Genomic DNA, 878,993 nt, shown 5'->3' with positions numbered 1-878,993 from the left:
TACTGGCATTTTAAGGGAATGGATACATCAGTTTGGAAAATCTCTTCTAATTATGACTTGAGAATGATAAATGTTTTACCCTGAGTGGTAATTTCAGACCCTGTCTAGCCAGCTAATTCCAGCCAAACTGCTGAGGAAAGTTGGCTAGATGAAAACATAAATGAGAAATGGTTTAAATTCTGTACGTAATAGAAGTGATTTTTAAAATATTGGTTTCCTTTGTGGAGTTGAATTGTTAAAAATAAGACCTCCCAACTAGGCAGACATTTTAGTGAGCAAAATTGAGTGCTACCTAAGTAAATTGACTTGGGTGATACATTGGGGGCCGGCAGCGTGTTCGTATACCTGTACAATGCAGTATAGCTGTGCCCATTTCCATATTATGTATGGCTGCTGTTTGCACTACAGTAGAGTTGAATAGAACTTAACTGGGAGAGCCTAAAACATTGGCCAGTTACAGAAAAAGTTCACAGGCCCCTGATTCTAAGAATGTGTTCAGATTGTTAAACAGCACTATGCTTATTTCATGTAAATATTCCACATCAATACCTTTTTTTTTTTTTCACATCAATCCCCTTTTAAAAAAGGTTAAAACTGATTAAAACTAGGTTTTAAAAAGTGAGGTTTGCCTACATTGGCTAACACAAAACTGATTGATTCTGATTCTTTGGTGGAATGTTTTAAAGTGTCACTCGGCCCCATGATTTGGTAGATGTAATTAGAAAACACTAAAGCAGTACTCAGGTTTAATTCTTTGCTCCCAATAATTTAATGTTTTAAGTTTTTTTCATTCCCACTTCTGAGTTTTTGTAAAAGTAGCACAGAGTTCAGGAAAAGCAGCTTGCTTTTTATACTATTTGTTTCCATATATTGTGAGTCACATTGAAGTGCTGTTCTCTGATTCAATTTCAGGCATTATGTCTTGATCTAGAAGAGTATGGTTTTTTTTTTTGTTTTGAGTATGTTTTCGTACCAGGCACTATTTAGTCTCAAACTTACAGAATTGAAAGTTTCTCATTTTATGCTGATAAATTTAGTAGCTTCATTTTTTCCTTCTATATTCTAACCTGAACAGATAGCCCTTTAGAAGTTGTTGAATAACCGTTGAGTTAGGGCATTGCCATCGTTCTGTGGTTCTGTTTGCCTGTCAGGTTAGATCCTCCACCTGCGGAATTTCGGAGCTCATTTTTGTGCAGCGCATCTTTCTGTTCCTGAGATCTTCCTGTCTAAAAAGGTCTGTTCTGTCCTCTTAAGTGGATCACTAGTTTTGCTAGAGAATTCTAGGTTTAGTGAAGAAATTGGATGGCACTTTGGTTCTTGATTGTTCATACGAAGTATTTTTACTCTAAAATTGCTCCAGGTTTTATCTCTATCTGCCAGGTGTTCTCAAATTTTATGACGAGATTATTTCATCCATTGTGTTGGGCACTCAGTGGGTCTTGTTATTATGTAAACTTGCTCTTCAGTTTTGGGGAATGCTACCGAAATGGTTCTTTGCTCATCTCATTCACCACCACCCCAATCTTATGTTCTCTGGAATTTAAGTTTGAGCCCTGGACATCTATTTTCCATTGCAGTGTGTTCTGAGTGAGTTTTACAACTTAAAATCTTAAAGCTTTTTTTTGTTGTTGTTTTAATTTTAAGAACCTCCCCCCTTTTCAACCTATGTTACAAATAGTAACGTGTTCTTACATGGATGCATTATTATCATTTCCTAATTTCTGAGGTTAGTAGTAACTTCAAAGGTTTGTTTCCAAGATGCTTTACTTTCCTGTTGGTTGAGCTTCTGTCTTTCATACTGCAAATTTCCCTCAAATGTTGGGTGATCCTTGGCTCATATTTAGGAGTGGACAATATAAAGGTGAATGTTGTGAATTGGCTAGGGCTTGTTAACTTTGGGGTTCACTATTGAGTGATCAGAATGGAACCCCTTGATAATCTCCCCCCTCCCCTTTCCTAAGCTGGTGAGATTCACCAGAAGTCTTTCTCTACTCTCCTGCCTAAAGGGTAAAAAAATCTAGCTGCCAGTGTTTTAGGATTCCAGTGAGGGAAGGCAGCTGAGGGTTCTGAATAAGTACTTTATTCACTCTATGCCTATTGAGTACAAAGACCACCTTTTCTTAACTTCAGGTAATCTCCAATTATCTGCCAGGAATATGGGATTCTTTGTCAGTACAGAGAAACGGTGATGGTAGGTTTAACTGCTTGTCAAACAGACTTTGAATCAATCATCTTTGTCCTTTTACCTCTGTTTTTAAAGGTATCTGAGCTGTCAATTGCTGAGCCTTTGGGGGGTTCTGTGGTACAGTCTGAGATACTCTTATTGCTAATAGCATATTCAGTTTTCTTGTGTGGAGTCCACTACCATTTGTTGATAAGCTTCGCAGTTTCCAAAATTCTGTTGTTGTTGTCTCCCCTCCCATTCTTTGTCGTCCCAGTTTTTAAATGTTGTTCCCCTCCCCTCTTTAAAGAATTGGGTTTTAATAGGATTTCAGAAGGGACTAGGAATGATATGGTCTATTTTTAGCAGGTGTGTGTGTGTGGTTTTTTGTTGTTTTTGCGTGGGGGTGGTTGGTGATAAAGGGGGCAGGTAAATTAAAATGCAGATAGTATTCTAGAACAGTATTTTCCAGAATTTGGCCAACAAAGTAAATTTCAAAAGTAGCTAGTTTATTATAGAACCAATTTCTACTAATGGACAGTGTGAGTTGCTTTGATTTCAGTTCCAGTTCTGCAGACTTTTACCAGAGCTATCAATCCCACTTCTTTTCAAGTACTGTGTGTACTTTCTTGGTCTACTGTCCTAGTTGAAGTTTTGATACCTTTTGGTTTACTAGATGTGTGCTACCAGGTGAGTTAAAATCTATTTGGGGTTTTGGGGTTTGTCTTTTATTCCTTAACTTTTGGTGAGTTAAAAGTCTTAAGTTTTGGTGCTACATTACTATTTCCACACTGGGATGGCAGTTGCTTCATTGTTGTGAACAGGTTATAATACATTATATGGAACATCTGTCCAGGTGCCATTCATGCTGAGATAAATTTTGAAAGGTGGCTTCATTAATAACATTAGGATGATGCAAGTTATTAGGCCTGTGCATTCCATACTTTATGTGCTCTTTTGACTGCTTGGAAAAGTTCTTTGAAATTGTTATCTTGTACTTTAAGAAGTACTTTATGTTTAGGGTCTTGAGGTATTGGGAATTTTGAAAACCAGAACTGAAACCACTATCTACCATAGCCTTTGTTTTGGTTCTGGAATGCATAATTTTATTTGGGGTCAGATTAACCTGAAATGTCAAAATCTGGGTCCATATAGTAAACTGACACATCTCAGTAAATTTTGGGGGGAGCATTTTACTTAAGGTAACTTTATTAGCATTCTAACATTTAAGTATGACCCCAAACTATTCATAAAAACTGATATTTACTATCGACTAGCTCAGAGTGCATTCTTTATCCCTTCTTCACTGCTAGCCGTTTTTAAGAGTCTAGCCTGAAATTTCCACCGCTAAAACGATTCTGGCAACATGAATATCCAGTTGTGCAAATTGAGTCAGCCTGGCTGGTTAATTGCTGTTAGTTGCCTATAATCTGATAAATTGGGCATGGGTTGATTCTAATTCTCGTCATTTCAAAGAGGCCTGCAGTCCATTTCTATCAGAATTGTTTGGGGCTGTTCTCTGGGAGCATATATTTTACACACCCCCAAGTGATTTTAGCTACCCTAAAGTTCTACATGTTTTTGCTTTAAGATAGTTATGCTATCTCTTAAGGATTTTTTGTTTTTACTTTTATGTCATGTAAAGACAAAGGAGCATGTTCCATTAAACAATACTCAAGTATTTTAATCATGAACTCCCAAGTCTAGCTTGAAAAAACAATTGGAAAGACTTTGCTTCCTAATGAGTGTACAAGATGACAATGAGCAGTAGTTGACCCAGTGGAAAAAGGATGTAGAGACATGGCAAGTTGGCTTTACGATTTTTAAATTCTCTGTATGTAATGATACACATATTGCTTGCATTTTTGCCTCTTTGGTTTGTCACTGATGTCACTCATCCATTCCATTATGAATTGGTAATTAGCAACTCTGAAATTGACTTTTGCTATTATCTTGTGGTGGTCTGGTTACATATTGCTCCACTGTCTTTGGCATCTTTAAGATTCTCAAGTATTTCGGCAGTCTCCTATCTTGAATGGCTGTAGTATAGTAGTCTTAGCTAATGACTGGTATCCAAGGACTATGCAATTTAGGAAGACTGAGCTGTGGGTAACTGCTAAGTGTTAATTTGCCCCAGTAAGCCCTGTAAATTGCGGGGGACAGGAGTGCTTTAAGGGCATGAAAAAAGAACCTTACAAAATTATTTTGCTATTAAAAAGTATTGCTTCATAGGAATTAGATCCTAAGTAAGAGCAAGGTGTTCTTTGTTAATAGCAATCCAAATCAGTTACGTTAGTAGTCATGAGAAGAATTCCTTAAAGTCTTCAGAGAAAGTACAGATAAGCTTTAGAGGAGGACAGTGATAGAAGCTATTGGATTTTTAATTCTGTTTTGATAAGTCACTTGATAGTTTACTGCACAGTTAATTAGTATGCATTTTATTTTGTAATGGGATAGGCTATATTGTATTTGCACTTTAGAATTTGCAAGGTTACATTTCTCGATCTTTTATTTCTCAAATAAAATATTGGAAGAAACTTAAGAGGTCTGTTAATGTCAGTACCCAAAAGCGACATTTAACATGTCATGGAAGTTATGTTTTGAGTAAGTACTCCAGAAAGGGAATGATATGATTGCACTTTTTTTGGTTGTATAGATGGCGTTGGGTTACACAGGGATTAATCACATTTTTAGAAGACACTTGCTAATCTCATTGATGAAATGGAACCCTTTAAAAATAAAAATTGGAAGATGGCTCTTTGATTATTACAGTGTAGTTAAGAAATTGGCTAAGGCAATAAAACTGAAATGCTCAGTAATTTGTTGTACACTGCTTCTACAATCATTGATATATAAAGCATGCTACTACTAGTCAATTAGTTTTATGTGTTAAGACCTATCAGCATGTCTTTTTTTTTTTCTTTAGTACCTGGTTGACTTGATTTTAAACTAACATGATATTCTCTGTATCACTTAACACTTTCAAGACATATTCTCCCTCAGCAAATTGTTAGAACCAAGTGTTTCCATTTCTAGAAGCCTTTTTAGAGTTTTCATACTAAGTTTATAGTGGGCTTTAGTGGGGTTTTAATTTGCACTAAGTTTTCTTTCTGGAAGATTTACTTATGTTCAAATTATAATGTAGTGCTTTTGTCTTACAATTAAACTCTTACAGCACTCATGCATTTTTTGCACTGTCTTTTTCTTTTTTTTTTAAATTTAAGCTTTCCACTATTGGATGAATACTATCAAATAACAGGTCTTATTTTCTTAGTTTAAAAGGTAAGACAACTATGATGTTTAAAATGTCATAAGTGTTAAATGATGGGATTCTTTTGAAAATTAGATTGCGCATAATGGTCAAATAATGTTCTAAGTTTGAGGAGTCACTGAATTTAATGGAAGAAAAAAGGGTAATTTCTGGTTTTCTCCAGAATGCTAGGAAGAATAGAGAAGGAGGATTCTATATGGCGATGTTCATTCTCTGGCCTCTACTGGGTTTGCTGTCAAATGTGGTAAGACCATTAAAAGTGTTGGTAGTCATCTACTATTTATGCAGACTTGTGTATATTTTTCAGAGGATGGCAAATTGGATTAGATGTGTACAGTAGCACTAATGTTAGCCAAGGTACTCATTATCAGTGTAAATTCAGAGGAAGCCTAATATAACATCATTTCACTATTCCATTTCCTATGTTTGTGTCCCTTGAGAACTCTAAGAAATATGATTCAGTCCTATTGCTGGCCTGCCAAGAGAGGGGTTGCCATTCTGGCAGGTCATGGTTTGGTGAGCAGTTCTGCTTTGCCCCATATGACCTCTGTCTATAACCAGCTTGTGATTTGCCTTTTTTTTTTTTTTTTCTAAAAATCCGGTCAAATTAAATGATGGGTTTTGTTATTTTAGGTTCAGTGATTCTATAATGAGAATATGAAATTTGAAACCAGTTTAAAATCCTTTTTCAGATTTTTAAAAATGTGTGGGGCATTCTATATACCAGGCTTAAAAACAATTTCTCGTTAATACGTTCCAGTGGCATAGATTATTTCAAATGAATGAGATCCAGCTCTTTGTCATTTACCCTGTGATGTTGGGCAAGTAAAATTTAACTTCCCTAAGCATCAGTTTTCGAACAGAATTCTGTGTTCCTCATGGATGTTAGATAGGCATGTGAAAGTGCTTTGGGATTAGTGGTTCTCAACTTGATTGTGAGGTTAAACACACTTCGAGGCCCCATCCCAGCTTTAAGTAGAATCTTCAGGAGGTAGAGCCCAGGCATCTGTATTGTTTTCGTAAATCTGATGATTGATGGTTGAAGGCTAAAGCTTCGTGTTTTATAACTGTTTAAGAGCTATGGAAATCATGCATATGAAAAGTGTTAATGCCTATATGTGCTGGGCAGTCGGAATATGAAGAATATAATATGGCCAGGCTCATGTGGAGTAGACATACATAACTGCCCATGATAGGATGAGTGCCCTTTTTAAAGTTTGCCTGGGTACCTGCCAGGACTCCCCTCTTTGCTTTTGTAAACTCTTCTGGGCTTCCCTGGTAATGAACCTTCAGGAGATTTGTTATAGAAGTCCCTTGAATTTGGTAAGTAATCTGAGATGAGCAAAGTGGTCTAAAGCAGTCTGGATTACAAAATAGCGTGATCCCTTTAGAAGTAAATAAGGTCAAGTAAGCATTATTGTGGGGAAAGGAGGAAGGATATGTAGTTTGGGGATTTAAAGTTTAAAGTGTTTGCATGATATCTAAGTGGGTGTATCCAGTAGAGAGTTGGAAAATGGTTAGGAATTCAGAAGAGGTTACTTGCTAGAGAAGACAGTGTCAAAGGAATGAATTAAAGCACCCCTAGAGTGTGTGGGAAATGAAGAGAACTACAGGCTGAGCTCTGCTGCAGGCCATTTGAGGACTGAGTGTACAATTGGACTCCCAAGGCCTAGTCCACCTTCTGTACCCCCACAGGAAGTGGTGTCTTCATTTGTTGATCTTTTCCTCTTACTGGCCCAGTGGAATCAGGCAAGTGACACTGCTTATCCTTCAGTTTTCTCATCTCTAAAATAGAAATAGTCCCTACCTCAGGGTTGTATTAAATAATCTACTGGCACATAGTAACTTCAATCACATAACTTACTGTTGACTGCCTTTACTTATGGAGATAAATTCAATTTCTAGTAAGATCCAATTACTATCACACTTAAAACCCATGAAATAATCTTCAGTGACTGGAGCTGGTGTTGATCATTATCTTGAATTTATTCTCTGCCAGGCAATGTACACTTAAGTAGATGTTGCAAATGTGTTTATGATTTTTCTAAGTCTTGCCTCCTCGACTGGAATGTAAACTTTCATTGGGATTAGGTCCATTTCTTATACTTCTAAATATAGCCACTAATTTCTCAAACAGTTGTCTCTATCAATGTGTAACAAAATAAATCGTAATGTTAGGACTGTTTGAGTGCACAGTAGGAGCTGAATAATATTTGAATGCAGAAATGAATGAAAAGTCTAAGGTTGCCTTAATATTTTTTTCTTTCTACTTAGGTATTATCTGACAAATGTAGTACAAATAGGTAAACACTCCTTATTAAACAAGTGCTTTTTTCTTCTTAACCCTTAAGCTCTAAGACTGCCTAGGAACATAGGCATTATATGAGACTTACTGCCTGGAACCAGGGTGATAGCCTGTGCTTTACTTAAGTACTGCAAGTGGAGAGGGGCTTGCACAAGTTTTTCATTTTTAGTTTCCTGGGTGTTGGCACCCTATTATATAAAATTGGGGAGAGGGAAGATTAGGTGATCTTTAAAGTTCATGACTTCTAGCAATATTTATACTAGTACTTAGGACAATCAAGAAACACATATTTTGAAGACTTTATTTTTTCAAGAGAGTACACACAAGCAGAGTGAGAGAAAGAAGCAGGCTCCTCATTGAGCAGAGAGCCCAACTTGGGGCTTGATCCCAGGATCCCGAGATCATGACCTGGGCCGAAGGCAGATGGCTTAAATGACTGAGCCACCCAGCTGCCCCGCATCTATTTTATACATAATTATAAATTACAGATATGTTAGGAGATACAGTATATAGGCCTCAAAAATTAATAGAAAAATCCATGACAATTCCTTTTCTCCCAATACTCCCTCTTCAAATTCCTGTCTCTCCCCACCCTCTCCAGAACAATCTACTAACCTACAAAAAGCAAAAATATTCATGTGTCTTATCTGGCCTGCAATTAACTTAGACGGGATCAGGTGATATACTTTGAGTTAAGAATACAGGTTTCTGGGGATCCCTGGGTGGCGCAGCGGTTGGCGCCTGCCTTTGGCCCAGGGTGCGATCCTGGAGACCCGGGATCGAATCCCACATCAGGCTCCTGGTGCATGGAGCCTGCTTCTCCCTCTGCCTGTGTCTCTGCCTCTCTCTCTCTCTGTGACTATCATAAAAAAAAAAAAAAGAATACAGGTTTCTTTTTTTATTTTTATTTTAAAGATTTTATTTATTTATTCATAGAGACAGACACAGGCAGAGACACAGGCAGAGGGAGAAGCAGGCATCATATAGAGAGCCTGACGTGGGACTCGGTCCAGGGTCTCCAGGATCACGCCCTGGGCTGCAGGCGGCGCTAAACCGCTGCGCCACCAGGGGTGCCCGGGATACAGGTTTCATATATACTACAGCCAATATTTGAATTAGTGAATCTGTTTCCTAGCTGTGTGACCCTGAACATGTCATTTAACGTGGTATTTTCTCGTCTACAAAATAAAGATAATATGAACAAACATTTACGTAGGACTAATGTGCTAGCCATTGTTCTATGTGCTTTAACATTATACTTAATAGTTTTTACCTCTTTATGTCATTGTAAGATTAATGAGACACTCCTCACCCAAAGCAGTTAGTACCTTATATCAGAGTATATATTCAATACATCACCTATTTTTTTCTGGATATAAATTACAGAAACTCCAAAGTTTCTAACACTTAAAATCTTTAAAAAAGTATTTGGTAAATTGAAAGGTGATATTGTGCTGGAGAAACAAGAAGCTTGGTGCCTAATTAAAATGTTGATACTTAAAAAAAAAATGTTGATACTTGATCATTATCAGAATTAAAATGTGTTCTCTCGCAGACAGGAACCCCTGTTCTTTTATTCTTCCCCATGGATCACTAAATGACCACTAAATTATTTTAATTTTAATTTTTTAAAAAAGATTTGATTTGAGAGAAGAGTGTGAGGGTTGTGGAGGGGGAGAAGCCCACTCCCTGCTTGAGCAGGGAGCCCAGAGGGGCTGGATCCTAGGACCCCAAGATCATCACCTGAGCCAACGGCAGGTTGGCTTAATTGATGCCACCCAGGCACCCTGCTAAATGACTTTTAAAATTGACTTTAGACCTCAAGTTCCCACTTAGGAAACAGAACTTGGGAAACCTTGTTACCAACTGCAAAGTGAAGGTGGATACTTAGTTATTAGAATTCTTAGCGATTTGAGGTTATTGGATTAAATATCATGTGAAAAAAAAAACAGGCAAAAGAGGACCTGTGATTTATTAGAGAAATAATATAGCTTCCTAATTTAAAAATTTTTACCCAAAGAAATGGCTAGTATAAAACAATGGCTTGAATTGTCATTTCAAATTAAAGAATATGTAGAAGAGGTAAATGTCTATTTCTGGATTGTGTACTTATGTTAAGACTCCTAAGGGAATTATAAGATCACAGTCAAGATCACAGTCATTTTTCTTCTGAGTAAGGAGTAAGATAATAGAGATTTAATTAATGCCACAAATGCAATTGTTTTTTCCCTATTAAATAAGAGTTAACACTTAAATAACATTTACTATATAGTAGATATAATTCTATGTGGTATTATTATTAGCTCCATTTTACACATGAGGAACGGGCGCAGGTTAAATTACTTGTCCAAAGTCACCTAGATGGTATGTGGCTGAGTGGAGAGTTAAACTTCAGTGGTCTCATTCCCCCGTTTGTGTTCTTAATCTTAAGAAAGGGAAAGGAGGCTGGGGGAGTAGCTAGTGCAGTGGGGAAAAAAAAACAAACGGAATTACAGAAATGGAAGAGGTACAAGGGCAAGAGTCAATAAGGCACACTGAAGGGACAAGGAAAAACTTGCAACCCTCTTCTGTTCCAGGCTTCCACCAGAGAATGCCTTCATAATTGTTGGTTGTGGAACTCTACGTTTACATATAACCATTTATTGGTAACTGCTGGGCATGGTGAGAGAAAGGGTCAGGTTGGTATTACATTTGTACTTAAAAGAATGATGATGATTGAAAGGAGAATTACCACAGTGATGATTATGATCTTCTTGAAGTGTTTCCACCATATCCTCCTAAGAATCTTTCTTGGTTTTTGAGATTCTTTGGCCTGAAATAAATATACACACAAATTTAATGTTTTCTTTCTGTACCTGGATTAATGAGCACACTCCCAATACTTCTTGGAACTGTCTAAAAGAACAGATTTAGCTTGGTTTTGACCAAATAAGTCTGAACAGCTTTTATAATATGCACCAAGATTCCAGGTGCCTTATTATATTCAACTGTACTTTTATTAGCTTTATTAACTCCATGTTAATTGAAGAGTAACTTGACCAAGTTACTCTTTGAGCTGCAGTTTCCTTGTCTTCAATTTATGATTTTATTTAAATGCCACTATCCCTTACAACCCTATTTAAAATAGCTATCGCTTGCCCACCCCCCCCCCCCCACCCCCCACCATGGGGAGCCTGGGTAGCTCAGTTGGTTAATTGGCCAACTCTTGATTTCAGCTCAAGTCATGATCTCAGGGTCATGAGATGGAGCCCCATGTTGGGCTCTGTACTCAGGTCAAAGTCTTCTTGATATTTTTCCTCTGCTCCTTGCTCACACTCTCATAAATAAATAAATAATAATAATAAATAAATAAATAAATAAACAAATGATAATAAATAAACAAACATAAATAAATAATAAAAACTAACTCCCCTCCAGGATGCCTGGGTGGCTCAGTGGTTGAGTGTCTGCCTTTGGCTCAGGTCATGATCCTGGGGTCCTTGGGATCAAGTCTCACATCAGGCTCCCTGCATGGAGCCTGCTTCTCCCTCTGCCTATGTCTCTGCCTCTCCCTCTTGTCTCTCATGAATAAATAAACCTTAAAAGAAAATGCTACCCCTCATCTCCATCCTAGAAAATATTCCCCTTCAATATGTTATCTTTCTCTAAAGTACTTATCTAGCATTATGTAATTTAAAAAAAAATTATTTTTTTTAAGAAAGGGAAAGAGAATTTTAAATGGGCTTTGCTCTCAGCAATGGAACCTGACACAGGGCTTGATCATGGCCTGAACTGAAATCAAGAAATGGATGCCTGACTGAGTCACCCAGGTGCCCCACGTTATGTAAATTTTACTTAATGATTGTCGAGAATGGAGGCTCCATGAAGGCAGGGATTTTGGTATGTTTCACTCACTGCTGTATTGGCAACAGTGCATAACATAGAACATTCTATTTTTCTTTAGCACCTGTATATTGATAGTGAGAAATGTGGTATTCTAACTGCGAAATCTTTTTTTTCCTCTCTGAAAACATTTTTTTAAAAGCTTTTATTTATTCATGAGAGAGTGAGACAGAGAGAGAGAGAGACAGATATAGAGACAGAGACATAGGCAGAGGGAGAAGCAGGCTCCATGCAGAAAGCCCAATGACTCCATCCTGGGACTCCGGGATCATGCCCTGAGGCAAAGGCAGAGGCTCAATCGCTAAGCCACCCAGGCTACCCGCTGAAAACATTTAAAATCTTTCTTCCTTTTTGATGTTCTTTAATTTCAGGATTACGTCTCCTGCTATGGTTCTTGTTTTGTTCATTCAATGTGGGAACTCATGCTACTTAGTTCTAGGAATTTTTCTTGTATTACTCTGATTTTCTCTCTTTTGATTGCTTTTTTTTTTTTTTTTCTGAAACTCCCATTATTCATATGTTGGATCTCTTAGACTGATTCACTGTCTTTCTTATCTTTCCTCTCTTTTTGCTCTCCTTTCTGAGAGAATATCTCTACTTTATATTACAATAATTCTACTGAATTTTAAATTTTTACTGTTTTAATTTCCAAAAGATTTCTTTTGTTCTATGAATAAGCTTGCATATAGCTTTTTATTATTGTTTCAGGATGTATTACCTTCTGAAGACAGAGGTTGGGGGAGTGGTCACCATATCAAAATGTAATATTCAGGGTAAGATTTTTCACTTAAAAAAAGATTTTTCACTTAATCCATCTAATTTTAATATTGTTGATCACTCTGGCCTTAATTGCACATGGTGTCTGAGTTTAGAGCCTCTTTGGTCTATTGTTTTTAGATAATAACATCTTTTGTCAGGGTTAAGGAGAGGAAGCAATGTGGCTGTAAAAAGTAGGAAAAGGGCTCTAAAGGTAACTTGTTCCTTTGAAAGACTTTGTACCCAGGCTCTTGTTTCTAGACTTATATTGCATGTCTACTTTTACAAGTACCATGTATCTCCAATTTCTGGTCCTTTCCAAGGTTCTATGGCCTGGATCACATTGCATCTTAGTATCTTTTGCTTAGTATCTTCTGCAAATGTGTTTTGAGTTTTTTGCTCTACTAAGGCTAACAAGTACTCATAATCCATTTTCTAGCTTCCAAAATTGTTGACATTTCTTACCTGTTGTCTTTTGTGTGTGTGTGTGTTTTAGATGTATTCATTTTATTTTAGAGAGAGGGAGAGTGTTAATGGGGTCAGGGGCAAAGGGAGGGAGAGACAGGGGAAAAGAATCCCAAGTAGACTTCCTATAGAGTGTGGAGCCTCAATCCCACTGCGCTGACACCATGACCTGAGTCAAAATCAAGAGTCAGAATCTTCAACAACTGAGCCACCCAGGTGCCTCTCTCTTGTTTTTTTGTCCTAGTGATTTATACATTAAAATCCCTAATTGCTTAACTTATCATTTTATTCGAGTTATGAGAGTATACCAGGATAAATGTACCTGTTTAATCTGCCAGATTAAAATCCATGACCCCTATTTACCTGTAGGCTGACTGAAAAGCTTGTTGATTTAGTTTTTGATAAGCTAAAGTTTTTGATAAGCCAAACCGACTTCCTAAAAACATTCAGTAGAGTCTCTTACATAGAGACCAAGGGAAAGGAGAGAAAACTAATTTCACTAGGCAAAATATGGAGGTTTAATGAGAATGATTATGTACTATCTGTGTGAAAATGTGAGAAAAACTGTAAAATACTTCAGTCAAATGTATTTTATGGAGTTGCTTCTCTTCAACTGTCTTCAAAGAGGAAATAATTTTTCTTCATGTAATCATATATGCATAAAAGAGATTTGTTTGGAACGTAAGGCAGTAAAGTGAAATAAAACTTCAAATTTTTTTGCCATATTTTTGTAGGATTTTTTATTTTTATTTTTTTTTAAGATTTTTTTTTTTAAAGATTTTATTTATTCATGAGACACAGAGAAGCAGAGATATAGGCAGAGAGAGAAGCAGGCTCCCTATGGGGAGCCTGATGCAGGACTCGATCCCAGGACCCTGGGATCACGACCTGAGCCAAAGACAGATGCTCAACCACTGAGCCACCCAGGTGACCCATTTTTGTGGGATTTAGATGTTGCCACTTTTGCCATAAGAAAGACATATAATCTAATGAAAAGTTAATAAATCTAGCAATTTGGTGGATTAAGTAACCCCATTACCCTCCTGCCACTATTACTACTCAGAAGTGCTAGAGAAAATATATAAGCAAACTTACATTCATAGCTGAATTTGGAAGAAAGTAAGAGTAAGGCCCGGTGCAGGAACCTAGGAAAGCTGTGAAAAACTGCAGTGCAGCTTCTCTGGATTTGGGAGGGTGAGGATGTTGGCTTCTGTCATCTAAGGGCTTGGGGTTTCTTTCACTGCTCATAGGCATAGCAGGCTAAGCTTTGGGCTTACATGAGGAGATGAATGGTACTATATTGAATTTTCATCCTTCCTGCTAACTAAGCTTAAAACTGGAGTCTTCCTTAACTATCTCTTACCATACATTCAGTCTGTCAGCAACTCCAATTTGCTCCACCTTCAGAGTATATCTAGAATCCAACCACTTCTCACCACTTGTATTCATTTAATGTTTTCTACAACTTTCTCTGCTCTTTAAATTTTTGCTGAAACTTGGACTTTCCCTGTGAGATAAATTTCCAACTACCTAAAATAATTCCTTTAGAATTTCCTTTAGTGCAGATGTGATAAAGACAGCCAACCATCCACTGAAGACTTGAGTTCCCTTCCATAATGTAGAATTGTTGCTGGCAAGAGACTCTTCAATCACAGACCCATTTTTCAGGCTCCTCACCCCACCCTATGCTGTGTCCCTCTCTGCCTCTTGCACTTATGCAAAGCTGTAAGACTAATTCTTACCCCAATAGGTTGTGAGTAGAAGTGATGGGTGTCACTTTGGGGCTAAAGTGGCTATATGCAAATGTGCTTCCTCCGCTCCCTGTTTAACCAACTGCCACCTGAAACTGAAAGACTCTGAGGCCCAAGGCAATGGGAGAGTCACAAAATGGAAAAAGCTTGGGTTCCTGGATTACCACGTGAAAGTACGCCCACTGAAAACCTGTCTTAGATTCTACTTATACAACCAGAAATAAACCTCTATTTAATTAAAAAATACTGAAAACTTGAGGTATGTTGGTACAGCTAGTGTTTATCTAATTTTGCAATTGATAGTAGGATGAGATGTTTTCACAAGAATCTAAAATGTGGCATTGGCTTAACTGTCAGGGTAGGTAAGTGAACAAACTGCTATTAGAGCCTGGAAAGAAAAAGAACTGTGCTCTCCAGAGTAAAATATTTGATAGTTTTATTATCACCTGTGACAACTTGGAAGGTATACAAATTGTCTATTGCATCTCCCTTTGGAAGAAAATGTTGGAAAACAGAATGGTAGTGGTATGAGTTCTTGTTGCTGGCTGTATTTATCAAGGTACCAAATGGCTGGTTTGCAAAAAGAAATGAAAAAGAAATAAAGAGGGTGCAGAAATGTGAAACACTGAAAGACTGGGTAAGCTGATGTTTTTTTGGTCCAAATAATAGGAAATAAGATTGAAAAGCTCTAATAGGGATGCCTGGGTGGCTCAGGTAGTGATTATGGGATCCGGGATCGAGTCCCACACTGGGCTCCTGTGAAGGGCCTGCTTCTCCCTCTGCCTGTGTCTCTGTCTCTCTGTGTCTCTCATGATTAAATAAATAAATATTTTTTTTATAAAAGAAAAGCTCTTTAATAACTAATTTCCATTCAGATTCTGCCCTTCCTCAATAACAAAAAACCCCCAAACCTATTAAAAAATGGGCAAAGGACTTGAATAGACTTTCTCCAAAAAAAGATCTACAAATGGCCCATAAGCATGTGATAAGATGTTCAACATCATTAATCACTGAGGAAATGCAAATTAAAATGAGATGCTAATTAAAAAAGAAAATGAAATGCTGGCTTATACCCATTAGGATGAGTATAATTTTAAAAAGATAGGAAAATAACAAGTGTTGGAGAAGATGGGGAAAAATCGGAACCCTCTTACACTACTCGTGGGTATTTGTGGCTACCCTCTTATGTTACTGGGTTCAGTCACTACAGAAAATAGTTTGGAAGCTACATCAAAAAGTTAAACACAGAATTACCATGTGACAGTAATTCCATTCCTATGTATACACACAAAGGAATTGAAAACAAATATTCAAACAAAAGTTTGTATTTTGTTTGAATGTTCAGGGCAGCATTACTCACAATAGCCAAAAGATAGAAACCCAAACATCCACCAACTGATGATGAATGATAAAGAAATAGAGGTATATCCATATAATGGGGTATTATTCAGCCACAAAAAAGAATGAATTACTGATGCATGTTATAACATGGATGAACTTTGAAAACATCATGCTAAGTAAAAGAAGCCAGACATAAAAGATAATAGATTGTGTGATTCCATTTATATGAGATAGCCAGAATAAGTAAATCCATGAAACAAAGCAAATTAGTGGTTCCTAGGGGCTGCAGAATAATTGATTATGGGAATGAGGCTTTCATTTTGGGGGACAAGAATGTTTTGGAACTAATAAGATGTTGGGTATACAATATTTGAATGTACTAAACACCACTGAATTGTATACTTTAAAATGTCAGTTTTACCTCAATGAGGAAAAAAAGATTCTGCCCTGCAATAGAGATCAGATTAAGGGTATAATAAGCTTCCTATTCAAGCCTAATGGCCTCTAGGTAGTTGTCCTTAAATTGAGAGGGAGGCATGAGGGCAAGGAAGGAAAGAAATAGCCAGGCTTCAGAATTTTGTCCAGAAAAGAACTTTACATGTGGCTACAGTCACTTGGAAAGGACTCAGAGCAAAAAAGATTAGAAATCAACTAAGTTTTGAACAGAATTATAAGTAAACCAAAATCTGGTCCTTTGAAAAGACTAAAAAAAAAAAAAAAACCTTGGGATCCCTGGGTGGCGCAGCGGTTTGGCGCCTGCCTTTGGCCCAGGGCGCGATCCTGGAGACCCGGGATCGAATCCCACATCGGGCTCCCGGTGCATGGAGCCTGCTTCTCCCTCTACCTGTGTCTCTGCCTCTCTCTCTCTCTCTCTCTGTGACTATCATAAATAAAAAAAAAAAAAAAAAAAAAAAAACCTTGATTAAAAAATTAAGAGTTTAAGAATGAGAAAATGAAACCAACTATAGGCATAAGATAGACTATAAAAATTATATAAGAATACAACCTCACATGGCATAGAGCATATATATTTTTTAAGATTTTTATTTATTTATTCATGACAGACAGAGAGAGGCAGAGACACAGGCAGAGGGAGAAGCAGGCTCCATGCAGGGAGCCCGACGTGGGACTCCATTCCGGGTCTCCAGGATCAGGCCCTGGGCTGAAGGTGGCGCTAAACCAGAGCCACCAGGGCTGTCCGACTATACTTTTTCTTTTAAGATTTTTTTTTTAAGTTTATGTATTCATAGAGAGATAGAGACAGAGACACAAGCAGAGAGAGAAGCAGGCTCCACGCAGGGGGCCCGACGCGGGACTCGATCCCGGGTCTCCAGGACCACACCCCCCAGGCTGCAGGCGGCGCTAAACCGCTGCGCCGCCGGGGCCGCCCCGGAGTATACATTTTTTTATACGTTGCTAGAGTCAGTCTTTTGAGGCAGCAAAGGTAAAATTATAACACTGAATTCTACAACATATACAAACATTTAATGGGCAATTTATCATAGTAACAGGTTTAAGAGGAAAAATCACTATCTCAATGTGAAAATAGCATTTGATACAAATCAACCTCCTTTCATGAAAAAATGTCTTAGCAAATGAGGAATAGAGGAGGTTTTATTACTTGTTAAAAAGTATCAAAATCTGAATGTAAATTTAATACTTAATTGGGAAGCATTAGAAATATTAATTTTTAAGTGGGGAACAAAACAAGTATTTCAGATATTACCATTTCTATTCAACATTATCCTGGCATTGCTAGCTAACATAGTAAGACAAGTAAAACAAGCAAACAAAAGGACACCTGACTGGCTCAGTAAAGCATGTGACTCTTGATCTTGGGGTTGTGTGTTCCAGTCCCATGTTGGGTGTAAAGATTACTTTAAAATCTTTTTTTTTTTAAAGATTGTATTTATTTATTTGATGGAGAGAGAGGGAGAAAACACAAGGAAGGGGAGCAGCAGGCAGAGACCAAAAATAAAATCTTAAAAATATATATATATGTGTTGGAAAGGATGAAAAAATTCAGTCATTATTTATATATGATAAAATGTCTATGTAGAAAATGCAAAGAAATCCATAGATAAATATTACCATGAGAGTTCACTGAGATTTAAGATACAAAATTAATATGCAAAAATTGTGCTCCTATTAATTAAAAAAGATTAAAAAAAAAAGATTTTATTTATTTGAGAGAGAGAGAAAGAAGTGAAAGAGCCTGAGTGGGGTGAGGAGCAGAAGGAGAAGCAGACTCTCCGCTGAGCAGGGAGCCCCATATGGTGCTCCATCCCAGCACTTAGGGATCATGACCTGAGTTGAAGGCAGGTGCTTAACTGACTGAGGCACCTAGGCACCCCCAAAAAGATTTTGAAAGAGACCTAGAAAAATGAAAAGAGACATAGCATGTTCAGAGGTGGGAAAATAATATTTTAAAGATGTCAATTCTCCCCATATAAATGTAATTCCAAGTAATATCCCAACAATTTTTTGTGCGTGTGTATAACCTGAGATTCTAAACTTCACTGAAAGAGAAAGCAGACTTGCCAAAACAATTTTCAAAAAGTAGAAAGTATCTTGCAGTGTAAGATATTAAGATTTATAAAACCAAAGTAAGTATAGTACTGGTCTAAGGGTAAATAGACCTGTAGAATAAAATACATTATATAAATTAAAAGAATGAAAATATAGGGCAGGATTTCATTACAAACCAAATGGGGAAGCCTGAGCTATCCAATAAATGGTGTTTGGGAAAACTGGTGTTTTGAACAGAAAATAATAAAATTTTGATTCCTACTTCATACTATATGCAAAAATAAAATTCCAGATGTTTTAAAGATCTATGTTTAAGCAGCAAAATTTAAAACTTTTGGGAAACAGTATAAATATCTTCATAGCCTGGGGAAAGGAAGGAAGGAGTTCCTTTTTTTTTAAACATATTTTTATTCTCTTATTCATTACCTATTCAAATATTTGGCAACTGTTTTTTTAAGAGAGAGTGCTTGCACGCAGAGTTGGGTGGAGGGGCAAAGGGAGAGGGAGAAAGAGAATCTTAAACAGGCTCCAAGCCCACTGTGGAGCCTGCCATGAGGTACGATTTTACAATCCTGAGATCATGACCTCAGCTGAAATCAAGAGTTGGATGCTTAACTGACAGAGCCACCCAGGCAACCTATATTATTTAAACTAAAAGGTAGACATATGGCTTAAAAATTCTACCAACAAAGGGTACCCGGCTGGCTCAGCCAGAAGAGCATGCAACTCTCTTTTTTTTTTTAAAGGATTTTTTTTAAAGTTTTTTTTTTTTAATTTTTATTTATTTATGATAGTCACAGAGAGAAAGACATAGGCAGAGGGAGAAGCAGGCTCCATGCACCGGGAGCCCGATGTGGGATTCAATCCCGGGTCTCCAGGATTGCACCCTGGGCCAAAGGCAGGCGCTAAACCGCGGCGCCACCCAGGGATCCCCCGAGCATGCAACTCTTGATCTCAGGGTCATGAGTTTGAGGCCCATGTTGAGTGTAGAGATTACTTAAATAGATAAATAAACTTAAGCAAAATTATACCAATAAGGCAAACATATACAACAAAAGCATGGCAAAGAGGACATATTTTTGCTTCTAGTTGAGTACTCCACCTGCCATATTTATAGATAAATAGTGATTGTAACCAGATCTGACTTTTAATCAGAATTACTATCATTAAAATACATTATTATTAATTTTTTTTCTTTTCTATTTTTTAAAAAAGATTTTATTTACTTATTCATGAGAGACGCACACACAGAGAGGCAGAGACATAGGCAGAGGGAGAAGCAGGTTCCCTATGGGAAGCCTGATATGGGTCTCAGTCCTAGGACCCTGGGATCATGACCTGAGCCACAGGCAGATGCTCAACCACTGAGCCACCCAGCCCCTTAATATTTTCCTTAATCAGAGAGAAACAGGGACACCTGGGTGGTTCAGCAGTTGAGCATCTGCCTTTGACTCAGGGCGTGATCCTGGGGTTCTGGGATTGAGTCCCACGTCGGGCTTTCTGCGAGAAGCCTGCTTCTCCCTGTCTCTGTACCTCTCATGAATAAATAAATGAAATCTTAAAAAAAAATCAGAGAAACAGGTTTAATCTTCTTATAAAAGCAAATTATTTAATATTTTATTTTGTCTGCATCTCATTCTTTTAATTTCTATTTTTCATGTGCTTTATAATATATAATGTTATTGAAGAATATATAATTTAGATATACATATTTAAATTCATTCTCAAGAATGTTTTACAAATAAGTATGCAAGATCAAAAAACTCTATAGATCATTGTCTTAGAAATAGTTTTTCAGGGGCACCTGGGTGGCTCAGACAGTTGGGTGTCTGACTTTCTCCGGCTCGGTCATGATCTCAGCGTCCTGAAATCAGGCCAGGATCAGGCCCTGTGATCAGCTTGTCCCTCTCTCTGTCTCTCCCCCTGCTCATTCATGCATGTGCTTGCACTGTCAAATAAAAAAATAAATCTAAAAATAAATAAATAAATAAATAAATAAATAATCAATCAATCTAAAAAAAACAGTTTTGCAAAAGTGTACCAAGAGACATGAATAAGGGTGTTTAAGGCAATATTGTTCATAATAGTTGAAATCTACATTAATGTTTGTTAAAGGAGAAAAGTACATTGTGTTTATTTAGATAGTAATGATATACTGTCAGAAGTTAAATTGGTAAATTAGATCTAAATGTGCTCCAATTAATACAGTTCATAAACTAAATGTTGAACTAAAAACTCAGGTTTTAGTTCATTATATGTACATTATAATGTCACAGATATAAAGCTAAATATGCAAACCAAGAATGTAGATACATATGTACCTATAGATACATATCAGAGGAATCAAAGCATGCATACAGATGCTTCATATCGAATTCATGATAGTGGTTCTGGTGTGGGAGTAGAATGGGCTTAGGAAAGGTACACAGAAATTTTAATTATATGTTTAATTTATTTCTTTTAAAAACAAAGGCCCTGATAAAATATGGCAAAATATTAGGTTAGATAAAGTAGGCTGATGATTACAGGGGCATTAGGTATATTATTCTGAAAGTTTTTTCATGTGCTTGAAGTGAATTTTTTTAAAAGCTTTTTATTTATTTATTCATGAGAGACACACACACAGAGAGAGAGAGAGAGAGAGAGAGAGAGAGAGAGAGAGAGAGGCAGAGACACAGGCAGAGGGAGAAGCAGACTTCATGCAGGGAGCCTGACGTGGGACTTGATCCCGGGTCTCCTGGATCAGGCCCTGGACTGAAGGCGGCGCTAAACTGCTGAGCTACCCAGGCTGCCCCGAAATGAATGTTTATTTATAATAAAATAGTTTTGATTCCCAACTATGGCCTCTGATCATGTAGCAAATGCTTCCTTTTAAAAAATTTTTTATTTAAAAAAATTTGTTTAAGTAATCTCTACACCCAGTGTGGGGCTCAAACTCATGACCTGGAGATCAAGAGCCATGTGCTCTTCTGACTGAGCCAGCCAGGTGCCCCATACATGCTTCCTAATATAACCGAATGAGGTAATACTGATGGCAGAATTTTATGACTGCCATTTCAAAGTGCTTTGTAAGAATGTAATGCTGTCAGTTCTCCATTGTTTGACTGTTATCCTTTATCCACCTATTGTGACACTTAGCCCACACTTAATACTGCAGTTAATTTATACAAATCTGTCTTCTGCAGTAGATTAAACTGTGGCAAACATCTCATTTTATTCTTTTATTTCTAAAGATGACCAACATAGTATTTTGTACATTATAATGGCCCCTGAAAAACATTTACTAATGAATTTTGAATGAATCTAAATGGCTTGGACAATATTATCTGAGTTCTTGAGTTATAACTTTCATAAAATACGAATACAATCTTAGATAATGATTTACTTTATTAATTCTCCTTTATAGGTTATATAAACGAATGTGACCTTATCTTTTTCCTGCTATAAAAATGATGTAGAGGGTGCTTTGCTCAAATAAATAGTATTAACTAACACTGAGGGCTTATTTGCTAGGGTTGTAAATAACTACTCATCATTATAATCTTTTTTTAAAAAAATTTTATTTATCTATTTGACAGGGAGAGAGAGAGAGAGAGAGAGAGAGAGAGAAAGTGCATAAGCAGAGGGAGCAGCAGGCAGTGGGAGAGGGAGAAGCAGGCTCTAGGTTGCGCAGGGAGCCCGACATTGGGCTCGATCCCAGGACCATGGGATCATGATCTGAGCTAAAGGCAGTGGCTCAACCAACTGAGCCACTGAGGCACCCCTCATCATTATATTCTTAATTCTTCAGGGGTGCCTTGGTGCATCAGTTGGTCAAATGTCTGCCTTCAGCTCAGGTCATGATCCTGGGGTTCTGAGATGGAGCCCCACATTGGGCTCCTTGGGGAGTCTGCTTCTCCCTCTCCCCTGTATGTGTGGTTTCTCTGTCAAATAAATAAAATCTTTAAAAATATTCTTAATTCTTCATATAGAGCCTGGCAGACAGCAGATCCTCAAAATATATTTTTTGAATAAATCAATCAATAAAAGTTGCAGGGATGGCAGAGATAAGAGAGTGATAAACTCAATCTGGGCAATGAGGAGATGACCCTTGATTTGGGTTTTGATGAGTGAGTAGAAGTTTTTAGGGCAAGGAAAGAGACGGAACAGCATGTATTAAGGTGTAAAATAATGCAACACGTATTTTGGAGACCTACAAATAGTTTGTTATTTTTTGAAATTTATAAATTGCTAGATTGGTCTCTTGGTGATATGACCAGAAATATAGTCAGAAGAAGCTCCTTATGTTAGGGGGGTTGGACTCTACCCTGTGTGGTCAAAGGCGCATGATGGGAGGGTTTAAGAAGACTATAGATAGGGGTGGCCGGGTGGCTCCATCAGTTAAGTATCTAACTCTTGATTTTTGGCACAGGTCGTTTTCCCAAGGCTGTGAGCTTGTGCCCCAAGTCGGGCTCTGTGCTCAGCTGAGAGTCTGCTTGAGACTTCTCTCCCTCTGCCCTTTCCCCTGCTCTCTTGAATGCACTCTCTTCTCTCTAAAAATAAATAAATAAATATTAAAAAATAATGAAGGCTATATATAATACATTTTACTTTATCTTATTAATTTTTTTTTAATTTTTATTTACTTATGATAGTCACAGAGAGAGAGAGAGAGAGAGGCAGAGACACAGGCAGAGGGAGAAGCAGGCTCCATGCACCGGGAGCCCGATGTGGGATTCGATCCCGGGTCTCCAGGATCGCGCCCTGGGCCAAAGGCAGGTGCCAAACCGCTGCGCCACCCAGGGATCCCATCTTATTAATTTTTTATTATTGAAGGATAGTTGACATGCAGTGTTCTATTAGTTTCAGGTGTACAGCATGGTGATATTACAATTGTGTACATTATTTAATACTCACCATAAGTGTAGCCACCACCAATAACCATGAAACATCATTACAATATTATTGACTGTATTCCCTATGCTATACTTTTCATCTCTGTGATTTTTTTCTTTAGAAGGAGGGAGGTGAGAGGGATAGGGTGGGAGAAAATCTTTTTGTTTTTTTTAAAGATTTTATTTATTTATTAATGAGAGACACACAGAGAGAGAGAGAGGCAGAGACACAGGCAGAGGGAGAAGCAGGCTCCATGCAGGAAGCCTGAAGTGGGACTCAATCCCAGGTCTCCAGGATCATGCCCTGGGCTGAAGGCACTAAACCTGCCCAGGGAGAAAGAATCTTTTTTTTTTTTTTTTTAATAGATTTGACATAGTCAAATCTTTTTTTTTTATTTTTTATTTTATTATTATTATTTTTTTTAGGATAGTCACACACAGAGAGAGAGAGAGGCAGAGACACAGGCAAAGGGAGAAGCAGGCTCCATGCACCGGGAGCCCGACGTGGGACTCGATCCCGGGTCTCCAGGATCGTGTCCTGGGCCAAAGGCAGGCGCCAAACCGCTGCGCCACCCAGGGATCCCCGGAAGAAAGAATCTTAAACAGATTCTATGCCCAGCATGGACCTGAGTCGGGGCTCCATCTCACAACTCTGATATCATGACCTGAGCCAAAATCAAGAGTCAGATGCTTAACTGCCTGAGCTACCTAGGTACCCCTCTGTGATTCGTTTTATAAGTGAAAGTTTGTACTCTTATTCCCTCACCTATTTTTAAAATAATCTTATTAATTAATCAATCAATTAATTAATTAATTTGAGAGAGAGAGAGAGAGCAGGAGTGGAACAGAAGGGGAGGGATAGGGAGAGGGAAAGAATCTCAAGCAGACTCCACACTGAGTGTGAGCCCTATATGGGGCTTGATCTTATGACCCTGAGATCATGATCTGAGCAAAAGCCAAGGTTATAGAATAGCTCTGTCATTTTTTTAAAGATTTTTTATTTATTTAACAGAAAGAGAGAGCAGAAGCAGGGAGAACAACAGAAGGAGAGGGAGAAGCAGGCTCCCCCAAGGAGCAAGGAACCTGATGTGGGGCTCAATTCCAGGACCCTGGGATCATGACCTGAGCTGAAGGCAGACGCTTAACCAAATGAGCCACCCAGGCACCCCTCCCTTTCATCTATTTTGCTCATTCTTCCCAAACCCTCCTCTCTGGCAACAACCAGTCTGTTCTTTGTATTTATGAGTCTGTTTCTGTTTTGTTTGTTCATTTGTTTTATTTTTTAGATTCCACATATAAGTTATACTATTCAAAAAGTATGGTATTCGCACAAAAACAGACACATGGATCAATAGAACAGAATAGAGAACCCAGAAATAAACCCACAGTTATATGGTCAATTAATCTACGACAATGGAGGCATGAATATATAATGGAGAAAGGACCATTTCCAACAAACTTAGGAAAGTTTATTGCCAAAAGTAGAAAAGGCAACAGCATAGGGACAGAAAACAGTTCAGTGGTGGGCTGGGGCCGGGAATGAGGGAAGAGTTAACTGCAAAGGGCATGAGAAAAATTTTAAGATCAAAGAGCTAGGGGTGCCTGGGTGGCTCAGTTGGTTAAGCGTCTGCCTTCAGCTCAGGTCATGATCTCAGGGTCCTGGGATTGAGCCCCACATCAGGTTCCTTGCTCAGTGGGGGAGCCTGCTTCTCCCTCTCCTTCTATTGTTCTCCCTGCTTGTGCTCTCTCTTTCTGTTAAATAAATAAAAAATATTAAAAAAAATGACAGAGCTATTCTATAACCTGATTGTGGTTACACAATTATACACAAGTACCACAATTTATCAAAGTCTACAAAGTGGGCGAATATTATTTTATGTAAGTAATATCTTAATAAATTGTTTCTAAAAGTGAAAAAATTAGCAATCTCTATCAAAATACCATCAACTTTTTTCACAGAGCTGAAACAAATAATCCTAATTTTTTAAAAAAGATTTTATTTATTCATGAAAGACACAAAGAGAGGCAGAGACACAGGCAGAAGGAGAAGCAGGCTCCCTATGGGGAGCCTGATGTCGGACTCGATCCCAGAGCCCTGAGATCACTACCTGAACGAAAGGCAGCCGCTCAACCGCTGAGTCACCCAGACACCCCAAATAATCCTAAAATTTGTATGGAACCAGAAAAGACCCTGAATAGCCAAAGGAATGTTGAAAAAACCAAAACTGGATGGACTTCAAGCTCTATTACAAAGCTGTAATCATCAAGACAGTATGGTACTGGCACAAAAATAGACACATAGATCAATGCAACAGAAAAGGGAACCCAGAAATGGACCCCCAACTCTATGGTCAACTTATCTTTGACAAAACAGGAAAGAATATCCAATGGGGAAAAAAAACCAGTTTCTTCAACAAATAGTGTTGGCAAAATTGGATAGCCACATGAAGAAGAATGAAACTAGATCATTTCCTACATCATACACAAAAATACACTAAAAAAATAATGAAAGATCTAAATGTGAGACAGGAATCCATCAAAATCCTAGAGGAGACCACAGGCAGCAACCTCTGTGACCTCGGCTGCATCAACTTCTTGCTAGGTATGTCTACAAAGGCAAGGGAAACAAAAGGCAGAAATAAATTATTGGGACTTCATCAAGATAAAAAGCTTTTGCACAGCAAAGGAAACAGTCGACAAAACCAAAAGACAACCAACAAAATGGGAGAAGATATTTGCAAATGACAGATCAGATAAAGGGCTAGTATCCAAGATCTATAAAGAATTTATAAAACTCAACATGGAAAGAAAAAATAATCCAATCAAGAAATGGGCAGAAGACATGAACAGCCATTTCTCCAAAGAAGACATACAAATGTCCAATAGACACACACATTTTTTTTAATGCTCAACATCACTCAGGGAAATATAAACCAAAACTACACTGAGATACCACCTCACACCAGTCAGAATGGCAAAAGTGAGCAAGTCAGTAAACGACAGATGTTGGTGAGGGTGTGGAGAAGGGGGAAGTCTCCTATACTGTTGGTGGGAATGCAAGCTGGTGCCACCACTGTGGAAAACAGTATTGAGGTTCCTGAAAAAGTTGAAAATAGAGCTACCCTATGACCCAACAATTGCACTACTGGGTATTTAACCCAAAGATACAAATGTAGTGATCCAAAGGGGCACCTGCACCCCAATGTTTATAGCAGCAATATTCATAATACCCAAACTATGGAGAGAGCCCAGATGTTTGTTGATAGATGAATGGATAAAGATGATACACACACACACACACACACACACACACACACACACACAAACACACACAGTGGAATACTACGCAGCCATCAAAAACTGGAAATCTTGCCATTGGCAGTGATGTGGATGGAACTAGAAGGTATTCTAGAAAAAAATCTGTAAAAAATAAAATTTAAAATGCCCTAAGGTAATTAACTATTACTGATTGAGAGAATTTTGAATATATACAGAAGTTGACAGAATGGGATAATGAACCCCTTATATATTCAACATCCATTTTTTAAAAAAAAGATTTTATTTATTTATTCATGAGAGACACAGAGAGGCAGAGACACAGGCAGAGAAAGAAGCAGGCTCCCTGCTGGGAGCCTGATTTGGGACCTGGTCCCAGGACCCTGGGATCATGACCTGAGCCAAAGGCAGATGCTCAACCACCTAGCACCTGGGTGGCCAAATATCTGGGTTTTTATTATTTATTATTTTTTATTTTTTTAAGATTTTATTTATTCATGAGACACACACACACACACACACACACACACACACAGAGGAACAGACACAGGCAGAGGGAGGAGCAGGCTCCATGCAGAGAGCCTGATGTGGGACTCAATCCCGGGTCTCCAGGATCACGCCATGGGCTGAAGGCGGCGCTAAACCGCTGAGACACCTGGGCTGCCCAATATCTGGGTGTTTGAATATTTTATTTATTTGTTTGAGAGAGAGAGAGTGCATGAGCTGGGTGGGGGGACAGAGGGAGAAGGAGGAGCAGATTCCCTGTTTAGTAGACAGCCTGACACAGGGCTCAATCCCAGGACTCCTGGATCATGACCTGAGCTGAAGGCAGACGCTCAACCAACTGAGCCACCCAGGCACCTTCAACATCCAGTTTTAACAGTTATCAATTTATGGCCAATTTTGTTTCATTTATACCCCATTCTATTCCTGAATTATTCTGAAGCTAATCTCAGACATCATATAAATTGACTCAAAATATTTTAATATGTATCTCTTTTTTTTTTTAATTTTTTAATTTTTATTTATTTATGATAGTCACAGAGAGATAGAGAGAGGCAGAGACACAGGCAGAGGGAGAAGCAGGCTCCATGCACCGGGAGCCTGACGTGGGATTCGATCCCGGGTCTCCAGGATCGCGCCCTGGGCCAAAGGCAGGCGCCAAACCGCTGCGCCACCCAGGGATCCCTTAATATGTATCTCTAATAAGTAATGACTCTTTTTAAAGCATAACCGCAATACCATTATCACAGTTAAAAACTAGTAATATTCCTTAATGTCATCTAATATCCAGTCAGAGTTCAAACATCTAATTATCTCATGAAGTTATAAATTTTCATTTTTATAATTTGTTTGAATTAAATTCCAAATAAGGCCCGCACATTGCAGTTGGTAACTTTCTCAACCCATTTTTTGGTTAGTTCTCCCTCTTTTTTTTGGTCCTTGAAATTTATTTGTTGATTAACCTGTGTATTTATTAATGTAAGAAATATATGTTATGCAAATAGCCACCTACTACTTTAATGGGTTTTAAAATTTTCATTGTTTTATAATTAAAAAAATACTTTAGTTGCATTCTAATAATTTTTTTGATAAAGCCACAGTTTGGCGACATAGGATTATCTCACAGTATCCCTGGAATGCATTTGCTTTTAGCCATTTGTCTCAAGGCTTAGAACACTATTTATTTATTTATTTATTATTTATTTTTTTTTAGAACACTATTTAGATACCAAGACAAGAGAGCATCACTTACAGTTGTTTGGAGATAACCGGTTCTATCAGTGTAGATATTCAATCTTTTTTCGCTTTCCAAAATTTCATCAATGTTTTGGGACATAATATTTTTTACGTCAGTTACTTGACTCTTCAATGTAGATATTGAGCTACCATCTTGATTTTTATTGTATTTCATCTATATAGAAATGAAATATAATATAAATAATATTTTCTATAATTAAAATCTATAATATGTTGTACAAATTGAACAAAAGTATCAAAGGTACATTTCCCTTGTTTTTCAGCATAAGGAATCAACTAAGCTTCAGATTGTCCCACCTTAATCTTGCTAAGAAAAGGGAAGAGGTGGACGGGAGAGCAATATTTCAATGTATTCAGTCAGTGGTGGAACTCTTTTTTTTTTTAAATTTGTTTATTTATATACATAGATTTTTTTTTTATATACATAGATTTTTAAAGAGAAATTTTAGGATCACAATAAAATTGAGTGTAAAGTATAGAGTTCTCACATACCCTTATCCCCTCCACCTCCTTCACCCTAGATTTCTATCAACATCCCATGCCAGAGTGGTACATTTGCTCCAATGGATGATCCTACATGGACACATCATTACCCAAAGCCCATAGTTTACATTAGAGTTTGGTCAATGTATGACATGTATCCACCAGGATAGTATCATACAGAACAGTTTTACTGGCGTTAAAATCCTTTGTGCTCCATTGATTCATGCACCTAAGCCCTGGCAGCAATCGCTCTTTTTACTGTCACCATAGCTTTGTTTTTTCCAGAATGTCATATAGTTGGAATCAAGTAGCCTTTTCGTATTGGCTTCTTTCACTTAGTGATATGCACTTAAGATTCTCCCATATCTTTTCAGGGCTTGATTACTCATTTCTTTTTAGTGTTGAATCATAGTCAGTTGTTTGGATGTACCACAAGTTTATCCATTTACCTATGGAAAGACATTTTGGTTGCTTCCATGTTTTGGCAATTATTAATAAAGCTGCTTTAATACTTGAATACAGATTTTTGTGTGGACTAATTTTTCAACTTATGTAAACACCAAGGGTGTGATTGCTGGATTGTATGGTAAGAATATGTTTAGTTTTGTAAGAGACTGCCAAACTGTCTTCCAAAGCGACTGTACCATTATGCATTCCCATCAGCAGTGAGTATGAGTAACTATTTTGCCACCTCCTTGTCAGTATTAGGTGTTGCCAGTGTTTTGAATTTTGGCCCTTCTAATAGGTGTGTAGGAGTATTTTATTGTTGGTTTAATTTGCAATTCCCTAATGATGTATGATGTTGAGCATCTTTTCATGTTTGTTTGCCACTTGTAGATCTTTGGTGAGGCATCTACTCAGGTCACTGGCTCATTTTTTAAAGAGACTATTTTTTTTAAAGTAATCTCTACATCCAATATGGGGCTCAAAACCACAACCCTAAGATCAAGAGTCACATGACCCACCTACTGAGCCAGCCAGGTGCTCCTTTGGCCCAATTTTTAATCAGGTTATCATCTTATTGTTGAGTTTTCCGAGTTCTTTGTGTATTCTGGGTAACAGATGTCTCTTTTAAAAAAGATTTTATTTATTGGAGAGAGAATGAGCAAGTGAGAGAGAAAGAGTGAGTGAGCATGAACAGGGGGAGAGGGAGAAGCAGACTCATTGCTGAGCTGGGAGCTCAACACAGGGCTTGATCCCAGGACCCTGGGATCATTACTGGAGCCGAAGGCAGATGTTTAACCAACTGAGCTATCCTGGAGTCCCGATAATGTGTCTTTTGTAAATATTTTTTCCCCAGTCTGTGACTTGTCTTCTCATTCTCTTGACAGTTTTTTGATCCAACCTGACAATCTCTGTCTCTTGACTTAGATCACTAACTTTTTAAAGTAATTATTGATATAGTTGATCTAATATCTACCATATTTGTTACTGTTTTCCATTTATTGTTCTTGTCCTTTGTTCCTATTTTTGTCTTCTATTTTATCTGTATTAACAAAAACGATCTCTACAATAGAGTGTTATGTTAAAAAAGTAAGCCGCAGTTGCAGAACCATATTAAATAATAACTTATTGAACACTTAGCATGTGCCAGGTACTGTTTTAAGCATTTCACACATATTAACTCATTTAATTCCCAAACCACTATATAAAGTACTTTTTAAAAAAGATATGATTTAGGGATCCCTGGGTGGTGCAGCGGTTTGGTGCCTGCCTTTGGCCCAGGGCGCGATCCTGGAGACCCGGGATCGAATCCCACGTCGGGCTCCTGGTGCATGGAGCCTGCTTCTCTCTCTGCCTCTCTCTCTATCTCTCTGTGACTATCATAAATAAATAAAAATAAAAAAAAGATATGATTTATTTATTTGAAAGGGAGAGATAGAGAGTAGGAGCAGAGGGGAGACGGGGCTCCCCGCTGAGCAGGGAGCCCGATGTGGGGCTTGATCCCAGAATCCTGGGATCATGACCTGAGCCAAAGGCAGATGTTCAATTGACTGAGCCACCCAGTCTGTTCTGGGTGTTCTTTAGTTCTGTTCTAAACAGAACTCTGATCTTGCTGGTTATGGGCCCATACAACTTACAATTGTTCTGCGAGGAGCTCACTGGGTAAATGTAGAAAGAGAAGTTTGCTAGGTGAATTGTGTTCCCCTCAGAAAGATATGTTCAATTCCTAACATCAGATACCCGTGAATGTGACCTTATCTGGAAATAAGGTCTTTGCAGATATAATCAGGTTAAGATGAATGGTTTTTTCTTTTTGTTCCTTTTTTTCTCTTTCTGTCCTTTTAAAAAATGCTTAGTCTTTTTTAACCTAAAGGAATCATTTAAGTTTTGCTAAGAAAATGTATTCATAGTTCATTGACATTCAGCTTCTATACACACACACACACACACACACACATATATTTAAATCTCTCAAAAGTATTTTTATTTTGTTAACTATTGTGTAAGAAATTCAACAACTTTTATAAAATTTTCTACATATTTAATGCTTACCAGATTAGTTTATAAATGTTAAACAGAAATTTCTTTGATGTCAGATGTGTTAACTGCTTAAAATGTGCATATTTTCTCATGGTAACTAGTTTTCAAGGAGCTATACCACTAATATATTTTGGCTATACTGAATATGCAGAATTCATAAGAAAATGTATGAATTTAATATAAAAGCATCTATCCTTAATTATTTTTCAGGCATTGTGGTGTCCTATGGTGACTGCCCAATGCGTCACATCCTTGTCACCCCCCCACCCCCCACCCAACCAAGTATGACTTGCTTCCAACTAATTGCAAAGGTGATGGGATGTCACTCCTGTGATCATGTCACATTATATAATACTTAGTAAACTGGAGTAGGGAGATGCCTTCTGCCTTGAGAAGCAAGTGACCATACTGAGAGTGGCAAAATGGCAAGGCACTGTTATCAGTTTCTAGGACCCTGGCCAACAGCCAGCAAAAAGCTGCAACCCTGGCACAGCTCTAGGGAAATGAATTCTGCAACGGGCTCTGAATGAGCCTGGAAGCAGAATCTTCCCCAGATCTTCTGGATGAGAACACAGCCTCGCTGAGGACACTCGCTGTAGTTTTCTGAGACTCTGAGAAGAGAACCTGTTAAGTGGAGCCTAGATTCCTGCCCCATATGAACTATGTGATAAGTGTGTGCTGTTTTAGGCTGCTGATTTGTAGAATTTGTTAGATCTAGAGATAGAAAACTAAAACAGGTATACTTAGAATATTTTATTATGGAAAAGTTCAAACATATACAAATGTAGAATGAACAGTATAATCAATCTCTATGTATCCATCACCTAGTATCAACACATGGTCAATCTTGTTTCAATTGTACTACTGATTACCCCTTCCCCAAATATATTATTTCAAAGCAAATCCCAGACATTACAGCATTTTAATCTGTAAATGCTTCAGTTTGTATCTCTAAAAGATATGACCTCAATTTTCTTAAAAATAAGACAACATTATCACATCTACATAGATTCCTTAATATCATCAAACATTCAGTTTGTGTACAAATTTATTAAAAAAATCAGTTTTTTTAAAAAAAATATTTGTTTTGTTGATCAGAATCCAAAGTCCACATTTAGTTGATATGTGTAAATCTCTTTTAATCTATGACTTCTCTTTAACTTTCTCCCTGTTGCAATTTATTTGCTGAAGAAATTGGTTTATCTCCCTTGTAGATTTTCTTATATTCTGGATTTTGCTGATTGTGTTGCTGTGGGATCATTTAATGTGGTCACTGATCTATTTCCTATAAACTGGTAGATATAAAGGCTTGCTCATATTCAAGTTTGATGTTTTGGGCAAGCATACTTCAGATGTGTGCTGTATACCACTGATTGTGTAATATTAAGAAACATAATTAATGATCAATCACCCCTTATTGTGATTATACCACTGATTGTGTAATATTAAGAAACATAATTAATGATCAATCACCCCTTATTGTGAATTTAGGAATAAATGGGTTTAGGTGTTTTGAGCCCATTTAATCTGTTATGAAGTTCCTCATCAGCTTTTCACCTAATTTTTAAAAAATATTATTTATTTACTTATTCATGAGAGACACAGACTGAGAGAGAGAAGCAGAGACATAGGCAGAGGGAGAAGCAGGATTCTCATGGGGAGCCTGATGCGGGACTCGATCCTGGATCTCGGGATCATGACATGAGCCAAAGGCAGGCACACAACCACTTAGCCACCCAGGCATCCCACACCTAATTTTTTTCAGTCATCAATGATGACTGCCTAGATCCATTATTTCATCAGGGATTATAAAATAGTGAAATTTATCACCTCTTCTTTGTTTATGAAAGCTAGAATACTTCTATAAAGACCAAAAAAACCCCACCTTTTCCCTAGTCAATTACTTGTTTTCTTTGAGGTATAGTTCATATAGGAAAGTCAGAAAAAATGGTTGAGTCTTTTATTTATTGGTTTTCGGAATGATGAAGTGGATCTTCAGTATCTTCCAGAGTTGACTGATGAGGGATTATTTTGTCTTTGATAGTATCTTGAAACTCAAGGAATTTAACACATTTGATGTGCTACAATCCACTGCAGTTATTACTCTTTTTGATGCTCAAGTTATTCTATTACTGACTAGTGTTAGCCTCTTCAAATTAGCTCCTAAGTCTTTTGACATCAGCACAGTGAACTTTGAAGCTTCGTTGCTTCTGGTATGACAAAATGCTTCTGGTTTATACATTTCCTGCCTGATTCCTGCAATCAGGCCTGGTTCCTTTTAGTGTAAAATGGTATTTAGAGACAATAATCTAGATGCTAAAGGGGCACATTGCTTCTGGGTTGGTCATTATTTCTAATGGTTTTCAATAGGCTAGAAAATAGATTTTTTTAAAAGAGAAAATACATCATGTGATATATTTTCAATGAAAAAATTTTGGGGGCACCTGGCTGGCTCAGTGATGGAGCATGCAACTCTTGATATTGGGGCCATGAGTTTGAGACCCATGTCGAGTGTAGAGATTACTTAAAAATAAAATCTTTTTATTTAAAAAGAAAAAACTTTCGATATTCCATTTTCAATTAAAAAATTTCAAAATTTGGTTTTCTTTTAAAAATACTAATTTTTGGGCAGCCCCGGTGGCCCAGAGGTTTAGCGCTGCCTTCAGCCTGGGGTGTGATCCTGGAGACCTGGGATCAAGTCCCACATCAGGCTCCCTGCATGGAGCCTGTTTTTCCCTCTGCCTGTGTCTCTGCCTCTCTCTCTCTCTCTCTGTTTGTCTACCATGAATAAATAAATAAAATCTTAAAAAAATACTAATTTTCAATTAAAATTTGGGATAAGGTTTTACTTAATTCTTTGACTTTATATTTGCAACTCTTGCTGAATATCTTGATTCCTAATGACATTAACTTTATTACTGAAAGTAACATATCTATATAAACCAATTTTAGAATAGCAATACCAATGTGACACTTGAAAAGAAATACTTTAAGATTTATTTTTAGTTCTTTTGTTATTAAGGTATAATCTCACTAGGAATATACAATTAAATTATTGTGTTTTAAAGTTGCTTGAAATAAATTTTTCTGTTTTTAAGCCATCAACTTGATACACAATAAGGTTCTTTTTTTTGAGTTTTAGGCATTACTTTTTAAAATTAAAAAAATTATTATGGTAAAATATATATAGCAAAATTTATAATTGTAATTGTATAGATTTTTAATTGTATAGTTCAGTGGCATTAAATATATTCACATTGTTGTGCAATTATCACCACCACCATCTCCAGAACTTTTTCCATGTTCCCAGACTGAAACTCTGTACCCATTAAATACTAATTCCTCTTCATCCCTTTCCCCCAGGGTCCGGCAACAATCATTCTACTTTTTGTCTCTATAAATCTCACTACGTTAGGTATTTCATATAAGTAGAATCACATAGTATTTGTCCTCTTATGATTGTCTTATTTCACTCTAGGGACTATTTTTAAATATTTAATGTAATAAGGGATCCCTGAGTGGCTCAGTGGTTTGGCGCCTGCCTTTGGCCCAGGGCGTGATCTTGGGAGTCCCGGGATTGAGTCCCGCGTCAGGCTCCCTGCGTGGAGCCTGCTTCTCCCTCTGCCTGTGTCTCTGCCTCTCTATCTCTGTGTCTCTCATGAATAAATAAATAAAATCTTTAAAAAATATACTTAATGTAATAGTATTTTATGATTATATAAAATACTTACATGGTTCCAAAGTCAAATCTGCAAAACAAGTTTCATTCAGGGAGGCCTAGTTTCTATTCCTGTCCCCCATCCTTACATAGGCAATGATTAAAATGTTTTTGGTTAATCCTTTTTTTTTGACCCCCCCCCTCTCTTTTTTTTTTACTGTAACAAACAAATACAGATATTTGTATTTATTCCCTCTTTCTTAAATGGTTGCAAATAAGAATGGTAAACAAATAATAGTATGCCATACATACTTTCTCTATCTTGTTTTATTCACTGATCAATATATTGAGGATATCATTCCTTACCATTATATAAAGGTAGAAGTTTTCAGTTCTCACTCATCTTTATAGCTCTTATCTCCTAACTCCAAACTATTTTCTCAGCTATAATATAATGCTGAGGAGTACAGTTGGAGGTTACATACCATATACTTTCCTAATACTTGTTGAAAATCTGCAGCAACGGCATTTGAAGGAGAAAAATGTTCTTGCGACATCAAAGGATTTCTCAGAAAAGTATCACTAACCTGGGGACATTAATAGAAATATTTAACCTACATAGATAATTTCAACTGGAGAATTACAGAGCAAATGCTTATTTGAAGCAAAGTCTGGCAGAAATGTGAAATAAAAGAATATTCCATTTCCACACTATTTCTAGCTTTTTGGTGGCAGGGTGTCCTTTCTAATCAAAGGTGCAGTATTTATGAAAACTGTGCCTTCCCAGTCTTCTCCACTGCTGTAGTACAGATCACAACCTCATACAGAGAGTCCACAGATACCACTTTGAGTCTTTTGTATGCCTGAGGGCTTGAGGGGAAGAGCAGATGCTCACCTCTGGCAGACAAAGAAAGATGGGATTCCATGATATTTTCTAAAATAAGTGTTTCTCATTTTGCCCTCCTGCTCCTCCCCTCAAAATCCATTCAGTGATAATGAAACAATCCCAACTAAATGTCATGATACTATCTTTCAAAGGCTTATGGTTGTTATAGGACGTTTCAAAGTCTCAAGAAGGAATTCTTGCAGTTGTTTGTATTCAATATTGTATTCCCCAGAAACAGTGGTAAAATTTATGTGGTTGGCAGTTTGGTATCATCTGGTTTTGGAAAGATGGTAAAGTTGGGATGTTTTCTCATAATAGCAGAGGGAGAAAAAAATTAGAGGATAGTCACTTAAATTGCTAACAGTGTTTACCATCTAGACTCTAGCAATTATCAAGGTGTATCTGAAGAGTGAATTACAATATTAGTCCTTATAATCCTTGATTCTATATCTGGTTACAGTTTGAGTTTTGTTAAAGTAAGACAGTTCACTAACAAGATATATGCATGATTCATGAATATGACTGGAGAATAACTGTTAGTAACTATATAGCATTGCTGACTAATTTTTCCATTAGTGATTTTAATTTATTTATTTGTTATTTATTCTAAAAAATATTTATTTAGAGAGGGAGAGAGAGCGAGAGCGAGAGCGAGCATGCACAAATGGGAAAGAGGCAGAGAGAGAATCCCAAGCAGACTCCCTGCTGGGTGGGGAGCTTGATATAGGGATCCCATGATCCTGCGATCATGACCTGCCAAAATCGAGAGTTGGATGCTTAACCAACTGAGCCACCCAGGCGCCCCATTTGTAAATTAAATATACATGCTATTGAAAAGGTATATTAAGTATTAGCAAAGTTTAATTTCTCTTATTTTTAAAGAATAAAATAAATACAAAGAGAGAGTCTAATAGATTTGTGAGGTAGTCTTTTGCAGACGTTGCTTTAGGGTAGGGAGAAGTGTGGAAACGGCAGATGAAGAATAGGTGTAAGAAATCTCTGAAGGTCAAAAAAAAAAAGGAGAAATCTCTGAAGGTCATTAATAGCTCTCTTTTATAGACAAATAAGTGATCTGCTTTTGGTTAGTGACACTATTACTAACATACTATAAAACAAAGACCTCATACTTTCAATAATTGAAAAAGTTCTTAAAGTAGTATAAGAAATTACTTACATTTGTAAGAAATGCAGATGGTGTTATGGTATCCAAGGCATTGTCTGTAGCACATAGGTAAGTGATTCCATCAATAAAGAGAGTATGATAGACAAAGCTTGAAAAGAATACATTCATTTACATGATAACATTGGAGAAATTTAAATACCCTCGCAGAGAATCTAATTTTATTTTCAAGCTCTCAGTAGTAGTGTACAAGCTATGTAACTTTTTATAATGAGAATTAGAAAATCTTTCATACATGTGAGAAATTATGTTAAATAAAAACTATAAAATTAGAATATGTATTTAAAATTTCATCAATAAAAATGAAATACAATGGAGAGAAAAGTCTATCCATCTATTTATCTATCTATATTTAAAATGGCTTTGGTAGATATCACTCATTATAAGACTGAATCAAGATTCTCATCAAATAAGAATGCCTTGAGTGGCTCAGTGGTTGAACATCTGCCTTTGACTCGGGGCATGATCCTGGGGTCCCAGGATCGAGTCCCACATTGAGCTCCTGCAGAGAGCCTGCTTCTCCCTCTGCCTATGTCTCTGCCTCTCTCTCTCATGAATAAACAAATAAAATCTTAAAAAAAAAGATTCTCATCAAATAGAAAATACTATATTTGTTGATTTTTACTATCCCTGTATTTTTAGGTAGACATATTTAATTTTGGTACTTCTTGGCTTTCTATTATGATAGATTAGAATTTAAAAGTTATGAACTGCCAATACTAAATATTCTGAGGAACAGGATTAATTGGGGAGGGGGAAATTAAAGTCCTCTACAGTATGTGAAAGTGTATCTTATCTGACCTTTTATGCCTTCTCAGGGTCACATATTAGGAAGCTAGAAAACTCTTGGAAAGTGCCTCTATCTTTACTGCCCAACAATCCAGAAAATTTAAAAATCTGGCAACAAAAATAGTTGCTTGGTGCCTAGACTTTTAATCTAGTCATTCTGAACACTATATATCCAAATGGTTAGTGGGTGACAGACTTGGTCAAACGCTAAACTGGATATACACAACATGACAAAGCTCAGAAACAGGGAGAAAAGATAATCCCAGAGGCAGAAAATTTAAAGTATGTGCCTGCCCTTTCAGTGTAAATCCTTCATATCATATCATGAATACAATATGCTACAAATATTTATATTTTTTAAGATTTTGTTTATTATTACCACTGAGCCACCCAGGTGTCCCTACAAATATTTATTTTTTTTTTCCTACAAATATTTTTAATGATGATATTGATTCATACACATACTCTCTACTTGGAAAATATTTTTATTTCTTTTTTTTAAGATTTTTATTTATTTATTCATGAGAGACAGACAGAGAGAGAGGCAGAGACACAGGCAGAGGGAGAAACAGGCTCCATGCAGGGAGCCCAACGTGGGACTCGATCCCAGGTCTCCAGGATCGGGTCCCGGGCTGAAGGCAGTGCTAGACCGCTGAGCCACCAGGGCTGCCCAATATTTTTATTTCTAAATTGGGAGGAATGTTTGTTGAAAACGAGTTGCTAATTCTATCATCTCTCTAAAAGTTATATATGTGATTTGAAGTAAATTGATATTGGGTGTGAGGGAAGAGATATTTTACATTTACGCTTAGTATGTTATTAGTGAGTTACATTCAGAAACAACCTTTAAAAATGAAAAAAAAAACAAAACCCAAAAACAAACCATGAATACCTGATGTCCAGGATACACCATAACTAACAAAAGCAAGAGGATGAAAAGTGTGTATGATGTATTACCATTTGTCTATCATTCTCATATACTCCCTGAAGGGAAATGCACATATATGCATGTGTCTTTTATAGAAAATAAAAGAAAAAGAAAATGACAAACTGAAAACTTTGTTAAAATGGTTATCTGTCTAGGATAACCTGTCTAGGGGGAAGAGAGAACAGTGTGGAGAGGAAAGGAATGAAAATTAGACTTCTTAAAGAAAACCTGTTTTCTTAATTTGACTTTGGAGCCACATGCATGTTTTGCATAATTATAAAATGCTATTAAGTCAAATTTTAAGAGAGAAATCCTTAAAAAAAAAAAACCCACAATTACAAAAATGAACCTAACTTTGTATGGAGTAACCCAGACAGGAGATGATGATGGTGTGGTTCCTATAGTAGTACTAGAGGCAGGGAAGGGCAACACGATTTGTTGATGGATTGGGTTTAGATGTCAAGGAGACAAAAGTCAAGGATCATAAAGGTTTCAGGAAAAAAAAATATAAAGGTTTCAGGCCTGAGGAACTGGAAAAGTGGTATGTAGAAGACTGTAGGAGAAGGCTTGGTTTTGGACATGAGTTTGAGATGTCCATCAGACATCCAAAAGAGATGCAGAATAGGCAGTTGGATATATGAAGCAGGAGTTCAGGAAGAGGTCTTCAAATGATTCAATTAGAATGCACAATATAGGCAAGGAAATGGTAGATGAGAAAGCATCTCTTTTTGAAATCATGCTGGCTAATAAGAGGGAACAAACTAGAATATCACCATTTTGCACTCCCCAATAAATGAATGGCTCTATGGTGTGCAGGCAAGGAATACCACTGGCTCTTAGCATGTCAAAAGGAGATATAAGCAGACACATGTACCATCTGATGGAAAAAAACACCCAGAGTCTTGCCGAAGGGATCCAGCCTGTGGATCCAGCTGCTTAAAACATTGTGAAATGCATTCTGAATATGCAAATCAGTGAAACCAGAATGTGGGAAACTCTACACTCTACAGGATCTTCAATGATGAACTGTAAGGAAAGGAAAAGGATGCAGGGAGGAAATATAGATTAAAGAGATTGGAAAAAAACTGGGTAGGATTAGGCTCTTGTGTCTGAGGTTGCATATTCAGGTGGTGAGGCAGTGAAGACCCAGGGTAAGTCACTACTATAGGGGTTGGAATGGTGGTTGATTTGGGGGAAAGGAAGGAAGCTGTGGATGGGACAGGATGCAAGGTGGGGAGTTTTGGGGATGGCTGGCAGTATTCCATATTTTTGCCGTAGGTGGTAGCTGCAGTTGGTGGGGACGTTCCCTTGTAAAGCTTAATAAGGCTGTATTTTCTCTTGATGTAGTTTTTATATTTTGTTTTATTCTACAATATAAAGCTTAAAACAAACTTACTCTTAAAAAAAACAATGATGAGTCTAAAAGTAATAGATGCTCTTATTTCCCACCTCTTCTTTTACTAGCAAAATGTTGTCAAGACTGGGTTAGGCCATACTATGTAATGTCCAAAGTATAGCTTAGAATGGTCTTATTAAAGATTTTTCAAATGGAAGTTTTCTTTTTTATTAGTGAAATATTTTGGGCATACTAAAAAAGAGTGGAGAAGAAGATAACAAGAATACCTTAGACCCACCATCTGGTTAAAATCTTACAGATACAATTAATGTTGTATGTATACTCTTCCCCAACTTCATTTTTCTCCCTTCCCATTGCAGAGGTAACCACTATGCTGAATTTGGTATTAATCACTCTCATTTGATCTTACACTTTTATATGCAGAAGTTTTCTGTTCTGAGGGTTCAATTGAGACCACGTGTAACTAATGTTGCACGTCATTATTATTGTTAAAAAGCAGACTTTTATAAGAATATATCTTACCAGGACACCTGGGTGGCTCAGTGGTTAAGTGTCTGCCTTTGGCTCAGGGTGCAATGCCAGAGTCCCAGGATCAAGTCCCACATCAGGCTTCTTGCATGGAGCCTGCTTCTCCCTCTGCCAAGGTCTCTTTCTTTCTCTCTGTGTGTCTTTCATAAATAAATAAAATCTTAAAAAAAATAAGAATATACCTTACCTTCCCATGTGAATTATGGTCTTTGATTCAGCTCTAAGAAGCACTAGTCTGAGCACTGTTGCTGCTGCTTCCTAAAAATAAATTATCAGCATTTATTTTGTGTAACATTGTAATGTCTTTAATTTTTCCTCTCCCTAAATTTACTAATGGTCTGATTGGTTTATTAAAGAACAAGTGTTCACTAGAACTAATGGGTAGTCAGAATGTGTGGTAAGAGGCAAGTTATGAAATATTCATTTGAATCTGAAGGAAAATATTAAAATTATACAGATATACATATACTTCTGTGTATACTTATAGTACGCAAATACAGATTGCACTAATCAATCTTAGAGTCACACCTTACACATGGCTTTAAGGCTAGGAAGCACTATTAATCAAATATCTTTTCAGTGACTAGAAACATCCTAAAAATGTTAATGGATTAAAAGTATTTAAAAAAAAGGTATTCAGCCCTTGGGGCACCTGAGCGGCTCATGGTTAAGTGTCTAACTCTTGATTTTGGCTCAGATCATGATCTCAGGGTCATGAGATTGAAGCTTGTGTTGGAGGATGGGAAGGTGGGGTGGTCCATGCTTAGCAGGGAGTCTGCTTGAGATTCTCTCCTTCTCTTTTTGTCCCCAACTGTACTTTCTCTCCCTCTCTAAAATCAATCAATCAATCTTAAAAAAAGTATTTAACTCTTATTCTCTGAATATCCCAAGCATTTATCTTTCTTTCTTTCTTCCTTCCTTCCTTTCTTTTCTTTTCCTTTTTTTCTTGCTTCCTTCCTTTCCTTTTTTTCTTTCTTTCTCTTTCCTTTTCTTTTTTCTTTCTTCCTCTCTTCCTTCCTCCTTTTCTTCCCTTCCCCCCCTTTTTTTTCTCTCTCTCTTTTCCTTTCTTTGCATTCTTCTTTCTTTAGTTTGATTAAGATACAAATTTTTATTCAGTATTATTCACTGATTTCTTTCTATGAAACAGAATTGTCAAGATCTCTTTTATCTGTATCTTGTCAGGCTCATTCTCTGGGGGAAAATGAGCGAGATGTCAACGATTATCGAGAATATCTTAAATATAGTTAATTGTATGGAGTCCTATTAATTTACTTTAGAAGTATGAAAGGAACCTGAAAGTTACCTAGGAAGACTTGAATAGTCACATTCATTTTTTCTTCTTCTTCTTCTTCTTTTTTTTTTTTAAAGATTTATTTATTTGACAGTGAGAGAGAGAGAGAGAGAGAGTGAGAGAAAGAGAGACAGAGAGAGAGTGAGCACACATGTACGGGCAGGCATGGGGTGGGTGGAGAGGCAGAGGGAGAGAATCTCAAGCAGATGCCCTGCTGAGCTCAGAGCATGGGGGTGGGGGTGTGGGGGTGTGGGGGGGTTGATCTCACAACTTATGAGATGATGTCCCTCTCCCTCCTTCATTTGGGAAAGAGAGAAAGCACACAAGTGGAGAGGGGCAGAGGGAGAAGGAGAAAGAATCAAAAGCAAACTGTATTGGGTGTGGAACCTGACACCGGGATTGATCTCATAACTGAGAGCTCATGACCTGGGCTAAAACCAAGAGTCAGATGCTTAATCAACTGAGTCACACAAGCACCCTAAATAGGCACATTCCTAATTTACTTTTCCATTTCCACAAAATAACACTTGAAATAAAAGCTTTTGAGTAAAACTTATTAATAGGAGAAAGTAAAACTTGAAATTCTTGGTATTGCCTGAAAAATCCAGGGAAAGATTTCCTAAGAAACACAAAAATAAAGGGAATACATAAACTTTCAATTACTGTATTATCACCACTGAAACATATTCCCCTAGCTTTCACCAAGTGTCCTTTTAGATTATATACACAATGAAATCATAGCAAAATTTGAAACAAAGTGAATGGCAACATGAAGCAGTGAAACCAGTGGCAAATTAGGCTCTAGTTCTATTTCTGGAATTAATGTGCTGCACATCTTAAGAAAGTGACTTGCCGGGATCCCTGGGTGGCTCAGCGGTTTAGTGCTTGCCTTCGGCCCAGGGTGTGATCCTGGAGACCGGGGATCAAGTCCTACATCGGCTCCCTGCATGGAGCCTGCTTCTCCCTTTGCCTGTGTCTCTGCCTCTCTCTCTCTCTGTGTCTCTCATGAATAAGTAAAATCTAAAAAAAAAAAAAAAAGAAAAAAAAAAGTAACTTGTCTGGGTGTGTTTTGTATGAAGAATGTAAGGATTGGGCAAGATGCTCTCTAGGGTCCTGTCCAGCTCTAGGACCCTATAATAGCAGTGGATTTGATCTCATGAATAAGCTTTGGTAGATACTAATATTTTTCTAATGAATATAAAATATCTGTGACATTAATACTTAGCCCAGAGGAAAGACATGATAGTCTGGGTGGCTCAGTCAGTTAAGTGTCTGCCTTTGGCTCACTTCATGATCTTGGGGTCCTGGGATGGAGCCTGCATTGGGCTCCCTGCTCAGCACGGAGTCTGCTTCTCCCTCTCCTTCTGCTTCTCTGCCTGCTTGTGCTTTCTCTCTCTGTCTCAAATAAAAAAATAAAAATCTAAGAAAAACCCCAAACTGTTCCTTAAAGCTCCTTGTCAGTCTTTTACTTCTCACTGCTCAGCTTCTGCACAGCAGTTTTACCAAACCTTTAGTCCTTTCCTCCAACTGCATACTGCTCCAGGTCCTTCTACTTTCTTACTTCCCTGCATGCTTCAGAAAGAAAGGCCACTGGGCTTGTGAGCTGCTTCAGCTTTCTGTTTTTCTCCCTTCTTAACCGTTTGTTGACAATCTACTATACACTAGGCATTGTACACTGCAAAGACAGAGATGACAGTTCCTGCCCTGAAGGAGTCTGATGGCAGCGAGGGATCAGAAAAAGATTCCAATTCAGCCCCGTAAGTACTTTGGTAAAGGGATGTAAATTAGCCTGGGCATAGAGAACGCTTCAGGGAGGCTTTGAGAAAAGTTACAAAACACAAAAGAGGTTATATTGCTAAAATTTAGAAAAGTGGGTTCCGTGGAGAGGGAATGGGAGGTGTAAAGACCTTGGTGAGACGAGTGTGAAGTTCAGGGTAGCTGGAGGAGCACCAGGATGTGTGGGAATAGAAGGAGACAATCGTGGAAAAGCCCTACCAGGAGGGTCTCGAATGCCAGGCTAATGAGTATGGATTTTATTCTGAATGTAATGAGGCACCACTAAATGTTTTTTTTTTTTTTTTTTTTTTTAATTTTTTATTTATGATAGTCACAGAGAGAGAGAGAGAGAGGCAGAGACACAGGCAGAGGGAGAAGCAGGCTCCATGCACCGGGAGCCCGATGTGGGATTCGATCCCGGGTCTCCAGGATCGCGCCCTGGGCCAAAGGCAGGCGCCAAACCGCTGCGCCACCCAGGGATCCCCACTAAATGTTTTTAAGCAGGAGAGTGACATCATACTTCCTTTTAGGCCGGTTCTGAGAGGGACAAGGCTGAAGTTCGGGAGATCATGTCTAGGAGGCATTTTCAAGAACTCTGGCGGGAAGTAATCAGGGCCTAGAAGGTTCAGAAGCAAGAAGATGTGTTCAACACCTATGCAGGAGACAGAACTGATAGAACTGGATGGCAAATGAACAAATATGAAGGTGTAGAAGATGAGAAAGTGGAAGATGCCTCCTCATTTCCAGCTTGAACAGCTCAGTAGAACCACTCAGCAAGATGAGAAACAGATGAGGAGGAAGCTGTTGGGAAATTTAATTAGTTCCAGACATGATATGTTTGAACTTCTTCTGTTAGGCGATGTAACTGTGGAGAGAGATTACTTTGGAAGTGGATCAAGGTAAAGGTGTCCATGGATGTGAATGAATGTGACAAGTTAAAGGAGTAGTGAAGACAGAAGCCTGAAGAACATAGCACTTAGGGACTGGCAAAGAGGAGAACCCAGAAGGAGACCAAGTTCTATATCTCTATGTCCACACTCTTCTATTCCCTGAGATAAAGAGGATATTCCAAGACTCACATTTTCACTGCTACCCTGGATTCCTTTTTTTTCCCTTAATTTCAAGATTTTATTTATTTATTTGAGAGAGAGAGAGAGAGCTAGAGAGAGAGAGAGAGAGAGTGAGCATGAGCCGAGGGAGAGGGAGAAGATGCAGGCACCCCACTGAGCAGGGAGCCTGATGCCAGGCTCAATCCCAGGACCCCAGGATCATGACCTGAGCTGAAGGCAGATGCTTAACCAACTAAGCAACTCAGGAGCCCTGCTACACTGGATTCTACTCCTTCTGTTCCTTCAGGTCTTGCCGTACCAATAACCTCATCTCTTTTATCGTAAACCTTTTCTCCTTTCCATTAGCCAACATACATTGAAAGTCTTTCCTGTTTTAAAAAGTGAGGCCCCTTCCTGGACCATACTTCTTCAGCTTTTAGTCTATCTCACTTCCCTTCTAAAATCTTGTGAGAATGTCTAACTCCACTCTTCCTATTCCCTCATCTTCCATTCAGTTGGCCTCAAGCAATGGGGCTTTTGCCTCTACTGCTTTTTCCAAACTGCTAATCCTAAAATCATCAATCATCTTCTAATTGGGGATCCAACGAGCACTTTTTAAGTCTTGTTCAACTTCTTTGGGGGCATAAACCATTCCTTTAACTTTCTTCTCTGGCTTTTCGGACCCACAGCTCTCATTTGGTGTCCCATTTCTCTATCCTGCCCCTGAAGTGTTCTGCCTTTTGGTCCTCTTCTCTTCTCACTTTCATACTTTTCTACCTTCTTCTACTAGCTTCAACTGTTAGCCATGACTCTCTGAGTGCTACCTGTTGGACATTTTTTGACTTCAATCTTTTGGGAATAAGGTGGAGGAAGAAATACCCAACTAGATTGGCCACTTCCAACAGGCAACAAAATTCAACCTGTTTCAAACTATACTCTCCTCCCCTGCATTCCCTCTGACTTCCTCCTCCAAAATCCTGCTCCTCCTTCTGTAATTTCAATCTTGTTTAATGGCACCTGAAAAAAATTTTTTGATAAATCATCATGTAGTACATCTTAAACTTATACACCATCATATGTGAATTAGGTCTCAATAATTCTGGGGGAAAAAATTAAAAAAAGAAAAAAACTGAAAATCATTCTAGGCATGGCCCAGTTCCCTTAGTTTTACAGTCTCTCTAGGATCTGCGCCCTCCTTCCCATCTGCACCGTCACGGCCCTTCGCTCAGGCTCTTTAAGCTCCTTCAGAAACGACAATGCCATGCTAACTGGTTTTCTCCCCTCCACTCCACCTTCCCTATTGTAACCAAACCAAGTTTTCCAAAGATGAATCAGATCCTGCTATTCCTCTATTTAATTGCTCCCCAGGTTCCCTACAATAAAAAGAACCACAATATAGGACCGACCCTTCGTGAACTACCCCCTGTCCGCTTTCTTGACCTCATCTTTAGCCCCTCGGCACCGCGACCCTGTGCTCTCGCCACGCTTAGGTTTTGAGGTTCCCCAAACGAGCACCCCGTGCCGGTCCACCTGAGCCGAGTTCCCGTTTCCCTTTCCTGTCTCAGGCTAACTCTCACAAGATTTCTAGGCTAAGCACCCTAGTCACCTGTGCTGAGGTCCGCAAGCAGCCACCATCCTGAAGCTGCAGGAGCAGTCTCGACCTATCTCCACCGGACGACTTTCACACTGTTGGGCAAATTCTATAGCCCTGGTCTTAACGAGACAAGGAGCCCGTCAAGGTCGCGTCTTCTCTTCACTGCTGCATCCCCTGCACCTTTACCCCGGGACTATGCAACTAACACATGTTCGATAAATTGGGCTGAACTGCAAGTCATTTTCCCGCGGGGGAGAGAAAATCTTCAAGGGTCTCTGGAATCGCAGCTGCACGCGGCTGCTCGTGCCCGCCAAGTGGGGCGCGCGCACCACCACCCCACACCCCTAGGCGGCGCACTGCGCCCCGCGATCCCGAAGCGCGGGGGCTCTCGCCCGAGACCCGCCGCCGGGCGGGCGCCGCGGCTCCCAGACGCCGGCCTCGGCCCCGACCGCCGGGCGGCGCAGCGTCCTGAGGGGCGGGCCCGGCAGGCACCACCCTCGAAGAGGCGGAACCTGCCAGGGCGGAGGTCCGGACCCAGGGTACCTGATAGGAGCCGCCGGTCAGGGCCAGCTCCGCTAGGACCGCTCGGCCATTAGCGACACAGCTGTAGGTGATCGTCATGGCGGGCGGGCCCGCGGAGGAGAGGTTCCGGCCGGCCTGAACCGCCCGCCACAGCCTCGGGGCGGTGACTGGGGCGGGGCTCGCGCAGGCGCGAGGAGCGATTGCTTGGCGGGGCTCGGGCGGGGGCGGGGGCGGGACGGGGGCGGGGGCGGGGCGGGGGCGGGGCGGGGCTCGGGGCGGGGCTCGCGCAGGCGCGAGGAGCGATTGCTTGGCGGGGCAGGAGGCGGGGCCATCCCTGGCCTGGGCGGAGCCTCTGCCGAGACGGGGGCGGGGTTTCGTAAACAAAACAAAACAAAACTGGCCTTGGGTGAGTGAAACCTTCCTCCTTCGTGCTTATCCTTAAAGTCACTTGTTGAGAGCCAGCTTGCTTCACAGTACTACCTGCCTACGATTCAGTCCACAACAGGAAAAGTAAAATAAAATTCATCCATTAACTCAGCCAGCGGCTATTGAACCCCCGCAGTTGGGAGGATGCTAAGATGCAGGCCCCGAGGTGTGGCTCTGAGGGGTGCTTTCTGGAAGTGGCTACAGAGGCAAGTGAAGACAGACGCCGATTCCAATGAGTGACATGCGGAAAGATAAACTAAGAGGTAGAAGCTGCGGCGGAGGCAGCCCATTCTCCTGGGGAGAGGGAGCAAAGCCTTCTCAGTCGCTGCCCCCCCCCCCCCGCCCCTGCCCCGACTTCGGAGGGGTTGAAATTTCTCTAAGGGAGGAGGAAGGCGAGGGCAGCCTAAGCAGAGGGAACAGCTTCTGTAAAGGCTTGAGAGCAGGCAGGTGGGTTTAGGGAATGGGTGTGAGTAGTGTGGCAGAGGAAAGGTGTGCGGCAGAGTGGGTAGGATAGGAGAGGGGTAGGAGTGATAGAATGATTTGTCATCCTAGGTCTTGAGTTCCTGGACAAGAACATTAAAAATATATATATAAGCTTCAGATAAGTTTATGTATTTTCATCAGCAGGGTGTTGTGGTAGAGTGAAAAGAAATCCGACGAACTTGGATTGAATATAGGCACTGCCATGTATTCTGCACTTTCATTGTAACTTAACCTTTCTGAGACTCAGTTTCCTAATCTATAAAATGGGTGTAGTCTTCAAGTTTAAATTAAGTAATTATGCAAAGTACTTAGCATACTATAGATAAGCAGTTGCACCCTGAGTGTGATAAATACATTAAATGAGAATTACTTTCTTGCTCTCAGTAGTATAACTCTAAAGGAAAACCAATCGATGTCCTTCTGGGTGATTGGCAGAGGTGGAGACAGGTAGTCAGTGGAGTTCATTTTAACCCAGTGCAATCAAATTGGATTTGACAAGCAGGTCGCAGAACTTGTCTGGACAGTAACTCCTGTGAAAAATGCTTTGTTGAATCATGTATCCTCCTATCTAAAGGAAATCTTGAATCAGTGTGCCTTATCAGCTTAGAGAGAATGTCTTTTGTTACAGGAGTCATTGAATTAAAAACACTACTCACACTGTTTATATGTGGGAAAGTGAAATATGTTAATTCTGAGGTAATGCATTGGAATATTTCTTGCTAGTGATAAAAATAAAGCTGAATAAACTTGGCCACATGGCAGTAACCCTTGTGTTTAGTAACTAGTGGAACTGCAAGAGATTGGGCAAAGAAATCATGAGCTGTAGTAATGGTAACAAGCATCTGATGCTTGGAATGATGTATCTAGGGCCTCCCCCATCTTGGTCTCACCTTGCCACGTTAAAGCAATCCTGTAAAGCAGGTATGATGGGTTCATTTTGCACAGCCCACATAGTCAGACCTCTAGAAATGTAAAACATAAGTGATAACACCACTCTATCTTTTTTTTATACCACTCTATCTTTGAGCCCCATTTTACCTGATATCTGAGGCTTAATCTAGTCAACGCTAGGTTTCCTCAGTTAACTCAGGATTTACCCCTTCCTCATTCTATGTGGGGTAGGAGTGGGATCTGTGTGTGTAAGGGACATGGTGGTGATGGAGATCTGATTCGTGATTGCCATCCCTCCAAGGTGGCACCTGCTACTCCTGTTTCTGTCTTTGGTCATCAGTTCACATACTCCACTTGGAAACTCAAGAACCCTTTAGGCACTCTGGTTCTGTCTCAGCCACTCTTATAGCCCTTTTGGGGGAAGGAAAACTTTCCCTTGCTCCCTCATGCCATTTTGAGGTGTGTGTGTGTGGGGCTCCAGGGGCTGTCTCAGGTCTCTGGCCAACACACCGTGGTGCCACCCCTTCTGTCATGCTGTCATTCTGTTGTCATGTGGGGAGCAGCTCTTAGACCTTATCTCACCTGGGCAGCAACTCTTTGGGTCCCCAATTAACTGAGAGTCTTCTCATTACCACACTCTATCACCCCTCACCTTCCAGTGAGGACTGTGACTAATTGGATTGCTTCCGTTGGACCCTGTCCTCCTCAAGCCTGTGGACACGCCAGTGCCTCTAGGTAGGGAGCCTAATACTACCCCAGGCATTCTTCCCAATTTATGGCGTTAATGTTGGCTTCTGCTGTCCCAAACCTTTTCTTTTCATATACTTCAGGGACTTTCCAGAACCTATTTTGAAACTTTAAGAGCAGAGAATCTTTTCCTTCTTTGCCTGCTCTTCCACCTCTGTCCCTCTTCGTCCTCCATTTTCTTTGTTCTCTATTTTTGTGCAGAGAATCACAATGAAAACCTGCAGCAGGTAGTATAAAATATCACAGGCGTTTTTATCTTTCCCTTGATAGTTTGACAAAACCTTGAGGGCGAAGCAGGATGAGTGGTGAGAAGCTGGATCTGTGGGAAGGAGAAATGGGTCGTTCACTATTGTCCATTTCTTTTAACACAAGGTTTTGGCTTTATGACTACTTTCACTGACTAGCGAATCTACTGCTAGATTTTTTTCAGGTTAGCTCCCCAGACCAGAAAGTCACTTAAATAGTAATTTGAATAGTCACTTAAATAGTAATTTGAATAGTAATAATAGTAATAATAGTCATTTAAATAGTAATTTGAATCATCCAGTTTCTTAGGTCACTGAAGACTTTGTAAATATTCCACAAGCTGGAGAGCATCAGGTACTCATTGATTCAGGATGCTACTTATTCAGTATTGAAGTTCTCTTCTGAAGGACTTCTGTTTTACTTACTGTTGTTCTTCAAAATGAGAATATGCGTATATTTTTTTCTTACAGCATGTAATCACTGTAATAATTCAAACAATACAGCAGTAAAAGCCTCTCTATTTTTACCAACCTATAAAAAACTCACTAAGAATAGCAATAGTAGTAGTTTAACTTATATTTGACTGTCTTGATACATTTTTATATTAACAGACACATGCATACTATTTTTTCCGAAATCTGTTTTTTGTCTTGTTTTAAAATTAATATACTGGGGCACCTAGGTGGCTCAGTGGTGGAGCGTCTGCCTTCGGCTCAGGTCATGATCCCAGGGCCCTGGATCTAGTCCCACATCAGGCTCCCCAGAGGGAGCCTTCTTCTTCCTTAACCTATGTTTCTGCCTCTCTGTGTCTTTCAGGAATAAATAAATAAAAATGTAAAAAACAAAACAAAACAAAAAAAATAAATTAATATACTGTTTTCTTTGACTATCACATATATTTCAAATATTTTCCTCTGAAGTTTATCATTTTCTTTTTCCTTCTGGTGCCTATTCTTTTGCAGATGTTTTTGTTTCTGACTTAGTTAACCATGTCCCTGCTTTTTATTATGATGATGGAACTTAGTGGCATGTTAGGCAAGGCTTCCTTTCCTATTCCCATATGAAAATATTTCTTTTATTTTCTTGTTACTTTTGTTTGTTTTAATGTTTAAATATTTAATCCAGCTGTAATTTTTTTCTGTGTTTCTTGTGAGGTCACAAGAGAAATATATGTTTTCCCAAATGTACTGCCAATTGTTTCAAACCACTTATTTGAAGTCCACTTTTGCCATAAACTAAATTCTTCTATAACATTGTTAATTGGATCTTAGACTTGATTAACATGTCCTCTTCTGCACTGGTTATCACAGTGATTCAATGACAGTAGCTTGAATTGCTTCAAATTTAACAAATTGGAAAGAGTTAATATATTTGCAATATTTCGTCTCATCCAGGAACACAGGTTGATTTTCTATTTATTCTTTATTATATCTTCCTATAAAAGTTCTGTAGGTTTCTTCATGAAGGCTTGACAATTTTTTAGAAATGTTTATTCTAGAGTATTTTGGCTGTTCTTGTTTATGGACTTTGTTTCCCATTTTGTCTTCCAATTGCCTGTTTCTGGCATGTATTATCCCCCCCCCCCCCCTTTTTTTAGGTAGGCTCCACACCCAGAGTGGAACTTGAACTCACAACCCTGAGATTAAAAGTGGTGTCCTTTACTGACTGAGCCAGCCAAGTGCCCCTATTTCTGGCATGTACAAAATCTGTTGACTGAAATGAGGGGTTGTTGAGTGTAATGGCCAAGAAAAAATTCTTGAGATGTTGTCTGATGCAACTTAGTAAGTTTATTTAAGTAGCGTGGGGACCGGACCCATGGGCAGAAAGGGCTGCACTTTTGCTGTATGGAGCTGGTGGTTATATGCTTAGTGCTCAAGGGGGTAGGGACATCCAGGGAGTATTAGATCATAAATGTCTTCTTTGAATTTCTACTGGTAAAACTGCTTTCGCAAGACTTCTCTGGTGCTTATCGTTCAGTTCAATATTATCTATCAGTGAGATACCCAGGAGTCATGAGATCCTTTCAGGGTGTAGCAACGGGCACATATTTGATCTTTATCAGAATGGTGCAGATAAGCCTTCTGGGCTAAAGTTGAATATTTTTCTGCTTCTATCCCTCATCAGTTATATTTGGTTTCTTTTACATATAGCCCCTGCTCCATAATATTGTAAACTCCTAAAGGCCATGGGCTTTTACACATCCAGCACATTGTGCTATGCTCAATGTGAACAGGATGTAGGATACTATTGTTGACTCTCATACTAGTTTTTTTCATTATATTCAGCAGCCAAGTGGAGGGGAACCTCAGGTAGCAATGATATTTGTGAAAACTGGAAAATGATTGAAGATAGTGTAGTGGAAAGAGATTGGAGGGACTTAGGAGTCAAGCAGACCTGGATGTAATGCTGACTTTGCCACTTTCTAGTTGTGTAATTTTGGCATTTCTGAACGTGTTTATTTCTTAGTCTCATTTTTGAACTTAATTCAGAAAATGAGCTTGGAGTGCCTGGGTGGCTCAGTCGATTGAGTGTTTGACTCTTGGTTTCAGCTTAGGTCATTATCTCAGGCTCGTGAAATCAAGCTCCATGTCCGGCTCTGTGGTCAGTGTGGAGTCGTCTTGTCCCTCTCCCTCTGCTTCTCCCCCCTCACTCTCTCTCTTTCTTAAATAAATAAATAAATAAATAAATAAATAAATAAATAAAAGGAAAAGAAAATGAGCTGACATACACAAAGCATATAACTGGTCCTCAGTAGGTGTACCAGTGTGGATGGCTGTTATGATCATTATGAATCCATATTATCATGTAACTAGATCTATCCATTAAGATGCACATTTAAGAAAGCACAGCCTGGCCTACATGAGTTGCTTGTGTGTAGATTCAGTGAACATATTTGAATCATCATTCAAGGCAAATGATACAGAAATTTTCTTTTGTTTTAGATTTTATTTATTTATTCATGAGAGAGACACACAGAGAGAGGGGCCGAGACACAGGCAGAGGGAGAAGCAGGCTCCATGCAGGGAGCCTGACGTGGGACTCCATCCCATTACTCTGGGATCACGCCCTGAGCCAAAGGCAGATGCTCAACCACTGAGCCACCAGGTGCCTCGATACAGAAGTTTTCTAAAATTCTTCCTTTTGAGAAATATGTTATCTGTTGGTCTCCACTCTGTAATAAGTTTTCTGAGAACAGAGGTCAAGTATTACCAATCTTTTTATCTCTAGCACCTGGTGCAGTGATGGACACAATTTAGGTGGCTGCATTTCATAGTATGAAGTATTTATTTAACCAGTTGCCTACCTTTATTTGTTGTTGTTATTGTTGCTAATACAAAAGATGTTGGCTTCTTATCTTTGCTAGGAAGTGTAGCGTTTAAGAGAGGATGTGTAGGGGATCCCTGGGTGGTGCAGTGGTTTGGCGCCTGCCTTTGGCCCGGGGCACGATCCTGGAGACCCGGGATCGAGTCCCACGTCGGGCTCCCGGTGTATGGAGCCTGCTTCTCCCTCTGCCTGTGTCTCTGCCTCTCTTTCTCTCTCTGTGTGACTATCATAAATTAAAAAAAAAAAAAAAAAGAGGATGTGTAGATGGCAAACATCTCTGCAGGCCACCCATACGCAACTTGTTTTATTATAGTTGGTTTTAAATCCCATTGCTGTGTCAGGGCCAGCAGAGGGAGCACAGAGCACAGCTTTGAAGGAGCAAGCTGCTGCAGCTGTACTGGGAAAGCAGGAAAAAGGCCACTGAGGAGTTTTACAGAGGAAGTAAGAGCTAGGAAGAAAGTCATTCCCCATTTGGTTCTCTTTGCCCTGTTCTCTTTTGTAACTCATTCAGGCCCTGGAAGGCCTCTTCTCACCTTTTTTTTTTTCTCCCCTTGCTCAGCAGCTTCTCCTAACTTTCCCCTTTCCTTAGGTTAGTTACACAGTAAGACGCACAAGACCCATGTTCTCCAGGCTAGTTTCTCTTTTAGTCAGCTCAGTTACTTAGCTCAGATTCAGGGTTTGGACATTGATGAGGGTCCCAGAAAAACACTGAAGAAACCGGGTGCCTTGATTCACAGTTCCCACTGTCAGAGCCATTTTGGAGGGGGGTAGGGACTGAAAGGGCTGGGGTTAGATTTCTCTCTGCATGAGGAATCAGAGAGGCAAATGAAGACTGGACAGAAGGTTGTAGGGTTTCTAGAGAGTGGGGGAAAATGCCACTTGCTGCTTCATTGTCTTGCAAAAGCAGATCTGTGGCACTCCGTATTTGAGAATCTCTTGAATTGTGAGCCACTACTGTCACTGGCAGTGATTGCATCTCTCAGGTGTATTGGAGGAAGAGATAAAATGGTTGTGAACTGTTGTCTTACAACTCAAGTATGAAATTCTCTGCCTGTTGCTTAAGGTCTGCTATTGTCTTTCCCAACCCCAGCATCTCTCTAAATTTAACCTTCTTCTCTGCACATTAATCATCACCATAGCCAATTTAGTCTGCTCACGGATCTGAGATCATATTATGCTGATTCCGGGCTGGAAGCTTTTGTTCTTGTATTTTTTCCCCACATTTTCCTAATTCTTCTTCCATCCTTCATAACCCAGGTGAGGACCTTTAGAGGTCACCAACTGTACTACTTATTTTTTCACAGTATAGGTTTCAGCCATTAATAGCATACATTCTTTGTTAACAGGTCTGTTGGGTATAAAAAGCTTATAAGTTGATTGTTTGGAATGTAGAGCACGTTTCTCTGCAGAAATATGGTAACTGAGTCAAGGTGTATTTGAAATAGAAATAGTTGAAAACAATCTTTCGTAATTAAAATAGCAACTCCAGTGATTAAACAAAACAGGGAATCAATAAGATTGAACTAGCTCACTCTCATTCATCTTGGTGCTAGTGTTTAAGGAAGAGCAGGTTTAATTAAAGGAGGATAGAGAGGTGTTGGAAATTAGTGGATGTTCTGAATGGGCCTTATGGAGCAATTTCATAGAAGACACTGGCTTTTTGTTATGTCTTTATTACTTTACAACTCCTGACTCTGCATTTCCATAATGCTGGTGTCTGGCTGCTAGTGCTTTAGTACTTAGCCGTGGTTTGGATTATTTTTGGCTTAAAAAAGGTTATGGGAGAATGTCAGAAAAAATGGCAAAATAAAGGACTGCCAAAAATATTCCCCTTCAGAAGAGCAATAAAAAAAAGGCGATTTTTTGGGAGAATTTATTTTGTAACATACACAATTATTTAATCATTGTGTTGTATAGCTGAAACTAATATATATCATCTATACTTTAAAAAGTTTCAGAATTAAATTTTCAGAACTCTAGAAGTTAACTAAAGGCCTGCTGACCCAAGGATCATTTATTCAAGAAAAGTGACTGAATCTTAGTAAGAATAGTGACCTCTATGGCATTTTAACTTACCCTAATCCCACCTCCCACTTTGCAGTAGTCTTAATAATAGTCTATATTCCTGGGCAGTTTGGCAGCCACTAGAGAGGGCAGAATGAATTTGGAACTCTTTCAAAGCCCCATTCTCATAGAATTGTCATTATGTGATCTGTCTAGTGGTTCTCCAGAAGAGTTCACTTACAAGGCTGACTCAGAGCTCATTCAGTGCTAAAAACCTTCTCCTCCCACAGGGAGCATTGTCAAAACAATTATAGGCAAGGATTTCAACTTGCAAATGCTTTAGGTAATGGATAACTGTTGGGGAAACAGTATACCAAAAGCTCAAAAGGAATAGTTGATGAATGTACTGTCTGTAAGGGCTTTGAAAAGCTCTGAAATAGTTGTGGTAATCTAGAAGTCCATGTTATATAGAAGAGCTCTGAGCATGCTGGGGAAAGATGTGAGAAGGCCCTAAGCTCTCATGTCTGATTGAGCTTGAGATTTTATGCAAGTAGGAAGTGAAGGCTGAGGTGGAGTTATAAACCACTCTTTTTAAAAAATATTTATTTATTATAGAAAGAGAAAGAGCACAAGTGGGAGGGGCAGAGAAAGGGAGAGAGAATCTCAAGCAGACTGCACTGAGCGCAGAGCCTGATGCAGGGCTCCATCCCATGAACTTGAGATCCTGACCTGAGCCGAAACCAAGAGTTGGAAACTTAACCAACTGTACCACCCAGGTGTCCCATGAACTGAGTTTTATTTTATTTTATGTCATTATTATTATTTGTAAAGATTTTATTTACTTATTCATGAGAGACACAGAGAGAGGCAGAGAGAGAGGCAGAGACAGGAGAAGCAGGCTCCATGCAAGGAGCCCGATATGGGACTTGATCCTGTGACTCCGGGATCATGCCCTGAGCCAAAGGCAGATGCTCAACTGATGCACTACCCAGGCATCCCTGAACAGAGTTTTAAAGGCATGCTCCAACACCTACACAGAGCTGCTCACAACAAAGCCAGGGATATTTAGTTATTCCAGCTATTTAAGGATATTTCTGTCCAGTCATTAGTTGACCAATAAGCTAACTAAATAGAGACACTAACATGACAAAGAATATAGACTTTATAAAATTAGTTCAGAAAAGTCACTAAACAAGTAATTACTATAATAAGTGGCAACAACAATAAACTCTGTAGGTGAGGTTGGTGGATCTGATCGTTAGAGTTGTCACATTATATTGTTTTAAATGTCTGGTTCTTAAAAAATCATGAGACATACACAGAAACAAGAAAATATATTCCATAAAAGGACAAAAATTGATCAATAGAAATTATTCCTAAGGAACTCCAGGTGTTGGATTTATAAGACAAAGGCTTTATTGTATTTATTTATTTATTTTAAGATTTATTTATTCAAGAGAGAGCATGAGAGAGAGAGAGAGAGAGAGAGAGAAAATGGACAAACAGGGGGAGGGGCAGAAAGAGAGGGAGAGAATCTCAAGCAGGCTCCCCACGGAGCATGGAGCCTGACATGGGGCTTGATCTCATGACCCCGAGATCATAACCTGAGCTGAAACCAAGAGTCAGACACTCAACTGACTGAGCCACCCAGGCACCCCCCCAAGACAAAGAGCTTAAATCAGTTTAAATATTCCAAAGAATTAAAGCAAATCCTATCTAAAGAATTAATGTGTAATAGTCACATTTCACTAAATAGAGAATATCAATAAAGAGAAACTAAGAAAAGGAAACAAATATAAACCTAAATGAAAAAAAATCACTAGAGGAGCTCAACAGCAGTTGAACACGCAGAAAAAAGAATCAGGGAACTTGAAGATAGATATGTTGATATTATTCAGTCTAGGGAACAAAACAAAAAAAGTAAACAAAGTAAAACAAAGCCTCACAAATCAATGGGACACCAGTAAGTGTTTAATAATATAAGCGTAATGGAAGTCTCAGAGGAGAGGAGTGCAGGAAAAGGGAAAAAAAGTGCATGAAGAAATAATGGCTGCAAACTTGACAAATTTGATGAAAAATATTCATCTATACATCCAAGAAGTTAAAACAGATCCACATAACATAAACTCACAGAGATCCACCCCTAGATATATTGTAATGAAACTTGAAAGCTGGAGAATCTTGAAAATAGCAGGAGAGGGACACCTGGGTGGCTTAGTGGTTGACTGTCTGCCTTCGGCTCAGGGCACGATCCTGGGGTCCTGGAATCAAGTCCTGCATCAGGCTCCCTGCAGGGAGCTTGCTCCTCCCTCTCCCTCTGCCTTCGTTTTTTTTTTTTTTTTTAAGATTTTATTTATTTATTCATGAGAGAGAGAGAGAGAGAGAGGCGGAAACACAGGCAGAGGGAGAAGCAGGCTCCATGCAGGAAGCCCCATGTGGGGCTCGATCCCAGGACTCCAGGATCACATCCTAGGCTGAAGGCAGGCGCTAAACCACTGAGCCACCCAGGGATCTCCCTCCCTCTGCCTTTGTCTCTGCCTCTCTTTCCGTATCTCTTCTGAATAAATGAATAAAATCTTTTAAAAAAAGAAAATAGCAAGAGAGAAGGGCCTCGTTATATATATATAGGAACCTCAATAACATTAATAGCTGATTTCTTATCAAAAGCCATAGAAGCCAGAAGCCAGTTGAATGACATATTCAAAACGCTGAAGGAAAGAAAGAAGAAAGAAAAAAAAGGAAGAAAATACATCACTGTCAACCATGAATTCAGCATCTGGCAAGGAAAAATTAAAACACTGACAGATAACAGGAACTGAGAGAGTTCATCATTTGCAGATCTGCCCTGTAAGAAAAATTAAGTAAAAGAACACTCTACAGTAACTCAAATCCACATAAGAAATAAAGAACATCAGTAAGCACATAGTTAAGTTTAAATGATAATATAAATGTAGCTTTTGTTTGTTACTTCTTCCTCCCATATCTGATTTTAAAGACAAGTGCAGATGGATGCCTGGGTGGCTTAGCGGTTTAGTGCCTGCCTTCAGCCCAGGGCATGATCCTGGAGTCCTGGGATCGAGTCCCACATCAGGCTCCCCGCATGGAACCTACTTCTCCCTCTGCCTGTGTCTCTGTCTCTCTCTGTCCCTCATGAATAAATAAATAAATAGAGTCTTAAAAAAAAAAAGGACAAGTGCATAAAGCTATGACTATAAATGTATGTTAATAAGCACACAATGTATACAGATATAGTTTGTGATAATAACAGTGTAGTGGAGTGGTGGGGAAGAGAGCTGTTTAGAGCAGTTTTTATTTTTTTTTATTTTTTAAAAGATTTTATTTATTCATGAGAGACAGAAGAAAGAGAGGCAGAGACATAGGCAAAGGGAGAAACAGGGTCCCCACAGGGAGCCTGATGCAGGACTCGATTCCAGGACCCTGCGATCACGACTTGAGTCAAAGGGAGACACTCAACCAGTGAGTCACTCAGGTGCCCCTAGAGCAATCTTTAAAATATACTACTGAAATTAAGTGAGTATTAATCAGGATCAGGTTGTTATAAATTAGATATTACTGATAATCACCAAGGCAACCAGTAAGAAACGAACTAAAAAATGCATAAGAAAAGAATGGACAAGGGAGTTAAAATGGTACAGCAGAAAATACCTATTTAACATAAAAGTTAGTTATGGAATCAAGGAACTAAAAAAATCAGATATGTAGAAAACAAATAGCAAAATGGGAGATGTAAATCTTATCAGTAATTAAATATAAATGGATTATATACTCCAATTAAAAGGCAGAGATTGGTAGGATGAATTAAAAAACATGATCCAACTGTATGCTGTCTGCAGCAGACTCATTTTAGATTAAAAGACACAAATAGTTTGAAAGTAAAAGGATGGAAAAAGATATACATGTGAAGACTCTAAGACCAAAAACATTATTAGAAACAAAGGAAGTTTTATAATGAATAAAGGGATGATTCATTAGGAAGACATACTTTTTTTTTTTAAAGATTTTATTTATTTATTCATGAGAGACACAGAGAGAGAGAGAGGCAGAGACATAGGTAGAGAGAGAAGCAGGCTCCATGCAGGGAGCCTGATGTTGGACTCCATCCCGGGACTCCAGGACCATGCCCTCAGCCAAAGGCAGATGCTTAACCGCTGAGCCATCCAGGGCTAAGACATGCTTATAAACATCTGCACATAACAACAGAGTGTCCCATTCTATGAATTTAAAGCTCCTAGAATTGAAGGAAAGAAATAGCAAATTAAAATATAATAGTTGAGACCCTAATGCTCCACTTTCAGTAATAGATGGAATAGCTAAGCAGATAATTAACAAGGACATAGAAGAATTGTGTAACACTATAAACCAACTAGACTAATAAACAACTGTAGGACACTCCATCCCCAAGGAGAACACACGTTCTTCTCAAGTGCACATGGAACATTCTACGGGATAGACCATATATTGGGCCATAAAAAAAGCCTCAATAAGTTTGAAAGGATTGAAATCATTACTAAATATGTCCTATAGCTACAAATCAATAAAATTAGAAACCAATAACAAAAGTAATTTTGCAAAATTCAAAATATATGAAAATTAAATAGCACATTTCTAAAATAACCAGTGGGTCAAAGTAGAAATCACAGGAGTAATCCATACTTTTAGATAAATAATCCATACTTTCAGATAAAGGATATAGCTAAAAAAGTCCTTAGAGGGAAATTATTTATAGAGGTAAGAATCCCAAATACAAATTCTATAAATTGATAGATAAATATGGAAGACTATTCAAGGCATGTATCCTGTGATAGCAGAGAAGAAGGAATAAATAAACTCAGTCAAGCAAGCTCTTTCTAAGCCTCTGCTTGTTACCTCTGTTAATATCCTGTTGGCCAAAATAAATTACATGACAGAGTCAAGGGGAGGGACATGACACATTCCTCACAGTGGGAGGGCCTTGGTGCTCTCCCTATTGTATGTCCCTATAATATTGCTTGTTTCTGTTTCCTTATTTTTCAAATAGGTATAAAAGCCCAAGACAAAGCAGTGAAAATCATGTTACTTCATTGTTTAAGATCTGTGGTAGTGAATTAATACTGAGCATGAGTTCACATGTTAGAAAATTGCTTTAACTGTGTATTCTAATCATTGGTATCATAGAGGAAATATTTACCTGTTGTTATACATTCTCTAATCAGCAGTGTCAGTCCTATTCAGATGCCGTTGTTTAAAAGGTACTGGAAGATGGTTCTTTGATTAGGCTTATCTTTTGAGGGTGGCCATTTTGAATAGAGAGTCTTGCTGGGGCTCTATTAATTAGTCCAGAATTAATAATCAATCCTTCACCAACCTGTGAAGTTGGAGGGTAGAATTGAAAAAAGCCTGAATATTGTATCACATAGACTAGTTTTTGTATTGTCCACTTGGTGGTAGAGTTGTTTTTAGGAAAGTGTAAACGGTAATGAATTAAGTAAAAGAGAAACAGAATCTCATGAATTCCTTTCCATGAGAAAAATGCAGCATGCATTTTTAGTAGGTATTTGTCTAGGCAGTAGCATTACTTTTATTAAAGTGAAGAGATAATGTAATCCAGGGCAGGTATGTTCATATGATAGATTTTTTTTTTTCCTGAAGAGGTGTGATAATTCTATTTGCAATATATCAGATGAAGCTACTTGATTACTGGTTAGAGTTCAGTGCTCAAAAATATAGATTTTAGAAATTGTCTTAATTTGGATAATCCTAAACTCCATCTTTTTTTTTTTTTTTTTTTGTAATTTAGGAAAATCTTTGTGTAAAGTAATACTCCTTATACAATGTTGTCTAAGTCTCTCCTACTGAAACTGTGGTTTGCTGATCAGCAACACTGGTATCACTTGGACTTGGGAGCTTATTAAAAATGCAGAATCTTGGCTCTTACCCCAGACCTACTGAATCAGACCGCAATTTAACAAGATCCCTAAGTTTTCTGCATGCATTGTAAGATGCACTGTTTTCCACTGGTAAAATGCAAGTAGTGGATGTGAGGTCAAAGGAAAGAGAGATAGGACAGATATCAGGACTGGAATCATTTAACAGACATTCACAGATTTATTCTGAATTTTTAATTGCTTATTTGAAGCCATCCTGAAATACTCATGCTCTAGTGCTGGAGATTATAAACATGAAGCTACCTGAGTTCTTTTAGATTCTAAAAGAAAGAAAGCAGAGCTATGTCAGTCATTCACACACTCATCAATCAATCATTAAAATATGGGAGATTCTGGAGATTGGTGTTCTAATCCACCCAGCTAATAACTAATGGTGTCATATTTGGCAAGACGTTAATCTCTTAGTTTTTAGCTTCTTTATCTGAAAAATGAGGTAGTTGGACAGGTTTATCCTTTTCAATTTTTCTAAAAATGCTTTGGGTTTAGGTATAGTTAGGGCTGATGTTCAGCTGGTAAACCCAGGTAACCCCATACCTGTCTTTGAATGGGCATCAGTTCTGAGTGGCTAGTGCTGGCGTCCCACTGGTTGTTACATAGTTTGACTGCTCCTGTTAACTGATGATTGAAGGGGAACTAAGTACCAGGGATTTTTAGGAACTAAGTATTATCACTATTAAATAAGTATTATCCTTGCAGGTCATGGATTCAGATAAATGTAAGTATAGGCCTGCTATATAAGAAAGCTGAACTCAGTAGTGCAGGGAGTGGAAAGTACATGGGCTTTGGTGTCAGTCTTGGTTTGTATCCTAGTTTGGCTGTATGAATTTAAGTACATGACCTACACTCACTTGGTATCAGCTTTGTTTCATAGCCAAAAAATAGTATTAATATAATAATATATCCCGTATAGTTTAATTATGAGGAATTAATAAGATGATTGATGTAGACAACCTGGCAAATAATAGGTGCTCAATGAATGTTAGTTTGCTTTTTACTTATGTATCCATATAAAGAATGACTTGTATATACACTTTGTCTTCTGGAAACCTCTATGTGATATACTGAATGAACAGAAACACTATGAACCTTAATAATAATAAAAGAGGATGGGGTGCCTGGGTGACTCAGTCATTTAAGTGACCGACTCTTGATTTCAGCTCAGGGTCATGAGATCAAGCCTGCATCAAGCTCTGTACTGGCTTTAGAGCCTGCTTGAGATTCTTTCTCTTCCTCTGCTCCTCCCCCGATCCCTCTCCTCCATGCTCATGTGCTCTTTCTCTCTCTCTTAAAAATAAATGAATCTTTAAAACAAATAAAAGAAGATAGCTAACTTTTAGAGCAATTCTAATAGTTTCAGTTGGGGAGGGGGAGTTTATATCTTTACCTAAGTCTCTTGCTTAAAATCAAAGATGACTTTCTTCTTTAGGCCAGTGGACTTTCAACTTTTTTTACTTGCATGTCCTCTCTAAAAATTATGAAACCAACCAACAAACAAACCAACAAACCTGGCCATGTTTTCCACATACATTCTTTTTTTTTTTTTTAATTTTTTTATTTATTTATGATAGTCACAGAGAGAGAGAGAGAGAGAGAGAGGGGCAGAGACATAGGCAGAGGAAGAAGCAGGCTCCATGCACTGGGAGCGCGACGTGGGATTCGATCCCGGGTCTCCAGGATCACGCTCTGGGCCAAAGGCAGGCGCTAAACCGCTGCGCCACCCAGGGATCCCTCCACATACATTCTTAAGTTTACATCTAAAATTTTTCATCATAAATTTATTTTTTTAAATATTTTATTTATTTATTCATGAGAGACAGAGAGACAGAGAGACAGAGAGAGAGAGAGGCAGAGACACAGGCAGAGGGAGAAGTAGGCTCCATGTAGGGAGCCCGATGCGGGACTCAATCCAGGTCTCCAGGATCATGCCCTGAAGGAGGTGCTAAACCGCTGAGCCACCCGGGCTGCCCTCATCATAAGTTTAAATAGCTGCAAAAGATGCAATTTCCGGTGTACTATAAATATTACCATTTAAAAGTAAAACTACTGTTTATCTCTCTTAGATTTCAAATATTTAAAGTTCATAAAGAAGCATGCTGGGAAATTCTAGCTTGCAAGGAGGTCCATTCTGTATTTTTACAATTCTTAGGAGTGAGCAACAGCTTGGTAAGGACTTGCTTTCCCCAGTGCCTCAATCTTTGCCTTGGGTGCTTGCTTATTTAATTTCATTTCAAGAAGAGAAGATGAAAAATTACATATTATTTCTGACAGTTCAACACTGCATGTTTGAATAAAAGGGAGGTTGGCAGAGTTTTTTTTAAAGGGCCAGGTAGTAAATTTTTAAGACTTTGAGGATCACATAGTCTGTGTCACAACTACTCAATTCTTCCTTATAGTGCAAAAGCTGCCACAGATAGTAGCCGATTGGACAGGGCTGTGTTCCAGTGAAGTTGTTTAGTCTATTTTTTTAAAAGATTTTATTTATTTACTTGAGAGGGAGTGAGAATGAGAGAGTCTGGAGAGAGAGGGAGAAGTAGACTCCCCACTGAGCTTAGACCCATCTCAGGACCTTGAGATCAGGACCCAGCCAAGGCAGATGCTTAACTGACTGAGCCACTCAGGTGCCCTGAAGTTATTTATCCTATTAACAGTCACTTCCTACACCCCCACACCAGCCCTAGTAATAAATGAGGCATTTACCTTCTATCTCTATAGATTTGCCCAGACTGGACTTTAGGAAGCTTACTCACTTGTTTTGACAATTCTGTAAGAGCCTAATTCTTTGTATTAAATTCATTTCTGCTTAACATGTCTTGAAGGGCTAATGTTTCTTTAAAAAAATATATGTATATATATATATATATATTCATTTATTTATAAAGTAATCTCTACACCCAATGTAGAGCTCAAACTCACAACCCCAAGATCAAGAATCGTATTCTCCACTGACTGAGCCAGCCAGGTGCTCCTAGGGGCTTCTGTTTCTTTTCTTCTCTTTTCTTTTTAAAATATGTTATTTATTTATTTGAGATAGAGAGAGAGAGAGCATGAGCATTGGGGAGGGGCAGAGAGAAGCAGACTCCCCGTTAGGTAAGGTGGGGTTCTGTTTCTTGCTCTGAACCCCAATAGATTCAGGCAGAGTTAAAGGATAAAGATGAAGGATGTAGCATTTTTATTTTTTTAAATTTTTTATTTATTTATGATAGTCACAGAGAGAGAGAGAGAGAGAGAGAGGCGCAGAGACACAGGCAGAGGGAGAAGCAGGCTCCATGCACCGGGAGCCTGATGTGGGATTCGATCCCGGGTCTCCAGGATCGCACCCTGGGCCAAAGGCAGGCGCCAAACCGCTGCGCCACCCAGGGATCCCGGATGTAGCATTTTTAAATTTTAAAAAGGAGCTTTTTTATTAGTGTGTGATATATAAGTATGAAATCACTATGATTTTTAGATTCAATTGTATACATTTTAAAATATCAATATTTACAGCATGCCAAAAATTATATCCTTTGAAATTATTTATAATTATGGTGAAAAAATTAGATATTTCATTTAAAACTGTGCAAGATACATTGTTAACAAAGTTGTTAAAGGTGAAGTGCAAGCAAAGGAGTCTGAAGTTTTGTATTAGGCTGGGCATCGTTATCCCTAGACTAATGTTCTTTGAAACTAAGGCTTTTGACTATACTTTTTGGCTTCAGTCTTTTTTTTTTTTTTTTTTAAAGATTTTATTTATTTATTCATGTTGGCTTCAGTCTTTTAAAAAGTTTACCAGCTTTTGCAAATCATTGTTTCCTAAGATGACAAAGCAACATGTATTTATTATTTAAAACTTTAAAAAATATTTTATTTAAATTAAATTTGCCAACATACAGTATTTAAAATTTTTGAACAAAACAGAAGTGATGGTCCTACTTCTAACCACACTTTCTAGAGGTTAATCATAATTAACAGATTTTTATCCTTTGAGATCTTTCTCTGACACGGAGCTGTAGAGAAACTTAGTGGGTACATTAGGTGATTTCTTGAGGTGCTTCCTAGCATCTAGGATTTAAATACAAATTCAGTGCTTTTCATTGAGCTCTCTTTGAATTCCTAACACAGTGCCTTACTTCTGATGCTTAATGAATCTTTGTTGATACTGACCTCTAATTTAAATGATTCAAAGCCTTACCAAGAAAAAACAAAAAACAAAAAACAAAAAACAAAGCCTTACCAAGGAGCTGAAAAGCAGATCATTTAAATGTGAGTCTGAAGTGTGCGTCTTTATTGGGGCAAAGATCCTTGGCAGAACCAGTGTTTTGTTTTTGTTTGTAATTGAAGATTTCATTTACTCTTTTTTTTTCATTCACTCTTTTTTTTTTTTTTTTTATGATAGTCACACAGAGAGAGAGAGAGAGAGAGAGAGAGGCAGAGACACAGGCAGAGGGAGAAGCAGGCTCCATGCACCGGGAGCCCGACGTGGGATTCGATCCCTGGTCTCCACGATCGCGCCCTGGGCCAAAGGCAGGCGCTAAACCGCTGCGCCACCCAGGGATCCCTCATTCACTCTTTTTAAAAAAAATTTATTTATTTATGATAGACACAGAGAGAGACAGAGGCGGAGGCAGAGACACAGGCAGAGGGAGAAGCAGGCTCCATGCAGGGAGCCCGATGTGGGACTCTATCCCGGGACTCCAGGATTGCGCCCTGGGCCAAAGGCAGGCGCCAAACCGCTGAGCCACCCAGGGATCCCTCATTTACTCTTTAAACAAGTGGATACCTATTATATAAAAATAACAAATGTCTTTTTTCTCAAGTAAGATGTTCTAGATCTGAACAAAACGAAGTGATTCCTCATGATATATCATTTCAGTAAAGATTAATACTAATAATACCTGACATTTATAATTGCTTTGTATTTTAAAAATTACTTTGTGGGATGCCTGGGTGGCTCAGTGGTTGAGTGTCTGCCTTTGGCTCAGGGTGTGATCCTGGGATTCCAGGATCGAGTCCCACATCGGGTTCCCTACAGGGAACCTACTTCTCCTTCTGCCTATATCTTTGCCTCTCTCTGTGTCTCTCATGAATAAATAAATAAAATATTTTGAAAAAAATAAAAATTGCTTTGCATTTTACAAAGTACTTTCAGATATATTTTATTGGACCCTAGTGAGGCAGATTGAGTAAGGGTTATAACCATCCTTGAGATGAATAAATGGAGACTAAGAGAGGTTCATCCACTTACTCAAGGTCATACAGTTAGTGGTGGAACTTTTGACTAAAACATTTTTATTTTAGTGTTCTTTTACCTACACAAAACATTGCCCAGCAATTGCTTTTATTAAATTAGAATTTGACTTTAGATGACTTTGAGGAGTAATTATGGGATGGCTGGCATATACTTCTATAATTTTCACTTACTGTTGCACAATTTTCTTGTCTTGGAAGCTAAGTGACAGTTTAGCACTATTAATATAACTTAGTAAGTTAGTTGTGGCCTGAGGAGGGTGCTCTTATTCAATGCAAGGTTTGAGAGTTGATGTTAAATTTAGCTTATAACGTCACATACTGATTAAATAAATGACTATGAACTCGAGCATATTTATCTTGGACCAGATATGTATGTACATACACACACACATACACAAACACAAATGTATGTATATTTATTTATATATTTATATATACTTGTATTACCTATTCAAAGAACTGGAATCTTGTCTTTTTCCCTTACTCTGAATATACCATAGAGTTAAAAGAATAAAGAACCTTCCAAAAATGAGGTTGATTTAACTTTGATTCTGGAGGAAGGGTGTGAGGGGAGAAATGAGACTGGATCAAGCCAGCACTGAGAAGATGGTCAGCAGCTGGTGAAACTCCTTTAAGGAGCCCTTCTGACTCTTCCTCTAAGCCAGTCCTGACAGGACAGACATTACATAAATTGGATTCCCTTGTGTGGGCAGTCAATTTTTGGATTAACCTGTCTAAACATTTAGCTAACACCAAAAATGACGAAGTTTACATTTGTTTTTCTTGATTTACTGGTGGAAAAAATTAACCTTTTTTTAAAAGCCAAGCTGGACTTTATGGACTGACTTGGGTAATATCTTTTCCTGGCTGGGCCAAGTTCCATTCCCTGCACTTGCCACTGTCACCCACGTACACACATATTCAGGTCTCTCTTGAGCAAGTGTTGCCATCCACCCAAGCGTGGGAGGCCCTAGACAGATTAGGAGCATCAATCTTATGGTCTGTCGACCCAATGATCACTCTCACTGTCAGGCCTCTAGACAAGACATTAGTTTATTAAAACCCATTATACTGTGGTACATTTAATTCCTTAAATTAAATAGTGTCAGACGGCAGTGACCCTGCCACTTCCTAGTCTAGAAACTCTGAGCAAGTTACCTAACCTTTGGGTTTCAGTTTTCTCATTTGCAGAATGGGGCTAATAATGGTACCTACCTTAAAGTATGGTTGTGGGGATTTAAAGATGCTGTAGGAAACTGCTAGCATATGGCCTGATGAATACTTAGCATTATTAACTATCCTTGGGTATATGCCCCAAGCTTAGGGGGTAGGGTTTTTTTGTGGGGAGGGAGTACAGGACTAGTAATAATAATTTTAGGAATAATAAGTTGAAATAGGGACCAAAGAAAAATTCCTGTAAAATCATAAGCAGGAACTTAATAAATAATAGGAACTTAAGAGGGAAAGATTCAAGGTTCACAAAGAAAATTAGTGGTCATTTTGGGAGATAGTGTCCTGGGTCTGAGTGTTGGTAAAGGGGGATCATGTTAGACTTGGAGATCTAGCAACCCCTTCCCTAGCCATCTATTAGGAGGGATGCCTCAGTGTTAAACATTTCCAGAGTGGTGGCTGGAGCAGCTCAAGTAAAGGAAGATCAGTACTTGCATTATACCCAGGAAAACAGGGGTAGGAAAAATGTGTAAGTTGGCACCTGAAATGATGAAATTCAACAGTGTTTCATTGCGTGTCTATTCCTTTTATCCCTGCAGTGTTCAGCTCTTTCAGAGTTTATTTTTATATAATTGAAATAATGTATGTGCTAATGATGTTTTTAGTCAAGCAAAATCTCTTGTTTGGAGATCTCAAATATTTTTGGTTTGGCAAACTTTTTATAGCAATGGATTATTCTTAACATAGCATTTGAAGTGATGTATTAGTGTGTTATGATTTTTATTGCTAAAAAATAGAGGATTCTCCCAATATATATATACAACATTCAGGTAATATTCTCTTACTTATCATCATCTAAATTTGTTTTAAACTTGCCCTCATCTTCCTTCTGTTTTCAACTTCCTAAATGCTGCAGAGAGAGGATGAAACAGAATTTATGTGAACTAGACTTCCCTGAGAATTTATGTGAACTAGACTTCCCTGTCATCTATTAGAGCTAATAGGATGCCTGGTGGACTCAAGAAAAGATACCAAAGAGTAGTATGAATTTCTGTGTATGTGTGGGAGATAGGCTGAGGATGGTTATGTAATAGGAAAGGTGTGGTCAGCTTAGAAGAATTAAACTTTAGTTATCTATTTTAAATGACATTCTTGATTCCAGAATCTTAATAAGTAGACTGTAGATAAACCTGAAAAATCTCAGGAGCTTAACACAGCAAAGGTTTATTTCTCTTTTATATCATACCTAGAAGAAATGGAAAAATTCCTAGAAACATATAATTTCACAAAACAGAAGCAAGAAGAAGTAGAAAATTTGAACAGATGATTACCAGAAATGAAATTGCATTAAAATAAAAAAAAAGTCCCAACAAACAAAAGTCTAGGACTAGATGGCTTCACAGGTAAATTCTAACAAACATTTAAGGAAGAGTTAATACCTGTTCTTCTCAATCTATTCTAAAAAATAGAAAAAAGAAAGCTTCCAAATTCATTCTTTGAAACCTGATACCAAAGCCAGAAAAAGACAGTACAAAAAAAAGAGAACTGTAGGCCAAAATCTCTGATGAACATAGACATAAAAATCCTCAACAAAATACTAGCAAGCTGAATCCAACAATACATTAAAAAAAACATTCACCACAATCAAGTGAGATTTATACTTGAGATGCAAGTGTGGCTCAATATTTGCAAATCAATCAGTGTAATACATCACATCAATGAGAAAGGATAAAAAGAATATGATCATCTATTGAGAAAAAGCATTTGACAAAATATGACATCCGTTCATGATAAAAACCCCTAACAAAGAAAGGTTAGAGATAGTATATCTCAACATAACAAAGGCCAATTATAAAAAATTCACAAGTAACATCATATTCAGTGGTGAAAAACAGAACTTTACTTCTAAGACAAGGATTAAGACAAGATGTCTACTCTCACCACTTTTATTCAACATAGTACTTACTGGAAGTCCTAATCACAGCAAAAAGAGAAGAAAAAGGAACAAAAGGCATCCAAATTGGTAAAGAACAAGTAAAACTTTCACTATTTTCAGATGACATGATATTATATGTCGAGAACCCTAAAAGATCCACCATAAAATGACTAGAACTGATAAATGAATTCAGTAAAGTTGCAGGATACAAAATCAATAAACAAAAATCTGTTGCATTTCTATACACTAATAAGTATATAAGAAGTATATACTGCTAAGAAGAAGCAGGAAGTATATGAAGTATATACTACTAAGAAGTAGCAGGAAGAGAAATTAAGACAACAATTCCATTAACAATTGCACCAAAAATGATAAAATAACCATGAAAAAACTTAACCAAGGTGATGAAAGACCTATACTCTGAAAACTATAAAATGTTGGTGAAAGCAATTAAAGATGATACAAATGGAAAGATACTCTATGGATTGGAAGAACTAATATTGTTAAAGTGTCCATACTACCCAAACCCATCTATAAATGGAATGTAATCCCTATCAAAATACCGAGAGCATTTTTCACAGAATTAGAACAAATAATCTTAAAATTTGTATGGAACCACAAAGACCCTGAATAGCTAAAGCAATCTTGAAAAACAAGAAAAAATGAAAGTATCACTATCCCATATTTCAATATATAGTTCAAAGTTGTAGTAATCAAAACAGTATGGTACTGACACAAAAACAGACATGTAGATCAGTGGAACAGAACAGAGAATCCAGAAATAAACCTATGATTTTATGATTAATTAGTCTTCAATAAAGGAGGCAAGAATATGCTATAGGAAAAGACTGTCTCTTCAACAAATGGTGCTGGGAAAACTGGACAACCATGCAAAATAATAAAACTGAACCACTTTATCACACCATACACAAAAATAAACTCAAAATGGATTAAAGACTTAAATGTGAGACCTGAAACCATAAAAATCCTAGAAGAGAGCTCAGGCAGTAATTTCTCTGACATAGGCTGCAGCAACATTTTTCTAGATATGACTCCACAGGCAAGGGAAACAAAAGCAAAAATAAACTACTAGGACTACCTCAAAATAAAAAGCTTCGGCACAGCAAAGGAAACCATCAACAAAACTAAAAGACAACCTGTTGAGTAGGAGAAGATATTTGCAAATGACATATCTGATAAAGGGTCAGTGTCCAAAATATATAAAGAACTTATAGAACTCAACATCAAAAAAGCTGAATTCTCCAATTAAAAATGGGCCAAAGACATAACCAGACATTTCTCCAAAGAAGATGACCAGATGGCCAGCAGACACATGGAAAGGTGCTCAACATCACTCATCATCGGGGAAATGCAAATCAAGACCACTATGAGATCACCTCACACCTGTCAGAAACAAGTGTTGGTAAGGATCTAGAGAAAAATGAACCCCTGTGCACTGTTGGTGGGAATGAAAGTTGGTGCAGAGTGTGGAAAACATAATGGAGGGTCCTCAAAAAATTGAAAATAGAACTACTGTATGATCTAGTAATTCTACTAGGTATTTATTTACCTAAAGAATATAAAAACACCAATTTGAAAAGATGCATGCGCCCCTATGTTTATTGAAGCATTATTTACAATACCCAAATTATAGAAGCAATCCCTGTATTCATCAATAGATGAATGGATAAAGAAGGTGTTATATCTACATATATCTATATGTATGTATATATCTATCTATATGTATGTGTATATATACACACACATATATATATAGGAATGTTAGTCATAAAAAGGAATGAAATCTTGCCATTTGCAACATGGATGGAAGTAGAGAGTATAATGCTAAGTGAAATAAGTCAGAGAAAGACAAGTACCATATGATCTTAATTGTATGTGGAATTTAAGAAAAAAGAGACAAACCAAAGAACAGACTCTTAACTATAGAGAACAAACTGATGGTTGCCATAGGGGAGGTGATGAGGGATTGGGTGAAATAGGTGAATAGGAGTAAGAGTAAACTTATCATGAGTACTGAGTAATGCATGGAATTGTTGAAACTAATATAACACTGTATGTTAACTGCTAAATGGAATTTAAAAAAGAGTAACAACCTGACACAGTTCAGTAGTTTGTTGTTGTTGTTGTTATTGTTGTTGTTTTTAGGGATTTTACTTATTTATTTGAGAGAGACAGAGAGATCACGGGTTGGGGGAGGGGCAGAGGGAGAAGGAGAAGCAGACTCCCTCCTCAGCAAGGAGCCCCATTTAGGGCTTGATCCCAGGACTCTGAGACCATGACCTGAGCCGAAATCAGACACTTAATTGATTGAGCCATCCAGGTGCCCTGGAACTAAAAGATAGTTTTAAATAAAGCAGTGGCAGCTACAAATTTTCCCATTAAAAAAAAGTTAGTGACATGATCCACTTGGATTCATGGGGGCTGGGAAATAGAGAGAAGCACATGGATATTTGGTGAAGCATCAACAATTTTTGCTACAGACACACTCCCTCATTTTGTTATTCTGTGTCCTTTATCTTTTTGTGATAAATAGCTCATGGAATTAGCATCCATGAGATATTTATGGAAAAAGTTTTCTTATTCTAAAGAGTGGTGTACCTTTCTCTCTCTCTTTGTAGTTGGGAACTTTAAATTTAATGCTGACATTTACCTGATCTCAGATTTTTGGTGGTATCATCAATTCTGTTCTTCTGCTGGGTTTCTAAAATCATTTTATGACCTATTTTTTTATGACCTATTTTTAACTGACCTATTGTATTTGTTGTTATTTTTAGTTGCCACCACCCTTTTTAGTTATGGCTGTTATATTGATAAGGATGTTTTTGCTGCAAAAGAAAAGCCAACTAATAGTTCAAGCGATAAAGTCTTTATTATCTGACATGACCAAGCCTGGCAGTTCAAGGCTTGATTAAATTAGATGATACAACAATATCCTAGAGGACCATGTATACTTTATCTTACTGCTCTACAAACCTCTGTGTTTGGCAATGTCCCCTCCTTATCATGAATAGTTTAGTACGTCTAGATGTTACATGCCATAGTAGACCTTGGTCAGGCCTGGGTCTTGGGATGCAGGAGACAGATGATGCTCACAGATTGCTTATCATGATATGGTTGTAATATAGTGCCATTAGGCATGCATCATGCCTAGTTATTATATAATGCTGTGTTCTATAACCTGTGTAAAATTTTGCAAATGATGCTGGTGGCAGCATAAGAAATTGTATCCAGAGTTGGATGTTAGATCCAGGAAAATGGCTTGTTGAAAAAAGTTTTTGCAATCATATAAAGAAATCATGTTGGTATATCAGGTGTCATGTTTGGCAGGGGGTGGTAGTAATAGAAATGGTGAGAAGCAGCTGGATTCTGAATATAGTTAGAAGGACTTGCTGATTAACTGGATATGAGGAGTGAGAAAGGCAGAGATGTTGAGAACGGCTCCAAGTTTTTGGGCTGAACAGTGGAGTCACCATTTATTGAGATAGGGAATACTGGAAGAGTTTGGTAGTGTTTCATAAAATAAAATGTTAGATTGCTAGCACCTAACTGGTGGTAGGACACTGTAAGGAGTCTGGACTCAGGCTGAGATAGAGAGCTGGAATCGGAGCTGTTTCCCAGGTCCTAGGTGCTAGACAGGTAGAGGAGATGCGTGGGATGGACTAGGACTCCTGTGCGCTGGAGCCCCTTCTTCATGGTCCAGGCCATGTTCACCTCCAGGTGTCATTGAATATAAGTGTTGAGTTTATAAAGAGCTCTGCTATCCATTATTCCAGTCAGCCCTCTGGAGAGCCCTGTAAAGTGGTAATGTGCTCTTATGCCCGTGGCCAAAGACTTGGAAGCAATCTCAGAAAAGTTATTTATGCATTTATATAACAAACATTTTTTACGTGCTGGCTGTATGTATGTCAGGAAATAGACACCAGCTCCCCTGATTCAAGGCCAGTATTCTTTCCACATATCTACTTCAGTATTTTGTGATTCTAGCTTCATTCCCCTCTGAAATCTGCCTCCCAAATATTGCCCTTCTGTGGTGGTTTTGAAATGTCTACAAATTTATTAATACTTCTACTTCCCTTCTTCATGAATTTGGGCTGGTTGACTTCTAATGAATTAGAATGAAGCAGAAGCTATGGTGTATAAATACAGAGACCATGTTGTGAAAGAGATGGCAACTTCCCTGTGAGAAGGACGACAGAGGGAAGAACTGAAGCCCCTGGCTAAGAGACATGTCAGTGACCTCGTAGTCAGATCCCTAGTCCCAGCCAAGCCTTCAGGTGAGTCTGTAGCCCCGGTCTACATCTTGCCTGCATCTTCACTGCTAGAAGCACCATAATAAGCTGTGCTTGGATTTCTGAATCTTGGAAATTGTGTGAGAGAATAAATATTTGCTTTTTAAAAATCAGATTTAAAAAATACTGAAAAACAAAGAAGAGAAAAAAGATAATCCATAATTTCATAGAAAGAATAATATCTATTCCCAGAAAAATTACAATAGTATAAAAAGGAAAAATTAAAATGATAATCTCCTCTCTCTTTTTTTCCTAGTTTTATTTTGATGTAGCTGACATACTACACTATATTAGTCCACGGTGTACAATATAATGATTTGATGTATGTATAGATTTGAAATGTTTGCCACAATAAGTTTAGTTTACATCCATAACCCCTAATCTCTAGTTCTTCATCCCAAGGTGACCATGTTATTCTAGAAAATATTTATGCATATGCAATATAATGTGTAAATCCTTTTAAGATGTTCACAAAAAGATCACATTACACTCTTTTGAAAAACAATATATTTTGAAGATGTCTTCATATCAGTACTTACACATCTATCTTATTTTTCTCAGTGGGTTTTCCAGAATTTGAATACCCTATTTCTTTTAATCAACTCTGTATATGAATTCAGGATATTTCCAGTTTTTAAAAAAAGATTTTATTTGTTTGAGAGAGAGAGAGCAAGCGAGAGAGAGAGAGAGAACACAAAGAGGGAGGAAGGGTAGAGGGAGAAGCAGAAGCAGACCCCTGCTGAGCAGGGAGCCCGATGTGGGACCTGATCCCAGGACCCTGAGATCATGATCTGAGCTGAAGGCAGACACTTAGCCAACTGAGTCACCCAGGGGGCCCTCAATTTTTTGTTTGTTATAAAAATGTTGTGATGAGTATTTTCATGCTTTTGTTGAGTACTCTCAGGTAAATTCCTAGTGTTCTAATTTAGACATCAAAGGGTGTGTGCATTTATTTTATTTTGTTTTATTTTATTTATTTTTGAAGGGTATGTGCATTTAAAGTTGATAATGTCTACCAGCTCCACATACTTTGCCCCCTGTTTATACTAACAAAGTATGGGAATGCTATTTTCCTACACATCTGTGCATATCTTTGCTAGTAAACATCTTTTACTATTTTTTCCACTTATTTTTCTTTTGAGAATTGCTAGTGCCTAGCAGTGTTAATCATATAATATGTAACATAATAATAGCAATATCTAGCAGTTTCTGAGCCTTCTTATACTTTATGTATATTTTTATACTTACAAAGACCCTGTGAAGTAGGTACTGTTATTAGGATGCTTATGACTGGTGAGAAAACTAAGTCAGGGGTTAAATAAAGTACTAAAGCCCAGGAGTGCCTGGCTCACCCACTCAGTAAAGCAAGGGGCTCTTGATTTCAGGGTCGTGAATTCAATCCCTCTGTTTACTTTAAAAAGAAAAAAAAACTGCTAAAGGTCACACAACTAGAAAGGATAGAGCCAGGATGCAAATGAAACTGAATCTAAAAAAATAGTATTTGTTGAATGATGAATGAATGACCCGTTTGCTTCCTTTGCTCATTTTTCTTTTTCTTTTTTTTTTTTAATTAATTTTTATTGGTGTTCAATTTACCAACATACAGAAAAACACCCAGTGCTCATCCCGTCAAGTGTCCACCTCAGTGCCCGTCACCCCTTCCCCTCCAACACCCGCCCTCCTCCCCTTCCACCACCCCTAGTTCGTTTCCCCGAGTTAGGAGTCTTTATGTTCTGTCTCCCTTCCTGATATTTCCCAACATTTCTTCTCCCTTCCTTTATATTCCCTTTCACCATTATTCATATTCCTATTAAGTTGTTTTTCTTTTTTATTGGTAGGAGCTCTTTATATATTGTGAATATTAATTCCTTTTCTAGTCTATGTATTACAAATATTCTCTCCAGTCTCTTACTTATCTGTAACCTATTTATTTGCCACATTTTGGTATTCATTTCTTGTTCACATTAGAAAACCCCAAAGTTGAAAGTATTACCCCAGCTATTATTAAAATTTGTACTGGCCATTTGAGAAAAGTAGTAATAATTTAGGTATACAGAGAAACTATGATGTTGGTAATATAAGGTCTCACTAAGTTAATCTAAATATGAAAAATAACCTCATGGGAATTAGTTGCTTTGTTCACATTGAGGTACTTTAAAATTACAATTCCCCTTTAGGCATATTTATAATTGAAAAAGAAGGACTTGGGGGGTGTTCATGTATATTAGATTGACATTCGGGGAAATGAATTTTTACTTCATCTGCAACAAATGAATCCTAATCAGTTAAGTGGCTCTGGGCTTAAGGAACTATAGTGACTTCCTTCTCTCATTTTGTTTCCACTTTTTTGTTTGTTTGTTTGTTTCCACTTTTTGAAGTGCCTTTTATGGTCCTGTTAAACTCTCCCCATGCTGCTGGCTGAGTCATAGGTCATTTCCCTTGTAGCCTCTAAACTTTTCTGGTCTCCTGAAGCATTTGACTCAGAGACTCTGTGTCAGACACCCTTTTGCTGTCAGAGCCCCACATTTGTTTAGGTATCCTCAGGGATGTGATCATGCTCTAACTTCAGAGGTCGAATCAGAACTGGTCAAAGCCTAAGTGTCCTCAGACTTTAGCATATGTCTCTTTCACCTGGAGGGCTAAACATTGCTGAGATCTATTCTAGAATATATGATTCAGTGGGTGTGGGGTGGGGCATTCATAACAAGCTTCAAAGTAATGCTGATGGTTCAAGGACCACATGCAGACTATCACACCTGGAAAGTGTCACAAAAGTAATTTTGCAGATGATAGCTCTCAATATGTATTGTGTAAAATATTATCACCTTTTTATATGACTTCTGTGCTTTTTTCCCCTAAAGATTATGCCCATGACATAGACCCAAGTGTGTAAATATACAGGATGCATAAACATGTGTTTGCAGCTCTGGATTCAGGCTCACTGAGTTTGTAGAGAGGTCTGGTACATTGGCTTGGTTATCAGAGTAGCTTGTGTTTGAATTATGCTTTTCCTGTGTTGTGCTACTTCGAACTGGACAAATGATTTAATTTTTTGGTCTTTGACTTTCTATCTGTAAAATGGGGATAGTCATTCTGGTCTTATGGAGTTGTGAATATTAATAATAATAATGTTTGCAATGTGCCTGTCATATTGTGGACACTCAAGAAGAGGTGGTAAGTATTATTATTGTTATTTGGCCATTTTCCAGGGTTTCTAGGTTAGTAGCAACTTGGTTCTTTGGTATTAAGGCCCTATCACTGGACTTGTAGTAGTCACATTCTTAGTTAAGACTATGTGCTTACTGGATTACTCTGGTCCCATCTGTCATTCCCATGGTACCTACCTATATTGTGGCCCAGCACTGTGACTGGGAATAGAGCGGATATAGCTTTGTCCCTAACTTTCAGGGCTTCTGTGTCTCGGTGAAAATTGCTACTTCTAAATGGTAAAAATATAACTAAGTGCCAGATAATTCCTGATTCCTTTTTAGCTGATCAAAAGAAGGATATTCACTGATTTACTTATTGAAGCCTAACCATTCAATATTATTCCTAGTCACCTGTGAAATTTATTCAGGAATATAGGGAGATATTGTCAAAGGGCAGCCTTTGTAAATTTATCTTTTTCATTCTTAATACAGACTTCAGTGAGGACTGCTGAGAGTAACCTAGAAGCCAAAGGCTATAAAACTTATTATTATTCCTTAAGCCACTTTGACTTTAACTAAATATTAAGAAAATTGAAAATTCAAAATAAGCCATGATGAAGTCACCATTTTTCCTAATGTACTTCTACATTTAGTACATTTAGTCAAGAATCTTTGCTAATATTCATGTGACTACTTCATGCGTTATTACTAGCTATTCATTTAAATCTGATTTATCTGTAGGGCAAGGGTTTACTCTGTGTATTTTGTGAAAACTCTGACTCCACTAGCCATTAGAACTTCTCAAATGCAGATTTTCACTGCACTTGTAACTACTTCAAGTTTGACTTCCATACCTGTGCTAGTGGTACTACGGAAACATTTTAGAGTGTGCATGGGTCACGTAATTATAAATTATACCTCTTGCTCATTTCGATGCTTTTAATATTCTTTAACAAAACTTGAAAGGCCAGGGAAAATGCTTCACAGGGGAAAAGGAATACAGTAATTTTATTTTCTCTTTATTGGATCAATGCAATTTATTTTTATCTTTTAAAGTGTTAGTTGCTCAAATTGCCAACCCCCCAAAAAATCAGTCTTGAAATAATAGAGAATTCCAAAACTGGTCTTTGTTCTAGGTTTTCTAAAGATAATCAGATAGTAAGTATAGTTTCTAATCAATTTTCACATTATTAGAAACCATGCATATTAAACCAGTTTGGATTTTCTGTGATTATCACTCAAACTTATTTACTATTTTTCTAAATTGCAAGATAAATTTCCACTCAGTCTTTCCCCCTCCAGCAGTCCCATAAGAAATCATTTTGCTATTAGCCTGGAAATGTTCCCAAAGCAGAACAGTGTGCTGGCAGTCTGCAGCGTGGCCTCAAGGGGCACATCAGATCTTGGTTCAAATGTGACTTTCGTGATCTTGATCCCACATCTGAAAGTCAAGATGCAGTGTGTCTCTGTAAAGGTGGTGTTGAAAAGAAGTGTTCCATCTCTGTCAGCCCATCAGCCTCTGGGGAAGTGCAATCTAAGAGTCATCAGTGGACTCCTGGGCATTTCTTTTAATCTTGGTCTTTCTTGGGGTCTTGAAATATGGCAAGAGCAACCAGTTTAAAGCAAGCAAATGCTAATCATGCAGCAGCCAGCTGAAGGAGCAGCTCTCATCTGGGGATAAAAACACTTTGCAAAACATAAGTCATCAATCTTCACAGTGGCCCTCTGGAGTCATAAACATCCATCACCACCCATCTTTGCCTGTAGGAAATCTGAGATTTCACAGGCACAGCATAGGGCTGCACCCGGGGTCCCAGGTGGGACAATACAAACTGATCTGATCATCAAGCGCTGGCATTGATCTCATGAGAAGGCACAGTGGGCCTGTGGGGAGATGTGGCTGATGTGATGGGGCTGTTTTTGGGTCTGTGGAAGTGCTGGCTTCATCTGGACCTCAACCAAGTGAGGCTCGTTATCTGAGGAATTGTTAATGGCAAAAGACTGGGCTGCTATGTCTGGCTTTAGTCCTTTACTTTCACTGATCACTTATCTCCCTGCATGTCCCTCTCCTTCTCCTCCTCCTCCTTCTCCTCCTCTCCTCCTCCTCCACTTATTCTTCTTTTTAGAGAAGAAGGTTGATGGGGGAGAGGGAGAGCAAGAGAGAGCATCCCAGGCAGGTTCACACTCAGCATGAAGCCCAATGCGGGGCTTGATCTCACGACCCTGAAATCGTGACCTGAGCCTAAATCAAGAAGTCAGTCACGGATCCCTGGGTGGCGCAGCGGTTTGGCGCCTGCCTTTGGCCCAGGGCGTGATCCTGGAGACCCGGGATCGAATCCCACGTTGGGCTCCCGGTGCATGGAGCCTGCTTCTCCCTCTGCCTGTGTCTCTGCCTCTCTCTCTCTCTCTGTGACTATCATAAATTAAAAAAAAAAAAAAAAAAAAAAAGAAGTCAGTCACTTAACTGCCGCCCAAGTGCCCCAGTCCCTCTTTCTTATATTCACTCTATTAGATTTCTCATGTCCAAAGTCATAGATTCACAGAGTTTTAGAACACAAACATCAGGAATAAACCACTTTAAATCTTTCCGTAAAAATTTGAAAATCAGGGCAGGGGTATAAAGTTATTGACAGTGAAAGCATAGACATTGGGGAAGAACTCTTTCCCCCTGAAAATTTCTGGCCCATAGCAGTTGCTTCATAAATGTTTTTTGAATGCATATATAGATGAATAAGACCACTTTGGAGGTAATGGTCGGAAGGAAAGGAATTGTGGCAGTGGTAGTTGTTCAGATATAACTCAGGTGAAGCTCAGAGGTTTACTATGTCACCTTTTCTGGTTACTATACTGATAGCTGGGAACCTTTGATCTATTTAAGTCCCTAATTTATAGAACAAAATATTAAGGATCAACGAGAGTTTAAGTGATATACCTAAACTTTCATAACTCTTAAAAAACATAGTTACATAATAAAATATGAGAAATCACTGGATTCTTTCCTACTTGTGTGGGACCTAAAAGCAATTGGTGTAATGTCTTGATAAGTGAGTTAAAGTCCTGATTTGTCACTTCTTCTCTGTGACTAGCCAAAGTCACTTAATTCTAATGACTAGTTGTTTCTTCATCTGTAAAATGCTATAATGATACTGACTTTACAGGGTCATTGTGAGGATAAGTAAGATAATGAATATGAGAATACTTAGTAGATGGTGGAACATTATATATTAAGAAGTAGGTATTTTATAATTATATTATATTTTATTTTAAAGATTTTTTTTTAAGATTTTATTTATTCATTCATGAGAGACACAGAGAGAGAGGCAGAGACACAGGCAGAGGGAGAAGCAGGCATCATACAGAGAGCCTGATGTGGGACTCGATCCAGGGTCTCCAGGATCACGCCCTGGGCTGCAGGCGGCGCCAAACCGCTGCGCCACCGGGGCTGCCCTATTTTAAAGATTTTATTTATTTATTCATGATAGACATAGAGAGAGAGAGGTAGAGACACAGGCAGAGGGAGAAGCAGGCTCCATGCCGGGAGCCCGACGTGGGACTCCATCCCAGGACTCCAGGATCGCGCCCTGGGCCAAAGGCAGGCGCCAAACCGCTGAGCCACCCAGGGATCCCCTATAATTATATTTTAATATAAGGTTCTTATTGGAGTTTTTTTCTGAATTACCAAATTATATATAGCAACTTATTCATAGTGACTCATTAGACTTCCAGACACATCTGATTGTTGTTATGCAGAAGGATATATCATCTAGAAAGGAAATGTTGTAGACATGTCTGCTAATGTCAACCATTCCAAACAAAGAACATTAGATATTGCATCACTGACAGTGTTGAAATGGAAATATTAGAAAATAGGTTGCAGGACGTTTTTTGGAAACTTCTTGTGTGTGAGAGAGGGGAGTGGGCAAGGAAAGGGTGAGAGAATGTGTATGAGAGTTGTGAGCCATATGTTGTGATATATAGTTAGATAGAAACATTGAAGACAACATTTGGGCCTTATAGCTTTTAAAAAGGGATTTGTCTTTATATAGATATATAAACATGCATCCACCCCTCTACTCACCACCAGCCCCACTCCATAATCCTGTATCTAAAGCAGTCACTTGGTTGTTGACTCAATACATATTTTCTACTACCTCCTCCCTTCTAGGAAAGCCCACCCCTCCCTCTTGAATGAAGCTAAAAATGCCAGATGCCCATTTTCTCAGTGTATTTGCAGCTAATGGTATCCACATTACCCAGTTCTGGTCAATGAAACATAAGAGATATCTGCAGGGCTGGGAAAGATTTTTCTCCCCATGAGAGAGATTTATATAGGGAGACCATTTCCTCCTCTCTTTCAGCATTTGGCACTCTGGTGTGAGGAGGTGATAGTTGTAGTTGCTGCAGCCATCACACCACCATGAGACAACCAACCAGAAGATGAAAATCCAGTGTGTTGAGGATATCAGAGCAAAAAGATGGGAAGACCCTGGGCCCTGGATGACATCACTGAGCTGCTGAACTGATTCTTGAATAATATGCCTTCAGACTTATTACTTGAAATGATGATGTGCCTTTATTGCTTAAAGCACTCTAAGGTGGGCATTCTGTTCATTGCAGTCATGAATATGCAGATGTATTCTTAATTCTCCTTTCTCTTCTTTGTATCAGGAAAAACTGAAGGCAGCCACAATATAGTATGAGTAAAGAAATTTGAAATAGGTGAAAAATAAAAAATAAAAAAAGAATGGAAAAGAAAGATGGAATGAAGACAAAAGGTATGCCATGAAATTCTGGAGTGCTAACATTTTATTTTATGGTAAATGAAACACTGTTAGGGCACAATATTAAGTGGTTTCTCCTAAAAGATTGTTGAATGAGTAAATAAAGTACAATCTCACCTTGAGAAGGAGCTTCCTCCTGGTCTCCCCCACTCTTCTGAGTATGAAGATTTTAGCATAGAAAATCAGGGAAATCAATGAACAGGCATTAAGACTGAAGCACTAAGTTGCCCCTATCAGTGGTTTTCTGACCCTGCTGGCCACTCTTCCAGAAAGAGAGAAGGAATTTTTCACAGAACTGTATAAGGCTGAGAGGATTAGAAATGCATCCTTGGATTCCAATTCTGTGACACCATTACAAAATCCCAAAACTATCAGTATATAATTTGTAATGGCAATAACTAGAAATAACTTAAATGCCAACTTATAAGGATGGAGGAATAGTATGGTCAATTGTGGCTTATCTCTTTAGTGGAATGTTATATGGCTAGTTTTTATCTATGCACTTCTACCCATATTTGAATTTTCAAACAGCAACATACTCCTGCCTCAGGTGATACAATTGTTTCTCAGTCCAGAGGAAACACATTCTCTCCTTAGGAAAGAGAGATCTAGCATCCCATTAGTCTATGTAACCATTTCTGGGGGATGCTTTTTCTCCTCTTTGCCCTCTTTATTGGACTGAGCTTACAGAACTGTGTTAATAATTGTCTTTGGTTCTGAATGATGATTAGGCCTCTTTTAATAAAGTCAGAATTGCAACTTGAGATCCTATAGCCTAAAAAGCATGGTATAAAGTTTATCACATCAGGGCACCTGAATGGCTCAGTTGGTTAAGTGTTAGCTTTTGGTTCAGGTCATGATCTCAGGGTCCTGGGATCGAGTTCTGCATTGGGCTTCCTGCTCAGTGGGGAGTCTGCTTCTTCCTCTGCCCACCCTCCACTGCTCGTGCTCTGTTTCTCTCTCAAATAAATAAATAAAAATCTAAAAAAAGTTTATCATAGCAACATACCTTGTATAAAATAGGGAAAAGGTAGAAAAGTGTAGAGATAAAATAAGGAAAAAGATATATGGTTACTATAATTCTCATTTATGTATCTAACCATAAGATTAAAGTTGTTATTTATAATTTCTTTTTCTACTACCCATTCTGCATTCCCTTTGCTCTCAGCCAGCGCCTCAATGGGTTATGGTTTTTTTTTTACCTGATGGGTGACCCAAGCATTCACTCCTATTAAGTGTGAGCCTTTGTACTGAGTATATTGGGTAGCTAAATCTTTGATTAATTTTTACAAATGGACAGAGCAGTACTAGGAGCCATCATCTTCCAGATTCTAGACTTTCTCACCCTAGCCCCATGCTGTAGCCAGGATTGGCTGCTTCTGATTTCAAAGCCTAGGAGGTCTACAGTCTTTAGCCCTTGCTTATCACTAGATTTTTTATTTCTGAGTCACAATTTGTCTATTTTACTTACGAGGGTAACTACACCTTTTTTTTTTAAATTTTTTTAATTTTATTTAATTATGATAGTCACAGAGAGAGAGAGAGAGAGAGGCAGAGACACAGGCAGAGGGAGAAGCAGGCTCCATGCACCGGGAGCCCGATGTGGGATTCGATCCTGGGTCTCCAGGATCGCGCCCTGAGCCAAAGGCCGGAGCCAAACCGCTGCGCCACCCAGGGATCCCGGTAACTACACCTTTAATAAAATATTAAAAATTGGTGATTAATGTGCTTTTGAAAAGGAGGTAGGGGTAGGGCTTAACTCTGCTCTACCACACTGATGTAGTGTGGTGCCCACCCTGATACCCTTTTTGGGGCTGTGGCACACCCATCCATCCCCCCACTGCTGGGACTATGGGCTGCCAATGGTTAACAGCTGTGTCCTACACTGTGCTGGCGCCTGTGCTGCAGGAAACTGCCTTGCCCAGGATTGTGCCTCGTCTTGACTGATGTGGGTGTGGGTGTATGAAGGCCTATCTCCTTGCCTGAGTTTGGAGGAACTCTGAAGGGCTGTCCCAGCTCCAGAGCTCCCTGCAGGATTGGCTGAGAGCTCAGTTGCAAGTCCATTGTTGTCAGCTCCTCCTTCTGCCCAGCTCAGCCTTCTTCACATCCTTACAGGTAAAGTGTCTCCCATGAGCACTGCCTAAAATCCTCCTGCACACAGCTTCCCACCTCAGATTTTACTTGGGAACCCAATCTAAGACAGATTGGAAATTCACCAGAGAAACTGTTCACAGGCCTGCTAAATAAAAACATTTGTGCTTTAGCTGGTAGGTTGATGTCTATTATATTTTTTCTTGGCAAGCCTTTGCTTTTCTGGAATTGTTTTCCTTTGTCTTAGAAACTGTCCTTCCCTGCAAATCCAATCACACTATTTGTTACAGGAGCTGCCATATTCTTATGTGACCCTACTTTTTATAATTACTCTTCTGGCTTTAATGTACAGCAAACTGTAATTTCTGCTTCTTGCAACCAAGTTCACTAGGTTAAAACATTATTTTATACACCAACAAATTAATAGGCATGTTTATTAGATTGACCTATTGCAGCCCAGCAGGGAGTAGGTTTTAGATAGGATACTTGAATTAAAATATAAATTATGTGTGATTTTTTCCTTAACATGAAAAGTAATACATGACCATTGTGGAAAACTTTGAAAGTAGATCATAATCCTTGTATAAAATAGTAGATCATAATCCATAAAGATCATAATCCTACTGTCTAGAAATAATTTCTGCTTATTATTAATTTTTGTATGTTTTTCTAGTCCATATGTTTTCCTTTAGAACAATGGGATCATACTGTTGGCATGCTGTTTTAAAATAGTTTTAATACATTGTAAATATGATTTGTGTCATTAAGTATGTTTCTACCACATACTTTTATTTATTTATTTTAAAATATTTTATGTATTTATTCATGAGAGAAAGAGGGAGAGGCAGAGACATAGGCAGAGGGGGAAGCAGGCTCCATCTACTCAGGGAGCCCAATGCGGGACTCGATCCAGGGACTCCAGGATCACACCTTGGGCCAAAGGCAGGTGGTAAACCGCTGAGCCACCAAGGTGTCCCCCTACCACATATCTTTTAAATAGCTACATAGAATTTCAACATATAGTTGAATCGTAATTTATTGACTCAAATCCAAATTTAGGTTGTTTCCAAATTATTTTTGTCACCAATGATATAGTGAATGAGGTCTTAAGGTAGATCTTTCAACATAATTCCCAGATATGTAATTGCTGAATTAAAAAACATTTGCAAATATCTTCTCCCATTCTGTAGGTTGTCTTTTAGTTTTGTTGACTGTATCCTTTGCTGTGCAAAAGCTTCTTATCTTGATGAAGTCCCAATAGTTCATTTTTGCTTTTGTTTCTTTTGCCTTCATGGATGTATCTTGCAAGAAGTTACTGTGGCCGAGTTCAAAAAGGGTGTTGCCTGTGTTCTCCTCTAGGATTTTGATGGAATCTTGTCTCACATTTAGATCTCTCATCCATTTTGAGTTTATCTTTGTGTATGGTGAAAGAGAGTGGTCTAGTTTCATTCTTCTGCATGTGGATGTCCAATTTTCCCAGCACCATTTATTGAAGAGACTGTCTTTCTTCCAATGGATAGTCTTTCCTCCTTTTCGAATATTAGTTGACCATAAAGTTCAGGGTCCACTTCTGGATTCTCTATTCTGTTCCATTGATCTATGTGTCTGTTTTTGTGCCAGTACCACACTGTCTTGATGACCACAGCTTTGTAGTACAACCTGAAATCTGGCATTGTGATGCCCCCAGATATGGTTTTCTTTTTTAAAATTCCCCTGGCTATTCGGGGTCTTTTCTGATTCCACACAAATCTTAAAATAATTTGTTCTAACTCTATGAAGAAAGTCCACATATTTTGATAGGGATTGCATTAAACCTGTAAATTGCCCTGGGTAACATTGACATTTTCACAATATTAATTCTGCCAATCCATGAGCATGGAATATTTTTCCATCTCTTTGTGTCTTCCTCAATTTCTTTCAGAAGTGTTCTATAGTTTTTAGGGTATAGATCCTTTACCTCTTTGGTTAGGTTTATTCCTAGGTATCTTATGCTTTTGGGTGCAATTGTAAATGGGATTGACTCCTTAATTTCTCTTTCTTCGGTCTCATTGTTAGTGTATAGAAATGCCACTGACTTCTGGGCATTGATTTATAAAGAACTTATTAAACTCAACACCAAAGAAACAAACAATCCAATCATGAAATGGGCAAAAGACATGAAGAGAAATCTCACAGAGGAAGACATAGACACGGACAACACGCACATGAGAAAATGCTCTGCATCACTTGCTATCAGGGAAATACAAATCAAAACCACAATGAGATACCACCTCACACCAGTGAGAATGGGGAAAATTAACAAGGCAGGAAACCACAAATGTTGGAGAGGATGCGGAGAAAAGGGAACCCTCTTGCACTCTTGATGGGAATGTGAACTGGTGCAGCCACTCTGGAAAACTGTGTGGAGGTTCCTCAAAGAGTTAAAAATAGACCTGCCCTATGACCCAGCAATTGCACTGTTGGGGATTTACCCCAAAGATACAGATGCAATGAAACGCCAGGACACCTGCACCCCGGTGTTTCTAGCAGCAATGTCCACAATAGCCCAACTGTGGAAGGAGCCTCGGTGTCCATCGAAAGACGAATGGATAAAGAAGATGTGGTCTATGTATACAATGGGATATTACTCAGCCATTAGAAATGACAAATACCCACCATTTGCTTCAACGTGGATGGAACTGGAGGGTATTATGCTGAGTGCAGTAAGTCAATCGGAGAAGGACAAACATTATATGTTCTCATTCATTTGGGGAATATAAATAATAGTGAAAGGGAATAGAAGGGAAGGGAGAAGAAATGTGTGGGAAATATCAGAAAGGGAGACAGAACATAGAGACTCCTAACTCTGGGAAACGAATTAGGGGTGGTGGAAGGGGAGGAGGGCGTGGGGTGGGGGTGAATGGGTGATGGGCACTGGGGGGGGCACTTGACGGGATGAGCACTGGGTGTTATTCTGTATGTTGGCAAATTGAACACCAATAAAAAATAAATTTATTATTAAAAAAAAGAAGATTCACCACAAAAAAAACATTTGCAGATTTTAAGGCCTTTCATAAGAATTACTAAATTGATATCTTTTTCAAAAAGTTTTATTTATTAAAGTAGTCTCTATGCCCAATGTGGGGTTCAGAATCATGACCCAAGATCGAAAGTCATATATTCTGACTGAGCCAGTCAGGTTTCCCTAACATTGATTTCTAAAATGATTCTATTGGGGATCCCTGGGTGGCTCAGTGGTTTAGCGCCTGCCTTTGGCCCAGGGCGCGATCCTGGAGTCCCAGGATCGAGTCCCACGTCGGGCTCCCAGCATGGAGCCTGCTTCTCCCTCTGCCAATTTCTCTCTCTCTCTCTCTCTCTCTCTCTCTATGTCTATCATGAATAAATAAATAAAATCTTAAAAAAAGAAAATAAAATGATTCTAACACTGTATACAGTTGCCAGCAGGGTATAAGAGTGCATTTTTCTTTTCTTTTTTCCCTTCTTTGCTTTTTTTTTTTTTTGAGAGAGAGAGAGAGAGAGAGAGATAGGTGGGGGGAGGGGCAGAGGGAGCGGGAGAGAGAGAGTCTCAAGCAGACTCCATGCTCAGCATGAAGTCCCATGCAGGGCTTGATCTCACAACCCTGAAATCATGACCTGAGCTGAAGTCAGGAGCTGGATGCTCAACCAAGAGCTACCCAGGCTTCCCCGGGGGTGCATTTTTCTAATATTGGGTTGTTTTCTTGAAAGAATTTTGTCGACTTGATAGACAAAATGATGCTTGCTTTCTTTAATTTGTGCTTCTTTAATTAGCAATGATTAAAACTATTTTCATATGTTTATTATCTCTTTTTATGTGTGTACATACATATACATATACATCTACTGTGCTGTGTGTGTAAATGTGTAAACTGCTTATGTCCTTTGCCCAAATTTTTTTTGGCATGTTAAAATTTTTCTATATAATATAATGAAAATACATTTTCTCATTTGTCATTTGCCTTTTAATTTTGTTCATGGAGTCTTTTGATATGTTCAGTCAAATTTAATAATTGTTTCTTTTGTGATTTCTGTTATGCTTGGGGAGGCCTTATCTGACACTAGGGAAGAGGAACTTTCATGGGAGATGAGGGTCAATTGTGGGGGAGCAAAAGGGAGTAGACAGAAAGGTTGATTAAGCCTGAGGCTAACTCCAGCATCCTAACAAAGGCCTGGAATTGTATCTTCTACTTCCTTCATTTTACAGATGAAGGAGCAGAAGTCCAGGAAGAATAAGAAATAAGATTGAAGCAGTAGATTACAAAGTCTCCTAAAAACAGCATTATCCATAAAGGGATATATTACATTTTTATAAAAAATTATTTAGTGTTGATAAAAAGAAAAAAAACCCTTTTGTGTTCATATATGTTTATGTTGCTCACAACATTGAAATAAAGAATTTAAAATGCCCCCAAAACTGATTACATCTTTACATATGGAATTGATGGTTCTAATTTCTTTTTATTGATTGTGTAGCATTTTATAAAAGCTGTTGGATGTCATCGTGCTTACCCAGAGCAAACTCACTGCAGCAGTCATCATCTGTCTGTAATTGTTAACAGTGTCTACAAATTAAACTGGAGCTGCTGGAAACCAAAGAGGAAGAATAGCCTGTATAGTGCACAATATCTGGTAGTTTGTTTTGTTGGCTCAAGGACTAGAAACAAACAGCAAATACAGAATATCCCAGAAGCAGACCTTGAATCTATAAGGTGGAATGGAGGGCTGCCAGATTTTTAAAAAAGATTTAATTTATTTATTCATGAAAGACAGGCAGAGACACAGGCAGAGGGAGAAGCAGGTTCCCTACCTGCTTCTAGGATCACGCCCTGAGCTGAAGGCAGATGCGCAACCACTGAGCCATCTGGGCATCCCAGGGCTACCAGATTTAACAAATAAAAATATAGGACACCCAGTTAAATTTTAGTTTCAGATAAACAATGAATGATTTTATAGTAAGTATGTCGCAAGTAAAGCATAGGACATAACTAAAAAATTATTCATCATTTATCTGAAATTGAAATTTAATGAGGCATCCTACATTTTATCTGGCAACCCTAGGAAGCAGGACTTTTTATTATCCATATTAAAATACTAAACCCATCGCATGCATGGATGAGCCTGGTTCTGTATCACTGCATTTATAGTGGCTGAATGAAGAACATACTTTCAAGGAAAAGTTCACCAGGAATCTTGCATTGGTGTGAATATTAGCAATAAGAAGCAGAGATACTGTATTAGAGTCTCACAGCTGGCATAACAAAATACCACAAACTGGTAACTCAACAGAAACTTACTATGTCAGAATTCTGGAGGCTGAAAGTCTAAAATCAAGGTGTGGCAGGGCCATGCTCCCTGTGAAATCTGCAGGAGAATCCTTACTTGCATCTTCCTAGCTTCTGGTAGTTTGCCAATAATTCCTGGTGTTCCTTGGTTTGCAGCTACATTACTTCTGACAGTCTCTGCTTCTGTCATCATGTGGCATTTTCCTGTGGCATTTCTTAGTTGTCACATGCTGTTTTCCTTTCATAAGGACACCAGTCATCTTGGGTTAGGAACTCACCTTAATGACCTCATCTTAATTTGATAACATCTCTAAACCCCTATTTCCAAATAAGGTCATATTCACAGGCACTGGGAGGTTAGGACTTGAACATATCTTTTTGGAGGGACACAACTTAACCTGTAACAGGTATGGTTGCCTAATATCTTTAATTATTTATAAGAAATAAAAACTAACTGTAGTCATTTTATTATTTGTTAATTCTAAGTACAGATACTGCCTGGGCAATTAGCTCCTATTCAGTTGTTCTCTATAGGAAAGGTTTTCATTTTTTAAAGAACAAATAGAAGTTTTTATGTGAGGTCCTAGAATTTAGGCTTATACTTTTGGCCTGCAGCCCAAACTTGATGTTAGAAGGAGGAAGCTCTGGGGATCACAGAAGTTCATGTTTCTCTGAAAATAAGATGAAATGTGCTTTTAAACAAAAGTAATAGTCATTGCTCTGGACTCTCAGCTGTGCTGAGGTAGAGATTCCCTCTGCAGTCCCAGAGGGACCCCTCATAGTCAGTCACTTCAGTGACTTCTAGTACAATTATTCCAATAGAGGAGGAGATATTATAAAACTTCCAGAAACTTTTGCTTTCAAAACATGGAAAGCTTTTTTATTTTAAAGTGCTTTGGAAGGGTCTTTAGACAACACAATCAGAGCAACTCCTTAGTGGCAGACAAATTGTAAAGGAGAACCTGAGTGAACATCAGAGGTGGCCAAACAATACCTGGATTTAAGTTATATCACCAACATGGTATAGTCAATTCACAGCTAGACCAAGTTCAATTTTCTAATTCAGAATAAGTCAAGGAAAGGAGGTTATTTGTTTTGTTTTGTTTTTTATTTTAAAGATTTTATTTATTCATGAGAGACAGAGAGAGAGAGAGAGAGAGAGAGAGGCAGAGACAGGCAAAGGGAGAAGCAGGTTCCATGCAGGGAGCCCGACACAGGATTCAATCCTGGGTCTCCAGGATCCAGGATCATGCCCTGGGCCGAAGGCAGCACTAAACCGCTGAGCAACCCGGGCTGCCCTGAATATGTTTGTTCTTAGAAAGATGCAATGAGAGCATTGAAAAACATTTTTTAAAAATTAAAATTACCCTAATCTCAGAAATCTTATACAAATATGTTCATTTCTGCAACTTCCCACTCCTTTTGTATTACAGTGGCATAGAGTTTTAATGTTGGTGTTTCCCTATGGTAAAGCAAAGCATATTTTTTAACTTAAAAAAAATATATCCTTTGAAAATGAAGGCCATCCAACTTTAAAAGACATCTTCTACTTGAGCCTGTTATGTAGAAAGAAAGATTACAATAAAAATGTTAGGAAATTGTTTGACATGGTAAATAAGGTTGGTCAAGACAGGGGACTTTTTTTTTTTTTTTAAGATTTTACTTATTTGTTCATGAGAGACAGAGAGAGGGGTGGTGGCAGAGACACAGGCAGAGGGAGAAGCAGGCTCCATGCAGGGAGCCCGATGCGGGACTCGATCCCGGGACTGTAGGATCATGCCCTGGGCCAAAGGCAGGTGCTAAACCGCTGAGCCACCCAGGGATGCCCAAGACAGGGGACTTTGGTTGTTGTTAGGGAGGGTTGCAGACTGAGTGTCTTACCTGTAAACTTGTGATTCAGGTTTACAAATGTTTCACCTCACAAACTTAAGTCTAGATATAAGAGATTATTTCCCATGTTTTTTTCATGTTCATTTGGAATGGGAGGAACTATGTTTTTAAAGATTTATTTACTTATTTTAGAGAGAGAGTGAGCAAGAGAGCACATGAGTCTTCAAGCAGGCTCCTTAGTGAGCCCAGGGTCGGATGTGGGGCTCCATTGCAGGACCCTGAGATCATGACCTAAGCTGAGATCAAGAGTTAGACACCCAACCAACTGAGCCACCCAGGAACCTGAGGAAGAATATTTTTTGTAATAGATTCATCTCTGATATTAATATTTTTCACTGTGTGTTCTTAGGCAATATCTGTTAGTTACTAACAGAGTTATTTTCACTCTGTAGCCAGAGTGATGTATTTTCTTGGCAAATCCTGACCCAGTAGATCTGTAGATGCAGGGATATTTCCAAGATGGGAAGGGCCTTGATTGGGTGTAGGTGGACTTACACAGTGATGGGGGAGCTTCATCTGCATTTGGCCTTGGTCACATTTTATTTTTTTTCCTTTTTTTTTTAATTTTTATTTATTTATGATAGTCACACACACAGAGAGAGAGGCAGAGACACAGGCAGAGGGAGAAGCAGGCTCCATGCGCCGGGAGCCTGATGTGGGATTCGATCCCAGGTCTCCAGGATCGCGCCCCGGGCCAAAGGCAGGCGCCAAACCGCTGCACCACCCAGGGATCCCTTGGTCACATTTTAAAGATGACATGATGCTATATACAGAAAATCCTAAAGACTCCACCAGGAGACTACTAGAACTTATAAATTAATTCAGTGAAGTTATAGGATACAAAATTAATAGATAGAAATCTGTGGCATATCTATACATTTCTATACATTAATAATGAAGTAGCAAGAAGAGAAATGAAGACAACAATACCACTTACAATTGCACCAAAAAAATGATAAAATACCTAGGAATAAACTTAACCAAGGAGGTGAAATGTCTGTACTCTAAAAACTATAAAATATTGATGAAAGAAATTGAAGATGATACAACAAAATGAAAAGATATTCCATGTTCATGGATTGGAAGAACCAATATTGTTAAAATGCCCGTACTACCCAAAGCAATCTACAAATTGAATGCAAGTGCTATCAAATACCAACAACATTTAAAAAATATTTTATTTATTTATTTGAGAGAGAGGGAGAGAGAAAGAGAAAGAACAACCATGTATGAACAGGAGGAGAGGCTGAGGGAGAAGCAGACTCACCACTGAGCAGGGAGCCAGACATGGGGTTGGGTCCCAGGACCCTTGGAGCATGACCTGAGGCAAGGCAGATGCTTAACTGATTGAGCCACAAATAATCCTAAAATTTGTATGGAATCACTTAAGACCCAAAATAGCCAAAGCAATCTTGGGAAAGAAGATCAAAGCTGAAGGTATTAAAATCCCAGATTTTGAAGCTGTAGTCATCAAGACAGTATGGTACTGTCACAAAAATAGAACCCTCTTGCACTGTTGGTGGGAGTGCAAACTGGTGCAGCCTCTATGGAAAACAATACGGAGGTTCCTCAAAAAGTTAAAAATAGGGCAGTTCTGGTGGCTCAGTGGTTTAGCGCTGCCTTCAGCCCAGGGCCTGATCCTGGGATCCCAGGATCGAGTCCCGCATAAGGCTCCCTGCGTGGAGCCTGCTTCTCCCTCTGCCTGTGTCTCTACCTCTCTCTCTCTCTGTCTCTCATAAATAAATAAATAAATAAAATCTTAAAAAAAAAAAGTTAAAAATAGAACTTTCCTATGACCCAGCAATTGCACTACTGGGTAATTTACTCAAAGGATACAAAAATACTGATTCAAAGCACCTCGATGTTTATAGCAGCATTATTAACAACAGCCAAAGTATGGAAAGAGTCCAAATGTTCATCAACTGATGAATGGATAAAGAAATGTGGTACATATATACAATGGAATATTAGTCACCAAAAAGAATGAAATCTTGCCCTTTGCAACAACATGGATAGAGCTAGAGTGTATTAGAAGGTCCTTAGAAGCATTATGTTAAGCAAAATAAGCCAGAGAAAGACACTATAAGATTTCAATTATATGTGTAATTTAAGAAACAAAACAGATGAACATAAGGGGAGGGGAAAGAAGAGATGGAAGCAAATCATAAGAGATTCTTTACAAAGATCAAACCGAGGGTTAATGGAGGGGAGGTGGGCAGGGGATGGGCTAAATGGGTGTTGGGTGAGGAGGGCACTTATTGTATTGAGCACTGGATGTTATATGTAAGTGATGAATCACTAAGTTCTACTCCTAAAACCAATATTACACTATATGTTAACTGGATCACTGTATGTTAATTATACTTCAATTAAAAAAGTTAAAAAAAGAAAGTTGAACAATTGGTTGCTTCCACCCCCTCCCATCATTCACTTCCTCTCCTTCATCTTTTCTTATGCCTGAAAGCTGGTAACACTGAAGCCTCCTATATATCCATCTCACCTTGGTCCTCCTTGAAGCAGGACCTGTGTGGTATCAGGTCCCTCACTCTGCACTTAGCACTAGTCATTTTCCTACACTTGAGATTGGGTATACATGGAGGCTCTTGCCTCACTCCTTGGCTCTCCTGTGTTGTCAGCCTGGGTTTCATGCTCCAGTGACTCCTGGGCTCACTCTGCCTGGGGTACATTCTCTCCATCCTGTGTGTGCCAGCAACCTGTTCTGGCTGTCAGCTCTGGTGCCTGTTAACTTGTTTTGTTCTTGTTAAGCCTTTTCCTAGAGAAGCTACAACCCTGCTTTTGCTTCCAGGTTGGGTAATGTAGGCTCTGCTTTGCCTTTGACAAATGTTATCATGTTACTCTGGAATTTTCTTGACCCTGGATTTACAGCTGCTATTTTTCTACCCACTGCTGAGTAGCTTCCCCCAGTCTTCTCTTGAACTTTCTTTGTGGATCTTTGTTTCAACCACTGATGTTCTTTCCATTGTTCCAAGCCCATATTCTTTTGCTGGCTAGATCTTTTCAGGCAACTGTCTAAACCTGGTTCTGACACACCTCTCTGGTATCCTAATTTGCTTCCTCTCTACCTTTTCTATGCTTCTGGCAAACCACATCTGTCTGATACTGAGTTCTGAGACATAACAAGATGGGCCCACTGTTTCTGAACCATTTATGGATTTTTGTCTTGAGAGTGTTTATACATCCTAATATTGAGTCTTGGGATCCCTGGGTGGCGCAGAGGTTTGGCGCCTGCCTTTGGCCCAGGGCGCGATCCTGGAGACCCGGGATCGAATCCCACGTCGGGCTCCCTGCATGGAGCCTGCTTCTCCCTCTGCCTGTGTCTCTGCCTCTCTCTCTCTCTCTCACTCTGTGACTATCATAAATAAAAAATTAAAAAAAAATAAACTAATATTGAGTCTTCCTAGGTTCCTTCCATTTCTGCATTATCTATTCAGAACTGTGGTAAAGACGACTTACAGCATATGCTCAAAAACCATTTATTGATTAATGAGTTCATGAGTGAATGATTGAATAAAAAAAAAAAAAAACCAAAGCTCAGGAAGGATATCTGATTCCTCACAGTAAATTGTAGTAGAGCTGGAATTCAGAACTAGTTCTGCTGGACTTCGGTGCCCATAGGAAAACAGCCAAAGTGACAGCTAATTGATGTAGTGGAAGAAACACTCATAATTCTCTCCCTAGCCAGGGAGAGTTAAAGAGGAAACATTGATAGGTTTTAACCTTTTTACTTGGCTTCTAGTTTTACAGATTGTGTGTTGGAATGTTGACTGTGAACTGTTGTACTGCTATAGTGTCTGCAGTTATGTTGGAAAAATGGTAGCTGTTTTGTGTGTGACCCAAGTAACATATAATGCTCCTCAATAGCAGTGAAAGTGAAGGGTTCTTTTGAGAGATCCCTGGGAGGAGAAGAGCACCAAAAGGGGATTTGAGACTTGATCGTCATGTAGTTATGTTGTAACAGCAGGCAAACATGTCCAAACAATGGGTTTGATGTTTTGTGGTCATATATCTGGGAAGACTTGGAATAAGGGTTTTTTTTTTCTTTTTTTAATCCTGGGATGATTTCAGGGAGGTATTTGAAGGCTCCTACATATGCTTCAATGCTTGAGATATTATGTGCAGACATTCTTAATGTATTGTGTGTTTTTTCTTCTTTTTTATTTTTTTTCCTTTTTTTGGTGCCATAGATCCTCTTGGTAGTCAGAAGAAAGTTTTTGAATGCATAAAATGAAATATGTAGGATTACAGAGAAAACAAGTTTTATTGAAATCCAGTTATCACAATATAAAGGTCTAATAACTGCTTTTGAAATGGTGATGTGTATAGATGACATGGCAAAGACTCAGCAGTTAGGAAAATATCTGTGATTTCTGTTGGTGACAAATTCATAGGTACTGCTAGTACTACAGTGGTTGGTGCCCTATATTATGATGGAAAGAAGCATAAGTTAGAGGTTTGTGGGGGGGGAGGAGAAAGAATTTTTTTTTCAAATCCAAGTTTATAATGCCCCCAGGTGAAGAACACTTTCTCTTTTTTTATTTTTTAAAAAGATTTTATTTATTTATTCATGAGCGACACACAGAGAGAGGCAGAGACATAGGCAGAGGGAGAAACAGGCTCCATGCGGGTACCCCAGTGTGGGACTCTATCCTGGGATTCCAGGATCATACCCTGAGTTAAAGGCAGTCTTTCAACCGCTGAGCCACCCAGGCGTCCCAAGAACACTTTCTCTTTAGGTAGGAGGACAAACTGGCTGGAAACAGCCACAACAGAGCCAGTCAGCCAGGCCTTCTCATCGGCGGCAGAGGGATCTATAAGGCAATTACGGTGTGACAATTGAACCCAGATTCATCACTCCATGTCTTTATGTATCACTATCTTCTGTGTCGTTGAATGAGATATTCTGGCTCCATCTTTGTCCAAAGGTTAAATGTAGTGACCTATGTTAAATGAAATATGTCACATGCCTTCAGGTCCTTAGATGCAAAGTCAATATTTAGTAGGTGTAATTTCATCCAGACAGATGTAGGAAAATTAAATAGGAGAGATCAGTTTTCATTATTCATGATTCTTTCTTTACCCAGTTTTTTTTCTTTTTGATGCCCTTCCTAATAAATATTGCCTCTTGATGATAATTTCCAGGACCAAAATGAGAAAAACCTGGATTAGTCCCATTTTCTCCTTCATTAAAATGGTTTGTTACCAATATTATTATTAATAAGTTAATAACATTTCTTTTTTTTTTTTTTTTTTTTAGTTAATAACATTTCTTTGTTAGTTGGAAGATACTGAAAAAAAACCCAAAAAAGCCAAAAAAAAAAAAAAAAAAAAAGAAAAGAAAAGAAAAAAGAAAAAAGAAAAAATCACCCTCAAGTCTTTAGCTATTTTTGGGAGCTGCATAAAGTAAGACATGGAAGTCATCCTGTTCTCTGCACCCCTCCCCCACAAGAAAAAGACAGTTAATAGTGTGCGTTTAAATTTTTTTTTTCAACTTTTTCCAGCCTAGTATCTCTGGATGTGTGTGTGTGTGTGTGTGTGTGTGTGCATGCTTGTGTTTTTGTATTTGTGTGTGTTTGTATTTGTGTTTGTGTATGTGTGCATGGTGTATATGTGTGTGTTTGTTTTATGGATCATTGGGTTCAGCTGTGGTAATTCTACTGCTTTCTATCTGGGGTGCTTTTCCGTACAATTTCTTTGGCAAGATCGGTGTTTTCAGACGTGGTCCTTGGTCCCTTCTATTCCAGTGGTCACAGAACACTGCTCTCCCCTGACACAGGGATGAAAATTGTTACCCTAGCCTGGTGAGCTATAGGTATTGATTAGTTAGGAACAGGGATTTGTAGGATATTCTTGAGGCTGGTTCACTAGACAGTCTTTCAGCATCTGCTTCCTTTGCTCTCCTTTGCCATGCAGTGAGGAATGCTAAATTTTCCTAGATTACTTTGCAGTGGGCTTGGGCATGTGTCACTGTTCTGCCAGTAAGAAATAAACAAGGCTGTTGAGAGTTTTGAGGGGAGCCTTTGCTTTGAGACAGACTGCTGCTGCTTTCTTCTCACGCTGTCCGCAGGGGTCCGTTAGCTGGAGCAGGAGATGCTGCCTTTGGACCACAGGGAAGACTGACAGAACAAACACCAGTGCCTGTGACTTGAGGCCAGCAGGTGTCTGCTTTGAGGACTTATTGTGGTGTGGGGGAGAAACCTCAAACTCTTAGGTGTTGAAACTAATATTAGTTGGGTTCTCTGTCACTTGCCTCTAAATGCAAACCGTAATTAATTCAGCGTATGTCTCAAGCTGGAACCATCAATTCCTTCTTAGACTTTTTGTGGGAGGAAGGCAGCTTCTCACCTCCAGCATTGCTCAGTTGGCAGGATGGGCGTCTGGGTGTTCAGGGGCCTCTTCAGCTACCTGGAAAAAGGGTTTATCTGAAGAATGAAAGGAGTGACACATCAGGAGAGGACAGGAGAGCCTGATGACATTCTTTGAGTTTCTAACTAAATCCAGTCATGTCTAAAGCTTGGAGTTCTGGGTTTAGAATAATGTTTCACCCTGTATGTTTCTATTCATTTTTAGTTATGTTTCTCTCACTTGTGACCAAGAATCTCCAAGGGACTCATTCTCCGACACTCCCATGTATGCCTCTATTCCACAGAGACATCCATGGTTAGTATTTTGATATAAATCCTCCAAGATACTTACCACACACACAATGCTTATATACATACAGGTAGTTTTTATTTAAACATAAATGGCATTATGTTTTATGTATTTTCATGTATCTTTTCTAAACACATTTTGAATATCTTTCCATGTTAGCATGTATAGATCTACTTCATTGTTTTTAACAGATGCATAATATTTCATGGAATGGTTTTATCAAAAAAACTTAAAAAAAATTTTTTTTTATTTATTTATGATAGTTACACAGAGAGAGAGAGAGGCAGAGACACAGGCAGAGGGAGAAGCAGGCTCCATGCACCGGGAGCCCGACGTGGGATTCGATCCCGGGTCTCCAGGATCGCGCCCTGGGCCAAAGGTAGGCGCCAAACCGCTGCGCCACCCAGGGATCCCTCAAAAAAACTTTTAATTGTATTTATCTTGACGGATATTTAGATTATTTTTATATTTCTCTGATTATAAACAGCACTGTACTGAACTTTCTTGCAAGAAATCCTTGTGTAGTCATACAAGTATTTTCTAGGATGGATTTCTTCAGTAAGTGAAATTAAGGGTGTTAAAGGATTTGTATGTTTTTAAATTTTAATAGATAGCGGTCAATTTATTTGCACAAAAATTATATTAATTTAAACTCCTTTGGGACACCTGATTCAGTTGATTAAGCATCTGACTCTTGATTTCAGCTCAGGTCATGATCTCAGGATTGTGAGATCAAGCTCTGTGCTGGGCATAAAACCTGCTTAGGATTCTCTCTCCCTTTGCCAAATCAAAACCAAACTCCTACTTATCCCCAGAACAATAAATTAATTTAAAGATTTTTGTCAAGCTTGGGTTGTCTGAATGGCTCAGTTGGTTAAGTGTCCAACTCTTGGTTTTGGCTCACATCATGATCTCAGGGCTGTGAGATTGAGTCCCACCTTGACTCCATGTGGAGCAACACAGGGATTTTCTCTCCCTCTCCCAGTGTCCCTACAGTCCACCCCTCAGTTCTTGTAAACTGGTAGTTAAAAAATCATCACAGTTTTAAATTACCATTTTCCTGACTATTAAAGTTGAGCTTATTTAAAAGATTTTATTTATTCATTCTATTTGACAGAGAGGGAAGACGGGAGAGAGAGAAGGGGGACGGACAGAGAGAGGAAGGGAATCTTCAAAAGACTCCTTGCTTGGGGGTGGGGGTAAGACCTGCCTTGGGGTGCAATCTAATGACTCTAAGATCATGACCAGAGCGAAAACCAAGACTTGGACACTTAACTGACTGAGCCACTCAGATGCCCTAACTTGAGCTTATTTTAAGATATTAGTGACCATTTACAGTTATTTTGTGAATTGCTTTTTCATATTCTTTACACTTTTTCTCTCTGAGTTTGTCTTTTGTTTTTTTCATTAATTTGTATGACCTCTTGTGCATTGAGGGATATGTTAATGTTTTAATGGCTATGAGCATTGCAAATAATTTCTTCTAGGTATTTTTTTGTGGGTTATCTTTTATTTTCATTTCAGACATTGGAAAAATTAGGCTTAAAATGTGTTTTCATAGTTTGATAGTAATTTTGAGCAATTTATTAGACCACCAATGCAGATGCTCCACTTGTGTATTTTGTATCTATAAATATTAGTTGATTATTTACTGTGCTGAAAAGTAGTTTTTAATTGGCATTACAGTTTAAAATTGTTATTTAAGGAGATCCCTGGGTGACTCAGCGGTTTGGCATCTGCCTTCCGCCTGGGGTGTGATCCTGGAGTCCCAGGATCGAGTCCCACATCGGGCTCCCTGCGTGGAGCCTACTTCTCCCTCTGCCTGTGTCTCTGCCTCTCTCTTTTTCTGTGTCTCTCATGAATAAATAAATAAAATCTTAAAAAAGTTATTTAAATAATATACATAAACATAAAACTTACCATTTTAACAATTTTTAGGTATACAATTCAGTGGCATTAAAGTACATTTACTGTTGTGCAAATATCACCACCATCCATCTCTAGAGCTCTTTCATTATCCCAAAGTAAAACTCTCTGCCCAAACAATAGCTCCCCATGCCCCTTTCCAACCCCATTTTACTTTCTGTCTCTATGATTTTGACTACGTTAGATACCCTATATACGTGGACTTATGTGATATTTGTCCTTCTGTGGCTGGCTTATTTCATTTAGCTTAGTGTCTTTAAATTTCATTTGTGTTTTAGCATATATCATGATTTCCTTCCTTTTCAATGCTGGATAACATTTCATTTTCTCACGACAAAAAGGAAAAGGTAACCATGTGAGGTCATGTATGTGCTAATTGAGTGCGTTAAATCACTTCACAATGTATGTGTATATTAAGTCATCATGTTGTATACTTTAAATATATGCAATTTTGCTTGTCAATTATGTGTCAATAAATCCAGAAAAAAGAAAGCACTGTTTAAAGATACGTGCATAAAAATATTTCATTGTATGGAAGTCCTGTATTTTGTTTATCCCTTCATCTATTGACAGACACTTGAATTGCTTCCAACTTTTGGCCTCTATAAATAATGCTGGTATGGACATTGGTACACACATATCTGTTTGAGTCTCTACCTTCACTTTTTGGGTTTATACTTAGAAGTGGCATTTCTGGATCATATGGTAATTCTATGTCTAATTTTTTGAGGAATTGCCATACTATCTTCTTCCTCCCCCTCCTCCTCCTCCTCCTCTTCTTCTTCTTCTTCTTCTTCTTCTTTTTTCTTTCTTCTTCCTCTTTTTTTTTTTTTTACCATACTATCTTCTACAGTGGCTGCACCTTTTTCCATTCTCACCAGTAATGCACAAGAGTCCCAATTTCCCCATATCCTTACCAACATTTGCTGTTTTCTGGTTGTTTTTTTAAAAAAAATTTTATAATAGCCATCCTCATGGGTGTGAAGTGATATCTCATAGTGCTTTTAAATCAGTATTTCCACATATAAGGTAGGGTGATCATTTGTGACATAAATTATAAGTGATTTTTAAAAAAATTCAAAACTACTAATGTTCATGAATTATTTTCTTTAAAAAAACTAGAGTAGTTTTTTTTAATATCCTATTTTTAAAACATTTTTATTTATTTATGATAGTCACACACAGAGAGAGAGAGAGAGAGAGAGAGAGAGAGAGGCAGAGACACAGGCAGAGGGAGAAGCAGGCTCCATGCACCGGGAGCCCGACATGGGATTTGATCCCGGGTCTCCAGGATTGCGCCCTGGGCCAAAGGCAGGCACCAAACCGCTGTACCACCCAGGGATCCCTAGAGTAGGTTTTTTAAAAAAGATTTTATTTATTTATTTATTTATTTATTTATTTATTTATTTAAGAGAGAGCAAGCAAGAGAGCAGGAGCAGGGAGGAAGGACTGAGGAAGTGGGAGAAGCAGACTCCTTGCTGAGAAGGGAGCCCAATGCAGGGCTTTATCCTAGGACCCTGGGATCATGATCTGAGCCAAAGGCAGACGCTTAACCGACTGAGCCACCCAGGTGCCCCAAAACTAGAGTGAATTTAACATAATTTCTTTAATAACATCTGCTTCATTTATTTGCATTCTAGTATGCTTCCCTGAGTGGGAGAGTAAAGGCTAGAAGTATGTTTTGTGCATCAAGAATTAAGTATAACCTGTACAATGAGTAATTTGAGCATGTCCATCTCACATGTATGAGACTATGCCAGATGTTAGTGAAGTAAATGAATAAAACAAGATCTCTCATAGTCTGTTATAGGTTTACAGATGGGAAAATTATTTTGTTATTAATTATATTAATGGAATTTGATGCAATAAAATGGCCAACTATTTTCAAGATATAGCAAGACTTTTATATTGGACATAAGTCTTTATACTTCTCTCATAGTCCTTGAATCACCTCTTTCTCCTGGAGGAGCCACCTTTCTCCTGACACTGCCACCTTTGCTGGTTCCTTGGCATCCTGGAGTCTGAGGGTAGGCCTTGGATCTCTGGAACACATCCCAAATGCTGAGCCCCACCTGCATGAAATTAGCCTTCTTCCTCTGTGCTTGGATACTCAAACCATTGGATTTGGCCTCCTGAGTGGGTACTGGGGGGCTGGATGGAGGGCCCGGAGGGAACTTGATCGAAAGGGCACTGGAGATTGTGGGGACCTGGGCAAATAACTCCTCCTCCTTTCTTTCTTCCTTGGACTGTTCCGGGGTCACTACTGCTTGCAGTCAATTACAGAGAAGCCACGTGTGCCAAGTGAACAGTCTGGCTGCCTGACCCATGGTCTCTGAGATTGATGTAAGGCCATCAGTGGTCAGGAGGTGGCACTGTGTCGCGTTGCTTTGCTGCTTTCCTCATCTCTCCCCTTTCCTCTTACCTAAACTGTCTTGGACTTGAACTTCCAAATCGAGTATTAGCTTTAATTCCCACCATAAGTTCTGCTTCCTGGAGGAATTGGGCTGAGGCATCACTCGAATGGATATTTTGTGCTGAACTGTCCTGAACTCACAGACCTTATAATCCTGGATGGTTCTAAAACTCAGCGAATTCTGATATTTTCTTTTTTTTTTTAAACTTTTATTTTTTTAATTTATGATAGTCAGAGAGAGAGAGAGGTAGAGACATAGGCAGAGGGAGAAGCAGGCTCCATGCACCGGGAGCCCGACGTGGGATTTGATCCCGGGTCTCCAGGATCGCGCCCTGGGCCAAAGGCAGGCGCTAAACCGCTGCGCCACCCAGGGATCCCGAATTCTGATATTTTCAAAAATGCTTTCTCTCAAAGCAGTTCAAACTACGGTTCTATTTCTCCTTGGCTTTAAGCCATGGATATTGAAGTTTAGGGAAAAATTATTATTAGAAATATAAGAGGAGTTCCATTACCATATATGATTATCTTTTACTGATCATACATATAATACATGTTCATTGCATATATATCAGAAGATAAAGGGAAAAGATAGTAATCATAACACAGAGGCTATAGTTGGTTGATATCTTCCCTGCCTGTTTTCTACGTATATGTATGTATATGTATGTGTGTATGCATCTATATAACTTTTTGCAGAAACGAGACAGTTTGAACAGTCCATTCCATTTTTTTTAAAGATTTTATTTATTTATTCATGAGAGACGGAGAGAGAGAGAGAGAGAGAGGCAGAGACACAGGCAGAGGGAGAAACAGGCTCCCCGCAAAGGAGCCCGACATGGGACTCGATCCCGGGTCTCCAGGATCAGGCCCTAGGCTGAAGGCGGCGCTAAACCGCTGAGCCACCTGGGCTGCCGAGTCCATCCTATTTTGTAACCAGCATTGTGTATTCAATCTGTTATGAACATATTTCTGTGCTATTAGTTCTACAACATTGTTCTCTTTTGCCTGGCTGCATGACAGTCCATTAGTGCTATAGTATGCTTTAATATTAAGTAGATTCTTGTGAGAATCACATATAAAAGAATCTTTTTAAAACTTTTTAGTGAACTCTAAACCACAATACTGATGTAAATTGTAATAATTATTATTTGCTGAACTAGAAAGTGGAAGAACTTCCTTGTTTGTGGTTATGTTTCTCTGACTAATCTCTCACTTTAGCTTTTGTCTTTTCTGAGCCATCTGTTCTGGAGATGTTAAAATAATAGTAACTGAAGTCAGTGAGACTTTCTGTGCTTCAGGGCAAGGGATTTGAATTCTTTTGCCCTGAAGAAAACTCATGAAAGATATTCTGTGAGTTTTTAAGACATTCTTTGTCTTTGGAGGGCTGGTAAAGCAGATTAAACAATGAGCTTACTTTGTATGACTTCTTTATGCATGCTCAACTTTTTACATTCCTAATAAGAAAAGCATGACCTCTACATACTATTAATGGGCAGGTGTGCAGTGTAATCTCAGCCATGTCAACCCTTTTTTGACACCGCCTAATGACTTCTTCTGTGTAAAGAATAATGGCACCTGGAGGGGTTGTAATAGTGAGCAATTTCTTTATCAATAATACATAGAACTAGTCAGTGCCAAGGTCCAAATTGTTAGGTAAATTGGGCACAAGTCTCTGGTGGTCACTGGTGTTTCTCCATGATTATCAGAGAGTAGTTTCACTGACTAGATGAATGGAAAGCTGTACAGGTAATTTATGAGTGTCTCCTAAGGGATATCCGCTGCTTGGAGTGGATGTCATCCTTTGCCTGATAGTGGTGTCTGGGTTTGGATTGGAATTGGTAGTTGTTGGGCCTTGCATGTTGAAATAATCTGTAGTTAAGAAGTTGTTGAACATTTACATCTTTTCATTACTCAGAGAGAAGCTAAGGCACATACACAGGCCAAATAATACAAGACACTTCCCTTTGTCAGCTGAAGACAAGGTTCATTTTATTCAAATCTTTGGCTGTGGTGTTTGTGATATTCAGGGCATTTTCCAAACTTGAAGATCCTTTGGGGTTTTTATCTGAGTCAGAAAAATTTCAGTAAAAGGAAAAAGCATTTTCTTCAAGTGTAAAAACTTCTGAATTGGGCCCAGAAAAATGTGGGTTGGTCTCTAGCAGGGTATTCTTTTTTCCAGGCAGGTTTAATAATGATTAATATTTTATTTATAATGTTTGCCAGAGAAATAAATCCAAGGCTGTTGCTTCAGAAATCTGTCTAAGGAATCAAAGAAAAGGGGATCCTTCCTGCTTTTGGGAAAGGCACTATTCATTGCTTTGGCTGAGGAGACTTAGGAACACCTTTGGGGTGCTTTGGGCCTACTTTACTTTCTAGGCTGCTCACGAAATGGTCTTATCCCTGCTCATCTTTATTTCCCTCCTCACTTTATTAGATTGGAGAAATATATGTTTAACTGCAATTAAATGTCTAGAAGTTTACGGTATGAAAAAACATTTATAATAGTCCTCTAAGCGGGCACCTGGGTAGCTTAGTGGTTGAGCATCTGTCTTTGGCCCAGGGCATGATCCCAGAGTCCCTGGATTGAGTCCCACGTCTGGCTTCCTGCATGGAGCCTGCTTCTCTCTCTGCCTATGTCTCTGCTTCTCTGTGTGTGTGTGTTTCTCATCAATCAATAAATAAAATCTTAAAAAAAATAGTCCTCTAAGCAACTTATAATGTGGTGATAAAGCATGGGAATTGTGAAACTGACACAAATTAAGTATTTTTAATATTACTGTTTAGAGTTTTGGATTCTTATTGTTTGTCAAAATACAAATCCACCTCCTGTGGTGCTTATCATAATGTTTGTTTTTCTTATTTAACAATTAAACACTTTTGCATTTGCCTTATTGGAAGTTTTTTTTTTTTTTTGAAGAAATGTAGAAGTTCTTTATTGTTGGTTAAGATGTTGAACTCGTCTCTAGATCTACTTCCCAGAAAATAGATTCTACCTATGATTTGTATTTATTCTTCTGTGACATTTGGCATAGTTCTCATTAGCAAAGCTGACCTTTGTTTGATTCCAGTGGCTCTTTCTAAACGATTTCTTTATACTCCTTTTCTTTTTTTTTTCTTTTAAGATTTTATTTATTTATTCAGGACAGACACAGAGAGAGAGAGAGGCAGAGACACAGGCAGAGGGAGAAGCAGGCTCCACGCAGGGAGCCCGATGCGGGACTCGATCCTGGGTCTCCAGGATCACACCCTGGGCCAAAGGCAGGCAGTAAACCACTGAACCACCCAGGGATCCCCTTTTTTGGGTTTTGATGAATGTCATGTCCTTGCTGTGTGATGTCACTCAGCCATTAGCATGTGACACGGGGAAGACATTCCTAGGAAGGAATTTATTTTTATTTTTTAAAATTTATTTTATTTTTTATTTAAATTCAATTTGCCAACATATAGTATAATATCCAGTGCTCATCCCATCAAGTTCTAGGAGGGGATTTAAAGGGAAGAAGGTCCATACAGACACAGTATCAACTCTGCCGTCATTGCCCCTCATGTTTCATCCAACAAACCTCTCCTATTATTTCCAGAGACCTCACTATCCTTCTGTCACCACCTTGGCTTTCACATATTTGTTTCCTGATTACCCTTTTGTGCTCTGATGATGGACAGGTAAGTAATCCCATTAAGAATCTAGTGTTTGTAGAAGACCAAAGGAAAGGCATTATTTCTTTCTTGCTCTTCAGCAGTGTGAATATTTTGCCCCTATTTTGTTATTGATTAAGGAGATGTGATGGCCCAGGATGTCCTGTTCTTCAGAGCTGCTCTCTTTAGCGACCTAACTGTGTTCAATTGTGGTTATTACCATACCAGGCACATAGTAGTTGCTCAAAAAGATTTCTTAAATTGTTAAAAATGACATTCCATGTTTGTGGAGTACTTACTTTAAGGTGGGAACTATTTTGAGTGCTTTCTATGAATTAATGCATATTTAACAAATATGAAATATGATGACATGAAAGAACATTCTTTTATTTGTTATCTTTAGAACATTCTAATAGAAGAAAATGCTTTTGAACTTGATAGACATTAATCTGGTCATGTTTTTTGTCTTTGAACTCCTTAAGGTTTATTTGAAATGTATTTAGGGGACACCTGGGTGGCTCAGCAGTTGAGCATCTGCCTTCAGCTCAGGGCTTGATCCTGGAGTCCTGGGATCCAGTCCCACATCGGGCTCCCTATGGGGAGCCTGCTTCTCCCTCTGCCTGTGTCTCTGCCTCTCTCTCTGTCTCTCATGAATAAATAAATAAAATCTTAAAAAAAAAAAAGAAAAAAAAAGAAATGGTATTTAGAAAATTACCTGTGATAGTTATTAAAAAAATTTAATACTACAATTATTTAACCAAATATCTCTGAAATACTATTATTTTAACATTTAATCAACATAAGATTATTAATGATATGTTTCACATTTTTATGTGAAATTTTTTAATCTGGTAGATATTTAATTGAAATTTCTGGACATGTTCAAACTCACTTTGGAGGTTACTAAGAAATATTTACTGAAGGCAGCTACTCAGTTCTGTAAACTTTTCACTCTTTATTTCTCTGCTTTTGAAGTAGGTGTTTAAATAATCTCAGGGATCTGAGGAAACAGTAAAGAAATTTCTATCTCTCTTTTCTCATATTTGTTTGTTTGTTTTTAGGGAGGGGAGGAGCAGAGGGAGAGGCAGAGAGAGAATCTTAAGTGCTGGGTGCAGAGCCCGAAATGGGGCTTGATGTCATGAACTTGAGATCATGCATGACCTGAGCCGAAATCAAGAGTCACACCCTTAACTGACTGAGCCACCCAGGCACCCCTCTCTTTTCTATTTTTTTTCTTACCCCTCTCTTTCTCATATTTAATAGAATGGTTGGATATTTGGAAGTTTGGAAGTCATTATGGTAAACCAAAATTATTAAATCTTAATAGTATTTTCTTATATGTATTTGAAAAATTGATATTATAGTTTTATGCCACAGAAACTTGTGTAATAATAAACTCTTAATGGATTTTTTTGTGATGCATTATGCTCTTTTCCCTGAGAACTCTTTTGCAGGGAGAAAATGTCTATCCTGAATGTTATAAAAATAAGTCAGGTGTATTAATAAACAGCATGGCAGTGCCATTTATATCTTTGTCATAGTATAAGACCTTTAACTTAGGATCTCAATAAGTGTTTGTTGAATAAAGATAATTTGGAAAACAGGCAAAAAATCATCCTGTATTCTCACCAGTGGGTAAACATATCCACTATTAGCATTTATGGGTATTTCATTCCAGAGTTTTTTTCCTCCAAGGATAATGAGCATGCCGATGTTGTTACTATGATCTTTGTAACCATCAGTTTAAGTATGTTTTTTCAAAATGGAAATATCTTCATATCCTTTTTCTCATTATGATATGAAAGAAATAACAAATTCAAACCTTAAGAAATGCATTAAGTGCAAAATAAAAATTCTTTATAGTTTTACTTCCCATAGATAACATGTTTAATAGTTTTGTTTGTCACCTGAAGCACCTACTCATTATTCCATTTAGTGGGTATAATTTACTTAGGTTTTTAGTTTTCTTAGGTTTTTCATTATTAGATATTTAAGGGTTTTCTTCCAATTTTAGCTATTATAAATAATACTCCAGTGAATATCTTCACACACAAGCTTTTCCCATATTTATTTCTTTGAGATAAGTTTTTCAAAATGAAGTTATTGTGAATGAACTTAAGGCCTATAAAAATATTTTCAAATTGCTTTCAAAATGGTTGTGCCAATTTACATTTTCAACAAGGTTGAAATCTGGTATATAAAATATAAAAATACTAGGTTCACAACACTAGCACCAGAGTAGAATGTTATCATTTGACAAAGTACTTGTTAATATCATGAAAAAAATAGCACTTCCCTGTGGTTTTATTTTGCATTTCTTAAATTTCTATTGGGATGTTTCCCCATGTTTGTTTACTAGTTGTATTTTCTTTTGTGGTTTATCTATTTATATTATTAGGTATCAGAATTGTGAGTTTTTCCTTATTGTATATATAAACCGTATAAATTTTAATGGGAAGGATCATTTATGTACTATATAACCTAATTTTTCTCAATGTATGCCTTTTAATTTTGATTTTTTTTATTAACTTGGAGAAATTTCCCAAGTTTTGAATAATAAAGGTATCAATCTTTTTTTCTTCTATTGCTTTTGAGCTTAGGAATTCTTTCTCCCTCCAGATGTTTTATAGTGTTTCTCCACTATAAGTTTTAACTACTTAACTTTTTTTAAAAAAAATTATTTATTCATGAGAGACACACAGAGAGAGAGAGAGAGAGAGAGAGAGGCAGAGACATAGGCAGAGGGAGAAGCAGGCTCCAGCAGGGAGCCCGACGTGGGACTCCATCCTGGGTCCTGGATCCTGGGATCACACCCTGAGCCAAAGGCCAGCCAAACTGCTCAACCGCTGAGCCATCCAGGCGCCCCTGTAGTAAGTCTTTAAATCAGGTAAGTGTGGATGCTTTATTCTTCTTTTTCAAAATCTTTTTGGCTATTCTGAATTCTTTACATTTCTATATACATTTTAGAGCCAGCCTGTCAGTTTATATGGTGAAGTCTGCTGAGATTTTCAGTGACATTATGAAGAACCTACAGACCAATTTAGTGAGAATTGACATCTTATCAATATTGAGTCTTCTGACCATGAATGGAGATGATATGTTTCCATTTATTTAGGTATTTATTTCGTCTCAGCAATGTTTTTTTTAAAGATTTTATTTATTCATTCATTAATGAAAGACACAGAGAGAGAGGCAGAGACACAGGTAGAGGGAGAAGCAGGCTCCATGAAGGGAGCCCGATATGGGACCTGATCCCGAGTCTCCAGGATCAAGCCCTGGGCAGAAGGCGGCGCTAAACCGCTGAGCCATGCGGGATCCCCAGTGATATTGCTTTTTTTTTTTTTTTTTTTTTTGTGATATTGCTTTTTAACTCTAATTTCTAATTGCCTATTTCTAGAATATAAAAATAGAATTGATTTTTCAGTATTGCCATTGTATCTTGCTACCTAACTAAATTCACTTATTATTTCTAATAGCTTTTATCTAAATTCCTCAGGTTTTTCTAGGCATATGAGCATATTATGTCTACTAATAGTAGCAGTTTTATTTCTTTTTTTTTCCAATCTGCATGCTTTTTTTTTTTAACTTATTGCTTTGGCTAGAACTTTTAGCAAAATGTTTAATAAGTGGTGAGAAAAGGAATGTTTTTTTCTTTTTAAATATTTTACTTATTTATTTGTTTGAGAGAGAGAGTGAGTGGGAGGGAGAGGGAGAGAGAGCCTGAAGCAGACTCTGTGTTCAGTGCAGAGTCTGATATAGGGCTCAGTGCCATGACCCTGAGATCATGACCTGAGCTGAAACCAGGAGTTGAATGCTTAACTGACTGAGCCACCCAGGTACCCCAGGAACTCTTGCTTCTGATTTTAGAGGGAAAGTATTCAGTCTTTAACCAGTAAGTGTGTTAACTGTAGGTTTTCTTGTATCAGCTGAAGAAGTTCCATTCTATTCCTAGCTTGCTGAGTGTTTGACATAAATGGATTTTGACTTTTGTTGAAAAATGAGATGGTCATATTGTATTCACTTATTTTTTTTTGCTAATATAGTGAATTACATTGATTGGTTTTCTTTTCTTTTCTTCTTTTCATTGATTGGTTTTCTAATGTTGAATCTTTCATTTCTGGGACAAGCAAAAAAAAATTTCTGGGATGCTATTTGATCATGGTGTTTTACTCTTTTTACCTGTTGTTGGATTTAATTCTGCTGAAATACCACTTATTTCATAAAAATGGTTGCAGATCACATAGGATTTCATGTAGCATTAGTTCTGTTAAAAGAGGTAGTGAGATGCTATGTTGTAGAGCAAATGTTTCTCTAAAATAAGACTGTAGCCACCAGATACAGTAGGTGATGTGTTTTATTGCCATAGTGTTAATTGGCACTAAACCAAACTTTTCTGTAAAACAGAAAAGTCTTAGAAATATAGAAAAATTCATGTTGAATAAAGTTTTATAAGAATTTTTCTTCCTTATATTTTTGTTGAAGTTATCAGTTTATGCTCCTGCTAGTGAGCTATAGAAAGCTTTTTAAATTGACTTCTGTTATCCTATGTGCTTTGAAAGCTGACATATATAATAGCATAGACATTTTACATGGGCTCTGCAGTCCAATATCAAGCCCTTTGTTCCCAATAGAATTTAAGTAACATAAACAAACAAAGGGCATGAAGGAATGAAGATATGCAGAGCAAAGTCCTTAGGAGTAAATCAGTTTTGAGTGATGGTCCAAGGGTTATGCTTGTGATGCCATTGAGGATAATTCTTCATTGTATTATCTGAGGCTCTAACTGCAAAGTGATCTTTAAGATTGTCATCAGATTTGTCACAAAGGAATCTCTTTCTCTGGTAAAAGATAAAGTTCTTACCAGAGCATCCAGGGCAAATATATTGGGAGTACTTACAAATATATAAGAAAACATCCCTTAGATTCACTCTGAGGTGCTCACACCCTTCTTTTGAGAGGACTAGAGTCCTTTCCCAAGGACCTCCATATTCTTCTGTGCCCACTTACAGAAAGAGAGAACCATTTCCAGTATTAATCCAGAAGGCAATCTTGCAGTAAAAAATCAGCATGAGGGACACCTGGGTGGCTCAGCGGTTGAGCGTCTGCCTTTGACTCAGGGCAAGATCACTTGGTCCTGGGATTGAGTCCCGCATCGGGCTTCCGCAAGGAGCCTGCTTCTCCTTTTGCCTATGTCTCTGCCTCTCTCTCTCTCTCTCTCTCCTCTCATGAATAAATAAATAGAATCTTAAAAAAAAAAAAAAAGAGAGAGACATGTATAATACTTAAAAAAATCAGCATGAATACCAGTTCCTTTATGTGTGAGAATCAGGAGTTCTGTTCTAGTTTGAGGACTTCTTAAAAAGAAGATCTGCACCCCGCTCTGTGTCTAGTACATTGTATGGACTCAGGAAATGTTTGTTTAAAGAAAATGTGGACATTTCAATGAAAGAATGTGCTTTCTAATATGACTAAGAGTTAATGTTAGAACTATCTGTATTCCACAACTACAAAATCCAGTTCCTGGGCTATAGACTTTTAATATTAGAGGTATATTAACTTTTTATTGATAGAATATTAGGTAAATGATGACAAGAGGGGTTTGATGCCAGAGGTTTGACCTTATAAAGAAATCACCATTGGTGTGGACCAGCAAAATCGGCATTTCTTAAAAACTGAGAAATGCATATTCTCAGCCTCCATCCTGGATCCCACTGAATCAGAAACTCTGGAAATGGGTGCAGTCATGGTGTTTTAATAAGCCCTCAAGTGTTAGGTTTTGAGAACATTGGTGTAAGGGCATGGGTTCTCAACCATGGCTGTAAAGGATAGACTCATCTGAGGAGCTTCTAAAATATACTGAAGGCTTGGACCTACCCTTGATCAATTAAATCACAATTTCTGAGAATTGAAGTCTGGCATCCATGTTAAATACTCTCAAACTGAATTTATTATTCAATCAGGAATGAGAACCACTGATACAGGATACTGGCTTTATTTTGTTGTTTGGTGTTGGTTTTTACTTTTTTATTGAAGAAAAACTTAAGTACAAAAGAGCAGGTAAGTCATCTGTGCATCTTGTTAAATTATCACGAGGTGAACATACCTGTGTAATCAACACCTAGGCCAAGACATAGACCATTACCTATACCTCTTAGGTTCCCTTGAGCTCCCCCTAATCATTACTCTCTCCCGTGTCCTCTCATGTAACCACTATTCCAACTCCTTACCCTATTGATGAGTTTTGTAGGATGTTATTTATTACTAAACATGATCTGCATCACTGACATTGGAATCATCTGACACTGTTGTTAAAATACAGATCCCCACCTTCCCCCCCACCAGAACTTCTACGTCAGTATCTTTAGGGATGGAAATATAAATTTTTTTTTAGGGGAAGAGGAGAGAGAGAATGAGAATCCCAAGGCAGACTCCATGCTATGGAGTCTTACACGGGGCTCCATCTCACAACCCTGAGATCAGGACCTGAGCCAAAAGCAAGAGTTGGATGCTTAACCAACTGAGACATCCAGGTGCCCTGGAGGATGGATTTTTAACAAATTCTATGTTTGTTCTTTGCACTAAAATTTGAGAAATGTTAAAACAATTATTGCTATCACTTACTGTGAATCTTCTAATTCTATTCTAAGTATTCATCATATATTCATCTCATTTAATTCTTCCATCAACACTCTGAGATAGATCCTATTATCATTCTAATTTTTTCAGATAATTAAACTAAGGCTCATTGAGTTAAATGACTTGCCCAAGGTTACACAGCTGGTGTGAACCAGACTCAGCCTCTGGAATCTGTGCTACCATTAGCTTATTTTGTTTCTGGTAGGGAAACGAGGTGAAAAATGCAGATACATCAGAATAATATTGTCCTATCTCTAATCTTTTTTATAAATTATTTTTAATTTCTTTAAAAAGTTTTTTTTGAGTAGGTTCCATGCCCAGCTTGGAGCCCAGTGTGGGGCTTGAATGTACGGCTCTGAGATCAAGACCTGAGCTGAGATCAAGAATTGGATGCTTAACTGACTGAACCATCAAGGCATTCCTTTAATCTTTTTTTTTAAATAATTGATCTGGAATTAGGGCACATTCCAAATTTCTTTGAGGACCACTCTTGTTTATTCTCATTTCTTTGGGTATTCTTTCATACATCATTCAAAATTCCTGCATGAAGAAAAAGTCATTTGAAAACATAAATTATTGTTAAAGTTTTAGTGGCTTAATGTACTATCCCTCTAAGTTGTTTCGGAAGCAAGCAATCTATTTAGTGCAAAAAATGGAGTTTGAATAGAGGGATTTTAGACAATAGATGGGTTGTTTTCAGTGGAAATGGGTATGTTTGGGGACTTGGGGCCACATTAGGATTCACAGACTATTTCTTTTGTAGGTGAGTGATTGTACAGTACACCTCCTGGTATGTTTGGTGAAGATGTCTATTAGGTAGGAATTGCATTCTCATTCATATGGAAATTTACAAAGCAATACAACAGCTGAAACTCTTAGTTTCATCTTTTAAGAACAAGAGTTGACAAATTATAGACTCTGTGGCCAGATCTAGTCCTTGAGCTATGAATGATTTTAACATTTTTAAATGTAAAATTTGAAAAAAAAACTATTAACCTTTCTACTAGAACAGTTGCCTAAGAAATGAAGACATTGTTTCTTGGCTCATAAGCCTAAAAATGTTTCCTATCTGGACCTTTATTGAAAGTTTAGAAGGTCTGGGATCCGCTGCTTAGTTGGGTTTGAGTATAACCCAATACGGCAGCCTCCGGGCTCTGATGATATCCTGCTTATTGAAATCAGTAAGCATTTGTTAACTATTCTTACTAAGTGCAGCCAAAGATTTAATTATAATCTCTCAGGTAAGTCTATAATTTGTTGGGAAAAATGAACTCCTAAACCTGCTTTCCTAAACTCCCTACATTACTGATTACCTTCTCAATATCAGACATTGGTTTCTAAGTGCTTTACATTATTTTGTTTAATCCTCCCAGCTTCTCTGTGAGGAATTATTAGTTTCCTTTTACAGATGAAGAAATGTGAGATAGAGACTTTTCTTAGGGCTCTGGCTTTGATTCTTTAAAGTGAGATACAGGGACAAGGGACCAGAACAGGTATAAACAGAAACACAGAGGAGATCTCCATACTGAATAATAAGCCAAGAAAGCATTATTATCCAAATGTTGAATTCATGTATAAATAGGAAATATCTTTTTTCCCCCCAAATGGGCAAGCAAATTAAAAAACATCCTTTATACACAGCAGGATTTCAGAACAGATGCCCACATTGCTGCTTGCTGCTCAGTTTTCAATTTGTTCTGCAGGCCATGGTGACAGGCCAGTGCTATATGTAGGTTGGAATAGAAAACTGCTCAAGTGTCTGAATTCTCTATAGCAACAACGTGGGATTCAGGAATTTGAGGCAAGAGGCTTCCTTCCATTTTCTACTCCTTTTTGGCAACTCACTGATGCTTAAAATGCATTTAACAAAGGACGAAGGCTTTGAGTCATTAATTTAAGAAATACTTCCTAGCAGCCACTCCTGAGGGCTCTCATACCGTTCTGTCTTAATCACACTGTATAGATAGGGACTGTGAGTTACAATTCTATATGTAGCATCCAGTACAGTGTCAGGCCTAAAACAATTTGATTATTGAATATCTATTGAGTGAATAAGTTACACTTATACTTAGGTATAAATGACTAATATATGAACCTTTCTTGGTAGCTGGTTTTGACAGGGTCTGGGGGAGGAGGAGACTCCAGGAGAGGAGGAAAGAACCAGAGGGAGGAGGCTGAAAATACTAAAACCTCATCCCCTTCAAAATTTTCCATGCAGCCAACCCTAACTTGGCTGGCTGAGGATGGAGCTACGAGAGACCTGGGCAAAAACCCTGTATGTACACTTGCTCTTCTGTAAAATGAAAACCAGTGGGTATAGTCACTGTGAGCATTTCCTTTAGTGCCCAAAATGCATAGTGAGTGACCTAAAACTATAACCTTGTGACAAAAGTGAAGACATTGAGTCTTAGCATAGTACTCGGGTTTTGTTGGTGGCAGAGACTTTTTTCCCTCTGTGACATGGTTTCACTAAGGTAATCTGTAGTTTCAGGAAGTGTGTCAGGGGATACTGCCATCCCATACCTAGCAGGCTGGGTTAGTGACATGTCCAAAGTTGGCCAGATGTCCTGGACTAGAAATGCCTAGTAACTCACTGTTCCAGGGAGCAGTCTTCAGCCAAAGGCTGGTGGGCTTGCTTCTCTAGTAGGATGACTGGGAATGTGTATTTTATACTGTTTCCCAGTTTTCTCATGGGTGTAAGCTCCAGTCATCCCCAGTGGTGGCTAGCTTGCCATAATACCTTCCCTGGCTTCTTTCCTTTCCCTCTCTCATTTCCTTCTCACCTATTAGAGGTAGTGCTTTCTGCGCTTCCCACGGAAACTTCTTGTCCTCCTGTGGTTGCCATAGGGTCTATTTCTGGATAGCCCACACAAAGGGATTGGGTTTTTCTCATTCCAAAGTACACTGTAGTATCTTGTGGTCATCACTTAAAAACTGCTGGGTTTGTTTTATGTTGTGTGTTTTTAGTTTTTTTTTTTTCCATGAGCCTTGGGAGAAGTGTGAGGTGTAGGTACAAGGATGAAGGGATGAGGGTGTATGACCTTCCATTGACACTTGATTTCCCTGGCTCACTGTGGACTGTTAACTCATCAGTGTTGAGAGGATGAGAATCCTTCTGATCTACTAGTAATTGCATCATTTGGGAAAATTTCCTCTGCTCAAATAGAGGGTTTGTTTGTTTGTTTATGACAAGTCTCTTCATCAGTTTTTGCAAATGTGATGTTGATGGCCTTGCTCAGGAGCAGTTCCTCAGAAAAGCCTAGATGAGAAAAGCCATTGAGCTTCCATTTCAATCAGGTACCAGCACCCATTTGCTCTTACTCTCATCCACTTCATTTTCCTCACCCGGGCAGCATTGAACACATACTGGCATGTGGCAGAGCATTTAGGTGAGATGTAAGGAGTGAGGCTGCTCTGCTCGATGCGGTGTGTCACCCTGAGCTGCAAGCTTCGGCAGCACGGGACACGGTGAGACAGCAGTGTTGGGAGTATCATGAACATGTCAGGATGATGAATTTACTTTAACGGTGTCACCACTGGCAGCACATGGAATGCACTGTATCTCAATCTGTCATTTTCCATGGTCACATGCATTGTGTGGAATCAAGCTAGTTTTTTTCTTTTGGTATTGAGTGATGCTTGTAATGGTGGTGATGAGGAAAGCAGAAGTAGATAATGATTTTGGATAGCCTTGTTTGAGTTAACTGTTATTGCCAGGAGACAAGCAGCTGTGGAGAGTGTGTGTGTGTGTGTGTGTGTGTGTGTGTGTGTGTGTGTATCTCTGTGTGTGTGAGAGAGAGACAGAGACAGAGAGAGAGATAGAGAAAGAAGTGTGGGATTAGAAAGTGGGAGAGGGTGAAAGGGAGTGGAAGCAAGATTATTATTAAAGCATTTAAGTCCTGGGGTAAAGTCTTTGTTAGGCCATCCAGGAAAACATGTGCAACATAAGAATTTACCTGTACTCCCTTCTCAGGGTCAGTTTGCTCAAGGACAGGCTGGGAAATTGGCAGCTTTTATTTGTGGCCCCTACTGGGCTCAGAGTATCAATTTGGAAAACTATTTAGCATCTCAGGCTTTTCTCCATTGCTTTCAGCTCCACCATGAACCCCTGCTCACCCAGTGGCTGCTGATTACTTCCTGGGACTCTGGCAAATGTCATTGATAGACTGCTGCTTCTCTGCATAAGGACAAGCAGATAGTTTGATAGAGATGAGGCATCCTTCACATCCTTCACACATCCTTCACACAATCCCTTCTCTTCTCTCTTGCCTGCACCTCACAGAGGGCTGTATTAGTGTACTTGACTTTCTTTGCTAGGAAGTTGGGGGACAATTAAAGGAAATGAAAAGGTAGGAGATGCAATTTAAGTCTGTGGGGTAAATATTACCTTTTAGAAGATCTAAGAGGAAGAAATGCAAGAAATGAAATCCTTCACAGGAGAGTGCCTGTAGTAAGCTGAAAAACAGTCACACAAATATATTGGATCCTAATCCCTGGAACTATGAATGTTACCTTATAAAGAAAATAAAATCTTTGCAGATGTGATTAGATTAGGGGTCTGGACAAAAGGAGATTATCTTGGATTATTCAGGTGGGCCTCAAATCCAGTCACCAAAGTCTTTCTAAGAGAGAGTCCAAGGGAATTGTGCACATACTGGAGAAGGGGGTGTGAAGGTCAAGGCAGAGATTGGAGGTATGTGGCTCTAAGTGAAGAGATGTTGACAGCCACCCAAAGCTGGAAGAGGCAAGGAAACTGATGGAATTCTTTTTTTTTAAGGTTTTATTTATTTATTCATGAGAGACAGAGAGAGAGAGAGAGAGAGAGGCAGAGACACAGGCAGAGGGACAAGCAGGCTCCATGCCTGATGTGGGACTTGATCCCAGGACTCCAGGATCATGTCCTGGACCAAAGGCAGGTGCTAAACTGCCAAGCCACCCAGGGATCCCCATGATGGAGTTCTTTTATAGGCATGCTCCTGTCCTCAGAATTATTCCTGTTTCATATAGTTCCTTCTAAAATCCCTCCCCATGGATATCTCCTGGTCTTTTTCTGGAAGCCCCATACCTTTCTGTTCCTCTTCCCTCCTTCCTCTGGGTCTGTTTCCCCAAGTCTGAGTGGTGGGTTCTAAAGTGATGGCACCCTATCATGGGAGATGTGATTATAGATCTGAACACAATGGAATTGCCTAGATGGAGGTCAGATGTGGCTCGGGACTATGGTACTCTGAGTCTTACACTTTGGTCCAGACAGGACAAGGGTCTCCCTTTTGTGTCCTCTTAAGATCTCACCACCAGAGTTGAGTTGCTTCTATTTCTTCTCCCAAATTTACTCTCTCTCTCTCTCTCTCTCTCTCACACACACACACACACACACACACTCCTCTTGTGGGCAAAAATGAATTCAAGAGACCATGCAGTCTAGACCCACAAGAAGGAAAAATATCCCCAGCTGCCTCATAATGTGTAAAGTGTGGTGCTACCTATCAAGTCAGTCCACTGCACTTATGCCAAGTAGTGCTGGTTCTTTTTCTTCATTCTCCCTTTTAAATTGTTCCCATTAGGATTTGCTGAGAACAAGTAGAGGGTCTAGTGCTGGACCATTTGGCTTTTGGTGGCTGTTTCCTTAATTACAAAGGTATGTATTAATATAATTGCCTTGATAAGTTCTCAAAGTTTTATTCTATTTTCTGTTTGGCAGAAGGGAGGTGAATAATGTGACCTTGCATATCAACTATTCTTCAAAAAAGAAAAAGAAAGAAAAAATAAGGGGGGCGAGTGATTTATGTTTCCATTCATTCAGTTGACTGGAACTGTGGGAGTCAGTTCAGAGGGGCTGGGAGAGAAGAATTAGTCTCACTAAAGGAACAGAAAGAGGAAGGTCTGGTTCACTTAGGGGTTGTGTTGACAGTTGATCATTGGTGAGATTTAAGCGAGGGCTAGAATCTTTCTTACCTTCTCCCCAGCATGCAATTGTACTAGCTTCCCTTTCTCTTTGATTTGAAATATTTACCACTAACAAGAACCTATTATAGTACAGAAGGGAGGTGTTGTCTCCAGAAATCTGGTTTTCTGGAAACCAGAATGGAGTCCTAGTTGGGCTGTCTTCTGGAGTTCTCACCCAGAACACGTTAGCTATACATGAGAGTTTCTTTCTCTTGACATGTCTGCCAGTATAGTTAGACATTTTAAGCTTTTGCCAGGCTTTCAAATATGAGATAGTATCTTACTCTGGTTTTAATTTGCTTGTCCTTGGTTATTAGTGAGCTTAAAGATCTCATATGCTTACCAGCCATTTCATTTTTTTTCTTCTACAAATTGCTTGCTTAATAGCCTTTGTCTTTTTTCTATTTGTTCAGTTTAGATTTCTCATGTTGAGTTATATGATTCAAGATACAAATTGATTTTGAAGTATCTTAAGATTGATATGATTATGAGGATGTATGAGCTTCTGTTCACGTGGATGTTTCTGGCTGTAGCCTCCCTCACAAGAAGACCAAGTAGCAGCCATCCTTAGATGAGACACAACTTTGAAAATCCTAGAATCTGGGAGTGAGCCTGAAACACTCCCCTGGGCAAGAGAGACTGAGACCGGCTGCTTTAGATGTGTCAGAGGAGCACATCCTTGTGCTCCTCTGACTTGACTGCATTGACTTGACTGCATTGTCCCTGCCCCAGGCCAGCACAGCACCACACCAAGAGGGTTCCCCAGGGCCTGTGGTTTCTCCTGGGGGAAAAAGAGAACCCAAGGTGGACATTCAGTTCCCCAGCATTACAAGATGTTTATTGGGAGGCTCATTGGGCTTACCTTGTCTTACCTCACAGGAATCACAGGGATCAACTCAGAGTCCAGCCAGTGGTACAGCCTGAGGCTCTCCCAACAAGAGATTGTGAGGCATGCCCACAGTCCTGCCCAACCAGAGGCCTGCACTATTAGAGAACACAGCTTGTGACCCTGCAAGCCTAAAGGTGATTGCAAAATCAGCTAGTGTCCCGTGCCCCCCTCCCCGCCAAGCTCCTCTGACCAGAGAATGCAGCCAGTAGAACTGCTCCACCAGGGAGCCCACCCAGCAGCTCCACTTGAATCATGTATGGAGCCACAAAAGACCCTTAATATCCAAAGCAATCTTGAGAAAGAGCAAAGCTGGAGGCATATGCTTCCTGATTTCAAACCATTCTACAAAGCTATCAATGAAACAGCATGGTATTGGCATTAAAACAGACACATGGAATTAATGGACCAGAATAGAATCCAGAAATAAACCCACACATATATGGTCAACTATTTGACAGAGGAGCCAAGAATACTTAATGGGTTAAAGATGGTCTCTTTAATAAATGATGTTGGGAAAACTGGATATTCACATTCAAAGGAATTAAACTTTGTTTATTCCTTATCTTTTACCGCTCATAAAACTTTACTCAAAATGGACTAAAGACTTAAATGTAAGACCTTAAATCATGAAACTCATAGGAGGTAAGTTCCTTGACATTTGTCTTGGTATTGATTTTTTAAATTTAAGATTATTTATTTATTAGAGAGAGTAAGTGAGCATGGGTAGGGTAAGGGGCAGAGGAAGAAGCAGACTCCCTACTGAGCAGGGACTTGTGTATCTTCCTTGGAAAGGAGCCCATGCTGGGCTCAATCCCGGGCTCCAGGATCATGACCTGAGCCAAAGGCAGATGATTAACTGACTGAGCCACTGAGGCACACTAGCATTGGTTTTTTTTAGGTATGACACCAAAACCACAAGCAATAAAAGCAAAAATGAACAAGTGGGATTGCATCGAAGTAAGAAGCTTCTGCTCTTACAGCCAAAAGAAATGATCAACATGAAAGGGCATCCTGTGGAATGAGAGAAAATTTTGCATATCCTATATCTGAAAAGGGGTTAATATCCAAAATATATAAGGGTACTGCTCAGCATAGCAAAAGCCCAAAATAATCCAACTAAAACCATTTTTATGAATAAAGGCATAAATACAAGGACAAAGGACATAAATAGACATTTTCCCAAGGAAGATACACAAGTGGCTAAGAGATACATGAAAAGGTCCTCAGTATCACTAATTATCACAGACATGCAAATCAAAACCACAGTGAGTTATCTACTGACACATGTTAGAATGATTATCATAAAAAAGACAAGAAATAACAAGTGTTGGTGAGAATGTGGAGAAAAGGGAAGTTGTGTTGGTGGGGAATGTTGGTAAAGCTGCTATGGAAAATGGTATGGAAGTTCTTCAAAAAAATTAAAACTAGAATGACGATAAGATCCAGCAAACCCACTTCTGGATATATGTCTGAGGGAAATGAAATCACTATCTCAGAGTTATCTGCATTCTCATGTTCATTGAGACATTATTATATATAATAGCCAAGACATGGAAACAACCTAACTGTCCATTAACAACTGAATGAATAAGGAAAATGTGTGTGTGTGTGTGTGTGTGTGTGTGTGTGTGTATGTGTATTGGAATTTTATTTAGCCATAAAAAGAAAGAAGTCTTGCTATTTGTGACAGTATGATGAATCTTGAGGGCATTATGCTGAGTGACATAAGGCAGAGAAAGCCAAACACTATATAATATTACTTATATGTGAAATGTAAAAAATACACAACTCTTAGTAGAGATTGGCAGCTGCCAGGGGGCAGGGGTGGGGGAAATGGGTGAAGAGGGTCAAAGAATACAAACATTCAGTTATAATATGAATAAGTTCTGGGGATCTAATGTACAACATGGTGGCTATAGTTAACAGTAAGTACTATACTGGGGTCTTGAAATTTGCTAATAGAGTAGATTTTAAAAGTTCTCAGCACACACAAAAATGGAAATGATATGAAGTGTTAATTAACTGATAATCATTTTTCTTTTTTAAAAAAGACTTATCTAAAATTTTTTTTAAAAAAGATTATATTTATTTATTCATGAGATACACACACACACAGAGAGGCAGAGACACAGGCAAAGGGAGAAGCAGGCTCCGTGCAGGGAGCCCGACATGGAACTCGATCCCGGGTCTCCAGGATCATGCCCTGGGCTGAAGGCAGCGCTAAACCGTTGAGCCACTGGGCCTGTCCTAAAAATTTTTTTTTAAAGATTTTATTTATTTGAGAGAGAGAGTGCGAACAAGAGAGAGAGAGTGTGCAAGCATGACCAGATAGAGGGGCAGAGGGAGAAGCCGACTGAGCAGGGATCCCAAAGTGGGGTTCAATCCCAGGACCCTGGGATCATGACCTGAGCTGAAGGCAGACACTTAACCACTAAGCCACCCAGGTGCCCCATAAAAAGATTTCTTTATTTATTTTTGGAAAGAGAGAGCACAAGCACATATTGGGGGGTCAGAGGGAGAGAATCTCTCATGCAGCTTTCCCACAGAACACGGAGCCTGAGGTGGGACTCCACTCCACAACCGCTGACATCATGACCCAAGCCAAAACCAAGAGTTGGATGCTCAACCGACTGAGGCACCCAGGCACCCCAATCATTTTTCAGTATATGTGTATCAAATCATCATGTTGTACATCTTAAACTTATACAATGTTATATGTCAGTTATATCTCGATAAATTGGGGGGAAGAAAGAAATATCTTCTCTCAGTGGCTTATTTTTTCACTTTATTTGTATATTTATTTATTTTTGCCATATGGAGTTTTAACTATTAATACAATTGAATTTATCAGTCTTTTTCTTTATGGTTTGGCTTTTTCCATCTTATTGAAAAAATACTTTCATACTCTCAGATCATAATGATGTTCTACTATATCCCTCTGCAGAAGTTTTAGATTTTTTTCATGTTTACATCTTTTAATCAATGTGAAATTTAGGTTTTGCATACAATACAAAGTAGGGATCTTTTTTTTTTTAAAGACTTATTTATTTATTCAGAGAGAGAGAGGGGGACAGAGACACAGACAGAGGGAGAAGCAGGCTCCATGCAGGAAGTCCAACATGGGACTCGATCCCCGGTCTCCAGGATCATGCCCAAGGCTGCAGGCAGCGCTAAACCGCTGCGCCACCGGGGCTGCCCCAAAGTAGGGTTCTAAATTATATATATATTTACATTCAGGGTCCATTATTTTAGCATTATTAGTTTAATTACAATACTACTTTTGTTTACAGGCATATCTTGAGGATGTTATAGGTTAAGTCCCAACCATTGCATTAAAGCTAATATTGCAACAATAAAGTGAGTTGAATGAATTTTTTTTATTTCCCAGTGCCTATAAAAGTTATATACTATACTATATACTATACAGCATATTACACCATACTGTAGTCTATTAAGCATTATGTCTCAAAAAACAATGTATATATCTTAATTAAAAAACACTTTACTGCTAAAAAAATGCTAACTATCATCAGAACTTTCAGTGAGTTGTAATCTTTTTGCCAGTGGAAGGTTTTGCCTTAATGCTGAAGGCTGCTTACCGATCAGAGTGACTGATCAAACTTGCTGAAGGTTGAGGTTGCTGTGGCAATTTCTTAAAATAAGACAACAATGAAGTTTGTTGCACCGATTGACTCTTCTTTTCATGAACCATTTCTCTAGAGCATGTGATGCTGTTTGATAGCAACTTACCCACAGTAGAACTTGTTCAAAACTGGAGTTGATCCTCTCAAATCTTGCTGCTTTATCAAATAAGCTTATATAATGGTCTAAATCCTTTGTTGTCATTTCAACAATCTTCACAGCATCTTCGCCAGGAGTAGATTCCCATCTCAAGAAACCACTTTCTTTACTCATCCTTAAGAAGCAACTCCTTGTCTGCTACAAGTTTTATCATGAAATTGTAGCAATTCAGACACATTTTCAGGTTCCACTCTGAGTCAGTTTGTCCTTTGAAACTTTGAAGTCAGGGAGTGACTTTTCCTCTCTTGCTGTGAACATCCTAGATGGCATCTTATTCCAATATAAGGCTCTTTTGTCTACATTGAAAATCTGTTGTTTGGGGTGCCTGGGTGCCTCAGATGGTTAAGCATCTGACTTTAGCTCAGGTAATGATCTCAGGGTCCTGGAATAGAGCCCAGCATCAGGTTTCCTGCTCAGCAGGGAGTCTGCTTCTCCCTCTGCCTCTCCCCTCCACTCATGCTCTCTCTCTCAAATGAATAAATAAAATATTAAAAAAAATCTGTCACCTTCATTAATTATTGTAGCTAGATCTTCAGGATGACTTGCTATAGCATCTTGCTGCTTCACCTTGCACTTGAATGTTACAGAGGTAGCTTCTTTCCTCAAACCTTATGAGCCAAACTCTGCTGGCTTTAAACTTTTCTTCAGCAGCTTCCTCACCTCTCTCAGCCATCAGAGAAATAAAGAGAAATAGGACTTTGCTCTTTATTTATTTTTTTAAAGATTATTTATTTATTTATTTAGTTAGTTATTTATTTATTCATGAGAGACACAGAAGGGGAGAGAGAGGCAGAGACACAGGCAGAGGGAGAAGCAGGCTCCATGCAGGCTGTGGGACTCCATCCCGGGTCTCCAGGATCACGCCCCAGGCCAAATGCGGCGCTAAACCACTGAGCCACCCAGACTGCCCAACCTTGCTCTTTAGATTATGCTCTTGGCTTAAGAGAATATTGTAGTTGATTTGATCATCTATCCAGGCCACTAAAATATTTTCCATATCAGCAGTAAGGCTGTTTGCTCTCTGTTATTCACATGTTCACTGAAGTAGCACTTGTAATTTCCTTCATTAACTACTCCTTTGCATTCACAACTTGGGTAACTGGCTCAAGAGGTCTAGCTTATGACCTGTCTTGGCTTTTGACATGCCTTCTTCACTAATCTTAATCATTTTTAGCCTTTGATTTAAAGTTGAGAGACTTATGACTCTTCCTTTCACCTGAACACTTAGAGGCCATTGTAGGGTTATTATTTGGCTTAATGTCAATATTGTGTGTCTCAAGGAAGGCCTGAGGGAAGGTGGGGAAGGGCAGTAGGTGGAACAGTAACTGGTGCCCCCAGTTACAGTAGTAACATCCAAGATCACTGATCACAGATTCCAAATATCACTAAGCCTTGGTGTCTAGAGGAGTAAAATTCTCCTCTTGTGCCTTCTTCAAAATTGGCCTGGCTATCTTTGATTCTTTACCATATTTTTGTATGATTTAGCATAATTGAGAACATATGTGTATAATTTCCTAACCTACCACTTTTCATGTATCTTTGATAATAGAAGATTTAAAAAGTTTTGCCAAATTTTATTTAAGAGAGTTCATACTGTTCCCCTGTATGATGCATCTTATTTTATTTAGCCATTCCTGTATTGCTGGACATCTAGTTTACTTCCATGTTTTATTATAAATGATAACACCATCATGAACATTTTTATTCATAAAGGTTTTTCCATCTTCAGGGTGATTACATTAGAGTATATCCTCATAAATGGAATACAATTGGGAGTGCCAGTGTGGTGCAGTTGATTGAGCATTGGACTTTGGTTTTGGCTCAGGTCGTGATCTTGGGGTCATGGGATTGAACTCCATGTTGGGCTCCAGGCTCAGCACAGAATCTTCTTAGGACTTTCTCTCCCTCTCCGTCTGCGCCTCCCCTTTGCTCTCTCTCTCTAATAAAAACATCTTTAAGACACTTATGCAATATTCCTAAATATTGAAGAATACTTACCATTTACATTGACATGGATGGAACTGGAAGGTATTAGGTTGAGAAAGACAATTATATGGCTTCACTCATATGTAGAATATAAGAAACAGTGCAGAGGATCCTAGGGGAAGAGAGGGAAATCTGAACAGAAGTAATCAGAGAAGGAGACAAACAGGGCAGCCCGGTGGCTCGTGGTTTAGTGCTGCCTTTGGCCCAGGGTGTGATCCTGGAGACCTGGGATCAAGTCCCATGTCAGGCTCCCTGCATGGAGCCTGCTTCTCCCTCTGCCTGTGTCTCTGTCTGTCTCTCTCTTCTCTGTGTATTCTCATGAATAAATAAATAAAATCTTAAAAAAAAAAGAGAGAGAAGGAGACAAACCATGAGAGGAACTACAGGAAACAAACTGAGGATTGCTGGAGGGGAGGTGGGTATGGAGACAGGATAAAGGGGTGATGGACATTAAGGAGGGCCTGTGATGTGATGAGCACTGGGTGTTACATGCAACTGATAAATTATTGAACTCTACACCTGAAACTAAGGATGTACTTACTATATGTTGGCTAATTGAATTTAAATTAAAAAAAAAGAAAATAAAAGTGTATTTCCCTAAAAAAAAAAAAAAAGAAATGGACTTGCAATAATTGCATGGGTATAGCATTGAAAGAGGGAGAAAAGAGGGACTTAAATTAATCTCAGAGTGGCTGTTTTGATTTGGTGTCAGGAATGAGGATATTTCTGTTGGCTTCACTAACTGTTCCCTCATTTCTTCCTCATGTCCCCTGATTCCATATACAGATTTTAGAATATAGTGGCTTTTTTTTTAAGATTTATTTATGATAGACATAGAGAGAGAGAGAGAGGCAGAGACACAGGAGGAGGGAGAAGTAGGCTCCATGCTGGGAGCCCGACGTGGGACTTGATCCCGGGACTCCAGGATCGCGCCCTGGGCCAAAGGCAGGCGCTAAACCGCTGAGCCACCCAGGGATTCCCAGAATATAGTGGCTTTTTGACAGATTATTTAAATCCCAGTGAGGTGGAACAATATTCAGATTGTGTATAATGACTATCATCAGTGGCAAATTATTCAGCCTGTCTCAGTTCATTCTCTTTGATAGTTTCATGTTTATTTCACACCATAGAGGTGGAAAAAGAAAAGGCATATAAAGGAGAACTTGTTTTATTGTTTTTAATTATATGAATACTAACACAATCAAGAATGTGTTTAGGATCCTGTCCCAGCCACAATAGGAAACTGGACCTCTACATCCTCACCAACACTTGTCATCTCTTGTCTTTTTGATAAAGCCATTCTAACAGGCGTGAGGTGTTGTCTCATTGAACAGCATGGTAACTGCAGTTATCATACTGTATTGTATACTTGTAGTTTGTTAAGAAGGTAGATTTTTAAGTGTTCTCACTATTTTAGTTCTCACTAAAAAAAGGAAAGAAAGAAAGAAAGAGGTAACTGTGATGGATAAGTTAAGAATATGTTAATTAACTTGATTGTGGTGATCATTTCATGATGTATACAATGTATATCAATGATATCATGTATACAATGTTTTGATATCAAGACATCAAGTTGTACACCTTAAATGTATACAATTCCTATGTGTCAATTATACCTTGATAAAGGTGAAAAAATTTAAAACTCAAAGTAAGATAAGGTTAAGAATGATTTTTATTTGTACCCATGTATTTGCCTCTTGTTGATCTACTTGGGTACTTCCCTTTCTAGGAGTTATTCCAAAAGATGTTTAGTTTCAGATTTATTTCACCCCTTTATGTGGTGTCTCTGATTAATGCAAGGTAATGCTGGTATTTGTATAAATAGAACATAATAAGAAAGAGAAATCTGTTAATAGAAAGCATGTACAATTTTCTTCCAAAAATCTGGTTCCACCAAGAGAAGGTGAATATCTACCTGGAGCTGGATATTTACCAACACAGAAAACGACCTTTTACCAAGCCCATGTGCGTGAGAGGAATCATAGTGCAGAGATGCCTGAATCAAAGACTGTCTGGGTTTGTCACTTGGCACTACTAACATACCAGGTGTATGATTTTAATCAAATTTCCTAATCTTTCTGTGCCTAAGTTTTCTCATCTGTAAAATGAAGTTCTAAACATGAAATGAGTTAATAATATGTGTCAATTATTTGCACATGTAAATACTTAGCAAATGTTGGCTATTATTATTAGTTTGTGTTGGGAGCCCTGAGCAAAGTCCAAAGGCATCTGAATATATGGGGTCTCAGGGAGACTTCTTGGTCCTCCTTCTATTCCAAACATTCTAGAATTTCTAGTGACACCGATTGAGCTTCCTAGAAGCAGCCTCTGAGATGGAGATTAGCGTGTTAATTAGGGACTCTCTGTGAGATCATCATCTGTGGAAGGGAACAAAGTGGAGCTTGAAAGAGGTGGTTTTTATTTTCCCAGTTAGATCTTGACTGATATGTATGCCTTCTCCCTCCTCCAGTTAGCAAGAAAACTCCATGAAGTCAGGGGCTGGGTTTGGTTTTGCTCATGGAGGTATTACTTGGAACTGGCACAGAGACTGGAAGGGATTTCAACAGCACTGCAGACCTTCTCGGTCCTAGGCTCACTGGGAGTCCCTGTCACCCTTCAGACTTTTCTGTGAAATCTCAGATGCCAACACAACACTTTCTTTTTAAAAGATTTTTTAAATTAATTAATTTATTTGAGGCAGAGACATAGGCAGAGGGAGAAGCAGGTCCCCCACAGGGAGCCCAAGTGAGACTCAATTCCAGGACCCCAGGATCACAACCTGAGCCAAAGGCAGACGCTCAACCACTGAGCCACCCAGATGTCCCAGTTTCCAACTTTATAACTCACTCCTTTACTTTCACTGCAGTTCAAAAGCAGTATAAGAAATGTAGAAGCAGAATGTATAGGCCTGTTTTTTATCATAACCTTTAATTGGAAATAATATAATACTGCGGATTTCTTTTTTTTAAGATTTTATTTACTTATTCGTGAGAGACATAGAGAGTGAGAGGCAGAGACACAGGCAGAGGGAGAAGCAGGCTCCCTGTAGGGAGCCCGACATGGGACTCGATCCCGCGTTTCCGGGATCACACCCTGGGCTGAAGGCGGTGCTAAACCGCTGAGCCACTGGGGCTGCCCAGTACTGTGGATTTCTTCTCCCTTCCCTCTCTTGCTCCCTCCTTCTTTCCTTGCATCTCCCTCTCCCTCCTCCTTTTCCCCCCAACCCCCTTTATTTTGCCATGGTGGCCTGGAAGCCTGGAGCCAAATCTTTCACCTGAATATGGTGCCTGTGTCAATCATCCATTTGTCTTATTAAATACATATTCATTTATGTGGCTACTAGCGATGCCCAGGTGGGTAAGATGTGGCTACTGCCCTCCATGAGTGCTAATAGAAGAAACAGACATGTGAGTACACATGCTATAATAAAACCAAGTGTAGGAGTTTGGAAGGCAGTAGAAGAACTGACTAATTCTGTGGGGGTATAGGTAAGCTATCACAGAGGGTTTGCATCTTGAAGGATGGATAAAATTTTTTCAGGCAGACAGGAGAGGAAAGGCATTCCCAAAGCAGAGGAAACAACAAGAGCAGAAGCTTTGGAGACTAGGGGAGAGTTTCTGGGCCTTTAGATAGGCTGCAAAGCTTGAGGCTGCAGTGCCATGCAGAGCAGGGCTGATCTCAGTGGAGAAGATCGGCAAACCTGATCATAAGGGCCCTAAGAATTTTGCCAAGTTCAGCCATCACGCTGGGGTGATGACAAAACGTCTGAAGTAGGTGAACACCATGATATAATTTGATTCTGTACAGATAGTATAAGTGGATCTGAGAAGTTTAAGATCAGAGGCTCTCATAATTATTTAGGTAAGAAATGATATCTGGCTTAAGGGATGGTTATGGGCTTGGGGATAAGGATATAGATTAACAGATTTAAGAAGGTAAAACTGATAGGAGTTGTGGGTAAGAGTGAAGATTCTGGAGCCAGGCTGCCTGGGTTTGAATCTTGGTCCCGCCCCTTAGTAGCTGTGTGACCTTAAGTTATTATTTAAGCTTAGTTTTTTAGTTTTCTCCTCATACCCGACAGTGAAAATTAAATTACTTAATATGTTAAAAACACCCCACAACTTAGGTATTGGCACATAGGAAATTACAATGGAATCAGAATGACACAAGATTTTGGCTTGGGTGACAAGATAAACAGTAGTCCTATTAATTTAGGAAAAACAGAAAAAATAGCATGCTGGAACCAGGGTAGCTTGAGTTTAGTTATGGACTTCAACTGTAAATTGTGAGCTGACCTAAGGCACTTGGGTTTTGCATAACAGGTTCTTTTTGGTTGATAATAGTAAGGACCCCCAAACCTAAGATGGATGAGGGCCAGCTATTCTTTTTTTTAAAAAATTTTTTAGTTTAAATTCAATTTGCCAGCATATAACACCCAGTGCTCATCCCATCAAGTGCCCTCCTTAGTGCCCGTCACCCAGTTACCCCATTCTCCCACCGACCTCCCCTTCCACAACTCTTTGTTTATTTCCCAGAGTTAGGAGTCTCTCATGGTTTGTCTTCCTCTCTGATTTTTCCCCATTCAATTTTCCTCCTTTCCCTTATAATACCTTTCACTATTTTTTATATTCCTCTTATGAGTGAAACCATATGAAAATTGTCTTTTTCTGATTAACTTATTCCATTAAGCATAATACCTTCCAGTTCCATCCACGTCAAAGCAAATGGTGGGTATTTGTCCTTTCTGATGGCTGAGTAATATTCCATTGTATATATAGACACATCTTCCTTCATCTTTCGATGGACACCGAGGCTCCTTCCACAGTTTGGCTATTGTGGATGTTGCTGCTATGATCATTGGGGTGCAAGTGTCCTGGCATTTCACTGCATCTGTATCTTTGGGGTAAATCCCCAACAGTGCAATTTCTGGGTCGTAGGGCAGGTCTGTTTTTTTTTAACTCTTTGAGGAACCTCCACACAGTTTTCCAGAGTGGCTGCACCAGTTCACATTCCCACCAACAGTGCAAGAGGTTCCCCTATCTCCACATCCTCTCCAACATTTGTTGTTTCCTGTCTTGTTCATTTTTACCATTCTCACTGGGGTGAGGTGGTATCTCATTGTGGTTTTGATTTGTATGTCCCTGATGTGATGTGAAGGATTTTCTCATGTGCATGTTGGCCACGTCTATGTCTTCCTCTGTGAGATTTCTGTTCATGTCTTCTGCCCATTTCATGATTGGATTGTTTGTTTCATGGGTGTTGAGTTTGATAAGTTCTTTATAGATCTTGGATACTAGCCCTTTATCTGATATGTCATTTGCAAATATCTTCTCCCATTCTGTAGGTTGTCTTTTAGTTTTGTTGATTGTTTCCTTCGCTGTGGAGAAGTGTTTTATCTGGATTAAGTCCCAATAATTCATTTTTGCTTTTTTTTCCCTTGCCTTCATAGATATATCTTGCAAGAAGTTGCTGTGGCCAAGTTCAAAAAGGGTGTTGCCTGTGTTCTCCTCTAGGATATTGATAGATTCCTGAAAGTTAGGCATTGTGATGCCCCTAGCATTGGTTTTCTTTTTCAATATTCCTTTGGCTATTTGGGGTCTTCTGTGGTTCCATACAAATCTTAAGATTATTTGTTCCAACTCTGTGAAGAAAGTCCATGGTATTTTGATAGGGATTGCATTGAACGTGTAAATTGCCCTGGGTAAGGGGAATATTGAAAAAGAAAACCAGAGCTGGGGGCATCACAATGCTGGATTTCAAGTTGTACTACAAAGCTGTGATCATCGAGCCACTGTGGTACTGGCACAAAAACAGACACAGAGATCAATGGAACAGAATAGAGAACCCAGAAATGTACCCTCAACTCTATGGTCAACTCATCTTTGAGAAAGCAGGAAACACTATCCACTGGAAAAAGGACAGTCTCTTCAATAAATGATGCTGGGAAAATTGGACAGCCACATGCAGAAGAATGAAACTAGACCATTCTCTCACACCACACACAAAGATAAACTCAAAATGGTTGAAAGATCTAAATGTGAGACAGGAATCTATCAATATTTATATTTATATTTATTTATATTTATAAATATATTTTTATTTAAGGTGAGCATTTATTAGCAAGCAGGCCCAAAATGATTAACATACACCATTTTGTAAGGTTGATAGAGTCATGACAATGACTCTGTCCTGTCCTCTTAGCTGTCACAATGACATTTTCATAAAAGGTTCAGCTCTGGGCAGCCCTGGTGGTTCAGTGGTTTAGTGCTGCCTGCAACCCAGGGTCTGATCCTGGAGATCCGGGATCGAGTCCCACATCAGGTTCCCTGCATGGAGCCTGCTTCTCCCTCTGCCTGTGTCTCTGCCTCTCTCTCTCTCTCTCTGTCTCATAAATAAATAAAATCTTAAAAAAAAAATTTCAGCTCCGGCAGATGCATAAAGCAGATGCATAAAGCAGTGTCACAGACCTCAGTTCAGTGGCTGGAGAGAGGGGAGTGTTTAGGTATAAAATCTCAAGGACTGTCGATAAGATTCAGACGTTAGGTTCTGGTATCTCAAACGCTATCAATATCCTAGAGGAGAACACAGGCAACAAAATAAAATGTATTTTATTCAATAAATATCAATGAAATACCACTAATTTCTTCATCCAGAGCTTATTTCTAACATCCTCTGGGCTATTCACTTTGCCAGTGATACTCATTTTTTAAACATTTATTATGCTAATTAGTAAACCGCTGGTGTTGATCAAAGATAATAGAAGCACATGTTAATAGTTGCAGCTGGAGCTAGGCTTCATGATTAGAGGACGAGCTGACCACCCCTGGGATATGGATTCCTGATGAGGGTAACTGATAATACTGAAGGTGCAACTGCAATTTATTAATGCAAATATATAGGTAGCACTGTCTATGCTCAGGCACTTTAAAGGACAAGTATCATAGTTCAAATCCAATAGGCAAAAATATATATTAAGTCTGGGGTTCAGGGTAAAATTCTGACTTGGAAACCTATTTTTGGCACTTATGGTTGACATATTTATTCCCCCTCCCTTATATTTTTCTAACACTGCTTTCCTCTCTTCATTCCTATTTCGTGAACTATTTCTTATGTCTCTTTATTCTTCCTTGTAAGTCACTTTACATCCTTTTTTGGACATTGGAGTGTATAAATAACAATAAATAAGACTTCCCCCTCTATATCACTTGTTTTAAATTTCTACTAAGAACTATTTCTTCAGCAACTAACTTTTAAAACTATGTGCAGGATATTTTCATCCCTCTTATTTTTGTCACTTTCTTTACTTCAAATTTTGGGTCAATTTCAGATTTGGATATATCCCACACACCTTTTTTTGTTGTTGTTTCAAATGGTGTTTATTTTGCTGCTTCTACTGGAAATACCTCACAATAGTGAATCTGATGCATTTTGCCATTCAATTGAGAAAAGCAAGGTTTTACTGTTCGTATTTTTGGGCAAACACATAAACCTAAATTTTTTGTTATTGCTTCCTTCACATAAATGACCCTCTCCCCAGTTGCTAGTCCTCATTTTAAATGTTACCATGAGTTCCACGGTGATGATATTTTTATATTATATATTGGAAGGAAAAAAATATTTTGATTTAGTGATATTTTAGGGATATTTTCTTTTCTAGGCTTGAAAAAATTTTAAAAATCATTTTATATAACAAATAGGAAAATGATCAAATCATAAGTATTTGGCCCCCCAAATGATCACAAAGTAAACACCCACATATTCCCTACCCAGATAAAAAAAAAAAAGAACATCACCAATACCTCCAAAGCCCCTCTTATATCTCCTCCATATCAATCACTCCCCTTCCTTCTAGAAACATTGTGTACAAGTGTTGGTATGAACATATGCTTTCATATCTCTTTATTAAATACCTAGGAGTAGAATGGCTAGGTTATATTTTAGGTGTATGTTTAGGAAAGTGACAAACTGTTTTCCAAAGTGGTTGTACCATGAGTACGTGGTTTGCATTCCCATCAACAGTATATGAGAATTCTTGTTGCTCTACATTTTCTCCAAGACTTGTATTTTGGGTTCCTGCACCCAATTTCAATATGGGATGCGGAGTTTCCACTAAGCATTTCTTGCATTCCAGTTGGGTGTTAATTCTGACACTGTTTACCTGAAGATAGTGTTAGATTCCACAGGTTCAGTCCTCCAAGACTGCCTCTCCCTACTTCAGATGCCAATTACAAGCCTGGGTTGTTACCTGTGCTTCTAACCCACTGGCTATGGATTAGGAGTTTCAACAACTTCCTTCCTAGGTTTGAATAATTTCCTCTAGTGGCTCCCAGAATTCAGAGAAACATTTTACTTATTAGATTACTGGCTTATTATAAAAGGATGTAACTCAGGAAAAGCCCAATGGGAGAGATGCACAGGGCAAGGTATAGGGAAAGGGGCACAGAGTGTCCATGCCCTCTCCAGGTGTGCTGCTCTCCCTGCATCTTCACATGTTGACCAACCCCGAAGCTCTCTTAACCCTGTCCTTTAAGGTTCTCACGGAAGCTTCATTGCATAGGTATGATTGATGAAATAATTGTTTATTGGTGGTTGATTCGGCTTCCAGACTCCCAGCTCACTACCTTCCATCACAGGGGTGGGACTGAAAGTTCCAATCCTTTAATCACATGGTTGGTTCTCCTGACAACCATCCCCCATCCTTAGATCCAAAAGTCACCTCATTAACATAACAGAAGACACTTTTATAACTTTCATCACTTAGAATTTAAAGAAATTTTTAAAAAAGATTTTATTTATTTATTTATTTATTTATTTATTTGTTTGTTTATTTATTTATTTATTTATGAGAGACACAGACAGAGGGAGAAGAGAAGCAGGCTCCTCGCAGGGAGCCTGATGTGGGACTCAGTCCTGGAATTCCAGGATCACACCCTGAGCTGAAAGCAGATGCTCAACCGCTGAGCCACCCAGGCGTTCCTCATCATTTGGAAGTTCTAAGTGCTTTAGAAGCTCTGTGCTAGAACAGGGAACAAAGACCAAATATATATTCCCTATTATAAATCACAATGTCACAACTTAGTATGGGCAGTCTTAAGTTTTTGACATTCTAGTGTATATGCAGTGGTATCTAAATGTGGTTTTAATCTCATCCTGATATCTTGTCAGAGCTGTCAGCTAAGGAGCTAGCTTGGGAATAAGAGCCTGTAGAGTTTGGGTACTGTCCTCAAGGGTATTATATATACACAAAATCAACAGCCGATACAGCACAATGACCCTAAATGATGGATTGGTCTTTTTGCCATCAGTTCCTGTGACTAGTTTCTGGGATTTGTGCATCTTCTCCCCACAGCCTAAAGGCTCTGCCACATTAGGGGTATTATTCCAAGGTCTCACTCAGAATTGGGAACACTTTTGCCAGAGACACAGGATGGGTTTTACTAAATTTTGCAGAAACATGATACAGGGCCCTCTTGCCAGTAGAATAAGAGCTATATTGTGGGGAATGCCTATTGGAAGCTTTTGAGACTCTTCTCTCCCCCCTGGTTAAGATAGTAGATTAAAAACAGTTTCACATCTTGGGCATGAGGGAAGAAATTAATGCCACTGTTAAAAACCTAAAGGATAAAAGGGTGATAGCTCTCATCCTATTTCTATTTAATTTACTAGTTTGTTCTCTACTAAAGCCAGTTGGATCCTTATGGATGGCAATAGGCAAACCACAAATTAACCAAGTTGTATCTCTAGTTGCAGCTGCTGTGCTAGATATGACAGCTTTTCAAGAGCAGGTTAACAAAGCTTTAGATAATTGATATTTGATGGCCAGTGATATGGCAAATATTATTTTAGTTTTTCTCAGAATTAGTAGTAGTTTGTATGCACATGGGATAGACATCAGAATGTTCTTGACCTAGGAATATGTTAATTCTCTTGTATTTAGTCATAATATAATCCAAAGAGATCTGGTCCATCTGGGTACTATGTAGAGAACATTATATTGACCCACTGTATCAGTGACATCAATTAATTTTGCTGATGAGCAGTAAGTGGCAAGAATGTTGGAAGCCTTAGTAAGACGCATGCACTCCAGAGAATAAGGGGTAATGGTCAGACATCTGCCATATCATTAAAGTTTTTAAAAAGTCTATGGTCTTGGCCATGCCAGGGAATTCTCTCCAAAGTAAAGGGCACATTATTACAACCTCTACTTAAGCAGCAGCAGCTCAGGTCTTCTCTATGTTGTAGAAGCAGAATATTCTTCACCTAGGAATACTGCTTTGAGCCATTAGTTGGGTGATACAGAAAGCTTCCAGCTTTGAGTGTGGCCCAGGGCAGGAAAGAGCTCTTCAGAAGGTCCTTGATATGGTGCAAGAGCCTGACACTTGATGGATTATTGATGAGTCTACCCAACTTATGACTTGGTGGATCTGAGAGAATCCATGCCCAGAATGGGCAACTTAGGCTCACATGATGTAGCATTTGACTGGTGTATCCTATGACTGACTATGAGGTATGAACTGAGTGAGAGGTACCAGTACATCACTGGTAGATGGCATGGATGTTTGGGCCACTTACTTATTTGTGCTGTCTGGCCCTGTTCATGGCTGATTCCAGATGTACTACTTTCATCTTATGATGGATTATAGTTGGTCCTGACTGACCTAGTTTGTACCTCGGGTGGGGGTGGGGGGGAGGGTTCATTATGACCAGCTGATGAAGAAGGAAAGAGGCTGAATTTGGTCCGTAGATGGTTTAGTTCAGTATATGAGTGTATACCAAAAGTGGACTGCAGTTAAACCACAGACCCACTTGAGGTAGCCTAGAAAGAAAGATGGCAGTGGGAAGAAATCATCCTAATTGGCAGAGCTTTGGTCAGTATGTCTGATTATTCAATTTATGCAGAAAGAAAAGGGGCCTGAGGTAAGTTTGTAGACTCACAAATGGAGAATGGCTTGGATGATTGGTCAGGGGCCTATGGAAGAAATAATATAAGAGAAGACAGAAGCCTTTCTGGAAAAGAAGAATATAAATAGATCTATAGGATTGGGTCTAAAGTGCTGCATATGTTCATGCCTGTCAGAAAGCATCCTCAGTGATGCGATGCTCAACAGCCACATAGAATCAATTTACATCTGCTGATTTCTGCCATTAACTATCCCAGTGCTGATAAACTGGGATCATGAACAGAGTAGCCACTGTAGCAGGGATGGAGGCATATGGGCCCAACTGCAAGGACTCCCACTTAACAAGGGAGACTTAGCTACTGCCACTGATGAGTGTCCACTTTTCCAGTAGCAGAGATAACACTGAGTCCCCAGTCCAGCACCATCCCATAAGGAGGGCAACCAGCTAGTTGGTGAAGAATTGACTACATTGGGCATCTTCCATCTTACCAAAATTGACGTATTTCAGGCATTGATTTGTCTGTCATACATTTCATACATTCAGATCTTTAGCCAGCACCACTATCTGAGGGCTAAGGAACTTAAGGGATAGATACTTGAATTTTCTATATACAAGCTATATAAGTTAGAATCTTCCATGAAATATTGAACAGAATTGATAAAATTTGGCATTTCTTATCACTCCAATCTCAAGAGAAAATCTTTTAGAATTTTACTATTAAGTTTGATGTTTGCCAAAAGTTTTACTCTATATACATTTATAAAGTTAAGGAAAATTTTTTATGATTCTAGTTTTCTAAGAGTTAAAAAATTTAATAATGAATTACTGTTGAATTTTATTAGTGCTTTTTCTGATTAGGAAGATAATATGATTTTTCTCTTTTATTCTGTTAATATAGTGAATTATATTACTGCTTTTAAAATTTAAGCTTACTCTGAATTCTTGAGGTAACCTCAATTTGGTTATGATATACACTATATGCGTCAGAGAATTTGAATAGTTAATATTTTGTTTAGGACTTTTCATCTATATCCACAAGTGAGATTGGCTGGTTATTTTCTTTTTTTGTAATGTCTTTGTCAGGTGTTAGTGGTTTTGGTATCAAGTTAGGTTGACTTCATTAAACAGGTTGGAAAGTGGTTCTTTCTTTACTGTTTTGGGTGAGATTTTTATATGATTTCTAAAAAATACAACAAATGAAAAATTTATGTATGATTGGTACAGTTCTGTATCAATCTATTACTTAAATTATTTAAATGTTGGATGGAATTCACTGGTGGAGTCAAATGGGCTGGGAATATTTTTGAGGGATTGTTTTAAATTATGGATAATGTTTAATAGTTGTAGGATTATTCAGCTCTTCTATTTTATATTGTGGCCATTCTAATATATTATGATTTTCTAGTAATTTGTACATTTCAACTAAAGAATTTTAATTTATTGGCATAAGTTATATTATATCCTCTCATTTTAAAAAAATGGCTGCAGTATCTGTGGTGATATTCTTTGTTATTCCTGAAATTGAGTATGAGTGCCTTCTATTTTTCGTGGTTAGTCTTGCCAGAGTTTATCAATTTTAAAGTGTTTGGGGGGCATCTGGGTAGCTCAGTCATTTAAGTGTCTGGCTCTTGATTTCAGCTCAGGTTATGATCTCAAGGTTATGGGATTGAGACCTGTGTGTCAGGCTCCATGCTTATTGGGGAGTCTATTGGAGATTATCTTTCACTCTCCCTCCCCTTCATCCCACCACTTTCTCTCTCCCTGAAATAAAAAAAAGTATTTTCAAAGAACCAACATTTGACTTTGTTATTCCTCTTGCTGCATGTTTTTTATACTTTATAATTTTCTGTTCTTATCTTCATTATTTTCTTCCTTCTACTTTCTTTGTGCTTAATTTACTGTTGTTTTTCTAACTTGTTGAGGTGAATGCTTAGATTTCAGCTACTTTTCTTTCTAAAGCATACATTTAAGACCTTAAATTTTCCCTTTAAGCATGACTTTTCATATACCTTGCAAATAGTATTTTATTGACATTTATTTTAAAATATTTTCCAATTTCCATTTTGATTTCTTTTTTGACTCATGGGTTATTTAGAACTTTAATTTTTAAAATACATGAGGACTTCTTATTTTGTTGGTGCTGGTTTCTAGCTTAACTCAGTATAGTCAGAAAAATGTACTCTTATGATCTAAGTCTTGAAATTTGTTAAAACCTGATTTATGACTCAAAACATGTCAACTTAGGCAAATGTGTCGATGAATTTGGAAAATAATTTGTTTTCTGCAGTTGTTAGGTATAGTGTTCTATATATGTCACTTAGTTCAAGCGTCAGTCATGTTCAAATCTCCTTCTGTATTTTTTTTTTTTTGGTCTGTTCTATCAGGTACCAAAAAGGCATGTTAAAATCTCCCACTATGTTTGTAGGTTAGCCTATTATTGTTTAGTTGTGTCAAATTTTGTTTCTATACATTAAGGCCATATATTTAGGAACATACATTTAGAATTGCTATGATTTCCTGGGCAATTGTAACTTTTATCATTATGATTTTGTGTTCTTTTTTTTCTTTGTTTTTTGTCTTAAAGTCTACTATATCTGATGTTAAGATGGCTACATGGATTTCTTTAGTGTGTGCATATTATATCTTTTCCCATTTCTTACTTACATATTTTTGTATCTCTATTTTTAAGAGTGTTTCTCTTTCAAACATCATTTAATATGGTTTTTGACTTTTTGAAACTCTGTCTTCATAATCTGCCTTTTGATTGGAACAGTGTTTTTATATTTAATGTAATGACATATAAATCTACCATTTTCCTATTTGTTTCTCTTTCTGGCCCTCTTTTGAATTAAATATTTTTATTATTTGTTTTTCTCTATTAACAGGTTAAGATATTTTACTATGCTTTTAATGGCTTACAGTCTGTATCCCTGATTTACCAAAGTTTAATATAAACTAGTACTTTCATCTTATCCAAGAAAATTAAAAAATATTACAATACTTTAACTCTCTTTGTAGTAATCCTGACTAATTATTGCTGTTTATTTAATTTTCTCTGTATTTTAAGCCCTGAAAAGTATTAGTGTTATTGCTTTATTCAATCAATTTGTTTACTTCCCACTTTTTTCTCTCTTCATTTATTTCTTACATCTTTAATATTTTACCTGGGATTACTTTTCTTTTGCCTGAAGAACATCTTTCAATATACTTTTATATAAGTCTAGAAGTAGTCCTCTTGTTTTGTTTTTGTTTTTGCATGCAAATGTAAAGACATTATTATTACATTCTTAAAACATTATTTTACATTCTTAAAAGGATATTTTTGTTGGGTATAGTTTGGCAGTTTTTTTTTCCCTTTGATGAACTTTGAAAAAATTATACATTGTTTTTTGATTTCCATTGTTTCTGTTGAAAAGTGATATTTTCTTTTTTGAAGGCAATATTTCTTTTTGTGGCAGGGAGTTGCTTTCAAGATTTTTCTTTGTCTTTCTCTGTCAGCAGTTTTACTACGGTTTGCACAAGTGTGTTTTACTTTGCATTCATCTCCTTGGGGCTATGGGTATTTTGTGGCTGTGATGTAGAGTCTTTCAACAGTTTGGGAAAAATTCGTAGTCGTTATTTACCCATTCCTTCTGTCCTCTTCCGTTTAGATTATAATTACTCTTTCACTGTATCCTCTGTATGTCCTTTTTATCCTCTCAACCCTCTTGTTCCTTTCTCTCTCTCTCTCTCTTTTTCTTTCTTTCTTTCTTTTCTCCTCACTTCCTCCCTTCCTTCCCTTCCTCTCTCCTTCCTCCTTTCCTTTCTTTTCCTTTCCTTTCCTTCTTTCCTTTCCTTTCCTTTCCTTTCCTTTCCTTTCCTTTCCCCTTTCCTCTTCCTTCCTTCCTTCTCTCTTTCTTCTTTCTTTCTTTCTTTTCTTTCTTTCTTTCTTTCTTTCTTTCTTAGTTGGCCACAATGTTACATTAGTATCAGGTGTACAGTGTACAATATATTGATTCAGCAACTGTTATGCAGTATTCGTCACAAGTGTAGCTACCATCTGTCACCATACAGCACTATTAAAATACTATCGACTATATTCCCTGTGCTGAATCTTTCATCTTCATGACTTATTCATTCCATAACTGGAAGCCTGTGTCTCCCACTCCCCTTCACCCATTTTGCCCATCATCCCATCCTCCTTCCTTCTGCCAGCCACCAATCAATAGGTCTGACTCTGCTTTTTGTGTGTTTGTTATTAATTTCTTTTGTTTTTTAGATTCTACATATAAGTAAAATCATATGGTTATTTGTCTTTCTCTGTTTAACTTATTTCACTTAGTTTAATACATTCTAGGTCAATCCATATTGTTGCAAAGGGCAAAATCTCATCATTTCTTATGGCTAAGTAATATTCTATTGTATATTACACCTTCTTTATCCATTCAACTATCAATGGACATTTGGGGTGCTTCCTTATCTTGGCTATTATAAATAATGGTGCAATAAACATAGGGATGCCTATATCCTTTTGAATTAGTGTTCTTATTATTTTTTTTTTAATTTTTTTTTTATTTATTTATGATAGTCACAGAGAGAGAGAGAGAGAGAGGCAGAGACACAGGCAGAGGAAGAAGCAGGCTCCATGCACCGGGAGCCTGACGTGGGATTCAATCCTGGGTCTCCAGGATCGCGCCCTGGGCCAAAGGCAGGCGCCAAACCGCTGCGCCACCCAGGGATCCCAGTGTTCTTATTTTCTTTGGGTAAGTACCCAGTAGTGGAATTATTGGATCGTATGGCATTTCTATTTTTTTTAAAGATTTATTTATTTATTTATTCATGATAGACACAGAAATTGAGAGAGAGGCAGAGAAACAGGAGGAGGGAGAAGCAGGCTCCATGCTGGGAGCCCAACGTGGGACTCGATCCCGGGTCTCCAGGATCGGGCCCTGGGCCAAAGGCAGGCGCCAAACTGCTGAGCCACCCAGGGATCCCCGGCATTTCTATTTTTAATATTTTGAGAAGCCTCCATATTGTTTTCCACAGTGGCTGCACCAATTTGCATTTCCACCAACAGTGCATGAGGGTTCTATTTTCTCCACATCCTTGCCAACACTTATTTCTTGTCTTTTTGATTCTGGCCATTCTGACAGGTCTAAGGTGATATCTCATTGTGGTTTTAATTTGTATTTCCCTAAGGACAAGTGTGATGTTGAGCATTTTTTCATGTGTCTGTTGGCCACCTGTATTTCTTCTTTGGAGAAATGTCTATTCAGGTCTCTGCCCATTTTTAAATCAGATTATTTGTTTTTTGGGTGTTGAATTATAAAAATTCTTCACATATTTTGGATATTAACTCCTTATTGGATATATCATTTGCAAATATCTTCTATCATTCAGTAGGTTGCTTTTTTGTTATGTTGATGATTTTGTTAGCTGTGCAGAAGCTTCTTATTTTGATATATATCCAATAGTTTATTTATTTTTTTGTTTCCCTTGCCTTAGGAGACATATGTAGGAAAATGTTTCTATGGCTGATACCGAAGAAATTACAGGACTCACGTTTAGGTCTTTAATCTATTTTGAGTTCATTTTTGTATATGGTGTAAGAAAGTGGCCCATTTCATTCTTTTACATGTAACTGTCCAGTTTCCTCAGCACTGTTTACTGAAGAGACTGTCTTTTCCCCGTTGTATATTCTTGCCTCTTTTGTCATAGATTAATTGACCATGTAAGTGTGGATTTATTGTTTGAAAAATGTTTGACTTATCTTCCAATTTGTTAATTCTCTTTTTGACTGTGTCTTGGATGGTGTTTAATACATATAATCTTTTTTGTTAAGTTTACTTTTTGGGCCAAAACAGTTGTAATAAAGAATCTGCTAATAAGGCCCCTGTGGTCCTGCATTAATCATCCTCTGGTGTACCAGGTGTGTGACTGTCAAAGATTTTGTAATCATGAGGGGAATAACTAATAAAGATATTTTAAGGAATGCTCTCATTCAGCTTCTATAATAGTGCTATTTTTCCTATACTTAAAATAATTCATCAAATTAATAGCTCCCACTTGAAGTTTTTTTGCTCATTGGCAGTCACTTCAAATATTCTTCAGACCCATCCCTCCCTCCCTCTCTCTTTCATTCTTTCTTTTTCTTGGTTACAGAGTTTATAGCCCAAAATATCTTCATAAGGCTGTAGAATATCATGAAACAAAGTTTTCATAAGATTGCTTCTGAAAAAAGTTTATCTTTATATATTTATTCATTTAATTTTGGTAGAATTAATGTACAGTGCTATATACAGTGTTTTAGGTATACAATATAGTGAATCAACAATTTATACATCACTCAGTGCTTATCACTATAAATATACTCTTGTAAAAAATATTTTATTTATTAATTCACAAGAGAGATAGAGAGAGGCAGAGACAAAGGCAGAGGGAGGAGAAGCAGGCTCCATGCAGGGAGCCAGATGTGAGCCTCTATCCTGGTACTCTGGAACTCTGGGATCACACCCTGAGCCGAACGCAGATGCTCAATCAGTGAGCCATTTAGGCATCCCTCACAATAAGTATACTCTTAATTCCCTTTACCTATTTCACCCATTTCCCCTGCCCCCAAACTCATTTCTGGTAACTACCAGTTTGTTCTCTATATTTAAGAGTCTGTTTTTCCATTTGTCTCTTTTTAAAATTTATTCATTTGCTTTGTTACTTAAATTCCACATATAACACATAAAATCTTTAATTTTAATTATTTTATTTAAACATTTTTAAATTCTCCTTTGGTTCTCGCTTATAATTTCTGGTTCTCTTCCCAAATTAAAAAACTTGTCTGTGTTAGCCTTGAATATATTAAGTATAGTTATATTAAAGTTTGTGTCAGTTAACTCTATGGAGAGTCTGGAAACCCTTTCTAGTAACTCTGTATTTGATTGCTATTTACTTTTGTTCTTAGTCATATTGTCTTGTCATCTCATGTCCCTTAGCTATTTTGATTAAGTGCTGAAGATTATGAAAACTACAGATAATTTGTAGCTCTGGATATTACCTTCCTCTCAGGGAGAATTTATATTTGCATTTATGTAGGCTAGGTACACTGGAAATCCCAGATATTCTTAATCCAATCACCATTTGAGATGAAAGGAAGTTGAGCTTCATCCTCTGTGGGGGTGGTGGTCTGTTTTCAGTTTATTGTTACTCCAGAATGGGTAGGAACTCAAGGATCTCAACTATGTGCCTGGAGGTGTGGGGGAGAGGTTTTATCAACCACCACTCACTTCCCAGTTGGCTCCGAATTCCAATTTTTGTTGTCCAAGACCTGTGAGTCTATTAAAACCTTTGATGAGTTTCTCAGCCTCTCAGATGCTTCTAGTGGAACATCAGCACACTTCCTAGTAGAAAAGTGGCTTCAAATTCTAGGCTTTCTTCTTGGGTTTCCTTATTCTTCTGGACCATGGCTATGTAATTTTTTACTGCCTTATTATCTGTGCCTTCAAACATTTAAAAAAATATTTGTTCATCTTTTCAAGTCATTCTTAGTAATAAGTTTGGTCTAAATCATCCAGTCTGCATTAATGAAAGTAAAACCCCTTTTTAAATATGCCTTTAATTCTCAAGAGACTGTATTCTTGGTACTCAAGAATTTCTGTAGGAAGCACAAGTGAATGCTTTAAGATGAGATTATTACTTTATTTATTTTTAAAGATTTTTACTTATTTATTCATGAGAGACACAGGTAGAGGGAGAAGCAGGCTCCCCCAGGGAGCCCAGTGTGGGACTCGATCCCAGGACCTGGGGTCACACCCTGGGCCGAAGGCAAATGCTCAACCGCTGAGTCACCCAGGGGCCCCAGAGATTATTACTTTAAATTTGCTTGAGTTTGATTAAAAAGATATGTCTGCCTACAAAATAATGAATTTTCATGGTTGAACTATATATCACCTTTTTATATCCCCAGCTCCCTTTCAAATTTGTGCCAATCATAGACAAAGTAACCCAAAATTCTTTTCCTTAGTCTCTCTCTTTTTTTTTTAAAACACATCTGAGATAAGATGTTAAATGAAACAGGGCTTATGAACTGAATAAGCTGTGATCAGGACACCATATGTTGTAAATTTAAAACTTGTATTTTTTCATCTCATTTTGGAAATTAGCTCAAACTTCTTTGATCTGGGGATGAATGAAATAAATTTTAGTTATATATATATTCGAGTCAGAATATTAAAAGAGGAAAGAGCATTGCTCTCAAAGTTGGAGTGTTGACAACAAGGTAGAATTGGAGTAAGAGACTTTTTCAGCCAGAAATAAATGGGATGGAAGAGGAGATAAACAGGCTACCTGCACATTTACCACTCCTCACTCAGAAATGTTCCTTCCAGAGCTCATTGTAAAGGTTGGTCATTTTCATGCAATTTCTCTCATTTAATAGACAGAGCTCACTGTGGATCATAAGATCACTACTTATCCTACCCATGCATTGTACCATGGTGTACTACCAACCCAAGGGAAATTGAGGTGCTTTTATTATTCCTGATTTGCTGTACCTAGCACACTTGGGGCTTGTTTTTTTTGTTTTGTTTTGTTTTTTTCTTTTTGATTTGTTTTTTGACTGGGGAAACAGAGTAAAATTTATGTGTAGGCAGCATCAATTCTCTGGAGATACATGAGCAACCCAGAAGTCAATTTTTTTTTTTCACATACATAACTAGACAAATGACTGGGTAAATGGCAGGGAAGTAAAATGAAGTTTTCAAAGTGGACTCCAACAGAAGAATTTTAATGTCACAGCTTATCACAATATGGATATATCAACTATGATATTTGGACAAATATGGTTAGAAAGAAAAACAACATGATTTCTTATTTTATGGGGCAGAAAATGCACTCAGTGGTTTTTTTTTTCATTTAGTAATATCTGTGGTTTCTTTTCTAAGAAGTGTTTTTGTATTAATGATGTGTGTATATGCATGCAGACTTACACATTACTTCTGATTACACTGGTTATTTATGACTTTTCATATGTGGGTTATTATCATTTTGTAGTTTATATATGCACATTATATTGAATATTTCTTTAGCGTCGATGAGAAAATAAATCATTGGGATGAGAAAACACGAGCATTACAAGGTATTCATCTGGAATTATTCAACCTTTCACAAGCAAATGAGAAAGATTATAAGATTAGACCAAATCCAGGATTTCTTTTCCTCTCTGCCCATCTGTATTCATTATAGTTGAAAGATAGGCAAATGAAACTATTGGTAGCTCAGCCTTTAAAGCTTTATTACAATTTAAAAGCATTAAAAAAGAGAGAAAATGGAAAATCTTATCAAAGGCTGGAAATGATCATCATAATGAATAGTTGAATTTTCCAGCTTAATAACAATGAAGAATGAAGATAGGTGTTGTAACGATATGACTTCATTATTGGTATCACTCAGTATTCTCAATTCCAAAGAATTGAGCATACAGCTTTAAAAAGCCTCTGTCAGCATATAGAACTGACAGTTGGGCACAGTACTGGAAGAAATGGGATGGGTCCGTGATTTTCAATTCTATATAAACTACAAGTCCACAGCCTTGGCTGAAACACCAGAATCCAAGACTTCTCTGGACTGTTGCTGTGGCTATTGTTATGCTTCTTGGACCCCAGGAATTTTGATCAAGAAAAAAGAAAGACAAGGGAGCCCAGAGCTGCCATAAGAATGCAGAGGATATTGTCAATTTTCTCCCAGTATCTATTTTTCTCCCCTTTGCCCAAAATAACTTCCTTTTAATCCAGCCAATGCTGTTCATGGACTCCAGAGGGCAGCTGAACCCATTTCCAGTTCCAGGGGTTCCCTTTTGGTGTAAGGGTAATTCTGTCCCTACCACTGTTAATGATTGATTCTGGAATAGACATGTGTCACAATAACGAATGCTTGCTGGGGACCTTGGGTAGAATATTTTCTTTGGCTTTAGGAGGATACCAGACATCTTTTCCTCTGGACACGTTCATGATGTTAGTCTTAGAATTACTGCAGTCAACTTGAAGCAGAGACATGGAAAGAGAATAAAAATAATCAAGGAGAAATGGACAAGGACCTATCTAGTCATCTGATCTCTGCATGGAGAGCTGTGAGGTAAAAATTTCCTTAATTGTTCATTAAATTTAAATGTGCTGTTTCTTGCAGCCAAGATTGTTCCTACTGATAGAAAAAGGTCTACTTCAAGCTCTGGTGGTTCCTAATCCAGAGGACCACCCACAGGGACTGTTTCAGGGATCTTTTGGCCAATTTGATCTAATAGGAGGAGACCTATTTTAAAATTTCATGTTTTGTGGTAATGCTCTCTGGATTCTCTGGTTTGTAAGCCTAGAGGCCTCCTAAAAAGGCCACCCCTGCTGGAATGGATCTTCTGGATGAGGCCTGGTCCAGAGCCCTCATCTTGGGCCCAAAAGTGCCTGCAATGGTCACTCTAGGCTGTGGAGAACATTTTTCTTCTCTGTGATTGTCCTTCATCTCCAACAAAAAAGTTTAATGAAAAGATTTGTCTATGGAAGATGCATTCTCATGCTTGGCTTCTCTAATTTCCAGTGCAACTTTAGTTTTTAAGCTAATTTTAGTCCAGGCATATGAGCAGTTTGGGAAGGCCTGTTGAACCCTTATGAACTAAAAGTAGAAGCTATGTGTGATAGAGGCAATTTGGCAATGGAAAGGCTTGGTCAGGTGTGAAAATAAAGCTGGCACCCTAAATGATCTCTAAACCCAGTAAGAATAGCTGGCTTGCATTCCAAGGGTAAAATATCTATTGTGGGAGCCACTATATAATACAGACAAACTTTTACAGTAAGACATCTGTGATGTGCATGGTGTATAGTATTGTGGGCCTGCAATCAGATAAGTTTTGCACTTCTGTTTAAATGGAACTGTCAAATCAAGACCAGGAAAAAGTGAGCAGGAGCTGGTGACCCCCCTATCAGGAATGATGGGGCAGGGATCATTGTCCTGAGTAAGAGATTTTACCTATTGAGGTAGCTTCTAATTTTAGAAGCCTGTGATTCTGTAAAATTGTCTTTCTTTCTATATATACATATTTAATGTATGTATCATAGGTCATTACACATATAGGGCCAGTGTGTCACACAGTAAGCTTAGGGTGACTACACAGAATGACATTTTATTCTTTGGAGGCTCTAAGTGAAAGTGACATGAATCCCCACCACGTTCATATCTGTACTCATGAAATTTTGTTGAGAATTCCTCTGAGAGAGAACGTCTCAGTATCAAGTCAGTTTTGTGGCCTTGAGCTAGGACAGTTGACAAGACATCTTATAATAAGAATAAGAGGGCAAGATGCCCTAAGGGCTTCACATACATTTATATCAAAATGCTGTGAAGGAAAATCAGTGTTTTGCTTCTAGCTGTGAAAATCCAAACTTCACCAAATTACTAGGGATGAACACTTTATTTTCAAACACCAGATAGGGGAAACCTCCCCGTACCCCAAGGCTGAACTATGACTCTGGATGTAACATGGTGTGGTAGGTGTGGCAGTAACCTTGGTTTAGGACTAGTGATTTCATTCCTCCTTCCATCCAAGCCTTTTTTCAAAATGACCTCAGCAAAGCCTTTTCCAATCACCCCATCTGATATTTCACTCTACTCGGCATTTCATCGCCTCTTTCCCTGCATCATGTTTCCTTAACACTTGTCTTGCCCAGAAGCAGGATCTCAGAGAAGGATATGTGTGCACGTGGTTGATATGGGAGTGATGAAGGCCAGTGGGGTTTGGGAGAGTGAAATAGGGCACAGCAGGAAGCCAGTCAGGGCTCAGTAGTCAGCAGGTTATTGCTGTGGGTGGCTGGGACTCAGTCCTGCTGGGGCCTCTGGGAGACTGTGTGGACATGCCTTGGAGGGGGTCTGAGACATCCGGAAGTTGGCATGTTTATCCACTAGTTCTCATCAGTGGGTGGTTGAGAGCTGCTGTGGGAGTGGTGGTGGTGGTTGGGACTTTAACTTCCCAGCAGTTCCTGTCTCTGTGCTTGGGCCAGTGTCCTCCAGCTGCCAGAGAAAGCCCTCTGCTTTGCAGAGGCTCCAAGTAGGAGCCCTGGGGTCAGGACAGGTGGGAATGGAGTCCGAGGGAATCTGAGAAGGGTGCCGGTAACATCTGCTGAGAACTTGTTACTCTCTACTGGACTGTATATTTTACTTCCTTATCTTTTTTGTCTGTCTTCCACTGTAACATAAACTTCATGAAGACAGGGACTTTTCTCTGTCTTGCTCACTGAATGGCCCTGGATACATGGTTTCTGAGTTATTTATTCCACGTTTAACAACACCAATTAGGGCCTACCGGAAACCTGTACTGCTCTCACACGCTGACACTGTGACCTCCAAGGGGCTATGGAGACCCCCATGGTATTTATTTCTTAAGAATTACAAGCGGATGATAATTAGACAAACACTGTTGTTGTAATGCATATTTTTGGTAACTGAGTAACTGTGACAGCATGAACTGCTAGATCAGAGAAGGATCAACAGGGAGTAGAAGAGAAAATGCGAACAACAGATTAGAGTCACCCCAGTTTCCACAGAGAGCCTCCTTGCTAACTGGGTCTGGACATGTGGAACCCCAAATCCAAAGCCTGTCTCTGGCTGACAGTAGCATTCAGGTCTCATAATCCAGAAAGATGCTTTTGCTTTGGACTCCATGAGTCAGTCAATGCAGACTGCCAAATGGCTCAGATGACTCATTGAGTATGTAATCAGCAACTATTCTAGAGCATTTTCAAAACATGTACAACTGTTAAATTACATCAAACCTGCCCTGAACTTTTTTCCTGCCACTCTAAACCTAAGTCTAGAATATTTATCTTGAAACATTTGGCTCATCTTTGTAGCCCATCATTAGGCTCTCCCTGAATCCCAGTTTCATCCTCTTCAGCTTCCTGGTATTTCTCAATTAACAATGTTTAGCTATCATTTATTTATGCTTCTCCTTTAGATGCTGACTCCCACCCACCTTGCCCTTTCAAACACACGACACATGTGATTATTATTCTTGAGTCCTAGTGTATCTTAGATTTTCAGTCAATAGGAAATATAAATTAATTTTGATTGGACATTCTTCATATATAGCCACATATTTTTCCCTTATATTAGTGCTGTTCCTCAAGGAATGAAGATTACAAACCCTTTCAAGTTCCATTTCCCCAATTTCTTTTTTTTTATAATAAATTTATTTTTTATTGGTGTTCAATTTATCAACATACAGAATAACACCCAGTGCTCATCCCATCCATTTCCCCAATTTCTAACTTTGGATTTTTCCTCTGCAGTCAGCAGGTGGCAAAGGTCTAGAACACACAGCCCATAGTGCCAATTATTGTTGTTAACACTTTGTAGTGTCATTTCTAGTTGGAGACTTTTCTGTACCCAACACAGGAATATGTACTTTTATTTTATTTTTTATTATTTTTAAAGATTTTATTTATTTATTCATGAGAGACCTAGAGAGAGAGAGAGAGAGAGTGAGAGAGGCAGAGACACAGGCAGAGGGAGAAGCAGGCTTCATGAGGGAGCCGGACGTGGGACTCAATCCCAAGTCTCCAGGATCAGGCCCTGGGCTGAAGGCAGCGGTAAACTGCTGAGCCACCAAGGCTGCCCCAATATGTACTGTTTTAAATCATTCACGGAAGCTCTAGAATATATCCCCAATGTTGGAGAAGAAATTTATTCTAAATGCAAATCCAAACATTTTCTAAGTGCAACCGGAGGGAGAAAAATTCAGAGACGTTTGTCTTATGTAGGCACATCTGACTTGGAAGTAAAAACTCAAGAAGTGGTAGCTTTTGGTATATTAGGTCATCATCAAAATTACATTTCTGAATATTATTTATCATGTGTTATTTTTTTTAAAGATTTCATTTATTCATTTATGAGAGATACACACACACACACACACACACAGAGAGAGAGAGAGAGAGAGAGAGAGAGAGAGGCAGAGGCAGAGGCAGAGGCAGAGGGAGAAGCAGGCTCCATGTGGGGAGCCTGATGTGGGACTCAATCCTGGGACTCCAGGACCAAGCCCTGTGCTGAAGGCAGACGCTCACCCGCTGAGCCACCCAGGCGTCCCTATCGTGTTATTAAGCAAGGCACTGCACAAAGCAAAGTGGTCATATCCAAATGCCCATAGCAGAATTAAAACATGTTTGGGAGGTCCTGTACCCCAACTCATCAAGGTTTTCTAAAGGGGCCTGTGAGTAGAGGAATGAGTACTCCTGGGACCCTTCTGTCTCAAAGATGGTATGTGGACTGAGAAAATCTGCCATGTTATAAGGTCACATGTGGGTCTACCAAAGCCACGTTGGTGTTGCCTAAGAATTTGGCTTTGGAATCCCCGGAAATAACAAGAGTGGCTCAGACAAGCCAATGGACAAACCATATGGTTGTGCAAACACTAAAAAATAAAGTAGACTGAGATAAAAGCCTTTACATGATGTTAAAAAATTAGGGACAACAAACCATACATTTTTATCTCCGAGCTCCCCTGGTATTTCATAAAGGTTTTCTCTCAAGTGAAACAATGAGCTTGCTGGTGTGATGAATTAGCAGACACCTCCTTTGGTGTGAAGTATTCCTGTGTTGCAAATCACTGATTTTATTAGATGGCACCCTCTAGCAGCAGTCTAATGCTGCCTCATGAAAAATCCATAACAATTCAATCTAATTTTAATGATTCTGGAAAATAATAGTATATATTTGAGAACAGCCCACTTGCTCATATTCCCACCTTCCTGTCATTTCTGTTAAAGTGAGTGTGATTCATGGACTTTTGTGGCTATTTTTTTTTCACAATGTATAAATGCAACTCAGTTTATTTTTATCTTCACACATCCTTGCTCCCCCTCAGCATATTTCTCACATCTTGCATATGTTTACAGCTTGTTTATTTATTCATTTGGTTTATAAGCTCATTGGAGGAAGATCAAAACTAATTCAGTGAACATTTAAACCCATTATGACCCTGGTTCACAGAAAAAATGCATATATAATGGCTTACTTTTTTGTTTTAGAGAAACACTGAAAATAACTGTATCTAAGATTCTCTTCAGACATATAGCTAGAGAGCAAAAGGAGTTTCTAAGATAAGCAGAAAACTGATGAAAGCCAATCTAGGAGTAAACTATACCTCTGTCCTACTTGCCTTTTAATTTCATTTGCTTACTTATGTGTAAATATTTATTCATGTGACACCTTCATTGTGTAAAAGTCATGCTGTTTTCCTGTTGGGACAAATCCTCTGGGAATACACAAGAGCTTGATATGTAGTCTCAAATAGGTCACTTTTTAAAAAGTTTTTTTTAAATATGGTTACAATAATTTATCTTCGTTTTTTTAAAATATAGTTATAATAATTTATCTTCCAGAGGCACAATATTAGAAAAGAACAAGACACTACTGTATTTTTGTATGTTCTAATTCTTATGTGTTAGCACTACTGTCTATCTATTAGCTAGATTGTATGCAACCTTCAGATATCTTAAGGGAAGAGAATATGTTATTTCTTGACTTCCATGGTTGTTTAAATTCCTTTTCTAGATATATATAGTTATCAGATTATGTTCTTCACATTATTTTTCCTGTCAGGATCATCATTTACCAACAGCAAATATTTAGTTTGCTAATAAAATAGTAGTTTGTACCTATGTTTCTATTCCCTATTTTCTGGCACATATGCTTTTATTATGATTAGTATTTTTACTGGTGTACAATTTCAGCAATATGAGTACTATTGATATTATTCCTTTGTTTTATTACCTTTTAATGATTTTTTATTTTTTTATTTTTATTTTTTTAACCTTTTAATGATTTTAACCACCGTTTGTTGTCTCCTGCTATGAAGAAATCTATCCTTTAATAGATATACAATACTTTGAAAATCAGTGGTAACAAGAATTTTCTAAAAGAAAATCAGAGTACTGAAATAATGCTAGACATCTGTTTGGTTGCCCCAGTTTTCCTAGGTAGACTTAGAATAGACTAGTCTGGAGAGATACAGATTGAAATAAGTGCAAGGTTTATTTGTCGACTTTGCTATGTGCCTGTGCATGCCTGTATAGGAGTATTTGTCTAACTCACCATTCATGGAGGTTAGTGAGGTCACATTCACATTCTGTTATCTGACATATTACATGAATAGTCTTTATGAGAACATGAGTGATCATCCCAACAGATGCTTATCATTTCATGAGTTAGATTCCATCTAGATTTCTAGTCCTACATTCCTGAACTTTAAGGCCAAGCATACTTGGCTTCTCTATTGTCCCTCAGGTTAGTAAAAGATTTATTGACATACAATAAAGTAAGCAAGCCTAGCCAAGACAGGCTCTTTATCTAGAAATTTACTGATTTTCTGATCATACCATATAAAATCTACTTTCAAAAACGAGAAAGGAATAATATAAATTTTGGCTGATTTTTCTTATGGCAAATGGAAATGTCAATGAACTGTCCATAAATTTTTCAGCAGAATTACAGAATGTTTTTTTTAAAAGAATGTTTGTTTTTAAGTGGATTTTGTTAAATATGAAAATATCTTACTGGAGTCCTTCCCCCTGCCCCCAGAAATACCTGCTAGTGGGTAGGCTGTGGAATAGTTTGTCCTTTATCTTTTTCAGACTATGTCAGTACGGGTACTCTGTAACATGCAACATATGGGTTTGGTTTCTCTAATTCCTAAGACAATCCTTGATTGATCTTGTATTAGGTGAGCTTTATTATGATAGACTCATGAACTGGTAGGTATAGAATTACTGGTGCAGTGGTAGATTCTGTATCCAGGATGCTTGGAATAATGTGTGGGTTGTCAGGCAGAGTTGTACTTTGGGTGTATACATGCTTTAATGCAGGCACAGTGCCTTATCAAGATGGTTATCTTTTACATCATGGCTAATACCAGCATATTGAATTTCCCTCTTCTTGACCACTTTTCCAAATGTTCTCCTTTGGCCTTCCAACCCTACTTCCAAGACACTTAAGTCACCAGAACATAAAAATAAGATAGAAGAAATCCAATTGTCTAGAAAGTAGTAAAGAACTTCTCTAGAGCATGTGGGGACATTTCTCTGGTTTGGCCTAACTCGAATCCATTCCCTCTGGATTCTTGCAATCTTCCTTACAATTCTGATGGCTCCCACACAACGAGGAGTCTGCTTGGAGAGAGCGTTTGGACAATGCACTCACCGTCTCTTTTTTTCTTAAGTTTTCCTCAGCTTCCGAAGTTCTCCACAGTATCAGAGTAGTGGATCTATGATGCTGTAGGTGGTTGCTGCTGCAGCATGGGGAAAATGCTTAATGTTGTTCCAAGGAATATGTGAAATCACAAGATAAATTTGGTACAGTTTCCCAAAGGTCGAGCTATTATTTCTTAAATCTGTGCAATTTAGGTTGGGCTCACTGGGGTGGTTCTGTTGCTCCACATGTGACTGCAGGAGCTGTTTGTTTGTTTGTTTATTTGAGAGGGCACAAAAGTGAGCAGGGGAGAGGCAGAGGGAGAGAGAGAATCCCAAGCAGATTCCCCGGTGAGCATGGAGGGAATGTTCCGATCCTGAGATCATGACCTGAGCCAAAACCAAGAGTTGGATGTTTAACTGACTGAGCCACCCAGGTGCCCTGGAGCTGGGATATTTAAGATGATTTCTTTACTCCCACGTCTGGTGCCTCATTTGCAAGGGCTGCAAGAGCTGGGATGGGCTAGCCAGGCAACCCTCTTTCTTTCCACAAGGTCTCTCCATTTGAGTGGCGAGACCTTTCTACATGATGGCTCAGGGCACCAAGAAGACAAAGCCCACTGTGAAATCACTTATCAAATTTTTACTTGCATCATAGTTGCTAATGTTCCATTGGCCAAAGTGTCACATGACCCAGTGTCATGGAGCAAAGGCCTTGAAGCCTAAAGGCATGATTCACTGGGGGTTGCCAATGTAACAGTCTATTACATGGAGTCATAATGACAAATTTATATGAATTTTAACAATGGAACAGGTGATTTCAAGATAACTTGTCTTTATGATAGACCAGGACTCATGCACTCTGGATAATGCATTTACTTTTTTCTGTTGCTGAGAACTGACCCAGTCCAGTTTGGTGTGCACCACTATTAGGTTCTTTTTGGTATATCCCGGGCTATATTAATGGTTAGAGGTAAAGAGGATTAGTTACTTATAACCTCATATCAGGTTGTTAGGAAAGCAAGTCTCAGAGCAAATTCTGGCCACTCACATAGACATTTCTATAGGCAGGCACAACATCATCTTAAACTACTTCCGCAAATATCGTTTAGAGATCTCACCCGGGGTTCTACTCCTAAGGACAAAGTTTCCAGGGCTCTCTAGAATGTTACCTCCTTTTCCTTTTTCTTTTTTGCAGTCACAGAGAGTGTCTATAAAATATTGTGGCCTATTCATATTTCTCCACTGCCACTTCCCAAATGAAAGCCTCATTTTTATCAATTAACAAGCCACTAATTCCACCCATGAAAACCCATTCCTAACATTATGCTGATTAGGAAAGCTCTGGCAATGAAGGGAGAAAAAAATGACTGAAGACCTTTTAGTCATCACCTCTAGTGCATGACTTTTCTAATAAAATTTAATTCATCATCTCCAGACTGGATTTCTGATTAGGGCAGCATCCTGCCCCAAGAGTGAAACTGTAACTGACACACACTCTATCCTAGAGAATATTAAAGTATAGATACCATAGCATGTGCCTTATAGGGTGCTTTGGTGGAAAAACATGGGAAGCCTTCAGCAGAGTGCAGGAAATTAGGACCTTGAGGATTATGCTTTGTCAGTTCATTGCTTCTGGGAATAGCAACACTGTACTCAGTTTAACTGTTTCTAAAACTAATCTAAGGGGGCGCTTGGGTGGCTCAGTTGTTTGAGGATGTAAAATCTTGATTTCTGTTCAGGTCATGATCTCAGGGTCACAAGATCAAGCCCTGTGTCTGGCTCTGTGTATTTTTATTATCTATTTTCAAACATACACAAAAGTAGAAGCTCGACCCATCATCTGGCTTCAGTGATTATTAATATTATGACCAAACTGCTTAATTTTCACTTTTCTCCTCTACTTTCCACCCTGCTGCCTAATTTTAAAGTAAGTCTCAGATATCATGCCATTTCATCTGTAAATACTTCAGTGTATATTTCTAACAACAGATACGATTTTCCTGTTAGCATAAGCATAATACTATTAATACATCTAAAAAGTGAACAGTTCCTCAATATTCAATCAGTGTTCAGATTTCTCGGAATCATAAATGTCTGTCATTGGTTTGTTTGATTCAGGATTCAAACAAGGCCTACAGATTACATTTGGTTGGTATGCACCTTGGGTCCTGTATTTCTTGTGGTAGATCCAGAGCGAGGTTTCCTAGTATCAACACTATTGACAATTTGGACTGGATAGTTATTTGCAATAGGGGACTGTCCTAGGCATTGTAGGCTATCTTAGCAGCATCCTCCACCTCTAACTGCTAGATGCCAATAGCACCAGGCCCGCTGAGTGACAACCTGAAATGTCTCCAAACATTGCCTAATGTTCTCTTCATGTAAAATTGCCCCAGTTAGGAGCCACTGATCTAGCATTCATGTTTAACTTTCTGGCAAAAATATTTCACAGTCGAAATAGTATATTCGTTATTGCATCACATGACAAATGTTCATGACAAAACATACAATAATTGGTTATCTCTCTTTTTGATTAGTGGGTCTATGTGTTGTTCACCTGATTTATCCATGCTAAAGTTTCTCATTTATTTTTCACCCAAGAATTTTCATGGCCATTGATGATCATTACCTATATCCATTGTTTTATTGGGGATTGAAAAATGGGGATTTTACAGTTTTATCATTCTCTTTACATTTATTAGCTGAAGAAGAATGTTTCCTTCAATGATTGGATTACACTGTACGTAAAGAAACACTATCCCTCTACTGACAACACTTCTGAAACCAAATGTGTGGGTTTTCCACCAAGCAATTCTCCACCTATAGGTTAAGGGTGCAGTCTCACAAGACTGCCCCCTACTTCCAATGCCAGTCACAAGTCCCATGTTGTCACCTGTACTTCTGACCAACCAGCTATAAATTGGGGGTTCCCGTGGCCCCCCTCCTTGGGTTCAGTAACTTGCTAGAGCAGTGCACAGAACTCAGGAAACACTTTACATACTAAATTACCAGTTTATTATAAAAGGTACACCCAGGAACAGCCAAATGAAGAGATACATAGGGCAGGGTATTGGGAAGAGAAGAGCTTCCATACTCTCCAGGCATGCCACTGTCCCAGCATGTCAATGTGTTCACCTGCCTGAGAGCTTTCAAACCCTGTTGTTTAGGGTTTTTAATGGAGGTTCCTTTACATTGATTAAATGATTGGTCATTTGTGATTGGGCTCAACCTTAGCCCCTCTCCCCTTGCAGGTGTGTAGCTAGGCTGAAAGTTCAAATCCTCTAATTACATGGTTGATTCCTTTGCCAACCTCCAAGAGTCACCATTACCATAAAATCAGGTGTGGTTAAAAGGGGCTCATTGTGAATAACAGAAGATGTTCCTTTTTCTGTTTATCACTGAGAAAATTATAAGAGATTTAGATGCTCTGTGCCAGGAACTGAGGATGAAGATCAATTATGTATTTCTCATTTTACAACATTATGCTCTACCTCCTGGTCTTTGGACACATAACCCTTACAGTAAAATGCTCATAAAAGTCAAAATGCTCATTACTAGAATCCATTTAATCATTAATAATTATCCAGTCCATCATCATATTGTATGAAAATGTCTCTGAGGGAGAAGCCACTTAGGTTTGCAGGCTTTCATTCAGTCATGTCAGGTTCCAAAAGTGGGAGTGGTCTCAGCAATATGTTCTTCATTTGCTTTTTTTCACTTAACAATGTATCTTGAGGAATACTCCAAATTAGTATTTGATTTGGAGTATCAATAGCAGCATTATGGATCAGATAATTCTTTGTTTCTTTTGGGGGGCAGTTCTTTTTTTTAAGATTTTATTTATTTATTTATGAGACAGAGAGAGAGAGAGAGAGAGAGAGAGAGAGAGAGAGAAGCAGAGACACAGGCAGAGGGAGAAGCAGGCTCCCCACAAGGAGCCGGATGAGGGACTTGATCCCGGGATCAGGACCTGAGCTGAAGGCAGATGCTCAACTGCTGAGCCATCCAGGCGTCCCTTGGGGGGCAGTTCTACGTATTCTATGTGTTATACGTATTATAGGCTGTTTAGTATCCCTGGCCTCTACTCACCTGATGCCAGTAGCAACTCTGCCATTAGATAATTGAAAATGTTTTTAGACGTTGTCAGATATCCCCTGGAGGGGCAAAATCATCCCTAGCTGAGAACCAGTGCTTTTTAATGATATTGAGAGCTTTCTAATTTCTTTTTATGACAGCACCATACTCCATTTTGTGAATGTACCAGAGTGTGTTCAAGCAGTATCCTATGGTTGAGCATTTATGTTGTTTCTAGTCTTTCACTATTATGAAATGTGCTACAGTGAATAGTGATATGCCTACATCATATCATGTTTTTGCTAGTGTATTTTTGATAGGATTCCTAGAAGTGGGATTGTTAAGTCAATGGGTTAAATGTGTGCATGTAATCTATCTAGATACTGCTCAAATTCCCCTCCTTAGGAATTCTACTATTTTTCATTTCCTACAGCAAGGTATGGTAGTGCATATTTTTCCATAGCCTCACCATAGAGGATGTTACATATTTGGGATTTTGTTCAGATGTTTAAGAGAAATTTGCTTTTTTTTTCTCTAAATGTTATCATTTGCTCATTTTTATATGGATATTTCCATCCGCTAGGATCATTCAGACCTCTGTATATATTTGAAGTAGTAACACTTTCTGAGTATTATAAGTTGCAAATATGTCTCCTCCCTCAATTTGTGTTTGTCCTTTGATTTTGCTTATGTTATTTTTTTCATGCAAAATTTTTTATTTTCATGCGGTCAAATTTATCCTTTTTTATTTATTGCTTCTAGATTTTAAGCTGAAGAAAAGTTTTCTCCATTTTCAGATTATAAAAGAATGACCTATATTTTCTCCGAATATGTCTGTGTCCAACATTTAGATCCATCTGGAATTTATTCTGGTGTACGATATGAGGAATAGTTTCAGTTTTATATTTTTCTATATTGCTGATCAGCTACCTACTAGATAGTCCATTTCTTCCATACTGATTTGAAATTGTGCCTTTATCACATCCTAAACTTCCATATTTAGTTTGGTGTATTTTTCAATTTTTCATTTCTTTTTCTATTGGCCTATCAATTCATGTGCATACACTGAAGGCTTTATAATGTGTTTTAATACCTGGTAGGGCTATCCTTCCCGCCCTACTGTTTTATTGTTGTTGTTGTTGTTCTGTTAAATTCACAAAATCACTTAGGGAGAACTGACATTTTTATGGTGTTGAGTTTATTTTTCCAAAACCATGGCATGTCTTTCCATTTGTTCAAGCCTATTTCTGTGTCTTTCAGGATTGTTTTATAGTCTATAAACAGTTTGGCCACCATACAGTGTAAAGAGTAAGGCTGTTCTTCTCCCATTCCAGGGCACATGCATGTTTTGAGACTGATCCTTTCATTTTTGTTGCCACAATCATTTAAACCTGATTTTACCTTTCTGAAAATTTGGGAGGTAGGGAGAAGAATTGCACATAGAATATGGGCTTTGGAGTTAGACTGCCTTTGGTTTGAATTTGGCTCTATCATTCCTCAGCTCTGTGATTGTGAACAAGTCTTTACTGGCAAAATAGAGACTTTTACCTTTTACAGTGATAAAGATTGAAAGAGATAACATATATAAAGTGGCTAGCAGCATATCTGGCATGAGTAAGAGCTCAATTTCAGTGGTCGCTGATACTTGGCGGGGGGCACTTAATTTTCCCAGTAATTATCCTGGTCATAAACAATTTTCCAGTATGGAATTGAAAACTGTATCACTGGCCTTCTATGTGTTTGAAAAATAGGTGTCTCCTCCATTACATATACATTAAACAAAAAATCCATCCATCTTCTGTCTGTTAATTTCATTGGTGCTTGGCAATAACATGCTGTTTGGAGCTTTTCCTCTTTTCCCATGAGTTGGCATTTTTTTAGACTTTATATTTTGTCTCATTTTTACAAAATGCTGGAATAACCTGCAAGTCGTAGTAGAAGTTTCGCTCATCTGAACAGTGATGGATCATCTTTTCTAGGAAGCCATCAATCAACAGTGGTTAACTAGAATATGGAGTGGGGCGGGGGTGGGGAGGGGGCCTGAAGGTCACTTTACTTGGTTCACTGACTACTTGCTGTGAACCCTTTTGATTGATGTTGTAGAAATTTCTGCTGATCGCATCACTATTTCAGGACAGCGTTGACTTGCTTTCCTTGAGCAGATTTCTGATTTTAGTTGAGAATCAGCATTCTAAACTTCTGAAATTTCATGCAGATGGCAACATTAATTGAGCACCCGCTGTCTACTGAGCATTACACAACAGAGTTAAAAATCAGTAGAGGGCTCAGTGGTAGCCTATCCCAGACTGGGTATCTGTGTTAGGCCCGGCCACGTTCTTAGGACATGTGCCTGACTGGTCCACTTAGAGATTCAGGGAAGGTGGGCTGGTGAATGCTCATATAATATCATATTAATAGTTATAGCACCTATATTTATTTAGTGCTTTTAATGCTTCAGAGTGTTTTCTCCTGTTTTACCACACAAGTATAAATGCTGCCCTTTTCCTGTGAAGAGAATGCTAATGGCTTCCCATTAACTCTTGTCCCTGGCATTGTTTTCCCAGAAGTGTTTATGGACTTGGGTTGATTAGACCACAGTTTTTGGTCTTCTGGTAAGCCACAGGAGTTAGAAGTGTCAGAGGGAAACTATGTACTGTTTATATACACACTTCCGTGAGATATGCACACACACACTCATTTACTTCTTCAACTAAAAAATCGTATTGTGCACCCATTTGGTAGCGGTCCCTGCTTTGGTGCCATAGATATACAAATATCTCTATGTAAAAGATGTATCTATATGTTTATTATGCCATAATATCCCCTCTTATCCAGAGGTCAGACTGACGGTAGCCTCAGCCATTCAGAACATAGGTTGGAAAAAGGCAACAAGAAAGGCTTGAAGCTGCAAACTGGTGAATACTTTATTCTGTATGAAAGACAGAATTGCCCTCAGGCAGTCGCTCAGAACTGTGTGTGTAAGGCAGCAGATGATAGCAGCAGGACTCACTGACCTCATGAGAAACAATAGCTGACAGCAGAGGGAGGAAACAGAAGAACTCTAGAAAGCAGAATAATTTCTTTTGAATTCTCCCTAGTTCTTTGGCACAATGGTCTGAGGCTGTTTAGTTTGGGAGGAAGCAACCACAGGGTCACATAACTTTTGAGGACAGTGCTGCATTAAATAGCACCATAAATGATGTTCATAATGCTACTAGTTCATATTTGCATAGCTTTTTTTAAAAAAAAGTTTTTACTTATTAGAGAGAGAGAGCACGAGCAGGGGGAGGGGCAGAAGGAAAGGGAGAGGGGGAAGCAGACTCCCTGCTGAGCATGGTGCCCTTCTTGGGGCTCCATCCCAGGACCCTGAGCTCATGACCTGAGCCAAAGGCAGACGCTTAACTGATTGAGCCACCCAGGTACCCCTAATCTGTCTCTTTTTATTAGAAATTTAATAGATTCTAGTTTTTGTTTTTGATGTTAATTGCCAATGGCAATATGAATACCCTGGTACGTGCATCCTACAACAAGCAATATTTTTGGATATCCTTGCTAGAAGTGGATTTTTTAGTACTTAAAATGATGTATTTTTTGAAGATTTTTAAAGCACGTATTTATAAATTAACTTCCAGAAAGATTAGGGCACTTTTAATCTCCTACCAGCTGTGAATGGGAGTTCCCAATTCCCTGAGCCCTTGCCAACAATGGTTCTTACATATTTAAAAAAGCTTTGCTAACTTGATAGTTAAAATGGTATTTAATAGTCTTAATATGATTTCCTGTGATTACTAGAGAGGTTGAACATTTGTTCATGTGTTATCATCTATTTACATGTATTCCTCTAGTGAAATCATACCTTTAGCCTATTTTTTCTATTGGGTTGTTAGACTTCTTTAAAAATTGATTTGTAGTAGCCCTTTACATATTCAGGATAAAATTACTTCTCTTTTATATATGTCAGAAATATTTGTATCAAATTGCTGTTTGCCTTTTATATTTCATCTTTTATTTCCTAAAGAGTTTAAAATTTTTATTTCATCGAAATTTCAATCTTTTTAAAAATGGGTGTTTGCTCTTGAGGGCATGGTTAGAAAAGTCTCTCATCTGATATTATATAAATATTTAATTATATTTTCCTTGCTTTTCAAGTTTCTTTTTTTTTTTTAATTTTTTTTCTATTTATTTATTTATCATAGTCACAGAGAGAGAGAGAGAGAGAGTCAGAGACACAGGCAGAGGGAGAAGCAGGCTCCATGCACCGGGAGCCCGATGTGGGACTCGATCCCAGGTCTCCAGGATTGCGCCCTGGGCCAAAGGCAGGCGCCAAACCGCTGCACCACCCAGGGATTCCAGCTTTTCAAGTTTCATTCCAAATATTTACACTTTAATCCCATTAGGAATTTCTTTCATTATTGTGGAGAGATGAAACCTGGAGTGATGTTCAAAATATTTAACAACCATTATGCTGTGGATGTGGACCAATCAAAATGAATGCCAATTATAAAAACTGGGTATGGCCAGATTGATAGTTCTTGATGAATATCTCTTTTTTTTTTTGGATCTTGCTGAATATCTCAATGAAACAGATTTTTTCCCCTATACAGTCAGCTATTACACTCCTCAAGTCAGCTTGACACACTCCTCATTGGTTTAAAATGACTTCTTTATTCAGTATTAATTATTTTTTATGGGGCGCCTGGGTGGTTCAGTGGTTGAGCGTCTGCCTTTGGCTCAGGGGGTGATCCCATGTCCTGGGATGGAGTCCTGCATCAGGCTCCCCGCAGGGAGCCTGTTTCTCCCTCTGCCTATGTCTCTGCCTCTCTCTGTGTCTCTCATGAATAAATAAATAAAATTTTAAAATCTTAAAATCTTAAAATAAATAAATAAATAAATAAATAAATAAATAAATAAATAAATATTTTACATATTTGGACTCTTTCTGAAAGAGACTCTCAATGATATGACACCCTAACTCTCCCTATTCCTAGTAAGGCAGTAAATTCAACACTGTTTTGATTACTGTAGCTTCAGAAAACATTTGGCTATCTCGCAGAACTATTCTTTAACTTCCTTTTCAGATCACTGTGACTGGCAGGCAAGGAAAAGGTGTCACTACAGTGACACTTGATCATCAGGAGATAACAGGGCTGCTGTAACTCAGTGGAGGCAGGAAAGAATGTTTCTCTCTCAAGTGTTCCGTTGGGACATCTTTTGATGCTCCCATCCTCAATTTCAAAAAAAAATTATGAAAAAGAAAAAAATGTATGGGGAAATCTAAAATATACGTTGTAGTAAAAACAGATCAGATTTACCTAGTTTCAAACCAGAGTGCTATACTGATCTCTTTGAAACAGAGCCTATGAAGGAATAATACAGAAATGACTGAAAAATTAAAATTATTTCAGAAAAGAGCATTAGTAGTCAATAATTCCATACGACTTCCAGTTTTGAGTTGTAGTGCTTATGTAATTTTCCTTAGGAGATTGTTTCTAATATGTCAACCATTCTTAATATATGGAACATTTTGTTGGTTTTCCGTTTTCCTCTTTTAGGTTACTGATATTTTTCTTGATCTAATTCCCTTTTAATTATATTAAATAATTTCTCTCATTTCCTTTTAAAAGTTATTTTGTTTTCTCCATTTCTTAGATACTACCTATTTCCTGAGTGTATGTGTGCCTTCATGCCTATATGTTCTTACATGTGCTGCATTAGTAAAATGGTGGTGCTGCTTGCTATTATCTTGAAATGTCTCTTTACTTTTCTTGGTCAGTAAAGTTTAATGCATATGTGAGATTGTTGAAGTAATAATTATTTATAAGACTTAATGTGATTGTTATTTATGTCATAAATGTAAATAATGTATCTCAATTTGGATGTAATCTTATGTAACTTTTGTTTGATAAAATATAATCTGTGTAAGTAATAAATTATTGTTCACATTCTTCATTGGTGGGCATTTATAATTTTTCAAAATAGTTTTGACAGTTTTACATTTTTGTTTTATTGGATAACCTGTATAATGAGCTTGTTTATTTGAAGAAGGCAACATTATTTTACAGTTTTAAGGAAAATAGTATTATGAGACTTAGCAGCAATACAAATATGTTAACAAGTATTACTGAAGTTGTTACTTCTGGGTTGTGGGAAGTTTTGTTTTTCTCTGTTTGCTTACCTATATTTAAACATTTATTTTTAAATAACCATCTATCACCTTGTTTAAAAAAATTAACAATTTAAACATTGTGTGTTTTTCCACAGAGTTCTGAGGAGACCCATAATAAAACAGACAAAGAAGGAAGTGTGGGGTAGAGGACTGTGGTTTGCAATTTGCAATTCTGTTCCTCCACTGGTTCTTAAGGGAGTTGGGCAAAAATAATCTATATGTTCTTCACATCTTTGAGGAATGCATTATTTAACCAGGTGAGTAATATTTAATTTTTTAATATTTATGGCCTTTTATATGAAAAAGAAATGAGAGTGCTGGAGACTTTCTACTTGCAAATAGTCTTTTCAGTTCTCCCTGACCATTAGTATTTGCAGTCTGAAATGAATATACTATGCATCCATACAAGTTTGCTAGGGCTGCCATAATGAATACACAGACTGGGTGGTTCAAACAATAGATTTATTTTCTCACACTTCTGGAGGTTATAAGTCTCCAACCAAGGTGTCAGGAGAGTGGGCTCCTTCTGAGGACCATCTTCTCCTTGTGTCTTCACATGTTCTTCCCTTTGCTCAAATTTCCTCTTCTTATAAGGACACTGGTCATATTAGATCAGGGCTCACCCTAATGACTTCATTTTATCTTAATTACCTTTGTAAAGATCCTCTTGATATGGAGTCACATTCTCAGATACAGGGGAATTCTTTAACACGTGACTTTTTTGTGGGGGGACACAGTTCAGTTCATAAGGGCAAAAGTATGCCTATTTTATTCAGATACTCTTTGGTTCTATAACCACACAGTAGCTCATGTAAGTGGTATTTAACTTCTGAGTTAAAGACTCCTTTGAGGATGAAAAGTAGGGGCCCTCTACCCAGAGAAATGCATATATACACTCAATTCCACATTAACTACCTCCTCATCCTAGGGAACCCCTAGGCTCTAGAATCCTTGGTCCAGATTCTATTAAAACTACAATGTTAGGGAATTCAGTGATCAAATCCATCAGACTAGTTGTTTGAAACTCACAAAACTTAGGAAGGTTTGCCAGTACTAATTACAATTTTAGATCTTTCACCTAAATGTTTATAATCCATTGGCTATAAACTTGGCAGTGCAAGAAACTGAAAGAAGCTCTGTAAAATTTTCACTATAGCAACGTCAACTCCCAAGTGCATGCTGGGAACTCTCCTGAAAAACAGGGGCAGTTCTCTTAATTTCCAAAGAGGTCTCTGATACCAGATTTTAAGCACAGATCCATAGAAAGAGAGGTCTGGTATACAGAGCTTTCTGTAGAATGCATGGACTTGAATGAATGTTTAGACCTGGTGCAGAGAATAGTTTGATGATGCTGTTTTGTTCTGGTACATTATCTAAATAAATAAATTAATTAATTAACAAATAAATCTGAGGTCAGTTGCTAGTTTTTGTGTTGTTAGCATGGCACTTTGTCAGGGTTTGTTTCAGGAAGAAAACTGGTATCTAAGTTCATTCTATTTCTGAAATTTTAAATAGTTCTTTCTAGCTTTTGCTTTATAGTTCATTTTAACTCCATTATCAAAACAAAATTCCAAATGCTTATTCAAGAAAATAGAGAAACTAGGAACCACATAAAATTCCACATTATATAACCACACTACAACTCTGTACACAAGCCAAAAATATAGTGAAGGAAAAAAGTGTACTTATGTATCAAAAATTCTCTAATTAAATTATAAAATTTTACTGTTTCTGTAGTTTCTCATAAGTGCATTTTTTTCTTTGTCCTTTTATTCATTTGAAAAATTTTGCAGTTTTGAATCTATATTGTTACAAGTATGTTTTTACTGGAAATTAACTGGCATGCTAAAAATTATTAACAAAATCTAATTTTGCTTAAAACATTGATTCCATAGTATGAAATAAGCTGTTACTATATTAAACAGGCTTATTTATTATTATTTTTAAAACAAACTTGTTAAAGAAGGAAATTTAGAGATCCTATACTTTGATAAATTAAAGATCAATATTAATATTTTTATTTCCTTTCCCAAATATGAAAGCTCTTTTGATGTACCATTTTGTTTTATGTTACTCACTTGACTTCCAGTTGTCTGTGCTACTTAGGTAGGGAAAATCATGAATATACAAAACTAATGTTTGTTTTTTTCAAAAAGGCTCTCGAGGAAAGATTTATGGATTAGATAGCTATTGTATGAAATAAATCTCATAGCAGATACTAAAAAATGGTTTAAATTACTTGTAAACAATGATCAACTTTTGACTTCAGTAATGGTGACAGAATTTACAGTTTTGGCCACAGATGGCAAGAATTCCTTAGAAATGATTTTTTTTAAAACCCAACTCAGATTTTATTCAGATCTCATCAGGTTTTCCACAAATTTTTTTCTGTTCTAGAATATCAAACTGTGTTTAGAATAAGTTTTATTTTATCAAGTGATTTCTGTTCTTCCCATATTCTTTTTTTCAAAAGATTTTATTTATTTATTCATAAAAGACACACAGAGAGAGAGAGAGAGAGAGAGGCAGAGACACAGGCAGAGGGAGAAGCAGGCTCCATGCAGAAAGCCCGATGTGGGACTCGATCCTGGGTCTCCAGGATCGGGCCCTGGGCTGAAGGCAATGCTGAACCTCTGAGCCACCCAGGCTGCCCTGTTCTTCCCATATTCTATAATAATTTCTGAACAGTAGAAATTCTGACCATTCTCTGTGTGTGTGTTTATATATGTTTTTTGTCCTCTATAGCAGAATAGCAAAAGCAATCTTATGTGATTTGGTATCAAATTGACCTGAGTTTTAATCCTAATTTTGCTACTGAATTTTGGGGCATTGGTGGCATCAGCTAAACTGTCTAAACTTCATCCATAAAATAGAAATAATAATAACAATAATACCTATCTCACTGAGCCGGTAAGACTAAATGTGAATATACAACGAACCATAGTACTGATTGTTGGTATTTTTATTACTTACCGTCTAACAAAGATACTGAAGAAAGAATTATCTGGAGAGCAGATGGCCAAAGATGATTTTTACAAATGCGAGGAGGGGGGAGTGGCACAGAAAATCACAACTTGACAAATCAACTCTGAAATAATCAAGAATCAATTGTTCAGTAAAATTAAGAAGCTTTTCTATTTCTTGCCAGCATATTTATATCAAAATGTGTAACATGGGGCCAGTTTTGTTACTTGGCATGTTCCTGGCCATTTGTAAAGAAAATGTTCAACAGCTGTTGATCTGGGAGGCAGATGGATGGATGACATTTATGAATTGTATTTTTCAGATGGAGAAACTGAGGCACCACGTGGTTAATTGTTTTTCCCCACCTTCCACATGTATGAAACATCAAATTTGAAATTACTGTTTATTAATATCTTCTGCCTTCCAGCTCTGTGCTGCAGAAAGAAATTGCCAGTGGATGAGATGGTAAAAATGGGGGGCTTTCTCTAAGGGAGGCCAGCTGAAGAGTCGTGCTTTTGTGTATGGTACAGATGGCCAACTGGTAGTGCTTACCCGGGCTTCCCTCCCCTGCAGCCACCCACCCTCAAGTGACAGCTTTTTGCATCTTCTTGTCTAATTAAACCACCAACAGAGAATGCCAGTTATCTGCTTGCATGACACCTCTGAATATTAAGTAGCTTTTGTAATTAATTATTTTTTGAAAGGCTTGATTCTCCATAATTAAATAAACCTTTGTGAATTAATAATAGGTTAGCATGGTATATGAACTAAAAACACCATGAGCAACAACTTGGCAGTGAGGGAAGAGGTTTGCATCTAATACAGGGTGTCTGTTGATCAATCCTTGATGATCTGAATGCTCCCGGTACCAACATCATGATGTGTTTCTTCTTTCCTCTATATTCTTGTGCACCCAAGTGGAACCAATTGTTTCTGCACAGAGTAAGATATAAAAATGCAGATTCGCGTAAATAACTTATTGCCCAACAAGGCAGTCTGTGTTGTACACGAAAATATGCCACAAGCAGCTGTCTGCCTCATATCGCCCTCTGGGTTATGACTGTGATGCTGTTTGGTAACTTTTGTGTCTTTTTGTGCTGGAGGCGACACTGAGACCCTGTAATGGATGCTGGCAAGATCTTGAGAGCAAGGGCGTGGAAAGAATGCCTTTAATCAAGGTCAGGTTCTTCCGTGATAAGCTGGTGGGGTGTGACAGAGCTGGCCCACCCCTGAGGACAATCCAGTATGCCCCCATGTCTAGCTGGGGAGTCTGCTCTTTTGCCCTTGAGAAGCCAGGCAGCTGGGGAAGCAGGAGACCCGTTGCTGGGTGATATCCTGCCTCCCGGGGCTGGCATCATGATTTGCTTGTGCCGTGGAGGCTGTTTAATCTAAGTCGGTAGGCTAGGTCTAGGTTGGCTGCCGACACTGGATTGGACAGGTGTTTGGCCAGGCGCAATAGTGGGAAAGGATGATGGGCGGAGTTAGGTGAGCAAAAGTGGCCCTGCTCTTTCCTTCCTCCTCCTTTCCCTGTTCCTGTCTTTCCCTTTGTCTGCTTGTCCTGCTTGCACACTTTTGTTGCCGTGGTTGGCACAGCTATTGCCTTGCTTAGATTTTGGCTATAATGAGTAACAAGATCATGCCTTAACATTATAAAATTTCAGATCTGGAAGGTTGTCTTGGGGGTTCTGGACCTACCAGGGAGAGTGGTGAATCTAAAAGATTCTGGAAGGCGTTCAGGGTTTCTCCTAGGGGGTTGACTTTTTGTTAGATGAACCTAGGAGTGCTGTTTGGCTTAGATGTAAGGGTAGCGGTTCCAATGATAATTATCATCATCATAATTAATATACATTGTATGACGCATGCTCTATATACCTTGACTTTTGATATTTTTAATTTTTAAAAATTTTAAATATTTTTTTTTCCCAAAGATGTAGAGAGAGAGGGAGCGAGCATGAGCAGGAGAGGCCGAGAGAAGGGGAGAAAGAATCCCAAGCAGATTCCACCCTGAGCCAGGAGCCGGAGGGGGTTGGGCGGGGTCGGGCTTGGGCTCCACCTTAGGACCTTGAGATCATGACCCTGAGATCACCACCTGAGCCGAAACCAAGAATCCGCTCCTCAGTCAACTGTGCCACTTAGGCACCCCTTTAGTTTTTAAAAGATGATGTAGCTGCATGGTTCACAATGCAAAAATTAAAAGAGACGGTAGAAATTTCCCCTCTTCCCTCCACTGCATTACCACCTGTCCAAAAAATAAACAACGGCTATCCATTTATTATATATCCTCCCTGAGGTTTTTACACAGAAGAAAATATGCACATATATATTCACCTCTGTCTCCTGGCATAAGCAGGAACACATCATACAGTGTTCTGCACTTCATGCGTTGTCGTCAGTTAATCCTCACACCAGTCCGCCCTGATTTCACAATCAGAATTCAGCTGTGGCTGAGTCCCTAGCTCGGGGCGCCGCAGCAGGGCCGGCGCTGGGTTCCCCCGACCCGACCCGCAGGAGCAGCGCGATCTCTCTCGGTCGGCGGTCGGCGGCTGCCCTGCCTCCCGAGGCCGCTGCCCACGCTTCCTGCGGATTTGCTCAGGCTCCTGGGGCTCTGGCCTTCGGCCCACGGACTCCGCGCAAGTTAGGGTGTGTGGCAAGACTTAGCTCTGCATCCATTGGCGCTTCTTTCCGCTTTTTGTTTTGTCCATGAAGTAATGATTTCTAAAAAATAGTAGTCAAATATATGTAACATAAAATTTACCATCTTAACCATTTCTAAGTGTACAATTCAGTGGCATTAAGTACCTTCCAGAATTTTCATCCTCTTAAGCTGAAACTCTTAAAGCTCTTAAACCTGCTCCCGCAGCTGCAGGGAACCTCTATTCTACCTTCAGTCTCTAAGAGTTTGACTACTCCAGGTACCTACTGTAAGTGGAATGGTACTATATTTGTCTTTTTTTGTGATTGGTTTATTTCACTTAGCATAGTGTCATTAAACATATATCTGAATTTCAGATACTTTTTCAGACTGAATAACATTCCGTTATGTATATAGCATATGGTGTTTATTTATGTGTTTGGTGGTGGGCACCTGGGTTGCTTCTACCTTTTATCTGTTGTGAATAATGCTGCTAGGCATATAAGGGTACTGATATCTGTTTGTGAGTCTGCTTTCAGTTCCTTGGGTGGATACCCAGAAGTGGAATTGCTGGATCTTATGCAGTTCTACTTTTAATTTTTTGAGGAACTGTGCACAAAGTTTCAATTTCTCTCTATCTTTGCCCATTTATTATTGTTTTGTTTTTAAATGTGAGGTAGCATTTGTTTTATGACATGCCATTAAACACATCCCTTAATTCTTGGATGGGGCCCACCTGCCACAGAATTTAGATCTTCTTACCTCAGGTCCCTCTTGTAGGGGTGAGAGGAGCAACCAGCCTGGAGGCCAAGTGAAGCTGGTGGCTCACCTCAGAATACCTGGTTAGACCTCTCTACCCACCTGGGTCCTTGGTGACTTCCCTCTGTGCTTTAGGATGACTGTATCTTCTTGCTGCTTTTGGAGAAGGATTTTCTTGACCTTTGCCAAAAATACAGGATGAGCTTCCAGAATGCAGAGAGAGCTTTCCCATTGCGTAGGTTTCTCATGTATTTCATTCTCTTTGGCTGGCTGTTCGCTTTGTTAAAGTGGGAGATCTTTTAAACCTAGTAACATTTTCATTCAATAAACCAAGTCATTGTAAGACAGGTCTGCCTTTCAGATTTACCTCAGCCTTTGTTTTTATCCTCCTGGAAAAGAAGATGGGAATGTTTCTCCCATAGTGTAATATGCAGGATATATCATATACTATGCAGACTCCCCAGGCTAGTGATTCAGTTTGGCAGCTTAGGTGAGCCATTTTTTCCCCATCTCCCATCTTTTCCCATCTTCAGCCTTGAGCTCTGCTCTGTGCAGGTATTTCTTGGGAATTGGTTAGGCACCTTTAATCACTCAGGACCCAGGCATGGCCTCAGAGCTGCACCAAAGTGAGGTATTTGTGTTCCTGCTGTCACCCCTACCTCTCATGCAAGGCTTAGCTGCCACTAGGAAAGAGATGGAGCACGTGTGCTTGGAGCTGTAATCCACTCTCAGACTGTCTTCTCTACATTACTGAAAATAGCCATTTGAAAAAGTGGTACTCCGGGGCACCTGGGGGGCTCAGTCGGTTTGTTGTGCCCAAGATTGCGAATCCGAGAAACCACCGACGAGCCGACACCGCTGCAAACGCACGAGGGTTTATTTACAAGCTCGAGCCTGGGTCCAAGTGCACCCGACACAACAGAGCAGGGACTTGGACCCCGAGACTAAGAGGCGTAGCAGCTTTATAGGGGCCAGTGGCCCATGGGATACGCAGCAAGTTGCACAGTCGTGTCGGTCCACACGCAGGTGGCCGATTGAATTACACCTTGCCCTATAGTATCCTCTTGAGCTGGCCTCTTGCTTTGGTCAGAATCGGCGCGCAGTTTCGGCGGGCACAGAGCAGGGTTACGTTGTCATGAGCCGATTTCCATTTAGGGTGTGCCCAGCGGCTCGACTAGGGTGGGGCAGCGCCTTAAGCAATAAGCGGGTCATGTGGGGTCATACAGCAGGTGGCGGGTGTAGCACAAAATGGAATCAGTCCTGCTCTGCTTGTCCAGGGGTAGGGGATTTTTGTTAAATTTCCTGGGTCCCACAGGTTAAGCATCTGCCTTTGGCTCAGGTCATGTCCAGCTCCCTGCTCAGCGGGGAGTCTGTTTCTCTCTCTCTCCCTCCACTCCTCCTCCTGCCCTTGCTTGTGCGCGCTCTCTCTCACTCTCTCAAATAAATAAATAAAATCTTAAAAAAATAATAAAATAGAATAAATTAAAAAGTGGTACTCTTTTTAGTGACAAAAGCAAATACATGTTCAAAGCAGAAAACTTGGAAAGTGAAGAAAAACATACCACTATAAACATTGTAGTGCACAGGATTATAATACTGTTTTACACATAGCCCACCTGTTGGCTTAAAAAATTGTATAATTGTCCTACACGAACAAATGTTGTTTCACTGTATATCTTCTAGTAATAATATTCGTGGCATAATATGGGATATACAATACTTCATTTAAAAATGTCTTTATTGTTGAAAATTTAGACAATATCCTTTTTGGCTGTTATAAAGTTTCATGAACATCCCAGTACATATATATGTGAAAATTACACTACTTTAAATGCTATTTTTGGGAAGATGTATAGGAAAGTCTATTTTATTATTGGTGACCCTGACTCCATAGGGAAGTGAGCTGACAATGTAGAGACAAATGTTGATAAAAGGGAGTGGAAAGAGAGTAACCTTCCTTTTGAATTAAGCCTAAGCGTATCTGGGCACTGACAAACCAACTCCAGGGAACTCTGAACAAACTTAGCATCACTATTGCCAATTTCATTTGACAGACTTCTAAAATGTTCAGGATGCTCGTTTCTCTCTCTTCTTGCTATTTGTCACCTTGACTAGTGGAACCCTTGGCAATATCTTCCTAACAAGAAGCCATACACTCAAAACGTAGACCTAATGCCTTTTTAAAATGATTAAATATTTATTTATTTACGTATTTATTGATTTATGTATTTATGTATGTATTTATTTATTTATTTTTAGGGAGAGAAAGAGAGAGTGCTAGTGGAGGGACAGGGGGAGAGAAACTCCAGCAGACTCCCTGCTGAGCATATAGCTGTTGGGGGGCTGCATCTCAGGATCCTGAGATCATGACCTGAGCCGAAATCAAGCCAAAACCTGTATTTTCCTACCAATTAACTTGGAATCAAATAAATCATAAGTATAGTAAATTATATGTCATTACAAAAATAAATATCTTCCTATAAACTTTCTTTTTTTTACTTTAAAGATTTATTTATTTTAGAGAGAGAGTGCAGGAAGGAGAGGCAGGGGGAGAGGGAGAGAGAATCTTAAGCAGCTGCCATGCTGAGCATGGAGTCCCCTGCAGGGCCCACACTTGTTACCCTGAGACCACAGCCTAAGCCAAAACGAAGAGTCGGATGCTTATCTGAATGTGCCATCTAGGCATCCCTCTAAATGTTCTAAATTTTTCTTAGAGTAATCAGAGACATTCAAAGGGTTTCCACAAATTCAAGTCATATGAAGTGAGCATAAAAGCATGGCATGTATCCCACATGTGTGTAGAAATGTATATGTAGAAATTATAAAACAGTTCTACAATGTGATAAATTTAGCTCACATCTAGATCTTCAGGGCTGAAGAAACTTGAGAAAGGCCTATCCCACCTCATTTGATAGGTAAGGAAAATGGGTCCCACGATATTAAGTGACTTGTTGGAGATCACCGTGCTTACATTAATTCAACATGTAATTAATGATAGTTTTGCTTCCTTTTTTAGAACTTAGGTATAGTAAGTGGGTAGTAGGGTGGGCTTCTCAGAACCCCACTTCAGGACTGAAATATTTGTCACCCAAAATACTAGGAATTTTGGTGGCAGGTAGCTCCCGGTTGAGTCCCTCTCTGAGGACTTGCCCTTGATAGCAGAAAGCCTCTTTCTGGAACGTCATACTCTTATCTCAAGGGGCAGCTTGCATGTGAAGCCTGAGGTGTCTGGTTGATGAGGAGTAAGAAAGGCCTGGCACCCTCATTCTCAATGGAGACAACTCTAAACAGCCAGGAAGATCAGCAGAAGCCCAATTTCTCCCTCTGTCCAATGTGGCTTCCTTTCCTTGCCTACAGGTATTGATCCTGAGAACACTTTCTTCTAAATGTCCTGCATACAAATTCCATTTCAGAGTTTGCTTCTCAGGAAATTAAACTGGGACATTAGACTAACCACTGGGGCATAGTTTGGATCACTGAGTCTTTGAAAAATAACATACCATGGAGTTTACACTGATGTCTTATTTTTTTTTAATACTCTTCATAAATTTTCTTAGGGAGTGAACAGAGGTATTCAAAGTGGTTATGTCAGGTCAAGTTTGAACATGTATGTATGTATACAAATGCATACATATTGTATACATTGTATATGATATGCAAGCACACATTTTAAAAAAATATTTCATTTGTTTATTTGAGAGAGAGGGAGCAGGAGTGTGGGGGAGGTTTGGGGTGGAAGGGGTGAGGGTGGGGGAGGGGGAGGGGTAGGCTCCCCACTGAGCAGGGAACCTGGCTCCACCCCAGGGCCCTAGGATCATGACCTGAGCCAAAGGTAGATGCTTAACCAACTGAGCCACCCAGGAGCCATACAAGTACACATATTTCTGGTAATTTTACAGCATTTCCATAAGACTTAAATTTGGAAAAGATGTATCTTATTTATTATTTTTTCCTCCTTCCTTTTACATCCATCAAATTCATAGTCATTATTAAAGAGAGAAGAAAAAACCCAGGTTTTATGTTTGGGAAAAAGGGAGGGATGATTGGTGGGAATAAGAGATGAAAGATATTTATGAGCTAATTTTTTGGAAATTAAATCTGAGGATTTGAAAGAAAAAGGAAAAATACAGAAATAAAATAACAAATGGCCAGGTATGTATTACTGGCTGTTTGTCAATTAGTTATTATATTTGATCTTTTGGTATATAAAAAAAGTGCTACAGACAGAGAGCACTTGGGATATCTCTTTACAGCATGGCAGGCCCCCCAGGCTTCCCTATTCTATGGTACTTGTTTGAACCACCAGTCACACAACAACTGATCTTTGACCTCAGCAACACTGAATGGGTGAACATGGACAGGAACCATGTGGAAGCGTCACTGAGTAGCATGGAATGAGTGCAGTGATGAACTAAGTGTTGAAAGCAGAACACACCTTACCCGTGTGTGGATAGTCCCCCTAATGGAAGGTACAAATTGAATTCCAGGCAGTAAAACTTCAGTGAACCAACACCTTGGGAAAATGGCTTTTCCTCTAATATAGCCAGTAGCATTTAAAAGTCTTCCAAATTTGTGAAGATTGAATGGCTTGTATAGAAGGGTTTGGAATTCATGATGAATTCACAAGTAACTCCTGATATTCCCAAACAAGTTTCTTCCCCCTTCTTCCCTGTTCAGTAAATCTACTGCTGAGTCACACAAGTCAGAAACCTGGAAATCTCCTTGAATTCTCCTTACCTGACACACATAATTGATTTAACCTTTTATGGGATCGTTCAAATCTACTCCTTCCTCTTTATGCTGGCTTCTGTCCAAATTTGGAGTCTCATCAGTTCTGGGTTGGATCATTATAGAAATCTCCTACTTGGTTTTGATACCCTTAATCTTGCTTCCCAGCCACCACTCTACCCCACATCACATGCAGAATTTGCATGGTCATCAGTGCAGTTCTTCCTAAAGTGCAAATCTGGCATATCTTTCCTTATTAAAAACAAAACAAAACAAAACAAAACAAAACAAAACAAAACAAAACAAAACAACAACTCATTGGCAGTTCCCTACTGCTCATCAAATAGGGTTCTGGCTTTCAGCTTCATTGAGCACCTTTCTAGGCTTCATGCTTTATATTTCAGTAACGCCAAACTGATTGTATATCCCCACACCAAATATTTCCCACCACTATGCCTTTGATCATGCCTCTTCCTTGTCTTGAAATATAATCACTACTCCTATTATTTCAGTGGGCTAACTCCTACTCATACTTTGAGACCACATTGCTGTCTTCTCCTTGAGGAAATCTTTCACAATTTCTTCCAGCAGGGGTGTCTGTCTTGTTTGTTTTTAAAATATTTTATTATCTATTCATGAGAGACACAGAGAGAGGCAGAAACATAGGCAGAGGGAGAAGCAGACTGTCTGTGGGGAGCCCGATGCGTAACTCGATCCCAGGACCCTGGGATCACAACCTGAGCCAAAGTAGATGCTCAACCACTGAGCCACCCAGGTGCCCCTGTCTGTCTGTTTTTATGTCTGTCCCTCCTATTCTGGTATGAAATCCAAATCCTATTGAACTCTGCATTTCAGCGTCATACATAGTACCTGCACTTAGTCAGTGATTATAAATTTTGGTTGACTACCAGATAGTTTAGCCAGGAAAAATGTTGACCTACTATTCAGAACACCAGATGGGTGACCAGACCTAAGCAGACAGAACATCAGTGACACTAACTGGGGCATCTCGAACACAGACATTCACCTGCAGTAGTTTTTTCCCCAAGAAAGAGACAGAAGGCTGGGCACCAGGTATGCTTTGAGTCTTTGTTGAGCCTCTATGAGCCTTGTGGGCTCATACAAGCTAGATCACTGGAGTTGGGAAAGAGTGTGTACTTCAAGTCATTGGGCAAGTGGAAGGGCAAAGGGGAGGTGGTAGAGAGGACAAGATGTCACTGAATATTGCAGGAATGCACAAAAGCAATAGCAACTTTTGCATGGAAGGGACTGATCAGTAGACATCTTCATCTTTCCTTTTCTATTCTTCTCTCTCATTCACTTCCCTTTTTATTTCTCATTCCGCTTCTTCCTCTGCCTCTTTCCTTTAGTTTTGGTGGACATAGTACATTTTATGTCCCAAATGACCTTTCAAAAGTAGTGGCATGCAAACAGAAAAATCTAGGTAGAGAAAAATCTGTTGAAGTACAAAATAAATTTGGGTTCAAAAGGAGGGTTGAAATTAAAAAGATGACAAGTAAAGTGGTTCATTCATTAAGTTGGGCATCACCAGCTTTAAAATCAGTTATAAATCAAGTACTTGCATTATGCAAGGCATATGGCCTTGGTGCATAAATCTCATAACATTATTGCTGCTAAAATAAAGTGCAAGCTCAAAGTGCTGGGTTACAAACCAAAATAGGAAAATATATGGTGTTAGGTGATATGACACAACGCTTAGTCTCCCTCAGTGCTGTCAATCACGCATAAGGTATTGCGTATCTTTGGCCATTTGTGGATCAGAATTTGCATACAATGTTTACGACTTCTTATGAATAGTTTGAGGGGCTAGAGACGAATACTATGCTTCAGAGTATTTATATGAAGGTAAAACCACCAGTGCTAGAATAAGACCACAGCAGAATTGCCATGCTACTAGATTTATGGTATTTTTGCTTGAAGGAGTTGTTTCTTATGTTTGGTTTAAAATATGTGTCCAGGTCAGGACATCATTTCAGCCCTTCTACTAGTTGTTTCTCACAATGTGGGCCTTTGACCTGAATCAGAATCACCTGAGGTGCTCATTTTGGTCCAGATTCTTGGGCGCCCCCTCTGGAGGGGGGGCGCCCCCTCTGATCAACAAGATCAGAATGTCACAGAGGTGGGGCCAGGGCTCTGCTGTTCAGTTAAAAGCCATCATGTGCCCATTTTCTGTAGCATGCTATGTTATGGAAGTGATATCAGTCTCTGAGCAGCATGGACTAAAGCAATGACACATCACATAAGCTCCCGATCATGTTGGATGGAAGATGTGGTTAGCTCTCAAATAGTGGAATTTAAGTCAGAAATTGTAGGCCACACCGTTGGTATTACACACATGGTGAAGCTGGTGAGCTTTGAGGGCCTGACCTAATGGCAGTCAAGGGCTCCCAGGTGGTGGAGGAAAACCCTTTCCTGGTGACATGACAAAGCAGTGGTTAGAACAGTGCCCATGACCTTGGAGGGGGCCCTGCCAGAGGGTATTAACCACAATTGTATTTGGCTCCCTGTCTAATGCAGGGGAGGTTTTCTTTCTTTTTTTTTTTTTTATAAATTAATTTTTATTGGTGTTCAATTTACCAATATACAGAAAAACACCCAGTGCTCATCCCGTCAAGTGTCCGCCTCAGTGCCCGTCACCCATTCCCCCCCACCCCCCCGCCCTCCTCCCCTTCCACCACCCCTAGTTCGTTTCCCAGAGTTAGGAGTCTTTATGTTCTGTCTCCCTGATATTTCCAGGGGATGTTTTCTTGAGGGTATAATCCTGACCTTGAGCAAAACCGAATAGGGAAGTGGTCTACTTCCGTAGGCTGTGATTTGCACCCAAGCACAGCCAAATTCATCTGCTGCTCTGTACAGATCCTGAGCCTTCAGCCAGCCAGCCCTTCTGCCACTGGCGAAGCAGGCCTGCAGGAAAGCTTCAGGGCCAGATGCATGGGCAGCAGGTTCATTGTATCTTAGTGCATGAACAGGAAGTCAGATAATGATCCTTCTTAATGACTTTCCTCCCGTTTGATGGGATCCCAGAAATTTAAACATATTTTCCTGCCTTGATCCACTCCCCTCTGATAACCTAGAATATTGTTATATCTATTATATTATTTCTATCTCTAGCAATATAATTCCTAATGAGGAATGTCATTGAAAATGCACCCTCTATTTTATTTAACGGAAGCATTCGTGTCTGCAATATACTCACATGACATCTTAGAAAAGGATATTGGATTTGTTCCAAGACTTTTTCAGCTTACTCTAGCATCTGGAGTATGTGAACATTCACTACTAATTCTAAAAGCTGTAGCTTATCTATTACAACGCCTGGATTCATCATTATCAGACTGAGGGGGTTGTAGCTCACTTGTTTTGGCTCTGAGTATTCCTATCTGGCTGCAAAGTAGAATATTTGCAGTGCCTCTAAGGACATGAAAATGTCACCATTCTGACCTTGCAGAGAGCCCAGCTGCTCTGTCCCTGCATCAGTCTACGTTAGGACCTCCCTACACACCTCAGATTGTCATGCTTGTAACACATTTGTATGGACTCCAACCAGGCTGTCCACACTTCAGCTGAGAGAGGAGAAAGAAAGAGAGCAAAGGTCCTCTAATTCAAAGTTACTGATCGTCTTACGCACTGGTTCCTGGCTTATTTATTTATTTATTTATTTATTTATTTATTTATTTTAGGTTCCGCTTATGGGTGGAATCATACAGTATTTGTCTTTCTCAGTCTGACTTATTTCACTTAGCCTAATACCCTTTGGTTCCATCCATGTTGTTGCAAATGGCATGACCTCATCCTTTTTGATGGCTGCATAATATTCTGTTATGTACACACACACACACACACACACACACACACACACACTACATTTTCCTTATCCATTCATCTGTTGATGGACGACATAGGTTGCTTCCATATATTTTGGCTACACTATTGTAAACAGTGTCACAGTAAGCATAACAATGCATATGTTTTCATAAAATAGTGTTTTCATTTTCTTTGGGTAAATGCTGGGAGGGAAGAGAAAGAAAGAAAGAAAGAAAGAAAGAAAGAAAGAAAGAAAGAAAGAAAGAAAGAAAGAAGAAAGGAAGGAAGGAAGGAAAGGTCTTCAATTGTTTTTCATTAACTTACTTAGGATTGCCATTTCAATAATTCCCATTGTCTGGAACAGATCTATGATTCTTATTCTTTTTTCCATTTTTTAAAAATTAAAGTTCGATTTGCCAGTATATAGCATAACACCCAGTGCTCATCCCATCAGGTGCTCCCCTCAGTGCCCGTCACCCAGTCACCCCATCCCCCTTGCCCACCTCCCCTTCCGCTACCCCTTGTTCATTTCCCAGAGTTAGGAGTCTCTCATTTTCTGTCTCCCTCTGATATTTCCCACTCATTTTCTCTTCTTTCCCTTTTATGCCCTTTCACTACTTTTTATATTCCCCCAATGAATGAGACCATATAATGTTTGTCCTTCTCCCATTGACTTCCTTCACTCCGCAGTTTGGCTATTGTGAACATTGCTGCTATGAACATTGGGGTGCAGGTGTCCTGGCGTTTCACTGCATCTGTATCTTTGGGGTAGGTACCCAGTAGTGCAGTTGCTGGGTCATAGGGTAGCTCTATTTTTAACTTTTTGAGGAATGTCCTCATTGTTTTCCAGAGTGGCTGCACCAGTTAAGCCAAGGTCTTCTAATTCAGACTTTCTGATAATCTTACCCCTTGGTTCCTGGCTTCTTGCTTTTGTCTCTGACCTTCCAGACTCTAGACCTTGCCTGTAGCTATGGCACCTGCCAATGGCTGCCAGCCTTAGCTGACCTATCTGGGACATACCCCTTGTAAGACTGATTCTTGCAACCTTGTCCCCTGCACTTGCCTCTCTCACCAGTAGGAGCTGTCAGATCCCCACCTGGCAAGGCAGGCCTCTAGGTAAAAACTCTTCCTGGCTCTATGGATTCTGTTTCCACAAGAATCTAGAATTTACCTTAGACCTGGACCTAAGCTCTGTGTGGACAGGTACTCTGTTGATCTGCCTACTCATGTGTTTCCTGTGTAGCTGGTACTCAATAAATGCTGACCAAATATTAAATGTTGATAGACTTTGACATTTAATTTTAATTTATTTTTTACAAAGATTCTATTATTTATTTGAGAAAGAGAGAGTGAGCAAGCATGAGCAGGGGGAGGAGCAGAGGGAGAGGGACAAGCAGACTCTGTGCTGGGCATGGAACCCCAGGCAGGGCTTGATCTCAACCTGAAATTAAGAGTTGGTCGCTTAACCAACTGAGCCACCCAAGTGCCCCTAGAGTTTAACATTTTAAGAAGTAAACATACTTCATAAAGTATAAGTATGGGTTTGGGAACCCAGAAGGAAAATTATTTGAATAGAAGAACATAAAAACTGCAATTCTCCTTCTCATGTTCACAGTAATTCCTGTAGTTCTATCTGTTATCAAGAGATCTTTCCTATATTCTTTTCAGCTCTTAGGAATAACAGGTAAGGCTTGCTTTGCCATTCCAAAATACTGACATAATAGGATTTCTCCCCATAATATGAACTGTACACAGTACACAGAATGGCGAAAATCCTCTCCAAATCAGGGACTTAAACTGAACATCTCTGGAGCCTAAAATCTAAGAGAGACCACTGAAATTAATGTTTCTGACCCTGAAACAAATATTTTTCTTTACCCCCTATTAAACTTTTCTGCTAAAAAATATTTTTTAAAAATTGAGGTATAACTGACATATAACATTATATTAGTTTCAAGTGTATAGCATAATGATTCAATATTGGTATACATTGTGATATGGTCACCACAAGAAGTCTAGTTAAAATATATCACCAACATAGTTACACAAGTTTTTTTTCTTAAGAAAAATCACTTATGACCCTACTCCTTTAACTAAATCAACTGCTTACCTCTATGTTTCCTCAAATTGGCATATTAGTGTCTTATCTGGATTAAAGCCTGAGTTGAACCAGCATGATGCTAATTCATCCTTTTATTTGTTTTTTTAAACTGTGACTTGGCTTGCCTTCTTGGCGATCACTGCAGCTTGTCGAATGACCTCCTGAGGTTGATATCACTATGAAAAATTTGCATTGTCCATTCTCTTAGAAAATTGTATTTTTCCTAAGTGAAGGCACTAGAAAAAACAAACAGACCCTTAAGACAAAGCCAAACTCTGGATAAGAACATGTTTTTCCATAGATTTTAAAAGAACCAAATATACCTGAGGATGTAAAGAGCCCAGTGAACACTTAAGTTGGTCCATGGCATGTGTAAGGAGGAAAGATGGACAGAAAGGAGATTCTACTACATGACCTAAGGACAGCTCCAAGGGGTCAACAGCGTGGTAGTGATTAGTACTGGTACAGAACTGTTCGGTTTTCAAGTGAGTGTATCCTCCTCTGAGTCTCTCAGCAATCTTGCAATACAGTTGGGTAGGCAAAATCATTCACTAACCTCTTCTACATAAGAAATGGATGCTCTCTTCAATAAAAATTAAGGAAGAAAAAAAGAAATGAATGTTCAGAATGTTGCTAAACCTCACGCAGCGAGTCAGTGGCGGAGTTGAGAATCATACCTCAGTCTTTTGACCATAAATCTTACTCCTTTCCATCACCTTCTGCAACAGTGACTACTGAATGTTTTTCTGGAGCTAGGAATAGGCCAACTAATCTGTTGCTATGCATTGCCTGAAGGCTGGGGTTGATGTGAGATACTTGTTTTTCATGCAGTTTTATTTTTAGTTTCTTCTCCTAATATTTATTCAGAATGATTTCCCAGTGTACTGTTGCTCATTAGGTCTAAATTCCTGAATAAATATTGGAATTTTATCTACCTGGAGTTCATTCAATTAAATATCTTTGATGTAAACATAAGCCAAAGCTACATTAAAAAGAAATTTAAAGCATGTTCAGGGGGTTTGGTTTTCATTCTTTAGTTGCTTTCAACCTGGGTTTAAATAGTGCTGTAAATTGTACTGTCTCTGACAGAGTGGAATATTCATGTAGAATGCCTCATGACATCGCCAAAATATTTGGTTTTCCTTTTACCTTTCTCATTGGTTGTTAGTTTTGCTTTTCTGTTGGAGGAAGAGACATTAAAGCGGATTTACTCCATAGCTAATTCTTTTTTTTTTTTTCCATAGCTAATTCTTGACTGTACTTGTCCACAGTTCATTACCTGAAATTCTGAATTCCAAAAAGCTTGGAAAGTCCTATTTTTTTTAAGTTATGCAAACTTATTTGGTGAAAATACCCAGATCTGAACTGACAGAAGTTTAGGCTTATTTATCTCACCTAATGTGGATATTTGTGTGTTTGCTTCAGGAATAGTAATATAAGGGGCTCCCCAGATCCCATTTGGTGTATTCTTAATAATGGTTGCATAAAATCTGAAGAATTCTGAAATGCATCTGGCTCCAAGGGTTTCAGATAAGGGACCAACCGTACATCTCTTCTAAAGAAGGGAAGAGAGACATTCTGTGAATAACACAGAATAATGGAGAAACACAAGCAGTGATTACAGTACACTTCATTCACATTAGTGCCCTCCCTCCTGGAAGATTACTTATCTTCACACTGTTGAATCCATGCACACCCATGTGATTGATTTTCTTTGGCAAATAAAATGTGAACAGAAGGAATGAATCATTTCAGGCAAAGCTTTAAGGGGCAATGGGTAGCTCTCCATTCTCTCTCTTTCTTTTGCCATTAGCTCAGCAGTGTTGCAGCTGAAGGCTCAGGTCCATCAGCTTGGGTTCGCGGTGAAGCCTGGGATGGAGCTGTGGCAGGACATGCCATCTGGAGATGTAACGTGAAAGAGAAAGAAACCTTTGTGGCTGATGCCTCTGTGGTATAACCTAGGCTATCTCCACTGCCATGTGCAAAACCAGTGCTCTCTGGGATGGAGCCATCCATTAATGTAACACCTGTGGGCACCAACAGTTAATGACCAACAGTCAGTATCCTGCAGTGGTTCCCAGTTCAGCTATATGGATGAACGGTGAAGACAGAGATACCGAGTCAGGCCTGGCCTGCTACGCTGCTGTGCTTCCCTCCCCTACTCTAGTGTTGGTTTCCATATGTGGACCCAAAGCCAAATATCAGCTGACTTTAAGTATCCAAATACTTGCCCATTAACACACATATTTTCTTATTTTACTGGATATAACACATTTCATCAGTAAGTCATGCTTATTAGAATAAATCAATACAAAAGTATATAAAGAAAAAGTTTATTCTTTTTTTCTCTCCTTCTAATGGGAGTAATGTACTTTATATGGTAGGTAATATATATATATATATATATATATATATATATATATATATATATACATAGGTCAGGTTTTTTTTTTTTTTTTAAAGATTTTATTTATTCATGAGAGACACAGAAAGAGAGGCAGAGACACAGGCAGAGGAAGGAGAAGCAGGCTCCATGCAGGGAGCCCAACGTGGGACTCGATCCTGGGAATCTGAGATCACACCCCAAGCCAAAGGCAGGCGCTCAACTGCTGAGCCACCCAAGTGTCCCCATAGGGTCAGTTTTTAACATTACCCTACCGTGAATGTTACTCTGCCAAGAACAGCCATTCAATTCAGTTATTAGCTCTAACTGGACAAGTAACTCTTTTATTATTAGCTTCTTTTATTGAATGCTTAGTATGTCCAAATCTCTCTTGGAAATACTTTATTAGATCCCTCAACCCTGTGAGGTAGGTGTTGTTAACATTAGCATTTCCCATTTGAAAAACTGGAGGCTTAGGTATATTGAGTAGTTTGTGAGAGTCATACAGATAAAGAAGTGGTAGAATGAGAAACCCAGGCAGTCTGACTCTACACTCTATGCTCCTGAATTCTGTGTGCTCTATCGCTTCTCTTATTGCAGAATAGTCCATGAACGAATGGACAATAAGTTACTCAATCATTTCCTTATTGATGGAGATTGAGGGGATTCCTCTTTGTCCCTCTTCTTATTTTGCTACTGCCAACAATGTTGAAATAAACAACACTGAAATACATATATATATATATATACTGATATAGGGAAAAAGAAATCTTTCTCAGGGCTCTGTATTTCCCTGCATTCATTATATCTTCTGCTTGGAAAGGAATCTAGTGAAATATCTCTGTTTGGCCCATGGATTTTTAATACTTTCCCATTTGAGAAAACCTTAGAATAAAGAAAGAGTTAACACAGGTAAAGTGTATTGGTGGGGACAGATTAAACATCAATCCAAGAAAGCTGTAGGAATAAGACAGAAGAAGTGAATGGTTGATTAGCATTTGTCAAAAAGTGGAAATAACCCAAGAGTTTATCAATGGACTAATGGATAAAGATGTGATATATATATATATATATATATAATTTTATTATTAATAAAATGGTATTATTCCATTGTATATATATGTATATATATATACAATGGAATAATACCCAGCCATAGAAAGAATGAAATCTTGCCATTCAATAACATAGATGGACCTTGAGGGTGTAATGCTAAGTGAAATAAATGAGAGAAAGACTAATACCATATCATTTAACTCAGACATGTAAACTAAAAAATAAAACAAGTAAACAACACAGTACTCATAGATAGATCAGATTGGTGGTTGCTAGAGGCAGGGATTTGGGAGTAGGCAAAATGTGTGAAGGGGGTCAAGAAGTAAAGCCTTACAGTTATAAAATAAGTCATGGAGGTATAATGTATAGCATGGTGACTATAGAAATTGTATTGTGTTGCAAATTTGAAGTTGCTACAAAAGTAAATCTTGAAAATTCTCACCAGGGGGATAAATTTTCTTGACTTTGTATGGTGATAATAACTTGATTTACTGTAGAGAACATTTTACAGTATACACAAATGTTTAATCATTATATTGTACACCTAAACTAATATAATGTATGCCATTTATAGTTCAATAAAAATTTATCAAAGGGGAAAAAAGAAATCTATATACTGATACTCTTTGTTTTGGAAAGAATCCCATGTTAATTTCTTCCTGTGCTAATTTGGGAGAACCCAACCAACTCCGGCAGTCTCAGTCCTGGTGGAATTCTTGCTTCACTAGTTCCGTTCCTCTGATCCCTCCATATATCTTTCTAATACAGAGCAGACTGGAGAGGCCTGTTTAAGACAACGCAACTTAACATTTAGAAACAAGAGGAAGTGAACTGTAAGGGATTATCTTCTCCTAGATGTGTCAGATGCAATCACACGGCATGGATTTATGAAGCAGAGTGAAATATTTGTTTTGATTGCTCACTGATTAAGAATACACTCTAATGCACAATCTTGGCAGACATCTAGGGCAACTACTCTTACTTTAAGAATCTGGGTCAGGTTTGCCCAACTTCTTCTAATTCAGCAGTCTCATTTCATTAAAGGATTATGCAAAGAAACCTCAGTTGGGTCTACACAATTGGCTGCTTCATCTTTGCGATATAATATTGCAGGACCCCAGCAGTCACCAATGTTACTGTCCATTGATTTGTAATGTCTTCTTCCTCATTGTTTAGTATAGAGGTGGAAAAGCGCTTAGCTGGGGAGCTTATGAAAAATGGATATAGTGTAGGAAAATTGGACATATAATTTAATACTAAAATAATGCATTAAGATATTTGAAGTTTCAGACTAACTTCCTCCATATGTTGGAGATGCTTAAAAATGGGGTTTTGCAAAAACCTGAAAATTAAATGGAAATGGTTAAAAATCTCAAGAGGTATGTTTAAAAAATATAATCTAGAAGCACTACAGGGCAGATACTTATCAACAGATGGCTACAATGTGCTAACATATGAAATTGAACAGTGAAATAGATTTGGTTATTTTAAAGTAAACTTATCCAATGGAATGCAGAGAAGAAAATCTTAGCATAAATTGGGGGATCTCGTGTTTGTGACTAGGTAGTGTATTTATGTGTAGGGTAAGGGGTAGGGGTGGATAAGCATGCGGTCTCGTTTAAATTGGTTTTTTAAGGACCATGTAGGCTTTAGGGTAACCAATAATCACCCTATACAGTATATGGTTTTTTTTTTAAAGATTTTATTTATTTATTCACGGGAGATACAGAGAGAGAGGAAGAGACATAGGCAGAGGGAGAAGACGGCAGGGAGCCCGATGTGGGACTTGATCCCCGGACTGGGACCACGTCCTGAGTCAAAGGCAGATGCTCAACCACTGAGCCACCCAAGCATCCCATATATAGTATATGTTTTAAAGAAATCCATTCAAGACCTTAAAAATTGTTTGTGGGGCACCTGGGTGGCTCAGTCGGTTGAGCATCCAACTCTTGGTTTTGATTCAGGTCATGATCTCAGGGTCCTGAGATCGAGCCCTGCCTCTCGCTCTACACTCAGTGAGGAGTCTGCTTAAGATTCTCTCTCTCCCTCATCCTGTCCCCTTCCTCTAAAATGAATAGATCTTTAAAAAAATTGATATTTGCCTAGATAAGAACTTCTGCTTCAGAAATAAGCATCATATCATCTCTGTCCTGAAGTGTTAATTTGTCTTTCTCTCCTTAGCAGCCTTCTCCCTTTATTCTTGTTTTTCTGTGGTTGTACAGCAAGGGAGCATTTAGATAGGAAGCCTCATCCTGCAGTTTGCAGGTCTCAATACATTCTTTTATGCTGTTCACGAAACAGTGGGAAATGTGGCAGATATTTGAACCATCCCACATTATCTTGAATACTACTCTTCACCTACAGCACGGTACTGATTAAGATGATAATTTCACCAGCAGAGCTCTATTTCTGAACTCTGTACTCATTAGCAAAAGCACAGGTGAGGACTGAGATCTGAATACCTGCGTACAAGTGGCAGAGTCCCTGTGGTGTGTGGGCTTTCCCCCCGACACTGGGGGTTCCTGATTAGGACGACTGCCCCTTGAGTAAAGCTTAAGCCAACAAATACATTATTGTGTTCCATTGTCTGCACTGAAGATTTTAAAATAAATCACAGGCATTTAATGGTGAAAGACCTATACAAGCCCTTGAACTCAGCTGCTCTCCATCTTATTTCTATCTCTTTATATTCATTCATATTTTGCCTTTGGCCACATACTTATTTCCATTTCTAGCTCAGCTCCTGCCCTGGGCTTACTCATGATGATAGTTCTGTTTCTATACCTGAGTGTATGGAAAAGGATCATTACTTTTTGAGTGACCATTTAGGTTACTTTACTTAGTATCATCATTGTGCTAGGTGCAATGTTTTGGCCTTAAGGATGTAAAGCTCTGCCAAAAGAGAGAAAAAAAATGGCAAATTTCTTCTTGGTATGGAATGCCTTACACTTTAGTCCTTTAGGGCTCTGCTTCCTTGTACCTGTCAAGTGAGGGATTTGGACCTTCCTTGTGAGCTCTGAAAAGTCGGAGCTGGTCTTCCTTTCCCTTGCAGTTACACCATAGGCAAAGTCTGCAGCAGCCTGTAAGGCAAGCCATGGAACATGGTCTGCATTTTCAAGGGCTTGCTGATTTGGTACAGGTCTTTTCCCTTGTGATGCTCAATCAGAGAACTCTGGGTCTCGCTATTTGATAGCCCAGCCAGCTCTGCTCCTGTAAGGACTAATGGATGTGTGTGGTAATGGTGCCAAGATCCTGCCATAGGTGGGCCATCCTTTAGACCAGGGAGTGCATCAGAGGGAGAATTCATGGGATTCAACTGCTTTCCTTCAATTTTTGTGCAATCATTGACCAAAAACACAAGAAGAGTGTCACAATCTTCTCATGTTTGATTTAAAAATGAATTCTGCCCTCTCTGCAGGTTACATAATTTGTTCAAGGCAGTGGGCTTTGTCTCTGAATATTGAGAGTTGTCTTAGAAGGAATAATGGGCTGGTGTTGATGTCTGTATTTACTCTTAATTTAAATATTGTTTTTTTTCAACGTCCATTTCTTCTTTAATGGTAGTTATTTTTTATTACACAGAAATTCAATACAGTGAAACTTGAAAGAAGAATTGATAGGTATAGATATCTATATGGTACCTGTTGACTGAATTCAATGAATTGCAGATCTCTTGGGTGATATTCTATAAAAATGACTTTGTCATTTATTCATTTGTTATTGTTTTCCACTGGGGGTTTTTCTCTCTGTTCTTTCTTCTTCAGTTTCCATGATTTTGTTCATCTCCAAAAGGGAGCAGTTTAGACCATGTGCTTGGGTATTTCCTGAGCCTCCTATTCCCTAGAACATAGGGGAAGGGGATGCCTGGGTGGCTCAGTGGTTGAGCACCTGCCCCTGGCTCAGGGTGTGATCCTGCAGTCTTGGGATGGAGTCCCATACCAGGCTCCCTGCCTGGAGCCTGCTTCTCCCTCTGCCTACATCTCTGCCTTTCTCTCTCTGTGTCTTTCATGAACAAATAAATAAAATCTTAAAAAAAAAAAGAACATAGGGGAAGAAGGATTGTCTTTTTCAGCCCAATTTCTTTTTCCTGGATAGTTTAGTTCAATTCTTTGCTTTTCCTTTAAGCCATCAAGCCATCAGGCCAAGCAAAGAAAAAAAATCAAGCACACTTATTGTCATATTTGATTATTCTCAATTTATTAGTAAAATAGTAATATTATGTCTTTCTATAGTCTTAAAGTGTGATTTTTATTGTGTTTTTAGCTGAATTTTATCTCTCCCCACCTTCTACCATCATCCCTTGGAATAATATACCTTTCTAAGTCTCTTCTTGTGACTCTGAAGGAATTTCATGAAGCTATGATTCTTTTTTATTTTTATTTATTTATTTATTTATTATTATTATTTTTTAATTTATGATAGTCACAGAGAGAGAGAGAGAGGCGGAGGAAGAAGCAGGCTCCATGCACCGGGAGCCTGATGTGGGATTCGATTCCGGGTCTCCAGGATCGCGCCCTGGGCCAAAGGCAGGCGCCAAACCGCTGCGCCACCCAGGGATCCCTGTGATTCTTTTTTAAATCCATGTTTCCTTTTTTCAGAGCCACTCTTCAGCTTTTTCTTTCTTTTTTTAATTTTTATTTATTTATTTATTCATTTATTTAATTATTTATTTATGATAGTCACAGAGAGAGAGAGAGAGAGAGAGAGAGAGGCAGAGACACAGGCAGAGGGAGAAGCAGGCTCCATGCACCGGAAGCCGGACATGGGATTCGATCCTGGGTCTCCAGGATTGCGCCCTGGGCCAAATGTAGGTGCTAAACCGCTGCACCACCCAGGGATCCCTCTTCAGCTTTTTCTACCTTGTTCTATACCCTGACAGTTGGACAACTTCAGCAGGCTGCCTCATCCTCTGGCTCTAGGTTGGTTTGGCCAGGTGGAAGTGTTGGTGGGGATTAGAGGGAGGGAAGAGGCCGGGGCCTGTGCTTTCATCACCCTTTCCCTCTCTTTGTAGCCTCCAGTGCATTGGCTGCATTTCTGGGATGGAATTATGTTTTGTGTAAAGTGTTCCTCTCCACACTGCTTCTTTGTTTTCAAATTCCAGCAGCCTCCTTTGCCCTTTCTGGCTTATGAGTATTAACAGAGACCACTGATAACCAACTGCATTGTCCCTTGAGGTTTCCTGCCTCCTGGCCACACCATTGTAGACAGGCCCTTTGTTAAACTTTCCTCAAGTTATTATATTGGAACGTACCATCTGTGCCTTGCTGGGGCCCTGATGGATAGGATAATATAATAAATGCCTGTATTACTGGGAGGCAGTATGGTATACTGGTTATCTTCCATTTGGCATGAGACTGATTTGGGTTTGAATACATTCCTGTCATTCACTAACTGGGAGTGGGGATTAGTTAACCACTCTGACTCTCTCAGCTTTCTCAAATTTAAGGTGAGAATAGGGGTGCCTGAGTGGCACTGTCAGCTAAGTGACCGACGCTTGGTTTTGCCTCAGGTCTGATTTCAGGGTTGTGAGATCAAGCCCAGCATAGAGTCTGCTTAGGACTCACTCTCCCTCTCCTTCTACACTCCCCTCTCTCTCCCTCTCTGGAATAAATAAATCTTTTTAAAACCTAAAGTGGGGGATAATATTATCTACTTCACAGAATTATTATGGAATAAGTATGAGTATTCAAAAAAATGTTAATTGTTACATTAGTTTAAATAAATACAAATATATATACATACACACACACACACACAATGTTTTAGTTTCCCCTCAATTTACACTGAATCACTTCGTCACTGGTCAGGTGAGCAGTTACAAAGCAATGGCTTTTAGTTTCTCTATACTTTGTGCTGCTGATCTTCTAGGTTCAAGTTATGTGGACCTCTTCTTCCCTTGTGCCCCACAAGTTCCTGCTTACCTAAACAACACTTTGTTTCCTACAAATGATCCTGGCTGCTCTCTCAAATCTGTGGAATTTTCAGATATCTCTTCTTCAAGTGGTGAGTGCTAGAAACAGGAGGTCTGTGGCGAAGTGAAAATCTGTGGGTGGGTAGGTGGGCCAGCGACTTACCCCTGAGCGTAGGGGGCTGACTGCTCAGGTGCTATGTATCCTTGGGTAATCCAACTGCTTTATAGGGTAGCTGTTTTTTTGTTTCTGTCTGCTTTAAATATATCTCTAAAATGTTATGAGAGCACTGGCTAAGCCTAGAGAGGTGTTGCAAGGATTAGCTAATTGATTATTTTAAATGCTTTGAAGCTGGCAGAGGCTTCAGTAGGAAGGGCAGGCTAAATAATTTTTGCAGGCTCAGTGGGAGTACAAAGGGTACCAAATGGCTCTTCTAATTTGTTTTGGTATCTAGTAGGACTTGCTTATTGTAGAGCATGTCTCATTAAAATGAGTTATATATGTTACTGCATTTAAAACATGACCTGGGCAGCCTGGGTGGCTCAACGGTTTAGCGCCGCCTTCAGCCTGGGGCGTGATCCTGGAGACCTGGGATCGAGTCCCGCATCGGGCTCCCTGCAGGGAGCCTGCTTCTCCCTCTGCCTGTGTCTCTGCCTCTCTCTCTGTGTGTGTCTCTCATGAATAAATAAATAAAATCTTAAAAAAAATAAAACATGACCTGGGGAAATGTTTTAATATAAAAAGCGGTGTTTGGAAATACACAAAGCTTTGGTCAAATGGAGTTGCAGGTACTGAAACCACCTGAGTTTTTCAGGTGGTTCTGACTTGAGAGGAGCTCTATGAAGCATGTTTTAGTAATGCTTATTTCTAAGGACCTGCTTTGTATCAGGGCTAGATGAACGATGGTCACCATGGTTCCCAGCCTCAAAATTCCATAGTTTGGAAGAGGAGACAGACAAACACAGAGGGAGACCTTTAAAGTTTGCGACAGGGGCTAACATGGATGAATCTACAAGGTACATAAGGACAAAACCAAGTGGTAATCAGTTCAATCTGAGGGAAAAATTAGGAAAGATTCATAAAGGAGGAGAGGCTTGAGTTGGTCTTTAAGGATAAGAGAAGTTTGCTACATGGCAAAGGGGTGAAGGACATTGTAGACAGAGGGAATGGCTTCTGGAAAGCCTATCTCTCTGGGTTTTATTCAAACATCTTCAAGAGTTTATACTGCTTCTGTATCTAGTTCTATCTTATTCTTTGCAACTAGTAGATACTCAATTAATACTTGAAAATGGAAAGTAGTGGGTGGTAGGATTATAGGCAGTGATTTCAATTTTATTATTAGAGTCTTCTTTAGTTTAAAAACTTTCTATAATAAACAAGTCTTTCTTTGGTAGGAAGAGTATCCTAACATATTCAGGGGATGGCTATCAGAGTCTGTGGCTACACTGGAGTTGGAAGATTGTTGTAGTCAAAGAATCCATTGAACTTTGGCCTTTGGGGACAGTTAACCTGGTAGGGCAAAGGTTTGAGACTGTAGGAGTTATCACTGGAAATGAAGCTGACATGCCAGGTTGGGGCTCAGAAATTTGGACTTTATGTTGTAGACAATGGGAAATCATTGAATTTATTAGGCAGGGAAATGCCCATATTAAGAATCCTCTGGCAATGCTGTAGAGCATGAGCTGGCTATGGAGAGATTGGAGGGAAAGGGACAACTGTGACACTTGTACAATCCAGGTGGAAACTATTGAAAGTTTTACGTTTGGGTAAGGTTGAGGGGAAGATAATGAATTTGGTTTTAGACAGGATAAGTTTGAATTATCTGTAGGAAGGCCAGTGAGTGCTTGGAACTGGCTGCCAGGAGGAATCAGCACCTAAAATATTACTGATTCCAGAGACCTCAGGGACTTGGAGGAGAGGAGGAACCTTGGAAGCCCCAGGGAGGCAGTGAGTAGCTTGCACAGCATGCTCAGAAAGGCAAGGGAAAAACAGAAAAGAAAATGGTGCAGCAAAAATCATGAGAAAGGGAGAAGAAGGTGGTTCAGAAAGGAGTAAATTATCTAGTCAGGGTATCTTCCTTTCTCCAGACATTCCTCTTCCTCCCTGCCTTCAGGTTTCTGCTCAAAAGACATCTCTTCAGAGATGCCTTCCGGACCACCAGGCATCCTCCATCACTCTATATTACCTTCCCCGAGCCCTGTGTTATAATGCAGGTTTTACTACTATTCACGTGTGATGAGGCCAACAGATCAGATAGATGATTGCCATTGACAAGACAGTTTGTTACTCACAGTTCCCACGAAGAGGGGTCACGCCATGCTCTGCAGGGCCACATGGGGAAGCGCCAGGGTCAGTCAGGGGGCAGAGGTAGAGGGGGAAACATGAGTAGGAGCCTTTACCGTGGTTTCCATGGCAAGGAAGAGGAAAGGCAGGATAAGCAGGTTAGGATTGGCCAGTTTGAAAATTTTTGGTGGGGTCTGGACCTTGGGGCTGTCCCTAGTTGTCTGATACCTGGCTGTGGGGTGATTAAGGCAGGAGGCAGTGACCTAAGTTAGGTGGTTGGGATCTGGGCTTCGATTGGTTGGTTTGCATATGAAAGACTCCCAGGAAGGCAGATTGTTTAGTGTCTCTAGGAATTGGCAAGCTCTGAAAGGAATAGTTTCCTTAGGGTCAGTAAATCCTGGGGGTGGAGGTGGAGGTGTTGGGGGGAGAGGAGGAGGGGGGGGAAGGGGATTGGTTGGCTCAGTTGGTACAGCGTATGACTCTTGAGCTTGCGGTCCTGAGTTTGATCCTCATGTTGGGGGTAGAGCTTACTTAAAAAATAAGCAAAAAGAGTACACTAAAGCTACTACAAGTACCGCGTGGTATCGTATGGCATGTTTGTGGAGCAGTGCCAGGCTGGGACTAGGGTGAGATGAGTAGGGCATTCACCTTGGGCACAAAATGTAAGAGGGGGTGTCCAAAACACTTAGTAATCAAAGTAAATAATATGTTAATATTTTTTAAAAATCAAAATGAATGCAAAAATGTACATGATGAACAAAAGATAAAAATTTTAAATAAAGACATGATCAGTAACAGTGCTGTCCTGAGCCATATTGGAGCCTAAAAAAAAAAAAAGGACAAGTTAGTAATATGGTTCCCTTTATGATTTTTGAAACTATTGCATTAAAATTATTAGGCCTCAAAAAGGAAAGAAATTCTGACACATGCCACAACATGGATGAACCTTGAAGCGAAGTGAAATAAGCCAGTCACAAAAGACAAATATTACATTATTCCATTTACATGAAATATTTAGAGTAAGAATAGTTGAAATCAGAGACAGAAAATAGAATGGTGATTGTCAGGGGCTAGGGAAACACAGGAACCGGAAGTTATTGTTCAATGGGTGTAGAGTGTCAGTTGGGAAGATAAAAAGTTCTAGAGTTGGGTGGTGGTGATGGTTAAACAGCATTATGAATGCATTTAATCCTGCTAACTATACACTTCAAAATGGCGAAGATGGTAGATGTTATATTATGTGTATTCTATCACAGTTTAAAACAAACAAAAAAAAACAACCACTATTGCCTTGAAATATTGCTTATCTTGATCACCGAGTTCTTTGGCAGCCCCTTACATTTTGCACTCACCTCACCCATGTGTCGGCTGTGGGAGGAGCTGGGCATACTGAGGAAGGTAGGGAAGGGAATCAGGAGCTAAAGTTTGGCTATCCTTCAGAGGAGATGCACCTTTTCTACTTACCGGTTTAGAATCATTTAGTTTAAGCGAGAAGAGGAACTATATTAGTTAAGAGTGTTTTTGACTGCAAATAACAGAATACTATGGCTTAAGCACATAATGGTTTATTTTTTCTTACACTTGAAAAAATCCGTAAGTGACCCCTGCTGGGGTTGGTTCAGTGATAGTGTGGTTGGATCTAATATCTCTCTGGTTTTTTGTTTGCTTGTTTGCTTAGGGAATGGAGCAGCACCATATGCATCCGTCCTTTCCATCAAGGAAAAGCAAACCTTTTCAGAAACACACCTTCCAATAACTTCTTAAGACTCCCTGTTTAATCCTGAGTCAAATAGTACCCTGCCCCCAACTTCAAGAAAATAGGGACAAGACTGTCAAGACTGACCAAGACAAATCCTGATCCATTGCCTATGTCTGGGCATAGTGACCTTTGCACAAGATTGGAGTTCTATTAGCAAGGAAGCAAGGTGGAAAATGAACATTGCAAAAAAGGTTGAACACAGGGTGTTCAACTACTGATGTTCTTCCATAGAAACAATATTGGGACATTGGTACATTGGCATATTTATATATTTTTACCTCTTGCAAATATAGTAAACATATTCTTTACTATACTGTGTGGTGTCTGTCTAATCCAATGGTTTTTATGAGCTTGGAGCCCTGAGCTATTAAAGGGTAAGTAAGCCTGTGGTACTGCTGGGGGATCTATCCCTCCGACCTTGAGGAGTGATTAACACAGAAGCATTAAAAACACAACCCCTTTTCTTTTTAAATGACTTAGAATTGGCTGAATGTTTAATCCTTTACTCCTGCTGGGCCTTCTGTCCAGTGTCTTCACCTCATCATTCGAGACAGATGACTTTCCTGGGGTGGTGAGCTAGGGAAACAGATCAGTACATTTTTCCCTTTAACTACACATTGAATAAGCAATCTACTGTTTATTGATTCAGAAAAATTCTTGTCTTGGATTTTAGATCCAGTCGAATGGGATAGAGATGTCTGAGGTTCTTATAAGATCTCATTAAAAAAAAAAAAAAAAAGATTATACAAGTTCCATGGTCTAGTTGTCCCAAGGTTAAACCCATATCCAGCTACTCTCCAAGTATTTAAATATAGGAGAAATAGATTCACTAAAACTGGAAGGAAAAAAAGGAATGGAGAAAACATCCTGAAGAAGTAACATGTAAGTTGAGAGGTTTGTACAGGGAAAGGGGTTCCTGCCTGGATGGTTGTAGAAGGAAGAGTCCATGTTGATGATGGGGAAGTACCTTGGGTCTTCATATCAGTGCTGATTGCTACTTTGCTTCTCCACCTTTTCCCCCCTCTGCTTTCTGGAGTCATAGTAGAGCCTCCATTCCTGGTTCCCATGGTAGCATTCTCTAATAAGTTTGCAGGAGAGGCTCTTCATTATATGTGCATATAGCACAGCTGTAAGGTGTACCATGTTTTACTATAGATCCCTAAAGCTAGATGGGCCCTAAAGAAGTAACTTAGTCTAGAACTTCTTTCTTTCTCCTTTGAAAGATCCCTGCAGAGATGAATGATGCCTTTAGATGAGTAAAGATAATTTGGCAGGGCTGATTCTAACTATATTCATTGCAAACTAAACCTAAAAGCCTGATAAACACATAAATGTGTATGGTAGCTTCTTAGGCAAAGCACAAAGAAAGAGGCTGAGACCTATCTTCTGTACACTTAAAATCTAAGATGAAAAATGAAGTGTGGAATAATTGATAGGAGTGACTGTGCTAGTTCTCATCTATAGTGCACAGACTTTATGTTGCTATTATTATCATTATTGGGAGTGAGAAATGGAACCACCATCTTACCAGTTTGGCCATGACAACCTCAGAAAGCCCTGCCTCTTTTTTTTTTTTCCTTAAGACTTTATTTATTTATTCATGAGAGACACAGAGAAAGCGAGAGCGAGAGGCAGAGACACAGGCAGAGGGAGAACCAGGCTCCATGCAGGGAGCCTGACATGGGACTCGATCCCGGGACTCCCAGGATCAGGCCCTGGGCTGAAGGCAGCATTAAACCGTTGAGCCACCCGGGCTGCCCAAGCCCTGGCTCTTACTCAGGATCTTTCCTTGCTTCCATTGACCCTCTGCTAAGAAATCAGCCAATCCAAAGGTGCACCAAAGAACTTGGAGCCCAACCTATAGGCCATAATAAATGGACACTCACTTTCTCCAGCGAGATATTATTTCAGAATTTGTATGTTCTCTCTTGCTTCAATAATTCAATACAACTCAAAATGAAAGCTTGCTTATACCCTTACAAGGGCTTTTCACATAGGTAAATTTTAAAAATGCATCTTTTGAGGGTCTGGAGGAAGCTTGTAGCTGAGAGTGAAGACTGAGGAGCAAGTCCCCTGAAGTTTATATTCAGTCTGGATCTGCTGCTGACCAGGCAGCTCTCGCAGTCCCAGCCTCCCTCCAACAGGACACCTACTTCTCCGGGTTCTCCCTGGTGTCCCCAAGTGAGCTTCTTCCAGGATCTCTGTCAGAGTTTCACAGTGTCTGGAATAAGTACCTATTGGATGATGAAAGGCCTGGATGTCAAGGTTCTCTGAGCTACGGAGGACCCTTAACATATCTGAGGATCGTCCCTTAGAGATATTCAAGAATCCCCAGATTTGCAAATACCTCTGTAGCATGGAAGTCCCCTACAAAGTGGGTATTTTTTCCACTGGCTGGAGCAGTCCCTGAAATAGTTTCAGAATTCCCCTCTGTTTTCATATAGAGCATATTGTGGACTTTTTTGAGTCCTAGATCCAAGTTCATTGCCAAATTTAACATTCTGCCCTTTAAGGTATCCAAAATTCCCATGGGAATGCAAACCTTTTTCTGATACCTCTGAGGAATCCTCAGGGAATGTCAAATTATGCTTCAAGTATGAGGTTTCTTTCATCCGTCTTGCTGTCTTTACTCTGATGCTACAAGATAGCACCTTTTCCGTCTGGTGGCAACTGCTCTGGCCCACTGTGACAATGTTTGCTGCTTGTCCTGAGAGCGTCTTCTGTGTGGCTGAGGTCCACTGAAGGGCACTGCTGAAGCCAGTACTTCTGTGGCTGATGCTAGCCAATACTGGTGCCAGGGATGCTACTGCTTGGTAGGTCGTGGGACCCTGCTAACTGTACTAGGAATGCTGGTTCCTAGGCCACCGAGCTGCCAGCACCAATGCAGGGATGACTTGTTTCAGAGATTACAATTGTTTTTTTTTTTTCTCTCCCCAAGCACCCTTCCTTTTTAAACCAAGCTGAAGTACAAAAGAGAAGAGTCAGAAACCCTTGGAACATAAAAATGCAGAAGAGGAATGTTAAGAATATTAAGAAGAGGTTAACGCAATGTGAAAGGTCTGATGATCTTTATAATTATTGTATTTATAATATTACCAAACTTGGGGGGGGGTTATTGCTGCTTCAATTTTATTTTATTATTTTTTAAAGATTTAAAAAAAATTTATCTATTCACGAGAGACACACAGAGAAAGAGAGAGAGGCAGAGACATAGGCAAAGGAAGAGGCAGGCTCCATGCAAGGAGCCCGATGTGAGACTCAATCCCAGGACTCTGGGATCATGCCCTGAGCCAAAGGCAAACGCTCAACTGCTGAGCCACCCTAGGCATCCCTGGTACTTTAATTTTTTTTTTAATTTTTTTTTTAATTTTTATTTATTTATGATAGTCACAGAGAGAGAGAGAGGCAGAGACACAGGCAGAGGGAGAAGCAGGCTCCATGCACCGGGAGCCCGACGTGGGATTCGATCCCGGGTCTCCAGGATCGCGCCCTGGGCCAAAGGCAGGCGCCAAACCGCTGCACCACCCAGGGATCCCAGAAATATAGATCTTTAAATACTAAAATCCTATAGAATTCAGTAAGATGCTCATGCTATGAGAGGTTAAAAACCGAAGTGGACTAAGGGGAAAATATGGCTTTTATTATACACATTTTTTAAAAAGTTAAGCTGAGGCACCAGGAGGCCAGGTGACTTGCACAGTTGGAGAGAGGCAGAGCTGGGATTTGAACTCAGGCAGTCTGGTGCTAGTGCTTTTCTTAATCGCTTTGCTTTACACTTTTAACCATGATTGGACAATTTTTTTTTAATTTTTATTTATTTATGATAGTCACAGAGAGAGAGAGAGAGAGAGAGAGAGAGGGGCAGAGACACAGGCAGAGGGAGAAGGCAGGCTCCATGCACCGGGAACCTGATGTGGGATTCGATCCGGGGTCTCCAGGATCCCGCCCTGGGCCAAAGGCCGGCGCCAAACCGCTGCGCCACCCAGGGATCCCATGATTGGACAATTTAAATGATCTTTTCTCTCCCCCTTTTCACTCTGGACAGGGTGGAATTTACCAAATAAATGTTTTTAATGATGTTACGCCATTGTACTTTCTTGTTGTAGCAAAAATTCAAGCTATACTGAAAGGCATAATGTATATAACGAGATGATGTCTGTGTCTTGCCCTTCGATGGACCAAATGTCAACAGTTTGTGCACTTCCCTCCAGGACGGCTTTGTATCCACAGCCCCCTCCCCCGGGTTTCTTTTATGCATGCACTCACACACGTATTTTTTTTTTTTTAACACATACTTTAGTCTAATTTCCTTTCCCTCTTATCAATGCCATAGACATCATTCTATATCAGAATACAGAATTCTACCCCCTCCTTTTAAAGAGCTGCTTTAGTAGGTACCTATTATTCCACTGAATGAATAATCCATAATTTATATTTGTGTATTCCCTTACTGATGGATACTCAGGTTTAGAAAAATTTTTGCCACGTTTTTACCATTATAAATTCTGTGGCAACCATGCTCATTTGTTCTCTTAGTATTTTGTGGATTTATTTTTTAGGTTTAAACCTTTAATCCACATGGAATTTATTTTGTGCAAGAGGTGAGGTGGGGATTATAGTGACTACTTGACTTTCCTCATTCAAATGATTACCCACCTGAAGAGATTCAGATTCCAGGCGCCCAGGTAAACATGCTGCATCTGTTATAGAAATACATTAAAAATTGTAATAAAGGGAATCTCTGTGGTGGGAAATATTTGGCAGCATGTTGAGGAGAGGTAGCAGAAGCAGCAGGCTCTACCAGTATGGACTAGAGCAGGGAGCTCTGCTTTCAGGTTGGAATGTTGCATTTTAATTAGCAATATTACTCCCAAATGTTTAGCCGCAACGGTGGGGGGATTAGAGACCTCTTCTTGCTCATCATAATTCAGAACCTGAACATCAGAGTGTCTAATTAGATCTCTCTCTTGAAAGGTCAGCCAATAAAATTGTCATGTTGTGTCATTCAAGGTCTAGAAGTTACTCTGCTATAAGCTTGATGGATTTTTTTTTAAGTTAAAAATTGCCTATTCACGTCTAGTGTTTTTAGCAGTCTTTGCTGGACTGAGATTGTGGCAGGCCATCATGCAGAAGATCTTGAAAATCTTTCAGTCACTTAGAACAATTCTTGTCCTTTATATTATTTTTCTTTATCACTTTGGACACTATGCTACAGAAGACCTCTGTATCAGAAGCCATTTGGTGTATTTTCTGATTCACAAGGAAAACAATATTCAATTCAGTTTTTGTTTTGGGGTTTGGCTTCTATAATTGAAATTATTTGGACTTCTATAATTTCAATTGGAAGAAACCCCAATAGAGGTCGTCAGCGTCTCTCCTGCTCGCTCCCCTCCCGCCGTTTCCTTAGCGGCCCCAGGTCTCCTCCGCGGGCGAGTGTAGAGTTCGCTCCTCTGGTGGCAGCCGCCCTGGTGGCGGTGGTTTTGTACTCTCTCCCGGCCGGCTCCGGTGGCGGGGACTGGGCTCCTGCCGGGCGGCCGGGGAGGCGTAGGCCCGGCGGAGAGCGCAGGCCGCGGGCCAGCGGAATCTACTTGAGCTCGGGGATTAGGAGAGCTCCGGGCTGGGCGGAGCTGCTGCCGGTCGGTGACAGGCCTCGCCCGGGAGAAGAGCCGCAGCTAGTGAGGAGGCGGAAACAATACAACTCACGGCGAATGTGCCCAGATCGTCCCCATACTTACAACTTTCCTGGTCCGGGAGTGGGGAACGTCCCAGTGAAACAAACAACCCCCCTTCTTCCCCCTGTGACCCCATGAAGGGAGGAAGTAGTTTCAGTTAGTGAGACAAATGTAGATACTCAGACGCGGATCCAGTGGTAATTCTTGCCCTGTGTGAAACTTGTTTGGGCGTTAGAAAGTTAATAAAGACTCGTTTTCTTTTCCTTTAAAAAAAAAAAAAAAAAAAAAGGAAAAAACCCAAATAAGCTGTGTTCTTCTGGAAATATCACACGATAATTAATGGAACTAGATTGTCTCAAGTTAATTACCTGGCTGTAAGTGAAGTAAGTTAAGGTGCTACCTTAATTCTTTTAAGCCACCAGGACCTTAATTAGAATTCTGTATGGGGTGGGACGCCTGGGTGGCTCAGCAGTTGAGCGTCTGCCTTTGGCCTGAGGTGTGATTCTGGGATCTGGGATCCGGGATCGAGCCCCACATTGGGCTCCCTGCATGGAACCTGCCTGTGTCTCTGCCTCTCTCTCTGTGTCTCTCGTGAATAAATAAATAAAATCTTAAAAAAAAAAAAAAGGAATTCTATATGGGGTGACAAATTCAGAGGGGGAAATGTGAATTATAGGCAACCCTCCGATGTAACAGTTGCTGCTGTCTCGCTCCACTTAGCCCCTACCAGAGGGGTCGCCTTTTCTGGGTACAGAGCTGTTGGGCTTTCAGCCTAAGGATCTGAGACTAGGGGGTTGGGTATTCAAAGATGAAAATTATTATTACTCTTATATCAGTTATACTATGTGTTAAGTTAACTTTTGTAGGGGTATCAAGAAAATCTTTAAAAAAAAAAAAAAGAAAATCTTATTGTTACTAATAATGATATTTTCCAAAGTGTGGCTGCATCAGAATCGCCTGGTATTTAATCAAAACGCTGCTTATTGGATTCCATCCCAGAATCAGAATCTCTGGTGGTAGAGCTCAGGGATCTATTTTTAACAAGCCTCCACTGTGATTCCTTCGTGCATTAAAGTTTGAGAACGTTTGATTTGTAGCATTACTTCCCTGGGAAAAATATACTCCTCCGTACAGCCAATCAGCTTCAAAGTGTACCTTTGGAATTTAGTGTGTGGGTACATTGGGGCTTGCCTGCGTGTGAAATCAGTGGTCTGGATGACAATCATTTTTAAAGTGTAGAGTTAACAACTGTGAGTAGATTATGGCTCAGGGTATTCAGATTAATTAAGTTCTACGGTACAGAGCAGGGACCATACAAAGACAGAACTGCCAGAGTTAAAGCACAGGACAGGGGTACTCAGCTAGAAGGTGAAGGAACACGAATAGTTTAAGCATCTGTACCCAGACATCAGCTGGTTACTCTGCTCCTGGAGATTTGGATAAGAGGGCTCAAACCCTGGAGCCACCCCTGGATGGTTACCAACGCCATTCCTAAGCTTCCTGTAAATCCTGAGGTACTTGGCTCCCAGGGTTACTTCTGAGGGATTCTCTTTTTTCTGCTCTGCCTTTTGGAATGGTCCCTTATCTGTCGGTATGGCAGGCCCTTTCTTCTTGATCCCTCTAGCCACAAAGAGTTGTTTCATTGTCCAGAATCTTTATAAAGGATTGTGGAATCAAAGGCAGAAGTCACATTGTCATATCATATGCCACAGAATATAACTTAACAATCATGTGTTAAACATTTCTGTCCTTAGAGGGGTCTTTGGCTGCACGGCACAAGGGTATGTGTTCTTGGTCAAGCCACTTCCTGTAGTATTCCAGCCTCTCTGTCTTGCTTCTGTGTCTCCTTTGTCTCAGCCACTTCTCCACACTTGCTCTTAGCTGCTCCAAATTCTTCTCACTCTCCTATTGGGGAAATGTCAACACTGTAGAGACACCCCCAACCTCCACCTGGCCCAACCTCACACCCCACGACAACCTTTGCATATGCAACACCAACCAAGGTGCTTGGCTGAGCAAAAGAGCCACCCAGCCTTTTCTTTAAAAGAATGCCTCTTCCTTAGAATAAAATTTTGGGATTAACTAGATTTTTCCTGAGATCTATTATATATTTCTTCTATAGAAAAATTAATTCTATCTAGGCTTTCCTGAATGCATAAAAGCTGAGAAAGAGTCTTTTCTTCCTCCATCGTTAAAGAATCTTTTTTGTTGGGAGATGCTCATCCGGAAAACATTAAGCAGAATTTTTATAAGGTTTTAAAAGCCACGTGCACTTCAGTGAGCTCCCATTAGTTAGTCTCATCAGTCTTTATAACACTTTAGCTAACATGTTTAGGAAGAGACCATTTGTATTTGTAGCCAAATAAACGAAAGCACAACCATTTCCCACTTGCCAGCAGAAAGAGTGATATTGACTCCAGGTGAGTGGCATCTGCAAGGCCACTCAGGGCATTCTGTGTTATAAATTGTATTTTGAGAATAAAGCAAGAGTCAAATTGTTTACAGGTCTGTGTGCCTTCTTACTCTCATATCTTTTGTATGTATCTGAGAGCTTTCTGTTTTGCTTGAAATGGAAAGTCATTTCCCAGATGAGAGATCATTTTATTTAGTGCTCTTATTTTCTTGGTAAGTATTCTGAATTTTTTCCTTATTAATTTCTATTTTTATGCACAGTGATTCTCAATTGGAGAGAAAATTATGATCTCATAATCTCTTTTCCTTGTACTTGCTGAATGATTAGCCTCATTTGCTGTGTGAGTTCCACTTCATGGTTGTGAAATGATGACTCTCCCTGACTCTGGCTAAGCATGTCGGCTTGATGGCTTTGACCTTTTCCACGAAAACAAGGGAGATGAAATGATGTGACATGTGTGTAAATTGTCACTCAAATGGGGGTATTTTGGCGAACAGCTCGAAATACATGCTTTGCTAAACTCACAGAAGGTACCAATAGAGTGTTTGGTGTTTTCTAAGGCATCTGAGAGTCTTATAAAGTTTAAAAGTGAGGGAAAAAAGTCCTGATTGGCCATTAAATGAAAACAATAAATTTGTAATCTGAGTCACAAGCTGTGTGGGTGACTGCATTATAGATTCCCAAGAAAAACCCTGTTCTCAAATGGTACAGTTAAATCTGCTTCCTCTGCACTGTTGTAGATATTACTTCCACTGGACTTAATTGGGATAACTGACAAATTTAGATTCAGAGCATTTCAGTAACTCCAAGGGATATATAAATATCTCACCAAATCCATTTAAATGGTATTTTGGATTTGGTCAGGGGTCTCACTGTAGTAATTTGCAGGTGTGACCGATATTAACTTATAAATTTCCCGAGACTGGTCCTTTGTTGATTTCAGGCCTCCCCCCCACCCCCATTTTGTAATGATTGCTCAGCAAGCATATTTTACCTCCTTTCTCTGCAGGCCTTTTATTGCTTTGAGACGTGCCTCTCTGTGTGTGCATGTGTGTGTGTGTTTGTGTGCGTGCATGTTTTTAATAGTAATGTATGAGACAGTATTTCCCACTGGACCATATTCATATAAGCTAGTGGAATCATTTCTTACGAGGCATATTTCTCTCTTCACTTGGTTGTGCTTTTTGTGAAGGGGACTTGGACTCTGACTGGATGAGCAATGGCAAAACAATAGGGACGGTGTAGAAATATACACATGCTCTAACAATCTGTATAGTATTACACTTGGCTGATGATCCTGTGATGGGATTTTTAGTAATCACCATCAGGGTGATTTTGAAGTCTAGCATAATAGTCCTAAGGTATTGCCATAATGGAGTGGATAAATTTACATATGGTTGAAAACGAATGGTTTTAAAATTTCTTTTTCTTTTTCATGACTCGAGATTCTCATTCCCTGACATTAGAACATGATCTTTCTATCAATTTGTTCTTTTTCCCCTGTCACTAAAATGGTACACTACATTGTATAGGGTTGAGTTTCTCACTGATTTTTTTTTATTTTATTTTTTAAAGATTTTATTAATTTACTCATGAGAGACACAGAAAGAGAGGCAGAGACACAGGCAGAGGGAGAAGCAGGCTCCCTGCAGGGAGCCCGATGTGGGACTCCATCCCGGGACTCTAGGATCACACCTTGAGCCCAAAGCAGACGCTTAACCGCTTAACCGCTGAGCCACCCAGGCATCCCCACTGGTTAGTTTTTGACTCAGTTCAGACAATCGAAAGAATGAATTGTGCCTACAAACATGTAAGATTATTTAGGACAGAATTGCTTGACTTCTGTTATTAGTAATTATTATCCTCAGCTAACATATCTCTGTTTATTTTTAAATTTTATTTAATTTTATTATTTTTTATTGGAGTTCAATATGCCAACATATAAACACCCAGTGCTCATCCTGTCAAGTGCCCCCCTCAGTGCCCATCACCCAGTCACCCCAACTCCCTGCCCACCTCCCTTCCACTACCCCTTGTTCGTTTCCCAGAGTTAGGAGTCTCTCATGTTCTGTCTCCCTCTCTGATATTTCCCACTCATTTTCTCTCCTTTCCCCTATAATCTCTTTCACTACATATCTCTGTTTAAATGGAGATCTTTATGGTATTTATTACTACAGTTAGATTTAAACCATTTTTTACATTAATTTAAGTTGTATTTATTTATAACCAACTTTACTTTTACACCTTTATTGAGGTATGATTGACAAATAAAATTTGTATATATTCAGGTTGTACAATGTGATTTTTTAATGGTATGCAACGTGATGATTTAATATACATATACTTTGTGAAATGATTATTGCAATCAAGCTAATTAACACATCCATCACCTCACATAGTTGCTTTCTTTTTTCTTTTTTTGATTTGAACCATTTTAGTGGTGAAATGAATTAGCAGTAGTATGGTCCTCTACATATGAATGTGTCTTTTTTTGTTGATAATGAAGAAGAAAGATGTTTCTAACATTCAGTATTGTTGATGAGCATTAAGATGGGCATAAAACCTATCTTAATGAGGTAAACATTAAAATAAGGTACAACTTCTAATAATAATAATGGCCAGGGGTACCTGGCTGGCATGTGACTCTTGATCTCAGGGTTGTGAATTCGAGCCCCATGTTGGGTGTAGAGATTACTCATAAATAAAATCTTAAAGAGTAATGTCCATTATGTAGCAAATAGTTAATACTAAGAACTTATTATGCAACAAAAACCTAAGTGTTTTTTATATGTATGAACTCATTTAATCTGTATAATAACCCTATGAGGTAGATTTTCATTATCCCAATTTAAAAACGAGAAACCAAAGGACAAGGAGGTTAATTAACTTGTCTGAGATCACACAGCCAGGAAACCATAGAACCAAGGTTTAAACCTAGGTAGAATTGCCAGATTCAGAGGGAAACCGGGAAACACACACACACACTTGCACACACACACAGAGGATACCTACGCCTTACTTGGCTTCTTTTTGCAATAATTGGGACATAATTACACTAAAAAATTAATCATTGTTTATCTGAAATTTGAATAAAAAAAAGCTTTGTGTTTTATCTGGCAAACTTAAACCTAAATTATCTAGCTTAAGGGTCCATGTTCTTAACCTTCATGGTAATTCTGCCTAAAACCCAGGCTTACCTGATGAGCGTTGACTTTGCATATCTTAGGTCAATTCTTCTCTATATCTACTCAAGCTTTCATTGTTCAAGAATGTTCTTTCTAGGTGCCTGGGTGGCTCAGTCGGTTAAGTGTCTGCCTTTGGCTCAGTTCATGATCCCAGGGTCCTGGGATTGAGCCCCAAGTTGGGCTCCCTGCTCAGCAGAGGAGTCTACTTTTCCCTCTCCCTCTGCTTTTTTCTCTTTTTCTCTTTCTCAAATAAATAAAATCTTAAAAAAAAAAGAATGTTCTTCTTTCTGTGTAGGACTTACTATCTATGGTAGTGAGAATATGAACTTTTAATACTCTATTTTCAGCATTAATTTACTCTGTTCAGCATTAATGAAATGTGGTTTTATCCCAGAAGAGCTCACAACCCAGAAGATGAGATGAGTATGTAAAAAAAAAACCCACTATTACTGTATAATAGTAGCTCTGTTGGACCATGAGCTGTTCAATCTCCTAGGAAGTTTGAGGAAAGCATCATAGAGTAGGGAACATTTGAATTAGTCCTTGAAGGATGAACAAGAGTTCATCATGGAAAGAAATTATCCATAGGAAGGAAACAACATAAAAAAAGGCAAAGTTATGTGAAAGTGCATGGTGGAATAATTTTTTTTAAGTAGCTTTCACTCTTGGTGTGGAGGCCAATGTGGAGCTTGAACTTACAACCCTGAGATCAAGACCTGAGCTGAGATCAAGAGTTGGATGCTTAACCAACTGAGCCACCCAGGTGCCCCTAGAATAATGTTTTTTTTTTTAAATTTTTATTTATTTATGATAGTCACAGAGAGAGAGAGAGAGAGAGGCAGAGACACAGGCAGAGGGAGAAGCAGGCTCCATGCACCGGGAGCCCGACGTGGGATTCGATCCGGGGTCTCCAGGATCGCGTCCTGGGCCAAAGGCAGGCGCCAAACCGCTTCACCACCCAGGGATCCCTAGAATAATGTTTTTAATGTAAGATCCATATGCTTTAATAGTGGGTGATAATTGGAGAGCAGGGTATGACCACAAAGACCACAAGGACTTCAATGCTATATTCAGAAGAAATTTTATCTAGGATAGCTGGGAGTCACTGAAGATTTTAAAATGGAGAAGTGACATGATTAGAGATGTGTTTTAAAAATGTAACTCTAGGGACGCCTGGGTGGCTCAGTGGTTGAGTATCTGCCTTCAGCTCAGGTCATGATCCCCGGGTCCTGGGATCTAGTCCCACATTGGGCTCCCTGTGGGGAGCCTGCCTCTTCCTCTGTCTATGTCTCTGCCTCTCTCTCTGTGTCTCTCATGAATAAATGAAATATATATATATATATATTTTAAAAAAGGAATGTAACTCCAGTAGCAGTGAGACAGATGGACTAGAGAGGAAAGGCTGTGAGTTGTGCATTTGGAAAGGACAGCTGTGGTGTGGACATGCAGGTATGTCCTGGGAATGGGTGAGTTTGCTCAGGAGAGTATGCAGACAAGGGGAAAGGAGGGCAACTATCAAGTCCTGAGGAACATTGACATTTAGTTGGGGGCAGGATGAGAGAAGCTAGAAAAAAGAATAAGGAGGGCAGTCAGAGAGTGAGAAGGAGAAGCAAGAAATGGCAACATTATAAACCAAGATATAAGATGGTGTGGGGAGTACAACCAGTTCCTTAATGATGTCAAACAATATGCCAGCAGGGATGATGGCCATTGTACTGGACAACTGGGCCACTTTTAAAAACATTTCAGTTTTAATGGGCCATTTTCTTTTTTTTCTTTTTTTCTTTTTTTTAATGGGCCATTTTCGAAACCCATATTGACTACCTCTTCTCTGTGCTTGCTTGGATGTGGCATTTGCTACAGGCCTTAAATCATACACTCTGAGTTGCCTTCAAGCTGATATTCTGTAAGGGTCTATTTTATTTACTCAATGCTCCAGGTTCTGAAATTCTGAATTATTGTGCATAAAACAAGACAAAATTTACATGGGAAATATTATGGTCTAATACCAATGTAGAATACTTCAAGGTGTAAGGACTGTGGTTATTTCTCAGGGATCTTAGAGTAGACTTGCACCCCAGTGTTAATGGAATTCAGTTGGCTAATTCGCTTTGCTGGATCTCTGCCTGTTTGCTCCTCCGGACCTTCTCTTTGTTCTTCTCTAGACCCAGGAAGCCAGCCTGCAAGTATTGCCTTACAGAGATCTCCTTGTCTTCTGGCTTCTTGGTTGGGTTTGATGAGTTGGGGGAATTGACAGGACATCTGAGAGAGGGAGGAGAGAGGAGTCCTGCTTCCTACCTGTTGAGTCACCATAGGTTGGCTGCTTCCCTCTCTTGAAGGCCACAGCTCCAGAATCAGGCATGGGCCTTCCCAGAGCTATTCTAGCCTTTTCAGGTCCTAGGTGGTAATCTCTTCCCCCTCAAACTCCTCCCCCCATGTTACTAGCTTCAGTGTATGGTTCTATCCCTTACTGGTTTGCCAAACCTTAAGCCTGCCCATATCCTTATAAACAGTCTCCTAATGGCCCAGTATGAGTATGCCATATATTTTGTGCTGCAACCCTGACTGAAACAAGTATGGACCTTCTTTTCAGAACAGGATATAGGACGTGGTGAAAGATACTAACTGTGAGACCTAAAGAAGGAAACTGTACACTTCCTGATAGAGATGGTGCTTGCTTAGGTTATTCATGTTGAATATTGATTTTTTTTTTCTTTTAGGAGAAGACAGTAAGTTGTCATAAATCATCAGAGGACCTCTGCTGGATTTAGATATTATACTGGAGAAATGAATGGCTCTACACTTGTGTGTAATTTCTGGAATGTTCCTAGGATCTGTGGCCATTATACCATGATTAGGACTTTCTGTCTCTAGTCCTACTTTCCAACTTTAATTCTTTTTTTTTATAAAGATTTTATTTATTTATTCATGAGAGACATACACAGAGACACGGGGGGGGGGCGGGGGGCAGAGGGAGAAGCAGGTCCCATGCAGGGAGCCTGCCTGATGTGGGACTCAATCCTGGGACCCCAGGATAGGATCACACCCCGGGCTGAAGGCAGTAGCTAAAGCACTGAGCCACCTAGGGATTCCCCCCCAACTTTAATTCTAAGGAAAAATGAGAGGGCTATTTTTTGATCAGGATGGTTTCCATTTAATCTGATTTGTTGTAAAGACTTTATGACAAGTGACCTTATAATTTTGTGCTTTTGTGAGATGTGCGATATACTACAGAAGAAGATGCTTTAGCTCTCGAAAGGAAATCTGAAATATATTCTAAAACTCACTTTTTGATGATGATAATGATAATTTTTGAATGTTCTGGATGAGAGTATCTGAATGTATTGTGAATAAAATAAGCAACAGAGGTTTGACCTGGGTAGAGAGGGTCAAGGATAAGTGATCCCATGAGCATGTTAAATGCATGTAGGTCTGAAAGGCATATTCACTCCTACACATGTTCAAGTGGAGCTTGGTAACACTTCGTTACACACACACACACACACACATACATACACACACACACACACACACACGTGGTGGAAAAGGAAGTAGAAGCTCTTGGAGTCTGAGTCCCTTAGAGCTAGAATGCACAAAACTGGGGCTAGAATCCAGGCCTACTAATGGTCACTTTTGTGATAGGTGATCCCAGCTTTCACTCTGGAATTCTACAACTCCAATGGGAAAATTTATAAGCATGTTGAAGGAGAAAAAAGCCAAGGAGCCTGGGGTGCTCTGCAGTAAGTCTCTTAAAATTTTGTGACTTGCTGCTGGTGAGATAGAGTTAATTTGGCAACAAAGCCACCATAAGGTTATAATCATCTGAGAACCATGTAATTGGAATCCAACCCAGCGTTATAATTAACAGATACAGCAGGATCCCTATCTGAGGGGCAGGATAGATGTTGAATTCAGAGAATGAAGGCTGATTTGCATCTAGTGTCCTCTCTCTTTAGCTTGTTTTTGAGATAATTTTCACCATTGATTCAGCCATAATTGTGTTTGATAAAATGACTCTTAATAGTCTCAAGTTCTTCAAATGATCCAACCTTTATTTTGACCTTTCTTTGGAAATTGTTTGGAAACAAACAATTCCAAGACCCAAATGAATAACAGTGCTCAATTGTAAAATTTAATGCAGTGAAACTAACAATTATAGCAACACTGCCATCTAACTCAAGTTAATCAATAGCATCCTGGTTGCATTTATACTTGAGAATTATGGCAATGGCAAATATACTGCTGCAAACTTGAACTGTGAAGAATTAATACCATGGCATATTGTCCTATTGATGTGGCTCTGGTTGTCCAGCTGGAGTAGGGAAGGATGCTCTGGTGCACTTTTTATGGCTCATGCAAATTAGCAGATAGTTGGGGAATAAAGTTTTCTCCGTGATCTATGGCAGGAGATAGCTAGTCTGCAAGAGTTCATTTCAGACTGTAATTAGTTTATTCATTAAGGTTGGGGAATTCAATGACACAGCTGCATGAGGTACCATTGAAACCTACCTGAACATATGGCAGAAAGATAATGCAAATTTAGTTCCTGAAAGAAAAAGGCAAAATGGTACAGCTTTGTGCTTTTATTTTACATCCCACAGTGATTCTCTGAAAGGGTGGTGGTGAGTTGATTACACTCCAAATCTCTTTATATATGTTGACTTTAGTTGGGGGGCGGTATTTATATTTCTGGAATGTTACCTATAGCACATATACATGTATATAACACATCCCTACAAATGCCCCTAGACATCTAGATACATACATAGAAGACTGAATGCTGCTCTTTGGTCCCTAGCAAGAAAGACTAACACCTATACCTATTAATAATGTTTCTGTCTCACTTTATGTGTTTAGAGTTAATTATCAATATAACAAAGCTTTAAGTCTGATTAGAGATGCACATACAGAGGTGAAATAAAGCTATTAGTTATGTCAGATTTCTGTAAGACTTCTGTATATCCATACATAGATACCAAATTCACTTTTACCTGTGAAATGCAAGCACTTGGATAGAAGAGATTCTCTTAAGTCTGTTTTTGTTGTTATTGTTGTTGTTTAGACTAATGTGATTTCAGACATACCCAGAGTTATATAAGGTTTAAAACTCATATAACACTTGACTTACAGAAGCCAAGGCCTTATAATTCAAGTAGGTTATGAAAGAATCAAATTTGCATTGTTAGGAAGGAAGCCCAGTAGGTTGAAAAAATTGACTGGAGCAAAGCAAAACTCGATCTGAACCATTACACTAAACAATTCTTATTTATGTCTCTCTTTATGTTCTTCATATGCTACCGATAAGCATTCTAAATGAAAATGTTATTGAAGTCAAAGCATTCATCCAGGGAAACAAACAGGTGTGGAATTGTGACAGATCCCTCATATCTTTGTTCCTGGCAACTGATTTACTCCATAATTAGTGCCAAAAACTATTTATTGACTATATCATGTACTCATAACACTAAGGTCTCTTCTTCTTGTGACTCTCAATCCAAACTGATGGATAACACTGATGAGACAAGGTTCTGCCGAAACTTAGATGTTAATTTAGGAAGGAATGGGCAAGAATGCACAATAAGATGATACTAGCAATTATTTCTTGGGTGCCTGATTATAAGGGAGCTTTATGTCCTATTTTGTAGTGTTCTGTATTGTATGAATTCTGCTAAGGTGTGCGTGTATGTGTGTTTATGTGGTTTGCTTTCATAATAATTCAAAGTCTTTCATTTTCAGGAATGTAGATTCACTTCTGTGGAGAACCTAATGTCTGTGGTTTGTGGTTCTGAATGAGGGGTGGTTGAGAGAGGCAGGTGGTTAGGTAAGCAGGCAGAAAGGGGACAACCACAGCTATAACTGATAGTTTAGGCGGATGTCAGGGACCAGAGTGAGGACAGGATCTGAAACTCATACACCCGTCAGCAGCAAATTCAGCAATGGAATGGATCGAATTAATTGAACATATTAAGAATCAAGTGATGATAAAATTGAGGTGTTGGACTGGTAGCATAATCCAGCATCTAGTCTGATGGTGGTAAATGATAGCTGAAATGAAATGAATCAGGAATAAGATGGTGCAGTGCTGGAATCAGAGATCCTCCTGCATAAGGCAGCCTTCCAACTCATCCTCCAAAACTTTTGTATGTTGAGGTAAAATAATACCCACAACAGAGAAATATCCTCAAATGTATATAAGAAGAGGCAAGCGGAAACACTTGGATGTATTAGAGAGTACAGACCTTGACCCCCCCCCCCCCTTGCATTGATAGTCCTTGGTGTTAATCACATGAGAGGAAAAGCAGCAGAGTTCTGCACCTCCGGGATCACAGTAAGTTAATTGTGTTGTGTTGTAGGTTTAGAGTCTAGATTGTTCTGTCCTTCTCATTGGGGGATGGTGGAAGCTATTCCTCCCTAGAAAATATGTTTGCTAAGGAGTATCTGATTCCTAATTACTCAGTCCTCTATTGATGTTTTGTGTATGAAGAAGTCACAATCTCTGCCTTTGGGTATTTCATAACCCTTTTGAAGAGACAAAGGATATAACTATTCATACGTTTTTACATCCACTCACTCACTATGCTAGATGCCATGTCTACGACAATAAATGAGGTAGATCCATCCTTGCCTTCATGGAGATTATAACTGAATGAATTATTTAAATGATGCAAACTTTCTATTTCACTTGCCTACTCCAAATGCCCTACCTTCTTGCTTAAATCACTCTTTGTTTTGCAAATGCAGAATAGGATAAAATTAAACAGGGCCTGGTAGTATTAAAGCTTTGTTAATTTTCCAAGGTGGTTTCAGCACATTTACTAGTGTCTGCTGAAGAATTGTGATAATTAAAATTCAGCTATGCTAATTAAAACAAGTGAATAAAGTCTGTTTAATGTCCTTTTCTCACAATTTTTAATTTCCTTTTTGCTTACTCCTGACTTTGCAGAATTGTGTAATCCTCACTGGAGTTTTCTTGTCATTGGGGAAATTTATGAAATTATGTAGTTAGGAAACCTGATGGAATTATATAACAGTAATATTTGAATAAATTTAGACTCCTTTGAGTCAATGCCTTTAAATCAATGAATTTAAACGGATATATATTCTGAAAGTCAACCTTTCTGAAGGAATTCTGACCAGTGTTTATTATTTTAATACGCTAATGTTAAAACTGAGTGCCCATATGCTTCCCCAAATCTCCTCAGGAATCAAAAGCCATATTTTTGATATGAAATCAGCTACATAAATACTACACATAAAATAGAAAGAAGGGAATTATACAAAACACTAATAGGGATTGTCTCTTGGTGCTGAGATCATGAGGTTTTTATTTATTTGTTTACATCTTTTCTATATTTCTAAGTTTCAATTTTAGCATGTAGGATATTTTGCGAAGAATAGCGATGGTCAAGCGGTAACTGCTTTCACCAGTTGAGATTTCTGCCATACACAGGACTTTTCTTTCAAAGGCAGGTCTCAACTTCCTTTCAAACAACGTGGAATGGAAGCATCCATTGGCTCACTTTGTTTTATAAATTTTTAAAAATTTCTTTAGAACACTAACTTACCAGGTCCTATAGAGTTAGTTTGATTCAAAAGAGAGCTCAGCTTCATCTTTTTAATTTAGCCCAACTCTGAAAAATATAGTACTGTCTTGTCATTCAGTGCAATATCGATTATAATAATAATAAATAATGTCTTTACAAAGTGTTGAATCATAGGCATGGTGGAGTTTTGAGGGAAATCAGATTTCCTCCTGTCAGTATAATTTCCAGCCCCACTCCCCAATTCCAGAATAGGAGAAACTTGGTAAATTGTTCCAAATGAAATGAGAGAAAGAAGTCAGGCCTGGCTTCATGAGAATGAGATGAAGATTCAGGCTATAAGGTGTGTACCGGAGAAGCATATGGGCTTTAGAATCTAAGAGCTGGTTTTAGTTCCTAGCTCCCTCACTGGATAGCTGTGTGACCTTTGATGAATTAATGAACTCTGAGATTCCTAACCTCAGGGTTGTTTTGCCCCTGGTACTGAGTATAAAATGAGGTAAACATTTTACATGGTGCTTGACACATGCACCATGTGCTTGGAACAGGTGTTTGGAACAGGAGAAAGATGCCTATAGGTGGAAAAGTCCTCTGGTAGCTTAATATGCCTGACTACCTAATTTAAGAAAATCAACCTTTCTCAAGAATAACTTTCAACTCTGAAAGGAAGTTATGAAATTTTGTAATTCAGGAAGTATTACAAAGTACCGTTGGGATTTAGAATTTTGTTCATGATGCCAAATGGCTCCGCAAGGAAGGAATGAGTGCTGTTGCCCATATGTCAATTAACTTCACCCCTCATTAGTAATATGTGCCTGCAGACATTATTTCTTTTGCTCTATCTTATCTCACTAGGACGCCATCCAAGAGAACACTTAAATAAAAATCCAGTTGTCATGTCTTGCTGTTAGCTGAGCAAGTGTAAACACCATTAAGGTTAAATGTATTACACTAACCTCAGTCGAATGAGCGACAAGAAGGCCAAGAAGTTGGGCAGCCTGGGTGGCTCAGTGGTTTAGCGCCGCCTTTGGCCCGGGGCGTGGTCCTGGGGACCCTCTGGATCGAGTCCCGTGTGGGGCTCCCTGCGTGGGGCCTGCTTATCCCTCTGCCTGTGTCTCTGCCTCTCTCTTTCTCTGTGTCTCTCATAAATAAATAAATAAAATCTTAAAAAAAAAAAAAAAAGGAAGGCCAAGAAGTATCCCCTCTAAGGTGAAGAATAGCCAATTGTAAATGATAGAATGGAACCTTCTAAACTTAGATCTGGGCTTAATTAGGGCATTCTTACCTGAAATCACAAGAGGAAAACTGCTTAAAGTTATTGCTTTGTTTGGGCCTGCTTATTACTTGTGATGATTCCTCCTATTCGAGTTGACAACTGAGGATAGTTTATATCCTGTTCTTTCTCCTTCTCCTCTTTTGTTCTCATCAAGAATTATTTGCTGAGCATCTATTATGACCAAAACACTAAGCTGGATTTCAAGAGAGCCAAAAGTATAAGACAGAATTGCTGCCTCCTCATCTGTTCAGGCAGCTTTGTTACAAAGACAGGACCTAACAGCCAGGTAGAAGGTAGTTTTTAATGATGAATGGCAGATGAGTTTCTATATAAAATATTCTGTGTTGACAGGTTAGTAAAAATAGAGATTGGGCTTTCAGTTTCCCCACTTCCAGTCAGTGACAGCACTTTATTTACCTTCAATTTTCCCAGATCACAGCTGCTATACCTCAATCTACCTTTTCTATTGGCAGTAACATTCCAACATGTCATCTGGAAGCTGAGAGCCATGCTCCATTAACACTAATGAGTGACTTATGGTTAAATCCTCATGGATCATGCTGAACATCTCCCTGTAGATATTGGTTCACATTTCATTTCAGTGGCCATTGCATTGGCCTGCACTGAAATTGCTTGCATCATTTAGCCTGTAAGGGTGTCCAACAAACCTATGATTTATGGTTTGGAAAGTATTCAGCCTTAGTCCAGGCTGCTATTGAAAATTTCTTGGTTTCTTGGTTACAGTTTCAAGTTTAGGTCAAATATAATTATAAATGTCCAGACCTGCCTTGTTTCCTGTAGGACCTGGGTCAAGATACTTTAGATGTGGAATAATATGACTTTAAAATGACTGTTCTAACAATGATAGAATTATGTAAATTTACTTCTGAAAGCTTGAGGTTTAAGTTAAACATCCATGACAATTGAGTTGCCTGTATATTTTTGTCACTGGGATGATTTGTAAAATAACCTTCAGATTCACTGGCATGTGGGCCAGCAATTTTTAAAATACTTTCATGAAAAACCCAAGAGAACAACAAAAAAATCAGATTTCTATTTCTTACATAACTCTGAATAGTGTTTATACTAATTGTATCTATCTTGATTGCAAATTTAATGTCAGGAAACATTGTTGAGATGTGTAAGTCAAGGTTAATAATCAGAATAAGCAGGTGTTCTGTTATATGATTTAGTCATGAGCCACAGCTTGAGACCTCACCCTTTCACCACTAATGAGTCTCCTCCAGATTATCCTCTAAAGCTGCAAGATTCTGAACCTTTGAACTTCTGCAGAGGGGGTGGGCAGATTCTTTGTGCTTGTGTGTTTGCCCTTTTGTTTGGGGGAACTGGTCCTCAGCAGCATTTCCTAACAAATGGAGTCCCTGTTGTAGTCTGGCTGTTAGATTGGGAGCTATTAATAATTGGCAATTTGTAGCTGTCATAACGTTGTGGAGGATTTTCCAGATGCCTTTTTCCTTTCTCTTGAGATGGACTGAGACTTCTGTTTATTCTCTTTGATGGGATTTTAATCAAGCAGACGATGGTCTTGGCCCTTGACCCTTCTGGTAGGGACAGGAACTGGTTGTCTAATCTCTGGTCTGGGGACAGGTCTGGGTCTTGTTTTCCCTAGGACAGGTTCAGATGCTTGTCAGAGCTTTGGCTTTCTTCAGGAGGGTAGAAGTAGGGTGTATTAGGATGGAGGTGGTAAGAGTATTGGGGTGTTGTTATTATAAAGTCGAAAAAAAGGAGGAAAGAAATGTCCATTTGATTTTTTAAACTAATGAAACAGTTGTTAAGGGAACAAGAAATAGGAAGATGAAAACATCATGTTTCCTTTGGGCCTATCTCTATGCTCCTTGCAGGCAATGCACTTAATACAAGTTCGAATTAGAAACAGAATGGTAGTTTCTGCTATTAAGTTTTATAGCAAATACTCTTCTCCACTCTAACTTTGGTCTCCTTGCTATCCCACCACACCTCCCACCCAACCTTAAGAAAAAAAGAAAAAAAATGGAATTTGTTGTCAGGTTTTATAGTTGATGTTACCTGAGCAGCATTATGCCTCAGAGTGGGGATTGTGGTAGTTGGGAAGTATCTTTCCTGTGGAACTGATGAATGTTCCAGCATCAGGCTTCCTTCTGCCCCACAGTTCTTGTGCTTGAGCTGACCCTTGACCCTGATCCTGTTCTTTGGGCCTTCACTAAGGTCTCGGCTTAACCAGGACCACCTTGCCTACTTTCCCTGACCTGGCCCATCTGAATGAGACCCTCTCCTACCTGCCCTCTCATAGCCTCTTTCCTCTTTATAATTTCTTCTTCTTCTTGGAACTGGTCACTCCCTGGGTAACTGCTTTTCATCTGCCTCTCCTACCAGAAAGAAATTTCCATGAGGGCAGAGCCTGTCTTCTACTGCCAAACATTTCCTGGTGGAGATTCACCTTAGGCTCTGCATCTAGAACCCGAGCCTCTATAAAATCACAGATGTGCTACGCTTGTGGCATTCTCATACATGCTGAAGTCCCAGATTTATAGCTGTTGGTATTTCTGAAATCAGGATATATACTTAAAATATACATTTAATTAGATCATGGTTACCACCCATCAAAGCCACTACTAAATTAATGTGCATCTTACAATTAAATATGCCTTAGGATCAAGGGCATTGTTGTAGACAGAATGCTCCCCTCCGCACCCCGGAGATGTCCATGTGCGAATCCCCAAAACCTGTGAATATGATTCGTTACATGGCAAAGGGGACTCTGCAGATGTGACTCAGTGAAGGATTTTAAGATAGATTGTCCTGGATTATTAAGGTTGGCCCAATGTAATCACAAGGGTCTTTATGAGAGGGAGGCAGGAAGGTCAAAGTCAGAGAGGAAGATTTCATGATGGAAGCAAAAGTCAAAGTGCTACAGAACTGTGAGTGGGAATGCAGACTCTAAAAGCTGGAAAAGGCAGGGTAATGCATTCTCCCACAGAGCCTTCAGAAGGAAGACAGTACTACCAACACTTTAGATTTCTACCTCCAGAACTATAAGATATAGATTTGTGTTGTTTTAGGCCACTAATTTTGTGTTGACTTGCTCTGGCAGCCATGGGAAACTAATACAGGTGTGTTGTTATAGGCAGTAACGTGTATTACATTCTGGAACTTTGTAACATCCAGCTTTGTCATCCTCTTGGGCGTTGCTATCATATATTATATGTCACTGTCATATGTCTTTGACTCTGTCTTTCTGGTAAGAAAATGTCATTGATATTTTGGGAGCTAGACAGGGTGTAGGTATGGAATCTTTTGATGCCATTTCCCAGTTGTTGTCAGTGCTCCACCCATATCCCTTTGACCTACTCCAGCTGTCACCTGCAGATACTTCTTATATTAGAGTGACCAGTCATCTCAGTTTGCCAGGACTTAGGGGGTTCTCAGGGTGTAAGACTTTCAGTGCTAAAACCAGGACATTCATGGATGAGGTGGGTGGGTTGTTGACTCTACGTGTATGAGGGACATTTACCTGCATGTGATGAGGACATTCTCTGGCCATAGGCTCCTCCTCATCTTCATACTTGGTGGAAGTTAACACTACAGAAACATATAACAAACAATGGGTGGGAATTGATGGGTATGTGTCCAGCTTTCTTGCCTCTCAGTGGAAACATTCTAAGGCATGTTTCCTGCAATCACCAAGACGGTCCCCTCTGGGAATGACCCTGAATTGTCTACTGCATTCATTGGTGACCCTCTTATTAACTTGCCTTGCTACCTTGTCTTCAGCCCTCACCAAGCTTCTTGGATTACTTCCCAAATAAAATTTTTATACCTAGTCCTTGCCTCAGGATCTGTTTTTGGATGAGCTCAAACTGGGACATCACCCTAGGCTCAATAGTCTTATGTGAGAAAGTCCAAAATCCTTCACATGGTCCCAAACATCTGCACCCTGTCTTTGCCTGTAGCTTCATCCCTGCTGCCATCTCTCTTGCTTACTAGGATACAACCATACTAGCCATTATTCAGAATCTAATCTGTTTCAAATTCCTTCCTCATATAGGCCATTTGCACTTGCTCCTCCTGCCTGAATGCTCCTATGTTGTATCCATTCTTTAGGTCCCCAATCAAATGTCACTTTATCATGAAAGTTTCCCTGGTCATCCGGACTATGAATGTTTTCCCAAACTCTCCTGCACGTTTCCCTCATGGTACTTATTACAAATAAAATGGGTTAATTATTTATTTGGAGGATGATTATTTGTTTATATGTGGGTCTTACAAAGACTTGAGCACACTAGTATCATAATGTGGATGTAAGATAAGGTTTATGGTAGGGTCACAGCAGAAGTGTCAGTGTCATATCTGTGTCCCTGTCCCCTGGCCAGCTAGCTGAGATGTGTGCTGGGTGAGGCACAGCTAGACCAATAGTGGTAAGTGCTCTGGGAGAAGGGTCCTGCTGTATACCACTGTACATATTTATAAGGTAACTGGGGGGAGATAGTGGACATCTAGTCAACATGGGATAGTGGAAGCCTCTTGGACAGAGAGATGGCCTAATTTGTACGACAGCTTAGCTAGAACCATCAGCCCAATTTTTAAGTGGGAAGCCCTATTATTAAAAAGAAAAAAAAGTTGAGTCCATACTTTTAATATAAGCATATATATTGATAAATTTATACACATATCACTGTCAAGCTCAATGTCAAATAGTAGAGAAGCTGAATTTTTTTGAGATAAGCATAAACAAAAATAAAAATAAAATAAACTAATATAGAGGTACACATTTAAAAATAGAAGTTGTAAAATTTCTTTGCACACCCTAGAGATCATTTGTGTGGGTTCTGAGGTGCACGTACCTCTCAGCAGAGAGTACTGCTTGCTCTAGAGCAGTGCTTTCCTGAGCAAAGGAGTCCCCAGCTCAGATTCAGTAGGTCTGGGAGGGGCCTGGAACCCTGCATTTCTAACCAGCTCCCAGATGATGTCAATGGAATTGGTTTGTTAACCATACTTTGAGTAATCTGGCACTAAAGCATCTTGTGATCCAAATGCTCACAAGCCACTGAGCTTTATCTTTTATTTTTATTTATTTATCTATTTTTAGAGAGGGAGGGGGAGAGAGAGGATGGGGAAGGTAGAGGGAGAGGGAGAAAGAGAATCTTAAGCAGGTTCCATGCCCAACATGGAGCTTGAACCGGGGCTCGATCTCATGACCCTGAGATCATGACCTGAATCGAAATCAAGAGTTGACACTTAATTGACTCAGCCACTCAGGCACCCTGAGCTTTAGATGCTCAGGTTAAAAGAGGAATACAACATATTCTATTATTTTGGAATGATTTCCTCATCTCATGCTTTGCTATTTCCAGGCAGAATCAGTGAAACGTGTGTGACCTTCACCACATTGTTGAATGATTGCCCATCAAATGATATAAAGAGTAAAGGACTACTGGGCAAGGTAAAAGTTTGCTGACTTCATTTCGCCTGGCCTTTAAAATCTAATTATCTGTTCTTATTCCTGCAAAGAGATGGCAAAAACATATCAAGCCCCATAAACGGGCTCTATGCTGGGTGCTTTTCACGTGCCATTTCATTTCATATCTGCCTCTAATGGCAGAAACCAGTCTGAATACAAAGACATCCACTGTGTGTGCATGTATGCATGTGAGAGACAGAGAAAGAGATGGGGAGAGACAGAGAGAGATGGGGAGAGAGAGAGAGAAAGAGGGGGCGGTGGATAGGTAGTCAGACCCAGCCTTCGGACCCTCCCTGGCGGATCTGTTGTGAGGGTTGGGGCAGACCAGTCAGGCTCCCCGTGCTCAGGGATGCAGTGAGGATTTCCCAGCTTGTGACACAATCTGAGTGATCTGTAGGCATTCGTGTGCTGATTGTCTTGCCTCCTAGGCATGAGCTGTGTTGTATTAGGAGGGCAAGAGGTTTTCAATAGATTTAATATTCCTTGTATGAGCTTCAACCATCTGCCCGCCAGCTTTCAGTGTGAGCATAATATATGTTTCCAGAATCAAACACAAAGCCTGGTCTTCCCCCCCCCCCCCCCCCCCCCCCCCCCCCCCCGTTTCAGAGGTTTTTGGTTTGGATCATTTGTGTTTTCCTTATCTTTTGGAGTAGGTTACGAGGTGGCACCCTCTACAGTTATATTTTCTTTTGTTTTCTGATGCCTCTGTTTTAATAAATGGCTTCCCCTTTCCTGATCGCCATGTACCCTCTACAGACCTGGATCCTTGAAATTAATAAGGACCTATGAACTCTTGTGATGCACCCATGAGGTGGCTGGGGTTAAACTGCAGCCACTCCCAGTGGGTGCTGATTAGACCTTGGACACTTGCAAATTCTTCCCTAGCTAAATCTGAGAGCTTTTTTCCTGAGGGGTGAAACTTGAAACTTCTTCCTCCCTCAAGGGAAATCTTGTGACTGTTGCTGGGCCGGTCCTAGTAGCTGTAGCTCCTTATAGGACTGAAGTTATGTTGGGTGTCTTTGACCGGGAACCCATGTGTCTTTTAAGGTAATTGGCATATGGGAATCTTAAACCCTAAAGTAGATGAAAATAAGTTAAGCCAGTCAAACCGAGCTCTTAACTTAAAATCTTGCTTAAGGTGGAGAAATTTAGTAGATTTGGAAAGCTCTTTAATTTATATGCAAGTTGGGTGGGAACCCACTGGGACTCTCCTAGCATTACTCAGCAAGCAAGTGTTGGGCAGGGTTGACTCACGGAAAGTGAACTTGGAACATTCTCTTGTGCAGGCTTGAGGGCATCGGGGTCGAAATTTTGTGGCTCTGCTCATTTTTTATTTAGTCAGAAAAATTTGCATGTTTTTAGATGAGGCAGTATATATTTAAAAACTGCTTCCTCTTTAAACTCATTTCACATTCAGTTTTCCCTACGGGGGAGTTGAAAGAGCCTAATCCCTTGCTGCTCTTCTAGTCTAATGATGGGATGGATGTAGGGGAAGGTTGGGCTCTGGAGGACTGCCTGGATGCCTGGCTGGGCTCCATCTCTTTCTAGCTATGTGACTTTGGGAAGATAATAAACATCTCTGTGCTGTATTTTCCTTATTTATAAAGTAGGGATTATGATTGTGTTCCTCGGAAGACTTGATAAAATGATCAAATATAAAAATATACTATATGCAAAGAGCGTAGCATAGTGCCTCTCATAGTACATAGTACCACGTTGGCCATTGTTATTGTCATTAGCCCAGACACAAAGGATAGAGAAAAATGGATGGTGGATTCCGCATCATGACTTGTGTTCCTGGCTGTGGAAGATGTCTGGAACACATCTCTGCCCGGTTTAAGTATGTGGCTGCTATAGATCTGGTCTGACTTTAAGTAATTTTTGAATTGGTTGTGGGACTGATGGAGCCTGAGGGGTGACCTTGTCCAGAACTCTTTAATCTTGCTGAGTGTCTAATGCAGAGCAAATCTGGGTCTGTGTGGATAGTTAGAGCTGAAGCAGCCTTTAGTGGGATGGTGTGCTTCTGTACAAGAGCTGACAGCCTATCCATTCCCTTGTCCCAGCTGTCTTTCATCTGGGCCACACAGGTAGGATGGGTAAATGCCAAAATAGCATTTACCTCAAGCCCCTTTGAGGGAATCCTTTGAATCTTTAGCTTTCTGGCTGATCCCATGGAGGATTCCTTCCCATGGAGGATCCAGGCTGTCACATGTTTGGTTCTATCCCTGTAGCTCTGCTTTTTACTGCTGGCTCCTTTTCTCTGCCCATTATTTGTAGCCACTTTTGCTTCCTGGGTGGTGCTATGGTCCTGGCCCTGGTGTTCCTCTGCCTAGTGTAAGCTACAGTCCTACTTACTGCTACCCATTGATGTACTCGGCACCCAGAGCTCCATATTGATACCTGCTTTTTTCTGAGGTGAACTTTGGTTTTCTACCCTTGAGTGGAATGGTTCCTAAGGGTATGGTGTAACCTTAATGCCACTGTGAGTTTTGTCATTGTTATGTATTATCAGTCCTCTCATTGTCATTGGTGTTGACCGAGGCATTCCCACTGTCACTGGCACCATGAGGAGCCAGACCCTTTCCCATAAGCACAGTGACTCTTATATTAAGCCTCAAACTGGGGGGGACGTATAGCTTATTCTCTTAGTTTCTTGTCTCACCTATAATATTGCAACTTTCCCATTTATTGATTCAATTTCTCCAGGCTGTACCTCTCTCGAGAGAGTCGTAATACAAGTTCCCTGCTGGGCTGTGCTGGAAGCTGATTGATATCACACTGAATGACTTAACCCCTTAGACAGACTAACTTCCATTTGTGTTGAGCATCGGCCAATTATATTGACCTAAAGCTTAAATCTTTCCCATGTTAGAATATATCTCCCTCCTATCCCAGACAGCTGGAGCAGGGCTGGGAGGGTCAGAGTATTTCTTAGCCCATTAGAGAGCCTCTGGCCATCAGCTTCAATTATCCTTCAAAGACTCTTTAGAGAGTCCCATTATACAACTTTTCAAGTAAATAAACCTGAGCAGCTAACTGTGTTAGGACCAAAACCCCAAATTCCTGTATCAAGAGAGTAAGCTTGGCTGTGATTGTGGGAATGACACCTCAAGGGAATGATGCTGGGCTTTTTTCCCTCCCTGCCTCCATCACAACATTTGTCTCTCTTCCTTTTTGTCCTCTTTTGTTTTATACCTAGCTCAAAGAATAGGGCTATTTTTCAGGCAAAATCTCATCCCTAGCGTGATTTAGAGAAGATGTGGAATCTCACACATGGGCACTGAGGAAATGATTCCGTGGAACTGTGGGCTCTCAGGACACTTAGAATCTGGACCCTGCTCTACCAATACGCTAGCTTTGTAAACTGGGGAAAAAGCCTTAACTTCTCTGTGCTTCTGATTCTGTAAAGTGGAGTGAGGGGAGGGGGATGTGGTGGATTGGACTAAATTCTTAGAAACACTCTCTCTTAGATGGAAGTGGGCTTCTAGCAACTGGTGATGGACAAGGCCTAGAATGTATCCAGCTTTCCTTCCCCTTCTTCTTGGTAAGCAGAATGGGGGCCCAGACAGAAGCCACATGCTTGCTTGTTGTACCAAGAAAAGTGAGGCAAATATGAAGTTTAAATCAATAGCAGTACTTGAACACCGAGGATGGGACTATTTTCCTCCAAACTGTTTTGATTGCTGCCAGTAGCTGCTATTTGGTATGAAATCCATTCAGATCATCAAAAGCCAAGGAGCATACAGTGCATGAAAAGATGTTGTAATTGGCACCATTGTAACTCTGTACGGTGTGTGGTCTTAGTGGGAGGAGGGAGGATTGTAGGAAAACTTGTAATCTAATTTTCTTTGTTGCAAAATAGAATGTTACCATTGTATTCCTGTGGAATTATAATTATAACATCTCAGACAAATAGAGAGCGCCTTTCTCAGGAGGTGCTTAAAGAGCTCAACAGACATTCATTCAGCCTTGTAAACACAGTGAAACCTGGCTTGCTTGCATTTCTCTCGACTGAAAATTCCTATTAGCCAGCATCTCCCCTCATCCTTCCTACTGGGATAAATGATTTTTATGCTGGTGAGCCTGACACCCTGAGAGACACTGAAGTGCCTTCTGCATCATCAAAGAATTATGAAACCTTCAGTAGAGTTTCAGTGTTAATTACAATTTATGACAGCCTAATTTTTTGAAAAGTGGTAATTCATGTGTTGCATCGATGATAATTAGAATAGTTGATTAAGCAGACTGCTCTATTTTTTGACTATTCCGAAGCACAATGTTTACAGTAACTGCAATACCAGATCTCTCTGAGAACCATGAAGGAAGTGGGGTAAATTTAAGTAGTATTCCTTCTTTTATTGTTGTTATTTTTTATTGAGGTGTAGCTGACATGCAACATTATATTGGTTTCAGATGTAACAACATAATGATTTGATATTTGTCTGTATTGCAAAATGATCCCCACAGTAGGTCTAGTTAACATCTGTCACCACACTAGGTTCAGAATTTTTTTCCTTGTGATGAGAACTTTTAAGATTTACTCTTGGAGCAACTTTCAATTATTCAGTACAGTATTATCAACCATAGTTGCCATACTGTACATTACATTCTCATGACTTATTTGCTTTATAGCTGGAAGTTTGTATATTTTGACTCCCTTCATCATTTTTTAAAAAGATATTTATTTATTTATTCATGAGACACACACACACACACACACACACAGAGGCAGTGACACAGGCAAAGGGAGAAGGAGGCTCCATGCAGGGAGCCCGACGTGGGACTCGATCCCAGGTCTCCAGGATCACACCCCAGGCTGAAGGTGGTGCTAAACCACTGGGCCACCGGGGCTGCCCCCCTTCATCATTTTTTTAAAAAGATTTTATTTATTTATTTGGAGGGGGAGGGGCCATGGGAAAGGGGGAGAATCCCAAACAGACTCCATACCCTGTGTGCAGAGCCTGACACAGGGCTGGATCTCAAAACCCTGAGACCGCAACCTGATCTGAAATCAAGAGTCAGTTGCTCAACTGACTGAGCCACCCAGGCTTCCCACCTTCACCATTTTGCCAATTACTCCCCCCATGGCCAATGTGCTGTGTGTACCTATGAGCTTCAGTTTTACGGTTGGTTTGTTTGTTTTTTTAAGATTCCACATGTATGTGGATCACACAGTATTTGTCTTCCTCTGTCTTATTTCACTTAACATAATGACCTCAAGGCCCATCCATGTTGTCACAAATGGCAAAATTTCATTCTTTTTATGGCTGAATAATATTCTTCTCTGTGTGTGTATGTGTGTGTGTGTGTGTGTGTGTGTGTGTGTATCACATTTTCTTTATCTATTCATTCATCAATGAAAAAAGTAGTATTTTTTATGGGTTGGCAGGCATACATTATTACTTACCCTGGGCAAATGACTATTTCCAGAGCTTTATTCTTCAACTTCTACATTAGTTTTTTTCTTCTTTTAAAAAAAACAAGGTTTTATTTGTTTATTTATTTAGAGCACAAGTGGGGGGAGAGGCAGAAGGAGAGGGAGAGAAAATCCCAAGCAGACTCTGCACTGAGTGTGGGGCCTGGTGCAGGACTCAATCCTACCACCTTGAGATCATGATCTGAGCAGAAATCCAGAGTCCAGTGCTTAATCAACTGAGCCATCCAGGTGCCCCCTCAACTTCGACATTAGTTTCTAAACTAAATGAGAATAGGAAATAGGTAAGCTATAAAAGCTGGTAATATGTGCTGCTTATGACATTGCCATTCTCAGGGTCATGGCTATTAATGATAACCAGAGTGTTAGCTCTTACAATAAAGGTGAGTGTCTTTAAAATTGAATTTTGGATGATATTTAGTAAAGCCTCTTCACAAACAGATTTCTTACGGTGTAGTAGATTTAGCTGTGTTAATCGGTCTATTGCAAATGTTTTATTAAAGGGATAAGATCTTTTTTTCCTTCAAAGATTTTATTTATTTATTCATGAGAGACACAAAGAGAGAGAGGCAGAGGGAGAAACAGGCTCCACGCAGGGCACCCGGTGTGGGACTCCATCCTGGGGCTCCTGAAGACAGATGCCCAACCACTGAGCCACCTAGGTGTCCCTAAAGGGATAAAATCTTAAATCAGTTAAGATTAACTCAACATTTTTTTAAATGTCCAAGTTCTTCATGATGAGATTTTAAAAAGTATTAGAATGGATGTTGTGCTCAGGTTCACTGCAAAGAATAGAAAATTCAGGAATGTATAAAGAAGAAAGAAAATAAAAGTCATCTATTATTCTGTCACCCTGAAAGAACTATTATTGCCTTTTGGTATATCTCTTCTTGTTTTCTTCTGACATATGCATGGAAACATTTTACAAAGTTAGCATATACGACACAAATTGTATGCTGTCCCCCACTAACACTATATAAAGGACATTTTCTAGGTCAGTGAATATTCTTTAAAATATACTTTATGCTGACTGTATTTATGAACCATAGTATATCAAACCAATCTCCCATTGTTAGGTGTTAGAAGATTTAGAAATTTTGGCTTTAGGGATCCCTGGGTGGTGCAGCGGTTTGGCGCCTGCCTTTGGCCCAGGGCGCGGTTCTAGAGACCCGGGATCAAGTCCCACGTCGGGCTCCCGGTGCATGGAGCCTGCTTCTCCCTCTGCCTGTGTCTCTGCCTCTCTCTCTCTCTCTCTCTGACTATCATGAATAAATAATAAAAAAAAATTAAAAAAAAAGAAAGAAATTTTGGCTTTATGATGTTGCAACAAGTATCTTTGCTCATTTATTTGTCCATCCATCTATTCATTCAATCAATTGTTATTGAGTATAGGGTGCCAGGCTATGGGCCAGGATTGAGGATGTATCATTAATTGTGACTCTTCTAATAGTTAACATTTATTACTAACTATTGGCTGGGTACTTTATTAGTATATTAATTATTGTATCTGGAATTTTTGCTGTAAACCTTTTTGCTGTAGACATCTTTGCTGTTAGCATGTTCACGGAAAACATTTTTTGCCATATAACTAATTGGCCAGAAGGCAATTTTGCCGTAAAAGATAAAAAAATAACTGACTGACAGTTTGATTTGATTTCTCCATTGACACAGTACTATAATTTTTATATTATATAAACATTAGCCTTCATAACGGTCTATACGGTGTGTGGGGTTTTGAACCCACATTTACCATAGAATTTTGGAGCATCTGTCAGCAGACATGTGACAGTATGCCAAGAACAAACAAACACTGTGATACAAGGCTCAATTACAATGTGCATCCTAGTATTTAGAAAGTGATATGTCTCTCAATGAAGGAAGAAATTTTAGCAAATAAGGAAAGAATGTGATGCTGAATGAGAAGATGAATTAACAAGCAAAAAAAAAAAATGTGTAATACTATGAATGAAATACTTTGAAGAAAGTGCTTAGGTATAATCCACAAAATAAAATCAGTTATTTGCACAGTGTCTCCATGAATCTATACTATACATTTTGAATGTATTCAAATATTTTGTATTTTGCAATGAAGTCTTTTTAATTTTGTTATTCTTTTTCATGTTTCCTTATTTCTTTTTAGTGAATACCCCCTTTTGTATTTTTAATGATTTTTATCTTTTATGGCAGTATTGCCTTATGGCTACTGGATTATGCAGCAAAAATGCTTGTGGTAAAGATGCTTATGGTGACACTACATAGAACCATTAATTACATGAAGGTATGTTAATATCAGCATTCTAATAAGTTAGTATAATAGTAGTAACTAAATTCTTATGAGGTAGGTGTTATCATCCTTACTTTCCAGATAAGGAAATGGAGGGTTACAGAATCAAAGTGGCTTGCCCATAATCAGAACCTGGTACTTGTCAGAGCCAGAGTTCAACCTCAGGCAGGTCAACTCCAGTCCTGCTCTTTTAGCCATGATAACCTATGTCAGTAAAAAAGACCCTTGCCCCTATAGATATGAAACAATTTTAAATGCAATACTCTTTGAGTGATTCCCTATGTTTTAGGATAAATTCTAGAAATAGAAATACTGAGTCAAAGTGTATGAATAACTTTTAGTGAACAAGGTCCTAAAAGCGGGGGGGGGGGGCAGAGATGATAATAATTTATTTACTTGCTTTTTTTTTTCCCCCCCTGGGTGTCTGCCATTGTGCTACTAGCTAGGTAGCTAGGGAGACAGCAGAAAATAGGTGTGGTAGTGATTCAGGCCTGAGTAGGCCCTGGAGAAAATCTGGACAATGCTCTTGTTATCAAGATGGGGTCAGTGGGACTGCTCTTCAGAAATATTTATTTCCTCTTGAGACTGCAAGATGCAACATGGCAGAGGGGAGGGAGGTGGCATGCAGAGGAAGAGTTCATCAAAGGAATGAATCTAGACCCACAGTGAAATTTATAGCACTTTAAGATGAATATCTTCACAACAAAATGCCTCTGCTCACTAAAAATCATTAGTTCGGGATCCCTGGGTGGCGCAGCGGTTTGGCGCCTGCCTTTGGCCCAGGGCGCGATCCTGGAGACCCGGGATCGAATCCCACATCAGGCTCCCGGTGCATGGAGCCTGCTTCTCCCTCCGCCTGTGTCTCTGCCTCTCTCTCTCTCTCTGTGACTATCATAAAAAAAAAAAAAAAAAAAAAAATCATTAGTTCAGTGAAAGACTTTTAAAATTTAGTATAGCTTCCCTTGCACCTAGACCATAAAGAACTCACGTTCAGCAACTGACTATATCTGTAAATATTCCTTCTGCCACTAATTATTGCCACACTCTTCCTCAAGCCCTCCATCCCCAGATGAATAGTCCCTGTCCTTTGCCAGCTTTCTATGATGTACTATCACGTAATAGCAAAAGCACAGACTTGATTGGCGGCTGTGCTAGGCTTGATTCCTGTCTCTGCTATTAACTGGTCATGTGGTATTGGACAGGCTGTCTTTTTTAATTCAAGTATAGTTGACACACAATGCTACATTAGTTTCTTGTGTACAACACAGTGATTTGACATGTCTATATGTTACGCTGTGCCTACCACAAGTGAGCTGCCATCTGTCACCATGTTACACTATTTTAATACCATTGATTATACTCTCTATGCTGTGCCTTTTATTCCCATGACTTTTTTTTTAAAAAAAGATTTATTTATTTATTCATGAAAGACAGAGAGAGAGAGAGAGAGAAAGAGAGAGAGGTGGAGACATAGGCAGAGGGAGAAGCAGGCTCCCCACAGGAAGCCCGATGTGGGACTCGATCCCGGGTTCTGGGATCATGACCTGGGCGGAAGGCAGGCTCCCAACTGTTAAGCCACCCAGGCGTCCCTATTCCCATGACTTATTCATTCCAAAACTGGAAGCCTTTACCTCCCACTCCCTTTTACTCATTTTGTCATCCTCTTTGTTGTTGACTTATTTGTGCTTTTTGTTAGTTCACTCATTTTTTTTTAAGATTCCACATATAAGTGAAATAATATGATATTTGTCTTTCTCTGTCTGACTCATTTTACTTAGTGTAATACCCTCTAGGGTCCGTCCATGTTGTCCCAAATGGCAAGGTCTTATCCTTTTTTATGGATAATATTTTTATCCTTTTTATGGTAATATTCCACTGTGTGTTTCACATTATCTATTCAGCTATTAATGGACACTTAGATTGCTTCTGTATCTTGGCTATTGTAAATAATCCTGCAATAAATGTAGGGGTGCATATATTTTTTTTTTGAATTGGTGTTTTATTTTCTTTGGATAAATACCCAACACTGGATCATATGGTATTTTTATTTTTTTAAGAAACCTATATACTGTTTTCCATAGAAGCTGCACCAATTTACATTCCCACTAGCAGTGCACAAGGGTTCCTTTTTCTCCACATCTTCACCAACATGGACAAACTTTTTGATTCTCGGTGTAATCCCTTAAAATAATACAGAGTTGTAATGACAATCAAATGTAGAGCTATGGTCAGAATAAAAATAACAGCTAACCTTTATTGAGTTCTTACTGTAAGTATAATGAAATAAAACATTGTTCTAAGGGTTTAAAATGCAAACATTTACTTATTCTTCAAAATAATCTGTGGTAAGTTGAATTCTAGATAGCTTTCATGACCTTCACTTCTGCTGTTACTTCTGTGATCATGTTAGTTGATGCAGCAAAAGGGACTTTGAAGGTGTGATTACATGACTGCTCAGTTGACCTGAAGACAGGAAGATTATATAGGTGGGCCTGGATATTATAATCATATGATCATATGAGCCCCTTTAAAGCAAAAAGTCTTCTCTGGCCATTGGCAAAAGAAGTTAGAGAGATTCAAAGTGTGAGAAGGGCTCAACTCAATTGCTGCTTTAAAGATGGAAGAGGTCACGTGAAAAGCCTGGGTATTCTCCAGGAGCAGGGGACGGGCTGGGCTGACAACCAACCAGGAAGCAAGGACCTCAGACCTACAGCTGCCAGGAACTGGGTTTGGAAGTGGATTCTTCTCAGGGTGTCCAGATAAGAGCCTAGCTGGCTGTGTATGGATTTTAGCCTTATGAGATCCTACACACACAACCCAGTTGAGCCTACCCACAGAACTATGACATAATAACTGGGTATTGGTTTAAGATGCTAAGTTGTGACAGCAATGGAAAACAAATACAAACCACATGCAGTAGCTACCTTTATTATTTGCCTGACTTGCAATGCCCAAACCAAAGCACAGAGAATTCACTTGTTTGAAGATTCACAGCTATTAAATATCATAAATGGGATTTAGTAGTCTATCAGCAGAGCCCATCCTCTAGCCCAGTGACACAGTGCCTAAAACATTTGGAGGTACTCAGTGCATATTAGTTTCCTTTCTCTTTTCTTTTTAGTGTAGTGCATGGGCACTGAGCTGCCACATTCTTGATTTCGCTGATGGGGATTAGTCAGTGCTATGCTAGTGGGTTCTGGATAAAGATAGAGTACTTGAAGTGTTCATTTTACTTATAGGAGTAGGCCTTTTTAGATTGTAACGAAATTGAATATTTCATACGGCAAAATGAAAAAAGATAAAACCAGAGATTTCATAAAAAATTTGTTTTTGATCATCTCTTTATTGTGAAAAATATTTTTTTGAGATTTATTTATTTATGACACAGAGAGAGACAGAGAGAGAGAGAGAGACAGAGAGAGAGAGAGGCAGAGACACAGGAGGAGGGAGAAGCAGGCTCCATGCTGGGAGCCCGAGGTGGGACTCCAGGATCGCGCCCTGGGCCAAAGGCAGGTGCTAAACCGCTGAGCCACCCAGGGATCCCCTATTGTGAAAAATATTTGACTGAAAAAGTTGGAGAAGCACTGAGCTGATAAATTCCAGCTTATTTAGTATAACACCTTTCCTTCTCATTTTATTTCCTGAATTCACGGTGACTCTGCCGTGCCAACTAGAATTCTGGAATGTAAATCAGGAAATCTAGACTGAGCTATGCATCACCATCCATCCGGCTATCCGTCTTCGTCGAGCAAGATTTACAGCGTGCTTCTATAATGCCTGGAGTGTCTCTAATACCATGTCTCTTGTGAGGTAATACAAACTTTTCCAGCTCTGTTTCCTTGCATATAAAATTAGGTGATTTGACAAAGTTTCTTGAGGGTCTCTGTCTCTGGCCTGTCTCATGCTTTTACAGGTCTTGTATGCTCTGACTTCTGGATTTGACAAGGTAGGGCAATGTTTCTCCAAAATGATGCTGGGCTCCACCTGCACCGGGATCTCCTGGGGTGCCTAATAAAAAAAGCGGATCCTGGGCTTGTCCCAAACCGTCTGAATCAGAAACACTGGGAGTTGGGGCCCAGGGCTTCTGATTTTAAACAAGGTCTCCAGGTTATTCTTAGGTACGCCACAGTTTGAGATGTACATAGGTCTTGTGTCCTAAGAGCATCTTCCTTTTTAATAAGACAGGCCTTATAGGGCTGGAAAGAGAAACCGGGCCACCGCTGTGTGTGTCTGTCTCCTGGCCTGAGCATCCTTTCGGGGGGCCGTGGCTGTGGCTGCGGAGCTTACCTGGCCCAGCGCCTGTGCCTACGGAGTGCGCCTTCCCCTTCCGGGCGCACCTGTGCCTGCTCCCTTCCACACCAGGGGAGTGTGAGGAGAGGAGGGGGAGTCCCTCCCCCCAGGCTCCGGAGCTTCTCCTTTCCCGGAGGGAGGCAGGGTGGGCTGGCGGCAGCCGGTGGGGGCCCCGGGGCAGCTCGCGCCTCGCAGCAGCACCTCGCCCGGCCCGCGGCAGCCCGGGTTCCCGTCTCGGTTCGCGCCGGGAGGGGGAAGCGGGGGCACTGGGCGCCCCCGGCCCGCCGCCCCGCGCCTTCGGGCCGGGCGGTGTCGCGGGCGTGGCCGTGGCCGTGGCCGTGGCGGTGGCGGTGGCCGCGCGCGGCTCGGGGCTGCGGGGCCGTTGGCCGTCCCGCGCCCCCTCGCCGGGGCCCTTCCCTCTGCCGCGGTCGTGGTGACAGTCAGCGGGACCCGCGGGCGCGGACGGCCCGGCCCCCCCCGCCCCCGCCCCCGCCCCCGCCCCCGCCCCGGGGCCCCCGCCCCCCCCAGCCCCGGGGCCCCCGCCCCGCCCGCCCGCGGGCTGAGCGCGAGCCGGGCGGCCGCTCGGGCGCTTCGGGAGGGCGCCGCCTCCGCGCTCGTCTATGGCAAAGTTTGTCGCCGAGCTCCTGGGCTGCACGTTGCCGAGCAAGGGCGCCGCTCCCATGTTGGAGGTAGGTGGAGGGCGTGTCCCGCGGCCGCGAGCCCCGAGCCCGAGCCCGAGCCCGAGCCCGAGCCCGAGCCCCGAGCCCCGAGCCCCGAGCCCCGAGCCCCGAGCCCCGAGCCTGAGCCCCGAGCCCCGAGCCCGAGCCCGAGCCCCGAGCCCCGAGCCCGAGCCCCGAGCCCGAGCGCGAGCCCCGAGCCCCGAGCCCGAGCCCGAGCCCCGAGCCCCGAGCCCGAGCCCCGAGCCCCGAGCCCCGAGCCCCGAGCGCGGCCCTGGGCTCCGGCTGTGCCCGAGGGTGCGCGGGCAGGGCGAGGAGGGCGAGGAGCAGACCTGAAGCCGGGACCTCGGCGACTGCGGTCTTGCCTCCCTTAGCTGACAGGTGGACAGGCGAGCACTTTTTTTTTTTTTTTTTTTTTTTTGTCAATCTGGACTGACTTTTGCGAGTTGCTCTTTACCTAAAATGCCAGGAATGTCCGAAGACGAGCAGTATCCTCCCACCCCTGTTTGCTGCTTCATTTCCCACCCCCCCTTTTAATCTGGGTGGGGGGGGGAGCTAACAGTAAAAATCTTTAGGTCAGAAGGTTTCTTCCCTTCCCCCGACCTCCAGCACACTGCGAACTCCGCGAAGTTAACTCCTTTCTTCGGTGGGGGAGATACGCTGGGGAGGGGAAGGGTTAACATGGGCTTTGCCAAGTCAGGTGAACACAGGGCGGCTCTGAAGGCAGGTACATCTAATTGCCCACACCTGCCTGAGGTGGCAGTGGCGCTGCTGTGAGCATCTCTGCAGGGCATCACTTAGGAGAAGGCTGGCGGCGTGTCCTACTGAGGGGAGCCGTGGCGGCAACGGTCTACTGGGAAACCTACACCGGCTGCTCAGCTGGGAGCTCCACACTGTGCACAGGCACCCCCTTCCCTTAGGTCCACAGTGGGAACAGTATATCCTTTGTCTCTATCTACCCAGCAGAGCAGAGGCCACAGCTGTGATGGCAGGTTAACCAGCGCTGTGTTCTCGGGGGTGCTCCTTGCTGAGGCCCAGGGCCTGACGACCCCTCCTGCCAGCCTCAGGGTTACTGGAGGAGCCACCTCAGCCCTCTCTCTGCAGTTTCCTGACTGGTCAGGGAAAGCAGAATTTGGGGTCTTCTCTCATGGGTGTGAGAGCTGGTCCTTCGGCAAGGCAAATCCTCAGGCTGCAAGCTCACATGCTTCCCTGGCTGCAGTGAATCTCTTCTCCCCTTTGGCACTGTAGGTGTTCTTACCTTCTGAGGTCCTGTGGTCACATTGCTTTGATTTTAGAGCTCCAATTGCCCAACGCGCAACGTCTGTTGTGTGACAAATCGGTTTTTAAGCAGGGAGATCTCAATAGTAAGTGATCAAGAGCAGCTGGGAAAACAGGAGCAGACTGGGAGAAACCAGACTGAAATGCTTGGGTGCTTGGTGGCCTGAAATCTAAAAAAATCATGAAAAGTCTGAAAAAGTAAAGTTTTCCAGGTCTGCAGCTAAAATCAGCTGTCTCCTTTGGCATGTTACATCTCTGCCGACCTCCTTCTCTGTGATGTAAATGTTTGGTAGCATTTGGGGGTCATTTCAGAGAGGTGAGATGCTCCTTTAAAATTGCTTTTCTCTCTGACTTTGTCTTCATTGTATTTGGATTTTCATTTTAACTAACTTATTTTTTAAAAAGATTTTATTTTTAAGTAATCCCTACACCCAACATGAGGTTCAAACTCATACCCAGAAGATCAAGAGTTGCATGTTCCACCAACGGAGCCAACCAGCCAGGCTCCCCTGGATTTTTTTTTTTTCAAAGCCAGTTTTTTTTTTTTTTTTTTAAGATTTTAATTTATTTATTCATGAGAGACACAGAAGGAAAGAGGCAGAGACATAGGCGGAGGGAGAAGGGGGCTCCAAGCAGGGAGCCCGACGTGGGACTCCATACCTAGAGTCCAGGATCACACCCTGGGCTGAAGGCAGACTCTTAACCGCTGAGCCACCCAGGCATCCCCTACCCTGGATTTTTGTTTTTAAGTTGTCGACCCACAGCAATTTTGTTGTATGTACTGTCTTTTGGTTGTATATTCTGGTCTGTTTGGTCTTCCAGCCAATGGATGCCCCACCTTGATTTCTAAGAAATTAGAATTTAGAAATTAGAATTTCTAAGAAATTAGAATTATTGGCTCTCAATCATTGCTGATTGGAGGGCAGCTTAAAAAGTAGTCAGAGACATACTTAGACAATTAAGAAAATGAGTAGCTGTTTTGTCTTTGAAGACCTTCTGGGAAAGGCACTTCCCTCAGTCCTCGATAACTCCATATATCTTGCTTTGTGTTCTTTTCTACCCAAATGGGGGCAGGAGCTACTATAATCTCTGCTTTCTCCTTTCTACACATGATTGATTTATTGTTGACTTGAATCACCCCATCAGGTATCGCTTTTAATCAGTGTTGCTGGAAGAGTTAAGAGATCATGCCATCCCTACCTATAGGGGAAAATCTGCCCAAAGAGATGAATAACTGAGTCAGAAATGTGTTTTGAGGTTGCTTTCTTCTCAGGCAACACATTCTTATTCATAAATGAGCTCTCTATATTTGGGAGGGAAAGAAATGTGTAAGAAAGATATTCTTAAACCTTTCTAAATATTCATTTCCTAAAAGTGAAAGTGATAGGACATGAGAAATTTTAGGCAGCCTTTCATTTCCACCAAATGCTCTAATTCTAACTTGGGAGGCTACCTTTAGTTGCAGGGAGATCAAGAGAAGAGATGGATGTTTTCATAATGAATGGCCTTTGGTCTCATTTTGGTTAGGAGGAGGCCAACAATGTGGTTTCTTCCTACACTGGCCAGTTTGGTTTGCAAACAGATTTCTGCCTGAAAGAGTACTGAATCCCGACAGGACCTCTTGTGTGTTTGCTGTTGTGTGACAAGGGAGAACGGGTGACAGGTTGTGGAGAACAAAGGGGCAGAAAGTCACTGGTGTTGGAAAACAGGTCCAGTGTGTACCTTGCTGTGTCATCTTCAGAGGAAAAGGACAGATGGTGTGCATTTGAAACACAGTGTCTTCATGATCATTTTGCTAATCTTCCCTTTACCTTGTCTTAGTATTTAAGTTTATGAACTAAGTCTTTGAGAGACAATTTTAAAATTTCAAGAAAAAATAAAAGGGTAATAAGTTTATCTCAGTCACGGCGGTGCCCGGAGCACTGGGCTAGATTTTTGAAATAATGTTTGTGCCTCACCAAGGCAGAGCTTCTGCGGAAAGAATGGGCTTTCTGTATGTTCTGATGGCTATAGAGGTAGGACATTCTAAGAGTACAGTGGTGGTTTCAGACCTAGCAGGTCCTACTTACATGTGTCCCATGTGCTTAGGTGAATGGATGTCTGGCCCTGATGTCCATTCCTGCCCCTGTCAGCTTTGCCATATTATGAACCTGTCTCCCATCTCAGCCTCAGTGTTGCTTTGTATTGTGCCTTCCTGATAGTCAGTGATGGGGTCTGGTTTCAGAGCAGAAAAAGGCGGAGAATTATACAGTCAGAGGTGACTACTTTTTCTCCTGGGTCCCCTTCCCTCAGTCTGCAAACCTGCATTTTTAATGCTGCCATCCTTTGTTATCTAACCTGGAGGGGCACCTTTCGGGGGCCACATCCATTGAGTGGAACACATCTGGCCTTACAATAACTGTCATGATTGTCTACTCTGGTAGGCATTGTTTTAAGGGCAGAGCATCTACAATCTCAGCTATCTTCCCGATAGGTTCATGATATAGGTATCAACAACCATACTTTACAGATGAGAGAATCGAGGTTTACAGAGGTTAAGTAGTTTGGTTAAGGTCACTCTAGCGACATGTGTTAGAGTGAGGATCTCAAAGTTCGTCTCCCTTCTTCAACTATGGTTACTTGGTATGTGGTGTTTTGTTTTTTGTTTTCTATCTCAGCTTTATTCGTAGCTATACTCTTTCTCTTTGGAAATAGGAAAGGTAAACACCTGCATTCTTTCGTTCTTTCCCCTTCATGGTGTTACCGTTGGGATGGTGTGAGCACCTTACTCCTGGAAATGTTCAATCAAAGGCTGATTGAACTCAGAGGAATTGTGAAGGGAAAGATTCAAGTTCAATCACCATGAACCTTGACGGACAGCTTCCACTTAGGAAGCATTTCCTACGTGTTGTCCTGTTTTATTCCCCAATGACATTATGAGGTTAAGTTGTATTGTCATCTCTGTTTTGGAAGTGAGGGAGCCAGGGCTCAGGGTCATTACCGGAATTGTGCAAGGTTACTCCCTACTATGGATCAGGTCTGAGAGGATTTACTTCCGATTCCACAGTGCTTGGCCAGCCAGCTGTGCTGACTTAGCTGATCTTTTCCTCGCCTCTGATTGCTGCGTCCTCCACTCGATCTTTTGGACCATTGCCCAAGTAATTTTCCTTAATAGCCTAACTCAACTCTGTCCATTTATATACCCCCAATTCTTTGGTGCTTTGCCTTTGCATGCAGATGCAGCAGGGAAAGCAGTTCCCCTTGACAGTGTGCTCACTACCTGAATTTCTTGTCCGGTCTTTCCTTCCTCTGACTATCCTCCTAGTACTCCGGCAACTTTGGTCTACGCCCATTTCTCGATCATGTCCTCTTGCTGCTGAGCTGTTGCTCTGCCTGGAGTGTTCCCCCCCCCCCCCGCCCCCCAATTCATCTATTAAAGTTTCCTCTTTCTGCAAGGTTCAGCTCAGATCCCTCCTCTAGCCCCAGCCCCCTTGGACACAGCCAGGCCTCTACTGCAGGCCTACTGAATACTATCGGTGTGTTTCTATATGAGACTTAGGGTAACTTTCTCTTGTAACTTCTCTGTGCTTCAGTTTTCTGTCTTCAGTGGGGACGATAGCAGTGCGGAATGCAGAGTGGCTAGGGGTAAATGAGTTAATGCCTGGAAAGTGCTTAGAATGGTGCCCAGTGCATGGTCATTGCTGAGGTCCTTGCCTGCATTGTCTCTGACCTCTTCAGGCTCAAGAACTAAGTATTTTTTCTTTCTACACCCCCAGTAGAGTACTGTACACATCATTTTGCATCACATAAGTAACTGATGGATCAAACAGATCTTCCAACTCTGCAGGTTTATGATTTTCTTTGCTCTTAAACTATTTGTTGTTTTTCTGAAGTTTCAATTTAACCAGCACCCTGTGTTTTTATTTGCTAATCTGGCAACCCCATCTTACCTTTCTCCTCCTCCCCTCAGAACCCAGGCCCTAAAGTCCAATCCTACTCAACTGTAGAAGCTTGTCCCTATCTTTCCCTCATAACGGCCTCTATCTGACGGAGACCCTGTCCCAAGCCAAGGAAACTACCTATAGGGAATTGCAGTTGGGCAACCATCTGTCCCCATCGCCTCACTAGTATGGAAATGCTGAAGTGAGCAAGTTTTCTTCTGCAAGTGTCAGATCTGAGAGTGAGAGAGGTGTTATCACTGGCATCCTATTTATTCATTCTTCGTGTGTTTGCCAGTTCACGCAATCATTCATTCAGCTTAACAATAACCCACAACCCTGGGACCAACTGCAATCATTCATTCATTTAACAAATGTTATTAAACCCTGGCTTTGTGTTAGGCACCCCATGGAAGCTTTGCTAAAAGACATTCAAACTATTTTAACTGTGACCCACAGTAAGAAATATATTTTACTTTGCAATCCTGAATGCACACAGCTATTTATACCTATAACATTAAAATTAAGTTTCAAGAATAATACTTTTACTTATGACCGGGGACGTACTTTGATCTTTGCAGTTCTGTTCTTTCCATTCCATTTCTTCCATTCTATTAAGAATTAAACAGGGGAAGACCCACTGAATTGATTTCATGAGTTGTGACTCATGATTTGAAAAGCACTGCTATATAGGATGGTAAGATTCAATTTTTACAGAACAATTTGTACTACCTCATTATCCCAGTACTGTGCTTAAGCATTATGACACTATACATTAGGAAATTTTTGTGGTCTACCATGGGAAGCCAATCACCATGAATAACATTATGTTTTGGGAGAAAATATTTTCAGGATTTCAAACAACTAACTTACCAAATAACCTTTGATAAATATTCTGCCTCTAAATTGGGTAGAAGGTTTGGCATGTTACCTGAGCACATTTTATGATATGCCTTTTATTTAGAACACTACAGTTGGATCTCAATTTCTCTTGCTTTGCATCTACTAACAACAAATGTGCTCCATGGGCTGAATGACTCCCCAGGCTACATTTGTGGATCTTTCCAGTTTTATATTTTAATCGACCCCAACCCTTCTCTCTTGAAAGAATTTACACTTTCAAGCATTTTCCCCCTCTCTATTTGTGTGGTAAAGATCTTGATTTTGTCCATTACAATGAGCCCTTTTATTTAGATGAATCTTACATGCTGTCATCCACTTGGTCATTCTGATGGCCTTAAAGCATCTAAAGAATGAGCCAAGTTGTCAGGCTGTTTTGAAAGCAAATAATTTGGATGGACAAGGCTGTAGCTTCAGTGATTGGATGTAGGTGCCTGATCAGAAGGGAGAAGTTTACTTTGAGAATAATAGTTCCTTTTGCCACAGCTGGGCTTTCTCTGAGGGTCATTTGAATTTTAAGCTAATGGATACTGAGTTTGTCTTGTAAATTCAGAATTCAGTTTGTTTGAGAACCAATTGGATTGCTCTATCACATCTGAGCCGTTGTATATACGCACAGGCAACTCTGCTTACCTTTTGTGTTAGCTGCTTTTAAACTCTGCTTGTGGTCCTAAATGCATGCATTTCATTTATAGGAATATTTGGTCCCATTATGATTACATCTGTCTAATGGCTTCTTGCTGAGAAGTCATTACATGATTTTTTTCCTTTTTTGTATTTTGATAAGTAAAGGCTGGTGTTTCATATCTGTCAAATGGCCAGTGCTGGCTGCATGTCACAAGGAGCAGGAAAAGAGTGTCACTCTTTGATTTATTTCCTTTTGCTTAGTTCTTTTCAATTTGTAATAGTATTCTTGTACATTATGAATTTCTTTTCTTCACAAGTCTTTGATAAATAGGTCTAGTAGAGACATTTATGTTTAAAAAGTTTTACCTACTTGGAGTTACCTATAGGAGTGGCCCATAAATAAAATGACAACTTTTATTTATCTGAATTTCATGATGAGTAAGGACTGTGTTTTCTACCCTCAAAGAATCTTATTTAAAGATTTTTATTTATTTATTCATGAGAGGCCCAGAGAGAGAAAGAGAGAGAGGCAGAGACACAGGCAGAGGGAGAAGCAGGCTCCATGTGAGGAGCCTGATGTGGGGACTCAATCCCGGATCCCGGATCACGCCCTGAGCTGAAGGCAGACACTCAACCGCTGAGCCACCCAGGTGTCCCTCTACCCTCAAAGAATCTTAAATGTATCCTAGGTCTATTCTATTTCCCTTTCAAACACATTTTCAAAATGGCAGACTCATCGTCCTCCTTTCTACCCATCTGGAACCCCCCTTTTCTCCTTTCCAACTCCGTCATCAGCCATCTTTTTAACCTAGAGTAGCACTTTGGTGCCATTTTTGCATTCTTTCTTTTCTTTTTTCTTAACGAACAGTCTGTCAGTGACTCCTGCAGATTCTTTCTTGGACTTATACTTCTCTTTTTTATTGCTACTAGTTTTTGTCCACTGATCTGACAAACATTTACTGAGTATGTACCATGACCAAGGAGCAGGGTCTGTAGGGGATTTGACAATAAGTAATAATTGGTTTGCTTCTTTCAAGTCACCCTCTTCTCCCCTTTCCTGAATATGCTGCTAGTGTACTACAATGCCTTTTCATTGTCACTTTCCCACACAAGAGTCTGTCTACATGACTTTCTGTTTCCAATGGCTCAAGTCTTTAAAAAATGCTTAGGTTATTTTGAAGGTTTTCTCTTATATGTCTTACTCTGTCTTGTTTACTTTACTTCCTGCCATTAATTTTCTTCAGGGATCTTTTACAGGTCAAATGCAAGTGCTTGCCCCTGTGCCTTTGTTTTTTTGCTACTTGCTTATCCTATCTTCATTCTTTCCTTTCTTCCTAACCAACCCTACCTAATTTTCAGGGCCATAGTAAAGATCCAGCCATTCATGAAGGCTTCTCCAATTACAGGAAAGAGGCTAAGAATACACAGGCAGGAGAATCAGATATTTGACTTCCAATCCTGGCTCCTTCAATTCTTTGCTACGTGACCTTAAATAAAATACTTCTTTGTATCCTGCTTTTATTTTCTATAAAATTGGAATAATAATAGTACCTATCTCATTGAGTTGTTATGAAGATTAAATTAGATAATTCAAACAAAATACTAAGCACAGTGCTTGGCATGCAGTAATTGACAAATAATATAATAGCGATGATGATGATGACGATGATGATGATGATAATGATTATATACTTTCACCTTGATCCCAGTACCCTGGGGTGTCCCTCTCCTCCGACTATCTTAGGACATTCCTTTCACTTTTCTGAATTCTCTACAATGCTGAGCACAACATAGGTGCTCAATCAGTGCTCATTAATTTTGAAAACATGCCATATGCTGTTTTAGCAAATTCTGGGAACCAAATTATTTCTGACTATATTTAATTGTATTTTATGGAAATGTGACAGCCACTGTCCTTTAGTGACTTGCCCCTTAATCTGTGGGATGTGTATTGATGCTAACTTGGATTGAAGTTGTACAAATGTTGATAATCTTACATACAACTCTGGCAAATGCAGTACTTGAAAAATGTGCCGATTATAAATGCCATTTAAATGAAATTCAACCATAGATTGCAATATAATTAAACAGAGTATTTTTTATTTTTCAATTGGTTTGCAAACATGTATCCTCAAAATAAGTCAAGTGAAGCAAATTCATGCTATAAGTTAAGATTTTATTCATCAGACTTTTATGTTGCGTACTGCTGGTGTAGAATTCTGGCTGGAAGTCAGGTTAGATTATTCCAAAATTAATTTACTCCAAAGAATACTTACCCAGTGGGCTTTCTTATCCTATTTCTAGTGGGAAAGAGTGCTTCTCTGGGAACTCCGTTGGATGGCCTGAAAGCTTGGAAATTTACTTTCAAGGAGATTATTTGAATTTAGCTGGAAGTCAAGTGAGGGAGCCTAGAGAGGCCCATGGGGCTGAAAGCTAGAGGGTAACAGGATTATGTATTGCAAAGAACCAACACCAGGAGTCTTAAGATCTGGTTTCTGTGATGGGCTCATCACCTCCTGGGCTGAATGCTATTGGGGGTAAATCTCCTTACCTCTCTGAGTGTCCATTTTTATAGCTCTAAAATGAAAGTAGCAATATTCGATTTGCTTTACTCACGGAAATGATGCGAGGCTCCAGAATGGTAATAAATGTGAAAGCCCTTTATAAAATGTCAAGCATTATACAAATGTGAATTGTTATTACTGACACTGTAATGGAGAGCACAGAAACATAAGGTGTATACTTGGCATCCCAGGCATGCAAGGATCTGTTGGTGAATGGACTGTCAAGGATGGTCGGGATGGTTAGGAATAGAAATGCATCCATTTAAATGGTAGAGAAGGATATATGAAGCAGTCATAATTTACAACTAGAGCTTTACCCCCTGGGCAGTAAACTCTGGAATCTTCTTATACCTAGAAATTTACTTAATAAGGTACATAATAAGGATGACGCTTAAATGAGTTTATGAGTGAAATTCTATCAACATTGGTGGGGAAGGTGGGGCAGATATCAGTCGCAGGAGGCAAATTGCAAGGAGGAATTACTAGGCTATGAAGAGGGTCTGAGAGGCTAGGATTGTAGTTTGCAGAAACATATGGTGGCTGTTGTTTGTACTCTCTCCCCTTGCCCTCTCCCCTGAGTCTACTACCCTGGGTCAGAAGAAAGAATGTGACCCCATAGCAGGATCATCATCTATTGTTTCAGAGAGTAGAACTCAGAGAAGGGAACCCCTTCAAAGCAAGGGGAGCACTGTTGACCTGAGCAGAGTAGAGCAATACTGGATAGTCTTCTGCAGGAGCAGTTCAGGTTCATGGGCAATCTGGAGTCAACAAGCTCTATGGTTGTCTGGACTGGTTCCAGAGCTCACATGATGTCATTTCCCCTGGAGGACACCTACCAGTACCAAAGAAGGAGGGATCCTTGGAAGAGAATCTGATGTTCTCAGGGTGGAGGTGGGTTTATGTGGCCGGCAAAATTTGGGTATGTGATGATTTCCTTTGTAATCACATTTAGATACAGAATATTGGGCCATATCCTCCTTCTTAATCAGTGTCCTTCTTTCCTATGCCATTCTTTTTTTTTTTTTTTTAAAGATTTTATTTATTTTTTCATGAGAGACACAGAAAGAGAGGCAAAGACATAGGTGGAGGGAGATGCAGGCTCCCTGTGGGGAGCCTGCTGTGGGACTCGACCCCAGAACTCCGGGATCATGACCTAGGTGTCCCTTTCCTATTCCATTCTTGAATCAGTGTAGGCGTTTTGTGAGATCTAATGTCCCAGGCCTTTTTTTTTTTTTTTTGGTCCAACAATCTATTCTTGATGTTCATTTTAGCCAAATTTCATATATGTTAAAATTTATTGTATGTCTGTTAGGAGAAAGAAGGGTGGTGTGGGAAAGCTCAGAAGCACATCCAGAGCTACACACAGTTCTTTACTTCTGGAATGGCCATGATGATTAAACCACATGATCAATGGTTAGAATGAATCCAGAAATCTCATTGATTTTATTGGCTAACTATGCTCTAAAACCTTGACTGTGCCGTGTATGTATGTGAGACCAAGTGCATGGGACGCTTTCCAGGGGTTCACAAATCAAACTTCCTTTTCTGTTTTTTTAAAAAAGATTTTATTTATTTATTCATGAAAGACACAGAGAGGGAAAGGCAGAGATGTAGGCAGAGGGAGAAGCAGGCTCCAGGCAGGGAGCCTGATGGGACTCAATCCTGAGACCACGGATCATGCCCTGAGCCAGGAGCAGGTGCTCAACCGCTGAGCCACTCAGGCGTCCCCAAACTTCCTTTTCTTTTGAAAAGTTTCTCTTTTGCTTCCTTCCTCTCTTCTAGCTTAGGAAGGTCCTTTCTAAGAATCTGTGACATAGCTGTGTGTGATTTTCATTTTTTCCATCTCACTCTGCAAATAGAAACTGATTTCATTTTTTTCTCATGTATAAAGAAATTGTGCATCTGATTTCACAGGCCAGAAAGAAATGATTGGAAAGCATCCAGCCAGGCCCTGGGGAACCCCCTAAAATTATCCTCTACCTTATGGACTGTCCAGATTGTTTGTATGTGTGGCTAGGGAAGACGGGGGCAGGGAAGTGGGATTTGGGAAATAAAATTTTCTCATGCCCAGATGCTGTGAGTGAGTCAGATGGCTGGGTGAGTACTCTAATGCCTCCTGTGATTTTTTAGGAGTTCATTTGCTTAGTGCCAGGTTTGGATGTCCAAGCAGCTGGGCGGACCCTCTGGGGTTCCTAGTTAATTCGGCTCCCCCTATGCATGTTGTACGGACTTCCCTTATGTGTGAATACTTCCTAGGTGAATAAAGGGGTTTCTTTAGGGTTGCATCTTTGTTTCAGAATTGCTGTGGGTTAGAGTGACTAAGAAATATACTCTCACTTAGCAGAGTTGATGGATAATGGACAATAATAACAGTTCTTTTGAATTTACCAAAACACTTTACATACATAATTTTATTAGAAATGGAAAAACAGTAGGAGATTATTTTACTCTGTTTACAGATGGAGAAACTTGGGAACAGGGAATTAAGCAATACTAGGGAAAACAGCTTGGGTCTAAAATTGTCTAACCAACCTTGCACATAATAAAAATAATTTATCACCTTTCCTATGTATGACTTTCTTCTTCTTCTTCTTTTTTTTTTAAAGATTTTTTATTTATTTTGACAGAGAGAGGGAGAGGCAGAGACACAGGCAGAGGGAGAAGCAGGCTTCATGCACGGAGCCTGACGTGGGACTCGATCCCGGGTCTCCAGGATGAACCACCCTTGCTGCCCCTGACTTTCTTCTTCATAGAATTAAGAAGATAGCACTATAAAAATACCATCAGTTGAGGGGCATCTGAGGGGCTCAGTCAGTTAAGCCTCTGCCTTTGGCTCAGGTCATGATCTCCGGGTTCTGGGATCCAGGTCCACAATGGGTTCCCTGCTCAGTGGGGAGTCTACTTCTCCCCCTCCTTTTGCACCCCCTCCTCATTTTTTCTCTCTCTCTCTCTCTCTTAAATAAATAAATAAATAAATAAATAAGTAAAATCTTAAAAAAAAACCCACTACCAATTAATTAATAATTATTAAATTCTTTGCAAAATCACAAAGTGGTACCAAAAAATGTAAGGTGTCTTACCTCAAATACAGTTTGGAATAATGTAGAGTATGTCTAAATACCATAAAATATTATTTAAGTGAAAATTAGGGGCTTCTGGCCGGCTCAGTTGGTAGAACATGGGACTCTTGATCTGAGGGTCATGTATTCAAGGCCCACATTGGGCATAGAGTTCACTCTAAAAAAGAAAAAGATAAATGAAAGATAAATTCCATTGTTAGTAAAGTTTCTTTCTATTTCTGGCCTTGAAAGTGAATATGATAACAAATGGGAGCAACTTTGATTATGAATTTTCAAAATCATTTTGAAGCCCTTCTTTGTCCTACAAAATTAGCATAAATCCCACCTGCCATTTCTAACTATCCCCATCTCCTCCTTTAAGTTCCTTATATCACTGGATGAAAAGTACCCAAGCCATGAACTATAAAGAATAATTAGATTTGTTTCTCTCAACAAACCATTCCTAAGGTACAGTGTGTTGGGGTGATTGCCCAGATTTTATCCTATGGGATCTCCTATCCTGCTGGCTGAAAGTGTCATCAGTAGAAGAGAATAATCAACAAATTTTGTGGCACAGTGCTTTATAGATTTTGAAGCACTTTGATTGAATCTTCTTAATGGTTCTTAAAGTATTATCATCCCCACATGACAGACTTAGAAGCTGAGGTTCAGAGAGGTAAAGTGGATGCCCCCAGATAACCGTAGCCAGAGAACTTTGGAGCTAGGATTTCAGTTCTAGGTCTTCTGTTCCCAAATTCCCCCACATTTTCTAGGGCAATTTAGCGTTAGCTGTGATGTCCTTACCAATGTAGGGGAGCAACCGAACCTCATATCCATGATTCATCTCAATAATGACTCCAGTGTGACTAAGGCAGAAGTTAGTGCTTCCCATTCCCTATATCTTTAGTGATATTAAAGACTGCCTTAACAAAAATTTTGGGGATCCCTGGGTGGCTCAGTGGTTTAGCACTTGTCTTTGGCCCAGGGCATGATCCTGGAGTCCTGGGATTGAGTCCCACATCGGGCTCCCTGCATGGAGCCTGCTTCTCCCTCTGCCTGTGTCTCTACCTCTCTCTCTGTGTCTCTCATGAATAAATAAAATCTTTAAAAAAATGTTGAGATACATTCAACATTATATTAGTTTCAGGTGTACAATAAAGTGATTTGATATTTGCATATATTGTGAAATGATTACCACAATAAATCTAGTTAACATCTGTCACCATACAGTTACAGAATATATTTTTCCTTGTGAGGAAAATTTGTAAGATTTACTCTTTTAGTAACTTTCAAGTGTGCATTGCAGCTATTAGCTATAATCACCACGCTGTGTATAGTACATCCTAGGATTTATTTATTTTGTAACTGGAAGTTTATACTTTTTGACCACCTTCTTCCATTCTCTCCACCCCCACCTCCCACCTCTGGCATTCACCAATCTGTTCTCTGTATCTATGAATCTATGAGCTGCTTTTTTTTTTTGTCCCCACACATAAGTGGGATGACATGGTATTTGCTTTCTCTATCTTTGACCTGTTTCACTTAGTATAGTGTCTTCAGGGTACATCTGTGTTTTCACAAATAGCACAATTTCATCCTTTTTTATGGCTGAATGTACATCACATTGTCTTTGTCCATTTATCTGACAATGGACACTTGTTTCCATATTTTGGCTATTGTAAATCATGCTGCAGTGAACACAGGAGTGCAAATGTTTTTTGACTTAGTGTTTTTGTTTTCTTTGGATCAATACCCAAAAGTGGAATTGCTGCATCATGTGGTAGTTCTATTTTAAATTTTTTGAGGAACCTCCATACTGTTTTCTATACTGGCTGCCCCTATCTCTTGTCTTTTTTTATAATAGGCTGCCTTTTAATGATTATCTTCTAGAGTGTAAGCTAAATCTTCATTCTGTCATTCGTCGTTTATTATTTGTGTGACCACAGGCAAATTAATTAACTTCTCTAAGCTCAATGTCTTCATCTATAAAGTGAAGACAGTAATTGTTATTAGGGTTAAATGAGAAAATACTTATAAAGTGTTAAGTACTGTGCTTGAAACGTAATTGAATTAGATGTTACCTTTCTTCTTATTTTTCCACTTCAAAACATTTTAATTTCATTCATCATATATTAATTATTTGGAGGTGGGGTCAATTTTGAGTGGATATGTAATGGGTGTGGGGAAGGCTCCACTATAGAAAGCACCTGTAGTATACTTTGTATCTGGCACACGTGAAAAGCAAATTAGATGCCACAGCACTAGTGATGATACAAAGATTGTTTTAATTTCTATTTTTTCTGGGTAAATAAACCAGCGTGTACTTTTCTTTCTGAAGTCTCTTGCCCATAACATACTGTGCTATGCTGATTACTCATTGAATAAGTAATTATTTAATCCCGGTTATGTGTCTTGTATATTTGCTTGGTGCTGTAAGGATTACAAAAGGAACAAGACAGGGATGTCTGGGTGGCTCAGCGGTTGAGCATCTGCCTTTGGCTCAGGGCGTGATCCTGGGGCCCGGGGATTGAGTCTCGCATTGGGCTTCCTGTGAGGAGCCTGCTTCTCCCTCTGCCTGTGTCTCTGCCTCTCTCTCTGTGTCTCTCATGAATAAATAAATAAAATATTTTTAAAAACCCCAAAAACAAAAGGAACAAGACATAGTCTCCCTCTATTTGAGGAAGCTTGATTTCTAAGCACAAAAATGGAGGACTATTCTGAACTGAATGTGTGGTGGAAAACCAGTATGCCTATTCTAGGGAAAGGATTTCACAGACTAACTCTTACCAGCATGCTTCCAAGTGCTGTGACAACCCACTTAAAATATTTGTCAAAAGAAGTAGTCAATTTCAGAAGAAATTCTGCTTTTCCAGATTGATGCTATAAATAGGTAGAATAAGTTATTTTTGTCTTATCACTTTTTAAGACCCAGCAATGATTAAAAATGGTAAAAAGTTGGCATTATGTCTGAGGTCATATCAAAACCTTTTTGAAACTGTGTCTCATTCAATTTTTTTTTTTTGATTTTGTCTTGTAGTGCCTTAGGCAAGTTACTTTCTGCATATGTAAAATGCTCTAAATAAAAATATCTCACTGGGCTGTTATGCAGATTATATGAGATATGATGTAAAAGCACTTAGCACAGCACCTGGCACATGGTAGCAAGTATCCAATTAGCAGTAGTTTTCTTTCTATATTGATGGCTATGCTCCTTGTCTTTTCTAAACTCGCAGTTTAAATGAAGTCCTTCTTTTGAAGCTCCTCCTCCTGTTATCCACTTTTATTCTCCTATCCTCTGGAGCACTTCAATACTGTGTGGAGATCAGCATGGCTTTACATGCATAGCCCATCAAAGAGTTAATAATGCTGTGCTCCAACCTTTCTAGTTTACTGGAGCTACTTAATCAGAGAAATCATTGTGGCTCTTTTCATGCAACTCATTGATGTCCAAAGCAACTAATTAGAGAGAGGGAGTATAGAAAATCAATCTTTACTAACATTGACATTTCTTCCAATTTAGGCAATTGGTTTGCTTACGTTCTTTGTGAAAACCTGTTGAGATCTAAAATTATCCCAGATGACTACATTAGAGAGTTTTAATAGGTTCTTAGTATTAGAATAAAGATTATTTGAACATTAAATACATAGTTAGAATTTGGAAGGGATCCAGCATATTGCATGAACCCACTAGACAAGTAGTTTGTACTCATGACACCATTAAAGAAGTCTCCTGTCAAGTTGGGGGGCAGCATAATTCTTTGAGAATGTAGCCTAATTAGAGGGAAGAGGTTTGTGTTCGGGTATTTCCCTTCCCACCTCTAGTTCTTGATCTGTCTCCACTCTGTACTCTGGGGAGCCAACCTGTATGAAATACATCTGCAGGTTTCTCTTGGCCTCAGCTGCTAATTGAGTTTGTCCAAGGGGGAGCATTGGCCAGAGACTGGAGGGAGTGGAGATTGTGAGGGCAAGGCATTTATTACCTCGACTCCCTGTCTGCAAGGTCACCTTGAGCTGGCTGTGTCCCTCTCCTTAAGATCACAGCTCCTGTAAGGTGGTCCTCTCTAGCCTGTCTCCAGCTTCCCGCAAGTCTCCCTTCTCTTGCTACTTTGTGTGAATGGGGAGTGGGTGGGTAATGGGGCATGTTACTAGCCCCAAGATATGGTACCATGCCTTGTGGTTTTTCTTATACCCTTCTTGTATATTTGTAAATAGTCAAAGTTTTCCTGAACTTTCCTTGAATTATGCAATCTGAATATTTCATCTCTTTCTGACTATAACTTCAAATGATAGAGAACAATAGCAACTTCTTAAAAGATCAAAGTGACCATTTGAATTACTGGTTTGTAAAAAATTCTGCCAATTCATAAAAACTCTGTGTGCCTCGTTATATATTCAGGTAAAAGTGGATGAATTCACAAGAATAGCATATAATGATGTGGCTTGTGTTTTGTGGATAAATGGAACGTGGTTTGGGTCAAATGAGGATAGTATTAGAGGTTCAGTAAACACCAGTGACTTAAAAGAGTACATACAGCCTTTTAGAGATGGAGTGGGATGCTGAATGAATTGCATCTTAACTTCTTAACTTTCATGTGAGGAATATGAATTGCCAAGAAGTTAGAAGAGTTGCCCAAGGTCAGATAATTAGTATGTGGCAAAGCTGGGTCTTGAACCACATCTTGTGACTCTAAGGTTAGTGGTTGTTTAGTGTTCCAAATTGTGGGAAAGAGTTAAATTTAGTTTTCATTATGCAAAATACATGGATTTGACTTTAATTGGTCAGCTTGTGATGAACTAGAAATGTACTACTCCAGTGTGGTGGTGTGGGTTTGATTTGTTTTTAAACAGGAAATTAAGTGCAAGTAAGGAATTCCAGTTTACAGTAACCCATCTGTCACATTGACTTAGCCAAATAGAACAATGTTATGAGGATGTTAACATTGTTTTAGAATTTGTTTATTCATAAGGGAATTTTTTGCTCTATAGTACTTTTAATTTCAGAAAATAGGATTTATGCTATTGCTGAATGTTGAATTATAAAAATACTCAGAAAACAATACTGAACCCTTTTAATACTATTAAGAGTTTTGGGAAAACTGGTTTCTCACTGTTTTATGCTAGAAAAAAATTTTATTTTCTATTGCGTATGTGGTGTATATGCCATGAGAATTGGAGTAGTTGTTACATGGAAGGCGTCAGTGTTTCTGCCCTTTAGGTAATAACAGCCTAATGCAAGGGATAGGGGATAGAGATTATATCCAAATTGGAAAATAAACAGAATGAAATTTCGACTTATATCCACTGTTAGGAGGACCTACAAGATAACCCCTTCAATTAAAGTGTGAATCTCTGAAGCCCAAGATAAACACTTACATTTCTTTCATGGCATCTTCTACCCTTTTACCTGGTAGGTAGGGAAAGTGATGGTTAGTAAATATTTGACAAATAAATAAATGAAATCGCAAAAGGTATTCTTGTAGTATTTAAAGAGTAAGAAGGGAGTTTGGTCTGATCTGCTTTTTTATCCAGTTCATAGTTGCACACATCGGGGAAATTATTTCATTATACACATTGTATGTGAGTGTGGTGACATTTTTTTCTATTTAGGTGTGCTCATAGAAAAATTAGATTGTCAATTCAATATTATCTCTTTAATAAATTAAAAAGTTAAACTGTTTAGGTAAACAAATCAATAGCAAGTTGATTTAAATCAATTTTACTATGAAACATCATCAATTTTCTCATATATGAAACCTTGAAAATTAATAAAGATAAGCAGTTTATTGGCTTTAGTTTGTGCTCTGACACTGATCCATGAAAACAGTGACTAACACTAGACAGATATGTTAGTTTTCCTTGCACTTTTGAAATGCAGTAGCATGATCTTTGCTCTAATTCTGCTTTCCTTGATAAAGCTGCATATTACTGTATTACATGCATATTATAGAATTTTGAACTACCAAATTTGCCTCTGTGTAATACAAATATGTACATTCCCTTTAAAACATAAATGGAAAAAAAATAAAAAAATAAAACATAAATGGGTCCTTGTTTTTTTGATACCAAGATTGGCTCAATTATCTTTTGAAAGGTGAAGCTTTCAGAGAGACAATGCTGTTGAAAAGATAAGGGTCAACTATATGCTTATACTGACATTTCCTCCAAAAAGAAAGTTAAATAGAAAGTTACATGTGGTCTTCTAGAGAGAATATTTATTCAGTGCTCCTTTTTACTCATTCTATCAAATTAGTTTTCTTTTCCATTTGACCCCAGGGTGAAAGAATATAAATCTGACAGGACTCACATTGAGCCATTATCTGTGAGTGGGTGGATTCTTAGTATGCATACGTCTGTCTCTTCCTTCTTCCTTCTAGAATGGTAAGGACCAGGGAAAACTCTCATTGTGAAAACACACAGCTAACTCTCTTTTCTCTATTTCCTTCCAAATTGTGAGAATAGAAAGCTGTTTCTCAGAGGAGGTCCAGGAAGATTTCTTGCTATCTTTAGATTCACTTTGTTCATTCTACAATGCAACAAATAAGGAGTTACTGTCCTAACAAGAAGATCAATATTAGTGAGAAGAACTATGATTATTTCTTCACTGTTGTATCCCCAGAACATAGCAATGTTTCCTGAATAGCAGTCTTATAGAACTAATACACAAATGATTAAATGCATAAAACCACACTATATCTTTTCCACAGACCTTCCTCTTCCCCCCATAATCAGGGAAAGTTAAGAAACATTCAACTCCATGAGTGTCCATACCACAGGATATAAAATACTTCTTTGATGGACTCCTTCTTCCTTTCTTTTTAGCCTTGAAGGCTTGCAGATTTGACTTTCATATTGGTCTGTTTTCATTTGTTTTCAAATATTGAGGGTGGATAGGAAGGATGTTATCATCACCTGATGTGATTTGCCCTTCTTTGGGGGATGCCCTGGACCCTAAAATATTTTAGGATGACATTGGTTGTAAATTCTAAGATCTACTCTGATAGAAACTTTAGCATTGTTTAAATTGATTAAAAATATTGGTATGTGTCTGGCATTTTTAATTTAAACAGTTAAAACTTTGTTCTTTTTAGTTACTAATATTAGTAATATGATATTGAATATATTGTATATTATATATTACATAATATATGTCATATAATATATACATATGTTTATGTAATATCTACAATTATATATATTGTATAATATGTAATATATTAGATATTATATAATATCACATTATATTCAATTGAAGAGCACAGAAGTGTATAATGTAATGTAGTTTTTACTCACTTTTTTGGTAATTGTTTTGTTTGTCCATTTAGAGTTTTTGAATTTTTTTGTAAATCTTCAATCAAAATTTTTTTAAAAGATTTTATTTATTTATTCATGAGAGACACAGAGAGAGACAGAGAGAGGCAGAGACAGAGGCAGAGGGAGAAGCAGGCTCCATGCAGGGAGCCCGATATGGGACTTGATCCTGGGTTTCCAGGATCATGCCCTGGGCTGAAAGCAGCACTAAACTGCTAAGCCACCCAGGATGCCCTTCAATCAAAATTAATTGGAACATTTAGATAATAAATATAGAAGTTTTCTTCACAAGGCAAATTGTTTCTGTTATATTCTATGATGTTAATAATTCTGAAAGGTGGTTACAAAAAATTAAAATGGAAAATGTACTTATCATAAACACTACATCAACCTGAAATATTAAACTATCCATGGACTTTTGCTACAACAATTTTTAAAACATAATTGGTTTTTGTGCTTGAGTCAGTGTCTTTCTCCTAGCTGTTGTGGCTGTCCGTGGTACTGAAAGCATACTGTCTTGTTTTAGACATAGTCTCAAAATGATGGTGATGTTAGAAATTTCTAGACTCATCCCTCCATTTTCAGTGAAAAAATGTAGAGATTTGAACTCACTTGCCTAATTTACTGCAGCTTTTAATGACTTATCAGGACAACTATCCATGTATTTTTTACACTTTGCCAGGCTAGAAAAACAGGTTTCAAACCTAGAGAACCCCGGTAGAGTTAAATGCATAAACCTCTGGGGTTCAGTTTGAAAAGGTAGTTACTGTATTGTGAGTCTTCATAAATCCTTTGGATGCAGGGAAGTATGTAGGTATTTTTTTCCTTGTTGGGTACACTGATGAGATTTCATTAGCTTGTAACAACCCTACCAGTGAGGGCTATACATCCTGTTTGGAAAAACAAAACAAAACAAAACAAAACAAAACTACAAAACATTCTGAATTATTCTTGAGCTTTGAGTCTTTTGAAGGCCTTCTTAAAATTCTGACTGATTTTGGAGTACTTCCCAAATGTGAACAACTACCTTATTATCTTAGCATAATGAGATAATGATAATTCAAGTATTTAAATTCAGTATCCACTCATGGTTTTAAAAAAAAACATTTGGGGGTGCCTGGGTGGCTCAGTCAGTTAAGCTTCTGTCTTTGGCGTAGGTTATGATCTCAGGGTCCTGGAATGGAGCCCCACATTGGGCTCCCTGCTCACTGGGGAGTCTGCTTCTCCCTCTCTCTCTCTGCTCCTTCCCCCACTAGTGCTTTCATGTGCATGCTCTCTCTGTCTCAAATAAATAAAATCTTAAAAAACAAAAACAAAAACAAAAAACTTTTGAGAAAGGTGGCAAGATTTGGAGGAATAAGCCTTGAGACAACTAGGTAAAAATATCTGAGATAAAATATGAGCCACCCTTAAAAATTATTCCTAGAAGAATTTTATGTGGTAAGGCTTTATTTCCCTTCCCAGTAGTTTGAAATGCTACTTAATTTGTTCTTGCACATTGGATTGCTAATTTTATTTTCCCCATAATTTTTGACTTGGTTTGACTGTCTTAAGGAAACATTTGAAGTTTTGATACCTCCTTTGAAAAAATTAATAAAATTACTTTGGGAGTATAGGGAAATTAAAAGAAACGTAGACCTTTGTCTTTCAAATGTATCTATTGGGAAAAGAGCAAAAAACAAAACAAAACCACCCTTTAAATTTATTGTATGTATCAATAGTTTGTTCTGTATTTTTTGAGAGTATTTTATTGTATGGATATGCCAGAACTGATTTATTCATTCACTTGTTCATGGACATTTGGATTGCTTATAGTTTTGGGGTCTCACAACATGGACAAGTAGACAAGTACTTTTATTTCTCTTGGGTAATGCTTAGAAGTGGAATGGCTGGATCATTTGGTAGGTGTATACTTATTGTTGAAGACATTTACAAACTTTTCCAAAGCAGTTGGCTGGTTTTACATTTCTATTAGTGGTGTATGGGTGTTTTAGTTTCTCTATATTCTCACTAGCACTTGGTATGAGTCACCCTTGTAATTTTAGCCATTCTAATAGGTGTGTAGAGATATCTCATGTGGCTTTAATTTGTATACCCCTAATGACTGATGACGTTGAACATCCTATCATGGGCTTATTTGCCATTCATGTATCTTCTTTGACAAAATGTCTGTTCAAATCATTTATCCATTTTGATTCTTATTATTGTTTTGAGAGTTCTTTATTTTGGATACATGTACTTTATCAGATAAATGATTTGCAAGTATTTTCTCCCACTCTGTGGCTTATCTTTTCATCCTTTCAGCAGTTCTTTTGACCAGAAGAAATTTTTAATTTTTATGAAGTTCGATTTACCATTTTCCCTTTTATCAATCATGCATTTGGTATATCACAGAAATACTAAATCCAAGGTCACAAAAACTTCTTTTCTATATTTTCTTGTAGAATTTCTGTTTTACATTTAGGTCATTGATCTATTTTGAATTAATTTTTGCACATAATGTGAGGTGTAGATCAAAGTTTTTTTTTGCAGACAGATATGCAATTATCTCCACCATTTTTTGAAAGATGATCCTTTCCGTCCTCCACCAAATTGCCTTTAACAACAAATTTTTTAAAAAGATTTATTTATTCACTTTTTAGAGAGAATGAGAGAAAAAGAGCATGAACAGGAGGGACAGAGGGAGCGAGAATCTCAAGCAGACTCCACACTGAGTGCAGAGCCTGACACAGGACTTGATCTTATAACCCTGAGATCGTGACCTGAGCCGAAAGCATGAATAGGGTTAATCAACTGCACCACCTAGGTGTCCTGCCCAGATTGCTCTTTTATATTTGTTAAAAAGTTGTCTATGAAAACTTTTGTTCAGACATGTCTGAACTTTTACTAAGTTTTACTGTAAACTTATATCTGGTCTAAAAAATAAACTTTTTTAAAAAAAAAGAAGAGGCAAAAGCAAAAAAAAATCAGTTTATATAATGTAAATCTATTTCTAGAATCTGTTTCATTGATTTGTCTATCTTTGCACTAATACCGTACTATCTTGATTATAGTAGCTTTCTAATAAATCTTGAAATCAGATCCTCTAACTTTGCTACTCTTTTTCAAAGCTATTCTTTGGCTATTCTAGATTTCTCGCATTTATATATGAATTTTAGAAGCAACTTACCAATTTCTACAAAAAAACATGCTGAGAAACAATATTGTTATCTTCTGACCCATAAACACAATGTATCTTTCTAATTCATTTAGGTCTTTTAAATTTTTTCTCAACCTTGTTTTGTAGTTTTCAATGTATGGAATTTATACATCTTTTGTCAGATTTTACTCCTGAGTATTTATTTAATAGTTTAATGTAATTGTGAATGGCACTGTTTTTTGAATTTTAATTTCTTCTTCTTCTTCTTCTTCTTTTTTTTAAGTAGGCTTGATGCCCAGTATGGAGCTCAATATGGTGCTTGAACTCATGATCCTGAGATCAAGGCCTGAGCTGAAATCAAGAGTTGGATGCTCAACCACCAAAGCCACCAGGCGCCCTTTGGATTTTAATTTCTTCTTTATTTTTTATAACTTTATTTTTTAAAAAAGATTTATTTATTTATTTATCATGAGAGACACAGAGAGAGGCAGAGACATAGGCAGATGGAGAAGCAGGCTCCTCAAGAGGAGCCCAATGTGGGACTCAATCCTGGGACTATAGGACCGTGGCCTAAGCCAAAGGCAGATGCTCAATCACTGAACCACCCAGGTGTCCTGAATTTTAATTTCTAATTGCTCATTGGGAGTATATAAGAATACAATTGATTTTTGTATGTTGATCTTTGATCCTGCAATATTTCAAACCACACTTCTTAGTTCTAGTTGCTTTTCTATAGATTCTATTTTATTTTTATGGAAGCAATCATATTAACATATTTTTAAAAATTATTTTAAAAATATTGCTTCATTGTCTTCTCTTGTACCTTATTGCACTTGGGAAATCTGCTATCATCCTTATATTTGTTCTTGTGTATATAATGTGTTCTTTTTTCTGATAGCTGCTTTAAAATTTTCTCTTTTTATCATTGGTTAGAATAATGATTATGGTGTATATTAGTGTCAGTTTCTTATGTTTCTTGTATTTGAGGTTGATGAGTTTTTTAGTTCCATGAGTTAATATTTTCATCAAATATATACTCAAAACTTTTTTTACTCCCTACTTCCTCTTCTTTAGGACTCCAATATATTTATAGAAGACCTCTCGAAGTTGTTCCACAGCTCATTGATTTTTTTCATTTGTTTTTAAAATTCTTTTTTCTCTTCGTGTTTAATTTTGAAAAGTTTCTTTTAGTATATCTTCAATTTAATAATATTTTTTTCTATATACCTAATCTGCCATTAATCCCTTTTAGACATTGCAGCTTTCATTTCTGGAAGTTTGGTTTGAGTTTTTAAATGTTTTTTCTGTTTCTACTAAGTTTTTGAAAATATGAAATATAGTTTTAACTACTATAATGTCCTTCTAACCCTTTTGTCAGTTCTGGGCCAGTTTTAATTGATTGATTCCCCTCCCCCCCATTAAGATTTGTATTTTCGTGCTTTCTTGCATGCTTGATAATCTTTGATTGGATGTCAGACATTGCCTTTTCAAGTGCTAGACATTTTTGTATTTCCATAACTATTTTTGTGCTTTCTTATTAAAAAAAAATTATTAGGGTCACCTAGAGGTGTGTTTAGTCTAAGGCTAATTATTTCTCACTTCCGAGGCAGCACTCTTTCAAGCACCTTACCCAATGATTTATGCATTATGATGTTTCCTCTCCTGCTTTGTGGGAAGAGGCACTATTCCCAGTCCTAGGTGAGTTCTAGGTACTCGTCTTTCTAATCCTTTCAGGTTGTTCTTTCCCCAGTTTCAGCTCATTTTCTCACATTCATGTTTAAATCAGCACCCTGCTGATTTTTTTTTTTTTTTTTTTTTTTTTTTAGAGAGATCCTCTGCAGATCTCTGGAATTCTTTTTCTATGAAAGTTTTTCCTTTTTGGTACTCTGTTGTACAAATTTCAGTTGCCTTGGTCTCCCCAGACTCTCAGCTCTCTCCTTTCATCTCAGGGAGTCAGCTGGATTTTCCCTGGGTTCCCTTTCTCTGGGCTGCAGCCTGGAAAATCTCTCAAGGCAGTATACTTGCACAAATGTAGGCCTCACTTTGTTTCTTACCTCTTAGGGATCATTGTTCTTTGTTGCCTGCTATCCAGTATCTTGAAAACCATTTTTAAATGTATTTTGTTTGTTTGTTTTGGTGGTTTCAGGTAGGAGGGTAAATCTCATCTCTGTTACTTCAGATACTCTTGGGGAAATGTAATGTAATGTAAACTATGTGCTGCATGCAAGAAGCATAGCTGTAGTAATTAAGTAAAAGTAGAAGTAGTTTCCAGAGTGATAGGAGAAAGGTACATGGAAAAAGGGAATGAACTGGTATTCAAAGATTAAGTAGGATTTGGATATATATGGTGGGTGAATTATATCCCTGCAGTCAGGAAGAGTCCTTCTTTTGTCACAAAAGAGCTATGGAAACATGAATGAACAAAATCTCTATTGTTGACTATTTTAAGGTACCAGTCTACATATTTAACTCAAGGAAATGTTTTTGCTTATCCATATCTTTTAGATGGGAACTATTGAAATACAGTAAACTATAAAGCTTGTCATTTGAGAATATTTGTTTGTTAATATAATACCAGGTTTTAATTTTCAATAGCATCTTATTTTACTATATGAGTTTTTATTGTAAGTAATAAACAAATGTTAAATAGGCTTTAAATCAAGCAGATCTGGATTTGAATTCTGGCTCTGTCTTTTATTAACTGTGTCCTTAGACCAGTTACTTCTCTTAGTTTGTTTCTTCATCTTTGAAATGGGAATAATGATGGTTGTTATTGGGATTAAGTGAGATCATTCATATAAAGTAGCTGGAGTGGAGCCTGGCAATCACTGAACCTTCAATAAATGATTGGTGCCATTATTTGTTATATTACGAAGGCAGAATGGCAATCACATGAAGATATTTTTGTGGCATTCAGCCTTCTGACTTAAAACTTTTTTTTTTCTCATCAACTCTTATAGCTGAAAAAAAACAATATTCAAATGTAATATTCTATTCATTTCTTAAGTTTCATATTATTTAGTATTCTCAGTCTTTGCCTACTAGATAACAGATATCTGGGTAAAAATTGAAAAAGCATTAGATTTGGATGACTAGGTTCATCTTCATGGCCATACTGTATTGACCAGGTGACCTTGACTGAATTAATTCTATTTATGTGTGTTTCTCTTTCCAACTTTTTATCTGGATTGTTTCTTTTTTCTTCCCTCTTATCTCTGTCTTGCTCAAGTTGGCATCTTTTCCCAAAAGTTTATCCTTTGTGGGCCTCATTCTGGGATGGGGCTTTGGCTGGTTGATTTTGAGAATTTGTAGGAACCCAGCTCCCTCAGTCCCTTTAGACCTTAATGAGAATCTCTTGTACTACAAATGGGAATGTCCTGAGTTGAGTTTCAACCACTGTCCTCACAATGGTCCACTGTACTTTCCAGTGAATACAAGTTGACAATTTTTGGGTTTTCCTGTTCTCAGATTCATCAGATAGACCCTATGCTTTTTTCTCCTTCCTACTTAATGGCATAATAAATGAATCGCAGGTTCCTGGGGAAATCTTATCATTCAATTGACACTATCTGATGTAAATATTTTGGTATCTTTGTTGCTCTGTTTTTATGGGGGGCATTTGGGGAGATTTAAAAACTGCACTGTGGCTGCCATCATATTCCCAGAATTCCTCCCTGATCAGTCTATTTTTCACATTTATCTTTTCATTTGAGGTATAGCCAACAGTTTTCTGGAAGCTTTGACCCAAAGGTTAATGAAATGGAAACTAGATTGTGATAAAAGAACCTAGCATAGCTGGAGGTGGCTTGCTGGTGGGATTCTTTTAACGTAGGCATTTAATTTTTCTGGATGTGTCTATGGCTTAGGATACATTACTTCCTTATTATTTAATTTTCAAATATGATGACAGTGTATATATCATTTTTATGCATTTCAGATATGCTAGATAGATGTCAATTTCTGTTCTTCTCTATAAACATGAGAATTGCTCAAAAATTTCTGATATAGCACTATTACTTAATATCAGATATTGGTTTTATTCAGTATCACTGGAATTATAAAAGGATTTTACTTTTGCCATGTTAAATACTTTTTCAAAAAGTCTTCTTGGTGAGCAGAGTTTGCTTTCTTTTCTTTCCCTGCTTTCTTATTTTTCTTTGTCTTAAAAATCATTTGGGTTGGAATTGTAGGAGGTGAAAGGGTTTTTTTTTTTTTTTTTTAAGGTTTTTCATTGGCTTCACACATGGAGAGTGTCAATTAAACCAATCCAATTTCTTTTGGAACTTTGTCTTTTTTTTTTTTTTTTTTGAGGAAATTAATCACTGCAGAAATAAACATGTCATCTGGTCATTTGCAACCTTATGGATTTTTGTTCAAGTTGAAAATTGATTAGAAGTAGTGCTGGTAGTGGCCTGGGGTGAGCGAGAGAGGAAGGAAGCAGAATTAATTATCCCCCCAAATCTATCACACTCCAAGGGCATTTTCTGCGGAATCATTATTGTGAGTGTATTGTTAGACCATGAAAGGTGAGTGTATTAGCAATTTTACCTGATTCACAGGAGAGAAAAATAGGAATCTGAGAAATTTTTCAAAGTCCTGGAAAGCAGAATTAATCCCCAAACTTGCTCTTTGTATTCTATGTTTTGCTGTAGAAAAAGCTGAACTTAGAACAGCAGTAATCACTAATGACTTATAATTTGCCTTACAATAACCATTTTCACTTAATTTTCAGAGATTCAGAAAGCTCTCATTTTGGAAACTGTAGAAGTTACTATTGATCCCATACATTTTTGTGTACAAGTATACTTCAATGTAGTTGGATGATTTACAGCAAAAAGATTTTCTCGTCATATGACTTCATCTCTTTGTCTCTAGAACAGACCATCTGCTCCTCTCTTGAGTCTTGCTGAGTGTGGTACCCAGTTTAGAACTGTTTAATCCCCTGTCCCCCACTCTCCCAGGCTACTGTTTTTGGCTGAAAAACCTCTCAACATCAGCAGTGTTAGTAAGAGTTAATCTTTCCTTTTTTTTTTTTTTTTTTAAAGATTTTTATTTATTTATTCATGAGAGAGGGAGAGAGAGGCAGAGACACAGGTAGAGGGAGAAGCAGGCTCCACGCAGGGTCTCCAGGATCAGGCCCTGGGCTGAAGGCGTTGATTAAATTGCTGAGCCACCCGGGCTGCCCTAATCTTTCCTTTCTTATCTTGTTCAATACTCAATTCCTGCAGGAAGTTTTCTCCTATTAAATGCTATTTATTCCCTCTAATGGTGTCATTGGGCAACATCCCCTCAATACATATATTTTATTTGAATGATAATACTTTGCATTGCACTTAATATAGCTTCCAATCCAAACTGAGCGCTTGATAAATGATTATTAACCAACTAACCTATCACCTTTCCTTGTAGGAGAACCAGTAAGTAAACCTCATATATCAAAATTCTGTGTTTATTCAGATTTTGAGTGTTTGAGGGCAAAACAAATGGTTTATGGACTCAAAAGAGGATGTATATAGATGAATTGGATGTTATACTAGAATGTGGTTATTTGCATACCACCTCTTAAATATAGCATGTAGTAATAACTCTATAAATGTATTTTGAACGATAAAAATAGCTACTATTTAGCTATTTTAGCTACTAGCTGTTTTTTTTTTTTTAAATTTTTATTTATTTATGATAGTCACAGAGAGAGAGAGAGAGAGAGAGAGGCAGAGACACAGGCAGAGGGAGAAGCAGGCTCCATGCACTGGGAGCCCGATGTGGGATTCGATCCCGGGTCTCCAGGATCGCGCCCTGGGCCAAAGGCAGGCGCCAAACCGCTGCGCCACCCAGGGATCCCTACTAGCTGTTTTTAATTAAAAATAGCTGCTATGTATTACTGTGTACCAGACACTTTGCTAAGGAAACTGAATTATTTTGTCTAATCTTCCCAGTACTTGGAGGTTTGTACTACTATTATATTTATTTTACAGGTAGTGACCTTGGTGCTTAAAGACGCTAGATAACTTGCCCAGGATCACCCAGGTAATAAGTGGCAGAGATGTGGTTTTATTACAGGCAGTCTGCATCTAAAACTTTTGTTTGTAACTACTCCATTCAACTTTTTTTTTGGTAAGACTTTATTTATTTATTTATTTATTTATTTATTTATTTATTTGTTTATTTATGAGAGACACAGAGAGAAAGAGGCAGATACATAGGCAGAGGGAGAAGCAGGCTCCCCGCAAGGAGCCCAATGTGGGATTTGATCTGAGAACTCTGGGATCACACCCTGAGCCAAAGGCAGATGCTCAACTGCTGAGCCACCCAGGTCAGGTGTCACAGTCCATTCAACTCTTAATACCAAGAATGAGAACACCATGATGAATCATCTTTTTTTCCTTGTCCATTTTATCATACCTGGGCAGATTTAAATGATCCAGAGCAGTGTTTTACAAAAACTTTTTCCAGACAACCTGCATCAGAATCATATCATATAACCAATTCATTGGTGAAGCATGGTACATGGGATGTAACTAAAATCAGCTTTTGTTTTTTTCTCCCACTATCCTGGTTTTATTCCGAGGTCTAATTCATACCAATTCTTGCTTTAGGACTACTTTTTATTTCCTTGTACAGATGAGGCATTCAATGTCATGGAACCAGTTTGAAACATTTCTTTTTTAAATTCTGCACATGGAAGGGGAGACTAAATGAGTATATTTTACACTCAACTTTGATATCTATTATATTCATTTTGCCCTCTAGATTCACTCCCCATTCATATCCATCCTCTTGTGTGGCTCCAGAGGGTGACACATATGGACTTCACCAATGGGCTCCCATGCCTTCTGGCTTCCTCTGAGTTTGGTCCAGGAGGAGTATGGAAAGAAGCCAGGAAGAAGAGAGGAACATGGTTGGGTTAGTAATTCTTTCTTTCTTTCTTTCTTTCTTTCTTTCTTTCTTTCTTTCTTTCTTTCTTTCTTCTTTTCTCTTTCTCTTTCTCTTTTTCTTTCTTTTTTCTTTTCTTTCTTTTCTCTTTTCTTTTTTCTTTTTAGCTGCCTGTATCCCTCCACAAAGGCCATAGCTTTTGTCAAGCAGCTCTCTCCACCTGACTCTTCCTTCTGGTTCTGGTGACAACTCTCTTCCCTCGTCTATCTAAGTCTACTAATGTTGACTGGTGCCTTACTGCTGTGAGACCTGAGGCACGGCATTATTCTTTGCCTTTTCCCTGCACCTTGCCTTCACCTTTTGTAAATACCCCCTTTATGAAACTTCCTTCACATTACCTAGCTTTGGTGTGCTCTCTAGTTCCTGCTGAGATTGTACTTGATATGATGTCCTGGTTGAAACTGAGAGAGAGAGAGATGGTGTTATTTTAACATCCTGTGACATGTATTGAAAATATAGATTCCTTGGACCCTTACTAGACTTACTGAATCATAGTCTCTGGTGGTGGCAGCATTTGGGATTCTGTGTTTTTAACAAGCATCTTTGATGATTCTCATGCTCACTAAAGATTCAGATTTAACAGAAGTCTAACATCAATTTGGGAAGTAGAAATTAAGTTTTGAGTGAGTCCCAACCGTGGAGATTTAACCATTTTGCCAGCCTAGAATGTTTACTGAGTTTGAATCAACAAAGTTCTTTGAGATTCAGTAATTGAGAAATACTGTGTTCCTACTATCCATGGAACATTTGTGGGTTTTTTTGTATTTTCTCTAAAAATTGGCTTCTCTTGAATGAATTGATTGATATTTCTGACTGCCATACATAGCTTTTATGCATGGTTATTTTTAATACTAGACATGGCTTACTAGTATCTGTACAAGTTAATTGTTGGCCTAATACCATTTGTTTTAATACTTCAACAAACAGTGTTTGAAATAACTACTACTGCTGCATGCTTTCTAGGACATTTTTTTAAAGGGAGATCTTTGGAATTACTTTTAATAGGGATGTGGTAAGCATAACAGTGGCCCACCAAAAATGTCCATGTCCTAATTCCTGGAACCTGTGAATGTGTTAGGCTACTTGGCAAAGAGGAATTAAGGTTGTAGATGAATTAAAGTTGCTAATCACAAGACTTAGAGATGCTGAGAGTATCCTGAAATATCCAGGTGATCTTAATGTAATCACAAGGGTCCTTTGGGCACCTGGGTGGCTGAGGTCATGATCTCAGGGTCCTGGGATGGAGTCCAAGTCAGAGACCCTGCTCAACAGGGAGTCTGCTTCTTCCTCTCCCTCTGGCCCTCCCCTTGCTCATTCTCTCTCTTGCTTGCATACTTGTTGCATTCTCTCTCTCTCTCAAATCAATCAACCAATCTATCTATCTTTAGAAAAAAATTACAAGGGTCCTTCACAGTAGGAGGGAAGCAGAAATCAGAGCAATGTGATTTGAGTAGGAGGGAAGCAGAAATCAGAGCAATGTGATTTGAGAAGGACTAGACTTGTCAGCTTTGAAGATGAAAAGGAGCTAGGAGACAAGGATTAAAGACTTCCTCTAGAAGCTGGAAAAGACAAAGAAATGGATGCTCCTCTAAGCTTCTGGGAAGGAGCACAGCCCTTCTGATGCCTGGATTTTAGCTTCAGTGAGACCCATGTTGGACTTGTGACCTCAAAAATGTAGGGTACTACATTTATATTGTTTTAAGCCACTAAATTGGTGGTATTTTATCACCACAACAATAGAAAACTGGTACAAAGCGTTAAGGGAAATGAGGGGAAGGAGGTTTCAAATAGTAAATCAATACTTTAACTGGGGTCATTTACCCTGCAAACCCTTGAAGTATGGAAAGGCTGTAATTGCCACGTCTGAATGTTTGAAAATTTAATTCATTCCTTTGGAGCTTTAGTGGGTGACATCATGACTTTTTGATATTTTAATTATGAGGTTGGCATGGGAGCAAATTGCACACAGACAGTGAGAATTGGGAACCTGTGGTGCGTTATTGGACCCATTCTAAGCCAGGGCTTGACTGTCTAGAATATAGCTGACTTTCAGGGAATGGCAGGCCAGCCCCCAGGGATGATATTTCCATAGAGGCCCTGTTCTTTTGTGTCTCTGGAAACCTGTTAGCCTATCACTGAGCAGGTAAAAGCAGTTGAGCAGGGAGCAGAAGTACTTGTGTCTGATGATCTATCTTATCTTTTCCATTTTCTATTGTATTTTTTATTTTACTTATTATCTCCCAATTCTCATATTGAAATTTTTATATTTTCTATCATTTTTAATTCCCAAGAACTAATTTTTGGTTTCTGAATGATGATAAGGACTCCCTCTTTGACCAAACTTTAGTCAGGCTCTGCTGAAACCTTTTGAGAATGCCTCTCTTTGGCCTGCCAGTCCAGTTTTAGCAGGAATCCTGCTAAACAAATTTAGCAAGAATTCCTCCCACCCCCAACAATTGATAGCCAGTGAAGTTCTTCAGCCTCCTATCTTCCAAACCTAACAAATTTCCTCTTAGTATTCCATCTCAAATTTCCATTTGATGGCTCTCTCAATTCCAGCTGTCCCTATTGTATTCACAGTTGAGCCTAACCTCTCTCCCCTACTTTGAGTAGTCTTGATCTATTGTAGTAATCTTTAATAAAGTCTTCCTTCCCTGAGAAGAAATGTGTGGGAAATATCAGAAAAGGAGACAGAACATAAAGACTCCTAACTCTGTGAAACGAACTAGGGGTGGTGGAAGGGGAGGAGGGCGGGGGGTGGAGGTGAATGGGTGACCGGCACTGAGGGGGGCACTTGATGGGATGAGCACTGGGTGTTATTCTGTATGTTGGTAAATTGAACACCAATAAAAATTAGTTTATTAAAAAAAAAAGGAATCTGATTGCAAAATTCATGTTATAGCTGAGGGATTGATGGACACAGTAAAGTGAAGGTCTTGAAAAAAAAAAAAAAGTCTTCCTTCCCTGTTAATTTGTCCAATGCAGTTTCTCTTGGACAATGCTTCTTTTATATAGACTCTTATTCTTATTTCTTTCAGTTCAGTATCTTTTATCAATCAGAGAACATTCATGTTTTTTTTAAATCTCTTCTCTGCATTTTTTCTATATATTCAGAGAGATTTTTTTGGAAATTTTTTTCCTGTTTTTCACATTGAAGAATTAAACACTACAATTCTGATTGGAAATCCTGTGTGTGATTTGTAAACTGAAGGGCTTTAGTGTAGGACTGATGCCGGAGAACTTGGTTCTTGTCTCACAGAGTCCAAGAATGAATCTCTCGGACAAAGGATAGTGAATAAAGCAATAGAAGTTTATTAAGCAAGGATACTGAGAGAGCTTTCAGGAGTAGGGAGGGGTCCTGACAGTGTTGCCACTGAAGGTTTTTTTGTTTTTTTTAATTTATTTTTTTAAATTTTTATAGAGAACCTGACCAGGAAGCTTGTGGCCTTGAGATTCTTGTGCTGTCTTGGTTTGAGTACAGACTGGTGATAACATCTTTAATGGCTTATTTCTTTGGGGTCTGGTTATTCTTGTTGGTCACAGATGACTCATGAAAAAGATACCCTCCCTACCAACACCTAGGGCAGGGTGTTCTGGCTTGTTCCCTTATCTCTGGTTTTCTTAGCATTTTTGGGATTTCTGTGAGCCTGATCACATAGCCCCCCATCTATCTCTCCTACCTAGCCCTGCCTGGTCCCTTACTCGGTATGACTGGGTCAGGCCATTTCATTGCCTCTGCTCCATTCTGCAGTTCCCCATGGATACCATGACTCCTTTCCCTAAAGCTGGTGTTTGTCCAGAGAGAAATTTCCCAAATTCTTGCCTATTGGGAGAGAATTATAAAGCTAGTTGTATGAGTTCAGGAAGCAAAAGTGAATGAAAAGCTGAGAATATAATCTTTCAATATATGGTTTTTATGTACCCCACCTATTTTTGTGTCATATCTCTTATTCCCCCTGTCCCTGGTGACCCCTGGTTCACAACCTTCCAGACTGAGAGTCTCCTCAGGGTGGTAAGTTATCTAGAGGTCTCGTACAATCTTAGGCAGACTCCTAGCCAATCTTCTTGTTTTAACCCTGCCTAATTTCCCTGTTTTGGAAGTACTTAGTAACTCTAATTATCAAGTCTTTTCAACATTCTGAGGAAGTAATTGGTTGGTTTTTTGGTTTCTTTCACTACCAGTTTAGGGTTAAATTTTCTCAGCTTTCCTAAGTCAGTACCACTTGTCTATCTGCTTTCCATTCTCCAATATTTTGTTTCTGTCTTTCCTAATTTTTTTTGTCTTTCCTAAAAGTGGAGTATGAGAAGCTATTCAGTGCATGATGTTTAACTGGAAGTAAATACATACATTTTGGAAAGGTTTTCAAGATATTAGCTAATTCTCTTCTGGTTTCCTCTCAATCGGCAAGAAATTCAATTCACGTTAACATCCCAGTCCCTCCCAGCAAACTCAGAATTAATAAATGGTGATGGAACTATTGATTTATTATGTAAATAGGTACACTATGTTTGCCTGACACTTTAAAGGATACAAAGCAGCATTGTATTAAATAAATCCAATTGAAGGAAAATAATTCACAATGGAGAATAAATTGCATAAGTGAAACTACCTCACTCACCATATTGCATTAGAACTGAGAATTATCTCAGTAATCACTTAACAATAGGGGTCCATATCGATTTTAACTGCTAATTATGTCAGGGATGTGCCCCCAAGTTAGAATTTTAAATTTAGTTCTGTGTAATCTGAAAGTACTCCCTGAACTCTGAATTGTAATTTAAACAGAAAAAAATTACAGAATGCAACAGAACAACAAATCTGACTAGCTTATCCCACATGCACTGATTAAGAACTTTTTTATCATCTTTTCTCCATGGCAGGGTCTGGCTTTGTATTTTGGAACAAGGAGTCATAAACTGGGATATTTAAGGCCAATCCAGCAGAATAAAGTTCCCACCAAACTCAGAATTAATAAATGACAACCAAACCATTCCATGGAACTAAGCCATGAATTTTGGATATTTCCTGTATTGTCCAGGGCATTTGAGTGAAAAATAAAAACCTGATTAGAATTTAAGGAGATGAAAAAAAAAAAAAAAAAAAAAAAAGAATTTAAGGAGATGTAAACAAAATAAAGAAGAATCAGGAGTAGATATGGAGGAATATAATGAATTCCTATTTGGTAAAATCCAGGACTCCTTTCTCTGGAGTAATGCCTCAAGTCTCTGCCCTCCTTTTGAGGGAGATAGAAGCAAACACTGATGACAGCTTTTTCTCAAAGCCAGGAATGATTCTTGAATCAATCTTGGTCATGTTCTTCATTTACATAAATTACATTCGGTAGTGGCTGAGATTTTTGAGAAATATTTTAGGTCATTGTTGATGAGCTCAGCTACCCAGAGGACTCTGTTTAGAGTAGGGTCCTGAAGTTCATATGAATAGCACATTTTCTTGGACATTTGGATCCAACACGGGGTTTAAAATATCTTGTTAGTAGATAGATATGAATTTTTGGCTGTCAAGGAGATGTAGAAGTTTGGCTGAATTGGCTCCCACTTTACTTCATTCCAAACTCAAGTTATAATGTTCCAGAACCTTCCCAAATTTTAAAAATGCTTCTTATTGAAAACATAGTTCAATAACTTGATGCCAGGTGGTAAGGAGAATCAAATTCTAAAGAATCCTCTGGCACATTTATGTTTTGATGACTAAGATAACCTTTAATATCCTTTCGGTAAGGCTCTTTTATCTCTAAAATGAGATTTATGTTCAGATACTCTTTGAACAAAGCCAAAAAGTTTTCCATACAAGGAAAGATAGGTTTTCATGCTATGTCTTTAGTTTCAATACAATGAAAGAAACAAGTTTTTTTTCTCAATGCCTTTGCCAAATATCCAGCTAGACTATTATATTGTTAATATTTCAGCCTGCAAGTATGTATTAATTAAATGTCTTAACATGTCCTGGGTTACAGAAAACATGTTTTCTTGTTTAATTTTGTGAAAGCACTAACCACAGTGCCTATCACATGGTAGATGCCTAATGAACATTTTCTGGACTTCAATACTCAGTAAATATATTGACTACCCACTTAAAACATCCTCAAAAATAAAATAATAGATAAGACTGAAGCCTTGTAGGCAATTGAAGATGAAGAAGTGTTCAAATCATAAACATTAAGTAAATTACCTATGACTTACCTATCAGCAGAGTTTATATTTAATTAGTATTAGACAAAACTATAAACTATACCAGTTGGTATATTGCCACTGCCCTGAACACCTTCTCCTCTGGGTGCCCTGAGCACCCCAGACCTCCCTAAAATGCAGCAATTAAAGAATCAAAGCTTGGAAGACTGAGGGAGGGTGGGGCTTCGGTGAGTGGGTGGAGGAATGGCTTCAGAGTTCACAGTTGATACTGATTGGTCAATGTCTAGGATGCACTCTTATTAAATATCTTGGCTCTCACCTATCTCCACTCACCAGGTGATTTTTGCTTAGGGAATGCAAAAAAATCTCAATATTAGCTGGAGACAGATTTTATTAGTAAGTAAATCTATTCCTTTTGGGGGGATGGCTTAGAATTCAGCATTTCTCAAGCTCGCTTTCATGGGAATATTTTTCATTCAGTTGCATAATACTGCGTTGAACAAAGATGTGCCTATTTCTTTGGTGTAGGATTTTTCAGAGCCTTTAATATATGGCTTTACATGTTAAATCTCTTGGAAAGGAATATCTCTATTTCCTAAACTTATTTTACTAAGGAACTCTTTTTAGTTCCTTAGTAAGGAACTAACCTCCTCATATATGTTAAAAAATTAGCATTGCTCACTCTTTGAATTATCAATTTTCTGGCAGGGCAGAAGAAAAGTTAGATTTCACTGTTGTTTCAGTAAGGTTAGGTCATACTGTAGGAACACACAGCTCCTGAATCTCAGTGGTTTAACACAGCAGTTGCTCATGCCAAAGCTGGTATGGTTTGGGACACTGTCCTTCCACTAGTGGCCCTGTGTTTGGGCTGCTTTTTCCTTATGTTGGGGAGCATATGGAATGTTTGGTGAGCTCCACTGCCTTTACCAAAACTGTATTGCAAGAGTCAGGATTACGTAGTTTAATATATGAATTGTCCTTCATTTTTATTTTGACAAATAAGAAGCTACATGTTTTTACCTTCCTCCAAAAGTTGATTTCTACCACTCTGCAGATTTGCCATTACAAAGTATCAATAGGCTTTCTTAGCTCATCCTTAGAGTGCATACCATTTTTACCATGACATGTTCAGATATTTAGCTCAAGTTTTAAAATATTCAACCTATGCTGTAAACATATGGAATTGAGAGTTTGGTTATCAGATTTTTCTGCTTTTTGGTAACTTGTTTACATATTGATGTTGTTCATTTTAGTGTTTCTTATTCTTGTGTCTGTTTGGTTAATTTCTGTGTAGATACTCAAACAAGAACTCTACATTTTTTTTCCTGAACATCAAAATTAGTCTTTTACCATGATTATTTCCTAAAAGACACTTGCCAAATGAGAAATCTTCCCTGATTTTGTCACAACTGATATCTTTGTTGAAGAGATACTCTTGTCTTTGTTGAAGTTAAGAGGATAATGCAAAAGATATGAACACCCCAGAACTTCACAAGAGCAGATGAACATAGTCATCCTGTGGTGCCTGGTCTAAGTCAATTGTTATTAATTTTTCAGTTTTGTGAGCAACACATCCACTCACATTTGTTTAGATGTTAATAAAATCTCCCAGTGTTACATTTGCCTCTCAAGACTCTGGGTAATCCTCCTGCATTTGAACACTTTATTAAAGAGAAGAGCTACCATAACCTGGTATGACCAATGCTGAGAGATGTTGTTAGAAGAGAAGAAATGAGCCCTTTATACTCATAACTTAAGTATTTTTCCAAAATGATTTGGAGTTGGTATGGTCTACCAATATAATTTTTTTCCATAATGCTGTAGGGGAGGAAAAGTATCTTTTACTTTTGACGGGGGAACAGAGGACTAGCTGAGGACAAAGCACACTAACAAGTCCTTGAAACAGGGAGAGGGACATTCTTTACTCAAGTGGTGAGGCTGCTGGGAACTCTGTAAGCAAGGTATCAGGCCAACATTTCCATGTGGCTTTATTGCTCCAGGTTTTATAAAGTCAACCTTAGTTCCTTAAAGCTGATCATATCTGAGTCTATGCATGTCTCTCAAATGTGACATTCCAGTCAAAGCCTTGGTAAAATAACCAATATTTCCAATGTTGTCCTACAAGAACAGATTCTTACTGAACTTACGCAAATTACTACGATTGCCATGGAAGAAAGAATACTTACTGAGACCTTTTGAATTTCAGAGGGTTCAAGTAGAGAGAAAAGTTAAATGCTTTATCATCATTATTTCTATTTATCACTGATGTCTCAAGAGAAATTTTCCTTAATTTGGAAGAGCAAATATTAGAGAATCAGCAATGTTTTAACCAAGAGTACAACAACAGCAAATATACATAATTATTTTTCCCAATTTACTTAGTCTCATAATACCATTTTTGTTTAGTCTGAATGCAGCTTAGTTAGTTCTGGAGATTCTTATCTATTTCAGTTTTAGGATTTTAAAGACATTGAATACCTGTATTTGTCCTAAAGACTTTTTATGAATCTCCTTAAAGATGAAAATCATTTTGCAAGAGAATAATAACAATTATAAATGACAAAAACTTAGAAATGGATATGGTTAATGATGCAATTGACAAGGAAACTCAAGTTATTTGTGACATATAACATTTCAGTGATCAAAATAGCAAGTGATGATGTTATATGAAAACATATTAAAACTTTAGGAATTGCATATCATCTCTAGAATAGTTATAGCATTTACCCAAATGTAACGTAAGGCTTATCATTTGCTTAACAGTACTTTCAGAGTAAGGTAACATACCAAATAAAAGACCTAATGAGTCAAGACTCCATTTAGAACTCAAATCTTGGGAAGTTTGTTAAAATCTTATAAAGTTTTAAAGCATATGCCTAAATAGGATTAGGAATGTTAAAGAGCTGATAAAGGCAAAACATAGAAACTGTTTTTTCTGGGCAGGCAAAGAGAAAACAACTGTTTACATTTTTCTTATCAAAAGCAAAACGACGATTCAAGAAAACTTGTCTTTTCCAACAGAGAGAAATCAGACTTATTCTTAAACCTGTGTACTTTTAAAATCCATTCATTTCAACCTTAGTCTGTCCTGACTACATCTAAAATTCCTTTCCAAAGATTTCCTTTCACAGACCTTCTACAACTTTCTTTTGCATGCAGATTTTGTCCCAAGCCATTTCTTTCCAGTCTTATTTAAGACAAGATTACCTTCTTTTACCTTTAACAAAAATAAATTCCCATTCTTCTATCTTTCCCATATATCTCTAATCTTTCTACATACAGAGTTGTTTCCCTTATTCTCCATCAGTCTTAATTACATTTAGCAGAATTTTTCAGTCTTAGAAACCTTAGTCTCCAGTGAAAACTATGTAGTAACCAATTGTGGACTGTTATACCAAAACTCTTTAGATGGCAGATTTACGGATTTATTAAGCACAAAGCATGTTTACCAACAGACGTAAATATGCTTAGTTTCTCTGTAATAAGTCAAAAGCACAAATCTACATCCAGGAATCAACGCTTTAGCACTTTATCCTATTTGGAAAAGACCTAGATGATTGTCCAAGCAAAACTTTATATAGTTTTCAGGTTACCAAAGACTTTGAAAGCTGTCTTAACAATTACTTATGAAAACTTGAGTATGACAGACAATTAACCATCATTTCAAGTTATCTTTTTTCCTAACAAATTGCAACAGAGATAACATGAGATTATTTGACTTTTAGCAAACCTTTATTGTGGAGGCCGAGAAAAATTAAGGCCATCCCACCTGAAGTTTAGCATTAGCACAAGTACAGCCATCTTAGGCCCCTGTGAATAAGAGCTGAACTTTTTTTTTCCCAGTAATTCTTTTGTTTATTTATTTTTTTTAATAATAAATTTATTTTTTATTGGTGTTCATTTTGCCAACATACAGAATAACACCCAGTGCTCATCCCGTCAAGAGCTGAACTTTATGGGAAAAACTGCAGAATGTCCTCAATGTCCTCAGCAGGTAATCCCATATCAGAAAGACAACAGAGCCTACGCCCATGGTAGAAAGTCCCATATTAGAATGAGAACAGAGCTCAATGCCCTTGAAAGCCCCACATCAGAATGTAAACAGAACTTGGAGAAATTCTTCCACCCCTTCTGAAAATCCCCTAGACCAGCCTATAAAAAACCCAGCTGTAACCCACTTCGGGGTCCAAGTCCCTGCTCCGCTGTGTCGGGTATACTTGGACCCAAGCTCGAGCTTGCTAATAAACCCTCGTGTGCTTGCATCGGTGTCGGCTCCTTGGTGGTTTCTCGGATTCGCAGTCTTGGGCACAACATTTATGAAATAAAAGTTTCATATTTAGTGCTAATAACTTTAAAGACAGGTCTACCTTAAACCAACAAAGTTAGTTTAAATACTGAAAATGTTTCACCTGGGCCCACTCTTAAAGGTCACTTTGTTCTCCATTGCCAGTTTTTACCTGAGACACTGGTGGGGAAATCTGGAGTGAGCGGTGCTCTTCTTTGCTCCTTAAGAGAGATGGTAGCCAATGGTGTCAGAGGCAACAAGGATGGTATAGAAGCAACTTGGTGCAGAAACAGGGGGACAGGGAAGACAGACAGAAGAGGCAAAGTGCTGCCAGAAGGCAGAGAAAGGGTTCTCGGTTCTAGAGATCATCAGCTCCAGAGAGGAGCAGAAGCTATATTTTCCTGCCAACAAAGGAGAACAGGCAGTCCGTGTCGGGCCAGACAAGACAGGGAATTTCCTCAAAACAAAGAGAGTTTCAGTAGCTGCTTGGGAATATTCCTTGAAGTCCCCATCCTGAGGTAGACTAACCACAGTTGGCCCCAATTATTGCCATCCATCTGAGTGAATGGAAAATGAGTGAGGGAGAATGGAAATGAGTGAGGGAGAAACCCCCCACATCTGTTAGGAGGAGCAGTGAGAGAGTAAGAGAGTCCCTTTCATCTGGGATGGCCTGTGTTTCCTCCAACATCCTGGGTTTACTTGGAGGAGGCCTATTTAGATCATTATTCTCCAATGTCAGGAGGGAGTTTACTAGCCAACACATTTGGGCCATTTGCCCTTTTTTCCTGCAGAGGAGATCTAATGGATAGATCCCACTGAGGCCATGCAGTGTTAGAGGAGCTCAGTCCTTTCCTAAGTTTTGCAATCTGAACTGTCTCCAGTGGGTTAAAAGGCACCTTTAGGGAGAGTCCTTGGGGATTGAAGAGAAGAGCTCCCATGCTCTGAGAAGAGTAAAGAAGGTCCATTACCAAAGAAAATCCCCCCGACTACTGGGTGGCGTCCCATGTGCAGGATATATCAGAGGTTCCTAGCGTCAAAGCGACCGGAGGCATCACCTGAACAAAATCACAATGATCACCGCAGCCGTTAAAAGCAGGTGTAGGAGGGAGGCCTACCCTCTCCTCACTTCCCCATTGCATCCTAGGCTACGGATGGGTGCTGGCATTTGGACCGAAATACCATGCCTTGAAGGTCGTGCCATGAAGGCCACCCCTTATTTTGCCTTGCCTTGAAGGCAAAACCTGCTGTTTTTAACCCATGGAGAACACCAGAAAAGTTTTACAAGGGAATTACCCAATTTTGTAGCTTATGTATTTAGTAGAGGACATTGATGGAAAAAACAAAGATAGAAATCCATCATGATCTAAGTGAATGGAATGGAATGGATCTAAGTGACATTCCAACACATATAGTCTTTACAGCCAATTTCCCTGGGAGACAGTCCCTGGTTGGGTTTAATTCTATCAGGTACTGGTTTTGGCCAGCTCCCAGTGGAGGTTTGGGGCCAGAAGCAGTTAGACCAGGGATGTGGAGGGGATCACGTTATCAAGTAGGAGGAAACCTCACAGTGGAGTCTTAAGATTGGCAGCCATCCTGGCGACTTAGGTGGTTGTCCCGTGCCCAAGACAGACAATTTTGTATAAGGACAGGAATAAGGAGAGGGCATCAAGTTTCTGGATCTTATTATTACCATCTTGGCCAGGGTACTAACTTCCAGCCAAAAGGCAGGCTTTTTCTCCTCCCTGTAGAGTAGCCACAGGCTAGAGGATTGCAGCCTGAGCAATCGGCATGAAACTGTTCCAATAAGACCTTACTCCTTGAAGGGCCCCTGGAATGAGAGTAAAGAAAGAAGAGGAAAGTACCCACCAACTTTGCACCAAAGCTCAGAGTCCAGATGTAAAGACTCAAAGCCCCACATTGGGTGCCAAATGATGAAGTTTTGGAATATAGGTGAGGCTTGGTGGAGTGAGGTCCAGAGCCAACAACCAAGAAAGAATTCTTGAGATGTCTTTGGTGCAAAATGGTGGTTTTATTAAAGCCCGGGGACAGGACCCATGGGCAGGAAGAGCTGCTGCCCGGGGCCTGTGAGGGGTGGCTGATTATATACCTGGGAGTGGGAGGGGTTTGAGGATAGCATACTCTCTAGGGAATTTTGGAAGCAAGGTTCCCAGGACCTTGAGGGGGCTCACTATTGCTGGGGAAAGGTCACTTATTACTGTCTAATAAAACCTGAGTCATAAGACCCAATATGTTCCCCAACTGACCAATACTGAACCATAGGTAGCGACATCTCTATGCCCCTACTCAGCAGGAAGAAGTTACAGAAGTTGAGACCTTCAACAACCTTAAAGATTTAAGGGTCAGAATTGTTCAGGGGGAAAATGAAGGGGGGGGGGCGGGACACAGGGCTAGCTGAGGACAAAGCACACTGACAAGCCCTTGAAACAGGGAGAGTGACATTCCTCTACAGACTCAACTGCCTCGATGTTCATACTTTGCTAAGGGCAGAAGGCAATCTTAGCCCAACCCCCAGGAGCCTGTAAATATACTTTAATATACACAAATTCCTTTAGTAATTTCTTTTATCTCTAACCCCCTAAGATACATGTTGGCAATCATCCCCCAAGCACATGGGCCACCGATATACATCTGAAGGGTCTCATGACTCAGGTTTTATTAGACGGTAATAAGTGACCTTTCCCCAACAATAGCGAGCCCCCTCAAGGCCCTGGAAACCGTGCTTCCAAAATTCCCTAGAGAGTACTCTATCCTCAAACCCCTCCCACTCCCAGGTATATAATCAGCCACCCCTCACAGGCCCCGGGCAGCAGCTCTTCCTGCCCACGGGTCCTGTCCCCGGGCTTTAATAAAACCACCATTTTGCACCAAAGACATCTCAAGAATTCTTTCTTGGTCATCAGCTCCGGACCTCACCCCACCAAACCTCACCTATATTCCAAAACTTCATCACTTTTACCCTTGTAAGTTTTCTGCTGGGGCTCATATGCCAAGACAGATTAACAAGAAGAAAGCATGCAAGTGCATTTAGTATAACTTTTGCATGACATGATAGCCTTGATAATGAAATGAAGACCCAAAGAAGTGGTTAAACCTGAGTGTTTTTATGCAAGGTTAGACGAAGAGTGAAAAGTTGCAGAAAAATGTGATAGGACAAAAAAGGGCATGACGTAGGTATAGTAAACTGGGAGAAACGAGCCCTGTTTGTTCAGATTCCTCTGACGTCCCTCCATCTTGGAAATAAGGATGTTCTTTTCCTCCCGGGATAGGGAACCTACCATCCACCTGAGGGTTCTATGACCTGCTTCAGGAGAAAGTCCTTTCTGCCCATGACGTTTGTCAAGTTTCTTCAGCCTAAAATATTTTGAGGTGCCCTGTCTTGAACTGCATCAGTGTTGTGAGTAAACAGGCTATAATTTCAGTGGCTCTGAGTATACCTGATACTTTCCTTTCTTGGGTGTGCTTACTTTTTCTTCCCAAGTTTTTCCTAGCAGGTTTGGCCTTTGCCAATTTCAGAAATTCCTGATAAGCAAATACTGGGCAGCAGATATACTAGGCCACTATTGGTAATATTCTCTTCAGGTCTCTGAATCCAGTGCTTTGCGAAAATAATTTTGCCTACAAAAAAGGTGGAGGTGCAGTTTAGTCTTCAGCCTTTCAGATCTTTAAAATAAAAACATTTTAAAAAACAAATTAAAAAGCAGTATGTGTTTGCTGTAATAATATTAGAAATGAAAAAGAAAAAAGAAAAAATCTTCCCTTAACTGCTACCACTCTCCTACATAAAAATCACTACTGTCATCAGATCTGCATGTATTATGGTATTTTATGACCTTTTAAATAAAGGTATAAATAATTTCTCAAGGTTGTAGTAATAGCATAGGCACAATTCCCTGGTATCTTTTGCTTTTATGTTTCATAGACTCTTTACCATGCTTTCTACATAATCTTTATATTTATCATTTTACTGGCTATTGAATAGTTTACTGAGTTGACATACTAGTATTTGAAATTATATTATTGTTAGAAGAAACAGACTGTTATGAGAATTGTTTTCCCTTCTATCTCTTTGGTTTGAGCTGAACTCTGGAACATTACAGGTCATCCTCTTCTCCACTTGGGGCATGTACTCACCCATCCTTAATGTTCCTGTTTTCCCTCTAATGCTCAAAATATTTTTTTTTCATCTAGGCATATGAGTAATATTAGAAATTTATTTAGGAAGAAATAGTAAGAAAAGAAGTATTCTTTGAGGATGATCTTTTTGGATAGGGTTGAAGGCAGGGTTTTTCATTTTATCTGACATTTGATTCCAAATGAAAATTGAAGGAACTGCAGCTGCATTTTAACTGCAGAGTTGTGCATATATATGTCTGAGGAATTTTTTGAAACAGAAAATGATCAACTGATGCCTTGAACCAATTCATTACAGTGTGTGTTCTTACTTAAGCATGTTCTTGGGCCGTTTGCATTCAGACAACCTGATTCGTAATATATGCCATTCTTTTCCATGCTTTGCATATCAGAGATGATGCCTTTTTTTTTTTTTTCCTTTTTCTCTTCCCCTGCTGCTGCTGCTGCTGCCTCTACCTGGGATTATGCAGATTTTGGTTTAAACCTTTTTATTCTTTTCTGCAAGTGCACAGCATGATGGGCTTCATTTCTGCGAGCAAATGATAATGGATTTCAGCTTTCACCAGTGACATTTGGAAACTACATGCCTTACATAATATTTTTTATTGTGTGTGTCACACAATAAAAATGGTCACCCTGTTGCAACGATGTGAACGTATAAATAAAAAGGAGTCGTGTAAATATGTAGAGGCCAAATCTTAAAACAAAGGTATGTGTAGGGGTCTTCATTATTTTAATGATGCCAATTTTATGATTTTTTTCAAGCTGGATATAAAGGACCATCTTATCAATAATGAGTACTTGGGATAATCAAGGGAAAGGCTCTTGGAAAGGGTTTAATTTATTCTGTCAGATATTCAAAGCTATAAAACATTTCAACAAATCAAAGCCATCACTTGAGAAATAACAAAGATTAAAAGCCAGCATTGGGTACCATAAGCTTCTGTCCTTCTTGCCCTTTGAGTTCCAGTTTTATATTCAATAAAGCATACTTATCATTGATAAGCATGTATTTCTGTCTTATTGGGCATACAGTGCTTCCTCATGCTTTAGATGTAAGGGGACCCAATGGCTTGTCTATAAGAACTGAGTATTTATCTTTGTTTACAAAGATGAACACAGTGTGTGAAGGGTGTGGAGAGAAAGTTTTGATAAATTGGTCAGTCCTGGGCTTTATGGCTGCAGTCCATGGATGGAGAGAGGCAGGGCCACAGAAAAGGGTCCAGGGGGCGAGGGCACTAGAAAAGAGCAGAGATGTTTCACTGAAGAGCAATGACCTTGAGGATGAGGTTACTGAGACCCTAAATCCCAGTTTGGGTTCTTGAGACAAAGAAACCTTTGCCTTATTCCTTTATTCTCATCTTCCTTATTCCCACTAAGGGAATTTGCTTATTCCCTACCATTAGAGAACAGGCATCGGTTTCCTGCCTTTATGAAAATGCATTTTATTGGGCGTCTCACTCCCATGCTATTTATTCTGTAAGAGAAAGAGGGGGATTTTCTGCTCCAAATGCCCAGGGAGGACCTTTCCTCATTTCATATTCCTGAATCATCTGGGCCCTTGCACTTGGAGTATTGACCTGTGGCAGTGACACCTACACCTCTGTGTAATATGTCTTTCAAGTGAGAAGCCTCTTCTGGTCAATACTGAATCAATTTGCTCTGGCAGTCTAATTGAATGCCTCCCTCAGACAAATGGGTCACCGGGGGAAAGGGTAAAACCTTGATATGCAGATCGGAATTGAAGCCCCAGAGAAACCGGTTTTAAAAATATATATTCCTCTGGAGAAGTAGCCTATGTAACGAAAGCAGTGCTAGTTATTTGCTCAGCAAAATGAACATAAATCAATCTGTTTGCATCCTTATTTTTTATTGTACTACTTTTTACTTTAACTTGTTTCCTGGAGGGGAGAGAGAGAGTGATAGAGAAAGACCCAAAGTCCAGAATGAGGCTAGGGTGAGAAATTTCTGGCTTTACAATTTTGGTATGGAGATTTCTTTTTTAAAATGGCACACCATTTCCATTTAACAAATTACACTGATGTTTAAATTATTTGATATCCTTAATATTTATGAAAAACAGAAAACTTTAAAAAATAATTTTTAATATTTATATATTATATTTATATTATATATTATAATATATAATATACTGATATTTTAATATTATTTAATATTTATTAAATATTTTTAAATATTTATGAAAAACAGAAAACTTTTTTCTAAGATGAGCTTGTTTTTTCTCCGTGTTCTCCGTTTTCCCGTGTTTAAATGAAGAAATGGGCAGGAAACTCTGCAGTGAGAGTTCAGCATTGTATTAACTTCTTTCGAATAACTTTCTTAGTTCTTTCTCCAGTCCTATGAGAAATAATGATCCCTGATTTACAGAGGAAGAAACTCAAAGTTTGGGTATCTTGCCCCAGGTAATTTAGTTGCTTATCCATGTGAACCAGACTCTGGTGTCTCCAAGGCCAATATTTCATTTCCTATAAGGTTAGATTTTTTTTAAAAAGATTTATTTATTTATTTATTTATTTATTTATTTATTTATGATAGACACAGACAGAGAGAGAGAGGCAGAGACACAGGAGGAGGGAGAGACAGGCTCCATGCCGGGAGTGCGTCTCAGGACTCGATCCCGGGACTCCAGGATCGGTTCCTGGGCCAAAGGCAGGCACCAAACCACTGAGCCACCCAGGGATCCCCTATAAGGTTAGATTTTGATATCATTATTTAAAGTGGCATCTTGAGGGAGTGCCTGGGTTACCCAGTCCATTGGGCGTCTGCCTTCAGCTCAGGTCATGATCTCAGCATCCTTGGATCAAGCCCTGAGTCAGGCTCCCTGCTCAGCAGGTAGTCTGTTTCTCCTTCTTCTGCCTCCACACCCGACTCATGCATGTGTGTGCACTCTCTCAAATAAACAAAATCTTTAAAAAAAATAAAGTAGTATCTTGGGGATAGCTCCTCCTCTTCATCCTTCTACCTGAATGATGCAAAAATGTACACATACTTGTGTGTTAGTTTCCTATTGCTGCTGTAACAAATTGCCATAAACTTAGTGGCTTTAAACAGATTTATTTCAGTTTTGGAGATCAGAAGTCCAAAAATATGTCTCACTGGGCTAAAATCAAGGTGCCAGCTGGCTTGCATTCCTTTCTAGATGCTATAAGAGAGAACATGCTTTCTTGCCTTTTCCGGGTCTAGAAGCTGCCCTTATGCCTTGGTGCAGGGCTCCTTCCCTTATCTTCAAAGTCGGCAATGGCCAGGTTGAGTCTGTTGAATCATTCTGACTTCTGCTTCTTTCATTGCTGTGATTGTACTGGGCCCTACTGGATAAGCCAGGATAATCTTCACATCTTGAGGTCAGCTATTTAGCAATCTTAATTCCATCAGCAACTTTAATTCCCCTTTGCTGTGTAATCTGACATAGTCACACATTCAGGGAAGTAGGACATGGACATCTTTGGGGGACCATTATTCTGACTACTGTATAAAACCTTTAAACACAGTTACATATTTGTGAGAGATCCAGGATTTGAAGTCAGATTGCCTGATTTAAGTCTTTTTTTTTTTTAAGACTTTTATTCATGAGACACACACACACACACACACACACACACACACACACACAGACATAGACAGAAGGAGAAGCAGGCTCCCTGCAAGGAGCCCAATTTGGGACTCAATCCCAGATCCTGGGATCATGCCCTGAGCTGCCCTGAGTGCAAGGCAGATGCTCAACTGTTGAGCCATCCAGACTTGCCTGCCTGGTTTAATTCTTAACCCATTATTTTCTCATTGTATGATTTGGGGAAGCCAATTATATTCTCTATGCCTTGGTATCCTCATTTATAAAACAAGAATTATAATTTGTTGTGAAGATTGAGATAATGTATGCAAAGTGCTCAGTATGTGCCAGCACATTGCATACAACAGACATTCAATAAATGTTGGCTATTATTATTTACAAAATATTACATGCATGCATGGTGCTTTGTGTTGCACAGAAGTTTCACAGATATTATTTTGTTAGATTTAAAACCATGCTGTGGCATGTATTATTAATGTATTTCCAGTTTATTGTGAACTTATTGTTATTTAAAGATGTATTTATTTGATGGGGCACCTGGGTGGCTCAGTTGGTTGGGTGTCTGCCTTCAGCTCAGGTCATGTTACCAGGATCCTGGGATTGAGCCCCATGTCAGGCTCTCCGCTCAGAGAGTCTACTCTCTGCTGCTCTGCCTACTTGTGCTCTCTCTCTGTCAAATAAATAAATAAATCTAAAAAAAAAAAAAAAAGATTTGTTTATTTGAAAGAGAGAGTGGGGGAGGGGCAAAGGAAGAGGGAGAGAGAATCTCAAGCAAAGTATGTGCTGAGCAAGGAGCCTGATGCAGAGCTTGATTTCATGACCCTGAGATCATGACCTGAGCACAAATCAAGAGTTGGACACTTAACTGACTGAGCCACCCAGGTGCCTCTATTGTGAACTTATTTTAAATCAAAGCTATAGTTGTTAAAAATGTGGCTTAACATTAAAGGCAACTTAGGGGGAAATCTACCATATTAACACCTTATAATTATTTAATTCTTAAATACTTCTAAGTTTTTACCTTTACACATTCTATAGTTATTTATAAACTTCTAGAGAGTGGGGACAATGTTTTTGTTTCTTCTGTAGACACTGGCTTGAACATAATTAGCATGTAAGGAGTGCAAGTAAATGCTTGAAGGAATCCAAGGAGGCTCACATAGTGAGAGGTGAGGGCATAGGCTGGGAAATGGTGGGGATTTTGCATTCTCTTACTTCTTTTGCTCCATTGAAAGTCTCCTAGTAGATCCCTTAACCTTGATGCATTTAAATCTTTTCAACTCAGTGAGGACAGCAATTTATTAAGAGCTGACTTGATCAATTCAGTGAATTTGGCTTTAGCCATGTGCAAGTAACAGAAAACTGGTCTCAAATTGGCTAAATTTATTAGCTCATGTAACTGGGAAGGTAGGTAGGCTTCAGGTCAGGCTGGAGCCAGTGGTTCACTGATACCATCATTTTGTATCAGCCGTTCTCTTCTCTGTTTTTGCTAGGACTGCTTTAGCCTAAGGCTGGCCTCCCTTGTCATAAGAGAGCTGCTAACAGTTTCTAGGGCTCCCGGCTTCTTTGCTTATGTCCTGCAGGAGGAGATAGTATAACTCTCAGTAGTAGTCCCAGAAGAGTAAAGAACTATCTTCCTTAAAAGCCTTCAAGAAGCCGTTCTCACATCTCATTGGCTCATATGGAATCTCAGTCTCTTGTATCATCCCTGAACCAATCACAGTGGCCAGGGGAGATGAAGTACTCAAGTTGCATGGTCAGGAGAGGTGGATTCTGAGTAGCCAAACACAGCAAATATGAAAACAGCTCTGTGCATCTGGGGGCATAAAAGAAGAAATCCTTCTAGGTGATGAAATCTGCCTGAGTTTGGAGTCCCAGTCCTTTTTTTTTTTTTTTAATTTTTAAAATGGTTTTCTTAAATTTATTTATTTTTTAAAACATAACATGAGAAAGGTGTTAAAACTGGTGTAATAGCTCAATAGAATAAGTATTCCAGATTTTGGGGAGGGATGAAGAGGGAGATATTCAGAACCCTTCACCAGAATCCCTGCAACTTGATCATAGTGGATTAATGATGTGCTTTGTGGATGTGGTTAGTCAATGACACCAGCTTGATGGATACCTTTACAAGCAGGTCTCTTTAGTCGTCCCTCTTGGTCATCATCTTGTTAATTTATGGAGCATTTCTTAGAGGTTTTGATGCAGAGATTTGCTTTTAAAGTGCTAAATACTTTATTTAATTTCAGGGATTTATCAAACATACTCATGCCAGCTGCCCTTCTAAGCCCTGGGGATTCAGGAGTGGACAAAACACATCCCCAAACTTTAAGGATCTTACCACCAAATAGAGCCTCTTAACTGCCAGGATCCTTAGTTAGTTTCAAGGATTAATTCACTTTAGATTCTCAGTATGTTTATTTTATTTTATTTTATTTTATTTATTTTATTTTATTTTATTTATTATTATTATTTATTCATGAGACACACACAGACACACACACACAGAGAGAGAGAGAGAGAGAGAGAGGCAGAGACACAGGCAGAGGGAGAAGCAGGTTCTATGCAGGGAGCCCGACGTGGGACTCGATCCTGGGTCTCCAGGATCACACCGCGGGCTGCAGGCAGCTCTAAACCACTGCCCACCAGGGCGGCTCACTCAGTATGTTTATTATTGTGTCAAGAAAGTTAAGTCTTTGTATTTGTACACGAGTAGAAAGAACCAACTCACTTATCTCAGAGGGAGCAATTTTGGAAATGACTCAAGTAATTTGGATGAAAGGTGCATAATCAGTAATGGAGATTGACATAATTTAAACTTCCCATATTGAAGCCATAAACCTAGGATGACTGGGAGGTGGAGTAGAGTGATTGGGAGTGGAATGTAGAATTAGGTGGTAGCCTGAAGTACATTCCATGGGGGCCTGGTGTGAACTGAATTGAAAGTGGTTTGAAACCATGCAGTTACATCACAGTTCATGACCTCTACTGGGAGGCCCTAGAGAGGAACCTGGGATCGAATCTGTCAATTAAAATCCTATTTTCTCTGCAAGAAGTAGGTCCTCTGGGTCATCCTGAGAGCTTCCTCTGATGATGAACTTCACATTTTAACTGCTTTCTCTCTAAATAACTACCTCCCTAGGGTGGAAGGTGCAGATCCCTTGGTGCATATAAAACTTACTTAAACCATGAATCCACTTCCTGTAGGTCAGTACAGGAAATCCCACAGGGCAAGGGTCTAGGGTAGGGGCAAGGACTAGCATTAAGCCAAGTAGCTTAAACTATATCCACTCATGTGGCTGCCATTTTCTCTTCGTTTTCTAATGTTTCAGTGCTAGAAGACAGAGGTAACCTAATTATGTGGAAACACATTTGGTTTAAATAAATTTCAAAGAAAAATAAGATGACTGACATTAATGTTCATTTATGTTATTTTTAGTATTATTATACTTATGACAATTAGTCATGATGCTATTTTCTGCCATGTATTCTAATTAGTATTACTTTGACATAGCTGGACCAGTTTTGCTTTTTCCCTTTGCTTTGTTAGTTTTTCAGTATCCTTAAGTAGCAGTCAGTAAGGCTTGTTGGAGTTCTTGAAGGGGGCCTCTTAGATAACACCCTTCATCTTGCCTGAGGGCTAAGGTGAGAAGTAAGACAACAGAATAAAACAGATGAGAGTTCAAAATACTACCTTTATGACTCATAAAGGCTCAGTTGGAGGATATATTTAATCACACTTTCCCACCCACTTATCAGCTGCGCTGGACCAAGGCTGACTCTCTATGAGGGGGTTTGAGATAGAGGTTTTAGGGGATGACTTGGGCCACCCTGGAGAAACAGCAAAAAAAACCCCATGAGATAAAAGGGAAGAGTTGAACCGAACACGTCTAGTTTATTCCTCCATCAGATAGGTCACTCCCACTGAGAGCTCATGGGTGTTGACACTAAATAAGCTCCCTTCATCAAGGGTAGAGAAGCGTTCCCTTTAACTGTGTAAACAGTTTTTCTAGATGTTTTACACAGTTTAATTCTGTTTATATACTGACTCAATTATACTCTCAACCAGAGATAAGGTCGTAGATTCAAAACAACTATAGGACTTCTTTTATCTCATGTCATCCCCTCTTCTGCCTCATCCTTATCCTTGTAGACTGAATCTCGTCCCTGGGCTCAGGCTTCTTGAGGTCCTCCTCTATATTTATTTAAATCATTTAATTATTATTAAATCTTATATTTAATCCTACTCAGTGGGTTTGTAGCTTGTCATGTACCAGTGATTTTATATTCATTATCCCATTTAATCTACAACAAACCTGGGGAAGAAGATATTCTCATTTCTAGATGCAGAAACTTCAGAGAGGGTAATTCATCCAAGGCTGAAAAGAGACTAAGTATTAAAATAGGATTCAAACCTGTGTCTCTGTACTCTAAAGCTGAGGGAAACTGGTAACTCCAAGTCTTAGCAGTAGTGAAGAACAGGGTTGAATTGGGGATGAAATGTATCCACCTTGACTTGTGAAATGAGTAAGTTCACGTAGGTCTTTGATCGAGGCGGATATGGAAAAGAACAGAGTGAGACACTGAACTCCCTGAAAAGGTGGAGAGAAGGTAAGAGAAAACTAATTTACATTAAAAAAAAAAAAAGATTGTAAGTAATCTCTACACCCAACGTGGAGCTTGAACTCACAACCCCGAGATTAAGAGTTGCACGCTCCGCCGACTGAACCAGCCAGGTGCCTCACTTACATTTTGAATATAGGCATTTGTCCTCCTGGTTGGACTCTACACGGAGAGGAGTTAAAGCTGGCTAGGCTGCAAGGTTAATTTTTCTAGCTTTCCTGCACGCATGGACTTGGAAAGGCTTGATTTTCCTTTGGGTGGGAGCCCTGGGGCAGAGAGATGGTTAGGTGTGTATATAGTTGAGCAGTTTGTTGACCTACTGTTCTTAGCTGTTGGCCCTCAAAGGTGTCCTTTCTCCTAAGACACCTCTTCCCTTTCCTGTTTTCTTTCTCCAGTCTAGGAAGCTGGCAGGAGTGGAGTACATGGCAACCTGTACTGCTAAGAACTCTTAATGGCTCCATGGTCAACAAGAGCTTCTCTGTTGTTGATGGAGGAGAAAGAGAAGAAAGTGTGTATTCTATTTTTTTTTTCTTACCTGTTTCTGAGGATCCATGGTTTCTTGACCATCTTTGTCTCTAGAACAGAATGCTTTCCTGCATTTTCTTGCTGGTGGATAATGCCATATACCTTGTCTTATTTTCTTCTCTGGAAGTGGTGTGTGCCCCCACCCCCAAAAAACTAACTTAAAATTAAGACAACTAGTCATTCAAATTCCATCTCACTATAGCAGTGCACTAGAAATAGTCATCATAGACTATTTCAAATACATACAAGTACAAATAGATGCTGTACCATGTACACAGCAACTTGCTTTTTGATTCCAGAGAAACAAGTGTTAAAGCTCAGGGACAGTGTGCTGGTATATTTATAATGACCAGTTTTCTTTTTTCTCACTTATCTGGATACCTGATAAGAATAATGACCATCTAACCCGGAATTATGGGCAAAACCCTAAGCCTGTAGGTGTGTGAATGACCAAATATTTGGCTGAGACTTGTAGGATCTAGCTGTGATTTATTGGCCTATTATGTGGTTTGAGACTGAGTTACATCACAAAATCCTTAGTTCTAAGAGGAGTGGCAAAAAAGATTTTAGGACATTATTAATAATATTTCTGAAATATTTAGGGTTTTGCATAGCAGGGTGTCATATGGCCAGATTCTGGTACAATTGGTAATTCTGATTGGCCTTTGTTGATTTACTCATTTCTCCCACTAACGTTAAAAAGCAAAATAAATGGAAAAGAAAAGCAATAAAAATCCATTCTCTTCGTTTCCTCACTGCTCAAAGAAACTATATGATAAATACTTAGGAAATTTAACGTGATTTTAAATTCTGTTAATACATGTGAAAAAGAAAAAAAAAACCACGTTTGATTGATTTCTCTCACTTTGCATCTGTCTCCTTTACAAACAAACTGGAAACAATGACACAATTCTATTCTATTGATTTCTTTCTTGGTTGGAATGATGAAGGAGTCCATCAGTCATTTCTTTAAATTGTGTCTTTGAGATGTCTGTGTTGCTCATGGAGTACTTAAGAGTTTTGTCCTTGAACTGATTGCCAAACAGGGACTCATTTGCAGACTTCAATAGAAATATGTAACCCACATATCCTTGAGTTTGGCAAGACCATTGAAAAAGTGCTCACATGTTATACACAATTTATTTTCTTATAAGGCACCTTAGTGTCATGTCATAGATTGAAACAGGCAAGGTGATTCTAGCCAAGAACATATACATTATTAAAGCTAACTGGGGATGGAGAAATTTAGTTTATATTTAGCTTGAAAGATTCACCAAAGAGTAGTCTGTCACAATTCTCTTTGTGTAATTATAATTTTTTTTGTGTAATTACAATTTTCTTTGTGTGATAAGCAAAGTGGGGTAAAATCCTTTAGCTTGGCAGAAGTACCCTCAGAAGTACCCACCTTTTCTATTAATAGCTCATATATTTTTTTTTTAATTTTTTTTTATTATTTATTTATGAGAGTCATACAGAGAGAGAGAGAGAGAGGCAGAGACATAGGTAGAGGGAGAAGCAGGCTCCATGCACCGGGAGCCCGACGTGGGACTCGATCCCGGGTCTCCAGGATCGCGCCCTGGGCCAAAGGCAGGCGCCAAACCGCTGCGCCACCCAGGGATCCCAGTAGCTCATATTTTTTGAGAGCTAACTGTAGGCTAGCCCTTGTGCTAAATGCAGTAGTATACTGGTAAATGTTGAACAATCACTCTCAAAAAAAAAAAAAAAAAAAAAAAAAAAAGAAAGAAAGAAAGAAAGAAAAAAGAAAACACAGTTTTTTCATTTTTGGCATCTGCCAATTTTCTGTGGTGCGAATATTTCCACTATAGCCAGTTGTGAGCCATGAATGTGATGTAATTGAAAGGGGAGTTGGAAATAGATGCTACTGATTGGCTTTTGTGAATTAATAGGAGTGAACTTCAGCCTATCACTGGCTAAATGTTTTATTTGTACTGAACTCTCACAGCAACTCTATGAGTTAGGTGTCATAACGGCCTCATTTCAAAGATGAGAACACTGAAGCACCGAGAAGTGAATTTCACCGAGAAGTGAACTTATCCATGTTACATGGCTGGCAAGTAGGATAGCCAGGATGTGCTCATGACAGTCTGGCTCCAGAGTCTTAACCACAAGTCCATGTTACCTGCAGCCCATGTACTGGTTTCATCTCCAGTTCAGATACTTGGTGGAGAGTATTGTTTAGGAATATGAGGTTGTTGAGTGTGAAAATTATAAAGTGGAAAATATTGCATTAATCTATTAAGTTTATGTAAGTTCATCTATATAAATTATTTAAGATTAATGGCTATGAGGGACCATCAGTTGGGGGCTAAAATAATGTGCACATGGGGAAATATCTTTACGAGTAAGTGAAAACCATCTCAAGGCAGAGTGTTTGAGTAGAAAGATGGAAGAGGGGATCCCTGTGTGGCGCAGCAGTTTGGCGCCTGCCTTTGGCCCAGGGCGCGATCCTGGAGACCTGGGATCGAGTCCCATGTCGGGCTCCCGGTGCATGGAGCCTGCTTCTCCCTCTGCCTGTGTCTCTGCCTCTCTCTCTCTCTCTCTGTGTGTGTGTGACTATCATAAATAAATAAAAATTTAAAAAGAAAATTAAAAAAAAAAAAAGAAAGATGGAAGATGGGGAGACCCTGTGGATGGATGTTGACAACGAGGCCAGTCCATCAGCAGGGGCTGATACTGCTGGCTGGGCACAGGATGTTTACTGATTGGGTTAAAATTACAGTGCTGATTGTATCATTATACTGGTTTCACATGTGCATAGGAGAGCGTGTCTTCCTATTTTGAATGTATTTAGTTTCACCAATGGTAACCCGTTTCTAGCATCTTTTATGCCAATTAAAAGACACTAATTTCACCAATGAAAACCAAAACCATTTTCAACATTTGTTAAGCCAATTGTGAAAACCTCTGGTATGTTGATCAGAGACAATGATAGCTGAAGGCTTGTAGTAGTTGCCTCTGATTAAGTAAATGGTGGTTGACAACCCCTGGGGTGTGAATTTCCATTCAGGGCAACTGTAGTTACAGTGTAGTTTAAACTAACGATCTATAATACCATGCTGAAACCAAATAGGAGTTGCAAGGGACATATCCTTCATCCTAAGATATTTAAATATTTTGAATGTTCTTTCTAATCACAGGGCATCATTACTCCTTCCCTCTCAAGAGTGTCTCCAAGATTACAGAGACAAAATCAAAGCTTTCCTTTCTCTATGGTGCAAGATTACAAACAAGGGCAGAATGTACTTTTGTTAAGTAGACATGGGTGGAGACAATCTGGTTTAATAGAAATACACTTGTAGTCATTGTGTATGGTTAAACCATAGAACTTTCTAAAGGGATAGATATCCATTTTTCTGGCATGTAAACTGTGTTTCACTGAAAAATGAACGGAAAGAAATACTAGAAAAAAGTAGAAAATAAATCTCCAGAAACCTCTATGTAGTTCCTTGTTTTTCATTTCTTTAAAATTCAGTGTGGCAAATATTGCTCATGACTTGAAGACCAAATGAAATGCACTTGAAACTCTGCCTACTATTAAGTCTTTTTCTTTTAATTTTGTGTGTCAATTCAGATAAATTGATGGCTTATCTCACTAAGGTGAGAAAGACAAATAAAGAGAATAGACAATTACATTTCCTAACCAACATGCAAAATAGAGTATTTATGGAAACTAGGGTTCTTAATTAGGTAGAGGCCATGGACAAATGAGTTTATGAAGGGCCACTTGAAAATTAAGATTGCATGGGCAGCCCCACTGGCTCAGCGGTTTAGCGCCACCTTCAGCCCAGGGCGAGATCCCGGGATCAAGTTCCATGGTCGGGCTCTGCATGGAGCCTGCCTGTCTCTACTTCTTTCTCTCTGTGTCTCTCATGAATAAATAAATAAATTCTTAAAAAAAAAAAAAAGAAAATTAGGATTGCAAACACATCTGAATTTTTACATTGTTCAGGGTAGATCTTAATTGGGATCTCAAATAACTCAATTATAGAAATTTTTGTCAAGTTCCTTAGGAGGGATTAGATATGAGGTGATGATTTTGTTGATACCTGTGTCCTAGAGAAGAGGGCTCAAAATTTGATGTGTAATATTTTAAAGACAGATTTTAATGAATGGGTTACTGACTTTCATGGTAGACGGCTTATGCCTGGAATAATTCTACACTTTCTGACTGTCATACCTTTGAATATATTTCCCCTGTCTGCATTGTCTTATCCTTGCTCTCTCCCTGACTTTTCTAATCTGAAATATGTTGTCTGTGTTTGTGTGTGTGTGTGTGTGTGTGTGTGTGTGTGCTAAATCTGGGATTTCCTCAGCCATTGGTATGGGAAGTCAGGGAGGAGATTTGGATCTGGATCCATTCGGGTCTTTGTGGTGGGTTTAGAAGGACAGATCCAACTGCAAGTGCTGGGAAGTGGATAAGGATGACAAGTTAAAATGGTATTGGTGAGGGGGGCAATTAAAAGAGAATGGCTCATAAAATGCAGATAAGAAGGATGCAGCCCTTGTACACACCAGGCCTCCTCTTCCATGCCAAGGATAGCCATTGCTAACTGATTGTGACATCCTTTCCTCTAGAAACTGGACCATGGCCTTGGACTTCTTTTCAGCAGAGTGTCCTAGGGGGCCAGTACACTTAAATGAATGATATTTGTCCTCTAATTTGGTGACTCATCAGGAGGATAACAAATCGCAGTTCAGGCAGTATCTGGAACAGCAGTCAAACAGGCCAGAGACATTGTTGGAGTAGGCTGTTAGCTACTAACTGGCCTGGAGCTCCAGTCCTTTGAAGAGTGACAAGCAAAGCATAAAGCACTCAGTTGTGAAGGGACAGCGATGTGGGCAGGTCACCAAAATGGGGAACAGGACAGAATCCTAGAACTATCAAGTGGGACTAGGCCTCAAGAAAAAAGAAAAGTCCTGTTACTGGGACTGGGGGGAACAAGATCAAAGCTGAGTTAACTGCCGGGAGAGCTTCATGTTGTTCCCTGGAATAATGGGACAGAAAGAGGAGACAGAAAAACAATCTTTATGGGGCGCTTGTTGTGTGCCAGGGACTATTTGGTGCTTTACAGACCTGATCTTATTTCAGAAGCAGCTTCTATAATCTCTTCTGCCTAAGAGTAGATTTCTTCCTGGGCTGGACCCAGGCTGAACTACAGAGGCCTACGATCAGGCCAGAGCCATCACTTGACACCTATCTTTGTTACTTGTCTTTTAAAATCCCCAACTAAATTTTAAGCTCTTGATGGAAGACATGGGACCTACTGCTTCTTTGTATTCTTCCCAGGGTCCTCTTGCCTTAAGTACTTAGTAAATATTTATTAATTGATTACCATATCCAGGTACGTGCAGCATCTGCTTTGGAAGAAACATATTTCTGGGTTCTGAGTCTCAAAACAGATCTCTGTGAGACCACATCTTAATTGTCCTTGCACTGTGGTCTTGTGTAGTCACTGAATGAACAGGTAACAACAGTGAGAAATGAAGTCTGGATCTAAATATGTTGTAAGCGAATTGGTCAGAATTCACTCAGTGGGGTCCTCTCCATACTGAATCTCTATGTGAGGAGGAGTCTGGGCTGAAAAGTATGAAAACCAGAAAGGAAATACAGTCCAGAATTCTTTGAACTTCTCTCAGTTGGGAGTTCACAGTCCCAGGATATGTCCTCCAAACCCCCTGTGCACCTCAGCATGCCTTTTGTCCTGAGATTTTTGTAGTACTTACCTATGTCTCTGAGTCAAGCCCAAGAGAGTTTATGTTAAAATACAGCCAGTATCTGGAAGATTTAAATTAAACCACTATCACTCCTCTGTTTTGCAAAATGAAGATTATGACATTCTGGAGTTTGAGTGAGTCAGTTTGTTAAGCATTGGACTCTTGATATTAGCTGAGGTCTTGATCTCAGGGCTGTGAGCTCATGTCCTGTGTTGGGCTCCATGCTGGGTGTTGAATACTACTTAAAAAAAAAAAAGAAAAAGAAAAAAAAAGATTATGACATTCTTTCTGTTAGGGGTGTCAGGTTAAGCTTGATATGGCAAAAATAATTTGAGAAGAAACTTGCGTCTAAGTAAAAAGTAACTAATCCTAAAGACAGGCCCAATCAGCCTTTCTCAATATGGGCCAACTCCCTTTAGATATTTGTGATGGATGCTGAGACATGTAAGTGAAACAGCATGGTCTTTAGAGGTGGTTATATTTTTATTTTGTCACCTATTTGGGGAAGGAATAAACCTCTCTGATTTTTGGTTTCTTCATCTCTAAAATGAGGATAACAATGCCTGCATGCATATTTTTTATGAGGATTTCAGAGAATGCTCACAAACTATGCAGCATATAGTAGGTGCCCAATAAACTGTGGATGTTATTACTAAACTTTTGTTTTATTTTGTTTCTAAAGATTTTATTTATTTATTCATGAGAGACACACAGAGAGAGGCAGAGACATAGGCAGAGAGAGAAACAAGCTCCTCGCAGGGAGCCTGATGCAGGACTCGATCCCTGGACCTGGGATCATGCCCTGAGCCGAAGGCAGATGTTCAACCATTGAGCCACCCAGGCATCCCTATTGCTAAACTTTTGTAAAAAGTAGGCGATGAACCCAGTCTTACTTTTTATTCTTTTATTCTTTTCTGACTTCTCCTCTATCCAATAAACAAGCCAACAAAATATAAAGTCACTGTGGATGTATCTTTTTTTTTTTTTTGTATCTTCATTCATTGGATATAGAAGTATTTGTCATTTATTATTTTGTCACTCAGGTGACACATACCATAATGTATGTGCAAATGTAAAAACATGAAGTACATGCTAAGAGTTAAAGCATTTAATAAAGACCATTAGAAAACTCTCAATAGAGAGATGAGGGCAAGGTGAATCTTTGATGTACAGAAGCTATAGAAAGAAGTAAACATGAATTCTAAAATGCAAGTATTGAGGATATCTTCCTACTGCAACCCCATCACTGTCATGTTCTTCCTTCAAAATTACAGTTTTGGGTATTTGTTCTAGCTTTCAGTTATCTTTCAATTCTAAGTGATATACTTGTTTAGAAGCAGTCTCTTACATCTATTAGGCAACCAAGGCAGATCAGTGAGATGGACTAAGGTAGTTCCAACTCATTACTATCTTGGTACACATTTTTAAATTTTTTTAGAGAGAGTGGAAGTGTGCATGTGTGCACATGTGACTGGTGGGTGGGGAGGGACAGAGGGAGAGAGAATCCTAAGCAGGCTCCACACCCAGCATGAAACCCAATGCAGGGCTCGATCTCATGACCCTGAGACCATGACCTGAGCTGAAATCAAGAGTCCAGCACTTAACTGACTGAGCCATCCAGGTGTCCCCACATTTTAAATTAAAATTAAAATTTTACGTTTTAATTGAAAGAAAAAAGAAACTCATGATAAAAGGGAGCTTGCTGGGCAGCCCCAGTGGCTCAGCGGTTTAGCGCCGCCTTCGGTCCAGGGCATGATCCTGGGGACCCGGGATTGAGTTCCACGTCAAGCTCCCTGAATGGAGCCTGCTTCTCCCTCTGCCTATGTCTCTGCCTCTCTCTCTCTCTCTCTCTCTTTCTCTCTCTCTGTGTGTGTGTGTGTGTGTCTCATGAATAAATAAGTAAAATCTTAAAAAACAAAAGGGAGCTTGCTATGTTATATGTATGTGTGTGGCTCTAGAACTGTTTAATATTTGCAAAAATATTTTTACAAGCTCAGTTCCAGTTACTATAATCACAACAATAATTTTTCACACCCTGGCACCTATTAAATTAGCAACAAGGTTCTTTTCTTGAGCCATTATTCAAATGGATTCTGTCTGCATTCAAATTAATCTCAAGATCATAGAAATTAACAATGGGAAAGGTACATTAAATCACCTAGTCCATTTGTTTGCTAGGGGAGAGGAGAATTGATCTTTACATCATAATCTCTAGTGCTTTGTCCAATCTGTTTTAAATGTCTTGAATAAGTGTTATTCTGATTCTGGGTGGTCATCTCATCAAATGCCAGGGGAAATTCTTTTTCACAGTCTACTGGAATATGTATGGATTTTCTGATGCTTTGCAATTTGCCAGTGCTCAGAGCTGCCAGGAACCAGGCAATGTATTTTCTAGAGGAGTAGGAGTGCACGCGCACGCACGCGCTCGTGTGTGTGTGTGTGTGTGTGTGTGTGTGTGTATGTGCTTTGAAGAGGGTTGGGTAGATCATGTGAGGAAGAGAGAGAGACAAAAAAAGGGCAACTTGAGGGGCGCCTGGGTGGCTCAGTGGTTGAGTGTCTGCCTTTGGCTCAGGTCATGGTCCTGGGGTCCCGGATCCAGTCCCACATTGGGGTCCTGCCAGGAGTCCACCTCTCCCTCTGCCTATGTCTCTGCCTCTCTCTGTGTGTCTCTCGTGAATAAATAAACAAAATCTTAAAAAAAAAAGAGGGCAACTTGAGAAGAATGATACATTTGATTATATTTGAGATCTGGCAGTTATTTGCCTTTACTTAGTAATGCCCTGCGTGACTTGGGGAATTGAAGCTAGAAGTAGGCATAGTTACTAAGCCAAGGGAGGCAATGAAAAATGTGAGTGAGTCTGATGCCAATTTGAGGGGTAATTAATGAAATTTTGTGGTCAGTCATCTGAAAGCCAACAAAAAAATTATTTAACTTAAGGTTATATACTTTATAAATCTTACACGTGGGTAGTTTAACTTACAGGCTCTAAAGTAGAAAGTCAGAGACTGGACATTCCAAAGTTAGCTATTTTTCTTTCTTTACAAATTCACTTGCAGCATTCCAATTAGATAGACAGATAAATAGATGACAGATAAAATAGGCATCTATATTCATCATTCAGCTCAAGAAACAGAACATTAGTACAATGAATCCTTCCTTGATTGTTGTTTTATTTAACTCAAATGGGATAAAAGGCATGAATCACTTTGTTAGGGCACAACAAAACCAAACCAAATTTTATGATCTTATTACAACGTATTTGTTATTCAAATTAAACATGCTTAATAGAAGCTGGAGAAGGAGTGGTGCAGTAGAACGGACATGAAAAGCATGAAGATCCCTTCCTTCAGAATCTCATGGACTGTAAGGATCATAAAGGACTTTAAATTCATTCACCCTCTGTTATGTTGCTCGAATTTCCACTTGAACATCCAGGACAAGTATTTGTTCAACTCCTGCTTGAAAACCTTCTGTGGTGGAAAAAATCATTAGCATGCATGGCTTTGGTAGTAATGGCTTGAATAATAGCTTTATTTCCTTTAGACTCAAACCCTGCGTCCTCAACATGTCCACACATGGGTCCTACACTTTTTATTTATTTATTTATTTATTTATTTATTTATTTATTTATTTATTTATTCATGAGAGACACAGAGAGGCAGAGATATAGGCAGAGGAAGAAGCAGGCTCCCTGGGGGAAGCCCAGTGTGAGACTCGATCCCAGGACTCAGATCACAACTGAGCCACCCAGGTGCCCTTGGATCCTACACTTAGGGCTATATAGAACTAATCTATTATGACAGTTCCTTGCAGATTTAAACACCGTTGTCATTCTCCTTCCTTCAACCCTCTAGTGTTCCCACCCCAGTTTCTTCAGCTAATTCACTACTTCCTAGACATTGTCACCCCCTCTGCTTGGTTTACACATAACTGTCTTAAGTGGTGGCTCCAGGCAAACCCATTCTTTTTTAAAAAAATCTATTTAAATTCAGTTTGCCAACATATAGTATAACACCCAGTGCTCATCCCATCAAGTGCTCTCCTTAGTGCCCGAGTGCCCGTTACCCAGTTACCCCATCCCCTCACCCACCTCCCCTTCCGCAACCCTTTGTTTGTTTCAGGCAAACCCATTCTTCACAATCTTTCTGAAACATATTCCTCAGTGCCTGAGATGTAACAGAGGCTTAATATGTACCTGCTAACGATGAACAGAGCCTAGTCAATCCTACGGCACATTTATCTAGTATTGTAAACTTTAGCCTACAAAACCAAATTTTCCTCAATATCTCCCATATTGTTCTCTTCTTGAATCTCAGTCCTCATTAGAAGAAAAGGTGAAAACACCACCTTTGCCTCCAAATCCTTCAATCTCTCAGGAGCTGATCCATCTTTTTTGATAAGCCAAAAGCACAGCAAGAATTACTTCAAGCCTTCCTCTCTTCCACCTACTCTTCAAAAACGGGAAAGCAGCTTGTATTAAACATGCATAGAATTCTCTCTGCCAGCTAAAATGTATTGACTCTGCCCTATGCACAAACTACAGAGCCCTCCTATAATCTTTAGAGGACATGGCATAGATGCGACAGCAGTGGTGTGGTGGTTCTACTCCTCAGGATACTACTAGCGTGAGAGAAGTCCTTGTGCAAAGTAGGCAAAGGGCCCCCACTGGTTGGTTCACACACAAGCCCTCTCTGTCCCTGTCCTCTGGGTGTCCCTGTTCTCTTTTCCACTGGGCACCTTTGTGGGCTCACAGTCAGATAAGCCAGCAAATCAGCTGATTGATAGTAGAAAATAAAAAACTCTTGGAAACTCTTTCTGGTTAAAGGATGATGTTATGAACAGAAACAAACCAAATGCTAAGAATTATTTTAAGGGGAATGAGCCAAGTGAATTTGTGTAAATACGGTCATGCCTGCCAACCAAATCCACTTTGCTCAGACATGTGCAATTTTACATGGAAAAATATTACCAGAATCCTTACAGGAGGAAGAAGGCTTATAATTTGAAAGTGGACTGGCTGTGGTTCCTGATGCTGTTGAGTCCACCTGTGCAAGAACACTAGCCTTGCCCGTTGTGTGGGGCTGCACAGACAGAAGGTGGAGGAGCCACCTCAGCAGGCTGGCTGGTGCTTGATGGTCCCAGCCTCTTAAACCCAGATATTTGTTTGGAGATGAAAAGCTGAGCTCAGAAGGAAGTGGAGAGTGCTGGAAGAAAGAATTAGCACATCCCTCCTAGGGAGGCCAAATGTTAGATCAATCCTGTCTTCCAGCCGCTGAGCGGACTGCGGGGAATGAGATGTTAATTTATGTGCATTGCCATCAGGAGACTGGGAAGCAAGTTTTGCAATCTGTCTGCCCAACACTCAAGCTGATGCAGCTGCTCTGTAGTATTGGGGCTCCAGTCAGGTGCAAACCCCTCCACTGCAGTGGCCACCTATGGGATCAGCAGACCAAGCCTTATTTCCTAACTTTTCTTTTCCCTGCCATCATTCCCCACTATTTCTTCCTCTCTCTCCTTGTACAAGTCTGAGATGCTCTGGTGGTAGGATAATAAGGAAAACTTTGCATCCATGTAGAGCAATTGGTAACTGACTGAAAATGCTTTTCTCCAACCTGCAGGGAAACAGTGAGTGTGTGAAAAAGAAATAGGTTTATCTCATGTGGTTTTGAAGAGGCCATTAGGAACCATAGAAAAACAATACCCAGCTTGGCAATGCTGGAAAGTTGACTTTGCAGTTTGTTTATGACATTTTTTTTTTCTCAAGAAAAGCCTACAGTCTTTTTTGAGGAGGGGGTTGGAGAAGAGGTTATGGAACCATCAGCAAGAAAACCAGAATTCACCCCCTAGCAATATGAATAATTGGAAATTCTTAAATGGAAATTGGCATGGTTACAGATGACATAACATTTGTTGATGTAAAATGGGATGTCCCCAGAGGCATAGATTGCTTTAATTGTTCCCATCCCAGAGCTTTTTTGAGCCCAGGAATAAGCTGTATTTTGTAGTATCTTTGTGGCAGGTGCCCTGGATAGCAACAAAGATATGTTTACTAAAGTTCTCTTTCCAGACAGAGCCTGAAGGCTCACAGAGCAGTGCTTTGTATTGCATCGCAAGTGTGCTATGCCAAAGTTAATTTCCATTTGCTTTTTGTTTATGTTCTGTCACATGCAGGACACCCTGTAGGATTTAGCCATGTGCTTGACCTTGAGACGTTCTCTTTTTATTTTCTGATTTATTTCCTCAGCTCTGCAAGTGTTTCGTACTCAGAGGTGCTGGGAGGGATGATTACATGGTCAGGCTTTTGAAGGGGAGAATGGGAAGTGTTCTTGGTCTAGTGTGTGGAAAGGTCAGACTGAGGAGATCAAGTGAGGGGACTCATTCTGGTAGAGTCTCTTATACTGAGGGCTCTTGTCAACCTCTAAGAGTTTGGAAAAATGTTATGGCCCTGGGTCATGGAGGAGAGGTTTGTGTCATTTCTGAGGCTCGTTCTTGATGTCAATCTGCCGTGGTTCACTGATTATTCAACAGAATCACAGATGAGAGTCCTGTTTCAAGGGGCTATCTTTGCACTGTATCCAAATTTATATTTGCTAACTTCTAAGCCTTCTACAGACCACATTTCAGTAGAAATCATCTTTGAGTGTACTGTATCCATTTTTAATGGGCACTTGTTTTCTCAGTAAGGTATTTTGCACAGTGCTCTGACCCAGCAGTGAAAACACTCCTGGATTTTGAGAAGGGCAACCTGCTTCCACGGCTCCTCCCTGGGCACAGGCTTCAGCAAGGACTGGTCCCTCTGTGAGGTCTGGATACCATGCCTTTCACTCTTACCCACTCTCTTTGCATTGCTGCAGATATCACCACAGTGACTGTTTTATTTCACTGAGATGACTATGCTCAGGGCTTTCGGCCACTCTGGTCTCCACTGCTTGATCTATCCAGGCTGCGTTTTATGACTTACCCCTTCACTCAACACTCTCCTAAAAACAGGCAAAGAGATCCCTCTCCTTATTGAGCTCATATTCTAGTTGGGAGATAGAGAGTTAAAAAAAATAAGTAAAAAAGAAAACCAAACAACATACATAGATATATGTAATGTATATGGGAGTGCTAGTGTAGCATTAGATCTTGTGATCCTGTGCTACCCCTCTTGCCTTCTGAAGAGCTCTGCCAGGAACTATACCTTCTTTCTGGGTAGCCCTGAAACCTAGGCTTCCTTATCATTCTGGGAATTTCTATGAGAGTCCCCCAGAGAAACTGAGTAAAGGGAGAAATTGTGCTGAAGATGGAGAACTGTTTCAGCAATGGCATAGAAAGAGATTGGTATAGTAATTTGAAAATCCGGGCCTTTGACTTCATCCAAATCCCTGTATTTGATTTGGGTTGATTGGCCTAATTAATTGTAGCACTGAAATGTTGTGCTCATTACTATTCACTTCTGAAAGAAATGGGCATACATATAAAAAAAAATCTATGCTGTACTTTGCTATTTAAGTAAATGTTTACAAACATAATCTCATTTTAGCCTCCTCACAAGGGCCTTGGGTGGCAGACATAGCAGACAAGCAAGCATCTTCCCCGTGACAGTACCATACCCAGAAATTCTAGCCCTACTGTGTTTCCATGAGCAAGTTAACTTAAATTCTCAAAGCCTGTTTCTTCATCTCTAAAAGGGGTCACTACTACTTATCTTGCACAGTTCAGGGGAGGGAGGTCTTTTTTTTTTTAAATTTTATTTATTTATTTATTTATTTATTTATTTATTTATTTTTATTTATGATAGTCACAGAGAGAGAGAGAGAGGCAGAGACACAGGCTGAGGGAGAAGCAGGCTCCACGCACCGGGAGCCCAATGTGGGACTCGATCCCGGGTCTCCAGGATTGCGCCCCGGGCCAAAGGCAGACGCTAAACCGCTGCGCCACCCAGGGATCCCAGGGGAAGGAGGTCTTAATGAAAAAAGTGCTGCATGACAGCTATTATTATAATATTGCTATTTACAGTTGAAAAACTGAGGTTCACAGAGCAGACTGCATAACAAAAATTTGTCAACATGAGTCAAAGACATAGTGTCCTTTCAATAAAAATACACTGTTTCTGAGAAATTGCTTTATGATTTAAAAGGTAAAGAAAAAAAAGGAAAAGGCTGAGCACCATATTCAGGGTCGCTGGCTGGCTCTCCAAGCATTGGCAAGGTTGGTGTCTGGACGTCAGGACCCTCCAGCAGGAGGAGAAGTGTTAGGTAGCAGGAATGGAGGCAGTGGCCCTGAGAGGGGCCTCTTTTTGGTAGGAAATGTGATGAGAGGTATAATGCATCCTCCATTTAAAGCAGATAGACGGGGGTGCCTGGTGGCTCAGTCTGTGAGGTGTCTGCCTTTGGCTCAGGTCATGATCTGAGGGTCCTGGGATTGAGCCCCACTTTGGGCTCCCTGCTCAGTGGGAAGTCTACTTCTCCCTCTCCTTCTTCCCTGCCTGTGCTCATGCATGCACATACTCTCTCTCAAATAAATAAATAAAATAAAATAAAAAATAAATTCATCTTCATAACAAAACTATTACTCCCATTTCATACACAGGACAATGAGGCACAAAGAAATTAAATAACTTACCCAAGGTCATATGGTAAGTGGTAGATAGAGCCAGAATCCAAACCCAGACAGCCCAGCAACAGGGCCCATTTTCTTAATCGCACCACCATTCTAACTCTTGATGAACAGAAAAGCTGATCAGAGATGTGGTCTTTCAAGATAGGAGAGTCACAGCTCCAGTTGGACTCCTAGAGGCTACCTTTCTTTCTTTCTTTATACTCCTAGAGGCTTTCTCTACCAACACAGAGGGATGCTTGGCTTTGTGATAGTATAGGAACTACATTTCGGTTGCATTTAAAGAGGCAAAGGTTCTTCTTAACCTTTTTGACTTTTGTTATTGTGTGTGAAGAGGAGGAATTGGGGTGGGTGTTGGGGACATTGGGGAGCTGGGAGAGAGAGAGAGAGAGAATGGGAATATAAGTAGGGGAAACTCTAGTTCAGTGTTTTGAATATTCAGCCAGACTCTTTGTTCATTCCCAGAAGGGGATCACTGCCAAAGCTTGCTCCTATGTGCCCAAATCTGCTTGTTACCAAGTCTGGACTGTTACTTTTGTTCTACATTGCTTCAGACACAACCAGAATCTCCAAATAATTTTTTTTATCATATTGTGGTAAAAACACTTCACATGAGATCTGCCCTCTTAATAAATCTTTAAGTGTGCAGTGCAGTATTGTTAACTACAGGTACAGTGCCATGCAGCAGATCTCTAGAACTTGTTTATCTTGTGTAACTACAACTTCATGCCCACTGAACAGCATCTCCCTGTTTCTCCCTCCTCTAGCACCTGGCAGTCATGACCCAAATAATTTTAAGGTGTCTGAAATGGTAATGAACAGAGTCTGGTGCTGAGATCATTTGAGGTTTCCATCTCCAAATTACCTAGACAAAACTTTGATGCCAAGTTTTAGCAGATGTAGTTGTAATTATTACCCAAAAGAAAGTGTTGTATATTTCTGGTATTTCTAGAAAGACATTAAAACAATTTCTATGTTTAGATTTTTAAAAAACTGATGGCAATTTCTCTTATAAACTTTTCCACACGGTGGTCTTTTGGTATCCTATGTTTGCCAGTGAATATAATGCCTGTAATGGGGTCGGAAGGAATTCCATGAAAGGTGAGTATTGATAAGATTCATGATATGAGACAGTTGACAGGGCACTGGTAATTCAGATTTGCTAGGCTGGATTGACAGAAATGACCTGGTGAAAACAGCATGTAGCTATTGTTTCCAATAGATTTTGTTTCTAACCAGTATTTAGTGAGTAGTCCCTACAGCCAATTGTATATTGGCTTTTGGACCCAGGAGCTCAAGCTCATTTTTCTCTCCCTAAAAGCACTATCATTTCCAGAGGGCAGTGCATGTTAGAAACCTGTTCCTGGGGCTGCTTTGTCAGGAGAGGGAGATATAGTAAGAGGCTGTCTTGAACAAACAAAGACATCCTTGACAATGACGATTTATCTTGCTACCTGCAACATGCCCTTTGGTTTGATAGCTGCCTGGGCTGGCTGGGATTATTTATCTTGAGCACACACTGATATATGGAAGTGTGCTCCTGGCAGGCTTCCTTCCTTTCTTCCTTTCCTGCCTGGCTGGTCTCCTCCATTCATTCTTCCATATCAGATGGCTGTCAGCCAGCGTGGTCCTGGGAATTAGAGGGGAGGGCAAGTGCCTAGAAGTATCTTAGGAGAAATGATCTTCTTTGCAAGCAGAACTTGATCTAGTTTCTTTCTTTCTTTCTTTCTTTCTTTTTTTTTTTCCTGTCAGTGAAGCCTTGGGAAATAAGATGCCCAGGAGCTCAAAGCTTCTAGCAGGTGCAAGGAATGTGGGAGTGTGCATCTTTCCAGCAGTGATCTTATTCAAGTAGACCCTTTTCTTCTTTTGCCTTCCTTTTTCTTTTTTTAAAATATTCTATTTATTTTATTTATTCATGAGAGGCAGAGAGAGAGAGAGAGAGAGAGAGAGAGGCAGAGATACAGGCAGAGGGAGAAGCAGGCTCCATGCAGGGAGCCCGACTCAGGACTCGATCCCGGGTCTCCAGGATCAGGCCCGGGCCGAAGGCGGCACTAAACCCCTGGGCCACCGGAGCTGCCCTTCTGCCTTCTTAAAGAAAGGTTTCCTTCCTTTCTTTCTGCTTGGGCTTGTTCCAGGTGACACTAACATGTGACAGTTGCAGGAGAACCTTTTGCAGCAGCTCTCCTCCATTTGTGCTTCAGAAAAAGGCTGCTCCCTCTGTTAAGAATCTTGCCTCCCCTTTACCCTTGACTAACTCCTGCTGGTTGTTTATACATTCAGCTCAGGCATGACCTTTTCTCAGCATTGCTTGCCCAATTTCCCATCTTAGACTGTATAGGGGTTTTTTTCAGGGCCCTGGAAAGCTGGAAAAACAGTTATTATTCAGGATTCCTGGGCATTGCCTCGGATATCTTCCCCCACTCCTAACACAAGTCTACAGCACACACACACGCGCGCGCACACACACACACACACACTGTGCCTTCCAAAGAGGATGTGGTCATATCCTTGCTGATTTAGTTCACAAATCAGGCAAGCCTGGTGCCTGCGAGTGGAATCAGACTCACAAGAAATGGGAGTTGTTCTCAAAAGACTTTTACCTGAAAAGAATTTAACGAAGCCATTATTCCCCATAGGGTGGGTGAGTTAAAGAACCAGCATGGTTCTTTAAAATACCGAAGGGGGTAAAATACTGAAGGACTAGTGACAGCAGGAAGGGACGAGGCTCAGGAATGAAGGTAGTGGAGCCTTGAGAGAGATGGTGCTGTACAGTAGGGCTGACCCATGGCAGCTGTGGCTGCAGAGAAATGCAGACTCTGCTGAAAGTCTAGTGAGGGAGGTGGTGGGGTTGGGGAGAAGAAATTCATCTATCGTCCAAGACGGAAGATGGCCCACTTCTGGGGTACAGCACAAGGCAGAGAAGCTGTGGAGAGTACAGGGTCTCTGGGGCAGGGATACAGTGTAGCCAGTGTACAAACATTTCTTTTGTTCTTTGAACCCCTTTGGCAGTCTGAAAAGCTAACAGATCCTTTTTCAAAATAATCTTCCTAAATACAAAAGAATAGACATGGGTTGACAAAGGAAACCAATTATATTGAAGTAAAGCTATCAAAATACTAGAAAAAAAACCTGATACAATAATATATATGCTGATTAACACACGAGACTAAAAACATCTAGTGGCAGATCCAATAGTCGCCAAACTTTCTAAATAATGATAGACGTAGATGATATTTTAAGACAGCCATAAGAGTTGAAATGAGTATGGATAAATCTGTGATTTTTTATTGATGATAAAGTCTTAGGTTCTTCGAACACCACCATACTTTGTTGTCTACATTTATAGTTGAGGGAAATGCTAGATATCAGTTGAGTAGAGTTTAGTGTTACAGATCAATATATACTTTCCCCCATCTAAGTTTACAGACCTATGAATTCTATCCAAGGTTCCTTAAGGGCCTGAAGATCCCGGGTTAAGAACCCTTGCCTTGATTATAAGTGCAGGAATGTTAAATTCTAGTGGAGTGATATAAGCCTGAGTTTGAGAGGACAGCGGTATAGCCAGGATCCAGCTTCTTCACTGTAGTAAGACCTTCCCCAGCAGTGTCCAAATGTCCTAAAACTCCACACTAAGAATGATGCATTTACTCATTTCTCTGGTCAGCATCTACCTCTGTAAGTAGTATATTGTTGGCTGTGCTAGAATGTAAACTTCACGAGGACATGAATTTTTAGTAACTTCTTGTTAAAGTATTGTGTGTGTGTGCTCATCAAGTGTATGGCTTGATGAATTTTCAGAAACTGAACATATTGGCATAAGAAGAACCTGCGTCATTACCAGAATCCCAGAAGCCTCCCTCAGGTACCCTTCTTGACATTTCCCTTAAAGGTAGCTATTATCCTGCTTTCTAACAACATAGTTTGGCCTGTTCTTAGTCTTTTTATAAGCAGAATAATGCACTCTATACTCTTTTGTATCTTAATTCTTTCTTTCCACATTTTACTTGTAAGATTCACCCATATCTTTTTTTGGAGGTGTAGATTACTCATCTTATTGCTGTATAGTATCCCATTGTGTGAATATACCATAATTTATCCATTCTCCTGTTAACAGGGATTTGGATAGTTTTGTGTTTTTGGCTTATGTAAATAATACTTATTATAAACATTCTAGTACATGCCTTTGATGAACATACTAAAATATTTCTGTTGTGTATATAATTAGAAGTGGAATTGCAAGGTCATGGGTCTGAGTATGTTCAGCTTCAGTAGATATTGTCGGTTTTCCAAAGTGATTGTGATGGCTTATACTTCTACCAGTTCTCATTGCTCCAAATCCTCACCAACCCATAGCATTCATTGTCTTTTTCATTTTAGTTATTCGGGTGGTTGTGTAGTGATAGTCCATTGTGATTTTAATCAGCGTTTTCCTGGTGACTAAGGAAAAAGAATACTTTTTCACTCTGGTATTGGCTATTTGGATATCCTCTTAATGAAGTATCTGTGCAAGTTTTTGTCTTTTTTCCTAATTTCTGTCTTTAGATACCTTGAGCAAATTAGTTAATTACTTTCAGTTTCTTCATTTACTAAATTAGGATGCTAATAGAACCAATTTATTGGTGGTGGCATGAGGATTAAGAGTCATAGTCATGTAAAATGTTTAGGCTAGTGCCTACTGTCTGGCCTGTGGTAAGTGCTCAATAATTTGTGATGGTTATTATTAGTTAGTCACTAATGCAGTATGTAGATGGGTAGTCCATCTATGTTTCTTGTGTAACTGAATTTGAAACATATCACTGTAACAACATTGTAATCTGTTAATATTGGCTACCTCTGGGTGGGAAGCTCAGTGGCTTGGGGATGGGATGAAGGAAACTTATTTTTATTCTCTTTTGATCTTTGTATTGTGTGAATGTATTTCTTGTTAAAAACATAAAGTTAACATCCAAAAAGCATAGCTGAAATAGAAATAGAAATAATTTTGACCTATGATGCTATAGGGGTGACCAGGAAGTGTATGGAGAATGGGCATGTTAAGGGGTGGTAAGAGGGGGAAACCTTTTAAAGATACAGATTTGGTTAGGAAAATGTGATGTCAAGGTATTAATGTAAAAGTTATGAATAGGAAGGAGAAGTAAATTATTCACATAGCATTAGTATTTGAGTGTTCCCAGAGTTTAATGAGATGAGATATAAATTTAATGTTGGGAAACAAAAAAATATCAGTAGACAGAAATGAGGTGAATAGAATGCTTTAGTCATGTCCAGTCTAGTCTCTCGAAGTCCCAGAAGTGTGAAAAAAAATATTTTGGTACAGGTTTCCTGAGGATGGAAGTACACATCTGTGAGTCTCTTGGGGTTTTGTTATGTAAAAAAAGGTACTTGTCTCTCTTGGTCAATTTTATGTTGCATTTATCCACGGTAAGTCACCTTCCTCTGTACGTTTTAAAATTATTATTATTGATAACAATACTGATAATGTCTTAATTTGCATAACGTATTATTAAATACATGTTCTTATTTGCTCTCCACCCTAACCCCTGAGGAAGATAGCTCCCTTTTATGGACAAACTAAGTCGCAGAGGAGCTAACGGGAATGTGGGAGCCAGGACTAAAAGTTAGGTTAGTAATGGAAATAACCCAAAGTACAACCCATGTGGTGACTGTTATGCATGCCTGTGACAAGGTGTAAGGGTTGAGATGAGGAGGAGCGCTGATGAGATATTTAAGTGGAGAATAATGACTGGAGAATAATGAGAATAATGATTAGAGATGTTTGAAGTGAAGAATTCAGTGACTGCCACTATCAGGGGGATGGTTGTTGTGTCCTGTCATGTACTGTTCCTCTAGACTGTCAATTCTGAGCTTTGGTGATGTCCCAGAACAGTGACTTTGAACCGATATTCAATTTAGTGACTTTTCACATGGTTCTACTTTCCATTTAGATGGCATAACCCTAGGTATTTGGATTTACTTAAACTTATTTGGATTTACTTAGACTTATTGAATAGACCTGGGAAACAGCTTCAATGTCACCTAGAACAACCTCCTTATAATTTTATAAATGAGGTAACTAAGACCCAGAGAGGCAAAGTGACTTACCCAATACCGCAAAGCTGGCTATTGTAGAGGATTGCATGAAATAAACTGGAGGAGATTAAGAGGGCAGAATTGACTTTCAATAGGGAAGATTTTCTATAGAAGTTGATTAAGTTGAGTTTTAAGGGAGGTGAAAGTTCTGATAGATCTATGGAAAGAGAATTTTACCTATCTAGCTACTGGATAACCATGGCAGATAGTGGCTACAGGATTATTGTAGCTATGGATCCATAAGGTCTTTAGACATAGCACTCACTGATACACCTTCAACTCCGCACCCCATTCCTGAGCCAGTGACGAAAATAGAAGCTCATCCTAAAAGTACATGGCGTATGTAGTAAGCAGAATACTAAGATGGCCCCCAAGATTCCTGTCCCTCCCTTTTACATATTCTTTTTATACACTCTTTATAATCTCCTCCCCCTTTACTATGGACAGGTCTGTGCATGTGATGGAATTCACTCCTGTGATTGGGTTGCATTACATGACAAGTATGAAAGAATTTTGCAGCCGTAATCTCACATTAGCTGATTTTGAATGAGTTTAAAGGAATATTATTCTGGATAGCCCTTTCTTAATCAGTGAGAGTTATTCAGAAGACACAGAGATTCAAAGTAGTAGAGATTGTCCTCCTGGCTTTGAAGTAAGCCTGTGTTTTGAGAAACCTACATGGCTAGATCCTGGGACAGCTCCTCTAGGAGCTGAGAGCGACCTCTGGCTGTAGCCAGGAAGAAAACAGGGACTTCAGTCCTACAATTACAAGGAAATGAATTTTACTCACCACCTGAATGAGCTTGGAAGACCCCACGCTCCTCATTAGACCACATGCCCACCTGACACACTGAGACCTGGTAAGACTCTGAGCAGAGGACCCAGTTAGGCTGTGCCTAGACTTCTAACATAAACTATGAGATAATAAATTGTTGTTAAAAAATAATTCTCCATCTAGGTAGGTACCACTTTCCTGGAAGGTCTCCAAGTCCAGGAGCATAAATTCAGGCAAGAACAGCTCTTTGGGGGATACTTTATTTACTCTTGGGTGTCAAGGCTGATGTGTTTTCATAGTATAACCTATGCAGGCCAGTAGCAACAGATTTTCAGATCCATTGGCTTATAATAATTTTTGTGAATCGTTCTGCAGAGGAATAGTTTTCTAGGCAGTCAAATCAAGCTTTGTTAAGAAGCTTTACTTTAGAGAAGATAATATTCCTGGAAACCTACCAGAGATTCAAAGTAGGTCTTATCCTCCTGGATATTGGATTTCTTATTCTAAAGCAAAATCTTTGCTTGCTTGAAAAAAAAGAGTCTTTCTAATATAGAAGGAAGCATACTGGTGTTTTTCTTCTCTGTTGCTTTATTTTCTAGATTACCTCTTAATTCTTTCCTGTACTAGCAAAACAGGAAATACTGAATAGCATTCACTTCTGTTTGGTGCAAGGCTTCCCAGGAGAAGAGGACTTAGACCTTTGGAAGCCACTGGTCTCTCTCTTCCCATGAGACAATGCCTCTTTGTTGCATGGGTCTCTCTTAATCACCTGCATTTATGGTGGTTCCCTTGCTGCATGGCTTATATTTCACAGTTTTGGGTCCATCTGTTGTGAGGGGAAAGAATAGGATTGGCAAAGTTCTTGCTCAGGAAGAGCCACTTGGTGGAATTTACTTGCTACACTTCTAGTACACAAATTCTTTATTTCAATTCTCAGTCGTGGCTAAATACTTGTAAAGAAAAAATTGTTCTAATAATCTTTAGCTGTATCCTCCAGATAGTCTAGATTTTATGACTATTCAGCACAAATAAAAATGGCTGAAAGGGCACATTGGTAGCTGTCAGTTGCTTAAGCATCTGACCCTTGATTTCAGCTCTGGTCATAATCTCAGGGTCATGAGATCGAGCTTGTGTAGGGCTCCATACTCAGTGTGGAGTCTGCTTGAGGCTCTCTCTCCCTCTTCCTCTGCCCCCTCCCTGCTGTCATGTGTGTGTATGCCCTCTCTTTAAAATACATACATACATACAATCTTTAAAAAATGGCTGACAAACTTCCTACTTTGTATGTAGCACAGAAGGAGACTTTAAGGAATCATGTCTGCTGTCAAGGGAGCCCTAAACTGTGGGGGTGCTGTTTGTTTCTACAGCAGAGAGTGTCTAGGTTTCCCTGAGAGCAGCATGCTATGAGGCGTAGAGGGAGAAGTGAGAACATCGCCTCTGAGGAAACATGCCAGATCAGTTCAAGTGCCTTTGAAATTCGGAAATAAATCTCTGACTGGGGGTCCCTGTAAAGGGACTCAGGAAGGCAGAACAGTACTGGACTGGGATTCCATTCTTTGCTGTTACCAACCGAATATGTAACTTTGGCCAGTTCAGAGAGTTGTTCTAAGCCTCAGTGTCCTCAGGTGTAAGAGTGGGTCTTTCTGTTAGAGTTCTTGGTCGACAAGGAGCAGAACCTAGCTGTCACCACCTTAAGCAGAAACAGATTGTTTGGAAGGTGTTGGGCTGCTCACGGAACCTGCAGAGGCTTGAGACCCAGGCTGGAAAAGGGCAGGAAGCAGAGCAGGTCTGTCTGAAGTCTGTGGAGCAGGAGTCCCTGCTGCAGTAGTGAACGTCCCAGGACCCTGGGATCGTAACCTGAGTTGAAGGCAGATGCTTAATCAACTGAGTAACCCAGGCACCCCTGGATATTTAGTTTAAAAGAAAAAAAGCAATGGGCCTTTCTAGTCTTTCTATTCTGGAACAGTTTCTCTTCTGGAATACATGCTTTCTTCAGTAGAGTTTCAATTTGACTGAAATTAATACACTTGCTACCAACTTCAAGTTTGAAATGTTTAATATAGTTTTAATTTTATCATTTAATAATATAAGTAAGGTTAATACACTTGCTACCAACTTCAAGTTTGAAATGTTTAATACAGTTTTAATTTTATCATTTAATAATATAAGTAAGGTGAAGAAGGCTCTAGGCTTGACATACTTGACATTTGACTCTAACTTTGCAAGACAATTTACTAGGCGAGGAAAGTATTTGCTATGGTTTCTCAGGTCTATCTGGATATGTTTGTTGTTGCAGGGCAGTAATGAGCATCCCTAGGAGGGGCAAAATCCATGTTTGAGGTTGCATTTTTATTTTCTATTTTATTGAAATAGATTCTCTAGGTCAAAGTCCTTTCAACTTATATTTTCACTGTGCTGGCCATATATTTAGCCATAATTATCATAGGAATTATGATTTAGAAAATATTTATATAGAAATACACTGCCACTGAACACATCAGAGCCTTTTTCTTGTGATTTTGAAAGTGAGAAGAAACTTAATTTAGAGAAGTACCAGTTTTAAGGAACCAAATTTTGTGTCACTCATTCAGTTTTGTGCATTTTAATCACTTGAAAGCTTAACCATTTCAGATCTTTCCTTTCCTTTCCTTTCCTTTCCTTTCCTTTCCTTTCCTTTCCTTTCCTTTCCTTTCCTTTCCTTTCCTTTCCTTTCCTTTCCTTTCCTTTCCTTTCTTTCCTTTTCCCTCTCTTCCTTCCTTCCTTCCTTCCTTCCTTCCTTCCTTCCTTCCTTCCTTCCTTCCTTCCTTCCTTCCATTTTTTAGAGAGAGTGAGAGCGAGCGAATGTGCACATGACTGGGGGGGGGGCAGAGGGAGAGAGAGAATCTCAAGCAGACTCCACACTGAGTGCAGAGCCTGACATGCAGCTCTCAGTCTTATGACCTGAGTTGAAATCAAGAGTCAAACACTTAACTGGCTGAACCACCTAGGTGCCCCCAGATCCTTTTCCTAATCTAAAAATGACAGAATAATTGTGTGCTGTTGCAAGGATGTTTTTCATCCACATATTCAGATTTTTTTTATATATTCAGGTATTTTAATTAGCAAATATCAAGTAGACACAAAGGTTTTTTTTTTTTTTTTCATGCTAAGAGATGGGTGAGGATTGCAATAAAAAGCCGCAATCTTGGCTTTACAGTCAAGTTTAGGAGATCATGGATTATCTGTGTTTCTATATATCTAGCACTCTCAAGCAGCACTACCCTTCCAATTATCAGTGACCAGGGTGAGCTGTGGAAATGGGGTTCTATTGTTTTCCTATCAGATTCCCCAGGGAGTGTCTCCCATAGGCACATACTGCCATGTGATGGAGAGCCCACATAATCCCCATGGGAATGATATGTCAGAGGTGGTTAGCTATAGCCCAAAGTTCATGTTCCTCTTTCTATAGTACATACTTGTCTCTGCTAAGTAGCTATCCAGCTGGGGCTAAATTTCCCAGCCCTTCTTGCATATAAGTATGGCCAAGTAACTGTTTCTCACTAATAGAGCATGAATGGATATGATGTGTGTGTCACTTCCTGACCACAGTGTTTTAGAAGCAGGGATGCTTCTTCCATTCCATGCTTCTTCTTTCCTCTTCTGCTGCCTGGATGCAGGTAACTATATTTGAATATGGTGGAGCCAAAGGATAGAACCATTGTGAAGAGTGCTACCTGTCATTTAGGAACATCCACCTTGTATTCTTACCTGAGCAAAAAATAAATTTATATTGTGCTCGAATTTTTGTGCATTTGTAGGTCTATTTGTTACATCAACCGGCGTTATTCTATTATAGGAAATAGATTCCTTTGGGTAATCTCTGATCTTACTATTCTATGTTTATTGTATCTTTGAAACCTTTGTCAGTCTGAACTTACAGTGGAAAGAGACCAGTCTACATTTTCTGTGCCTATCAGATCTACAAGAGGACACAAATATATGATTAAAAATTGACACACTCCAGATTTATAAATCACCTTCCTAAATTCTCCCCAAGATTTCACCCATTGAGAGACAGTATGGCATAGTGGTTAAGTGTGTAGGCTGTGGAGCCAGAACATGTGGGTGTTAATATTGCCTCCGTTGCTCACATTTCTGTGAACCTGGGCAAATTGCTTAACCTTTCTGTGTTTCTGTCTCTGCATCTGAAAAATAGGGATAATAATACTACCTACCTCAGAGGGTTATGAGAATTCAATGAATTACAGTAATCCCCCCCCCATTTTAAAAAAAGATTTCATTTACTTATTCATGAAATACACACAGAGCGAGGCAGAGACATAGGCAGAGGGAGAAGCAGGCTCCCCACGGGGAGCCTGATGAGGAACTTGATCCTGGAACTCTGGGATCGTGACCTGAGCCAAAGGCAGATGCTCAACCACTGAGCCACCCAGGTGTCCCTCCCTTTTATCCATATGATATAAGACCCCCACTAGATGCTTAAAACTGCAGATAGTTTATATACCATCTTTTTTCCTATACACATGATAAAGTTTAACTATAAATTTGGCACAGTAAGAGATTCACAATAATAACCAATAATAAAATAGAACTATTATAACAGTATACTATAATAAAAGTATGTGAATATGGTCCTTTTCCCTTTCTCAAGACAGCTTATTGTACTGTATTCACCCTGCTTCTTCTTGTGATGATGTGAGATGATAAAATAACCAGGTGAGGAGATGAAGTGAGGTAAATGATGTGAGCGTTGTGCTAGTAGCTTTAGGCTACTAGTGACCTGATGATGATGTGTCAGAAAAAGGATCATCTGCTACCAGACCATGGTTGACAGCAGGTATAACTGAAACTGCGAATAAGGGCTGGGTTTGGGGGTGGAGTGAGGACTACTGTGGTACAGCTAAGTGCTTACAGTGTTTTCTGGCTTGTGGTAAGCACACAATAAATGTCATTTTTTATAATTTTTCAAGGACTTATAGTTATGATTTAGCCCAGGACTCCTAAGGACCTTTGCATTTGTGTTTAATTCTTTTATGTTAACGTCAGGAGAATCCAGGAGGCTTTTACATGAATGGATGATGCCATTGTTAATGGGACAGAGGCATTAAATAATGAGCTGCAAACACTAGCAAACTTGTGGATTAGAGGATCTAAAAAGATAATAATGATGATGATGATATTTTATATTTTATAGTGTTTACTATGTGTTAGGCATTGTTTTAACTTCACATATAGTAGCTCATTTAATCATCACAATGACCCTGTGAAGTAGGTATGATCATTTTCCCTATTTTACAGATGGGGAAGTTGAGGCACAGCAAGGTTATATTACCCCAGGTCACACAACTAGTAAGTGGCAGAGTTGTTGCTTCAAATCCTGGTAGTCTGTCTGTAGAAGCCATGTGTGGGAAACTCCTGCTCATCTTTCTCACATAGTCAAGGGGCGCCTCTTTTGTCAAGTCTTTCCTGGTCTGTTCACACTGCTTTCTATGCCAGCCACCACAATATCTCAGACTATTTTGATTGCAGCTGGAGCCATGCTGTGTTGTAGTTATTCGTTCATGTTTCTGTGAGGTCCTTGTGTACACAGAATAGACTAATGCTTCTCAAACTTCAGTGTGCCAATGAATTGCTTGAGGATCCTGTTAAATGCAGATTCCAGTACAGTAGGTGTAATAGTTAACTTTATGTGTCAGCGTGACTGGGCCATGGAGTATCTGGATATGTGATCAGGCACCATTTCTGGGTGTGTCTGTGAGGGTGTGATTAATATTTAAATTGGCACACTTAGTGAAGCAGAATGCCCTCCCTAATGCAGACGGGTGCATTGGTGGTATAGTGGTGAGCATAGCTGCCTTCCTAATGCAGGCGGGCCGCATCCAAGGAGTTGAAGGCCAAAATAGAACAAAAAGGCTAGCCCTTCCCTAAGTAAGAGAGAGAGTTCTTCCTATCTAATTGCCTTCAAACTTGGCTTCTTCCCGCCTTAGACTTGAACTGAAACATCAGCTCTTCTTGGATCTTGAGCCTGCCGCCCTTGGCCTAGAACTAAACCATTGGCTGTCCAATTGGCAACTCATGCTGTAGGTATTGGGACTTGTCAGTGTCCATAACTGTGTTAGCCAGTTCTTTATAGTGTTTCTTTATGTGTGTGTTTCTATATATTTATTTATATCCATATCACTTATGTCTCTTTGTATCTCCTACCAGATCTGTTTTTCTGAAGAACTCTAAGATAGTAGGTCTGTGGTGGTGCCTGAGATTCTGCCTTTCTAAGAAGTTTCCAGATGATGCTGGTGCTCCTAGGCAGTGGACCACATTTTGAGAACCAAAGCCCAGACTGTCACACTCACCTTTCTATCCTCATATTCTTTTTTTTTTTTTTTTTTTATTTATGATAGTCACACACAGAGAGAGAGAGAGAGGCAGAGACACAGGCAGAGGGAGAAGCAGGCTCCATGCACCGGGAGCCTGATGTGGGATTCGATCCCGGGTCTCCAGGATCGCGCCCTGGGCCAAAGGCAGGCGCCAAACCGCTGCGCCACCCAGGGATCCCCTCCTCATATTCTTAATATGGAGTGGGAACCCAGAAAATTTCTTTTGAATATTTTAAATGAAATATTCTTACCAGGTGAAATATTCTCTAAAGGGAAATTCAAGGAAATGGTGATAAGAAGTGTTTTTGAAAACTTCAACTTTAATAAAGTCCAAACTTGACCTAAATTAAGAGAAAAGAGAAAGGAAAATCAGAAAAATGACAAATTGTAAGAGCTAACATCGAGGAAATGGAAAGTAAGATTAATGAGACTGATTGGGACCAATGGAATCAGTGGTTATGCATAGAAAAGATAAAATTAGTTTTAGCACTTGTAGTTTTAATAGCATGGATTTGAATCTATGCACTGCCTGTGTATCTTAATGTTATATAAAATTTAGTTCCACGCATTCATGCATCGAAAGTCATTATAATCATCTCTAAGGACGATAATGTATCCATGAAGTTTGAGCCTGATAACCTTCAGTTAGTTTCATGGATCATTATTTTCTGCTGTGGAGCTGGTGTGGCTCATTGGCTGTGTTTCTTCTTGGAACTTAGTTCCTGAAGTTTGGCTACATTATAATCAGCTCAACAATTCAGAGTTTAATTTTTGTATTGTGAGTGTTGACAACATGTTTCATCATTGAATTTGCTTGTTTTCTCCTAGTAACTAAGGTATATCTACCAGATTTGTAAACCTGTGACTCTTAAGATTAATATTACCTCAGGAGGCACATATAAAATAAAAGTGCTAAAACAATAACAAAGAAAAACAGTAGGAGTAAGACACATACACAGACATACACATATAATCTAGGATGCTGTTGATTATAAGATATATCACTAAGGTATACTCTGGTAAAATTAAAAAAAAAGCACTATAATAATTATATTATTATGTTATAATGTCACATTTTAGAATATAATATGCATCCAAATTTCAGAGGTTTTAACATGCAAAATTTTTGCATTTTAGGATTTCTGAAATACATTGTGTATTTATATATGTGTGTGTCTATATTTATGGATGTATAAATAAATACATATACTTATTTATACATACCAATTAGATGTTGAAGACTAAACCCTGTATGAGAGGCTACAGATATTCTGAAGAGAATCTGCAGAAAATATTTCCTTTGGTTCTCTAGAGCTAGAACATGAGACCACTAGTGATAGTTTTAAATTCATTCACTCACTCATTCATTCATTCATTCATTCAAACTAGGCTTCATGTCCAATGTGGGGCTTGAACTTACAACCCTGAGGTAAGGAGTCCCATGTTGTACTGAATGAGTCAGCCAGGCACCACTTAAGCTTATTTTAAATATTGGGAGTGATTGAAATAGAGTCCCACTCTAATGTTCCTAGGGCTTAGGCTATTTCGGGGTTTAAAAATAATACTTATTTTGACCTGTGACCTCTAGTTAGTAAAGAGGATTGTAATCCAAATAGAAGATATCTGGTTATTCATATGAAATATATGCTAGGATATGTCTTAATGCCATCTTAGTTTTTTTTTTTTTTTTTGCCAGATAGTTTAGTACAGATTTGCTGCTTTTTAAAATCTTATTTGATCTGAGGTCTTGCTCTGACTCACCCTGTTAATCAAACCAAATTGCCATGGTTTTCATTGGTGTGACCTTGGTTCAAATTGCAGGGCAAGTTCAGAATTGCTTCATACATACAGAACTCCCAAAAGTTCAATAATGATCTGTAGGGTATATGGACTTTGTGACAAGTGGCCTGGACCTTATGTGAGAAACAATTAAAATTGCATCAATACTCACTAATGTCTTGCACTGAGGGATCAGAATTGTGAAAAAGCTATGAACCCCAGGAGCGTGATGGATATTGTAGGGCAACCACAGTTGTCATGGAAAAGCTAATGATCGTTATTTTTCATGGATGAAACTTTCACACTGCCAATAAAACCTTTCAAATGGGTGGACATGTGTCCCTTAGGAAACATGTCTAGGCATTGCTAAAATCTGTTCCCTCTCTTCCCTCTCCCCAAAGTCCCTTTAAGAGATTGATTATTTAATGTTGAGGCTTGTTTTATTTCATGTTGATTTCTGTTGATATCTTACATTGGAATTAATAAAGTTAGCTTATTCACTGCTAAAGGAGGATATAGAAGAAGAGCATTAGGAACTACCAAGTTAGCAAGATAATAGGGGTTAATAATAATAAAATCTCATTTTCAGGACCAATGGCATTCTGCAGAATATTATTATGTGATGTGTATTTTTTTTGTCTTAAAAAAAGAACCAACACTATTTCTGTTCTGTAGATTCTGTTACGAGACTGGTTTTACAGATGCAGACACCGAAGCGGAGGTATTTGATGACTTTTCTGAGAATCAGTCAAGGTCCTGGCAAGAAACACATTCCAATTGGGTAACTGGAAGATAGTTTATTAAAAAAGGATTATTTACAAGAGTATTGGCAGGGTTTAGAGAAGCCAACACAGAGTTAGTTACCTCAGAAGTCATTTCCACCCTGGAATTGAGGAGATGGGGGAATGGAATAGTTCCTGGATCCCAAGCTATATGGGGAGGATTGCCTGAAAGGATCTGAAGATTTGGGGAGAGATGTGTTGTCAGGCTCAAAGGCTCCAAAGAAAGGGAGCTGGGGAATAGATACTTAACCTTACTCTCTTTCTGCTTTTGGATATCCTTTTGATGCCTTCTATTGGCTGAATCCCACTGGAAGCCAGAGGGCAAAAAAGTCCACTGGTACAGTCCCTATGGTTCAGCCCTCTGGGGCACAGAGTAGGAAGGATTATGGTCTAATTTGAATACCTATGCTCCTAAATACTGCCTCATACTAGGTGTCCTCAGATTGCCTTCAGAATGAATCTAGGATTTAAAAAAATTCCATAGAAATGTCTTAGGAGGCCCAAACATCATTTGCTCATTCTTTATTATTTACTTAACATTTAATTAAGCTTCCATTTCTAGTATTACAGAGTTCTGGAAGAACATTTTGTCTTTCTTTCCCTGGATTGCATGAAGTTCAGATTTATCTTTGGCTCTCAATGACTATGTGTTTTGTTATTTCACTATCCCTGTGTGGAGTGTTCTTTTATTTTTGGAAGTGATTCTCCAATAATTATTTTAGTTGAGAAGAAGAAGTTCTTATCTTAAAGTGGTCTTTAAACCAGGTAGATTTGGAAGTATTTTGTAGTGTCAAGAAAGTATGTTTCCAAAAGAGACAAGAAATTGCCTTTTAATGTGTATGTCAAAAAGCCAAATTGTTGGAGAAAATAATTCTCTTTGTGAACAGGCAGATAAATGAATAAATGATTATATGTTTTTATACTGAAATGTAGTTATTTCCATAGATCTTGATTCATAAGGATTAATTTATACAGTTGTATTTTTCCAAAGTCTATTTGAATTATGCATAGCAACAGTATAATAAATTTCTAACTTCTTTTTGTAAAAATTTATTTGAGAGAGAGCAAGCGAGCACAAGCAGGTGGGGATGGGGAGAGGGAGAAGCAGACTGTGTTGAGCAGGGAGCCCGACATGGGGCTCAATCTCAGAACCTGAGATCACAACCTGAGCTGAAGGCAGACACTTAACTGAGACACCAGGCACCTCAGCTTCTAACTTCTTATTTAAATATTTCACAGTTTTCTTTCACAAATCATCAATGTGCAGTGCCTTAAATAAAAATGAGTAGATTCAGTTTCCCATTTTTGTATTCACTTGCTACAAGATATATATATATATATATATATATATATACATATATATATATAAAAGATTTAATTATTTATTCATGAGAGACACAGAGAGAAGGCAGAGACATAGGCAGAGGGAGAAGCAGGTTCCTGCAGAGAGCCTGATGTGGGACTCGAACCCAGACTCCAGTGTCATGACTTGAGCCAAAGGCAGATGCTCAACCACTGAGCCACCCAGGTGCCCATATTTTGGAAATGTATTAGACTTTATCAGTTACAATGATTTTTTGTTGTTGTTGTTGAAAAAAGTATAATGAAGAGTTTACAAGTTAAACCTGGTTGGTATTGTGATAATGTTTGACCAAAGCAAGCTATTCTTGGTAAGTTTGTGGGACCAGGTGAGTTGGGGACCTCTATTCTTCTGCCATCTTGCCCTGATCTCGCAGGCTATTCTCTGTAGGGAGTGGAGAGCCCCAGGTTAACCAGGAGTCTACATCTGGTCATGGGGGATGTGGTAGTCACAGAGCTTAACATGGCTACCCTTGGCCCTGGTGGGCAGCCAATTTAAGAAATATCCTGCTTAATAGTAGTAATAACTAATATTTGTATATGGTTTTAAAACTTAGAGGACTTTTAGATTATTATTTATTACGTTATTTATATTATTTGATCAAGTCTTCATTCTTACAAGGAAGTTATTTCTTTATCATCAAAATACAAACAAGGAAACTCAGTATTAGTTTCAAAGTTGTGAATGGTAAAACAAGAATCCAAATAAGTTTTCTGACTTCTATGTTTGGAACTTTTTCTAGTTGTCTAATGCTGGCTTGTAAAGTATTACCAACCCAACCAATTGACAAGACAGAGCTGCATTTATTGCTTACCATGGTGAAGGAGAACACTACCTTGACAGAGCCTTGGCAGTGTCTTGGAGGGGGAAAAGCAAGGTTGGATTTCACTGAAAATTGGAAGTTTGATTTAAAATGAGGGAACTTGGTTAGGATTGAGAAAGGATGGCAATATAACAGTTTAGGATTGGTTAAAACAGCAACATGACAGGGTTCAAGAATGTTGATACTTATTTATTTTTTATATTTTTAATTTTTTTAGAGAGTATGCATATGTGTGCAGTGAAGGAGCAGCAAAGGGAGAAGGACAGAGAGACTCTTAAGCTGGTACCGTGCTGGGCTTGATCTCACGACCCTGAAATCATGACCTGAGCCAAAACCAAGAGTTGGATGCTTAACCAACTGAGCCACCCACGTGTTCTAAGAATGTTGATACTTCACTGAAGAGTTGATGATCTTTTGGGAAATTCTTTTCAATAACAATCAAGTTAATTGCTGCTTAGGCAAGTGTCTCCTGGGACAGTAAAGTAATACTAATGAAAATGATAGAATAGTAGTAGTCATGTTAATGTAGACAGCTGTGTGTGTGTGTGTGTAAGTAATTTCAAGGTAGTACTTTGGTGTCCAAACTGTATATGGAGGTAGAGGATTTAGGTTCCCAGTGTTCCTCTTGAATCAAAATGCAATTATTTCCATAGATACCTGATACCATAGATGTATTCAGCCTGAACTAAAGGATAGATCACTTATGTCTGGGGGTGTGATCAGTCCAGATCTTCCCCAGTGTTTGAGGTGTCATAATTGTATATCAAGTATCTGGGGGGGGGGTGTTTCTACCTCTGTAAATATCAAGTTTACCTACTCTTTTTGCTCAATGACCATTTGTTAGAACATTTGATGGGACAGAATGCACAGCAGCACTTTAAGACTCTGGAGATCACATATCTGAATACCTTGACACAAAATACCAAGAGAAGGATTATGATCAGAGTTTGTAGTCTGCTTCTCAACCGGAAGTCTAGAATGCCCAGATTCAACTGAGAGATTAGCCAAATATGAAGAGCCCACAGAACTCAAGTGCCACTTGTCAGGTTGAGTTTTGCATCACACAGTGAAATTTGTAATATCAAGAGAATTAGATAGGTCTGAAGCAAAATTAAAAAAAAAAAGAAACATGTCATACTTTTAAAATTTGTAAAAGGAGACAGCTTCCAAATACACACCAACTTAATAAACCACAACTACCTTTCCTAGTAGTGAATATTTTCCCAGAAAATAAAATAATTTCCCCCCTGAGAAATCACTCATGCTTTCAATTAATTTGGGACTTTAAAAAATATATCAGGTATGGCATATGTTGCAAAATAATTATCTAAGACCTTTTCCTTTTTTATTGTTCTGGAAATCATTAGTATATCTAGTGAATCCTGTACCTAGTACAAGATCCCTCTGGACCACTTTTGCTGCTTTTCTGGTTTTGTAACATGTTCCTTTCCCCATTCCCTTTGCGTTCTTATGACTACCCAGGTACTTCAGAATCCTGGAGAATACTTGTGTGGGTCCATGCCCCATGAAGCTGTATAGATTTCCATATACATGTTGACAATTATTTGGGAAATGGAATTGATGGGTGAGGAGGGGTTAGAAGGTGAAGGAGGGGTTGTAAAGTATCCTCCAGACTGAGAAGGCACTTAGAGACCAAAAAATGAAGCAGGCCACTCTATAACTGTTTACACAGTTTTGTTCAGGGTAACTTACTGACAGAAGAGATTGGCTGGTGCCAATCCACATGCTATGCATCTATTCTCTTCTCTGCAAAGTTCAGACCTAATCCACAGTTTTTATAGAGTGAGGGTCATTGTGGTGAGGTCAAAGGGTAGTTACCTAAAGTGGCACCATCTGTGTGCCAGAGAGAAGAAACTATGTTATCTCTACCATCTATGTCACATAAAATGGTGCCATCTGTGTTCCAGAGGGATGCTCAGAACAAGCCTTTCTGTGTTAGTGCATACATTAACCTCAAAGGGGCTTGGAACACATAGCCCTGAGGGAGGTTATAACACGGACATGAACAAGATGGAGTCAGTATCATCAGCACTCCTACACTCCACACCTGACATCTCTATGGCTTATACAATCTTTACACACCATTCATCTGCAATGACCCCAGAGCCAGATATCAGGAGGTGACTTGCATCCTTATGCCACAGCAGCAATATAAACAGCAACATGAGATTAACCTACCTACCAGACAAAATATTTAGAACTATGGTTCCTCAGTGACCTGGTAAAGAGATCCTTTCTGCAGACCCAGTAGTCAGAGCGATTGTGAACATCAGTGTAAGCAGTGAGCTATGATAGGAAGATGTTTCCTGATGCAGCGGGATAGAACATCAGCAATGGAGACTAGGGCAATAAGACAAATATGTTATAGGTAATAAATACAACAAATCTTTATTTAGCAACAATACAGTAGCAGTTTGGTTCCCATGAGCCAGTACCACCCCTGGCTTGTCACCATTCCTTATTCTTAAAGGATTAGGGCAATGACTGTTCTAGCTACTTCTTGCTGAAAAGGGACATAGATCAGGATTTGAGGAACGAAATTGTCTTGCATCCAATTGGGTAGTACCAAGTTGAGCCCTCATCCTCTAGAACCGTTGTTTTATTTTATTTTATTTTATTTTATTTTATTTTATTTTATTTTATTTTATTTTATTTTATTTTATTTTAAGGGATTTATTTATTTGAGAGAGTGTGTGCACGGAGAGAGGGAGGGACAGAGAGAGAGAGAGAGAGGGAGAGAGGAAAAATCTCAAGCAAACACCCCAGCGAGTGCAGAGCCTAAAGTGGGGCTTGATCTTACGACCCTGAGATCATGGCCTGAACTGAAATCAAGTCAGATGCATAACCAACTGAGCCACCCAGGCTCCTTTAGATACATTATTTTAGAACCCTCCTATATGGTCATAGACTGCAACTTATTCCACATTTCAGAACGAGGTAAATTAGATCAGTTCAGTTTAACAGTTGTCTCATTTCAGGAGGTGGTCCTTCAGGAGGGCATTCAAAGTCAGGCCTGATAGTGTAGAAACTATCAGGTAGAAAATTAGCCAGATATGCAAGGAAACCAGAAGAAGTCAGGATCCAGCCTGGTTTTATAGGTAAACAATAAACATTTAAGGACAGTTAATCAGAACTAGAATCGAACATAAAGGTGTATCACTGAAACATTTTTTTTCTCTCTAAAGCCACCCTCATTTCTGTCAAAAGTAGCCAAATTAAGACTAAGTTGTTTGTAAAACAAGTCCAATTTTAACAAACTTGGCCTAATTATTTACAAGTATGCAGCAAGAATAGTGATTGGCCATTTAGGTTCTTTTAAATCTGCTTTGTTGGAACTTTTCATAACAAATTTTGGATTAAGCCTTGAATAGCCTTTTAAGGTTAAGAGCCAAGCCAAACATTTGCCATTAGACTCAGATTTGGGTTACTTCCTCTCTTCTTGAAGTCCCCAGAATATGCTAAGGTTCTTGAGCCTGCCAGGAAGTGATCTTCTTTACTCACTTGGTAAGGCTCCCAGGAACCCTATATGCAAGACACCAGGCCATTTTTTTCCCCAAGGGGCTTCACTGACTTCATAAAGTAAATCTTAGCTCATTAAAACTCTCTGGTCATACTTGAGCCTGAGTCTATGTGTATCTCTCTTCAGTATGACATTTCAGTCAAAGTCTTGATAATATAAACAATGTTTTTAATGATGTCTTGTTACAAGAAGAGATTCTTATTGAACTTATGCAAATAACTATAATTGATTTCCCTTTTGACAGATTCTTTTGGTTTCTCTGAAGTCAGCCATTATTGCAGCTACTGTAGCAATGGGTTAATTAATCATAGCTGCAAGGACAGATACTTAAGTTCTGTACCCTGCCCTGGGGGCTTACTATAAGAAAGGGTCTTTAATCCCATGGCACCCTACAGTTGTAACACCCAAGTTACTGTACCTTTTTAGCTCTTTTGCTTCCCTATCCTTTAGATAGGATATCTAACAATTCCTTAGGCATATTAAGGGTATTTTCATACTAACACATTGGTCTGAAATGCTCAAGAAACCTGGCCAAGTCTCCCCACCTGGAGGTAGCTGGCCAGCTGGGGATTTCTTCTGCAGGCAATGGGCTTCACCTCATGGACAGTAGGATTTCCCCCAAGGACAGTGGACTTGCCCCTAACATGGCCCTTTTATTCATGCTTGTTTCATTTCAGTCTCCTGGCTGGCTCTCCAGTTGTCAGAAGGTGGAGGAGGAATAGTAATGTATCTTCCAAACTGAGATGGCACTTTGAGACTAAAAAACAAAGCAAGCCACTCCATACCATTTACACAGCATTTTATTCAGGATACTGACAAGAGGGATCCAACAGATGATGATCCAGGAGCTATATAGCCATTCTCTGCAAAGTCCAGACCTTCATCCATGGCTTTTATTAAGCAAGGGGCATTATGGTGAGGTCAAAGGGCAGTCATCTGAAGTGGTGCCATCCATGTGTTAGAGGGAAGCTCAGAACAAGTCTTCCTACATTCTGGTTAGGGCATTGACTAATCTCCAAGGGTCCTGGAACACATAGCCCTGAAGGAGGTCATTGCATGGACATGAACAAGATGGAGGACCAAAGCTGGAGTCAGTGTTGTCAGCACTCCTACAGGAGGGAAAAGAGAGATCAAATAAAGACCACAAGGAGTTATAAGATGTTTTCATAATGTAGCATTGAATCATAGAAAGGAAACTGAAGCCTTGGGACAGCATCTTTGTCATTTAGAACATAGCCCACGTAAAGCAATCTTTTGAGCCACATCAGAGTATCTTGTTATATTTTGATATGGTCTTCGATGAAAGTATCTTGGCTGAGTTATAGCAAGAGAACCTTGTATATTTAAAAGTTGGTTGAAGAAATATCATGAGGGCATATGAAGATTATGTCTGGCTGCCTGGGTGGCTCAGGGTAAGCATCTGCTTTCAGCTTGGGTCATGACCTCCAGGTCTTGGGATCGAGACCCACATTGGGCTCCCAGCTCAGCAAAGACTCTGCTTCTCGCTCTCTCTCTGCCTCTCCCACTGCTTGTGCTCTCTCTGTCTCTGTCTCTCTCTCAAATGAATAAATAAAAAATCTTAAAAAAATAAATCATATCTTAGCTAACAGTCACCATCACCACCACTACTACCACCATCTTGACAACTACCATTTCTTGTCTGTTTGCTCTGCGCCAGGAAATGTGCTAAATGATTATGGCATTTTCTCATTTAACCCTCATAACAATGCTATGAAATGGCTATTGATAGTGTTTTCCTTTTACAGATGAAGAGGCTAAAAACCTAGAAAACGCCACGTCTCTGAGCTCTTTTTCTGAAGTATATGGGAATGACTCTGACTTAGGAGAAGACCCTCTTGTGAAGAACGTGAGGCTGTTTTTACCAGATACTTTCAGAGTCTACACTTCCTGTGTATTTCTATCATCTTGAGAGAAGGGGAAGCCAAAGTAGTAGGAACACTTCTGGCCATAGCATTTTATGTCATCTGCCATTTTAAGGAAACATTTTTAAATTTGGCACTTATCTTCTATTCTCCAGCTAACTAAATAGGATAATTAGAAGTTCAATATCCACATTCCAAAGAATCCTGTAATTTAAAGAAAAGATTCATGGTATAATTTTGTTACTAGTTACTCCCTGGGCATTAAAGTGCACGTTTATATGGCATTAATTCATTCAAAATGATCAGGGAGAAAGGAACATAAATGTGAAGAGTTAGGAGCCACTATCAATTGGAGATCAGTCAGAAACGTACACATACCTTAAGGCACAGTGTGAGGCAAGAGGAAAACCAGATTGGATTTACAAAAATTCTATTCACAGACATATCTTCTTAAGCATACTTTGGCTGGTTTTGTGTAATGCTGTCGCTGGCCACCTCTCTTCATCTTGATATTTTTTTTTCCTGTGTCTGATTCCACAAACTGTTGTTGTCAGTAATAGGAAGGCAGCTTTCAATGACAGCACTGCAAGGATCCTCTCCTTGGCTAGGAAGTCTACCCCTAAGATAGTCACAGATCTGTTATATGCCTTTATAATTTCAAGTCAGCATTCAGTATTGACAACCTGTGTAGTAGAAAAGTAATGATGCACTACTTATATATAATCTATATGTGTGAAATTTCTGCATAGGGTTCTCTATAGACAAGTTCAGTATTGTATTTGCAACTTAATATTTCTTATATTTTATTGATTTATAACTAATTCAGAGGCTTTATATGACCTTATTTCTTTTTATTACAATCACCCCTCTTTAGGTCATTATAATATATGACCATGGAATGAGGAATGGAACTGGCCCTCACATTTTTGAACTCCCTTTGCTTATTAAGTATCACAAAGGAAGACAAGGACAAGAAAAGAAAGATAAAGGTGGAAATAATTTTTGACTTTTTTAAAAAATAGGTGAAATAACTCAACATTAAAATAGGTAGTCATTGGTTCACCAAATGTTATGTTCCAAAGACAGCCTGCCTATTTGACTTTCCCCCCGAGATAGCTCATAAACATCTCAGTATATATCCTAAATGGAACTCTGTATGTTCTTCTCTGAACCTACCCCCCATTTTGAATTTCCCCCATTTCCACAAGTGGGACCCCTATCTACTCAACTATTCATGCTGGAACTCTATGAGTTGTTCTTGATGTACCTCACACACATTCTACAAGCAAGTCCTGTTGAGACGTACATACCAGCAAATCCTACTGATTTCAGAATGTCTTGAATCCATCTGCTTTATCCATGGATGATGATTGTCACTTTCGTAGTACAAGACATTATTTTTTTCACCTGAACTATAGCATTAGCATACTAACTGTCCTCATGTCTTTGACTTGTGTCTCCTGGCATTATTATCCACCGAGAGATAGGAATGATTTAGGAAAAAAAATTTTATCAGACCATTTCTGTCCACTGGTTATAATTCATCAATAGCTTCCCTTTGTACTTGGAGCAAAATCCAAAATCTGTATAATGGGCTACAAAGTCTTTTTTTTAAATTGAAATTAGATTTGCCAACATATAGTATAACACCCAGTGCTCATCCCATCAAATGCCCCCCTCAGTGCCCATCACCCAGTCATCCCATCCCCCCACCCGCCTCCCCTTTCACTACCCCTTGTTCATTTCCCAGAGTTAGGAGTCTCTCATGTTTTGTTACCCTTTCTAATTTTTCCCACTCATTTTCCCTCCTTTCCCCTATAATCCCTTTCACTATTTCTTATATTCCCTGTATGAGTGAAACTATATAATGATTGTCCTTCCCCAATTGACTTACTTCACTCAGCATAATACCCTCCAGTTCCATCTACGTCTAAATAAATGGTGGGTATTCCTTGCTTTTTAATGGCTGAGTAATATTCCATCGTATATTTAGACCACATCTTCTTTATCTATTCATCTGTTGAAGGACATCGTGGCTCCTTCCACAGTTTGGCTATTGTGAACATTGCTGCCATAAACATTGGGGTGCAGGTGTCCTGGCGTTTCACTGCAAATACCCAGTAGTGCAATTGCTGGGTTGTAGGGTAGCTCTGTTTTTAACTCTTTGAGGAATCTCCACACAGTTTTCTGGAGTGGCTACAAAGTTTTGCATGATATGACTTCTATCTACATGTTCATCTACTTGGTTTCTATTCTTTAGCTAACACTGACCAGTTTGTTGAACACATTGTGTACTCTCTGACTCAGGGCTCTGCTGGATCTCTGCATGCCCAGTATTCACATGGCTCTCTGCTTTCCATCCTGTAGGTCTTGGCTCAGATGGTACCTCTTCATCAGGGCCTTGTCTAATAGGTTTCTCTTGTTATTCTCTTTCTCAGTTTCTTGCTTGTTTCATTTGTAACACATAATACAAATTTGTAATCTTTTAAAATTTGTCTGTTTGCTTATGTATTTCTCTCTTCCCATATGTAAATTCCTTGAGAACAGACAGTTTACTATTTTTTTTTTTAAAGATTTTTAGGTATTTTTCATGAGAGACAGAAAGAGAGGCAGAGACATAGGCAGAAGGAGAAGCAGGCTCCCCAGGGGAGCCTGATTCAAGACTTGATCCCAGGACTCTGGGATCACAACGTGAGCTGAAGGCAGATGCTGAACCACTGAGCCATCCAGGTGTCCCAAGACAGTTACTCTTTTTTTTAAAATAATAAATTTATTTTTTATTGGTGTTCAATTTGCCAACATACAGAATAACACCCAGTGCTCATCCCAAGTGCCCCCATCAGTGCCCGCCACCCAGTCACCCCCAGCCCCTGCCCTCCTCCCCTTCCACCACCCCTAGTTCGTTTCCCAGAGTTAGGAGTCTTCCATGTTCTCCAAGACAATTACTCTTAAACAAGTTCCTTGCTTAGTGCCTTGCACACAGTAGGTAATCAGTAAATACTTGTTAAGTGAATCATCTTAGAAATCAGTGCCTCACAGAAATGTTAGAAATAATAGTTGATTTTCTAGGCATCCACCCCATAAAAGCTTACTTATTTCAAGGATGTAATTTATCCATGACTCTCGGATTAGCAGCTTGAGTTATGGGTTCTGTGGATTCATAGAAGGGGCTCTGAAGTGGGATTCAGGAAAAGAAGGAATAATTTGCTCTCATTTTCTTACATACAGATCTAGCTATAGGCAAAATATGAAACTGAGAATGTTTGTTTTCAGCATCTTTATACTTCCTTTCCTGTAGCCTTTTAAACTTTATTTCAACTGTTGTAAGGGACAGAGATCCATTTAGGAAAGGCCAAGAAAAAGGAAATCAGATAATGGGTAGCCAGGGATAGGGACTAGAGCTCATACAAATAGGAACCGGGAAGCCACTGAGACATACAAGATATCCCCAAATGGCACGATTGATAAAGTAAGAGGAGAATAAGGGGAGATAGGGGCCAGGGGAAGAGATTCAGGAGAACAGAAGTGGTTAGTAGTGTATGGAGTTGCAGAATGGTCAGGTAAAGATGTAGACTGCAATTTGGCATTTATTTATTAGGAATCCCAGGAAGGGATAGTGAAAAATGTGAGGACATGGGTCTGTGTCTGAAAGGTAGAGCTTGAGGGGCAAGACGTGGCTGTATTGGACCAGAGAAATAGGGAGGGTTCTGCTATATTGTTCAAAGAAGTCTGGACTTTCCCCATAAGCAGTGGGGAGCTATTGAAGACAATTTGACATTATGAGTGGGGTATAGAGTAAGGTTGGCAGTGGGGGTTCTGGGATACACAGTAGCAGGCAGTCACCTCCAGATTTTACCTAGAGTGGACCCTGCACAAAGGAGTCTCATTTAAGTCAGCTTGAATACTTTGTTAGCAGCTGTTGGAAAAGGTTTATTGAAGGAGATTGAAACTCTTGGCTTAAATGAGGGTTCTGGATTATTTATGGATTTAATTTATCCCTGTGATCCATGTCCCCAGTTGACACAGGCTATCAAGAGTTAGCTGCATTCTTTTCTCCTTGAAAAAGTAGGAAGAATATTTAATCATAACTGAGTTGCACTAATACAGATTTTAATAAAACTGGGCTGAGCTAGGACTGGGAAGTTGCATAAGTGATTGGAGGTAAATGGTCCTCTGGGTGCACTCTGCACTGGCATAATTCTTAGGACTGAAATATAGTATTTAATCCAAAGAGCTCACAGGGTTTTCATAAATGCAGTTTAATTTAAAGTTCATGGAAGTACTAACAGTACATAAACAAAATTTTCTGGGAATTTTAAGCCTCTCTATGACTTGGATAAAGCTTAGAAGAAAATCTGTGATAAATTTGATAGCATACTCATTTAAATTAGTTTAACTTCCATGGAAGTCAAGGTAAAGACTATTGACTGGATCACTCCCCTACTTTTACTCAGCCTTTCTTTGAGGGTAAGAGGGCCTGAAAAATTATTGCCACTTAGAGCTTAGAGATCATCTTGTATAGCTTCTCCATTTTGCAACAAGGAAACTGAGGATCATAGAGGGGAAATGACTTGTCCAAGGTGCCTGTTTCATGGCAGAGCTAGGAAAAGAACTGAGTTTAGGGTACTTGCTATCAGGCAAAACCTACATTACTACTAATGCTAGCAATAAAAAAGCAGGACCAGTAAAATCCTACCAACCCTCCCTCCTGCTCTAGATGTCTCTAACATCTAGAGCAGTTTTCTTTCCAAAAAGCCATTCCTGCTATGTAAAAGTCTTCAGTGGCTCCCCACTGCCTATGGGGCAAAGTCCAGACTTCTATGAATAACAGCCAGAACTCTCCCTATTTCTCTGGTCTCTTGTAGCCACCTCTTGCCCCTCGAGCTCTACATTTCAGACAGCATCGATGTGCAGTCACAGACTCATGTACTCACACTTTTTCACTATCTCTTCCTGGGATTCCTACCGTCCCAGTGCTTAACAATGCCCACTTATCTTCCAGACTCAGCCTAAGCACCACTACCTCCCACACCTTCTAGGTGGTTGCATTTCTGTTAGAATATGTGCCACGTTGGTGGTCATTTACTTGTATGGATGACCATTCCCCTAGGGGATCCTTGAGTTCAGAGAGAATATCTTACCATGTTTACATCCCGAGTGCACAGTGCCTAGAATGTAAAGGTGCTCAGTAAACCCTTTTGGAATTGAACAACAGCAACCAAAAATTTAGATAGTCATGAGCCCCTAATAGAAAATTTAGGTAAGATTATCCATGAGCCCTTACCAGTTTGAAATTCCCCTACTTTGTCCACCTTTTCATCTGTTCACTATAACTTGATGGAGAATTTGTTTGACTTGCTATTCCCCAGGGATACTGTCTGCAGCATTTGCTCCCACTGTGCCTTGGTCAGTGGCATTGTCCCTGCTTGGCAAGCCCATCCTCCTTGTTTATTTAGAAATTACTGACTGCCTATATATCTGATATTGTACTGGGTTCTTCACCTACCTAAATAGGACTCCACTATTCAGGCTCCCCAAGTCTTACTCACACTTGTGTTTTTTTCTGACCAATGGTTTCAGCCTTTTTTTACTATATTAGCACTTCCTACAAGTACTGCATAATTCATCTATAATAATATATACTACCTTCAATGGTTTTTTCATTCTAGACATATTGCATACCTACCCAACTAAAAGTATAGCATTCTTTTTCTTTTAAATTTATTTATTCATGAGAAACACAGAAACAGAGAGGCAGAGACATAGGCAGAAGGAGAAGCAGTCTGCATGCAGGGAGCCTGATGTAGGACTCGATCCCGGGACTCCAGGATTATGCCCTGAGCCAAAGGCAGACACTTAACTGTTGAGCCACCCAGGTGTCCCAAAGTATAGGATTCTTCAGGGTAGGAACTGTATCTTCAGCACCTAACTTAGGAAGTACCTTAATAAATGTTGGCCAATGATTGAGAGGACTAGGGGAACTATTTTCTAGTGAAACTGTAAATTTTTTCAGTGTAGCTTTTATTATTTTATATTTTAAATATTTTGCTTAAATGTTTCCTTTACTGCATAGATTCTAGCAAGGTTTGGTCCAGTAGCAGTCAGTATTAAGTTTTTCACTGAGTACCCAGAACTGTCTAGGAGCTATTTTTTTTTATTGAAATATAATTGACAAACAACATTATATTAGTTTCAGGTGTATAGTATAATGATTTGATATTTATATATATTGTGAAAATAATCACTACAATAAGTCTAGTTAACATATAGCACCATACATAGTTACAAATTTTTTCTTGTGATAAAAACTTTCAAGATCTACTCTCTTAGCAACTTTCCAATATGCAATAGAGATATTAACGATAGTCATTATGCTGTACATTACATCTCCATGAATTATTTATTTTATAGTTGGAAGTTTGTACTTTTTAACCACCTTCACCTGTTCTCTCCACTGACTCTGGCAACTGTTAATCTGTTCTGTGTATCTCTGAGCTCCGGGTTTTTGTTTTGTTTTATTTCCTTTTGTTTAGATTCCACATATAGTAGTGAGATCATACAGTATTTGTCTTTCTGTGTTTGACTTATTTCACTTAGCATAATACCCTCAAGGTCCATCCATGTTGTTATAAATGACAGGGTTTCCTTCTTTTTTAATTTATTATTATTTTTTAATAATAAATTTATTTTTTATTGGTGTTCAATTTGCCAACATACAGAATAACATCCAGTGCTCATCTCGTCAAGTGCTCCCCTCAGTGCCCATCACCCAGTCACCCCCACCCCACGCCCACCTCCCCTTCCACCACCCCTAGTTTGTTTCCCAGAGTTAAGAGTCTTTATGTTCTGTCTCCTTTTCTGATATTTCCTACCCATTTCATCTCCCTTTCTCTATTCCCTTTCACTATTATTTATATTTCCCAAATGAATGAGAACATATAATGTTTGTCCTTCTCTAATTGACTTATTTCACTCAGCATAATACCCTCCAGTTCCATTTGTTGAAGCAAATGGTGGGTATTTGTCATTTCTAATGGCTGAGTAATATTCCATTGTATACATAAACCACATCTTCTTTATCCATTCATCTTTCTATGGACACCGAGGCTCCTTCCACAGTTTGGCTATTGTGGACATTGCTGCTATAAACATTGGGGTGCAGGTGTCCCGGCGTTTCATTGCATCTGTATCTTTGGGGTAAATCCCCAACAGTGCAATTGCTGGGTCGTATGGCAGGTCTATTTTTTAACTCTTTGAGGAACCTCCACACAGTTTTCCAGAGTGGCTGCACCAGTTCATATTCCCACCAACAGTAAGAGGGTTCCCTTTTCTCCGCATCCTCTCCAACATTTGTGGTTTCCTGCCTTGTTAATTTTCCCCATTCTCACTGGTGTGAGGTGGTATCTCATTGTGGTTGTGATTTGTATTTCCCTGATGGCAAGTGATGCAGAGCATTTTCTCATGTGCATGTTGGCCATGTCCATGTCTTCCTCTGTGAGATTTCTCTTCATGTCTTTTGCCCATTTCATGATTGGATTGTTTGTTTCTTTGGTGTTGAGTTTAATAAGTTCTTAAAAGCATGTTTTTTTTTTAAGATTTTATTCATTTATTTATGAGAGACATAGAGAGAGAGAAAGGCAGAGACACAGGCAGAGGGAGAAGCAGGCTCCATGCACCGGGAGCCCGACGTGGGATTCGATCCCGGGTCTCCAGGATCACGCCCTGGGCCAAAGGCAGGCGCCAAACCGCTGAGCCACCCAGGGATCCCCAATAAGTTCTTTATAGATCTTGGAAATTATCCCTTTATCTGATATGTCATTTGCAAATATCTTCTCCCATTATGTAGGTTGTCTTTTAGTTTTGTTGACTGTATCCTTTGCTGTGCAAAAGCTTCTTATCTTGGTGAAATCCCAATAGTTCATTTTTGCTTTTGTTTCTTTTGCCTTCGTGGATGTATCTTGCAAGAAGTTACTGTGGCTGAGTTCAAAAAGGGTGTTGCCTGTGTTCTCCTCTAGGATTTTGATGGAATCTTGTCTCACATTTAGATCTTTCATCCATTTTGAGTTTATCTTTGTGTATGGTGCAAGAGAGTGGTCTAGTTTCATTCTTCTGCATGTGGATGTCCAATTTTCCCAGCACCATTTATTGAAGAGACTGTCTTTCTTCCAGTGGAGAGTCTTTCCTCCTTTATCAAATATTAGTTGACCATAAAGTTGAGGGTCCACTTCTGGATTCTCTATTCTGTTCCATTGATCTATGTGTCTGTTTTTGTGCCAGTACCACACTGTCTTGATGACCACAGCTTTGTAGTACAACCTGAAATCTGGCATTGTGATGCCCCCAGTTATGGTTTTCTTTTGTAAAATTCCCCTGGCTATTCGGGGTCTTTTCTGATTCCACACAAATCTTAAAATAATTTGTTCTATCTCTCTGAAGAAAGTCCATGGTATTTTGATAGGGATTGCATTAAATGTGTAAATTGCCCTGGGTAACATTGACATTTTCACAATATTAATTCTGCCAATCCATGAGCATGGAATATTTTTCCATCTCTTTGTGTCTTCCTCAATTTCTTTCAGAAGTGTTCTATAGTTTTTAGGGTATAGATCCTTTACCTCTTTGGTTAGGTTTATTCCTAGGTATCTTATGCTTTTGGGTGCAATTGTAAATGGGATTGACTCCTTAATTTCTCTTTATTCAGTCTCATTGTTAGTGTATAGAAATGCCACTGGCTTCTGGGCATTTATTTTGTATCCTGCCACACTGCCAAAGTGCTGTATGAGTTCTAGCAATCTTGGGGTGGAGGCTTTTGGGTTTTCTATGTAGAGTATCATGTCATCGGCGGAGAGGGAGAGTTTGACTTCTTCTTTGCCATTTTAAATGCCTTTAATGTCTTTTTTGTTGTCTGATTGCTGAGGTTAGGACTTCCAGTACTATGTTGAATAGCAGTGGTGAGAGTGGACATCCCTGTCTTGTTCCTGATCTTAGGGGAAAGGCTCCCAGTGCTTCCCCATTGAGAATGATATTTGCTGTGGGCTTTTCGTAGATGGCTTTTAAGATGTTGAGGAATGTTCCCTCTATCCCTACACTCTGAAGAGTTTTGATCAGGAATGGATGCTGTCTTTTGTCAAATGCTTTCTCTGCATCTAATGAGAGGATCATATGGTTCTTGGTTTTTCTCTTGCTGATGTGATGAATCACATTGATTGTTTTACGAGCGTTGAACCAGCCTTGCGTCCCGGGAATAAATCTTACTTGGTCATGGTGAATAATTTTCTTAATATACTGTTGGATCCTATTGTCTAGTATCTTGTTGAGAAGTTTTGCATCCATGTTCATCAGAGATATTGGTCTATAATTCTCCTTTTTGGTGGGGTCTTTGTCTGGTTTTGGAATTAAGGTGATGCTGGCCTCATAGAACGAATTTGGAAGTACTCCATCTCTTTCTATCTTTCCAAACAGCTTTAGTAGAATAGGTATGGTTTCTTCTTTAAACGTTTGATAGAATTCCCCTGGGAAGCCATTTGGCCCTGGGCTTTTGTGTCTTGGGAGGTTTTTGATGACTGCTTCAATTTCCTCCCTGATTATTGGCCTGTTCAGGTTTTCTATTTCTTCTTGTTCCAGTTTTGGTAGTTTGTGGCTTTCCAGAAATACGTCCCTTTCTTCTAGATTGCCTAATTTATTGGTGTATAGCTGTTCATATGTTTTTAAAATCGTTTGTATTTCCTTGGTGTTGGTAGTGATCTCTCCTTTCTCATTCATGATTTTATTAATTTGAGTCTTCTCTCTCTTCTTTTTAATAAGGCTGGCTAATGGTTTATCTATCTTATTAATTCTTTCAAAGAACCAACTCCTGGTTTTGTTGATTTGTTCCACAGTTCTTCTGGTCTCGATTTCGTTGAGTTCTGCTCGAATCTTAATTAACTCTCTTCTTATGCTGGGTGTAGGATCTATTTGCTGTTTTTTTCTCTAGCTTCTTTACATGTAAGGTGAGCTTTTGTATTTGAGTTCTTTCCAGTTTTTGAATGGATGCTTGTATTGCGGTGTATTTCCCCCTCAGGACTGCTTTTGCTGCATCCCAAAGATTTTGAACGGTTGTATCTTCATTCTCATTAGTTTCCATGAATCTTTTTAATTCCTCCTTAATTTCCTGGTTGACCCTTTCATCTTTTAGCAGGATGGTCCTTAACCTCCACGTGTTTGAGGTCCTTCCAAACTTCTTGTTGTGATTTAGTTCTAATTTCAAGGCATTATGGTCTGAGAATATGCAGGGGACGATCCCAATCTTTTGGTATCGGTTCAGACCCGATTTGTGACCAGTATGTGGTCTATTCTGGAGAAAGTTCCATGTGCACTTGAGAAGAATATGTATTCAGTTGAGTTTGGTTGTAAAGATCTGTAGATATCTGTGAAATCTATCTGGTCCAGTGTATCATTTAAAGCTCTCCTTTCTTTGGAGATGTTGTGTTTAGAATACCCATCGAGTGTAGAAAGCGCTAGATTGAAGTCACCAAGTATAAGTGTATTATTATCTAAGTATGTCTTAACTTTGGTTTTAATAACCAAATAATTTAATAATTTGATTGATATATTTGGCAGCTCCCACATCCGGGGCATATATATTGAGGATTGTTAAGTCCTCTTGCGGGATAGATCCTTTAAGAATGATATAGTGTCCCTCTTCATCTCTCACTAGTCTTTGGGGTAAATTTTAGTTTATCTGATATAAGGATGGCTACCCCTGCTTTCTTTTGAGGACCATTTGAATGGTAAATGGCTCTCCAACCTTTTATTTTCAGGCTGTAGGTGTCCTTCTGTCTAAAATGAGTCTCTTGTAGACAGCAAATGGATGGGTCCTGCTTTTTTATCCAGTCTGAAACCCTGCGCCTTTTGATGGGGTCATTAAGCCCATTCACGTTCAGAGTTACTATTGAAAGATAAGAGTTTAGTGTCATCATGATATCTATTCAGTCCTTGTTTTTGTGGATTGTCCCACTGGACTTCTTCTTAAAGGGTCATTTTAAGAGTCCCCCTTAAAATTTCTTGCAGAGCTGGTTTGGAGGTCACATATTCTTTCATTTCCTGCCTGTCTTGGAAGCTCTTTATCTCTCCTTCCATTCTGAATGAGAGCCTTGCTGGATAAAGTATTCTTGGTTGCATGTTTTTCTCATTTAGGACCCTGAATATATCCTGCCAGCCCTTTCTGGCCTGCCAGGTCTCTGTGGAGAGGTCTGCTGTTACCCTAATACTCCTTCCCATAAAAGTCAGGGATTTCTTGTCTCTTGCTGCTTTAAGGATCTTCTCTTTATCTTTGGAATTTGCAAGCTTCACTATTAAATGTCGAGGTGTTGAATGGTTTTTATTGATTTTAGGGGGGGATCTCTCTATTTCCTGGATCTGAATGCCTGTTTCCCTTCCCAGATTAGGAAAGTTTTCAGCTATGATTTGTTCATATACATATTCTGGCCCTCTGTCCCTTTTGGCGCCCTTGGGAACCCCAATTAAATGTAGGTTTTTCTTCCTCTGGCTGTCATTTATTTCCTTTAATCTATTCTCATGGTCTTTTAATTGTCTCTTTTTTCCTCCGTTTCCCTCTTTGCCATCAAGTTGTCTTCTATGTCACTCACTCGTTCTTTCACCTCGTTAACCCTCGTCTTTAGGACTTCTAGTTTGGATTGCATCTCATTCAATTGATTTTAAATTTCTGCCTGATTAGATCTAAATTCTGCAGTCATGAAGTCTCTTGAGTCCTTTATGGTTTTTTTCTAGAGCCACCAGTAGCTTTATAATATAACCAGTAGCTTTCTGACATTGAATTGTAATCCTGATTTTGTAACTCTGTGGGAGAGAGGACTGTTTCTGATTCTTTCTGTTTAGGTGAGTTTTTCCTTCTAGTCATTTTGCTCAGTGCAGAGTGGCCAAAAACAAGTTGTATTGGGAAAAGGGGAAAAAGAGAGGACAGAAAGAAGGAAGGAAAAGAGAAAAAGAAAAAGGAAGAAAAAAAGAAAAAAAAAGAGAAGAAAAGGAGAAAGAAAAAAAGGGGTGGGGGAGCAAACAGAAATAAAAAAGCAACAAACAAACAAACAAACAAAAACAAACAAACAAACAAACAAAAAACCACGGCGGAGTATCCTCTGATTCTGTATACTGTAAGTCCCTTGACTTCCCCTGGAACTTGTCCGTCTCCCTGGTCTTCTGGGGGAGGGGCCTGCTGTGCTGATTTTCAGGTGTTAGCACTTGGGGGAGCTGCTCTCCCCTGCCTGGTGCAGGGCTCAGTGGGGGTTGTTCACCCCGTGAGGCCCCAGGAGGAACAGCCCCAGTGGCGGGGCCAGCTCTGCAGCCCTGGAGTCAGCTCCCGCAGTAGCTCCGGGGCTCTCCGTCTGCAGGGCCTGGAGGCTCCGGGGCGGGGCCGCTGATCTGCTCAGCTCGGGGCAGGAGCGTCCTCGCTGTCCTGGGCCCTCCCGGCCTCTGCCTGTCCCGGGGGAGGCCGGATCCTGGGCTGTGTCCCAGCACCCTGTGCTCCGGGGCCTGCGCTGTTGGATTCGCGCTCCTGCCCCGCAGCCCCCTCCGCGGAGCCGCCGCCCGAGCCCCTCCGAGCTGCTCCGGGTCCCGCCGAGCGCTGCAGCCCTTAGGGAGCTCGGCGCACTCTGCCGGAGCGCAGGTGCCTGTTAGTGTCCCCGGGAGCCCGAGGGCATCCCCGCCCTCCTGGGTCCTGCTCCACCTCCCTGCGAGCCCCTTTCCGCCCGGGAAGGTTGGTGCAGCTCCTGCTCCTCCGGGACGGGGCTCTCCTGTCCTGGGGACACTCGCCCCGGCCTCAGCCCGGCTCCTCGCGGGCCCCTCCCCCTTGGAGGCCTTTTGTTTCTTTATTTCTTTTTCCCCGTCTTCCTACCTTGATAGAAGCGCGAACTCTTCTCATTGTAGAATTCCAGCTGGTCTCTCTTTAAATCTCAGGCCGAATTCGTAGATTTTCAGATGATTTGAAGGTTATCTAGGTAATTTGGTGGGGACAGGTGACTTGGGGACCCTACTCTTCCGCCATCTCGTGTGTCCACTCCTTCTTTTATGACTGGATAATATTACTATATATATATATAGTGTGTGTGTGTGTGTGTGTGTATCTATATCTATCTATATCTATATCTATATCCATCTATCTCTCTATCTCACATTTTCTTTATTCATTTAGACTCTGTGATTTTGCTCCTGGAATCAGCTGAGCGTGTTTGTGATGATGCTGTGTGTAGAGGCAGGTCAGGCTGGCTGTGGTCAGGGATTCTGGGATTAAGAGTGACTTTTGGGAACATAATTGCCTGAGTTCATTAGAAGTAAATATCTCCCAGGTGGGAAGGCTAGATCATGTGAAGATTTTCTCAAATTGCAGTGATTTATAGACTTAATACAATAACAATTAAAGTCTCATTGGGATGGAGAGAAGAGTATATCTGAAAGAATGGAATTTACAAAGGAGATTCTGTAAAAGTATATTTGAGAGGCTATTTCTATTAGATTTTAAAGCACAAAGAGCTATAATAGTTAAAATATTTTAGGACTCATCCACAGATGAGTGGTGGAAATTCTAGTGGTGGAAAAAGCCTTATATGTACCTTTCCCTGTCCCCTTCCCAGGGACACCAGGAAAAGAAACTGAATTATCCTGAAAGAAAGGCATTGGGAGATATTTCACAAAAACATGGCCCTTGCACATAAAAATTTTTTTTAACTCTATGATTCCAGAGATTACATAAAAACAGTGGCAAAGGGCAGATACAAATATTGTTGAAATGACTAGTTAGCAATTTGGAGGAAAAATCAGTCAACCATCTAATAAGGTAAATACCAAACGTAAAGCATGAAGATCAAACCATAGTCCCTCATGAAGAAAACGATTTTAAGATTTATTGTTCTCTAGAGGGGATATACTTTACAATGCTTGCAGTTTAGGCAGGGCTTGATGGTGGCTTCATAGCACATTAAGGCCTATGGTGATTGTAGTGATTTTGTCCGGCACTGTGTCCCTAATAGCACTGGGCACACGGTAGTTTCAGTAACTACTTGTAGAATGTGGAGATGCATATGGATGTTTCAGTGAATGTGTAGACACTCAATGTGATAAGCTGTGAGAGTTCTCTGTGTGCTTGTTCATGCTTTGACTCTCTGAACCTTGGAGATAGGGCTGAAAGACCTCACTGGGCCACCAGGTACCACTTCAGACCCTTGAGGGCTGTGCTATTCTTCATGTTCAATGGGATGAAGGTGCAGATGAGGATGAGATCCTGGAACCATACAGAAAAAAATAAAGCTCTTCAGGGATGTTGGATGGGGAATGGATTGATGGGGACAGGAAGTGATTTCTAAATGCTCTTGAGTAATCTCAATCCTCTTCTTTTGTGGTGGCAAATAAAATGATTGCCTCTCCTGCACCATGTCCCCTTCTCTAGCTACAAAGTAGCTAATAGAGAGTTGCAAACTGAAAAAGGAGTTCCTTCTTCTGGAGATTTGTTAGTTTTATAACTGCTTGATCACTGGGATCAATAGACTGGTTGCATTATAGTAATAGCTTGTTTGCTTGTCTGACTTCCTTCCTGAAGGCTGGCCTTTGTCTGATTCACCTCTGTAAACTCTGCACTAAGCCTATGCCTGTTTTAGAGTAGAAACTTGAAAACGTGTCAAGTGAATGAATAAGTGCCTACTATGTGCTTTCTGAGAGCTCTAAATGAAGACCTATAAAACATAACCTTTGCCTGGCAATTTATCATGTGAAAATATCTGGTCTTTATTAGTGTTTTCGTTGTGGCATTGCATTTTCAGAGAATGTTCAGTATTAGGCTTCTACATGTTAATTAGCTCTGGAGACATACGGATCCAGAATACATTATAGTCATTTGTCTCGGCCTTATTCGTGCACTGAGTTCATCATTGTTTTATTTTGAGCTCAGCTCCTTCTTCCCCTCTCTACTGTGGAGTTATTAATAGTAATCGGAGCTTCTCGGAGTCAGTCAGTGGCATGCCTGAAAGGGATGTTCAAAAGAGATAGGAAGGATTCATCTCCCAAGTAATTTGTATGCCAGGGAGTACCACTCCTTAGAAATCCTGTTCTTTGTAGCTGACATGGTTCACGAGAGGGCTGGTGTGGAGCAGTGAGCCATGGCAAACAGGGTAGACAAGAAGAAACTGGAGTGTAAGAGCTACAGGGCCTCCTCCCTTACCCTGAGGCTGAACAGGTGCTAAGGGGCCAGGTAGAGGAAACATCTGGCTGTGGGTAGAAAGAACAAGGCAGGTAGGCAGACCAGAGCACCCAGGTGGTCACAGGGCAGTCCTAGAAGAGGTTCTAAATGTAGAAAGCAGACAGCAAAGCACATGGGAGATGATTAAATGTAGTGGTTCAGAAGGGCAGCTTTTGAAAGCAACCCAGTGTCTGTTAGTGGATGAATGGATAAGCAAGATGTGGTGTATGCATACTGCAGAATATTACTCAGACTTAAAAATGAAGGTAATCCTAATATATGCCACAGCACAGATGAACCTTGAGGACATTATGGTAGACGGAAATTAGGCAGTCACAAAAGGACAAATACTGTATGACTCCATTTAATGAGGTTCCTAGATTTGTCAAATTCAGAGACAGAGTATAATGGTGGTTGCCAGGGGCTGGGTGAGGTGAGGAATAAATTGTTTGATGGGTACAGAGTTTTAGAATTGCAAGATGAAAAGTTCTGGAGATTGATTGAATAACAACGTGAATGCAGTTAACATTACTGCATTCACTTAAAAATGGGTGATAAGGTAAATTTTATATTATGTGTATTTTGCCACAATTGAAAATTAAACAAATTCAAAGATGATATATAAAAGGAAAAAAAAAGGCACCTTTGAAGACACCCTGTCTGAGTTCAAGTTCTGGCACAGACACTGACCAAAGGGGTGTCTTTGGCCAATTCAGGTAACCCCTTTGAGCTTTGGTGTTCTTTCTAATATGGAAGTGACAATTGTAGTACCTATACTATCAGCTTCTTGTGAGGATTAAATGAAATACTATATGTAAAGCCCATAGCACTTAGAAGAGCACAATAGTGTTAGTTTTTACCACAATTATCAGGAGAATATGTAAAATTTCAAATATGCAAGCAGCTGGTTTGCTTTAGGACGTCTGTGAGCATTCTAAGGGCATAGAGTTCCAGATACCAGGTTCAGACTGAGGGACGGGACTTCAGTTTGTAGTGAGGCCTGTAAAGAGCAAGGTGTAGCCTCTTGCCAGGGTCAACAAGTATTTATGGAGTACATACAAGCAGCCAGGTGCTGCTTGAAGCATAGGAAGACAATAATGTGATCCTGCACACGGTATGGTTATGTTGTTAAGGTGAGAACCGAGTTATTTTAGTTGGGATACAGGATAGGTACTTAGTATTAGGTGTATTTCAGACACCCAGTCAGTTATTAGAATTATGGCACCACAAGATAAAAATTGGATTAACAACTAGAGTAAATCTATTTATTAAGATTTTTCCAATTGCCAGTGACAGAAATGTCAACTCAACCTAGCTTGAGTATAAGATTTAATTTATTGCTTTACAAATGAAAATATGGTAGTATACCTGACTTCAGGCATGGTTGGATGCAGATGTTCTAATGATGTTGGAAATCTGTCTCTGGGCAACCCTTGAGTCTGCTTTCCCCTGTGTTGGTATTATACTTAGGGAGTTCTTCATGACAGTGGTGATATAGCCACTAATGCCTCTTGGTTTATACTCTGTCCACTCGACACTCCTTCTTTCTCTTTCTTTTCCTTTTTTCCTTCTTTTCCTGAACTATTCCACCAAAAAGCCATTAAGTGGAATTTAGCAAGCTGGGGTCTTTGCCGAGGGTAGGGGTGGGAAGCTCTGGTGACACGGAGCAGAGTGTTCGAGTACAACAGGGATGAGAAGAGTGTCTACATGGGAGTGATGAAGCCCATGCAGGGTAAGGAGGGCATTCCAGCAGGAGGGTGATCTTTGCTGGGGATCAGAGTCCAAGTGGGGTAACCAGAGAATCCAGGGAGAAGGGCTGCTAAGTGTATTTGTTAAAAGCCTGTGTGAGGTGAGGAGAGTATTCATCCAGTACAGATTGTTGGAGACCAGGCAGGATGAGGAATGCCCACAATGGAGGGCCTGGCATGGAGCCCAAGTGGAGTGAGGAAGGTGCTCGTGAAAGAATATAGCTCAGAAGGAGGCATTGGAGCCTGAGAAGGGTGAGGAGGCTCTCCTTGTGGGGTGGAGTGGCTTGCGAAGAGGTGTCCGAGCCCAGGTATGGTGTGGAGGGCTTTCACAGGGAAGCCAAGGTCTCAATGTGAGAGAAATGTGTTACAGATAGGAAAGAGAAAAATAAAAGCAACCTTCTCAGAATGGACTGGAGTTTGACGTTTTCTCTCCTCTATAGTAGGTAGGTATAGATAGATAGATGTAGAAATAAATATAAACATAAACGTGTATGTATATGCAGTAGTGGTATGTATGTGTATGTGTGTGTGTATATTTATATATATATATATATACATATATATATATTTATATTTATATCAGTATCCACCTACCTACCTATGTTTCCAGATACCATTCTTTACTAGAAGAAGCCAGGGATCCCTGGAAAAATGGATGCTTGAGGGGCTGGGGCAGGGAAGGCACAAGATGAACCTGGAACATTTTGTGCATGAAAGCCAGGAAGAGCTAAAGAATGAGAGGAATATGTCAGAAGGACTCATGAGCTGTATAAAGGGCTCCCCCTGGCCACAGATGGGACAATTTGAGATTCAAAATAAACAATGATACTAACAGGTTAATGCCTACTGAATAAAATCAGGGAACCATGAGTTCAAAGTGACACAAGCTGATAATTGATGACTATAAAGGATGGATATATACATAGTGTCCCTGTAACATGCTTACTAATTACAGAGAGAAAGGAATGGGAGGTGATGCTTCCTAACAAAAGACTGAAGTGCTAGTGTTGGAGGTGTCTCACAGTCCCTCCAGATCCACTTTCTACATCTAACTGCTCTTCACTGGGAAGCTGATTTCTACAGACCCTCACTCCCTTGTGCTCTGGTTTCCACTTGAATTTGGTCAATGATCAGTGGCAGCAGGTGATGGAGGGTGAAGGGCTAAACAGTCTGTGCTAATGCCCAGCACAGCTCTCTCTGATGTCTGCAGCTCTCACTGATCGTGCAAAATCCTTCCCTTGGCTCCATTGGTCCAGTGGTGATAATCACTTGCTACTGTTGTTAGTTTGGAGTGAGTCCCCATCCCTTACTGGTTTCCCCTAATCCTGTCTACAGCTCCGTACAACATCCCTTCGTTAAGCCCTCTTCAGAGTGCTCCTTCTTGCCTCCCTGAGCCTGATTGAAATGGGGTTATAACACTATTAGCAGAAAGAAGGGCAAACAGTAACAGCAGATGTCCACAGCAACTGATGCTGACCTGCCACTGCTCCCAGATTAGAACATCCGGTTTGGGCAGGATTGGGCCCACAGCTGTCAAATGACCCACTGTGTGGAAAGAGAATAAAATCAGAGCAGCAGCTCAATGTCCACAGAGGAATTTTGTCCCAGTCATTCAGAGATACTCCTCTAAAAAGGAAGGACTCCTTAAATTTATGTTGGAGAGTCAGATACTTTCCCTCACCTTCAGTCAAGGAAGTGGTGGCCCCACTTAATGGAAGAGTCACAGTTCAGAATGTCCTAGGCCCTTTGATTTAAACTGTCTTTGTGATTTCTTCAAAGTATGGTTGAATAAAAACAACCCAAAGGTCAGGGAATTACCTTCTTTCAAGACTGTGCTGTCTTAACTGCACCATTATCACCAGACAAATCATAAGTGGCAGACATTCTTATTTCTGGAACCTTTCCATTTCAGCCACTTCTTGTGTTGTTCTGGAAAGCAAGCACAGACAAGTACATGAAGTAGACTTTCTTAATGTCACATCAGCTCAGAGGTGTCCCTTGCTCCAGCTTCTGAACATAGGGGGACACCTCTGAGTACAGCCTGCTTAAGAGATCAGGCACATATTCCCATGAGTTATTGGGTTGCTAACCACCCCATTTGCAGAATGATCCCATTAAGTTACCCTGCAACTTCAATTAAGGGAACTCAGACCAGAGTCCATATTTAAGAGTGCTCCCTTGTCATTTTTATCCTGGGGTTTAAATTGAATTCTTAATGTTGGTAGAGCAAATGGAGACATTTCCTAATTCTGCTAGAGGTAACACAGGAATTGTATCCTGGAGCCCCCTTTCCAATCTGGGCAGGGAAAATGGGTCGTATTTGCTAGGAAAGGTCACTTAAATTCCCTTTTGGTTTCCATTAAAGTCCTGCATGCAATGTACTCAGTCACAACCACAAACTTAGATGTCAGAGTGCTCATTTTCCTAAGTAGGTCTGGAATATATATAGTCACATTCACCCCTTGCTGTTTTCAACTTTGCAGTAATTTTATAGAACACACTGTTTTAATTAACATTGACTTATCCAAGTTAAGGTCAGAATTCCAGATAGGCTGGTATAATTTGATTATAGAAGAAAATCCTGGATTTCTTTTACAAAGCTTTTTTCTGCTCTTGCACCCTTTTTTGTGTATGGATATGTATGTGAAGGTGAAGGGTTAGCCTTATTAGGAAGGCTCTTTTCATTTAAGTGAACTTCTTGAAGTTTACAATAAAATACCATGCAGGAGGTCCCCAAGTTAGGCACATCTAATTTGTGAATATGTCTTGTATTTTGTGGTGCCAGTTACGTAATAACCCTTCCCCAACTTGCCTCACCACAAAGCTACTCTCCTCTCCTTCCCTTCTTGCCATTTGCTGGCTCAAAAGAACCATCTTGGCAAGGTCCTTGGCCACTGATGCCAGCTCCAGGATGATTTGGGTAAACTTCTGATCTACCACCTCTTTTCAATGACATCCTTTCTTCCTCTTGAAGCAATTATTCATGCAATACAATTTCTGTGTATCTTGTGATTTTCATTGCTCTGGGTGAACTCTGCTAATTCTTCCTTGGGCAATTTTCTCATATAAATGGTACAGTGTTTAAGATCATGACTCATACAGACAGGTTCAAGTCTTAGTTCTACCACCTATCAGAAGTATGACTTTGTTTTCTATGCCTCAATCTTCTGATCTATAAAATTGGAATAATAATACAATTATGCTTATTTCTTAGCCATGTTATGAATATCATGTAAAACAACATAAGTTGGACATTATGGTGGGGACACATTGTAAGTGCTCAAAAATGTGGCTTGTTGCTGTTTGTTATTTTTATTTTAGTTTCTTCTTTATTTTTCTTTCTTGCTGTATTCTTTCTAATTTTTACTCAGGTGTTTGAGAAAAACAAGTCTTTTCCTTCTTTTCATTATCTCCCCCCATTTCTATATTTTTCGAGTTGGGACACAGGCAATAAGCAATAGTCTCTAGCGAAGGCTGGCCTGGGCACACTGTGTCCTGCCACAGGGAGTTGCCTAACACCCTACTTTGTTCTGCACTCTTCACCACCCACTTATTAGTCCTGAGTGACCCTATTCATAGCTGCTGAAGATCAGAGTAATACTGGTGGATGTAGTTAAATTAAGAAAAGCGAAACTATCTGCTTGGGTGGGGAGGGTGAGGGCCATCCAATATATTAGCAGTGAATACAATATCTTAAAATTTCTAACAAGGCCTCTTCAGAATTACAAGATTTCTACCTTAGTCCCCATCCTCTTCAAATTAAATATGCTTTTGTATTCATACAATTTTTCAAGATACTGTTAAAACAAAATGGTCTCTTAGCTGATTTTATTTTTCTTGTGTAATTTTTACTATTGTGATAGTATACTATTTTTTTATTGAAATTGTATAGCATCTTAGTTATATTCAACATTAATTGGCCTTTGTGTTGTAGCCTATAAAATTATTTCTATGGGGAAAATAAGTTCAAAATCCTTAATACCTAACTAATGAAAGAAATTTTAGAATGCTACAAGTTTGTGACTGGAGGACTGAATGTATAGAATAATATGTATGCGGGTGATCTTTTACTAGGCTGACCACAATTCTGTCTAGATAAGACATTTACCAGGGGAGATCCAAGAACTGATTTAATGTCAAATGAAAATGTTATTTCTCTGGAATTGGATGAGCTTTTGTCTTAGAGTTCTCCAGAGAAATAGAACCAATAAGATACACACACACACACACACACACACACACACACACACACACACTCGGAGAGAGAGACAGAGAGAGACAGGGAGAGATAGAGAGAGAGAGAGATTGATTTATTAAAGGAATTGGCTCATTCAGTTTCAGAATCCAACAATCTGCTGTCTGCAAGCTGGAAAGTTGGTGATATAATTCAGTTGGAGTTTGAAGGTTTGAGAATTAGGAGACCACTGGTGTAAGTCGTGGAGTCCAAAGGTCTCAGGACCATGGCTCCAGTGTCTGAGGATAGGAAAAGATGGATATCTCAGCTCAAAGAAAGAGAGATAGTTTGTCCTTCCTTCTCCTTTCTGTTTTATTTGGACATGCAAGGGATTGGAAAATGCACCCCCTCCCCTCCATTTGGTGAGGGTGGATCTCTTTATTCAGTCAACTGAATGAAATGCTACTCTCTTCTAGAAATATTTTACCAACTATCTGGGTAGCTCTTAGCCCTGTCAAATTGACACATAAAATTAACCATCACAACTTTTAATTCCCTTTATAAATGGAAGTCTTTGTCTTTTTTTTTTTTTTTGTCTTTGTCTTTTAATTCAGGTTTACTCTCATGAGTGAGTTGAGTACAAAGGCTATATCCATGGAGATGTATTGCATTGAATATGATATTAAAACCCAATTTATAAACTTCTAAAAATATAAACAAACAGAATTTGTTTGCTCATATTTTTAAATTGGAGAGGTTGGGGAACCTCTTTTGGATTAGTTTGAGTAATTTACCGACATTCAGCCTGTTTCCATTATCCTTGCCCACCCACTGGTTCAATCAAATTAAGAATTTTAACACCAGGCATTTAAAAGGGAAAGGAAAAAGAGATTCATGTATTTGGATTCTTCAAAGAAAAAATGAAAGAGAATTCATGCCAGTTTCTGTATTTTCTTACTTCTCATACCAAGTTACTGCTGTCCTTGGCAGGCAAGTCGTCCTCAAATTATAGCTTGTGTACCATATATTGAATTCCTTGGGGTGCTCATTAACATGCACAATCCTGGGGGCCACCCAGACTTTATGAGTTGGAATTTCTGGAGCTGGGGTTTGGCAAATCGCATGGTTAAAAGCCCCCAAAATGGTCTTTATGAACTCTGAAGTTTGAGAACCACTGATGCAGACATTCTGCCTTAGGATGTATGTGGTTGACAATGAATATGATGTTAATGGTCCCTTTTGATTCAGGATTTGGTTTTTCCCTGTATTTTAGATTCTTGACTTCTTCGAGGTGGATTTGTCAGAGTCTATGTAATATTAGTTTGTTGGGGTTGCCATAATAAAATACCATAGATAGGGTGGTTCAAAGAATAGGAATTCATTTTCTCACAGTTCTGGAGGCTAGGAGTTCAAGATCAAGGTGTTAGCAGGGCTAGTTTCTGGTGAGATCACTGTCCTTGTCTTGCAGATAGTCATCTTTCTTATCTTTACATGGTTTCTCTGTTCGGAGCTTTATCTGTGTTTTAATCTCTTCTTCTTATAAGTAAGTCAGTCATATAGGATTAGGTCCCATTCACTGAACCTCATTTTATCTGATTTACCTCTTTAAAGTCCCATCTCCAAATAGTCAATTCTAAGGCACTGAGAGTTAGGATATCAACATATGAATTTGGGGAGAAGCAATTCAGCCCACAGTAGTCTAGATGAATCTCAAAACACTATGTAAATAAGTGCAAGACGAACACTGCAGATTTATGATCACGTTCCCTCCCCATTCTGGCTTCTGTCCATCAGATGGAAACTTATTCCTGATTGGTCTCTTTGTTTCTCTCTTTTAAGGCAGCAGGAAGAACAATGACAACTTGCTGTGCTCCTCCTTAGCTCCATTTCTTTGAGTGTAGGAGAGTCTAATTATTATTGACTCAACTGCTTTAATGACTAAGAATGGTGGTTTTCAAAGGAAATCTGAGAAGCCAAAAATCTCTTTATAAGTAGTACAAGATGATCTTTCCTTTTTTTTTTTTAACTGGATGATATCTGCACTGATTGTGCAAGAGCAGTGGTGGCTAAAACTGTTGGTGCTTCAGCATGGATTAAGGCAGTGGCATCAAGCTGTACTCATAGTCATTATATAATTTCACCACTGTGCATTTGCAATGAAGGACATAAAATGCCAGTCTCACTTAAAAATGCCCTTGTTGAAGTGCTAAAAATGATTAGGTTTGCTAGATCTCAACCTTTGAGTGTACCTTTTTTTTTAGTGATATAGGTGACAAAATGGGAGGGATGTATAAAAGCACTTCTGCCGCATATAAACTTTCAATGATGATTTTGAGGAGAAGCACTTACAGGATTGAACTGTGAACCAAACTAGCCTTTTTTTTTTTTTCCCCATGAAATACCATTTTAACTTCAAAGAACGAGTGATAGATGAACCATGGTTATTCAGACTCATGTAGCTGGCAGACATGTTCACAAAAATGAATGAAGTGAACCTGTCACTTTGTGAAAAATGACTGACAGTGTTTGTTGCTCGTGATAGAATTTAAGCTTTCAAGTGAAAATTGGAATTTTGGAAAACTTGTATCTGTTACTGTGAGCTTGATAGCTTACCAACATTTGGGGATTTTTCTAGTGAGGTTGGTGATTAACAAATGTTATTTTTTTCCATATTATGTCATGAAAGGTGTCAATATTTGGGAAATATGCATAACTCATGGAACCATTATTTTCCGGATGACCAGTGCATGATGCTGCAAAATCACTTGTGAGTGAAAGATCTATTCAAAGGGCAAGATAGACCAACAAATTTTTATGTAGTAGCTCATTATTTGATTTCAGATTCTCATTGCAACCTTTTAGGAGCTATAATTGTCACGTTTTAGCATATTATCAGAGAAGAATATTCACAATTATCTGAAATGATTATTACAAATGCTCTTTCCTTTTTAGCCACATATCTGAGTAAGGCTGAGTTTTCTTTATTTACTTCAATAAAAAATATACCAGAGTAGATTAAATGCAGAAGCAAATATGAGTATCTAGCTATCTTCTATTTAAACTAAACATTAGAGATTTGCAAAAATATAAAAACATGCCGTTTTCTGACTAATTTTTTGTGTTTAGGGATAAACATAAAATACATAGATGTATTTTATTTATTAAACATGTAATGTGTTTATCATTACTATTTTAAAATGAATTGATAAATACATATTAAAAATTTCTCAGTTCGAATTTCCAATATAGTGAATACCCATGCTGTAGCCCAATAAATAAAGGCTCTTTGGGAGCCCCAGTAATTTTTAAGAGTGTAAAGGGATCCTGAGATGCAATAGTTTGAGGACTACTCAATTAGACATGTTTCTAACTATGTTGTGGTAATTGGTTTAGAGTTAAGTTTGATTCATAGTACACTTAGAGCCAAATATATTCACTATCTGAATGCTAAACATTGACTTTCACTTTTTTCTCATTGGGAGAAAAATCATATTGGTATTCTATGCCAAACTATTCTTATGCATAGAGTAATACCTATTTTACCTTTCTAATTCCAAATAAGGCTAGATAATCATGAACAAACTGGAAACAAAAAGCTTTCTATAAAAACTAATGTTTTTGAGAGCTTTGTTTCAATTGAATGAAGATTTATTTAAATTAGCAGAGGTTAAATTCTGCCCCTTAGAGATGGACTTACAAATCTTGCCATAAATGTACTTTTTCCCTCATTCTGCTCCAGAGCATTTGTTCCCTTCTTCTAGTCTTTCTTTCAGACCACTTATTTTATTCATTTCTCCCCTTTTGTCTTATTACAGCTGGAGGTATTTTCTCCTTTGCTGCAGTTTGTGGTTTCTGCAGTGTTGTCTCGGAAACATGCTGAATCAGTAACTAGGAGCAAGGCATTGATAAAGTGTAGGTGCATCTTTCCATTCTCAGCTCTAGGACTTCAATGGTCTTCTGTTCAGTATGTAAAATTCAACATTGGTGTCTATGCTGCTTCCATTCTTAGATTTCTAGAGGCTGTGAAGGAACGAGATGGGAAAGGGTTTTAACTGAAAACTTATACCTTCTAGAAGAAATGACTTCAAAATAAGTCCTCCTGTTATCCTGTGTCTTTCATAGATTTCTTTCTCATTTTTCCTCTAGTCCAAAAGTCACTCCCGAGTTGGCCTGAAATCAAGCACGAAGCAAAAGGTATGTTTTCTTCCTCTCTGCACTGTTCCTTTAAAATATCATTCTTTTGGCGGATGCTTTTATTTTTTTTTCGATATCATTGTTTTGGCGGATGCTTTGATTTTTTTGCAAAGAAAATGACTTGCTTTTGGAAGGTAGGGATGCTCCCAGAAACAAGGTATTTTGGGACTTCCACTTATTTTGCTTCTACAATAGCAAAACTGAAATGGGAGTAGAAATCCCTGAAATGAAGTAGAATGAGAGATATTCTGGAAACCCAATGACAGAAGCTGAGAATTTCCCATGGCTTATAAGCAATTCTGAAAGCAAGGTCAGAAGATAATGCACAGATTCAGTTCTTTTATTTTTTAAGCCCTTCACAGTGAAGGAATTTGTTTCTATCTCAGTTCCTATGTTCACTAAATTTTATTTTCTCAGGATCTGCTATGGAGAATGACCTTCACCTATGACCTGTGGTGAATTGGCTAAAACATGAGCTCTGAGTTAGAAAGAATTGGTTTCAATTCTTGGTTCTGTTACTTTACTAGCTATGTGACCTTGGACATATTTGTACAAAGAAGATGATTATACCTAGTATGGTAGTATATTTTAAGGATAGAATGAGATGAGGCGGGGATCTCTGGGTGGCTCAGCGGTTTAGCGCCTGCCTTTGGCCCAGGGCGCGATCCTGGAGTCCCGCGATTGGGATCGAGTCCCATGTCTGGCTCCCGGCATGGAGCCTGCTTCTCCCTCCTCCTGTGTCTCTGCCTCTCTCTCTCTCTCTCTCTCTTTGTCTATCATAAATGAATAAAGGAATAAATCTTTAAAAAAAAATAAAATGAGATGAGGTAACACTTGTGACAACACTTATATCCTAATGCCTAGCACAAAATAGGCACTTCATTTTTCAAATCCTAGATTATTTCATTGGTCCTTTAGATATAAAAAACAACAGAAAATTTTGAAATTCCAAAATCTTAATCCCCAGACACAGACACAGACATGCAACAATTTACATATATTTAAATTATGTTAATTCCTGGTGATGCATAGGGCAATGATATAAATAGGTTTATTAGAATTTGGAGAAGCTTATGTTAAAAAATTATTATTCTAATGTTGATGTTTGAACCTGTTGGAGTACTTGCCTAACCTTTTAGGATAATGGGTGTATTAACTCAGAATACCTTTCTTGATGTCAATTGTTAGAGAAAAAAAACACTTCAAGAATGCAAAGCATCTAAGAGGTGCTTAAGGAGATTAAAAGAGGTAACATCTGTGAAAGCTCAAAGCCCAGCTCCTAAGTACATAGGAGCTATTTTCATTAGAGGAACGTCATGTTGCTTAGGAAGAAGCTGAGCAGACATGGGTCCCAGCCTAGCTTCAATACTTACCAGCCACTAACAGCTAACACCAGTAGAGCAAATGTTGCTCCAGGTACAGTTAATACTCTCTAGAATCCTAGGTGTTCCTGTATCCCCAGGGTCTGTTGGGACAATGAAATTACACCTGTAATTTGAACAGAGACAATTTAATACGAAGAACTGTTAACTGGTTAAAAAGCTTACTACTAGGTAATGGAAAGAGACGGAAGTATATGGGTGGGGGTGGCAATTACCAGGAAGCAAGTCTCACCCCCAGGGCTGAGGGATCAAGGGGATGGGATTATGAAAATTTAGATACTTAGGGGAAGGGCCCTACAGACTTGAAATTCAGACCTCTGAGGAGAGAGTGAGGGCCAGCACGCTGTGAGGTGGAGGAGCAAAGTTCCTTCTTGTTCCTCCAGCTCTGTAGCCCTTCTAGTGTTTGCCATTAGCACAGTTAACAAGAAGCCAGCTGACTATGCCGGAATGTGTCTCTCAGAGTCCCAGGCCTAGATCACAAAGCAGGTTCCAGAAAGACAGGTATGGGGATGAGAGATAATAATTTAGCAACTGGTGCAATTATTAGCTCCTTTTTGTAGATGAGGAAACTGAGGCACAGGTGCATTAAGCTCTGTTTGCCCAGTGCTCTGGCCTAAATATTTGTGTCCCCTCAAATTCAAATCCTAACTCTTATAGGTGATGGGATTAGGAGGTGGAACCTTTGGGAGGTGCTTGGGTCATGAGGGCTCTGCCTTTATGAATAAGAGTAATACTCTTATGGAGGAGACCCGACAGGAGCACCTGGGTGTCTCAGTGGTTGAGTGTCTGCCTTCAGCTCAGGTCATGATCCCGGGATCCTGGCATCGAGTCCTGCATCAGGCTCCCTGTGGGGAGTCTGCTTCTCCCTCTACCTGTGTCTCTGCCTCATTCTGTGTCTCTTATGAATAAATAAATAAATAAAATCTTAAAAAAAAAAGAGAGAGACCCCCCAGAGCTTCCTTTAGCCCCTTCCACCACAGAAGGACAGTGAATTGTATGTGGCACTCACCTGACTAGGGTTGGCACCCTGATGTCAGGCTTCTAGCCTCCAGAACGAGGAGAGCCACCCAAATATACAAAGACACCCACCTAGGTGAGGCAGAGTCAGAAATTAAAACTAGTCAATCTGGCTCCAAAGTTTATGCTTTTAAATTCTTGAACAAGTGACCATGGGCAAAAGTACTTCAAGTCTTACTTTTAAAATCTGCAAAATGAGGGGCACCTGAGTAGCTCAGTTGGTTGGGCAGCTGCCTTTGGCTCGGGTCATGATCCTGGGGTCCTGGGATCGAGCCCCATATCTGGCTCCCTGCTCAGCGGAGAGTCTGCTTCTCCCTCTCCCTCCACCTCTCCCCATGCTTGTGCTCTCTCTCTCAAATAAATAAATAAAATCTTTAAAAGGAAAAAAAAATCTGCAAAATGAGAATGATAATTCCCAACTTCTGGGGCTGTTCTAAAGATTAAATAATATAAATGATGTGCTTATTACATTGCCTGGTACATAGGAGGTTTCTACTAAATACTAGGTCTTGCTAAATATGGCATTTCTCTTGTTTTGAATATAGGAACCTCATTTTGCCTCAGTGACTCCGTGTGCAGTTTTGAAAGTATTGCTCTTGCCTTGTATGATTCTCCAGTGGGTTGTTTATTTAATTGATTATCTCTCCAGCTTAGCATATTTAAGTGTTTATATCAGAAAGTGAAAAGTAGAGAGGATTTAATGCTGGAGCTTGATCAATGGAGGCTTTATTGATGATGTCCTTAAAATCAGAATTTATTAGGGGTGCGTCAGAATACTGAATTTGCCTTTCACTTCAGGTTCTAAGAGGTGGGGGAAATCATTGAATTTATTTATTCATTTTTTAACACAACAATTATTCATTGGGTACTTAATTGCACTAGACATTTTTTTTAAATATAGATTTATTTTATTTTTTTAAATTTATTTATGATAGTCACAGAGAGAGAGAGAGAGAGAGAGAGAGAGAGAGAGAGAGGGAGGGGCAAAGACATAGGCAGAGGGAGAAGCAGGCTCCATGCACCGGGAGCCCGACGTGGGATTCGATCCCGGGTCTCCAGGATCGCGCCCTGGGCCAAAGGCAGGCGCCAAACCGCTGCACCACCCAGGGATCCCAGTTGCACTAGACATTATTCAGGAGTGGCATTGAGGAGTGATATAAACAGGCAAACAGACCCTGTCCTATAGCTTTTCTTCCAATTTGGGGGGACATGTGATGCATCAGTCGAGATGCTCATTCTCACTCTTCATTCTCTCTCTCTCTCTCTCTCTCTTTTTTTTTTTAAGATTTTATTTATTTATTCATGAGGGACACAGAGAGAGGCAGAGACACAGGCAGAGGGAGAAACAGGCTCCATGCAGAGAGCCTGATGTGGGACTCAATCCCAGGACCCCGGGATCACGCCCTGGGCCACCTAGGTGCCCCAGGAAGGGCTTTATATATGAGCTTTGGTAGAACTTTAAGGGAAAGCTGACCTGGAGTCTAGCATGGTAGCCATTCATTTGGCAAATAAATACTCTATTACCCCAATGTAGAACTAGAGCGAGCAAGGCTGAAATAAATAGAAGGCTCTTTTGTCTTCTTTTGACAAAACTTACCTTCTACTTCTTGATAATCTTTTCAAAATTAATAATAATATTACTAGTAAAAATAGCATACAATCAATGTTCTGGTTGTTTTGCAAACATTCAGTGGTTGCACTGTTTTCATTCGATTTTAATCAGCAAGAAAATTAAACTGCCAAAGACCACAGGTTAACAGAGTGTTTTAAATATTCTGTCTCCTGCCCAAACATTTCTCTGGTGTTCAGAGATCTTGAGTTTACTACATCATCGTATATCCTTTCTTCTCTTGAAACCATCTTTTCAGATCTGATAAATAAATTCACAGTGATACTCGAATTATATGGCTTAAAGTCTAATCTGTCCTATGAGTATTTGCATTTTAATAGGTGACAGAGCTAAAGAAATGGGGTCGAAGGGGTGGGATTTCTGGCATTAGCCAGCAGGGAACAATTTTGGGTTGGTTGCAAGATCTTATCCTTGCTCCAAAAATTACATCGTTTACCGGTAAGATCGATTCTGGAGGAATGTTAACTGATAAGATGATCTAGAGTCATGAATGTATCTAGTGGGTAGGGAATCAGTGCTCTAACTTGGAACACCAAGGTTGGCATTTGGCAACCCAGCCCATGATCATCTCCTTCCTCCCACTCCATTCCCTGAAAACCTCCTTATTTATGAATATAATGTCACTTTTTTCCCATGCTGTCCTCTAAATAAAAGTTGTGTTTTGTCAATATTTGTACCTTTCTTCTACCCCCTTCTCTGTGGCTCCTAGTATCTGAGTGCTTCCTAACTATTGATAAGTGCATTGAAAAAACACCCCATACCCCATTTTACCTGAGCAAACCATGTTATGGACAATAATGGAGCTCAGTGTTAAGTCTCGGGTCCCTGGAGAAGTAGCTTTTAGTTTTTCCTGCCAAAGACTAAAAAAGGCTCCTGAACATTTCTGGCAGTATTATCTTCATTTTCTAATTCTATCTTTATGCTCCATCAGCAGTGTTCTTTTGCCCTTCTGCACCCTCCATTCAATTCTCGCCCCCCATGAAAGCCTCCCCCACTATCAGCATCCTGCACCAGAGTGGTACATTTGTTACAATCTATGAACCTACGCTGATGCTTCATTATCCTCCGAAGTCCATAGTTTACATTAGTGTTCACTCTTGGTGTCCTACATTCTCTGGGTTTCAAAAAGTGTGTGTGACACATATCTGCCATTGTAGTGTTATACAGAATAGTTTCACTGTCCTAAAAGTCCTCTGTGCTTTCCCTGTACTAGTCTCCACTCCCACTTTGGCAGCCACTGATCTTTGTGGTCTTCACTGTTTTGCCCTTTCCAGAACATCCCAGTGTTGAGATCATACAATATGTAGCCTTTTCAGACTGGCTTATTTCACTTTATAATATGCATTTAATATTCTTCCATGGCTTGATAGCTTATTTCATTTTAGCGCTGATCAGTAGTAGTCCATTGTCTGGATTGTACCACAGTTTGTCTATCCATTCACCTACTGGAGGACATTTGGTTGCTTGCAAGGCTTGGCAATTACGATTAAAGCTGCTACGAACATTCATGGGCAGGTTTTTGCATGAACATATGTCTTGCTTGCATTCATTTGGGTAAATACCAAGGAGTGTGATTGCTGGATCAATTTTTTTTTTCATTTCTTCCCCAAGATGACTCACAGCCTTTACTCGATTGTCTTCAAGTTTCTGCTTCAACTTGTGTGTTTTCTAAAGTGTCCTTCCTGTCTTGGCTGCGTATTTCCTGCATGAAGCTTCCTAAGTCCCTGAGAATGATCTGTGCCTCACTTGGAAGAGTCAGTAAAGAGAAAAGCACTACGTACGTGCAAAGAAGTTTTTAATGAAATAACTAGATTTGGGCAAGTTAAGTAGTAAAAACTGGAAGATGAGCACCCCAGAGTTAAAATTCTGTCTGTTCATGTGTTTCCACTGGCATCAGAGAGAGTCATTTGGGCCTTTTACATAGCTGTGAGGCTCTGAACACTGAATCTAGCTTAAGGGGAAATTAAAAGTCACTGCTTTCTGGTACTGGCAATTCCCCTTGAAGGGCCTGACAGGAGATGGAAAGCAAATCAGACTCCTTGAAGTAGAGTCCATAATATCTTTTATCTGTGTTATCTTTTCATGGCCTATGAAAGATACCCAGTGGCTTTCTGGAAGATGCAGCCCAAATAAAAAATGACAGAGCAAGCAAGATGAATTTAAAAAAGATGGAGATCATCTCTATAGACTCACAACAATGGGGATTCAAGGAGAGCCTATAATTTTTTTTTTTTCCAGAAAAGCAAAAACAAAAATAAAAGACACCTGAATTAGCATTTCTATGTTTTGGCTTTTAAAAATGCTATTTTACTTTTCTAGAAAGAGAGAAGTTTTTCAGATGAATATTGTTCAAAGGATCAATGGCTTTGTGTCAGACACCCTGATAACATTTACAGTTATCTCATTTGTGAATTGTGTCCTTAAAAGACCTGGAAGGGCAAACTGGGCATTTCAACAATGTAGGTCAAATTCTATTGCCATGAGCTCCAGGGGACTGTCTGTTCAGTGCTTTCTCTGCCCCCTCCTCTTGAACTTGTGTTATATTGAATAGTATTTGGAAAATAGGAGCCTTAGTCTGAGGCTCTGAAAGAGTGTCATGGATTTTTAATGTGATGGCATTGATTAAATGGGTACTGGAGTCATTTCACTTTTCATCTTATTCCTTTTTCCCCCCTTGCCTTGGTGGACAGCAGTCAAACCAAAGCTTGTAGGCCCTCCAGGTCCCAGTGCCCTATGGCTTAGGCCAAGGCTCCTTCATTCCTGTCTTCTCTGCCTTAATTTTCCAATATCCTGAGACATTCCAAAGATAGAATACATGCTTAGACTTGCTAAAGTTACAGCCTAGTATCTCTAACTCAAAACAGTTTATGCCAACAGTTTTAAGAATACATTTTATCACAGAGCAAATGTATCTGTATAAATGGTATGGGAGATGAGGCCTGAGCTGGATTGCTCAAAGCATCTTCCATATATTTCTGGAGCAAAATGAGAAATAATAGTGCTCCTCCAAGTACAGCTGTCCTTGTTAAATATTAAATATGGTCACTGCCCAATTCCCCTGTGGTTCTCTGAATTTCAGTAGATCTCTTCAAGCTGGTCCTCTAAAGGGCTCCCTAGCCTGAATTCAACCCAGTGTTTCAGAATGACAATCTCTCTACGAGGGAGGGCCAGTGAGTTTAAACCTGGAAGTAGGAGGAAACTAGGTGAAGTTATACGGGGAAATGTCACAAAGGGTCCATAAAGCAATCCAAATGCAATGCAGTTTTTTCTCTTAATTGAAGGGAATATGAGCTCTGAAAAATTCATGGCACTTCAACTCAGAATTGCTCTTGGATAACCTTGTGTCAAGAATGTTCTGAAGAAAAACTTTGATTTTGTATACACAGGTTTGGTTAACTAAACAAAGAAAATATTTTGATTTGCATAAATCAAAATCTCCCATGGTCCAGAAATACTCTAGATAGTATTTCAGAAGGAGAAAATGAAAATGTGTTTCTTTTTCCTCTTTTCTTATAACAAAGACAATTCTCAGGACACCTGGGTGGCTCAGCAGTTGAGCGTCTGCCTTTGGCTCAACTGTGCCTTTGGCACAGTTCTCAGGAACTGTGATCCCAGTTCAGGGCTTGAGCCCCACATCAGGCTCCCTATGAGGAGCCTGCTTCTCCCTCTGCCTATGTCTCCTGCCTCTCTCTGTGTCGCTCATGAATAAATAAATAAAATCTTTAAAACAAACAAACAAACAAACAAACAAAAACAAAGATAATTCTCTATGCAGAGATTGGGTGTTTACAGCTCAATATGTTTTGTTTCATCTATTTGAGTGATTCTTTTAAAACTTTGAGCATAGTTGACAATGTTACATTTAGTTTCAGGTGTACAACTTAGTGATTTGAGTTTATGATGTATAAACTAGTACATCATACTACACTCACCACAAGTTTAGCTACCACCTAAACATTGCTATTGCAGTATCGCTGACTATATTCCTTGTGTTCTGCTTTTTATTCCTGTGACTTATTCATTCCAAAACTGGAGGCCTGTAGCTTCCTCTCCCCCTCACCTATTTTGCCCAACCCCTACTTCCTTCCCCTCTGGCAACCATCAGTTTTTTCTTTGCATTTTTAGTTCTGATTCTACTTTTTGTTTGTTTATTCATTTTTAAAAGATTCCATTAATGAGTGGAATCATATATTATTTATCTTCCTTAGTTCGACTTATTTCACTTAGCATTATACCCTCTAGGTCCATCCATATTGTTACAAATGGTATAATTTCATCCTTTTTATGGCTGAGTAATATTCCATTGTATGCGTATATGCAGTATGTGTGCATATATATCACATCTTCCTTATCCATTCATCTATTGATGGACACACTTAGGTTGCTTCCATGCCTTGACTATTATAAATAATACTGCAATAAACATAGGGGTGCCTATATCTTCCTGAGTTCGTGTTGTCATTTTCTCTTGTCACCCAAAAGTAACCCAATAGTAGAATTATTGATCATGTGGTATTTCTATTTTTAATGAACCTCCATACTGTTTTCCGCAGGGGCTGCACCAGTTTGCATTCCTACCAACAGTGCACAAGGGTTCCCTTTTCTTCACATTCTTGCCAATACTTTTTGTTTCTTAAGGCTTTGATTTTAGTCATTCTGACAGATGTGAGATGATATCTCATTGAAGTTTTGATTTGCATTTCCTTGATTAGTGATGCTGAGCATCTTTTCATGTGTCTGTTGGCCATCTTTGTGTTTCTTTGGGAAGAGGTCTTTTCACATCCTCCACCCATTTCTTTTCCTCTGCCCATTTTTAAATCAGGTTGTCTTTTTCATATTGGGTTGTATAAATTCTTTTTTATTTTGGAGATTAACCCCTTATTGGATATATCATTTGCAAATATCTTCTCCCATGCAGTAGGTTGCTTTTGTGTTTTGTTGATGGTTTCCTTTGCTGTGCAAATGCTTTTTATTTTAATATAGTTTCAATTAATTTATTTTTGCTTTTGTTTTCCTTGTCTCAGGAGACATATCTAGAAAAATGTGCTATGACTGATGTCAGAGAAATTACTGCCCTTGTTCCTTTCTAATATTTTGTTGAGGATTTTGCATCTATATTCTTCAGAGATATTGGCCTGTAGTTTTCTTTTTTGTGGCATCTGTCTGGTTTTCATATCAGTGTATTCTGATCTCATAGAATGTATTTGGATGCTTACCTTCCTCTTCCATTTTTTTGGAATAGTTTGAGGAGAATAGGTATTAACTCTTCTTTAACTGTCTCGTAGAATTCCTTGTGGATTCATCTGGTCCTGGAATTTTACTTTTTGGTAAATTTTTGATTATCAATTCAATTTTGTTACTTGTTATTAGTCTGTTCAGACTTTCTGTTCATTCCTGGTTAACTTTTGGAAGATTATATGTTTCTAGGAATTTATCTATTTCTTCTAGGTTGTCTAGTTTGTTATTGATTTTCATCATATTATATTAGAGTCCTTTGTATTTTTGTGCTATCAGTTAGTTGTTCCTTCTCTTCTCTCATTTCTGATTTTATGTATTGGATCCTTTCTATTTTTTTCTTGAGTCTGGCTAAGGGTTTGCTAGTATTTTTTTTGTTTTGTTTTTTGTCTTTCAAGTACTAGCTTTTGGTTTTATTTATTGTTTTTTTTTTAAATTAAAACACCTTTTTTTTTTGCCTCTATGTCATTTATTTATGCTCTGATCTTTATTATTTCATTTCTTATACTCACCTTAGGTTTTGTTTGTTCTTCTTTTTCAAGTTCCTGTAGGCATAAGGTTAGATGGTTTAGCTGAGTTTTTTCTTGCTTCTTGAGGTAGGCCTATATTTCTACACATCCCTCTTAGAACTGCTTTTGCTTTGTCTCAGTTGCATTCCTACCAACAGTGCACAAGGGTTCCCTTTTCTTCACATTCTTGCCAATACTTTTTGTTCCTTAAGGTTTTGATTTTAGTCATTCTGACAGATGTGAGGTGATATCTCATTGTAGTTTAGTCTCCATGTGTTTGTGTTTTTCCTAATTTTGTTCCTGTGACTAATTTCTAGTTTAGTACCATTGTGTTCAGAAAAGATGCATGGTATGATTTCAATTTTCTGAAATTTATTGAGGCTTGTTTTATAGCCTAATATGTGATCTCTTCTGGAGAATTTTCCATGTGCACTTGAAAAGAATGTGTATTCTATTGTTTTGGATAGAATATTCTGTATATATCTATTATATCCATCTGGTCTAATGGGTCATTCAAAGACATTTTCCTTATTGACTTTCTGTCTGGGTGATCTATCCATTGATGTAAGTAGAGTGTTACTCTACTTTTACTATTATTGTATTACCATCAATTTCTCTCTTTATGTCTATTAATATTTGCTTTATGTATTTAGTTACTGCAGTGTTCACTGCATAGATATTTACAATTATTATATCCTCTTGTTAGATCGATACCTTTATCATTATGTAATGCTCTATTTTTGTCTCTTGTGAGAGCCTTGGTTTTATTTTTTCTCTTTGTCTTATTTTTAAAGATTTTATTTATTTGACACAGAGAGAATGTGTGCACAAGCAGGGGGAGAAGAAGAGAGAGAAGGAGAAGCAGGCTCCTACTGAGCAGGGAGCCTGATGTGGAGCTCGATCCCAGGATCCTGGAAATCATGACCTGAGCCAAAGGCAGACACTTAACTGACTGAGCCACCCAGGCGCCCCACAGCCTTTGTTTTAAAGTATATTTTCGTCTGATATAAGTTTTTCTACCCTGGCTTTTTTTTTTTTAAATTTCCATTTGCATGGTGAATGCTTTTCTGTCCCTTCATTTTGTGTCTGATTGTGCCTTTAGTTTGAGGTGAGTATTTTGTAGGCAGCATATAGGCGGATCTTATTTTTAATCCATTTTACTGTTGTATGTTTTTTGATTGGGAACGGTCAGGCCATTTGCAATCAAAGTAATTATTGATAGAGATGTACTTATTGCCATTTAAAAAATTTATTTTCGGTTGTTTTTTAGTTCTTTGTTCCTTTCGTCTTCTCTTGTTCTCTCTCTCTCTCTCTCTTTTGTGATTGTTGAGTATCTATAGTGTTTTGTTTGATTTTCTTTCTTTTTATTTTTTGTGGATCTAGTTTTGTGGTTACCATGAGGCACATATATAACATCCTAAGGAAATAGTAGTCCATATTAATTTGATGGTCATTTAAGTTTAAACACATTCTTAAAAAAAAAAAAAAGGAAAGAAACCTTCTTTTTCTTTTTATCATTCTCTTCCTTTTTTACTCCGTTCTCCACATTTTATGTATATATTGTCATATTTTACATCTTTTTATTCATAGTTTTCATATGTTTAAATATGACCATTTCTTTTCCACATAAAGAAATCCCTTTAACATTCTCGTAATGCTGATTTAGTGGTGATAAACTTCTTTATCTTTTGTTTGTGTGGGGAACTTTAACTCTCCTTTGAATCTGAGTGATAACCTTGCTGAGTATCTTTGGTTGTAGATTTTCCCTTTCAGCACTTTGAGTATATCATTCCACTCTCTTCTAGCTTGCAAAGTTTCTTCTGAAAACTCAGCTGATAGCCTTATAGGTTTTCCCTTCTATAACTTTTTGTCTTTTGCTGCTTTTAAGATTTTCTCTATCTTAGTCTTGGACATTTTAATTCTTATGTGCCATGGTGTACTTCCTTGGGTTTATCCTGTTTGGAACTCTTTGTGCTTCTTGGATTTGGATGTCTAGGTTTTTCCTCCTTAGGTTAAGGAAGTTTTTAGTTATTTTTCTTCAAATAAGTTTTCTACACATTTCTCTCTCTCTCTTCTTCCTCTTCTGGGACCCCTATAAAGTGAATGTTTGCTTGATGTTGTCCAGAGGTCTCTTAATCTATCTTCATTTTAAAAAATTCTTTTCTCTTTTTGCTGTTCAGCTTGTGTACCTTCCATTACTGTGTCTTCCAGATCACTGATATGCTCTTCTGCAACCTTGAATCTATTGTTGATTCCCTCTAGTGTTGTTTTTTATCTTAGTTATTGTATTTTTCAACTCTGATTCATTAAAAAAATTTTTTTTCTATCTCTTCATTGAAGCTCTCACTGAGTTCTTTCATTCTTTTCTCCTCCAACCCAGTGAGAATCTCTATGATCATTACTTTATATTATTTTATTTTATTTTTAATTTTAAATTATTTTTTTTTGGAGTTCAATTTGTCAACATATAGCATATCACCCAGTGCCCATCCCATCAAGTGCCCCCCTCAGTGCCCGTCACCCGGTCACCTCAACCCCCTGCCCACCTCCCTTTCCACTACCCATTGTTTGTTTTCCAGAGTTAGGAGTCTCTCATGTTCTGTCACCCTCTCTGATATTTCCCACTCATTTTCTCTCCTTTCCCCTTTATTCCCTTTCCCTATTTGTTATATTCCCCAAATGAATGAGACCATATAATGTTTGTCCTTCTCTGACTGACTTACTTCACTCAGCATAATACCCTCCAGTTCCATCCACGTCGAAGCAAACGGTGGGTATTTGTTGTTTCTTTCTTTTTTTTTTTTTTTTTTTGTATTTGTTGTTTCTAATGGCTGAGTAATCTCCATTGTGTGTGTGTGTGTGTGTGTGTATATCTATCTATCTATATAGATATTTATATCTATATAGATAGATAGATAGATATAGACCACATCTTCTTTATTCATTCATCTTTTGATGGACACCAAGGCTCCTTCCACAGTTTGGCTATTGTGGACATTGCTGCTATGAACATTGAGGTACAGGTGTTCCGGCATGTCACTGCATCTATATCTTTGGGGTAAATCCCCAGCAGTGCAATTGCTGGGTCTAGGGCAGTTCTATTTTTAACTCTTTGAGGAAACTCCACGGAGTTTTCCAGAGTGGCTGTACCAGTTCACATTCCCACCAACAGTGCAAGAGGGTTCCCCTTTCTCCACATCCTCTCCAACATTTGTTGTTTCCTGTCTTGTTAATTTTCCCCATTCTCTCTGGTATGAGGTGGTATGTCATTGTGGTTTTGATTTGTATTTCCCTGATGGCAAGTGACACGGAGCATTTTCTCATGTGCTTATTGGCCATGTGTATGTCTTCCTCTGTGAAATTTCTGTTCATATGGTCATTACCTTAAATTATTTATCCCGCATATAACTTATCTTTGTTTCATTTCATTCTTTTACTGAGGTTTTTGTCTTCTTTCTTTTGGTTCATAGTGTTCTGTCTCCTTATTTTGCTTGATTTTTTGTGTTTCTATACATTATGCAACTGCTACTTCTCAAGTTGAAGGAATGGTCTCATGTATGGTGGCCCCTATGCAGACTGTGGTTGTTTGATGACTTGCTGGCTGAATGGAGCTGTGGCTATATATGTTAGCTACTATTTTAAACTGTGGCTTTTTACAGGGAGAATGAAGAAAAAAGTAATAAAAGTAAAAAGATAATAAAATAAAAGAAGAAAAGAAAGAAGAGAACAAGAAATAAAAAAATAAAACCAAAAAGAAAAAAATAAAAATAAAAAGAATGAAAAGTAAAAATTAAAACACAAAAAAATCCCATGGAACCATGACTTGTTTCTGTGCCCCAGCACCACAGGATGGCTGGTGGACACTGGGCTTGCTGAGGTTACAAACTTTCGATGACAATCTGACCCACCAGGTATAGCCTCAGGACCCTGCAATTATGGCATCTGAATGCACCCCTTATAATGGCCAGACCCTGTCCAGTCTGGGCTTTTGAGGTAGATGGGGAGACAGTGTTCCTGCAGTTCCTTGGCCCTTTTAAACTGTGGCTTTTTTCTGTGACTCAGCACGACTAGGGCTGATGTAGGCTTGTAAATGAAGTTGTAAGCTCACTGAGAGGACTAGACCTGCCTGCTATGGTGTCTGGACCCTGCTCCGGTTTAGGCTTCTTCTTCTTTTTTTTTTTTTTAAGGTTTTATTTATTTATTTATTATCTATCTATCTATCTATCTATCTATCTATCTATCTATCTGAGAGAGAGAGAGCGTGCACGAATGCAAGTACATGACAGCCTATGTGGGGGTGGGGGCACAGAGGGAGAGAGGGAGAGAAGCAGACTCTCTGCTGAGTACACAGTCTGAAGCAGGGCTCTATCCCACAACCCTGAGATCATTACCTGAGGTAAAATAGTCAGATGCTTAACTGACTGAGCCACCCACACACCCGTTCAGTCTAGGCTTTTAAGTCAGAGTAGGAACGTAAACCATGTCATTCTCCCTCGGACCTAGAGAGCTTTCTTGCAGCTCCTCCATTACTTGACAGAGTTTGTGTTGTCTCTTTTATATGCTTGTTGCTGTTTTAAATCATGAGTTTTTTTCCTGTGCCCAAGGACAAAGGGATCTATGCCTGGTCCCTCAATATTATCCCTCCCCACCGCTATTGGTAGCTTTGGAGGTGGGGGGTCCCTTTGTTATTGTGTCTTCATCTTTCTTGCTATTCTTTTGCTGTTTTCCTTGTCTTCAGAAGGAACATAGAGTTTATGGCCCACTTCAGACTTCTGACCTCTGAAATTGTCAGATAATAAATATGTATTGTTTTAAGCCACTAAGTTTGTGATGATTTCTTACAACAGTGAAAGGAAATTAATATAGTGACCAACTCTTGCAAAATTCCAAATTATCTAAGTTCAATCTTGATCAAATTTATATGATAGCTTTCTTCTTGGGAAATTTATTGAATAGTCAAAGTGTACAAAAATATTTTGTGATTATATGCAAAATGGAGCTCGACTGTAGACTGAAATAATTATAAGCCAGGTTTTCACTGTGTTGCCAGGCTTTCTGTTTTCTCACTTCAGTTTCTCTCCTCTCTGCTCTCATCCACTTGCAGTTTTAGTTCACATTTTGTTTAGCTCCCACCTTTTTTTGTTTTTTTTGAGTCTCCTTGCCTTGTGACTTCACCTTCACTTTGCAGAGTAGCCCTTCAAGATGTTTCTACGAACATGGTTCCCTTTTTAAGACTGGCAGCTGTTAAAATTCTTGTTTGAGGAACATGCTTTTCCTTCAACCTGAAGGTCAACCTGTAGTCTCTAGGTTTGACCGATGCTTAAGAATCCTTCAAAATTTGATCCCATCATTTCCAAGCAGCTTCTTTGTCCTCCACTATCATGGGTAGTCCTTCGCTTGGGTTTTCATTGTTCCTTGAACTTATTTATCTTTTATCTATCACCTATTTTAAAATTTTAATATGCAGACACTGTGATAAGCACTTTAGATATATTTTGTCATTTATATCATGTCTCCTATGGGTGGGAAAACAGACTCAGAGTAAAAACTTAAAATTTAAAGATTGAAAAAAAGATTCTTGTTTTTAGCATCCTTTATTTTCACAAAAGTTTAAATTTCAATGGATTTTACTTCAAAGGATTGAAAGTTTACAATTTTTTACTCATTAGTTATCATTTATTGTACTTGTATGTATACAGAGAAGTTTCCAAACTATACCCGAAGCTTTTCAGGATGCTTGTCCTTGGAGTGGGTGAATGGTTTGCTTTATATATACATTTGTGGTATTTGTCCTTTTTACAGCAGTCAGCTAGTGGAGTCAAATGTATTTGACTTTCATGTATAAAATCTAAATTAAAATTTAAAAAAAAGAAGTTTGTATTGGTAGTTTAAAACTTTGCTAGGGCAATTACACATACACACACACGCACACACATTACATTTATTTATTTATTTTCATGTGTAAATACAAATTTAATTCATTCACAAATTAGTTCTGTACTTACTTCTTGAGTGTCACTATGAACCAGGTTCTGTTCTAGGCACTGGGGATAAGGAAGTGAATAAGAAAGACTGTGGAGTTCACATTCTAGTGGAGAGTATATTCAACACTACATCAGGAGGCCACGGTACTAAGAAGAGAAAGAAAGGAGGATAAGGTGATAGAAAGTGGAAGGAAGTTCTCTATTACATAGTCAAAGAAGGCTTCTCTGAGGAGCTGTTTCATGGGCCTGAATGAAATAAGGGAGAAAGCCATGTCAATATCTGGTCCAGAATGTAATTTGCAATTTGTATCCAATAGTTTGGGTTTTATTTTTATTATTTTTTAATTTTTAATTTTAATTTTTATTTATTTTTTAAAGATTTTATTTATTTATTCATGAGATAGAGAGAGAGAGAGAGAGAGAGAGAGAGAGAGAGAGAGAGAGAGGCAGAGACACAGGCCGAAGGAGAAACAGGCTTCATGCAGGGAGCCTGACGTGGGACTTGATCCTGGGTCTCCAGGATCAGGCCCTGGGCTGAAGGCAGCGCTAAACCTCTGAGCCACCCAGGCTGCCTCAGGTTTTATTTTTAAATCAGACTTAATTATATGAAAAGTACGTTTTTAAAAAAAGATTTATGTATCTATTTGAGAAAAAGGGCCATGGAATGGCAGAGGAAGAGGGAGAGAGAGTCCCAAGCAGACTGCACTGAACATGGAGGCTGCCATAGGACTTGATCCCAGGACCCTGAGATCACAACCTCAGCTGAAACCAAGAGTCTGATGCTTAACTGACTATGCCACCCAGGCACTCCAGTACTTCTGTTTTTTATGGTGAAAAGATTTACATTTAGATTTAGCTAACTGGACTCAAGGTAGATGATCCCAATTTTGTTGGCAACATCCAAAGCATCATAGTCAGGAGCCAATTGAGCATATACCTTTTTCTCTCCATTGGGCTTGATCAGGGTATTGACCTTGGCCATGTCCATGTCATAGAGCTTCTTCACAGACTGATCTGGTGCTTGTGGGCCTTGATATCCACAATAAATACAAGTGTGTTATTATCTTCTATTTTCTTCATGGCTGACTAGGTAGTCTGGGGAACTTGATGAAGGTATAGTGGTCAAGCTTGTTTCTCTTGGGGGAGCTCTTCTGAGGATGTTTGGTCAGCCTTTGGAGATGAGATGTCTTGGGCCATTGGAATGTGGGTTATGTGTGGATCTTCTTTTTTTTTTTGACTGTAGATACCTTTCAGCACTCCTTTTTGGCCTTCAAAGTCTTTGCTTTGGCTTTGGGAGGTGTAGGGACTTCCTTCTTCACCTTTGGTGCTTTGTGAAAGGGCTGTATGAAAAGTAGTTATTGAGCATGTGCTAGGTGCTTGGTAGGTGAAGTGGACTGTTGGATAGCAGGGAAATGTGAGGTCTGACCTTGGCTACCTAGTTTACAACCTTGATGGGAATTGAGAACAATATATATAAAAATATCAAATGGAAACAGTTTATAATTATTTGGTGCTAAATTGTATGACACAGATTCTAGGTTGAGGGGACCCTGTGGGGTCTTACACTTCCCTAAATAAGAGTGTAATTTTGCTAGACTTAAACATTTTAAAGGACAAGTCCATAGTCTGAAGCAAGAAGGTGAGAAAAATGTCCTTTAGTGGAACTTTGGTTATCATTCCTTTGGGATTTCCTTCTCTTAGGTGCTATTTATGGAGTCTGTGTAATGTGATTCTAACTGGGGATAGGAAATGATTGGGAGTCAGAAAATTGGTTTGCAGTCTGTGGTATCCTGAATAGTGGTAGCTTTCCAAAGACTCAGACACCTAAGTCACTGAAGTATGATGGGAAGAATAACAAATACATTTTTTTTCCTACTTCTCTTCCCTGTCACTCCTCTGCGCTATGAATAAGAGAAAGTTGTGATCTTGATTTAGACTTATAATCAAATTGATACCGTCCATTCTCTAACACAGAGCTCTTGATAATGTCTCTTAATTGGGACTTTCAATAAATGATCTGTGACTCAAGTAGGAATATACTAATAGTATTTATGTTAGTGGGATTATGACATTTTTGGTATTTTCCAGGTATTCTGCTTTCCACAAATCCCACTCATTCATAGTTGGTTTCTGATTATACTTCAGTTTCTGATTATATTACCTTTGAAATAAAAAAAAAACATGAAAAAATAATTCAAAGAAATCATTAGATTTATTACATTAATGAGTGCTTATTCAGTTTGCAAAAAATAATTTGTTAAATTTAATTTTTTGCTTCAAAGATTTTATGCTTGAATCAACTTTTATTTTGTTTTAATGATAAGTATTATTGCAAGCATTAATTATAATAACTAGTGTACACACTATGATTGTCACCCAATATGTATAAACATATTTTTAAATCTAGTAATCCCTTAAATTTAAGCCTACATAGAGGAGGCATGAAATATTTACAGTTTATAGAAGGGCTTAGAGGCTAGGTGACTAAAACAACAACAACAAACCAGTTACATTTGCAGAGCTGCCTGGTCTTTTCCTAAAGCTGTTCCAAAGGATGTTAGTGAGGTTTTCCGAAATATGTGTAAGTGCTGCTAGAAACCTGAGTTGGAAGGCTTTCCCTGTGGTTTTGATTAATAATTTTATTAACTGGAAAATCAAAGACTGTATTCCCCCTTGTTTTGTTCTCTGGTGTTAGAATTCCAGGCAATGATCTTGATGAGCTGCCTCTCACATGGGGGCCTTTGATTGTTCTGGAAGAGCTTTGTTGTTATGTTGCATGTCAATGTGCTGATCCTGGTCCTGTTATCTGTGTGCCTTCCTTGCTGTCTTTTGCTTTGCTTTCTGTGACAGGGGATTCAAACCTGCCAGGCTGGATTGATTCCCAGGCTCCTTCTTGCCCATTGGTCTTTGGCAAGGGCCAACCAGTGGTGGGCAAGAGGGCTAGAGGGTGGAAGGATCCAGGACCCCAGCCTTTCCAGGAGATCTCAGCTCCTGCCTCCTTTCATGATCCCTCCAGCTTAAGGTTGGTTGTGGCTTTCTGCTGTTTCCAGTCTCTGTGCTGTCTTGCTTTTCTGTTGGGTTTCTCAACCCCTCTTCCATTACCGGTGCTACCAATTTTCTAAAGTCTCTGTACATAAAGTGGTTTCTGTTTTTTTAGTTAGACTTTGAGTTATACAGCTATCAGCTCTCAGGGATGATTGCTAACAGAATGAACCATTGTCTTTGTGAGACTTTTTAGAAAATTAAAGTTTATAAAATTTACCTCATTTTAGACCTTAAGGAGGAGAATAATTATGGGAAAACTGAGATAATAGCTTTATCATTTTGTAGGCAGGTACTTTTGAGCTGATGAATTATTTTATATACTGCTATAAAATGAGACATGTTAATTACAATGACCTGTGAATTTCTTTATTATCCACCTTATATTAGTAACATTTCATAATTAGCAAATGATATAATGTGGTATAAAGTGAAACCACTAAAATATATTGATTGAATTATTTAAAACTTTATACCTAAAAAATACAATATCTTTGTCCTTATTTGAGGCAGACACTCTCCTTAGCAGCATACTGTGAGATAGACTGGGAAATGAAGTTTATATGATTTTTCTAAGATGGAGAAAATGTCTATCCAGCATTAACAAGTAAGGGGCTGGTATGTAGTGGTAAGTAAGGGGCTAGCATTTCTTTAACTGTGTGGAGTCTGCGATGGGAAATCCCCTGGAGCAGGAATCATAAAACACAGATCTTATCTTAGGTGGAGGATCACTATAGAAAAGGATGGGCAGGTGATTCATTGAGCAAGGTCTCTATAAGAAGTGAGGGAGCAGACAAGGCAGGGGAAGAAGATAAGTATAGAGGTGTTTCAGCTCACATCTGGCCTTGATCTGATTGCATGGGGAGTTCTGGAGCATGAATGGCACCACAGAGAAGTCTCACATTGAGAGAGGATGGCTGAATTTTGGTTTGTTCAGTCATTCACTGTGGGGGTCCCTGAGTGGGATGTAAGTACATAAACTCCACAGAGGGAAGTTCTCAGAGGAAGGTGTAGCCACGAGCTCCTAACAGCAACACCTGGGTAAACTGACCTAATAAAGGAGCTATGTATGGATGCCCATAACATCTACTGTAAGTGTCAATACACAGCACCCTGTCTCCATCACTTATAAACCCTTTGGCACCAGATAAGATGTATAATATGTCCAAGCCCCAGGTTCCTTATCTGTTTTATTTTTATTTATTTATTTTTAAATTTTTTTTGTATTTATTTATGATAGTCACAGAGAGAGAGAGAGAGAGGCAGAGACACAGGCAGAGGGAGAAGCAGGCTCCATGCACCGGGAGCCCGACATGGGACCCGATCCCGGGGCTCCAGGATCGCGCCCTGGGCCAAAGGCAGGCGCCAAACCGCTGCGCCACCCAGGGATCCCCCCTTATCTGTTTTAAAAAATAAAAAAGACAAGGGAACCAAAACCACCCTATAACTTTCCCTCATAAGTGTGCTTTAAAGAAATAAAGTGCTCTGGGATATTTTCTTAAGTAGCTAGTCTATCAGGGAGAGGGCAATGCAGGGTTATAAAGCTAGTGAAAAGCCAGTTTAAACATGATCATGGTCTTCACTCAGATTCCTCTGAAAAACCTAGCCTGCTATGAGGACTTGGGTGAAGGTTGTTTATTTTGGAGATGATCCTAGCAGGCAGGAGTGAGGGTGGGGAGAGAGAGAGACAGAGATGGAGGAGAAGCCAATATACAGGTGTGAGGTCCCTGCAGTGGTGTGAGGTAGGCTCAGTCATGTGCACTGGGGCCAAGCTGTTATCAGCAGGCAGCAAGTGAAGGCATGAGTGGCACTGTTCACCCCAGCACCAAAAAACAGTGATCTGTCTGCTGTACCATGCTTGGTGCCGCTTAGATCCACAGATCTTTTTAATTAATTCTATTCTGTCACTGATTCTTCAGAGACTAGGTTGATCCCTGCCTCTAAGAAAAGGTTTATCAGTGCAACCAGCTGTGTAGTCCCTTTAGCTGCAGCTGATTTTGAGGCTGGCAGTTGATATCCATCATCTCTCTCCTCCACTATCCATTCTAGACTTCCCTCATCCTCAGTCACCATTTCTGAGGATACTTGCTCAGTAGGTGACCCAGATCCTCGCCCCTGGGGGCATCCAAACCTGGGTTGACGGACTTCCTGCAATTGCCTGTTGCCTCTGATTGGTGGGCATAGAAACATCAGGAGATACCCTGGGGAATCCCCAGATATCCAGACTTATTCCTCCTTTTACCCATTGTGTCACAGCGACTCTGTCTCTTCAGGATTATCACAACCAGTTTCCTCTGCCAATACAGAAACTCCATTCTTTGCCTGTCGTCCTCTGGCATGACGAGCCTGAGTGATAAGGTGGATTTACAACATTAGGCTCAGTGTCTCATGGAGAAGTATTGGCTTCCAAGAACCAGGACCTCTATTCTAGCAAAGAATAAAGTTACAGAAACAAGAGATTCAAGTTAAGCAGTTGTGTCACTGGGAGTGATGATGAGAGGGGTCAACCAAGGCTTGTACCCGTTGGTACCCAGACCTTTGTTTTCCAGCTTTGGGGTACACGGCACATATAATGGCTATTGTTTCAATGCATATAATGCACCCTAAGGAGTAGCATCCCAACCCTGCAGGTTGTAAATATGAATTGATGCTATATTTGAGCCAATATGAGGCCATTCTAATATTCTCATAGGCAGGGTCCTTCTGGGTGATGCAAAGTACAATAGGACCTGTGGATCCTGGGATTGTGCATCCACTGTTATATCTTCCCTGTAGTGAAGCTCTCAGAGAGAGCTGGTCACCATAAAGTGAATCTAATTCACACAAATGCCTATCCCAGCTATGGCTGAGATCAGACGTAAGCCCAGAAGAAAGTCAGTCAGGGCATCAGATATATTTGCTATAGTTACTATTACAGATCTTTTGCGAGGTTGGGATGTGATGCTGAGCTAGGGACTATTGGCCCAGGAAGTACACAAACACTAGCTCTGTTCTCCTTATCTCCTCTCCTGTTCACCTAGTCACTCAGGAAACAGTAGGTAACTGTTCCAGAACTATGCAAGGTTCTGTGTCAGAGACACAAATAGGAGTAAGTTTCTGCCCTGTGGAAACTCACCATCTAGCACAGGAAATCGATATATAAACAGTGAACTATATTGTGTAATTGATGCTTTTTTAATCTAGTGAATACAAAAAAGAGAGTAATTAATTTTGCCTGGAGAAGTCTGGAAAAACTTCATAGAGGAGGTGATATTTGTGTTGACCATTATAAGATGAATATGAGTTTTCAAAAGACATTGATAGACTTAAGAGATTCTGGGTAGAGAAAAGAACACAAGGAAAGGCATTGAGACATGAAAGAACATGGCACAACCAGGGAATGGCAAGAGCTTTAGGGATTAAAGCAAAGGGTATGTATTGTTGAGGTGGGAAGGAGAGAGTTAGAGAGAGACTGTTAGGAGAAAGTAAAGGTTGAATGAAGTCAGATGGAAAGGCCCTGAATTACATTCTAAGGAATTTGGATCTGACATCTCCAACATAGACATGTGTGTATAGGCTGTGCAGTCAGCGTGGTGGAAATGTTAAATTGGGATACGAATGAGTAGACAAGACAGTGTTGTGGTGAAGCTCTCAGAGCATGTGCCATAGAACTACCAGAAGGCTGGAGCTGGAAGGAGCCTTCCTTGCTATTTTAGAGATGTTTCAAATGAAACCCTACGATGGAAGTCAAGATGGTCTAGTAAAGGCAGAGCTACTCTAAAGCAATGAAGATAGTGGGGTCAAGAAAGTCCGAATGGTAGATGCCATCACCTAATTAAATGTCTCCTTGCTTTTTTTTTTTTTAAAACCAGGTAGAAAAATGGATAGTCATGTGAAATCATGTGTGATTTATCCTAGGTTAGAACACAAATCTTTGAGAATCTGAAACCCTTTCTTCTTATGGTTATATTCTTCAGATATCAACATGTTATGGATAGAATCTCAGATGACGTGTGAAATTTTGTTTCATAAAATTTGATAAGAGTGTTAATGAGTCCCATTAATGTTGGCTATTCTTACTATTTCAATTAATTTCAAACATTAATTAATGTTTGAAAAGCATTCAAACAAGTATGTTTTGGAAGCAGGTAAGGGGAAATGTGAGGGAGAAATGGAATAAGAATGTGCTGAGTCCATGGCTGGATAGGGACCGGGGAAGGGAAATGGGAATCCCTAGGCGTGGGAAATTTGTCAGAAGTTGTCTCTGATATGCCATGCTCCCTTTTTTTTTTCTGAAATTATTCCAGTCTCCACATTAAACCTGGAAAATCAGCAAAGACTGGGAACAGTGGATGGGAGTGGGGTTGAATGCAAATTATACATACTCTATTTTTTTGTTGCTCTGAGCTCTCATCTTTTGCCCTATGGTGACATCTATCTTCTTAATTTGATCCCTAAACAAATCTCCTTTGGGTGAAAGGAGCAAAATGAGGAAGAGAGAGAGGAGGAAACATACCCATGAGTGGGGATAGCAGGAAACAGGGGGCCACTAGAATTACCTATGAGATTTTTTCAAACTACCCATGGCTCTTCTTCCACTAGCAGAAATGTTCATAATGCTCCCCTATGGAAGAAGGGAGATGATTAGTGAGCTTGAATCATAATACAGTATGTCCTATCCTTTAGGCATGCTGGGGAGAAAAGACTTGCGGAAACCCTGATTTCACTCTTGCTTTTGCTTTATCCTTCTGATAAATTCTGGGGAGAATACTTTGTAATTTCATATCCTTCATGACATCAGAAAATTGGTGGCTCCCGATTATTTGTTGACTGCAGCCCTTGGAGTTTATAATTAATCCTAATTAATAACATGGTAAAAACAATAAATATCACTGCAAAGAGTCTTAGGCTTATATGTTAGATAGTTCAGGACAAATGTCACCTTTCTTTCATATTTTAGCAATGGGGAATGGAGTAAGACGGAGAAAGTTTCCTGTGTATTTATTGTGATTCTCTGTCATAAAGACATTCCCAGTGTTCTGAGTCACTTTTATTTATTTATTTATTTTTAAAATTTTTATTTATTTATGATAGTCACACAGAGAGAGAGAGAGGCAGAGACACAGGCAGAGGGAGAAGCAGGCTCCATGCACCCGGAGCCCGACGTGGGACTCGATCCCGGGTCTCCAGGATCGTGCCCTGGGCCAAAGGCAGGCGCTAAACCGCTGCGCCACCCAGGGATCCCTGAGTCACTTTTAAATACCTACAATTAGGAATAGTAATGATGTGAAAGAAAAAAAAAAAAAGGCAGACCACAGAGAGCTTTATATTTTGGTGATTTGTGGACCATAGAGAGAAAATTTAATACTTTAGAACCAAATCTTTTAAATAAAATAAGTTTAGTACAAATACATAGCTTGGTTCCAATAATGGAAAATGCTTTTTATTTCCCCAGTGTATTTTAGAAATATTTAAGTCATGAAAAGAAAGGGCACAGGGTTAACTGTATCGTAATTTTATCCTTTTTTTTTTTTTTTTGCTTTAAAAAAATTTATCACACAAATACATTCATGAGTTTTTAAAAGTCAAATGATGGTGAAAGGCTTATGTATAAAAAAATAGCAGTCATTTGTGCCCTCTCTCAATGCCATTCTCCAGAGGCAGTTAACTGCTTGCAACTCAATCCTGTGTCATGACTTCCTATTTTATGAAGCCAGAATTTTCAGTCTCTTCTCTTCTCACTTCCTATATCCTTTCATGACAGCTATTTCACAAACTTTGATTAGTTTCATGTTTGTGTTTTTTATTATTTTTTTCTAGGTAAATATTATTTTTTACTGAGCTAAATAGGCTATGATTACATTTGCTTTATTTTATAACCCATTTTCTTTTCTTTTCTTTTCTTTTTTTTTAAGTAGACTCCATGCCAGCACAGAGCCCAACGGGGGGCCTGGACTCACAACTCTGAGATCAAGACCTGAGCATCAAGAGTCAGATGCTTAACTGATTGAGTTACCCAGGCGCCCCTTTCTTCCTTTTTTAAAAAACTGAAGTATACTTAATATGCAGTATTTTATTAGCTTCAGGTGTACAATATAATGACTGAACAATTTTCTGCGTTATTCACTGTTCAATGATGTAAGTGTAGTCTCCATCCACTTTATCTATTTACTTTATAAACTTTTATTTTTCCTGATATTAATGATTGCCTCATTCATTGTTTTTATGTTCTTCACTGCCTTCCGATCTTTGGCCCAACTCTTCCTATACCATCCAGCAGCTGTGTAAAATGTCTTTTTTTTTCTTTTCTTTAGATTTTATTTATTTATTCATGAGAGACACAGAAAGAAGGCAGAGACACAGGCAGAGGGAGAAGCAGGCTTCCTGCAGGGAGCCCCATGTGGGACTCAATCCCAGGATCATGCCCTGAGCCGAAGGCAGAGACGCTCAACCGCTGAGCCACCCAGGGGTCTCGTAAAATGCCTTTCTTAAATGTTTTCTCAGAGTCAAACCTACCAAACAATCTGTCATATCCTGCCCTCTTTTTAAAAGGACATCTTGGATAGCCTTGGTCACTCTGTTCCACCCTGGAGTGGTTGCTCCCTGGACCTGCTGCAGAATTGCCACCCTTTGCCTAATTCACTTTGCTTCTCTCTCCTATGATCAGGATTTATGTCATTTCCTTTCTTGGTTTGTTTCTTCATCCTCCTTGGCTTTCTGAAAAGCTATTGGAGGTAAATTTTCTGAGACTTTATAGATTTGAAAATATCTTCTCTACTTTTGACCCTTGATAGTTTGGTTAAATTTAGAATCCTTGGTTGCAAATTGTTTTCTTTTGAAATTTTGAAGTTGTTACTATGTTGACGTCTAGCTTATCATGTTGTTTTTTGAGAAGATGGATGCTTTTCTTGCTTCTGATCCTTTGTGGGTGACCGGTTTTTCCTTGCTGGAAATCTTTAAGATCTCCTTATCTCAGATATTCTCAAATTTTACAATGGTGTCTTCAGTATGAGTTTCTATTTCACTTATTTTGCTATGTCTTTTAAACAAGAAATTTATGTCCTTAAGTTCTAGCAAATTTCCTTAAATTGTTTGAGAATTTCTTCATCAATGATTTCTGTGCTCTTTTTGGAACTCCTCTTGGCTGGATAGAATCTCTACCTTCTGAAGTTTTTTGTCCTGTTTTCCATCTTTTTGTCCTATTTTCTGGGTGAATTCATTGACCTAATCTTGCTGTTCTTTTACTGTTTCTTATTTTTAAAATTTAGCAATATTTTTAACATCCAGAAGAATTTTATTTTTTATGTTTATTTTTATAATATGTTTTCATTGTATGACTGTACTCTCTTCTTCCACCAGTACAGATGCTAATATGCCCCCTTTGAGGAAAGGAAGGGTCTTTTAAACCTCTTTGCCATGAGTATGTCATATCGCTTGGGCACATTGGGAGAAAAGTTTCAGAACCCCTGAGCATATTGAATAGAATGTCTTTGTAGTTTTGTTTTCTTCCCACATTGTATCTGTTTCTTCTGAGGTAAAAAATGTTTTATTATTATTTGTTTGCCTGTTTCACTTAGTATTGCAGACTTTCCTCAAATGCCTGGACTTGTCACCTGTCCATTCATGTTTATGAGTGAATCTTTAGAAAGCTGATTGGAAGTTCTGTGTCTGTTCATTGGACTTTTCATCTGATAGGCTTCATTGTGGGGTCATCATGATGACATGGGTTTTTCATTGGGGGCCTACAAATGACAGAATCTGTAGCATTTTGTCTGAGGGTGGTTCAGTTTTTCTAGAGAAGTTTCCTTCGATCTTCTGGCTGTCTCTGTTCAGTTTGCAAACATTCACTTAATCTCCCTATTTCTTCTTTCTTTCTTTCTTTCTTTCTTTCTTTCTTTCTTTCTTTCTTTCTTCTTTCTTCTTCTTTCTTTCTTTCTTTCTTCTTTCTTTTATTTCTTCTTTCTTTCTTCTTCTTTCTTTTTCTCTTTCTTTCTTTCTTTCTTTCTTTCTTTCTTTCTTTCTTTCTTTCTTTCTTTCAGATCTTATTTATTTATTCATAAGAAACAGAGAGGGGCAGAGACACAGGCAGAGGGAGAAGCAGGCTCCCTGCAGGAAGCCTGATTCAGGACTTGATCCCAGGACCCCACGATCATGTACTAAAGTAAAAGCAGCTGAGCCACCCAGGCACACCTCACCTCTACTTTCCCTTTCACTTCTTGTCTCTGAGTCTGGACCCTCACTTCCTACTGCAGCAGTGGAAGAGGAGTAGTCAGATGCAGCTCTATCCTACCTTCTGAGGAACTTGCATTCTTAGCCTGTCTGGATTCTGCAGGCTAAGCATGAATTTGCTTCTCATCATTATCATTTTTTATAAGCACTTGAAAGCATTCTTCTCTCTGGCAAGTCGTTTACTTTCTATTTCTTTCTGCCATCTTATAATTTAGTTCAGAATTAAATAGTCTTGGAGTCTGCTCAGAGATTCAATTCCTATTTCTGATTTTTACTTCCTTGAGTATTAGGGTGATTTTTAAAATGAGGGAGGTCAGACTACCTTGAAACTGAAACTCCAGCAATAATCACTTCAGTTATAATGGAGAATAATTGGTTGTGGCTAAATAAGTTGCTGAATGTAAAGACTTTCTTTTCTCTTAAATTTTTCTTTTGCTTAAAGCTGAAACACTGATCTTATGAGAACTTCTTTCTCTTAAATTTGTGTAATTGGATGGAGAAACAATGAAAGTGATTGGTTGTGGCTGAAAATCACACTGCAGCATTTTTTGCCATCATTGATAGTGTGTGAATTTTTTCCTTTTCATACAAATTTACATTTTCAGATCACACCAAGATTAGAATACAGTGGGAGGAAATTGTGACTTTTTCAGGTGGTCTGTAGTACTTTGCATTTTTGTATGGAAATCCCAAGTACAATCTTAACCTTAATCTTAAGGATCCTGGTGTCATCACACTGATGTTTAAAGTAACAGAAAGAATAGGAAGAAGAGTTTAGTTAATGGCTGGATCAGTTTGGGAGAAGGACGTGAAATCGTTTCCCACGAGAGTGGTTCTGTGGGAGTGCAGACGAACAGGAACTAGGTTGTGGGTGGTCAGAGAAGACAGTTGATGATAGTTGATACTGAGCACTCATTGCATGGCAGGGCCTATGCTTGGAAATGCTTTCCATTGAATCCTCATACTAACCCTTATAGAAAATACCGTTACTTCTATTTCATAGGTTAGGAAGGAGAGGATGAGATGATTTGCCTCAATTTACACAGACCCAGGGCTCAATTCCTGGCAGTCTGCCCCGGAGCCTCTGCTACTACCATAGTCTGCAGTGGTGAAGAGGTCATAAGACAGGGGATGCAGTAGGTATAGACAAAGGAGGCCTCCAGTACGGGCAGGGGAGGCAGCCTGTATTGACAACATGGAAGGAGACTGTGCCCTAGGGTCTTGTGAGTATTGCTGGGATGAGGGCCTGAGGAAAGGAACTGGGTAAACATTTGCTTCTGTTTGAGCATGTACCTCCCAGTGCCCCTCCACCAATTAGGGGAGCTGTCTTGAAGGATGCTGCCTCAGCTTCTGTAAAGAAGACTCCAGGACACACATTAATGAGAAGAAGGTTGCCGCAGCTGACAGAAAAATAAAGCTCTTAGTGGGAGCCCTGAACCCCCAGTAAGGCCTGGAGCTTGTTGACTGAGTAGTTAGAGACCCCCTCCCCCACTGTTGGGCTCCCCTCACTCGATAGCCTCCCTGCTGCATCTTGAAAGACCACCTTCTCCCACTATGCCTTGCCTTATATGGGACAATTAATGAGCAGCGTGATGACAGGGGACACCTCTCCATATTGTTCAAGCTTGGGTTTATAACCAGACAGTTTGCCATTGCCCTCCTGGTTCCATTAGAGCAGAAGTGCCTTTTCAGCAGTTTGCAGAATTAGGTTGTGAAAGCAAAGGGCACAGAGTTAACTGTGTCACATCTTTCATTTATTTAGCCAACTGCTTTTGGGAGAAGCATGGCTTTAGAAGGGAGGGCTGTTTTGTTCTGAGATGTAATCCCTCTTTCGTCAATATTAAGATACTTGTTAGAATTAATAAGCGGCACAAGAGTGGCTGGATTCTGTTACCCACTAATTTAATACAAAAGGATATCCCTTAGAGTAGAGTTTTTGAAGGCTTTCTTCTATGTAACCTGTTTTGATTCTAAGAGGAAAGTGTTATTATTCCCTTTCCAAAGATCAGGAGATTGAAGCCCATGGATATCTATGCAAGTGCTGTGTCCAAGGCTGTGCAGGGTTGAAACAGATGCAGAACTAAGATTGACTTGTTCATTATCCTAGCTCTTTCCTCAGCACCATGTTGAGTTGCCTGTTGTTTAAAGTTTGATAAAGCCAGTAACTCCTTAAGGCTTTAAAAGGCATCCTGTCATAAGGCCCCAGGAGATTTTCTGGGAAGAGTCAGTTAGTTGCTTGTTAGACATTTATTTTTCGATTATGTAAGTGCTCACTACATTTCTAGGTGCACGGAGACAAAAATCAGGTCTTGTTTTCTGTCTTTAAGGTATTTCCAATCACATTGGAAGATGAGTAAACAAAACACTTAGAGAACAATTAAATTCTTAATTGCTACTAAATGGTAAATGTGGAGCTGCTCACAAAAGGGAAAGAGATGGTGTAGGCTGGAATACTTGGGCAATGAAGAGGGTGTTATGGGAGTAGATGTGGAGGGATGGTAAGGATGGAGAGATGGATGAGGCATAGAAAGACAAAAAAAAAAAGGTTTTTCCTACCAATGGAAACAGAATTAGAATATGCAAGGGAATGTTCTGGGCCAGTGTTAGAGTCTGGGGTAATGGTGTAATGGTGAAGGGAGTGAGGAATGTATGAATGTGCAGATACCCATTTGTTTGATCTCTTTTGCTCTACTTTGTTTTCTTCCTCTCAGAAGACTGCATAATTTAAAATGAGACTAAGAAAGAAAAAAAAAACACTTTTTCTTGCAATTATATTTATTATATTTCTTAATCTATCCATTTTGCCAAATAGTTTTTGAAGGCAGAGGACAAAAGTATTCAGCACCCAAAAAAAAAAAAAAGCTTTCAGGAGAGTCACCGGTAATCACTAAATATATTGTCTAACTTTAAATTCTAACCATCTCTTTCTCCAAAATTGATTTCAGGGATTTTTTTCCCCCTGAAATAGGTCTCTGTGTTTATTACAATATCCACCAGGGAAGAATTTGTATTAATGTAATAAATATAGAAAAGATAAATAAAAATAAGATTACCATGTAAATGTCAGTGCCTACACAAGGGAGAAACTCCATAAATGAGGCAGACAAGCTAGTCATTCCCTCTCAGTATTTCCATAGTGTTGTAAATCATCTCCTTCTTCACTACATTATGAGCCCCTAGAAAGAAGAGACTATGTCACATGCATCTTTACATCCCCAGTCTCTAATATATACCTAGCTAGGAGAGGTTACTTAAGCTCCACATTCATTTAGTTGAATGAATGAATGAATGTATAAAGGGAAGTCTGGCTTTCATCCTCTGTACTTCTTAGGGTAATGCTAGCTGCTTACAATAAGTAGGCCCCTAAACTTCTTTGGTTTTGTACAACAGAACTGTAGTTATTATTCATAATGGTCTAATGTGGTGGTAATGATCGATGAGTGGCTTTCCTCTACTTGGTGATTCAGAAGTCTGGGCTCCTTCTAGCTCATAGCTCTGCTTTCCACTGGGGCTTCAGAGCCCACTGTAGCTGTTGAGAAGACAGGAAAGAGAGCATAGGAAGGCACAAACAACATACCTCACTTGTGTTGATATTCATTTAACTAGAACTAGCCACATGACCTTATGTAGCAACAAGGAGGGCAGGAACATGTCATCCCTGGCTAGGCAGCTCTCTCAAAGAGACTCAACACTCATCATCATGGGTGAGAAAAATATGGATTTTAGTGGATAGTTGGCTATCTCTACCACATCTGACCTTTAGCACTTCCTGTTCTGTGGTCTCAGGCAAGTTTATAGCTTCTCTAGGTCTTAGTTCCTTACTTGAAAATGGGGATAATATGTTTATCCTGTATGATTGTTGTAAATATTAAGTGACACATGTATTTGAAGTAGCTAATAGTAATGCTTAATATATAGGGGCTATTATAATATCATTACTTCAATTCAATTAAGATACTTACTGCATTCAGATTTTTCTTTAACCACTATCATAGGACGTACAGAACTAGGGCAACCCAAAGAGAGCATGTAGTCTCTTATCTTAAGGTAGAAGAAGAAGTGGAGACTTTTAGATGAATAACTCCTAAGGGGGCCATGGTATACACTAAAGCTAGGGTAACCTATAATGCCTGTTTGGTAGTGTGGACTTTAGATAAAAACGGGAATTTCTTTCTTGGAAACCTACTACAGATGTGCTAAGAGAAGTTAGATATTGTCACTGTGAAAGGTGATTAGCAGATTCTCACCCCATCCCAGTGGAGCTAGATGGAATGGGATTATTACAAGCTTATCCCATAGATCCAGGAGAATAAGAGGCAGGACTCTGGGGAAAGGGAAGAAGGGAGTGTAAGGACTTGGACCCATGGGGAGACAAGAGAAAGAAAGTGGAGCTGGGGTGGGCCCCTGGATCTCCCCTCATTTCTTAGCTGCTGATAGTGTATTGGCTGCTGAGGGCTTATAGCTGAGTCCTCTCCCAGAGATTGCCCTTGGTTGTGGGAATGTGCCTAGTCTAAGGTTATAACCCCCGCTACTCAAGGTGGTACTACCAAGACCCACTGAAGAGCCTCTGAAGGGCCATCCCAGTTTTGTACTTCCCAGCAGGGTTGGCTGAGGCCTTGGCTGCAACTGAATTCAACTTCTCTTTCTGCTCTGTCCTACCCAGTTCCCACACCCTTAACAGCTGTGGTTCCCGCTGCCAGGAGGGTTCCTGCACAGCACTCTCCCTCTCAGAATCTGTTTCCTGGGAACTGGATCTAGGAGGGAAGAGAAGATAAGGGAAGGGAAAGGAAGGAGGGCGAAGGAAGGGGAGAGGACCAACAGGAGAGGGAATTTTTGTTTGTGGATTGTCTTAGGCAGTGCTTCCTGAAGGCATTGATATAAAAGGCCTCCTTTCTGTTTACTTCTGGGAAAACTCAGTGTTGTTAAATGATATGACCCCAACTTCAAGTAAAGGACTCTTTTGGACTCCCTTCATATGCTTGCCCAGATATTGATGAGTTTGTTTAATAATGGATTGCTCCATTCACCTTCGTCTGTCACTGGCCTGTACTGGTGTTATATTGTAATTCTGCATGCAGAATGTGCTTTTTACAAAATCTGTGTTCTCCCTCCCTCCCTGCTCCACATCAAACATAGTCTAACTAATCAAGTTCTGCTCTGAATAGAACAAGTGTACCTTCCATACTCATGTGTTCGTAGAAAAGAGGAAAAATTTACTTACAGCTTCTATAGTGAAAGGCTTTCACCAAGAGGGCTTATGCTGCTTTTCACCCCTACTGATAGGCTATGGAAGTGGGTTTTATGGTCTTCTATGCCAAGCACACTGTGGGCCTGCAAAATACATTTCATTTTCATTTTATTTACTTATTTATTATTTATCTATTTTTGAGAGAGAGTACACGAGGTGGGGAAGGACAGAGGGAGAGGCAGAGAGAGAATCTCAAGCAGAGCTCCCCGCCTCCACCAAGCATGAAGCCTGATGTGGGACTTGATCTCACAACCCTGAGATCACGAGTGAGCCTAAATCAAGAGTCAGATGCTTAACCGACTGAACCACCCAGGTACCCTGCAAGGTACATTTTGAAATGAATTGCATGGAGTCTACAATCAGTGTGACCTCACTAGCTGGGGTAAAAAGGATTCTCTGGAAAGCTCACCCACTGAGGCTGCCGTTCACCTTCAGGCATTCTCAGCCTTACCTATTTGCTGCCTTTTCATGGACTTACTCCATAACAGGATACTTCAAGGATACTGTGAATATTCTAAAATTTTCCTCTATTTTAAGGGTTTTCTTTTTTTATGGGTGGGTTTGCCAGCATGAGATTCAATTTCTCCAGCAGAAGTGTGTGCTTTGGCCTCCCATGTGTGATTAATTCAGAGGAAGCATTTATCTGTTGTGATCTAAATGTGTATTTGTTTTACCCTTAGTCAACAAGACAATTATAAATGTTGTCTTTCCTGCAACTAAATGCTTAGAAATGTGGTTGTCACAGAGAAAGCTACAAAGCATATGACACTTGACTGGCTGAATACATGCAGGAGCCAGAAAGTGGAAAATTTTTTACTGGAGATGATGAATGCTTTTCTGCCCCCACAGAATGGGAACGGGCTTTTCTTGGGCTTTAATCTGACCCTGAATTGTCTCTGGAAGCATGAAAGAATGATGCATACACTTCCCTAACTTCCCTATCACACAATATGCCTGTGGGCACTCTGAGAGTATTCATTGTGTGGAAGTGCCTTTTTTCTTCTGCCTTAGGGTCCTTTTTGACTCCTAAAGCTCTGATGGGTCCCAGCATCTGGAAGAAACTGACAACTTGAACAAGTAGCTAATTCTATATTCCAGAACTAGGCTAGAGCTGATGCTCACATGGGGAAAACTCAAGGATGGAGCATCTCCATTGCAATCCCAGAGATGGTAGAACCCACTGGATTATAAATCCATCTCTTGTACTTATTTGCCTAAAACCCGTTAGTCTTCTGCTGTCACAAACTGAACATTCATTCATAATAAATACTTTTCTGCCCATAGTTCTAAAGACAGAGATGATGATGAAAATATGCTGATAACTGTGCCATCTTTGTTACTAAAGCTGAAAAAAATTACGACTTCAGTGGTGCCCTTCCTAGTGACAAGCCTGAGTATCTGATGCTATCTTGTGATGGTTCCTTAGGGAGCAGCTTTATGTCATTGTCTTATAACTGTCATTCTAATGTGCCAAAGGGAAGCTTTATTGTCATTTGCATATTCTGAAAGTTTATTGAATTTTAAGAGATGTGTGCCTGAGAAATAACTTGTCTGGATATATTTAGGAATTTGGATCCACCCCCCCACCCCGCCCCATCCCGGTTGGCACTGCCAAGCCTGGCTGCTATTCTAATCATTTATTTAGTATAGCTTTATGTGGATTTAGTCCAAGTACTTGGGATTTAAAAAGGTATGAGCCATGATTTCTGTACATAGCAAAATGAGGGAATCATACCAGTAAGCACGTAGTTGGAGACATGAACCTTCGGTGGAACCATGTATTGAGCACACTGAAGCTAGTAGAGAGGAAGGAGGAGGGAAGAGCCAGCCCCGTCAAGCTGGGATACATTCAAGGTGGAAATGGCATTTGAACTGGGTTTTAAAGAAGAAGTGGGAGTTTGGAAGACAGGGCAAGGTAGTGAAGATCACCTCAGGCAAAGAGCAAAGCAGGAAGAGGCAAGGAGATACAACACAGTGTGAAATGCTTATGGGTTTGCAAAGGGTCCTGGGACAAAAAGGTATGTAGAGATTTTAAAAAGCTGTGTGTGATAGTCTGAGGCATTTGAAATTTAGGTAGAGCCAGGCAGGAGAATGAGAGTAAGAGTGAGCAGCAGTGAAACACTGCACAGAGGGTAAGATGAGAATTGAGATGAGGCAGAAAACAGATGAGCCATGTGCCCTGCTAACCCTGGAGAGAACAGCTTCGGCTGACTGGTGCTGGTGGGAGCAGGTGGCAAAGAATTCCAGAAGAGGCTGGTAGCCTACTCTGTAGCTCAGCCAGGGATGGTAGCCATAAAGGAAAGGGGAGAGTGTGGGATGGCAGATAGAGGTTAAAGGATGGTGAAGGAAGATGTAGTTTTTAGAATGGAGAAGATGTGTGAGGATAGTTTACCACCTTTAGGAAATATTTGCCATTTGTGTGTTCTTGTGGACTTCTTCGATGTGTTTGACTCCCCTGAAATCCCCAGGTAGAACTGAGTATTGCTCGGACTTCCTTCTTAACTTCTGAAATACTTGGTACAACTTGGCTGCTACATATTTGCTTTTCCTTATTAGACTATAAGTGGTTTGAAGGCAGGGGTTGTGTCTTATTAATATTTGTATCCTTCATACCTGATGCTTAGTAGGTGTTCAACTGGGGCTTGTTGAAGAGGGATCAAATGATGACATAAATGTTATGGGTTGAAGGGAAGGAAACCATGGACATGGAAAAGTTGAAGATCACGGAGAGAAAGGAGGTAAGAGGAGATGAGAGAAATTTTCAGAAAGTAGAAAGGGGTAGATCCTCCAGAACAGAGGCCAGCAAACTTTTCTGTCCAGGGCTGGATGGTAAGTATTTTAGGCTTTGTGAATCAGATAGTGTTTCTCAACTCTGCCATCACAGTATGAGAGCAACCCTACAGTGAGATAAGAGAATGGGTGTGGCTGTGTTCCAGTAAAGGTTTACATAGGAAAACAGGTCTTGGGGCACCTGGGTGGCTCAGTGGTTGAGCATCTGCCTTCGGCTCAGGTAATGATCCTGGGGTCCTGGGATTGAGTTCCACATCGGGCTCCCCGCAGGGAGCCTGCTTCTCCCTCTGCCTGTGTCTCTGCCTTTCTCTGTATCTCACATGAATAAATAAATAAAATCTTTTAAAAAGAAAGAAAACAGGTCTTGACCCATGCTCTAGAAGAGCTAGAAGGAGAGAGAGACTGGCACTAGCTTGTAAGGTAGAGGAAACTGACCCAGAGAAGATAGAGGGGAGGGAAGTTGCAGTAGTTCATATAAGAAAGACTATGTTAAGAGAGGAATGGGGCTGAAGTGGGAACAGAGTTTTAAGATGAATGGAAAGCATCCAAAAAGAGTTCTCTGAAGAATGTTATTGGAAATATACTGGGGAAATTTTAGGGCAGCAGAGGAACAGGTATAGAGTTGATACCATGGTCTTAATAAGCATATGTGAACTTTGGCACTTTAATAGGAATGTTCACTTTACTTTTCCCTCAGCTTAGTGTGTACCTGAGTGAGGGTATAGACATTTTTCCAGCACTGACCCCTATCTCATCTAAAGGCCAGGATTAGTGAATGCTGTGGGCAGGATGATGAGTGCTGACATCGAAGTAGCAGCTTGCTTGGGTTTGTAATTTCTTACATTGGGGTTAGGAATCCACCATTTTATGAGCCCTGAGTGCCCCTTCTTTCCCAGGCAATCTGGGACCTCCAATTTTTTGACCCTGAGACATACAGGTTTTTCTAAATCTCATCCCAGGGAATAGAACATTTCACTTGCCTACCTTATCCAGGGATGCTACTAGGATAATCTTTAAGAGATCCCTATACCTTTTCTTTTCTTTCTTTTTTTTTTTTTTTTTTGACCTATAAATGTCTATTACATTTGCATTACCAGATAGCACTAATTGACTATTTTTCTACTGGTGATTACACTGATTTTCTCTTCAGAGATAGAAAGGTTCTCACCGAAACCAAAACAAAACAAAAAGCCCCATAAAAAACAAAACCCAAAACACAAAAACAAACAGTAATTATAATAGGAACCACAGAAGTATAATCCTTGGCAGGTAGTCTGTGGTGTTTACTGTGGACTGATATTTTGGGCCTCTATTCTAAGCTCCCACCAGTATGCTCTCCAATATAGGAGAGGCCAAAAGGTTAAAACCTTTGGAGATTCTCTTCCAGGTATCATCTGGATTCCTCCTGTGGGACCACAGGTAAATGACTTGATGTTGAAAAGGAGCAAGAGGCAAGGTGTGAGGTCCCACCTTCCTGATCACACTGGCTTTTGCAGCCATTGGGTTCTCCTATGCTGGTGGAGGACGCTTGGTTTCATAGCAGATCTCTGATGGGCTGTGTTTCAGGGTACGCAACAGAATAATTTTAGATCATGACAGATTATGGGAGCTATTCTTGGAAGCTTGACTTCATCTATGTCTCCATTGCTTCTACTTAATTCGCTAAGCATCTAATACCTGGTATATATATATATATTTTTTTTCTTTTTTTTCTCCTTGAAACAGCTATAGTAGTATCTGTTGTCTGTAGTCAGACCTAAACTGATGCAGCAACCCATCAGGCCTGCAGGCTGAGCTAGAAAGTCAAGAAAGAGATGGCTGCATTTAGTCAGGCTTGATGGTGAGGGAATGCAGGGAGCAGGAGCCAGGACCCAAAGGCACATTGAGATGGTGAAGCCAGGTGGCGACTGACTTGGAGGGTGGGGAAGCTTCCCAGCATAGGAGTCTTTATGAAGGTAAGGGCTGCTTTCACCGATGTAAACAAGTGAGGTACATCTTGGCATCAATGAGGAAAACACCATTTGTATGGAGCTCCCAATATACTGTTAATGGAGTGACATTTAAATTTGATCCCAGAACGCAGTAAAATATGACTGAAAAAATAAATGAACTTCTTTCAGAAGCTTAGTAAAGATTTTTTGTGTGATGTTGATGTGTGGATAACAGTAAAACTACAGTGAGATGCATGTGCTAGGCCATCTCTGAGTTCACTCACCAAGTTCATTGTCAATGAGCTGATGGATCTCTGTGTGATATGGCCCTTGAGGGGTTACTTGCAAATAGTGAAACAAATACTTATGTGTTTTATATGTTAGCTGTAGGCTTGTTTCTTAGTCAAACTAACAGATTAGATAGTAAGTAAGCTAGCTAAATCTTTACTCTGCTTTTTTAAAGTACTTCATATGTTGATCAGAACCTTGTGATTATTTAATGAACATCTGATAACTGAATTATCAGTCATTCAAATGTGACTGAGACCTTAAGAGTCCGTGGATAAAAATGAAATCATCATTAATGTCTCTCTTACCTGATATCTCATGTGAGAATCTTAGATTTCCTTCAAAGGTTTCCTCATTTGTAACTGACAAAGACATGGGTTTTTGTCAACTGCAAGTATCTTAATGGAATTTGGTCAGATGGCTAGAAAGTAGATATATTGTTTCTTTTCTTCTAGTTATTTTTCATATTTGAATAATTTATCAGAGATCATAAACTGAAGGCTGATGATGGCTGCAAAAGTGTTTTTTGTTTGCACTGCTTTCATAAAATGTTTGAATTTGTTGCCAACAATAAAAATCAAGAAATCTTACCAGAAAACCCAGGTTTCCCAACAACATAGGTGCTCATCTTGGCTGGAGCAGAGTAGCTGTGCTCCCAGCAGGAGGCAGATGGCAGGTCATCTCTAGGCAATCCCAGCCAGCTTCCCTCATTTACACTGGCTGCCCAATTCCTGTGAGCATTTAAGTTTATGACTGTGTAATAGATTATGATTGAATAAATAAAAGTTGTCACTTAGACCTGGAATGTGGGGCCCACTGAAAAAAATCAATGATGTTAAGAATATTTATCCATCGGTCATAAAAATTCTATTTGTAGTGTACTCTTCCTTGTGAAAAAAAATTACTTGGATTTCTCCCCTGGGCTATGCAGATTATGAAGATTGACCAAGTAATTCCTGTACTACACGATCATTAGCCTCTTTATCTAGCCTCTGTTGAAAACTTCCTTTGCTAAGTTATTATTTATTTTTTAATTTTTAATATATTTTTAAAGATTTTGTTTATTTATTAATGAGAGAGAGAGAAAGAGAGAGAGAGAGAGGCAGAGACACATGCAGAGGGAGAAGCAGGCTCCATGTAGGGAGCCTGATGCAGGACTCGATCCTGGGTCTCCAGGATTGGACCCTGGGCTGACGGTGGCGCTAAACTGCTGAGCCACCCAGGCTACCTGCTAAGTTATTATTTACATTACTTGGAAAAAATATTTTTGCAACCATGGTACTTATTTGTCTGGTCCCTCTTTGTGATCCTTCTAGATTACTCATTTATTCTATTGCTTAGGATTATCTATCTTTGCCATGTTCTTAGGGGAGCTGATTCTGCTCTATTTCCTTTTCTTTCTTCCAGTGCATTGTTCTGTACACTAATATCTGTATAATCTTTTTTTCTCTTTTAGTTTGAAAAATGTATCACTCAATAAAGAAGTGCATGCCTGGAAAATGAACATAGACCTGTATATTTTGATAAAACATATGCAGGAAGCCTGTAGAGCTACTTTAGTATATATCAAGGAGTTAAACGTATTCATTTATTCATTCAGTTTTTCACTCAGCAGATACTTCTTGAGCACCTAATGTGTACCTGATGTTTCTAGATCCCAAGGGTGCTATAGAGCCAACACCTAGCCACATTCCAGGGGGAGACAGGCACTAAACAAATATCTGACAATATCTTGTACCAGTACCATGAAGAACAATGGAGGGGAATGATGGAGTCATGTGGGTGCTATCATAGATGGCGAGACAAGTATGAGCTCTCTGAAGAGGTGATGTTTGAGCAGAGATGGGAATGGAGCCAGGGTACAAGCCCTGTAGAAAAGTTGTTGGAAACTGCTGGCTCTTGGAACAGGTCTTGCAAAGGTCCTGAGGAAGGAATGTTCTTGATTTGCTTTTGGAAGAGCCTGAGGCTGCTGGCATGGGATACCTGAGGGAAAAGGTAGGAAAGGTCCAGGTTCAGGTCAAGTGGACTCCTGAGGCTATGGGAAGAAATTTGGGTTTTATTTTAATCTTGATGGAAAACCATGTAAGGAAGATTTGTTGTTTGTTTTTGAGATGGGAAGCCCTTGAGCATCTATGTATACTCAGATGAGAGGAGCTGGTCTGGAATAACGCCTGAGCAGTAGTGAGTTCATTTCCGGCATCAAGTTGAGGTTACACAGAACCTGAGGTACTATACAGAACTTGGCTGTAACTATGGCCACTCGTTGCTCTTGTCCTACCAGTGTCCCTGGGCTCCTGGGAGAGATCCCTGACCCTCTCCTGGTGGTGCAGGGTACCCTGCAGAGTATAGCACAGTGCAAAAGCAGTGCAAGCAGGCTTGTTATACATTCTGCCTGACAAGGTGTACCCACATCGGTGTTCATTCGAGTCTTCTGGGAGAACCTGGAATCCAGAAACAGTGATCCACATACTTTTTAAATATGTGATCTCATCAATATGAATATCTGTTCACTCGGGGACCCATCTGCACTTACTGGAACTGACGGCAAAAGCCCTGGCTGCACAGCAGCTTTCCGTTCAAAATCCCCCAGGTGCACGTTTGGATGGCTATGCATTTAGTCAGGTGTATCCATTAGAAAGGATAATTTTGATAGACAAACTAATTTGTAATACCCCATTGACCAATGACAAAGCACTCACTTTCCCATACTCCAAAGTACCTCAGTACTTACTTAACTGTTTGGAATTATCATTCTCATGTTAAAGACCTTATTACATTTCCTCTTGTAACCACTGTCAGAAGGACACTGATTTATCTGTTTTTCTAGTAGGGAGAGTGATCCACCATTGAGTTCTAACTAAAGCCCACTGATAATAAGCATTCTTTTTGTCAGTAGTTAATTTTCATCATGTTAGAAAAATTATTATAGTATTGTCTTGTTCCTGTTTTCACTTTGGTGTGAATTTAACTCAAAGTAATAAATACCACACAGCGCAACTCAAAACAGTATGTCATCTACTGCTCTGCCCCTTACTCTCTATACCCCAGGACCCTGGGTCTTTTGTTGCCAGGCTCAGTTTTTGAACTTGCTGCTTTCACCACTCTTCCCCAGCATGCCCACGTAGTTCCATCACTCATCTCCTTAAGGTTTCTGTACAGATGTCAGCTTATTATTGATGCCTTTCCTGACCACCTTGTGTCAGATCACTACCCTACCTTGGCAGCCATTTCTTTTGCTCTGCAAGATTTTTCTCAATAGCATCATCACCCCTGGCATGCTATTTATTTACTTGGTTTCTTGTTTATTGCCTCCCTCAGTAGAGCACAAGCTCTGTGAGAACAAGGCCTTTGAATACCCCTTATGTCCTGAGATCCTGGAACAGCACTGCATACAGAGGAGTCACTCAGGCAATATTTTAGAAAATAGAGTAGTGAGTGATAGCTGATGAAGTCAAGTTGAAGCCTGAGAGGCCCACTAACAACATATTCTCTCCAATGGACCTACTTTCCATAGAGACATTGAAAGCCCAAAGGAAGCAATCCTCCTAGCCAAGGATTTGTACAGGCCAGTTTCCTTTAACATTGCTTGTTTTCTCTTAGGAAAGAGAAGTTTGCAATATGACCAACAGATCATATTGAAATGGGCCTTTGAATCCTTGCTTCTCAAAGTTTGCTCTGCTGAGCATTGTTATCTCCCCCAGCTTGTTAGAAATGCAGGATCTCAAGTCCAACCCAACCTGCTTAATCAGAATTTGCATTTAATGTAGGTAATTCCTATGTAAAATTAAAGTTTGAGAAGTACAGCTCTAAATCACCAGACTTTGACCTAGAAATCAGAAGAGATCTTTTAGAACTTGGTCATGTAACTTAGTTTTGGAAATCAGCATTAGTAAAGGGGCCATTTTAAGTACTTCATATGTATTTTTTCCTTTTAAGTTGAAACAAATAGGGAATTTGAGTTGGTCACTTAATCTCTGTCCTCAAGTGCTTTCTCTCTGGGAGGAGGTAATTGGTCTAAATATATTTGTGTGTATGAATGTGTGTGTGAGAGAGAGAGGAGAGAAAGAGGAAACTGGGGGGTGTACCTTCCAGTCAGAGCAGGTCTGTGGATATCTTCATCTTCTCCCCCTCTGCCCCACTTCTATCCTTTGAGCCATCTGTAGAGCATCGGTTGGAGAAATGGACTTTCTGAGGAAAATGACCACATTCTGTTTGAAGATAGTGGTCCAATGTTCTGGTCCACAGAAAGAATACCAACTGATATGTTAGTTAGAGTGAAACAAATAGTGTTTGAACTCTTAACACTGGGTCAGGCTGTTTGTGCTTTACATCATAAACTCATGTAATCCTGACAAACACGTGGTAAGATGAAAGTGGTGCAACTCCCCCCATTTTAAGTCATGAAAACAAAGGCCCGAAGGGGGTCACTACTTTGTCGAGTTCACAGAGTAGGGGCACTGAGATTCCAACCCAGGCAGTCTGGCCTCAGGGCCTGAGCACTTCACTATTTCTGAGGGATAATCTTGCAAATTTACTAATATCTATTAGAGAGAAATATGGATTAAATGTTAGTTAAAGGCAGTTGTGGGCACTTCAGTGGGACTCGTTTGAAAGGCACAAATAGGGCGTACTGAATTTTGAGCTGAGTGATCAACCTTTATTTATTTATTTCGAGGCTCCTATTAAACCCTTTGTTATGCAAAGCTGCTAATGTGATTCTCCAATGCAAAAACTGTCTGGATGATGAACAAGTTGTATATATTATTCACTGTAACTACTAACAAGTAGAATAACTTGAGATTGTTAAAATTGCTCTCAAGCCACCTTCAGGCAGTCATTAGCATGCAAGGGCAGGCAGCTCAACTGCCTTTCCAAACTTGGTGAGGGGAGGGAAGGACGAAGTGAGAAGGAAACAGATGTGTGTTTAACACCTTTTATGTGTGAGGCCTGCACTGGGTGTCTTACATACATTATCTTATTTAATCTTTACAACGCACCGATGAAATAGTATCATTCCCTTCCATTTTATAAAAGAGGAAAACTCAGGTTTGGGTCCTTTAAATACTTTGCTTGTTCTGCATCTTACAACTAACTGCTAACTGACATGGAAGCAAGATTCAGACCTGGTTTAGTTGATCTCAAAGCTCATCCCCCATTTAGCCCTTTGCAGAATCATGGGGAGCTACAATGGTGATGTGTTTAAAATATTAGAAATATGAATTTCAGGTCAACATATTTATTTAAAAAATAGGTATTTCCTCATCTTTTAAAAATATTTTATTTATTTATTTATTCATGAGAGACACACAGAGAGAGGCAGAGACACAGGCAGAGGGAGAAGCAGGCTCTCTGCGGGGAGCCCGATGTGGAACTTGATCCCAGGACTCTAGGATCATGACCTGAGCCAGAGTTAGATGCTCAACCACTGAACCACCCAGGTGCCCTGATATTTCCCCATCTTATTAAAATGATGTTGTTCTCAGTGATTTGACAACAGTAATATAAGTAAGTTTTTTTTAAAAAAAGATAAATGGTTTCCAAAAGACATCACTGATTAACTAAAAACAAGAGTAGTGGATGGGACGCCTGAATGGCTCAGTGGTTGAGTGTCTGCCAATGGCTCAGGGTGTGATCCTAGAGTCCAAGGATCGAGTCCTGCATCAGGTTACCTGCATGGAGCCTGCTTCTCCCTCTGTATCTCTTGTGAATAAATAAATAAATAAAATCTTAAAAATAAAAATAAAAACAAGAGTAGTGGACGATTGGCTTATATGCAGCCAGACACATTCTCTACTGCATCTCCAGTCCTGGTAAATTATCCATTTGTTCACTTTCTGTGGGAGAGAGATTGGCTTTGCTTTGGAGGTAGTTGAAGTTATAAATACATATGTCTCCAGCCATCTCCTTAACGCTGCACTCTATGGCTGGTGTGCATTGATCTGTGCTGTAAACACTGTTGGCAGGAAATCCACCCAAGTCTTCATTCTAGTGATTTGCTTCACTGGTTGCAGTTGCCCTAATGCTGGTGGATTCTCCAAATTAAAAACCTATGCTGATTTTACCTATCCTTGTTCTTGGCTCCTACTAAGACCTAAGACACTGTGATCCAAACAGGTCAGCATAGCCATCTCTGTGAGGGAGACTTTCTTGGCATATTTCTAGACGTGTTGAGAGCAAAGTCTGCAAAGGAGAGATGACTTTTTTTTTTTTTTTACTGAAAATGCATAATATTTTTCATAGTCTGAAAGGAAGGCAGCTGAACCTCTCAGTTACTATGGAAGCATGTGGCTTTCTGCATTTTGCAGAGTGGTTTTTGTAGCCTTTCATGGGGCATCGGCCCTGGAAATTGCTAGGGAATCAGCATATTTCCCTTATTCCCAGTTTAAGTGGTTTCTCCCTCTTAAAATTAAGGGCTTTCTGGAAGTCCTCAAACCAACACATTGTTAAATTGCACCTTCTGGTGGCCTTTTTTAAATACGAGATCTTAAGTTTAATAAATTGAGGAGTCATTTTTAATGTAGAGTTATCAAAGCTTCCAGGGTGATCATTCTAATTTGAATAGCCTTTGCAGTGTCAGATGCAGAATGAAAAGAGGCCAGTCGTGTCTCCCACACCGTTCCCTCGTGGGCCTTCCTAAAATCCTCCAGTTATTCTCCAGTGACAATATTTTTCAGCTTCCTGAGGCAGCCAACAAAACTCTGATGTAAAAGGATTTGTCATTTTGATTCTAGTTGAAATGAAGCATTTTGTACAGTACATGAAAAAAAAAATAGAAGTCTTTTCAGTGGATGAACAGCCTATTATCCATAGCAAAACTACTGTGTTTTATGTCTGTCTGAGAATTACTGATTACAGCAATAGCCCGGGCAGGAAGCAGCTAAGCTGAATTGTCGCGGCCTGGAAATGGATGGGAGCTCTACTTTTTTTTAAGTACTTTCACTCGGTGCTATAGTCTCCATTTCCTGAAGTACAAATGAGCTCTTTGGTTAGAAATCCTGAGGGGGAAAGGCCACTATGTAAATGGAGGAGACATTGTCTGACTGCCCAGCCGGTTCTGGAGTCGGACAGGAGTGATGGATAACCGACTTATTCCACTAGTGACAAAGCCTGCCTCTTTGACACCTGTTTACTTCTGTGGGGTAATCCATCAGGATTTCCCAGCTGCAACTGTGATGGCCAATTTGAGAGGAAGATCAGTACCTTTTATGACAAATGTGTCTCAGCTTTGGCAAGAACACAAAACAGTCTTGTGGTGCCTTACCATAGTGTCAGTATGCGGGTACCATGACCACCAAGCTTTGAGCTAGCCTTTTCTGCCTTTTGGGTATAAAAACCCTCCAGGAGGGGGAGATAGGAAAACATGTAATCACAGAAAGCGTTGCTTGATGCGTTGAGGAATGTGTAGTCATCCTAATCGTATCATGCACTTTTTGTTCTTGGACTCATTGCACATAGCACGGGAGTGTGGCTCATGTGGCTGGTGCTCACAGAGGATGGGGGCTCAGAAGAGCTTCAGTGTTCTGCTGTTACCTTCTTGAAGTTCTTAATAATTTTTGAACAAGGAGTACTTCATGTTTATTTTGCACTCCACAAATTATACAGCCAGTCCTGCTTGTAGTTTAGTCTTAAAAAGTGGCCAAGTAGGGACTCTAACCAGATATTGCTATCTCTTATTACCAGTTGAGATTGCTTTCCTTTTTGGATTTTTGTTCTGTTTTTTTCTTTTTTTCTCCTTCTGTTTCTTCCACATGAAGAGGAAATTTGTATGCTGTATAGTTAAGAGAGTTGAGGTCATTATTCATTTATGTGCTGTGTGACCTTGGGCAAGTAACTTTATTTCTTTAGGCCTTGGTTTCATTACTTGTAAAATGGAAGTGATAACAGCATCTAACTCGTAGGATGGTTGTGAGGATTACATTAGATAATGCTGATAAAACTTTTAGCATAGCATCTGGCAATGGTAAGCACTCTAAGTAAGAACTGCCAATTTTATCTTTTACTGATTTTCTCCAACATTTTGTTATGGAAATTTTCAAATGTACAGAACAGTTAAAGAATTTTATAGTAAACACCCATACCTACATCTTAGATTCTCCCATTAACATATCATTATATTTGCTTCATCATCTATCCACTGATCTGTTTTATTTTTGTGATGATTTCTAAGAAAGTTGCAGACATGAGTATACTCCTAAACATTTCAGCAAGTAAATCATAAACTAGAATCCAGTATTTGTTTACATTTTTTTCTTTTGAGGTAATATACATAGAGTGAAATGCTAAAATCTTAAGTGTATATTCACCGAGTGCTGGCAAATGCTTGTATTTGTTTAACTCAAATCCCTGTTAAATTACAGAACATTATCATTACCCAAAAAGTACCCTCATGTTCCTTCCTCATCAATCCCTGCTCCTAAACTCTACTCCCAGAGGCAACTTCTGTTTTTTGTTTTAGTTTTTCTTTCTTCTAAACCTTAGATTAGTTTTACCTGTTAGGTAACTTTATATAAATGTAACCACACAGTGTATACTCTTGTATAATGCTTCTTGTACTCACCATAATGTTTTTGAGATTCATGTTAGTCTTCATTTGTTTGTCTTGTTGAGAATTATTCCATGTATGATATGCCCTAGTTTGTTTATCCACTCTTCCTATTAAGGGACATCTGGGCTGTTTATAGGTTATGGCTATAATGAATAAAAGCTGCTATGAACATTCCTGTAGAATTTTTTTTTTTTTGTGGAATTGCTAGGTCAAAGAGGAATTATATATTTAGTTTTATAAGAAACTGCCATAAATTATCCCCAGATAGCTATACCCAGTAGTGCGCTTTATCAACTGGCTCTCCAAAAAAAGAAGAAAAACGAAAGAGGAGGAGGAAAAAGGAGAGGAGGAGGAGAAAGACAAGAGGGAGAAGAGGAAAAAGAAGAAAAGGGAGGGGGGGGGAGGAGGAAGGGGTAGGGCAAGAGGAGGAGGAGAGGACTACCCATAACAACGAACATAAAACTGCCAACTCTGGTGTAAATACTCCCACCATGGCCAATTTTAAGCCTCCAGTGTGAAGTCATTGAAGTCTAAGATTTCCAGAGATGTACAAGATTGGTTCTCATGGGCTAGTGCAAGCTAGCTCCTGCGCACCACTGGATGTACTCTTTAATATTCCCACCAACACTGTAGAAGAGGTTCAGTTGTTCTACACCCTTGTCAACATTTGGTATTTTCAGTCTTTTTAAAGTTTCAGTCATCTTGATGGATATAAAATGGTATCTCACTGAGGTTTTCAATTTGCATTTCTCTAATGAGAATGCAGGTATGTTTACCGGCCTTTTATAAAACTGCTTTAAAGATGGATCTGTTGAAATCTTACCCATTTTTTTATTGGAAAAATTTGTTTAAGAAACACTTATCTACCTCCACGTGTTGAAGATATTTCCTACCTTTTGTTGTGAAAGCTTTATTATTTAACTTTTATGATAAGCATGCAATTCATTTCAAATTAATTTTTGTATTTGGTGTGAAGTAGAGGTTGAAGTTCACTTTCTTTACATATGGATATCCAGTTATTATAGCAACATTTGCCATGACTTTTCTTTCCCAATTAAATTGTTTTCATAAAAAATTAAATGAGTGTTTCTGTTCCTTGTCTCTCTTCTGTTACAATGATTAGTTTGTTGATTATCATACCAGTAAGGTATTGTCTTGATTGCCTTAGCTTAATAATAGTCTTGAAGTCAGATAGTGTAAGTCCTCCAATTTATTCTTTTTAAGATTGCTTTGGATATTCTAGATCCATTGCATGCATCATATTTTCCACAATTTTCATCTGAGAACATAGCGAATCATTTTTTAATAATAACCTATCCACTTTTAGAAGTTAAAAATTCCTTTTAAGCATTTAATGTATTATGAATATTTTATAAATAGTAAGCACCCAATCAGCAATTCTCCAACGCTGCAGTAAAACGTTGTCCTCATTACGTTATTTCAAAAAAAGAGTAACTGGGGCATGGGGTTACTTAATAAATGCCATATGGTTGTTAGGTAAGGTAGGAATCAGGTTTTCTGCCTTTAGAGAGAGTGAATTTCATGAAGTCATGCAACCTGAAGCAAATAGTGTCAGTTCTTAATAAAAGAAGGATGCTATATTTTCTAGTGGTCTGCCATCAGAAGTCTATTTCTGGAGAATAAATATGTGCCAATAATATTGGCTATTTTCAGTGACCTTTTTTGACTTATGTAAGATCAGAAGGAATTCTACTGATTCCAAACAACATCCTCATTCCAAACATGATTCCTAGTCCATGTTGGAATTTCTACTAGGAAATGCTAGAATTTAAGGGAGCCAATTAATCACACTCACCTTCCTTTTAAATTCTGAACCACTTGAGGAAGATATATAGAAGTTAGATAAGAATCAAACATTAATTCTAATGCTTGCAAAGTTGGTTCAGAGTCAAGTGATCAAAGTGGGCTGCCTGTTTCTTATCTCCTGGATTGAGCCCACTGCCCAGATACAGACTATGTAGCTGAATAAGTAGAGTTCTTCCCACCCCATAGAGTCTGCATCTGTCCTGGGAGGTTTCCCAAAAAGAGGAGGCAGGAGTGGGGAGAAGAATGCATACAACCTGTAGATCTGTGTACAGGCAGCTCTGAAAGGGAGAGAGTATAGAGAGAGCCTTGGATAAACATGAGTGTTGAATCTCTCTTTGCATTTGGGGAAGAACATAAAAGGGAAGAGAAGGTAGAGCAGACAATTTCCCCCTAAAAGGAGAGAGATGCATCCAAGGCAAGAGCACTGGAGGAAGAATCTCTGTTTGGCCTTTTCAGCATGGGAAACCCACTTCTCCTTAGGGCAGCTTCCTTATTTTTAAACATCTCTTGTGATAAAGCTGCCTTTTTAAAGTGTTACCTTTTGGTCCTACTTCTGTTCTCCTGACACTCATGGAATAAATCTACATGTTGTTTCAGCAGAGTTGAAGTACCTGAGTTGATCTATCTTTGTTCCTTGGCCCATGTTTAGCAGTTCTTAACTTTCTCAGATTGTGAAATGTATACTGTATGTTTTCACCTGCCCAGCATCCTTTCCTCCATTATCTTTTCTTCTGGTAATAGCTCTCCAGTTTTTCTTTAGCGAACCACCCCCTTCTTGCCTGAGCTATTTAATGAGGTGAGTTTGAACACTGCCTCTCTTCAGTTCCATTGTCTCTAGTTCCTAGAGTGGGTAATTGATCCATCCTATGGCTGGTCAGTGGGTGCATTCACCAAAGTCACCAAAGTCAAGAACTCATAAGAACTTTCATTTCCAAGGGAATAGCTGCATGCCTAGAATATTTATCTTTTGGTATACTCCAACATCCAAGCATTATGGATACTTAGCAAATTTTATTGATGGCAAGTTTAGCATCCTGTCCATTTAGGGAAGAATTGAACACTAGTTAAATATTTCTTTAGCTCCATCGACTTGCTATTGTTGGAGTGACCTCCAGAACAGCTGGAGAATTGTTGGCAAATTATATCTGGATCCTCTCCCCTTTGATTGCTTGCAGATTTCTGTGAATGTGCAGGCAGGGCCCTTTCTATTGGGCACAGTTGCCTCTGTGAAACTGTTCTGGTTTATAAAATAAAATGAAGTTATCTATACTTCCTTTGGATTCCTATAATGTACAATGAATGGTGATGTTTTTAATTTTACCCTTTTTATTTTCCATAATTAAGAATGAAATTTATTTAGTGAACTGTACTGGCTACTTAGTGTTTCTAGATTACCCAAGGTAATTGTTACTCGGAGCCAGTTCTTTATTGCCTGCATTTAAAGGTCTATTTTTCTTTTGTTGTGATTTCTTGGCTTTACTCCTGGAAGGGATGACAAATTAATAGGCATCAGGTACTAAAAGTATTTGCAATTAAAGCAAAGTGGTAATAAAGGTCACCTGTTCCAAGAAAGCTTTTCTTTAAAAAAAAAAACAAAAAACAAAAAACGGCTTAAATCAGTGCACATTGTATATAGACTGTTGTCTTTCCTGCAACCCCTTTTCCACAGTTAGGTTTTAAATATTTTTTTCTGGCAGCCCTGGTGGTGCAGCAGTTTGGCACTGCCTGCAGCCCAGGGTGTGATCCTGGAGACTCAGGATCGAGTCCCACGTCGGGCTCCCTGTGTGGAGCCTGCTTCTCCCTCTGCCTCCCTCTCTCTCTGTCTATGAATAAACAAATAAAATCTTTAAAAAAATAAATTTTTTTTCCTCTAATTTAAAATGGATAATAATTGCAAATGTTAATCTTTAGCTTGATTGTTGTCATTTGTATTTTGAACTACATCTGTTATAAACAAAATGAGACAGAAATAATGACACCTGTTTTAGCTTCATCTGAATAATTTATTTAAGAAATATTAATTGAGTACTTATGTACTTGCAGCTGGGGATGTAAAGACTCAAGGCTACAGACTGTTCCCTTCAAGGGGTCATAGTCCAGTAGAGAAAGATGAAGAGGGGGTAATTGCTAAGCAATGTGATTAATTCAACAACAGAGGAATGTTGGAATACAAGGAAGGCTATGATTAATTCCATCTTTAAAGGTAGGATATATAGTCTTTAGGAAAGAGATGTTTTTTTAAGGGATGAATAAAAGTTCTTTCTGAAAGCATGGGAGAAGTGGGAGAAGACCATGTTAGGTGGAGGTAGGAGCTTGTGCAAAGGAAGGCAGAGTAAAACAATCTTTCTTATTTTGAGAATACAAGCAATTTGATGTTCATGAAATATAAAGTCTGAGGTAGGAGATCTGGAAATCTAGGCTGGGGGATTATGCATGAAAGCACCTGTAGTTGTCCTGTGTTGAATTTTATACTTTGGGGATGAGAGAGTTTTTAAAGCAGGGTAATGGTGTGATTAGCATTATATTTGATAAAATCTCTCTGGAAGGCATCTATGGGTAGATGTTACTTACTAATTTTAATGGAGCATGCAGTCAGCAGTCTACTATTTATGATAATATGAGTCTAGGAAAGCATACATAACTGAAATCTTGGCATAAGCAAAAAATAGATATTATTCCCATTCCACTGTCACTAAGTAACTGTATGACTTTGGGAAAGTCATTTAACTTTTCTTGGTCTTGGTTTCTTTCTGTTTCCTCATCTGATCAGTGAGACAGTTGAATAGACTGTCTGAAGTCTCCTCCACTGCTAATATTTTATGGATGCCACCAAGTGGATTTAGTTTCCTTCCTTACTATGCCATATAAGAGAGCTTAAGTGTCTTGTTCTACCAACAAAGGATAGGGCATGTTATGTTTTCTAGGGATAGTTTATTCTGATTAATGGACAATTGCTGGGCCTCTTTTAGAATGGTTTATTCTTTGATTAATATGAAACTTCATATCCTGGGTTCCTGATAAAAGTTTAAAAATCCAAGAAGATTGAAGGCAGAAATCATGTTTTATTTATCTTTGTATCTCTGCAATCCTGGAGTGGATTTTATTTCTAAAGAATTAACTGGCAGAAATTTTGGGGGGCCCTTTCAGTTGGCTTTTCCCTCTCTCATATTTTCTATGCATCTACTTTTCTATTCTTAGTTTGAGGCATTCTATTTCATTTATTTCAAGGGTTATAGATTCAACAGAAAAGGTAGGAAAAATAACTGTTTTGTGTCACTGGAATGGGTTGAAGAGTATTGGCTTTTCCTCATAATGTTTTTCATTCGAAATCAAAATAATATGGTGTCAAAATAGTTGTTCCTAAGTGAAGGAATTAGTACAAATGACCTCAGAGAACCAAATCAGAAATATTTTATCCTGTGCTTTAGAGTTTGTGATAATTCAGTTATCAACATATGGGTTAGAATATAATCATGGTCTGATTGAGTCTTTTCACCTTTATGATACCATTTCTGATGTAACATACTTGACTTTTGATGTGATACTTCTGCCTTTCAGTATCAGTGCAAAAAAGATGATTAGAGTCCTAGAAGTACTTAAATACCATTTCACAATGACCATAAAGATAAAAGAATTACAACATTTTCTATCACATTTACATTTTTAAAATATGTGGAAAATTCAGTTTTCTGTGAGCTAGATGGAAAAGTACCTAGGAAATCTTACTATTGTGAAATTCACATTCAGTACCCTCACTGTTCACTTCAGAAAGTGTTTATATAAGGCTTAATGAAAGAAAAAAACGACAACTTCCCTGTCTTCATGTAGATTTGTGTGGTTTGCATATTATTTGCATAATTTAATGTTAGAATGAACAGAATCTTCAATCTTTGCAACTTTGTCTTTAAGTCTTTACTTTTTCCTCTAAATTACTTAAACTGTTTCTTGATTACATTTACTTGCTCTTTAGTTTCTTTTTTTTTTTTTTAATGATTTTATTTATTTACTCATAGAGACACACAGAGAGAGAGAGAGAGAGGCAGAGGCACAGGCAGAGGGAGAAGCAGGCTCCATGCAGGGAGCCTGATGTGGGACTGGATCCAGGGTCCCCAGGATCAAACCCCCGGCTGCAGGCGGCGCTAAACCGCTGCGCCACCCGGGCTGCCCACTCTTTAGTTTCTTGGATAAAATACCTGTAGTTGTAGGAAATCCTTACTTTGATAGTATTCTTTTTATCTGTGGAAATTTCAGTGATCAGTTGGCTTTGGAGTGGCTGGTTTTTTCATTATCATATAAATTCGGGTATATGTCTGCTAACTGAAGTATGCTACATAAAGACATAGTGTGATTGGCTTCATTCATGTGGAAGAATAATGGCTTCCATTTAGGGAAGACATGTACTGTATCTTAACAGCATGAGTCAGCAGAAAATGGGAGTTAACAACGTGGTTACTAGATCTCAGCTGCCTGGATGTGAAACTCAGCTCTGCCACTTATTGGTTATATAAGCTAAGGCAATTATTTAATCCTCCTTTGTCTCACGAGCGATAATAAACTATACCTATCTAAATAGATACCTATTTAGATAACAAACGGTATTTATTAATTAGAGTTGGTTGTAAAAACCAAATAAATTAATTCTTTAGAAAACAAATGTTTTCTAAATCTAAACAATTCTTTAGATCAAAATGTTAAAAAATTTAGCTATTATCATTTGAGATCCTGCTCATTCCTTTTCAATTTGATACCAGAAAGTGATATAGGAAGAGGAATCTGAAAAGTCTGTATTTTTTAATGTTGAGAAGGGCTCTATATAGTTAAATGTAACTCTGTAAAGCTGAGCTACTTTTAAGTTAATCATTTTGACACAATTAAAAGTCAGCAAAAACAAAAACAAAAAACCAACCCAACTAAACAAAATCCCCAAAACACTTGTATTGAAAAGTGCCAAAACAATTTAAAATTTTAAGTATCTCAAAAATTCCTTAAAGATGCCCATAGCTTCCTTTATGCAGTGGAAAGCTGAAAATAAATAAGTCTAGTTTATGTGAAGCACAGGGTTCAAGGAGAAGGCAGGCTCATGGGGAAAAGGGATGTTTAATTTAGGCATGCTGAGTTTGTATGTCTGTAAATCATCCAACTGAAGAGATCAAAGAGGTTTTTGTATGAGTTTGGAATAGTAGTAAGTCTATGAATTGAAATATAGATTTGGGAGTTTTGGACAACTGAAAGAACCGAAGTTGTTTGGAGAAATGGAATAATATAAATGGATGGGCAGATGATTGTTGTCATAGAGCATGGTATAACAGTTTAGGATTTTTTTTTAATTTTAGGATTTTAGAAGTAGAGCAGTCCTGATTTATGACAAACTTTAGGATGAGAAAATTGAAATTAAGAGGATGCAAAAGAGTGTAAATTTTCACATTTATAATCACATTTGGAAATGACTTTGCTGTTTGCAGAATCTTTTGAAATAAAATAATAAAGGGCATTATAAGGGAACTGGATTAGAGGTCTGAATATCTTTTTTCTAGCTGCCTTGCCTAATTTCTCATACAACTTAGTCCCTGGTACAAAGTAGCTACTCCTAGGCTCATATAAGCTTTGTTTTTTGGTTTGTTTTGTTTTGTTTTGTTTTTAAACTTCTCTAAAGGAGGGAGCAAGTTTCAATAATTTGACACTTATAAAACTTCTCTACATGCAAAATAAGTTGCCAACAGTGATATAATGACAATATTTGAGATTAGCTGTCAAAAGTAATGTTAAGTGCCCTAGTGTAGGGAAAGTAATTGACTAAGGCAGATGTGAACATGACTTAACTACAGATGAGCCTGAGGTCTTCTGAGGACTTCTAAGTTCTGCTTCTACTCATGGTAAAGTTCAGTTGGGTCATATAGATAACTTGGGTACCTGATTGTCATCCCCTTGAGGATATGAAGAGACTTTATGCTACTGGACTTGTTCATAGACTGTATGTGCTATTGTTTTGTTCTCAGGCCTCCCAAAGGGTCTGGCTTTCACCTCACCCCTACTTCACTCCTCACAGTTTTACATTAATGCCCTATACATTTTATACTGTATTCATCACTCTGAAGTCCTTTGGAGTAGTAATGGTTTAATCCTATTTTTAAAAAAGATTTTATTTATATATTTGAGAGAGAGAGAGAGAGCGTGCAAGAGCACAAGCAGGGGGAGGGGCAGATGAAGAGGGAGAGAAGCAGATTCCCTGATGAACAGGGAGCTCACCTCCTGGCTTCATCCTAGGACCCTGAGATTATGACCTGAGCCGAAGGCAGCCTCTTAACTGACTGAGCCACCCAGGTGCCCCAATCCTATTTTTGAAAGCACTTCTATAAATTTCTATGTTGATTATATCAAGATGATTTTGACCATGATCAACCACCTTAAATCAACCACCTTAACTAGCCATTTTCCAAAAATTAAGGAGCTGTAAAGATACATATGTACATACACAAAAAGATACATATATACATACAGGGCCAGACAAATGCATTCTCCCTGTTACTCTCTGAGGTTTTAGGTCACAAACTATTCTACTGTTTCCAGGTCTTCTGGATGGGAGTATGTATGACACCTTTTCCCAAAGTAGGTGACTGAAAATGTGGTCTACTACTCCCCCAGCCTCTTTCTTGAGTTTTACTCTGTAATATTGCATCCATCTTGGTGGTCAGGGGAAGCAAGGAAAGAAGTGAACATGCCTCTAGCTGGTTTGGCACAGAAAGACTAAGGCAACTTTTATAGAACTCATTTATCTTGGGTTTAATCCTACTTCCAGCTTGCCTTTCTAAGGTAGGGATATGAAGATGATGAAGGAAGATGAGTAAAAGAAGGGGCTGAAGAATGGTACCCTTGCTGTGGAGCATCCAATAGGAAGAAGGCAGGAGGGATAATCCTAAAACAAGTTAGGATTCTAAATTGCCACATCAACCAGAAGGCCTTTAAGCTTTGTCATACCCAAAACTTCACCTTTTATAACCCAATACTATCCTTGTCTCCACCATACCCATCACATGCTCTTCTTGGGAGTGGAAGTAGGAAAATGGAGGAGAGCCTTGGGCTCCTTTTAGAGATCAGCATTTGTTTATTTGTTCATTCAACACATATTAATATTCATTGAGTACTTTTTTGTATAGCCATTGTTCTAGACACTGTGTGAAGATATATGGCGAGTATGAAAGAGAGATTGAAAGAAATCCAAATTTTGATTATCTATGGGTTTATACAGAATAAAAAATCTCAATCACTCTGATATAGTTAATCTTTCTGATGCACAAGTGTTATATACATGTGAGTAGTTTCTATACCAGCAACCAATGAGATTTTAGAGTCATTTACTCCTTTCCTTCTATATATTTTAAAAGAATTTATTAATATATTGTATTTAATTACTAAAGATTGGCAAGTTATCTAGGTCCATTTTCATTCTGTTTTAAGAAGTTGTTTGGGAGGCATAACAATCTATTGTCTTGGCAGATTGCTTAAACTGGCTTTATGGTTTTTTGTCTTCTGAAAGCCAGGGTGAAGAGTGCCAGGTTATTTGGCAAGATTTCTGTCCCACTGTGCAATCAGACAGACATATGCTGAGCTGTGGAATAAACCCAAATCTTTTCTTGGACGAGGGACTTATGGGCCCTCTGAGGATGTTGGTCATGGTCACTATCATATTTGAAGAACTTTATATTGAAGATCTGCTAGTACATTGGTAAGATGGTAAACTTGTGGCTTTCTCTTGGGAGCAGATTTGAGCCATTCTGACTGAATGTGGAGTTTCTGGATTGCTGGTAAATTAGCTAGAGATTACCAACATAGGGATGTCCCCATGCTGGTATTTGGCCAGAGGAGCTTGGCACCAAAGAAGGCCTTCCTGGCCAGCCCCTGTGAACAAACTGGCCTAGAGTCTGACAGTGGGAATTGATAATAAGCCAAGGCTAAGGTGCATCTTTTGGAGAACATGTGAAGTCTTGTTTTTACTTATCTTGTTTTTATTTCTTTTTATAATAATTTGTTTATAGTTATAATTGAATAATAATTTCTTTATAAATTTCTCTATTAATAATTACACTTGAATTCAGCTAATCTGTTCTTCTATTATACTTTCTAAGTGAAATTATCAGTTAATTCTAAAGAAAGAATTGGTATAGTATTCCTTTTGTTTTCAGTTAAATTTAAGAAGTTAAACTGGATCTTTGGGCAATTTAGGAAGTTGCATACACTTCTGATGGTGGGATTTGGAAATCTCTTACTAAGTCCTAGGAGTAAAGAATCTTGTAGGAATAACTGAAGGTGAAAATGTGAAATTAATGACCAAATCTACCATCTGATAGCAAGTTTCTTTCCCCTGTAGTGAACTTCTTTGTAAAGATGGAGAAGTTGAACAGCAACCTGTTGCTCTCTTTACTTAACTAATTAAAAAGTCTTGATTCCTCCTTGGTGAAATGGGGAGATTTCCAACAAGAGAGTAAAGTTTGCAGTGTTGGCATGGGATGTTGGAAGCTGGACAGTTCCATCACCCAGATCAACCTGGTCCAATCTTTTTGCAATGTTTTCCATATTTTAATAGCTTAATGTGTCTCTTGAATGCATATTTATTTAACTCATATTTGGCTTTCTTTTTCTAGGTCTTCATTTTTGTCTTTATTTCAGGTTTTCATGATATTGCATTATATGAAGACATGACTCCCATGTGTCTCATTTAATTTTTTCTCCAGTTATAAATTCTGTTTTCTCTAGCAGAGATCAATGAATTTTGCTCTAAATTTCAAATGAGAATAGCTTTTATTTTTTAGTAACTAGCTATGAGCTCTATGACATAGGGGTATTCTTTTAAATTATGTTGTCATTTGAATAGGTTGTACTGCTGTGTTGAAAGACGATTGGCTCTGAATTAGTATGATTGCCTATTTTCAGACTGCATTCTTGAAAATGTGCATGAAAGATGATCAGTGGACTTCAAAAATTTCAAGATGTCATAGGGGGTGTGGGGAGCTAGTGCTAGAGAGCTGAAATATATCCAAAAGTCCTAATTGCTTCTACTCTTTTAGATACTATCTTCATTGATCTATTTATCTTATTTCATGTTACATTCTTTAATTATTTTCTTTCTCATTGAACGTATAACTGACAAGCCTAAGTCTTATCATTTCCGGGCTAAAGCCGGGATTTGTCACTTTTGATAAAGCTAAAATTTGCTTTTTTTTTTTGAATCCCAAAACATATTTATCTCCATAGATTCTCCTTTTATGAGTTTCATTGAAGTTCAGTAGTTTAATTTATAGAGGTCAGACACATTTCTTGTTATGTTTATTCTTAGAAATGTATCTATTCATGTAATGTCTGGGATATAAGAAATCTATTGACTTTTCTACTCTGCTAAATTAAAAAAAATATATTTATTTATTTTAGAGAGAGAGAGAGAGTGAGAAAGAGCATGAATAGGGTGAGGAACAGAGGGAGAAGCAGACTCCCTGCTGAGCTGGGAGCCCGATGCAGGATGCAGGACTCGATCCCAGGATTCCGGGATCATGACCTGACCTGAAGGCAGATACTTAATCCACTGAGCCACTTAGGCACCCAAATTCTATTAAATTTTTTAATGAGTTCTTAGAACTGTTGATTTTTCTAAGCAGACATGTGATCTGCAAACAGTGACATTTTTGTCTTTGTTTCTAATATTTATTGTTCTCATTTCTTTTCATATTACATTGGCTTTTAGTATAACATTAAATAGTAATTACAGTGGGTATTTTATCTATGTCTTTTGTCTCATGATTTTGATGAGATTTTTATTTCTTGTTGCTAATTTTAGCATATGAATGAGTTTTTGTTGCCTTTTGGTTAAAAATGGGGCAAAAAATAGAAATGAAATACTCAAATAATTGCACATAAAAAATACTATGACAGAGCAAAGATGGTGTCGCTGCTGAAATTGAACTGGTGGTCAGTAAGTGGCTTTGCTGTACAGTAGCCTGAAATGGTCCCTGGGCAGTTTATGTTCAAAAGCCTACTTTGGGATAGAAAACATTTTTTTTGATATATTTATGAAAGTGTGAGTTTTATCAAAGTTTGAAGTTCACTATCTTCATATAATAAATATGGCTGTGATTGTTAAAAATATGATCCAAATTTTTTTAAAAAATTGCTGGGATTAGACCACTAATGATCTGAAATCATAGAGGGTACAACTCCCTTCCTCATTACCTCATAAACAAAAATTTGAATGTGATTTTATGATAGTCTATGGATTTAGACCAAAGTAAGTAGAAGTATAAAATAAAGAGGGTGTTGAATAAGAAGAATATGCTTACCCAGAGAATTAAGCTTCTTTCATGCAGTTAAATTTTGAGGCTCTTTAAATTAGACTCAATTACATAGAAATACAGAGAACCAAGCACCAAAGTACTCTCTATTAAGAAAATAATCTCATGATAACAAAAAAGCAAGATCTAGAAATACTAAAAGATAACTTTGTAGAAATTTATTTGAAGAAGCTTAAAACTTTTTTCTCCCTGAAGTGGCTATATGTTTTGTTTTTCTTCTTGTTTTTTGGTAAACTATAATGCAATAATATATTAAAAGTAACTCTTTGGAAGAGGTTGACTGAGAATTCCTCTGGGATGTCTTTAGGGGATCAGTGGAAAATCAAATACATTTGTAGTAGGTTGGGACCTCATGGCTGGCTAGCTAGTCCAGTGCCCCGAGGGCAGTCACCAGCATTCCTTATGATATCTGCAAAGATATGTGATAATCTCTGGCTTGGTCAAAGCCACTGTTCTTCTCTTAGGGTGTTTGATTTGAAGTATGTGACAGAACAAGAAGATATGTTTCCAGGTAGGTTCCACCCTCTAGCTTTGACCCCATTAATTCCTTTGTGTGTAATATCCAGTGGTCCAGTCAAACTGGATTAGTAGCTGTTCCCCAACACTGCCACCATTCTTTACACCTCTGAGCCTTTGCTCTTGTCTGTTATATCTGTCCAAAATTACTTTTCTAGCTTTTTCATCTATCTTACTCCAACTCAGTGTTGAAAGGATAGCTTTTAAAAATTCTTCACTTGTCTCTTCTCTCTTCCTACTCCTTTGCCACCAACCAAACACAAAACCAACAAAATCAAATTCTTTCTGAGTTTCCTTGTGCTTTTTGCTTCTATGTTACATTCTAATTTGTATAGCAATTATTGTACATTTTGGTATCTCTACCAAACTATAAACTCATCAAGGAAGCAAAAAAGTATCTTACTCATTCATTTTTTTCATTTTGTATTCTCTGCCTTCTCTGTCCTCACTTTTCACTGTACTGTGCATGTAGTAGATATTCAAACTAATATTAAATTATCTTGAAGATAAATTTCACCATTACAATGAAATAAGATCACTGTACATGGCATGCACCATTTAAAACTCTCTGAAAAGGGGGTTAAATAAAAGAAGGTAAAAAGGTCAAGGGACTTTTTCTTTTTTTTTATTAAGTTTTTATTAATTCTGGTATAATTTACATACCGTATTACATTAGTTTCAGGTGTATAATATAGTGATTCAACAATTCTATACATTACTCAATGCTCATCATAGTAAGTATACTCTTTAATCCCCATTGCCATCTCACCCCTCCCCCCACCCATCTTCCCTCTGATAACAACCAATTTGTTCTCTGTAGTTGAGTCTGTTCCTTGATTTGTCTTTCTCTTTTTTCCCCTTTTGCTAATTTGCTAATTTGCAGAATTTGTTTCTTAAATTCCACATGAAAAAAATCATATGGAATTTGTCTTTCTGACTGACTTATTTTGCTTAGCATTATACTCTCTAGCTCCATCCATGTTATTGAAATAGCAAGACTTCATTCTTCTTATGGCTGAATAATATTCCATTCTGTGGAATACACCACTCGTTATTTATCCGTTCATCTGTTGATGTACATTTGAACTGCTTCCATAATTTGGCTATTGTAAATAATGCTACAATAAGTAGGGATGCATATATCTTTTTGAATTAGTGCTTTTGTATTGTTTGGGTAAATACCCTATAGTGGAATTAGTGGATCATATGGTGATTCAGTTTTTAATTTTATGAGGAACCTCCATACTGTTTCCCGCAGTGGCTGCACCAGTTTACAATCCCACCATCAGTACATGAGGGTTCATTTTTCTCCACATCCTCACCAACACTTGTTTCTTAAATTTTTGATTTCAGACATTCTGACAGGTATGAAGTGATATCATTGTAGTTTCAATTTGCATTTCCCTTATGATTAGTGCTATTGAGCATCTTTTCATGTGTCTGTTAGCCATCTGCATGTCTTTTTTGAAAAATGTCTGTTCATGTTTTCTGCCTACTCTAAAGTTGGATTCTTTGATTTTTGGATGTTGAGAAAGCTTTTTTTCCTTGACGTTTTTTAAACCAAAATTATGATGGTAGTATACCTACCATCATAATAAAGTAAAACAGTATTGGCTGTTTAATGTCAGATTCCCTGGAAACACACTCCAATATGGAGAGATTTGTGTACAAGGAATTTACTGGGAAGTGTGGGATAGGACCAACACCTGTGGAAGGAAGGCAGGAAGTAAGCAGGACTGGGCAGTTCTAACATAGACCTTAGCTGGTCCCGTGGAGGGCTCTGGAGTGAGCTCAAAGTTGTTCCATTTTGAGACAAAAGTATCATGTCTTTATATCACCATGTTGAACCTTATTGGAAAGGGGTTGGTGACCTTGGCTAAGATGACATTTTTTGGGGTAAAGGCAACTAGAGACTAGAGAGTGACTTGGCTGAGAACGATTGCTGCCAACATTCCTAGTAGCTGGGGAATGAGTGCCTCAGTTCTGAAGAGGGAATCTGGATGACATACCATGGCACTATTTTCTATACCAACAGGATTGGGATACTGGTTGGTTAATTAAAAAATTCAGTTAAAGAGGAGAATCATAAAAAACAATGCATATAGCCATAAATTATTTCAACTTAAAATATATCAATGTGTATTAATTTGCCAATCTTTTAATTACAGGAATAAGGCCTTTATTTGAGTGCAGACTCTCTGGTTGATGTCTTATATCTTTTACAAGAGACATAAAATCATTGTGTAAAAGATTTAGAGATACTTTGAAGTGTCTTTTATATATAATTTGAAAGCAATATTTTTAGTGATTTGCCTTTATTATGTCTTGGTTTTAAATTTTGATTTTATATCTTGTTATAGTCTAAATGCACATATATTTTAAATTATCACATAGTTCTATAAACTTTGTAGTTAAAAATAGCACCCCTCTCTACCTTTAAGCCTACTCTCCATAGGCAACAACTTCAACTCTCTTTTTCTCATCTGGATTTATCTCTACATGCATCTCTATGTTTATATTATTATTTTTGTTTTGATTTTTCAGTTTGGATAATTTCCATTGATGTCTGTTATAGAAATTGATGATTTAGTTTTCTGTATCCTTACTGTGTCTGACTTCCTGGCCTCATTCTTCAACATACACTTTCCCCCTTGTCTTCCAAGTGTGGCTATGTTCTAAAATTGTGGTTATATTATTGAGCCAATGTTACTATAACTTATAGTTAAACCATGTAGTATGTATGTTTGCATTTACTTTTCTGTGTAACTCTTATTTATTTATTTATTTTTGAAATTGGTAATTACCAAAAGCTCTTTATGTTTCAATCTTTTCAACTGTAAAATGGGGAAAATCACTGTACCACCTCATTGGGTAGTCACAACTATATAATTGTTCAACACTAGTTTTCATTGACTTTGCTTTTTATGCATCAGTCCCTAATTCATCTCATACTTTCTGACAACTGTAAATATCCTTTTAATATACTTCACCATGTATTAATTGCTGAGTGAATAACTGTTGAAAGATATGCATAGCCAATACTTTAATCTGCACTTTATGAACAGCAAAGTAATTTAATTGAAAGAACAATGCATTTGGAATTGGGAGGCCTCTGTTCAAGGCCTGATTCTGCCTCAACCCAGTTGTATGACCTTGGGCTAGCATGTTTGATCATAGCTCTATAATCTGCAAGTGAGAGAATTGGATTAGATAACCCGTAGGGTATCTTCTAGCTCTGTAATTCTATTAATGAAATAAAGGATTGCAGAAAATACCAAACTATATACAATGTAAAACGGTAATGATATTAACTTCCACCACTTCTAGCAGAAGACCTCCAGAAGACATCTTAATAGCCTGTTAGGCAAGATTATGGAGACATCACGCACACTGTGGATAAAGGAGAATTTTGCTTAGTCATTCTGTCCCAGCAATGGTCTTACCCAACTTGGGACACCAGGTTGTAGTTTGAGAGAGCCACCGCTAAATGTCGCTGTAGGTTACATAACAGTGGGCGGGAGAGCTCTAGGTGTCCGTCTATAAGGCACAGAGCTACCAGATAGTCTCCTTACATATTTAGAACTACGTACTTGAAATACTTAAACATAAGGAAACACTAAGATGGAAATTAACTATGATTTTATAAAGCAGATGGTAAAACCTTCTAAAATGCCCTTACTTCTTCCATTTGCCTTTTTCCTCATAAGCTATTTCTGTATATCTAGTTACTTGTGTAAACTGGGTAAATTGGCATTTAAAGGAACTCCCAACTGAGCAATGGCTTGACAGTTTGGCCTATACATTCATGATTTTTTTTTCCCTTTAAGATAAAGACAGTAAACCTCAGAGGGAAATATGGAATTTTCTGTTTCCTGGTTCTTGCTTCTGTTTTATCTCCAAGCTCATCTGGAATCCTAGGCACTTACTGTATTTCATTGATTTTATAAAAATATGTGCATATTTTAACATTAACATTTTCATATTTTAACATTTCTGAAACTATAACGCTTCATATAATGAATGGCAACATATAATTAGAGGCATTTTTTCTTTTATAGTGATGTCTTATAATCAATGATGTCTTATGTGATAAAATACTGTATCTGCTATTATGGTATACCCATCTTAATTTGTTAGAGTTTAGTGCTCTTTCAAAATTTGTTTGATAGATAAACTTTCTTTTCTAGTCCAATTTTTTTTTTTAAAAAGGCTCAGAGTGGAAGAGAGAACAACATTTACTCAATGTCTGCCAGGTGTTTGAGCTAAGTGCATATATAATCATATTTAATCCTCACCATGCTGTGAAGTGGGGTTTTTTGTTTGTTTTCATTACGCAGTCAAGGAAACTTACATTTTATAGTAAAGGAGGCCTAGAAAGTTCAGTAACTTGTACAGAGTCGTACTGCTACAATGGGTCACTATTCAAAACAGTGTATTTATGTATTTTGACTACAAATCTTATACTTTTACTGCAATATTGATCAGACTGATATTTTGCAGTACACTGCTTCTCTTTAACAGCCTGTAGAACTCAGCTCTCTTTGAACAATGTACATTTGTCCTCTGGCAGCCTTTTAAAAATGTTGAGATATCCAATTAAACAATATAGCAATAGTTTTTCTGAACTCCAGCCTCAATCTTTGTGATCAAAAGGATGAAATGAGACTTGATGTCCCTGAAAAGTGAATCATTTCTCTGTTGTGCCCTGGGCTGCCTGGAGTAAACAGTGTCCCTACAGCATGGGGCATAGCACAACTCATTCAGGGTATTTGGGTTTCCTTCATCTTCTGACAGATCACTCTAGGAAATGGTTTTCAAAAATGCCTTGGGGGGGAGGGGGGAAAAGGCCCAGAAAGCTGGTTTATCTGCTTAAAAATATGGTTTCGATCAGATTTCACAAGTGTCCTGGAGATCCATGTCCTTGATCGGAAGGATTTAATTGGTCTTTTTTAACTTCCAAGGGGCAAGACTGAAAAAACATAGCAAATTCCTTTCAAAGGTTTTTGCTGTGACAGTCCCTTGTATGTAAATGACACTCACTGGTAAAGTCACAAAGGACAAGAGAACAAAAGCAGTTACTGGTCATCATTATATTTGCAGTGTCCTGGGGTAGCTAACTTTTCAATTCCCTGCAACTCTCAGAAATTGCTGAAATATGTTCTCTTCTAATTCCCTACTTCATGTCCTGAAGGCCATTTGTTGTCTATAGACTGTACTTTTGTTTTCCATTTTTAATCCTCTTTATTTCAAGTTCTCCTCATTTGTAAATCTAAAAACAAAACATTAGCAATCTGTTGGAGGGACTGTTCCATTCATTTGTCTAGGAATTTGTCATTAAAATACTTCTTTTATATCAGCAACTTGGGGTCTTATGATGATAAATAACTATTTGGCCTATTTTGCAATGATTTCCCAAATAGAGGGCATATGATTATAGCATATACAAGATATAATAACCAAAAAGTCAAGATTGCTAAGAGATGAGTTGATCCCAATTTGCTTAAAATTTCTATGCCTTTAAAGAGATGTACTATTTGCTGAAGCAATTTTGAAATGATGTATTTAACTTTCCATCTCTTAAAGGAGGTAATGACTCTATTATATGTTATCTGGGTGAAAACCATTGGATAAAACCTATTTTCACCTATTCAGAGCCTTCTATCCATCTTTGTAGTGATGGCTCTGGCAAGGAAGGCCAAGTGACAGCCATGAGGCTTTCATTTTATGTCAAGTTCTTGGATCTTCCCTGTGAAACTGTTGAGTTATAGGGGCATATGTGGCAAAACACAAGAATAGAAATCATGCAGTATCTTCCTGAACACTAAAATAAGGGGCATATTTCAATCCTTATGTGATTTCTTGACCCAGTTTCACTCATTTATTTAACCATTCATCTCTTCAATTGTTCAACAAAAAATATTTATTGAGTACTAGCTATGTTTCATGCTCTGTGCCATATACTGGCACTGACATAGTTCCTGCCTTTGAGGAACTAATATTCTATGAGGGATGTAGACAGGTACACATTTAAAGTATACTGTGATAAGCAGTCTCACAGTGATTAGTATGGTATGAGGTGGGGGCACATAGAATGGGAGTCTAGTTCTGATTTGGAAGATCAGGGATCCCTGGGTGGCGCAGCGGTTTGGCGCCTGCCTTTGGCCCAGGGCGCGATCCTGGAGACCCGGGATCGAATCCCACGTCGGACTCCCGGTGTATGGAGCCTGCTTCTCCCTCTGCCTATGTCTCTGCCTCTCTCTCTCTCTCTCTCTCTGTATGACTATCATAAATAAATAATAAAAAAAATTTTTTTTTTAAAAAAAAAAAAGGAAGATCAAGGAGTTTCTTTGAGGAAGTGCTTTCCTACATTTCTTTTAGGAAATGCTATTCTATGACAACACTCTGGCTCTTCTCCTCTGACTGATTTTTCTTAAATTTCTTTAGCTGGTTCTTTTCTCTCTTCATCTTAAGAAATATCACCTTATAATCACATATTCTCCTAGGTGCTCTCAATGATAACTGTGGCTTCAACTCCTCTTATACACAGTTGGTGCCTCACTACAACTAGTCTTAGACTATTAGAAAGCTTTATGACTTGAGAGTTTCCTGTAGTCAAGTCAATAGAATGTGATGGGTAAGGAAGAGAGAAGAGTCAGAAAAGACATTGAGATTTGTGATTGAAAGAGGGAGTATGATGGTCTCATCATTAAGCAATATATGAACAATTGGTGACAGTTTTTCAGGAGGGGAATACCTGTGTTCGGTTTTGGACTAACTCGCAGTTAGAGATGCTCGTGGGACATTCCAGTGAAGATACTTAATGGCAATAGGTATTTAATAAAATAATGATTTTGAAGCTTGGGAGAGGGATCAGGGATGAATATACACATTTAGAATGATCATCATATACTAGTAGTTGAAGCCACAGAAGTAGATGGACTATGCTCATATTCAACAAATAAAAAAATTTTTTGTACCAGCCATTGTGACATTTAGAATAGGAATATGAATATGGCATGGCCTCTGCTTCCAAAGAAGAGGCATGGGGCATAATCAAATAAATGCATTATAGTGGGCTGAAGGTTGTTATAGAAATATGTACAAAGTTCAGAAGTGTTTCAAAGTAAAAAGAAATCACATAGGAAGGAAGGAAGACATGGAAGAGAAGAAAACTAGGGTCAGAACTCAGTAGAACTTCTCCAAAGACTGTGTATGGAAAGCTTCACAGATTTGCTTCTCATCTCTCAAGGCACATCTCACTCATCAAAATCCTCCTAGCAGAATCCAGCCTAATGCCTGCAACATAAGTGCTCAGTAATGTTTGTTGAATAAATGGGTCCAGGGTAGTTGGAAAGAAATGAAAACAAAAATGAAACAAGGGATTTCCCCACGCCCTGGGGAACACTTTAATCATCTCTTATTAGCCTTTAACTTGGAGAGCTTGTGAAGGTAGAACTCCAAATAAACTCTCTGAAGAAATGAAGATGCATCAGTTCAGAACGACAAGGACTGCATCTGGCAGTGTTCTAATTATGAAATGTGCTTTTGGCAAGCTAGATCTTTTATTATTATTTCTGGTGTACAGTAAAATTGTATAGCCATTGATTTTTTTTGTCAAACCATCATTTACAGTGTCTGAGATAATGGTGCATTACCTTTCATTTATTAATGACAGTGTTGGGCTTTTAAACAGGAACCCATCACGTTGGGCCTTGTACCTTCCCTTCTTGTTGTGTGTCTGTTTAAATGATTTGTAATAGTAATTATGAAAATGTCTTTCTTTTCTTGACCTTCCTCCTCCTCACCCTCCAAATTTACACGTTAGTATTTCATCAGCTTGGATTACAAATTAACAAATTACAAAACATTGGTTTTCTTTTCTTTTTCCTTTTTTGAAGATGGATATATTTAGCTATATATTAGCACGTGGAATTACTATGAAAAAGGGAAAGAAAGAAAGACATTGTGTTAAAACCTTATGAAAAAAGATATCCCTTACCTCTCCACTAGTCAGAACCCCTCCAAAAGTTGAACACCTTTAATTTCATTGCCCAAGGCAGGTACCAGCTTAATCCCCATCTTTCCTGAGAAGTTTGAAGGAGGGAATCTTATCAAGCACCTACAACTATACTTCACAGCATAAGTCATTATCCATTTAGTTTAACCAGCAGCATGAAGATTTGCCAGCTAATAATAATCTGAAGATTGTTCAAGGGAGGAAAGGTTGATCCTTCCTCTCTCTCCCAGCCACTTGTTCTGTGGAGGCCAGGCTTCAAGTAATTTTATAGCTTTTCCCTTACTTCCCCATTCACCATTATGGGCTTAGTGGCACAAATATAGCCCTATCAGTGGGTATTTGTGAAGTCTGTAGAGTAGATGTGGCTGGAGACAGAGCTAGAGAAGAATTCCAGAGTTCTCAGAAATAATAATAATAATAGTACTCTTTATTGAGCACACATCCTGTTAAATTCTTGCAAAATACTCTAAGGTAAACAGTCTCACTCCTATTTTACAGATGAGGAATTGTTCAGAGAATTTAAGTGATGTGTCCCAGTCCCCATGACAAGGGGCAGAGCTAGGATTTGGGCCCATTCTCTTTCCATTAAGCTGCCCTGCACCCATGAGGGTCAGCTCTGGCCTCACCATTCTTTTATGTGAGAGTCTTTTAGAAGAAAGTATCACATTGCTAAGAGAGATGTAACAACCATGGCTCTCTTTTCTGTTCTTAGGAAGGCAGGTAGTGAGGTGCTAGGGTGGAGGTGGGAATGGGGAGGAATGCAACAGGGAGGATGAAAGTATAGATATTGGTAGCAACCAGTATATTGTCGGCTGAGGTTGTAGATTCTCTTCTGTTCACTTCAAACATGAGTATGAGAAGTCGGGAACTGAGAAAAAGCTTAGTGACAACACTTCTCTCTACATCCAGGAAATACATAGTCTTAGGGATGAAGGATAACTGGAATAATTAATTTGGAGTAAAAAACCCCTACTTTCTATGACCATGGTGAGTTATGCTAGTAATTTGGAAGGGTATGTTCTTGGCTCCTCAAGGGCATGATTCAGTTCCAGGGAAGTCTGCAGCCCTGTGGACTGTGAGCAAAGTGGTATTTCCTCCTGTGAACTATTTTCTTTGTTCCTTGGTGCTCTCTTTGGCTTTACCTTGTGCCAGACCTGAAAATCTGGAGCTGTCAGCTCAAGACCAGTCCCTGCAGAGCACAGTGGCAATGTTCCAATTCCTTATGGTGGTGAGTGTGAAGATGATTCTGCATGGAGGGTAATATTTATGGCTTTGTCAGCTGTTGGCACTATAGAAATGGGCTCAAGATGGTCAGAGGAGCTTTGGTGGATGATGAATGTTTGTTTAGAGTGATCATCTGGGGAACTGAGTTACAGTACAGCCTTTCAGCAGCAAACTGTCCTAGTCCAGAACATTCCCTAGAAGAAGAAATTCTTGGTTCAGCCATAGCCCAGGATCAAATATGACCAAAAATGATGAACATTTGCCTTGGACTTGCTGTTTACCTCGGAAAGTCCATCTGCTCACAGATTTGTGTGTGGTATGCATCTCCTTGTCCATTTCCCTGATATATCTGAAGATATAATTGAAGGTAATTGAAGGGGCTTATACCTTTGTGTCAACCCTGCCCTGTCTCCATGACTCAGTCAGTTGATCATCACCCTGACCTTAATGTTAATATTTATTTCTGAAGAGTAAGACAGAGTAAATATATCCAAATATCAATGCTATTATGTAAACAAAGTATTTTGAAGTATATGATTTTCATCTCATCCTCCCCATAACCTTCTATGTGGGTAGAGAGAAGTCTATTTTGTTCTTTTAAAAAAATTTTTTTTTTTAATTTTTTAAATTAAAAAAATTACTTTTATTTTTTTTTCAAAAAAAGATTTATTTATTTACTAGAGAGAGAGAGAGCATGCAAGAGTGAGTGGGGGAAAGGGCAGAGGGAGAGAATATCCAAGTAGACTCCTGCTGAGCACAGAGCCTGACACTGGGCTTGATCTCAGACCCATGAGATCAGGACCTGAGCCAAAATCAAGAGTCAGTTGCTTAACCTGTGAGCCATCCAGGTGCCTCCTTATGTTCTCTTGAAGATGGAAACCACTTGGTTATGAAAATAGTAATTAGCGGAATCAGGACTAGAGTCAGGTAGATCTCTACCCAAAGACAAACAAAATATAGTTTGCGGGACAAATCTGGCCCACTGTCTGTTTTTGAATAATCTGCAAGCTAAGAGTGGTTTTCACATTTTTAAATATTTGAAAAAAAAAAGCAAAACATGAAAATTATATGTAATTCAAATTTCAGTGTCTATAAAATAAAGTTGTGTTGGAACACAGCCATACATATTCATTTATGTATTTTCTGTGACTTCCTTCATACTGCAGTGATACAGTTGAGTTGTGACAGAGGCCTTATGGCTCACGGACTCTAACATGTTTACTATCTGCCCCTCTCTAGGAAAGGCTTGTCAATCACTGTTATAATTGATTAGTAGATAGAGATCCTGGTACATACTATGGCATTAGATTGCTAGGGCTACTGCAAAAAGCATAAACTGGGTGGCTTAAAACAATGGAATTTTATTGTGTCACAGTTCTATAGGCTAGAAGTTCAAAATCAAGGGTCAGCAGGGCCGTGTTCTCTCTAAGACTCTGGGTAGAATCCTTCCTTGCCTCTACCTAGCTTTGGGTGGTGACCAACAATCCTTGGTGTTCCTGTTTGCATCTGCATCCATCTGGTCTCTGTCTCCATTTGGCTGTCTTTACCTCATCGTCCCTCTGTGCTTGTTTGTGTCCAAACTCACCCTAATAGCTTCATCTTAACTGGATCATCTGTAAAGGCCCTATTTCCAAATAAGGTCACATTTTTAGGTACGAGGGGTCAGGACATCAGCATCTCTTTTTGGGAGACACAATTCAACTCGTAACACTTTTCTCACTATGATGTATTGTCTCCACATTAGCATTACTCTTCCTTCTCTCCCTGCCTCAATCCCTTTGTTCCTCCTTCCCCACTTTTTCCTTCCTCTTGCCTCCCTCGTCTTATTCACTATACATTCAGCAATCATTTATGAAGTCCCTACTGTGTCCTTATTCTTACGCTCATTACTGTACTTAAAGTATAGGATGCAAAGATGATAAAGAGTGGGCCTCTGGCCTCCATGAGCTTACAGTGCAATGTGGATCAAGTCCTCTCAAGGGATTTGTATAAGGGACAGTAGAGATCAAGATTTGGAGGGATCTTAAGGATCTAAGTTCCCAAATATCGAGTAATAATCTTTCAAAATAACTGATGTACTCCAGGTATTTAAAGTGTCACAGTTACTGACTCAAAAATTATAGATACTAAGAGACATAGAATTTTAGTGTTGAGTTTCCTTACTATTCTTTTAAAGTCAAAATGTACAGAAATATTCTGCTCCTCTTATTTGTTCCTTTTAGCATCTAGTAGGTCAGATTAGGATATTCTGCTCTGGGAAGAACAATGAGATGACCCTGAGTAGGGACTTCTAGCCTTGTTATATTGATAGCTTTAGGGAAGTCTGGTCTGCAGCTTTGTGAGATGAAGCTCAATACCACTCAGTGGATGTTGTTTGTCTCAATATGTTGTATTTTGTTGGTCTTCATTGAGGCTCTTTGTTGCTCTGCTCTCTCCTCCTGGCACTAATTGGCCACATTCAAATACTGTCATGAAGTGCAAGAAATGTGTTCTGACAGCTTCTCCTCCCCTTGCCCCAAAGTGTACCATCTCATAGGATCCTCCTGGCTAGGGTCAGGGGTGTGGGGATGCAGCTAAGGGAGGGAGTCTGTCCTGTTCATGGTGGTTCTGGCTGGGGCTATTTGTGGACAGCAGCCTCGGGTCGTCCCATTGTTTTACTCTGTGCTTGTTGTTGTGCTCTGTGCTATTTGCAAACCATGGAATTCCTTCTGCTCTCTGCACATTCAGAGCTTCCTACTGGTTATCTGCCCCAAAGATGCTAATCTGGTGGAAACATCAAAGATCCATTCCCTGGAAGAAGGAGGAACTGGTACTAAAAAATAATACCTCTTCTCCCAATGGTGTTCTCTTTCTCGAGTTCGTAGCTGCTGCCAATCTTATCTTTGCATTTGGACTTTATATATACATTTCTCAGTTTCTGTTCCACCTAGCCCTTTTAAGAGAGCTTTAAGAAAATTTCTTTTCTATGATTCTCTTTTATGTAATCTCTTTTATTTTTTAAAAAAGATTTTATTTATTTATTCATGAGAGACACAGAGAGAGGGAGAGAGAGAGAGGCGCAGAGACACAGGCAGAGGGAGAAGCAGGCTCCATGCAGGGAGCCTGATGTGGGACTGGATCCCAGGACCCCGGGATCATACCCTGGGCCGAAGGCAGGCACTAAACCGCTGAGCCACCCAAGGATCCCCTAATCTCTTTTATATAATTCACTATTAATGCAAAGGCTCATTAGCTTTTATAAATGATGCTGAGTAAGAAAAAATTGGTGTTTGTCAGTAAAGAAACCTTGACGTTGGTATCATCAGACTAGAGAAACCTCACTTTGTTAGTTTTTAAATGAATTTCTTGAGCTATGATGATCCTAGAGTACAGTTCTCATAGCACAATTCTACCCTAGAAATACTTCCAAGGGCCAGTGACCTGAGTCTTGGTTTGACAACTTACTAGTTAAGAAAACTTGGGCAAGTCACTTAAACTTTTTATTTCTTGGTGTCCTACAATGAGATTAATAACACTACCTTATAGTTTTGTTTGGAAGTTGAAGTGAAACAATGTATGTTAAGAGGCTTTTGAAATTGGAAGTTTCATGTAAATATCAGAAGCAATTAATATCGTCACTAATTGTCACTAATACTTATGGAAATTCAAAGACACTTCTTCCTTTCTTGTGAGATGGTAAAAGGCATAGTTATCACTGTTGTTTACTTCCTTTGGGTATAGCCAACCACTGATTCTTGAGGGATGGTTCCCAGACCTGGATCATCAACCTTAGAATGTGTTAGAAATGCAAATTGTTGGGCCCTCCTCCATATTTCTACATCAGAACCTCCGGGAGGTGGGGCCCAGCAACTAGTTTAACAAGACCTCCAGGTGATTTTCGTGCCACTAATGTTTGAGACCCCCTGGCTTAGACAAAGTTATACCTAACTGGCTATGTGTAAGCTCTGACTTTTAAAAATCCAACTTTCCTTTCAGACATGGAAGGGATTCTGAAAAAACATAAATGTGTGCACTTGATTGAGTTGCCATCATTCGTTGACCCCACAACATACCTATCAGCTAGGTGTCCCATTTTCAGCATTGACATAGATCCTAGGATCTATGGGTTCTGGAAGCATCACTTTTGTTAAACACAAATTTGTCAGATTATGGCAGGGACCCAGTGAGGGTTTTAAGGTGCTTCCTCTCACATGGGATAATAACAGTTGAATGAAATGGATATAAACTATTTAATGAAATTCAATAGAACTGCGCTGAGCTTGATTCCTATTTTTGCTACCCCTGAATATCAGGTGTTGTCTTTCCTCAAACAGTCTTTAGTCTTTCCCACTTGAACACTCACCTATTAATGAGCCTGAACCCCACCCCTGAGGGGGCTCTGCCAGGTGTCAGAAAAAGCCAAGTGCTCTGTTGTACACCCTGTATTTTCCCGTCATGTTCAAGGATTGCAGCTCTGCCATGGCTGTCACGACAGACAGGTGGTCAGTAGTTACGTGGGTAAAATGAAAACCAGAGCTATAAACTTAATTAAGCTGGAGGACAGAAAATGGTGGGGAAAACATTAGGGAAATCATGGTGCTATTGTGTTGATCCACAAGGGCAGAGGCACATGGAAGGTATTTAGTAAGTATTGAATGAATGAAAGAGCAATGAATTTCGTGTTTGGGAGCAAACCTGCCTGTTTAACTTAAGAGCATCTATCTTATCCCAAATGAACAGACATTATGCCTTGATTGAGTGAACTATTAGATATGTTTAGTTTTAAATGCAGACATAAATAGATTTGATCTTTCCATGGTTTGAATTTCCTCCCATCAGCTTTCCCTTAATTATCCACAAGTGTTCCAAACCTTCATTAGCTAAATAGGATGCAGATGATGGTCATTAGTCTGGGATATAAATCCTGCTGGCACATTCAATGGCTTTTCACTTGGTTAATTGAAATTTTCAGTATTCATGGACTACAAGAAAACACTGTAATTTTATCATTTATTCAGGGGTATAATTTTTTTCCTTTAGCTGGTTGTGTTTTATAATCATGCACTTAAAAAATATGAATGCCACATTTTGCCTGGAGGGATGCCACTATTTGCAGTGTGCATGTATCAATACTAGTTTGCTAAACCATGAAGACCAAATGGAAATTTATACTTTGTCTAGAAATCCTAAAATTGGCCGACGGTAATGTCTAAGAAAGCATCCAAGTAGTGTGCACTTTTGGGACCCATCGATTCAATGTGTAAATCACTTCCAAATTGTTAGTAATACGAGTAGGTCTAGTTCTGACATCTACCAATGAGTAAGAAGTCATCCAATGTGTCTGTGCAGTAAAAATGGCAGGAATCAAATGGAGATGCCTTATGCAGGCGTTATTCCTTTAAATGGTACTTAGCTTTCTACTGTATTTAACCATTTATCAAAACTAGCTGGCCTATTTGGTGGTGTTTGGCTGAGCATGAAACACACACACATACACACACGTACACACGTAAAGGAACAACTGATACTTGAAATAAAATTTTGTAACTTTATCATCTATCTCAGAGATTCAGTTTCTGAATTCCTCAGTTTTTATAATCCAGTACTTTAACAATTCCATTTTAATCAAGTGTCATATATTTGCTGTTTTTAAAATATAAATCTTAGTTGTAGACATTACATGGAAGAAACTAGCTCAGAGAGTTAGAGCCTATCTGTTTCTGTTTCTTTTTCTAAACCTAATTTAGTGGGACTGAGACAACACTGTAATAACTCTCAGAGGTAAACTCTCTCTTAAAAAGGAGTATTGAACATATGGAGTCTCTTTTCAGTGCTCAGTTTGCAAACCACTCCAACCAGTGAGAATGGAGTAAGCAGCTGCCCAGCGGAGTCTGTTTCTGTATTTCACACTGGATGAGCCATCAGTCTTGCTGATCCTCCATTTGGGTTACCAGATCAAGGCCTCATTAGTGCCAGTGTTTCATCCCAAGTCATTCTTCCTTCTGGGTTGCTTTTGCCTTTCTGGCCACTTGGAATATTTCTGTTTATGATCATTAATGTTAATTTAAGGAAGATGTGTTTAACTACCCCAGTCTTCTAAATAGACCATTATTTAATATCTCTCAAAATCAGATGTAGAGACATTTTATAAGTTATGCTTTTGTGGATACCTGTAAAATGCTCTCCAAGCTCTGTAGGTAATCGAGAGCTGACCATGTTATTCAGTCAAATGTTCTTTCCTCAGAGGATGGAGGCAAGAAATAGGCAGTATGCTCATTGATTTCTAAATGATGTGCCTGATAAGATCAAGCCTATTTTCTTCAAATTAGCCAGGTTCTCAAGACCTAAAAGGACATGAATATGGGTTTCCTAATTTCCTAATGAGGAATTCAAGACCGTATGGCCATCCATCCATCTGAAGCTCACAAGAGGTCTGTAAAGAAGGGACATTAGAACCAAGCACCTTAGACTCCTGAGCAAGTGGCCCATTTATTTGTCTAGAAATTCTATCATAAAAGATTAACAAACTCAAAGTTCTAATAAGGGATCATGTTCAACTAGAATAAATCAGTCATAACCAGTATCTGCCTTCAACAAATTGTGTCAAAGTAAAGTATATTGTAGTGGACGCAGCAGTGCTCCACACAGATGTCCCTGTTGCTAGGAAAGCAGCTGGCTGACTACTCTCAGCTGACAGCCCTCTCAGGAAATTGCCCCTGGCTGAAAATAGTCATCTTGCCCAGGGTCATGCCTTTCCAGGGCAGCTCTGAGCTCCACCCCAGCAGGGTACAAGTCGATCCTAGTTCAGCGCTTCCCGTTTGGTGGACTGAGACCTTTGTGATTTGTACCAGGGCCCAACTTCTTCCTGTGCTTGGTCCTGGGCCCTTCCCTTTCCTTCCACAAGTGGAGTTACTGAGAGCAGCCCCTAATAAACCTCCTGTATGCTAATCTCCATCTCACAGTCTGCTTTTTAGGGAGCCTCATGTGACCTATGTTTTTAGAGCTTTCCCATTACCATGAGTGTCCAACGTCCTTTTTGTGTAAGTCTTCATTTCTCTCTCATCAAAATCTGTTTTTGAAATTTTCAGAAAACTTAAAAAATCCAAAGCAAAAAATCTGCTTGTAGAAAAAGATCTGATAAACTCATTCCTTCTAAGTTGTAACAGACTAACAGTTACAATACATGACATTTTCAATTGCCCTCTTTACACTGACTCTTATATCCTAGTATTCCTCGAGGGTTTGTCTATGATGATTCAAAGCCTGATGTGAAAAAACAGAGCTCTAGTAAGTGAAATTTCAGGTATCAGTATATAAATGAACAACAGTAGGACCTCACCTTTCTAGATCCATTTGGCAAGGTGCTACACCTTCTATGTATAATACTGTTCACCCCATGCTGGTCACTTTGCCAACAGGATTAGAAATCAGTGCTCTAAAAAGTCATTGTGCACCATTGTGCTTGCACTCCTTTGACAAATGCAGCATCATGCAAACTTTGGTGGAGGAGACTTGTTAGGGGTTTCCTCTTTAGTACAAAAATATTGATGCAATAGTCAAGAAGGTCACAGTGTGGATAAGTCACCATGTTTTGAGCCTTTCATTTCCAGTAATTAAAGTGAACATGTTATTGGAAGGTTTAGAAAGCCCACCCAAAGTCATTTACAATAGCTGTAATTAGGAAACTGGAATGCCAGTTCAAGCCTTTTGAAGGGAACGCAATGAGACCAACAGAGCGTTTAAGTAAAATCCCCTTAGAAAATGGCCAAATTAAAGATACAAACTCTCATTGACCCATCCCATATCTCTTTCATACTCATTCCAGGTACTGAGATTTCACTGTACATTTGTCCTTTAGCTCAAGTGGTTCCTTTCTATAAATGTAACATTTAGAGCTACTTGTATTCATTTTTTTTAGTGAAGCCCATTTATCTCACCTATCTCCTCCAAACATGTTTTTCAGGTCACCTGAGACTATTTTCGAAGGTTGAATAGTATTGTTTAATATAGAAGATCATTTCCCCTGAGGCTAGGGCACTAATATCACGTGTTCCTTAATTTACTTTTCCTGGTGGTGTATCTTAAACTTACTTAAAATGCAATAGTAGATATACCTGGCAACAGCAAAGGATAAGATGACATGGAACTTCTAGACTACATCCATTCCTGTTAACGTGGGCTGCTATTTGTCAGGGTTGAAATTAGGTCAGTGGGTTTGATTATGTTAAGATGAATGGGTCACATGCCCTCATTTTCTTTGAGCAAAGATGGCTGTTTCTTTTGTGAGAACTATTTTTTTTCTTTTTCCTAGTAACTGTTAGGTTTGTTTTTGTGAACTTTTCTTCTTGCCCTTCTTTTTTGACTTTTGCTTTTCCTCTTTTCTTCCACTGCTTAAGATTTCTCCCTTCTTTCCCTTTTCTACTTTTTTAAAAAAGAAATTTTAATTATTCATTTGAGAGAGGGGAGAGAAAGTGCACAAGCTAGGGGTGGGGAGGGGCAGAGGAAGAAGCAGACTCTCCGATGAGCAGGAAGCCTGACTCAGGACTCCGTGCCAGGACTCTGAGATCATGACCTGAGCCAAAGGCAGACACTTAACCATCTGAGCCATCCAGGTGCCCCATCCCTTTTCCATCTTTTAAAAAATATTTATTTATTTATTTACTTGTTTTAGAGAGAGAGAGAGAGAGAGAGAGTACACAAGCATGGGTAGAGGCAGAGGGAGAGGCAGGATCCCAGCTGAGCAGGGAGTCCAATGTGGGGCTTGATCCCAGGACCCCGGGTTCATGACCCGAGCCAAAGGTGGTTGCCCAACCAGCTGAGCCACCCAGACACCCCCCCCCCCTTTTTCCACTTTTAATTAAAACTTTCTAGATAACTTATATCTTCCTTCACAAACAAAATAAAAACACAAAAACTGACAGCAAACCATATTTCAAGATCATACCAATCTAAACCTTGAACTTATTTTTTTCATTAAGTATGCTTTTAAAAATGTATATCCACATCTGTGTTTTCTGTCTTTTAATGCTGCATTACTACTTTGGACCATAATATATGCTGGCTCCAATTTTTAACTATCTCTAGTGCTTATCCTAAAACAAAGCAAAATCCTAGGTGAGGTGATAGATATTTTTATGTTATGCGAGGAGAGAGGGTGAGAATGTTTGTGTATATTACGTCTTTAAGCCATACGAAAGTCTTTGTTTATTTTACATTTCTTTTGTGGCTTTGACCCTATTCAACCAAAATAAAATTATTGCTATAAATATGTATATATGTATGTACACACAATATATATATTATGCATTGCATATATATGCATTGCATATATAATGAATGTTTACTGCAGCATAGTTTGTAATACCAAACAGAAGTAGACAAACAAAAAGCAGTAACAAAAGAACCAAAACCTGGAAGCTACCAAGTGCCCATCAATAAAGGAAAGCATACATGCATGGGATATTGGCATGTATGCATTGTCATGTGGCTATTAGAAGAATGAGCCGATCTATATGAACTGACCTGGAAAGCTGCTGATACTATATTCTTAAGTAGGATGATATAATCTCAAGAAAGAAAGAAATTTCTATATGTGCATATGTAATATAATACAGATAATTAATACATGTCATGTAATTACATATAATGTAATATGTATCTGGGTAAACATTGAGAAAGTTTGGAAAGATGAACACAGATTTTTTGGGAGGGGAGAGTGCGTGCACATGCGTGTGAGAGCAGGGGGTAGGGGCAGAGAGAGGAGAGAGAGAATCTTAAGCAGTCTCCATGCCCAGCGGAGAGCCCAACACCAGGCTCCATCTCATGACCCTGAGATCATGACCTGAGTAGAAATGAAGAGTTGGATGTTTAACTGACTGAGCCACTCAGGCACCCCAGATCAATTATTATTGATTACCTCAAAAGGATAGATCAAAAAGGAGATTGACACATTAAGAATATATATTTTGTAATTAAAGAAAAAGTGGACAGGTTTACTGAAAAAATTTCAACACCATTTATGTGGTTGACCATAGATTCATTTAACTCTTTATAGGATAGTCCAAAAGCAGCAAACTTGTGTATAAATCCCAGCTGACCTTGCATGCTAAAATGCCTTTTTAGTGGTTCATGAGGCTAGGAAAGTACATACGAAAATATGTAAAAAGCAGATCACATGGAGAACAAGTGTGCTAAAGAAAGTAGAGATCAGATGATAAGATCTGGTACTGCTGTTCAGATTCACAAATCTCTTAAATGAGGAGACGCTCCACCTCATCACTCAGGCTCATAATAAATTCCACTTGAGTGACCTGGTATTTGACATTTTGCACATGTCTCTTGAAGAGAAAGAAAGAGTACTGTGTGTGGTTGGAAAGGTGGGTTCTAGTTTCAGACTTCTTGGCTTTGATTCCTCACCTCTTTCCAAGGTATGTGATTTTTGACAATTAACTGAATTGTGCTGCAGATACCTTGTTTGTGAAATAATGATAAATAAGAGTCCTTATCTCACTCTCATTGTTGCCCCATAATGAATGTTCCAATTTGGGTAGGGTGGCAGTGGAAGCAGTGAAGGGCAGGCAGTTTTTAAAATCCAGAGATATCAATGGAGTCATAAGAAATGATGCCCACCATGGATTAGAAATGAACAGTGCAGAGTCAATATCATTACACTTAGATGATTCTAATGTGTTGCTACTTTCCTCTTTTATAGACCACCATTTTCAGCACATTGGCCAGCGAAAAGCCCTTATCTGACTGCAAAAAGGTAAGTCAGTCTCTAGAATTTCTAACTTGCTGTCAGAGTACTAACTGGCTTCAGAGTTGATGACATTCAGTTGAAAAGCTAAAGCTACAGGATCAATGAGAATGTTCTGGTGACATGTAGCTCTCTTTCTTCAGAGATGGAAATTTGAATGGTTCTCTTTAAGGGTGTGGAAAACTCTGTTATCATTTGACAGCATTTTGTTATACAGTAGCTCTGGTTGCATTTATTTCTATCTTACTATTATCTGACATTTTATTCTGCAAGATGAGCATCAAGGCAGTCCAGGACAGGCTGCATTGCAGGCATCTATATCTTTGTTTCCAAATTTAAATGTAATAAACCTAACTTCAACACAATATAAAAATGATTTTGTATTTTGAAACCTGATCATATAGCATAAAAATCTGGTTTGGATTCACCATAGTCAAGTTTGAGAAGCTGTCATGCTGTGCAAAAGGATTAGCCTCGCTAGCATCTGATGGAAGACGTCCCTGTAATGGATCGTGCCTGGAGACTGCCTGCTACAACAGTAGCAGTGTGTCTAATTCCTGGCATTCGCAGTCCAGGGGGCACTTTTATCCGCCTCTTTAATCTCAGGTTTAACCAGATCTTCTCCTTTTTGAGGGGGAAAGAAGTGATTTCACAGTCTGAACAACTCAAATAAATTCTTTGACACTATCTATTGATATAGAAAACCAGGTGCATAAAGAGTTGACCCATGTCTCATATATTAGTAACTTGGCATTTCTTAGGGTTTTATACCATGACATTTTTTTTTTTTTTTGCTGTGCTGCTTCCGTTTCTAAATTTGCTTGACATGGAAATAGGTAGCTGAGATATTCATCTTTAAAGGTGATGTGAAGGCCAACTGTTCTGAATGCCAGCCATTTCATTATTTTGATAGTTTTTTATTGCCTATTAAATCTCCATCTTTTTTTTTTTTTTTTTTAAATCTCCATCTTGATTGAGTTTTGCTGTATTTGTCTTGGTCTGGGCTATCTGAGATTGAGGTCCGTGTTGTATTCTTATCATTGGAGATCCTAGAGAATGAAGGCGCTTCAGGGGTTCTCTAGTTTCACCTTTTTCCAGAGTGGACTGCCCTTGATAGCATGTACAGATGGACTTCTAGCCTCTACCTGGATACTCTATTAACAGGGAATCCAATGACCCTGACTATTTACTAGTGAGACAAATCAAAGCATTAGAAAGTTCTTCATTTTACTGAGCCAGGATCTATTTCCTTTTGATTTCTGTCTGATGTTTAAAGTATGAAGCCAGTCAACATGCTTTCTTCTGATCTTCTCCCAGCTCACTCCTGGGCTAATGATTTTCCTTCTTTATTTCTAGTAGAATATTGTTAAAATTGATTTCTAGAAGTGTGGGCTGCTGGTTGCTGGCTATCTGGTTTCAAAACTTGGCCCTGTCACTTACTACTTATATGATTATGCTTAGTTACATAAGCTATCTGTGCCTCACTTTATCACTGTAGAATGGGGATAATAATTGTCCCTACTTAATATGATGGGTTAATATATATAAAGTGCTTAGAACAGTGCTGAATACATAATGCTATATAAAGTATTATTATTATTTAAATTTTTAAAAAATTTATTCACGAGAGACACACACACAGAGAGAGAGAGAGAGAGAGAGAGAGAGAGATAGGCAGAGACACAGGCAGAGGGAGAAGCAGGCTACATGCAGGGAGCCTGACGTGGGACTCGATCCCGGGTCTCCAGGATCAGGCCCTAGGCTGAAGGCAGCGCTAAACCTCTAAGCCACCTGGGCTGCCCACGGTATTATTATTATTATTATTGCTTTCAAGACTAGGTTATTCTTTTTTTTTTTTGCACACTCTTTGTTACCAATGTCAAAAATTATGTATTATTCTTCAGATGTGGTCAGTTTGGCAAAAGCACTTTGAGACTTTTCACTCTTCATTTAGAAGCTTTGTTTACATACTTGATGTTTGCCAGGTACAACATAAGACAAGGGCTATGATGAAAGAACAAGCTGTAGGCTTTCTTTAGTGCAGCACTAATATTCTACTAATCCAGTGTAAGATAGCATCATTTTCTGTTTATCAGCCATGTCTCTCTGTGGGCCATGTGAGTTTGAAGTCCTTGCACATGCTCTTAAGATATTTTCTGTATGTTGGTAAATTGAACACCAATAAAAATTAATTTTAAAAAAAGATATTTTCATAGCTGTTTTAAAAATAACTTTCTTTTATATTTATATAAATAAGTCTTTGAGTATGAATATAGGCTGTTACATTTATTTTATTAATTTTTATAATTTTATCAATCAAGATAATTTTTGAACCCAGTTTTGTTATCCAACTTATTTACTACCTCTCCCAGTTCTTGTCATGCACAGAGTAGCATAGTTAGTCTCTATGACTCACTTTGATTCATCCAGCACAGTTACCAAGTGCTCACTGAACACCTGCTCTGTGTCATGAGCTGGACTATCACAGTGAACAAGTCACATATGGTCTTTTCCCTCATAGAACATATGGGTAGTCATTGGACAAGTAAAATTGAGATGGATGATATGATTCTTTTTTTAAGTTGTGAGGCTACAAGAGCATACACCAAGAGGTCAGGGAAACTTTCCTGAAGAAGTGGCCCTCACACAGATACCCACAGAATGAATGGGATTTGGAGATATGAAGACAAGGTGGAGGTAGAGAAATACCAAGCATGAAAGCCTGGAGGTGAGAGGTAAAGGTTTATAAAATGTTCAGAATGTCCGAAAATTACAGCTGGAAATACAGAATGATAAACAGTGAGACAACATAACAAAAAAAAAGAAAACAAAACACCAAACCTGATCACAAAGGGGCTTGTAAAACCAGAATTTGGATTTATTGTAAGGATAACAAGAAATTTTTACTTGAGAGGTTAGGTATAGGTGACTTGATATGATTTTTACTTTAAGATCATTTGGCTGCTGTAGGGCAGAAGAAGCAAGATATCAGACATGAAGTCTAGATATAAAGCTATAATCTAGACAAGTAATGGCAGTGGCCAGGACAGAATAATGGCATTGAAGATTGAGGGATATTTGAGTGATAAGATCAACAGGATATGATAATAATCTGGATATATGGTAGAGAAAATAAGTAAGAATAATTCCTTGATTTCTGGCATGGGCAACTGGCAGAATAACAGTGCCATTTTCTTAAATAACAGGGTCAGGGAGGAAGTTGATGAGTTCAGATTGGCACATGTCATATTTGTGGTGTTTGTAAGCTCTCCCAGCAAAGATGACCAGCAGGCATCTGGGCATGTTGATTTATAATTCAGGATAGCATTCTAGGATAGAAATATGAATACAGGGGGAATATGCACATATTCACAGAACAGTTCACAGAGTGGGAATGGACGAGATTGCTCAGGGAATGTGTGGAGTGGAAATGAAGACTGTTTATAAAAATCTAGGACCATTGGTATATAAGGCCTGGGAGAAGACTATTTCTTGTGAAGGAAAGTGAGAAGATAGGGCCATAGATATTGGAAGAAATCAGAAGAAGGTACTTTCACAGAAATCAAATAAATATAAAAGGAAGTCATTAAAAGTGAGATAGTCACTTATATCAAAACTTTTGCTGGGAGGTTAAGTGAAATCAGGACTGAAAAGCATCCACTGAGTTTATTAATATTGTAGGTCATTGTTGGTTTTAGTGAGAGCCAAGTGATGGGTGCAGAAGCTACTTTACAGTGGGTTTAAGATTGAGTGAGGAAGGAAATAGAAATGATAGAATAGTCTTTAAATAAATATATTGCAAAAGGAAGGAAAGAAATGAGTTGTTGGTGGGGAGCTATTGGGTTGAGGGATGGTCTCTTAAGATGGGATAGATTTGAGCCAGGGTGTTTAAATGCTAGAAAGAAGACAATAGAGAGGCAAGGAGATACCAAAGCACAGCATCAACCTTAGATATATGGAGGGACACATCTTGCTAGAAGAAGGAAAAAAGGATAGAACTTGTATGGATGGAGCCAGAATGGGTCCATGTCATTAAACAACTCTTGTCAGTTAACTACTTTTTTTTGTTTGTTTGTTTAACTTTTTGGTGGGCAGGTAGGATTATTATTCAACCAGCTTTGAGTCTATGCAACTATTTCAACAATATTTATTTAACCTACAAATATTCTCCTACAATATTTTGCATAGATAGTACCATGCACATAATCAACAATTTCTGGGCAGTCTTGCCTGTTCAAATGGGGTCTATTTTAAGAAAATTATTCTCAAATCTGTGTCTCAAGTAATGAAATCTCTCCTGAGCCTTAGATCTGTTTTGGTGATAACTAGATGTCTTTTCCACAGATCATGTCTTATTGTAAATATTTTAAACATATTCTCTCCCATCCTGAACTTTCTTCTCTTATATTCACCACTCCAGTCAATGGCTTTACCATTCCAAGCTAGAAACATCAGTGTCATCCTTGATTTCACTTTTTCCTTTACTTCCCACATCCAACTAGCTATCAAATTCTGTAAATTCCATTTTGAGATGCCCCTAGAATCTCTCCATTATCTTTTTCCTTCCCTTCTTATTTCTCCTTTGGAAGATTGCAACAACTCCCTTTCTATTTTCTTATACCAAGTCTTCTCTTCCTCATTCATTTTCCAAAGCACTACCAGATTTACTTTCCAGAAAACAAACAACAAACACAACTGTTCATGTCAAATATTATTTAAAAGCATCTAAGGGATTCAAATTTTATTCAGAATAGACCTCATACTTCTCTGCATAACTCAAAGAGTCATTCCCATTATCTTAAATTTATCCCCTGGTATTCTACTAGGTGCTAGAGTCTCATGGGGGGTTGTGTACTGAGGATGAGCAGCAGAGAATGGTCCTCAAGCATGTTCCATGTCTCCTGCCACCTGTTTTGTTCTCATTGTTATTTATATCTTTGTGTCTTGATAATTTTAAGTCTCTTAGTGCAGGATATTCAGACCCAGATATGTCAACTCAGCTATTTTTGTGTAGAGACATTCTGTCACGGCACTATTCAACTTCCAGTACTTTTTTTTTTTTTTTTTTTTTATGATAGTCGCAGAGAGAGAGAGAAAGAGGCAGAGACATAGGCAGATGGAGAAGGAGGCTCCATGCACCGGGAGCCCGACGTGGGACTCGATCCCGGGTCCCCAGGATTGCGCCCTAGGCCGAAGGCAGGCGCCAAACCGCTGCGCCACCCAGGGATCCCTCCAGTACTTTTTTAAAAGAAAGATTTTATTTATTTATTCATGAGAGATACACAGAGAGAGGCAGAGACACAGGCAGAGAGAGAAACAGGCTCCATGCAGGAAGCCTGACATGGGACTCGATCCTGGGACTCCAGGGTCACACCCTGGGCCGAAGGCAGGCGCTTAACCACTGAGCCACCCAGGCGTCTCTACTTCCAGTACTTTAATCTGAAGTAATAGGCAAAACATATATTCTCGTCTCCTCTCAGGGGTCTTGGCTCTGACCCTGACTCTCACCCCTGGGCTACAGGTCAGAGATAGGTTAGGGGTGATAGGTGAGAGTGATGGGTGGGGCAAGGATAAGGGCTAAAATGAATCCCAGGGATGAGTTAAACATTAGAAATTTCTGTTTCACAATTTACTTGAAAATGAAAAATAGGAGTTTTCCAGTTTGGTATCAAAATGACCTGCTTTGGGGTGCCTGGATGGCTCAATCAATTAAGCATCTGCCTTTAGCTCAGGTCATGCATGATCTAGGAGTCCCGGGATCAAGCCCACATCAGGCTCTCTGCTCAGTGCGGGGGGCAGGGGGGGGGTTCTGCTTCTCCCCTTGCTCCTCATCCTGCTCATGCTCTCTCTTTCTTGCTCTCTCAAATAAATAAATAAATAAAATATTTTTAAGAATGACCTGCTTTATCCAGTTGTAACTTTCATCTGTATATGGTAACCTAGAATCCCAGGCAAAATCCTTTCTGTTATCATAAAAATAAGTTCTGTTATCATAAAAATAAGGTTGGAGAATTTATTTAAAAAATTCAGCTACCATTTTGATTGTTTATTATAACTTTTTTTGGTGGGGGTTGGGGGGTTCCATTTCTCTCTATATATGTCCCTCTGTTCTCTCTCCCTGGATTCCTGATATCTTAACCCATATCAATGAGAGATTTTTTCTTTTTTAAAGATTTATTTATTCGAGAGAGAGAGAGAGAGATACAGAGGGGGAGGGAGAGGAGAGGTAAAGAATCTCAAGGAGATTGAGTGTAGAGCCCCACACAGGGTTTGGTCCCAGGACCCATGGGATCTTGACCTAAGTGGAAACAAAATTCAGATGCTCAACTAACTGAGCCAGCCAGGCACCCGTCAATGGCAACTTTTAAAAATAAGATCTTTAAGAAATGTATCCTTATTGTATAAAAAGTATTGGTTTTAGAATTTATGGAAACCTAGAGGAAGTCTATCTGGTGGTGGCAGTAATTTATGGGATTATGTGTGGCTGTGTTGACTGTATTACCTATTGTACCTACCTTGGCTTTGACTTGAGCCCCTCCACTAATACCAATGATGTGTGAGTGTGCAGAATATGTGCCCACATCATCTCTTAGCCTGTTGTGTGGTATTTTTATTTTTAATAGACATAGATGATGCTTCACTACCTTCACTTTTACTTTAGGAAAAGATGGTTAAGGATATAGAATGTAATGGACTATTGGAAAATTCAAGTTTTTCATCAGTGTCGATAAATAGATCTCTGGGTAAACAAAGCCCAAGATAGTAATATCAGCAGTTAAGATATTTACTCACATTTGGTTCCTCAGCCATTTGAAACTATATTATATCTGGCTTCCTCTTTCAAAGATCAAGACTTAATGTCTACACAGCGTTCACTGACTTCCACAAAGCTGGCTGGGCAGAGTCCCATGACTCTCAGCTTCTTGGCAGAATTTCTGGACTGGTAGGTCATGGTAGCTTCTTCCCATGCCCTGAGAAAGGTCATAAAGAACAGATCAACTCTGTTAGCATTGAGGAAATTCCCCTCTCCTTCCCTCCCCACCCCTTGATAGACAGAATCCCATGTCATAGTGAAGGGTATGATTTCAAATAAATTTGAATGCTGTTTACTTTTTAAATGGTTTTTTTTTTTTTTGGAAGCTAGGAAGGTTCATTTTTGACAGAGTGCTATTTTTGCTGACTTGATGTAGTGCTCTCTGCTGGATAAAGAGTGGTGTATGTATGCTTGCAAATTTCTATCCTTTCTTCATATGTGCCAATACAGGCTACTAATTTATGGGAAGGACAATTGTATCCCTTTGAACACAGGGGAAGCACTTTAGTCCTTTTCTTTCCTTGCCCCCCTGCCTTCCCCTACCTTACTCTCCCAGCTAAGAATAAGAAGGAGCTCTTAGCACTCATTTGCAATATTTGGGATAAGATAGGTGTTTCTGGATTCCATGAGCTCTTCTTCATCTCTATTGTTTGGTTTTGGTTTTTATTCTTGCATTTTCCCAATCCCAGTCTCCTGAGATGCAATATGGTGCAGGGGTTAAGAGTACAGGCACTGGAGACCAATTTCTGTAACTAGAGTCCCAGCTCCACCACTCATCAGCTCTTCAACTTTGTCCAAGTTACTTAGCCTCTCTGTGCCTCACTTGTTTCATGTATAAAATGAGACAAGGTATAGTATCAACCTGTATAACTGTTGTTAAGGATTGAATAGATGGTTCCATGTCAAATTCTTAGAGCAGTGTCTCAGTAAGAGATGTTCATTATTCCATCCCTGTGCTTGTAGAGAATAATTTGAACCTTTGTACTTTGAGTCTCACTTTATCTTTTTGCTCTAAAGGAACAACACCACCAAGGAAAGTACAATAGACTTGGACTACAATGCACATTTGCAAAAATGTAAGCTGTAATTGCATTGGAGAAATACCCTTGTGTGGGTCTCTAATTCTTAGTAATTCTAATTCTTAATGAGAATGCACTCAAGTTCAATATTGTTATGGGTTTCAGCTCTGTAAGAGCAAAGCATTTTTAAATAAATGAAACATAAAACCTTCCTAATAGTACAGTGAATATACTTTTCTGTACCTCTAGCACCTGATACAATTTTGAGCCTATAGCAGACATTTAATAATGTTTGTTAATTCATAAACTTGGCATAGTATCATTCCACCAAAAGCCTCCAGCAGAAGGCTCAAAGTGGAAAAGAAAGGGAGGGGGAGAACTTGTTTTTGTATGTTTTCCTATGCCAGCACCTAGAATCTTTACAGGGAGGTAGATATACCTTATCACTTGCTTGGAGGTACAGAATAAAATATAAAACATTCCTGTCCCTCAAATAAATGTATATACATTGCCTTTTCTAAATGTTAATATATATGTACCTTTTACCCATTAACCTATATTTGCTTGTTTTTTTTACAGCTATAACCTAACACCAAGCATTTTTGCAACCATAATTTCTAGCCTGGGCATCTCAGTAACTTTCAGAAATTTCTTTTTCTTCTTTCTTGATTCTTCTTTTCATTTTCTTCATTTCTCTATTTAGCTTTCTCTATTCTCTCCTTCTTTCCTTCCTTCCTTCCTTCCTTCCTTCCTTCCTTCCTTCCTTCCTTCCTTCTTTCCTTCCTTTTTTCTTTTCTTGACCTAATATATCAGGTAACAAGTTATAAGTTATAAGTTGTGTCCTTTTCCCCATCCTGCTGCCCACGGACACATAAAATTTATTCAAATCTTTAGGCCCAGACTGAGAGGGTGATTTGGATTCACCTAGACCCAATTAATTTACTATTGTAATACATATTGAAAGCCTCCCATGATTACTTAGAGGGTAAAAGACAAAAGAATCCCTCTCATGAATGAATTGATAGTTTAGGGAATGGGCAATACTAGGATAAATCACAACAGGTTAAGTTCTATATGCTTTGGTAGCAGAGAAAATGTTGTGAATAACCTTTCCTGGTTACTGGTCGACTCCCTCTCCTATTCTTCTCTTACCAGGACAACATCTAAATGCACCTCTGGGTTCTATCGGCTTGGTGGCCAGGACTATCTAGGTTTTAAATCAGAGGCTGAAGGATGGTCTTCTCAAAGACTTGCCTGCCCCATGGAAATTAGTGGGATAACTCTCCAATGTTGCTAGCATTTTAAGTATTGTTGCAGGAGATCATGTGCTCTGTCCTGCTTCTGGGTTTGAGCCTAAATTTAATGATCTTTAAAACCACAGACTGTGCAGGCTTGTGGAACTGCCTATATATGTTGAAAAAAAAAATATGATGCGGCTGGTGTGGAATTGCAAGATAAGCAGAGAACCCAGTAAATGACTCAGTGGGAGTTTTCCCCGAGGGAAGGATAAAGAAAAGAGTGTACTGTTTTTTTGGCAAAGGAAACTGGCACTTAACATGATTATTGCAACTCTGGGCACTTGGGTTTTCCCACTGGGGAGATCACACGCGGTAACAGCAGAGCTGTTCTTTCAAAGCTCCTTCATGAGCTCCAATCTCCAACTGAGATGTCAAATGGCCAATATCCCTGGCAAGAAGAGCTTTTTAATTAATTAGTGCCTTGATCTGGCAGCTTGCTGCAAAAGCACCTGAACATGGATGCCTGTGCAAAGAACTGTGGAGGGCCGCTTCCGGTGACTTGCTGCCCTCCCAGAAGCCTGCCTCAAGTGTCAACCTGTCTCCAGGGGAAAGACAGGTGCTGTGTCTTCCTCCTGAGGCCTGTGTTTCCTCTTGGTGTTCTTCATAGAGAGGATTCTGGCAAAGTTTTTCCCCTCATGCAGTCCTAGAGGTGGGACAGAGACAAAAATGAAAGTGTTATTTTCAGTTTCTGTTTGGAGAGCCACAAAGGCCAGCATCTGGAGTAAGCAGAAGGTGTTGAATGGAAGGTTGCACTGTGGCTGAATCAGAGTCTGTTATCTTGCATAATGGAAATCTGGAAATCCCAAGGTTATTCAGGCAGGAAGAGGTTTTGAGGCTGGTCTGGCATCATCAAGGTAAACCAGCATTTTGAGAGACATCCCTCTGTTATCTCTTAAGGGGCTTGAAATCTCAGTTGTTAGAAGCAGTGCTGCCAGGTGTCTCAGAGGAAGCATCCTGCAGGGTTGCAAATGTTTTGTGTGCTCTTGTGCTGCCATTAAGCACCTTCTGCTCAAGTTGCTACAGGGATGCCCTTTGGAAAACTCTCTTCAGTTTACTTATAAAGGACAGAGATATCCTGAGGGACAGAGCTCTCTGCTCACCTTTCCTAGCAGAGATGTGCTGTGGTACAAATCATAGGATCATAATGAGGACCACTGACTGTGGAGCTTCCAGTCCTGCTCCAACTAGAGCATCTGGCTTTCTTCCTTTGGTTTTAGTGTTAACCATAAGAGGGGAAATGCTTTGTGTGACCATTTCTTCAATGCTCTTCCAGGTTCTTAAAAGTTTTTAAAAAATCTTTTGGTCCTCTAGAAGAATGTGATTATGTACTTTTACAAATCAAATGGAGTTATTATTTATCTATTGGTAAACATAGGCTATGTAATGTGTAGAATATTTATAGCATCAGGTAATATAAGTTCTAGTTATATATAAGTAATTAATGACTCTAGAGCCAAACTGCCCAAATAAAATGCTGCCTCCAGCATTCATTAATTCTGTGATGTGCATCAAGTTACTAAGCCTCTCTGTGCCACACTTTGCTCTTTTTTTTTTTTTTTTTTTTGGAGACAACATTTGTACTTTAGTAGTTTAGAAAGGTCTAGTGAGTGAAAGCCAATAACAAGCTTCCACACTGTGATCAAAGACAGCCAGGAAGGCATTTTATGCAGTATATTACTATTATAAGAAAGACTGAAATCCAGAGTTAACCTGAGCTTTGTTTTCAAACTAGAAAATATAAAAACATAAATGCAAATTTAAAATATTTTGTTACTGAGTGCCTCAGCAAAGTATAGTATTACTTTAGATTTATATGTGGGAGTGACCAAATGAGGATATGGCTATTAAAGCCTTGAGAATAAATATAAAGCCTTAGACAGATTGAGAAGCACAAGGTGAGAAACCAGGTGAAAGGAGAAATTTGGGGAACAGTACTTTCTTAGAAGTCAAACAAAACAGCAGACACAAAAGGATTCCGAGAGTTTGAAGATGTTGAGAAAAGAGAAATCAGTTGTTTCAGGAATGTCTTGGAGATGGAAAAGAAAGGGTGCTGGCCACAGGAGTCAGAGCACAAGTGCAGAAATTAACCTTGACTACAAGGAGAAACACCCCGCCTGCACAGAGAACATTTCAGTATGAATGGATTTGGGGGTAGCATTTCTTCATTTTTAAAATGAAGATAATAAAAGTACCTACCTCAGGGAGTTACTGTCCGGTAAGGAAATCAAACTCAAATCTCGTCAGAGTCTACATCATTTCTGAAACTAGTTTCTCTTGATCAAGACACGGATCTGTTCCCCCTCTCCATGACAAATTATTTCCCCATCCACACATACACAACGGACAGTGGTAAGACAGAAGGGCGATAACCACACGGCTTCCTACCACTAGAAAGGGGAAACAGACTCACGGCAGCTGCTGGTTGCGTAATCCTGACATCTGTGTGGCCCCTTACCTGGAGTGGGCTTGCTTCTCTTTCTAGGGAATACTTTCCCAGGCCTCTGGCTCTGCCTCTGAGAGGCTGTTCTCTTACTAATATCCTCTTTGGCCACAAGCGAAGGTGGCATTACGGAAAATGCCCTCATCAACTGTGAGCGTAGACACCAACACTGAATACTCTATCTTGCCTGTTCTTAGCACCCACCTACTGACGTAGACAACTTAATTCTTGGCCACATTGTTCTCACCATGTGTTTTTGGAAGTTCCTAAGAGTTCTTCATATGGATTTCTCAGGTTTCCTAATGGAGGTCTGCTAACTTGTCACCTGAGGGAAGCTTGTCTTTGCTTTGGCTGTCAGCTTTCCCTGAAGACATTGCTTACCCGGCAGCCTGGTGGACAGGCGGGCACTATTGCTGTGTAGCAGTGCTCCATAACCTGCAGGGCGCTGCTTTTCTTCAGTGATAAAACTGGAGAACGTCCCTCTCCCTCTCTACAGGTCTGCAAAGAAGTTGGGCCCTTAAGCCTCAGAGAGGCACTGCTTGTTCTCAGCATTCCACAAAGTCTTTCATGAACACTGTGTCTTCAACTTCGGATCTTACCACAATCCCCACTGAGGCACAGGACCTGTTCCTCAATCCAGGAGGAAAGGTACATGCCATGGCATCCCCTCCACTATGCTCATTCACCCCCTCCTTGCCAATATTTTCCTTTCTCCTGAACACTGTTGCACCAAATTTTCTGCCTTCTTTTTTATCCAAACACAGCTCCCATGTCTTAGTACATTAACATATGTGCTCAAGATGGTCCCAGCTCAGTTTCATAAATAGGAGATCTTAGAATCCTAATCTGGACAGCTAGGGTGCTCTGATAGTCTACTTCTCCAAGCTGGTGAATAGCTCAAAGTCTTTGCTCTCAAGACTCCTAGTTCTAGGAAAGTGTGAAGGTTAATTCACCAAAATGTTGGTCTTTTTGTTCCTCCAGACACCAATTGGTTGCTAGAGGAAATCCATGTTTATGTTTCTAAAGCTCTCTATCTCTGTTATGTGCATTTTAGCAGTGTCTGGATTTAAAGGATTGAGAAAGCCAGAGTGTCTGTAGATTCTTATCTCGTCCTCCATTCATAAACGAAGGAAGCTAGATCACTGACTGAACCACCCATTCAACATCTTTAGAATCAAGCTTGCCACCTCAGCATTTTAAAAGTTAAATCACTATGTTGTATACCTGAAGTGAATGTAACATTTGTGTCTAATATACTCAAAACAACAAATAATAAACAAACAAACAAACAAGTACGTAAATAGATAAAAGTTGGCTCTTGTTCGCAAACTATTTCTAGTGGGATCAGTGAATACCAGGCAAAGTCATGACCTGGTCAGGAAAACCTATCAGTTTGGCTTCATCTTAATGTAATTTTATTGCCATTTGTAACTGTGAAGTAAAAACAAAAACAAAAACAAAAACAAAAACAAACAAAAAAAGATTTTATTTTTTAAGATTTTATTTACTTATTCATGAGAGACACAGAGAAAGAGGCAGAGACATAGAAGGAGAAGCAGGCTCCCTGGGGGGAGCCTGATGTGGGACTCAATCCCAGGACCCCAGGATCATGACTTGAGCCAAAGGCAGATGCTCAACCACTGAGCTACCTGGTGCCCCTATTTTCTTTTGAAGTCACTTCTCTTTTCTTCAGTTCCAGTGTAGTTAATATACAGTGTTATATTAGTTATATTAGTATACAGTGTTAGTTTCAGGTATATAATCTGGTGTCTCAACAATTTTATACATTAGTTAGTGCTCTTCATGACAAGTGTACTCTTAAGCAGACTTCTTACCTATTTACCCATCCCCCATCCATTTCCCCTCTGGTAACCATCAGTTTGTTTTCTATAGTTAAACTCTTAACTATGGAAAACAAGTTTTTTGTTTTGTCTATTTTTTCCTTGTTCATTTGTTTTGTTTCTTAATTCTGCATATGAGTGAAATCATATGGTATTTGTCTTTCTTTGACTGATTTATTTCACTTGGCATTATACCCTCTAGATCTACCCGTGTTGTTGCAAATGGCAAGATTTCTTTCTTTTTTATGGCTGAGTAGTATTCAGTTGCATATACACACACACTCACACACACACACACACATACACACACACACACCACACCTTCTTTATCCATTCATCTATTGATAGAAGCTTGGGCTACTTCCATAATTTAACTACTGTAAATAATGCTGCAATAAACAGGGATACATGTATCTTTTCCAATTAGTGTTTTGTATTTTTTGGGTGAATACCCAGTAATGTGATTCCTGGATCATAGGGTAGTTTCTTTTTTATTTTTTTGAGGAACTTCCATGCTGTTTTCCACAGTGGCCGCACCAGTTTGCATTCTTACCAACAGTGCAAGAAGGTTTTTTCACATCTTCACCAACACTTGTTTCATGTGTTTTTGATTTTAGCCATTCTGACCAGGTGTGAGGTGGTATCTCATTGTGTCGTTTTGATTTACATTTCCCTGATAAGTGATGTCGAACATCTTTTCATGTGTCTATTGGCCATTTGTATGTCTACTTTGGAGAGATGTTTGTTCATGTCTTCTGCCCATTTTAATCAGATTATTTTTTTAAAAAGATTTTATTTATTTGAGAGACAGCAAGCACTCAAGCAGGAGGGAGGGGCAGAGGGAAAGGGAGAGAGACAAGCAGACTTCTTGCTGGGTACAGAGCCCAACATGGGGCTCAATCCCAGGACTCCAAGATCATGACCTGGGCCAAAGTCAGATACTTACTGATTGAACTACACAGGCACCCCAGTTTTGTTTTTGTTTTGTTTTTAGTGTTGAGTTTTATCAGTTCTTTATATATTTTGAATAATAACTCTTTATTGGATATGTCATTTGCAAATATCTTTTCCCATTCTGTAGGTTGTTTCTTAGTTTTGATGATTTCCTTTACTGTGTAGAAATTTTTTATTTTGATGTAGTCCCAACAGTTTATTTTGCTTTTGTTTCCTTTGCCTCAGGAGATATACCTAAAAAAAAAAAAAGTTGCTATGGTCAATGTCAAAGAAGTTATTGCCTATGCTGTCCTAGGATTTTTATGGTTTCTTGTCTCACATTTAGGTCTTTAATCCATTTTGAGTTTATTTTTGTGTATGGTGTAAGAAAGTGGTCCAGTTTCATTCTTTTGCATGTAGCTGACCAGTTTCCTCCCCACCATTTGTTGAAGAGACCTTCTTTTTCCCATAGCATGTTCTTGCCTCCTTTGCAGTAATTGACCATATAATCATGTGTTTATTCCTGGTCTCTCTAGTCTCTTCCATTGATCTATATGTCTATTTTTGTGCCAATACCATACTATCTTGATTACGATAACTTTGTAGTATATTTTGAAATCTGGAATTGTGATGCCTCCAACTTTGTTTTTCTCTTCAACATTGCTTTGCTATTCAGAGTCTTTTATGGTTCCATACAAATTTTAGGATTTTTTGTTTTGTTTTGTTTTAGTTCTGTGAGAAATGCTTTTGGTATTTTGATAGGGACTGCATTAAATCTGCATATTACTTTGGGTAATATAGATACTTTAACAACACTTGTTCTTCCTACCCATGAGCATGGAATATCTTTCTGGTTATGTCATCATCAATTTCTTTCATCAGTATTTTATGGTTTTCACAATACAGATCTTTCACCTTTTGGTTAAGTTTATGCCTAAGTATGTTATTATTTTCAGTACAGTTGTAAATGGGATTGTTGTCATAATTTCTCTTTCTGCTCCTTCATTATTAGTGTATAGAAATGCAACAGATTTCTAAATATTGATTTTGTATCCTGTGGCCTTACTGAATTCATGTATCAGTTCTAGTAGTTGTGTGTGTGTGTGTGTGTGTGTATGTGTGTGTGTGTAGCCTTTAGGGTTTTCTATATGTAGTATCATATCATCTGCAAATAGTGAAAGTTTTACTTGTTCCTTACCAATTTGGATGCTTTTTATTTCTTTTTCTTGTCTTTTTGTTGTGGCTAGGACTTCCAGTACTATGCTGAATAAAAGTAATGAGAATGGGCATCTTTCTCTTGTTCCTGATCTTAGAGGAAAATCTGTTTTTCACCATTGAGAATGCTATAATTGTGCGATTTTACATATGGCCTTTATTATGTTAAGGTATGTTTTCTCTAAACCTACTTTGTTGATGATTTTTATCATGAATGGATGCTGTGCTTTGTCAAATTTTTTTCTGCATCTATTGAAATGATCATGTGGTTTTTATTCTTTTTCTTGTTGATATGATGTATCATGGTGATGGTTTCATGAATTTTGAACCACTCTTGCATCCCAGGAATAAATCGCACTTGATCATGGTGAATAGTTTTTTTAAGTGTATTGTTGGATTTGTTTTTTTTTTTTTAATATTTTGGTGATGATTTTTGCACATGTTCACTAGAGGTATTGACCTGTAGTTCTCTCTTTTTTCTTTATCTGGTCTTGATATCAGGGTGATGCTGGTTTCATAGAATGAATTTGGAAGCTTTCTTTCCTCTTCTACCTTTTGGAATACTTTGAGAAGAATAGGTATTAACTTTTCTTCAAATGTTTGGTAGAATTCACCTGTGAAACTGTCATGTCCTGGACTTTTGTTTGTCAGGACATTTTTTGATTACTGATTTAGTTTCATTTCTTCTAATCAGTCTGTTCAAATTTTCTCTTTTTCCTGATTCAATTTTGAGAGGTCATATGTTTCTAGGAGTTTATCCATTTCTTCTAGAATGTCCAATTTTGTGGCATATAATTTTTCTTAATATTGTCTTATAATCCTTTATATTTCTGTGATTTCTGTGTCAGTTGATATTTTTTTTCTTTCATTTTGATTTTGAGTCCTTCTCTTTTTTATGAATCTGGCTAAAGGTTTATTGATTTTATTGATCTTTTCAAAGAACTAGCTCCTGGCTTCGTTGATCTGTTCTATTGTTTTTGTTTAGTTTAGTTTCTATTTCATTTATTTTTGCACTAATCTTTATCATTTCCTTCCTTTTACTGGTTGGGACTTTGTTGTTTTCCTAGCTTTTTTAGGTAATATAGTTAAGTTATTTATTTGAGATTTTTCTTGCTTCTTGAGGTATCCCAGCTATAAACTTCTGTCTTAGAACAGCTTTTGCTGCATCCCAAAGGTTTCAGATCATTGTATTTTTATTTATTTTGTCTCCATATATTTTTTGTTTTCCTCTTTGATGTCTTGGTTGACCCATTTATTGTTCAAAGCATGTTATTTAACCTCCGTATATTTTTGGTCTTCCCAGATTTTTCCTTGTGGTTGATTTCTATTTTCATAGAGTTGGTCAGAAAAGATGCATGATATGACTTCAGTGTTTTTGAATTTGTTGAGACTTGCTTTGTGGCTTATTATGAGTTCAATTCTGAAGACTGTTCCATGTGCACCTGGAAAGAATGTGTATTCTGCTCTGTTAAGATAGAGTGTTCTGAATATATTTGTTAGGTCCATCTGGTCCAATGTGTCATTCAAAGCCCCTGTTTCCTTGTTGATTTTCCGTTTGGATGATCAGTCTATTGATGTAAGTAGGGTGTGTGGTGTTAAAGTCCCCTACTGTTGTTGAGTTGCTATTGATTACTTCCTTTATGTTCGTTATTAGCTGCTTTATGTATTTGGGTGCTCCTATGTTGGGTGCATAAATATTTACTGTTGTTATATCTTCTTGTGGGATTGTCCTTTTCTATAATTATATAGTGTTCTTCTTTGTCTTTTGTCACAGTCTTTGTTTTAGTCTCTTTTGTCCGGTTCGTATTGCTACTTTGGCTTTCATTTCACATCCATTTGCATAAATGTTTCTCCATTCCTTCACTTTCAATCTGCTTGTGTCTTTAAGTTTGAAATGAATCTTTCATAGGCAGCATATAGTTGGGTCTTGTTTTTTTATCCATTCTGTCTCCCTATGTCTTTTGATTGGAGCATTTAGTCTATTTACATTCAAAGTAATTATTGATAGATATTTTTGCCATTTTGTTACTTGTTTTTGTGATTATTTCTATTGATAGAAATTATTGCCATTTTATTACTTGTTTTTGTGATTATTTCTATAGTTCTTTCTTTCTTCGTTTCTCCCAGAACCTGTTTTCTCTCACAATAAGTTGGCTTTCTTTAGTGATATACTTGGATTCCTCTCTCTCTCTGTCTTTCTTTCTTTCTTTTTTTTTTTTTACATATCTATTACTGGTTTTGGATTTGTCATTACCATTAGGTTTGTATATAACATCTTCTGCATATAGCAATGTGTATTAAGTTGATGGTCATTTAAGTTTGAACCCATTCTTCACTTTTCTCCTCCCCCATGTTTTAGGTATATGGTATCATACATTACATCCTTTCATTTTATGTGTCCCTTGACTGATTTTTATAGATGTAAGTTTACTGTTTTTGTGCTTCCTACTTTTTTTATTCCTACTTATAGTCTTTCCTTTCCACTCAGAGTCTTCTTTAACATTCTTGTAGCATTAGTTTAGGGGTGATGAATTCCCTTAATTTTTTGTCTAGGAAACTCTCTCTCCTTCTGTTCTGAATGATAGCCTTACTGGATAGAGTATTTTTGACTAAAAGTCTTTTTCTTTCAGCAGTTTGTATGTATCATGCTCCACTCATTTCTGGCCTGCAAAGTTTCTGCTGAAAAACCAACCAATAGACTTTTAGGGTTTCCCTTATACGTAACTGTTTTTTTTTTTTTCCTGCTATCTCTGTGGGATTGTTTGTTGTGTTGTCTCTTTAAAGGCAGCACTCAATTTCCTATTGTCCTCCCAGCATTCTAGGAGCTGAACCCACTGATTTTTAAAGCTCAAGGTATGAAGCTCCACTGATTGTAAGAAGTTGTGAACTTTTCAAAGTCCAATGTTGTGGGAATTTGTCATCTCTGTGTGTATCCCTCATTCCTGAGGTGCCTGGTGAGGGGGTCTGTTCCTCTGCCCTCTCTGTGTCTGCCATACCCCTCCCTTCTGTGGACAATCCCTGGAGTCTTTTTAGCTCCCAACATTGTCTCCACCCTTCCTACCTTCTTTGATGTGGCCTCTTCTCTACATTTAGCTATGGAGAATCTGTTCTGCCAGTCTTTGGGTCATTTTCTAGGTTTTTTACACTAATGTGGATGCTATCTAGTTCCATTTATTGTGGGGAGATGAGTTTAGGACCTACTACTCTTCCATCTTCTCAATAAAAAAAGAAAAAAATATATATATATTTTAGAAAGAAATATTTTAAGATGAAAGCCCAAAAATAAAATAAAAATATTTTAAGATGAAAGTCCAGAAATAATATTGATTCTATAAAAATTAGCTATATATGCCCTTGAAAAATAATATTGATTGATTCAAGAGAGATTATTGGGGTTAGCATGACATTGTGAAAAGACCTAGATCTTCAATTTGGTTTCATCATGGATTTATGTGGTTTGGGAGCAGTATCTTAATTTCAGCATCTTTTTTTTTTTTTTTTTAATTTTTTTTATTTATTTATGATAGTCACAGAGAGAGAGAGAGGCAGAGACACAGGCGGAGGGAGAAGCAGGCTCCATGCACCGGGAGCCTGATGTGGGATTCGATCCCGGGTCTCCAGGATCGCGCCCTGGGCCAAAGGCAGGCGCCAAACCGCTGCGCCACCCAGGGATCCCTAATTTCAGCATCTATTTCCTCATTTGATAAATGGTTATATGGCTATAATAGCATTTATGCCCAATATAAAAGTGTTTGTGTGGATAAACAGTGCATCTGTTAGAATGGCATGAATGGGTTTTCTGGCATGAGGGTGGAGAGGAGGAAAAGAAGGAGGGGTGAAGAAAGAAGACCATATTTGCTTTCTGCAAAGTCCATGGGAAGACAGAAGGAGAAGATCTAAAAAGTTGTGCCGTTTTTGTGAAGGGAAGAAGAGAGAGGGAAGGTTCGACTGCGGGAAATTTGTTTTGCAATTTCTTGCTTTACTGATGAGAAGAGCTGGGCATGGTGCCCCTCTTCATGAATCAAATTGTGATGAACACTGTGTACTGTTTGCTCTTCAAAGGCAGGAACCACAATGCTGTTGTTTCTCTTCTTCCTAGCACATCCAGGCTGGACACTGAAACAGAGCTGGTTTTTAATAAATGCCTGTTGAATGATGAATAAAGGAATGAGTGGATCCAAGGTATAATTTTACCACATGAGGATACAAAGCAATCTCCTGATGAATGCTTTTTGCATGAATGAAGTGAGCACATAACTCATACTCGATGATTGTATAATTAGGTTAATTTGAAGACTACAAAGTATAAAAATACATGGGTACTAAACAGTTAAAGTGCAGAACCCCAGTGAGAGAGCAGGTAGACTGTTTTTAACTCTTGCCAATACTGCTGCTACAACTAGGGATGATTAAGAATTTGTTCGTATGATGAAGGAAGTGACGATGTAGATGTAGTTTGGAGACTTCCAGGAAATATAGGAATCTCTTTTGTACTTTCAATATGAAGATTTGTCTTCTAAAATCTAGAGCAATTTTTAAAATCCTTATTGCCACAGGAATACAGACAGTGTTTGCACATTATACATTGGAAAAGAACAGCAGCCCCTATAAAATTGGGTGAATTTGTAGACATGTTCAGAGCTGTGTTAATAAGGTATTTAAAAGCGTGACCTTGAAGCATTTGCCAAAAATTTAGACTTTAAAGAAGTGTAAACCCACTAGGGCCGCCTTTTTTCACTATTGATGCTCTGTTTACATTTGATGAATGAATAAGTGAATGAAGGGAAATTTGGTCAGAACTTCTTGAATCTTCTATTCTTCTATTTCAGCTTGCCAAAACACTAACTCCTAGAGAGATTGGATAAATAGCAGATTGAGTAGGTGGAAGATTGTGATATGTAACAGCTCCACTTACAGATATGTTTAAGACTTGGCATGGAAGAATGTAGTTATCTGTAGACCTGGACAAGTTTTTCCCCACCACCTGAAAGTTCATGTTATGCCATTTTGCTTTTATGAAAGACCTACATTAGTGTCTTTTTTTTTTTTTTTTTTGCTAACCAAAGATAATTAGAAGAGGACTTTCAGTTTTATGAAGTGGCAATTGCTTCTTCTCTTTATACCATTTTGGGCTTAGGAGATATTTTATAGTAACACTCTACTTTTGATAGTGGAGGAACACTATTTTTATTTAAGAACAAAGAAGAATTTTAACTACTATAGGGAACAACCAAAGATAAGCAGGGTATAGACATGACTCAGGAAGTCATTTCACTAAGACTATGCAGTCATGAGATGTGTTTTAGGGGTAAAGAATGAGAATATTTGAATTTTTGGGTCACCTTTGGGGAAGGATATTCTAATGCAAATTGATGAGAGTTTGCCACCATAAGGTAGAGACACGTACCAAAAGCCTTGCTGGCCTTACGGTCTTAGAGTAAGAGAAAAAGAGGAGCAATAGCACTGGTAATGCCAAGCCACTTGAATTGTCTGAGCTCTTTTACACATTTTTGTCCTTAGATATGCTTCTGTTCATTTTACTTTTTCCTTCTACTCTGCCAGGAAAGCTCTTCATTAGGACCCTGATCACTGGTTACTTCTGGGTCAGAAGGGCAGAACTGAGGAGAAAGGGCAGAACTAGAGATTCCTGGGCATATCTTCCCTCCCTGAGATTCTGATTCAGTTGTTTTGGCAGATGGCCTGGGCACTGACAAATTTTGAAGCTCTCTGAAGGATTCTGCTGTGCAGCCAGAGTTGAAAACCACTGAGCTAAGGGTATGTATGATGCGTTTCCATCTCAAAGTTCTTTTTCTTATGAACTGGCCCTGGTTGAGTGGACTGAGTTTGCTACCTAACTCAATCTCCCCCATGTAATTGATACTGCTCCCAGGTCCCCACTGCTAGGGATTTGGAAAACAGTGACACTTCCCTCATGGATCTTTGTTTTACACCACCCATAATGTGGCCTTGTGCTGTCATTGGATCTAGAACTAGAGCTTGAACTAGACTTGAATGTCTTTTAATAAGCCCTAAACTCAAGTTATGAGCTGTCTCTTGAAGACCATCCTCACATTGGTTTCAGAGATTGACAACTAGAAGTCATCTATCTAAATACTTGGAAATTCCTGAATAGGTGCTGCCATTTTCTTTGTGCAGTGCTTAATTATTTATTTTTTGTATGTGTATGTAGTGCTTTTCAACAGAGATACATGTCAGAGCCACCCTGGGGCATTTTGTCTAGATACTCATACCCATCGTGACCAGCTCCCCCAAACAGAATATTGAGTCTATGAAGACCCATGATAGCACTTGTGCATACTTGGCCAGGAAAAACTTCCCAGATTCCCGGATAACCCTAATAGTCCAGACTCTGACTGATTTTCTGCTAAAGGTGATTGAATTGGAACCAGCATGATTTGAACATTACCTATAAGACATCATCATATTTGAACTTTCAATATGAAAAGTATATCCATTTATGATGGAAACTGCCAGGCTAGCTGCCCACCAAATATGTTCATTTCCTCTTCCATGGGGAGAATAGATCCACTCTTAATCCACGAGGACTGATAGACTGCTATTTTGAAGGATTTCATCATGGACCTGCCTTCCTTCCATGGCCACAATGAAGATTCTTATCCTTACCAAGATGGCAGAACACAGCACATAATAATTAGCTGTACTGTGTTCATTAGGGAAATTCCTGCCTTTACAATTGATATAAAATTTGACCCTTTAATTCCACATATATGTTTATGTCATGAATCTAGAAGACACAGTTCAAAATCCTGCTTGTCTGGAACCATCCATCCTCTACTCCTTGTCCTTATACTAAGTCCAATGGAATGGAATGTAGCTCCTTCTGTATACAACTTTACATTCCATGTATCTCAACACTGCTAAATTTATGTATAATTATTTACAAATTCCCTCCATACAAAAAACTCTGCAGCTTCTCCTCCAATTTTGTTTTGCTGCACCTCAATTATTATCACAATTTCAATATCTGGAAGGTACCTAGAAAAGTTGTCAGTTACTTAAGATCTGTCAGACACCCTTTTCTATGTCAAGAAGTAGTTCAGTGCCTAATTCTTACAGACTCTAAGCATCAGAAAACCAAGCTACATGGAAGAAACCTTGTATTCCTGTACAAATTCAGAACCTGTCCCAGACAAAATATGGTGGACTATTCTTTAGAACTATTTAAAATCAATAGAACTAATGGCATTCCATTTTCACTATCCTGTGGCTATGGACCTACCCTGGCTTTCACTGTTCCTTGTCACATTTGCCCCTCAGAAATTCTGCTCCACACCCCCCTCACCCTCACTCTCCAATTCTTGGTGTAGCCCTCAGAATCTAAGATAGAGAAGACGAATATGTGGGAGTAGACTTCACCACCACAGAGACCAAGAGTGCCTTCCAATATCTGATTCCAGGGATTGATATGGGCCTCAGCCCACCACTCATCCCAATAATTCCTTAGTCATGCCAGTGTGTGCAATCCAGCATATCCAGGGTGGTCTCAAGACCTACTGCCTGGGGAAAAGCCATGGGAGAAGGGCATGTGCCAACTTTCACCTAGCCTAATTTTGAAATGGAGCCAACTATCAACAAAAGCTGCAAAGGCTAGTTGATAGTGTTCAGGACTACCACTGGCACCCTCCCCTTTGATTCTGACCACTTGTCCTCACTCTCTCCTCAAAGTCAGCCTCATATCTGATTTCAACAACCACTTGCACACCTTTATAGATTGGTCATGCTTTCTACCTCTCCCATCAGGATTTTGGACTTCTGCTCTCCTCTATGTCTTCTGGTTTAGCTTACCCAACCCACTTGCCTTAGTCCATCCAGGTTGCTATAATGAAAATATCATAGATTGGGTGGCTTAAAAACCAAACATTTATTTTTCACAGTTCTGGAGGCCGGGAAATCTAAGATCAAGGCACTGGCAGATTTGATGTCTAGTGAAGGCTGCTTCCTGGTTCATAAGCATCTTCATGCACTTTTTCCTCAAAATATATCTAAAATAGAAAAATCATTTAAGGGAATACATCTTTCTGCATTATAAGAGTGATAGTTTGGGGGAAGAATTTAATCTACATCTTGAGAAAAAAAAATGGAGTCTCAAAACAGCCAATGTTTGATATATGAAGCTGACTACTTATAAGTTGGCCCTAATATGGAATTGAAGTACAGCATTCAAATGGAGTTTATAATGTGGACATAAAATGAGGAAGCTGATTAATGGAATCAATAATAGTTACATGCTACAACAAATAACAATAGATGTGAAATCTAAGGTGAATGCAGTTTGAAACTGCAGCCACAGCAACAACTGAATTATTTTTTCCCAAAAAGCTGGGGAAAATTGGCAGGTAAAAATTTGAAGATATTAGAATTTCTGTTGGAATGATGAAGAGAAGGGGTAATCAGCTTATAAAATGAAGGTGGACAAGTCAGGTGACACTGTGGAAAATCTGTAAAGCTAGAAAGTTTCGTTGTGGAGCTCTCTCATGGGTAAGAAAAGTGATTAAAAATGGAAAAGTGCAAACAACGCTAAGGCATCAAAAATGAAGAAACAAAACATTTAATGGCAGACATGGTAGCTCAGAGAGTGAATAGCACAGTCATATTTTGAGAAGTGCAAGCGTTCTAGGGCTTACAGATACACTGTTGTGCCATACAAAGCTTTTTGAACACTGTATAAGAGAACCTTTGGCAAACAGGATGAAGGAAGGAAGAAAAAAATATCAAAGACTAAGAGATATTAGAAATTGGAGACCACCACCATTGCTTATAGTATATTATCATAGATTTTCCCTGTAGGACTACCTGCAATGGTCGGCTGGGTCAACAAAGGACATGTCACAGTGTGTTGTGGGGTAGGGAGAACATGAAGGAAAATCCCAGAACATTCCAAAGGAAAAGGTAAATAGAATGTATGTTATGTTTGGATTAATAATAGGCTTTTGTTTGATCTAACAAACTATGATTGTTTTTCTTTAAGACTATGCAAAAATATACAGTGCTAATAAGATGTGTTGAAAGATCTTTAAATTATTCTCAGGCCATGTGGCTAGCATATGTGACTATTTCTAAAATCATTGATTAGAAAGGGTAGGAAATGAAAGCACTAAGGCAATGAAAAATGGTTCCCAATTCACGGCTTTATTCTATGCATTTAGTCTGTTGATCATTTCTGTATTAGTAGGGTTCACCCAAAGAAGCAGAACAAGTAGGACACATATATTAAGAGATGGATTTTAAGGAATTGGTTGCACAATAGTGGAGCTGGCTAGGCAAGTTCAAAATTCCTATGGCAAGCTCTCAGGAAGGGTAGTTAGAACTCCCAGGTAGGGGATGAAGCTGCTGTACTCAGGTAGAATTCCTTCTTCTGGGCCTTTAGTTTTGCTCCTAAGGCCTTTCAACTGATTGATTCAGGCCCACACAGATGATCTAGGATGATCTGCCTTAAAGTCAACTGATTATGGACTTTAATAACATCTATAAAATACTTCCATGGTAATAGCTACACTAATGTTTGATTGAATGTCTGGAATTTTAGGCTGGCCAAGGTGACACATCAAGAGAGTATCAAACTCTCTTAAGAAAATTTGGCAAGAATGAACTGTTATATGAAAAGGGATAAAATTATAGAAGCTCAGTCAGGGCAAATGCTGGTCACTTATTCTGACAACAAAAGAAAGAGAATGCATTTATAGTGTATGCCTGGGATATGAGAAATGCTGGATAGTACAAAGTCATTAATTCACTCACTTCATCATTCACTTACCCATGTACTTCATCAACAGTTGTTTCTAGCTAATGTATGAGACGCTGAGGTTTTAACAATATGGCACAGCTTCTTCCAATAAGTAGGTCTCAGGCTGGGGAGAAAGTCACAGAAGTAGAAAGACATTTACAGGATGTGTGTGTTAGATATAGAAGTGTGTATATGCTATGGGAACAGCAAGGCAGAACAATGAGGATGGTAGATATTGCACTGAAAGTATAAAATGGTGATATGCTAGTGAGAATTCTAAACATACACGAAAAGGAGATGAATAAAGCAAATGGTAATAAAAGAAGTAAAAAAAAATTACAAGCATGGGAGGGTAACATTTCTTATGCTGATTTTTCTCTTACATATTCATGATGTGTGTCTCCCCGAAAGAGTATGTGTGATCCTACCAGCAGTAATGAAGATCCTTTTATGGCCTGTGGAAAAGTAGCACAATCTCAGAGGGCAACTGTGCGTCTGCTAGACTAGAGGGAAAAGAACATACTGTATAGAATTTTTTCACACCTCAGGATTACCGAATTTCAACTTTAAGAAACCTGAAGATAAGAATGATTGTTGAGTGTATGGGTAACCGAAATACCAGGCGCCTGAGTCAGCTCAAAAGACTGCACTGGAAAGAAATAATTTTTATAGTGAATAGATCTATCCCCAAAGGCACTAGTTTACATTTCCTCCTTTTCCCCTCTGCCCTTCCAAAATAGATCCTCTCTGTATTAACTTGGACTCTTGGTTGCAAGTAACAAAAATCAAACAGACTGAACAAAAAAATGATTATCGGTGAGAATGCAGGAATAAATCATAGAACCAAGGGTGGGCAGGTAGTCAGCTCCCAGGAAGGGGCTGGACCTGGAATTTTTACCCTGTCTCTCCTCCTCTTTTTTCTGCTCATTAACTGCATTTTCCCTGGGGACCCAGTGGTCTTTGATCTCCAGTCCACAAGATGGGTTATTTGCTACATTGAGGAATACTTACTCCAGAGTTAACCATTATAGCTGTAACTACACGCAGACATTTTCCTGGTTCCACTTCTGACTGGCTTAGTTTGGATCAGGTATCTGCCCTATCTAACAGATATGGCCCAAGGCTGCACCTAGAGAGAACATGAAGTCTGTAATAAGAGAGATGGCTGATTCAGTAGTTAAACCTCTCCAGGGAAGTCCATGGAAAGAGAAAGGAGAGGTGGAGGACACGATACACTTTTAGTATCATGTGTGAACTTGATTCTTATCCTTATTCTTTTTCATCCCTACCTGTGGGTGGGCCTTATTTTCATAGCCCTAGAAAATTAATGTACCTGATATCCATAGTGAAATCTTCAGGAAACGACAGCCAAACAAGTGAAGTGTGCTTCACTTGTTTATCCATTTTAGTAGAACCATAGTAACACATTGAATTAAGCAGCTACCCTTCCTTTTTCTAAGATTTTATTTTACTTTTTATTTATTCATGAGAGGCACAGAGAGAGAGAGAGAGAGAGAGAGAGAGAGAAAGAGAGAGAGAGAGAGGAGAGAGGCAGAGGGAGAAGCAGGCTCCATGCAGGGAGCCCGACATGGGACTCAATCCCGGGTTTCCAGGATCAGGCCCTGGGCTGCAGGCGGCACTAAACCGCTGGGCCAACGGGGTTGCTCCCCTTCCTTTTTCTTCACATCAATCTACCTATGCCAGGAATTAAGAAACAAAAACCCAGTCAGTCATTCTGTCTTCACTTAACTCCTATGTGCGTAGCTTTGTGGAGCTCAATATCAGAGATACAGAGGAAGAACAAGACATGGATCTTGTTAAAAAGAAAAGAAAAAAGGCTTATCTATTTGAGGAATAAAAGGGAAGGTTGAGAATAAATCTGCATTACATCAGATACATATTCTAATATAATACGTTACTATGATATATAAATATCACAAAGTACTAGAGGGATAACATACTTGGGACACTGTCCTTCCCAGGCCTCATGTTATCTGCCAGGGCAGGCTTAGGCTCAGAGTGGGGGAAAAGCAACCCCTGCCCCTTGCTCCCTGCCTCCTTCCTGAGGGAGAGAAGAGAAAGGCTGGTGAAGTTGGGGTTAGAAGCCCTGAGAAATGCCTGGCTGGGTAGAAAGTGACCATGAATACTGAAATATTTCTGAACCTGACTAGTGGTTTTTGAAATCAAATTTATTAGACTTTTCTCTCCATTATGCCATACTGTCTCTCCATAGATGTATAAATGATGGTAATTGCTCTATTTTTCTGAGCTTTAGCCCTAGTAATAGTCTTATAATGATAATATATTTTACATGGTAATACCCTAATAAGAATACTACATATAAGATTAGGTGAATTGCATTTGACAAATTTAATTTTAAAAAGCTAACAGGAAAAACCACATCCCAATGAGATTAAACGCTGACTTAAGTCCTCAAAGCAGGAAATTGCTAGGTTAATTTTGCCTTTATCACTACTCCACTCTGTGTTCCCAAAGGGCTTTGCAGCTGCTCTCAGAGCCTGCACCCCAGAGCCTCTGAAAGTACCTGTTGGCTCCTGGGTGAATGGCAGTGAACTTCAAAGTGAGTTTCTCCACTGTTATTACTGATCTCTCAATGAACCCTATAAAGATTAGTTGAAATTTATCCTATTTTTAAAAAAACATTTTGTTTATTTAAGTAAGAGCAAGAGATAGAGAGAGAGACCACGAGCGGGGTGAGGGGTAAAAGGAGAGGAGGAAGCAGGCTCCATGCTGAGCAGGGAGTCCTATGCAGAGCTCCATCCCAGGATCCTGGGATCATGACCTGGTCTGAATGCAGATATGTAACTGAGTGAGCCACCCAGGCGCCCCTGGTCAGTTAAAATTTAAGTGAATGAATTTAGAGGTTTGTGGGGAAAGAGTAAATGTTTAAAATGTTTAAAAATGTTTAAAAATAATGTAATATCTTCTGGCCCTGGATTATTTTCTCCTTTAATATATAGTTCAACAGAGCAAAATCTGTTTGTTTTTGACGGTAAGGGGCTATATGATTTTTCAGTGTATCAGCAGTTTCAGAAGCTGGGTTTTATTTTAAAAAAAATCTCAAAAAGTACTGTAAAATTCTTATAGCTAAATTTGAATTTTGAAAGCAGATGTATCATGTCGTACTTTTAGGAAGATGGAATGGAATCTCCCTCAGATATTGTACCACAAAGGGAGATTGCTTCCTAAGGTGTAAAGGAAGCAACTTTTGTTGTAAGGACTCACTGGAAAAACAGCCCCAATTTTGTTATAACAAATATAAATAGAAATGATAATATTTCCCCTCTCATCTGTAATTGTACTCAGTGTAGTACATAGGATATTTCAGTTTGAGTTTATAATTTTTTTTTTTAAGATTTATTTATTTAAGAGAGAGTGAGAGAACCGGGGGCAGGAAGGGAAGAGGGAAAGGGAGAGAGTCTTAAGCTGACTTGCAGGACTTGATCTCATGACCCTGAGATCACGACTTGAACTGAAACCAAGAGTAGGGTCCTTAACTGATTGTGCCACCCCAGGACCCCTATAATAGTTAATTTTTTGTGTCAACTTGGTTGGGCTCAAGTGCCCAGATACGTGGTCAAACATTATTCTGGATGTCTCTGTGAAGGCAGTTTTGGATGAGATTAACACTTAAATTGGTGGACTTTGAGTGAAGCAGATTGCTCTCCATAATGTGGGTGAGCCTCCTCTAATCATTTGAAGGCCTGGACAGGAAAAAAGACTGGCTGGCCCTGGCAACAGAAAATTCTGATAGCAGAAGGTCTGTGGACTTGAATTGCAGTGTGGCTCTTCCTCAGGTCTCTAGCCTGCAGGCACCCCCTTTCAGATTTTGGACTTATCAGCAATCATTATTGCATGAACCAAATCCTTAAAAAATTTCTCTCTCTCTCTCTCTCTCTCACACACACACACACACACCCCTCCTATTGGTCTATTTCTCTGCAGAACCCACTAATACGGAGGTTGAGCTTCATTATTAAAAAAAAAAAAAAAAAAGAAAAAAGGTAGCTCCTTTTAAGAGTAGTTCCCTTTAAGAATTTATGTAAATGGTATAGGCTCTGTTACTTCCTTGAAAACACTCCCTCTTGAATGTACAAGTTTATAAATCATTTAAAAAGGTGCTTTATTTAAGTAAGCACTTAATGAATTGGAACAAAAGCTGTAGTAAGAAGTAAATTATGTTGGATACATTTTACCAAGTATTAGATTGTGAACTCATGGAAGACAAGGTCATTTGCATTGTATGAGTTCAATCTCTCATCTATTGTATTAAACCTTACAAAATTACCAATATTTGAGTGTGTTGGACCTATTTTTAAAAAGTAATTGGGTATGGTTTAATCCAATACAAGTATATCATATATTTTTATATGATAATGGGCAGAAAAGAGTACTTTCAGATTCTTTCCCCATATAGTTTCCTTCATTTAGAATCAATTTTTTGTTTGTTTGTTTTAGGACCAATGAGATAAGTATAAGATGAAGGTAATCAAAAACTTTATATGAAGAATATGCAAACTTGGGCAAGATGATGGATTCTTTTAAGTATTTTTCATCAAATTCTGAGATTTCATCTTTCTTGAGTATACTGCAACACCCCTGGAATCATAGGTACAATCTACCCCCCCGCCCCACAATGTATAGCTTCTTGCCTAAGTCACCATTCTAATCAAGTGAACTGGCTATGTGCCAGGTATTCATGCTGATGCTATTGAAGTGCTAGTTGATGTTCAGTGTACCTCCTAAATGATATTGATAAATCTGCACAAGAAGAATTTATGATATCTTTCGTGATCCCTAGTAGGGCAAGACCCATAACTGTATCATACTGTACCAGTTTAGAAAGCTCATTTTCCTTTCTTTTTTTTTTTAAGATTTTATTTATTTATTCATGAGACACACACACACAGAGAGAGAGAGAGAGAGAGAGGCAGAGAGAGAAGCAGGCTCCTTGCTGGGAACCTGATGTGGGACTCAATCCTAGGACCCCAGGATGATGACCTGAGGCAAAGCCAGATGCTCAACCAATGAGCCATCCAGGTGCCCCACTCATTCTCCTTTCATCTTCACATAAACATCATAGAATGCATTGTCTTCCCCATATTTATAATGGATATGATGCAGCCTAGAGAGCCAAACTCACTTGCTGAGGTTACATAACTTAATGGAAGGAGCTGGAACTATAAATTACTCCAGACACTGTTGCTTTACCGTCTAGAGACTGATTTCCAGCTTTCCTGCAACTTGTTCTCCTTCCAATTTAGTTCTGCCCATTTCGTGGATTAGCTCATCACTGGACCACATACTGCTTATGCAGCAGGATTCTGTGTACATTTTCAAGGCTGTTTCCAAGGAAAATCTTAGCACTTCCCTGCTGCACTATTCTGGTTCACTATTCTGGTGAATAGTCTTGGCTGTGTCTGGGCTTGTTCTTGTTCCAAAATGCAGTGCTATCTTAGTAAACTGTCCTTAAACTGTGTGCACTTGGGATCCCTGGGTGGCGCAGCGGTTTGGCGCCTGCCTTTGGCCCAGGGCGCGATCCTGGAGACCCGGGATCGAATCCCACGTCGGGCTCCCGGTGCATGGAGCCTGCTTCTCCCTCTGCCTGTGTCTCTGCCTCTCTCTCTATCTCTCTGTGACTATCATAGATAAATAAAAATTAAAAAAAAAAAAAAGTGTGTGCACTTTGAAAGCATAGCCACCTGCACACAGTAGAGCTGAAAATGTGGCATCAGAGCAGCTAGCTGGTTAAAACACAACCTCCCTTGCCTAGTGCATTTGAGGAAAAGACATCAGGATACCTATGTAGCTGCTGTGTAGTAAGTTGAGTTTAGAAACTGTGGGAAATGTGGGAAGAAAAATTTGTGAGGGATTTCTAAAGGCCTTGCCTCAAGTGCAGCAAGCCACCTGCACACAGTAGAGCTGAAAATGTGGCATCAGAGCAGCTAGCTGGTTAAAACACAACCTCCCTTGCCTAGTGCATTTGAGGAAAAGACATCAGGATACCTATGTAGCTGCTGTGTAGTAAGTTGAGTTTAGAAACTGTGGGAAATGTGGGAAGAAAAATTTGTGAGGGATTTCTAAAGGCCTTGCCTCAAGTGCAGCAAGTAAGTGGGAAATATGTGGCGTTATACCAACCTGGCTGTTAACTACGGTGAACAGAAGAATCCTTTACCAGCGAAGGTGCAGAGGGATGATTAGTTTCAGAGAACGTGCCCTGGAGGGCAAGAGCTATACCTAACTCTGATTTGTGTCTACCTAAGGACTGTGCGTTGGACTCAGACACTTGGATTAGAAGAGAAAAATTGTCAAAATCAGCAGAATGTTCTTTGTGGTCACAGAATAACACTGACTCCAGTTAAGGCAAAATTACCCATTTCTTTTCAATATGTTTTAGCACCCATGCCGGCATCTTTTACTCTTTGAAGGGAAAAAATTGCAATTCTCTTTTGCTATTTGGGTTATCTGAATAAAGACTGACTTCACCACTGCATAAACTCAGAGTTTGTGAATATATCTTCAAATATAGTTCACAATCTCCCTCATCATGGATTTTCTTTCTTGTGAATTTATTTTTAAATCTTTTGCCTAGATATTTATAGTTGCTTAATACTTTCTAGCTTAGTGCCAAAGGGGCAATTTCTGGCCTGAAAAAGACATTAGCAGACAAGAATACAAGATCAATCTCTTATCTTAATAATTACCACCCATTCCTGCTGACAAAATCTTGAGGTCTTAAAGAGAAAACAAGCAATTTACCTGAAAAGCTGAGGTAAGATATGTGTGCACTCTGTCAGAGGAATTTTACTTGGCTGAGTTCATTCTGTCAGAGGAATTTTCAGTGCTGACTTTCTGGTTGGCATAACTTAAAACAGCAACGGAGGTAATGAAGCCACCTCTGGCCTTGAGTTTCACAGCTAGTAAATTAAGCCTCAGAATCCCCATATGTAAAATTGTGATAATCAGAGCTACTTTATAGTATTTGAAGATCAAATGAGATCATGAATGAGAAATCCTTTGTAAGCTGTAAAGTACTTTAAGAGCTTTAGTAATGATGATGATGATGATGATGATGATGATGATGGATAAGATTTGGGAATATTAGTCTCTACACTGTTAGTTTTAAGGTGCTCTTTTACTTTTTTGTCCCCTTGAGATGAATCAACTTGTTTATAGGTATTACAATAAGAACACCCCCCCACACACACACACACACACAATTCTCTGTATATTTTCCTTCTGAGAATTGCCAAGTTTGGTTTTAAAAATGACTACATAGAATTTTAAGAGAAGTTGGCAAACTATGGCCCAGCTACCTGTTTTTGTAAATAAAGCTTTATTGGAACACAGTTTGCTCATTTGTTTTCAAATTGGCTATGGCTTCTCTTAAGCTACAGCATCAGAGTTGGTTTCTTGTGATAGACTGTAAGGCCGGAGAAGCCTAAAATATTCCCTGTCTGGCCATTTACAGAAAATATTTGGTGCTACTTGAATTAAATCAAAGGATTTGGCAAAATAAAATAAATTTTAACATCTTATTGTGAGCATATTCTTTAATATTCCTAGTGGCTCATTGAAATGGACATTTTGATACACTAGTGGTGACAAAGTAAATTGGGGTAGCCTTTCTAAAGGTCAGTTTGACAATATGTATCAAGAGTTCAAAGAATTCTCATCTAATTTTAGTCACTGAATGCAAATGCAATGAATATTAACAGTATTGACTTTTGAGATATGGTACTTCAAATGATTTTAAAAGCAAAGAAGGTATGCCTGGGTGGCTCAGCGGTTTAGCTCCTGCCTTCAGCCCAGAGTGTGATCCTGGAGTCCTGGGATCGAGTTTCCACGTTGGGCTCCCCGCATGGAGCCTGATTCTCCCTCTATGTCTCTGCCTCTCTCTCTCTCTGTGTCTCTCATGAATAAATAAATAAAATCTTGAAAAAAGAGGAAAATAATTTGTTGGAGATCAACATCTTAAAAAAAAAAAAGCAAAGAAAACTTTTTCTAATTTTTAGAATTCCCTGCTGTCATTTGAGAATCTTCATAAGAACCAAATAAAAATATTAACATACCAATTTATGCGATATTTTGGGGGAAAATCAGCCCCTACCCAGTGCCATTAAGTAAGTCACTGAGTCCTGCCCTGCCCAGCAGAGCAAGCCCTGCAGAGCCCACTCTGGCTGGCTGAGCACCCCAGGGCAGGGCCTAGGGCCAAGGCAGCTGGAGCAGCTGTGGGCAGCTCTGGTGAGGAACTCAAGTGTAAATAAAGGTTGGTATTCCCTCCTAAAAAAAAAAAAAATGTTATCACTTATAGAGCTATGGAGTAAAGTTGTTTGGTATGTGGACAGGCAGCTTGCATTTTATTTTGCAAGTTTAGAAGCTTTTTAGATTTCCTTTAAGTTGAACCGGTCCTGGATTCCAAGTCCCTCTATGTACCTATCAAATGTTTCTTCTCTTGTTATTAATAGACACATACACCAGCACAAACACACATATTCAGGACAATGCAGTATTAGTAACAAAATTATTGTTATTTCAACTTCTCTTTTTCTAGAGCAATTAATTTCATGTGGAAAGGTCTTGTGTTCAGCTAACAAACAGTCTCTTTTCCTTGACAGAAAAGAATGACAGGAAAAAAAAGGAAAAGAAAAGAATGACAGTGGTTGAATGCATTTTTGTAAAGATTCAGTAAAAAAAATGTTTCTGGTAGAACAGCTAAAATTGCAATGGCAAATTTTGCCCTCAAAAAGAAAAAAAATAAAGAAATGAAATAAAAGTTTTGTGCCCTTGCTATGGTTTAAAAATGATTTTGTACTGGAATCTATTTGCATTTATCATTCTTTTATAGTCAGGAGTAGTTCCCTTCATTTGTGTCTTACATTCTTCTTCCAGGGATGACTGCATCAGATAAAGTGGTAACTCATGGCAACCAGGCAGTGTGTAAGAGGGCCAAACTAATTTGGAGGTGTACTTAATATTTTCTTGGTGAGAAAACCTTGTGGAAGTGATTTTACTTTTCCCTATTTTCATAATTCACAAGTAATGCACTGTGGAATATCATAATGAATGTGTTGTAAGATATACTACTAGTAGATGGAACCAAGTTAACAACTTTTGAAGTTCAGTTTCAAGGCCTTATAGCTGTAATAGAAGGTCTGGGGTCTTCTAAGTATGTAATGCAAAAGCTGGATGAGTCCTTATTAAAAGTGTGTGTTTTCTCACACTTAGAGGTGTAGTATTAGTGATTACAAACTGACTTTTGCTTTAGGAGTCAAGAACCAAGCTCATGAAAAAATAGACTGTGTATTCTGTATATTTATTGATTGAGATAAACATGCATGCACAAATATGATTTATAGGTAAACATGCCTCTGAGTATTGATGGAGTGCTGCTTTTTCAGATGGACTAGATGCCCTGATGAAAAATTCTAAAAGAGACCTGTTTTTTTTCCCCATTAAATACACAAACATGCCACAAGGTGTTGTTTTAGTATGGAAATGGAATGAGTATTGTTTCTACTTTTACTGTTAATATTTTCTCCTGAAAAATAGAAAAGCTTGACAAACTAATAAATCTAAGAATATAGGTAAAAGCATGAAAAAGTTAGGACATAGGGGGAAGGGCTTATTGTACTTCTTTCCCTAGAACAAGACTTGATAACAACACTTTTCAAAGAAAAAGAAACCATTAAATCTTTAAGAATTAGAATTAATGGTGATTCTCTGCATTTGCAGAATAAATGGCTTTCATTCCAAAGACTATTAGCATATGGTAGCTTTGTTAATTGCACTTTTCCCTGTGAATTAAGTAGAAGACCAGATTTTACCACAGAGGGAAAATATTTTATCTTGAAGGGTGTATATGTGATGTGTATATGTATGTGTGTGTAATGACGGTACACATACACGTATGTGTATATATGCACATATATATCATACATATATATGTTCACATACAAGCTGCAGCAGTATTTGCAATAGCGGAAAACCTGAGAAACAAGCAATTCCAATGTATATCTCTGTTTCTGTAATACTTTTCTCATTTCAAAGCGTCAAGGTTTATCCAAGGGATAGGAGTTTTGTTTTGTTCTATATGCTTCTCAGCATTTGAAAATATGCACATTATTAAAGACAATATTTGTTAGCTATAATGGCAGTTGACAGCCTTTTTAGCTATCCAGAATAGTAAGGGAATTTTAAAATTTTAAATTTTTGTCACTTTTTGCTCTACAGTTAATAATGAAGTCAAGTGGCACCTCGTGCCATCTCCAGCCCATTAGTCATTTCTATTATCCATGCTACCTCCTGCAGAGAGGAGACTGGGAGAGGATGCTCTCTGTGGCTATATGTGACACATGTACTTAACCACTACAGTTGCAGTTATAATTTTACATCCTGACAATGCACGAAGTGGACTAGATCTAACAGCCAGTAATTTGATAACTGAAAACATTGGGGTCTTATATATAGTTCAGGGTTTAAATTTCTTTTTTTTTTTTTTAATTAACTTTTATTGGTGTTTAATTTACCAACATACAGAAAAACACCCAGTGCTCATCCCGTCAAGTGACCACCTCAGTGCCCGTCACCCATTCCCCTCCAACACCCGCCCTCCTCCCCTTCCACCACCCCTAGTTCGTTTCCCCGAGTTAGGAGTCTTTATGTTCTGTCTCCCTTCCTGATATTTCCCAACATTTCTTTTCCCTTCCTTTATATTCCCTTTCACTATTATTCATATTCCCCAAATGAATGAGAACATACACTGCTTGTCCTTCTCCGATTGACTTATTTCACTCAGCATAATACCCTCCAGTTCCATCCACGTTGAAGCAAATGGTGGGTATTTGTCGTTTCTAATTGCTGAGTAATATTCCATTGTATACATAAACCACATCTTCTTTATCCATTCATCTTTCGATGGACACCGAGGCTCCTTCCACAGTTTGGCTATTGTGGCCATTGCTGATAGAAACATCGGGGTGCAGGTGTCCCGACGTTTCATTGCATCTGAATCTTTGGGGTAAATCCCCAACAGTGCAATTGCTGGGTCGTAGGGCAGGTCTATTTTTAACTCTTTGAGGAACCTCCACACAGTTTTCCAGAGTGGCTGCACCAGTTCACATTCCCACCAACAGTGTAAGAGGGTTCCCTTTTCTCCGCATCCTCTCCAACATTTGTTGTTTCCTGCCTTGTTAATTTTCCCCATTCTCACTGGTGTGAGGTGGTATCTCATTGTGGTTTTGATTTGTATTTCCCTGATGGCAAGTGATGCAGAGCATTTTCTCATGTGCATGTTGGCCATGTCCATGTCTTCCTCTGTGAGAGTTCTCTTCATGTCTTTTGCCCATTTCATGATTGGATTGTTTGTTTCTTTGGTGTTGAGTTTAATAAGTTCTTTATAGATTTTGGAAACTAGCCCTTTATCTGATATGTCATTTGCAAATATCTTCTCCCATTCTGTAGGTTGTCTTTTAGTTTTGTTGACTGTATCCTTTGCTGTGCAAAAGCTTCTTATCTTGATGAAGTCCCAATAGTTCATTTTTGCTTTTGTTTCTTTTGCCTTCGTGGATGTATCTTGCAAGAAGTTACTGTGGCCAAGTTCAAAAAGGGTGTTGCCTGTGTTCTCCTCTAGGATTTTGATGGAATCTTGTCTCACATTTAGATCTCTCATCCATTTTGAGTTTATCTTTGTGTATGGTGAAAGAGAGTGGTCCAGTTTCATTCTTCTGCATGTGGATGTCCAATTTTCCCGGCACCATTTATTGAAGAGACTGTCTTTCTTCCAATGGATAATCTTTCCTCCTTTATCGAATATTAGATGGCCGTACATTTCAGGGTCCACTTCTGGGTTCTCTATTCTGTTCCATTGATCTATGTGTCTGTTTTTGTGCCAGTACCACACTGTCTTGATGACCACAGCTTTGTAGTACAACCTGAAATCTGGCATTGTGATGCCCCCAGCTAAGGTTTTCTTTTTTAAAATTCCCCTGGCTATTCGGGGTCTTTTCTGATTCCACACAAATCTTAAAATAATTTGTTCTAACTCTCTGAAGAAAGTCCATGGTATTTTGATAGGGATTGCATTAAACGTATAAATTGCCCTGGGTAACATTGACATTTTTACAATATTAATTCTGCCAATCCATGAGCATGGAATATTTTTCCATCTCTTAGTGTCTTCCTCAATTTCTTTCAGAAGTGTTCTATAGTTTTTAGGGTATAGATCTTTTACCTCTTTGGTTAGGTTTATTCCTAGGTATCTTATGCTTTTGGGTGCAATTGTAAATGGGATTGACTCCTTAATTTCTCTTTCTTCAGTCTCATTGTTAGTGTATAGAAATGCCATTGATTTCTGGGCATTGATTTTGTATCCTGCCACGCTACCAAATTGCTGTATGAGTTCTAGCAATCTGGGAGTGGAGGCTTTTGGGTTTTCTATGTAGAGTATCATGTCATCGGCGAAAAGGGAGAGTTTGACTTCTTCTTTGCCAATTTGAATGCCTTTAATGTCTTTTTGTTGTCTGATTGCTGAGGCGAGGACTTCCAGAACTATGTTGAACAGCAGTGGTGAGAGTGGACATCCCTGTCTTGTTCCTGATCTTAGGGGAAAGGCTCCCAGTGCTTCCCCATTGAGAATGATATTTGCTGTGGGCTTTTCGTAGATGGCTTTTAAGATGTCGAGGAAAGTTCCCTCTATCCCAACACTCTGAAGGGTTTTGATCAGGAATGGATGCTGTATTTTGTCAAATGCTTTCTCTGCATCTAATGAGAGTATCATATGGTTCTTGGTTTTTCTCTTGCTGATATGATGAATCACATTGATGGTTTTACGAGTGTTGAACCAGCCTTGTGTCCCAGGGATAAATCCTACTTGGTCATGGTGAATAATTTTCTTAATGTGTTGTTGGATCCTATTGGCTAATATCTTGTTGAGAATTTTTGCATCCATGTTCATCAGGGATATTGGTCTGTAATTCTCCTTTTTGGTGGGGTCTTTGTCTGGTTTCGGAATTAAGGTGATGCTGGCCTCATAGAACGAATTTGGAAGTACTCCATCTCTTTCTATCTTTCCAAACAGCTTTAGTAGAATAGGTATGATTTCTTCTTTAAACGTTTGATAGAATTCCCCTGGGAAGCCATCTGGCCCTGGACTCTTGTGTCTTGGGAGGTTTTTGATGACTGCTTCAATTTCCTCCCTGGTTATTGGCCTGTTCAGGTTTTCTATTTCTTCCTGCTCCAGTTTTGGTAGTTTGTGGCTTTCCAGGAATGCGTCCATTTCTTCTAGATTTCCTAATTTATTGGCGTACAGCTGTTCATAATATGTTTTTAAAATCGTTTGTATTTCCTTGGTGTTGGTAGTGATGTCCCCTTTCTCATTCATGATTTTATTAATTTGAGTCTTCTCTCTCTTCTTTTTAATAAGGTTGGCTAATGGTTTATCTATCTTATTAATTCTTTCAAAGAAGCAACTCCTGGTTCTGTTGATCTGTTCCACAGTTCTTTTGGTCTCGATATCATTGAGTTCTGCTCGAATTTTAATTAACTCTCTTCTTCTGCTGGGGGTGGGGTCTATTTGTTGCTTTTTCTCTAGTTCCTTTATGTGTAAGGTGAGCTTTTGTATTTGAGATCTTTCCTGTTTTTGAATGTATGCTTGTATTGCGATGTATTTCCCCCTCAGGACTGCTTTTGCTGCATCCCAAAGATTTTGAACGGTTGTATCTTCATTTTCATTAGTTTCCATGAATCTTTTTAATTCTTCCTTAATTTCCTGGTTGACCTTTTCATCTTTTAGCAGGATGGTCCTTAACCTCCACGTGTTTGTGGTCCTTCCATATTTCTTGTTGTGATTAAGTTCTAATTTCAAGGCATTATGGTCTGAGAATATACAGGGGACTATCCCGATCTTTTGGTATCGGTTCAGACCCGATTTGTGACCCAGTATGTGGTCTATTCTGGAGAAAGTTCCATGTGCACTTGAGAAGAATGTGTATTCAGTTGAGTTTGGATGTAAAGTTCTGTAGATATCTGTGAAATCCATCTGGTCCAGTGTATCATTTAAAGCTCTCGTTTCTTTGGAGATATTATGCTTAGAAGACCTATCCAGGGTAGAAAGAGCTAGATTGAAGTCACCAAGTATAAGTGTATTATTATCAAGGTATTTTTTGAGTTTGGTTATTAATTGGTTTAAATATTTGGCAGCTCCCACATTCGGGGCATATATATTGAGGAGTGTTAAGTCCTCTTGTTGGATAGATCCTTTGAGTATGAGATAGTGTCCCTCTTCATCTCTCACTATAGTCTTCGGGGTAAATTTTAATTTATCTGATATAAGGATGGCAACCCCTGCTTTCTTTTGAGGACCATTTGAATGGTAAATGGTTCTCCAACCTTTTATTTTCAGGTTGTAAGTGTCCTTCTGTCTAAAATGAGTCTCTTGTAGACAGCAAATAGATGGGTCCTGCTTTTTTATCCAGTCTGAAACCCTGCGCCTTTTGATGGGGTCATTAAGCCCGTTCACATTCAGAGTTACTATTGATAGATATGAGTTTAGTGTCATCATATCTATTCAGTCCTTGTTTTTGTGGATTGTTCCACTGAACTTCTTCTTAAAGGGGAATTTTAAGAGTCCCCCTTAAAATTTCTTGCAGAGCTGGTTTGGAGGTTACATATTCTTTCAGTTCCTGCCTGTCTTGGAAGCTCTTTATCTCTCCTTCCATTTTGAATGAAAGCCTTGCGGGGTAAAGTATTCTTGGTTGCATGTTCTTTTCATTTAGGACCCTGAATATATCCTGCCAGCCCTTTCTGGCCTGCCAGGTCTCTGTGGAGAGGTCTGCTGTTACCCTAATATTCCTCCCCATAAAATTCAGGGACTTTTTTTCTCTTGCTGCTTTAAGGATCTTCTCCTTATCTTTGGAATTTGCAAGCTTCACTATTAAATGTCGAGGTGTTGAACGGTTTTTGTTGATTTTAGGGGGGGATCTCTCTATTTCCTGGATCTGAATGCCTGTTTCCCTTCCCAGATTCGGAAAGTTTTCAGCTAGGATTTGTTCAAATACATATTCTGGCCCTCTGTCCCTTTCCGCGCCCTCGGGAACCCCAATTAAACGTAGGTTTTTCTTCCTCAGGCTATCATTTATTTCCCTTAATCTATCCTCATGGTCTTTTAATTGCCTGTCTCTTTTTTCCTCAGTTTCCCTCTTTGCCATCAACTTGTCTTCTATGTCACTCACTCGTTCTTCCACCTCGTCAAGCCTCGTCGTTAGGACTTCTAGCTTGGATTGCATCTCATTTAATTGATTTTTAATTTCTGCCTGATTAGATCTAAATTCTGCAGTCATGAAGTCTCTTGAGTCCTTTATGGTTTTTTCTAGAGCCACCAGTAGCTGTAAAATAGTGCTTCTGAATTGGCTTTCTGACATTGAATTGTAATCCATATTTTGTAACTCTGTGGGAGAGTGGGCTGTTTCTGATTCTTTTTTTTGAGGGGTTTTCCTTCTAGTCATTTTGCTCAGTGCAGAGTGGCCAAAAACAAGTTGTATTGGGAAAAGGAGAAAAAGAGAGAGAAGGAAAGAAAAGAGAAAAAGAAAAAAGAGAAAGAAGAAAAAAATAGGGGAAAAAGAGAAGAAAAAGAAAGAAAAAGAAAGAAAGGAGAAAAAAGAAAAAAGGGGGGGTGGGGGAAGCAATCAGAAATCAAGAAGAAAGAGAGAAAAAAAAAGTGCAAAACAAAACAACAACAACAAAAAAAAACAAAAACAAAAACAAAAAAAAAACAAAAAAAACCACGGGGGAGTATCTTCCGATTCTGTGTAGTTTAAGTCCCTTGACTTCCCTTGGAACTGGTCCGTCTCGCTGGTCTTCTGGGGGAGGGGCCTGCTGTGCTGATTCTCAGGTGTTGGCACTTGGGGGAGCTGCTCTGCCCCTGCCTGGTGCAGGGCTCGGTGGGGGTTGTTGACCCCGTGAGGCCCCGGGAGGAAGCCACAGTGGCGGGGGCAGCTCTGGGACCCTGGATCCAGCCCCCGCAGTAGTTCCGGGGCTCTCCGTCTGCAGGGCCTGGGGGCTCCGGGGCGGGGCCGCTGATCTGCTCAGTTCCAGGCAGGAGCGTCCTTGCTGTCGTGGGCCCTCCCGGCCTCTGCCTGTCCCGGGGGAGGCCGGATCCTGGGCTGTGTCCCGGCGCCCTGTGCTCCGGAGCCTGCGCAGTTGGATTCGCGCTCCCGGCGGTGCAGCCCCCTCCGCGGAGCCGCCGCCCGAGCCTCTCCGAGCTGTTCCCGGAGCCGCGCAGCCCCCTCCGCGCGGAGCTTCTTCCTCTGCGCGAGCCGCCGCCGCTGAGCTGTTCCCGGAGCCGCGCAGCCCCCTCCGCGGAGCCGCCGCCCGAGCCCCTCCGAGCTGTTCCCGGAGCCGCGCAGCCCCCTCCACGGAGCCGCCGCCCGAGCCCCTCCGAGCTGTTCCCGGAGCCCCGCAGCCCCCTCCGCGGAGCCGCCCCCGAGCCCCTCCGAGCTGCTCCGGGTCCCGCCGAGCGCTGCAGCCCTTAGGGAGCTCGGCGCACTCTCCGGGGCGCAGTTCCTCTGTTACTGTCCCAGGGAGCCCGAGGGCGTCCCCGCCTTTCTGGGGATCCTGCTCCAATTCCCGGGGATCCCCTTTCCGCGGGGAAGGTCGGTGCAGCTCCTGCTCCTCCGGGACGGGGCTCTCCTGTCCTGGGGACACTCGCCCCGGCCTCAGCCCGGCTCCTCGCGGGGCCCCTCCCCCTTGGAGGCCTTTTGTGTCTTTATTTCTTTTTCCCCGTCTTCCTACCTTGATAGAAGCGCGAACTCTTCTCACTGTAGCGTTCCAGCTGGTCTCTCTTTAAATCTCAGGCCGAATTCGTAGGTTTTCAGGATGATTGGATGGTTTTCTAGGTAATTTGCTGAGGACAGGTGACCTGGAGACCCTACTCCTCCGCCATCTTGCCCCTCCCCCCCAGGGTTTAAATTTCTAGTGGCTTCAAATTCCGTGATCAAGAGACCCCAGATTTCTGAACACACAGAAGAAATCAGAGAAAAAGTGAAGAGATCAAGGAACATCCAGTGGGAACCATATATCTGTATTATCACGTGTACTATCTGATTTCTAAATTTGATGTAGATAGTATGTCTTCAGTAAGTATATAGAGTACGGTTTCATCAGTATATAAATATTTCTTTGGAATAACATTGTAAGACAAATCAGGGGGAAATATTGGTAATGCTTCTAACTTAGAGGGTTGTGATTTAGATTTCTTTGGAGTTAGTCCTTTTTTGGTTCATCCCTGGAATCAGTATTGTCAGAGAGAGTAACCCCAAATCCACTCACATTAGATAAAGGGAGAGAATTATTGTTGGAGGAAAAAAATACAAGATTAGATGCATTGGAGGGGGTAACAGATGCAGTTTGAATTTACTAATGTCCCCCCCCCACCCCCCCCCGCCCCCCCGCCCCAAGGCAGCACATTTCAGTGCCAAGAGAGATCTTCTCAGCCATGATTTCTTCTGCTGGGAGAAAGTGAGAGGGTGTCAGTGGGTGCCTGGCTTCTCCAGCTGTGCAGGATGCTGCCAAAGAGGCTCATTTCTCTCTTGCCTCATCCACAATACTAGGTCACATGCTGAATAAGTAGGGGTGTGGGTAGTGGCTGGAAGAGTGGCAGACAGGATTCTCAGAGGGTATTAAAGGGTTGTGGATCCTACTAATTGTATCGTGGACTCCATCAAGAAGCCCTCCCACAAACTGCTGGGCATATCTCACTCACAGATCTCTCCAGTTGGCCCAGAGGCACCCCCTAGCACTCTCTCTGCCCAATTCACACACCCCCTCACCCTGTGACTGGCTTTCTGTACACAGTCCTGATGGTGGTGAGGGTGAGCTTTGGCAGATGGCTAGTGAGCAGGCACAGACATAGATGGCCAACAGGTACATGAAAATATCGCTAATCATCAGGGAAATGCAAATCAAAATCACAATGAGATATCTATCGCCTCACACCTGTTGGAATGATTATTATCAAAAGATAAAAGATAAGTGTTGGCAGGGATGTGGAGAAAAGGAAACCTTTGTGCATTGTTGATGGGAATGTAAATCAGTACAGCCACTATGGAAAATAGTATGGAGGTTTCTAAAAAAATTAAAAATAGAACTATCATGTGATCCAGCAGTCATACTTCTGGGTATTTATCTAAAGGAAACAAAATCAGGATGTTGAAGACATATCTGTACCCCCATGTTCATTGAAGCACATTGTTTACCATATCCAAGATATGGAAACAACCTAAGTATTCATAGATGGATAGATAAATGGATAAAGAAAATGTAGCATATATAACAAATGGAATATTATTTAGCCATGGGAAAAAAGGAAATCTGTTATTATAATAACATGGGTAGACCTTGAGGGCATTATACATATTTACAGACAGAGAAAGATAAGTACTGTATAGTATCACTTATTTGTGGAATCTAAAACAGCCAAATACATAGAAACAGAGAATAGAATGGTGGTTGCCAGGGCTGGAAGGTGGGTGAAATGGGGAGATATTGGTCAAAGAGTATAAACTTTCAGTTGTAAGATAAATAAGTTCTGGAGATCTAATGTACAGCATGGTAATTATAATTAATAATACTGTGTCATATATTTGGAAGTTGTTAATAGGGTAGATCTTAGATGTGCTCATCACTAAAAAGCAATGGTAATCATTTGAAGTGATGGTTTTGTTAGCTAATCCTCTTGTGGTAACCATTTCACAACAGATAAATGTATCAAGTCAACACATTGGACATCTTAAACAAAATTATATGTTAATTATATCTCAATAAAGCTGGAAAAAAAGAAAAGTTAATCATGAATATAGAGATTATATCTTACTATGCAGACTCACTACTTTGGGAAGGGAAGAAACTCCCAACCATACATAGTATAGTTCATCCCAGTGGGAGATTTGGCTTTTTTTTTTTTTTTTAATTTTAGTTACTTATTCATGAGAGACACAGACAGAGAGAGAGGGGCAGAGACACAGACAGAGGGAGAAGCAGGCTCCATGCAGGTAGCCCAAAGTGGGACTCAATCCCCGTCTCTGGGATCACACCCTGGGCGGAAGGTGTCACTAAACCGCTGAGCCACGTGGGCTGCCCAGATTTTGGGGATCAACATTGCTTTGAAGCACAGCATTGGCTAGAGATTGGAGGACATATGTAAAGTCTAGTTCTTATCAGAGAAATGATTAAAATTTTATAGACGCTGAGTCCTTTTCTGAATGGAACTTTATAATCAGCCCTTTGCATAACAGTTCAACTAATAAGCTGCCTGGAGCTCTAGGTGAATTGATTTTTCTTTTCCAAAATTGCTTCAAAGCTCATTCTAACTAGGAAGTTCCAATCTATGACAAATTCCTTCAAGTAATTTATTCAGGCATGATGTCCTCTAAAATGGACTCAAAGTATAGTTTAGACAGTAAATTATAGAATATTAAAGCTATAGAATCATCACTTTTCTAAATATACTTTCCAAATGTTATTCCATCTTCCCTCTAAAAAAAATGCATATTTGAGTTTGTTGGTCCAGTATTTTATAGGAAGAATCGAGTGGGTTTCAGGAATAACTGTGTTACTAAGGGAAGCAGAATGGTTCAGACGTTATGATTACAATAGTTTGGGGTCAGGGAATCTTGAGATTTAATTTTGACTTTGCTGCATGACAGTTTCTTTACCTTTCATAGTCTCAATTTTTTTCTTAGTGAACATCAGAAATACTTTCTTGATATTGTTATTGTAAATGCTGATGAGATAATATTGGTAAAGGACTTTATCCAGAATCAGATTTATAGTGAATGTGTGTAAATGTGTTTGCCTATATTGTTGTTACTTTTTACTATTATTGTACATTTTTACTAGTATACAGAAAAAATCTGTCAAATTCTATGCAAGATTGAGTGTTTCCTTTATTGCTTTCTGATTCTGTATACTTATTTATGGGTCATATTATGTGAACTTAATTTTTTTCTTTGTAGGTAAAGTGTTTTACCTGTTGCTTCAACCTCATCAGGTATCATCTTTTCCAGTGTTTCTGCATTTACCCTGAAATTGTAAGGTTATTGTCCATTACATCATTGAGTGATCCCTGCTCCCTCCTTATATGGGAATTTTCTATCTGAGTTTAGTTCTAGGAAAAGCTTTATCTCCCTTGGGAAAGTAGTATGTTTCCTCTTCTCAGATCAGAATGATTTATATGACTTATCACTTTTTCCTCTTAGTTTTGTTTGTCAGGAAGATCATGGTTGTTCTTTTCACTCAATGACAACCTCTTGGCCTTCTTGTTATATTTTGAATATTTACTTTTCTTCTCCTGTTTACCATTAAAAATCTTAGCGTATTAATTTGTTTTGTCTTCCTTTTATCAAATGTCTCATATCCTTTAACTAAAGAGGTGAAGAAGAAATGTATATATTCATTTATAAATGCAAATATAGATATATATATATACACACATATCTTGATACACAGATATTTTCTTATTAATTTTTATTTGAAAGTTTGACACCCAAGTTTAAATTTTGGTATTAGCAACTTCTTTTATCCAAGTAGTGTTTTCTTTCACCTTTGTTCACTTCCTTCACATGTTTGTCCAACACATATTTCTTGGGGCCCAATATGCTGCATTTTTAGGTGGGGAAGAGTCCATGCAGATGAATAAAATTGTCATCTCATAAAATGAACTGTGTCCTAACTAGAGGGTATGAACTCTTGAGAGGAAGAGTGGACCTAATGAGATCAGAGTTGCTTTCCATTAAAAAGGAAAAAGGAAATTTGAATACCATGCTACTTTTGATGTAAAATAATAGATAGGCTAAGGCCTGGGCTTTTTTATGCTATTATTACTGAATCTAATGGGTCTCCACTAGCTTGCCCAAAGTCTCAGGTGAATTTGGTTTTGCTGTTCTTTATCTTGGTGTATCTTTTCTGCCATAGGTACACATAAGATGTCCTTTAATATCTGCAGGGAAAGAGAATGAATTTTGTTTTGTCACATTCCTGACTGTGCTTTTAGAGTCAGGGAGAAAATATGGCTTTAGAGCCTCTGATTGTTGAATCCCATTTTCTTGTCATTTTGTAGTACACATTTAGGGTATTTCTCAGGACAGCTTAACTATCATTGCTTAATGTCATATTTTGCTCCTTGTGGTTGTTTAAGGCAAGAGGCCTTTTATCCTATTTCAAGAGGAAAGGCAATGTATTATTAATCATGATTACTTTATTCATAAGTCAACACTGCCTCAGCAGAGCTTAAATCACACCAAGGGTAACTCTTACTGTGTGAAAGGATGCTTTCAGGTCATGGGCTTTAGGGATGTTTCTTTTCATCTCAGAGAATGTTTTTTGTCTTCAACATAATGGTACATTTTATTTAGGAAAGCCGCTCCCCTGTGTTAGGGATAATGGTAGTCATTTTGGACTTATTTTCTCAATACCTATTGAACTGCCATTATGAGTTTTATACCATGTATAAAACTGGACTGAATGTAACCAATATTTAGTACCTTAAAACCATAGTGAAGTCTGGAAGTAAGAATATAAGGTAGTTTGTGGGTATATAAATTTTGTTGGTCATCTTTCAAACTTTTATTCTAAACACTAGATATGGGAGGAGTTTTATGAATTTTGTGTAGATTCTGTTATTGAAATTATGGTGACTAACGGCCCCAGTTTTTAGCACTGAAAATCCTAGGACCCAGAAGTCCTTCAATCTCAGGGAGACTAGGACAGTTGGTTACACTACATTTGAAGCTCAGACAGAAGCTCTACTGTAATATGACCATAAAGGGGTCATATTAGAAAACAGGAATCCATTTTTTCCTGGAGTCTGAAAAGAGAGAGAAGTCCTGAGTCTTTGATGACCTCTTAGAGTCAGTGAATTAACCCAGACTGTGCCCTAACTCTGGGCTTCTTGTAATTAAAGAGTTAAGAAATTCTTTGTTTAAGCCATTGGACAAGAGTATAATGTATCCTGTATCCTAGGATGTATAATGTGTCCTATGATAATAATAATGCATCCTTATCCTCCTCCTCATACATCCTAACACTCACCAACTGGGTCAGGTGATAGGAGCTGGTAGGGCTGCTCCTATGGGTGGGATATACTCCTTAAGAAAGCATGAGAGGAAAGAAAATTAGGGTATTACTCCCACATTCATATACCATAGATAGGCTGCACCTTCTCTTTTGAACTTTTGCCTTAATGACTTGATTCCTGTTTTGAATGTGCTAGATACATCCTCCTTACCTTAAAGAGAATAAAAGATCCTACATCCTCTTACTTACAAATGCAGTGGCTCTGGGCATAATCTATGAAGGACCCCAATAAGCAATGAGCTCTGCTATCTATTACTTGCCAGATGGAAGGAATGAAAGATAACTAAAAAATAGAGTCATCATGGTAGGGTAGGCATCTTCTAATACTAACTGGATTATAAATAACTTATTTAGAAAAGTGTCCTGTTTGGTTATCCAGAATATACTTTGGAAGCAGTTAATTTTCGAGTATGTACAAGGAAGTTTCATTGCTCAAGGATAAACATTTTATAGGTGCTTATACATATATATTCTCAAATGGCCAAACTGGACATTTGAATAATGTCTATTTTTATAATTATTCAGGCTTAAAATTTGCCATGTTTGGGTCAGTGAGCTCTGCATGTTATGATTGTTGATTCATCTCTGAGTTAGACTGGGAAAATCTTGAATTTTCCCATGGGAAGAGGGAAGCTCCTTTAGAAGGAAGGACATATGGATATATGGGCAGAGCTGGCTTCACAGGTATGTGACTTCACTTTCAGAAGTGCCTTGTGCTTGATTTAATATTCTGCTATAGCAATCTTGAAATTCTTAATATTTTTTTCATGCATTTTTTTACATACCATATTTTTCTATTTAATTTTTGTTTTTATTTATCATGAGAAGTTTTAATCCCTATCACCTGTTTTGCCCATCCCCTGACCCACTTCCCCTCTGGTAACCATCAGTTTGTTCTGTATAGTTAAGAGTGTGTGTCTCTTTCTCTCTCCTTTTCTTTTTCTTTCCACATATGAGTGAGACCATATGATATTTGTCTTCCTCTGACTTCTTCACTTAGCATTATATTCTCTAGCTCCATCTATGTTATTGCAAATAGCAAGATTTCATTCTTTTTTTATGGCTAATATTCCATTGTACATATATGCCACTTCTTCTTTATCCATTCATCTATTGATGGATGCTTGTGCTACTTCCATAGTTTGGCTATTGTAATACTGCTGCAATAAGCATAGGGGTCCATGTAACCCTTTGAAATAGTGTTTTTGTAGGTAAATACCCAGTAGTGTGATTCCTGGATCATAGAGTAGTTCTATCTATCTATCTATCTATCTATCTATCTATCTATCTATCTATCTCCATAGTATTTTCCACAGTGGCTGCACCAATTTCCATTCCCACCAATAGTGTATGAGGGTTCCTTTTTCTCCACATCCTCAACAACACTTATTCTTGTGTGTTTGATTTTAGCCATTCTGACAGGTGTGAGGTGATATCTCATTGTGGTTTTGATTTACATTTCCCTGATTAGTGATGTTGAACATCTTTTTCTGTGTCTGTTGGCCAGCTTGGTGTCTTCTTTGGAGAAATGTCTTTTCATTTCTTCTGCCCATTTTTAGTCAGATTATTTGTTTTTTGGTGTTGAGTTTTATAAGTTCTTTATATATTTTGATACTAGCCCTTTATTGGATATGCCATTTGCAAATATATTCTCCCAATCAGTGGGTAGCCTGTTTTGTTGATTGCTTCCTTTGCTGTACAGAAGCTTTTTATTTTGATGTAGCCTCAATAGTTGATTTTTGCGTTTTTCCCCTTGTCTCTGGAGATGTGTCTAGTAAGAAGTTGGTATGGCTGATGTAACTTCTTTGACATCAGAAGTTACTGTCTGTATTCTCTTCTAAGATTATTATGGTGTTAGGTGTCACATTTACGTCTTTAATCCATTTTTAGTTTATTTTTGTGTATGGTGTTAGAGAGTGTCCAGTTTTATTCTTTTGCATGTAGATATTCAGTTTTCCCAGCACTATTTGTTGAAGAGGCTGTCTTTTTCCCATTGCATGTTCTTGCCTCCTTTGTTGAATATTAATTGACCGTGTAATCATGGGTTTATGTCTGGTGTCTCTATTCTTTTCTATTCATTTATGTGTCTATTTTTCTGTCAGTACTATTTTGATTTCTACAGTTTTGTAATATAACTTGAAGTCCAGAATTGTGATGCCTCTAGCTTTGCTTTTCCTTTTTAAGATTGCCTTGGCTATTTGGAATCTCTTTGTGGTTACATTCAGACTTTAGAATTGTTTGTTCTAGTTCTGTGAATAATGCTGTTTAGAGATTGCATTAAATGTGTAGATTGCTTTGGGTCATATAGACATTTTAATAATATTTGTTCTTCCAATCCATGAATATGGAATGTCTTTCCATTTTTTTTTTGCATTACCTTGAATTTCTTTTATCACTGTTTTATAGTTTTCAGAGTACAGATCTTTCACCTCTTTGGTTAAGTTTATTTCTGGATATTTTATTGGTTTTGGTGCAATTGTTTTCCTAATTGTACAGATTTCTGTACATTAATTGTATGTCCTCTGATTTTACTGAATTCATTTATTAGTTCTAGTAGTTTTTTGATGGAGTCATTAGGGTTTTCTATATATAGTGTATGTCATCAGCAAATAGTGAGTTTTACTTCTTCCTTACCAGTTTGGATGCCTTTTATTTTTTTTATGCTGTGTAATTGCTGTGGCTAAGAATTCCAGTACTATGTTGAATAGAAGTGGTGAGAGTGGACATCTTGTTCCCTGACCATAGGGGAAAAGGTCTCAGTTTTTCATCATTGAGTATGATGTTGGCTGTGGGTTTTTCATATAAGACCCTTATTATGTTCCCTCTAGATCTACTTAGCAGATAATTTTTTCTTTATCATGAATGGATGTTGTATGTGTCAAATGCTCTTTTGGCATCTATTCAAATGATCATATGGTTTTTATCCTTTCTCTTATTGATGTGACATATCATGTTGATTGTTTTGTGAATATAAACCACTCTCACATCCCAGGAATAAATCCCATTTGGTCATGGTATATGACTTTTTTAAAAAAGATTTTATTTATTTATTTGAGAGAGAGAGAGAGAGAGAGAGAGAGTGTACAAGCAGGGGAAGGGGCAGAGGGAAAGGGAAAAGCAGACTCCTCACTGAGCAGATAGCCCAATGTGGGGCTGATTCCAGGACCCTGGGATCATGACCCAAGCCAGAGGCAGATGCTTAACTGACTGAGCCACCCAGATGCCCCAGATTTTTAAAAATATATTGTTGCATTCAGTTTGCTTATATTTTGTTGAGGATTTTTGCATCTATATTCATGAGAGATACTAGCCTATAGTTCTCTTTTTTGTGTGTGTGGTGTCTTTGTTTATCTTGTATACTGGTCTCATAGAATGAATTTGGAAGTTTTCTTTCCTCTTCTATATTTTGGAATAGTTTATAAAGAATGGGTATTAACTCTTCTTTAGATGCTTGGTAGAATTTGCCTGTGAAGCTGTTTGTTCCTGGACATTTGTCTTTTGGGAATTTTTTTATTACTGATTCAGAAATTCTTAATACTTGTAAATAAGGAGCATCATAGTTTATTTTGCCTGGATTCCTGCATATGACATGATATTTATTTAGATCTGGTAGCATTAAGTAGTTCTGATCAAAGAATAGAATATTGAACACACAGCCCTTGATTCTTATCAAAAGCTCATAAGACAACATTTGTAGAGATTGGTTGAAGAATTTGTGGCCTATCCACTCCTCTAAACATGCTAAAGTCTATTTCTGGATTAGACCACTGATCTCAGTGCCTGAATTTCATCATTTGCTGCTCTCACCACCCCTCACACCCTGGTCCCAATTGCTTTATTGAATTGCTCTGTGGCAGTGAGCTCCTATTGAAGGATGTCTAAAAAAAAGTCCACATGGCACCACTCATTATTTTGTTTATTGGAGAGATGTTATTAAAGATGTTGTTTATAGCATTATGCACTATCTTTATTATGGGCATCAGTGAAAAATATTTCTTTTTGTTCTCAGTACCAAGAAAGCTTTTCATGGCTTATTTAGCTGGTTTATCTCCAGGATATAAAATGATATGGTTGTGTTTTCCTGTTGTTTTGGTTGCTAGAAAGCTTAGAAACAAGTAGCAAATGACTAAATGCACAAACCTCATCATCTGCATATTATATAGTAACTTAATCTTTGCCTTCATCTTGTCTTCCATACCTCATTCTCTTTCTACTTTCATTCTCTCACCCACCTATTTTTTTCAATCACATTTTTGTCATAGCATGTGCAGTATGCTTTAAATTCCTTTGAAATATGTGAATAGCTATATAACAAAAATTTTTCTTGTATATGTTTCCTCTGTTGAATATGTACTATGTTTTATTAAGAGAACATATAAGGAAAGCATTTTCAAAGGGTGGCAGGATTTGAGGGGTAACGAACAGTGACAGAGCTTTTCTTGTTTTGTTTTACTATGTAAGATACAAAGAAGTCATCTTAAAATGACATTAATGCAAGAAATGATAAGGAAAATATTTGGTGATAATAAAATATGACTTTGAAATAGACTCTTTCTCTGAAATTCAGTTGTACTTGAGTTTTATTTCATAGTGACTCTTGACAAATAACTCCATCTCTTCATGCCTCATTCTCATCTCTGAAAAGTAGATAATAACATACCATATGTTTCCAAATATTTAGGAGAAGTATTTATTATTACCTGAGTTAAAAGAAAGCAAGATTGTCTTTACTATGAGTATTTTTATAAGCACAAAAAATTCATTATTGTTGATATTTTAAATAAAGGTACTTTAATTTCAGTGCTATTTCTTCTAGGGCTTTTTTTTTTTTTTTTTGGCAGAGTGGAAGATTGCTAATATACTGAATATAAAGTAAGTTTAGGAAGAAATATGTGGGAACTCTGGGTGGTACAGCGGTTTGGCGCCTGCCTTTGGCCCAGGGCACGATCCTGGAGACCCGGGATCGAATCCCACGTCGGGCTCCCGGTGCATGGAGCCTGCTTCTCCCTCTGCCTATGTCTCTGCCTCTCTCCCTCTCTCTCTCTCTGTGACTATCATAAATAAATAAAAAAAAATTTTTTTAAAAAGGAAGAAATATGTGAAGTTATAACATGTAGCTTTGTTTTCTCATTTCAAACTTGCGTTGTCATGTTTTTACCATAATATTTTTGACCCAGTGATTAACTTAATATTCATTCATAACTGTTTACTGAAGACCTGTTGTAACTTACTGTTCTAGATATGGAAATACAGCAGTGAACATAAAGCATCCTTCTTCCATGGTGCTTATGTTCTAGTGATTTATTGCAAATCATCATGTATTTCTCAAGTACATGTTCCTTTTCCAGTATTATATTTTATTTTCTTATTGGCATGTTAAAATCAGATTTGCCTGAGTTATAACATCTACCAATGTTCTGGGTTTTCCTCCCCTTTCTATTTTTACTGATTAAATAGCTGGAACTTTCACTTGATTTGTTAGTGAACTACATATTTTACTGATTATAGGGGTTATGTGATGTGCTTGATTTGGGCTAATTTACATAATTTCCTGATTAAGTTACATATTAGCCTTTTGACCTTTGCACTTCTTCAAAGTGCAGAGAATAATTAGGCTGCACAATTTGATAGAATTCACATCTGCTAAAAAAAATTTCTTTTGCTTCAATTAGCAGACATTTCTAATAATACATAGATTTTCTTCCAGGCTACACATGAATAAGTTATTTTCATTCTGTCAGGAATTGTACCATTGAGCATTGCCCCTATTTAAACAAACAAACAAACAAACAATGCCACTTCTTCCAAGCAAGTAGAAAAAAAAATCAAGGCATTTGCCAATGGAGGGCAGCAATTTTTTAGTTGCAGGATGCTGATAACATCCTTGCCTTACCACTTAGGAGACAAAAAGGGTGAAGCTATTTGTAAAGCACATGAGTTTGCAGTTAACACTCAAATGAAAATGAAATATAAGGCCTAGTTAGATAAAGATTTGAAATTTCTTTTCTGGAAGGAATGCCATATAAATATTCAAATCACTTCTCTGGCTAGATCTAGAAAAGCCTCCTCGAAATAGCTTGTCCTGAGGATAATTATCCTGGAGGACAGGAATAACATGACTTTTTTTGGTAAGGCTTGACAAAGGCCAAGGAGACTTTAAGCCATGATCACATTTTTTTTTTTTTTTTTGAGGCTCACTGTTAGAGATTTTTTTTTTTTTTTTTTTTGAGGCTTGGAGATAGCTCTAAGATCTCACTCTCTCTTCCCAGCTCAAAGAAATTCATCATGAAGAAAAGAGAAGCCTCAATTTCTCATTGCTGCTTCAACATCAAGACATTTAAGTCTGCGTTGGCATTGCTTTAGGAATACAGGCTACAGCTATGTTATTGTAGCTAAAGAACAAAGACATTGGAAGTTAAAAGGGGTTAAACATTGAGGAAACAGAATCTCGTTTCTTGGTAGATCACCTTGGCCTCCACAAGGTTCTGAGCTAGCTCAGGAGCCACGAAACAATGGACGAAATCCTTGGGGGCTGTGTGAATTTTTGATAGTGGCAATCACAAGAGCAACAACAGAAATGAAAATTACTGGTGGGCTGAACAGACTCTCCAGTTTTCTCAATGCTAAGGATCTGCAATAGGGTTTTCAGTAAACTTCCAAGGATCTTGGAAGGATCCGAGGTAAAGCAGAAACCTCTGAAAAGGGGGAAGCTCTCTACTAATCTGCACCCTGGAGTGCGTGGTGGGTGCTAGAGGTGGATATTTTTAAATATGAAAAATAAGAGAAATTAAGTGGAATAATTTAATTGCATACATAATTTTAGTCCATGTCAAGATGTTTGCAAGTGGGTTGACTGTGACTGCTTTTCTAATGCAACACAAGATGGTAGCGGACCCTCTAACAAGGAGCATTTCATTTAAGCAGCTCTTGCAGATCCCTTGGTGAAATAACTAGTTGATCTTTCCAGTGATTACTGTGAGTGGTATCATTTCAGTTTAAGTGTTCCCACTTGACTATGTCTATGAAACTTTGAGTAGGCCTCTTACTGCTAGGGAAAGTCTCTGCATAGTTTTAAATTCAAGACTATTCTATAGTCTTACAATTCCTTTTGAGCCAGGGAAAGAGGAGTGAATTTTGTCTCCTTTCAAAAAATATCCCAAATCACTTCAGTCAGTTTTCTATTCTTTACTCATAGAAATAGTTTTCTCACGATATAATAGGGACCTTATTTGGTTCTCTTGGCCAAAGTAGTATTGTCATAGGGCTTTAGGATGGAGTTTGGTTTCTATCCTCCCAACATTCCAGTAGATGCTCAGATTATTTTTCCGGGGTTAAAACTGGTATAATCCCCATGGGCCCCTGCAGAGCTCCCTATGTGCACATTGCACTACAGTGTTTCAACAGAGTGTAAGAATGGGTTTCTCATAGATCTAAAATATGTCCTAGAACATTTTATCTCTTCTACTTCAGGAAATATGTATCGTATTTTAAACATTCAACATTTAACGGTCATGAAAAGCTATGGCAGGAGTAACAGATATGACACTGCCTAGAATAGTATCTGGCACCTAGCAGATACACAATAAGTGCCTGTTGAAAAAAATGAATGAAAAACTGTTTGCTTATGAAGAAAATATTTTATTTGGAAGGGAAGGAACAAATTAGCAATAAACTGATAAGTCACTGTCACATTTGCTAGTGTACAAAGAGTCTGCATAAAATCCCAAGGAATATGTAAAAGAATCCCAATTACTGATACCTAGAAAAAGCACATGGCCTGTTGACATCCCCGAAGTCTATCTCATTGGTGAACACAAGCAAGGCTATTTAATCACAGAAAATAATAACAGCCATTACTCAGGAACGATTTTACTCCTTTGAATTTTTAATAAATTTTGAAAGCTCTCAAACAAGTCCGGGAACAGCAGAAATTTGAAATTTATATTGTACTTTCTGTAACCCTAATGTTCAAGATTAAGTTAAATGATCTCAATAGGCCCTAAAAAACCCCAGGTCACCCATACACATTATTCATACAACTACTTTTTTCCCCCCATATAACCACTTTAATGATGTCTAAGAGGATAGAGAATCTCTGAAGGCACCAGTTAATTGTAAGCAAAATAACTTTGGTTTGACAGTGGTAATGTTGAGCCAGAGATAACAAATATATAAGCACTTAATACCTTCAAAACAGGTTTAGACTCTACTGTGTTACACCTTCTCTGTATAAAAAAGGCATGACTAAGCTTTCTCCTTAAATTAGAAGCTTCACCATGAATAAAAAGGCACCCTACTCAGGTAATAACTCCAAAACACCAGCTGGTGAACAACTACCTTAAAATAAGCTGGTGGAAGTTGCCAAAATATTGATTTTGGGGCCATACTTTTGAAATTATGACTTGGTGAGGCCCATCTATGTGTGTGCCTTAAAGATTTTTTTCCCTGGTGATAGAATTGCTTCAGATGATTAGAGAAACTTTTCCTGACATACTTCTAAAAATGCCCAGTAAGATGCTTAAAATTAAAAATCTTACTTTCATACATTTTATAAGTAGCTGAGTTAGAGGCAGAATAGTAGAATTCTTTGGGTTTCAGGTATGACAAGTAGTTTGACTTCATAGAATTAAACAAAATGTCAAACCTGGCACTGACCTGGGGTATCTACAGATTGCAGGACGGCTATAGCCTGGGTTTTAATAGACCACATGTGCACGAAGGAGGAAACAAAGCCTAGAGCCCCAAGCATATTGGGAAGTCAGAGCAGAGTTCGCACACAAATACAGAACAATATGCTCTGTGGATATGCTAAAAAATTGTGTGCCTCTACAATAATGTAGATATGCACCTGTTTTAACTTTGTCCCTGGGTGGCGCAAAGAAATAAAGAAAATTGCCTCCTCTGATAATCCCCGAACACAAGCTCACACTCATGCTGGATCATGTCTTGAATTCACACTGTCTTCTTGGTGCCAAAACATTCTAAGCTGTATATTTTTTAATAAGAGATGGCCCTGTTTGCTGTGGTCTCTAAGTGGCAAGTAGAAGCCAAACCAACCCCCCCCCGAAGGTATGTACTTTAAACAGCATCTCCCCAAACCCCACAGATGATGTTCCAGGTCAAATGAACTCATAATTTTTTTTTAATTTAATTTAATTTATTTATGATAGGCACACAGTGAGAGAGAGAGAGAGGCAGAGACACAGGCAGAGGGAGAAGCAGGCTCCATGCACCGGGAGCCCAATGTGGGATTCGATCCCGGGTCTCCAGGATCGCGCCCTGGGCCAAAGGCAGGCGCCAAACCACTGCGCCACCCAAGGATCCCATGAACTCATAATTTAAAGAATTCCTATGGACATGAGGAAATAAACCCACTATAAGTGAGAAATAGCAGTAACAAAGAACTATAGAAACAGGTATACAAAAGCTGCAGTCATTGGAATGATCAGATATTAAATATAATATGTGATAATAAAAAGTTGAAGGCATTCATTTCACCATCAAGAATAAGAAGAAAATGCCCACTGTCATTGCTCTATATTCTCTACGGGGTCAGGAATGAATCAGTGACCTGTGGTTTATGTTTGTAGTTTTCTGACTAATAAAATTATTACATGTCTATATTACTTTGCTGGGCAACCATATCAAAGAACAACAGAATGGATGGCTTGAACAACATAAATTTATTTCTTCACAGTTGTAAAGGCCTGAAGCCTGGGATCAGGCTGTCAGTGGGGTTGGCTTCTTCTGAGCAATTTTCCTTGACTTGTAGGCAGCCATTTTCTCTGTGTCTTTACATGATTGGCCTTCTCTACAGCTCTGTGTCCAAATTTCTTAGGAGGACATCACTCATGTTGGATTAAGGCTCATCCTAATGACCTAATTTTAACTCAACAATCTCTTTAAAGACTCTATTTCCAAATACAATCACATTCTGAAGTATGAGAGGGTTAGGATTTCAGCATAGGAATTTTGGTGGGACATAATACAGCTCTTAACAATGTGCAAGGGTGATAAGTGCAATAAGGAAAAATAACGTGGGAAAGGGGGTTGGAAATATCTAGAGGCTGCAGTTTTAAATTGGGTTGTTTGGGAAAGTCTCACTGTGAAAGTGACATAAACAAAGACCTCAAGGAGGTGTAGAAGCGGGCCATACATATTTTTGGAGTTTCTGGTATATTCCAGTAAAAGTGACAAAATACCATTTTATACCCATATTATCACCAATACTTAACAGGTCTGAAGATACCAGGTTTTGGCAAGGATGTAGAGAAATGGGAACTCTAACATATTGCTGATGGTAGGGATACAAATTGCTCTGAAGACTTTGGTAGACATTTAGTCATTTCCAAGTAAGACTGAAGAAGCCTATATCCTATGGCTTGGCTATTCCATTCCTAGGTGTACTCACAAAGAAACTTGCACCTAAATAATAGGACAGAAGTATAAGAATGTTCATGGCAACATGGTAATACTCATACCAGAAAAAAAAGGAAACAACCCAATGTCCATCTAATGACTTAATAAATGAATTTGATGTATAAATAAATGAAATATTATATAGTGGTGGAAGTGGATAAAATATAGCTATGTGTGTCAACATGGATGACTATTAAAAATAGTTAAGCATATATATAGTATGCTTCTGCATAATTAAAGTTCAAAAACAAATAAAACTAAATGATTTCTTTTAGGAACACACATGTGCACACACACATACTTGCAGTAAAACCACAAAGAAAAGCAAGGGGATGGTTAAGGGAATGATTAGGTAGGAATGAACATAACTGATGGATAGATTAGATATGGGTTCAGAGGAAAGGGATAATCTATGACAACACTGGTGGTGTATCTTGAGCATATGGTAACATTTACAAAGGTGGAGAACCCAGGAGAGAGCAGATTTGTCAGGAAAAGGTGTAATTGGGAGCTCTTTTTTAGACAAGTTAGTTTTGTTGGTTAATTATATATCCAGGTCGAGATGTCAAGTAGGCAGTTATACCTATGAATCTGGATTACAGGACAGATATGATGGCTGAGATAAAAATTTCAGAATTATTAACCATGTAGATGATTGTATCATTTAGAATATTTCCTGCCACATGTAAAAGGAAACCAAAATAGAACTAGGTTAAATGATGCTTATACATAAGAGGAAGCCCACATATTGATCTTGTTTGGTTTATATAACACTTTGACGATCTCTTCAAAGATCCAAATATTTTGGGCCTGTAGGTGGCCCAGTCGGTTGAGCATCTGCCTTAAGCTCAGGTCATGATCCCAGGGTGCTGGGATTGAGCCCCATGTTGGATTCCTGTTCAGTGGGGAGCCTGCTCTCTCTTCCTAGCAAACCTTTGCTCACATCTTATTGGTCCAGATTGGCTTGGGTTCACCCATCTCTGAACCAGTCACTGGCAGAGGTTATACAGTTTCTACTGTTGACTTAGAGTGTTTGGAGAGCAACCAGTCTGTGAAGTCAACCTCAAAGTCAATTATTTAAGCCCAGGAACTCATGTAGGGAAAAGGTAGAGATACAGGATAGATGAGAACCCAGTCCTCATCCGCTGGAATTCTAATACTCAGAAGCTGAACTGAAGAGGAGAAGGAGGAGGAGACAGACAAGTAGATGAATGAGCTATGGCCAGTGAGGGAATAAGAAAACTAGGAGAATGTCACATCATAAGATTGATAGAAGAAAGTGTGGGGAACTATGCATAATGCGTCTGAGACAGAAATCTTTGGATTTTATTAGAATCCATTGTCCTGTAAAGAATTCATTCTCCATTGGGTTGGAGCTAGAGGCAGGAGGCTAACTCCAAAATTCATAAAATCCTAATATTGATAAATTACTGTTTCTGGGGGAAGATTGGAAATAGTAAGATCTTACGGTTCTTTTTTCCATTTACCAATAGTGAATTGAGAATCATTAGGAATAGTAGTTGTCCATAATTGGCCTTGTTATGTGGTAAAAATGTCCATTTTTCAGAACTAACAGGTAGACCAAAATCAGATTTCACACATCAATACCTAGGTTTTTGATCCTTTAGCATGTGAAGCTGGGAAAAAAAAAAGCAAAATGAATATGAAAATGTTAAAATCTGATCTCTTTATCCTTCTTCTTGTATTTCTATACATCTTTTATTTGTGTATGCCTGAGTAGACCAAAGCTGTACAGAGGGCAGGTGCATCAAAATTACCTATGACCACCCATGTGAAATTTGCTTGGATGTCAGTGACAATTCCATGTTCCCTTATGCTGGGAAATGAAATCATAGATAGATGGAATCTAGCCCCAGTGGCCTAGCGGTTTAGTGCCTGCTTTCGGCCCAGAGCGTGATCCTGGGGACCCGGGATTGAGTCCCACGTCGGGCTCCCTGCATGGAGCCTGCTTCTCCCTCTGCCTATGTCTCTGCCTCTCTCTTTCTCTCTGTGTCTGTCGTCAATAAATAAATAAAATCTTAAAAAAAAAAGAAAGAAAATTTCCTAAGCAAGCTCAGGGTAAAACAAAGTCAAAAGTCATGTAGAGGAGCTGAGGGCCAAAAGAAAGTAAAATATGGAAGAATGATAATATAGTGAGTTTTGTAGGCTATTTGGACTTTCTCATATCATTTGTTCAGTCTGTTTCTCCCTTGAATTCTGAACTCCTTCTGGGATAGGACTGTATGTTTTTGCTTTTGTGTTTTTAGGGCTTAAATAGAGTGCTTTGCCTATAAAGATGCTAAGTATATGTAAGAAGGAAGGTTGGTTGGAATGGGATAGTTTGGCATAAGACTTAAGTCACCTAAAGGAAACCAAGAGTTTTGCATCTTTGCATGAAACTATTAGTTATGTTGTAAAACCTGACAAGAGGACCCCATTTAAAGAAATTAAATGTTTCCTAAACGCCCCATAAATTCTGTTAAGCCAGTGGTTCAACCAGGGGCAATTTTGCTCCCTAAGGGGCATTTGGAAACATCTGGAGACATTTGGTACAGTTTTCTACACAGTAACCTGTGCATTCACTTCCTGTTTCCTTGTAGAATAGAGCCTATCATTATTTGGATAATGTTACCTGGAGAAGAGCAGAACCAATCCCTGATTTGATTGTTATGTGGAGCTTCTAAAAATATTCCGTGTGGTGTGTTTGTGTAGAATTTACGACAGATACCTTGATTGTAAAGAAGTTGAACTTCACCTGTTTATATCATTTCTCTGGATAGAAACTTTATTGTTCTTCACATGAGAACATAATCTAGCACACCTGGAGTGCACAGTAAAGATTAAACAGTGATCAAATGAATGGGAGATTGTGTAATGAAATGTGGTGCTTTGCATCTCTCCACTCCCTTGCTCTGTACTCAAATGGCACAGCACTTAAACATGTAACAATGCTGCTGTGTCCACTTGAGCTTCCCATTTGGAAATGAACAGCAGGTGGTGTCTGACAAGCTGAAGGATGTTAATAAAGGTTTCACACATCTGTAAGTGGTAGGGTGCTCCCCAGAATAAGGCAGGGAGTGTTTGGATCATTCTAAATTTGCCAGGCTTCTGTGCAATCACTTCTGTGTGCATAGTTGCAATGTCTCTCATTGCAATTTTAAACGTTGAGTCTATTTTTTGATGCACATAAATTGCATTCAATAGACTTAGTGATTGAACACAGTAAATATTTTTCTGTGACACTAAAAATAATTAGAACTATGGAAAGCATTTTTCTTTCTGTTTCTGCAAAGGCTTATCTTCCCGTAGAGTATGAGCTCTTGAACATGGTCATTTACACCCATCCCTCTCACTGCATCTTTTGCCATCTCCTTTACTAGGGTGAGCTCTGTCGGGGTTTGATCAAACCCCACTGTCCTTAGTAAGGCTGAACCAGGCTAGGCAATCTGTTGCCCTTGCATATATTGTGGGAGTAGGACAATGGTTTTGAGAAAAGCTGCTGGATTTGGGACAGAAAGGGCCCTCCTCCAGCCACCTTCCTAGTCACATATCTCAGCTGTTGCACCTCTCTTCCTTATGGCAAAAAATCAGCTTGCTCTTTCTGCACATTTTTAAGGGCCTGCCATCCCCTGAGGAGCTGCTCATACATATTATATATGGCAAAGCTTGTCCTTCTCTGTCTCTCCTGTGAGCACTCATCCTTACATTGCTGTGTTAGTAGTCTGGTGGTCAGAATAAGGGACTCCACCTTCTGGGCCCCAAGAATGCATCCCTGTAAAATGATCTTGGTGAGCGGTGGAGGGAACTCATTTTTTTTTAAAATCTGTGTTTATGGTTCCAAGTATGATTGTCTAGCATTGTACTAATAAAATAGCTTTTCTTCAAATTCATATAAAGGACAAATGGACTGAAAATGAGAAATAAAAGTGTATAGCTCAGGATAAAGATCACAGATATCTAGAGGAATAGCCTTCAGACATTTCACTTCAATGTCCCTCTGCATTTTCAGAAGCTGGTACATTTCTATGTTACCTAATAGTTTCATAAAAATAAAGTAAGTTATTGTGCAGGAAGAATGGGGTTCTATTGATTCTGCCATTTTGTTTTCTCACATTATTGCCTTAAAGTCAATACTTTTATTTTCCAGTAATCTTATAGAGAAAATGCAGAAAATATTGATAATGTCTTCCCCTAACATTTGGTAAAGTTCTCATTACAACTATACATCTCCTTTTGGGGGGCTAGAAGGCAGCCACCTGGGTGAGTCATCTCAGGTCAACAGCAAGAATTCAGCACAGGAATTGGGTACTAGCTCTGCCTTTAATCTCTGTGTCAGTCTTTCTTTTGACCCCTACTACTCTGCTGAATTTTTTCAGCTGAAAAGCAAGGCAAGTGTGATCTGTTCTGCTACCTCTCCTACTTCTAGGTCCGATCCCTGGGCTGTTCTTTGGCAAAGATGTAGTAGGCATGTGTACTTGATAACACTGATTATTTGCCTTAGCTGACTCCATACAAAAATGAGAAGGAAGATGCTTTTAAAGTCCCAGAGAAACTGAGTGTCCACTCTTTGAAGGCAAAACACTGACTAAGTGTCCTTTCTAATCTGCATGTGTGTAGAAATCACTGAAAACTGCTGCTGATAGGACCAGGGGCTGGGTTCAAGTGCCAAGTGGACCCTAGGAGCAGGGAAAGGGCTTTGAGGGCTTTGTAGCCCACTGTTGTTACAAGCCAGCAGGAAGGGACAGCCTCAAATATGCTGCTCAGGGACCAAAGAGGCTTCTTGCCAGAGAGGCTGCTGCTTGGCAAGTCGAGAAGAAGAGCTGTGAATCTATCACCCTGTTGGCAACAGGCCTGGTGGTTACAAAGGGTTGATGCACAAAGCAAAGGGGCTCCAGCTGTGATTTTTGAGTAGACCCCTTCTGGCAGCTCTTCCCTGGAGCTCAATCTGCATGAACAAATAGATGACATAGACTCAAGTCTTTTGTAGAAACAGGCCTATCATCAATACATTAAAAAATAAAATAAATTTACTAATAAGATTGCTATGAAAATGATATCCACATAGTTATCTTTTATTTTTCAGTAAGTGTGTAAGATATGTCATGATGTTTTAAAAATTTTTGGACTTTGTATAATGTTAAAACCTCAGATTTAGAAGCTAGCTCACTTGAAATGCATTCTTCAGCCATTATTGTGAGGAATGCAAATGAGGGTGCTTCTCAAGAAAAGGGAAAGGATGGAATGTGCTGAATCCTACCATAAAATTCTACATATTTACCTCTGTTTGGGGCTGAAGTGTTTACCCGCCCCCCCACCCCATTCATCTGTTGGAGTTTTAACCCTCAGTATGTTAGAATGCACCTGTATTTGGAGATAGGGTCTTAAGGAGGTAATTAAGTTAAAATGAAGTTACTAGGGTAGGTCCTAATCCAATATGAGTGGTGTCCTTAGAAGAAGAGGAAATTTGGACACATATGCACAGAGGGAGGACCAATTGAAGACATAGGAAAAGGCAATCATCCACAAGCCAAGGAGCAAGGGCTCAGAAGAAACCAACCTTGCCAACACCTTGATTGTGGACTCCTGGCCTCCAGAATTGTGAGAAAATACATTTCTATTGTTTCAGCCCTTCAGTCTGCAGTATTTTGTTAAGGCAGCTATAGCAAACTAATATTCTTAATTTAATTGAGAGTCATGTGAAATGGCCTACAAATCTTAGCCCAAAGAGTCTTCTTTCATCTGATATGTAAAAAAAAAAAAAAATGATTAGAATATATTCTTTCTAACTCAGTCCACAAAGTGAAACAAAGAAGCAGGTTGAGAAATACTAGCTAAAAGAGTATTATATTACTCTTGATAGAGAAGAGCAAGCAAACTATCATCTTTTAGCTAGTTGTCTGAACATTTTCTTCTCCCTCTCCCACCTTCTTTTCTATCCTTCTCATCCCCGCCCACATACAACCATATCCATGGTCTTTTAAGCCTGCATGAGAGGTATCACTCCATACTCATTGGAGGGCTGAACTGAAGGCAGCCCATTGGCTGGAATGCTGAGAGCAAGGGAAAGTGACATGTAATGAAGTTGGAGAGGTGGGCGGGAACTAGATGACTATACACTATAACAAGAATTTTTTTCTTATTTTCTTTTAATATTTAACTTTATTTTATTTAAATTCAGTTTGCCAACATATACTATAACACCCAGTGCTCATCCCATCAAAATGCTCTCCTTAGTGCCCATCACCCGGTCACCCCCCCCCCCCCACCTCCTCTTCTGCAACCACTTGTTTCCCAGAGTTAGGAGTCTCTCATGGTTTGTTTTCCTCTCTAATTTCTCTCCACTCAGTTTTCCCCCTTCCCTTATAGACCCTTTCACTATTTCTTATATTCCAGATATGAATGAAACCATGATAATTGTCTTCTGACAATTGACTTATTGACTTATTTCACTCAGCATAATACCATCCAGTTCTATCCACATCAATGTAAATGGTGGGTATTCATCCTTCCTGATGGCTGAGAAATATTACATTGTGTATATATACCACATCTTCTTTATCCATTCATCTTTCAGTGGACACTGAGGCTCCTTCATAGTTTGGCTATTGTGGACATTGCTGCTGTGAACATTGGGGTGCAAGTGTCCCAGCGTTTCACTGCATCTGTATCTTTGGGGTAAATATCCAGTAGTGCAATTGCTGGGTCGTGGAGTAGCTCTATTTATAACTTCTTGAGGAATCTCCACACTGTTTTCCAGAGTGGCTGCACCAGTTTGCATTCCCACCAACAGTGCAAGAGAGTTCCCCTTTCTCCACATCGTCTCCAAAATTTGTTGTTTCCTGTCTTGTTAATTTTAGCCAATATTTTTTTTTTATCTTAATCATAACGGCAATAAGAAACCATCAAAGGGTTTTAACTGGGAAGATAACACAATCAAATTTGTTTTTGAAAGGATTGCTCTATCTGTAATATGGATAATGGATTGCAAGGATTAGGCATCCGCCTAGAGTGAATCCAGGAATATCAGCTTCCGTGATATTCCTATAGCTCAGCTTATGCTTATGGCAGTGGAGATGGAAAAAGTATATTTAAGAATTAAATAAAACGATGGATATTATCCAGCCTTAAAAAGGAAGGAAATTCTGATACATGCCACAATACAGTTGAACCATGAGAATGTTATGCTAAATGAAATAAGCCAGTCACAAAAGGACAGATATTGTATGATTCCACTTATATGAGGTATCTAGAGTAGTTGAATCTGCAGAGACAGTAGAATAGTGGTTGCCAATGCTGGGGGAGGGTAAGAATGGGGAGTTATTGTTTAATGGAAATAGAGTTTAGTTTGGCAAGATGATAATGTTTTGGAGATTGGTTGCATAACAATGTGAATATTCTTAACTACTGAACTTAAAAAGACAGTTAGGATGGCAAATTTTATGTTATGTGTGCTTGACCACAATTTAAAAAATTCATTAAAAAAAGAGTTAAGAGATATGATGGAAATAATCTGATCATGGATTGGATATGAAGTGATAAAGAGGAAGTATCAAGGATAGCTCTTAGGTTTCTGACTTGCAAAATGGCTAAAAATTGGTATTACTCACTGATAGACAAGATTATGGGACACAATAAGTTCTATCTTGGACATTTTGACTTTGAGATAGATTTGAGACATTCATGTGGTAACATGGATTAGGCATCTGGATATATGAATATGGAGTTTAGAGGAGCAGCATAGGATTAAACTATAAAAGTCACCATATTACATGTGAGTGGGATTTATCTCCTGATTAAAGGAATGGAAGCCAACCAGAATCAATTAATCTGGAGGTTATTTAAAGGCTAGGTGGCAGAAGATGAAGGATAAACTAAGTAAAGATAGAAAAGGATTCCAGAGATATTTCTAAGGTAGAATTACACAAATTCAGGGGCTGATTGGGGCGGTGGAGGGGATCCATTAGAGGGTCATTGTTAACCCCTTCAGGCTTTTAATTTTGGGAATTGTGTAGATGGTGACGTCATTGACTACACCCAGAAATTTAAGAAGTGCAAGGAAGGAGAAAGTCATCATATGTTTTGAACTGTTGAATACAAGGTATTTATGAGAAAAAAACAAAGTTGAGATATATAAAAGGCAGCCAGATAATTAGTCTGGGTTTCTGTCACAAGCCCTGTCCTAGGGAGCCAGATCTGGAAATCAACAGTACAGTGTATAGGGGATAGTGGAAGCTGTAAGAATGAGCAGAACAGTCCAAGAGAAAAGCCACAGAATCAGGCAGAGAAGGAGGGAACCCAAGAAGAACATCAAAGTAGAAAAGAATGAAGAGAAAATATTGCTACAGAATTCAAGTTTAAGAAGGAAGGAAGTGCAAACTATGACACTGAGTACAGCTAGGCTAGTGAAATTAGGACAGGGAAACATCACTGGACTGGTCAGTTAAGAGGCCCTTGATTAACCTCAGTAGGAATAGGCTCCGAAGAGTGGTTGAAGGACCAGAAGAACTTTAAGTGGATGGAGAAGTGAATTTGCAATAAAGAAATGGAGATACTGTGCATGCAGTCTATTTTCTAAAGGTTGGCCAGAGAAGAGGGGAGAGTGAAGGAATTGGCTGAAGGAAGACACTGAACTGAAGAAAGGTTTTTTATTAATTGGAAGGTGTCATAAAAATTTATAGACTGAAAGGAAATAAATAAAAGGCATGGGGAAACCCCAAAGAATAGGGAAAAAGACAAAACTGAATCACAGAAAGAGAGATGTTTAGTTCTCAAGTGTGTTAGGGAATGAGGTAGGGAGAAACATGACTCTGGATACATTGGGCAATGGTGAGAGAGAGGAGGAAGTTGAGGAGATTCATGTCTGATTGCCTCTATTTTTCTATAAAATGAGAGATAAGTTCATTTCCTGGGAGCAGCAAACGGGGAATGGAGTTAGGGGCTCCAAGATAGGGATGAAATACTGAAAAATGAAATACAAGAAGAAATTCACTAGCTCAGGTTAAGGAATTTCTGGGTGGTGCTAACAGAGCTTGGAAACCATAAAGTATCAGTTGATATGATAGTGTAATCTCTTGAGAGTGAGCCATGGTCTGGGTAGAAGCATGAAAGGGAGATGGTGCATAAATTAAGGAATTTGAAATGCAGGTGCAAGGAAAAGTTTAAGTGGGTGAATGTGCTAATCAATGAGGAGTTGAAGTAATGGCTTGTTGAGTCAACCCTGGAAGCAGGAAGTGAAACTAAGAAGAGAAAAATGAGAAGTCAAGCCACATGGAATCTGAAAGGAATCTAAAAGCAAAGATATTCTGGGCAGCCCCAGTGGCGCAGCAGTTTAGCGCTGCCTTCGGCCCAGGGTGTGATCCTGGAGACCCAGGATTGAGTCCCCTGTTGGGCTCCCTGCATGGAGCCTGCTTATCCCTCTGCCTATGTCTCTACCTCTCTCTCTCACTCTGTATCTCTCATGAGTAAATAAAATAAAATCTTAAAAAAATAAAATAAAAGCAAAGATATTTAGAGTTAGAGATTTGATAGCTGGAGGGATCATATTTTGTGGTTAGAAAGTAGAATTTTCGAGTATCAGATTTTGGCAATGGAGCAGTATCAGACAAAGAAAAGATCATGGCTAAGAAAAGGGATTGGGTAAAGGATGGTTAAAACTCATTAGAAGTAAAAAAAAAAAAAAAGACATGGGTTTATTTTTATCACAATTTACCATGAAAAGTAAAATGAGGTGAAATCTTTGTGAGTAGTGACTGACCAGGGCTGGGGTTGCAGAAGATATGCTTAATGATGATTGATTATGAAAAAATTTCCCCTTAGAAAAGAGCATTTGCTTGCTCATTTATTTTTGTGCATGCTTATTTAAATAAAGGGAATGGGTAGTCTGGGTTTTTCCATTTCTTTTTTTTTTTTTTTTTTTTTTTTGGTTTTTTCATTTCTAAAGTCCAATAAATCCCTAGGAGATGGAGAAAAAGGCAACATAGATGTGATTGCTGCTTTAAATAATGAATTCTCCCCTAATGCCACCAAATTGCAAATGAGTCGTGATATACTCATGATTATTTCTTTAATGAAAATGTGACCTTAAGACATGCCCGAAACATAGTAAACTTCTGTTTGCTGATACACCCAGCCTTTCATTAACTTTTTCACACATGCCATTTTCTGTTCATCAAAGTTTTATATTGGAATCCCTCGTGTTTTATAAATATAAATGGACTTGGAGAGTTTTCCTTTTCAGCTCATAAGAGAAGAGAGCAGGAGGCTCTACCTTTCAGTTCTCCAAGCACCAGAGCCACTAAAAAAAAAAAAAAAAAAAAGGCAAGATGTATGACTGGAACCATATTACTATCTTGGATGACAGTTATGGAAAGTTTCAAACCCCTGTAAAGTTCTCTTAGTGAAATGCTGTTACCTACCTAGCTTGGTTCGTCTTTCTTTATGTTTTGTATTATTCCTGTTTGCTTGCATTGAGAATAAAGTAGATAGAGACAGAGAACAGAAGGTAAGATGGCTTGAAAAAAATTTATGTAGATTAAACAAAGTCCATGAGGCTGATTTGCTTGGTTCCTATAGCAAAGTTCTTTCACTTTTAGGAGATTGGTCAAGCCTATCAGGTGTCAGCCTGTGCCCTGTAAATTTTCCATCAAGAATGTTCCAAATTATTTATGATGAGGCTTTGTTCTTCATAGCTATGTCTTAAAAGGCTGCATAGAAAAAGGCACAGCACATTTCCCTGAGTATGACTTCTATCACCTGGGGAGGCATTGAGATGGCTGGGGTACTAGGAAACATGCATTTCTCAGGCTTCACTTTAAAGGGCCAGAAAATAGCCTGTTCTTGTTTTTTTCTGTTTGGTTTCATGTTATACATTGTCAGTGATGCTGCTGGCAGAAAGCTAATTGTACTGGTCTGGATCAAAGAGGTTAGTTGAACAGTGTGGGTGAAAGAGACACTGGACACTGAAATGTTATTCAACAGAGCCAGAAATGGGTGATGGGCAGCTGACTCAGGGGCTGCCAAGGGGACAGGTTAGCCCAGCACAGTCTATGCAGAACTATCCTCTCCAGATGTCTCTCCAGGTATCTGTAGATCTTGAATCTTTTCAAATGGATTCATATTCCTTATGGACATACCATTATTTCCTGAGGTTGGCTGTTATTCTTACCCCATCCTGGGCCATTGCTCAGAGTCAAAGCATATGGATCTACTTTTAGCCAACAACACAGATTGTTTAAACCTGAGTACCTGACATTTTTCTAGTCCAATACCTATCAAAGTCTCTGTTGTGGGAAATCATCATTGTAAAGGAGTGTTTGCAGATGTTACAGTCCACCCACTCCTCCAGATATTAAAAGTTTTTCCCTTGGTTGAAGAAGATCATCAGAGGACTGTCTACCTTGATCCCTGTTATTGGTCACTTGTCAAAGTGTTTTAACTGAATTGCACTTTGGGATTTGAACTGCTCTTGGATCACAGTGCAGGTTTTCATCAGCAACAACTAACTATTCACTATTGTTTTCACCATGGGGTGTATTCAAGAGCATTGCTCATCACATCCTACAATGTCACCTTTATGACATTCCACAGGAGACATGGCTTTTAGGTCTCAGTACCAGGAAAAACCATATTACTCCTGGGTAGTTGTTTTGCTTTCCTCTTAAAGACATGATTTATCTTGTAACATTATGTGTTTTCCTCTTTGCTTTAGCCATTAGAAAGTTAGAGCTAAATTTGGGACATAACTCTAAAGAAGAATAATACTAATTTTATCCTTAGCTTTATTATATTCCCATCCAGTTTACCTTTTATACTAACTCCTTCAAGCATTTTATATCCTTTTGTGATTAATGTATTAATAACTAAATGAAATTCTCTCTAATGTGAAGAAATTATGGTATATAATCTCAAGTGTTTGCAAGTAAAACAGCAGAAAAGTAAAGAACACTCCTGATAGCCAAGGAAAATGAGAGTCCGTAAGTAGAATTGGCTCAGTTCAAAATGTATGTATGCTGCAAAGATGTCTGCTGTGCTGCTTTGTGGCATGTATTTTAAGTCAAGGAAACTTGGCTAGAATCAGTGTTCCTTGGAGTGTATTCTTTTTTTTTTTTTTTTTTTTTATGATAGTCACACACACACAGAGAGAGAGATAGTCACACACACAGAGAGAGAGAGAGAGAGAGAGGCAGAGACACAGGCAGAGGAAGAAGCAGGCTCTATGCACCGGGAGCCCGATGTGGGATTCGATCCCGGGTCTCCAGGATCGCGCCCTGGGCCAAAGACAGGCGCCAAACTGCTGCGCCACCCAGGGATCCCCCTTGGAGTGTATTCATAGGACATTAGTTGTTAAAGGATTCTATGTTCAAATACTTTTGGGACCCTCAAGGAATATAACTTTTTAAAAAAACTGCAGAATTCCTAGAAGTTCTTAACATGCATTCATTGTGAATCTTCAGGAGGCAGACTATGTGGTGCAGAGTTTCTAAATTTATTTGTCCATTTATTTTTCTTGGAGCATCTACAAGAGCTAATCTTTTTTGAGACATGCTAAGGTAAAATAGTGCCATTATAATTATTGTTATATTATTATTAAAGACTTTCTGTTTTCTCTTAAAAAGTATAGGGCAAAGGCTTAGATATTCATTGCTAGTATTTTTAACTTCTTGTTTAAAATTTAAAGTGACAATGCACTAAGAACATAACTAATACAAACAGTTATAAGCAATGCATGGCATTTCCTGGATGTATTTAGCAGAGTCTTTCATATTTAGAGTTTTCCTTCTTAATTTAATGTTTAAGGTTCTTAACTATAAGTTAATATGATGTTCAGGTGGAATCCATGGCAACATTCTGATTTGATGACGTAGTTACACTTCAGGAAGGCACAGTTGTGAAGTAGTTGGAATTTGGAATGAGACATGGTTTCAATTTATATCTCTATTACTTAAAAGGTATTTGACTTACTAGATCTGTGGCCTTGGGAAAGTCACTTAAATTCTATAAGCCTCTATGTCTGTGTGTAATTTGGGGGTTGTAGTGTATCCATCTCATTGATTTGTTGTGAGGATTAAATTAATATGTGTGTGAATGTGGATAGTGCTTAGCACAGTGATTTTCATGTGAGTACCTAATAAACAGTAACTATTATAATTTTTATTTGTTTAGCAAACACTTATTGAGCAGCTGCTGGGTAATGGGTACTGTGCTATATATTTGGGTGTAAATATGAATGAGTCACAGTCCCTGTCCTTGAAGAACATAGTCAAGTAGACAGATAACAGTTACATAAAGGTATAAAGTGAAGAGTTAATGAATTAATGATAAATATAAGTATAGAAAGGAGTGGAACCATAGAAGAGAGAATTGTCAGCTCTTTTGGGACAAGGTAGTGAATGCTGCATTAGAAATTAAAAGGTGATTAGATGTTTTCCAGGGAGAAGACAGTGAGGCCAGGGCTGCTGGGGAGAGAGATTCTGAGCTGACTGATGAGAATGAACAAAGGAAGAGTAAATTCAGGAAGCTACGGGGAGTTCAGAATAGCTGTGAATAGCACCTGTAGGCAGAGGTATGAAACAGGGTGGCTGACGTTGGCGGTGGCTAGATCACGAAAGTCTAAAATCCTAAAGTGAAGTGTTTGCAAATTATATTGTAAGCAGTGGGGAGGCATTGAGGCATTTCAACAGTGGAGTAACCTTATCAGATTATTTTAGATCTGTGCTATTCTATTTGTGGTCTGTGTACAAGCTGCAGTAACAGCACCTGGGACTAGAAATATAAATTCTCAGGCCCTATGCAGAGCTACTGAATGAGAGTCTCAGCAATTTATGTTTTGGCAAGCTCTCAAGATGATTTTTTTGTGACATTAAAATTAGAGAAGCACTGTTTTAGATTGATCATTCTATGTGTTTCATAGAGGATAGACTGGACACTCTCCAATTAGAAACAGGGAGATTAATGAGTGAAGAGCTATTGTCCAGGCAAGGAATGATGGCAGGTCTTAATGAGATGTGGAGAAAAAGAGGAAGAGACAAATAGTAGAAATATTAATAAAGTTTATTTTATGGAACCTAAGTTATTGCCTGGGGACTATATTAGGAAAAAGGAGGATTCAGGGATAACTCCCAGGATTTTTGTTCTACTTAGCCTGTGATTTTATGCATTGAGATAGAGAATATAGAAAAAGTGTAAAGTTTTCCATTTTTTTTTTATTTTTGGCAGCAAGAGGGCTAAATTATAATGAGTTTGGTTTCCAGTATATTAGAAGTACCTGTAATACATGCAGGGGAATCCTATGGATTTAGGACTCATGAATATCAAAGGGTGGCTGAAGAAGCAGGAATGAATGAAATTGTAAAGTATAGAAATTTGGATAACAGTAGATGTATTAGTGTGCTTTTATTATAGGGCACTGTTTATCTCTCTAACCTCATCTCATACCATTTGCTTTTAGCGTAAACACCAGTCAAACTAAAGCACTTGACCTTCACTGAACACACATGATATCTTAACCTCAAGGTCTTTGCACATACTGTTCCCTCTGTCAAGAATATTCCCTGCTTTATTTCCTTGTTTAGCTCTTTGCATCTAGCAAATTCCTATTGATCCTTCAAGACCCACCTCTAAAATAATCCTCTATGCAGGAAAAGTACCCCTTCTAGATATGTACTTAGCATTACTACATTAAGTACAGTAGACTCTTTGCTTCTTTGTTTCTTTTGTGTTTAGGTCCTGATGTTAAGGCCTATGTCTCTTAAACATTTCACCCACCCCTGGCAGGATACCTGACAGATAGTAGGTCCTCAATAACTAATTGTTGGATGAATAATGAAAGAATGGACAGAGGGAGAAGAGTTTTCAAAGGACTAAGAAAGCATATTATAAGAAGTAGAAAGGGAGTGCAAGGAGGGAGTGACAGCATAGAAACCAATGACAGAAGTTTCTAGAAAGGAGCGGTCAGTAGTGTTAAAAATTTCCAAGCAATCATGTAACATTATGATGGAAAATGTCCATGGGATTTAACAATTAGGTCAGAGGTGCCCTTTCTCAGGATGGTTTGAGGGAGTGAGCTCTCCTAAGAAATCAGATTGTAGTATTTGAAGAACAGCTGGTAGGTAAGAGTGGAGCCTGAAACTATAATTTTGTGGCCCAGAGTAGAAAGGATGGAAGAAGACATGGGGTCAAAAGAAGGTTCTTTGAAATGAGAAAGGATTTAACATATATGTTGAATAAGGACCCGGTATAATGGGAAATCTAGAGTAAAGGAGTGATAAGTGAACCAGATTCCAGCTTCGTGAAAGCCTTCAAGCTTCATGAAAAAAGGATTAACCTTGAACTAGAAAAAGTCCTGGAGGGATGCCTAGGTGGCTCAGTGGCTGAGCACCTGCCTTCGGCTGTGATCCTGGACTCCCGGGATCGAGTCCCACATTGGGTTCCCTGCATGGACCCTGCTTCTCTCTCTGCCTGTGTCTCTGCCTCTCTCTCTTTCTGTGTCTCTCATGAATAAATTAATAAAATCTTAAAAAAAAAATAAAAAGGAAAAGGTCCTGGAAGGGAGTGGAGTTGAGTGTGGACTTAGACAAGTTTATAGGAGTGGGGAATGAGTTTATAGAGTTGAGGATTGATAGCTGAATTTTCTCAGTGGAATAGGGGACAAATTAGAAGTTCCTATTTATGAACTTGTGTGTGTGTGTGTGTGTGTGTGTGTGTGTGTATTTAGGGGTGGTTTAGACAGGTTAGGGTGTACTCATGGAAAGGAATTAAGGGTTCTAAGTATTCAGGTAAGACCTGACAGAGACCCCTGACCACAAACACATTTTTTTTTTCCTCAGAAAAGGAAGTCTTATCATTTTAAGGGTAATGCCCCTTATGAATTGGTAGAGCTATTGATTTTGATGAGAACTTCTTACTGAGTATGTAGGAAATGCCATTTGGTCATTATTGATTTATGATGTTATGCTCGAGAGACCGTCATGGAGGAAAAATTAAAGGACTGTCCTTACATAATTCAAAGAATGTTATTTGTCTCAAAGAATGTTATTTGTCTCACCATCAAGATATGTATATACTATGTAAATGATCAGAACATTTAATAACAATGTGAGCCTCCCACATTACAAGAGGAAAAGGGAAGAATCTGATCATGTTTTGTTTAATTGAAGTTCGATTTGCCAACTATACTATAACACCCAGTGCTTATCCCATCAAGTGCCCTCCTCAGTGCCCATCACCCAGTTACCCCATCCCCCCACCCACCTCATGTTATTATTACTTTGGTTGACTTTATTATATCCCTTAGTTAAATTCACGAGCAACCTACATTGCACTGTCTTGAATAAACTATTAATCAATATAAGAGTATACCGATATGCACCTTGAAATCATGGTTTTATGTCCCAAGTGGCATCATAATATTAATCACCAACATCTTATATAATGCCATATATTATGCTGCAAGCTTTCTTAGGGTAATCTCACTGAAATGTCATAATAATTCCAGGAGGCAGGAACTATTTAAGTCTTATTTCATAGATGAAGAAACTGAGGCTTAAAAATAAGTAGCTTGCTTCTCTTTGGCTTGCCATTCAAAGGAAGAGATGTAAAATTCCGAGGGCCTAATATTTAGTAAGCTTAGAGTTCTGCATTTTAGCTGCAGTTTTACAACTTTTCCAGTTTCCCAACACTGAGTGGCCTAAGTAGGGAAGTTCAAATGTCCAGACTAGCCGAGACTAGCCCCTGTGCTCATGTTGGACAAATACGTGGCATATGCACCTTCCCATTGCCCTCTGTGCCCATTGCAGACATTGATAATCAGCTGTAGAACATTTTTCCTGGGAGTCCAGATGTGGCCTCAGAAATCTTCATGAGATAGTGTTTCAAGTAACCACTACTAATTGATATATCATCTGGAGGCTAAAATACTCAATTATTTTGTGAATAACAACAGGTGGATGGGAGTATCAGTTTGGATCCTCTGAGGAGCAGCCGAAACAGGATAAGGCCAACAAGAAGAAACGCTTGTGAAGATAAAAGGGAAGGGAGAAGTTGTATGCAGCCTTCAGACCACAGTGCAGGTTTGACATCTGTGAAAGGACAGAGGGAATGAATGAAGGATTGGATAGGTAGGGTCACAGATTGTAGTGCAGTTCTGAGAAAGTCTCAGGCAAGGTGATAGGTCTCTTGAGCAAGCATGTCTCTTAGAAGTCTCCCCATGGGGTAGGAATGGGCTGTCTCTCCATGCTTTCCTTACCATACTCAGTCACTGGCTGTGAGGCTGGGAGAATCATGGCCTTGGAGCTAGAAACCACAAATCAACTATGGATAGGGTCTCTTGATGAAGATCTGAGTGCACACTTCCCTGGCAGCATGACAAGTATCCCTAGAAATGTCTTAGCTGATTCTTTATAGATCTGGCAGGAATTGTAATTGTGCTACTAGAGCTGACAATTCACAAAGCTACTGAAATGTCTTAGCAACTGGAAGATGAGAATTCTCTTTCTTTCTTGAAGCAGTAGCTTATCTCTCTGAGTTTTAAGGAGCTGTATATGGAAGAAGTTCCTATATTTTGTGAGGCCCTCAGCTTCTCCCCTCCCCTTCAAACTCAGAAGGGAAAGTGCCAACCACTGTGTTTTTTTCATCTGTCAACTAATCCTTGGTCTTATCACTTCATTCAGTTGGAAATTATGTTTCACTTCCACTTAGCAAAAGCCATCTTCTTTGTTACAAAGATTGTAAAATAATAACATGATTTGTAAAGTAAAACATTGGTATCTGCAGGGAATATGTTTAAGACCTCCAAATATTCCCTGAAAGTAAAAATATAGAAATGTTCATACTGCACATGGGCTTTCTCCCAAGTTATATTTTCATGGAAAGACACGTGCGTTTGTTTCTTATGTGATGGAAATTTTTCTTTTCTTAACAAGGAAACAAAGATTCTGCTGCATCAAGAGTCACGACAGTAAGTAGACTCAATGAAGCTAGTTTATTCACTAGCTAAGTTAATTGGTCCTGCACACCACATGCTCTGAGGGACTCAGTGTACTCTGCTAAGATTGTGTGTTATCATCTGCATTCTACTACATGTAACAATGACAGCAGGCACAGCTACTACCTACCATTTATTTACCGCTCATTGCCAAAGCACTGAATCTGAAATACATGAATATCAGTTATTTACAACAACCCTGTGAAATAGGTGATACCATCCCCTTTTACAGAGAAGGGAGGGAAAAAGGATCAGAGAAATTAATGAGGTTACCAAAATCAAAGTTAGTGAGTGGTGGAACTAACATTTAATGCCACACACCCGTGGCTCCAAATCCCAGCTCTTGATTACTATTAAGGGTTATTCCTAATGAGCCAAAAGTTGTAGGTCAAATCAGTTTACACCAGAGGTCTGCTACATACAATACTATATCCCCTAATTTGATCAGATTTGCCTTTAGAGCTGGATGCAAATATCATGTAGCACACATATAGTTAGGAAGGCAACCTCTGTCTAAATATTAGAGTTGTGCCTTACAACTTAGGGTTAGCCTAAGAAAAAGGAGCTTGGTTAAAAAAAAAGGGGGGGACTTTCCTAAGGCACGTTAAAAATAGAGGACAGTTTCTGTTTATCTCTTCTCATAGTTACCTTTGAGCTGAAGATAGTGATATATAAGCTATAAGTGAGGAGAGGCGATGTCTAGCTTATCCCTAGCTCCTAGCACATGCCTGGAATATAAAGGAAGCTCCATACAGATAATGCATGAAGAATTACTGGCACACTGCTAAGAAAATGTGATGTTCATTTAATAGAAGATCACAGTCAGGAAAAAAATATTGTAAGTTCATTTACATGAAGATAGAAAAATATCTAGGATGTTATGTGCCCTGAGTCTGATCAATACTCTATTCTTTGAGTTTGAGGGTGGTTCTTTGCAGATCTTATTTTCCTAAAGGACACAAAAAGGGGCAATTGGCTTAGGCATTGAGAAGGTAAATGAAAAGGGACATTTGATCACTATTTTTTTAGATGCCTTATTACAAGTCCTGGAAAAATGTGTACAGTGGATCAAAACAGCCAGGTGTTTGGATAACAGCCCTCTGGGGCCAGCTGGCAGAGGGCAACTGGTCATCAGTGTCAATGGAAAAAACATCTAAAAAATGAAGAGTTAGCTCAAGAGAGGGCACGGGAAAGCACCCAGTGTGGGGGAGACTATAAACAGATCATAAATTACATAGATGAAAGAGGATTAAAGGAACACATTTTAGAAGGTGTGGGGATCTAATAAAAGGTATCTAACCAGCAGAGGCAACCGTCCAGCTAGGGATGTCAGTTGAGCCTTCAGATGTTGGTGGGTCAGAAAACATGCAAAACATTCAAGGGATAGAGGAACTTACTGAGCACTTCCAGCAAACAAGCCACCAAGCTCAGCGTTCTAAATTACAGGGCAGATCTCTCCACCTTGAATGCCGGGGGTGAGAAACTACTGAAATTTCCACAAATCCAATGTGATGAATGGCCTTATGAGGAAGTAATTCAATATATATGTCTTGGATTTTGAACTTGACATCCAGTAAAATCATGGGTTTTATTTATAAGGGAGAAGTTCAAATTATTGCTGTTGTTTCCTCATTCTCCACCCCTTCGCTCTTCTCTGACCCCACTTCTGGTTCCAAGCCAACAACGTACCATAGAAAACAACTAGCCTTGCTTGGCACTTGTTGCTTCTAGGCACTATTTTAAGTGTTTTATATAAATTATCTTGTTCATCCTCACAGTAGCCTTCTAAGGTGACCCTGTTATGGTCCCTATTTTATAGATGAGGAAATTGAGTCACAATCAAGGAAACTGATAAAGGAAAAAAAAAAAGGCACCTGACACCCAATAGGGCAGTAGAGCATAGTCCCACCAATGTTAAAATAAGATGCTTGTTACAATAACTAAGAGCAGGAGATGAAAGGTAAGACGGGCACACAGGAGGAAAGTCCAGAAACTGGAGAAACAACCTTTTTAAGGGGTGGAAAAAAGACAAGTCTTAAAGGAAGAAAGGAAAGAACTAGGCCTAAAGCCTATAAAATTAAACCAATATTTGCTCACTAAAGGGACTTGAAAGCGCTAAAGGACAATCTCTAAATCTTGAAAATAAAACACATCTGGTCATGCTCAAGTTGACCTAATAATTACAAACCTTGAAGGGGCCTTGGGAAAAAAGGAGCGCAAGAGAGGAGGCGAGAGTGCAGCCTACAGGGTGCAGAAGGCTGAGGAGTGGTGTTCTTGCCTGTGTGGTGCTGGCCATCTGTCAGAGTCCTCGGTGGGGCTTTGGCTTCCACACCCCCAAATGCTCTTGTCTTCCGTTGGGGTCCATGGAGAAAAATTAACCAGGCTCCCACTCCCCTGGCACAGCAGTCTGTTGTTACATGAATGGTCCAAGGCCCTGTCTTCTGAGAAGCTGTTTCTCATTTATGCATATGTAAGCTGAATCAGCTTAACTGACCAGGAGACATCCAAGGCCATTCCTAGCAGGTGTCTTTCTCTGTCCCTGCCTTCACCTGTCTGCCTCCCTGGCTTCTATTGTTGCCTTCGAAACAGGTTCCCTATCCTGAGTCTTCTAAATGAAAAGGGTCCACATGCAAGGGGAGTGGACCTCTGCCTCACAGTTCTGAACCCAGTCACAGCAAGAGATACACAGCCAAGAACCGGGCCAGGGCCAGCAAAAATACAAAGATGTTTTTCAACTAGAGGAAAATATGCAAACAAACTGGTTTGAAGGGAGGTGTGAGGCAAATCCAGAGTCTTAGCTCTTGACCTAGGGCAGAGGCAGAGAGCTGAGAAATTAATGTGTTTGTGGCTCAGAAGGAGAAATGTAGAGACTCCATTGTTTTCAGTGTCCTCGTTGAGTCTGAAAGCTGAAAAATAAAACATGAATACTCTGAATGTTACCAAGTTGAAGTCCTCAAAATAGAAGTTTGGATTAAAATTTCTCTTCTTTCATTTCATCTTATGATGAAATCTTATGATGTTGCTTATTTGAAGTCTTCACTGTAACAAATATGGGAGGAGTTATCTCTCCTTCTGATTTTCTCTGCTCTGGTTGCCACTTGGGAGTGCCTGGTTCTTGGCTACACAGCCACTCCTTGCCTATTTTTCTGTGTCTCAAAGCTTACTATGTTCTCTGTGAGGAGTTAATCTAAGGCATCATGCTGAGGGCATGAGATGGCTACAGAGAATAAACTTCCTGAGAGGATAGAGGGGCAGAAATACCTTGCCCAGCTGGAAATCAAGCAAACTGAGGAAGGCAGGAGGTTGTGTGTGTTTGTGCTTGTGTGCATCTGTGTCTGTGTGTGTCTATGCATGTGTACATTAATTTGATTGCTGGCAACAGCTAGCTTTTCAGTTTATCGGGTATATATTTAGGATTAACTGACTATAGACCTCTCTTTAGGCTTCCTTCTTTGTTTTCTTAATGTCTTGTTAGTTGTAGGCATATGTATAGTGTTTAGTCTGACAGTGGTTCTCAGCACTGGCTGTACATTGCCATTATCTGGGGAGCTTTAAAACACCAGGATGTGTGGGAAAGTCAGCTTCAGTTGGTCTGGGCGTGGCTTGTGCATCAGGACTTTTAAAAGCTCTCCAGATGATTTTAATTTGCAGACAAGACTAAGCACCAAAAGTGTAGAGTTACTTCCTAAAGAGAAACTTAAGAGGATTCCTTAGGTGACTGGGCCAGATGAAAGGACATGTTATGGTGATACCATTAGTTATAAGGAGGAAACGATACTGCAAATAACTATCTAAATGCAGGTCTTTCTGTTTACAAAACAGCAGGGCCAAGTCAGCAGGGAAAGCCACAGAAAACACTCAATCTCTTCCAAATTTTATTCTTGTCATGAATGCATTTGCATCAAGGTATATTATGATCCTCTTCCTCTTAAACACTGAGAGATGCTCAGAAGCCTAAAGTCCAAAGGTACAGCTTTATTAGCCATGTGTCCACTTGTTCTCCCTGGAGTTCAGGCAACAGAATAATCTTGCAAACAAAATCACTGCTTTCAGTGCACATCAAGGTAGACACCAAAGCCAAGTTGTCTAGATCTGTTACACCCAATTTCCAGGTGAAAAGACAGTGAAACCAGAAAATTATGCACTGGGGGTTTGGAGAAGAGAATGCCAGTCAGATATGCATTGTCTTTCTCATCTTGGACACTCAGGCAGCTTTCAAGGCATGACTAGACTTTAGTCAGGGAACCCCCTTCCTTATAATTTTATCAAATGCTATCAGCAATAACACACCACCTTTGCTGAGCACAGCTATGTACCAGGCATTCTGCTAATGGCCTTCGACAGATTATCTATCTCATTTCATTCATATGCTTTACAGGAAGTAGATACTGTTTTCCTCATTTTACAGGTGAAGAAATTGAAACTTAATGTGGCCTTAGGACATGGTCATGATCTTATGTCTAGTAAATAATAGAGCAGAGATTTAAATCTAGATCTGTGACTTCAAAATCCATGCTTTTTCAGGACATCTGCACCCCAGTGTTTCTAGCAGCAATGTCCACAATAGTCAAACTGTGGAAGGAGCCTTGATGTCCTTTGACAGATGAATGGATAAAGAAGATGTGGTCTATATATAAAATGGAATATTACTCAGCCATCAGAAAGGACAAATACCTACCATTTGCTTCGACATGGATGGAACTGGAGGGTATTGTGCTGAGTGAAATAAGTCAGAGAAGGATAATCACCATACGGCTTCCACTCATACACGGAATATAAGAAATAGTGAAAGGGACTGTAAGGGAAAGGAGGGAAACTGAGTGGGAAAAAATTAGATTGGGAGACAAACCATGAGAGACTCCAACTCTGGGAAACAAACAAAGGGTTGTGGAAGGTGGGTGGGAGGATGGGGTAACTGGGTGATGGACACTGAGGAGGGTATTTGATGGGATGAGCACTGGGTGTTATACTATATGTTGGCAAATTGAATTTAAATTAAAAAATTCTCAATCCGTTGGTTTATCCCTTCCTAGAATCTGAAACCTAGTAATTGTACAGATGAGTAATTTTTTTGTTGTTGATTTATTTTAAAAATGAGTCTTTCCCTAAGAGTTTGCCGAAGCATCTGTGAACTTCAAACAACAGCTGACTTTATCACTGAGGATTGAGATGTTTCTTTATGCAATCTGATGAATCACAAGAAGGAAACCCCAACGACAAAAATTAAATAATGAGTTGCTGAATATGCTCACATGCTAACTTATACCATTGGTACTGCTATTTTGTCAACATTGAAAGTGGATTTTATGCTTTATACCATTCTTTTTCTGTTTTAGCTAACGGCTGTGATAACATTTTGCTCAATCTGCCAGAGATACTTGAAAATCTTCCCAAAGCTATCATTAGCAAGTAATGCAAAACAGAGCTAGCCAGACTTTCTCTGTCTACCAATACATGGGTTTATTGAATGAAGATATGAGGCCTGAGGATACCTGAGCTTTTCTAACATTGTCTGTATTACTACAAGTAATAATAAATGGGACAGGAGGACAGCAAATGAAGGTTCTGTTCACTGCATTTTAATGTGTGAATGTGTAAGGGTCCCCAGGTACATGTCTTCTATTAACTTCTGTCCTGCACAGTAATGTGATGCTTAGCCTCTGAGAAATCCTACCATTTTAGTGCAGGCTGAGCAAATGGCTTGGGTTTACTGTCTGAGCTTGCCATGCTTTTCTGAGAGCCTAGGTGGGATGGCTCTTCTCCAACAGGGTGTTTATCTGGCCATTATAGAATGGTCAGGGATTCTTGTCTGGGAATCTTGAATTCACAGTGTCAGTGGGTGAAGGCCATCCATGTGAATTTATGTAATCTCTAGTACATCTAAAATCTGTTTCAACCTTCTCAGAGTCTTCTGAGGTCAGAAAGCCTAGAATAAACAAATCTTAAAGGTCAGTTATTTCCTTTTGAAGTTTTTATTCCTCTGATGATTCCATTTTTTTTTTACCTCCTCAAATGAAGCAGGTAGCAGCATCTCCTTTCATGCTGTTGAGCTTTCCTCACTTCGGGGCTCAAGGTTATAATGGACTTGAGAAGGTGGTGACGGGAACAGGTGGTGCTCCTTCTCACTCATTGGCAGAGCAGCCAGGCATTGCTGTTCTTGAACTGTGGGAAACAAACATGTTGCAGAATGCTGGAGATGTCCTTTGATGGGGAGACTCGGTTTTGTTTCCTTCTGCTTATAATATATATCATAATTTATATAATTATGTGCGTGTGATTATATATATTATGCTATAATATAAATTATGACCAAGCTAAATTTTGGAAATAATATGAAGATATGTGCAAAGTCTCTAGGTTACAGTGGTCAGAAGGACACTGTAGCATTCACAAGGCACTTCCAGTTTGCTCATCCCCCAGGCCTGTGATAGCATTGTACCTCCCCACTATTCCCTTGAATTAGGGGTGGCCTTGTGACTGCTTTGGCTAACCAGATGTGCATGGAGAGAAAGTAGAAGCTCTACAGCCAGAGTGTGCTTTGCCATGCTCATCTTCCTAATAGACTGGTGGGTGCTGCTCCATCAGCCCCTGTCCCTGATGAAATCTTATGGACAGACCCACTTTGGATATGATATGTAGAGAGAATAAGGAATACTCCTTTGTTATTTGAAACTCTGAATTTGGGGATTATTTGGATCGGCAACATAGCCTGACTGATAAGGAAATCATTGTGTTAAGGTCTCCATATTGAGGGGTAGTAGAAATATGGCAAAGGAAATTGCTCAAGAGGAAAGGTCTTACAAATTTCTTATTTGTTTGTTTTAACCTTAGGAATTGCTGACCAGAAAATGTAAGGAAGGAGCACTACTTCTTCTAGTATCTAATCACATCATATCTTTTCAATATGAAAAGATATTAAAATGCCCAGCCCAAGCCCTATAAAGCCTCTGTTTGTTTGTTTGTTTGTTTAATTGGATATATATCACATAAAATTTGCCTTTTTAGCCATTTTTTTAATATGTACGGTTCAGTGGCATTAAGTACATTCACATTGTTATGCAGCCATAACTACCATCCATCTCTAGAACTTTTCGTCATTCCAAACTGAAACTTTGTACTGAAACAGTACAAACTGAAACAGTAACTCCTCATTTCTCCTTTTTACCCACTGGCAACTGCCATTTTATTTTCTGTCGCTATGAATTTGACTATTCTAGGTTCTTCACATAAGTAGAATCATATAGTATGATTTTTGTATCTGACTTATTTAAAGGCTTTTTTTTTTTTTTGGTGAAAAGATTGCATTCTAGTTTTTGCTAACAGTTCCTGTACCATTCTAGCTCTTTCTGAGACAGTCTTTGCTCAAAGAAGAGAGGGTTGACAGGAATCTACCTTAATCACTGACTCTGGCAGTGGATTGAGGTGGCTGCATGCTTTCCAGGCCAGAGGTCAGTAACCTTTCCAAATTGGAATGTCAGTGTTCCAAAACCTGTGCTTCCCTTAGGTCAGGGGTCAGGGATGGCTTCCAACCCTGAGTGACCAAGCTTTACCTCCTGTTGATATGGAGAAAGCAGAATGCCATATCCGACAAATTGAGGTGGAGAGACAGCTTTGATTCCTTTCATTTGTAAAGATTGAGCCAGTGACAGCAGGTGGTGGGCTCTGACAATGGTGACAGGTCCCAAAGCCATAGAACACCATCAAAGAAAGGACAGGAGGCTTCTTTATCATTTTTTCACTTAAAGAAAAATTAAGTTGTCAGAAGCTGTCTGAGTAAGTCTTTATGCTTTTTTGATTATTGCTCTGCCCCCTCCCGGAATTACACTTGTTAGAAGTGTGGATAGTCCAAGGTGAACATTGGAGTAAGGGATGGTGGGAGGGGAGTCAAAGGACTGTAAATTGGAGGATGTAGACTCAGTGGCATTTATGTGGCTCCTGAACTCCCATCCAGGGAGGTGGACCAGCAGCCTTGGAGGAGATGGGGGAGCTCTGGGAGCAACCTCTAAAATCTAGCTTCTGCATGCTCCATTAGATTTGAGGGCACATGGGCAGAGTGGTGACATCTCTGTCTTCTGGTCATATTGAAGTTTGGAAATGAGCACAATCAATGGTTTATTTTTTTTAAAAAAGCATCACAGGAGATTCCAATAAGTGCCATAGAGATAATAAAACTGTACTCTAGTTTTATGTATTTGCTCAGTAGATATCATCTATGTGCCAGAAATTTCACTGAGGATTCCATAGAAGCATAAACACACATGGTTTTCTCCTTCATGGAGCTCCCAGTCTAGGGAGCCGACAATTATTAATTAACAAGTCAATCAGTAAGTATTTATTGAACATGCATTATATTCCAGACACTGGGGATACTCCAGGAAGCTAAGCAGGCACAAATCATGTAAACAGAATGTCAAATTATAGCTCTAATGGTGGCTAGGAAACAGAGGTGTTCTGTACTGTACGAGCCTGTAATCTGAGTTTAAAGTAACCAGAGAGAGCTCGGTTGGAGAGCCAGGGGACAGAGGAGCTTCACCGGCCAAAAGGGGACAAATGAGCATTTCAGGCAGAGGAAATAGCACTGCAAGGGCTCTGTGGGTGGGAGCTTGGTAAGAATAACAAGGAATGGAGGCCATTTGTGGTTGGAGTGGGGAGAAGGGATTGGTGGACTAGCTAAGGTGGGCAGGGTGGGTGGGAACTGGTCTAGAAGAGCATCTTTATAAAAGTGAGAGGAGAATGACTTGTCATTTTCCTTGTTAGAATGTGCATCTCCTTTCTTTTCTTCCTCAGTATAGTACCATGGTTAAGAGCATAGTTTCTGGAGCTAGACTACCAGGGTTGGATCTTTGCTTTCTCACTTCCCAGCTTTGTGACCACAGCAAGTTGTAACGTCTCTGTGCCTCAGTTTCCTTGTCTGTAAAATGGCAAATATAATGCCACCCAACTCATAAATTTGTTAGGAAAATTAAATGAGTTTATATATGTAAAGTGTTTAGAACAATACCAAGTATGAATTAAAAGAAGACCTATTATGAATTAAAAGAAGACCTATTATTATTGCCCTATATAGTAGAGAAAGTCACTGATCACCAGCTCTTCCCCAGTCAGTTTGTGAACAAGAAACCCAAACTGAATTATATCTAGAACACATACATACACGTTTGCATGATGAACAGAAAAAACCTAAAGGGAACTGTAGGTCTCTTCAGGGTCCCTGTATAGCATGGAAACACACATTTCTCAAGTAAATCATCTTGGGAAAGTGCTCTTTCAAAGCTGAGAAAATTAAATTGCCTTCCGCTTTGCCCAATGTGTATTTTAGATTTTTGGAAGAAGGTGTATTCCTGAGACTGATTCAGGTGATACTTGGAACTGATTTAGGGCAGGACTTACCTCAAATCCTTTCATCATTTTGCCATTGATACAATTGAGCAATCATAGATGGTAGAGTCAGAAGCAACTTTAGAGATCAGCTAGTCATTTGTTCTGATTTAATTGGCTGTGGGTTTCTGCATGAAGTGATCACATTAAACAATAAAAGCTGCCAGTTTAGGAATTTAATAGGCAAGTAATTAATTTAACTGAGACGCTTTGGTGAAAATCATAAATACCATCTGCAGCTTCTCTTTTGGAAGATGGTGATATATTTTTGAAGTTTTTTTTTTTAAATAATATGTGATATATAAAATATATTAATACAATATTGTGAAAAATAAAATTAATAAGCAGTCTCTGTATCTATAGATTTGGTAACATCGTGAGTCCATGTGGGATGATTCTATATATTAAACTTTTATTGAAAGTTCACTATGTACGAGGTCTTGTGATAGATGCTTTTATATGATGCCTCATTTAATCCTCACAGTGATTATATGGAGTCCTGGGTAAGTCTTGGGCCCATTGGCCTTGGATCCTATTTCACCCTTCCTGTGCTCTGTTCTGTATTACGAGAGACTGACTCCAGCAGCTGCTTTTCCTAGTTTCTCCTGTACACTTCTTGGGTTTGGCTATTGGGAGGCACTGGTGGAGATGTTGGGTGGGGGTGGAGAAAGAAGTCAGGGTATTTCTGCTGCACCTTCTCTATGGCTCCAGCTCCCAACGGCCTGTCGGACCATGGTTCTAGCTTCCACTTGGTGGCTCTGCCCCGAGGTTCCAATGACATTTTCCCCTCCTTTGGTGTCTCCAGCCAGGGGATGGTAGAACTTCCTGCTCTTACTCATCTCTGGATTACCCCAATGTTTGCTGTTTGGTTTTCAGATTCCATCATCTGTTTAATCAGTTCTCTGCATTAAATTTCCCCAATTAGAAATAGTTGAAGTGATTTCTTCTTTCTTGTTTAGGCCCTAACTAATAGAGTTCAGTATAAATATACCTATTTTTCTTTTTCTTTTTTTTTTTTTTTAATATATGAGGAAGCTAAGGACCATATAAGCTATATATCACAATATTAAACCCAATTTTATAAATCTACTAGTTAAGTCAAAGTCCTAGTATGTCTGAGTTCATATATACTTTTTCTACTATTATGTTACAGTGTCTTCATAATTCACTAGGAAAGGTAAACCCTTTTTATAGGGGTGATCCCTCTTGGATCACCAGTATCATGGTGGGTTTTACCACAGTCCTATTTTAGTTCAATTGGATTTGTTCAGTTCAAAGTTCAATTGATGACTTATTGCAAGATGAATTTGAGGGTCAATAATCTACACATGTCGAGAGACAGAATTATTAGGTCCTCAAGCAGCAAATCAGAAAGATGACCTTTTGTATGACAACAAAACTTGGTTCCTTGGGAAACCCTCCACAGACCCATGGAGCCACTAAGCTCTGGCCACTCTTCCAGGCCAGATGATGAATTCCTTTTGTTTCAGTTCAAATAGAAAATTGAGATCTTTACTCTTCATCTTGAATTTAACTCAGAATCAGGATAGGGATACTCTTAAATTATTGTTAAGTCCCACATAAGATGAAAAACTTTGGACTTCACCATAATTTTATTTTATTTATTTATTTTCTAAGATTTTATTTATTTATTCATGTGAGTCACAGAGAGAGAGAGAGAGAGAGAGAGAGAGAGAGGCAGAGACTTAGGCAGAGAGAGAAGCAGACTTCCCGTAGGGTGCGTGATACAGGACTCAATCCCAGGACCCCATGATCAAGCCCTGAGCCAAAGATAGATGCTCAACCAGTGAGGCACCCCAGCATCCCTTAGACTTAAGGGACATCAGACCTAATTAAGACTTAGACTTAATTTTTAGGCTCTTCATAGGAATAAATCACAGGCTAAAATGTATGTGGTCTGAAAATATTGAGGGACTCTTAGGATAGCAAAAATCAATAGGGCTTTACAGTATTTTTAGATTTCTAGAACATCCTTGTAAGAGTTTTGTACAGGGCCAGGCAAAGGGTGAGGTAATCAACCACCTGAGATTCACCTGGGGTTAGGAGCAAGCCTTGAACAGGGTGGTTCTCATACCTAGCATACCCCTCTATTCCAGTTGGGCTGGTTTGTATGCTGCCCTGAGGGCAGATCACACCTTTACTCACCTCTGTGTCCTCACTTCTGCTGGTCCTCTTTCTTGCGGGACCCACTCCTCCATTCAAATCCTCTCCATACATCCCTTCAGAGCCTGAGTGCTGCCTGCTGCCTGACCGCTCCTGAGTAGCTTGTTTTCCTTTAAACCATTATGGTGTGCACATTTCTCATTATTTTGTACTCCTTCATTTATTGCGTTTCATTACCCTTCATTTCTCCAGTTGTGTTGGTCTTGTCTTTCCAAGTAGATCACGAACTCCTTGAGAGAAGAATTATTTCTTACTCTTTATCATCTGCCATAACACCCCGTACAGAGTGAATGCATATCGAATAATTGATTCAGTGTGAAAACTGCCCTGGTGTTCTAGCTCCTTACCACTTAATCTACATAGTTACCTTATTGTTTTCTTCTGAAGCCTTTGGGTTGTCACCACGCAGTACAAGTTCTGAGCACAAAATATTTCTTCCAGTCAAAAGGGTACTGTGACACAGAGGGCTCCAGACACCAGGATGAGGACAGAGGGAGAAAAAAAAAATACACTTAGAAACACAGCTTGTTCTTTGACCTGGGAGAACTTGTTTGCTGGAAGTGGCCGCAAAACAAAGTTGCTCAGAACCGTTATCAGCCCATCTTCAGACTCTGGTATGTCTTAAAACAACAATGCAGTAGGGAATGACATAAACCAAGAAATTCTTGGTGGGAAAGGATTTTCTGCTTTAACAACATTAGCTTCTACATCCTTATGGGATACGAGCAGGTCATGTTTCAGTAACTTATTTATTGAACCAAGAATATTATGGTAACCCAAATCTGCATGCCGAATTTGTCACCACAAATGTAGATCTAGGTATTCTAAATTACACTAAAAATGAGAAAATCAAGATCCAGAGTTTAAGTAACTTAACATTAATAAATCACCTCCTCCAGGAGGCCTTCCCTGGATCTCCAGCATGGGTTAAGCACTGTTAGATCTCCCGTAGCAACCTGTGGCTATCTTTATCACAGCCCCTATTTATTATTTTATATAGTAAGAGAGTAATGTAATAATCTGTTTTATATATCTGTCCCCTATATTAGATCACAGCCTCCTTGGGAATTAATTCCAGCTTCTAAGTTTTCTCTATGTTACATTTATGCTCCTGTTTTCATACATGTCATAGACCTAGGATTTTTCCACCACAGAATGCCATTCAGTTATTGAGAATAATTACTAGCTTTATTATACAGTCAAAGTTATTCAGTGTGTCCTCCCTCTCTATGGAAGAGAGTATTTAGGACATTTTCTTTCTTTTTTTTTTTTAATTTTTATTTATTTATGATAGTCACAGAGAGATAGAGAGAGAGGCAGAGACACAGGCAGAGGGAGAAGCAGGCTCCATGCACCGGGAGCCCGATGTGGGATTCGATCCTGGGTCTCCAGGATCGCGCCCTGGGCCAAAGGCAGGCGCCAAACCGCTGCGCCACCCAGGGATCCCAGGACATTTTCTTTCTTATGAGACACCCACTCCACGCATGTTAGTGGCTGGAAAGGCTCTGTTTGCACAAGTTAACATGAAAAGAAGATAGCTCATAGTCATAATTGCTCCCTGGCAGAAGGGTTGCCACGGACACTGGAGAACATTCATGGTTAATTTTATAGAACCATGGCTAATGGGACAAATCATTCAGCCATGGAGACTCCTCAAGCTCAAAGAATAAAGAGATGCAAAGAGGAAAGCAGGTCATGGGCTCTGCCCCAGGCTCCTGAGGGGGTCCACATCAAGGGGAAGGCAGGCAGATTTGACTTACTGGGTCAACCGTGGGTGGTGTTGAACTCAGCTGTCACAGCTGGGCTGACATCAATAGCAGGGGATTGACATCCGTGCAAACACAGTGCCAGCCAGCCATAGGTGTGTGGCAGGGACAAACAGGGTTGGAATCCCCAGAGAAGAAAACCTTCTATAGAGGGACACCAAATAGCAGCAGTGAGCCATCTTTTGCCATCCAAAGTCTAACTAGGCACAGCTTTCTTGGAGTTCATCTAAGGAGGTCCAGTGACATGTCCTGGATCACATAGAATGTTAGAGGCCAGACTGGGACCAGCAATACAGTACTAGTGTTCTCTCCATATACCACACAGAAAGGGAAACAAGACCAGATTTTGAAGAAATTGTGAAATCGGGTTAGGAGCAACCTGACCCTTGTCATTGTTTCCTGGAGGTGATTTTTATAGATTAAGTCAGAAAAAGATTGCAATAGTGCAGTCATCGTGCATATGCTGATCTTTATTGATGTATAAGAAGCAACAAAATGATGCATCCAAGAAAGAGATTTAATGGGAACCCTTCCTGTGCCAGCAACACTCTACTTTTTTTAAAATTTTTATTTATTTATTCATGAGCGATAGAGAGAATGGGAGAGACACAAGCAGAGGGAGAAGCAGGCTCCATGCAGGGAGCCCGATGAGGGACTCGATCCTGGGTCTCCAGGATCACACCCCGAGCTGCAGGCGGCGCTAAACCGCTGCACCACCAGGGCTGCCCAACACTCTACTTTTCAAACAGGAAGTGGTAGGGCATAATTAAAACTATAATAATCTTTAAAATGACTTTTAAAAGATAATAAACAGCTTGGATTTGCCAACCACTTCACTTTTTCAAAATGCTCTGAGGAATCCTACCTCATTTGTTCTTCATAGCTACCTCTGTATAACTCATTTTGTAGAGGAATCTGAAACCAGAGAGGTTGGTGATTTGGTGATTTGCCCAAGAGCATACAGCAGTTACTGTCAGAACTGACACTAGCATTTTGCTTCTTTATCCACTGTTCTTGTGTAGTATAGGTCACAATCCCTTATCTGAAATTCTGAAATCTCTACGAAAACAGCATAAGTTTATTTTTTTTTTCCTAACTCATTCAATGGCAAAATGTTTGCCAGCTGATCTGCTTTTGGCAATAAAACCTTTTTTTGAGATGACGTGAAGCTTCTTTTGTCCTCTTTGGGAAGAATATTTCTATATTTTATTGATGAAACTGTAATGTATTCAATTACAGGATGCTGCTCCAAGCCAGTGTGTTATATTCATTGTATTGGCCATATTATCTTTCTAAAATCTAAAAAGATTCTGATTTCCAAAGTACATTGGAATATAAGAGTTTGGGATGATAATTCTGACTGTGAAGAAGACTGTCTTTTTTATCTAACAGAGTCAGGCGATGAGGTGTTTCCATAACCAGATATTCTGGTTAACAGTCACTAGAGGTGGTGTGCATGTATTGCTAATGTTGAACAAATTGGACTATAATGAAATAGACTTAATAGCAACCCAGCAATTGTTGTGAGGGTTAAATAAGATAATTCGGGTAAATCATTTGTCACAGCATCTGGTTCATGGGACACATTTTATAACCAGAATGTTAGCTATTATCTTTCTTAATAAACTTTGTATCCCCATGTTATAGATGAGGAAATAGTGACAGGCAGAGTGGTTAAGTAACTTGCCAAGGTCACATGGCTAGTAAGTGGCACTGCCAGGACTGGACACCCAGATTGACTGTTCTACCCAAAGCATATGCACTACCAGTAGGGAAGAGATAATTCTGGGACCTTCCAGGAAGCTCTAAAAATCCTTCCAGATCATCATTATGAAAATTAATTACTGAATCATTGGACTGTAGCATGTGGAAGTGTTGTTTAATAGCCTGCTGGTTAAGCCAGGTTTTTTTGCTGGCTACAGAGAGAGGAAAAGAGTAGGAGTGGGAGGGAGGGAAGGGAGGGGGAGACAGAGAGAGAGAGAGAGAGAGAGAGAGAGAGAGAGAGAGAGAATGTCTTATAAATTTAAAATGACTTTATGGAACAATTGGTAAATCTCTATTTCAGAGAATTATTACAAGAATATTAACTCCTTTGGATAGACTGGATGAGGTCTTCTGGGAATTAGAGCAAAGAAAAGACACTCCTAGGACTTTTCTCAAAGTTCTGTAGACTAGGCCAGTGAAACCTACAGTTTGGGGGGAAAATAATCCCAATTTATGTTTGTGTGTGTAATGAGAATTTCTTCCAATTCCACCCTCCTCCCAGCTTTCCTGATGCTGACATTTTTGCCTTCTCGATTTCCTTACTTTGTTTTTTAAAAAAGATTTTATTTATTTATCTGAGAGAGAGAGAGAGAGAGAGAGAACGAGCAAAGAGGAGAGGGAAGTAGACTCCCCACTGAGCAGGGAGCCTGGATGTGGGGCTCGATCCCAGGATCCCAGGATCATGACCTGAGCTGAAGGCAGAGGCTCAACCTACTGAGCCACCCAGGTGTCCCAGGACCTTTCATTTTTAAGCATGCTTTGGTGGGGGAAGATGGGAGGACTGAGAGAGAAGGGGCAAGAACAGGAGCATGGGATGCAGATACTCGGGAGAGGAGAGTGGTACTTATTTTTCAAAAACAGATTCTGTTCCGGCTTCCTTCCCACATAGCTCCCATCCCAGATGGCAAGAGGAGAGACCCTGTGCCTGGGCTTGTGGTCTGTCAAGGCAGCCTGGCAAGACAGCGAGCCCCTTGGTGGTTAAGCCTGAGATTAAGAGGACCTCAGTGCCATTGTGCTGGCAGCTGCTCTGGCTCACCCGTGTGCTGGGCGGCATCAGCCCATGTCTGCTCTTATTTGCTATTTGGGACACGCACTTGAAAGGTGCCCCCACCTCCAGACTCCTTGACATTTGTCCAGAGATTAATTGGGCTAATCCCTTTCTTGGAAGAATAGGTTGGAGAGTATGTATTCAGGGGGTGAGAAGGCAGGCCAGGATTGAAGAGGCAAGCATTAATGAAGGCACTGGGGCTTTGCTGGAACCTTTGAAGGAAGAAAAGAGCAAATTTCTCTGCTGTTCCTGGACAAGGCTGACAGGTGGGCAGGGAGACTGCGGTTCTTCTGTTCCGCCTGGCTTTGCCAGAAGGTCTATGCACACCAGCAGTAACAACTTTTGACAGCACCAGCTGTCACTCAGGGAGGGAGCGCTCCCAGCACACCTTCGCCTGCCATTCTCGTTTCTTGTACTGAGGGCAGAAGGTGAGAGCCCCAAGATAGGTCATCCTGACTGGAAGACACACATCACTCAGACACTTGCCTAGGATACTTGCAAAAGTATGTTTAAATCTTGTTTTGAATCAGGTGTTCACAATAAAACAACACTTGTTATTTGAGATTGATGGTCTAGAGAAGGCAGGGGACAATGAACAGTGTTTTCTTGTGCCATATGCAGCTTTCCCTATTTGAGAGGGATGCAAAGCTCTTCACCTTATTGTCTAATAATAATAGCTAACACTTATTGGGAGCTGCTTTTGGGCCAAGGCACTGTTCTAAACCTTTTAATAATGTTAATAATTATTCTTTTTAACAACCCAGATGAGGTAGATGCTACTATTGTATCCATTTTACAGAGTTAGTACCATGCCCCAGGTCATTTGTAAATGATGGCACCAAGACTCAAATTCCTACAGTCCAGCTCATGGCCTCCCCTTAACCACTGCACTAGCTGCATTGCTAACAGAGAAAAGGGAATAAGCATTTTGTTTCATCTAGGCTAGGTTTGGAACATGACTTCAGAGAGATTGAACAGTTAATTGAGGATAATGCATCCCAGGAGAACTGAGGATACAGAGCCATGGAAATACTTTGAGGTCCCTGGGAACCTCTGAAAGATATGTGTCTAATTGTACTATAGGTAGAAAATTTCCTCCAGCTAATAGGATTCCATTCATGTGCTGTTTCTTTGTCAATTACTGTAGATACTGGCATTAACAAATAGAAAAGGACTGGTGGTTAATCAGATGATCTTAAGAAGAGAGTTCCTTAAGTGGGCTATATATTGATGTGCATTATAAAAACTATTAATAATGAGGAACTTTAAAAAAATGTCATTGCCAGATGGAAGGAAATCTGCAAAGTTATGAGTATCTATCTTTTCATCCTTTATCAGAAGTAAGAAAACTGGGTCACAGAAATTGCTTTTAGGGGGAACAGAAATGACAGATGCTAATGTCAGAGCAACAATGGGGAGTTTGGGGGGCATATCTTTGTGGTTTTGGAGCACAGTGAGAGATTCTTTGAGTTAGGAGCATCTAACGTAAATTTGTTTCTTCTATGTAACCACTGTCCACTCGGCAGGTAGCACACACACAGACTCTTTGTCCAGTCATATTTTTTTTCCTGTTTTGAGGATGGGTTTCCTGGAACCAGAGATCAATATGGATTCTGAAATGGGGTAAGGAAGAGAAGGGAAAGTAGATACAGAGCCAACTCATCAACTCTTTGATCTTCAAAACCACCTAAGGAGTACTATCTTCATTTTATGACAAGGAAAACTAAAGATCAAAGAAATTTATAACCCAAGACTGTATAATAAGTAGGTAGCCAAACTGGATTTGTGTACAGGTTGTGATGTCCAGAGCAGTGCTTCCCTCTCCATGTCTACTCCTGCTTGTCACCATGTCTCTAGAGCTAGGCAGTAAAGACAGCAAAGTAAATTTGACACCGGACCCCTTCTCTCTTCTGCTTTGCTGCCAGAACCATTTTGCCACACCCAGAGTCAGTCTCCTTGCTACAGGAGGGGATGTGAGGAAGGAAAGGAGGTAGACATCCTTGCTTCCTGATTTCCCATTTGTATCCTTCTCCCGGTTCAACCACAAGCCACCTCTCTCACCTCTTAACTGCTCTCATCCATGCAGATCCTCTTGCTGGCTTGGAACTGAGAGCAGTACACTGCTCTTGACTCCTTAACATGGAAAATGACTTTGGCAATCTTTGGCAAACTGATGAATTTTATCAGGCAAATCAAGATCTAGGTAGATCTTTCTGTGTACTCAGAAAGGTTTTTTTCGACATTTATCACCAGGATAGAGTTAGAGTTGAAAGTTCATTATACCCAGAAAAATACTTGATGCTAGAGTTTGTCAGAAGAGAACCTGTTCCAAACCAAAGATTTCCAAATAAACTGTTGAAACAGGTTCTTTTTACAAGTTGGGGATCACTAGCAAAATCTTTTGCTTCTCAATATGTAGAGTCTTCAGAATCTGATAAAATGCCTGATGGTTTTCAAGTTATACTTTTTGCATAAAGATCAATGTCTTAATTATGCCAGGTAATATTGTTTATATCTATCTGACTTTATTTTAACATGTCTTAACTTGATAGGTGACAGGATCAAACTCAATTTTTCCTTCTTGGAACTGCTGTGATAGATACATTGGTGCGTGTACCCCCCTGCACGTACCATGGTACTCATGTGAATGCCTTAGTTGCACAGCCCAATTTTTAAAAAGATTTTATTTATGGGGCAGAGGGGTAGAGGAAGAGGGAGAGAGAACTTAAGCAGACTCTTCGCTGACCAAGGTCCTTAATGCAGGGCTGGATCTCAGAAGCCTGAGGTCACAACCTGAAGACAAAGCCAAGAGTCAGACGCTTCACTGATTGCGCCACCCAGGCATCCCACGCAAACCATATTTTAACTTATTTTGCATCTTAGCATAAAATCCTTCCACTCTTACCCTCTCCAGTCCATTTTCCACACAATAGCCAATGAGAACTTTTGGAAACATAGACAGATCATGTCATTTTCTTGCTTAAAGCCTTTCAAGGTTTTCCCATTGCCTGAAAATACAATGTGCATGCCTGACTGGGGCTCACCACTCCCTGCAGGTTCTGGCTCTTGTCTTCTCAGCCTTGCTCCGGCCTTCTGGCCTTGGCTCGGTGCTCTGCTGCCTCAGGGTCTTAGAGCTTACTCTTCTTTCTGTCTGGAACGCCCATCTGGCGTTTGCACAATTGGCTCCTTCTCAAGCCTTAAGTCTTAAATTCTTAAATGTCACCTTAAATGTCAGAGAGACTTTCCCCTGAACACTCCATCTGCAGCAGATCTTCTCCATTACTTTCTATCTCTTCACCCTGTTTAATTTCCTTGTGGTGTATATCACACTCAGCCATTACTTTGTTTATTGGCTCACTGTGAGTTCTCTATTTCTTTTATTAGAGTGTAGGCATCAAAAGGACCAGGTCCTCATCTGTTCATAGATGGCTCTTTAGCACAAAGAGTCATGCTTGGCATGGAGCAGTGCTCCATGCATGTATGCTTAGTAAATGAATGCATGAATGAACAAATGAACAATCCAGAGATTTTCCTATGGTCATCATCCAACAGGAATTGCATGTAGACATTCTACCAATGGTTTGTAACTTGTATTTACCCAAGTGGATAGTGTGACCTCTGGTGCTTATAAACATATACCGGGATCCCTGGGTGGCACAGCGGTTTGGCGCCTGCCTTTGGCCCAGGGCGCGATCCTGGAGACGCGGGATCGAATCCCACGTCGGGCTCCCGGTGCATGGAGCCTGCTTCTCCCTCTGCCTGTGTCTCTGTCTCTCTCTCTCTCTCTCTGTGACTATCATAAATAAATAAAAATTAAAAAAAAAAATACCAACTACAAGGAGCCAAGAGAAAAGAAACTCTTTTTTTAAAGATTTAATTTGTTTATTCATGAGAGACACTGAGAGAGAGGCAGAGATATACACAGAAGGAGAAGCAGGCTCCCTGCAGGGAGCCCAATAAGGGACTCAATCCCAGGACCTCGAGATCATGACCTGAGCCAAAGGCAGACGCTCAACCACTGAGCCACCCAGGCGCCCTGGCAGCTCTTATTATAAGAAAGCACTGCCTGAGAGTACAGCTGGTGTACAAGGGCCCCAGTGCTACTCTGCTTGCCTGTTGCTCCCACGCAGTGGGCCTACCTCTTTCTCCTGAGCCTTGAATCTTTCCAAGCCTGAGATGGCCAAACTGCCTTCGGACACTCTTAAGTATAAATAAGAATGAACTGAGAGATTCTCATTCCTGCATTTGAAATATTTTTATTCGTAGCTCTTTAAATAAAGTATATGCTTTTACAAGAAGTTTTAAAATAAATGGAAGTGGATAATTAGAATCTAACCCCTCATAAGGTGGCTGCCCTGATGACGTCACTCCCTCCCGGAGCTGACCATTTTCAGAAACAGGTTGTTTATACTGTCATATCCAAAGCCCTATGTCTCTTTTTCAGATCTTGTGTTAGCATGCTGAGAAGCAAAGGAGCGAGTCTCACCAACTCTACAAGCATTTAGGGTGACTTATTTTTGGCTCAGCTGGAAATTTTCCAAATTTATCTTAAAACAAAGGAAGAGTGACCAGACCACAACAGACAAGGGCATCCCCAGTACTTCTGTTGCTCCCTAGGTTATGCATCAAGGCCCTGGTTATTGCACCGTGGCAAGTAACTTCTCCAAAACCTCATGTTATCTAGGTCATTTGAAATGTATATTCTTGGGGAAAGATGTTTAAAATTTTATATTTGTTGATGTTTATAATGCTTATTAGAATTTCTAGTGTGACTTTTCGGTTAGGTTCCTACAACACTATTAGTGGTAGCTAATGTGGACTCAAAATAGAAAAGACAAGGATTATTCTCATGATATTCAGGAAAAATTTCATCCCTGCATCAGCTCTTTTTGAGGTTGAAAAATAATTTACTAAATTGTGGCCTAAGGTGATAATCTCCCAAATACTGTCTTCTCTTTCAATCCTTATTTTGTTTATTGCCTTTGAATCATTTATGAATTTAAAGTCACCCCACTGAGTACTGACTCATCTTTGCCAGGTGCAGTGGGCCTCAATGGGTTGGAAGTGAAATGTGGGTCCCAAGAAGAGAAAGGGTTGGAAACCACACTCAGTTTATTTGCTCACAGATGTTCACATAATAGAAGCTGAAATTTAAGAAGTTTCTTTCTCTTTGTATTTGAGAGGAGACAAAGAAAAACAGTCGTGTGGGGGTTGGGAAGGCAAGGGGCTGTGAAACTCTGAGAAAAATCGAGAGTTATCCATGTTTGTCATCCCTGGCAAGAGAATAAACTCATCGACAAGGGTATTGATTTTTATTCCCAAGAACTTAGACTTGGGAATTTGGCTCTTGATGAATCATCAGTAAGTGACTTTTACACGAGGAAGGAACCAGGGCTTGATCCAGGATGAGGACTCCGAGACCCGACCATTGATTTCTCCCCTCTCCTGGTACCCTGAAGGGCAGTGGAGAAATCATTACGCAGTGTCGGGGGCATAACAACGCCCAATGCTTCGCGATTACTGTGAAGATGTTAAACAGATTTCCCCCTGCCTGTGTCATTGCAACCGGTTTGGGTTTGTGCTGATTACCTCCTGGTATTGAATTTTCTGTTCTCTCATGCCAGGAAATGCAGGACACTGTGAATGAAAGAGAGACACTTGCCATGACTTTCTAGCTAGAAGTTTATTTATTTATTTTTTTAATATTTTTTTTTTTAATTTTTTTTTTATTTATTTATGATAGTCACACACACAGAGAGAGAGAGGCAGAGACACAGGCAGAGGGAGAAGCGGGCTCCATGCACCGGGAGCCCAACGTGGGATTCGATCCCGGGTCTCCAGGATCGCGCCCTGGGCCAAAGGGCAGGCGCCAAACCGCTGCGCCACCCAGGGATCCCTAGGCTAGAAGTTTAGAAGCTACTCTCTCTCCTGAATGCAGTGCTCCTATAGTCACAGTCAGTCACCAAATGAATAATTACTTCTGAATTATGATTTCTCTGGTGGGAACAGCTAGTTTTCTTCTAGATTTCATTAAGTGGGCATGTCTTAAGATGCTTTTCCAATATGTTATAATTCTTCTAATATTGCGCTTGTTGTGAAAAGAACCAGCTGTTGTTTGGGAGTGTTGAATCTCTAAATTCTTTACCTGAAACTAATAGTACAATGTATATTGCCTAAGTAGAATTTATTTATTTATTTATTTAAATATTTTATTTATTTTTTTGTGAGAGAAGCAGAGAGAGGCAGAGACATAAGCAGAGGGAGAAGCAGACTCCCCAAGGAATAGGGAGCCCAATGTGGGACTCGATCCCAGGACTCTGAGATCACAACCTGAGTGAAAGGCAAGACCCCCAACCACTGAGCCACCCAGGCACTCCGCCTAAGTGGAATTTAAATAAAAACTTGGAAAAAATTATACTTATTACATATTTTGAAATTAATGTACCCTGAGTTCTCAGACTATCTGAGGGAGGAATATCTCCTTTCCTTTACCCTAGCAACCAGTGCTTATCTCTACTGAAGCAGCAGCACAGACAGGACCATGCTAGTTTATGCAGGCCAGTAGACATTATTCCATTTATATTGCCAAGGATCTTATTTAATATAATTAAATCAGGACATTCTTTTATTTTCCAATCTCATTTACTAATTATGTAAATAATTTTTAAAATCTCATTCAGCTAATACATTTCCACATAACATTTAAAATTGTCACTCAGTTGCTCTTATAAAGAATCAAATGATGTCAAGACCCTAAACTTTTAACAAATTGGTTCAAACCCCACTAAATGTCTTTATTTGGGAGACTGAAAATAGATGCAAATCTTTAAAAAGAGCAGATAAGAGAATATTTTAAGCGAGACATAGTGTTTTCAGGCAACAAGATCACGTAATCATGGAAATATTTCCAGACATCTGTTTTCAAAATGTTCTCTTTTTTTAAAAAAAAGCAATTTTTAAATTCATTGTAAAAAATTCTCCTCCATTAATGGAGGGCAGATTTTAAAGCAAGGTAGAATTAAATTTTTCGAAAGTGCATTAGTGGATTTATTGTTTTGAAAAAATATCTTCTAGCTGTCTTCCAGGATTAGCAGAAAACATCAGAAGATTTGAATTTTTGTAAGAGAGGAATATGAAACTCATCTGTAAGTTTCATAACTGCAGTGTTGCCCTGAGACAACCAACGAACCTCTGTGAAATATAAGAGTTTCATGGATACTGCCATCTCATTGCAAAATACTCTAGGCAATTAATGAATAGTAACTGAGTGTGTGTGTGGGGGGGGGCGGTACAGGCGGTGCTCTGAGGTTTTTTTTTTTTTTTTTTATGATAGTCACACACACACACAGAGAGAGAGAGAGAGGCAGAGACATAGGCAGAGGGAGAAGCAGGCTCCATGCACCAGGAGCCCGACGTGGGATTCGATCCCGGGTCTCCAGGATCGTGCCCTGGGCCAAAGGCAGGCGCCAAACCTCTGCGCCACCCAGGGATCCCTTGCTTTGAGTATTTTAAATAAAATGTTTGTAATGCATGCCAGGAAAGACATATGCAAGAAGACAAGAGGAGAGTCCTTCTTTCCCCAAAGAAAACCAAGAGATCTTAAAAGAAAAAACATTTTTCTCCCATAATTTTTTAGGTCCTTTTGAATTCCTGGGCATTCTGAAGGAACATGTGAACCTTCACTCTGCCACTGGTGATCCGTCTTAAAGGGGCAGGTGGCCCCTTGTTTACTGTAGCCCTGGGGTGGGCATATCAATTACCTATTAAGGAGAAGGAACTCATGGCCCAGAGGAGATACTCAATCCACCAAAGGTCATATGAGTCAATGACAGTTTAGGACCTAGAACATTAATAGGAGCTTTATTCACTTGAACACCCAATTTTCCAGGAGAGGAAGCAAGCTGGTTTCCCTTCAAAGATGGATACTTTTTCTGTGGCATCTGACACTCCATTTTTCTTAATTAACTAGTTGTGGTGCTCAAGAAGATGTGAATGTGTCTTTGTGGGAATAAAAGGGAAAATCAGACCATTCAAATATGAAGCATTGTGTGAACTGAAAGGTTCACATGATCGACAAACTGCCAGAAGAAATAATAATGAAAAATTTCATTCAAAGATAACTAATTTCTTTATTGAAAGGAATCAGTTTTCTAATACCGGGCCACACCGTATAGCAATGAAGCCGGGCCTTCACCTATGCCTTCCCCGGGGTATAAACAACACTCTCTTGAATTGTACAGGGTGGTACCAGGTACATAGTAGGTGTTCAGTAAATATTTGCTAGATGGATAAATGCACCGATGCTCTCCTTAACCTCCAGAATCATTTCCCTGCTAGACTCTAGCAAATGCTCCTCTAGTCTTCCCGGTTGGGAGGTTCAAACACTGGTGCATTGTGTGACCTATCGTGTGACAAGGTAGTTAACATTATTATCTTCCTTTTACAGGCATCTGTATAGATGGCCAGTGCGCTGAGAGTTTAGAAACCAGTTTGCCTCTGGTTTTACCTTTATCTTGTAGTCCTGACTTGCTCTAGTGTCAAATAATAGTGAAGTGGCCTGGACCTATGAAATAATGGTCATCTGACTAGCCATTAAGAAAGGCATTTTTTTTTAAACTTGCTATGGCCAGGCTATACCGAGAGGTACAAAGATAAATGGTATAAACTCTGCTCTCAAATAATGACTTAGTACCTGGTAATCCCTAGAAAGTTGGGGGCTCTGGGGGAGGGGGCGAGTCCACCAGTACAGAGGTTGCCTAGTCTATTTGCCCTTGAAAGAAGGCTGTGCTGTTGGCATATTTTGTGGGCTTCTTGGGACAGAGTTTAAAGCGAAGATGTCAGAATTGAATTTTAATGATATTCAGAAAAGACGAGCAAGACAAAGGTTCTATGGCTCATCTTACCCCCACCACCTGTTCCCCCAAGTATAGGCCTAGGCAGCACTCACTCAGTTTCCTTACCCATGGATGGGCCCAGGAAGCTCAGTGTGGCAACAAAGTGAGAACAGCAAGGACAGGGCAGTGGAGGTTTGAAGAAAACAAGACTGTTCCAAGGATAGGAGGTGAGAGGGGGAGACTGTGTATGAAACATGTGCTGTGTAGAAAGATGTCATCAATAGTAGCTAACATTTACTAGTTGCTCTCCATTTGTCAGGAATCGTTCATAGCACTCTGCATTCATTTATTTCATTGAATCTTTACAAACATATGTGGTTGGTATTATTATTATGGAGTTTTTCAGATGAAGAAACTGAGGCATGGAGTCATTAAGTGACTTGCTCAAGGACACACAGCTAGTAAGTGCTAGAGGCAGGTTTTGAACTCTTCACCACCACTCTATGTTGCACAGTACAGGAGTCCCCCCCTTACCTGTGGTTTCAGTTACCATGATCTGAAAGCAGATGATCCTCCTTCTGGCATCAGGAGGTCAGTAGAAGCCTAACACTGAATCACAGTCCCTGCACCTTGCTTCATCTTATCACGGAGGCATTTTATCATCTCACATCATCACAAGAAGAAGGGTGAATACAGGAGGATGAAGTATTTTTTTAAGAGAGAGGAAGAACACATTCACATAACTTTTATTACAGTATATTGTTATAATTATTCTATTTTGTTATTTGTTATTGATAAGCTCTTACTGTGCCTGGTTTGTAAATTAAACTTGATCATAGGTATATATGCATAGAAAAAACAGTATATATAGTGATCCATACCATCTATGGTTTTAGGCATCCACTGGGGAGTCTTGGAACACATTCCTCTCTGGATAATGGGGTACAACATTGATACTTGATAGATTGGATGTGGGAAGTGCATTGAAGGGAGGGCCCAAAGTGGACACCCCAGTGTTCTGGTGTAGAAACCACTCCCCATGATGTAATCATTATGATGGGGAACACCAGAGGAATAGCAGATTTGGGAGGTCAGGAAGGAGTGTGGCTTGGGACAATTTGAGATTAAGATGTTTTTGGAACCCTGATGGTGGAGATGTTCAGTTAGCTGATGGTAGGTATATGGTTCTGGAATTCAGGAGAGAAATCAGAGCTCAAATGAATTTGAGATAGATCTAAACAAACCAAAAGTAACAAACAAAAGAATACACATAGCAGAAAACCAAACATTTTTATAATACTGGAAATTTTGACCTTCTATTTTGAGCAGCTGATATTCAGAGTCCCTAGGTACTTCAATCCTTAGTGTTTATACAAAATAGGCCTTCATGCAGAAAGTTTATTTCTCTGGCTCTTCTATTAGGAGGCCAGACTTTGAGTGCTGTTTTCTTTTTCTTTTGTAGCCTTGATGCATTTGCAACCATGCATCCATCATCTTCCTCTTAGTCTTTGTGACACCATTAGCAAGCGTTGGTGGTACAGTTTATGTCCATGGAACTGACTGACATATGCAGACATCTGATGCATGCTATTTGTCCAATTGGCACTATGTACCTGCTGATAGCAATACTGAGAAAGAGGGGAGATGCTGCTGCTGTTTTTACAAGTCTGTAAAAATAACGTTTCAGGGCTTATACATTCAATAAATCTACTTGCAAAACTGATGGAACATTCTATATTGTGGGGAAGATAAATTAACCTCATACCTGTGCAGTTCTTTGTTCCCTGTTTGACAAGAGAGGGCTGCTCATGTGCAGCTAGCTATTGCCCACAGAAAACTGTGTTTCAATCTTTTAATAAAAGATGTCCTTCAAGGGCAACGAATATACCCTCTCCAGCCCCAAATCAGAATATGTCCCTATTTTTGGACCTCTGCTGAATGCCTGCCTATCAGAAAACCAGTTTCATGGAGATTTGAGGTGATGAGTGGTTTAAAACCAACAGTCTTCAGCATTAGATTGGTGGTGGCTTCCTGTGGCCGGAAGTCATTCCCCGTAAGCTCAGAAAGCATTTCTGTCTGTCCTTCTGCGGAGTGGAGGGGTGGGCAGTGCTGCTCCACACGAGACCCTGGAGCCTGCAGGGACTGTTCTAGTCAGAAAATGCACAGAAAATTGCAAAGAGAAAGAAAAATGGCAACCAGCACATTTTAAGCAATACCGAGTCAGTCAGAAGAAAAGCTGGGCCTGCAGGTTTCTGAATAAGCAGGATGATAGGTGCCCCAGGACATGCCTCTAATTTTCTGTCTAATAGCAATTGCCTACAGGGCCATTCCTTCTATTCTCTGTGTAGCTAGGATAGCTGTTGCTATGTGAGTCACCTCTGAAGAAGCCCATGTTTTCTTGAAAGAGGCTTTCAAGAGGCATTATTCTTCCTTCTTTCTTTGAACTCCCAGTGTTCAAACTTTTTAAATGGTCTTCCCCTATTGATAGAAAAAAACTTGAGTGAAGACTCTTCAATAAATATTTGTATTCTTAAAATGTGTGTGCGTGTGTGTGTGTATGTGTGTGTACGTGAGCATGACATACCTGTGTGCCACTGGCTACATTATATTATGAACGTTATAAAATTCTATCCCTCACCTATTCAAGTTAAGCATACTGGAATGCACAAGAGTGAGAATGGCATTATTATTTCAGTTATTAATAATCATTAGTTGTTAGTGGAAAAGAAAAATTCGTTGTAATGTGAAAAGAAAAATTCGTTGTAATGTCATATGTCCATATATATCTCGATATCTCAAATTGAGAAATCTTAAATTGAAGAGAGAAAAGACTAGAAGAGACATCTGCTAGCATCCAGCAGAGAGCCCCTTATAGAAGTCAGCATGTTCCTCTGTTCAGTGGTTATACACTTAACACCTACTCTGTGCCTTCAAACCAAGCAGATCCCACCTGAATGAGCCTCTGTTCTCCTAGGGAAGCCCAGCTGCCCTGTTACATGACTCAAGTGGCTGCCATTTACACAGGTTACATGGAGGCATTGGCAAGGGTGGTGTTGGAGGAAATTAAGCTTGACGCCTGCTGAGATCAATGCTATGAAGAATAATGCAGAGTGAGGGGAGCTGCTCCTACTGGTGGGATTGAGACTTGATGCAGAAGCTGGGAGGCAGCTAGTCCTATGGATATCAAGGCAGGAGCATTGTGGGTGTTGATTTTGGGTCCCATCAGTGCACATGAACGCAGCCCAGCAAGCCTGTGAATGACCTCCTGAGGGGCTGGCCAGTGCCCGGGGAGCAGGAGGCCCATCCTCAGCAGCTGTACGCTGCCACATAAATAAGGCACCAGAGCTTTGTTACACTCAGTCTGCTCCCTGTCAGGCCTGACAAGGCAGCACCCTTTGTGCTCCCGATAATGGATTTCCTCTTCTGAGGCACCATCAGGTTCTGAAATGTGAACCGTGAACTGGTAAGCCCAGCTCTTCTCTTTCCACTTCCCGCTCTACGAGGCCGGGTCTTCAGAAGCTTTTAAGGACTTTTATGAACGTGGATTATCATTGTCTTGCACAAAATGAATGTCCAAGCTATGCATGCAGTTGAATCACCAGCTGGCTAGACCTTAGCCTGTGGTTACTGAGTCTTTTAGAAAAATGGGCCTTTAGGACGCTGCCCAAGAGGAGGGGCGGAGGTAGGAAGTATGATCTTTTGTTGTAAGGACAGTTAGGAGTCTTTGGAGTCTCTCTCCCCTTATGTTCCTAGTGACCTTTTTTCTTTTTTTTTTTCCAGTTACAGAAATAACACATTTCTTAATAAACCCAACAATACAATGGTAGAAAAAAATAATAAGCTCCAACCCTTCTCTTATCATTTGTATATGAGAATAGAACAGAGGTCAAGCTTAGCCACACTGCCTGATGTAAACCCTGTCTGCCACTTGCTAGCTGTGTGACCTTGCACAAATTAATCTGTTTTGGTGTCAGTTTCCTTATCTGTGAAATGAGAGTCATAACAATCTTTTGCCTATTTTATGAGGTTGTAGTGAGTATGCAATAAGTAGCACATAATACATGTGCAATAATATCTGGTAAAAAATAAGCATGATATTCATATTAACTATTATTAGCATAGCTATTATGAATGTCACTTTTTTCTTCATTTTCTCATAAATCATCACATAGAATTTGGCAACTCATTTTTTTTCTTAATTAATCTTAGTTAATCTAAGTACCTTTCTAGATGCAAATATAAACATATGTAGATATTACTATTATTTTTTAACAGCTGCATCCTATTACTTAATGTGGACTTTATTTGTTTGAATATTACATTTTTAGTAGGCATTTAGTTCTTACTCCTACAAACACTGTAGCAATAAGGACTGTTGTACATCTATCCTTTTGTACCTTTGCTTTTGTTTCTAAAAGATTCTTAAAAGTACAATTTCTAGATCCAAAGTTATGAGATTCTATTCTATTTTATGGTTTGTAATTCTATCTTAAGTTTTTTTAAATTTGGTTTAGTTAACACAATGTTAAATTAGTTTCAGGTGTATAACATAGCAATTCAACTTCTCTGTACATTATGCTATGCTCACCACAAGTGTAGCTACCATCTGTCACTCTAAATTATGAGATTTTTAAAATGGTAATAGATGTCCCAAAATATCATAGCAATTTGCACTCCTACCAAAAATGTATGAGTGCTCATTTCCCCATGTGCTTACCAGCAGTGGATATTATCAATCTTTAATTTTTTCCAGCCCAGCAGGCAAAATATAGAATCTCATTGTCCTTTCAATTGACATTCCTCTGACTACCAGTGAGATTGGGTGCGTGGAAGTGTACTCAGCTGAGGCATTAAGCTTTCTGGTTTGAAAAATCACTGGGGCTATAGTATGGAGAGAGTTGGTTAGGATAGGGGTGGGGAAGGCTGATCTGGAATTAGGGAGGATGGTTAGGAGGGTGTTCCTATTCTACCTTTACTTATTCTTTTGACAATAATCTCTACTCGCAGATGTCAGTCTCTAACCCTGATCTTTGTCCTGGATGCAGCATCATACTTTTTTTTTTTTTCCCTGTAATAGACATTACTGTCTAGATGCTTGTGTAGAAGCAGCTCAAACTCCATATGTCCAGAATGATTTTCTTTCTTCTGGTTTCCCTCTTCCCAAATCTATCCTTTCTCATAGTTTTCTCGACTTAGTTAATGGCCTCACTATCCCCCTACCTAAACCTCGGGGATTAGGTTTAGTTAGTTTTGCTGAAACTACAAAACTTGAAGTAATTCAGTTCCTGGCCTCTACCTCGCATAGCTAGTCTTGTCAGTAAGTCCTGTAGATTTTACTTCTGTCTGGCCATTCACATCCTTCTTGCCTGTCATTCTCTTTGTGACTGCCATATGATCACATCTCCCACCTTTTCTTGCTCATTATATACCTGAGTTCCCAGCCTGATCTTTTTCCTTAGTTCTATTCTCTGCTTTGAATTTTCTTCCATCATTTACCCCCAAACAATGAAGTGAAACTTTCTCCTAACCTTAGCTCGAGAGTTCCTTTTCCTGTGATGTCCTCTGTTACTCACACTCTAGTCCAGGCAGAACCAGTGACTCCTTCTCTTGTACCCTTGTTGTACTCCCACTTTACCCTGTATTACCAACACTCGAATCCATGCCACTCTCTTCCTCTCTCCTTCAGAGGTCTTTGACCTCGTTGAGAACATACGCCATGACTTTCTCATCTTTTTATCCAGCACACTACTTTGCAGTTAACAGTTGGTTGAAACAAGGAAAGCACACTGGTTTCAACTTTTGTGGCTAAGAGTTAGACTTTTAGTAAAATGCCTTATCTTTATATTTTTCATTTTAAATTGTAAAATAACACTTATTCCTCATACGAAACTTGGAAAAAAGTTGAGAAGTAGAAATAAAAAAGAGATAACGCGTCATCTGTGTTCCCATTTATAACTTTATCTTGTCTTCCCCTATCTTATTTGAATGAGTATATAATAATCAGTAGTGGGATGAGTCCCCCCATCTCCATTCCTGGAGACTGGGAACCCTAGAATAAACTAAAAACAAGGGAGTCTGCCATGATGTCGCTTATTACTGGGAATAGAAGTTCATCTGTTAATATAAGAGATAAGAAATATGTTACCAGAATGTTATCCTTCACAGTATTTTGATAGATGTTTCTATCAAAATGTTTCATATTTTTCAGTGTGGTGCCATGGGGTTTAGAGTTAAATTCTTGTGGGAACTGCTCTTGGGATGAGTTGAGTAGATAATAGGTGCTCATCTTGAAACCCTTCCTCCCACTGTATGCTTTATCACTCAGCATCCTGTTTTTTTTCCCCTTAATGTAAAATTTCTCAGATGAGGTTCTACTTCTTTCCCTTATTCTCATTTCCATTGACCAATGTAAGCAATGAGCAAACTAGTATCTGTTATTTACTTTATGGTAGGGCTTGAAAAAGACAAGGAAGGTGGACCATATCTCATCCCATCAGGCCTTTATATCATTAGCCTCAGAAACAAACAAAGCAGTTGAACTTCCTTTGGGGTTTCTGGTGTCTGCTTCATCAAGTATGATAGTAAATCTGTTTTGTAACTGACTCTTCTCCCTCTCTCTTCCATGATGAGGGATGTGGTTCTAATTTCCATTTGCATTTGTTCAGTATAATATCTTAATTTCCATACACAATCCTATGGTGGACATTTTAAGTTTTTCCTTGCTTTTACTATTGTAATAATTATAATTAAGAAATATTTGAGGCACTAAACACTTTTTCTGTATTTTAGCTTTTATATCCTCAAGCCATTTCTAGATACAGAATTACTGAATCAAAGGATTAACACAGTTTGTGGCTCTTGAAACATTTTGCCCCCCTTTTTTTTGAAAGAGCTTTTCAAATTTACACACTCCCCCATAATATATGAAAGTGGCTATTTTGTCACACACCATTTCCAAGCTGAATGTTGACCGTTAAAAAATAAATCCCAGCTAATTTGCCAGGTGATGAGTTGTTATAGAATTTTTACAGATTGTGTCCTCACTTCTTCAGGAAATCCTCAGACTGACCAAGACTATTCATCTGTTTGTAAAGGTTTTAACTGGACTACAAATCTGCTATAGGGAACTTTAAATGTTCCGATAGTCCTATAATTCTAGGTTACTCTGAACATTATTCCCGTTTATAAGATACACGGGATCCCTGGGTGGAGCAGTGGTTTGGTGCCTGCCTTTGGCCCAGGGCGCGATCCTGGAGACCCGGGATCGAATCCCACGTCGGGCTCCCGGTGCATGGAGCCTGCTTCTCCCTCTGCCTGTGTCTCTGCCTCTCTCATTCTCTCTCTTTCTGTGTGACTATCATAAATTAAAAAAAAAAGATACACAATTACACCTCAAAAATAGATTATTATGAGGAGTGTGGGCTGTGTCATCTTTGTGTAGGAGGAATAACTGATGTAAGAGATGGCAGATGGAGGCCCCAGGGAGAAAGGAAAAGAAAGAAGATGTTTGATCAGGGATAAGTTGTGTAATTAGGGGAAGGATGAGCTCACTAAAATTTGCTAACCATAAATCATAGTTTTATGACCAAAGGACTATTAGAGGATGTAACCAGGGGCTTGCTTTCTTTTATAGCTTACAAAAAATAAATCTCATACACATTTTTCTAGATAAAGGCAGGGGAGGGGAAAGGAGAAAAAGACAGCAAAATACTCTGTGAATCTCTACAGGTGAGAGTCCCTGTCTTTCATGACATTTTGTTGCCTCCCTATAGCTATCTGCCCTTCCTGAGCTTATAACATGCAAAATGGGAGGTTAGCATATCAAGTCACCATTTGGAAATCATAATTTCAAAGCAGGAAGTTGCTATTTGTGGCAAATGCTTCTCAAACTATTTCTAACACTTCACAGATATTTTCTCACTAATCACCACGTATTTTTGTTGTTCCTTAATGGGAAAGTTGATCTGATGAGATGAGATTCTGCTGCTCTTCCTTATTCGTTTCCAGTGCCCAACTAAAGCAACTGACAAATGTGTATCATTGTCTACTTTGTGATGGGCCCTGGAAAGGACTGGGAAGATTGGCCTAAGCTCATCCCCCAGCCTCTTCTGGTTAGGTAATAAGCTCAAGGTGACTCATGACATAATGAAATTCTGGTTCCAAATAGATTACAGTCAAGTTTGGTAGAGACACACATGCACCAAGAGTGAAATGGTTTCAGTGGTAATATATGCTAAATATGTTGGGGTACAACTGTGAAGACAGACCACAGTTAATAAATAGCTAAATTTTTCTAGAGCCTAACAATTTAGAACAACTTGTAAGTAAATTATTCTTATTTGAGGTTCACTAAAACCCTGCCATGTATTGTAGTCTCATTTTACAGTTAAATAAACTGAGGCTCAGAGATATTAATTGAATGGCTCGACAAGTAGAATTCCATGAATCAGGATATACAAAGGAACAAACATCTCAAGTTCATGACTGACAGAGGAGATTCACCTTCCTGGATTAGAAGATCCACAAAGTGACTTGCAAGTTGTATGATTCTAGATGTATAGAAGCCTTTGAGACTGAATTAGATACCCTTGAGTTTTTAAAGTTGTGAGTAGGAATATGATGTATTAAAAAGGTGACGCTTGCCTAGGTAGATAGGTAGATGGGATGAAGAGAAGTTGGTTTATAGAGGTTGGCTAAATAATATTGCAATAGCCAATGTATGATACACTTGGATTTATTATTTTTATTTTTTAAAGATTTATTTATTTATTTATTTATTTATTTATTTATTTATTCATGATAGGCAGAGAGAGAGAGAGAGAGAGAGAGGCAGAGACACAGGAGGAGGGAGAAGCAAGCTCCATGCCGGGAGCCCGACGTGGGACTCAATCCCGGGACTCCAAAACCGCATCCTGGGCCAAAGGCAGGCGCCAAACCGCTGGGCCACCCAGGGATCCCCTACACTTGGATTTACATTTGGATGGGGGGATGGTGTGGGATAGAGAGCAGAAGATCCAAATGAAGGACATACCAAAGTAAAACATGGAGGTCTTGGTGATAAAACAGACATGGCTGATGACAAAGAAGGGGAAAATAAAAGGTGATTCAGTTTTGAGGCTTGGAAGAAGAATGGCAATTCAACTGACACAGACCTGCCTCTATGAATTCTCAGACAGACAATTCTCTGAAAGCATTTCCAGTGCTAGTGGAACACAGGGCTGGAAGGCCGTTGCACAGCAGTTTTCTGGTTTGTCTATAATCATAAAATTAATTTGATTAGGAGAGCTATCAAATAAGAGATAGGGAGACTACAAACCTGAAGAATAACTTTTGTCAAAGTCAAAGTGATGCTTCCAATGTTGATGAGTGTGTTTCTTTACTAACAAGAACATCAACACTAAACTAAACCACTTAAGCCAGTTTTCTGCCTTGCTTGGGGAAAAGAGTTTCTACAAGCTACAACACAGACAGGTAAAACCATAGTTCTTTAATAAGATTTCTACTTGTGAAGATTTGTAAAGTTTTCAATGTCCTTTCAGAAAAGTAGATTTTACTCTTATGAAAATTTGTATTTCTCTGGTTTCCCCCGACAAGAACAGTTTCCGAATGCAGCTTTTGAACACAGAACTGCTGCTTTGGTGGGCATTTGAACAGGTTGGTGATAACAGAAGCTTTTGAATACAGAAGTGTTCTAAGCAGATTTTAGTATAATTAGTAGCTCATAGAATAGTTATATTCTAGTGTTCCAGAGTTTTCCTTATTTCAATAATCAGGAGTATTATATAAAAAGGAATATTATGTAACCAAATCTCACAGCTTTTAGTGAATAATGGAAAGGAGGTTAGGTTAGGTATCTTTCATGGACATAGAAGAGTCAGAATTTTTAAGTGGGCTTTTATTTTACCTGAATCTCTGTGCGAGGGAGGCAAGGAAGAAAAATGTTAATAGGACTTTTAAAGTCCTTTTGTTCCAGATCATTTTTGAGTAGATGAGACCTTGAGTCAATAGCTAATTAGTGGCTTCCAGATGCAGACTCTTTGATCCGAAATGGAAAAAAAAAAAAAAAAAAAAAGGTATCTGACCAATGACCTTCCCAGTGTCTAGGGCAGAAGAGAAGCTGACAGTCTGGCTTTTCCTTCTCCTCCCCCACAGTCTTCTCTTTCTCCATCCAGGTAATGTTTCCAGCATTCTCTAACATTGTGAGGCTATCTGCATGGACTTTCTACTCTGGAAATTATCAGCTGTTGTGTTGTGAAAATGTATTCCATGTTCTTCACAGCAAGTTGACAACCATTTCCTGAAAACCTACCATATACTCTGTGCTAGTTCCTGTGCAAAAAATTTCCTTCATGTTGACTGAGTCTGGCTCTTCTTCTCTATGGAAACCTTGATAGAAAGCTAACTAACACTTCCAGGGATGCCCTTCATTTGGGATGTGGACAGTGCTGGCAAGAGAGTTCCTTAGTGAATTAGTATCATATCTTTCTGTGACTTCTCAATGCTAGATTCCTTTCAGCAAGTATGAGCCTTCCCTGAGATATATACACCTCACTATATCTCACATATATAGTGTCGTGCTCACATATATATACATACACATATATATGCATGGGCTACTGTTAAAGAGACAGAGACTAGATGTAGTGACAAGAGACTTGAACTAAGGAGGATTTCTAAACTGGAACTTTCCCATCTGCTGTGACGCTTTGTCTTGGTTGTCTGACTTTGGGCAAATCCTTTGGTTCCTCTTTATCTCAGTTTCCCCATCTGTAGAATAAACAGTTGGTCTAGAGGCTGCTTATGATCCCTGCTGTTTCGCTCGCCTCTAGCACTCCATTATTATATATTATTTAATTTTTATTAGGGAAAATACTACCTCTATACCCTCAGCGTGCTTGGTAAACTGATATAAACTATGTTAAAGTGATAATATTAGCAAAATTTACTTTGTTGGTCATTCAGAAACACATTTCCGTCATTGGGAAATAAATCGACTAGAATGGATAATTTGTGTAATGTCACTGTCATGCCTCTTTATTTTTTAAAATATTTTATTTAAATTCGACTTGCCAACCTATAGTATAACACCCAGTGCTCAACCCATCAAGTTGTCATACCTCTTTAACTGGATGTTTCATGTGTGGAAAATAACTGTAACTCTCTTCAAGTGATAAAGCCACAGAGTTTAATCAGACCGTTTTACTGCATCTGCTCTATGAAGGCAATTTTTTGTTGTTCTTTTATGGAAAAATGATTTTTTTCAGTAGATTAATCCAGGCACAACATATTTCTATGGCGGGAACAAGGAGGGAGATAAGGATATAGGGTGGGAGAATACAGAGGAGAGAGAACTAGGTAGAAACAAAAGAGATCCTAATAAAATCTGCATGCCCTTTAGAAAAGAGAAAAAGGCACAGCTGCTCCTGTAAATCTAAAATAAATAATAAAGCTTTGTTGTTTAATTATTCAGTTACATAGGGCCTGTTAGTGATGAGGGTGAAGAAAACAGAATAATCTAAATTAAACTGTCACAGGGCATTCTTTTGGCCCTGGCTACTTCTCTGACTCGCTGTGGGAGGTGTGCTTTCTGGGTTGGCATCAGCTCAATCAGGATGGTCTGTCATTCTTGACAGCAGAACTTAAAGGCTGGGGAGTGAGTGGGGCACAGGGAGGGAAGGAGATTTGGGACACCTGTGCTTATCCTCACAGACTCAGGGAAACACTCCCTAGGAGAACACAAACCCATGCCTGCCCCTGTGATATATTATACCCTGTAATTCTAGGGCAAATCATCATTCCTTTGGTTGCTTTTGAGATCCTTTCTTTTGAACCAAAGTTGGACTTTTCCACCAGATTCCCTATCTGGAGTTTAAAGCTTGCTCTGATTTATCCCCTATTACTTTTGTTCCATTGCCAAGGTTCTATAGCCTCAGTTACAGGACCCAGGTGTGATTTTGCTAGCAGCTAAATCTGGTCCCTTGATAACCACCAAAAGCAGTGGCTTCCTGCAGAGGCTGCCCTGGCCTTGGGCTTGTTGTGTGGTCAGAATACTAATTGCTGCCTCTGATGTTTGTCACAAATGCCTAGGAATGAAAATATTCTAGTCTAAGATTCTTTTTCTACCTCTCCTGTGAATCTGAAGTTGCATATGGATGGTTGTGAAGGGGGGCAGGCAAGGTGCCTGAAGTCATAGTTCTTCTCTGTGTCTAACCTTCCTCACTGGATAAAGGAGAGGGTTGGCTGAGGTCATTCCCAGCTCTAACACAGCAAGATAGCACAATGTCCACATCTTTATCAGTATTTTCCTACCTGCTCAAATCCCATCAATTCTGTGAGGCCTCTTTGTCCAGACTCTCTTGCCTCCACCAAAATTAACCTTGCTTTTTGCAGTATCATCTCACCATGTTTCATTATAACCCTCATAACAGCCTGCTTTATATTTTAGGCTTTGGATATGTGTCTGTCTCCCTGACTAGCCTGTTAACTCCTGGGTATCAGGGCTGCTCATGTCTTATTTATCTTTCCATTTCTCATAGTGTTTTCTGCATTGCAGGCAGGCATTCAAGAAATAACTGAGTTCAACAGAACTACTCATTTGCTGTCACAGGGAAATGATCTGTAAGCAAGTCCTTAGGAATACAACAGGTAAAACCTCAACTCCTATTAACCTCTTTAGAAGCATAGCAGTTGAAGAGGTAGTTATCTCCTTGCTGCCAGACCAAAGCTAATTAAAAGGACAACTGGCTCCAAGAATTCTAGTTCCCTAATGTACTTTTAAAGTTCTATAGCAAACAAGGTTATTTTAATTCCTGCTAGATTAATGACCCCACAAAGAAGTGGCCCCTACAGACCACATCTACAGATATTCCAGAGATAGTAAGTCTTGGAATCCAATGAAAACAGACCAATCAGAGCTCTTTTTTCACTTTTCTGGAACAAAAAATTCAAAATGGTATCATTTCAGTGTATTTTTCAAAGATTTATTGAGTCCATACTATATGTTCAAGGTATTGGGAGATATACAAAGCTGGAAACAGCTTCTACTCTTAGGAGTAGCTTATTAAGAAATTGCTCACATGAAAAAAAAAAGAAATTGCTCACATGACTCTAATGTGAAGTTGAGTTTAATAAGTACAACCAGCAAAGTGAAAAAAAAAAGCCAATTATGGGGTTCAGAGAAAGCTCATATTTGGACTAATTCAAAAAAGCTTCCTGGACACTGTAGAATTTGAGGATGGCATTAAAGGTTAAATGCAAGTTAAGTAGATGAACAAAAGTAAGAAAGTGGGAAAACACAGAGTATAGGTTAATAGTTCAATTTTTTCAGAATAGAGATTATATATGTTGGAGTTGTGGGAGATAAGACAGGGAAGGTAGAGGAAGTTCATACTATACATAATATTAAATCCCAAATGGATGTATTGTTCTGAAATTGGTAGGCAATAGGGTGCTAGAAAAAGATTTTGATCAGGGGAGTGAATATTTCAGATCAGAGGTCAGCAAACTTTGACCAGTGGGCCACATCCTGCCTGCTAGCATGTTTTGTTAGAACATGACTGTGCCCATTTATGTATTTATTGTCTGTGGATGTCTTTGGGCTACATGGGAAAGTTGAATAGTTGTGACTGACACATATAGCCATATGCCCCACAAAGTCATAGCTATTTACTATATGTCTCTTATGGAAAAAGGTTGCTGCACCCTGATAAGAACATCATTCATTCATTTAGCCATTCATTTATTTACTTACTTATTGATTAATTCATCAAACATCCAGCATTTACTGAGTACTAGGGATATAACCTGCTTTTTCCCCATTATTTAATTTAAAGTTGGGGTGCCTGGCTGGCTCAGTCAGTGGAGTGTGCTACTCTTGATCTCAGGCTTATGAGTTTGAGTGCCATGTTGGGTGTAGTAAAAATAAAATCTTTTAAAAAAATAAATAAAAAATAAAGTTGGATCTTTATTCATTTATTCTTTAGAATTGTTCAGAGAATTTAAAGTCTCTTATAATTCTTTTTTTTTAAGATTTATATTTATTTATTCACAAGAGACATAGAGAGAGAGGCAGAGACATAGGGAGAGGGAGGAGAAGCAGGTTCCATGCTGGGAGCCCGATGTGGGACTAAGTCCCAGGAGTCTAGGACCATGCCCTGAGCCAAAGGCAGACACTCTACCACTAAGCCACCCAGGAATCCCTCTTATAATTCTTTATTAGACTTGCAGTTTCTTCAAATGCTGTGAAAATGTTCATTTTTCAAGCATACCTTGCTAATCTTATCAGCGCTAAAGTTCAAGGATATCTAAATCAATGATTTAGGTACAAGGTGAAAATATAGTAAAAACTAACTAATGTGGTGGAAAGGTTATCATATTGTAAGTGAAAAACAGGAAGATCAGTTATACTGCATGGATGGTCCCCAACTTAAAGGATTAACTTAAGATTTTTCAGCTTTACTATGGTGTGAAAGCACAGTACACATTCAGTAGAAACTCAAGGATTTTGAATTTTTATCTTTTCCCAGGTTAGTGGTATACAGTACAATACTCTCATGACACTGGGCAGTGGCAGTGAGCCACAGCTCCCAGTCAGCCACATGATCATGAGAATAAACAGTCAATACATGTACAACCATTCTGTGCCCATACAACTATTCTGTTTTTTTACTTTCTGTATAGTATTCAATAAATTACATGAGATGTTCAACACTTTAGTATAAAATAGGCGTTATTGAACTGTAGGCTAATATAAGTGTTCTGAGCACATTTAAGGTGGGGTAGGCTAAACTATGAGGTTTAGTAGGTTTAGGATATTAAATGCATTTTCAACTTAATGCTGTTTTCAACTTATCATGGTAAGTTGAGAAAGATCTGTGTAAGTAAAAATTAATTTGGCCTCCTTATTGATAACTGAATATCTTAATTTTTCCTCTAAGGAAAGATGGCAATAGAAGGGAAGAGTATGGGCCAGCCTCCCCATAACCTCCTCCCCATCCCCACTTCTATGACTACTGTTACCACCACTTCCCCTGTTATTTCTATCACTTCTCCTGGTGTTATGGAAAGTAGTCCTGTGACTGTATGAGTTTTCTGGAGTTGCTTGAACAAATACCACAGACTGGGTGGCCTAAACCACAGAAATCTGTTTCCTCACAGAACTGGAAGTGAGAGATCAGGGATTAAAGTGCCAGCAGGGTTGATTTAATTCTGGGACCTTTCTCCTTGGCTTGTAGATGGCTATCTCCTCCCTCTATCTTCATATGGTCCTTCCTCTGTGTGCCCACATTTTCTCTGTGTTCTAATCTTCCCTCTTCTTATAAGGGCCCCAGTCATATTAGATTAGAGTCCACCCTAATGACCTCCTTTTACTTTAATCATCTCTCCAAAGACTGTTTCTCCAAAAATAGTCACATTCTGAATTACTGAAGGCTAGGACTTCAATATATGAATTTAAGGGGAGCACAGTGTTTCTCCTCTATTTTCCCTCTAAGGGAGAACTTTCCCTCTCAAGTGAAATAGGAGTAGCAGAGGTATGTTCCCCAGCTAACATTTATGTAATAAGTGAAAAAGCTCATAACAAAAATATGTAATTAAAATTGAATATATAACGTGTGTGTTATGTATAGTGTTCTCTGTCTCTATTACTTTTGGTAATATAAATATCTAGCTATGTATAACACATATGTGCACATATGCACATAAATATGTTTATTTGTTTATTTTTTTCTCACTCATATGTTTAAAACCCATATATAGAAAAAGGACACTGAAAGAAAGTACACCAGAATAATAATATTAGTCATTTTTTGGTTGTGGGACTATGGATACGTTTTTTAAAAAAAAGATTTTATTTATTCATTCATGAGAGACACAGAGAGAGAGAGAGGCAGAGACACAGGCAGAGGGAGAAGCAGGCTCCATGCAGGGAACCTGACGTGGGACTCAATCCCGGGTCTCCAGGATCAGGCCCTGGGCTGAAGGCGGCGCTAAACTGCTGAGCCACCCAGGCTGCCCACTAGTTTTTGTCTTTTCTCCATGTTTTATTCACTGGGAGGAGGGAAACTAGGTAGGAGGCAGCTACCTGGGTTTGCAGAGGGATAAGTTTAGCCCAGTTTGCAAACACCCCTACCCCAAGCTGTCGAGGTTTGTGGTGAGCAAGAGCCAAGCTGCCAGGGGTGGGACACAGCCCATGCCCCTTCTGGGCTGTTGCTCTCTTCCTCTGTGTTGTGAGGATCCCTCTGCCTAGAAGCTTGTTCTTCAAAGGGTGCTGGGCCCAGAATGGCCACAGTCAAGTGCTTCCACCCCACTGGCCTGGTTACAGGGTCTGCACTTGGAAGAAGGGAACCATGCCCCACTTCCTTTCCCATCCCTCTGGATTTGTCACCATTTTGCACTCTTAACACCTGCCAATAAAGATTGTCTACACTAAAAAAAAAAAAAAAAAAAAAGAATGAATCTAATATTCAATGAAAAAAATGAAAAAAAAATAATATTCAATGAATATTAGATTGTCTCCAATTAATATGAATTACTCTTTAAAGAAAAATGTATACTTACTAAAATTTTAAAAGTAAATTATTAAATTATTCATCCCTAGACAAGTCATTCATAACAAAACAGTTGATAATTCCCACTCTCTCTTTTGGAGTAAGTCCTGCCATAGAATTATTGAAAGAATTAGTGAAGTACTTTGCAAGGAATATTCTTTTTTAAAAAAATTTATTTATTTACTCATGGGAGACACAAAGAGAGAGGCAGAGACTTAGGCAGAGGGAGAAGCAGGCTCCCTCCAGGGAGCCTACTGCAGGGCTCGATCCGAGGACCCTGGGATCATGACCTGAGCCAAAGGCAGATGCTCAACCACTGAACCACCCAGGTGCCCCTGAAAAGGAATATTCTAAGAACAAATTACTCTTTCTGGAAACCAGGAAAAAAAGTCAAATCTAAAACTTGACTACTCTATGAGGAAGTGAAAAACTAATAAAAAAATTAGAATACCAAACAAATAAAAATACAAAGCTCTAAACATAAGTATATTTTAAACTTTGTTTATTATCAGAAGGATTATGCTAATATGGAGTCTTTGGGTCCAGACCTATGTGTACCTCTTGTTCTCTTATTAATACTTTGCTAGTCATAATAATGTATGACTTTATAATCAGGGAAAAAAAGAGTGAATTCAGGAATTAGCCAGCCAGTGAGACCAACAGAGAGGCCAAATAATGACTTGGACTTGAGTTTGGTTGGCATAGTTTTCCCTAGCAAGAGGAGGAAATTTCTTCCAATAAGAAAGGTAGCAGAATTGAACATTTGTTTTCTTCCAAATTGATCTTGGTCCCTGGCCTGGATTTGGACTTAACAATCTGGGGCTTCTTAAAATTGGCTATTGGCCATTGTCCTCACAAAAACATAATACAAGGCTCACCTACAGATGCCTATGGAATGCAGCCAGTGGGCCTGAGTGACAAATGAAGCCCACTTGTATTTTCTTTGGCCTGGGTAGTTTTTAAAGAAAATTAGAGATTTGGAATAAAAATCTAAGATTCTGGCTTCTAAAAAAAACGAGCTGAGAGTATTTGGTATGCATTCCAGTATCGACACCAGCTTTTGAAGGAGGTTGTAGTTGCTACTTGTCCGTTATTTCCCCAACACTGGCATAGAGTTGCAGCTGCAATTCATCATCACGCCTGTTGTACCACTCCTTTGAACAGTTAAGCCAGGCCACGAGTATCTCATGTTTCAAGAAAAGAGTTTTCTTGAGGGAGAGGTAAGGATTAAAAAATGTTTGATGTGAGCACATTGGTGTGTTTACTCATTTAGATCACCTGCTTGCCCCTGTAGTGATTTGAAGTGGTGACCCTTCTGTGGATATTGGAGAAGCGGTGCTGAGAGTCTCTCTATGAGTAAGAGAACCCAAAGGAATCAGGTGTCATGGCTCAGGACCAGACTGGATGAGACTGAGGGCAAAATTGTTGAAATACTACATGAATCCCCCTGTCATCCTCCCAGCACTAAGATCCTTACCATGGTGTAAAGCTGAGTCTGTGAGAGATGCTTGGTGATGGTATAGAAAGAAAGTATTCCCACATCTTAGCGTCTCAGGAGCCAGGTTTTATTTTTCCCTCATACCATTTATGTCCATTGTGTGTGACTAGGGACTCTGCATTGTGTTCTTTTCACTTTGCTACCTCAGCTGACAGAGCAGACAATATCTGGAACATTGCCAATTGCTGTGGTAGAGGGAATGAGAGCTATGGAAAACTGCTCACTGGTTCTTGAAACTCCCACTTAGAAATAATACATGTTATTTCTGCTCACATTTCATTGGTCAGATTAAGTCACATGACCATGCCTACCTACAAAGATTATACCTCATGAAGTCCTACCAAATCCAGAAGTCAGAGAGTTGGAAATGGTTGGTGGATAGCATCAAGGACTGTGAGTGACATAAACTTCTGGAATCTCTCTTAATTTATTCATCCTGCAGGAAGAATTTGAATCTCTCTCCCTTAAATTGAACTTTAGAAAGGAATGACTGATAAATATTCACATGAGTCTTCATGTTGATAGCCAAGGAATCAGAGACCATGTACATGGACATGAACTTTGAGGAGGTAGACCCTGTTTGTCCAGTAGGAGTTGCTCTTTGGTGCAGTGAGTATAGTGAGCTTTTTATGGGTTCCTCACCCACAGCATTAAAAACCATTCCCATTGTGACAGCACAGCAGAAGAGCTGAAACTTTTGTGTTCTTCCGGAAATAAAAAATAAATAAAATGAAGCTAGCGTTTTGGCCCTTCATTGCTGTCTTTTCATCTCACCCTCAAAATGACTTTTAGCATATATATATATATATCCTTTCTTGACATGGCATGATTTGAATGTATAGACAGTTTAGTGTATTCTTTTAAAATTCCACAAAATCTACACAGATATTCCCCAGGTATGTTTGTATAGCGGTAGTGAGTATTTTACTAAACCTTTAAAATTAGTTCATCAAATAGCCTAAATATGATTTCAGAAAAGTCTCAGGACTTTTATTCACTAAGTCAGCACACTTGACTTGGTTTGTACTTTCCTAAGGCAAAGCATCAATATTCTTCCCTAAAAGATTCTGGTGGATGAACAGAGGTATTCAAACAGACAACTTAATCTTTCAGGGGGAATTTTAGTTACTTTAAAGTCACATCTACTGTCATCAAGATTTATACTGCTTTTTTATTTTAAAGTACCTCTCTGTGATTTGTCTTTATAGAGAGAGGAAGAGGAAGGTTAATTATTGAAAGATTTCATACAGAAAGAGAAGTATGTTGCCCAAAAGTGTGACTTAAAACTGGGAGTAGTCTGTTCTGACTGGACATTTATTTTTTTAATCAAGGAGGTATGATAAGGAATATTTCTATATATTAACTAAATAGAAGACACATTTAGTTCTACATGGTGGGGGAAATTAATGCCAGAAAAGCTCTATATTGTTCATGTATGAAGTTCTTTCATTTTCATCAAGGACTCTAAAACCTTTTTTGTGGGTGTCTTTATGTTTTACCTATCCTGTTAAAAAGGAGAAATGAAAAATATTTTTCTTCTTATAAAGATCTTCTCTTCTAAAATATGTGAGCCACAATGACATAATTATTTGATCTCCTTAAGTCAAGGTCTGTGAAAGACCCAGTCTCAGGACTCAGAAAGCAAGATCACACAGCTCAATTTGGTTGGTAGTACATGACAGGTCATAGCTTGAGTTGTATGTATCAATGGATTTCTAATGACTGGTTTTGTGGAAGTATAAATCTTTTGGATTAAGAATAGGAATGATGATGGCCTAAGTAGGGATAGTAGAATCAGCTGTCCCTGTGGGAGAATGGAAAGTAACCACCCCAAATGCCAACAAACTCCCAAAAGTTCTCATCTGGTATCCTGGCTTCCTGCACACTGGCTGTTCTCAGACTCTCCTTCTGCAGAGCCAGTTCCTTTCTGCAAGACATCTGGCACTCTAGTTTCCCCCAGAGAAAGGTAATTCCATTCATCCAGGGCAGCAGGAGGTTGCATTTCTTCTTTTCACAGCAATAGTCATCTTCTTTTCATCTAAGGATCACTGAAGAGCTTTTGCAAAAATAAAGACATACTTGCAAGTCATGGAAAGCATGTTACCCCATTTTACAGATAGAGAAGCTGAGAAGAAAGACAAAATTTAAAAGACCATTTTCTCAGATATAGCAGAAGCCAGAGGCATATCTGTCATGACAGTGATTCTAATGGAGCGATCTGATTAAATCACAATTCATAGACATTTTTTATGTATGTGTATGTGTCTTTAAAATCAGCCCTGCAATTAAAACATAATTATGCTTTGCTCTTTTGTGGTACCTTTCACCCAGGGAACAGAAAGTGCTTTACAAACATTAATTAAGCTGCACAACACCCCTGTGAGGAAGGTAGGAATTATCCTGCTCTTAGATGTGGTGACATGGAAACTGAAGAATTTAGTAATTTATCCATGATTACAGTGGGGATTGTTGTCCAAAGTTCCATATGGTTATAGTTTCTCTGTAGTCTTACCCTTCAGTGAAATGCATTAATAATCTTTCGTGGAAAGTATTTTCAACTGCTTATTGTTATTAGCATTTTTCTGTTTTTTTAATCAGTGCTTTTGTAAATTCTTTTCATTAAATATCCATTTTAAATACTAAGTCAGAGCTTAAATTATAGGGAACATTTTGGTATTTTCATTGATTAGAGTACTCTAAATATCTAAGGTCTTACCTAAATCTGAAAGTCATTTTAAGTATTTTTATCTTTCAGTAAATTTTTTATTGTAAACTATGTTGAAGTAACACATAGATACAGAAAAGTGCTAAAATCATAAATATTTGGTTTGATGAATTTTTACAAAGTGAATACACTGGTACACCAACACAGAGCATTAGTAGCATCCAGAACCCCTTTGCCTCTGTGCCCACATCCAGCCACTGCCCTCCCAAAGGTAACCAATGGTTTGCATTCTCACGGCAGAGATTAGTTTTGCCTATTTTTGTTCTTTAAATACTTGAATAATACTGTAAGTACTCATTTGTGTCTGCTATCTTTCCTTTTTTAGAAAAATGAGGTAAAAATGTTATACACCATTGTATTAGCTTTAGGTATGTGACATAATGATTTGATATTGTGAAATGATCACTACAATAAATCTAATTTAACATCTGTCACCATACAATGTCAATTATACTTCAATACGAAAAAAAAAAAAAAGCAAAAACCAAATCACTATGCAGTCACAAAATTTTTTCTTGTAATGAGAACTTTTGGGGTGTCTGGGTGGCTCAGTTAGTTAAGCAGCCGATTCTTCATTTCAGCTCAGGTCATGATTTGAAAGTCCTGGGATAAAGGCCTGTATCTGGCTCCACACTCAGCAAGGAGTCCACTTGGGGATTCTCTCTCTCCCTCTCGCTCTTTCCTCCCCTTCTTCTCTAAAATAAATAAATAAATCTTCTAAAAATGAGAATTTTTAAGATTTACTCTTAAATTTGAGAGTTTGAGATTTACTCAACTTTCAAATAAGCAATGTGTATATAATAATATGTATTATTAATTACAGTTTCCATGTTGTACATTATAACCCATGACTTATTTATTTTACAACTGGATATCTGTATCTTTTGACTCCCTTCACTCATTTGGCCCACCCTTCACCCCCAGTCTTCTGGCAACCATAAATCTGTTCTCTATATCTATGAGCTCAGCTTTTTGGTTTTGGTTTTTGCTGTAAATTCTACATATAAGCAAGGTCATAAGGCATTTGTCTTTCTCTGACTTTTTTCGCTTAGTATAATGTCCTCAAGGCCATCCATGTTGCTGTAAATGGCAAGATTTCCTTTGTTATGGGTGAATAATAGTTCATTGTTTATGTGCGCTTGTATGTTTTATATAATATTTTATTTAACACATTGCTTCCATATTTTGGCTGTTATAAAATAATGCTACACTGAACATAGAAGTGTGTATATCTTTTTGGGTTAGTGTTTCTGCTTTCTTTGGATAATTACCCAGAAGTGGAATTGCTAGATCATTGGTCTTCTTTCATTAAGCATTATGTTTGTGAGATTCATCCATGTTGTTGCCTGCAGTTATAGTGAGTTCATTTTCATTGCTGTAGAGTAAATCAATTGTCTATTTCTTTATTTTTTATATTTTTTATTTTTTTAAGATTTTATTTATTTATTTGTGAGAGACACAGAGAGAGAGAGAGAGGCAGAGACACAGGAAGAGGGAGAAGCAGGCTTCCCGCAAGAAGCCTGATATGGGACTCGATCCCAGACCCCAGGATCATGCCCTGAGCTGAAGGCAGATGCTCAATCGCTGAGCCACCCAGGGGTCCCTAATTCAATTGTTTAAATACACCACAATTTCTCGATCTGTTCTGTTGATGAATAATTGTTTTTTTTTCCAATTGTTTTTTGATTTGAATATTGTTTTTAAAGGTATGTTGTTATATGCATTCTTCTTTAATTAGGTTGAAATAAGTAAAAATCTTTTTATTTATCGTGAAGGCATTGAGACAAATGAATGACATATATTAAGGAGTTAGTAAATGTAACTGAATGAGAAGGACTGAGAGTCTTAAGAACTTGTTTCCCAGTTGTGGAGCAGGAATAATTAACATTTTTATTTAAACCTGAAAATATCACCTACCTTATTGGTTGGTTGAGTTCACAAGAGGCAGCTTAGAGAAGTAAAAAGAGCTCAGGTGGCAGGTAGACCTGGGTGTGAATTCTCACTCTACCTTTTACTAACTATGTGACCTTGGCCAGCTCAGTCATTCAACTCCACATTTCTTAGCCATCAGATGGTCTCTAGGTAGGGTGCCTGGCTGGCACAGTTAGTGGAGCATCTTACTCTTGATCTCAGGGTTGTAAGCTTGAGCCCCACATTGGGTGTAGAGATTACTTAAAAAACAAAATCTTAAAAAAAAAAGATCTCTAGTTTTGTTGAAAGATTTGAAACTAAATACATAACACTAAGTAGGAACTGAGTGAATGGCATATATTGTTAGATATTTTCTGACCCAATATGACTCTAAATCCTACCAAATGGTAGTCTGACTGACTTGGATTATAGTTTGGGGTTATTAATAATATTTATTTGAAAAATTCAATTAATAAGTATACAGTGAGTATAGAGACATCTATTTTCAAAGAGACCTCTAACACTAAAGGGACCTCCAACATTAAGGATTTCTGTATTTCTTTTTGAAATATATTGATGAAGATAGAGTATATATGATGAGGATACAGTAGTTAATTGATTCATCCTTGGTCTCTAAAAGAGTTAATCATATAATGAAAGAACAGATCAAATATCATTACAGACATAATCTGTGAGCAGCCTGATTTCATATATGGTTTAGGTTTGGAAAATTATTGACCTTAAGGTCAGCATTCTGTGGAAGTGGAAAAGCTTGGGCAGAAAATCGGTATGGGATTTTGTGCTTGTTGGATCCTACATCAAGGAGCTTCATGTTAAATATTTTAGAAATGATCATAGTTGGAACAAATTGAATGGGAAGGGTGGATTTTTTTTTTTATTTGCCTGATTCTCATGTGGCTGGTTGCCAATTAAACACATTTTACATATTCTTGAGTTTCTACTGGAGAGTCATTTATCTGAATTACTAATTCACTCTCTTCTACCTTTTCCCATCTGAGGAAATGGTACCCAGTTGCTCAAGCCACAGCCTGAATGCTCCTGACTTCTCATTCTACCCAGACCCATCTAAATCAAGAATTCCCACCAATTCCTCCTCCTTAATATTTTGTGAATCTACCCACTTCTATCTTCTTGCCACTACTACAATCTAGTCTGCCAGCATCACCCATTTGGATCATTTTAGGAACCTTATACCTCATCTGCCAGCATCCATTTTCCCTCTTTTACAATACTATCCCAATGTTACAGCTAGAAGCGATCTTTTAAAACAACAAATTAGATCAGTCCTGCTTCTGCTTCAAACCCTTTAATACTTTCATACTGAATTTAGGGCAATGTTCAAAAATCCTTAACTCAGTCTAAAAAATGGCTCTTCCCTCCTTTGCTGCCCTGCCCCAGAGATTTCATGCTATAGCCATATAGGCCTTTTTTCCTGGTACCTGAATGCCTTGTGTTCTTCCTCCACATGCTTCTCTGTATCCTTTCTTTCTCTCACAAACTCCTTCTCATTCTTCAGGTCTCAGCTTTAGTATGTTTTTTCAGGAAAACATCCCATGATTCCATGCATTAAATTATTGGTTCCTTCCGATGTATACTTGTGTAGCATCTTCTACTTATTTTTATAATATTGTTCGTACTTAAAATCTTTGCATTTAATGTTTACTAATAGTCTATAGGGTTTATGAGAATAGAGATTCTATCTACTTTGTTTACTTATGTATCCCTGTTACTTAGTGCTCAGTAAATATTACTGACTGATTGAGTCATGTATTTCTATAGGGTAGGATTAGATTGTTAGTATCTCCAAAGGAAACAGTGGACAAATTTTCTCTCTTCACAAATATGGTAATTATTATTTTAAGACAATTAAGAAAATTGTCAGTATTTATGAAACTAAGGTAGATGACTCTTCAAAAGGAAGTGTAAGGGCTATATTCTGATACTTATTTTTGCCATTTTTCTTGATTTATCTTGTTATCAATAGATAGGCCTTAACTTCACAATATAAAGAGTGACAACAAAATACAGTGTAAATGGTCTTTGGTATCTCAGTAATAGTATGCAGCAGCAACATATACCCCCAAGGAACTCTTTTTCCAGTCTAACTTTTCTAACCTTTTAACTACTTCTCTTCTCCATATGTGCATCAAGACCATGTGCAGGCTCAGAGAGAGAATGCCTCTTCCTCTCCTCTGCTACATCAGCTGAGTGCAGTGTTAGTTCCTCAGAGTGGAACATGGGAACCATTTCACTTAGATCACCTGAGGTTTTTACTGCAAGTGCAAATTCCTGCTCCTGTCAGAAACCCTGAAAATTAAAATCTAGCAGATGAGGCCCAGGGAACTACATCTTTAATAAGAAGCTAGGGATTCAAAATTATTGGCCCACTGCCTAGTCATTACTGGTTAGGAACTGACAACAGGCATGTATGATGCTAACTTTGGGGAACACAGAACTATACTTTATGCACACCTTTGTCACTAAGGCTCCCTTGTTAGCTTTAACCTTCAAATAAGCCTGAATCTCTAGCATGATAGAAGCCATAGAGGCACAAAGCTAAAAGGACCTTAAGAGACCATTTGATTAGGCTTTGTGCATCAGGCATATTTATACCCAAACCACTTGGGATTGTTAATGGTCTTTTTCCTTACCAGAGATATTTAAGGGCAGAGAACCTATTAATATATCTTTGGTTTTTCACTGAGACAATCAGATAATCTTAAGTGATCTTCTTTTAACTCTAAAACCTTTTGGTTTAGCTAGGTTCCATTTCTTCTTGTTTGGTACTTTGTAAACATGGAGAACAACTAACATGGTAACATTCTTAAAATACTTACATATAGACATCCCATTATCCACTAGGACTAATGCTGAACAGTACCCCAAACACAGACTCATCTAGTTGGAAACAATCATAAACACTAGTTAAGTTGAACCTTCTAATTTTACAGACATGTAAACAAATGCAAGGATTAGATGTCATTCAGTTATAAATCTGACAGATTTATGAATATATTTCAACACCTCAAATTAATTTTTATCTTGAGTTAATTTTCCCATGGTGCAGTTGGAAAGCATCTGCTCCATCTAAATTCAGATCTGTTTCAAATCCTTATCTATCACCTACTACCTATATGATTTCAGCACATTACTTGACACACTTGAGCTTTGTTTTCATAATATTGTACTATATATGAAGATAAAATTTACGTTTGTATAATCATATGGATAACTAAATGAGATAAAGCATAGTGACTGGCACATAGTGGATGCTCAGTTGAAAATTTATATTTGTTGTTGGTGCAATTTTTTGGAAGACAGTTTGGCAACATGTATCAAAATATAAGATATGCATACTCTGTGACTTGGCAATTCTAGTCTGTGTAGTGAAATCAGGCACTGCATGCAATGTTCAGAAATCTATAAAGTAGCTCACTATTACAGGACTTCAATTACATTGTTGTCAGGGCTTATTTTTTTCAAATAAGAATCTCAAGTAAAATCTTGGTACAACCCAAACACCCTCTTACAGTGATGCTATCTTCTGACAACCTTCTAGAGGAAGTTAACTGTATCGACTTCAGTCATAAGAAGAAAAATAATCATGATAAAAATAAGTTAACAGTTTATTCAGTGTATGTTTTGTGCCAACTCTGTTTATTCACTTAATCATCACCATAACTCTGATGTAGGTACAATATTATCCATATTTTAGATTAAGTAATATATGTATCTTGTTGGGGAGCAGTGGAGTGGAAGCATTGTCACACAGTTAATCATTGAATCAAGATGAGACATAAGTTCGTTTGATTCCACAGTCAAAGACTTAAATCTGTAATTCTTATTTGTAGGGATTTAACAAAAATTACTGTGTCCCATCACAGACTTTCTGAGCCACAGAGGTGTAAGGCAGGCAGAATTAAGAATAGCTATCAAAACCCTTATGCTTTCCTGTCTCTTCATGCTCCTTATATGTGGTCTACTTATTAAAAAGAAAATATAGGGATCCCTGGGTGGCGCAGCGGTTTAGCGCCTGCCTTTGGCCCAGGGCGCGATCCTGGAGACCCGGGATCGAATCCCACATCGGGCTCCCGGTGCATGGAGCCTGCTTCTCCCTCAGCCTGTGTCTCTGCCTCTCTCTCTCTCTCTCTCTGTGACTATCATAAATAAATAAAAATTAAAAAAAAATAAAAAAAGAAAAAGAAAATATACTACCATACATGTGATTCCCTATTAACAATAATCAATTATTGTGGCCCTATATTTACCCATCACACATTTTACACGGTGTCTTTGAATTGCCCCAGGGAGTGGAGTCCCCTTTTGAAAGACCTTGATGAAGAAACCTGATTAGGTACAGATGCTCTTGAATACTTGTTTTACTTACTAATTGGTTGGGTGTAGATTTCCTTGTTTTCCCTTGTCAAGGAAGCTGAGGTTGTGACGCAAGCCAACAGACTACAACATAAATTTAGGGAGGGAGGAAGGAAGGGAAAATCTTGGAAAACTCAAAGACCTGATATTTCCCAGACATGCCCCAATTTGCTTTTGACCTTGCTCCAAAAGGAGTTTCCATAATGGAATGTGTGTGACATAATGTGACCTTCTTGGAGGAGTTCCAGTTGAGATGTTAGCCTTTCCTTTCGTGTAATCTGGGATTCTATTCTTTGGTTCTAGATGCTAAATGTTAAGAGAGGGACTGGTAGTTGGGTCCCCCACACTCTAGCAGCATACTGCCTTTCTTCATGGCAGCTCTGGTCTCAACACTGCTTCATTCTCCACCAACATTACCAAGTTGGGTGGGAACAATTTGTGCCTCAGGTAATATGTGCAGTTTAAAAGTGTTTGCTAATTATATCCTCCTACCTCTAACCAGCCTTGCCTGCTAAGTAATCTGAGAACTAAAACAGTTTCTCTTTACATTCAGCTGCAGAAAAGACTGAGAAAGACTTGGGAGGTGAGAGAATCTTGCCCAAAGCAGCATGGGGGTGATGCTGAGCCAACCAGAACTCAACTCCTAGCATTTCCAATCTATTAGGCAAGATTACCTCCCAGTTTGCCATGTGGGCTGCCTCATTCTCCTGATATCTTCTGACCTGAGTTTTTCTTCTGGGACTAACAACAAGGTTAGAAGAAAGGTCAGTCGTCTGGGTGACTTGGCAGTGGCTTGCTACTAGGATGGCTTCTTTCTCTATAATGATGAGATTCAAGCTCACAGTTTAAATGCTTGTCCCAAAATATTTCGAAATGTGAAATGCATGCGAGCCAAATGACAAAAATGTTTTTTTAAAAAAACAAAAACATGGGCTTCTTGTCATCCACCACACTGGCTGTTTTAATGTCTGTTCAGTCAGTAAATTATTCCATCTGATCTTCATTTCTGATGATATCCAGATGGTCTAAAAGTCAATCTTTTCTGCAAAAGAGAAATTATCTGTGAGAAGTTAGTAGCCTTTATGTTCAGCTTTGGTGTGGAGAGGAATTAAATGGAATGACATAGGACTGTCTGTACCCAATTAATACTAATTGATATTTAAATAATTACAGGTCCTATATAGTTAATCTGGGGCTGGATTTAATTATTGTTTTTAAATCTTAAAAAGGAAAGTATATCTTTCTTCCAAATCATAGAACAGTTTGTGAAAGCCAAAATGGCTAATGTTAAGTTTTCTTCCTATTTCTCTCAAATCTTCTAGAATTAAAATGCTGTTTTGATGGATTCAAAGACATTCTGTACCTAGGTAGATTCTGAAAGCTTGAAATGAGTCATCATGTGGATTATGGTGTCTAAGGTTTATTCTGTTTGTTTTATTTTTATTTATTTTTATTTTTTATTATTTTTAAATATTTTATTTATTTATTCATGAGAGACACAGAGAGAGAGAGAGGCAGAGACACAGGCAGAGGGAGAAGCAGGCTCCATGCAGGGAGCCCAGTGTGGGACTCGATCCCAGACCCAGGGATCACACCTTGAGCCAAAGGCAGATGCTCAGCCACTGAGCCACCCAGGTGTCCCATGAGCCACCCAGGCATCCTTGTTTGTTTTTAAATGTAACCTTAAAATGGCTAATAATAACACAATGTTAGTGTAATTTTGAAGTGACTGTCATTTATCAGACTTTTAAAATAATTTTCTTTTTCAGAATGAAAATATCAATATTAGCTTCTATTTATTGAGTCTCTATCCTATAAGCAGTATAGTAGATGTTTTCATTTCTTATCTCATTTATTTCTTTTTAGAATCCAGAAGGTAGACATAATTATCCATGTTTTATGGACATAGAAACAGAGGCTCAAAGAATATCAGTAATTTCCCCAAATTGCAAAGGTTATAAGAATAAGAATCCAGAAGTGTTAGACTCAAAATCCAGGCACTCTCCACTCTGGGAGATAGTTTACCAAATTAAAACCCTCACAGACTATGTTCATATTCAATGAATGAAAGGTAAGCTTTGTTACATAGTTGCTCCTTACTGCAAGAAGCCAGTGGAAATACACTTTCCCTTTCCACACACAGATATGTTTATACCAGGGCCTAGAATACCACTTAGTAGTGACTGATTTTCTTATTGGCTGGATATCGGGAGAGAATCCCACATAATTGTACATTATATGGCAGATACTTACAGAACTTCGGAAGTGCATTTAGTTTTGAAAATCAAATAACAAAGTATTAGGATTTCAGAAGTACTCAGGAGAGCGTGAAGGACACTGCAAAATGGATGTTACCATACGAAGGCTGAATCTTTCAAAGAATATCAGAGACCTCAAAACTCCCACTCTGCTTTTTTTCCCTTCTATCTTTCCCTTTCCCCCTCAATCCATCTCTCTTTGCTTTTGTATTTATTCTCACTCTCATGCTTTCTGATAATCAACAGTTTTCTTCTCTAACTCACCAGAAGGGTATAACTACCATGCCACTAATGTGAGAGCTCACCATGGGTGTAAGTGGAGGTGACCATGGGCACCAATGTGGAGTTGGAAGTGGCCATCTAGACACTTGCCCTTTAGAGTGTGGTCTGTGCAGGAGCAGCATTTGGGAGTCTGTTAGAAACACAGAATCTCACACACTATCCCAGACCTAAAGAATCAGAATCTACCTTTTAACAAGATCCTCTGAAAACTTATATACATAGTAAGCCTGAGAAGCACAGGTCTAGACAAGTCTGATAGGTCTTTCCTTTTGGAATGGAATCGTGGCTCTGAAGTGGAAAGGATCATCAGAAAACATCAGTTCCAGGCTCCTTCTCAAATTAGCTATAGTTAGGACCAGGACTCTCCTGTGGGTAGGGAGACCTGTGTCATTGCAGGGAACAGAATAGGAGAACTTTGCACAGGTGATGTGTCTAGTGCCAATCCTGATTACCATTTTACTACACTATTGGTAAGGTTGTCACAAAGCAAGTCCTCTGGAGCCTGAGTTCTTGTGGCAGCTACTTCTTCAATTCCCTATTAATGGATATACACACAGACACAGGTGTACAGACGTGCACTGCCACCCACATCAAAAACAGCCGTGTATACACCTAAAGGAAAGGAAAGAGAGGAGCGCAAGTCTATTATATGTCTACTATTTGCCAGACATTGCAATGGGTGTTTTCATCCTAAAGACTAGACAGCATGCAGAAGAAAATCAGGTCTTTGTGAGCACAGAGTCAATTACTAGCCAAACTTCATTAACCAGAACCTCTGCACATTAGAGAGACCTATAACTGGTATTTTTAATGATGACCTCATTAAATGATTAAATTAAATGATAAGACCCTAAAAATTTAAATCATAAAAGAGTAATTAAATTATATTAATTAGAGTTCTCATGTTTATAATATCATCTTAAAAGTCTGTTTCCCAAGGGACATCAAATTGTCTTCTAGCATAAATATTATACATACACTTAACCCCAGATATAAGTGACTTGAAAGGGATCCTCTTTCCCAAGAGTGGTTTTCTGGAATTGGAGACTGTGTGAATACGTAATTTACCCAGTTGTTGCCTTGCTAATCTCTGGGAAGGCTGTCTTTTACAACATTTCTTTGTTTTATAATGTGTAAAAGTTCCCTAGGGCTTACCCTCCACATGGACCACTAAAAGTTACTCATGTATACCTTCCTAGCATGGGATTATGCAAAGAATCCTTGAATGGGATTCTAGTCCTGTCACTGAGCTGACTAGCTGGAAGATTGATTTGGGTCTGTCATTGAATCCCTTTGGATGTTAGGTTTGTCCTCTGTGAAATATTAAAGTAGTAGTTTAAGTAATGAGCTTGACTGGACTCAAAGATCCCTTCCATCCCGCATGAATATTCTAGAGTCTATGAACAGAGTAATTTAAAATAGAAAGTGTCAACAAGGATTTAAATATATTCAGTTGGGTCTCATCATATGCTTCGAGCATTTCCAAGCATCCCAAAGTCTATTCCCAGAAGCCAGTTTGTGAATCAGTGTGATCTTGACATCATTTTCACCGTTCCATGACTGTCAAATAATTACAGTACAAATAGTTTTCCACAAATTTAAATTTATATGGTGTTTATTTTTATGAAACGATAGTGACAGTAGATGCAATTATTGTTTTTAATTTATTTGACAAAATAAGAAACCAGTGCTTCTAAGACATCTGTCCATATTTTGCTTGTCAAATTTGTCTGATCTATAAATCCAAAAAAAAAGGGCTCATTGAATTAAGATATCCTAATCATATAGAATATTGGGTTCTGTTGAATCAAATTATTTTCACTTTGGAATCATTTTAATGAAGGTAATGGGATTCTGGTTCTTCCACTTCGTGCTACAGCCAGTTACTATCTCCTGAATTTCTATAATACCAATCATCCAGATAACTTAGTTCACACTCTGTGTGTGTGTGTGTGCATGTGCACATGTGTGCTTGACACCAGTACTCATCATGGTCTCAGTGTGTCTTGTTTATTCCCCAAAAGATTTTGGAGTCAGACACAGCAATGCAGAGACTGTGTGCTGTTGTGACATAGTCTGTGCCCTGTAAACAAATTGCCTGGATTCTAGCCCTCAATCCACCACTGGGTAGCTGTATAACCTCAAGCAAGTGACTTACTTTTGTGTATCTCAGTTTCCTCATCTATCAAATTTCAAAATTAACATTAACTACCTCATAGGGTTATTCTGAGGATTTACTGGGATAATCCCTTAAGTGTTTAGTGTAATGTCTGATGCATTGCAAGGACTCAATGAATAATAGGAAAAACAACAAACAAAGAACAAGCAAACAAAAAACCCTTGGGAGTCAGATGGATGTGTGAGCTCACCCCCCCCATCACTGTTCCCTCCTCCACTGTTTTATTGTATACCTTTAGACAAGTTGCTTAGAATCTCTACATCTTATTTTCCTCATCTGTGGAACGCCTACCTCACACATTTGTTGATCTTACCATTTGTTGCCAGTATCAATTAAGTTATACATAAGAACTGAAAATTGTGCTTGATTCATTGTAGTTGCACAATGTTTTATCTCCTCCTTACCCTTTCACAAATCTGTGTCCACATGGCTCTCCTTTGTATGTGGCGCATACTACTAATTAATAGGTATTTATTGCAGCCTGGTACATCTCTTTGTCTCACTGCCTCTCACCTCCATTGTCAGTTTTCTCTACATGGAAGGGCAGAGACCAGTGTGCTCTAAACACAGTCCAGGAATCTTACTGGTTGAGACTCAGGTTACTTGGATCTGTTGGCCATTCCTCTGCTTTCGGCAAGACTGATCCTGATAGATTTATCCGATGACCAGAAAGCTTCTCAGGGAGGACACTGGATTGGGGCATTTTGTGGTATCTTGTCACAGTTGGGAGATTTATGGGCCCAGCACAATGCTTTAGAGACATGCTATATTTTAAGAAGATTGTAGCTTGATGTCTCTCTTTCCTGAGAACTCCAACCTCAGCCTTTTTTGCAATTCTCACATTGTCGGTTCATGAGGCAAAAAGGTGGGCTGTTTTGTTGAACTTTACCACAGAGCCCGGCATGCATGGGGAAGACTTATAGGGCATATTTTAAGGTTTATAACGTCTCTCAAGTTAAATATATTCCATTGCTCTTGAATGAAAAGGGCACAGCACAGGGAATATGGAGACTGTGGTGAGCATAACGTATAGATTTGTCTAATCACTATTATTATACACTTAAAACTAATGTAAAATTGTACATCTTCAGTCAAAAAGAAAAAAAAAAAGGAAAAGAAAAAAGGACAGCACCCTTTTAAGAGCCATTTTGGGATGAGATAATGTTTATTTTCCAAACAGTTGGATGAGGGAATGAAGGAATGAGCAATTACAGAATAAATCACCAGAACAGTTTTAAATATATTTTAAAAATCCTGCCTTGACATTAATGGTCTAGAATATAATGATGCAATGCTCCTTGCACTAAACCCTGGTCCCCTGACTTTTCTTTTTCTCAACTTCTTGTAACCTGGAACATGCTCCTTTCCCTTTCTTTTTTCTTTTTAACATTGTTTTAAAAAATTAATGCAACATTTTAGGAGAGATCCCTTCAAAATTTGAGAATGGTTAAAATTCTGACTCTTTAAAACTTGAAGATATATTATAAAAATTATGGGGTTATAAGGTGGAGGGTGTGTTCTGCAATGATGAGTTTCCCATCAGGCAGCAGCAGATGGCTCCTCGCCTGATACAAGAAAGGAAGGAGCACCATGACCGGAATGTTTACTTTGAGCACATTTATTGCAGTGTGTTGCTCCTCCCTCCCATGTCTGCCATTTCCACTTCTCAAAATAGACCATTTTTTTACTATAATTCAAGCACCTGCCCCAGGTCCAGAAACAGTGCTATTTGCAACTCTTAGAGAAGAGACTGTAGAATCTCATTAAATATTTACCCTCTTGCTAAAAGTCTGTCAAAAGAATGAATTTAGACTTGTTTTGGTGCTTTTTCCCTGGGAACCTTTTGAACATAACTTTTTGTTACTGTGTGACACTGTGTCTTGAGTAAAATGGGATTAGAGTCTAGAAAAATATCATTCCCTGTTGGGGAGACAGGAAAGGGTAAGTAAACAAAACATCTGTTGACATTAGCCAGATTAGATTTGTTTTTCCCAAATTTAAGTTATCCAGAGACAGTTGATGATTTTTTTTGCCTTATCTATATATCACCTCTCTTAATACTCCGTAGTTTTTTTTCTTTAAATCCATGTGCTTTTAAAACCATAGTTTTTCCTAAGAAATAATATCTATGAAATTATTGGTTTTATGTTCTAGTTTCCTAACATATATGAAAAGAAATACATGACAACTAAAATTAAATTTTAAAATGTAGTATTTCTTATAATCCTCATTTGTAGCACTAGTGATAAGCATAACCTTTGGGAAACACTGAACTGGGTTATCCCACTGTTGATGTTGAAATCAGGTCAAGACCACATTCCTAATATGGGATTAGGAATGTAGCAGTTGATTTGCATAACCAAGGTAGGTAGAAATACCTGTAGGTATGGCCGGGTATTTAAAGGCCTTCTTCCCTTTCTGTCTGCTCTATTCAACTTGCTCCATAAATCTGTGTGTCTGAATGTTAGGACTCCTCCTTCTCTTTGGCATTCTTGACCTCCATTCTTAATTACTATCTCTGCTTCACCATTGATTGTGATCTATGGGCTGCCAACCTTAGACTGAAGACTTGATGCTCACGCATAACGTAGGTGCCTCTGCATTGATTTCTTTTGGCCTTTTAGACGTGGGCTTTCCTCCAATTTCTATTATTATGAAATTAGTAACAGCAAATTAGTACAAAACAACAAATTAGAGCCTACGTTGCTTAGGAAAGAATGATCTGGAAGGATTTCATGTGACTAGGAATGGGGCCATTATCAATTAAAAAATAAAATCTTGTGAGAAGCTTAATGTAAAACAGTATGTCTGCCTATATCTCTCATAATCATTTTATGTCTTAACTATGAAAAATGTGGACCACCCTCGCTGGTTCTCTCATTAGCTCCTGTGCCAAAGTAGTTTTCAGTGCTTCAAGAATAATGATTTCCAAATATTCTTAAACATTTCACCATGCTTCACATGTATCCCCAGAGGCAATTATAGGGCTAGAGAAATGGAAATTGAAAGACAAGGAAATTTACTAGTCTAAAATGCCGCCCTCTGCCTCTGGTTTAGGACTCTCTTCACTGATCTTCATTTACTCTTTTTTTTTTTTTTTTTTAAGCTAAGAGCAACAGGTATAATTTGGCATCAAATAAAAAATACTTAAGATTTTTTCTTTAACAACATATTCTCTGAATAAGATGTGGATTTTTTAAGGGACAAAATCTGTAAATAGCCCTCCTAAGTAACAACTAATAAGTAGTTGGTTTACTAAATTCACAAGCACTCCTTTAGTAATAATACCAATGAAATGCTATACTGCTGATAAATGGGATAAAATTTGAGGGCCATGAGGTTCTAATGTAGCATTAATAGTTTCATCCTTAGTCTTATTTATACTGATATAATTTTGCAAGTGCCTTTTGGGCAAAGAAGAGTCATGCCATCTGCTGAAGCATTAAAATAGAGGAACGTGCAGAGAAGCCCTACACTTTTGGATTCTCTTCCCTCTAAAATGTCTAAATTTTAACTGGATTTTGGAAATATGAAATTCCTGAGTCATATGAACCAACTAAAATTTATAACCAAAGTGGCACACTGAAACAGGCCTATTGCCAAGGGTGGAGGTAGAAAACATATTCATGTCTTTGAGGCCGGGACAGGATGTTATTCACGTTGTGTGGGCAGCTGTTATGTTGGGAATCTTCTGAAAGATAGCAGAATCTGCTGTGCCTGTAATACTAACTCCTTTCCTCTGTCCCAACCACATAGTTGAATGTGTGTGATAAGTGCAGCCCTTTATGATGATATCCACAAATTATTGCTCTTGGTTTTGCTGGATGCATGGAACTAGTTCCTCCTCATCACATTATGACTATTCTCAAACCTAACACAGGCTAAAAACTGTGGTTAAGGAGAAGCACAAATGGAAAGCTTTCATCATATGTATGTATGTATGTATAAGATTTATTTATTAGAGAGCATGAGCAGGAGGGGCAGAGGGAGCGAGAGAAGGAGAAACTTAAGCAAATGCTGCACTGAGCAAGGAGCCCTACACAGAGCCCTACATGGGGCTCGACCCTGAATTCATGACCTGAACTGAAGAGTCAGGCATTTAACTGGGTGTGCCACCCAGGCACCCCTCACCTAGTGTTTTATTTATTTTTTATTTTTTTAAAGATTTATTTATTTATTTATTTATTTATTTATTTATTTATTTATTCATGATAGACACACACAGAGAGAGAGGCAGAGACACAGGTAGAGGGAGAAGCAGGCTCCATGCCGGGAGCCCGACGCAGGACTTGATCCCGGGACTCCAGGATCGTGCCCTAGACCAAAGGCTGGTGCTAAACCACTGAGCCACCCAGGGATCCCCTCATCTAGTGTTTTAAACGATGCTTTGAAAATTGTTAGCAATACTGAAAATGTGTAGTAATGTAACAATAAAAAATGGTACTGTAGACTATCAGAATAACAGAGGCATGGGCTTGACAGATGAGACCCACTTGAAAATGAACAAAGAGTACTTGCAAGAAAAGCTAGTTCAAATTTCCCTCTTTAATAGTCTGCATTTCTGTCTCAGCTCTATATTTCTTCTAAAGTCCCCTCATGTATACCTTGTCTCTCCACAGTTTTAAGGCAAAGATGAGGCCCTTTAAGATGAAAATAACTTGTTCACAATTCATAACTCTGCTTAAGTAGATAAACTAATAAAAAAATCACAAGTTCCTTAATTCTTGAGCTCTATTTTGGCCCATTTGATTTCTTCACTTGACTCTAATGCCATAAATACTGATAATTCATATGTAGAAAGAAAAGCATATTGATTGATAAGTGATTTTTTTCTGAGTGGCAACTCATAAGCAGCTCCATCTACAGGTAGCTGCCTTTTGGAGTCTGGCCTAATGCATCCATCAACTGAATCCTTAGACCTATTGATGGAAATTCATGTTGCATTGCCCTATAGCAAAACCCTCAGTGGTTTAAGTAAGGTAATATATCACAGTGGAAAGAACTCTGAAAACCTGGTTTCAAAGTCTGGTTTTATCACAAACTAGTTTTGTAACTTTAAGCAAGCAACTGCTCTCGCCATTCACTTTCAATGAAATAAAAATGTTGGATCAGATCTGGGCTTGTCTTAAGTACAAATTCAGATTCATTTGAGTGGCATGCTGGAGAATGTTGAGAACCAATTAAGATTACATCCACTCTCCAAGGGAATGAGCATCCTCTTTGATTCGGATTTAGGCTGATCCTGATAGATTAGCTATGTCTATCCTGGACAGATAGTGGCAAGAATGCCTTGTATGTTCTAACCTTAGCTAAAGTGCGTTCTATGGTGCATTTAATCTTTATTTGAGAGAGGCATAACCCGTTTCAGAAGCAGCAAAATTATTTTATCATTTTCAGAACCAGAAGTAGAAAACCCTCTCAAACAAGACAAGTTTTTAGAGACTTGATTCTTTTTAGCTCCTTGGCTGAACCTCTCATGCTCTCTTTCTGACTATTGGTAACCAGTTGGAACAAATGGCCGGATGATGCACCTTGACTGGGGAATAAATGAAAGCACCCAGAAATTCCTTCATTCACACTCATTAGGTGGAACTTGGAAGTTTTACTTTGCTTACAAGTCAATCAATTTATAATATGTTCGTGTGAAGTGCATAGAGCTAGTTGTAAACTAGAGACAATATAATCTTCATTTGATAGAATAAGCTCTGAGAGGTCTTTAAATGAAGCAGAAATCATAAAATTATTTAAGCTGATATAGTCTTAAAGAGAAAGTTTGCCTTATAATTGTAATGTTGACTTCCACACTTCGAGATTTATGATAAGTGCCCTGAACAGCTTCAGATACACAAGTTACACAAGTCTGTCTTTTGTTTCTTTGTTTGTTTATTAAAGGTTTTCCTAGTTCCTAAAAACTAGTTCCTACTCCCTAAAAATTTAAAGAAGATTTGGGCCACTGTTTATTTATCCATTAGGCTAATTTGCTTGACTTGAAGCTAAGGTTTTGGAATCACTATCCTTTACCATCTGGCAGTATACTCTGTCTTTGACTAAGAGTCAGAGTTTGGGGATTCTGGTCCTTTTTTTTTTTTTTTTTTTTTTTTTTTTTTTTACTTGATCTATTCCAAAATTTAGGAAAATTGTTAAAGCACTATTTGTCTGCTTCCCTCCCCAAATAATTGAATACTTGCTTTTGCCCCTTGACTATGCCTAAAGGATATTTGAAGAATCAAAGAAGCTCTAGAAGGTCTATCAAGGCGCTCTAGTGAAAAGTCCCTCATGCCATCATATTTGTCATTGTCTGCTAGGTTGTTACTTATCCTGGGCCTTTTATGTTAAATAGCCCTGCATATTCTCTTGAGCACAAAGATGCCATTTACATGACTTTGACAGCATCCAGAAATTGCAGAAGCTCAGAAGAAATAATTTGGACTGTGAAATATTAGTACAATTTTTATTTTAATTCACAAAACAAGTTCATCTACTTTGTGATTTCTCAAATGTCTGGGAGAACTTACATAACCAATGCTCCTACCAGGGCTTAAAAGTGTGTTGGCAGTTGCCCTAAACAGGTTTTATATACTCTAGACTCCTGTAATTTCTTCTCCTGCAGTCACTTGTTCTGCTAAAGGCAAAAAGGAACAGGAGTCACATGTCATGACTTCATTGTCCTTAAAAATTTATTAACTTCAAGAGGACAGATGCATACATTTTCAGAGAATATGACTTCATTTCAACTGATCCTCTCCTAGACTATAGTTGTAACAGACTTTATTCATAGTATTAGAACTGGCTGACTACTTTTCTGCTAATATTTATTTTTTCTCCTTTCCAACCAGTCTTCTCAGTCTATATTCTATATGAGCAGTTGTGATGAGTCAAGGTTTAACAAAATCTTGACCTCTGAAGGAAAAAAGAATGAATCTTAATTTATCCAATTTGCTCATTTTGTGGTGCAAATACTCCCATCATGGCTATTTTCAGGTTACCAACATGTTATCATTGAATTCAGAGCTGGGAAGAGATTCACAGTACAAAACATTATATAGCATTATATAATATTACCACCACTCAAAACAATAGTCATAAATGCACTTAAGAGCATAGATAATAGTAAAAGGTAGTAGAATAACTAGGAAGTGATTAGTATTGAGTACATATACTCTAGTTTTAAACATAATTTGTTTGTTGGTACATATAATTTAATTTTTAAATAACAACCAGTGTTTAACAATCAGCTCACAAAGTTCCTGAAAGTTTAATCATCAGTTCTTGTGAGCTCGTATGGACTGGTTCCAGCACACCATTACAAATGAAGTATTTAGAAACTAAAGTTTATTAATTTCCTGGGAATGCTTGAAAAACTGGGCAAGAAAATGTAAGTGATTCTGAATTCCCATCCTAAGCAAAGTAAATTAAAGAGCAGGGATATGTCCATTTAGTATGGTTTATTTGGTGCCAGTACAAAGCCCTGGCATTTGTGCACTTAATGTGCAGATCATATCAACAGCAAAGAGTAGGGAGACCAGGCTTGCCAGATGAGCCACTCCTAAAAACATCAAAAAGACTCTTTAGAGTTTTGAAAGAAATATAAACACAACTAAACATGAACTTGGAAAGATACATTTTTACAAAGTGAGTTTAATCTAGACAATATAAACACATAGAGATAGTATTAAGTCTGTCTGGAAAGGCACTATTGCAGATATCATTGTTCATTGTGTATGAAATGAAGGAAGTAAAGAAGACAGGCCAAAAGGAAACAGAGCCTTAGAATTTGATATATGTAGGTAGATTAAGAAAATATATTTTGTATTACTTTGGCTATAAGTAAATAGATCTGAGACCACCACGAGTCAATCTTCAAAGTGTAGCTGCTCGGTTAGAATAGCTAAAGGTGCCAGAAGGCAATATGGATTCTTTTGTGTCTAGAAATAGTGGGCAAAGAAAGTGAAAAACTATTTTACGAACTTTCTTCTTTTCTTCCTCCTCCAGAAATCGCCTCCAAGCCACATACTTCCTCACTGCTCACTTCCTGTTGATTCTCCCTTCTTTACTGCTGCCAAGCACTTACCTGGAAGTCTCCTTATCCATTTCTCTCCTAGTCTCCCTCACTGTCTCCTCTCAGCTTTTGCTGTTCTTGGAATTGAGTATCAGTTCCAGGAAGCCTATCTCGATGCCCCAGATCCTAGTTGGAAGACACACTGAGTTGAAATGACTTGCTTATTGGTATGTCTCTCCCAATAGACTTTTAAAGCTGCTTGAGCACAGAAATGTATCTTATTTTATTGTATCCTGTGTGCCTAGAGCAAATCCTGATTATATAGTATGTGCTCAATAAATACTTTTTCTGAATGAGTAAAGTAAATGAATCGATGTCCCCAGAGAAGACAGAACCCAAAGGAACCGGGAAGGCCTTCCATTGCTTAGTATACATAGTGTCATCTATATTGCTAGATGATAATATTGTCTTACCATCCTCTCTGAATAAAAGAATGGAACAAACTCAATTAAGAATTTTTCTTCAGGGCAGCCCAGGTGGCTCAGCAGTTTAGCGCCTCCTTCAGCCCAGGGCGTAATCCTGGAGACCCGGGATGGAGTCCCACGTTGGGCTCCCTGCATGGAGCCTGCTTCTCCCTCTGCCTCTCTCTCTCATTCTCTCTCTCTCTCTCTCTCTCTCTCTCTCTCTCTGTGTGTGTGTGTCTCATGAATAAATAAATACACTTTTAAAAAAATTATTAAAAAAGAATTTTTCTTCAATGATCATGCCTCCTCTTGCTGTTATTCATGCCAGTCCTATTATTCTCCCATTACTTACATTAATATCTTTTCCCCCTTTCCTGTAATTGCCTTTCTGGGCTCTTTGCTTACTATACCCAGTACAATTGGTGGTCTATAATTACCTGGGATGAAATGAAAGAGAAGGACAGTTGGTTCCAGTGCCTGGGACTCACCACCACCAAGCACCTGTGACTACTCTCCTCCCTTTACCTCTTCCTGAATAATTAAATGCATGCTCTTTGTATTGTACTTTAGCACTCTGGCAACCACTGCTATCTACATATCCATAGAGATGAAATAAAGTCGAGTAAGGAAAAATTACAGGTTAGACAGGTGTCTGGTGATAGCCTAAATTATTATCTTTGCAAGAAGCAAAAAGTTGACGTAGGCCTTTTACTCTCCTCTAAAGACATGAAATTCAGGTTCTAAATTAGAGGTAGTACATTATGTAGCTTGATATTTTATTCTCAGGTGTATGGGAGATGTTCTGAAGTAAAATAGCTTTAGACTCTACAGACTGGGACTGTTTAAGTTGGAAGATATATCATATGAATGATTTTTAATAGGCAGAAATGCCCTGCACTTTGACTTTCCTGTTTTCTCCCTGCAACCTACTAGACTAACCATGGATTTTATTCACTGCTCTCAAAGCCATGTAGGCACAACTGATGACAGTTCATCAGCAGTGAGAAGAACTTTTACTTCCTTTGTGACTGCAGCATATGGAATGGAGTCTCATTAACTTGGTGATCTGATTAGTCTTTACCTGTACTTTTTCTGCTTGTTAAATCAGAATCAGAAGATCTGGGGGTGGGATCCAAGAATCTGCATATTTAGCAGGTTCCCAGATGATATTGATATACTTTACAGACTGTCTGTCAATTTAGACCACTAAAAAAATAAAATAAAACAAGAGAAATACGCTGTCATTCCTCTATGAACACAGTGGAAACAGAGCATTCTTTACCGCTGCCATGAGTTAATAATCATATTACTGGAGAGCCATCTTGGATGTATACGGCAGAACCTGAGCCGTGGTGGGTAGAAGTTTAGAGTAAGCGCTAAAAATTAGTAGCCTCATGAATTGATAGCAGAATGGCCTATCATTAAATATTGTGCATTGTGTTTGAAATTGCCTATTGTCAGACTCAATAATACAGGTGGGACTGAACAAGCACGTTTCCTAGGCCTCAGATAACAAGTACATTTCTCTGCATGATGTCTGTAGATGAAGTGAGATAAGGACTAGGATTTTTTAGACCCATTCATTCATTCATTCATTTGACAGCTAATTTGGGGGCACTTACTTTGTCTCAGGCACTATGCTATATTCTGGGAATATAGATGTGAGCAAAACTGATGTGTTCCTTATCCTCATGAGGCTTACAGCAATGTGGGGAGGAAGATATTAGATAAATATTCCTGGAGTCCCAGTAAGGAGATAGTTACAATTTGTGGTAAATGCTACAAAGACAAACTACATGGTGCCAAAAGAGTATGGCCAAAGGATCTAATACACACCAGGATGTAACTATATTTATAGTATAGCTGATAACTCAGTAGAACAACCCAAGTGCTATTTATTATTATCTATGTAATAAATAGCATCAAAATAATAGCTACCATAGTCGAGTGCCAACAGTCTATCTTGGCACCACGGTAGATTTTTACAAATGTTTTCTTGTTTAACTTTCTCAGTGATCTGAAGAGGTAGATCTTATTTCACATAGCTATTAAATGCCTCCACTGGGATTCAAATTCTGATCTATCTGATCTCAACGCCTATATTCTATTCACTGCAATACATTAGACAGATTCCATACAGTGAATAGAGTGAACTCTTCATAGGTATATCAGAAGTCACCTAGCCCACTATTCAACACCTCACTTTATAGAATCAAATGCAGGAGCCAAGCACTTATTAAAAACCCACGTGGAAACTTGCTTACAGTAGAGCTGAGTCTAGAAGCCAGGTTTTGAGTCCTCATCCAAGACTCTTCTCACTCTACCATATTGCCTCTGCATATCATAATTATGTGTGCGCTAGTAGAATTTAGGATTTAATTGATTCTCTGTGCTAGGCTTTAAAACTGATTGGTTTAGGCTTTACAAATAATTCTCAGTTTCCAAAAATTGCACTATACTGTTCTTATTTATTATTATCCTCATAGTCTCCTACTGAGTATTCAAAATCCATCTTATGGTCATTAGTAGTAATGTGATGTTCTTTAGGTGCAGATAATATGCTGTTGGCACATTTTTTGTAAGGAATATACTTCTCAGTTGTACTTTCAGTGAGAGAAATGAACTTATTTTTTTCTAGCTTTTATCCTGGGTTACATTAATCCCAAGAGCAACAATGGCAAGATGTCTGAGATCCATAGACCTGCAGCATAAACATGGTATATCTTCTTAGAACATTAAGTTAGCCAATGGCAAGTATTTTTAAACCCTTTTTTAAAACATTATAGCAAACATGAATATACTAAGGAATAGAATGCAAAATTAGAATACATTGTTTTTTAAATGGAATACTTAAAAGAAATTATGTGGATGCAGCCAGACACTTCAGGCTAATATCCTCAAGAGCATACTGTTTCCCTTCACTGTATCCCCTCCCCACCTTGTAACATATGCTTATACCCATTCAACCACATATAGTCACTCTTTTCTGCCATTAAGGATAATTTGATGAAAATAATTAGAATAAATGTGCCTTAAATTCATCACACACTCAGACCTTTGTTTCTGAAGGTGTAATGTAGGGGAAAATTTTGTACTTTGGAATCAGTAAGGCTTGAGTTTGAATCTTCAGACCATAACTTCCTAGCTTTGTGACCTCTATATTCTGAGTCTCAGGTTGCTTAACTGTGTATTGGAGATGTAGCATATACACCATAAGCCTATTTTGATAATTAAATGAGATAAATTAATGTGCCAGTATCTGGGGTATAGATGACACTCAAGAAATGACAATTGATACTGATCACATATTTGTCAAATGGCAAAGTAGAGGGTAGGGGCATGGAATGGGGCTAGGAAACGAGAAAGATAACGATCAAAAAAATTTTTCACCACCTTTTGGCTTCTAGAGCAAACAAGATGTGAGAGCAAAGTACACGCACACGCACACATATACACACACCACACACAACATACACTCACATACCTGTACTTGTGGGAAGAGGGGAAGAGGGGACAAGCAAATAGCAGGTGAGAAAGATCAGACCATGGGAGAGAGACTTGTGAGGCTTGGAGCTTTTGAAATGTGAGGAGAATGAATTGAACTGTCACAAGAAAACCAAACCTTTCCATTTTGTTTCCTCTCAAACACTAATTTATAAAACACTTAGCATATACCTTTTTGCTCCTACAGACATTTTCTTTTAAATATAATCTTTATTTGCTTCACATCTAATGCAAGACTGATATTTGTCACATCAGGATTAAAAATTACATTGTGCCAGAATTAGTGTGACTCAGAGTTTGCCTTAAATTTGAACCTTTTGATTTTCTGGTTTATTTTTCCACTTCCTGTTTCCAAGGCCAGGAGTTTTAAAAAGATCAGAAAGTAATTATCACACCGTAGGCCGGAAAAAAATGTGTGTATAAGTCAAGTGCAAATTCATCAGAATTATATAGCTTAAAATATCTTTGGCAGGCTATATATAAGTTTATAGGCAAAACAAAAACAAAAACAAAAAACAAAACAAACCCAAAACCCCTTAGATTAAATTCATCCAAGCTATGAAAACTACTGTCAGTTGACAAAACCAGCCAACAAATTCCTGTACTCCTTATGCATTGCGTTTGCAAGTGCCCTCCCCACACAGCTGTAGTATGTGGAAGCCTAAACCAACAGTTCTATATAGGTCCATCTTTAGTCTGGTTCCTAAAGGGAAGAAGTGAAGAGAGGGAAATTGCTCTGAAGATTAAAGTGTTAAGCCTGTCTGCTGGCCTGGGGGAAGTAGGTGGAATGAATACCATACCCTTCTCCAGAGAAGACATTCTACCCACCTCTGCTCTATCTCAGCTGCCACCTGCCTCTCACCACACTCTTTCGGAATGAGAAGATAAGGGTCCTCATATCACATTCTCTTGCTATAGAGGAAGACAACTTCCTGGTCTTTATCTTCAAACCAACAGCATCTCTATGTTGTTTCTTGATTAAGCACATGAGGACTTTTAACATTTTTCCTTTTCCAAAGTTTTAATGTTACTTCTAAAATAAAAAAATATCTGAGAGAACTAAGAATCTCCCAGAACCAAATTCCCCCATAACCCTGTCATATCTCCTGCTCAGATATACTTCTCAAGGCCTCTCTTCGTTATACCTTTTGAGGATATTCAGATAGACCTATCCCACTGAAGAATCAAAAATAGGTGGAGGTGACAAAGCTCTTAGAAATGCTTACGTTTTTTTCTTTTCTGCCAAATATATCGGAAGATTGAATCACTCCAAGCTCTGTTGTGCTAAATTCTTGCCTATCTTGACAGGTGTTACTGGCTGGCTGGCTTTGGAGAGAGGATCCACTGGTCATCTCAATAGTGTATGACTAAAGCATAAAGGGGGGTGGGGAAATGCTGACAGTTTTGATCAAAGACACAGATGGTCTACACCGGATGCAGACAATTGTCAGGACTAAAAGCTTAGGCCCAATGAATCATACTTGTTCAAAGAGAAAGCATGAGGCATAGGGGCCTTGAAACTCATTCTGCCTTGTAGCACCAGAGTAAGGTGAAAAGAGAAGGTATTGAAAGGACCCTAATAAGTGCCTTCTGCACATCAGCTTCCAAAGAAACCTCTGGGTATTTTATTTTCACATAGTAAACAGTTTAGACAAATTTCCTTGACCACTGAATTGATTGTCATTTTATAGACACAACCATAATTAGGTATGTTTATTTTCATAATGAGTACTTTGAGATGACAACCATCAGGATAGAGGGTCAGTACTGTGAGTGAACTGAGGTCCAGAGTACTTGGCACATGGGACGAATTATTGTTACCTATCTCCCTTTTTGCAGAAGGAGGTTTAGAATTTGAGGCCAAATGCAGGTTTTCCTAAGACTTTTCCTAGCCATGGGCAGTGATCTGCGGAATGCAATAAGTGGAACATTTCTTCATTCCACAAGTATTTATTGAAGCAGCACTCTGCTAGATGCTAGGAGAAAATGGAAGAAGCAAGTCCGTGCCCTCACAGAGTCTATAGACAAACAGGAGAGAGGCACATCAGACATTTGCACAGGTAGCTGGAACTCCAGACCTCCCACAGGACTCCACCAGCTTCAGTAAGTACTCTGTCTGGTTTCTCAGCTCTTCACCCAGAGTCCTCAAAGTCTGACCCACTGACCTGCTACATTGTTTTCTTCTGGGGAGCTTGTTTACAATGCATATTTCTGGGACTCAGCCCTGTCCTACAGAATAAAAATCTTTGGCCTTTTAACAAATGTTCCCAAATATTTCTGATGCCACAGATTCTCTCTGCACATTTTAACTGTGATAAGGGTTTATAGTGCTTGTGAAAGACACAACACATGAGCAAGAATGTTGGTTTGTGGTGGGGTAAGCAATAGACTTACAGCTTTCAGACAGGACTTTAAATGTCAATTTCTTCAGTTGCTCCTTTGCTTTTGAGTTTCAGTTACCTCATCCCCAGTCCATTGAAAGATTGTAGATGGTAGTACCAAATCTGGTCTGTGATCACTTCTTTTGGCTTCTTTATCTAATTAGTAATAAGTTACTCATAAACAATGTTAAAACACAAGCCATGAACAGGGAGATGATATTTGCAATATTTATATATAATGCATAAAGCACTATTTATATGTAAGGAATTATTTATTTATATATAAAGAATTCCTACAAATCAGTAGACAAAAGACAATCCCATAGAAAAACGGGCAAAGGATGTGAACACGCAATTCACAGAGAGGAAAATTGAATCAGAAAAAACTCAATTGGTCACAAGAAAATATGAATTAAATCTATCACCTAGTCTGACATTAGCAAAAATTAAGGTCTGACAGCATCACAAGTTGTCACCATGTGGGTGAGATGATACTTTACTGCAGTGGTCTTGGGAATATATTTTGATAGACCCACTTTGAAGATAGTATTGATGGCGTCTGGTAAAATTCAAGATATAATACCAAGGTCTCAAATATTCCACTGCCATGTATATATCCAACAAAAACTCTCATGGGTGAACACAGAATCATGTAATAGGATTAGTCTTGCAGCCTTGCTTATAAGAAGAAAGAAATTGGAGACAATTAATCTTAATGTCCACTTAAAGATGTATGGGTAAGCAAAATGAGCAGTTAAAATTTATCATCTAAATCAACCAATTAGATCTCAAGAATTTTATGTTGAGTGAAAACAAGGGGAAGAACCAAATAGTATGAATCATTTATATAAACAAGATATATTTCCACCAGTAATAAACACAAAAAATAAAAATAAGATCATATGTTATGCTATAATGCATGTTTATGTTAGTAAAAGTTTTTTAAAAGGGGTAAAAGAAATCAAAATTTGTATTTGTTGCCTGAGAAGAAGAATAAGAAAGGAATAGGTGGCATAAAAAGATGTTGTGCTATATCTGTCATTTAACTACATAATAGCAAAATACTAAAACCTAGAAGAGATACAACCAAACATTAACAATTGCTAAATCTGGATAATAGGGCTGTGAGCATTTGTGGTTATGTCATTCTTTGTAGGTTTTTCTACAACACTAATATTTTTTAAAATTAAAAAAATGAAACTGATTATGCTTTGTTTTTTCATAATTGGAGAAACTATTTGGATAGGCCAGAGATTGTTGCTAACCTGGAATGCAGTGAAGGGTCCTAGTATACCTGCTGGCTGGGGGATCTGGGGTTGGTTGGGGAGTGTTGGAGGTCCCCAGAAAACTTTCAGGACTCAGCCATGGAGGGAGACCCCAAGAATGTGAACTATGTTTGTAGTATATTTGCATTTGTTTTTAATGCTCTCAGCTACTATTATGTAGACAGTGAAATTATCACTCAGAGACTCAGAGAATAAATAGCTCTTTCTTCTCTTCCATGTCCCTGCTTCTCACCCCCCCCCCCCCCCCCGCCACCTACCTGCGGTTTGGCAGCTGCACTTGACTGCCTTACAATTGGCCGCTTCTCTCCATTTCTATTTTATCTTCCTGTCTGGTAGGTGGTTGCTGTGGGAGTATGAAGGAGACAAGGACGAGAGAGAAGAGGGAGAATGTAATTGACTCTGGATAAATGAAGGACATCTCTTGGCTTATCATCCAAAGGGTCAAATTTCATGCCCTGACCAACACATGATTTTAGAGATGAGGACCCTGGGAATTCCAACTTCCAGGCTCCTCAGCAGTTCTGTAGTTAAATTTTGTGCTGCTTGTCCTCCAGAAATGTGGCACACACATGTACACACACACTATACACCACACTGCGTGCACACACTATACATCACACTGCGTGCACTCCCTCTCTCTCACACACACACAAACATCACATACTCCCATCTCCCACATTTTACTAAAACCTGCAGCTTATTTGGGCAGCATCTATACCCATGAATAAAAACCAGTGTTCAAGAGACTGGAAAATAAGGCATCATGTTCATTTTAACGTGCTTCCCCATGTATGCATTTAACTTTCAAGCTCCAAATGATACAAGCCAAAGAAAAAAGGGCTTATTTTTCTTTGCAATAGTGTATTATCGTTTGGCTTTGATAAAACATTATCTAGATTTTTCTCTTCTCGGAAAGAGATTAGATGTTTGTTGATTCTGTCCTAAAAAAGAGCTGTTTTGGTGTCCTATAAAGCAGTGGTTTCCAAAACGTGTGGTCTCGGTACCTGCAGCACCAGCATCACTTGGAAACTTGTCAGAAATGCACATTCTTGGACCCTCTCTAGACCTACTACTGGGTAAAGGCCCTGGACAATCTGTGTTTTAAAAGGTCCTCCAGTTGATTCTGCTGCACAGTCAAGTCTGAGAGCCTTTGTTGCAAAGAAACAGCACTGAAGCAGAGATCCAGAGATGAGAGTTCACAGCTCAGCTCCTTTTTAGCTGTGCCACCTTGGACAAATAACTCATTAAGATCAAGTGGTTTTATATATATATATATATATATAACTATATATATATAGTGTAAACAGCAACTATCTAATGAATGAGTAATGTCTGAAAGTTCTCTTAAAACTGAAGGATCATATAATTTAAGTTGTTGCTATTGCTGTTATCTCATTTGGGGAGTGGTTTTGTTTGGTAAATCGGATGTTCTGACTTAAGGATCTCTTCTGCTTCTCTTAGAAGCTGCTTGTTACTATCCACAAAGAGTTGCCAATTTAGCAAATAAAGATACAGGACACCCAGTTAAATTTGAATTTGAATTTCTAATAAACCATAAGTATTTTTAAAAAGATTTATTTATTTATTTGAGAGAAAGAGAGTGAGTGAGTGGGGGAAGCAGCAGAGAAAGAGAATCACAAGCAGACTCCTGTTGAGTGCAGAGCCCAAGGCAGGGCTTGATCTCATGAGCCATGAGATCAGGACCTGAGCTAAAACCTAGTTGGATTGAGCTACCAGATGCCCCCACAAGTATTTTTCTAATATAGGTGTATCCCAAATATTGACTGGACATACTTATATTGAAAGTAACTCATTGGTTTTGAAAAGTCATATATTTAATAATTTACTGTGGTATCTTGTTTTTACTGTGGCAACCCCATATCTATTGGGTCTTTTTAAAAAGTATTTTATTTATTTATTCATGAGAGATATAGAGAAAGAGGCAGAGACACAGACATAGGGAGAAGCTGACTCCTCATAGGGAGCTTGGTGTGGGACTCGATCCTTGGACCGGGATCATGCCCTGGGCTGAAGGCAGATGCTCAACCACTGAGCCACCCAGGTGTTCTTCTATTGGGTCTTTTCTTTTAAGATTAGGAGCCAGGTCTTATTGATTTCAAAATGTTCATGAATAAGAAGGGATGCTCTAAGCTTCAAGTAAAAGAAACTCTCAGTTTCTTTTCTCAGTTTAACAAAAGGAGTTTATTTTTCTTATATTGCAGGTAGTCTTGGAGAGAGAGAATTCTTGGAAAGGATCAGTGGTTCAGAGACATCAAGGATCTGGCTCTGGGTTCCTGTGATTCTCTTGGTCTTTCCCTCATCATCACAAAATGGCTGCCATAGCTCTAAGCATCATATCCACACAGGTCCACACAGACCGTTCCCGTCAGACAACTTCAGAGTATCAGAAAGAGGAATATTTGTCTCAGAATCTTCTGGAAAACTGGAAAAATACCTAGCTTTCCCACTCTCTAGAGTGGAGGGATGAACTGGGGAAGCATTTGGGGTAGCTAAGTGAAAGTATCTGCCAGTGCTGAGCAAATATTTATTGGATGCCTACTATATGCCAATCCTTATGTCTAGTGTTAGAGATACAGAATGTATAAAACAAAGTTCCTGCCCTCTAGGAGCTTATACCATGCTCAGGAAGGTAGAAATAACTCACAAGAATTGGTATTATTAGCTATGTGCTTTGTTAGAGATATGTTCTTGGTGTAACGAGAACTCATGGAGGGCCACTTCTCTCCAACTGGAATTGAGAAAGGGCATCCTGCAGAGATGCTACTTAGCGGATAATAGATGCTTGGGGGCTGTGTGAGGGTTATATCCATATATGTATATACAAATCTTTATTGTAGATTCTGTAGTTTCTAAAGGATACAATAAATGTTACCTTTTATAATGATTACTATAATAGTGGGAGTCAGTGGTTTGACTGTCACATGGATGCTCATCTTTTATTGGCTGATCTAAATTAGAGGGTGTGACCTGCCTTACCTTACCCAGGGCTAGCAGGCTGACAAGGAGTGGTGAAAGTGAGGAGAAACTATGCAGATGGCAGAACCAGGGATTGGATTAGAGCCCGCCCTAAAGGCCTCATTGAATTTAATCAGCTCTTTAGAGGCCCTGTCTTCACATACAGTCACATTCTGAGGTACTACCCAGGGGAGGAAGGGGGCTAGAACTTCAACGTATGAATTTGAGGGGGGACACACACAATTTAGCCTATGCCAGTAGCTATGTGCTACTGTACCTGTCACATCACCAGTGACAGATTTCTTTGTGCCTCTCCCTGAGCTTTTGCTTGTCTATCCCTCTAACCCAAAACCACTTTCTTCTCTCCAGATACCCAAAGACACTCACTTTCCAAAACAAATCCCAAGTTCTTCTTCCCATGAATACTATTCCCATCCCTTTCCTCATCTTCCCAGCCCACTTCGATTGAATTCCGCCTTAATTCACATGCCTGAATCTTCAATGCTGAAGATTTGTCAGCCTGGGAATAACTTGATTAGAGCTGAAGAAACATTATAGACAAGTCATGACATCATGCAGTGTGAATTCTTGTTTAGACAAAATCTGGATTTTAATGAACTTTGACTGAAGCTGGGAAAGAGTCATGCTGAGGTAGGAACGTGTTCTGAAATCTTTCCTAAAATCTGTGGGTGAGTTCATCGGTGCCATATGTTAAAGTAGGGACTTGAGAGGAACTTGGTGTTCACTCTGGGATCAATTGAGGGGACATTAGAATAAGAAGCTGGAAAATTAGTGTTTAGTTACAAAAAAGAAATTGCCTGGACACCATTTTATATACGTTGAATTCCCAGTGAGGAGATTCTTCACAGAATTATAGTCTCATGCTCTGTGCTTTCTCCTCTGTACCTATTATCCTTATTATAATGTGTTAGTACAGAGATGGGCGAATGGCAATTTCAAGATTAAGAAACTCAGACTTTTATAGCGGCAACCACGTTTCAATTTTATTTTGAAATGTGCAGTTAACTCCCTAGTCCCCTATTAAAATAACATGTTTCTCAGAGGAGAATCTGGAGTCGCTTATTGATAAGATCCTCCTGGGTATGGAATTCTTATTTGTCATAGTGTCTCTTGGTGACTTTTAAAAATGGACTATTTCAAGATTACTTTGAATTTAGAATTTTTAAAAAAGGAACCGTTACTACATGGGCCTGCTTAAGGCACCAAGCTTTCAAGTTTGCCCCCCTCTGCCAGTACAAAGATCTTTTTATCTCTGATCAGTGATGGACTTCAAAGAGAAGGACACGTTTGCACATCTTGCTTCTCCACCTCTCCACCAATTCCTTTCTTTGCTGCTTTTATTGAAAGGGAGATAGCACATATCTACACACATGACATGCATACAACATAACAAGTGTCCTGGGCCAGAACCTTCCAAAGGTCAGCACCGCCCAGTGATGTTATGAGCCATGAAAATGGTCTTTCAAATCAACAGTAGTTTGTTGCCAGGTTTATAAGGAAAATACAGTGTCAGAAGTTTGACTTTTGTTTAAATGATCCTCTATTTTGTCACCTGCACATCTGCCATGCTTTCTTATTTAAAATCAGCAGAGGCCTGCCAACTCTGACCCATTGTGACAAGTTCTAAATTACTGAAATAAGTACAGTGCAATAGGGACATGAAGGAAAGCACCATTAGCTCTGTCTTAGCAGGGAAGAATCATAAATGACTTGAGACAGAAGGAAGCCTTGAAAATGAATAGAGTAGAATTTTGCCAGATTGGAGACTATTGAATTCTGGACAAAGGCAACTGCATAGAGGAGTGAAAATGCAGGGTCTGGTGAAGAAATGTAGAATAGTTACAGAAAGATCAAGGCACTGGGACAAAGGTGGGTATTCAAGATTTTAGGGAGAGGAAACAAATGCACAAGTTAGGTCTTAAAGGGTACTCAGTACTATGAAATCAAAGGAACCTCAGTGGAATAGCAGTATACAGAAAAGATCTTGGCTCTAATATTTTACACAATTTTGGGGACCAAAGACTAATAGTTGGAAAGCAGTTGGAAAGCAAGAAGAAGTCTTGTATTGTCAGGTTCTTAGCTAAATTACCTGGACAATAAAAGGATATTTAGATATAGGGTTTGTGTAGAGGTGAGCATACTTACAGAAGTCTTCCTGGAGTGGGTGGGGTTGGGCCAAGGTCTGGCAGTTGAGAGAGACTTGAATATCAGAGAGAGGGGAATGCATTCTCCCTGAGCCAATGAGGAGGATTGTGGGAGCAGAGATGGGAGATATGAAGTACAATAAAGAAATAAACCTAACAATTAGGAGGGAGGTTTAAACTGTGGAGCCAATTGTTTTATTTAAGTACTTCTCAATATTGACTGCACATTGGAATCACCTTGGGAGATTTTTAAAAAATACTGATGTCTGGTACCACAGCCAGGTATTCTAACTAAATTGGTCAGCAGCATGGCCTGAGCAACAGGATTTTTTAAAGCTCCCAACTGATCAATTGTGATATACAGCCACATTTAGTATGGAGACTGATGCATTCCAAGCTGAGGACTTTGGATTTGGTTTCAAGTCATTGCATGTTCTTAAGTGATAGAGAAATAGAAGTTATATGCTAGAGGAAACTGGTGGTTGAAAAGTGAATTGGAGAGAGAGAGTGAAGTTCATGGAAATGAGCCCAACCAGAAATTCATAAAGAAATCCTGGTGTGAACTATCAGAGCATCAGGCTAGCCTTGTGTCCTTGAGAAAGAAAGGAACAGTACAGACCCCAGAGATGCATTAAAGAATCATCCTGAGAATCTGATGACAGGAACAATAAAATTTAGCAGAAAGAATGCTGATTCTGGGAGTGGATGGACCTGCCTTCAAATTGTAGCTCTGCCCAATTATGGGCAACGGCAAGGCATTTAACTACTCCTTTGGATCATCTCTCTGCTATAGAGATCATAACCCTCATCTAGCAGAGGTGTGGTGAGGAACAGTGAGATAATACATGCAAAGTACCTGGCATAGAGCAAAAGCAATCTATGGTATCCTTTCCACAGGTAGCTACAAAAGCTGACTAGTTAAGAGCATCCACTTTGGAGGTAGACCAGTAATCTAAACACAGCTCAGCCCCTTGAAAATTATGTGACTTTGGATAGAGACAAATCTCTCCAAACAAATTTTCCCATCTGTAAAACCATTACTTACTTCCTTTTTATGGTCTAGTGATATTCAATTGAACAAACATACCACATTTTATTTACCCATTCCTGAGCTGATCAATATTTGGGTCATTTTCACTTTTTGGCTATTATGAGTAATGGTGCTGTGAGCATTTGTGTACATGTTTTTTGGTATGGATATGTGTTTTCATTTCTCTTGAGTACATACCCAGGAATGGAGCTACTAAATCTATGGTGACTCTGTTTAACATTTTGTTTTCCATAGCATCTGTACAATTTATATTTTTAAGATTTTATTTATTTATTCATGAGAGACACAGACAGAGAGAGAAGAAGAGACACAGGGAAAGGGAGAAGCAGGCTTCATGCAGAGAGCCTGATGTGAGACTCGACCCTGGGTCTCCAGGATCACGCTCTGGGCCAAAGGTGGAGCTAAACTGTTGAGCCACCTGGGCTGCCCCCTGTATTCTTACCATTAATATATAAGGGACCCAATTTCTCCACTTCCTTGCCAATGTTTGTTAATTTTTATTTTTTTTTATAGCCATTTTAGTGTGAGGAGCATCTTACAAGGATTTTGATTTGCACTTTTCTAATAGCTAATTATGTTCAGCATTTTTTTTTTTTTTGTATCTTATTGGCTATTTGTAAATCTTTGGAGAATTTTTAAAAAATTCTATGCCATTTTTAAATTGGGTTGTCTTTTTATTATTGAGTCATAGGAATCCTTTATATATTCTGGATGCAAATCTCTTATCAGATATGTAATTAACAATTATTTTCTTCTATTCTGTGGGTTATCTTTTCACTTTCTTGTTGGTCTTTGAAGCACAAAAGTTTTTCATTTCGATAAAGTCCAATGTACCTGTTTTTTCTTTAGTTCCTTGTGTTTTTGCTGTTGTATCTGAAAAGATTTTGCTCATCTCAAGGTCATGAAGACTAACTCCTATGCTTACTTTAAGAGTTTTATAGTTTTAGTTCTTACATTTAGGTGTGTTCACTTTGAGTTAATTTTTGTCTATGGAGTGAAGAAGGAATCTAAGTTCATTCTTTTGCAAATGTATATGTACCATTTGTTGAAAAGACCATTCTTTCTCCATTGAATGGTTTTGGCACCCTTACCATAGCCTTATGCTGGCTAATCCTTTCAATGAGAAATAATCAAAGTTTAGGAAATCCTACAGGACACACTGTTACTATTTTCCTTTGTTAGATTTATTTCATGTCATTGAAACATTTTAAATTATCTATCATTGCCTTTTATTCTTTAAAATTGTTTTAAAGATTTATTTATGTATTTGAGAGAGAGAATGAGTGGGGGAGCAGAGGGAGAGGGAGAGTCTTAAGCAGATACTTGCTGAGCAAGGAACTCAAGGTGGGGCTCGATCTCATGATCCTGAGACCACCATCTGAGCTGAAACCAGGAGTCTGATGCTTAACCGATTGTACTTCCCATGCACTCCTCTGTCATTGCCTTTCTTTATTTTATATTTCACATAAGAAAATTGGTGATGAGAAAAGTATCTTTTTTTTTCACTTTTCTGAAAGAAGGAAGAAAGAAAGAAAGAAAGAAAGAAAGAAAGAAAGAAAGAAAGAAAGGAAAGGAAAGAAAGAAAGAAAGAAAGAAAGAAAGAAAGAAAGAAAGAAAGAAAACATGCATTATTTATCTGCCCTGAAGGTAAAACACCACAACCCTGTTTAATAGTAAATCTCATGTGACTAGTAGTTTGGGAACATAAGGATTGATTGTCCTCCCTCTGGGTCTCATCCTCATCTGTTCAGCCAAAGGATGAGGAGCAGAGCTAAAAAGGAGCCATCAGGCTGGACAGGCAGTGCTACTTTCTGTCAAAGGGTAAAGCAGCATATGGGGCTGCCTTTCATGGGACATTCTGTCTATAGAGTATGAGATGCAGACAGTGGGCATCAGGCCTTGGAGCAGTTAATACATATTTCGAAGGGTGCAATTGATTTCTCAATCTTCAAGCTGCTCCAGTTGTGATCTCTGGACACCAGACTAGCAGAGCAGAGGGTAATTTGAACCCAAAAAGGACAGTAGAAAGTGATTCTGGAATGGAATTTGGTATCTATCGATCCATCCCCTGTCCTGGACTCTCAGTGATTACCTCCTTACTCACATATGCTATGGTATTTTATGTTATCTTTGTAGAGACAAGCAAGGTGGACATATGGGGAAATGGAGTTTCAGCACATTCAGTAATAGCACTGAAAAGACAAATAAAATCTGATCAGCCTTGAATCATTTTTGTGAGGTGATCCAAAGAAGTAATGCTAGATTTTATTTTCTCTAAAACTAATGCCTGGATAATTTTTTTAAATAGTGCAAGAACTCAATTTGTTGACAAATTTCTGAAAGACAATTGTAATCGTACCATTCATATAATTTGTGCCAATTTCTGCTTTGTTCTCTATGGATGCTTGCCAGAGATATAGAATTGGTCTGTTCCACATCAGAAACGGAAACTTATTATCCCTACTGAGGTATTTCTTCTTTGTGGGTGAATATAGGATTGGAAGGCCCAACTTACATGAATATCATTTATTTAAATTGGATTTTCCTCTGAAGAACTGTGTATTTATCAGTGTAGTTTGTAACATGGATATATTCTGAAGCACTTACCTTCAGTAGAGCCTATTACTTTGAAGTTCAAAATCCCTTTCTAAACTTTTTCTGGGCTAAGAATTTCCAATCTTTTTTGACTAAGAGATGATTTCTTTTTTTTAATATTGTATTTATTTATTCATAGGGACACAGCTAGAGAGAGAGGCAAAGACACAGGCAGAGGGAGAAGCAGGCTCCATGCAGAGAGCCCGACGTGGGACTTGATCCCAGGTCTCCAGGATCACGCCCCGGGCTGCAGGTGGCGCTAAACCGCTGCACCACCAGGGTTGCCCTAAGAGATGATTTCAAATTCAAAATACTCATGGCTAAAAAACAGGTGGACAGTCTAACCTAGAGGATGTTAAGAAAAGTATGGTTGTCACAGAGAATGAAGAAGGGCTTCTGGAATATAGTGGATGTAGCAAGAGATGCTAAATGTCCTGCAATTCGAGGGGTAGTCCCATACAACGAAGAATTTTCCCACCTAGAATTGTGAACAGAGCCCCCTGCAGTGAGAAAATTATCCATTCACCTGCCCCTGAGTCTTGTCCCTGTGCTTTTGAGTGGGCTGACATGTATATGTCTATGCATCCTGGGCCTGATAACCAGAATGAGCAGTCACAGCATGATGTGATGCAGTTACAGCTTCACCTGGGTCTGTGGTGCTCCTTTTCCTTACTGCTTCCCCTGTGATCTGAACTCAGCTAAACTATCCCTGGGTACCATCTTCCCCGCCCCCTGCCCACAGAGGCTCATTCCTGCCATATGAAGCTAAATGGTTCACCTTGGTATTCTTATTAATAGTAATAATGACTAACACAGCCTGAGTGCTTACTTCATAGCAGGGAAAGGTGCAATGTGACTTTTGTGTATTATTTCATTTTGTCACTGTAATAATCCTCAGAGGCGGACATTATAGTAGTATCTCTCACAAAAATGAAACTGATGTTTTGAGGGGTTAAATAACTTCCTTAAAACTGTACAGAGGGAACAGAGAGATTGTGGAACTGGAATTTGATCCCAGGTCTGTCTAGGTACAAACCCCTTTACTTGGATCCATTGCCTCCTAGCCTTTGTCTCTTGGCTAATGGACTGTGCATTGACTTGCCTTTAGCTTGTTTCAAATATACTAGAATCTCTCCTCCTTTCCTCATTCTCAACCTAGCCTTCTCTACCTGGCTGATTCCTACTTCTGTGTCTATCTCATTTCCTTGGGGAAGCTTTTGGTGACTTCCTCACTTTGGAGACAGGGACCTCATTTCTGTGTACCCTCCATTTACCCAATCATGGGCAATAATGACATAAGTATAATTCATGTGTCTGTACCACTTATTAGACACTAAGGGATCATGGCTTGTTCATCACTCTGCTCCTGATGCCTAACTCAGAGCCTAGGAGAGATCAGGTGCTACACAGATGTTTGTGAATGTGGAGAAGGTGGCCTGGGCTCACTCTTCTGGCTCTTGCTATTTCAAGAGAGGCTCAGGTAGGTACCTCTCCCTAGGTCCAGTCCTCTGGTCACAACCAGACCTCATGATTGGGATCCTCTGGTAGGCCAGGTCTAAATTGGGGGCATGAACTGAGCTTGGCTAGGGAGACACTGATGGAGTATGGTGGTAGGGATTCTCATGAGAGAGCTGGCAAGGAATTTGTGGTCCTATGGCAGGACCCATAAGACAAGTAACACAAATTATCGTAAGGTAGGTTCCTCATTCCTCAGGCCACTTAAGAAATTAGAAAGGGCTTCCTGATTTCCTCTAACCTCAGTGCAATTAAACTAGAACCCAACGTGGGTCTAATGCAGTTCACAACCCCAAACCCTCCAAGTGACTCAAGAGGAAAAAAGTTGTGGGCTTCATGAGAAAAAAAAAAAAAAAAAACAATGGAAAAGGAGTATTTCTTTACTAATGCTTTTGGCACTTAACATTATAGAAAACTAGTTGACTACATAGTCAACAACTCAGGCATTTTTAATAAGATTAGAGAGATTCTCAACCTAATTATCACGTGGCGATGGTGCCTACTATGTGCCAGTAGCATTAAACATGTATATGTATGGGTTCATTTATTTGTTTATTTTTTTTTTCTCTGATGTTTACCACACTTTGAAGACTTGGGTATTATTTTCCCTACTTCATGCATAGGAAACAAATGTTATGTAACTTGCCCAAGGCCACACACCTCATTACTGGCTGAGATGGAATTTGAACTCAGGTCTCTCTGAATCCACAGTCTGATGAGCTACCGGTTGCCTCATGCAAAAGCATCACTGCTCTCCCTCCCCACAGTCCTGTCACTTCCTCATTATTACAGAAACAGTGTTCTCTGTCACCTGGGGTGAGCCACGTGGCCCGAGAAAGCATGAGGAAAAGGCTGAGGCATGACAGGGGTGTGTGTGTGCAGAGGAGAACACTTGGCCTCTTTGCCAAAAAGTGGAATAGGACCTCTCCCATGTGTAAGTGTAAGTGTGTAAGTGATCTGTGATATGATGGGAAGCCTTTTTATTTTTTCCCCTTTAGGACTGTTCTTCATCAAGCATAAATGATTGAAAATGCTTTGGGTCAAAGAATTTACCTTTGTTTATTCTTACCCAAATTTTGTTTTTTAAATCCAGAAAAATATTCAGTCTGACTCAACCAGGAAACCTGTACTCATGAATAGATCCTCCTGAACATAATCAAAATGATAATTTTCTCCTCTGGGGTAGACCAACCCTGGTCACCTGACTGCTGCAATTATTGTCTATCTGCCAGTCTACTGTGCCATTTCATTTTGTCAATCCACACTCATTTCCAGGCAATGCAAAGAGTTGGGTGTTTTTTTGTTTTTGTTTTTGTTTTTCTGCAGCTCAAATCCTCCCAGTCTCCAGAGGCAAGAGTGACTGCTATAAGTCAAATCGAATTTGCAATTCCCAGGATAGCTTTTATCACTGTCGTGCAAACATCATCCTCCTAAAAACCTGTCTGAGGAGCAGCATTTGATACCCCTGTGTCTCCTGACTCCATGAAGTCAGAGTTGAAAAGCTTGCCTTCCTCCACACGTACTCTCAGGCCTGCACTGATACAGCCTAGTGATATTATGAAATGGCTGTTCTTTTCTGAAGTGTCCCCCAAATAGGTGGCTCCATTAACAGGGTGGATCATCACTAAATAAAGGAAATGAATGGGTAGATGGGGGGTTGTAAGTGTTCCCAGAGGTTAAATATTTTAAGTGTGGATATATGTGCCCATTTATGACAGGGCCACTTCCTGTCCTGAATCCCCTCTGCAAACGTCAGATAATGTCATGAGGTATATGCTATAGATAATTACACAGACGTGCTGCAGAGACATCTTTAGAGGTTGTCATCAGGAGGACTTTTGATGATAGGCAGGTGAGGACTCTATTTCCATTGTCCGGAGAGAGAAGCTGATGACAGCAAGATTTCGGCATTGTAGCCTGTGTCTGTCAGCAGGATGTAATCAGCTTCTGATAATTTAGAGGCAGTTTTTCTGCTCAGTGAATGATTTAGAGCCTTTTGTTCTGTGATTGCCAGCACTTCTTTCACGAAAAGGGCACAGGGAGGGGGAACGAGATGAAACTCAAACATGTTCATTTTTCCAACTCATCGGCAGCTTCACTGAAGGACATCCTTCCTGCGGGTTAGGGACATGAACACCGATAGCTGGGATGCCTGTGATGCTGTTTGGAGGAAAGAATATTTAATGGATCTACATCACTCCTTTCCTAAGAATGGACACAGATAAAATAAAAAAAAAATAAAATCTGGAAGCGGAACTCTCATGTCTCTGCCCCAACTATAAAGTGTAAGAAGAGAACGTCCAGGTCACTATGGTTGAAGATCTCACTCAGCTTTGGGCACCAGAGCCATCACCCTGCTTCTCAAAACTGTCAATTGGCCCTTCCTCCTGCTTTCTTAGTCTGTATTCTTCCTGCTTCTGTCCTCCCTGTATCCTCAGCCTCCTTTGCTGATTCTTAGTTTTTCCACTCAGCTCTGTGATGGGGGAACTATGTTGGGATCTATAGTCATCCTCTTCTCTGCTCCACTCTCTTCCCCAGAGTGCTTCTATCTACTCCTATGTCCTCACTCACATTTGATTGGATCTTTTAGGGTCAGTGCTAAGCATCTCACTGCCTTCTGGGTATCAACATAGATGTTTAGCAGGCATGTCAAGAATCAAATAAAGCTATGCTTCCCTTTCTCTCCTGGCACCTCCCAGGCTCCCAATTCTCACAATTGCTCATCATCACTAAAAATGTCCATTTATTGTTGCTAGAGTAAAATTTGCTTCACATTCTTTGAAAATAAAATCAGGAAGACTCAGTTACAATGGAAAATACATATACCCTTTAACCCAGCTATTTCACTTTGGGTTCCATCTTACTGAAATCATAGTACATCTCTATATAAGAGTACAGGTGTAAGGATATTTATTGTTTGTGGTGGTGGGAACTTGGCAATGACCTGAATGTCCATTAGAGGAGAATAGATGACTACGAATTATAGCTATTATGCAGCTATTTGATGTGAATAGATAACTACGAATTATAGCTATTATGCAGCTATTTGATGTGAAACGTAGTCCATGTATTCTGAAGTCAAAAAGCAACTTGCAAAGAAATATGTATAATATTACTTATTATACTAACAAAATGAAAATTAAAAAAGAAACCCTGTATGTGTCTATGTGTTTGTGTGCTTAAATGAACGTGAGGAAAGAAGTGGAAGGATATTCAGCAGACTGTTAGTATTGTGTCGCTTGTTGGGACAGTGGTGAAGAGGAATAAATACATGTTTCTCTTGTAATATTTGAAAAAAAAATATTTTTTATTGGTGTTCAATTTACCAACATTTAACTGTTCATTCTCCCATATTTCTTGCTAGTCATTCAAATAAGAATCTAGGCACCTCCTTCTCCCTTCCTCTTTCCAAGGTTGTATTGTTTTTATGTTTGTATCCTCCACCAGGCTATAAAGTCATTGTGGTCATGGACCCTCTGCATAGTACCTTGCATATATCTCTCAATATAAGGTTATTGACTTAAAATGAAGATTTCAGTGTGTCATTGCTCCATAGTTCTCTTATATGTATTTCTAGTTGTTTCTAATTCAGAGGGATATTGATGCTTTTACCAAAACCCTCAAACACACATTGCCTTCCCTGCCCTGCTTTGGAAATTGCCCTTGGAGTGTAAAATATTACACCATGTACTTTTCCATCCCAGGTTTACTTATTTAGTCTTCTCTTATACATATTTTTACTTACCTCTACATCCTGCCTTCATTATCATTTAGAGTCCTCTGAACATGAGGCAGGTAACAAGGGACAAACAATCCCCTGAAGAGCTTTGTGCATATTTGCAGTGTAATAAACAAATAGTAGCACATGTGTCAAACATAGTGATGAAGAATTTGGTCAAACATCTAGATGTCTCATGATCAAATGTTTGGCAATATTAAAACACAACATTCAGGCATTGAAAAGCCAATTATTAAAGCCTAATCTCTGTACTAAGGATTAGGTAGGGAACATTTTACTGCACTCAAGGGAACCTTTCAGCACACCCATGACCTTTGTACACCCATATCCAAACACACACACACACACACACACACACACACACACACACACGGCATTGAACTTTACCTGAACCCCAACTTGCTGAGTCATTATTTCACTGGCTTTGCTCCAATGGCTTTCCAGGATTGATGGTTAATGTCTGAGTCGTCTGAAAGGGGAGTGGTAGATATTCAGTCAGACCTGATGAGTGAATTCCTCTACTGATCTTTCTACCAGTTCTGCATGTACTGTTCCAGTCTGCATTCCATAGCCTTGAACAAATTCTGATGCAAAGATCTGCAATTGATCATCCTCACAGTTTGTGGGATTGCATAGCTCATTGAACGACTAGACATGATGCCATTTTGATGCAAACAAACAAGAACACAGAATCTCTGAAAGCAGATTGAGTTAAATCATCAGCATGCTATTTATATTCCCAACACTTTTCAAGGCAAGAGTTCAGCATAATAGCAGATATTAATCACAATGCTCTTTTGTTCCTGGAGGTTGCCATATATCAGTATTGCCATTTTACCAATAGGGGAAGTGGTGACACTGTGACTTATCCACAAATATACTGCTCACAGAAGACAGAATTTGACATTCCATTAAAGAATGTAAGCTCTGCAAATAGTAGTTAAAAATAATTGACATGAAATAAATCGTGGTTCCTAAAGAATGCCACCCTTTGTGATGATATCTACATATAGTTGTATATGTATTATATATGTACATTTATACATACATATATATGTATTATATATGTAGATATACATATAGTTATATATAGTTATATTTATATGTTCTATATATGTAGATATACGTATAGTTATATATAGGCTGAACATAGCCCATAGATGCAGGAGTATGCTTCTTGAGCCCTGCCATCTGTGTATTCTGCATATTTTAAGGATTGATACCAAGATAGTAGCTATTAGGGACCTATATTTTCCTCTATTGGAAGTGAATGCTGAATATGGTCCCCTCACTCCAATCACTTGACTATTCTTTTTTTTTTAAGATTTATTTATTTATTTATTTATTTATTTATTTATTTATTTATTTATGATAGACAGAGAGAGGGAGAGAGAGAGAGACAGGCAGAGACACAGGAAGAAGGAGAAGCAGGCTCCATGCCTGGAGCCTGATGTGGGACTCTATCCCGGGACTCCAGGATCGCGCCCCGGGGCCAAAGGCAGGCGCTAAACCGCTGAGCCACCCAGGGATCCCCTCACTTGACTATTCTGATTGGACTCAACTCTTTGGAAAAATATTCTTATATGTCTTGGCTCTGTATTGCTCCCACCTTCCCTGCTACCCTCCTCCCCAAATAAATGGGAAATACTACCTCAAGCAGAAAAATGTCCTCTGAATGAGTATAATCACCTAGCATCAGAAGTTAGTGGGAGCTTTGCCCAGGAAAAGGAATTAGAAATCAGCCCATAAAAATAAATGAATCTGTTTCCATAGTGACAGGAATCTTTCTCTCCATAGTTTTTATCTTGTGTTCCCCCACAGATCCCTTAGGCAGAATAACAATAAACTCGAAGAAAACATTTTATTATCTTAATGGATTCTTAATTTAAAGCCAAAAGCTTTTAAATGATCTTCCCAAGGATACCACTGGCCATAACTTTTGGAATTGAATACCTGAACAGAGTGGCAGGAGGAATGTTACCTCCCCAAACCCAGCCAAGCAGGAGAAGCAGAGTGGGGAAGACCTAGTGGGTTACACATGCATTTTTGTATGCAGCCTTCCTGATGGGTAACACACCTGTCATGTTTAATATTTCATCGGTGAAGGAAATGTGCATCTGTCTGTGTTCATTTGCCGAATGAAATTTTGTACTGATGAAGCCTTCATGTGGTGAACACGACAGGGCTTCCTCATTATGCCCCTAAATCGTATTCCACAGGAATTCGGAGGAATCTGTGCTAGCAACAAAGTCTTGGAGCCCCTGCTCTTTGCCCACCAGCTAGCTCTAGGGGGCCTTTACCTTTGTCTCTGCAGCTGTGACTGGGCCTGCCTCTGCCAATCACATCAAGGAGGCTGAGGGAGGCCCAGCTGCTGTTGTGAGAAATGTGGTGGCAGAGACAAAGGACCCAGCATAACAAATTCCTAGGCAGAAATGTCCTAGGGTGCAAGTGAGAAACTCGGACCTCCCCAGGAAGGCAGAGCAAGTGGAAATGTCCTGGTATAAACATGACAAACTCATTAAATTAGTGGTCCATGTGTGGAATGATGCAAACCACATGAATGGAAATTATGTCGGTATTGTCAAAAAACCCAGACATGAAAAGTCTGAGTAAATACCCTCGATTTTCTAAAGTCATCTCAATAGAAAAAAGTCTTGACTCTCTTCCTCAATCCTTTATGAGGATTGAGAGTGAATATATATCCCAGTTTTCTTGGAAGGTTTTGGTTTTATATCTGTTGTCCCAAGATAAGTATTAATGCCATCCCTCTCCATTCTCAAAAATATCTCAGAAGCTTGAACAATAAATGCTAGGGTCACCCTACTCTTATTCAAACAAGTCCAGTCTTCCACTGCTGACATTTTCTCTATCTCTTTCCATAAATATTACATCCTGTTTCCAGACAACTTTCCCATAATGTAGCAGCTGCGAAGTGTAGACTTTCAAGATAAATGAAGACATTTTTCTCAAGATGAAAACTGGAGAAGGAAGGAGTTGCTTCTTTCTTATATTGTAATACTTAAGTTGTGTGATAATAGCCCATTAATTAATTTCCTACTCTAGATGCAAGTTTCTGGAGGACAAAGAGAAAATATTACTTACCTTTCCATTGCCAATGACAATTTATAGGTATTTAGTAAACATGAATAGCTGCGATCATAAAGAATGAGTATAGTGATAGTAAGGGGACAGTTTATTTGGGCCTAATACCAAATAAATTTTGGAGGGGAGGGATTTGGAGCTAATATGTGACAGTGGAATAGATAAGGCAGAAAAAAAGGAATTTTGAAAACTATCATTTTCTTTCTCCTCATTTGTTAACTTTTTCCTAATTACAAAACATTACATCTTAAACATTCATTTATGAAATTTAGAGAGAGAAATAGAAAAAAAAAAAAGGAAAGGAAAGGAAAAGAAAAAAGAAAAACACGATAACCATGGTGAACTTTTTGGGTTTTGGATGTCTTGTGTTTCCGCCTTACATCACAGACATGTAGACCTGTGCCTGTACATGCATATGGCTTTTGTCATACCATCTCTTGTCTGGATCACTGCTCTTGTAGGGACTGCACTGTTGTCATTAGCAAGATTTCTTATAAAGTAGTCTGTAGTACTTGTTCAGGTGGCAAATGAGAGCTTGGAATCATCTGGAGAATTGACATGAGTACTCCAAGTGGTGGAAGAGAAATGTGAAGAAATAGTGGGGATTGTTTTTATGGTTTACTTGGACTGGAGGCTTCCATCTTTTCCTAGGATATTCTGACTTTTGCCACAGTCTATGCAAGTACAATCAGGAATACTGGACTTGGAATCAGAAGCTTGATACATAATTAATCATGTAATAATGGTCTGAATCTGGGCCAGTTCTTTAACCACTCTGAAGCTAACCTATGGAGGCATTTGTTCCCACCAGATGACACCACTGTAAAGATCAAATGAAATCAGAAACATACTTGACAATGCAGGTGGTGATCACTAGGTGACGGCTGATGTAAGGAGTGGCAGTACACTCTTTATTGTATCTTATGGAACAGTGTTGGTGTGGAGAACACAGCATTTGAGACATGAAAATGGGTTTGAGATTGTGCTTTGTGATTTTACGGCAATTTGTTTAATTATTTTTTGAGTCTGCTTCCTCAACAACTACCTAAAATCATTTATATAATAAAGTGTCAATTTAACAAAGTTTTACATGATCATGATGATAATGATGATAAAATTATGATGATGATGATGATGATGATGATGATGATAGTTTCCTTATTGGTAGAGATGGAAAGGGAAGAGAAGAGGAGGAAGGAGATTTCATAATGCTATTATAACAACAGACAAGAGAACGATATTTTGCTACTATGTCATATGTCCTATACTATCAAATAGAGGTATATTTTATTTTGGCTCCTCTCAACCTTGGCTGTGCACTAGAATCACAGGGAAAGTTGAGAAAACAATCAAAAACAATACCTGCGACTAGTAAAATGGGAATCTGTGAGGGGCTACATTGGATATCATATTTTACAAAGCTTCTTAAGTCATTTTAATAGGCTGTCAAGATTGAGAACTACTGCTATATGTCCCTGCCTCCAGAAGGATGCTACCGGTAAAAAGCATTCCTGCTTTTCATAATTCAGGCAGCTTGAACAAGAAACTTGTAGGGAGCCAGTATCCTATGTTGGTGGGAAGACAGGGAAACTGAGACTAGACCCATTGGAGCTGGGGGAGCCAACCCATCTAGGGAAAGGAGCTCCTTCCCAAGTTGCTGGGTGCTTTATAGTACAGTGTTCAAAAGCAGTGGTGAGTTCAGCTCAGCGGGGCAGACCTCATTGCAATCCTTCATCCTTCATCGGAAGATTGTGTCTACCCCCTCACTGTCTCCCTGTCTCTAGCCTTAACCCTCCGTAAGCTGTTTTCCACACAGTCCAGCTGAAACCTATATTTACTATTGCTATTTACCTATATTTACACTACTGCCAAGCGATTCACTGTGAACATGGCAGCATAAAACCACACCGATTTATGAGCTCACATTTCTGGAGTAGCTGGATTCCCTGCTCAGGATCTCACCATACTAAAATTTAGGTGTTGGTTGGCTGTGTTCTCATCTGGAACTCAAGATCCTCTTCCAAGCTCACTCTGGTCACTGATAGAATTCAGTTCCTTTCTGTTAATGGACTGAGGTTCTTGTTTCCCTGCTGGCTACCAGCCAGGGAGCACTCTCAGCAACTGACCATTTCCATTTTTTGTCACATGGCTCCTTCCAGCAGTGGAGAATCTCTCTCATATCATTTTTATCTCATGCTTATAATCTCTTTTGCCAGGGAGAGGTCAGTTCCCTGTAAGGGCCCATCTGATTAGGTCAGGTTCGCCTAGGATAATCTCCTTATCTTTTTCTTTTTAAGGTTTTATTTATTTATTCATGAGAGATGTGGGGGATAGAAAGAGAGAGATGCAGAGACACAGGCAGAGGGAGAAGCAGGATCCATGCAGGGAGCCTGATGTGGGACTTGATCCTGGGACTCCAGGATCACGCCCTGCACTGAAGGCGGCGCTAAATCACCACCCAGGGATCCCCCTGCCCTCCTTATCTTTTTTTTTTTTTTTTTAAGATTTTATTTATTTATTCATGACAGAGAGAGAGAGAGAGATAGAAAGAGAGAGAGGCAGAGACACGGGCAGAGGGAGAAGCAGGCTCCATGCCAGGAGCCCAAGGCAGACTCAACCCCGGGTCTCCAGGATCATACCCCAGGCCAAAGGCAGGCGCTGAACCACTGAGCCACCCAGGGATCCCCCTGCCCTCCTTATCTTAAAGTCAACTGACTTGGGACCCAAGTTACACTTGCAGAATCCCTAACAGTGACACCTAAATTAGTGTTTAATTCAATAACTGAGAGAAGATATGTGTACACAATGGGCTGGAAATTTGAAGGACTGCCTTAGAATTCTGCCTACCACAGAGTTCAAATATATACTTTTAAACTTTTCAGTGGACACTTGTTTTACCTACTGAAAAAAGCGCATGCTTCTTAGTATGGCACGTAAAGCTCTATGTAATCTGGCCTATCTGTCCAGACTTGCCTCTGCTTACTCTGTGCTCTGCACCTTACTTCAGCTATATTGTGTGTATATATATATATATGCACTAATTTGTTCATACTTTTGTGGCTTTGTACACCATTTTGTTTCTCACTTTTGATCCTTAGCTAATGCTATTCCCAGTGCTTAGAATGCCTTTCCATCTGTATTTACATGAAAACCCTTTATGATCCAGCACAGGTTTTATCCTCTAGGAGACTCCCTAAATTCATTCCTCACTCAACAAATATTTATTGAGCACCTACTAAATGCCAATTGTGTCTCAGATAATTGGCAATGTCTGGCAATGTCTCTCTCTTACAGAGCTTACCTACCAGTGGGGGGGATAGGAAAAACACAAAAATAATTATAAAAAGTGTCAAATGACCATAGCACTATGAAAAAAGAATAAGGCAAAAAGAGATAGTGATGGGCAAATTGTAATCTTATATACATTAACTTGTAATGCTGTCATGGGTGACTGTTAAGCAAAGACCTGGAGGAAATAAGGGAGTGAATGATGGAAAAATATGAGGAAAAGCCTCAAGGTTTTCCCCTTCTGTTTCTTTTATCTCCATGATTTGCTGAATGGATGAATGGGGAGAAAAGAAAGAAAAGAATGTTTTAAGCAGATGGAACAGCAAGCCTAAGGCTCTGAGGTGGGAAGTCCTTTGATGTTCAGTTAATATTTGCCTGACCAAATGTAAACAATTAGACTTTTCAGGGAGGAACTCTAGCCACTGGAAGCTGAACAGGGAGGAGGAAAAAATAGATGTCGTGGTCCAATTCCTGAGCAGGGGCACTAGTGAGCAAGACAGGGCATCATTAAGCACCAACTAAGTAGTCTGGTCTCATGGCAGAGTGCTGAGTCCCATGAGGCCCATAGGCCCTAAACAGGGAAACTGAGCCTAGAAGGACAAACTTAAAACACTGAGGGTAAGGACCATATAGACAGTATGCTGATCCCTGCCTGTTGCTGTTGATTTGAATTTTCATCCTCAATACTTGCTTTGCACTTGAAAAATCTCAATTGCCATTTATCATTTCATCAAAAATTGTAGTTTACAGGCCTGTCACCTGGCCTTCTGGTGGAAGGAATTAGTAAAGGTCTCTCTTGTGTGTCCTTAGTGTCTAGCACAGTTGCCATGAAACAGTCTTCTCAGCATGATTGTTGGTTTCACAACCTCAGAAATTCCGTGGGTGAAATTTGAAACTGGACCCCATACATGGAGGGTGCTCCCCACCATGCTCCCCACCAAGCAAAGAAAGGGGAAGGCCACTCCAGATTGGTGAGTGACAGGTTTTATAAGCAAAGGAATTTACACATGAGGTTTGTCTCAGGCTGCTGCAAAATGAGTAGATCTCTGCACTTGCCTGCCAGAATCATCACAGTTTATGTAGAGGCTTTACTCAGGTTCCATCCCAGTCCATAGTCCATAGCTTAGATGGTCTCAACAACACCTTGGTCTCTCATGGTTGTGCCCTTGAAATGTCTGCAGCCATGGGAACAGTGGGCAGAATATTCCAAGGACAAGAGAGAGGGTGAGGAGCCTCCCAATTGTCCAGGTCTAGCTCTTTGGTCAACTAGTGGTCCCATTCTCTTGATGACCTCCTTCAACAATGGTCAAGTTGCCAAAGGCAGTGGGGTGAAGCATAAAAGCTGACAGGGCCTATAGGGTTTGGTTTGTTGACTAGGCTTTTCTGATTGACCCTTTCAAGGTGGCTTGGATGACATTGTTGCGGTGATATATGTTGATTTAGTTCTCTAATTAGAACTAAAACTGGAAAGCTTTCATGATACAACTCTAGGGGGTGATAAAGTACACTCACCTTCTTTCCCCTTTTCCTTCTCATTCTGGGCCCATCTCCAAGTGGTAGCTTTGTTTTGCTTTCTTTGCTGTGAGGCTTTTTCTGCTTATTCATAGTTTCTACTGCCTCATAATTTTGGATTGCACATGCTTTTGGCTTGCCATGAGCCCAGTTCTGCTTCATGGCATTTTTTAAGCTTCAATTCATACCACCAACTGGTACGCTCTGGCTGCATGACTTAATTCAAGATTGGGAGACAGAGAACTTCGTTGTCTAAGCTCATCTTTAATACCAGCAAGCCAAAGGATTAGCTTAGCTCAGGTGCTCACCATTAGCTTAATTATCTGAAGCTTGGATGGGAGTAGGAGGAAGGAAATAAAAGGGATTGTGCTGTATAAAATGTAGCTGCTTAGATACCGGGGGCTAAGGGGAGTGTTTCCTTCAAAAGACAGTAGAAGTGAGCAGACATCAGTTGGCATCTCTAATTTGGGGAATGAGGCGTTCCCTTGAGGAGGAATTGAGAGTTAACTGAGGAGTTTAAATATCACCTCTAAGTACCAGGAGTCAAGAGTAAGTTTGTGAGGGAAAAATGCAACCAGTATTCAATAAATCCGGCAAATGCCAGTTGGGAATAGAAGGCAGTGAGCAATCAGAGAAGGAGTTTAAGGAACATCTCTAATGGAGGCTGATCTATTTCTCTTCAGAGGTTAGCATCTGCCACACCTACTTCATTAGGCAATGGAGGAATAGGGCAAGTCCTCAAGGCCATCTGCACAGTGTGGTATGAAACTACTCCAAGACAAGAATTGAAGAAATGCCGAGAGTTCATATAATTATGGTTGGTATGCTCCAATGCTCTGGTCCTCATTCACTGAAGACTTACTTGGTGTCATAAATACTGGGAATATGTCTACCCTTTCCCATGCTTTATCTCCCTATCCCCCTTGCCTGATATATTTTTGTTCATAGCATTTTTAACTTTTCTGAAATACTATCATTTTTAACTTTCTGAAATTACTTTTTATTTCATCCCTGGAATCTAAGATCCATGGAATCTAAGCTCTGTGAGAGCAGGGATGCTCTCTATTTTGTTCAGTCTTATATTTGCAGCTTTTAGAAAGTGCCTTGCTAAAAAATAACTTGTTGAATAAATTAATGAATTTCATCCTTGATCTAAGTTACTTGCACAGGAAGAAAGATCATATTCATCAGTCAGAAACTGTCTGAGTGATCCCTGGAAACACTGTGCTATGGAAATAGCACTTATATTTAGCATGAAAAGCTCTTGGAGAACACAAAACTGACTACTAGGGTTAAGTTGTTTAGTTTAACAAGGCTTGAAATACAGGGCTAGAAGTAAATAATGATAATTACACAAATGTTATTTCATATGTATGAGCAACACTTGCAGAAAATTTTTTTTCAGTGAATTAAAGGAAAAAAAAAACGCACAAGGATGTCAAGAAATGGTCACTGACCCACTCAAAAGTGATTTGGTCAAGACCGACCTGTCATGAAAATCTTTATCTGAACCACCACTCTCAGTACTCACTCCCTTTCCCTACAGGGAGAGGGAATTCGTTTTTACCTCCTATTAGTGTGAAATTGCCACAACAGAATCCATCTTTCTGAATAGAGATGTCTATTTGGACCCGACCTCCAAGGCCCCATTAAACAGGAAAAGCAAGTGCTTACTATCTTCGAAAGACAACACATTCTGGCTTTTTATCTTACTATGAAGGAAATTCCAACATACCAGCCCAGTCATTGACCTCAAACACTCAGGCTTGGCAGGAAGAGTTGTGCATAGTCTCAACAAACCCAGTTTTCATAAATCCACCCTGCTCCTGGTGGGAAATGCTTTCAGAAAGCAGTTGTGTGAGCAGGCAAGGAACAAAGTCCTCTTCCTCTTATATTTTTTAAAATTTTAATTTCTGGATAGACTAGTTGACAAAGTGGCCCTTATAAGTAAAAGAAGTAGAATATTAAGCAATGTGAAAATAAGATTCTCTTTCATTATTATAAAGGTATTTTCATTGTAAAAAATTAGAAAATACAAAAACACACATAGCATGCAACTTGACAATAAGGACTCAAAACTGTATTCATTGTCATCTGTTTTGTGCAAGGTGGAATGGTACTAGGGATGAACCAGTGAATAAAACAGAATCCCTTTCTCCCATGGAGTATACTATTCAGAGATAATCACTATTAAATATTTAAATGTCAAACTAATAGCCTTCCAGCCATTTTAATTTATTGATTGTATTTTATTAAGACTTTGTTTTTTCCCCCAATCTGTCTCTTTGCTAGGTTCATAGCAAAATTGAGGGAAAGTTGCGGAGATTTCCCATAAACCCTCTGCCCTCACACATGCACAGCCTCCCCTATTATTCACATCCACCACCAGAATGGTACATCCGGTAGAACTGATGAACCTGTATCTATGTACGCGATCATCACCCAAAGTCCATGGTTTACCTCAGGGCTCACTGTTGGTGTTGTACCTCTCATGGGGTTGGACAAGCACAGAATAACATGATAATATGTATCCATTATCACATAGAGTCAGACAGAATAGTTTCACTGCCCTAAAAATTGTCTGTGCTCTGCTTATTTATCCCCCTCCCCCAGTGCCTGGCAACCACTAATCTTTTTACTATCTCCATATTTTGCCTTTCCATATAATATGTGGTCTTTTCAGATTGGCTTCTTTCACTTAGTAACATGCATTTAAATTTCATCTGTGTCTTTTCATGGATTTATAGTGTAATTATTTTTAGCACTGAAAGAATTCCAGGGTCTGGATGTACCAGTTTATTTATCTATTCACCTACTAAAGGACATCTTGGTTGCGTCTAGATTTCGGCAATTTTGAATAAAGGTATTATAAACATCTGTGTGTGGGATTTTCTGTGGACAGAAGTTTTCAGATCCCTTGGGTAAATACCAAGGAGTGTGATTGCTGGATTGTATGGTAAAAGTATATTTTATAAGAAATTGCCAAAGTACCTTCCAAGGGGATGTACCATTTACTATTCCCATAAGCAATGAATGAGAGCTCCTATTGCTCCACATCTCTGTCAGCAATTGGTTTCATCACTGTTCTGAATTTGGGGCATTCTAACCGGTGTGCAGTGGTATCTTGTTGTTTTAATTGCCTTTCTCTGATGTATAATGTGGAACATATTTTCATTGCTCGCTTGCCATCTGTATATCTTCTTTGGCGAGGTGTCTGTTAAGGTGTTTGGCCCACTTCTTAAACAGGTCGGTTTTTTTTCTTATTGTTGAAGTTTGAGAATTCTTTACATATTTTGGACAACAATCCTATATCAGATGTGTCTTTCGTAAATATATTTTGCCAGTCTGGGGCTTGTCTTCCCATTCTCTTTATCTTCCACAGACAAGAAGTTTTTAATTTTAATGAAGTCCAGCTTATCAATTATTTCTTTCATGGATCATGCCTTCAGTGTCATATCTAAAAAGTTATCTCCTCACCAAAGATCATCCAGGTTTCCTCTTATATTATCTTCTAGGAAATTAATAGTTTTGCATTTTACATTTAGGCACGTTATCTATCTTGAGTTAATCTTTGTGAAGCATGTAAGATCTACCCCGATTCATTTTTCTCATGTGGAGGTCCACTTGTTCTGGTACCATTTGTTGAAAAGACTATCTTTGCTCCATCATATAGCCTTGCTTTCTTGTCAAAGATTAGTGACTATGTTTATGTGGATCTATTTCTGGCTCTCTATTCTATTCCGTTGATTTATTTTTTCTATTCTTTTGCCAATATCACACTTTCTTGATTACTATTGCTTACTTCGAATCATTTTCAATTTTACTTGTACACACGCATTTCAGGAAACTGAAGCAAATGGGCACGGCTGTAGTTTATAGCTGCTTTGAGTATAGCGTATATTTTCAATCAAAGTCGTTCTCAGAGTGTATGAGATGCTCAGGCCTTCCAAGTCAGGACACATGCATTGGACTTACATTAAAAAATTACAAAAAGAAGGTAAATGCCTGCATCTGCTGCATAATTTTCAAAATTAATACAATTGAGAGCTACATTTCAAGCATATGAATGGCACCCTTAAAAATAACCAAGCAAGTGAATCCTCTCAACACATTATAAGTTTCAATATTAACCTAAATGCTTGACGTTAAGATTAATACTGACCTTAGTTTGATTCCAAATTTCAACCAAAACAAATAGATTTCATAGATACCGGGTTTTAAATTCAGCCACAGAGGGGTGGCAGGGTGGTTCAGTAGGTTAAGTGGTTAAGTGTCTGCCTTGGGCTCAGGTCATGATTCCAGAGCACCTGCCTGGATTGAGCCTCATGTCCTGCTCAGTGGGGTGCCTGCTTCTCCCCCTTCCCCTGCTCCTTCTTTCTCTCTTTTTCTCTAATAAAGAAATAAAATCCTTTTTAAAAATAAAAAAGATAAATTCAGCAACAGAGGGGGAGCCTCCTGGATAAAAATTGATAAAACAACCCTTCCTTACTCTGAATTCTGTTCTTTTCTGTTACACTCATTTATTTGGTAGTCAGGTACTAAAAGTTCTTTTTTTTTAATTTTTTTAAATTAGACTTTTTATTTAGAGATAATTGTTGACTCATATGATCTTATAAACACATACTGGAGATCCCCTGTACCCTTGATCATGTTTCCCCTAAGGGAAATGCAAATACAAAACCACAGTTCAATATCCCAACAAACTGACACTGGAACAGTCAAAATACAGAACATTTCCATCACTACGTGGCTTGTCCATTTTGCCCATTTTTTAATAATAAATTTATTTTTTATTGGTGTTCAATTTACCAATATACAGAATAATACCCAGTGCTCATCCCGTCAAGTGCCCCCCTCACTGCCTGTCACCCATTCACCCCCACCCCCCGCCCTCCTCCCCTTCCACCACCCCTAGTTCGTTTCCCGGAGTTAGGAGTCTTTATGTTCTGTCTCCCTTTCTGATATTTCCCAACATTTCTTCTCCCTTCCCTTCTATTCCCTTTCACTATTATTTATATTCCCCAAATGAATGAGAACATACACTGTTTGTCCTTCTCTGATTGACTTACTTCACTCAGCATAATACCCTCCAGTTCCATCCACGTTGAAGCAAATGGTGGGTATTTGTCGATTCTAATTGCTGAGGAATATTCCAGTGTATACATAAACCACATCTTCTTTATCCATTCATCTTTCGATGGACACCGAGGCTCCTGCCACAGTTTGGCTATTGTAGACGTTGCTGCTAGAAACATCGGGGTGCAGGTGTCCCGGCGTTTCATTGCATCTGAATCTTTGGGGTAAATCCCCAACAGTGCAATTGCTGGGTCGTAGGGCAGGTCTATTTTTAACTCTTTGAGGAATCTCCACACAGTTTTCCAGAGTGGCTGCACCAGTTCACATTCCCACCAACAGTGTAAGAGGGTTCCCTTTTCTCCGCATCCTCTCCAACATTTGTGGTTTCCTGCCTTGTTAATTTTCCCCATTCTCACTGGTGTGAGGTGGTATCTCATTGTGGTTTTGATTTGTATTTCCCTGATGGCAAGTGATGCAGAGCATTTTCTCATGTGCATGTTGGCCATGTCCATGTCTTCCTCTGTGAGATTTCTCTTCATGTCTTTTGCCCATTTCATGATTGGATTGTTTGTTTCTTTGGTGTTGAGTTTACTAAGTTCTTTATAGATCTTGGAAACTAGCCCTTTATCTGATATGTCATTTGCAAATATCTTCTCCCATTCTGTAGGTTGTCTTTTAGTTTTGTGGACTCTATCCTTTGCTGTGCAAAAGCTTCTTATCTTGATGAAGTCCCAATAGTTCATTTTTGCTTTTGTTGCTTTTGCCTTCGTGGATGTATCTTGCAAGAAGTTACCGTGGCTAAAAGTTCTTAATTCTTATCATGCCAGCTCAACTAGAGTCCAGATATACACCAAAAGTAATGATGGATTAAGGTGCATCAGATTTTTGTTATTGCTGCTATTTGTTTGTTTGTTTGTTTGTTTGTTTGTTTTGGTTGGTTTTACTATTTTTAAGTTGCATCAGATTAAGGTGCATCAGATTTTTGTTATTGCTGCTATTTGTTTGTTTGTTTGTTTGTTTTGGTTGGTTTTACTATTTGTATACATACACTAATATTAGAGGAGAATCCTGAAGTTAAAAAGAGAATGTTAAGAAGAACATAGTGTCTGTGTTGTTAGGTTTATCTGTATTTTTAACTTTCTATAAGACTTTAAGTAATGAAAATCCATTAAAATAAGGGGAATAAGGAATTATTGGCAGGGTCACTCAAAGAAACTAAACACCTGGTTGTCAGTGAAGCACCTAAATATCCGTTTCCAAACAAGCAATGATGATTCATCCTCTGAGTTTCTTAGATGGATTTTTTTTTTTAATTCAGAACCTAAATGGATTGTTCTCTATCAAGAGCTTAATTCTACCCCAATCTGTCTTTAACTGTCAAGTACATTTTCATGGTTCAGAATCATCTTTTTTTATGATTATTAAATGAAATGATGGAAACACTCAGAAAGAATAAACTGTCCATTCAGAGTGTTGATGATTGGAAAAAGAGTGTTATTTGAATACTATTACTGGGTTTTATGTGTAATGCACAGTTGGGCTTAGCATCTGCTGCGTCTGCTCTTTGCTAGAAAAGGCTGCCTTTCCCTAACAATGGAAAGGCATTTCCCTGCCCTTGAATATGACTGAAGATGAAGTACATGAAGATGTTCGGGCCCACCTGGTGTAATGTATGACGGAGTCAGCTGCCCATGTTGTGAAGGCTGAAGTGGCCCCGATGGGAGTAGCAGCTGGTATGCATGTGCTCACATCAGCCCATGCTGCAAAAATAGACCAGACTAACACCAAAAAAACTAGCTTTGCATTTGGATGGAGGACACAGTTTTCACTTTTCTTCAAGGCTGATTAATTACACAATTTGCATCTAGCAATCACTTGTCAATTATAAGCAGCAGGCAGCAGATGATACTGTAACTGTCTGTTCAATAGTAATTTTTAGAGAGAAGCGTTGAAAACAGAGTTGGTTCAGGAAACAATGTAATTAAATAAGCAGCCAAAAGAAAATATTTCAACTCTTCTTATTGCCTTACTCTACCCTTCTCTGTTGGGCTAACGGAAGTATTTTCCTTGGGGCTGATTGTTACTACTGATTTCTAAGTGGATTCCAATGTTGCCTTTTGATGTGACTTGATTTTATAACTGCAGCTGCATTATCTGAAGAAATGCCCCTAGTATGTACCAAATCTATTCAACTTGAAAATTTTCTGGTGTTATCAATGTTTTAAAATAATAGAAATTTTAAAAAATAAAAAATAAAATAAAATAATAGAAATTTAGAAAGAAAATTGAGGGAAATCCCACCCAAGGAAGGAATACACTTTATTTTGATAAAATGTCCTTGAAGCCTTTATCAGGAGCCATGCATTAGTAACACTTTCGGCCAATCAAACATCAAAAAACTACCATCAACACAGCAATAGCAACAAGACCAACCAACCAACCAAAACATATCAGCCTTATAAAGCTGTAAAAAAGATTAAATCAGTTCATATTCTGATAAGTTGGTTCAAATTTAATATTTACCTATAAAAATAAAATGAAATAAAACAGAAAACAAAATTATATTCCTTTTCCACTCTGTACTTATCCTGAAAAACTCACTAATTTTAAAGAAACACTTGGATGTAGGTGGTGAAGAAACCTATCACTCCTTGTGCCTAACAGTGTTCTGATCTATAAAGTTTTAGGGCACAAAAATTGTATGCATATCAGTTATTTTTATTACTTAAGACTCGCTGTTTACCAGAGTTGCAATGCAGCATCAGTAGCTGCTAGTAACTGAAGAATATTGGCAAATGATTTGTCATGCTCTCCATTCCATGGAGTGTTCCATCTTTTCCATGACATACCCACCATCTTGCCTAGGGTGGTCTACACAGATACTGGGAAAAATAAAGAACTTTGGAAGATGGCTGTTGCTGTTTAATGTTATTTAGAGTTAACAGAATCTGTTCTAAATACTTGTTCTAAATTAATCAATTCTTTTCAATGCCTTTTTCGTGTGGCATATTGGTGAACAATATAGCTTTCGGAGGCCAGACAACCTTGTGTTTAAATCCTGCTTTGTCATTATATATAGATTATCTTAACCAATTTATATCAATTTATTAAATTGATAAAATAAATAAACTGATTTCTTGCTCTGCATATTAATCATAGTTACTTCACAGGGTTTTACTTATCATAGTTCCTGTCATACAAATGTCAAGTAGGGGGTAGCCCGGTGGCTCAGCGGTTTAGCGCCGCCTTCAGCCCAGGGTATGATCCTGGAGACCTGGGATTGAGTCCCACATCAGGCTCCCTGCATGGAGCCTGCTTCTCCCTCTGTCTGTGTCTCTCTGCCATTCTCTCTTTCTCTCTCTCTCTCTCTCTCTCATGAATAAATAAATAAAAATATTTTTTAAATGCCAGGTAAGAACAACTAACAGATTATTTCTGACCACCTATCTAGATGTGTGTGTGTGTGTGTGTGTGTGTGTGTGTGTGTGTCACAGTATTTGCTTAGTAAATAGTCAATATAAGGTAGTTATATAATGGCCCCAGGGTCTTTCTCCTTGCTATTCTCAACCTGCAATACTCCTCTCCATATGTTTTGTAAAATTATTTGTTGCAAGCACAAGAAACCAGCTCTGGCTAATATAAGCAGAAAAACAAATATCTTAAAAGTTCATGCTGGAGGAAACACAAATTTGGTGGAGTGCCTATTGGTACAACCACTTTGGGAAACTATTTGGTGGTGTCTACTAACGCTAAATATATGCAAAGTCAATGATCTAGTAATTCTACTCCCAGCTATATACCACATAGGTAAAATATATATAGGTACACCAAAAGACATGAAGTGAGGATGTTCATAGCATTATTATGTATAATAGCCCCAAACTGGAAACAGTATAAATGCCCATCAGCAATGAAATGGATAAATTGTTATATATTCATAGAATAGAATACTACAAAGCAATAAAATAAACCAGTTATAAGCATATACAATGGCATGATGAATCTCACATAATGTTGAAGAAAAGAATGCAGATCCAAAAGAATAATTTTGCATAATTTCATTTGTATGGAGTTCAAGTGCAGCGGGGAAGGAGGGAATCTATGATATTAGAAATCAGGATAGTACAGCAGTGTACAGGGAGGAGTTTCCACTGGATGGAGCCTTAACTGGCCTCCAGGTTGCAGAGCAGGAGACGATTTGTCCCAAAGGAAGGAGAGAAAACTTCTATCCTCCTTGACCTGAGAGGTCTGGGAAGCCTCAGACTGCTGTGATTGGAGATGTGAGAAGAAAGTCAGACCCACTAAGGAACAAGGGGGCAGAGGTGACTTCATGTCCTAAAACATAACTCCCTTTTTAATTTTCCTGTTTCATAATAAAATTTCAGATAAAAATGTCATAGGTATGCATCCTCTCTACTAATCTACTATCACTGAAAATTCTATTTCTTTCTTTTTTTGAGAGACAGAAATAAATATTTGTGTGATACTACACATTCTAGTTTGTAAATCATGTTCATATGCTTTATCTCATGTGGAGTATTACTCTGAGAATTAAAGACAATGTCAAAAATGCCCCTATCATTGTATCTGACCAGTGACCATTTATTACAAAACTATGAAGTGGGTGGGGCAGGTAAAAGGTGTCTTTACTTTCTTTTTGAGAAATCAAAAAGAAAAGTTTCAAACTCAGCTCTTTTCTTTAAAATTTAAAAAAAGTTAAATTAAAAAAATTAACATGTAACATTATTAGTTTCAGATGTATAGGTCAGTGATTCATCAGTCTTATATAACATCCAGCACTCATTACATCACGTGCCCTCCTTAATGCCCATCACCCAGTTACTACATCTCCCCACCCTCTCCCCTCCAGCAGCCCTCAGTTTGTTTCCTATGATTAGAGTCTCTTATGGTTTGTCTCCCTCTCTAATTTCGTCTTGTTTTATTTTTCCCTCCTTTCCCCCATGATCCTCTATTTTGGTTCTTAAATTCTATATATAAGTGAGATCATATGATAATTGTCTTTCTCTCCTTGACTTGTTTCACTTAGCATAACACCTTCTAGCTCCATCCACATTATTGTAAGTGGCAAGATTTTTTTTTTTTGAGGACTGATTAGTATTCCATTGTATATAAATAACACATCTTCTTTATCCATTCATCTGTTGATGGACATCTGGGCTTTTTCCATAGTTTGGCTATAAACATTGGGGTGCAGGTGTGCCTTTGGATCACTACATTAGTATCTTGGGGGTAAGTACCCAATAGTGCAATTACTGGGTCGTAAGGTAGCTTTATTTTCAACTTCTTGAGGAACCTCCATACTGTTTTCCAGAGTGGCTACACCAGCTTGCATTCCCACCAGCAATGTAAGAGGTTCCCCTTTCTCTGCATCCTCGCCAATGTCTGTCATTTCATGACTTGTTAATTTTAGCCATTCTGACTGGTGTGAGGTGGTAGCTCACTGTAGTTTTGATTTGTACTTCCCTGATGCTGAGTGATGCTGAGCACTTTTTCATGGGCCTGTTGCCCATTTGTATATCTTTTTAAGGAAAATGTCTGCTCATGTCCTCTGCTCATTTCTTGATTGGATTATTTGTTCTTTGGGTGTTGATAAGTTGATAACTTTGATAAATTGTTTATAGATTTTGGATACTAGCCCTTTATCTGATAAGACATTTGCTATTCTTAACACTTATGAACTCAACCGATCTCAAACTCTGCTCTTCTGATACTCAATTCTGTGTTCTTCAATCTGAAAACAGTTTAGATAATGTATCATATCTAATAAAGAAAATCAAACAGCTAATTTAACAATTGAAATATAAAATAAGCATATAATGCTGTGCCATAAAACCCACACCAGATGCATCCCCCTGGGTAGGTCCAAGTAAGGGTAACCTTTGGTCTTGTTCTAAAGTCCAGCTCAGAGGGCTTTCCTGGTATCAGGAGAAGCTTATCTATTGGTGGGTTGATAACTGCTTCCATAAAACAGCATTCCTGTTCCCTGAGAGTTATAGCCATAATCATATGTAAATACCTAAAATGTTGCAAATTATATGGTGTAGAACCTGAATGTGGATGATATTCTTAAGAACTTTTTTCTTGGCCTATTAAAATGGGGAGGGTGTTTATGGCTATCACAGTAGCATAGAAATGCAGAGAACCCAAAAATCCAGTGATGGAGCAGATGCAGTGTTGAGTACCCTGCTGTACCTACCCCATAATTGCAGTTATTGGTTGGTTATTTCTGTTTGCTCTATTTCCTATCAAACCTGATCTTATTGTCCCTCAGTCATTTCTCCCTTTGTTGTAAATTAAAACCACCACTGCCTTTCACAGGGAATTTTAGACATTAAGTCTTTTTTGTATAAAGGAAATTTCAGGTGCAGATAATCAATGGGTGAGGCATCCTTAACCTTTACCCTTGAAATTGCACTGCCTGTCTGTGTTATGGGAGAATTATGCCTGTGGGTTATGGCTCCATTTGTGAATTACCAATAGACCTTCATTTTCTAGTAGCATAAGAAAATTTTAGGATGACTAGTTAATTGTTGGGAATTTTATTGCTGTACATACTTCTTAAATTGTTAGAGTAACTGAGCAATCTTTTAGTTTCAAGGAGGGAAGATTGATTAAGACATCTTTTACTTTACTATGTCCAGATCTGAAAAATGAATCCAAGAGTCACTATACAAAACATATGAGTATAGTCAAAATACATCTGCTTGGGGAACAGAGAAAGGCTTGAAAGTATAAGGACAAAGGCTTATTTCCTTTTCCTTAGAAGTTGTATTTGAGTATAAAGGATGCATGGATATTTTCATTTTTTATTATTTTAGTATTACATAAATTTATATTAATTGATTTAATTTTTGAAAATAAATTTTGTCTATATGGCTTCAGAATTCAAAGTTTAGCTTGAGCCTATAGTTTAAGAGTATCTAGAGGTGCTTGAACCAGATGAGGTTCATATATTTGGGGAAAAATCAATTTTAGAGATTTTGGAATGCAATTTGACTCTTTGTCGCTTGTATTTTACCTGAACTCCTGATTTGAGCAAAGCACTGGAATGTATCTCAAGTATAGTTTATCACACACACACACAAAAGTACAGTTTATCATAGTCTTCTAGCATTATATCAAGATAAATTTGCCTAAGTGTAGATTTCACCTATCAGACCATGCACACTGTGGTAGATTACGTAGACAAATTAGTTTTTTAAATACAATTGAATTTTATTAGCTATTTTTTTAAACTGTTTGCATCAGGTCATTGGTCATTATCTTGTTGCTACTTCAGTACATTGCAATGCTACTTTAGTACCTGGTGTTTAAACTTTTAGGAGGGCTCCTGGTGTCATTAATTGCAGTGCTCTCAGTAAAATGGAAATGCAGGACCTTTGGTTCAAAAAACAGGAAAATCAAATGCCATTAAATGTACTAAAATATAAAGTGTTTTCCTTTCTTCTGCAGTCTCTCTCTCTCTCTCTTAGTTGATCATGGTGTTTTTTATTTGCTCTTTGTTGTCATTCTAAGTAAGGAAATATTAAATTATTAGTATGGATTTTATCATTTATATCTACATTGTGCATTGTCAACTTTGTAAATATAAGAGCATTTAACCTGTATGCAGACTCACTGAAGTGAATGTGTAGCTTATATAAGCATTTGTGTTATATTCTCACCAGAACAGTGGACACATTGCACAATTAACTCAAGTGTTTTTATTCCACTTCCTATTTTAAAAACATTTTTTAAATTTAATTTAATTAATTTATTTTTATTCCACTTCTTGATACATACATATTCTTTTTTTTTTAATTAATTTTTTTTGGTGTTCAATTTACCAACATACAGAAAACACCCAGTGCTCATCCCGTCAAGTGTCCACCTCAGTGCCCGTCACCCATTCCCCTCCAATACCCGCCCTCCTCCCCCCTTCCACCACCCCTAGTTCGTTTCCCCAAGTTAGGAGTCTTTATGTTCTGTCTCCCTTCCTGATATTTCCCAACATTTCTTCTCCCTTCCTTTATATTCCCTTTCACTATTATTTATATTCCCCAAATGAATGAGAACATACACTGCTTGTCCTTCTCCGATTGACTTATTTCACTCAGCATAATACCCTCCAGTTCCATCCACGTTGAAGCAAATGGTGGGTATTTGTCGTTTCTAATTGCTGAGTAATATTCCATTGTATACATAAACCACATCTTCTTTATCCATTCATCTTTCGATGGACACCGAGGCTCCTTCCACAGTTCAGATAAAGGGCTAGTTTCCAAAATCTATAAAGAACTTATTAAACTCAACACCAAAGAAACAAACAATCCAATCATGAAATGGGCAAAAGACATGAAGAGAAATCTCACAGAGGAAGACATGGACATGGCCAACATGCACATGAGAAAATGCTCTGCATCACTTGCCATCAGGGAGATACATACATATTCTACCAACACTTTGACGTCTGGCTTATGGTGGAGTCAGGAAGGACTCTAAGGAGAAAGAACTATGGATTGCCCCATCTTTTCCTTTCTTTGTATATCATTATTTTTAGCCTGAGTGATTGGCTTACGGGAGAGTAAAGGATATGACAGGATTCCTTAGTTGTTCATGTTTCTATTGCTTTCATGTTATATTTGAAGCGAGTTCAAGTCCAAATGGAAAGCATGATCTGTCAGGACTCTCAGCTTCTCTTTACTCAGTTATGGACATAACACACTTACACCTTGAACTTGCACGAAGTCTCTCTGAAATTCCACCCATTGTGGTTTCACTGGCATTTTATGCTCATGGGACATTGCTAACACTATATGTAAATGAGATGGCAAGGAGCTGCAGACATACACACTGTGTGTATCTCCTCTATGCATGGGTATCCTCATTCCTCCCCTCAGATTTCACTTACAAAATAATGTTTAAAGATAAAATTATTAAGAATTTTAGGATGGCAATAACAGAATGGGGCTCTTGTAAGCATTGAGTTTTGTACTGTTGTGGAGGTCACACACCCATGGAGCTGGCCCTGAATGTTATAGTGAAACTATAGTGAAGGTAAGTTGTTGCCAAAATGCCACTCAGAAGGGTATCTACTATAATTTACTTATATCTTGATGATTTATTCATATCACCTGGACACAATTTTTCCCTTAGTTTAAAAGTTAAAGTGAGACTCAGCATCCCCAAACAAATGCACAGGTTTTTATACCTTTGATTGATGCCTTTTCTTTCCCATTCCCTACCCACACTCCAGGAGCACCTTCACTCTCTTCTTCTTTAATTGAGGAACACAAAAATAAAATACTAACTCAGTACCAGGATATATTTACAAGATAGAGTGAGGGCATTCACTAAGCACAGACAAAGAACCAAGTCATATAAAAAAAACTTTTAATATTGTTCAACAATTAGCTCTGATGAGAGTGATAGACTGATTCTTTCAAATCCAGTTTCTTCTCTATATCCTGAAATGTCACTGTCTGTTTTAGCTCCCAGGATACTGCCTGACCTCTGGGCCTCCAGATTCACACTCTAATATGTTCTTTACCATGACACCAAAGTGATTTTTATGGAGCATATAGCCAATCTGGGTGCTCCTCGCCTAAAATATTTTTGCTGGATTTTTCACATCTTCACAATAATCAATGTCCTTAGTGGTTTGGCCCTGCCTACCTCTCCAGCCTCTGAGGTATCCTAACACCCTTCAGACAATGTGCAAATATTTAAATACATTTGCTCTCTAATCTTTCTTTTTTTTTTTTGAAGATTTTATTTATTTATTCATGAGAGAGAGAGAGAGAGAGAGAGAGAGAGGCAGAGACACAGGCAGAGGGAGAAGCAGGCTCCATGCACCGGGAGCCCGACGCGGATTCGATCCCAGGTCTCCAGGATCGCACCCTGGGCCAAAGGCAGGCGCCAAACCACTGCGCCACCCAGGGATCCCCACTCTCTAATCTTTCTATGTGTACTATCCTACTTCATGGAAAACTCTACCCTATTTTCTTTACCTATTCTTCTCTTACCTCTTTTCTAAGAATTATGTTAGGAATTACTCAATTTGTTCATTTTCCTATTCATTTATTTCCTCAATAAGTATTTGTTGATATGCCAGGTGCTGTGCTAGAGTTGTGCGACACAGTGATGGATAAGAATAGAGAAAGCCTTGACCTTGGGGGGCGCTTAGTCATGGGGAGTGGAGGCAAATAATACATGTCCAGTATTTTTGCCATAAGCACATTTGCCACAAGCATTTTCATCATAGTCATTTTCACTGAATAACTAATTGGCCATAAGATATTTTGGTGTATAAGATAAAATCATGAAAAATGAGATGGACATTCATTCAAAAGGACATAATGAAACATGAAAAATGAGTAACAAAATTAGAAAGACTTTACTGTAAAATATGAAATATTTGAATACATTTAAAATGTATAGATTATGGCAGTCTTCCACAAATAATTGATTTTATTTTGTGGGTTTTATCTAAATACTTACCTTCAAAGTCTTTCGTTCATAGAAGTAAACATTTGTGGAGGTTAATAATTTACCTTGGTAGTTAAAAATAGACCTGCCCTACGACCCAGCAATTGCACTGTTGGGGATTTACCCCAAAGATTCAGATGCAATGAAACGCTGGGACACCTGCACCCCGATGTTTCTAGCAGCAATGTCCACAATAGCCAAACTGTGGAAGGAGCCTCGGTGTCCATCAAAAGGTGAATGGATAAAGAAGATGTGGTTTATGTCTACAATGGAATATTCCTCAACCATTAGAAACGACAAATACCCACCATTTGCTTCAACGTGGATGGAACTGGAGGGTATTATGCTGAGTGAAGTAAGTCAATCAGAGAAGGACAAACTGTATGTTCTCATTCATTTGGGGAATATAAATAATAGTGAAAGGGAATATAAGGGAAGGGAGAAGAAATGGGTAGGAAATATCAGAAAGGGAGACAGAACGTAAAGACTGCTAACTCTGGGAAACAAACTAGGGGTGGTGGAAGGGGAGGAGGGCGGGGATGGGGTGAATGGGTGATGGGCACTCAGGGGGGCACTTGACAGGATGAGCACTGGGTGTTATTCTGTATGTTGGCAAATTGAACACCAATAAAAAATAAATTTATTATTAAAAAAATAATTTGTCTTGGTTAGTATCTTTTATTTTTTCCCTGAAATTTCTTCATTAATTAAGAGAGGTATCAGTTTCCAAACACTGGAATGCATATTTGTCACTAAACTTTGTATTGTGTTTTTTTTACTTTTTTTTTTTTTGATTATATTTTGAAAGCCATCTACACTGTTTGTTCTTAGCATATTGTCACATGTCCACTGATAGATATTCCTAAATTCTGTGGGAATTGTGGGTTCAAAACTCTATAAACTCTATAAAACTCTGCCCTTACCCTATAGATCATTATCAGGGTTAAGACTTATATAACATAAAAAGGGGAGTACTGCATCCACAGAGAAATCAAATCAGTCAACCAGTTATTTTTTTATCTTTTATGGCAAAATTGACTTTTAGTTAATTAGTAATGTGGTGAACATATTTGCAGAAGGAGTCTACAGCACAGGATGCTATGGTGAAAATACTACCTACAGCCCAAGTAATATGTGCTTTTTTATTAAAAGGCATATAAAGATAGGTATGGAAAGTGCCCAAATCAATAACAATTTTAGTAACCTCTGCCAAGGAGGAAATGCTGTATGGGATAAAAACACAGAAGGAAGAAAGTATAACCCAGTGGAAATAACAGTTGAGCTGTATACCGAGGGGAGGATTGGAGTGACTTAGAAAGTGAAATGAGGAGGTTGAGTGGGATGCAGGGAACAGGGAGAGTTTTTCCAGAAGAAAGAAGAGCATAATCAAAGGTCCTGTGGCAGAAGAGAACCTCACATTCAAGACACCAAAAGGAAGAAAGGGTACAATATGAGTTAGGAGAGGTAGGAGGAAGTTTGACTGGGAAGGGCCTTGTAGGCCAAGATAAAATTTTAGTTTGCATCCAAGAGTAGTAGGAAACTTCTGGAGTGTTTGGTTTAAGGGGGAAGGCAGTAGAGCAGGGGATCACAATTCCATTCATTCTTAAAAAGACTTCTCAGTCTTAGATACAGTGTGGAGAACAGATCTGAGGAGAAGAAGAGTGGAGAATCCTCCACAAGGTCAAGAAGAGATATTTATGAGCGAAAGTAGAAGTGAGGTTACCACTTGTGTGAAGATTTCTTGAGTTCCCTAAACCTCACCCATCTCCAGCATCAGGGCTGGAATAGAACTTCTTTCCTCGTGGTCCTGTGGAACCCTGTATTTTTGTTGTGGTGGTTGTTTTTACTTAATGTATACAATGAACTTGTGATGGACATCGTCTTTATCCTCATTTTCTGTGCAAGGAAGTATAAGGTTTGAAGGGTGAAGCAATTTACCCATATTCCATGGCTAGTGGCTGGTGGAGGCAGTGTCTATGAGAAGGGGAGGCAAAGGTCTGAGAAAGAACAGGGAATAAATAAGCCAAATGTTTGCATGGAAGGAAGCAGAAAATGTTGACTGCACAAGGAAGTTCAAGCTGAGACGGGAAGACAGGTTAGTGCCAAAATGTAGTACCAAATTTACATCAAATAATGATATGTTTAAAATCAGAACTCCAAAGTGGTGAGTGCTCTTTGCATGGTTTGGTGCCTAAGGCATACACTGATGCCAGCCCACGGACCCTGCCTGTGCCTCACCGGCACACTTACTATGTCATTCTCTCAGAGTCCTATCAGGAGTGTGTACTCCTTGTCTCTATTCTCTCATTCACTAGAAAATGGCATTTAATTCTTCCTAGCTCAATCTTCACGTCCAAGAAATGTTTAAGTTCTGATCATTTTAATTCCAAACCCTTTCTTAAGTCTCTCCACTGTCTAGCCCTTCTGCTACTCTGCTAGTCCAGATTTTCAGGCATTAGCCTATCTTTCCTGATTTGTTCCAATAGCAGCTTGAATGGTTAAGAATCTTTCCTCCTCTCAACTGTGTGCTCCTGTCTGCTGGCCAAGAAACCGATTCAAACATTGTTGTGAAAGAATCCTGGGCTTTCTGCCTACCTTCCCTGTGCCATCTCTTACCACCCCTGCCTCACTCCATAAGATCCAACAGCTTCAACTTATTTGTGGCTCATATAAAAAGTCATTTGTTTTTATTCCATACCTCTTGCCCTCATGATATTTCCTTTTCTTGAAACACCGTAAACCTCTTTTCATATCCCCACACCCTCCACCCCCTCCCTGTCCCTACTTCTTTGTCTACCTGACTTCTGTGATGACCTCCTGTACTCAGGTCCTGTACCAGCTCCTCCCAGAAGCCTTCTGGCCATAGGAGCTGCTCTCTTGGCTGGGCTGGATGCTCTTCCTCCTCTATCCTTAATATGCACTGCTCCTTTAGAATATTATTTGTTTACATCTCTCCCTCATTAGACTTGGGTGAGATCCTTGAGGGTAAGACAGCCTCTTATTTACCTGAGTACCCTCAGGGCATACTCAATACTAATAACAGAACACTACCCATCCAAATTTCTGCATCTGCTTTATTGCCAGTTACTGAAGCACCCTTTCTCCCAATTCATTTGGAAACTATTCCTACACTGACTACCTGAAAGTCCCCAAAAGATTTCTGTCCTGAAAGCCCTTCCCCCTAATATTTACTGTCTTTTTTGCTAAGATGCCTAGTGTTAGTTTTCTACGGCTGCCATAACCAAGTACCACAGACTGAGGTGGCTTAAACAATTTATTTTCTCATAGTTCTGGAGGCTAGAAGTTTAAGGTCAAGATGTCAGCAGAGTTCATTTCTCCTGAGACTTTTTTCCTTGGCTTGAGATGACCACCTTCTCCCTGTGACTTCTCATGATCTTCCTTCTATGTGTGTATGTGTATTCCTTCTTCTAGTAAGGGCCAGAGTCATTTGGATTGGGGCCCACCCTAATGACATCATTTTAAATATTTAATCACCCCTTTAAAAGACCCTAGCTCCACATACAATCACATTCTGAGGTACTAGGAGTTAGGACTTCAACATAGGAATTTTGAGAGGACACAATTCAGCCTATAAGATGCCCCCTACCCATTGATAACTTTACCCAAATTTACTGCCAGTCTCTAAGCAGCCCATCTGCAGAGATGCAGGTTACGGCATCCCTGGCTTCCTCCCTCCCTCCTGTTGAAAGTTCCATGGTGATCACTTTAGATTTGGATCTCTCAGAAACTAAACTTCTGGGATCATTTTGGGTATGAAGCTGACCATGAGTGACATATGGGAACTGGGAGAACTATTTCTTCTTTGCAATGTTTTCTCATATTTGAATAGATGACTTCCTATTTTCATTTTCCTTCCTATCTTTTCTGAACTCCTAGAGAATTTAGAGTTCATAATCTACAAGTAAGTGGGCCATTGGCTGGTGTAACTGTCACATCTTTTGAAATTCCAGAGATGTATAATTTTTTGGTAGTGCTGATTGTTTTCAAATACATTGTCTTATTGGGATCTTCTTTAAAAATAAAGAATTATATATTATAAAATACAAATTATATATTATACTTCTTATTGCTGAAGAAATAGAACCCCAAAGAGGTCACACATCAAGGAAGTGTAACAGTTGTTCTCAAATTTGAATCTTCACAATAGGATGCCAGGGTTTTTTACACTGTAACATTGTTATCTTATTTACAAGGTCCGTAGAGCTAGACATATATTTATTTTATAAGCATTTACTTTAAAAAAAAAAAAAAAGCATTTACTTTTATGAGCCTATGCTTATTTTATTAACTCATAATTGATTACCTTTTTAAATTTTTGCTTATTTTATAGACTTTAATTTTATAAAATTTTAATAAATTTAAAATTTATAATTATGATTTATAATGTAAACTTTTGAATATTTTTAAAGCTAAAAAATAAATATACCTATTTAAACTTATTTAATAAACTTGTACTGTAGTTCTTCTATTGTATTTATAGATTTTATAATTGTAATAATCTATAATTGTTATAATTTTTATTGAAGACTTTATAAACCTTTATATTACTTAATATTTCCATATAAAAATTCTTATAAACTTAGCACAGAACTAAGTTACAATACTCAAGAGGATAATTCATTGAACACAAAGAGGAGAAAATCTATTAAATCATAATAGAGATGCATAGATAGCTGATATTTCACTCTGAAAGGACATCAAGAAAGAATAAAGTAAGACATTTGAAATTCACATGAAAAATAATATTGGCACTTTTTATGTATTTCTTTGACTAAGCCAAATTTTAATTTAAATCCTCCAGGGAAGCCTATGGCATAGGTATTCTTCTTATTTTATGTTTGGGGAAACTGAAGCTTATGATTCCGCAGCCTGCTCAAGATCTCAAAGCTAACAAGTTACGGAGCTAGAATTCGATCTCATGCTTCTGACTCTACGCTATTGTTTCACTGTGTCACAAGCTGAAGAAATTACAGGATAGAGACCTAGTCAGCAATTACTCATTGTAACCAGGGACATACTGGGTACAGACACTTGAAGCCAATGTGGCTCATAAAAGGGGTGTTGCATTGCTTTGGTTGGTCATCTGACACTGAGTTATAACCCCCGTGGGCCTTAGTGTCTTCATCTATAAATATGTTGTTAATTTGTTGCATCTTTCTCATAAGTTTGCTGTATAGAAAAAAAGAGTTGTAGGTGTGTGTATATACATGCATACATACATGATAAATATGAATTGTAGTTGTCTACGCCAGTCTAATACTTTTGAAAAAACAATAATTGAATAGTATAGAATAAAAGCCATAAAAATGTCTATATCTCTGGCTCAGGAACCCTACTCCTAGAAATATATTCTGAAGAAATGATTCAAAAGACAAAAAATATATATTTAGGTATTAATTACAGGAAAAAATAGTTTGGTTGTTCCTCAAAGAGTAAAACATAGAGTTACATTATGATCTCGTATTTCCATCCCTATGTGTATAATCAAGAGAAATAAGAAGATACATCCCATACAAAAACTTGGACGTCAGTGTTCATAGATGTTTTATTCATGATAGCCACAAAGTAGAAACAACTCATGGATGAATAGATAAATTTGGTATATCCATTCAATGGAATATGTTTGGCAATAAAAAGATGAAGTAGTGATACATGCTACAATATGGGTGAATTTTGAAAATATTATGCTAAGTGGAAGTCATGAAAGACCACATATTATATGATTCCATTTATATAAAATGTCCAGAATAGGCAAAAATATAGAGATAGTAGACTAGTGGTTGCCTAGGTAAGGAGGTTGCCTAGGTTGCCTAGAGGAGAGCAAAGGAGGGATGCTGAATGACTGCCAAGAGGTAAAGGGTTTCTTTTGGCCAAGGACAAAAAATATTCTAAAACTCCATTGTGGTGGTGGCTGTACAATTCTGTGTGTATACTAAAAAATATGGAATTGTGCACTTTAAATGGGTGAATTGTAGGTTATGTGAATTGTTTCAATACACTGTTTTTTAATTTTCCAAAAAAAGTAGAGGGAAAAACGGAAATAAGAAAATACCTACCAAGATATCAAATACATTATACTCTACTTTTTTGATGGAACATTATGTAGTCACTAAATATTGCAAGTCCAAAAACTGTAACAACACAGAAAATAAGTAATGTGATACTAAGTAAAAAATGCATAGGAGTATGATGCAAAGTGGTGTTAAAGCTAAATATGCATGTATTTGGATAAAGGCTGGCAGGAAACTTGTAGACACAAGCATATGGTAAAGGGAAAGTGCTTATTTCTTCCAGGAGTATCACTAATGTTGTTGAGTGTCTCAAGAGCACTTGTTTTAATGTTCTTTGTAATGGTAGCCTGTGGTAGGTACCAGTGCTACTGAAGATGCATAAAAAATAGAAAAGGAAGGAAGAAGCACAAGGGACATTTTAAAAATCAGCATGTGAAACATCCAAGAAATGGAAATTTAAATGCAAAAATTTAGCAGAGCATTTAAGGGAAATGAGTACTGAGGGAGGTACTAAAGAATGTATAAGCAAAAAAAAAAAAAAAAAAAAAAAGAATGTATAAGCCGGGCAGCCTCTAACGGAATTCTGTCCAGAAAACTTAAAAACTGGACTGCCTGTGAGTATGTTCTTCCCTGTAATTCTATGCCTGCGAGTTCTGAAGGGAGGGGATTTTCATATGCTAGAGCTGGTGTAGGTCTGTGATAATGACCCAAAAGGAAATAGGAAAACTTAGCAGTATGCACAGTTTACTTAAGTTCACGAAAATTGTATTGGAGTGTGGAAAAAAGGAGGAAGTCTAGCTAAGTCTAAGTGAGTCAACATTTAATGACCCTCCACCCAGTCCTCCTCCCTTCCCAAGGCCACCTCACCTCTGCATCTGTGTGCTTGACCCTTGCAAGGAAGGAACTCCAGCTGGGGTGGGTGGGGTGAACCCAAATCTCTGTTGGTTAGCCTCAACCATCAGATTGAGAGGCCAGAGAAAACAGGGGCCAGAGCAATGGTGGTGACCTATATCATATACTCTTCCTGGAACTTTTTCCTTCCCGAGTTCCTACTTAATGTTTGTAATATCACAGTCCTTCGATATCCTAGGTCCCAGAAACAACTCATGGCTTTTGTGAGAAGCAACTAAAGTGCCATGTTGGCAGTTCTTTAAAAGTACTCTAAGTTAGGGATCCCTGGGTGGCGCAGCGGTTTGGCGCCTGTCTTTGGCCCAGGGCGCGATCCCGGAGACCCGGGATCGAATCCCACGTCGGGCTCCTGGTGCATGGAGCCTGCTTCTCCCTCTGCCTGTGTCTCTGCCTCTCTCTCTCTCTCTGTGACTATCATAAATAAATAAAAATTAAAAAAAAAAGTACTCTAAGTTATATTTACTCCAGATAAATAATGGTGACATGGTAAGGCTGCATAGAGGCATGGTGATCTTTAAATTAAGTTCTGCTTCCATCTCAAAACAAAACACATATAGAATCGAGACTTCTTAGGGAGGACACAATCTTTCCTTCAGGGTTATTAGGTTCATTTGAGCTGCCCAGCAATGTACCCTTAAATAGATGCTATCTGGACTGATCCCACTGTTTAAGCAGCTAACTTAAGTGATTCCTGCATCCTTCTTTGAAATCCTAGATTATTTCTGTCCTTTAGCACCAGGAGCTGCTCTTATATTTCAGTCACCAGGATAAACACTGAAGGTTGTAATTACAGTTCAAGTCCTTAACCATTTCTTTTGTCTCCCTTTAGGAATTTAGTCTTAGAACAAAAACACAATGTATCTTTCCTGTGTAGATCTCTGAGCAATTCTGTAGCTTCTCAGGGGTGCAGTTATTATATAAAAAAGAGGAAGGGCAGTCATTGCCCTCTTTTGCAGAGAGCTGTCTGAGGCTTCGACAACTTTTCTCGAATTCTGTTATTTTACTTTGTCCAAGTCCATTCTCAGCATCCCTGTCCCCACATTTAGCAAATGGTGAGTTCGATGTGGAACAGCAGCTATGCCAGCCACCCAGCCACTTGGCCACTCAACCACGCAAACAACAACAACAAAAACCCATGAGAAATCCTGAAATGAGGAAGGGATATAGAAAAAGGAAGACATTAGTTAATAATAACTGTATATCCATCACTACTCTGTTTTGTGTATGAACCCATGATTTCAGAAATTCTCTTGTATGTATGGTCCAGAATCATCACATATTTTCCCACCAAACCAATAATACGTAGGTAAGAAACCTATGTTTTGCAACTGATGGGTTGTTTTGGTCTTAACTATACCCAGTGCAAACGTTATCAAGGGAATCTTTAGTCTAAAGAAAATCAGGCTGCACAACCTAAGAAAACTAGTTATACGTTACCATAGCAACTGAACCAGCATCAGAGTGAAGGGCAGAGTTCTTCAGATTCATCTATTGTATCTGCAGATTGACTTCCTCGAAACAGAATCATATGTCCTGATCATCAGCACTGAGTCAGTTATTTTCACTTAAAAAAAAAAAGGTTGTAGTCTCAAGTAGATATATTTTGGCCTTTCCCCTGGTGCTATTATTATCTTTGGGAGGTGGGGTTTGGTAACGGGATCCTTTGGAAATTTCATTCATGAATTCACTAATATGGCTGCAACCTGAGCCAACAGGGTTTGATAGTAATTAAACTTTGATGGCTGGAATATGACCTGTGAAGTGAGTTGCTTGCTGGTCTCAGGTTAACTCCTAAAGGACGGAAATCCACATCCCTTGGAATTCAACCATAACCCCTGTTTTCTGACCCAGGGAAGAGAGCAGAGATTTGAATGACTTCTTCTAAGGGTAAACTGCAGGGCTTCTTCCCCAGGAATTATGCTTCACCTTTCTAGGTCACAGGTATCTTCACAATTAGTCTCAAAATACCCTGTGAGATGTGTGTAAATAATGCAAACCACATTCACAGGCAGGGCCACCCTGAAACAAGCAATTTGCCCAGGGTGAGATAATTAGTAACAGCAGGGGTAGAGATTCCAGAGAGCCATACTGTATCCTTTGCTAAGACCACTGAAAAATCTTCCTTCCATTCAAGAAAAATGGCCAATTAATGGACAGCAGGAGGTAGGGATGGATCAATACCTGCTAATGAATTTTTAAAGATCATTTTTATTTTATGGGGTTATTGGTACTTACAGTTAAGTTTTTTTCTTCAATATAACCCTCTTTATGTCTCCTCTAAAAAGACTGAAAAGAGAGTGAAAAATGTGTGTTATAGGAATGAGAGCTGGGAGTTGGAGAGAGCTGGATCTGGAGGGTGCTTTGGAAATTAGTGACTACATAAAGAAAAAGATTCAGCTGGCAAAAAGAAAGATTACTCTAATAGAAAGCACCAACAGTATGTCTTCATCTGTACTGGCTACAATGACAAAATACCATAGACGTGGTGTCTTATAAACAACAGAAATTTGTCTCTCACAGTTCTGGAGGCTAACATCTGAGATCAGGGCTCCAGCACTGTTGGCTGAGGGCCTTTTTCTGGGTTGTAGACTTGTATTTTCACACAACAAAGAAACTCTCTTGGATCTCTTTTATAAGGACACTAATCCCATTTATGAAGGCTCTGCCTTCGTGACCCAATCAGTCCCCAAAGGCTCCATATCCTAATACCATCCCTTAGAGATTAAGATCTCAATATATGGACTTTTGCAGGGACATAAACATTTATTCAGACCACAGCCATATATAAGACCTGTGGATAAACCATGGTGGATACAAAGATAACTATGACATGAATCTTATCCTTAGTAGTTCACGTTCCCAGCAGATTGTGACAAGCACTCTAATAATAGTACATGGACTCTGTGGTAGAGAGAAATTTATTTTGACTGTAGTCAGAAGTAGAGGAAGATACAGTCTACAGATTTAATGCAATCTCTATCAAAATACCAAAAGCATTTTTCATAGGACGAGAACAAATAACCCTAAATTTGTATGGAACCACAAAAGACCCCAAATAACTAAAGCAATCTTGGAAAAGAAAAGCAAAGCTGGAGGCATTTCAATTCTGGACTTTGAGTTATATTACAAAGCTGTAGTAATCAAAACAGTATGGTACTGACACGAAAATAGATACTTAGATCAACAGAACAGAATAGAGACCCCAAAAATAAACCCATGATTATATGGTCAACTAATCTTCAACAAAGGAGGCAATAACATGCAATGGGAAAAAGTCTTTTCAACAAATCATATTGGGACAATTCGACAGCTACATGCAAAAATTGAAACCGGACCACTTTCTTACACCATACACAAAAACAAACTCAAAGTGGATTAAAGACCCAACGTGAGACCTGAAATCATAAAAATCCTAGAAGAGAGCACAGGCAGTAACTTTTTCAACATCAGCCATAGCAACTTTTTGCTAGATATGTCTCCTGAGGCAAGGGAAACGAAAGCAAAAATAAGCTGTTGGGACTACATCAAAACAAAAAGCTTCTGCACAGCAAAGAAAACCATCAAAACTAAAATACAACCTACAGAATGGAAGAAAATATTTGCAAATGACATATACAATAAAAGATTAGTATCTAAAATATATAAAGAACTTATAAAACTCAACACCGGAGAACAAATAATCTGACTAAAAATGCGCAGAAGAAATGAACAGACATTTCTCCAAGGAAGACATCAAGTTGGCCAACAGACACATGAAAAGATTGCTCAACATCACTCATCATCAGGGAAATGTAAACCCAAACCACAATGAGATATCACCTCACACCTGTCAGAATGCCTAAAATCAAAACACAAGAAACAAAAAGTGTCAGCAAAAATGTGGGGAAGAGGAAACCTTCACGCACTGTTGGAGTGCAAACTGGTGCAGCCAGTCAGAGAAATGGTATGGAGGCTCCTCAAAAAATTAGAAATAGAATTACCATATGATCCAGTAATCGACACTACTGGATAACTTGAAAAGGATGCATATGCATCCCTATATTTATTGCAGCATTATTTACAATAGCCGAGATATGGAAGCAACCCAAGTCTCCATCAGTAGATGAATAGATAAAGTTGTACACACACACATACACACACACACACACACATATATAATGGAGTATTACTCATCCATAAAAGAAAATGAAATCTTGCCATTTGCACTGACATGGATGGGTCTAGAGGGTATTATGCTAACTGAAATAAGTCAGTCAGAGAAAGGCAAATACCATATGATTTAACTAATATGTAGAATTTAAGAAACAAAACAAATGAACAAAGAAGAAAAGAGACAAACCAAAAAACAGACTCTTATCTCTAGAGAACAAACTGATGGTCACCAGAGAAGAGGTGCAGGGCAGAGGGTAAAATAAATGAAGGAAAGTAAGAGTTCGCTTATTGTGATGAGCACTGAATAATGTATAGAATTGTTGAGTCACTATACTGTACACCTGAAACTAATGTAACACTGTATGTTAACTATACTGGAATTAAAAATTTAAAAGACAGAAAGAGAAGAAGTGGAGAAAAATAGTGAAGTGGTTTTTAGAGAATCTGAGCTGGGCTTAACAGGACAGGTAGGAAATCATATGCAGATGCTGAGGAAAGGATATTTTAGAATCCATAAACAGTATGAAAAAGGCTTAGGATGGAGTCTGTTTAAGGAAAACACATTGACTCACATCGGTGGGTTTTAGGTCAGATTGCGGGACAGAGTGGGAGTTCAGGCAGAAAAAATAAAAAGGAGTCCCATTTGGTGCATTTTGAAAGCAGTTAGAGAACTATAGACATTATCCCACATGGAATTAAAGATCTGAAAACTGGAAGTTTACTTGTGGTGAGTGTTTTTACACAGCAGTATAGCAGTAAAGTTATTTTTGTTTTAAAAAGTTTCATACCATTTGATTTAAGCTCTAGGAAGATATCTTAACAGATGAGGCTGAAAATATTTTGCATTTATGTCAACATGTGTGCATGAATTCCTTCAAAATGTCATAAATAGTTTTGTAATATGTCCTTGAGCAAGGTTAACTGAGTGTGCACAGACTGCACACCGAAGATTCTTATGCAAAAATGCTGACTCAGATATTTCAAGTGACAATGTTTAAGTGCTTGAGGCACTATTGTGAACAACTGGAAAATGGTTCTAGACAGCAGAAAAGCCAACCAAGTCCCTGAAATCTCTCTCCCTCTCTCTCCCCCCTGCTCTCTGTGTTTCCTTTCTTGCAGGAACAGCAATGGAAACTTCCGATGTACAGCAGCATAACTCCAGTCTGCTTTACAAGCCCTCTGATTGAGAAGCCAATTGGCAAAGTAAGAATGACTCCATTTCTTACTGAACAGTATTATTTGAACCTGCTGGCTGTATTTCTTTTTGTCTTGAGCTATGTGGGTGAAATAATCAAGCCAATCTCATAAAAGGGGCTGATAAAATACAAATTTTGAACTTTTCGATTGGCCCTACTATGCCCTTGCCCTTGGCAAAATGTTGAACTGAGAGATGTTCAGCAGAGATGCCTGTGCTTCAGCTGCTACCTCTACTCCAACCCTGGTGATATCCTCCCCACTCCTTTCAATGTCCTGGTTTCTGAGCCCTTGAACTTATCTTCCTGTATCAGAACTTGTTAGAAAGAAAGAGGTTACTTTTAGTAATTTACATGGTAGAGGAGGTATAAAAAAACACTGAAAACCTTTTTTTCTCTAGTCTCTTAGGTTCATACCCTGGGGTTATGCAAATTAAACTGAAAAAAAAAGACAAACAAAAGAAAATATTTATTACTATGAATAAAGAGAACTTCATAGAAAAGAAGTGAGAACCCAAAGAAGAAGTTTTATTCAAGGCTTACACTATTTTAACAAAAAGCAATAAAATGTGCTGAAGTGACAAGAGAAAGGAAGAGGGGTTTGGGCTTCTCGCCATAGACTTTGGGACATTAATGAGTGGTATTGTTATTTATTAAGTTTGTTATGGAGGCTCAAGTTGGTGCATTTTCCGTTGATAAAAATCATGTCTGGTGACTAATAGTCATCTTCTTACTGGTATGGGAGAGGAAGACACATTTATAAATTTACATAATCTTTAGAAAGGGAAATTTCTGCCCTGCTGTTAGAAAGTGATGGGGGAATGGGAGCAGAGTGCTTTACCTGCAAGTCCGCTGTTTCTCAATTGTCCTCAGCTCAAAATAATTCTCAAAACAAACTGGTATGTTTGAGGGTGGCATATTCTGGTACCTTCAACATGTTAGTGTGAAATCCAGCCACAATACTCCCGTTTTTTCCAACACACTTGTTATTTAAACTATCTTGAGGAGTAAAAGACTTTGATTCTAGAAGAGAGATTATAGGTTTTACCTGAACTGCTACTGTTCTGAACCTGAAGAGTCTGTTGGGTAAGTGTGGGCGCTCTAGGGCCAGCTTGCCTGGGTTCAAATACCAGCTGTTATTCACTTGCTGTGTGACTTTGAGCAAGTCACCTGTAGAAAGGGTATCAAAATAATATCTGCCTCACAGGATCGGCATCAGATTAAATAATTTAAGATAAATCCACGACAGCAAGTTTTTATTTTTACCTATTTTGTTCACTCTGTATCCAAGCACTAGGCAAGTTATGCAAATGAATCGAATGAATGAATGAATGAATAAATGAAAAGCAATATATACAGTAAGTTTAGAGGAAGCACATCCTCAGTTGGCCTATGAGAAGAAATAGAAGCTAGAGAAGGGGATGGAAGAGAAGCATAACTGTGGTGAGGGTATCAAAGACACTTTCCAGGGGGAGGGGAAGGCGGAAGAGTAGGGTCCCCAAGTCACCTGTCCCCACCAAATTACCTAGATAACCTTCAAATCATCCTGAAAATCTACGAATTCAGCCTGAGATTTAAAGAGAAAACAGCTGGGGATCCCTGGGTGGCGCAGCGGTTTAGCGCCTGCCTTTGGCCCAGGGCTTGATCCTGGAGACCTGGGATCGAATCCCACATCGGGCTCCCGGTGCATGGAGCCTGCTTCTCCCTCTGCCTGTGTCTCTGCCTCTCTCTCTCTCTGTGACTATCATAAATAAAAATAAAATAAATAAATAAATAAATAAATAAATAAAATAAAGAAAGAACAGATGGAACGCTACAGTGAGAAGAGTTCGTGCTTCTATCAAGGTAGGAAGACGGGGAAAAAGGAATAAAGAAACAAAAGGCCTCCAAGGGGGAGGGGCCCCGCGAGGAGCCGGGCTGAGGCCGGGGCGAGTGTCCCCAGGACGGGAGAGCCCCGTCCCGGAGGAGCAGGAGCTGCACCAACCTTCCCCGGGCGGAAAGGGGCTCGCAGGGAGGTGGAGCGGGACCCAGGAGGGCGGGGATGACCTCGGGCTCCCGGGGACACTAACAGGCACCTGCGCCCCGGGAGAGTGCGCCGAGCTCCCTAAGGGCTGCAGCGAGCACAGCGGGACCCGGAGCAGCTCGGGGGGGCTCGGGCGGCGGCTCCGCGGAGGGGGCTGCGAGGCGGGAGCGCGAATCCAACAGCTCAGGCCCCGGAGCAGAGGGCGCCGGGACACAGCCCAGGATCCGGCCTCCCCCGGGACAGGCAGAGGCCGGGAGGGCCCAGGACAGCCAGGACGCTCCTGCCCCGAGCTGAGCAGATCAGCGGCCCCACCCCGGAGCCTCCAGGCCCTGCAGACCGAGAGCCCCGGAGTTATTGCGGCAGCTGACTCCAGGGCTGCAGAGCTGGCCCCGCCACTGCAGTTGTTCCTCCTGGGGCCTCACAGGGTGAACAACCCCCACTGAGCCCTGCACCAGGCAGGGGGCAGAGCAGCTCCCCCAAGTGCTAACACCTGAGAATCAGCACAGCAGGCCCCTCCCCCAGAAGACCAGCTAGACGGACAAGTTCCAGGGGAAGTCCAGGGACTTAAAGTATACAGAATCAGAGGATACTCCCCCGTGGTTTTTGTTTGTTTGTTTTGCTTTTTGATTCTGTTTGCTTCCCCCACGCTTTTTTTTCCTTCCATTCTTTTTCTTTCTCTTTTTCTTCTCTTTTTTTTTCTTTTTTCTTTTTTCTTTTTCTCTTTTCTTTCCTTCTTTCTCTCCTCTCTGTTTCTCCTTTTCCCAATACAACTTGTTTTTGGCCACTCTGCACTGAGCAAAATGACTAGAAGGAAAACCTCACCTCAAAAGAAAGACAGAAACAGTCCTCTCTCCCACAGAGTTACAAAATCTGGATGACAATTCAATGTCAGAAAGCCAATTCAGAAGCACTATTAGAAAGCTACTGGTGGCTCTAGAAAAAAAGCATAGAGGACTCAAGAGACTTCATGACTGCAGAATTTAGATCTAATCAGGCAGAAATTAAAAATCAATTGAATGAGATGCAATCCAAACTAGAAGTCCTAACGACGAGGCTTACCGAGGTGCAAGGACGAGTGAGTGACATAGAAGACAAGTTGAGGGATTCCTGGGTGGCTCAGCAGTTTGGTGCCTGCCTACAGCCCAGGGCACGATCCTGGAATCCCAGGATCGAGTCCCACGTGGGGCTCCCGGCATGGAGCCTGCTTCTCCCTCTGCCTGTGTCTCTGCCTCTTTCTCTCTCTCTCTCTCTGTGTCTATCATAAATAAAAATAAATAACTAAAAAAGAAAAAAGAAGACAAGTTGATAGCAAAGAGGGAAACTGAGGAAAAAAGAGACAATTAAAAGACCATGAGAATAGATTAAGGGAAAAAAATGACAGCCTGAGGAAGAAAAACCTACGTTTAACTGGGGTTCCCAAGGGCGCCGAAAGGGACAGAGGACCAGAATATGTATGTGAACAAATCATAGCTGAAAACTTTCCTAATCTGGGAAGGGAAACAGGCATTCAGATCCAGGAAATAGAGAGATTCCCCCCCTAAAATCAATAAAAACCATTCAACACCTCGACATTTAATAGTTAAGCTTGCAAATTCCAAAGATAAAGAGAAGATCCTTAAAGCAGCAAGAGACAAGAAATCCTTGACTTTATGGGGAGGAGTATTAGAGTAACAGCAGACCTCTCCACAGAGACCTGGCAGGCCAGAAAGGGCTGGCAGGATATATTCAGGGTCCTAAATGAGAAGAACATGCAACCAAGAATACTTTATCCAGCAAGGCTCTCATTCAGAATGGAAGGAGAGATAAAGAGCTTCCAAGACAGGCAAGAACTGAAAGAATATGTGACCTCCAAACCAGCTATGCAAGAAATTTTAAGTGGGATTCTTAAAATTCCCTTTTAAGAAGAAGTCCAGTGGGACAATCCACAAAAACAAGGACTGAATAGATATCATGATGACCCTAAACTCATACCTTTCAATAGTAACTCTGAACGTGAACGGGCTTAATGACTCCTTTTTGGAGAATTACAGACCAATATCCCTGATGAACACGGATGCAAAATTCTCAACAAGATACTAGCCAATAGGATCCAACAATACATTAAGAAAATTATTCACCATGACCAAGTAGCATTTATCCCTGGGACGCAAGGCTGGTTCAACACTCGTAAAACAATCAATGTGATTCATCATATCAGCAAGAGAAAAACCAAGAACCATATGATCCTCTCCTTAGATGCAGAGAAAGCATTTGACAAAATACAGCATCCATTCCTGATCAAAACTCTTCAGAGTGTAGGGATAGAGGGAACTTTCCTCAACATCTTAAAAGCCATCTACGAAAAGCCCACAGCAAATATCATTCTCAATGGGGAAGCACTGGGAGCCTTTCCCCTAAGATCAGGAACAAGACAGGGATGTCCACTCTCACCACTGCTATTCAACATAGTACTGGAAGTCCTCGCCTCAGCAATCAGACAACAAAAAGACATTAAAGGCATTCAAATTGGCAAAGAAGAAGTCAAACTCTCCCTCTTCGCCGATGACATGATACTCTACATAGAAGACCCAAAAGCCTCCACCCCAAGATTGCTAGAACTCATACAGCAATTTGGTAGCACGGCAGGATACAAAATCAATGCCCAGAAATCAGTGGCATTTGTATACTCTAACAATGAGACTGAAGAAAGAGAAATTAAGGAGTCAATCCCATTTACAATTGCACCCAAAAGCATAAGATACCTAGGAATAAACCTAACCAAAGAGGTAAAGGATCTATACCCTAAAAACTATAGAACACTTCTGAACGAAATTGAGGAAGACACAAAGAGATGGAAAAATATTCCATGCTCATGGATTGGCAGAATTAATATTGTGAAAATGTCAATGTTACCCAGGGCAATTTACACGTTTAATGCAATCCCTATCAAAATACCATGGACTCTCTTCAGAGAGTTAGAACAAATTATTTTAAGATTTGTGTGGAATCAGAAAGACCCTGAATAGCCAGGGGAATTTTAAAAAAGAAAACCATATCTGGGGGCATCCCAATGCCAGATTTCAGGTTGTACTACAAAGCTGTGGTCATCAAGACAGTGTGGTACTGGCACAAAAACAGACACATAGATCAATGGAACAGAAGAGAGAACCCAGAGGTGGACCCTCAGCTCTATGGTCAACTAATATTCGATAAAGGAGGAAAGACTCTCCACTGGAAGAAAGACAGTCTCTTCAATAAATGGTGCTGGGAAAATTGGACATCCACATGCAGAAGAATGAAACTAGACCACTCTCTTATGCCATACACAAAGATAAACTCAAAATGGATGAAAGATGTAAATGTGAGGCAAGATTCCATCAAAATCCTAGAGGAGAACACAGGCAACACCCTTTTTGAACTCAGCCACAGTAACTTCTTGCAAGATACATCCACGAAGGCAAAAGAAACAAAAGCAAAAATGAACTATTGGGACTTCATCAAGATAAGAAGCTTCTGCACAGCAAAGGATACAGTGAAGAAAACTCAAAGACAACCTACAGAATGGGAGAGGATATTTGCAAATGACGTATCAGATAAAGGGCTAGTTTCCAAGATCTTAAAGAACTTCTTAAACTCAACACCAAAGAAACAAACAATCCAATCATGAAATGGGCAAAAGACATGAAGAGAAATCTCACTGAGGCAGACAGACATGGCCAAAACACACATGAGAAAATGCTCTGGATCACTTGCCATCAGGGAAATACAAATCAAAACCACAATGAGATACCACCTCACACCAGTGAGAATGGGGAAAATTAATAAGAGAGGAAACAACAAATGTTGGAGAGGATGTGGAGAAAGGGGAACCCTCCTGCTCTGTTGGTGGGAATGTGAACTGGTGCAGCCACTCTGGAAAACTGTGTGGAGGTTCCTCAAAGAGTTAAAAATAGACCTGCCCTACGCCCCAGCAATTGCACTGCTGGGGATTTATCCCAAAGATACAGATGCAATGAAACGCCGGGACACCTGCACCCCGATGTTTCTAGCAGCAGTGTCCACAATAGCCAAACTGTGGAAGGAGCCTCGGTGTCCATCGAAAGAAGAAGGAAGATGTGGTTTATGTATACAATGGAATATTACTCAGCCATTAGAAATGACAAATACCCACCATTTGCTTCGATGGGGATGGAACTGGAGGGTTCACTGCTGAGTGAAATAAGTCAATTGGAGAAGGACAAACATCATATGTTCTCATTCATTTGGGGAATATAAATAATAGTGAAAGGGAATAGAAGGGAAGTGAGAAGAAATGTGTGGGAAATATCAGAAAGGGAGACAGAACATAAAAACTCCTAACTCTGGGAAACAAACTAGGGGTGGTGGAAGGGGAGGAGGGCAGGGGGTGGGGGTGAATGGGTGAATGGGTGACGGGCACTGAGGGGGGCACTTGATGGGATGAGCACTGGGTGTTATTCTGTATGTTGGCAAATTGAACACCAATAAAAAATAAATTTATTATTAAAAAAAAAAAACAAAGACCCTTTCCAAGCACACCTCAGCAGAAGGACTGCAGTCTATCTGAGCAGTCCGCCACCCTCCTGTCCTTTGTACCTTGGCAGGTGCATCTTTGGGCCACATACAATCCAGAGCCTAGGATGAAACATAGCTACTATTAGCACAAGTAAAAAACGAAACAAAAATTTTTTTTAAAAAAGGCTTGTGTTTCCAATTTATAGGTGTATGTGGGAAGATCCAGAGTTTCTTGCACTTTTTAAAAGGAAATGAACCTATTTGCCTGGCAGTTCCTGGTAACAGCTTGGCGGCAAGTCCCGCCTGAGGTGGCTGTCCACAGGGTGTGAGATCCTGGCTAAGCAGAAAGCCTCTTCTTCATGCCGTCAGCAAGGCTGATGTTTTGCAGGCATAGCAGGGGGACTGGGTTTCTGTACTTTGTGTTCAGTGAGATACTTCCCATCTGCTGACTTTAGTTCCTAGTGAGAGGGGTATCATTTGGCCCAAAGATTAAAACAACAAACAAGTAAAACACACCCTGCACATCACAAAATGTCTTGGCAACTGCCCTGAAATTCGCTGCCTTGCCTCTGCTTCTGTCCCCTCCAGCCACCCCCTATTTTGACTTTGTTTATATGGGTTCTAAAAAGACTACCACTTTGTCAATGGGGACAGAAAGAAGCTGTTTCAAAGGCTAAGGTCAGAAGTCAATGAAACTTGGAGATGGAGGGGTCTCCTTTGACTAAGTTTCACTTCCCCCAATAGACAGTCCTGAGTTTCTTTGGTGTTTTCCTAGACTTGATCAGAAACACTAACAGCAGTATAAAAATGTTAGGGTGTGACTTTCTCCAAGGCTTTACAGAAAGCAGAAGGAAATTAAGGGCAGTATGACCATTCTTGGTTTGGTGGTGTTTCACTATGTGATTCTAAGGTCTCCCTCTCACAGTAGAGCAGACTTAGCAGGCAGGTATCTCCACAGTGACACCAGGACTATCTTGGGTTGAGTGGGGTTGCTCTTAAGGAATCTCTTTTTCTTTCTTCTCTCCACAGTTCTGGCTCTGGGTTCAATACATTTGCTGTAAAATACTCTAATGAATTCATTTTGCATTCAGCTCCATTTTCCATTCACCTGAGGGGGAAAATGATGCCAAAAATGTAAGCAAAATCAAGCTTTAATTACAGGGGTTGATGGAAAGCAGTGTTTTGGGTGAATAATTCTAATCTATGGTTATTCTGCCCAAAATCCAAACTCTCTTCCTCACTATCAAGAAACTTTCTGTTGAGTGAAAGACTACATGCTGGAACCAGGTACAATTTCTGCCACCCAAATTATGGTACTCCTAGCTGAACCAAGGACCAATGTTTCCTTGCTATGGGGGAAGGAAAGTTGCTGTGCAAATGCCAATTGGATAACAAAAGAGTTCCAATGTGAGCTCATAACAGAAAAAAGAATATTTTGAAATTAACTTCAATTTTACAAGTGATAAGTATTCATTAAATTAATAGTTATGATTAGAGGGTAGGAATAAAGGAGGAAAACTTAAGGAGCAGAGAGGGAGACACCAAAGAAATCACTCTGGGCAGCAGAAAAGCAAGCCTGGAACGTGTGATTATCCATTCTCAGATCAAGAGGAGTTGTATGTTTTATTTTACATAATTGGAGTCAGTGCCTTTTGAATGGAGCATACAAATTTATGTAAATAAGAATGCAAATGTTAAAAATATGTGTCTTGGGATTTCCAGGGGATGACCTGGCAGCTTTGTCTTCCTTGCCTTTGCAGCTGCTAAATATTGTGTTGTGAAAGCTCAAGATGAACTTATTCTCCCAAATCCCACAATGTTATTACTAGAGGACTTTCTTTGTAATTTATAGGAGATACTCTGGAGAATGAATTAAAAGAGACTACTTTTTAATATATTTGACCGTAAACATGTTGCCCCCAAGAGGTTGCACAGGCTAACAAAAAATGCAAAAGGGATTTCAGGATTTCAACAAATTAGTGGCATATCCAAAGTGGATTGTTGAAAGGTAATAAGACAATGATGATGGAGGCAAAATCAGGGATTTGGGGAGATAAGTAACATTAGAGGATGACATAAAATTTAACTTACCTGGCTCTCCCACAAGATTCTGATTGGCACTACTGGTAAGACAAGAAACTGGGCTGAAAGAAACATTATTTCAGCTCAGCAAGCATTGTGTAGATCATGCCAAGTCAAAACAACCCAGTAAAGTGCCATGACCTTGGCAAACTGAACAGAATACACAAACAGATGGAGCTGTTTTTAGATTAACAAACTGCCCATAACCATGGCTATGCCAACCTACCTTTCTCAAAGGAATTTAGGTGACAGGTAAATGTGTCCCCAGTCAAAGGGAAAATAACTTAAATGCATTACTTGATTTGACCAGAAGGAATGAAGAAAGACAGCGCCTTGAAGGATAGAAGTGTTATTAAATGGAAGGGTGGCTAAGAAAGCAAACAAAGCTCCCCACGCCTCTGTATTTCCGGGTGACGGAAGGGGAGACTGGAGGAGCTAGGTGGAAGTAACTGGATAAACAAGAGATAAAAAGAAAGGAACTGGTGAACTCAGAATCAACAGAATATGGAGCTGCTTTATTTCAAAGTTGGGAGGCATCTGTGGGGAGAAAAGAAAGAGAGGTGTCCCTTTAACAGGTTAATCCTTAGCTCCTTTTAGCACTGAGAATTTTCCTTGCCAAAATAGGAAACAGGGGCCATTTTAAGAATAGTCTTCCAAGTCATGCCCCATTGAGGATCATTGAATGTTACATCATGATATGGTGGCTGGGTCTGGATAGACAACACTTCTTCTATGAGAAGTACCTTGGTATTAATATGCAATATTTAGGGCTCTCAGTGATCCAAGAGGATCAAGAAACTAACCCACAAACTAGTCCATGACCTACTGCTGCTTCCAAAAAAAATACCCAAAAGTCAGGAACAGAATAATCAGAAGATAATAATAATGCTGAGCAACGCAAAACATTACAATTACTACAGTCATAGATAAACATGATTTTAATTCTTTGAACATGAACTGATTAGACTGGATCTCTTTCTCTATACGTTTAGCTCCTGCTAAGTGAAGCAAAATGCATTAAGCTAAGTATTTCACCTTGAAAGCTTTTTGGAACAAGGTAAAAGAGACTTTCAGGTTAAGGAGTCAATTTTCTTCTTCTAAGATAAAGGAAATTTTAGTTGGGATATGTTCTAGCTAGCTTAAAAAAGCATATTTTTTGGCCTCCTTTGCAGCTAGATGTGGCAATATGTTGAGATTATAGCCAATGGGATGTAAGTGGAAGTGATATATGCCTTTCATAAGAAAGTCATACCCCTCTTGCTCTCTGGAATACAGATGTGGCAGCAAAAGCAAGAATAGCCACCTTAGAGAAGATATTTGCAAATGACATATCAGATAAAGAGCTAGTATCCACGATCTATAAAGAGCTTCTTAAACTCAACAGCAAAGAAACAAACAATCCAATAATGAAATGGGCAAAAGACACGAACAGAAATTTCAGCAAAGAAGACGTAGACATGGCCAACATGCACATGGGAAAATGCTCCGCATCCCTTGCCATCAGGGAAATACAAATCAAAACCACAATGAGATACCACCTCACACCAGTGAGAATGGGGAAAATTAACAAGGCAGGAAACCACAAATGTTGGAGAGGATGCGGAGAAAAGGGAACCCTCTTACACTGTTGGTGGGAATGTGAACTGGTGCAGCCACTCTGGAAAACTGTGTGGAGGTTCCTCAAAGAGTTAAAAATAGACCTGCCCTACGCCCCAGCAATTGCACTGCTGGGGATTTACCCCAAAGATACAGATGCAGTGAAACAGCAGGACACCTGCACCCCAATGTTTAGAACAGCAATGGCCACAATAGCCAAACTGTGGCAGGAGCCTCGGTGTCCATCGACAGATGAATGAATAAAGAAGATGTGGTCTATATATACAATGAAATATTACTCCGCCATTAGAAATGACAAATACCCACCATTTGCTTCGATGTGGGTGGAACTGGAGGGTATTATGCTGAGTGAAGTAAGTCAGTCAGAGAAGGACAAACATTATATGGTCTCATTAATATGGGGAATATAAAAAATAGTGAAAGGGATTAAAGGGGAAAGGAGAGAAAATGAGTGGGAAAAATCAGAGAAGGAGACAGAACATGAAAGACTCCTAACTCTGGTGGTGGAAGGGGAGGTGGGCGCGGGGTGGGGGTGACTGGGTGACGGGCACTGAGGGGGGCACTTGACGGGATGAGCACTGGGTATTATACTATATGCTGGCAAATTGAACTCCAATAAACACACACACACACACAAAGAATAGCTACCTTAGACCAAGAGAGGATGGCAGAGAAATGAAATTCAAGAATCAGAATCTCTGACTCTATAGAACTCTTGACTGCTTGTGTTTAACCCACTATTGCCTGAGACAGAAATCAACTTCCATCTCATCTACACCACTACTATTTTGGCCATGGTATCCTAGTGCATAATTAAACCAAGGAGAAAAGTAGCTGCATGCTCTATGGAAAGTCACTTAGAATCTAGTGAAGGTAGAAACCAGAACCTGGTAGAGTAAATATCAGTTAAAGGATTGAAAACGCCTAGTTGCTAAGACCTATCTTCCAATTGGAGCCTGGATGAGGAAAGCGAGGTAAACACATTAAGTTCTGTCTCTGTGAACCAGGTAATGAGTAGGATTCTGCTTAGCCAAGAACCTTGTCTTTGAATTCTGAACATAATAAACCCAGATATCTATCATACACTGAATTTCATAAAAGTTCTCCCTAGAACTGAGGCAAACCAGTTTCCAGTGAAAATACTCAAACTGAGGTACTGTAGTGGAACCCATTATCTGGTCAAATAACATTTTTATTGATACCTATTGTATATAGGAGCTGTCATAGTTTGAAAACATCTATAAATGTCTTCATACATGTATTTGGCATAATATTCTATTCTCTCATCATCTGAAGCAGGTCTGGATTCCCTGAGGCAAACATTTTGGGCTCCAGCTTTTGCTGTAACTCTATCACACAGGATTTTATGGGTAGAGTGGATTCTTACCTCAGATGTCATTCTAGAGTCCTTCTCCTTTTATTTGACATAAAATAACAATATTTTGATTTAACAAATTAACCTTCTAAAACATCAACTGTTACTTCTACCACACATTGGAGTCCATGTCATTTTTTTCCCCATTCCTCAAAATGCCTGACACCATGCCATGCACGTAGTAGGCAGGTAAATGCTTGGTTACTGATGTTTAAATGAATATGGAATTTTAGTTTGTGATTCAGTTAGCTATTTTCATCTTCTTGTCCTTGTTCATAATGGTTGTTTTTGTTTTGTTTTGTTTTAAAGATTTTGTTTATTTATTCATGAGAGAGAGAGAGGCAGAGACACAGGCAGACAGAGAAGCAGGCTGCATGCAAGGAGCCTGGTGTGGGTCTCGAACCTGGGAATCCAGGATCACACCTTGAACCAAAGGCAGGCGCTCAACCACTGAGCCACCCAAGCGTCCCTCATAATGGTTGTTAAAGTAGTCCTCCATGTGAGTGACCTACTGCATCTAAAGATAAAGAATTTTAAAAGTTAATTATTAAAAGTGTCCTATATAGGACACTGCTACTGTCCTATATAGGCATATCTCAGAGATATCACATAGTTCAGTTCAAGACCACCACAATAAAGTGAATATGGCAATAATGTGGGTCAAGTGAATTTTTTTTTGTTTCCTAATGCATGTAAAAGTTATGTTTACACTACACCGTGGTCTTTTAAGTGGGCAGTATTATTGTGTCTAAAAAACAAGTACATACCTTAACTAAAAAAAAATACTTAATTGCTAAAAAATGCTAACCATCACCTGAGCTTTTAGAGAGTTGCAATCTTTTTGCTGGTAGAGGGTTTTGCCCTTGATGTTGGTGGCTGACTGATCTGGGTCACCAGCTTAAGGTTGGGGTGGCTATAGCAATTTCTTAAAATGAGACAATGATGAAGTTTGCCACATCAACTGGCTCTTTTATTCTTCTTCTTTCTTCTTCTCCTCCTCTTCCTTCTCCTCCTTCTCCTTCTTCTTCTCCACAAATGATTCTCTGTAGCATGCCATGCTGTCTGATAGCATTTTACCCACAGTATAACTTCCTTCAAAACTGGAGTCAGTTCTCTCAAACCCTGCTGCTGCTTCATCAACTAAGTTTATGTAATGATCTAAATCCTTTGTTGTCATTTTAATAAATAATCTTCACAGCATCTTCACCAGGAGTAGATTTGATCTCAAGAAACTTTTCTTTTCTCATCCATAGCAGCAACTCCTTATCTGTTAAAGTTTTATCATGAGGTTGCAACAATTTACTCCCATCGTTAGGCTCCATTTCTGATCTAATTCTCTTGCTGGGATCCCTGGGTGGCGCAGCGGTTTGGCGCCTGCCTTTGGCCCAGGGCGCGATCCTGGAGACCCGGGATCGAATCCCACGTCGGGCTCCCGGTGCATGGAGCCTGCTTCTCCCTCTGCCTGTGTCTCTGCCTCTCTCTCTCTCTCTGTGACTATCATAAATAAATAAAAATTTTTAAAAATATTTAAAAAATAATAATTCTCTTGCTATTTCTACCACATCTGCAGTGACTTCCTCCACTGAAGTCTTGAACCTTCAGTTTATAAAAAACAAACAAAAAACACAATATCTTTGAAGTGCAATAAAATGAGGTATACCTGCAAATATTAAATAACCAGAGTGAAAATATATATCCTTTAAATTTAGATTCTTGGGTTCCCACTGTCACATAGCACAACCTAGGCTGAAGTTTGGGTTCATAGGTAGGAATTCACCAGGTAAGAAATGCAGCCTGATGTGCAAGGACAAGAAGTCTATCTATCCCAATATTCCTAATAGGCAAAATGGCTCCATAAACAGATTTGATAAGCTACAGAGAGTTATAATAAGATTTAACAAATATGCTTAAACCAAGTGCTGTTCAACTTATGTTCTGTAAGCATATAAAAATATTCAATGCCAGCTCCCAAAACCTATAGAAAATAAATGAAATATGAACAATTAATATCTGTAGAATTTTTATTTTTGAAGATTTTATTTATTCATAGAAAGAGAGCAAGCGAGCACATGAGCTAGTGGGGAGGCAGAGGGAGAGGGAGAAATAGGCTCCCCACTGAGCAAGGAGCCCAATGTGGGACTCCATCCCAGGACACTGGGATCATGACCTGAGCAAAAGGCAGACACTTAACCAACTGAGTCACTCAGGCACCCCTGTAGAAGATTTTTTATTAGGTTTACAAAATTCATCAATTCAGAAGCAGGCAGATGCCTATACACTATGGAAATGGGAAACAACAGGCTTAACAAAAAATCATTCTTGTTCTGATCTTTCTTTACAACTTATCTATAAAGGCTGAAATCTGTCCCGCATCAGACTCTCTGAGGGGAGCCTGCTTCTCCCTCTGCCTGTGTCTTTGCCTCTCTGTGTCTCTCTTGAATAAATAAATACAATCTTTAAAAAAGGCTGAAATCTATGGTACGACATGTATGGACTAAATGTACAGCCACGTTATGATGTACTTGATGTTTAAATATGAGGTAAATATTTTGTTAACAGCACACGTACAGACTCCCACACATACAGATCACCAGACCCTTGCTATTGGGAACTGTAACGTTTTATCAAAGGTCATGGAGTCATATTTATATTACAGAACTACTGTTTATTCTTTTCTTGTCTCATCATGCTAACACTTTCACATTAACACTGCCCCAATTTTTCTCCCAGAACCCAGCTGAAAAATATCAAATGAAACTGATAAGAAAATGTTTGGTAGACTGCCTGTTGACCAAATGTTTGGTCTGTTATTGACAGAAAAAGAAACTTTAATTGGTCCTACCTGGGAATAAGGAAAAAAGATGATCTAAGATTACCATAGGATATATATATACTCTGTTCACTCTAGATCAGAAAAAAAAAAAAAACCACTAAACTCTGAGAAATAGCACTATAGAATTACCAGCAGAATTAATGTAGAATTTATGCAGTTTTGCTATCTTCCTAATACTGTAGGCACCCTTGAGAAAGCCAAAGGAAGCCCTTTTTGAAAATACCACATTCTAAGTATTCTATGCCAGCCAGGCATCCACTAAGAAAACAACAACAACAACAACAACAACAACAACAACAACAACAGAAAAACCAGATATTGAATGCCTTCCATGTGTGAGGCAGTCTGCTATAAACAGTAAACCAGGTCAGTTGGGCATAAGTGATAACAGCAGTAATAATTATTATAATAACTACCATTGTTCGAGTACTCTGCCAAACCTAACATAATAAGGTCTTCATATCCAGTCTCCCATTTAATCATTTTAAAGATGAAGCCTAAAGAGGATAAAGAACTTGTTCAAGGTCACAGAGCTAATAAATGGTAGAGTTAGCATCCAAAACCAGGCATGCCTGCTAGGGAGATGGGTTTTTATTTGGACGATCTCTTTTCTGTTCCTAGTTGAACAGAGTTGAAATATAATCAAAGTTTCCCGAGAGGACACAGAAGGATGCCAAAAAAGTGTGACCTGGCTTATATTATGGGTCACTCTGGCTATAGCTAACCAACCTTAGATTTTCATTTTCCAAAGGCCCCAGTTATAAATAGCAACCGTGCACAAATGGGAAAAAATGTGTGAGCGTATAGCGTTAGGTTGTCTCTTTAAAAGCAGTTGCTTTACAAAGAACTTTAAAGAGGATATGAACTGCAAAGATATCACCATGAGGTTACTCAGATCAAAATAGTATGCTTCAGAAGCCTTCCATATATTTTGGTGTCCCAGTTTATCTCCTCTGGGAGAAAGAGATTTAGTGTTCACCTAATTCATGAGGCTATGCGTTTAATTTTAAGAACTTTAACACTTTCAATGAAGAGTCAAAGTGATATTAAATAGCATTAAAGTTCAATTTAATGAAGGAATCACAATAGAGCCAAGAGTAGAGCTGGAATCTCCACTTGCCACTAATGCCTGTTAAGTTTTTCATATCGACAATTTAGATGTCTGGGGAAGTAAATGAGTATGAATGAAGTAAACAGAGAACAGATTGCATAAAAGTTTATGGTCTGAAGAGTAAGGGAGGTAATTAGTGGTGTGATGAACTCCCCAATTGTGTCTACATTTTTAAAAGTCATTTCCTGCATTTTATGAGAGATGGGGAATTATATTCGGGCCCCTGTAGAACTTTGCTTTTACCATTATGAACCTTTATTTCACCCGACCTGACTTTGGGATTGGTTGATTTCACGTCTGTCTTTTGCAGGGCTTATAATTTCTGTGGCTGGGGGCTTAGGCGAGGCAGGATTTGTGCCTTATTCATTCATTTATGTCCTCAAATCGCCAAGACTTAATTCTTTCCACATTGTAGCTGCCTGTTAAGAAGGAAAGGGAAGTGGTAGGAAAAGAAAGGGAAAGAAGTTCTCATATTGTTGTATCTGAGATCACTGTTTTCTTGATTACCTGGGTTAAGGCTATTTTTCATTCAATGCCTTCTGAAACCTCCCTAACAAACAGCTTAGTGAAAAATTCAGCCTTACCTTAAAAGACCTTTGCTTACAGAATAACTCTTAAAAGACATTATTCATTTGCAAAAGGCAGAAACTGTGATTTTTACACCAAGAGCTTTGAAAAGGAAACCAGCATTTGTAGACACATTGAGATTACAATAAAGTAGAAAAAGAAAGAGAGGGAAGGGAAATGTTCTGGTGCTTTGTGGCATGGAAGAGTCCTTCCTTAACTGCACCAGAGAAAGTAATCTTGCCAAGGTCAAAGGAAAATCCTTACTGCTAAACCCAGAATACATTTCAGTTCTTCTCTAACTTGACTCAACTGACCTTTTATTGAAAGTTGTTCCTCTCTTGATTTTCTTGAGAGCTGAACCTTCTAATTCCCATCTACTTTCTCAGTCTCTTTCACTGTTTCATTCTCCTTCTAATATTCCATTCCTGGAATTTTTTTTTTTAAGATTTTATTCATTTGAGAGAGAGAGAGAGAACGAGCAAGGGGAAGGGGCCAAGGGAGAGGGTGAAGGAGAAGCAGACTCCCCGCTGAGCAGGGATACCGATGCAGGCCTCCATCTCAGGACCCTGGATGGTGACCTGAGCCAAAGGCAAATGCTAAACTGACTGAGCCACGTAGGCACCCCTGGCACAACTGAAAAAAAAAAAATCAATTCTTGCTCCTTGAGAAATTTTTTTTTTATTCTCTTGTTCTATTTGTTCAATATGTTCAAAACTAGGCCAGTTGGTTCTTTCATTCCCTTCTTCTGATTTCCCTGCTCTACAAATGCTCTGTACCTCTCTCAGTGAACATTCCTACCTTCTACCTAACAATTCAAGGTCGGTACTTGGGCAGCATCCTTCATTCTTCTTTCTCTTCCATTCAGTCAGCCACTCAATTCAGATAGCTCTAAACCCTTGACATTCATCCTCTCCTTTCCCATTGTGATTGCTGTAATTAAGGGCTTTGTCATCTCTCCTCTGGTTGCTGCAGAACTCTATCTGGTTCCCCTCTCCACTCTCGCCTTCTTTCAGCACCTCATCAATACCACTACAGAATTATCCTTTCAATTGCAAATCTGATCAAGTTCCTTAGCGACTTCCCATTACTACCAAGTTAGCCCAAATGTCTGTAGGGCAGAATGAGGTATATATGGTGACATACTTCCCCGCCACCACCCTAGCCTCAGCTCCACTATTCTGTCGTTCGACTCCCACACACTACTTCATAACTCTGTGCCATTGTGTAGGCTGTTCCTGCCTGATGCGCTCCTCTCTTCCAGTCTTCCACTTCTACCCCTCTTTCCTCCTCTATTCTGAGTTAAAACTGTACTTTGTTATCTACTACTGTAGTCCTCTCATTTTGTTGAAATTGTTTGCTTGGATTTCTGTCTCCTCTTAGTTATGGACCATGTTTCTTTTCTTTGTAGTCCTTGAGGTGTAGCAAAGTGTATGGCATATGGTAGAGGCTGAATGTTCTGGAAATCCTGTCTGTGCTTGTGAAAACCTCATCTATTTCACCACATACCCAGAATCTGGAGCTTGTTCAAACCCAGAATTAAGAACTTTTCTCCCCACTTACACATTTAAGATTCTCTTGGCCAGAGTACCTGGTGTCGTGTGCCTCTAAACTTCCATTAATTAAGGTAAAACACCTCTCACAGATGATTAATGCCCACTGTTATGCTGGAACTCATTGTAAGAAAAGGAAAGATTTTTATCAACTAGAGACCATGGAGACAGGCCTTGGCCATCATGAATTCCCTCCTATTAACTGATAACAATGAGATAATTGAGGAAGATCGGTATATTACCTTGTTTAGGTAATTCTGTTGGATCTATTTTATTAAACAGGATTGCAGTGGGAGTTGGAACTGCAAGCTGTGCCTATAGAAAGCAAGAGTGATCATGGTCAGCATTTCCAGATGCTGCCTATGCAAAGAGAAGGAAAAATGATTACTGGCTTCAGCTTTGACTTTTTTTTTTTTAATAATAGTTGTATTTTTAAGTTTTTTAATTTATTTATGATAGTCACAGAGAGAGAGAGAGAGAGGCGCAGAGACACAGGCAGAGGGAGAAGCAGGCTCCATGCACCGGGAGCCCGATCTGGGACTCGATCCAGGGTCTCCAGGATCACGCCCTGGGCCAAAGGCAGGCGCTAAACCACTGCGCCACCCAGGGATCCCAGCTTTGACTTTTAATAAAACGTCAGTCATGAAAGAAAATTTAGCCTTTTGTACCTTGTAAATATCTGACCAGTTTTTTTTTTTTTAAGATTTTATTTATTTATTCATGAGAGATACGGAGAGAGAGAAGCAGAGACACAGACAGAGGGAGAAGCAGGCTCCATGCAGGGAGCCAGACGTGGGACTCGATCCCAGGACCCTAACGTCATGACCTGAGCGCAAGGCAGACACTCAACCCCTGAGCAGCCCAGGTGTCCCCTGAGCAGTTTAAAATGAGGCATTCTGGGATGTCTGAGTGGCTCAGGTGTCTGAGTGTCTGCCTTTGGCTTAGGGCATGATCCAGAAGTTTGAAGATCGAGTCCCACTTCGGGATCCTTGCATGGAGCCCGTTTCTCCTCTGTCAGCCTATGTCTCTGTCTCTCTCTCTCATGAATAAGTAAATAAAATCTTTAAAAAAAATGAAGCATTCTGTTAGGGAAATACCAAGTGTGAGAAGATGAGAGCTTTGTACATATGAATTTAAACCTCCCACAAAGAAGAGTTTGTAAGCACTAAAGTTTACACTCTTTCGTTTTAGTCCATACCAGTAATTATAAAATAAAATTTCGTGGTATTTTTCTTTTTGGATTAAATGAAAGACAGAAAAATCAAGAATCCTCGTATGTCTTCATTTCAATATGAAACAACTCTTACCATAAGAAAAGTATACACTTATAACTGTATAATCAACAATTTTATTAAATATAGAAGTTGAATATCATTTGACAAGTAGTGCTAAGTATTCTGGGAGACACTAAAGTTATTCCTGTCTTAAGGGATATAGAATGGCTTATTCAGCCCTGGAAGGTAATTTAAATGTCATCTAGTCCAGCTTCTCATCTGATGCTTAAATCTGTCCTACAAACACCGGCCAAACCTCTTGTGACTATCTGCAGTTAGAGGCAGATTTCTACCAATTGAGGCAGTTCATTGCATATTTATATAGCTATTATTTACTGATGATAATAAATAAAATGTATTGTTTGCTTACTATGTGTTAGGCATTGAGTTAAGCATTTTATCTTCAAAAATCCTATTTAATCTTTATTACAACCTTAAGAAATGGTACTGTTAGTATTTCTATTTTACAGATAAAGGGGAAACTGAGGCTTAATGAGGCTGGGCAGCTGTCCAACATCACCCAACTATAAGTAGAGGACCTGGCTTTGACTACATGGTTTACATTCTTTTTTTTTTTTTTTTTTCAAGTAGACTCCAGCTTTGAGCAGTGGCATTATCGTAGCCAATGAGGTTTATCCGAGGCGTGATTATTGCTAATTGAAAACTTTTCAAGTAGACGCCATACCCAGCGTAGAGCCCAACATGCAACTTGAACTCATAACCCTGAGATCAAGATCTGAGCTGAGATCAAGACTTGAACACTTAACCAACCGAGCCCCTACATTCTTAAACAGTATACACATGCAGCCTCTCTAATTCAACTTCTTCTCTTTGTTGACTTGAAATATACTTTCTTATAGCTTCTATTCATAGGCCTGAATTTTAATGAGGTGGCACTAAACATGTCCAGTCTCTCTTCTAAGTGATAGCTCTTTAAATAGTTGAACGCAGTTGTCTTATCCACTTCACCCCCCAGTATTTCCACTGAATTCAAGTGCATTGTCTTTCATTTTTCCTTGTGTGACATGGTTTCTAGGCCCTTTAACATCATGGTCACTACCTCTTGGAAAACCCCATTATACATTTAACTCAGCATAAAGTCAAAAAATCACAGCTTTATAAAAAGCTCAACTTTGTTGGAAGAGTGAAAATAACAAAGTTGAGAAATATGCTGTGGTCAACCAAAGCCACTAAGTGTTTTGTACATATGTTGGTAAGCTATCTCTCCGCTATCCTGTTCTTTACACAGTTTGCTTTTCAGACTTGAATTTAGAGCTTTGTACTGATCTCAGTTATGCTTTACCTTAATAGTATATTATTCTAGAATGCTATAGTTTTTTAGGATCAAATGAATATTTAATATTTTATTTAATATTTTTATTCTATTTTATTTCATTAACATTTTTTCCCTTTGTATTTATTAAAGGTGGATTTGGCTCCTAATTCTTTGTTTCAGAACTTGTGCTAGACTCATCTTACTGGTATTTTTAGACTTCACTACTCATGCATCCATGGTCAGCTGCTAGGTCACCTGGAGGGTGGTAGATCTAAAAGACCCTCAGCTGAAAAAAAATAAAAAAAAATAAAAAATAAAAGACCCTCAGCTGGGATAGCTAGTCTCTGTTTTACATGATTTCTCATCCTCCAACAAGCTAGCCTAGACTTGTTCACATGTGAAGAGGGGTCCCAAGACAGTAAGTGAAACCAAGAAAGACTGCATGAGTCCTAATAAGCTCAGGACAGAGATACCATTGTTTTCCCTGTAGTCATTTGGCCAAGGCAAGTCCCAAAGCCAGGAACCTTCAAAAACTGGGAAAGCAGCCTCCATCTCTTGATGGGAGGAGCTTCCAAGTCATTTTATAAAAGGCCACAATATCAAAGGCATGAAAATTGTGGCCATTTTTTAAATGTAACATAATCTTAGGGTTATGCCGTTTGTGGATTTGATAAGCACATCATCGAAATTATTCTTAAAAGAATCCATAGAAATCTCAATTTAATAGGGTCCAAAAATAAAGTTCTATGTAGCATACTACTTTGGTTATTATAATCTGTTTAGACAACCATAAAAACACACAATAAATACACCATAAAAACACACAATAAATAATAAAAGAAAAAACTTATATGCTAAATAAACTATACCATTCTGTTTCTAAAGACACATAATGAACAAAGTGATCTTTAGGTCTACTACCAGGAAAGTGAATGTACATGAATTTAACCTGAATCTGGATTTGAAAAAGAGAAGTCTAGAATCTGAATTGGGAAAGAGAAATGACAAAGGTGTTCAGATTAGGAATTAGCATATACAAAACTACACAGATGCAGTGAACTGACCAGAGTGAGAATACTGAAGAATTCCACTGAGAAGTGGTAAGAGAAAGGAAGGCTAGGTGGGAGGGATACATAATGAGAGAACTTGAAGGTGGAAACTTGAATCTGAATTTGACTTTGTAAGCAGTGGGGAATTATGGATGATTTTGAGCAAAAAGAGAATGTGATTAAAATTTTTGTTTTTTTTTTCTTTTTTTTTTAATAAATTAATTTTTATTGGTGTTCAATTTACCAACATACAGAATAACACCCAGTGCTCATCCCATCAAGTGTCCCCCTCAGTGCCTGTCACCCATTCCCCCCCACCCCCCGCCCTCCTCCCCTTCCACCACCCCTAGTTCGTTTCCCAGAGTTTGATTAAAATTTTTGTACAACTAACCTAGCATTGGTTTAAATGGGACATTTTTTGAGTCAGGAACCATTGAGAAAGCCTTACAGCTTTTTAAATTCCTGATTTAAACCAAGTAACTGATATATTTTTCTTAAGGTAGTGAAAAACAAAAATGACCTAAATAATTACCCTGTCAATAAGTTTTATTTCAGCCAACGTAAGGAGAAGACAGAAGGTGCCAAAATCTGGAAAAAGTTGACTGTTTTTTTCTTAAAGAAGAAAAGGAAATGCAGCTACTTCTGCTTATATTTGAGTCATTATGTCATGTGTATAGATTTTTGAAGGTTATTTCCCACAATGGCAAAGTGATAGTTTGCAGAAATAAAAAGCTGACATTTTCAAGATTCAGAACTTAGTGATTGAACAAAATCCTGAGTAATCACTAAAGTCTTAATTTTCTGTCCTGGTATAGAAGTGCTTCTTATTGTAAGAGGTCATGACAGACACCCCAGCTTTCCCAGATACTCTCAATCTGAGTCCTACCATGAGATCTCTGTAAGTAACAAAATCTCTCTCAAATCAATGTTCCAAAGTCAGGACACAGAGAGTGCTGGGAAAATTATTGAATGTTTGTAAAATAGTTTGAGATCCCCCTTAGAAAAGGCCTATGGCTAATCAGAATTCCATCACTAGGTTCATGGTATAACAAAGGCATCTTGACTACCTGTCTGGAGATGTTCTTGGAATACATACATTCTAGAAGAAATCAATTTAAATCCTCATTTCCCTTATACACTGAAGCGAATCCCAGATTGACCCAAGATTTAATGTTAAACAGAAAGAAAAAAAAAGATAAAGTCCTGGAAAATATTTAATGATCTGATATTGTAATAGATTAAGACTTTCTAAGCTTAAAAGTATTGGAACACTAATTCATTAATGGATCTAGGAAATATCAGTGACCATTAGAACTGATAGCTCAAACATTGATTGCCTGCAACGTTGATTACCTGCAGCCACTAATTAATTTTAACGTCACTAAAAGTGAGACATTACGTATCTCATGACATGATACAGAAGGAGGCTCACCACATCACCTATAAAGTATTCTATGTCTCCAAAATTAAACCTGAAGCTTACCCAATCTGTAGCTCTATCACTTCATAGAAAATGCACAGGATAGGGCAGCCTGGGTGGCTCAGCAGTTTAGTGCCGCCTTCAGCCCAGGGTGTGATCCTGGAGACCCAAGATTGAGTCCCATGTCAGGCTCCCTGCATGGACCCTGCTTCTCCCTCTGCCTGTCTGTGCCTCTCATGAATAAATAAATAAAATCTTTTTTAAAAAATGCACAGGATAGATGAATGTAGTAAATGACATCACAATACAATCATTCAAATCTAGAAAAGGTTTTATTTCTTAGGACAAATGACTCCATTTCTTTAACAAAGGAAGGGCATAAAATATAAGGGAGGGGAAACCTTTGTGACATATCATTAAATACAGCACATCAATCCTATTTGAATCTAGATTCAAAAATGTAATTCTGAAATGACATTTTAAAAATCAGAGAAAACTAAGGCGGATTGGATATTAGAAATTTAAAAGTTAGGGCACCTGAGTGGCTGAGTCAGTTAAGCATCTGCTTTCAGGTCAGGATCCTGGGATCAAGTCTCGGCGTTGGACTCCCTGCTTAGAGGGGAATCTGCTTCTCCCTCTACCCTTCACCCCTACTCATGCTCTTTCTCATGCTCACCTGCTCTCTCTCAAATAAATAAATAAGTAAATAAATAGAAATTTAAAAATTATCATAAATGTTGATGGGTGTGTTGGTTGTTCTTTGAAAAGCTATTATCAAGCTAGAGCTGTATTCTGAAGTACTTATATGTGACATAATATTATGTCTGAGATTTACTTTAAAATACTTCAGCAAAAAACAATGAGAAGAAGGAGAGAATAGATGATGATAGATGAGTATAGATGATAATGTTTATGCTTGGTAATGAGTACATGTGGGTTCATTATAATATTTTTTCTACTTTTATATAAGTTTGGAAACATCTGTTCAAATTATTTAAAAGTTATTGGAAAAAATATCACAAAGGAAAAGGTCAATATAATCTACAACATAAAATTAAGAATTTTTATGTTTTTTTAAACAATAGCCTGGGGAAAATGTTCATTACAAATGTGGCGAAGAATTAACATCCATTTTGAAACACATGCATACACTTACATATACATATACAAGCTGATAGGAAAAATGCTAAAAACCTAATAGCTAAACAATACAAACATAGAATTCAAAAGAGGAAATGCAAATCTCTTAAAACATCCCTCTAGAAATAATCATAAAAAAGCAAGTTAAATTCTTTTGAACTACTAAACCAAGCTATTCTCCAAAACATATATGCCTTTTATGTCCTGGAAGACAGTCATTTCCTATGATCAATAGAGAAGAATATTTTATATAGTAGCAGCTTTTTTATTAAATGCCAAAAAAGTGTCATGTACTATACAGTAAGGATTATTTTGGGAAAGTCTAACACTTCACCAGTGCTGATAAAATCCTGGCCAAGAATCCATGCTGGGGCTGAAGACGAGTGCATTAAAAAAAAAAAAAATGAACTCGGAAGAGGGCTTCACAGGGTGCTTCTAGGGGGTGTTGACAGTGTTCTTAATTTGGCTGGTAACTACATGGGTGGTCCTTCATAACTATTTCTTAAATTGTACATATAGATTTCATGCTCTTTAAATACATGCACTATAGTTTATAATAAAAGTTTGTTTTAAAATAAACTGCAGCCAGTATGGTGACCCACATGCCTTGAGTTGCCTTATGTGGTGGTTGGCCTGAAATTGCCCTGAGTGAGAGCAGAAGAGTATAACTGCCTTGGAATGGAGTGCAGCATGGGGGTGTCCTTGAGTTTCTATAATGGTAGAAGCTGTGTCCTGAGAGAAATTCTTAACTCATGTTTGGTTCCCGGGACTCCCCAGAAGCATGGCTGTCAGGGGAGTGTTCATCTCTGGAAGTACCCTAAATTTACAATACCCTAGGAAAACCCAAGAATTCCTTGAGAATTTTCTTTTTTTCCCCAGTTTTATTGAGAAATAATTGACATACATTACGGTATAAGTTTAAGGCATACAGCATGATGATTTGGTTTATGTACATCACGAAATGATTACTGCAACAGGTTCAGATGCTATCCTGGTTCTCATATAGATACAACAAGAAGAAAGATGGAAGTAAAGAGTAAAGGAAAAAAAATTTTCTCCTTGTGAAGAGAACTCATGATTTACACTCTTAACAATCTTCCTGTGTATCACACAGCAGAGTTAACTATAGTCATCATGGTGTACATTATATCCCTAATACTTATTTATCTTATAATAGAAATTTATATCTTTTGACCACCTTCCTCCAATTCTCTCTCCATACCTTGCTTCTGGCAACCATAAGTTTGATCTCTTTTTCTATGAATTTTTTTTTGTTGTTATTGTTTGTTTTTAAGACTCCACATATAATTGAGATCGTACAATATTTTCCTTTCTCTGTCTGGCTTATTTCACTTAGCCTAAATGACTTCAAGATCCATTCTTGTCATAAACGGTAGGATTTCCTCATTGTTTATGCTAAATAATATTCCATCATGTATATTTATCACAAATTCTTTATCCTTTCATCCATTGATGGAAGCTTAGGTTGTTTCCACATGTTGGCTATTGTAAATAATGTTGCAGTGAACACAGAGGCACAGATATCTTTTCTAGTTAAAGTTTTTGTAACCATTGGATATATTCTCAGAAGTAGAGTTGCTAGATCATGTGGTGGTTCCATTTTTAATTTTTTGAGGAGTCTCCATACTGTTTTCCATAGTGGCTGGACCTGGTTAGTTTTTTGTTTTTTGTTTTTAATCCCATCGAATGGGAGGTTTTAATGACTAAAAAAGCTCCATGTACGTTACACATAAAGGTAGCATCAAGGACTTTCTAAGAATGGACTTAAAATGGTTTTCTAGGGGCACCTGGGTAGCTCAGTTGGTTAAACATCTGCCTTTGGCTCTGGTCATGATCCCTAGGTCCTGAGATTGAGCCCTGTGTGGGGCTTCCTGCTTAGTGGGGGTCTGCTTCTCCCTATCCCTCTGTGCTCTCTCTCTTTCAAGTAAATAAATAAAATATATTTTTTAAGATTTTATTTATTTATTCATGAGAGACACAGAGAGAGAGAGGCAGAGACATAGGCAGAGGGAGAAACAGGCTCCCTGTGTGGAGCCTGATGCAGGACTTGATCCCAGGACCCTGGGATCGTGCCCTGAACTAAAAGCAGGCACTCAACCACTGAGCCACCCAGGAGCCCCAATAAATAAAATCTTTAAAAAAATTTTAAAAGTGGTTTTCTAATAGCTAAGATGAATTTCCTCTTATTTTTTTTCATCTTTTTACCTAGTTCCCCCAGGAGATTAATACCATGTAATTTGCAAGATGGAAAGTAAGGGTAAAGGAGTGGATGATTGATTAAGTTATGATCTTACAAAATTAACCAAGTTTGTTCTCCATCATTAACTCTCAGCTTTAAGATGCTGTGTGCAGTTTGTAACTGGTGTGTCCAGAAGGCTTGTATGTTAAGCAGTCATATCTGGTCATATTTGGTTCTTAGCATCAGATATACAACTATGATTTGTCAATGGTCATGCACTTTTAAAAAAAGCGATATGATGATAAATATCATCATGATCATCATGATAAATGATAAAACAACCAAAAAATGTCAAAGATGTGACCATTTGTTGATACAACTATGGAGATAATCAATTTAAAAAGCCATTTAGAACAAGGAATTAAGGCTTTTCCTGAAGCCATACAACTCAGATTATGCTCTATAATTCTCTTTCCCCACTTGTCTTCCCAATTCCCTTCAACTTTACCAAATTAACTGGAGCCTGAGTATTACACTCTTATTCTTAAGAAAGTCTTTCCTGGAGACAAGGGATTTAATCTTTAAGTTTCGTGCATGAATTTTAAAATGTTAATGACAAATTGGAATGGCATTTAATTATTTGCAATAGAATTTGGTTTAGTTCTAAAAAAGAAAAAACCCTCTTTTTCTGATTATAGAAATAATGCTCTTCTTGTTCTTCATTATGGTTAAATTTGGAAAATTCAGGGAAGGGCAGAAGGAAACAAAAATTTCCATAACCCAAAGATAACTATAATTCAAAGTTAACATGTTTTTGTGTTTTCTTCCTACTTATGCATACATTTGTGTTATATAACTAAGATTATAAAACATTTGCAATTTTTTATTCAAACAGTTTTAACTTCACATTATTATATGAGCATTTTACAATTTCATTACACAGATTTCAAAAATACCTTTTTTAGTTAAGGTATGCATTGACACAGAGCATTATATTAATTACATATATAATACAATGTCAAAAATCTTAATTCTAATAAATAATATTTGAGTATGTCATTATAGTTTAAATTATTTTTAAGCTTTGGATATTTTGGTTGTTTCTGACTTTTGTCATTATCAATAATGCTAAAATTTTAAAAAATTAACATACTTATACATAGATCTGTGTATGTTTCTCTAATTATTTCTTTATAACTTTTCCTAGACATGGCAAAGGCTAGAAACTTTTAAAATTTCATAATATGTACTGCTTAGTTGCAAGTCAGAAAGTTATTCAGTATATAATTCTACTAGCATTATATCAGAATGACAATCTCACTACACCTCTATCAGCACTGAATATTATAATTTTTAATCTTTGCCGAGTTAAATCATGGTATTTCATTGTTTTCATTTGCTATTGTTTACTAGTGGGGTTGATTTTTTTTCTTGGGCCTATTTGGTTCTTTGTACTTCTGTATAGTACATGTGCATATCTTTGATATGTTTTCTTTTGGAACTTCGGTTTTTTATACTGATTTTTTTTACACATGTGATAGGGATGAAAGGAAACTATATTAAACCATGAATGTTAGTGATCCTCCTCCTTTCCCTTCTCTCTTTCTCATTTCCCATTTTTCTTCTCATAAGAAGGAATGTTGAGCCTTCAGCTTTGCTAATTGGAGAAAAGTACAGTTGAGAGCATGCAGACTAAATTATGTACATAAGGAAAGGCATGGTAATATATAAAAGAATAAGATAAGGACATATGGAGGTAGCTGATTAGGGGAAAAGGTTATGGAAATAGCAAGAAATTGGAGACACTGGACAGGAGGGAGAATGAGAAAAGGAATAAGGTCAGGATGAGCTACAGTTTGGAGACCTAATAATAAGGGATATGAACTGATTGATGAGGCTTTGATGAGAAGGATAAGCAAAGAGGATTTTTAGTAAATTTCACAGTTTTATGCAGTGAAACCTCATATTTGCTGTTACCTCTGCTCCTCATAGGAAAATAAAACCATGTTCCATAAATCTTCAACGTTGTGGAATTGGATTTGTGTTCCTTTTGGATGTGTCATTGAGCTAGAATGGGCCTTAAGAAAGGATAAGATAGCCCAGGTTTATTATTAAGGTTAAACTCACATAATAAATATAAATAATGCTGTCATTTTTTTTGAGAGCATGTAAGAGCAGGGGGTGGGGAGTGGCAGAGGGAGAGGGAGTAAGAGAGTCTCAAGCAGACTCCCCCCTGAGCATGGAGCCTGATGCGGGGCTTGATACCATGACCATGAGATCATGAGTTGAGCTGAAATCAGGAGTCACTTAACCGACCGAGCCATTCAGGCACCCCAATGCTCTCATATTTTTAAACAAATAGTTTCCCTCTATTGACTTTAATTTTGTTTAAGAGAATTTGCACAGATATTCTAGAGGTGGAAATAGCAACTTAGAAAAGTTATACTGTAAAACAAGCCTCTCCTATCTGGGAAAGATGTTTGTCTGCCTGCCTGCCTGCCTTCGTTCCTTCCTTCCTCTCTCTCTTTTTTCTTCCCGTAAGTATGTGATATTACACAGGTATATAATATGGTGAGGTTTGAGAGAACACCCTCCTGACCAGGCAGTCAGATCACTGGGGTCAGCCCAGACTATCAATTGTTACAAACAGGGAGTCTCTTCACATTCAGTTGCGTTATTTATAAGTCTACATCTTTGTATATGGTTATGTCTACAAATGTGTGTGTGTGTATGTTGGAGTTACCCAATATCATCACCTTGCTTTTCTTCCAGTTTTTCTGTGGCATCAGTATTTACATTTAACACTTAAATAACTATGAGATAAATGACTTTTGTTATAGGATGAGTTGACGATCTGTTATTATTTTTTAATTACCCAGTTTGTTCTAATTTCATCATTGGAGAGTTAATTCTGTCTCTGTTAGGATGTGATACTTACTTTATTGCATATCAAATTCATTTGCATATCAAAGTCATTGGAATTTGTCCTTTCTTTTCTAGGAGCATGCTGTATTGATTTTTACAGATTTATAGTACCTTTTGATATTCCCTCATTATTTTTTAATAAAGATTTTATTTATTTATTCATGAGAGACACAGAGAGAGAGGCAGAGACATAGGCAGAGGGAGAAGCAGGCTTCCTGTGGGAGCCCAATGTGGGACTCCAGCCTGGGACCCCGGGATCATGCCCTGAGCCGAAGGCAAATGCTTAACCACTGAGCCACCCAGGTGTCCCTCCCTCATTACTTTTTTGAAATTATTTTGGGTATCTTCTAAAAATTTTTTGAAACTTTGTCAAAAGTACACTAAATCTGTAAATTACTTTGCAAAGAATTGACATCTTTACCACATTTGTCCATCACATTTAGAATAAAGAATATCTTCCTGTTCTAACATTTTCTCTGTTCATCAGAAAAATTCTATAATTTTTCTTTATGAAAGGTACCACACAATTTTTAATCAAAGTTATTGTTATATATTTTATATATTTTTTTGCTGTTATAAATGAGATTTTTTCCCTTAATATTTCCAAACTGGTTATTGCTAATACATGGAACAAATTTTGAATTTTGAATTTTTATTTTGAATTTGGTCACCATACTGAACTTAAATAAAGTTAATTCTAATATTTTATTAGTTGATTCTCCTGGGGTTTTCCAAATACATTTATGTTATTTATAACTGGAAATAAAATATCACAAAGGACATAAAATCAATTCCATTTCTTATATTTTGAATAGAAGGTTTTCTAGGAAAATTTTTGCCTAATATTGAAAAGCAATAGCAAGATCATAGCTAACAAAGGGATACCGGAGACGTTACCATTTAATGCAGAAACAAGACAAAGATATCCATTAAGACCACATTATAAATGTTATTTGACCTTTCTATTAACTTAACATGGAAGGTATTATTGATACAGAATACATTTAAGCTTGATGGGATACATAACACATCAATAATACCATATTTTTGATGAGGAAACCAAAATGCAGAGTGGTGAGGAACTTGCCCAGGATCAAGAATATTAGATTTGAACCCAAGTCTGTGATGTGCCATTCTGTTCTGTTCACTAGAACTTTTTGCTTATTAAACCTTTCAGCAAAAGGGAAGAATTTTATTTGAATATTGCTTAAAATTTAATAAAATGCTTTTATGCACTTTGTCTTATTTTTTCAGAACTAACCTTTGAGTTAAGTGAGCCCATGATCATTCCTAAATAGTACTAAATAAATATTAAAACTTGGTCTCTTATCTCATAAGTGGTTTAGCTACATCACAGTATCATCTGTTCCCTGAAAAAATAAAATAAGGCAGAGCACTTAGAGAATGGCTGTTCTTCTGATTCAGATATGCCCCTGCTGCTTTAATTACACCTGTGGGTGGTTTTCTCTTTCATATATATTTTATAATATTGAATTGGTGTAATTTTGAAGAGGACTGGTGTGAGTTTAGGGGTTTGGGAGAAACCCAGATAGAAAGACTAATTTTTCTATTATGCTGAAAAGGAGAGCTACAGGAAAATTTTAAGTTACCATGTGGATGAAATTTGTATGAAGGAAGGTGAAAAGCGTTTTCTCCCCAGACAATTTTCAAACCCACAAAGAGCAGCATTTGATATATTTCATATATTTTGAAACAGAAAAAAGGAGCCCAGATTCCTCACAGCTTGTCTGAGGTTTTACCAAGCATTGGTGCCAATTTATGAACTGATACAGTTTCTGCTTTTCTTCCAAGAACAATCATGGCATCATATATCCTTTCGATCTCTGTATTACAAAGAAAATGTAGATTCAGGGCTTAGGTGCCTGTGTTGTTTCTGTGCACCTAACCTGCTCATCTGGACCTCACAGTGGCCTTTATCCCAGATTTTCTTGCCCTATGACTAAGATCAGGCTAGGGTGGGGTCATGCCTGCCTTGTTCTGAGTGAGCATGGGAAGCTGGAAAATACCCACTGTGTCCTCATAAAAGCATTTTGTAATAGGTTCAGTTAGGAAAACAGTACTCAAGGAATTATTTGAAGGAAGGCTAGATGTCTCCACACTAAGCTGGTGTGTGTGTGTGTGTGTGTGTGTGTGTGTGTATTGCCACTTCTAGTAGGAAAAAGATTCTTGAAAGAATATAGGAGCTTTTCAGAATCATCTGGGCAACAGTTCTTAGATTACTTATTTTTTTATTTTCTTAGATGTCTTAATACTCTGAATAATTTTAATTGCATTAATAATAACCAACTTTGTTGTCATTTAGGTTTCTTAAACAGTATATCCATATTATGAAAATAGTCCTTAGCCATTAAAAACTATTTAAAGCATATGTAATAACTTAGGGAGACTATTTTATACACTAATAAAAATGTCAATGCAAATTTGTTTGAGTCAGGTCTCTTTTGGTTCTTAGCAATATTGAAACACCTCAGATAAAAGGGGCTTTAAGTAGGTTTTAGAAGTCTCATGAGAATCAAATCATAGGAATCAAGGATGGAGGAATCTCTTGGAATTTGAATGTGGAAAATCACTGAGCATAAAGCTCCTTTCTAGAGCAGCCCCAGTGGTTTAGCAGCGCCTTCAGCCCGACCGTGGTCCTGGAGACCCGGGATCAAGTCCCACATCAGGCTCCCTGCATGGGGTCTGCTTCTCCCTCTGCCTGTGTCTCTGCCTCTCTCTCTGTCTCTGTGTCTCTCATGAATAAATAAATAAAATCTTTTAAAAAAAAGTTCCTTTCTTGGGTACTGAATTTCCCTGGCAAACCTCTCTACAAGCCATCTCCATATTTCTCTCTCTACCAGGCCTACCTCCTCTCCTTAAACATAGATTTTGCTGTCTCATAACTTCAGCTTGCAAATGTTTTCCTTAGCTTCTATTATATCTCACGTGTTCATCTTAGCTTATTCATCTTAGTTTAGTTCGCTAAATTCACCTCTGAGTCTTCTACTTCCCAACTCCTAAACTGACTGGCTCAGCTCATCTTTTTGAGTCAGGCCAGTTTGTAGGTTTTTAGTTTAAGAATGGGCAACCTGGGGATCCCTGGGTGGCGCAGCGGTTTGGCGCCTGCCTTTGGCCCAGGGCGCAATCCTGGAGACCCGGGATCGAATCCCACGTCGGGCTCCCGGTGCATGGAGCCTGCTTCTCCCTCTGCCTGTGTCTCTGTCTCTGTCTCTGTCTCTGTCTCTGCCTGTGTCTTTGGCTCTGTCTCTCCTTCTATCTCTCAAGAATAAATAAATAAAATCTTAAAAAAAAAAAAAAAAAAAGAATGGGCAACCTTTGATTCTGATGGCCAAATATCACTTTGGTATACCAAGGTACATACTCTTAGGCTGGAGGAACCCTAAGTAAGAAGCATCAAAAGTGTGCTTAGTATTTAAGTGCTATGTAGAAATATGCATGGCAAGAAAACAGAATTAGGACAATAAATAAAAATATTAATAGCAGTTGTCTCTGTTCAGTAATATCACAAAAACGTCTTTTTCTTCATTTTGTCTAGTTTTCTTCAATGAACACATAATATTTTATACTTACAAATATAATAAACTTCAAATACTGAAAAAAAAATTTAAAGGACAATGGTGTTAAAACTAAAGGAGAACCCAGGGGACACCTAGGTGGCTCAGTGGTTGAGTGTCTGCTTTGGGCTCAGGGTGTGATCCTGGAGTCGTGGGATCAAGTCCCCACATTGGGCTCCTTGCATGGAGCCTGCTTCTTCCTCTGCCTGTGTCTCTGCCTCTCTTTCTCTCTGTCTGTCATGAATAAATAAATAAAATCTTTTAAAAAAAATAATGAAAAACAAAAGAGACCTCAGGATGATATAATTCAACGTCACTTCCATTTACAAAGGTTGAAGCAAGCCCATGTAATTAAGTGACTTACCTAAAGTCAAAGAACAAGGGAGGAGCTAAGGTCCAAGGCTTCTGACTTATTCCTAAATAAGCTCAGCCATGCACAATACTGCTTTGTTTGAACCAAATCAGATAAATGCCACAATTGCAAGTCAGAGCCTGTAGGTAGTGGATCTCTGTGTATGAGATCTAACTGTAAACCATGCTCTAAATTTTTAGGACCTGGGCAAGTTTGTTAAAATAATACCCAGTTGACTTAAAACAGAACTCCAATACCCAGGTTTCATTAAACCATCATTTTGCTATGAGCTGTATTTTGCTTCTACTTATACACTTGAAATTGTCAGCCGTGCTTTATGTTAAAAAAAAAAATAGTAGAGTTGGAAAGGAGGAATTAGGGAATTTCCAGACATGAAGTACAATCTCACTTTATACTTGCATCTTTCTCTCCACTTTGGTGGTTTTGGCTTCCTTCCCTTCCATGTATCTTCTCTTGATGAATTAACATGAATCTCTTGTGAGAATAAAGTCTTTTGGGGTGAGAGTGAAGTAGAGGCTGGGAGGGGAATAAAATCAGATCTATGTTAAGGGAGAAAAGAAAAGTTAGAAGACTCTTAAGGTTTTTTCAAAGACAAGACATCATGCTAATATGAAATACCATGCCTGGCAGGAAAAGGTTACCGCACAGTTTGAAAGTGGCTTCTACTGAAATTGGAAGAAACAAAAGCCCTAAGGGATTTAGTTAGTTCTGGACATCGAAATGCTCAGAGATAATCTCAGCTCTAGCACATTTACAATACATAAATTCCTCTTGCATAGAGCCTCAGAGAAGCTTGAGATATGATTCAGGTTGAAGTCACTGGGCCATTTAGAATTTATTTCAGTGTTGGGTTAGGAGAGGATGAGCTAATATGATATATGTCACAAGAATGACAGACATAAGTCTCAGTAGTCTGTAATGGTAACTTGAAAAATCACTCCAAAACAAGTACAATGAAAAAATTTTAAAATATAAATCTAACTCTGAAAAAAACAAAACAAAAAATAATCATGAAAGTAAAAGATAGGCCAATGCTGCTTACTAGTAGTTGACATAAAAATGTCTTTGAGCTGTTAATTTCAAGCTAAATATGAGTTAAGCATGTCCAAGATAATGGATAAAGGGGGGGAAGTCCACAATAGTTTTTTTAGGTTTTAGCATTTCATGTTAGAAAAAGCAGACTGGAACATGCCCCAAGTAGGGAAGAGGGTACACAAACCATTTCTTAGGGAATCAGAAATATTTATCCTGGATAAGGATATTCACTTTGAGGTATGGAGGAAAAGTATTCTATACTAATGGTTTTCAAATACTTGTAGACTTCCTCAAGAAACAAGAAAAATTTTGAATAAACAATCTAACCTTACATTTAGATGAACTAGAAAAAGAACAAACAAAACCCAGAGTTAGAAGGAAATAATAAAGATCATAGTGAAAGTAAATGAAATAGATTTTATGAAGCCAACATCACTCTGATACCAAAACTAAAGACACTACAGAAAAAGGAAATTAAAGATCAATGTCCCTGATGAACATAGATGCAAAAACCTCAACAAAATATTAGAAAACCAAATTCAAAAAGACACTAAAAAGATCATTCACTATGATCAAGTGGGATTTATTACAGGGATGCAAGGATGGTTTGATATATGTAAGTCAATCAGCATGATACAGCTTATTAATAAAATGAAGGATTAAGATCATATGATCATCTTTGTTGGCAAGGATGCAGATAAAGGGAAACACTTTTGCACTGTTGGTGGGAATGCAAACTAGTGCAGCCACTCTGGGAAATAATATGGAAGTTCCTAAAAAATTAAAAATCAAACTAGTCTATGACTCAGCAATTGCCTACTAGGTTATTTATCTAAAGTACACAAATATCCTGATTTAAAGGGGCACTTGCACCGCAGTGTTTATAACAGCAGTATCAACAATAGCCAAATTATGGAAAAAGCCTAAATATCTATCAACGGATGAATGGATAAAGAAGATGTGGTATGTATTATGTGTACAGATGTATATGTATCTCTATATAATGGAATATTACTCAGCAATAAAAATGAATGAAATCTTGATATTTTCAACTACGTGGATAGAACTAGAGAGTATTATGCTAAGCAAAATAACTCAGAGAAAGACAAATGCCATATGATTTCACTCATGTGGAATTTAAGAAACAAAACAGATGAACATAGGGGAAAGGAGGGAAAAATAAAATAAGATAAAAACAGAGAAGGAGGGGCAGCCTGGGTGGCTCAGCGGTTTAGCGCCGCTGCCTTCAGCCCGGGGCGTGATCCTGGAGACTCGGGATCGAGTCCCACGTGGGGCTCCCTGCATGGAGCCTGCTTCTCCCTCTGCCTGTGTCTCTGCCTCTCTCTGTGTCTCTAATGAATAAATAAATAAAATCTTAAAAAAAAAAACAGAAAAGGGGGAAAACCATAAGAGACTCTTAACTATAGAGAACAAAGTGAGGGTTGCTGGAGGGGAGGTGAGTAGGGGGATGCAGTAAATGGGTGATGGGCATTTATTGGGATGATCACTGGGTATTATATGTAAGTGATCAATTACTAAATTCTCCTGAAACCAGTATTACACTATATGTTAACTAATTTGAATTTATTTTTTTTAAAGATTATTTATTCATGAGAGACACAGAGAGAGAGAGAAAGAGAGAGGCAGAGACACAGGCAGAGGGAGAAGCAGGCTCCATGCAGGGAGCCTGATGTGGGACTGGATCCCAGGACTCCAGGACCACGCCCTGGGCCAAAGGCAGGGGCCAAACTGCTGAGCCACCAAGGGATCCCCCACTAATTTGAATTTAAATGAATAAAAAAGATTATATGATCATCCCAATAAATGAAGAAAAAGCATTTGACAGAATTTAATATCCATCATTATAAAAACTCTCAATGAAGTGGGTAATCCAGTAATTACACTTCTGGGTATTTACCCAAGGAAAACAAAAACACTAACCCAAAAAGATGTATGTACCTCTATGTTTATTGCAGCGTTATTTATAATAGACAAGATATGGAAGGAAACTAAGTGTCCATCAACAGGTGAATGGATAAAGAAGATAAGGTGTATATATTACTGAGCCATAAAAAGAATGAAATATTGCCATCATGGATAGACTTAGAGGGTATTATGCTAAATGAGATAAGTCAGATAAAGACAAATATCATATGATTTCACTTACATGTGAAATCTAAGAAACAAACCAAACAAATAACAACAAAGTAGAACAGACTCAGAACAAACCGGCAATTGCTGAAGGGGAAGAGACTGGGAGATTAGGTATAATGAGTGAAGGTGATCGCGAGTTACAAACTTCCAGTTATAAAATAAATAAATGGGGCAGCTCTGGTGGCTCAGCGGTTTAGCCCCTGCCTTTGGCCCAGGGTGTGATCCTGGAGACCCAGGATCGAGTCCCACACCGGGCTCCCTGCATGGAGCCTGCTTCTCCCTCTGCCTGTGTCTCTGTCTCTGTCTGTCTGTCTCTCTCTCTCTCTCTGTCTGTCATGAATAAATAAGTAAAATCATAAATAAATAAATAAATAAATAAATAAATAAATAAATAAATGACAGGGATGAGAAGTATAGCATAAGGAATATAGTCAGTAATATTGTAATAATTTGCATGGTGACAAATGGTATCATGATAAGCATTTAGTAATGGACATAATTGTCAAATCACTATGTTGTGCACCTGGGACTACTATAAAATGTGTCAACTATACTAAAAATAAAAGTTATTAAAAATTTTAAAATATATGAAAAATTTTAAATAATAAAAATTTTAAAAATGCTCAAAGGATCCTCGTGGAGTTAGAATTCTTTGATAAAGGACAAAAGGGTTGAATTTACAGGAGATAAATTCCAATTCAAAATGGGGAGGATCTTTATAATGATCAGAGCTATGCCCAGATTGTAATGAACTGCCTTGTGAGGTACAGTGTTCTCTGTTATTTAGAAGAGTTTAAGCAGAGGTTTAAAAATGTACTAGATGACAGTAGAGGTTCTTCTAAGACTCATGATGTGAATCTGTGCATTAAAAACTTAACAGTCACTTAAAGCATTGTTTCTCTTTTTACACTATTGTTTGCATTAAGTTATGGCACGCTGCCCTTGTTATTTTAGGGTAAACACTGAGAAAATTTGGGTATTAAAATAATAGCAAAACACCAGCAGTCAGGGTTGCCCCATGCATTCCTCAAATAATGAGTTTTCTTAACACTTGTGGGGGTGGTGCTGTGAGACCTTTACCATATTTATTTACACACATGAGGGTGGTGCTGTGAGACCTCTATGGTATTTACTTATGGTTCTCTCCACAAGCATTGATTGTGTGTCTGCCATGTGCTAGACAGGCACTGCGCCAGAGTTCAGGATCCAGGGTCTAAATGTGAAAAAGACATGGTTCCTCAGGATGCAGTTTTATTTAAGGTTATAATGTGATTTTTTAAAGAGATTTTATTTATTTATTCATGAGACACACAGAGTGAGAGAGGCAGAGACACAGGCAGAGGGAGAAGCAGGCTCCATGCAGGGAGCCCGATGCGGGACTCCATCCTGGATCTCCAGGATCACGCCCTGGGCTGAAGGCAGCGCTAAACCGCTGAGCCACCCGGGCTGCCCAATGTGATACGTTCTTAACGCTAAAATGAACTTCTGTTTTAGATTTCCTTGATTTAATGCTGCCCCATTTTGTCGGATGCCTTGATGTCCTTAGATGAGAGTTGTTCAAGTATGTATACCTTGATGAACCACCTGTAATATAGACTTTCAGTTCAAATCTTTCAGTGTATTCAAGTTAAGAAAGTGACTTTATTGCACTGTATTTAAGTGAGGTAGAAAATGAGTAAATGTGTACTTGTTCTAAGCATTTTCCCCAATGCTGCTGTCTTTGAATATTTAGTAGGTTTATTCAGTACTTATACTAGGGTATCTTTTTCTCTTACAAGTTGAGCTGGTGAAATTTAAGTTCTGAAGAATTATCCAATAATTAGAGGTCTTTTAATCTGGAGTATTTCACAGTTAATATGTGAGTAGATGTTGGCCTGTATTAAGCATTAAGATTTAAAAAAAGAGATAAATGCAGGTTAATTTTGCAGGAGGCTTTAGTATTATCCAACCAGTTCTTTGGACTTCTGCTTAGACATGAGAGAACTGGCAAATTAAGTGCCAGTTTTATTTGCTCCTTGACTACTTTACAACTAGCTGCTTTCTTTGTTTTTTGTTTTTTTTTTTTTTACAAATTAAATCTTTTTTTTTTTTTTTTTTTTTTTTTTTTAAGAAAGCAATCTCTAAAGTTGCTTTCAATTTGTTAAAACCTCCAAAGTCCATCTGTTTCTGAAGGGCAGAGCTGCCGGGGGAGTCCTTGACCAAGCCTATACTACTACTTTTGGGATTGAAGTGTAATCCTTTTCAACAGAACATGAAGATTAATTCCCCTGTGGACAACAGCCAGGCCCCTTAGCAAGCTGATCATGTCTTCACTGTTGCTTGTTGCTTAAGTTTGGCTGTTTAATGAATCTGTATTTTGAGGATTCAAGGATACAAGTCATGTTCTTAGCAAGATTCATATCCACTTTTTTGGAATGCTCATCTCCTTAAACAGGACAGCACAGTTGATTGTAGGTTACTTTACTTCAGGATGTCCAACAACTGTTTTAAAACAATAATGATAACCTATGAGTATTTTCTTGTAAAATATTAGCACTGAGGCAGAGTTGCTCTCAATGAAGCCCACAATCACTCGTGAAAGATACAACTATAGGAAATCAGATGGAGCTGTCTAGCTTAAAAATAACAGCAAAGTGGGGATCCCTGGGTGGCTCAGCGGTTTGGTACCTGCCTTTGGCCTAGGGCGTGATCCTGGAGTCCTGGGATTGATTGCCCCATCGGGCTCCCTGCGTGGGGCCTGCTTCCCCTCTGCCTGTGTCTCTGCCTCTCTCTCTCTGTGTGTCTCTCATGAATGAATAAATAAAATCTTAAAATAAAAATAACAGCAAAGTTTATCAAGCAGCAAATGAGTTTATTTTATTTATTTTTTTGGACATTGATTCCTTTATTAGTTCATCGCAGAAGAGGTTGGGGGGATTGGGAGATCCCTTAGAAGAGCAGAAGGGGCACAGCCTGTCCTCAGAGCTACTTCTCAGTCAGAACACAAGACATGATGGAAACAGACTTGTCCCAGGCAGCATGGATGGTTGCCTGGAAAATCTCAGGGAACTGCAAGGTGACCATGACTAGCAGACAGTGTGTCAGGACACCTATAGGATATATGCATGTAGCTCTCTCAGCTCCAATAGGACACCTGCCATGTTGGCATGCTCTTGACCCTGTTGCCCCTGGCGGGCCCCCACCCTGGAATCCTTTGTGCACAGCTGTGCACAGCTGGCTACAGGTCAAAGTGCCTGTAGCAGGGATAGCTGGGAAGGAGCATCTCCAGGGCCTCATCACCCATGTGTGTAGATCTTATTCCACATGTACAGGATGGTCCTCTCTGCCTCTGTCAGAGACATGGTGATGACTGACCTGGTGGCAGGCAGCAAATGAATTTACTCAGAAATAGCAGAGGAATTGCAACTCAGGACGTGCAAACTAAGGCAAACTATAGGCAATTGTGGAGAACAAAGGAGGAGAACATATTTTTATAGAGTGGAAAGGAGAAAGTTGGCAGGGGTGTTTTGAACAAGAGTTCATTGGGGGAAAATGAGAGTTGGAAGTGGCGGTAGCTTCTCATTGGCTACAAGTTAGGCAAGCTTGTTCTTTCCTGGCTGAGAGGAAATCTTCCTTCTTCCTGCTAGACTGCTCAGCTGACAGGAATGGTAGCTTGAGAGCTTTCTCTTCATGGTTTCCTGACTCTCTTTGTTTTTTATTTTTATGTATTTATTTTTAAAATTCTTTGAGAGAGAATGTGAAAGTTGGGGGGGGGCAGAGGGAGAGAATCTTCAGCGGGTTGCATGCTCAGCATTGAGCCCCACAACTCGGGGCTCAATCCCAAGACCCTAAGATCATGACCTGAGCCAAAATCAAGAATGAGATGTTAAACTGACTGAGCCACTCACATGCCCCCTGACTCCATTTAAAAAAATTTTTTAAATTGGAGTTCAATTTGCCAACATATAGCATAACACTCAGTGCTCATTCCGCCAAGTGCCCCCCTCAGTGCCCATCACCCAGTCACACCAACCCCCCACCCACCTCCCCTTCCACTACCCGTTGTTCATTTCCCAGACTTAGGTATCTTTCATCTTTTGTCACCCTCACTGATATTTTCACTCATTTTCTCTCCTTTTTATTTATTCCCTTTCACTAATTTTTATATTCCCCAAATGAATGAGACCATATAATGTTTGTCCTTTTCTGATTGACTTATTTCACTCAGCACAATACCCTCCAGGTCCCTGCATGTCGAAGCAAATAGTGGGTATTTATCGTTTCTAATGGCTGAGTAATATTCCATTGTATACATAGACCACATCTTCTTTATCCATTCATCGTTCGATGGACACCGAGGCTCCTTCCACAGTTTGGCTATTGTGGCCATTGCTGCTAGAAACATCGGGGTGCAGGTGTCCCGACGTTTCATTGCATCTGTATCTTTGGGGTAAATCCCAACAGTGCAATTGCTGGGTCGTAGGGCAGGTCTATTTTTAACTCTTTGAGGAACCTCCACACACTTTTCCAGAGTGGCTGCACCAGTTCACATTCCCACCAACAGTAAGAGGGTTCCCTTTTCTCCGCATCCTCTCCAACATTTGTGGCTTCCTGCCTTGTTAATTTTCCCCATTCTCACTGGTGTGAGGTGATATCTCATTGTGGTTTTGATTTGTATTTCCCTGAGGCCAGTGATGCGGAGCATTTTCTCATGTGCATGTTGGCCATGTCCATGTCTTCCTCTGTGAGATTTCTCTTCATGTCTTTTGCCCATTTCATGATTGGATTGTTTGTTTCTTTGGTGTTGAGTTTACTAAGTTCTTTATAGATCTTGGAAACTAGCCCTTTATCTGATACGTCATTTGCAAATATCTTTTCCCATTCTGTAGTCTGTCTTTGAGTTTTGTTGACTGTAGCCTTTGCTGTGCAAAAGCTTCTTATCTTGATGAAGTCCCAAAATTCATTTTTGCTTTTGTTTCCCTTGCCTTCATAGATGTATCTTGCAAGAAGTTGCTGTGGCCAAGTTCCAAAAGGGTGTTTGCTGTGTTCTCCTCTAAGATTTGATGGAATCTTGTCTCACATTTAGATCTTTCATCCATTTTGAGTTTATCTTTGTGTATGGCATAAGAGAGTGGTCTAGTTTCATTCTTCTGCATGTGGATGTCCAATTTTCCCAGCACCATTTATTGAAGAGACTGTCTTTCTTCCAGTGGATAGTCTTTCCTGCTTTGTCGAATATTAGTTGACCATAGAACTGAGGGTCCACTTCTGGATTCTCTATTCTGTTCCATTGATCTATGTGTCTGTTTTTGTGCCAGTACCACACTGTCTTGATGACCACAGCTTTGTAGTACAACCTGAAATCTGGCATTGTGATGCCCCCAGCTATGGTTTTCTTTTTTAAAATTCCCCTGGCTATTCGGGGTCTTTTCTGATTCCACACAAATCTTAAGATGATTTGTTCCAACTCTCTGAAGAAAGTCCATGGTATTTTGACAGGGATTGCATTAAATGTGTAAATTGCCCTGGGTAGCATGGACATTTTCACAATATTAATTCTTCCAATCCATGAGCATGGAATATTTTTCCATCTCTTTGTGTCTTCCTCAATTTCTTTCAGAAGTGTTCTGTAGTTTTTAGGGTATAGATCCTTCACCTCTTTGGTTAGGTTTAATCCTAGGTATCTTATGCTTTTGGGTGCAATTGTAAATGGGATTGACTCCTTAATTTCTCTTTCTTCAGTCTCATTGTTAGTGTATAGAAATGTCACTGATTTCTGAGCATTGATTTTGTATCCTGCCACATCTGCTGAATTGCTGTATGAGTTCTCGCAATCCTGGGGTGGAGTCTTTTGGGTTTTCTATGTACAGTGTCAAGCCCTGACTCTATTTTGAATGAGGTTTCCTTTATTCATTTTCACAGAGTAACAACAGTGAACCAGTATCACCAGATTATATGACACCTTCCTTCCTGCTTAGTTAATGTAATCTCATGAAAATCAGGAAGAATGTTTTTTCAATACTGTGTCTGTCTATATTAGTGGGAAGAGAAATATCAGATGCCTTCAGCAGTTGCTAGGATTCAAGAAGAATTGCTAGTCCCTATTTTTCTAGTCCTGGTGACCCTTAGATATGGGTAGCTGAAATGCCCACATCTGATGGTTTTAGAAGAGTTCCTTCTAATGATACTGTTGCCTGGTGACACTGGGAAGAACTTTCACTGTCCTCCCTACTGTCACATCTGGATCCTGGCTCTTGGAGAAGATAGGCCTGTGGCTTTACTCACAATAGCAGGAGCTCCCATTGCTCTGCTCATTGTTCTCTGCAGTATTTAACAATTTTGTCAAAAATGAACATAGAAGGGCCTGTGAGTGGTCAGCCGTTGAACATCTGCCTTTGGCTCAGGTCATGATCCTGGGGTCCTGGGATCAAGTCCCATATCAGACTCCCCAGGAGCCTGCTCCGCCCTCTGCCTATATCTCTGCCCCTCTCTCTGTGTCTCTCATGAAAAAATCCAGTAAAACTTTTTCTTAAAAATGAACAGAGAGAGCAGACTCAAAAGGATCCATTCTACCTTTGGTGTTTTATATATATATATATATATATATATATATATATATATATATAATTGGGGTTATATATATAATTAATATTTAATTATATATAAACACATATATGTTTTCATCTTACATATATATATATATATACATATATATATGTGTATATATATATAAGTTTACATCTAAGGCAGGACTATGCACATAGGACTTTGAGACTGACTTATCTTTTTCAGTGTGTAATGAAGTATGTTCAGTACTGGTGTCCTACCAGGTGGTCTCATACTTTCAACATCCTTTCCTGCTCAAATGATACAGGGTCATGCTGTCAACCCAGGTCATTTTCAATGCCTCACGTTTCCCAAGGTCAACTGAGACAACTACAGAATTCATTGCCAAGAATCTCCAAGTGCCATTCCTGTATGTACAGAGATCGTGAACTATTAATGTGAAGGATGGAGCAAGAAATACTGATGCTATTTTGCATCATAATTAAGAAAATTCTCCGGTCCTGCAAAGTCAGTATAGTTTCCTGTCTAATGATTCTTAATCACTGTCTATGGTCTTACTATATAGCCCTGTACCTTTACATTTTTCTCAAATTCTACTAGAGACTATTAGACATTGATTCTGGCCAAAGTTTTTTCTTCTTTTAATAGTTTTCAGATGTCCTACATATGGTGTGGCCAAGATAAAATATGAATGTGCCAAGAATTAAAACTGTTCACAAGCCATCAGTATAAATGTCTTCCTCATAAATGATGAATTCTAGGGAGGAAATCATGCTATTATTTCAAGAGGCTGTGACTGCTCTTGTCTCTCAGTTTGACAGGAATCAATCTGGACTCCTTTAAAGCAAATATACATTCTTATTCTAATAATGAGGTGAATCAGAGAAGCTTTAAAAAATCAAATATCGATTGGGGCTGGCATGCAATAAATTAAGGTCCACCTCTACAGATGATTCAAGATATCACCTTTGGGTATAATAGCTCTTGCAGCTTCAATAAAGCATTCAACAAAAGCCTCCCATTTAACATCCTTGATGGTGAATCTAAGTAAGACATTATTAATGGCCTAAGAAAAAGGCACCAGACTATATTAAAATACACAAATGAATTAATAGCTATTAATGATAGTGTCACTTCTAAACTCAGACCAACCAAGGCTCCAGGCCAATGAAAGCCAGAGAGCTGTTGCATTAGGGCTTTTCCCCAACCCTGCTTATTAGTGAGTGGGGTCTGGGAAGCAGTGTTTCATCTATAGGTCTAATTAAACTGAACCTAATGCTCTTGTGAGCTGCAACCCAGATCCTTCCTTAAACTTTATGAGCATGGCAACTCTGCTTGCCTGGCCCATCTCCTGGGTTTCTAGTGCCTAGCTACCTTCTTTAACTCTTTATCCCTAGATGACTTTCTTACCCAGTTTCTGTGTAATCATTTTTCATTTAACTGGATCTTGTTTCTTGCCTCCATTAGTGGTCTCCTATTGAGCTTCCAGCATTAACTGGACATTCATACCATTGACAGCTAGATCCAAATACCTCAAAACCCAGACAAGATGACCCCCTAAAGCCCCTTAGATCTGTCTTCTCTTTGACCATTGAGTGTGACCCAGATTGGATTGAGGTTCCTTGCCCTCCCTAAACATTTGTTTTGATCTAGCAACTCTTCCTAGCTTTAATGTGGAGCCTGACTTGGTATTGGCTTAGTCTTTTCTCCCAGGCAAGAGCTTCTATCACAGCATGGCCTTGGCTAACCCATGCAATGAGACCTAGAAGTGTACTGCATAACACAAAGGGACCTTTCCAAGAGCTTTCCAAGTGATCTAGGGCATTTCAAATGTTCTTACAGATGAGAAACTTCAAAAGGTGACCACTAACATTCTATTTGCAGATTCAAGAGTGTGGCAAACTTAAGAAGATATGTCTTTTAAATCCATTGAATTATAAACCAGTAGTATCTGGTAGAAGTCATATCATATAGGGGACCCAAGTCCTTCTGATAGAGCTCCTTTCTCAAAAAACAGAAGTCACATCATGTGGAATTAGTTAATCTTTATTATTCTCTACTATTTTTTATGAAAGGGGTGGAAAGAGGCAAAGGGAGAGAGAGAGAGAGAAACTTAAGCAGGCTCCATGCCTGTGCAGAGCCTGACACAGGGTTCCATGATGTCTTGAGATCATGACCTGAGCTGAAATCAAGAGTTAGATGCCTAACCAACTCAGCCACCAGGTGCCTCTCTTTTCTTATTGAAATATGCAAATTGGGGGTGACTGGGTGGCTCTGTCAGTTAAGCTCTGCCTTCAGCTCAGATCATGATCCCAGGGTCCTGGAATTGAACCCAATATTGCTCAACAGAGAGCCTGCTTCTCCCTCTCTCTCAGCCTGCCACTCCCTCTGTTTGTGCTCTCTTTCTGTCAAATTAAAAAAAAAAATCTTTAAAAACAAATAAAATAAAATACGTGAATTGGATATATTCAGGTGGCATTGAGCAATGCATCTCAGATAAATTTAGTGATAGCCATTTAATGATTCTGCTGCAGTGAATGCCAGATGAAATTGATTCTAGTTATAGTTTACCAATAACCAGGAAAATAATTTACCCCGAGGCATTTTGCTAAAGTTCGGAGACTATATAACCACAGATGACATTGCCAAAATTGCAATGTGAATGTACAGAATGGCTTTTTTCGCAGAAAAACTCCCACATAACCCTGTGAGAGGCCCAGGTAAATCTCTTGGAAAGGGAAGCAGCTCACAGACAGAATGAATGGTCAATTTAATCACCCTAAGCAACCAACTGTATAAAGTAGCCAACATATATATCTGGCTATTAACTAAGGAAATTGGAGCTTACAAGTAGGGTCTATGCCATGACCTTTGGATCCCACTTATTCATGACTTTATTTGAATATTTGAAAAATATTAATTAATATTTTTAAAAGATTTTATTTATGAGAGAGAGAGAGAGCTCAAGTATGCAATGTGGGGAGAGGGGCTGAGGAAGAGGGAGAAGCAGGCTCCCCACTGAGAAGGGATCCGGAAGCTCGGCTCATTTCCAGGCCCCCGAGATCATGACTTGAACCAAAGGCAGACATTTAGCCAATGGATCCACTCAGTGCCCCTAGAAAAGGATGGATGGCTGACCTCTGAAGGTAATATCATGTAAAATATCATTTACCACTCAATGGTAAATGGTCCTTCAGTGTTGCAGCACATGAGAGTCACACAGACAGCTTATTTAAAGAGCAGATATCCAGCCCTACTCTGGGAGATTCCAGCTTGGGAGCTTTGGAGTGAGGCTCAGTAATCCGCATTCAAAATGATCACTCAGATTATTTTAATGCGGGTTTCACCCTACTTTGAAAAACTGGGGAAAGAACATAGATTTTGAAATCAGACAGAAGGCCTCAAATCCTAATTGAAGCACTTACTTGTTTGTAGTCTTAGTCAATTTAGAATACTTTCTGAGTTTCAGTTTCCTTATCTGTAAAATGAGGATATAATACTCTCATGGGATTGTTGCTCATAGAGAATAAATGTGTATTTTAAAAAAATAAATAATAAAAAATAAAAAAAAGAAATGTGTATTAAAAAAGCACACAGAATATATACTAGGTGCTCAATAAATGTTAGTTTTCTATCTGAAGTCCTCAGATGTAAGATGAAACTTTGAGGAAATCTCTAAGTCCACTATTTGTGTCTACATCATCTACTGCTCAAACACTACTGAGAGTGAAAGGAAGTGCTATTAATAATTGGGCTGAGACAACCAGCAAAACCCCAGGACTGTATAGTTACCCTAATTATGAGTAACAGGAAAGACCACATAATTGCACCATCTTACCTCCATCTTTTTGTGCTCTCAAACTGAGAGAACAGGATGTGGTCTTTGCAGTTGTTCATTTGACAAAAGCTTTCCAACCACTCTTGGTAATCTTGCAGTTACAATCTGTCCTTAATGCACTTTTACTGTCTCTGCAGTGCCTAGTATTGGTACCACGTACTAAATAAATATAGTAGGTTCCTTAGAAAATAATTTTGAATGCTTAAATGATTTAGGTCCATGTTAATCCAGTTATTCCCAGATAAAAAAACATTCTAAGTCAATTCCCATTTTCTGTTATATCTGAAAATTTGCAAAGAACCAAAATAATAAGGAACAGCACAATACTATTCAAATTCCTTTGTTTTTTAACTTTTATATAGAATTTATAGAATAAAATTTTCTCAGCCCATAAATTTCAGAATGCAGGTCAACTCACATCTTCATATGCTTGAAAGTGTTATTTTAACAGTAAAAGTGGGTTGATATTCATTTTAACAGGATCTCATACTTGTTATCAAAATGAGAAAGCCAGAAAATAAAGGATTTTTAGCTCTTTAATACCCTTGAAGCTTCAATTGTTTTACAAATGGAAAATCAAGGGATATTTATTTGAGGGTATTGTACAAAGAAAGTTTGATTAGTGTAGGACGAGAAACAATCCAAATATTCAGCAAGGTGGTTAAATAAGTAATAATAGCAGTTTTCAAAATGTGATCCACAGATCTCTGGGATTGACTGTGAGGTCAAAGCTATTTTCTTAATAATGCTAAGACATTATTCATCTTTTTCGTTGTTTTGACGTTTGCATTGATAGTACAGAAGCAAAGGTGGGTAAAACCAATGGTGCCTTAGCATGAATCAAGACAGTGGCACCAAGATATGCAGGTAGTCATTACATTCTTCACCACTGCACATGCCCATAGAAAAAACTATCTATCTATCATCTATCTATCTATCTATCTATCTATCTATCTATCATCTATCTATAGTTTTACCTAAGAATGTCCTTGATGAAGCAGTACAAATGACCAATTTCATTAAATCTTGAACCTTGAGTATTTGTCTTTTAATATTCTGTGTGACAAAATGATAAGCATGCAAAAGCATTCTATGAAGTATGGGGGCTATCTCAAGGAAAAGCACTTATGCAATCATTTGAGCTGCAAGTTGAACTATAATGGGATATTTTTACTTGAAAAACTGACAGGCAAACTGTAGTTATTCAGAATTGATTATTGGGCAGATACTTTCTCAAAAATAAGAAGTGGACATACAACTTCAATGGAAATAATAGACCACATTTCTTGCCAATGGTAAAACTTGAGCTTTCAAGAGGAAATTAGAATTTTGAAGAGCGTCCAAGAACTTGACAAGTTCTCAATACTCAAAGACTTTGGAGGGGGGAAATTGGTGGTGATATTAATAAATCTTATTTTATGATATGACATAATAAAATAGGCCAACCTTTGGGAGATCTTCAAAACTCATTAAATCCTGTTTTCCAAATGATTAATCCATGATGCTACAAAACATACAGAGATAAATGATCCATTCAGAGTGTAAGATAGACCAATAGATTTTAATGTAACAAAGTAGGAAAAGTTTATTTATGTGATTTCAGATTCTATATTGTAACTAACCTTTAAGAAATTACCACCTCTTTGATTTTTTTGTGCAGACAAGAATATTCATAATTATGTGAAAGACTCAAAATACTCCTCTCTTTTCCAACTACGTATCTGTGTGAGGTCAGGTTTTCTTTATATATTTCAACCAAAACAAAATTTTGCAACAGATTGAATGCAAAAGCAAATATGAAATCCATTTGTCTTAGACCAAACATTAAAGAAATTTATAAAATTATAAACCAATGCTATTTTTCACACTAAGTCTGGGAAATATAATTAATTTTCACAAAATACATTTATGTTAATATGCAGTGGGCTTATAGTTGTCCTCTTAATATATATTTAAAAATTTTCAGGACTGATTTCTAATGCATAGACATGTATATAGTATCATATCAACATAAATAAGAAATATCAATATAAATCAATATAAGTATCAATATAAATAAACAGAAATCTTTGGCTTTTTAGTAATTCTTTTTTTTAAAAAAAAAGATTTTATGTATTTATTCATGAGAGACACACACACAGAGAGAGAGAGAGGCACAGACACAGGCAGAGGGAGAAGCAGGCTCCATGCAGGGAGCCTGACGTGGGACTCGATCCCGGGTCTCCAGAATCACACCCTGGGCTGAAGGCAGTGCTAAACCACTGAGCCACCTGGGCTGCCCACTTCTTAGTAATTCCTAACAGTAGAAAGTTTGGATAAGAGACCAAAATAATTTGAGAACTGCTGAGGTATAGAATATTAATAAAATGGAGTTCTATGTAACAGTGAAAAAGAATAAAATAGATTTATAAGTACATACTGGAATTCACTCTATTACATATTAATTCAGCAAATGAAATAAGTTATGTGCAGTATGCTTTCATTTGTATAAAGATAGGGAAATAAAGATTACAGCAATATAGTTTTATATATATAATGTACACATTATTATTTATGAATGGAGATTTCTTGTCTATCCTAAACTGTGAATGCATCTGGGAAAGTGACCTGGGTTTTAGCAGATGGGAGAATAACTTTTCATGATATAACCTTTGCATTTAAAAAAATTGTGATAGGGATCCCTGGGTGGCGCAGCGGTTTAACGCCTGCCTTTGGCCCAGGGGCGATCCTGGAGACCCGGGATCGAATCCCACGTTGGGCTCCCGGTGCATGGAGCCTGCTTCTGCCTCTCTCTCTCTCTCTCTCTCTCTGTGTGTGTGTGTGTGTGTGTGACTATCATAAATAAATAAAAATTAAAAAAATATGATAGACTTATGCCGTTAAGAAAATTAATAATTAGAAAAACAAAAATCATACAAAATGATAAATTGAATACTATTAGATAAAAATACTCAATAAGACAGACTTGACAATAGACCTTAAGCATATTAACACTGAGTTTGCCAACTTTGGCTCTTGAACTATTAAAAGAAATGTTTCCTTTTTAGTTCACAGTATCAATTTTTAACTTCCACTCTAGCAAATAAGTACTTTTTGTCCTGCTTCCTATCTTTCTACAAATATTTATTTTTCGTTAATGTTAACTAATTCTACTGGCAGTGCTTATTTTTGTTAAAGTGGAATGGCACAATTTCACAGGCAGGAAATATCTTTTCTTCTTGCCAGATTCAGTTTATCAGAAGAGGGAAAGCAAGACAAACAGTCCATAAAGGACGGAAAAGATAATTACTAAGAGGAACAAGGGAAAGAATTAGGCTGAGGAAGAGAATGGGAGACAAGGGGAGGAAAATGAGGCAAGAGAAAGTGAACCAAGGGAAAGACTAAAGAATAATAGGGAAAGAAACCAGGAGAGGAGAGGGCCGAATTAGTGTATGGTTGGAGAGCAAGTACTTAGAGATTAGGTGGATGGAGGAGAAAAAATAGAAGCCGGAAAGAAGGGAAGCTGAGTTGGAAACAAGATATAGTCTGTTGGAGAGAAATAGCCTCCTTAGTAAATAACTGAGGGGTGGCTGAGTTTGGCTTCAAGAGAAATGGGAGTGAAAATAACTAGACAAAAATCCAGTGGAAATTGAGTGGGATGCCACACTGGGACAGGAAGGGATAGAGAGTATTTCGATTTAGGGGAGACTTTTTTTTAGAGATTTCGTTTATTTATTCATGAGAGACAGAGAGAGAGGCAGAGACACAGGCAGAGGGAGAAGCAGGCTCCTTGAGGGAGCCCGATGTGGGGACTCGATCCCAAGACACGGGATCACGACCTGAGCAACAGCAGACAATCGCTGAGCCACCCAGGGGTCCCTGGGGGAGGCTTTTTTTAAGATGTAAATTCTGAGTAGTTTCCAGGCACAAACGATGAGTCCCCTAAACTTTATGTGTTCCATTTGGGAAAGCTGAAGGAAAACAGAGCGAAGGCAACGTTGGGCTGTGATAGGGGCACTAAAGGCAGAGACAGAAAAAGAAACTTCTTGGGTCCTTATCCTGCAAGAGAGGGGGCGCTGAAAGAGTCCTTTCTCCACTGGACACGCAGCTGGAGCCCAAGTCTGTTCCTGGCAGCTGAGCGTCACAGCCCCGTCACTTCTGACCCAGACAGTCCCTGACACACCATGCTCCACCCACCAGCCTTGGGCTGGGGCCAAGGCTGTGGGAGGCAGGAGTGAGCAGAACCACCTCTAGGCTAAAATATTAGGGAAATGGAAATTTTGAGAAAAAGGGGAAAGAGGGGATTGGCACCAGCAAAAGTAAAACTTTCACAATAGAAAAACTTGAGTACTTAAATTGGGGAACAGAGGTAGAAGAGGAACACTCAATCAAATATAGAATACACCCAAGTGAACTGAATTAACTGAATTTTAAGGAATATTTATTCTGGGGGGCATCGGGGTGGCTCAGTGGTTGAGTGTCTGCCTTCAGGTCACGTTGTGATCCTGGGGTCCTGGCATTGAGTCCTGCATCAGGCTCCCCATGGGAGCCTGCTTCTCCCTCTGCCTATGTCTCTGCCTCTCTGTGTGTCTCTCATGAAGAAATAAATAAGTCTTTAAAAAAAAAAAAGGAATTTTTATTCTGTGCTTATAAAGAATTTGGGCATTCTGAGTCAGCAATTTGTCAGTGGTGTTATTACCTCCTGGATTCTAGAGTCTCCCAGTTTTACCTTTTAAGGTGGGGCTCTGCAACCAGGTTATGTCAACCATGATCTGCTCTTTGCAAGCATCTGGCAGCTGGTTGTACCAAAGGGAGTCACACAGCAAGTTATAAAGGGTACCAAAAGCTGCACAAAAATAATTTACTGATTTGCTACTGTAAGGCATTTATTAGCTTACAGTGGACACTGGGATGAACACACATAAAGAGCAAGGATGGCACAATTTAGCCACATTCTTGTCTCAACATGCTATTACCTCTCCTGTCTATCTCTATAGAGGGACTGTTAATTTAGTGGTCCTAACATTGGGCTAACACTAACCAAGAAGCAAATGTTCTCAAGTAATGAGAAAAGTGAGCAAAAGGTTAAAAGATTACAGTACAAATAAATTATCCTGAAATATCTGGGAATGAATCACTCAAAAGAGTTGGCAATTTATTCCCTGAAATACAAGAATATTTTTGTTGTAATTTTTCTATGGAGATTATATTAAACAAACAATTTATTATTCTCTTTCCTGAAGAGTATATTCTGGTTATAATTTTACCTTTCCTTTATTACTTGGTGTTAATTATTCTTAAATTTTTAAAGAAGATTTTATTTATTTATTCATGAGACACACACACACACACACACAGAGAGAGAGAGAGTGAGGCAGAGACACAGGCAGAGGGAGAAGCAGGCTCCATGCAGGGAGCCTGATGTGGGACTCGATTCCGGGACCCCAGGATCACACCCTGGACCTAAGGCAGGCACTAAACCACTGAACCACCCAGGGATCCCCGTAATTATTGTTAAAATTAGTTATTTTTCTCTACAACTACATAAGGCTGATCTGGTTCTTACAGAAGGATGTAAATTTATTTGCCCCCTTTGTTCAAACTCTCAATCAACTGAATGTTTAAAGGTTTTCTCCCTAATTTTCTTTTTATAGTTTTCTATCATTTTCTTGTTGCCAGGCTGTCAGCAGCTGCTCCACACCCCCACTCTCCTTCAGACTTGCCTCTAATCTACTAAACTTGGAAGTCAAATAGCCCAGGGTATCAAATTTATGGATACAGCACCAGGAAATAGGCTCTGAATCAGTAGAGGAGCAAAACCCCTCGACTTCAGCGTGCCAAATTTGTCAGTTGTTGTGAACTCTGTGTACTCTGACATCATTTGGATGTTCACAGTTGTTTTTATTTTATTTTATATTCTCATCTATGATCTTATTTACAGGACTGCCAGGTGAGTTCAGGAAAAATGAAGTACTTGAACATAAACTGAGGAAATCCTAGGGAGTTGTGAAGGCTTTACTGAACACAAACTTGACAGTGAAAATAATGTGGGGAGGGGGACAGATTCTCACCACTAAAGCAAAACACATTTATTTATTATTCTCAAAACTGAAATTCATGGTTGTTTTATGAAATTTTGAAAATAAAGAAAAAGGAAACAAGTATCTCAAAAATATTACCAAGGATACTTGCTATTAATATTAAAATCTTTCAAGAACCACTATTTAAATAACTGTTGTATGTGTGTGTGTTATACATAGAGTAATAAGATGGATGGAGGAGTCACATAACTCTAGTCATTTTGTATACACAATTTTGTAGCCTCTCTACTTAATATATCATAAATATTTTCTGCCTTACTACATAATAACTAATAGTTCAATTATTACATAATAGATTGAATGGATGTCCTTCAGTGTGCATATTTATTGATCATTATACATACTGGTATATTCATATTTTTCCACTTATTTTACGAATTTATCTATTTTGGGGTGTGATTTTTTGGTATTTTGAACATAGTTTTTCTTTTATCAGATGGTTTGTAAGTTTTCCTTAATATTTTGTCAGTTTTAAACATCCTATTCAAAATAAATTCATTTTTCTAGTGAAACACATTTTACAAAGATATGAATTAAAAAACAGAATTTGTTTAGATAGAAATTTTCCTGACAGCAAACTCTCTGAAAACACACTAATCAAAGACATCTGAGGTTGTTTTGCTTATTCAGATGTCAGAAAGTTCTTTTTCTCGTGCTCATCTTGCTTATTTTAAACTCTATCTTCTTTTTTTCATTCAAAATACAGTTGACTCCTGAACAACTCAGGAGGTAGGAGCACTGACACCCTGGCACAGTCGAAAATTTGTATTTAACCTTGACTTTCCTAACACTACTGGCTTTTTAAAATACCATTTGCTTCCTATGGACCAGAAAACTTACTGATAATACAAATAGTCCATTAGCACACATTTTGTATATGTACTATATACTGTATTCTTACAATAAAGTAAGCTAGAGAAAAGCAAATGTTATTAAGGAAATCATAAGGAAGAGAAAGTACATTTACAGTTCTGTATCTATTTATCAGAAAAAAAAAAAAAAACCCTGCATATAAGTGGACCCTTGCAGTTCAAACCTGTGCTGTTCAAGGGTCAACTGTAGTAATTTTTCAAAGGCACTAGTTTTCTGAATTGTCTGTATGCTCCAACTTATAAATAAAATTCTTTGGCTTCTTTGGAAGTAGCGGTGACTCAATCCTTATATTTAAACCATGTGTATTGTTTTTGTATTCATTGGAAATAGAAGATGATATTACTTCACAGCATCCCAGTGGACAAAGAAACTTGCTATTATAAAATGTATATGCTGTAGGGAAATCTGTTCACTATTGATCTTCCTCACATATATCTTGAAAAAGAAAGCACAGCTTTTATTTTTCTGCTTTTGAAATACATGAAAAGAATAGCAAAGGAATTTAAGATCAGATTATATGACTTACCTAATTTATTAGAATTTATTAATTTTAACTGTCTAGCATGAATTTTTATAAGAGGAGAAACTTCTCTTGGGAGACTCAATAATAGATTTAAAATGCTTAAGCCAGGTCTTAAGCCTCCCACAAAGATTTAAGGTATCCTTGAGAAAGAATCTAAATACAATAAGTTAAAGTAACAACCAATTTGCTGAGGGACAATTTAGCTATCTCAAATCTGCCAGTAACAAGCTTTCTGAGTGTTGGCTAGCCACTCTCTCATCTGGGCCTCAGTGTCCTTATTTGTAAAATGAAATGGTTGCTAGAGGAGATCTCAGAGACTCACAGAATGCTCCATCTGGTTAAGCAGCAGAATCATCATTAGAATGTCGATGCATCTGAAAAGCTAAACTAAGGATATCCTTGAGGAAGACACTGATTCAACTACCATAGAGATTGTAGGTGAAAAAGCAGTCCTTTCCCACTTTTATTACTGCAGCTGCTGGTTTCACTTCCTCCTTTGTAGGAATCCCCTTCTGTGATGTACTGGGAAGATGCTTGAAATGGAAGTGAAAGCAGAAACTCCTGGCACTATAGGAAACACCGAATGAACCTATATGCCTGTAAAAGGGTCTTGACCATTTATGGTTGTGAGTAATTAGGAAGGAAAGGTAGTTAAGAGTATCCACTTCCTCAAATACCTTCCTTATGTGAATGTACTGCCTAAAAGACAATAAACCTATAAGTCAAAATTCCAAGGTAAAGCCTTCCTTAGGAAATCTTCTGATAAGAGAAATAAATGTTGTAACCAAACATCAAATGTCAATTGGAATTTCTTGTCATAAATGCCTATAACTGTACCAATCAAGTAAAAAGCAGTTAGGGAGCCATCAAGTAGAAAAGCTCTTGAATAAGACTGGTCATAGAGATGTCTTACAAAGAGAATAGATTCATCAGAGATTTATTTATGAGTGGCTAGTTCAAATCCAACCAAAGTACAGTTTTATTTGGCCAAGTACGTGATTGGTGGGAGTATAGATGTGCTGCTATGAGGGCCAGAAACACTGTCCCAAATTCAGCATCTCTCTGCTTGGCTGCTCATGCTGCAAGCCATTTACAATAGTCATGACCACCTCTAAGATTGGATGTGGAATAGCATTTTTAGATCTTTTCTAAACACAATCCACAGTAGAAATACAACTTAAACTATGTACCAGTAGTCACATATGTGAATGTATGTACGTATGAGTACAAGTAAATACATCTGAAAGAAGTCTCAGGAAATGATACTCTCACCATATGGAATGTACTATGAGAGACTATTTTGGTTTATCCTACTTTATTTATTAAAATGCTACTGCAACCCACTGTATTGACTACATAATCCATAAATAGGTTGTAGGCTACAGTTTGAAAAACACTGGCCTAGATTAATAATAATGATGATGATAAATATTAGTACATAATAATGATACAATAAAAGCATCAACCAACAGAATCCTGAGCCTAATTGAGAATAATTACAATTATTAAAGAGTGTCCTAGAGTAGAAGACATAAAGGAGCAGTCTTACAGTCCAGGAAGATTTTCTGACATAATAATTGGCAATCACTTTGAAGACTCTGTCCCCATTCCACCTGTGTTCCTGATTCATCTAAATAGTGTTACATTAGATCTTTGAAAGATCTGCTTCTATATATACCCTGACCTTAACTGGATTTGAGAGTTAAAGGAAAATTCAGTTGCATAACACACCGTTATTTTATGAACTGCTAAGAAGAAAAATATGCTGTCAGTTATGGTGGTATAATGCCATTGGCTATATGACATACCTCTATGTCAGAGGTGTTAAAATATGAAAAAAAAATTAAATCAACATTGGACTAATCACTTGGAAAGTTCTCCTCAAGCCTTCTAGGTCCCCTGTTCTTCCCTAGGTAAAATCAACAAGGATTTTTCTTATCCATGGATAAAGTTACATTAAGATTGTATTCTACTAATTTTATGCAATTTCATAGAATTCCAAATCTGAAAGGCACCCTCAGGGATAATCTGGATTGTTACATGTTAACAGGCAAATAATCTGATACCGAGGGAGATGATGTGGCTCTCCCCAGATAACGTATGAAAATAAAGACAAAAAGAAGTTAAAAACAAATAAACAAAAAGATCTACATTTTCAGAGTGAAAGGAGAAATAAATAGCACAGAGAAAATCAAGGTTGGAACCAAAGCCTTGGTCTATTTAGTCTGTCTCCTCAGTTTGTAATATGGAACCAGTCACATCAAAACAAGGTCATCAGTGTCTTGTATGTTTTAGATTCAGTATCTCCATTCTGTGAAGAGAGTGAAATTATTGCCAGATACTGCCTCTCTCAATTATCTTTCTAGCTATAATATTTTATGACTTCCTCAAGAACTCACAAGCTACCTTACCTTGGTTTCAATCCAATTATTTACTTTCTGTCAGGCAATCAGGATCTTTCACTATCAACTCAATTTGTGTTATTTATTATTTATATTCCATCCATTCTCCAAGGATTAGTTGGGTCAGCCTTTCTATCTAGTTAACGTCATCCATCATACCATCCTCATTCTCACTGATTTTTGACAAAGCTCCCATCTACCATATATCTACCATGTATGTGAATCCACCTGCTATCATCCATGTGTGGTCTGAGGCTTCCCACTGCCATGGCTTTACAAATGCTTCTCATGCCAATTCCTTTCCTCTTTTTTTTTTAGGTCCAACAGTTAGCTCCCTCTTTTTATTATTAATAAAACATCCTTTTATTAGTAGTGTTTTGTGGTCCTTGTATACTTGAAATGTATTCCACCTTCCTTTCATTTGACTCAGCAGTTTACTTGAAAGATGCTTTCTAACTGATCTCAACTTTGTACATAGTGTGTTCCTCTAAGGGTACTCCTTTGCGCTCCTCATAGCTTTGAGGATGATGCTTAGTCTGAAACATTCTTTGATGCATACGGCTCCTGTCCTTAGAGCTGACCACTTAGTGGGAAGGAATATTCAAGTACATGCATACATACTCCACACTGAAGCACAGGAAGGAGCGCAGGAGCAAACCAGCAAAGCTCTCTTAATGTTTCCTCATAGAAGGCTAGTTTACCACCCAATGAACAGCCAAAGGTAAAGAGTATTTGATTAGAGACGGACCTACCATCCCAACACTCACTATCTGCACCTTACCATGTAACCCATACTGAGCTGTTTCCAGTCCCTGAAAGTTGCTCTGTCATTCCTCTGTGCCTTTATTTGTACACCTTCTTAGCCTAGAGCATCTTTACCACTTTCTCCACCTGGATTCCACATGCCCTAAATGAAATCTCTCAAAAGAAATGCTTTCTTCCCACTTCTCCATGCTCTCCTTCACTGTGCATCCATGGAGTCCTGAGCAACTATGGCCCATCATAGCCCTTGTCACAGTATCCTGTCTGCTCACTTTGTTTCCATTCTCAGCATGCCTGCAAGGTGCCTGAGATAAGGTGCCAAGGATCCTCTTGGAAATTTTGGCAACAACAGTGGTGCTGGAAACTATAATTTGTGGTCAACCAATATTGAAGAAGAAAATAAATTTGAGAGCAATACTGTATTCACCACTAAATGGAATAACTCTTTGTGGAGTTAGTGAGCAAACAGAACCACAGTTAGTCCTCCTACTTATTAGAAGTTATTCTTAGAGTCACATTGCTCTTTAGAGTTTATCTTTGGTGTAGAATGAGTCATATAAGCTTGTTAGCAATATCGTAGAAAAAAACGTCTTCTAAAAGGTTAGAGCCAGTTGGACTTCTGTTTCAATGACTCATCAGACAGCCTTAGAAACATTGTTTCTTTCTGTAATGCTACAACAGTTTTATCACTACCATAACATTGTCTAGGTTGGATAACACATATCAGTTTTCTCTTGAATTATGGTTTTCTTTTTTAAAAACTAGTTATATATGGATTAGCTTTAATACAGTTCTATTAATTCATTTCACTTGACTTTATTCTTTACTATTGCTACTTTCCCATTGCCAATATTTTCAGAACCAGGGAAGGGATCCTCTTTAAGGAAGGAGAAGGCAATTGAAGTCTATTTGCAAGTAATCAATGATAAATCTGAATATCAGTCAATCTGTATCCTGGAATTCATAATATGAGAGGTATTCCTTTTACCTTAAAGAAGGACATCTCTGGACACACTCATGTGGGACTCAAATATAGTCACATTATAGTTTCTAACTTTCCTGTCTTTCTAGGGTCATAAGTTTAGTATAGTAACAATGGAATGGAGTCTGTAGTCATATTCCAATATCTGTGGAAGGCCACATGCATTTTAAGGATGATGCAAAGGGCATCTGAGTCACACAAAGCTTGATTTAACTTCCTCTGCCACTTGCCACATGGATGATGTACAGCAATTTACTTTATCTCTGTGCCTGTTATCTGTAAAATGGGATTTGAAACACCTGTCTCATAGAGTTGTTCTGAAACATGTATATAAAAGAGTATATGTAAATGCTCATATGTGTTCATGTCAGGTACATATTAAATCTTAAAAAATGTTTATTTTTAAAACTTTCTCTCTATTCTTCCTTTCTTTTTTTAAAAATTTTATTTATTTATTCATGAGAGACAGAGAGAGGCAGAGACAGGCAGAGGGAGAAGCAGGCTCCCAGCAGGAAGCCCGATGCAGGACTCGATCCCAGGACTCTGGAATCATAACCTGAGCCAAAGGCAAATGCTCAACCACTCAGCCACCCAGGAATCCCCAAAATGTTTATTTTTAATAAAATTATCACTTCTAAGGCTATTTTATAAAATTGTTACCTCATTAAATATTTTTTATTAGTATCTCATATTATTTTAATATAAAAAATAGTCAATTGCCATGGGCTTTTGGCATCACCATTGCCATTGTAGATTTACTCGTTCTTATGTAAATTGTTTTATTTTGTTTATCACTTAGGATTTATTGCTAGCTTACTCTGTGCCAGGCACAAGTATTATTACAAAGTTGAATCACTCATAGGCCCAGAATACTGTTATTGATATTCGATAGAGTTCCTCATATGTGAAGTCCTTGGTAAAGCTCTCTGGCGATTTCTTTTGGCTGAATCAATTACTTTGGAAAATTTTACTGATGTAGGCAAAGCCCAAGTTGGGGAGACAGTATTATAAAATGACTCATAAATTCAAAGAACGGCTTCAAAATTATTTTCTCCATAATATGTAGGAAGACAGATTGTGATAAATCAGCATAAAACAAGAAAGATTTACTCCAAAAAAATATAGACATGCCTACTTAGGCCATGAGGAATTACCTCAAGATTTTGCTTATAGATTCAGGTTGTGGGGAAGATTCTGTAGGCAACAAATCCATTTAAATGAATACTGTGTTTTGGAAAGTTGTCCACAATTTGTTTTAAGTGAATAGACAATTTTAATATACAGAAAATCTAGATATATAAACATTAAAATATGGAGGGGGTGGTGGGATTACAAGTGTATTTTTTTGTGTATCTTTCTAATTTTTAATCAATAAGCATATATATCTTATGTAATAAAGGTCACATGAAAAAGAAAGTGAATGCTGTCCAAAATTTATCTGAATGAAGTTCAAGGACTTCTATGGCAGTTCATATTACCTGGTAATAAGTCATTTAAGTACTGATATAACAGTGAAAGGAGAAGTGGATTATATTTAAATATCCAAACTGAGAGATCCTTAGAAACTGCAGTGCTTGCAGGAATATTCAGCAATATCCAGGAGTACAACATAGATGTCTACATTTATTTCCTATTCATATGGGTAAGAGCATCTTCTACAATATATTTTAAGTTATTTTTGCCAAAACCATTGAGATTAATATGCATCCTGCAGTATTTCGGTAAAAGTTGTTATAGGGGCGCCTGGGTGGCTCAGTTGGTTAAGCACCTAACTCTTGGTTTCAGCTCATATCATGATCTCAGGGTCCTGGAATCAAGCCCCATATCGAGCTCTGCATTCAGCAAATAGTCTGCTGGAGATTCTCTCCCTCTCCCTCTGCTCCTCCCCCTGCCCATGCACTGGCTGTCTCTCAAATAAATAAATAAAATTAAAAAAAAAATTGTCAGAAACTGTTTTATTTGTTAAAATTATAAAAAAGAAGAGTCTACATGCCACTGCAAGAGAGTGACATAAAAACCTCTTGGTAAAGAATTGGTTTATCCTACTAGTAATAGGCTTGCAAAGCTTATTCTAAACCCAGAGGATTAAGAGCTAAACAAATAGAATTTTACCAAAAAAATTTTATGTTCATAAAAATGGCCACATGAAGCAGAAACTTTCAAAGAAAGTAAGCTTGTCTTGCCTTCCCATGTTAAAATCTTAGTAATTAGAATTCAAAAAACAATACAGAGAATCACTAACTGCTTACCACAAAAGAGCAAAGCATGCCAAATGTCAGACCACAGAGTATCAGAGAACTCAACTTCTTCCTAAACCAGGTAGGATAAAGGCAATCAAAAAATAAAGAATGCTTCATGTTTTAAAATTTGGTTTTGATTTACAGAAGCAGAATTAAAAGAGTCTTTCGTGAAATGAAGCCAGGCTACCTTGAAGGTGAACCCTCTTGGCAAGAAGCCATCAGGCATTGAACTTTCAGTTACACATCAGTTAAATAGAACTCCAAGTTAGAGAGAAAGCCAGAGGCAGCTACCTTGAAAGAGCCATCCGATCATGCCACACCTGCTAGCAAATGAATCTCAGTCTCTTGTCGATTAAAAGCTGATGTTGTTTAAGGATAAGGGAGTCTGAGGGAGAGGAAATTTACTGGGTATGCTAGGGAGGTATGGTGTGATACTGGTTTGTTCATTTTCTTGAGTGTGTGTGTGTGTGTGTGTGTGTGTGTGTGTCTGTTCTTTTCAGATATGAATCTCTCATGATTGAGGAAGTAGAGTGTAGGTTAATTCTATACTTCTTCCCTTTACTAATGTTTTGTGATTAGCCTCTACCTTTCCCTGCCACTCTAAATACTGCTTCTCTCAACTGACAAATTATGTGTGCTGTGAGTCATTGATCTTTCTTAGCTATTAATTCTTATTTATCCAGAAATTCATGGATAAAGAGACCCTTCCAGTAGGCAGCTCCAGCAAAGACAGGTAGCAATATTTCTAGTCTTCCATTTGTAGACTTTTCACAAGTGAGACATAGGGGAAATCCCAAATTGTTAAACACATATTTAGTGAAGTAATGGATGGTTTCCATTATTGTAACTTCACACTGCAACAATAGAAACAAAGAGAGTTAGGAGAGCAAAGTGAAACTGTGAATCAGGATTATCACATATTGAATAACGTTGTGATTAATTTATTAGAGTAGGCATGGAAGGAACTAGATTGTGGTTCTCCATGTAACTGTCCAGTCAATCTGTGCTTATGATACCAGTAACTTTAAGTATAGTACAAACTATCATTTCTCCCTACATATCTATTTTTTTTGCAATTACATAAGCAGAATTTTTATTGCTGCAAATTATTTTCCAAATTGTTTTAAACCAAGTACTCTCCCATTTCCTGTCCAGAAACATGGTAATCTGATTATAAAGTCTAGCCTTCATAAAAAAGAAAGGAACATTAACATATATAAAACATACAGCAAGGCAGCCCGGGTGGCTCAGCAGTTTAGCGCCGCCTTCAGCCCAGGGCCTGATCCTGGAGACCCAGGATCGAGTCCCATGTCAGGCTCCCTGCATGGAGCCTGCTTCTCCCTCTGCCTGTGTCTCTGCCTCTCTCTCTCTCTCTCTCTGTGTGTGTGTGTGTGTGTCTCTCATGAATAAATAATAAAATCTTTTTAAAAACCCAGTAATTTATTTTAAAAAATAAAACATACATGAAAATATATATAAAAGAAATATTAACATATATTATCAATGTTGCTAAACTGTGTGATATTTGCTTTTTGTTTGTTTATATATATATATATATATATATATATATATATATATATATATATTAACCCATTTATTATAGGCTAGCACTGTTTCAAATGGCGGAGCTTCTATTGGTCTCTCAATTCCTTCAGTCCTCTGATGGCAGACTTTACTGTGACAGCAGAAGTGGTGTTGTAGGTCCAGGCTCCACCGGCCACGGTCTTCATGCAGGAGCCACAGTGCCAGATTCCCACTGCTCGCCTTTTCATCTTGGTCTTGCCACAGAAGGAGCAGGTGTACTTGGTGTGCTGGCTAATCTCAATCTTCACCATCTTCCTGAGGGAGGCCCCATAGCAGGTCCCGTATCTACCCACGATTCCAACCTTCTTGGTGCGTTTGGCCATGTCACCGCTAGCCAGGTCCAAGCCCAGAGAGGACTGATTTTTGTTTTAAGGGTAGATTCTGTATTGTTCATTTGAAGAAATACTTATTGAGCATCTGTTATTTGCCAGGTAGTAGGGAATTCTGATCTCCAGGCATTTACAATTTAGTGGAGGAAATGGATAAGAGACAATAAGAATTTATGTAAAAAAATGTGAACTTTAGGCAGAAGGACAATATGCTATCATAAGTTTAGTAATTTATTGACTCACTTTTCTGGACATATATGGTTCTACCAGATTTAGGACTAACTAGATCTAGGGGCTCAAACAATAGTATCAGGACCAGGATCTCTTTCTCTCTCTCCATCTCTCAGCTTTGTCTTCTTTGTGACAGTGTCATTCGTAGACAGCAGACTGGTTCCAACAGCTCCAAGCTTACTCCCACCAAAATATACACCCCATCCGGTTAGTTCCTACAGATCTCCAGTACTGCTCTGACTGACCCTTCCTGAGTCACGTGCACTTCTGATGCAAGCAGAATTGTGCTGTGATATGCCAGTCTCACTGACTGTTCATAGGGACTGAGTTAGCTATGGGTGAATCTCCAAGGAAAAAGTCAGGGTGCTACTAGCAGAAGAAATAAGAGATGTCTACCATATATGATCACTGATTATATTAAATGGTTGAGATTTTATGACTCCATGCTGTATCAATCTCTATGTTATATCAAATATACCTATTCTGTACATGAATATAATCTGTAAGGAGAGATCTATACTGGGCTATTCAAGATGAACATGCAGAATCACTAACTCAAACTTAAAGAGCTGTGCAGCATTCAAGTACACCAATGAAAATCCTGAAGTGTGAGGCGGTAAGGTAGGAAACAGGAGACTGCTTCGGAAATTGAGGTGTAATAAAAGGAAAGGAGGACAATGTAAAAATAGAAGAAATTGAGATGCCTGGGTGGCTCTGTGGTTGGGCGACTGCCTTTGACTCCGGGCCTGATCCCGGAGTCCCAGGGATCGAGTCCCCACATCAGGCCCCGGGTAGGGAGCCTGTTTCTCCCTCTGCCTGTGTCTCTGCCTCTCTCTCTGCGTCTCTAGTGAATAAATAAATAAAATCTTTAAAAAAAATAGGAGAAATCTTTCTATAGTGGACTCAGTATACTCCTAAATCCCTCAATTTGTTCTATGAATGTTTTAGAAATCTGTCCTACCAGCCCTGGGAGATAGTATAGATCAAATGAACGACAATGACTTCCAAGTAATTTTAAAATTCCAAACTAAAAGAAATATTTTTAAACTCTTTATTTTTTTAAATCTCAGATAAACTGAACACAAGCAAGAAAGAAAAACATTTAAAAACTTGAACTCAACCCTTTCTTTTTTGGAGAAGGATATTTGTTTGATTTTCAAAAATATTGCTTGAATGATGGTCTAACATGGCAGGTCAGCTACATAAGCAGGAAATTTATCACTAATTTATCAGTAACACATAACTGTGTTTTTCCACAGAACCAAGATGTTCTAATGGTTTCCCAGTAAATGTGTTTACTTCATTAAAGATCTATTTTCATAAGCCAGAGTCATTACTAGTCCTGGCTGCCATGAATATGCCATAAATAAAGCAAAAACTAAAGTACATTAACCAAATACTAGAGTAGCAATCCAGGCTCAGGAATAGTCATGTATTAAAAAATTAAGCCAAGGTACTTATCATCATTAATATGTTCTCAAATCTTTCCAATTTAGAGACTGCCTAATGTTATCTTAAAAATTGCTTGCTCCCCACTGTGTACCTCACAGCGCTTTGTGTTTGTTATTATAGCATATATCATGTTGCATTTTTAAACATTTTTTTTAAATTTTTATTTATTTATGATAGTCACAGAGAGAGAGAGAGAGAGAGGCAGAGACATAGGCAGAGGGAGAAGCAGGCTCCATGCACCGGGAGCCCGACGTGGGATTCGATCCCGGGTCTCCAGGATCGCGCCCTGGGCCAAAGGCAGGCGCCAAACCGCTGCGCCACCCAGGGATCCCATCATGTTGCATTTTTATAAAATTTGTTGTATATGCCATTTTCTGGTAAAGATATATAGGAGATGTCATATGCTTCTTAACACATCTGCCTTTATACCTGGACTTTGAGGTCCTTAAGGACAGAGAGTAAATATCTTTTTATCCCCATAAGCTGTGTTTGGTGCCTACAATATACTTCATAAATGCTGGGTAAAATAAAGAATGAGTAAATGTTTTAATGGACCCTCCCATTTTAATGAATTCCTGAACTCCTGTTTATTATCATCTTAATTAGTTTTTATGTTTTAATTGCTTCAAAGCTCAAGTCTACATACATTAACCAGCTCCTAGGTATATATACCTGCTTATAAAATTAGATTATGGTTTATGCCGAGAGTGGGGAATGACAGCTTAGTCCTAGGCCAGGTCCCTGCTGGGGTGCAGGCATGATTGGCAGTGTCTGGTTAACTCACTCACAAGACAGACCCCCCAGTTGCCTTTGAGGAAGAAGAGAATCCTGGGGGAAAAATTCTCACTATGTCTACTGCTGGGATTAGATGCATATGCATATGTTTGGCAAATTATTGAGTCTGCTCCAAAGCAGATTTTCAGGTGAGAGGACTGTGATATCTTCTGGAAGAGAATTAATTTTAAGGGAAAGTAGCCAAGCATGATAGGCCAAGCCAATGGCACATCCTTCCTTACTTTGGAAGGAAAGCAAATTCTGTGCCCAAGCAGGTGTGTTGCTTAGATTGTCTCCTCTGAAAAAAAAAAAAGAAAAAAAAAAAAAAAAAGATTGTCTCCTCTGCCCACCTGATTAGACACAGGGAAGGCAGAAGGATGACAGGCCAAAGCTGGAAAGACTCTCTCCATAAACTCTCTAACATTTGGGATTCTGTTTTACAGTGCTCTGAGACCCTTCAAATAGAGTGTAACACAAAGTAAGGTGGCCGTTCTGCCTCTGCCCCTTCCTCATCAGCACTTTATCATGTTCTATTACATAGTCTTCAGGGAAGAAGTTTAATCTCCTGTCTTCATGTTTTCATAGAGGAAGGGACTTTGTTCTTTTTATCAGGCCTGTGGTCTTTGAAAGTAAACTTCTAGCTTCTCTCCCAGCCCCACACCCACTTTCCCACAAAGGAAGAGCAGGAGCTCATTTCAGGGAGGATGTCCCTGTGTTGAAAGTGACTGCTCCTGCATAGATCCCTTGCTCTGCAGGACCCACATGGAAGCAGTAGACACTCAGGTTCTCTGGCTCACTTTGTTTCTGTACGAGAAAGCACAAAGGGAGAGAATCAACCTCCTACCCTTCCCTTTCTATCTCTGGTCAGCCAGTAGTAGAGTTGATGAAGCAAGCCTGCTCTAAAAGGTCATTTCTCCCTCACCTTTCCAACCCACTCCAGGCTCCAGATGGCCCCAAGGTCTGCGTTTGAGGGGGGATGGGATGAGATACTTTGGTTTTAGATCTAAATTGCATTCTTCAATCCAAAATTTACCAAATTTTGTAAGACACACTGGCCACTTGCCCAGTTCATTAATAAATCCACAAGTGATCATCACTTAGCTATCAGTTCTTAGACTGTGTGCTTTTATCCATTGGAATCTGAAAGAGAGTCAGTGTGAATCATAACCTCCTCTTGCATACATCTGAAATACTTCTCTGCCCCTGTCAAGGCCCAATGAATCAGTGGGCTGTGCCCAACACGGCAGTGGCAGAGGAGTGACATATGTCCTGGAAGAGCCAGCATAAGAAGCCTGATGGAGCACTGGTGCATTTTGTCAGGAGTGGCTGTGCCTGGTGGAGCAACAGGAGCAGTGGGGCATTGACGGAGGGGTTGCAGCTGCCTAGCAGGAATCTGTTCATGGTTACAAGGTACCAACTGGTGGCTTCCAGAAATGACTTGAGGACACAGAAGCTTTACATGGCTATTGAGGACCTAAGTCATATTGGTAAAGCCAATGAAAATTAAAGTATTGTTCCAGGCGACCTCGCTCATACTCACAAACTGATGGCTCCTGGGAAAATCATGGTTACCTTTATTTTACTCTCCAGCTGAGCACTTGTCCACCAGAGCACCTTGTCTGAAACAGGCAATCAGAGTAGGTATATGAAATAATTCACTTGAAATGCTGACCATTTGCATGTTGCTGTTAAAGGGATTACCAGGTGATATAAGAAAGCCACTATTGTTGGGAGGCGTTAATGTGCTAGCTCAAGAATTTCAAATAATTTTTTTTGTGCATTTTTGAGTGAGTTTTGAATATGAGTGAAAAGTAAGTCTGCAAACTAGAAATGAAGGCTTACTCCTTAAAAAATGTTTTCAAAGATGATGTCATTATCCAAAGCTGGTTCTCTATATCCTCAAGAAATTCTCTTTCTTGCCACCTCAAAACCACATGCCAGATCAAAACTGTTTGTTCTCAAAGTGAATTTCTTTTAGGTAAGTTATTATTTCAAAAGATAATGCCAAATCTGGATACAGTTTACATTTGAACTGTAAACTGTTCCAACAAGTAGGTGCTACTTAATGCATCTTTTAAATTTGACTTTTGACTCACCACCTAAATATACATTAATATACACATGCATAAGCAAAATTTTTTTGTATATTTTTTTATTGGAGTTCAATTTGCCAACATATGGCATAACACCCAGTGCTCATGCCATCAAGTGCCCCCCTCAGTGCCCATCACCCAGTCACCCCATCATGAATAAGCAAAATTTAATATAAAATGCATCTTTTCAGCTATAAGTATTATTGCTATAATTTTAACATTTCCTTTTTTCTCATAAGCAATCACATATTCTCTTCCAGGTGGTAGCAATATTTGTTTCCTATTTTCATGGAAATGAATGCTAGTATAATTCTGAAATCATGGAAATATATTTATTTGCATATACTTTTATTTATTTATAATAATTCCTTCTATTTATTTATGATATTCATATGGTTTCTGTTCTTTTTCCTCCCAAGAGTAATGTTTTTATCAGTTACTTTCTGTCTCCTGATCAGTATCAGAGTCAGAGGTTTTTTAAACGTCAAATTCACATCTAAACTGGGTTTGATAAACTTTCATATCATTCATCTATTCCATGTATTTAAAATGTCATGACAAAATGACATGTGTTCTCAATATTCTAAACAATTAGGCAGTCTTTAGGATGTTTTTCCAGCTGTGATGACAAATTGACAAATAGATATTTGTTTCTACAATCCTACCCAGTAGCTTTATCTCAAAGTTAATAATAATAGTGTTCTGATCATGGAAAGGGAGTTTGGTGTGGTGGAGGAAAGGAGTAGACTTTTGAGAAAAAGAGATCTGGGCTCAAACTACTTACTAGCTGTGTGATGTTGAATAAGTTGCTCTGCCCCTCGGAGCTCAGTTTCTGCACATGTGAAACAGGAATCATGCACGTTACAGGGCAGGTTAAACAAAACAATGTTTGTGAGTACTTGTAACATGGAAAGCACTGGAAAAATCCAGTTATCGAATCACATATTTCTCCCTGGAAGCTAGGCTATTTCTATGGATTTAATATACCATTCATCTTTTTAATAGCTATAAAGCCATGTGACTTCAGGACTATAAGTTACCTTAGAGATCAGCTAATTAATGGAATTTCACAGATAAGGAAGCCAGGGCACTGGAAAGGTAATTTGGTGTAGGGAGTCCTTTTCCATATTTTGTATAATAAAGAAATTCGAGGCAGAATCATTACTTGCTCACAATTCCATCTGAAAATGGTAGGCAAAACCAACCCTCAGAAAAGTGGAGACAGGTATGAGATAAACTTCCTGACAGTTTGTACCTCGAGTAAGAAAAACTCAACCTATTCTCAGAGAGGGATTTCTTCACTTTACTATTACGATGTATCTGAATGCTTTGTAGAATCCTGAAAATTATGAACTGAATCCATGTAATCAGTTGTCTAATATCTAAAGAAGTAGACATTCACTGTGATTGATGATTCTATATCCCAAAGATATTTCAGATGCACTTAAGATATTTTCATCTGGGACTATTACTATTGCTATCACCTGAACCCTGAGAAGCAAGAAACTCTAGGCCCTAATTCCCATGAACTTACCATACAGAGGGGGCTTCACATTCCTCAGCAGATCAGAACGATTGGATTAAAGGAATATTTCTCACATTGCAATCCTTTACCACATCACAATTTTGAATGCATATCTGTAATGTTGTTTACTTTTCCAAATGGCTTCACTTTCTAAACTTAACCTCATTCTAAGTGATAATATCTAGCACATTTGCTATACTGATTTCATTTTTCTGATATAAAGATAATTTCATGACTGTTAAACTAAAAGATACCTAAATACCACCAGAAATCATCTCAGGATGAATCTCAGGATTCATCTAAGCCAGGAAGAATCTCAGTCTTACTCCTGCTCATCCCCAAAGCTGGTCAGAATAAAGTAAGATTTGCAATGGGCAAAGCCCTTTCTATTCTCAAGTGTTTAGTTCTTGGAATAAAAAAGCCACCATCCTGGATCCATGTGCCTTTTTCGGGGGCAGGGACTGGGCAGTGATAACATCCATGTACTTTTGGATAAGCACTAAAATAACACAAAGCCAAATCCAATAAAATTTCCTGTTTATAATACTGTTTAAAGGATGTAATCACCACCATGAGAAAGTATATTTTCAGATTATTTCCAACAGCATCAAATTAAGTCCAAATCTTTCATATCAATTTGTACTTACCCAAGAAAACTAATCTAAAACAAATCTAAAAACTAGCATTCTTTAATAACATTCCTAAAAGACTATGGAAATCTTAACAGCCCCCAAAACAGCATTCCTTCAAAAATAAAATATTTGAATAGAAACAAGTGGGAGAAAGCACATAAAAAAATTAACCCTCATTAGTGAAGAATGTATATTTTGGAAAAGATCCTGGAGAGTAAAAGGAAATCCCAGCCCCACATAAGCGTTCCCTAGTAAACCTCTTGATTAAACTGGTTCATTTTCACAAAATTCCTTCTCTTCAACAAGAACTTAAAATTGCACTCTACCATTTCTCTCAAATCTAACAAGTCTATTTTCTTTTTGCATCTACTAAATGCATAAATCATTATGCCTATTTTCTATTAGATAGATAGGTAATCCATACATGTATGGATGTATATAAGTATATATACCCACATATACAGATAAATGTATATCTATATAATTAACATATACATAGAATGCTTTACTTGGGAGGACTTGAGGGTTCCTTGAGCTTGACATCACCATACTGTGCTCAATGATTTCATTCGATGTTAGTATTTTACGAAAAGAAATTCATGATTAAATAACTCTTATAAACATTGGATTAAACAAAACTTAACTTGTAACACTATATACATTTTGAATGTCTGAGAAGAGCATATAGCAATGCATCTTAAACTTCAATGCATATAAAATTGCATATTAAGTAGGTCTGGGATAGAATCTGAGATTCTGCATTTCTAGCAAGCTCCCAGGTGATACTGATGCTCCTGGTCCAAGGACGAAACTTTGAATAATAAGGGTATCAGATTTCCTAAAACTTATTTTACTAGTGAAACTAGTAAATACTAGTGCCCTTTTTACACATAAATGGTTTTCTGAGATTTTTCTTTTGGTTGGTTGGATGGCTTGTTGGTTGGTGTTTGTTGGTTTTGAAAACATACATCAGTGTTTTATAATTTTTGAAACTATTAATATAACTGAATCCCCTTGCTTTATAGGGTGGTGAATGTCATTTTTAAAAATCACCCTAAATTCACCTAATTGACTTTTACCTTTTCAGTGGCTTTGCCTTGTTTTGTCCAAATTGTACTTGAGAAAACTTCAAGACCTGTACCGTTGCGGGAATGGGTAAAGGAAATAAAAAAAGACAAGTCTTTTGAGTTATTTTTCAATGTGCAATGAAGAATGTGCACTTTATAAGTACAATAAAAATGTACTTGACTTCCATAGCCAGACTAAAATCTTACTAGCAAACAATTGTTTGGATTTATATTGACAATTTTTGGTTGGATATTGAACACTTAATCATGGGATCATATGGCATATCACCTAAGTGCTTTAGGTAGTCAGCAGGTCAGATACCCAACACTCTGCCACCTAGTCATCCATCCACTACCTTTCCACCTCTCTATCCACCTGTCTAACTATACACACTCATCCACTCACATATCCTGTCTCCACCCATCCAATCAGTCATACAACCGCCACATGTCCACCCCCCCACGCACACACTTATCCCTTGACATTAATTTGTTCAAAAATATTTATGCAACATGGTTTTTTCGCAAACATAGAGTAAAAGGAAATTTAATCTACAAGTTTAGGGTGGATAGAAGAGTACATTACAAGAAAAAGTAAATTACATATTATTTTACAATCTCCTAATTGATATACTTCCTTATGCACTAAACTCTCAGTCTGTGTAACTAAGAGTTCTTTTCAATGGTAGATTTTGAACAATGGTTGGGATGGTGCTCTCATAGGAAAAGAAACAAGCTGCCTATGAGCTGAGATATGAGTTGTCTAACATACTTGCTTAACCTGACATTCCTAATCCTTCATTCCATTAAGGATTCATGCAGTCCTTTTCTGCCACATTTCCTTTATGCTACATAAAATGCTACATTTTCCTTTATGGCATTCCCCTTTATGCTACTCTTCAGCCAGCTAAACTAAGTTATTTGAAATTAGGCCCAAACCATGCCTGTAATTGAATTTTTCCCTCCATCTGGACTACACTTCCTGTGGGTCTAGTACATCTCTTTTTCCCAAAAGTTTTCCCTAATCTGCATTCCCTGATTTGTCATCCACACTTCTCCTGTGATAATCACTTTTGACCTTGTATTCTTGTTATTTATGGGTGTATTGATCTCACCTATTAGGCACAAAACTCCCTAGAAAAACGAGGCCTGTGCCTGATTTTCTTTGCATCCTTCATAGAATCTCAAACAGAGCCACTCAGTAAATTCTTTCATTTCTGGAATGAATGAAATCCATCTAAGCCTCTGATTGAATGCTTTGAGTGTGCTGATTTCATGAGTAACTAAAGAGTTTGAAGAAATATCTCAGAAATATCTCAGTGCCTATAAAATTTTAATTAACTATATTGGTGGATTATTATTGCTGAATCTTTTGTAAAGTACTTTGCCATGCCCTCGCCTGAGAAGACTAGTATGTTTCAAAGTGATATTATAGTCTTGATTGCATTAAAGTATTGGCCTTCTGGATCATAAGCTATTAAAATTATATATCCTATTTTCAGATGTATTAATTCTTACACTATTTTTCTCTCTAAAAGTTTCCTTCTAGCAATAGTCAGTTCAATGTCAAACTTGTAAAGAATCCCATAGAGTTATAGTTTGGGACTTATAAACCAGTGACAATTTCTACTGTTACCTCTGGCCTTCCGATTGTGTTGGGGATGCAAAGTCTTTTTATCATCAGTAAAATGCTTCCCTACCCTTTTTCCATTTAAGAAAATGATTATGCCTTTTGCTAATCATTTCTTTACAGTGTCTGAAACACTATATTCTCAATAATTATTACATGGCAGAGAGAGAGAAAGAAAAAAAAATGACTCAGCTAGTAGCTCAAAATAGTATTCTATGGATTTGTCCTAAAGCTAGAGACCAGAGTTCATTTGTATTAAAATCGTTCTTTTCTTTTTTTTTTTTTTCAAGATTTATTTATTCATTTACTTGAGAGAGAGAGAGAGCACAAGCAGGAGTAGGGGGAAGGGGCAGAGAGAGAGGGAGAAACATGATCCCTGCTGAGAGCATGCAGAGGAACTTGATCCCAGGACACCAGAATCAAGACCTGAACCACCCAGGTGCCCCCAAATCCTTATTTTTCAAAAAACATGATTCTTTAAGATGTACGCCAACAGCTCCAGGTGCTACTTTTAATATCTTTGCTAGTTTGTATGATTGTATTGAGGTACACCTACATTGTATCTTTGGTATTTTTCCCCCTTTATCTTCACAGTCTTTGAACTTTAAAATGACAGTGCTTGCTAGGGCTTGGGTCATGGAGAGGTGAGGCCCACTGTCTGGCAGCGTGGACTTCTTGAGTCCATCAGCCACCTGGCCGGAGGCAGCAGAGCTGATCTGTGAGGGTGGCTGGGTGCTTGGAGGCTCAGCAGGTGGCACACAAGCCCCAGCCCACTCTGGCTGCATGGTGGTCTAGCTCCTAGCTGAGCACAGCAAAGGCCTATCATAGAGGCCACTTAACCATTCGCCTTGCCCTGAGTGACTGTGCCAACCAGCCTTTCTACCACATTGTGGCTGCTCACAACAGGTGAGCAGTGATGGCTGTTTCATGGAGCATCTGGAGTCCTATGATCCATTGCCTAACAGTCATGGAGAGAAGATCGTTGCTCTCAACCTGGACCAGATCTGGCATTGGATCCACTATGGAACCCACCTCTCTCAGCAGGTAAAGAAGATTCTGGGTCTTTCTGGCTTTGTCCCTGTGCATGCCATGATGATCACATATGCTGAGAGGCCACAAAGGAAAGGGGGACTCCTCTTAGCATCTCAGGAAACAGATCCAGAGGCTCCAGAAACTAAAGGAGCTGACTTCAGTGAGCAGAGCACTGGGGAAAAGGTCAAAGTCCTCTTAAAACACTTGTGCAGATCTCTTAGTTTTATTCGATTTGGTGGTCAATAAATGTAGTTTTCTAAGTATATAAATAAATAAAACAATAATTTTGAAAACCAGCTAACATACCTATTTTTACTTTAAATAGTGATGGGAAAATATGAAAAGGGTTTCATCAACATTGATTCAGTTGTTTATGGCAATTTACCCAGACCTTGTGAGACTGTAAGTGGAACTGGCAAGCTTGGGGGAACAGAGCTGCTTCCACAATTGCCTGAGGGTCTCCTGGCGCCTTTTTGCGGTGACCAGACTTCGTCAAACCTGTCAGCTGAAGGGACTCATGAAATTTGAAAGACATCATTCTCTTCTGGTGATCATGAACCATAATATTTAATGCAAGTATAAAATGTTGCCATGCCCCCCAGGTCTTCTCTCGCACATCCCCTTGCCACCACCATCCCTCCATCTGCCTTCAGGTTAGTGCGGTGGCCTTGGGCCATCTGACCACCAAGAATGGAGTTGTGGTGGTTTAGGCACCTGGGATTATTGCCCTTTCACTAAAGGGGAACAAAAGAAAAAAGGACAAGAAAAGTACATCAGCCCAGCAGTTTTCCTTCTCTATGAGCCTTGAACAACTTAGTGGACAAACATCTGGACAGACATTTTAATTCCCAGCAGTCCCAAAGGGCACTTTTTCTTCAGTACTTACAAATAGGCCCTGTGGCACTTCCCGGCAGTCCCATCTGGCCTGCCTGCCTTTGAAAGCCTCTCTTGATATGGGGCATCCTCTGCTGAAAAGCCCTCTTCCACTCCCCTGCCTCACTGTCAGCTGCCCAAGAAAGAACCCCACTGAGAAGTGTACCCCCACCCCCGACACTCCCCAACAACAGCTTCCCTTTGTTGGGTGGGTCTGCTCAGTCTACCAGCCCTGCTCCTCAGTCTTCCCCACCAAATCCTTTGCCCCATGAGGCCTCGGAGGCAAGAGGGACCAGGGGGACTGTCCAGCTCCTTAGAGACCCAGGGATAGACATTTCATCATTTCTAGCATGGTCTCCCTCAGAAAGGAAAAATTATTTCCAAGCAATCAACTTTCCAGTGAATTTGGAACACACACTGTTTGATTTGGGAACCATGGGTACTCACTTTGAGGAAGTGAGGTTGCATGTACAAACTACTGTCTGACTGCTGAGTGAGCACTTAACTTTTTTTTTTGCCCCTAATAATTGAATTCTCTGAAGACAGGAAACTGCAGGCAGCTGCTCTTCCACCCATTCAAGAAGCACTTTGCTCCTTTACAGCAAAAGAGCTGAACTATGAAATGAACTCTGCTGTCTGGATTGAGGCTAGGTATTTTGGCAACCATTCAAGTCTTTTTTGACGGTGTGTCCATCAAACAGCAAGTCTGTGAAGAAGTACTTAGAAAGCTTGGTCTTATTCTTTGAAGACTAGAGTAGGATCGGGAGGGAACAGGAATCCAGAGTTACACATAATTTTTTCTTTGCAGCTGGAGAAACTGAGGCAGTGACAAGAACATTATGCAGGGTCACAGAGGGGTGCCTGCAATTTTGCAAAAATGATCTTCATTTTTTTCTGTCATTTCCACACAGCTGCTTGAAAGCTGATCTTATTTTTAGAGAAGCTGAGTTGTCTGGGTTATCACTGGCCACTCCATCATAAGGAAAGGTAGTGTGTTTTGGGAATAAGGTTAGTTATCAGGCTTCTATCAAATACAATATTTTTTAATTAGATTTATTATTTTTTTTTGTAAAACCGTTTCAACAAGTTCACTTTTCATTGTTGGGTACCAGGAAAGGATTAACATAACACAAATTGAAGAATATATTAAAGTCACGAAACATAGTAAGACCCATAGGCTACCTGGTGCTGAGTGAAGGCACAGTGCTGGCGTCATCTGGGGATCTAGAGAATGAGGAGCCGCAGCCAGTGCCTCTCTGAGCTGGTCAGCACAGCCTGTGGTTTCCGGCTGCACCACAGCACGAACATACCCTTCAAGCGCCTGTCCATGGTCTTTGCAGAACACACGCTGCTGGTGACCGTGTCAGGACAGAGGGTATTTGTGGTGAAGAGGCAGAACCGAGGCCGGGAGCCTGTTGACGTCTGAGCCTGCCAGAGGGCAAGGGGCAGAGGTGGATTGGGTCCATGGGCCTCCTCAATGAGGACGACGCAAACCTCCACCTTTTTCTTGGCTTGCTGCTAGAACTAAGGCTTTCTGCTCACCCACTTCTCCTCCCCTCCCGTCGAAGAGGCTTGGGGACTTTGCACTGTGTCGGGGAGAGTGAGGGCAAGGGGATCTCCCTCTTCTTTCCGTCCCTCCCTCCCTCCTAATAAACTAGAGTCTGATGTTCCCAGGGGAAAAAAAGGGGGGGGGCAGCCCGGGTGGCTCAGCGGTTTAGCGCTGCCTTCAGCCCGGGGCGTGATCTTGGAGACCCAGGATCCAGTCCCACATTGGGCTCCCTGCAAGGGACCTGCTTCTCCCTCTGCCTGTGTCTTTGCCTCTCTCTCTGTGTGTCTCTCATGAAAAAATAAATAAAATCTTAAAAAAAAAAAAAAAAGCTACACCTTAAAAACTACAAGAGTAACACCGTAGAAATTTCTTGTCTGCTCTCTTCCAAACTCCTCTACTTTCCCCCAGCCCACCCTCCACCCAGAGGTAACCGTGCTTTTGGATTTTAGGTTTGGCTGCTCTGTGGCTTTATTTTTATACTTTTATCACATAAGTATGTATCATTAGACAATATGTTCTATCTGTCTCTAGACTCTCTGTTTGGGAATGGAATTATTCTATATTAGAAGAACTACTAATGTCCTCTCCAAGTAAAGCAGGAAATATTTTAGGAAGGACTAAAAACATATTTTTATAATTATGATAACATTGTGTTATTCTTGGATCATAAATTAGTCTCTTCCTTCTTAACCTTCCTTTTTCTTTTTTCAGAGACTAGCCAAAAAGTAAGAAATATTTCAATTTCTATTTCCTTAGGCATATTTTTATTTTATTTTATTTATTTTTCATGATCTTTCTTCCTTCCTATGTGATTTTATTAAGGAGCCCTGATTAGAATTCACAATAGTGTCTATTCCCTTTTTCCCTTTATTTTTTGCTTGTAAATCATTGGCTGTTTTACAATTTTTATTTAAGAAACTGTTTATATAAGAGATAATTTACATTTTGGATAGAGTCCTAAGTGGTTAAGAGTGAGCACTCTGGAGCCAGACTTCTTGAGTTCAAGGCCCAGCTCTTCTACCTACTAATGTTGTGAACTTGGCAGGTTACTTAAACACTTGTGCCTCAGTTTCCTCATCTGTAATATGGAAATAATATCTTTTTCAAGTTTTTTTTTGTAGGATTAAATAAGTTAATACATCTAAATGCATAGACCAGTAGCATACATATAGCAAAGGCTCAATTCGTGTTATTTTTACAACTATCATCATTACTGTATCATTAGACAGTTGTTATATTATACGGCAACCTATGACCTCCCTCTTAATGCCTAAGATGCTAAGACACATATTTTTTTTGTTTGTTTCTAAAGTGGTTAAAACCACCACATTTTTTTCTTCTCTGGAGAACAATTTGTCCAACATAATTTTCTGACGAAAGTTTAGCTTTGCTTAGTTATCAAATAAGATAAAGTATAAAAAAGTATAAAAAGTAGTCTGCAAATCATAAAGTACTATACAAATGTCAGTTATTAAAATGCCTACTACTAAGAAAATTTCAATTTTTCAGATGCCGTTATTTAAGAGAGGTCTTATCTTTCCTTCTGGAAAGAAATTTGAGGTGATTTTCCCATAAAGCATATCTTTACAGAGTTACAAAGATCTTAGGGTAATATTTATTGATAATATTTCATTATTGGGATAAAGGTTTAGACTGTATCAGATTTAAACACATTTGCAATTTCAGCTTGCCTTCAACAAAGATATGAACAGATTGCTATCGCTTGTCTATAAAACACACACACACACACACACACAACAAAACACAGCACTCTTGGTTGCAGGGATTGCAAAAATAAATGTTAAATAAAATAGGTTTCCAAAAATTTCAACTCTCAGACTGTTTGATGCATACTTCATTTAGCTAACTCTAATTAATTGCACATCTTAAGAAATTTCCTGAGGAGACAATCTGCAGACCAACATTCAACTGCTGAAATTTCTTAGACCATCATCATACAGTATTCTGTCCTCCTTCAGTTTCTTTTTGTGCACACAGTGCAAGTCTCCCCTAAATAAGACCTTATCATGCTATATATTATCCTTTTCTTGGGCTGTTGGCCCTACACAATCTGGCATTTTGTTATCAGCATATAATATGATCATAGGTAAAGTCATTTCCAGAGTGTATTTGCCTCCTCAACTAAATTTTAAGCCCTTAATATTAAGATCATATTTCATACTATTCATAATCTTTTTATAATGGCCAGCAAAATCCTAACCATATAACAATTGCTTGAGGAGTGCTGATTGATTGATGAATCAAAACTCATGTGAGCCTCCTCTAGAATCTAATGAGACAAAACCCACATTTTCCCCAAATGAAATAAGACCTCATAACAGATTTTTCACTTTTGCTCACCCTCTTGTACAGCCTTCTCTGATGCTTATGTGACTTGAAGATAAAACAGTAGACAGGAGAAAGAGCTCCAGCTGGAATTTAAAATGTCTGGATTTAAAGTACTGAATGCAAGCAGAATATTTAACCTAGAGCCTTAGTTTTCTCATCAGAAACATGGGAAAAATAATGTCTGCCTCCACATTTTGAGGATAGGAGAAAATATTTTCTATAAAATGCCTTGCAGGGGATCCCTGGGTGGCGCAGCAGTTTGGCGCCTGCCTTTGGCCCAGGGCGCGATCCTGGAGATCAGGGATCGAGTCCCACATCAGGCTCCCAGTGCATGGAGCCTGCTTCTCCCTCTGCCTGTGTCTCTGCCTCTCTCTCTCTCTGTGACTATCATAAATAAATAAATTTAAAAAAAATGCCTTGCAGAATGTCTTGTAGGGCACAGTAAAAGTAGGCTGTAAACACCTACTAAAGTGGAGGTGCTGATTTGACATTTACAGTGGTTTTCTCAAAGACTCAGTATGTCCAAAACCAAGCTCACAATTTTCCCCAAACCTAGTCCTCCTTCAAAGAATGGCACCATCACCTCTCCACTTATGCGAACCAAAATCTGGAATTCATCTCAAGCACCTGTCGTGCCTTCTTCTGTATGTCCCACACCCAAACCAACACAAACTCATTACCTCTTGAGTCTTTCCACACTTCCCCACCTTCTACAGCCACCAGATTGGTAGAAACTACAATTATCTCTCACAGAGTCCACCAAAACAGCTCCAGCTGAGCTTCCTTCATCCACAGTGGCTCCAATTTCTTCGCAGTACATGAATGACCTCCCTTTATAAATGCAAATCAGATCACGTTTTTCCCTTGCAGCCTACCACTTTAAAATGACAAATACTTGAATCCTTCACTTGGCCCATAAGTTCTCATACGATCTGGCCCATACTCTGCAGGACAGTCTCTGCCCCTCCACATCCATTTTATCCTTCTCCATTTCATTCTGTGCCCTAGGAGCTGACTTTTATATTCTGCATCAAGGGGCTCCCTCATGGTCTGATTTTATAGTCCATTTGACTAAAGAAACATGGGAGATGGGAAGGCAGCAGGAAATTGCAGCGCAGTATTTATTCCCCTGGATCTCTCCCTGCTGTGTTGCCTCCAACTGGCTGTATCTCCTTATAGCCACAGCTACAGTGAGGTATCTCTTTCCTGTAGCTCTTGTCTTTTGTAAATACTCCTGCCTTCCACTATGGTGTCCAGGCATAGTGGCAGCTCTTCATTCTTTTCAACTTTGCATTCATAGCACGGGTGCTATACATCCCTTGTGGATTCCCCTTAACCATTCAGACACTATTTTAAAGAGTCTCTTGATTCACCTGTCCTCAGTGACTGTGTTTGAGTGTGCTCTGTCTTTTGCTAGATCCTGACTGAATCATTCTTCCCTCCTTAAGCCACTGGCCTTTCATTGTTTCAAACATGCCCACCTCTGACTAGTTTAATCTTTCTCTTTCCCTAGTTAACACTAATGCAACTCCTCAAGTCTCAGCTCAAATATTTCTTCCTAGAGGAAGCTTCTCCTGACTCCCAAGTAGGTCAAGTAACTCTCCCACAGATTTTCCTAACTCTGTGTGATTTTCCACAGCACTTATAATAGGATAACAAGTGCATCATTTAGATAAAGTATGTCTCTGCCATGAATGCAAGAATTGCATCTGTTTTGCTCATCACTGTGCCCCAGTTCCTAACACAGCATCTGGCACATGTGATTCTCAGAAGGTAAATGATAAAAGAATGAATGCATTCAGTTTGGTAGCCACTACCTAGAAAAATGCCAGTCTTTAGGTATGTATAGGTGGATCCCATTTTTTAATTTTTTTTATTTTATAGATCTCTGTTCCATATGCTAATCAGGGACAAAGATTATTTTTTGTTATTTCTTCCAATCATTTCCAAAGCCAACATTTCAAAGTTATGTTAAGAATTCCCTGACTGTCTGCTTATCTCAAATGACTGTACCTCTTTTCTTCCCATACTCTTTCTCTTTTCCTCATTGAATAATTTTCCCTTTCCCATTTTCCCACTGTTTCTTATTTGTAGCCTGGGACCATCCCTTCTCCACCTCCCCATATCCATGTGACTAACTTCTTCACCTCCTTCAAGGTTTGCTCAAAAATTTCCTTAATGGAGCCTAGCCTAACCACACTATTTAAAATTTCAAAAGCAACCCCCTCTCTGAATCTCGCATGTCTTGCTCTATATTTTGATAATTTTTATCATCATCTAGCATCTTTGGTATTTTTATGACACTCATTTTATTTTCTCTTCGTTAACATTATGTATGTCCAGTGCCTCCAACAGCATCTAGAACATAGTAGGCCTTAAAAAATGTTTGTCATTGAATTTACTTCATTTTCATTTCTCAAGCTTTTACTGGCCTGTAATATTTCGTTCACGTCTATTCTTTTCCCCACAAACCAAAAGGCGATTATAGATTTCAAGATTGTCTCTTGGTCTTTCCTCTACCTAGACAAAACTATATCTAGACAAAAATGAGTGAAGGAGAATGAGAGATACAGGCTTTCAGTTTTGGAGTGAATAAGTCATGGGGATAAAAGGCACAGCACAGGGATTATAGTCAATGGTTATTGAAATAGCATTGTGTGGTGACAGATGGTAGCTACACTAGTAGTGAGTACAGAATAACAGAAAGAAAAGTTGAATCACTATATTGTATACCTGAAACTAATGCAACATTGTGTGTCAAGTACACTCAAATAAAAAAATTTTAATTAAAAAATAAAGATGAAAAAAACTACCTAGACAAAACTTAATGATGAAAAAATTTTTTAAGAAATCTCATGTGATTCAAAGGACATGCCCTTACCATAAATACTTCTTAAATTATTAATTAAGCAATGTGAACACAGGAATCATGCTTTTTTTGGATTAAATGTGCCACACTCAGTAAACATTTTGTCATGAGAAGCAATAAAAATGAAAACAAATGTTAATGAAAGTCCATAAAGGCATAAATAAAATGCCTAATCTCTCTTTGCTAAGCAATTAATTCCTATCTTCATTTTACCTTCAAGTCAGCTTAGAAATATTGCATAAAAAACAAATTTGTCATGTAATCTAGCAACAGAAATTTCTTACAAGTTTGTACTTATGCTGCTCTATGTTATATTCATCATTGACGTTCAGAATAATTAGTCAACGGTCTGCAAGCTCCCAGAGTGCCTTCTGAATCATCAAACTTGACATTTTCCATAGCATTTTCGGCCCCATCTTATTTTCTGAAGGTTGGTTATCCATACCTTTTGTGCCTGGTTACCCTCCAGTCCGAGTTGGACTTAAAATGATGAGTATGTGCTCATCCTACCATTGTTTCATTAACCAGAACAGTGTGCCTCTGAGGATGCTAAATGCTGAGCATTTCCTGTATCACTAACAACTACAAATATCTGTTAGTCTGAAATTACTTTCATCCAGATGCTGCTAAATGACTTAGGAAAAGGAGAGGTGAAGTCTGGTTAACATTCGTGTCAGTTCTCATCCCTTCATGATGCAGCTTCTTCTCTGAGGCATTTACCTCCTTTCTCCTCATGATTAATCATGTTGAGACTCTAATTGTTTTTTTCTCCTTTAAGGGAAGCATGGCAGAAAATTTTACCAGAAATAGTTTATGTGTCTTTTTCTTCTCCCTTTTACATTACATGTTAATAAATGAATAATTAGGGAGTACAGAGGAGGAAACAAAGAAAAATGAATTCCTGATTCTACCACATATTTCATCACCAAAGGTAATTTTGGCATTTATTTGTTTTCATGGTTTTTACACACACGCACACACACATACACGCACACACGGCAGTAATCAGAAACATGTCAATAGTGGTAAGCCAGAAAAAGAACAGCCCAACCCTATAAAAGTGACATCTATAAAAAACATACCTAAAAGAAAAAAAAAAAAAAGAAAGAAAGAATGAAAACCTAGCCTCTAGGGTAAAGGTTAACAACTGAACTGTCATGTAGAGTTGATGATTTGCTTTCCCCTAAGCTTAGGACTTTCAGGGAATTAGTTTATGATCCCAGGCAGCTTTCTTGGCAGGGGGAGGGTACCCAGTTAGCCTTAATTATTACATTTTGTTTCCCATTCCCACTTAAACAGCTAACCTTTTTTCTAATGGGTCTGGACTCTGGCAGCCACAGCTTGAACTGACGGAGCTGTTCTTTCTCTAAATGGTCTTTTGTGTGGATAATGACCCCACTCTCTTGAATAGGGTTTTTCTCTACTTGCTGTAGCTAAATGCATCAGTGGAAAAAACAAAGCAAAGCGAAATTGCAGTAAAATGGTACATAATGGCCCCCTGGGATGGGGAGTAGGCTTGGCTGTGACTTCACACTCTTCTTTTTGTAAAGTTTCATGCAGAGTAATATTTTACCTGGGAGGAGGGGACCGTGGGGAGGGAGGCGGAGACCTGTACCCTGTGCCATTTGGCCTACTATCTGGGCTGCGATTTGAGAAGATAAGCTGCCACTGAATTAAGGGGTGCGTGGGTCTTATCAGTAGGGATAGTGCTCTGCTTCTTGAGCCAGAGCCTGGGTCAGAATAAATGCTCAGAAATATGAATTTCTTCCGGATTGGCCTCAGGCTTCCAAGGGACATTGGTGACTCTTGTCCTTGTGTTGTGATTCTGTTGTGATACCTGCATTCACCACGTCCATGGCATGGGGCTGGGGGCGGGGGGCTTGTGCAACAGATAAATGAAATCTCTTGGAAACCCAATGTATGTGTTAGAATGTAGAACCACATTAAAAAAGTTTCCATGTAATAGAAGGAGTAATGGTATCAAAGTTCACGAAACTTTAAGGCAGATTTCGATCCACCCATTTGACATTTAAAGTTAAATAAGGAGATATCTAGATTTCTTTGTAGTCTCAGTAGATTTCATTACCTCAGTGTAACGATAGGACAAGTTTCAGGTCTAAAGAAAGACCTTATGTGTTAGTGAAGACTCCTTACCTATACTAATTCATTATCCTCTTTGGTTTGCTCTTTTCCTGTATGTAAAACACACTTTGTAAATTAGTAAACATTATATAAATACTAGCCAGTGTGATTTAATTCCTCACCCTTCTCTCCTCTAGTGAATTCCCTCCATCGCTCCTTATTTACTGGGTACTTACTAATTATGGCCAATCCATTTCTCCCACCTCATCCCTTGGGTATTTTAATAGTTTCATTTAATAAAGTAATAACCCATAATGGGTTAATAAAGGGCAGTTAGGAATCCTGGGGTAGAGCCCTTTGAAAATCTGTAGGTGATTCATTCTCCTATACTTTCCAGGTGCCTTAGGAGCCTTATCTTAAAGGGGGTAATAACATGTATCTTCTTTTTCAAACAAGATATAGGTGTGGCATATGTATGTGTGTTTAATATTTTCTAAATTTGGCCTCTGCTTCAGCAAGAGAGGCAGAAATAGGATTGAAACATGGACAGAAGGAAGCTGAGGAGATTGTTTCCTCCCAACAACTAACTTTGCAGAGAGAGACAAATATTAGGATTTACAATATATATGTTAGTTGAACGTGATAATTTTTGTTTCATCATAAGAGACTCTGGATAGGTTTTAAGCAAGTTACACTTTTGTAAAATAGTATTCGTTTTTAAAATCCAGTGACATTTGGAGAAAATTCAAGCAATTGAATTAATTTTCTATGAAGGTGGAGTCCAGCCATTTATGTGTCTTCTTATACTTCCCAGAAAAAATTTGAGGCAGGTGCAGCTTTGCCCAATAGTTTTGGGCTGCAGCTGTTGAAGAGAAGCATGGCACTAAAGGGACATAACCAACTGATTGGTTTATAAACCCTGCCTTTACCCATGGACTAAGTGCCTTTTGATTCTTTCGAACTTACACTTTAGATGTGACCTAGTCTTTGTAACTCATACGAGAATCTGAAAGGTAACTATCATTTTTAACGCTAGAAAGGCTGGTATGTCTTAGAGTAATACTCCTCTTTTTTTTTTTTTTTAAAGAATTTTATTTATTTCTTTTACAGGGAGAGAGAGCAGGGGAGGAAGCAGAGGGAGTCACAAGCAGACTCCATGCTGAGTGCAGAGCCTGGTGCAGGGCTCAATCACACAAAACTGAGATCACGACCTTAGCCAAAACCAAAAGTGGCACACTTAACGGATTACACCACCCAAGTGCCCCTAGAGTCAGACTCCTCTTAAATGCTCTTTATTGGCCAACACATGTGTCATCATGAGTTAAACCATTTACTAGTGACCTGGATCAGTGTGGACAGGCTTGGAACACTTTCAGAGCAGATGTTAAACAGCGAGGGCTAAAATAAAGACAGACCACAGACTAGGGATAGGATAATTAGATCATTACTGATGAAATAGTGACATTCTGTCACCTACATGTGGAATTCATTCATTCATGTATTCACAAATCTTTATTGAGTATCTCTTATTTGCTAGTCATTGCAATAGGGTCCAGGAATATAATAGATAAATAACTTCTCTCAGGAGGTCACATTCTACTGGAAAAGATTGAATGTAAACAACAAAATAATAGCTCCTCTCATTTGTCTGTCCCTAGTGAGTTCCTGCTAGTGTTCTAAGTGATTGTACACACTCGCTCACTTAGTCTCACAACTCCACAGGGTAAATATCACTATTTATCCCTTATGTATAGATTGAACTGAGTCACAGCAATGTTCATACTGGTACAAGGTCACACAATAGTAAGCAGTGCAGCCTGGATTCAAACCCAGACCTCATGTTCTTCACCACTGCCACTACCACCTATTCTAAAAGAAAGCTATAAAAGGGGATCAAGAATCCCTGGGAATGGATTAGCCCTATTTTTACAACTTTGTTTTATTCCTATGTCCCATATGTAACTACTATTAAGAGTTTGATTAATTTCTTTTCAACTTTTTATGCAACTGGTTTGAGTGCATTTTTTAGATATAGATGTGATTATATTGTATATACAATTTTTAACATGTAATTCAGAAGTCTCTCTGGAGGCCCTGAATATTATTAAGCAATGACAGGGGAAGCCCTTGAAAACCATTATCTAAGGGCTTTCATGGCCCAAGAGATACCATTTTTTTAATACTATATTTTAAAAATATAATTCACTGGGAAGGTAGTCATTACTCATAAAAAGTGTATATTATAATAATAAGCAATTTATCTTTAAGAATCATCATGAAGGTTCACCTATGTGTTGAAATAACTAGAAGTCTCAGGGATCAAAATGATATTTAAATACTTTTGTATCCCCTTGTTATTTAGCCTAAGCACATAGAATTGGCACACCAGGCATCAGAATTATAAATGCATTTATAATTTTAGAAATCTCCACAAATATTTGTCAAGAACTCAGTAAAAGTAATGCTCCTTTTATAGTGCTAAAAATTGGAAGTGGGAGGGGATTTAAAAATCATAATTATGGGGCAGCCCGGGTGGCTCAGCGGTTTGGCACCGCCTTCAGCCTGGGGCATGATCTTGGAGTCCTGGATTGAGTCCCACGTCGGGCTCCCTGCATGGAGCCTGCTTCTCCCTCTGCCTGTCTCTCTCTCTCTCTCTCTCTCTCTCTCTCTCTCTCTGTCTCCCACGAATAAATAAATAAAATCTTTTTAAAAAATCATAATTATGGGCAATCTTTCCATAAAATGTATGTCTGCTTAAATTTTAATGATGGTATAAACAGCAGTACCTTGCACACCATAAATACACATCTATTAAGAAGGCACATGAAACTCTCATTAGAAAATTAAGGAAGTGGGTGGGGGAAGGGGAAGAAAATTTGCTTCAGACTTTTAAACTGTAGCTACTGACTTTCATTTCAGAAGCCTATTCTAACATTTGAAACCCCAACTGATCTAAGCAAATTTTTAGTTTGCCAACTAATGAGTTTAAAAACGAAGCCCTCCTGTTGTTGCTTGACTTTCTTTCTGCTTCAGTTGTTCTTTCAAATAAAGTGCTGAAATGCCAAGGAAGCAATTTTCAGAAATGCACTGGTAGCTAAACCGCAGCTGTGTGTTGAGATCACATGTAGGTGGACTTCACTGGTATTACCTAAAGCTTCTATAGCATTCTAATATTATTTAAAGGCAGAAAAATCAATGCTTAAGAAAGGGAGCTTCTTAGCTTGATTAGACAAAAGCAGAATAAAATTGCATGGTCATGAAGTCATAAAAAGACTCTTGTCTTTTAGTTATCATTGCCAAATACACTACAACCTCGCCCTAACATTGATTTGAGAGTAAAATTTTCAATATATGACAAATTTGTTTAAATTCAATCCAAGATAAGCTTTTAAAAAGCAATAATATTAGACCCAAGCATTTTACTTAGATGATCTCATTTGGTCTTCATAACAACCTTATGAGATAGCTACCATAATTTCCTTCATTTTATAGATAAGGAAATTGAGATTTTAAGTAACACGGAGGTTTAAGTAACTAGACGGCGTTTACAGTTAAGGAGTGGTGGGGGCTGAAATGTGAACATAGATAAGGCTTCCCAAAACCCTATTTTTTTGCCACTTTCTTGTTCAAAATCTCCATTGGCAGCTAATAGCCTATCAATCCAATTGATAAGAGGTTAGTGGGCCAGGATTTATCTTTGGAGAGCAGAGAATGAATGAAGGCATAGGGAAGCAAAAGCACAAATTTCTTTTTTTAATTTTTAAATATTTTATTTACATTCAATTTGCCAACATACAGTATAACACCCAGTGCTCATCCCATCATGTGCCCTCCTTAGTGACAGTCACCCAGTTAGTTACTTCATCCCTCCACCCACCTCCCCTTCTGCAACCCTTTGTTTGTTTCCCAGAGGTAGGAGTGGGAAAAATTAGAGAGGAAGAGAAGCCATAAGAGACTCCTAACTCTAGCACAAAATTTTTTAAGACCAGCTTTCTGGTCTTAAAAAAAATTGCCAAGAGAATGAATTTTAAAAGTTCTCATCAGAAGAAAAAAAATTGTAACTTATGCATGGTGATGGATGTTAACTAGACTTATTATGGTGATCATTTCACAACGTATACATGCATCAAATCATTATGTTGTACATCTGAAACTAATATAATGTTATATGTCATTTGTATATTTAAAAAAAACGGTTTTCCAGTTTCTATTCACCCAATGGACTATTGGGTTGCCCCCATTCTCAGATCCTTTCTCCAACCTTCTCTGGCCTGCTTTCATGCCCTCTATCTTTTGGTTGGGTTTGGCAAGAGGGAGGCAGCAGCGGAAGAATGGAGGACTGGAGGAGACAGAGGTCAGGGTACTTCTTCCTTAACGTCCTCCCTACTTCTGTACTTGTCTCTGGTAGTAACTGCATGGTTTCTGTCAAATGGCTGCTGCCGCCCTGTAGGGTGCTATCAACTGTAGAGGTGCTATTGGTCTCCTCTTACAAGTTTCCAGGTGCCCCAACATCTCTTTTTGCTTCCCTTAACCATATCTTTTTAAGTCATTTCTTCATTAAAATGATACTTGAATTATCTGAGGGAAATTCCATTTCTTGCCGAGACTTGACCAATAGACTTTGTCTTTCTGGCCTTATTCCTCCTTCCTCTCAATAAAAATCCATTTACTCTCCCATCCACTCAACAAATGCTACTGAGCCAGGCACTCTTCCAAAGTCTGGTGGTGAAGGACATCCAGGTGAATAAGACACACAAGCTCCATGCTTTCCTGGAGCTTGAAATAGCTCACATCTTCATTTCCCTATGCCTTTGTTCATTACCTGCTCCTCAATCATCTCTTGACAATTGCAATTTATTTTAGACCTTGTTCCAATATTTCTTCTTTAAAATGTCAACATCTAGATTCCCATTGTGCACCATGAAGGTGCTAGGTTCTGTGCTAACAACAATTCTGAAATGAATTCTAGACGTTTCCCTGGTCACACCAGTTTTTCAGATCTTCTTTCCAAGAATTCATAATCTGAAAATCCACAGAAGCGGATGGAATTTTCCTGAGTGGACTGCAGCTGACTATTTGGCCCTTTGAAATGCTTGGTTTCCCCAGATGATAAAGAAATGCTTGTGTCAAAGATAATTTATGGGACTATTAAAGTATTTTTCCCTAACCATTACTAAGTAGTTAGCAAGGCTTTTGTGCTCCTTTTGCCTCAGAATAGGGGTGTGTTGTGGAAAACAGAAGTTTTCCACAGACAACCTGCCTTCTTGACTTTTGTTTCTAGAGGGCTGAACTCTTGAGAAAATCATGGTGCTAGAGAGAGGAGACATGAAGGTGATTGAAGCCAGGAGATGGAAAAGTAACTGCCAAAGCCTGAAGAAGGAGCAGAGGCTGGGGCACAGCCTTCCAGAGAGGTGTCTCCAGCAAGTCTGACTTCTAGTCTCTCAGCAGGACAAAGCCCCAGAGAGCTTACACCGGGACCTTTCTGAGCTCCCTGCATCCCCTAGCCAAATTGGCACCAAAGGGCAGAAGCCTCTGCTTTCAAGGTACACAAGTAGCAAAATGCTCTTGCATCTTCTACCATTAATCTTCTCCGAAGTTTGGTTTTCAAATAAAGTAATTACATACTGTCAGATACTAATGTTGTTTAATTTCCCAGCAGCTGGACATATTGTCTACTACTGTGTTTTTCAGCATTGAGGTCATGGTGCTTCGTTGACATCAACTCAAACCTGCATCTAAACTTGCATATGAATCACTAAATTGTATTTACAAAACTCTAAGGTGCTTATGAGAAATAAAATTGTAGCTCCCTGGGTAAGTAGGAGTATTTCTTCCAGAAGGGCCTGCCTTTTGTTTTCCTTGTCTCCTTGATATGATAGTGGTGCAGTGGGAGAGAAAGACTAAGGGGTGGGGGGGTGGTAGTCTCGGTGGCTCAGTTGGCTAAGCATCTGCCTTTGGCTCAGGTCATGATCCCTGGGTTCTGGGATCAAGCCCTGTGTTGGGCTTCCTGTGAGGCAGGGACCCTGCTTCTTGCTCTGCCTCTGCCCCTGACCCCACTCGTGCTCATGGTCTCCCGCTCTCTCTCTCAAATAAATAAATATAGTCTTTGAAAATAGAGGGGGTGGGGGAGACACTTGGCCAGATTCAAGAGGTGTTTCATCAAATCATTATAATTTAGGGTAGGAGTTGGTAAGCTATGCCAACTTTTATATGGTCCATTAGCTAAGGGTAATTTTTACATTTTTTAATGGTGGAAAAAAAAAGCAAAAGAAGAAAAATATTTTAAAACACATGTAAATTCAAATTAAACATGAGTATGCATTAATATTAAATATAAATTCAAATTTCCATAATAAAGTTTTATTGGAGCGTAGGTAGCTACGCTTATTTTTGTGGCTGCTTTTGTGTTGCAATGCAGAGTTGAGTAGTTGTGACAAAGACCCAAAAAGCCAAAAATATTAACTATGTGGCCCTTTACAGAAGTTTGCTGATCCTTGACACAGAGTGAATATGGTAATTCTTGTTCCTAGGCTTTAAACTTGGCTGTCCAAGAGAGGATCTAGTGATGTAATATCTAGCTTTATTTTTATTTTTGTAAGAAGTAGAAAAAGGTTATTACTCACTCAGGGGTAAGGTTGGCATCAAAATAGACTAAATCCAAAAATGGGGCCATCTCTTTGAGTCAAACAGAAATCAATACATTTTGAATGAACTTAGCCTGACACAGGAAGTTCTCTTAGAGACATTATAACAGCTGCCATTTATAGAACTCTCACTGTATGCCACATAGTTCGTTAACAACTCAATGTAAGCCTCAAAACCACCCTGAAAGATGAGTATTTTAAAGATGTTATTTAGGTGGAGCAATGAGTTGAAGTATAAAAACCAAAAGGTGTGTTCAATCCACATGAAACTCTGAAGGTCAATGCAAAGGGCTGGGGTTTCTGCCCACCTGACGTGAGGTCTGGTCTTGTGGCAGATAAAAAGACCAACTTTACAGAGCTGTTTTAAGGAATCAGTGACCTAACTTATGGAAAAACACCTAACAGTGTCTGGCAAGTAGTGGTTGCCCAGTAAAGGTTGGTTTATTTCCTTCCTCTTTTTTTTTCTAGTTAAATTCATACTTACTAACATGTATGTGGGCTGTGCATAAAGGAACACAGCAGTAATTAATAAAGTTGACTATTTGCAGGGACTCAGCAGTGGGTATGGGCTAGACAGGGATGGGGGTGGCAGTGTAACTTCTCTATTATTTTTATATTGTTTTGTTTTGGAAATATGTAAATATATTAGCTATCAAAAAATTAAATGAAAAATCTGTAATAAGGCTTAATTGAGACCTAATACATTTTAGAGCATCTCTAGTAGAGGCCTACCCAATTTTATGATAGTGGTTTTCCCCTTATACTGATTTTATTCCATTCTGTTCTTTCTTACTTTTTTTTAATCTCTTTTTTTGCTCTCCCCGCCTCAGTATTTTAACAGTGTAACAATCTTTAAGACTGCAGAACATAAAATGTTATAATGCATTTTTAGTGGATAATCTGATGAAAAAAATTAGTTTTGCCGCTAAAATGGCATTTTTATCTTTTTAAAAAAATTACATTAAAATTGCATAGGGGACAGCTTCTCTTTGTCAAATAAAATCTGGAAACAAGGGGAAATCGCTAGGGAAATAAAGCCAATAGTTAAAGAAATAAAGCCTTGCCCATCATAGTTAACTATTAAATCCTAAGGTTGGGCAAACTTGAGGCTTCTCATTTCTTGGAGAGCACCAAGAACGTCAAGGAATATTTTTCTACTGCCTGCAAAAGGGTCTCTCAAGACCGAGATTTTTTTCTTCCTTTCTTGTCTTAACTTTAAAAGGCAAACTGAGATAGTAGTACAAGTGTAATTTTTAATACTTTCCAAAATAAAATCTAGGCCCGTATACCAAGAAGGCAAAGTGGCAAAAAAAAGATCTCATAAAATTCTTTCGGAAACCCAGATCCTCTTTCCACCTCCAAAGCACATGACCCGCCCTGCCTGCTCCTGAGCCTCCCCTCCCTCCTACCCTGGAAACAGAGTATGCATTTGCTGTATCTTTTCTTCTCTGTTGGGTTTTTTCTTTTTCACTGAATGGGAGACACTTGAGTCCTGTAGTGGGCCTGTGGGGTTTAGGTAGATGGTCTCCAGTCTCCGGTCTCCGGAAGCTGCTTGACGCAGGCAGGGGTGGTGTGTGGCCTACAGAAGGAAGGATTCAGTCCTCTTGCAGCAGGGCCACTCGCCCTAAGAAATTTCCAAGCTCCCTTTGGGAGACAACTACAGAAAAATACATCTTATTGACACCGCCTTCCCTTCCAGGGAACTCTGGAAACTCACATGATAAGTCACATCACAGTATGTCCTCTAGCTGACAGATACCATTCTGAGGCTGGATAATAAGAGGAAGGCAAATTGAACACCAATAAAAAATAAATTAAAAAAAAAAAGAGGAAGGCAGAGGGGGAGGAGGAGGGAAGGGGCTTTTTTGAAGAGGCTGAAGCTTTCCTTACCTAGAAAAACCATTTCCCTTTATTCTAACCCCAGGCTTGTTTTAATTTTAAGCTATTAATTTGAAATAGCTAATCAGTTGCCACAGGCCTACACACATTGCCAAGACTGCAAAATATCTGCCCTTTTCTAATCAACCCCAAAGTGGTAATGATTTATATGTATAATGTGCACTTAGCCTGAAAAGCCCTGGCACTTTCTACCAGATGATTTGCCGAGATTATTCAGTAGGAATTTCTAATTCATACTAACGGCTGAGATGCCCAGGGAGGATTACAACATTTTCACGACTGAACAATAGAGAGAATACACACTTTTTAAAAAACAAAAAACAGCACAAACTCTAGGAAGAGACTCCACAAAGCTTGTTTTACCCATTTATTTGGACAAGTGTCATTTTGCTTTGAATGTTTATCATTCTCAGTGGGGTACTAGTGGAAATGTCCTAGGAGCCTCTAAAGAGAAGTAAGGTTTACATAGCATGAGGTTTCATTGCTGCTCTGATACCAAATATTTACTGGGACATAGGATGGATTTCTTCATTTAAATGAGAATTATTTGGTTTGGCTTAATGAAGCAAGAATTAACTGTTGGCTGTGTCACTTAACCCACTGCTGTGATGTATTTATCTTTATTAAGGGAACCTAATACATTCTTGGCAGATCACAGCAACAGTTCACATCTGAAGGAACTGGTAGGAAAGAAGACCATTGGTTCTAATTGAAGTGACAGCAGGAATTTGAGAAGCGTGCACCAAGGGTATTGAAAAGTTACCACTGTCCCAGTTAGAGTTTGTGTCCTGTTTTCTACCCAAATTCCAATCAGATCTTCACTAACCTTGCAAAACAAAGTCTCGACCACCCCCTCAAATCCCACTCCCAGGATTCTATTCCCATAATGGGGTGCTCTCTCAAGGAAAAGCACAACTCAGCATCGGTAAGTGCCAAATCTGGCGTAGCAACTTCCCTTCGTGTTCTGCCATTCAAGTCAACCGCAGTGTTGACCCAAGAGAGATTATGAAATTATCTTGGGAACATCATAATCCTAGGGAACAGGTTTGCCGAAAGATTGGCTTACACTTGCTTGAATTGGACTTCTCTTTTAGAAAAAGCCTTTCTCAAACTAAGTTGTATATAACATCATGATTAAAATATACTCGACATTCAAATGAGACTTCCGAGGCAAAATGTTTTTATTATTGGATCATTATAGTATTAGAGATTGGGAGTCATGAGACAAAAGGGTGTGAGAGATAAGAGAAGTAACTGAGGATTAGTTTTTCAAATAGAAATTCTACTCGATATGCTACTTTACAATAGTGCTGTTTTAGTGCCCGTCTCTCAAAAATCTCAATATATTTTACCAAAAAAACCCCACCCTTTTATTATTGACATATTAGGTTCTAAAATTTGTAACTTCAAAACTATATTTTTTCTAAATACTGAGAGAATTTTATAGCAGATCCCTGAAACATCATTTTGGTAGAATGATTGCATTTGTCCCTTTCTGTGGACCCTTGTTGCTAATTCCTAACCTAGCATTTCAAGAGGGAAAGAAATCCTACACTGCCTACAATAAATAAGGAACATGAACACCTTCAGGCCCCATTCTCTTTATGGAATTTGTTTTCAATTCAGTGTTGAAAACAGAAAAATAGGCAAAAGAACACAGAATTAACCTGTTGTATTGCATATCATTGAAGTTGCCAGTGTGTATGGTGAATCATTTAGGCCAGATGCAATCATTGCCCAATACTATTTGGATGGTTACAAACTGAGCAATTATTTGGTGAAGACATGTCCACAGAACACACAGATGTCCTGAGATGAAGTATTGGTAGTTTAATTTCCTATAGCCAATTCTGAACAAATCCCTGGGTGTGTGCTTAAGGGGACTCAACATGTTCCTTGAAGATGTCCTCTGGTTCTTCTGGTCCAAGGTTTCTCTCTTCTTGTTATCACAGTCATATCCTAACTGAGGTAATTCCATCCTAATGTACCTGTTACCTACCAAAAAGGATGTCACAGTACATTCCTGTCCTGGAAGATGGCTTCTGTGGGTAAGCCATGCACAGACATCTGGATTGTCACATACTTGAGAAACCTGTTATATTGTAGTAAATGCTCTAAATGTACAGTTGCTAGTTTTAGGGCATATGCGTGTGTGGGAAACTGTCAATCAAAAATGAAGCTTAACTTTTCCTGTGCTTCTTGATATTGAAGTACATTTTTTTTTTCTCTGCTGTAAGCTCAGAAGTGGAATGGGACAAGTTAATTAATACACTGGTGGCTTAATACTTTTCAGCCACTGATATACCAACAATTAGCACTTTGATTCCCACTGGGACTTTCTCTGGAGCGTTGTTTTTGTGAGGCTTGTCTGGGACCAACAGAAAGATTCTTTAAAAAACAAAATAACTTCTTCCAAGCTCTTTCTGCTCTCTCTTTTAAGATGTGGCAACAGGGATGCCTGGGTGGCTCAGTGGTTGAGTGTCTGCTTTTGGCCCAGGTCATGATCTTAGAGTCCTGGGATCGAGTCCCACATCAGGCTCCCTGGAGGGAACCTGCCTCTCCCTCTGCCTGTGTCTCTGCCTCTCAGTGTCTCTCATGAATAAATAAATAAGTCTTTAAAAAAAAAAGATGTAAAGGCAACAATTTCATGGACTATTCATCAATTATTTAACCCCTCTATGATATCATGGAAAGTGTCAGGGAACATCACATTTTATAAGGACATATCTAGAAAATGGCTTCAACAGCAGGCATCAGCTTGTCTTTACCTACACACAGACACTGGACAGTGCCCGCTAGCAATCTCTGAATCCTGAAGAATAAATAACAACAAAATCCTTCATAGGTTTTTTAGGTTATTTTGAGCCCTTGATGTCCTAGATATAGAAATATGCAGGAAGAGATTTATTTGTACGTTGAACTCTTTGCTCTGTGTGGAATTATTCGAAGAATTATTTTAAAACTAAAATATTTTACTATACAAGGAGTGAGAGTGCAATCATGGAATGTTCCTCTTCGAGAAGTTGCTAACTGGCAACCCCCGCTTAACTGCAGGCCATATCCAGCCGGCAAACATGGTTTTTGTGTGGTCTCTACGTTTTTTATTAAGTGACCTAGGAGCCACTTTATGCAAACTGGAAACTTCACATGGAAATGGATTGAGGGCTTTAAAAAATCTGTCAATAGCAGGTCTTCACTACAACTGCCCCCTTTAGACGGGGCTTAGGGCCTCCAGTAGATGAAGGGTGCACTCCCTCATATCAGGCATACTCCTTTTAATTGCCCCTTTAGAATAGCATCGGCCACTATTTTGCCATAGTTTTCCTCTGCAAATCACAAATCAAATCCTACTGTACATTTGCCTTTGTGATCACTGCTCTTGACAAAGACTTTTGATGTCATCATCTTTATTAGAAACAATAAAGAGAAAGCATGATAATGCTTTTTGAGCTCCTTAGGGACCTTCCTTTCCAGAAAGATGAACCATCATTCGTTAGGCACCCATCATGTGCCAGGCAGCTTTCTTACCCTATCTCATGGGATCATCACAACTCTATCAAGTGGGTATTTTACAGACATGGGAAGTGGAGTTCAGGGATGCCTGGGTGGCTCAGTGGTTGAGCGTCTGCCTTCAGCTCAGGCCATGATTGCGGGATCTGGGATCGAGTCCCACAGTGGGCTCCCTGCATGGAGCCGGCTTCTCCCTCTGCCTGTGTCTCTGCCTCTCTTTCTGTGTCTCTCATGAATAAATAAATACAATCTTTAAAAAAAAAAAAAAAAAAAAAAGGAAGTGGAGTTTAGAGAGCCTGAGTAATTTGCTGAATATCACACAGCTCTTTTAACTGGCAGAACTAAATCCTGTTTCAGGCCTGCCCGGTTCCAAAGTCTAGACTCCTTTCCTAAACCTCCCAAAGACTTCAGATGACTCCATAAAAATCTCATCCGTCTTACCACATCCCTGTTGAGGATAAGGAATTGAATCAGAGATGTGGAAGGGGGAAAGGGAAATTTTTAAGCTTTTTTTTTTTCCCTCAATTGCTATGTCATCATTTCCTTATTAGCACTGCAGTAAAATTACCTATTTTGGTTTCTGTAACTACTCAGGAACGGTGAAACTTAAACTTATGTGTGGCTCCTGTAGGCAGCTAAAAGGTTGGCATCCAGGCAACTTAAATTTTTTCACTGGCTGTGTATACTCACTCCTCAATTGCTGCACAGCTGTATGGAGTTCAAAATGTAATAAAAGTGGTTTAGTGCAAACCATACATACATAATGGTCTTTGATTTCCCTCTAGGCTTTGAAAATCTCTCTTAATTATCTGTCTGTACGCTCGGAATTTCTTTGCCAAGTCTATCTTCATTTACTGAAGTATCTCCAGAGCACCACTTTTAGAGGAATTTCTTCAGAAGTGGAAACTGGCCCCAAGCCCTCATGTTAGGGAAGGTCAATGCAAGTGATAAAGTTAACTTAAAGACTTACTCCAGTGAGAAAGTCACTTACGGAAAGGTAGTCTGGGCCCACTCTGTAAGAAAAGTTGTAAAAATAGGAGCAAGCGAGGCAAAGAACAGGCCAGAATGGGGGGAAAATAATGATTTAGTTGAGCCGATTTGATTCTCTGGGTAGAGGAGGAGGCCTTCCTTCTGCTCTGTGTAACTCCAAGTTCCTACTCATCCCAACACTTATACCACCTTCCTGATAGCTCTTTTCATAGAGTCTTTCATCCATCAGTTACCCATTCAAGCCATCTCTGAGCATGTACATAAAATGACACTCCTCCATTGCTCCTTATCCCCTTACCCACTTTACTCTTTCTTTGTCATACGTATCATGGCACTTTATATTGTATATTCAATTGTTTTATATATTGTCTCTCTCATACTTATCATGGTACATTACATTGTATATTCAATTGTTTTATATATTGTCTCTCTCATCTACATGTAAGCTGTCTGAGCACAAGCACCCAGTCTGTTTTGTTTGCTGCTATACCCTTAGCACCTTGTCTGTGCAGAGCACATAGTAGAATTCAAGTAATGTAAGTTATTGAATCTTCAATATGTACTTAGGATCTAAAAGTGAATAGGACATGGTTTCTACCTTCAGGCATTCATAGATCTTCTTTTATTCATAGATTTTTTTTTTTAGACAGACAGATATAAACATAAGTGCAACTCATACTATACCTTGACTTGTATTCATGACTTTTTTAAAAAATATTTTATTTATTTATTCACGAGAGACAGAGAGAGAGAGAGAGAGAGAGAGAGAGAGAGAGGCAGAGACACAGGCAGAGGGAGCAGCAGGCCCCATGCCGGGAGTCCGACTTGGGACTCGATCCTGGGTCTCCAGGATCGCACCCGGGGCCAAAGGCAGGCGCTAAACCGCTGAGCCACCTGGGGTTCCCCATATTCATGACTTTTGCAGAAGTTCTTTAATTGATTAGCATTGGATTTCATAGGTGTGATGGTTAATTTTATGTGTCAACTTGACTGACTGGGTCACAGAGTACACAGATACTTGGTCAGACATTTTTCTGGGTATGTCTGTGAGGGTGTTTCTAGATGAGATTAACATTTGAATCAGTTGACTAAGTGAAGTAAATTGTCTTTGCTAATGTGGGTGGGCCTCATCCAAGTAGTTGAAGGTCTAAATAGAACAAAATGACTAACACCATATTGCTGCCACTACACTAGTCCCTCATTCCCTAGGAGTAAGAGGGAACTCTTCCTGCCTGATTGCTTTGCCATTGGTCTGTTCTGTCCTTCAGATTCAGATTGAAACATCAGCTCTTCTTGAGTCCTGAGCCTGGCAGGTTTCAGACTAGAATGTACACCATTGGCTCTCAGGGTTTAGACTCTGACTAGAACTACACATTGGCTCTCCTGAGTCTCCAGCTTGCCAACTCTAGATCTTGGGACTTCTCAGACTCTGTAATCACATGAGCCAACTCTTTATAATATGGGTAGATAGATGATGATAGATAGATAGATCAATCTCCTATTAATACTGTTTCTCTGGAGAACCCTAACTAATATAGTGGGCCAGGCATACTAACTTCTGAAAGTGTCATGCCTTGCTTCTTTTAGAAGCAGATGCCAAAAGGAAGGAAATGTGCAGGAGGTTTAGTGAGGAAAGAGCCTGGGAAGGATAAGGGATAAAGTGGGGAAGAAAGGGGGCAGGCAGGGGGAATCTTCAGCTTATTAAAGCAGGTCTGAAATCTAGGAAAGGGAAGAGGGAAGGAAGGATTCAGTAGGAAGAGTTTCAGACCACAGCAGAGTCCTAAGAAAGTTTTGACCATCCTGACGGAAAGTCCCCATGCCAAAAGTGTCCATATGAGAAATTCCCCTCCTTGAGACAAGAATGGCCCAGCTCTAGTTCCCCCATTGTGCTCAGTTTTTGGTTGGGAGCATCCCTGGGGGAAGTGTGGCCTCTGAGTGAATGTTCAGTAAATCCAAAATATGGCAGCTGGGGGCTATCCTCCACCACAAGTTCTCTCAGGGGAAATCTGAGTAGGGCACCCTCATGTCCTTTCTTCCAGAATGCCTTTCTGAGGCTGAGGGTGGGCTTTTGCAAGCATTGGTAATCATAGAATCTCTGTGAGGAGAGCAATATGTTTTTAAGGGGGGGAATCCCAGGGACTTCTCTTGGAGCACATGATCTTACTTAGATTGTATATGTACAAAGGCCAGTCTTGGAGCTGTCTCTGCCCACAACCGAGAAGAGGATATGGTGGTGGGAATCTAAGGAAAGTGAGGTGTGGAAGCCAAGGCCAGGGGCATAGGATTAGCTAGCACCTGCCATCCCAAGTGTTGGTAGTCAGTCAATGCCCAGATCAGCTTTGGTCCCCACGCTCGACCTGGCAGACCTCTGTTTGAGACTTTGAGGTACATTTCAATAGAGCTAGGAGGAAGATGGCAGAGATCAGCTCTCCTTAGTTGGAGCAGAAAATCTCCCATGAGTGGGCCGGAAAAAAATACTAGGCCACCTGTTCTTCTGGCAAACAAAATAGTGCTTGTTTTTGTTAAGTGATTATAAATCAAGTTCTTTCTTTTATTTCTCCTTTAGGATCAAAATTTATTAGCAATTCAGAAGATTTCTGCGGGCTGGGCTTCCCCTATAAACATTTACCTCCCTTAATGTATTTCCCCTACTCTACAAATTAAGAGAACCGCCACCTGAAACTTCTGAAAAAACAACGTTGTCAATTAATTTTGATGGAATCACAGTGATAAAACATGAGCACTAGACAGGAATTTGGAGATCCTTTACTGTTACACATAGGGAAATTGAAACCCAGAGTAACATGTGATTGCCCAAAATCATCTGGCTGATAATGGCAGGAAGAAGGCTGGAACCCAAAGCTTTCACTTTGAGGCCAGACCTATGCCCAACCACGGCAGCCTGGTTTTCTTCTCTGATTGTACCTTGCTTTTTATTTTAAGTCCTTTAGATTAAAACACATCCTTGGTTAGCCAAAGATTTTTTGTGACTTGTTTTCTAGGAAATCACTTTTTTCTCTGGCTGAGAGTTTAGTGACTTAATTTTAGAAATAAAGCAAAAAATAGTGCTGTGCCGCAGGAGCCTGTGAAAATTCCATTGCTTTGAAAACTGACAGTGGCCAAAGCTGAACCTAAATTCTCTGAAGGGAAAGATGGAGAAGCTGAGCGCCTGAAATCACCCCGCTTTGTAAGTGGTAGAGCCAACATTTGTTTATGTAATGAATGCAAGTCTCCGGCAGCTGCTTGCCGTGGGCTCTGAAATTTCTTTGAGCTGGAAACAACTTTGCCAATTACCTGTGAGGAATCAGAGCCCCAGAAAAACCAAGTTAGGACTGGAATGCACACACCTTCCAGTTCTTGGCCAGATGACTGTCTACAACAAAATACTTTGAAGAGTCCAAAGATGAGGCTTTTAATTTAAGATGGGCGAGTGCAAATTAGAAAGTAGTGTCAAAAGTCAGAGTGCATTGGCAATGATAATGACTCTTGAGCCCCTCTTACGTTCCAAGCACAGTTTCAAGTGCTATGCATGGATGGGATCCTTCTTTCACTAGGCGTCAGCGTCACCACCTTCTGTCCCAGCAACGATTCCTAAATCCCAGTGGCCTAACAATAGCAGAGGCTTCTTTCTCACATGTTGTATGTTGGTTGTGATGGCTAAATTTCTGCCCCACGTGGCTTCTTCAACACATGATCCAGCATGAAGGAGATGACCCTACGTGAGATGTGTCCATCTGTGGCAGAGGAAGGAGGGTGCAGAAGCCCTGAAAACCTCTGCTCCGTCCTGGCATAAGTCACTTCTACTTAAATTCCACAGGTCAAAGCAAGTCATGTGGCCAAGCCCAATGCCGATGAAAGGAACACAGCAAGTCATGTGACAGTGAGCAGAGATGTGAGACAATGAAGAGATATTTTATATATTTTTATAATCTAGATATATTTAATATATATTATACATTAAAACATTTTTTAACACTAATGGCAGCAAGGTATTTGAAACATTATTACAATCTACCACAGTGGGAATCACCACTTTACATTTATTAACTTTTTAGTCACTGCAACAAAACCTATGAAATAGGTAAAAATATCATGTGATGCCCCATGTTTATACAGTGAAGCAACAGAGCTGGTATTTGAGCCCAAGCAGCCTGGCTCAAGAGCCCACACTTCATCCACAGACTATGTCACTTTTCATAATATGCTGTCTTTAATCGGATAACCCTCTGACACAGTTCCTCTCTCCCACTCTCCCTCTGCCAACTAGGGAAGTCTGCCCAATGCCTCACACCGAGACTTCAGCCATCTGTTATTTTTACCTGCATTGCCACATTCACTTATTTATTCAAAAAATATATACTGAGCATCTGTGAGCATGACATGATACAAAACAGTAGGTGGAGAGTGGTTAGAAAGATAATTCACAAATGGAGGCTGGGCCTCGCTCTCACAAACCCAGTCAGGATGTGACAACTCAAGTGCACGTGGATGTGACAACTCAAGTCATAAACCATAACACATACGAACACACATGAAATTGCTGTAGGGAAGTAATAGATTTCTTCTGAGGGAGAGGCCCAGAAGAGGATGGGAGAGGTATTTAGGTTAGCCTCTGAAGAAGATGGGTGTGAAGATGTGCAGGTGCAGTAAAGGAAGAGGATGCTAGCAGAAAGGCCTGAGGGGTAATGTGGGACTGCAGAGGCATTAATGCAAGGCACACACTCAGCAGGGAGGTCAGAAGCGTTTATGCCTTGTCTCAGCAACACCTATGCTGGCAAGAGTAAAGATGACCTTTGTCACTTGATCTTAAACTGCCATCCCAATGCCGAATCACACTACCCGTAATGACTAATAATGACTCTATAGCTCCTGTAATTATCCTTGCAGAACACAATTATATTGCATAGTGTTTAATAAACATCAACGCATTATTTTGATAAACATTATCTTCTACAATCTATCGAATATTTTAAAATTGTGCTTTGGCTTTTCTTCATCTTTAAAAAAAATGTGCCAGCAGCTTAAAAAAAAATGAAGGCAGATTTCCTGTCTTTAAATGACCAACAGGGTGGTTCAGCGGTTGAACATCTGCCTTGGGCTCAGGGTGTGATCCCGGGATCCTGGGATCAAGTTCTGTATCTGGCTCTGTGAGGAGCCTGCTTCTCCCTCTGCCTGTGTCTCTTCATCTGCCTCTCCTTCTGTGTCTCTCATGAATAAATGAACAAAATCTTTAAAAAAATGAAAATAAATAAATGACCAATAGGCCATGCGGTAAAACATGGTAGAAAGAAATTATCGTCATTTCAGCGGGGAAAATTGTTTTCATTCATTCATTTAACCAACAAATACTTAGTGAACACTTAATGGAAGCAAGCAATTATGCTAGGTATCTGGAAGGCTGCAACGAACAAGGGGCACAGATTTCTGCCCCCATGGATTGTGCGTTTTGCTGAGTATGCAAAGAGACATAATGAGAACCAAAAAGTTAAACTCTCCATTTATGGAGGAAGCAGACCTAGATTGTCAAACTGACTAGTATCATTTTTCTTTTTCTTTTTTTTTAAGATTTTATTTATTTACTCATGAGAGACAGAGAGAGAGGCAGAGACACAGGCAGAGGGAGAAGCAGATTCCCTGCAGGGAGCCTGATGTGGGACTCGATCCCAGGACCCCGGGATCACGCCCTGGGCCAAAGGCAGGTGCTAAACTGCTGAGCCACCCAGGCGTCCCAGTATCATTTTTCTTTTACAGAATGTGGGAAGTAATTGAACATCTTCTGGAAGGGAAGATGTAATGAAAGCTAGACTTTGGGGGGGTTAATCAGGTAGCATTGTGCATGTGTGCGTTGAGTGGGGGAGTGAATCAGAAAGAGACTTGAAATGAAAGAGGGACACCCAGAAGGCATCTGATATCCAGTGAATAGAAAAGCAGTCCTGAATCAGGGCAGTCAGAGTGAATGCAAAGCCCGGAGAAGCTGCGAAAGATCCCCATGAGGCAGAACAGTAGGAAAGGAATTCCCAATTGTGTAGATGGGAGACCGAGACAGAAATAAAAATCAAAGTTCCTATGGTTTGCAGCCTAATCTCTGGTGGGGGTAAGGTGGTTTAGATATAGAGTGGGCATTGACTTCAGATGACCCCAGCTTCAAAGTCTGGCCTGATACTTAACAGCTATGAAGCTTTGGGTAGGTTACTTTACCTCTCTGAGCTTCATTTGTCCAATCTGTAAGTGAACTATAATCCTAACTTGCAGGATTAAATACAATAATAATGTTCAGGCACAGACAATGCTCTCAATAGCTTTTTGTGGTGATTATTATAGTTCTATGGAAGATGAACTGGCTTGGGGCATGCATTTTAAGTAACTGTAGGACATCCAGAGACAGGTGTCAGGTAGCCAATCCCAAAGGTGGGAGCCTTAGATGAGCCTCTAAATCAATTAATATTATTAACATTTTATTATAGGACATCCAAAGGGAGATGTTAAGTAGATAATCAGGAAGATAGGAGCCTCACATTTGCCCCTATATTAATTCATAATAACAACGTATTAACATTTATTTTTGAGCATTTACTTTGCTAAACATTTGACAGGCTTTAGCTCCCTTAGCCCTCACAGCAAGCCTATAAGGAAGATATGGTTGTCAGGACTGTTTTACAAATGCAAAAACTGAGATTTAGTTGACTCAATTTAGCCCAGCCTATACAGCTAATGAGAGGCAGAACTTGAATTCAGGTCTCCCTGACTCCAAAGTCCATACCTTAAACATTCAAGGTTTGGAGTGGCAGACTGGAGGTGGCACAGAATTTGGTTTGAGAACTCTAACTCCCCCTGCCCAAGCACCCACAGGCACAACCCACACCACCACGGTGTCTGGCCCTGATTCTCCTGTTGTGCTCATGAAGAAGTGAGGTCAACCTGAAGGGAACCACCCTGCCCTCCTGAGCAATTCCCTTTTTGTGGATTGGAGCAGATTTTGTGGGTTCTGCTCAGATACCAGTCACTCCGCCTAATCATAATCACAATCACAGACAGCTCTTTGGTTCTGGAAAGGTAGTCTCACAGTCCTTCCAGGCTTACTATTGCCTCTCTCTGGAGATTATTTTGACCAGCCTCCCTGGGGCTGGGAGCCAGTCCCATGGAAATAACATCAACCCAGGAAGACCAGAGTCAGGTTCACTGTGGGCCTCCACCATTTGCTACCTGTGTGATTTGGAGCAAGCCCCTATCCTTCTGAGGCCTTTTTTTCTTCCTTTTTTGCAAAGCAGAGATAATGACCCAGGCTCAGATCAAACAATCAGGAAACGAAGGCATCTGTAGAAGGAATCACTACGGAAATATCAGCTGTTTTCTGTGGCATCACTGGGTGCCAGCGATGGGTCCCAGGAGCCAGCTGGAAGAATGAGGAAAATCAGGGCTCTTAGCCCCCAGAAGATGTCAAAGTCTAGAGCCACAAAGCGCTTCCAAGGGAAACATCTTGCCTGACCCTGTAATTGGACTACCTTAAACTTTTGTAAGACCCATTTTAACTCCTCTTTTGTTTCCCAAGTGCAGCCATCATGAGTCATTTTTCACTCAAGAAAAAGTGTCACATTCCCAGTTCTGCTCCTTCTATTTTGATGTTAATTTTAGCATTACCTGTATGGATTGCTGGGTTTTGATCCAAAACAAGCCCGGCTTGGAATAGAACAGAGGCAGCTCTCTGACTCACTTACCAGTTTAAAAATCAAGCATGTTAATAGTGATTAACTATTTCTCAGTGAACGGATTCTGGCAACAAAGCCTACTGTGGTGTTCTGTCCTAATAATTTTCTGTATGAGGATCTGACAAATTGGCTTTCAAAAATCCATGGCACAGAGATGGCATTTGCCAGCTAGTCTTTGGGAAGAATTTGATATTATCAGAAGAAAGCATAATGCAAATTGTCCCATGGGTAAGTCAGGGGAGCTTGACTTGGCTTTTCATTCCAAGTCAATCCCTTTAAAATATTAACTCATCCCAGTGAGCAAAGACCTGCCTTTTTCTGAACACTCACTTCTCACTTACACTGTCTCACAAGCAGGCATTTTCTTGTTTTTCTTTTCTTTTCTTTTCTTTTCTTTTCTTTTCTTTTCTTTTCTTTTCTTTTCTTTCTTTTCTTTTCTTTTTTCTTTCTTTTCTTTTCTTTTCTTTTCCTTTTTCTTTCTTTTCATGTACGATCTGGCCTGTCTAAGGAGACACCAAAATGCCAGAGCAGTAGAGCGAATAATCGGCATTTACTCTGGGCTCTGCCGCATTTTCGAACCAGAAGGACTACAGAGTTGAATGAGTGGGGGTCTCTCTGCATGTGGCTTTGTGCAGCAGGCCTGCCAAGCATTACTATTCCAGCCCTTAAACCTGTGCCAGACTGTTAATGTCTTAATGCTTATTCAAGTGTCAGGGAGTGCTGGCAGATGTCAGGGAGAATGGGAGGCTGTCAATAAGGAAATTACTTACATTCACAGGGTGATTGCTGCAGTCTGTCAGGTAGCGGTTTGAAAAGAAGGAAGCAGAGAAAAAAAAAGAAGGTGGCAGCAAACAGCTTCGGGGGAGGGTCCTTTATATATGTATATAAATTGTTTAAATATACCTTATTTTCCTTTTATTTCTAGAGCTAAACTCCAGACACAGCAGTCATAGGTCAATAACTAAACAAGAGATCATTTTCTGTTTCTGGAGACTTTCAACAAGAAGAGCTATGTGACAGGGGCCTTTTGTTTTTGACACATGACAAATAATTTAGGTTCTTTCCTGAGCGGCAGGAGTCTGTGCTCTGGTCGTTGGGAAACACATATGATTTTCCATACTTCATATATTTCACTCAACAACTACTTACTACCTGCCATGTGCTAAGTGTGGTAAATAATAGTGACTGTGCACAGGAAATATATTTTAAAACTCATTCTTTACATTCAAGGGAGGAAAAAGCATCCTCTTTGCTGTGTGACTTAAAGGTTAAGAATTGGAACTCGGTAGTATCCCACCCAGGCAGATTTAACAGTGCCTGCCTGCTTCCTTGCCTGTGTGACTGGGGGGCACTGAGGATGCGAGCTTGCAGGCAATGTGGCCTTCAAAAGCTTCTCTTAGTTCTGTATTTGCCATGGTGATTCTATTTATTGCATACTTATGCACGAAAAGCTCTTCTCCTGTCTCATTTCTTTACTGGTCTTTACACACACCCCCACCTCATTCCTCCATGTGCATATGTGTGTATGCTTGGAAGGGGGGCAGAAACACGGTTGGCATTTGTCAGTGTTCAGATACACGGGAAAAAACTCACATGTAGTTACAAAACTTGCCTCTTAAAAGAAAGGTCAGGACCCCCAGAATCACCCTGGAAGCATGAGATACCTCGAGTGTTTGTCCCCGATAATGAGAAAAACACCATTGCATTTGGAAGGAGCATGGCAATCCCATTTGCAGTTAATGGTGGCTTCTGGGGGCTGCCTGTACTTAATGCCCCATATCTCCTATTTAACATAGCCCCCTTTACGATTTTAGAATTTCTCCCAGAAGGAACAGAAGAGAGGAAGTCAGGCACATATGTTAGAGGCTTCTAGACTACCTAAGGGAAAGCAAATATTTTACTGATGGAAACTCCAGGAATATAGGAACTGAGGGCAAAGAACTTTCCCCCAGAGCACCTGAGTCAGTTGAACTCCCTGAAAGATACTGCCTCCAGGACTGGACTTCGTGGGAACCAAACCAGCCAGCTTCAAGGGCAGGGCTGCTACAGTCCAGACCTGGAGCCTGGACAGGAGGTGGCCCTGGTCCATCCTCATGGGTCCCACTCCCCACTGCGCTTCCTGGGCGCCACAGTGCCTCTCCCTGCCCCCAGATGACGTGTGTGGAGTTGGGATTCCGGGTCAGAGCATGCTCCTGTGCACAGCGGACAGCCTCCCTGCCGGTTGGGCTGTGTACTCAGGATTGCCAGGATACTACCTCCAGCAGCTTCACGCTAGTTGTGGATGAGGCTCCAGGCCTTTTGAAGTGTCCCCTGGCCCTTTGAAGTCCTCTCCCCAAGGGGGCAGAGGCAAATTTCTGTCTGAAAAATGTGGTATCCCTGAGCTCCTCCCAGAGGCATTCTTCTTGGGACAGCTCACATCTCAGGAAGCAGTAAATAAATTTCTATCAACTTTCCTTCTTTTCCTTGCTAAGCTGAAGCACAGAGTCATCAGGCTGGAAGCTCTCTGTGGCCCACATAATAGCTTTGAAACATCTTTCCTTGTGAGACCTGGAGGTTCTCCACCTGCAGGTAAGGTCCTTCCCATACCCATCCAGGTGAAGTCATTCCAACCCTTTTTCCTAAGTGCTGCAATATTAAGCTCTGGGTAAAAGAGCATGCAAATCAATCAATCAATCAATCAATCAATCAATCCAATGACTAGTGCTGAAAGAAAGACTTAAAACCACAGAAAAATATGCTCTCAGCCAGACATAAGCAATATCATGACAAAATCCTGAGGCGTCAGAAAAACATGAACAAAACATTAGGCTTCCTGTATGCGTTTATTTTCCCGTTTAGTTACTTACAATATACTGCTCATTTAACTGAAGCACTCTATTTTTTTTAAATTAAAATCCATAGCATTTTCATTTTGTATTTCTTTTTTTAAAATATTTTTTTAGGGATGACTGGGTGGCTCAGCGGTTCAGCACCTGCCTTCGGCCCAGGGTGTGATCCTGTAGTCCCGGGATCAAGTCCCACATCGGGCTCCCTGCATGGAGCCTGCTTCTCCCTCTGCCTTGTCTCTGCCTCTCTCTGTGTGTCTCTCATGAATAAATAAATAAAATCTTTAAAAAATAAATAAATAAAGTTTTTTAAAAAAATGATTTTATTTATTTGAAAGAAAAAGTGAGAGAGAGTGAGCAAGCATGGACGAGGAAGGGCAGAAGGAGAGAGAGAAGCAGACTCTCAGCTAAGCAGGTTGCCCGGTCCCAGGACTCCAGGATCAGGACCTGAGCCAAAGGCAGAAAGACGCTTAATGGATTGAGCCACCCAGGTGCCCGCATAGCATTTTTTCAAATTATTTTCTTTTTCTCCTCGTTCCTTTCCACTTTTACAATTGCTAAGTTTATTGTTCTAAATCTTTTTATTTCCTGTATCCTGTTCTCTAAGTGCATATGGGTCATGGAGTAATGAGAAAATTAAAAATAACAAGACCAGTAGCTATCATTAATTAAATAGTTACTAAGCGCTGGGATAACATCTCAAACCATTGCTCCCATGTTAGAGGTGAGGATTAAGGTTTAGAAATGTTAAACAACTCAAGGTTTCTTGTTTTGTAATCCCAGCTCAAAGACCAAAGTTCCTAAGGACCTGCCCTCCACTAGGACAGGTACCTCTTTAAATATTCATATAATTGGGATCCCTGGATGGCTCAGCAGGTTAGAGCCTGCCTTTGGCCCAGGGCCTGATCCTGGAGTCCAGGGATTGAGTCCCACATCAGGCTCCCCGCATGGAGCCTGCTTCTGCTCTCTCTCTCTCTCTCATGAATAAATAAGTAAAGTCTTTAAAATAAAATAAAATTCTTAATAAATAATATTAATATAATCTTATAACATCTTATACATTTCCTTCATATTTCTTATGAAAGTTTGTAATTTTACATTTTTTGTGTCAATATTTGATAAATATTTCTCCCCCTTGGACTCTCAGTTGGAAGATTGCAGAAACCACATCATTTTTCCTATTACTCAGCCTGATATATAGTAGGATTATAACACATATTGAATGAATGAATATTGGAATGACTTAATGAATAAATTCATTCTTATCTGTCCAACTCCAAGAATCGAGGGTTTTAGTGTAGGCAGCAAGATGCTATTTTAATGAAGTCCTAGGTGACAAAATATGCAAAGTGCTATATAATATGCAACATTAAATCCTGCTGGCTGAACAGTCTGGGTTTAAGCCCCAGGTCCAATGTGGCTTTTTCAGGCTGTTTGATCTTGGACAAGTTACTTGACCTCTCTGTTCCCATCTCCTCTCTGTGTTTCAGTTTCCTCATTTGCAAAATGGAGATAATAATAGAGCTCACTTTAAACATTTTTTTTTTAAATTTTTTTTTTAATTTTTATTTATTTATGATAGTCACAGAGAGATAGAGAGAGGCAGAGACACAGGCAGAGGGAGAAGCAGGCTCCATGCACCGGGAGCCCGACGTGGGATTCGATCCCGGGTCTCCAGGATCGCGCCCCGGGCCAAAGGCAGGCGCCAAACCGCTGCGCCACCCAGGGATCCCTAGAGCTCACTTTATATGGTTATGAGCATTAAATGAATGTGTAACCTCTCAGTAGAGTACACTTTACTTAGAAAGTTCTGTATGTGTATTAGATATTATCACTACTCAGGAATTTACTTAGTGCAGAAAAAAAAATACCCCAGGCTAATTTCATTCAGAGTCCTATTTGATAGTATTTATTATTCATTGACTCAAACCCCTTGTTCTGGTCCTTCTTAAAGGAGGATCTGCTTTGTTACTCTCAAAGCAGTGGCCACAGGTTTTTCACTCTCAAGCAGAAAACACCCATCGTGAGTCCATCTGAAGATTTCTAGTAATCTTTCACCCCAAAGGTTCAGAAAGAAAATATTTAACAAAGATGTTATTTTTAAATTTTGAGCATACGTTATAAATATATATATTTAAATATCTACTATTCTCCCATTGGGCCCACATCCTCCACAATCATCAGTAATGACGGAATGAGGCAGAGTGGTCAAGGGCCAACCCAGAGGCCCTCAGTCTCAGATTTCATCTCTGCCCAGCGCCTTATTGGCCAGCAGTCATTAATTATTTCTTGTCCTGTTTGCTCAACTGGAAGATGGAGAGGACTTTAGATTGTTGTAATGGTTAAATGAGATAAAGTTCTGCTAAGACCCTGCTAATAATTCAGAAATGCTTAGTAAAAATGGGTTTCCTGTTAACTCCTGCCTTCTTATTTTTCTTTTTATAACTACTCAACCAGAACTTAACCAATACTCTGCTATCCTTCTGTGTCTTCTCTGATCATTTTTTCACTGTTTCTCCAGCCTTTCTATGACCAGCATCATCAAGTGGCCTTTGGTCCCTTCTCATTTTCCAGGTATCCTCACGACTCAAAGTAATCGAAGTGGAGTAGTAGAAGAGAGGGACATTCAAGCAAAACATCTAAGTGAGAATTTGTCTCTAGTTCTGCTTCCAACTGGCTACTTGACTTCTTTAACCTTTCTGGGTTTCTTTGTGCCCATCTGTAAAAGTGAGACTTAATTCTCCATGATGTATATATTTTGAAATCATGTTCTCCTTCCTCTGCCCTATCTGTTCATATCTATGTCATAACAGCAGTCACAATAGCACTATTTTCAATTTACACTTTTCAAAGTCTTTCCTATTTATGTATTATTTGGTCACTATATCAAAATTGTGAGGTATTCCAGTTAGGCTATCCCCATTTCCAGATAAGAAAATTGAGCTGAGGTAGAGGAGGATATATGACTTGGCAACATCATAAAGATCCTAGAACCCAGACATATTTTACTGTGGCATGTCTGACTTTTCTGGTACACATGTCGTATGCATGGCATTGGGTGAAGTGCTAACAATACAGCAACAGTCCCTCACGTTTTTATAATAGAATACACACACAGAGACAACTGATAACTGAAAGTCATAGATGGAAGAGCCAAATTAATAAACCACAATTCCTTTTCCTCTTACTGTCTGTGAAAAAAGAATCCCCTTTTCTTAGATGGAATTCCCCTGTCATTGTGGGAGGTAGCCTCATCTCTCGTAGACTCCATGAAGAGTTCCATGAGAGAAAGAGATTAATTTCACTTTGACATCATTACTTCAACTTCATGTAAGCACTAGCCTTGGGATGAATGCTTTCAACAGCTCTGTTTGGGCTTTAGCTCTAAATAGTGCATATTTTAATGTATTCTAAAATTTTGAAATTTTGTACAGAAACAAAAATCAAAGTTGGAAATTACCTTGGGAACTTTTCTTCTGAATCCAAGTTTTAGGTCTGGGTGTATGAAAGCATGCAGAGTTTCAGTTTCATTTTTAGTGAAATGGAGACATAATAGGATTTCCTCTGAAATTGTACAACTAGAATAAGAGCTACAAGACTATCTGGGTTATTTCCTTTTTTTAAACTGTATTTTCCTAGGACTTGTGGTAAGGCTTTTAAGGAATATTTAAGTTTCTGAATATATCATATATTCACACAGTTTAAACATGATAAAGTGTGAAAAGGTGCCTGTTGTGTGAGAAGTTTCCTTCCTGTCTGTCCCTCTTGCTGTGTTCTACCTACCTAGTTCCCATCTCCTCTCCAAATAGCTAACCACCTATCAGTTCCTAGTTTATCTACATGCAGATTTTTTTTCACGTAAGAAATAATACAGTACCTTCTTGTTTTACCCTTTATAAAAGGATATTATGGCATACACTACATAATAGCTTCTTTCACTAAGTAGTTTGTGAGCATTCCTATCAGTACATAGTTTCCTCATTATTTTCTATTATACTTGCAACCTGTTAGATTCTGTGAATGTGTCAGAACTTACTTATCCAGTTCTCTAATGATGGACAGTTAGTTGCTTCTGATCTTTTACTTGAGGAAATGAATGGCTTTGTTCATGTGTTATTTCGCATAATGAATGGAGTGTATCTTTAGGATAATTTTCCTTGGCTGCTATTGGTGGATCCAAAGATATGTGTTTTTGTAATTCTCCAAAATAGTGGATTTTTATTAATCTGATGCATTAAAGAAAAAGATAGTTTGGTATAGTTTTAATTTACATTTCTGTTGTATTGAGTCACACTGAGCATTTTTCCTCTGTGTAAAAGCCTTTTCAGATACAAACTCGTGTGTTCAATCCTTTGCTGAGTTTCTCTTGGTTGTTGATGATTTTCACTTAGTGCAAGTACACAAAGAAGTGTATATTTACTATTTTCAAAGTTTGCTATGGGATAGGCTTCTCTTTTAGGAGAAAAGTGAGCATTCTTATCTCCTTTGTATTTGAAGTTGCAGATGGTTAGTTTTGGCAAACCCTAACAAGTCATGCATCTTTTTATTCCATTTTTAAAGATTCGGCCAAAGTTGAATTTGAACAAATAGAAGTATAACTGTACCCAAACTCCTTCTCTTTTCACTGTATCCTTGCATATGATTGAGATTTGTTTAATGTATTTTGAAAGAAACAATTACAACCAAGACAAACCCCCAGTCTTTCTTTCTCCATAAGTAATTTTAGAATCATTTCACCAGTCCTTATAATAAGAACTGGAAGAACTGATTATGTGAAAAGAAAAAGAATCAACAGAATCAATCTAACAGCATAGCTAAATGATTGTTCTTTTTTCCTCTCTTAGATGTTTGAAAATGATTACTTTCCTATTGGTATATAGTTTTCAGAAATTTGAAAAGTAGTGTCATGTTCTGATTTGGCCGAACATGCTATAAAATTAACCTATGGCTTCATAGTGCACTAATTAGAAGAAAAGGAAAAGCTAGAGTATGAAAGGGGGATGAGGTTGCCTATACACTGAATATTAACAAACTGATTGATTCAGCATGTATTATTGAGCAGCTATTATGAGCCAGGCATTCTACTGGACACTGAGAATGTGTATTAGTAAATAAGAAGGGCATGCCCCTTGCTTTCTCAGAGCTGGTATTCTAAACCAGCCCCTCTTCACCCTGATTACAATGAGAATCACTTGGGGAAGCTTCACAACAATCCGATGAATGGGTCCCTGACAAGAAACTCTAAGGGTGCAAGTTGGGAACAAAGACTTTTAACACTCTCCAGATAACTCTAAGTGAAGCTAGAGTGGAAAACCACTGGTGTAGCCATACACCAGAGATGCCTATAAAGTCACAAAGTATTATGAAGAGGAAATGGTCATGGAAATTATGATATGATGTAATATGAACTACACCACATCCACTTTGAAGCCTTTTTGGCACAATGTTTAACTTAAAAAGCAATAAAGCCTTAAGACCAGCATTCCAATTTAAAGATAACTTGGCAGATAGAAGAACAAGTTAAATGGCACCTCCAGGAAAAACATTGGACAAATCCAGATTGTGGTATTTTCTCCAAAATGAATGACCTGGTTTCTTAAAAAAAGGCAATGTCAAGAAAAGCAGAGAGGGCTGGGACTGAGGTGGAGACTGATATAGATTAACAGAGAATAAAGAAACAACAACCAAATATAACACCTTAATTATATCCTTATTCAAAAAAATTTTGAACAAGGGAATAATTTGGGGGGACAATTTAGAAGCTTAAATATTTAAATATATAGTAGAAATTAGATAATATTAGTTAATATGGTTACCTTTTCATAGGTGCTTAAACATTATGTATAAGAATGTCCTTATTTTTAGGAGATGCATGCTCCTAAGTATGTAAGGGTATTAGCAGCTTTCAAGTGGTTTTTCAACAACAGTAAATGAAAGCACAGGTATAGACAAGCAAATCTCGTCGTACTTTTTTAAGGAGTTTGAAAGAGGCTGAGGTATTAAAGATGAGAGAAGCTGCTGCATAGTGATGATAATTATGCTTAATTAACTACCATTTATTGAATTTTATGTGCTAGATACTGTACTAATTACCTTCTACACATGATATTAGTTCATTTTTAAAACAAGCATCATTATTATTTTAATTTTACAAGTGAGAAAACTGAAGCTTGTAATAAGTAAACAACTTAAATTCACACTGGGCCAGAATTTGAACCAAGTTCCTGTTTCCATTGTGGGTGATCTTGATTATTAGGCTGCATTGTCCTGCCTCCAAACTGTACTGTAACTACTTATGTGACAATGGAAAGCACACAAACTATGGCCTTACTTCCTTTGCAAGAGTTATTATAATGCAAATCCATCTAATGTTTATGTGTCTGCTCCATGAACTGTGTCCTCTTTGTCATACAAAGACCATAGTTAGGCCTACCTGGGTCTAAATCTTGGATCTGTCATTTATTGGACATCTGTTCTTAGGCAAGTTTTTAAAAACTGCCTTCAGTTTCAAGTTCCTCTTCTAGGAACTGAATCCTCTTTATAGGATTATTATATAGATTAAATAAATTTATAGAGAAAGCACTTAGCACAATCCCTGGCATGTAGCAAATGCTTACTAAATGTTAGTCACCCATCCCCCACCTTTTAAAAAAATTTAATTTGAATTTCTACAAATAACTCCTGCTTATACAGAAAAACACCTGATGTTCAAAGCGATTGCCAATGGTGGATCTTGCAACTACCGACTTGGCATCAGGGACCATGGCTTTGAATCCCTAAAACTCACAACAGGAGAACTCAGCTAGTATTCACAAATATGTCTTTGTTAGTATTAAATCATTGGTATGGGGATCCCTGGGTGGCGCAGCGGTTTGGCGCCTGCCTTTGGCCCAGGGCGCGATCCTGGAGACCCGGGATCGAATCCCACATCAGGCTCCCGGTGCATGGAGCCTGCTTCTCCCTCTGCCTGTGTCTCTGCCTCTCTCTCTCTCTGTGTAACTATCATAAATAAATTAAAAAAAAAAAAATTTAAATCATTGGTATGATAGTCATTATGATTCATTTATTAAGATTGTGAGTTTATTAGACCTCTGCCTTCTTTTAATTAGTAACACCACGACCAACCCACCGATAGAGGCTGGTCATCATAAAGCTGAAAACTTAAACCTGTGAGCTCTATCTGTCCTCAACTTAGGTGGCTGAGCACCTAACATCTTCTGAGCTAAAACATAAACACACGGCAAAGGAAAGCGCTTCAGAAATCTCTCTTGGAGCCAGCAGGCACACATTGGTTCAGAATCATCCTTACCTGAAACTTACAGGTGTTCCATGGCCCATAGGATCTGCAACTCCATCTACTTTATGGAAAGGCTGGTTGAGAAAAGGGGAATATTTTAGGGGCAGTGAGTTTAGGGAACTACATAGTAGATCAAATGACAGCAATGTTTTTACTGATTTATTCGATAGATATCAAACACATACTATACACCAAGTATTGCTATGCCCACTGGTGTTATAGATGAGGTCTTTGTTCATGTGTACGTTTTATTCTAATTATTCTATAGAAATTTTTATTCCAAATTTAATTCTAGTAGCAATTACATAAATGGATAAAGGGCCTAATTTTAGAGATTGATAATAGGATCCTAAGGTTTCCTTGAAGAGCCTCTTGATTCTTAGGAATGACCTAGAACTAACCTATACTGGCAATATTCATGACTGACTCCTTGTCCTGCAGGTCTTACTTCAAGAGACGCCTTCCTTGACCCCCTCTGAGAAGGGCCTCACAGCTGTTCTCCATCCCAGTAATGATCACCATCTGTGATGATTGGTTATTTATTTATTTCCCTGTTTTAAGTCTGTCTTGTCCAGCTGGAGGGGAGGCCCATTACAGACAGCAGGAACCTTGTCTGTTTTGTTCTCATTGGGCTCCCAATGCCTATTCCAGGGCCTGGCCCATGGAAGTTTCTTAGTAAATATCTGTGGAATTAGGGCAACCAACCATCCCAATTTGCCTGGAGCTGAAGATCTTTCCAAGACATATGGTTTTCAGGGCTAAAACGAGCACAGTCCCATGTGAATTGGAACGGTTAGGTCACCCTACATGGAATGCATATCTTTTGGGTAAGAAACGAATCCTAGACCTTCCATTATTGAAGCTAAATCTCAGGTTTTATTACATCAGACCCAGAGCAGAGGTATCACTATGCCATGATATATTTACTGGTAGTTACTGCCTCTAGTATAGGCTGAGCCTCAGGGAAAAGTGAAAGTAGATGCCCAGGGACTCTTTCAAACATCACAATCACTATAATGTAGACATTGAATTCCAGGAAAACTGATGTCAGTGGGGTTGGGTCGAGTCTATCACTTCTGGTCCTCTTCGAGCCTCTTGACTGGCTGCTGAGATATCCAGATGGAACTAGTTTAAGAACTGACAAAATCTTAATATGAAGTCGTTTTTGACACCAATAAAACCCCTCTGACATCATGTCATCCAATCCCTCATTTTACAGTTGAGGAAACTCAGAATCTGAGTGTTAACTTCCTTAGCGGAGAGCCAAGTTTTAATTTTTTAAAAAACATTTTATTTATTTATTCATGAGAGACACAGAAAGAGGCAGAGAGAGAAGCAGGCTCCATGCAGGAGCCTGATGCGGGTCCTCAACCCCAGGACTCTAGGATCACACCCTGGACCAAAGGCAGGTGCTAAACCGCTGAGCCACCCAGGGATCCCCGAGAGCCAAGTTTTATAAGATCTTCTTTATTTGTTCCCACACAGACCATTGTCCCTTTCAAATACTGGTCACTGCTCTTGCTCTCTAGGTGAGAAGATGTGTCCCTTCTATTGTTTGCTCTCAACTAGCTGTCTTGTTTTGAATTTCTTTCCTCATTTTGTGTGCTCTGGAACAAGTTCTGCTAGCCTTTTTTGCAATATATATTTCAATATACTGGTCATTTCTCCTCAGAAGAATTTCTGTGTAACAGGTTCAAATATTCCCTTATGCCCTAGGAACTTATGTAAAAATTTCTAGAGCCTAACAGACCTCTTACTTGTCAGATGAGATGTTCCTAGAACTTATATCATTGAGATACACTTTAAAGGACTGGTTCCAGCATTATATATGGGCTTTTCCTTACCGAGGGAAAGACACAGATCAAAATTTACCTTCAAATCTTTATTTTGTTTTTGTTGTGAATCAAAAAAATGGCAATATGTTCGCCATTAGCCTTAATGTGAGAGTCGGGGCAGGGCTAACCCAAATCGCCATCTATTTAGAGATATTTTCAAAAAGGTATGTCCTAGTTCAACTATTTTGGGGAAAAAAATACAAATTGTTGTTAATATTTTGGAAGTTAGAAAGTTTGGATTCACAACTGCCTTTTGTAATATCTGGTGTTTAACTTTTAACTTAGGAAAGAAGTGCATTTCAAGATGAGTTTATGAGTTCTTAAGAAACACAACAACTTAAGACTAATGTTTTATTTATCTGGGGAAACTGTATTCAGACTGAGACATTTTATTTGACCCTCTTATATATTTAGTGCTGTGAGAGGTATGAAGTTCATACCTTCATAAAGAAGGCCTTGTTCTTTCTCAGGCTTATTTCCTTACAAGCTTTCTCTTAGGAGATAATCTCTTTTAAATCATTGAGCAATAGTCTGGACTAGAGAATTCCACTCTTTCTCCAATCTCCCCAAACTCCACTTCTACAAGCAACAGTCATGGCCTTCCACCCCAATGACTCATCTGAACACATTCCAAACATATACTTTGGCTTACTCAATAGACCTGACGTAAATGGGCCATTCAATGAAAAAGGAGACATGTCCATATATTCAGCCTCCATTTTCCTTTGGTTCTTGACCACTCTTCAGAGACAGCTAATTGGAGACAATTACGTGAATAATTGTAGATTCTAAAATTATCCTTAGATAATTCCAGGCCCTGGAAATGTTAATCATATGCTAGTAGTGTTAGTCTGTTCTTAGATTTGACTTTAAAGACAGTCTCAGTCAAGAATCAAATCTCTTTTGTGTGTATATTCACCATATGCATCACTCTCTGAGAGGGGATACATGAGATCACATGAAAAAGCAAGAGGAAGTTAATTTTGATAAACTGTGTGAGATGTATAACATTCTTTTACGAACTTTTCACATATTATATTTTTCTATGGTGAGACCAAATAAAACTCCCTGCACTTCTGATTGACAGTCATACTTTATGAATGTGATTAATCAGAGAGCAGAACAAGGTAAAACAATAACTTCACCAGTATAGATTGCCTTAGAATATAAGCTCTAATATTGAAGTTTAAGGTTATATGGTATAGCTATATGAAAATTCCAGCTATAGTTATAAAAATGGTTATTTTGAGAAATTTTCAAAATAAAAAAGTATAAAACCTGTGTGCCCAGCACCCACAAATGATAATCATGAATATTTTGTCATATCTGCTTTATGTCTTTTCTATGAAAGAAATCAAACACTATACAAAAAATTGAAGGCCCTTTTGCCTCCATCCTAGTCCCACCTTCACCCCTGTTCTTTCTAATTGACTAGTAAAATACAGTTAAACTATATGATCTACTCCATTTGTTTTTGTGTAGTAAATATATATTTAGTATTATGTTTTCTATAGCAGTATTTATTTTTTTTTATTTTTTATTTTTTTTATTAATTTTTATTGGTGTTCAATTTACCAACATACAGAAAAACACCCAGTGCTCATCCCGTCAAGTGTCAACCTCAGTGCCCGTCACCCATTCCCCTCCAACACCCGCCCTCCTCCCCTTCCACCACCCCTAGTTCATTTCCCCGAGTTAGGAGTCTTTATGTTCTGTCTCCCTTCCTGATATTTCCAACTCTATAGCAGTATTTAAACGTATATACAGAAATGGTGGTTTTCTCAGCACCTGTGTGGCTCAGTCAGTTAAGCATCTGCCTTTGGCTCAGGTCATGATCCCAGGGTCCTGGAGCCCTGCATCAGCTCCCTGCTTAGTGGGAGAGCCTACTTCTCCCTCTGGCTCTGCCCCTCCCACTCCCCCACCCCCTATTTGTGCTCTCTCTTGGGCTCACTCTCTCTTTCAAAATAAAATCTTAAAAAAAAAAAAAAAAGAAATGCTGGTTTTCCTATTGAAATATTATTGAAGTGTCAAAATAAATATTTGGATATTTTACAAAATTAAATTCCACAGAATTATCTAGAAATCACAACAATGCTGTAATATTTTTAAAAAATGATATAGTCTTGTGAAAATCAATTGTTTTAGTAGATGAAAGAGAAAATACATTAGGTATATTAGGTATATGTTTTCATGATGATAACAGTAAATGCTTATTAGAGACGCTCTTTGATCAGCATAATTTCTTGAATATACTTTGTGATGTCTGATGAATACACCATGGTTATTTTAACGATAAAGCAACTAAGTGTTTACTATTTTACTGTCTTGAATATTAAATAAGATATATGGTATTAGCAACATCTAGAGAATTCTCCTTTATCATTTCATTAAGAAATATTTAATATCTTGGGCAGCCCCGGTGGCGCAGCGGTTTAGGGCCGCCTGCAGCCCAGGGCGTGATCCTGGAGACCCTGGATCAAGTCCTACGTCAGGCTCTCTGCATGGAGCCTGCTTCTCCCTCTGCCTGTGTCTCTGCCTCTCATTCTCTCTCTGTGTTTCTATGAATAAATAAATAAAATCTTTAAAAAAATAAAAATAAAAAATAAAATAAAATAGAGAAATATTTAATATCTTGAGAATATTTGTCATCAGTATTTGAAAACAAATTGTACCTTCTACAATGTCAAAGTAGCTCCATAGATGTCACCTCTGCAAAAGTAATTAGGAAATAAAATCATGTAGTTTTTAAAGTTTTAGGCTTAACATCCAGGCTCTTTGACTTGCATAACTTTACTATTTATCTTGTTGGATGGCCTTGGAAAGATCATTTAATCTCTCTAGAATTCAATCTCCTTTCAAAAATGCCTTGGTTGGTGACATGGGGGTGGGGCGAGATTAAAAGAGATGTTATTAAAAAAAAAAAAAAAAAAGAGATGTTATTAATATTTCTACTAGTTCTAAAATTTTATTATTCTATTATTCATTTTCTCCCTTCCCTCCTCCCACTTAATGTTCTAGGACATAGATTGGTAATTAGTCAAAATTGTGGGATCTTCTAGCAAAGTAATCAGACTTAACATTAAAGGCTATGAGAATTTGAAACAGAAAAACTTTTCCTAATTCATTATAAGATCAACTTGTTCACAAGAAAGCAGACAAAAACTACTAGAAAGAGAAAATGGAAATAGAGAAATACATTTATTTATATTTATATTTATACACTTATATTACTATTTGTAATAAAGATTTTATAGGATGAATACTTATCTGAACAAATGCATGTTAAACAAAGTTGAATTTACATTCAAAACAACATTACATCTTGTCAAAATGATGCATGTTTAAGGTTATGAAATATTTCTTTGTGTAGAAAAAAATAAGTCACTGTGCATTATACAACCAATGAAGATGATAGCCTTATGATCAGGCCAAGTTATATTGTTTCTCAATATCAATTTCCCTCCTGGGGATATTACAAATAATTACTTTGTATGAGTAAATAAGAAGTGGCAAATGAGTGAAACAGTAATGCTGACAAAGGAAAAATAATAACTTTGCCTTTCAACAGTTCTTATCTAGGATAAATGAAGATCCATTAATTTTTTTTTTTTTTTTACATCTCCCTAGGGGATTTTGAAAACCTACTATATCTGTTGTGGAATTTCCTAAGAGGTCATTACATTCTTTTGTACAACTTAAGGTCTGAGAGATAAAAAGTGATGGTGATCAAAGATCACATGGGTCTATGGAAGAGACTTCCCCAGAGTTATCTTTTTGAGTCAGTTCCTTTGTCCTTACAGTATCTTCTTAATAAGTTTAAATGAAAAACTATCTGTAATATTTCTCAGAGATCCCAGGAAGGGAAAATAAATGCCTCTGTAATGACAACTGTCAGAATTAAATGACCTTCACAGACCCAATGATCTCCCTAAATGAGATAGCGGGTGTAAAAAAAATGTAAACTATAATAAATGTTGGGAATTATTATTGAGATGACCATTCCAAGACATTTCAATCATGTGTTTCATCACAAAAATTCCTTCTAAATGGCAGGATTATAAAGGTGTTCATGCAACTGGGCAGGGACATGGGGTCTTCAATATCTAAATCTTCATGTCCTGCCTTCATCATCCTTCTTTTAGGTTCCAGAAAAATGCACACAGGTCAATGCCAAACATACACACTTTTCATTACTATGAAATTCCAACGTGGTTCCCTGGTGAGCTAGGTTAGCCCATAGAATTCCTTTCATTCAAGGTAGAAGTAGGAAGAGGGCATGGTACCAAAGCATGCCAAGTAGCCTCCTTCAGCCTTTCACTCTAGCCTTTCACATCTTGCACAGTAACTCATCTTAACCGTTTGCAGCCCTGTGAGAGAGTCCAAAGAGAGGGGATCCCCAAAAATGAGTCCTGTGGTTCCAAAATACTTGTCTTGACTTAGCCATGCCACTATAATATTTCCTCATTCTGTGTGAAACGGGTGGTAATGGGGATGGAATAGCTATATTTCATATTAACAGACCTTGCTTAGGTCATATTAACATACCTTGCTTAGGAACTGTTAAGTAATTTTCTAAAAATTGCATTTGATGATTTTTCAGGTTTTTGCTTTATAAAACTCTCATGTATCTTTTGGTAAAATACAAGACAGGCAAGATACATCATACATAGTGGGTTTGTCATCCTCGGCCTTGAAAGTGAAAAGGCCACAGTCATGGTCTAGATTGACTGTTGATAAGTAGTGTCATCAGCCACCTTGTTTTCTTACCTGGATAAGCTCAGATTAAAATGCCTTATTCTTAAACTGTTCATCTCCATGTTCCAGAGTGACACTGAGAAAACAAATGAAAGAGAAAATGTCAAAGGCAAATGTCCAAAATGTTTTGGAGAGTTATTTGGCCATTTCACATGACCTTTTAGGATCCAGAGAGAGGGAATTCAATGCTGGAAAAGGCTGCTATTCCACCTTGGATATCTTTAATGTTTTTCTTACACCAAAGCTGTGATCTGTTCCCTCATTTTTTCCACTCTTTAGTCCTATTTTGTGCTCTGGAGACTTATTCCTCTTTTACAGGACATTTTTTTTTTTTTTACATATTTGGTTTTTTTGTTGTTGTTGTTGTTTTAGTTTTTACATATTTGAAGGCAGTTATGCTTTGTGAGATTTTCATTTAAAGTTCAAGTGTTTTAAGAAGATCATAAACCAGGGCTCCTGGGTTGCTCAGTGAGTGAAGAGTCTGACTCTTAATTTTAGCTCAGGTCATCTTCTCAGGAGCTGGGCTCCATGCTCAGTCCAGAGTCTGCTTGAGTTTCTCTCCCTTGGCTCTTCCTGCTCTCTCTCGTGCACGCACGCTCTCTCTCTCTCTCTCTCTCAAATAAATATATCTTTTTTAAAAAAGAAAATAATAAATCATGAATAATAATGAACTTGTGTCTTAGACAAATAATACATATTGCTTTCCAATGAAAACAACTCTAGCTTAAATACATATATCTACTAGTTTTAATAGCAATGTCTTATACATGTAAAATGAGTCAAATTAATGGTATATTTTTCAGACATTATTTCATAAATCTTACAGCTAGTAATCAAAATCCATTTTATAGAGTAGAAAGACAGGAGCACTGGAATCAGAGAGGTATAGGTTTAATTTATGGCTTCTTCAGCTGTGTGGCCATGGCAAGTTAACTTACCTTCCTATGCATCATTCCTTCATCTCAGAAGTGAAGAAAAGAATACCTACCTATCAGAGTTTTGGCAAGGATCAAAGATAATATAAGTAAAATAGTAACACAAATAGGGTGGAATCCTCATCAGAAGGTAAAAGGAGTAAATAACATCAACATATATCAAGCTGGATAGATGAGCAAAGTCAACCATTGGAGGGAACACACTGAGAAACAGAATAAGACGGATGGTACAACAACATTTAGGTCAATATACTCATGTGGTACTCACATAAAACAATACCATCATTGCTCATGAAAGGCAGATTGCAAAACACACATTAAATACATTGTGAAAGAGTAAATGGCTTTGGAATGGTGAAAACTAGGATTTTAGAGGGGAAATGAAAGAGACCAATGATAAAAAACAAATATATTAACATAATAAACATTCTTAAAAGGGTGTTGGACATGAATGCACAGTTTTGTGCACTTGAGATCCAAGAGGAAAGGAAGATAAAAATAATGTTTAGCACAGGGCCTCCCATATAGTTGAAGCATCATGCAAGAGGCCATTTTTATTGTTTGAGTATCCTACTTAGCCAGGCTTTATTTGCATCAGTGTGACTGGTATTATTGAGCTCACCAATGTTTATAGGGATAAGACTGAGTCAATGGAGTCAAAAGACCAGAAAGAAATTATGGGAAGTAGAAAATGGAAAAAAAGCTTTTTTTTTAAGTCATAAGAGCTTTTATTTATGGAGTGCTTACCATTAACCAGGCATTAATTAAGTCAACCAATACATATTTATTGAGTGCTTATTGTGTTAGACACTGTCCTAGACATCGGAAATACAGCAGGAAATCAACCACTGCAGCGACAACAACAAACCATGTTGTTACGGAGCTTACATTCCAGCCAGGGGAGAGAGGCAACAATAACTAAAATATACAATATGTTATGGTGGTAAATTCTATAGAAGAAACAATGTAAGGAGGGAAGGATGCTGTGCAGTGGGGGTCAGGGAAAGCTTCCCTGAGAGACATTGCTCCAAACCTACTTCATGTAGTATCTCTTTTAATGATTCTTCGCAACCTGCTGCGAAGAAGTTACTTTTATAAACTATGATTGCTATTTTCACCTGAGCAAACCTGGGCTTAGGGTCCTTGGGTATTTCCTGTAAAGTTTGATAACTGGCCAAGGGATAGGATAGGATTAGAGTTTGGGCCACCTAGCTCTGCAGCTGACCCTGTATGTATCACCTCTCATACAGGGAGCTGGGAGGAGCTGTGGGGAATCCACCAAAGTGGGACCAGGAATGTGGTTTGGTAAAACATTAAATCAATACTATCATAGTGTCCATTTTATATCTTGAGAATCTAAAATAAACATCTTTTGTTTTTGGTGAGAAAAAAACTTAAAGTAAAACAGGGCAAAATCTCCTGGGGTAGTGGGTGTATCCAGAGGTTATAAAGGATATATCAAATATTTCCACTAAGAAACCCTGCTTTACATCAACCCCTTTAATTAATTGCTACAGACCCAGGAACCTCAATCTTGTGCCTGGTTCACACAACCTCAAATGACTTGTTTGTTACAGAATCAGGATGGAGGAAACACCCGGCACAAGTGCAATAGCCAGGCTGGGCAGCCAGAGCCTCTATGCCATCTCTGCATGGGCAACTCCCACCAAGCCTTTTGGGCTGCATGGCTTCTTTTTTAAACTGCAGAGAGGCTCAGAGTGAATTACTGATTTGAGGAGACCCATTTGCAGAAGGAAAGGAGAGAGTAAAATTAAAGGGACAGCAGTGAAAGGAGGTCCAGATGGAGAAAATGAGGGGAGGAATTAGGTAAGAATTGGCAAGGTGAACTTCCAGATGACCACGTCCAGACTAGGAAGGAAGAGGGAGAGAAGGAGGATGGAGCAGGGTCACACACACGGAAAAGTTCCTCTAGCCCAGGAATCCTAATTATAGTCCTAGAAGGCAGGTATGAATAGTGTTGTTTTTTATATATGGGAAAACTGAAGCTCAGGAAAGATACTTTACTTACTCAAGGTCATGTAGCTAGCTAGCAAGAGTCTCCCAATGCTTGTTTGTTTGTTTTTTTTTCTTTCCATGGGTCTCTTTCTTCCCTTGTTTCCATCGTTTCTTCCCTTCAGTCTCCTTTATTTGTACAAGGTGAAGCATTGAGGTTTTTACCCTTTTTCTAAAATAGTTATCAAGTATCCAGTGACAGGCTATGTGGTTACCATGACAACACGGCCTTCACTGAGGACTGGCCTCCCCGCCCTGCCTCCAGAATCCTATTTCAGCGTCCTTTGTGGAACTTGTAACAGCCGCAATTTTGTATTTTGTCTGGGTGACCCTTTGCTTGACGTTTGTCCTCCCCTAGACTGGCTGCAAGCTTCAGAAGAGCAGGGACCTGGGATCCCCGGGTGGCGCAGCGGTTTGGCGCCTGCCTTTGGCCCAGGGCGCGATCCTGGAGACCCGGGATCGAATCCCACGTCGGGCTCCCTGCATGGAGCCTGCTTCTCCCTCTGCCTGTGTCTCTGCCTCTCTCTCTCTCTCTCTCTCTGACTATCATAAATAAATAAAAATTAAAAAAAAAAAAGAGGAGCAGGGACCTGCCTACTTTCGCCTGGAGCGCGCCCCCGGCGTCTCGCACAGTGCCTAGCATTCGGGCTCGGCGTAGTATCTGCTAAGCAGATGTTCCTGTGGTCTCTCAGCAGGCCCCTGAGAGTACACGGGCAGTACCCTCAGCGCATAGTCACGTTAACAGATACTGTATAACGAGTCGGGCCGGTATTCACAGGTAGCACGCAGGGAAACGGACGCACACGCGCGACCTCACCAACAGCCTCGGGCAGGCGGACTCAGAAACGAGGCGCACGCCCGAGCCGGCCGAGCCCAGCAGGCCGGGAGCGCACCCGGCTCCCGCGGCGCCCGAAGCCCCCAGTCCCGCGGCGCGGGGGCGGGGGCGGGGGCGGGGGCGGGGGCGGGGGCGGGGGCGGGGCCCGGGCGCGGGAGGCGGCGGCGGCGGCGGCGTGGGCGGCGGGCGGCGAGCGGCGCCCCGATTGGCCCGCGCCTACGGCGGGGCGGGGCTGGCGGCGGGCGGCGGGCGGCGGGCGGCGGGCGGAGGCGTGTGCGCCGCGGCGGAGGCCGGAGTCCGGCATAAACAAGGCGCCCGACCGGTCGGGCGGATTTTTTTTTCCTTCTCTCCCGAGCGCGCGCTTCGGCTCGCAGTTCTCCGGGCGCGCGGCGGGCCGCCGGGCAGCCGAGGAGCCGGGGCCCCTCTGCAGGTGGGTCGCCCGGGGCCGGCGTCTCCCGCAGGGGCCGGAGCGGGGCGCGGGAGCGTGCGGCCGAGCTGCCCGGTGCGCTCTCGCGGGCGGGCGGGGGCTGCGCCCCGGCTGCCGCTGCGCCTCGAAGAGGCGGGAGAGTCGGGCGGCCAGATGCGCCCTGGCACGAGCCCCCGGCAGAAGCGACAGAGCGGGGGCCCAGCCTGGCGGCCGAGGACGCCGGGGCTGCCCCGGGAGCCGACCGGGTGCCGACAGGTGCGGCCGAGCCGCCGCGGCCCGGGCAGGGACCGGCTTGCGCTGAGCTTTGCTTCTCTCGCCGGGGCCCCGCGGCCAGGCCTGAGGTTCGAAATCTCGGTGGTTTTTGAGGATCTGCCTGAGTTCTCTCCGCGTCCTTCCTTCCTTCGTCTCCTTTTCCGTGCGCTGTTGGGTGGTCTCCTCCTACAACTCGGCTAGTTTTCGCGGGTGTTGGGGGTGGGGAGCGGACTGTTTATTTTGAGGTGAGTGTCCTACAGTCCAAGACCTGATTCTTAGGGAAGGACAGGAAACATGTCGTGCGCTTGCCACCGACGAGGTGATGTTTGTTCATCCCTCCGTTCACTGGGCAGACCTGGGACACACCGAGTCTCCTGGCGTTGGCGCAGCTCCGGTGAGCCGCCTCGGGACGCCCGGCTCGGGTTTAATAGCCTGAGCCCAAGTACCCGGGAGCCTCGTGGCAGCTGGTTGGTATGAGAGAGGCTCCACTCCCTGGGGGGAACCCCGGGAACAACGTCAGCGCTGTGCAAGGAAAGGAGGGGGCCCCTGGGGCTGGCGTCTACGCACCCGTGTGTGTGTGTCCCCGCATCCGCATACCACTGGAGCATGGCTTGACTATTGTTTCGCACCTTAACCCCAACCCAGTTGACGCAGTTGAGGCTGACGCAAGGTAGCTAAGTCCCCTGACAGTGCAGAGGGTGCTCCAAGTGATGTACATAGCAGGAGGAGGTCTCTAGGGAGCCACTTTCTCTCCCAATGTCGATGTGCCCATCTTCGCTGATTGATTCGGTGGATACAGTGTGTATAGATGAATATGCACGCAAATTTGTGTATGTGTGTTTGGGCGAGCACGTCTCCAAGGAGTCCTTCGTCAGCAGCACCATGTGACAGCGGTCAGGAACTGCTGGTGTGCGTAGATCTATATTTAGCCCTGGATGATCTCCAAAGGGGGAGGGAGGGTCTCTGAACTGGGTGCATAAAGAGGAAGAGCCTAGGGATCAGGGTGTTGCACTCTTGAATAATGTCTTGGTACAGTCAGACTCAGATGGGGTAAATAATGTATTCTTTCCTCCTGAAAACAGCAGCCAGAGCTTGGCATGTGATAGCTATGTCTCAATTTAAAACATGGTTGGACCTCTGTTAATAAAACCTATGCTAAGAAACAAGGAGGTGGCAATTAAGGCAGACTCTATGCCTGATTGGAGATTTGGGAGGAATATAACTGGTTAGATGAGGTTTAGGGCAAATGTAGAATTGATTTTCAAAAAAATAAAAATAAAAATTTTTGGCTGTTGAGATTCTCATAACAAAATAAAAGAATGGCAGCCTGTTAGATCTTATCATTAGCAGTTATTTCATTTCGGGGGGGTGGGGTAGGGGGAACAGTTGTTGGGCACGTGAGGACCCTGGGACACTTTTGACAGAAATCAGGGTTCCCAAGCATTGCTATATCATTCCTTTCAAGCAGATTTTCTGGCAAAGATGGGAAGAGGAGCTACTGATGAGCAAGTTTCTTGTTGGCATGATTCCGCTACATGTCGGTCAGTGCTTTGTTTTCCTAGAGGTGGCAACATTTCTGACTACTAAGCATACTGGCCTTGTACTTTCCAGTTGTCTAATGGCGTGTTCAATTCTTAGAATTTATTTCTCCCATGGTTCATTTTCAGTCTCACTCCATTTTATGTGCTCCACAAGACATTTTCTCTGATACTACTAACACCTGATACCTGAGATAACACGTCTTTTGGAATAGAAAATCACCAAAAAGCATTTACAGTTTTTGTCTTTTTTATCCCAGCTTAGCATCCAATCTAATGTACTCTTAGGTATGTATTACTTGATGTTTCTGAATATGTATTGTTTATCATAGTACACATTTCTTATATTATTAGTAGCATTATGTTCTGTCAATCTAAAATTAACCATCAAAGTACAATAGACCCTTTCAAAAAAAACCTAACAATTGAATAACTCCCATCTAGGAAAAAGAGATAAAGGGGAGAAGCTGGGTGAGTGTCTATCCGAGGTAAGGTACCTGATAATGGCACAGGAAATGATGGAATCAACATTCTCAATCTCCAAGGCTACGTGTAAGAAGTGGGACTTTGGAGAAGGAATTTGTGTGGCTCCAATAGGTTTTCCCTGAGACAGGAGATGGGGAAAAGAGGACATTCTCCCTTACTTAGAGAAGAATTTGGAATCCCCAAAGCAGGGGTTGAGAATTTTTATTCTGATACCACAAAAAATAAATGAAAAAGACATCATTATGTATTGTGAAGTCTTAAAGAGACAAATCGTACTGTTGAAAATACTGCTTAAGATTTATGGCATTTTTGTTGTTAGTGGTTGAATTTAGGTGTTGCCTCATTACCTGCTTCACTTTTCTAGAAGAACTACCCTGTCCTTTCTTGGTTCTCCAATTAAACCTATTTAAAAAAAAAATAGATCTATACAACCTCTGATTATCTTAAAATGACAGATATTATAGCCTCGTGCTGTGGACAGATTTCTGCCCTGGGAGTAGGGAGATGGGTTCTGGAGACTTAGCAAGTCATTTGTTCTCTCCCTTTACCCACAATATTTATAAAGTGGATGAGGTGTTGAACTAGATGATTTATGAGTCACTTTTAATTCTGTGACAACTGATTTATTTTGCTATACTATCACTTCGTGCATTTGTACCTTAAATGGGGTGGAAAATGAAGGATGTCTACGGTTAGATGTTCAGCTACTTTCTGAATGTAGGGAAATGAAGAGAGTGAAATTTCTTTGCATTGATAACAACTATGCAGAGATTTAATATTTTCTTGACCTCTCTTTTGCTTTTGTTTTTCTCCTCTAAGTGTATTAAAAATACTAATTATCAAGAAAGTTGAGTGAGAAATTTTTTTACTTAAGTCAGTGTTACTATTTATGAAATCTTTAAAAAGATTTTATTTATTTATTTACTTACTTACTTACTTACTTGAGAGAACGAGTGTGAGGGACAGGTGAAGAGGGAGAGAATCTCAAGCAGACTCCCCACTGAGCACGGAGTCTGATGCAGGGCTCCATCTCATGATCCCAAGATCATGACCTGAACCGAAACCAAGAGTCTGACACTTAACTGACTGAGCCACCCAGGCATCCCACCATTTATGAAATTTTTAACCAGTCTTTGACCTATCATTTTTTCTTAGGCTTATATATTTACTATTCAACTTCAAGGTATGTCTATATCTAGAAGTCATTCATTTGATGCAAATTTTATTAGGAAGCCCTGGTATGAAAATCAGTTTCACAAAGGGAAAGTAAAAATTAGCCTGTAAGGAAGGAAAACACTTTACAGAGTGACAGGATCTTTCTATTTATCAAAAAGAGAAGAATGGACGGGGAGGGATAAACATTGTTTTTCAAGAACTTGCAGCCAAAAAATAAAATTATCCCGGGAACTATGTTACATAGTAAAATGTAAATAGAAAATTCTGCTTGTTTACTAAATGTCCTTACTAAGTATCAGGTTATTTTCCTGCTGAAATAAATTTGGTTTAGAAAAATAAACCCTTTTAGTAAAGGATGCTCCCCATATGATAGTCTATAATTTGGCTTGAGAGCTATCATATAGATGATTCAACAACTTATATCTGTGCCATCCAGTATGGTAGCCACTAGCCACATGGGGGTATTTAATATAATTAAACAGGATTAAAAATTTAGTTTCTTAGTTGCACTAGCCACATTTTAAGTGCTTAATAGCTACTTGGGGCTAATGGCTACTGTAGTGGACAGTATAGAAGATGAACATTTCTAATATCCCAGAAAGTTCTTTTCGACAGCACGTAATTAGATCAGGATGATTTTGATTATCCAGAAGATCACTTTTATCCCTCTGGGAAAACGAAATAATTAATTCTCATCATATTTGGGCCCCCTAAGACCTATAAAAGGCTGACTTTTTCAGCCAGCATTTGTTTTCAACTGTACAGCATAGACAGTGTCACTTTCCTAACCTCAATAATATGCCAAGATCACAAACACCAATTTCTTAGTTTTTTTTTAAATCCGGAACTGCAGTTGTCCTTTTACTTTTCTAAGCCAGCGCCCACTGTTAACAGCTGAAAAGCACCCATCTTTTCACAGACAAGGAACGTGGAGCCATCTACTGTTAAGATCGGAAACTACATGGAAGTTTAGATTGAAAACAATGCCTTAAGAGTATCAACGTGTTCTGCGATCTGTTCCCACACAGTAAAGATCTGTCTTGCAGAAAAGTTTTAAATGACTCTCCAGGCCCGTTTAGAGTTGCCATGTAGTGAAATGTCGTTATCAACGTGTTCTGCGATCTGTTCCCACACAGTAAAGATCTGTCTTGCAGAAAAGTTTTAAATGACTCTCCAGGCCCGTTTAGAGTTGCCATGTAGTGAAATGTCGTTTTGTGTTTTAATAAATAAGCTGCTGACAAGATATCCCCAAGACAAAAGATGATAAATTTTTTAGCTTTGATTTTCTTCCAAGAAAACCAAAGATAATAATTATTTGAGTCAATCCTCTTCCTCCATCAATTAGGAATTAGTAAATATTTCTTAAGTAGCATCCAGGATAAATCAAGCGACATGCAAATTCATTTTTTTTTTTGTATGAAAGCCTATAACATCAGTAAATAATACCACCGATTTCATCATTATGGAGAGAAATAAGACCTTCTTTAATTAAAAAAATACTTACTCCCCCCTCCCCCCGATTATGAAATTTACTAAGCACTTGGGGCTCAGTTTCAAAGAATACACCTGAGAGTGACTTTTTGTTCACGTGCCAAAGAAGTAAGTTGATTCTGAATTGTCTACTCTGCATTGTTTGTGCTCACAGAAACTGTACCTCTTTTCTCAAGGAGGTCAGCAGAAGTGTAGCATTTCTACAGTTTCCAGAGCTGTTGCTAGAAATCTCTGCCTTTAGGATTTCCCCTGGCTCAGGAAAGATGTGAGAAAATAATCTTCTAGGCATTTTCAAGCTCAGAAGAAGCCATGTTTTATTTAGATAGTGTCAGGAACATGACTTTTCCTTTCACCCTAAACCAGATCCATAGTTAGCTACACTCTAGGAACATGCAGTCCATCCTTGTATTCTAGGATCCAGTGGTGCCAAAAGGAGGCTAGCTATGCTTGAGAAAATCAGCTAGAGTAAAGGTGAAATACGTGAACTCTTTCTCATTCAGCTTTCTGGAACCTCAAATGAGAAAAGGAAGAAGGTGCCTCTCACCAAAGTGCAAAGTTCCTTTGGAATCTAGATGGGAATTGGGAAACCTATAATTCCAGGATATTAAATTAAGCCTCTCCTCACTAAACAAATATACTTTCAAAGTTCAGCTGTGATAGGGAGGCCTTCCTCTACTCCAGTGGGTTTTTTTTTTTAAATTGGGGCACATGCCCAGCATTTGAAGGGAAACAAAAAGATAGTGATCAATATAAAGGTATTGGGTTTGTTAAGTATTTCACCAGAGTACTCTGATGAAATATGGATCGAAAGCCCTCCAGACCTTTTTTGTTGTTGTTTTGAGTCCTACCTTTTCTAGCTTATTCTCTTAAGTGTAAAGGAAACGCTGACTTGACATTCTGGTAGAGAATTACAAAGCACCTACAGCAGATGTTGAAGGATAGCTTTTGATTTCATTCCCATACCCATCTTTTCCTCAACCTCTTTTCCAATTTGAATTGTCACCTGAAACCACCTTATCCTGGTGCACCTGCCTCATCATAAATAACATTGTGCAAAAGCAGTCACTAATTCAAACACAGTCTGCTGTTTAGAAAAAGGCAGCTTTTCATCTGGTGCTTTCGTTGGTTTGAAACCATTAGGCATGCCTTTCAAATCCATTCATCCCTTAAATCACCCAGAGCTTGCTTCCTTGCTTCTGGATCAATGTCAGGCTGAACTTTTTCAGAGTCCTTGGAAGAACATGATATATCTTGGTGACTGAATTAGCTGCCCCTGTAACATATCTTGTCTGTCAACCAGCTTTTCAGCTTACCAAGTTAATTTTAGAAAAGAGCATTCATCTTGTTTACCTGAGTTAGATATATCTTTTACTTCCCTTTGGGAAGTTTTCCAACAGAACCTGTAATCTGTGTGCTAATTTCATGGTTCTAAGCTTTCTTTTAGCCTGGTTCATTGTTTTAAAAACCAGTATCTGTTTCCTGTTGTCTCATGGCATTTTTCCCCACCCCAAAGTGCCATCTTAATTGTAGGGGAACAAAATGCCTATTTAAATATCTCTACCCAAACCAAAAGAAGAATCATTTTAAATTTCTCATAAACTCCATTTGATTGGTACTACCTGAAAACACAAGTATGCCTTGATTTCTAAGGAGCCAGGCTTGAATGTGGCAGACCAAGCTTCCCTTCAGAACCACCAGGTTCTTCTTCTTTGAAGATGACTAGATAAATTGTATCCAGGCTCTGCACAGGCCTGCACATGTGCTTCCTAAACTGGGGTCTGATCTCCCTGAAGGTAGGTGTATGCAAACCTGATGGTATATTTCTCCCAGGGCAGTGTGGGGAGAGGTTTGTGATCTCCCTAGAAAGTTAAGAGCCACTGGTCACATTGAATACATTCTGAGTTTCCCAGGAAATGATTTACAAATCAAACTTTGTAAGGTGAGAATTGCTTGTGAGATTAACCTGTTCTCTGCCTTATATTATTAGTAGTTATTAGAATAAAGTCAGCAGCTTTTTCGAAGTGTCTCATATAAACATCTTTTTTCAAAGGAATTAACTACTTTGAAGTTTGACCTAAAAAAAAAAAAGATTTTATTTATTCATTTAAGGGCAAGAGAGAGCATGAACCGTGGGGGAGAGACAGAGGGAGAGGGAGAAGCAGACTCCCTGCTGAACAAGGAGCCCTATACAACATGACACAACATGAGGCTCTATCCCAGGACTCCAGGATCATGACCTGAGCTGAAGGCAGACCTTAACCATATGAGCCACCCAGGTGCCCCTTGAAGTTTGCCAGCATTTACTTAATGCTGTCACACATTCTAATTTTGGAAAAGTCAGTTTCCTCCGGGCAAGATTTTGGTTAGCAGATAGGTATATTGGATTTGGCAAAACTTGTGCTAATGAAGGGTGGTAGACAGTGGAGAAGTTGGTTTTGAGGTTATATTGGAAAGGGTAGAGGGGAGTAAATTGAGAGTTTAAAGGACTCTAGAGATAGAAAATATTAATTGTGAGAGCTATAAAGAGAAAGAGAAGAAATCAGAACTACACAGAGATGAAAACAAATAAATAAATAAATGGAATCCCTGGGCTAAGAGCAGCCTCACCCTTTGCCTTTCTTCCACTACAGAAATCACTAGCAAATGATTCCTGGCATTAATTATGCCTGGGGATATAATGCTTTTCTGGATTCTTATGTCCAGTGCTTGGATATTTTGGTTTTTTAAATAAGAACCAAGCTAATATTAATGTTTTGATTTGAAAAATGAGACATAGATGACAAATCTGAGTAATATGAACAAACAGTAGCTCTTGATGTGCTGATAACAGGGAAGATACTTGAAAGAAAAAACTCACTATGTTTATCTTCTTAGGTATTTAAGGTCTACCTCACGAACAGTACTTTCTGTACCATGCTGCTGACCTCCCCTTATTTGTCAAATGCGTTTAATTACACAAGGCAGTTGGTCTTTTCAGAAAATTGCTAGATTGGCCACTTGTTAGAGATTGTCCAGAAATGGTTGTAATGAATCCTGTGATCCATGACCTTTATTTTGGTCATTTGTCTCACTGAGATGTTTTACTGGATTTTTTACTCAGTAAGATTTTAAACACAAGCAAATATTACTGTATTTAATTGAATTCTAAGATTCCATCCATTGTAAGATGCTCTTTTATTTCATATTGCTAAAAAAAAAAAAAAGACTGTCACACATGCCTTTATCAGTATGTACATTCCAATTAAAAAGATACTAAAATGTAAAGAAGTGTATGTTAAAATCTGAGATCTAACTCGATGGGACTGTGCTTTGATTGCAAAGGTCAGTAGCATACATACTTCTGTTACCATGATATTATTGCTTATTAGTACGAGTAATTAGTGGCATTAATACATCTTTGGAGCAATGACAGAACATGTAAAGCATATAAATTATTCTGATAGCCTACAATTTGGGAGGAACAGATTTTTTATTTAATGGTTAAATATTACAAGTTCAAGGAAGTCCATTTGTAGTTCAACATGATGTAGTATACTAAATTTTGAACCCGGAACCTGAGGATCTAGGTTTGAAACACTGTCCTATCTGTCCCTGATCTGCTCTGTAACCCCTGTCAGTTATGACAGTTTTTCTGAACCTCAGCTGCTTATACAGTCAAAACAGTGAGAAGATGTCTGCCAAACAGAGTAGCTCTAAGAATCCCAAAAGGCATTTACAGGCAGTAAACTTTACACAAATGGCAGCTGCTGATCTTCTCAGCCTTCTGTGCTATGCATCTAGGCATGTCTCTGATGAGCAGCCTTGAAGGGGAATCAGAGAAGTAAAGGAAGGTGGAATGTGGAGACCTTCCCAGCACAAAAGATCCAAAATAACAGAATGAGAAGGGAGGGAGAGGGCCTAAGGAATTCAAAAGATGCCATCTTGAGTATAAGGCAACATAGAAAAATATGACCACTGTATGTGAATAAGGGGTTGGAGTCTCTTGGAGTGATTTCAAATCTCAGCAGTTGATTGTTGCTGTGTGCAAGTTCAACAACCAAGATAGTTCATGGGAGAATGAAATCAGCTGATTAGCAGTAGAACATAGGGCCGATTAGGAGGCAGAAAATGACCTGTGACATACTCTCTTCTTAAAATTGATTTGTAGGGGTAATAAGCTATAACCCCGATTTATTTACCTCAGTTTGGTTTCCATTGCTATTTGCAGTATTTTCTTCCGTGCTTGGTTGGAGGGGATTGTCTGAGGGTTGCTATTTTGTATCTTCTCAAATAAATCTCATGAGTGACACATTTCCAAGGAATAATACAGAAGCCTTTGCCATCGCTCAAATGATGCTCTAAGAAGAACTTTGCCATAAAAGAATTTAATGGTTTTGTTATAATTTAGGATTTTGGGAGGAGTGAAGAAAATTGAGAATAATTTTCTAAATAAAAAACGTGTTGGTGGTGGTATATTACCTTCTAAAGTTCTTATCAGAACTGTTAAGCACCAGATTAGGGCTTCATTAAATCTTCATTAAATCTTCATTTAATCTTCATTAAATCTGAGTCCTTGGTCAGATCTGAATCCTTGTCTGTTTCGTGGAAGTAGATAATCGAGAAGTACAAATATTTGTGGTGCTGATTCCTTGAAAGGGAACTGGGTGACACTTGACTATCATAGGCTAATGGTTATTGTCAGTGAACAGTAGGCATCAGGGGTGCAGGACTCAGAGGGCTACCATTGGTTCGCTTGGTACTTTAGCCACATCACTGTGAGATCTTAGCCTGGTCACTTCATCTCACCCTTCTAGGGTTTGTACACTTACAAAAATAGGAGATTGGAGCAGAGTGTGATGGCACATGGGCTTTGGCTTCTTTCATGACTTGTATTTGCAGTTGTTGCTAATCATTTAGGACACATTCTCCTACCTAGTTAGAACCTTGGAATTTTTCTCACTCATCTTCAGGAGGTGAGGTACCCACTTGTAATTTGATTGCAGTGGAAAGTGAAATAAAATCTGTTTTTCACCCTGGACCAGATAATTTCTATGATCCTTTTGAACTTTTTTTTCTTTTTTTTAAAATAAATTTATTTTTTATTGGTGTTCAATTTACCAACATACAGAATAACACCCAGTGCTCATCCCGTCAAGTGCCCCCCTCAGTGCCCGTCACCCATTCACCCCCACCCCCCGCCCTCCTCCCCTTCCACCACCCCTAGTTCGTTTCCCAGAGTTAGGAGTCTTTATGTTCTGTCTCCCTTTCTGATATTTCCCAACATTTATTTTCCCTTCCCTTCTATTCCCTTTCACTATTATTTATATTCCCCAAACGAATGAGAACATACACTGTTTGTCCTTCTCCGATTGACTTACTGCATTCAGCATAATACCCTCCAGTTCCATCCACGTTGAAGCAAATGGTGGGTATTTGTCATTTCTAATTGCTGAGTAATATTCCATTGTATACATAGACCACATCTTCTTTATCCATTCATCGTTCGATGGACACCGAAGCTCCTTCCACAGTTTGGCTATTGTGGACATTGCTGCTAGAAACATCAGGGTGCAGGTGTCCCGGCGTTTCATTGCATCTGTATCTTTGGGGTAAATCCCCAACAGTGCAATTGCTGGGTCATAGGGCAGGTCTCTTTTTAACTCTTTGAGGAACCTCCACACAGTTTTCCAGAGTGGCTGTACCAGTTCACATTCCCACCCACAGTGTAAGAGGGTTCCCTTTTCTCCACATCCTCTCCAACATTTGTGGCTTCTTGCCTTGTTACTTTTCCCCATTCTCACTGCTGTGAGGTGGTATCTTATGGTGGTTTTGATTTGTATTTCCCTGATGGCAAGTGATGCAGAGCATTTTCTCATGTGCATGTTGGCCATGTTTAATGTCTTCCTCTGTGAGATTTCTCTTCATGTCTTTTGCCCATTTCATGACTGGATTGTTTGTTTCTTTGGTGTTGAGTTTAATAAGTTCTTTATAGATCTTGGAAACTAGCCCTTTTTCTGGTAGATCATTTGCAAATATCTTCTCCCATTCTGTAGATTGTCTTTGAGTTTTGTTGACTGTATCCTTTGCTGTGCAAAAGCTTCTTATCTTGATGAAGTCCCAATAGTTCATTTTTGCTTTTGTTTCTTTTGCCTTTGTGGATGTATCTTGCAAGAAGTTACTGTGGCTGAGTTCAAAGAGGGTGTTGCCTGTGTTCTCCTCTAGGATTTTGATGGAATCTTGTCTCACATTTAGATCTTTCATCCATTTTGAGTTTACTTTGTGTGTGGTGAAAGAGAGTGGTCTAGTTTCATTCTTCTGCATGTGGATGTCCAATTTTCCCAGCACCATTTATTGAAGAGACTATCTTTCTTCCAGTGGAGAGTCTTTCCTGCTTTGTCGAATATTAGTTGACCATAGAGCTGAGGGTCCACTTCTGGATTCTCTATTCTGTTCCATTGATCTATGTGTCTGTTTTTGTGCCAGTACCACACTGTCTTGATGACCACAGCTTTGTAGTACAACCTGAAATCTGGCATTGTGATGCCCCCAGCTATGGTTTTCTTTTTTAAAATTCCCCTGGCTATTCAGGGTCTTTTCTGATTCCACACAAATCTTAAAATAATTTGTTCTAACTCTCTGAAGAGAGTCCATGGTATTTTGATAGGGATTGCATTAAACGTATAAATTGCCCTGGGTAACATTGACATTTTCACAATATTAATTCTGCCAATCCATGAGCATGGAATATTTTTCCATCTCTTTGTGTCTTCCTCAATTTGTTTCAGAAGTGTTCTACAGTTTTTAGGGTATAGATCCTTCACCTCTTTGGTTAGGTTTATTCCTAGGTATCTTATGCTTTTGGGTGCAATTGTAAATGGGATTGACTCCTTAATTTCTCTTTCTTCAGTCTCATTGTTAGTGTATAGAAATGCCACTGGCTTCTGGGCATTGATTTTGTATCCTGCCACGCTACCAAATTGCTGTATGAGTTCTAGCAATCTTGGGGTAGAGGCTTTTGGGTTTTCTATGTAGAGTATCATGTCATCGGCGAAGAGGGAGAGTTTGACTTCTTCTTTGCCAATTTGAATACCTTTAATGTCTTTTTGTTGTCTGATTGCTGAGGCGAGGACTTCCAGTACTATGTTGAATAGCCGTGGTGAGAGTGGACATCCCTGTCTTGTTCCTGATCTTAGGGGCAAGGCTCCCAGTGGTTCCCCATTGAGAATGATATTTGCTGTGGGCTTTTCGTAGATGGCTTTTAAGATGTTGAGGAATGTTCCCTCTGTCTCTACACTCTGAAGAGTTCTGATCAGGATTGTATCCTGTATTTTGTCAAATGCTTTCTCTGCATCTAATGAGAGGATCATATGGTTCTTGGTTTTTCTCTTGCTGATATGATGAATCACATTGATGGTTTTACGAGTGTTGAACCAGCCTTGTGTCCCGGGGATAAATCCTACTTGGTCATGGTGAATAATCTTCTTAATGTACTGTTGGATCCTATTGGCTAGTATCTTGTTGAGAATTTTTGCATCCATGTTCATCAGGGACATTGGTCTGTAATTCTCCTTTTTGGTGGGGTCTTTGTCTGGTTTTGGAATTAAGGTGATGCTGGCCTCATAGAACGAATTTGGAAGTACTCCCATCTCTTTCTATCTTTCCAAACAGCTTTAGAATAGGTATGGTTTCTTCTTTAAAGGTTTGATAGAATTCCCCTGGGAAGCCATCTGGCCCTGGACTTTTGTGTCTTGGGAGATTTTTGATGACTGCTTCAATTTCCTCCCTGGTTATTGGCCTGTTCAGGTTTTCTATTTCTTCCTGTTCCAGTGTTGGTAGTTTGTGGCTTTCCAGGAATGTGTCCATTTCTTGTAGATTGCCTAATTTACTGGCGTATAGCTGTTCATAATATGTTTTTTAAATCGTTTGTATTTCCTTGGTGTTGGTAGTGATCTCTCCTTTCTCATTCATGATTTTATTAATTTGAGTCTTCTCTCTCTTCTTTTTTAATAAGGCTGGCTAATGGTTTATCTATCTTATTAATTCTTTCAAAGAACCAACTCCTGGTTCTGTTGATCTGTTCCACAGTTCTGGTCTCGATTTCGTTGAGTTCTGCTCGAATCTTTATTAACTCTCTTCTTCTGCTGGGTGTAGGATCTATTTGCTGTTTTTTCTCTAGCTCCTTTATGTGTAAGGTTAGCTTTTGTATTTGAGTTCTTTCCAGTTTTTGAATGGATGCTTGTATTGTGATGTATTTCCCCCTTAGGACTGCTTTTGCTGCATCCCAAAGATTCTGGACGGTTGTATCTTCATTCTCATTAGTTTCCATGAATCTTTTTAATTCTTCCTTAATTTCCTGGTTGACCCTTTCATCTTTTAGCAGGATGGTCCTTAACCTCCACGTGTTTGAGGTCCTTCCAAACTTCTTGTTGTGATTTAGTTCTAATTTCAAGGCATATGGTCTGAGAATATGCAGGGGACGATCCTAATCTTTTGGTATTGGTTCAGACCCGATTTGTGACCCAGTATGTGGTCTATTCTGGAGAAAGTTCCATGTGCAATTGAGAAGAATGTGTATTCAGTTGAGTTTGGATGTAAAGTTCTGTAGATATCTGTGAAATCCATCTGGTCCAGTGTATCATTTAAAGCTCTCGTTTCTTTGGAGACGTTGTGCTTAGAAGACTTATCAAGTATAGAAAGAACTAGATTGAAGTCACCGAGTATAAATGTATTATTATCTAAGTATTTCTTCACTTTGGTTATTAATTGATTGATATATTTGGCAGCTCCCACATTCGGGGCATATATATTGAGGATTGTTAAGTCCTCTTGTTGCATAGATCCTTTAAGAATGCTCTAGTGAAAAAAAAAAAATTTAAAAAAAAAAAAAAGAATGCTCTAGTGTCCCTCTTCATCTCTCACTACAGTCTTCGGGGTAAATTTTAGTTTATCTGATATAAGGATGGCTACCCCTGCTTTCTTTTGAGGACCATTTGAATGGTAAATGGTTCTCTAACCTTTTACTTTTAGGCTGTAGGTGTCCTTCTGTCTAAAATGAGTCTCTTGTAGACAGCAAATAGATGGGTCCTGCTTTTTTTATCCAATCTGAAACCCTGCACCTTTTGATGGGGTCATTAAGCCCGTTCACGTTCAGAGTTACTATTGAGAGATATGAGTTTAGTGTCACCATGAGTTTAGTGTCACCATGATATCTATTCAGTCCTTGTTTTTGTGGATTGTTCCACTGAACTTCTTCTTAAAGGGGAATTTTAAGAGTCCCCTTAAAATTTCTTGCAGAGCTGGTTTGGAGGTCACATATTCTTTCAGTGCCTGCCTGTCTTGGAAGCTCTTTATCTCTCCTTCCGTTTTGAATGAGAGCCTTGCTGGATAAAGTATTCTTGGTTGCATGTTCTTCTCATTTAGGACCCTGAATATATCCTGCCAGCCCTTTCTGGCCTGCCAGGTCTCTGTGGAGAGGTCTGCTGTTACCCTAATACTCCTCCCCATAAAAGTCAAGGATTTCTTGTCTCTTGCTGCTTTAAGGATCTTCTCTTTATCTTTGGAACTTGCAAGCTTAACTATTAAATGTCGAGGTGTTGAATGGTTTTTATTGATTTTAGGGGGGGGATCTATTTCCTGGATCTGAATGCCTGTTTCCCTTCCCAGATTAGGAAAGTTTTCAGCTATGATTTGTTCATATACATATTCTGGCCCTCTGGCCCTTTTGGCACCCTCGGGAACCCCAATTAAACGTAGGTTTTTCTTCCTCAGGCTGTCGTTTATTTCCCTTAATCTATCTTCATGGTCTTTTAATTGTTTGTTTCTTTTCCTCAGTTTCCCTCTTTGCCATCAAGTTGTCTTCTATGTCACTCAGTCGTTCTTCCACCTCGTTAACCCTCATCGTTAGGAGTTGTAGTTTGGATTGCATCTCATTCAATTGATTTTTAATTTCTGCCTGATTGGATCTAAATTCTGCAGTCATGAAGTCTCTTGACTCCTTTATGCTTTTTTCTAGAGCCACCAATAGCTGTATAATAGTGCTTCTGAATTGGCTTTCTGACATTGAATTGTAATCCAGATTTTGTAACTCTGTGGGAGAGAGGACTGTTTCTGATTCTTTCTTTTGAGGTGAGGTTTTCCTTCTAGTCATTTTGCTCAGTGCAGAGTGGCCAAAAACAAGTTGTATTGGGAAAAGGAGAAAGAGAGGAGAGAAAGAAGGAAAGAAAAGAGAAAAAGAAAAAAGGAAGAAAAAGAGAAAGAGAGAAGAAAAAGAGAAAGAAAAAGAAAAAAAGGGAAAAAGGGGGTGGGGGAAGCAAACAAATCAAAAAGTAAAAAAAAAACAAAAAAACAAAAAAACAAAAAAACCACGGGGGAGTATCCTCTGATTCTGTATACTGTAAGTCCCTTGACTTCCCTTGGAACTGGTCCGTCTCCTTGGTCTTCTGGGGGAGGGGCCTGCTGTCCTGATTCTCAGGTGTTAGCGCTTGGGGTAGCTGCTCTGCCCCCTGCCTGGTGCAGGGCTCAGTGGGGGTTGTTCACCCCGTGAAGCCCCAGGAGGAACAACCCCAGTGGCAGGGGCAGCTCTGCAGCCCTGGAGTCAGCCCCCGCAGTAGCTCCGGGGCTCTCTGTCTGCAGGGCCTGGAGGCTCCGGGGCGGGGCCGCTGATCTGCTCAGCTCAGGGCAGGAGCGTCCTCGCTGTCCTGGGCCCTCCCGGCCTCTGCCTGTCCCGGGGGAGGCCGGATCCTGGGCTGTGTCCCGGCGCCTTGTGCTCCGGAGCCTGCGCTGTTGGATTCGCGCTCCCGCCCCGCAGCCCCCTCCGCGGAGCCGCCGCCCGAGCCCCTCCGAGCTGCTCCGGGTCCCGCCGAGCGCTGCAGCCCTTAGGGAGCTCGGCGCACTCTCCCGGGGCGCAGGTGCCTGTTAGTGTCCCCGGGAGCCCGAGGGCATCCCCGCCCTCCTGGGTCCTGCTCCAACTCCCTGCGAGCCCCTTTCCTCCCGGGAAGGTTGGTGCAGCTCCTGCTTCTCCGGGACGGGGCTCTCCTGTCCTGGGGACACTCGCCCCGGCCTCAGCCGGGCTCCTCACGGGGCCCCTCCCCCTTGGAGGCCTTTTGTTTCTTTATTTCTTTTTCCCCGTCTTCCTACCTTGATAGAAGCACGAACTCTTCTCACTGTAGCATTCCAGCTGGTCTTTCTTTAAATCTCAGGCCGAATTCGTAGATTTTCAGGATGATTTGAAGGTTATCTAGGTAATTTGTTGGGGACAGGTGACTTGGGGACCCTACTCTTCCTCCATCTTGCCCCTCCTCCCCTCCTTTTGAACTTTTAACATTTTCTGGTTTTCTGAAATAATTCCCAAGTCTTTGACCAACTATATTCCCAAATCACTTTATCTGGATGCTTTCAGTAATGATGAATAAGTGGAGAAATTGAAGAAAATCATGGCTCTTGGCAAAAAAACAAAAACAAAAAACCTCCACAGTCATGATAGAGGTCCACCTGTGATCCTGTTCAGGAAGGACACTGTTTGATTTTAACCATCTAAAGCTTCCCCCCCCCCCCAAAGATTTTATGTATTTGAAAGAGAATGAGAGCTGGCAGGGAGAGGGGCAGAAGGAAAGGGACAAGTAGAACCCCCACTGAGCAGGGAGCCCAGCTTGGGGCTGGATTCCATGATGTGAGGTCATGACCTCAGCCAAAGGCAGGCACTTAACAGACTGAGCCACCCAGGTGCTCCTGTCCAACTAAGTAAAACTTTTTAAAGCCAGAAGTAGGTAACCAGATTCAGATGGACAGTTCCTTCCAGGCTATCAGACAAAACTTTTAGACACTTCTCATCTCAGGGTCCTAGAGTTTCAGTTTAAGGACATTTTGAGTTTCTTGGGGCAAGGGTAGATGGGGTCTTTTTTTTTTTTTATCTTCCCACCAAGAACAACTCATTTGCAAAGATTATATTGCACATGAATCCTACTCATTGAAAACTATCAATTTGATTTCAACTAAGTGTGGGGCAATTGTGTTAATGCTTACATCCCGTAGTCCCCGATCTTTGGCTGTTATGACCCTGTCCTGCCTCAGTGAGAGGCATGGCAATGATGATGCAGGTAGTGGCAGATTGCCCAGAGTGATTCTTAATAATCAGTTTCTTCCTGTTTGTGGCTGGTTTTTCCTTTTTCATTCCCCCTTGTCATTGGTTTGTGGATGGGAGAAAGTACAAAATGCAGAAGCTTGTCTTCTGTTTCTTTTTCTTGATGCTTCCTTCCCTAAATGCTGTTTTCACCTATCAGGTTGACTTAATAGTAGATTTCTTTTTTCCAGCACCCCACCCGTGGCCACCCCTGCTGAGGCACACGCACATGTTACAATGCAGTGGTCCCCATTAGCTAGAGCTGAACAGATGCACTTGGAGTGAAGGATGTGCCTTCTCAGACAGAGCGCCGCACCCCTTCCCCATTCGGATGCAAATGTCTATTGGCGTCTCGAAAAGAAGGATTAGCCCAGGTTATGTCCTTCTGCAGCCTTCACACACCCTGTCCCAGTCCAAAGCCTGGAATTGGCTTTCCTCATTGTTTGCCTTCTGGAACTCTCAATCTGGCAGCTGCTGAATACCTCCATTGTCCAGACATGCTGCCAGAAACCAAGAGTCTGTTCTCAGGGTCCAGAGCTCTGTCCCTAGGAATCCAAGTAATAATTTAATAGCCTCTGGCTTTGCTGAGCACCCTCTAACAAGGGCTTTGTGAGTTATAAGGCATACAAATGGAGAGGGCCGTCACAGGACTTCTTGTTCCCCAAATCAGGTGCCTCTCAGTCCATGTGTTTGCAGAGAACTGAGTCTTTACAGAGCCTCCGCTCTGAAAGAATTTGACACAAAGGAGTGAAAATGAACAGCATCAGATCCCGGATGGAAGCCGGAGGGTCAGCATTAAATCTCTTGATTGACATTCGTACAGCTGTACATGCATCTGTCAACACTCATGCAGCCACATGCATGTGCTTGTACACGCGCGCGCACCCCCCCACACACACACAATGTACTTTAATTCTAGGCCTCTCTTACAATTTCATTTTTTCAACTTCTATTTTGATTATCTTCTATTCCCAGTGTCAGTCCAGTATTTATTATATGTGACGTAATTCTTCCCAACCAGCTTGGAAGGCTTGCACATTTCTCCCTTAGGATAATTGTTTGACTCAGTGAGATAAAGCAGTTGGAAACTCGTTCTCTTCCTCACATATGAAGGAGTAAGATCTAAGTATGGCAGCTGGAAACTTGAATTCAAATCCAAACTGGATCCTCTGATCTAAGCATTATATGGTGTTTGACTGAACTAGATTGCTACCCAAAAGTATGCGTACATGTGTTACTCAAAGAGCAATTTGCTTTCTTGATGGGTTCTGGTAGTCTATCACAACCTAATCCTATTCTTTAAATGACCTATTTCTATTAATGCTTACTTTTTTTCTGGACTGCATATTACTGACTGTATGTTTTCTCCTTTTGCAATTCATTTTAGGAAAGCATGCCTCAGACTCCTCCCTTTTCAGCCATGTTTGACAGCAGTGGTTACAACCGAAACCTCTATCAGCCTGCAGATGACAGCTGTGGAGGATTGTATTACCATGACAACAACCTCCTCTCTGGATCTCTAGAAGCACTCATCCAGCACTTAGTACCTAACGTGGATTACTATCCGGATGTAGGTATCTCTGTTCCTCTGAAACACATCCTTGGTATTCTTCGATAAAAAATACAATGTAGTAGGCAGGAACCCTAGATACTACTGAATTATATCTGGGTTGCTAAGAATTTTTTGAATGAGAAATTGCACATTGATTATGGAACATTTTGAGGTCAAATTCAGCCTGAGTATGATTCAGACTTTGATTATTTTCTGCATATCCATTTCTTTTCAGGATTGGTACCACATTGTAGACAGTCAGATAACATGTAAGGGAAGTATCTGTAGATTTAATTCATGTCTATACCTTGGTCTTTACATAGAAATGCTGGAGGATATTGGATACTCCTAGAATACTTAATGCTTTATTTGTTTCCAAGACCACTACTATGTTGAGAAAAGTGAAGCTGGACAGGAAAACTTTATAGAAAGGAGAACAACAGTTATATTCAAGATGCAATTCTTTATAGATTGCCTATGTTTTGCTTTGATAGCCATCATCTATATAGATAATACTTTCTTATCTAGGGAGTTCATTTACATTTTTTCAGTCTTTATGGCAATTGCAAGAGGCCAGAGAGGAGAACACTGAAATTCAGAATGTTGAATAATCCATACATGGTCTCACCCCCAGGATCAGCAATCAGACCTAGGTTTTATGTTTCTGGGCAAGTGGTATCTTCCTTCCCCTTTGATTGTGCCACAGAGGCCCCGGTTATTCAACAACAGCTGGCTGTTGATAGATTTCATGAAAATATCTAGACACCGGGTTCATATGTTTTTATAAATATAATAATGACCTTGGTGTGCGAAGAATAGTTTGTGCTTGCCACTGTAAGTCACCATAGTGTTTCTTCCTGAGTTATCTCTCTGTGTGATTTGTTACATAGCATTTTGAAATATGTTGTCACACAGGGAAAACTTGTACTCAAAAGTAAAAGGAATCCCTTGTTCAGCCCTGTAAGTGTTTATGAGCTACTAAAGGCGCATGGGGGGGAGGGGTAAAAAAAAAAAAAAAAAAAAAGCCCTGGCATTTTTCTTTTCACTGGGAGTCTGAAACTATTTTAACAAATAAGCTCTACTTCATTCTGGCTTCTTGGGAGACAATGTAGTTAAAGAGAAGTATATAGTTTGATACTGTGCTTTATCAAATTGCTTAACCTTTGAGCAAGTAAACAGATGACTTGAAAACCCACCTTTGAATGTTCTGGCACAAGCACACAAACACCGCTGTGTGCCACAGTAGACACACTGGAGAATTCTTGAGCTGATGTAGATCGGGTGTTTTTTTGGTTTCCATTGAGTTACCATAATATTTGGACACAGAACAAGATTCTGTATGGGTGGTATATTTATGTTAAATCTACTTCCCTGAGCTGAATTTAATTCTTCTTTGCTAGAATGAGTTATGTGTCCTGGTGTCCTGCCTCCCAGAGGGTAGACATGAAAGTGTGCTTTGAGTAATTTCATTAGATAAACTTACCTTGTACTTCTATTATTTTTAGTACAATTTAAGGGAAGAGATATATCAGAAGGCAAAGGAAAAATCCATCTTAAAATGTTTTACTACTAAGCATTACTTCTGAAACTGCAGCATATTAACTTTGATCAAGAGAACTTAATGAAATACAATGTATAATCTATAGGAAAGATATTAGTCTCAGAGAGAATGTAACCATGATGATTTTTTTTTCTCCTGCTACAGAGAACATACATATTTACCTTCCTACTCAGTTCTCGATTATTTATGCATCCATATGAGTTAATGGCCAAAGTTTGTCACTTATGTGTTGAGCACCAGAGGCTAAGTGATCCTAATAGCGATAAGGTAATGATGTGTTTTGAACTTTACAATTTTCTGTTACACTTTCACTTAGATTTTGTGAAGTTGGTTCCTTATCCCCAGGCTGAAGGGCAAAAATGACATCGTGGCTATGCAAAGAGAATTGGAAATGGTATAAAGAACACAAAATAGAGTTGGATGCCAGTATCATTAGTGTTCATTGTCATCTAAGATCTTTATTTCTCTAGTTCTTGGTCCTATTAAAGCATTTCAGTAGATAAAAATACTGCAATGTTAATACTCAAGAGAAAAGCTATCATAATGTGGATACTGGTCATTATGATCAGTGTGATACGATTTTTTAAAATAAACTGTCATGCCCTTAATGCCAAACAATCAAACTCACACAATATAGATTTAATGCCATGGAAGATCCCCAGGTCCTGCCTTAAGTTGGTGGTACTTGGCATTGACTTGGGGAAGAGAGACTAGACTTCTTCAACCCCAAAGACTTTGCAATAGAAGTTTACCAGTGACTCTTTTTGCAGTTTTCTTTGATGCCGTCCATGGTGATAGATATCACTGAATGAGATTTGCTCTTTGTCCCCAGAACCAGATAAGAAAAATTGCACCCAAAATTCTTCAACTCCTGACAGAATGGACAGAAACGTTTCCTTATGATTTTCGGGATGAAAGAATGATGAGAAACTTAAAAGATCTGGCTCACCGAATAGCCAGTGGCGAGGAGGTTCGTATCCTGAATTTAGCAAAAGCACTCGAATTTCCAGGCTGAGCCTTAGTGGGAGCTGGTGCTGAATTATGTATCACAGTCGCCACTTCTTCCTTTCTGTGTTGCCTTTGGGCAAGTCTTCAACATAGCATCATGGACTGTTTGGTGTGTCGAATGGGGATGATTATACAATCCCACTTCAAAGGGATATCATCTGGAATTTTATGTGATTAATTTGGGAGTATGTTCATGTCACTTCATGCATAGGATTCACATTGCAAGTGTGTTTTAATTTTAATTATACTTTTCTTCTAAAAAGAATTGACATAGTAAGTTAGAGCATACATATTATTAGATATAAACAAATAGATAAAAACAAATAATGTAACATATTAACAGATAATAAGTTGTATATTGATACATCATATATAGAAATAGACAGTTTGTACCATGGAAGGGAGAAAACAAATAGGCTAATGTTGAGAAGCAGTATAGTAGGACAGGACTGTTGTGATTTGATTGGAAACTCTAGGTGAAAGAGAAATATAGTTGGTTATGTGATTTTCACTATCAGAAAAGACAGCATACTAATTCTTCAGAGCATTAAACTAAATGAAATTTTAAGAACTTACTCATGGAGGACTTTATATAGGGGCATAGAATGAGATCAGGAAAATTGCTCTGTATAGTTTTTATAACAAATGTTCCTTGATAAAAACAAAAACAAAAACAAAACCCTGAGGTTATAAGGTTAATGTATAATTAGCAAAGGTCATTCTTCTGGAGAAAAGATCCAAGGCTTATGGTGCCCAGAAGTTGAGTCAGGGCTAGCACCCAGGATAGGTGGAGAAAAAATAAAAGTAAATCTCTGGATAATCATTCATAAATATCACTTCTCTCAATCAAGCCTTTGATAAGAGCTAACTAGCTGTAACAAATTCAAGGTGATCCTCCTTGAAGCAGGCCTGGAAGGCTAATATTTTGTGTTGAGGCTTGTTGGGCAAGGGTGTCTTTGTAATTTCTATGCTGCCAGTTGAGCTCCTGGGAGCAAGTTACCTAAGCACAGATAAAACACTTTCACACACAGGAAAAGATTGACGAAACATTTTGCAGTTGCAGAGGTGTCCTGTTTCATTCATCTTAAAATGCATTTTCCCATTATGAATAACCTTCTTTGAGAACTCATTCTTTCAGTGGTGTGCTGTAAAGATCATGTAACAAGATACCCTGTTATATAGTATATATTTCAATATTTCCTCCAACTTAAAAAATTGTATAAGATTGTCAATAAAAAAAACCTTTACTTGCCTCCCTGCAGTTATGTCCTCATGAAAATGGAATTAATCCTTTTACTGCTCCCTTATGACATTATATTGAACCCTGGTGCTCAAGACAGCCATGATTTATATCTGTAAGACTGAATGGGTGGTTTCCTGAGTCGTTTTGCAAGTTATGACTGTTATAATTATTTTGCCAGTTTGCATGTGACAGGTTCTAGCAAGGTATGAATTGGTAGGTCACTCACTCACAAAGGCAACGGTTAAGTATCCCAGGGAAGTTTTGAGGTAATTCTTATATTAGAGGGGTTGGTTATCTATTGGATTGCTTGGCAGGGTCAGTCTTGGCTCTGTGAACTTAGTTTATGACAGGATGCTCAAAAGAGTAGTGGCATCATAAGGACTTTTTCTGTTATGAAGGATGAGTCCTGAGTCAATACTTCATTTTTGTGTAGTTGTATTTAGGTACTTACCTTGATAGGTCGGTCAGCTTACATTCCCCTCTATTGCCTTTTTAAAAAGTAAAAATTGTTCCTTGATTCTTTCCAAAGGAAGACATTAAAAATCTTTTTCACATAAAAATTTAGTGTTCTGAAAATGCCAGGTGAGTGGTCTTTTGTTTTTCTTGTCACAGTAGTCAGTGACGGAGGTCATTTCTATCTGTGTTAGCCAGATTGGATCCGGTCTTTTTTTTCTTTTTAAATAGGCTCAAGCCATTCAAGAGTTGGTTGGAACTACAAAGGGCCAAACAGCCTTCTAACCTGGCTTCTTGTCAGCACTCCTGTGTTAATAGCAAATCTTTGATAAACCCTGAGATTTTCAGATGGTTTTGAGTGTGAAAAGAGAAGATGAGCAGATAAACCAAGTCGAACCAAGGAATTGATTAACCTAGCGATTGAGCAGCCAAGTGCCCCCTACCTTGATCAGGTTGGGTTTTACAGTGAGATACTTCAGCTCCTTCAATCCAGTATTTGAAATCAGGGCCACACTTGGCATCTGATTGATCTGAGTGTACTTGGCAAGTTCCCTAAATTCCTTGCTTCTTCTTCAGTTCTATAAATTGTAGGGGTAACGCTGTGTTAATGTCCCTGTCAGCTCTAAAATTCTGCAGTGGATGCTCTTTCCTCAGTTCTTTGCTTGGTGGGCCATGTGTCTGTGATGTGCTCAAGTGTCTCTCTTCAGAGAGACCTTCCCTCACCACCCCAACCTCAATCACCTTGCAGCCCTCTCACTGTTGGCTTTCACTAGCGGTTTTCTTCATAGCATTCTGTGCTTAGTAATTACTTGCTTTTTTTATAACTTGTTTTTCCTGACTCCTTGCTGTGCCCCCTTTGTTCATCACAGCATCCTTAACTACTAGCTCAGTGCCTGGCATTTAATAGGTATTCAATAGTGTTTATTTTCTTTTTCTTTTTTTTTTTAAGGATTTTATTTATTCATGAGAGACACAGAAAGAGGCAGAGACACAGGCAGAGGGAGAAGTAGGCTCCATGCAGGGAGCCCGATGTGGGACTCCATCCCGGGAATCCGGGATCACCCCTGGGCCGAAGGCAGGCACTCAACCACTGAGGCATCCAGGCATCCCTTCAGTAGTGTTTGAATGAGTGAATGAATGAGTGAATGAATGAATGAACGAATGAATGAACGAACAAACCAATCAGTTACTGGAATAGGAAAAAAATATGTCCCTCCACAGGAAGGAGTGTGGGCTTGGATTGAGACTTGTTGCTTCTTGCCTGAAACTTTAGGGATTTTTTTGGCAGTCAATGAATCCAGGTGCACCCTATATATAATTTTGTTGGGTTCTGCTGAATCTGCTAGGACAGTTCTGCATAATTTGGCTTAATATGTTTCCCCCCTGGGGATTTGCCCAAAATGAAGTGGCTTATTAGGACTTGCCTGCAAGAAACATGAAATGGAGCTAATGATTGAATTAGATGACAAATGACTATAGTGGGTAAAATGCAATTTTCTCTTCCTTAAGGGGCTGGTCTTTATTCTATCTTTATTTGCTAGGTAATTACTGTCACTGGCATTTGAAGTTATAAAAAAGAATAAGTGCATATTTAGCAATTCATGACTCAGTAAGGAAGCATGCTTAACAACACAAAGCTTGGAATGGAGTCAAATGGCAGCAGGAAACCTTTAAAAGAGGTCATACATACATATTCTTTCTCTGTGTGTCTATCTCTGTCAGAGACTAGTTCTTTTTTTTAAAGATTTTATTTATTTATTCATGAGAGACACAGAGAGAGAGAGGCAGAGACATAGGCAGAGGGAGAAGCCGACTCCATGCAGGGAGCCTGATGTGGGTCTCGATCCCAGGACCCTGCCCTGGGTAGAAGGCAGAAACTTAACTGCTGAGCCACCCAGGCGTTCCAGAGACTAGTTCTTTATTATTTGAATAGCTTTACCCTATACTCTTTACCCTATACTCTGTTGTATAGTTATAGTTCACTGCTTTTTCTTCCTAGCTGAATCCTTGACTATATATTCCTTGACCTCTTCCCTAAAAAAGCATTTTTTAAAATGTAGAATAAGAATCTCTCACCAGATATGCCTGTAGAGCATTGATTTTGATGCTTTGCTATACTAGAATCACCTGGAAATATTTATTATGACATTTGGGACAGGGGACTGAAGAAACCATTTTAAGTCCATAGATTTTTAATGTAACTAAAGATGATGAAAGTAGAAGAACAAGGGATATAGGGACAAGGGATTTGTTTTATTTTTATTTATTGTTTTTATTGAGGTGTGATTGGCATATAACATTATATTAGTTTCTGGTGTACAACATAATGATTTGATATTTGTATATATTATGATCACAGTAAGTCTTACTAATATCTATTATCACACATAGTTACAGAATTTTTTCCCTTGTGATGAGAACTTTAAGATTCATTCTTTTAGTAAGCCTCAAAGATGCAACACATTATTATTAACAATAGTCACCATGCTATAATCACATTCCCAGGACTTACTTATTTTATGGTTAGCAGTTTGTATCTTTTGACCACCTTCACCTGTTTTACCCATCCCCTGTCCCCTACTTCACCCCACCACGAGGGTTTTAAAATTCAGTGCTGATCTCCTTCATATTCCAAAGAAAAAAGACATTTTCTTTGAGTGACAGGGTTGTTTCCAAATAGCATCTCCTAAACCGATAATCGTAGTGCTGTGTGGAAAATAGGTTTTTTTGAAGGTTAACACGTTTTAAACACTTAAGTATTTCATTAATGATTTAGGGTAGGCTGTGAATATATAGAGAAAAAAAGGTCATCTAATGGACCAGTTTAAAGAACTGAGTAGAATATGTGCCAGACAAGTAATGAAAAAGAAAAGAAAAAGAAGGCTATATATGCTTTTTCGCCTTAACTAAGTAAGAATTGATCATTTTCAGATGCATTTGTAATTTGCCTTAAGTATGCAAATATCTAGTCATTTGAGTTTTTGTAATTTGCTTGGGTAAGCCAAATTACTTCTGTAAAATAATATGGTTCTTATACTTGTAGGTAAGATGCCATTCAGTTTTCAAACAATCTCAAAGTATTATTGTGTAGTACCTTTTAAAAAGGGGCTGACTAAGCAGGGAGCATAACCATAGATCTTTCTACATCTAAATTCACTGGGACTGTCCTCCTTTGGAGCTGTTCACTTAAGGACCATGTTAGCATGTGTGCCTTTCTCAGGTAATTTGTTGTTTGTTTAGCAGTTTGGGGCTAGAAAAGGAGGAATAAAAGAACACCATAACTTATGATAAGAGTACCCAAGGGATGGATTGATTGCTATTTCTTTAACTTAATGAGTGTTGTAAAAAGTCAAATTTATCTCTAATACCTGAACTGCTTTTAAATCCAATTTATCTTAAGTGTTGTGGTCCTAGCATAATGCAGTAGCAAACAAGATGGCATCTGGTAATAGCATTATGAGTAGAATTGCCACATGGAAGAGTATAGTTGGTTGCAAATATTAGCATTGACTCATAATATGAGAGAAATGGACATGAGTCAAATGGAGGTCAGATACCAAAAATGAATATCCGCTGCTTCCTTGTGAGAACCCATGTTACACATGGAAGTCGGGAAGGTGGTTGGGGGGTGAGTAGGAAGTAATAGTATTTTCTGTCAGGTTGGTGTCCGTGCTTGTAGACTAAATGAGACTGGGCATAAGAGGAGTGGGAAAATCAAGAAGGTGACTCCAAAGAAAAAGTGTTAGGAAGAGGATGCTCTGAGTTGAAATCAATGTATTTTAACCTACCAAAAATAAAGCAGTACACTCCTATGCCAGCCCAGAGAGCAGTTAGTTCTGAATAGTAGCTAATCTAAAGTGTCATTGTGGGGTTTTCATGGTTCAACTTGAATTATACTTGCAAGAGCAGCCTGAGAAAAAGAGCTAAATTTTACAAGCCTGAAAAACACCTTATGTGTTACATGTCTCTCTTAAACTAGGCTAGGCTGAGTCGTCCTGTAACTGCCCTGGTGTTTCTCCAACATCCAGATAAAAGCACTTAGTACAGAGACTCTGAGTTTGCATAGTGGTGAACGTAGACATGCAGAGTGAAGATGTAATCCTTTGCTTATTCCCTGGCAGACATATAGGAAGAATGTCCAACAGATGATCCAGTGTCTAATCCGCAAACTTGCTGCACTCAGCCAGTACGAGGAAGTCCTGGCAAAAATCAGCTCCACGTCTACAGATCGGCTCACGGTTCTCAAGACCAAGCCACAGTCCATACAAAGGGACATCATAACTGTCTGCAGTGACCCTTACACTTTGGCTCAGCAGCTGACTCACATAGAGCTGGTATGGTCATTGTCATCCTTGACCTTCGCAACCACAGATCTGCTTTGCTGTGGCAACCACACAAGTTGTTTATCGGTAGTAAATGTCACAAGAGATTCTATTAGAATAATCCAAATGGGAAATAATATGTGAAATAGCTAAAATATGTTTTGCTTAGACATTTGAATATGAACGTTTCTGACATTCTGGGAATTCACTTTAAAATAAACACTAGTACACAAGACTGGAGGGCAAATTTATTGACCTACCTCATCTTCCTCCTCTCCTTTTCCATAACTTGCTCAGCCTTTCACTATGTCATATAGCATTGTCTTACGCATAAAATCACCTCTGCTCAGATCTTGAAGATGATGACAGTACTTAAGATTAAAGGGTCATTTTATAAGCTGCATAAAAAAAGAGGGGTAGTGCCAAGTCAGCAGAAGGAATTGACGGTCTATTTCTTCTCATTTTCTTTAATACTGTTGACCTGGTTTTGTGTTTCAGGAGAGGCTCAATTATATTGGGCCAGAAGAATTTGTTCAGGCATTTGTACAGAAGGACCCTTTGGACAATGACAAGGTAATCAGCCTACCTACATAGGGGTCAGCCCTGAAAATGGAAATGGAATTTCTCAGCCTGTGATAGTAGGTACCAGAAGCAGAAATTGGAATTATTTCGTCTTAGGTTTTAAAATCAGAAAAAAATTTTTTTCACTAGCCACGTCTGATTCATTTCCATTTTCTTAAGCCAGATCTTCAAGCGCCGTCACTGTATTCCTACCCTATCACAAACTTTCAGCGTCTTCTTCCTCCTTCTTGGGAAATTTAATAAGCAAATAGATGTAGGATTTGTGGTGATGAAGGCAGAAGATAAAAGCATAATGGTTTTAGCAGGTGAAGTCAGAAAAAAAATACAAGAGAATGTTCTGCTCATGATTCAACAATAATGAGCAGTAAAGACAGGATGCATACACATCCAGCGTGCTGAGTAAAGGTCTCTGCTGCTTTGCCTGTCTCCTTTTTTTTTTTTTTTTAAGGGTAAATCCCTCATGACAAGTTTATTGCCTGAGTGAAGCCCACATGTAAAGTAAATAACACTGGGCATGAACTATAAAATTGGTGAACATACAAGAATTTTTTCCCCCAGTGACCTCCAGAAGCATCTTGAGTTGTTAGGCAAAGACTGTGTCAACCACTAATGAAAGCCCCCCTTTGGGAGTTAGGGGTAACAGCTGTTTTCCGGCCTAAGAATAGCTTCCCTCAGTACAGGAAGCAAGGATTAGGTTTTGCAGTAGAAGGCTAGTGGACTTTTTTGTTTGTTAGTTTCTTCTGGAAGGAAGAAAAGAGGGGTGTAATTAACCTGTTCAAGCTTGGCCTTGAACTCCAAGATGAGCTTAACTCCTTTTGCTTTTGAATAATGTGTCATTCACCATACTAAAGACTGTGATGTCATAGACTTCCATTTACCTTCCTTGGCAGATATTTAGTTTCTTGCTACATGATGCTCCAGAATCTTTAATTTTAAAAGAAAATGTCCTAGGCCCCTGCTCTCTCAGCTGCTTCTTGCTTTGTTGTTAGGAGTTGGCATTCATACCCCATTAATCAGTCAAGATTGTTTTAGAACTTAGCCCAAACCCTTTGAATGATGCTTCTAAGGACAGTTCCCACCGAGAGTAACTTAGTTTCCTGGGAGGGAAGGGTGCCATTTGGAATGCATCAGAGTACACTTCTAGACCTTATGGGTTTCACTGGACTGTACTAAGAGATTGTGATATTTCTGTAAAGGGAGTCCAGAATGTTAGTGATTTTCTCTTTCTCTGTTTCCATCTCCTTGTCTTAGAAAGCTGTCTTGCTCCATAAAGGCCCATGTCTGACAAAAATGAGAGCCTAATTCACCCATTTTTGTCTCTAACTCCTCTTCTCACTTTGCTCTCTCTGTAGAGTTGCTACAGTGAACGGAAGAAAACACGAAACTTAGAGGCTTATGTGGAATGGTTCAATCGCCTCAGCTACTTGGTTGCCACGGAAATCTGTATGGTGAGAAAATGAATTCTCTCTTTCTCCTCACTATTATTTTTTCATATACTTATTTTACAGCTCTTGGTCTCCATGTTGGGTCACTGTCCTCTTTTTTCTCCCCTTTTCTATACAGCCTGTAAAGAAGAAGCACCGAGCAAGAATGATCGAGTATTTCATTGATGTAGCTCGGGAATGTTTTAACATTGGCAACTTCAATTCCTTGATGGCAATAATATGTAAGTGTTTTCTGGAAGATATGTATCCTTTGGTTTTATAGGTCCTGGTGAAATGTGCCCTCTAAAAATTTACATTTAGTACAGTTTTATTAATGAAAACTCTTACTTTTTTAATTCTGAATTGTTTTTAGAATGTTCAGAATGCTTTATTTTTTTTCAGAATGCTTTAAATATCAAAGTTATACAAGTGTGTATACTCTTTTTTAACTATATGAGCATTCATGGAATGCATTCAGTGAGTTTGTCTTTCTGTAGGTAACAGAGGATTACTTATCTCCCTTATATGATTAAGAAAATGTAAGACAAGCCATGTCATGGGAGAAAGTATTTGTAGTACATATAGCTGAAAAAGAACTTATATCCAGACTCTATTAAGGACCCAATGAATCAATAATGAGAAGACAAATAATTCAATGAAAAAAAGGACAGATACTTGGATACTTCAGAAAAATATAATTTCGTATACTTATTTTCTATAATATATAGATATGTGATATTTATAATAGTATCTTATTATATGAAAACACACTCTACATCATTAGTCATCAGAGAAATACAAATTAAAATCACAGTGTAAAACCATTTCACATACTGAAGTAACTGAAATTAAAAGGACTGGTTGAACCCAATATTGGCGAGGATGAAGAACAAAAGGAATTCTCATATATTATTGATAGGAGTATGGAATATGGTATTTCTGCTGTGGAAAGCTGGAAGTTTTTTTTTTAATAATAAATTTATTTTTTATTGGTGTTCAATTTGCCAACATATAGAATAATACCCAGTGCTCATCCCATCAAGTGCCCCCCTCAGTGCCCGTCACCCATTCTCCCCCACCCTCCCGCCCTCCTCCCCTTCCACCACCCCTAGTTCGTTTCCCAGAGTTAGGAGTCTTCATGTTCTGTCTCCCTTTCTGATATTTCCTACCCATTTCTTCTCCCTTCCCTTCTATTTGGAAGTTTTTTTATTAAGGTAACTTATTTACACTTAGTAATGAGCACTTTTTTAGAGGATAATTTCAGATGACTTATTGACTTATTTGTCCGTTTCAACTCTTTCTCTCCCCCACTCCATTTTAAATGGGAAGCTGGCATGAACATGAGCCCAGTCTCTCGACTGAAAAAAACATGGGCCAAAGTGAAGACTGCAAAGTTTGATGTTCTTGAGGTATGTGAAGCTGATGCCTTGCTGTTAACATTTTACCCCCAGAAAGTGGAATTCTTCTATGTCAGCTTGCCTCTTAATCAGGAAACACTGAAGAAAAAGCCCATCTCTCCTTACAGACATGGGGAATGGAAGGGGATTAGCATTGGAGGAGGGAGAATAAGTCAGTTGTAGACCGGCCCTTTCATAGGCAGAGGTGTCCATTTTGGGGTGAATTGACTGAGGAAGTGGTGACCTGTCTGTTACATCCCATTATTTGCCAGGTTGGAATTTGGATCCTGAACCATTGGGAGTGCTACTTCAGTGTTGGCCTACTAATTTCATTTATTTACAGTGTCCCAGGGGAAGAGTTCCCATCCTTGTAGATATACTAATTCACCATCCTTTCAGCAAATTTAGCTAACCTGTGCAGAAGCTGTTCTAGTGTAATTCTGAGGATAGTCAGAATTATACGCAAAGGCATTTGTGTTTGGGTCATATTAATGTCATTATTACTTTGGCATGTTGGTGTTTTGAATCAGCTGTCTTTGGAGATAATGTAAAAAATGTTATTTCCTATGTCTTCATCCAAACTGGGAAGTATCACTGGATATATTGCATTATGCTTTTATTTATATTACCTAATAAATTTCTTTTTCTTCTTATAAGATAGTATGCTTCAGTTATTTGTAAATTATTTATTAACAAAATGCAAAGAGCAAGGTCACTACAAAGGGTTGGATCACCATGCATGACCAACCATTAACCGATCCGTTAACCTTCAGATGAAACCTAGAACTAGTTTCTCATGCCGATGTTTGATTCTCTGTTATCAGTTTTAAGTCTAATCTCAACAGTGAACCTGGAAAGAATTTGGTCTAGGTTTGACATTACTGAAGCTGACATCAGCTTATTTAAATGAACCAAAACTCAGCAAAGAAAACATTTGTGTTCTGATGTATTTTATGCCTACATGTGTGTCTGAGAGGGGTAAATCCTATCCTTAATGAGTTCTCTCGCCTCCTGCAATTTTTTAAAAAGATTTATTTATTTATTTGTTTGTTTTAGAGAGAAAGAGATAATAGCAGTGGGAAGGGGCAGAGGGTGAGGGAGAGAGAAATCTAGCCAGGCCACGGAGCCCTACACAGGGCTCTCTCATGACTTTGAGATCAGGGTTTGAACTGAAACCAAGAGTCTGAGGCTTAACTAGCTGTGCCATCCAGATGCCCCTGGCCTATTGCAATTTTTAATGTAGTAGTAAAAGTATGATCTTACCAACTTTCTGCCACTGAGAAATAAATGATTAATACTCTTTTCTCTCTGTGGACAGCATCAGATGGACCCTTCAAGTAATTTCTACAATTACCGGACAGCTCTTCGTGGGGCAGCACAAAGGTCTTTAACTGCTCACAGCAGCAGAGAGAAGGTATGTGCATAAAGGGGTTTTATTCATGGCACAGTTGCCATGTATTGCATTGAAATGCAGCATGAACTATTTCACTGAGCTGCTTTTACCTGTTCAGATCTAAGAGACAAGTTGATACACTATAGAAATATTGATGCCTTGCCACATAGAGGAGAGTGCTAAAAGAAGGTACCATGTTATCCATTATAAATGGATATTACTGTGTTATTATTGCATTATTTAAATGATCATTTTGTAATATGTCTCAGTTGTTTCTCAAGCAATAAATTAAGTCATATGTTAAGATGACTGATAACATTAGAGTAATCTGATTTAATGGAAAATAAACATTTCAGTTCTGCACCAGACAGCTGATTTAGTGTAGCCTTTTTTTTCTTAAAAGAATTAGCTTATCTCCCATGGTTAAGTCATTTATTTTCAGAAAGTAGGTTAGTTGCTGTAGCATTAGGCCTGCTGTTACTAATTGGATATGTGGGTGGTAGAAAAAGTACAGGGATGATGTCTGAGAAATTAATGGTCCTTACTCTATCTACTCTCCCCGTAAACAATTTAATACTCTCCTGGATCTCTCATACCCTTGACTCTGAGGGTCCTTTCCTGGCCCATGTCAGTGTCCTATATCCTTATGGGAAAAGGAAAAGTCATTTTGACATTTAGAGATCATGTTATTTGCAAAGTAAATACCTGGTTATGGTAAATAGGCTGATGAAGTTGTTTGATAAAAGTTATTTTTTGTTCAGGTTCTATCCATCTTTTTTTTTTTTTTAAAGATTTATTTATTTATTTATTCAGAGAGAGCGAAAGAGAGGCAGAGACACAGGCAGAGAGAGAAGCAGGCTCCATGCAGGGAGCCCAACGTGGGACTCGATCCCGGGTCTCCAGGATCACACCCCGAGCTGCAGGCGGCACTAAACCGCTGCGCCACCAGGGCTGCCCTCTATCCATCTTTTAAATGAAACTGTATCTTCCACAAATTTTTGGAAATGAGGTTAAAAAACATTTCAGGGCATCTCAGTCACTTCTGCAAAAAAAGCTTCAGCGTCAGTGATCTAAAATAAAAACAAACACAAAAACTCCACCTTTTGAAAATGTTAAATTGGTTCTCAAGAAAAATCCAAAATATTAGTGCTGAGAACATTTGAGAGATACTACAAATACGTTATTATTATTATTTTTTAATAAAGAGGCAAAGTCAGGGAAGAGATGAGGCAGGGATAACTATCTCAATTCAGCCGACAGGGTGTACCAGCTTCGAAATTTTACTTGCTCAGGTATCAGCACTACTGTGACAAGACAGAAAAAAAAAAAAAAATCAAATCAGAAGTTTCTTAAGCTTCAGGAAATCAGCACATGGGGTGCCATCTGCATCCTCTCACTCCCATCCCAGTTGGATGCAAGGCTCTCTCTGCAGGACCCTCTGGGAGAGCCAGGAAACTTTAGAATCCTATCTCTAGCAGGGAGTTGGAGCCCTGGCCAAAGTCCTTCTGAAGAAGTCCAGCTCCCCAGAGAGACTATACTTGTGGGACTCTAAATAGCTTTTTCCAGAAAACAGTCCAAAGTATTTACCCTTTACATCATTTAATAAATTCTGTCCACTTTCATTTTGTTGTTTTTTTTTTCTTTTTAAAGATTTTATTTATTTATTCATGAGACACACAGAGAGAGAGAGAGAGACAGAGAGGCAGAGAGACATAGGCAGAGGGAGAAGCAGGCTCCATGCAGGGGGCCTGATGTGGGACTCAATCCCAGGACTCTAGGATCATGTCCTGGGCCGAAGACAGACACTCAACCACTGAGCCACCCAGGCATCCCTTGGTTTTTTTTTTTTTTTTAAACCAGTTCTCTGTGAGCGTATAAATTGTACTCTCTAGTTCATAAAACAAATGAAATCATCATTAAAAGAAATGCCATTTCTTTCTCACATTTAGTCTCAAAGGCTTTGAATGAAAACATTTCTGGGTAACATGCATCTTTTATGCAAGAGATTTGGGTTTAATTTCCCTTTTTTGAAGTGAGGATAAACTCTCTTTATTCCTAAGTAATTTAAAAATCTCCTTATCTTCATTACAGGATTTGGGTAATGGCTTCTTTAATATTCTTTCAAATTGTCAAAGTTTATGTGGCCAAGGTGGCACATCTCTAGGTACCATATCCTAGAACAAATCACTTCTGTCTTCTACACAGAGGCCCTTAAATGATCTTTAAATAACTATTTTTCCTGTGGGTACTTGTGCCTCCAGGTTTTTAACCATTTCTCATATGATTACATGGTTTTAAATCCTTTTACTGTTCCATTTATGTTTGTGAGGACTTGTTCCTGCTCAACAGCATTTATTTCTAGGTTTGAAACTGATAATGCCTGTAAGGTATATTTGCCAAGTCCCTGAATTAAGAATATTTTGAAGGAGGGGTACCTGGCTGGCTCAGTTGGTGAAGCATGCTTATGACTCTTGATCTTGGGGTCATGGGTTCAAGCCCCAGATTGAGGACAGAGATTACTTTAAAAAATAAAATCTTAAAAAAAAGAATATTTTGAAAGGGAATTAGAAAACATTATTACCTGAGAAGTTCTCCTATTAAAGACATCATTGGCAGGACCTCCCAGAGACCAGACTTTTGCTCCCTCCTATTGGTAACCCATACATCCACCTTGGTGCCTGGAAATCCAAAGTCCTTATAATCTCCTGATTTTTATTATGTTAGATTTGTTGTAGGGGCTGCAGGTGTGTAGAGAACCATTGATGAGTAAATTAAAAGTTGAAAAGCCTATGAGACTTCTTTTTGGCATATGGGCATAAGGAACAGAATGGAAGGAAGGTTACTTATATATATTTCTATATTCTTGGAAGAGTGATTCAAACCATTAGTGGATCAGTCCAGCAATTCAACTTTTGGCTATTTATCCAAAGAAAAAGATCTCTGCACCCCTGTGTTTATTGCAGCATGATTTACAATAGCCAAGACATAGAAGCAACCTGAGTGTCTATTGATGAATGAATGGATAAATTGTGGTACAGATACACAATGGAATATTATTCAACCATAAAAAAGAATGAAATCTTGCCACTTGTGATAACATATAAATGAACCTCAAGGCCATTATGCTAAATTAAATAAGTCAGACAAAGACAAATACCAGATGATCGCTCTTAGGTGTGAAGTTTCTGTCTCTCTCTCTATATATAGGATCATCTTGGAGTCACCATGAATGTGAATATTACATAAAGCATAGCCTCTGTGCCTCAGCTAGAGGCACATGACCTGGAGTTATGAAATGTTTAAATATCAATGTGAGACAGAATGGTCAGCACCACTTGAATCTCACACACCCAGTACTGAGAATAAAAAGAGAAAGTTCTTACTTAAAAACTGTTACACTATGCAAGTACAATATCGTGATTGTAACTTCCTATTCATTTCCCTTGTGGTGATATATCCTTGTTATCTTTCAAGTGCATTAATAATATCTTTCCCTTTTTAAGGGCCCCATTGGTTTTTGGGGAGTGCTTAACTGAGGTCAGACCTGTATTTAATGTAATGCTCACCACAATTTGGTGAGGTAGCTATTGTTGTTCCCATCTTAAGGGGAGGAAACTAGACTTTCTTAGTATGTTAGACTTACACCAGGGCAAACTTTTCCCCCTTAAGGGCCAGATCATAAATATTTTAGGCTTTGTGGGCCATACGGCCTCTCGTTCAACTACTCAGCTCTGACATAGACAACACGTAGATGAAAGAGTGAATATGGCTCTTTTTCAGGAAAGCTGTCTGGCCACTGTAAGTTAATTTCCTGTAATTTTCATGCTCATGAAGTATTATTTTGATTTTTTTTTCCCAGCCATTTCAAAGTGTTAAATGCATGGCTCCTGGGGTATACTAAAACAAGTGATGGGCCTGGGTGGGGCTGCAGGCCACCGTTAATAGACTCCTGACTTGTACTGCCAGTCAATTGTGGGGCCATATTTTAAGCTGAGTTTTGATGGACTCCAAAACAGGCTTCCCCATTGGAGGAACAAGGTCCAGGCATGCATTTTCATTGTTACTGTGGCTGTTTAGTCCTAAAATAATAGAGGATTAGCCAGTAATATTTGAAGAAGGTAATGAGGGGGATTTTACCAATTTAGCTTGAGAGATTTCTGCAGACAATACCAAATGCCGTCAAAACTGCAGATTCACTTTGGCTTTTCCAGCGACCAGTGGCATAAAAAAATAACCAAAACTTGTTTTTTTCAATAACCTCCGGGAAAATCTGAATTTATATCTAGAAGTAAAAATTGATACTTCATATTTTTATGTATGAGCCCAAATGTATGTTTTCCAGACCTCTCATTCATTAAGTGTAGATGTACCACCCAGTGAGTCATCAGCTTAGGGAAACTTCAAAAACCTGCTCTTGGGTAAACAACAGGGCCAGTAACTTGTGTTTGGAGTGTTATTTGCACTGTAGCAAATTTAAAAGCTTCAAAAATTTGTTGGCATTTGAGGAAAGGTGGAAGTTACCATGTCTGAGCTTTGTTCAGTATGGGGCTTAGACATTAAGATTTAGGATAATTTCTTAGAGATTATTATTTTAAGTTAATTAATGAAATACCACCTCATCAAATTAAAGACCCGAGGCAGGAAAGTCCTACCAGAGGCTTATTGTTTTTCAAACAACCATTAATTCTAATTTACACATTTATATTCCTCCTTCACTTGGACACATCTCACAATATATTGTGCAAGGTACTGCTTAAGTGATTTCCCATGAGAACAGGTACCTACTTGTTCCAAGGCCAGGTTTACCCAATAGGAAGTTTGCAGCAACTATTACCTAGAACCCTGAGCTTTCACATTATCTTGAGCAATGTCTTCAAGGGTAAAATGTTCATCTGAAAAGAAATACATCTAAAATGTAGAAGTCTAAATGATATAACAGTACAGATTCTAGTGGGGAGATCTTAAAATCTTCATACCTGTCATGACAGGTATTCTGTTGATACGTAGCTCCAACTAAGAGGTTGCTGAATGAAAAGCAAGAGTTCTTTTTGATCTTCTTCCACTGATTACAGCTAGAACTTTTAGATTTATTATATGCTGTTGCAGTGGGGAAAACTGCAGAAGCTACATGAAGCCACTCACCTCCTAATGCCTGTTACCTTTGCTAGGTTTTGGTTATTAATAGCATTTGCATCTTTAGCAAAATTACCTAACGGAGGAAACTGCTATCATGGTTGGTGAACAAAACACTGTATCTTAATTCATTGTAGCCTTTTATGTAATCCAGAACTAATGTTGTTCCTGAATTTCTTGTAATGTTTGATGAGAGACTGAATATTCGTTTGCAAGCAAACCAAAATCTTTTGTTTTCTCTAGATTGTGATACCGTTCTTCAGTCTTTTAATCAAAGATATTTATTTCCTCAATGAGGGCTGTGCTAACCGCCTTCCAAATGGCCATGTCAACTTTGAGGTAAGGATAGGTTGTAAGAATCTGAGCACAGAGAGGGCCCTTCCTCTCCAACATTCCATCCCAGGCCAGGCAGCCTAAGCAGATTCTGAAGTTCTATAACTAAGTTTTCTCTTTCTCTGTTGTTTTTTAAGAAAATAACAATATTGAGTAGAATAAATTAGCTGCAACATTACCATTAATTATTATCCAGAGGTTCTTGAGTAAATTTTTTTTCCTGTTCCTCACAAATACCTATGGCTGGTTTTTAATTAAATTAAGAAAATTACATAGTTCAGTTGATTAGAAGTCAGAGGGAAACATTAAACGGAATGCTCATGATTTTTTATGACTGCTTTTAAATTCTTTTTTCTTTCCTTTTTTCTTAGAAATTTTGGGAACTGGCCAAACAAGTGAGTGAATTCATGACATGGAAGCAGGTCGAGTGCCCATTTGAGAGGGACCGGAAGATCTTGCAGTATCTGCTCACGGTACCAGTCTTCAGTGAAGATGGTAAGTGAGCCTTCCAGCTGGAGCTGCCACCAGCATCCGAAAGCCCTGCCATTAGGACATTGCTGTATACATTCCCGGTGCCTGGTTCCTCATATCACATGAGGCCTGTCTTCTGACCTTTTCCTTCTTAAGAGTTTTCTGTTGCACAGAAAACTATATGGTTTATCCCTAAAATATTTCTCAGGCACTCACCTTCCAGCCATAAATCGATTATTTCTGTGTTTAAACCTTCTTTATAATACTAGAGCTAGAGAACGTCAGGCACAAATGGAAAGATTTTGAAGTATTTTATTTTTCCCCTTGTTTGGACTTGTTTTGTTGGAGAAAAAGGGCATTTTATTTGTGGTATGTTGATATTAAAAGTAATTTGAAAAAAACAAAAAGACTAGTTAGTTGGTACCTGTTGCTATTTGAAAAAGTAGCTGAAAATCTTGACCTGTTAAAATATTAAGGAATTTGAGGCAGAAACAGTGATTGTCATACTGAGAAAAATTGATGAGAAGAGAGCTAAAGTTTGTAAAAGATTTAGGGATTTATTCCTTTGATCTTTTATATCCTAGTATTCTAGAAATCAATAGTATTATTAAATAACAATGTCTCATAATAGATTGAAAGCATTTGTAATAATGACTGAAGTGCATTTGCATTAATATTACCCATTTCAGAGGGGGCTTGGTTGTTATTAACCTCTCCTAAAAGGATTAATACCGAGCTCTTAAAATCTTTGAATGAAATTCTTTTAGATTTAAAAATAGGGAGAAAATATTAGAAGAATGAGGCCTAAAAAATCTGGCTTTTTAGTTATGAAAGGTTTTTTAAAAATCAAGGCTATCAGGAAAGAATGCCCCTCCCCACCCCTTCTTCACAGAGAACATAAATGTGAGCATATGATAGCATCATGTGGCTTGCATTTGTAAGTTATTTCCCCACATAAACTGTTAGTTAATTAAGTGCTCTTTTGGCCTAGAGGCCCTTGGGTTTTTGTTGAGACCGTCAATCAGGCAAAGTGATATTTTGTGTTCTTAATGAAACTATGATGCTTCTCAGTTGTAATTGGATATTTTAAAGAGTTTCACTTTAGGGTTTAGCTCATGTTAAACAGGAGATGGATGGTGGTGGGTAATATACCAGGAGAAGGCCTCAGGGTTAATGCATTCTTAATTTTGGTTGATTGTAGCGCTCTACTTGGCTTCCTATGAGAGTGAGGGACCTGAAAACCATATAGAGAAAGACAGATGGAAGTCCTTAAGGTAAGTCTCCAGGCTGCTTATTGCCATGCTGATCGATGGGCCATGTTGGACCTACTTGAGGAAAGCCACATGCTTTCTGTAGGAAATCCTTCCCTATTTGTTCCAAGTTTTCTCTGTTCCTTATGTCTTGCCACCTGAATCTTTGTGGCTTAGAATCTCATTGCCATCATTCAGTTTTATCGCCTTTCACTTTTTTATACTGTCATATACATACATATATACAGTGACTCTGCTCTCGTTTCTTTCTCCCATTATTTTTTGGAGTCAGGAACTGAAATTACCCCATGGTATGTATGGTAGAAAGAACACTGACTCATTGTCTTCATCTAAGAGATAACAAGTTCAGACTCTATTTATGAATAGTTCTAACACTAATATTTTATTTGACCTGAGATAAAAGAGACCCAAGTGCCAATAAGTTCAGTAAATCTGAGTGTGTCACTCTCTTGGCAACTGGGTCTTGGTCCCTTCTTTGGTTTGAGAGAAAGAAGAAGTTGGAACATTATTTTTTTTTTTTTAAAGATTTACTTATTTGAGAGGGTGGGTAGAGGAAGAGAATCCCAAGCAGACTCTGTGCTGAGCATAGAGCCTAATGAAGGACTTGGTCTCACGACCCTGAGATCATGACCTGAGTGGTAATTAGGAATCAGATGCTTGACCAACTGAGCCACCCAGGTGACCCAGAAGTTGGGACTTTAAACATAATCCAGAATCTATTCAAATTTAAAAATTGTGTTAATTTATTGGTATTTTCAAACAAATGTATTTTCAAAAAAACAAGGATAGGTAAATAGGTAAATGTATATTTTAACCATTTAAGATATTTATTTTAATAGGTAAAATAGCCCAGGATATAGTAGTCATATAATCAAAATTGCTCTATTTGTATTTCTACTAAGAGACTCTGGGGACATATGCCTTTTTATATCAGAGTGGGCAAGCACTTTTCTCTTCTTCCCAGAGTCATTTGGGAGTCTTCCCATATCTCTATGTACCATACACAGAATATACAATAACAGTTAACATTCGATGGGTTGAAATGTGACTAGAGACTTTAGTGGAGGATTTAGAAATGTGAAGTGAAAAAGAGAGTGCCCTGTATTGGCTTAAATTCAGACACAAATCCATGAATCTGTCCACAGTTGTACTCAAAAGTGTTCAGTAATAATGCTTCTGATAAGCATTCATTGAGGGAGTAGCCCAGGCACAAATAGAATGGTATACATGGAAATACGTATATAAATACAATGAAGATGTATTCTTGATGTAACAGACTAGTTTACACACGAAAATTGTTTTTAAGAAGCCTTGAAGAACAAACTCTCCTTTGAGTCTGGGTGTAAGCCAAGTACTCCGCCCTTCCATGTCCTATGTAATCTCAAGGCCTCACTCCAATGTCTTCTCCTTCCTGACCCATATCTCCCCAGGAGTCTAAGGCAGTTGTCTTCTCCTGTTACAAACATGTCGGTTTGTGGTGCATTGCTTCTTATCCCTACTACAGTGTAACCCTCTTGAGGGCAAGCAAGGAGTCTTTCATGTCTGCCACATCACTGAGCATGTGTACCTGCCATGCTGGGGAATGATGTTGGGTTCCTGCAGGAGTTGACCAAAGCATAACAATCACCAAGAGGATAAAGAAGAGAAAATAGGCTATGATCATTTGTAAAACCACCTGTGTTAAGTAGATACAGAGACTAATTATTCTAGAATGATGCTACCTGCCTGAAATGTGTATGTACATTAACTTTGAAGGCAATTTGATAATTTTCCATAGACCCTTTTCCTGCTGGCCCTCGTGCCATTCATTCAGACACTTAGGCTCAACAGTGGCAATGACAGCTACACCTCTGAGGGTAGACACCTTTCTGGTCATTGGCTATTTTAAATGCTCTCAATGAACATGGAATGTAAAGGTGCTTTTATATACTGAGTAAGTCCATCTGTGATAAGACCAATGCAGACGTAAAAGCTTTTTATAATTAATGACTTGCTTGTCCTGTTTTTGTTTTGATATAAAGCCACTCAAAATAAAGATTTACCTATAAACAAAGCTTTTGCCGTCTCCTCAATATTTATTTGAAGTGACTAGCAATCACTAGCACAAGAACCACAAGGACTTCAATGCTTAGTATTTTTTTTCTTCCTCCTTTTTTTTTTTAAAGAGAGAGAGAGAGAGAGCATGCATACACGGGGGTGGGGGGGTGGGGGGTGGTGGTGGTGGAAGAAGTAAGGGAGAGGAAGAAAATCTCAGGCCAACTCCCTCCCTGCGCAGGGAGCCCCATGCGGGACCTGAGATCATGACTTCAGCCAAAATCAGGAGTCACATGCTTAACCAACTGAGCCACTCAGGCACCTTCTTCTTCTTTTTAACTATCTGTAATCAAACTTAAGGCCTAGGAAAGGTGAAACTCGTATTAGGCAAGACATTTTAATCCTAACTGAAATAATCTACCACATTCGTTCTCATCCTGTCTTCTTTATTACTCAGGTCCAACCTCTTAGGCAGAGTGTAAGGAACGGGATACTGACGGTCGCTGCTGCTGCTGCTGCTGCTGTGTCATGCGCAGATCACTGAGGGGCTGGCCTGTTTTTTGGTGTCCAGTTCTACAAAATATCCTGCTAAGTTCCCACAAGCAAGCTCACTCAGGAGTAGATGGGGAACTTATTTCCTACAGCTGACAGATTGACTCAGATTTTGGGAGACGGAAATGTTCACTGAAGACACTTGAGAAAGAATCCTCTACAGATCCCAGCTCTGCACATGATTCATCTTCTGGAATTTCCATGTGAATCACAGCTCTGCACCTGGATGGAGCTTTCTTTTGTGTGCGTGTGTTTTTTATTTGGTTGAACATTTGCTGCTAATGGGACTTGCCCAGCTGAGTGCTGGCTCTTAGGAAGCCCATGTTTCTTTGTTAATTTAAATGAAAAAGGGAGAAGAGGGAGGGGAGAAAACCTTCCATGTAGATCCCACCTTCAGCTCCATGGTATTGCCAGGAGGGGTAAGACTGGTTGAATGCCGATTCTGGACTTCGTTTCCCCTTAGTGTGTGCTGTGTTTTGAATTCCTCTCCTCCCTCTTCCTGCAAGATTTTGAGTTGGCTGCTGGTTAGCAAACTCCTTTTTACCCATATAAGTTATTTAATATAATGAAGCTCAACACTGTGGTAGGAAAATAGCCACTAGGAAAAAAAAGCAGAGTTTGTCATTAGACTACTTAACATTCTAGAAGGACTTTTTGTTTTCTCTGCCCTTTGAGCTGTTTACAACTGACCACTGTGTTCTACAGATGGATTTTTCAGTAGTTTTTTGTTATTGCTTAGTTTTCCATCATGCCTATTTTTTTTTCCTCTTGTAAATTTAAATTATCTGACTTTAAGGGTCTTGAAAAAACGCACAGCCTAATTACAATTTAATTTTTTGAACAGACTGTTATTTTTCATTACATTTTGGAGTCTGTTGGTGACTAAACATGTGAACAAAGAATAAATTGGAAAAGTTAGTCCCCTGCCTCCGCTCCACTACAGCAGTGAATGAAAAGAAATGAAAAACATCTTGCTGTTAACTCAAAGGTCGATCTAATTGTGAAATAGTTCACCTTGTTAAACATCTCAATAAGTCTGTAGTTGCTCTGCAAGCAGCCATTATATTTATTTACTCTAGGAGAAACTGTAGAGTAGTAAACCATGCTAATGAAAAAAACAAAACATCGTGTTCAAAACAGAGATGTATTTGAGAACTTAATGACATGGTTTCAAAAAACAGAGCATGTATGTATGCTGCACGCCATCTCAGCAGACCTAAAATGTCTCCAAGTTGTCCCTTTACAACCATCAATATATTTTACACTCTGCAGCCAGGAGTTGTGGCGTCTCTCTTTTCTTTTATGGAAGGGGTTATTGGGGTGGGGGGCTATTATCAAAGTAATTCAACTCATGTGACTGGCTAGGAGGGTGTCTGTCCTTGAAGTAGCCTTGAGGAGTATGTGTGTGTGGACATTAATTTTCTAAAAATGGATCACAGCAAGCATTTAATAAATAGTACTTGCCAGGCACTTTGCAAGTGTTTAGCATAGATCACCATCCCCATTTTTTAGGTGTGGGAAAAGACATCATCATCATTTGTTCAAGGTCCCATAGCAATCGAGAAGCCCAAAGATTTGAAGGAGGCCTTCTGATTCCAGAATCCAAGCTTTAAACCAGACTGCCAAGCCTTCTCCAACTTTGGTATAACCTTTCACCTTGCAAACAGCCCAGGGATCTTGTTTAGGTGCAGATTTGGGTTCTGTAGGTCTCAGGTGATGGTCCTGGCATCTGCTGAGAGCAGGAAGGCACCCCACAATACTGCCGCCTTTCCCCGAGGAATGCCTCTCCCAGAGCTCTGTGCCCCTCTTGTTGCTGTGACAGCTGTGCTCTTTCACATCCAACTGTCTACATCCAGGCTCCACTAACTCGGGGCTGCTGGCCAAGTCTGCCTGTTTCATAGGGCCCACAAGGTGACAATGGATAACAAAGCAAAACAAAACAAAACAAAAAACAAAAGGATAAAATTTTATGATTGGTGAAAATGATATGAAACTTAAATTTCAGTGTCCATAAGTGGAGTGAGATACGGCCACACTCGTCCATTCACACATTTTCTTGTGGCTGCTTTCTGCTGTAGTCTTGTGGTTGTGGCAGAGACTATATGGCCCACAAAGCCTCAAATATCCACTCTCTGGCCCTTTACAGAAAGTTTGCTGACTGACCCCTGATCTAGAGTGGTCATTTTGAGCATTACGTAAATGAGTTTGCAAAGATGCTCAAAGGTCTCTGTATTAGATACATAAATGTGGCTGCTGGAACAATTTTACTACAGCGGTATTAGGCTGTATTAGCGGTATTGGATTCTTAGTCTACTTGAACAAAAATTGTTCATGGAAAGAGTTGCCATTCTCCTACATAGCCTCTTGTTTTAATATCTAGATAAATTGGAGGTTTCAACCCTATAGCTGACTGATCTGTGGAAATCATTGACTCTTCTCTTTGTGCCATGAATTTGGACTCCCCAGCAGGTTACAGACACATGTATAATTTATGTGGCTGGATGGACGCCTCAGTAAACATGGCATCAACAACACCAGGCTATGTCAGTCAGTAGATTTCGATTTAGGAGGTAATCTGTCCAGGCACGCCAGACATTCCAAAGAAGCAGCCTCTGAGCTGAGGCCTGGGTTTGGTAGGAAAAGATGAATATACCTTTCTCTATGGGGAAGTATCCCCTGTGTTTGCTGACAGGCTTGAGCTCCCCAGGGGTGGCCTGCCTTTCATCTCACAAAGAACAGTCACTGGCTGTGGTCATCTTACCTTTGTTTTTGAGGGTTTTTAGCTTTATCTCTTGACCTGGCTCTGGCACCCTTGCCCAATGCCTAACCCATCTTGTACTTCGCATGCTCCTTTATGTGCTTATCTTTTTCTAATTGACGCCCATAATATGCCTCCTGCACTTTGAATCTCAAGAAACCACAGCCTACCATTGAGAGCTGAGTTGCTAAACTATATAGGAATGTTGAACTGTAAATTATTAACATCCCCTACCTTCTTCTGGGGTACATTTTGTTTACTTTGTGACCTGCCTCAACAAAAGACACTGCCTGTCTCTATTCCATACATATCTTACTATCCTGATGGAGAGTGCACAACTGGGGATTAATTCTCTTTTGGAGCTAAGGGTTCAAAGGAATTCCTAAATTCATTTCCTAGAGAAAAAAAAAAATGTTAGTTACCTGGAAACTAGTAACTAAACATAAAAACTTCAAAGATATTCTTTTTTTCTTTTTTTTTCAAAGATATTCTGATAGCAACACTATCAGCTTTACCATTGAGATTTTTTTTAAGATTTTATTTTTAAGTAATCTATGTACCCAACATGGGGCTTGATTTACAACCCCAAGATCAAGAGCTGTACACTCAACCTAATGAACCAGCCAGGTGCCCCACCCTTAAGACATTTAAAAAGGAAAGATGTTTGCCAGATTTGAACTTCAAGAGTTGTAATAGAAAATTGAGGCACTTTCTGGACAAGTCAAAGCCGGAGTTTTTTTTCTGGATTTAAATGATCAGATAATTCCCTCAATTGTCTGCTTCAAGTAATCAAGATCACTGACTCCAGGAAATGCTAACAAAAGAGATGTTGAGATTTATGCATCCAAACCTAACAGGTTAGGGACCTATTATTCAAAACTAGCAAATAAGGTTTGCTCCATGCAAAAAGACCACTGCCCTAATTCTATATTAAAGACCAACTTCTCCTAAAGGATGTATATATGTACTACTTTATTTAAACCTAATGCATTAGGGAAATTCCCAGGCAGGGAATTCCCTTTTTAGTTCTAGAAGCCTTGAACAGGCTTAATTCCCACTCTGAGAGCCTAAAAACCCTGCTTCATTTCTCTACAATTTGATCCAATCAGAGAAGAAACATCCAAATGTGTGTGATCATGTTCTGGATGGTACGAGAGATCTTAGAATACTGTTGTTAGCACACTTCAGTTTAAATGTGCACATAATCCAGCATTTTTGGATTTCTAGGCAATGGTTTTTAGGTCATAATTTAGGGAATTAAAGAAGGGAACTGATATTTCTTAGAATCAAGAAGAAAATGATGTACTTCTTGAAGGGTGCCAAACCAATGGGTTTTCTACCATGAAATAAAGTTTGCATTCTTTCCCTTTCTACCTATGCTGCTTGGAGAAAATAGTAGCATGAAATCATCTTTCTCTGGATGAATTGCTGTGGGAAAGTAAGTTCACCAGAGTATATTGTCAACTTGGTTGAAACATGGAATTGGAGGACCAGGGGCATTGTTAAAATTTTTGCAAAGCATTTATGAAATATCATAAGGGCAGGTGACAAGTGTGGGGAGTTACTGCCTCTCAGTGTGTTGAATGCACCAGCAAGCTAGTTATAGTTATTGGAGATACACAGCTTTTTGCTTTCTTTGGATTGAATGAATCTCACATGTATTTCTGAGTGATTTGGATTTTGGAAAGAAGTATAAATTTAAGTAATTCCAGTCCATGCTCATTGGTGGCCCTATATCCAGAGATCAACAAGAGAAATCCAAGGCACTGAGGTTTGTTTTTATTATGATGATAATGAATTAGACTGCTAATGCTCCCCCTGTGTTTATTAGTGCCAATAATCATAGCAAGGAACGCATCTTTAAAAAATAATACTAAAATCCTTCATTAAAAAAATGTGGGATCAAGATTGCTCAGGGTTCTGGGAGAAGTTTGAAATCTACTCTGTGAGAGTATTAGATGAGTAACAAGAAAACTAAGTGCTAAGCCTTACCATGCTGAGATTTGTGGGACTTTGGGGAAGTCTCCCCACCTTTTCTGAACCTCAGTGTCCTCATCTGTAAGTAATGGGTCTGGACTGATTGATGTGGAACGGCCATTCCGGATCTAAGAGTCTGTGGGGTGGGAAAGCCCTTCTCAGCTGGCCTGACTGGAAGGTAGATTAGCAAATAAATACAGCATCCTGCATTTGTGCCTGCAACCTTCTCTTCCTCCTGCTGGCCTCTTTTGTGTTTTGTTTCATTGTGTTTGAAGACGGCAGGGATCAGAGGCTAATTGCCACTCAGAGAAGACAAAGGAGGGTTAGAGGCTCAAGTCACCCTGTGGTTGTGCCCCACACGGGGATAGAGTTTTTACAGTGCAAAGTGACCCTTACTCATACTAGAAACCAAAAAACACCCTTTGTGCAAGACCAGTTGAATGGTTTCAAAGGTCCTAGATTAAGAAAGCACAGTTTCTAAAGACTAAAAAATAGCTTTGTTGTGTAGACTAATCTTCGCCACAGCAGCTGTTATAATTGTGCTTGTTTATGTAGATAAAATCATATAAATTGCCTGTTCACACCTAGTCATTTACAAATGAGTCACGATTTGGTTTAAACGACCAAGATTCACACAAGTAATGATCAGAGCCCGCTTCTGCATTTTGTCAACTTTTGTTTCTTGGGCCAGAGGGGGGTCCTCGGTGGTAAGCTGGGGGAATCTGACCTACCCTGTTAGAGGAAGTCCTACGCTGAAGGAGAAAGGGCACACACCAGTCCCCACACGCAAGAAGGGGCACCTTCTTTACTGGAGCTACCCATGCTCCAGGAAGCCTACCTCATCCAGGAAGACCTCTGCAACAGAAAAAAAAAGATCAAAGGAAGAGCAAGAACTCAGAAGAGGGAGAAAAATGTAGAGGGGGCTATAAGTACCTAGCAGAGCTCTTGGCGAATTTAAGAAGTGTGACGTGACTCTGTGTCCCAGTGTCAGTTTTTGAGATACTCGGAACATTTAAAATCTAGTAAAACAATGAAGCTAGGCAATATGTGGGGAAATCACAAACTACTTGCCATTAAAATGGGTATTAGGGGGGTGCCTGGTGGCTCAGGCAATTAAGCATCTGCCTTTGGCTCAGGTCATAATCCCAGGGTCCTGGGTTTGAGCTCTGTGTCAGGCTCCCTGCTCAGCGGGGAGCCTGCTCTCTCTTCCTATCTCTGTTGCTATCTTTGTCTCTCTCTCTCTCTCAAATAAATGAAATCTTTTAAAAAGTAAACAAAATAAAATAAATATTAGGTAAGTGAACAGAAGTAGATAAGTAGGAGGATTGCTTTTAATGATAGTCACTTAACAGTGACTATCATTAAAATTATAGAATTTATAAAATTTTATAAAATTCTGGAAAATGGGCGTCATTGATCCCTCTCCCCTTCATCAAAAATTTTATAAAATTTTATAATTTATTGCTTTTAATTATAGTCACTTAATTTTGACTATAATTAAAATTCTAAAATTCTATAAAATTCTGGAAAATGGGCATCATCGATCTCTCCCGGTAACAAAATTACCAAGTTCTTTGTTGCAGGGCAAGGAAAAGTTGGCTAGAGTGTTGCCTTTCAGCCACTTCAGACTTAGGAAATGAGAACTAGCGGGGTTCTTAGGTGCCCTCCAAAGGCTCAAGCATTGTAAAATATTCTTTCCTTCAGAGGATTCTTGTGGCTTACATATCAATCCAGCCCTATTGTGCTATCAAGTGCACCGTGGAATAAATGGGGTCCTTTAGCTGTGCCTTTAAATTTTATAAGGCGGTGAAAGGGCAGGCTTATTACCAAAATATTCTAGACACGGAATGTCCTATGTTTGGAGAGTTTAGAATATGGTACAAGCGGTTCTTTGTTTTTTCAGTCCATATCTGTCCATCTGGAACAAGCCTGAAGGAAGTTTCACTGGGCCCCATCCAGCCCTGTCCAGCCTCCAACTCCCAGACCCCTGCCTCAGTGGAACCGAGGGTTCTAGCAGAGACGGAAGGAACAAAGGAAAATAGTTGTAGTACTGCTAAGATTGGCCGTCTCTTTTAGCACCATTCCCAGGTGCTCTTGTCGGTATAGAGCCTCTCTTTTCTTCGCTTTAACAAAGAGTCCTATCAATGATCTCTCCGTGGAATGTGCCTGGGCCCCGGAAGGTCAGTGGTCCTGTGCCTCAGCGGACTGGAGGATGAATGGAGGAAACGCAGCCTTGCCAATGACAGACAACACTGTTCCCGGTAAGGCTGGGCAGTTCCCAGCTCCCATTCTACCTTCTTAACTTGCTCCGCGTCTCTCACTCCTCTCTCCAAAGCAACGCATCCCTTTTTTTTTTTTTTTTAAGATTTTATTTATTGTATTTATTATTATATTTATATATTTATTATTTATAGAGAGAGGCAGAGACACAGGCAGAGGGAGAAGCAGGCTCCATGCAGGGAGCCCGACGGGGGACTCGATCCCGGGTCTCCAGGATCGCGCCCTGGGGCAAAGGCAGGCACCAAACCGCTGAGCCACTCAGGGATCCCCCAACACATCCCTTTCTTTAGGGTTTACTGATCTAAGCTAACAATTTGAAGGTTTAAATTTGTTACTCGAATTCATTCTATTATGTGATTGAGAATCATTTTATGTTAGCTTTCTAACTGGTGGAATTTTAGGATATATAAGAGAGTGAAGTTTAATAATTAAGGCAGTGAGGGGAGAAATGTGGATGAGAAGAACAAGTAAAGCCATAAAATATAAGAGATCTAAAGGTTTTACCAAGCGATGATTAATTTAGCCATCAAGCTGGTTGATGAGTGGCCTGGGACTAGAACCATAATCTAGGACTGCACTGAGCAGATTCCCTCTAAGGCAGGCCAGCTTGCCTGGGGCTCTGCCCAGGTCCCCATCCTTAGCAATTCATGGTGTTTTCAGCTATGCTGGCACTTTTGAAGTTACAGATTCTCTAACTGCCAAGAAAAAAAAAAGGGAAAATCTCACTTGAGTTTCACTATGCACGTGGCACACTATGCAAAGTGCACAGAGATACTGAGGTGTGGGGGAGACCCAGTACCACGCGGAAGGGACTCACCTTCTGAGAAAAATCGCCCTCGGTAGTGTAACAGGTGTTGGGAGCTTATCTCTCCTCTCCCTGATGCTGCCCCTGAACCCTTTCTTCTTACCTAATTATTTTGGAAGATCAGAGCACTTTCCACAATGGATGCAAATGGATGCAAACCTGAGATTTTACGAATGTCTGCCTGGGGAAACTCCTACCGCATGTGGGTATGGGGCTGTGTGTAGCCTTTTACTCTGTGCTGGCAGAAGAGGACAGTTGAGGACTGAAATCCAGCCAGCTCCCACCTACCAAGCCCTGTGGAGCCTACGTGGAGGTGGCCTCCACCTGGAGAACTGAGTGCTTTGGTGTTATCCAGCCTCTCCAGTGGAGGCACCTTTTCCTAACTGGCACCAAGGCTCTTGATATGCTGACGGCAGCCTTGCAACAGGGCACACATGAAATACTCTATTCGAAGAACCAACTGGTGGTAGCTGTGGCTGAGTTAGGGTTGAGGCTGAAGCTTGAGAGGTAGGCAGGAGCCACATGGACAAAAGGGTAGGGCTGACAAGTTGCACTTTTTCCTAAATGTCTATGCAGAGCCATTGATGGATTTTCGGCAGAGGTGCATGTTAGCAAGGTAACACCGGCTGCTCAGGAGAAGATGAATTGGCCTGGGGAAGGGGGGATGATCATGAGGATAACTTGGGGGACTGAGTAGAAGATGCTTGTTTAGGCCAGACAATGAATCAGGAGAGCCTGAGGCAAAATAGGGAGAATGGAGAGGAGGAAAAGAATTTGTAAACTGTTAAGAAGGCAGAGAAAAAGTCCTGGAGAGAAACTAGGTCCAGGGAGCAGCAGTCGCATGTAGGTCTGTGTTATGGGCTGAACTGGGTCCCCTACAAAAACAGGTCAGAGTCTGAGTACTTTGGGTGAGTACCTGGGTCCTAGTCCTATGACCTCAGAATGCAACCTTATTTGGAGTGACGGTCTTTATAGAGATAATCAAGTTAAAGTGAGGTTATTATTGTGGGCCCTAAAACGATAACGACTGGCCTCTTTACAAGGTCGGGGAAGCTGAAACAGAGACAGACATGTGCACGGGGAGACACCGTGTGAGGATGCAGCTGTGCTGCTATAAGCCAAGGAACTTCCAGAAGTTAGGGGACAGATCCTCACCTGTGTCTTCAGAGGGAGCATGGCCTGGCTGACACCTACATCTCTGTTGTTCAAGCCACTCAGTTTGTGGTACTTTGTAATAGCAGCCCTAGAAAACTAATAGTCTGTCTCCTGTGATTAAATCATGTATTAGCCGAAGTCTATCATTAATTAAACTTCCCCTAATAAAGCAGAGGTATATAAAGGGATTAGGTAATACTTCCTACACTTTACTTTGAAATCCACAACTGCAATCATTCCATTTTATTGCCAAGCATCCTTTTAAGCTTCTATGTTTCATTTGTTTATTACCTTCCCTTGTATCATATCTTAATCAATGTAAAATGGATAGGGAACTTGAAATATTTACACAAAGCAATTAAGTACACCGCTGATGGGATTCAGTCCTGGGGCCCAGCCCATAATGGAATGGATGGAATATCTGAGCCAAACGGTAGAGTTGGAAAGGGCTCTGGAAAAAAAAAAATACACTCCCTCATTTTATAGATACATATACAGAGGTCCAGAGAATTTATATGACCCTGGGCTAGTGATTTAACAAATTGGTGACAGGGCTGGAAGCTAACATTTAACCTCTTCACTTGTCAATTTTTTCTCCTTCTCCTGCTGGGTCAGTGCTGAATTTCCCTTGGAACTGAACTCATTCCATGCTACCCCCAGCTTCTGAATGCAAGTGTTAGAGGCAAATGATGTGAGGCTCTCCGCCCAACAGTAGTTCAAGAGAAGAGATGTAATAAACCTAATAGCAGCCCATAGGAGGGCAAGCACAAAGAGGAAAGGGAATTATTTTGTCAGGGCATATATCTCACTGGTTACTTTTGAGTCTCCTTTGCTGATTGCCTCTCAAAACACTGCATGGCCCCAGGTTTCAGAGACTCCTTTAAAAGCATTACATAGGTGACTTCATTTGGCCCCGTTGCTTTAGAATCCTCTATGACCGGGCTACCCAGGTGGCTCAGTGGTTGAGTGGTTGAGCCTTTGGTTCAGGTCGTGATCCTGGGGTCATGGTATTGAGTCCCACATCGGGCTCCCTGCAGAAATCCTGCCTCTCCCTCTGCCTTTCTCTCTGGGTCTCTCATGAATAAATAAATAAAATCTAGGGAAAAAAATAAAAAAACAAAATCCTCTACTACCTGGTGTCTTTTCCATTTATGGCTCTGAGGTTTTTTCTCAGAAGTGGATTCACCTTGAAGCTTCAACTTCAGGCCCTCTTGCTTGTACAGTCCCTTCTAAGACTCTGGCCCTAATTTTATATTGTGTTTCAAAGTCCTTATCTTAAAGAAGCTTTCCCTAAAATTATATAAACTCTAGGTTCCACAAGCTTGGACCCACACCTTACTGTCCCCTGGACTTCAGACTTGCACATTATACCTCTACTTAGCTGGCCATGGCCAAAATATAAGAGCCAAAAAATTGGGATTTTCTCACCAGTGCTAGTCACTATTTCCAACCCTGATTTCCAGGCATGTGGTAGGATTGCACTTCCCATCATCCCCTTTGAAGTGGGATAGAGTTCTGTGATTGCTTTGTCTGATGAAATGTGAGTGGAAATCATTTCACTTGCCAGCAGGAGCTTTAGAAGAAGCCAGAGTTCAATTCAACTCCCTTCCAACAGCTGGGGTGATGGAAGAAAGGTGTTAAGAGGATGCCTCAGCCTCTGGGTTCCTGAGCAGATACTCTGAGCAGAGCTCCTTGTCAAGCCACAGCAGGCACGTACTATGAGTGGCAAAGAGATTGGTGTGGGGTAAGCCAGAGAAGCCTGGGGGCCTGTTTGTTACCACAGCGTAACCTAGCCTATCCTGATTGTTGTACTTCCTAAATATGCCCTTCTTCCTGTTTATCCATCCCAGTAAACAGCAACTCAGTGCCCTGGGCCGTTCAGGCCAGATCACTTGACCTCATCCTCGCTTCCTCTTTCTTCTAGGGCACAGCAATAGTCCCGTAGACCACGCCTTCAAGTATATCCAGGGAACTGACTGCTTCTCACCACCTCTAGCCCCTCCCCCCCAGGCAGGTCCAGACACCATCCTCTTTTCCTCTCTTTTCCTGGATTATTGCAACAGCCTCCCAAAACCTGCGGCCTACGTGCCACATCTCAGGAAGGGTGAAGACACTGGTCCATTTATGTCACTCATCCCATTACCCATCCTCCTATAAAGGTCTCCCATCTTGCTCAGTGTGAAATCTGAGGTTGAATTCTGTAAGGTTGAATCCTTCTGCCTTTCTGGCTTCACCTCCTACCATCATGGCCATCATGTGCCTCCTACCCCTGCTCATTCAGATCCAGGCACAGGCTCCTTACCAGTCCACATTCGCACTGAGCCTTGTCCTAACCACCCTGGTGGCCTCGAGCCCTCTTCCCCAGTCTGCTTCATGGCTCATTCCTCCTGTACCGGCTCTGCTCACATGACTCCTTCTCAGTGAGGACTTCTGGTTGATGTCCTTTTGTGATATTGTGATTTATAACAAGAAATATATATTTGGTTTTCTTTCCTTCCTGGCTTCTGACACCGAGCTCCTAAACCCTTGGCATTTCCTAAGTGAGGAGAGTGATCAAGGTGTCTTTTGTTATGTTAATGAGGTGAATTTCAGAAAGCACCTAAGGAAGAGGGCTGGTTGCCTGGAGAATGGACCTTGTGGTTAGAGGGTTGGAACTTTCAACTCCAGTTCCCTGACCTCAAGGGAGAGGTGGGAAGCTGGAAGTTGAATGTTACCAATAGACAAATGATCTGTTAAATTGTGCCTGTGCAACGAGATCTCCATAAAAACTGAAAAGGAAGAGTTCAGAGACCATCCAGGTTGGTGAACACATGGAGCAGCAGGGAAAGTGGTGTGTTCTGAGAGGGCGTGGAAGCTCTGTGACCCCTTCCCCAGACCTTGCCTTACGCTTCTCTTCTAGGGGGCTGTTCCTCAGTTATATTCTTTTATAATAAACCGGCAATCTACTAATTAAAATGTTTTTCTGAGTGCTGTGAGCTGCTCTAGCAAATGAATTGAACCCAAGGAGGAGGTGGTGGAAACTTCATATCTATAGCCAGTTGGTCAGAAGTTCAAGTTATAACCTGAACTTGCGATTAGCATCTGAAGTAGGGACAGCAGGCAGTCTTGTAAGACTGAGCTCTTCACCTATGGGATCTGATTCAGAATTCAGTTGAATCATGGGACATCCAGCTGGTTCTAGAGAATTGTTTGGTTATATGCCACCCACGTGTTGGAATTAGTGATCGGAATTCTTTTCCCTTAATCAGCAGCCACCTCCAATATGTCTTTTTGTTTGTTTGTTTGTTTGTTTAAGATTTAATTTAATTATTTGACAGACAGAGAGAGACAGCACAAGCATGGGGAGCAGGAGAAGGAGGAGCAGGCTCCCTTCCGAACAGAAGCTCAATACAGGCTGGATCCCAGGACCCCAGGATCATGACCTGAGCCAAAGGCAGATGCTTAACGGACTGAGCTACTCAGCACCCTCCAACATGCCTTTAAGTTGGTAGTAACACATATCAAACTTACTACTACATGTTAGGTTCTCAGTTAAACTCCTGATAGAAATAAACAAACTTACTTACAAATATCTTAGGAAATGGAAACCATTCTTATTTAAGGGGTAGAGAAACCATGGCATAGAGATGTTAGAAACTTGTTTAATATCACAAGCCTGGGATGCCCGGGTGGCTCAGCGGTTGAGTACCTGCTTTCGGCTCAGGTCGTGATCCCAGGATCCAGGATCAAGTCCCACATCAGGCTCCCTGCGAGGACCCTGCTTCTCCCTCTGCCTGTGTCTCTGCCTCTCTCTCAGTCTGTGTCTCTCATGAATAAATAAATAAATCTTAAAAGAAAAAAATCACAGATCTGGTAGGTGACACAACTCAGATTTATCTGTGTCAGACTATAAAAGTCATGCTCTTAATTGCTATGTCATTTTGCTTCTCAAATTAGGAAAGCTCCAAAGACATAACAAAACTTGATTTTTGGCAATTTTTAAAATATATGTTTATGTCATCCTACTGATGCAAAATCAAGGCCACATCACGGTACAGGAATTGACGAGCTCACTGGGCGGTGGCCCCCAGGGTGTGGCTAATGTCAGTGTCCACTCGCGTGCAGGTGGGTGATGGAATGATGGTGTTCTGACTCTGTCCTCAATTTGTTCTCCTTTTTAATGTTGACCAGCATGATGCTTGTAAAGTTCACAAGACCAATGGAGTTTTCATTTTGCTGTGATTACAAATCAAAAGAAACCAGACGAAGCCAGACAGACTTAAGCTAGGTTCAAAACTCACTCTTGTAAATTCAGGCGGAGGAAGATGGGTCTTACAAAAGTTTGCATAAAGGGTGCTAGTGATCTTAACAGACGTATTTCTCCATTGGACCAATATAGGTATTTTTAGTAGTCATCTGCATCTAGATGGAGGAAGATTAGAGGTCTCACGTCAGGGGCTGTTAATCCCCATATGTTTGATGTCATCCTATTGTTTGTGTGTATGTATGTGTGTATGATTTACTACTTATTTTGAGCCTGATGTGAGGCTCCATCTCACCCCCCTGACATTGGGCCCCGAGCCGAAACCAAGAGTCGGACGCCGAACCAACGGAGCCACAGGTGCTCCTGTCATCCTGTTGTTCCCAGTTCTGAGTGCCAGCCTTAATGAAGGATTGACAAACTCGATGCACCAAGGAGGTGCAGGGGTATAAATCTCCCGGCATATGGGCAATAGGCAGGGCATCTCCAGGGCAGTCTTCCAAGGGTCATAGGTGCTGGGGGTGGGCCATTGGCAGCAGAACATGCTAAGGTTGAGATCTGGTTCCATACCAACAGAGTCTTCCATCAAAGATATAGAAGAGAGGACCTTCTAGCAAAACAACTAGCTGAGCAAAGGCACAATAACTGATGTGTGCTTAGAGGAATAGATGCAGCATCACTCAACATAAAAGGTGAATAAAACATAAGGAGGAAAAATGCTAAAGAGCTACAGTGGTAGATTTTTGTGGTACTACACAAAAAAAAAATTCCAGCAAATTAGCTCAATTGTGGCAGGAATCTCAAGGAAATCTTGGGGGGAAAGCCTGTAATATATCAATACTTCACTGCGGCTGATTCTGGAAGGCAATTCAGGATTCAGGGTGCCCTGGGGGATCTCATAGGCAAGAGTTAATAGATTATTACTTTAGTTCTCTGACAGATTTTCTCTACCTTTCCTGATTCAAAATCCAAGGTCCAGAATCTCTTGGCTTAGATAAACATCCCTGATCTTGTCTGAGCAGAACTTTTTGCATTAGCATACTTCTTAATTTGCTTTAAGCTTTGGACGGGTACCAGACCCTGGTGCCCAACAGCTGTCACTGGGCCTATAGGCTGATATATCATAGGGCACACCATGAGAGGATGAAAGCAGTGGTGGCCATTCTATAGATGCTGTGGCTGACCAGAATAAAGTCTCAGGAGCCAGATCAAGAAGCTCCTTGAGCCAGTTACTCATGGGTTATAACACCTATGCAGGATCAGGGGTAAGGCTAGGAGTAGGCCAGGTGAGGGAGGCCAGTATGACATGTAGGGTACAAGGAAGCACTCCCTTTCAGTGTGGTGAAAATTAAATGAGAGCCTCCTTATAGTTTGCACTATTCATGCCTCACTTTACCCTAGTTCCAATCTTCAACCACCCCAAAACTTAGTGGTTGGATTCATGAGCCTATGGGTCAGTAATACGGAGTGAGCCGAGCTGGTCTGGGCTAGGCTTGTCATGTATTTGTGGTCAGCCGGATTTGGCTGGTTGGTGATGGCCTTGGCTGGAATTTCTAGAACGACTGGACACTCTCTCCAGGTGGCCTCTCATTCACCAGTCCATTGGCTTAAGCTTATTCACGTGGACTTCCAAAGGTCCCGAAGAAGAGCAAGAGAGGGCACCAGTGCTTTTCAAATCTCTGCATGTAGCAACTTGGCTGCTGCTCCATTGCTTAAAGCAAATCACATGCCCAAACCCAGTCTGAAGGGGTGGAGAAGTGGACTCCATCTCTTGACAGGAAGAGCTGCGAAATCACTTGGCAAAGTGCGTTTATATGGGGAAAGGAAAAATCTGTGGTTATTTTTCAATTTACCAGAGCCTCATGTGCCAAGGAAAGGAACTTGTTTTCTAATCAACAGTCAGGGGAGCCGTTGAGTCCTTTGCTCAGATTGAGGGGTGAGAAATATCACTCCAGCAGCTACGAGAAAGAAGGTTGGCAGAGTGAGATGGAACGTAATGAGACCAATCAGGTACAGGTGAAAAGTCACAAAAATCTAGAGAGCAGCAGGGCGGAGAGAAGGCAGGATCAGGAATATCTAACAGTTAGAAGGATACAATTGGCATGCTGGATAAGAAAAGTCATTCCCTGGTCAGTGTTTCCTGGTTCAGCCAGGCTCTCAATGCTTCCTTCTTCCCGGGGTCCTTTCAGCATTCACTTTCAAAACTCCTTTCCACCCCCAATCCCAGTCACACTCAGCTGACAATCTTGTCTCCTGATTCATTAAGAAAATGGAGGTCAGTGGGAAAATGAACTCAATTTCCACCTCCCTCCACCTGCCACCCACCCTCCTTTCCAACTCGTCTGTGTCTATAGCCAATGTGACTATCTGCCAGGGGACAAGAGAGCTCAAGCTCCAGGCATCTTCCTATGATCTCCTCCATCTTCTCCACTCTCCTTGGGTTTTGTTCCATCTCCTTTTGTGAAAGGTTGTTGTCTCTGTTATAAAGTGTCAGTCTTTGGGGACAGAGATATTACATGTACTATAATGTATCATAGAACATTTGAAACTATAATGTTTCAAAATTTCCTGATGGGTACAGCTAGCAGATAGTCAAGGCTTCAAAACTAGTTTGGGCAATTCATTCAAATCTAGAGGCCAGTAATTAGGTTTCTTTATTTCTAGTTCCAACTGGAAACTGTACAAAGAGGGTTAACTCTTCCCTGAGTCCACACACCATATTTTTCTTCTGGTTACCTCCAGTATTTTACCTGAGACAATAAATTGTCGATGAGGTGCTCTGGGGCCCAAAAGAGATGGAAATGCTGGAAGAAGATCAGAGAATAAGGACAGACAAGATGGAGGGAGTGGGCGAGATTCATTTATGTGGAAACATGAAAGCAGAACTAACTAGGTGGTGACTAATGATATGATAACTGTCTACAAACACCGAGTGTGTATGATGTGAGTGCCAAGAAGTCATTGCCTCACTCAGCACTGATACAATCTGAGCAGTAACATGGTAGACAGAAAGGATAGAGCATCCTCAGTTACAGTCACAGAAAAATAAAGAACAGAGATCAAAATGATTTCCCTAAGACTATTTCCTTCCTCTGAGGACAACTACTCTTCATTCATTCCTTTCTTCAATCAACTTTAAGTCCTCAAGGAGCTATAAAGAAGCCATCTCTTCAGCTTTCTGGTTCACACCTCAGAGGTTCTAGCCTCTGGCCTCGTCTTCATCTACCAAGGGCACGGCCTTCCTGAATCCTCTCCATTGCTTCTTTCCAACAATGTTCAGCCAAGAAATTATTGCTAAAAGGGCCAAACTAATAGCATCTTGATGTATAACTTAACTCGTCTTAGAAAAAAAAAAAAGTCTACACCAGGCTTGATCTTGCACTCGAGCCAACTATTGATCCCGGAGCCACCGTGGCTTAGAGAGATGAAGGTTCAGTGTAGGCTTTCACCACTTCTAAAGGTTCATCAAGAATTGTGTCATGGACTCGAGTCGGCACACCGCTCATGGTATTCTCCCCTCACTTGCTAATTCTCCCTTTCTTCTGCTGTCATCGTCTTCATGGATCGCCTTGGCCAGTGGTCACCTCACATCAGATCAAGGCACTGAAAGGAAATTCATCATCAGCGTCACCGAAGCCAAGGAGATCACAATTTCACAATTACTCATTCTGCAGACACGGCACTAGGCTCTGCTGAGAGCTTAAAGCTGGCCTCACCAACAGTGCCCGAGACTCGGTCTCAGCTTCAAGGAGCTGTCCGAGGGCTGCTTCCACCATTAGATACTGGAGTTAGGGACCGCATTTCACAGTGTCCATGTCTTAGGCTGTGCGTGCAGTGACAGGTGGTAGATCATGGGAGTTGCACGTGGAGCTGGGACAGGGCCAAACACAGAAAGTTGGTTGTTTCAGAAGCTCTTTGAAGGGGTAACCCAAACTGTGGCGGGATAAGAACTAGAGGTGGAAAATCATGAAACTTATTAGACCCACCACCGAGACGATGTGAGTCTGTCCCAGCTCCCAGCAGGGGCTCTGGGAGAGGCGATGGGCTCAGGAATGGTCAGGGCACCCCCCACGGCGCCGTGAACCCAACAGCACTGGAGATCACGGACAAAGGCCCCGGCTGCTGAGCTTCCCTAGGGACTGCGGATCTCTGCGGGGAGAAGGGGTAGTAGATGCTCGCGGGGTCTTGATTGCCACCGCGTGGCGGAAACAAGGATGGCTCCAAAGTAATCTCCCAGGAATTCCTTCTTCTCAGCAGCAGAGAGGCCGGGAGCTATTAAATTTGAAAGTAACGACTAGGTTTGAAAGCTTTTGCTTCATGAGGATGCCATCACATTTGGGAACGTTCCCTCCTTTTGTATGTCCTGTATGTGTCGTCTCTCAGGCTCCGCTGGCTTCAAGGGGGAATTCCCCGTCCTGGGCGCCGGCAGCTGCATCGTTGGGGAAATGCTGCCACCCTGCGGCGCAGGTGACAAGAAGCCTGCGGCCGGCAAGGACAGGTGGGACTTGGCGAGGAGAAATCTGGACCCGTTAAAGTGGGAATTCAGCCCTAAGCAAAATAGTGAAGCCAGCACAATTGTTCTCTGACATATCTAGCCTCCCTTTTGTGGGGAAAGGACATACACTATTCTTTTTTTTATTTTTTTAAATTTATTTATGATAGTCACAGAGAGAGAGAGAGAGAGGCAGGCAGAGACACAGGCAGAGGGAGAAGCAGGCTCCATGCACCGGGAGCCCGACGTTGGTGGGATTCAATCCCGGGTCTCCAGGATCGCGCCCTGGGCCAAAGGCAGGCGCCAAACCGCTGCGCCACCCAGGGATCCCCATACACTATTCTTAAAAAAGATTTTATTTATTTATTCATGAGACACAGGCGGAGGGAGAAGCAGGCTCCCTGCAGGGAGCCGGATGTGGGACTCGATCCTGGGACTCCAGGGCCATGACCTGAGCTGAAGGCAGGTGCTCGACCGCCGAGCCACCCAGGTGTCCCAGACATACACTATTTTGCAAGTAGAGATTTGTCACTTGTGTGTGGCCATAATTAATTCTTTAGCCTCGGTTTCCTTATCTGGAAAATGGGCGGCATAGCACTCACAGAACACAATACATATTATTTCCCTTTATCATTTGCCTCCATTATCACAGGAGCTTCTTGTATTTTTCTATCCTTCCCCCTGCCCCGCCCAGGTAGAAAGTAAATGGGGCAGGGGGTAGGATAGAAAAACTAATTTCGTTGCATTAATTCACACTGAAGTATTTGTATGTAACTGCTGCGCCGTTTTGGAGTTACGTCAGTCCATAAAATGTAGGATGGCAAAAATAGATCTTTATTTTTATAATTGAGCATAGATTCCTAGTTCTTCAAGTGCAAGTTGGTAGAACTCCAGCCAAACCGCAGGTTCATTTGGCTGAGTTTCTGCTTAAAGCCTGCACTACCACTTCCTCCCCTGTTGTGGACCATCCTGTGGTGCAGGTCACCCCTGACTCCGGTACTCCTCGTCCTACACAGAAGACATCGCTCCCGATACAGATGAGCCCGCAGGACCCACGGAACCCAGGTTTCCCAGAAAAGAATCCAAGGACATCGTCTAAATTGTATTGACTTAAGGATCCGGAACCTCTGCTTAAATATCACACTTCTTCCTGCTTCTTCACAGCGGTAAGGGGAGGAATAGATGATAAAACTGGGGAAATGCTTTTTATGCAATCATATTTTAACAATTAATAAGAAATAGGGCCACCGATGTGCATTTTCTAGAGTAAACAACTCGAGAGCTGGTAACCCCATACTTTGGAAACTGAGGAAGTTCCTATATGACTTAAATTTTCCCGGAAGATTTTGCTCATTTCCTGCAGGTGCCGCCTGCCTTCCTTCACGATACTGGAGTTAAGGAGAAACACAGATCCCCAAACCCCACAGACCTGCCTGGCGGGTCACGAGGCCTCTGGATTTTCTGAGGAATCGCTTCCCACCTCACACCTGGCAGAGGGAGGCCTGGAGGTTTCTGGGTGAGAAGAGCGCTTTGCCCCTGCTAGGTATCTTCTTAGACCCAACTCCCTTTCCGTTGGCCCACGGCCTTTCGCACTGGATGATTCTCATTTTACTTATCTTCAGTTCACAACACGTGGAAGCTGCTTTGCAGCTTGAGAGGGATCAGTTGTATATACAAAGATATTTCTCAGGAACCATCGAAAGCTGCCCCGCCCTGAGTTTTATTTAGGTAAATGTAGAGAAAAGACCAATTACATACTGAAGCCGCTTCTGTCTCAAGTGTGGTACTTGCTGAGAGGTGAGGAATATGTTTAGATGGAATTTTCAAAAAGCCTCTGAAAATTACCTTGCAAAGTTTAGAGCAATAGGTAAAGGTCAGTAGATACCACGGTAGGGTGTCTCTACCTGTTACCTGGTAGTGTTTCGTTAGCATGCATACGGCATTACTTTCAGGGAAGGGAGACCTGGTCTCGATTATTGCCCTGGGTTCTTTCTGGTTTGTGAAAGATGTTTCCAAATGTCTCAGTGGGCCCACTCCTGGGTGCCGTATGGCTCACCTTCAGCCTGTTACTCACAAGTCATATGGATGAGTGTTCCTTACATGATCTCCTTTTACTTGGTGACAATGCAGCTTGCCTCCCATTCGGTTCCATCTCTGCAGTCAAAGGACCACACAAGTTGTATGGACAATTCCTTTTGTGTGTGTGTGTGTGTGTGTGTGTGTGTGTGTGTGTGTGTGATGCTGGAGAAGCCTAAATGAACAAGGTACATAAAACGTGTACATATGTGTTGACATGCATCCCAGAGTTTTGTGCCGTGGCCTGGCTCTGGGTCTGAGTCTATCATTATGAATGTGAAGGACCAATTCTCTTTTCCAATGCTTTGGGACAAAGTATCATAAATGAGTGACCCTGACCTGAAGTTCATGGACAGGTTTCAGAGGATCTGTGTGACCTCCTGAAACGGAATGTAAACTCCATTGTCTATGTATGTATATTTATGTGTGTCATTATGTACATTTTTCTGAGGAGAAAGTCCGTGTATTTCCTACAGTTCTCAAGAGAATTCGTAATTCGTCAGTGGACCTACTAAATGGCATTTCAGAGGATAAGAATTTGGTCCCGTAAGCTAATGAGTTATCTTCTTGGGATCCAACAAAAAGAAAGTTAACCAACATCTGTGGAACACCCGCCACATGGCAGGAATGTCCATACAGGGTAGCTCATCTGGTCATCTCAATATCCGTGCAAGGTCAGTGTCGTTCTCCTGTTCATGGACAGGGAAGCAGAAGCCCATAGAGGTCAAATAACTTGGTGGAGGAAACTGGCATTTATTTATTTTTTTTAAATTAATTTTTATTGGTGTTCAATTTACCAACATACAGAAAAACACCCAGTGCTCATCCCGTCAAGTGTCCGCCTCAGTGCCCGTCACCCATTCCCCTCCAACACCCGCCCTCCTCCCCTTCCACCACCCCTAGTTCATTTCCCAGAGGTAGGAGTCTTAGGAAACTGGCATCTAAACAGGTATTCCAGGCTCTAAGATGCACATCCCAGCTGCTACCCTAGGGCACTGATCATCCGGTGTCCTGCTTGGCTTGGCCAACTGTCTCCCTCCCTATTCTTGTTCTTTAGCCACCCTCCTGTCCTGTGAAAATCAACCCACTCCTATCTGATAGGTGTCTGACCCTTTCCTAACCTGTTCTTTGTTTACATGCTGGTCACACACGGTAGTTTTTGCATCAAATCTGCCCTGCAAGTGTTTTTTATGATGAATGGTGTTTTACCGATATATAGAAACTGGAATAGTTCACACCAAGGTTTGGATCTCAAACTGCTTTGGGAAAATCAGAAGATCCAGTATTACCAAGCCCATAATCTGTCTTGATAAATGCAAGCTGGAGGAGAGTAGAGGGGACACACATTCGTCATTCTTGACGGTCCTCACCTCTCCCTCTGGGCTCTCCTCCTGCCCATGTATCACTCCCCTGTGTCACCTGCCAGAGGCCTTGGACATCTGAGTGTTCAACTCCTGGCCCCCTCCCCTTCTCTCCCTCTCTCTGCCTTCCATACTTACCCAGCTCAGGGCTCTCCCTCCCCACAATACAAACCTTTCATTTCTCCTTGGTTTCTATTCCCCCTTTCTCAGGCTCATCTCTTCTCTCCTTCCTTCTCTATCCTACTAAAGAATGAGAGACACAGACAAATGGAGGTGATGCTGTCTCTCTATAGCGTGTCTGAATTCTGTGGAGCTAAGGTACAAAGTGGAGCAAGGATGGCCCATGGCTCCCCCCCTAGTCACTTAGTGTCTTTTCCCTAGTTTCTCTTAAAAAGAAAAGGAACTACCTCGTATACATCAGTGTTTTAGATGCCAGTTTTGTTTTGTTTTGTTTTGTTTTTAGATGCTAGTTTTATCTCAACTGTCTTGCCTCTCAAAGACAAACAAATAAGAAAGGGAGAAATGGTCAGGTCAGGAGGAAAGAGCTGTGTGAATGCTGATGTTACTTGTGCCCATCCTGTCTCACGGATGCCGTGTGACATGCAGACACAGCCATTCTTATGCTGCAGAGGGCTTGTTCTGTGACACTGGGCATGTGATTCTTTGATTTCCAGTATTCTACTCTTTGAGTTCAGCTTTCCAAACATGATTGGATATTCCACTGTGGGGATTCAGTTGTGGATCTTTTGTGTAGTATAAGGTGTGCTGGAGTTCCAACATGCTGTCCTTTCTCTCTTGTGGGTCTGGGAGCAGGATATGAGGGAAAAGATGGTCCTAGGCAGATGGGATGTCTTAGTTCCCCTCCTTGATGGCAGAAGTGCATGTATTAGGTTCTCCAAGACCAACATTCCCCAACCCATTCAATGATGTTGAAAGGAAAAGGTCAAGTCCTGCAGGGGAGAGGGTGGCACATTATTACTTGGGAAGAAATCTGCGAGGTCCTACATGTGGCCGCCACCCCTGCATTGTCAACTTTACACATAGTGGGGCCTTAGGTCAATGAACTTGTCTTATTTTATTCCTGTGGGTTTGGTGAATGGAAACATATTTTCCCATTGGAAACAAGTACCACACTTCAGAGATGTTTAATCAGAAGATCTGGTTGGTCTTTGGCAGAGAGTGGCTCTTATCTCCAAGTTTATTTATCCATAACAATTTCTTCACTACATTTCCCATCACTGATACACACCATAAATTTAAAGAGACCAGCTAGTCAAATGACTTAAAGCTTAGGACAGTAGACAGCTAAGTTAATGTGGGAGACCAGAACACTAGGTACTGACTATGTAATGGATAATATTTTAGATTTAAAAGGGCTTGAGAATCACTAAGTTAGATCCAATGTAACTTTTCACAAGTTTGAGCTGCTATTGAATGGGCTCCTCTTGTAGAAGAGCACAGCACGGTAGCAGGAGGCCCCACTTCCCCTAGGCCTGAGCTCCTCCTGCATCTCTTGCCACCTGAACCAGGAGGAGACCTCTTGAGGAATCTCTTGGCGGTAGTCCTTTTAATATGTCTGCACTGATAGTGTTTGTGGTATTTGTCTGCAAGCAGTTCTTGTTTTCTTTCTCTTCGTTTTCCTGCGTGCTAGGAAAATGGAAGACCAAAGCAGAGAAGAGTTGGTGAGGATGGAGACCTTTCCATACTGTGATTTCTTCTTAGCTGTCTTAACTCCCTTCTTTGTGCTTGCAGGCCACATAATGGACATTATTCTTCTAGTTAATAAAATGTAACTTTCAGATTTTGTGGAGTCCATCTCTGCCTTTCACTGAGGCCACAAAAGTGCTGTGTGGGGCATTCAGGAATGGCATTAGCTCTGGTAAGATTTCCAGCCCTGCCACCTACCTTCTCGGTCCGATTTCCCCATGGACCGTTGCTCAATACTCATTTATGAAAGACCTTAGATGGCCTTGAAGAGCTCATTTGAGATCCACAAGTCTTAATTTTATCCTGGGATCTGCCACCAATGCCTTGGACAGTTAATTGGGTTTCTCTGGTTCTCTCTTTCACTCATTTATATATGGGATTATTATTATTATTATTATTATTATTATTATTATTATTATTTTTATTTATGATAGTGACAGAGAGAGAGAGAGAGAGAGGGGCAGAGACACAGGCAGAGGGAGAAGCAGGCTCCATGCACCGGGAGCCCGACGTGGGATTTGATCCCGGGTCTCCAGGATCGCGCCCTGGGCCAAAGGCAGGCGCCAAACCGCTGCGCCACCCAGGGATCCCCTATATATGGGATTATTAAATAAAACCTTTTTCCCCTTTTGAAGATGTTAGCTGCTTATTTTAAGGAATTCAGTTCACATATTTAAAATACGCACTGCATACATGTAAAACATTCTAATAGATACTGGGTGAGGGCGAAAGCGATGGAAAGTAAAAAAAAGGAGCTAAGAACTGTATGATGAAGGTGTTATCCCCATTTTACATGCAAGAAAACTGAGGCGTGGAGGGGTTAGTGACATAACACAAGGCCACCAACCTAGGAAGATCTGGCATTCAAACACAGGTCAATTTAATATTGAAGGCTCTGTCCTTCTTATTGTCCTATGTTTGCTATAAAAATGGTTGGAAAATGGCTTCTGTCCCCAAGGGACTCTCAGTGTAGTGATAGTATACACACAGTAACAAAGTAAGGAGTAGTCTTTAAATTCCGGACAACAGAAAAACCACAGGGCTATGGGAGAATGATAAATCCCAAAACTACCTGAGGTTATGTTTGAGTCTTTGTTATTGGCGGTGTTACCATAGTTACAGCCTGAACCTCTTATAATTCTGAATTAAAAGCTGCACGAATGTATATGAGGATATCCTGACATTAATGGGTAAATCCATGCTACGGATGACAGCAAATGCTGGTGTCAAAAGATACTCAGGGAGCTGTAAGCATTCCCACAGCTGTGAGGATCAGACACTGGTGCAACGCCCTGGCTGGACCCCATCTTATCTACACAGGGTTCACAATTTAGTCCTCTCCATGGCTCAGTGACATAGCCACCTCCTCTAGGAATTGGTGCTGATCTGAGCCTGTCCTGCTCATGCTACCCAAGGGCAAGTTAACGCCATTCCCCAAATGTGGGAATGAAGGATTTCAGACATCCACTGCAACATTCTGGAAGGAACCAAACATTCAGGTTCGGCAAAGGTTAAACCTTAGGCCGGATTCCAGATTTTTATCCTCTGAAGCTCTATGAGAGAGTTATTGCTGCGTTCAGAGAATAAGACTCTGACCCAATGAAAACAAATCAATTTATAACTGTTACAGGCACATTCCACATGTAACTCTCAACTAAGAGGCATTACATGCTAGACGTGCACGCAGCCCAGTGACCATTGTTACTGCCAGACCCAAAGCGGATTCATTTGAGTCTTAGATACGGCATTCTTGGGATCAGACCCACCCAGTTCTGGATAACCAGAAGGCTGCTTGGCTTGGAACACCTGTAGCCACCGCACTGGGGGTTAAGAAGCACTTTTTTTTTTTTTTTTTTTCCAGCTGTAAGGTTTGCCAAATGTCTCCACAGCACAGAAATGGGATCCGGCCTGGGTGGAGGGCAGGGTCCCCAGCTTGCATCACGTTCTTCCAGGCTTAATCTACTCAGCAACCAAAGTGGAAACAAACAGCTTTCTCCCCACTCGGGGCCAATGGAGCCTGCGATATAGTCTAATGCCATCGAAGAGCAGGCGTCAGGGTAACTGGCTCCACCCCATGTTCCCCCAGACAGCTACTTAAGGGCCTTGCTGAGGGCATGATTTGGGAGACTAGGCTTCTCTAACAGGAAGGAGAACAATCTAATAGGCACCTGGGGAAAGGTGAAGCTTTGAATGGCAATGACAGTTTAGTTAATATTATGTCTCAGTTGCTTCCTTTATTCAGCCAAATAGGTAAGAAGTTAAAAATGTGGCACAATAATATAGAACACATGGTTCTGGAGCTTTTACTTAAGACTGTTATCTAGTCTCTTCAAGTGTGGCCCAATTTGATAGACAGACACTGGCCTCTTCCATGCCTTTCGGACTTTATTCCCAGGAGCAGGAACTGGGAAAGGTAGGTTGGACTAACTTTACGCAGCTTGACAACTTAAACATCTAAATTGGTTCCAAGGATGGTGGATCCCTGATTGTGGTCTTCACTGCTCATGCCTCCTTGACTCTCTGAGCCAGCCCCCTGGAGGAGGCCTTTTCAAAGATGAGTGGCAAGTATCAACTAGTGTTTGTTTAGTAGTTTTGACACGAAACCCATGATTTCAAAAACTATTTCTGATAAGGGCCCTTTTGCCATCTAACTGTAGTTTCTTATATCCTAGCTCTTCTTTCTCCAGAGGTAATAGGATATCTTGGAAGAGACTTGGACTTTAATTGTTTTTCTACACTCTAAGGAGAAACCAAGAACAATGTCATTTAACATTTTTAAAAAGTATTCTCTGCCTTATTAGAAATGGCAGGTTGACTTTACCTTTGGAGCATGCTATCCTTTTGTTCTGGGCAAAACTAAAACAAAACCGAAATAGCTTATAGGTAGACCAGCTACATTCTGCAAAAGTATCCATCACTGTTTTGGATAAAAAACTAAATGCAATGAACCAACCCAAAACTGAGAAATTAAATGTTCTGTCAGTAACTAACCATTTACAGCCAGTGAACTTGAGGTTAGCATTGCCTCTTATTTCTTGCTGTCTCCAAAACATGGAGAAGGAGGAGTGTCTGGCACAGAACAGGCAGTCAACACACATCTGTTGACCAATGCACTGACTTGTTGCCACCACTTTCGAAGCTGTCTGGGTTCTTTTGCTCCAGGTTGGGGTTGTCTCTTATCTTGAATGGCAGTAGGGTGGATTTTACCTTAATTAAAAAAATGATATGTTTTAAAGTCATATACAACTTTAATTTTTATAAGACAATCATTTAAAATGCATCAAGGAAAAATCTTTTAGAGAATCCCACTGGGAAACTTTTGTGGTAATTACCTTAGAATGATGAAAGTGGAAGATATTTTATGGTTTGCTTTTTTTTTTTTTTTTTAAACAGACTGGTTTTGTAATTAGGAAGGGCAACTACCACTGATGTGATGGGTAGTCTCTTCCTTCCCCAAAGTCTCTCTCACTTCTTATGTAAGTGTTGTTAGAAATGACAGTCTCTCACCATAAGAATTTCCTCAATTTTTTTTGCGGAAAGAATTGCTGAGTTTTGCAGGAGAATCTGTTCTGTATGTATGCAATTTTGTTCATGACAGGAAGTGATCTCTCTCAAGCCCCTCTGGAACATTGAGAAGAACGGGTAATGCAAAGAGAGTTTGGTGCTATTCTGTTCTCTAATAGCCTCTATAATGAAGATAGTGAGAGGCAGAGGGCAAGCAGGTAGAAAACAATTGTAAACTGGAAAAAAAAAAAATCATTCAAAACCCCAAGGAAGAGAGATCAAGTAAAGATAAAGCCTCAGGACATTGAAGTCACTGTATATATTCAAATAATCATTGTATTCAATGAAATCTTGCCATTTGCAATGACATGAGTGGAGCTAGAGAGTATAATATTACGTGAAATAAGTCGTTGGAGAAAGACAAATACCATAGGATTTCACACATATGTGGAATTTTAAAAACAAACAAATAAACAAACAAAATGAGCAAAGGGAAAAAAGAGCGGGAGAGAGAGAAGAAAAAACCAGAAATAGTCTGTTAACTCTAGAGAATAAACTGGTGGTGGCCAGACAAGAGGTAGATCGGGGATGGGCTAAATAGGTGATGGGGATTAAGGGGGCACTGGCTGTGATAAGCACAGGGTGATGTATGGAAGTGTTGAATCACTATATTCTATACCTGAAACTAATATTACATGGTATGTTAACTATATCGGAATTTTAAATTAAATTATTTTTAAAAATTCATTGTAGGGGTGCCTGCGTGGCTCAGTAGGTTAAGCACTTGATTTTGGATTTCAGCTCAGGTCTTGATCTCAGGGTTGTGAGTTCAAGCCCCATGGGCATGGAGCCAACTTTTAGCATATTCATGCCAATGTGTTAGTGAGGGAATGTATTACAGTCAAATATATGGCATCTCAATTAAAAAGAAGGAGGAGGAGGAGAGGAAGAAGAAGAAATCCTACAAGCCAAAATCAATAAAATTGTTTGGTTACATAGTCCTCATGATTGCCTAACTGTGTTTGTTTTTAAACACTATTCTTTTTTTTTTTCAAGTTACAAAAGCATCTTCTCATAACAGCTATTGATTATATGGGTTTGATACCCTGTAAGTCTAATGTTTCCAGAATTGCTTCAACTATGGATGATAATAGCCTAATGGATCACAGCTGTTGAGCTCCTAAGTTAAGTGTGAATCCAGTTCCTTTGTCTGTAGTATAAAGTGTTTCTACTGTGTCTGCTGCTTAAAAATATTCAGCTCACAAAAAGCGATAGCTAATGAAAGCTTGGACAAGATAGATAAAAAATAGATCGATCTAATTCCTCTGAGCTCAACAGCAACCTGTTCTGGGCTGACAGGTAAATATTGACTAAAACAGACCTGAGAGCTAAGAGAAGTCAGACATGCAGAAAAATCATTGCCTTTTTCTCAGGGCAAAGGCCACAGTTTTTATTTTTCTTAATGATAACACAGGCTGCCGGAAGCCAAGCATCACATGGCAACGGCAGGGTGCTTGCTCCCTTTCACCTCTGTAGGAAACCAGGATAGTTCTGTCACCTGCCTCAGGCAATGACCCGAGCTCATTAAAATGGGCAGAGAGAAAAATCAGGGAGGGTGGTGTCTTGGTGGTTAAGTAACATGTTATAAATAAGGACTGGAGCTGAACACCTGTCCAGAGGTAAGCAGGTTTATAGATAGGGTAAATTTTAAGCCAGGAATATGGAAAGTTCATTCCAAAATGACCGTCCTATATTCACTCTTAACAAATTTGGTTTTACAAATTCTGCTGCAGGGCAGTGAATTGTCCCTCATCTGCCCCTGCACATGAATTAATTTTGTGGTCTACAGTAGGTACAACATCAAATGGATGCAGTAAGTGGAACAGTAACAATTTACAGGGAATTATTTTATGCTTCTTCTCCAAGTGAAGATACGATTCCCTGACTGAATAATGAACACCAGTCATAGAGGGCACTATTCAGCAACAAAGGCAAGTCCAGCATATGTAACTAATTAAAAAGCTATTTAACTAATTAAATAGCTAACATTTATTGCACAGTTCTTTTGTAACAGGCACTATTCTAAGCATGTTACACGTATCGTCTCACTTAGTCCTCATTTGGTCCTAGAAGGGACAGTGGCCGAGAATTAGCCCTCCATGATATTGCTCCCTGTCTCCCACCCCCGTTGGTCCTGGGCTGGTTTTGGAGCACTTGGAGTGCCATCAATCTGATCTGCTCGCCTTCATTGCTGCACCTTGGCTGATTTTTCTGAAGCCAGCACAGGTCTTAGCTGGATTAGAAGTGAAGGCTCACTTAGAGAAGGGGAAGAATCTGAGCTTGTCCAGAGAGTAGAACCAGCTAGTGCAGATATTTGGTTTCAGGCAAATGAACAGGACTGAACAAAAAAGATTCATTAGCAAAACTGGGGGCCAGAGTCAGAGCTGTTTTTTGAGGAGCGAAGATGATGGTTTCATAGGCGATTCAGTAGGACTGTGTAGATTAGATCAAAAAGTGCCTCTCTCACCCAGGAGATAAAAAGGGGGAAATATGGCCTTAGGAGGTTTGAGGTCATACATGAGGAAGAGCAATCGTGATGTGGGGAGAGAGGAAGAGTGCCCTTGACTTCCTTCGCCCACATGTCTTACTTGTACTTCACGATTATCTTTTTTCTCATATCCACACATTTTCTCAAATCATTTTTTGGGACAACCCTCTACCTTCAGTTCTCATGTCCGGAACCAAGCCAGAGAAAGTGGCTTCTCAAATGATCTGAGAACCTGCCCTCACCCGACACCGTGTGAAATGCAAACCACCCGGTCTTGATGGGAAGCTGGTAAGAAAAAACTAGAATCTGTGTTTGAAAGAACTGTGAGCTAAAAACCACGTAAGGTCTGTGAACTTACCATTTCTCTACTTTGGGGTCTTTCTTTTTCTTTCTTTCTTTCTTTCTTTCTTTCTTTCTTTCTTTCTTTCTTCTTTCTTTCTTTTTCTTTCTTTCTTTCTTTCTTTCTTTCTTTCTTTCTTTCTTTCTTTCTTTCTTTCTTGTTTCTTTATTTATTTGAGACACAGAGAGAGAACAAGAGCAGGGAGGTGGGCAGAGGGAGAGGGGAGACAATTCCCAAGCAGACTCCCTCCTGAGCTCAGAAACCGACATGAGGCTCCATCTCAAGACTCTGAGATCATGACCTGTGCTGAAATCAACAGTCTGATGCTTCACCAACTGAGCCACCCAGGTGCCTGTCGGGTTTTCTTTTCTTATCTCTGGTCACTTTTCCACTGTTGTTTTATAGTAAAATTCTTTCCAAACATTCTCATCTTGCCTCAGTTGAACTGAGGCACTGGGCTTAGGTGAGGGGAGGCCACAGAAAGGGAGTTGCTTCTGTTACCCCCAGTCCCCTCTCATTGAAGTGGGTGCGTCTGTACAAAGAGGGTCTTGATGTTTAGGGTCACAAGGAGTCCCCTGCTGGAATCTAATGTCTTTCAGGAGCATTTTATTAAACAGTCATGGAGGTTAGTGTTCATAACATCAATTAGAAAAGATGAAGTCAAGGGAAACTGAATTAGCTGACTCTTGACTACTTCCTGGGTCAGGGGTCACAGGGAACTGCCTGGATCTAAGCTCAGACTTAAGGAGTCTGGGTTCAAATTACAGATTCCTCAAACAGTTCACTAGACACAAGCAGGAGAGGAGAGCATGACAAAGGAGAGCCTAAGCGTAGAGTTGGGCAAGTGTCATAGGAATCCTGTGGCCCTGAAAAACTCCCTCAATCTCCCTGCCTCAGTTTCTTCAATGGCAAATTAGGATAATATGTTACTATAGAAACATTATAACAATTAAATGAGATAACATAGGTAAAATGCTTAGCACAGACTGTGGCCCATAATAAAAGCTCAGGAATGGAAATATTTATTTATCATACCTGTAAGAGTATCTGATATATTGGGGATATACAGTTAAATTAATTTAATTACTTGAATATAACTGAATCCTGGTTTTTTAGTGGACAAATTCAGCAAGTTTAGTGAAGTGGTGAAATTTTAATACAAGTTTCTAGACATGCTTAGAATCAATCTAGAGTAATGAGAAACTGTCACTTGCTCCATTAAATAAGCTCACTATCAGCCCATGAGTCATCATCAAGGTTTAATACATTTGCGTCTTACACAGACAAATGGCACTTCAAAACAAAAGGCAGGAGTAAGCAGAGGACTCCATGGACACAATTGGTTTCCAGGCATTTTGTGCCCCTAAAGATGTATAGGCTCCCACCTTTGCTCTATACATGTCCTTCTGGAGAGCCAACTGCAAGCTCCAGGCTTAATGGCAGGAGGGTGAAAACCACACAGCCAGGCTAAGGTCACACAGGGCTTGGTCTCCCAACCGCACAATTCTCTACTCTTTTAGAAATAGTCCCTATTAAATAGTCCCTATTTAAAGTAGTAACATAACCTGTTCAGAAATAGTGAAATTATTTCTTCTTAGGTAAGCTCAAGAATCCAAAAGGACACAAATAAACTGCCAGTAAAAGAAAAAAAAAATCAAAGAAATCCTTTTAAGGGGGTTTTCTTAAGAAAAAGACCTCAATCATCCAATTTATAACATTGTTGAATTCTGTGTGCTTGGAGCTCTGAATATGCATATCTAGATTAAGCGTAGACAACGTGTTCTATAAATTTAGAGGAGTGAGTGGTGGTGGACCAAGCAATTAGTTGAAAATGGCCTACTACAGCTCTGTTTTCCTGACTCCTCCTCCTTCAGCACCCCAATCAGTACACATTCTGGCCCTGAGAGCCAGGATGGTTCCAGAACACTTCCATGCCATAGTCAGTGAGCGAGGATTGCTGCTGACCCTATGTCCAGAGCATGTAGTCCTGGAGGCCTCCCCCATCCCTTGGGTGGGACAGAGGTGATTTACACAAGCTCCTTGGACAAGAGAGGACTTGGCATGGATTTTGAAGAATGGATGGACTCTGGGAAAGGAAGATGATGGGAAAAGTTATTCCAGCTTGGAGAAATGATCAAAGTAAGCCAAGTTGGAAAAGTGGAAAATAAATGATACATTCTGGGAATACCAAATAAGTAAGGCTCCTGTTAGGGGAAAATTCGTCCACATCATGGTTTTCGCCCTCAAGACGCTGCATATGAGGGGCATATGAGAGATTTGCACCAACTGCTTTCCTCTGGGATCCATGCTTCTCAGTTGGGGGAACCTCTGAGCTCTTAGGCTCAGTCTTTCCAGGCCATTCATGTAGGAGGAAAGAATGCAGAGAGCTCACTATGCAGATGGACAGGAAAAGGAGGTTAAGGGAAGAAGAGCATACTCATCTGTGTATTTCTCTTGGCAATTGCTTTTGACCCCACCAACATATCTATCCTCTAGTTGATGCCTTTGCATTTTAATGAGATTCTGACTTTGTTTTTGTTGAGCAGACTCACGAAAGGCCTAATGTGTCCACATCATACACAGAATGATTCTATGAACCAAGAAATAAATTACTTCCCAAATTATTTTATTATACCCTATTTGGTCATCATGAAGCTGTTGATGGACTTCCTTCTGCTTGGGTGAGAGCAGAATGTTTGAGGCACAGGGGCCACAAAACCTGAAGTGCAAAATTATCTACAAGGGGATCTATTTATTTTTTAAATTATGTGTCTTTGTTTTAAAAAAAGCAATGCATTTAAAAGCAATGCATTTATAGGATTAAAAATTCAAAAGATATGAATAGGTATAGTAAAAAAAATCTCCCTCATTTCTTGATCCTTCACCATCCAGTGTTCCTCCTCAAAGACAACGATGTTTCCTTTTTTTTGGTTTATGCTTCCAGATCCATTTTATAGTTGTATATGCAAGCAGATATATGCTTATGATCTTCATTTCAATTATGTATATTTACATGGCACTAAAAATAGAGACAACTTCTCAAAATAAAAACAGGTAACATTTCAGAGCCAGTTTCCAAGAAATCATTACACCAAAATCTCACTCCAGATTCTCCAATCAGCTGTGTTTATTTGAATTTTAACTGTGCTGCAATTTAACTCAAGTGCCAAAATAACTTTGGCACTGCCTTGAGAACCAGGCTAATTCAAGGCAAGGAACTCCCAAAAAATGGGTTTGCTATGATGTAGAAAATCATTTCATTTCATTGTCTTAAATTTTTTTCTTAAGAATTTCTAAGAGAATTTAGGTCTTAAGTAGTTCACTCATATATACTTAAAAATACATCATAAAAATATAGATACTTTTTTACATCATCCTAATGTTACTATCATGTCTAACACAGTTAATAATTCCTTGGTATCAATCTAATACCAAGAACATTTTCAAATTTTCCTGATTATCTAAAAATCCTTCTTCTCTTTTTTTACAGTTAGTCCAACTCTGGTTTCAAACACGAAGTCCACACACAGAATTGAACATAAATCCCCTTGAATCTAGAGCAGTCCTTAGCCACCTTGAATGTTCCCCATTCTGGATATTTTCCCATTGTATCATTTAACTTGATTCTTTAGTTCCTATATTTCTTGTAAACTGCAAGTTAGTTTTCAGCACATTAAGTTAAACTCTTTTGAGGAAAGTTATGTGAAATACTTTATAGATGGTGCTTTATAGCTCCTGTTGCATCACCTTGGGTAGTGTGTGGTGTCTGGTTGCTCCACCATGATGGTGTCTTCATGCAGATGTCACCAGCTAGGGCTCCTGAGCCAAATACAGCCTGCTGTCAGCTTTTGTAAAGAAGGTGTTGTTGGAAGAGAGCCACACTCACTCCTTTAGGTACTGACACTGTTCTGCACAGTGGTAGTTGGGTAACTATGGCTGAGATGGTATAACAGACTAAGCCTAGAATATTTATTATCTGGTCCTTGTAGATAAGTTTGCTGATCCCTGGTTTAGTGTGTTTGTGTAGTAACAGACCTGTCCTCCAAATGAGGAATCTGGGCTCTAAATGCTAAATCGATTTGTCTAAGCTGACAGTAAGAGGAGGCAGGGGTTGTTTTTCTAGAGCTTGTCTCTACTCCCTCTGCTACCTCTTTGTGCTCCTTCTGTACCATTCAATATCCTACAAAATGAGTAGTCAGATATCAAACTTTCATTCTCATCCTAGTCTTCCTAGCTCAAACAGAGCTAGAATCCGGCTACTTGAATGATGCCCAGGGAAGAAAAAGGTATAGTCTGGTGTTTTTGGCTGTAACAGAAATCTGGCTCAAACTAGCTTAAATAGGAAATTTACTAGGGGCCCAGCTTCATTCTCTCTGCTCTGCTCAGTGTTGATTTCATTTTCAAGTTGGTTCTCCTTGTGGTCTCAGATGGTGGCCAATGGTAATCAGAGCTCCATGCCTCCTTGTCATGCCAGCAGGAGAGACAAATGAGAAATTTTACTGTCAAGGCTGGTGTATGAGTTCTTTCCTTGAGTCTGATAAGGCCCCCATATCTGGAATGGTAACGGTAGCCAGGAGAATGCATTAAACAACAAAGAATAACCAAAAGTCTCTCCCTGGGGCTAGAAGTAGGGTAGATACTTGAAGAGCAATTTAGATTCTCTTAAAAAAGGAGAAGGTAAAATGAAGGGGAAAATCAGTTTGGGAAGAATTGTAGTTTTAGAGTCTTTCAGTGCTAATAAGACTAAGTATTTTCAGGGTGATTAATGGATGTCCTTGCCAGGAGAGAATACCCTAACTAAAATTATTGTTGCCAATAAATTGTGTTATTCCTTCGACACTAGGAGCAATTTGGTCACAGGATGGAATGTTTTATTTTATGATATTTATATGCCAGTAATATATAAACAAAGTTGTTTCATAGGAATTTAAGGATTTCTATCAAAGTATTTACATGTTTTTCAAATATCTATTTTTAAAAGAATATTTTATTTATTTATTTGAGAGAGAGAACAGAGAGCAGAGAAGTGGGGAGTAGGGAGGGAGAGGGGCAATGGGAGAGGGAGAAGCAGATTCCCTGCCAAACAGGGAGCTCTAATGGCGTGGGGCTTGATCCCAGGACCCGGATCATGACCTGAACCAAAGGCAGATGCTTAACGGACTGAGCCACCCAGGCACCCCTGTTTTTCAAATATTTAAAATAAATATGAAGAAAATAATGCTTAAAGGCTGAAGAATGATTAATTAGTTTTAGAAACTTGCACTGACTAGGTCTGCAAAAGTGAAGGAAAACCATCACTATGAATTGAAACTATATGAATTATGAAATAAGATTTTCAGCCTAGGGGGAAAATGTCAAAAAAAAAAAAAAAAACACCCAAAACTATTTCTGCCCTAACAACTTCTTGACAAGTTAACCTTAGGAAATTCAGATAGTGAAGAGAGCATTACCTTTTTTGTATACTATATGTAATAAAGTTTATAAGAAAAAAATGTAGTGGATGGGATTTTGGAAGTGTGGCTCAGCACTTCTCAAAAAGAGCTGAACATTATAATTGCCTGGAGAGGTTTTTTTTTTTGGTTAGTTGGTTATTTTTTTTTAAATTCAGAAATTCTGATTTAATTGGGGTGGGATAATTTTAAAAACTGCCAGGTGAATCTTGTGTACAGTCAACTTTATTTGGAAAGAAAGACAGACAAAAGACCTCAGAAAGGGGCCATCTCCCCTGGGCTGAGACCTCAAGTGTGGAGTCTAAACCTGAGAGCCTCGTGATCATATTTCACTGACTCTAAGATGTACTCCACAGTCTCTGACTATCTCTGCCAAATTTATCATCTCTGAAATTGGGATGGGGTCAGCAGGCCAGGTGCTTAGCCAGCCTAAGCATATCCATTGCCACCAGTGGCGAGGGTGACAGTAGCTTGGAGGCAGATGCTTGGACCAGTATTGCACTCCCTTAAAAAATGCGGCAATACTGTGCATAATACGGACTCCAACCACTCTCAGTCAAAAAGTGATTGGAAAGTCAGTTCTTTTTTCTTTTTTTAAAGATTTTATTTATTTATTCACGAGAGACAAACAGAGAGAGGCAGAGACACAGAGGCAGAGGGAGAAGCAGGCTCCTTGCGGGGAGCCCAATGCAGGGACTCCATCCCAGGACCCTGGAATCATGATTTGAAGCAAAGGCAGATACTCAACCACTGAGCCACCCAGGTGCCCCGGGGAATGTCAGTTCTGAAAGAGAAGGAAATTTGCAAATTTTGTAACCAGTTTATTTTGCATAGATATTTCTGCACAAGGGTACTATATGATAAAATCTGTTTAAACACATCTGAAAGAACTTTCAAAAATATATAAAAAGAAAAATTCCAAATAAGGGAAAAGATTGGGTGACAATTTAATTGGTAGCAATTTTATCTCCTTTATTAGTGGAATATAATGTAATGGTATGTCTTGTAACCAATAGTAACTTAGATTAAATGAAATATGGTAACAATCCAGTGTAGGAATAAATATGTTTCCAAAAGAAAAAGATTATTTATTATAAGATGGAGGGCACCAAAGAAACACCTTTATTTCTTTACTCTACCCCCTGTGACAGCAAGATCTTTATTTAATGAGCGGGAAATATCAGAAAGGGAGACAGAACATGAAAAACTCCTAACTCTGGGAAACGAACTAGGGGTGGTGGAAGGGAAGGTGGGCGGGGGGGGGGGGGGTAACTGGGTGACAGGCACCGAGGTGAACACTTGACGGGATGAGCACTGGGTGTTATTCTATATGTTGGCAAATTGAACACCAATAAAAAATAAATTTGTAAGAAAAAAATAAAAAAAATAAAACCCTTAAAAAATCTTTATTTAAAGGTTAGCTTTTCTCTTTTGTCTCCAATGAGACTGTTTTCTGCACATCAGTCGACATAGGACCCTCTATCCCAGTAGTGTTTTTTCCCATCACTCTGCCTTCAACATTCTTTGTCAACAACTGTTTTGTGGGTTTTTTAAAAGATTGTATTTATCTATTTAAGAGAGAAAGAGAGAGCACAAGAGTGGGTGAGGAGGAGAGGGGGAGAGGGGAAGAGGGAGAGAGAGAAGCAGGCTCTCCACTGAGCAAGGAACCTGAAAATAGGGCTCAGTCCCAGGACCCTGAGATCAGGACCTGAGCTGAAGGCAGACGCTTAACTGATTGAGCCACCCAGGTGTCCCATGTCGACACTTGTTTTATGCAGAGTACACTAGCTGCCTTTATGGTATAACTTGAAGGATACTGAGAAGTTTGTCTAAACAAAAGCACTATCTCTCATCACTACTCAGACTTTAATGATATAAATTCTTTACTTTGGGTGAAGGCATTACCAATGGATGCTGTTCAATATATGCTTGACAGAGGTAGTACATTAAATATTTCTTTCTCCACTAATAACTGAGAAAATTAGTTTATTGGAATATTTCAAGTGTGTGGTTAGCTGAGGGTTTGATATGGGAGAGGGGAGAGAGAAAGAATAGAGATGTATTCAAGGTGCCGGTATGCTGGTATATGTTTGACAACTGGCTACCTCTCTAGAAAGAAAAGCAGCCCTGATCTCTAGCATTTGCCAATTTCCATGGTGTAAATTCTTCTCACCATGACTAATTTCTAGCCACAGCATGATGTCATTGAACATGGACTCGAGAGGAGGTCCACAGAATTGGCTCCCATGAGGAGGTAGAAGGTGGTTCCAGCACATCCCTAGATCACCTGGGGAAAGCTTCTCTGATTATCCAGGAAATAGAAGAAACACAGGGAACCTGGGAAAACTCTACAAGTGGACAGGACGATATAGAGGGTAGGTAAGAGAAGAGAAGGCTCTGTGACCTCCTCAGATTTGTGGAGGGGAGCCATGTTTAAGGGATGTGTTTTTTGTCTCAAGAGACATCCTCAGCCTATTCTTTGTCCCACTTTTTCTAGCTTAATGGACACAGAGCTGTAATCTCACCATTACTTTATTTAGAATTCAAAAATTTATGGGGTGTTCTCATGAATTCATAGTTCAATAGAGAGTGGTTTATTTCTCCAGCTAACATCTGTAGAATTGAGCCATAAATCTGTGTATCTGCAGGATTCAGTTACCTCCACTCACATGGTAGACATGCAAGTATTTTTGGCTTCTGATCAAATAAATAATAAGAATCTCATTTTTATGGTCCTCTTGAACATATGATTCCTCATTATTTGTGAGGAAAAGGCAGATACCCAAGTTACAATTAAACTCAGAGAAAACAATATTCCTCCATTTTTCTCTTACTAGTGATTATTCCTCAAAAGAATACATCTACAAACCTCTGCTCTTCAAAAGAGAAGACATCTTTGGGAGACTTACAAGATGCCAAACACTTTCAGACTTTTGAAAAAAAATAATGAAATAATATTTGAAAGAGGTGTTTTAGACTTGAAAGAAAGAATAAAATTTTCCTAGAAAGAGGCTTAGGTTAAAGGCTGCCTCAGGGATTTTGTTTTCCTAATTATTTCTAGTTAGTTATGTGTCGATGTCATGTATATCCTGTGTCAACTACTAAATTCTTCCCCTGAGATCAGACCCCTTAGTCATCCGAAGTCAGGATCCTCTGCTCAGAAAGAAACCAAAACAATTTTATTTATAATGATGTGGTGGATACAAAATAATAATAATAATAATAATAATAATAATAATAATAATGGGGTTTAAGTAAAAGATGTAGAGAAGTAATTATACCCTCTTTACCATTTCTGGAGAAAGGGAAATCTTAAGTCCATAAATTTATGATTCCACATGAAACTTACTTATGGGCTCAGATTTAAAAGGGTAACTTTAAAAAAAATAAATAAAAATAAAATAAAAGAGTAATTTTTGTTAGGTTTTTCTCATTTAAGGCTTATCCCTGTTCTTCCAATTGTCTTCTCTCATTCCCAGTAGATAAGGACTGCTGTCTCAAAAGAGCCTTCTGGATGGTCAGTGAATGAATGTGATTCTGTACTTTTGTCTTCAGAGTAATGATTTGTTCATTTAGATGTCACTGGGGTTGTTGACCCATCAAAAATGTTTGTTGAATTTGGAAAAGCATTAGGATTTTGATGGGTCTCAAAAATATTTGGAATAATTTTTCCCCCTTGGTTTTGTTTTTAACAAAAATGTCATGCCCCAGCAGCCATTTGATGGAAAAATAAATGACAACAACAAAATCTTGAAATATACATTCTGGTGGAATCCCTAATTTGCAGATTGTATATCTGGGTTAAGCAAATATTTGTTTAGCTAATCAAGTAGAAAATATTAGACTAGGAGTCTTCTGGAGGTAAAATTCATTAATCTATGAATAAATAAAACAAATTGTCATTAGAACCAGAGCCAGGTGGCTACAGAAATCTATATACATGATTATGTTTCATCATATGATTTTTTTTCTGTGAAACATTCTTGTTGGCTAGTTGTGTTGGTGAGCCCTCCATAGCCCTGATTGGCTAGGATGACTTCCATGCCCTCCACTTGGTAATTTTTGTCAATACTTTTGAAATATAAATATAGTTACTTGTAACCATATGAGCATACATGGCTTCTGACAACAAAGCAAAACCTGCCCCAAAATGGATGACTTCCTAATTCTCAAGGTCTAGCACTATAACTGGGTGAGGGATATACAGACTTCACAGAAGGGCAGGGTTGACTTGCTTGGTCTGCTTTTTTGAGCTGAGGTCAGTGTTTTATATTTCTCTGTCTTCCCAGGCCATCTCTTCCTCCCTTGTCAAGTTACTAGCCATTTCAGTCATGAGGTACATATGCCTCCTAAGTGTTTATGGGGCACCTGCACCTGAGAATTTGATAAGGAATTCCTGCTGTGATAAAAAGTGCTCTTAGGTCAAATGTGTGGTGGTAAAATTAATTGTTTTGAGACTGTGTGTCTCCAGCCATCTATAAAAGCTGTATTATTTACTGCCTAGGATACCACCTGTGTAATACAGCTGTCTCAACCATTTTACACACACATACACAGACACACATAGAGAGACTGAGAGAATGTAAGAGAGGGAGGGAGGGAGGGAGGGAGAGAGAGAGAGAGAGAGAGATTATATTCAAGGGGAGGTTTTATTTGGGTTAAAGCCATACTTTGTGGAGGTTTTATTTTTCACCTAATTGAAAACATTTACAATACATCTGCCAAAGAAATCCGAACAACCTGGAGATAGGGACCTCTTGTCTCTAAACCATGAATCACTGATGATCTTGCCTCAAATTGAGGCCCATGGAGAAGGTTCTGCTTATCGAATGACAATAGTAGCAAACAGCAGGAACACTGAAGCGACAGCTACTTGATTCTCAGCCAGAGAATTGTCATTATGCTTTTAGTCTCAAAATGTTTCATGGAAGTAGCAGAAGTAAAGCTAATTTTAAATATCTCGGGCTGCTCAGCGAAAGGTCTTTCCTACTTGTACTCCCTGGTGCATGGTTTACATTGTTATTTGTAATTTCCTTGCCCTCTATACCCCACCTTCACCTCTTTATAGATTTGAAAAGCAATGAGGACTTGTTCAGTTAATTTATCTCTATTAATTTTTAAATCTTAAGTTAATTTGTCTTTGAGCTCTGGTTTCTTTCATGAGACACAAATCGAGAGATCAAAAACCATTCTGAAGCCAAAAAAAGACAGGCTGAGGAGGCTACCATTTTTTCAGCTTATATGAGGGCATGTACCACAGGACACATCTGGACCTTTGCCTATTTTTGTAAATAAACTTTTATTGGAACACAGCCATGCTCATTCATTTACACCATATCTATGGCTGCTTTCAAGCTATAACAGTGAAGTTAAGAAGCTGTGACAGTATACAAAACTGAAGATATTATTTTTTTTCTCTTTATTTTATAAGATTTTATTTTTTAGTAATCTCTACACCTAACATGGGGCTCAAACTCACAACTCCAAGATCTAGAGTTGCATGCTCCACTGACTGAGCCAGCCAGGCATCCGAATATTCTGCTCTTTATAGGTAATATTTTCTGACCCCTGATCACTATGGGTTAGTGTTTGAGGACACTTCTGGGTGTTGTAAGCAAGCAAGCAAATGGTCAAGACTCCTGAGCCTCTGAAATAAAATATAAGAGAAATCTCCTGAAAATAATGGCAGCAGGATTAATCTGTCCTTTGTCTACATCAGTAGTGAGCTGTCTGTGAGAACTCACCAGCCTGGGTATTTTAAATGTGGACAGGATATTTTGGATGATATTTCCCAAATGTTGCTGCATAGAACATTAATCTCCTTCAAAAGCTAAATCATTTCATGACAAAAAGCATTCCCTTGGGGAAATAAGTTTGTTAAATACTTGGGCTGAACAAACTTCAAGAGTTTTCTATACCCAAGAACTTGTAATTCACTAATGTATTATGGGATATAAGAAGAGTGTAATGCACATGGTATTTCTCAATCTTACTTGACCTTGGAAACTCTCTTGGAACATCTAGAAATATCTTACAGACTACATTTTCTTATGGAATACATTCGAGGAATCCTCTCCAGGGTCTTAGCACACATGAAATCTGAGTATTTTCTTTTTTTCAAAACTGCTTCAATTCTCTTTTCCAGCTGGCAGAGCTGATATTCACTGAGTATACAGCAGTACAGCTTGTTAAATGTATTGCAATACTTCTGTACCAGTTGGCAAATAACAGCTTCTCTGAGCCCTCGAATATTTCCCTGTAGCCCTGGGTATCTGGCTTCTTCCCTAAGATCTTCCAGACTTCTACTCATCCTAATAAATAAGGGTTATTATTTTGCAGAGGGACTTGGAGGAAGGGACTCTAGGATCATGCCTCAGCATTAAAAGATATGTTCTGACTTGTCACTGACCATACCTTACGGGCTGTTAAATATTTTGAATATCACATCCAAATTCCAACATGAGTGCATCTATTTCCTACTCCACTAAGAAATGTCTTGCCTGCCATGATGTAAGTGTTACAGCAACGCTGAAGCCAAGCAGATTATGGTGGCCCATTAAGTTCAGCAACATCAGAACCATTATATAAGTGGGGAATTGGAAGGTTAGAACAATGGTCTAAATTCCCAAGAAAGAACCTACTTGGTTCTTTCTCTCTCCCAGCCAAGTAAACACAGGATGATGTGAGTGATAAGAGAAGTCATGGGAATATTTTGAATATTCTTTACAATGCCAAGAAAAGGAGGAGGGCGAAGTTCGGAATTTTAGTAATTATTAGCAACAAATTGGTGACACATCTGAGAAGTAATTGATCTCTATCAGGATGTTAAGCAGTGTTGGCCTAGTGAGGGACCTGGATGAATAAATGGTCATTGTATTATGGAGACTAAATGCTGTATTGGGAACAGCACAGAGCTGAGCACCTCGGCAGGACCAGCTGAGGGCTTGATCCTAAGAAGTTTTCTGGGAGAGGAGCCAAGTGAGCCAAGTCTTAAAGTAGGGACTGCTTAGGATGGGAAGGAGGATAGGAGAGGAAGTTGCAGGCAGACAGTATGGGGTATCCTGAGCTCGGTCCTGCTTCTCGTGCTCTTTTCTCTCACACTTCTGCCTCAGAACCCACCTGCTGTCCAAGGCCCAGATCAAATGCTATGTTTGGCTTTATGGCTCTAAGCTCTCAATCCAAGGTGGTGGCTTTCTGCTTTCTGTTGCTGTAGACCTTGGTATTGTAAGGGAGGAAAAATAATTTTCCCTCTCTCTTTTGAGTTCTTAGCTGAGACCCTTGTGATAAAATACAGATTAACAAGAGAACAACAGGCATTTATTAACATGTATATCTCTTGTATATATTATGGGAAATACCCAGGGAAAAATGAGTTGACTCCCTGAGGTGGCCTCGAACTTAGTTTTAAATACCATCTTAATAGGGAAGAGGGCAGGAGATACAGACCTCTTAGGGGGAGAGTAATGATTTGTAAGAAAGATGAGTGATCCCTGACAGGAATTGATGGGACGTCTGACATTTTGTGATAAGGTTCGTCTGAGTATAAGTGTCAATTTCTAGTCTCCTCTTTTGTTACCAAAAAGAATCTCCACTGGTTGATGAAAGTTGCCAGGAGGGGATCTATGACAATTGAGCTCCTTTTGGAGGATCTGTCCATAGGCGGATAAGGGAAGTTCAGAGAAAATCTCTCTGCCTCTGCTCTTCTTCAAGCACCTACAGCTCAAGATAATCAGTACACCAAAGCAGCAGATCTTGGGTTCGTATGTTCTGCTACCTTTACAGTGCTTCCTTTAGAGTACGCTCCCATGGACTTCTTAGAATTGTTACATTTGTATACTTGTCTTCTCTTTCCTATTAAACTACAATGTCTTGGAGGACAGTCTTACCATCTTTTTACATACTCATCGAATGCTTTTTGTGTTGTATGAACTTAAAAATTTGTAAAATTGAGTTGGGAAAAGTCCTTATTCTTTTATCTCCTGCTTTTCATTTCTTTCTTCATTATCCATTGGATTCTCTTCCCATATTCCTTTTGAAACTCTTTGAGAGAGCTAGGTAACACCTTTGTGTTTAGGGCACAATGTGTCATGCCCTTTAATAGAAAGTAAATATGCTCTTTAAAGAGAAGGACTGTAATCATCTGCATCTCAAGAATCTGATATAATTGCACGTACTAAAAATATCTTGGGGGTAATTTTATTATTAATTTGTTATATTTTATCCATGTTGTTTGGCTAAACATATTCGGCAAAATATGAATTTGGAAAACAAGGAAGGGATGAACCCCAAATTGGATAAGTCAGCATTTCTCATTATAAACCTGTTTTCATTATCTTGTTTGTTTTTTATCATCTGAAAGATGTATCTCCATCACTTGGTTTGGCAAACCCACCTAGTATCAGTAAAAGTGCTGTTTCGGTTCTTTCTTTGGACTTCCTAAGAAGCTTCTTAAAGATCCCCAAAGATTTCTTACTCAAAGCACATCAAGTAGTCACCAAAAAAGTTAATCACCACTCTTTAGGTGTTATGTGCTGTTCTAAAGAGATTAAGATTTGGTTTTAGTGAAATTTCGTTTGACTGCCAGGTGATAGAGGTCCACTTCCAATTATGTCATGTGAGGGGATTCCATGTAAGCCCACTGAATAATCCTATGGATCGAAGATCAGGAGGTTCATAAACTATCAAGAAGAACAGGGACTAGGAACTGGACAACTACCAGGAAACCCAGGCAAGGAGTTTTCATTTTCTTCTTCCTTCTCTTCCCTCTTTCTCTTCCTCTTTGGGCAGCTTCTACTGCCTTGGCATGCACTACTCTGGCATTTGGTGGGGGCTAAATACCACTGCCTACTTTTATCTCCTCAGTTCAAGGAATCAACCTAGATTTTTGGTGCTTCTTATTTTTAGGACAAAGTTGTGGAAAGATTTGTTTGTGTAAGTTACTTTCCATTCAGCCGTAGAGTTGGGGCTAACATCACCCAGTACAAATGCAGCTACTTTGGGACTCTTGGTTCCTCCATGTGGGTGGAGTTGTCAGAGAGGTGCAAAATTTGTCTCTTACACGTATGCCGTTTAGTATAACAGGAATCCTATGAGGCAGCTGTTATTATTTCTATTTTATCGAAGAGGTAACTGAGATTCAGAGACACTAAACAATTTCTTCCAAATCACAAAGTCAAGGTCCTAAATCAAACCTGTCTGACTCCAGACCTGTTCCCCTCACCTAGTTCCTCTTAGTTACTGGCTAGAATACAATTAGTTTAAGATAGGAGACCATAACATACTTGGACAAGGTAGACTGAATATTCATCTGATACTAGAGGGGTTGTGATGATAGGATCATCATTTCCTACTTTTATCCAAGCCAAAATAGAACTGGGGAAAAACAAAGAGCATTTTTCTAGGACTCATCTCCAAGGAAAGTGGTAGAGCCCTTGTCCAGAGTGGCATGGACTCGGATTATGCTTCCAAGGCATCCACACCTTCTCATTTCAGAAGATAGCTGTAACTCTCAGACCCTGACTGAATCATGAATCCTTTCAGGGGCATGTTGAAACAAAACAAAACAAAACAAAACAAAACAAAACAAAACAAAACAAAACAAAAAGAAAGACAAAAAAGGATATATAATAAATTTATAAGGATATCATCTGGAAGTCAAGGTTCAGGAATCATCCTGATTTTTTTCTCATCCATGTTTAGCCATATACCTTCAAAGTCCATGTTTAGCCATATACCTTCAAATGTAGCAAAAGTTGAACAGCTTCATATTATTTAGCAATTTAAATAGGCTCCTTAGGTTGTTTTGATAGTACACACTCTCTTCAGTCCTCGAAAGCCTAAAAGTAAGGTTACATCTGGTCTCAATCATGGGTCTCACTCACTTGAACATTTTGCTCCCTTTCACATAAACAGGATTTTGGCAGGTTTGTGACACTCAACTAGACAGATGACCCTTCTTGCCTGCCTTCACTTGGCCCTCAGTTCTTTCTCTTTTCCCATATTTCCCCCACAGGAACTTCTATTTATTCTTTCTTCTCTCAACTGGCAATCTTTTCCTATTTATTTCTGGTCTTTGCCGTGTTTTGTTCTTCGTTCATTTCTTTTAGTCCAACGGGTCACAAAGCATTAGCTTTTTTATAAATGTTACTCTTATTATTTATTCTCATTTAATTAGAGTTTGTATAAAGAGAGACAAGGATGTAATTTGGCCAAGCTGTTATTAGGCACATTTACTGTCATTCCCAACTAAGCTCCTGGCCTCCCTAGTGAGACGTTTTTAAACATATGTCTGGAAGTTCACATTGGTGAATCCTCCAGTGGCACCTCACCACTGCTGTGACAGCTCTGGACTGCTCATCTGCCTTGCAAAGCATGTAGGCAGCACATCACAATCACCCAACTATTGCAGCATGCAGACTTTACATCTGTGTGGTCTGGGAATGATCAACCAACAACTATTGGTTGAACACTTAACTCTGTTGTCCTCAGAACTGTGTCAAAAGCCTTTGGTGACCAAAGGGGGAAAAAAGAATACAACACAGGTCTTGTTCTGAGGAAGATTACAATCTAACAGCGACACTACCTAAGACATAAAAAGACAACTCACAATATAAGGCAGCAGACAGCAGGTGCCAGAAGAGAGGTGTGGGTCATTAGACATTTTGAGAGACTAGAGGAGGAGAGCACTTCTGGTCAGGGGGAGTGGGGAGGGCACTGGGGACATCAGGAAGAGTGAGGATTGAAGACAGAAAAACGTGGATCTTGTTCAAAAGAATGTGCTAAACGCTTTCTCTAAAATGAATGTGTCTGGTGAAGAGGAGTGTGAGAGGAAGCTATGAAAGTATTTGGGACAATTTGGGAATAGAATTGAAATTTTAAAAAGTTAAAAACAGGATGTATCTTAAAGGCTACCTTAAATTTAAATTCATGAATATTGTATAGTATGATTTCTCATTGTCCTTCTCTCTGCTCACTCTCTCTCTCCATCCCTTGCATTTATTCTATGTATGTATAAAGATCTGGAATAATATTCATCAAATATTTAAAAATGTTTGTTTTCAGGTGGTAACATTTGGGATCATCTGTGGGGTTTCTTTGTACTTTACCTGCTTTAAATTTTTTATCATGAATGTATATCATTTTTATAAAAACAATGAAATCATCACTCTAAAAAATCCTAGATGAAGTTACTTGCAAGAAGTTGCCAAATGACATTTTGAGTCAAATATGCTACATAGAAGGCAGGTCACAGACAGACAATGTGCTCTGATTACGCACAAAGACCCCAGGTGACAAATGCAAAAGTCTTCAGGCTGAATTCTTTGCAACAGTTTTTAAACATTTCATCACTAATACCAAGTCAAATGACTGAACAGACTGACTGGAGTAAAAACCTAAGTCTAATTCTTTAATATAGGGAAGTTAGTTTAGGTGTCAATTGTCTTACTAATTTTCTAAGCCTTTAAAACAGATCTTGGATTTACCCGTCTAAAAACTTTCCACTTGGCCTCTTTCTATGCAGGGGAAAAATAAACGTTTTTAACTATGCTGCTTTACATAGGACTTCTCCACCTGTTCACCCACAGTATTTGGCAAATGTGCTGGAGAGATCCCGGGCACCATGATAGGGTGGTCAATCAGATTTTGATGTCATGCCTAACTTGAGGGGAAGTGAATAAATGCGGTATCATTGAGCCCAAAACTACAAATACGGCAGATGTACTACTGTGTGTTGACTGTTTCAGATCAAAGGGAGAGAGAAATGAACATAGATTCATATATATTTTAAGTCAGAAGGCATCTTAAGACTTTCTTCTATGTCAGGCATTTGCAATTCAATTGGTTTTTGAGAAAATGTATGTTTGTAACAAAGTCTATTATTGCACAACTTCAGTTACATTGTCAAACATTTACAAAAACATGCCTTCATAGATCTCTAAGTAAAAGCCTGGTACACATACCATACACATACTGTAAGTCGGTGTTCTATACCTCAGTGCCAGCAGGTCACTTGAGATTTTTTTCTGCTTTCTGATCAATATTAAATTTGTATTACCCAAACAACACTTAAGTGATTATAAGATTGAGAAAGAACTAAAACACTTTGGAGCATGTACAGAATTGTCATATTTCATTCCCAAAAGACCAATATATAGAAGATGGAGTGAGTGGAATCAGTACGTATTACATAAGCTTCACTGAAAACTTAACAGAAACAAAAACTCTGAATATTAAATGATTATCTGGATAGTTTTTTCAATTCTTCTATTCGCTTTCTTAGTATAAAGCATCTCATTTATAAAACAATTGGATTTTAGAGCTGGAAACGACCTGAGAAATTATTTCATTCCATTTTCCAAGGGTGACAGGAAAGACAAACTATCTATGATGATTTCCCAATTCTCCAGTGAGAATTTATCTAAAAAAAATCTTATTATTAATTATAGAACTATTAGATGTGCACTAAGAAAATCTGGTAAATACAAACTCTTATTTAAATTTGGTTTATTTCCTTTGAGGAATTTTCCATTTATCTGTTACACAATACCTTTTTTTTTTTTTTTTAAAAAAAGATTTTATTATTTATTTGACAGAGCGAGAGAAAGTACACAAACAAGGGGAGTATCAAGCAGAGGCAGAGGGAGAAGCAGGCTACACACTGAGCAGGGAGCCCCACATGGGGCTCAATCCCAGGAGTCTGGGATCATGACCTGAGCCAAAGGAAGATGCTTAATTGACTGAGCCACCCAGGAGCCCCTCTATTACATAGTATTACAAAGTCCTTTAAAAAAAGTTTTTGCACTGCCAATGTGGCTCAGCTGGTTAAGCATCTGACTTGGTTTCAGCTCAGGTTATGATCTATCTTATGGGTCATGAGGCCAATCTCCACATCAGGCTCCATGCTCAGGGGGGAGTCTGCTTGAGGAGTCTCTCCTTCTGACATTACCCCCATTTGCGCACATAGGCACACTTTTTCTCTCTCTCAAATAAATAAATAAATCTTTAAAAAACGTTTTTAAAATTTTGGCATGGCATTTCATTAGTTGTATGAACCATCACCAACTTAATTGTTTCATTATATTTTTAGACATTTAGATCTTTTCTGAATTTTTATTATGATAAATGAAGCTCTCTTTGCATGCACTTGTGATTGTATTTCAGGATTAATTTTTAGAGGAGGAATTCTTGTCAGAAAGTAAGGATTGTTATTCTGCTTTTAAGAAAATACACTCAATAGCTGCATTGAGGAGGCCAATTTATCTATCTCAATTGCATAACTTTGTACTTCCCTGAAGTTTCTTAATCATGTTGTTTCCATTGCTGTAATCAGCTGAAGACCTGCCTACATCATTGTAGAGACAAGGAAACCAAGGTCCAGGCTGTGCAATTGAGTGAAACCAAGATCCACTGGGTAGCTGAATTGCCTAAGTTCACATAATTAGTGGCAGAGCTAAATTTAGAACCAGACTCTTTGACTTCCAATCTGGTGCTCTTTTGTTATAATTCGTTACCTATTCCTTAACCAGCTATGTTAATCATTATGGCTCTAACTATATTTTTTATCCTTTTACTTTTTTTTTTTTAGTTTATTTATTTAAACAATCTCTACACCCAATGTGAGGCTAGAACTCATAACTCCAAGATCAAGAGATGCATGTTCCACCAACTGGGCCAGCCAAGCACCCCTATTTTCTTTTAAGATACTTCTAGATGGCTGCTAAGATGCCACAGTGCTCATTGTTTTATGCTGTGCCTTTTACTTTATTTAGGAACTTTCTTTCCCCTACTCCTTCAAGTACCAGGGATTCTAACAGCTTGCAACATTAGTGTCATCTTGTTAGCTTGTTAGAAAGATTAGAATGCCTACCTGAGTCTAATGAATCAGAATCTTCATTTTTAACTAGACCCCAGGGTGGTTTACAGGCACATTAAAGTTTGAGAACTATTTTCCTTAAACATTTGGGTCATTTTTCCTGCAACACGGTAGCCATTTTTAAAACTCTCATAATAGAGGGAAATGAAAACATGTATTAATACCCTGAGTTGAATTGATGGGGGATAATACTTTTCCCCAAAATATGACTAAATAGTTCCTAGACAATCATTATAAGTTGGGTCAGATATAAAACCTTTCTCTCTCATAGGACAATAGCATTCTTAAGGATACACTCATTTCTACCACAAAAGAAGCGAATTTGATCACAAAATAAAGGAACACGAAATAAAACAGAAATAAACACTTTAGGTTATTAGGGAAAATTTTTTTTTTGGTAAAACCAAGCACCTTTTGGTGTCTTTTGAGGATATTTCTGTAGGGGCTGAGTTGACAACGTATCTTAAAATATACATTTGGTGAAGTTAGGAACACAATACAGATATATTTGTTCCCTGGTAAAACTTTGTATTGCAAAGATAAATATTCTTTCATGCTCCAGAGTTTAAATTTTATTCAAAATTATGACAATTGCTCTTTAAAAAGTTGTGGTCAATTTGAAGATATGAATGTTGGAGAAAATCTTTGAATGGAGAGCTGATGTCATCTGTCATTTTGCAGTGGCCTCCTTTGTACCACTCAGTGATCACTCTTTAGAATCCATTTTGTTTGTCCTTTGCATGGCTATGTGTGACAGGGAAACTTATTAATGGTTCATGGGTTTTTAATAGATCCAGATCTCTATTTTGACCTACTTCTAGGGAAGGGAAGGTCCAATGCCCATTGAGCACCTAGACAGTTCTTTGAGAAAGACCTGCTGGCTAAGGTAGAGAAAATGGGGGGCGGGGGCAACTGTAGAGTGTACCAAACCATCAACTAAAGTCTTTTCAGGGCTTGAGGAATCAGAAAAGAAGCTATAAGTTCAAAGCTTTTGACTTAAAGAGTTAGTGTAAAAGGACCATTGAAATTCCAATAACAAAACCAGACCTTGTAAAACAGAAATTTTAGCAACTCCCAACATTTAAGAAAAATTTATTCTGTTATTTTTTCAAGTATAAAGTCACTTTATAGGCTTTAATGAAAATTTGGTGTACAAAAAAATAAAAATTGAAAAAAACGCTGTTTTACAAGTATGAGCTCCACTAATTTGGACTTACAAAGTCAAATAACTCATGTGATGATCATCACTTTATCCCCTCCCCTGTTGTCCCATTGCCACTCCCGATACATGTACCCTAGACATTGATTCAATCTTAATTGTCTTTTAGAGGAAAGTAAGTTAAACTGTGTACCCACAAAAACTATCTTTTCCATTGCAGCCCAAACTTCTGTAAGGTATAGAAGTACAGAATAGTATTTCCAGCAGGGAGAAAAAGAATAATTCTAACATTATGGTTTTTTCTTTTTTTAGTAGAGTCAAAGGGGATTTCTCTCCTTCAATCTCACTCTTTGAAAAAATTGATTTCTTCTTTACCATGCTGATAATCAATAAAAACCTTTTCTCAAACTCCCCAAAGTGCCCATGGTAACCTAGCCCTTTGATAAATCTAGGGACTCTCTCAGGGGTTTCCAGGCAAAACCACCCCACCACTTTTATGATGATATATGAGGGTCATATGCAGGGACTTACCCGACATCCTCTAAATTAAAAGTCATTGGAGCAGGTAGTTTAAGGAACAGATTTATAACAAGTTTCAAATGAAACAAAGGTATTTCTCACAGCTGTGAGCCATCTGCAACCAATTTGCTCATACTTAGAGTATATTGAAGATAAATATTATCCCCATACTCCCCTCACCCCCTCAGCACATACAGAAACTCATATAATATGCCACCCAGAGGAACCCTAATGTTTCCAAAGTGTACAGCTGTTCAGCCTCTCTTTGGCCTTTCTCTTGTAGTTCATATCAATTTCAAATTATTACTACACTTATTATGTAGACTCCTCATTGTTGTTTAATCTGAAAGTACTGGCTAGAAAATTAAGGATAATTTAATTGCCATGAGTTTCACAGCTATAACTGATGATTCAATGTGGTCACGAGTAATATTAGAGTCATAGTCTGGATAATATCCCGTAAGGCTGCAGAGAGAAATGTGAATACAGAGCAATATATCCGAGTGGTCCAGAACAGGGCTTGGATCTGACAGACAAGGCTTTCTACTAGCTGTGCAACTTTGGCCTCCATTTTTCCAACTACAACCTGAGTATATAAATACAGTTGACCCTTGAACAACATTGGTTTGAACTGCTTGGGTCCACTTATATGCAGACTTATTTCAATAAATATATTGGAAAATTTGGGGGAGATTTGCAACAATTTGAAAAAACTTGCAGATGAAACGCTGTAGCTTAGAAATACCAAAAATAAAAGGTATTGTGGTAAGAATACAGTATGTAATGCATATCATATATAAAATATGTATTAATTATCTGCCTATGTTATTGATAAGGCCAATAGTAGACTATTAGGAGTTGAGTTTTTGGGAAGCAGAAATTATACATGGCTTTTGGCTGTATAGGGGTTGGTGCCCCTCATCCCAGGTTGTCCAAAGATTAACTATAGTACTTAACCTCATAAGGTTCTTGAAAATATTCAATTATGATAGTGCATAGAAAATCTTTAGTAAAATCTCCAGAAAATAGTGAGCGCTCAATAAAAATTAGTTATTATTAATATCTTTATGAATGATAATATATTCAAAGTTACTTTTATCAGCCCTGGTTACCATATAATAAAATATTAATATGTGAGCAATTTTTATCTATCACTGCATAGCACTCTGTATAACACAAACTAGCATTTATTCAGCATGCATTTTCTATGCTGTCCTTCCATGGAACATTAGCATACTGTAAGATATAACAGGTCACACACACACATACACACACACACACACACACACACACACACTCCCATCTTTCTTATTCTCTCTGGATAAACAAGATAGGGAAATGCTATGTTGAAAATAATTAAAAAGTATTTTCTGCAGAACTTTCCAGAGTCTTTAGTGTATGGACTGTCACTGTCAGTTTCAGCATGAGAGTGGTTGTAGTGGCCCACTGCAGTAGCACTGCAGTGGCAGTGGCAGTGGCAGTGGTGGTAGTGCTGGGGATTAGTTTACATTATTTCTCAATCTTATTTAGCCAAAGAACACTTTTTCCCCCACAAAATACCTATATATGTGCTTTATTAAATAGTCTGAAGTTGGTCCTAGTCAGTTTCAGCTGCTATAACAAAAATACCACAGACTGGGGTGGCTTAAACCACAGAAATTTATTTCAGACAGTTCTGGAGGCTGGGAAATCCAAGGTGAAGGCACCAGCAATTTCAGTGCCTGGTAAGGGTTTGCTCTCTGGCCATCTTTCTGTATCCTCACATGGAGAAAAGGGTGAGGAATGCTCTGAAGTACGTTTTATAAAGGCACTTATTCCGTTCATGAGGGCTCCAGCATCATGACTGGATCACCTCCAAAAGGCCCAGCTTCAAGTACCATTGCATTGGAGACTGAATTTCAACATATGAATTCTGGGAGGACACAAAATTGAATGTATAGGAGTGCAGTAGAAACATGGAACACTTAATTTTTTTAGTTTCCTCCTTCAACCACACACTTCATGCCATAACGATATAGTCAGATCACACAGCCTTGAGGTCATTCTAGTCCAATGTGGTCCAGTTTGGACTTATGCCTTCCCTCTCCTTCCCCTTTCCTCCTTATTCTTCATGCATAGAAAATGGGATTCGGCTTGGATGATGATGCCAATTATTGGACATGGTTCAGTTGCCACTTACTAAGCCCAAGAGATGGTGAGAATCTGGTCTCCAATGGCTTACAATTCTCTTTATTCTTTAGAATATTGATTATACCTGGCTTTGGGTCCTGTTCAGCAGAAAAGTCTGCTCAACATTTTGTAACAATTGTTAAATTTTTTCAGGACACTTGTGGGGTGGTCTGTGAGACACAGTTTAGTAAATGTTAAATTCTAAGTTTCATGAAGACAGGGACTGTGTCCTGTTCCTGTTTGTATCTCCTACTACGTAATAGTACATGTTTGTTGAATAGACAGATAAATGAATAAAGGGTCAAGCTTAGCCATTCTTTAGATTTTAATATTGATAAGAATTATTTAGGGAACTTTTTTTCAATACAGATGCCCAGACTTCAGTGGCAGAGATTATCATTTAATTAATCATTTAACCTTGTACGGTTCTACACCTACTGTTTAATGATTGCCTAAATGCATCCTTGTAATCTCCTTTCAGCCACTCTTTCTTGGCTGCATATGAAAAAAATATGTATCGATATGCCGGAACAAATACACACATCACACATAGGTAGAAAGGAGAGGAAATGAGGCACAGGACTGATGTCTGAATCAATACTTTGGGAGTCATGAATGTATAGCTTCATGGAAAATGTCACTGGGACACCCTATAACCATTTCTGACTTCTACACATGGGTAAAAGTTCCTTTCCTTACTGTGATTAAATCACATGCTTGAAGGCTGCAAATCAAGATTCCTTAATTCCCAGGGTCCTTTGTGGTGAAACCCAGGAAGGAGTCATGTGTGGGGCTATGGTGCTTCTACTTTGCAGGTGGTACCAGTTATAAGAATAAATTGCGGATTTGACTCTCTAGAGTTTTCAGTAAAATATATTTCACAAGCACAGAATAAAAACTAACCCCGATATTTCCAAAAAGTGGCCATCATCACTGCAGATGAAGAAAAATCTATTTAAACAATACACCAGGGTATATGAACCCCAAAGAGTCTGACTTAATTTGGAAAGATTTGAATAACAAGATAATATTTTTAACAGAAATGAACTCAATAGCTACAAATTGTTTTATTTCACATATCTCTTTTAAAGATGTTTTTATTGAAATATACATATAACAAACTATATTTCCTACACTTGTTTTTATTCTCAGTTGCATGACTGAAATTCTTTTAGAAGCAGAAAAAATATTCTAAACATATATTTGTTATTTGAAGCAGTTTCCATCATAACCATGCAATACATAATTATAGAGGTTAATTTCATCAGAATAGGTTATTATTTTGTAAGTCATGCTATTTTCAGGTGTTCTCTAGAAAGTGAGGGACATACGATATTTTACTCAGATAAAACTCAGTATCAGGGAACAATAGGCAAAATATAAGTAAAGGAGGGTATGATTTCAAGGGTATAAAGTTATGAACTTTCCAGAGCAGGAGTCAGGAAGAACCTACAGTCTTCAAGTTTAGGAGTTATGAAACAGGCCCAATAGCCCTTTTGCCCTAAAGCTACTGCTTAGACTATAGATTTTATGACTATAAAACATAAACTCAGGGGGGTTGATATCACATCTTTCTTAGATACAAGGAGAGAAAAAAATTTATGGCATGATGCAAATTATGGGATTAATAACGTCTTCCTGTATCAAAATAAGAAGCCTCTGCACGCAAAGAAAAAGACCGATAAAACTAAAAGACAACTTACTGAAGATAGGGAGAAGATAGTTGCAAATGACATATCCAATAAAGGGTTAGTATCCAAATATAAAAAGAAGTTGTACAACACAACACCAAAAAACAAATAATCCAATTAAAAAGTGGGCAGAAGACATGAATAGACGTTTCTCTAGAGAAGACATCCAGATGGCCAAGAGACGCATGAAAAGATGCTCAGTATCACTAATCAGGGAAATGCAAATCAAAACCACAATGAGATATCACCTCACACCTGTCAGAATGACTAAAATAAAAAACACAAGAAACAACAAGTGTTGGCAAGGATGTGGAGAAAATGGAACCCTTGTGCACCGCTGGTGGGAATACAAACTGGAGCAGCCACTGTGGAAGATAGTATGGAGGTTCCTCAAAGAATTAAAAATAAAACTACCCTACAATCCAGTAATTACACTAGTGTGCTTTTACCCAAAGAATACAAAAACATTAATTCAGAGGGATATATGCACACCTATGTCTATAGCAGCATACACACACACACACACACACACACATACACATATATACACACACACACACCATATATATGATATCATCTCATTTATATGATGGAATATTATTCAGCCATAAAAAGAATGAAATCGGGGATCCCTGGGTGGCTCAGCGGTTTGGCGCCTGCCTTTGGCCCAGAGCGCGGTCCTGGAGTCCCGGGATCGAGTCCCGGGATCGAGTCCCGCGTCGGGCTCCCTGCATGGAGCCTGCTTCTCCCTCTGTCTGTGTCTCTGCCTCTCTCTATGTCTATCATAAATAAATAAATAAATCTTTAAAAAATCCTATTAAAAAAAAGAATGAAATCTTGTCATTTGCAACAATATGGATGGATCTAGAGAGTACAAGACTAAGCAAAATAAGTCACTCAGAGAAAGAAAAATAACCATATGATTTCACTCATATGTGGAATTTAAGAAACAAACAAATGAGCAAAAGAAAAGAAAAGAAAGAAAGAAAGACAAAGCGACAAACTGAAAACCAGACTCTTAACTGTGGAGAAGAAACAGTTACCAGACAGGAGTTGGACAGGGAATGGATGAAATAGGTGAAGAGGATTAAGAGTACACTTACCTTGAGGCGATTTGAATAATCTATGGAACTGTTGAATCACTATATTGCACACCCAAAACTAATATAACACTGTATGTTAACTATTAACTCTATTGAAATTAAAATTTAAACACTTTTAAATCAAAATATTTTACATTAAAAATTGTGTTCCTAAAAGTTAATTAAAAAAAAAAATTGTGTTCCTACCAAGAATAGACAAAATTAATATCTTCTATTGTGAAATGGAACAAGTCATTTATAGTTGGATATTCTGCTATGTCCCCTCACCTCCCCAACCTTTCTCTTTTTCTCCCTACCCTCCTTCCTTCCTTCCTTTTTTTTTTTTTTTGGTTCTTTATCAGATTATTAATTTCTATTTGGACAGCCTTGAACTAGTTATAAAGGAGAGATTATAGTCTGGATAATCAAAAGAAACCAGTACTTCATACCTAAGTTCCTAAGTTCTATAAAAGAGGTCTTTTTTGTAGAGAGTCTATATTAATATATCTCTGGTCTCTTGGGGATATGCGTGGGAGTGGGCGGGGAGAGAGAATTTGGGGAAAGAGATGAGGCCAGGCATTTTCAATTACTTGTGAAATCTATTTAAGGTGGATATGTATGTTTATATATTTTTCTGTTTAAAGGGTTCCTGAAATTTTAATTCCTTTCAACATAGTGCTCCAAACACTTCGGGAGTGGCTGTAGAAAACCTAGTTTCATCTAGACTCCAAGGTTAGCCTTCAAACATGAGCAAGATGTATGGATAATCTCTAATGTTTCAGATAAAGATCTGGGGCAAAGGAAAGTTATCAGAATCCCCCTAGGGCAAGACATAACTTATCTCCAACTATCCACCCCAATGGCTTGCTAACATTGTCCAAAACCTGGCATTATCTATCGGTTGTAGGGGGTGGCAACTGGCACAACTTTGTTGCATATTCTATATTTTGACCCAACTGCTTCCCAAATATGATAAAAATTGGAGGAGTTTGTTTGTTTTTTATTTTTTCAAAAAGAATGCAACATCAATCTCAAAAAAAAAAATCCATGTCTCTGCCTGGGTATAATTTCTAACACTGAAACTAAGCATATTCCCCACTTGATTACCTTACACTGTGTTCAAATCTCTGCCAGGATCCCAGCTGGGATCTGCAGCTGGAACTGCAGAAAGTGTTAGCTTACTGAGTAAGGAAAAAACCAACCTCTAGTGGGCTATAAAGCCGTAGTTTACAAACCTAGGGGATTCTTATATAATGCTGAGTGATTTATGAATGTGAAAGGGAAATGTTAAAGTGTATTCTATCTCTAGAGCTCTATGTAACTGTTAGAAGGAAAAAAATTCAGAAGTCCAAGGAAATGGTTTAAAATGTTCTCACTGCTTATTTTTTCTTTGACTCTGTAGTAGAAGTACTCACACAACAGAAAACATATAAATACATAGTAATGGAAGGCATAATTAAGACCTAAAATTACAGTTGTGAATCACTGTGAGGCATATATTTATGTGTCCCATCTGATGCTAATACTTTTCTCCTGATGATAACCAGATACTTTTCTGCTGAATTAACACAAAGACATCTTGTCTTCTACTGCCAAATTTCTTTATTCAAGTATACGACCTCAATCCATTCTTTTTATAAATTGTCATTAATTCACAGTTTTAGGTCAGTTCCTAATGATCCAGAGTAGAATGAGACTTTATAAGTATTCACAGCCTGGACTTTTGCTCCTCCTGATTCCTCAGTCTGTGTCAAGAAGAGAGAGGAGCTAGAAATAGGCTGGATACTAAAATGAAATTAGTAAATAAAGATTTTAAGAGTCTATGTGTGCCTTTTTAAAAACTGATACATATCTCTGAAGCTGAGAGCCAAATATAGATTTTTTTTGTCATTCATAACCTGAATCCAACAGAGAGACAAAGTTAAATTTTATGAATTAAATAATTAAATAAATACATATTCTCAAACTCACTAAGTGGGCACAGCCTCATAAGAAACTTTATATCAAATTTTCAAATGAGTCAAATGCTAACCTTTGATTCTTGGCCCCAAATATATAGCCTTACCTATATACTTGCTCTATTTGCTATGACTTCAGGAACAGCTTTATATAGCTCAAGTGAAAGCACAAGGTAATTAAAGGATTATTGGTAAACTTCTATAATTTATATTTTAATTGTAGATGTATCTGCGTTATGGACTGAATGTTTGTATTCCCTCCAAAATTCATATATTGAATTCCTAGTCCCATCGTAATCATATTTGAAGGTGGGGCCTTTGGAGGTGATTAGGTTTAGATTATGTCCTGAGAGTAGGATCTTCATGATGGGATTAGTGACCTTTTTAAGAAGAGGAAGAGAGAGAAATCTCTCTCTCTCTCTCCCCCCTTTTTTTTTTTTTTTTTTTTGCTGCACTGAGGAAAGGCTATTTGAGGACACAGAAAGAAGGTGGCCTTCTGCAAGCCAGGATAAGGGCCCTAATCAGACATCAAATCCGCTGATGCCTTGATCTTGGACTTTTCAGCCTCCAGAACTGTCAAAGCCACCCAGTCTATGGTATTTTGTTATAGCAGCCTGAGCAGACTGAGACAGTCTATTAGGAATGTACTACTCAGTTATAATTAACGGAGAACTATGAGAGTGATGTAGTAGAAGTGTCAGGCAGTAGGGTTTGGATGGTCTTGCTGGGACATCAATTTCAAAGACAGCCATCTTGAAAAAACATATTGTCAGCTGTAAGATACAAAACAACTAGCAAAACAACCAGGTAAGGAATGGAGCCACTCACACCCATGAAGCTCCCCTTTCAGAAAACCCTGAGTGACTGAGACAACTAACTGCTTGGTTAGTTCTTCTATTCTCCTCTGCCCTAATTCCCACTCTCGTTCTTCAAATTAGCCAATAACAGTTGACCTGAGAGAAACCCCAGATACCCCATCCTTGACCTTCATTAAGGCAAAGCCCCATGTCTATGCTCCCTACCCCTCATCACAAGACCTCTCTGTGTGGCTTTTAGGGTGCACTGCCTACCTCCCAGCACTTGTGAGTAATAAATCTTTTCCATAAGGTACCCTGGTGGTTTTTGCTGAAGTGTATCCTGTGACCATTATGAACCACAGAGCCAGCCCAGCCACAACACTGGCCCCTGTCAGGGCTTGCTAGGAGGAATACAGGTGCAAGTGAGTGCATCGGGCATTCTTGGCTGAGAGTCTTACCATCGACAGATTGAAACTCATAATAAGTGGCTTAAACATCAGAGTTTGTCTTACAAATAAACAAACAAACACCAGTCCGTGAGCCACTTCCCCATCTTTAACATTTAAGCCCTCATTTCCATGTTTGTTACCTCACAGTCACAAGATGGCTACCACACTGCCAAGCCTCTCCTCTGTGTTCCAGGTGTGAGTCAAGGGGTAAAAGATGGTGGTGGTCTCTCCTGTCTTCCTCATGAAGGCTTGCCTTTTTACTTGGGAAGGATGACCCTTGCAAAGGATTTCTATCTCTCAGTGGCCAGAACCATGTCACATGGCCATTTGGATCTAAAACCATCCTGTGTTCATCTATAGATTTAGGGATCCTTTAGTGGGAAAAATATATTTTACCCTAGTATCCCTTGGACAGTCTACAGCCATCCATGCCCTTCTATCTGTAAATGTACTTTATACTGAATGCATTTCTATCCTCTCCAAAAGAAACAACCGCGGGCCCCCTGCTACCTCATTCCTTCTGAAGTCCATGGTGCTCAGGCCACATGCAGATCTCTCCACTGTCCTGGGAGGTTCATCACCCCACGTGGGCTGTGTTAACCACTGAACTTTGGACATGGCTTGGGATGGAAATGCGAAGTGTCAGCAAGCTGCACCTACTCATTTGTATCCCTGATGTCATCTACCACTTTGCACTGCTGCTCTGGTATTAAAATTGAAGCAAAAGCAACCTTGAGCTGAGTCCAAGGCAGAATTCTTGCAAACTTAGACCAGACTTTGTGGTCTGGCCTAACTCATTGGCCTGGTTTTACTGTGTCTATGAATTGTCAAAACAACTGATAGATTCAGTGAAGAAAATAATCAATTAAACCTGTTTGACTGAACCATGGGTTAATTCTGTCAGCCTGGTCAATCTTGTAATGTCACATAGACACAAGTTCAGAACTTTTGTCTTCCTGATACACAAACTCTAAAAAAGCCACAACAAACAAGTGAACATAAATAGTATCTTGAATCTACTTACAGCTTTCACTTGTACTTCTTCCGACATGAGATTTTAAAGAACTGGTTATTTTTAAGTATTTTATTTTATTTATTAAAGATTTTCATTTATTTATTCATGAGAGACACAGAGAGAGGGGCAGAGACACAGGCAGAGAGAGAATCAGGCTCCATGAAGGGACCTGATGTGGGACTTGATCCCAGGTGCCCTTAAGACTTCAAAGAATTGTTACCAGCCTCTCTATTCTTCCTGCCAAGCCCCTACTTCTTCCCTTAGATTCAGAAGAATTCCCAAGTAGTGGTTTGCATTCCACATTTGCATTTCATTGTAAAAGCAACAGTACTGGCTGATTTATGTCCCCTCTGTGACATGTAAAAGGAAGGCCCACCTGTAGAGTACACATTCATTACCACCACTGTCTCTGTCTTCTCTGTGCACTTTACTGTTTTTACCTAGTTTATGATAAATGGGAAGAAATGCTTCTGCATCCATTGCAGATGGAATGAAACATGCTTTACTTAGGAACGTCCCTGGGTCATTCTGAACCCATACCCCAAACCGGGGTTGCTAGGCAGAGATAGTGTATGGTTGCCCATGTACCGTTCAATGACTGCAGGAAATTTTTTAAAGAATCCATTGAGTGGAGCTTTGACTCTACATTTGTATGTCTCTGTATATGTCTCTTACAGTGTATGGCACTGTAAGAAGATGTGGCTCCTGGGTTCTTAGAAGTGCTGGTTGAGCAGAAGCTGCATCGACTTCAACCACTAGGGGGCAGCCCGGCACAGAAAGTGTAGAGCAAGTGGCTGGTACTTGTCTGGTTTAAGGGATGCGAAGATTCTGGGGGCCTCAGGCTACAAGGAAGGAGTCTTCAAAAAGCAAACAATCAAAAAAATAACCTCTGCAATTAACCCTGTGAAAGAGGTTAAACATATATGCAAATATTGCCACATTTCTCTATAATTCGTGTGGCTAGCTAGAGAAAATAGATGACTGTATTTAGATACTCACCCCCTACACCCGTGATGGAAGAAGAAGGAATCAGCTGTTAGTTAAACCGAGAGCAGCGTACCAACAACAGGAAGAATTTTCTTTTTTTTTTTTTTTTAAGATTTTATTATTTATTCATGAGAGACACACACAGAGAGAGGCACAGACAGGCAGAGGGAGAAGCGGGCTCCATGCAGGCAGCCTGATGCGGGACTCGATCCTAGCACTCCAGAATCACGCCCTGGGCCAAGGGCAGGCGCTAAACTGCTGAGCCACCCAGGTGCCCACAGGAAGAAAGTTTAAAATAAAATCTTACTCCTTTGGACACTTAAAAGCATGTAGAAACATTTGAGCTAGGTTTATATGCCAATTCCATCATTTCCAAGTTTTGTGACACTGGGCAGTTTGTTTAATTTTCTAAGCTTCAGTTTGTTCCTCTGAGAAACGGGGTTAATAGTAATAGTTACCTCATGGAGGGTCTGTGCGCTTACATGGAATAATGCATAAGAAGAGGTTAACTCAGCCCCCAGAAATGTAGGATTTGTGATTAAGGTGATCTCACATTTCATTGTGGGGAATACATTTTGCCCTTCCAAAGTCTGATAAATTCCAGAATCAGGATCCTACGGAAGATATAGGCAGAAATCAATGGGCCCAGCAGGAGAAGGAAGGAGAGGTGATAGCGCAAGCTCTATGGCCAACATCATTCTTAGCTTCCGGGCGGGGGGGAGGCGTCTCCAGCAAGCTGTCATGCTCTTGGAAGGGCACTGAAGCCAAAGCTGGTTGGTTGGCTGTGTCCCTCAGGCTCCTTGCAGAGACTGGGCAGGCTGTGAGCACAGTGCAGAGGCAGCCAAAGGGAGCCATGGCAGCTGATTCTATTCCTCATCCCGTTGCCTTTATAATGTTCTACTCGAAAAAAAAAAAATCTATTTAGTTTTTCTGCCTATTTTTAGATTGGATAGTTTGTTGGTTTTGCTACTGAATTGTAGGAATTCTTTATAAATTTTGGATATTAACCCTATACAGGATACATGGTTTGCAAATATTCTCTCCCATTCTATAGTTGCCTTTTTATTTTGTTAATTGTTTTCTTTTGCAGTGCAGAAAATGTTGGAGTTTGATGTAGAGGTGAGATAAGCCAGACAGAGAAAGACAAATACTGTATGATATCCCTTATATGTTGAATTTTAAAGACCTCAAAAAACAGAGAATGGAATAATCATTTCCAAAGGCTAGGGGAGTGGGAGAGATATAATTTAAGGGTTCATACTTGCAACCAGTAAATAAGTCCTAGAGACCCAATCCAAATAGTGATTATGGACAAAACCATATTCTAAACATTAAGCTTGCTAAGAGACTAGATCTTAATTTTTCCCACCACAGGAAGAAATAATTACGTGATGATGTGATGATGGGGGTGTTAGCTATCTCTGCAATGGTAACTGATCGCAATATAAATGTAACAAATCAATATGCTGCTCACTTTGCATTTACACAACACTTTGTCAATTTTATCACAGTTTTTTAAAAAAGGAAAAAAAAAAATCCGTTCTGCTGAGCTTGAAGCTTCAATGACAAGAAAGTGGAGAGCAAGAAAGCCCTTGCCTCCTGCCCGTTTTTATTCCTACATCTCTTGGGACTCTCCTTCCTAGCTCCTCTCTCTCTTGCTACTTTTAGTCTTACTTTGAAGCTTTTCAAACTTTTCATTCTGCTGACAAGCTTCTCTTATCTATTTATTCATTCATCCAACAAATATTTATGGAGCGCTTTCTGTATGCCACATATCAGGAGTGCATCAGAGAATGGACGTCAGACCTTGTTCTTTTTTAAAAATTTTTAAAAAGATTTTATTTACTTATTCATGAGAGACCAGAGAGAGAGGCAGAGACATAGGCAGAGGGAGAAGCAGGCTCCATGCAGGAGTCCGATGTGGAACTCGATCCTGGGACCCTGGGATCATGCCCTGAGCCGAAGGCAGACGCTCAACCACTGAGCTACCCAGGCATCCCCAGAACCTCGTTCTAATGAAACATACTTGCTAGTGGTTACATCGCAGGTAAAGGCGAAGCTAAGGGCATCAGATGGGGCTGTCAAGGAAGGCTTCTCTGAGAAGGCAACATTAATGCCAACACCTGAATGATGAACACAAGCTACCTGCATGCAGGTCACAGCACTCCAGGCTCGTTCAGAGCCCCCAAAGCGGGCTTGCTGCATTTGGGTGATGGGAAATAGGGCCCATGGGGGTGGGGCGGGGGGAGACAAGAGATGACCTCAGATGCTGGCTCATCATGTCAGGTTTTAGAGGCCAGGATGATAAGTTTGAATTTGCTTCTAAAGCAAAAGACTGCCCACTCCTTTTATGCCTTAAGAAAATGTTTCCTCTTTCAATGTCATACAAAGTGTCTTATGCTTTCTATCTATTTTGCACTTTAGGATTCTTCTCTGAAGGCCCTATTAAATAAGCTTCCTTTTTCTCCTCCTGTGTTTAATCCTTGCAAGAGGCAGGACTACGGATGGATGGGTGGAGCCCCTGCTCTGCAGTTGGATCATGTGGGTCAGGAGCACTCTGATGTCAGCTTGGCCGGGCGGAAGTTTCCCTGCGTGTGGTGGACTCCTGGGCTCCCATTCTGAGCACAAGGAAACATTAGAAAGCAAGGGCCTTCTGTAAAAATAAAGCAAAGTCACATACTTTCTCTGTTACCAGTAAGATTTCTTTCAAAAACAATTAAATTAAATATTTTTTATTAGTTGAGCAGTACTAATAGCTAACACAGGGGCGTGAGAGGGAGAGAGAGGGAAACATCTGAGTTTCCTGGCATCTGGAGCCATAGCAAATGACTTGCTCAAATCTCAAGTGGCTACATTTCTCTTTTATAAGGTGCATAAGGTCACTTTTCCCTTATTAATAATGTATTATGTGACCTGGGAGGGGGAAGCTTTTCAGAGTCTCTATTAATAAACTCAGCCCCTAGTCACTTTGGTCCCAGGTCCCTCCTTCCCCCCCAAGTGTGGCGCTGGTCACTTTAGTCCAGATTCAAGGCAGGGGCTGCAGGTTATGCAAAGTTATTGGTCACTGGGCATAAAAGCCTCCCATTCTAGCAAAAAGAGAATTCTTATAGCCAAGTATCTTATATTGCAAAAGACTAGGTTTATCTTTCCTTTCATTCATTTAACTCATATTCATTGAGTGCTTACCGTATGACACGTACTGAATGAACAAAGGTAGATAAACATATTTTCTGTCTTTGGGAAACTTCCAGTCTTCCAGGGACTTCAGTCTTCAGGGACTAAGCGTCTCCTACAGACGCAGATGGGTGGTTGAGTGCTATTGTAAGGACACTGGTAATAACACTGGGCCCCAGTGTTGGGTATCCATAGAGGGGTGGGGTCTGTAGCAAACAGAGAAGATGTTACTCTCTTTAGCATACAGTCGCTGTGTAATGAAGGCCCAACATTGCCGAATCTTTAACCTGCGCAAGTGGGAAATCCATATTGTTACATGAAATATGCTATTTTAAAAATGCAGGCAATTAATTCAAGTTTCTGCGAGGAACAAACAAAACGATTTTAATTACTTGCTTATATTAAAAATTAGTATAGTTTACATAAAAACATGAATTTCCTACCTATATCTATATACATAATTCAGATTGTTTTCAGGACCAAATAAAACATATCTATATGTATATATGTATAGATATAGACTGATATAAAGATATGTATTTTATATATTTTTAAATTATATATGCCTTTTAAAATATACCTTTATATCAATATCGATATCTATAGCTATATAGTAAATTTAACCATTGAGCTTCTAGTGGAATCCTCTGAGAGGAATAATTTTTTTCCTGATATACATACATATATATATATATTTATTTTAGAGGAATAAAATTTAATATCATAGCCTAATTCAATGAAAGCACACTCTGATTCATCTTTGATTTATTGACTGTCTATATGAACTTGCAGGACCAGATGAAAAGCACAGGGCAGGTTGTGGCAAAGCAAGAAAAGAACAGCTAAATAGACAAATTCAGTAAGAAGCACATAGGAAGCATCTCTAGTGTGAAAATGCATAAGGAGAAAAAAAAATCCCATTTACTTCAGTCATTATATGCATGAGATCGTCACAAATATGCAGCTCCATAGCATGGTCTTACCTTCTCTCTATAGAAATGGCCTAGAAAGATGACTGACTCCTGTAAGGCAGGAATGATATGCATTTAGTAAACTAGATAGATTTATGAATCAAAGAAATGTAGCCAAAATAATTGGGACCTCCCTCCAGGACACCTCCTGAGTGAATAATGATATTAGACAGTTGCTTTCACTGTAGTCTAGAGCATCTTTATCAGAAGTCATTAACTGCCTGGCAATTTCTTCACTTCCTAAAGAGAGTGGACCTAGTGACTAGCATCTGAAGAGTCATCTGGGCAGCACTGGGCTGCCCAGTGATATGAGGCAAAGCAACTCAAACAACATAGGCAAGTACAGAACCAGCACCTATGTAATCACTGGCAATTTCCAGGATAGCCCTTCCCAAAGAGCAGTCTCAAACACAACCTAAAAGAGCATAGCCCAGATGGCTCCCCTGCTTATAAAATAAAAACGTAAAAACCTGGGAGAGATGGCATCAAAGTAGTCTGTGAAGCGGTCTCTTAATGGAATCAAAGATGTCCCTAAAGTTTTCACATATCGACTATTGCACGGTGGCCTGGGCTCCTCTGGATTGGCCAGTAGTGTCAGGACAGTACACATCTGGAAATAACATCACCAGTGCTCCAAAAGTTAATTCTTTCAATGATAAGGAGCTGCTTTCTTCATAAATGATGAAATAGTGCAGGTTTCTCAGGCAGACTTCACCTCCAAGAAAGATAAGGAGTTCCCTTGTATAATCTAAAATAACAAAACAGGCCAAAAATAATCGTAAAGAATGAGTTGGAAATTCCCATATGTCAAAGTCCTTAGTCTGATCTATTTTGATTAAGCCAGAGGAGCTCAGATGTGAGATCTGACATGTGATGAGTGTGTTCTGCTCGTATCGTCTTGGGTCCTCTATCACTTTCAAGTAACCAGCCTGATTTAAAATGGCCAATACCTGCTCTTGGGCTGCTAGACCCCACATTGTCTAATGGGATGGCTGTGAACTCATGACCCCTTCAGGGCATCCTCACTTAATTACTAATTACTTCAGAAGGTGGGAATAGTAATATCTCAGCTCCCTTACCACTTGGCAGGATAATTCTGACACATATGTCTTTATGCCTTTCCCAGAGTCTCTCAGTTGGATTAAACTCTGGTTTCCCATTGAGGTGGCCGGTTTAATTATGTACCTCTGTTCCCTGTCTTGCTTCTCCTACCTCATCTATCCCCCAACCTCACAAAGAAACTGTGTGCATTCAGCCTGCATCTCAGGGTATGCTTCTCAGAGGAACCCAACTGATACACACCCCTAGTGAAATAACATCCCTCTCCTTATCATCCCTTTCCCATTTATATGGGAAAGAAGCACATTTTCTCACAAGAGAGGGGTACCCCAGGTCAGAGTCTGGTGAAGTTTCCTGTCAGCTGTGACCTTACTTTCTTGCACCTTCTTTTGTGTTCTGCTCTGCTTACAGTGTGGGAGGAATTCAAATTTAGACCCGGACCGCTTAATACTGCCCCTTCCCATATAATGAAGCATGGTGGTTGTGGATATCACAAAAAACTCTCAGCTAAGGAACATAATGTTAAAATAAGAGGTTCCAAGGTGACACAGAAATCAAATTTTGGTCTGCTTAAAAAAATTGGGGGTGTTTATTAAAAATACATTCCCAGGCTCAAGCCTCAGAAATTCTGATTCAGAGAGTCTAGGGTGAAATCCAAGCATTTGCATTATTAATAAGTGTAGCAGTTTTAAAACACGGCCCTGGGTTTTTGGACACATCTTGCATCGAGAGCTTCGCTCTATGTCCACTGTTTGACTCAGCAGTCACCCCTCGACCAACAGAATACGGTGAAAGCCATGCTGTGCAGTTTTCTGGACCAGGCACTTAAGAAACCAGTAGCTTTCACGTCCTGTCTCTTGGGACGCTTATTGTGGAAACCAAGCCACTGTGCTGTAAGGAAGCCAAGCAGCTGCTAGTGAGGCCTTTTAAAGGTGTTGCAGCCAAAAGCTGCAGCTGAGGCCCAGTCCACGCCCAGCCACCAGCCAGTGAGTACACGTGAGTGAGCCAGTCTCCTGAAGATTCCAGTTCCTCGGTGTGGGTCACCTACTGATATCTCATGAGCAGAGATGAACCAAGCCTGCTGTGTCCAGTCCAAACTGATGAATGACGGTTGTTTTTTAAGTCACTGTTTGGGGGTGGTTTGCTAAATGGCAATACTAACCGAAACAGTACATTCTCCAGGTGACTCATAAGTAAAAAGGTTCACGTACTTTCAAAAATATTTCTTCTGATAACCAGGTATGTACAAAGATGATGCGAAAGTGGACGGGGTAAAAACTGTTAAAGAAAATAAGGTAGCATCCCATCTGAGGTCTTGCAGTCACACTTTGCAGCAATTTCTACTTTGCATTTTGCTGCCTTCCTGGGGCTCCAGTGGGAGAGGCAGTAAGTGAAGTGGACCGGTTTTAATATGAAAGAGGCAGCTGCTACTTTGCTCTAGCTAACGGCTGCCAGGAGGGAATACGTGGGGTGCCAGACACCCTGATATTTCAAGAGGCTCCTGGAGTGAGACTTGTCATGTAGACTCTCCTGATATTAACTGTGTGTGGCAAAATAGACACTTTTGCATCCACATTTCAACATTAACACTTCTGAAGTCATGGTCTGGTGTCAGATTTGATAAAGTCGAGGCACTTCATGTTTTACAATCACCTTCATTAAAATAATTCCTAAGATTTCCAGCAGTTTATCTAATATGTGTGTAAAATGTGCGTTCTTATTTTTATTTTAGTTTTGCAGATGGTTTTCTATAAAGTACGTTTTTACTAAGTCCCTGTGTGAATGATTTAAAAAAACTACAGAATAAGGTACAAATGTAGTGTATTTAATAAACTATCAACTAAAGCAAAAAAAAATTTTTTTAATTAAAAAATTTTTAATTTAAAAATTTTAAAATATATTGTAAAGGTCAAACGGGACATGTCTGTGGGCTGGCCTTATAGCCTGTCAGGTTCTGTGTTCTGACTTAGTTAATTTTAGGAGTGTGCGGAGTGTGGGGGAACACGAAGGGAGAGCCAAGCAAGGAATTTTTAAAGATGATTGGAATCAAAAACCTATCCGTGAGGTTTTTTTTTTTTAATACTATCCCAGTAAAGAAGGAGGAATAAGAAGCAATATAAAACTTGAAGAAGAAAAAAAAAAACTTGAAGAAAAAGAGATTTCATTTTAGTTTTAAAGAGGGAAGTGTCTCTCTGTGTAGAAAATAATCAACCATGTAATGAACAATGTGTCTTGCCCAGAGCCCAGAGACCAGGGCCTAGAGCATCATGCTCTAAGGAAAGGGAACTGGAAAGGGAACTTAATAGGAGAGATCTGTGATGCTCAGATAAGCCAATTTACAGAGACCTACCTTAGCAGGCTTTCTGATGAATGGCCATCTTGAATTTTAAGTTCATCCTTAGGCTCAAAAACAGAATCTACTGCAATTCACAATCCACTCTTCACTTTGAATATGATTCCATTGGTGAGTAGTCATGAATCCTCCCACTCAGACATAATCACAACTCTCTAAGACTTTAGCTCCAAAAATGTTAATTAAAACAATATATTAAAATTAGGGGTGCAAAAAAATGGACAAGGGACAGAGAAATGCAAAGTTTTGCTAGATGAATATAGATCGACAGGGATCCGTTGAGGAAGAAGAATTCAATGCAGATGTCCTGTGTGCAGTTAGGTCCCTAGATCTCTGTTGTTGCTTTATTAGGAAGGAAGACCATTTACAAGCTGGGAAATAGTTCAGGGAATTGATCTGAAGTTTCTCATAATATGATATATACCTTTCCATTAGGAAGGTACAAATGAGGGCAGAATGCATAAGAGTGCACAAGAGTATTTACAGTTAGGATTTCCATTGAAGGTGACAAAACAAAAACCAGTTCTAATTGGTCTAAAGTAAATAGAGAAATATTTGCTCATGGAACCTACCAGTCCAGCGATAGGACTGGTATAGCTCTCTCTAGGGCCTCACATGATGTTATCAGGACTCAATTACCCTTCTCTCTTGGCTCTGACTAGATTCCAGCCCAGAAGCCCCAGGTTTGGGTCTAGGGGAAAAGAAAGTATCTCATTTTGGTGCCTGAAGCCCCAGTCTGAGTCACACGCCAGCTCTTGAGCCAAATGTGTGGCCATGGAAAATGAACACTGATTGGTTGGCACTGGGGCAGGTCACAGGATCCCACATGGGTGATTTTCTGTTTTGTTTTCCCCAGTCCTTTTTATCTCTGCTTCTTGCTTGTCTTCTTTTGTGGACCATCTGCTGTTAAACCAGTGTGTTTTTGTTCTTTAATATATCACATTTTTTTCAATTTTAGATTGTCCAGCTGATTTTTTTGGTGAGGATTCACCCAAAGGCATGCACAAGTATGTTTAAAGAAGCAGCATTATTTGTAATGTGAAGCAGCATTATTTGTAAGCAGTTGGTGAAACCAGAACCAAAATAAATTCTATGAAAAGCAAATGGATAAATACACTGTATTATATTCAGAGAGTGGGATACCAGATAGTGATAAAATTAATGAACTCCAACTATATCCAACCCTCATGAGTATAAGTTGAAAACAAAATTAAGACAAAGAAGTTAGATGTAAAATAATGGGTGATTACACTTGTATAAAGTCCAAAGACAGACTACACTACAGTAGCTATAGTTTATTATTTGGGTAGTAAAAGTATAAATAAAAGCAAAGAAATAATTACTAACAAAGCCAGTATATGTACTTTTGGGTAGATGCATTCTATTTTGCAATAAAATATAAGATAATAGAAAGATAACCATAGGTTTTGGCAAACTCGGGGGAAGATAAGCAGTTTTCCTCTGTCTTTGACCTTTACAGTCATCTTCTCCTGCTGCCTTTTTAAAATACCATCACAAACTTTCCACAGTGATGACCTGAACTTCTGTCCTAGAAAAGTGGTAAATAACATTATCCCCAGAGGTTCTCTGTTAAATTCTATGTTATCTAGTGAATTAGAAAAGAAGTAAGCGTGTACTCTATAAAGTTACATCACCTGTCTCTATCATCAGTACGATAGGTTGGTTGTATGTTCCAAGAGCAAACATGAGATAAACATCAGTTGCAGGAAAAATGGAAATAAGTGACATGACACTGTACCCTGAGAGTTTAAACTATAAAATCCAATAATGAACTAAAGCAGAGATTTGCAAATTTCCACCAAATAATAGTTAAGATTTATTTAGTATTTTATTAAGGCTAATGTGCTAAAAACCTTACAAGCATAATCTTCACAACAACCCCACAAATTAAATGGGATTATTTTCTCTTTTCAGGTTCTTGAACTTTTTATTTACATATTTTAAAAATGTGCATTCCAATAGTTAAAAAAAAATAATTTGAACAACAAGAACAACAAATGACACTCCGGTTAAATTGCTCTAAGGGGGACACCTTAGAGCAGCTTGGTTCTTACTCTAGATTTCACTGTTGTTCCACCCAGCTTCTTCCCTCACCTACTTGCAAGTTCTTTTCCTTCCCTGCCAGCCAGATGGGCAGATGGGAGAGGCAGGTGTGGCCTTCCATGTCAGTGGTCCTCAATTCTTTGATGTGAAAAGTGGCAACACAGTCATTTAAGCTCGATCCAACCCCTTTGTATCTTACAAAGTCAAACAGCTAAAAGAAGCAAAATAAGAAGGCAATGCTTGTGGAATGTACAGTGCATACCGGCGGCGCACGCCTCACTAGGATGTGTCTGCTTGCTTCTCCTGTTCTATTGTTTCTTTTGAAGGCAGTGGATTTTTTGCTTGTGTTGCTGTCTTCTTCAATTTTGACTTACCCAATTTCTCAATCTCAGCCATATAGGGTTTGTCAGACATGGTTGCAGGGGAACAAGGCGAGGAACTCAAATGAGCAAAGTGCCTTCTGTGCAGTGGCCCCAACTGACTGCCTAAACGGGATTATTTTCTTAATATTGCAACGGAGGAATGATGTTTAGGGCATTTCCAATCAAGCCCTCCAGGTCATCTGGCCAGGGAGTGGCAGAACTAAGATTCAAAATGAGATCATCAGGCTCTCATGCTCCTGTTCTGAACTCCCACATCTTAACTCTGCACTACAGAGGTACAGTGGCTCCCAGACCTGAGCAAGTCTGGAGGGTTCCATTGTACACGGTGTTATTTAGCAACAGAAAGTGGAAAATCAGTTTAACTTGGGAGAGCAAATTCAGGCACTTTTCAGGGAGAGGAAGTCCTACTGAAAGATTCTGATTTTCATGGTCCCACTGGTTTAAGGCTATTTCTACACTGAGGCTGAATGTATCAGGTTTTCTTAGCCTTATAATATTAAACATTTTAATCATGCTAATAATCTCTTCTCTTTTGAATTCTTGGTTAGCAAGCAGCTTTCTGATTATAACTTGGCTTTCCAAAAAAGAACTCCTTAGAATTTGTAGTCTGTGCCAATTTAAGTATTCGTGTGTGTGTGTGTGCGTGTGCGTGTGACAGATTTTATTTCTCATTGTTAACTGGCCTACTGGCATTCTTATTTATACACTAGCTTCTTGATTTGTGTGAATGTGAATATTTTGATCCAAAATTGAGCTTTGAAAGGTACATCTACAAAAATCAGATTTCTGAGTCCAAAAGACTGAGGACCAATCTCTGAATATTGGCAAATTCATCAAGGTAAAGTTTTCATATGAAATCTTTTGGGCAATAAAGCACTGACCTTTTCCTACTCAGATCTTAAACCTGGTATGGGGTTCAACTTTTTTACTTAACTTCTATAAGCATATCGGTTCACTTTATCTGGTGAGTAATTGTCATACTATAAGGCCAGATAAACCATGAAGCCATTAAATTGTAGTGAGTTGATCCAGTAAGAGGTTTAGAGGTGAGTTGTGGACTGAGTTGTGTTCCCCCCCAATCCTAACCCCCAGTGAGATGTCATTTGGAGATGGGATCTTTGGGAGGTAAATAGATGGGATCATGAGAGTAGGGCTCCCATGATGGGATTAGTGCCCTTATAAGAGGAGACACCAAAGAGCTTTCTGTCAATGTCCCTTTCTCAATCTCTCCTTCTCTTTCTCACCCCTCCCTCCCTCTCTGTACAGAAAGAGGTCATGTGAGCACACAGAAAGATGGCAGCTGTCAACAAGCCAGGAAGAGAGCTTCCACCAGAACCAGACCATGCTGGCATCCTGATCATGGGCCTTTAGATTCCAGACTACAAGAAAATGAATTTCTGTTGTTTTAAACCCCCCCAGTCTATGGTATTTGGTTGTGGCAGTGTGAGCAGACTAATGCAAAAAGTCAATGGAAAATAGGGAGGCAACCCTTCTCTGAGTAAGAGATGCCTCAGCTGGAGTAGACAGGCTCAAGAAAACTGAAAGGATATCCCTGGAAAATGAACAATCCACAGGACATCATCTTAAGGAGAAGAAATCTGAAATACTACCTTTGTTTCTTTTAGGACGGTCTCACATCTGGCATTCCTTTTTAGACTTCTTGGATTAGATTTTTTGTTTTGTTTTCTGCATTTGTTTTATTCAGTGAAAGAGTTGCACTAGACTTGTCAGCATTTAGAGGACTTTTAGAAAGTAAAAAGTCAACTCAAAAAACTCGTTTTTTTTAACCGAAAAAATGTTTCATTACATAGTATTCCTTTCATAGATCATTCTTTCCTTTCTGGAAAAGGATCAGATTATAAAACCTTGGGAATGCAGTTAGCAGGACTTTTAATGGTGTTTGATTTTTTTTTTTTTTTTAAAGCCTGAGCATCTGACCACGGTTTTTCCAAGTCAAACAGCAGTTTAAAATCTAAGAGGCTTTGAAGTCAGAGGCCTGTAATGCTGTGGGCTACTTCCCTCTCTTGAAATAGTAGGTGAGATCAGATGAGAAAATTGGTACAGATACTGTTTGTGTTTCTCTGCATTTCTTAAGAGCCTGCCCTACAAATCGTACTGAGGTTCTATAATACTCTGAGCCACTTTTTTGAAATACATAATAAAAATGTGTGTGCACTGAGGAAAACTTATTTAACCACACTGTTATTATGTTTAAACATGAAAGAGTGTCATTTTCCTTTTGCTTTTCAAATAATGAACAGAAAGAACCACGGTTTTAGGAGACACATAGCAAGCCATGACCCAATTCACAATGACAGAGGTCTTTTTAAAGAATGTCAAAGTCTCAATAATAATAGCTATCCTTTACACTGTACTTAAAACATGTCAGTCATAATCTTTGTTATGTCGCATTGTTTTTTGTTACTGTAGGGCAGTAATGGAGATATATGTAGTGGGTGAAGAAAGTGAATTCAGAGTGGTTGAGTAACGGACCAAGATTTATTACTAATAAGAGACTGAGTCAGAATTCTTCGAATCCCTGACTCCAAAATCCACATTCTTTCCACTATTATGCCATGTGATACCCATAATGATATCTATATTTTGGGAGAGACCAGATAAATATATTAATAATTAATTTTTCATTCTAGAATAGTATAAAACTCTCATTTCTCTATTATTAAAATTCTTTCAAAGCAAAGTTGATTTAAGAAAAAGATGATGGTCAGTGTGTCAGGAAAGGAAAGAAGGCCAGAGGGACTAAAGACTTTTACCAGCAGGTTCTAATCATGCCATGATGATCAAACATGAAGTTTTTGATCTGCAGGGCTTACAGTAATCACAACAATTTACATTTATAGAGGACTCTACTTTTTAGGTCAGATATAAATTGTTCGGAAGAAGATAAGATAACCAAGAGGTTCAGAAAAGGAGCCATATCATGTAAGTTAGTTTAGCTTTTTCTGGTCGGCCTTGATTGGACCAAAGTTTCTGTAGAGTGTGGAGACTTGTATGCCACAAATAGTCACCAGGGAAGCAGTCAATCTGCAAAATAAAATAAATACAAAGAAGTTTGAAATTGGGAATTGGTTCATTATAACAATGCATGAAGTACAGAGGGGTGATGATTTTGAAGTGGTTATAAATACCTTGACTAGGAGGAGGATTACCTGAAAAACTAGGGATGAAAGTCATGTCTGTGAGCGATTCTTGCTCTAAAGAAGGAAGGATGTTAGTCTGTTTGACAAATCTATCCCTGTAGAGAAGGAAGGGGACTCATTAATTTGCCATAACTTCATATTAATGCTCCCAGGATAATCCAACTCTCCGAGGTCTGATTCTGTATTCTCTAAGCAACCTCCCAATGATAATTGAGTTTCTCAAATAGATTTCTCTCCTGGGAAGGAAATGAATGGACAGACTGACATGCCTATCCAATCCACTTGACAGCGTGATTTCTCACTGTTAATTAAGATCCTGGCTCCTGCATATGATCTATTTAGGTGATGTGAGTCAGGTCTCTTTGGGCCTAACTTCTTGTAGGAAAGTAGAAATCAAGACCTCAAGTCTGCAGAACTGATGACAGCAACCACTTACATTTGTATAGGATCTACAGTTTAGAGACATGTTTGACTCATGCCATCTCATGTAGCTCTCACAGTGCCTGTGAGGTAGTTGTTTTTGATTTCTATTTTGTTAAGATTTGGAAAGGTTGGACAGCCCGGGTGGCTCAGCAGTTTAGCGCTGCCTTCAGCCCAGGGCATGATACTGGAGATACAGGATTGAGTCCCACGTCAGGCTCCCTGCATGGAGCCTGCTTCTCCCTCTGCCTGTGTCTCTGCCTCTCTCTCTCTCTCTCTCTGTCTGTCTCTCAAGAATAAATAAATAAAATCTTTAAAAAAAAAGATTTGGAAAGGTTAAGTGAATTTTTCAAGATTGTATAGTTAGTGGAATATGGGATACAAGGCCTTGGCCTGTGACATTAAATCCAGAGCTCCTGCACAGCCATGGGCGGGTGAGTATGTAAACATTTAGAGACTCATAAGATGGAATGTCCAACAACTTGTGGCTCTTGGCACCTTGATACAGCAGGACTTGGTGGATAGAAGATGGACCTGTTTTTTAAAGGTTAGTCATCATCCCCAATCTCCACATCATCTCTGGTGCTAGGAAACGACAAATCTATTTTCTATCTCCTTCAGTCAAATAGGTTTGACTAGTCTTGGTATTCTACAGAAATAGAATCATATAACATGTGGTCCTTTGTGACTGGCTTCTCTTCTTTAGCATGTTTTCAAGGTTCACCCATGTTGTGGCATGTATCAATATTTCATTCTTTTTTATTGCCCAATAATAATCCATTGTATGGATATACCACATTTTGGTTATCCATTTATCAGTTGGTGGACATTTTGGGTTGTTTCCACTTTTTGACTACTGTGAACAGTGCTGCTGTGAACATTTGTGTATAAGTTTTAGTGTGAACATAGGTTTATTTTTCTCATGGGTATATAACTATGAGTGGAATTGCTGTATCATATGCTAACTGTATGTCTAACTGTTCAAAAGGTGACAGATCGTTTTTCAAAGCAGCCACATCAGTTGATATTCTTGCTAGCAGCATATGAGCTCCAATTTCTTGCCATCCTTCCTTGCACTTGTTATATCTGACTTTATTGGAAACAAACTAGTGGGTATGAAGTATTGTCTCACTGTGGTCTTGGCATACAGTTCTGTGATGACTGATGATGTCGAACACCTTTTCATATGTTTATTATTCATGTGTATATCCTCTTTGGAGAAATATCTATTCAGGTCCTTTGTCCATTTTCTAATTGGGTTATTTGTCTCTTTATTATTGAGTGATAATAGTTCATTATATATTATAGATGTAAGTCCCTTACTGATAACTATATATAATTATATAATTTTCAGATTGCATAATTTGAAAAAATGTTCTGTTCTGTGGATTGTCTTTCCTCTCTCCTGATGGTGTCCTTTACAATACAGAGGTTTTCAATTTTGATGCTAACTACCATTGAAAACTATATTTAGTTTTGTCTTGCTTGTGCTTTCAGTGTACAGATAAATCTTTTTAAACAGAAGGAAAATCTGATTCGATGTCCAAATGATATTGTTATTGTGAAGAGATAAAGTATAAAAGTGTCAGAGGAGAAGTGTCTGCTTTCATGAAATTTGCATTGTGATGGAAAGAAAAACTAAAAACGGTAGAAAACAATAAAGAAAGCATGGACTACGTGTTGGGAAGGGATAAACATTGAAAATGAAACTTCAGTGAAACAATAGCTTGTGACTAGCAATGTTTATTGTCCTTTGTCTCTGTAGTACAAACATTATATCAGCAAAGTATATCCATCAGACAATATATTTTACATTTAATTTTTGTGATTCTTTTTAGAGGGAGAAACAACCATCACTGTTTTATACATTTGCTTCCAAAGTTACTGTAGGCCAATTGAGTTGTCCATATATATTTGTATGAGATTTAACTATTTATTTTAAACTAAGTTATTTTGTTTATGTATCATTGCTAAAATAACACCCTGGTTTATGCATAAGTCTTAAACTTCCTCTGAAATTTTCACTTAGCATAACATAGTCTCTTTATACAAACCAAGATATCTGTAGCTTCTATGCATTACACAATTAGATTTCCTTTCTGGTCTGCTGACAGGTATTTTATGAATAACATCTGCAATATCCAGTAATCTGCTGCAAGAAATAGTGCTGATTTTATTAGAAAATAATTTTCCTTTCAAAAAAATTTTTATATACTCTAAGCACTCCCTAATAACATAACTTAATAATAGAGCATTAAGGAAAATTCTGGTTGCAGTAAGGAAAAAGTAAGTCAGGTCAGTGCTGAAAGGAAAGTGAATGGAGAAGTTCCCCTCATCTGGGCTTTTGCAAATACACAGCACTATGATGTCACTGGCTGTTCTGTACCTAGCTTTATATCTGGGTGTAGGTTTATTTACTCATCAAAATTTAATTTGAAGTGCTGGTTGGCTGCAAACTCCAAGAATATTACTATGGTCATAGAATTCAAACAAGTGCTTAGTTAAAGGTCTGACTAACCTGTTTTTTTGAAAAAAGAAATCTCTTTATTGAATCATTTAAACCTAGGTAATATTAAGCAGACACTGTATTTAAAAGTGAGGTTTGAGGCTAACTTTGAAATAAAGTGCAGGTTAGGATTTCTTGCCTTCCCCATTTACTTTCAATTTTTCCCTTTCAACTAATTCCAATTGTATTCTTATGCACAAATGTTTACCAGAAAGTTCTATGGTTGACCCTGTTTGTCTAATATGAAATCCAAATCTTCCTAGGATTTGGGCCACTTTCCCAGATTTTAGGATATTTTTGTAACAAAGTGACTTTAGGGTTTTTTTTCCCTCTCACTCTGATTTTTTTTTTTTTAATGTAACTCTGCTGCCAGAAACACACACACACACACACACACACACACACACACACAGACAGACACAGACAAATTCTGCACAGAAAGACTCAGATTCTTCTGTTTATTGCTCTTCAGTGTTTTCATTTGCTTGTGAAGAGCAGGGGCAAAGCTTATGATGCAGAAGAGGGCTATCTTGCCTTCAAAAGCATCCTGCAGGCCAACTAAGATAGCCTGATGCAAGAAAGTCAGAGCTCTCTTGAGCGACCTTCACTTAAGCTCCCTGGCTCCTTGCTCAGGTTTTCTGAAAAAAGCACACTGACTAATGTCCCCTGCATGATGAATGCTTACTGCCCTCAGGCTACTTTCTAGTTCACCCCCTCGCTTCTATTTGCACTATCGAGTTGAATGCTTCCTGACAGTAAATCTTTTTAAGATTTTATTTATTTAATTTTTGTTTGAGAGAGAGAGAGAGAGAGAGAGAATGTGCACATGCATGTGCGATATCTGTAGGGAAGAGCAGAGCTGGAGGGAGGGTGTCGGGGTAGGGAAAAGAATCTCAAGCGGACTCCTTGCTGAGCACTGAGCATGAGCCCAGTTTAGGGCTCCACCTCACCAACCTGAGATCCTGACCTGAGCCCAGTCCAAGACTGAACCACTGAGGCGATGTCCCCATAAATCGTTCTTACACGTAATCCTGTCCATGCCAGTTGCCCTTGTTCTTATGTCATTTAATTGAATACTAGGTAAACCAAAGAAAAAGGAGTACAAAAAGAAAAAAAGGGTTTTTAAAATGAAAATAAAATAAAATATTTTAGAAAAAGTCTAAGATAAAGTCACTTAAAATATTGCTGTTGAGTTAGAATGTAAAAGGAGCCATGCAATTTTTTTAGAAAAGAGTAACAAAAGTTGAGTTATTTAACTGATGTCTGGATTAGAAAGTGGTCTCATTGCATTCATTCATAAATTCACCCATTTTTCTTATTAACATTTATTACTAACTAGATAGCTGAGTAGCCAGGAATATAAAAACAATTAAGACACAGATCTTAAGAAAAATAAAGTCTAGTATGGAAAGGAGCTGTGAAAACACATTTATTGCAAGAAAATGTGAGGACTGTATATAGGAGTGTTCTGTAAGCTTAGAAATGTTTAAAGAAACATGTACTATCTTATTGGTTGCCAAGGGACATTTAAAAATACTTTTCTCCCTTGATAATATGAAATGTGTTATCAATATAGAACAGTTGGAAAACAGAAAAAATGTAAAAGAGAAAATGAAAATCATTCCTAATGCTACTACTCAGGTAATTATTGTAAATTTTTTGGTGGAAGTTTTTCAAATCTTTCTCTGTCTTCTTTATACACATGTATATACACATATTTATTTAATATTATTTTCATCGTATTATATTATTAACAGAAATTTTATAATTACATATATATGCTCCTATATAAAGTATACCTTTTTTTAAAAAGTAAGGTTTAAAAACATATTAGTGACAACACAGTGTTCAATCTTACAGTATCTTTTTTGATGTATCAAATATCTATAAGAAGGATAATTAAGTAAACAGTAGAAGACTTAATTAACCAAAGGAGCCAACCCAGGAGAAGATAAGAAAAAAATGGGTTGCCATGGTTTACATTTTCAGTTATAAGTGCCAAGTGTTTGAACTACTTGATAGGGAGGATTCTGATATTTTTCACATCAGTTTCCCCATTTGAAGTAATCTGAGCCATAATGACATGGCAGGATAGAGTAGATTGAAACAACTCGTAGCATTTTAGGATTTTGGGAGGATGTCTTTACTTTGCAAAATAGATACAATCTCCTAAGAGGGGAAGCTACTGCGAGTCCCGAAGATGGGCATCACCTCTTTCTCACACTTTCTCTTCCATCCCACAAAGGAATGAATGGCAGCAGAAGGAGGAGAGAGGCTACTCCTAGGCAGGCCTGAGGCTCATGAAATTATAATGACCAATGGCCGGTCTTCTCACATTGCATCTCTAAGAAAGGGGGCTCTGGATGTGCCCACCTATAAGTGGTGTTTTTTATTTTTTAGTAAGATTTATTTATTTATTTATTTGAGGGTGAGAGAGAGAGAGAGAGAGAGAGAACAAGCATGAATAGGAGGGGCAGAGGGAGAGAGAATTTCAAGCAGGAGAGACTCGATCCCAGGACCATGGGATCACGACCTGAGCTGAAACCAAGAGACAGTTGCTTAACCAGCTGTGCCACCCAGGCTCCCTGGTTCAAGTGGTGTTTTAACTGAGACTGAGCCTTGCGATTCGGTGGGCACAGATGCCAACTGTGAAATGATGGTGCAGGATTGTTTTGAAAATCTGAAGCCCTGTGTGTTTTGCTCCTGGTTGCTTACTGGGGACCTTCCCGTCTGTGCTTCTTCATCAGTCTATCAGCAGTCCATTTCCATTTCTCCCCCTGCTTTCCTCCACACAGAAGAATTCCTGAGGCTTTGATCGGGAACCCTGTGGCCACAGGGGAGCTCAGGCAAGTTTTGTGGGAAGGCCAGCACTCACTCCCCCAGGTGCCTGGAGCTCACCAGACTCCTGCACAGGGTTCTGATACCAATGAATTAGTGGTTTTATGAACCAGCTCTGCCCGTCAAGTCTGGTTGGGTTTTTTGTTGTTGTTTTTGGGGTTTTTTTGGTAACCCTCAGCCTTTCTTCCTGAAGGGCCTCCTTTCATCTTCTCTGCTCCAGACTTTGTTCTTAGCCTCCACCCTTGCCTGGAATCAGAAGCTAGCTTCTCTTGATTTCTTGTCACACTTCATCCTGGATTCATTCTGTGATCAGAGCCAGCTTCACGGGCGTATGATCTGTGCAGTCACATGTGGCCGCGTGCTCGGAAGAGCCCTGCTCTTAATGTCATGTTCTGCTGTCACGGTCTTAAAATTCTTAATGATTTTTTGAACACGGATCCTGTGTTTTCGTTTTGCATGGGACCCCACAAATTATGCAGCCTGTCCTGTCTGTGACACATGGTGATGAGCCGACAATAGCCTATTTTCATGGTTTCCCGGATAACCAGCAGGGCCTTGGACCCTGTGCGGAGGGAGGCCAGAGTCGGGGGCGAGGCATGTTCTCTGTCGCTTCTTGCCAAAATGGGCACTGCTGCACCCAGAGCTAGAGGGAATCAGTGACTCCAGCTGAGGCTGCCATCGAGGAGGCAGGATCTGAGAACTAATTCAATAAACTAATTTGAATGGAGCTGTTGAGACTAGGACTGACTTAATCTTTTCTTCTCCCAGTGTTTCATTAAGAACAAGTACAGAAATAGAGAAGCAGGCAGTGTGCATCCTCCACCCTTGTAGTCTTGCAAACCTAAAGCAGACCTAACCTGGTTATGGGGAAGATGTAAATGGAATGTGAGTTTGGAGTTATGTTCTTATTGGATACGATTAAGTTTTTACTTAGTTGATAGTGACTTAGTATTTCCTAGCAACCTGGAAAGCTATGAGATGAGACCCGCCCAGAGTTCATCCAGGGTGGAGAAAGAACAAGCTGAAAGAGGGGGTTCAAAGAGATCGTGGCAAAAAGGAGAAAGCTGCTTTTTGCTTGTGCTCAATTGAATCCAGCATATTTCATCAATTAGACATAAAAGCCTTGTTGCCTGATGGCCAGTGGGAGGATGAGCAAGTGAGTGGATCATAAGGGCATAACTCATATTACATCATAAGGCCTACTCTTTATTCATGAGACTGACCCCTATAAGATAATAACTACCAATTTGTACCAAGCAAAGTGCTTGGACTTTGCTTTAGTAATCATCACTTATATTGATAGGGAAACATAAGTAGAACAGGCATTTGGTAGTTCACTCATATTTTCCATCCTCTGGTTCCTTCTACAGAGTTTCCATTTGCTTAGCTCTTAACATCCTGTATAAAGCCATGGAGGGCTACATGCTCTTTGCCTGCCACTCCTCCCCATCCCCTACCCCCAGGGAGATTGAGGGCTTCTGGGAGTCCAAGCTTGGGCAATGTCCCTTCCGACTCATCCTGAAAAGTGTTTCCTTTTGAGGAACAAGTGGGTGGGGGAGAGAATAAGCAGAAAGTTGAAGGATGATTCCCCCTCAGCTCAGATCCTGATACTAGCACCCTCCTCCCCACTACACCATCCCTTCTTCTGTAGTGTCAACCCTCTTCTACCTTTGTGGCCAGTTAGAGATATCCCATGATGACCTAACTCTGTCCAATCACAGGTGAAAGACTGAAATCCATTGAGGAAAGGAGATTTTTGAAAACTGATGTAGAATGTGTGAAAGTGCAAGGTATATGAATACCAAACATTTGATGATTCAAAATTTATTTGAACACAGGACATTCTCTAAGAAGTATCCTGAGATAACAGATTCACCAAACACCCAATTAGCATCTGCTTGTCTTAGATCAGCCTTGCCCTCATTTCGTTAACCTTGACCTGCTAACACTCACATTTTACATATTTGAAAGTTTGACATGCTTTAAGGTTTGGGGAGCTCATTATTTCTCAATAGTATCAGTGGAATTTCACAGTATTTGTGTTAATTTATCAATTAACTTTGTGACCACCATATAGTATTCCTACAGCATTATTGTGCTTTCCCTGACATAACACAATCCTAAGCAATGTGTTTAAATTTAGAGATTGTTTTTCACAGAGACCTCCAAATATGAAGGGTGGAATGAAGTGAAGGGGAAAAGTATATTGCTATGAGCCAGGCAGCTAGGTTCTAGCTAGAACCTAGCTATTGCTATGTATATTGCTAGTATATTGCTATGGCCAAGCAGAGGCCCATAGCCTGCTTGGCCCATAGCCAGCTGTATGGTCTTGGATCAGTCAGATAATCTCTCCAGATTTTTATGTCCTTACTTGTAAAATAAGGAGATTAAACTATGATCTAAGATTTTTTTACTACACTCCATTACCATGGCTAGATGCTTCCCCCTACCCTTTTTAAATGCATAAGTTGGTATATGAATTCAAAGTTCATGTTTTATGGCTTTGATTACCACAGAATACCATATCTTCTCACTTGATTCTAGTGTTTCCCATAAGTCTTTCCTCTTGGAGTAATGACCATGGTGGTTTATAGTATTGTTAATGAATTTATATGGTAATAGAGGATTTAAACTCATTCATATCCTGATGTCTATATTATGCTTACATCATCAACTTTCAAACTGTTTTATGGATGTCTGTGCAAAAAGAGTTGACATAGCAGGCCTGATTACTCTTTTATGAATGGTTTGGCTGGCATCTGGGAACTTGCATTTGGGGATGACTCATACCATCCTGATGGGTAAGAGTGGCTCGCTGTGTTTAAACTGTCTCTACAACCAATTTGGTTTACGCTGAAGTCTAGAATTTCTTCTAAGTCTGGAATTTCGGTAGGCATGAGGCAGAGGATGCCTGTGTAACTATCCCCCCAACAAAAATCCTAGACACTGAGTTTCTAATGTGTTTTCCTGGTAGATGACATTTCACACACGTTATCACAGCTTGTTGCTCTGGGACCCCATTGGGAGAGGACTCTTGAGAACCTGCTCCTGTTTTCTGCAGGTTCTGCTCTGTGCATCTTCCTTCATTGCTTTTGCTTTGTATCTTTTAGCTGTAATGATCATCACCATGAGTATGCTGGTGTGTTGATCCTGATTCCCTAGGAGGGAATCATCAAACCTGAGGATGGTCTTGGGAATCCTCAACTTGTATCCTCGAAATGTTTTCTTTTCCTCTGTCAGTGCAGGGGCTGGCTCATTTCAGACATTTCTGGTAGGAACAGTTCCTACATTACATATCAGTTTCCAGCCCCTGCATGGACTAAATGAATGCTGTGGCCATATTAATTGACCCAGGATATAAAAATACTGTGGTCTTTTTATTCAAGTGTTTTCATAAACATGAATATTATAGAAAAGTGGTTTTCAAACTTACTTTTTCAGCCGTGGAATCCTTTCTGTAGAGACAGAACTTATGGGAAAGCCAATGTGTGAAACATTTCAAAGTAAGGCTGTTCTGCCTGAGGGAAGTTTTCAGAGCTTTGCCTACTTGTCATCCTTCCCCCTTCTTGACATCAAGGGAGAAAATATGACTTTTAAAAAATCTATACTGTAACTATGAGCATTCTACATGTTTACTTCCTCTCAGAATGAAGGAGATAGATGGTAAAATGCTTGCATTATTCATCAGTAAACTCATAAATGACAAATGGAATGACAAAATTAGGTTATGACAATGTCATGTTTCTCCCTTTGACCAGTAAGCACGACAGGAGTGCTATGGGGAGTCATAGTGCCACTGCTAAAGGTATAGCTGAAATCCCACTCTGTGCCTATTTTCCCTCAGTACATCAAAGAGAGTAGCAAATTGTTTTTAAAACACCTGGGACGCCTGGGTGGCTCAGTGGTTGAGCGTCTGCCTTTAGCTCAGGTTGTGATCCGGGGGTCTTGGGATTGAGTTCCGCATCGGGCTCCCCACAGGGAGCCTGCTTTTCCCTCTGCCTGTGTCTCTGCCTCTCTTTCTGTATCCCTCATGAATAAGCAAATAAAATCTTTAAAAAATAAAAAATTTAAAAAGACACCTATCATGAGCATGCTATATTATTTCATTTAATTTTTAGAAAACCATGAGAGGGGCTTTCTCTCTATTTTATAGACCAGGAAGCAAATTCTCATATTGTCTCAGAGTTGGGATTTGAATCTACTCTTGACCTTTTTTGCCATAGCACATTCCATCCCTGGATGTCAGCCTGTCAGATCATATACTGTTTGACCCAACAGGCTGGCTCACTAACCTCATGTGCTATGTTCCCTTCTCTTGTGGCTAACACCCTTTTTCCTGACTGAAGAGTGGCTGGGAGGCCTTACTTCTGGATGCCTTGTGATATAGACAGGGGTATTAGGACAGAGGCATGTGGTCATCCTCCTCTGAGAGGCAGCATTGAAATCTGGATGAACACCTAGCCAAAAATATCTTCACTGGTCTGGCAGTCCTTGCTAAACTGGGCACACAGGAAATGTGCTTTAATTACCACTGGTCACAGCTATCTGAAAGAGATTTTGCTGTTTGTGACATTTCCTGGTCAGTCAACTGCCTTTGTTTAGAAAGAAAAGCTGTGTGTCTGATAGCTGCTTGTCAGCCTGACTTTCCTAATTGTCTCCAGTTTTTCTCTTTCTTGAAGTTGTGCTTCAGTGAATCCATAAAGCATTTCCTTTTCCCTTCCAGCTCGTGATTATTCCACTTCAGCATTGCCTTACAACAGCTGTCTGGGATGCAGCTGTCACCCTCCGTACACGTGAGCAGTCCAGCAGAATGACATTACTGTGTACCCTGGCTTCACTCCAAGACTGTGGGAGGACATCGGTCCCCTTGGAGGATGGAGGATAGAAGAATGAAGGAAGTTAGGATAAAATTCATGGATGTAAATACCCAATCCATCAGCAAGGTGTGGTTACAACAGGTGATATAACTTGCATCCTTCTTTTTTATTCATTCACTCCCCCAGGGCTTAGAGACAACAGTGAGATAGGACATGCTTTTCTCAACACTAGCTGGGGAGTGTGCTGGGATTGGGGGGATTCAGCTCTAGATAAGAGGTAGGACACTAGAAAACCAGCCAGCATGGCAGGAAAAATGGGGTGGTAGGCAAAAGAAAGAAGTACGTCATTCATTGGTGAAGACCGAAAGGAAGCAGAAGCAAATGGATTTAGTTTGGGCTCAGATTAGGCTCAGTGAGGTGTATGGAGAGATTATGAAAAGAATTAAACATTTAGTTACCACTGCACATTTTAATCCTTACCATTTATGAAGTATGTATCATCAATTTTATTTTACAGATGAATAAGTCATAGCTCTGAGAGTTTACAAAATTTGCCCAAGGTAGCAACATTAGCACCAGCATTATTAAAGCCAGGATATGAACCTGGTTTGGCTGAAATGGAAGTCAGTACTTACTAACTATGCCACACTGCTCAAAACCAGGGCAAGCAATATCAAGGTGAAATTCCAAAACTAAACTCTTTATCTTCTCCCCAGAATGAGTCCTCCTTTGTTTGTGCCCTATCTTGGTTAGTGACACCATAATTCATGAGCTTGCCAAGTCTGAAGCTCACCTTTAGCATCCTGTAACGCATTATGTGCCTATCTCTCTCCTCTACCACTGTGACTGGGCATCTCTTGAGCTTAGGGACTATGCGCCACATATCTGCATTTCTCCAGTGCTAGCAAATGACTGTCACATAGTTGGTACTTTATTTGTTTTTTTAAGATTTTATTTATTTATTCATGACAGACACACACACACAGAGAGAGAGAGAGAGAGAGAGAGAGAGAGAGAGGCAGAGACACAGGCAGAGGGAAAGCAGGCTCCATGCCGGAGCCTTACATGGGACTCGATCCTGGATCTCTAGGATCACACTCTAGGCTGAAGGAGGTGCTAAACCGCTGGGCTACGGGGACTGCCCCCATAATTGGTACTTTAAAAGAGTAATGGAATGAGCAAATTAATGGAAAACAGGATATCAAGGGAAATGTGTTCTTTTTATTTGTAATTGTTTCCCCTTTTAGAAGTAACTGGTAGAGAATCTTTCACTCAGGAGTATCTATGATGGTGGCCATTGTCTTTTGTAGCAGTTTTACAAGACGTGCAGAAGGGAAATGACAAGTGCATAATATATTTATGGTCTTAATAATCACTAATTAAGTACTTTAGATGGACACAAGACACGAGATATTATTAAAGAAAACTGCTTCCCCAAGATACTTAAAGAAACATTTGATTATGGAAAGCTATTTTGAGCACTCAAAAAGGATGCCAAGATTCACACTGAACATCCTGTGGACCTGATTTTTGTTGTCGTTGCCTGATGTAGACACTGGCTGAATGTGGATCCTGGCTCCTCTATCTTCATCTGTATATAGTTCAGCAGAAATCAACAGGCAAATTTAGAGCTGTGTGTCTGATCAGTGCCATCTATTGGATCACAGTGTCATATCTGAGACCCATGTGATTGTTTCTAACCATTCCACAAGCCTAGGGAATCAATACAGGCACATCTCTTGCACTTTTCTAGTCTGTTTGAGAAAACCACTTTTCTGATTAACAGGAAGTCCATAATTACTCTCTTAATGCTTTCTCCACCCCATTAAATTGTCTACCAATCATGAAGGTTTAACTAATTTGGGAAAAGGGGCTGGGGTTAACCCTGCTTCCAAAAGCCAAGAACACAGAAAATCAGAGAAGTGCATCAGTTCATTGCTGTCGCTGCTTCTGACTACTACAGTCCGGTGTCAGATGGTTGGTGAGTGGCTTGCTGTCTATACAAGATCCACTGGTGCCCTCTGTTTAGAATCCTAAGCTAAAACCCTTTCAGTTTATATACACATGGCCAGTGGCTATTACTCAAAGCACTATGGCAGGTGATTTCTGGCTACAGTTCCCTCTGTCTTGCAACCAGTCCTCTTCCCAATTTCTAAGACCCTTGTAGAGTGAAAGTCATTAAAATGAACTTCCTTGGACAATGTGGAGTCTTTGATGATCTTTGCTGCCAGTAAACCCTAGTCAAGGCCACTTGGCCCATTGGTTTCTCTAACCCACGGTCTCAGATAACCACAGGTGCAGTCTTCCTCCTTGTCCCCAAATCCTTAGGTTCAATATGCAAATAAATTCCACCTTTTCCTCAAAAATCAATTAAGCTTTTCAGAATATTTTGAGGAGGAGCTTGCCCAGCTCCCTTCTCCCAGAGCAGGGGGTGTTTCAAAATGAGAAGGCCAATGTCAGTGCAATAAATATATATTTAAAAATCATTCTGTTTTCCTCTCTTTCTCTCTCATACAAACAATTCTCCATTACTCTCAGTGGGAGAGATCACTACATGCATCCATTAGCACGACTGTTCTTTGTTACAGATTCGATCACCAGCATCACTGGCCCCATAAGGAATGGTGCCAGGTGTCTGAGGATGGACCCAACCATATTCTCGTGACTACTAGAGAAGCCTATTGTACTGATTAAACTCCAGGTCTGCTATCGATAGGCTGAGCATCCATGAGAAGAAAATCTCCTAAGATATTTTTATGTGGCAAGAATTACATTTCTCCTCAACTGGTTATTATTTATCCTACAGACATTATGAATGTAAGATTTGATTGTATCCTTCTTGGCTTGAAAATTGAAAATTAATGAACAGGACTTTATGGTATGTATATGTTTCTTCTACCATATCCCCTGATTTACCAGAAGCTATTTTCCTATACCTAACAAATTGACTCTGCTTCCTTTATTCTATTGAGTGGATACATTTCCTGAATGTACCCTTAAACCTTTAAAAATATTTGGATAGAGATTATATTAAAAAAATGAGGGTGGGTTTGTATCTTCTCCCTACACAAGAGCAATGGTTAGTATTATCTAATTCAGAGGCATTTCAGAAAAATAATCGGTGTGATTTATATCCTATGCTGATTTTTATTATATAGTGTAATAATATATCTTAATGGACAAAATCCCACTGACAAGAAAGGTAATAAACTTTTTTTTTTTTTTTACACATCTCAGAGGGCAACAGACAAGGCCATTTGGATTTAAATATAGAAGTATCTTTTGCATCCATTAAAGAATATATTTTTAGGCTATTTTAAATACATTCATGCATTCACTAGAAGATGACACCTTATATGTAATGAAATTCATTTCCTTAAGCATTTCCCAGAACTGGTCATGAAGTCATGTCTACATACAGAGAAAATTAAGAACCATGGTATTCTATCTGCCATTACTTAAGCAATGTTAAATAAAGAATTGAGAAATTGCCGAGATAATTCAATACAAATTTCCCTCCCAATCCATGTATTAAAGTCTGGTTTAACGCTCGTTTGGTTAGAATATGGCTCATTTAATGTCAAAACCAGGCTCAGTCTCTTCAAGGGCTAGATAACTGTATAAAAATAAACCTTTGGGGCATCAGCCATGGGCTCTCTACCGGAAGCCAACGAGCAATCTCCCAAATACACGGCCCCTAATCTGGGATGAGAAAAGCAGGCTCAAATTTCCCTGGCATGGGCCTGTGGTAACCAGATCATGTTTGAAGGACAAGATGTTCCCCATGCTGATCATTTAAGTGCACACCCCACCCAAGAATCAAAGTTTGCTTATACATCTAAACTTCATTTTGTTTCTTGAGGGTTTCATCTGACCAACATGATGAGGTCTCTCATTCTTTCTCTTAAGTGCATTATTTATCATCCCCAACATACAAAAATGCAACAGGCAGATCTCCTGTGTCTCCCATTAGTTTAGATGGCCTAACAACCCAGGCCAAGTAGAAATCGATATGCCTAGTCCTAGGGATCTCCCCTGGATTCACTGGGCAATTTCCCCCTCAACTATAAATCCTCCTTTCTCCATCTGCTCTGCAAATGTATCTTGCATGGAAAGAACACATGAGGCCTTCTTGCAGGCCCCACTGCCCCCACTCCAGGCTAAACTGCTATCACACATAGTCTTTCTACTCACTATGAAACTTGCCTCTTCATTTTTGACAATGTTTCTAGATAAGAGAATTCTCTAAAACAGTGTGTGTGAGGATGGTCATCTTTAAGAGGATCAGGGTTCTAGTGGAAGAGTAGGCCTCAGCCTGGTCAGAGCGAGTGAGGTGAACACAGTAGCCAGTGGAGAAACAGGACACATGTTGGCTTTACTGCTCGCATCTCCAGGCCTCTTTTTTCCAAAAGGAATTTTGCGGTGGGTGGCTATTCCCTTGAGGAGGGAGGGCTGGTCAGGATTGTTGTACTGTGTTCCAACCTCAGTTCCATAAAGGCTGAGGGCAGAATCCCAATGGTATTCCCAGATGTTGGTACTAAAATCACACTTTTTAAAAAGATTTTATTTATTTATTCATGAGAGACACACAAAGAGAGGCAGAGACACAGGCAGAGGGAGCAGGCTCCCCACAGGGAGCCCGGTGTGGGACTCAGTCC

The 878,993-nt window shown here is 39.2% G+C and overlaps 4 protein-coding genes and 1 pseudogene across 13 annotated transcripts; 2 read left to right on the top strand and 3 right to left on the bottom strand.

Moving 5' to 3' along the window:
• Positions 1-8,930: 8,930 nt before the first annotated feature.
• Positions 8,931-47,055, bottom strand: LOC121492808 (vesicle-associated membrane protein 714-like). Of its 6 annotated transcripts, XM_041757989.1 has the most exons (7): positions 46,919-47,049; positions 40,853-40,923; positions 37,058-37,154; positions 35,483-35,584; positions 28,368-28,526; positions 10,469-10,549; positions 8,931-10,194 (listed from the first exon to the last, which is right to left on the bottom strand). In XM_041757989.1, exons 1-7 carry the CDS (start codon positions 46,994-46,996, stop codon positions 10,138-10,140), a joined length of 645 nt encoding a protein of 214 aa, XP_041613923.1. In that variant the 5' UTR covers positions 46,997-47,049; the 3' UTR covers positions 8,931-10,137. The 6 variants fall into 6 exon arrangements, 3 of the variants coding, with proteins under 3 accessions (XP_041613923.1, XP_041613925.1, XP_041613926.1); XR_005988298.1 differs by having other exon boundaries at positions 8,931-10,549; positions 37,058-37,101; positions 46,919-47,055; XM_041757992.1 differs by lacking the exons at positions 8,931-10,194; positions 10,469-10,549 and adding an exon at positions 25,913-25,943.
• Positions 47,056-231,571: 184,516 nt separating this feature from the next.
• Positions 231,572-791,472, top strand: RASGEF1B (RasGEF domain family member 1B). Of its 5 annotated transcripts, XM_041759002.1 has the most exons (18): positions 231,596-231,696; positions 284,601-284,713; positions 347,767-347,814; positions 426,235-426,288; positions 624,276-624,359; positions 766,856-767,038; positions 768,726-768,848; positions 769,414-769,551; positions 775,407-775,619; positions 776,106-776,180; positions 777,542-777,637; positions 777,753-777,855; positions 778,943-779,022; positions 780,329-780,424; positions 785,780-785,875; positions 786,241-786,364; positions 787,542-787,614; positions 790,103-791,472. In XM_041759002.1, exons 2-18 carry the CDS (start codon positions 284,657-284,659, stop codon positions 790,125-790,127), a joined length of 1,668 nt encoding a protein of 555 aa, XP_041614936.1. In that variant the 5' UTR covers positions 231,596-231,696; positions 284,601-284,656; the 3' UTR covers positions 790,128-791,472. The 5 variants fall into 5 exon arrangements, with proteins under 5 accessions (XP_041614935.1, XP_041614936.1, XP_041614937.1 ...); XM_041759001.1 differs by lacking the exon at positions 284,601-284,713 and having other exon boundaries at positions 231,572-231,696; XM_041759003.1 differs by lacking the exons at positions 231,596-231,696; positions 284,601-284,713; positions 768,726-768,848 and having other exon boundaries at positions 347,784-347,814.
• Positions 643,890-644,020, top strand: LOC121494124 (annotated as a pseudogene).
• On the bottom strand, positions 686,318-686,705 carry LOC121493248 (60S ribosomal protein L37a-like). The gene has a single exon (XM_041759006.1). It carries the CDS (start codon positions 686,591-686,593, stop codon positions 686,318-686,320), a length of 276 nt encoding a protein of 91 aa, XP_041614940.1. The 5' UTR covers positions 686,594-686,705.
• A 69,017-nt stretch (positions 791,473-860,489) lies between the features above and the next one.
• Positions 860,490-860,627, bottom strand: LOC121493607 (thymosin beta-4-like). The gene has a single exon (XM_041759617.1). It carries the CDS (start codon positions 860,622-860,624, stop codon positions 860,490-860,492), a length of 135 nt encoding a protein of 44 aa, XP_041615551.1. The 5' UTR covers positions 860,625-860,627.
• Positions 860,628-878,993: the final 18,366 nt, after the last annotated feature.

This window comes from Vulpes lagopus, chromosome 6 (genome assembly GCF_018345385.1).
Source record: "Vulpes lagopus strain Blue_001 chromosome 6, ASM1834538v1, whole genome shotgun sequence".
Taxonomy (NCBI): Eukaryota; Metazoa; Chordata; class Mammalia; order Carnivora; family Canidae; genus Vulpes; species Vulpes lagopus.
This window is presented reverse-complemented; position numbering and strand designations above follow the sequence as displayed.

What these genes read in the sequence shown, in the direction of transcription:
- LOC121492808 (XM_041757989.1), bottom strand. Translation starts at nt 46,996, where the DNA reads ATGACGATCACCTACAGCTGTGTCGCTAATGGCCGAGCGGTCCTAGCG. An exon ending in ACCATAATTCACATGGGAAG is followed by an intron (nt 37,155 to 40,852) that starts GTAAGGTATATT and finishes ATTCTTTTCAAG; the next exon opens with CTTTGTCTATCATACTCTCT. An exon ending in CCGGTTATCTCCAAACAACT is followed by an intron (nt 10,550 to 28,367) that starts GTAAGTGATGCT and finishes TATTTATTTCAG; the next exon opens with GCCAAAGAATCTCAAAAACC.
- RASGEF1B (XM_041759001.1), top strand. Translation starts at nt 231,628, where the DNA reads ATGGCAAAGTTTGTCGCCGAGCTCCTGGGCTGCACGTTGCCGAGCAAG. An exon ending in TTGCCACGGAAATCTGTATG is followed by an intron (nt 777,638 to 777,752) that starts GTGAGAAAATGA and finishes TTTTCTATACAG; the next exon opens with CCTGTAAAGAAGAAGCACCG. An exon ending in ATGGCCATGTCAACTTTGAG is followed by an intron (nt 785,876 to 786,240) that starts GTAAGGATAGGT and finishes CTTTTTTCTTAG; the next exon opens with AAATTTTGGGAACTGGCCAA.
- LOC121493248 (XM_041759006.1), bottom strand. Translation starts at nt 686,593, where the DNA reads ATGGCCAAACGCACCAAGAAGGTTGGAATCGTGGGTAGATACGGGACC.
- LOC121493607 (XM_041759617.1), bottom strand. Translation starts at nt 860,624, where the DNA reads ATGTCTGACAAACCCTATATGGCTGAGATTGAGAAATTGGGTAAGTCA.